This window comes from Chrysoperla carnea, chromosome 4, assembly GCF_905475395.1.
Source record: "Chrysoperla carnea chromosome 4, inChrCarn1.1, whole genome shotgun sequence".
Taxonomy (NCBI): Eukaryota; Metazoa; Arthropoda; class Insecta; order Neuroptera; family Chrysopidae; genus Chrysoperla; species Chrysoperla carnea.
This window is the reverse complement of record NC_058340.1, coordinates 73631537-74500257: the sequence shown is the minus strand read 5'-3', so window position 1 is coordinate 74500257 and position 868721 is coordinate 73631537. Positions and strand designations below refer to the sequence as shown.

Genomic DNA, 868721 nt, shown 5'->3' with positions numbered 1-868721 from the left:
TCTCTTTATCTCTCTTATTATAACGTATATGTTTGTGGCGTTTGGCAAACGTCAAACAAAAAAAAAACATGGAAAATAGCGGTTTTTTTAATTGATAAAAAAGTCGCCATTTTGTAAGAAGATACCGATGTCGTCATATGACGTAGGTAGTGAATCAAACTCGAAACAAATGACTGACACTATAAAAAAAACGGGAACGATGCAATAAATAAAAAAAAAAAGTTACATCACGAATGTTTTTTGAGTTATTTTTTAAATAAAAAGAAAATATTTAAATATTTAAAATCCGAGTAGTGTGATTATTTATATATATAGGAATTCAATGTTTTCGTTTCATAAATAAATAAAAAAACGCTTTCAAGTCATATCAGTCATTAATTTAAACAAACAAAAAATCAAAACATGTTTACATAATGTTAATATATTGCTATTTAAAAAATAAAAAACTCTTTTTTTTTTAATTACTAAATACATTATCATAACCCACTCACAACACACACACACACACCAAAAATCGCGTTCAATTTTTCAGCTGGAATACTAAATCATAAAATGGAAACACGAACATAGAATAAGAATTTCATGAAACCAATACTATGGCCTTTAAGAAACGCCTCTCGTCAGAAAGGTCTCATATCGACAACACATATTCTATAGAAAGGAAAAAGGTAGGTTAAAGTTATTTTTGAAACGTTCAAACTGAGAAGTGCAGCCCACCAACTGGCGATAATAATTCCTACTAATCAAAACAGGAAACCCGTTTTCAGTAGTTCCAATTTAGACTACTAGATGATAATGCTTGTACTTATCATTTTTTAAGGCCAATCAAAATATTCAAATCAGATAAATCCCGCTAACTGGTGATAAAAATTAGTACTAATTATAACAGGAAGTGGACCGCTTTCTCAGTAGTTCCAATGTAGATTACCAGATTACTTACCATTTAGCAATAATCAAACGTGCTTTAAATGTAAAATACTCCTCGCCAAAACGAGATCCGAATTTCGATTCCTCTCGTCTGTGTACTTTTTGCTAGTTCTACGAATTAACTGGCAATTCAATTCGATTTAATGTTCTCTTACTTTCAAGTTTACTTTTATCAACATCACTTGATAGTGCACTTTTATACAAAAATTGGAGTGCCTACTATTGTTATATTTAAACAAAGATTATTTACAATTTTTTCTATCTTCCATACTATTTGGCTGAAAAAGGATAAAGGCAGTGCATTTATGCAAGAAGGGAATTTTTCTTTTATATGCTAGATATAAGACCTACAAGATATCGAGGGAAAAACCTAAAGGCGAAATGGAATTGACAACCAATTATATAAACCAAAAGTTGGCTTAACTATAAGAAATGAAGACGAACTTTCAAAAAGAGCAAAAGAACATAGAATTGGTGGAAATAAAATTTCAAAATGTCGTGTTTTTATTTTTTGTATAATATTTATATTATTAAAACTGTACAAATTTTAATTTTAGGTTAGAATTTGATATCGTGTAGAATTGGTTTACAAAATAAAAATAATTTAAAAAAAAAATAAAACTGAATGAATTATATAATAATTAAGTACTTAAAAATGAATCGATAATTAATTTTTTGATGTACGTACTACGATAATTAAAATATATTTATAATAGCTAATATATAAAAATTAAATTAATTAAATAAAACAAAATTAGCATTCTAGCTGGAAATAAAATATAGGAAAAAACAATTTTATTAAAAAAAAAAAAAAGGAAATAATTTTACTCTCTATTTATTATTCTTAAAAAAAAAATTAATGATATACAAGAAAAAATTTTTAAAAATTCAAAAAAAAAAGATGAATTCTTTACTACTACGATTGTACTTTACTTTTATTTTGATTGTACAAATTGTGTTAAATATTAATTATAAATAATATTTTAAAAAAATAATTAAAAATTAATGAAAATATATATAAGATGATTTTAAAAAAAAATTTTGATGTATTTTTAATTACATCGTCTCAGATTTTTGTGTAATTTTTTAAATGAGTATGAGTTGAATTCGTGTGGCTGTGTATGTAAATTTTTTGTGTTTTTTCTAGATTAAATGTATATTTTTTTGTTGTGAATTGCTTCTTTTCTACCTTTTTGGAGTGCCAATTGTATCTTTTTCAGATCAATTCAAAAGTGACCTTTCAACGTATATGATAATTTAAAATATAAGTGTTATTGAAGGGCTTAATTTTGTCCAAAAGAGAAATTGACTTAAAATTATATTAGAGTCGTTATCTCTAGAACCTATTGACTTTGTCCCTTTGGAAGAAATCATTGTAGAGAAGCTATAAGCGTATTTTGTCGTCAGAGATCTTCAAAAATGCCAACGTACTCTAAGTATTTTCCTTTAATTAACATCGTCATCAATCTCTCTCACCAGAAGTCGAGGCAGAACTCAGAAACAATGCACAGGCGTTAGGAATCCAATTACTTTTTGTTAATTCAAAAAATTTGCCATTGAGAAATTGCCTGCAAAAAATATTCTTGATTTTGTATGTAACTGAGCTGTTTTAAAGGGAAAACCACTTTCACCTCTTTGAAGACAAGGGATATGCATGAGTAAAGAGTAATTTTAAAAGTTCTTGCTATGCTGATCTGACTTAGGGCAGAACAGTGCTATATATTATGATTCTTGTCTATAAATAAAATATGGATAAATATACGTGAAGTTTACAGAACAATTTTAAAAATAATAACAATTTAGAAAAAAATACAATTGACAATCCCAAAATAAGACGCGAGATTGTGTTCAACTTTTAATTTGATTCCGAGTGCGCGCGCATGTGTATAATTATCTGTTTGAACGAGTGTAAGTAATATCAAATTGAATGATAAAATATTATTTCATCTTTTTTAAGTTTAACAATTAAGAAAACAAAAATGAAAAATAATGCTACACACACTAATTAATTATAAGTATAATGAAAATTATAGAATAATACTCTAAATTTTTATTATTAAAAATAAAAACATTTTCTTTGTATAAATTAAAATTAATAATATAGTTAAATAATAAGAATTATTTTTTATTTTCTATTATGTACTAATTTATTCGCCTTTTATGACTTTCATATCAGAGAGAAAGGTGTTTTCAATTAGTATATGTACGAAAATGGAAAAAAATTCAATGAGATACTTTTACAGATTAGTTTTTATATCTATGGTATTTCACAGATGTCTTTATTCTAAAATTTAGTACTGAAATACCAAGTAGAAAAATCATACATACTTAATAAGTTAGGTTAAGCTAAAGAGTTAGGTTAAATTAATAAATTATTGTTAATATAAAGTTAAAAAGACCCTGGTTGCAAATAAATGTACTTTGCTGGGTTATCTAAGTTCAAATATGAATTTTATCTTTCAAGGACAACCTTTTTTATTTAGATATTTGTTAAATTATTTTCTGCAAATAACCTCTACCTAGTACCTCTTCAAGCTTCAGTTTAAAAAACAAATTTAACTACTATGAATTCTACAGTCGACTCTTGAATCAAGAATAAATTACGAAAGAAAAGTAAGAAGTACAAATTGATAACTCATTCGTTTTTAAACATTTCCAAGAAGACATCTGCAACATTTAAAAGAGGAATACCATAAATATAAAAATTAAACTGTAATTGATCATGTATATTGCATGACACATGATGTGGGATAGTATTTTAACCAAAACAAATTCGATGAAACTATCTATTTGCACAATGAAAAATATTCTTCGTATTTATATTTAATAAAAAAGAAAAAATGGTGAAGATTAGCAATTAAATTTTTTTGTTCTTTGATTTTGTCTTATAACGATGATCTTTACAAAATCTTCGTCACCACGACGAAACATACTGGGAAAAATTAACAAAAATGTTTCGATAAACAGTTTAAAATAACTGCCTTAACCTCACACCATTAATTTCCAAATTTTATCTTATGAGAGCAAACATTTTGTGATTTAATAAAACATATCATCTGTATCTAACAAAATAGGTTATGATTAATCCGCCATCTTGTGTAATAATCATCTGTTATAAATCAAAAAACAAAGAATAAATCACAAAAAAATTATATGATTAAAGAATATTTAAAAAAAATGTTAAACACTTTCTGCCTTCATACTTCCTAACTTAAATAGTGGTGTAAAGAAGTATTTAAGAATTATTTGATTTGATATATAAAAAAAAAATATTAAAATTAGGCGACATTTTATATGTCTGTACATGACATTTAAAAAAATAATACAATTTTATATTTAATATACAAAATTGAGATTTTTATATTACTTTTTAAATGCCTTTCACATCTCAAATGCTTTTATTAGGCATCATTTCTCGAAACTGAGAAATGTCAAAACAATTTGTGAGGTTAAGTTTTATAACTTTTAAACTCTCGAATTTTTAAAGATTTCGTCCATTCTTTCCATCAAAATATTTATAAATCGTACAATTTAATTTCAATTTTGTATATTTAATTTAATATTAGTGGTAAGGTTCTTAGATAAGTGTTAAAAAAAAAAAAAAAAAACCAATAAAATTATTAAATAATTTTATTGATATGCGCAGTTGCTCATATCAGTTGTTGTATTTAAATTAATGTTTATGTTGAACTGAATCGCAACTTATGTTTTTTGAATGAGCATAGTAAATATTCTTAATTTATTGCCATGTTTTGAGAAAAAAGATAAAAGCCTGTTTAGATGTCTTGCTTAGATATTTGCTTGTATTTAACATGAAACCTAACGTTGAATCGAAGAAGACCACGTAATACTTAAAGACACTGTACTAAAAATATAATAAACCTTAGGTGGTCGATAACTAAATCTCAAATTCTCAAAACATTTAATAAATTATAACATATTTACAAAAAGCAAACAAAAAAGTAATGACGATGTTCAACAGCAAAATTGACATAATAATAATTCACTGACAAATCGTAATAAGGCTTTTTAAAAAGAAAATTGCCCATCACAAAATTTTTTGTTTCGTATTTCTCTCGTGTAACGCTATACCTGTTAATGCAACAAAAAAAAGTAAACACATATTAACACACAATTTTTAAATGTAAACTTTTGTAAACGATTCTGTATGTAAATTGAGAAAAAGTAGGTTTCATCTTAAAAATAAAACAATTTTCTGTGATTTTTCTTGTCTGAGCGCATTGTCGTCATCGTCATCAATGATTGAAATAATTTTCTTTTATATAATCTCGATGCCATAATATTTTAAAGAACAAAGCTTAGGTTAATGAAATTATTTTAGCATGATTCTAATTTTATACGAGAAATTATAAGTTTTTCTTTGAACGATTTAAACTATCTTGCAAACAGATAAATTAGCCAAGGTTAGGTTAGGTTAGGTTATATTGGCTGTCCACGAAGGACACACTTAGGCTATAGAGCCCATTGTAATACCATATGTGTTTTACCACCTTTCCGCTGATAATTTCATTTATCAGTTCCTAAATTTCAGAGGCTGAGTGTATTTATTGAAAATTAGAAAAAGAAAAACTATAAATTTTTTTCGTATAACCTTGGAATCACAATTTCCAAGATTTATTCCCTTTTTCTATGTGAATTTTAAACAAAATTTAATTAATCTCTCTTGTGAATATTTAAAATATTTGACTATAAAAGTGTTTATATCACATTGGATCTCCAGCAAAGAGAGAGTTTTGTGTTTTTTAAATATCATTTATCTTTTAACTTGTTATATATTTTTGTATATAACTATCTCTATCCTATGTGACATAACCCTACTTTTATATGTCATATTGCATTAAAAAAACAAAAATACTATGCTATGTAAAATATAATAAAAACAAAATGGCGTAGATTTAACTAGTCTAAAAAAACAACAAATTCATGCGATATGATCTATTTGATAATTATATATATATATTATACATATTATAAATATGATTATGTAAATGTAAGTGTCAAAATAATGTTTTTGTACTATACACTTCGAAATATTATGAATTACTATTATTATTATTATTATACCTAACAAAAAAGAAACAAAAATAATTAAAAAAATAAATAACAAACAACACTACTTTCATTAAACATAAAATAAAATTTAAACAAAATATAAATTATGATAACTTCTTAATGAATTAACTGTGCATATAATTAAATAAGAAATTTTAAATACACATCACATCCCATCCCATACAATCTACAAAGGTTTGAGTTTTTTTTACAAAGTGCTTAAAATGTCTCTATTTTGTTATGAATTCTTGACCCATTTAGATTTTACTCAATAAGAGTTAGCCACGCTCTCTTTATTTTTAGAAGGTTTTGTTTCTATTGATAACTGGGAGTTGAAACTCGCTAACTGGCGATTATAATTCGTACAAATTAAAATCAGAAGAAGACCCGAATTCAGTAGTTACAATTTCGACTACAAGATGGCAATACTTGTACTCATCATTTTTTAAGGCCAATAAAAATATTCAAATCAAACTAGATAAATCCCGCCAACTGGCGATACATATTTGTACTATTAAAACAGGAAGTGGACCGCTTTTTCAGTAGTTCCAATTTCGACCACCTGATTACTTACCATTTATCAATATGAATAAAAATTTTAGTTAATGTAAGTATGTGGACTAAATATCTTCTAAGAACTTCTGAACCAAAATCACTCTTTTGCTGGTAAAATTTATAACAATATCTAAGTCTCAATTAACTTGTGAAAGATCGGCGAGGTATATCAAAGAACTCGTAGGGTTGATCGATAATGATTTGTAGTCCTATTTTAGTTTCGAAGAATAAGCTTAACATTTTTTTATTACCATTCCTATATTGATGGGTAAATCTAGATAACAATTTCCTTACTTGATTGACTTTTCTTTCATGGGTTTTCATCCTTTGTTTGTAAGACATTTTTCATTCAGTTTTAAAACTTCTCTTCCATCAAAACTTCCACATTGTAAAAATCTCACCAGCCTTTGTAGAAATTCGCTTATAATATTCATTTTGTTTTTAAAGAAAATGACATTTCTATAATATCAATGATGACTATAATTCTAACTTGAACACTTAGAATTATTCTAATTTGATATAAAACAAAATTTTTTACTTGTTAATCTTTATACGTAATCTTATTAGTCCACCCATGTCATTGATATTATAATGAAACAAAACAAATTTTTTTTAAAGAATACTTGTATATATATATTTAAATATTTATCCTTTTAAATCCCTAAATAGAAAGAATATTTTTTAATTGGTTGTGTTAGACGACATCTTATAATTGTGCATTTTTGGAAAAAAACCTTCGAATTGAAATATAATCGGAACAATTAATAAGTCATTGTCTACGGAAGCCTGAATGTCTCAATAGCTTTTTTTTAAGTGTCTACCCACAACATAATGTCCCACAAGTCACAAGTGCACTTGTTGAAAGTGAACTAGTTGGTTTTATATTTGTGGGTAGACACTTTAAAAAAAAAAGCTACTGAGACATTCAGGCTTCTGTAATTATCAGGAAGAATTAAATTTTTACTTTCATCGATTTTGTTTAATTTGAAGATTTATATCCAAAAATCCATAATTAAAAGCATATTTTTATTTATACCATTAATAGGATAATTATGTGCCATTTTTATTTTGAATTGTAAAAACTCATTTTATGTTTTATTAAATTTAAAATTGGCCAGTGACTTCATAATTTAATTTTGATTACATTCAAAACAGATACTTGTAGTGTTCTGAACGTACTCAAAACATATTTCATCCATATTTATTAAGCCAATAAAAAATAAATACAAAACACACATAATTTGTAGTGAACCATACTTTCCTCTTTGTCGACGAGAAACCAAAACTAAAAGAGATACCTTTCAGCGAAAAGAATTTTCGAATATACGATTTCAAAAATTCTTTCTAAAGTGATGGAACGCAGATGACAAGTTGAAGGTGCTCTGATGCTTAATCTGCTAATATAATTATTATAAAAAATAAAAAAAATAAAAAATAAAGTGTGTCCTCCACTAAATACCATGGCGGTTGAGACACTTGCAAAATAAAACATGAGATATTGATATGATGGTAGTGATTTAAAGCAATCTTGTTCGTTTATTATTTAATGAATTAATTATAATTAATTAAAAAAAGAACAATTGTAATTATTAATAAAAAAAAACAAACTATACATACAGATTATATCATTATTAATTATTATATAAATAAATATTACTACTTCGTTTGTTAATGTGAATGTTTGACATGGTTTATGAAATTCAGATATATTCTAAATAAATATAAAATAAATCTTTTATGATTTTCATGTCTTTAACCATTTTCATTTATTCATATATTTTTCTCTTTTTTGTTATTTTTTATGTCATTTTTTCAAACGGAGATTGCCTTATTAGTCAGGAACAGAAGTGCTCCAAAAAAGAACGGCAAGAGGTTATTTCGTTCTAATGTCTTATAATTCAGTCAGTCATTATAATAAAATTTTGTTCGGGAATAAGAGTGCTTCCAAGAGAAAGAGCAAAATCAAACGTCGTTTTTGTTAGCCAATGTTTTTGTGTGTTTAAAGCCGTACTATGACTCAAACATTTCAAATTAATGGAGCCTTTCATTACACCAACTAAGTTCGAAAAAAAAAGCGTCAAAGTTGATTTCTCCACTGTAGAGGTTGGCAATTGTATACATTTAAACCCTAAATTTAGTATTCGTATAGTTTCAAAGCAGAATAGGTAAGTTGGTTAATAGGTAAGTCTGACATTATCTTCTACAGTTTCTTAATCCGAAACAGTGGAATGAATATATTTCTCAATGCATGACGACGTTAAAATGGAACAATCAAAATCAACGAGAAGTTGTTTCCAGTAAACGTTTTATCCACGCAATATGGCAAGTTCAAGTTCAAAATTATTTATTATTTTCGTCAGTTTTTCAAAGTTAAAATACAATACGTCCTAGAATCGTGCCTAGCCTAAACTTTACCCATAATACATCACTATACTTAATAAATACATCGAAATATATAAACATTTTACATCGTTTCTCAAATGGAAAAATCTTACAAAAAAACCATTGATATCAAAACTTAACCTACGTTGGACGGATAAGTCGTTGCTGAAACTAGAACTTAAAGAAAAATATTTACAATTTAGATTACATCGAATCAGTTGTAATCGACATCGTGTGGCAGGCGGAATCTTATTCTGAAAGGCAACGTACGCGAGTCATAAATTGGTCCAATTTGTTGATTTCCGGGAAAGGATTTTCGCAAGCTTCGAAGGCACAGCTTTCGATCCAGATTGGGGCAGCGTACGTGAGTACGGGTAGGATACATGACTTGAAAAGTCGATGTTTTAAACGTTCGTCCAACTTGGCACAACATGGCAATCGACAACCCTCCATTATAATACATCTTAGTGTATAATGCCAATTTTGATATAGCCGAGCTATCACCCTAACCATAAAATTTAACGAAAGAAAAAAGCCCAATATTAAGAGAAGACGACGCAACGTGAGTAACAACGTGGATATTAAGGTAAGGAATAAGGATGAATGGTAAGAAATTTAGGCTGCTTGACATCATAAGCTGTATTTGTCTTACATTCAATAAAATAACACCAGAGATATAATATCTCAATCTCAACCGGAAAAAGAAAAACATAATAGTTACATTTTCAAGTATTGCAAAAAATTCAATTTTCTGAACAATAGATTGATTTTGTATTTGAATTTTTCGTGATTATTTTACTAAAGATTTTCAGTGCCATCTCTGTACAACGGTGCTATTTTCCTCTAAATTTTCTGAACTTTTATTATATAACATTAGACTGTTATTGGTAACGTAGATCACTATTATAAAAATTTTAAGTACAATTTCATATTTGTAAAGAGGGCATAAAGAATTTTACACCAAAATTTTTAATTAATTTAAACTAAATTTTAACAAATACCCATTATTTTATCTTGAAGTATCAATTAAAAATATACACGGAATGTTGATTTATTTATTCAAATTTTTTATAACTAGGGTGTCTTATCTGGCGACAGGAAACCATCAACTTTGTCCTTGATAAAGAAATAACTAAAAAATTGTTTTTTTTTTTCGAATAGAATATTTATCTTAAACCTTTTCATATTTTTAATTAATAATTCTCAATCATTAAAATAAGTAATTAAAAACATACTTTCAAAATCAAAGAAAAAGCACTTTCACCGTAAACTTTCTTCAGACAATAACAAACAGCTGATTACCGTCAAAATTTGAAAAGAACGTGATGTTATTCAGAATACGTGTTTTTTTATGTTAAAAATTTTTCATACAATGAGACTTTATTTGATTAAAATTTCATTATCATAAAAAATAATTTTAAATTCATTGTCTATAAAAAATAATATGTTGTTTTTGAGGTTAAGTTCTGTGTTATCATTTTTCTTATAATTCGTTCTTTTTCGAAAAATTTAAAATTATAGAAATTTTTAAACGTTTATCCAAAAGTATAATGGCAGGCGATGATTCTTGGAGAAATAATATATTTAATCAATTGCAAGAGCGAAATCGTCAACAAGCGCACTGTTTCCAAGATTTAATTTTATTACGTATGTTTATTAAAATTTTTAATATTTTTACACTAATTTTATTTGATCCAAAAAGCTTGAACTAATAAATGTTATCCCGAAAGTTTAGTGATTGAAAAACATAAAATTTAGAGAAATTAACCTTTTAATTCAACAAGTTTCAAGGTCCATTTATAATTGCATTTTTATTTCCAATTCTTTTTCAAAATTTCTAAGATTGGAATATATTGCATGTCATGAAAATATACTTCTGTTTTTGATGCACTTCCCAAAATTTCCCCAGATTTAAGAATCTAATAATTCATTTGCGAAAATCAGAGTTAAATTAACCATAACCCTTTGTTTTTCGAAGGAAATAAAATATTTTAAGTTTCTAATTTGCTATTGTATAAGAATATCTAAATAACAACACAATATAAACAGCCATATTTACCTAGGAGTATTTGGGAGTAAGTTTCCCGCCTTTTCCGATCAATTTCTTTTTCTCTATATCCTGGATTGTGCATTATAAGAAATTAATATTCCTTGATATCGTTTATGTTGTTTATGAATAACATACCAGGAAATAATTAAAAGCTCTCTTTGTAAAGCCTCACAATCCAAAAAAATTGTAATCCTAAGTCTAACTCTCCGACCTAAAGTCAGTCGACGTCAAAGCCCTCCTGCTGTTCTTAAACAGCTCCAAATGGTTCATGGCCAACCCATTTACGATATCATAACGGACCCTATGGTCTAAGTGTGTCCCACCCCAGGACAGCCACTCTAACCTAACCTAACTTAACCTAAGCCTAATGGTTCCCAATTAGTTGTTTCTTGGTTTAAAATAAGGTTTAAATTAACTAAATTTTCTTTTGTAGACAATAAAATATTTGAAAATGCGAATACGTTAAAATATGAAAATATTCAATTATCAATACAAAATGAAAAATTACGATTATCGGGCGGAACCGCGGGAAACGGATCGACAGGAGATGCAGAGAAAATTCAACATTTAGAACAAAAATTATTAGCTCAACAAGAAGAATTGACTGAGTTACATCGACGTAAAGGTGAAAATTCTCAACAAATTATCGATTTAAACATTAAACTACAAGAAAAGGAAAAACAGCTACAGGCGCGTGAAGTTAGGTATGAAAATCAAAATGAAATTTAATCGACGGAGGTGATTTTTATAATAAATTTCCCCGTTTCTTTTACAGTTTAGCGGATAGTAAAACTATTAACATGTCTTTAAAGGCTGAAATAAATATGTTAACAAATAATATACGAGAATTAGAACAATTAAATCAAGTGTTGCGTGATGAACATCAAGCGTTACAATTAGCATTTGCTTCATTGGAAGAGAAGTTACGAAATTCACAAGTAAGTAAAATTATTTCAAAGCATTTTAATTTCATCATTTTTTAAATACACTATAACACGATATCAAAATACAATAGTTGTAGTGACATCTGTGATGTATATACCGAAGCATGTAAATGCAATCGTAAAGTTGAACGGTTCTACCAAAGAATATATGGAATATATTCTGTATTCTTTGGTTCTACCAGGAGCTTGTGGTATTAAATGTTTCATCTTATGAATTTATAATAATAAAGTACAGAGGGACGGCATTAGTTTAGATAACTGCTAAAACTATCCCGTAGGATTTGATTAATTTCAGCGAATGTTTAAAACCCACTTTTATTATTGTTGTATTATCTGAAATAGAACTGTAAAGACTGTAACATGCCTTGAAACATTCATTTCAATGAGTGATGAAACCAAAGTATTTTTATACCGACTTCCGTGGAGTTCAGAACTATAAAAATTAAACAGATTGATTCTCTTGTAGCTCTATTCAATACAATGAAATGTTAGTGCTAACAAGGCCATGCGTTGAGGACAATGTTTAAATTGATGCTCATAGATCTCTAGCCTTAAACTAAAGCACTAAAATTGTCTGTATGTATTCATTTTGTATCCCAATATTCGATTACTTATCTATGACATGACATTTCGTACTAAAATTAAAAAAAAAAAAATTATACATACCTTAGAAGTACCATATTGGCAATTTTGATAAACCAAGTATGTAATCCTACTAAATTTGGGTTGTTCTTTTCATATTTGTGATCAAAATTAACCTTGCTCTAATAGGTTTCAAGAATGTGAAGTCCTGGTACCGAAATTAAGCACATAAGTGATAGCTAGCGAAAAACTGACATCGCAGCTGAAAAGAATGACCCAAAATTAGTGGGTTTCAAAAAAAATTCCAATAAGATCGGATCAAATTTGCCTGTGTTATAAAAAAAATCAAATTTTTTAACTTAATGACGTCATCAAATTCCAAAAAATTTATTTTTGCTCTATCACATTCAAATTTTATCCAATTTTGATAAACCAAGTATGTAATACTACTAAATTTGGGCCATACTTTTCAAATTTGTGATTTAGTGGGTTTCCAAAAAAAATTCCAATAAGATCGGATCCAATTTGCCTGTTTTATCAAAATATCGAATTTTTTAACGTTATGACTTTATATAAATTAATGAGCGCCTTTTACATGATTTTCTGCTAACTTTTTGTTTTTACTTAATAAAACATACGTTTTTTTTGCGCCTCTATTTTTTATGCGCCGGTAAGGGGTTCCTCCTTTTCCACGCCCTAGTTACAGACCTGCTCGCAACATAATTTTTAATCATATGTATCGAGTTTTAAATTTCATAAAATATTAATAACTATTTAAACAGGAATAATTTAATTGGTATTTTGCCAAAATATGCAAATTCATGTGATATTTATTTGGAAAAAATGCTTTAATTAAAGACTTCCTCCTAAAATATATTAAAATAGAAGGGGATGAAAATATGTACAGGTGTTATCATTTTTATTCAAAAGCCTTTTTTAGTCTTGAAAAATTTGATTTGGCCAGTTCGCCAAAACAAAATATTTGATTTTTATGAAGCATAAAATTGCTTTTTAGAAATCTCTGATGTGGATCCCAAATAAATCGACGCCCTTGTACGATTATAAACAGGTCGAAATATTTATATTTCCATTTGAGAATCGTAAATTTCTCATAACGCGATTGCTGACGGTTTAAGTTTATACGAGGAAGTAAAACGACAGTGAACTAAATTAAAAATAGACTTTAATTGTTGAATGAGGCGACGCGACGCCCAATTTTACAGCAGCATGTTAATTATATCATAAAAGAATAATAAAAATTTCGTTGCACTTAAATAAAATTAATATTACATGTTTTTTTTTCTGTGTCTGATGTAACCAGTTCTTTAATAGATTTATATTTATTGTTAAAATGTTTATTTTACAACGAACTAAGTATAACAAAATAGTAAAGACGTGGCGTTTTTATAAAAAATTTTCTTTTATATCAGAAAACTAAAAAAATGGCTTGTACATCTGTCCATTTTTCATTAAAACAAGTGAAAACAAACAATTGACTGAGTTAGTTTGAAATACCATGTATAGATAGTGTTGATTACGCAATCGTTTGTTTTTTACGTTATGTCAGTAAAGGAAGGTAGCCACTCTTACATAGCCACACATATGTAACTGATATTAGCATATAATACATACTATATATAATTTGCCCCCTCACGGGTAAACAGTGGGGTTTATGAAAAAATGGATGGGTTTCAAATAAAGGGTGTTTATTTTTTTATAAGGAACATTTTTTATATTTAAACTTTTGTTCTATCTTTAACGGTTTACAAGATAGACCCAATTGAACTAGGTTGCTAATTTATATACGAACTCGACCTCACTTTTTAAGTTTTGAGCACACTATACAAATTTCAGCTGGGTATCTTTTTTCGTTTTTGAGTTATCCTGCTAACAGGCGGACAAACAGACAACCAGAAATGGACTAATTAGGTGATTTTATGAACACCTATAAAAAATTTTGTTGGTGGCATCAATACTTTCGAGCGTTACAAATTTGGCACTAAACTTAGTATACCTTGATATATTTCATATATGCATGGTGTAAAAATTATAGGTAGCGGACTGGGGGCCTTGAATATGATCAAAATATATTGAACTAAAGTGCTATATGAATTATTTCTAGAGCTAAAAAATATTCAAGGCTTTTAAAACTTGTTATTATTTTAAGGATAGCCTATTATCCACTTTTTTCATTGGATCCACGTGATTAAAATAGGGGGAGGGGTTACCAAATCATATATTATCTTGACGGTTCGGTGCTGATCTCCTGGAAGATCCCAAAGTCTTGGATAAACGGGAAATGTTTTAACGAAATTTTGAAACACATTGTACAAGCCAAAAAATTATGAATGTAGAATTATGACGATTATTATTCTTAGTCATCTATACAAATAAATAGTTTTTCACAAATTTCATTTCAAATAAATAAAATAGATGTTTCCACTAACTAGTTTTGATTATACAAAAATCAGTGAGCGTCTTTTTTTAAGATATATGAGGGGAGAGAAATTTAGCTAACATTTTATAAAAACAAAGCTTAAAAAAAAAAGATTTTTATTTTTGAAAACTGAACCACTTTGAAGCTGAAATCTGAGACCTTTCTTGTAAAAATTAGATCTACTTTGGCATAATTTTTCCAGATTTAGATTTTTCTAATCCATTATTGGGTTGACAAGAACTTCACGAGATTGACAATATTAATGAAATGTTTTTGAGAAAATCGTTTCGTAAGTTGGAGAAATTTAACATGCACCTTCATAAAATCTGTTTTTATTTTGACTTCTCTTAACTCGATTTAAAACATGGAATTATCGATAAAAATACTACTCATCGGTGTTTCGCATAATCAATACCGTTTATCATCTTTCATCGAAAGATTAAGAAGAAATTAAAATACTTTCAAAAAATGAAATTTTCATACATGCATCCGTTTTGTGTGGTTGATTTTGTGAAGTGCCATCATTTTTGATTCTAAAAATTTGTGTGTTTCTTATTTTTTTTAAGGATGAAAATCGACAGTTATTGGAGCGATTAATACGTTACAAAGCAAAAGATGCGGATAAAATGAATGAAGAAAATGAAAATTTTGTCAAGTAAGTACTCGGAAAAACCCAATATTTTTGCACCAACAAAAATAATATCCGTAGATAATATTTTCACTCGAATAAATTTTCTTTTGCATGCATTTATTCGAGTTAATTTAAAAAAAATTATTTTTGCATTTTTTTTAATTTTATTTTCTAAATATTTTTAACTTTGAGTGTGGGTGACAATTTATTTTCTCCGTTTCATTATTTGATTGTGTTTTTTTATTTATTCTTTGTTTGCTCTATTTTTCTTCTTAACTCGTGTTTTTTTTTCTTAATAAGTTACATCAATTTATTACTAATTTTTCGGTTTATTTGGGGTAAGTCTTTCTTTAAACAATTTTCAAGTTTGTTTTTTATTTGCTTAATTTTTTTGTAATCATGAGTTTATGTACGAGGTGTGTCAGAATAACTGTTGTAATTTGTGAGAAGTTGTTCGTAGTTTACGGTAGAGATTCTTACATTCTATTGACGTCAGAATATCAATATGATTTAATGAATCATATAATTAGATTCAAGGAGACAAAATACACTTTCATGTACACTTTACCCTTTTTGGTGTAGTGCAAAGAAAATAAATGGCTACAAATGTTAAAACTTTTAGAAATGTTAGACTTTTTAAAAACCCTTTCCTAGACCCGAAAAAAACTTACCGTTTATTAGGACGAAAAATTATAAAACTACAGAATAACTTGTTGCTTCAACAAAGCCTTGTTCGACACTGATAAGATGGCGGCACCGATTAAGCGCATGTGTGAGCAAAGAGTCAAGTATGATGATTAATTTACCGTGAAATTAGTGGACCTTATTGCCTTCTGGGCCTTATTTACCTCAGGTATCTTATTACAACTTGTAACACGATTGCTTTGAGCTCGAACGCACCTCCGCAGTATTCGACCAATCCAGTTTTTTTTAAACTAAATTTCTCCTGAAAATGAAGAAGGCAAACAAATTTGTTTGATTTTTTGCTCTTTGAAAAAATCGAGAAAATCGCGAAATTCAGAAATTGGATTCAATTCAGGGTTGGATAACTAATTTTTGAAATTTATCCTAAAATCTTCTTAAAAAATTTTTGAGTTTTGAATTTTATTTTTGATATTCGCTTTCAAAAAGTTAATTTCGATTTTTATGTTCCTATTTTCGAGCAAACATGAAATATAATATTTTCTAAATTGCTCAAAATTCTCGACGTTATTCTGAAACATCTTGTAAACACACTAATCCCTTACAAAAGTCTGGTAAATTTTGAAACTTTTCTTCCAGATATTTAGCTTTTTTCAATAATTAATTTTAATTTATCGCATGCTTAAATAGTTTCTGGATAAATTTAATATTGGGAAAAGGACTTAATATTGTACAAAAGAAAATCTTATTTGCTTAAGTACAGAATAAAGATCTCCTTATTACTTTTATTGGCCTTGAAATATTTGGGTTTTTCTTTTTCCTCGAAAAAATTGTCACCTTTCAAATCTTATCAAAAGCTTGACTTGATTTTAAAGCACGCTTCTTAAATGTTTTAATATTTTGATTAGTATTTTAAGATTATTTTTTATTTTTTAAATTAATAATAATTTTCAAAATTTATGTGTAGATTTTCCAAAAATTTTCCACACGCACATACTCACACGTACACAACTTTTGTTCGTTTAATTTTGATTTTTTTATATTTTTGTTGTAAGTAGATGGCTTTATCACAGCTAGCTTTTTGAACACTATTTTCAGTGAGGGTGCTACAAGTCCTACAGCTTTTTTGATCCAGACACTTGGTATTTTTGGGTAAGTGTCTTTTCAATTTTGCACCCAAATTGAACTGTGTTTTTTTTTGTGTTTTTTTGCTTTGTGTTTTATAATTCGTAGAGCTTTTATTTTACTGTTTTTCTAAATTTTTCTATAAAATGTAGTTTATGTAGCATGTAACTCGTAGAATCGTTTAGATTTGTTTCTTAATCAATTTGTAACTAACGGTTTTAACATTTTTTTGGATTGTTGACCTTCGATTTCTGCATCCTTCCTTACAAAGGGCTCCAAATTTCCTCCTAGCCATCACCACATTAATTTAAATATCTTGGTGTTTTTCCAAGAACACCAAGAGTTCCAGAATAATAGTTCCAGTATTCAATGATTGGCTTACTATTTTAAAATTCATATTCTTTCTGAAACGGGTATTGGCGAAGCCATCCTGAATCATAACGTGCTCTTTACCTATGTTTACAAGCGTAGGGCCAACCCCAGATTAAATTCGCTGCAAAGAAATAGTGTGTTACATTCTTAAGTCAATTTCAAGGGACCCGCAGCCGATGCTGGTGAAGTTTCCTTCACTGCTTAATGGTTAATCCGGTCCTGTCTAGATCAACAATCAACTAATGTAACCCACCCAAAATAGTATTTTACAAGCTAACCAAAAAAATTTTAAAGCCGAAAACACAAATGATTAAAAAATAAGCTTTTTAGTTATCTTATTTTCTTCTAAGGGGGTTTCCTGCAATTTTTTGTCACCTAAAACTGATCTCCTTATATTTCCTTGTCAGTAATTGTAACGTCTTCCGTCTTCGTCTTTTTTCTGTTCGTAAAATGCTTTTTAATAAAAATTATTTTTTGTGTTTCGCTTTTTCTTCATATAAATACATTTAAAACAATTTTTATGAAAATTGAACGGAACAATTGAACGAAAACTGAAAATTTGTTACATATCTTTTTGTTACAGAAAACGTCAACAAAAAATGCAAAAAGAATTAGAAGAAGCTGCAAAAGATACACGAAATATATCACCTGATCGACCGTTACAAGAGGGTGGTACATCGTTTACCATATTACCAACGAAAATATCGTCTGTGTTCGTAAGTGTTCTATTTGTTTGTTGTAACAATTGTAACAATAGTTGTACAGTAATAATTCAATTCAGTTTACCGTGTACAAATCGAAAATAAATTACTTTTTGGGACTTTAGCCATTAAACAAACATCCTAAAATTTAGACACAGCGGCTTCAAAAATATTAATACCTGCTTTTTTGAACTTATTATATGCAAGATTTAACAGCAGGATTTCATCGTGAGAGCATCCATAAAATACGTGGCCTGGCCTTGAGGGGGAAGGAATTAGTTAAAAAGTAACGTTGAGCTGACTAACTGAGTTTATCTTACGTCAAAGGTAGCACAGGACTGCCGTACGTCCTTAAATGAGCTGGCGGAACGAATGAATGTAGACCTGGTATGGGTACCAGGGACATTCCAGGGAATTGTGAAGCCGACGAGCTTGCCAGAAATGGCACAATGCCGCCGGACACAAGCATCAATAAATACCCGGGAGTTCCATTTGCGAACTGCCTGAAAGGGGATATTCTGAAAAAGGCCAATCTTAGATGTAGGGAAGAACGTACTTGTGGTACTACAAGACAGATATGGTCTGAGTACAATCGCAGGCGTTCCGAAGTTCTCATATCACTTCCAAGGGTCTCTGTTCGTAAAGTTGTTGCGGCTATCACAAGACACTGGCTGGGCGGCAAGCATGCTGAACGCTTAGTCCTGGCAGTGTATCACGACTACTGCAGGAGCTGTCACAGTGGTGACGAGGAGGAGACAATGTCTCATCTTTTCTGTCACTGCCCAGCTCTTGTCATGAGGAGATGGACTTACATGAGCCAGCCTCTCTTTGCCGACCTCTCCGAGCTAAAGTCAGTCGACGTCAAAGCCCTCCTGCTGTTCTAAACAGCTCCAAATGGTTCATGGAGTAGTGGCCGGGGATGGGCCAACCCATTTACGGTATCACAACGAACCCTGTGGTCTAAGTGTGTCCCACCCCAGGACAGCCACTCTAATCTAACCTAACCTAACGTTGAGCTGCGTCAGGAGAGGGTTGGCAATGAATTCAAGCTACGTAATTTTTTTGATAGCAAGAAGGACCATTTTAATCTATGGATCTGAACTCGTCAGAGACGCCACCTATTAAAAATGACCTCAACAAAAATTGTAGAGTTTGATGGGGGAAATCATTAACTTTCGAAAGAAAATACGCTTAAAGTTTATCGATAATTGTTGGTCAAAGTCACGGAAATCATTAACTTTCGAAAGAAAATACGCTTAAAGTTTATCGATAATTGTTGGTCAAAGTCACGGACGCAGACGAATGTCCTGTATTGTCCTTGAAAACTTTTGGCTAAAGCATTTTGTCGTAGTTATCGTGTTTTCTTTCAATTAAATGCAATAATTGCCCATTTTTTAGTCGTATTTCCTCCGAAAGCTAACGATTTACGAAAAAACTGTTTGGAATAAAAAATGTTAGTTTTTTTATGAGGATCAACTTACCTAATTACAGTGTTATTCTATCTCTTACCTTTTAGGATCTAAATTGACTATTATAGCAACCCAGAGAACTAAGTCCAATGTGATGTCGAAACTTGATGTCCCCCATCAAACTCTGCAACTTTTGTTTAAGTTATTTTTTCATTGGTTCTTGAAAAAAATAAACTTTTTTTGGATAAGAAGAATATATTTCCATTCTATGGAAAATTTCTCTTCTTCTGAACCCGTATCGTGGTAGTTTCATGAACATGCTTAAAATGATTTTCTACATAAAAATAGTATTTACAAAATAACTAATTTACAATAAATTATCACAAGCGTAAAAATAGTTATTTTCTAAACGCAATAACGGATGCGGGGAGTTTGATAAAAACATTCGTTTCTTTCCAAATATTTTATTTTCCTAAAACATTTTACAAATTCATTGTTATTGATTCGGTTGTCATTTTTTAAACATAATTCGGTTAATTGAAAATGAGTTCCCCTTCGCGTTCAAAAGTTCTAGTAAAGCAAAAATCGTCTTATGACATAGCCGTGATAGATAAAAAATCGACCTCGAAAGTTCTAGCAACACAAAAATCGTCCTTTGATGGACAACATTCATTTGAACAAGATAAGGTTAACGGTATATTTTGTTCGATAAAGGATGCACACGACGGGGAAGTGAATGCTGTACAATGGAGTCCTGTCGACCGTTTATTAGCGACTGGTGGTGCTGATCGGAAGGTTAAATTATGGAATGTTTCGAAAGGTAAAGAACCATGACTTTTTTTTCTCAGTTGGAAGTCATTAAAGATTGATTTTGTGTTTTCAGGTGGATCACATGAAAGTAAGGGTGTTTTAGAAGGAAGTAATGCCGCTGTAACATCAGTGGATTTTGATTCTACGGGATCGTATGTTTTGGGTGCTTCAAATGATATGGCAAGCAGAGTCTGGACGGTTTCTGATCAACGATTAAAGGTAAGATTTTTGGTTTAACTTTCATCCTGTTCATGCCCGGAGAAGGGTGTTTTTTTTCGACAATAGGTTTGATTTATTTCTTTCTTTTCAGTCTGAAAATTTTGAAACTTAAATATTTTTGAAAGCGATTATTTTTTTAAGTGCTATTTTGACTTATTTGTATTTTATTTTGAAGAATAAAGAATTCAAAATATTTCTTTTTGCACCTTTTATTTGTAGAAATTTAGCTTCATTTATTATTATGCATTTTTAACTATTGTGACAGATAAATTTTGAATTTTTACAAATAAATATTTTTGTATTTTTTTATCTGTGATTCTTCTCTAGACGATTAGTTTTCGAAATAAAAACTCTCGGAAAACTTCGATTTTACTGTATCTCTGAGGGGATTCGTTTAGCTAACGCATCCCGAACATGGTGATCTTGAATTTTTACATATTTCAATTTTGCTCCAGGCACATCATCTTTCGTTAATTTCATTTTCACAAACTATGTTTAACATTGTTGTCGTCAAATCAAAATATTTGTACTTCCCCTAGTTTTGCCATCTAGCGGATATTTTTTTAACATTCAGCGGAAGATGGCTAGTAGTAATGTAAAATTCAAAGCGTGGAGTGATTGGTATCTCTCAAATCATCTAATGTAAAGAATGAATGCAGAGAGCACCTCACACTTTAAATTTTATATTTTCACTCTTTTTTAAGGGTACCCCTTTGGAAAAATCGAAAAAATTGATAAAGTTTTTTTGTTTCCGATTTCCATAAAATTCATTTTCTAAGATCATTTGAACCCAAAAAATTAAAAAATCCACTACATTGGACGATTGGATGAATACTTTCCGCGATATTGTTTAAAATCGTTAGCGTAGAGTAATTCTCGGGGCATTTTAAGCAATGTCTCGGAAACGATTCCTCCAAGCATCCAACGGTGTACACGCTTTGTTGTACTAAAATGTAGACAGTAATTTTAATAGTAATATAAAGTTCAAAGCGTGGAGTGATTGATATCTCTCAAATCACCTAATGTAAAGAGCACCTCACACTTTAAATTTTATATTTCCACTATAAATTATAAATTTACAGACATACTTTTTTATTGTTGTATTTTATTTGCCAAGTTAAAGGATATTTAAATAACTAATTTTGATTGTTGTTGCATTACTTATTTTATTTACACGAGTTATAAAATCTGAAATATTAATTTCGGGATAAAATAATATTTTCAACCAAATAAGAATAAAAAAACCACTCCAACAGGAATAAATTTTAAGATTTGAGAAATGTTTGAGTTATGTTACAACAAACATTACAATTTTCTAATATTATGTATGTACATACACGGACGGAACAAAATGAAATGTGTGCCACCCACACAGCTTAGAATGGAGATGCTTGGAGTTCGTCTTGGCTATTCGACTAGCTTTGTGTTGAGTGTGTTTGGCTCCTTTTACCACTCCGTTATCAGAGTAGAGAAATAGCTCGCTCACTCAAACTACCTTGTGAATATATAAGAATGGTATAGTTGTGAATGGGGTAGTAAATTGTTCGTTGGTGAAGCTAAAATATAGCACATAGTAAATAGTTTAAAACAATAATGGGTGCTTTCCTTTTGGATATACAAATGCATTGTGTTACACAAAGTTTTTACAATGAAATATCTGGAAATAAACCTAAAGAAATCCTGGGATAATTCTGGAAGTTTATACTTTTCAAAGCATGTTATTAAAATCGTCATCGAAGAGCAATTCCCGGGATATTTTAAGCAATATCTCGGAAACGATTACTCCAAGCGTCAAACGGTGTGAATTTTTGAATTTTTTGGGTTAAAATGATCTTATTAAGTGAGTTTTTACGAAATCGGTTACAAAAATTTATTTTCGATTTTTTGGAATTTATTTAAGGGGTACCCCTTTGGAAAAATCGAGAAAATTGAAGAAATTTTTTTGTTTTCGATTTCCATAAAATTCAGTTTCTAAGACCATTTGAACGCAAAAAATTCAAAAATCCACTTCATTCCGCGATATTGTTTAAAATCATGTTACTAAAATAAGAATTTCCCAAATGAAGAAATTATTCACTGTGACTGAAGTGGGAAAACACCTTAATATTAAAGATAATGCTACAGGCTACTAGTAATAGTACTAACCTATTATCCAAAGCCATACTATCTATCCATGTATGTGAATGTACAGGATGATGCATAAGTAACGTTACAACTTTAAAATGGAATAACTTTCCACAATAATTTTTTTTATTTGATTGTGGATTGTGGCAATTTGATTGACCTTCATACGGCTATATTTCCTTGAAACATAGCTTAGGTTTGGTTAGGTTAGAGTGGCTGTCCTTGCGTGGGACTCACTTAGACCATGGAGACCGTTGTGATACCGAAAAGGGGCTGGCCCATCCCTGACCACTACTCCATGAACTATTTGGAGATTTTTAAGAACAGCAGAAGTACTTTGACGTCAACGGAGATACTCAAAGAAAGCCTTGTTCAAGTGAGTCCACCTCCCCGTGACAAGAGTTGGGCAGTGACAGAGAAGATGAGGCATCGTTTCCTGTTCCTCCTCACTGTGTACTTCCTGTGTATGTGTACTTTACTTTAGTAAAACTGAATTCGAGTCGACTAGTCTCTGTAAAACAGAGATTTAATATTAAGAGTATGTGAAAACTTTCATTTCATTACAAACAGAAAGTCAGACAGATTTTCGAAGAATTTTAATTTCATTGTTTGTTGCCCCGGTTTATTCTATATATGTATGTGTTGATGCAGTTGTATTTCATTCCTCTTTACCTCTTCCTTTTCATCCCGTGTACGGTCGTAACATTTATAACCCGTTAGCACTCGCGTCAACCGTTCGGTAATCATAAGTCGCGAGATGAGAGATTTGCTCACGTGATCTGCACATGCGTTAAATATTTCGCGAGTTAATTGTTTTTTAACTTTGTTAATCATAACCTCTACATAATTTTATAAAAATTTTATTTTTAATTATTACGTGATAATTGAATCATGTTTGAGAGTGAAAATATTAGAGCAGAAGAAATAATCTAAATAATTAAATTCATTTTAACTAATTTCTTCATATTTCTATCACAAGTTTTTTAATTTACTGAGTACTACTTACATTAAACTAACGAAAGTACACGAAGAGGTCCGAAAATTTCCGAAGTTACTATTTTTTTCCCTATATTCTTGTGATGAGAGAAATTCTCACAATTTCTGAAGACCTAAAAAAATACTTTTTATAAAAAACTGTATATAAATTGAAAAAATCTAAAAAATTCGTAATTCGAGAATAGATCAAATTGTTTGAAGTTAGAACAAGTTAAAATGCTAATAACGCGAGTGCTGACGGTATAATATTCATTCATTCCACCTTCAGAAGAGTAGTCAGTCAGTTTTAGAGGAGAGTTTTTAGTGTAGTTTTGTAGTAACCGGATGTTTTGAAACATTGAAGAGATTTTTATTTGTTATTTTCCCATATAAAATCTTTTAAAATGTTCAGTTTTTTTTTATGATGGAAAACGTTTGACTGTTTTTTAGAAAAATTAATAAATTTGTAAAATTTAAATTTTTACTTTTTTAATATCCTTTGACTAGATTCTTCTTGGAAACTAGAATAATAGAAGGAATGACGTGATCGAAAGTTTTCCTACGCTATTGGAAAAATCATTTTGCGAACCGAAGAATTAAAATAGGACTGCAATAACAGACTTAAAAGATATTTCAGCATACGTTGAATAAATAGTTGGATTTTAAGAAATCATAGTAATTTACAAAAAACCTGAAATTGCCATAACTAATGTACGGCAACTTTTTTTTTCGAAACCATTCTGAAAATGTTCTGCTCTTATTAAGAAAATGAGAACATACCTTTAGATTGTGAAAAACATATCGTTTTTTTTTATCGACCATGTTTTCCTGAGTCATAGACAATTACATGGTGGGTTTAAATGTGTTTTCTTAACTTATGGAGGATAAATTCTTTCTTTTCGCACTGTTTTCCGTGTCGCAGTGCTACTTGTTTTTTTTCGCTATGATTTTTGGCGCGTATATCAATACGCATTATTGAACTACGATTCTATTCAGTATGGGTGTTAACACTATGTTTGTTGTCACGCTGCTCGCGATTCTATTATTTTTAACCTATTTTGTCATTTTAATAATTGTTGCTGGTATGCTATTAGTAGCATCAATGACATCACAGTGTTAAATACTATTCGCCAGAAGTATTGTGGATATCACCAGTCAGTATGGGCCTGACACGACTATATTTACATAGTGATATCGGTAAAAATTTTCTTTTCATGTGGCAATATTAAGTACCACTTGTTGCACTTTATACTATTTTGTTTGTGTGTGTAAGCATTACACACGGCTGATGACACAGAACATAGTTAATTATTTACCCAGATTACGTTTCACTTAATGATACATATTTCGCGTAGTTTGTTGTAGTTTTTTTTTCTACTCATCTTACCATGTTGACTTGGCCTTACCAGTTACCATCTGACAGACATGGGTTTAAAAATAAACGTACTAAAATTGTATGTATTTTAGTGTAACTTTATGATACAAACAGATTTTCTACATTCTAATGCGTACCATTTCTGTGGTTTTTTCGACATCGTCGTTGTTTGGTTTTTTTCTGCTTCGTTTTTTGTTTAATGAGAAAGAATTTTCACATTTAATTAACTTTTATCAACTCTGGAATTGAGGATTTTAATAAATTTCTCTGTTTGTGGTAAATGATGTAATGGTTTGTTTTAATTACGCTATTCTTGTATTAAATGGTTCGATTAACCTTTCATGGTTCAATTTTTATTCTAATCTATGAAATTTTTTCGAATCTATTTACATTTCTACTATATCGAGTGCTCCATTTTAATCTCATCGACTGAAAATTTCTATCAGTATTTTTTTATTATCTAGTGATTCGAGTTGTTCCACTTGAAGTGGGGATATTTTACATGGACCTTGAATTATAGCTCTATTTTCTAAAATTCTAAACAATTTGTCATAAATAAGGTGTTCTTAAGTTGTTTTTGAAGAAAATCTGTAAAAAACAGTTTAAGATAAGATTTAAATGTGTCAGTTTTAGGCAACATTTGATCCATGCAAAAAAGTTCTGTGTTCTCTCATTACAAGAGTAAAGGTGTAAGCAAAAAATATTAAGTTCGGAAATTTTCGGACTTGTTCGTGTACTTTCGTTAGTTTAGTGTAAGTCGTACCTATTTTGTAAATTAAATAAAAACTTGTGATAGAAATATGGTGCAACTATTACTTATTGTTGTTGTTTACTTTTAATCATGCACACGATATTTAACTAGTTAAAATGAATTAAATTATTTAGATTCTTTCTCTGCTCTATTATGATTTACAAAGTTAAATAATATTTGACGCATGTGCAGAACACGTGACCAAATCTCTCATCACGCGACTAAAGATAACCGAACGGTTGACATAAGTGCTGATGGGTTAATTGATGGGAAAAAAAATTCTAAATTTAACAATTTTCAAGAGGACAGTTATTCATTCCATTATCATTTACTCATAATTTTATTTCATAAAATTTTATCTCTAAAAAAGAAGATTGACGGATATTCTTCCTAAAATTAAGGAAAATAAAACGAACATATTTTTTTGAATATTATATAAAATCAATTTTTATTAATTGAGTATACTTGTTTATAATAAAATTAATATAATTATCAAAAATTATTCACTACTTAATTAATTAATTAAATTAATTATAATTTTAATTAATATTTTTGTTGTTTATTTGTTCTATAGAAAAAAAATATTGATAAACTTAAAATTGAAAAATTATAAAAAATATTCATATTTTTGATTACTAATTTTTATGGTAGAAATTATTATTTTAAAAAAGGTTCTTTTTCTATATATATATATAAAACTTACTTATAAAATAAATATTTTGAAGGGAAAAAATAATTTTTTTTAAGTAGAAATAACGACTTCGAATTGTGTTTCAAAAATAAGGAAATGCTTATTACTTAAAATAGGGGATAAATATTTCCTTATTTTAAAACTTATATCGATATATTAAAGAAATTTGATCAAATTTTTCTTAAATTTTCGAAATAATTTCTCTAAAATTTCCGTAACATATCCAGTATTTTCGTTTCCAAACGTTTCGATGTTAGTAGAAATATTGAAAAAAAATTTTCAGGTTGGCACAAATATTTCTAGCCATTTAAGATTGGCAGCATTTTGTTAAATGTCCCATCTACACAAAAAATCAAACTGTTGAGGCATTGGTGTTAGGGTTCCAATCCGTAGTTTGGAAAGAAGCTAATATTTTTCTATTATTGAAATAAATTTTTTGATTTTCATATTTTTAACTTCCCAGAGGAAGTAATGTAATGGGGTCGATTTTAAAAATCCCCAGTTGTACATGTTTCCACGGTTTCAAGGCCGCAATATCCGAATCAAACCTTTTCAATGTGATGTTTGTGTGTACGTATGTGCGTATGTTCGTATGTACGTTCGGATTCTTTCGCCTTGATTTTCTTGCGAACCAGTTATGACATTAACACGTGAATGGATTTATTCGACGCGTAATCGCGTATTTAAGAACTGAAAGAGTTTTCAGCAGAATTAGTTGAGCCGCTTTTTAATGGTAATAAAAAAAACTGGAAAAAACTGAATAAACAGAATCTGAAAAGTGGATAAAACACATCATTTATCCATGGAGATAATGATCGTTCCAGCATAAGCTGCAGTACATGTTCGAAGAATAATCTATGAAGGCTAACAACACCTTTTTTTTAATGTTTTTTCCCCATCTGGGAAGTTAATCGTGTGGACTACAGGGGTCGCATTCATACGACTTCAGTACCACACCGACTATGTACTACCAATTTATTATATTTTTTTTTGGAGTTGGTTTCTTAAATGTTTTTGAATATCAGGGAGAGAAAATCGATAAAAATTAATTATCGAAAAATGACCTAAAATATATATTCGATATAAGTTTATTTCCCAATGAATATACCATTCGAGTCGTTAATTTGTTTCTACCTCAGAGACAAGGACAAATTAATTAGTACAAAACAAAAAAAAAAAAAAAAAGAATTTAAATTAAAAGGTTTTTCTCCTACACGTTCGTTCTCACTACGTGATTGGAAAATGAACGCAGGAGATCAACGACACATTCATTCAATTCTTTTTTGAAAAGGGTTGAAATTATTTTTTTATTAAAAACTTTTTATTTCTAAAAATTCAAACATCCTCAAAAAAAGAAAACTTTTTCTCATACATACCATAAAATTATATATTATTAACGCATGCATACCGTAAAATATTTTGTATGTGGTTTTGGTCATCCTTGTCTCCAATTTTAGCAATTAATAAATAATTAGATTATTAATAAAAAAAAAGATTCCTCTAATTTATTTGCGTTTCTCGTTCGTAATTTTATTAAAAAATTAAAAAAGAATACCAAAATATAAAAAAAAACTTTTAATTGGTTCTTTGTGTGTTATGTTATTTTATAATTTTCCTAGTATTTTCCAGTAGTGGTGTTGTGTAATTGATGAAAACGCAAAAAAATTTTTGTTCAGGAATTTTCTCTTGTGTAGATATTTTTATATACCTATTTTTCCATTTTTGTACAGAATGGTTAAAAAAAAACTGTCTAGCATGAATTTTGAAATTGGAAATTATTGGAAATTGACAAGCAATTTTTGTACGTCCGTTGAAAAAAGTTGAAAAATTTTGCCGATGTTATATTTTTTGACGAAAATGAGCAGAGTTTCGAATCTTTACTGCTGTACTGTGTAAGAATTTTTACTGCTGCACTGTGTCTTTAGAGCATTGTATTTCAAAGTCGAAAAAGTTATACGATTTGTCAGATTTTTATATCAGAATATGTTTAGAAAATTTATGCCAGATTACGTTGTTTAAATCTACGATAAAAATACACAACTTTTTAATGAATTTTAGTCCACTTAATAAATTAGCTAAAAACTACTAGAGTTACTGAGATATTTTTTTGCCAGTAACTTTGAACCGTCACTCTGGATTAACAACATGCTAAGAAATCAATTTTTAAACTTCATACAGACCTACGTTAATGTCCGTAAATGTTTAAATGTCGTAAATGTTCTGACAATTTTGGAGCCATTATCACTAAAGTCCGCTAGATTCAGAAAGCGGAAGTGCAGGGTAGTAAGATTAAAATATAATTACTGAATTGGTTGAGGGTAAAACTATCTTATCATCTGACAAATTCGTATTTTGTCATTTAGTTCGATTATCTAGGATTTTGTGATCATTTTCAAAATGCATAGTACCTATAAGTTTAAATAAACTTTCTGTACTTTGTACAGGATTTCTCGAAAAGCGATTGATCTAAAAATACAAAATAAGCGTCTTTTTCGTACTGTTTAAGAAGGGATCATGTGATTTTCGAGGCAATTTTAGCACCAGTGTTCCAAAAAATAAGCTTAGGGTAGTAAGATTATAATTACTGAATTTCTTGATGGTAAAACTATTGCATTGTCCGAAAATTTCCAATTTTAGTCATTCAGTTCGATTCTCTATTCAATATTTAATTGAAGGGCTCGAAAGGATCTTTGTAAAAAATGTATAGTACAAGTTTAATCAAACGCTCTGTACTTAGAACAAGACTTCCCAAAAATCGCTAGATCCAAAAATACAAAATATGCGTCTTTTTCTTACAATGTTTTAGCAATGCTTTAAAAGGAATCTTTTGATTTTTGAGAAACCTTCTAAAAGTTTCGTTTTATGAAAATTATTTTTTGAACACACGAGTGAAGACTGTACTTCAAAAATTATTTCAATTTTTTCATAAAACTTGGTATATTGAAAAATAGGTTTTTAAAAATATAACTAAAAATATCAAATATGGTAATGGAAATTTTTTTGGGAGAACACTAAATGGTTTTTCTTATGGGAATGAGGGGTGGGTAAAAAAATACTGTGTATAGGAGTTTTTGTTATGATTTTTTTTTTAGAGGCAGACCCTTGCACCTTACTTGAAGCTATTTAGAAAATAAATTATTTAAACCAAATTTTAACATAAGAGTAATATGTGTTTTTTTTATACAGTTTTTTTTTTAAAACAAAGAAAAAAATTTTCTTTTTTCATTTTACAAAAAATTTCATGGCGTTAAATAAGAGAATTGATTAAAAATTCATTATCACAAAATAAAAAAAAAAGATTTTGTAATTGACCTTGTATTAGAACCATAATATGTTCTTGATCGAAAACGATTCGATTAGAAATAATTACAATTTAAAACTTAAAGCATTTTTCAATGAAACCATTACAATATTTTAAATTAGCGTATTCAATTAGTTTGTAGGTGCACACTTTAAGTGTATTCATTTTATACCTACAGTCAAAGTGTGCACCGTGCTTTAAGTTTGTTTTTTCTTTATTTTTGAACGAAAATTGCACAAACGCACCGGACTAATAGCTTTTATAAAAATTAATGTCTTGTAAATTTGCAAATTTTTCTTATTTGGAATCTAAAATAAAGTTTTTTCCTCCGAGGAATACTCTAATTTTTTTAATAAACTATATACCAGGTTATGGGCCCAGAATTTTTGTTTTACTGATATGGCCGCCAATTTTCTTTCTTGGTGAATTTTCATGATAACATAACCTTATTCAGGACGAAAGTCATCCTTTTAGAGCAAACGAGAAAAATTTACTAAGATTGAAAATCTGGACAAGACAAAAACTTTTATGATTAAACAAAATTTTGCAATAATTTGGCCCAGCCATTTTTTTTAAATCTCCGATGACTTTTCCTTACAAGTTAATAAAAAAATGCATTGCGATTTTCCGCGGCTTAAAAACGTCGCGAATGATGGTATCCCGGTGTATTATCATACAATTTACATAAACTATCTGTACGTCCTACACTTAAACCAGATGGTAAACTAACACTAACGGACATTGAATCCTGGCTCATACAATGTTGTTTTAAATTTCGGCGACGTTGCCAAATGTATGTCCATACAACAATAATCGCTAATTGTGCAACTAAGAATAGCGTAATTGCTACAATCATTCCAGCTACATTTACACATCCAACATTATCGATAGCTGATGTTTGCATGAATATCGTTTCGCTTGTGGATGACGTCATATTGTTATGTTTCTTCTTATGATCAAAACCAAATTTATCTGTGATATGAATTGATTGCACCAAAAGTAAATCTTCTTGTGTATCGGCTTTGCTTTTGTTGGTTGAACGACGTCTTCGCCGTTTACCGTATGAAATTACTGAACGGAATTCTCCGGTGGATTCTTCTTGATTACATTGAACAGGTTCACATGATGGCATACATGGTGTTACTAACGCACGGAATTGGACAACTTCGGAGCTGGGGAATTTGAATGCATCGAAATGTGATAGTAAAATCTGAAAATAGAAAAAAAGTATGTTTAGTGACGTTTCGAAATTTTTGGACGATTAATTTGGGAAAACTTCAATCTACTTCTGTTTTTATAAATAAAAAAGATATTCTTCCATCCAAATAGACAGTAATTCAAAGGGCTCGATCTTCGTAGCAAATTTTTATAAAGGTCATGTAGTAAGAAGTCTAGGGTTCGATTCACACTGCCATGTACTATTTGAAATAATAAATACGATTTGAAAAGGATTATGTAGATGAGATGCTAGCAATTGTTTTTTTTATTCATCGAATTTTAAAAGGTAAATTCTATGACCCTAATGAACTCGATTTAATTTCTAACATAATTACAAAGTAATTTTTTTCTCATTACTTTTTCCTCGTAAACATATCAATATAGTAAAGTAGAGGAGTGGGGGGTGTTATGGGGATTAAATTTAACATAGATAGATACAAAAAATTTAACCGATTAAAATAGTAGCAGGTTATTAATTTTTTCTATCACACGCTCGTGAGAGACTTAGTTCTGACGAGTCTACCACAGTTTTCGGAAATGCAATGTTTTCGAGATTGACCTAAACGTGTCAATTTAACTGTGTACTGATGATTTACGACGACATATTCCTGAATTATTGTAAACGAAAGGGTTTGTGGTGTAAATATTAAGATAATTTTTGTCTGACAAATGTAATGTAGCGTTGGTTGCGTCCGCCGTCCGTAAACATAACCCCTTTAAACTCATTTCACTCGCGAAGTTTGGAACGTTTGGAAGTAGTAATAGCTGAAAAAATTATGTGATGTTCTGAGTTAGGAACCTTTTCAGTCTTATATTTAAATCAGTGTACTAGAGTGAAGTATTCTTTTCCGAGCCCTGGTGGTCAACATGAAAAGTACTATATGAGTGCATTTAGTGAATACGTCAGATTCAAAATAGAATGAATGATGAATGATGTTTTGAATGAATAGAAGAATGATTTGTTTGAAAGTCGGTTAAATTTTTTTGTTAAAATCTTTTGCCAATAAATTTGTAGGGAAAACAAACAAATATTCAAATTTTTTAACATATTTATATTCAAACATTAGGCAAAGAGAGAGTGAGAGAGATGGACATGGGAGATGTAGTACGTTTTGCTACAATACAACGCTATTATAATTATTATTCCATTCGTTTAAAATGCAATTTTTTAAACATTGTTTTGTTAAATAATGCAAATTATATTCGACGTAACACACAAACACACAACACATACAATACGTTTTTTGGTGGATTCGCTACGCGTTGGATAAATAGCTCTTTCTAGCTCTTCGAATATTATAACATAATTTTTTGACTATTTAGTTGTGTGTATACATATTTTTATTTATTCTTGTTTTAAATGAGTCTATTTTTATTATAAAGCTTTTTTTGGGGGGGGGGTGGGTTATACATAGGGTGTCAGGTTAAGATCGTATTTAGACAATATAGAAATATAAAGGATCAAATTTTAACCAGGAAATTTCGTTTAAGTTTTCTGGATCTAATGGTTTTTGGGTCAAAATTACTGAAAAAATTATTTTTATTCAATTCGAGAAATTTTTATCTAAAAAAACAAGTCGGGGCTATTTAAAGATTAGGTGAATAGTTTTAACTATTTTACCTAAATTTATATTTTACTAGAGTTTTATTAACACTCGAAACCAAAAAAGAGGGTCTTTTTAGTTTGACCACTCCATGTGTGTTTGTCTGCCTGTCTGTGGGATCGCAGTTCCAAAACGGATAAACTGATTTAAATAGAGAGTGTTCAATTAGCTTTGTTTCAATTGGTTCAATTTGGAGAAACTCTCATTTGTCGGAGAGGTAACAAATTCTTTTAAGTAGTGATTTTTTGATTCTTTTAAGTAGTGTTGGCTTAGGGTGGTGCCATGAAAATTGAATATAGATGGCGTTACGAGTTATATTTTTGATATTACTCTCAAACTGGTCAAAAAATATAAATTCAATAATTAACGAGTTTCTACAGTTTTGTTTCTGTAGCTGATATTTTTATATATTTATCGAAAACTAATCGTTTACAGGGTTTTTAAAGCCATCCTGTATAAAAAAAATAAATAAAAAAGATATAAAAATGTTAATGGCAAGTGTTTATTTGTGTGTTCTATTTAATTTTGGTTAAATATTATACAGCTATTATCATTGTAAAATTGTGCATTTCATGAAAAGTGTATTTTATTTCGTGAAATAATTAACTTTTCATGATTTATTTTACTCAAAACAATTCACCAAATGAACGCTACATTTCATGAAATAGTTCAATTTCATTTAGTGAGCACTACATGGACAGGATGCTCCAGGTGGAACGACAAATATTTTTAAAGATGTTTTGGAAAAAAAACTTTGGCCTGGGTTAGATAAGGAATCGTGAGAACCACTGCTAAAGTATAGTTTGGGGAAAAATTAGAACACGACCAAGTGAAAACAAACAATTGATTGAGTTAATTGGGTAAACAGTGATGTTAACAAAAAAATGTTTCAAACAAAAGTTGTTTATTTTTTTATAAGGGACATTTTTTACATTTAAACTTTTGTTCTATTTCTAACGGTTTACAAGATGGGTCCTACAGACCCAAGACCCAATTGACCTATGTTGCTCATTTACGAACTTTCACTTTTTACGTCCTAAGCACGCTATTGAAATTTCAGCTTGATATCTCTTTTCGTTTTGAGTAATCGTGATGGCAGACGGATAGGCAGACGACGGACAGACGACAGACAGACAGACAGACAGACAGACAGACAGACAACAGACTGACAGACAGACAACCGGGAATGGACTAATTAGGTGATTTTATGAACACCTATACCAAAATTTTGTTCATAGCATCAAAATTTTTAAGCGTTACAAACTTGGGACTAAACTTCGTATTCCTTGGTATATTTCATATACATGGTATTATAAGGGCCAGTTTCTTTCTCGAATAGAAGTTTGCCAAACGTTGTATCTTTCTTGTTCTTGACAATAATATTTTAAAGCGTTTTAACTTGGAACTTCCTGTGCACATATTGTTTGTTATATTGAGTGGTTTTCATATTTAAATAACTAAATATGTATATTATTTATATGAATCGATTCATATAAATAAAAACAAAATTTACAAAATTAAAAAAAATGGAATGGGTGGTTATTGTTATATTCTCACCATTATTATTTTTGTTTGTTTTTTTACATTTTTTATAGGTTTTGTTTGGTGTATATGCAACCAACATAACACACAATTGTGGCTTAATTGTTTACAATAATCATTTTTTTTAGCACTAAATATTTTTATTATCATTTATTATTAATTGCTATCATTGTTATCAAAACATTGTTAGTTACTTACACAAGGATTTGTTAATATTATTCATAACGATTCGAGAAAAGCGGGCTAACAATTTCTATTTAGATAATCCAATATTTAGGAGATGGATTAGCAAGGAATGACTGAGCAGACGAAAAATAATAAATTGCTCACAATGAACTTTAATCATGGAAATATAAAATTCGAAATTTTGTAGAAACTAATTTTTTTTTGATATTTAGTTCTTACGATGTGTAGTTTGGGAGATTTAGAAAAAAGCTCGGTTATTTTCTGCATCCTCTAGGACATCTAGATGCATGGCCTAGAAACTATACTCGATTACAATAGTCTATTATTATAACACTTTAGTAATAAACTAAAATGAACTATTTTTAATCATGTAGTCAGAATATTAAAAACTGAATTTGATTTTTATTTTGATTTTAAATTATGGCGTTTTTTTTTTATATTTATTTTGAAAACAAATTAATTGTTGAAAATTTAGTGGTAGGGGAAAGAGAAAAGGTCGAGGGATACAATATGATGATTGTTTTTTTAATGCCCACTATTTATAACGATTTTTATTATGTGCAAAGAAAAATTTATGATTTTAAACATAATTTTAACAGTGCATAAATTTTAAACTCGAAACTACTCTCCACAAAATTGAGATCTAAGACAAAGTCTGTAAATAATACCAAATGAAAAATCAGGACTTAACAGAAAAGCCTTTTTGACTGAATATCTTATACTAACTTTTAGAAACTATAAAACCACTCTCCGAGGTTCCTAACATTGTTTTCAACTAGAATATAATTCAAAATCGAGGTTATGTTAATGTTACTCATTTATTTAACAAACTTTACTAATATCTTTATATTGGTTACAACTTTCTTATGTGCTTAGATTTAGATACATGTTTGACGTATATCAATAGAAACAAAGATTGAAGTAATTGATATAGCAAACGCTAGGGGCGCTAAATTTAAATTAAGTCTACAGTATCGACAGCAAATTATTTTGTTAAAAAGGCACTGTCTTGGTTTATAAACAGAATTTATTCGATGACATGAATTTTTCCTTAAAATACAAAATTTTCATTAGTGACTTCTAAACTTACCTTGTTTGAATCGATTGATTTGTAAAGTGGTCCCATAATAAAATGATCCGTAGGACAACCATCTGAATCAATTAAAACAATTTCACTTGAATCTACACCATCCATAGCAACTAATTCACGTACAAAGATTTCATATGGACTGTTTGGATCTAAAATTTCAAACTTTAAAGCCAAGGGATCACCAACTTCAGCGGATGGCATAACATCTCCACCACTACGATCGGTAATTTTCATTGCTACATTCGGTGAATCTACAATAACTTCTTCGGTTAAAGATGGTTCAATATCGCCATGTACACCCAAATCGAATTCGTTCGATACTGTTTTATTGGTGAGATCATATTGACATGTTACTGCAAGTCCTAAATCTGAGCTTGTAACGATTTTATCGTGGTGTTGAATTACGACATCGTTGACGTAACGGCCCAAACCATTTTTACGTACATTACATTCAAGATCATCGTATGCCATATGTAATTCGAATTTGAGACTGCCTTTAACATCTTGTACACATGAGTTGGGACTACCTTTGGCGTAAATTTTACCATTGAATAGTTTACTAGTTTGGATACGTGCAACCATGTCCCCGGATGTACAATCGATACTGACGTTGTAACAGGAACTTAATTCATATGTGGATGCTTCTGGAACTTCTAAGTATGGATCCTGAAAAAAATTAAGTGAGTTTGGAATCAGTTTGCTGAATAAAATAATCCAAGCTTTTTGCAAAAAATAGAAAACGCGTCTAGATTTTCGGACCCTTGTCAAAAAATGTGAAAAACGAGGACATTCTTTTTGCTCTTGCTGACAATTAAATAATTTTCTTTGATAATTTTGATCTAAAAATTTCAGGTTGATTGTTTTTTTCCGGCTAATAGCTCCTTTAGGTGATTTATGATGCATTTTTCGATCTTTTACTTACCTGGATATCAGTAAGAGTTGCTCGTGAGTGATGACTTAAACGGCAAACCATATCACCAGTATCACCATAATCGTATGAGTGACATCTGTAGGGGGAATTCAAACATAAATCACGGCATTCTTCAATTGATCCAACTTCTTGGTAAACACTATCCACTGTTTTTAAAATACGTCCATTTAATTTTTTGAATTCACATAATTTTGTTGGCTCATCTACACAATTATTTTCCAAATAATCATAACCATTTGCAGTTTGGAATGCATTTGATCCGGCTACAGTTAAACGATCCATCTCTGATAATTCACATTCTCCGGTGGCATTCAAATAATTTGCTGATCTGTAAACAAAATACAAAAAAATTAATTTAATAATATGAAAAGTAACAGGAATATTTTGAACAATAATCTCATTGAAATCCGCCAGTTACTTTTAAGTGAAATCCTTTCAAATATTCAAATAATTTTTTATGTGTTGCTTAAGAGCAACACCTAACTTATTAACTATTGTGTTTTGGACAAAATAAGGTACTTTCGATTTAAATTTGTCCAAGAAATACGCTCTTAAGGTATGTTTACATTTTCAGCTTCGATTTTCACGAGTGAATTACCTTAAAAAAATTTTTTAGTACTCACAAAGATAATCTATTCGGGTTCTTTACTCAATGACTTTCATTGGTATCAGTTTTTCTTTAGTCAAAAATATTTTTTTGTCGTTTATTGAACCGAGAATTATTTTTCGGACTTCAATCATAGATATATATTAACAAAAAAAATTCTTTATTTATTCCAATTTAGAATTTGTTTTATAAAACGTAAATGGTAGAAAATTCTGAGAAAAAAAAAAAAAAAACAAATCGAGGTACGTTTTATCAACTTTTTTTTTATACACAGAGAAAAAACAAGTAAATCAGGATATTTTATTTTGAATCAAAAAATATATAATTTTTTGTTGTCGTTCTTTTCGCTTTGTAATTGTAGTTTGTTTATTGTGTCCTTTTTGGATTGAGTAGGTGTGATCATAGATAGGATTATTAAAAAAACTTGTATTATCTACTGTGATAAATGAAAAACCTGCTAGGGAATATTCTCTTGACCTCTATACACACAATTAAAAGCTTCACGTTGGTAAAAAAATATTGCCTCCTGAAATACTTTTTCAATTTCAAGTGTTTGAACAAGTACGTTGAATGTTCATTTTTTGCGATAAATGCTAGTTGAAAGTCCCTTTATCACAATAAACACAGTTTTGAAGCCTCTTGCGAGGCAAAATTGTGAACTATTTCATTTTAAAATTGTGATTTTTAACACAGTCCCTTATAATAGAACTCATAATAATTTTAAGAGTACAAAAATTAATCGGTGATTTAGTTTCCAAAAAGTTTTCTCCAGTAGAAAATTTATCACAGATTCTGTTTGGTTGCAAAAAAGAAACATTACCTTACAGCGGTTTCCAAAAAGAAGACATAAAAACACTTCGGTTTTTTACGTTTAAACGCCAAAAACTAGTCAAATTGACGTTTAAATTTTATCTTTTACGATATTTTTAAAGCATTAAAAAACATTTACGTGATACAAATATTAATTCAATGAATATAAATTAGATGAATAGTAACTTGACTAGTCATGTGACGGCCAAACTACTTTAATTTGACTATTCGCACCGTGCGTGCGTTTTTTTGGAGGCGTTTCCATGGTAACGATACACTACTTTAATTGTAGAATTGTATGGATGCATATATAATTGTATGGATTGCATTTATAACTTTCATTGAAAATTTAATATTATTGTTTCACAAATTTAAATAAGTAATTATGATAATTTACATTTGAAAAATAATATTTGTTCAATTTGATTTCTTATTTTCACAATTTTTAATGCATTAAGTTTAATTAATTAGTGTTTTTCAATAATTTTAATTTAACATTTTCTATAACATTAACATGTAAAGAATTGCAAATTAGTCATAACAGCCTCCTTTAACGCCATAATTTTTCACTGGAAGCGCTGCCATCGATTTTATTGTCCCTACCACGACTACGCACACAACGAATACCGAACTCATTATATTATACATCAAGTAATTGCCTTCTTTTGTGTGAATTTAGATAATTTTTGAAAGTTACAAGGGCAGAAGTATTTTTGGAAAACTCTAATTATCCATATGCTTGTTTTGTCTAATGTGAACTAGGAATAATCTCATTAACTGTCGGATTGCCCCAATTTCCACAAAGATAATGTGTATATATACAGAGGCTATAATTTATCATGATTTTTAGATTTTATTTTTATTTTCTTTTTAACATTGTTTTTTGAAAGGTTTTATTGAATTGATTCCAAGAAATATTTAAAATATATTTATTTCATGAAATTAATTTCATGGAATAACTATTAAAAAATTTGCGATTTTTTGTTTTATATATTGAAAAAAAAAGGTATTATATGAAATGAGTTGAGGTGACGAATGAATGTTGGGGTATGGGATCGAAATAAAAATGGTAGACAATGACACAACACTTTCCATTACACTGATTTTTGATTGATTTTATTGTTTTATATGTGCTATATGGGTTAGAAAAGTCTACAACAAGATGTGACTTCGTCATTCCTTTTCTTTTTTCTTCGCGAAGAAATTGTCGACAATGATAATAAAATCAAATATTATTTATAATAGAAAATTGAATTGAAAATATTTTTACTACAGAGTGCACTTTTAACCCGTCAGTACTCGCATCAACCGTTCGGTAATCTTCGGTAATCTCAAGTGCTCTACACATGTGTTAAATATTTCTGGCGTTAAATATTCTTTAACTTTGTAAATCATAACCTCTACATAATTTTATATAAATTTATTTTTTAATGCACTATCTAATTAAAAATAGTTTGTTTACGTGATTATTGATTGATATTTGAGAGTGAAAATATTAGAGCAGAGAAATAATCTAAATAATTAAATTCATTTTAACTAATTTCATCATATTCCTATCACAAGTAACGTAAGTACACGAACAGGCCCGAAAATTTCCGAAGTTAATATTTTTTTGCCTAAGTTTTTACTTTCGTGATGAGAGAAATTCTCACAATTTCTGAAGGACTTGAAAAAAAAAAATTAAAAACTGGAGATTAGATTGAATAAAGCAACTGTTTGCTGTCGAATCTATTATCAAACAAAAGAGACTTACCGCCTCAAAGATGTGAACTTCAAAAACAAAGCACTCTTTATATACGTTGATTCATTATTCGTCATCACTAATATAAAAATGGTATAAGAGACGAATAGTAGAGAGACGAGTTGTAATAATATTGAAAAGAAATTTTGCACATGAATGATCAGCCTTAGCTCTAAAGCTGTGTTGTTCGCTTGTAGTATGTCAATTGTATATTTTATTCATTTTTCTGATTTTCTTTTACACCTTTATTGATTTGAACAAAAATTATATACTTTATTTTTTTTTTTGTCAAATTTTATATTCAAATATCGAGTCTTTCTTTATATTTTATTTCGTCTGTCTGAGAAAATATATCATTTAATGAATTGAACGTTTTTTTGTTTAAATTTTATCACTGATTTGTTCATTAAGCAAAAAATTTTATGAGAATCACTTACAAAATTTTGTTGTCTACGTCTGTTGCTAGCCTATTTTTTGAGTGGCATAGATACTAGAAGCTCATGAACATAAATAGCATAAAGAGATAAATTTTATTTTAATGACGCTGATGATTGTGGTTTTTGATTGATGAGAGTTTTTGAGCTATGCCACTACAAGGATCTGTTTTCGAGATAAGATTGTTCAACTTATTTGCTTGGCCTCTTATTTTCACTTCATTTATTAATTTTATCAAGTGCTCATAGTGTCCTACAAAGTTTCTGCTGCGTTTTTTAAGATCGATAAACATTTGAAAACTCAACACTATCAGAAAGTCCTAGAAAAAAAATTTGATAGACTCGACAAAAGTAATCCACTTACGAAGTTTCAAGTATGTATCAATCATTTAACAAAAACGTAGCTACCCCGTGGATTACGTGAATAAATTGCGTTTATTGTAAAATTTACGAAATATTTCGCATTTTATTAGTTTCATCATTTGACCACCAGGGACGCTGTATATCATTTCCACTTTGTTTACTTTGTATGATTATTTATTTAATGGGTATTTTGGCTTTTTTTAAAGTTCATAATGACTATTGATTTTGGGCTCGTTTGAATCTTTTTTAGGTTCATAAGGTCACAAACCGTATATATATGTAAGGTGCTTGTTATAAAAACAATAGAAAGTTATAAATATTGTTTTAACGATTTAGTTTTATGGTTACATCGTGAGCCATTTGATTTTCATCAAATTATTTCTCTCTCGGTATGCGTTTTTTTTAGAGAAGAGTTGTAAACAAAAGGAAACTTTGCAAAGTTTATTTTTTGATTTATTTATATTTTATTATATTATTGTACAGGGAGTACCAAATTGACGTAACAAAAGTCAATCAATTTTTCGTGTGTTCGTCAAAAAAAACTAGAAAAATTTGTAATTTTTCTAAGTTTAATTCTTTTATATCTCGATTCGATTAGTAAATTGAAATCTATTTAGTTCTGGGTTAGCAGTTATGTGGGAATAAAATAGACATTTTGCTGTCGTATTTCGCCCATACCCCTCCCCCCATTGTTGGATTCCCCGAAGTGTTGAACTGTCTCCGGTTTGCCGGAGTTGAGAAAAAATTTCAACAATTTCCAAGCGTTGTAAGCGTTGCTCTGGCTCGAGTCTGTTTATTTATGAAACAGCAAACCAAACCAAACAGTAAACACAAAGCAACTGTCTGCTGTCAAATCGGTTATCAAACAAAAGAGTGTTGCCAACTCAAAGATTCTTCGAGTGTAAATCAGTTTGCCAGTGTTGTTTCAAATCTGATTAAAGAAGAAGCTTTTATGTCAAAATTTTTTTCTTTGTTTATTCCGAAATTGAGTTAATCGATTTACTTGTAAAATAATTCAGAACTGGTCAATTTTATAAGGATTTTATGAAACATCCTGTATTATTTTATACATATAAGGTGTGTTATTTGTTTATATTTATAAACAAACATTATTTGATGATTTTTTCCTCATTAAAAATAATTGAATCATAAAATTATTATCTCTCTTCTATATTTCCTGTAAAATATAATCAACATCATAATTTCATTTTTTAAAGTGTAGTTACTTACATTACATTGTACATTACTTAACATAAGTCAGTTCTTTAGAACTGTAGTCAATGCGATTTACTTAAGTTAGTTATCATATAAATATTATATGAAATGTTTTTGAATATCCTGTGTTCATTGTTTTACCTATGCGACGTTACGCTACGGTGTCACAGACAGACAGACAGATACGCATAGCGGTCAAACTTATAGCACCTTTTTTCGGTTCGTGGGTTAAAAAAACAATTTACCAATATATTCAACACATGTTAAGGAATCAATTTACACAAAAAAAATATATTTTCAAAAACCTATCACACAGGGGTGCCACTTTAAACACCTGCTGAAACCAAGTTTGAGCCTGTTATCACAGATTTGCAAAATAATTTCCCCAATATATGGAAAAAGATAAAAGAAATGTTGCTCTATCAACGGATTTCTAACACAGAGACAAAATTGTTTGACTTTTTGTGTAGAACTATTTTGACTGTGTGCATGGGTTTTGCGAATAAAATTAAATGTTGTGTCGTTTTCAACGGGTGTTTTCGTTTTTATACTTTTTAAAGTATTTTAAAATAGATTAAAGAATTAGTTTTGTTAAAAAGTAAATAAATTAAAATATTTTAGCTGGAAGACACAACAGCAACAATTCAGTTTCCACACCACATGACAACAAAATCAAACCACATAGTTGTCAGTCGTGAGATAAACTTGCATGTTTAGATTATAAAATTAAATTATTTATATCGGGGTCTGGATTAGTTTTTATTTGTTTTTTTTGACACGTTGTTGTGGTGAAACAACGCCTACATTTCAGTAATCTTTGATTGGCATTCTTCTTTGTAGACGATTTGATCATCCGTTTCAAAAATTAATGGTTTCTTTTTTTTTGCGTTAGGGCAATTTGAAGTGTTAGGAGATATATGTTTAAATTTTTAATTGGTTCTCTTGTGGATCGAATAATTTTCTAAGAAATTAGTTTATTTCTTAGTGGAGCGAATTTAAATATACTTCGGTGATTTATTGAGTGAAAGATTGTATTAAAATACTTTTTATTTGTATTCATTATTTTATAGCTTTAGGGTCAAACAGAGATTGAGAAGCAGGTTGTGCTAATCGTTTAACCTTTAATTTAAATAAACTTTGGCTAAAATTGTTTTCTTAAAAATTTCATTTCAATCACGGTTCAATTTTCTTTCGAGCAAATATCAATAACGTCATAAATATTTAATTTTCTTTAAAATTCATTATTTATAAGGGCGTTAAAATTCTAATTATTTTAAAATTGTTAGTGACTTTTTGACCATTCTAAGGATTTTTCTGCTGGATTTTTCTTTGATTTATATCGGGGAATGCCTTAGATCATATATTTTAAATAGATAAGCCCAGTGTATACCAAGTATATATATTTTGGCGTCACAGAGTAGATTAACAAAGATGAAAATACAATATTCAAACAGCTGACGGAGAAACACCATTTTGGAGGCCTGGTATTCAATGCGCATGATCGTATAACCGGAATCAGCTGCTTCCAGGGCCGGATTTAAATTTCTGCCGCCCTGGGGCACTGAAGAAAATGCCGCCCTATGACTGAAATTTTATTTAATAGTTTTGATATCTTATTTTTTAAGAATTAGAATAGCTAATTAATTGCAGAAAAAAGAACCGGTTCATAACGAGCTGACCATCTGGTTGCAGATAAAGTTTTTAACGCAATTCTTTTTTCAGTATGAGACTGTAAGACTTCCCAGCGATGCGTCGATGCAGTAAAAAAGTTGTATAAAGTTTGTACTGTATGAAAGAATGAAATCCCTGATACATTATTCGCGTTATCATATGACTGACTTCGACAATCTGAGAGATCAAGATCAAAAAACTGAAGAACAGATAATACAGCAACTAGCAAATCTTCAGCTTTATGTCCAGAGTTCTCAATAAACATGAGGAAAAAAAATTTTTGTAATTCTTCAAAAAAAACTATATTAATTTACCAATTTCAGAAAAAAAAAGTATCAAATTTTATTTGTTCAAACCTTTATGGAAATAAATTAATTTTATTTTCATAGTTTTCACTTAAATTTAATATATTATAATATACAAAATTTTAATTTGATACATAATGCATAAATTATATTTCTTGAAAGATAAAATCTTTATTTAAAAGAATTAGTTAATTATATATTGTATAGAAAATGTTTTCTCACTTTCAAAATTTTTCCGCCCTAGAAAATTTGCCGCCCTGGGCACTAGCCCCGAAAGCCCCTAGTGTAAATCCAGCACTGGCTGCTTCAATAATGTGTTTATATTTCAAATTCACATGTGCTTAAAATAAAGAAATAAAATTTTATTTTGTTTTAACGTTCAAACGAGTAATATTGTTAAATAATTTTGTGTTAATTCTATGAAAAAAAATTTTAAAAATGGTAAAATGGTAATTTGTACAAAATATACTGTTTTAACTTTATTTAAAAGTGGTATAATCTTATTTTAAATACGCGCCAGGATATTATGTTGTATATTAAGACATGCGTATTATGACCAGGCCTCGACATTTACTATCCTTGTCAATCTACTTTGAGACGTGGTTCTTACTCTGTTGGCAATTCCAGTAGTGAATTTTCAAAGGGGAATGCGGGCATTACAGGAATTCAATGTGTGGAATAAAAAAAATGGAATATTATGAAACTTTGTAACCAATTTTTAAAGAGCTAATTAATTGCGTTTTTTTCGATTAATATTTGATAATTTTAACTACATTTAAAATATCGATTAATTTTTTAGTAATATAATGGAAAACAAATCGTCAAGGGCGTTTAAAAAAAAAATTAAATATTATTGTAATAAAGTGTAATATTTATTTATTTTACGCTAATTATAATACGCGTGCTATAGTTTTAAATGCATTGTTTAGATATAAATAAACTACAGCCGGCATTTATATAAAAAATCCAATTGGTATTATTAATCAATAAATAAGTAGATATATTTGTTTATTGTAATTTAATATAATTTTATTATCAGGTTGGGGCATGGAATTATTAAGATTTATTTTTACTGTGTCCAGAATTATTTCGGGAAAAATAACACTTGAATTTCCTGAGAATCTTAATTTAATTGAATCACTACGAATAATGATTTAAGTTTTGTTTCATATACTAAAACTATATTCGTAGCTTTAATCGCACGTACTACTCGTTAAAAATTTTTGTGGTCGTGAGCTCTTTTGATCAGAATGGTCCAAAGAACGTTTTAAGGTGGGTTAGAAAAAGTTTCACAGAAAGCCATTTTCCTATCTCATATTGAAATCCTTTATAAAGAAACTAGCTGACCCGGCGAACTTTTGTTCCGCCTTAATGGCAATAAATAAGCAGTTTTTTTTTTTTAATTTGAAAAAATACAAAAAAAATTAAATACCTACATTAATCATTCATAATTATTTCTGTATTTTAGTACATAGGTTGCTCTTCCTTTAAGTACCTTGTGATACACGACATTTTTTGTTTTATTATCAGGCGCAAAAACAAACAACGCAGATGGTCTTCCGACCCGTGAACATGCCACGTATAATTGACCATGGGAAAAACATGAATGTTCTTATTTATTGCCATTAAGGCGGAACAAAGTTCGCCGGGTCAGCTAGTAAAATAAAAAAGTATAATATCCTATGTCCTTCTCCTGGCTCTAAACTACCTCCCTGCCTTTCAGCTAAATCGGTTCAGCCGTTCTTGAGTTATAAGTGGAGTAACTAACACGACTTTCTTTTATATATATAGATAAAGAAGATATCGCGTGGACAGGAAAAATAAGGCTAGAGAAATAATTTATAAGATATAAATTAAAAATATTGAAATTTTACGATACTGTAATGTTTTTGGCAAAAAATGCACAATTAATAGTCGTAGATCCAACTCAGCTTTTCACAAATTACATTCAACGCGAAAAAGAAAGAAGATCCTTTGCCTTCTATTTAGTACGAACAGATCCCGTATATAATTTTTTGGATGCTCGGGGATAACGATCGTGGAGCCTCTTTTGATCGTGGAGCCTACCACGTTATTACTGACATACAAAGAAAAGGTTGATGTTTTAAAAAAATATGTCATTTTTCTGTCTTGAAATACAAAATATTTGCGTTTAGTTTACACTGGATAAGTTTTTTTTAACTTAATTAGTGTGCTAAGTGGATAATTATTAGCCGCATTTCGTCTCATTTGACTATTTTGATAGTTGGCAATTCGAATTTCTTTCAATGTTCAATTGAACCTAATTAAATTATTAACCGTTGACAAGAATGAATTCTTTTTTAGGGCAGGTTGGGGCCCCCTGAGAAAGTTCCCAGTGGAAAAGAGGTTCCATAGCACGAAGGGATTGATACTGAGTATATTCAGAGAGTTTTTCACAATCATTCAAGCCATAGCAATAACATAACTTAAAACATCAGTAATGTTAAAATGTAATAAAATAATACAAATTATTATACCAATTAGACGGATGCTATGCAATCCTATTTATGCTATATACGTTTTGTTATCTGATTTGTTTACTGTTTTATTTATAACTATCGTTCATATTATTATTATTATTATCATTAGTCTTTATACACCACTACCACTATAGTTATATTGTATTGATTACTTTGTTTATAGCGATATCTTTTTTTTATTATTTGTTTAGACAAAGATACTAAATATATGTATATATTTGAAAGACAGACTAAATATGGTATATATTATTAGAGTTATTTATTTATTAAATCAATCTGAGAAAAAAAAAATTGCGCTTTATATAAATTAACTATTTAAATTTACCAGCAATTAATTTTTATTTTTTTTATATTTTATGTATGGCATATTGAACATGGCGCCAATTTCAAATTGATAAAAATCATTAAATTATTCAAGTCAACGAAGTTAATCGAAACGCCTTTTTATTTAATAATATATGGTATTCGCATGTGAAAACTATTCTCGCTCTGCGCTCTTTTTTATGCTATAAAATGATACTTACTCTTACATACTGCGTGCGTAAAATCTACTTTTGCGCTTTTAAATTACCACTTAAAAAAAAATTAATTTTTCGCGCTTTCAATGGCTAATTTGCAATCCATTGAAAATTTTGCAGAAAGACAAAACTAACATCGCATTCGTTAAAAAATCCCGAGGGTAGGAGTTTAAAAAATTACTACTAGACATAATTTAATTTTTTAAAGAATAGGATTCTCGCTCAAGCAAGGTTGGTCGACTAATTAAAAGTCAAACGACTGAATAATTAATTTCTACTGAATATAATTGCTACGGAGTCACTAACTACTTGAGAAATCACACACTTCTCAAATTCACTAACAAGTAGCTAGAACTTTAAATTCGTCATCAATTTAGATCGATTAATAGCTGGTACTCATAACTTTGAATTCGTCATCAATTTTTTAAAAGAAAAAGAGGATAACGAAAAAGTTCACTAAAGTTTTTGAGAAAAACTTGTCACACAGAAAAAACTTAATGAAAATATTCGATGAAAACTAATAAATTAATAGATTTTTTCCTATAAAATATAAAATCTTGCGAAAACTTTAAAAAATATATATTTATACGGGCTGTATTTTTAAGCACTGCATATAGAAATTAAATGTATGTATTTCAGAAGGAGATTTAATTAACGAACGAGCGCTAAATTTTGTATTATAACCTAATAGCCCAGGAAATTTAATTTTTATCCAGCTAAAATAAATTTATGTTTTGATTTGAAAACCTTACTGAGCTGAAAAGTTGTTTTAAACCCCCGGTTAAGAAGAGGGGGTGTTACAGGTGTGCCTGTCTGTGGCATCGTAATTCCTCAAAAGATAAACTGATTTTTTTTATTTTTTATTTTTTGACAGGTAATTTAATCGAGAATGATCTTTGCTATGTTTCAAGTGCGAGGGTCCCGTACAGAGCTGATGATCTTCTAAAGGATGAGCAGATTTTCTTGAAACACAGCTAAGAACACTTTCGATCAAATAACCTTTTAAACAAAGAAAAAAAAACAAAATCGGTTCATCAGCTACGATGCTAATATTTATTATTCTATAATAATAGACGTTCCAGAAAAACGAAGAGAAAATCGCTTTTGCGTAGCGTATATCAAAGGGCATTCTCAAAAAAAAGGATACCAAGAAACTCAATTTTTAATGCTTGTATGTTTTCTGATATTATCGTAACACATTTCAAATAAAACTATTTTGAAATCGTATATTTGGTTCTAAGAAATACAAACTGTTTAACACTTTCCAATGTTTATTACGATAGGAAACTTTTTCGATCTTTTTCGTATCGTAAAAATATGAGAATTGAACAAATATTAAATAATACTGAAAATAATCTGTACGGAACATGTAAAAAGTGTTACTGTGGTGTTTTTTCTTCCTTATTTTTTTTTCTTTTAAATGAAAATTTATAATATTAGTTTTTTCAATCCGAAGCTTTTTCTCCATATCTATACAGAGTCAAACAACAAGGTATAAACATTCACTGGCAGAGTGCAGAGAATAATATCTCAACTCTGTGGAGACAATATTTTTCAACTCTCGTAGTATGGTCGAGAGTTTTGTTGAGAATATAATTTGTATGTGATAAAAATCAATTTATGAAAAAAGTTTTTCTTTTCGGTGGAAAATGAAAGAAAACAGTTGGAGAAAAAAAAGCTATTAAATATCTGTATTAAAGAGTCGAAACACATATCTTTTCTTGTTTGATTGGTTTTTTTTTACTCTGTTATCGAGGAGTGTGAGTTAATGGACCCACTCCATAATTATGGTTTATTTTCAATATTTCATCATTGTTTTCATTTTGGTTTTCGATATAAGTAACTAGACATGAAAAAATAAAAAGAGTGCGGTCGTGAGACTCCCCCGTTTGGATCAAAATTCCTAATGAAATCTGTACAAAAATAAATGTAAACGTTAAATAAATACTTCTCTAAAAATTTTTTAACTTACTTTTCTAAATCTGTATTATACATATAATCTGTCTTTGTCTAAACGTTTATGAATTGTTGTTCGTTTGAAAGCTAACACACACACATACAGCGTATCTCACATGCTTGCGTGACAATTTCTACCAGTTTGCTCACCATGACAAGCCGCTTTGAGGAATTTCGTTTCAATATGTTCTTAACATGGAAGCAAAGAAATGTTTACGTGGTTCAAGAAGATTTTTAAACAGTCAAATACTTACTTTCTTGAATAAAGTATTGAGATCGTTAATTCAAGAGATATTTACGTGTTATATATTAACAGTCGAGTAAGAACGTTTATTTCAATCTAGTATTTTTTTTTACTCTATCGTAAACACTTTGTACAACCTTAATATTCTGAACAAATGGCTTTGAACACTATTTTTGAACATTTTTTCGCGTTACGATGATAGTGGGTATACAACCTTAAGGATTGTTTGACATTACTATTGCCTGTAGATAAAATAGATCTTATTAATAAGAATAAAATAGATGATTATTCAAACATTTAATGAGGTGGAAATGAAAATTAATGTCTATAATATTAAAACTCTAGAAAAAAAGTTGTTATACTGGATGTGAAATTATATTTTAGTGTAGCAGAACAGACTCTTTTATCCTTTTTTTTTTAGGTTAATAATTAATAAAATTAATGTCCTTTTTTCATACAAATCATATATTATTTCAAACTAGAGTTTTTTTTTCTGTACTCAAATAAATTTTTATTCATTATAATTTCTATGTATGTTTTAATTATAAAGGCTTGTTCATACTTCGCGCTTTTCGTAGTTCTGGAAATCTGAAAAACTCAACACGAAAACCTTTTCTGTTTTTAGTTGTCACTAAGTTTTGATATCATCTAAAATTATCAAAGATAAAACAAACCTTAAAAAAATTAAAATACATAATAAACTTTTTTATTTTATTTTTGTAAACTAATTTTTTTAAATTGAATAAATTTTTTGTTTATAAATTTTATTTTTATTAAAATTAAATTATTAATTTGAAAAACTAGTCATGATAATTTCATGTATGATTTTATGAAATAGGGAGCAGAGGGCATGGAATTTGTTATGGTGATTGCATATATGTAAAACGGTTGGTCATCTGATAAATCTATATCATGGCTTCAAATTCATAAATTTTTTTGAAAGAGAACTTAAAATTTTATTGATTCATGGATAAGTATCAATATATTTATAATATGAATCTGCAATCATAGTTCATTAATTAAAAAGAAACATATCTTTAATATCAATGAATCTAATTTTATTTGAAAGATAATTTTATAACATTAATGTTTGAATATGATTTCGGGCTTGAAATCAACCAAAAGGCAACCCATACTAAACACAAATCAACTATCTCTCATCAATCAAAACGTGTTGATAATTTCTGACCAAAATTATTAAAATTTTCAAAACTTAAAAAAAAAAAAACAAATACAAATATGATTCCTATTTAACGGTATCATCCTATAATATGTAAACAATTTGTTACAAAAAAAAAAACAAAACTGGCGTCATATGCATTTAAAACATACATAATATTATATGATGATCAGTTTTTATACCGTGTACATATGAAATATATCAAGGTATATTAAGTTTAGTCCCAAGTTTGTAACGCTTAAAAAAATATTCATGCTATGAACAAAATTTTGGTGTAGGTGTTTAGTGTTTATAAAATCACTTAATTAAAGACCGTCTGTCCGTTTATCAACAAAAAGTTTAAATGTAAAAATTGTTCCATTAAAAAAATAAACATCTTTTGTTTGAAACATTTTTTCGTAAACATCACTGTTTACTCGTGAGGGTGCAGCAAATAAGGTATTGTATATATTTTAAATTTTTACGTTACATATATTATGTATGTTTTTTTGTTATTGCATATATTATACCCACTGAGTAAATGAGAAGAAACAGACATTATTATTACTTTGTGTGTAAGAGTGGCTATCTTTCTTTACGTACATGACGTGAAAAACGTATGATTGCATAATCAACACTGTCTATACATGGTATTTCAATAATTAACTCAGTTAATTGTTTGTTTGAACTTGTTTTTTAAAATTTTATATTTCAAAATATATATAAAAAAAATTCATCAGAGGACGTAACGTATACATACTCTCAACTATAATATGGGTAACATCCGTGTTCCAGAAACAACAACAAAAACCGTTACGTATATGTACGTGTACGATGTCCAGTTACGTAACTAACTAACGTAACGTATTCATATGCAAACATATATATTTTTATATTTTAAACAAATTTTTTTTTGCTTTGCTATATAAAAAAAAAACATAAACTTTTGTCAAAGTGCCAATTATCATGTCTCTCTGTCTCGTGTTTTTTTTCTCATGTTTCGTTTTAGAATAAAAATTGGTAGAAAAAAAATTTTTAAATGAATTATTGCTCGTATGAGACAACGGATAAAAAGTCAGTTTTTATAATAAAATTTCATATGTATTGGAAATAATTGGTCTTAAAACGAGTCGATAATCATAAAAATACAAATTTCAACAATATTCAAGCGAACCCAGAACTAAAACAAGTGAAAACAAACAATTGACTGAGTTAATTGTTGAAATACCATGCATAAATAGTATTGATTACTCTATCACATTGCACATACATATACAATTTATATAATACATACTATACAATTTACGCCTAATTTGCGCCCTCACGGGTAAACAATGATGTTAACAAAAAAATGTTTCAAACAAAAGTTGTTTATATTTTGATAAGGAACATTTTTTACATTTAAAATTTTGTTCTATCTATAACGGTTTACAAGATGGGTCCTACGTATCCATAGGCCAAGACCCAATTGACCAATGTTGCTCATTTACGAACTCGACCTCACTTTTTACGTCCTGAGAACGCTGTAAAAATTTCAGCTTGATATCTTTTTTCTTTTTTGAGTTATCGTGTCAACAGACGGACGGACAACTAACGGAAATGGACTAATTAGATGATTCTATGAACACCTATACCAAAATTTTTTTCGTAGCATCAATATTTTTAAACGTTAAAACTTGGGACTAAACTTAATATACTATGTATATTTCATATATACAAGGTATAAAAAGGGGTGTTACAAGTTTGACCGCTATGCGTGTCTGTCTGTCTGTCTATGGCATCGTAGCGACTATATGGATGAACCGATTTTGATTTTTTTGGTTTTGTTTGAAACAAAAAATTTAATGGAGTGTGTTCTTTTAAGTGCGAGCTTACGGTTTCGTTCCCGAAAAAACTAAAAATTGGCGAAGATCTTCCCAATCGGCTCAGTTTGTAAAATGCTTTAGGGAAAAATCCAATTTAATGGAAAGTGTTCTTAGATATGTTTCAAATGCGAGTTTAGTGTTTCGTACCCGAAAAATTTGCCGGAAGTTTTTAAAATTTTGTAAATTTCGCTGTAATGATTTGAACACACAGTATTGAGAATAATTTATGCAACAACGAAAGCTTACACGATTGATGTCGAAAAAGCACAGTATGTTGATTAGAACTTTGTAAAAAATGGCACATAGTTTTCAATTTTTATGTAATTATGAGATGTTTTTTGTTATTGTTGAAAACTATCTGTGACAAAACTACATCATGGCAAAAATATTACCGAACACAACGAAAATGTTACCCCGTATTCAAGTTGTCCATAGTCCATCGATTTTTATGACGAATTAAATATGATCGAATTTATTCGAAAAACATTGAAGAAAAGCAATTCTTTACATACATTTAAACAGTTTTTTTTCTAAATCGCATGAGTGCAGCAAAAAATGAACTTTTAGAATATTTCCGAATATCATATTTGCCCACGATTGTACTCATTACAAGTCTAATCTTAGTGGAGCAGCAGGACGTTATTTTGTAAACTAAATAAACAAGTTGTTTTTATTTAGATAAATATCGTTTTCTATGTTTTATTATTATTACCGCTATTATTCTACAACAGATTTTTACAAAAAAAAAAAAAAAACTAATAAAAAAACCAGAGAACGGCAACACCAAGTTCTACACTGTTTCAGTGTTACCATAACAATAATAATAATATTAATGTATTTTACAATGATATTGGTTGGCATTACTTGTTTTATGTGCTATTTTAGGATTCAATAGTTTTCGAACAAAAATAACGTTTTTTTTTTGCTAATTTTTCGCACTAGTTTTTGAATAGAGATTGTGAATAACAAGTCAGAAATCATATCCCTTAAAACCTTATAAAATTGAATTGGAATCCAACTGACATTGAACAAATAGATAAACCATAGTAATTTATAACAATATTATTCAAATTTATAAATGAACTGTATTATAAAAAACTGCCTACCCTTTTTAATGGTCAAGTAATTTCATCTACCACTGTTGTTTTTTTTTTATAAAGCTGGTTTTTTACTTTTGTTGGGAGTTTGACTAAATTTCGGGTCGTTGTCTAAACTTTGATTGAAGGAATGCTTCCCGATACTGATCTACTAAGCCTTTGATTGAAAGGTTTTTTTTTGCGATAATTTCATTTGTGTTTGAAAGAGAATTTTTGTATGGTAATTTTTTTTCCGTGAGTTTTTAATGCTTGTTTTTATACCCTGTTATATATGAAATATTTATCAAAGTAAACTAATTTTAATCCCAAGTTTGTAACGCTTAGAAATGTTGATGATATTAACAAAATTTTGGTATAGGTATTCATAAAAACTAAATAGTTGTTAGTTCATTTCCGTTTTTCCGTTCGTTTGTCTGCCGGCACGATAACTCTAAAACGAAGAGAGATATCAATATAAAATTTTTATAGCGTGGTCAGAGATAGAACAAAAGTTATATATAAAAAAATGCTCCTTATAAAAAAAATAACTTTTGTTTGAAACATTTCTTTATAAACATTACTATTTACCCGTGAGGGTGCCTATTAGAGCAAAGCTAGTGGTTTTTTGAACGATTCAGAAAAAACGAAGAAAAGTTCTTTGAAAATTTTTGAAAAATAAAATAAATTGCGACCGAAAGGCTACCAAAATTGTGTTGATTTATTAAACTTTTCTAATGTATTAAAAATAATGCAAACTCCGACATTCAACACTTTCTATACATGGTATTTTAACAATTAATTCAGTCAATTGTTTGTTTTCATTTTTATTGGTACTTTAGTAGGTATCAACAAATACAAACACAGGTCGTGATTGAAATAAAGTCATTGAAATTAAATTAACTACTTCGTGAGTTATCGTAGGATGAATGTGATAGAACTCACTTCCCCATAACTTTTATTTGTACCTATTCGATGTATCTATGTATGTATGTTTTTTTTTGAATTGAACCAAAGCAGAAAAGCACCATCAGATGTCAGTTTTTTTGTTTATTCTCTAACCACATTTTTCTAACTTCTATATACAATTTCAGTGTTTTTTTTATCTCGACATCCTCCGACAAATTAACGCCTTTAGTGCAATTATCGTTAATTGAACGACAGTAAACATGTGACTTGGCTTGGTTAAAATTATTAGTTATGATCAATTGAATGTTAAATTATAAGAATTTGGTTTTGAGGATATCCCACAAATTCAAATTTTTAGATTATTTAAGAAAATTAAGATCTATAAAACATAAAAGTCGAGTTCATTTAACGATTGGGCGTAGCGATTACTAGCTATCGCCTGAGATCGAATTGAGATATCGTTTTTCGTATGGTATTTTTGGTGATATCTGAGGAACTATTCGTTTAATTGTCAATTGAACCCATTTTTTTGGGTCAATTTACCTTTTTAATATTCTCAGGTTTATCGAAATCGGAAAATAGGAATGTTCCTTTTAGTTGACTATTATTTTTTTTATTTAGTTGACAGAAGAGATACATATGCTTTACTCGTAACTTGCTGTTATATAGAAGTCGTGTGAGTGATTTGAATCAGATTTTTACAACTATATTATAAATTTATTACATTCGTTTTTATTGTAAAGGTATTTTGTTTAATCCGCTAAAAACTATACACAACTAATTAATTATTTTATTAATTAAAATTCGAACTGTACATTTGTAATTTAATAAAAAACAATGAACAGTTTTTATTATTGATTCTCGATTTTATTCGAATAGATAATGGATTTGGTTAAGATAACTTCTACCTAGACAAATATTCATTTAATGTATGAGTGTCAGACCTATACTGACTGGTGATATCCACAATACTTCTGGCGAATAGTACTATTTAACATTGTAATATCACGTATGCTACTAATGACATAACAGCAATATTTATTAAAATAACAAAATTAGTTAAGAATAATAGAGTGACGAGCAGTGTAACAACAAACATAGCGCTTACACCTATACTGAATAAAATCGTAGTTCATTAATGCGTATTGATAAACGCGACAAAAATCATAGTAGGAAAAATAAGTAGCATTACGACACCTTTAATGTAGTATGAGACTCAAGACCATACTGTCGAGTTGAACTTACTATTTATTGTAAGTGACGTCAAAGTTTTTATATACCATACAGTATTGTAAATAATGCCATAGCTATGGATCTTACGACAATATTCAATAGAGTATTATCAGATACTTTTTGAGTATCTGTCCCTATACCATACCAGCATTTAAATAATAAACGTCAGGCATTTCTTACCGTGTACAATAACGTTATGCAATAATGATTCATATTTGATATTCCCGAAGGATAACGTTGGTTTTTAGGACACCCTATACAGATCAGATAACGGTTTTTAATAATTTTATTTATGAATAAATTTAATTTTAATAAAAACTTTTGTTAAGCAATAAATAATAATTGATATGAAAATTATGAGTTTTGTTAATGAACTGGTTTTCGCTTAGAAAGATTTATTTCTAAGTAGCAAAGCAGGTGGGCACAGGATTTCGTTTCCAGGCCAATGAACATGTAAACGAGTACATACACACACACAAGAACATAATCTCATTCTTACTCTCCTCTGTTTATTAAAATGTTTATTTAAAAAAAAATCTACATATCATCGGAATAATAATAGTAAATAGTTTTTAATAATAATAATCTGTTCGATACGCCTGATTAGGTTGTGATTTTAAAATATGAATATAACTATGTACATAGAGAGAGCATAGCTAGGCCTGACTAGGTCTACCTTCGTTGGCTCTATGAGTGTCGCGACAATAACTAGGATATTATACTTTTAAAAAGATAATGCATATTCATAGTATGTGAATTATAATATGGAAAGTTTCATTTTTACGGGATGATCAATTATGATCAGAATATAATGGGTGGAAAAATTCAATGGTACCACACGATTAATGAGAAACTAGTGAATTGAAACTTGAAACACGTTCTATTTAATAGGAATTTTATCTCATTACTAAAAACTCTAAATTATTGGAAAGATAATTTATGTCATTAATGCTTGTAGATGTCAATCATGTGGCTGGCGCGTGTATTCCACAATTTAGAAGTCCAATTTTCATACACATTTCGAACAGAAGAGTTATCAAACAGAAGAGTGTTAGCAATTCAAAGAAAAAAATATATCAGGCTTTTGGACTGGGCCCTTATCCTGGCTGGAGCCTTTGGCAGCGAAGCTCGCTACGCTCACATATAGTTCTCATAAATACCTATTCACAATACCTGAATTATAATAAATAATACCTTAATACTCTTCAAATAGCTGTTCACAATTCTAGACAAATATGGTGGAAGCGCAAATAAATACATTTGAATAGTAAGATGTAATGTAAAATATAATTTTTATGCGTTTCCACCATTTATTTCATGGGTTTTAATTTTTTGGTTCGGAAAACTAAAAAATTTTATGTAGTGGACCGAATTGTGAATCTAAACCATATTCGCATCCACTGACACACACAAAATTTCATTAAGATCGATCCGTCCGTTTAAGAGGAGTTCAATTACAAACACCGATGACGCGAATTCCATGATTTTTGTTCACCTAGAACGTGCCAAAAGAAGTTTTCACTTCAGAAACTAAGATGATCTTGGCCTTGGTCTTGGTCTCGCTAATCACTATTTCTACCAAATTTAATAGATCATTGATTAAAAAAATTGGAATTATTAAATCAATAACTTTAATATGTGTTAAACATATGTCTTATTATTCTTAATCTTTGATCAAAATATTTATTTAATAACTACCGGCATATTTTAATAATGTTATATGGTCTTGCATTCCTGTATATATAATGTACCAATGGATGCTTATCTTTAATTATAATTATAAAGATTGTTTTACACTATTATTTATTTCTAAAATGATCGATTACTAATCATTTAATAACATTAAATACTTTTAATTTGACCTTTAGATAAAATGATATCAAAAAACATAATGTCAATTTGATGTCAAATTTATTACTAACTAGTTATTTATCTAAACAATATGTTGAATTATCATATTATTAGTTGAAATATTAAGTTTTATAATTAGATTTTAGATAAAAATTATAATATAATTGACGTTAATTAAGTTTGGGATACTAATCGACGTTTAATTGCATTTAGTATGTTAATTACTTGATTTCATTGAGTCTACTATTATATAGGATGTTTTTTTTAATCTTGAAATATACGTGAAACTCGAAAAATTTTATGCTTTAAACGAAAAATGTTAATAGAGAAACAAACCACTTTTATTGGAAAATTTTTCTAAGGGAAAGGTTTTTAGTCCGTTTTTGCTTAAATTTTACGGTTTACGGAAAAATGTTTCAAACAAAAAATGTTCCTTTTTTAATCAATAACAAAATTTCAATTTAAAGTGTTCATCTTATCTGTTACTAATTACGGAGTAGACTGAGCTTTTCATTGATTTTTATGTTCTCATGGAGTCTTTGATCTCTAAAAACCTTTGGAAAGTCAATTAAGATTCATAATTGTTAATAGATTGAAGAAAATTTCAATTTTGAAAGTTTTCACTTACATAAGAAAAAAAAGGTAAATTTGGGCTAGAGATTCTTATACAATCTAGTTTGCATTTTTATCTGAAGAGGTCAATCTATGATGTTAAAATGTGTAAATTAACTTTTATATTAATTTATTCTATATTAATAATGAATTCTATAACCATAACATTAAATTTTTTATCTCAACTCAATTATAAAGTTTATAAACTTTAGCCTGCTTACTTGTTTATGTTTTATTTTTTGCCAATTGTTTCTGTAATCAATAAAAATATTGTATAACAAACATAAATTGTAACGGTATTTTAATGTGGTGTGGATTATGTGAATTAATTATTGATTACAAAATAAAATCTATAAAATCTTTATGAATTCCGATTATAGTTCAATCGTTTTATGAAGACGAAAATTTTAATAAAATAAATGAATATATTCCTTAAACACGGCATTTATTTCAGTTAAAGATGTACCAGATTACGGAAAATGAAATAAACCGCTTATTTTTTGCTAAAAGCTGGTGGCATGTGTTACTTAGGTGTCAAGTACTATTCGCAATGTAAAAGTTAATAAGTACTCAACTTGTATTACGTATATGTTAAAAATGTATAATAGTTTTTCGATTATTTGACAAAAACTCACATATACGTAATAAAAGTTGCCTATTTATAATTTATTTGAAGTCAATGTTTTCATGTACTATTTCATTTAATTAACAATTACTTGTTTAGTAACAAATAGAAACATTTACGCAACTTACTTATGGTTTACGAACTATATTTCACACCTCAGAAACACATTCCACCGTGTTTTCGAAAAAAGTGAGCGATTTATTTCAATTTCCTTGACTAACCGATTTTTTGAATTGATCTTTTACTGTAATAATTCTTATGTCAAGATAATTGAATATAATATATGCTGCAAGTCTGTGTCATTTTAGAGACCTAACCGCTTGTCATGCGACCTTATAAGAGAGGGGCTTACTCGTCTGCTATTTATATTAGGATACTTTTCGAGTAAACCGATGTAGGAGTCTTTTTATTGTATGTAAAAACGATTGAACTATACTTAACTTGTAAGTTCATTAAAACAATATAAATAAGTTGTCACTAAAATGCATGTTTTATTTATTTCAGGTAAGAAGGAATTTTTAATAAACAAACAAACAAGACTACTACAAACTACAAACTACAACAAACAACAACAAACAGTACTCAAGGTAGGTACTCAAGAAGACGAAGAAGACTACTATTTCACATACTTAGGTAATAAGAATTAAAAACTACTAACTACGTAAACTTTACTGGTGGTATTTTATTTTAACAACACATAAAACATATGAAAAACGGTAACTTTAGATTTGTGTTCTCACCAAAAAACGTACCATCAGGTGTTGTACCTTGGATCATTCTTCAGTTTCTTCAAAGATATCGCTATATTCGAAAAGTCGTCAATATGGCGTCAGTCATCAGCAAGGTTAAATTTATGGAATGACGATAAGGTCATTAAAAAATGGGTTATTATATTAAACATTCATAAATTTGAATAGTATTGTTGTAAATTACTATGATTATGTTTATTCTAACACCGTTGAAACCTCGTTTAAGTCTACTATCCGGTAGTAGTAGTAAAAGATCCGGTTGTCTCACGATAAAATGATTTTCCTAATAAGTCAGCAAACAAATACCATTGGCATCTTTTAATGACATGCGAAATATATATAAGAGTTAGTAATGATTCAAGGTACAATACCCTTCTCTTATTACTAACCTAAACTTAACTAAACTCACAAGATATAAATCTAATCTCACACACATTATTGTAACATTTCATATTGATTTTTGTGTTCAAATTCTAGCAATATTTATTCTGTAATCACTGTTTTTATATAGAACTAAGTTCTTTTTTTATTGTTTTTTGTGTTCAGTTAAAAATAGTTTTATTTTAGTTTACTTTGTGCTATGATTATATTAGTAAAAGGTATTAAGATCGATAATTAACTTAAATTGTTTATGCAACGTTTTAGCTATGTCTGTAGTTTTTTTGAAAGAAACTCAACTCTTTAGTTTATTATAGTTTACAAAAATCACAAAAAATTCCTAGGTCATCGGGCTTTTTATTATTTTATCGTTCAATGTTGGCTGAAAAAATGATGAATCATATAAATTGTCCTTTTCAATTCGATATCTCTATATCAAGATATCTGGAGAATGTGATAAAAACTATGTAAAATATTTAGACAATCTTGTAGTTTATAATAATACCATAAAAATATAAGATTTTCGATGATATAACAACAAAATTTTAATTAATGAGTTCATCGACGATTCATCATTTGATGAACAGAGACGCATACAGTTAGAGTATTGATGATTGAAGAGAGATTTCTATATTATCAAATTTATAAGCAGCACTTGTACACAATATATTATATATTTTTGTTCTTGCGTGGTATTCTAAAGCTAAAAATAACACGTTTTTTGACTACAAAGTATGTATTTGGTTTATATGTATGTACCGTGCAAATAAACCAAAACTTTTTTACAATATTGTAGGGAAACAAACACCTTAAAATGAATTTTCCCATAAAATCACAGTAATGCGAATTATAGTGGTTTTTATTGAGTCTCGATTATCGATCAAAACTCTTTTGTATTATCCACTTATTTTCAAAACACTAAAGAATTATCTACAACAGATCTTAATTGATATTGCTTGTTTGGATAGGATGCAATAACATGTACACCTACATACATGCTTGTAGTGTACTATGTGTGTAGAATTTGCTATAATTAAGCAATAAAACTTGTTCATGCACAATAAATCAGAAGACGATGCAATGTCTTTACTCTACTCTAACTCTAATGGAGAAACAATCTGAAGAGTTTCCCATGTTAGTTACTTGACTCGATGTATTCTGTATGCATTCTATTTTGGATGCAAAAAGATGTGCATGTAATGTAGACCAAGAGCCAGAACTTAAAAAAGATCCAGATCTGAATGAGATAATCTTTAGAAGAAAGGTCAATCTTAGATGGAGTGCGGAACGAACTTACTTCAAGACAGGTATGATCAGAATTCTAGACTTTCCGAAGATCTTATTTCTCTTCAAAGGGCCTCCATAAAAAAAGATGGACACGCTGCGGCTAGAGATGGACACGCTGAACGATTGAGTCTATTAGTTGGACATTGCGATTATTGAAGGCGTTGTCACATTGGGAAAGAGGAGAATACGATATTTCACCTTCTCTGTCACTATCTAGTGTTCGTTTTAAAGACAAGAATTCGCTTGAGTCACTCCTTTCTTTGAATTTGAGCCTCAGTGCACTGTTATAACCTTCTTGGTATACTTCGAGATTTATTTGATATTTTGTATACTGAGAAAGCCGAAAAGTTAAAAAGCCTAATAGAAATGGCAATCTCTTACAGTGAGGACACGAATAGCATAAAAATTTTCTGAGATCTATATTTTATTGTAAACAAACCTTCAAATTTTCTTCATCGAGCGAATGAAATACGATCATTCTTTTTCGTGCATGTTCTTTACAAAAATTGCAAAACAAGCGTTTGGATGGCTATGAATTGATGATGTGCAGTTTAACATAAATTTACCTCTTTTTCGTGTTGGCTCTTAAGCTAATAACGATGTAACTCTATTGAGATGAAGAAGTAATTAAATATAAATATTATAATGTTTTCTCTGTCATTCGATGTATAAATATGGACATAATATAATTACTTGGCTTATTAAAATACAACAAATTTTATTTTCTATAATCAATTTTACTGCAATGACTTTAATATGAGAGCAAAAGTTGTAATTTAAAGACATTAGTTGATTTTACTATTTCAATTTTTTGTAGACGGATAATAATTATAATAAATATATTTTGAGTTTTAATATATTACTACTAATCGGGTGGTCAAAATAATCGATGAAGCTAGTATCAGAGTTACTTGTTAATTCTTGAGGATTCGTATGCTTAAAATACAATAATTCCTAAAAATATGCCTCGTGATCTATGGAATGACCATGTCATTAAAACAGTAGATTGTGGTGTGAAAGTTTGAAAATTTAGAATTAAGCTTTTTTTTACCCTCTGGATCAAAAGTTATATGGTGCCCAGTCGAGCTTTTACCAGGAGGTGGTAGGGGTGGTTACTAGCGGGTGGACAAATAAACAAACAAATTGACTTTCGAATGTATAATAAATGTATACAATCTCTTTTTTTTATTCTCGTCTACTGTTCGTATTATCGGCCACATTTCAAAACTAGTTTTAAAATAAATTGCGGTCCGTCATCAAATTAGCAAGTAATAAACAGTATAAAAGTAATTTTGATTAGCTAATTCATACTAGTGATGACTACATGGTAGTCGAAATGCGTATTTATTAACCTCCGAACTAAAAATAAGGGGTGTTATAAGTTTGACAGCTATGTGTGTCTGTCTGTCTGTGGCATCGTAGCGCCTAAACGAGCGAACGGATTTTGATTTTTTTTGTTTCGTTTGAAAGGTAATTTAATGGAGGGAGTTCTTAGCTATGTTTCAAGTGCGAGTTTAGGATTCCGTACCCGAAAAAAAAACTAAACAATGTGCGATAATCTTTAAAATCGGCTCAGTTTGGAAAGGGTTTTAAGGAAAAAGGTTATTTAGTTGAGAGTGCTCTTAGAAATGTTTCAAGTGTGAGTTTAGGGTTCCGTACCCGAAAAATTTGTCGGAGTTTTATAAATTTTGGAAAATTCGGAATAACATTTTATTATCTTTGATAATATTTGTACTAGATTTAAAAATAACTGAACTTGGCTTAGTTATACGAATAAAAAACAATATTTTTTGTAAAGAAAAAGCTAGCCATTCAATTTTTGTACACTCTGTATAAATACTCTATATTAAAAATAATAATAATATATTTTTAATAATTAAGATGCATCTATAAACAAAATAATACGATGCAATGCATAACTAATATTTGTTTAAATTAAAAAAAAAAAAGAAAAAATGAATAAAAATGTAAATTATAACTCTTCTTTATCCATTCTTTTACTGCTACATTAATAATTATAGAAAAAAAAACTTAATAATTATTTATTTATATTCATTTTTCTTGACTCATGCACGATACGATCTCTCATTCCGCACTCATTTCAATTTTACTTGATGCACTCGAAATAAATTTGAGTTACTCAAATGAACATTTTATTTGTCAATACACGAAGAATTGTGCAGAATTCATGATTTTAAGAAAAAAAGCACATGATGTATTATGAAGCACCTAGTTAGAAGTTCCTTTCGAAAATTAAAACATGATTCGAATAACTACAACATGGTTCAGGTTGAATCTGACTCCATTGTGATTCCCGTCTTAACATCACTTTTCATACCATGTATATGAAATATATCTAGGTATACTAAGTTTAGTCCTAAGTTTGTAACGCTTAAAAATATTGATGGTATGAACAAATTTTTGGTATATGTGTTCATAAAATCACCTAATTCGTCCATTTCTGGTTGTCTGTCTGTCTGTCTATCGTCTGTCTATCTCAAAAACGAAAAAGAGATATCAAGGTGAAATTTTTATAGCGTGCTAAAGATGTAAAAAGCAACATAGGTCAATTGGGTCTTGGGCCTGTAGGACTCATCTTGTAAATCGTTAGAGATAGACAAAAGTGTAAATGTAAAAAATGTTCCTTATAAAAAATTAAACAACTTTTGTGTTAAACATTTGTTTCATAAACATCACTGTTTACCCGTGAGAGCGTAAATTGTATAGTATGTATGTGACATGTATGTATGTGTAATGTGACAGAGTAATCAACACTGTCTATACATGGTATTTCTACAATTAACTCAGTTGTTTGTTTTCACTTGTTTGTGTCTAACATTCGTTCTCAATATGCGTGCGTGATACTTGGATTATTTCTTCAGCACACTCTATCGGTAAATGAAATCACATTAATCCTGATTTGAAAGTCGGACACACCGCACAATAATCGCTCGTTTCACGATATACTAATATTAAATCATACGCTTAAGTAACATTACATATTACATGAAATGTATATCTACTAAGTATACTTGACTTTAGTTAAGTTGAAGACGATTCTAAGACTCCTATGAGAGTCTTCAATAATTTCATAATGATTAATAATAATTATACCCAGGAAATTAAAATATTTGTTTTTTTTTGTTTTTATTAGTTTATTTATTTTTAATTTTTATATTTATTATTATTTTAACTTTATGGATAAAATGTTTGTTTGTAAGTGTTTGTTTATTAGTGATAGGAAACGGAAGATGTTTACTGTTACTTTTATCAATATTTTAATTTGTTTGAGAATACGGCACTAAGTTTACGATACCTTTTAAGATTATTCACTGGTTCGCTACTTATTTTTAAGAAACAAATTTCATGATAGTCTTACTGTTCGTAGAACTCCAAAAATATAATCATACCTGAAAATAAAAAATACAAAAAAATTAGTTAAAATTGTTTAAAATGTATTTAGAGAAAATAATTAAAATAAAGATTCTCAGTTTTTCTCCCACAGATTTCCAAAATTTTCGGTTTAGCACTCTATACAATGTTTAAAAAAAGTTGATCAGATTAAAGAAAATAATTTTTGAGCCTCGTCCTCTTTGCTGGACAATTTATTTTTTAAAAACAAAGACTATCACGTTATAGCTCTCACTTATCCTTCCTTTTGTTCACAATTTTATGGATTTTAATATTTTAGAAAATGAAGTTTTACCCATGATACTCGCTGATATTGTAACTGTCTATAGATCCAATCATGAAATTAACCTGGTTTTTATAATTTTTGGATCAAAATTACCCCATCCACCCAGTTTCATCAAATTGCAAAAAAAAATTTTTTTTGCGATTTTCTCGATTTTTTCAAAGGGGTACCCCTTAAAAAACTTGCAAAAAATCGAGAAATTTTTTTTTATCTCCAATTTCGATAAAACTCAGTATAAGGTAATTTTGACTCAAAAAGTACGAAAATCGGGTGCATTTGATGACTAGTCGAATAGTTTTTGAAATACGGATTAAAATCGATCAAAATATTGCGATATCTCAAAAACTCTGCGTTCAATCATTGAATTAACCTGATTTTTATACTTTTTGGATCAAAACTACCCCATCCACTGAGTTTCAGCAAATTCTAAAACAAAAAACGATTTTCGATTTTTGATTGATCAAGCTTAGCTTTGAAAGGGGATTTTTTTATGATTGAACGACTTCAGATTTCATCAATCACAGGCAGAGATCATTGATCCCAATTTATAAGAATAAACGAATAATTAAGTAGAATAATATTTCATGTTACTTAAATATCAATCTTTTAAGATTTTTTTAATAATTACTTCCCGCTTGAAATGGCTCCTTAATTACCGAAATGCAAAATAAACATAATCTTCGATTGAATTAAACCCTTTTTCATAATATTTATATTCAATTAGTTTTAAAAATACAGATTTATTACTGTCAAAATAAAATTATTTGTAATTACTTGTGATTCATTAGTTAAATAAATTACTTAAAAATTTTGCTTTTTTTTACTGAGCAGCACCTTTGACTTTATGCTGACGTCATTTTAAATAATTTTTTAAGTACACACACAAAAAAAAAAAAAAAAAAAAAAACATGAATTTAAATAAAAGTGTAAGTTAATGATAAATTATCATTAAGTCTCAATATTATTGCTAAAATATAAATTATGGATTTTTGACCTGAAATATGTATTTATTATTTTTTTGTAAAAAGCGTCGGTTAATAACACCATTAATATTTGTTTAAAATTTAATTTTTTTAAAAGAAGCAGATGAATTTTTTTGAAAACCTGTCAATAATGACAAACGAGGAAGTTTACTTTTTTTTCATCATGAGATACTAATCTACAGGTTGCCCCAGAAGTAACCGTTGCCCATGATGTATCATTCCCCTTCAATTTTTTGATCCGATGCATGGATAATTATCTATTACTTAAAATAGTCAGCAAATCAGGAGCGCGCTACATCGACAAGACAGTGAGCGGGAGGGGTAATAGTTAGAACTTTGGAGAGTGAGACGCGAGAGCTTCAACCTTAAGCTGGCGTGTACGTTATGCTTGGTGTAATTGCGTAGGAAGGGATGGGTGTAAGTGCAACTAACAAAAAAAATGGAAGAGGACTTTTCGTCTTAAAATTTTATTTTCCACCTTATGCAACAAAGGCGTCTGTTACTCCTGAGACACCCTGTATACTATTATCTTAAAAAAGATGAAAAATGCATGATGAGGGCAGGTATCGTTCACCAATCGAACGATAAGTTTTTTTTTTCTAATGTAAATACAGTAGAGTTTGTATAATCGGAACACTCGATAATCGGAAACGACAAGTTATCGAACAATTTTTCGTCTACCCAGATTTTCCACCCTGCTCTTTACCAATCAATCAAAAATGATATAGTTTGTTTGTATATACATCAAATATGATTCGTTGTTATGATTCTATAAACACAATAACAACAAAATAGCATGTGTTTAATGCTGTGTGTACAGTCTCTCTTAAATACATACATTCCAATGGTGTTTTTGCAACTACCGGATGTCGTATGTCGTAAAATGATGTTCCCAGTAGGTGATTAAAGATAGTGATTTTAAAGAAAAAGTAATCCATACAAAAATTAAGATCGTAATAAATAAATTGACATTTTATGAGCGGCGTCATTTTATCAGCAAATTCTTTTATATAATCAAAATTAAGCACCATTTTATGTTTTATGCTAATAAAGAATGCAATTAAATTATTAAAAGCGGAGAAGATTATAATTCTTTGATCTCTTCTTCCATATGTTTTTTAATCTTACCTTAAGGTAGTTACTTCACTTGTTCACTATTTGTCACAACAGTGTACAATACTGAGACATTATATCTGTACAATGTACATATACTCAATACACCCACAAACAACTGCAAATTAGTATGTTGTTTTTTGTGTTCGTCAATTCGTCCTAAATTAATGTTTCTATAAGTTTATTTTTCAACAAAATAAAGATAGAAACCGTTTCCGAGATATATTGAAGTTTCTATTTTTTTTTATAGTTGGTATACTTCCAGCTGAGTCCACAGACGGTGAAAAAATTTTCCTTTTTTTATTAAATGCCTACAGAATACTTTTATTTATTGTATATTTCAATATTATTGAATTCCAAATAAAAGCCTTATATTTCATGATTGAACTGTCTTAAAGGTAAAAGATTAATTTCTTCATAATAATGAATTTAATAACTTCATAAGCATATGCTGCGAAATACTTTCCTACATTTCCTATCAAAGGTAAAACTAATAAACCTTCCGTGTTCTATGTTTTGTCCGTGTTTAATTATAATTGCATTTGCTACCTTTTCTCTCTAAACTAAAGTTCACCTTTCATAATCATGACCCTATGACTACGATAGCCAGTCGAATAACATAAATGTATAACCTTTATCCTATAATATTATGAAAATGTATCATTTTGTTGACTGTACAATGTGCGATGTCTTCTTGTAAAATTTTTTTGGCTTAGTAAATTTAACCTAAAAGTCGATTTATTTTACATAGTAAAAAAAAGTACCAATTTTAGAGAACAAATGTTCTTAACATGGTATCAAATAAATATCAATGTAGTTCAGGAATACTGCTATGCTTAAATTTTGAGGGAAGTATCAAATAAAAGTCGGCCGTTTTAAAGATATTAAGTAACGTTCATTTTTTTGATTAAAAAAGCTTGATATTGAATACATTTATAATAATAGGTTCCCGTTCTTTCGTTCTTTACAGTTTCCCTTTTTATTTTTTTCAACAGGTAATGTTTTTCGTAGTAAATAATAATATAAGTTAAGTAAGTAACTTTATAAACTTGATTGCATGTTTGAAATTTCCATCTATTTTGCATTAAAATTGTAATTTATAATAAATAATAAATATATCAGTTACAAATACGTCTTGCGGCACTATAAGCACCGTGTGCACTGTACTATAGTACGATTCATATCTTACAGTATGTAGTTTTTAGAACTGTATATACACTTTGAAAAGAATGCCAATTTTTAGTGCAAGTAGTGAAGAAAAAAAGGAGTTCAACCTTTTTTTTTACTCTTTGTATTTATAAGCAACACTTGCACACAATAAATTATATATTTTTGTAGTTGCGTGGTATTGTAAAGCTAAAAATAACACATTACTTGACTACAAAGCATGTATTTGGTTTATATTTATGTACCGTACAATAAACCAAATTTTTTTTTACAATTATTTTAGGGAAAAAATTACCTTAAGGTTAAAAAAAGTAAGGATTGCTTCGAATTTTCGACTTATTTCAAATATTTCGAACAAATTGTGTTCGAAGTTATTTTTATGATTATACTTATGGATTCATTTTATGTTGATACTTATGGTTATCGTCATAATTTACGGTACTGGAACCTTCTCTTTCGAACATCTATAGTTTTAAACGATACCGCCTGTATTTTTAGCTTATTCATAATAATATTATCTGCAAGTTCATAATAATGACTATTCTTATATTTCTACTCAAACGTTATCATCTTAACGTTTTGAATTTTGTATCATTAAGTATAAGTAATAGGAAATTAATATTGTTTAAAATATATTTACTGTGTATTACATAAAAAAAAAAAGAAAAAATATTAATCTTTAATATTATTGTTGTGATTCAAATTAAGATGAGCATTTCTGTGGGCTGTATTATGCATTTTGTTAAAATATATCCCCTTAAGGACCCACAATAAAAATATTTAGCTAGATTATAAAATTATTAATTAGCTAGACCGGTTTCGATTGCTTTGGCAATCCTCTTCAGTAGCATTAAACCTCTTAAAATTAAAAAGTCTTAAAATTAAAAAATATTTACAAATCCGAAAAAAGCACCGCATCAATCTGAAACAAATAATAATAAAATATTACCCTTAAAATTAAAATAAAATTATTTACCCGTTTATAATAATAATAAATCTTTATGTTACACCCTCTAAAATAATGTAACTGCCTGCTTTCACCTAAAACACAATAAAATATTAAGTTTTAATCCTAAGATAGGATTATCGTTATGAAAATATCAGAAAACTAAGGGATTAAGCCTGAAAATAAAATGTAAGATAAGAAACGTTGTAAATATAAAATAAAAAACACAGAAATAAAAATAAAGAGAAAATTAGATTACCAACAAAATAAACATTTTAATCCTCGGTATACCTAAAACAGAATAAATAATTAGAATTTAGAAAAACCTGCAACAAACCAAAATAAAATTAAATGAAAATAAGCAAATTAAAAACAAAAATAAAAAAATAAAAATAGAATTAATTAAAGAACAATAGAATAAGTATTACCAAATGAAGAAAAATGGTGTACCTAAAACAGAAGAAATTATTAATTAGCGTACCTAAAACAGAAGAAATTATTAATTAGCGTACCTAAAACAGAAGAAATTATTAATTAGTGTACCTAATACAGAAGAAATTATTAATTAGCGTACCTAAAACAGAAGAAATTATTAATTAGTGTACCTAAAACAGAAGAAATTATTAGTTAGTGTACCTAAAACAGAATAAAATATAAAATAAATAAAAAAATGAAAGTGAGCAAAATTATAAAAATACAAGAAAATAAGTTGAAAAAAATAAAAAATTTTACCAAATGACAAACTGAAACAAACAAAAAATCAAATTAAGTAAAAATGATAAGCAAAAATAAAAAATAAAAATTAAATCAAAAAATAATAATAGGAAAGATAAATAAAAAAGATGAAAAATAGCATAAAATATCGATTCTCGAGACAACACAAATGAAACAGGTAACTAAAAGAAACCCTGCCCAAATTGTGTTGTTTTTCGATCACCATTCAAATAAAACAGGTAAAAAGTGTACACCACAAGTATAATTAAGCAATAAACTTAATCGTCACATGTACTCTAGTTAACTGTTAAAAATTTGGTGATTTTCGCTTGTCTTATATGCTTCGTTCGTTGAGGTACCGGCCCTTGATTGGTTCTTTTATTTGAATCCAATGGCTGGCCGACCTTTGTTGATTGGCTGGCATCTACACATCCTATGTGTAGATGCCAGCCAATCAACAAAGGTCGGCCAGCCATTGGATTCAAATAAAAGAACCAATCAAGGGCCGGTACCTCAACGAACGAAGCATATAAGACAAGCGAAAATCACCAAATTTTTAACAGTTAACTAGAGTACATGTGACGATTAAGTTTATTGCTTAATTATACTTGTGGTGTACACTTTTTACCTGTTTTATTTGAATGGTGATCGAAAAACAACACAATTTGGGCAGGGTTTCTTTTAGTTACCTGTTTCATTTGTGTTGTCTCGAGAATCGATATTTTATGCTATTTTTCATCTTTTTTATTTATCTTTCCTATTATTATTTTTTGATTTAATTTTTATTTTTTATTTTTGCTTATCATTTTTACTTAATTTGATTTTTTGTTTGTTTCAGTTTGTCATTTGGTAAAATTTTTTATTTTTTTCAACTTATTTTCTTGTATTTTTATAATTTTGCTCACTTTCATTTTTTTATTTATTTTATATTTTATTCTGTTTTAGGTACACTAACTAATAATTTCTTCTGTTTTAGGTACACTAATTAATAATTTCTTCTGTTTTAGGTACGCTAATTAATAATTTCTTCTGTATTAGGTACACTAATTAATAATTTCTTCTGTTTTAGGTACGCTAATTAATAATTTCTTCTGTTTTAGGTACGCTAATTAATAATTTCTTCTGTTTTAGGTACACCATTTTTCTTCATTTGGTAATACTTATTCTATTGTTCTTTAATTAATTCTATTTTTATTTTTTTATTTTTGTTTTTAATTTGCTTATTTTCATTTAATTTTATTTTGGTTTGTTGCAGGTTTTTCTAAATTCTAATTATTTATTCTGTTTTAGGTATACCGAGGATTAAAATGTTTATTTTGTTGGTAATCTAATTTTCTCTTTATTTTTATTTCTGTGTTTTTTATTTTATATTTACAACGTTTCTTATCTTACATTTTATTTTCAGGCTTAATCCCTTAGTTTTCTGATATTTTCATAACGATAATCCTATCTTAGGATTAAAACTTAATATTTTATTGTGTTTTAGGTGAAAGCAGGCAGTTACATTATTTTAGAGGGTGTAACATAAAGATTTATTATTATTATAAACGGGTAAATAATTTTATTTTAATTTTAAGGGTAATATTTTATTATTATTTGTTTCAGATTGATGCGGTGCTTTTTTCGGATTTGTAAATATTTTTTAATTTTAAGACTTTTTAATTTTAAGAGGTTTAATGCTACTGAAGAGGATTGCCAAAGCAATCGAAACCGGTCTAGCTAATTAATAATTTTATAATCTAGCTAAATATTTTTATTGTGGGTCCTTAAGGGGATATATTTTAACAAAATGCATTATTGTTGTGGTTTTGTGAATTATTATAAATATTATATTCTATTGATAGCTTTGAGGTGTTCATTGCGTGTTCTGTTTATGATAAAAGATACCGACTTAATTATTATTAATGTTAAAGCTACGGATTTTAGTTTTTGTTTAAATAGGATATTTTCTTTAATTGTAATTTAATGAGATATTTAAACTAAAGGATTTCAAATATTCGGCGTTCGACGAGAAAAAGAACCATCATTATAAGAGCTTTTATAGTTTGATGGAAGCTGGGCAGAAAGGTGAACGTGTCAAAAGGCTATAATACAAAAATAATATTTCAAAGGAGACGGTTCTCAGTTTTTGGTCATTGAAAAAAGAAATTCCTCGAAACTAATTTAACACTCGGATCAATAGAAATAGCGAAATTAAGTTGTTTTTTTTTTGTAAAAGTTAAAAGTAATAAATTATCTAACTCATTTCGAATTTATATTCTTTGTGCTGTTACGAATTTTATTTCCAATATTTTAAGAAGCAGAAGGTATTTATGACACGTATAAAAACGTTAATGCATCTCACCTTTTGGCAAATTATCGAGAGAATGAAAGCATGATCATAAAGCTAGAATTTAATACCTTTCTAAAAATCAAACATTGAAGGTAAAAATACTTAACAAATTTTAATACTTTTAAAATAGTTTAGTAACTTGCATTTTATAACCGTAGGTAAAGATAGATTCATGATGTGTAGATACTAGCTCGCTCCGTGAGGAATTCCACAGTGTGGTATCCTTGATTAAAAACAGAGAAAAATAATTCATAAGGGACTAATTTACTATCTTTTCATTTATTGGCAATTTTATTACAGTTACTGAGAGTAGGTTTTTGTTATTAGGCAGCACGATCAGCTAGAAAATAAGAGTTAGATCATGGAAGATCTCGCGTGGACAGAAAAAAACAGGCTAAAGAAATAATATATTAGATAACAGCATTATATCGTGGTATGTAAGTTTGTAAGTACACTTCACCACAATAAAACTGTACCAGTAGTCTATAAGAATGGAGATCTAGATGGAATTTTCACCTAAAATAAAATTTCGACTTCGAATTCGATTGTCTGAGACAAAATTATTTGAAATTTACGTTCTGAATATTCCGAATCTGTTCTTGCGGTTTTTTGAAATTTTTATGATCATAAAAATCTGACTGGCAGGTTGGGATTCATCAGATTCTTCCCTGTTTATGTGAAAATATGTTCAATTATAAAAACTGAGTATTGAATATAAAAATATATAATTCCAGACGTTTCTGTAATGTAAAAATAGAGTAATATTTGCACAACTCATCCCAAAGATGTTGATTAACGTTATAGGCGTTAAACTTCACACTTTTCAACAACATTGATTGCTCCGTTTTGCACAATTTTTCGTGAAGAACAGTGTACAAATATTTTTAGAAAACAAAAACATCACACAGATGTATTACTTAAACCAAGCAGCAAAGCTTTTTCATACATTTATATAAAATTAGTATAATTCAAAACAAGTTTATGTTGCCTGTCTGCTTTGCTTTGCCTTGCCTTGCTCTTGTGCTTCATTAAAACATGTTTGGTATAAAATTATAAACTCAACAAAACTGTACTATTTGTACCTTATGCCAAACAACTCTCATTCTCAAAATCTAAACTTTTCAACTACTTTATACAGGCTGTTTTTTTTTAAGTTGACATATGCTTGAAACTCGATAAATAAAATTTGTCGAGGAAGTCGCTTCAAACGAAAAATGTTTATTTCAAACGCACACATCTTATAACGGTATCCAATTCGATCTAAATTTTCAGGTTTAATTAAAAAAATCACTTTTATTGTAAATTGGGTTCACTATTTTAAGCAAACGCTATCTAAGAACAGTAATCAAAAGTTACCATAGACCAGAATCACTTAGTTAATAGATAATTGTGTAGCTTTAATAATTATTACATAGGTGTAGTTTTTTCGATTGAAAAAAAGTTTAGTTACGGTGTTATGCCTGTAGCTGTATTCACATAAAAAATATTCAAATATATTCCTTATTGCACTTTCCCTTTACTCTTACCCTGTCTTTTTCCTTTTACACTTAGTGTAGTACACTATGATAGAAAGAACGAACTTTATGTGTTGTTGAAGCTGCTTACTAACAGCTAGCAGAAAGCTAAACTAAGTATGGTAATAGTTTACAGCACTAACTCAAGCTTCATCATTCAAAGAAGCACTTGATGAAATTATTTTAATAATAATCAGACTTATTTGAATGCAGGTATATTAAATATGTTTAGAATTATATTATACATTTATAGAATTAATTATTAATGTTATTATTATGAATTTTACACTTGGTGTTCCATGAAGAGTGCTAGGATAATACAAAGAATGGGGGCTATATTTGTTTATGCTTATATAATTATTAAAAATGGTGTCCGAAAATTAATGTAAAATTTAAATGTTTGTCCATTTGCGTGATCAAGTGTTGACAATGAAAAAGTATAGACAGCGTACCAGCTGGTAGTTCTATAGAATTCTTTAAAGAATTACCAGCATGGTACTTGCAGATCCTATGCTAAAACTATGGTGAAATCCACTTTTCGAAAGAATTTAAGAAATTTTTTACACAGTCTAAGAGTTGGGCTTACTAAATCCCTTTAAAAAACAATCAATGCCTAAGCTCCTATTTTTATCAATTTACATCACATTCCTTTTAACTTTATCTACTTTTTTTTTTCAAATCTGTCGAGAGAATTTTTAGTATCGTAAAAACTAGCTGGGAGGAGGACAGCTTTGATCATCGAAACCGCGAACTTTGCAATGATCTTGGATTTGAACTGCTTTGTTATAAATTTTACTATCTATACTGCAAAGTTTATTTAATTACAATTGGTGATTAAAAAAACTGAGTTTTCTATCAAAATTACTTCTTGCGTTAGTTTTGGGCCACTCATTATAAAATAGTTCATAGTATTATTATTATAACAAAATAAAATTCAATATATATATTTCTATTCCAGGAGTTAGTAGTTAGTTAGTAGTCGTATTAATATAATTAGCATTTTAGCTTGAAATTAATTTTATGAAAATTTACTAATTATTTATTCTAATTAAAATTGTATGCAAATATAATACAAGTATGTATGCAAATTATTATGTAGGTACATATATTTTATAGAGAATATATATAATACTGGAATGCATTGCATATGTGTATATTGACTGTTGTGTTGGACACACGGACATACAAACAGACAGATGGACTGCACTGATTATTCATGCATTTAATTGTTTTGTATCCTGTGTATACTGGAGCCATGTAATTTTATCACACACTCACTAAAACGAATATGACTAATAAGTTATAAATGAAATTATATATATATATATATATATATATATATATATATACAATTTATTGTTTTAATCTTTTGATTTAATTTTACTAGAATTACTTTTATTCTAGATTAAAACTATTTCCTGTACGTACAAATAAGTTCATTGGTTAAATATCCTGTTTAGAAAAGTTTGAACCATGAAAAGCAGTCAAAAAAGGCTATAGCGACGAAATGGTCTCAATCTAATCCAGTTATATACTTTTTGCATCAAAATTACCCCATCCAATGAGTTTCATCAAATTCCAAAATATTTTTTGCGTTTTTCGAGAAATTTTTGTTATGTCCAATTTCGATAAAACTCTGTATATAAGGTAATTTTGACCCAAAAAGTACAAAAATAGGGTGAATTTGATGACTGGTCGAATAGTTTTTGAGATACGGACTAAAATCGATCAAAATATTGCGATATCTCAAAAACTCTGCGTTCAATCATTAAATTAACCTGATTTTAATACTTTTTGGATCAAAATAACCCCATCCACCAAGTTTCATCAAATTCCAAAACAATTTTTTGCGATTTTCTCGATTTTTTCAAAGGGAACTCCTTAAAAAAATTTAAAAAAATCGAGAATTTTTTTTAATCTCTAATTTCGATAAAACTTAGTATATAAGGTAATTTTGACCCAAAAAGTACAAAAATCGGGTGCATTTGATGACTGGTCGAATAGTTTTGGAGTTACCAACCAAAATCGAATCAAATATTGCGATATCTGAGAAACTCTGCATCCAATCATCTTGTTTCACATCTCTCGCTTCTTTTTTTTCTAAATCTATGATTAATTAAAGTTAAATTTAATTTCTTTAAATTTATGTATAAAACTTTTACCTGATTATTAACGTGTATGTCAAATTAAAACTTGAGGTTAAATATAGGTAAAATTTATGACTAGAATCAGTTCAAGGTTGTATTTAAAAGCGAGAACGCATTGCTTGGCTCAGCGTTTATGAATTGTTTCGCTTGATTGATTATATTAAAAAGTATATAGAATTATCGTTTTAATATTTATAATCCTCTTAAAAAAAAAACGAACTGCTTTATATTTCAAAAAGATATGAACTTTTAAAATTATTATAAATGCTAACGATTACAAATCTTTATTTATGTAGTTTTTGTGTTTGCGCCGTTTTGCGCGAGATATATAGGTATAAAATATCCAGATATAAATAATTACTAACAGGTGATGAGAGATACCTAAAGATACATTTTTTTTAAACTTTATAAGTATAAAAAACAAGCAATACTATATTTATTCATACGGATGGGTCAGTATAAATGGCAGTAAATGTTTGCCGTATAATATAGTTTTTAATGTTTATTTCATACCGAATGGTTCGAAATTAATGTCCTCGAAACAAAATTACTCTCCTGATTTCCGTCTCATCTGCTTTATCTCATAATTGTTGTTAATTGTCGATTCAGCTTTCGAATTGTAAATGATGAATTTCGATCTTTCTGATAGAAATCGATTTGTTCTCAAGGGATTAATAATAGGCTGAAACTTCATATGTGGCTTCCATGGCTTTTTTTGAAAATTCAAATTTTTGAGCCTCTGCCTATGAAACGTCCTACTTTCTCAAATAAAACTGTTTTTGACTAGCCTTAACGAAGCTTCATACGATATTTCAGTCTGTTAGTAAAAAGGAGACTGTACTATAGACGGAGGCCAACTACTACTTGGAGGCCAACTTTTTTGAGGTACACACTTCCTGACCTTGGGGGTGGGTTCGTAATGTTATGAAAAACAAAAATCCAAAAAACTTGCTCAAAAAATTTACTATCTCTTTTGGCAGATTTTTTTAAAAATTTAGAAAAAAAGGTGGTTTTTTGGGAATACTATTGATTTTCGCTAATAACATAATAAAGAGGAAGTTGGTGACACTTTAAAAATACGTATTTTGAATCAAGACTCGACCCTGTATCTGTTTTCTATTTATAAGCAACTGAAGTTTTGAAATTGACAAACTTTTTCCTTGGAAACGACGGGAGTGGGATCTTTTTTTTGAATTTGTATTAATAATAGAAACGGGTCTATACCTGTTTGTTTTTGAAAAATTGATTTTCTTTTAAGCCAGCTTTCGTTTGAACAAAAATGCATTTACAAGTAAAGGACATAAGAAAATCATATCGAAAATAAATTTGACGGAATGAGACAATTAACTAAATTTCATTGGAGGTCTTTTCAGGTTTACCAAGGAAATCTTTTTCAGGACTCCCGCGGTAATAAAGTAAAAATTGATTATTTGGTCGTGTGTGAATTTGTATTTAAAAAATCTCTTTGAAGTATCGAGTAGGGCCCATAACCTGTTGTAATATTCTTGATCACACAATTCAGTGGAAATTATCTAATAAAACTTTGTAAACTTTGAAAAATTTGTAGTTTGTGAAGAAGCATATGTCTCTTTAAACTTCTCGGAAAGTAATTTATTGTTAAATATTGGTATTTGAATTGACCGGGGGAAAAGTAAAACGTTTATAAAAACCACTATTTGTTTACATAAACATATTTTAATGGTAGACTGCGTCTCGTATATAGTTTAGATATATTTTTCCACTTTTACGGTTGGCTCTTTCTCTGTTGCTTCATACGTAACATAAATACAGTGCAAATATCATTTTATTATATGTACAAAAAACTATATGCCGACTACGAATAATTCTTGTTTACTATTCGTGAATATATATGTACAGATATCTTTACTATTTGAACTAGTGTTTGTTATATCTATATCAATGGGGTGACTACAATATTCATTGAATATCAAGAGAAAATCTATAGAAATTATATTTTAAGTATAGAATATTAAGTTCTTCCCAGTGTCATTTTGTATTCCACTTACACCAATACTTAATGATTCTTCGCAAAGTATTCGAAAACAAAACCACTTTGACAACCAGTCTTCAGCCTATCTACATCCTGCAGAAAATAGCCTCACTACAATGCAAATACTATGTAATAAATTGATACTACATGTTATTCGAAACATAATTAGCTCTTGATTTTTCTAATTCTAAACGTCCTACCGTCTTTTATGAGTCAGATTATACAAGGTTATAAATTCAAGGCAACGGGATTAATAGATCTGAAACTATTGGAAATTTAAGTGGCAGATTTCACACTCATGCCTAACAACGCCGGAAAATATTTAGCTGTGTTAAACACATCAAACTAATGATAACTCATTGGGGACAGCATTCAATAAATAAATCAATTCAATAAAATTTTCATATAAAAACGGTTTTTAATCCCCCAATTAAAAAAGGATTGTTATAAGCTTAACCGCTATGTCTGTCAAAAATCTAAAAAATGGGCATTTCAAAAAATGATTTTCAAAATCGGTTCAGTTTGGAAAAGGCTTTAAGGATAAAGGTAATTTAATGGGGAGTATTCTTAGATATGTTTCAAGTGCGAGGTTAGGGTTCCGTACCCGAAAAATTTGCCGGGGTGTTAATTGAATGTTTTATTCAATTATTTTCCTATTAGTCTTAATTTTAAGGTTTTCGTTAAAATATGCCAGACTTCTGGAGCTCTCGGCGATGGAAATTTTCATAGAATCAATAAGTTGTTCTCTATTTTAAAATTAATTATATTTTCATAAACAACTCAATACTTCATTAAAACTGAAGATGATTCGATGCTAAAACATTTTCTCTTTTATATGTTTATATATCAATAATATAATATAATATAATATAATATAATATAATATAATATAAAATAGATATAAATACCACAGTTTATTGAAACTTTACTCTCGCATTTAAAGCTAAAACTCTTAACAACTCTCTGAGCGTAAAGATAGTTATTACTCAAAACTCAAATGATGTTTGTTTGTGTTACTGATGCAATGTGTGCAATGTGTGTGCAACAAACATAGCTTTGTTTATTTTACTTAAGAAATATAATAAAATATGTAATCCATTTTACGAATGAGTTAAAGAAACTTTGAGATATGTGTTTCTATATCCATTCACACATACATACATACTCTAGATCTATGTATGTGAGCCCTATGAGGATGTTAGCCAACAAACTAACCACCAATGCTGCATATACTGCTGTTTACTTCCTCATAAATATGTATTTCCATGTTGAAACTTTATAGTATGTATGTTTATAAATTGTTTTAATATACAAGTGATTTCAAAATATCTACGAATTATGTTTGGTCTTATTGATATGTTATATACAGAGTGTTCTAAAATTGATTGCAGATCTCTTCGCTTCCTGAATAAGCTGAGAAAAAAAAGAAGAAAATGTTCTTTACTAAATTTGGCTCTGAATCCTAATTTACGAGATAATTAACATCATAAATTAATAAAAATACATTCATCAAAATAAAGTTCATCCAATAAAACACCACTTACACAGATGATGTGTTTTATCATAGTGGCCTACACGCAAAATTATTACAAAAAAACTCTATTTCAATCATGGGCGAGCTATATTATAACCACTATTATAACTTTATTGTGTGTCAGAAACTTTTTTGTGTGTCTCTTTTACCAAATCCGAATTGCTCATGGAGGAGGAAGCGATACGGGTATACGACTCTTCTATCTATCTCAGTTTCTCTAATAGTAATGACATAGGTATAAAAAAAATGTTGTGTGTCTGTCTTACTCGTATTTTAGGTTGTCGCTGGTTAAGTTCTCACTGTCTTACTCGTATTTTAAGTAAAGAGTCCGATGGTCTTCTGTATTCAGAATTTTTTTTAGAATGACTCTCTTTACTCTTTCTAGTAAATTTGCTACAATTAATTCAATTTTCTAGACAAGTATTATAAACTCTTATTGAAAATGAAGTAAGGAGAGCATTGTACCCTTATCTAGAATTCTCTTGGATAATAATATTGGGAAATTTGACCCCTAAAGTTTTATTAAAATATCATTTCAAAAACTATTCTGCTTTACCAAAATCCTTTTTATTCATCAACGATGTTAAAGAAGTGTGGTCTTCGAAATCTGTGAAAACTGAGATAACAGACAGTAGAACCTTGAAAGGATACCTCCATACGAAAACGAATCTGAGGATGCAAAAAATCTGCTGTATAAGGACAAGAAAGATTTGTAGGGAGATAACTACTCCTTTCAAACTCAGAATATCGTGTGCTCTGAACATACAAACTAACTCAATTTTCTATTATTTTCCTGTCTAGGTTTCACATTCAAGGAAACATTCCGAATATTTAGAAAACATTCTATACATTTGTTATTATCTATCATAGTGACTAGACCTCACTTGTTCGTATAAAAGATATATGATTGTTATTTATATAAAAGTATTTCAATAGTTATGTGCTGTAAAAAGGAGGAGGCAATGACTGAACACACAAACAGACAACAACAAACCCCGAAGATGAGTATATAGAAAATTCGATGTTATTTCTATTTTTCATTCAATTTTATATTCAGAAAGGAATTAAATAAATAAATAAATATAAATTTATATATAAACACACAGTCAGTCTAGTCTCTCTTCTATAATACTATATGTACTTGTACCTACTTCTACACTCTGTCTCTGCTCTGGGTGTAGTGTGAGGTAGAAATATATTCTATATAATGTTGGTATGACTGTTCAATGGTATGATGGCTGTTTATATGAATGGTCGATGCAGTCGGTCTATTCTATTGCAAATATACAAACAATACACTTGGACGGCATGTGCATTCTATTGTGGATATAATAAATGCAACAATGTATTATAGAAAATATACAGGGTGTAACAGGAAAGTGTTGCAGAAAGGTCCATTTATGAGATTGTTGAAGGAATCACACAAAAAAGTTACGTATTTAAGCCCTTATTGAACAAGGCCAATCTGCTAAAATTTCATTTACCAGGAAGTTCCAGATAAAGTTATGTTTATATTTTTTTGTACTTGTTTAAATCTTAAGTGAGTCGGGAACAGAATACTTAGTGAGAATATGTGAAAATTTCTAGGCGTTATGGAAGAAAGGAGGAGTTTGTCAGGAGATTCTTGTCTGCAGTAAATGAATTATCCTTAATATTGTGGAAAATTTAAGTCTCAGAATATGAGTTCCTTTGATTTACCCCGTTACTTGGAGTAATTCTTACGGTCTCCGGGAGATGGAAGCCCAAAAGATGATACAAATTACGTTCTTTTTGCCGCAGATGAATCATAATATTTAAGTGAATTCCTGCCACTAGAACCGAATTCTATAGCTTCATTTTTCTTTAGAACTATCCATCATTGGTAGGAATTATTGCGGTCCTTTTTGCCGCAATTTTTAATAAGAAGAAAATTATCCTCTTTGAAGTTTGGTCCGAATTTTTGTTACATCTGGTAACATATAGATTGCAATAATATTTACACCATCTGTATGCGGTGTCGATATTATTGGCGTTCGTTGGGTCGTTTGCGCTGGCTGGTTGAATGTCATAGCTACTACTAGTGAGTGCTAGCAATAGTAATAGCAATAGCTAGCATATTCTCACAATCTATTAGATTGGATTTTCATTTGTTGTGTTTTATTTAAAAACAAATTGACAATTGACTTGAATAATTTATTTACAAGTGTCAACTATAATGAATATAAAAAATACAAAAAATATTGTCAATTGTATGAGAAAAATAATTTTATTATCTTTTGAAAATAAATGGAATTGACCAGAAAAATGTTAATAAAATTGATAGAAAAATACTTTAGAAATTTTATTGCCTTGCTTATAATGTTTGATTTGTTGATTGTATGAAAATTAGCGAGATTTGACAAAGAATGATCCAAAATGCCCCAAATTTTAAATCAATTTGATGATGACTTTTTTTCTTTTGAGATTGTGACTTTTGTTAAAAGTCGCGTTGAAATTTTATTTAACCCGTGAGAGCTGGCGCCAACCTTTAGGTAATCTTTAGTTACGTGATAATTTCAGGTGACTAATGATAAAAATCATAATGATAAAAAATTCCCTACAAATGTTAAACGAAATACTGATTCCAAATGAGTTACTGTACTATAGCGAAGGATTTAAAAAAAAAAAAATTTTCAATATCACGGATGACTTTATCTGTCAAGTGACAATTTTACAATTAATATCCGTTTTAAATAACATTAAATCACTTTAAAGAAACATCACATTCATTGAAAAATAATCGCATTTAACACTTGTTGCAATAAGTTCATAAATTACAACGCTGTATCATTTGAATGAAAGAAATCTTTAAACATTTAAATTTTATTAAGGTTGAACGGACATTAAGGCATGTATAAATAAAAATCGGAATTTTTAATATTATTAATTGTTAATTCAAGCGTATCAAATAATTTTTTGACAAAATCTGATGAAGAGTTTTCTTGCAATTAATTATTAAATATTGCAATTTTAACATCTTGTGAACAGCAAGTGTTTAACGTACGCGCATACATTTTCGATAATGTTGTTTCACCTTCTATAAATTAAAATGTAAAAAATTTGTACTTTTATAAAATGATTTGACGAAGAGTTTTGTAATTGAAAAGATAAAGTCCTAGCCCGTCAAGACGGGCATAGTTCAAAGACGAATATTTAAATTAATACAAATTTAGATTGTAAAATTGTAGTTTACTGTCCGATCAACCTTAATTCAGACAAAAACATTTTATGTATCATTATGAATTAATGAAATATTATCAACTATTTCTTTTAATATTTCCTTTCACGGCCCTCTAAGAGTGGACAGGTGTGTCTTAGAAACTGTATTCAGAAATAATAAATTTATTTTTAAAACAAATTTCTTATATTCATTCTAAATTATAAGAAAAATTATTGTTAATTTATTAAATTTATTTAAGCTTGTAATAACATAAACAATTTCCTTTTCTTTACATATGCTAATTAGGTTGAAGAGTCGTTTTTTTAACTATTTATTCTCGGTCGATTGAAATCCGACAATGGTTTAAACATGTTTGTTGCATCATAATGTGGAATATTGTTAATGGAATTAATTTTAGTTTTTACTAATATTATAATTAGATAAGATTTGTATGTTTGTTTGTGTATTTCTCACTCATAGCATCTAGATAACGAAAAAGTTCACTTTAAGATGGCTGGATTTTTTATATTTTTTTCTTATCGAAATAAGGTAGGGATTTTAAATCATTTTAAGGCAGTTTTAGTAAAATCATTTTGCATGCTACTTGATCAATTTAAATTTTAATTGCCAGGCAATTTTGCCGTTGCTAACACCGACACAGATATTATTATACCATGTATATGAAATATACCAAGGTATACTAAGTTTAGTCCTAAATTTGTAACGCTTAAAAATAGTGATGCTATGAACAAAATTTTGTTATAGGTTGTTCATAACATCACCTAATTAGTCAATTTTCGGTTGTCTGTCTGTCTGTCGCCTGTGCGTAGGTCATCACGATTACTCAAAAAACCAAAAGAGATGTCAAGCTGAAATTTTTAAGGCGTGCTAAGAACTTCATAGAAGAAAAAATGAGGTCGAATTCGTAAATGAGCAACATAGGTCAATTTTGTTAGAGATAGAACAAAAGTTTAAATATAAAAATTGTTCCTTATAAAAAAATAAACAACTTTTGTGTGAAACATTTTTTCGTAAACATCACTGTTTACCCGTGAGAGGGCAAATTATGCGCAAATTGTATAGTATGTATTATATGGGAATATCAGTTATATATGTGACATGTATGTATGTGCAATGTGACAGAATAATCAACACTGCCTGTACATAGAATTTCAATAATTAACTCAGTCAATTGTTTGTTTTCACTTGTTCTAAATAAATATAATACAGAAAGCGTTAGTTAACGCAACCGCTCTCAAATATAAGATATTCTTCATTCCCAACTTACTACAATAAACAAATTTTCGTAAAGAAAGTTGTAGAAATTTTCCTTTCGTTTTTCATAGTGTTTTATTGTAGGTATATTTTTTATGGAAAAAATAATCATGAAAATACTTTCTTTCTATCTCTTCTCTCAATCTGTTGTTTACAAAATAATAACTTTTAAGAGCTTTTTTAATGTTTAAATACGGTGGATTTACATTTAAATAAAAGCAGCTTTTAAAAAATTTACAGGAATTTATGTTTATGTATTTGGTTGTGTTAGTTGTAATCTTATTGTATAGGCAACCTACATAACATAACACATTACATGAAACGAACATGTACGGCCTAAAGAAAATCTGTGTGGAAAAATATTTTAGTACGAAAAAACAAATTGCAGGGAAAGAGAGAAAGTGAACTTTATTTTTATTTTATATATTTTTTTAAAACAACAAAATCAAAATAACAAAATCCTTATTACATTAGCAACAAATAAAAAGGGAATTGGGGAAAGAAGAAAGTTTTAAAATGTTGATATGAGTTTTTTATTGAACCAAATTTTGTGGTTGAGTATTCTTCATCTTTAAGTTAATTTTTACTTTCATTAAAAATTAACACTTCAAATTTACTTCAAATATGATGATTTTTGCTTTTTGTAATATTAATCTATTATTTCATTGTAATATTCGTTTAAAAAAGACATACTTCTAATTTAATAGTCAAACTAATATGTGAGTAAATTTGGTTTGATCAGGATATTTATTATGACATAGCATAAAATTTTCTTGTTACCTACTTACTTGAAATTAACAAAAAAACAAATTGACAAATTATAAAAATATTTTTGGATATTCTCAAAATTCATGGCAAGCAGAATCGTTGGAAAAAGTTTTAGTTCCCTAGGTGACCTACAGGAAAATGGTCGGTTTTTTATGTTTTTTTTTTTTTTTTTTGCTACATTTTTTTGGTTTTACCTCCCAACCAGTAAAAAAAACCAGAACGATAACTTGCGATAAGAAACATACTTCCAAAAAATTATTTGTGGCGAGAAAATTTAGAATACTTTAAAACTCAGAATCCGGAAATTATATCACGTTCGAACATGAAAGACATTATTCATCCTGAAACCAGTGCCAAAAACAATAGTGAAACCTTTTTTGTCGAATGCTATTTTTAAATAAACCATTATTTACCAGATTTCTTAAAAAAAAAGAGGAAAGAACTTGATAAAATTTGAGGATGAAGCGTTTCATTTACAACCAAGTTTTAAAAACAGGCACAAATGTCCATCTGATGATATTACAACCCAAACGAATGGACGGAATTTAATAAAATTTTCATAATGAAGTATGGAAGTTCTAAGGAAAAAATTTACTATGTACTTTTAAACTAGAAATACATTCATTACTTTAATAAATAATTAATTAGCAATTTAGCAAGGGAAACAAGGTAAAAATATTGTTTATTAGCAGACAAGCAAGTAATGCCTTCATAATTAGTAAGTATTAAGTACACTCTTGTACTCACAAGAACAACATCATAATAATTATAATTCTTTTTAAAATAAAACATAAATAATTTACTGATTAAAAAGAAATACTTTTAAAAATACCGACAGATCTGCAGACCATATTACAGCAAAATAATTTTACTTTTTTTTTTTACAAAACTCAATCACGCATATTAAAAATAAAAGTGTAATAATTATCTTATTATTTTATAGGCTAATGAATGTACGGAATTTTAATGAATATCCTCTGATCTATCTCTATCTGATATTCGGGTGATTCCATCATAAAAATATTTTAGTATAGTGCTAACACTGTAGTATTATTAGCTTTCAGTATCTCAAGTACCATAAATAAAATTTTTTCTTCTCAAATATTAAGTTTTCATTAAAATTTCATTTTTTGTGTTTATAAGAAGAAAAATCGCTGAAAACTCGATTTTCATAAATTCTACACTCTATCCACGATTAAATCCTCAATTTTTTTAATGGCTAACGTAGAAAATTTTTCTAAAAGACACGTCCATGAATAATAAAAATATTGCTTTTATATTGGTTCACGATAGCTAATTTTTCAACGGGTTTGCTATCTCGTTAATACATAAGTGCATTCGGAAGATGTGCACTTTTTATCGATATGATAAAAAAAACGTGGATCGTGGATCGTTGCAGGTTGATTAATTATTGAATATCGATAGCAAATTGATTAATTTCCAAGATTTTTATTTATATGCTTCAATGAATTTTTTATTGAATTAGTTTTTTTTTTCTGCAAAGGAAGATGAGATTGGTAAATTTTATGGTTAATTATAAAATGCACGTGTGCAGTATTTTAAATGATTATTTAATCGGTGTAGTTCCTTTTGATTATTTTTTAAAATTTTTATTTACCAGTTTTTTCATCTCCAAAAATAAATTTACTGAAATGAAACATTTTAAAGGTGATTGTAAACCTACATTATTAGTCAAAAAGATTTGGTTTATTGCACGGTACATACATATATACCAAATACATGCTTTGTAGTTAAATAATGCGTTATTTTTAGCTTTACAATACCACACAACCACTAAAATATATAAAATATTGTGTGCAAGTGCTGCTTATAAATTTGATAATATAAATATCTCTCTTCAATCATCAATACTCTAACTATAGTCGGTTCATCAAATGATGATCTTCGATGAACTCATAATAAAAATTAAAATTTTGTTGTTATATCATCGACAACCTTATATTTTAGATAGTTTTTATCACACTCTCTAGATTTTTTGATATGGAAATATCCAATTGAAACGGATAACTTAACGATAAAATAATAAAAAAAAACTCAATGACCAAGGAATTTTTTGTGATTTTTGGAAACTTTGTTAATCAAAAAATGTATTTATAAAGTTTCATTGAAATCCCTATCTCTTATCCCTATCCCTTGCATATCTCCCGAAGTTGATGATAAAGTTTTTTCTTTAAAAAACACTCTTGACCATTGGGAAATCAATAGAAATCAGAAAATAAAGTTCCAAAAAACATACGGTTTTTGTTGTTAATAAAGCAAACAGCCTGGAATTTATTAGTTTTTTTCGTATTTTATGTTACGGAAAATTTTATGCGTTTCATGAAGCGTATTTTTTAGGCAATTTGAGGTAATTTTTTATTAGTAAAGAAAATTGAATATGAAAAAATAAACTGATATACTTTTATGAAAATGCGTATTTTTTTATTGATTGTAATAATCGGAAAAATTGAGAGGAAAATCGACTAGCTATCAAATTGATATGATTGACATTTAACAAATTCACTTAAATGTAATAATAGAAGTGATATCAACCCAAGTACAGAATGATTTATCGTTGATGAAAACAAAAACTATATCCTAAAAAAATTTTATGCTTGTTTTTCGTCTACATTCATGAAGTTATAACAAAATTCATCAAGTTGAAAATGTGATAAAAATAATTTCAACCCTAAATCTACCCTGATCGTAAATCCTTTATATGTATGGAGACACTTTGTTTTTTTTTTTCTATGTCACTTTCTGTCAAAAAGGTGTTTTATTTTCATTCGTTCCAAGTGAAAATCATGAAAAACTTTCAAAATGTATTGTTTTTTGAGATTTCTCCAGAAGAGCAATGTATAGTTGTTATCGAAATTCAATTATTTTTTTCTTAAAAATTTGGTTGGATACTTGAAAAGCTGAAATTTTGAGCCTTTAAATCGGACATTTAATTGTCATGCTCATACAGCCTTAACACTTATGACATGGACAATAGATATCCTCAAAAAGGATGTGTTACATAATAATTTATGATATTTTTGAATTTTTTTAAAGACCAAATCAATTACCTTCTACTTATACAATAAAAATTCGATATCGAATGTAACAATTCTATGTAGAACTTTGATATGTTTAAAGCATATACATCATGTGAATGGCATACATATATCGATATATTGATGATATAGAAATCACTTGGTGTGCTATATTTATAGTTCACAGTTCAAATACTTATACACTTGAAACTATCATTCAAAATGGTGACTGATGCATCCACACCATTGATATATATTATATAACATATAGATAGAGAATTCCATGTATTGAAATTGGTCTGAAATTTGAGATACATACTAGCGCCACCAAATATGTGCTAATGAACATGTAGCATGCGTTGAATGGTTTTATTTAGTTCCCAGGTACTCACTCTGAGGCGCAGCTTTACGTCATATAGATTCTCTATCTATATGTTATATATCTATGAACTACACACACACACACACATGGTACCTACCCTGAACTACCACCCTCAAACACTTATATATTATTATCAGATCATAAAGTGAATTTTGGATGTATGTGTAGTGTATGATGATTGAATCCTCCCCAAAATAAAATCTGTCATTCATATGTCACCAACATTAATTTGATAAACATTATTATTTGGTTATGTTCGATTTAATCATTCTTGACAATTTCCAATTTGTGTGCTTGTACAAAGTACTACACACTTTTAATTTGTATCATCAATTTTATATCAATGATTTCGTCACTTTAATTTTTGTTTGTTATTAAATTTATTGAAGGTTTTACTTTTGGCTTTCAGTATCTCAAGTAAATAAGTAATATTTTTCTTCGTAAATGTTAAGTTTTCATTAAAATTTCATTATTTATGTTTATAAGAACGTCAAAATTCCAATTATTAGAATTTTTGATTCTTATTAATTGTACTCAAAAATATCATTTTAGTACATTTTTATATCTTTAAAATGGTTATCTTTTAAGCTGTAATATTAATAATTTCTAAGTTCTATTCAAATAAAACTCAAAATACAAATATTTTGCAATCCAAAGTGACGGTAGTGTTAGTCACGGTTCATTCTGTAGTGCGTCACGATTTACGTTCTAAGAAATTTGATTCTAAAAAACTAAGGTTCTTTATTTACCATTTTACAAGAGTTTGTTTCATGTAATTTGGCTCCAATTACAACTCGTAATCATAAATTCTGCATGGATGGAATTTTTCGAAGTTTAAGAACATTCTAGAACGCGACTTTCTTTTGTAGTATCAGTCACATTTGTATTTGCAAGTTTCATAACCACATTTTTTACTACGGAATGATAAATATAGATTCAACCATAAAACTATACTTAAACTAAAACCGTTAACACAATAGTATTCATAAAACAAGTGAAATTTACAGAATTCAAAAAGCCCCCGGCCAATTTTTCGAGAACGGAACAGTAAACTCGCTTTTTCCAGAACTGGTTTTGAAGATCATCGCCAATTTTTTAGTTACGGAACCCTTAACTCGAACTTGAAACATAGCTAAGAACACTCACCATTAAAATATCTTTAAAACGAAAGAAAAAAAAATCAAAATCGGTTTGTCCGTTTAGGTGCTGCGATGCCACAGACACACACATACCGGTCAAACTTATAACACTCTTTTTTTAGTTCGGGGGTTAATGACGCAAAATATGACGCATTTTGGGTAAATTGTAGTTTCAGTTACATATGGAATCACCCGCCATATAACACTACATCCGCCATTAACAATACACACAGAGAGTTATCCTAGAGTTCTGATCACTTCGATGACATCCAAGAGCTGAAGATGTACTTGCGCAGTAAGACCAGAGTAAAGTAATGAGTGCTTCATTTCGGCTAACTTTGTCGAGTATACTTGAGAATACTCCGTAAGTGTGTGTATGAGGAGTTATAATATGTATTTTTTAGTGGGGGATTGCCAAAAATTAACAGAATTCTTGCTTGGATCATCCTGTTCGAATTATGATAATACTTGAATTTTTATTTTCTAAGAAACCACTGAATTAATGTATCTTTGTATGATATAAGTTACATCTTGAATCTTATCCATACAGCTAGCTACCTCCTAAACTTTTAACTAACATATTTTAAGTAACTATTGTTCTAGAATTAAGCGCATCATCATAATACAGCTTAAGTTTTCTTAGTGAGGTTTTCTAAAGTTGCTGTTGTTGTTGTTGTTGTTGATAAGATATGAGGTATTGAAGTATATGAAACTTGTTAGAAATGTTTTGGTATTATTACTTTTACTACTGACAACTGATGATAGCTAGCTAGCTAGCTAGCAAGCAGTAGCAGCAGTTGTTGCAGTGGTGTATGAACAATGAATGCTCTCTTACTTAACTTAAGTCTTCAAATTTAAGTAGGAAGAAGAACCTACTTTATATTACTGTGTGTGTGGTACTTATTATGTTTGATTGTGATAAAGATGTTTATGTTTAAAATATGAAAATATACTGTGTGACACTAAAAAAATGGACCTGTTTGTTGGGAATTCACTAGCATTGCCACCCAAAAGTTCCAAGAAATCAATAGATAAACCAGGAAGTAGGATAGTATAGTGAAATCTTTCTAATTCTTCCACTGAATTATAATACTGAATCATAGGTTAGCGGGTCGATTCCGGCCCTCATAACAGAAATTAATTCAATTAATGGCTTTGATGAACTGATGTAGTGCATGGCATATGCATGAAGAAGGTGTACTCAGCCACTCGAAATGATTGAGGAGCTGATAAATGAAATTATCAGCGGAAATGGTAGTAAACACATATATGGTATCATAATTGGTCATATAGCCTAAGTGTGTCTTTCGTGGAAAGCCAATATAACCTGACCTAGAAGTTTTATGTTGAAATCGGAAGTCGGGAGAAACTGTATGACATCTGGAGTATCCCGATCAAATCTGGAGTGATGGATATCCTAGAAGTCGTAGACGTTGTTGACTAGCCGTTGGAACACATTTTAGTAGAGTAAATGAAATGATTTATTTTTTTGAAAATGAACCTCATTTAATTTTCCTCCATCGAGGTAGCAGTATTATTACTGTTATTATAAAAATAGTTTGATTTCTACGTCTTGTACGTCCAATATTCCGAAAATTCATGATAATCAGATGAAATTTCCTTCCAATATTCCTTAGCTGCTATTCGAAAAATAAAACTCCACAGTCTAGGTATCGAAAAGTTTACTAATGAGTGAAAACTTTAGCTTTGGTGGTCGGTAAAAACTTGTATTTAAAGAGAAACTTGCTGTTATTACAACATTTGAAAATGATACAATTTTTATCCAATTTTACATATTGGAAAATTCTTATACCGCTAATAACATTCCTACCTTCATTGGTATCATAGATATAGCTCGTTTGTACTAAAAATTCGTGATTCAAATCTCAGGAGTAGGATATTAATGCGACTGTCGATTAAAGGACGTTGTTATAGAAATCTGGAGCGTTGAAGAATGGACTGAGTCTATTTCAATGACTTCTTTAATTGACAAAGATGGCTGAATCAATAAAAGAACAATATTAGTTCATTTAGTAGTTATCTGAGGGTTAAAAGAAAAAAGAAAAAAGTAAAAGCGTTGGGAAAAGTGAAATTGAATCTTTCTACATCCTCATAACAAAAGTATATTATCAATATCTTAATTTCGAAAATTTGCACAAGAATTTGAACTGTTATTCGTCTGAATAAAAATCAAGTATGAATAGTGTGTGATTTCAGGTGTAGATGGATCTATAAACATTCATTCAACATAATAAGTATATGGGTGGTCTTCGTTATTTTATATTACTTATACAAATCATTCATTTATTCATGTATAAAATATAATATACCAACATAAGAATATTATATGGCACATAACACACATGAGAATACTCTTGTTTTGTCTCTGGCTAGAGCAAGCAAGCATTGCAACTACACAACAATGTTGTTACTTAATATATACAATAACACACATTGAATGTTATGTGAGGTTAGGTTAGGATTGGTATGTGAGTTGCTGTGTTTAGGGACAAACTATAACTCTGTATGTAGAGAAGATAATACATTACTTACTCAATTGTGTGAATGAATGAATTGTATGTATCTCTAGCTAGAGAGTAGAACACATTGCTTGTGCTTGCTATATGTGGATGGATGTATGCACATTATGATTGTTATTATTGAGAGATGAGCATTTAGAAATAGTTTTCCAAGTCATAATACAACTGTCAACTGTCATACTATTATTACATATTATCATTATTATAATGATAATATACATATTGTATATGTATTATAATAATATACATAGTTTAGGTACAGTGTCATCCAGGAAAATAATTTGATTTGAGCCCTCGAAACACCTTTTACCTTTACCATTAGGCTACCACCTCTTCAGATTGGGTTTCCACATTCCAGAAATCGTGCTGTTTCTCCCGATTTTCAAAATCAATAAAGGCTCCAGTAAGTAAAGATATATTTAATTAAGTATTTGTTGCTTATTTAGGTAAAATCACCTTATCAGTCCATTTCCGGTTGTCTGTCTGTCCGTCTGTGTAAACGATAACTCGTAAACAAAAAAAGATATCAAGCTGAAATTTTCTATAGAGTACAGGACGTAAAAAGTGAGGTTAAGTTCGTAAATGAGCAAAATTCTACACAATTTTTTACAAAATACATGAAAATCATGCATTTAACAGAAAAAATTGGTCACTTTTGTTTGAAATATTTTTTCGTAAACACCACTGTTTAACCGTGAGGGCGCAAATTGTATAGTATGTATTATATGGAAATATTAGTTATGTATGTGTAATCTCACAGGGTAATCAACACTGTCTATACATGGTATTTCAAAAATTAACACAGTCAATTGTTTGTTTTCACTTGTTTTTTCTGAAACTTAAAACAAAGTGCTTTTTTTTCTGGGTCATACTGTAAATAAAATGATGATACGATAAATGTATGTAAAACAAAGATAGAGACAATTATAATTGTTTGAGATATATTATTTCTCTCGTTATTCAGATTCGTAGTGTGTACATATTGTTTCTAATTGTATATAATATATCGGATATAGATGTCTATACATTTATAGTATATTATATGTGTGGTATCGTTAAGTTAACGTTACGTTATGTTACGTTTTACGTTTATTTTACGTTTTAGACGTGGTGGCGTCTGTACTTTGTATTCATTTCGATTTAGAATACAATTTATAAAATGTGCATGATATACGTTATGTTGTACATTTTACCCACTCTTCCCTTATTAATTCATTCTTAAAAACCATAGAAATACTACTCATAGAATTTTTAATTACAGACAAAATCGATTTTAACGACATGAAGAGACTAAAAATTGTCATCGTAACCGATAGTCTTTATAAGCGATACGCACATTTTTATAGTAAAGTGGAAGTTATATGTACATGGATACACATATAAGTCGTTATTTCTGACTAATTCCAAAGGCAATTGGTCGTTAAAAGTGATATATGACTTCATCAAGTCCAAAATAAAGTTAATGAGTTTTAAAATAAAATATTTTTCAGATAAAAGTTTTTTTTCCGAATAATTCTATAAAATACGAATTACCTACAAAGGATTTGGGATTGCGTTTGAAAAAATGAACTTTTTTTAAAACAAGTTTTTTTTATCTGGCTTATTTAGTTAATTTTTTTTGTAAATTACATGTTAAAAAAAATCCTGTATATTTAGCCGTTCTAATTGCCGAATTTTCTTCTACGCTTCGTTTCCCGGTACTGAAATAATCTTCAAATATAATGGAGTGTGCTATTAATGTTCACTGCGTCGTTCCTTTATTCCGAAATTTACTTTTCCAGTAGGTTTCGTAGTTCCAGAAAAATGGGGAGAAATACATGAGTGGTAGCTTAATTTGATACATATTGAAATATTTAACGGATTTGCTGCCAGTGAAAAACCATCAAATTTACGTATATATAGAATCTGAAGCAATTTTTGTAGAAAACCAGAAAAATTTTCATCAATTCTAATTGTAGTATCTCAATGGATTTTCTAAAATTGATATATTTAACGAACAAGAAAATAGTTTGAAACATTGACACACAAAATGACAGTTGAAATACTGGTAATACCTCATCATCGATGCCTCATAGTCTATATAGACTTATAGTTTTAGTCTGATATATACATTTTATCTCACGACAATCGCTCATTCAAAGAAGAAAGAATCGTTATAATAATGTGTTCACTATTCATCATTGTTTCTCTTATAAAGTCTGCCTGTTCATCGTTAACTTACGTTATTGCTGCCAATATCGTTCACACATAAGAACTAAAACGTCGAATAACTAACGAGACTTCATCTAACTAACTAACCGTACCAACGACACTGGCGATAGAAATTTCTATTCAGAATAATAACATACAGGAGATAGTTTAGTACCAGGGATAAAATTTTTATATTTGTGGTTAAAAAAGTTCTCCTTATAGGTAAGAAAAGAATTTGAAATAATCATAATAAAAAAATTTTCATAATTTAAAAAGTGTTCAGCAGTCGATAAACCATTGTACAATGAAACGGATGAACCATTGTACAATATAGTAATTTACCATATATCATGTGTGTACACCACCATCGACGTACACTGGACTAAGGAACAGCATCATATAATGTAACTCTGTGTCACAAAAAAATGCACGCACGGATTATATATGGTACTATATTTAATCCGTGCATTTTTTGTGACACAGGGTATATCTGACTGAAATAGTAAAGATCTTACAAGTTTCGGATGCAGGAATGCTGTTCTCTGAGCGTTATTTTACTTGAAACAAAAATTTTAGTCGATAATCTTTCTCTCGGTTGCTTCTGGTAACTAAACTTTGTCTGCATGTAGTTACTATCTCATATAGCTAAATCCTTCAAGAAATTATATTGTGATTCAAGGTATAAGTAATAATGACTTCTATAATACGTGTCACATTTTTATTGAACATAATCATATATTTTGTATCAGGGATACAACACTTTACCCTACCATATATATAATAATAATAATAATTATTATTATTTTAAAACGGAAAATTATACTATATGGGAAAACGCAAAACTCTTTTCACAATTCCGTTGTATTTTCATGCGTTATAGAAATATTTTCTCATTTGGAAGGAAGGATATGGGAATATATGGAAATATGTATATGTGGAAAATACGTATGTTCGTTTATTATATGCTTTTCTCTTAGAAAGTACGAGCTTTACTTAATTTGAAATTTTTAGATAATTTGCAAGACGAGTTTGTATATATACAGGTTTTAGATATCTTAGAAATTCATTGGCAAGAAGAACAAATAATCAAAAAGTGAAATTTTGTAAATTCAAGGTTACTTGCTTTGGGCATAGTCAAAAATTTGAAATTTTTGAATACCTATTAAGGCTGTTATAACGTCGCCCTATAAGCTCGGTTGGTTAAGGCGTAACCAATTGCGTTCGCGGTATGCTTAGAGTGGCGGGTTCGAATCCCGCCGTCGCAACAAAATTAATTGAAGTAGGTACACCTAGTCTTTGTAATTGAGAAGCTGATAAATGAAATTGTTAGCGGAATGGTGGTAAAACACATATATGGTATCACAATGGGCTCAATAGCCTAAGTTTGTCCTTCGTGGACAGCCACTTTTACCAAACCTAACCTAAGGCTGTTATAAGATAATTACTATCTTTTATACACTTTTATACACTGATTTCAAAGGTTTACATACGACTTTTTACTTGGAGGTCAATTTGGCTCACTTAATCGATGTCAACCAAAGAAAAACAGATGATTAATAAATGATTTCTTTCATTTCTTCAATTGATTAAAATATTTGTGAATATATTGGAAACATTTTTAGAAACTGTTTTTATTTTTCTTATTTATTCTGAATTACTGATAAATATCAATGAGTTTAGATTTCTTTTATTGGCTATTTATTCTATTTACGGGATACTTCTTGTTATAAATAGGTATAATTCTAAATTACAGTTATACATATTTATGCAAAATAATTGATTCTGACATTATATTTCCATATTGAACTTGACCATTCATACCCTTACATCATAGATGTTTATATTTAATACTAGATCGCTGTAAATTGTATATTCAATTCAGAATCCAACCAAAATATTTATATTATAAATTCATTCCAAGGTTATAAAAATAATAAATATTTGGTTGAAAATTAAATTAAAAGTTTAACCCTGCTTTCAGCTGCTCATTTAAATTGAATTTCGTATTTTTGGGGTCAAAGCTACTATAAAACATGATTTTTATTATGCTCGGAGCCAAAAAAAAACTAAATTAGTTATTTTTTTTAAGCATAAACATTGGAAAAACAAAAATCTTACCCTGACTTTATTTTCTTTTACATTTTCATTTTTAATCGATAGAATTTGCTTACCTGAAACAAAACAAAAACAAAAATTAATTAATAATATTCAAGATTAAAATGATCCAAAAAATATGATACTATTAAATATATATTTTCCGTGATATGTTTGTTGCGAAATAACGTGTTAGGCATATTTCGATTGAAGTTTACTGAATTCATTTTCATCGTATCTTTCTGTTTAAGTTCTGATCAGAGCTCATGACAGTGGCTTTAGGTTTCATACTCACATCTTTGAATCAATCTCAACTATTTTAAATATTATTTACATATTAAAGAGAATAGAAGTAAATATGAGAAAGAAATTATTGTCTTTTTTTGCAATTTATATTCTCAAAGCCTGTGACTGTAGGTACACACATACTGCAAACAGGCACGCGGCAGGTAAACAATGAAATAAACAACAAGACACACATTCTATTATTGAGTGCTGACATTTAAGACTATTTACATGTAAAAACTGTTATTGTTCATTTCAACAAGATAGGTCTAGAGCCAGACGTGGTATTCGATGGTCCTATCAGAACGATATTAATTAAAAGAAAACACAACAAAGTTTTGTCTTTATTAATAAAGACTTTGAGGTGATATGCAATAACTGAATAATACTAGGGATTTTAATAAAAATTTATAAATACATTTTTTGATTAACAAAGTTTCCAAAAATCACAAAAATTCCTAGGTCATTGGGCTTTTTATTATTATTTTATCGTTCAAAGTTGGCTTAAAAATGATGAATTATTATAGGTTATCCTTTTCAATTGGATATTTTTATATCAAAAAAGTCTAGAGAGTGTGATAAAAAACTATCTAAAATATTTAGACATTTTTGTAGTTTATAATAATACCATAAAAATATAAGGTTATGATATAAAAACAAAATTTTAATTTAATTATGAGTTCATCGAAGATCCGTCATTTGATGAATACAGGAAGATCAATATCTGTATTGACGATTGAAGAACAATATCTGTATTATCAAAATTATAAGCAGCACTTGCACACAGTGTTTTATATATTTTTGTAGTTTCGTAGTATTGTAAAGCTAAAAATAACATATTACTTGACTACAAAGCATGCATTAATGTTTGAATATGATTTTAGTTCTATGATCGGTGCATTTCTACATTTGGCCCTAGATCTAAAACAACAACAATTGTCATGATAAATTGTTTGCCTTGTTTATATGTAATTATATCTATTTTGTTTATTTATATAATATAAAACTTATTACATATGACATGGCGACAAATGGTCTTGTCTCATACTATAACAGACATTATCAATTGTATTTGATCAATTTTGTGCAATTTTTCCACTATTCATTACTCGCTGCTCATTTTTATTAAAAATTCTCTTTGGTTGTTAGGTTATTGGAAAAAATTTATTATATTATGTGCAATTTATATTTTTTTTTTGCTTTGTTTTTGAAAAACATATTTGTTAAGTTAGCTGTATTTTATTTTATAAACAATATATTTCATTTCAGTTGTAATTAATAGTAGTTATAGTAAATACAGTTAAACCTATTTACATAAATTGTTTCATCTGTTTATTCACTAAACTCAAGTAGTTTTATTTCTAAAAGTCGTAAATATGGACGATACTTTCGCTCCCATAGCAAGTTCCATATCAGAAGTAAATCGAAAGTACCAATTTTCCAACAAATTCATTGTAAACAATACAATCATTATATTTTTTATCTCCAAATCAAATAATTATTTTACTTTCCGTAAATTTTTTGGAGATTAGCATATTTGCGTCAGTTGGATACTCATAGTTGGATACTGTCACAAAACACACCAGTCTTCAAAAAGTTAAAATATTTTTTTAGTTTGAGTTTTCTTTTAGTTTGTCCGTTCAAATGTTGGTAGCAAAATAGCTTAATACTTGCGTGAAGAAAAAAGTTTCTAGTAAAAGAAAAAAACAAATTTAACGAAACATATTTGCTTGTTTTTCGATTGATGATCCATTCTTTAAATCTAAAAACAGATTTCATGACGTTATTGAAATATAAATCCCACGAAAAATTTAACCAATTTTAATAAACTGAGTATGGAACTTGAGTCAAAAAAATCTATTTGATTTCATGGTATCCAAAAACAGATTTTTCTCCTTTAAACTCAAACCATTCAATTTTCAGAAACTAACAATTATTCTTAAATGAAAACATATTTTGTAATTTTGATAAAATTTGTTTTTTATTGAGTTGGGATGAGTCACAATTTCGACTGTTCTAAATATTTTTATGAAAAATTGAAATATCTATTTAGCTAGCACCTTTGAACATCAGGTTCATAATTTCTGTATATCATATATTGTGTATGATGTAATCTATATAAGAGTGGTTTTCTATGACAACCAAGAATTAAGCAGTACACTTTTTTATACAGAGGTTTAACTATACACGTCTAAATAACAGTAAATGTATAATTGTTATGCTTTTTATTGACATATTAAGTAAAAAAAAAAGTAAACACACTTGTTAATTGCCTATTTAAACGTTCATTTATAATTTATAATTTTTTATTTGCAAAAAAATCTCATTAATGATTTTGCATTATTTAAATAAAATTGATTTTACACGTTATTCGTTTCATCATCAATATAATATAAAACTAAAGCCTATTTTATATTAGTTAAAATCTTCTTTTTTTTAAATTTTTTTCATTTACATTTTCAAGTTTATTTTTACAATGTTTTTTGTGTTACGATGTTATGGTATTTTATGTCTGTTAATGGAAATTTAAAATAAATGAAGTAGGATTAAGAAAAGTCACGTATTCAAGAATGTAGAGAGAATCTATATATATTTTTTAAATTTAGTTTGGCGAGCGACAATGAAAATGAGATTGATGATTTATTGTTTGATTTAAATGTTTAAAAAATTAATTTAAAAAAGATGAAATATTAAATAGAAAAAATGGTTGATGACATTTTTTTAAATTATATTCCACTTTAAATAATTATAAAGGAAATTCACCATTAAACATACTTTTTAATTGGGTGGCATACACCAAATTGAGTTGATTTTTTAATAACAAACGAGAAAATTGTAGATTTTATAATAAAACTTTTTTTTTTCTTCATAATAATTGGACAAAGAATATTCAGATAAAATTGCAATTAGTAAACAGATGGAGTTACACTGTGACTCCAGGCTAAGACCTTGTTTTTACGGAATATACATCAAGGTATACTAATTTTAGTAACGCTTAGAAATATTGATGATACGAACAAAATTTTGATATAGAAGTTCAAAAAATCACCAAAATGGTCATTTACGTTTGAGCGTCCGTCTGTCTGTCCAAGACAACCCATGAACAAGACAACTCAAAAACGAAAAACGTGATCAAGCCACAAAAAATGAGTTTATGTTCGTAAATGAGCAACATCGGTCAATTGGGTCTTTGGGTCAAAAGTTTAAATAAAAGAGCATTTTTGTTTTAACATGATTGTTTATCCGTGAGGGTGCAAATTAGGACAAATCTTTGGTATCCATTTTCTCCAAAGCTATACAAGATAGGGAGTTGAAAATTTGTAGGTAGCTCCAACTAGTGTTCTTGTGAATGATTCTCGAAAGACGGCAAAAAAATTCTAGAAAATTCTTCTGAATGATCGCCATTGATAAATGAGAAATGTTGAGGTGGTCTAAATTGGAACTACTAAAAGAGCGGTCCACTTCCTGTATAATAGTACAAATTTCAATCGCCAGTTGGCGGGATTTATCTCATTCGAATTTGAATATTTTTATTGGCCTTAAAAAATGGTACAAGTATTACCACCTGGTAGTCGAAATTGTAACTACTGAGTTTGGGTCTTCTTCTGTTTTTAATTAGTACGACTTATTATCGCAATTCCCAGTTATCAATAACTATGTTGGTTTTTTAAATTTTTTTCTCATTATTCACATTGAACACTTTCTATACGGGGTATTTCTACAATTTACTCATTCAATTGCTTGTTTTCATTTTTTTTTTAAAGTCAATTAATTAATTTAAATTTAATTGTGCATTTTATTCAGTTACTCGAATTGCACTGCAGTATATTCTAGATAATCAATTTTTCTTGGTTAGTATTTACGACTTTTGAATTTTCAATATTTCTAAAGAAAAATCAACCCAATTTCCAATTTAAACTAAATGGAGGAGTATGGAGGAAACAAGACAAACCTCTCATCTTATTTGTAATATTGTGTATTGCTTGAATGGTTTCTATTGAATAATTATCATATATATTGTTACTCTTACAGCTAATTGATAACATCAAGTAATATACATATTCCAGGTACCCATAGGAACTAACAGGAACTAAGTAACTACACTTAAGGGTTTGTTCCTTGACTAAAGTGATTTTCACATATGTTGTTATGTAATGTTATATGCAATGTATGAATATTATTATTAATAATATTGATTATAATCGATGATACATCAATCTGTTGTATAACGTGGTGCATATACATTGCAGTGCATTTGTATTATGATATTATATATGCAGATTGCTAATATCATTTTAGGTATTCGAGGTAATAAGTGGTAAGGACGTTTGTATAATTTCCTTCAGAGTATGATACACTTTGTGTTCAACTCCTTCTTCAATTATAGAATACGATTTTGGGAGACATAAATTATCAATATTTGATCGATACGATATACCATTTTCACGATTTTTTTTTTATGGGATAAATAAGAAAATTACAAAAAATCGAAAAATTTTGTTTGCATTCGATATTGATAAAATTCATAATATAATTCAATTTGGACCTAAAAAATAAAAAAATCGGGTTTATTTAATGAATGAATGCGTGGCTTTTAAAATATAGTCCAAAATTAGACACGAATTGCGATTTTCTCAGAAACTAGGCATTCAATCGGTACATAAACGCGATTTTTATATTTTTTGGGTCGAAATTACCTTATATACAGAGTTTTATCGAAATCGGAAACAAAATTTTGTTCCCGATTTTTTCGATTTTTTCCAAAGGGTACTATCGGTTATGTGCGTTGCAATGTTATACTTTCTATACCTAACTTCTAATGAGTACGTAATCAACACTGTCTATACATGGTAATACAACAATTAACTCATTTCATTGATTGTTTTTACTGGTTTTATATGTAAATTTACAAAAGAATTGAGTTACCAAAATTTTCCAAATTATAATTAATTCTATCCTAATTCCCGTAGAAAAAATATTTTCGGAAAATGTAGGTATTTTAAAAGTTTGATTGTATAATGAAAAGCTTAAGTATAGTTTTCTAGAGAATTAAGCTAATTAGTAACAATTTTCCTAATTAAAACAAATAATGAATCAACAAATATTTTAAAGTCAACCGATATTGTTGAAGATTTAAATAAAATTAATATCGGTGTAATATTATTATTATATTCTATATTCTCACTCTTTCTAATTATCTATAATATTAAATTAACGTGTATCCAAATTTAATAAAATGTATATATCTAGAACCTAATATTTAGTAAGATAATCTTCAAACGATTGTGTATTATCCTATTTTCTACATCCCTTCTTTAAATAAGTTTTTTTTTTGGGGGGGGGGTGTTCGGAGTATTGAAAATTCGGTTGAAAACCATACATTTATACATATAAATTCTAATTTAAATAAAACTAATGATGGTTTTCGAATTCGAAGTGGATGGGGGAAAGTTATTCAATGGCGGTGTGCTTAAATGATCATCGTACAATATGATCCAAAATAATATAACGCCCTTCTTAAAATTTGATTAGAACTAGGGACGAAGAAAATAAAATAATAAATAACCAAATTATTGTACAATCAATTGGGATGATGATTAAATTTTTTTATTACTCTAGTTGAAGAATTCTCACTACACGGACAGAAAAGTGAAGTGCGTTTTAGAAAATCTTTAGAGGTACGAAAAACAAAGAGGAAGATACTTTAAAAGTGACGTCATTGAGTATCGCCATAGAATTTACATATAAACTATTTTTTTCAAGAAAGAGACGGGCAATGATCTTTGAATGCAACTCTTTGTTTTGAATCAATTTTAATTTAACTTTCAAATTTTATTATTTTATCAAGCCGACTTTTACATTTTTATGGGTAATGTAGAAAATTTGATATTAGTCATCTACCCAATTGTTCAAACTCACCATTTCCCTTTTGATAAACAATCTCTTTGGTTTCAAAAGAAGCAAAATTTCAGTGAAACCTAATTTATCGAAATATGTTTCTATTGAATTAAGTGCATTAAGGACATAAACCTGCATCAATGTATACCGTCAACTAAAATCCTATTTGGTATCTTTTGCCTCTCTGTAACATCAATATTTAATAAAGACTGGCCAATTCAAGACAATTGAGGCATGTAGATCAGCAAATATAGATCGATATAGATCTTTGTCTGCAGTAAAGCATTTTTCTAGTTAAACAGACGGTGTTTTTTTGTAGTGAGCCGCCCTAGTTTGCAAAAGATAGACAATTTTAATTTTGGCAATATTTATCTTTTACTTTTGTGGAATTCAAAAGATTTCTCTTAGAAACCACTGTGTCTGCCATCAAACCCATTCCGAAAGCTCACTACGAATTAGAACAGTTGCCGAACCTTTTTGTTGGGACATCCACTATTATAGTTACCACAATATTATAGTTACTTGACTTCAGGTTTAAAATCAAACTCTTAAACTATCCAAACATTACACTAGTATTTGGCCTTTATGAACTTAATTACAAATAATATTTAACATGAAATTTGATCAGATCAGAAGCGGTGTATATAGAGAAGAGATCGGTGTGTTCGGTCAATGTACATACATACACATTCAGAGAGGGAAAAACCGGACATCCTGGAGAATGAGAAGATATCGATATATGATGATGATGTTATCCACTATAATATTTGTAAAGTGTGTATATAGTAATCATTGGGACTATAGCTCTGGATAGTAAGCAAGTTTTCACTATGTTAGCCTATTCGTTTTGCTAGTAGTTCGTTATAAAGTTTAATATTACTAGATCGTTTACTATGTATAGGTAGTAAACGATAGTAGTTCATAGAGGTGGTATGTATACTATTATTTGATGGTAAAGTTAAAAGCGGTAAACGGACATCCAAGATCTCATAATGAACTGAAAGGGATACTTTCCCTAGAATTGTTGTTTTAAATCATAGATACAGGCTGTTTTGTTTTCGAACACACATCATTTTGTTTCAATGCTAACTCTTGACTAAGAAAATCTATTTGTAGGTTTCCTAATTATTGCCTAAGAAGTATAAAAAGACAAGAAATACCTTTCTTGTTTCAATTACAAAAAACTAAAAACTGATTTGGCAATTTTTAGACATTATAATCTCTCTCTCTCTTTTTATCATTTGGGAGAATGTAAAGTAGGTTTAAGTCTTATTGAACTTAGAAATCGAAAGATTTAGCTTCTGATAATTTTTGATAAGAATGAATCCAACACCCAGGAAATCTATGCAAGCACATCCGGCTATTTTGTCCTGCTCAATTCGACGGTAGTTCAAGAAGGGGATTCGAAGTTTTATCTCCTCAAATTCTCAGGGGCATTGTAGTTTATACACGGAAAAAAATGTTTCTGTGCACTAGCGGATGAGTCAATGTAGTAGGCCCATCCTGGCTGGCGATACCTGCAATACTTTTTTCGAATAGCCCCATTCAATAGTATAATATTACTTATGCTAACATAGATGCTATAGTATCTATCTTTATATCATACCAGCATTGTAGTAAACACCATGCATTTCTTATCATGTATTTACACTGTTTACAGTAATAACTATTGGTGGGAAAGATCACCCTAATATTAAAAATATTGATACATTCGTATTGAACTATCTAGTAAAAACATTTTATGTACATAATATTCGAAGTTAAAACTTAATTTACAAAAGGTCTTTCTCAACGATATCTCTCTATGAAGTGAAAATACTTTCTATAGTCTTCTAAATTGACCGAAATCAATATCAAATAGAAATAGGAAAATAGTTAGAAGTGGAAACCAAATATAACATAACTTTTGATTTCTATTTAGTAGCATCATACAGTTAGTACATTGGCTGTTCATAGATGTTAGATCCAAATTTAGATTGCTCACACTGAAACATGGAATTCTTATAATAGTTTTTATCTTTTCTCTACATTTTTTTCCTTCTAAATTATCTACAAATTATTTTATCCAAACGCTTTTTTTTTTAAAAGCTTACATCTTTGAGTGGAAGCACTCTTTTGTGTGATAACCAATTTGACAGCATACAGTTGCTTCGCGTTTAGTTTGGTTTGCATTTTATGGTGACTTACGCCAGATCAAGGCTTTCAAATTGTTGCAATTGATGTTTAGATTTGTTTTATTTTAATTTCAGGTAATACGAGCTCATAGGCAAGTTAAGACTTGTGGTTGGAATTATTTATGATTTGTTAGTTAGCAATCTAAAAGAAATACCAAACATCTATGAATCTATATAATAAAGTCAAGCAGTAAATTTTATATTATTAGTGATAATATACTATGTATACATTTCCAATATTGTTCTGTTAGATATCTAATTAAAGTTTAATAATTATTGATATAATACATTTAAATTTGAATCTGTGCATATTTGGTTTTGACCAAACTTATTTGAGACTTACTTCACAGAGGAAATCAATCAATTGAAGTAATTTATAATTTCAAAATTTAATAATACTATTAAATACATAAACTATATATGGGCAATAGTTGTAATCCGATATAATAATTTTATTACAAAGGAGTCGTTTGTAAAGTTTATGCAAACATTTCCCTTTTTCATTTATAGGCATGGTCAAAATGTAACTTAATTTTATGTGGTTTTCATGAAGTTAAGAAAATTTACTTTCTATTTTGGGAAATATTATAGTTGATTGGACAGTGCCAAAGTAGAAGTTTTTGGAACTATGTTCCTTATCGCATTATGTTCCTTATGTGCAAAATAAAATTGGCAATAAACTCCGGTCGTAGAAAGATTCAGTCTATTTTAAATTGATAAAAGCCGTCGTATATATAAAATCGTGCTGCCATTCGATTATATAAAATACTAAATAATTTTTTTTTGTATTTAACTGTTTTTTGCCACGCGTTCAAAAACAATTCTTCAATCGATAAGTAAGTATAGAATGGGTGCGTTTGCAACTTGCTAGTCAATCCACTGTCCACATAAAATAATGTCGTTAACCGTTTTATTCACATTCTTAAAGCAAAAAACGCCTACATTATGTTTACATTATACGTAGTATTATAAAATTATATATCCAATAATTTTGCCTATGCATTCCTTTGATTAACAAAAAAGTTGTCGTTATGTACTGAGTGTATCAGTTAGAAATTATAAAAATCACTTCCCATTCTTTATATTCTTTCTAATTGAAACTATCTTTAATTTTGTTACATAAAAAAAAACCTTTGTATTAATTACCATCTTGGTATATTGTCTCCATTGAAATAGAAGTTCTTTGAATCTAACCTTTTTGTGTTCTTGGAGACACTGTACATTTTACAAAGTGTATGACGGTGAATCTAATAATTGTGTATGTTTATAGTAGTTTTTGAAAGAGAAAAGCACATAGGTAGTACCAAGATGGTTCTCCAGGAGCCAGGCGTGCCGAATTTTGATCATTCGCCGCATTTGTTGCATTACCTAAGGTATTTCTATCGGAGTCGATATTTTAGTATAACTTGATATCTTCAAAATAGAGAAAAATAAGTTTCTTAATATTTGTATTAGTTCTGTTAATCTGACAACGCTGTGACACATATTGCTCATCTGTATCCACAGCAGCACATGGTGACATAACAGTAGAAAACTGTACAACGTTGCCGCTTGTAATTCACTTGTGGATTAGACTAAGTATTCATCAAAAAGTGAGATTTTTTAGTAGTTTTTTTCGTAATAGTGCTTGAATGTCAACGGGCTTCAAATCCTAGAGATCGTTAAAGAATGTCTGACTCTTAAGTGCACCTCCTTATGACTAGATCGTTTCCTGCCTTCTCCATGCTGTGTTAACTCCTGCAATAATCATGATGTACCGGTTTTTCCAAGACATGGGATGGCGTGCCTGGCGCCTAGCTAGTGTCTTGGATTATCCTCAACGTTTTTGATTATGAAGGTCCTTTGAAGTAAGAAAACATGTACATCTCTAATATCGCTATAAAAATGTGGTAAATGTAGCTCCTGGTGTATATATTTATATATAAATAGTTTTTGAACGTACTAACTAAACATAGATAGATTCAGAAGAGTAGCACTGCTCAGTTCTATAACTTCCCTATCCATAAGTTTTCATTTTGTATTTGTTGTTAATCATTATAATAAATCTGTCACAAACACAAAGTTCACAACGGCAATGGCTACCTCTGACTACCTCTCTCTCATCGTCTAAAACATATTACATACTAAAACATTGTATACAATTTATTCTATGTGTGCCATCTCCATACCACCTGGTGTAAAAACTAACAAAGTGGTACATTGTTATTGGGAAAATGATTTTGACATACGAGAAACGTTGGCTGAAGCTAAGTATACATATGTTTGTCGGCTGCAAATGACTCTGATTTTACCGGCTGATCGACGCGACGGCTTGATAAATCTGCAAATTAAAATGAACGGCACAATTTCCTGACTGTATTCGATTATCTCATTCAGAGATCATCTAAAATGTAGTAATTTCTTTTTTGATTTTTAGAATATGGTTAATAAAATTATTAAATATTATGGGTCTTAGGATTGAGCTTTGTGATACACCAACGCTAATTGGTCTTTCAAAGGACAGTGATCCATTAAACTGTCCATTAAACTGTATCATTTCAACCACAAGTCTAAGCTTGCTTTAGCGCTCGTACTACCGGTAATGGTCAATTCATTCTATAAATCACTGCTTTGCTAAAGATTCCTTACAACTATAATTGCCTGAACATCATTGTTTTTAGGATCGTGTGGTCATGGCATTAGAATATAGAAAAATAATAAGCAAAATCTTCCTACCAAATGTATGTTGGGTTACAACAGAAGATCGTGTAAGATAAAAGGAAAATTTTAAAATGGTAGCTGATAATAATAATAATAATAATATGAACAAAAAAACAATTGTAATAATATCATTGTACACTGCACACAAGAACAATTCTGCTGAATAAAATATGAAATTGTTTAAACAACAACAACAACAACAATAATACACAATCATAGAAAACAAAAGATACACTAAAATTGTTCGTTCAGTGAAGAAGAAGGTGTGATACTTGTTTTTTTAAATATCTAATAAAACCTTGTTTGTGTCTTGTTCAAATAATAATATTTGTAATAAAGTATTTAGCCAATTATTTTCTAAAATATCTTACATAAAATATTTTTGTTTCACGATACTTGTGAATTGATTATTCAGGCTGTATTTTATTGAACTGCATATAGAAGAACCTACGGAAGGTTCTTCTGTCACAGACAAACGTTGTAAAAATAGGCACTTTTGTCTAATGGTTAGTACTTATTTATTGTTCTTGACTACTTAGATGTTACGTTTGGTGTTAAAAACAAAGGAGATATGGTAACGAATAGAAACTATGGATACCTTCAGTCTGGCCACTAGCCATGTCTTTAATACATTTGTGTGTACAGTTATGGGAAATACAATCTGCCTGAGGTCAGTACTTTAACGAAAATTGGGATAATATAGTTATTTTTTACGATGTATTGTCATTTAATTGGCTATTGGAGAAATAAGATCTTAAAAAGTCTAGCCCAAGATATTTTTAAATAGAGGATTCTGTTTTATTGTAAAAAATCATCTTCTGGAATCGATTATAAAATTGTGTAAATTGTGGAAGTTCAATTAGCAAGCAGATAGGTTTCTAAGGCGAACAATTTTTTAAGTGCTTGACGATTGCCTCAAGATGTAACTGTCAATCTAGAGGCATGCCCACACTCATGGATTATTGATTGCAAAATTTGGAAAATTGTTTTTCAATCAACATGAGAAGTAGCTAAAGAATGAAGAGTCAAAAGACGCTTGAATAGTATTCTTAGATTGAGATTTATTACTTGACATAGATTCACAAGATCTCGTTCGTTTGTAGCCCGAAGTCCTTCATACTAGAAAAAGGAAAAATAACCATACAACACTCCTAAATGACTTTTCTTTGACATCACGTATAATTGGTTTCATTTTTCAATCCTAGAATTGGGAAATTTGGAGTGAGTATAACGAGTTTACTGTTTACAAATCTAATTTTTGAAGGATACGTTATTTTATCTCAACAAATAGATAGCGACATCGTTTACTTGACAATGTTCGAAATAACCTTAAACGGCAATAAATTTATTTACGAAAAAATAAAAATAAACACTTTTAAAAAACTTTGCACTATAAATTAACTTTTTGAAAAAAGTAACAAAAATAAAACAACCATCGTAATAAATTTTCAATCAGAAAGTTTTCTAGAAAAGAAAATGCACAAAATTGAATTCAGTATATATCAATTGAGGGATAAACGAATCACTGAAAACTCGTACAACTTCTGCATTATTGACTAAAATGATTTGACCAATGTAGAAAAACCGAAACATTCGCTTGAATCCTGCATTTTATCCATTTGGAGTAAAATCGTATATTGATTTTTATTTTATTTTCCTCTCTTATTCTATTAATCGATCTGTTTACGAGTGTAGTTTGTTTTTAGTATAGTTACAAAAGCATATTATTTAGTGAAAACTTATTCTACTTCGATACAACTTCTGGATATACTAACATAAAGTATTCGATTTTCTAAATGAAAACTTAACTGTAATAAACTAGTACATATAAGTAAAATGATCTTGTGTGTTCTTCTGTTGAGTTGAAAAGTTTTTGTTTCTTAAAAGAAAATGATGTGGAAAAATGATTATATTTCTACAACAAATGTATGTGTATCTTTGTTTTTCATAAGCATCATTAAGTTTTTGTGACTTTTCAATGTGACCTTCAAATATTAGGGAATAGAACATCAAATGACAAACTATTAAATTTATTAATCAATTTTTCCTGTCATGCTAATTTGCTGTGTGAAATTGTTTACAGAATTTTTATGTTAAGGTGTTTGTTCCCCTACAGTTTTGTAGTCAAATAATGTATTATTTTTATATATACACACACACAATATATTAATATAAGTGCTGCTTATAAATTTGATATTATAGATATCTCTCTTCAATCATCAATACTCTAATTATAGTCGTCTGTGTTCATCAAATGATGGATTTTCGATGAACTCATAATTACATTAAAATATTGTTTTTATATCATCGACAACCTTATAGTTTTATGGTATTATTATAAACTACAAGAATGTCTAAATATTTAAGATAGTTTTTTATCACACTCTCTAGATTTTTGATGTAGAAATATCCAATTGAAAAGGATAACCTATTTAATTCATCATTTTTTCAGCCAACTTTAAACGATAAAATAATAATAAAAAGCCCGATGACCTAGGAATTTTTTGTGATTTTTGGAAATTTTGTTTATCAAAAAATGTATTTATAAAGTTTTATCGAAATCGCTAGTATTATTCAATCCTTGCATGTCTCCTTAATGTCCGATCAATTTCAAAGGCATTTCGAACTACCTGCCTTGAGCACAGAACCGCCTTAATATCAAAACAAACTACAAACCAAAAGGTAAAATAATAACGTAAATTATTTCATTAGCGGTCACATATACATGTAAACGACATACCAGATAATATAAAACAGAGAACACCCACATCAAATTTATACATACAAATACATACATAAAACTGTTACCGACTTATATATTAAACGATACATATAGTGCTATGTAGTTGCCCTGGTTCCCAATTATTGGTGAACTGGTGTTCGAGTTTTGGGGTCCGTCACGTGTGAGGGTGTTAAATGTGGAAATTTGTATGGGACACCCAATCTCCCAGAGGTCCTTTGAGGCTGGTTGACTAGCAAGCTTTGTTGTTGACAAACCTGGGTTCATGCAGGCTGAACGAGTTAGACACGAGTCCAAACGACGTCGATTAAATGTTCAGACTTGGGTACGGTACTATCCGTTTAATTCACATATGGTTCAATTTATCTGAGTCTGACTTTACTTATTGACAGTTGTTAGTTAAATTTTAGAAACTTAAATGTCAAATACATATGTGTACGATGAACATGGAATTTATCGTTTGTATAATTCGACGTCGATTTGGATGAATGTCCAATCTGTTCCTGTGTTGGCGAAACTTTTAGGTGCGTTCGTATTAGTGGAATAATTACAATTAAATTTTCACTATATTGGATAAAATTGTAGGTTATGTTTACCTGTAAAATGTTGAGTGTTCAATTTGTTGAAGTTAACACTTGCCGAAACCCTTCATATAATTGGAGTTTTAATTTAATATCCTCCAATTCCTGGATGACAAACTCCTAATTGAAACCCACGTGTTGGACGTATCTTCCACAGGTAATTTCGTATTTTGAATAATAAAAAGACGAATTTGTTTAATGATAATTTATTTGTTCTAGGTTTTTATCCAGAAGTACAAAATCGAAATACAATTGATTGAAAACAATTTAAAATGCTATTCGATTGAAACAATTTGAATAATTCTACTCGATTGAAACAGTTTTAGTAATAATTTTATATGTGTCTTCACTACGAAGTTCAGATAATAATTAATTAAAAAGGTGAGATCGTTGTTTTTCTGTTTTAGGATGTAGGTGGGATTTTGGAGGCAAAATTGTCACCAACCAGTTGAAAAAAAACATAACTATTATGTTTGTATGAAATTATGTTATGCAGTGACTATGATGAAATTTCCCTATAAATAAGGGTGAATATACTAATTATTTTTAGGGTATATTATATTATATTATATTATTATGATATATTATATTATTATTTTAGGGTACTTTTAGCAGATTTACTACATAACATGTACCCCCCTCTCATCTTTCAGGCAGTAATATTACTGTGTAGTGATGAGGATCCGTCACAGAGGAATAATTATCATCTTCAGGTGGGGTGAAAAGATATGCTCTTAAAGTTAGGGTACCCGAAGCTAATATTGGAAGAATCTTGGTGATTGTATGGAAGAGAAAAAAAAAATCACCGGTTAAGGTATGTCACGTCTATAATACTTCTTTAGATACATGGCATGGCACTTCAAGCATTTTCCGGTCGTAATATTTTTTAATATTACGGTGTTTTTAGTTTTAAAATTCACAATTGTGTATGGGCCAAGATATTTGGCGAGGAATTTTTTGCTTGAAGTACCATGTACAGAAATTTGTTTTTTCTTCAACATCACCAGGTCATTCACATTGAATCCGTGGGGTTTCTTGCCTCGATTAAAATAATCTTTCCTCTTTTTCAATGACTTTTTGAGGAAAAGTTCGATTGTTTGTTTTGGTAATCTTTTGTTTATTGATAAAATTCTATGAATTTCCCAAAGATGATCAAGAGGGAAGGTTAGATTTCGACCAAAAAAAATTGAAGCTGGGGTGGAATTGGCTACAGGTGAAAATGAATTGTTATAAGCGAATGTGGCGAATCCGACGAATTCGTCCCATGTGATGTGACCTGTGGATGCTGATTGTAGAAGTGTGCTAATGTTCGCAATGAGGATTTTGTTCATTGCTTCTGATTTATTACCTGAAGGTGCGTATGGTGACAGGTACCTAGCTCTGATCCCCCACTTGTAACAAAATTCCTTGTAAGAGGTGGATTTGAAATAACTTGCGTTATCCGAAATAACTATGTATGGTACCGAGAACGTTAAGAAGGATCTTTCTAAAGCGGTACAAATCGAACTTGAGTTGCAAGTTTTTAAAGGAAATGTTTGTAGAAACCGGCTGTAACTATCTACAGCTACCAGCAGGTATCTATTTCTGTTTTTAGTGATGGGAAGAGGGCCAAGAATGTCAATATGAAGGGCTTCATAGACGTAGTTCGGGTTTTTTGCTTCCATGTTAGGTTTTGGTTTAGGTGGAATTTTATGTCGAAGACAAACGTCACAAGATTTGACGTAATTAGCTACGTCTTTATATAGATTCTTCCAATAAAAGCGTCTGGAGATATTTGAATACGCCTTTACGACACCTTGGTGGGATGCTAGGAGGCCATCGTGGAAATAGTGTAGTATGGCTTGACGTAGAGCCTCGGGAACGTAGATACGTCGTTTTTTATATCTCCCTGTTTTCTTACACAGAATGCCATGGTAGAGTGTAAAATTATTGACATCATCCACTCCGTTACGCAATCGGAGTATGATGGTTTTGCACTCAGGGTCATTTGACTGTGCTACTCGAATATTAGGGAAGATAGGAGGATACTGTTGCAAAAGTAAGAGCTTGTCCTCCGGGGTTACGTCGTCGTAAAGATGTGTAGTGATCGGATGGTTGGGTTGTTCTATGGGGTCAACTTCTGAGTATAGCCTAGAAAGAGCGTCGGCTAAATTGTTTATAGTGCCATTTATATGTTCAACCTCGAATTCGAAATTTGATAGAGTGAGTTGCCAACGTGCGAGTTTACCAGTGTTTTTACAGTTTTTGAATAGATAAGTTAGTGCATTATTATCGGTCTGGATGGTGAATTTTCCGTTGTGTAAATAATCTTGAAATTTGTTAATCGTAGAAATTAAACTCAGTGCTTCCTTCTCGTAAATATGTGTTTTACATTCAGCTGGTGAAAGTTTTCTGGATGTATATGCAATTGGGTGTAGTACGTCATTGACGCGTTGTAACAGTACGCCCGCTATACAATGGTCACTTGCGTCGCATCTGATGATAAATGGTTTGGTGAAATCAGGAAATTTTAGTATGGGAGCCGATGTAAGTTTTGTTTTTAGTTTGTTGAAAGCGTCCAGATGTATTTGTTTGAATTCGTATTTTACGTTTTTCTGACGAAGTTTATTTAACGGATGACAGATTTCGGAATAATTATCTATGAATTTCATATAATAACCAAAAATTCCAAGTACCATACGAAGTTGTTTTAGATTTTTAGGTGGTGGTAAGTCGTTAATCGCTTGTACTTTGGAGGTGTCGATGGATAGACCGTTTTCATCAATGATAAAACCTAGGTATTTTAATCTGGTCATGAAGAATCGACATTTCTCAGGTTTTGCTGTTAAACCATTTTCTTTTAATCTTCTTAGGACTTCGGATAGATGTTTGAAATGTTCTTCAATGGAGTTCGAATATATAAGGAGGTCGTCGGCGTAAGGAACGCAATATTTATATTTTAGATCTCCAAATATGTCGAGCATAACTCTATTCAAAGCTTGGCTGCTATTGGCGAGACCTTGCGGAGCTTTCAAATACCTGTATTGGCCATTGGGTGTGACGAAAGCTGTTATGTTTCTAGAATTTTTATCGAGTTTTACCTGATGGAAGCTATTGACGAGATCGATCGATGAAAATATCTTTGCTCCATGGAGGGAGTTAAAACAGTCTTGAATTTGACTACTAGGATATGGATCGAAGAGTATTTTTTTATTTACCTCTCGATAATCGTGGACAATGCGGTAAGATCCATCTCGCTTTTTGACAAGGAATGTAGGACTTGCCCATGAACTGGTACATCGCTCAATGATACCCTGGTTTAATAGATCGTCTACAATATTGTTCAGGATGGCTGCTTTTGGAGGTACCAATGTATATGGATGTTTGTAAATCGGTGATCTGTCCTTCAGGAGTATTTTCATTGTGTGATTAGTAGCGGTACCCGTTTTATTGGTTAAGACGTCACAGTAATTGTTTTTTAAATTTTCCAAGTGTTGGGTATCAGATGGCCGTAGCTTTGCTGAATTCTCAAGAAGTAAGTTGAGTTGTTCGTTTTGTTCGAAAATGATAGGTGTAGTTAAGTTTAAGTTTTCGATTATAAGGCATTTTCGTTGGAAATTTAAATTGGCTTTCACACTATGAAGGAAATCGTTGCCAAGTATAAGTTGACAGGGAAGATTTTTGACGATGAGAAAGGTTGCTTTCCAGGTGTACTTCTGAATTTTGATAATTAAGGTAATTGATTTATCTATGGTGATGTTGGTATTATTTGCGATGGCAATTCTTTTGAATATTTTATTAATCTTGTGTTTTTTATGTTTCAGAAGTAAAGCCAAATCGGAACGAATAATGTTGTAAGTTGAACCAGTGTCAATCATTGACCGATATTTATGCTCTAAGATATCCAATTCGATAAACGGTATAGCGTTTTGGTATTTGAATTCGCACTTGTGGGAAAGGGAAGCAAATAATTTCCGCTGTTGAGGTGAATTATCGGAATTGCTTCGAGATTCCTTCAATTGTCAACTATGTTTTGGGTTTTCTCGCGAGATCGCATTCTTTAGTCGATTTGCATTTTCATCAGCGCGTTTGGCAATTTGGTATAATTGTTCGAATGTCGTAGGTTGGGGGAAGATGGTTGCTAACAATGGTAGGTATTCCGAATTTGCACTGTCAAGGATGTGCGTCACGATGCGCGTTTCGTCGTGAAGGTTTAGGACCTTAGCGGTGATCTCCAAATCGTAAGTGAATTGCTTGAGAGATTCATTGGAGTTTTGGTACCTGAAGATTTTTTCTAGTTGAATCCTTGACATTTGGGTGGGGGACAAGAATTTTATCAGAAGTTCACTTTTAATGTGGTCCCAGGTGTTAGTGGGGGTTGCTAGTCTAGATAGCCATAGTTGTAATTCACCCTCCGTTTGTGTAACTAATCCTTTAATGAGTTTAGGTAGTGGCATAATGTTCAAATTAACAATATTCTCCACTTTTATTAGGAAATCTATGAAGATGGATGGGTTATCGCCGTCTGCTCTTGGTAGATTTTGGCACAATTGGGTCATATCTGGTTTGAAGTTGGGACCCGATAGGTTCTTAATTTGTTTTTGAGTATCCAATAGAAGTTGATTATGGATGGCCAATAATTGTGTTAGACTGTCCCTGTGAGCGGTCCTTTGGTTGGGAGCCACGAGATTCGGCACGTTGTTATTTGAAATGCTTTGTTGATTATTGAAATTGGGAAGGTTAAAGTTATTAAAATTTTGAGCATTCGAGTCATGATTAATATTTAAATTTGGGTTAGTTAAATTATGACCAGAAATGTTAAAATTATTATTTTGTGGCGGCTGTGTAGTACCAGCGTTATAAAAACTTGTGTTATAAGCAGGTGGGTTGAATAAGTTTTGCGCCTGGTTGTCAATAATTGGTGCCGAAGGTCGTGGTCCAAGTGTGAGACCTGAAGATGGGGGAGGGGTTGGATTGAAACTAAGAGCTCGTGTTCTGATTGGTGACAATCTACCGTCCGGGTGTATATTGTAAAGGATTTGGTTAAAGGGTACCTGGTGTCTTACAGTTGATGGTGTTGTAGGTAGACGTGGAGATGAAGCTACTGCTGCTGCTCCATATCCGCTGGCATTATGTAGGAACGATGGTGGCACGGTGCGGGGAATGGCGCCGTTGTTGTTGTTAGATTGCATCTTCAATTGTTGTTAAATACTGATTTGAGTTGTATAACTATCGTTTTATTGTCTATACTAATGGTGTTTGTTTCCGATTTCAGATGAATAGCAGTTGGTATCTTGATAATGAATTTGAAATGCAATTTGTCCTGTAAAATGAAAAAAACCAGCAGAAATACGAGTAGAATAAGTTTGTATGTGTACAGGATAAAGTGAATAAATAAAAAGATGAGTTTGAGAAGAAGTGATGGCTAGTTTTTTTTTTGACACCTAGAAACTATTTGTTTCGTGAATAGTGAATGTTATACTTTTCACTATTCAATTGAACCTATTTTGAGACGAATTGACGTTCTATTGTGATTTGTTAGAAATTTTATATAGAGAAAAAAAAATTTTAAATGAATACAGTAGCGTTAATTGTTGTGGAACAATAGTACTCAAAAATTATATAATATCCTAGTTAAAGGGTACGTTTTGCAATTGTTTATGGTTGCAAATCAAATTCCAATAGGAAGTTTAAAGTTGTAGAATTAATAAAAAAAAATTTGATGATTTTGAGTTAAGGATGATAATCGTTAAAAATTTTTTTTTTTTTTTTTTTTTTTTTTTTTTTTTTTTTTTTTTAAATGAGTGTACTATCAAAAAAAAATTTTATCAAGTTTTAATTTACAATAGAACTATGCTCTGCTACTATTTGCTTTGTAGTTGCCCTGGTTCCCAATTATTGGTGAACTGGTGTTCGAGTTTTGGGGTCCGTCACGTGTGAGGGTGTTAAATGTGGAAATTTGTATGGGACACCCAATCTCCCAGAGGTCCTTTGAGGCTGGTTGACTAGCAAGCTTTGTTGTTGACAAACCTGGGTTCATGCAGGCTGAACGAGTTAGACACGAGTCCAAACGACGTCGATTAAATGTTCAGACTTGGGTACGGTACTATCCGTTTAATTCACATATGGTTCAATTTATCTGAGTCTGACTTTACTTATTGACAGTTGTTAGTTAAATTTTAGAAACTTAAATGTCAAATACATATGTGTACGATGAACATGGAATTTATCGTTTGTATAATTCGACGTCGATTTGGATGAATGTCCAATCTGTTCCTGTGTTGGCGAAACTTTTAGGTGCGTTCGTATTAGTGGAATAATTACAATTAAATTTTCACTATATTGGATAAAATTGTAGGTTATGTTTACCTGTAAAATGTTGAGTGTTCAATTTGTTGAAGTTAACACTTGCCGAAACCCTTCATATAATTGGAGTTTTAATTTAATATCCTCCAATTCCTGGATGACAAACTCCTAATTGAAACCCACGTGTTGGACGTATCTTCCACAGGTAATTTCGTATTTTGAATAATAAAAAGACGAATTTGTTTAATGATAATTTATTTGTTCTAGGTTTTTATCCAGAAGTACAAAATCGAAATACAATTGATTGAAAACAATTTAAAATGCTATTCGATTGAAACAATTTGAATAATTCTACTCGATTGAAACAGTTTTAGTAATAATTTTATATGTGTCTTCACTACGAAGTTCAGATAATAATTAATTAAAAAGGTGAGATCGTTGTTTTTCTGTTTTAGGATGTAGGTGGGATTTTGGAGGCAAAATTGTCACCAACCAGTTGAAAAAAAACATAACTATTATGTTTGTATGAAATTATGTTATGCAGTGACTATGATGAAATTTCCCTATAAATAAGGGTGAATATACTAATTATTTTTAGGGTATATTATATTATATTATATTATTATGATATATTATATTATTATTTTAGGGTACTTTTAGCAGATTTACTACATAACAATAGCGATAATTGCTAAAGTTTAACGCGTTATAGGTTTTGTTTTACTATGTTATAATAATGAAGAGTGGTGTTACTGGGGGGAGGGGGAGGGAATGCAGACATAGAAAAGGAAAATCGAAATATGAAGTTGAAAGGATGAGGCATTGTGAGAGAAGCCAACACAACACAAATGACAGAAGGAGTCGAATAGAGAATTTATTATAATAGCTATTGCTAATTTAGTAACGAATAAATGTATATGTTACATAGTTTTTGGTTTAACTACAGCTACGATCACTGGATCTACAGTGTTGGTGTTCTTTGCCTGGTTTGGCCATTTGTATTGTATGTTTATTTCTTATATGTATATAACATGCCCAAAAAACAGTTGAGGGTAGTGCCATATGGTTCCCAAAAAATTCTAAAGGATAGGCGAACGCATAATGGCTATGTGGCTTCTCTAGTCAGTGTTTCAAAATCATTTTTAATCCCCGAACCATAAAAAGTGGGGTGTTAATTTAAGCCCTATGTGTATGTATGTCTGGACGGATGAATCGATTTTAATTTTTTGTTTGTTTGGGAGGTAATTTAATGGAGAGTTTTTTTTAGGTATGTTGCATCGAAATCGGTTCAGTTTGGAGAGAGCTAGACGGAGAAACCAAGATTTATCGGTGGATTTATAAATATCACTTATAAGAAAAAAATTCCGGCCGGATTTCTGAATAATTTCTTAGTTTTAATTCATATATCAAGAAAAAAATGCTCTAAATTGCACATGAAATTGCCCTCTTTTTAAACTGCTTTTTATGAAAGGATTATTGTTCAGGTTAGACAGAAGTCGTACAGTAGATTTAAGTAAAGCCTAAATTTAACCCTTAAGCGGTGCTATCTATTGTTTGGTCCGTTGGTTTTGTTCTCCCAATAAGATAATGTACCGTCGATAGAAACGATGGAAATAATTGCATGTATTGATAGAAGAATAGTCATGTTTATAATATTTTTTTGTTAGTGGATATATTTTAGTAGCCATACAGTATATAATAATGTAATTCTTTAGTCTTATTTTTTGAACAGTTTTACTATTTATACGAGGTATCCCAAAAATTGCTTTCACTAATGAAGTTTTAACGAAATAACTTCAATTACTCTTTTCAAGAAACAAAGTAGTGGTAAGAATTTGGAAAAGATTGATAATCCATAAGACAATCAAGAGAATCTACAAGCGAGTTTTTTTTCCTAAGGAGTATTCCAAGCATAATGTTTAAAGCAAAAGTCCTGCTATAATCAATGCGTTGGAAGCTGAATCAATTGAAAACAAATGCTTCCATTTATTATCGATTAGCAAATTTTCGGATTTCATAGGTCAGTTTTATCAACTGTACCTGGACCACAGAAAAAATGTATGCGTCAGTCCAAAACTAACAGCGTCAAAAGTGAAACTTTTTATGTAATTCAAAAACTGTCAATGAGTGTACAAAAAAATACATTGCAGCAAAGAAAAATTGACTGGAAATTATAATAAAAATGATTTATAATAAAAATCAAGAAAAATCTACAGACTATCCCGAATTAATTACTACGGAAGTTTCACTCGTACGTACTATTATTTACATATACATAAAACTATATACATATACGTACAAGTGAAACTTCCGTAGTAATTAATTCGGGATAGTCTGTAGATTTTTCTTGATTTTTATTATAAATCATTTTTATTATAATTTCCAGTCAATTTTTCTTTGCTGCAATGTATTTTTTTGTACACTCATTGACAGTTTTTGAATTACATAAAAAGTTTCACTTTTGACGCTGTTAGTTTTGGACTGACGCATACATTTTTTGTATCTTCATTGACAATAACTGAGAATAAAAACAATATTAAAAAATTTTTAATATGAAATAATTTAATAGACATATACATATATATATATATATATATATATATATATATATATATATATATATATATATATATATATATATATATATATATATATATATATATATATATATATATATATATATATATATATATATATATATTACATATACATAAACATTCTTCTTTCGTAATTCCATAAATAAAGCAACACTAGTTACAACGACTTTCTCTGATGAACTGAGACTTACTTGCCATAAAAAGTTTCACTTCAAAAAGATAGTAGATACAAACATTTACAATTTATTGTAAATTATAAAATGAATATTCTAAACAAAGATAGCTCTAAACATATATTAAATAGATATAGACATTACAGATAACATTTAATAAATAAATAAAGATCGACATATAAGATTTAAATGTAAGTAGGTTTGAACTATCCTTGTTTAATAAAAACGCTAGTGTCCCATAAAAAGTTTCACTTTAATAACATTTAATAAATAAAGATCGACATATAAGATTTAAATGTAAGTAGGTTTGAACTATCCTTGTTTAATAAATAAATGGTATATGTACAGTTATCAAGTCCCACGGCCTCTCTCACTCTGCTGGAGTAAATGGTAATAAGAAAGAGACAAGGAATTTAACAGTTTTGTTAGCTCTACGAGTTAACTCTCATGACAAAACGTCCCATAAAAAGTTTCACTTTAAAAAATAATTAATCTAAGATTTTTCGATTAATAGCTGGATTCTGCACACTTTTGCATTTTTTTAAGTGTTATATTAAAAGAGTTACATTTTTTTAGGCACTTTGTAGTTGAGTAGTCGTATAGTACCTACATTACATAATTTGACACTTACTAACAAAACTATACCACTTTTCGTAATGGTCTTGGCTTGGTTACGACAACTATTACTACATTTAGACAATACTAGTGCTGTTAGCTGTTAGTTCTAATTCTCTTTTATACTTCTGCACCGATTATTATATGTATAGCTGTGTATTACATCAGGCAATAACCCAAAAATACTAACACACAATGTTAGGTTTAAATATACTACAAATAAATAGTCCATGTTGAGATTATTCTCCTTTATAATATGACAAACATATTTACTAGGGCAATGGGAAAACTTTTATACAGATAAATATGAGTTTAGAAAAATCATACAAGGAGTAAAGGTGGCGAATTTGAATTATTTAACAATTCAGATTCGTCGTCTTTCATACTACAATCATTATTCTTGTCATGAGAGCAAATCTCACACTATTGGGCCAGTGCCAAGAGCGAAATTTCTTGATTTTTAAGTTACATATGTTTACGTGTGAAAGCACATTAATTAATATGAAAGAATGGTATATTAAATTTACGTACTTATTAAATATTTTGGATAGATAATGTAACTTTAGTTAGTTATCACATTCTATTTATCTGTCATCTTTCATTGAAAATACAGTGTATCTACGAAGATAGCCGAAGTATAACGAATCTATCCAAAAAGCGATTTTTTTTACCGACTTTACTGAAGTTATTAGAAAAACCCCTGAACGCTTTGTGATAATTCTAATTTTTATCTCTTCAGAGACTAATTTCGATTGAATAATTCAAACTAATAACGAATAAATTTCAATCGAAATACTCATGAGCAAAAGTTGAATCAGGTAGGTATTAGAAAGGATTTAACGCATTGCTGATATTTCGCTACATGTGACCAATTAATCGCTTAAATATGCCGAATTTGGTTTCTTAAAAAAAAAACACAGAAAATCAAAAAAATTAATTGAATCAATTTAACACATCGATAATTTCGATAGTCAATGTTCCGTACCATCTATCACAAAAATATCCCGTCGTGTTGCGTATGTTTAATAAAACACATGTATAAAAAGAAAGAATTTATGTGGTTTTTGAATTCATACGGAAATTGAAATGAACTTACAAAAACTAAAGCAAAAAAAACAAAATCGTATTAAGTTTTTTTGTTGTTGGGTAAATTGGTAGTCGGTCGAGTCGTCAACAGTGTATTAAAGTTTTTGACTATTTTAAATTATATTTTTATATGTAAGACAATGACAAAATAAACTCATTAAAATATCATTAAAATTATGTGTACAAGAATTTGTTTGCCAAAGATTTTTGTTTTAAATAATTATTGTACAGAATGTTTCATGAAAAATAATCGCAATTATGTTCAACTCCTTAATTTTCAACTAGATTTTCATTACTTTTGGATTCTGATTACCGTATAATAGGTATTAGATCAATATCGAGGGATAAAAATAGAAATTGATTCCCTGTTGGACTCGATTGTGAATTTTCATATCAATTTCCAAGTTAATTATGACCAAAAAACTACGAAAATCACCTTGAAATAGAAATATGGCAAGTAACGTTTCGTTTTACTTGCTGCTTAGTTTTCTGAAAATCAAAGTTTTCTATTTTTAATCGTTTGATATTTTGAATTGAAAATCATTTGCCTGATCAAATTTTTAAGTAGATTTTCATAATGTTTTCATAATGGAATAAACTTGGAACATGAATTTTACTAAAATTGAACATTTTTTCTTTTGTTTCCCAATTTTTTTTTGACCGATTTCCATGAAAGACTAGTGTCATAAAGAAATTGATAACTTATATGCAGTTTTGATCAGACAGGTGCATATTTCGAAATACTCTTGGAAGAAAAGTCTTATTTATAAAAAACATTTCTGATCATATTTTTCAGATTTTTATTTTCAATATTATTTGAACATTTAGTAAGTTTCGAACCTAATACATCACTCAGTAGACATCTCACCTAAACAGAATTTTATTTAGTTCTATATTTGTTTTTTGTGAATAACTTAGTTCATTGACTTAGAATATCACCAAATAAAGATGCATTAGAAATAATGAGCAATCAGACACTAATTTGCTATTTTCTGCAAATTTTTTACTTAATTTAAGAGACAACAAAGTATTTTAATACCGGTGTTTTTCTGAACAGAATCACTTTTTTGTTTGTTTTAAAATATCTTTCGTATATAAACATTAGACAGTTTTTTTATCACTAAAAATTAAATTTGACGTCATAATCAAATAGTACCGTTGAAATTTGAAAAATACAAATTATAAACGATACAAATATATTATTTTTACCTTAAATGGATAGAAGAGATTTTTTAAGCTCTTATTGCAGCTTATATTTTATTGCTAAAAAGATGTTTATTTTTAAACATTTTTACACAATGTTTAACATATTTGTGTAAAAAAAATTGCCTTTATTATATATATTGCATAGCTTGGGCTATGATATGGATAAAATTTTTCCGAAATTTTAATTGTATTGTCAAATGTGTTAATTTTTCATCAATGAATTTTAGGTAATTATGTAATTAATAATATCATAATAATTAATTATCATGTACACATAATAATATTTTAAAAATACGATATTAGTTATTTATTAATTATTTATATTAAAATAAATAAATACAATATTATTAATTTGATGTAGCGCCTATAGTCCAGGACTTGCCATACACAATTTTGTAATAATTTCTCGTCAAACTTAAAGTTGATAAATTAATAAACATTCATGGAGAATGGTATTTTAATAAAAATAAAATTGAATTATGGAAAAAAAGTTTTTCCGACATTCGAAAGATATAAATACTCACGCAAACCGACAGCATCAAGCTTTTCCGATGTTTTGCTCAAAATAAATTTTTGAATCTATAGCCCGATTTTGAGTATGACCTTGAATGAATATTCTTCTTTCCTATTCCTCTGTCAATTACTACGCCGGATCCTAAACTTATATGCTTACATGTGTTATTTTCAAAATATTTTACTCATAAATGGTTTTAACTGTTATTAACCTAATTATTTTCTAGTTTTATATCATCGTCACATAAAATTATTTATTTATTTTAAAACATCAAATGATTTTTAATAAATTGTTATTATTATTATTTTATTTCATATTTTGTTTATTTATTAATATATTAAATTTATCATAATTAAATTACATCTTCTTTTGATGGATTACATACAAAAATTACTGGAAATCTCATAGTAACAATGAAATAGTCAATGTTAATGTGAGTTATCAGAAGTTAAAGATAATAGAGATAATTTAAAGTTAGTACACATATTGAGTTGACTACTAAATCAGAAGTAGGTATGTCATTTTTAAACTAATATAATGAACTATTATGTACGAAAGTACGAAAGAACCATAGCTCCTACTGGGTATTGCACGACACATCTCTTTGCTATTGGAGTCCACTCTTTTTTTGATATTTGAGTCCCTATTAAAAATGTTTCGAAAAACCTAAAATTTTAGTAGAGATAAATGCAGCCATTAAGTGAGCGTGTTTTATATAAATGCAAATTTCTCGAAAGTTCAAAACAATAATAATTAAAACTACAAAAGCATAATAAATTGATCAAATTATTATAAAATAGAAAAACTTTTTAAGTAGATTTTAGAGAACTCTTTTCATATTTTCACCAAATACAATTTAGTTGAATCCTTGGAATGTATAAATGACGGTATGAATGTTATCCGGTGCTATGCATATGTTTACCTGCAGGGTAAACCTTATTTAATGACTTCAATATAAATGTAAATTGATATTCCAACACGAACCAGAATTAGGATACACAGAACTTGCATGTACCAAAATATGGATCATGATGATTTAAATTTTGAACAACAAATATAGAATAATAATACAAAACATATTTTAAATTAAATACCAAAAATATTATTTATATACAGGGTGTAACAATATAAAAGTACTTAATTCGTAATAGAGTTAGATCCAGAAGTAACGAAAAGTGGAGTAAATGCCTCCGTAGCTAATAAAATATTAACAGTTTCTTGCCTCTCGCAACTCACTTTCTCATTTAGTCACATGTTAAACCTTGATTTTTTCATACTTTAAGCTTAAAATCCAACGAAATTAATTCCATAATAGTATAATTTTTCTTTCTTAAAACCATTCTAAATCATTTAAACAAGTCTCATGTCAATGTATGTCCTGAAAATCACGTTTACTCCATTAATAAATATTTCTGCTCCAAGCTTTTAACTTCTACAACCGCCAGTTGTTAATTAATACTGAAAGAATCTTTTGTCGCCGTGAAAATGATTTGTACATTTGTAACATTTTCTTGCCTCTGCCTTGTAGGAAACTGAAAAATATTTCAGTGTTATCGAAAATTAACGGAAATTGGGTCATTCAAATGAGTCTTTCCATTTTTGTTTAAGTGTCCATTGTTTTATGATACAACGCTTTATTTTAAAAATCATTCAATGACCATCAAAAAAGGTTCGACAAAATTTACGTGGCGTAAGTTTGGTTTGTTTTTATTAAGTTAGTAAAACGACTTTTGTTACATTCTGTATATATCAATTAAATGAGTTAGTATCTCTCTAGGTGTGTAAAACAAATGCTTACTTAATTCTTGTAGTTAAATTTACCCCTAGAAGTGTGACAAGAATGTAGAAAGCGAAGAGGAGATAGAAACTGAAAAATAATTAAAGATAGGATATTTGGCATTTAAACCAGGTTCTTGTTCTTTTTTACTATTACGGAATTTGAATGATTCTTTTTCTCATTTCTTAACAAAATATGAAAATACCGTAAAAGAAATGACAAATTTGAAATTAAAATCAGCCAAGATATACCGAAGATATAAGCATTTGAAGCTACGAATTGGGTAGATAAATCGGACATAATATTTGACGTTAAATTCTGTTTTTTCAGGAAGAGATAAAACAAATGTTCGAAAAATAATTTTTCTCTGCTATAGCAATTTTTCTCTGCTATTGAATTACGTATATTTAATAACTAAAGGTGCCTGGGTTGGTTGATGTAATATGGATCTCTATTTTCTATCCAGTTACTTTCCGGACTGTGTTCATAGTGGTCGGGGTTACTATTAGCCACGGTGGGTGCCCGATCAAAATTATACACTGGAGTTAACGATATTTTGCTGGGTTGGTTGCCTGGTTGGGTCAATAGTAATCAGGGTAGCGCGTTCAGCTGTTGCGGTCGCCTGTTCGGGCTCACGTACTCGGGTTCACTTTATATACCCGGTCAGTTGTCCCGGTTGGGCTAAGATATTCGGGCTAGCGATACTAGTTACCTTGCAGGGTTTACATAAGTTGAGGCAGTATAATCAGCCCAGGTCTGCCCCCTTTCATGGCTCACGTCATCGGGCCTTCTTTTCATTCCCTGATCGGGCCCTGGTTGTAAGTCGGGCAGTAATCGGGCACTTTCTACCAGGGTATTTGTTACATGAATGAGCTTTTATTAAAGAACTAAAAACTGTCGATATTTCCTGTTTAGGTTAACTTAGGTAATATTTTTGAGGATCTTTTAAGTGTTAAGGAATAAAACTACTTTAATAAATACTACTTTTCAAAATGCGCTTTGATTGTGCGAGAAACTTCTTTTAAAAAATTAAATATTTTCTTGAATTCTGTGCTATCCTTTTTTGTTATTTTGCTATTATTTTATGATAAAATTTTTAGAAATTTGAATTGTTTTTGGATACATGAATATCCTGTCTCTGGCTATAATAAAGTTTTGTATGTCGTATGTGTGTTATAATGGTATTCAATTTATAATATTAATGTTTTAAATAGAAGTTTTAGGGTAGATTTTAGAATAGAGTTATGGTGGAGGTGATACACATACACCATGCTTGGCTTGCACTGTGTGATATGAGGAAATCTGTTTTGTGTTATATTTAATTAAATTATTAACATATTAATGATAAAATTGTTTGGGAATGTACCGCACAGTACCACCATATACATATTTCATTTATTATTATTATTATTATTATTATTATTATTATTATTATTATTATTATTATTATTATTATTATTAATTCTTTCTTCCTCAACGCATACAAATTTTCAGGGTGATTTATATTCACTTTTTATCGCCCGCGAAAAAATTCAATGATAGGGACAATTCGTTGACTATACTGTACTTTTTAGGTATGTAATTTTATGACCAAGTATATATTTGTGCCTGCTTAGAGTGACTCTGGTCTGGTGGTTGAGAGATCAACCACGTTTTGAAAATCTGCACATACACAGCGTGGCACATACACAGTTTTTTAAAGAAATTTTAAAAAATTATTATGTAATTATCTCATCCAGAGCGCACATGAGCTGTAGAATTCATTTTATTTATGAAATGTCGTTAATGGAAAAACTGAATAGTACGGGTCATAGGACTGAGCCTTGAGGTACAGCAGCGTTTTTTTTTTGGACACCAGCAACGGACAGCGAGTTGAAAATGAGAAAAGAATAAAATCTAGGAGTAATAATTGACTGTGATTTTCACCCTTGAGCTATTAATATAGCAGCGTTGAATATAGAACCATAGTAATTTACAACAATACTTAATATTTGAAAGAACTGTCTAAATCCATTTATCTTTTCTGTTTTATTTAAGATTAAAGTCTACTTACAGATAACTGTTATTGATTTGCTCAAATATTGGAACATACTAATAAGCAACAAAACATTTATTAGCGATAAATAAACAGACATAATAAACCATTATGTAATTATATATTCCGTTGAATACAAGTGTTGACCTAATAAAGTTTTTTTGATAATGAATGACTCAACGATTGGAAATTTATTTGAATGTTTAATGAAAAATATAAAAAAATACTAAAATAAATAAAGTAATAAATTTACAAATAAAACTTATTAGTGAAAATAAATTATTTAATTAAAAATGTATATAAAATATATTATTGTTTGTTTGAGAGAGTGGAAAAGTAGAGTGTTCACCCACAACCCTCAAACAATGTATTACATGTCATTAAATAACGGACAATTAATATTAAATGAAAACAAATAAATTATTTAGTTAATAAATAAATTTTAGTTTTAGTGCAAAAAATAAAATATTAAAAATTAATTTTATTGCAAAATTTTTACACGCTAGATAAGTTTTCTCAATTCTTTTTAAACTGACATGACTTTAGCTGTTTCAGAAGGAGATTTTTATATTAAGAACTTTAAGTCCACGCTGTGTATTGTTCCAGAATAAGCGCTTTACAACTTAGAGAGTCATTTTTCAAGCAGAAAAATTTTGAAAAGCTTTTCGATTCATTACACCGATAGATTACAATATATATATATACTTCCGTTCATCGGTTTTGGGTTAATAACAAATTATTCATAAGTGACACAGATTTTCTTATACAATGAGGTTTATTATTCACGATATTGAAAGAAAACCATACTTTTTGTGATAAGTTGCGGTTGCCTACTTAACAATAAATTTTTCAATTAAATTTCAATAAATATTGATTTTTTCCTAAAAGGTGGTTTTATAAATAAAATAAAACTCATCTATTATAAAATATTTTAAATCTATTTAAAATAATTGTATATTATTAACAGAAAAATTACATTACAAAAACATTACTTTATATTTTACAATTATTTCCGGTATTTAGATTGAAAACCTTTACTGTTTAGAACATCCATCATCTATCCCATCATATAATGTATAATTTTATTACATGTTCATTGTGTCACGGCAAATCACTTTTCGCTCGAGGTGCTGATTGGAAACACTAGACGTTTTCAGTGTTAGTTTAACTAAAACTGAGTTTGTGTCTTCGAAACATACTTGGTTTATCAAAATTGGATAAAATTTGAATGTGATAGATCAAAATTAAATTTTTTTGAATTTTGATGACGTCATTAAGTTAAAAAATTCGAATTTTTTGATAACACAGGCAAAATTGATCTGATCTTATTAGATTTTTTTTTGAAACCTACTAATTTTGGGTCATTCTTTTCAGCTGCTATGTCAGTTTTACCCTAGCTATCACTTATATGTTAATTCCGCGACCAGAACTCCAAATTCTTGAAACCTATTAGAGCTAGGTTAATTTTGATCACAAATTTGAAAGAATGGTTCAAATTTAGTAGAATTAGATACTTGGTTTATCAAAATTGGATAAAATTTGGATGTAATAGAGCAAAAATAAATTTTTTGGATTTTGATGGCGACATTAAGTTCAAAAATTCAATTTTTTGATAAGACGGGCAAATTTTATCCGATTTTATTGGAATTTTTTTTGAAACTAATTTTGGGTGATTATTTTCAGCTGCGATGTCAGTATTAATTTTGTTCACAAATATGAAAAGAATGACCAAAATTTAGTACAATTACATTGTCCCTTCGGTACTACATTAAAACTTTTCCGTGATACTTTTAGAGAGTTTGATTATTTTTGTTTCAACGTGTAATTTTTCATATATATCGATAATAATTGATAATCAATAATCAATAATAAATACCTACATTCAATATATCATGTATATAATATCTAATTCTTATTGATATTATTGGTTGATTGTTATTTATTGTAAAGTTGTTTCAATTTTGTGGTTTTGTATATAGCTACGTTTATAGCTCTCTGTGATAGATAATAATATTAGAAATGAAGATTCAATGTACATAATACATAAATTTATATGTTATAATATGATGATGATTTTAAACAAATTCAAAACTTACCACAAGTATTTTATCGATTATAAACTGATACATTCTGATTCTGAATACATGTTTGTTATAATTAAGTTTAATTATCTATCATTAGTGTTAAATAATATTATATTATAATTTAAAAGGTAATATGATATATTATTTTTAGTTATTACAATGTGGCTCAGGGAAACAAGCAGGAATGTCAGGCATTCTGTGGGAATAAATAAATTTATACAATCAAACATACCTACAAAAATGTATTATTTAAACAGACAAATATTAAGATATTTTCGTATTTCGTAACAAAACATGAAAAGAGATGACAAAAAGTGAGTTTAAAACTAGTGAAAACAAAAAATTGTTGAATTACCATGTATAGACAGTGTTGATGACCTAATCTTTTTTTTTTTTACGTCATGTAAGTAAAGAAAGAACTCTTAGCTAGTCACACACATGTAACTGATAATCCCATATAATACACACTAAAAAATTTGCACTACGGACCCAAGACCAAATTGACCAATGTTGATCATTTACGAACCCAACCTTAATTTTTACGCCCTAATCACGCTATAAAAATTTCAAATTGATATCTCTATTCGTTTTTGAGTTATCGTGTCGACAGGCGGACAACCGGAAATGGGCTAATTAGGTGATGTTATTTTAGGCGTTACAAACTGGGGACTCAACTTAATTATATTCTATGACATACATGGTATAATCAGTCAAGAAATTAGCCAATTTTACGGCTGGAATAAGCATTTTTAAACTACTAATTAGACAGATATTATAGAGACAAATCGGACAAAGTATTTGACATTCATGAAAGTATAACAAAATTCATCATCAAAGTTGAATATAAGTTACATAATTTCAACCATAAGTCAAAACTTGCTAAGTCTAAACTAAAATATTTTAGAAATTGTTAAAATACCCTGTGTTTATTGACTTGTATATCAGAGAATTGTGGTCTGAATTTGTAGCAAATTTATTCATTGAGTTAATTTTGTGATCTTCATTGAGTGTTCAAATATACAAAAAGTGAAGCGGAAATCATGTTTCGAATGAATTAAAAATACCTCATAAATAGTTTGACATATGGCATAATATCAGAATATATAAAAATTTACTCCGTTGGAATTTTTATTCTACAATAGGTTAATATAATTTATCACAAGAAAAAGTGTTAAATATTTATGCAAATAGTAAGCGATTCACATATTTATTATAAAGTAAATATGTTACTTTGATATTAGTAATAAAATATTTTGTATCTGATTCTGTATGAATGTGTAATAAAACGGTATTACGTTATAATATTAAATCGACCTAGTGACCTTTTTGTATGTCCATTACATCGTGCGTAATACTTTGCATATCAAGAATAAATGTCTTTGAATTATCATGAGATTATTTCACTAAGATACATCGACTTGTCATAGAATTTTTATTGAATACATAGAACAGGATTTTAATATCAAATTCAAAAAATATTTTAATTATTTGTAAAACTATATATCACAAGATGTCTTGTATTTTTATCAAGAGTCCTACAATTCCCGTAACTCTATGAGGAATTATTTCTTTGTTGTCAATATTTATGAAACAAGGGCGTACATTATAAACACAAATAACTATTTTATAGTCTTTCATATGAAAGCCAGAACATTATACTTTTGAGAGGTTGAAAAGTTATATTCTTGATTACTTATAATAACGAAATATGTAATTTTAAATATTAAGATCTTAGTCTCTTTGTATTAACCATATTATTTTCATGAAAAAAAATGAAAGCTTACCTGCAAGTAAATTCAGATTCACCAAGACATAATTCCATACAATGTTGACGGCTGGTAACTGTATGTTTTGATTGTGCATATCCATTTAAACGATGTCCCTGTACACGATCAATACACCATGCTCGCTCGCATGGGCGTACTCCTAAACAACTTTTTTGTGCGTAGATTGTGAATACTGGGAATTGTGATCGTGTTAAAGCACCTGAAACAAAACAAGAAAATTTTTTTAAAATTAAAACAGTTAACTTAATATTTCAATGAAGCTGATAGGATGTTTAAGAACATCTTGAAGCAGTAATTTTACCCGTATGAGCTTAAATATATTTGGGAAAAGTTCATATCAATTGAAATTGATTACCGGCAGTAATGATAGAACTCGTATGAAAATTGAATTTCTCAAAAAATTTATATTTTATGTTTTTCAACACAATTTTTTAGGAGGTGAAATTAAAACAAATAATATAAAATGTTACTGTCAATATCTATGCCATAAATAAGTAATTTTGAGAAATATGAATTACACATTCTAAGTATTGTTAATTTGTTCTACTTAACTGAAAATGATATGAAAATTCTCTCGAAATTAGAATTATATTAAACAAAATGCATTTTTAGAATTTTAATTATTGCATAGTATAAAATGAAACGAAAAATAATTTATCAATTTCATGGAATTTATTAGCAGCAGACTTAAAAGACTTTATACTGCTCATCAAGAGAATAAGTTAATAGTTAATTTCCACTATTCCTGGCAATATTCATATATCACTAACTCATACATATTTCAAAAAATATTGTAAATGATCATGAAACCAGCTTGTATTGAAGGGAACAAAAAGGAATGAGACATATTTCAGGGAAAAAATTAGCTTCATTATCAAATTTTTATGAGCTAAGCTCACCAAATGCCATTAATTTAATCTCTGTTTTTGTGACTTAATTTTCCGCGTTCAAATCTGAAAATATATTTAGTCAAAATTCTGTACGTCATAAAATGAGTTAAACCATAAATTTTAAGTAAATATAAAAAAATAATTATTGTAATTTAGAATAGATAGTTTATATAAAATTGAACGTCGTATTTAGCACATCATAAATGATTCTATCGTCTACCAAAAAGCTTCTTCTCCATAAAACATTGCAGCTTGAATATATGTGATTATTATTAAATAATATATATACATATAATAATAGGAATGGAATTTGTTACGTAATAAATATATAGCTATCTCTATACCTATCATCTATCGTTATGTAACGTTCAAACGTTCACATAACGTTCTAGAACGCATAGCGTACGTGTAACGTTAAGTACATACTGCGTGGCTTTTTTAAAAGATCACAACTTTAAACACACAAATACTTTTAAAGTATCATAAATATTTATAGTTAATTTCATTCCATTAACGTTTGAAAATAATTACGGTCATGTGGCCACCACAATTGGCGCGTAGTTTGCAAATCGAGGTCGTATTTCGCCAATAACTCGACGAATATCGGCGTAGAGCAATGACTTTAAATATCTTCTAAGAAAAAAATTGAAAATCTTGAATGCCAAGTAACAATTGCCCATTACGGAAAATTAATTTTAAAAAATTTTCATAAAAAAAAATCTCAAACATTTGCATTACTTTCTCTGGGTTCAATCTATTCATTATGAAATGGAAAATCAAATCTTCTGTCAAATAAAAGAGTGTTGCCAACTCAAAGCTGTGATCCTCTGAAAAAAAACATCCTATATATCGTTGAACGTTGAACTAATGCAGAGATTAACCTATATTATTAAAATTCCTCATAGTCGTTATATATGTTGTTTGTCTTTTATGTCGATGTTGGTAAACAAATTAGCCTTATACTATAGATATTCTAGGTATAGATATGCATTATACAAATACTTATGACTACCCTAAAAAATACAGGGTTGTTCCATAAGATGTTATCACTTAAATGAGGGTAGGAAGTGTATTTTAAAAACATAATATGAAAGTATTTTATAATATATAATAAGTTATTTTAAATTGTATATTACACAATTTTTACATTATTAATATACAAAATGTCTATTAAATGTGGACAAAATGTTTATTACTTATGTGTTAACATCTTATTGAACAACTCTTTATAACGTTTTGCACGTATAACCTTATTCACTGATATATACTTGTTTGTATGATCAAATAGTATATACATCTTTGAATATAGAGACTGTTTAAATATTTTTCTTCGCTACGATATTGTCGAAAAGCTATGAGTTATATGGTCGGTAAGAAAACATAAGTTTGTAGTTAATTGAAGTCTAAATTTTGTCTTATATTGTACTAGGAGAGGCTTCACACACACACAATACTCAGTGTGTGAATAGCTGTTTACAATACATCTACTGTAGTTGTTTCTGTTACAACCACAGTAGTCTACTATAAGACTTTCATTTTTTCATAAACATGGTGATACTTTTGCTTAGAAAGAGAAATTATGGCTTATGTTTTCTCACCCTTCTCTGATACCGTACGTATAAATATGCCAATTTGGCTCGCAATTTCGGGCAAATCGACTTCAAATTTCTTAATATATTGCAATCGCCGAGCAACTATCTTAATTCAAAAGAATGTTTCCCACGAAAATTGTTAGTTTTACTTTAAGATTGTGATACGCGAACCGTTAATTACGTTTTTTTTTTACTTTTTATGTTACACATGGATTATACATAATAATCCAGTCTCTTCTTTTGAATTTTCATTTCGTAGTAGTTAGCTTTATAATGCTTTCAATGATTATTATGACTAGTTTTATTAAGAGGAATAGAACAGTAAGTACAATTCATTTTGTTGTATTAAAATAGACATAAATTTAATATCTACAAGCTATGCTCTACGTAAGCTACGAATATCGCATCGTAGCTCGTAGTATTGAAGTTTGCATATCTCATACCTAGTTACACAGATATCTATATACATATTCATTGTATAATATGAGCCATATAGTTGTTCACTGATGATATCACTCATTGGTAGAACGATGCAATTGTTGGTAGTCTTTTTCCATTATCATATTTAAAACTATATGTTTATACAGTCGAAGTAGCTTTGGTTCAAAGTTCATATCTTTGGTTGTCTATAGAAAATTAGATTTCGATGTTGTTCTTCAAGGTTTTAAGGTTATACGCCCACGATAATCATAAATTTTTTGTTAATCAAAAGATCGAAAGATTTCATAAGACAATCAATATTTGTTGGCTTCAAGGATGGTCGTATTTATTTACTGAAAAAATTTTGAAAATTTTAGTTCTCTAGAATTTTAATTCCCTCAGCAATTCAATAAAAGTAAATGAGGTCTCCGATCTGTGAGAATCGAGTTGAGTAGTTGATTCGCTATTTTCAATAAATACTAGAGAGAACACCGATTCTTTCTTTGAATTTTTATAGATTTTAAATTTGTAAAGATTTTGCATTAATCGCAAAACCGCGAATCATTGTTAATGGAAATGCTCTAATTGTTTCCATAGTAGAATTGCAACAGGAGTAGAAAGGAGACGAGACGGTAGAAAACTTTTTTAAGTCGCGTTAATATAAAAGATGTGCTACTCCAATATTGTCTTTTTTAATTGCATTCCTTGTAGCATTCTTTTTATCTTTTTATTTCTGAAAGTTTGAATTTGATAGACTTTTTGTCTATAATATTAAAAAAGAGCGAGGGGTGTCGTGGGACATCCGGTAGGAACTCTGTTCTTCTCGCCATATTTATATATTTTTAGCTTTTATTTAAATTTAAAAAATCAATTGGTGTGGGTGCGTTTTAAAGCTGACAATCTTCCACTTTAGGAGCGGCCACCGTAACCACAAAACCACGGCCTCATTGAGAATACTTTTAATATTTTAAAGATAATACCGAACAAGATAAAGAACATAGTTTTAAAAATTGCAATAAATTTATTACAAATTTTCTATAATTTTGATTGATTAAACATATAAAATAATATTTCATATATCCTTGATTTTCATCAATTTATCGTTTATTATACTCGAAGTTTCTCTACATTTATATATCGAATAATATGTAGATTTGATATAGTAAGTACAAACATTAAACATAGCATTTGATCCATATTAAGTATTAGAGATCCGTTGCTCTCTATCTAGAGTAAAAGTTAAAAGTTCGTTTACTAGGTTGGTTATTTACAAGAATAAAGTGCACTCATCAGTGTGCATATAAATATGTTAATCAAACAATGAGAGAACGTATTATAACGTACAAAACTAAATTAAAGTATATATGATTCTATATTATATTATACATTATGCAGGGTGTACCAGGAGTAACTCTTGTTTAATCAAGTAGAAAATAAAATTTTAAGACGAAAAGTCCTCTTTCATTTTTTGATCTGATACATGGATATTAATTAGCTATTTATTAAAATAGGTAACTAATCAGAACCGTGTTACAGCGGCAAGGCAATGGAAGGAAGGTGAAATATTAAGAAACTGCTAGAGTGAGACGCCAGAACTTCAAGGTTACGCTGGCGTATTCGTATGTACAAGAGTGTGAATGTGGACCGGTGTAAGTGCAGCTGATCAAAAAATCGAGGAGTACTTCTTAGAATTTTATTTATACCAAATGCATCAAAGGCGTCCTTTCCTCCTGGAACATCCTGTATTATATTAGTTCACTATATATTATATAGTAATATCTAGTATAAAATTATATTGTGTGTGTCTATGTAAAGCCAGAGACAACTGGTATCGAATCTAAGAGTAATCAACGGAACCGTATTACTAAAATTCCGCTGTCCGCACATCCGTATGTTCATCAGCTGGCTTTAGCTCATAAAAAACCAGCTAGAAGGACGTGTGGAACCCTATGGGTTTCGTACGCTTTTTTGGTATTTTAAAAAATTATATATCTTGTATGATAGTGCGCCACCCTTAATATACAAGAATGACTCATACTTGACCAGTTTTTTTTAGTTTGTTTGAAGTTAAATAGTAACCGGTAACGAATGTAACTCTTTAAGTAGATTATTAAAAAATTCTCAATTTTATGGCTCGTAATTAAAAAAATGAAATGGCAAACTTCTATCCTACTTGTATATAATTTGGTTCTTATACAAGGTGTTCTGTTATTCAAAACACCTAGGTCAAATCCTACTTTTTTTATTTTTATTATATTTTTCCAAGAAAACATTAGATTCTTAGTAAAAAAACTTAGTAACAAACAAAATTATTAAAACTTAAAATGCAATTGGTAAAAAAAACAAATTAGGTCAGCATAGGCGTTTTTTTGTTTGTTTACGTTAAATTAAAACAACGCCTTTTATGACGTAATTTGTTTTTTTACTAAGAATCTAATGTTTTCTTGGAAAAATATAATAAAAATAAAAAAAGTAGGATTTGACCAAACCAATCAAATACTTTTTTTAAATGTTTTTTCAAAATGATATAATCCAATTGAAATCAGTTCATATCCCTTCTTTAGTTGAATATTATTAAATAAAATATACTAATATCTACTGATTATCATTGGCTGCTGGTTATCGAATCATAGTCAGTGAATGAACAAATTTATCAATTTTTGCCATACCTGTAGCGCCCAAACTGGGGCTCAAATCCAAAATTGGTGAATGACTTTTTCCTTCGTCTTTCTGAGCTTATTCTGTAGGCCGACGATCTGCAGTTAATAACAGAACACCTTGTATATACATTTGTGGATACATAAGAACATTATTTGTGAATAGACAAAAAATACATTTATACACAAGCAAATAAAGACATTTTTTGGAGTACCGTAGCATAATCCTAAGTAAAATTTTAAATAAGAATTTTAATTTATGAATTTTTTAGATTCTTTAGAATTAAGAGCATTCCAGTACAGAATTACTAAGTCCCTAAATAGTGACGATTGTGTCTCTTGTTCTATCCTAATAAAATATTTAATCATTTTACACAGAGTGTATGAGCATTTCTAGCCGATTATTTTAAGTAAAATAGTAGAAATTTTCAACAGAAACTCACCTTAATTGTTTATAATTTTTAAGGATGATAACAATTTGACTCTTACGAACCCTCTATTATCATATATTTGTCTAACAAAATAAAAAAAATAAAAAATTCACTTTAAAAATGTTTTGAATTCATTCATTATGATATTTGATTGAAAAATGTTTTACGAATTTTATACATATAATGTTTTACATAGTTCTCAAAAACATTATGAATAATATAATTATTATTTGTTACTACTTTATTTAGCAAACAGGATGTTTCAGAAATGTATGCCTTGTAAAAGAGATTCCAAAATTCGTCCATTTTGTTCCCGACTATAATATTACTTTCTCAGTATTAAAGAAACAAAATCCTAAAATAAAGATCTGAATAGAATTCATTAAGGTTATTAAGGTCAAGATTTCGAAAGGCACACACCAATTGAATGCACGAATTACATCGTTATTTTAATAACCGCGGTTTAAGAAGTAAATTCATGTTCTTAAAAAGTTGTTCTTTATTTTAATTTAAAAAACATTATATTTCGCAAAAGTTGAATAAATGAGTCTTTTTTACCCGGCTCTCAAGGAGTGAGGGAAGTAAAATTTTGAAAAAATTTTTTGAGAGTTGTTTTTCGAATATTTTCCAAACAAAAATTGGCATTCACACTTCTGAAATACCCTGTAAAGGGTGGTAAATAGTTACGGTAATAATATTTTTTGATGTATTTTAAAAAACTTTGTCCTGTTTTATTGCATAGAACTTAATTATAAAATTTTTTTTTTATTTACTTTTTTATTCCTGGCAAACTAACTACCTAGTATTCAAATAGAAATAATGATGAAATTAAATGAACTACGAATAAAGAGTTAATTGCAAATATTTTAAAAGGTTTTGTCATTTTATAGTTATATTTTTTATTTGCATTGAACAAATATACCCAAAGGGGTTTTGCTATATACGAGTATAAATATGTATGTATTTAGATATGATACTTTAATAAATGATTTACTGTTCTTTTTGCTGTATCGTTATTGAAGCAGGAATACATTTTTATGATCGCTTTAACAAATCAAATTAAGGTTTTTTTGTAGAAGAAGGTAAAGGTTTAATTTAAAAAAATCCTTTATATGATGTTTTAGTCGGACATGGATGATTTATTTTAATTATTGTTGTTCTTTTGTTTTAGGTAAGCAGTGATTTATTTGTCCAAGCTATTTGGAATCCCTAAAGGGTAAGATAATCGTATTTTACAGTATTTTTACACAGGATCAATGAAAATTCATTGAAAATAAGATTCAGTGTTGGCAAAAAAGGCGACTAGCTACTAAAAAATTCGATTAAAATTAATTTGATTTCTTAAATTGATTTGAATATGAGAATAATATTTGGCACAGTGTAAGCAGCGGCAAAGTGTCTAAAAAATTGGATTTATATTTTTAAACACATTAAAAATACGTGAAAAATGAGTTTTTTTTTTTAAATTGTGTTTTTCAAATTTTAAAATTTTTTCTGCTTATTTTTAACACAACCGGATTGATGTGCCAGGCGAACTTCATCTCTATCTAATTTCAATAAAAATATTCAAAATGCATCGGTTTTTGGTAGCTATTTTCGGGATATTCCAGACAGTGGAAAACATAATTTTTCATTGGTTACAGTTTGTTTTCAAATTAGGTTTTGTTGCCACTTCAATAATTCATGAAAAAAACTTTCTATCGCTGCTAACAAAACTAAAACGAATTCACAACATGAAAAATTCCTCTAAAATAATTTTTAATAATTCTTTCTTTGTAAATATTGAGAAAAAAAACTTTAAATGCATACTTTTTGAAATAACTTTTCTTCCAATATATAAAAAAATATATTTACAAATAAAATTATTTACAATACAAAAATAAATATTCGATCACGTTTTAAAGAATAAAAAAAAAAGTACACATATATAGAAAAAGTGATGAATTTTCTATATAAACTTAAATAATGTTTTCTTTTGGTTTTTTTTTTTGAAAATAGACTACATAACAGCGCGAATAGTTTTTTCTTTTTTGCTAGAGAAAAATGTAAATTAAAATTGGAATCGAAATATGTGACTTGTTTATATAAAATAAATACATACGATACGATACTAATGTCTGGATAGCAAAACAGTATCTAAATACCTTATTGCAGATGTGATATGATTGTCTTATTTGGGGAATATGGTCCGCTCAAAATAATTTATATTTATTTTATCCAAAGGTAAAAAAAATCTAAAAAAAAAAAAAAAAGATTTCCGCATCTAGTTTATTACCCTACTAACGCGGAGTCTCAAAATTGGTAGGGTTGCGTTAATTAACGCTATGTATACATAAATAAACGATTTTTTGCCAATGTCTCGGAAACAATCAACTTCATGAAAAAAATTTCAAACGAAAATTGTCGGAAATTTTCAAGTTAGTCTGCCATATATAGAAGTAGGTTAAATTGGACTTCTAAGATTTTATGACATTGTAAGTTAATTACAAGTGAAGTAGATATAAGCGTGTAATTAAAATATTGACAGTTATATTATTCAAAATTCCTGATACCAAGGCAGTAATTTTCTTAAAAATACCAAGTCTATTATTCATTTTGATACTCTTTGATCACAATTTTAGCTATTATTAACTTAAAATTTATCTAGTATATTGCAACTCAAAAAAAAAAGACAACATTGAAAATCGTCTACAAAAATGATATATATAAAACCAAAACAATTTACAACACATGGTCACTACCATCCATGGTCAGAGTTAGAGAATGTTTCAACTCAATTTTCCTAGTGAATCTGTTTGTCTGCCTGTCTGTCCGTGTGTCTGTTAGATGTCTCATAAGCACAGTATGTGAGTGAATTACAATGTTTCAACACTTGACCATTCATATACATAAACTTACGATAAAGGCGATGATATATTTTGAAATTATGTTTCAAAATATATCAAAACAAAACAAAACACTGTTTGTCTCAAAACTTCATACATATATTCTATTATTATTACAGATTAAATATGAGGATGCTTTATAAATCCGTAAAAACTATATTTTAGGTAATTTTTTTGAGTTGACCAAAAATTAAAAAAATTGATACACCATGGAGATGTGGTAAACTCAACAAGAATATTCTTAATTGGGTGTAAGATAGAATATTAGAAATTATTCCAATTTAAATGTGCAAATTTTTAACAAAAGCTGTTATGAGTGCAAAGGTAGCTTTCATCGGACGAAATGCAAATTACGTCCATCTTTCGTTTTTTTCCAAGCAATTTAATCAAGGAAGTTTTTATGTCGAATGTTCTATCATTCTAAGCGGGCATTTAAGGGATCTTCATTGGCTCTTAAATATATTTATTTTGATTTGGCTAGTTAGTTAATCCAGTTGGTCGAGTCCTGGTATGTGTGTTTTTTCTCAATTTTTAAACCCCGAACTAAAAAAAAGGGTGTTATAAGTTTGACCGCTGTATGTGTGTGTCTGCCTGTCTATCTGTGACATCGTATTACCTAAACGGATGAACCGATTTTGATTTTTTTTGTCTCGTTTGAAAAGTAATTTAATGGTGTGTGTTATTAGTTATGTTTTAAATGTGAGTTTGGGGTTCCGCACCCGAAAATACTAAAAAACTGAAGATAATAATGAAAATTGCCTCAGTTTGGCAAAAATTTGGCAAATGGGCTCAATTGAAAAGGCTTTAAAGAAAAAGGCAATTTAATTCAGAGTGTTCTTAGATATAAGCAAGTGTGAATTTTGGATCCCGTAGCCGAAAAATTTGTCGGAGCTTTTTGTTAATTTCACTTGGCTTTTATTATTACTTTTCAAAGTATAAAGTGACATATCAAACAAATTGCTAACGGTCATAAAGAAAGACTTAATAATCATCCCCCATGGTGGTAGTAATCATTTGGGACGAAAATAATATTGAAACCAAAACATACATCGTCATCATTGTTGTGGACCGAAACTGTAAGTATAGGTTAGGACAAACATAAACACCGATAGCATACAAATGATAATAGTTGTCGAACGTACTAACGTAGTGAAACGTAGAATATAGTAAGTAAGTAAGTAAGAACCAAATGCGAGAGTTGAAACAGTTGGTGTATTAAACCAAGAACCGATGGAGACGTTGATGACACCAGTGGTCAAAATAACAACCTTGATATAGCCAAATATACAACAACTAACCTTAATATATCTCATCCCTTGCATTCAAATATATACACAGATATTAGACCATAAACCCACGTCTCAAAAATTGAGTATCTTTATTTGGACAAATAGAAATAAGCAAAAAATTACACAGAAGTCGGAACTCCATCGCGAGTCTTTTAGATATTCGATCTACGACGTAACCAAGTCCGTTTACTATTTTTGTGTTTTATTATATTTTGTACGTTTGTGTGTATAGCACACACAAACATGTTCACACTGTTCGCATACAATTTTTTAACAAATATAAAAATTTGATTCCATAATAAAAAGTATCTGGATGATCGAGGTTGCTCGGTATTATTTTTTTTCCTGGTAAATCGTGTGTTGCTTTACAACTTCATGTACTCAAACTTAGCTTTAGTGTTGTAGTGTCGGTAAAGCAGTTAGTTGCTCCCAATTAAAAGGCGTGGGCATGTGGTCTATAGATACTATGCATTTTACACATCCTATAACCCGTACTCCAAGAATATCCATCGAAGATATTTCGAGAGGATAAAGTGAAACATAACTACTATATACACTAATGCCTTTACTTGTGATAATATTGTATATGTAAACTAACTCTCTCAAGAAGATGATAAAACCACATGCACTAGCGTCTAGGGGTCTCTGTGAGGTCTTTTGTATTCAAAATACAGGGTGATATGTTAATTGTCTAGACTTAAGGTGAAAAAGTGAACTTGAATAACAATTATTGAATAACAACTAATACAATGAGTTAAACAAGTAAAAACAAACACTTGACAGTGTTAATATATTCCCATATAATACATACTATATAGTTTGCGCCTAATTTGCGCTCCCACGGGTAAACAGTCATGTTAACGAAAAAATGTTTCAAATAAAAGTTAATTAGTTTTTTATATGGAACATTTTTTACATTTAAATGTTTGTTCTATCTCTAACGATTCCTAAGATGGGTTGTACGATCCCAAGACCAAATTGACCTGATATATTCTTTCGTTTTTGATTCATCGTGTTGTAAGACAGATGGACAGGCAGAAGGGCAGACGGGAAATATATATTAGAGTGTGCGTGCCAGATTTACTTAACTTAACCATCTACTATTTAGAAAACTATTTTTTTTCCTTTTCTAAGATATCGCGTACTGCTTCACTCCGATAGAAATATTTAAACATAGTTTAAACATAGTTTAAAGCATGACATTTCGAAGGAACTGAATATCGTAGAATCTTTACACAACATCGAAGAATTTTAAGCAATCTCGATGTTCATTTGTCATCCAAATATAGTGACTAGAAACTTACCGACCGTTTTACACCATATAAAGGTAAATATATAGATTATTGGTGAAACCGCAACATCGTCTCAAATATTAGATAATAGTAGGTTTGAGTAGTTTTGGTTATAAGAGATTCCCAACATGTGTTACAATTCAAATATTCAATGAACTTACCTTGAGTTATATATACCGTGTGTATACTAAATGTTGAATGAACGCATACATTTTCGATAAATGTTGCTTCACTATAGATTAAAATGTAAAACAACTTCTACTTTTGAATTAAAGGACATATATTGTTAAAATTAATCTTAAGGTAGTACGATTGCCACGGCAAGTAATGTTAGTTTTTGGATGGTTTTCTTAAAACATTAGGTATATTTCTGGAAGAAACTACTACTATGGAATAAACTATGTATGATCAAACAAATTCTATAGTCTTCGCTGGCCAATTATTTTGTCCTGTGTATAACATTATCACTTACGAAATAGGACATGAAACAAATCATTTTCATTAGAAAATAATAAAGGATGTTTAGAGTAAACCTAACGGCTACTGGTGTCTGTTTTGGGAGACTATTATAAATCAGGACAGTAAATAAATTTGACGACTAATACGTTGCTTACCCATAGTATAAAACTTAAAAGGACCTTTTAAAAAGGATATAATTATTCGAAAATTTTTGACTCGAGGATATAAAATACAAATATTACTCAGAAATATATTTTGTGTATTTTCTAAAAATCCGTTAATCCGAGTAAATAATATTTATTCGATTTATAATAAATTGGTTTTTTTTTTAACGTTCAATGGATAAAATACATTTTCCCCGAAACAGCTATTAAAATAATGATAAATTCGAGGTATGTTTTATTTAGTGGGAAATTGTGTCTAGAATTCTTATAATCTAAACTAATTTCCCAGAATCAACCCTTTTTTAATTTTATCATAAAATATAAAATTGAAGCGATAAACATGCAATTATCAAAAATTGAAATAATATTTAGAGTTATTTCAAAATTTAAGGAGTAATTTATGTTACCATGTTTTTGAACACTGGAGAATGAATAAAGACCGTCACATCATTGCAGGGATTGCAATGAGGAGAATAAGCATTCGAAAATTTGATTAACCAACGATTAACGATACAAATTGTTCTAAAGTTTAGCGGCATTCGTTTCTAAGTAGCCTGGAACAGTTGGAATAAATCAAACAGAAAGTCAGTTTTTATAAAGAAAACCTTTCTAAATGTGTTATGATTTCAGAGACGTTTAAGGCCTGGCTAGAAGTGAGTTTGACGTACTATTTACACTTCAGATGAAGAATTCTCACTTCAAGAATAGAGAAGTGAAGATATGAACGTTTAAAATTCCTAATTAAACAGATAAGAAGATAACGTCAGAGTAACGTCATACGTGGATATCGCCATAGAGATTACATATAAAACTTTGTTTTGCTAAAAAAAGATGGACAATCTTTGAATGGAATCTTTGATTGCTCATAACTTCTTCGTTTTTTAATCAATTTTAATTTTCACCTTCAAATTTTGTCATGATATCAAGCCTAGTTATACATGGGTAATATTTAAGAAGCTATTTAAAATTTTTATTTTATTCTGTTCTTAAAATATACGTTTTCCTTATTTAAGTAGTAGAATCTTTTGAACAATGTACCTCTACCGTTTAACTGGTAACATATTATTGAACAATCCTGTTCCTGTAGAATGATAAGTTTACACCAATTACACTTAAAATGATTAGTTTATACTAATTCTTTTAATAAGACACATATAATTACTAATACAAAATTTGGAATGGAATTCTCAATTGATTTTGAAGCAACTCTTTTATATACGATTTTAGAACCTACAAAATCGTGGATAGTTTCATATATTACAAATAATATTATTTGTAATATTACAAATAAAAGTGATGGTGTTCATTTTCTTTCTTGTAATATTTGTAGATAATTACATTTTACATTTTACTTTGTATAATTATCGTAATATTAATATATACATGGGTAGTAAATACCAAGGTACATGGACACTAAATGATCTAAAACATATGGTGTTCACTAACATTTGCATCCCATCAGGGTTTCTAAACATTGTGATATCAAACTGACCAATGGTCAACCGATCCACTATCTAGGTAGATACATCTATATTATTAACATTACTACACATTGTAATAACAACTACGTTTATATTGCAAAATATATCTATATATTACTACAGTGAAACCTATTCCGCCATAACAGATTAATCATCTCTTTATAGGAGGCTGATTTCATTAGAGCTAAATTTTTACGCATTTAACTATATATATATATATATATATATATATCCTAAATATTGATTAATTAAAGCAGAATTATTATTCGAAGTGATTTGGTTTATGGTTTGTAAATAATTACAGCCATTGCAGCGTCTAGGTTGCAACCGCGAAATCATTCCAACCTCTTTTGTGACTGCAATTATGCATTTTTTAGACAAATCTAAAAGACAAGGAGTAAAATGAACGAACTACTTCAAAGAAAATTCATATAGAACTGGTTGGCAGGCGCGTAGCCTCGGAGCCGGAGTATAACAGTGCATCACGTCTACTGCAGAAACTGCTATAGAGAGAAAGAGGAATAATCAATCAACTGAAACGATCAAGAAAGAGAAGACTGATTTCCCTTTTGGCGTACTTTCGCAGTTAAAATAAACCGAAGACTAATATTGCTTGCTGTTCTTGAAGGGCTCTAAAGATTTCGATTAATAATGGTTGATTGTCGGGCGACTCTTTTGAGGAATCACAAGGGGCCGTTGGCCAAAGTGTGTCCAACCTGACAACCTTAGCCATCCTTCTACCTATTTGATTTTCATCTGTAGTTTAATTTCGTAAAGAAGTACATTCAACTTCTGGTATAACTTTCCTAGCTTGTAACAAGCAGATACTCTTTCCATTCTACATGTTATACTCGACCTCTATCAGTATAATTTTTTTTAAACAGTTTCACTGTATTAATTGACTGTTACTGTATTACGGTATCACCCAATGTTTTAGCAATATGTCCACATAATAAATATATGTATATTTTATGGTGACGCTTTGAGCGAGGTTTAAGCTTAGCTCTATTCGTGAAACACTTTAATGAACTAGTATTAACTATATTATCATTATCATTATTATTATTTCGTGCGCTGCCGGTAATTGCTGTCCACACTCATCCAATTTCACATCCACAATTTTCTTATTTTCATTTCATTTAACAAAATTCACAATGATATTATTCTTCTTTTGTTTATACCAGTTTACAATATTTGTACCTGCGAACAGACTCACCGGACAGTAATCATCAAGTACTCTAGTATGAACTCAAATTTTGTCATGGTATCAAGTCTAGTTTTACATTTTTATGGATAATATGGCCAATTCTACGATTATCCCCTTATGTAATCGAACTACATAGTGGTTGAATGAAGATGTTAATAAGTAACATGTGAGCAAGGTTTGAACGTATAACTTCTGGTCTGTAAATTAATAAAATATTGTCCTTTTAGTTGAAATAATAATTGTGGATACTGAAAATGAAACAAGATACTAAAAACATACATACGTACACATATGTATGGAGGACCATCATATGGACCACCACCAGAGGTATGGTTACCCAAGCCCCAAAACAATAAGCATTAGATAACATGTTTATGAATGGTTGATAATGTTATTTATAATAATAATAATAAGTATTATATTAATGATAATTTTAATTATAATTTTACAATAATAGTTGTTACAATATTGAATGTAAAATTTAATTAAATTTGTTGTTTGTATTCAATTCAATACCAATGATAACTAGTTACTAGGCTAAGTACCTAAAGTACTACCGACATACTAAATATTAGCACAAATGTTCCACCTAAAATTGGATTGTAAACTTAATATTTAGCAGACATTGATTAATTAAGTACATGTATGAACGAGCTTTACTCGGTATTTTTAGAGTTAAAAAGGCACAAATTTTGTCACTAATATAAGAACCATTTAAAATGTCTCCACACATACTACTAATTTGAATATCCCGGTAATGTACTTTCTTTCGTTGCCAATAGATGTCAGGAAGAGTCACATTTTGCAGTCAATATTTCAATTTTTCCTGAAAACACGAATAAAACGATATTTTCTAAAAATGAAACCGAGCTAGATCGATTTTTCGCCTCAAAAAAAAACCCTGCATACTAATTTTCATGACAATCGTTGGAACCGTTTCCGAGATTGCTGATGATTGTTACGTTACTATTCTCATTTCATTATTCAGGATATAAGTAGGAGAAAGTAGGTTAGTAAACTCTGAATTTTGATGTATCAGAAACTAAAAATTTTACTTTTGTCGGATGAATTTCTTATATTTTTTATTTATAAAAGTAGAAGTTTTATACTTTTTAATCTATAGAAGATGGAGTAACAACATTATAAAAAATGTACAACAATTCATATTTTTATCTATACACTGCTTTAATGTTCGATCAACTTTAAGAAAGCCCAACTTTTATATTTTTTTAGAATCGATGTGGCTATCTAAACTTAGTACAGTTATCTATGTATTTCGGTTTAATGTTGATAGGTGGTTTAATTTGATTTTATATATTTTAATGTGTAGTTTTAGTATTTTGAATGTTTATTATTACGTTCATTTACGCTTTAAATTACCTGCTCTTAAAATCAACAGCTGTAACATCAAAAAAGGATTCAAAATTTATTGTTTTTCATTCAAAATTGTGTTGTGGTTTTTGGGACTGACGAAACCATCACAGAAGGATAACAATTTATTTTGATTGTTTCTTATTGCTTTAAACGTAGAAAATTAATTTTATGAAGTACTTACAAAATAGTATCGGTAATACTCCAAATAATTAATTTACAGATTTTTAATGTACGATCAACCTTTAGTTTGAAAACTGTAATTTTGATATAAATTTTTGTATCCATCTTATAATTTGATATCATCAAATTGTCATATTATTAAAACAAATTACACTAATTTTAACTCAAACTCTCAAAAAAGCGATGACACAGCAAAGCAATTGAACCAAAAATATTTTTGTTACAAAAATTAAATTACAGGATTCCTACAATGCCAACCAACCATAGTTATTTCATCAAAAATACATTATTATATTATTTTTATAGTCATATAATTCTTTTTTTCTGTAACATAATTTGTATGTACATATTAAGAATAATAATAATAATAAAAATAAAATGATTTAATTTCGAATTAAAGAATTTTATTAAAGTTTAAAGACCTCCATTATTAAATATTATTAAATATATTTGTTACCGGTAATGATAATATTTTTATTTTTCAGAATACTTAAGGAGATATGTAAGGATTGAATAATACTAGAGATTTCAATAAAAATTTATAACTTTTTTGATTAACAAAATTTCCAAATATCAAACAAATTTTTAGGTCATCGGGCTTTTTTTTATTATTTTATTTTTCAAAGTTGGCTGAAAGAATGATGAATCATATAGGTTATACTTTTAAATTGGATATTTCTATATCAAAAAATTTAGAGAGTGTGAAAAACTATATAAAATATTTAAACAATATCGATAATTTAAAAACAAAATTTTAATTAAGTTATGAGTTTATCGAAGATCCATCATTTGATGAACAGAGACGACTATAGTTAGAGTATTGATGATTGGAGAGCGATATCAATATTATCAAATTTATAAGCATCACTTGCATACAATATATTTTATATCTTAGTAGTTGCGTGGTATTGTAAAGCTAAAAATTACTCATTACTTGACTTGAAAGCATGTATTTGGTTTATATAAATGTACCGTGCAAATAACCAAAACTTTTTTACAATACCGTAGGTTTACAATCACCTTAAATCGAGCGTGATTAAAATGCTCATAATAAGAGTGTTGACTGACTGAGACAAAGTATTTAACAGTTGCTAAAAGATGAATTATTTTAGAATCCATTTTATACTTTTTCGGTAACATATTCAACGTACAAAGGAGCTTAGCTTATAGCTCAACATCTCTCTACATCAGATCCTTATAACACATTTTAATCATAAGTTTAAATAAAAATTGAAATAAATATTATAGAGAAGAAAAAAAGTTTTTTAATTGGAATTCTATTGTTAATTTTTATGGAATATAAAACTTTTTATAAAACAATTTGTTTTTTTCATTAATTAAATGCAAAATAATAATTGAGAAGAGAAAAAAAAACACACATAACAGAAAGTGAATGAAAATTAAACTCAATTAAAATAAAAAATAAAACATGTAATGTGATAAAATCGTGTGCAAATAAAATGTTTCCACGGAAACTTTTGATGTGGTGTTAAAAATATTTCAGACGGTTTTCCCTCAACTTAACTTGGAACTAGTTGACAATGATAGACTAGGTTAGATAATTGATATATCTAACCTTGATACAATTAAGTTTGGCCGGAGAGTATACTGCAATTTCACAGAAAATGGAACAGTATTATCAAAACTCATTCATCATTTGTTATTTACATGTTAAAACTCCAACCTTTAATGATTAATTACATGAAAACAGTGAAAAACAAATTCTTTTTATCTGTACATTAAGTTTTTGTTCGATCAACTTTAATTTAAAATTAATCTTAACCAATTACTCCAATCAATCGCTAATGAGTTTGCAAGCACGTACGCTTTTTTCAATTAATAAAAACCATTCGAACAATTCAGAAGATCAAAGTAAAAGGCGTGAAAGCTAATTGAATTAAATGTTTAAAACTGTAACACTGAGTTTGTGCTTGTTCGACTATTTTTTTCTTTCACAACAACCCCAATTATCGTTTGCTATAAATCGATTTCTTCATCTTCTATCCCGTATTAGAGGAGGCCTATTTGTTATTATCTATAAAGTGTCTATGCGTCTGTCTTTAGAGATGGTGTTGTTTGTTTGTGTTTTGTGTTTCTCTTAATTGTTTTACATACATAAACTATAAATCTTAACATTTTTTCTTTCTTGTAACAACTTTATTATTGTCCGTGAGATTAAAATCGGCTTTGAGCATGCAAAATCCGGAGAGTATATATTTATTTACATTATACTCCGCCCTAAAAAGTAAAGAAAGACTTGTATTCGCGACAAATTTCCGTTTCTATATTTTCAAAAGAAATATTCTATTTTGCGCGTCGTGGAATCTATTCTGACGTAAACGTGTGTACGTAGAGACGTCTCTCAAATCAATCGGTTTCAGAAGGATTTCTCAACCCAGTAGAAAAGTTTGCTGCATTAAATATGGTTGTGAAACATAGACACTCACTAAACAACAGTCTACAATAATGCGAAAGAGCAATGGTAAGAAGCATGATGGGAATAATTAAAACAGAGCATATGAGAAAGGAGCAAATAAGAGCAATTACCAAAGTCACAGTTATCTTGACCGATATCGATCAACAAAAGTGGAGATAGACTGGCCATATGTTGAGGTCTATTGTAGAAAAATGATGTAAAATAGTAACAGACTGGTACCGAAAAAATAGTAAAAGGAGCAAAGGGAAACAAGTGACTAGATGGAAGGATGATCTAAAGCTTACAGCGGGGAGAATGGCTCGTGACAGAGCTTTGTGGAAAAAGCTACTAGGGGTGGTTTTTGTCAAAAGGCACACTGAATAAGGAGATTTTTTTTTTAAACAATATATCCAAATATCAAAAGCAATTCCGGATAAAAGGACATTATTATTATTTAAAACGTGTAAAGGGAAATGTGTTCGGGATGATTTTAGTATACTCAAAACCGATCTATTTTCTTGGCAACCTCGAACGGTAGATAGGGCAAATACAAAACACTTAGTGTACAGTTGTTATCAACAATATAATTATATTAAATTATTGTTTGTAACAATTTGTTGTTTGTTTGAAACAAACAAACAAACAAACAAACATATATATAAATACAGTATAATATAATATAATATAATATAATATAATATAATATACTCATTCTAATTTACTTATACAATTATATAGATGAGAGAAGGCTAAGGAGGCTTTGCTATGCTGACTAAATGTGTAGTGTAGGCTGTTTAGGGATCATAAAATAAAGGACATAGATAATATATGTGGAACATTTGAAATAGACACAAAATTGTACTAATTTATATGGTAGGGTACTCCTGTGAAACCTATTTGAAACTTTAAAAGAAATTTTATGATAAATTTCTTTTAGAAGCTGGCCCAAACTAAAAGACTCTTATACATATTTACCGAAAATTTCACTTAGTGGTTCAATGAATACAGTTCTTTCTATGAAATCCTCGAGATTCAACTCGTCACGTTAAATCTATCAAGAGTTTTTTTTTTTTTTTTTAATTTATTTTTACTCTCTAGAATTTGTCTCATTTCAAACTGTGCCATCTCTCAAATTAGAGGGAGGGGGATTTGTTTGAAAGCAACCCTTAGTTAAGTGAAGAAAGGTTTGGTAATAAAGTCAATCAACATAATTTTTGTAATAGAATTGTTCGATGAAAAAGACTTTTTGTACTAGATGTGCACTTGAAACGTTACCCCATGGAGAAAATTATCTTTTTGCTCTGATTGAAAAAGATATATCTCCGAGGAATAATCACCGTAAAAGTTAAAGTAAGCTAGCTACATGGAAATATTAGGAAAGTAAAGTAAAAAAAAATAAAGAAAGATATATCTCCGAGAAGGAAAAAGATATATTTTCGAGGGAGGATCACAGTAAAAGTTACAGTAGGCTACAATGAGGGATGATAAAAGTAAAATAAGATAGAAGGATAAGTTAAACTTACAGTAAGCTACATTCTAAGTCGAGATGTCATTTTAGACTTCAAATACAGCAAATCATATGAAAAAAACAGTCACGTTTCATGTCACAAAGTAACCCTAATGAAAACGAAAGTTCTGAATTTTAACTATGATTTACAACATGTACAAATGAATTACTTGTGTCGTGGGAGCACTAGAACTTTTAGAAAAACTGTTTCAAAGAAAGCTTCTTTTAGACTAAAAATAATTTTATCTGTAACTATCAAGATATATTGACTGTATAAAGTTGTTTTTTTGGCAAAAGCGTATATTACCATTCGTCTTCCAACTAATTTTATATATTTTAGGGAATGTGCTTACATCAACATACCCTACATTGAACTATCCCACAAAATAAGTGCCCTAAACACTACTAGTGTGTAGCACATAACACACTAAGAGTGCTAGTGCTAGTGATACATTATTATAGATACAAGTTGAAGTTGAATATAATTACACAGACAAGGACATAACAAAAGTTTAATTTACGAGGTATTCGTTTGATTTATGAATATATTTCTTGTTCTGTTCTGTTCTGTTCCTCTATGCTTGTTGTATACAGTTTTAATGTTAGGTAATTAACATATTATTGTTTGTTTGTTATGTATAAATTTTATTTTTATTTACTTTTTACTCCAAGCAAATAAGATATTTTTGGTTCATCTGAAATTCTGAAACGAACAGTTTTTCAATATAAAATAGGTTTTTAATTCATATAAAAGATTTTCATAAAAAGAACATAGTTCCTACAGGGTGTCCTACATAATATTTATATCTTAAATATCGAATATAATAATAAAAAGTACAAATATTATTTTAACCGTACAGAGAAGGATTTTAATCCAAAAAGTTGTTTAATATAGGCAATTTGTTAACACATCTATGATAAATATAGTATAATATTGTCTAAAAATTATCAAAGTCGAATACAAAAGCAAAAACCAAAATATAAGGGCTTAAAAAACCTTGTTGGTTTTTTACTGGTATTTTGTGGTTAAAATCATACTTAAACTTTATATTTGTATCATTTTCTTTTCGTAATTTAATTCTTGTATTCGTTATTTAAGATATAAAGAGTTCAAAATTTCAATTGCATAATTTGCTTGGACTTTTATTTTATAGGAAACAAGTCTGTTTTGTATCGCTTTTATTTTCATTTCAATTGATAAATAAGAACCGACAACTTTACTAGTTTGCATTGATGTGTATTTATCGGAGTTTGATCTATTATGAAATAATAAAGTGTAATCATGTTTATTATTTACTGCCAGTTTTAATATTTTGTTTGTATTTTGCATTTGAAAATTATTATTAATTTCAATAACACTTATTTTATTGAAATGAAATGTAGTATAGTCGATTCAAAAAATACAATATATTGAAAAAATCTAGAAAAATTTTTTGTCCCCGATTTCGACAAAACTCACTATATTAAGTACATTTGACCCAAAAAAATAAAAAATCGTGTTCATTTGACGATTGAATGGAAAATTTCTGAGAAAATCGTACCTCCTGTGACATTTTAGATGATATCTGGGAAACTAAGCATCTCATAATGAAATTAATGCGATTTTTGGATTTTTTGTGTCATAAATACCTTATATACTAAGTTTTATCGAAATCGGAGGAAAAATTTTTCGATTTTTGGCAATTGTTTTAAGGGGTACGTACCCCTTTTGAAAAATCGAAAAAATAGAGAAAATTTTTTTGTTTCTGATTTCGATAAAACTCATTATATTTTGTAAGTTTGACCTAACTTGACCTTCACTTAACGATTGAATGGAAAATTTCTGAGAAAATCGTACCTCGTGTGATATTTTAGATGATATCTGGGAAACTAAACATCAACTATGATCAACTTCTAATTTATTTATCGAATATTTGTGTAATTTATGTTTTGTATCAATAAAAACCAGTTGCAAGAAATTGTTCTCAAATCATACAGATTAAAATCACAAAACATATTTTTGTAATTTGAATAATAAATAATTTATTAAAAAATAATTTATAATCTTCAAGATTAATTTGATTACAATCACTTAATAAAATATACTTATCTAATCAGTTGGACAATTTATTCATACAATTATCTTCTGTAATTTATGAATAAACTATACCTACATTAAACATTGCATTAGACTTACAAAACTTATCTATATAATTTGAATATACGATGTGAGATGTTCGAGAATATCTAAAAACGGTGAAGAAGTTAAGATTTTATTCGGATTTCATGGTAAAGGAAAGCAGAAGAGTTTAGTTTTATTTATTTTGTTTGTACTTATGTATGTAATATGCAAAATGTGGATCAAAATTCAGGAAGAAAAATGGATAAATCTAGGCAAATTTTGAGCAAGATACGACATATAAACGCTGTATTTGATTCGTTAAGAACCTGAGAAAATGAAAGGCTATAGGTGTATCTATAGACACTTCCAATAAATTTTTCGATGTACCCAAAACACGTTGAATCGATTGTAGGGACCAAACATTTAAAAGTGTTTTGCAATAAATATACTCGCTTAAAAATATTGTGACATGAAAACACTTCAGGATCGTGCGTCATGAATCATTATGACAATTCATAGTATACCTAAGAGTTTATACAACTACAGAACGGCAGGGCCCAAAACTTGCGAAATGGTGAATGAGAGAGAAGACTGCCAGTGAGTTCGGCTGTGTCTTTGTCGAATCTATATGTTATTGGCTACATATTGTTGTATTTTGTTTAAAAATAAGAGTACGAGTAATTATTCAACGGGTTTTTTGCACTGTATGCAAAATATTTATATAAAATACATGCAAAAAGAATGATTATTTTTAAATAAAAACATTAAAAAAAGGTAAAAATAACTAGAATATCAATTAAGGTAACAAGGTAAAGTAATTTCTTTTACAGTCATTAGTGTCAAAATTTATTGATTATCATGATACCTCTTCTATATTCCTTCTAAAAAATAAAAAATAAAAAAAAAACAAAAAGGCAGTCATTAATTATCTTGTACAGCTCTCTCAGAGTTTGATTTTTTTCTAAAAAAAAAAACCTTACGTATTGAGAGCTAGCTTGAATAAACCAATTCATATTCAAAATGTAAGAAGGAAACGTGTATGTTGAACTTGGTTACTGTATTACTGGTTGCCTATTCATGTAAAATATTAGCTCATGCATACAAGTTTTTTACTTTCGACGTGCGATGAATATTTGATATAAAAAAAAACTATGTTTATTAGTTGAACTTTTTTAATAATCAGTTTCGTTCTTCTATTTATTTTCGAGAAATTAAGAAAGCTGTTAATGTACTTTACTCATTAAGGCTGTTATAATACAATTACAATTAAAAATGTAGCCGATTGTCCGTCTCTAACTCGAGATATACTTAAAATTCGAAAATATCGAGAGCATTGAAGAGGCGATTGTGTCTTTAAAAAATGTTTTTAATTGTAGAAAAAATATTGATCGAGAGGTGTCGTGGGACACCCAACAGGAACTATATTCCTTTCTTACCTTGGTACTTCTTGGTAAAAATATTTGACTTTTTGACTGTGGAGATATTTTAACGCAAAGTTAAAAAATTTATGAAGAAATGTACGCTGACATGTAGAACAGAAATAGTTGGTTACGGATATATGAGTATTGTTTTGTGTGAAATCTCTACGGGAACAGTATAAGACAAAAATTACGGCTCATTTTACTAAATGCTCCATTCTTGCCGTGCATATAATCCAAAACTTTCTCACAATATTGCAGCACTATAACTACGCTATATTTCTTCAAGTAAGACCTAAATGTCATTTTAAGTCCATGTCCAGTAATCGGAATACCCCAGTTTTTTATTTAGACCCGATTATCGAGACTGTATTTCCTATCAAAGTTATTTCTTATGTTACTTTCGCAATACCCCTTAAATGTCCAAGAACTTAAAACAAAAGGATCTTTGACCACAAAGCGTTTCATTTTTGAATAGGTCAATGTAATTTTTACCCCGATCATCGTGACTTGACTGTATATCCTATCAATATTGCTTCTTATGTTACATTCGCAATATCCTTTACATGTCCAAGGATTTAAAAAAAAAAAAGATCTAGAATGATCTAAAACCACAAAGCGTTTCAAGTACAATTTCATTTTGAACAGGTCAACGTACTTTTTACATCATAAATAATAATTATTTAATGCAAAAATTCATATTTAGCTAAAAATTTCTCATACTGCCCAACCGTATCTTATCTGATAAGTAATGTAAGTAATGTAAAACAATGTAAGTAAGTACTACAGTACTCAGTACACTTTAAGTACACATAACTTAAGTCATAATCTTTAAGTTAAGGTATAAATATAATTAGTTCCCAAGCACAAAACAATACAAATATATTATTAATTCAAAAATGTTTAAAAGTATAATTTTTATTATAATAATGATCTGTATAAGAGCCAACAGTGTAGTATTTGTTGTTACCTTAAGGTCTTACCACAACAACAGCTGAGCGCTGAGAGAGCCGATCTAATAATATCCATCTTTAATGTCGAAAGAAGAATAAAGATTTTTAATAGCTACACTCTCTAGCTACGAGTACATACATGCAGAAAACACGAGTAAAAGTGTATATTACAATAATATACATACGAAAAATCATTAAATAATGTTAATCACTAGTTGTGGTTTTAAATACTTATAATATACACCGAACAGTGTGGTCTAAAAACAGAGACCTTACACTGAGGAATATTCTTGAAATAATGACAGATACAGGTTATTTCTAACGTGTTATTGCGCCTTAATAAAGAGTCTGTACATTTAACTGATAAAATTTTTAAATTTATTCAAATTCCAAAAAAAATTCCAATTAGATTGGATTAAATTTGTCTGTATTATCAAAAAAATCGAATTTATTAACTTCATGACGTCATCAGAAACCAAAAAATTTAATTTTGCTCTATCACATCCAAATTTTATCCAATTTGGATAAACAAAGTATATAATTCGAGTAAATTAGGGTCATACTTTTCAAATTTATAATCAAATTAGCCTAGTTCTAATAGGTTTCCAGGATGTGGAACCCTGGTTCCGTAATTCAGCACAAATGTGATAACTAGCGAAAAAATGGCATTACAGCTTAAAAGAATGGCCCAAAATTAGTGGGTTTCAAAAAAGATTCGATTCGAATTAGATTGGATCCAATATGCCTGTATTATCAAAAAAATCGAATTTATTAACTTCATGACGACATCAGAATCCAAAAAAACAAGTTTGGAATCATTTTCATCTCCATTAACCGTGAATTTAGTATATTTACGATTAGTTTAAAATGGATTTATAAAATGCATATAATTGATGCAAATTGCATATTTTTGATTTCTTATAAATCAATTTAGGTCACTAAATTTCTTGATGCTCTAATGAATCGAACGCCGAAAACCGCCATACTGTTTAAACTTTTCGACCGTTTGGTTGCAAAATTATTTTGAACCCTATTGTTTGGTATCTTAGAGAATATATCTTTGTGTAAGTTATAAAAAACAGGTGACTATTAGTTATTATTACAAAGTAAAGATTAATTCCAAAGAGCCCAACATAGCACAACAACAACAGCACAACATCACACACGGAAGCCTTTTCTTGTATGAAGATAGGTTGGTCTGTATAATATTAATACGATTATAGTGTAAACGAAGGCACTAACCTATCTTTACCTATTATTACATTACACATTACACATCTCTTTTTACATCATAACACTGCAATTGCTGCTAAATATATGATTTTTTTTTGTTTATTAGTTTTTATTTTATACACAAATATATATACTAAAGCTAAATCGCCTACCTTGTTAAAAGTGGCTATAGAAACAAGCTTCTATTTGTCTAGGAACACGGCACATTTTAGCAATCCATTTTAGAAAGGACAGCAAATTAATATTAATAATAACTTCTCTCTTGACGTCTTTGATCGAGAACGATAAAATAATAATAATGGGGCTTAGCTAATTTTTTGTTAATCTTTATTTATTAAACTACATTCATATATACAATTCCCACGACCATAGAGAACGCAAGCCTGTAAGTGGATGCGATTTGCGAAGCGAGAGAGCAGAAGATAGATTTATCACCCCATTAATTATACAATAGATCAGACTGCCACTGCCTTGGTTCGAACCCGCAACCGAAGTCGAAGTAGTCAAAAGTTTAAAAACGATCGCTTTAACTCACTCTACAACTTAGTCTCTTCGAGAATGATCGAGAACGATTTTCAAAAATGAAAATGAGAGAGTGAAAAATGTAAAAATTCGGAAATTGGCAAAAGACTTGAAAAAATAGGATATCCGTTGCCGAGAACTGAGAAATAGCAATTTTTGTAGGACGTACTCTGCTGTGTTAAGTATTATCAGACATGAAGGCTATGTATAAACAAAATTTTTAATTTGCATACTCAAATATTTGCGTATCAAATATTTTGTGGAAACAAATCTTATTAAAAATTCAAATTTTAACATGTTGTGAATAGCAAATATTGAACAAGCGCATACATTTTCGATAATGATACTCCACCTTACAGATTTAAAATTTAGAATACTTCTACTTTTATAAATTACATGTCGTATATTGCGTGAAAAATTTAAAATTAAAAACAGTCTTATATTATCAATGGTATATCTCTTAAAGGTCTGTCTTTTTTACATTTAATTTACCAAATTTTCAAAACAACAGTTCTGTATATCTAGTTTTGAAACACCCATTAATGGTTGAACTAATCTTTGCATAAATATACTAAAAAATAAAAGTAACGTTAAAAATTTTTAAACACAAGAGTTTTAATTTCACTTCTTGTGTGTTTGTGAGAATTAAAATTGAATAATATAATATCTACTGGTAATAAACATTAAAAATTATATTTATATATTTAAAAAAAAAAACCATTTTGATAAAAACAAGTATTGTTTTTGTTTTTAATTATATAATAACTTTTTAACTTTAAAAAGTCAAGTTTAAGGGCCCTCTATCTGTTCATTTATTATCAACCATATATAATAATAATTCCATTGTGCAATATTATTATAGAAATTATTTCGTTCTCACATAAATATTAAAAAGATGATGATATTCTTTTGTTGTTAGAATATAATAGAATTATTACTGGATGTTTGAAGAAATTTACTTATCGTGATACGCTGATATACCTCTTCAAAGTATACGAAAAGTTCAGAATTTGTATAATTTCGGGGGAGGATACGGTCCTTTCAAACTCTATGGCTTGCTTTCTACGACCTTACCTTAATGAAGTTTCGAATATCTTTGTTACGCTTAAAAACATTAATGCTAGGAAAAAAAATGATGGTATAGATTTTCATAGAATCACCTAATTAGTCCATTTCCGGTTGTCTGCCCGTCTGTCCTATCAAGATGAAATTTTTACAGTGCACTCAGGACGTAAAAAGGGAGGTCGATTTCGTAAATAAGCAACAAAGGTCAATTGGGTCTTGACCCATCTTGTAAACCGTTAGAGATAGAACAAAAGGTTAATGTATAAAATGTTACTTATAAAAAAATAAACAACTTTTGTTTGAAACATTTTTTCGTAAACATCACTCTTTACCCGCGAGGGCGCAAATTAGCCGTAAATTGTATAGTATGTATTATATGGGAATACCAGCTATATTAGTTATGTATGTGTAATGGGATAGAGTTATCAACACTGTTTATGCATGATATTTCAACAATTAACTCAGTCAAATGTTTGTTTTCGTTTGTTTTTTTTTAAATTTTATTTGGTGCTGACAAATAACGATGAGAAGGAAATAGATACGTTTCAATTGGTAAATGTTTTATTAATTCTAATTCGAATGACGTCACAAAAATACAATCATAATAAAAAATAAAATTAAATTAAAAAAAATAAAAGTAAATTAAAAGTTGAAATTAAGTAATTTGAACCCGTCGTGTTTGTATTAAACATGTATATCTAGATACAGCAGACACAAGTATGAAGTCGCATTGACAAATAAATTTGCATATTCGTTCTTCACTACATTCAGCGTAAGACGGTACGGTAAGTTAGTATACCTTATTTTATATTGAGTGAGGAATTAAAAACAGAAGCAGAACAGAAGCGAGGATTAACAATTATCATCATTATCTAATTCTCTAAATTCATTCAATTTATCGAAAGGTGTGGTATTAAATTACTTTACTTGCTATTGTATATATAAATAAGAAGTTTAAAACCATAGACTATTAACTATTAACTATAGAAAGCTTAAAGTAAACAAACATTGATTTGTGAAAGTTATCAGTAGTTAAAGAAAACAGAGATAACTTAAAGTAAGTATAATGCAATTTCTATCTCTTGTCATAATAAATATCCTAATGAAACCAAACATATTTTACTCACATATTGGATTGCGTACTAAATCAGAAGTATGTCTTTTTTAAACTAATACTACAATTATTTCATACAGTAAAAACTAAAAGTAGCTGTAAAATTAAATTGTTTCAAGAAAGAACAAGTATGTGACTTCCAAAATTAATACCGTAAATTTTCAGAAAAATATTCTGTAAATAATTAAAGTAAGCGCTACATTTATAATGTACCAACTACCACTTCTCGATCTTTTTTAGATATATTTGCTAAAAGAATTCTGAAAGAGTAACTCGAATCCTTTACTCTGAATACAATGTCGATGGTTTTTGTTTTTTGTGTACCTATAATAATATCGCTGCTGATATAAGCATTACCTATAAAGTGTAAGTACGTATGTTTATTAGGTGTTAACTAACATATAATTAAAACTACTGAATTGAAACAAAGATTAGTTAACTCAGTTATATACCTAGTTATTTTAAACCAAACCTTTTATATTGAATAGGTACACATTCTAATTACATTTAAATAATAATTATCAATACGTTGTTGGTACTTCGAGTCATACATATTTATTTAATTCTTTTTATTCTTTTATTTTTAATAAAATTTTAACTAATTAATATTATTAAAACTGTTCAACTTTATATTATTTAACAATTTATATAAAAAGAAAACATTTTATATTTAGTTTAATTTACATAATTCTCTGTATGTATTTTAACAATATATTGATTTATTTCGGGAGATATGAAAGGATTGAATAATATTATTAGGTCACCGGGCTTTTTATTATTATTTTATCGTTCTAAGTTGGCTGAAAAAATGATGAATCATAAAGGTTATCCTTTTCAATTGGATATTTCTATATCAAAAAATTTAGAGAGTGTGATAAAAAACTATCTAAAATATTTATTCAATCTTGTAGTTTATAATAATACCATAAAAATATAAGGTTATCGATAACTTAAAAACTAAATTTTAATTAAGTTATGAGTTTATCGAAGATCCATCATTTGATAAACAGAAACGACTATAGTTAGAGTATTGATGATTAAAGAGCGATATCTATATTATCAAATTTATAAGCAGCACTTGCACACAATACAATCAATTATTTATTTTCGTAGTTGCGTGGTATTTATTGTAAAGCTAAAAATAGCATATAACTGTAGGTTTACAATTTTTTTACTGAATTTTTTTGGTTTGTACAAAAACTATTTTTCACTGTAATTTTGACCCCAAAAATACAAAAATTTGAATCCATTTGATACTTGGACGCGCAGTTTCATTGATTGCGTCCAAAATCGTATACACAAAGCAATAGCCGGAACAACTTAGCAAACCGTGCACTTTCAATGGGCAACATAACAGATTAAAAAGTAACAGCATCGAAAATAAATTTACTCAATCTGTGTTTAAAAAATTGGCAAACATACCGAAAAAATATCAAGTTTAATATAATAAGTTAAAGAAAAGAATCCATATTTATTAGAAAAAGAAAATATGAATTTAATTTTTACATCAATTATTAAGAATTTGCTGTTAAGTTTTTCTTTAGAAATTTATGTCTTAGAAAGATTTTCTTCTTTAAAAAAAAAAAGAAGAAATTATTGTATGTTGAAGAAAATACATGCATACATACATACATATAGTGTTTATATGCAAACGAATTAAAAGCTATATGTTTACAATTTAAATAATAGACGAACATTTTTATTCTAAATACCATAAAACAAAAATCAGTGGTCTCAAACTTTTAACTTTATACAATACATTGAATTTTTATATAAAATATTCTTTGTCTAATTACATAATTTTGTGTTCCAACATACTTTATTGGTAAGACAGTAGGAAAAAAAAGGACAGTGTTTGTCTACCTGGTTTCAAAATCATTTCTTAAGATTTGTTGCCTCTTAGTGTAACGAAATAACTGCTAAAGAGAACCAGATGGACTAGAGAGCAAAGCGAGAGCTGTTCTGGGTAAGAATTGCGATAATTTTCAATAAAAATCGAGTCTCAGTGGTTTATTAAATGCCTTCATTAGCAAAACCTTCGAAAGAGTGTTTTCTTTCAACGGACAGCATACCGTTTTTGACATCAAATTATTCTAGTAGAAAAAAGATCCAATTTCCGTCGAGATTATAGGTTGAAATGCTCAAGATTTGAGAGACTGTTGACAATGTCGCGCTTCGAAACTTTCTCCTGTATGTAAATGTTATATAAATGATCCCTCATTCAAGATACTATTATAAGAAGGTATTCAATTCCAAGGAAATAGCGAGGTAGTCCAAAATTCTGCAATTCTCTGGTTGCCTTGTTTTGTCTTTGACTCGGGTTAAAAAAACTGCTTTTTTTTAGCGAAGTCAAGCAAGGTGAGCTGGGAACAGGTGAGACTACAACTATTCCGCATTCTTTGTGCCTCGCCTGACTTCGTCCTACTCCCGGAGAGCGTGAAGGTGGCTCAATGTTTGAGTATTTCTGGTACAAACATTAAGTATGTGTTTTCTGCTATAATTTTTTTGTATTCAGTGTTAAGTTTTTTCTATAATGTTATGTATAGTTTTCTTCTTCCAATTCTAAAGCTTTGCTTGTTCTGCTTGCTCCTGTTTCTATGTAGATATTGTTATGTGTATGCATCATGCATGCCATCTATGCAAGATTGCAAGCTTTTCTTCTCTCAACTACAATTATTATGAAAGCCACGTCATTAATTTTATTCTTCCACTGTTGCGTTGTTGCTATGTTATATATAAATTGTAATGCTGGGTGGCTCATAATGGTATTCAGAAAAATGTAATGTGTTATGTTATGTTAGTTTATGAGAAGTTATCTTTATACCGGGTGGGTGTCATGGAAATATTCTGGTTGGATGAGTATAGAAAATTAGGGAAATTTTAATCCTGACGAAAACAAATTTGTCAATGAACAAGCAAAACAAATTTCGATCTCGTTATGCGCTTGGACTAGAAAATATTTTGCTTCCTCGTGGAGCAAACCATAATTTAGACAGCATCTACTGAACGACTAGGCAAGACATTGCTTCAAAATTATTGCTGTCACGATTGAGGACTATGAAGAAACGATATGTTATATTCTGTGTCACTGTCCAGCTCTTTCCATGAGGAGATGGACTTGGGTCAGCCTTTCTTTAATGACCTCTCCGATTTGAACAGCGCATCAAAGTACTTTTTCTGTTCATGTAGTAATGGCGGGGATAAGCCAACCTACTTTTCGGTATTACAACGATCCATTTTGTGAATGTGTCGCACTCCAGGATAGCGGCTCTTACCTACACTATTCAGAAAACTTGATCTGAAACTCGGCAGTACGTAATGTGCAGGAAACACTTAGCGGAAGTTTGAAGTGTCTTAAAAGATAAAAGATGAAAATAATTGAATGATTACTGTACGCATTGTTATTGAATTGACGCCCCTAGATAAGCATCCTCTTAATCTGAATATTCTCTACTTGGTCAGTGCCAACCGGGAGGCCAAACTTTTTTTTTTGGAGCGTGTTTTCGTTGAAATCTAGTAAAGAAAAGTGATAAGCATTGCCAACTTTGAGCCAACCATTAAGTTATTTTCAACCTTGGTAAACTAGACCAAACTTTGAGGAGGAAGCAGCTGTCCCAGATAATTCTAACAGTGGCGAGCCTCTAGCAAACAAATATAGGAAATAAGTTCATTTATTATAGACTACATCTATTCCTTTAAGACACTGGCTGGGATTTCTTCGAAGAAATAAATGGCCTTTTGAAAGTATTTGCTTACTAAACACTCGGTCTCAAACTTCTTCGTTTCTATTTTTTCTAAAACCCATCTAAATGCAATAAATGAGTGAATAGTATAATAAGTAAGCAGTTAAATGTTGTTTTTTCTTTATGTGTGTGTATGAGGTACTCTTGTTATTTCTTAGTTGAGTTTTTTTTCTACATATTATTGTTTTTAAAAAGAACAGAAAGAACACATATTTTGTGTTTTTGTTCTGTTATTTATAATTGTTTTTAATTGTTCAGTTTTTTTTTTGTACTAATAATAAAAACTGCTGTTTGTTCTATTTTTAGTTGTTTTAAGTACGGTAATATTTATTCTAGTTTTTAAGTTTTAAAATTGATTTATTTCTTAGAAATTTACAACAAAGGAATTGATTCGGAGGCACTAGAAAGTATTAGAGAATTTTTACAGAAATTATTCTTTAAAATTTCGCGATAAAAGACTTCCATGATAAAAATAAATTAATTACATGATGGCAATGTATCGACCACTCAAAGATATGAATACAGTAAAGTCTCAGTAATTGGGACTTCATCAAAAATAGGGGTGTTTCAAAAATTTATTATAAATAAAATAAAGCAATGAAATGATTGTCTATAAGCGAGACTGTATACACCGCATTTTGTGTTTTTAGAATCATGGCAATGAATCGATATATATATATATACGAACAAACAATATCATTTTGGAGTGATTGGAAGAGAGCGATGTGAAAAGTTCTTATTATCGAGTCTTCCGATTATCGAGACTGTACTGTATATACAATCATAGCGATCCAAAAGGATTTATGAAGTCACGGAGTCTGAGAATCTATAGAAAAGTCTTCTAAAACACTCAAGTCATACAATTTGTTGTTTTAATCACATCTTACATCAATTAGATTCAAAAGAAGGATAATATTCATTCTTTTCCTGCTATCCAAGATGAATTACAATTAGCACAGGAATTAATTAATATCTCATAAGATAATAATGACAGAACACACTTGGAATATTTAATAAGCCACCCATAACGTTAATCAACAACAATAATTAAATCCAAATCGTATAAATCTAATCAGTATATTTTCTAATCTTCTAGCAGTTACTTCAGTCAGTCATGTTATGTAAATTAAAGACTAAGAGACTCTTGTGAAGATGTTAAATTAATTTCTATTAGATTCTCACACAAGGAAATCACACTTAGAAAATTAAATCATATTCTATAGTGAAGACTTGTTGTAGTTTTATATTTAATTTCGATTATGGTAACAGCTTTTGAATATTAATTCAAATATTTCTCACGATTTGTTTAGTGAGTGATCGATTAATTTTCCTCACATATATTAATTGGAATTCTATTTATAATATTCTGTCATCTGTTTCAGATAATTATACTATTTCTGAGAAAATAGAGAAATTGTATTAAATATTGGCATTAAGGTTGATTGGATGGTGACCCTCCAAGTCATAAGTAAATCTAAATTTTTTTTTTTAATATTAAATCAAATTTACACAATTTAAGAAAACCTCGACAATATTTTCGGATATCTAAGAACACTCTCCATTTTTCCTTTCAAACGAAACAAAAAATATCAAAATCGATTCATCGGTTTTTCATTCTTTTTGATATTGAAACCTTACATTTTTAATAGGTGATGTAGATTTTGTTCTGCTAAACATTACAGGTTCTTCGATTATCTTTGCTATTTTTAACCGCCCAGATAAGGCTAGGCTTCAAATATGACTCGAGAATGAAGATTCCCGATGAGTAAAAAACAAATTTTCGCCCGGTATACTTGTTTATATAAATGAATAAATACATGATACAATTGGTAGTAAGTTGATTATACTCATATTGTTGCTCGTACGGTTTGTTGGTAACTTTTGGTATTTAGTAGTCACTTTCATTTATTTACTTGTCACGGACAAATGACAAATGCATGACACGTTTATTTCTGTATAATTTGTCAAAATGTGTGTGTTTATATTTGTTTTCAGATGAGAACTGTAGTGTATGTACGTACAATGATACTTGGGTACACCCAACAACAACAACAATAACAGACTTATGACACGACTTAACTCTTGTTTAATTTAACCAAATAGTCTACGACTTCTTACTCTATATCACTGATTTGACAACGGTCTTGAAAAGATCTTATGGATTATATGTGGATATAAGATATACAGACGAATTTTAAGTTTGATTTCAGATTGCAGAGATTGCTTTTACGTGTCGTTGTAGATTTCATCATAAAAAACTCTCAGCTTAATCGTCACTTTAATAAAATAAAGAAACATTCAAATTTTTAATATCAGAGTTAAAAGGTCTACACGGAAAGTGTAAATTATTTCAAAAAAGATCGAGATGTGTCGTGGGACACCTGGTAGGAACTATGCTCCTTTCGTATTTTCGTATATTATGAATTTAGCGCTTACTTGTTTTATTACGATAAATTTTTCTTCCAAAAAATTTAAGATATTAATTTTAGAAGACAAATACTTGTTTTATTCTCTAAAAAATTTAATTTTATAGTAACTTTTACTTTTTACTGTATAAATTATTTGTAATATAAGTTTTACAAAGATATACTTCTGATTTAATAGTCAACCCAATATGTACGTACATTGCCTACATTTGATTTGATCAGGATATTTCTGTTGTCTAGCATAACATAAAATTTCTTTTTGCTTACTATAAATTATCTCTAATATCTTTAACTTCTGATAACTAACTTTTACTTGTAATTTTTTTAATGAAAAAAAGATCACCTTGTATATAAAATGAAATACAAAACAAAGATATACAATGTAATAGCCCGTATCTGTAGTATAACTTTGTCAAATGTCAAATATTTAGTATCATCAAATTTATCTCTACTTAAAAACTGTCTTTTACTTTATATATATATTATTTTGAAATGATTATCCAACCCTCCAATGTCCTTAAAAACTTTAAAATGTGGATTTGATTTGTTCCCCTATTTATATAAATAAGTCCCATTTTATCCATTATATATGTTATCTTAACATACCACCATAGATAGTTTTATTAGTGTTGTTACAACATTAAGAGTTCACATTCAATTTAGAGCCGTTATGTTGTAGTCTTGTCTGGTCTGGTCAATACATATAGAAAACATTTTTCTATATTAGATCGGAGCTATGAATTGAACGAATGTAATGTCTTAGAAAAACAACACAAAAATCAAAAAAACTCAATATCATAAATATTTATATATCTGACATTTATATTCGACTAGATAAAATAAACTACTCATGTTTTATTTATAGATATAAATAGATATATATATATAAACGTAGACCACCCATATCATTTTAAGATAAACAGTTTAATGATGATTTGTGTTTTTGTTTTAACAAAAGGATCATTTTTTGGAAAATAAATCATTTTTAAAAGATGCTTATTCGATTAAATTGAATATAAAATTTTTTTAATCAATTTTATAGATTTGATTTTTTGAGCTTTCTCTTTTGCACGCATGTTGATGATATTGTAACGTGGTGAATACCTGGCTTTCACCCAAGAGGCTTGGGTTTGATTCTGGGTATCCCTCAGCACTCGCGTTCGCGTTAATAGCATTGTGCTCACTTAAATAAACATAAATGATTTAAATTCGGAAATATTTGGGACTTTCGTTAGTTTAAAATTAGTTGTACTCAGTAATAATTAAAGAAACTTTTGTTAGAAATATAGTGAAATTAGTTAAATTGAATTGAATTATTTAGATTATTTCTCTGCTCTAATATTTTTACTGTCAAACATTATTCAATAATCACGTAATCAAACTGTTTTTAATTCGCTAGTGCATTCAAAAATAAATTTATATAAAATTATGTAGAGGTTATGATTAAGGAAGTTAAAAAATATTTAACGGGCGAAATATTTGATTCATGTGCAGTAAATCTCTCGTGAGCAAATGTCTCATCATGCGACTGAAGATTACCGAACGGTTGACGGGAGTGCTGACGGGGTAAGATTATAATTAGTTTGACTTTTTTTTATATTTTTTATCAATGAATTCATTGTTTTTTTGAATATTTAATATAACAAATGTTGTATAAATTAGTAACATCCGCGCCAAAATTTAAACACGATTTCCTATTCAATAAAATATGATGTTTTTTTTCTAACAATTGACGTTCATATTTGATTGTGTCCGATAGAAAAAAAGTTTTGTTATTATTTTCCGAAAATTGTTCTATATTGATGAGAATACCTTTTTAGCCTTAGATACACTTCTTAGCCTACGTTTGTTGAACATCTGCTCTGGTCAAGATCTGTCAATATTTTTACATCTTTCTATGTGTAATATTAATAAATCATCCAACTTGAGAGTAGGAAACTGCGAACCACAAGAATTTCGTGCTTTTAGAACACATTGTGAATAGAATAACCAGACCATGTTAAATTGAATAATAATGTACATATAAATGTATTAAAATTGTGTGAGTTTGAATTGAATAATTTATAACATTTTGTTTAAATAATTATTATTATTATTGATAGAATTCGATGCGATGCATATTGTATCGATCGTAGATACAACTAACAACTCTGCAGCTACTGGTATGCATATTTTCAAACGTGCTTCAAATATTAATTAGCTATCTATTATTTTTTTTATCTGACTTCCATTAACAAAATTTTATAACAAATAGTACCTATTTTAGATAGAAATGGGATAGGATAAGAGGTTAATTTACTAACGCATGCAAAATATGCACAACGAGTGCGTAGCAGGACTTGGACAAACACAGATGTGCGTTAATAACATTAAAAAAGTTACTATATTCATTTATTATTAGTTTAGAGTTTTTGACAGTAATTTGGCTAATTTGAGTGGTTGAAAATGCCACTCTCCACGCACAGTGAAGTAAGTAGTAGCTCTTATCTCACGGACACCATATTCAGTTCTTCAGAGTAATATATTGATTGAAAAGTACGAATTTGTCAAACTTTGAGCTTGATGATCTTAGCGTTTTTCTTGATACATGGATGATTTCGCAAAAATAAATTCAATTTAAGAGACTGACGAAAGACTCTTCATGCTATGCTGTCACAATTTTAGACTAGACCAAGCATGTTAACTAGGAAACTTACTGCAAAGCAAGTACGAGTAAATGCAGGGGGGATTGTTAAAAAGAGAAAACCCAAAAATTGGGCTTAATGCTTTAATTTTAGTAAAATATGTTTATCATGACTAGTGAAAGTTTGCAACAATCCTAGAAAAATCTCACGATATTATAGATATACAATTAATCAACGTACTTGTATTTTCTGCATTATCTTACCAAAATCGTTAAGGCTGTTTATCTCTCTCTCAAGAAGAATTAGTTTTCAAATTTTATTTAAGAGTCAATAAATCAAATTTTTAATGGAAGTATAAAAAAAATCATTGCATCTATTATTATTGTATAAATAAATTTGTAGTTTGATAAAAAAAAAAGATTTATTAATATTCTATTTAGATAACAATCATTTAAATTCTTTTTAAAAATAATTAGCTATTAATATTTTGAGCTCCAAATAATCCTAACCGTAGTTTATATTTTTCACACAAATAAAACTATACATACCGTCTATGAATATTGAATGGCGCTTTTTTCTATTGAATTTAAAAAATTTATTCTAAAACCGTAAAACTTTTTGTTTCATGCATGACAATTAATTTGGATAAATTATTATTGGCTCCAGACTATGTTTGACCCATTCTCTTGTTTTTCACAGTTAAAGTTGGTATCGCTAACAAACGGTAGATTAAGAAAAAGGTAGCCCACGAGGATATGTTTCGATAACCATGTCTTAACTTTTTTTGGGCTGACTAAAACCCATAACTTTGTCCTAAGGCACGGGAAAATCCATTTTTATCCTATGTTTAGCTTTAAAAACTTGATCAATTTGACTTTACAGGGGGATTTTGCGTGAATTTTTGGTGAAACAAATGTTGATCTCTTTCGAATTCATAGAAAAATCAAATATAAATTATTTACCTCAAAACTTCGAGGAATTTGGTTGCTTGAAAATGAAAATTTACATTTGAAGATGAAACAAAAGAAGGAATGCTCAAACACTACATTAAATTTCAAGAAATGTTGATTTCTCTAGAATTTATAGTCAAGACATGCCAATGACACCCACGAATCAAATTTATTGCGAAATAAAATAAAATTGTCATAAAACTGTCAAAATACAAATAATAAACTTATCACTTGAAAAATAATTAATCATGAATGCAGTATGCGTACTTGATTCATTCAAAAAAATTCGCGCAATGAACTTTTTAGTATTTATTTCTTGGTGGCTCATCGATTCCTTTCCTTATAAAATTATAAACGTGTGAGTTAGTTACTCAACATACATTGTAACAGTGCAATATTTAGGTCTAGTGCCATATGTTAAATTTGACACTCATTTCACAACGCCTTGAATTTTAAGAGCATGTCGTCAAGAATGGGAACTAGAAAATTGAAGAATATTCAATGAGGACGGTATTCAAATAAGAAGTAGTACTCGAAAGAACGAGATTTCCGATCAATTTCGTCGGGGAAAGCAGCCCCCTTTTGAAATAATCGATATGAGATACATCAACTGGCCCTAGACTTAAAAAAGAGTGCCATTGCATTTGCACACATATGATTTGTGTGTGGGAATATTTTTTTTTGTATTCATTGCAAATAATAATGAATAGGTCATGTCTGCCAGAAAACGAACATCACATTTCTGAATTATGCATTTTATCATGTCTTGAAAGCGACGAACAAACATTAAGAACTCAATGGCATATTTATTTCTTAAGGGGGCCTTCCACTTTAAACAAACATAAAATAAAAATGTTGGTTTATCGCAAAAAATATGAAGCCAATACAATTTTGGCAGGTATTTCTTCTACATAAATAAAAATCTATCAAAATTTTATTGAAAACTGTTGATTTTTACCCGACTGAGCAACGCAAAGGAGTGGTAATGTGTTTATCAGTCTATATATGTGTGTTCCTATATGGCACACTAGAGACCAAACGCGTTGGTCCGATTTTGATGATTCAAACCTCAATCGATTTGTCTCAGATCTCAGCCTTGCAGTAATGAAAATTCAATATGGCGACCGACAGACGCAATATTGTGAAAATGTGTATTCCTATGTGGGATTTAGGATTTATTTTAAAATGCCTGTTGATTGTGACACCCAATAGTAAAAAATATAACAAAATTTCTTCAGTAAATCACAAATTTGAACAATATAATATACGGGAAAAAAATCCTTATAAAGTGTCAAGGTATTACTATATCGAAATGTTTTTGTATATGTGTATGAACCCCTGTGAATGTGATCCCACCAGATATAGCTAGTGAATGCATGTAACATGTCAATGAATCGAATGTGTGATGAATTATTAATGCTCCCATAGGAGCAACAGGATGCTATGATTTTCACTCTTATACGTATTTCATGTAGGTAGATAGCCATTCATATTATACCGCTCCCTTAAGAAAATCCATGTCATGATATAGTTCCTTTTTCTACAAAAACATTCGTATGCATATTTCGTATCACGATGATCCCCATAAATCAATATCAAGAATATATTATTCTATTTATTTAAATTTGTTATGCAATCTTACCTGGTAAATCATCTGCATTCGCACTGAAGAGTACACAAAGACCGGTTTCATAGTTGACAGCATGGCATGAATCATTACCCTGGCATGTTTCTAAGCAATCGGTTAACATTAAGGTACCCGGTATTGAGTCTAAAAGATTGCCTGGTGCTGAGAATACATAGCCGGTAATGATTTCAAAACCAATCATTTCTGGATCACAGTCCTCCATTGGTCCTGAAATAAAATTTTTACGTTATTCTCCTTTGTAGCTTCAATTGTAAAATTGTTTGTCCTGAAAGTATCACATCTTTTTCAAAACAAATGCAGGAGTTAGGCTTAGACTTTAGGTGAGACTTAGATACTTCTGGTTTAACTAGAAGATTGTCTAAATAAATTTCTTAAAAGGGGAAGATGTATAGTTTCTGGCTGAGCTATAGTTAATTGTTCGTTAATTACTGGGTGATTTCTTCGTTCCTTTGAAGAACTTTGGAAACTAAAAGAAACTGCTGAGGATAGTTTCAGGTTTTCGCTGTAACCTGACAAAAGTTTAAGTCTCTAAGGAATTACAGGTTCTTGCTGATAAACCTGCCAAGGCTTCCTCAAAATGTGTTTGTTCCCCTTTCATAATGGGGTTGATCAAAAATGGGTTTATCAACCAAAAATTTGACTTATACAAAAGAAGGAATATTTGACATGTCAGTTTTGATACACAGCTGGCGAAAAATCTTCTAAGAACAAACAGACCTTCTAACATCAAACATAAATGTGTTTATATATATTGATAATAAAAATTGATAAACTAACCTGATGGAGGTATTGGTGCAGCTTCTGGTGCGGAAACAATCTCTGTATCATCTTCAACGGATGCCGTCACTGACGGTGGTATATCGTCAAAATCATTTTCATTTGGTGCAGCAGCATTATTACTTGAATCGTCATCAACTGAGGCTGGTATACTTTCATCATCACCTTCTGCAGCTGCTGCTACTGCTGGTGGTGGAGCATCATCTTGGCCAACTACAAACATGACTCCGATTGCTAATAGAAGCACTAACGATGTTAATATCCTTAGCGACAACATTTCGTGTGTTGTTCGTTACTGTGCTCCAGACGTTGTTGATGATATAGTCTGATGACGATGTCAATACACTTTGTTAGAGGTTGATGGAGTTTCAATTTGTTTGTTATGACGATGTCGATTGGGGTCGTATCGGTATAGTAGTTATCTGTAACATAGGAAAATTGTGTTTCAATATATTGCATGTATGCATAGTTGTTGAGAAAATTTACATATATGGAAAAGATATTATCGAAGATGTGTTGTAATGTAAGACGCTTTTCTTGAAAAAATGAAAAATGGAAATTTTATTCATTGCTCAATTTACAATTTCATTTCTGGAGATTGAAATAATTTGTTATCAAGCTATTTATTGGCTAATTAGAAATTTGACACTCTACTAAAATTCTGGGGTATATTTGATCATCATAAGATAATTTCGTCATCGAGGGCTGGCGAACGAAAGTTGTAGAAATCAAAGTGAGAAACTTGTAGAAATAAAAAAAATTGATGGGAGATTACAAATTTTATAGTTTGAATTATTCTAAGTGGACAACATGAATGACAACGGGAGATTTTGCATTAGAAGCGAGGAATTCGAAACACATCGAGATAAAATTGAAATTATTCATGAAAGTTCTCATTTTGAATCTTTAATGAAATCTCACCCACAACGAGCCAATAAAAACATGAACTGTTGGAGTCTGGAGAGAGAGAGAGGGTGAGTAGGGGGGGATTGATTAACCGAAGTATATTCTCGATAAACATGAAAATGTGAACAGAAATTTGAAAAATATAAATGATAAATTACCGTAATCAGACACAAAAATTTTATGTACTTACATTAAAAAAATTACGTATTTTAGAGAGAGAACTAAATAGTACATGATAATTTCATTAAAATTTTTCAAATAAGTTAAATGTATTAATTTTTTATATATTTAAATTAATTAATTTATTAAAAATTTAGTTAATTATCCATGTTTAACATTTATATAACATTAATAGATATTTCTTGTACTACAAATTTAGCTATCAATTATAAAACTATATGACAGCTGGATGAATTATTATACATTTGTTTTTTCAAGCTTTTTAATTTGTGGTTTTACTACAATGTCAAAGATCAAATTTATTCAAGGCATTTAAATATAGTTTTATTTGTTTAATAATGTAATAAATTGATTTGAAGTTAAATTATTGTATCTTTTACATGTTCAATAGTTTTAGGGCAAATTAGACGTATGTTTTTTTGTGGGTTTATTAATTTTTATAATCATAAATCATTGAATTCAAATTAAAATATTCATTTATTCAAATAAATCATAATTAGAGACCTAACAATTTATTGTTATTAAAGCCTGAATATTTCAAAAAAAAAAAACCATTTTAAAATAAACTTTTAGATGGAAAGTTTCTCGAGATTGTCTAGCACAAAGCTAAAATTTTAGCACAGAGCTAAAAATTCCAAATTCAAAAATTGTAATCATTGGTTATTACTAGCAAAAATTTAAACGGAATGCTTACTTGACTATGTTTCACTTTGAAAAATTTGTTGTTTAAAATTTGAGTTCTTAATTTCTTTGTTTTTCACTTAAAATTGAAGCCAATAAATCTGGAATTCCTTCTTTATTTTGCAATTTTGTGGAATAAAATTAAAAAGAAATCCGAATCTAAGCGAGTAAGGTATGTCAAATTATACACTATCAGAAGAAGAGTAAGTTTCTGGATGGCCTGAATGTGATGCGACTCACTGGGTGGGAATCTGTTGAGGTAGCCAAGGAAGCCAACCCACCCCGTGCTCTAGCACCAATTTAAATAAAAAAAACTTTCATTTTTAAACTTTTTCAATACCTTATTACTATCGTAAATAATACACCCACATAATTAACCACGATATCTGTCTCGTTTATCATAATAATAATTATTACATCTATAAAATTGATTAATCAATAATTTTCTCAGTCCATAAAATTTTATAACACTTAATTTTAATGCCATTAAATAGTTTTATGAAGTTAAAAGTGAATACATTCTTATATAAGAAATATTTTAACCTTTTGACCTTTCTTATGATCCAAACAAGTGAAAACAAAACATGTACATAATAAATTTTAATTATGTTTGATTTATATCAATTAATTATGGTTTGTTTCTTTACAACATCTTTTAAAGCATGATAAATTTTTGATAATTGTGCTGAATCCATATTTCTATCAAAATGTACAGCCCTTAAATTATTGAAACAGTAATCTCTAATTTTTTTTTAAACTTATAATGATTTTAATCCACATGTTTTAATAAAATTAGTTAGTTGAGAAGAATTTTTAGTAATTTAAATCGGCTTAAGATTAGAATGCTATTAAAATTACTGTCTGTATTCTAACAGTCAAGATAAAAATAACTGAACCTATATCATCTCTTTTGAAAATTTGACAAAACCTTTCTTTTCACTCTCTGAGTTTTCAACTTATTTAGCCTAGGGAAATGTTAAAGTGACAATTTAAAGACTAATTGTCATGTTTGTCAGAATAGGACTTAATGAGTAAAAGAAACTCTTAAAATTCTTATTTAATTGGGTCAGTTTTTTATGAATTCGTGTTTACTTTAAGTATAGCTATATCCTTAATTTAATAATAGAGATTGTACACACAAAAATAAAAATAAAAAAAAACGACACAAAGATTCAAACACAACTGCAACTACTAAATAATATTTTATTACCATACTAAGTCAAAATAAATTGTTGTAATATTATTTAAAATTGTGTTTAATAAATCATGGATGGAGCTACATAATATTTATATTTATATAAAATTTTAAAATCACTACGCGCTCAACGCTGCCTTTACTGGCTGTGGCTTTTACATGATACTTAAAAACATAACAGCCACTTAATCCAGGCAACATATGAACGCTGCAAATACCTTTGAAAAACTCATATTTAATGTAATCATCAATTTTTTTTGTAAAAGTTGTTGAATTCATAAAAAAAGTTTGTTTTTACTCATTGATTAACACTATTTTGAGTAAAATTTTCAAAAATGTCTGATTGTTCAAAATATTTTTTCTAAAAGTAACCATTCTCATAGCCCGAAATTTGTTTGAATCTCTACGGCGAAACTCAACAATGACGTCACTTATAAAGTATTTTCCTCTTTAATTAATTAGGAGTTTTAAACGTTCGTGTTTTGCGAACTTCTAAAGATCTTAGAAAATCATCTTCAGTTTTTTGTCCGAGCAGTAACAATTCTTCACCTGAATTGTTCATCACGAATTCATCAAAATTATTGATCTTTACACACTAAGACTTGGTTTCTCCTCGTGAGACGGGATGTTAAAGTTTGTTTTCTCAATGTAGGCGCCGTTCTAACCCATACTAAGTAGACAGCAAACAGCAAGCAATGAGCGCTTTGTTTTATAATAAAGTGGAAAGATAATCCACAATGTGTAGTTAAAAAAAAATCGTGTATAAATAATTCATTCAAAGTACTATCTAATTTGTGATTGTAAATTTTCTACAAAATACATGGCATACACTCAGAGAGCTAACAGCTCAGACAGACATAACACAACTGTATTTTTATATTTATTAAACGCTCTTTTTATCCAGATGGGTTTTTAGTTCAAAAATTATTAATTATAAATCTGGTATGTTATGCTAGGATCGTGAGCTCATTTAGAAGCGAAATTTTTATGATTCTTTTTGGAGGATGGATAATTTTGATTAAAAAAATAATGTGAGGTTTAAATTGTCACTTGTAAAATATAAATAAAAGGAATTTTGCAAGTATTAGGAAAATTTATTTTCCATGCGACAACTTTTATCTTAAAGTAAAATTATGATAAAGGGCTTAACTAAGTTTCAACAGGCGTCGAATAAATAGATAGCTATTGGAAATCACAGTAATTTACTACAACGCTGTTTAAATTTATGTATGTAAATCTGTGTCTTTGCTAAAATTTAAGTCTACTTATGACTGCTTCACGTCATTAGTGGTTTTCCCAATGATTGGTTGAAAATCTGGTGCAACTGTAGTAAATAAAATCATTTTGAAAATCTTTCGATAATGGTAAAGTTGCCACCATTTGTATGCACGAAAAATAAAAATCGAAGTATTCGAAAATCGAAAAGCTCAGTTTTATAAACATTCCAGTCAGAGTTAAAACCTCATTTTTCACTGGCAGCAAGTAAATATTTTCTTTTAATAAGTAATTGTTTACTAGATATACTTTAATTGTTAAGCAATGAAATGCTTATTCTCTTGAATTAAGTATTGAGATCGTTGACTCAAAAAATTTTGACTTGAGAACATAAAAATTCGTTTTCTACCCAGTAAATTTTTTACTGTGTTCTTTATGATGTTCTAACTTATCTCAAGACTATACAAGAATGATAGATATTTAACTTCATTATGAGCTCACTGTCTAATAGCATCAGACAGAACTACGGTATGTATTTTAAGAGATTTTAATAAATAAATTTATATGTTTTTATATCAAACATCTGTTGTTATCAATAAATTTACTTATCATGAGATTATAAATATTTTACAAAATAAAGTTGTAAACTCTAAAGTTGAATTATTAAAAACTATTAAATGAAGTTATGTACATTTAATCGATCTAATAACTCAATCATATATTGATGTCTATATAAGGTGAGTATGGTCAATCGGCAAACATGCACCATCGATAGCAAGAAGGTCCTATTGGAATTCAAATAACTTTGGAATGTAGAATTATTATTGATGATTAAAAACATGTTTTCATAATCTTTTCAATATAATTCATTATTAAAAATTGTCTTGATTACTTAATAAAATAATAATGTGTTGTGCTGATTTCCTTAGCATAACTTTACTTTGAAATATTCGATTATTTCATTAAAAATGATCCGCAATAATTGTTTTATTGGTACTTTTTTTGTAAAGAGAAGTTATTATAGGCGATATTTGAAAAATGATTTGGGAAAGATTTGATTTCAATCAATCGTGTATACATTTGTACAATTGAAGAAATTTTTCGGACTGGTGTACGGTTTAAGGCTAGTTTAGTCAATACAAAAAGGTTTTATTTCGAAGCAATTATAGAGATATCACGAAAAATGCTCATCTTATCGTTAAAGGAGCTATACATAAATTATTTAGATACTAGTAACACTAAATTTTGCATTGAAAAATCCGAAATTTCAACACAAGAAATAAATCAGAGAAATTATCTATTTTCTACAATTTTACATCATATTTCAGAAACTGCTTCTCCTATCGATAAAGGGACTCAATTTTTATATTAAACAAAGGGAAAAACTAATATAAAAAAGAACGAAAGGTGTCGTGTGACATCCGGTAGGAACTATGTTCCTTTCGTACCTTTATTATGGCATAATATAAAATTTCCTCGTACTTACTTTAAATTATCCTTATTACCTTTAACTTCGGATATCTCACTTTCACAACTCTTTAGTAAAAAATACATAATTTTTTTGGTTACACTTTTTTTAATTTTACCTCCCAAACAGCAAACAAATCAGAACGATAACGTGCGATAAGAAACATAATTCCAGCAATAAGAAAATTTTACACGTGCGCCGGCAACTAAAATTCCAAAAATTTACGTTTGATACCTAACTTTTTCTGTCATCTTATGAGGTTTATACAATTAAGATTCTAAAACATCTAAAAACACATGTTCTTAAAATTGATTCATTTAAATAAAACTAAGGTTAATTTTATGTATCTTAAAGTTTTGTTTAAACACAAATAAATAAAATAATTTCATTTCCTACTTTATAATGTTAAGTTTGAATGATGGCATTGACCTTATAATTCACATATATACTTAAGTACTTAACTAAGTAAGATATCTTTAACATAAGTATTGAAAGTGAAAAATAAAAGCAGATGATAGAATCAGATCCAAAACAGATATATTTATTATTTGTTACAAAGAGATTTTAATGTAATTATAATTTTTATTACTTATAGGTACTACTTTAAAAATATACTTAAGTAAGTTATATACTTAATAATTTTAATAAATAATGAATACATATCTGTAAATGTAAGATATCTATATTGTAATTCTGATTTAGGCTATATAGTACTAGAGTAATACCCATCCGCTTCGCTGGGTTTAAAAGTAATTATTGATAAAGATTGCTCTCGCTTATCCCCTTTCTATAACACTCGAAATAATGGTAAGGATTGTTTTACACAAGTAAAATATATGTATGATTTTCTATTTTTTTAAATGTATAATAGTCGTAATTATTCATTGAGTATATCAGAAAAGATGGCCGTGAAATATTTTATATTGACTATTTTTACAGAAATCTGTAATTTATGGTAATGTCAAATTAAAATAATTTTTAATTTTTTTTAAAATTAATATATCTTTATAAATTATATCTCATGTGTTATTCTAAAGTATGAGCCATATTGCTGTTCAGTTTCATTAAAAATAATATTATTTTGTTTTAAATTGATTTAAAGAGGTTTCATTCTTGTTTTATCAAAGTTGGAAATCGTTGCAATCAAAGAGAATTGATTAAAATACACTTTTCTTTTCGATAAATATTTTGAAAAATTTCTACAAATTTGTAGGCTATACTTGGGAAGTTCTTCAACCATTTAGACTTAAGATATTTGCACCGACATGAGACTTAAAAAAGTTGTATCAACACTGATTGTCTCTGTTAGTTGTTATAAATTTTCGTTAAAATAAAGTTGTCGATATTTAACTCGTTAGGGATAGGAATCGATAATATTGAGAAGATTTTTAACATTTTTAGTTGGCATTTTTGCTACAAAAAGTAACTTTTTAAGTTTTTTCATAGCAATAATACTTTTAAGCGTTACAAACTTGGGACTAAACTTAGTATACTTTGATATATTTCATGTATACATGGTATAAAATTTTGAATTCTTAAGAAAAGAAAAGTGAGTAAAGAAGTAAACTACCTTAAGTGATATTAATGTATGTTACTGACTTAAATCATAATATTATTCTTTTCCTACGGAAATATACTTATTTTAACACTTGAACTATTAAAATAATAATATACACAATACAATAGATTACATACACTCTTACTCTTATTCTTGTGTAAAACAATAAAATTAGAATTCTAGCGCCTACGAAATGATAAAGATTTATTCTCATTCAATTATTATTATTGTACAGGATGTTACAGGATACTTACCAATCAGCACTCGCGATTATTGAATGATATTTACGTAGTCCTATTTTTTATAAGGTAGTACATTAAAACATAAATTGATATAAAATTATGTAGAGGTTATGATTTACAAAGTTAAAAAATATTTAACGAACGAAATGTTTAACGCATTTGCAGCACGCGTAAGCAAATCTCTCATCTCGTGGATAGGAATTACCGAATGGTTGATTGCTGACGGGTTAAGTAATTTTAATTTAATTCAAACTTGTAAAAATTTACTTTTTGGACAAAGTTTTGAGATATTGATCAAAATTGCTGCGAATTGCTGCGGCCCTTCGTACACGATTTTTGGTAATATCTCAGAAATTGTTATTCAATCGCCAAATTTTGTTTCGCTTGGGTCAAAATTACTCTAGAAAATGATTTTATCCAAAACGAAGACAAAAAAGTGTTTCCAAATTTTTGTTTTTTGCTTTTTTCTCTTTCTAAAACAATTTGCCAATTCACAAAAATTTGTTTGTTCATGAATGTGTTATATCAAGTAATTTTGATCCAAAAAACACAAAAATCAGGCTCATTTAACGCTTGAGTGAATTATTTTTAAGATATAGCCTAAAAACTTGAAAGATAATTTTTACTTCAAAGTGATTTATAATATCCCTTGAAAAATGCTCGTCTTATTGCTAAATGAGTTGGATTTTATATTTTGTTGTTAGTTATCCATTCAGAATTATTGACAATATCTCTCTAAAGGTGATCAAGTTATGAAAACGAATTATTGTTGTTTAAAGTTCCCAATATCCACAGTACAAGAAACAACTAACAATTGATAAAAATAATGTATAGCTACTTCTGATGCATTTTGTAGATCGGCTTATAGATTGATATCTATTTTTTGTATAAGTAACAATAATAAAATGAAATTAAAATATCATATATGAGAAATGTATATGTAAGGTAAGGTGTAGATAACAATAACATTGCTGGCGATATATGATTATTTATTATTAAAATGAGAGCAATCTACACTTATACTTAGTTAAGACAAGTTCTCTTTTAGTTAAGTAACTTATACTGGACTGGACTGACTTAAGTAACAAACTACCATATTATATCATTATACAATGGAATTATATAAATATACACTTATATATCTTCTTGTGTTCTTCTATTGTCGGCATACCAATTCTATTTCTATTCTATTTAAATTATTGTTTCAATATCTTTTTTTTTTAAAACCATTTACTTGCAATTTATAAAAAATAAAAAAGTTATAATAAATACCACGCAATATTTTGAAAATGAGAAAAAAATTGAATACTTATTGCTGTTATTAATTTATTTTATGCAAGAAATATTATCATTGCTTAATAAGAGTGTATCATTAGGGTATCGGCGTAACGTTTCTGCGGGCTTTCTAGAAACGAGTTTTACACGACCAAAATATCCTTCAAGTGAAAAAAAATTGGATGAAACCTAATTAGCGAGAAATATCTATCTAGAGATAACTAAGGACTGGTTTAATCATATCGCTTATGACCACATTGTGATCGAAATACGTATTTGCAGTGTCAGAATATTCTTAAAACTGAGAAATGTTTAAATTTCCATTAAAAAATTTCCATGAAAATACTCGATGAGTGTAGTAGAGTCTCGATAATCAGGGATGTTCCAATTACTAGATTTCTATGATTCTATGGAAAAAATGCATTATAATCTCGATAATCGAATCTTCTGATTATCACGACTCTACTGCGTTTATTATAACTATCATTTAAATAGTGGGAGCGCATTTAAATTTCATGGAATACCGCTTCTTACGACGTAATTTTTTTACGCTATTTCAGCGGTGGTTTTCATACCTAAATCTTTTTAAATTGAAACGTGACCCCGTGATGAAAATATTATCATAATTGAACTCAAAAGAAAATAGAATGGAGTTTTTTCCATTAGAATTTTCAAAGTATTGTACCCATTTCTTGGAGAAAATTTAAGCTTGATGTTTGACTGTAATCTTCAGAATCGTTCTAAAATCAACTTTGAATCAAAACTAGTAAATGATTCCTAACTGCTAATTGAAATTTTGAGTACTTTTAGGATATTCAGATTTATCAGTTGAAAATAATATTTTTGGAGGCGATTTTAAAATAAACCTTCTGTATAAATCTTTTTGAAAAAATTAAAAAGAAAAAATTCAATCAAAACAATACCTAATGTTATTAGAATGCATAAATTACGCCCAACAAATTGAACGGTTTTTTTTATTATTATTAAATAATATACCTTTTCAAGATCCTTTTATTGTTATAGGTCTGTCTATAAAAGGTGGCAATGAACGCATATTTTAAAATATAGTAGATAATACCTTCCTCCTTATTATGATTGATACGATTAAAATGAATCAAATCACTGTAAGAAGTTTATACTTTCCTGTTTATGCAATAACGAAAATTATATATTGCATACTACAAGTATTTATTATTAACCGACTCAGTTACGCAATAAAAATACGTACAAATTATTTTTTTATTATAGTTGTAACTTGATTTTTAACTCAAAAATAAATTTTTTTATAAAATTTGGTTTTTTTGTTTCAGGTAAATATATTTGCAAGAATTTAAAAACAGTAAGTTGAATTTCCTTGAAAATTAAAAAGATCTCTCACAAATTATATTATGTAATCTGCATTTCGGTCAAACTTTTTCAAACCTTGGGGAATGATAGTTTAAGTCATTCTGAATAGAAGTTCCCATGGTCACAAGTCAGGAAAATGATAGGATTTCGCTAAAGTTATCGCTAAATTAAAATTGGAAAATGTACTCATTTATATAAAAAAAATTATTTTAATTTAATTGTCAAAAATAATGTACGTATAGCTGAAAATGTTGATTTTAACTGTTCAGTTTATTGATCCACTCAACATTTAACACTGCTTCTTCTTTGAATTTCGTAACATATACTTCAAAGGAACTGTAATTAAAAAACAACACCCTTACATTAAAAAAACACACGTATGCATGTAGTTATACATATCTGTATATGTGTTTGCCTATACACACATAGGCATATATTATACAAATAAGTACATTTTCCAAATTTAATTTAGCTATGACTTGAAATCCTGTCATTTTCATGACTTGTGACAATGGGAATTTTTTTCCAGAATGACTTAAACTATCATTTGCTAAAATTTGAAAAAGTTTGATCGAAATGCAGATTACATCTAATTTGTGCGAGGTCTAAAATTTAATAGCATGTAAGTGTCAATAATCGTTCAATGAAAAATTTTTTCATGTAGGTATAACAGATAATGATCTCAAAACAAAGACATACTTGTATTGATATATTTATTTATTTATTTATTGTTTTGATAAGTATACTTAAAATAAGTATAATAATACTAATCATAAACATATACTTAAAATAATATTGTATGGAACTGACAATAATATTACACTTAAGTTAGAGTTACTAAGTTCTTGATAACAGTAATAATAATTATATAAGATTATCTTTTTAACATCCTTAAATCATTTTATATACAAAATGTAATAATGTTCTTTATATTTCTTTAGTAGTATACCTAGTCACTACAGCTCTCCGTGAGTATCTTTTAGCAACGAATATTATTAGCATTAGTAGTTTAGGTCTACTATAGCAGCTATAGAGTTGAAGAAGTAAGCAACTTTTATTATAAAACTAACTTTGTTTACCATCTAATGTTTGTTCTTCTGCTATTGTGTTATTATTAAAAACTATATCTTAGATATTTTACGAAATAATATAGATTGAAAATCAACGATTAAGATCATTACTCGCGCGAGTTGCCTAAGTTAACTTCAATTATATTGTGTCATTTTTTTTACCCATGCCTGAGGCTTGTCCTATCGAAAAAAACCTATCTAATAAACTGGGCATACATATATCTTTATCGAAATTCGTACACATTTTTAAGAAATAATCTGCAAATTTGTAACACTTGGAATTTACAAAATTTAAAAAACCACCGACAGTTTTTTTGGTACGGAACCTTAAACTCGCACTTTAAACATATTTAGGAACACTCTCTCTCCATTGCATTATCTTTTACCCTAAAGCCTTTGTCAAACTAAGTAGATTTTGAAGATCATAGGCAATTTAAAGTTTTTTTCGGGTTCTCCAAACTCACACTTGAAACATAGCTAAGAACATTCTTCATTAAATTACCTTTCAAACGAGACAAAAAAGTCATAATTAGCTCATCCGTTCATGCGCTCCGATGCCCCTTTTTTTGGTCGGGTTTAAAAATAAGCTTTTCTAGCTTATTAAATATTACAGCTTTGCCTGGAGACGGAATAAGGAGAAAACTACTTCTTTCTATTTCTTAGGCAAATATTCTTCATAGGTACGCCGACAGACAGACAAATTAATGAATGAAAATAAACTAACTAGATCAATTTTGTACAGCTTCAATTTTGTACAATAATTTTTTTTAAGAATCTAGATTGATTTATTTATACTCAAAGGTATTTCATATAGTTTTTTGTTGTCATCATCATAAGATCATAACGCCGTTTAAGAAGATAACAACATCCAAGAGAGTGAACTTCATCTCTCAGTAATGCTAATAGTGTTAAGAGACATAGGATATAACAACTTATTAAATATGACATTTGTGGGAAATTCAATATTATATGTAATTATAATTATTATATCAATTAACCTATATTTATAATTTATTAATAATTATAATTTTATATCATATTATCTATTATTATTATTATTATATTATTTAAATTTTTAAGTATAGAAATGACAATCTTATATATTTTAATAGCAGATTGACAATGCACAAATCTTTTATGTGAAATCTAAAAAATATGCATGCATTCTCTTTGTAAACTTTCTGGGTCAAGATAATCACATATTGAAACAAAGAATAAGTCGCTCATAAACTGAAGTTCGTCGTGTTTTAACATTGTTCATTTGTGATGTAACTTCTTTAAAAGGTTATAAAATTAACTTATGATTTTGTATCTTATATAATCTTTTTGTGGTCTGCTTTTCTGTCAATCCACGACGTCTCATTCGAATTCCTTAATTTACACTTAATTTTAAAGCTGATCGTGCCGGCTGCAGAATTCCGCAAAGAATCGACTAGTTAATTGCTAAAGCATTTTTTCAGATAGCAACTAATCCAAATAATTATATAAGTTTGAAAAAGACCAACCACAGCACGATTTTTATTCCATAAAATGTGAGTTAAGTTGGGGAGGAATTATTTGAGGCCTAAGTATTAAAAGTTTTTGAGACTGGAGCCGAAATTTTTTAAACAACTTTGTCGATCACCTGGAAATCTTAATATATACTGGGTTTCTAACTTTAGCAAAGTTTGTTATTTGAGGAAGACGAACGCCAGAATTTATATACAATAAGACGGCGTCGTTTTTGAGTTAAGTTTAAAAAATTATAGTTTTATCGAGAAAAATGCTTCAAGTAAAAAAACTGAGTGTAGAGGCGTATACCCAATATCTTACGCAGACATTAAACTCCTCGTCCTGTAGGTATGGACAAATAATTCTTAAATTTCATGTGAAAGCCCCCCCTCCCCCAGTTGAAAACATGTACCTAATTTTTAAATTTGCCACGTCTATTTTGACAAGATTCATCATGCTTTTAATAACTGAATGTTCGATGTATAATTTTCCTATTTGTTTTTTAATAGATATAACTCCGTTGATTACTCAGCAATCACTTGATAAAGCAATTAAAATTGCTCATTAAAATTCATAACTGTTTGAATTGCTAATTATAAATAACTCTATAGCTAATTAATACATATTTTTTTTAAAATGATTTCATTTAAGAGATTTGTATTAAAAGATAAATAAATAATATCGTGATATCTCGTATCTGAATGGATTTAATCAACATAAGTATGTATTATTATATTTATATGTTGACAATATAATTATTGATATTTATAATATCTATTAATCAGTTCAATTTTAATTATCAATTGATTACAAATATATATATATATATATATATATATATATATATATATATATATATATATATATATATATATATATATATATATATATATATATATATATATATATATATAGCTAAGTGGTTGATAAATACTTCATTCTATATTATAAATATACAGGATGTTCAGGAAATTGGTGTGTAAATAATTACGAATAACTAATCTCGTGACAGCTTTAACGAGCCCACGCAAAAAATATAGTAGGCTACAGACCAAAAATCCAATTTTTTCAAAAAAAAATTACGAAGATTGCTTATAACTAAGAAAAAAGTGAAAATTATACCAATCGAAGTTAATTGCTTAAATATCCTGTTAGAATCTTAATTCGCAAGCCATTTTTTCTTCTTTCCAGTTAATTATTTGTATTACAAACTGCTTAGCACTTTCCCTTATTATAGCTCGTTATTTGAAAGATAATTTCGTTTGAGTATTGATTTCAAGTCCTTGAACGTTACATCTGATACATCTTGTACTTAGATATATATATAAATATTAGTCAAGTATTATTGAGAATTTCAAATAACATTTACCTATAATAATCATAATATGTAATTTAATAGTTATGTGTATCATAAGTATATGTATATATGCACACTTGACCATTAATTATTTATTCAATCTGTTAATTAATCACTAATTCAAGTGTTTTTTATACGCTTTATTATAAACATATCTACTTGAAATAATTTAATTTTTATAAAAATGATTATACACTAAGTTTAATTGAAACATTTACGCCGAGATTACACATGGGCATTAATTTTAGTGCACGTTTTTTTGAAATTGACGTCTGTTATGCAAATATCTCTATTTAACAGAATTTATTGCTTACGTTTAGTCTATCCCAAAACTTTGTTGGTCAAAGTAAATATCGTCATCAAAAGAATATTTTTTATCTTCGAAAACTTTTAACTACAAAAATAAAATTTTTTAGAGGCTAACATCTTTGAGTATGCAATAATATTTCGTTGGATAACCAATTTGACAGCAGACTGTTGTTGATTTGTGTTATTTTATTTCTCATTTCATAATGAATAGACTCACGCCAGAGTAACGATTGAAAATTGGAGAAATTTTTATTTTAACGAAATTTTTTATTATTTTCACGTAACTGACCTGTTAATTGGACTAAAATATAGTGCGATTTAGCCCTTTTATATTATTTACTGTAAGAATATGTAAAGTCACTGAAACCAAAGACGGTTGAACACTAGGAATACAGCTTTCGCCTAATTATTGGTGAAATACAACCGCAATTGCTGCGAAAATTAAACATCTAGCTTCGGTAATTATATTCAAAGATTTGTGACTTAAAAATTTTCTTTTCAATGAAGCCTTCGTTATTTAAAAATATTTTTAATGTAATATATGTTATGTTATTTTGAAAAGTTATGACTTTCAATTTAAACTTACATCGAATGCAAGTCATTTATTATGTATGACTTCACTATATAATTAAAGTTCAAAAACTGAATAATATTTACTACTATTTACACGATAATATAAATTTTCAAAGAAATTAAAAGTAATAACTCAATTTATTCTCCAATGATTACCATCTGTAGTAAAACAAATAAAAAAAATTTAACGATTGTAAAAACGAAACTAAAAGTGAATTTATTTATTTTTAGTTTCACACAAAAATAATTTAAATTTAAAAACTCAATGAACATGCAATCAAAGATTCAGTCATTCGTAATTTTATTTTACAAAACTATAATAATAATGAGCATAAGTAAAACCCTTCGTTCGTGTAATAATTGAAGCTAAAGTAGCCATAATCATCACTGATGAGATAAATTTTAATATAATTATGAAAAAATATGATGTGGACACCACATAACTTCATTGTACGTTTAGAAACTAGTCAAAATAAATATAGGGATAGTCAAAATGGTATAAGAGCTGCGAAAAAGTTGATTTCCGAACAACTGGATTTATACACAGGTGCCAGATATTCAACACCCAACTTTCTGGTTTTTGAATTTGGTGGTATATCGAAAATTTTCGGCAACCAAATAGTTTTAAATCCTAAATTTCAATATTCTGGAGCCAATTATACCAAATGATGCTACCTACTAACATTCTTATAAATATCAGACAGAAAAAAGTCAAAACTCCATTTTTTCAACGTCCTTAAAATTATAGATCCTTAAATTAAATATGTCTGTTGAAAATTTAATACGATATATTCTTTTCGATTATAAAACTTTCTTTCCTTTGTACAAGGAAGTGAAAAATTAAAAATAATTCAAAAATCATCATTATAATAAATAATTACAATAATAAAATCTGAAATAAGTTTATTTAATAGCTTTGTAGACAGACGAACGGTAGATCATTAAAAATGTGTCTTAGAAATACAAATATTAAGTTTTTTTTTTTAAATTCTTTATTTATTTTTAAGTTGGTAGTACCTACTTATTATTTGATGCTACTAACTTCATTTGAATTAAGTACAATTTTAATGGTTTGTATCATGTAAACAGAAATTACGAAGTTAATGAGTTTAATTTCATCTCAAAAGCGATTTTTGTTATTACACCCTTTATGGTTTCATTATACACACTGTTACTAGCAACATTAGCCGTTCTAATCTAGTTAAAGTACAATAGTTAAGTTATATCATACTTTTGACTACGGCTATGTGGTTGTCCTGGAATGAGACACGCTTAGAACATAGGATACATTGTGCTACCAAGAAATGGGTTCGGTTGACCCATTCCTGCCTGTTATTCCACGAACGATTTGGAATTGTTTAATAACAGCAAGCAATAGTTCAAGAATTTTAGCTTGATATTTTTTTTCGTTTTGAGTTATCGTATTGTTGGACAGACGGACAGACGGGCAGACAATCGGAAATGAACTAATTAGGTGATTTAATGAACTACTATACCAAAATTATGCTTGTAGCATCAATATTTTTAGGCGACATACGTGACATACCTAATGAATGATCCTTGTTCTATACTGTTAAGAGTCCTAAACTATACCGGAAGAAAAATTATACTAGACCATAATTTTACTAAGATCAAAGATTTATTAACGATGATAAATACATTTGATAAGTTTTTTGGTACTTTAAGCTATCAGTGCGCTATTGGTTCTTGAAAATTAAAAAATTCCCACACAGAATATTGAACTGTTATTAATTATCATATATCGTATTTAAAAAGTGAATCTGATAGCATTTGTTCGGATTAAATTATAAATCATTTATTTTATAATTAGCGTATGAATAACAATCCTTTTGGCAAAAAGATTATCAATTTCCTGTCAATAAATTATCCCCATTTGTTTTTAAATATCTACCTTCTTAAAACGGCCTTCAAGTTCTGCTCTCCGTTTTTTTTTCATGAATCTTTGATTATAAAACATAAATTATTGAATACTATTTACATTTTATCATAAAAACGTCAGTGTAAAAACACCTGACCTGTTTTCTACTCGACTAGTTAGATCAAAATCGATTGAAATTTATGCCAATAATATTAACAGTCTTTTTTTGTTGTTGCTGTTGTTCAAGATTAAGAGTTGGGTTTGGTTGTTCGGCGATATCGAACAACGCAATCATATGACCATTTATTATAACAGATTTTATTTTACCTTAAAGCTCTTCTTCTAAAACATATAAATAATATTTCTAAGTTTAAAAATAAAGATTTTTATCGTGGTTTTTTTTTTTGTACATAATCGTGTGGCTAGTTTGTAGATTCATAGACTGACTTGAGTGGAATGCCAGTCAGTATGTGCTGTAGCTGTATAGCGCACGTCAAAATCTTTTATAATAGCCATTTAAATAATAAAATGTTATTAATTTATTACCTGATTTTATGTCAAGATTTTCATATAAAACACTTTTGGATTAAATATTTTAAATACTTGTTTTTTTCTTTTCTTTGCGTTTGAATTATTTTAAATGTAGGCGTGGGTGTGGTTCTTTTGCTGTGGAAATAAAATTTTCACATAAGCATCGATTGATGGTGATTGTAGATACATGAATTTTTGATTGCAAAAAATAGTTTCAAAATCTTCTTCTTTTATAAGAAAAGTTTTAATGGTTAGGTTAGGTTAGAGTGGCTGTCCTGGGGTGGGACACTCTTAGACCATATGGTCCGTTGTGACACCGACATGGGTTGACGCATTCCCGGACGCTACTCCATGAACCATTTGAAGCTGTTTAAGAACAACAGGAAGTCTTTGACGTCGATGGACTCCAGGTCGGAGAGGTCTTCAAAGAGAGGCTGGCTCAAGTAAGTCCATCTTCTCATGACAAGAGCTGGACAGTGACAGAGAAGATGAAACATCGTCTCTTCCTTCGTCTCTGCCACTTCACCACTGTGGCAGCTCCTGCAGTAGTCGTGACGGTAGTGTCCTATAATAGCCACAACGTCTTTGCGAACACAGGCCCTTGGAAGTGATATAATATCTTTGAAACGCCTAGTACCAAAGTAGTACCACAAGTACGTTCCTCCCTCCATCTAAGTTCGCAAATAGAACTACCAGATATTTATTGATGCTTGTGCCAAAATTTTAATGAAAAACAAATGAATTATATGAAAATTTATTAAATGTTTTCTTAATTTCACGTTATGGCCTCCGTTAATTTTCCTCCAAGACCGCGACAATTTTATTATTAAATTTGGATATGAAAAATTAAATAAAATAATTTTGCAAATTGTAAGCAATTAAGAAATTCCAATAAATTAATTGAATTTAAAGCATAACAATATTAATAATAATTACATCTCAATAAATTTACAAAACAGTTATTTTAATATAGCTGTCAATAGCACAGACAAGAATGACATCAAGGTTTATGTTTGAACATAAATAAACATTAGAATTATTAAATAAGGCGTAAACGTATTTATTAGATTATAGAGGATTGATTGAAATACTTCAATAATATTGTGTCTTTATAATTTATAACTGAAACGTTTTACAAGAATTTATAGAAAAAACGTAGCGATTATTGTGAGGACAGTTTTTTACGTTGTCATCTTATATTAGCGATTTATATTATATCTGAAGTATAGGTTTTATAGGCAGTCATGCAAGAAAATATCTGCAGTAAATTACTGTATATGCAAATATTGTATATTGGTAATATACAGTCGTATGTAATTATAGAAATATCTATGAAATTGCAGTAGAACATTGATGTGAGTTAATTGTTGAAATACCCTGTATAGAAAATGTTGAATGTGATTTGGTTTTCGAAAATTATTTTCTAGTACCTTTTTTCGAAATTTTTTTCGTTCTACGAGAGTATCTCACAAATCCACTAGTTGAAGCTACCTGCAAATTTTCAACTTCCTATCTTCTATAGTTTCGGAAAAAATGGCAAAATTTTTTATATAGAACATTTTTTACTTCCAAAATATTGTTCTATCTCTAACGGTTTACAAAATAGACTCTACGGACCCAAGACCCAACTGATCTATGTTGCTTATTTACGAACCCAGACTGACTGTTTACTCACTGAGTACGCGGTAAATATTTCAGCTTGATATCTCTTTTTGTTTTTAAGTTATCGAGTCGACAGACAGACGGACGGACAACCGAGAATGGATTAATTAGGCGATTTTATGAACACCTATTCTAAAATTTTTTTCCTATCATCAATATTTCCAAGCGTTGCAATCTTTGGACTAATATAAGTATACCTTGACATTTTTGAGTTGGCAACACTTCTTTGATAACCAATTTGCCAACAGAAAGTTGATTTGTGTGTAGTTTGGTTTGTCATTTCATATTAAATAGATTCACGCCAGAGGGACGCTTCCAAATTGTAAAAAAAATTTTATTTTTATGAAAACTTCTGAAGTCTTTTATTATTTTCACGTAATGGGCCCCCCATTTACCTATTTCTTTGGGGATATTTGTAACATAAATTTATTCATTTTAGCTTTTGTAATACGAAAATGATAAATATGAAGTTCGCATTGTACGAAGAAAGATTTTCAAAGAATAATTATAGTCAAGTTTCAAACCATACATAAGTCTTAAATAATAAGACTAATAATGTATGTATTACATTATTATACCAAGACTTTCATGCATTTCTTATTTATTTCTCGTTAAATATTACGATATATAAATATTAAGTGGGTGGTCTCTTTCATAAATATAATTATGTAAAAATATATATGTCGTTTAAAAAAAAATTGTCTTCTTTACCAGAGAGTCTTTTTCAATATTTTATGATATCTACTTTATCGACATAATGAAAACGAAGTTTATTTTTTTTTAATCTTATATCATACATACCAATTTAAAATGATGTACAAGGATTGCATACCTGTAACATAAAGAAAACATATTTTTAATGGAAATTATTTAAAATATTATTTATTAAAAAAAATATATTATACAAATAAAATCGTAGCGTAAGATCTGCGTAACGTGAATAAAGTCTAAGAATACTGAAAGTACTAAAATTTCTTATATTTTAACGATTTATTATTGATAATCTATTCGATAAAAAAAAAAGCAATACTTCATTGCCTTAAAGAGAGAAAATCGTTTGATATAAAATATAATTCATTAGTTATGCAAAGTAAGGAAAAAATTCTTCTAATTTATTCAAGCAACAATCCTAGTTTCTTAGAAAATCACAACTATTTGTGTATTATTACATCAACTTAAAATGTCGATCAAGTAGGTGTAATTAATATTGATGATATAATAAATGGTTCAATAGAGTAATAATAATTTTAGAAATTGTTTGATTCTTTAAAGAATTGAATTTTATAGCTACTTTTAGTTTTAACTGTATGAATTTAGAGTCGTATTAGTTTAAATAAGACATACTTCTGATTTAGTAATCAACCCAATATATGATTACCTTGCGTTTGGTTTGAATAGAGTAATAATTTCTTAATATTTTTTTTTCTTGAAATTATTGAAAAACTCCAAAAAAAAAGGAATCCAATTTGTTATAACTGTTTTTTCAAGCATTTTCTCATTTTTCTGATTCTTGAGTGATACTGTTCCCTTGAAGAACAGTATACGATATTAACTTTTTCTTATGGGACTTAAGGAATAAAGTAATACAATAGAAATAAAATAGTGTATTAGTTTTTTTGTTTTAAGGTAGGATAATCGCAACAGTTAAAAATGTAAAAAACTCCCATCCCGATATCTTCATTAGTTTTTGTATGACTTGTTGAAAAATACGAATGACTGCTCAAACTTTATGTGTACAATACATGTTTAAGAAATATCATTTTTGTTTATTTCATTCTGCTTCTATCACTTGTCGCTTACCCTTCTAGCAATAATTTCAATTTTTCTATAATTGGGAAAATAATTTTTCCATGATTATATCCGGTGTTAAAAGATAACAGGCTTAACCTCAGTTTTCACAGGCGTAAAAATTCAATGAATATTAGGAATCCATAGTAATTTTCAGCAAAACTGTTTGAATGAGAATGTGAACAGTCTTAAGAATAGGAAGAACAGGATATGAATGTTTTTCAAGACAATCTCATCAAAATCCATGAACTAAATTTTAAGTAATCGCTTTTTAAATATACCCCAATAATTTAAGTTATTATTAAAGAGTAGGTTAGGTTAAGTTTGGTTACGGAATTGGTTACTCCTTTACAAACTGAGCTTCTATGATTGACTGTTATAAAGTAAATGTTGGTTTTAAGAGATGCCTTAGTCTACGCGTAAACTACCTTTAAACTATATTTACAGTCTTGAGTTATTTATAATTTTCTGTTACGTTTTTTTTTTTCTTTTACTGCTCTAAAATAAAAAAGAATTATTAAGATTCATGAATAATAAATAAATAAATAGAATCTCATTTAAAGTCCAGAGTGAATTTTTTATTTAATGCATTTCGTGCAATCATTATCTAGTATAGTGTGCTGGTTCTATGGCTGGCACTATGCACTAGATAGGTATGTGCTAGGTTAACGTCTAACGTCTTCTTCTTCTTCCTTTCTATCGCCTTGCATATTGGTTTTGTTGTTAATTCTCCGTGTCATGAACGCGAACTGTATGGTGTTATATTATTCGTTTTTTTTTTCTCTGAACTTTATGATCGACTGTTATTGTAGTCACCTCGAAAATCGAAATAAAAAATTACTACATCATAATTTACAGTAAATTTTGCATTTGTTTTGAACCTCTTCGTTTGTGCTATCTGCTACGCTAACCAGAAAACTATTAATAATAATAATGGGCTAAAACCTTCGTTCTTCGCGTCTATTACAGAGACTCGGCTTAGATTTATACAGTTAAATTTATGATATGGTCGGAATTGATTTGTTCTTATCCAAGCGATGACAGTATGAGCAATTAACCGCGCTATTAATTATAATTGATCAGACTGTCGCTGCCTGTATTCGAAATACCACAACCTACGTCTCAGTAGTTCAACAAGTGAAGGTGATGTTGCCTTTACTAGCTCGGCCACTTTGTCGGACAGAAAGCTATTGCTGTGAACTTGATTGATCATATACAGCACAGTTTGTATATTCCCTTGTGCTGGTCATATAGTGAGTGTTTTTATGATTATAATAAAGAAATAACTTTGTTTTATAATAAATACAAAGAATTTTTGTAATTTCTCTGCTTTATATTTGTATTTTTTTCACCCGTAAGGTAACTTTTAATTTTATATATTTGGATTGCAATCATTGTGTCTTGTTTTGTATTCTTCGTATGTTTGTTAATTATATGCAACGAGAACTTTTGAATTTAATTTCAATTATATAGAGATTATTTTCTATATGAATGTCGACCATGTCACTTTTATTGCAAAAATCGCGTTCACGTATTGATAAATCAATTTCGTTTGTTATTTTTCTAATTTTTTTTCTAAATTATTTACAAAATTTCCAAGCAATACCGGTGATTTTGCCTAAAATGATTGTAAGAATGGCATTCAACTTTAAAAATGACGTAAAAATTCCATTATCAGTAATGTGGGTGATAAAAATAGTCGCGAAAAGACTGATTTCCGAAGAGATGGAATAGAGAGCTAAAATTCCTTATCATAATTTTTTTTCTAATATGAAAATAGGTTTATCACGTCAAAAAATCTTGAATTATTATTTTGCTCGATCCACAGTTTGAATCAAGCAAGCTGAATCCTTTGAAAAATTTTTAGTTTCCTAGGTAACCTACATGTCGGGTTTTGGGTCGTTTCCCAACCATCAAGATAAGGAACATAGTCCCCAAAAAAACCAAGCAAAATCCCTTTTTTGAACCCTTTTTAATGTTTTAAGATCGAATCTACGACAGTAGAAGTTCATTATTAACAATTAGAGTGAATTCAAGAATGATAATTCTCAATCTACGCTTATAATTTCCGCTATATACTAATTTAAGGGTTTATCCATATAATTAATGTATACTCAAAGGTAAATTATTTTTCTACACCGTAAAAAATAAACGTAATAATTTTGTCTTCTTATTTTACTTTTTAGCTTTAAACTATGTTTTTGATTCAATGAATATAATTTTGATAATGCAATATCATCGTTAGCACATAAACTGCATATGATGATGAATGATAAATAATTTATACCTATAATGTTTTACTGATGAGTTTGATTCACTTTACGTTGAGTGATGATGTTTTATAAGCCTACACACTCACACACACACACACACATACACACTATCTGCGTGTTGAGTTGTTGAAGATGCATATACATTATTATGCAACTCTTGATAGTATACGTCATTTCCGCATTCATTTAAAAACAAAAGTGAATTTGATTTAAGCGTTCTGAGTATTGCATACTCATTAAAATTGATGTGATAATGATCTTAAGGCACTATTTATTTTTTTTTTTTTGTAGTTTATAGTATTCTATCGTCTTTGTTTCCGTTTTTTTCTCTATCATTGATGGTATTTTTTTTCTTTTGCGTTAATGACAGTAATTTGCATATGCACTTCAAAAGATTTCGTCTCAAAAAGAAACTATACGACTATGTAATACAAATCGTAACTGTTTCAAAAAATGAACAAGTGAAAACAAACAATTAACTGAGTTAATTGTTTAAATATCAATGTTGATTCCGCAATGGTTTGTTTTTTTAAGCCACTCTTACACACAAGTACCTATAGAAAATAGGAGGTACCTGTATACATACTACAATAATGTTTCTTAACTTAATTTACGCCCTCGCGGATAAACAGCGATGTTTACGAAAAAAAAATTTCAAACAAAAGTTGTTAATTTTTATAAGATACATTTTTCACATTTCAAATTGTGTTCTTTCTGTTACGGTTTAAAGTCCCTAAGGATTCAAGACCGAATGGACTTGTGTTGCTCAATCGTGTTGTCAGACAGGCAGACGGACGGACGGACAACTAGATGATTTTTTGATCACCAATACCAAAATTTTGTTCGTAGCATCAATATTTTTAAGCGTTACGAACTTGGGACTAAACTTTGTATACCTTGATATATTCCATATATACATGGTATAAAAACCCATTTTAGGTTAAAATTGACTTAAAATTTTATTACATTATTAGTAACATGTGCCTTAAAAATAAAAGACAGAATTGTAGAGACTTTCGAAAAATCTAAATTAAATCAATTTTTAAATAGTTTTAAAAATATTTGCAAATCGTTTAAAATTCCCAGTTGATATTTTGTTCACACATCTTGATAATTCTTCTTCCACACATAAATGAAGTGTTAATTTATTTAAATAATTCTCACTAACATCGATCGACATCATCAGACTGAATTAAAAAAAAATATTTTAAATTCTAATTTAAATATTTTAAAGTGTTTTTTTATATTTTTTTATTCAATGTATAATGAAAATAAACGTATAAAGAACACATCTCTTTTCGTTGGACTCATAAACTAAGATTAAAGAAAAAGAATTGAATCTGAACGCCACAACACCTCTATGTAGAAAATCAGGTCCTTTAGAAAGTGTATTTTTTTATCCGCTAGTGCCAAAAATACTATTTTTGGGAAAAACAAGTGAATTGGCTCACATAATGATGAGGTTGAAAGTAATGTGTCAAGAGCATTTTTTGAGTATTCTTTTCCCGTTTTTCATTGCCTACTGAAACTTGAAAAAACATCAAAATCTGATTGAACAATCGGGTTTTTGATGTATCGACTGAAGAAGTTTCTCCGGATTTTAGTCGTTTATTCAGAACATATAGCTTTGTCAAACGGATTCGAATTTTAAACTTTTTAGATGAAAATTGCTCTGAAGAATGATTTTTATTCAAAAGGTGGCAAACAATTTTCTCAATTTTTTGAAATTTTCTTATGGAGTACAAAACTCTTTTTGAAGAAATCTCGAAAATCACACAAAAAGTTTTGGTCTAAAATGAGATATTTATGGTATTTTAGACCCAGAAAATACAAAAATCGGATGCATTTACCGATTAATTAAATTGGGTAAGTAGTTTTTGACATATTGCCTAAAATCCTGTACGTAAAAATTATTTAAGTATTTCGGAGCGAATTGGGGGAAATCTCAAACCATCCAATCATGAAGCGAGCTTGATTTTTAGGTCTTTTTGGAATTCTAAACCGGTCGCTTTTGCGGTCAAACGAAAACATGGACTGGGACTCAGAAACGACTTATCTTATCCTCAATCTGATTATTTGAGTAAAAGTGATCGAAATCAGAGATAAATTCTTCTTCTACATTGCTGATTGCTGATATTAATAATTATTAACGTTATCGTTCCAATAAGTCTCTAAAAGCTTAAGAACATGGAGGTATTCATTTTATTAATAGAATTAGTATTTGTTTGTATACAAGTTAAACTAATTGAATATTTATATAAAATAAAGATATATTTTTATCTACAATCGTTAACAAATAATTTATTCAAAAAGATTTATTTACGATTAACTTTTATAAAAAGTGTAAAATAGTAAATATAGAAAGAAAAGAAACGAATACATTCTATAGCTAGCTATGAATTGACTTAAAACGTATTAATTAATGTCTGTTTATATCTATTTTTACAACAACAAAAAATTATTAAATAAATCATTAGTATTAATAAATTATAAATTAATATATATTATTAGATGTTAGATTCATTTGCTTTTTTTAAATTTATTGATCCGGTAATTTTTCATTCATTAAATTATATAAATATAATCTATATATTTGATATATGACGTCATTAAGGATGTATGAGCACGGTAGTTTGCACACGGTATGAGCACAAATTTAAAAAATATATCTTTTCCATTTTGATAATGACAATACTAGACGAAAATAAAGGATACAATTTTTCGATATTTGGAGTAATTTTCAAAATATCGAAAATTGAAAATCTTGTTTAATTCATTCGATAGGCACATATCGAAAAATTTCACATATCGAAAAATTTATTCTTATTTTTCGTCTATATTCATTAAGTTAAAACAAAATTCATAAAGTTGAAAATAAGATGAAAATAATTTCATCCCTTAATTGACCCTGCTCTTACATCCCTTTTATAGGGATGGAGAAATTTTGTTTTTTTCTTTTCTATGCCATTGCTTATATGTTTACTTTCTATTAAAAAGTTTTTTAAAAATTTGTTTTCTTTCATTCCAAGTGAAAATTATCAAAAAATTTCAAAATATGTCTTTTTTTTTTATTCCTCCATAAGAGCCAGTGTATTTTATATCGATTTTCAATGAATTTTTTCTTAAAAATTTGCATGGATACCTAAGCTGAAATTTTAACCACATATTCTTTGAGTAAAAGTCTGTCTATAAAAAGATTTTGAGTCCTTTAAATCAAACACTGTTGTCATGCTCATACATCCTTAAAATACTGAAAACTAAAAAACACATTATATTTTTTCCCATTCATAAAACACTTTTTCATGGAATCACCCTTCTTATGAATATAAACAAAATAATTATAACAGATCATATATGAAATTAAAATTAATAACTGTAATTATTGAAGTGCATTCATTATTTGTAAAATAATACTTTGTAGGTACTTAATTACTTATTAAAAAAATAAATTTGAACATTTTATAAAATATTTAATTAATTAATTAACTAATTAACAATTAAAATAATTTAATATAAAACAATAATTATTATTATAATTATTTATTAAATATGTGGGATATTTTATTACGAATTATATTGAAGCAACAACATCATCAGTTAGAGTATGGTAAATTTACATAATCCGTCAGCACTTGCGCTAGGAACATTTTAAAAACTTTTATTTTGAATTATAATTTTTTTCTATCTACGTACAGTTTTTTTATCATTTGTCGGATTATCGGGGGTCCACTGTATATCTTTTTTTAAGTCACGAGAGTAAAGGTCGGTAAATTATAAAAACTTGTGATAGAAATATGAGGTTATTTCTCTGCTCTAATATTTTCACTGTCAAATATTATTCAATAACCACGAAATTAAACTATTTTTGATTTGATAGTGCATTAAAAAATAAATTTAAATACAATTATGTAAAGGTTATGATTTACAAAATTGAAAAATATTTAACTCACAACATATTTCACGCATGTGCAGAATGTGTGAGCAAATTTCTCAGCATGTGATTCAAGATTATCGAACGGTTGACGCAACGTGCTGACGTGTTAAATTTAAAGATAATTATAAGACATTACTTTGACAACATTCCTCAGTCTTTTTGAAATGACTGACAAATACGTAGCCTATCTGATATAAAAAAATTTTGAAAAGATACTTTATCGGATCGATTCTTTTATAATCCACACCGGATCTTATACACACATTTACAAGGCTTTCACCGAGGTTATAAAGAAATGTAAAAAACGCTGACTATAATAAATTTATTAATAATGTTTTAACAAGATATTGCATTCTTTAAATTTAAATCAATAATAATAATTCTACATTAAAATTGTTAATTGAATAAAATTCAATAATTGCATTTATTTTATTAAATGTCAAAGTCAAAAACCTTTGAAGGAGATCTTCAACTTGAATTGAACATAAAATAGTATAAATTATCTTTGAATAAAATGTGTACTTGACAACAACATTCCATTCCAATTCCAAACTTTTATTAAATCACTTTTTTAATGGCATTTTTACATTGTTTTATAAAAAATTTTGAAAATCTTATGTACAAATCAAGATTATTGTAATTTTTATTGAAAATTTACGAGAATGATACCCTTCGATGTAACCAGCTTTTAGTCAAAGTTGTGGAAAATTGGTTTTATCTTAGAGGGGGCAAAAAAGTTTTATGTGCGAGCACCGGAGCAATTTTAAATTAAATGCTTGATTTTTTTTAATATTAAGTCTAAATCAATTCTGAAAATGTAAGGTAGTGCCAAATTATTTAAATAAATAAATGACTTCGAAAGTAGACATATTTAACATCGGTCTTATGGGAAAACGCTAGATGGATGATTTATGTTTTCATAGATTTCTCCAAAACTAGTCGGTGCAAATTAAACAAAAACTATTCAAATTAAAGTTAAATTCTTTAATAAATAATTGAAAATCGAAAAAAAAACCCTTTTGCCCGACTATTAAGGATGTATAAGCACGATAGTGGGGACTCAAATTGTGTCCTAACTGGACAATATAAGACGAAAAGTTATAATAAAATTCATTATCAAAGTTGAAAATAAGGTAATTTCAACCACAAGCCTAAACTAGCCTTGGTACTCGTACGACCTTTCTTCATTTTCAGAATTTTTTTTTTATCACGAATATAAGTACAGAATCGAAATATATTATGTAAGACATAAAATACTCGTCTAAATGACATAAAATACTCGCATATTATGTAACTTAATAATAATTCATATTTTCACCGTTAGAGAGCATCACTTCATCCTGTATGATGTAATATAATGATTTAACTTATTTTTACTATTAAAGTACGTTTCAAATGACTACAGTTTGCAGCCAGCTATTATAGTAAAAAGTGTAGCTAGCGTATATAATAAAGTTTATATTTTTTGTTGATATAACAAGTTATTCATTTTCATTGCATACATAACTGTTGCTATTTTAATTCCTTCCACTTCATTAATATGCAACTTGTGTTTTGATATTATTATTTATTTAATGAGTTTATAGTATGTTTTTTGTTTTCTAGTTTCCTTGTTTTCATTTCTATTTCTATGTGGTGTTTATATTTATTTTCTATAGCTCATATCAATGAATGATGAATATGTATTGAATAATATTAATTAATGAGTTCGATTAAAATCACTGTTAATTTTATTTAACGGAATGTTTTTTGCAAATACATATAAATTTGTACGAATCATAGATTGACAAATAATAGTTATTTTCCGAAATCTATTTTATTCTTTTTTTGTCATAGAATATTAATGACAATATTCGATGGCAGCATTCTTTGATTATCAATTGTAATTTTTATTACAGTTTGGTTCACTAAACGATTGCTGTGATGTCGCAATTTTTCGCTAGCTATCACTATGTGCTTAATTCCGGGCCAGGGACTCCACATTCTTGAAGTCTAAATTAGAGCTAGATTAATTTTGATCACAAATTTGAAAAGTATTACCCAAATTTAGTAGGATTACATACTTGGTTTACCAAAATTTTATAAAATTAGGATGTGATAGAGCAAAGTTAAAATTTCTGGGTTTTTGATAGTTAAATGATTGTGATCTGTGTAGCTGATATTTTTATAGCAGTTTTCATTGGGTATAAATTTGTCAAGAAAATCTACTACTGTACTACCCCCCCCCCCAAATAACGCCAAATAAATTAAAAATAATGTTTGTTTCACCTTCAAAGTCAAAAATTTCTCCCCGAAATTAAAAAAAGAAAATCGTGGTGACGCAATTATATCAAATTAAACATACAAGTGATTGTATAATATGCAAATTTAATGACCTATATTTTTTGAATTTGATTCGCAAAAAGTATGAATTAATGTTTAAAATTATTCAACAAATTATTTCAATTTTTGCATAATAAATTTTCGATAAACATGTAATATTAAAATAAATGATTGATATAATTGTTTGTCATTTTAAAATATGTGTTTTATATCGGTTCCGTCCTCTTCGGTTCCTCTTCCCGTTTCATTTCTGGATTGGTTGATGTCACATTTCAAATTCAACAGTTAAAATTCGATAATCACACACTTGTATGATTATTAATTATTGTCATATTATTAACACATATATTGATATGCGTACGTTTAATAATTATTATCAATTTATCGAAATTAATACTTACAGTGATGGTCAAAAATTATTTTAGTTTTAACAAAGCGGAAAAAATTCGATTTGTATATCATATGTCCTCCTTTTTCGATTATAAATTACCTAAAAATTAATGCATGGCTGATAAAAATTGATAACTATATTGAAATTTGGTTATAGAAAATTTTCGATAAAAAAACTCGCAGCTTATCGCATATTTAAGCGTTACCTCGAAACTAGACAAAAGTGATTCATACAGAATCAAAATGCATATTTTCGTATGTAAGATTAAACTAGCTTGAAGATAAGATTAAACATTAGATCTTCGAAGGCTAAAAGACTAGCTTATCATTTACCTAGTAACAATGTCATAGAAAATTGTATACTATAAATAAAATCGTTCCAAAAATATAAATTAGATCTCAAAACATTGTTTTACAGTTGAATAGTCTAAGTTTCATTGTATTTAATTGTCATATTAATAATATTCGAATTCGAACAGAATTGGTGTGACAATAGATAATGGCTGACTGATTTCTTGTTATCATCATGTCATCAACAGTGTTTTGTAATTATCATAATCAGTTTAATGTAAAATATTAATTTATTATCACCATAAATGTTTATTTACTAACTTAGATTGCTAATTACAAGCAAAAAGTATATATTTAGTTGATTGGGAAAATCATTTTGTCATGTGACAATCGATGGCTTAAAATAGAATTACGATAACATGTTTGAAATTATGGCCCTAGAAATATCAAAATCGTGTCCCATTTGATGATTGCATGTGCTGTATCTGCCACTTCTCTCAAAATAATTACAGTCAATATCTAAGACACACAAGTTTTAGACATATGAAGATAGAGATCGTTTAAACTTAGGTGTAAATTTCCATGCATGTGACACGTGAAATTTACAAAATTTTAAAACCTCCAGACAAATTTTTCGGATACTGAACCCTAAAATCGCACTTGAAACATATCGAAGGACAGTCACCAATAAATTACCTTTTCCGTTAAAGCTTTCTCCAAACGGGCTCGATTTTGAAGATCATCGTCTTTTTTTAATGTTTTTCGGGTACGGAACCCTGAATTTGCACTTGAAACACAGCCAAAAATACTGTCTATTAAATAACCTATCAATCGAAACAAAAAAATCAAAATCGGTTCATCCGTTTAGGGGCTACGATGCCACAGACAGACAGACAGTCACACACACATAGCGGTTAAACTTATAAAACCCATTTTTGAAGTTCATTTATAAAAAATTAATAAAAAAGGTCTTCATTCCGCAGAATAAACGTCAAGTTTTTTTAATTTCTGAATAGCTTATAACTTACATCTTTATATTGTATGTGATTTGTGATTTATTATAATTTACTGAAGTAGTTACGTTAACTTATAATTAGCAATACAACAACAATACACAAACAACAAACAACAATCTTGTTTCAATGTTGTTGTTGTTTAAAAAGGTACAAACAATACAATAGACCTTGTTAATAAAGTGACTTACAAAACATTGTTATAAATAATATTTTGCTGTTGTAAAAACTTTTGAAAAAAAAAGTATGAAACATTAAAAACATGAACAACTAACAGCAGATAATCAGTAACTAATAAATAATTTTGACTTTTTAACTTTCTGAATTAGAAGGTAGTTGCTTTCATCCCGAAAAACGAAATCAAAAAACTTTTATCTATACATTTTGAGGTTGCAAGCTACTCCTGAATGAAATCATCCCATGAAAGGTAAATGCTAGTTACTTAAGGTTCAGTTATAGTACAGCCTCGACAATATCGAGGAAAAGTTTCCGGTAGTCGGAACAGTTTGCGCTCGCCCATACTACTTTCCAAACCACTTCCTACCAATCACTCAAAATTTATATTATTTGTTTGTATAGATACTGTTCGTATTCAATAAATTATTTTAATGAATTTTTCGATACAATCCCAGTAATTGGATCAAATCCAGTAATCGGAATCCCAATCATCGAGAGCCTACTATACTTATAATTGGAGTGCAATTGGATACGGTTTGAAAATTTCTTTCATGGACCTCTGAATGTAATATAGTATCGGTTGTTTCAGGATATTAGCTGGGAGTCAGATATATTTAATAATTGGACCCAGGAGTACACCACGATTTCTTCAGGAGCTGGTTACAATGAAAAGCAGGAAGCTCCTTGTCACACTCAGACGATTCTTTAATTACCTCTCGGAAGCAAAATCTATAGACGTTAAATATCTTTTCCGATTCTTCAACAGCTAAACATGACTAAATCAAAACCGTGTATAAAGTAAGGTTTTAATTGATCAGGCACTTTATTATTCATCACACCTTGAATTATTGTTCTGGCGCTTTAAGGTCAAATTCACCACGCCTTACTATGATTAACCAACTTATGTTTTGTTATGTACGCTGTACGCTCTAAATTATTGATTGAGAACATAAGAATTATGTTTGAATACCAATTATAACACATATGCTACTCGACTCGAAGAAGACGCTTAGCTAATATACTTAGTAACATCAGTAAGAAAACGTTTCACACATTGTTATTACCCAATAACCATAGAGTATGAAATTCATGAATAGATGGATTTATCTATAACTACCTTATGAATCTAACCTAGTTTTAACTAGTTTGATATTTGGCCAGGAAAAAATCTTATGAGAATTGGCTTTCAGCTAAAATGTCTCAGATGTCTCCAAGTTCTCAGCATTCTGAATGTGTATATTTATATGGAAATGAGAAAATATATTGCTTTAACAGTGGATCAGTACATATCAGTCTTTTCGCATAATCTTTGTGCATTTGGTGTCATCCTTTTTCTCAAATTAAAAAAATTTATATACGAACAGAATTCCCTGACCCTATCTATGAAAATTTTTTTTATAAATCCATACGATATTTTTGGATATCTATGGCACCAAAATCTTGGTTTTAGTATGGTGAACACTATAGACAGACCATTCCGTAGTAGTGAGTAGTGATAATAATAATATGTAAGTGAACTATAACCAACATGTACTGTTGATATTCGTAGCACTTCGTAGCACTGCTACAGTCATGATGATGGTGTGTGTTACAGTTAATATGAGGCTATTTATTCACTATTGTCAGATAAATGTGTTAATATAATTTATTTCTAGATCCGATGTTTGTGGTATTATTGTTGATATATCGTTATACGTTATATACGTACGTTATAGTGTATCTATCTAGCTTCAGTTAGCTAGAGCTTCTCTAGCCTAGAATACTTATACTTCTCTAAGCTATTCAAGCTAACGATACAGTTTGTAAAGCACTATCTATATTGAATGTATTATGATTTGAAGTTATTTAAATTTTATAAAAAAATATTGCTATGTAAACGGGCACTAGGCAATCTCAGACACAGTGATGAGGAGGCAAAGAGGTAAGTGCACATACCGGTTGCGGCAACCTGACTATCAATAAAAATGAAGAGAAGAAAAACCAATAGGAGAAAGTACAGGCCGTTGCAAACTCAATAACCACATGCATAAAACCTATCTCTCAGAGAACAATCTCTGCTTTTGTCATGAAGATGTGGAAACTGGAATATTCATTTCGTGGGAATACGAAAGCCTCTCTCAAACGCCACCATCACTTGGATTATCAAACTGATCGAAGTAGAAAAGATCTTCTAAGACTTACTCCTACCTTCAGTTTAATTTTTTCTGATCTAAGAACCGAAAACTTTGCTGGCGACATTAATCCAAAAACCAGATACGGAAACGCAAAGGACAACTACTGCGGGGTTTTCATTGAAAAAAACGGAACGATAGGACGTCTGATATGTCGATGGACGACTCTGGCAAGATATTTCAGAGGAGTTGTTCTAAACGGTCTTCCAACCATTTTCTTTTCTAAATATGGTCAAGAATTTATGTTAAACAGAGATTCCTTCTTTTAAGAAATTAACGATTCTGAGATTAATCTAAATTTACGCATAAATACATCCATTGTAAACATGACACTTGGAGCTTCAACGTCAAAAGCTTTGTATTATATATTTTGTATGTATTTCGTACACTTTTGGTACAAAATAATATTAGTTTGGTTTTCTAGAAAATTGTATTAGTGTTCGTTCATGTCATGTTTTGTTGTTACAACTATTAACATTTCTCTCTATGTACGAGTACGTATGACCTTTTGTTTTTGGTAAACCAACAAAAATATAAAAGACAAAGATAAAAACCTTTTCCACATATACCTTTTCTTTTTTTGTTGTTTTCAAACGACAGAATAAAAAAAAATTTTTTTTATTGTGTTCAGTTTAAAAACTTTAAATCTTTTTATACTACAAATTAACTAATAAACATAATTTTCTCTTTTCATCCCAATGCTTCCACCTACTTCATGTTTTATGAAAATCATCGATGATTACACTGCAAGAATTTAAAAATCATATGTCCCGTACAAAAGAAAGAGGGATTAAATCAATAGTTACACTGAGATACGTTAGGGAAGGGTGGCAAAGTCAAGCTATGAAATAAGGGATCGGACTAAATTTTTTTTATCACTTCAATGGAAGAATTTTCACTTTACGAATAGAAAAATGAAAGTTGGTTTTTAAAAATTTGTACTAGTACACAAGGTATGAACGTTTAAAATTTCTAATTAAACGAAGAGGAAGCTACGCACTAGTGACGTCATACGTGAGTATTGCGAGATCACATATAAAATTTTGTTTTGCTAAAAGGAGATGGACAATCTTTGAATGCAATCTTTGATTGCCTATAACTTCTTCGTATTTTAATCAATTTTAATTTCACTTTCAAAGTTTGTTATGGTATCAAGTCTAGTTTTACATTTTTAGGGTAATATGACCAATTAGACATCAGAATTATCCCCTATTATATAATTTCAAACAAGAAACAAAATGTCTTCTTGACTTGATAATAAAAAATCTATGTTCCATTCGAGTAGATTATATGGAGGGTGGCAGGTGTTCCAAAGTGGCTGGAATTTAGTGATTTAATTTATGGACGCTCCCTAATTTTTCAGATATCACCTGAAATGTTTATAGAGATTTCTCCAGGCGCTTGATATAATAAGGGTCAAAATATATATTTTTCTAGAGAGAAATTATAATTCTCTTACTGCAATAACTGAATTTAATAGCTATTTCGTACAAATAGTAAATATATAGATTTATGTAAAGTAGGCTTTATAATAATATATGCCAATTATTATAATAAAGCAAATATGTTGAATGTTCGTATAAATGTGTATTGGTTAGCGATGTGAATGTTACAATTTGTTTTGCCCATTATATCTCCTATTTTGCTGTTTGTTGCGCTTCTCTACTTCTTCTTTTTCTTATTCTTATTCTTGTTTTCTGTACAAACATATTAAATGTTTTTGAAAACCAATAAATGCACACAAGATTTATAACAAACAAGTGCATTTTAAAATATTATAAGAAATTCCATACTGCTGCGGTTATTTACGTGCAAGAGATGTAGAAAGTACACTTATGTACTATAAAAACGAATCAGCGTGAAATTTTTATAGACACTCATGACCGATAAAGACTATTCATTCCATGGTTTAATAAAGTAAGAAAGGAAAGAAAACTTAATAAATAATCAAAATTTCATACTTTGAAAATCGAAACTATTAATATACTAGCTAAATACGGTTATTTTTCGCTGTGGCTTTGTCTTATATTAATTATTAGTAGAATAAATACTAACAATAGAAACACATATGACTTCCATCCTATTTTTCAGTTATTTTTAACCCCAGAACTAAAAATCTTGACCGCTTTGTGTGTGTGCCTGTATGTCTGTCTGTGCCATCGTAGCGCCTATTGGATGACCCGATTTTGATTATTTTATTTCGTTTGAAAGGTAATTTAATGGAGAGTGTTTTAAGCTATGTTCGAGCTTAGGGTTCCGTACTCGAAAAGACTAAAAATTTACGATGATCTTTGGTTTTACGAGTCGGTTCAGTTATGAAGAGGATTTATGGAATAAGGTAATTTAATGGAGGGTGTTCTTAGATATTTTTCAAGTTCGAGCTTAGGGATCCGTACCCAAAATTTACAAAAATGTAAAGAACCCCGACAAACCTTTCGGGTTCGGAACCTTAAACTCGCACTTGAAACATATCTATGAACACTCGCCATTCAATTTCCATTTCCCCAACCGATTTTGAAGGTCATCGCCAATTTTTTATTTTTTTGGGTTACGGAACCCTACAATTGGACTTGAAACATAGCTAAGAACACTCTCCATTAAAATATCTTTCAAACGAACCAAAAAAAATCAAAATTGATTCGTCTGCTTAGGCGCTGTGATGCTCAACGTGATAAAAATGCTTAACGCGGCTAAAGCCGTTTTCACTTCAGAAATTGGCATAAGTTTTAACCATATTTATTCCGGTTAAGGTTCTATATGGCACCATTTTTGACATTTAAGGATTGCGTCGTACCACTTGCGTGGCTGGAGAAACTTTTCTTGAAATGAATTGTACATGAAATAATTTTAACATATGCAGAATACAATTTGATATGCTAGCCCACACGATCGTTACATAAACACCATACATTATAAATACCTTTCGATTCACCCATAATAATAATATATCCAAGCATTGTTATTATAATAAGCTCAAACTATACGCGTCGGTCGCTATCGATTCTACCAACTTCTACAAACTAAACATTCTACAGTAAAATATATCTAATTTTTATTTGCTTATCATTTGAAAAGCAAACAAATTCACAACATCACAAACACTCAATTTGAATTTAATATTGTGATTTATGTTTGGGACAACGATAAATATTCTTCTCTTAACAAGATGACAAGCGGAAATGTATCGCGATTACAGCGAACCAACCAATAATAGGGCAAAACTAACTGTGTCTTGTTTGGTATTTGAACACCTTCGTTCGTTCGCTCTGCTTCGAAGATAAATCGTGAGATTGGTAAAATAATGTGTTTCTTGAATATTATTATTATTTGTTATTAAGAAACAAAAAAAAGAATATTTATTGCAAAATATTTCTTTATAAATATTTTTGTTGTTTCTCGATCGATTGAAAATAATGAATTTAAATATTTTAACAAAATAACGCGCTGAGTCAAAAAGTTAAAAAATTTTGTGTTATTTTACATAAAACAAGTTTTAGGTTTGGAATTTTAAATATTTTTTAAATATATTCTAACAGTATTTGTTTCGATTGTTCGATAGTGCTAAAATTATTGATTTTGACAAAATATCCCGTTTCAAAATTGGCCTTGCAAGCGAATACTTCACTCAAAAGCAATAATAAACAGACTTAAATCTTTAATATAAAACAGTTGTCTATACACGGATACACGGTGAGAAATTTTTTGCTGATATCAGTATGTAAGTATAGGCGTGAAATGCTTGGTTCCAAAACTGTATGGTTCCGATCACTGTGATTTGCTATACAGCTTTAATCATATCTAATTTTTCCATTAAATGTATCGAAACATGAGTAACAGTTAGGGCGCATGAACCGATGTCAGTATGGGTACCAGGTCCATAGGCAATTTTTAAATAAACAATTAATTCAAACATTTGAACATTTTTGTTGTAAATTACTATGGTTTTTGATATCCATCTATTTAATCAAAGCTTCCTGTAACCTAGTTTAAGCTTGTTGTCGCATTACCAAATCATTTCCCCAAATATTTGAAATAGCAGAACAATTCTACAGTGAAGAAATTCTTCGATGTTCGTCCCGCATGATCTTACCGGAGTTTAAATGCATTACTGTACTTGCAAAACCTATAGTTTTCTCATCTATGTCTGATATTATTCCGTTACTTTCAATATTCACGCCTTGAAGGCAAAAATTATAATACAAAATAACTAATTTTCTCGATTGTCAGAAATCGAATTTTTTTTCTGTTGGTCCATTATATTTCCAAATAAGTTTTTTTGAATAATCTTAATTTATAATTAACATAAAATGACATTTTATGAATAAAACTTCTTCAAGTTTATTATAAAAATTAGTTTGAATAAGATAACTAATTAGACCAGAAGAAGTTTCTTAGGCAATCAAAAACTTAAAACTTATTTTACGTTCGACTAATAATTATCAGTTACATCCTTGGCAATATTTCACAATAAGGTAGCTTGAAGAAAAACCACATCTGTTTTTAAGAATCATTATTTAGGATTCCGTTTTATAAAGTGGAAAACATGTAAGCTTTATAAGAAAAAATAAATTTTTCTGTATGATACTTTTTTGTAGCAATCTTTTTTCTTTCTCTAGCATTTTAAGGTAGTTGATCACCAAAAAATTAAGGAACACAAAACTTGAAAAATAAAGGTATTTTTTATTATGTAACGAATAATTTTCTTAAGATGAATTTGGAAAACTAATATTCATTAGTTAAAAGCATGACAAATATTTTCCTACAAAGAAAATTTTTACAAGCAACACTCGTTTTTTCATAAAATACACTAAAAGTGATGAAATGATTGGCATTTGTGTGTTATTTCTTCTATATAAGAGATTTTCTTTCAATTTTCCAAAAACTATTGCATGTATCAAAAGATTGTATTCTTAAATTTCGTCGAATTTTCCCAAGTTCTTACAGAATTCACACTCAAAATTTGAAACATAAATATTTCATCATAAACTCATTTTTTTGGGAACGTCCTTAAAACAAGTCGAAGGGAATACGGAAAGAATTTTGTTAGATTGATAGCTATAGTAGAAAATTGTGGTTGTAACAGAAAGAACTATAGACTTTGGTTGATGTGATTGGGCTAAAATTCATCGCTTCTCGTCGACTTGTTTTCCCACTTAATCGATACTTCTGTTTTTTTTCTAAGATATGATAGTAATGATGAATTCAAGTCATTCACCAATAAAGTAGGTAGATAAGTTTATAGAACAAGTGTTTTAGAGGTTTATATAAATTTGTTAAAATAATTTGATTATATTATAACATATATAATATAATATAATATAATATATAATATCATTTTAAAACCAAGAGTGTAGATATAATATTAGTTAGCTTCAGTCTATGAAAGATGTGCCTATATTTCAAAAAGGTTTCACTTGGTATCTAGGACATGTATCTATGTGTTATATCTATGTTTTATCTGTGTTATATCTGTGCGAGTGGGTGTAGTAGTAGTTATTTTATCATCTCATTATCAAAGTTTATAAGTTAGTTCGTTATAACACAGATACCTATCTATGATATTTATCTATAGATTGATTCTAAGAAAAATCCTTCTAATAATTGCCCTTTTTTATGTACCTTTATTAATTCTTCCGAGAATTTGATTTACAGATTATTGAACTTGATGGATAGAAAATGAACGAAACCCTAAAAATTTTATTTAAACTAATTAAACTTTTATTAAATTTTTAATTTTTTCAGGTGCTTTTTTGAGAGAGATTCACATGAGTTGGGTTCACACTCTTTTATTTTATAATTCACTGCAGAAATTTGCAAATAAACCAACGCTTGCAAATTTTTATGAAAATTAATGAAATGTGTTATTATTTTTACGTGATGGATCTCTGAATTGTTCGCCAAAATCGTGTGATTTAACCCCATTAGATTATTTTGTTTGGAGGTACGTGAAGTCACTTTCTCGCCTTATCTTTTACTCGGGTACAAAAAACCGTTTTTTTTGGTGAAGTGAAGCAATATCTTTTTGATTATCTGTCCCTATAGTATACCAGGATTGTAATAAACGCCATGAATATCTAACCGAGTATGTTATCGTACCTTACCCGACTTTGTGCTTTTTCCAGAGAGTGTAGAGGAGACTCATGATGATTGTGACTTTAATAGAGGTTTGAACCAGCTTTCCCACCCTATATTTATTATATACGATGATATACTTGCTCATATTTGACTGACTACACTATTTCTACCATCCTTCTAGAACATGTTAAGGTTTTTACTTCATCATTTTCTCATATAACTCTAACAGCTATAACATACAAGTCAAAGTATTCAAATAATCTAATAGGTTGTAGCTCTTGGTAAGTTATTTACATTGGCACTCAATGACTTAATATTAGTAACGTAGAGTAGGTAACACCGTAACTTATTTATTTATCGATCCGTTAACAAAACTTTAAAATAAATTTTAATTAGATAAATATATTTAATATTATCTATCTATCTACACTGTCTACACTAAAAACTATCTGTAATGTAGGTAGCTCTTTGGTATTCAAAACTTTTAAATTTTTGGCATACCTCAAAATACTGGATGATTTGTTTGGCTTTATAATATAAGTACGATCAATCGTTCTTGATAGGACGTATAGCTTCTTAGATGTCGTTGAAAATCCTATACGTACGGCAATATCTCATAGCAATTTCAGTGGAAATCGCGCCGATATAAACAGTTTTTGCTAATATTTCAATTAAACACGTCTTATCCAATTGTTTAATGAATCTGATTTTGTATTTTGTATGTCAAAATTGTCTTAGTAATTTTTATCAAAATTCAAAATGGGCATGTTTTTGGAATCCTTTTCAGTCTAATTCTCAGAAAATTGTCGTTCGATGAAAATATGGACTCGAAGTAAATAGTTTTGTAAACTATTCCTTTTGTAACTAAACTTAAAAATCAGTCTGTATATGTACGTAAGGATATTATTATATATGCATACAGGGTGGATGGGTAATTTTTGAAGTAGTACTTATAAAACTGTATTAATTAGTTTTCATAGTTATTGTTTTAAAAAAAGTTTGAGTACTACTTATATTTATTTCATCATGAAATAATTCCTAGTTAGTTTATTGTTTTTAATTAAATTTTTCAAATAAAAAAGTTATTTTTACTCGATTTTAGAAAAAAAAAGTTTGATGCATAAACAAACTTTATTGAATATCTTAAAAAATAGTTTTTTTTTTTATTAAGTATCTATCTTTAGAACTAGTGTTGCTTTGAAAGACTTCAACGAAGAAAAAATGGTGCCCCAACAAATTTAAGTAGAACAAATAGAGTTTAGAATACTATTCTTACTGCATACTAAGCTCATATATTTTAGACTTTGTATTATATTTTATAAAATTATTGCTGGCATTATGAATTAGCTAAGGATGTTGCTCCGCTTGAATTAGGCCAAAAGGTTTTGAACTATATGCACAAAAATTCACAAAAAAATTTTTGTTTTGGAATCTGATAAAACTCAGTTTATATGGTAATTTCGACCCCAAAAATCCAAAAATATGGTTCATTGAGGTAGTAGTTTCTAAGAAAAACGAAATCTTGGATCGATCGATGCAGAAGCAAATGTAATCCGAATTTATTGAGGATTAACTTCAGTTAAAAGTATTATCAAAAATAAAAATTCACGTAACTGTTTGAATAACCCACAAGTTAAAATGTCGGTTTTTCTTTGATTATTAAAAACACAATAAAATTAAAATGATAAAAAAACTCAAATTTTTAAAATATTTCAATATAAGTGATAAATTAAATAAATATATAAAAAAAAAAATTAAAAATTGTAAATAATAAAACATTATTATTTAATTAGAATTTAATTAACTGTTAATTTACTATTTTCAATAATAATTAATGTCATCGATAATATTAAACTACACCATCGCATGAAGCTTGTTTGAGCTAATAAATAAACAAATTATAATTCAATTAAATAAATAACATTTATTAGTGAATTGATATTTTTTTAAATATCGATTAAGTGTGAGGAACACTAAGCTATAAATGATTCTGTATACAAATCTAACCTATAAATAGTTCAATTTATTTTTTGATATTCTATTCACTTATTCCCTAAAACACTTTTCGAGATATTCTATTTAGTAGGGTACCTTTATGGGTTCATGATCTGAACAATATAAAATTTGATAATGATTTTTCAGGGCTCGAAACAAAACCCTAAATATATGAAACACTAAGTTTATTGACAAAACTTAAAACAAAATTTATTGTTATTTGTGATTTTTGAAATTGAAATTATGAACAGAAAAAGGAAAACTTCGGTGACGAATGTTATTCGATTTTCATTTTATTGTTTTAGTCAAATTAAAAATCAAAATTTTAATAAGCACGATATTCATAGTTTGTAGATAGGAAAAAATTGTTTGCTCCTCGGAAAACTGTTTCAGGTTTGTCATAAAGACCTTTCAAACGTATGGAATTTAATAAATCTATCACTATTCTACTGTGGACTATTAAAATTATTCCGATGCATTTAAAATTAAATATTTCCTAGAAATGAATAAACCAATAAATAATATTTCAATAAAATGTTAAATTCTCAAATCAATCACTAACCATATTGCCAATTTTAATATATATATATATATATATAAAATTAATAGTTTCAATAAATTAATAAAAACATTAACAACATCATATATTAATTTTATCGGTAATTATAATTATTTGTTATTTTTTTAATAATATTGTTAATAAATATGTTATATTTGGGTGTTTCAAAAGTATGGACACAAATAAAAAAACATCAAGGATATTAAAATATGGAAAAATGATACACTGAAAAAAAATTAAAATAATGACAACCTCATCCTGAAGTTGGCCGTTCATATTGAAATAAAATAAAAATACTTTCAAACAATTTCTTAATTAATGGGATTGAATTTTAAATATGAATTCATTGATACAAAATCACTGAAGTTAAATAAAAAAAATCATTACTTCACATGAAAGATATTGATTTTAGTTTAAACTCATGCATTTTATTGATGGAAATAAAAACTTTAATAAGTTAAATTAAAATATCTTTACGTTTGCTTTAAATATAAGGTTTGGCTACTACGAACACATACCTATGAGGTTGTGTCAACTACATGAATATTGTTGTTACTTATTTTCAGAGAGTTTGAAATAAACTTATTGATCATTTTTATAACATATAACATATTTTTAGACACACATAACAACCATATCAGTAGCCAAATTCAATGTTTGCAAGAATAACACCCTTTTTTGGAGAATTAAACATACAATATAATTTCAAATGAAATAAAGAGCAGAAACTTTGTTTTAGAATGCATTTTATCATTGTTCTTAAGACAACAGTTGCCACGTATGCAAAAATCATTTTCCCAATATTGACTATTTTTTATCATCTTAAAATCGTAGCATTTTTAGATACATCCATACTGTTAGAACACTCTGTATGTATGGTTAATGTTAATATTTATATAATAATAAGCATCACTAATAAATATTTGTAATTATTTTAATGGATTTTACTTGCATTGATTAAAATCAATAAATAAAATAGTTATTAATTATTTAAATAAACATTACATATAAAATATAATGATCAAGTGCGTTTATACTTTTTTATGCTGAATATAACAAATTATTTGATCTTCATAGATGTTTCTATTGACTAAAGATTGCTACCATAAGCTGGGGGGATTTACTTAAAAACATTGTAATTTTTTAATTCTTTTTTAATTAAATTTAATGAAGTAATTGTATGAAAATTCGATCAGACATTTGAATATGAGGCATGATCATTATTTGAATACATGGTTTCCGGATCTTTATTAGCTCGTCAGTACTCGCGTTATTGGTATTTTGCTCACGTTCTATTTAAAACACAAATAACTTTTATTTTTCAAGTTGAAAAATTTTCATTTAATTATGTTGCATTCAAGATCATTGATCTTAAATTATGCAAGTTAATTAGTTTTAGGATCTTTTAAATAATTTTGAGGATCTTTGTAATTAAAAGGTAGATATTTAATAAGTAGCAATTATTATATTATTTTTAGCATTTTACGAAACATGCATATCTGTTAGGTACTAATCATTTCTATTATTAACGCCTTTGAGTTATTAAATATTATTAATATTAAAAATGACAATCATAATTATAGGAAATGGATAATAATAATAAATTTTATTTTATTTATAATTAATAAGTATTAATTATTTTAAAATAATTAACTATTTTTCAAAACTGGAAAATTATCAAGCGTATATTTTATTTCTTTATATATAATAACATGAAGTTTCGGGATACCGTAGTTTTTTGACCATCACCATTATTAATCCTTACTTTCTGTTTCGTATTTCTAATGTTTATCTTTTATTTATTTTTAGGTAAGCTGAATTTCATTTCATGATATTTTCAATTGGTAAGTTATAAAAAAAAGTAATTCCTTACTAGCAGGTTTATCGGAACCTGAAATTTTTTAACAAGGCAAGTTTTGCGTAACCAAAACTTAATTATGGAATGATTAATGATCTATTCAATGTTCATTTGTTGAATTAATGTACATTTTGCGATATATCCTTAAGGCCGTATAGGAAGAAAGTCATCAAATAAAGAATATTGTGGCCTGTATTTTTCGGTCAGGCTGCTCGAATGAGCCTGCCTAATGTTGTAAGTGAATAATTCGACATAATTCTGTTTTTTTTTTTTTTTTTTTTTTTTTTCACTTGTCGCGTAATTAGCCAATTATTTATTTAGTGAGGGAAAATTTACCTATCGCACCAATATCTACTTGCGATTAGTTTTAGTGGGCAATAAACTGTTTATCGCTCGAAAAATCATACATTAAGAAATAAATTTCCGTTTGAATAAAATTCAATTTTAATTTAATTAATTTGTGCATGTGTTTTGTTAATTTTTTGTGTGTTAATTAATTATAATTACCCTAAATTGATTTTAAGTCGTAACGAAACTCTAACTTCCTTCGGTGAATTAATGAAACATTTTAAATATTCTCGCGCATCCTCAAATAAAATGAATATTTCTTTAAAATTACTAATTAAAATTTTGCCGTAAATTAAAAAAAAGTAAAAACTGATTAAACAGATTATTCAAATTATATACTTAAAAAGATATTAAATTAATTACAAATTCCTAAAATGATTCTTAATAACTAGTTAATCTTCATCAAACAACAGGTTGTTGCGTTTAATTAAAAAAAAATCTGTCGATAATTTTAAATTGCCCATGTTTTTTATTTTTATGGCCGGACACTAAATAAATTATTTTGCATATGAAACCAAATACACGTGAAGAAAAAATGTTGGATTTTTTTTGTTTTTAATTTAATTAAAAGTAAACACAAATTCTGTTAAAAATAACAATTTATTAATTAACTTTTTATAAAAAATTTAAATTTAATATAATTACTGACCACATAATTTTTTATACCAAAAACAAAAATATGTGAATATTTTTATAATGCAGAAAATATGGTATCGGGCAAGTATGAGCAAATCTCATATTATTGTCTGTGTAAAAAAACTCTCTGGAGACACAAACTGGGCTTAAAATCAAATATAATACAATTATATTTACGAAAAAATGTTTCAAACAGAAGTTGTTTATTTTTTTATAAAGAACATTTTTTCTCTTAAACTTTTGGTTCTCTAACGGTTGACAAGATTGGTCGTAAGGACTCCAGACTTAATGATCCTATGGTTCTTATTAACGAACTCAAACTCACTTTTTACGTTCTGAGTACGCTAAAGAAATTTCAGCTTGATATCTCTTTTCATTTTTGAGTTTTCGTGTCCACAAACGGACGAACAAACGGTAATGAAATAATTAGGTGATTTTATGAATTCTTGTACCAAAATTTTGTTCGTATCATCAATATTTTTATGCGTTACAAACTTGGGACTAAAATTAGTATACCTTGTTTGCATATTAAACAACGATGAAGGAACTTTTTTTTTTGGTACGGCATACTATAAAATAATAACTATGTAATAATAATTTTTTTCGATGTATGGTCAAAAAAATATCGAACGAGCCAAACATAAACATCACATCGTTACCATTTTAGTTAATTTGAGAGAATTCAATTCGACCTTATCGGTCAGTAACTACCAACTTGGTTTGGTTGTTATGAATGAAACGAATGAAATAATGTGTGTGGATGCCAAAATGCCTTCAAGCAATTTTTATGAGAGATAAAAATGGGATACTTAAATTCAATAAAAAACAGAGGCATTTTATTTTATAGTTTTTTTTTTTTTTTTTTTTTTTTTTTTTTTTTTGTAATATTACATAAAATGTATCAATATATTTAGACCGTGAGCCCATAATGGTATCGAAATTTATATGATTCTTTTTGTCATGTAGAGCATATTGATAGAGTAAAGTTTGGTAGTTCAGAAAAGTGAGGTTTTAATCGTGATTAGAATGTCGAACTTCACGTTTTATGACAATTTTTGAAGTGAAAATAAGCCCGTTAGACGACATGCAATAAATTATATTTTGTAGGGTAAAATCTTATGGTTTTGCGTCAGCAACATGCTATGAATATAGCTATAGATATAACATCGTAACATAGGACCCTAAATTTTTTTCGTAACACCTATGTAATAATAATTAAGGCTGTACAATTAACTATTAACTAAGTGATTCTCATCTTTGACAACTTCTGATTTTTTTTTTCAATGACTGTCTTTTAGCACATACGGCAGGTCGTATTCAACTGTCAACGAACCACGAAGAAACACAATTTCTTTAAATCGACAGTTAAAATCTCATTTTTTTTTATAATAGACCATAAAACTTTAACAATTCGTCAAATATCAGATAAAAATGAAAAATAAAAATTTCGTTCAATTTTGAGCACACGGCCTCATGTATAAAACTTTTTATTATAGTGTAGAAGCATCCGTTGTCCCGTTATATAAATGATAAAAATGCACTTTTAATATTAAAAATGTATTTTAATTATTCCGGTTTTGTAATTTAAGTGAATTTTTGAGATTATTTTTTGTGTTTCATTGCAATGCATAAAATGTAAATGTAAATTTAATTGTAAGATATTTTGTAAATTTTTATTTTTAAAAATTTCCGGCTTAAAAAACAGATTAAGAAAAAATTTTAAAAGGCCCACCCAGTTTTTAAAATTTTAATGACCATTGCACACGTCTGTGTGATAAAATAGTAAGAGGTTTTTATGTATGGAAATTTTTTTCTCAAAAATTTGTTTGAAGCAATGATAAACGTAACTCATTATGACGGTTCTCAAATAACAAATTGTAGTCAATTTTATTTTCTACAATTTTCACTGTTATAAAATTTGACTGTTATCAATCGAATTTTCAAAATCCAGTATGGCCGTCCATAAGACTTTAATGAGTTTTTTCATGCACATAAACTGTATTGTTATAAGTTACTATGGTTTCTTCATATCAATCTATTTGTTTAACGACTACAATCTAGTTTAAGTCTGTTATTTAACGTCTACAATTTAGTTTAGGTCTGTTATCATAGTTCTACTCTATGCTACCGGTTGTCGCGTGATAAAATGATTTTCCTGATACCACTCCTCGCTGATAATGCGGTATTTCTGGAACATCCTGTATAAAGTATATATCCGTTTTGGGTCGTCAACCTAATCTTCATTATTTTTAGCAAACAAACAGACAGACCTTGGTTACATTTTTAGTGACTTAGTTATTTTATAGTAAATTAGTTTTGTAAGTTTATTTTATTCATATAAATTTTATTAAATTGCATTTTCGTGCAAGCATAATTTGTGCATGGCTAATACGATTTTTGTTTCTTCATTATTTTATTTTATTACTTATGATTATAATGTTTTTCGTTTACTCGCGCGCGCTGAATTTCAGCATAGTTACCTATAGCAAATACAAAGTGTTTGATATTAAATGAAGTGACATAAAATTCAGTACTGATTTTGATGTGCAAGATAAATCCACTACTTTTCAAGTGGCCATTGGCCATGGGCATTAGTAGTGGATTTCAAGATTCCACTAATGAGAGATATTCTCCTCCTTTTAAGTTTATTTCGTTGCCTACTGGCATTGTACGTATCTTTTGTAGGTGATTATACTTCGCGGGGATACTTCTCGAGAGTATGATTGCGAAGTTACATAAAGTGTACCAAACCGAGATAAAAAGAACAGACGATATACACTTGGTGTACTACAACTACACAGAGTTAAAAAGAACAGTTGATGTGTTGTGCACAATAAGTTTGGATAGAGGTCTAGGTAGTGAAGTCAAGGTAGTTTTAAGTGTATAATGTTTTATGTGAGTTTCCCACGTAAACATTGATCACGTTTTACTTTATAGGTGGATATGGAATAGATGATATAGAAGTTAGTTTTCAATAAAATATTTCATTCAGCTCACGCATCAATTGGGTGCGCTTTACTACCTTTAGCTTATTGCTTACTGTACATAACGATACATAGAAATTGATAGACGAACAAAATATATTCACATATGTTTTAAATCATTGACATATTACGTATAGATTTGATAAGGTCACCATTTAACAAATATAGCCAGGAAATTATTGAGCCGCGCATTTTTGACTTTGAATTGGCAAAGTACATTTCAAAATTTGAGACAGTTTTCAAATAAGAAAACAATTCCATTAAAAAAGGCAAAGATTATTTTGTACGCCACTAAATAGAAAAGTTATCGATTGTTCGTTGAAGTTTGCAATTCAAAGTATCGGACATAGGTTCACATTTTTGAGTTGGCAACACTATTTTATTTGATGAAATTGTAGAAATTTTTTAATTGTATATAAATTTATTCAATGTTTTTATTAATTTTACGTAATTGAGCTGTTATTTGACCTCTTAAGACTGCGCGATCTAACCCCAGTGCATTATTTTCTTTGAGAATATGTAAAGTCACTTGTATTGTTCCATATACCTGAAACGGTTGAACCCTTGGAATACAACATTTGACGAGTTATTGGTGAAATACAACCACAATGACTGAAAGTGTGCAAAAATTTGGACATCCATATTGTGCAATGGCATCAATGGTGCGATTTTCGGACTAGATTTTTTCAACATTTTTTTACGTTTCATGGTTAGAGCAAGACATTAAGACCAATTTGTGCGAACAAATAATGATATCAACTTCGTTGAGGTGTTGATTGAAGCGTATTAACGGTAATATAATCCGAAAAAGAATTTCATAACATTCGGTTGAGTCGTTTCGAGTCAATCAAGTGGACCTTAAGTGTCACACCAGACACACCCCACGGCTTGTTTGTTTCATTTTAATTTCTCTAAGAAACATTCACTTTTATTAAAATTTGCTTCAGTTTTATAATCTTTAACCAATTCTATTCGCAAGAGTTCCATAATTGTGTACAAATTTTTCAGAATTAGCTTCCACATACTTACTATCCATGTAATATAAACAATTTTACACAAAACATGAATATCTTAGGACAGATAGACACAGGTATAGTGAGCAAGGGCATATGTTTATTTCAGATATAACTAGTTGTCGTATCAACAAAATATCATATATACCAAATATTTTGTGCCCTTCATCGAACATAATGCTCGAAAAAACATATCGATGTATGGGACAAATATAGAGAAAGAATCCCGAAAGAATAAAATTAGTTTTGTTATAACTTAACCTTCCCTGTGTTATTTATTGTAATATATTTGACATTAAAAATATTTCTATCACATATATATTTGTTGTGTTTATTGCATATATTGATACATGTTGGAGTGGGAGTGTGCGAGTGAGTAGGGAGAATTGTTTTATTTATTTATGTATTTAAATAATATACCCTGGTTATATTTCAACAAGTCGTTTTTTAGTTTTTTTTGTTAGTTTAATATGTTTTAAAATTGGATTTTAGTCAAATTTTCTACGAAAATATAGACTAATCGCACTATATCGAATAAAAACGATGAGAAGTGGGGGTCTTTCTTGCATCGAGAACTTTCGAATTCAAAGATGAGATCATATTTAAAAAAAATACTTTTGATCAATTTTTTAAATATATTTTCGTGAATTTTGGGGATTGATAAACTTAGAAAATGATTTTCATTGAAATCGAAATTTTCATTGAAATTATTCAAAATTTACAAAAAACCACTAGAAATTACCATCTGACATTTAATCTTCGAGATATTTGCCACTATAAGCGTAGATAATACTATACGTTCCAAAACGGGCTATAAAATGAGCCCGCATTTTTTGGCCGTGTTTGCAATGAGCCACATGCAAAATGTTTCTTGAAAATAAGGAATGTTTCCATAAGAAAAAGTGGGAATTAATGGTTTATATAAAAGCGCTGTAGAAATCAAAAGTTTTCTCTTTCCCTACGAATGTTTAAATTTTTCTCCAATTTATCGATTTCAATGTTAGAATTAACTTTCAATGAATGATAACAGAATGATTATCGTTTAATAGGCTATTCAGGAAAATCACTCATAGCCGTTATATATTGGAAATTTTCTTTTGAGACAATTATATTTACAACTGTGAATTTTCCCCTATGTGCTTGCTAATAGTACACGGTCTTTTTCGTCTATGAACACATTATTTCGTTAAAAAAAAGTCTAATATAGCAAATTTTTCGATAACGAAATGTCCAATTCAACAAATTCGATGTGTCAATGCTTGACATTTATTTCATGAAATAAATTTCTTCCATACACCATTTTACTGCTATCGTCAGCAATTTATATAAATTATTTTCTTAGATAGGTAGACGTTATTTTAAGGAATAAATTTTAAATTCACACGTTAACAAAACAACAACAACAAAAAAAACACAAACTAAAAGTCAATTTAAGAGAACCTGACGACACACTCAAGAAGCAAAACAACACAGAAGGTTTTGCCATGTTGTTGTTTTGTTTGTGTGTAATGTTTTTTCGTTAGTTGCGTTTGTTTTACTTTTTTGTCTCTGTTCGTTTGCTATTTACAATGCGTACTGAATTTTAAATGATTTGTGAGCGTGTTTGTTGTTTATTTGCTTCATTCATTTTTATTTTGTTCGTTACCACTTCTTTGGTAAGAGGTACAGAATATACAAGGTGTAACAGAAAAGTTACTCTAAAGTCTAAGGAATACAAGGATTTAGACACTGGGCCCATAACCCGTTACAATCAAATTAAAAGAATAGTATCAAAATGCGTCCCAAAAGTGATAAAAGCTTTCAGTCGTATAAAAGAATTTAGCCAATTGGACCTTGGGGTTTCTCCGATAAAACCAATGAATAAAAGTTTTAAATACTGGGCCTATAACCTAGTACAACCATTTTGAAAAAATCAAATTGTGCCTTAAAAGTAGGAACCCTAATTCAAGCTTCCAGTCGGTTCTGGTTAATTGGACTTCATGAAAATTGAAAAAGAGTTTCGTCTTAATGAAAAAAATGTAAACTAAAATATCGAGTTGTTAAGACATTGTTTGACTGGAAAACACAAACTTTCTAAATTGATCGGATTTTCTTGATAATAGAAAGAATACTGAAACATTCTGTAACAACGTACGAAGAAACGTTTTTTCATTCGCTCTATTACTTAAAATATTTTCTACCAAGTGTGTGGTAATATGTTTATTTTTCATCCCATATCATTTACGCCCCATTTTCTTTTCTGCTATTATTTTTGCATGTCATTGGTATACAAATTGACACAAATACTCCTATATTTTATCAAAAAAATATAACGAATTGTTTTGTGGTGGTGTTTTGAACTTAAGGTTTGTTTTCATTCCATTTTGAAGTTTAGACGGTAAAACAAGTTAATTTTATAGAACTCGCGCTTGAAACACATCTAAGGACACTCTCCATTAAATTACCTTTTTCCTTAGAGCCTTCTCCAAACTGAACCGATTTTGAGGATTATTTTTAAGTTGTTCCGGGTACGGAATCCTAATTCGCACTTGAGACATAGCTTAGAACACTCTTCATGAAATTACCTTTCAAACGAAACAAAAAAATCAAAATTGGTTCATTCGTTTAAACGCTATGATGCCACAAACAGACAGGCAGGCAGACGCAAACACATAGCGGTCAAACTTATGACACCCTTTTTTGATTCAGGGGTTAATAATCGCGATTTTCGTCATGGGTAAACTTTTTTTGCGTTTTGAGAAAGATTCCAAGGTGATGAAAACTATTTGAATTAATAAAAACTAATAAGTATTGAATCTGAAGCTTGCGTCATGATCTGCTCCTTTTTAAAGTCTTCGCTGTCTACAATTTGTAGTATTTCCAAATTATTAACAAAAAATTTTGGGGTGTTATCTTTAATTTAATCAATAATAATGTAACAGCTTTGTCTTCTGAGAAAAATTTGGAGTGACTTGCTTGTTTGACTCTTTTAAATATTAATCGATATTTAACTACAGTAAATTGAAATGAAAAGTTCAAAACTGGGTAGGCTCCGTTTTGTAGAATTCTAGATGATTTTTCAACTTCCTACAAAATAATAAACTTGAAATTGGTAATCTTTCTTTCGGAAAGTGAAAACATACCTATTTAATACCTAACACATTTTTACGAATTAAATTCGAATATTATAACATGCAGAAAAAAAAGAAAAGAAATGATGATGAACCTACCTAAGCGAAACCGTATTCTTGTCAATTATCTAATAATATTCTTTACCACACACAAAGATTTTGGTACATTCTAAGTATAATCGAAGAAGCTTGTAATGAGAGAAGATGAATGAATAGCTAATGCTCTAGCTAGATGGTTGGCCTGACGATGAAGATATAAACAACTTCCTTATTTGTTAAATTTAATTTTCTTCCTGAATGCAATAGCACGATTTCATCATCTTCTCTTCAATGTATTTTTTTTTCTTCATTTTTATAAATAACATGGTCGTTATTACCCAAGCTCCGTGTGTTGTGTGTGTGTGTATATATTTACCTATTTTGAATAATTTGCTCTTGGTTCTTACCTGAAATAGAAAAGAAAAATGTAATTAGGTATGGTTCTTTGCTAATTATTTTTAATTAAGTTTATAAATAAAGATTTACAAAGTGGTTCAAAAATATGTTGCCCTTTGTTGATATAATAATATTATGGTTGGAATTATTTGTATCTTATCTTCATCTTTAATGATGAATTTTGTTGTAACTAGACGAAAAATAAGAATACAATTTTTCGATACCTGCCTTGGTTTTCGAAATATCGAAAGTTAATAATATAACAAAATTTTTGATATCTTGAAAATAACTCCAGAGAATTATTAACTAATTGAATAATTACGTAAGCATGATTTTGACGATTTAGACCCCCCTCCCCCATCCACACGTAATCATACATTCGACTTTTCGAACTCCCTTTTTAACCTTTTTCTGCAAGGTTTTGCCTAATAATAAAGCATTGTTAGAAAAGGCTCAGTTACACTGAAACTCAGAGTTTGACATACGTTAAAGATATTTATTCTTTAGTTCGCGATGTACACATATTATTTCTAATACTAAATTTCAGCTCATAAAATCTTACTTAAGAATGGGTATAACTCCCCGTTACCCCCACATAAGCACATGAATAGATTTTTAAGAAAATTTCTAGAAAAAGAAAATTTCAAAACGAAATTACCGTTAGAAAGAAGTCGAGACAATTGATCATCTGCTCAACTGTTAAATTAAACAGATTATATCCTTTACATGACGTTGGATTCTGGAAGCCAAAGAACTAAGAGGGGTAGATTATTTGGGAAGTGGAAAAAACCGTTGCATAAGAAATAAGAATGCATGACAGATTTTTAGAAGCTTGCCAAATCAAGCATCTTGTATATTGCACCTAAAGAATTTTTAAGTCTTAGCTAACACGGAATTTTGGATCTATAAGCACGTTTATTTACGAATCCAATCTGTCTATTTCATTTTGGTTTAATTTCCTCGAATTATATTTTGAAATAAATTTCAATATGTTGTCAGTTTCAATAGGTAATTAATTTTCACTTTTTGTTGCCATATATATTTCAGAAAAAAGAATAATAATTTGTCAGACAAATTACCATGCTTAATAAATCATTATTAAAATATTTTTGTCAGAATTCTTGAAATTATACTCATCATACATATAATTTTGTTTTGATATGTACCGGCATCAAAAAAAATAGTTTTTTGTGTGTTATTTTGTTATTGAATTTTAATTATAAATATTCTAATAATAACTGATTATTAGTTTTTCAATACAAAAATAACTGTAATATTTATGAAAAAAATATTGGAAACGATCAATGATGAAAATACCTGAAGTGCATGAAATGTAGTATCGACAAAAATGTTAGAAAAAATGTAAAAAAGCTAGTCTTTCAAAAACCTACATTACTTTCCTAGGCGATACCCCTTAGTTGTCGAATTTTTGAAATATTAATTGTTTTTTTTTATCACTTAGCAGAAAATCCAAAAATTTTTTAATACTCTCGTGTTTGTGGCAATCGAAAAGCGAATACATAACTCGGTATGACAAACTAAAACCAATATTTTAATGTCGGTTTTACTAAAATAAATAATGTTTTTGAAACGGAACCTCTTTAAAACTAAAATTCTAACACGTTTATATTTTAAAATATTTTTTATCGATATTTTTATACAAATATTGATTTTTTGTGATGATCAAATTATAGGTGTTCAAATTATTTATATATATACATTTTTTTTTTTTTTTGTATATTTGATACCGCGCTAGTCTGAAATCTGACGTCTTTTTTTTTTTTTTTATTTTTAGCATAGAGAGTTGTTGATTATAGTTATTTTAAAATTTAGTTTATATTGAAATCATTCAAATAGGCTTTAATAGGCAATTTTAGAAAACCTCCGTGTTCAGACTTTAACACAATACAAAGTTCAAAGCAATTTTCATTCGCGCTACAAAATTTAAAAATAGAGTATTTTATAACATTATGATATTAGATTAGTCTATTTCAAATTTTTTATCTTAAGGGAATGCTTAAAATTGGTTACCTATCAATTTTAAACTAAAAGTGTAATTTCCTCAAGGCCTCCAGAAAGAATTATCCAGGTAAAGTTTGCTAGGAACGATCCTGAAAAAGCCTTCTTAAATTTTCTGTCAGTTTGAAATGACAATCAAACGTCAAGTCAGCATCTAGACATGTATAGGTATATGTGTACACGGAGGTTGTTTGAGGAATTAAAGTAATACTTTTTTTAACGTGTGTGTTATTTGTGATTCTATTAAGTTTTAAGTTTTTTTTAATACCTGTCTAAATTACATATAAAAATAATGGTCTTGTCTTGATCTCTAAATGTAAATTTAAAGATCTATTTTTATAATTTTTTGTTTCCTGTAATTTTTCTATTCAATTAGTGACTTTAAAATTGTTAGTTTTAATACCCATCCATTATAATAATGCCCTTTTTTGTGTTAGTATTGCAACATCACTATTTTAAAATAAATTTTAGTTGAATAATATTTTGTAGTGACATAATTGATAACAAGGTAATAATTTGGCCGTTGGGCTGTTGTATTTTGATCTTGTAAGATAATTAATTCTTGTTGATACGATGGCGCGTGTATTTTAATGGGATATTAGCCACGTCTTGATGGTCTCTAGAGGCCACACCATGAGCTGTTTTTTGATTAAGAGTTCTAACAAACAAATAAAGACCGATGTTTTCGATTTTTTATAGCGGTACCTCATAAAAAAATTGCAAAAAATCCAAAATAATTTTCTGTTTCTGATTTTGATAATATTTAGTATATAATGTTATTTTGACCCAAAAATTTCAAAAATCGTGTTCATTTGATGATTAAACGCATAGTTTTTGAACCACCATTATTTCATTTTTTGGATCGATATCACGGAAACAAGTTGTCTAACCGTCATATAAACACGATTTTTGTAATTTATGGGTCAAAATTACCTTATAAACTGAGTTTTATCTAAATCGGATATATAAATTTTTCTTGATTTTTTCGATTTTAAAATCAAATGAAAAAAGTCGATTTTGACCTAATTTCAACTTTTTCAAAGAATTTGTTAAATAAATTCATTGAAATTCGAAGCAACACTTTTAAATAAAAATTATTTTCAATGAACGAGAAGACACTTAAGCTGTCACGTTCAACCAGTTTTTATGAATAAATTTATTCGATGAAACTAAGTGTAGAAAACAGGATTCAAACAATATATAATATTCATTCTATCTTTGTCAGGACCGAGATTATTTACCCTTTCAAAAATAATATTCCTGGTTTATATAATAAACCAGAATTGAGTTCCCATTAAATTTAAGAAACAAAATTTTTTAGTTGTCTAGAAAAAATGTCTGGAAGTTAGCCACGTGTCTCACTCTTTTCTTGATGATATTCAGCATATTCGAACTGATACGAAGTTTAAAGTAGCGTTTAAAAACATAAAACTACTTTTTCTGAACTCATAAATATACATTACAAATCGTCTGCAATCCACATATTTCTTAATGGATAAAAATCCAACCTTTGAATATTAATAAAATATCTAGACTTCCTGTAACTACCGTACACTCAATTAAAATGAAATCTAGATTTATAACGAATACTTAAATATTTTCGTAAAATAAAAAACTTGCATTAGTAAAAAAAAAAGTTCACCTTGTTATCTTGCTTTTACGAATGGGACAATATTTCCTTATATACCTACTTAAATGAAAGAGGAAAACAACAATAAATATGTATTTAAGAAATATACAAACAATTCTTTGTAGCAAAAACAAACAAACAAACAAACAAGTATTGTTCAAAAAGGTACCAGCTTTTAAAAAAACCCGTTCATTTTTATATATATTAATAAATAATTCATTTTATATATTTGGCACTAGGACTTAGTCGTTATTGAGTATGAAACAAATTTTGCCCAAATAAATATGTGAAATGTTTAATCAAAAATATTTGATGATTATGCGCTATATGGACGTCCATATGGATCGTCCGAAATGTTTGGCAAATACAGAATGAGTAGGCAAAAGTTCTTTCAAGGGTGAAATTGGGTTTTTGCGACGGTTGTAGATCAATACTTCTTATTAATCAAAGTCCTTGTCAGATATTCTCATTAATTAGGTTAGGTTAGAGTGGCTGTCCTGGGGTGGGACACACTTAGACCATAGGGTCCGTTGCGTAGGGACAACTTTGCGAACAGAGGCACTTGGAAGTGATATAAGAACTTTGGAACGCCTGCGATTGTACTCAGACCATATCTGTCTTATAGTACCACAAGTATGTTCTTCCTTCCATCTAAAATTGGCCTTTTTCAAGATATCCTCTTTCAGGAGCAACTTGCAGTTCGCAAATGGAACTCCCGGGTATTTATTGATGCTTGTGTCCGGCAGCATTGTGCCATGGAATGTCCCTGTGTCCCAGTACCCATGCCAAGTTTACATTCATTTGTTGCGCCAGCTCATTTAAGGACGTACGGCAGTCCTGAGCTACCTTTGACTTCTCATTAGTTAAGACCATGACAAATATTTTCCTATAACGAAAATTATAACAAGCGTCACTCGCCTTTCCGTAAAATACATTTAAAGTAATGAAATGAATGACATTTGAGTGTTATTTCTTCTAGTTAATTCTTTAGGCATCGATATTTCAAAAACTATGGCATATGTATCGATATATTTTACCCTTAATCATCGTCGAGTTTTCCCAAGTTCTAACAAAATTCATTTGTCCTACTAAATAACAAACAAAAATCTACTCACTGTTTATAGGATTCTCCAGACCGACTAGATTTCAGCCGATATATTTTTGTGTAGACATTCTTTAATGTACAAATTTATGATTCCCATGCGGACGTGAATGTGAATGTGGAAGACAAACGACTCTGTTTAAAATCATCACATCGCACATAACTTTTTATTTTTTATTATTTACAAATTATTATTGATTTTTTAAACAAATACATATTGTATTGGAAATTATTGAATTGTTCAAGGTAAAATTTATGTTTAAAATGAATTACTATTTTACTTTTTGTAATGATTATTAATATGCTAATCAGTTCTGCTTAAACATTAAGTTTTTCTGCCATATAAACCAGATGTTGCCTATTTTAAATTTCTTCTTGAAATATCACCCATTATCTCAGATTTCGGATCGGTATCTCGGAAACTAGGTGTCTAACCGTTAAATGAATACGATTTTTGTATTTAATGGGTCAAAATTACCTTATAAATTGAGTTTTATCGAAATCGGAGGCAAACAAATTTTCTCGATTTTTTTAAAGGGGTACCTCTTTAAAAAAATTCAAAAAAATCGAAAAAAATTTATTGTTTCTGATTTGGATAAAACACAGTTTATAAGGTAATTTTGACCCAAAAATCGTGTTCATTTGATGATTGGAAGCATAGTTTTTGAAATATCATCAATTATTTCATATTTTGGATCGATATCTCGGAAACTAGTTGTCTAACCGTTGAGTGAATACGATCTTTAAATAAGTCAAGTTCTTGTATGTAAATGTAATCTTTGAGAGTATGAATGACACTTATAGTACTCCTAAGAGTCGTTTAAGACTGCTTAGTTGAAAGAATGAGCATCATCTCCATTACTCTTGTTTTAGGTGTTGCAACAAACCGGATATAAGAGGACATTTCATTGAAAGATCTAAGTGAATGTAATAGAAAACCAATTCAAAGAAGATTATGATAAAACAATAAATATTATATAAAATAAAATATATGTACAGAATCTCCCAGAAAAACGAAATCACCTGAAATGTAATAAATTTCTATAAGATTTCTGTAAGAACTGATCATTCAGTTTTTTTAAACGACTTTTCTGACGATATCATCAAGTTTATAGATTTATTAGTTTTACTAGTTTTACAGTGATCTCATGATAATCGCCCGGGAAGATATCCTTCTTCAATAAAGATATAACTATTTTTAGTGCTCGGCGTGATACCGTGTGCTCTTTTACAATAGCGGTATTTAAATTTGATAAAATTGGCCTAACACTATTTGAGCACATTTCTTGATCAGGTCCGTCTTTAACCTTTTGGAAGCCCTATGCAAATAAGGATCATTGTCCATCGGACCCCTTATTGTTGTAAAACTCCAACTTACAGCAAGATCGAGAATGCACTCAATTTTCTATGACTTTGGTTACGAAATACAAAATATTGGATTTTCGTTTATCCAGGATAAGTTTTTCGATTTAATTAGTGTGCTAATTAGATAATTATTGAATGTCATTGTGACGTTTCATGTCATTTTACGTATTTTGATAATTGGCAAACAAAATAAACATAATGCTATAATACTTTTGAAGTTTGAGACTAGAAACTTCGAAAATCACATTGAAAATTAATTATTTTGTCATCGAATCGTGCACTTAATGCGTAGAATATAACGACAGCTCCAAGGACTGATTTTTTTGAGGAAAAGTTGGGATTCCCGTCGGTCTTGGTGCCCTGAATACTTACACAGAGTGCTCAGTGGAAAAGAAAGCCTGTTCTTGACCAGGAAAAAAAGGACTATATGGGATAGCTTCTAAAGCATTCTGTATGAAATTTATGTAAATTTAAATAGTAAAAAAATTGAGCAGCGCAAAAGATATGATGATGATAATACTATAAAAAGAAATAAGATAAAGATAGCTAAGATATAACATTTATTCTAAAGTCATTCATGGCTTTATATTTTTGTAAAACTAGAAATGATTGCTCAAAGGCACAAACATTTTGTAATAATCATGTATTTTATATATTATATTTATTGTATTATATTTACTATATACCATCTATGCGAGAGTATAAAATACTTATATAATTTTATAAATATATACAGAGTATATATTTATATTTATATTTATATATAAAAGAAGATGATATCCTGTTTCACAATAGTCAATTGTGTATCATCTTTATATCGGTGTAATCCTCTTGAATTCAGTATCTATAGATATCTGAATGTGTAACTTTTTGTTTTTTTTTTTGAGATTCATAAAAGAATAAATTATGGATCTAAAAATATTGAGTGTCAATTATAAAATTCTATTATGTACGATAATTCAGACGTTCGGAGCGACAGCGATATCCCACTTTAAAGGGCTGTTTTTGAGGCCTTCCCTAAAAATTATTTTCTTTTTTAAAATTTGCATAGTTGAAGAATATTCTTTCGGGGTGGTGATAAGCAAAAATAGTCTCGGTTTTGGTCTTTTCAAGGCCAAGACCAATACCTAGACTAAACAACCAAGAATCAGGACCAAGAGCAAGATGCAACTTTACAAGACCAAGACTTAGGTATTTGCTCAAGACCAAGACTCAAAACAAGACTTTTGTTAAACTTATTGTTGAAATTAATTTACGAATCGCATAGAAAATTTTTCTATGTGCTTTTTTATTATGCCTGAATAATTTTTTTTTCTCATTTGAAGTAAAAACAGAGAAATAGACAAAAAAAACAATCACTTATCTACTAACTATGGGTATAACACAGTTTGGGTGACATATTTTGAAATCTGTACTCATCAGTTTATATAATTTGTATATATGCAACAGAAGACAACAGAAGACCCAGGCCATGAACAATTTTTGATCATTAAAGGTTTGGTCGACAGTTTGTCACAAAAGGACGTCAAAGTACATGAAATTTCTTACATACTGTTTAAAATCGATTAGGTATTTTGTAAGCAGTTAATTATAATTGGTATATGACTTTTAAAATAACCTTTGCTTAAAAGTGACATAAATTAAACACTTCCGAAAACCAGATGACATGTTACACAGTTTTAACAAAAAGTCAATTAACCTTTAACCCTTAATGTTAAGAATTCAAACGTGAATTTTACAATTTATATATTTATTCAAATGTAAATTATATACTAAAATAAGTTTTTAAATGTCATGTTAATTAGGTGCAGGCAAATGTACAACTAGTTTTACGTCAAAGAGTTACATCACCAGTAGCGGTTTATGTTGTGATGTTTTCAATCAATGTAAAAACTGTATTTACAGAAGTCGGTAATCTGAGCTGAGTTGAGCTGAGCTGAAGACCATCTTTTGTTAGTCAGAAGTCTATGTAATTGTGATTATATAATTATTAATATGAGTTAACGAAACATTGATTTATAAATAATTGTAGTCAAGAGATGCCACGTCTACTGGTTAGGTTAGGTTAGATTATATTGGCTGTCCGCGAAGGACACACTAAGGCTTTAGAGCCCATTGTGATACCATAAATGTGTTTTACCACCTTTCCGCTGATAATTTAATTTATCCGCTCCTCAAATTCAGAGGCTGAGTGCACCTCCTTCATGCATACATATACCATGCACTACACCAACCCATCACTTCTATTAATTAAATTAATTTTAGGCGGGAATCGAACCTTCTACCGTCGGCAAATTTTTACTTTATTTTATTTCTCGTTTTTGCTTGGATTCAAGTGACTTATAAGTGAGTTACAGACAAGCATTATCGTTAGATGATTCAGTAGAAATATTTTGTGGGTTATATTTTTTAAAGTAAACGCAGAACATATACGGGAGAGATCATTTTAAAAAGAAATAATTTTAACGGTTATTTTGAATGAAACAAACAACACTAAACACAACTAGACATCTTGTTAAGAAGGTTTTTCAAAATGGAACAACGAACACAACAATTTGTGTATAAAGATAAACAATAAACAAATGACAATCGTAATAATTATTCGAAACCATTTTAAATATGGCGTGTTTAACATACACACTTATTATTTTGTACATCGGTCTGACATCGATTTTTTATAAAATTAAAATTGTGAATATATGTATTTATTTTTCCATGCATTTATTTTTTTTTCGCAGGTATTGTTTTGCCGTAGCGGCTAACGGTGACCAAACAACACAAGGTCATTTTGTGTTTCTAGGTTAAATTCTTTTGTAATTATACATGAGTTAGATTTTAGCTAATTACTTGCATAGTTTTGAAGAAATCGATGTTATGTAAAATGCTACTTTCTACCGTAAGCATGGAAGTGTCGCAGAAGAGTATTTTTCCGATGTTTATCTAACGAATAGCATCTTTCATTTTTGGTAACTGTTTGGATATACGGCGAAGTTATTCTGAATCGCTATTGCTTATTCATTCTTTTTTGTAGCAATACATACATAGTACAGAAAATGTCATAAAAAGAACTACAGATGTGATGGGACACCCGGTAGAAACCATTTTATTCTATAAAGAATTTAATTTTATAGCTACTTTTACATTTTACTGTATTAATTAACAACCCAATATGTGCGTTCAATAGATTAGGTTAGGCAAGAGTGGCTGTCTTGGGGTGGGACACACTTAGACCATAGGGTTCGTTGTGATACCGAAAAAGGCTTGGTCCATCCTCGGCCACTACTCTATAACCATTTGGAGCTGTTTGGGAACAGCAGGAGCGCTTTAACGTCAACGGACTGCAGGGCGGAGAAGTCGTTAAAGAAAGGCTGGCAAGTAAGTCCACCTCCAAGAGCTGGGCAGTGACAAAGAAGATGAGACATCGTCTCCTCCTCCTCTCCACTGTGACAGCTCCTGCAGTAGTCATGATACACTGTTAGGCCCAGGTGTCCGGCAGTATTGTGCCATTTCTATCAAACTCGTCGGTTTCAAAATTTTCTGGAATGTTCCTGTGTTCTGGTATCTATACCAGATTTGGTTTGATCAGGATATTTATTATGACATAACATAAAATTTCCTTGTACATGCTTTAAATTATCTCCATTTTCTTTTTCTGATAGCTCACTTTTCAACTCATTCAAGCTGAGTCGATTTTGATAAAGATTTAGTTTTCTAGATGACCTAGGTAAAGATGGCTGATGTTTAATGTTTCTCTTTTCTAGGTTTTACCTCCCAACTCGCATTCAAATAGAACGTGCGAAATGTTATTTCGCACTTTTGAAATAAACTACTTTTGCGATTTTTCTTTTCGTTTATTTTTTTAACATTTAGATAGACTACTTACCTGAAAAACTTAAAATCTGATGTTTCTTTTTTACAAATATATTTTTTTTGAATATATTTTTGCGGTCACAAATATTTACATAATATAAATTTTATCGCATTATTTTAACGCTTTAAAACAGAGGAAATATTTTTAACTAGTTTTTATTTAAATAGCATTCATTGCGTTGACCATCATCATTCTTCTAATTCCCGCTATGTGTTCTTCACAATGTGTTTTTTGTTGTTTATGTGAAAATGTCATTACAGTCACATATTATTACTATTATTATTATTATTATTATTATTATTATTATTATTATGATTATTATAATCTTTGACTATGTAGATATGTGTTGCATTCATTTGTTTTTGACCTTCTTGTATCCTTTTCTTTTTTAAATATTTCAATCTATATAAATATCTTTGTTGCTCTCTCTTTATATTTGTCTTTTAACCATTTTAATAATATAACTGTGAAAATTATTAGTTAATATTATTATTTCATATCATAATTAGGTTTACGTGACTTTTTGACATTTATATATGTTTGTGTGAATCTTGATTATGTGTCATCATAGTGCAATAAACATAAACGCGTAAAGTACCTACACACAAAAAGGTAAATAGATATTTGTTAATTGAAAATCTTGTTTTGGTCATTTTAGGTTCTTGTTTTAAATGACTTTTAATCTGATAAAGATTTTATAAATATTATGATTTTTTTCCCTTGTTGAGTTGGTAATTTCAATTAAACAAATTATTGTGTAAATGAACTTCTTTAAAAAAGTTAAGGAATCCCATAAACACTACAATAAAAATATGGCAAAGTCACTTATCTTATTCAAAATAAAAAGTCTTTAATTCGATATATAGCGTTGAAACTGTGCACTATATATCATTTAAGGTTGAAGAGAAAGGTTTCTGAAAGACTAAGAACAAAATTAGGACATTTTTGGGTCGAAACTTTGACCGCTATGTGTGTGTCTGTCTGTCTGTGGCATCGTAGCGTCTAAACGGGTGAACGGATTTTGATTTTTTTTTTGTTTCGTTTGAAAGGTAATTTAATGGCAATTGTTCTTAGCTTTATTTCAAGTATAATATTAGGGTTCCGTACCTGAAAAAATTAAAAAATAGGCGATGATCTTCAAAATTGGTTGAGTTTGGAAAATGCTTTAAGGAAAAAGGTATTTTAATGGAATGTTCTTAGATATGTTTCCACTGCGGCTTTAGAGTTCCATACCCAAAAAAATTTGTCGGGGTTTTTAAAATTTTGTGAATTTAACTTGTGTTTAAATTTTAACGTAATGTACGAGATTTAGTTTATGAAAGTAGAAGTTTTTTACTTTTAATCTATAGAAGGTGAAGCAGCATTATCGAAATTGTATGCGCTGACTCAACTTTTGCCATCCACAAATGTTAAAATTAAAATTTTTAATGATTAATTATTTATATGATAACTCTTCATCAGATTTATTTTATCAGTATGAGTGAACGTACCAAAAATTCAGATTTTAGTCTTCACATTGTCTTAACGTTTCGTTCGTAGTTTCAAAAGTATTTCAATATGAAGTACTTTTATAGCAAAACTAACTTAACACAAAATAGTAAATAATAATAAATTCAAATTCTTATCTAAAATAAAATTGTAAGTACAAAAAAATTTTTTACGATGTTGTTTTCGTACACACAACACAAACTACTGTCACTTTTATCCATAGCAAAGCGACTCATATAGGCTTTACATAGATATTATATGTAAAACCATAATCGTAAAATATATATGAGTTTGACACTGACCTTTTATACGAGTTAGAGAAATTCTTTGACGATTTTATATTTAATCACACCACAAAGTTAGTTCTTGAATAAAATGCCGAATACTGTACCGAGGTATATTGTATTTAATTAGTAAGTATCGGTAAAGGTATCTTAAGGTTATTATTATTCTTCTATTTTCTTTACTATTCTTTGGCAAGGTTATGAAATAAAAGAATCGGTCTCTAGTGTCAGATGGAGTATTTGAAAGTTATTTCAGAACGTCATTGTAGAGATTTACGGTAATATACTTTTTGTGGATATCACTATGTCAATATCGGTTTGCACCCCATACTGATTTGACCAGTGAGGAAATAGTAACATTAGCAATAATTAAATAGTAACATTCTGGCTCATACTGGTTGACGATATCACAATACTTCTGGTGGATAGCCCCATTCAATACTGTAATATTATTTATGCTAATATGATACTAAATGTCTCTATATCACGTCAGCATTGTAATAAACGCATAAAAGAACATGAAAAATAATTCAAAAGACATTTTTTAAAAATGATTTTAAAATCATGAAAATTCGCAGCTATATCGAAAACGTGCATTAGTAGGCGCAATCGCTTTCAGGTCCCAAATATACGTCATCCCTAAATATTTTCAATAAGAAAAGAAATACCCAAATTTCAGTTGTTTTTCAAAGTACTTATCAAATTCTACGTCTGGCTCTAGACCTGTATTATTTTGCCGAAACTATCGAAGAAATTAAATGTATTTATATTCAAAAATAATTTTTATCTTTTAAACACCGTCAGGAGCTTATTGAAAATAAAATTTTAAAATTGAAAGTTGTTAATTTTATATTTTAATATTTTTGTACCTACTATAAAACTTAATGCGTTGAATACGAAAGTCGTAAAATCATTTGTTTTTTTGAGATATCTATGTTTCTTATTTAGCCAAATTAGTATGGATGAACTTATATTTTATAAATTTTGTAATCAAATCTAGTTAGTCGATTTTCACTTGATTTTATTTAGTCACTTTTTTCAAAATATATGTAATACTATTTATGTTAAAATTCCTCTTAATGTCCTAATAATATTAAAAAGTAAAAAGCAACGATATCGCTGCTTAAAGGAAAAATCACCTCGTGCTTTTTGGTTTTGGACATCAAAAATCACAGGATAATAATTAGTTTAAAATACTTTATTGTTCTTAAAATTTTGTTGAATTTGGTTTTTCAACATTAAAGTCTTTGTTATAATTCTGAAGGCTAGATGTTTCTAGGAAAATAATTCGTAAATAAAAAGTATATTTAATGTTCAAAATTCATGAAAATAGAAAAAAAAAGTACATCTTAAAGTTTCACATGACATTCATAAACAGTTTTTCTTGATAGAAAAGATTTTGGATAGCTTCGAAAATTAATAATTGTTTTGTCTTGGGAACGACTGTTCGTGACGCTAAAACCACTAATATTTTTGGAGAAATGTTATTTGAAAAAAAGCAACTGAAAATTACAAATTCGAAAAATTAGATTTTCCAACAAAAATTCATACTCATACTGCTCATATGAAGGTAAAAATTAAAATTTCGAGAGGTAAACTTTTTTATGTTAAAAATTATATCGTATGTAGAAATGTCGAAATAAAGGAAAAACCATAAAGAAAATTTAACAAAAAAAAAGTTAAATAATTATTTGAAGGAAAAACATACGTGAAAATTTATTTTCCCTCTCTTTATATGGAAAAATTTTATATTTTACATGTTAAAAATTGAGATATAAAAAAAAAACAAAAAAAAACAATGAATATTTCAAGTTTTATTTAAGCAAACAAGATATAAATTTTATTTTAACCAATGAACTGAGCTTGAGAGAGAGTTTTTTAGTGGTTCTGCCAACATGACATCAATATAAACGTAATTAAATGTATGTAAAATATCTTCTCTTTTTTGTATTCAGTCTGCAAACTTGTCAAAGGTTTCCATTTCAAAATATACGAAATTGAAAATTTATTAGAAAAAGTATCTAAATACCATTATACTTTCTTAAAAGGAAATCTGATATGAATTATACATATAAAGAATATTTTCTATTAAACTTAACCTAACTGTTCGGTAATATTTAGTATCGTGATGAGAGATTTGCTCACGTGTTCTGCACATGCGTCAAATATTCATTATTTTACTAAGTACGAATTTGAAAAAGGTGAATAATTTTAGAACAAAAATCAAAATGGATCAAGTGAAAACAAACAATTGACTGAGTTAATTGTTGAAATACCATGTACAGACAGTGTTGATTACTTTGTCATATTACACATACATACGTGTCACACTGATATTCCCATATAATACATACAATACAATTTGCGCATAATTTGCCCTCACGGATAAACAGGGATGTTTATGAAAAAATGTTTCAAAAAAAAGTTAAAAAACTTTTCTTCTATCTCTAACGGTTTACAAGATAGATCCTACGAACCCAAGACCCAATTGAACTATGTTGCTCATTTAAGAACTGGACCCTACTTTTTACGTCCTTAGCAAGCTATAAAAATTTCAGCTTGATATCTCTTTTCGTTTTTGAGTAATCGTGATGACAGATGGACAGACAGACGACAGACAGACAGACAGACAGACACCAATACCAAAATTTTGGTCATAGCATCAATAATTTTAAGCGTTACAAACTTGGGACTAAACTTTGTATACCCTGGTATATTACGGGAGTGCTGACTGGTATTAAAGAACACCTTGTTAGAATACAATCCAAAAATTGTAAAGCAAAATTCGTAATTCGTATTTTGAAATAATATAAGTTTTTATGTACAATCAAACCAAAAAAAAAAAAGCTACAGCTTGCGAAACAAGAAGATGCTTATGAGAAATTATTTTATGGTTGCTAAAAATAATAAAGTTTCTCCAAAAACAATAAATTTTAAAAGTTTATTGAAAACGATTTGAATACCATATCGGTGTAATATATAATATACTCAAGAGAGAACCAAATATGTAATACATATAATAATATATTTTATACAAAATAAATACAATGAATGATATGGGTGGAGGTTGTTACGTTGGTTGCCTATTAAATATAATAGAACATGTATATTTATATATATGTATGTTATAAGAATTACATATCAAAAGAGATGAAAATTAACATAACAATTTCTGTGTATGACGTGTTAGACCAGAAGGCATTTATTAAAATCCGAAAGTGAATCTGAATATATGAGGCTGAAGCCGCAACAAATATACCTGATATATGTATAAACATAATATATAGGGTGACTTTTAGAGGGTTCATAACCTTGGCTTTATTAATAGTTGAAAATGATTTCGATAATCATTTCCATAACAACAAGACCATATACTCGTTAGAATATTATTAATATTTCAAGTTAATAAACAATGAAAAAGTGCCTGTTGGACACTTTTTCGTCTAGCCCCCTAATGCCAAACATATTTCCAACAAGTGAAATTTACAAAATTTAAACTTTGACCTCCGACAAATTTTTCGGTTACGGAACTATAAGCACGCACTTGAAATATCTACGAATACTCTTCATAAAATTTCCTTTCAAATGATACCGAAAAATTTAAAATTGGTTCATCCGCTTAGGCGCTACGATGTCACAGACAAACAGAAACAGACATACACACAGCGGTCAAACTTATAACACCCGCAATTATTTAATGACGCAAGGATTTCTTATAAGAATTTATGACATATGATATTCGGATAAGAATGGAATTATATATTTATATTTATGCCCTATGATCACGAGGGGGACGTAGGGCCTCAACAAATGTCTTCTTCAGTAATTTCTTTGTCCAGGGTTCTTCCCCAGGTATGACGAGAATGGCATAAAAAGAGATTATGAAGAGCTACGTTTTTTTTCGTCCCCACATACCTACCCTACCATCGTTATAATTAATATAAATTAGTTAAACGCAACTATTCTCCAGAGTAGCTTGACACACAACTACTTCTTTGAAAGCTCCTTCTTTGAACAAAAAGAGAATTTTGAGGAAAATGATTTAAAAATATAAGCATAATGAAAAACTACGTTTCAGTAATAAAGATAGTGAAAATAACCTAATAAATTCATATTATTTGTCTTCAAAAACCTAATAACACCAAATCCAAGAAGTATATTTATATTAAAAAAAAAAATGAAAAAAGTAATTTTTTTTACATTCTGTATGAAGGAAACTCTTCACAAGTTTTTCTTCGTTCTTATAATAATAAACATTAAGTTGAAGTAAGAAAAAGAGCAACAAACAAACATTATTCTGCAAAATAGTTATTTTTCTTCTTTCAAAAACTCTCTATATACATATATGTGTGGTTGGTAATACTGCAAGACAATATTGTTTTGTATGTTGTCAACACTGATAATAACTATGTAATAGAAATAAATATAAATATAGAGGTAACAAACATCTTATTGTGTGTGTGTGTTGGTATTACTGTTGAAAAAAAAGTGTATTTTTGTTGTGTCATATATATTTACCATCCCTCTATATTTATACCGTGTGTCAAGGTCGGAAAATTATGGAAGGAACAGTTTCTAAGAATCAAACAAAGAACTCCATCTCTTTGCTGTCAAAGTAAAATGTTTTAGAATTGATCTTGAATTTATATAGATAAGGTATAAACCGGTGGTTTCTAAACTGATGGCGTCAAGCAATACAAATGAAAATCGTAGGTTAGGTAAAGATAGAGTGACTGCTCTGAGGTGAGACACACTTAGACCATAGCGTTCACTTTGATATCAAAAATGGGCTTGTCCCATCCTCGACCGCTAGTAGACCCAATTGTTCAACATGCTTGCCACCTAGCTAGAGTTATTAGCTCTAGCTAAAGACAGCTTATTGGGTTATTGTTGATACATTCATTAAGAATGCCAAGCCAGGGGATATGAGTACAATCGACGTTCTTCCCGGATTTATACCTCACTTAACAAGTAACGAATGGCTTATTTCTTTATAAACACACTGTATAAATAATATATGAGCGCATATTTTTAAAAGGATAGTACTTTCCAGAATGTAGAGAGTACACTAACAGAAATAATGTTCTGCTCATTTACGCTATATATGTGCTTGATCTAAGTCTCATTGCTTTCTAATAGAAAAGTACATCCATTCATGTGTTACGACATCACTAAGTAAGACTATGTTGCTGGCACATGGTAGAGAGTAGGTTGAAAGGGGGGTCGTAGATCAGGCGAGCAAAACAACAACAGCAATAATAATACGAAACAACCATTGACAGACCAAAGTTTTCTAAGAGACATAACAACAACTTTTAGTTAGAGATTTCATCGAAATAAAATAATAAGTATTTATTTTCAAGGTCTGTTTTTCCTTTTTGTTTACGTGGAGAAATTTTTCTAGTTCATACCCAATGCCAACTTCAAAAAGCGATCGATCACTTCGAAACAGGACTACCAACATTACCAAGTATTTCATGAGAATAATCACCAATCCTATATATTATATCTCTATCCTGTTTTTCTCTCATATAGCGATTCCTTCCTTATTCCTTTATCAAATTCCATTATTACCCTCATTTCAAAGCTTAATGTGCTGAAAAATTACGGGTGCCGCACTGCGGAATTTCGAACGGATCGAGATAGTTTCCGCTGTACCTTCATAACAATAATTTCCCTATAACTGCATCTTCCCCTGCATATTTTGTTGATCTGTTTTTCAACGAAACATGTGCTTCTTTTCTATAAATGACTAAGGCGCATCCATAATTAAGTTGGCTTTTTTGAGGTGTTAAATTTTTTTCTCCGCTTTCTTTACCACTGTCTTTCAAAGTATATCTACTTTCTCTATCTATTTCTTGAGAATGTCTACAGTAAATAAAACTAAATTCCTAAAAAATGCTTCTGGTATTATTTAGAATGGAATAGTAATAGCAATTGTAAGGAACGAACAAAACATTCAATTGCTTCCTATACAGAAATGCCTTACTTGAAGTAGTAGTTTTACTCACAACAATGCCTGTAGGATAAACATATGTATGAATGTATGCACGTCATAGTGGGAAGAAGAACAAGAAGTATGTTACAAAGATTTTATGAGCAGAACTTATGTATGGAGCGCATGGATGTTTTCTTGGAATGAGATAATAAAGAAAGTGTGACAGTATAGTAAGTGTGACGAATCTACTGCTTGTTTGTCATAGTATTATAAAATGGTTTTTAAACTCCACTCGATTAAGGGTACAGATGTTTTAGTTTTCTGTAAAATAAAAGTGTTGATTTATCATTGATTATTTGACATTTGTCCATGCATTCAGCGATTCAGGAAAATTGTAAATAAGGTTTCTTTTCGTCTAACGGTTGTCGTTATCTACTTAATACGAAAATTCAGAGCTAATAGCTAACCGAAGAGAGAAGAGCTAGGATAGAACTCTATTTTGACTTGTGCCCAGGTATAAAACCCAGGTGTAAAGCTCGTGGGATACCCCATTAAATTGAATTTAAATTTAAAAGTAGGAAGGTGCCCAAACTAAATGATAACCTAGAATTGAAATTTATAAAGTTAGTCCATTGAATGACCAATGAAAAATATAAAATTTTATTTAAATATAAGAGTAAGTACCAACAGAACAGACCGTATATTTACGTCTTGCATATACTGAATCTTAGGCCGAAATGAATAGTTCATTTTTACAAGATATCAAGTGTCTAAGCTGTGTAATTTCTATAATACCATGATTCATGTAAAACAATTTAAATTAGTCTTTTCTTAATGTTTCCATTCAGCCCAATATTACTGTGCTATAGTCGCATTTTAGTATTAATATTCCTTAGTCTTTTCAAAGGAGTGTTTAGTTTTAACTACGCTTATTCCAGAGTTTGTACATTAAATTGAGAGATACTATATATATATATACATACATATATATACAGTTAAGTTTTTAGTTAATGCTTTAAATAGCTATAGTTCTCAAAATAGTGTTTTTGGTCGTGTGGGTTGATATCACAAACATGTAGCATTAAACTTAGATTCCTATCTGGTTATTATTTTCACTTTATCGTATATAAAATATAGTTCCGGATCGATAATTTGAAAGGCTTCCCTGTATTTGTAAAAAAATTTTAATTTGCGAACGTTGGCAATTTTTTCCAGCTTCAAAATTTCATCTTTAGAAAAAAAAAAAAGATTCCATAAGGAATTACGCTAGTCAAATTCTACATTAAAATCGCAAAACCCGATTAAAAGCTACTATATTAATTGATCCCTATAAGAGTCCTCTTTTTAGTTTTTTTACACAACTTTTTTTGCTTGCAAATCGTAGTTTCACACTCACCTAAGGGTTCCAAATAACATACCGAAAATCTAGCTTTTTCCCACCTTCCAACCGCCATTTGTATTAGTTTTCTAAAAATTCTGGAATTTTTTCTAAAAAAAAAGGCTCACTAATTAAAGTAATTTGTTCCTAATAAGTTATTAAAGTTTTGTCCTAATTTGTCGCCTCACGAGAAACGATAATGTGAAAAATAGTAGACTCAATATTGGGCTTGCCCGTTTGGGACCGGGACGGTACTCTGTTAGGATAACCCAATTACTTTTCGAACTTTTATTTTGAACCACCTCCATGGAGGCTATCTAAAAATCGAATAGACTTTTGTGATCTAGAATTTGTCTAGAACTATTTTCTACCTTACGTTAGATAAACATAGACATCTATAATATTTTATTATTCACGAAGGTATATAGTAGTTCTTTTAACTAGTATGTATGTTCACTACACTTTACAATACTTCAGATGCAGGTGAAATAATCACTTACAAACATTTATATATATATATACATATATTATATAAATTTTATTTTAATTAGTTTAGAATTACAGTACTTACAGTTACATTCATTACAGTCAGCCAGTCAGTACCTACTACTGTACTAGCTACAGTCATTGTAAGGTTATGTTATTATAACCAAAAGCATGTTGTAAAAACATTTTAACTATTTCATTTTATACGAACGAGTCTACCTTTTGACAGTCAACTAAAAATTTATTTTATTTTATAATGTTAGTCATTAATTATATAATTATTTTATTTATGAACTTAACCTGTTTTATTCTTTGAGAAGGATGGGAGAATATGTTAAATTATATTTGTGTGAGATCATTTTTGAGATTAGATTAAATTTAATTTGATTTGTAGCGCTAGAATTTTCCCAGGAATAATTGATTATATCAGTTTGTAGCGCTTTGTATTCAAAGAAATATATCGTAGTCACGAACAAATAAGTTTTTATTTCAATGGAAATATCCATTTTGACCGTTCCTAAATCTATTTTTACTTTTAAGTCTGTATTTCGAATAAGTCAATAATGATTAGGCGTCGAAAATTTTCTTTAAGATTGGCTATCCCAAACAATCTGTCTGAAGTCGAACTTCTTATTAAAATGGAGTTGCAATTTTATAATATTACAAGTGAATAAAAGTTTAATATTTTATTTGGTATTCTTTTCAAATATAAATATAATTATTTCTTTCCATGAATTTAATCGTATATTTTATTAGGTACTCTTTTTAAAATATTATAATAAAATATAATAATTTTGAAACATACCACAACATACCATTAACATATAAATAATCAAAATATATATTAAATTCATAGAACAATACAACACACAATACAATATTCAAACCATCACCAATCAATGAATATTCAATAATAATAATAATAAATTAATAATAATAAATAATAATATATAATTATTATGTAAATAATATGTAAAACAATAATAATTAAAACATATTTATCAATCACACAATAAAATATCTAATATTGTGAATGCATTCATTCATTGTTGTGTTGTGTTAGAGGTATGTTTTGTGTTCCAAAGGTATCCAAAATAAAGGGTTTTCCATTAAGAATAATTGAACTTTAAATTTATCATAAAATATTATATTTGAAAGAGTAGTATTTTTAACTTCCTTAACTACAAGAAAGTTAATGTAATGGGGCCGATTTTGAAAAACTCCAGTTTTATATATTTCCGCGGTTTCAAGACCGCAATGTGTGTGTCTATGTGTGTGTGTGTGTGTGTGTATGTATGTGCGTATGTTCGTTCGGATTCTTTCGCCTCGATTATCTCGCGAACCAGCTATGACATTCACACGTGACTGGGCTTATTCGACGTGTTATCGCGTATTTTAGAACTGAAGTTTTCAGAAGAATTAGGTGAATGGTAATAAAAAACTAGAAAAAACCGAATAAACAGAATCTGAAAAGTGGATAAAACACATCATTAATCTTTGGAGATAATTATTGTTCCAGCATATGCTGCAGTACGTGTTCGAAAAATAATCTATGAAGGCCAACAAGACCTTTTTTTAAATGTTTTTTCCGCCTCTGGGAAGTTAGTCGTGTGGACTACAAGGGTCGCACTCACACGACTTCAGTACCACACTATGTACTGTCAATTTTATAGCTATTGAGTTGCATAGACAAAAAAAAAATTTTTTTTGACCACTCGATCGTATAGATTCTTCTCGATACCATCGATGAAATTTTTGAGAGATTTTCGAACGTTCGCATGTTGTTTGCGAAGCTGCGAGTTACATTTGGATGATATATCTCACAAATTATCATGAAATACTTTTTCGAATGGTAATTGGTAATGGAGTATTGAATGGTAATTATGATAATACCTTAACAAAGAGAAAAATTTAATTTTCTATCAATCTTAATGGAAAACCATTGGATAATGATATGAAAACTATTTATCATTTTGTTAGTAGCGTTCAATTCTCGCTGATGACTGATTGATACATAACAATTTTATATTATTAAAATTATTATTAATAATAATGATATCAATATAATATTTATTGAAAATGTTAAATTAGTTTTATATATCGTTATTATTAATTTATTCGGTTTCATAACAATAATTATGTAAAACTGTACCAAGAAAAACCACAAAAACATAACACCGAACATATTATCATATTATATTCCTGTACTCATATCATATAGAAAATATTTTATTGGGAATTTATTGGAATAATTAATATATTTCTGGAATTTATATTCACAATTGGCTTTCCGAATATGGGAGTGCAAATCTTCTGAAATAACAGTGAAATTCAAAAAGTAAAATCGTGTATCATCACTACATAGTATAAAATAAAGTCGCTTTTTCTGTCCCTATGTCCCTATGTCCCTATGTACGCTTAAATCTTTGAAACTACGCAACGGATTTTGATGCGGTTTTTTTTAATAGATAGAGTGATTCGAGAGGAAGGTTTTTATGTATAATACATCCATATTATAGTAGAGTAAGGGGTTGAAAGCGATATGCTTCAAAAACTAAAAAAGTTGTGCATCGATTAAGCTGAAATATTGACACGATATACAACCAGCTTCAAAGTTCTATTGTTTTTATCTACTTTTAACCTTCGGAGGGTAGGAAGGTGTAGCGAGAAAGTGGGAAGGAATTATCGAATATTTACAAATATACCTAAGGGGGGTATCAAATAAAAGAGCATGACGTGTACATTACAAAACTGTTATCCCACGCAAGGAAATGTGGAGGGAGGGGTGCAAGTGGGGATGTTGCCCAGCAAAGCGGGTTTCACAGCTAGTTTAATTAAAATACAGGTATCTTTTTAACTTGATACAAGCAAATAAGTTGAAGAATAAGTTGATACAAGCAAATGACTCATGAATCAGGACAGTATTTGACATTTGTCATACGTGAGATACCTGGAATCCATTCAGATATAACCCCTCGGTCAGACAGTGCTAAGCACCGCCTAACAACTCCTCCCTTCGATGGGGCAAGTCATTGGGATACGCCCAGTTAGCGCGCCAAAACTTTTAATGTGTCTTCCATCTTGGCTACCAAAGGCCCTAGCAGATTAAGACCGTTACCTTGGTGATGTTCACGATCTATATAACAGCACTTGCAGTTCTGCGTTACTGCCAACCGAGTTTGGAAAGGACTGTGGATTATAATTGTTTGAGTTTTCATGAAAACTCAAGAATTATAATTATCTATAGAACTTAATGTTTTAACCTGCCAGCATTCGCTTCAACCGTTCGATAATCTTTAGTCATGTGATGAAAGATTTTCTCAGGCGCTCTGCACATGCGTCAAATATTTCGCGAGTTAAATATTCTTTAACTTTCATAACCTCTACATAATTTTATATAAATTTATTTTTTAATGCACTAGCTTATTAAAAAATAGTTATAATACCATTTGAAAAATAAAATGTTATTTATGTTTTAAATCAAACGTGAGTAAAATGTTCATAACGCGAGTGCTGACGAGCTAAGAAATACAATGAAAGAAAATACTTACCCTCACAAAAATTATTAGTTCAGTCTTGCAAAAATGTAAGCAGTTTTCTTACCTGAAAAAGGAGGAAAAACACAATAGTTTCAATAAATATTTATGAAAAATAAACAAAAAGATAAATAAATCTTTTTCAAAGAATTACAAACTAACTTATGGTTGAATAAATTCATTTTTATTTACAAATAATATCTTTGAATTATTATAAAACTTACAACACACACACACACACACACACACAGTGAGTAGTAACTGCAGTGCTGTCTGTGGTTCACAAAATAAATGGAAAACTTTATACTTCTTATATTATTTATTCAATAATAATAAAATAAAGCTTCATCATTAAAGTCATATAAATTCATACCTGAAGCCTTACTCTGTTGGTTCTTGCAATGCAATAGCTTTGTAAAAATAATTATTATTGTTTTTGTTTTACAATTAATGAGGTTTACAATTATGATTGTTTTAATAGAATTTATATGTTTTACTGAAAGTATATATTAGTTTAATACTTATGTAACAACAGGCCTATAAGGCCTAAATTTTCAAGTAATATTCGTAATCAATTGAATATTAGTAAATCGAAAATTTTATAGAAATCAAACACAAATTTTAACATTTCACGGTGTGGGTGGTTTCTGTTGTAGACGTATATGTCCGAAAACCAGACAATAAACACGATACATATATATATATATAAACCAAATACATGCTTTGTAGTGAAATAATGTGTTGTATTATATACAAAAATATATGATATATTTTGTGCAAGTGATGCTTGTAAATTTGATAATATAGGTATCGCTCTTCATTCATCAATAGTGTAGTCGTCTCTGTTCATTAAATGATGGATCTTCGATGAACTCATAATTAAATTTAAATTTTGTTTTTATATCATCGACAACCTTATATTTTGATGGTATTATTATAAACTACAAGATAGTCTAAATATTTTAGATAATTTTTTATCACACTCTCTAGATTTTTTGATATAGAAATATCCAATTAAAAAAGATAACCTATATGATTCATCATTTTTTCAGTCAACTTTGAACGATAAAATAATAATATAAAGCCCGATGACCTAAGAATTTTTTGTGATTTTTGGAAACTTTGTTAATCAAAAAATGTTTTATAAAGTTTTATTGAAATCCCTAGTATTATTCAATCCTTGAATATCTACTTAACCCCCATTATAAGAGTAGCTTCCATAATATTCAATGCACAACCTGTTTCTTGGTTTTTTGTTATTACTTAATCAAAATACTTCCGGAAACATATTAATAAATATACGTGTGATACATTAAGCCCTAAATAATATTATATAATGTCAGAAATACTTGAATTGCTCGGTACACATACATATAAAATATGTAAACCATCATCTAGTAAAATCTAAAATAAAAAAAAAAAAAAGAATCCAATCTAAATAATAGTAATAATATATTTTATGATACTTGTTATTAGTTTAATTAATTAATATTTAATTATCAAAATCATCAGTGCGTTACCAATAATAACGTACTTAGTTCACTAATCTATAAGTACTTAGTATAGTAAAAGTAACTACAATAAGACTGTGTAGAAAACAGTTGTCCATTAAGAGTGTCCAAACTGTAAAAGCAATGTATACGAGATACTATAAAAAATTTTTTATTTGAGTAATTATTTTATGGTATTTTCTGCGTTATATAATTATGGGAAAAACCATCAAACAACGATACATGCAATATAATAAAAGTACAAAAATTATCGAAATGTTTTTTTTATCAAGCATCGGTGGTAGCACAGTTGGTTAAGTTGTAGACTTGAGACACTAAAATCGATAGTAAATCATATGTGGCTGGTTCAAATCCGACAGGAAGAAATCAAATTTTTTTTGAATGAATCTATTAGCCGGTATAAAAGTTTTATTTTTTTGTGCCTGCTCATGTAGTTGTGACAATCACATCAGTATTTTGTTATAATATTTATAAGTGGTGGAACCAATCAAAAAAAGATTGTTTAAAACTGTGTTGCATTTCGAAACAACAATATTTGAAATTTGTAAGACAGTATGTTACTTTCATACAAACAACTCATGCGTTTGTGTCAACTTTCCCACTCAAACCTGTACGGTAGTTGTATCACATTCGTGGCAACATTCAACTGAGAACCTCATATTGGTTGGTATTAATAATTTTTTTTTTCAGTGTAAGTTGTTAAATTGAAGTTTAAAGTTCGGACAATCTTAATAGAAACCGCCTTTATAAATAAGTATTAGTTTTGATTGTAAGCATGAGATAACTTGTTAACTTGTGAACCAGAAACTAAAAATAAATTTATATTGTTGTGTATACTTCTTGGCTTAACGTTAAGTAAGTGTACTAAGTGTACGTTACTTAAGTACACCTAACGATATTTAATTAACATTTATTAGACATTTTAAATTGGATTCTAAGACAGAGAGAAAATAAATTTTATTGATTATAATTGTTTTTGATATCATTTTAATTAATTGTTAACTTAAAACACTCGCTGTGCCCATTGCACACATGACTTGAATTCAACTCGTGCTACAAAGACATGGTCAAAAGAATCGCATCAGATGATTCTAAGATTATGTACAGGATATTCTTTTACAAATTACCATGAGCCCTGTACTGGTCAAACTGATTACAATTTCAACGGAATCATGACTTTGAAAGAGAGAAAAAATATACTATAAGGAAAAACAAGAATTCAAGCGGATAAATACTGATGAAGTACCAATAAAAACCTCCCATTTCCCAATAAGTCCAAGGTTAGGCAAAGACTGTTGTCAAAAATATTTTCCTGGCTGATTTCCCTTCCCCAGGCTCAAAAAACTTTAATTATAAGGCAAGTTTAATAATTTTTTTAACGAACTTGAAACGAAATCGAGAATCAGCTTGCATTAACCTTCTAAATTCATGTACTGATTCGTGAACTCACAATATTTTGAGTATGCAAATTCATTTCTCGATTCAAGTTTATATCCGAAATTATGCGCAGGCTAAGAATACACGCAATATTTGCGAGATCTTTATATATCTTTAATGTGAGAGTCCTTTAAACAAAGCAACAAAAATATAATTATGTTTTGACAACGTTAAAAAATTGAGAAAAAAATTTATTTAGGAAAAAGCTGTAATACGTTACGAAATTCAGAGATATTTTCGTAGTAAAATAAATTTTGTATATAAAAGGTAATCTGAACCTCTTAAAGTGAAAACTAAGAAAGTTTAGAAAACAAAGTCATTATAATGGGTCATCATAAAATTTTATCACCAATTGGATTGCAATATTCGATTCTTAAAAAACACATTCGATTCTTTTTAAAGAAACAAAAATACTATTTACGTATTTAAACAGACTTTTTTTCTAAGAAGAACAATTACTATGTAAGACATAACAATTGCACACGAAAAAAGAAAGGTAAGAGGAAGGGGAAGGGATGTGATAACTTTTGAGTAAAGAAAAACAGATTCTCTCCAATACCAGTTTTATTATTTTTCCGGGATGAATATTAACTAGAAAATTATTTGTTATTCATCAGATGTGTTCAATGTTGGTTATGCTATGACGACAATACTTGTGCTGATTCGGAAAAACTTAATAAAATTAAGGAGATTAGAGTGTTTTAGTTATGGACATTAAAAATAGTCTCCTTTTTGTTAAAAAAAAGAGTGCTACTTGCAAGAAAATATGTTCTTAATATGGTAGCAAGTTTTCACATGTGTAGCTTAATTTTAAAGCCTATTTTCTTGATTTAAGTTTAAAGATCGTTGACTCTCAGTTATGCTCAATGATAGTAATTTATTTTATCATGCATATCCTATCAGCATTCGCGTCAAACTTTTGTCGCGCGATGAGAGATTTCCTCACGCTTTCGAGCGTTAAATATTCTTTAACTTAGTAAATCATAGCCTCCACATAATTATATTTCTATTACAAGTTTTTAAATGTATTGAGTACGACTTATATTAAATTAACGAAAGTACACGAACAGGGCCGAACAATACCCAAGTTAATATTTTCTTGCTGACACCTTTATGATAGTAATTTTCATGAGAGCGATAGAGATTCGCCGTACGGTACTGTGGCTTAAAACAAGCATAGGAAATAATATTTAAGATAGAATAAACTAATAAAGAATGACCTAAGAAAACAGCATACCTAGAGTCCTTCGTAGTCTCCTTAAATGTGAATGCATACAGAAAGTAGTTTTGGTTACAGTAACTGGACTTCATTCTCTCGAAGATATGATATCCACCCCTTCCCCCCCCCCCCCATCAAATGGGGAAGAGATTGTTTTGCTTGTTGTGTGATGCTTACGTAAGGATAACAAAACAACCGCATCATACACAACAGTTCGGTTCAGTATGTTGTCATATGCAAAAGACAGCAGCAAGCGACATTACAAATACCAATTTCTTGCAATAAACGATACTTCATATCACATATATAGAGGAACCCACTTAGAATTACATAGAAACAAAGTAAACTCATACGTAAGTGCATATATAGGAAAAGGTCGAAAGATCTTATTGAAAAGAGTACCCAATAAAATACATTCAATAAGTATCTGAATATTCGGGAACACATGGTTGTTCTGAAGTTCGAAACCTTCTTTCCTCAATTCCTGAGAAATATTCCGATTAGCGTATGTAGTTTGGAAATACCTTAGTATCATATTGTTTCTTTAATTATTAGAATTGTATTTCTTCTCCCTCTTTATCCCTTTTTTCTGGCAAAGTTTCTTCGTTACCGTACTGAAATTCTTATGGAATTTACAATCTGGCCGCTAAAAACAATTTCACTTTTCATATCGAAATTTGGCTGTGAAATTTGACCTATAAATATTAAATTGGAACATTTATTCGGTACACATCGTATGTTAAAGTGAGTACAATTAATATAACGGACCAATTGTTCAACAAAGACAATAGTAATAATATACAAGTAAGTGGTCCACCTCTCTGGTTTTGTTTGTTTTCGGTATGACCAAACGTGTACATACAATGTATATGTATGTGTATAAATTTTGATGTTTACTTTTACGAGATGAGTTTTGGACAGAGAAAACCTTGTGTGCATGTTTATAGACCAAGTACCAGTGAGTACAAGAATACCAGTACTAAGAGTACCTACCACCAGAGTTACATTTGTTATTGTGTCCTATATTTTGTGAGTGAGTTTGTGAGCATGTTTGGCAAGCTTTGCATACAAATTACCTAGAGAGAGATTTTATGTATCTATGTATATATTATATTATATCTTACTTTGAATAAGAATATATGATGAATACTTGAAGGATGATTCTCTGAAAAAATGACCATAGCTTAAATTTTTCCTCTTCAAGTAGAATTTCGGCCATTTAGACACTAATTTCATTTAAATTTTTAAAATTCACATGCTTGACAATTAGATCCAGAATCGCTACGAAAAAAAAGATAGTCAGTCATGGGGTCTGTCGACAGATATAAAAACTTAAAACTTTGGAATAACTGTGTTTTTATTTTAATTGTTTATAAATTAACCCTAGTAGCTCAGTTGGTAAAGGCGTAACCCATTTCGTTCGCAACATGCCAAGTTTAGCGGATTCGATAGCGGTAGCGGAAGGTGGTAAAACACATACATGGTATCACAATGGGCTCTATAGCCTAAGTGTGTAATGATTGAATAAATATTTTCAGATACATCGGCAAAAATCATTTTCAAAGAGCTTTATTCTGAAGCAATCACATTTATTGGGATAACCGAAAGCATGCATTCTCACATTTATTGGAATAATCCGAACAATTCCAGAAAAATTATCCTAAAAGTATAATCTGACTTGATTGATGAAGAATTTTTTCGAAGGATCATGTTATTTTCAATTGACTGTATATAAAATAAGGATAAATGATAAACGGACTCTCAACTCAAATACAAATGGTGACATGACCAAAGTAACATTGGGTGGCGTGTGACCGGTATATATTTTAACACCACTATTCCTACAGTTATTATTATTATGATAGTTTTAGTGTTTGGACACTTCAAACTAACTGTTAGTGTAACATTCTAACTGGTATCATCATCGTATCATGAATTATAAACTTTGTGTGTCAGCCAAACACTATCAAAATATTAATATTTTACTTAGATAATATTAAATCCATCATTCAAAAAGTTTAAACAAACATCAACTTCTTAAAAATGATTTATTTTTGATATTACATTTTAATTATTATGTTTACTGTTTTAAGATTTTAAGGTACATCCTTAATTACTAATATTTAGCTAAACTATGCATATAATAGAAATAAAGAAATGCCAAATGCAACCTCTTCTACAGTAATTTAATACTCAAAATCTGTTTATGTTCTTGGGTAGACGATTTTGAAAATAAAAGTAAAAGTAAACAAACTAAAAAATAAAAATATACACCGTTTTAGAGTAATGATTTGAGTAAAGAAATCGTCTCATCACACGTCGCACGGACAAAAGGACATGTCATACAGATATTATAATATTTACACGTGTATGATGTGTATAGAAGAAGTTTTATGCTTAGTGAAGCACATAGGTATAATAATTATTTTTTATAATATATAGTATTTCATTCGTATAAAGTACAAAATATATACAAAAATTATTATTTTTATGAATATTATATTATACTATAGCTTTGGCCCACGGCTTCGCTCGTAATAATGATTCATTTTAATGTTGGTCGCATGCTATCCTTCAACCCGCTTTTCCTTGCTTAGCCTACCCTCTAAACATCAACTTTACTTACATTGCCTTGGAAAATAACGCTGCATTGCATTGAGTTCGCTGTGCTCCTTTAAAGAATGAAATAAAAAGTGATACAGTTTACTTTTATCTCATTCACTTGTGATAATGATTCATTTAGGGGTGAATCATTCATTCATTTAGAGATCCAATCCTTACTTCACTTTTTCCTTTATATAATGCAATATACACAATGTCAACCTTGAAGACCCAAATGCTACCCTTCAGTCCCCTTGTTTTCGCTTAGTGCGCTCCCCTAAAGATCAACTTTACTTTCATTCCGTTGGAAAATAAGGCGGCATTCGGTGATGAAGTTCGTTGTGTTCTTTTAAAGAATGAAATAAATGAGTGATACAGTATACTTCTCACACCATGAGTACATATATCAATTTGTATACTCCTGTCTTAAAAAATGAGAAAGTTTCTGAGAATTTTTTTTGAGAATTTGATATATCCATTATTTAAAAACACATAATACCAACTTAAATATAAAATTAATATTTATGTTTACAATATTTTACTTCCTCATAGAATATAAATATATATTACATATAGTAGATGCATCATATTAGAGACTCAACTCAATTCATTGTGGACGATAATAATTAAAGCTTACAATTATTATTTTTTATTTCGTGTTTCATTCAATTTTAATACATCATAAATATATTATGGGACGTTCTCATAATATTGAGCATATAGGACTTAGAAGAAGACCTATCAGACCAACAACATTCTATACTAGTTAGGTATTATAATAGAATAATATCCGTGTGATTAAGCAATAGATTACTATAAAATTAATTATATATTATTAATTATTCTTGTTTATCCTAGACGAGTTTAGTGTACTTAAACAAAGATCGATCATCATATGGATATAGTTTTATTTTAATCTTCTTCATAGCATTTTTAATTAGTATGGAATGAATTTTAGACCGAATATTATTAGTTTTGAACAGGTCCATGCATAGGAATTATCCAAGGGAAGGATCCAAACTATTGCTCGCCATGTCATGTCAGAACATTTAAGTCGATCAAAATTCGATATTCAGTCACTGTTTTTCAATAAGTTATTCTGCGATGTACAGAAGAAAACTTTTCCAAAAGTCTGTGTGCAATGAACTCTACATCGCGATGTATATTGAGCGAGGACTAAGACCTTTAGACGATCTTCAGGCATTGTCGATCTAAGGTATGTATTGAGACGACGCAAGGTTGAAAAGAAGCGTTTATTCGTCGCTGTTGTCTCAGGCAAAACTGCCAGAACGAGAAGCATTTAATAGACATTCGGAAACGCATATTTATTGCAAAAATCGAGTACTTCAAGTGAATTTTTGACACCGCCCACCGGCAATGCGTTTTCGTCAAAGTTGATCTTCGTCGACTCAGATGTCACAGGAATCATCGTGCAAAATTGAATTTTCTAGTTCAAAAAGTCGGGTAAGAATTTGAGAAATTGAGAAAGATTCAAGCTAAATTATTGCGATTTAACTGAATCAGTCTGTATATTCGAGCGTTGAGCCTGCTATGACGCGAACCTTGGCTTCCACACTTCTATGTCCTATTCATCGCAGATACCACTCATGATTTTGAAAATTTTACTGAACTATTCTCCAACGTTTAATAATTAATATACATTTTTGCTGGAAATATACTAATGTTGATTAAAATGATTTATAATTAATTATGAATAATAAATTTATTAATTTATTAAAGATCAAGTATTTAAAGTCATTTGTACAAACTTTTAATAAGTAATTATTATAATAATTATATTTAAATACTAAGAGTAAACACGGAAAATGTAAATTAATTTTTATAAAAATCTTAATTATCATATAATTATTATCTACTGTGTTCAGTTCAATTGTCGGATATCAGACGAAACATATTAGAGATCATAGAAATATTAAAAGATATTTTTATTCATAGATATAATTGTGTCGAATTCAAACGATAAAAAATATCATTGCCGCAGTTTCTATCTGCTTTATTAATGATTTAATAAATTTCCGTATTCGCCATGGGAACTGATTCTAGAGCTGTCTGGTGGTAGAAAATAGAAGCTGTCTATGACAAGTCAAATTTCAACAGAAATAAGAAATAAAACGTAGTTTAAATAATTTTTTGTTTCACTCATCAAAATATAAATCAACAATTCAATCATAGCCATGCATAAATTTGATTTGTCATAGACAGCGTCTATTTTCTACCACTAGACAGCGCTAGTATCAGTTCCCATGGCGAATAGGTTAAAAAAATTACAAAATTTTCAAGGTTTAAAAAAATTGACAAAACAAATGTTGTAATCTAAACCAGGCCTCATAATAACAATCGTCAAAATTAATCTATAAATATATAGGAGACTTTCTATAGATCTATATAGATAGATAGTCACTCATCACGATATCTCTGGAACTATAAGACCTAGAGACTTGAAATTTGGCAGGAATATTCCTTTTGCCAAGTAGAGGTCAGCTAAGAACGGATTTTACGAAATTCCACCCACAAGGGGGGTTGCGGGGGTGTTCATGAATAAAAAATTCATATTTTTAAATTATGGCTTTTAATAGTTCAAAACTTGGTCAGAATGTTTTAAATTACATTTAGAAATTTTTTTAACCTTCGGAGGGTAGAAAATATACCTAAGTGGGGTATCAAATAAAAGAGCATGACGTGTACATTACAAAAATGTTATCCAACGCGAGGAAATGTGGAGGGAGGGGTGCAAGTGGGGATGTTGCCCAGCAAAGCGGGTATATTTTACGCCACGCAAAGCGGGCGGGTAACAGCTAGTTTGATATAGTGCCAACAGTAAAGTGTTATCAAGTGGAGAATTTATATGAATGTATGGTGTTTATAAAAGCTAATGTCGACTGATTGCTCGTTTTTCTTCACGATTTGAGCCAAATTATCTTTATAAATGACTTCTCATCTGTATATTATCTTATTACGAGTATATATAACGAATATCAAATTACTCCAGTGATATTTGCTAGAAAATTAGTGTAGTTAATTTAGTTGAAATAATTTCGAAGATATTTTAGTAATCATGTTAGTCATGTTCATGAAAAATCTGTTTAAATTGATTAAACTATTCTAATAAAAATTTTATATTTTCTCTGTTACAGGTATGTTGAAAGCTGGGTGGAATCATTAATTTATAACAGGTACAGTAAAACAGCGATTCTTAATCCAAATTCCATGATTTACCCCTTATTTTCGAGCTTATCATGCTGTCTGCTAGCAAAAAATAAACTAACGGTCTAAAAATATAAAAAAATAGTATTAGGCACTTAAATTTCGAATGTATCATTTTTATAGATGTTCTCCTAATACTGAAGACAGTATTGAGAAGTAACAACAGATAAACTAACTAATATTAAAAAATGCTCTCCATAGGCAAAATATTTTATTTTTTATACCACTTTTCTACGAAATTAAGTGTTGTTTTAAGCCACGGGCACGGGTTGTCGTTCTTCAAAATTTTAAATATAATGATTCCTTGAGTAAAATTATTTTTAATATTTGTTGAATGATAAGCATCAATTTTGAGATACATTGTATTAGTATACAAGTACTATTTTTCAATTTTTTTCCAAACTACTGTACATATTATTAAATGGTTAATGTTTGTGTTAATTTTAAATTAAGAGGGTCAATAAATTGTGTATAGCTGTACGTATGTATTACAATTAAAATTTACAATGGTTTTGGACTGGTACGATATACACAACATGCGATACTCTCCGTATCATTACAAATATACAATGAATGACTGTGGATATATTCATAAGTAATTTCAACTAAATATATAACCACTAACAAGCGAGTTGAGTAGCTCAAACTATACATGAACCAGTATTGGATGGATGTATTTAAAACTAAATTTGAACATGTAGCTGCTCTTACTAGAGAGAGTAAGCTCGTAAATGAAGCTCTAGCTAGCTCATACATATATAGTATTGTTGGTATTATAACTGTATATATAAACCAAACCAGAAACCTCCTTTCATTTTAGAACACTCTTAGTTTGATTAATGATGGGATATTTCTCAACAACTATTACTAGTTTTAAACCATAAATGTTACTATACTATAATGTGTACCAATTAAAAACTACATTTAAACAAGCCACCATGTGAACCTTACCTTCTGATTATATCTGAGATGAGAGAGAGAGACATTATCTCATTCAACTACACCTCTACAGGTGACTAAACCAACTGTATATATGAAGTGAAAAGTTCAAGAATTCGTATATTTGGCGTCGAAAAATAGATCTGTTTGAATTATATTGGGCTGAACTACGTGACACAGATTGACTTTTTGAAACCTTTCAATAGAAGAGTACAATTTTTCTTGTTTTCTTTGAACTAGTGAAAGAGTGGTCAGTCAAATTATAATAATTTTTTTATTTGGAACACATTGAATCATTATTTACAAAAGAATGAATATATATACATCATGAGTTCTATACATTATAGAAAACAGTTTTCGAGTTCTAGTAATGGTACTATAACAACAAATAGTGTATATTAGTGTATGTATATAAACATACTAAAGGTCGGTCAATACACTCAATCTGATTCTGTATATGTATCTACTCTCGTATAGTTCTCGAAATTCTGTATAACATAAATTTTATACTCAAAATTTTATGTCCACTTCCCTAAAATGCATTTGTTATAGTTTATGTCAAGTTATTTATTATTATTATTATTATTATTATTATGATTATATATAACAATAATATAATGTCATATTTAATACTCTTAATTGTCTACTATAGCAGACTTCGAAATATTTCTACTATTACTTCGAAAATAAATGTGTTGTCCGCCTTTATTCAGAGAGATGCTTTGTTATGACATTAAATTTTAATTACTACTACATAATATTATTTATTGAACCTGAAAATTATTTTAAAATTGTTTTCCACAGTATTTTCCAAATTTATGGCTTCTTTATTTTATGACTTCAATCAGTGTGTGGTCACAAATGTCGCCAGATGAATATATCAAGTAAACAGAGAAAATGATTATTATAAGAACTAAATATACATAAATTTCAATCCGGCTCGAAGTACCAAATATTGAGATTGTGGTTGTATCGAAATACAAAATATTCAGAATAGCTGCAGCTAGAATATTTTTTAAAAATATGGGTACTAAATATTCCGTAAATTTTTTCAGTTTAGTGACAGGACCGTTGGAAGGATTAGATAATACTAGAGATTTCAATAAAACTTTATAAATACATTTTTTGATTTTTGACAAAGTTTCCAAAAATCACAAAAAATTCCTAGGTCATCGGGCTCATCCAGGTTATCCTTTTCAATTGGATATTTCTATATCAAAAAATCTAAAGAGTATGATAAAAAACTATCTAAAATAATTAGACAATCTTGTAGTTTATAATAATACCATAAAAATATAAGGTTTTCGATGATATAAAAACAAAATTTAAATTTAATTATGAGTTCATCGAAGATCCATCATTTGATGAACAGAGAGGACTATAGTTAGAGTATTGATGATTGCAGAGCAATATTTAAAATATCAAATTTATAAGCATCACTTGCACACAATATATTATATATTTTTGTAGTTGCGTGGCATTGTAAAGCCCACAATAACTCATTATTTGACTACAAAGTATGTATTTGGTTTATATGTATGTACTGTGTAATAAACCAAAACTTTTCTACAATGCTGTAGGTTTACAATCACCTTAATATTCACAACATGGTAAAATTCCAATTTTTAATGATTAGGAATAAGCAATTAATGACATAAAAAATTCATATTTTAATTTATTACATTGTATTAATGTCCGATCAACCTTAATGGTTGCATTATTTTAGAATTTCTAATTAAAATTAAGATTATTATTAAAATATATTAAATAAATCTAGTATTAATATTTTGTAGTTGTAACAGTTTAATGCAATTATTTATCAATATATTAACCAGTTAGTTTAACAATTTATTCACTTCACTTAAATTAACACCTACAAACCCATATCGTAGCTTAGTAAAACCATTCACTGCATGTTTTATTAAACATGGTATACCAATGCTTGTAGCTTATTTATTATTGAGTCAAGACTTTACATAAATTGAATTATTTACAATCGATTTAAAGTCAAAATATCGTAATACATGTTTATTATTATTAATCACCATTTATATATAATTCATATGTATATAGTTTGTTTATATTCATATTAGAATTAGAACGATTTATTGAAATCAAAAATAATCCATACAATCAGATTATTTTTTTACCTCTATATATGGAGAATTAAGTGTAATATAGAGACTATCTACCGAAAAAAAACGAACAAAAATTGTTTATTATAGAAAGAAATTCTGACATAAGGTATTTCTAACGATATAACAAAAAAAAAAGTTTTGCACGAGAGTGTGCTTTTCAAATTTCAACGAAGTTGTAAAGAAAATTGTAGAACTATCGATCGTCTCTGTTAGCTGCTGTCAGTTTTCAAAATTATCGGTACTTAACACGTAAAGAATAGGAATCCGTACGAATCGTTTAGAAAACATTTTTGAACATTTTTAGTTCGCGTTTTTTGTTCTAAAAGCTTTGCAAACAAAATTAGATATATGTAAATAAAAAAATTAGCGATGTTTTGAGCCTAAATAGGAGCCTTGGATGATTCAAACCCCCGTATACAAAAAATACCTGTTTATTTTGGCAATGGACTCCAGATTGTGGATGGTCGAAAAGGGACAGTTTATATATGTGGAGACTGTGTGGCAGTCCTCTGTTTATTTTGGCAATGGACTCCAGATTGTGGATGGTCGAAAAGGGACAGTCTATATATGTGGAGACTGTGTGGCAGTCCTCTGTTTGAGCGCCTGAGTTTTTGTTGTAATTATGTGATATAAAATTTATAAATATAACTATTTGTTTAGGACTTCAAAAAGGTAGTTATCCTTCAATAATAAAACCTTTATAAAATCTACCTTGAATACAGGTATGTTAAATTAGGTAAGATCAATTCGATTTAAATTAAGATAACGGTGGAATTGTTTTCGTTCATTTTATAAAACATTTTTTAAGGGCATTTTAACGAAAAAATTACTAAAGTTCTCTTGAATGATACGAATAATGCTGTTAAAAATAACCAACTATTTAAGTGATCGAAATCTATCTTTTAGATTCAGAAAAGGATTTACGTAGTATATCTTCGAAACCATACAGCAAGGATTAATTTCGGGTAGGTTTTCGTAATTCTTGGATCCAAATTAATAAGAAAAAGGATTTTCATCGAATTCCATGACTTTTTTGAAATTTCTGAAGGTATCTCTTTAAAAAAAAAAAAAAAAAACAATAAAATCGAAAAAAAAAATTCCTCCGATTTTATTAAAAATTATGTTTTAAGGTTAGTTTGACCCAAAAATTATAAAAATCCACTTGATTCAAAACATTGTTTTCAAAATGATACACTTATCATGAATCGGTAAAAGTGTTTTACCTTTTCTAAATTGACACACTGTATATAAAATTACATACGATTTTATCCCATACAGTCAGTATTTATTTATACATATTATGATTTGTAAATATATTTTCCTGATAATTAAATAAAATAAGATTGATTTCATAAAGCTGCTCTACTCTCTGAATATAAAGCTTGAAAGCTTTGGATTTAGCTTTTATAATAACATTTTAGTTAAACCTTATAAAGTATAATATTTTGTAATTAATATACGATTCGTTGATTCATAATATATTAATATTATTTAATTTTATTAATAATAAATTGTTATATGTGATGTATTTATTCCGAAAATATTATTTATTAATTATTATATTAAATATATTATTTTATTAGAAAATTATTTGGATTTATAAGGTTTCATTTTGCTTTGATTATGAGAATGAAATTTATTAATTATTTTAACAAAATATTATTAATTATTGAAATAATTTTCATTGGTCAATTTTAATTACATTAAACGTTTAATTCTGAAAAAGAAGTTCACATTTTTGAGTTGGCAAAACTCTTTAGTTTGATAACCGTTTCTGACAGCTGATAGTTGCTTTGTGTTTAGTTTGAACACTTGGAAAATATTACTCGGCGAGCTATTAGCGAAATACGACCACAATTTCGCGGAAAATGTATGAAAATTGGACATCCAGATAGTGTCGTTCACACGCAACATGAGCGAAATCTTATTCAAACATTAATGGCATCAAATTATTTGCCCAAATAAGGCACTTTTATGTTGGGACCTATAAACAACACCCCTTATTACAGTCCAAGTTTGTCTTTATTTTACCTATTTAGCTGCTTAAAAAATTTCGAACATACCTGAAACAAAAACAGAGGAAAATCAAACTTTGTTAAAACAAAAATTATTAATTTTATTTAAACTTCGTTACCTTCGAATAAAATTTTTTATGTCGACAAAATTATAAACTCGAGACTTAAATTGTAGATAAGTTAAAATTCTTAAAAATTGCAAACGTAAAAAACTTATTAAGGTAGTTCCTCCGCGACCGTCCAGTCAAAAAGTTTTGGACTAATACTATCATTCAGTGCATTAACTGTGCTATGACTATTATACATATACCATATATTATTTTCACAAGACTGTAGTTCCTCACTACTGTTTCTAGTATACATATAAACACACACACTATGACATATGCCTTTAACATTAGTCTTCATATCTTTTCCACAAAAATCATCGCTAAAACGAGTTATTTATTTAAGTTTTTTATCGAAACTATATGGTAAATAATTTTTATTTTTATTTATATATTTTCTAAATATAGTATTCTACATTATATTAGTTTTTCATAGATATGGTGGACGTCATTCATTGGTAAATAAATATAATATTTGTAAATTTGTGTATTTTTATACACTTCTCCCATGTACACGTACAAATTGCGTCACTTTTAATTGCTAATATCTCATGTATGGCATGGTAAATCATCTTCTAATTTTAACAGCAAGTGTATTATGAATTAAATATTTTATATTCTGAGTTTTGAGAAATTCTTGGAATATCACTTTCGTGTAGGTACTACCTTAAGTAATAAAGTAATCCTAAATACTATATTACGGTTTCTTAGATTACCAACGAATACAAAATTTCTAATACATAATGGATTTTTGTGATAATTTTTCAAGAACAATCGTTAATTAACATTCACATAAATGTATTTGAATCACATATATTTTACAGTTGCACGAGTCACTTTAATTATTTATAACATCTAAAATAAATTAATGATAAATCACTCAACATACAAAAAGAACTTATCACATGAAGATAAATCATCACCTAATATTAAATATTAATATTACTTATAGGCCGATGGCCAGCCGTAATCTTTGACTGACTGTCAGTTATTTCAGTCATGTCACAACGGTTGAAAAATTGTCAGGCTGTTATCAAGGTAATATTTATCTTTCTCAGGGCTCTTCGAATTGCGTGATTTGCGTTCATATTCAAATAGGAATATACTTAGACCCTAAAAATTGTAATTTTCAAGATATTAATCAGCGAAAAATTGTATTTTTCGACAAATTACACCTTGTTTTCTTTAGTATTAAAAACTAAATGATTACTATGAAAGAAGGAGAGACCCCGCCAATGAAAATTTTATTTTGAGGAAAACTCGTTAGGCATGATTTTATCAATATCAAATCGTTCTGAAATGACTGCCAAATAAGTGGGCCCTAAACCTATGAATTTAAAATATTAATAAAATTAATATTATGACTTAATAAAATAATTTTATTATAATTTATGATAGGTGTGCCTCTTCAAATAACAGCCATGCATTTTTTTATTTTTACAACATGGGTATAATTTTATTGTGTGAATCTGACCTCTGTACACTATTATTATTATTATTATTATTATTACATTATTACAAGTACATGTAATGTAAAGTAAATATAAATGTAATGATAACTATATTTAATATTTATAGATCATATTATAGTTCTAAATTTAATAGTTTTTATATTCTTTAAAATATATAATATATAATAAATAATAGTTCTTGATTTAAATATATTTATTATTATAATATAATGATAAAACTACAATGTGATTCATTAAAGGTGATATCAATTTTAATGCCAACCCTAAATTTAATTAAGGTTCAAGTAAGGAAAAAGGCATTTTAAATGTTTTGGGTTCAAGCACCGATCCCTGTGGTACTCTTAATATTATCCTTTGGCACTATATTATTCATGAATAAGACCCTGAGTAGGCAAGTGATATTGTATAAAGTCTATAATGAACAAGAAAGAACAGTTTAGTAGGTTTGTCATTAATTTTCCATAACACATGGAGCCTTGGTAAAAAATGTGGATCTCTAAAAAACGTCTATACTAGTATTCAAATTCCAAAAAGTACAAAGCAAATATAAAATACTTGAACTAATAAATGGTTCACATTAAAGAAGAACGTTTAATGTTGAATCATTCTGTACATAAGTCATACTTTTATTTATTATTCAATAGACGTACAAACGTGGTACTGCGTTCGTTATACATTCAAGTAACGGATCAAAAATTGTTTACTTCCAGTGTTCAGAAAACAATATTAATAACTTTTTATTTTTCAAAATACTTGTCCGTAAGGCTATTTATGCCTTTATTTTATAGTATAGGGACAGATACTTACTCAAAAAGTATCTGATAATACTCGTAATATTGTTGTAAGATCCTTAACTATGGCGTTATTTACAATACTGGATAATATAAAAACCTTGACGTCACTTACATTATTAAATATTAAGTTCAGGTCGATAGTATGGTCTTGAGTCCCATACTACATTGAAACAGATGTCGCAATGCTACTTGTTTTTCTTATATGATTTTTGGCGCGTTTATGAATAGCATTATTGAACTACAATCCTATTCAGCAAAGGTGTAAACGCTATGTTTGTTGTCACACTACTCGTAACTCTATTATTCTTTACCTTTTTTGTCATTTTAATAAGTATTGCTGGTATGCCATTAGTAGCATTAGTGACATTACAGTATTAAATAGTACTATTCGTCAGAAGTATTACGAATATCACCAATCAGTATGGACCCGACACCCATGTTGACATCTGCTCACGCACCCTAACTTTTGCCTTTACATACATAGTGATATCGACGATAAATTTTTTAACGTGTTTTTCGAAGAAATGCTTAGATAGAAAAAGTAGATTTTGAAATTGCGTAGGTACTTTGATAAACTGGAATATTAGTTTGTAAGCTATGAATGTATCGCAATGGATGTAAAACTTTGACTTAGCTTTTGTATAAGTTTATGAGATTTGACACAGTGACTTTTGAATAATCACATATAATAAATAACATCCATCCTTTTTGTATAAATAATTATTCAAATACATAGGTATTGTCATTTATAATAACAATCATTATAACATCTTACTTAAGTAAAGTAAAGTAACAAAGTAGCATGTAAAGTGATTTAAGTAACTAATATAAATAAAAACAGTGCAGAAATGCATTCAATCATATACGATATCATATTTTTAATCACTTTTAAAACTTATTAATAATGTAAGTATAAGATGATTAGTTTTATGAATGAACAGAGCTGCTACTAACATGACATGATTACTTAATTAAACTGTATCAAGTATCAAAGATGCTGAGCTCAGTTGCTTCTGCTTCTGTTTTCTTGATTGTTATAAATAATAATTACTAAGTACCTAATCCTATTGTTGGTTACTTAACTACTTACTTAGTAAGATTATTATTATTTGCATTAATTATTATCTGTTTATTATTTATTAAATATAATTAAATTAATTTATCAGTGTTGGTAATTAACTACCTACGTATGAGTTATATAGCTGGTACCTATCAGCAACTAATGTTAGATGTAATTAACTATAGACGATGGACATTGGATGGACATGATGGAAGATGGGTGAAACGGGTGGATAATAAATAGGGCACTGATTAATTAGGCTTATATATCAGGATAAATCAATTATTTATATTCATTTCATATAAATATTATTCATATAACAAAATCAACAAACGATAATAACAGCTGAACAAAATTGAATTGTTTAGATACGTTGTATATACTAAAATGAATTAGTAAAGTTTCAAAAAAAGTTGTTTGATTTTGAAATCAGAACAAGTTTTTTATATTTTCGTACATTTTTCTTATAAATACGTCATTGTGATCGTCCCTGTCGAATTATTTTACAGGTAATGCGACTTCAAAATATGTTTAATCGAAAGGAAACATTCTAGCTACATAATAATGCTTTAGCCAAAAGTTGTCAAGGACAATAGAGTTTATTCATCTGTGTCCATGACTTTGACCTACAAAAGTCTTATTTCCTCCGGAAATCTAACGATTTTCGAAAAAAATGTTTTAAATAAAAAAAGTTTTTTTTCATGAACTTTATACTTTAAGGACGTATGAGCATGGTAGTGGGGGCACAAATTTAAAAATAGATATTTTCAATTTTGATGATAAATTTATATTATTACTTGACGATATAAGACGAAAAGTAAGGATAAAATTTTTCGATATCTGGCTTAATTTTCAAAATATCGAAAATTGAAAATTTTGTTTAATTATTTAGCTTTCGATATTTCGAAAACCAAGACACATATCGAAAAATTTTATTCTTATTTTTCGTCTACATTCATGAAGTTATAACAAAATTCATCATTAAAGTTGAAAATAAGATAAAAATAATTTCAACCCTTAATCTACCCTGCTCTTACATCCCTTATATGGACGGTGACACTTAGTTTTTTTCTTTTCTAATTCATTGCCAATATGTTTACTTTCTATTAAAAAGTTTTTTTTAAAATTTGTTTTCATTCATTCCAAATGAAAATTATCAAAAACTTTCAAAATATGTCGTTTTTTGAGATTCCTCCATAAGAGTTAATGTATTTTATATCGATTTTTAATGACTTTTTTCTTAAAAATTTGCACGGATACCTAAGCTGAAATTTTAACCACATATTCTTTGAGTAAAAGACTACCTGCAAACAAATTTTAAGCCTTTAAATCAAACATTGTTGTCATGCTCATACATCCTTAAAGCGTTATTCTATCTCTTACCTTTTCGGATCTTAATTGACTATTAAAGCAACCCAGAGAACTAAGTCCAATCTGATGTCGAAATATGATGTCCTCCCACCAAACTCTGTAATTTTTTGTCGTAGTTACTTTTTTTAGTGGTTAACTACATAACAAAATATTAGCCATAATATATTTAAAATGGTTCACCCTGTATACTATTCTAGGTGAAAAATCATGATTTGGAAGAAGGATTCTACAGAGAACTTATTTTCTTGAATTAAATATTGAAATCGTTGACTCAAAAAATATTTATTTGTCATAAAAACATCAATAGCCCCAAATAAATAATGCGTTTAATTAATTTACTTAATAAATTAATTTTTTTTTTGAAACAGTAAAATTTTTACGCAAGTAATGCTGGGTAATACAGTTTGATTTTAATTCATCTAATCGATAATAATAATGTTTACATGTATTTAAAATTCTCAAGAAATAAATAACTGTTATTTTTTATTTAAAGGAAAGACTAAAAACTTTTATTTATTATAACTCTATTTACCTAAATTTACATAAAACGCATGTAATGCAAATAGTAAGTAATATCAAGAGAAAAAAAGTTACTTACGGTAACCGACAAATAAAATATTGTCTTAGTAGCTACCTACGTTATAGATGTCTGTTACGTTATCTTTAATACGTTTAGTTACGTCCTATATGGTTTGTTTGAAACGTAGAGAATACGGTTACAGTTTACAACTTACTTTGTAAAACATATTTATGCTGGTTAAGAGTGTACTAAAAACCGTTGAGTGTATTTAAGGGGAAAAATGTTGGAAACAAGAAATATTATCCGAAACATGTCGATATGACCCTCATCTGTTTGTTCATATTATAAGCAGGCTAGAAGTATACGAGGGCTTACCTCAGAAGAATATAATTGTAATAATCAGGAGGAACATCCATGAAAAAGTCGTGCTTTCAGGTAAAATTAACATTTGAAAATAGATGGGGATATTGTTACACGGCGACTTGCATACCAAATTATAATGTATTTTACATTTATAATGTTAAGTATGTGAACCATTGTAGCTATGAAACGTTTGTAAAAGTATTGTTTTAATTTATGGCTGATGTTTTCTCGCCAGTTAGCTCGCCGCGTGGTCATAGTGAAAAATAAATAAGCGCCATGAAATATAAATTGAAAACAATTTTTTCTCTATTATTCAAAACTTGTTATTCTTCGAACCTTCAGTTATCTTTACCGATAAGAAATATCCATCTAAACTTTCATCTTAGCGTGGAAAAGGATGAATCGAAAAGAGTTGAGAATATATTACTATAAACTTTTTGCGTACTCAAAAACTACTAGTTTCTAGTTTTTCTAAAGTAATAGTTAAATAGTAAAGTAGTAAGTAATATGGTTTACCTTGTTAGAAACATTCAAATATTGTTGTAAATATAAGTAGGTACAATATTACAGACATAGATATTACCGACCTACTACTGTACACACATACATATGTTTTTTAACATAGATAATTTGCATAAATAATATTTATTATTAGGTAAGAAAGGTGTTTATTTACCTATTTTGTTATTTTTAGTATTCAACGTAAAACTTGTATTTATATAATATAAAAATATATTTCAATAATATCTTATTTCATTCATAACGGATTTGAGAAATCAATCTAGTGATGATTCATTGATGGAAGTTCTACATTTGTAATGTACCAAAGTACGAAAGGTACATAGATCCTACCGGGTGTTCCACGACACCTCTAGATCTTTTTTATTTATAGCGATCTTCGATAATCGATTCTTTACACAACTTCCATCACAAGAATTTTAAGTTCAATCATGATATTTATTCAGTTATAATCTGTGTTAAAAAATAATTCAGTTTCAGTCATTTCTGTATCACAAACTTAACCTTCAAAAATACTCGATCTAACCTATATTACCGTTACAGTTTTCCGCTTGGCACATCAGATAAATTCACTCTTTCACAATAAAAATTGTGCCAGAATAGTGTATGTATGTAGATGTTATCGCTTCAAAAATCAACTTCTCGTGTTTGTAGACTTATTTATTTATAATATATTATTATTATTGTCAAAGATAAAAGTTTATATTTTCTAGTAAAACACATACACTTACACCCACACCGTTTTCATATTGAAAAACTCTTCGACGAAATAAACGAAACATAAACTGTCGAACTGTCTAAAAAACTTAGTGAATATGTACACATTAAAGTCTTGTGTCCATACCGTCAGTTACAAAAATTTCGATGTCAATCTTTGAAATTTTATTTTCGACGAATCTCACAGAATGATAGAATTTCGTCCAACAAAAAGTAATCATCGAAAAATTTGTAGTTTCTGTCTCAATGTTTATCCTGACTAGAAAATTTGTGATATATAACAAATATAATAAATTTCTGGGAAAAATTGGTTATGGTGTCGCCACAATAATCGAGAATATCGAAAACAAACATATTTAATATCGATAGAAGAACAAGACCAGATAAAAATGGCTTTATTCTTTAAGATGAGATGAAGACTCAGAATCGAAAATATTGCAGAAACCTTGAAAAATTGTCTTCATCTGTCTAAAGCCGGATCGGTGACGGAATATTTTCATTTCGTTTCAGAGGGAGATTTTGGACGTCGCAATTTCTGATATGATTGATTATTGTAGGTAATGATTGTAGTATTCAGGATTAGGTTAGGTGAGGTTAGATTATATTGGCTGCCCACGAAGGACACAATTAGGCTATAGAGCCCATTGTGATACCATTGATGCGTTTTACCACTTTTCCGCTCATAATTTCATTTATCAGCTCCTCAATTTCAGAGGCTGAGTGCACCTCCTTCTTGCATATACCACGTACTACACCAGCCCATCACAACTACTAATTAAATTAATTTTGCTACCCTAAGCATACCGAGGCCGGAATTGGTTACGCCTTAACCAACTGAGCTAATAAAGATTCAGGATTACATCTAATTGTATTTATTCCATTATTTGGTGACCGGGAATTTTTGCAATCAATTAATTGTTTTAGAAAATATAATAAACCATTTATGGACCTAAGACGGTTTTTGAGCGTTCGAAGAACGAAAAAAAGCCTTAAGTGGAGCCAAAAGAAAATTCCAAATTTGGACGAAATATGTAAAAAATAATTTATAATAAAACTACATGTAGCACAATATTTTTGTCTCAGCAGTGTAAACAAAACGGTAGTGTATATTATGATCGCATCTCGAAATAAAAGTGTAAGAAGAAGAATAAAAGGCAAGAAAATTGTATAAGAATTTTCCTCTGTTTTCTGTTATTTTTTAATCTTTTCTATTCATTCACTATAAATATTGACTTTTGAAAATAAATTCACAGATTTGTTTTGCATCAACAATTTTTACTTTTATATACAATTTTCACACAACAAGCAGCAGCAGTGTCTTGCAAGCAGAAGAAAAGTCACACAAGGAAAAGAAACAAATACACAAGAATACGAAAATTGTGAGGAAAACTGTGAAACACGGGAAATGTGGAAAGAGGTGGTTTTTGTGCGGAGGATGATATAAAGTTATTTATTCTCTTTTTTTTTTTTGGAGAGAAAATTCATTCACAATATCTTTTCGCATAATATGTGATTGAAAATTTGTTTATTTATTTATTCAGTTAAATTAAAAGAAAAAACATTCAATAGAAACATCGAAAATCATATCAAAATATATTGTGTCACTACCTTTATTGTATCGAAAAACAATTTAGTCTAGTTTCCAGCTTCAATGGAAAAGTAAATCGAAAAATTGCTAGAATTTGTTAAAAGTAAAGTAAGTATATATCTCGAGAATTGGTAAAATAATTTGGCCTTGGGGTAATTGGTGGTTTAAAATTGAACTTCGAGAATTGATTTAAACTGGATTTTTTTATTTTGACAGTTTTGTTGTTAACAAAATGATGAATGAACTGTCAAATATAACAAAAGATTTTGAAGGTCCCCCCGTTTTGGTAAAAGAACTATTTCCTTCAAGTATTCAATTCGAAGTAAAATTTCGAAGTAAAATACACAAAAATTTCCTTTTTTCAAAGCATGCAATTTAAGACGTTTTTCATTTTACCATTTTTGAATAGTGACCATATATATCGATAAATGATTATGGAAGTAACGAATAGGTAATATTTTCATATTTTCTATTTATTTACAGAAAATAGTGACAATTTTCCATGTGTAACGTAATTTTTCACACTTCATTCGAAATGTGAAAATTCTCGATTTTATTTTTTGTAAGATAAACAAAATCATCAAAGTAAATTTTTATTTCCAAAAAAAAAATGGCATTATTTATTTTAAAATTTTTGAAGTAAATATTGATAAAACAAGAGTACACGAGCTTTTTTTTAAACCTTACACGTTTTTCGTACTTTTGTTTATCGTTTTTATACCATGTATATGAAATATACCAAGGTATACTAAGTTTAGTCCCAAGTATGTAATGCTTAAAATATTGATACTATGAACAAAATTTTGGTATAACATAGGTGTTCATAAAATCACCTAATTAGTCTATTTGCGGTTGTCTGTCTGTCTGTCCGTCTGTCATCACGATTACTCAAAAACGTAAACAGATATCAAGCTCAAATTTTTATAGCGTGCTTAGGACGTGAAAAGTGAGGTCAAGTTCGTAAATTAGCAACATAGCAAGTGGGTCTTGGTCCGTAGGATCCATCTTGTAATTCATTAGAGATAGAACAAAAGTTTAAATGCAAAAAATTTTCATTATAAGAAAAATAACAACTTTTGTTTGAAACACTTTTTGGTAAACATCACTGTTTACCCGTGAGAGCGCAAATTGTATGGGGATATCAGTTATATATGTGTGACATGTATGTATGTGTTATGTCACAGAGTAATCAGCACTGTCTATACATGGTATTTCAACAATTAACTCAGTTAATTGTTTGTTTTAACTTGTTTATCACAAATTTTAGGAGGTATTTTTGTGTATCGAAAACAAAAAAGCAAACAAAAATATTTTTTGATTCAAAGGACATAAAATAAAAACTTTTAAAGTGAAAAATATAGAGATAACAAAAATTTATTAAAGAATGAACATTTTAATACAGATAAATTTTTAGATAAAATTGTTAATTGAAAGAAATTAGTTGTTTTTGAAACTAGAATTTCAATTTATTCCATACATAAAATATCAATTTAACTACGTTGTTAAAATCTTTATATGTTACAAAAACGGTTACACGTGTGTTTTATAACAAATTTTTTGTGTACAATATTATCTCTGCATGTTGGTTTAGCATAATAAAACGTAGAATATATAGACGGATACTTTCGTTATTGTGGCGTATCTCTACGGTTTTTATTTATAGTTTTTTTTTATCAAAACTTGTTGATGAAGATACAAAAACCATATTTATACTGAAAATGATAGTCTGTAGTGATAAAATTTACTTATGTCAAAAGATTTAACTCTCAAAAATGTTATAGTTTCTTGTGTGAGAACCTCAAAAATGAAAAACTGAGTGAGCTTTTAGTCTATAAATTTTATGGTTTCAAGTATTCTTTTTTTGAAACCTTCTTTGATAAATTTTACTTTTCAATGTGTGGATTTTTCAAACTTTTGCAAATAACGGCGCTGACAGTCTTTTCTAAAAACAACTCATTCAATGTATTTTTAATAATCTGTATTAAAAACTTTTGGATGGAATCCTTATTACATTCGTTAATTATTTTCATTTAGCTAGATAAATAATGAAAATCTACTGATATTTTAATGTCTTAAGTATTTGTACCTTATTTTCAACTTTGATGATGAATCTTGTTACAACTTCATGAATGTAGACGAAATTTCTAAAGCTATATAATTAAACAAACTTTTCAAATTTCGATATTTTAAAATTAACTCCAGATATCGAAAATTTTATTCTTACTTTTCGCCTTATATTGTCCAGTTATAACATAATTCACCATTAAAATTGAAGAAATATATATATTTTTAATTTGTGTCCTCAATACCGTGCTCATACATCCTTAATTAGACGGGTACAACGGTTTTCAATAATTTATTACGGTTTTAAATTTAACTAAAATAGTATTTTTTTTAATTTTCACCGATACTAGTTTTGGATAAATTTAGGAAAACATATCATCCATCTATCGTTTTCCCATAAAACCAATGTTAAATATGCCTACTTTTGAAGTCATTTATTTATTTTAGTAATCGAGCAACCCCCCTAAAATTGTCAGAATTGATTAAGACTTAGTTCAACTTATTTTTTCACCTAAAATTTCCTTGGAGCTCGTGAAATTGGCCAATTTGTATTTATTTCGAACCATAGTCGACCCATCTATACTAACTTTTATAACAAATGAATGTTGCCTTATTATTGTTACATAATGGTACAAATTTCTTAAAGACTCATTACTTTATTATACACAAAATAATATAATATATATAAAATTAATTTGTTAGTTTTAAGAAAGCAATGAGTGTAATTTCTTCTTGAAATAAAACTTTTGTAAATATCGTTTCTTCCTTCATCGTTACATTCGTCTATGTGCTTGCTTGCTTGTGTGTGTTTCCTTATAAAATCGTTCATTTTACAGCCTAAGGAGTTATTATGATTATTATGATGATTATTATATTTTATACAATTTTCCTGTTTTTCTTTAAGTTTTATAATGTTGATCGTCATATATTGAAAGAACTATATTTATTTAAACAGTGTGTGTCTTAAATCATTAAAGTTTTTTGATAACATTCGGCACATAAGGTTAGGCTGTTAATGGCAGTGTTCTTTTATCCTTCAATTTTTTGAAAGATCTTGTTCTTTGTTAGAAAACAGACTGTATGAAGACGAATTTTCATTCATTTCACTTAAGGACAAGCAACCAAGAGAGTACTTGTCCATGTGCTTTTGTTTTCAAGTAAAATACAAAAAGAATTATTTAGGTTTTCAAGTAAAAACGTATGATTTAACTTATATTATTAACGGAAGTACACGAATAGGGCCGAATATTACCGAAGTTTTTAAAAATTGTGTTTTTATTATAAATCATTATGGAATTCCACAAATTAAGGCTCAATACAATTAATATAGATATGAAGATTACCTGTTTACTAAATTCTTAGAGCAACTTTTGAAATTTTAATCACCAACTTTTCATCATCCCATTCCTTAGAGAGAAGTATACAGGTTGAAGGGATATCTAAGGAATATATGAGAGAGGATCTCGAAAATGTGAAATATTTTAATAATACCGCACAAAAAGAAGAGCTAAAATGAATATCCTTCTATAAAAGCGTTATTCCTAATGATTTTAGACATAACCTGTAAATATAGACATAACATAGTTCTATCTCTCTCTTGCAGTTATTATACAACAACAAATACAATTTAAAATTTAAACAAACATACAACAAACATTTACAAAATATTTATTTTCTTCTAACAAAGAGAAAATCAACAGAAAATGAAGAAAATCTTAAGGAAAAACATACATACATACATACACTACGTTTGTACATACCGAGAGACTAAGAGAATCAAACTATAAAATGTATATCTATAAATATCTATTTGTATCTGTGTGTATCTGCTGTCTGTTTTATATGAACAAAAATAAAAACAAAGATATATGAATGCATGTATACAACGAGTAAAGAATGGAAAAAAAGACACTTTGTGTAGAAAAAAAAAGCTACACTGAAAAAAAATTCTTAGTACAACCGATATGAGGTTGTCTCAACCTCATCGCGAGGTCATATATGGCGAATGGTGCCATGAATGTGATACAACTACCATACGGAATTGAATGGTGACGTTGACACAAACGCATCAGTTGTTTGTATGAAAGTAATATACTGTCTAATAAATTTCAAATATTGTTGTTTTGAATAATATTAATATTATAACAAAATACTGGTGTGATTGTCACAACTACACGAGCAGGTAAAAAAAAAAACAAAAGGTAATATCCTACTCGTATCACTATAGTTCTACCGTTCCTGTTTGTCTAAAAAGTACTCTTCATCGTTAATAATCAAAACAAACTTTTTCCCAAACATTTTCACTCAATTCAAACTCATTCAGTTCAATTATTATCAATGTATTTAAGTAAAACTGTTAATGGTTTATCTGCAAGATAACAAAACATCGCTAGTTAAAGAATGAGAAGACAATTATATTGATATGATAAGACAGACACATATGATGCTGCTCTAGCACACGGTAAATATATACCTAAACAAAACTTGAATGTCCCGTTTTAAAATCTTCATTACATTGTTTACACATTTGTTTGTTGAATATTATCAGACAAAACGGGTAGTAAATATTTTCTAAAACGTTATAATAGAAATTATCAAGTTTGTTCTTTTTAATCTACACGAGTAGATAACGGATTATCAACAGCAATATACATACTATAACAAAATTGTTTCTAGCGGTCACAAAATTGAGTCATAAAGCGTAAATATGACGGAGAGAAGTCAGTGGCGTAAATGTGACTGGAAGTGGTCAACTGTTTTTTTTACTTAACGTTTCTTAGAATATAGTTTCGGAGAGATGAAGAGAAGTTTCTTTCTCTTCATGATAAAATCTGCAGAGATGCTTATTGAGCGATAACAGCCCGGTATGTATTGGTGAAGTGAAGAAACTATATTCCCATATGATTGATTTGTTCAAAGCGACTAGGTGAATGAGGTACCACGCTAATTCCATGTGGGAATCACAAAGATTCACAATCTTTGAACAGAAGACTCGATTATGAAAAAGAGGTCTTTTTTTCATAGCTAAGCCAAATATTATTAATCAAATCTGAGACTGTGTCTCGGGCGATGATAATGATTTTCAACTGTGAACCTATTCTTTTTCTAAAGGGCCGCGTGGATCCCTATCCAAAATCACTTGAATATTCTACTAATCTTGACTCTAGAGTGACTGACCTATGATGAGATACCATTTGGAGTTTTTTAAGAAGAGCAAGAGTAGTACTTTGCCGTCAACGGGTTTAAATTCGGAGAGGTTGTCAGACCATGACTGGCTCAAATGAGTCCATTTCATGATAAGAGCTGGCCTAGCCATTATGACAGCTTCTACAATAATTGTGATGCACTGGTTGGCCCAAATTTTCAGCGTGCCTGACGCTTAAACAGTATCCTGTAATAGCTGCAACGATTTTGCGTATAGAGGCCCTTTGAAGTGTGATAAGATAAAAGAACATACTTAACAAATTAATAACGATAACTACTAACTAAGCAGTTATGAATGACTTATTATGTAAGTGAAGTTACTTTATAATAAAAGTTATGACTTTTACATGTTGTCATATCAATTCGAACTACGTAGTACTACGAATCACTACTACTCACTACGTACGCGTACGTACATGGTATGTTAGTTATGTAATTCTTGACAATCTATCTATCCACCGCAGTACAATGAATGCTGCTGGTGAAGCTGATGATGATGATTCAACATTTCATCGTTCATCAGCAGGCTAGCTAGCTATAAGCTAAGCGCACATAGAACGGAATGGATCTTGTACCGACATTCTGTTCGCTGTCGTGTCATGTACAGGAAGTTATAAAATGTTATCATCTTCACGTTGATTTATTTGTAATCATGATGGAAACATTATCGAAAAACTTGCATACATTTTGATTATTTATAATATTCATAATGTTTAATCCAACTACAGTGTGTGTATTCAATAATAGGGTGTAGTATAGAGCTCAGCTTTTTCAAAACCTTGAAAGATTTGAACGGGCAGTGCATACTGGGTACATAAAATAAAATTAGGTTTTTCGATTTAAAAGTCTACGAGTAAAAAAATTCAGGTTTTTTCCATGTAAAGGGAGTTTATTTAGAGTTTCACATCTTTGAGTTGGCCACTCTCGTTTTTTTTATAACCGATTTGAGAGCAGACAGTTTCTTTTTGCTTTGTTTGGTTTGCCATTTTATAATAAATAAGCTCATACCAGAGCAACGATTGTAAATTGTTGAAATTTCTCGTAATTGACCTGCTAATTCGTTTTCAAGAATGTGCTATTTAGCCCCATAATACTTTTTGGTAGGGGGAGGGAATGGATAAAGTCACTAATCTACGCCGATAAACCAAAAAAGATCGAACACTTGGAAAACAACATTCGGTGAGTTAATGATGAAATACGACCGCAATTGCTGCGAAAAGATTGTGGAAATTAGACTACCAGATTGTCTGAATTTTTGCTATTTTTTTTCTTCAACGAAGAATATTATTGAATTATTAAGCCTTTCGCGGAATTAAAAATTTGCCTAAAGCTTTCTTAAGGTAAAAAGTTGTAAGTCGCGTTCTCGAATAGCATCTCAAATTTTCAACTGTTCTGAAATAAATCCTCTTTATACCTGAATGTCAAAGACACACTTCGTACTGTTTACAATTGTAAATATTTTTTTTGCGAACACGAAGTGCTCTTCTTATTTATTTTTTTCTGCTCAAATAAAAACAATTATTATATTTTATTCGTCATGTTTTAATAACTGGTTTTTATCTGTAACTTAAAATCATAAATTTATGATATTGTCTGAATTATCTTCGCATAAAATCAATTTTAAATACTTTTTTTTTTTTGTTGATGTATATACATCTTTTACATTTTTTGATTGCAATCGTTGAAATGTTTAAAGATATTCATCTGTTATGATGGCTTTATAAAAAATATTTTGGTGAAACGAAAGATGCACTTGACACTTGACTAAATAGTTTTGAGTGTCTGTAAAAATACAGTTATGTGTCTAAATTGTAATTTTTTCAAAAAAGTGTCCAAGAACATTTTTTGAAAACATTTGCGAAAGATTAAATATTTAATGGTTTACACTCGAATGACGTTTTGATCGGGACACAAGCATCAATAAATACCCGGGAGTTCTATTTGCGAACTGCAAGTTGCTCCTGAAAGAGCATATCTTGAAAAAAGCCAATCTTAGATAGAGGGAATAATTTTATGATACCCTCGTCAAATATATTTTTTCCATCATCAAACTTTCCTGCCGCGACTGTTCAATTCAATTCAATCCCTAATGTTCTTTGTTTTTTTAGGCCCATTACGGTACAATAATATACAACATTATAATTCCATCTTAAAATTTGCAACTGACAGATAATTTTTATAGTTTCTGTGTCCGCAGTATATATTTTCAAAGCATGTAACTGTCCGGTAATTCAGTTTGCAAAAATATGTTTAATAGATCACGTCCAAAATTTCTAAGGTCATACAACTTAATTTACCAGTAGCAAAAAAAAAGTAATAAAGATCCCGCTATTTTTTTTTCAACTGTATAAAAATAAACTTGTCCTAATTATTATTCAAATTAAAATAAAAAAATAATAATTTATGATTATCAAAAACAGACACAGCCCACACGTTTTATACAAAACAATCACGTAAATTCTTATTCATAATTCAATTTGATTGTCTCAATTACCCAGTTTTTATTTAATGTTTTTTTTTTTTTTGAATGGCTTACATTCCACCTGACAGTATTAATAAATTTTTGATGACACAATAGGCGTAAAGAATTTATTTGTTTTTGGATGTAGGTTTGTAAAATAGTAGGCAGATCTATTTTTAAGGAAGCACTGTTATGTAAGACAAAATGATTCATTGGGCTGAATTGTTGGTTTATGAAAAATTAATTTGACTCTAAAGGTCACTGTCTTTAAATTATAGGCTGTTGGCTTTTGAAACTATCTGTACTGTGGGTCAAGATTCCATATTTTACATGGGAAAATATTTCTAATAGTGGATCTTGCAAAAAATATCTTTAAAGATTCGATAACGGAAGAAATATGGATGTTTCATATTCGTAAAAATAGCAATTTTTTTTTTCGGAATTTGATAAAACTTAGTTTATAAGGTAATTTTGACCCAAAAAAATTAAAAATCGTGTTGATTTGGCGATTGGGCTAACAGTTTCGAAGAAAGTCGATAACTCGTATTGATTTTTTACGTTATCTCGAAAACTACCTATCCAAATTTTCAAGATATATCATTAAATTCCTTGTTATCGATCGTACATTTAAAATACAATTAACTATAGTTTTGCTTTAAATCGTAAAAAATCTTGACTCACAGAGATATTGAGCGAATCCACTTAGAAAATACATAAATAAAAATAGTATAAACTTCTTATCAAAATAATAAGTAAATTTGATGCAGTTGGAAGAACGAAGAGATTTATTTCTTTCTAGGTTATATTGTTATTCAAATAATCGACAATAAAATATAAATATATTTATTTATTATAAACAGAAAGAAATGCTCGTTGAAAAAAAAAAAATACTATACAAAAACAACGCCTTCTTAACAGAAAGAGATTAAAAAAACAAATTGCTCTTTTGATGATTGATTTTCGGGGTGTTATTAAGGGGTTCATTCCCATTTGATAAATTCCTATTAAAAACATCTCTCGTCAATCAGTGTAAAATTTAAAATTTTTCTCGGTCGTAATGTATTTTACATATTTTACGAATATATCGGACATCGCATACAAGACATTTGTTGAAATGGTAGGATTGTATAACAAAATTTTATTGATTTTTTATCGTCTATTGTAAATTTTATTTCAAATAATTTAATTCTTATTCAATGGAAAAATTATAAACTAAACCATCCAACCATTTGTACCATAAGTTTATTTAAATATTGAATATCGCTATCGTTCGAATATTAGATATTTAATGCCCCCCATAAAATTTCGTTTTTCATTGAAATCCATTCTGTAATCTTTGAATACTTTTCTTATTTTCTCTATCCTCTTTTATTGAGTTCTACATGGCATTGACACAGCAAGGTTCACATCGATGTAATTTAAGTTTACATTGATGCTGTCTTCATTCTTTTAAAAATTCATTCCGAAAAAATTACAAAAAATCTGTTTATCTGTCTGTTTATCGAATTTTCTTACTACTTTAGTTGTTTCTGTTACAATCAAAATACTCAACCATAGTTGTTTCTGTTCAGTAATAAAATAGTTTAACTTTGTGTTATTAGCGAATTGCCGAAGGAAATGGAGCTATTGCTTTTGTACTGATGTTCAATGTTCATGAATAATAAATGTTCATCGATCCTACCTAATAGATGTCAAAAATGACCATCAACAATTTTTTGAATTACAAAACTTGTTAAAAATATACAACCTCTCAAATCCGTGGTACTGATACGAACTTAAATTGATCTAGAGGTTATTGAGGCTTGATGGTAATTGTGTTATAATACCCTTAATTTTCTGACACTATGCCCATAGTGTCTGTCACGACAACTACTTTAAGTAATGTATACCATAATTGTTAATGTACCAACTCCTAGATAATATCTTGGCCAATATCTACAGAGGTAATAACTATTAAAAACTACAAACACTATGTGCTAAAGTTAAAGTAAGGTATTTGACCGAAAGAGACCCCGCTTGATATCTTTGAAGCTAACTTATTAGTCATCTTCAAACATCAGTAGTAATAGTACATAGACATGTTAAATATTATTAGCTAGATAGATACATTTGTTAATAATAGCAACAATTTTATATATATATATATATATATATATATATATATATATATATATATATATATATATAAACTGATAGTTAATTTTAACTAAATTAATAACATATGATTGTTATTTTACATAAGTAGCAAACATTTATATTTAAGGTAGTTCATGCGTAAATTCTATTTTCTTTTAAAATCAGATAAAACTGAAACATTGAGAAAAATCGTTCAATCGTTAGTTTTCGAAATCAACGTAAATGAGAACTTTCGGGTAAGCTAAAGTTTTATCACAGGCTGCGAATTCGATTGATAATAAGTGTCGTTAGAGAGTAGTGCAATATTCTGTTTTGAATAACATATTGTTATGTTTTCAACTATGAATTTACATCAGCCGTGTGTTCAACAGTTCGACATTTCCCAAGAAACTGAAGGTAGTAAGAGCCCCAAAGGCAGTTTAGACTTGTGGTTTTCAACTTTGATGATGAATTTTCTTTTAACTTCATCAATGTAGACGAAAAATAAAAAATAATTATTCGATATCTGCTTTGGTTTTCGAAATATCGAAAGCTAAATAATTAAACAAAAGTTTCAATTTTCGATATGTTGAAAATTATTCTAGATATTGAAAAATTTTATTCTTACTTTTCTTATCTACATTCATGATAGTCTAAGATCCCAATTAGGATCGACCTTCACCCATCTGTTTACCGGATGAAAGTTATTTTTTATGAAATATAAAATGTTAACAAATATCCCTGCAATGGGTTGCCTATAAAAATGTGGTCCAGACTACTTTTAGTGAAAATATCAAGAGTAAAATTTTTAGAAATTTTTCACTGACTTGCAAATCTTACGAATTTTAATCTACTCGAAAGTAAAAGCCATAAAGAATATGCAGCAGCTATGTTGTTTGCCTTTTTTCGTTCACTATAATCGCATTTATACAGGTTGTGAATAGTAATTACGTTCATCTGTTAATTCATTGACTCGCATATATAAATAAAGATAATTTTATTGCAAATACGGTGCTATATGATTGTCCACAAAATCAGTCAAAAAATAATGTTTACAAGCTTTCCCAGTTTTGATATTTTTATTAAAAGTTGTCTGGACCATATTTTTTAAGGCAACCCACAACAGGGATATTTGTAAATATTTTACATTTCATAAAAAATAACTTTCATTCGGTAAGCAGATAGGTGAAGGTCGACCTTAATTCGGATCTTGTACTATGAAGTTATAAGAAAATTCATCATCAAAGTTGAAAACAAGGTACAAATAATTTCAACCAATCTCTGATTTAGACTTAGTCAAAATTCATGTTAAAAAAATCAAGCATTTATCCCAAATTGCTCTGGCACTCGTGCATCCTTAAAAAGCAATTTTTCTATAAATCACAATTTTCTCGATAGCATTCACTATTTCTAAAAATTAATGATCCGCTGGTTTTTGAACTATTATGCGTAAACTACCTTAATAATAGGTGAACATTATTAGTTTGTTGTGTTGTTTGTAAAATTATTTTAACTTGTCTTACATGCCATGTTTATTCATCGATATTTATGTTAAGGCGCTGCTTCGGCATCATTAATTTTAATGTTTTTTAAAAGTTGGAATACTTTTATTTGTAAAAAAAATTATCGTTTCTTAACACCATGTTATTAAATCTAATTTGAACAAACTTAATTGAGGTTAAAGTTCGTGTAAAAAGGAAATATTTATAAATTTAATTGAAGTGTTTTTGAAACATTTAAAAAAGTTATAAGAGTTCATTTTAAGATAATTGTCATTTTCTGTTTGAAAAAACGTCTTAAACTAGTTGTTGAGGAATAGAGAGTGAAATATGAAACCGGCTTGAATTTCTAAATTAATTTTTGTTTAAATTGGCCAACTACAATTTGAAATTATCTTTCTAGAGATATCGAACTCATCGTCAGTGTCATAAATGTTTCAATTGTGAATTACATCTTAAATAAATTTGACCTAGATTTTGGGCTGATTTGATCATTCAGAAATATAATAGACTTGATGGTGATTAATATTTCGATAACCTTTCTCTAAGTACTTGTTTTTACCTATTTTTAAAATTGGAAATCTTCAAAGTTCAACATACCTGTAACAAAATAAAAAATAAAATTAGTTTTTGAAAAAATTATTAAATTAATAAGTACATATTATTCTAATAATTTAGTCTAATTAAGCCTATAACTTGATGAGTACCAAGAAGAAAGCACTTCCAAGTCAACGGGAAGAACCTTGAAGAATAAATGAGAAATTTTTAAAGAAAAATCTTTTATTCTACGGTTGAAAAGTAGCGATTATTTAAATCGACTACAAGCCACAAAAAAACTCAGATTCTGAGACATATAAAATATTTAAACAAATAAATATAAAATGTCCTGGCTGGTTGTCTTGATGTTGTCATATTTACTTATTTAATACACCTAGTAAATCGTCCAGTTACACGTGTGATAAAGTATTATGACAAAAATGACATGTTCAATTATTTACGGTTTAAAAAGATACTATTTACGTCGTTTTATTAAATTGTTATTTATAGGTAGGAAGAAATATTGCAAATCAAATAACTTTTTTTAAATAAATAATACAGGTGAATTCCCGTTCTAATGGGAACTTTGGAATACAAAGTATGCATAAACACTTACTGGTAAAAATTCAACCATTTGTTAAAACACTCATTTTGCATTTCAATAAAATACCAATAATTTAACACCTGGTGTAAGAGGATTTTACTTGTAAATTTTATCCATGATTTTAATAAAAAATGACATAAAGATAAATAGACAAGATAAATAAAAAAAAAATTGTAATTTTGTAAAAAATAATTAATGATACAAAAAGTTGTAATTATGTGAGTCTTACCCGGAGATTATACCCAATAAGCAATCACACAACCAGTATTATAATTACAATTTATTATATCATAAATATTCAAATACCGATGATAATTGAATTTATTAATATGGCAATAAAAATCACATAAAGACTTTGTGTTTTTATTTTTATTTTTTATAATTTGTATTCTTTTTATTTTAATACAAAATCTATTCTTCTAATCTCTAAAGCAAACACATGCAATGGTTTGGTAAGAGTAGTGGAGTAAGTTGGTAATAATGCACGTTTCTCTACATATATAATATATCGGATGAAGTGATTTAATGTTGGTATTATTAGTATTTTTTCCATAAAGTTTACATTACTGTTTTTTCTCTATTTATTCTACAGATAGATTAAAATAAGTACGTTTAATAGTTATAACGTACTACTACTGGTCTCACACACACATACATGTAAGATAGTCTAGGCGAAGATTAACGCACGCAATTTTCGTTCGAATTATTTAGGTTTTTTGCTCTGGAGTTTTTTAAATTGTACCCCCTTCTTTGAAGTGAAATTATGGGCATTATTTGTCTCATTTTCCATCTTTTCCAGTCTCATACAACAATATTTCCTGTCATGTGAATATTCCGGTATCCAACGGGTTTATTGTTGATATTTCTACGACTTTATGATCAAATGTATGTATTAGGTTCAAATTAAGTTGAGTTTGGGGACGTTATGACTGTTTCTTACCATTTTCGGTACCTGTTTACTGCTCTTTCAGCTGATTCTATCGTTAGCTTGTCATATGTTAACGTTCCCAAAAGTTCGCCAATTAAAAATTTAAAAACGTATTATGGAAAGTAAGAAACCGTGGAAGAGATACTAGTTTTTGGTACATACCCCTTATAATGATATCAATAGCGCAAGTCTAACCCTTGACAGAGAATTTGGTCTTGGTAGGAAAGTCTTCTTTTTGAAATTTCGCCTATGAATCTTTCAGATTTCGAAATTTCGCCTATGAATCAATACTATTTAACGATAGGTACAATATGGACTGGGTGTGCCGGGATTTATCTTGGAAGAAATATTGTTTGCCATAATTTTTTTGGTTTGATAGATATTTTGGTCAAGTTTTGAGCAGTCACACCGAGATATTTCGAAAGTAGAACTCAAAACGACCAAATTTAAAAAAAAGTAATGCGATGAGAGTAAAAGTGTCTTTCAAATTAAATGGGAAGCAGAAATAATCAGCGAATTCGCACAAATTAGATCCCTGAGACGTAGCACAAACGAGTCCTCCTTGCCTAGACTATATCTGCTACGTACACTATATCTACACTTTTTATTCATAAAATAAATAAATTGTTTTTATAATATTTTATATAACCCGTTATAATAATTTTTTAATTTTTAATATTTTGTAATTGATCTTTCATACATCCATCGCATCGGTATGGTATACACTTTACACCGCTGCTCTATACTGCTTCTCTGCGTGTTAATTGTTTCCTTCTATAGCAAAGAAAATCAGTTTTTATTATTATATTTGATCAAAGGGTTACGAGGTTAAAATGTTTACATTGTAGGTACATAATATAGTAGTAGAAAATTTTGATGTCACATATTTGTGGTTTGAAATTCTTATTCAGAAATTTACATTTTATGGTCACAGATTGTGAGAAAATAATTTATTATTATTATTATTTTATTAATTTTTTTACTTTAATTTGTTTACTAAATAAATAAGCTAATGTTGGCTAAGATACAGCAATATAAATACCTTGTGTTGAAATAACACAAATTATGCATATGGGCATATATGACGGTTGGCATGAATTCAAGATACCCGAGTTCGAATCCTGGTATATGTAACTTTTTTTTTTCTATTCTCTTTAGTTACTATTATTTTGAGTTTTAAAATAATTTAAAATTTTTTATTGTAAAACTTTAAATAAGACGGTTATTAAACTGATCCGGTTTTAAGGCATTAATTGGAATGCTTTTTGTGCAACAGTTTTAGTAAATGAAAAAATTTATAAAAATTGATTAATTGAGAAATATTTTTATACAATTTAAAACAAAGTGACATTTATGTATTTCCGTTTACATTTCAAAGAACAGAAATAAAGTAAAAGAAGAAATACAATAAAATAACTAAAAACAAACACTTGTTTTATGTAATCGTTAAATATCGTATAATCGGAACAAATTACATTATAATTGAATTTAATAAAAAAATGATACAAATAAAATAAAAATAAAAATTGCATCTTCATCAAATAAATATTTTAAGTATGGGGCCAGACAGTAGTATTTGTCATTTTAAAACGTCTCGAAAATTGAGATGTTGTTGTCAAGGCTACAGTCGCGGATAGTTTAGATTTTTTCTAAACATAAACATGTTTTAATATGATTTCAGCCATATGAAAATATTTTTGCGGCAATTGCAGTCGTATTTCACCCATACCTCGTCGAATGTTGTATTCCAAGTGTTCAATCGTCTTGGATTTATCGGCGTTGACAAGTGACTTTACATATTCCATAGAAAATAATCTAATGAATTTAGATCGCACGCTCTTGGAGGGAACTTAACAGATCCATTACGTGAAATTAATAAAAATTGCTTAAAAAATTCCATAAAAATAAAAAATCTATTCATTAGGAAATGGCAAGCTAAAGCAAACTTCTGCTGTCAAATCAATTTTCAAACAAGAAAGTGATGCCAACTCTCTCAGCAACCTTTTTAGGCCAATAACCGGGAATTTTTTTTTGCAATTTACTGCAGAAATTTTGTTCTTGTTGGAATATGTTTAAGGATATCCACTGAATGTAAATGCAATTTGGTAGGACAGGGGGAGGGGCGAGCTTCAGGGGATAGGTTAGGTAAGGTTATGTTATATTGGCTGTCTATGAAGAACACACTTAGGCTATAGAGCCTATTGTGATACCATAAATGTGTTTTACCACTTATCCGCTGATAATTTCATTTATCAGCTCCTCAATTACAGAGGCTGAATGCACCTCCTTCATGCATATACCATGCACTACACCAGCCCATCACAACTATTAATTATATTAATTTTGTTGTGACGGCGGGAATCGAACCCGCTACCCTAAGCATATCGCGGACGGAATTGGTTACGCCTTAACCAACTGAGCTTCAGGGGATACAACTGAACATATTCCAGCAGGAAATAAATTTGAGGTATTACTTTTAAAACAAAGTCCTTAATTTCCGTCCATTTTGAAATGACTGTCAAATACTACACCTGACCCTTGTTATAATATATTTTTATTTATTTTATTAATTTTACAAAACACCATGAATGAATATTACAAGAATGAATGACATTATATTTATTTTTATTATTATTCTTATTATGGTTTTTAGTCGTCGTGTATGTTGTTGTTTGTTATATTGAAAAATGAAAATGCATTTTCTTTTGTGTGGTTACAGAAGGAAAAATAATAAGAAGTGTTTTGTCATCATCACCCATCCAAACAAAACACATTCACATAGACCAAACATTTGTATGGCATCATAATAAATTAATAATATGACACTTGTATGTAATATTATATCATAGACTATGAAATTAAAATGTAGATAATTTATGAGTTCGTGTCACGTGACAGCCTTTTTTTCTGATATTTTACAATCAATAAAAATAAATGATCCAATTTTTAAACATACAACATGCACTATATTCCTTTTTATTGTTCCCGATTAAAGTTTTTTCCACTCTACAAAAATAGAATTATCAATGAAAAGATCAAAAAAACCTTCTTAACCTAATAATCGATTAAAAGTGCAATCGGGATAAGCACAGGTTTTGAAATCATAAGCCCATTTATACAGAATTTTCAATATCGATGGTTGATTATTAATAACGATATGGTAGATTCTACGATTCCCAGTGGAAAAACTAGAAAAGGAAATTGAAAAATAATAAAAATAGATATTTTTTATTATTTATTTTACTTTAAAGTGTTTCTTGTTGGAAAAATTTCTGATAGCTATCTCAAGTTATTTCATTTCCTGTTAGAAAAACTATATGAATTTCTACTACAAGTAAATAAGTAGACATTCCTACTTATATTTCAATTTATCACTTTTTCCTGGGAGTTTTCTTACAAGAATATTACTTCGTAGTTTAAATCATTACAGAGGTTTCTATTTTTAGATTGAAAACTTTTATCCGGTGCTAATATTTATAAATTTAATCTGATAATAGATATTTGTATCACTCAGAAATATTAATGATATCTTGTAAATAATTGAATTTAATTTTTAATTTCTATTAGAAATTATTTAGAATGCCCTTAAACAAAACATACTAAAATTTTAGTGTACTTCCCGATCAACCTTAAGATGGTAGAAAATATTGGCTACGGACAATAACCTTAAAGAAATGTTTGATCTGTTCATTCCAATCCTCATTGTCTCTAATCTCAATATCCAATAGAATATATAAAATGATATATATTTTTTCCAATCAATCGATTGATCAATTATCTAAAAATCGAAAAGTTCATTTGCCTCCAACAAAAACAAACAAAAACTTTTTTTTTAATTCAGTGCAAACAAAAAAAATTGATACTTTTGTTTCATTCATTAACTAGAGTTGATGTCCATTCAATCACAAGAACTGTACAATGACTTTGCGAACTTTAATTTAAAAAATCGTGCTGTGATTATGTTTTTAAATTTAAAATTCAACATATGTTTTTATGAATTAAAATTAATTTATTAAAATACAAGAAATCATTAAAATATCTCTTATCTGTTTGTGATAAATATCAATCAAAATAATTTGATTTCAGGGGTATAGACAATTTATCAAACCAACATTGATAACTTTCAGTGTGGTATGTTAAACACCAGTTAAGTAAATAATAACTTTATAAAGTTATTTTAAAGCCTTGATAAAGGTAGAATTGTAGACGAAACGTTTGCAAAAAAAATACAAAACTGGTGTAACATAATAAGAGAATGGTGATAGGGTATATTCTAGGAATTAATGTACGGTAAAACTGCCCTTGATTGGAATTGGAAAGCAAACAAGATTTATTCGTCCAAATAAGATAATAATTTGTTATTCCCGATCCTAAGAATAGGTTACAGGAGTTAAGAAGAATATATGTGACATAAATAAGGGAGTATTATGATGAAATTAAGTTATATTTTATAAACCAAAATGTGATCTTAAAATCACAATCTTATTTTTAGAATTAAATTCTAAGATGAATGTTAGAAATAAATGATGATGACAAGATATACCTGGAAGCTAGAAACTGTCTTTGTGTTTTAACTCGTCTTCTTTTTAAATAGTTGAGTAGTTAAAATCTTGCTAGGTATAGTGTTAATTAATTTAACTCATGTTTAAAATCTATTTTAAATTCATAATAATAGTTTGTGTGTAAAAACCTGAACGTTTAAAAGCCTAGGAATTATTTGTGATTAATTAAATGAGACAGAGCATGTTTATTTAAAATCTTGTTTGAACTACACCTATATTTATATAAAGCTATCCATAAATAAAAGAGATTCGAAAACAAATCTCGTAAAATCAAATTTTTCAATCAGGGCAAAATCATATTTCTGATTTCGATAAAACTAGGTTTATAAGATATTTATGGCCCAAAATTTACAAAAATTGTATTCATTTGACGATTGGGACAATAATTTCTTAAATAAAGCTATAATCGGATCGATTCGGTTTCCGATTTGGGCAAAACTTATGTTATAATGTAATTTTGACATAAAAATTTCAAAGTCGGGTTTATTGATCATTCGGATAGGTAGTTATTGAGATAACGTTAAAAATCGATCCAAGATATCGATTATGACTTTTGATTTTTTTGGGTCAAATTTACCTTATAAACTAAGTTTTATCAAATTCCGAAACAAAATAAATTTATCGATTTTTTCGATTTTTTTCGAAGGGACCCCTTAAAAAAATTCCAAAAAATCGAGAAAAATTTTCGGTTTCCGATTTGGACAAAACTTGTGTTATGAGGTAATTTTGACCTAAAAATTTCAAAAATCGGGTTTATTGAACATTTGGATTGGCAGTTTCCGAGATAACGCTAAAAATCGATTATCTTCAAAACAATTAGCCCAATCGCCAAATGAACATTATTTTTGATTTTTTTGGGACAAAATTACCTTATAAACTAAGTAAACCAACGTTAAAAATACCTTGTATGATAAAGCATCATAATTCTGAATGAATTTATTTTAAATATATTTCCGAGATGTAAAAATCTCGACATTTATGGTTTACCTAAAATTTTAATTCCATATTAAATATAATCTAAATAATTTTCGACAATAGGTGTGTGCTATATGTTAAAAAAATGTATTTCATATGCAAATTAATTAAATATTTTCATACATAATAGAAATCATATTATTATTATTAAATATTTATAAAATTTACAATGTAAAATGAATGTCATGTCATGTCAAGTAAATGAATTGTATATAAAACACATCACACCGTACACTGTACTGTACACTGTACAGTGGTTGTAATTTATGATGAACAGGTGAATAATAATAATCATAATAATAATAATATTTATAAACGTATTTATACAACAACAGGTGAGTTTAGAGATGACGAGAGACGATATAATAATATATTCACTGTGTTTTCTACGCTTATCTTTTATACCTAATCTATATTATATTTATATTATATTTAGAATGGGGGGAGGTCACTGAAAACTTTTCACACTTATTAAGAAAGTTCGGGAATATTTTAAATCGCAACAATATCTACAGAAACAAAGTATTAAAAACGGTCAAAGTTCGAAAAGTTTCAACAGCCGAATTTGTATGCGATTTTCGGCTTAAATTAATTGTAAATATACTAAATTCACAATTCAGTTAATCGTGATGAAAATGATTTCAAACTTGTTACTCAGGGATTTTTTGGGTCACTGAATATCACGTCATAGTTCGTCTTCAAGGTACCTGATGACCAGGATAAACGGTATCACCGTCGTCTCCTGGAGTTTTTTGAAATCTGTCATATAATCGGTCCATACTCGTTATTCGGAGGTTTTGGGGGTCGCTGAACACGAATATCGCGACATAATCGGACACCATGTACCTGGTGCTTAGGGTTCTCGGAGATCAATTTTGTTTATTTAAAATGCAATTCAAACACCAATCCGCACACCCATCCACAGCAAGGCTGACACCCATCCGCTAAAAAGTAAGTGTAAATACTAAGAGCCACAAACAAAGAATGAGAAAACAGAAATGGACTATGAATGGAGAATATATATAAACTGCGCGCCGATCAAATCATTAAACAATAATATGGTTGAAATCGCAGAAATTGAGATAATTACCCTCTAAAGGAAGGCAACCACTATTAGGAATCTAAGAGAAGGCACGATAAAAGCATCAGTATCGATAATAGCCATAGATAAGTGGTCATTTGTTATTTTAAGGCAATATGTTTTCCGAAGAAAGTAAAAGAAAATTTATTAAATTTTGCAAATGTTTCAAACCAGTGGTTCGGTCTTATTGGATTCATAACACAAATTAGTAAAACTGACCTCTAAATATGGCCAATTGTGGCCTTTCTATCCGAGTTTAACTAGAATTATCAGTGTGCCAATTTTAAATGTAAATCATGCGGTTAATTGATATAATTTGAAATAGTAGTAAAATATTTCATGACCACACAATTATTAAAACAGTGTTAAAAAGATGGATATAAAATAAAACACTAAATACAACACATTTAATTAATACTTTACATACACCAAAAACTAAACTATTTTAAATACTTCATAGATAGTTAAATCTCATAGATACAACACATAGATACTCATAGATAAATAGATACACTTAATAGTTAAATAATAATCATAAACTTAAGTAACAGTTAATTATAATCATTATTTAAATTATTTTTATATAAAAAAAATGGTATTTATTTATTTTTATCAATTTTATAAAATCTGTGTGTGTGGCGCTGCATGGCTGTTAAACCATCTGTTTGTTTTTTTATTTTATTTATATTTAAATGTATCTATAAAATGGTATTTAGTTGCATCAAACGTCTGACTGCATAAGGACGTTTTTGAAGTGAAAACATGATTGATATGTTTGCATATATAGTTGACAACTTAACGGATATGCGCGCTTTATTTATGAGCAATTTTAATTGTTTTTCTAACAGTTAAAAAAGTTGACTTCCTTATTTCAATGTAATATACATCGTAATCTGTTTTCATTTATCTTAGTGTTTTCCTAATCTGATTTCCCCCTGGAGACTCTATTTCACATAGCATACCCTTTGAGGGAAACATATGCTTGGGCGTAAAAGTGCATTACAGCTTCTACAGCAGTTATCACAGGTAGGAAAAGTAAACACCAGGTAAGAAGTTTTTTACTGCTCATTTTTTGTTGTGAGAAAAGTATTACATTTGGGTTATTATTTGCCTACTTCTCGAAGTTAGAATTTTTTTTTCGCTCCCTCTATCAAGCCCCTGATCTTCCAGTCAAGTTATTTTGATAACGAGCATGAAATGATTACAACCTTTTGTTATTGCTAATATACCTTCATACACACAAACTTTTATCATCAGCACAAAAGAGTTAGGGACCCATGAATCACTCCAATAATCAGCCAATATCAAAAATAATATTTGGACCATTGCTGGCTGCCATTAATGGGTTGGCGTTATCATCCCAGCATTGAGCCGTTCATTGGCCGATAAGAATATCCATTGGAGTGCCATTAAAAGGCATTCATGGCTAAGCAATGACCCGTTCTAGGGCCGTTTGTCAAACTATGTATGGGAACGCCAGCAGTTTATCTTAGGAAATTGTACGGTCAGAAGCTGAGGATGATAAACGCAAAATATATGTTATACAAAATGCAATGGCGTAGAATAAGCGATGATAGATCATTTACTAGGTCGATCGTAAATCCCGGGGCAGCGTTCATTAGATAATTTTGTACATTTATTTCTAACACGGACTGAAGAAAAAGCAATAGAGCTTCTATATCTCAGTACTCAAGAAGAGAATCTTACGCGTTGTTCAAGTCTTTAAAGCTAACTTTACCTGTTCCATACCAAAAACCAATAAACTGAAGGATTGAAATTTGTCTCTATCTTTGCTGAAGTCAATTTTTGCAGTCGTATTTTTCTTTACAATCTATTCATAGATTGAACCACTAATAAATATAATTTTTTATTCAAATTAATTCTAGTTCAACTCATATAAATAGTTATTAAATCTATGATCATAGTTCAAAATCATGTTAAAACTGTCTTAATATATTTCTAATAAAATTATTTTTATAATATCATGCAAAATCATGATTTCAAGCAAATCAAATTTACCTGTCGATGTAAGCAAGCAGCAAGCAACAAGCTTCTTTAAAAATAAAGATATTTTCTACTAGAAATTTTTTAATTCTGCATATATCGTGAAATATTTAAGAAGAAATTTAGATCAATGTAATATATGTATGTATGACCATAAGGTATAGACTCATTAAATTTTAAATTATAGAGTAATTTTTTAACGAACGAACGAGAAGAAAAAAAAATGGGAAACTCGCCTGCATGTGCACAGTGCATAGTGTGCGTTTTTGTAGAAATATTTCTTGCAAAAAAACATGTAAATCATAAAATGAATGTATGAGTCACGATTGTGGGTTTTTAATGACTATCATTCAATAATAAATTAGATCATTTGAATATATAACAGTTTCTTATACACATACATATATCTGATGTTCTCAATCGATTGAATCCGGTATGCAAAATGCGATGTTCGATGCAATTTTGGATCTTAACTACTTTGTGTTTGTACAGTAGAGTTAGCTTATACAGAGAATTCATCGTATCCGGTATGGAAATAGAGATTTTTTTATATTTTGGTCCAAAACTTGATCGTGGTGGATCCTTTTTTATACTTTTTTTTTTATAAGGAAGGAGAGCATTATAACCAGAAAAAATTTGGGTGGTGGCGGGTTTTCGAGAAAAATTTTTACTTGGAGCATCACAAAATTCATTTGATTCAAATTAATTAAAAGATATTCCTTCGTAAACCTTTAGTTAAGTGTTGTAATTTTGGATTCTTCGATTCGAAAGTTGTTTCTCCAAAGAACGTTTTGCTACATTCATCCCTTGCCAATGAACTTGGTGGCTGTACAGAAACTCTAAAACCCTATTTGCAATCGAATCTTGCCCTATGAAATTGTTTGTACAAACTAGTTTGAAGTGCAAATTTCTGGATAATATCTGGGGACTTTCAAATCTATATATAGATAAAGGAAAACTGGCAGGCCGATTGATCGATCAACGCACAGGTGAAACTGCTGAGCCTAGAAGCATGCAATTTTACACAATTGTTCCTTAAATGACGTAAATGTGCACCAAGTGAAGCCGGTGAGTAACTTGTAGTATCCTTATAGGAACTCGCTGTAACAACCTATGCAATTCTGATTGTGTCACTTTGGATTATCTTTATAGCAATGAATGTAGCATTAAGGTAGTTCACTCATGAAATGGCTTTTCTTAAAGGAATTCAATATTTTAGATTATGAAAATGTTTTCACCGTCAGTGGAATGAGAATTTAATTTAACAATTAAAATGTGCACAATTGAAATGCTCAAAGCTTACCGATATTAAAAAATTAGGCATTTTTCTTTCTCGAACACGGTTTTTACCTTTGGTGTCAATAGCAACGTATTAAAACATTAATTTATGACGAAGTTTTGGGTGTTTTTTTACAAGGATAAACACTTTGCAATTGGATTTGTGTAAACAGTACATGTATAGATAGAATGTGTTAGTATTGTACACTGCTGTTATTAATAGTTTTTAAGAGCATGTTTTTATGGACTTGACTATAATCAGTGCACCTCATGAACTCAAATATTTTATGATTGGTAGTAGTCGTATAACCTTCAACAAGTTTTTAAAAGAAAATATTTTGACTTTTTTCCCATAAAAGGCAGTAGCGTATAAATAAGCTACATCATGTAGGTGGCCACCCGCCACCTGTGTTGAAACGACCGCAAGCTGTGTCTGAAACAGTTAATGCCTTATTGCTTTATAATAATAATATTTTCTATGTGTGTAGAATATTATTAACTTTGTAATATTTCTTCGTTCGCCTTACGTTACTTACCTACTTCAACCTCGTGGCCGTCAGTTTTATTGTATAAACTCGTATGTCTGTTCTAAAATGTTCACAAAGCAATTACACATTAGATTGTCTTGCATTAAAATAGCACACACAATATGCTATACGATCTAAACTTAATTATAATGTCATACAGTCAATATGACATGATACTGGAGTAAATCTAAGCAAAAAAAGGCTGTTATATGGATTAAAAGTTCGAGCAATGAAACTTTGGGGTTTTTCTTTTCACATCAAAATAAGTATTTTTTGAAATTTTTTACTTTCCCGGAGTGGTGCAACATGTTTAAAAAACAAAATGGCGTCAAAAATGGAATTTTTTTCAGAAATTTTATCATTTTTATTTTATATTCGCAAAAGGGGACATCGGTGGATATCCAAATTTGGTAGGTTTGTAGTCAATGTTAAGAACTATTCCTCATATTTTTTTGGTGGGGTTTCGTCCCTTCCCCTCCCAGTTATATATATAAGTATACATACATATGGTAAAACAGTTCATTTGACTGTAACTTGAAAAATATTCGATTGATTTTAATGAAACTAATATCAATAGTAGGTTTTATTACTTACAACTTTCGGTTAAAATTTTAGCGAAATCCGTTAAATAGTTCGGCCAAAATTTCCAATTTAGGGAATTGTTTAAAATGGCTGCCATTTTATGCCATTTTGTCCTACGAGGTTAAATTTTTTTTTAAATTGTAGCATTTTTTATTATCTTTCGATTTTATAATAAGTGGCTTACCCGTAAAATGACTCCTAGATCCATATTTTTGCGAAAAACGGAAAATTTAACACTTTCTGGAAATAATTGTTTGGGGGGTGTATGGACTGGCTTTGGGGGGTGTTTTTTGCTTTGGCATGAGAAAACTATTTTTAAAAGAGGTCTATATGGTTTAAAGCAAAATTTTTAAGTTTTAACCCCCGCGCTGTAAGGGGGAAGGGGTGTATGAAATAAATGTATCTTAAAAGATTTTAAAAAGAGGTCAAAATAGTTTAAAATGCTAAAGTAACCCAAAATTTTAGCTGTTTATATTAATATAGCACTTTTTACAACATCCACCCCTTCCGCTCCCTCTTTCATATTTTTTGCAAATTCAAAATTTTTAGGACGTATAAAGGGGTTTTTGGGGTCGCTGATCTCGAATTTTGCAATAGATTATCAAAAACAATTGTAATATTTTTAGGGGGTGTACTTATTTGGGCCAAAAGTTCGAGATCAGCGACCCCCAAAGCCCCTTTATACATCTTAAAAATTTTGAATTTGCAAAAAATATGAAAGAGGGAGCGGAAGGGGTGGATGTTGTAAAAAGTGCTATATTAATATAAACAGCTAAAATTTTGGGTTACTTTAGCATTTTAAACTATTTTGACCTCTTTTTAAAATCTTTTAAGATACATTTATTTCATACACCCCTTCCCCCTTACAGCGCGGGGGTTAAAACTTAAAAATTTTGCTTTAAACCATATAGACCTCTTTTAAAAATAGTTTTCTCATGCCAAAGCAAAAAACACCCCCCAAAGCCAGTCCATACACCCCCCAAACAATTATTTCCAGAAAGTGTTAAATTTTCCGTTTTTCGCAAAAATATGGATCAAGGAGTCATTTTACGGGTAAGTTACTTATTATAAAATCGAAAGATAATAAAAAATGCTACAATTTAAAAAAAAATTTAACCTCGTAGGACAAAATGGCATAAAATGGCAGCCATTTTAAACAATTCCCTAAATTGGAAATTTTGGCCGAACTATTTAACGGATTTCGCTAAAATTTTAACCGAAAGTTGTAAGTAATAAAACCTACTTTTGATATTAGTTTCATTAAAATCAATCGAATATTTTTCAAGTTACAGTCAAATGAACTGTTTTACCATATGTATGTATACTTATATATATAAATGGGAGGGGAAGGGACGAAACCCCACCAAAAAAATATGAGAAGTAGTTCTTAACATTGACTACAAACCTACCAAATTTGGATACCCACCGATGTCCCCTTTTGCGAATATAAAATAAAAATGATAAAATTTCTGAAAAAAATTCCATTTTTGACGCCATTTTGTTTTTTCAACATGTTGCACCACTCCGGGAAAGTAAAAAATTTCAAAAAATACTTATTTTGATGTGAAAAGAAAAACCCCAAAGTTTCATTGCTCGAACTTTTAATCCATACACAAGGCGTAATTTCACTCTACTATGATGACAACCATGTCATGATTGTCACAACCATACATGAATCAATTAACTTCTTTATTTGCTACTTTTTTCTAAGGGGATTCTATAATAAACTGTTTTTACAAGTTTTTATTTAGTTTCATCTGTCCCGTTGTCTGTCTGTAATCAAATCTTGTAAGTCAAATTTGATTCACTTCCCGGTTTCCGATTGAGCTGAAGTTTTGCATGTACATTTAGCTTGGATGACAATGCATGGTAAGGCTATGGCGTCCTGATTTTCCCATCGCTTCCACCATATTTGAAATATATACATTTTTTTAGTTTTAAATTAAAAATTTTAATAAAAAATACTTTTTAAGGGGCAAGCTTTTACTATACTAAAAAGTAGAAAATATTTTATCAATGAGTAACTCATACCCTACTATTTGTAAAAGCTTGAATAGTTGGCTATGAGTGACTCATAGATAAAATTATTTTCTACTTTTTAGTATAATAAAAGCTGGTCTTTTAAAAAATATTTTTTATTAAAATTTTTATTATTAGGTCGTTTCAAATATTTGGGCCGATTTTATGAGTGTACTTTAAATTGTAAAATTTCAGTGAATACTTATTCAATTTAATCGAAATAAGCGTCATTTGATTCAATCTATTTTTGTCGACGTAAGTCGATTAATTCAGTTAGCATAAAACTTGGTTTCTCGGGATTCGATGAAGAAAGTAAGTGTCTGACTTTTAGTATCGCAAATGAATATTTCCTTGGCTTTGCAACTATTTTAAGAAAATTTGGTCTTGCAATTAGTACTGTTTTACAGGGTAATTTCATTGAATGTCCATATTTGTTTTTTTATTTTTAAACAATTTTGTTCTTGAAATTTATTAAAAGTAGAACGATACTCGTCATAAAAACTATTAACAAATTAAAACTAGAGGCCTTTTATTTTATCCTTTTATGCCAACAGATTGGAAATCCATAAACAATGATTCATGTGACGTTATGTAATCAATAGTCTTTAATCCCTATATTCACTGTTATAACAAAATAAAATTTTTTTTTTTAATATTCTGACTATCAAAAACTAATAAAATAGAACTGTGTTTGTTATCTATTCAAATCCGATTAAAATAAAAGAGCGCATTTTTTTAATCGGATTTTTATAAAAACAAAAAAATGTAATAATATTTTTAAAAAAACGTTACACAATGAAACACTTAAATCGATCATGAACGTTAAAATAATTTTTAAATCATATCTTGTTATTTGTGTTACTTTGCGGCTTTATTAATTGATCGATGAGAAAATATTTGTATTTAAGATATTAATCGGATTTTATAAAGTAAAAAATATTTTGTGCATCGATTAAGCTCAAATATTGACAGGATATACAACCAGCTGTAAGGTATACTAATTTTAGTCACAAGTCTGTAAAGCTTAAAAATATTGATGCTACGAACAAAATTTTGAGGTGTTCATAAAATCACCTTATTAGTCCATTTCCAGCTGTCGATAACTCAAAAACGAAAAAAGATATCAAGCTGAAATTTTTACAGCATACTCAAAACGTAAAAAGTGTGGTCGAGTTCGTAAATGAGCAACATAGGTCAACATAGGTAAACATCACTGTTAACCCGCGAGAGTGCAAATTATGCGCAAATTGTATAGTATGTATTATATGGGAATATCAGTTAAATATGTGTGACATGTATGTATGTGTAATGCGATCGAGTAATCAACACTGTCTATGCATGGCATTTAAACAATTAACTCAGTCAATTGTTTGTTTTCACTTGTTTTTATCTATTTTTAACCTTCAGGAGGTGGAAAAGTGGAGTGAGAAAGTGGGGATGAATAATCGAATATTTTCAAATATACCGAAATGAATGTACATTAGAAAACTACAACTCTTAAGCAAGAGGGTATGGGGGGAGGAGTGACAGTGGGGATGTTACCCAGCTGAGCGGGTAATTCACAGCTAGTAATGAATATGGCAATGTTTTAGACAATAAGGGGAAGTTTTTTTTCAGAATTTGGGAAGTTGAATATGTGGACCTAAAGAGTCGTACTTACATAAACAGCTTGTTCGAAGTCAAAAATGATATTCTTTAAAATGCTTATTTTTTGCCTACGGACTCCTTTGAACAGAACTCATACAATAACAGTACATTCAAGAAAAAGTACAGATATTTGTTTTACTAATAATATAGAGCATACTGCACTTATTTATTTTTATTTATTTTTTTATTTTTTTACTTATAAATTCACCCACGCAATAAAAATAAAACGGTAGAGGTAAGTATAAGTAGGTATGAATGTCTACCATTTTAAAAGAGACCCATTATGGTATGATATGGTCATATGTTTTTTAAAACCATGGTTATGGGTTGTAGTTGTTGTTAGTGTATTATTATGTTATTTGTTTTGAATGTATGTTAAATATGTTCACATAACACCTACTTAACCAACGTGTTACATAACATATTACTTAAGTTATAAGGACAACAACTATTTAAGTCACATGTTTAGTGGAAGGTTTAAAAATGTTTCCATTCTAACATACAATCCTTCAAAAAACACTAAAACACCTCCGAACTAAAAAAAGAGTGTTATTAGTTTGACCGCCATGTGTGTGTGCGTTTGTCTGTCTGTGGCATCGTAGCACCTAAACGGATGAATCGATTTTGATTTTTTCTTTCGTTTGAAAGATAATCTAATGGAGAGTGCTCTTAACTATGGTTCAAGTGCGACTTTATGGTTCCATACCCGAAAAAACTAAAAAATTGACGATGATCTTCAAAATCGGCTCAGTTTGGAAAAGGCTTTAAGGAAAAAGCAATTTAATGGAGAGTGTTCTTAGATATGTTTCAAGTGCAAGTTTAGGGTTCTGTACCCGAAAAATTTGTCGGGGGTTTTTTAAATTTTGTAAATTTCACTTGTAATTTTATGATAGCCTCGTCAAATTTATTATTTCCGTCATCAAACTTTCTTGGAAGATAACTTTATGCCATTAACGTTTTAGAGTGACTTCGGTCAAGTGGTCAAAAATTTTAACCATTTTCAAGCATTACTTTGGCTTGAGTCTATTCATTATGACATGCAAACCAAACTAAACACAAAGCCACTGCCTGTTTTCCAATCGGTTATTAAAAAGGGTGTTGCCTACTCAAAGATGTTACACCCTAAAAAACGCCCCTTTTTAGATATATATTTACAGAAAATAATGGACCCATCTGAAAATAAAACAAATTTCTACCAAAAAGTATAAAAACTACATTTTAAAAGGTCTCCAATCAAGATTATAAATTTGTATAGAAAACGTAATTTATGTACAAATTTTTCACACGCAAAATTTCTTCTTCAAAATGTAATTATAATTGCAAATATTTTCAAGTATTTGACTGTACTTTATGTACAATAAATTCAATAACATAAATAAAATAATAGCGAAGCCAATGACCCGTTCTGTTGTAGTATATTACTTTTTTTTTTTTGTTCGGATTCATTTTGGAATATTAATGAGGTGTGTGTGTTTGGATGGACATTGAAAACTGACATTTTTTTTTTAATTTTAAGACCAACAGGTTTGTCTGCCAACCGCGCCGCGATAATTTATTCAACAATATTATAAATATATAGGCAAAAATATTTATAATTATATTAACATTATATTTTGGGCAATGAATTACGGTAAAAAAATAAATACTCATTATTATAAAACCTACCTCTGTGTGTGAATCATCATCACAGATCGCCTTTAAGACCTGGTGAATTCAATTTATATGTCGTCGTCATTAATTTATTTCTCTTCTTGGATTAACAGTAATTTTAGTAAGACAGACCATAATTAATTGATTTTGAAAATATCACGTAGGGTCTTTTCTCACCTACGACAGTTGACGTTAATGAATATTTTAAACGGTTTGTTTCAACTTCCACACAAAAAGAATATGGTGTCCATAATCTATATGGCTCAAAGGGTGAAAATCGACATCCATGCTTGGGCACAATTCTATCTATTCAATTTTAATTCATGACTTGGCCAATATTAAATTACAATCCTCAAAAATTTCTACCCAAGAAAAAAAATCGTGTAATTATTTTTTAAATTCGCTTGTTTTAACCGGTTTTGTTTTCAAATTATTTTTATTTGTTTATAAAATTCACCTTCCTAATAATTTAAGTCGTTAATCTTCCTAAGTAGTTAATTAATTTTTTTTAGACATAAAAATTAATGCAAATTTATTCTTATCAATTAATTTTTTTTAATTCTAAGGTGTTTGACGTTAATTAATGTTAAAAACCTTTTGTTTCAATCTAATTTACCTTAATTTGATATATCCTTAAAATATCTCCAACTAATAATAAATAGTTCATAATTAATTTAGAAATATATTATGATTATCGTGGGAATTTACCTGTCTGTAAATATCCGGTGTAAAGATACACTGAACTACGATATACATATCGGAAATTTAGATAAATGTTCTAATTAAGAAAAAATAATCTGTAGTGTGTAAACTTATAATTTTATAAGATGATTGGTTTTTATCAACCGGAATGTATCGATTTATTTTAATTCATAATTCTTAATTCAATTTATTTTATATGCAACAAATTCAAATACAGTTCTTTTTATCCGGAAATTACGTGAGTTGACGTGTATGTGATCTTCGGCGACAAATTTTTGGCGTCAATGCTCTATTTCGTCGAATTACAAAAAAGTTTTTATATTCTTTGCTGGTGAAAACTTTGACTCCCTTATATATTATTATTGGTGAAGAAATTGTAAAAATAGCTTCTTTTATTTTGAATACCAAAGCTGTCTTCAATATTTTATTGGGTTCTAGCAATTTCTTTCATTTGATTCGAATTGTACAAGTGAAATTTACAAAATTTAAAAAAAAACCTCCCACAAATTTTTCGGGTACGGAACTCTAAATTCGTGCTTGTAACATACCTAAGAACACTCTCCATTAAATTACCTTTTAAACGAATCCGTTCAGGTTTTACGATGCCACAGACAGAAAGACAGACAGACAGACACACAAACAGACTCACAAACATAGTGATTAAACTTAAAACACCCCTTTAATTCGGGGGTTAAAAATATAATTCATGCGAAGAAAAATTGTAACTTCAAATCAAACTTAAAAATGCTTTTTGGCAAAGTTGTAAAAAAAGAATGCTTAAGTTCATTTAGACGTGGTAGTGTAAATTGTCGTCTCCGAAAGTAGCAGAAATTATTTTCATTTTAGATCTCAACTTTGAATAATTCTCCGAGCACCGAATGCTCGTCACCTGCTTGAATCTATTAGCCTTTGTACATGTGATTGAAGAAGATTCCGTTAGAGTGATGTAGCTTTATTTTTGCTACATTACGAGACCTTTATCTACAAAGGCATATTTCGCCAATTCTTTAATTTTCTTTTTATAAATCAATTTAAGAATCATAGTAAATTTTTAATAAAGTTATTTATTTCTATTTGTGCGATTCTTCCGTTATTTTCAATCATTTTTTGCACAAAGTTAACTTTTTCACTTTAATCTAAACAACAAAAATAAAGTTATGATTACTTTTTTTTCTAATCTTGTGTAAAAGTGTTTGAAATGAATTATAAAATTTCAATTTAGAAAATAAAATAATAATATGGTTCTATGGATGATGTAATGACTTTTTTTTTCTTTTAGACATTAGTTTGCGTCGATTATATTAGTGAGAAATATGGCTCGTGAGAATTATATAAATATTATTATATAATACAATATATAATTAAGGATTTTGTATGATATTATAAATATATTAAACTTTAAAACAATATAAAGTCATTTTTCAATTTTTTTTATACAGTTTTTAAGTGACTTGCATCTTCATTTGCGATTTTTTGGGGCACATAATTGAACAAAACATTTTTTATAAAACTGCCAATACATGAAAGTATCAGTGTTATTTGTCATGGATAGGAACAAAATTAATATGCTTTCAAGTCCTTCTGAAACTGTAGGAACTTCTCTCATTACGAGAGTAACGGTCGATATAAGCAGAAAAATATTAGCTTTTCGGGCCTGTTTGTGTAGTTTCGTTAGTTTAATATGTCGTACCTACTCAGTAAATTTGTGATAGAAATATGGTAAAATTAGTTAAAATGAATTTAATAATCAAACTATTTTTATTTAGTTAGTCCATCCAAAATTAATTTATATTAAATTATATAGAAGTTATGATTTACTTAGTTAAAGAATATTTAACGCGCAAAATATTTGACGTATAAGCAGAAAACGTGAGCTAATCTCTCATCACGCAGCTAACAATTACCGAATGATTGGCGCGAATGCTGACGGGTTAAAATAACTAAATGATTTTTGAACATTGATTACAAGTATTCAGCAGTAATTATGAACTAATTGATCTTGTACGAATGAACAATATCTTTTAAAAAAAATCAATTGATTCCACTTTGATTAATATAAACCAAATAACCTTGTCTTTAATTGAATTCAATAAATAGGACGTCTACGATGTCACTCAACGCAGTGACTGCAGAAAAAAAATGCAGACTTTCAGTAACCTTTAAAACAAGTTTCTTGTGTCGATGTCGTTCGAATTGCATTGATATAAATAATTTCCTAAAAATACCTTTCATAGTTTTTTAAGGAACATAAAAGCGATACCATAAAAAACGATTTGTATTCTTACGATTAGCAAAAAAAAATGAAACCATTTTTATTTTCTATTGTTTTACAAATATGTAATAATTTATAGGCGTACGTTACGAAACAGATAAATGTTTTGTATTTGAGAAAGAAAAAATGGCTAGACATATGCCTGCTACAAAATCAGATCATTAAAATTGATTCCGACAAACCAATTTAGTGAGTAGAGAATTCTATTTAAAATGGTTTTGCTTATTTTAGCAGAAAGAATGAAAGAAAACACAAGATATTTTTTTTCTATGTCTGTAGATTTTAAGACATCGAATATTGTTTATAAATACATCGAGTCGGTAATTTTTATTGAAAAAAAATCCAATGTTTTTGTTATAATAAAATTTTATGAAATTGAATTAACAGTGCTGTAGTCGATAGCCGAAGAGTCTTAGAGAGAATTATTCTTTTACCCAACTTTGGCCATGGTCAAATTCTTTCGCCTTTCTGTCGGGACTGATTTTGGCTAGAAAAATGACTCCCCATAGACGGTAGATATAAGAATGCAATTGACGAAAATATAGTGCTAAAATACTGTAGGTCTGACGAACACTGGCTCTTAGAGTTTTTCAAAATTAATAAAGATCCTGTTATATTTTACAATCTACCTAAAAACATTTATCATTTAAAAAAATGTCGTTTTAAAGTAAACTTGTTTTACTATCGTCAAAACTGTTTAAATGCTCATAGCATAGTTTCCGTAAAGCTATTTTTAAAAGACCTTACAGAATTATGATTTTGTTTAACACATAAATTTGTGCATAATAATTCTATTTCATAGATGCTTTTATCAAAATTTAGATTGCCTAACTACTATTTCTATTTCATTAAGGAGACATGCAAGGATTGAATAACACTAGGGATTTCAATAAAACTTAATAAATACATTTTTTATTAACAAAGTCTTCAAAAATCACAAAAAATTCTTAGGACATCGGGCTTTTTATTATTATTTTATCATTCAAAGTTGGCTGAAAAAATGATGAATCGTATAAGGTTATCCTTTTCAATTGAATATTTCTATATCAAAAAATCTAGAGAGTGTGATAAAAAACTATCTAAAATATTTAAATAATCTTGTAGTTTATAAAAATACCATAAAAATAAAAAAGGTTGTCGATGATATAAAAACAAAATTTTAATTGAATTATGAGTTCATCGAAGATACATCATTAGATGAACAGAGACGACTATAGTTAGAGTATTGATGATTGAAGAGCGATAGCTATATTATCAAATTTATAAGCACCACTTATATTATATATTTTTGTAGTTGTGGGGTATTGTAAAGCTAGTCTTTTTAAGTCGAGTATCTGTCAGGACAGAATATGTTAGTTGAAAATATTCGTGTTTTACATTTTTGTCAGCAATTAAAATTCAATATAAAACTCTATGTTTTGTATACTTACAATGATGTATAACGACAGATTCACCTGTAAATATTACCATACACGTGTAGTTAATACATTCATAATATTAAACATTAATAATTTTATATTATGTAGGTTTTCTGTAAATGATCCATGCAGTGAGGTACTCATAGGGGGGACGGACGGGTGGACATGAATACAAAGATCAAGAAGTAGTAGTCCATGTACTACTATATTTAAAATAATGGACTATGATGCGTTTATGTTTTATTTGATGTTAAACAAAGTTGATGACCTATGGTATATATTATGTATGTTGTTTGTTTGTATGTGCATTATGTGTTATTTTCTGCTATAGTAGTAAATAAAATTAAATGCGGTTTTTTTTAAACCAAACAAATATGATTATTAAACACGCATATGAATATTAGATTAGTTCAAGTAAATATAATCTAAACATACACAGGTATTATGATAGAAATACGATAAAGTACAATTAAACTAAATATCTGAAAAGAAAAAATGAATGCATCTTTGAAATTTTCCACAGTTGTTTATTAGGGTGTAAACACTCAGAGGCGTACTTAACCTTCTTTTTTGGGGGGTATACAAATTACAAAAAACTATGCATCAAATAAAAAAAATAAAAAATTTCGTTGTTTTTTCGACTTTCTAGCCTCAAAGTTGACCGAGATATGCCAATTTTAAAATGGAATTTTTTTGCCCATACAATCTAATGACAGAGTATCCGTCTTGTAAACCGTTAGAGATAGAACAAAAGTTTAAATGTAAAAGTTATTCCTTATAAAAAAATTAACAACTTTTATTTGAATCATTCTTTCGAAACTGTTTACCCGTGAGATCGAAACTTTGGCAAAAACTTTGGTGATATTTAAAAATGATAATAATTGCATAGAGGAGAAAAAATCATTTTGCAACTTTTAAGCTATCGAGCAACGGACATATAATTTGCTCGATTTTCAGAGAAAATGATTTTTGCATTGAGTGTCGATGAATATTAAATTTTAAGCTTGTTCATAAACTCTGAGAAAAGTTAAATATAAATATCTTTGTTTGTAAGGAAGTAATGAAATATAGATTGAAAATCACTTGAAATTTTTCTTGAGAAGAAACGAAGAGAAAATGAAGAATCACTTTATAACAATTACAACAAAAAAATAACCTAATAACATTAATTTTATCTCTTTTTGCATAATAGAAAACATTTCTTAATACTTCGAAATACAATTCGAAAAAGAGAAATGTATGTGTTCTCTCTAATACAAAAGTAAGTAAGTTATTTACAATATTTTTTTTTATCAAAGCAAGAAATAAAAACACCATTAAAAAAATGTGTACCTATTGAAGTTGATAATATTCTTATAAGTAGCTGGCTTATGAGTTGTGTTGTACCCTAGGAGTATTCAGTGTTGGTGTCTCGATAAATACATCAGAAAGAACCTTTGGTGGACATAACTTTTAGAGATCCAGTAACAAACTTTCTGATTAAGTTAGTTATGAAACTCATCTCAAAACAATTATAATAGAATCAAATGTTTAAGGAGATATGCAAAGATTTAATAATACTAGGGATTTTAAACAAATTCCTAGGTCATCGGGCTTTTTATTATTATTTTATAGTTCAAAGTTGGCTGAAAATATGATGAATCATATAGATTATCCTTTTCAATTGGATATTTCTATATCAAACAATCTAGAGAGTGTGATAAAAAACTATCTAAAATATTTAGACAATCTTGTAGTTTATAATAAATACCATAAAAATATAAGGTTGCGATGATATAAAAACAAAATTTCAATTTATTTATGAGTTCATCGAAGATCCATCATTTAATGAACAGAGACGATTATAGTTAGAGTATTGATGATTAAAGAGCGATATCTATATTATCAATTTTTTAAGCAGCACGTGCACAATATATTATACATTTTGTAGTTGCGTGGTATTGTAAAGCTAAAAATAACTCATTACTTGATTACAAAGCATGTATTTGGTTTATATGTATGTACCGTGCAATAAACCAAAACTCATATGTTTACTTTCTATTAAAAAGTTTTTTTTTATATTTGTTTTCATTCGTTCCAAATGAAAATGATCAAAAACCTGCAAAATATGTCGTTTTTTAAGATTTCTCCGAAAGAGCAATGCATTTTAAAGCAATCTTATACCTATAAAAATTTTTTGAGCCTTTAAATCAAATATTGTTGTCATGCTCATACATCCTTAACGCATACAGTTTATTATTTCGACTTTCGGATTGAATTCAACAAACTGTGTATCGAAAATTTCAAAAATAAAAAAAAATATTTGTCGGAGAGATTTTTTTCATTTCTTAGTGAATGAAAGTAGAAAAAAAATTGAAGAAATAAATCTGAGTAATATTTTGTGTAAGCACTTTTTTTTCTCTGTTGCTTTTATATTTTATTGTTAGTTTAGATTTAATTTTTTTTTCTCTTGTACGTAAAAATATTTTTATATAAACATATTTTTAAATACTTCTATAATAAAAAAATTGTGTATTGAATGAAAAAAATGAAAATAAATAAATAAATATGTTTGATTTTTTTGGCAATCCGTACCTGAAAATCTGAATCAGACATGATTCATAGTGGAAACTATTGTTACGTAAGCATTAATGAAACCATACTGAATATTAATCCCAATAAAAGATGAATGTTCACTCGTCAACCTTACGGTAGTTTTTAGTGACGTGGTGAAAGATTTGTTCACTCGTTCTGCACATGTGTCAAATATTTCGCGTAGTAAATATTCTTTATCTTTGTGAATCATAACCTCTACATGATTATTGAATGATGTTTGAGAGTGAATATATTAGAGCACAGAAATAATCTAAACAACTAAATTCATTTTAACTAATTCATATTTCTATCACAAGTGTTTTTTAATTAGCAAGCGCGACTTACTAATTCCGACACAAATGTAGTACCTTATTTTGAGATACCTAAACTTGATCAAAAACTTTAGTAACAAAACTATTTTGTAACATAATGAAACAAAATCAGAAATAAAGCTTTTTTTTCGAGTTTTTACAAGAAATTTAAATTTATTTAATTTATTTATCATTCCAAAAAAATGAAAATCCAGCCAAAAGTAATCTTAATCGTTTAGTACACCAATGCCAAATTATTTTGCAAATTGAATCTAAAATTTAAACGGAACCCTTTGAGAGTTTTTTTCTCGTATTCCACTTAATCAATTACCTATATTTGTAAGCTGAAGCAAATTTTTGATTTCAATAAAAAATCAAAGCATGTTATTTCACGTCTGATTCACACAAGACTTTTTTTTTTATTTGCTAAAAAAACGTCTAATTTGATGATGTGAGTTGGATAAAATGTCTTTTCGGTTTTCTAAGCACAATCATTTTTATTAGGTATGTTTTGAACAAATATTGTACATATTATTTCGAAGGGTGAAAAACTTGTTAAAATTTTGCATTTTTATTTATTTTTTTTTTTTTTTGCAGAAAATTAATTTCAAAATTCAAATGAAGTTTTTAATAAAAAGTTCAAAAAGTTAAATCTAAATATTGGATTCGATCCGGTTTAAGTATAATATACTCGATATGAGAAAAACATGATTATATGTTACATTATTTAACATGAAAACTTCATTATATTATATATACCGCCCGTCCGCACCAAAAGCCACCCACTTCTTCAACCATTTTTACTATTACAACATAAGTATTTCCTTGTTTTTAAGTCAGATTGCATTAGCTTCTTTTACTTAAGTACTACTCTACTAGACTATATTACACTATTACTAGCTATGTAATATGTTCTCAATTCTCTATATAAGCTACTGCTACATAATTTTTTCCCATGTTGAAATTCTTTACGCGTTTTAGTTTAATTTAAGTAGATAAAATATAAATATTGTATGTTCTAAGTAGGATGAACTCGTTTTATCAATCACACAATATATTTCTATATTTAAGGTGATTGTAAACCTACAGTTTTGTAAAAAAGTTTTGGTTTATTGAACGGTACATACATATGAACCAAAAGTAATGTGTTATTTTTAGCCTTGCAATATCAGACAACTACAAAAATATATAATATAGTGTGTGCAAGTGCTGCTTATAAACTTGATAATATAGATATCGCTCTTGAATCATCCATACTCTAACTATAGTCGTCTCTGTTCATCAAATGATGGATCCTCGATGAACTCATAATTAAATTAAAATTTTGTTTTTATATCATCAACAAACTTATATTTTTATGGTATTATTATAAACTACAAGCTTGTCTTAATATTTCAGATAGTTTTTTATCACACTCTCTAGATTTTTCGATATAGAAATATCCAATTGAAAAGGATAATCTATATGATTCATCATTTTTGTATATTTTACAGTTTCCTTCATAAAAATTTTCACGCGCCGATTTGTATTTTTGGAGAAAATGAATTTGGAGTACCGCAAGGTTCCATTCTTGTTCCTTTTTTCATTTGAAACAAATACTTAGGTTTTTTAAGTAAGCTCCTGGATTGATTACTAACTGAATTTTATAAAAAAAAGCTTCCAAATTTTGACATAGTTTTTTCAAGTTTAAGTGACGCACATTTCGGAGTTCATGCTATTTGAAATAAAATATTAAGTGATTTAAATATTATAGAAAATATGTATGTGATTTTAAATAATTATAATAGTTTATAGAAAACTTTGTTACAAAAGTTTCAAGTGTTAATATACTTACAACATAGAACTTTTCTTTAAAGTATTAAATTCAAGTGTAGTTCTTCTAGGAGCTTCTACGAGAGTCAAGAAGAAGCTTTCTACTTCAAAATGTTGTTCGTAGAGAGAAGTAAACTACTTAATATTTACCTGAAACAAAAAGAAAGAAATATTTTTAATGTATTTTATATATTATTTTATAGACTAATGTAATCAAAATATTATTTTAATTAGATACACATAATATGCTTTAATTATACTTTTTATACCCTGTGTATGTTGTTATACCCTATGTATTTATGCTCAAATATTTTAAGAACTATAATACGAAACAGACTTGTAATTTCGAAAATTTTTTATGATTGTATCCGTAAAAAAAATGTTAAATAACTCTTTTTATAAAGGTTTTTTTGTTAAAATTTTTAAATAATAATTTGAAAAGTAATCAAAATATTTGATAATATTTATTTTCTACGGTGATTAGACAAAATTTTTATTTTGCTATTTGAATTGAACAAAAGAAATAAAGAATGACATAGTTTTTTGTTTAGACTCCAAACTTCAAACCACGCACGCTATGAAGATGATGATATAATAGATACCCGTATATCGACCGCATGCTGTAATCATAATCTTAAGAGTAATGTACATTATATCTTAAATGTCACGTATAATGCGAGTAAGTCAAAAGTCCTAAGGACACAAGACCCAATTGATCTATGTTGCTCATTTACTAACTCGACCTCACTTTTTATGTCTTGAGCACAATGTAAAAATTTCAGCTTGATATTTTTTACGTTTTCGAGTTATCGTGTTTTCAGACAGACGGACGGACGGACAGACTAATAAGATGATTTTATGAATACCTATAACAAAATTATGTTCATAGCATCAATATTTTTAGGAGTTTCAAACTTGGGACTAAATTTAGGATACCTTGTTATATTTCATATATACATGGTATAAAAATTTAGAGTGCACAATTCTACTGATTGCAGTGTACTGCCCGATTAACCTTAACTGTATTATTACAAATAGTAAAAATAGTAAGAAGTTACTGATGCCTAAATTTTAGTCAACGCATTATTGGCTTATTTCTCTTGAACCCAATTGTCGTTTTAACTATTATATGCTTTCAAAATTACCTAGCATTTCTGACTTAGAACCCTTTCTACCTGATATTGAAGATATATTATGTCTATAATGTTATTGAACACGGATATTAAAATTATAAAAATTGATAAGTCATTCATACAATAACATTATCTTACTTAAATTAAGTATTCACCACAGCATAAGTTTGTTTGGTGTGTGTGTGTGTGTGTGTGTGTGTGTGTGTGTGTGGATAAAGAATACTGTACTGTGCATTTGGTGGGTGTAGACTTATTAATTGTTATACATTGTAGACACTATAAAATGTATTTATATGTCCCGTTAATATTTCTTTTTTTCAAAAAACTATTAATTGGTAATTGAACATTTGCTACCTCTATATTGAGACAAACACTTATTATTTAAATCCGCGATTAAAATTTTTTTCTAGAATAAACACCTACATGATCTTTGATCTATGAGGCAGACCTGAAGTCGTAAGAAAGTCGGTAATAGAGAATAAGAGTAATATTCATACTCTTAAATAGCTGTAAAGTCGAAAAGGCTAGGTAACAAATATTGAAATTTGATCCAAATTAAACTTGCTTGTTTTGTCTTTTCTAGGGATATAAGGCAGGCGTTATGTACTATCCCCAAAAGGCAGAGTAGTAGCTAGAACGTACTTTCCCAACTACGATGAGCGAATGAAAAACCTTGATTTTATTATTTCAGTGTTCCACATCAAAATTAATTTAAAAGCTTTGCATCCTTATTTTATTCTTTCACGTTTGCAAGGGCAAGACCAAAAAATGAGATTACCTGCAGGGTAAATTTATTCAAATCTTCCATTTGATCATGACTATTTAACCTAGTCAGTGAGTTTGAGCTAACTCGTTAGTTTTCAAATTTTTGTAACTGAAAATTTGATCAAAATTGAAAAAAGAAACGCAAGTGTTATAATTTAGATTGTGTATATGGATGTTGTGCGGCGTCTATATAAAATTTTTTATGTATGTTTTGTTCTTGTCAATCAATAGATTTAAAAGTGTTTGTAAAAGTAATACCTTTTGATCGTTTTTTCAATTATAAAATTATTGTTATCAATTTTTTTTAACTATTATTTAAATACAGTCATGTTAATAAAATAGTAATTATTGGGAATGGCTCCAGTCTAAACAAGTCTTTACGTAATTAAAGTTAAAACAAAATGACAAAATTAACACGAAGTGTCCATAAAATTACAAAAACTAAATAAAACAAGTGAAAACAAACAATTGACTGAGTTAATTGTTGAAATACCATGCATAGTCAGTGTTGATGTCTTTATCACATCACACATACAAACATGTGACACATACATAACTGATAATCAAGTATAGTACATTATATAAAATTTTCCGCCTAATTGGCGCCCTCACGGGTAAACAGTGATGTTTACGAAAAAATGTTTCAAACAAAAGTTGTTTAATTTTTGATAAGGAACATTTTTTACATTTAAACTTTTGTTCTATCTCTAACGGTTTACAAGATGAGTCCTACGGACCCAAGACCCAATTGACCTATGATGCTCATTTACGAACTTGACCTCACTTTTTACGTCCTGAGTACGCTGTAAAAATTTCAGCTCGATACCTTTTTTTGTTTTTGAGTTATCATGTCCACAGACGGACGGACGGACGGACAACCGGAAATGGACTAATTAGGTGATTTTAATGAACACCTATGACAAAATTTTTTTCCTAGCATCATTTTTTTTAAGCGTTACAAACTTGGGACTAAACTTAATATACTATGTATATTTCATATATACATGGTATAAAAAGTTATTTTGAGAATTAATAACTCTAAGTAGAATTAATTTGTACAACGTTTCCGTCAAGTTTATTATGACTATTTCAAGTATTTTTTCATAAAACAATAAACATCTTGAAAAAGCTATAATACATATTTAACCATTCATCCAAATATATTTTTTTGCTTAATGATATTCTAATTAAAATTCACTAACAAGCTATATTAAATTTTGGCATGACGTTCCAAATCAAATTAAGAATTTTTGCAAATTAAAATATTTCCACAAAATAATTTACAAAGTTGTTGTTTTTTCTCTGTATTCGTAATAAAATTTGTCCGTTGCTTATGTAGTTAACACAATTGAATATTTTGTGCTAATAATATTTTCATAATTAAATAATAATACACCATTAAATAATAAATTTTTTCTTGTTCATGAAACACACGTATAGTTTTTAAAAACCGTAACCAATTTCCAATATCATCAATTTTTTTTTTTTTTTTTCTGTTGTTCTTTCCACACAAATCAATGTCTTGTTATATTTTAATCAATTTTATATTAATAATATCAGATCGATTGGCCGCCAATATATATTTTGATATTCATCATAGTTTATTGAACCATGCAATAAAAAAGAATTCTATCAACCAAAATTGACCAATTTTTGTCACATACACTTTTTTTAAGACAAACAAAATAACAAAGATTGTTTTGGCTACTGTATTTTAGGTTACAGGGTGCTTCATTTGAATTATTTTTACGCATATTAACTTGAGCAAATCATTCTTATGATTGACGAGTCATGTAGAGAGTGTTTCGAGTCCATGGATAATTAATCTTATAATTTTTATGGTAGTATTATAAACTACAAGATTGTCTATATATTTTAGGTAGTTTTTATCACACTCTCTAGATTTTTTGATATAGAAATATCCAATTGAAAAGGATAATCTATATGATTCATCATTTTCAGCCAACTTTGAACAAGAAAATAGTAATAAAAAGCCCGATGACCTAGGAATTTCTGTGATTTTTGGAAATTTTGTTAATCAAAACATATATTGATAAAGTTTCATTGAAATCCCTAGTATTATTCAATCCTTGCATATGTCCTTAATCATTAATATTCTTTCTATCCTTTTTTATCATAAATATAAAGATGTTACTCGAATGACTATAGTACTACCATACTCAACTAGTGTTGTTTGAAAAAATTTTATGCAAGAAGATAAAAAGTTAACCGCCTGATACACCCTGTACAATTTTTTATTTTATTTGCTACTGTATTTATAATAATAAATTTTTGTTTTATAACTTAATTGTTTTTCTTCGTTTATTTGTAACTTTAATAACTAATATATTAATATTAAAACAGTTACATATCAGAAAAAAATTAGTTCCATCAAATTTGACCGTACGGTATTATTATATTCTTTATAATAAACTTACTTTTTTTATATGCATAAAATAATATGCAAATTTGCATGCAATATTATGATAAAAATATTTTATATAGATACTTATTTTTACATTGTTATTGATTTTAATTATATTGTTGTAAATTAATAAGTCATGTCCAATTATTATCTATCAAATTTTTAATTAGAGTGGCGCCTAATGTGTTTAAACAGTTAGACACTAAACAATATAATATTATTTATGTTTATTGTTATAAGCATTTTAGTAATTTTTATTTAAGTAATCGAAATTTTATTTTTAGTGTTCGAAATAGGATACGTTCTTTTTGTAATAAAGGTGGGTCAGTTCATCTAAAGATGATCGTAGAACGTTTTACACTGTAAAGGTTGATTAGACAGCCTTAGTGAATTTTATTATTATTTTATCGTTCAAAGTTGGCTGAAAAAATGATGACTCATATAGGTTATCCTTTTCAATTGGATATTTCTATATCAAAAAATCTAGAGAATGTGATAAATAACTATCTAAAATATTAAGATAATCTTGTAGTTTATAATAATGCCTTAAAAATATTAGGTTGCCGATGTCATAACAACAATATTTTAATTTAATTTTGAGTTCATCGAAGTTTCATCATTTAATGAACAGGAACGACTATAGTTAGAGTATTGATGATTGAAGAGCGATATCTATATTATCAAAGTTATAAGCCTCACTTTTACACAATATATTATACATTTTTGTAGTATTTGGTTTGCAATTTACCAAAACCTTTTTTCAATACTGTAGGTTTACAATCACCTTTACATATTAAAAATTCATATTTTTATCTATACACTAAGTTAATGTCCGATCAACCTTAATGTTTCCATTAAGATCTTTGCATTTGCAAACCATAACAGGAAGTATTCTTGGACGAATGCTTTTAAAATGAACCAACATATTTCTAGTTCTAAGATAAATTGATTGACCTTAAATATAAATATCATTATATTTATCCGATTAAATTTGCTCAGTGGCTGAAAATAGATTAAACATTATGATGAATTTGACATGAACATACGTTGTAGGGGTCAAGTGCAGTTAACACACACACACACACACACATACATACATTTATAGCGGTATTTTTTTGAAAAATGACCAAATGATTAATAGTTAAAAAAAAATTACATATATGTATAATTAGTTATTATAATAAATTATGAGCGGGTAATTAATGTTATGTTTTTAAATATTGTATAATAATCGTTCTCTCTTTATTTAGCATATACCATACCTCATTATGCAAAGATCTGCATGAAGTGAACTTCATCATTCAAAAAAATTTTAATTTATATAAAATATGTTCTTATTGTATCATAGTGTAAACACTATTTACATTGAGTTTAAGTAGAGAAAGATAGTGTTATTTCACTGTTATGTCACCATCCTTTTCTTATTTATCTACCAAGTTAAAAAGAACAAGTCTATATAAAATTTATTATATTTAATGCATAAAATATTCATGGTAATTGTTTTTTTTTTATACCATGTATATATGAAATATACATTGTATATTAAGTTTAGTCCAAAGTTTGTAACGCTTAAAAATAATGATGCTAGGAAAAAAATTTTGTCATAGGTCTTCATAAAATCACCTAATTAGTCCATTTCCGGTTGTCCGTCGGTCCGTCCGTCCATCCGTCCGTCCGTCCATCCGTCCGTCCGTTCATCCGTCCGCCCGTCCATCCGTCCGTCCGTCCATCCGTCCGTCCGTCTGTGGACACGATAACTCAAAAACGAAAAAAGATATCGAGCTGAAATTTTTACTGCGTACTCAGGACGTAAAAAGTGAGGTCAAGTTCGTAAATGAGCATCATAGGTCAATTGGGTCTTGGGTCCGTAGGACCCATCTTGTAAACCGTTAGAGATAGAACAAAAGTTTCAATGTTCCTTATCAAAAATTAAACAACTTTTGTTTGAAACATTTTTTCGTAAACATCACTGTTTACCCGTGAGGGCGCCAATTAGGCGAATATTTTATAATATGTACTATACTTGATTAACAGTTATGTATGTGTCACATGTTTGTATGTGTAATGTGATAAAGAAATCAACACTGACTATGCATGGTATTTCAACAATTAACTCAGTCGATTGTTTGTTTTCACTTGTTTTTTATTAAAAAAAGGAGAGAGCGAAAAACAAACTATGTAGTGATTTTTATAAAAATGATTAATTGTTTCAAAACGTATTATGTATTAGACCAGATGAGATTTATTAAAATGAAATCTCTAAAGTAATATTATATAATTGAAAATACGGGTAGAGAATAAAATAGACAAGCGCTTTATGTTGGATAAGAATAGAATTTAATGACCTTATGAAGACGGCGAGTTGGAAGAAAGGAGAAATCTAAACATTTCGTCCCTCCGTATACTCACCACGGGAGGAAGTAAAGAATGTCTCAAATCTCATGCAGAGTTTGATGGGGGACATTATGTTCGGACAACAGATTGGACCAAGTTTTCCGTGTTGATGTAATTCTCAATTTAGATTCTAAAATGTAATGGATAGAATAAAATATATCTTCATTTAAAAAACGAAAGTTTTTCATTGAAAATATTTGTTTGACAATCGTAAGCTTTCGGGGGAAATGTGACTTAAAAATATGTCACACCTAGCTACAGAAAAATGCTATAGCCAAAAATTGTCAAGAACATTGATCTGTGAAGACTTTGACCTGATTCTAGTTTCAAGGTCATTTGACCTTGATTTTCAACTGATCTTAAAAATTTACCTGGACTTAAAAGTTATTAACAAAAAGGAATGACCTTTATTATCGTTGATAACTTTTGTCTAAAAATTTTTCTAAAGTTGGCGTATGTTCTTTCGATAAAATGCAATAATAACATATTTTTAAGTCGCATTTCCTCTGAAATCCAACGATTTTCGAAAAAGTTTTAGTTTTTTCCTTTGGAAAAATGTTTTCATCTTTCTAATTTAATGAGCTATTCTACCTCTTACTTTTTAGGATCTAAATTGATTATCAAAGCAACCCAAAGAATTAGGTCCAATCCGATATTAGAACATGATGTCTCGCATCAAATTTTACAACTTTTATTCAATGGTTAACTACAAAACGAGCTATTGGTCGCAACAGATTAAAATGATCCACCCTGGGGATATCAATTCAGTCAGGGCTTTTCATTTTCGTAGTTATAACCGGTTCGCCGTTATAAACAACGTTGTTTTAACCAATTTTGACTGTAATACTAAATTAATGAAAATAGAAAACATTAGATTTCAATTTGATTTGAAATAAATAATCGATAAATAACCAATAATATCGATACCAATATCAATAAAAGAGATGAAACAATAATACCGACATAATAATAATACTTCTTTTAAATGTAAACAATCAAATAAATTTGATTATAATCGCAAAATTTTTAATCTAAACTGACTCTGTTGATTCTATTTTATGAAAGACGAATTTAATTTAAAAAGTTAAACTGATACGAAACAATATGAAATGTTTGAAAATTAATTTTGTTACATGTTAAACATACATAAAAAAATTGAATATCATTGTGTTTTTTATTCGATAGAAATAGAAGTTTCATGAGCGTATGTCTCTCAAATATATTATTAAACCATGTATATGAAATATACTTAGGTATACTAAGTTTAGTCCCAAGTTTGTAACGCTTAAAAATATTGATACTATGAACAAAATTTTGATATAGGTATTCATAAAATCATCTAATTAGGCCATTTTCGGTTGTCCGTCTGTCCGTGTGTCATCACGAATACTCAAAAATGAAAAAAGAAGTCGAGCTGAAATTTTTATAGCATGCTTAGGATGTAAAAAGTGAGGGCGAGTTCGTAAATGAACAACATAGGTCAATTGGGTCTTGGGTCCGTAGGACCCATTTTGTAAACCGTTAGAGATAGAACAAAAGTTCAAAGGTAAAAAATGTTCCTTATAATAAAATAAACAGAGTAATCAACACTGTATATACATGGTATTTCAACAATTAACTCAGTCAATTGTTTGTTTTCACTTGTTTTTTTAGATAAAAGAGAGAAGTTCGAAGCTTTTGTACTCGCTTTTAGGGCTTATTTCAAAAACTAAATTATCCAATCGCTAAATGAACCAGATTTCTGTATTTCTACCAAATTTCGTGAAGTTCCGAGACAATTTTTTTTTTTATTTTTTTTTTTAATGAGAAAATAAAGAAAAATCGGGAAAATTATTATTCAAGGTACCCAAAACATGTGTTAAATCATAGATCGAAATTTTCGATTAACTTTAATTTATATTCCACGAATAAAAAAAAAATTTTGAGTGATGAAATTAATTAAAATAAATTCTTAGATAATATGAAAAGAAACGAATCAAGGAAACAAAATAGGGAAATAATAATAACATTAACATTGTTTTACAATATAAAATAGATTAAATAAAAACTAGCAATAGTTATTAATAAAGCTCACTCACTCCAACACACACACTATTAAAGTTATTTTCTATTAAAAAACAAAATAAGTATAAAATAGAATAAAATAAAAAAAAAACGTAGAACTTTATAAATGTAGTCAAATAGTGACTGAAGTCATTTATCTTATTCAAACAAGAAGACATTTTAACCACACCACCACAAAGTCCAATATTGTTACCTGCCTGCTATTATACATAGACATACATGTTTGAATACGAACCAATCTATAAAATATAACGAACGAACGAAGAGCTAAACCAAACGAAGCCATAGCATCATGGTATTCGACTTGGTCTGGAATAACATGGAATTAAATGGAAAAACTATATACCATTTATATGAATTAGGACGTGTGGAACGAAATATTGTTACCATCAAAAGCAAATTTAAATATCAACATAACAACCACTCAAAATAGGTTTTGGAACGAGAACAAGTTCATATTTGGTCATTCCTGTAATTGGAGAGTTTAACCAAAACAACAGAATTGCCTGAAATTAACCTCAGCAATCGCATTAGCAAGCAATTTAAACATACTTCAAAAAGTTTATTCTCAATAATGCGTAAAATTGGAGATTTTAGCGGAGGGAGAAGAGTGAAATCTCTGCGTATCGTCAAAGAATAAGACATGGGCTAAGAGAAAAACCCTAGAAATATGCTACTTTGTATCGCCATCTTCTTTATGTAATTGAAATCGTTTCTTCCCTTAAGCGAAAGCTGGAACGGACACGAATATTCGATACAAGTTTAACGCATAAGGCCTGGACCAAAAGAAGATCAAACTTTTGTAAAAATACAAAGGTTGTGGGGAACTACAATCATAGACCTTTTCATCGATTTGCTTTTGTTTCGGGCAGTTGTCAAAAAACTATTTAACCTATTGAATGCAATTCAAATTATTTCTTACCTTGTAGTTGTAAAAAGCTAAATTCAAATCGCAACGCACTTAGTTACCATTCACTCTTTCAGGAAAGTTTATTAAAAACGTCTGTTGGCTTTACGCACATCATTTGGACAACCCAGAACAAGAAATTTTGTTTATCAATTAAGAAGAAATGTAGACGACTAATAGGAAAAATTTTACAAAACCTAAATTATTGTCATCTACCCAAGAAAAATGTTTTAATTAATTAGGATGATAGAACGCCTTAACTGAAAATAGACTTTATATCAAAGTTAAGTCTAAAAATTAAAGCAGAAAAAAGATTTCAACGAATGGACCGATAATTTGACCAATCATGTAGAAATAATGGAAGCCAGAATTAAATAAAGAAACTATTAAGAATAAAACTAAAAAAAAAAAGTGAAATATACAAAAAAAAAATGAAGATACAAATAAAATATTCTTCTCTGTTTGAACGTTTGCGTTTTTATTCATTAGCATATATGCAACATAACAATTCTAACATGTTTATAATAAACATATGCACAAAATCGTGAAGCGAAGCGTTACTTAACTTTTACTTAACTATACACAACACAATGTTCATTCACTTGTGCATGAATTGAAGACGAGTTTTAAGGGAGCAAGCGAAGAAGACGATCTACACATAGGTCTGAATCCAGGCGTTGTATTTGATAGTCATTTTAGAACAACTGGTAGTTTGAGAGGATGTAAAATTGAGAGATTAACTGAATAAAATTGCAAAAATCTGATTGCCCAACCTTCGAACGAACGAGTAAGAAAAATTGTTGCGACTATTACAGGACATCGGCTAGACGGCTGAAAAGCTGAATGACTGGACCTACCAGTGCATCCTCATAGGCAGAAAGAGAAGAAAATAATGTCTTATCTTCTCTGCCACTGCTGAGGTCTTAGGAAGATTTACTCTTTTGAGATGTACTCATTTAAGGCAGCCTTCCTTTAACGACCTCCACGTTCTGACTTCCGATGACGTCAAAGTCTAAAGACCTTTCTGATTTGACTTCCGATGACGTCAAAGTCTAAAATGATCAAATATTACGCTGACTCTAGACCCATGCATACAACCAGACCGACGACATGCGGTAGAGAGTGTTTCTTATCAACCCGTGTCGTTCGTTTGTAGAAGTAGAAGAATGGGTGAAATCACATCTTGGTGAATTGTTTTGTGTTTACTTGTAAATTAAAACCAAAACAACTTTACTTCTTCAGGTATTTTACACAATGACATTACAAATAAAATTTATTGGTGATGGACATTATGGATTTTTTAGAGAGAAATATACAGATGTGGTGATGTCGTTCGTGCAACTCTTTGTCTTGTTTGCTAGAAGCAAATTCCTTTCCAAATTAACCACACATTTTAAAATAATCGTGTTTGTACAACAAAACATCGTCAGTTATTTAAATTAACAATACATTGTACAAAATATGCACCAATTATAATTCTTGTAAACCTTTTTAGCAGAGACCAAGTATCATTAGAATATACTTCCGTTTGTGTCTATTATCTAAAACACTGTGAGTCCTGAACACTGTCCTGGTGGAACACTAACTCTTTTACTTATAAACTTTATTGAGTATTGCGAAAGAAAGGAAAAGTAAAACTATGTTAACAGGCTTGATCTAGGATCCAGCAAGCCTTGAATAAACATATTTATATTCAGATGCCATAGTAATTTACAACAAAACTGTTTAAATGCATGACTGAACTGCCTAATTTAATGATAACATGTGAAATTTACAAAATTTAAAAAACTCGCCTTTTCCAAGCTGAGCAGATTTTGAAGATCATCGACAATTTTAAGTTTTTTCGAGTACGGAACCCTAAACTCGCTCTTGAAATATAGCTAAGAACACTCTCCATTAAATTACCTTTCAACAAAAAAGTCAAAATTTCTTCATCCGCTTAAGCGCTAAGATGCCACAGACAGACCGACAGACCCACACATAACAACCTTTAAAAACACAAACTTATCCCCCTCTTTCTTTTAGTTCGGCGGTTAAAAATAAGAATAATGATTTTTCCAATAACGAAGAAAAAAAAGAAAAATTACTTTTATCGAATTTTTCAAAAAAACAAAGAATAAACATATCAACCAACTTTCTTTTTGGATGATAAATGAAAAACGATCAATAAAATTTAAGGCCAAACGAGAAAAACCTATAAAAATATGATAAAAGATATTCGAGTAAGTTGTATACGGTATTCGAAACGCATACACACGATAGTATATAAATAAAAATGTAGTGAATGGTTTTATCTTCGACCGTCTAACCCTAATAATATATAAATGTCAGAGATATGGATATGTCTTGACGGTTTGTACGATATGTTGGTCAAACACACTAACTTGATCCCCACATGTATGTATGACGGGGTTGATTTTGTTTTTCATGAAAAACGTGAACAATTTTTTTTATATAAATATTAAACAAACTATTTCACTTTTATGTATCATCATATGCATGGAAGGAGAAGCTTCGAGCTAGAAACACTTCATGAAGGCATAGACAAATGACTTTGAATGATTTTTGAATGTATCTTATTTTTTTCGAGGAAGGGGTGAGTTTGTTTTTGTATTATAAATATACTCGACTGAATGTTCTACAATGACCTTCAGTGTTGGAAAATGTGTATTTTTTATACAGATGATGTCCTCAGTTTTCGATTTCATTGCTGTATATGTCTCTTTCTTGAGACCGGGAAAATTTTCAATGACATGTGAATAATGTAAGATTTAAAGGGGATGGATTTATCTTATTGAAATTAGCTACGTCTGGTGTCTGAAGTTGCAAAAATTGCTGGTGTTAAGGAGATATGCAAGGATTGAATAATACTGGGAGTTTCAATAAAACTTTATAAATACATTTTTTGATAGACAAAGTTTCCAAAAATTCCAAAAAATTTCTAGGCCATCGAGCTTTGTATTGTTATTTTATCGTTCAAAGTTAGCTGAAAAAATGATGAATCATATAGGTTATCCTTTTCAATTGGATATTTCTATATAAAAAATCTAGAGAGTGTGATAAAAAACTATCTAAAATATTTAGACAATCTTGTAGTTTATAATAATACCATACAAATATAAGGTTTCCCATAATATAGCAACAAAATTTTAATTTTATTATGAGTTCATCCAAGATCCATCATTTTATGAACAAAGACAACTATAGTTAGAGTATTGACAATTGATGAACGATATTTATATTATCAAATTTATAAGCAGCACTTGCACACAATACCTATATTATACATTTTTGTAGTTGCGTGATATTGTAAAGCTAAAAATAATTCATTACTTGGTTACAAAGCATATATTTGGTTTATATGTATGTACCGTGAAATAAACCAAAATTTTTTTACAATACTGTAGTTTTACATTCACCTGAAAATTATTTTATGTGACCTGTCAAAGTTGAAACTTTTGATGTATAGAAAGAATCTTTGTCTATGACTGGCAAAGACTTACCGCTAGTGGAAATTAATTCTAATATCCAAAATTTTCTGGTGGAAAAACTTGAACAAGATTTTCCAGTCCTTAATTGACTGTCAAATACGTATACTTCGTGCGGCTTAAATCGAAGGAAAAGATTCTAGAAATCGAAGAGAATACCCTGTATATATACAATAAATAAGTAATTGTCTACAAGATGTAACAAATTGTTTTCTATTTGAAATAAATAAATTCACTGAAATGATCATTTTGACGGGATTGATGATTGATGCTATATTTTATAACCTCAAAAATGTTCTATAACATACAGAAGAGAATGTATAAGAAATAAATTTATTCATAAGAGATGAGAGATGAACCCACAACTGTGGGAGATATGATATTTATGATGTCTGAACAAATGATTCCAATCAAAATATTTGTTTACCAGTAATTTATGCATTCAAAACAAACAATGATTTTGTAGAAAAAAATACAAAAAAAAAACCTAACCCTAAACAAATATAGAAATTTCGGGTAAACTATTAGAATTATACAATAAATTTGAATTTGATTTTATATTGAATGGGCCAAAATTAGGTTTTTGCTGGATGCTTTCGAAAATTTTTAATTATTTACCAAATTTCTTCCAACATTAATGGAGATTGTTGGCGTAAATCTTCAAAATTACTGATTTAATGTATTTTAACTCCCAAACATTTTACAATCAGAGCCTTAGACAACAAGATCAGCACTAAATTAAACCTTTGTTTTTGTTAGCGATTAAAAAACTGTCTCATTTAACATCATAGCAAGTAAATATTACTTACCACTACTTGCTGTATCTTATCTCTCAAGCAAATACTTATTTCCTTGAATTGAAATCATTGATTCAAGAAATATTCACTTTTTGTTAGGATATCAATAGCTAAGGTAGCGGGTTTACTTCAAACCAATAATTTTGTTTACCGTGTTTCTGTATTGGTAAAAGTTATTATAATTGGCGAAATTCGTAATTTATGACTTCTATCATATAAAATTCATGTTTTTACGGACATAATTTTTTATAAAATTGGAAAACTCTTTTATTCTAGAAAATATTAAAAATATATTTTTATGTTTAATATGAAAAATTTTATAACCTAACATTAAAATTAGGATGTATAAAAATAATATTCGAGACGTTTTAAAAATATTTATTAGCGAGCGGTAACATTAAAATATCAACACTTATACCGGAAAAAACATAATAATTTCAAGGTTATATTTCTTATATAGAACGTCTCAAATGAAGTCTTTATTCGCTTCCCGTTTGTGATTCTTTCATACACTTCTCAAAAAGCATAATATGTAGCTAATAGGGTATTTTTCTATTTTTGAAAAAATATTTTAAAATTTTGATTTTCCAAATAAAAAACCACAAAAAAAAATATTTAGTCAAAATAAACACGCTTTTTTGTCACAAAATTAAATTAAGTTTTTTTTCTCACAAAAACGCTGTCAGCCATTTTGATGACGTAATATTGGTAAAAACAACAGTTTTCATGTAACTATTATAGGTATAATAAATAAAGTTGATAGTAAAATAACCTACAATTAGCCAGTTACAAAACTTTCTCCGTCCAAATAAAAACTGAAAACTCAGTTTTAAATATTTAATCGTTTAGAATGATGAATATTGTTCACTCTATATATAACGAATTCCTGATTGCCGTTCACACGATATCAATGGGATAACACAAACACAAACATTATTTGTTTATGACCTTTATTGTAACATTTAATGTATTATTTATTTGCTTTTAAAGCCGTTTATAGTCAATTTATAATATAAAATGTTTTTATAGCTTAGCAGAGAAGAAAATACAACAATCTTATATTATTATATAAGTTAGCTTAAAGTTAAGTAAAATATATATATAACGACTAAATCTTGTTTATCATAACAAATGACACAATAATAAGTAACTCATATTATCGATTCAATCATGTCACACACAATATTGTTATTATTCATTGTTTTGCTATCTTATTCTGACATTTAAAATTTCGATTAGAATAAGACAAAGATGGATTTGGTTGAGAATTGTCATGAAAAATTCATAAAAATGTCAAACCGTGACATTTTAAAACAAAATACAGTTTGAAAAAATTACCTTTGATTTAAGACTATGATTTTTATCAAACTATGCAAAATCCGGAAGCAAAATTAATCTACGAGTTTTGTAGAAATTTTATTTTAACATAGGATTAATGAAGATTGAAGAATGTTGTCATTTTTATGAGATATGCTGGCATGAAGTAAATATTTTTGTATGTTTATGTAATGGAAGATCATAAATCTTAACTAAGATTTCTAATTGTGCCCTTGAGGTATCAAAAATATCAAGTATTATGCCCCTTTTTCACTCTCGCAAAGTAACATAGAGTTGAGTGAGAAACGGGAATGTGGAGTTAATACTTGTTATGTCTCGCCTTGCCTGACTTCGCTAAGAAAGACGTTGTTTGTACCCTAGTCAAAGAGAACACAAAGCACCCAGGCGAGTAGAGACGACCTTCAGCCCCAAATTCTAGTGATTGCTTTTGTAGTTTGTGAAGTTGTTAGGGTTTTTGGTAGCCAAGACGGAAGACGCACTAAAAGTTTTGGCGCACTAACTGGTCGTATCCCAGTGGCCTGTCCCATCAGAGGATGTTTTGCTTGACAATGTCATGGTACACTCCGACCGTGGGGCTAAGACTTAACAAAAATAATGCCAATCTGACGTCAGCCATAGCAATAATATACCTGCGAAGTAAAACGAGTCTGGCAGTGAGTGCGTCACTTCGGTTGACTTTGGTGACTAGAGCGTGGATGAAGGGTGATCAAAACAAAGCAACTCTCTGAGCGCTTAAAATTTTGAAAGAAATCGTGAATACAATGCCAATTTTATTTTAGAAACAAATTTTCAGGAAATGTCGCCAAATTATATTAAAATGTTGTCAAAGATTTCCAGACTACTGACTAGAAAAATTGTTGGCTATTGGGAAAAATTTAATTTTCTCAATAAGCTTTTGACTCCCAATTATAAATTCTCACGTTTCTTTCATGAATATGTCACGACATAAAATTAGTCTTATAGAGTGATTAAACCAATAGAGAAATGACGATGTAACGAGTGAACATGACTTTCCGTATTCGATGGCAATTTAGATTCCAAAAAAAACACAATAAATATCTCTGTTATTTGCACAGGTTTGTTTTTTTCTCTACAAATAATAAAATATATTTTGTCGTTTAGAAGAATGAGAAGAACCTAATGGCTTGGCTTGGCTACCGATAAAATAATGTGTCACATATTATTACTTCCATTAAACATAGCATACCTGCAGATCAGTTAGGTCGTCACTAGTAAGTTAGTTTTATATAATAATTCTTTACATGTAACAACTGTAATAATATCATTGGTTTATATACTCAATGGAGATTGCTAGTGACTTAATCTGTCACAAACAATATTTTTTAACCCCCGATATTTTTTAAGCATCCGTTTGTCTGTCTGTTGCATCGATCTTATTTGAATTTTTTTTTTTTTAAACCCACTAATTTTGGGTCATTCTCTTCAGCTGTGATGTCAGTTTTTCGCTAGCTATCACTTATGTACTTAATTCCGAAACAAAGACTCCGCATTCTTGTAATCTATTAGAGCTAGGTTAATATTAAGGACAAATTTGAAAAGAATCCCAAATTTAGTAGGAATACATACTTGGTTTATCAAAATTGGTTAAAATTTGGATGTAATAGAGCAAAATTAAATTTTTTGGATTCTGGTGACGTCATAAAGTTCAAAAATTCGATTTTTTTGATAGCACAGGCAAATTTGATTCGATCTTATTGGAATGTTTTTGACACCCACTAATTTTGGATCATTCTTTTCAGCTGTGATGTCAGTTTTTCGCTAGCTATCACTTATTTGCTTAATTCCGGGACAAAGACTCAACATTTTTGAAACCTATTATAGGTAGGTTAATTTTAATGACAAATTTGAAAAGTATGACCCAAATTTAGTAGGGTTACATACTTGGTTTATCAAAATTGGATAAAATTTGGATGTGATAGAGCAAAATTAAATTTTTTGGATTCTGATGACGTCATAAAGTTAAAAAATTCGATTTTTTTTATAACACGGGCAAATTTGATTCGATCTTATTGGAATTTTTTTTAAAACCCATTAATCTTGAGTAATTCTCTTCAGCTGTGATTTCAGTTTTTCGCTAGCTATCACTTATTTGCTTAATTCCGGGACAAAGACTCCACATTCTTGAAACCTATTATAGCTATGTTAATTTTAATGACAAATTTCAAAAATATGACCCAAATTTAGTAGGATTACATACTTGGTTTATCAAAATTGGATAAAATTTGGATGTGATTGAGCAAAATTAAATTTTTTTTGGATTCTGATGACGTCATAAAGTTAAAAAAATCGATTTTTTTTTGATAACACAGGCAAATTTGATGCGATCTTATTGGAATTTTTTTTGAAAACCACTAATTTAAGGTAATCCTTTTCAGAAGTCAAGTCAGTTCAGTTTTTCGCTAGCTATCACTTATGTGCTTTTACTTGATTTTTCAGCGATTTAGATCGATTTTGAACATCTATGTATCAAAATAAAACACATTTTGCATTGCAATAGTATTTCAAAGTCATTTATAGTTCACAGTATGTACATACAGTCATATTATTAAGATTGGTTTAACTTGATGTGTACGTACATATGTGTACGTATGTGTACGTATGTATGTAATGGTGTATGTTATTTTACATATCCGTTATATAACAACTCTTAGTCACTACTTACTTACTTGTCAGATGATTAACATAAGATAGGTTATACTTTGTTATATAATATAACGATGAATATATAAAGGATGTCCTTAAGGATGACATTATAGATACACGAAATTTAATTTTCAATATTGACATGAATTTTAAGTTAATTACTAAAGCTATGTAAATGGTATCATTCATAGGAATTCCAGAATCCTAGTTTATTTTCAAAATAGTTTTGGAATGGACTCAAATACTAAACTTTAAGAATACCGACAGGCGTTTCTCACTAACCAAAAAATAGAGGTAGCCATATGATAAATTGTAGTTGCAATAATTAGAGGTCCGGTATTCAAATAGCAGAAATTCGGGACATTTATGATTAGAAAAAAAATACGTACCTTCAAAAATAATATAAAATAAAAAATTTTCCAAAATTCAACATACCTGAAACAAAAAAGAAAAAAAATATTAATATGGGAGTTATATGGGTTAAATTTATGGATCAAGTAATGTTTAAGGATGTACGAGCGCCAAGGCAAGTTTGGTTAAAAAAAACTATTTAAATATAAGTTAAAACCTTAACAAATTATTCAAAACAAAAAAAAATCCGTTGTGTCCGACTAATTAAGGATGTATGAGCTCGGTATTGGGGTCAAAATATATTTTCAATTTTGATGGTGAATTATATTAAAACTTGACAATATAAAACCGAAAATAGGAATAAAATTGAAATAAATTGTTTTATTGCTTGTATCAATAATTTTCTGGAAAAAGAAGATACAGCCCGAATTAGGTATTACCGTTATAACTGATAGTCATTATAAGTGAAATCTACATTTTAATATTAAAGTGAAAGTATGTGCGCATGTTCACTTGTTATAACTGATTAATTCTAATGGAAACTGGTTGTTATAACCGATATATGCGTCAATAAGATCTCAAAAAAGAGTTAATAAGTTGTTTAACTGAAGAAGTATGTAGTTATAACAAAAATATGTATGCATGTACTTTTTGTTTGTATATAGCCGAAATATTGGGTGGCAATTCTAATGAATATTGGTCGCTATAGCCGATATTTCGTTATAGCCGGTGTTGTTATAGCCGATACCTTCATAAATGTGTATAAATATGTCGTATTAGCTACTTTTAGATCATTCTCTATATATTTACTATATTTTGTATTTCTCGTATTATATAAAAGTAGTCAAGTAACAATTTTATATTTTATTTTATTTTATAATAAAATACAATAAAATAAAATATGAAAATATGTGTCAATTTGATAAACAAATGAATGTAAATAGTTTTTATCTTACAATAAATATATTGTATTTGTATTTTCTCTATATTATTGTATTTGTATTCCTACTGTTTTGTTGTATTTGTACTTACTATGAACAAAACAGGATATCATTGTTTTTTAAAATACATAAAAACATTATTTAAAAAAAAACAATTTATTTTATTTTGTTTAAGTTTAAACTATATGGTGTTAGGTTAGAAACAAGTGTCAATTGAAAAAACTTGTAATTTTTCTTTTTGTTCTGATATTGGTACCATTGTAAAATAATTACATATAAAGAGATTAATTCATAAACAGAAGAGGATCAGTGATTTTTAAATACACAATTTTGATTTTGGAACGTCTTTATGCTTTTTTAATATTCTCCAGATTTTCTAATGGGTATGGGGGCCATGCTCGAGCATCGGGCCTCGAAGCAATAGTTCAGAGCACCTAACCAAATAAATCCTTGTACTCTATCCCCGCTTCGCTTTTCCGTGGCTATTATAACCAACTGATGTAATGAAACCCAGGATCTGCCTAGCGTTGAGTTTCTTAATTTCTTCTGGTTCGACTATGGCCGGACCAAACCATTTCCTTCTCTGCTGTATGAGCGCGGGGCAGTAACAGAGAAAGTGGATCGATGTTTCTTCTGAATTTTCTCCGCATCTGTCACACGCGGGAGATTGTCTTTTTCCAATCTGATGTTGGAACTTGTTTAGGTTATCATGCCCTATGAGTAACTCTACGATGACTCTAATATCAGCTCTATTTAGTTTCAAGATCTCCTCGGCTCCACATTTTCTAATACAAAGAAAAAAACTCTAATATCAGCTCTATTTAGTTTCAAGATCTCCTCGGCTCCACATTTTCTAATACACAGAAAAAAAATTCGTAGCGCAGGATCTACGTTAGCTAAGCGAGTTTCCTTAGAGATTGAAAAAACAACACCTCATGTGTTAAGATAGTCATTAAATACACAATACATCTTATGTTAAAATTTGACCGCGATTTACCGTTCCGTTTAAAAGTGTGATTTCCAAAAAATTGTTATCAAAAGTGACATATTTTACATGTACAACGTGAGAGAAGCGTTAGAAAAATATGTGCTATCATTTGTTATTGCAAAATAGAAATATCACCATTTTTATGAAAAACTGGTATCTGCCAGAATTATGTGTTTAAAATAAGAATGATAACTAAAAAAAAAAATTATTCATCACATAATATTAATGAAAAATTGAGAAAGTATCACATATTTAGACGATAATTTTTAATGAAGGCCGTTTGGGAAGAATTTTTGTGGACGAAACAACTATGGTATGGTATTGTGGTGGTAACAGAAACAACCATAGTAGAATGATTGTAAAGAACTGATTAGACACTGAGAATTATGTGTATGAAAAAAAAATTATACCTCATTTCACTACAAGCTCATATGCTCTTACCATGCGTATAATCCAAAACCTTTTGACAATATTTAGCGGAAAAACTACCATAATCAAATTCGTGTTCGTTCTAATACTTTTTTGTTTTTTCTTTAAATTTTGTTTAAAACAAAATGAATTAAGTATTACTTTTGCTAATAAAAAATATATTTTTAAGATATATTTAAAACAATAAAAATAATTATGACTTCCCATGTAATAATTTGTACCATACATTAAAGAATCTCGTAATAGTAAAAACTACAAAAACCATATGAATTTGTTCTCGATTTAAAAAAAAAAAAGGCAAATCGCTCGAAGTGAATACTTGTTTGCAACAATGTATTTTCTCTACTTAAAATAATAATTGTAATAACACACGAATATAAAAATATTTCCCTCATTTTTCTCTCTCAGTTGTGTTTGAATGAATTACATTAATTTTAATTTTATTTGGTAATTTAAAAATATCAAATGTCATAAAATTTGTGTTATTATATGAGTTCACAAAAGAGCTTGAACACAGTACATGAATGAATGCTTGTGTTTGGTGCTTTTAAAGCTTTAAAATTATTATGAATTCTTTTAGGTTTGTTTTTTATTCATTTCATTTTTATGAAAATAAAAATTATGAGTTTTTCAATAAATTTAATTTGAAAAATTTTCATTACTATTCATTTTTTTTGTTCTCCTTGAAACAAATATGAAATAAGTTATCAGAAACTAGAAATTTTATGAATAACAACTGTGTACACAACTTGAATTTAATCTAGATACAGTGATCTTAATATTTTAAAAGATGAAATAGCCAAACCTTCCGTGTGAAGCAAATGGCGTCGGAGAAAATAGTTGTATAATATTTTGGAATGTGATTTTTGGCTACCCAACTAATTATCCCGCTGACGTTCTACAAGTAATCTGAAGGAAGAATTTTTGATTTTCTATTTTTCTAGAACAATTTTAACCATTGAGCAATCCATACATTTAAGTGTTTTAAATGAATAGATATTTATTTTGTTCCCTTTTTTGTTACAGGTATGTTGAATTTTGGAAAATTTATTGCGATTAAATTATTCGAAGATATGTAAGTTATTAAGTTTTTTTTTTTTACTTTCAATTCATTTTTTGATTTTTATGTTTTTAAAAAAAAGTTTGGTAGGTAACAAAGACGTGCCCGAAACATGTTTTTGGTATTACTTATTGTTTACATTTAATCATGCACACGATATTTATATCATGGTCTATTCGACTATATTTTGATTAATATGTTACATACAGGCGTAAACTAATTATTGACAAATATCTTGTCTAGTAATCTTAATTAAAGGGAATTGAAAAAAATTCTTGGATTTATGTCAAGCGCCCTACCAATTAGGCTATTCGAGTTCTAGTTATGTTTTTGGTAGTTTCTTAAAATTTTTTGGCTTGTCTTTATAACCTTACATTAATCTATTTTTAACCCCCCTACCAAAAATAGGTGTATAAGTGTACTATAAGTTTGACCGATATGTGCGTGTGTGTATCTGTCTATCCGTGGCATCGTAGCGCCTAAACGGATGAAGCGATTTTGATTGTTTTTGTTTCTTTTGAAATATAATTTAATGGAAAGTGTTCTTAGCTGTGTTTCAAGTAGATTCTAGGGTTCCACACCCGGATGTAACTAAAAAAATAAATGTAAAAAAATGAACTAAAAAATGTTCGATCATCCTCAAAATCGATTCAGTTTGGAGAACGCTCAAAGAAAAAAGAAAGTTCAAAGAGAATATTCTTAGGTATGTTTCAAATGCGAGGTTAGGGTTCCGTTCGAGAAAAATTTGTTGGGTTTTTTATAATTTTGTAACTTTCACTTGTTCAAAACGGTGATAACAAAAACAAAATCATTGCTTTTAAATACAAATTGATTTAATTTAAGCAAGATAAAACCGATCTAATAATAGTTATTTATATTTTATTAAGCCTATATAATATTTTCCCAACGCTTCCACCTTACTACAACAAAACAATATGCCTCACTTTTTTAAATTTTTAAATAATGTTATTATTTAATGTCTGTCAACAGATAGGCATGTAGTATACATATATAATTTTTTTGGTTTATTCAACGTTAGCTCATTGCTCACTGGTAGTGTTGATGAGTGTAAATTATAAACCTAACATAGCTCATATAGCTTATAATACAGAGAGAGCTATATAGTCCATAGTTGGTACATTATATATATATATATATATATATATATATATATATATATATATATATATATATATATATATTATATTGTATTGTAAAGATGTAATCTTTTTGACATTCATTGTTGTAAATAATATACAATAATACTTATATTATTGGTATATTTATATATTATATTATATTTTGTACTATATTGCTGTGCTATGTTTATTATCATTTATAAAATATTCTTGACTATCCTCTGTTGAATGGACATGAACAATACCATGTACCTATACGCCAATCATTTTAGGGTTTCACAACGAATTCTAACGGAATAAGTTGAATTTTTGTACCTTTATTTGAAAGTACAAATGTTGCCTCAAATGTCACATATGGTCATGCGTGTGCGTCCTTAGATATTCAAAGTCAAAGGTGTCGAAAATCAGTTTTTTGTGAATATCTTGTTTATTTTGCATTCAATCGTATTAACATTTATTATAAAAGTTGTAGAAGATTTTCTACAAATTTTGTCTGAACTTTTTTTGTACGTTGAACCGTTTTTGGAATATAGCTTTATCTTCTTCGCCCTGACGAACCAACGTTAGACAAAAGCTTTCAGACAAACTATCTCAGCAATTCGAAGCTCAATTAAGAAAAGCCTTTCTCGATAGCGCACTTGCGACGTCTTCGTGAATTTATACTTTGTTGCAAATAATTTGAAGCTTCCTTGCTAATTTTGTATCTATTATAACAGGTTGATACATCATTCGCTTTTACACAAAAATAGAAATGATTGGCGTTATAGAAGCTACGAATAAATAAATGTATAATTGTTTTTTCATTTTTTCAACAGGATTTTAGCTAGTATTTATAAACATTAAATAATAATAATACATTGTTATACATTATATTCTTGTAAATTATATCATAAATATAATATATTTCATATTATATTTATTTTATATTATATATACTGAAAACTTATTATATACTAAATTTATTCTTTATATACATTTGAACATATTGTTACTTTATTTACGCCTTATTGCGCGTGTGAAAAGTGCATAGAAATAGATTAAAAAAACCTTTTTGAAAATTGACTATAAACGAATTGAAAATGGGCAACGTTTGATACTTTTTTTGTGTTGGAAATCAAAATTTTCAATTCATGTTTTTAGCCTTAATGCAGGTTCCTAGAATAACTGTTAATTTTAGAAGGCTTAATAAATTGTTCGATTGTAGAAAGAAAAGAATTTTAAGACGCGTTCAATTTCATTAACTATGTTTTTTGCACAATAATCATCACAATTTTCCTTACAAATTACCATAAATCTATCCATTCTTGACACCCGGAAATGTTTAGTACACAAATACACATATTTTTTGTCTTTATAAATGAAATTTAATTTATCCATTAGTGTTTTTTTAAATTTTTAATTCTCTCTTAAAGGTGGACGTTTTAATGGTCAAATTATTTTTTAACAACTCATTTCCTTTTCAAGTCGCGCAAATTCATTTTATCGTATAATGACTTTGATGTATTTTTTTTGGAGAGGTGGGTGTCTGTCTTTTTTTGTTAATGAATCAGTGGGGTAATTATGATAATATCATTTGAAAAGTTCATTAATCTTTTGCTAAGTAATGCGGTTTAAAAGTAAAGGGTCATATAATGAACAGTTTTGTTTCTTGAATCAATTTAACTCTTGCAAAATCTTGTTGTGTCCAAGTATTTTTGCTGAATGAAAGAGTTTTTTACTTAAATCAGTCGTTTGAAGTGACTAAGTCGAATCCACCACCTAAGGCCGATAATTATTCGCCTTTGGTGACTTATTCAAATAACTCGACAATTATTTACGTAATTAAATTATCTTTCTTCTGACACCGAATTCGATGGCTACCAGATCGGTGTAGTCAATATAGGTAACTACACTGATTTGTTAACCAATCGAATTTGGAAGAAAGATAATTTAATTACGAAAATAAGGGTATAGGTTTGCTGGCAAAAAACAGTTATGACAAGCTGTCATAATAGTGTTTATTAATCAATAAAATTTCACAAAATTATGTAATTAAAATATGCCCGGTATTCAAATGGGTGAAGGTCGACCTTATATCGCCTCTTATCAACGACATCACGCAGTAACGATGCTATTAAGAGAAGCATGTCTGAAAGTAAGGAGATCTGGCGAATTTTCATTGTCAAAATAAACTTAAAATACATGAATATTGGTTTTATTTTTGTCATTCTTAAAAGAAAATAACAAAAACAACCCGATTCCGTACATAAACTTCCAAAAAAAAACTGTAACTATTATGGACACAGCGAACATTCGACCTGGCACATATTGGGAAATATGCATTTTTATTTAATAATGGTGGATTTCTTCCTTAAAACGAGTAACCTTCACAATTGTCTCTTTGCTCAGTCGACTACCTAACAAATTAGGCTATTTAAATTTTCCAAAAATTTTCGGTCTGCCCTATGTCAACTATACATATTGTATCCATCACAAATTAAAAAAAATATCATTCCCTAAGAAAAAAAAGACATTTTTAATTATTAACAAATATCCGTTAACATTTTCAAAAATATTTCTGGTTAAATAATTAAACATTTTGTTCTTTTTTTGACGTTTCCTGTAAGCAAAAATAAAGACATACTCACACACAGAGTAAGATCTAATTTATACATAATTAATTATGTTCAGTATTCTTATTTAAAAACATAAATTAACTACAATAATAAGTATGTGCTTGCCTCTTGTGTGCTCTTAATATGTCCAATTGGTCACAGAACCATAATGATAAGGTGAAGTTAAGTTATAATATGTACTCACATATCTACGTATGAATAATAATTATGTAATACTTCCTGACTTTTGTTTTAAACAGAAAAAATTATTTAAAAATTCACACATATTAAAGTTGTTTTTAAAGAAACAGAAAATTTAACGTTTTCTTTCTTTTAATTACTGTATGTAAGTACTCATACAGGTTTCACCTTCATATAATGAATAGTAAGTATGAAGAATTTGAACTAGATTTCTTTAAAAGTTTTGGTGAAGTATTGTTAATTGTTTAAATGCCAATATTCCGTGTATGGTTTTTGAACAATGTGAGATACAAAACATAGGTCGCTCTGAAATTAGTCCAAATAGATTCTAAGTTCCTAAAACAAGATATTTTCGTCGATATCTGCGAGAACAATACTTCCTTTACCTTTGAACAAGGAAGAAATAAAATCCCATTTACAACAACAATTTTTGGAACTGTGTTCCTTATGGCACGTTATCGTTCTGATGTGTTTACTGGTTGGGAGGAGTTAAAACCATAAAAAGTGCAACAACAAGAAAAACGACACTAAAAACCGACCATTTTCATGTAGTTTACCTCGGAAACTAAGACTTTTTCAATCTATTCAGCTTGTCATGAATTTTGGGAAGATGCAAAAATATTTTTAATTGTCAATTTGTATTTTTTGTCAAAATTTTATGTTTTATCATTTAAAAAATTGAGTTGTGAAAGTTATTAGAAGTTAAAGATAGCCGAGAAATTTTAAGTAAGTACAATGCAATTTTTATGATTTGTAATAATAAATATTCTGATCAAACCAAGCGTAATTTACGTACATATTGGGTTGACTACTAAATCAGAAGTATGTCTTTTTTACACTAAGATTACAATTAATCCATACAGTAAAAACTAAAAGTTGCCATAGAATTAAATTCTTTAAATATTCGAATGAAAATTTTTTTTTAATCGGAGGTATAATTTTCGTAATGTTTTAGGAAATTAATCATGAAAGTAACATGACTTTTTGAACCAAATTTAAAGTGAATATTATTATATTATGATATATGTAACAATTTAAGATAATTTAAATTTTAAAATAATATCAGAGAATTAAAATTCATTTACGACGTTCGAGATTGTCCGTCCATCCGCCTGTGTGTGTGAATTCTTTACACACACAAAAAAACTAAAATAAAAACAATTGATATAAATTCACGTGCATTCTTCTCATTTCAGTCACTCATTTTGTCAGAATTTTTAAAAACTTAATTATTTCAAGAACAACAACGATAAAAAACATAAAACAACATGAAATCCGTTATATTATATCTGCGTGTTGTAATTTTAAATTTGATACGAACATTTATTTAAAAAAAAAAAAGTTATTAAATTTGAAGAAGTGTGAATGAATTGAACATTTTTGGGTCCATAGATTTTATCGATTCGAAGTATCACTTAACGTTGATCGCACAGTATTTATTTTAAAACAGAAATTAAGAATTTTCATCTGCATATTAATTATTTTAAATTAAGATGGCATCTAACATCACCAGTAATTAGATTTATGTAATTATTAAATTACTAAAAATAAAAAATAATTTTTTTTGACTCTGTCCACCTTGGCGGACGAAAATTTTCATGAATTTTTTATCTTTTTAATTAAAATATGTCTAAAACTCTGTCCGACTATTTTTTTTTTTAAATTTAATGTAGGTTGTATACGATATTTAATTTATAAAACTAGAAGTTTTTTACTTTTTATTAATCTGTAGAAGGTGGAGCAACATTATCGAAAATGTTCATCCTCCGTCAGATATTTTTCAAGAAATTAAATTTTATTTAGCCTTGATCTTGCAAAAGCCTCTCACGATTACAGGCGTTGTGAAATTACCGTCAAAAACTTCGCGTGGCCTTGGATCTAAAATAAAAGAATTTCGGAGGGCCAAGATACTTTCTCAATGAAGCCACAAACATTGTTACAGTCGGATGACAGTTATTTTTCTGAAAGGTCCCAAGATTATATTTTGGGAGCTTTGTTCTTACTTATAGATACTCAAGCAGAGAAAATAGCCATCAAATTAACGACGTCGAAATACATATTGATAATATGACAACATGATCTAGATTTTTAGAGGAATTTCGATAAAATGTATTCGATCATAGACACTTATAACAGATGCAAACTATAGTCTTGCTACGGAACACCGAAAAACAATAATACAAAAAAAATGTGGGTAGGTATGCAAACACGCATTTTGATTTCGATGTTAATTTTTTTTTTTTGAAAGACATTGTAAACAATACTTGAGGCCAATAAATATTATGTTTTTATTATGCATGGGAAATGACTTAAAGAGATTTATTTATTAAAATGTGTTTATTAATGTTTTTTAAAAAACATTAATTCAAGCGAATTAAAATAAAATTATTGTAATTGGAGAATGTGTTGTTTTTTTATTTCTTGTGTTTCTTTTTTTTAGAATATTTCGTGCAATATTTTTATTTTTTATAAAATTTCAAATTAATTCGTGCGTTAATTTTTAATAAAAACATGTTGAAATATTATAAATTATATATTCAGAAAATTTTTTGATGAATCTTTTTTCAAATATGCCACGCCTGTCTATCTCTATCTCTATATATTATACATGCGAAAGTAAGCATGTCTGTTTGTTTGTTTGTTTGTTTTTTACGCTTTCACGCTAAAACTAGCGAATGGTTTTTAATGAAACTGTGCAACAATATAGCTGACATATCAGAATAACACATGAGGTATAATTTATAAAGATATATTAATAAAAAAAATTTAAAAATTAATTTAATTTGATATCATCATAAATTACAGATTTCTGTAAAAATAGTCAATATAAAAAATTAAAGGCCATCTTCTCTGATATACTCTATGAATAATTACTATTATACATTTAAAAAAATAGAAAACCATACATATATTTTACCTGTGTAAAACAATCCTTACCATTATTTCGAGTGTGTTATAGAAAGTGGATAAGCGAGAGCAATCTTTAGCAATCTTTACTTTTAAACCCAGCGAAGCGGGTGGTGTCACTCTAGTAGTAAATATGTTGAGAAATATGTTTAGAATTCATAACAGATTTGTTTTGCAAAGAAATTGAAATTTTTAAATCAATAATATTAGAAGTAATCCATTCTATTTGTTTATAATTCCCAATATAAAATTATCGAGTAACATTTTCCAGGAAGTTTATTTATAAAGTTTCCTTTAAAGAAAATGATTTTCATTTTATTTACAGAAATGATAAATAACAGTTTATTCACAAATGTATTTTATTTTATTATTTGAACCTCCTAGACTAGAGAAGTAAATTGATACTTTGTTTTGATATAGTTTAGTTTCTGTTCGAGGTAGGCAGAGGTAGTTTATCTTACCATCATCATATTACAGAGTGTCTTCTTTGTTAACTTGACATATTCTTGAAGCTCGAAAAATAACGAAAAAATTCTTCCAGCAAAAAATGTTGGAAGCGTAGGCGCACATCTTACGAAGAAACTGAACTTGACCTGAGTTTTCAATCTAAATTGTTATTTTGTTTAATTGTTCCTGCGAAAGCAAGATTTGTGCTATGAATTCCTGTGGAAGCTATTCGGTATACAAAAAAAATGTTTCAATTTTCGCGTTCATCTAATGTTTATTAGTTATGAATCAGAATGAAGTTTTAATTGAACCTTAAAACTTGGAATTCGATGCCGGCATAAAATGTATGTCTTTGAAACTTACATTTTTCGTTTGATACATTTTCGTAGATTAAATTTATTTATCGATTTTCAAGCATATGTCAACTTAAAAAAGCCATCCTATCTGTATAACTAGTATCTAGTCTTCGGAGTATTTTATAAGGGATATGTCCATCCACATATTGAGGGATACTACAGTGCGGGTCAAGGATCACACGTGGTATTTGACAGTTATTTCAGAAAGGCTGTACAATACTGTATGCTTTCGATGATTGGGATTTGCAATTAAATTTTAAACATAGATGGTCTTACCACGGAATTTATCGGAACATGAGGAACAGTAAAAAAATACACAAATTATAGTGAAATGAGCAAAGTTCCCACCGAGTGAACGAATTATCTTTCTTATTAGCAAATCGTCATTAATGAACTTTCAATTTGCTTAAAGTTTTTCACGATATAAAAAATTTTCCATGGTTTCTGAAAGAAAAGTTTATCAACACTATGAAAGTTCTGAAATAAATATCAAATACCACATCTGTCTCTAGACTAAACAAGTAGTATGTGATAGTAAAACAGTAATTTAATACTATATCCTCTTTTCCCACATACTCACACCCGCATTTATGTCTGCGCTATTGATAGAGAGAACTCTATTGGTGTGTTTGATAATGGTAAATTTAATTGAAACGGTGTTGAATTGATCAATTAGGTTTTATGTTGTTCCTACAACAGGTATATATCATCTAATAATATCTATCCAATCTATTGGGCTCTATATTATCTTTTATCAATATATAATACAGGACGATTATTTATTCATATTTAAACAGGAATATTCCTGCTTTTCTGATGTTATTATCAAATCTTAAAAAACCATTACGAAAAAAGTTCGTAAATGAAATACTACTGAACACCGCTTTTTAGATAAAAGATGGTAAAGGCATGACAGATTTAAGGGTGAATCAACAGCCATTTTGTTTTAAAATATCAGTTTTTACCTCCAATTTTGTAAAAAATCACTTGGGTTGTGAAAATCGATTATTTTAAGACAAATTGAGAATTAGAAGTAAAATTGAAACACGGCGGGATAAATAAGATCCAAGTACCGTGCATTTCATTTCTAATTTTTGAAATGAAAACTTCTTTGCCCGCATTGAGCGATTTTATTATAGTAAGGGTGTCAAAACCTTAGTTTAGTGGTCACCATGGTTTGTATCGTCTTCTCGGAAACGACATGAATGCCACGTAACATACATACCATGTTGAAACCACAAGTTCAGGACCGATCACTGAAGTAAACCAACATGGGGAAAAGTCAATATTTGGATGGGAAATCGCATGAGAACTTTGTTTGGTGTTGCCTATTTATTATTTATAATAGTTTTTATACCCACTGTATTGTTTATTAGTTATAATAGCTTTTTATACCCACTGGATTGACTCAAAATTTGACAGGTCGTTGCATTTATACCCAAATATGGATACGAATATGTCCAAATTACTAAAAAAAGGGATCAAAGTCATATAAATGACGAATGTGTCCCTAGACTATTTTCATTTACTTACTCCCCTTATAATGAATATCGGGAAAAGCCACAGCGAAACGTGGCCGAGTTTTGCTAGTATGCTATAATTCAAACTTTAATTAAATTAAAAGAAAAATAATTAATTTTTAGTTTTCGCTTCTGTCGGCAGTCCATAAAACTGTCTGTCATTTTTGAAATTATAACTATTAGGATCACGATTTGTAATGAGGCTGAAAGGTCTAAATTGAAAATATAAATGGCTGAGTAGGTACCAATAAAAAATCACCCGAAAATGGAGTTAGTTCTTAGTGTATTCGGATTCGATATATATAGAAGGATTAATTCAATTCTCAAACGTTACAAACACTTGCTTCCATATGAGATGTTACTACGTTATGTTAACGTTAACGTTACATATTATAAGACATGCTTGGCTACATCTGTTTGTCTAAATTTATTAAAAATAAATCTCTTGTTTTCAAATAAAACGAACACATTATGAAAAATATACTCTATGTTCCAATTTCTATATTCTTACAAACATTTTATATATTGACAATTTAATTAATTTCTTGGCCATCTTCTGTCCAAAACGTATTTTTTAAAATTAACCAAAAAAGAAACATATTTTCGTGCTACTTTTCAAAAATAAAATAATACTACCAACTATTTGAAAAACCTAATCTCACACAATCTGGAATAAATTTAATTAAAACGTTTTGAAAGAATTACGTGACAATAAATGAAATTTTTAGGGATTCGTTTACTCTATTGGAAATATTGGATTTACTATGACTAAAACAAATCGCTGAAATGATAAAATTGGTTTTTCTTAAATAAATATTATGAAACTTAAACAAATTAGATTAATTTTGGTTAAAAAATATCTTATTTACTTATTACAATGAAAAATATAACGTTATAAAACAATAAACCAAGAATAAAATATCGATATTTTTTTTATTAAAAATATCCGGTTAACGGATTCTTCCAATAACTTTTTAGATATTTCCATAATAAAAAACCACACATATAGGTATACAATTTATAAAAAAAAAAAATAAAAATATTGTATAAAATATTAAATTTATATTTCTTTTAATTTTGTGGTTAATAATATTTTTAATATAAATATGATAAATATGGTGTTATTAACAAATCAAATTGTAACTGCAATGGGAGCCAAAGAATTTTTGGTAAATCCTCTGTGCATTGGTCCCTATCTGACCAAAATTAATCGTTAATAAACTGAATAATTGCAAAGGAAAAGATGTCGTACTTAAAGCTTTATTTAATGGGGCTAAGATAAGATTTTTAACCATATAATGGCACAATAAGCTTTAAGACGATTTTAGAATAAATTGATCCACTGTTAGCTCAAAATAAGCTTAAGACTTCTTCGACGCTCCTTTAAAATACGCATATATTCATATTTAGATTATTTAGTAAAGTTGAGTTTTATCAAATTATAGTGAAAAATGTTTTTCCAAAACAAGGAAAAAGTCTTATTTAGGAACAAAACAATATTTATATCAGGAGCATTTTATTCATTATTTTCCCTCCGGCTAAAAAGCGGGGTGTTATACGTTTTATGTGTTTGTTTACCTGTGGGTCGGTGTGTCTGTCTGTGCCATTGTACCTCCTAAACAGAAGACTCTATTTTGATTTATTCAAAGCAAATGAATTTTTATCTTGAAACGGCTGACCGAGTTTTCTTGAAACATTGCTCGATCAAATCTTTTCAAACAAAACAAAAAAAATCAGTCTTTTCGTTTAGGAGCTACGATATCACAAACGAAACAATTTTGTGGCATTGCAGCTCCCAAACAGGTGAATCGATAAAAGGTAATTTGATCGAAAGAGTTTTTAGCTATGTTTCATGTGTGAATTTTGGATTTCTGACCCAATAACAATCCATTTAGGAGCTACCATGATATTTCATTCGTTTAGGAGCTACGATGACACAGCTGAATTGATTCGACCTGATTTATGTCGCTTTTTTTTTAATTTTTGATTTAATATTATTTTTAGATATGATGGGATTCCTATGAATATTTACAATAATTTTCAGTTGAATGAATTTGTAAATAAACGGTAAATTGGAATTGAATTTACACTTTTTTTAAAAGATGGATCGAACTCTTATGCAATTTTTATAACCTCTTATACATATTATACATATAGAATCAAAGCAAGGTAATCAAAGTGATATTCTTGAAAACTCATCAAACCACGAAAATGAATGTTAAAAAATGTTTGTGGTTTATGTTTATACAACAACACACAATACACAATACGAATTTAATATTATGATTAACATCAATTTTGTGTTTGTAAAGTAATAATATTTATCTATTTTATATGCAATTTTAATATATTAAACTTTACTATAATAATATAAAATAAATATATTTCCCACGCATTTTATACTCTTTTTTGATACTCTACTCTGTTAAACGTACATGTTAGCGGTTTTATGAGTGAACTGCTAAAATTAATGAAATTATAACAAAACTCAGGAAACGTGCGTTTCATACATCTAAGTTTTAAACCTAAAGAAATGTGTTAGGTTGAAGATACTGTAGAAGGTTGAAGATCTTTTTCAGGTGCTTCAGAAATTATGAGAATTTCTCTCAACATGAGAGTAAAACCGTAAGCCAAAAAATGGTAACTTCGGAAATTTTTGGGTTTTGTTCGTGTACTTTCGTTAGTCATACTCAAACATCATTCAATAATCACGTAAACAAACTATTCTTAATTATCGAGTGCATTAAAAAATAAAAAATAAAATTATGTATAGGTTATGATTTACATAGTTAAAGAATATTTAACGTTATGTGCAAAATGCGTGAGCAAATCTTTCATCACGTGATTAAAGATGACCAAACGATTGATGCAAGTGCTGACGAGTTATTCCATATAGCCTTATGTGAAATTTAGAAAGAAGAGTTACCAATGTGCAAGTTCTAGTTTTAACTAAGGTATTTCTAACGACATAAGACTAAAAGTGGTGTTGCACAAAATTGTGCAAAGAGGTAGCTTTAAACGACATAAAGTTGTAAAAAAATTGTAGAAGGACTAACCGGATCTGTTAGCTGCTATAAATATTTTCAAAGTTGTCGAAATTTATAACGTAAAGGATAATTAATCCATACATTTTTGTCTTCTAAACAGTTGCATGTATATTTCACTTTTTTTGAAACTTTGCAAGCAAAATTAGATAAATGTAAAAAAAAAAAAAAAATTGGCGATGCTTTGAGTCTAATTTATTTGACTGTTTGCGAAAAAAACAATAAATGAAGATTATTTTTAAACAAATATTTTGTCTAATCCCGTGAATTGTACAACCGGCAACGTTGTACAAATTACTTCTATTCTCTCCATGTGCTGCTTGTTATTCCGTGTACACAGAATACTACCGCTATTAAAGCAACTTTTTGTTCTCTTTCTAAAATATCGCATTTCCACTTACTTCGATAAAAATACCTTCAAGATAAATATCTACGAAAAGATTACCAACAAAGTAATACAAATTATAAAAATGCAGATAAATCATTTGCCACTAATTTGTGGTAATCAAAAAATGATTTTTAAAATATTGTAATTCGATACATTTTTAAAAAATTATTATTTACTCATTTAAAAAAAGAAAACCAGTTGCCAAGTAAAGTGTAAACACAAAGGTATTGAACCAAAAAACAAATATCTATTAAAAATCTAAATAACAATAATAATAATAATAATATTGATCGATAGATCAGATCAATTGATCGATCATACATATTACATACAAACAGTGTATGAACTTAACAAAGTGAATGATCAATACCTCACATGATGAGTACCGTTATCTCGTGCTGAGCGCTGGGTGCTATCATGTCGATGCCATTAACAAAACTTTACTCAAGTTATAGTAATATTTATTTTATTCGTAAGCTAAAAGCGTAACACCTTTTATTATGCACATTTCCTTGACGAATTATAGATAATTATTTTATATACAACTTTTTTTTTTTCACTTTTTTTTTATTTAGTTTTAGTTTTTTTTTTGTAGTTTGTTTCATTATTGGAGAATTTTCTACTGAAGGTATAGAGCTATTGGTTTTTTTAATAACACAGGCAAATTTGGGCGATATCAGTTTTACGCTAGCAATCCACTTATATACTTAACTCCGAGACCATAACTCCACATTCTTGAAACCTATTCGAGCTAGGTTATTTTTTATCACAAATTTGAAAAATATGAACCAAATTTAGTAGGATTACATAGTTACATATTTGGTTTATCATCATTGGAAAAAGTATTGTGTTCGTCTCCAGATCATGAAACCCAAACTTTTTTTTTCACAGTTGATAGTTATTTTTAATAATTAATTTAAAGAATTTATCTAAGAATAAATGATAATGATATTTTAATTATTCTTAAGAATGTATTCACTTAGTGAACGCAGCTTTTACGTGATGAATTTTTTATAAGAGTTCGTTCCATTATTATAAAAATATTGATGATTTGATTTGAATGTTATGGTAATTTACACATTTAAATAAAAGTAAAATTTCTATTATAAATATAATAATAATAATATTATTAGGTATAAAAATATTTTTAAGTTTATTTACCTTTTCTTAGTCGCTTGTTTGTGTTCGATTTGTTTTTTATTGTGATTTATTTTTGTACTCACTTTTTCAATAATAATCAAGTTGATTTTTTTCGGTAGTAATCATTAAGTGTTTGGGTCATGAAGTTCATTAAAAATGTATACAATTTGTTAAGGAAGATACAAGAAATTCCAGTTTTTTTTTTTTTGTAAATTAGCTTTTTTGATAATTTATTCATTCTTTTAGGATTCCGTATTTACTTTAATATGTGAGATTAAGATCTTAGCAGATATATTACTTTTTAATTTGGATGGTTGATTAATTTAACAAATATCCCACTGTAATTGGATGTAAAGATTTTCGTAAAGAATCTAGGACGATATATCTCAAAAACTACTCTCAGCGAGTCATGAAGTTGAATTACTTTTTGTATTTTTGGTTCAAAACATTTATATATACCAAGTTGCATCAAATCACAAAACAAAAGTTTTTCGCGATCAACTCGATTTTTTTAAAGGTTTTCCTAAGCAGCTTTTAGGGAAATAAAATAAAGATAAAAAAGTTTTTGACTCCGATTTTGATAAAAATCATTTTCTAGTGTATTTTAACTCAAACAAGTGAAAACAAACAATTGACTGAGTTAATTGTTGAAATACCATGCATAGTCAGTGTTGATTTCTTTATAACATTACACATACAAACATGTGAAACATACATAACTGATAATCAAGTATAGTACATATTATAAAATTTCCGCCTAATTGGCGCCCTCACGGGTAAACAGTGATGTTTACGAAAAAATGTTTCAAACAAAAGTTGTTTCATTTTTGATAAGGAACATTTTTTACATTTAAACTTTTGTTCTATCTCTAACGGTTTACAAGATGGGTCCTACGGACCCAAGACCCAATTGACCTATGATGCTCATTTACGAACTTGACCTCACTTTTTACGTCTTGAGTACGCTGTAAAAATTTCAGCTCGATATCTTTTTTCGTTTTTGAGTTACCGTGTCCACAGACGGACGGACGGACGGACGGACGGACGGACAACCGGAGATGGACTAATTAGGTGATTTTATGAACACCTATGACAAAATTTTTTTCCTAGCATCATTATTTTTAAGCGTTACAAACTTGGGACTAAACTTAATATACTATGTATATTTCATATATACATGGTATAAAAATGCAAATATTTTTCACGATTTAGCGTGTTCTTTTTGAGATATGACACAAAATAAACTGTCAATATTTCTCTTCTTGTAAGGGCATGCAAATGTGATTTTAGTGGCCTAACCAAAATCTTGCCAGAAAATTGTCCATACGTTATATCGTAAAATATATCCGAAAGTTGATGCGGCATTATCAAATTTCAAATAAAAATTCATAATCCATTTTCACAGTAGTCATCGTACTTAATATTTACATCCCATTTATTAAAGAGGAAACTCGATAGTCCCACTTGAACCGGTTTTTTGAACAACAAAAAAACTATGAAAGTGTTAATTTAATTTATAATTTTTGTATAAATATTTATAAATAATTAATAAATTTTATTAATTCCTTTTATGGGTCGTAAATATCAGATTACACGGAAACTAAAATTTTAAATTGTAAAAATTCTTTAAATTGATAATTTAAATAAATTATTTTTTGAAATGTGAAATTTGGACCTCAAAATACATTCAACCCAATCCAAAATTTTTGATTGCGTGCTTGTGTGTAATGCACAAAATTGTGTTATAGCAAAGGAAAAAAAAAAGTGAAAAATCTTACTCATTTAGATGAAAAAAAGCAACAATTTTCTTACATACCTGCAAAAAAAAGAAAAAAATTTAATAAAAGAAAATTCTATTTTTAAAATGAAACTATAATTAAAATAACAATAAAAATAGATGAAAGAATTTTAATTTATGTTCATTCACTGTTCTATTAAAATTTCTATTTAAAAAAAAATTGACATTATTCTGATTCTATAACATATTTTTCCAAATACCGCCGCCATATTAAATACCAACTAAGGCAGAATAAAAAAAAAAAAAAAACTACAACCTTCTGACAACAAGTTGTACACACAATTCTACATTATTCTAAGAAATATAATTGAATTAAAATACTTAAATAAAAAAATAGTAAAAAAAAAAAAAAAATTAATTCTATTTAAAATAATTGTTGCTAATAAAAAATGTCTATAATTTTATTATTTTTCAAAATCAATTGATCGATCCATGCAGCAAACTCTATTGATTATGTATTGATTGTTTGTAATGTGTCACATCGTAAAAAGACATTCTTTCTTCTTACGTTCCATTGAAAATAAATATAATTTTTCAATAGAATTACTATTTAATCGATTAGGTATGCATGCACATAGATAAATCTTCTCTCGAAATGCGGACGCGTAATGGCTTCTAGTGTTCAACCAATCAAATCATTTGTAATTTTTTTACGAATGTAATTGCTTCAAATATAAACGCGAAAAATTTGCATTTTTATTTTGGATTGATTTATTTTTACAACAGGTTATTTTTATTAAACAGTGTCTGAGGAAGTATTATTTGAAAACGAAACGTTGTAGTTCATTTATTTCTAGATATTTTTCGACCATTAAAATATATCTCCGTGTAAATTTTTGTTGGCCATTATGCGATGAATAAACAATTTTTGCTGAAAACTGAATTTGTATTATTGCACTTTTATTATTATTTCTGGTTTACTATTAAAGATTGCCATGATTTGCACATTTCGTTTCTAAACAAAATAAGTACAAAATCTTTTATTGCAACAATGACGATAGTTCATGGAAATTCTTCACATTTTCTTCTCAATAGTACAACAAAAAAAAGTGACAAGCTTTTCTATCGTCAGTCGATTCGATAAAATGTTAGATAGCTGCATGTTGCTGTCTGTGTAATGTATATATTTCATACAATAAAAATTCATCTTATTTTTCAATTTTTCGTGCGAACTTTTTATTGAGTAGTTGTTGAGTATTACATAACAATTTGTATACATCATGTTCTTTGAAACTTTGGCTTGTCTAAAATAATTCTCGGCGTAAATCCAAAAATATTTTGCGACTAGGGGGAATCAAAAGCTATAGATTTGTATTTGTCATGAAATGCGGGTTGTAAGTCGAATCAGAAAGCAAAATGAAATGAAATTTAGTAGAGCAAATCAGAATTCTTGTTTTGAAAGAATCCCTGTAAAACGTTTAGGTAAGTGGCTAATAGATAGGAATCACGACCCATTTTTTCGGGCATTATACCTATAACCGCCACGAAAGACGTCTGTTAATTTGAAAGCTACATGCAGTAGGATTTGCAGTTAGACGTTTCCAACTTATAGCTCTTCTGTTTCTATAACTGTTTTGGTCAGCTTTTTCTAAAAAATGCTGGCCAAAGGAGTTAACACAGAACGTGATTCTGTATATCTTATTTGCGATTAAGTGCATAAAGCTTCTTACATGAAACGCACGGTATATTATTTTCTAAATAAGAATAAAAATGAGTTAGAAAATATTTTTAGATATTTTTCTATGCATTCAAAGCTGTAACTACTACTAACTCTCAAAGCTGTTTTATGCATACATAGTTTAGGATCGCAAAACATGTAGTGATAGTGATGATATAACATAATACACCAAGTTAGTTACATAATCTAACGCCAGTGTGCTGTGAAGCGCCACTGTATTTATTGTGTTGATGATACTCTCGCTGGTACTATGTGGAACAAACATTATCTTTCGATGAAACGATAATAATAATACAAATGAGATGTGATGTGCTAGCTACAGTTGCAAACTTTATGCTAAATATCTTTTCTCATCATACAAAAATATACAAATATTCAAGAGCGTAGTCGTAAAGTTTTCCACTACCGCAAAATTGGATGGAAAATTGGTACTTGAATTATGCAAGACAGTCATGGAAATCTTCATGAAAAGTCTTTCAAAAGAATTTATTGCTATTTTTAATATCTATGATAATGTTTTAAATGATTTGAGAAATCCTTCCTCGTGAAGAAGCTGGTAATGTCAATTTTTCTTCATGATTTTGAAGGTCAAGTTCTAATTTATCAGAAAGAGATCACGACCTGGGAGTAAGAACAACGCCAACGGGTATCTTTTTATCTAATATACCATATTCATTTAATCTGACTAAAAATGGCGTCGTACTTTTAACTTCCTGCCAAGTACAGTCATATTCTTAAGCTGTGCATCTTTTACACTCCCACCTCATTATATTTATAGGTCCTTCTTATTCTGTTGGGAATCTCCCTGCTGTTTAAGTTTTACTCTAGTTTCGGTTACACCGTGAATTTTTTCGTTGATTTCATTCGTAGGCACGGCAGTTATCAGTAACTTCTAGGGCATATGATGATCTGTCTTTAAAAACGATGAATTGCTTTCCTTTTACAATGCACATAATACACGCGTATAATGAAATGCTTTCCCGGATCAATCAAGATAAAATCGTGACGAAATTGTGTTTGTTTGCTCTTTTCTCCAATTCTGAAGAATCTGCAGATATTTTGGTAGCTTTAGGGCAGATTTACTTGGGGGGCTAAAAAATTTAATAAATTTGTTTCACTATCATGGTTATACGGTTATTCCAAGAAATCATTTGTCTCCCCTATCTTAAATGCGCCAATGCATACAGTAGAAAGACAGAAGAGAAAAATTATTGTAATTGACATGGATGCATAAAAGAATGCACATTGTGCAATTTCTAAGCGTATAAAATAGGTAAATAAAAAAAATACAAAACATACATCACTTCGTCTTCTTCTTTGGTGCTTGGTGAATAAGAAGGAATGTCTATTATTCTCCTCAAGGTAGGTACCCCGTGTATAATTTTTGTAACAAATGTCATTTATTTTTTTTTATTATCATTTTTATTATGTGCATGGCGCTGCTTCTTGATGGGTAAGCAAGGCAACAAACAGACATACATATTAATACCTGCAAGAAGACGTTTTGCTTTGTGTTGCTTGGTGTTTGCTGCTACTGTAGTTGTGGTAGCAAGACAGCAAAATAGCGAAAGTAATTGATGTACAATTAATTTAATAAAATGTATTTTTAAAATTATTATTATTATTATTATTTAACGCGTGGTATATAATTTTATAGTTATGGTATTTTTATATAAATTACATGAGAAGGTAACTCGTTGAAACATTACCGATATCGAGTTTTTGATGTATCATTGCTCTATTGATTCATTCTCTTTGTAAAAATTGCAAAACATTTTATGCAAAACTATTAGGACACAAATATAGCTCTTATATGGCACCTATGATCGAACTGGAAGTTCTTCCCTGCAAATGATCTCTTTCATTTTTAACCCCCGAACTAAAAAAAAGGGTGTATAAGTTTGACTGCTATGTGTGTGTGTGTCGGCCTGTCTGTGGCATCGTAGCGCCTAAATGAATGAACCGATTTTGATTTTTTTGGTCTCGGTTGAAAGGTAATTTAATGGAGGATGTTCTTAGAAAGAAGCACGGTGATTTAATGGAGAGTCTTCATATATATGTTTCAAGTGCGAGTTTAGGTTCCGTATCCGAAAAAAAAAATAAAGAATGGTCGTTTATCTTCAAAGTCGGCTCTGATTGGAAAAGGCTTTAAGGAAAAAGATAATTTAATGGAGAGAAAATGATATATTTTTACTCAGAGAATATCGAAGATCGAACATCACATATTCAATGAAATAATATAAATGTGATAAATTTTTTGATTTATACTGCAACGTTCGCCGTTTGTTCTCTGTGTATATAAAAGCAAAAAAAAAGTATGTTAATTATTTTAATTAAATTTTGTAATTTAGAAAAATATTTTGTTATTTTATAATCTCATAATGGGTGGAACGAAACGTGCATTATTATGTTTAAATACAGGATGATGTAAAATATAATGTGTTATGTAATATTGAAATTCATTCTACCTCTGGTACCAGATGATCGTTTTTTGAGAAACCTCAGAAGTTCGTATAATAATTTGGTTAATTTGATTGGTTAAAATTGCGTGTGGTAATGAAAACATCTGCGGTAATAAACGTAGATAAAAGTTAATACTAACGCTTAATCTCGCAACTTTGGTATTTAGATTAATTAAATATCGAAAACATAGACTCAAATTTCGAAAAAATCAATAACATCATTTTATAAATTCTTATTTTAAAATTCATGAAGGTATTACGCTAAATTATATCAATATTTAAAGTATATAAAATAAGGCCACTAGCCAGTTTTCCACATACAGAAAGCAACTTGATATAGAAATATTTTTACGTGTCGAAATTTCCCGTTTATAATGTATATAAAAGTATATAAAATGTACATATACATGCATTTTTCGCGACACAACGAAAACGTTATGTGTTCTTTTTCATCAAATCTATCTCTCGTATAAAATAGTTTAAAATAGGTAGACCTGTTCTTTAGTCAAACGAATTCAATAGCGTACAGGTACTATAAAAATATAGTTGAAAATATACAGGTAAAAAGGTATAAATAGATGCATATTATAGATATCTAGACACATACATAAACACGATATATTTATTCTAGAATTCATATAGAAATATCTACTTTACCTTTTGAAAATAGTAACTCTGAGGAAAATAAGAAATATATCAATTACTTTATTAAATTGAAAAATATTTATTCTCATTAAGTGAAAATTAGCTTTGCTATATTTACCAATTTTCTAGATTATCTAGAACTTGGGGGAATTATACGAAAAATAAGATTTCAAATTTTCGATATACACCATAGTTTTTGAAATATTTATGTCGAAAGATCTAGAGAAAATTACTTATAAAAGAAATAACACACACTTTCCATTCATTTATCCTTGTTACACAATCAGGACTTTTAAAAGCACTTCAATGTATGACTTATATGTTAAAAACGCAAACTTGAACAGCTTAAATCTACAAATCTAACACCTTAAGGGATATAAACAAATTAACCTGCTTATAAAGGGCATTAATCAGAATGCATTAGCGCGATTTATTTTTCGTTTACTTTACGTCTAGAAAAGTGAAGTTTCTTTTTAAAAATCTTTAGAAAAGCACCATAAAAGTACAATCACGATCTGATAGGGAATTCGTATATTGCTTGATAAGAGTGGTCAAAGCCGGATGTTAACAAGAAATTTTTAGCCGGCGCCTGCTTTTAAAAGGTAAACATTTAAAAATTAATTACACGCACTTCCTTGTCCGGCTAGAAGAAAAAAGTGAATGTAAACTCGTGATAGTTAATTGTGATAGTTAGCTTTGGTTTTGTTTTGCCGCCCAGCAATTACTCATTCCTAATGAATATTCAATTTTGTTTCTATTACTTAAGCGTGTTCAAAATGACTTATTGTTCCGTGTGATAAGAAATGAAATCAAAAGTATCAAAATAATTTGTTTTGTAATAATATTTAACCTTGAATGAAAAAAATTCACATAATAACAATAATTTTTTTTCTAACTATAATCGATTTCAATATCAACGACCCACGCTAATTAGCTGAGAACTAATTATAAAAACGCATAAAACCAATAAATTACTAAAAAGTGAAAAAATATTGAAGTAGTTATGTTTATTATTTTTATAATATTTTTTCAATTGAGTAAACACAAATAATAATACAAAAGTTTGCTGAACTCTTTGAAAGTAACAATAAATAAAAGAATTTAGACTCATTTTAAGAATCGTAATAATTATTTGATTTATTCAAATAGAATTTTATTACTTAGTAATCTTTGCTACTTAGTAATCTTATAGTCCGTCAATGTATGGATGAAAATATCCCAAAATTCACATTAAAAACCATTTTAGAATACGTCTAAAAAAAGAACTTTTGTGAGCACTCTATTGAAATATGGATATCGAAGCTTTTGATATCGGTTATACATACTGTGTCCAAAAACTAAGGTGACATTTGAATTTAAACTGCGCGCGTTTGTTGTGCATTGTGAATTCCTTCTACCCGGCCAAACAGTCAACAAGGAATATTATTTGAACGTTATGCGTCATTTGCGTAACACTATCCGCCTAAAAAGGCTGGAATTGTGGAAAGACAATTCATGGTTTTTGCACCACGATAATGCATATCGTTCCACAACCACCGTATTCAACTGATCTGGCGCCGTGCGACTTCTGGCTGTTCAGCAAGCTCGAAAGACCGCTCCGGGGACACCGTTTTAATACCATAGAGGATATTCAAGCCGCAGCGAAGACGAAACTGAAGGCAATCCTGGAAAGTGACTACAACCAGTGTTTCGAATATTGGAAAATCCGTTGGCATAAGTGCATTCCATCGGAAGGGGATTACTTTGAAGGGGTTGAAATTGATTTGAACGAATAAATAAAGAATTTTAAAAATAAATACAATGTCAACTTATATTTTGGGCACAGATATGGGCTTATATTTAGCAAATAAATTCGAATCAATTAGTTCAAAAAGTTGGCCTCGATAAAACGCAACAAGTACCTATTTATAAATACCTTTAAAATAGTTTAAAAATTGAAATTAAAATAATGATATATACAAATAACTCATCTTCAAGCAGTTAAATAATATAAGCGGTCGGTCTCATCCATAATCACTGAACAGCGTGTTAAAATTATAACTTTCACTATCAGAAGAAGAAAGTGCATCAGCAGTCAGCAATCAGCAGTCATGATTATCAAACATCATGTTTCTTTAAATTCTTTTTTCTTTTTTTTGTATATTTATTATGTAATAATATTTATTCATATTCATAGTTATTATAATAATAGTTTATGTTAATAAATATTAATTTTAATATTTGAATGAAATGAAAGAACGACTGACTGTGACCTTGATATTGAAATTAAAATTCTTATTATTCTTTTTTTTATTTAGTTCGATCAACTTGAATTATTTTTGTATTAAATTAAAAAAGATTGCATATTTTTATATAGTTTTTAAAATTTCACTATTTTTTTGAATTTCTTTAACGCAAACGTGGTCCCTAATTGATGAATGATCGTTTTTTTCATGCAACACATTTTTTAACTCCCGAGCCAAAAAAAGGGGTTTTATAAGTTTGACCTCTATGTGTGTCTGTCTGTAACATCGTAGTGCCTAAACGAATGAACCGATTAAAATTTTCTGGTTTCGTTAAAAAGATAATTTAATGGGGAGTGTTTCAAGTGCGCTTAGAAGATGGAGTGCTCAACTATGGGTATTAACCTTAGTGCACGATCAATATTTATAAATATAAAGTAATAATTAATTATTTAGTGAATAATTAAGTAAAAAACCCGCATAATATACCGAGATTCACGACTGATCCATCTTCTACGCCCTCTAATTCAAAAACGGTTGAGCGTATAAAAAAAGTTTTAAGCAAAGTTTGTAGAGAAACTTCTACAACTTTCATAATAGTTGTAAATACGATTGAAGGCAAAGGAAACGAGATATTATCAAAAAACTGATTTTTGCTACCTTTGACCTTGAATATCTAAGAACACGTGATCATATGTGAATTCTAATACAACTTTTGTACTATTAAAAAAAAGGTTTGTACAAAAATTCAGCTTATTCCGTTAGATTTGGAGGTGAAACCCTAAGATGATTAGAGTAATAAGTATATTTTTGATTGAATTAGGCTAATGATTTGTTTAATGTATACATTTATTATTTAAATAGATATATTGATTTCTAAGAGTACAAAGCCTACGCACTAAACAACTGCTTTTGACTACCATCATTCTTCGACAAGAGCTGGAGACAGACATTCCCCGAGTACAAAAAATAAACACCAGATCATTAAATAATATGAATACATAGTTTTTTTATTTATTTATTTTTAAATAAATAAATAATTTATTATATTTGTAAATATTATAAAGAAGTACCAACTAATGATATGTAATAAATTATAAAAAGATTGAATGAAATCTTCTCATCTACCGTCTTCAAGAGTACCTTGTGAAGATGGTGCATTCACTCTCTGACGGTGGATAGATGATGATAATCTGTCTGCTATGGAAGCGGCTACCGATTCACTCACTCACATATCATACAAAAGTGAGTTTAAGAAGTATTATAATCGTTATATTATGAAGGTATATTTATTGACTATTGTAACACTTCAGACATTTGTAATATTATTTAATATTTTAACAAATATTTATTTAATATTATTGTAAAAATGTCATTTTAATTTCTATGTAGGTACTATCTATAAGAAGAAAAGTAATTTTGCACGAAGTAATAAAAATTTTAATAAAAAATACTATGGAAGGGACAATCTTTTATTGTACTAAAGAGTAGAAAATAATTTTATCTGCGAGTCACTCATACCCTACTATTTGTAAAAGATTGAGGCAATGTAAAATATCAAAAATAAATCGTAACGCCCCATATCCACCACATACCTAATTATTTTTTCGATTCATTTTTAATATTAAGCGTCTCAATCTTTTACAAACAGTTGGATATGAGTGACTTATAGATAAAACTATTTTCTACTTTTTAGTACAATAGAAGCTTGTCCCTTAAAAAGTTTTTTTAATAAAATTTTTAATTTAATTCTAAAAAAAAAATGTATATATGGCAAATGTGGTAGAAGCGATGGGAAAATCAGGACGCCATAACCTGACGATGCATTGTCATCCAAACTAAATGTGCATGCAAAATTTCAGCTCAATCGGAAAACGGGAAGTGGATCAAAATTTGACTTGATTAAAGACAGACAACGGGACGGGTGAAACTAAATAAAAGCTTGTCAAAATAACACCGGAAAAAGTATTATATTATAACACCGTAAGTACCTGCTTATAAAAGGCTTTAATGAGAATCTTATACACGATATTAAGAAAACGTCATTTCTTGAGAATATCCTTAACACGTAAAGGATGTATCTTTTGCCATAGAATAGGATGAAAACTGAAAATACTAAACATTATCTCTATGACATTTTGTAAACTATTTCTGTTCATACGTGAATTTGTTTTTATAATTGTTTCTTTCCTAATCTAACCATTCTTAATTTCTTGTTTTAATTTAAAAAACAAACAATGCCATATTATGTCTATAATACAAATAGTTCTACAAGTTGAGTTCCAAATGACATAAATAATAATTAAAAATTCTTAAAGAGTAACCAACCAACCTGTTGAATAAACAATTCAAAACACGTACAAAGAGGTATTTAATCAACTTAGTTATACTACTCAGCTGTTTGTACTTAAATTAAGTACCAATTAACTTAATTAAAGTAGTAAACGTTTTATTATTAAAAAAATGTTTAACAACAAATAGTAATAGTTACTTAACAAATTATGTTTTGATAAGCGATGGTTCAGTTTTGTACACAGTGGAAACCAAAATTGTTCGGAGTCTAACTGTATACAAAGTGTCTCAAAATTACCGTACTCAAATTTGTGGGTATATTCATTGTCAAATTCTAATATATTTATTCCTTGATCGTTTTTTTCACAACTCAAAATTATCAGAGTTAATATCGATTAAAGATAGCCAATCAAAGCACATAAACAATTATGAATAGTAATGTTAATAGCTTTACAAACTATGATTGGCTATCTTTAATCACTTATAATTCCGCTAATTTTGAGTAAAGAAAAGGCAAAAATGTCTTCGAATTTTGCAAGGAATCTACTCGTATATTTATAGAAAGTGATATTGAGACTTCTTATATTTGATATTTCTTTGACCGTCATACTAGTTTATAAAAAACAATGTTAGCGTTTTTGTTGGAAGAATGTTTAGGCCATACGACCACCGAATGGAATTACGAAAATAAACCTTAACTGGCATGAATATAGATGGATATTAAGAAACCATAGTACTAAGAGCAATACTGTCCGATTGTATGAATGAAATGTCAAATTTCCTACTCTTTTAAAGGTGTAGTTATTTCATAGAGCACTGATATTTTTTTTAAGGTTTAATTTTGATTATGACTGCCATATTGAGTGCTGTCTTTGGAATGATTTCGTTGATGATTTTCTCAATACATTAAGAAGCATTTTTCTTATTTGATCGAATGTTATTTCTGCAATTATCTCAAAATTCCCATATATATGTTTAGTGTATAATAAACTTGACTTGCAAACAAGTGTTTAGTCTCTACACAATACTTTGAAAATTAGTTTCTTTTTAGTTTATTTATTTATATTAACTATTTTAAGAACAAAGAAATAAATGAAGAGTTTATTTTACTTAAGAACTCTAATATATATAAAATTGTGTTGTAATTATGTTTAGTTTAGAAAATTAGCATTCTTAATTGTTACATAAGAGACAACAGTGTAATCCATGTGCGCTAATATTCGACGAAAATATTCAGATGTCGTATTTCGACAAAAACGAACATACGCAGCTATCAACCCAATCTAAAACAACCCAACCCAACCCAATACAAATACTTTACTAATAAACACAAAACATGAAAAAAAATCAACCCAACCCAATCCAACCCAACCCAACCCAAACCAAAAATTTAAAAAAATTATACTCCTTTCTTCTGGCTTAAGATGTATAGATGTATATTTTAAATCATTTTTCTTATCGTTTGATAAGTATCGTGGAAATTAATTCTTCTTTGCTTTAAACGTGCTAAGAAACTTTTCACCGAGTATCAATCTTTATTTTTCATGCCTTTTAAAATATTGACGTCTGATAAGTATACTTAAATTTAATTCTGGTGTAACTGAATATAATTTCAAACAATACACAATTATGTATAAAAACTTTTATTACATATAAAATTTTAAAAACAAATTGTCGTAAATAACACCTACATTTTGTTTCTAAAAATAATTGTTTATTATAATTTATTTTTATTAAAAAATAGTTATCAAAATTTAGTTAGTATCCATTATATCTGGAATTAAATGAACAATTGAAACAGCGTTAATGATTTCCAAAAACAATTACAAAAGGCCTTTTTTAAAACTGAACAATTTGTAAGTATTCATGTTTGATTACATTAAATGTTACGTGATCAGCATAGAAGTAAACCTCATTGTTTGGTAATCAATTTGGGGGGCTTAAAAAAAACTTTTTTTTCATTAGCTGATAAAACGTGATTTTCAATACGACGATTTGATCAAATATGTTTAGTTTTCGGTAAATGTAGTCATAAAGCAGTTATTTCAAATATGGCTTAAGTGAGTATTTCGAAACATGAATCATTATTGAAACCAAAATTGCTTCCCCGAATGTTTCAAGATAGAAAATACGCTACTTATTTGACAAATTTTCAGATCTAAAGCCGATTTTAAGGTGAATAGAATTTAAATTTTTAAGTAATTGGTCGAAACATTTTCTTGTTTTTAATATAAACGCCAGATTATAGTACTTGTGAGAGGTCATAATGTTATATTTTTGATTTTTTTAAATAATCAAAAACTTTCTCATTTTTTATCGTGAAAATGAATACCTTTCAAATTTCCTCAGATATTCAAATGGTTTAAATAATTAGTAATAATCCTATAATCCAGTCAGGATGTCAAAAATTATAAGTGCATAATGACGTCACAATTACATATATTACTGTATTTTTTTATAGATTTAGTATAAAGTTTTAAAAAGATAGAAAATAATTAAAAATCCATTTTTGTATTTAAATTTTTAAATTCCATTAGACATACAACACATACACGTCTATCTACATAAAAAAAATTTTGTACATGCAATTATAAATTTTTAAAAACACCTTAGGGCTTTCTTTGCGTACACGAAAAAAAAATGTATACAGTTTTGTTTTAATATTTATTTTTTCAAACAAGGTCGTCGAATTACTACATGTTTTTTTTTTTTTTCATTCTCTTTCTTACATTTGTGTTTGTCTTTCCTATTTAAACACCGTTATAATAAAAATGCAAAAAAAACCTTACATAATATGTAAGCCAAAAAAAATTGTTGATTGATGTTTAACGCCTGTTGTAAAAAAAGAAATGAACAGTTAACTTTACGCGTAAAATGCATCATTGGAAGAAAAAAATGTAATGATAACCTGTATAATTATGAATGATCATAAGGCTTTGTTTAGACTAAGAATTTTTCTTTCACGAAGAACTGGCCCCCAATCTCCCAAAAACTTGTAATTAAATCGCAAATCGAATTCTTTGCTTAAGGACTATTCCAAGTAATTTTGGTCCAAAAAAAACATTAAAATTCTTCTTTTTGGGGATTAGATGAGTAATTTTGGAGATATCTTCTGAATCACTCTAAAAAAGAAGCATTTTGTAGAATTTTAGCCGATATATCAAAAACTACATACCGAATCTGTAAGTTTTGGGTCAAAATTATGTTAGATCAAATTTTGAAACAAATACTACTTTATGATTTTCTCAATTTTTCTAAAGGGGCACTACTTACCCCTTAAGGAAATTATATAAAATTAGGAAAATTTTGTATACAAATCATATTTTGTAGTAATTTTGACCCAAAAACTATAATAATCAGGGCTCTCTGACGATGCAATCAATAGTTTCTGAGACCTCTACTAAAGTGGTATACGAGAGGTGACGTTTCGGAACAATTATATTCGAAATATAGGAAAATTATCGCCTTATCGTCAAAAATACCTTTTTTTTTATTTTTTTTGGGTCAAAAGAACTCTAAAAAATGATTTGTATCCAAATCGGAAATTTTTCCCCGATTAATGGAAATATTCTTAAGGCGTAAGTTACCAAATGCAAAAATTTAGAAAAAAAATAAATTTTATTCTTAATTTGATAGAAGTTGGTTTATAATTATGACACAAAAATCGAGTCCATTATTGGGTAAATAGTTTTGAAATTTCGTCTAAATTCCTGTACGAAAAGTGTAAAGTGTATAAGTGTATTTTTCATAATATTGATATCAAAAATGCTCTTAAAAAAGATCTTTAAATGTTAAAAATCGTGTACTCTAAACATGGCATTACGTTAATCATAACTATAAATTATATATTTTTGTATTATTGATAGTTTGAAAACCCAGTTTATATTTATAGCCTGTTTTTGTAAATTATAGGTTTTATAAATCCAAAGAATGCCATCCATGCCATGCGTATGCGTATTAAAATGAAACGAAACGGTGTAATTGAAAAATTAAAATATATGATCTTTAATTATTATTTTATGGCATTTAAATGTCTAGAGTTGTGTATTTGTTGGACCATAAATTTTTATTCATATTTTATTCAATTGTAAAACATAATTTATTAATGTGTTTTGTTTTATTTTATACATTAAATGTGTAATCAAAGTAATTGTAAGATTTTGTTAGGGTCCTTAACATCAGTCTAAACATGTCACATTTGAGAGTTACAATAATTCGGCTATTTTTTTCTTTAAATTCTGAACTATTTTCTTAAAATCCCGGTTATATATTGGCTATGCTTCCCTCTACACATAATTTAACGGGTTGTTTAAATCATTCTAACCAATCCGAAACAATTGCTATCCTTATATTTTTTGTATGTTTTCTTAGAAATATTTGGTTGGTTGTTTGTTTGTTTTTTAAGCTTTCAGGCAAAAACTACCAAACGGATTTGAAAGAAACTGTAGAACAATAAAGCTCATTCATCAGAATAACTTCATCAATAAATTCATAGCCATCTTTTCTGATATATTCAATGAATTATGAATATTTTACACTTTAAAAAATTGAAAAGTGTGCGTATATTTTAGCTGTGTTAAACAATCCCTTCGAGTGTTATGGAAGGCGTATAAGTGAGATCAAAAGAGGTGAGTGGTTGTTAATTTTACGCCCAGTGAAGTGGGCGGGTTTCAATCTATTTTATCAAAAATGGTTACTTATTTTTTCAAAAATTGCATAAATTCAGACAATCTTTTAAAAAATTGAAGTGTAACTTCTTGACATATTTGAGAACAATTTCTAAAAATTTTAAGTTAATTGTGTTTTAGTTTCTGTAGTGCCTCAACAACCTTAATTTTAAAGACGAAATAATATACTAACTTCCTAGCACCGATTTTAATATACAAATTAACTTTTATTATTCTTATCTACCAGTAATAAAATTCTTGACTCTTTTTTTTTTCTTTCAATATTTCATAACGTAAATAAATCAAAAGTTTACTGTTAGCGTTAGAAGCGAACGTACGTACACACACACTTGTAAGTACACCAACACCAACAATAACAGATGTAAGATAGATATTTCAAGTATAATTATTTACAACAATATGTTATTATATAATATATATCATGTATAAAATAATATTTTATTAGTCAAGGGCCAAGAATGGTATTTGATATAGTCATTTCAGAAGTCGATAATTCAATTCGAACATTTTTAAATGTATGGCAAGCTTAAAAACGATGAATATTAATTAAGGACAATATTTGAATAAGAAATTTAAAATTCAAAAATTATTTTTATTATTATTTGACCGTTCAAAGTTGGTTGAAAAAATAATGAATCATATAGGTTATCCTTTTCAATTAGATATTTCTATATCAAAAAATCTAGAGAGTGTGATAAAAAACTTCTTAAATATTTAGAAAATCTTGTAGTTTATTATAACACCATAAAAATATAAGGTTGCCGATGATACAAAAACATAATTTTAATTTAATTATGAGTTCATTGAAGACCCATCATTTGATGAACAGAGACGACTATAGTTAGAGTATTGATGATTCAAGAGAGATATCTATATTATCAAATTTATATGCAGGCACTAGCACACAATATATTATATATTTTTGTAGTTGCGTGGTATTATAAAGCCAAAATACAAAGTATGTATTTGATTTATATGAATGTACCGTGCAATAAACCAAAATTTTTTTATAATAGTGTAGGTTTACAAACACCTTAAATGTCGTCCTTGAACATTCTCAACTCGCTTGACATGAAAACTTAAAAAAATTTGCTAGGCACAACCTTGGAAACACTCTCTCAAATTTTCCAACCGTTTTTAAATAAACTATCAAATATTACACTGGGCCCTTTACGTATTATATAATAGTAGAAAGAGATACAAGACATACAGTATTATATAAGTACAAGTGAATAGAAAATACAAGTATAAGTTACACGCATTTGTACTTTACTTGTATATTGTTATAATGTTTATGTGTTTGTTATATGTTTCATTTTATTATTAAGATGAATAATTATGTATTGTTTACAAAATTTTGTAATTAAGCTTTTGATTAATTTCCTTTAACTTATTGTTAATTGTATATAGATATAGTACGTATATAATCAACTAAAAATATAGCCATTTAGTTAGTTTAGCTATCTAGTCATTTATGGGTATATCTGTGATATGTTGGTGTTGTTGTTCCTTATATTTTATATGTGAGAAGCTTCTTATATGTCAAAATATTCAATTATAGGACATCGTTGGGATAATAATAGGTATTTGTCCTAAATTAGAAAAATTGGTTTATACGTTATATTAGTATCTGATTTACACCAAGAAAGAATTATTTTAAATAAATTACTATTTATCTTATGTACTTTACTTCCAAAACGTAGAGTGTCATGGCGTCTTAAATGATATCAAACCGTGACATACAATCATTTTTGTACATGCAAGTTACAAGTATATGCAAGTTTACATGTTTTTGTATTTGTAAGCTTACAAAGCCTTTCATATGGCGTGACGTAACACCTTCACCAAATGTCTCAAACACTACACGGTAAAACATTTTGTGGCCGTGGGAGCGTTTGATCGGAGCTATACGAAGAACATTTTGCGGGCGGCTTGAAAAAGTATCACAGAAAGCCATTTTCCTAGTTATATAGGTACTGTAAATATAATATATGTGTAGCTTTGATCGCCCATAGCTCGAAAACTACTCGTTATAAGTTTTATGATCGCGAGAAGTTTTTGATCAGCAAGATTTGAAGAACATTTTGAGAGTGGTTTAAAAAAGTTTTACAGAAAGACATTTTCCTAGTCATATACTAAAACTTTAATATATTCGTAGCTTTTGATTAAAATTCGTGAGAGCTTTTGATTAAAATGATCTAGAGACCATTATGGATGGGCTAGAAAAAGTTTCACAGAAAGCCATTTTCCTATCTAATATGCGGGGTCCTTTGTGTAGATATGGATCATTGATCTTACTAGTGAAAATGTTCCCAAACCAGCATATCCCCAGATTCCCCTATAAATAATATAATATAAAGATATTATTATTATATTTAATCTATCTTACACTGCATCACATCACAACCGTCCTTCTCCATATAATATGATATAATTTCCTACGATCCCACCCACATTCACAAAACTCACACTTACCTACTAAAGCAATGTATTATGTATTGCGTTGTGTTAAATAAGATTGCTTACAAAATGATTATAATACAATATTATAGTTATAACAAGTTTATTAACAAAATTATTATATATTGATACGTTTTAATTATAATCAATTTTGTCACCTGTCATATGTTTAGAGAATATAAACAATAGACAACATCAACATGATAAAAGCTGTATGTAATAGAAAAAGAAAGATAGATGTATAAGGATATAAACATATATAATATATGTGTATTATAATATTATACATATGTCTTTTAATATTGATAAAAAATGTATATGGTGTTTTAATGTGGTTAAGTTTCAATTCTCTTAGAAATCTCTGTTACTGGCAATCTTAGGTTTCGTCCAGAGAGATTGTACGATTTACACAATGGGAGTACACGAAGTATTAAGGTTTCACTTATCACGCAGTCTAGTAAACTCCTTTTCAATCTATAAACTTTGCTTTGATGATAAATGAGAAATCCATACATGTGGTGACACTCAAGTAAAATAAAAGATTGAGGTCGTGGAACCCCCGTTAGAACGTCCCAAAATTCTTGTATGGCACGCGTACACACAAAGCATATCTCATTTTGATACGTGACTGTTTTTGACAGTTTGCTCACCATGGCCACTCGCGTTAAGGAACTTCGTTCCAAAAATTTTGTTTTTACATTGTAAATGTTCTTCAAGCGTGGTGACGTAAAATCTTTTACGAAGTGTAAGATAAAATTTTTTTTGGAAAATGAATGGAAAACTCGAATCTGTGGCACTTTTGCTGCCAAGAAAATGGGAAGGCATGGAATTTTTTGGGATCCATGACCGTTTGCTTTCCGGTTTTTTTTTTGCTATTTTCTTCTTTTTTTGTTAATCGATAACTGAATCAATTTAAATTTAAAGATCGATTCGCCAATCTCAATTCAAAGACAAGTTCTTAAAATAAATTAGAATCGCTTTGTATGAAGGATTTGAATTTTCCTTTTGTTTTTTGTTGTTGCAAAAAAAAATCTCAAAATTTTTCAATAAACATATGGTATATTTTCAATGTTTATATCCTCCCATATAAAGGTATATACAGGTGTATTTAATTAACTTCATAAATTTACATAATTTCAAATGGTGTGGATTAAATATTTAACTGAAAACATACAAAAAATATCATAAAAAATCCATTTTACTACCACCAGTAAAAGTTGGTATTATATAGGAATTTTGTTACTATTATGTTTTGTTTTGTTTTGGTTTTTTTTTTTTACTTTATTTTCCAATAAATATGTAAAATATTATGTATTATTTGTATATTAAAAAACCGTTATTCTTTGTGGTTTTATACAACATCAGAAAATATTTGTTCGTTCGTTCGTGTTTATTATTAAATCATTTTTGGATTCAAGAAAGATATTGGTTTTTTATTCAAATATAGTTCAGTAAAAATGCAATACACTTTTAGTTTTAAAGTGATTTAAGCTAAAGAGATTTAATTTATAAAAATGTATGCGTGATCATTCAACATTTCCTAATCACAACATGTTAAAAATACAATCTTTAACTCCCGAACCAAAAAAAATTTTTATAAAATTGACCTCTATGTGTGTGTGTCTGTAAGTCTGTGGCATCGTAGTGCATAAACGGTTGAACCGATATGTATTTTTTTTGTTTTGTTTGAAAGGTAGTTTAATGGGGAGTGTTTTTAGCTATGTTTTAAGTGCGAGTTTAGGGTTCCGTGCCCGAAAAAAGTCAATGATCTTCAAAATCAGTTCAGATAGGAGATTTAAGGAAAAAGATAATTTAATGGAGAGTGTTCTTAGATACGTTTCAAGTGCGAACCAAGAGTTCCCCACCCTAAAAATTGGTCGGAAGTTTTTAAATTTTGTAAATTGTCTTCAAATAAGATTGAACATATTTTACATTATAAAAGTGTTCAGTTTTGTAAACAAAATCTAAAAATAGTAAATACAACTTTTATACATTTTATACATTGTAGACACTTTTCCTCTTAAAAACTCTCTTACATGCGCTTGAAAGTTATATACTTACACAAGATTTTATTAAATTAGTTCTCTTCTAATAACTGTAATGTTGATTTTACCATAAAAATTTTCTACGAACCAATCTCTCATTCACACAACATCTCTTTGTGAATGTCTCACTCTTTCTTCAGGTATTGATCTATTGATAACATATCAAGTTTGTTCTTTTAAGGTGTTTGTTTCCCTACAGTACTGTAAAAAAGTTGTAAATGTGTTATTTTTAGCTTCACAATACCACGCAACTACAAAAATATATAATAGATTGTGTGCAAGTGCTTCTTATAAATTTGATAATATATATATATCTCTCTTCAATCATTAATACCCTAACTATAGTCGTCTTTGTTCAAGAAATGATGAATCTTCGATGAACTCATAATTAAATTAAAATTTTGTTTTTATATCATCGACAACCTTATATTTTTATGGTATTATTATAAACTACAAGATAGTCTAAATATTTTAGTTAGTTTTTTATCACACTCTCCAGATTTTTTGATATAGAAATACCCAATTGAAAAGGACAACCTTTATGATTCATCAGACAAAAATATTCGTGGAAGAAGAATAGTTGACCGTTGCGCGACTTTTAATCAGCATCTCAATTTCGAAATCACTGTAAAATACTACACCTGACCTTGACTTGTTACACTTAATGTACAACACTCAGCTAAAAAGAACAAGCTTAATATGTATATCGTTTTTTATTTAAGTTAAAATCATTTGTATTCGGTGAATGTAACACACATAGACTTAAAGTAAAGTTGTCAATAAATCTTTCTTTACTTAAAGTTAAGTCAGTTATGCGCAGATGATCTAATATACACAATGCGTGTACGTACGTAGTAGATAATAAGATCGTATTATACGGTCTAGTGTTTGAATTATTTTAGAAAATAATTAGAAAATAAAATCAGAAAGAAATACATAACATTACACCATCTATACCTACTCTGTTCTTGGTGACTTAACTAACTGGTTTAACTTAAGTCAAGTAAATGAACTTAAGTTCTTTCATTTGTTATTGACTACTCTAAGTCTATAAAACATTGTAGTTTTTCGATTTATTTCATTTGTTGTTTCAGGAAATGCAAGTAATTTTGTATTCAGTTAAAATTACCTTCAGCCTTCGAAGTTAACCACAAAGTGACTATCCTGTGGTGGGATACACTTAGACCATAGGGTCCGTTGTGATTCCGAAAACGAGAGGTCAATGAAGATAAATTGTCTCGCAATTGAGAAGGATGTGCGGCTGTGAAAATTTTGTGAAGTACATACAACTAGGATTGTTGGAGGCTTTCTACATCAATTATGCTCTCAGAATTACCGAGTAGAATCCAGAAAATCAAGTATTCCCACTAACCCAAACTGTTGTTAAACAAACCATGACAGAATCTTTTTTTGATCCTATGATCCTAAACTGTCATCAATTTTTTAAATTAGAAAATATTTGTATATCTAAGAAAACACGATACTCCGCTTCTGACAAATTGTGGAAAAATTAAATATTCAGTGGGAACAAATATGTTGATAAAATCAAAACTCGTGGGATTGACTAAGAATGTTGTTGATAGCAAAAACTGTATCACTGGTGTAAAAACAAAGGTTTTCAATCAGAAATCCAAGCAAAACGTATAATGTGATGATTTGATCAAAGTTGACTGACAAGAAATACCCAAGGTTTTTTCATGTCAATAAAAGTCATTCAAACACAGCGGACTCCACTTGAGAAAAAACGTATATTTTAATTTCTTTTTATTTTTTTGAAAAGACGAAGCGATAAATATATGTTGATTGAAATAATATAAACATTATTTTTTAAATGAATTAATTTATTGATTTAATTCAAAGATGTCTTTATCAAGACTACGATGTATATTCAACCAATTCTATCGATAATAATAAACGTTTGGACTCATTTGCTATGGCTAGGTTTATTTAAATGAGACAAAAATTTGGTGTAGGTTCTCTTAATAAACAATTCCCCTTATTATTCAAATTAAGATGAGCATTTCTGTGGGCTGTATTATGCATTTTGTTAAAATATATCCCCTTAAGGACCCACAATAAAAATATTTAGCTAGATTATAAAATTATTAATTAGCTAGACCGGTTTCGATTGCTTTGGCAATCCTCTTCAGTAGCATTAAACCTCTTAAAATTAAAAAGTCTTAAAATTAAAAAATATTTACAAATCCGAAAAAAGAACCGCATCAATCTGAAACAAATAATAATAAAATATTACCCTTAAAATTAAAATAAAATTATTTACCCGATTATAATAATAATAAATCTTTATGTTACACCCTCTAAAATAATGTAACTGCCTGCTTTCACCTAAAACACAATAAAATATTAAGTTTTAATCCTAAGATAGGATTATCGTTATGAAAATATCAGAAAACTAAGGGATTAGGCCTGAAAATAAAATGTAAGATAAGAAACGTTGTAAATATAAAATAAAAAACACAGAAATAAAAATAAAGAGAAAATTAGATTACCAACAAAATAAACATTTTAATCCTCGGTATACCTAAAACAGAATAAATAATTAGAATTTAGAAAAACCTGCAACAAACCAAAATAAAATTAAATGAAAATAAGCAAATTAAAAACAAAAATAAAAAAATAAAAATAGAATTAATTAAAGAACAATAGAATATTTTTTTTTTTTTTTGCTTATCATTTTTACTTAATTTGATTTTTTGTTTGTTTCAGTTTGTCATTTGGTAAACAATTTTTTATTTTTTCAACTTATTTTCTTGTATTCTTGTAGGTACACTAATTAATAATTTCTTCTGTTTTAGGTACGCTAATTAATAATTTCTTCTGTTTTAGGTACACTAATTAATAATTTCTTCTGTTTTAGGTACGCTAATTAATAATTTCTTCTGTTTTAGGTACGCTAATTAATAATTTCTTCTGTTTTAGGTACACCATTTTACTTCATTTGGTAATACTTATTCTATTGTTCTTTAATTAATTCTATTTTTATTTTTTTATTTTTGTTTTTAATTTGCTTATTTTCATTTAATTTTATTTTGGTTTGTTGCAGGTTTTTCTAAATTCTAATTATTTATTCTGTTTTAGGTATACCGAGGATTAAAATGTTTATTTTGTTGGTAATCTAATTTTCTCTTTATTTTTATTTCTGTGTTTTTTATTTTATATTTACAACGTTTCTTATCTTACATTTTATTTTCAGGCCTAATCCCTTAGTTTTCTGATATTTTCATAACGATAATCCTATCTTAGGATTAAAACTTAATATTTTATTGTGTTTTAGGTGAAAGCAGGCAGTTACATTATTTTAGAGGGTGTAACATAAAGATTTATTATTATTATAATCGGGTAAATAATTTTATTTTAATTTTAAGGGTAATATTTTATTATTATTTGTTTCAGATTGATGCGGTTCTTTTTTCGGATTTGTAAATATTTTTTAATTTTAAGACTTTTTAATTTTAAGAGGTTTAATGCTACTGAAGAGGATTGCCAAAGCAATCGAAACCGGTCTAGCTAATTAATAATTTTATAATCTAGCTAAATATTTTTATTGTGGGTCCTTAAGGGGATATATTTTAACAAAATGAATTCCCCTTACATTTTTCGTGTGAATGCATAATTGCATAAACCTAAAAAAGGCTTATTTTGTAAATTTGAGTGATACAAATTATTTTAGCAGGTTGGAGAAATATAATCAAATATGCAGTGTTTAAAAAAAGTTAAATTAAGAGGACAATAATTACAATCATTTACTTTCTCAGAACTGAAATTGTAAGAAATACCTATAAAAATTTAAATTTCGATTAATTTTCAATAAAAAACATCATTTTTTATCCATTGAATAATTTTAAAATATTCGCATGACTTTACTAATATGTTCAATTAAAATAAATAACAATTTTTAATATTAAATTAAAAAATTAAATTAATCCAAAAAATAAGATCGAACTCATATTTATAAATTTTTTCCAATCAAAACCAGCTACCAAATAATTTGTATCCATTACAGACAGATATTTACTCATTCAGGTAAAAATTTTAATTTAAACATTATTATTTATTATTATACGGGTATTAATTAAATTTACAAAAAAAAAAAAAATATATATATATATATATATATACATTAGCGCGATTGGTACATTGAACCAAAAAAATATACACATATCAAAAATAAAAAAATTAATTCTATTTTTAAATATTTATTAAATATTTAAAAATTATTTTAATTACTTAATGAAATGAAATTTTTTTTATCTGAACAGTTATTTTTGTGTTGAAAAATGAAATTTTTGTTTAATTATCCATTAAATCGAAAAAAAAATGTACTTTTAATTTTTAAAATTAAAAATAATAATTAAAATCCTTTTCAAACAAATATTCATGGATAGTAAATACTCATAATTAAATGGAGTTAATAACCCTGTGTATGCTGAGTTGATTGCTGAAAGTGAATTTGTGGTAAATTTTTCGAGCGAATAAAAAAGTAAAATTAACTTCAATTCTAAAATTAAACTTTGAAGTGAATTTTATTTTATATTTTTGGTTTTATTATCCAACCCTTCTTCCGAATAATGAACCATCAGTAAGAAGTAGGAAAATCGCAGAAAATATTTCCCGTTAATGAAATAAGACTATGTTAATTTAAACTTGTCGCCCTAGTAGCTCAGTTGGTTCGATTCTCGACGTCGCAACAACATTAATTTAATTAATATTTGTGATGGGATGGTGTAGTGCATGGTATATGCATGAAGGAGATGCACACAGCCTCTGAAATTGAGGAGCTGATAAATGAAATTATCAGCGGAAAGGTGGTAAAACACATATATGGTATCACAATGGGCTCTATAGCCTAAGTGTGTCCTTCGTGGACAGCCAATATATAATTTAAACTTTTTTTTTTGAATAAAACCAGAAGAATTGAAATTTTTGTATAAATGTACGTTACTGATTCACACAAATGTCCGTTCCAAATGTTTTAATGCTATGGATCGGTTTAATAAAAATATTTTACTTATTTTATTGCACTTTATAAAATTAAAACCAGTTAGTTGTAAAAAAAAAATTTTTTTGTAAAAGTTTTACATCACTATTTTGTCATATTAATTAAAATAGACACGAATTCATGGACACATAATGTGATTAAATGAAACCTGTTTTTCAGAGTGTTTTATTATTAGAATTATTGCATTTGTAGCAGGGTCAAAATACGATTAGGTACCTTTAAATTGTAGTTTTAATAAAACAAGGTATAAGATGTAATTTCATAAGTGAAATTATATTAGTTTTATTCACGGAATTTTGAAATAAATATTTATTAATTTTATAACGATTTCCAAGAATTGTTTGGAAGAATATTTTCGATTAAGACTTACAACTTTTAGTGATAAATTATGTAAAAGATCGATAAAAATTAAAACTTACTTAACCAATAAATTATATCATTATGAAGAGCCAATAAATTGAAACCCTTAAAAAATAAACACGCTGTTTTCATGACGAAAGCCTCTAGCCATACTTTCTTTACAGAAGAATGCCTTATGTTTAAATTTTCCAAATTTATGGTAAGAAAATAAGCTTTGATAAATTATGATAAAACATTTTTAGAGATGAAATAAATTTTAGTATTTTTAAGCATGAAAAATATCTAACGTAGCTTGAAATGAAACTTTAAACTATAATTACTAATTTTATGAAATAATTGTTGTAAATTACAATTTAAAAAAATATGATTAACTTAATAATTATATGTAGTAATTTTAATTTTAATCTAAATATGTATATCGAACTAAATTACCCATTGCAGTTAAATACCGTTCTTAAAATAAAGTTGGTTTTTTTAATTCATAACTTCTAAAGGTAAGTAAACTTTGTTTTGTATTGCATACAAGAAAATCTAATTACGATCCGATAAGCAATCTTAAGCAAAATCATTTTGTTTTAAATGAAACGATTTGTAAACAAGAAATAACTGTTTAAAATTTTACTGGATTTTTTGTTAAAGTTTTGAAATAAATCTTCGATGTTCCATTACGTATGTTATTAGAAGATAACGGAACGCATGCTTTTTTGAAACGTCTTGTCACGAAACTCGGAAACTATTTAAACGTTCGAAAAAACATAATGGGACATTACATTTTACGTTTTGAATACTAAAAAAACAAGATAGGAATTGAAAAATAGCTCATGTTCGTAACTTAATTGGTACTGGTTAGAAATAGTGACGACGTTTATATTAAATTTTCGTTCGAAAAATTTAATAAATACGGCAAATCAGAAGGTAAAAAGCTTTTTTTAATAACTTTTTAGTAAAAGTTATTAAAATTTCTTTTCCCTTTTCAAAAAAACGTAGTCTAATTAACACTATTCAACGCAATAACTCTCAACATTGCTATGTTGATAAAAATAAAAAAACTGTATCAAAAATGATTTATGATAATCTACATAGTGTTTATTGAACATTTCACCGATGCAGAATGCATACACAATAAATGTATATTTAAAAAGTAATAATACATTATAAATTGACTTTAATTCATATACTTAACATTTTATTTTATGTATTATGTTTGTGATGTGAATCAGTTTAAATATGCAAATAATTATTGTATACTGAGTCAAGATTACTTATGCAATGCAAGGGACAGTTGTCTAGGTTTGTCTTCCAAAATTGTGTAGCCTTGTGATAATCTATGGGAAATCTCTTTGATTTTTTATTTATTTTAAAGATTATGAACTGTTTTAATGTCAGATAACATTTGAAAATTCTTAATACATATTTACAGTTTTTAAGTTTTTATATATTCGTGTATGTAAGCAAAACAGAAAAACACCATGATAATGGTCGGGAATGTTTAGCGAGGTTAGCGCTTGAGACAATTCGAGAGTTCGTGGGATTATTAATTTCGTAGGAAGCATGAAAACGATTTTCCTATAAAGAAAAATATAACAAAGGCACTCGTTTTTCCATAAAATACATTTAAAGTGACGATATTGCATGCATTTGTGTGTTATTTTCCTCTATAAGGGATTTTCTCTAAATGTTTGGGCATCAATATTTCAAAAACTATGGTATATATCGAAAAATTTGACTAATAATTTTCCCAAATTCAAAGCAGAATCCACCTCAAATAATTTCATAGCTTGGCGACGAACGTCCTTAAACCCAAAATAATGGACATTGGTCAAAAGTATGGTCGACCTTAACTGGCTTCCTCTAAGAAAAGTTGACTTTAATATTTATGTGGTAACGTTTGTTTTTTGTTTATAAGGTAATGTATTTTATTATATAAAAACAACAGTTATGATAATAATGAAGATTCATATCTCTACTAAAAAATCTTATTATTCTCAGTCTTGATTCTCTTCTGGTTCTGGTTACGTTTAGGTTCTGTTTTGTTGCTAATACTGCACCAACAAATATTTATTTATTTATGGTATAAAATATTGTATAATGTATAAAAAATTTCATTAAACATTATGTATATTAGGTATATTATCATTAAATAATATTATGCATAGATAAATTATTATAAAATAACTTTTAGATATTAAATGATATTGTACGGGGCTAATCAATACCAAAGAAAGTTGTGTAACAGGAAGTTTGAACAAGTGAAATTTACTCTCAATTAATATAGAAGAAATAGAAAGAAGAAAAAAAATGAGGAACTAGTCAGGAATCGATTCCAGATCTTCAAAAAAACAGTTGTTTCTTAAAAACAATAATCTATCATATCTTTTTTTGTAAAGGTACGTTAAATCTTTGATCATAGCCAAAAGGAAATGACTTTCGATGATACTTAGCCAGTGTTGCCAATTTCTAGGTAAAAATTATTGTATACTATGATAAATTCCCGTCCGTGTTAAGGTAATTCATTCGTTATAGTCAAGTCTATAAAAATATGCTCTTATATTCGTGTATTATTTGTGAAAATAGTGTAAAATATTAAGACATTGTGTTTATACATACTCATTACACGCAGGCACAACTGAAAATTTATAAATTTTTGTTAATTTTGTCAACAAATTGAGTCAGAAGCGCAGTTTTTTTTAAACAAAATCGTTATAAATTAATGTTTCAATACGTTGTTTTTGAAAAAGATGGTAATGACCGTTTTCGAGATCCATTGATTGTTATTATCACATTCCACAGAATTATTAAAATAATGAATTTTTGTTGACTTCGAGTTGAGACATAGTTATTGAAATAAATACTGCGATACTCGAAATAAAATTATAAATGTAGAAACTTTATTTAAAAAAAAATAATTAAAAATTATACAATATCGATTGTCGATTACATGGTTTATGAATAAATTAAGCAAATGATTATGGTTGCGTTGCAATCGAAATATCGATATTTAGCGATGTAAGTTTATTATTGTATTCCTTAGAAATGCTATTTCACGAGGGAACTACCTTAAAAATGATAATGGTTTTAGTCTCATAGCTTCTTGACTAAAACGATTTTATAGATAGTAAATAAAAAGATAAATAAAAACGCAATTTTATCAACTCCTCCTCTACAGGATTTCATTTACTTTTTATCATATAAATATTATAATTTTATAATAAAACTGCATCTTATCAGCTATTTTTTTATAAATAGCTTACAGCTATAAATAACGGACTAGCAATATTGTGATTTTGATTATAACTTTTATACGAGTTCCTGAATCACCACTACACAAGTATGCGATGCTATTTTATATATGTTTTGTATAAAATCGATATTTAATCAATCAATCAACTGATAATCGAAAACACTTTATATCGAGTTTGATTAACATAAACTTCGTTGTGACGACTATAATTGATTTTTTATTTAAATTTATTAAATTTCTGGATTATGTAAATTTTATTAACTTTATTGGAACCGGACTTTTGTTGAGTATACTTTCTGTTTCTTTTCGACAAAAGTGAGAAAATGATTATAGCAAGTCATTAATTTTACGTTTTTTTTTTTGTTTTTTTAATAAAAATCGTGTTTGATCGATAAACTTGATCTTGGTAAAAACATTGACTTTGATAGTTAATTTCTCATAAACCGTTCAGGGAATCGATATGAATTTTTCACAAAAGATGTATAAAAGAATGATTCATTGAAGTAAAATTTCAAATGTTTTAAATTATTCTCATTTTTTCGGTATTCGTTGTGTGCGTAGTCATGGTAGGGACAATAAAAACGATGCTAGCGCTTCCAGTGAAAAATTTTGGCGATAAAGAACGCTGTTTGACTAATTTGCAATTCTTTACATGTTAACGTTATAGTAAATGTCAAATTAAAATGATTGAAAAACACTAATTAATTAAATTTAATGCATCAAAAATTGTGAAAATATTATTTTTCAAATGTAAATTATCGTAATTATTTATTTAAATTTGTGAGACAATAATATTAAATTTTCAATGTAAGTCATAGTGCAATCCATACAATTTTATATGCATCCATACAACGTTACCATGGAAACGCCTGCAATAAAACCCACGTACGGTGCGAATAGAAATACGTCTGAATCGCAAATAATTTATATGAGAAAGGAATTGCGTTTTTTAATTTTATTTTTTACCATTCATGCCATAGAATGTAACAATCATTCAAATAATTCTTTGAAATTAATTAGGATGGGGAAAAAAATGGTCCAAGAATTTATATCTAAAAGTAATGACGTTTAAAACGTCAATTAAAACAAAATTTTTAGGTCATTAGTTGCAATTAAAAAAAAAATTGTTTCAATTTTTTATCAAAAACTTCTGCGGAATTAAAAGATAAATATTTTTTGTAAATAAAAAAACTACAATGATAAAAAAGCGATTTTATATATAAAGAAATTTACTGCATCAAATTAATATTTTTATGACATTTTTAAAGCAATAAAAATGGTATTTTTTTAAAACACGCAGTTTAACAGAGGTGTTGTGTGTGTTCTTATCGCCTGTTGATATCTCCATTATATTATTATATCAGCATATATAATATGAAACGTTTACTTTTAGGACACACATATTAATATAGTCGGTTTATTTTTAGAATGTGCTGTGTTCCTTGTTAGTTGGGTCTTTAATAAATCATTACCATTGTGTACAGAACCGAATTTAGGGCCGCCTCCTAGAAATGTTTTTTTTTCCGCATATATTCACTTTATATTAGTTAGATATGCACATTTTTAATAGATCTTAATTTAAAAAACAAAAATATTAACATTATCGTATAATTATTTACTAGTTTAATACTTAAATAGGATTTGTAAGAATGTTTTCCAATGTTTATAAATTTCATTGCATGAAAAAATATTTGGTAATTATGTTATCATTTATGTAATTACATTGCCTACGTTTTCAAAAATGCGAATTATTTTTGAAAGTATAAAGTTTGCTACCTTTGTCGCTGGCTCTGTTCTACACCCAACGAATTAAATTTATATTTTTATATAAATATATTTTTTTTGTTGAGGTGTTAAAAAAATTAATTTATGATTAGGTGTTTAAAAATTATTAACTACAAATTACATGCTAATAAATTTATTTGACTACAGATGTATACGTTTATATTAAATTTTTTTTATTGGAGTCATTTAATTGTCTAACGATACATGTTTATGGTTTAAAGATTTCTTTTAATTGATTAAGTAAATTATTGTCTTCTGATTCAATGTTATGAAATTTAGGCATAAAGACAGCGAAAAATTTTTCATATTAATGAGCTAGCAACATTGAACAAGGGATGTTTTTCAGGAAAGTCAAATTTTTTCAGTACGGGTCTAAACTAATTTGCAATCACTACCTTGAAACTTATGAATATTCGTTTACTTCAAAGCAGAAATTTCTTCTAAAGGCAAGTCAAATTTCATCCACTTTCCGGTTTACGATTGAGCTAAAATTTTGCATGCACATTTAGTTTGGATGACAATGCATGGTAAGGCTATGGAGTCCTGATTTTCCCATCGCTTCCATCATCTTTGATATATATACATTTTTTTAGTCTTAAATTAAAAATACTTTTAATAAAAATACTTTTTAAGAGACAAGCTTTTATTGTATTAAAAAGTAGAAAATAATTTTATCTATGTATTTAAATTTTTATTTAAACCAGTGAATCTTCTTAAAGTAAAATATTACTGAAAATTATGAATTAATTTCTTTGAAGTTTTGAGCAATTATTCTTTGAATATGCATTCTTGCCGGTTTAACACAAGAAACTTCAAAGTAAAGACGATGTATCGATTCGAATTTTAATGTTGTTAAGTAAATTCTCATGTATCTTTTTTTACTTAAGTACGTAAATTTTTCTAAAGAAATAAAAACTTCAACATTAATCATTTTCTTTGTAATAATATTACTTAAGTTACCTTAGTCAGTTTAAATAAAAAAAAATTGTTACACAGCATCATATCCAATAATATTTTATTATATAGAAATTCTTAATAAAATGTGTAATTTTTAAGTAAAAAAAAAGAACTTTTAGACTTAAGTACTAAGTGGTGAGTACTTTACTACACACCAACCACTGACTTTAGTTTAAAGTAAGTAACTTAAGTTATTTATTTGTATAAAAGATAGCTTACAAGTAGTTATAATTTAATATTAATAGTTTACTCAATTATTATTATTACTAGTTTCAAACCTGTTGAAAAATTAATTATAAAATCGCAAAAAAAATTTTATTTCTCCTCAATTGAAAATCCTGAACAAATACTAAATAAATCGTCTAAAAATATAGTCTTGCTAGTTTCAAAAAAGTAACACGATAATTTTGATCCACCAATTGAAAATCATTAAGCAATTTTAATTTCAGACAAAAATCTTAAATTCAGAAGAAAATCTCAGGAAAATGCGAGATTGAACAAAATTTTTCAGCAAAAATTTGAATAATAGTTGAAATTTCATTTTTTTTATGCTCATAAAAATTGAATCGAACAATTTTTAAAGAATTCAAATCCTGAAATGACGAGTGTAGGCATATTTTCGTTTTCTGATATAAATGAGAAATTATCTACCAATAATGCCTTCTTAAAGATTAGCAAAAGAAGAAAATAATTTTGGAAATTTTACCTTATTTTAAAATTACTATTGCCATATTGAGGAAAACTAGGAGAAAATATGTCATTATTGGGGGAAAACTCAAAATTTGCAGACAGTTTTTTGTAATTTTACGCTGTTTCTATCCGAATTATTCTATTGAAAATCATTTTTCTTGCGATATAATCTCATTCGAAAATTTCAATGTTTTCAAACGTATAGTTTTTGAGATGAACATCGAATATTCAACATAATATCAATAATAATTTGATATATTGTATATTTCTTATAAATTGAACATTATTAAAATAACTTGTTTTTCATTTTTAATAGTGTTTACATTATTTTTAATGATTAGTTGGTTTTTTTTTTTGCTTAAACATATCGATTACATTAAATTGTAGTGTCTAAGTTTGTTTTTCTAACATTTTTTCACGATTATATATAATCATCTATAAATTATTGTTTGCGATTATTAATTAAAAATACCAAGCAAAATACTTGTTTTTTTGATTAAACATTATCTAGTGAGAAAATCAAATAAAAGATTTTAATCATAATTTCTGACTTAGCTCAAATTATAAAAAATTTTTTTATTCTTTGGCAATTTTCAAAATTCCATTTTTCATAAAATGCGCAAAATTTTAATTTTTTTTTCAAATTATTTGTAATAAATCCAAATTTTTACAAAATTTAATGTCTTTTAATTTCAGCAATCCTATTTTAAAATTTTGCAATTTCTTAGAATCTTGAATCCATAAAAAATTCAATAATTTATAATTTTTATTACATGTAAATTTATTTATTAAGATGTATCTGTTAATTTATCACCTTGTGAAAATTTTAGCCTTGCTTAATAATTTTGCATAATTTGTGCAATTTTTAAATTTTTGTGGTAATATCAATTAAAATAAAAAGACATTTATTTAATCTTTCAAGTGCAATTTTTTGTATAAAATTTTGTAATTAAGATAAAATTAATCGAAAGTTTTCAGCAATATCAGAAGTTTTCAGCAATATTTTTCTAGCAAAGTATTTTAAGCACGGAAATAATTATACTTTTTCAAATAATAACTTTCTAATTTTTTAGACAGTTTTACAGAAGTTTGAATAAGGCCTAGTAAAAATTTCCAAGTACCTATTTGATTATTTCATGAACATTTAAAAAAATTTTTTTTGATCCAATCGTATTTAATTTCCAGGAAATGATTATCAACCTTGTTTGGTACAGTAAATTTAACGAACTATGGCGAGGAATTTTAGAAAATATTTTAAGATTTTTTTCAAATCTCTTAACGATTCCAAGTAAATAATTTTGTCATCTAAAAATTTTTTTTTGTTGCATTTCATTTCAAAAGATTTTTAAACGATTTTTTTTTGTATTTCATTTCAAATGAATTTTAAACGATTTTAAACGATTTTTTTGTCCGTATAATCGTTTAAATGGAAAAAGAATACGATATCTATGCAACAACATGTATTTAACCGGCTTTTTAAACACAGAAATATAAACATATGTTTTAAAACGTTCTACGATATTTACCATCAACTACAAGTACATGTACTTCGCAATGGATTTTGCAATAGATAAAAGTAAGATTATGAATAAATTTTATACTTTTTTCCATAAGTATGCAAAAACCACAAATATGCATTAAAAAACATAAATTTTATAATATTTGCTTTCCATTGAACAAGAGACGTTTTAGACTAGATAACATGGACGTTGTCATTCTATAAAGAATTCGAATTCAAATTTGTGTTCATGAAGTCAATTCAGAAGATAGTACTGATTTCAGACTTTTTTTTTTCAATTGAACAAATTTTTCATTTTAAAATTGAGATGAGTATTTATTGGTATCGTAAATTGATGATTGATATTAAAATAAGCGGATTATTGCATAAAAAATTCAAAATTTTCGGAATCACGATTTTTTTAATTTGTCCGAGAAATGAAAAATTGAAACTTTTAAGATACCGAATCACGCATATTTTGCGTTCTTCAGTGTAAGGTAAAATTATTTTTACATTTTTATTCAATTATTTTATTTATTTCAACATTTTCCACACTCAATGTTTATATTTTCCGCGCAATTTAAAATTTTTCAGATTTCCTGAAAAACAAGATAGACTATAGTAGAAGACAAGTTTTTACAAACAATCGTCCACACAACAGTCCACGAATTTTCAATCAATCTGTAAAGACTGTTATAGTTTGATAACATGGATTTTCATATTTTGAGAGTTCCAACAAACAATAATTTTGCTATCCGAGCGCCCATAAACCTAGTCTATTTGTTAAAAATAATCATTTTTTATACAAGAAAAAAATAATAGTAATGTTTTTCAAAAGTTCGATAAACTTTCAATAAGTAAAAAACTTCTTATTTCATACAAAAAGTTACGAGCGAACTATGCTATAAATATTTTTACTATTTTATGCAGTTTTAAGTATTACTATTACTATTAATTGTTTTTTTCTATTCTTTTTAATTTATAATTATTAATAATATTTTATCTTTTTTTAGTATGAATGAATGTTTTTAATGATTGTGAAGTAACAAGTGTATATATTTATATTTCTTGGTGAAGGTCATATTATACATTTAATATGATGAGTTCTTTTCTTACTCAACTTAAGTGTACATGACTTATAAAAGTGACGACAGCTTTAACAAAACATGTGTTTTGCTTCAACTTAAGTCATTTTCAAAACTTAAATGAATTGCCAAAGAAAAGTAATCATATCCTCGAGAATAAGGTATTAAAATTTAAAGTTTATTCTGTACTTGAACTTTATGGTTTTTCATTCAGTAGATTTTCCGAAATAAATTAATCGCATCCATAAAAAACAAAAATTAATCTTAAAAATTAATCCTGAACTTCAATAAAACTGAGCAGAAAATTATTTACAAGGCTCAATAAATCGTATCCACTAAATTTAGCCAAAATTAACCGGATCCAGAAAACAAGAAAGCTAACGAAGTCATCAGAAATTTGTTCAGCATTAATTTCAGCATAATTCAGTCAATTATTAATCGGGAACATAAAAAAATTACCAAACTAAATTAATCGCTTCCACAAATTCAAGGAAGTTAGATAATACCCTAGAAAGATTAGATTTTGATCCTAGACTTTAAGTCAATTTCGCATCGAATAGATTAACCAAAGAAGTAATTGCGTCCAAAAAATTTGCAAAAATAATCATGTCCAAAAAATTTTAAGGCATGGATCAGAGAATCTAAGTTTGGGATTAACTAAATAATAAAAGAAAATAAATTTACCTTAGTCAAAATTTAAAGAAATTTTTCAGCAACCAAAAATCAAAAAAATTTTTTTGCACTTTTGCACACCACTCAAAATGCGAATTTCGCACAATCTATACACTAATTTCGAATAACCGGCACTTATTAAAAAGTAATCCGCGCGCGATTTTACTCTAAGTCCACTTAAAATTAAAAAACTTTAGTTTCGCCGTGCGATGAGATGAAGAGATGGTATTATTTATGAATACTCTCAAATAAGATGTGGCTCGATGATGGTCTTCTGAAGAATGTCTATTCACGGCCAAGTTCACGACAATAATGCCAGAGTCAAGAGCATGTATGGCCACTTTTCCTGCTGTTCTTGAAGCGCCCTGCTACTATTTCTTCTTGCGGTATTATTTCACATATATAACAGTATTGTATATGTATTTGTGGATGGATGGAACATCGTATGGTAAACCAATACTTAAACATAAACGTTACTCAAGTTAAGTAAGAATGGCGGTGGGGATGACTTAAGTAGAATTTTATATACTTACCTTTATAGTGGACATGAACAGTATACTTACTTCTTATTTATACTTCTTTGTGGTAACTATTCATAATATTTTTAATACATTGATGGGTCCGATCCGTGGTCGGTCGGTCGTGGTTTATAAAAGATCTTTACCGCTTTATGTACGAAGAGATCGATGTATGTACGCTATATTCTGCGAACAAAATGTGTTTGTTCATCGGAGTTTCTTTACATCTATTCAATTCGATATCTTTGTAATAAATTTTTCTAATATATTATCATTTTAACTTCAAAAAATATGCGATTTTTTTTTTGAAAAATAGTTGTGGACAAAATAATTGGGTCAGTAGTTTTTTTTTAACAAAAATATGTGTTATTCGTTATAGTTAAATATTTTTGTAGAGAAATCAGAAAATTGAGAACCATTGAACAGGAAATTATCCTAATTATTGGAAAACTTAGTTAGTTCCTAACCAAAATCAAATGGATCAACTTTCCCACTTAAATGTTTTCCTAGTATCTTTATCGATTATTAAAAAAAGTTTCTTGCGACTTTTATCAGAAAATTAATATCAAAATTCACAAAATTCGCGTTTCACGAAAAATTTCTTTACGGGTGGTGAAAAATTGAAAAGCCGAAAATTCTAGCGAAAAAAATTATGTTTTTTTTTTTTTTTTTTAAATTTTTATAAAATTCGATCTATAAATAAAGGAAATGTATTTTTTCATTCCCAAATGATAAACTATTATATTATAACTAATATAAAAATTGATATACAGGGAGTGTATTTTTTTACATTTTCCTGTAATACAAACGGGGAAGGGGGACTTTTTTCAATTTAAAAAAAAAAATAACTTTTATATTGCCTTCACTGTGAAGGATTTTTTTCAATTTTTTTTTCTTTTAAGTTACTTATATAAAATACTTTTTTTTTTGTTCTTAATTTATATTAAGCCTCTAAAATAAGTTCCACGTGGTGGGACTTGAAAGGAAAACCAAAAACAAAAATGAATTTCGAAATTATAAATTTTAAAGAATAATAAATACATCTTAGTGTCAGATCCAAAAAAAAAGTGAATTTTCGTGCCGAAAATGCCCAGCTATTACATTTCTGTCCGAATTATGTTAACAGATGAATGGTCAATGAACTAGCGATAATTTTTTTGATTGACATAAGAAATTTAATACTTCTTTTTGTGTTCAGAATCTTAAAAAATGAAAAAAAATTGCTTTTTCCAATTTCTATTTTCTACTATTTTATACAAGAAAATACAATGAAAACCTTGAACTACTCAGAACCTTGGATAAAAAAACGACCCTCATTTTTTGGGAATAATAATTAATACATATTTCAAATATTACTCAGCAATGAAGTATTTTTAATTTTAAATTATGGGATTTTTTTCTCATTGTCACTTCGTTCTGTGGTTTTTGCATTTTTTAAATAATTTTAAAATATGAAAAAAAAAAATTAGTAATAAAATGATTTTTTATTTGGTGTTAAATTTTTATTTTTTTTTCGCGTTCGTTTTGTTATCCCCGATTAGAACGTCAAGTGTGTTTTTTATCACTTTCTACCCGTATTGTAACAATAAATAATAAAATTATTTTTATGTGTTTTTAGTGAAATTTGTCTGGATTAGGTCAAAATAATAATTTTGCAAATTAGTCATGCAATTTTGATTGATTATCGGCCTTATTATACGATGAAAACCGTTGAAAAGTTTACAACGTATGAATGTCTATGAATGTGATATTTTAAAATTTTTAAAAGCTTAAAGTTTTTAAAAGAGACAAGCTTTAAGCTTTTTTTAAATTTAATCATTAATTTCTGAGATATTCAATTTCTGTGAAACCTGTAAATTTTTTTGCGATTTTCTCGATTTTTTCAAAGTGTACCCCTTAAAAAAATTCCAAAAAATCGAAAAATTTTTGCTAACTCCAATTTCGATTAAACTTAGTTTATAAGGTAATTTTGACCCCAAAAGTTCAAAAATCGGACATTTGATGCATTTGATGATTGGTCGAATAGTTTTTGAGATACGGACTGAAATTGATCCAAATATTGCGATAACTCAGAAACTCTGCATCCATTCATTAATTTATCGTGATTTTTAAACTTTTTAGATCAAAATTACCCCATCCACCGAGTTACATCAAATTCCAGAACAAAAATTGCATTTATATACTTTTGTACTATGGCGCCGATCAAACATTAATGAAACCCACCCAGAAGACTTAATTCACAATATAATTGAGATATTGCCAATAAAAACAAAAAAATCCAAAATTTATCCTAATTCGTCAAAATTACCATCGTTTAACATAACTTCGTGCGTGATTCCAAAAAATAATCATGAAATTTAGGTAAATAATAGGTATTATCTATAAAGACCCGTATCAATTGACACGAACACCAGGTAAAAATAATATGTTTAAAAACAATAAAAATATCGATCTTGACACTAATTGAATTGGGGTCCCTTCAGGTAATTGATAAGCGGTCTTCATATTGTATTAGTTGTAACTTTACAATTTGTTCTTTCTGTATGATAGTGTAAACACTATTTTATCAGAGTGTAACATGAACTTGTGAAAATAAAAAAGTGTCTGAGTTAAATGATGAAATACCCTGTATAAAACGTGTTGAATTTAAAACAGCAATTTAATAAATTAGAGTTTAAAAAACCAACACAAGGCACCAATAATTTTTCTTGGTTTTCGAAAATTCCGAAAGAATTTTTCTAAAACTTTTCTTCGTTTTTCGAGAATATTTCTATTTATGACTACTTGAAGCTACCTGCAAATATTCAACTCTCTTTTATAGTTTTATAAAAAATTATCACCAAAGTTTTGTCCTAATTAGCTCCCTTATAGCTTAAAAGTGATGTTTACAAAAAAATGTTTTAACATACGGGCCCAAGACCCAATTGAGGATAGTTGGTCATTTACGAATTCAACGTAACAATTTTTGACCTGAATAGTATCAAAATTTCAGCTTGATATATTTTTTGTTTTTGAGTTATCGTGGCGACAGACAATCGGAAATGGACTAATTTATATGATTTTATGATCAATATTTCTAAGCGCTAAAAACTTGAGACTAAAAGTAGAATACATTGATATACATTTCATATATACAGGGTATAAAAATTAGTCTTTTGGCATTGTAATATTATTATATATATTTCGAGTGTGCAGATGTCACTGTACTCATACTAAGCGGACGGACCGATTTTGATAAAATTTTTACCATTAAAGATTTACAATTCGGTCCACTACTACTGTTTTTGAAGGTTCCACATCAAAAAAATTAAATTTCATTAAATGGTGGGAGCGCATATAAATCATATTTATTATTATTATTATTATTACAACTTACTATGTACTATGTATTTTAAAAGTATTGAGGTGTTATTTATTATTATTTAGGTACTGTGAATAGGTATTTATTAGAGCTATATGCGAACGCAGCCACTACCGAAGGCACCATACAGGTCGAAGGCCGAAGATCAGGCCGCGGCCTGTCCCATAGATAGGAGCATAGTATAGGTATTAATGAACTGGAGTTACGTTTCCACAGAACAACGTCTGCCGGGTCCGCTTGTTTTATTATATTTTTCTACCTACTCTTTGTGAATTACACCATATCAAAAAGAACAAATTTATGAACATGATACGCATGAAGATGATTCTCTGTTACAATCAAACACATTACATAGGTCAAATTATTTGACCAACAAATGTTAAGCAGAGAGAAGTAATTTGAATAAATTTTAAACTTTAATAGATTGTACGTTTTAAAATTTTCAATTACTACAATATTTTGCAGAAATTGAAGAAGACCTAGATTTTGTTGTATACAAAATTTATTCTAATTTGAGGAGAATTCACAAAAAAGTTGATTTCACGATGACTGATCCACTTTTTTGGGCTAAAAACTAATGTAATTTATTTATATATCAAGTTTTTTTTTTTGAAAGGGGCAGATGGGAAAATTTAGATCAACTTTCCTTTTTTTAAAAAACTATAATTATTTGTTGGCTATTTGTACGTCTCTAGTGATTTTTCAACAAATCATATAATGTGCATTTTTAATAAATATACCATAAAATATAAAAGATAATGTCGAAAATTATTTATTCTTAGTAAATAATGACTTGCATGCAATTTTTTTTCTACATTTATATTTGCAGTTATTAATTATAAATTTGCTTTATAAGCAAAATTTATTGTTTTATAAGTTGATATGTAACACGAAAGAAAATTAGTTTTCAGTAACTTGGAAAATTTTAATATATTGAGCTTTGATAAGATTATTGTTTAAAAAAAATTAACTTGTCAGTTTTTTAAATTTGTCTTGACGGATAATGATTTGAACATATTTCGACAAATATCTAAAAATTTTAATTTTGCTCTGTCATTATATTCAATTTTGATAAGTCGAGCATAGAATTTTACTGAATTCGGGTCATATTTTCAAATTTTAGCTCAAATTAATAGGTTTCAAGATTGTGGCGTTCTGACACCGACATTTGGCATAACACCTTGAATGGTAACGAAAAACTAATTTTAAAGATGAAAAGTTTGACTCAAAATTTATGAATCCAGATCCAGATTGATTCCTGAACTTTATAACGTCATCAAAATTCAAAAAAATTGAATTTTTTTCTATCACATTCAATATGGATACACCAATGTCAAAAAGACAGTTTCTAAATAGATTTTAGCCGCTTTTCTTACAATTTTTGATCCAAAATCCAACAACTTGTTCAATTTATAAGAATCGTACTATAAATTATTCATATATATTAACTAATAATATTTTTGTGTGTACGTGTTTCTATTTGAACATTTTTTTTTTTTCAATCTGTAGATACATAATTTTTTAAATACAAAATAGTTTTATAAATACCTAGGAACTCTATTTTTTAGTGTTTAATATTCTTTCATATTAGTTAGCTACCACCACTAGTTAGCTACTGTGCTACTGTTCGTAACTATTATTAAATAGATAAGTTATCTTTTTATTAAAAAAATGTATAAAATATTATTTTTGCTGACTGTTAATATACGTAAATACGCGACGATCTATTTTATGATTCATTGAAATCTTCGGCAAAAATGTATATTCACTTCTTGATTGTAAAAATCCTTGAATAAAGCTATTTTATTTCAGAGGTGTTGATCGAAATAACATTCGATTTCTGAAAGATATGTGCTCCTATTGCATATAATATTCGACTCTATATAATGTTAGATCTTTCACAAGAATGACGCTTTCATAGTGACGTTTACAAAAAAATATTTCCAACAAAAGTTGTTTATATATAAGGAACTTTTTCTATTATCTCTAACGGCTTACAAGATCCAATTGATCTATGTTGCTCATTTAAGAAATCGACCTCACTTTTTTTGTCCTAAGCATGGTATGAAAATCTCAGCTTGATATCTCTTTTCGTTTTTGAGTTATCGTGGCCAAAGTTGGGCAGAAAAACAGACAGACAGACAACCGGAAATGGACTCTATAAATTTTATGAATACCTATACCAAAGTTTGGGTCGTACCATCAATATTTTTAAGCGTTACAAACTTGGGATTAAACTTAATATATATTACATACAGGGTATAATAACTTAATAATTCATTCAATTTTTGTACATTGATTTTCTCAACTGATACTCTTCAGTTTCAGTTTCTTAAAAAATTGAACTCAGATTTGAAGATATTTGATCTGACCACTTAAATAATACACCGTGTAGATTGTACCATGATTTGAATTTCATAGTTATTTAGTTTTAGCTTGTTAAAATTATTTATGGAATAAATAATTCTGATATGTTTTTTATGATTATTTATTCACTTTTTACTAAAAATATTTTACACACATAGTTTTGTTTAGTTTCTTCTATTTTTTAAATATTTTTTCTGTAACATTTTTGCTTTTAATTTTTTATCAAGATTTCACACTTTGTTTTTGTGTGTTAGGAAATGGTTTTTAGTTGAAAACGAATTGTTACTTAACACGATATATATGTTATGACTTTTATTATTTTTATTTGTAACTACGGAATGCATTTTATTTGATATTTAAAAATGTCTAGCAAATAATTTGTGTATTTTATCTTAATACAAACTTTTATTTAAATTGTATTCGTTTATTAGCGATATTTGTAAAAGCCTGAGGCGCTTAATATCAAGAATGAATCTTTCAAGAATGAATCGGCGTTCCGATTAAATAAAAAATAGTTAAAATTATTTTTTACTTTTTAGTACATTAAAAGCTTGTCCTTTAAAAAGTATTTTTTATTAAAATTTTTTTTAATCATATAAGTTTCAATGGCTCCAGAAATTTTTTTATAAATTCCAAGTAGAAACGCAAAAGATACGCATAATTGATGAATATTTTCTAACTAAGGCCACAAAATTCCAAGATATTTAATTCATTTCTTGAAAATCCTCTATGCAAATCTTTTCAAATATTTAAATATGTGTTTCTTTTTGTTACAGGTATGGAAAATATCCGCTCGGTGTTTCAAACTTCTATAACAATCCTTGTAAAATTTTAAGTTATTCCATGTATGGAATCTCACATCATTACGGCTTAAATATAGCCTTGTAAAGCCTACTACCTTTGGTCAGGTGAGTGCAGCGAATGATAAAATTGAATGCTTCAAAAGAATCTTCATGGTTGAATTTCGATATAATTAAAATACTAGTTTAAATTTTCGAGGAAAAATTTCAATTTTTAGATATTTTTTTTCAAAAACGTTGAAGCGTCGTTACTTGAATAAAATATTATTTTATCTTGATTTGATGAAGATCAATTCTCATCAACTATTCCGTTTTAATATAACCTACATATTAAATAAATTTCAAAAAATCTATTCACTAAACACAAACACCAAACATTCCGTTGGATCTGTTCCAAAGACCTAATAACAGAACATTTCTTAATAGATTTATTTCAAAAAAACAGTCAATTTTTCGTTATATAAATCTTTTGTAATTTATGGAACAATTAATTCAATTACTTTATTATTACACGCCAAAACAAAATTAGAACTAGTGCCAATGTTAAAACGGTTTTTTTATGTTCTTTTTGTACAAATGTGGAAACACTATTTACACTAAGTGAGTTGTTAATGCACTATCTTTTTTACACCTTGTGTTCTACACCAAGCTAAAAAGAACATGCGTGGTAAATATGAATCAATCAGTTTTATTGAATTTTCAAACTACGTGATCGATGCCAATATTACTTAATTAGTAAATAGTTAAAGTGTGCTGTATTGAACGATATTGATTTGCTATAACAATAGATTCATAAATAATATATTTATTATTTTAAAAGACCTACTTATATGGAGTATAATTAGGAAAAAAAATGGACTGTGGAATTGACTGTCAAACAATTCAATTGTTTAATTATGAAATTAAGGTATTAAATGGCGTGATTTTATTATATTCTATTACATATTATTTATGAGAAACGAATATTTTGAAGTATCATATAATAGTTATTATGTATTATTTATTACTTTGGTATAACAGTTCAATTTTGATTCAAATGGCGTTTGATTTAAATTATGTTTCCAAAAGTAAACGATGTATAAATATAAGGCCGTTAAATTGAGTATCCCTTGCACACAATATATTATATATTTTTGTAGTTTCGTGGTATTGTAAAGAAAAAAAAAACTCTTTTCTTGATAAAAAACGCGATAGTATTTTTGGCAAAATTTAGAAGAATATCAAGCTTTATAGCTTCCGTTTACAAGAATAATATTACATCAATATTGCTTCATAACGCTATGGAAGCACGTTATTCATAGAAGTACAAAAAGGTTGGGTCACTTATTTATTAATTATGAATTGTTTATGACTTCCGTCACATTTAAGCGTGCTACTCACTATGGATGTAACTAAAAAAAAAAAAAAATTTTTTTCCATTTAAATTTCAATATTTCAGAAAATGTATATCCGAAACTGCTAGAACTTTTTGAGCAAGTTTTCAGTACCTAAATAAAGAATTCTAAAATGACAAGCCTTCATTTTAGTTCCCGAGGAATATTCATCAGTTTTTGTGCTGAATAAAACATAAAACAAGTGAAAACAAACAATTGACTGAGCTAATTGTTGAAATACCATGCATAGTCAGTGTTGATTTCTTTATCACATTACACATACAAACATGTGACACATACATAACTGATAATCAAGTATAGTACATATTTTAAAATTTCCGCCTAATTGGCGCCCTCACGGGTAAACAGTGACGTTTACGAAAAAATGTTTCAAACAAAAGTTGTTTAATTTTTGATAAGGAACATTTCTTACATTTAAACTTTTGTTCTATCTCTAACGGTTTACAAGATGGGTCCTACGGACCCAAGATCCGATTGACCCATGATGCTCATTTACGAACTTGACCTCACTTTTTACGTCCTGAGTACGCTCTAAAAATTTCAGCTCGATATCTTTTTTCGTTTTTGAGTTATCGTGTCCACAGACGGACGGACGGACAACCGGAAATGGACTAATTAGGTGATTTTATGAACACCTATGACAAAATTTTTTTCCTAGCATCATTATTTTTAAGCGTTACAAACTTGGGACTAAACTTAATATACTATGTATATTTCATATATACATGGTATAAAAAGGGACAAGAAACATTATTTTCATTAGAACTCCGTTAATTTTCATGCAAATGTTTTGAAACTTTTTCATTTTCAAGGTTTGTTATAGTCATTTAAAAAGTGTATGATATTTTTTTTTCCAAAAAACGTCAAATGAAGAGATAGACACACCTGTTCTCTACTTCGAATTTGAATTATTCCAGTTTTTATTTTCGTTGAAATGACGCTTTCTTATGTCTCGTCTAAATATAGTGATCACATGAGTCTAAGGGTTTTAGTACAAACTGTCTAACAATAAGAACTAGGCAATTCTAATGTAATTGAATATTTTCTCAATTAAATTATGGATGTAAGCAGTGTGATGTTGTAATATATAAAGTTAGTTAATGAAAACTCGTTTTAAAAATCAATTACATGCAATTAATAAATAATAGAAAATGAATTAAATTAAAAAAAAAAAAAAAAAAACTCACATCGCTAACCCATAATACCATTCTACTCTACTCAATGTACTCCTCTACTCTCTTGTATCCTATTTAAAATAGCATTCACATATAAAATTTATTGTTTAAATTTCAATTATTATTAATTTTCAATTATTATGACTATAGCTTACAATTTATAAGTCTAGAGTTAGACGCAGTATTTGACAGTTATTTTAAAACGGAATTTTGAGAGTTTGGTATTAAGACCATGTCTACCAAGCTATAAAACACAGCAATTTTCTTGTGTAGAGATTTCTCTTTCTAGAGGGTGTGAGCAATTTTCAATTGATCGGCAAGCAGAAAATAAACGAATATTAATTGATGAAGGTAGTCAGATCAGAACATAATTGATTAAATAAAAATTTTTAAGAAACCCTCGACACAGTTGTTTTGGCTATGGAACCATAAACTCGCACTTAACGTTGAACACTCTCGATCAAATTACCTTTCAAAAAAGAAAAATCAAAATCGATTCATCCGTCTGGGAGCTAGGATGCCACAGACAAACACACAGACACGTTAAACTTAAAATACTCGAGACTCTTTCTTGTTCTCGATAAATCTAATTGAACGAGAAGAGAGACCTTACAATACCTCTAAATTTTCCAATGGTTCTGAAATGACTGTCAAGTTATACGCCTGTTGGCCCTAGGCCTAAAACACACACAAACACATACACAAGTATTTATAGCGCCGCTTCACGGCCTACCTAGACATAGTTAAATAACTTAAAAGGGTACATAAGCTATAATGCGCTAATATACAGATTGATTTTATTTAAAATTACCTTAAAAGTATCAGTTTCTTTTATTACCTTTTTGTTCGTTAACATTAAACCATAAGCTATAAATTTCTTATTTTTTAAGTCACTTTTAATGACAATGAATGATTAGCTAAGTGACGCCATTCTTAATATGGTGGATTTCTCAAAATTGTGGACTATTTAGTTTTAATGCACTCCCAGGATATGGCTGTAAATGAAAGGATTTCTTGAGAAGAATACGAATAACATATGTAAATCGGATGCCAATGCACTCTTATGGTACCTAACTATGACTTGGTTTTAGCAAGCTGAAAAGAATGACCCAAAATTAGTAAATTTAAAAAAAAATTCCAATAAGATCGGATCAAATTTGCCTGTGCTATGAAAAAAGCCATCAGAATCCAAAAAATTTAATTTTGCTGTATCACATCGAAATTTTATTCAATTTTGATAAATCAAGTATGTAATCCTAGCAAATTTGGGTCATACTCTTCAAATTTATGTTCAAAATTATTCTGGCTATAATAGATTTCTAGAATGTGGAGACCTGGTCCTGGAATTAAGCACAAAAGTGATAGGTAGCGAAAAACTGAAAAGAATAACCCAAAATTAGTGGGTTTCAAAAAAATTTCCAATCAAATCGGATCAAATTTGCCTGTGTTATCAAAAAATCGAATTTATTATCTTCATGACGTCATCAGAATTCAAAAAATTTAATTTTACTCTATCACATCCAAATTTTATCCAATTTTGATAATCCAAGTATGTAATCCTACTAAATTTGAGTCATAATTTTCAAATTTGTGATCAAAATTTATCTAGCTCTAATAGGTTTCAAGAATGTGGAATCCTGGTCTCGGAATTATGCTCCTAAGTAATACCTAGCGAAAAATTGGCATCGCAGCTGAAAAGAATGACACAAAATTAGTGAATTTCAAAAAAATTCCAATCAGGTCTGATCAAATTTGCCTGTGTTATCAAAAAAATTGAATTTTATAACTATATGGCGCCTTTTACAAATTTTCATGTATGACTATGTCATAGAAAAGATTTTTACTCCTTTTTACAATTAAAGCTTGTCCATTAAATATATATATATATATATTTTATTTAAATTTTTGACACTATATTTCGTAAAAAAAAGAATTCGTGTGTGGCTATCTTGTTAAATCTCATGAATCACAATATTTATGCAACGTCCTGTATATAATTTTTATGTAAGTAGCATCTTCATGACATCAATTATAAGTAAAGTTATTTAAAGTTATTTTAATAGATTTAATCAACTTTTTATCGTTTTAAACTTACTTACTTTTAAGTAAATAAAAATAAATTAAAAATTTTCACTTTGTTAATATCTCTTTGTAGATGTATCAATTGATTTAACAACGCATACATCGTATCGATCGCTTCTTCTTTTGCCAACAAAGATATGAGATATTATAAAATGATTCTCTCAATAGTTTTTAATAATTTTTGTAATCTATAAAATTCAATTAACATCGTTCGATTCAATCGATTTAATAATCAATATATGATATGTATTTGTTTTTTTTTTGTTGTTGTTGTTTTTATTATCAAAAAACTTGTTGTATTAATAATACTTTCATAATTGACCAATTATTTATTGTTTGTTAAGAATGTTTATGAAAAATTTTTATTAATAATTTGAGAAATATTATATTAAATATTTTTTTAAACAAGTGGTAATCAAATTATTATCTTTGATGAGTACGTAGATGTCACCAAATTGGCCGAAAGAGTTAAGGTAGTACGAACGCCAAGATCAATTTAGACTTTTGGTTAAAATTATTTGTACTTAATAGTCCAACTTCTTCTTATTACTTATAGTTCAATTTCATATAAAAAAGATCAGACCATTTATCCAAATTTACTCTGACGCTCATGCATCTTTAATAGACCGTGGGAAAGAAAGGGTGCTTTGTAAAATTATTCATACAAACTTGAAACTTCTTGAGTGGATTTGTTTTGGGGAGTCCACGAAATTTCTCTCTAGGACTTACTCGCTTAGAAGTTTGGTAGACTCACCAAAAAGGAAGCCACTCCAGAAGTTCCAAGTATGTATTAATTATTTAATAAAGTATTCTTTCTGTTCCACGGTGTATATGGCCGTCCACATTGTAGCCTTTGAATGCTTTGAAATTGGGCGATATGATTACCAATTTAATTGAACAGATCTTTATATGCAAGGATGATTACGAAAGAACGAGATATTTTTAAGGAAAGTGACTGGTTCTGTGTTCGGTATATTCTAACGTGTGTCGACATAATTCCTAACAAAATGATTATCGGAGGCGTTTTCTTCCCATTCCTAGTTGTAAAAACTCTCGTAAATATATTATTTATTGTGTACAGAACACCGATGCTAATGTTTTGATCTACGGACCATAGAAATCCAGTTCAATCAATATATAAAATACGAGTAAATAAATAATTATTAAGCATTATTATTATTACATACATATCATATGTTATTAGTAAAGAATCCCAATCCCATATTTGTCTTGCTTGGTCTCTTGGATATTTATACTTAATTATGTTAGTGGTTTATTTTTTAATAAAAAAAATAATAATTTTACTTCAAACTCAAAGCGAAGAAGATCGCAAAGAACGAACTACAAAACTGTTTCTCATACTGTATATCTTAAATTGATCATCTACAGTAGGGTAAAATATAATACCTTGAATAATTCTGTAGTTTCTTGACAAATGAAGCTGTTTTATTATAATGCAGACAGGCTGAAGAATGATTGTCAATGTGGTTTTATTTTCGAATAAAACCACATTGACAAACTAAGCCGAGGCTATTTTATTACACACGCCAGGATATCTAACGTTCTGGCCGTGGATTGTATACTATTTTTCTGTATAGAAGTCCAGCCGAAAGAAATAGCTTCGATTGGCATTAGAAACACACAATTGAAGCTATCTCTGGACGCTCAAAATAGTGGATGCTTATAGAGAGACGTGTAAAGTTTTAATATTTCAATCACATTCATTACGTGTTGAACAGAACGTCTTCAGATATGATCGATGAGGAAATTTCTAGGTACAAATGAGTGAGAAGATCTATGGTACATTATGATGTTGTGTCATGGTTCAGTTCACATATCATGAACTATGATGTTCTATGGTTTTAAAAAATATATAAAAGTAAATTTTTATACTAGGTACTACACCCTCCCGCAATATTTACTCTTCAATTTTGATTGCAAACGCTTCAAAATTACGCTTTATATTGGTTTATAATTTGATTTTAAATGGGTTTTTAATGAAATTTTCATGAACTCACGTTCTTAACCATTCACAATCTCATATGCGTTCAGTTTTATGTAAACAAACCATAAATTATTTAAGTCTCGTAGATTTTATCTATCTGTGGATCTGTTCAGCGAGATGTATCAAATAAACGTTTTCATTTAAATCATCTCTTTATTTTGATTCAGAAATATAGTCTTTTAAAAAAGATATGGGGACGATGATTAACTTAAATGGTTCGCATGTTTAATGTCAAGGTTGAGGTTATGCTAAAATTATTTTAAATCGTTTCATTTTTTCTATAGATAAGTATCCAAGCCAGTATTCAATGCAATTATGTTTTAGTTTGTTTCAGTGTGTGATTTCTACTAAAATTTTGCTTCGGGATACCGCCCTTCGTATACGATTTTGGAAAACACCTCAGACGTATGTTTGCCAAAGTCTTAGACGTATACACGTCCAATCATCAATGAAATGAAAATATCTGCATTCTTTTAGGATTAAATTACTCAAAAAAGTTTTTGTCCAAATTGTAGCTCACAGTGTCTTCTACATTTTCTATTTGAAAAACTTTTCCCTTAAACCAATAGATTCCGAGAAAAACGCATTCCAAATTTTTTTTCCCATTTTTTTGGATTTTCTCAAAAACAGCGGAACGAAAAATTCTCTTAATTTTTTTTAAAGTTATTTACATGCCCCCCTAACGATCTATAACCTCAGAGTCACTATTGTAATTTTTTCCAGGTCCGGCCTTTTTTTCGTCTATATTGACTGAATCAATAGTCAATATATTCGAAAATAATTGCCAAAGAGTGTCAGTTTTTATTATTTTTTGAGTAAACATTTTTCTAACAAATAAACTTTTATAAACAGAAAAATACTTAGTTTGAAAAAATTTATGCAAATTACAAAAATTTGTTTTGATATTCGGTTCTTGCTATAAGCAATACGACTATAATTTTTATTCAATTTTTGCTAATTTCGTGTATTGCTAATCGTGTTTAATTTTAGATCCAAAGAAAAGCGTGATTGTAGATAAATGATGTTTTACGAATTTGAAACAATTTATAATTTTTTTTCTATTTCAATGAATAATTTAACCTTCAAAAATAATTATTTTCCATAAATGTCTTAAAATGCTAAACTTCTTTAACAGTAATTTTAGTTTAAATAACTGAACGTAAATTAACTATTAATATGAAATTTATTGATTTCATAATTCCAACATAGTTCCAATTGTTATAATTTACTTATGATCTTTTTTATGAATTAAAACATGAAATGAAGTATCAATTTTATGTTAGAGATATGGGATACCCCGTTAGAATTATTTATTCACAAAAATATAAATAATAATCTTTAAATAAAATAATATTTATTATTTATCTAATTAGTAATATAATATTTATGTTGTCTAACTGTCAGTCTATCTATAACGTTTTGAGTTGAGTTTGAGTTGTATTCTTTGACCGATAGATTATATTATTATACTTTTATTTATTTCATATTTCATTAGTCTAAATTTTAATGGTGGCCACCAAATATTTAACAACCAAAGTGTAAACGAACAATTGACTTAATTGTTGAAATACTATGTATAGACAGTGTTGATTACGCAATCGTTTCTTTTTTTTACGTTATTTAAGTAATGAAAGATAGTCGCTCTCAGATAGCCACAGTCGTGTATATGTACCACGACTGTGGTGTCACACATACATGACTGATATTCCCATATAATACATACTATATAATGTTCTAACCTAATTTGCGCCCCCGCGTATAAACAATGATGTCTATGAAAAAATGTGGCAAACAAAAGTTGTTTATTTTTTTTATAGGGAACATTTCTTACATTACAACTTTTGTTTTATCTCTAGCGGTTTACAAGATGGGTTCAACAGGACTAAGACCCAATTGATGTTGAATTGAATTGTTGCTTATTAACGAACTCAACCTCATGTACGAAAAGAAAGATAGTCATTCTTAGATAATCACAGTCGTGTATATATACCACGACTGCGGTGTCACACACACATGACTGATATTTCCATATAATACACCAATAAACATAAAAATCTAGTTTTGAACAAGAAAATTACTCTGAAATAAACATAGCAAATTTTTCATTAATCTTTTTTGTATATTTTTTAGACCAAAATTATGCTATAAGTATGTCAAAGTTCTGAACCAGTAAATTTTTCTCATTCCCCCAAAAATAATTTTCAAGAGTAATTTTGGCCTCATATAAAAGTTTGTAAAATTATAAACAACCTCGTAGATAAAGCAAAAATAATTTAAACCACATTTTAAATAATAATAAAAATTGATTATATTAAAAATTTTAATCGTGAATAATTTATTATGATTTGGTATTAAATTTTGTATTTGAATATTTGTTTGTTGTTGTTGTTGTAGGAGAATTAATCGCCTTGGGGCACTTGTTATTCATCCACAAATATTTATTTTAAAATATTGTTCATTTATTTTGGTTAAAAGACTCATCTCACTTGCTAAAATAATTGCCAAAATGAATGATTTGACTAAAACGATTTAACATTAATATCATCGTACTGTATTTGGTTTGTTAACCAGCGAGCAACAAGCATTTATTTTATTGTAAAAAAAAAGAAGATATTTATTTATTTTAATATCATGCTGGTGATTGGCGGCCAGCGGTTTGGTTTTGGCTAGCTTGCTATATTTCGGCGGTTCAATCGTTTTTAAATAAAATAATATTATATTGATTGGCAAATATAACTGTTTTTTTTTTTTTTGTTTTTTTTTTTTTGCAGTTAACAATAAGATAATGTTTCTTTGCTTAATTTGTTATTTTTGTGTGCAATGTGGCTTTCATAAAATCAGATTAAGAAAATTTGCTTACATAATTAATGAAATGGTCCCTTATCAGTGAAATTAACCAAATTTTATGTCATCACACCCTTACGAAGAATGTAGTAGTGCCGATTTCTAGGGAGTTCAATCAAGTTTTTTTTCAAATGAAAGCTTTGCTCTGCCTTTTACTGTTTTCAAAATCTTACACTTCTTGTAAGTCTGTTTAGTTTGTTATGTTATGTTCCAGCACCGCAGTCAAAAAGTATTGGCTTATTACCCATGCCAAACGTATATACAAAACATTAGGTTACCAGCAAGTTTTTTACTGCTTACTATAGTATTACTACTAATGATTACAATACAAGTAAAAAATTCACATATATACCAGGATGAATACGCACATACACTCTTCCATTAAAAATGATATTCTGTATGTATTCTTTAATTTATTATTTTATGGAAAATAAATGGTCTATAATTTTGTTTTTGTTTTTATAATTAGTTTTTTGTCAAAACGGTAACTCTCTTGCATTAAACAAAATTTTTCATTCTCACACGCTTCTCCACGTGTGTTAAAAATACCATTTTTAATTGCAATTATCTCACGTTAGGCGAGGCAAGTTGTTTTTAAATTTTAACAGCATATGCTTAGACTTTTTATTACTGAAAAGTTTTGACTATTTCATAATATATTGCTTGCGTGACTCAACTACCTTAAGTAATATTTTGGCAAAATCACATTATTTGGGAAAATTGAATATGTACCTATACTGCGTATACAACTAGTGTATACCACATCTGAGTTGTTTGGATATGAATCGGATTCTATTTCTACCTCATTATTTATCTGTTCACGTAAGCACTTTTTTAAGGACCACTCTGTGTATTATAATACACGCATTTATACATGTAGTTTGGTAATGGTAGATATGTGGTTTGAATTTATTAAACAGTTTAACTGATCTGTCAAATAAAGACAGTTAGTTTGAATTGTATTAAAGGAACCATCCATTCATATTCATTCATTCCACAAGCTTTGCAGAGTATTGTATGGGTCTATAAACAAACATCACATGACATACAGGATGAGCCCTTTTTAATTAAAAGGCTACCCTTTTGCTAAAGGAGCTCAAGAAAACAGCTACGTTTTCTGATGGCTGTATTATAGAGGTGTTGCCCATAGAAAGTAAGCGAAAGTTTTTAAGGTATTGTGTGCAAGTGATGCTTATAAATTTTATAATACAGATATCGCTCTTCAATCACCAATACTCTTACTATGCTCGTCTCTATTCAAAAAATGTTGGATATTCGATGAACTCATAATTAAATTAAAATTTTGTTTTTGTATCATCGATAACCTTATATTTTTATGGTATTATTATAAACTACAAGATTGTCTAAATATTTTAGATAGTTTTTTTATCATACTAGATTTTTTGATATAGGAATATCCAATTGAAAAGGATAACCTATATAATTCATCATTTTTTCAGCCAATTTTGAACGATAAAAAATAATAAAAAACCCTAGGAATCTTTAGTGATTTTTGGAAACTTTGTTAAACAAAAAATGTATTTATAAAGTTTTATTGAAATCCCTAATACTATTCAATCCTTGCATATATCCTTAAGTTGCTACAAATGTACAAATTATTTATGCCAAAAATTAACTCTCGACAAAATTAATAATTCGTGAATCCTTGATGAGTTTGGTTATGTTTGAGATAATGAAGAATGTTCCGTATATTCAACAATTCAATTCAAAAATGATCATAAATTTAAAAATCAACCTATTTAAACCTTCTGTTTATAACGTACATATATTAAAAGCATATTATACAACATATTATGTTATGTTATGTATAATCAATAATATATTATTTACTTAAAAATTGATTGATTTTTAACTAGAGGGTGTATTTCTGCTACATCTATCAGTATTCCATATATTATTATAATATCCATTGCAAAAAAAATGTTATCAATCATTTTATATAATATCAAAATATTTACATAATACATTTTTTTAGATCCATTTATTTATTTATTTAGTTGGCAGCGGCGGCATATTATTTAGACTTTTAGAGCTAATAGAGTTCAAGTTTAAAGTAAATGATTGATTTTAAATGTATTTATACAAAGAGCGCCTGCGGGATTTAATTGCAAGAACTTTTAATTAATTTAAAAATTGCAAAAAGCATATTTAAATTAATGAATATTAAAATTGATTGATTTGCCCATATACTATTTTGATGATAATTTCAGCCCGTTAATCGCCAAAAAAGAATGTTTTTTATTAAATAGCATGTAAATAGGGGGTCATATGTTTTCTGCTTCTAAGATCTTGGAATTTTTGGTTGTCAGTACTGGACAAATCAGAAAGCAAATAGAAAAGTAGTATAATGAAAATCGATTTAATTTTGTGAGATTTCCGTCAGTTTGACCCAAATTATGGGGAAAAGTTTATAAAATAACTTTTACCGCTTGAATCATGTCAATGGAAATGCATGAAAGCGAAGAAAGAAGAAGTCATAGTGAAAAAAATTTATGTTTTAATCTCCGAACCAAAAGATCTATGGCATCGTAGCGCCTAAACGGATGAACCGATTTTTGCTTTATTTCATTTGAATGCTAATTTAATGGAGAGTGTTCTTGGCTTTGTTTCTAGTGCGAGTTTAAGGTTACGTACCTGGAACAACTAAAAAGTAGGCCATAATCTTCCAAATCGGTTCAGTTTGGTGAAGGCTCTTAGGAAAAAAGTAATTTAATGGAGAGTGTTCTTAGTTATGTTTCAAGTGCGAGTTTAGGGTTCTGTTCTCGAAAAATTTGTCGGGGGTTTTTTAAATTTTGTAAATTTCGCTTATGTATAAGTCAATATCAAGAAGCATTTTTTCCAATCATTTTTTAAACGGGGTATTTCAACAATTAACTCATTCCCTTGGTTTTTTTTTTATTTTTTAAACTAAAAATTTAATTTTAATTTTCGAGATCAAACAGGTTACCTGTATAGGTATGAGAATACATTTATTTAAATAAAATATATATAACAATGGTGAATGGTATATCAAATGCTTGAACGCCCGTTGCCAAAAATAATTTATTTGCTATAGTAGAACACAAAGCTCAACAACAAAATATTATTTATTATTAATAAAATTAATTTTTTTTATTTAGTTTTAGTAGGCTATTTGTTGTTTTGCTGTTGCATTTCGATGTACCTACCAAATAAACATTTTATTTCGTTATGAATAAAAGAGTTATGATAGAAGTTTCGAAAAAAAAAATCCATGAAATATGAATCTAATGCCTGTTTCACACTCAGTCATTTTGAAAACGAAACAAGTGAGAAGTTATTATTTATGTTTTTTAGATGAAATACAAATTTTTCTAATGTTTATCAGCTACACTTCAAAAGTTTTTGAATCAGAAAATTGACGTCCTAATTTTTACTACATTATGTCCCACTCTGAAAGAAAGGAGAAAGTTAGTTTAGCGCGATCATTTTTAATCGCCCCTATCTGACCAATCTTATTACAAAGCTTATGACTGGAAAAAAAAATACACAAGTTTTTAGCTTTTGGTGACCATATCTGATAAATAAACTAATTAATCATAAATAAACAATAATTCACTTAATCGGAAAATTGTTGACTTAACTATACAAGGATTAAAGAAACCACCGATGAAGAAAATTTTTCCGAGAGAATAAATACTTTTCTTGAGTTGATAACTAGTCACTCTTTAGCATACAAATTGATAGTTCAATTTAGTCACGGCGACTTGGTTTGGAGCGAAAGATAGTAAGACAAACACACTGGTATGAACTAGGCATTATCAAAATTTTTCAATATTTATGCGTATGTTATTCATTTCTAGCCGTCTGTCTATACTGAGAATTCAAAAAGTATGAGAACTCGAAAAAAAAAGACTTATTTTTGAAAAACGTTAACACCTATTCAATTTTTTCAACAACTCTAATGGAAACCCAAATACTCAATCACAATTGAATCATATTAAAAAAAATCAGTTTTACCTAAGAAACTTTTTAGATTTTAGATTTTTTTCAGGTACCTTTGTTGAATTCTTCGGCTGTTCTCATACTTTTTGAATACGCCGTATAATGGTTTTAGTAAATGCATATTCACACTAGTAGATTACGTTTAATGATTCATTGTTTGAGAATTGAATTGTACAGTAAAAAAATTATATAAATAAAAACAAACTCCAAATGTAATATTTCAAAAAAAAAAAAAAAAAAAAATATTGGGGTTGGTATTTTTACATGTGTGGATGGTTTTTTTATTTTTATTTTTATTTATATGAAATAAAATTATTAATAATAAAAATAAAAAAAAAACTGAAAAAAATGATTTATTTTTATTATTATTATTATTTTTATTTAACAATTTACATTTGTGTTAGTTAGTGTTTTAAATTTAAAAACCAGATTGTATGGGTTTTCCATTAAGAGTATCCGAACTTACTATTACTATTAAACAATTTGTGTATGAAATATCAAACTTTTTGTTCTTATTTAAAAGAGTTTTTTAAGGCAGTTTGTATAATATATGACACCAACTTTGCTGGGCAGCGTGATGTAAAAATACATGAAAATTTTTTAATTGATTGTTCAGTTTGAGCTATACTTACCGTGTTCAACATGATTTTCATTGTATCATTTTATTGTTTGGTAATAAATTTTAAGCCAATTGGATTCGGTAAATAATAATAATAATACAACAGAAGAACGTCCTTTGACCGTGAGGTTTGATTGAGTGCCCTTAAAAGTAAACACAAACAATTCCATCGATGATATCGAATCCACAAGTTCGATTAATCGCATTTTTCACATTCGTAGCTCCGATAGTAGTTTCAGGTTACATTTTGCAGGTATCATATATCACACAAATTCCCATAATTCAATGAAAATAAAAATGTTTATACCCAAGTTGTTTACTTTAAGTTTAACGTCCCAAAACTCTTAATGGAAATCCCTTTTTTCATCAACAGTTCATAATAGTTTGTTTTTAATATTAATGCTTTGGTTTTAAGGCGTTCTTTTTTGTTTAATACAATTCGAAGGAACATGAATTTGGTATTTTAATTAATTTGTCTTAATGTTATTAAGGTATCTTACCTCGAAGCAATTGAAGAATACATTGTCTTATCAACCAATCTAACGCGAGACTAATAACGACTGCTTAGACTTTTTATTAACTTTTTAATATCTTAATACTCATTTCTGTTCTCTCTCGTTTTAGAGAGCCATGACCGTTTTAAAATGCCCTTAACAAAGTCTGTATCTCAAAGAAATAGTCAACGAAGTTTGTTGTTTTTCAAAGACTTTGTCGACGTTGTACAATTTTTCTCTCGATATTATCTAGGTCAATAGAAAATCCAATAATAAAAGACCAGTAACAAACAATACATGGATAGCATCATCATCATCGTCATAGACCTAACACTAATGTGTGCTGTATCGTTTAAATATCTGTGCAACCACCCAGATCATTTAATAATAACCTTGGCTATATATATATCTATAATATGTCGTCACACATTAACTTTGAAACAATTGAATTTGATTGACAGATTGAGCCAATAATAAATAACCAGTCAAAGCCAGTCAGTCAATGTACAGAAGAGAAGGAGGTAAAAACTATACAATATCATAAATAAAATATATAATAATCGATTATTTAATAAAAAATATGATTGGGTCTGTTTTAACTTGGAAGTTAGAGGGGATTAATTAGTGGCAAATATGAAATATTAACTTAAATTCTTTGTTAAGAACTTTATCTTATCTATTCAGTATTAATGTTCGTAGTTACTGAATCCTGAATTCAGATATGCACTTCGACTGAACCTTCGTAAAAATTGATATTGATCGTTAAAAAAAATTGATACTGCTCTTTTGAAAAAAAGTCTTCGATCATTTACACATAATCGTTTGATTAGCTGTCTCAAATCAAAAGCGTGCAATATTGATCAAAACGTATTTTCTCAATTATAGATACATCAAAAGATTTTGGCAAAGTGAAGATAAGACTGACATGAAACATAGATATTCTGGATATAAACAATTAATTCTGTTAGTTGTTTCATGTCTTTTTTTGGAACTACAAAAACTTGATGAAAAAAATATTGTCCAAAATTTTTCGGATGCAGAACTTGAAACATATGTTAGAAGATCACTCTTTATTAAATTACGTTTTTCCTTAAAGCCTTTTCGAAACTGAAACGATTTTGAAGATCTAAACTCGCACTTGAGACGTAGATAAGAACAGTCTCCATTAAATTACCTATCAAACGAAACATAACAAAATCGGCTCATTCGTTTAGGCACTACGATGCCACAGACAGACACACACACACATATAGCGGTCGAATTTATAACACATCCTTTTTTACTTCGAGGGCTAAAAATATGGGTTTTTTGGTCAAGAAATGATTTAAAAATGGCAGTGAAATAAAATTATTCATTACTTTTGACAAATTTTCGACATTCGGGTACTGATAATAACTTTGATCAATAAAGTTGCTCAAAGATTGTAGTCGATAGGTCAAATAGTTTTTTCTGAATCGTGAGAACTGTTTTATAAAATCACATTTCAAGGAACACTTATTTAAAGATTTTACTTTTATCTATCATTAGTCAAATTAAAGGACCCATTATACACTTAGCCACCAGTCGAAGTCTAAACGATTCTAGTTATCAAATTCTTTTTTAATTTAGCTCAAAACAGACCTTATTTTTGCTAATATAAGTTAAAACGATTATATATTTGAACTAATGCCAACTCAATCGATTACAATAAAATTAAAAACACTACAAAAACGATGGTAATTGTTGATTGTTTTTTATCAAATGTGAAATATCAAATTGAAAAAAAAAAAGTGAAAACAAACAATTGACAGAGCTAATTGTTGAAATACCTTGTATAGACAGCGTTGATTAGTCTGTCCCATTACATACATGTCACACAAACATAACTGATATTTCCATATAATACATACTATACAATTTGCGCCTATTTTCCACGGGTAAACATGTTTACGAAAAAAGTTTCAAACAAAAACTGTTAGTTTTTTTATAAGGAACATGTTTTACATTTAAACTTTTGTTCTATCTCTAACAGTTTACATGACCCAATTAACCTATGTTACTCATTTATGAACTGACCCCACTTTTTACGTCCTGAGTGCGCTGTAAAAATTTCAGCTTGATGTCTTTTTTCGTTTTTGAGTTATCGTGTTGACAGAAGGACAACCGAAAATGGACTAATTACATGATTCTATGAACACCTATACCAAATTTTTTTTCGTAGCATCAATATTTTTAAGCGTTACAAACTTGGGACTAAACTTAATATACCATGTATACTTAATATATACATGGTAAAAAAAAAATTTTACAATTGACTAAAGTTGATAAAGATATAATTTTTTTTGTTTTTTAATTACACATGAATAGATGAACGAGGAATGAACGGGGAATGAACGAGGGGAATGAACTGGGATTTAAAACAGTATTACAGGGAGAAGAATAGACTGACTGACTGACACACTGGATGTAATAATTTGGTTGAATTGTGAATGTTATGTTGTGTGTGGTTGAATGAAATGTGTGTTCATTCAAATTTGATTGTGTTCAAAAATTATAAATATTATTTATAAAAAAAAAATGATTGGTCATTCAAATTAATTGTAATTGAATACAAATTTTTTATGGATTCACAACAATATTATCGAAAAGTTTAATTAATTTAATCAAATCGATTGTTGATTAGCATTCCTTTCCAACTGGAAAATTCACATAAAATGATATTCGTCCGATTAAAGTAAAGACAATACAATTCAATTTTTGGTTGGCAATGATCTACTATGGTTTACAATTGGCTACATCGAATGCCAATCCTTTGACATGTTTTGCTAAAAAGAGCCAGACATTCTAAACTTTCAAAATTTGGACTTTTCGTAGATGGCACAATCTGGATATCCTTTTTTCACACACTTTTCGAAGAAATTGCGGTCGTGTATCGCCAATAACTCGCCGAATGTCATATTCCCAGTGTTCAATCTGGATTCTCGGTGTAGACAAGTGGTTTTATATATCTCGAAAGAAAATAATTAAAAGGGGTTAGATCGCATGATTTTGGAGATCAATTAACATATTTTTATTATGCCATGTATATATGTAATATATATAAAGGTATACTAAGTTTAATTCCAGGTTTGTAACGCTTAAAAATATTGATACTATGAACAAAATTTTGGTATAGGTGTTCATAAAATCGTCACCTAAATAGTCCATTTCCGGTTGTCTGTCTGTCTGTCTGTCGCCTGTTGTCTGTCCGTCTGTCATCACGATTACTCAAAAAAGAAAAGAGCTATCAAGCGAGCTGTTTTTTAGCGTGCTAAGGTCGTAAAAAGTGAGGTCGAGTTCGTAAATGAGCAACATAGGTCAATCAGATCTTGTGTCCGTAGGACCCATCTTGTAACCCGTTAGAGATAGAACAAAAGTGTTTGAAACATTTTTTCATAAACATTACTGCTTACCCGTGAGAGCGCAAATTGTATAGTATGTATTATATGTGAATATTAGTTATACATGAGTGACATGTATGTATGTGCTATGTGACAGAGTAATCAACATTATGTTATATATATGTGACAGAGTAATCAATATTGACTGTCTAAACATGGTATTTTATCAATTAACTCAGTCAATTATTTTTTTTCACTTGTTAAAAAATAAAAATTAAATTAACTTTCAAAATAAGACCCGAATAAAATTAAAAATGACAGACAGATTTCTTTATCAATATCGTCTCAATCTACCATAGCAGTGACATTACTAAAAGATAGCGACTTTGTAAAACGTGTTACCAACGTTGAATTTTAAAAATAAGTGCAAATATTATGTATAAAATAAAAAATTATTCATTCAACTAACGTGATTCTCAAAGACTTTGTGTTGTATAAAATAAAATATTTGCGAAATATTTATGAATTACGTAGAAATTTGTTATGAAAAAAAAAGTCTTTCTTTTTCCATTTAACCTTTTGAATTTATTCGCTGGGAATGTAAAATTATATTCAATTACATACAAAACTTATCCATAATATTGTGACGCCAAACATGTCACAAGTTTTTATTTCTGTATCTATATCACTTTTTATTTCTTTGTTTCCTCATTTTCTGAGATGTTGTACGTTTCGCCCCGAGAATCGAAACCACATTTTTATGATAATTATACATTTTAAGATGTTATTTCCATTTCCATAGACTCTTTTCTATAAGAACGTGGAAAACAAAATGTGAAATTTCTAGTTCCGTAAAAGTGGTAATCTTCAGACCTAATTGATTACAAAGATTTCCGATTTTCACGGAGAAACACCGAATTTAGAATTGTTTGATCAATTGCAAAATGCGAATGGTAGTGGAGAACCACCTTCAAAAAATTTAGGGATTCTAAATTATCGGGGTGAAGCGGTGAAAATGTACATCGAGCAAATTATAAGCTATGTCTTAAAAGACCCTAATGAATTTTTTTAAATTTTGGCCAAAATCATGAATCACAGGTCTGTCTCTAAACAAGTTTTGACACTTCTGACCCTATCCCACCACTCAAACTTGAATTTTAAAGTGAATATTTTTAATGATAAAAAAAAAAAAGTTTTAAAACCCAAAATTTGGCATCCATTCGTCAGTCATAAAATAAAAAGAAAATTTTATAAGGAAATTATTGATTTGATTTTTATTTGTCCTTCGCATCCGGACGTGTGTATTTGTCTGCCGCCTGTATCTTTTTAAGACGCTGTCACTTTGTCAACATTTAATATAGTTTATTTTGTTATGATAATAAGTCTAAGTTTGTTTTACAAACAAATAATAATAATTATTATGATTAATATTCAACAAATGTATGAAATTTAACAACTGTTACATCTACGTATGCTAAAAGACAAAACTATCTTTTTTACTTCATTCAGAAACAAAGACAGTTACTTTATTTTAATGAAGACATATTGCGTGAATATATTATTATCTTCTTTAAGGTAGTTGTCGTGCCATGAAATTATCAAAAAGTTTTGAATTATAGGCGCGATAAGAGTATATGAGCTTGTAGTGAACACGTAATACTCGGTGTTTGATCAGTTGTTTACAATACTGTACCATAGTTGTTTCTCTGGCCAACTTGTTGACTTGTACATAAATTGTTTTGTACTTTGCGTTATTATATCTCAACAGTGAAAAAGTCAATTTTTTTTTTCGTTTTCTATCCCGTCAGCACTTGTGTTATGAGCATTTGGCTTATAGAACATTTATAACTATCTACAGTTTTTAAAATAGTTTTTTTCAAGTACTTCAAAAATTGTGAGAATTTCTCTCATCACGAGAGTAAAGATGCAAGCAAAAAAATCTATCTCGCGCCTAAGGAGTACCGGATTAACGGTTGACGATATTGCGTACGAGTTAACTCAGAACAAATACTTCAATAAACAGTTCATTTTTTGAAAATTGCCGAAAGTAAGTTTTCTTTTCTCGAATTAAGAAGCTTGTTAAAAACACAGTCTCTTCAATGATGGGCATTCAGAATAAGCTAATTTTGTTAGAATAAGAAAGTCGATTTAAAACCAAACTTAAAACTACTATAATAAAGACCATAAAAAAATAAAGTATCATTATACTACTTTTTTTTCCAAAGATTGCAATAGAAAATAATACATAGTAATAAAGATTTTCCTCTTGTCTACGCTTAAGAATCAACTCCCTAATGTATATAACATTCACAGAGAGTAGAAAGGAAATCGACCTTATACCCATACAGTGGCTCAGTATTTCAGAAGACAGTAGTAGATCGTAAACATAATGTATTTTTATTAAATACTATTATAGAAAATTCTCATAGAAAAGTTCATCAAATATATATTCTCTTTAGTTATACTCTAGGAGGCGATCGTTATGAAAGCATGGGGTTCCTTACGTCAATCTTGGTTAGTTTGATTCTACCTGCTATCAACTCCCTATCTTTTATAGTTTTGGTAAAAATGGATACCAAAGTTGTAAAACTTACAAAGTGATATTTACAAAAAAAAAAAAAAAAAAAATTTTTTTTTTTATAAAGAGCATTTCTTATATTTAAACTTTTGCTTTATCTCTAACGGTTTACAACATGAGTCCAACGAATTCAAAACCTTGACCAACATTGATATCTCTTTTCTTTTTGAGTTATCGTGATGACGGACAGATAGAAGGGCGGAAAACTGGAAATGAACTCATTTGGAGATTTTACCAAAATTTTGATCGTATTACAGCTATATTAAGCTAAAAACTTGTTTCTAAATTAAGTATACTTTGATATATATTACATATGCACACGGTACAAAAACTGAATAAAATTTTTTACTTAAAAGTGGATAATAATTTTAATTCTTATGTAAATTCAAAGCATGGGCTTGTCTCTTCATTCATTCTTTAAATTAGCCGATTTGACAAATGTCGAGCACCCTACGTTTTCAACTTGACTTTACAATAAAGATCACTTTTTAGTGCAATAAAGCATGCATTTTTCATAAAATCAAAAAACTACAGCTATAGTTTCCAAATATTTGGCACGATTTCCAAATATCAGACGCATTTTTCTATTGACTCTTACTTCGTTTCACTTTTTTCAGCGGGTTAGTTTTTCTGAGACAAAAATTGAAAAGGAAATTCATTTCCAGAATTACAAGTTTCTCCGATATCGTATTATTTATTCCTACGATTTTTACAGGATTATTTAATCAAGCATCCAAATCACTAGTTCATTTATCAGAATCTTTTTGAGTTCGCCTCTTAGACTATAACTATTAAATGTGATATCACTGCTGTAGTACCAGCTCATATCAGTAAGTCAGTTCAATTCGTTCTCTTATTTCTTTTTAAGTTAATCTTTTTAATAAAACTAATTATTTTTATTCAATTTTCTTTCGTTTTCCCTCATTTTTTTATATTTCAATAATCCTACTCACATATATAAAATAATAAAATAATAATAATAAAAAGAAAAACTCTTCATTTCCAACAAAAAAATATTCTAGATAAAATTTTATTTGGAAATCATTCAATTTTATTACGTCATTAATCAGTCATAAAGACATTTATTCCAAAAAATTAATTTTTTCTGTACATACACAGAGAAAAGTCGCCCTATTAGCTCAGTTGGTTCAGGCGTAACCAATTCCGTCCGCGGTATGCTTAGGGTAACAGGTTCGATTCCCGCCATCGTAACAAAATTAATTTAATTAATAGTTGTGTAGTGCATGGTATATGCATGAAGGAGGTGCATTCAGCCTCTGAAATTGAGGAGCTGATAAATGAAATTATCTGCGGAAAGGTGGTAAAATACATAATGGTATCACAATGGGCTCAAAGTGTGACCTTCGTGGACAGCCAATGTAACCTAACCTACACAGAGAAAAAAATTTTCTTGCCTCAATAATATAAATAGAAAAATCCCAAAATTTCCTTTTTTCAAGGAAACACTCTTTTGCACGTTTGCACGAAGGTATTAAAATAAAATATAAAAGCTCAGCGCCCTTATGTCACAAATATCATCATCTTCGAAAAAATAGCCGTTTTTTGTTTACCCAACTTTATCGAAGATATGTTCTAATTAAATTCGCTAGCTAGATATATTACAAATAGATAAAGTCCAAGAGTATTCGGTCAGTACATTCATAAAAGATTTACCGTAATCTTGGGAGAATCTATCCAATTATATATAAATTAATTGAACATTTTTTCATAAATATTTGATTTAATCATTAAGGCCTAGTTAAAATAATTATAACAATATCTAATAATTTTTAGCTAACAATTGTTAACTCAATAATCATGTTCTTGTAACAGAATAATGTTATTCTAATAATCTTATACGCAGTTTTCTTCATAGTCCGATGAGTGATAATAACTGAAATACAAAATACAGGAAGTCTTCCTTTTTCAAGTTGACAAAACCTAAGCTTTTTGAACGTTTGTTCTTTACATTTGAATAAAAATGGTCTTTATAAAAAAACAAATCACTTTTACTAGATTTATTGGAAAATTTTTTCGAAGAGTGCCTAGATTTCGCTGGAACAATTTTACGAAAAAACAATTTTGAAACGAAAAAACAATTTTGGGTAAAACTCTCCAGATCGTTTTTGCCTAAACTGTTTGCGGAAAAATGTTGCGAACAAAAAATGTTACTTTTTTTTATTCAATAACAACTTTCTAATTAAAGTGTTAATCTATTTATCTATAAGTGAGCTTTTCATTGAGCTTGAAAAAAGTTTCATGTCTGCGTAAGATGTGCACCTACATACCACACCATTTTTCGGTTGAAGCATTTTTATAAATAAAAGAACTTAAAAAAAGACACTTTGTATATACGGGGTGTTCCAAACCACCCGTCCAGGCTGATTATTCTGAATAGTTTTCAAAAAAAATTGAAACGAAAAAACACGTATCAAATATTTTTTGAAACTCTATCTAACCATACCAAAAACACCCTCCACCCTCAACCCCTGTTAGGGGTAGGGGGTGTAACTTGAAAAAATCAAATGGAAACCCCTATTTTTTTCTGCAGATTTGGATTCTTCAGAAGAAAAGACAAACATTTTGTCTAAGAAATTTTTCCCGATTTTCGGTAGATCACGCTACAATCGACAAAAATCGTTCTTTTAGATTTGGCATTAGAATTGCAGTTCAAGTGAAGGCGAGAAAAGTTTTTTGAGTCGAGAATAGTTATTTTCAATTTTGTTTTTGTTTTTTTGAAGAAAAGACTATTCTGTTTTTGTTTTTCATATTTTATTATGATTTAGAAAAATTATTTTTGTAAAAATGTTTTTTTTTTTATTTTGGAAAGTCTGAAAAAAAATTAAATCTAAAATGATTCATATCTAATTCTTTCTAAGAGCTTTATTTAGCATCCTCCCAATTGTCTAGTGGTTTACCTCAATTACCGCAATTCGACATTTTCGCTTCTCTTTTATTTTCGTTGAATTTCTAACTTTTGTGTTGCTTTTGTTTTGTTTTTGTTTTGGTTCTGTGTGTTTGTGTTTTTATTTTTATTTTTACTTTTTCGTTTTGATTTTTGTCATTGAACGGCGCAATTCTTATGCCAAATCTAAAAGAACGATTTTTGTCGATTGTAGCGCGATCTACCGAAAATCGGGAAAAATTTCTTAGACAAAATGTTTGTCTTTTCTTCTGAAGAATCCAAATCTGCAGAAAAAAATAGGGGTTTCCATTTGATTTTTTCAAGTTACACCCCCTACCCCTAACAGGGGTTGAGGGTGGAGGGTGTTTTTGGTATGGTTAGATAGAGTTTCAAAAAATATTTGATACGTGTTTTTTCGTTTCAATTTTTTTTAAAAACTATTCAGAATAATCAGCCTGGACGGGTGGTTTGGAACACCCAGTATATATCACAATGTTTTCTAAGAGTTAGAATTTCAATTTAAACCAAAAGTATATTTAACGAGTGGGACTCCGTCGTTGGAGATATAACTCAATGAGCCACAATTTATTCCTATCAAAAGAAGAAACCAAAATCTACTCATCTAAGGAAGTGATTATGAAGTTGACCTAGAATGAAATTGAGACGATTTTAGAAAGAGAATATGCTCAATCACTCAAAAGTTTTCTTGTAGCAGAAGCGTTGATTTTTCAACAGGATCTATTTGATCTGCAATAATAATCTTATTATTAATAAATGTTGTATAATAATGATTGATTTAGTGCCCGTAAAACATACTTAATAAGTGAATTAATTAGTTACACATGAATTATTCTTTAGAATTTTTGCAATAGAAATGTTATTTCATAAAAAAACATGAACTTCATCAAACTATGGATTATTAGTTACTTATTACTTATTAGTCTAGGACCAGGTGCCAAAGATCTGAAAATTTGAGAACTGTTGAGCTCGGACTGACCAACGGTCATCTCCTACGAAAATTTATAAATAGCCCTCTTTCAGGAATTCTCTAAATGTTTTAACTGCGTCGTAAGCATCAAAAATAATTATTAAAAAAAATAATAAAAAATCAAAAAAAAAAAAAAAAAAACAACAATTTTCAAGCGATAAACACAAAGCAACTTTTATCAAACAAACGAATGTTGCCTTCTCAAAGATGTGAACTCCTTAAAACTCACTCTACATTATTTTTAAGCATTCAAGGCGATTAAAATTTTCGCAAATCACTTGAAATTAGGCTTCGAAGAGAATATTAATTGAAATTTTGTCACCACGAGCATGACATCCCCCTTCCGAATATCCAGTCGCTCTAAATGGATCAATTACTATGCCTGCTCCTAGACTGTAGTAGTTAAAAGAAGATGTGTTATGATATAATAATTATTAAATTAGCTACTCGAATAATTACTTAACAATTTTTTTATTTTTTTTCATTAACAATTAAATTAATTTACAGTTACAATTAATTTTTATGAAGCTAACGAAATTTAATTATTTTTATTTTTTACTATAAATTTTTAAAAAAAATTCATTTTCGGAAAATTTTTTTTCGTTTTGTTGTTTAATTATTTCCGCTGTACTTTAAATAGTTTTTTAAAAGAAATGTAAATTGTTTTAGCATTCCTTACCAAAAATGTTACACTACCGCCTGTTTTTACCGTCATGTTCCTTAAATATGTTTGTACACATGTGAAACAGAATTTTTGTATTTTCTGGTTCAAAATGACTCTTAAAAAAGCATTGATTTCGGAGCGATTAAGGGAGGTTGTAGAAAAATTGGATATCTCCAGATATTTCCGCTAAAATTGTCGACTTTTTCGGTCCAATGGTTTAATTGACGAAATAAATTGCCCCAGAGTAGCGCTCCCAATATTTTAGTTAATATCTCAAAATCTATTCGTCCAATCATTACAGAGATCAAAGTTTCTCTAACTGTTATTTATTCAAATTGGGAGAAAAAATTCCCAAAGCTTTTTAAAGTTTTCGAAAAGAATCAGTGTAAACAATTCACACAATAATTCAACCGTGCCGAAAAATTTTTAGATAAAAATACTATCTTTTCTTTGTATAGCCGTAAAAATAATGCAGTTATACAAACAGCAATAAAATAGTCAATATTGATTTAAAAAAATGATTGATTTTTGATCGATATACATTTGTAAATAATAATCTCTCTCTGATTGATTTTATATTACCAATAAAAATATTTGAACTAATTATTATTAGTAATAATTATATATACTTTCATTAATCTGACGTTTATATGATTGATAAAATATGTATTAACAGGAAATTGATTTGAAAAATGCAAAAAAAAATATAAATCTAAATATATGAAATAAGACTTTAATTGATTTTGAATATATAACTTATATCAAAGTCCTTTGAAGGAATGCGCATTTTTTTTTAGTGTTATAATCATCTTTAATGAAATTGTATTGAAATGGAATTACCCGGAAATTGATTGGAAAAAAGATCATTTATAAGAATAATTGATTTCAATTGTGAAGTTTTGAAAAAAATGTATATTACAATTGTATATGGAAGTTGCGTGAGATTTTCTTTGATGAAATGTCAATAAAGGAAAGAAGCATTTGAAGTCTATGGGGTCTTTAATAATGGTTAAGTTCCATTAGAGTGGCTGTCTGGAGGTGAGACACACTTAGACCAAAGGCTTGTTGTGATCCCGAAAAATATTGGGGTGGCCTATTACCGACCACTACTTCATAAATCTTTTGAAGCTGTTTCAGAACGGCAAGAGTGCCTTGACTTCAAATCGGGGTGTTCGTCAAAGAAATGATGACTCAACTCAATGGCAAGATCTGTAAAATGGCAATGAAGAGGAGACATCGTTTCCGCCTCCTTCTCACTGTGATAGCCCCTACCATGAAGGTTATAAGAAGGAGAACGATCGCTATAGAAAATATTGTCCCCGAAATATGGATAAAATAAGTGAGGCGCTGCGACCGCTAAGTAGTATCAATAAAAGCGGGCTGTTGTGCGCTAATTTGAAATGATATATCAATTTGTACATTATGCAACTAACTTCATCTACTTGTACTCATAAACAGCTAACTTCGCAGATACTACTTCTTGATGGCAGCGCGGCTGGTGGCTGAAAAATGAACTATAAATTCTACACATTTTCAGGGACAGACGCGCTAATGCTTAACACGTAGCGATCGTTCTCTTTCTTTATAACCTTCATGGCCCCTACAATAATCGTGATACACTGCTAAGCCCATGTCTTACATTGATATTGAATCTGAAAGTCGACTGAAGTTGTGTCAATATTCATTAAATATGAAAGTAATATGATGATTCTGTACATTTTTTTAAAATTTATTACATACACATGTAGCTGTCATTATTTATAGTTTAAAAATAAATTGACTAATTAATTAATTTTGAATAACTTCTCGCAAAACTTGTGAATAGGTGTACAATTAATAATGCCTTCAAGCAACAGATATTTCTCAAGTGTGTGTATATGTGATTCATATAAGCTTATCGACCTGAAGCTAACAGCACTTGAAATTTTTGTATAACCAACTGTTTGGCATGGGTATAGGCGTTTATTGATTTGATTTAGCATTTAATGCGACGGATGTGGCTTATGGCAATTATTTGGAGATCCGAAAACATGTCAAAATAAAAACGCATGAGTACTTCTTGAAGGAAATGCTATTGGATACGAAGAAGTTCCATTGGATTTGTTTCCAAAATTGGATCAGTATGAGGATGGATCAATGTATATAAATTTAGCAGGCAGAGATTTGCTATTTTCAGAATAAACAGGTTTCCTTGGTAAAATAAGAAAAGTAAAAGTGGGGAGATGATTTGTGTTGTGTGTAACGGAATTGAAACGGTCGAAAATCTTATGGAGGAATGCTATGGGACAGTAGGGAAAAAAAGGGACGATCTTTACAGTCACGGGTGTCATAATACGAAATTGATTCTAAATGTCAAGAATAATGTAGATGTCACATGATAAAATGATTTTCCCATGATATGAAGATAAGAATTTTAAGTATTGTGAGCTAACGGTCCATTAGTTAGCCATAAGACAACAAAATATTCGTTTTGTGTTTTATTAACAAGAAATACAAAGATTTTTTTTTGTTTCTGTAGAAACTCTTATTTGATTAATGGAAAATTTTACCGATAATATTTGTATGCAAAAACACAACAAAAAAATCTAAACTAAAATGAGCAACTTTTAAAGCCTAAGATGATATTATTAGTGACTTAGCTATGCTGTTTGTTAAGTTCGTTCGTTAGCTGTTGATTAACTTAATATGATTTTGAAAATTATTATTAATATGATATTAGAATGGCCTTTTTCTCACATTAATCATTATATAATCATCTTCTATGCAATATTATTCTTGTTCTAAGAGTTTTTGATATTAGAATATTGTTGATAAGTTACAATTTTTTATCAAGTGTACCAAATAAAGTTTTGTTTTCATAGATAGAATCGCGTTTCCCAAGAAGACAAATATACTCTCAAGAAAGGAAAGCCTTTTATTTTAAAGTAATTCACACGTTTCAATCAACTACAGACAAAAATGCTCTTCTATTCGTGTACTTTTTATGAAAACAGCGTACAATACTAAGACAATGTATTTATACATATACCCAATATACACACATACAACTGAAAATTTAGAAGTTGTTTTTTTTTCCTTATATTCAATAAATCGGGCAAGAACCATTTTTATATCATGTATATGAAATATACCAAAGTATATTAAGTTTAGTCCCAAGTTTGTTACGCTTAAAAATATTAATTAGTCCATTTTCGATTGTCTGTTTGTCTGTCGTCTGCCCGTCTGTCATCACGATAACTCAAAAACGAAAGAAGATATCAAGCTGAAAGCGTGCTTAGGACGTAAAAAGTGAGGTCCAGTTTGCAAATGAGCAACATAGGTCAATTGGGTCTTGGGTCCGTATATTCCTTATAAAAAAATAAACAACTTTTGTTTGAAACATTTTTTCGTAAACATCACTGTTTACCCAAATTATGCACAAATTGTATAGTATGTATTATATGGAAATATCAGTTATATATGTGTGACATGGATGTATGTGTAATGTGACAGAGTAATCTACACTGTCTTTACATGGTATTTTAACAATTAACTAGTCAATTGTTTGTTTTCACTTGTCTTGGCTAATTTTAGATTCTGAGTTATCGATTAGTTACATATGAGGATTGATATTTCGTAGCAATTAACGTTGTTAACATTTGTATTTACTCTCATTCACGAAAATGCTGCGAAAATTGACTTTCGGCAAAAAATTTCAAATTGTTAATTTTATATGGAACATAATTGATATTTGTGTATAATATTTTAATAAGCGGCAGAGCGCAGCGTATTGCTTCAGGAAATCATGCTCAATTAAGATGGGATATTGTTTGTTGTTATATTTTAATAATAATATTGTTCTAACTATATTTAATATATTATGTACTTACTATAGACTTAGTTAGATATTTACTTATTTTACCTATGAATATGATTTCTAACAAACCTAGCTAAGTTAAGTGAAGTACAAAATGAAAAATAAAAATGAACAGACGCGAATGAACACGGAAATGTAATGAATATATATATAAAAATAAAAATCATATTTCTTACTAATCATTAAGTACCATATTTACCTTCCTTCTTCCATCAATCTGACTTAAACTTAAGTAACAAACGAATTTAGATTTATATTTATTTGTTAACGTTCGTTGGTTTAAGATTTCATTATTATTTCTAACGTTATTGTGAGGAATGTTTTTAAAATTATAAAAATATGAAGAAAAAAAAAATTTTTACAGTTAGAAAACGTGATTATTTTTGCAAAAAAAAAAGTTAACAAACAATTCAGCCCTTCTGCAATACCAATTTTGTATCAAGGTAAGTACAATCGTCTTAGGAGCAAAAACAAAATTCTTTGTTTCTACACATGATAGAGCAATGACTATACGATCTGTCAGTAATAGTTTTTCGCAATACAGTTGTCAGAAAACATATTCGAATATGGCGAAGTCATTAAAGATCGGAAACTAATGGAATAATTTTCAGAACTTTTAAGTCAAAATTGTTTAAGATATTTTCATGGAAATCTATAATAACTAATTATGCAGTACGTCAAAAAGGTTGACTTAGAAAACAGGCGAAAAGTAATGCAATTTTAATCAAAACATTGCTTTTTACTAATTCTTGATTTTCAAGATTTTTTGGGTGTCATCAAAGTATTCAAAATTACAAGCTTTGATTACCTAAATAAACAAGTGAAAACGAACAATTGACTGAGTTAATTGTTGAAATACCATGTATAGACAGTGTTGATTACTCACATTACACATATACCTATACATGTCACACATACATAACTGATAATCCCATATTAATACATACTATAAAATTTGTATATAATGTGTGCCCTCGTGAGTAAGCAGTGATATTTACAAAAAAATATTTCAAACAAAAGTTGTTTATTTTTTTATAAGAAACATTTTTTACATTTAAACTTTTGTTCTATCTCTAACGGTTTACATGATGGGTCTTACGGACCCAAGACCCAATTGACCTATGTTGCTAATTTACGAACTCGACCTCACTTTTTACGTCCTCAGCAACACAGACGGACAGACGACAGACGACAGACAAGCAACCGGAAATGGACTAATTAGTTGATGAACACCTATACCAAAATTTTACTCGTAGCATCAATATTTTTAAGTATTTTTAAGCGTTCCAAACTGACTAAACTTTGTATACCTTGGTATAAAAATAAGTTTCCTTAAAACGATAGAGAATTACCTAAGTTATGGATTTAATTTAAAAATCCACAACAAATAATTATTTCACTAATTTTGCAATTTTTCAAAGGGATCTGTATTTTTTAAAAACCAAATAAAGCAAATTTTTGTGTCTACTTTTTATAAAAAGAGTATATTACTCTAATTGTGTCAACGAAAACGATTTCATTGTTCAAATGATTCGATTTCTAAGTAATTGTCTCAAAGGTAAATTTAAATAATACAAAAATTAAAAAAGACCAATAGATAAAAATACGTTGGTGTTACGAAAAAAGTCGAAAATTTTAGGCATTTTAAGACACGATTAGAACGAGTTCTAATGTCTGCAGAATCAAAAATAATATATATGTATCGATTTGTCTAAAACTTTCGATTCCATTAGCAAAAATTAACACTCGCGAATTAGAAATGAAAACATCACAAACAATCGTAAATTACAATAAAGATCTCCATAAATCAAAAACTATTCACACATATGACACGTTTTGCTTGAAAACCGTAACATGCCCCTCAGTAAAGAGCCACCCAAGTGTTGGCTTTGGCCTCTTTCTTTGTTAATAATTATTGTTTTTCATATTAATTGTTCTTAAATTGTTTGTTTACTTCAATCATTCTGTTGACAGATATTAATAGTTGTTCTGCGCATTTGATGATCTGTGCAAAAATTATATCCCCGAGGAACTCTGCTTCATTCAATGAAATGAAAGGTCAGAGGTTATTAAAAGTATAACGGTATTTACTAAAATCATGTTTTTATACCATGTTTATGAAATATATCAAGGTATACTAAGTATAGTCCCAAGTTTGTAACACTTAAAAATATTGATCCGATGAAAAAAATTTTGGTATAGGTGTTAACAAAATCACATAACTTGCCTATTTCCGTCTGTCTGTCTGTCGTGTTGTCCGCCTGTCCATCTTAATTATCATGTTGCCCCCTGACAACAAGATAACTCAAAAACGAAAAAAGATATCAAGTTGAAATTTTTACAGCGTGCTCAGGACGTAAAAAGTGAGGTTCGTAAATGAGCAACACAGATCACTTGGGTCTTGGGCCCGTAAGACCCATCTTGTAAATCGTTAGAGATAGACCAAAAGTTTAAGTATAAGAAATGTTCCTTATAAAAAAATAAACAACTTTTGTTTGAAACTTTTTTTCGAAAACATCACTGTTTCCCCGTGAAGGCGTAAATTAGGTTCGAACATTTGTATGGTATGTATTATATGTGAATATTAGTTATGTATGTGTGACATGTATGTATGGTTGGCTATCTCTCTTTACTTACAAAACGTGAAACAACAAACGATTCCGTAATCAACACTGTCTAAACATGGTATTTCAACAATTAACTTAATCAATTGTTTGTTTTCCCTTGTTTTATAGTAGACAATTTCTTTCCTACCTTAGCATGAACCCCCTCGTTTTTTGAAGTCGTCTAATAAAAAAATGTTACCATTTTGAAGAAGCGAACCTCAAAACAAAGCATGAAAAAAAATTTACGAAAGTCATTGTCCAATTGTATTAAGAAATAAAGTCAATTAATTAATAATAAAATTAGTTAATAAATTACCTATTAAAAATTTTTTAAACATAGAAAGACCGGACATTTAAAAATAATTTGCTAAAATTATCTTTAATATACACACACAAACACATATAAAAAAGATTATCTACCTTATCGACCGACCATTAGCATTTATAAAAAATAAAAATAATAAATAATCATTTTTATAAGGAAGTGATGAAGTTTTTTAAGGTAAATGAAGTGTGGTGGTCAAAAGCATTGTAACTAAAAAATAAAAAAAACAAACATAAGTATTACAACATGTAATAATTATTTGAATGGACAGTTATAATGCGTAACATTCAAAGTTTAAAGTACTTATTCGGTATGCAGACCTTTGAAGGGAAAAAGATATCGCATACTTCTTTAAGTAAATGTATAACGTTGAGTTTTGTTACTTTTGCTTGGATTTAATTCACTTTTTTTTTTTCATACAACATCACAATTACTTTCATTATTAAGGAACGGGAAAAATCGTGATATCTTTACTTAATAGTGTCCAAATGATATTTTGATATCGGTAATAGAAGTTGTGTATTGATTCGGGTATTGCTCTTATAACGCTGTGCCAACCTTTGATATTATTGACTATCTTTTGTGAACAAATTTTCAGATTTTAACTTTCTGTATATGGTCGTGAGTTAGTTAGAGTTTGATATAATAAATACGCCCTTTTCAATTAGAAAATTTTGTGGTTTGTTGCTACTCAATTTTGCTCTAAATGAAGACTTTATTGACTTTTATGTTATTGTCTCATTTATTTTTTTCGTTGCTATAGCTATTCTAGAAAATTCTCTTCAACCGCGTAGTTTTCTATGGTTCCCTCAATCAAGAGATGATCCATATTGTGTTTCTTCTTTCTAAGGATAGGACATCTAGCTTTCATATATTGTATTAGTTCTTATATGTTCGGGACGTAGGACCGAAACCAATGCCTTCCACCGTACTCGATTCTAAGCCATTTGCTTTATTTCTCACCAATTTTGTTCGTTTTCTTCTATCGCTCAATTGACTGACCTCTTTCAGAGGTAATCTTGGGTCTACCACGTTTTTCGGGGTTTTAATCTAGAGCTTGTCGGGGGTATTACAGGGCCTTCTTTAGGTAAGACCCAGCTACCCAAACTTTCTTCTAGTTTAGTCTTTCGGGCCAGTGTATATTGATGATTATTCTGAGACATTTGCTTTCTACCTCTGGCAACCATACAATAGAAATGATATTACGGCTTTCATTAATACACTGATGATTGCTATTTTAGGAATCCACCAAAAGCGGACTTCGCTTTCTCGAATTCATGGCAATTCATCCAAATAGATTTTATCTTTACTCTTTATTTAGGAGTTTTTGATATTACTCTCTTAGACCCCTCCCTCGGTTAAAGTTTGGTTGTAAATTTTCTAAGAAATGGGGTGTTTGAGGGTTGTTTTTTCTTTTTAGAACTGAGCAATCTTGAGCATTATAATCAAAAAGTATCTTTCTTCGTGAATTATACTCTAAACCTAGGAATATTTTTAGAAGTTTAAGAAGTAGAAAAGATCAACTTATTTTATTATTTTGAAACTTTAATCTAGTCAAATTATCGAGTTTTCTTTTAAATCAGTGACAGTTTCCATTGATAACGATACTAGCTCCTATAATGTAGAATTCCATAATGTGGAATAATAATTTCTCAAAGTATGTCATGCCGTGCATCAATCAACAAGCTTACTCAATTAAAGCAAATGTCAGCGAAATTTCGAAAAAAGCAACGATTATTATAATTATTATGGAAGTAAAAAATTACCACGGTATATATTTTTTTGAATGTCATCCTCATATTCAAGGTAGCGAAACAAAAACCTTAAGCGTATGATATTAGAATGGTATGGATTCGCGCGCGCATTATAAGAATATCGCGATGTTTGTTTGTTGTTTGTTGCAGCAAGTAAGCAAAGCAAGTATGCTCATAATAAAATCAACTATGGCTATTTTAACAAACAACATTGGAGAGTGAAATGGACGGACGAATGAACGCGAATGGTTGGTCGGCCGGCACGGTCGGTTACTGACCCCCCAGCTGTGTAGTATATCGTACTATACTAAGACAGTTGAGAAAAGCATTAGAGCGCAGCAGCGCAGCACACGACACCACGTCATTAGAACCTTCACCTCGAATTCAATATTGCTATATAAAATATACACACATAGTGTACCTTCCTAACTATAATTATATTCATATCATCTTGTATTGCACATAGTTCACCACGTCATGACCATTAGTGACGTCACTATGGATATAATCTCACACATAACCTTGCTTATAAAATTTATAAAATCTTGAATTAAGAAAGTTTGATTCAAGTCATTTGGTGCATACGATTTATTTTGATTAGAAAGTACGCTGTAAATTGTTCGATTTCCGCGGTATCGGAACCAAAAATGTTAAATCTTGCTCCTACATATGAAAAATGCTGATAGGTAAACATGCAATGAAATTCAAAAGAAGACCTTTCTTATATTTTTTAATCCGCAATGAGTTGTTTACGAAGCAAAGTCGAACCCAATGTCGTTACAAATTCTTAGAAATGTAAAGTGGAGTCGGTTATTGAAATTGATACCGCTAAAACTCTTGAGCAAAGCTATACAAAACTGATCCTAGAACACCGGATGTGTTTGCTAAGAAAGTATAGAAGAATAGTCGTGCAGTGGAAATCTGGAAGAATCGACTTAATTGTAATGAAAGCGCCAAATTTTTGGTAGCCACATCAATCCTTTCTGAATTTTTTAGGTATAATCGCACTGTGTAGAGGCATAGGATAGTGTTCTTTTTAAAAGATTTTGGAATATTGCAACCAACATATGTTTAGTTTTTTGAAGAAAATTAGTTTGGAAAGAAATATATTGTTTATCTTCCTTAAATATCTCTTCGTCTACTAATTGGCGTTCGTTGACTGATGCACAGTACTCTATCGAATGCTGTCAGAAATTTTATCGTTTTGCCAATCTAACTCTCTAGAAAAAACCACACACAACGCAATGCAATATCATTTCACCGTATATAAATGGACAGAAAAGATGATTTACTATGTTCTAGATAAAATCTGAAAAATCTTGACATCACTTATGATTATCATTTTTTTCTGTGTCTTTTTATATTTTTTCCTCCTTACTTAACTTAGACTTTTGTATGTTTGTATGTAATAAAATGGATATATACGCATAGGCCGGTATAAAAGTAGAAAACAATGTATCGATAATCTGATTTGGACGTCACGTATAGCATAGATCTAAAATATCAAACGTTGTATTTCATAGTTACTATTTCCAGAACGGCAGAATTTATATGAGAAATATTTCCAGCTAAGGATGTACAAATACCGCGACAGAAGTGGTCTCCGAGATACTTGGTGCCCAGGGTTAACAGTATCTCCGTCATCTCCTAGAGTTTTCGAAAAATTTGCTATATAATCAGTCCAAAGCTGCTATTCATGGGAACGGAGGACGGATGTACCCTTCTCCCTTGGCACCAAGTAAATCAGAAAATATTTCGACCCCAAAAGCCCTCGAGCATCGAGTTTGTACTGATTATATAACGGATTTTCCGAAAGCTCCGAGAGAAGACGGAGATACCGTTCACCCTGAGAACCAGGCAACTCGGAGACCAATTCTGTAGCGATGTTCGTGTTCAGCGACCCCAAAACCCCCTAATGACAAGTTTATAATCATTTTCATCACTACTAATCGAATTGGGAATTTAGTATTTACGCATATTGCATATTTTTAATTTATTATAAATCAATTTAGTTCACAAAATTTCCTGACGCTCTAACGAATCGAATACAAAAAAGCACATTCAAATCCGATTTACAGTTCAAATTTTTCGAACTTCATTGGCAACATTCATCTAAATTTCTAGCCGCTGCCGTTTTGAAATCTTTTGAATTTGACTCTCTGAGTATTGTATAGAATCCAGTTCGGAGTCCCGACTAATTTCTTCAGACTAGATACATGTCTAATAGACATCTATACAAAACTTCTTTCCTCTAATCCCGTATATAAGTTAACTATGTGATTGTTGGTTGTTTTTGTTTTGTTTGTTGTAGACGTAGACACACAACACACACAACAAACACAACACAACAATATGTATGTCTCTGGATTTGTTTAATCTGACAGCAGCTTTAAAAGGAATATTATTTTATTTATATTATTCTTTATTGTTACTTAATGCTTTTAAAAGTATACATTTATGTATAAATAAACAAACTACAACAAAAAAATACTGTATAATCATAAATATGATTGTGGGAGAGAGAATACAGGATGATAACGGCAAATCAGGATCAAGGATTGCAAACATAAATTTTAATTCAATAATAATATGGTAATATTAATTAAAGTTGTTGAGACGCCACAGAAAAAGAAACACCATTATCTTAAAATTTTGAGGAATTGTTTTTAAACATGTTAAAAAGTCACTATTAATCATACAGAGAATAAAAACATTTCACTTCGGAAAAATTCCTGGTAAGCTGGATTTTTGCATGAGTGACCTCTGTTATTGAAAAAGTTGTGGTTATCAAATTTTTATATTAGGAAATTTGCTACAAATAACACACCTACTTTTTTTTCATGACGGTTTTTAAAAAATAAATAAAATATAGATATAAATGAAATAAGTATTACAAAAAGATTTAACGATCAATGCGGATGTCGTTACGCGTCTAGAGATTACCGAATTGTTGACGCGAGTGCTGACGTATTATATAAGAATCTACAAAAGGTTTTCAAGTTAAAACTCTCGAAAATTGCACCTGGGATAAAGAAAATTTGATCTTTAAGAATACTCACCCTTATCAAAGATATTATTAAATACCTATTACATAACTCATATTTGCAATTATGCTTAAAACGTAAGTAATTTTCTTATTTTCACATTTTCATACTCGACATCAAAAAAAAAAAAAATCTTTCTATTTTAAATATTTAAGAAATATTTATTCACTGAAAATTTCCATGAATTGAGATGAAAATATCTCTATTAAAAGTTAATATTTGTTTCCTGGAACACATTACCTCCTCCTTGTAACTACTTCAGAATGAAAAAAGAACTGTATAGGAATGTGAAAGAATTTTTTATCCATTTCCATTTGTAATATTTTGTGCTTTTTTATACTTTTTTAAATGTTACATCATATATTTTTTCGGTTTGTTTTTTGTTTTTTCTTTCGTTTTGGTTTTTTGATGTAGCAAAAACACTACTCGACTACTTCTTGTATGTTTAACACCATTTACTTAAAAAATTTTGTGCTTTGTTTTACCTCTATGTTCACAATTAGAATAATTAAAAAAGAAAAATTATTTTGACTGTAACAAAATTCGATTTTAGTCGCCATTTTTAGTCAAAAACTTGAGACTGAATAACTTGTCGTAAACCAGGCGTACCAACCTCAGCTTGTTTCTGTAGTCCAAACTCTGAGTATAATCTTTCTTAGATTAATTGATAAAATCAATGTTTTGTATGATTACGGTACTACAGATTTATGGTGAAGGGTCCTTAACACAACCAAAAAAATTTTCTTAACAAAATTCCGAAACGAAATGTGCTTATTTCTTTAGCTTATAAAATACAACCTGTTACACTTCATCAAACATAACTCAAATATTTTTCCAGGAATTTAAAATCCTGGTTCCATATTTCATCTTAATTCCTCTATATTTGGGCTATTCTTCTTCGTTTCTCGTTATCAGACATCCTTAAATCCATTTTATAAATTCAATTAGAAACGATTATTATAGAAGTTTGTCAAAATCGACATCTTGCAATATTGAGAAAATGATTGTGCCTTACGACTACGTTTGCCTTTAAATAGAATAACTACGATTACTGGCTTAAACTGTGTTTCATCAGGCATTGATGGATATTAAGAAACCATAATAATTTACAATATAACTGTGCAAATATGCATGAATGAATATTATCCATAGATCACGGCTGTATTTTTAAGTTTTTAGTTTTTTTATGACCGTAAGGATTCCTAGACTTCGATAATGATCTTCTCAACATGAAAGAATTATTTTTCCTATAATTAAAATCCTAAATAAAACTTATATGTGCTGAGAATGACAGGGAAATTGACAACGATATTTTGTTTAACTGAAATATAGAGGTTGTATGAGTTTTCAAACCATATTTGTTTTTTTTTTATCTACTAATTTTATTATGATTAAATATTTTGTATAAATAAATAAAAATAATAAAAATCTGGTTTTCTTCTTCTGTAGTCAATTTGAATAATTATTTTGTATATTGCCACTGTCAACCACTGACTAGAAACTGTCTAAAATGTTTTTGACTGAATTTACTTGTCATTTTAAATGTTTTTTTTTATACTGTTTTTATGTTTTTTGTAAATCAAAATTGTTTTTTAACTTATTTTTAACAAAATAAAAAACGTATAAATTAATTCAAACTTCATGTCAAAAACTTGTTAGAATTTAAGTTGGATAAAATGGAATTTTTGTTTGTTTTGAATATATAATTCAATTTGATTTAATTGTTTTAAATCAGGTTTTTCACTTTCTATTGTAAATAATTCAAATATTAAATTATGCAAAAAAATTGTTTTTAAAGGCTGGGTAAAAAATTAATTACTTTGCTAATTCTGTCTTGGAATTTCACGTATTTTTCAAGTTCGTTAAACATTTTTTGTTTATAAATTGGCAAAAATTATTTCGTGAGCTATTATGTGTTCGTCAAGGTTGGTCTCATCGAAACAGATCCAAGTAGTAAAAAATAATCAAGACTTGATCGTGATTTCATTGCTTAAAATAAAAATAAACGGAACTCAATGGGAGACTTGTTTTAATATTGATATCAATTCAAATTTTCGAATTCTCTACATTAGTTTATGTCGAAAACGAGCAGCAGCTTAAAAGTACGACCTGAAATTAGTCTTTAAACCCAGAGAAAAAGACAATTTTTGAAAAGACATAGTAATAAAAAAAAATCTAAGCTTAAGGATGTATGAGCATGGTAGTGGGGGCACAAATTTAAAAATAGATATTTTCAATTTTGATGATAAATTTATATTATTACTTGACGATATAAGACGAAAAGTAAGAATAAAATTTTTCGATATCTGGCTTAATTTTCAAAATATCGAAAATTGAAAATTTTGTTTAATTATTTAGCTTTCGACATTTCGAAAACCAAGACACATATCGAAAAATTTTATTCTTATTTTTCGTCTACATTCATGAAGTTATAACAAAATTCATCATCAAAGTTGAAAATAAGATAAAAATAATTTCAACCCTTAATCTACCCTGCTCTTACATCCCTTATATGGACGGAGACACTTAGTTTTTTTCTTTTCTAATTCATTGCTAATATGTTTACTTTCTATTAAAAAGTTTTTTTTAAATTTGTTTTCATTCATTCCAAATGAAAATTATCAAAAACTTCCAAAATATGTCGTTTTTTGAGATTCCTCCATAAGAGCCAATGTATTTTATTTAGATTTTTAATGACTTTTTTCTTAAAAATTTGCACGGATACCTAAGCTGAAATTTTAACCACATATTCTTTGAGTAAAAGACTACCTACAAACAAATTTTGAGCCTTTAAATCAAACATTGTTGTCATGCTCATACATCCTTAAGTTATCATCGTACTCTTTTTTTGGCCAAGTTTAACTTTACAGAGTTATTGATGATTCTATTCTAAAATAAAAGATTTGAAACTTATCTATCAACGAATTGCCGAAGAAAATAGAGCTATTGTTTTTGTACTGATCAAATATCCATTAAGAGTATTATTTTTTACTAAACACAATAGATCATGCTCTACCTATAATTCTCAATATACATTTAAATCAAATAGATTTCTAATTCGAAACTAAGATATAAATTTTATAGTATTTAATACTTAAATAATTGAAATCCTTTCTATTGAAGTTACGTAGTCATTAGTCAGCCAGGAACAGGGAATATAGAAATTTCTAGAAAACTTACTAGTATACATGCATAATGTCTATTATGCAGTACATTTGAGATAAGATTCAATAGATTTTAATACCGATTATATGTATTTGTCCTTGAAGTTCTTAGAGCCAATTTGGCATCAATAAATTTTATACCAGGAAAGATATCAATTAGATAAACAAACAGTTTAAGACGTTTTCAATAACTGTGTATTACTTGAATATATTATTATCCTGACTCCTGAGTAAGGATTCATAGAATCAATCAATAAAATCAAATTTTATTATCATAATTTAATATTAAAGCTATGTATCTTCGAATGCGTTCTTGCTGTTTTGTGTAAAGTCACGTTCTCATTTCAATTTTCTGGAACGTAGGATACATATTTTACGATTAAATAACTTTTCGGAAAAATCTCATCTTTGAGGCTACAGAAGTCGAATGTTTTTCAAAAGGATTTCTTAAATAAATTCCAGAAAATCGAAAAGATTATTTTGTGTTCGAATTTGTTAGAAATTAAGTTTCTAAACCATTTTGATACAAAAATTTCAACTTAAATTTGAATTTGGTTTGTGGTTTTTTGAGATAACAAGCTGTACACATTGTCGAATCCATATTCTGAATTCGGCAAGAATTCTAGAAACTGTACCTCAAAAATTGAAAGTCTGATATCAATTTAAATGGAAGTTTTGGTTTTCTTGCCAAAATCGATTATGAACATGTTTCGATTTTTTTGCTATTTTTTTGCGAAGGGGTATTCTATAAATATAGAAAATCGGAAAAAAAGCACGTACCAAGATCATTTTAAACCAGGAATAACGAAAATTTTTTAGTCAAGTATTCTGGATTTAGCAATAATTCTAGAAACTGTATCTCGAAAACCACAAATCTGAGGTATCAATTTAGATAGAATGCCAAAATGGAATAATTTCTGTAAAAATGTGAATGTGGCTTTAAATGCTATCAATCATCGTTCGAATTCAGAATCTATAATATATATTTAAATCTACGTGTATTTGAGAATGTGTTTACCTAATAAATGTGATACATCAAAAGTTAAGTCTAACGCTATAGCTTACCTATACAATTCTAATATATATACATATTTCTTCTTAATAAAGTGGTTCTAATTAATATTCCAACAACCTTTACTGTCATGCTATCAAAAAGAAAAATTCCTGAAATAAATCTTTATTTATAATTATTATTTCTTTGTTTCAGGTATGTAGAAAATTTCGAATTCGTTAAAATAAAAGGTATGTAAGTATGAACAAGTTTTCAATTCAATCAAGGCATTCGAGACAAGGTCAAAAATTTGTGATTCAAATCCGGATCTTCTAGAATGGGCCACGAAGAATTTACATATATAGTTGAGTCCCTTAGATAGAATAGAAGTGCCGTAGTTGCTTATGTCCTAGGCTGAATATTTAGAGCCAGGTTCTGTGTAATTTTCTTTCTATTTCTTCAAATGCCACTTGACAAAATACTGTTTTTCTTTTCTAAACTTCTAAAATTTTACCCTGATTTTCACTACGAGCAATTTGAACCATTTTGTATTTTTGAAACAGATTTAAATATGAAGAGAGTGATCTCGTTCTTCTGACATCGCATCGACTCGATTTATAGAGGCTGAAAGCTGTATCGTTATGACGTGTTCAAAATTTATAATGTAACTTGTTTGCTTCAATAATCAAAGTAACCTTTGTTAAAATTGTCTGTAACACATTTGATGATACATTTATACCGCATGCATTTTGTACTCCCAAGTACTTCATAGAAATAAATCTGTTTTAACTTATTGCATTGAAAATAATACGTTCGAAATTGAAACTCATTATCAATTGCTAAGAGAAAACGGACCTATTTAAAATCCATACTAATATTATAAATGCGAAAGTAACTCTGTCTGTCTGTCTGTCTGTCTATCTGTTACTCTTTCACGTAACCTAGTAACCTAGTAACCTAGAAAAGGATATGGAATATGGGGGGAGGGGTGAAAGTGGGAATGTTGCTCAGCAAAGCGGGTAGTTCACAGCTAGTATTTATATATTTCTGCAAGTTGAAGGTACCAGCGCTATTTGATTATTTGTTTTACTTTATACGGTACAAGTTGGTATGTACTCAGAATTCATATCTGTGCAAAGTTCGATTATATTTACAAAGTGGAAATTTAAGCGCTTTTTTCCTAATTTTCAAACACAATGAAGCGTAAAAACTCCGTCTGGTGCCGCAGTTCATATTGCATTGAACTTAAAGACATTTACTTGCTACAATATTGTCAAAAAATTAGGATTATACACACGGTAAAGTAAGAGTATATAAACTGGCTATTTTGTTAAAAGGTGTGAAAAACAAGTTTTCCTAGCTGAAACAAATATAAGGTACTCAGCTTTGGAAGTATTGAACGTTTCATTACCTAGTAATCAAAGTTAAAATTTTTAAATTAATGTATTGCCCGCAGAATTGCTTAGTCCATTTAGACTATCGCTCATCAATGCTCCCCCAACTGAGCGTGACACTCTTTCTTTACTAATACATTCTATAATTTACAACAAATCAATAATATTTCAAGGTAAGTATTTGAATAGTGATAATATAATAATTAAATAATGAATGCTCTTTTGAAATAGAAATGTAACTCTACGATCTACGTATGCTATAAACTACAAGCTACGTTCGACAGCTAAATCTAGCTCACTAGTAGAACAAAGCAAACGTATGTATAAATAAGTTGATACATTAGTACAAAACGGGTATATTTTATGTCATATATTTAGTATTTAGTAAGCATATATATATATATATATATATCTAGTAAAACTTTTATCGTTTGATACCTGTACCTGTAGGAATTTACAAAGGTGCAAGTAAGCAGGGTAGTGTTATTCACTGAAATGTGTATATAACTGCAATGCATCGTTTATTTGAAAAGTACCAATTTGTTTTAAAATTAACTAACTATTGAACTTGGTAGAACATCTATGTACATTTTGTGGCAAAAAAACTGAACCAAGATAAACTACTTGTACTATCGTACAAGATAGTGCATTTTTTATTAAATACTTTTGGAAAAGAAAAAAGTAAGGAACCCTTACTGTCTATATAAAGTCCTTTAAACGCCTTAAAAAATTTGATAACTGGTCGAATAGTTTTTGAGATACGGACTAAAATCGAAACAAATATTGCGACATCTCAGAAACTCCAATCATGAAATTATCCTGATTTTTATACTTTTTTGATCAAAATTACTCCATCCACCGAGTTTCATCAAATTTCAAAACAAAAATTTTTAAATTTTTAAAAAAATTGCAAAAAAACGAGAAACTTTTTTATCTCCAATTTCGATAAAACTCAGTATACCTATAATTTTGACCCCAAAAGTACAAAAATCGGGTGCATTTGATTGCTGGTCGAATAGTTTGATTTACGGATTAAAATGGATACAAATATTACGATATCTCAGAAACTCTGCATCCAATCATTAAATTAACCTGATTTGTATAGTTTTTGGATCAAAATTACCCCATCTACCGAGTTTCATCAAATTCTAAAACATATATTTTATTAAGAAAATATATACTTGATACAGTTGAAATAAATTTTCAGTTTTATTGAGTTTTGCTGTACTTACCCTTTTAAAATTTTCAGTAGGTAATTAAAAGATAATTGAAATTTTCCATCAAATATTTGAAATTCTTTAACGACTAATTTTTCTTTGCATCCATTCATAATATATTTCGTAATTTGTTTTTTAGTAAAAATGTGAAACCCATGTTCTTTGTAATCCATTCCAGTGTTAATTAATATGAATTCAATAAAATAGTATTTGAATAATTCTTGCGCACACACATGTAAAACACTTTTTAGTTAAAAATATTTTATTTGCTTAGTTCTGTGATTAATTATTTCTATAAATTTAATTTATTACAACTTACGAATTTAAATATATATTTTAAAATAAATGGCTATTGATAAAATAGAATGAATTCTTATGTTCAATATATTATTATTATTATTACTATTTTATTTTATGATTTGATTTATTCTAATTTAAACATTCGTTTTTTATTTTATTTTGCTATAAAGTTTTTTTTTTTTAGAATTTTTAAATTTTTTTTTTTAAACACGGAAGCTTACCCGGTTATTATTCCAGAAGAGGTTGGTTTCTTAACCCACAACGGTAATTTCAAGTCAATTCTCTATTGTAATCATGATATACTTGTTTCTAAACATTAAGGGTACTGATCACGCTGACCTTGGTAAAATAAAAACAATTTTTGGCCGCCATTTCTTTTGTTTTCCAAAATTTTCGAAAGTATTTTGTTTGAACTATTCTTCATTTTTGAAGAATATTTCACAGTATCACTAGTTGAAGCTACCTGAAAATTTTCAAGGCCCTATCTTTTATAGTTTTGGAGCAAATGGATATCAAAGTTTTTTTCCTAATTTGCACCCTCACGAAAAAAAACAGTGAGGTGTACGAAAAAAATGTTTCAAACAAAAATTGTTTAATTTTTTATAAGGGATATTATATTTTGTTCTATTTATAACGGTTTACAAGATGGGTCCTACGGACTTAAGATCAAGTTGACCTTTGTTGTTCATTTACGAACTTACACTTACTTTTTACGTCCTGAGAACACAATAAAAATTCACCTTGAAATCTCATTTCGATTTTGAGTTATTGTCTCCACAGACAGACGGACAGACTGACAGACGGACGGACAACCGGAAATAGACTAATTAGATGATTTTATGTACACCTTTACCTAAATTGTGTTCGTAGCATCAATATTTTTAGGCGTTATAAACTTGGAACTCAACTTAGAATACCTTGATATATATCTCTATATATTATAAATGCAAAAGTAAGCATGTTTGTTTGTTACGCTTTCACGCTAAAACTTGCGAATGGTTTTTAATGAAATTGTACAGCAATATAGCTGATATATCAGAATAACACATGGGATTTAATTTATAAAGATATATGAATAAAAAAAAAAAAAATATTTAATTTAATTTGATATTTACCCTTTTTTTAATTTTTACAGAAATCCTTAATTTTTGGTTCAAATGTTGATTATAGATGAAGAAGATCTATGATAATCATTTTGAACCACAAATTAAAAAATTCTGTTATAATTTAAAATAGTAAATGTCAAACAAATCATGGCCAACTATTCTGATTTACTCAATGAATTATGATTATTTTACATTTAACAAAATTGAAAACTGTGTATATCAAGAGAGGGTGGAGGCTATAAAGCGGTGGTTTTTATTTTTAAGCCCAGTGAAGCGGACGGGTATCAATCTAGTTTCATATATACAAGGTATAATTACGGCATGTTTGGTATTTATATAAACAAATGCTAAACTAGTGCAGTATGATTATACAAAAACTAAATAAAATGCAATCCACAACCTACTATATAGTAATTTTATTTGTTATTCAATAATAAATATAATAATAATGAGTGAACTAAGTAACTCTTTGAGTATAAAGTAAAGTAATTCTGTCTTAGCATTCATACTTAAACTTGATACTAATATAGAATTGTTAATTACTAATTAACTTGAACTAAAATAATAAATTATTATGTAACTAACATTTAATACTTAGTTACTTTACTTTACTTACAACTGTTGTATTATAGGTTGGTACTCTGTAAAATATCAATGTATAATGTTTGTTCGAAGTGTAGAAATTGGATGAAATAATAAATACATACAATATTTTGTTATCATGTTGTTTATTTCATATCGTTTTGAAAACGTAGAAAAGTATAATATGTGGTCAAATCTAGAAATTCTGAAATCAAACTTATGGTAGTTGCTACGAGAAAATATGCTTGTGCTATGAGCATAGTGTAAAAAAATTGGAGAGATTGTGTTTAAAGCAAGTTTTGTAATTCTAGTAAGAAAACTGGGTGTTACTAATTGTAGGTGTATTTGGCCTGTGCTCAAAAGAAATTATTGACCTTTTCATTATTGGGATATAATAACACAAAGTGAGACAATTTATGGCAAAATGTTCAAAAAAATGAACAAAACCCACTAATTTTGGGTTATTTTTTTCAGCTGTGATATCAATTTTTCGCTAGCTATCACTTATGTGCTTAATTCCAGGATCACGACCCCATACTCTTAAAACCTAAAAGAGTTACGTTAATTTTGATCACAAATTCGAAAAGTATGACCCAAATTTAATAGGATTACATACTTGGTTTGTCAAAATTGGATAAAATTTTGAATGTGATAGAGCAAAATTAAATTTTTTGGATTCTGATGACGTCATAAAGTTAAAAAATTTGATTTTTTTGATAATACAGGCATATTTGGCCCGATCTTATTGGAATTTTTTTTGACACCCACTAATTTTGGATCATTCTTTTCAGCTGTGATCTCAGTTTTTCGCTTGCTATAATTTATGTGCTTAAGTCCGGAACCACGACTCCAAATTCTTAAAACCTGTTAGAGCTAGGTCAATTTTAATCACAAATTTGAAAAGTAGGACCCAAATTTATTAGGATTACATACTTGGCCAAAATTGGATAAAATTTGAATGTGATAAAGCAAAATTAAATTTTTTGATTCTGATGACGTCATAAAGTTAAAAAATTTTATTTTTTCGATAACACAGGCAAATTTGATCCGATCTTTTTCGAATCTCACTAATTTTGGATCAAAGTTTTCGTCTTTTTTGTAAGTTTGTTGCTACCGTTCATATTTGTGATACATTTCAGACGGTTGCTACAACTGTGACATATTCGTAATGACAGTTGAATAACTCAAATCTAATTTATTGTTTTCTAAACCATTTTTGCTGCTAATGATTTTGTGATAGGACAATAAAATCATTAGTGGATATTATTTAATTAGAATGATTTTATATGTGTGGGTAATCTGTTTATGTCATGTTGAAAACGTGTAAATATGTATTTCCTATTCAAATTCTCAAATCATTGTATAAATAAAGGTTTATCAATTAAAAAGTGTTATATTGATCTATATCCAAGATCAGAGAAGAACTACTTCGGTTTTTTAATAAAACAGTTTCAAAGTTTAAGAAATGAATATTCTTCCATCATTTTCCAAAGCAAATGAATATTTGATATTAGTTTAAAGTCAATCGATTAAATTCCAAAACAAACTTTTTTTTTGTCGAATTTCTCGATTTTTTCAAAGGGGTACGTACCCTTAAAAAATTTGCAAAAAATCGAAAAATTTTTGTCATCTCCAATTTCGATAAAACTCATTATATAAGGTAATTTTGACCCAAAAATTACAAAAATCGGGTGCATTTGATGACCGGTCGAATAGTTTTTGAGATACGGACTAAAATCGATCCAAATGTTGAGATATTTCAGAAATTCTGCATCCAATTATTTAATTAACCTGATTTTTATACTTTTTGGATCAAAATTATCCTATCTACCGAGTTTCAACCAAACTACACTAAGCACAAAGTAACAGTCTGCTGTCAAATCGGTTATCAAACAAAAAACTGTAGCCAACTCAAAGATATGAAACTATTAAAAACACTCTTTAGATATTTCCCCAGTTTTTACCTAAAATTTCTTACATTGACCGATCAATAGTTTTATTTTTCCAGTACAAAAATATTTTCAAAAATTCTTCTGTCACCATTTTATTTTTTTTTATATTCTTCAAAATATATCCAAGTCTTCTACGTACGTTTATTATTTAATAACTACCAAATTACTATAATTTACGTTTAAAAACAAATATTCAATTATTATTTAGAGTAATCATTTTTCGATCATCAAAAATCTTTCCTGTGGAGAATAATAATAATAATAAAAATATCTGTTCATAAAAACTCCTTAATAAAAAAAAAAAATTGAGGTACTCTCATTTATTAAGTAAACAATAATTTAACAATGCCCACAAAGTAAAAAAAAAAAAAACAGATCAACCTTTATGCGTGAATAGCCTCAGGTCATTTCTGAATTGTTATTAATATTTTTTAACAAGTTTATGTTAAGTATATGACCAAATTGAAAATGGATAAGCAATCACTGTACGAGATCATAAAAGGTGTAGTATACGTTAGGTTAGGTTATATTGGATGTCCACGAAGGCTAAAGAGCCCATTGTGATACCATATGTGTTTTACCACCTTTCAGCTGATAATTTCATTGATCAGCTCCATAATTTCAGAGGCTGAGTGCACCTCTTTCATGCATATACCATGCACTACACCAGCCACAACTTTGAACGATGAAATAATAATAAAAAGCCCGATGACTTAGGAATTTTTTGTGATTTTTGGAAACTTTGTTAATTAAAAATGTATTTATAAAGTTTTATTGAAATCCCTAGTATTCAATCCTTGCATATCTCCTTAACATCTTTAAAGCTAACCGAAAAGCACATCGATCTTCTGTAATAGCCGATACAAACTCTTTTTGAATCTCCGTTGCCAAATATGAATATCTAGACAGTTAGTCGAATTAAAAAACACACTATTTAAACCGGATTCAAAGCCTATATTCACCAAAATTGGTTCATCTAAAAAATTTGAAATTTTATAGCTATAATTTTCAATTTATCGCTTGATTTTACACATCGGATCAAATTTAACCAACTTATTCAAAGTTGCTCTCACGTTATGATACATGTATGTCCTTGTTTCGCCCAAATATTGACTGTTTATTAGAATAAAGTATCAGACAAGGACCTTGACTAAGAGATAAGGACAATGATACATGTGGTCTATATATATCTAATACTTTTCAAAGTATTCAATAATTTATCTGAAAGATTTTCTTCGAGGCGCGTTTTTTGTCGTTATAATGAAGAGCTTGTTTTTTGTTAACGGTATCCTTACAACCCAAAATCGTTATTATTTGAAATTCACCACATGTACAGTTTAATAGTCTTATAATTGAAAAATTATTCATTTAATTTGGTGAACACAGATCGTATCGACATTTATCGTTTTTTTAAAAATAATATTTGGTGTACTTTGTAACTAAGTATACTTACTGCATGTATCCATCATTAAGTCAACTTAACTATATATCTACAAAAAAAAATCAAGCTGTCATGAATATGAACTTCTAAAGTTCTATATCTTTCTGATAAATCAATTATTTTATTTGTTGATCTAGTAAAACTTAATTTCATGTGCAGCAACCTTAAAATTTCTGAATAATCTTTGAGGATAATTAATTAAAAAAATGCAAAAGCCATTTTGTACGAAATTTGTTTGATCGAAATATCCGGCACCTTGAAGATTGCAATTTTTGTTGGGCTGGACTACCTAGACCTTTTTGTGTTCAGTTAAATAAAAAATTGCATAGTTACTTGAAACAGAAGTTCCCGGCTATGAAAATTCGCGTAGAGTAGAAAGTTTTTGACGCTTGAGCTGACATACTCGCAAATTTTTTATTGCCGAGAACTTCTGTTTCAAATAACCAGGCAATTTTTTATTCAACTAGAAGACAATTGAATAAAAAATATAAAAACCATTTTGTGCAAAACTTAGCACAAAAGGGTCTCCGTTGCTCTGCCCCACGAAAATTGCAATCTTCAAGGTGCCGGATATTTTTTTTGGCGACTTTCGTACAAAATGGCTTTTGCATTTTTCGTAAATCACTCAAATATTACACCTGGCCTTTCTGCTAATCTAATACGTATATATAATTCTTTTCGGTTGATTCTGTAGCTTTGTAGACATCCCAAAACGTAAAGGTAAAATTAAAATCTGTTATCTCGATTTTCAAGTAGAAAACAATAAAATGGCTTCTCAGCGAAGTTAAAATAAACTAAAAGTAATCACTTTTAACGGTTCACACACACTCAAAAATGCATATCAATATTTGTTATTTAATGATTTTTTTTTTTTTTTTTTGTAAATTTAATGCTTTTATACGCTACGTACACGTAAGTACGTTCTTCGTTAAGGTCCATGCATTTATTTATTCACTATGGAAGAGAAGAGAGCGATTTTTTTTTTAATTCTACTTATTATGAATGATTTTTTTTAACGTAATGGTGAATTCTCTGCTTTATTTTATAATTGCATTTTAATGATTTTTATATTTATTTAATTTAATACATCATTTTGTACGAAATTATGTTAAGTAATCGTGAAATTATATTTTTATGAAACAAATATTATTTAAAAAAAATATATTTAAGTTTAAATTACTTTCAATTATATTTCAAATTAAAATTTTCTGAAATTTTTGGAATATTTTTAATATTGCTAACACTGTATAACAAGTGAAATTTACAAAATTTAAAAAACCCCTGAGAAAGTTTTCGGCTACGGAACCCACAATCGCATTTTAAACATATTTAAAAACACTCTTCATTAAAGTGCTTTTTACCCTTAAAGCCTTGTCCAAACTGAGCTGATTTGAAAGATCATCGTCAATTTTTTAGCTTTTCGGGTACGGAACCCTGAACTCGCACTTAAAACGTAGCTAAGAACACTCTCCATTAAATTACCTTTCAAACAAAACCAAAATCTAAATCGGTTCATCCGTTATAATACCACAGACAGGCAGAAACACACACACATAGCGGTCAAACTTTTAACACCTCTTTATTTACTTCGTGGATTAAAAACAGTTTTGGCATAAAAAATACCTATAAAACTGGAGTTTTATCTGTTCTATAGCCTTTAAATTTTAGGCAGTTTCAGAAATTTGCGACCCTCGTAATTATCTATCGATAAAGACCTTGTTCTTAGTCCTTTAGTTTCAAGTTCTTCACTTCTGAGAATCTGTAAAATGGCGTTGGTTGTTCAAAGCCGTTCTTTGGCTCGAGCTGTCGTTGTTAAATTAGAACGTAAATGGATAAATTCATCAAAAAAGCACTTTTCTAAATCACCAGAATACATAGTTAGGAACATACTTGCCCTATTTCGAATTTATTCAGTGTTCAAATTGATCAAATTGATTGGAAATATAATTTTCTATAAAAATTGCTTGATAATTCTCGCCTCTTTTGAATTTCAGCTACAAGTCTGTCTATAATTACTAGATACACTGTCACTCTGAATGTTTCCCGTTCAGATATAAAGAAGTGATATCTTCGGAAACTTTATCTGCTGTGAGCTTTGTCTTGCGTATTCTCGATGTTTCATTCGTTTTATAACTGCGCCCCGTTGTAACTTACTTTGCCTTATGGATAATCCTCCTTTGATTCGGGAACAAATTCAACTTGAGTGATTTTTCCAAAACTACAACTGTTACCCAAGTATGTAGAAAGCATTTCATTATTGAAAAACTGACAGTTTGTGACACTTTTGGAAAAGAGTACGAGTTGAAATTCCAAACTTGCTTAAAATTTGCATACATAAATCGCTGTAAGAATTACAAATTTTTAAGAAACGTGTACAAACCTAGGCGCCGGGACATCGTATATTATTTGCTACCGTTTGGCCCAGCGGTTTTTAAACAGGACGCGCCTAATACAAACCATAGTTTTTTGAGATTTACGATTGTATTGTTTTAAGACTCATAAAGATGTCTAATATATCCGCTAGATTTAAAACAGTTATCTATATAGGTAGACCAAAATATTTTGTATGTGCAATACCGTTTTTCTATATTTAAAAACATAACCACAAAACAAAATATTTAAATTTTTTTTAGAAGAATAATAAAACAATATATGTTATATTTTATTTAATAATACCATAAAAATACTTCGTCTAGACCGTAAGCTCACAATGAAGGTACTTTCTATTTTTATTGCGTTTTTGAGGTTACTTTGGAAATAATGAAAATTGAGAATTTCATCGTGGCACGAGAATCGAACTTCTTAAGATAAAACTTTTGACAGCTGGATACTTGAAAAAATAACCGGAAGTTTTCAACGGTCTAAAGTTTATGAAAAAAGGTTTGGTTTTTTAACCCTCGACCTTAAAAAAAGGGGTGTTATAAGTTTGACCGCTATGTGTGGGTTCCTGTCTGTGTGTCTGCCTGTCTCTCTGTCTGTGGCATCTTAGCGCCTAAACGGATGATTGTGATTTTTTCGCTTTCGTTTGAAAGATATTTTAATGGGGAGTGTTCTTAGCTATGTTTCAAGTGCGAGTTTATGTTTTCGTACCCGAAAAAGCTAAAAAATTGTCGATGATCTTTAAATTCGGCTCAGCTTGGAAAAGGCTTTACGGAAAAAGGTAATTTACTGGCGAGTTTTCTTAGATATGTTTCAAGTACGAGATTAGGGTTCCGTAACAGAAAAATTTGTCCTGGGGCTTTTTAAATTTTGTAAAATTTCACTTGTTTTACAATTTCACTCTATTTTTAAATCTTATTGAATTAAATCTTTAAAAATTAATCGACGAAAAACAATGTCTTCGTAAATTTGTCTCTTTAATCACGGCGGAACTCCCATTGCTTTTATCAATTCACAAAAGGATATAGAAAATCTTAAAGTAATCGTTGGCTCACGGTCGCTTTATTCGCGTAACTATTGACTGACATAAATTTTTTATTCCAAAGCATAATTTGTAAAATAGTTTTACGTGTTAGTGATGAATATTTTTTTAATTATTCATAATTGTAAATCTTACCACGTTTTATGTAAAATTATTAACTGTTATTTTTACAGTGACCATATATATCCATTCATAAAGCAAGGCTACTGGAATAGTGATTTTTTTTTTTTAAAGCAATAGAACATAAAAAGCCACATAATTATCATTACTGGAGTTGTTAACAATATGTTTGTCATTTATAAATATGGTGATGTATTCAAATGTAGATTAATTTTTTGGTTTTGTTAATAATTGTTTTTAAAAGAAGATTTAGATCACGGTTAAAAGGCTACCATACAGTAAAGCAAGAAGGAGGTTTCAATTTAAAAAAAAATTATTGCATGAATCCATAAGTGATGTACCTTCTTTTATTAAAGTACCTTCGCCTAAGATGTCGTGGTGAACAAAATTAGTCTCGACCTTGCATTCTAGGTCTTGTAAATTTTGCAAGACCAAGACCGAGACCAGTATAGTATCAGTTCAACAAGACCAATAACAACATCCTATCTACAGTGTACCGCATTTAAGATGAAGACACCTTCACATTTTCTTCATTTATAGGAAAGAGATTTGAAAATTTGCACAGTAATATAGAGGGGTGAGTTACATTTTTTAAGATGTAACGGAACCTGAACCTTAAACTCAGCCTACTACTCTAAATTGACAAATAGATCAAATTCTTAAAATTTTGTCTGGTGCCAGAGATGGTTAAAGATATCGAAAAAAAATTATAAAAAAAAGCTGCTTGATTATTAAAAGTAAGAGTCCAAAAATTTTGCAATAAGACTCAATCGAAACTTTAAAGTTCAATACATGATTGAAGCAAGATCAAAGACAAATCTCGATTAAATAAGATCAAGACCCACATTATTTTTGCAAGACCAAGATTCAACTCTGCAAAAGTAAGACGCGATTCTGCAAGACCAAGACATATTTTTGCAAGGCTATGATTAACTATGGTATTGGCCTTGATCTTCAAATTAAGTAAATCCCTCATGAGGCGAGTGTTGACGGGTTAAAGAAGTAAAGTGTTTTCGAGCCGAATTTTAACGGTTATTAATTGCCGTTTAATATCTTGATTACACAAGATTTCCTCGCATATCAACTTTTGAAACGAAAAATGCTGTAACATAGACAAAGATTTTTAAAATATATTTTATTAATATCTCCCACGCTTTTATCTAAAATTGGAAACAATTTTTAATGAATGAACAAAAAAAATTCTTGATACATGTTGGCAAACAAAACACTAATTCTTGGACATTAGATTAGATATTTATTCAATTCAGTACTTCAGTTTAGTAGTTAATAGGAATTTATTGGAATAGTGACAAGTTTAATAATTTATTTTATTTATTTAAGAATTTTTATCTCCCACGATACTACAGACTAAGCAACAGCAAGTAAGCTACGCCTTTTTATTAAAAACAAATAGTTTAACTTAACTGATTATATTTATTTCATAAGACTTAGATTGCATGATTAATTATATTTTATTATTAGAATATAAAAAAAATTTATTTTGGTAACACATTTTAGGTTTATAAAATTTTTTAAATCAAAATCACGTGTTTTGAATTCATAAGTAATTTTTGCAAATTTTTAGATACTTCGGACATCAGAGAATACACTTAAATTTACAGTAGGTACACTCTAAAAAATTTTTACAGAAATTTATTCAAAATTTTAATCTGTTTTATTATTAAAATTTAAATAGCATCTATTATCGCTGTTTTTCGGATTTATGTAATTAGTAGCAGATACCCACCCGCTTTGCTGGGAAATTTCTCCTTTAAAAACAAAGACTATCACGTTTTAGCCCTCACTTATCTCCCCTTTTGTTCACAATTTTATGAAAATGAAGTTTTGGCCACGATACTCGCTAATATTGCAACTTTCTATACGTCCAATCATTAAATTAACCTGATTTAATACTTTTTGGATCAAAATTACCCCATCCACTGAGTTTCATGAAATTCCGAAACAAAAATTTTATTGCGATTTTCTCGATTTTTTCAAAGGAGTACCCCTTAAAAAATATGCAAAAAGTCGAGAAATTTTTTTTATCTCCAATTTTGATAAAACTCAGTGTAAAAGGTAATTTTGGCTCAAAAAGTACGAAAATCGAGTGCATTTGTTGACTGGTCGAATAGTTTTGGAGATATGGACTAAAATCGATTCAAACATTGCGATATCTCCGAAACTCTGCATCAAATCATTAAATTAACCAGATTTTTATACTTTTTGGATCAAAATTACGCCATCCACCGAATTTCATCAAATTCCAAAACAAAAATTTTTTTTGCGTTTTTCTCTATTTTTTTGGTCGTTGTCTTTGTTCGAACCAATGCTAGAAAAACCAAATATATAATAGATTTAAAATTCATATATTAGCCGGTAAGTAAATTCATTTTTATTTTACTCATGAAATTTTACAAATTATAAGAAATATAATATTTTTTATACCATAATCGCTATCGTGAGAAGGGTGAAAATGTCTTCCATAAAAGAAATAAAAAAATTTTGAACTCGTTTTTACAATTTTTTGATGATTTAAATTTGTATAAAAAATTTTAACGTGTCAATTGTAACGGCTTATTCATTTATTTCTGGTTTCTTAAAAAAAACACGCCAAGTAAAATTTGTCTCACATAAATTATCACGACTTCTTCATTGCAATTTCTGGTACTAAAATGATGACATTTATATTTAAAAAATAATTACCTTGTTTAAATAAAACACGATACTTCCTATAATTTGCCAAAACTTCGTAATCGGCATAAAATAGCCAAAATATTTTGTTTATCCATGGGGATTTTCTGCACATTATCATCGCTATAACTTTTTTTTTATAACACTAAATAATTACCCTTTTAAAATAACATAAAAACTCTCGTGCGGTTTTTCCAAAAAATAATTCCCTTCCGCATTAAAGATTACAAAATATTCGTTTAATAAAAAATGAATAATTGTCCTTTAATATAAACAAATTTTAATTTGCCAAAAACAAATTGCCGTTATAATACTAAGAAATTTTGAAATCAATGTAATATAGTTTGTTGTACCTTGAATATATTAGTCTACTATAAATCCAATTTATCAACAACGGCAGAAAACACATGTTCATTACAACACTACTCATTGGTTGATAATTTGTTGTAAACTATTTCTATAATCTAAAAACATTTCTATAAAAAAAAAAAAAAAAAAACAAACATGTTGTTTGAAAAACATATCGTCGTGAACCTTTGATCAATCAAGATCATGTATAGCCAATCGATACTTATTGTTATGGCTAGGTTTTTCTTGTTTGTAGGATACATAGTTCCTACAGAGAGAAAAAAGGATCTATTATTCACTCGGAGTCATAAAAAAGGGAGTTGAAGCTGTTTCGTGGGATAAAATTTGGATGTGGTAGAGCAAAATTAAAGTTTTTGGATTTTGTTGACGTCATAAAGTTAAAAAATTTTTTAGATGACACAGGCAAATTTAATCCGATCATCTTGGAATTTTTTTTGAAACCCACTAATTTAGAGTCATTCTTTTTAGCTGTCATGTCAGTTTTTTGCTAGCTATCACTTATGTGCCGCCGAATTGCGAGACCAAGTATCCACATTCTAGAAATCTATTAGAGCTAGGTTAATTTTGATCACAAATTTTTTTTCGTTTAGTTTTCACTTCCATCGACAGTCCCTAGCAGACTATCCTTTAGTTTTAAAACATTCTTCGCGGCTTTCGACGGCTATCATCGACTTAAACTTGGGTGGTAAAGGAAATAATCTTAAAATTATAGTTCAAGGTACAACAGTCTCTCTTATATTAAAAAAATACATCAGATTAAAATAAATTTAATTAATAATATTGATTAAAATAAATGGATGGATTAAATTTTTTTTTAGTTTTTTTTTAGTAAACAGTTATTAAAAAATTATTTTATACTCATTTGCTTAATTGAAAAAAATGATTTTTTTTTTTTTGAAAATTGGCGATATGTTTGATTAGTTAATTTAATTAACTGTTTATTTTATTTTCAGGTCATTTGCTATTATGGAAATCGTGGGCGGTTTCAAATTAGATAAAAAATTTGGTCAAAAATATGTTTTCACAAAAATTGTGATCAATTTTAAATTTTGGTAGGCGTTGAGCCTTTATGAGTTTTTGATGCCCTCAGATCTATTGTTAAATTATATCACAAAAAGGGAAGTTAAGTGAGAATAAGAAATGCAAAAATTGTTTTTCCTGACATCCGACAAAAGCAATGATCTTGACAATGACGTAGACTTAATAGGGCTTTTCATTTTCGAAATGATTCTTTTTTGTTTCGGACAGTTTTCAATCAAGTAAAGACATATATATTTAACTTTCTTCAGTTGAATAGTATTTTGACAACTGTCCGAAACAAAAGCAAATCGATGAAAAGGTCTTGCCTTAGAGACACGAAGTTTGATTAGTGTATCTTTTTTCCGAGGCCCACCAAAACTTACAAAGCGTGGCCCAAGTTAGAAAATCTACCCCTAAGATTGAGTCTATTTCGACCCAGTTTATGTATGAAACTATTTCTGCATGAATTTGACCTTGGATAACAAGCCAAGAGTTGGTTATTTTAGAGTTAAGTATTTAATAATAAAAGTTGAATACTGATTTGTGCAGGTTATGGCTTTATAATTGAAATCGCAAGTAATAATTTTCTATGAAAAGGCTTATTTTTCAATTATATCTATTATTGTTGTTGTAATAATTATATTGTTATAACAATGTGTACGTATGTTATTTATATATGTTATAATCATATTCATTATTATTTTGTGTTGTTATAAATTCTAAGAAAAATCCTATTATTATTAACAATTATACACAAATTTCCATCACATATTTATCAATTGTTCACAAGTGGAGAAAAAGTATAAAAAAAAAATTACAGAAAATATGCGTATCAAAAAAGTATTTAAACACATATTTACAGGAACAATTGAACTTTTTTTTATCAACGATATTATACTTTGTGGATAGATTGCTCTCAAAAGTCAAAGAACTTGTAACTTACTTCCCCCAAGGGCACAATATTATAAATATCATAATTTGGTGATAGAGCAAAATTAAGATTTTTGGATTCTGATGACGTCATAAAGTTTAAAAAATTTTTTGATAACACAGGCAAATTTGATCGATTGATTAGTAGGATTACATACTTGATTTATCAAAATTACATATAATTTGGATGTGATAGAGCAAAATTAAATTTTTTGGATTTTGATAACGTCATAAAGTAAAATAATTCATTTTTTTTTATAACACAGGCAAATGCTCCGATTTTACTGGAATTTATTTGAATCCCACTAATTTTGGATCATTTTTTTCAGCTGTGATGTCAGTTTCACGCTAGGTATCACTTATGTGATTAATTCCGGGACCAAGTCTCCATATTCTTGAAACCTATAAGAGCTAAAAATTCAGCACTGGCTTGTGGTCTATTAATGAATTTCTAAAATTAAAGTTAATACTTTATGATATTCACACATTTATGTTCACGCTCATTATTTATTTGTTGTGATTTTAATAAATTATTAATTATCATTTAATATTTAATAATATTTTGTATAATTTAATACAAAATATTATTTAACATTAAAGGTATTTCAATGAATGTTTGTGTACAGGGTCTTACAGAATTATCAAACAAATATAAATACATTATTCAAGTGTAATACTTTCTATTTGAAAGTTGATTTAGTAAGAAATATTTGTATTAAGGTTGATCGGACAGTAAATTGTAATATTACAGTTGTCTCCAATTTTTTTTTAACAGAAAAAAGTTTTATTCTGTAAAAAAGTTAGCATCTAGCATCACTAGTACCTAATTGGATTTATGTAATTACTTAAGGCTTAAGTGAACATATGCTAACATGGTAAAATTCCAATTTTTAATGATTAATCACATGAAAACCCTTCAAATGAGTTAATATTATTTCAAAAATTCAATTGTTACTCAAAGTTTTTTTCTCAAATGATCTGAATCATTCTGTTCATACAGTCGATATGTAAATATTTTCAAAGTAAACACTAAACAACTTATAATGAATATAAATTGAAATATAACTTCCTTGTTTTATATTATTATTACAAATTACAATTATTATATTATTATTTTTTGAAAAAATATTATTAAACTAGCAGATATAGCTAGTTTAATAACACTCTTATCCTAACTTTTTTTCACAATTTCATGGATTTTCATTTTTTATCTCTAATTTCGTTAAAACTCTATAGCTAAGGTAATTTTGACCCAAAAAGTACGAAAATCGGGTGCATTTGATGGCTGGTCGAATAGTTTTTGAGATACGGACTAAAATCGATCCAAATATTGCGATATCTCAGAAACTTTGCATCCAATCATTAAATTAACCTGATTTTTATACTTTTTGGATCAAAATTACCCCATCCACCGAGTTTCATCAAATTCCAACACAAAAATATTTTCCTGATTTTCTCGATTTTTTCAAAGGGGTACCCCTTAAAAAAATTGCAAAAAATCGAGAAATTTTCACTGTATTTAGTCAGTCACACTGTGATTCAGTGTGAAGTGATGATTATAATGGCTTTTAATGTTGATGTATGTATAATAATAATAATAATGATTTTAATGAAAGTGACAATGAAAATCTTCAAAATAGGTATAAACGTGACAATGCATTAATTGACTTACTTCTTGTGTTCTTATCATCAGCTTGCTTTACCTCCTCCATCATCACTACTATCATTGTTGTTGATGCCTTTGTTTTCTATGATAAGGTTCTTATTATCATTTTAAGTACACAAATACTTGTTGTTATGTAATAATGTTTTACTTTTTTAAGTAAATAACTAAGTACTGTATTAATTACTAGCTTGATACTCGCCCGCTTCACTTGACTTAAAAGTAAAACCCACTGCTTTATATCCTCCACCTCTCTTGATCTCACTTATTGCTTTTCCATAACACTTGAAGGAATTGTTTTACACAGCTGAAATATATGCAGTTTTCAATTTTTATAAGTGTATAATAGAACAGATGACTATCAATTGTTTGACGTTTACTATTTTAAATTTTTACAGAAATCTTTAATTTATGGTTCAAAATGATGATCATAGATGGAGCAGTAAATTGTCAGATTAAATAAAATTTTTTACTTTGAAATATGATCGTGGGCAAAAAATGGTGAATATCTTGTCTCCAGAGGTGAATACCTGAAAACTCAATCCTTTTAATAGTGGCATCGAACTTTGTAAATCGACACTTCATCCAATACATCTGCAAAATTTTCAGAGAAATTTGAATAACAGCTGCTCAGTTTGTTTTTTTTTTTAATCAATTCAAAGCATAATTTGAATTAAAATATTTGACATGATCATAAATTTTGTGGTACTTATAAAAACCCAACCAAACGCCATAAAAAACTGAGAGAAAAATATTAAATTTCATTTTTAATTTAATTAGATTTATTTGTGAATAAAAAAGTATTCTTTTGGAATGAATCAATCTTTTATTCCTTGGGAAACAGAAATCATTACCGCGTAAAAATTGAACTTAAATTTTTGTTCATAGATGTTTATCGGAAATTCTAGATAGGTAATAATAAAATTGATGTAAAATAAATATATAAAATAAATAATAAGTGATGTTGATTTAGCTTGTTTTTACAAGTAGCAATTTTAAAAACATTCAAACATTAAGGTAGTACCTCTACGAAAGTGATATTCCAAGAATTTCTCAAAACTCAGAATATAAAATATTTAATTCATAATACACATGCTGTTAAAATTAGAAGATGATTTACCATGTCATACATGAGATATTAGCAATTAAAAGTGACGCAATTTGTACGTGTACGTGCCCGTAGCATGGGAGAAGCGTGGGAAAATGACAAATTTATATTTATTTATCAATGAATGACGTTCACCATCTCTATGAAAATCTAATATAATGTAGAATACTATATTTAGAAAATATAAAAAAAATAAAAATTATTTACCATATAGTTTCGATAAAAAACTTAAATAAATAACTCGTTTTAGCGATGATTTTTTGTGGAGGGGATATAAAGACTAGTGGTATGGAAACGATGTGGCAACGTTGTCACAAGCAAATGTCGGTACAAAAGGAAATATGTACATGTATAGGTATAGGATAAATAATAATAAGAATAATGCGACGTTGCCACATTTCCATACAGAGTTATATTTCATAGTGTGTGTGTATACGTATAGGGGATATAGTAGTGGAGGAAGTACAGTCTTGTGAAAAAAATATATGGTACAGTCATAGCACAGTTAATGCGCTGAATGATAGTATTAGTCCAAAACTTTTTGACTGGACTGTCGCGGAGGAACTACCTTAATAGAAACTTGTTAATTGTTTCTGAAATAAATAAAATTTCATGAAATTTCTATAATCAAAGTGAATGTTTCCACTCGCTCATGGTAATGGTCAGTAAATTTTTTTTTTGCTACGTCTCGGAATCCTTCGAATTTCTTTTTAATCAAAGTAAAAAAACTAATTAAACCACATTTTCTAAACTCTGAGTCTAAAGTCCTGGCAGCGCGAGAAATTAACGTCCTCAAATCTCAGAGGTTCACATCTTTAACTTTGACTCACGCCAGAGAAACGCTTGCAGATTGATAAAAAATTTTTATTTTTATGTAAATTTAGGAAATTTTTTATTAATTTCATGTATGGGACCTGTTAATTGCCCCCCAAGATGGTGCGATTTAACCCTATTAGATTGAATTCTTTGAGAATATGTAAAGTCACTTGCCTACGCCAATAAACCAGAGCCAAAACCCTTGCAATATAAGATTCGGCGAGTTATTGGCGAGATACGACCGAATTGCTTTTATTTTATTTTAAAGTTGTAAACCTCAGCAGAAGTTAAAACAGCAGACTTACTTCGAAAGTCATAACTTGGAATTTTCTTTTATGAGTTTTCTTAGTTAATTAAGTTAGTGATTTGGATGTAAAATTGAAATCGATGCAACTGAAATATAGAAACAATGTTAAATAATAAATAACGACCTTCAGACTAATATTTTATTCATACATGTAACTAAAGTATAATAATTAAAAATTCATATCATGTAATCAGCACAATGACCAACCAAACAGTTACAGAAGAAATCTACACATAAAAAATGGATGGATTCAAACCACAAAAAGTCAACGCAACAAATATTTACAAAAATAAAAAATATATCCATCTCTTCTTTTTTTCTTGTAATAATTAATATTCATATAAAAAAAAGTAGCTGCAAATATTCATTTACAGTAAGTCATTTTGTGGTCCGCATCCACAAAAACAAGACTCATTTATTGCATAATAATAAAGTAACAGGGACTATCTTGGCGAAATTTTGATGAATTAGGAAGATACATTTCATACTTTACATCAAAATGTGTTTCACTTAAAAATTTTTGTTTATGAAGCTACAACGGGCGCATATCAATCATACTTATAATTAGCCAAACATCGTATAAAACTCATTCATTGTTATCGAATATGAAGCTACTTAGAAGTAGTTAACTAGAACACATTTCTTAACAATGCATTTTCTAACTATATTCGTAATACTTTCATAGAAAACTTAACTGTTTTCTTTTGAATATCGACAACTTAATAATAGTAAAACTAGGTACATATGTTGTGAAAGTAATACCAACATTATAATGATTACTTGTCGAATGAGAAGATTGGAAACAGAAGACGGAAGGTATGGAGGCAAAATGTAGATAGAAGGTATGTACGGTTTGGTATTTAAAACAAGTTACTTGTTATATACACCGATATCAAGCTTGAAAAATTGGTTGTGGCTCCGATAAGGATGCCACTCACAAAAATTTAGTAGTAGTTGTCTTAAATTATTTAATTTTTTGACAGATTTTGGACATTTGGTTTCGAAGACTCTGGGACAAAAAGTAAAATGATTGATACACAATTGAAATTTTGTGAATAGGTTCCTTTTGGTGAGTCAACCAAATTTCTCTACGATTTTTTTCGAGTGTGCTACGTTCTCAAATGAGCACGATGTCGTCATATTTAAGCCATTGGTCTAAAAAGCAGGAAAATGATTATTTAATAGTTCAGCAAAAATGAACTAAGTATATATTGAAAGGCAAAAAGACTAAAGTACAGCATGTTATTTTTTAAAAACTTAAAGGAATTTTAACAACCCGCAAAGTGACAGTAAGATCGGAGTTACAACTAATTTTTTACGACTAGATATTGATCTATAAGGTATGGTATGAGACAATGGATAGTCTATATTATTTGTTACATATATATGAAAGTTTTATTCAATTAGTAACACTGTGAATTTAGTATAGTAAACTATCACTATATTAGTATCACTTGGGTACTATCTGTGTAGTAAACTGTAGTCCTATATACTACCTACCTTCTATCAGCATTAAATAAATGTTGTTGCATTTTGAATATATACCATTAATGTTTAAAAGTACTTCAAAGGTAGTTTATAGGCATATCAGAATACGATAGTTGAAGGATTGTATCTTGAGAGCAGAGGTAAGTAAATTTCAAAAACCATGCTAACTAAAGGCGTTGAGCGCGTTTTAAGCCTCTTGGAACCAAGTTCCAGAGTTGAAAATTTTCTAGTTATTTGAATGATTATCTATAAAGAGCTTTTGAGGTTGGTAATTTCACAGCAAGTCTGCATGTTCGAGGTGGTAGACAAGCTCATCGCAGTATTTTTGTTGTACAAAATACTTTGTTGTTTAATAATTATTAATATGATCAAGTGGTCGTAATGTACGACAATTAACTCTACTGGCTCGCCGAAAGTAAAACATCAATAAACATCATTGATTAATAAGAAGTATCCAAAAAAGGAAAACTGTGAGCCTTGTTATATAGCCGTGCTATTAATAAGTTTCCTTTATCAAAATGTCGTTAAGTTCTATTTTGAATTAGAGAATCCTTTAAGAAATTGTTTGAAATCCTTTGAAATTAGAGAACCTTTGCCTTTAATTTTGATAAGCTATGATCACAATTAATTTTATCAAGAAGAGGCGATATCATTGATTAAAATACAATCCGATCAATGGCCTTGAAATTATCTTCCTTCGAACTCGAAAAATCTAAACCCGAATACTTTTGCGGATCGAGTATTTTGAAACCTTCTACAACTTTTGGACTTAGGAACATAGTTAATCAAATATAGTTTATTTAGATTTCGATCGATAACGTTGATAAATCGCAAAAATTTTAAAGACAATGTTTAAAATGACAATTGTTAGAAAAATAATTAAACTTCGTTGACTCACGTTAATATTTATTGGAAGTATTTATTGATGCCATTATAAATATATCTAACATATATAAAAGACAAGAAGAGTATTAGTATTAGAACTAAGCAATTGATTTTCTTTGTTTTAATGGTCTTGTGTCTAAAACAGTCCTTGCTACACATACCTACATACAATTGATTGAGTCAGGTATGCAGATACGAGGGTCGGGAAGGTTGTTGGAGCTAATGTTTTTAGAACTAAGAGCCACCAATAATTAGGGCCCAGCGTAGTATTTGACAGTAGTGATGAGCATCAACACCTAAACAAGGCAGACAGTCTTTATCTTACACATTTAGACTTGAGCTTTGTTCTGGTTCTTAACATTCATCTTGACCCCCTTTTAATTAATTGCCACTAGCGAAAAAGGACGAGAGTGTAGTAGTTAGTGCTACATTTTGGGTTGCTTTGGCTTGCATATTCGGCAGAAATACTCCACAAAAGTGTGGATGAGGGAAAAAAATTTTAGAGACTGTAGTTAAGATCGAGTCCAACAAGTTTAGTTTTCTTCTGCGAAATTTTTATATCCGAACACTGTGGAAAAAATGGTTTTTTAATCCTTTATTCCCTCTTCAATGGATATTCATCAATTTTGGGGTAAGTTAAAAACATTTCGTTCTGAAATGATTGTCAATTACTACGCCTGAATCTTGACCTACAGAGCTACATCAGAACTAACAAGCTCTTGGCTGTGAGATATGTATGCTCTAATTTCTTGTCGTAGCTACACAAAACAAATAATATACATACCCACACACATACATTCTACTTCTTATGGTCCATATAATAATAATCTTATACCTCTCTTCCTGTTGTTCCACAACAACATGCATACATCCAGAACCAGTTTTTATCCCTTATCCTTAATGTTCAAATGATTCATTGTTTGTTTACCGTTATTTGTAACCATCGTATCCTATCGCATCGCACCGTAGTATCAAAAACGTTTTAAAATATACAACAATTTAATCTTTGCATCAGTTAGAAACTTCTAAGTATTTTTATTCAAATTAGGTTACAATAGAAAGGTTGTTTGTTGATAACAACCTTTTTTTTATCAGAGCTTAAAGATTTTTCTTAGCATATTTGTTCTCAAAGCAATATCTCAAAGTCTTACAACAAGATCACACGCTTTGATGAGAAAATTCTAGGAAGATTACTATATTGAAAAAAAAGAATCGATCTTCATTATTAGGAGGCAAATTATATCAGAAATTGTGCCAAGATTACAAAGAACGTTGGGGGAAATCAGGAAAGGAAAAGATAAGATGTGTTCGGTTCAGGAATAAATATGTGGCCGGAACTTTCACGATCTTTTACACTTCTACACTTCTTACATGATGAGAAGGAATATGACTACCAAAACACTTTGGCAATTTTCAAATATTTGACTCGGGTTAAGTTCCTAAGTATAAGAAATGATTAAAGCGATAAAGCTTTAATCATTTCTAGTAATTTTTTTTTTCTAGAAGCTCTAGGTATATAATAACCGAGAATATTCGGCTACAGTGAGATGATGCCTCCTATTCGGTATCGTTAGCCCATTCTACGTAAAAACCTATTTACCTAAAACGTCCTGTTGGAAGTGTCTAGAAAGTCTTGTCCGGACAGAAAAGTTTCAGTTCCTCAAAACTGGATATCGACAAAGCAGATAATCAAGCATGTAATGGGCTATTTTCTATTAAACAGTTCATTTATACATTTGAACAGTATTATTGTAAATTACTATAGTTTCTTTATATTTATTTATTCAATACCTGCAGAACCGACATTAAACCAGTTAGCGTAGTTTGATGTTTAACAGAAGTTTGTCACATGGGAAAGTAAATTTTCCCAATAGCTTTTTGTTCCGCATTTTTGGAGTTTTCTTAATACGGTGGTTTATTCCGGGGTTATTCCTGTCACAATACGAATTAGTCCTGATTGAGATATCACCTCTTTAAGTTTTCTCTGTACGATTTCATCGATATTGTCTTCTATATATTTATTTTGACAATACCAATGAGACCGTATTCTCTTCAGAAGAAAGGGGTTAAGTTAAGTTGATTTTTCTTTTACTTGCTTAAATTTAATTTACAATTATAAGCAATCACACTGTACATAGAACATATATAGCTTTCTCCATTTATTGTATGTAATATTTTCCTAAATGTATATGTTTGTCTTTTTTTATTGATGTTTTGATGTTGAGAATGCTAATGTTAAACAATTTGTTCAGATGTCTCTAACAATGAATGAATGAATGAATATGAAAATAATCTAACTCGTTCGACCTAGAAATATCTACTTCTTCGAAGTATAGAAGAAGATATCTTCTGTTTTATTATTGAAAATATTTCAGTTTCATAATATGAATGCAAGTGCATCAATTTTTTTAGTATTTTCTTCTTTATTTTAAAAATTCAACTCAGATATATATAAGCAATTACCTTGTAAAAACATTTGTTCCTTCCTTGTTTTCGCTAAAGCGGAAGCCATTATCATTTGTTTTATCTATTTTGAATGTACAACGAATATTTTCTATTTTGTTGGAATCTAAGAAAATATTTTATCAAAATATTATGCATCAATGGAATACTTTTCATCTGTGAAGTTACTTCACTCCTGAAAGGCCTTTTCGACATCTTCCTTCAATCAAAATGAAAATTCCTGCTCCTAAATACTAGCCAAAAATCATGTTTTTTCATGAAAATGAATCGAAATTTAGTGTCTAGTCCTGTGAGTGTCTAGTACTGCTTGTGTTCGCTAAGTGTTTGATCCCAGCTGATATCAAACTTTCATGGAGCTTTGATTCACCCCAGGCTAACAAAGAATGGTGCTATTTTAGCGTGCCTGTCTATCTGTCTCTGACGTCGTAACTCCTAAGTGGGTGAACTGATTTTGAATTTGGTTCGTTTGAAAGGGTAATTTTTTCGAGAGTGTCCCTAGTTATGTTTCAAGTACGAGTTTACGGGTCGTTATCTGATAACAACTAGAAAAGGGGTGATGATATTCAAATGACTAAGAAGATTTTCTTGAAACAAAGCTAAGAACACTCTCGATCAAACTACTCTTTCAAACAAATAAACAGAATAAAAATGGCTTTATCTGCTTAGGAACTACCATCCCACAGACAAATCGAGCAGTCCTAATTTTGTGTCAAAGATTTCTTTGAATTTTTAATTTATCCTATACATTTTTCTAATTCAGACAGCCCAAAATCCAAACTGCGTAGGTGAAAATTTAGTATACTTCATGTTAAAACCTAATATCATCAAACCCGGAACACAAGAGTAGTAAATAAAAATAATTTATGTGTCACCGACTTCCTTCATATTGACAGAAAAATAACATATAATTTTATAAAAAAAAAACATTAATACACGTGTATTACACTGCAAGTCCCCTCCCAAACAAATAATCCGCCCTTTCTATATCAAACCATAAATCAAAAACGCAGTAAGCTTGTTAATTTATTTAATTACTAATCTTATAAAAACAACTGACTCTGTTATACCTGTTCGAATCCCAGTTTGATTTCGTTTCATTTTTTGTGTTTTTAATATTTATTTAACACGCAATGCAATGAAGTAACAAACCAGATTGGATATAACCGTTAAAAGTCGGGTCACTAACTTTCATTTTAGTTTATTATTTATAATTTTTTTGATAAATTTTGTAATGAAGTTTTAGTTTAAGTATTTTATTAAGTTTTTGTTACATATCTTTTCAACTGATAAATATTTTATTTCGTGGTAAACGAATTTCAAGTAAACAAATAAAAGAAATACCGTGTACCAAGTATATCTTTTCAATTTCGATAGTGAATTATGTTATAATTCGAAAAGTAAGAATACAATTTTTCGATATCTGGCGTATTTTTTTAGATATTGGAAATTAAAAATTTTCTTTAAATACTCGGATTTCGATACTTCTTCGAAATTCAAGTTAAAAATCTGTGTTTTAAGTCAACATTATACTTGAAAACATTTTCCTTCAAAATAGATACAATAAAATGTTTTTCTTGATGTCTGGTCTGGCATGAGTAAAATTACTTTCTATCAGCTTAGTTAATAACACCTAAAATCTAAACACGAGAGGTGCATTAAAAAAGGCCTTATTTTTAAAATAATACATGAATTTAATTACTTAAAAAAAATTTAAATTAATTGTGAAATAATTAACATTGGAGGTGATTTTAAAAATAAAAATGATTATGTAATGTTATGAATTTGAAATTAAAAGTGAAACATTTTTTTAACAAACTATACAAAAATATTTATCAGATATTTTAATAATTCATACATATATGGTATTTTATTTGTAACAAGGTACATTTTAAATTAGAAAAAATTGAATCGTTCTTCGAGTTTTTATAGCAAGTATGTTTTCACATCGATAATAAATCGCTCAGTTATAAATGTTCGTAAATGAGTTAAAAATCATGTGTTGGAAGAGGCAAGCCATCAGATGTCATGTATTCCAGTATCGCCTCTTCAAAATTCTCGTTGAAACCAAAGCTATTCCTTTTCATCCATGCCTTTAGTGGTTGAGCTTTGAAAAGCTTTATCTCAGAAACTATTGGGTCCTCAGAGACAATTCTAGTCTCATAATATAGCAAATTCACTCAAATTTAAAAATGTCCTGAAAAAGTACAATCATAAACTAGCCCATTAGAGTAATATTTGCCAAAATCCAATAAATTTCACACATTTTCCAATTTTTGGCAAAGTTGTAATATAGACACTCGAGGTCACAAACTTGGATTATTCATTTAGCTAACATCAGAGACAAGTCTGAAAAAATCAAGACTGGTTGAAAGAGGCAAACCATCAAATGTCATGTATTCCAGCATCGCCTCTTCAAAATTCTCGTTGAAACCAAAGCTATCCCTTGTATCCCTCCTAAGCTTTGTCTCGGAAACTATTGGGTCTATGGAAACAATTCTAGTCTCATAATATAGCAAATTTACTCAACTTTAAAAACGTTCTGAAAAAGTACAATCATTAACTAGTCCATTAGGGTTATATTTGCCAAAATCTGAAAAGATCGAAATTTTTTCAAAACCGCAGTTTTGATAGTCTGAGAAAATCAAGACTATACGATTTGACGCATACTCTGATGTATAAAGTTACTGGATTATATACTTTTCAAATGGATTCAATTATTTTGATAAAAAGTGTACACATAGTAACATATTTAGTTTTTTTTTTTTGTATTAAAAATAATTTTTCTAACACAGTGCAGTGCATAAGTTAATTGTTTTTAAGTTAATGATTACACGCACTAATGTTAATGTCAGATAGCTTAGTTTGTTATTAAAAAACTATTCAAACTTGACTGACTTTTAAAGCGAACTTAGTTTTTTTTTTGTTATTAAATAATATTAAATTATTATTTATTATTTTTATGATTGATAAAATATGATTAAATTAATTCATTTATTTCTTTACTTACATTGTTTTAAAACTGTTACATATTATTATTTTACAATTATTGATTGCACAGGGTTGTTAAGTAAGATGTTATCACGAATATTATTCGACTGATACCCGTGTGTTCTACTTGTGACAACATTTTACTGAACAACCCTGTTTGTGGAAATTTATGTATGCTTAAAGGCTGAAAATTGATTATGTAGGTCTAGAAAAAGGATGACTCACTTCATTTATATTTTCGTTTTATGGAATTCTTTTAAAAAAGCATATTAAATATTTTTTTGTCATTTCTTTCAAATGAATTGACAAGAAACAAATTTACTTTTTCAAGGTGTTAATTTCAATTAAGATTAAACTTATTTTTCCTGTAAAGTTTAAACTGTAAATATTACAGTGGCTGAAATACAGTAGTGTTAGAGTGTAATATTAGTGGTATGTACTTGAAACATACATACTTCGATGTATACACGGTCTTTAAAAAGTATTGGTCGCTTATAGATATTAATCCGTCAGCACTCGTGTTATGAGCATTTACTCAAATTGAGTTAATAAATTTACTTTTTTTTTTCCAATGGTAAATGTTATTTTTATCCGTGAATTTGATGTTCCGGCTCATTTTAAAAACCATTTCTAGTCCGAAACTGATTATAGATAGAGATAGTCCTGAAACTAGAAAGTTGTTTTTTATATCAAAACTTAACTTAATAAGTGAAATTTTTAAAATTTAAGAACCCCCTACAAATTTTTCGGCTGCGGAACCCTAAACTCGCATTTAAAACATATCTAATAACACTCTCTATTGTATTACCTTTTTCCTTAAAACCTTTTCCAAACTGAGCCGATTTGGAAGATCATTGCCAATTTTTAGTTTTTTTCGCGTACGGAACCCTTAATTCGCACTTGAAACATAGCTAAGAACTCTCTCCATTAAATTAGCTTTCAAAAAAAAAAAAAATCAAACTCGGTTCGATGCCATAGACAGACACCCCTCTTTTTTAGTTCAGAGGTTAAAAATAAAGTTGATTGCCCAAAAATTAAACACAAAGATCTGCCTTCATTGTTTCATACTTTCTTTTTGTGGAATCTATTCGCTTTTCGAAAATGTGTTTTCAATAAAAATTGTTGTTGTTTTTATTACGAGTAACCTGCACTTCCTAGACTTATATAATAATTATCTCTTCCCTTTTTATTTTCGACGGAGGGAAGATCTTACATACTTTTCGAAAACTCAGTATATAAAATCTAATACTAATTTGTAGTTGTAGACCGTACGAAATACGTCAAGATTTAACGTTGAACTATATAGTTAGGATAGGTTTAGACTCTAGTTGGTAGTTGGTAAGGTCTCTAGGGAGATTACGATGTACTTTAGATTATAATAATTATGGTATTATATATTATAACCTCATTGTGTATATCTATACCTACTACAGGACCAAACTACACTACAACATAGATTAGGACAATATGGGTGCAATATCCAGAATTTTCTAGACAACTATAATCCATTTAAAAAAAAAAATGGTTTCAAAAAAAAAAATTAATCTTCAGGACATAAAGTTAAAATTAATAATTTTACAGGTATAGATAGATATTGTTTGCTTATTATGTAATTACAAGTAATAAAAAACAAGTTAACAACTTGTTCAATATTTTGTTACTTTTACTAAAAATATTTCTATTAACATTTTTTTTGGTTTCCATAAATTCGTAAATATGTCAGGTGTTATTTGTATAAATAGCTATTATAAGTAAATATTGTCAGATTAATGAACATGTAATATGTAAGTCGTATCTGGAAAGCGAAAAAATAGTAGAAGGTGAAAATTTAAACTTGTATAACTTTCAATGACTCTGATATTGAAATGTTAATATCTTCGTTATTTTAAAAGCTGAAATAAAGAAGATAAGATTAGGTCAGTTTGGTCGTTTAACAATATGTCAGGACGTTCTTTGTGTCCAAACACCTCTAGTGTCTCTAGCAGGTTGAGTTTTTGTCTTTTTTCAGTGATATGTATGATTTCGTAGTTAAAGTTTTTTGCACCCATATATCCTAATCTAAATGCATCTAGATGAATCTACATGTATCTACCTAGATACATGTTATTATTGTATAATGAAAACTAAAGGCTAATTCATATGATACACCACCACTTTTCTAATACATGTAGATATACCATTAATTATTCACTATAATTAATATCAAAGCTTTTTTAAAGATTTATATATTGTTATTTTAATTGTTTGTGAGAAATATTACATTGTTTACTTTTTATGATTGTTGTAATGGAAAATTATGCAAGCCATAAAATTTTAAGTTTATGTTAAATTGAAGTCCGGAAAATTTTTTATGATAGATAATGGCATCGAATGAAATTTTCTCTTAGAACATTTCAATTAAGTTCGAAGGATGTATCCGCTTAAATGTTTCAAGTGAACTCAGTTATTTTGGCTAATATTTATTTTACCTGTGAAATGTCAAGTTTTTAAACTTTTAAAAAGTAACACAAAATGGTCAAAAAAAATTTTTTTTAATGAATATCGTGAAATATATTTCAAAAAAGAATAAAAGAAACCGCTATTTTAAAATTTTTTTGGATTCAGTGAGCAATATGTTTATTTATTCGCAAGCTAGACTTGGTAAGGTATTTCTTATACGCTAGCTCGTCATGGGTGTTCACCTTATCAATGTTTATTTTCACAGCAGGTGATATTTTCGTATGAAATTTATTAACATTAACGAACTAATTAATAATAAAAATAAATTAAATGTCAAAATAATTCAATTTCACATATTTTTGGATACATTTTTATAGTCAATTTTTCATTACTTTCTTTTTCGTCAAATTAACGGCACAATTTTTTCGCACGAATTTTTGTTTGAGTATTTATTTATTTGTGTGTTTTAGAGGTTTAAATCTTTTAGTCGACAACAACTTTGGTTTTATAACCAATTTGACCATTCGAAATATTATGAGTCTGATAGGATACTTATTTGAAGTATTCTTAGCGCAATTCACATCTACTTTTGAAAATTCTCGTTAGAATGAAAATAAATTATAATAAGCAAAGTTATATAAAATAAATTTTACAATAATTTGTTAATGAATACAACGCATAAAGTGTTTAAATACTCAAAAGCTAATAACCTTAAAAAAAATACTGATAAATTGTAATTGAAATCAATTTTTTGTATATAATGCCTTTTGTCCGTAATTCCTTAAAAAGAAATTCAAATTGAAAAAATAATTTATATTCATGCAAATCATAATTTTATACATTAAAAAAAAAAACGTAAAAATCTTTTGATATTTTTTAATTACATGTTCAAATATCCGGGATTCAGTTTTATATTTGTAATGGTTAATTCAAAATGAAAATAAAAAGGAATCAATATCATATTTAAATTCCTTACTCAGTAATATACCAGGTGTCACTTAATCAAACTCTGAACATTTTTCATCTAAGTGTAATGGTCATCCCAAACGGACATACCATTTTAATAATACCAAAATTGTTTGTTAAATTTCTAATTTTTATACCATGCATATATGTAATATGCAAGGTATACAAAGTTTAGTCTCAAGTTTGTAACGCTTAAAAATATTGATGCTATCAACAAAATTTTGGTATAGGTGTTCATAGAATCACCTAATTAGTCCATTTCCGGCTGTCCGTCCGTCTGTGGAAACGATAACTCAAAAACGAAAAAAGATATCGAGCTGAATTTGAAAATTACAGTGTACTCAGGAGGAAAAAGTGAGGTCGAGTTCGTAAATGAGCATCATAGGTCAATTGGGTCTTGGATCCGTAGGACCCATCTTGTAAACTGTTAGAGATAGAACAAAAGTTCAAATGTGAAAATGTTCCTTATCAAAAAATAAACAACTTTTGTTTGAAATATTTTTTCGTAAACATCACTGTTTACCCGTGAGGGCGCCAATTAGGCGGAAATTTTATAATACGTACTATATCAGTTATATATGTGTCACATGTATGTATGTGTTATGTGATAAAGAAATCAACACTGACTATGCATGGTATTTCAACAATTAACTGAGTCAATTGTTTGTTTTCACTTGTTTTTAGTATAGATTTTAATAGCATAGAGTACAGTAAAGAAGCGAGAGTCGGGTCTAGATTGTCTTAAGTCTTAAGGCTAATTATAGTATAGGTATTAATGAATTGGGGTTACGTTTTCACAGGACAACGTCTGTCGGGTCCACTAGTATTATTAGTAATATTCAAATGAGTCAATTTTAATCAATACGCCAGATCTTTCACAGTATGAATGGAAGATCTTACAGAAAATTCCTTCTTTCCGGGGTCATTGTCCTTAAGTGTCCTACATTCTAGTACAGATTGCAGTATTTTTTTTTGTTGATTGACACCCTGTATTTGGAATAAAATTAAAAATACTTTATTGACGTGTGGACAGAAAGTATTTTTGCCTTTTTTGGTGATTGTTAATTTCGGCATGTCTCTTTTTTTTTGCACAAATATTGATTATGTATACATTTAAAAAGAATACATTCAGAAATTGATATTTCTACAATAGCGTAACGAAAGTGTTATGTTTCTTAATAATATATACATAATACCGATCTTTCTACATCATGGTATCATGGTATCATGGTCGTGATGGCACGTGATAACCAGATTTAAATAAATGTACCCAAAGAGATACAAAAACCAATCATCTTATATATCGTGTGTCAACAATAAAATACATGATTTGCTAAATTGATTTTGATGATAAAAATGAATTCGTGTACATTGGATCTTTAATTGAGAATCTTTTCTTTGAGTGAATGTATTTCATTTCATAAAAGTTTTTAAATTGATTGAATAAAAATTTTCGATTTGACATTTTTTTCATTAAAAAGTCGTTAAACTTGATTAAAAAGTCATTGAAAAAATCGATGCCTAAATTTTCCTACAAAAAGACTTTCTGTAGAACTTTCATTCTTAAATTGAAGGAAAAAGAAGAAATATTCAAAGATGTACCTTTTTTAAAGAAGAAACTATTTTTTTTCCTGGATGAAGGTTAGGTTAGGTTAGAGTGGCTGTCCTGGGGTGGGACATACTTAGACCATAGTGTCGGTTGTGATACCGTAAAAGAGTTGGCCCATTCCTGGCCACTACTCTATGAACCACTTGGAGCTTTTTAAGAACAGCAGGAGGGCTTTGACGTCAACTGACTTTAGCTCGGAGAGGTCGGCAAAGAGAGGTTGGCTCAAGTAAGTCTATCTCCTCATGACAAGAGCATGGGCAGTGAAAGAGAAGATGAGACATTGTCTCCTCCTCTTCACCTCTGTGACAGCTCCTGCAGTAGTCGTGATACACTGCCAGGCCTCTAAGCTTTCAGCATGCTTGCCGCCCAGCCAGTGTCCTGTGATAGCCGCAACAACTTTGCGAACAGAGGCCCTTGGAGGTGATATAAGAACTTCGGAATGCCTACGATTGTACTCAGACGATATCTGTCTTGTAGTACCTCAAATACATTCTTCCCTCCATCTAAGATTGGCCTTTTTCAGGATATCCTCTTTCAGGAGCAACTTGCAGTTCGCAAATGGAACTCCCGGGTATTTATTGATGCTTGTGTCCGACAGCATTGTGCCATTTCTGGCAAGCTCGTCGGCTTCACAATTTTCTGGAATATCCCTGTGTCCCGATACCCATACCAGGTTTACATTCATTTGTTCCGTCAGCTCATTTAAGGACGTACGGCAGTCCTGTGCTACCTTTGACGTTAGATAGACTGAGCTGAAGGATTTTATAGTAGCTTGGCTGTCGGTGAAGATTGTAATGTCCCTGCACCTAAGGGTATTCAGTCTTAGACATTCACAAACCTCATTAATAGCCATCCCTTCCGCTTGATACACACTACAGTGATCCGGCAGCCGAAATAGACGCAGATCGAGATCTTCAGAAAAGTTCCCACAACCCACTTTCTTCTCTAACTTAGATCCGTCAGTGTAGAAAACGACGCCTTTTGGCTTAACCAGATTCTCCTTCCAATTTCCGGATGAAACTCAACTTAAAAAACTGAATCATACATATTCAATATGTGATAATGTAATAAAATAGACGAATTTATTTTTAACTTTATTTTTTCTCATTTCACCTTTTTTTTTCTCATAGATAATAAAATTTAATGAATTTAAAGAATACTAATGAATAAAATTTAGAGTTTTAGTAATTCTATAAAAAAAAATTTTTTTTGTTTGAAAATAAGTGAACACGGACGCATTAAATAATGAACTTAACAAAATATGTGAACAAGCTAATTATTTTTAAGTCAATGGTCTCATTATTTTGACATTTTTTTATTATCTTTTTCAAAACAAAAACTCTTTACTATTCAAAGAGCAGTTATTATCATTTTTCTAGACTAGGACGAATCGCAGTATTTGACTGTCAATTCACAACGACTGGAAATCTGAAAATTGCTCACAGTCAGCGACTTATCTTTTAGAAGCCTTGGAAATTTTTAGTATCGCAGCAAGCCTAGTTAAAATCGATGAATTTTCATGGATGGCATAAAAAATGCAAGCATTTTGCGCGTTGTTCGATATCTTTCTCGCAATTGGCAAAGTTATTTTTAAATCTTCATCAATTTTCATGGAAGAAACTTTATTTTGACAGCAGTCTCTTTAATTTCTATCTGTATTGGCATGACTGTCAAATACTCCACCAGGCTCTAGTCTGGTTGGAAGCATTAGGGGAGTTGAGAGGAGAAAAAGCAGTTAATATAATTTACTGAATCGAATTATGTGTTTTATTATAATAACTTTCTGTTTCTTTAAAATAGTTTGTATGTTGAAATAAATATCATTCTCAAAATTGTTAATTATCTGTAAACATTTAGAAAAAAAAGTCACATAATTATGTCTTTGAAATTTCTTGTTTTGTGACATAATCGATTAATTTTGATGATGGTTTTTAAAAAGATGTTTAATTTTAATTATACTTTAAAATATAGTTTAACTTTTGATCTTAACACGATAATAAAGGATGATCCAATTTCAATTTCCTATGTTTGCAACCCTATGGCATTATCTCTGTTATATTACCGTATCACCGTTATTTAATTTGCAAATGGCAAGGGCATGGTGAGCTGAAACAAAACAACGTGAAGCAAGACTTGACATAATACGTTCGTAATACAATCCTAAAGTAAATTATACGTTAAGTTAATGAAAACACTAATTACTTAAAATAAAGTAAATAAATAAATATATAAAAATGAACTTATTTGAATAAGAAATAAAATTTTGTACATTCATTTCTTGTTCCGCATTTTATACGAAGGTACATTAAATCATAGATGTAAATACAATAAACCTAGATCGCTTTTTATTTATTTTTTTAACGGATCGATGCGGATTTTTGGGATTTTGTTGGAAGCCACAAATATAAGATTAATGCAAAAATTCGCATCTTTCCTGGAATTTTTCCGTAGTGATATGTCTTTATTTTCTGTATTATGAATAAAGCATGAAACGAATATTTATCAGTTTTTAAATTGTGGTGCAAAGAAACCTTTTTGGAGCAACCTCAAAAATAAATCTTCAATAGTAATCTGTTAAACCTCTGTACTTTAAAAGTGCCAAACATTCTTGTCTCATGCAAAACATTTTTTGTCATCTGATGAAAGCATTTTGGTAACGTCTTGATTATTTTAGTATATTATTTCTATGTCGAGTTGAATATTTCAAAATTTACGTCAGCGATCTTGATTTTATGCACGTACATCTATGTGTTTTATTTACATACAGATGAAAGTTATTGGTAATAAGATATATAAGTAGTTTAAAAGTTAATTGAAAACAGCAGTTAAAGTCACGGATTGATTCGACAATATTTAATACTATGTCTTATGTATTTTATGATGATAACTAGAAGAATATGAAGAAACTACAACTGTTTTGTTGAAGCTGCTGTAAAAATATGGAAGTTTAGCTTCACTTTTTATCAATTGAATTTCGAATTGAATTGTAGTTTTAATATTACTACAAACTATACATACAGAGAAAATAATAATGGGTTGACGGTTCGCTGGCTTTATTATTATTAACATAAAAAACATTGAATCAGTAGCTTTAATGTTTCTTAATAGATCCAATACTTTTTATATACAGTGTGTTAATTTATTTTTTCGTGCCTGAGTAACAAAAATAATTACTTTTATCCCGCTACGCGAAACGAAGTTATCACTTCCTCTCAGCAGCGTCATAAACATACCACGAAAGCTAGGAAATGAGCCTGAACTTAGTACATTTACCACAACTTCACTTTTCAAGGATCTTAACTTATCGCTTCTTATGATTATTTGCCAACTTTTTTGTATGAATTATTTTCGTGAATCTGTTTTAATAAATTTATTATTTCGGTTTCAGGTATGTGCCCAATTTCAATTTCGAGAACGTTATTTAAGGTATTTATAAAAGCTTCAAAACTATGTATTATATTGTAAATATCCCCTTAAATTATAAATTTTCTAATAATTAACGACTCTCGTTTATAATCACGCTAACCGGCTTCTATGAAGCTTCTATAAAAAAAACTACAAAGTATCCCATTTAAGGTTTACTCAATTGGCACACTGTAGATTTAATACTTTATTTTGCTTTAGTGTGTGTGCGTTCATCGAATGCATATAGGGACAGTATTTGTTAAATTCAATTCTCACTTTTTTTTTTCTTCGTAAATTATTTAATCCGATCCTCAACAATACGCCATACTATGGCATGTCTGATTGAAAACGATCGACATAGAAAGTAGTCCTCAGTACATCACGTAATTATTTCAAAAAAAGTTACGATGCTTGAAATTTTTTGTCTTTGCTGTAAAAAGCACAACACAAAAAAAAAACCGAAATTGTGACCAGTCAATACTTGAAGAATCTCACGACCAACAAAAAAAGACCAACTAGAAGATAAGTTATGAGGGAAAAAATTATGAAAAACGTGAAGCTTAGAAAAAAGCATCTAAAGAAAGAGAAACCCGATGATTAAATATTTTCCTGAAATTTTAGGGTAATATTCTTAAGATTTAAAGGTACCTTTTTATGTAATAAAAATCAGCTTATAAAAATCTCAACGAAGTTTGGAATGTGTGGTAATCACTAACAAAATTACGAGATGTACTGTGGACTATACCATACATTACTTAACATTACGTTGTACTTAAATTATTATGCATTATTCAAATTTGTTAATGTTACTCTTACTTAATACCAAACACAATTGAATTTTTACTTCAAACTTGATATTTTTTATTTAATACGAGTTTTTTTTATATTTTCTAAAGAACTGTAGATTGATAAAATGAATTTTTTTCTGCACCTCGATATACAAATCAAAACAAGATGTACATCTAGTATCCACATTCTAACTATTGGTACATTGACTATTTATCGAATGTCAGATAAAGTGCTGTTGATGTTGTCTTGGTGGCTACCGCGGCGTAACTGTTGTCAATCCTAATTTTATTTCTTACCGATTTTCAATACATTTCGAAAAGCTACCAAACTGTCACGAAATGATACCTTTGCGGTTACATAGTGAAAATTTAAAATTTGAAATCTTCAAAATAACTAGTCAAAAAAATACGCCTGTAAAAACTTCTTTCTGCGTGTATTGGCTAAAGTTGTTACTAATGTCTTCAAGCAGTCAATATGGCAGTCAGTTTAATCGTATTACCGCAGTTCAAGATAAAATGATCTTCCTAATAAGAGATATTTGTTACTTTTTATGTTTCTCTCCCAATAGAAATTAAAAACTTTGTCTATGTGATAAGAAGACTCTTCATGACTCTGTATACAGATGTTATGGATATATTTGCACCAAATTTTTTTCAGTCAATAATGGTTTATGTACATAAAATTGATATTTTTTTTCGTTAAATAAATATAAATTTAATTAGGTTTATTTAAGAAGATGTAATCTAATTTTAATTAAATTATATATTTTTTTTTATATAAATTAAGTAATTTAATTTGGTTTCGTTCAGTTTTTTTTTCTTCAATTTTAACAATATATTTCAACAAGGTCAATATTCGTTTAATTTTTTTGCAATAAAAAAAATAATGAGTAAATTTTAATTTTATTAAATCATAAATTTCGTTTTTATGAATGAAAATTAAAAATTAAGTATTTATAAAAATATTTCAATACTTACCGAAATTTCGTTTTCATTTATAATAAACCAAGAAATTCTAATTTTGTGTTTTTTCCTTAAAATTCGAATACTCATCTCTCTGTTTATGCTTTCTTTTTCCCTATTTTAAAACCCCGGAAGAAAAAGAGAGGTCTTATAAGTTTGACCACTATGTGTGTGTGTGTCTGCCTGTCTATTTTTGACATTGTCGCGGATGAATTTTTTTTTTTTTTTTTTTTGAAGAGAGTTCTTAGCTATATCTCAAGTGCTAGTTTGAGTGGCACGCAGATGGCGCAGTATGAATTTGCAATTTTCACACACATTGCACATTGCAAAACCCTTTAGATTGACATACACAATAAAATCCTTCAAAAGGATGTTAAGGCTTTTGTACGCAGCTCAAAAAAAAAATTAAAATTTCAAACGATTTATATTTTATAGTAATTTAAAAAAGGAAATAAAAAATTTTCACATTTTCTTCCATTTTCCCTGTGTCACACTGTATATTTATTAAATGAAACAGCAAAACAAATTTGTTATTAAACACAGCAAAATTAGTAACAAATGGTCTCTTAATTGCTGATATGATTTTTTATGGGTTAGTGATTATATTAGGTTTATATAGAATGGACAAAGCACAAGATCGACGGACGAACGGATATAAATATACGGATAATGTTCGAATGCATGTTCAATGATATTGGTAATAACAACAAAAATGCGATGTAGTTTCCACATCACTTCATTGTACGCTTATAAACTAATGAAAATAAATTTAGAGATTGACAATAAATATTTTCGTTACAAGTGGGTAAAGACCGTTATACCGGTATAAGTAAGTATAGACTTACTTATGCCAAAATTTGCACAAAAAGTGCATAGCACTTATTGGGCAATCGCATATGTACGTAATTAATGCGTTACCACACGTTAATCTTACAAAAATTTATCTACGTTTCTAAAATGTGAAAACCAACGGTAATTAGGTAGTTAAGTTTAGTCCCAAGTTTGTCACGCTTTAAAATATTGATGTTACCAACAAAATTTTGACATTTGTATTCTTAAAATCAAATAATTAATCCGATTCCGGTTGTCCGTATGTCTGTCTGTCCGCCTGTCACCACGATAACTCAAAAACGAAAAGAGATATCCTGCAGACTTTAAATAGCGTGTGTAGGACGTAAAAAGTGAGATCGAGTTCGTAAATGAGCAACACAGATCAAGTGGATCTTCAATCCGTAGGAACCATCTTTCAAATAAACAACTTTCCTCGTCTAACTTCAACCAGCTATCTCATTGTTATGGCTGATATCCAAGTGGCAACAGCTGCTGCGGTTTGAGTCGGTAAACTTTTGAGCTGAACTACACACGTAATAACAAGAATGAAAAGATGACTCGCGTTGTCGACTCTGGTACAAAATACCAACTGTTGAATCGAAATTGGATAAAGCAGGATAGTTTAGGACAGGCAAAAAACACTGCAAGTATCACTTCCACATTCTCGCTCATCGCCTGATTTCGTGTTACTTCGCAAAAATGTAGAAGAGGATTAAAAATAAATGCAGTAATGCTTAGATCAGATTCCCAAAACAGGCATGTAGTTATAAAGGATATTTTCATGAAAATTCGACATTGATTTCGCGATTACAATACTTCCGCCTTTTACAAGGAAGTAAAAACTACGCTATGGTAAAACTTTAATATATGTTTATGCATGAACGATTCAGATTAATCAGTTAGAAAAAAGCTGAATGCCACATGTATTATAGTATACCTAACTCATCCCCTGCCTAATCGATATCGATGCACACACGTTGAGTGGAGTATGGGTGACCAATATCTCGTATATAAAATTGTTTACTCTCCCTTGCTCTCACTTGCCAACCAACCAACCCACCCACTTGAGTTCGAGTGGTAGAATGGAGCTTTCGATATGTATATATCGATTAAGCTTTGTGTGCTGTTGTTTATATCAAAATATATATTATAACATAAGATATTATGTATGCGGTTATGTCTTCCACCTGGGTAACTTTTATTTAATATATATTGGACAGCCATGCAACGAAAAGGATCATTAATTGCGAAAATGACCACAAAAAATAATATAGAAAAGGCTTTTAAAATAAATTATAGTTTAAAAACTAAAAAACACGCTTAATTGGGTATTTTCATTATTTGCCAATCCATTGAATATTATTTTACTATTTTTAAAAATTTTGAATAATTTTTAGAAAATAAAGAATCGATTGTTTTTAATGAACTTTCGAAAAACTCGAACTGTCTTATATTAAAAACAATATTCTTAATTAGACAGTTCGTTCATACATTTGAACCTTATTGTTATAAATTACTATGGTTTCATAATATCTTTCTTTCCTGAAGCTCAGTTTGTGATGTTTATGGTAGATCTAAAGCTACTGGTCGCCCTGGTAACTCAGTGGGTTAGGGCGCTACCAATTCTGCCCGCGGTATGCGCAGGGTAGCGGGTTCGATTCTTGCCGTCGCAACAAAATTAATTTAATTAATAGTTGTGATGGGCTGGTGTAGTGCATGGTATATGCATGAAGGAGATGCACTCAGCCTCTGAAATTGAGGAGCTGATAAATGAAATGATCAGCGGAAAAGGTGGTAAAACACATATATGGTATCACAATGGGTTCTATAGCCTAAGTGTGTCCTTCGTGGACAGCCAATATAACCTAACCTTACCTAAAGCTACTGGTTGTCATATGGCAAATTAATTTTCCCATTTCTGAACTATTAACTATGAATGATGATTTTGGTACATTCAACGATCGTTTTCGTTCTTTGATTCTCCTGTATTTCATTTCTAAACTGTAATATTATGCATATAAGGGTAAACGAAAATTCGCATCATTATGTTTTTCCAATAAAAGTGAAAATAATAAATTATTTTCTGTTATATATTAATGAAAATTTGATAATAATCTTGTAATATATTTAGGTCAAATAACTGCTTATAATATGATCAACCAACCCTCTCCTAATATCCCGGGTGTGTCATCTTTTAAGGTAATTTTATTCAATATATTTATGAATCAATCCCTCTTTTTTTAAGGTTAAAGAAATCACGATTTTGTATAAGCTTGAATGTCTTAGAAAATATTAATTTTGGATAAAGACAATTTTGTATAAAAAACTTGAAGTCACATTCTGAAAATTTTAGGAGAGGGGGGAGTAACACTTCATAACACATAATAATATTTGTTTTATCCAATTAATTTGTTTTAATTAAAAACAATTCGCACCATGATTTATTCATTCCGGATCTTTTGAATGATATGAACCGTTTTGGGTCAATAAATAACTAATGAATGGCATGACACCTCTCTATTTGTTAGTTTCTTTGACTCTCCAAAAAATATTTCCTTTTAAAGTAAATAAAAGATTAGAATCAAATTCGGTGAATTGTTAAGAATAAGAATTTATATTTTTAAGATATTTAAAATGAGATTGTTTAACATAATTTAATTCGATATAATAACAATAATCTTAAGTATATAATAATTAAATCAAGATTGTTAAAGATAAATTGTGCTCAGCTATAAGGTTCACTACTCACTGGCTAATAAACAAACATTAGATAGACAAATAATAGACTTGTGATGGCTTAGATACTAGACATTCATTTGTTAATATATGCTAGGATTCCGTATCTAATATTATTAATTAATTGTATTGAAAGTAAGAAGATTGAGGGACAATTAATAAATTCCGTTGAGAAGAAATTTTTTATTTCACGCAACGTTTAATGCTCGAGTTATTATATGACGAGAAATGTTATATGATGACTGGTTAAGGCTTTTATGTTACCATAAACACCAAATCTGGTTGAACATTGTCTTAACCATAGAAGTAATAAGAAAGAATCGTAATGTGGCCATCAACGCGATTGATCGTTATTGAGAGAGACCTAAAAAATTACGCGTCTGTCTTATAATATTTCTATGAAAAACACATACATACAAGAAAACACCTTATTCAATAATTCAAAATTTTAATATTCCCGCTTTGTCAGGCTGCGAGACAAAGAGGGAAGACGGTCCCTTTTGTCATTCTCTTTTTTAACAGTCAATAATTCACTTATTGCGTTTCTTATGCCTCTATGTTATATAACCTCTTTGGTCTTAGCTTAATTTCACTCATTGTACCGAACCCTTGAATGATCCCGTTCATCACATGCATACCAGTTGATATTTATTTATCATCTTAATTTCATTTTATTTTTCAAAAGTAAAGATTATTTTTTTTCATCTTCTCCACATAAGTTCTCTAAGAGTTAGAGTTAGTTAAAGTAGTATAATATTTATTATTTGACGTTAATCAAGTTTTAATGATGTAATTTTACTGACATATTAGCTTTATTTATTTAATCAACTCCACTTATACAGACAAACACACATAGAGATACACTGAGTCATACATAGACTTACTAGATAGCTTCAGAGATAAACATATATCAGTCTAGGTTCAAGCGGAATATTGGATGAACTGTCCCTTCAGAACAGTTTTAAATGGGTTTCTTGCTACTAAATTATATGAATTTTTGATACGTTGTTTTTCTAAGTATTCTGAAAATATCTCAATGGACACAAAGAAAAATAATAAACAGTTCTATAAAGACAAAATAGGATCAAATCGAAAACCGTAGACATTTTATCTTCTTGGTTCTAGACTTAATAGAAAGAGAAAGATACATAATAAATTATATCGAAAGAGTTAAACAAGAAACATATTATTTGCAAAAATAATATTTATTATATTTTTAGTTTTTATTTGAAATATTTACAACATCCTTTTTGGCAGCTACCATCTTTTTTGTTTATCGTAAAAATATGAGAAAATATTATTAATAAAATTAAAAATTTGTTTTTCTAGTAGACCGCAATATGACCCTGATAGTATAAGGAAACGTAGAAATTTGCCCATTTTAAAAGCCATTTTGTTGAATCCAGGTTATAAAATACTACAATGAAACTCCAAATAATATATATGGCCATAAAAAAAAACTTTTTTTTTTGTTAATAGCAATGAAAAGGTTTTTGTGGCTTATGTACACTGTACCGGATATTTAAACAATTAATACAATTAGTATATTTCGTGTCTTAAGAATAGAAGAAATGATGTGCAACTGTTTTCGAAGTATTAGAAACACGACATCCAATTAAACTAATAATTGCAAAACATTTTTTTTTTTACCTTAATTGATTTAAATTTGGGATGTTGACATTTTATTTCTGATAAAGAACGAACAAAATTTGTTATAAGTATACCTAATTGCTCCGAACAAGATCATGTGAAATATACAGAGTGAGCCATACATATTGTCAAGATAAATTTACAAAATTTAAAAACTCACCCGCAAATGTTTCGGGCGGGGAACCCTTTTGACATAGCTAATAACATTCTTCATTAAATTTATTTTCCTTATAGCATTCTCTAAACTGAAAAAATTTTGAATATCATCGTCTCTTTTTTAGTTGTTTCAAATTGCCCAAATGAAGTTTCCAGTCAAAAAGTAGGCACTCAGGCTGCTTTCCTTAATCGAGCTGAAAGTCTAAAGGATGGCTTTACTTCTCATTTTTAATTACATCCCGAATAGAAAATTCAAGAAAACAATCCTGAAAAACACAAATATGGAGCTAACAATTAACTATTTAAAATGACACTGCATATACGACGTGTCCTTGGCCAGAAACTATATATTAATTGGAGACTAATTTTTGTGAACATACTTTGTAAAAATATATAAATGGCTCGTGCTTTTGTGGTAGTAACTATCGCGTTAATTTGCATTATTGGCACATTCAGTGAAGACATTGATGAGGAAGTTGAGTATCCTTGGAGTTTACAACCAAAACGTAAATACTATATATGTATTAAGTTTAAAAGTATCTAAATTTGGGTCCGGGTAGACAAAATATTACGGAATAACTAATGGCTTTTTTTATAATATAAATTTTTATGAAATAGTGAAGTTTTACAATAACTGGCTTCTTTTCAAGATATTGAAATTTGGAAAATCATTTCTTAATATTTTATTTTTTAGAATGTCATCATCTACCAAATCAAGAATTTGTCGCATGCGGAGGTTGTGAAATTTTATGTACAGAACGTGAACAAAAAAAAGTTTGCGTACCTGCTTCTAAGTGTGAAGCAAAATGCCTTTGTAAACAAGGATTTTATCGAAATAGATTGAAATTATGCGTCAAAAAAAGCGACTGTAGATCAAAACCCTTATCTCCAAAAGGTGCAGCACACTAGCTTCGTTATTAATGAACATTTTATTATCTATATTCCATTAGGCTTGTTTTAACTAATTTTGGTGATAAGGTTTTTTGTCTCATTTTAAATCAATATATTTAATTTTAAAATAGCTTGTTTTAACTAATTTGATATAAATATTAAAATTTACTAAAATATACTGGAGAAATAAAAAATATATACTTAGTTTTTTTTGTGGGAATATATCAATTAACGAATAAAATAGATCCATTAGCACAATCAATTTTAAAACAAAAATAAAAAATTGGCTAAAATTAAAAATCCAAAAATAAAGTATGTACAAGACAAAAAAAAAAAAAAACTGTACTTATTAGATTATTTTCTAGTTCAATGAACTAAACAAACACAAACTAGAAACAAGTAAAGAGCAGCCTTCAATTCTCTATATTACCAGTGGTCAGTTAGTGACCAAAATTACAATTGAATGTTTACTCTGAATTTGTTTTTTTACAAATTGTATTCACGGACGATTAAAAAACTGTATAATAATATTTTACGTTAGTTTAAATTTTATTAAATTAACTTTCAAAATATCTTTCTGTTTCGAATCCTTCCCTAATTATCCGGTACACGATAAATCTTCAGAATTTATTTTAATCAATAATTGCCAACATAAATTTTCTTTTTCAACTCTGAAATGCAGAAAAGGACAAAATAATTGTTTTATATAATTAAAGATATTTGTTTCCACAAACAAGGTAAGACAGAATAGATCTGAAATCATTTCTATGACGACAGCGAACATATTCGCGTTTAAATTTTATCATATATACATATATTTTTTTGTAAAATATAATTAACATAATGTTGTTAATTATACTGCTAAAATATTCAGAAGAGAACTATTTTAAATTCCATTATCATTACACAATATTACGTTAAACTCCATAATACAGAAGAAACAATCATATGAACTGGACTGTTTTAATGATTGAATTTATAAAGACGAATTTATACATCTAGATTAACTGTCTTACCAGTATTAGGCTGTTTCTAGTTCGTCCAACTGACTTGGAACGATTGTGCATTTCGTACAATGTAAATTTATTTGCTTAACAAGCGTGGATGACACAGAAGAGAAATCGTTCCTAATGAGGTCTTTTTCAAGAAGTCCAAAATGAATTTAACAAACCACAAACCTAAAATTAATTATAATCAATATTTTTTAAAGTTCGTCATCGAACATAGGCCTGTGACCATCCCTTTCGGAAAAAATAATGCGTTTGTTATTAGGTGTTTTCTTCGAAGATTCTTTGCTTGAAGTTTGTGGTTACAATAAGTTTAATAGAAGAAAAATTTTTAAACGCTTTCTTGACAAACAGCCTCTTAAACTTTACTTAATATTAGAAAATGAACGTCTATTTTTTACTAAATCTTTCATGTTTTTGTTTATACGTACTCACTGAATAAAGGTAGTAGTTTTTGTATAATTTCAATCGATTAAAAATGAAAATGAAGCTTGTTTTCGTCATCGTATAAATCAGACTTAACTTGTATAACATCTAAGACATAGATGAACCTTAGCTTATAATAACAAAGCTAATAATAATATTATATGTTGAATTATAATTACTAAAATGATAATTATATATTGAAATGAAATTAATTTCTCTCCGTCTGTTATGGTCACGAACAATAATCATAATAATCATAATTTTTAACTTGCATTTTTAAAATTCATAAATATTTACGATTTTAGTATGTTTTTTTAACTGATTATTATATAACAAACACACAACAAACAATAAGCAAGTCCGTACATTTCCGGATATTTAATGATGATAGTTTAAATTTCTATGAAATATTGTTGAATTTTTAAATAATGTAGGTACTATTATTTAATTTTACATGGGAAAAAATACCTGTTGAAAATTTAATACGCATCTCAAAAGGATAATATATACTAAAACAAGAAATCTACTACCGTGTTTAAGTCTCTGGTGATCTAGTTTTTGTTTTGGTAGCCCATCTTGCCGAAACAAGAATGCGTTAATTCTGTTAGAGGAAAGGGTCTCATGACTGATATTTCTCGTATAATCGATGATTTTACAAAGTTTTCATCTCGTTTCTACAGGTAGTTTCTGGAAAAAATGATATTTTTAAATAATTACTAGCTGTACCCCGCCATAATTCGCTGTGGGACATTATAGTTGCATCGAAATAGATGAGAAGTATCTAGTAAATTTTATGAAATTTGATAAATATCCGTGATAATCGATTTCACAACTTATAAACGGCTGAACTGATTTGCATGTAACTTACAGTTTTTTTAATGCAAGACTGTCGCACTGTAAGACTCTTTCATATTTGACGTTTTTAATTAGTATATTTCTAAGAATTAGAAATCAAGAATTTGGATGAAAATTTTATAATGTTCTTGTAACTTGTTTCTCGAGTGTAAATGGTCTGCTTCTCGAATAATTATAGAAGACGTTTCTCGTGGGCATCGTGGACATCGTAAATTTTTACTATAATATAGTCTCTCGTGGACATATTTTCGTTTCGCCCAGTTTCTGCCGCGTTTCACGGTATTTCTGTGCTTCACTCAAGCATGGTGCCAATCAAGGCTAATGAGTTATTGTAAAACTATATAAATTGCATTAGTGCTTTTTAAGATTATATTTCGGATTTTATGGATATCGCACATTGAACATTCAAGGAAATACATATGATATTTAATTTTTAGCTAGATGTATTTATTATACATGAAAAGAGGAATTTTATTTTATTGTTTATTTATAAAAATTATTTTTATAATTGATTTAAAATTAACAAGATTTATACATTAAAAACAATAAATCGTTTAAATATTTGGAATATTTAAAGTTAAGCCAGATGTGCCCAATCACTTTGCGTCTGTTATTACTGTTTGATTTTCAATTTATTTCCATTCGCTACACTTTAATATCCGTGTTTAATCGAATAAGCCGCAAATCGAATACATCATAGTAAGCTTAAAGAAATTCCTTACAATAACCACAGCACTTTATCTCTCCAAGCTGCTAAAAAGTAGAAGATAGTACTCTCCTTAGATGGCAGATTACCAAAATTTCGAAAGATGTCGAACTCGATATTCCCTATTTTGAATATAAACCAATCCATTGTCCGATAACAAGGTCGAGATCCTCGTTCACATTCAGTGTAAGAATCCTTTCATTAACATTTATATCCTATTTCAATAATTTGTATTCACGTTTACTTCTAAAAATATCTACAGCATTTTTTACGATTGTACCTTTCCGTTTTAGTCGATTATACTATCGATAAAAGATACACTACTGATACAAAACTGATTAATGGCGTCATGATTTTTAAATAATTCAGAACGTGACAGAATATTAAGCAAAATTCTAAACATATCAAATTATCAGTTATCATTAGTGAAATAACTACATATGCGACTTAGTTTTCACACGGTAAGAAATGCGTGGCGTTTATTACAATGCTGGTATAGTATAGTATCTGACAATTATAAGACTGTATATTGTAAATAGCGCTATAGGTACATAGAGTTTCGGCAATATTATACAGAGTATTATCAGATATTTTTTGAGTATCTGTTCTTATACCATACCATCATTTTAATAAACGCCATGCATTTCTTAACGTGTATCATTAATATTGAGTTAAAGATATCCTAAAGCTTGTACACAAACTCGCTAAATTGAGACGACCAATCTCTGCACAACACACCTAAAAATTATTAAAAATTCATTTCCTCGATGATGTAATATTTTATTTTTTTATTTTTTTTTTAATAAATATGACAATAATAATTTCTTGCTTAAAAAAGTCTCATTAAAAATAAATTAACCATAAAATTTCTCTCTTAAATAATTTTTTTATTTTTTTCTTCGTTATACCTTAAAACATATGCCATCATGCCTTGCATCTTTAGTTTCGTATTCTTCTGCCCAATTTTTAAATAATATTTAATAATGTAGGAAATAAAATTAATTACATATATATATAAAAAAATTTCTGTTAAAAATAGGTCGTTAATAATACAATATGTTTTGAGTACATTTATTATTAAGTACTTCAAACAATTAAGTTCGTTACCTTTACCTTCGAAGCTAACTTTGTCCAGAAAAAAATTGTGAAAAAAGTTTTATTAAATTATTTTTAGTTTCAATAAAAGTTTGCGAGATTGTTCAATAAGGAAAGAAGCTGTACTAATATTTTATTTGATATTAAGTCCATAAAATACCTTAACGATTGAAAACAAAAGAATTATATTGAAGAGTATTGACTATTAAAAAATCCAAGATTTATCTCCTGAACAATTATTTATAATTTAATCTCAATCAATCGGGTTTTATGAATACTTAAATGTTGATAATTATTGTGATAAACGTTAATAATTATATGAACTTACTTTAAGAATGAAATATCTAATAGAAATATTATTGTCTTTTTATATATTTTATATTTAATACTTTTTTCAGATACATTGAGAGCTAGCTTGGAATAAAACTCTTGAGCAGTCAAGACTAGATTTAATGCAAATTCAATGCAAAAAATTGCGGACTCAAATTAAGAAGTGGGAAATAAAATTTCAATCATATACCTATCATATTTCTGAAGGGCACTGAACTACTGGGGCTAGACAAAAATGTAGCGTATATGCAATACTACTGAAGATGTCCAGTAGCGATTTTTTTAAAAATACTTGAAGTACCAATTGCTGTTTTGACTTAAAATATAATTTCGACTCCCGGAGTATACTCATTAAAATATAATATTTTATTGCTAAATGTTCACTTTCAAGTAACTATTTATTTCACCTTTTATTATCTTAATAGAGATTTCGTGATAATCATCAAAATTTGATGATTGTAAGTCGTAAAATCATCATCAATCGTTTTAAAAATCGCCAACATTAATCATAAAAAAATTAATTATTTCCTGCACTGATTTAATTGCAGCTACTCAATAATTATTGGATAAATGGTGTTGTTTTAGAACTTCACATTTTTATTTGAAACCGATTTTACAGAAGCTTTGTGTTTATGGTTGGAGATAAGTAGCATTGTAACATCTGCAATATAGTTAGGGACTCAAGACCATACTGTGGAGTTTAATTTACTATTTACTAATGTAAGTTACTCCAAAGTTTGTAAATAACGCTATAGTTATGGATCTTACGGCAATATTAAATAAAGTATTATTAGAAATTTTTTGAGTATTAAGCCCAATGCCATACAAGCATTGTAATAAACGCCATGAATTTCCTACCGTGAAGCTATTTCAAATACAAGTAACGAAAATGATTAAATCATGGTTTACTTCGTTCATGATAATTAAATTACCTACATACTTTTTTTCTGAAAAATGTTAAATTTTGATAAACATTTTTAATCGAATTTTCATAGTCATCACAAATATTAAAAACAAAAAATGTCAATTCTGCCACTCAAAGTTATGTAAAAAGAAAAACAAAAAACAGAAAACTGCTTAAGAAAATATTTTTTTTATTTTTTTAAATATTTATTATCTTAATTAGCAATTAAAATTATAAAACTCAGCTTGTACTAAAATATAGATAATGAAATTAAAAATTCTAATTAATAAATAAAAGTGTTATTTAATATATAGGTTACCAGTTTAACAGAAGGGTTTTCATTATTATTAAGTTACGATGTATCATATCACACGACGGGCGGCGACGCGACGCACAACGATAAGCAGGGGAAATGGACAGGCAAAATAAGGAAACGTATTGTAAATTTGGTATTGGTTATTTTTTTGATAACACAGACAAATTTATCCTTTCTTACTGAAATTTATTTTTCTTTTAGAAACACTAATTTTGGGTCCATCTTTTCAGCTGTGATGTCAAATTTTCGCTACCATTCATCTATGTGTTAACTAAAGGGACCATGACTCCACATTCTTGAAACCTATTATAACTATGTAAATTTTAACTGCAAATTTGAAATGTATGACCCAATTTTAGTAAGTTTCCTACTTGGTTTATCAAAATTGGATAAAATGGATTGGATGTTAAAGAGCGAAATTAAATTTTTTGTATTTTGATGACGTCATAAAGTTTAAAAATTTGATTTTTTGTTAGCACAGGCAAATTTGATCCGATCTTATTAAAATTTGTTTCGAAACTGAATAATTTTTGGTCAAATTTTTCATCCGTGTTGTTAGTTTTTCGCTAATATTCACCTACCCGAGTAGAAATTCAAATCAGGCAGGCCGGAAGTTTCTCCGGACCGGATCCGGTGGCAACATGTGCTAATAACTGTGTTCTTCTCAGCAAATCCTTTCATTTGATACCCAGGTATCATAGAAGTGCATAAAAAATATTCCCAAAAAAGTGACAAGAATTTTAAAATTATTTACGAAACCATTTACCGAGTGAAATATAATTTTCTATGTAATTTTTTGTGGCCGGTTTATTCCATCGCCAGAGTTTAATCGAAACGAAAACTACATGATATTTTCATAAAAACTTTGTCGTCTTGCTTGACCGTAACTCTTTAAAAGTTGGTTATGTATAAGTATTTCGTATATCGAAGGAAATGATGAACAAAGCGGTAGGGTTGAAATAAGGGAAAAAAAGAGTTGACTATAATGTGTATATAAATTTAAATCATCAAATCTTCCCATGCCGCCTACCCTTGAATCGTTCACTTCCTCACCCACAACCCTTGTAGAATCGTTCAGAACGCGTACGCCCTGTGATCATCTTTGAAATTTAACGAGTTTCAGAAGTAATTGAAGAGTGTTGTCGCCTGTCTTATTGATAATAAAATTTTATTATTAAAATACATTGAAAAAGTTTACTTAATATTGAAAAAAGATATACAATAAATTGTTTCTATTTTTTACGTAGCTTCGCTAAAACAAACTTTTTTCTATAAATTAGGTCATTGATTTTCCTTAAGATCTCAATTGAAATCAGTTTTCCCGACTCTCATCTAGACTGGCCGATCATTTAAATAAATAAATGATCTCAAAAGTAGGCATATTTAACATTGGTCTTACGGGAAAACGGTTTATGGATGATATGTTTTCATACAAATTCGATCGAACGAAAAAGCATATGCATTCGAAAGAGTAAGACAATTCGACTATTTGGGGGTGATAATTGAAGACAAAAGTGAAGATGAATCCGAAATTAATAAAAGACTTCAGAGTGGAAGCAGAGCCATGAGTTCTTTGAAAGGGGTCATGCTGTCTTTTACCCTCCTTGAAACCAAAATGGTTTCAAGGAGGGTAAAAGTCCGAGTATATAAGACAGTAATTAGACCAACGGTTTTGTACGGAGCAGAGACATGGGTTGTAAATAAAAAAATTGAAAATAAGCTATTGATTTGGAAACGAAAAGTTCTACGAAGAATCTTTGGAGGCCAAAAAGACGAAAGTGGACAATGGAAAAGAAGAACAAATGAGAACATATACGAAATATATAGTGACCCAAATATAGTAAAAATTGCCAAAGCACGCAGGATGCGATGGTTGGGGCATGTCCATAGGATGTCAAAGGAAAGGATTCCGAATAAATTACTCACTCAAGGAGTTGGTGGTAAGCGGAGAACGGGACGGCCGAAGAAACGGTGGTTAGAGTCCACCATAGAAAATCTCCGGCAGATAGGAGTACAGAACTGGAAGAAGGATGCTTTGAACAGGAAAAAGTGGAAGCAAATTGTCAAAAAGACAGAAGCCATGAGCCCTTGAGGCTTGAAGTGCTAATATATATACATATATATATGTTTTCATAGATATTTCAAAAACTTGTCGGTGGAAATTAAAAAAAAGCTATTAAAATTAAAGTCAAAACCATAATAATTAAAAACTTATTCCGGATGAATGAGCACGGTAGAGGGGACAAAAATTAAAAAATATAAGACGAATAGTAAGTTAAAATTTTTCGATATCTGGAGTAAATTTCAAAATATCGAAAATTGAAAATAAGGTACAGATAATTTCACATAAAAGTACTACCTTAAAATATTTATATTTCAAAATATTTGAGATTTCTCTGTGAAAAATCGTTGCTGTCCCCTACCGATATGCCAGAAGCTATATTTTAAGAAAAATGATCGTTAGATCACTAACGTTCTACCATCGTCTTTCATCTTTTTGACGTAAATTTTCTCAATAAATAAATAGCACAATAATAAAATTTCTTCAAAATTTTAACAAAATGAATAAAAGTCAAATTTCATTTTCCAGTGGAATGTGTCCCAAAAAAGTTTTTTTTTATCCTTTATACCCTTTGCACAGAATGAAAACTTCGCTACAAAACAATTGAATCTATTTTATTCTAACTAATTCTATTAACCTTCATTCTTTTGTAAAAGTATTAATCGAAATAACGGGAAATTCAAGAATGATTTTCACAAGAAATTTTATTATATCGAACAAACACATAACATGTAAGTAAAACTAAGAAGGCGTGTGAATTCCATTAAAAATTATACTACTTTTTCTTTTTCAACTCATTTTCTTCTTGTTTTAACTTTTTCTTTCAAGAAAATTTCCACAACCATTCCAGAAGGAACAAGAAAAGAAGGTCGTCCTCTCTCATACCATATTTTTTAATTTTATAATAATAATAATCATTTACGAACACGACAAAAGCTCTTTGCACATTCTATCAACACTTAATACATGTTTTATAATAGAATCTGATGTGTACCAAATAAAATTTTTATTTTTATCAGTTTTTATATATCTTAGACCATTAAGTACATAGACTGAGCATCTTTCCCTACAGTGAGAGGTGTGCCTACATCTGAGGTAATTGCTTGGGTCAGTTATTAACATTTATTAAAAGAAAATACATTTATTAAAAGAATATTGGGACATTTAAAAAAAATATATACATTGAAGAATATAGGGATGTCATTTCACAAAATGTTTTACATAAAACATCGTGATTTCACCGAACTTTTTCCCTTTTTTGACTTAAAATATAATACTCAATCACATATCACTTTACATTTTTTCTTAAGAATCTACAATGACAAGTATAACAAGAACACTTTGTTTTGACATTTCCACAACCCCACCATGATGGATTTGAGCCAACCAATTACCTCAGTTGTTGACACGCTTAAAATCGTTTGACGCTCTGTCTATTTAACTTAATGGTTAGTCTCGGTCCATTTTGTGGACTTGGATCTGGTCCATATATATTTTTTATTTGGTACTCTCTCTAAAAATCTATAAACATAACAACAAACTTTTAAAGCTCATTAATTTATTGTGATTTGAAGATAATATTTGTACGAATGTTTGTTGAATGCGTTCTCAGTTCTGTCCTGTTCGTTGTGAACTGCTAGAGCTTGTGAATACCAATTTTATAATACTTATAAACTTTATACAAAAACTTTTGTTTGTATATTTATATTATTTTTGTTTATTCTTAATATTATTGTTCTTTTTTTTTCTTTTTTTTAATTAAATTCGATATTTGCGAAACTGAGAAAATTATTGGCGTAGGAAGAGTTGAAAATCAGGATCCAAAAAAATTAATTTTACTCTATCACATCCAAATTTTATCCAATTTTCATAAACCAAGTATGTAGTCCTTATAAATTCGGGCCATACTTTTCAAATTTGTAACCAAAATTAACCTAAGTCTAATGGATTTCAAGACTGTGGTGCTCTGGTCCCAGAATTAAGCAAATAAGTGTTAGCTAGCGAAAAACTAACATCACAGCTGAAAAGAGTGACCCAAAATAAGTGGGTTTCAAAAAAATTCCAATAAGATCGGATCAAATTTGCCTGTGTTATCAAAAAAGTAAAATTTTTTAACTTTATGACGTCATCAGAATCCAAAAAAATTAACTTTGCTCTATCACATCCATATTTTATCCAATTTTGTTAAACCAGGTATGTAATCCTACTAAATTTGGGCCATACTTTTCAAATTTGTGATTAAAATTAATCTAGCTCTAATAGGTTTTAAGGATGTGGTGTCCTGGTCCCGGAATTAAACATATATGTGATAGCTAGCGAAAAACTGAAATCACAGCGGAAAAGAATGGCCCAAAATTAGTGGGTTTAAAAAAAAATTCCAATAAGATCGGATCAAATTTGCCTGTGTTATCAAAAAATTGAATTTTTTATCTTTATGACGTCATCAGAATCCAAAAAAATTAGTTTTGCTCTATCACATCCAAATTTTATCCAATTTTGAGCCATAATTTTCAACTTGTAAGCGTTGTTCTGGCATTAGGCTTCTGGATTCATAACAAAATGGCAAACCAAGCTTAATACAATGCACTTGTCTGCTATCAAATCGGTTATTAAACAAAATAGTGTTGCTAACTCAAAAATGCGAATCTCTAAACAAAACACTCTTTTGAAACAATTACGTAACACAATTTATTTTGTTACATAAGGATGCACTTTAAAATGAAATTGCAGAAAATAAATTTAATCTTTATCTCTTGTGTTTTAAATTATTCCAAATATGTGTTAAAATGTACCGTACAATAGGTCATACACATTTATATTAATGCTAATATTTTATAATACTTATAACTAAGTACTTTTACACATTGTTGTGGGTGTTAATTACATTTTTGGTGGTCATTAATGTAATAAAAAAAAGGTCCCGAAGGTCCATTTTGTTTGTGTTGATCTAAACAAGTCATCTTAATAACTGTCAACTTGTCAGGTGGGTAGATAGCAGGTTTATATAATTATTGTTGCAAAAGGTATGTGTGAATGGTGTAAATGAAGCTTTGTTTCATGTGCATAGGTATGTTTTCTCTTACACCAGGTTGATATAATTAAACTTATCTTCATTAAAACTATCTCTGTTAAAGTTGATCAAGCATTAAGACCCGAAAAAATTTTCGGGTTTGGAATCCTAAACTCGCACTTTTAGCATAGCTAAGAACACTCTCCATTAAATTACCTTTCAAACAGGTACACAAAGCGGTCAAACCTATAACATTCTTTTTTTTAGTTCGGAGGTTTTGAAATAAAACTGACGCGGAGTTTTCTTGTAATTAATCTATAAAATTGGAATTTTTACATTTTAACACCTTCTATAAATTTAAAAGTGAAAAACTTCACAGAAAGCCATTTTCCTAGCCATATACTGAAACTATAATATATTCGTAGCTTTGATCGTCCGTATCTCAAAAACTACTCTTTAAAAATTTTTGTGGCCGTGAGAACTTATTAGATAAGAATGATCCGAAGAAAGATTTTTTATCATCACGCGACTAACGATTACCAAACGGTTGTATGGAAACCTTTACACTTACTTGATAGAAATAATTTCAAAAACTGCTAAAGGATATATGTTTATACGTTAAGAAAGATATTCATTGCGTATCGGATTGACTTGATAGTGTGAACCTTGCTTTAATATACATATAATTGTAATTGCATGAATTGTTCAGAAATTTTTTTATAAATAATATAGAATTTTTAGAACAATATTTTTAAAATGTTTAAAACGGACTTTCAACCAGAGTTTAGCCAGTTGTTTTGTTTCGTTGGCTTGTTTATGTTGATTGTGTTATCATGATGCACGCGGGCTTTAGTATGTCACCATATTGTACATTTGTTATGCTGTGTTATGTTATCTAGGAAATATCACTTCCGAACTAACGCACACGCTTTAATCGTGCATCTGATATAAACAAATAGACGCACACGTGCCAACATAACAAAACACTCACATAATCTATGTATCTACGTATGTGTATTTTAAGGCCTAGGACCTGGTGTCGTATTTGAAAGTTATTTCAAAACGAATTGAGTACTTAAAAATAAAATAAGTGGACTCTTTTTAACTTTTTTGACGAATATTCTTTGTAGAAAGCCTTCTTTATGGAAAGATATTCTAAAAAGGGGAAGATTGAACAAAAAAAAAATCCGATTAAGTTCGAGTCGATGTCGAACTCGCACACGTAGAAATCCGTATGTTTTATAGCTATTTATGATTATATCCAATATGAGTTATACCCATTTATGAAACAATTGAGTTAATTGTTCAAATACCCTGTATAGAATGCTTGCATTATTTTTATAAATTAGAAGTGTTTAAAAACCCAATTCGTCTGGCCCTAGATCTATTATAATAATACTTTAAAACCAGATATATATCCAGATATTTTCTCCTGCCATATTATGTAGGTACCACACAATATTGTGGTAACAACCAACCAAAACCTCACCTTTGAGATGAGAAAATTAAAGATAAAATACCTTTTTTGAATTTATTATTTTATGTATTGCAGTATTCAGTTATATTGTTCAAAGTATTATTGTTGTTGGTAATAACACTTAAAAAATATGCTCTATACAATAATATTGTTTGATATAAATTTTACGCTATGTTTACAATGAATGTAATCAGTACAACGCGCTTCATGTAAGATCTATATAAATGTAAATATTATTTAACCACCGATAAATTAATAGAAGTTTCTTTTCGTTTATTTCTTTAAGGTAGTACCTACACGAAAGTGATATTCCAAGAATTTCTCAAAACTCAGAATATAAAATATTTAATTCATAATACACTTGCTGTTAAAATTAGAAGATGATTTACCATGCCATACATGAGATATTAGCAATTAAAAGTGACGCAATTTGTACGTGTACATGGGAGAAGTGTATAAAAATACACAAATTTACAAATATTATATTTATTTACCAATGAATGACGTCCACCATCTCTATGAAAAACTAATATAATGTAGAATACTATATTTAGAAAATATATAAATAAAAATAAAAATTATTTACCATATAGTTTCGATAAAAAACTTAAATAAATAACTCGTTTTAGCGATGATTTTTGTGGAAAAGATATGAAGACTAATGTTAAAGGCATATGTCATAGTGTGTGTGTTTATATGTATACTAAAAACAGTAGTGAGGAACTACAGTCTTTTGAAAATAATATATGGTATATGTATAATAGTCATAGCACAGTTAATGCACTGAATGATAGTATTAGTCCAAAACTTTTTGACTGGACGGTCGCGGAGGAACTACCTTAATATAACCATTCCCTAAACCTCGGATAAATACTAAAATATTCGATTATTATAAAAAGAAAATCATTTACTCTTAGGTTAGGTTAGGTTAGGTTGAAAATGCTAAGAATCAATTTTATTTTGGAACGTTTCACCAAATTTGTCAAATCATTCAACAAATTTGTTATTTCTTCAGGCTCTGTTCCGAAAATAAATAAATGGTTAGTACAGTTGTCTACTCATTATAGAATACTACAAACTGGAAGTCTGGGTGAAAACCACTTTTGTGGGATTTCTGGATTCAAGGATTTCAAGGATTCTGCGGGGCTACATGGGGTGAAAATCCTAGCCCAAATTTATTAAAATAAACATGAAAACGTGGATACTCTGAAATTAACCATAATCTGACTTCCACACATAAAAGTTCGCAAATTTTAATTCTGATTTTATTTTATTTTTTCAGGTAAGGCAGGTCAATAATTTAGTTGGCGTTTGCCGTAAAGTGTAAGTTAAATAAAACTTGTTTTCTTTCAATTTCGTTTCCATACATTATCCACCTTTAGTTCTGTATAAATTAAACTTCCATTCTGTGTTTCAACGAATATAATGTGTCCCATTGTAAATTGGGCACTAATTTTTATCGAGTATTACAATGCGTAGGTAATTATAAATAAAACATCGCAATTATTGTGAAAAAGGGAATTCTATTTACTTTCGTATTGAACTGCATAGAGATTAATACCATAAGTCCCAAGAAAAAAATTATTTTCTTTGAATTATTTTCCTTTTCCGAAAATAATTCAACCCACAAATATCTACAGGCAAAACTATTTAGTCCGTTTGCTATTTATTTCAATGCACTTAAAAGTGATCTATTTTTGGAATTTTAAACGATATGTACTCGTATACATACAAAATATTTCGCTCACCCAGTAGTTGGAGTAATTTCTTTCTATTGTAGAAAACACTCCATATAATTATTATTGACTACCTATTTCATAGAATTTATATTTTAAGTAAATTTTAGTGAAAAAAAACTAGTATAAAATTTATATAAAACAATACACTAAACCAGGCACAAAATACAGGAAATGCGGGTATACAAATACCGCCTATATGTGCAGCGTATGATTACAATCACCTGTGGCTTATTAATTCAAATAGTTATGTTGTGGCGAGTGGGTGGCCTGATTTTTTATGGAATACATAATTTTTGAACAACAACAGCCATAATTTTTGCTTTAGATTTTAATTGATTACCGTGTAGTGTTTATTATTACAAGACGAACATTTAGTTTACAAATTAAATTAATGTGTTGTAAACATGCAATTTTGCTGGAAGAATTTCTCCAAATCATTGAAGAAAAACTCTGATTTATCATATTTTTAAGAGATTTCTCTAAAACTGTTAAAATATGGTGTTTTGAAAGCTCAAAATTGATTGCAAATTAATCAATTATGTGTTCGATCGCAATTTCAAGAAAAGCGTTAAAAATTCGAAACTGAAATATGAACAAGTTGGCGCTGAACTGATCAACAGTTGTTTCCATAGTTTTTCAATTTGAGTAATTTATTATTACTAGCTTTTATTTAGTTTCACCTGTCCCGTTGTCTGTAATCAAATCTTGCAGGACAAATTTGATCCACTTCCCGGTTTCCGATTGAAATGAAATTTTGCATGCACATTTAGTTTAGATGACAATGCATGATAAGGTTATGGCGTCCTGATTTTATCATCGCTTCCACCATATTTCATATACATACATTTTTTTAGTCTTAAATTAACAATTTTAATAAAAAAATACATTTTAATGGACAAGCTTATATTGTACTAAAAAGTAGAAAATAGTTTTATCTATGAGTCACTCATACCCGACTATTTGTAAAAGCTTGAGGCGCTATATCAAGAATGAATCGGGTCTTAACCAGACGACTTTTCGTATGAGAAACGGGCCCTCTAACAATAATACCAGGCCCTTGCTGACAATATTTCAGGACAATTTACTTAAAAAAACCTATTGGTCGTTTTTTTCTTTGCGTCCATCCTTCAAACTTGAAATTTTGAAAATTCATTTGGGATAAATTTTATCTTAACGGTGGATTATTATTCAAGATGTTTCCTTTAATTATTTTTAAAAAAAATGAATGTTTTTTAGCTGGAAGTAATAATTAGTGACGCGATAAAATTCTGTATCATTATTTTAATTCATTTATTATTTTACAAATAATTATAATAATAATAATAATAATAAACATTCATTTTCTTATTTTCTTCAGATTAGAATAAAATTTTTCTTCGTTTGAAAAACAATTAAAATTACGTATTTTAACAGAAAATTCTATTCAATGGAAATTATTGTATTATTTTAATGTCATAGTACTCGCCTTGTTTATTAATGAGTTCACGTGAAGCGTACCTAGCTTACTTATCGGTAAGGCATTCAGTATTATTTTTATTGTAGGCATGAATCTAGCCCGATTTCGTTTGAGACGCTACTGATATCAATGGTTATATTTTTAAAGACTCCGTTACAATATTGTAAAAAAGTTTTATATGCAAGGTAAGAGAGTATATGAGCTAGTAGTAAAATGAGCAATATTTTTTGTCTAATAATGTATCAGCGGAGGTTTCACACACACAATACTCGTGTGTGATTATTTGTTTACAAGTTTTAGTTGTTTCTGTTACAACCAAAATAATCTGCTACATGTAAAATTGTTGTCACTTCATGCAAAATTGACAAAATTTATAAAACTCCCGAGAAATTTTTCGGGTACAGAACTCTAAGTTCGCAATTGAAACGTATCAAAGAACACTCTCCAATAAATTTCCCTTTTCCTTATAGTTTTGTCCAAACTGAACCGATTTTGAGGATCATCGCCTATTTTTTAGTTGTTCCGGGTACGGAATCTTAACGTCGCTCTAGAATCAAAGCAAAGAATAGGTACTCTCTATTAAATTACCTTTCAAACAAACAAGAAAAATCCAAATTGGTTTCTACAATGCCATAGACAGACAGACAAACACGTAGCGGTCAAACTTAAAACACTCCCTATTTGATTCGGGGTCAAAAAATAGTCATAAAATGTGTGATTTAAAAAAAATATAATTCTAGTAGATATCAGTTTTCTATAAATATAAAAAACATATATTTTCCCACGCTTCTCTCATGCTGTACGTGTAAAATATGTCCATTTTAACCACAACTATGTCGTCTACTTGCCTGTTCATTGCCTTCAAATTTTAACGTTCTGTGTATTCTGCATTTAAAAACTTTCTTTTCAAGTTTTGTAAATTTTTAATATACCTATTGCAGTCGTGAAGCAACTACCTTAAAGGAAGAGAAAATCACTTTTCTAAAGCCTTCCAAGTAAAAGTGATATTTTATCGAAAATTAATGTAGGTGGTCAGACGCTAGATGGAACTCACGACTCATTTGAGCTAGTCTCCGGTCTATAAGGATTATTTTTATTATCATTATTATGCCTAGACGTCTATTATATCAGATTAAATAAAGAATTTAATGCTTCATGGAACCGTCGTCATGGTCATACCTATATAGATATCTTTGTGTATTCTTACGAAAGGATGAAGAACGATTGTATTTATTTTATTTAGACGACGAATTTCATTTTTTTATTTAGTATAAATAAAAAATCTAAATCGTTAAAATAAGGATAATTATTTATTATTTCTTAGAAATTTATGTATTTATTATTGTGTGTTACGTTTCGACCAGGTCTACTTGAAGGGTAATAGTTTTTTTTTTTCTTCTTTAAATAATGAGATTTAGACACTAAAATTGGTTTCGTTTATTATTATTTTTTTTTTTTTTGGAGAAATTTAAGATCATTAAGAAGAAATTATATATTAAATCAAGTTGAAATTATTTTTGAAAATAATTGTATTTTTTTGTTCATATTTTATCATGTACCTAATATTGAATTGGGTGCAATACCTGAGCTGAACAAATTTTGACCACCCACAGAGTTTCATCAAATTTCAAAACAAAATTTAAAAAAATTGCAAAAAATCAAGAAATCTTTTATATCTCCAATTTCAATAAAACTCAGTATATAAGGTTATTTTGGTTTTAACGTTTATTTAATGATTGCCTGCGTGGCCTTAGCGATATGATCCAAAATTGGATACAAAGAGCTATTTTCTCAGAAACTATGCATCCAATCGATACGTAAACCCGATTTTTTTATTTTTTTGGGTCCTTTACCTTATATTCAGAGTTATATCGAAATCGGGGGAAAAAAATTTTTCTCGATTTTTTCAAAGGGGTACGTACCCCTTGAAAAAATTGCAAAAAATCGAGAAATTTTTGTTATCTCCAATTTCAATAAAACTCAGTATATAAGGTTATTTTGACCCAAAAAGTGCAAAAATCGGGTTTATTTAATGATTGGCTGCGTGGCGTTAGAGATATGATCTAAAATTGAACACAAAGAGTTATTTTCTCAGAAACCATGCATCCTATCGATATGTAAACCCGATTTTCGTATTTTTTGGGTCAAAATTACTTTATATTCAGAGTTTTATCGAAATCGGGTAAAAAAAATTTTTCTCGATTTTTTCGAAGGGGTGCATTTGATGACTGGTCGAATAGTTCTTGAGATACGGACTAAAATCGATTCAAATATTGCGATATCTCAGAAACTCTGCATCCAATCATTAAATTTATCCGATTTTTATACTTTTTCGATCAAAATTACCCCATCCACCGAGTTTCCTCAAATTCCAACACAAAAATAATTTTTTTCGTTTTTCTCGTTCTTTTTTTTCTCCAAAAAAATTGGGGTTAAAAATAACCTAGAAACAATTAAGTTAAAATGTAATTAAATTAAAAATTTATATATTAAAAAGCCAATAATTATAAAATCTTTAAGGCAATAATTTCCATCTTCCATAAAAAGTAAAAAAATTAAAACTAAATTATGATTACCATAAAACGTTTGGACAGACCAGCTACGACAACCAGAGCATTGCGTTGCATTATATTGTTAAACAATGATGGTTTCACTGACTTAATGTCGGATCTTGTCTGTTTTTTTTTCAAGCAAATTCTTTACTTGAAAAGTGAATTCATTAGCTATTACAGTTGAGTCCTTAACAAACAAAATTAAATTTTCGTTTGCTATTTTTAATCAAAACTTATTTTAATCGGGAAAAATAAGTAAATATCATAAATCAGAAGACAAAAATTCAGGACAATTTTCGTCCACAATCCTTAAAAAGAAAACAATAGTCTATGATGTAATATTTTTATTAATAACAAAATTACATAAATCCAATTAAAAGTGATGGTATACCTAAATTTAAATGATTCATTTACAGATTACATTTTGAATCTCAGTTGCTCTCCGAGGAACCTTGACGAATATTTATTCAGATATTCTAATCAATCATAATTGAATAAAAAAAGGAAATAATTGTTCTGTCCTATTTTTGAAAGAACGAGATTTCCGTAGTCCAGGACAGGGCACCAAAATTTCCTCTGGTCCTAAACTAGGAACTTATTAACTAGGCGAAAACAACGGTCGAAAACTTTTTTTAGTAAACATTCTTAGATAGTGGACTCAGATCCCATGAAGTATTCCACTATATATTTTGTACTAGTCCATAATGTATATAAAAGTCATTTTTCAATATGTCATAGCGTCATAATCATTGTGAGTTAAGATCCAAGGAGCCACAGCAAGTCACTACTATTATATGAATGAATATGTCGGCTCAGTCATCATCAGTAGTGAAATAAGCTGACGAGCAGTTAAAGCTAGCAGTGTTTAATAGTTTGACGCCTTTTTATAGCCTGAAGCCTGATAACAACACCATAGTGCTGTAATGTATCCTGTGACTGTGTGTTCATATGTAGAGAGATGGTTTACATATTGATTACCATATGTAGTATATTCATTTATACAGGTTGTATTTCTTAAAATTGAATATACGCTTTAAATGGTATTATAAACTACAAGATTGTCAAAATATTTTCGATAGTTTTTTATCACACTCCCTAGATTTTTTGATATAGAAATATCCAATTGAAAAATATAACCTATATGATTCCTCATTTTTTCAGCCAACTTTGAACGATAAAATAAAAAGCCCGATGATCTAGGAATTTTGGAAACTTTGGAAACTTTGTTAATCAAAAAATGCATTTATAAAGTTTTATTGAAATTCCTAGTATTATTCAATCCTTGTATATCTTCTTAAATGCTTATTTTTTCTATATGCAGTTTTAAATAGTACAAACCGTTCGCTTGAATATACATTGTTCAGATATGATATGTATAGTGTGTAAAATTATTTATTTATTGTAGCAATTACAGGCTTATAAATTTATTCTATAATTTTATAGTTTATAATTATAATTATTTTTTGTAATTATATTCCATGCATATCTCAACTCAACCCAATACAATACCTACTATATGTGTAATTTAATGCTTTGCAATGCTATCCAATGTGTTGTGCAACGTTAACGCTCAACCCAACCACACAAAATGAAATTAAATGTGTTCATATCTTATATTTAATAATTATCAATATATATTTTTATACATACAATGTGATCAATTTAATTTAATAAAAAATTAACAATACAATCTAGTCAAGTTTAACCCACCAGCACTCGCGTCAACCATTCGGTAATCAATAGTCGTGATGAGAGAAATTCTAAAAATTACTGAATAACTTGAGAAAATAAATGTTAACAAGTGAAAACAAACAACTGACTGAGTGAAAAACCAATTGCGCCCTCACGGGTAAACAGTAATGTTTACGAAAAATGTTTGAAACAAAAGTTGTTTATTAATGAACATTTTTTGTGTTTAAGCTTTTGTTGTATCTCGAACGGTTTACAAGATGGGGTCCTACGAATCCAAGACCCAATTGACCAATGTTGCTCATTTACGATCTCGACCTCACTAATAACGTGCTTGTTTAATCTGGAGTTCATGATGTCAGTCAGTAACTACTATAAAAATAAGTTCCCAACATTATCCTTCAAGAGAGTAATGCTTGAGTTATTATTGTACAAAACTTAAGTAAACATTGCATGTATGAAAATTTTCTATAAAATTTAAATAATTTATTTGTTTTTATGCGCTGTAAATTTGGGGAATTTTTAAAAGTAGAAAAAATTCCCACTTGAAAAAACCTTCATTTCGGATATTTAACACGAATATAAATTTGAAGTAGTATACATAAGTTCAATTTATCTAGAATTTGTTTGCATTGTCTTTTCTTAGAGATGTCACGAAAATATCATATTTTTACCAAAATTATTTGAGAAGAATGCGATTTTTATCGCAAATGCCCAAACACACTCATTTTTGTGTACCATTTCAGCATGGAATGCGCTTCAAGGACTTATTAAAGACCCTGACAAACAGCTGCCTCACCACATCTTTGGAAATTTCATTCTAACTCTAACTATCCAAACATTTTTGGTTACGGTATCAGAAGTTTAAGAGGGGCAGGTTAATTGGAAAAACAGCATTAATTCCGTTTCTCCAACCCTTTTTTGATTATTTAATTGACCGGAAAGTAGCATCACTCCAATTACTATGCAATATGTCTTATTTTTTAAAATATGGCATTTACTCTGAACTTCAAAAATTACAATTAACCTTGAAAAACCAAACTTTCCGTACAAACTTCACAGCAAATGTGAGCAACGCAAATCAGTGGTAATGTGTTTATCAGTCTATGTCTGTTCCTATGTGGCACACTAATTTAATTTTGGTTTTTTTAAATCGTATCTTCTCGATCACTGTATACTAATATTTATATAGATAATGTATTATCATGAGTAAGGCCTTAAATATAATGTATATAATCCTTAATTCTTTATATAGTTCATAGAATAAAAACACTTTCAATTTCTTTTAATATTTAATAAAATTTTATTGATATTATGATCAAAAAAATAGGTGTGTATTTATTACACTTACACAAACAATTTTAAACTTAAGGTTGTTCGGACATTAAGACAATGTATGAATAAAAATAGGAATTTTTTGATTTGTAATTAATTGTTAATTAATACGTAATGAAATTTAAAAAAAATTTGACGAAAGGTTTTCATGTGAAATTTTAACATGTTGTTTCAACATAGCAAATGTTGAATGAACGCATATACATTTTCGATAATATTACTCCATCTTCTGTTGATTCTAAAAAGTAATAAAAACTTCTACTTTTATAAATAAAATCTCGTACATTACATTAAAAATAAAAACTGTCTAACAGTCAAAAGACCACTATTTATTTTTTTTCGTAATTAAATAATTACATAAATTTGTTTACTGTTAATTTAAATGTGCTCAAGATCTATTTAAATTTAAATTATTTATATATATAAAAGAAGAAACTGACTGGCTGACTGATCGATCAACACACAGCTGAAACCACTGGATCTAGAAGCATGGAATTTTGCTGACACGTTCCTGATGTGACGTAAATGTGCACTAAGAAGAGGTTTTTGGAAATTCATCTCGGTGTTAAAATGAGGGTTTAAAGTTTGTTTGAAAATTGGTCAATTTTGAAGTTTTTAAAATACAAAAATTATGTTTGGGTTCCTGGTCTAAAAGTAAAGTTAACTGTTTGACTATTTAATGAAAATACATTTTGAAAAGAAGTAAAATAGTGGGAGAAAGTTTGAATGAAACTTTATTATTTTTAGTTAGAAATGTATAATAAATTGATAAAAGTGTCCATGGTTTGAGATCAAAGTTGACTGTATCATTTTTTTATGAAAATTCATTCTTTAAAGCGTTAAAATTTTTTCCGTCAGTTTTTAAGTGCTTGTTTGTATTTATCATCTAAGTTACCCAGCGCAGCGGGTAGATAACTCCTAATATATTATAATAAAATTTAGAGTGTACTTTGTAAAATTGCAAGTGTATTATCCGTTCAACCTTAACGTTAGTTAATGTTTAATGAAGAATGAAACACTTACTTAGTTAAACTAAAGTTAAACTCACTGAATATTAAACCACTAACAGTATAAGTATATTTTTAATAATAATTAAATTTGATGATTATGATGTTCAATTATTAATTATTTAATATGTGTTTTAAATTACTATATTCATTATTATATTGTCAGTTAATATTATTTGACCCTTAACACGTTTGCTGGAGGCCACCATGAACACGGATTATGCATTTTTAGTTATGTAGGTTAACACAAGGTTCATGGTTTTAAATGTAGGACACACTTAGAACACTGGACCCGTTGTGATACCAAACAAAGGTTGGCCCATCCCCGGCCATTACTCCGTGTACCATTTGGAGTTGTTTATTAACAACAGGAGTGCTTTGACGTCAACGGACTTCAGATGGGAAAAATCAGCCAAAAAGGCTGGCCATCATCCAAAAAGTAAGTGACAAGAGCTGGGCAGTGACAGAGAAGAAAAGACGTCGTTTCTTCCTCCTCCTCACTTTGACAGCTCCTGCAGTATTCATGATACATTGTCAGGCCCAGGCGTACAGTTTGCCTGCCGCCTAGTCTGTAATAGCCGCACCATTTTTCCTAATTAAAGCCTTTGAAAGTGATATAAAATCTTCGGAACCATGTCTTGAAGTATCACAGGTACGTTCCTCCTCCATCTTAGATTGGTCTTTTTTTAGGTATCCTCTTTCTGAATCAACTTCAACGTTGTTAGTTAATAGTTAAACAAAAATAAGTAAATACTAGAATTCTATATCACATCACATAAGTTGTGAAAAATAATGGATTTCTTTAATATTATTATCACAGCTATATTTAAAAAAAAATATATATTTGCCATTTTAAACAGAACGAACACTAGTAACGCCCTTTATTATCATTACAATAAATTATTATGTAGTTTAAAATTGAAAATTGAAAATAATATAATAATATTATTCATATTATCATTATTATTATTATTATTATTCTAGATTGTTCTCGTAAACTGTAAAGGTATTATCAACTTAATAGAATATTATGTAAATTACTTTACTGCGGATGCATAAGTCTAGGGACAGGCGTAGAATTTGACTGTTATTTAAGTACAGCTGTAAATATGAGAGGTGAAAAATTTTTTCTCCATAAAAATTGATGAATAATTCATTAAGAACAATATTTTTAAGGTAGTTGCTCCGCGATTGCAACATAAGAAATAAATTCATTTATTTTACCAACTCGGCATAAAAGAGGGTGTTCGAAAATAAAATAAAAAAATTCGTAGTGCTGGAACTGCGTTAGCTAAGCAAAGTCCCTCAAAGATTGAAAAAGGAACACATTTTTCTTAAAATCGAATATTACATTTTTAATTTTCCATAATTTTTATTTCGAAAACTAAGCATCTGGAGAAAAGACTACAAAGAGTACTTTTTTGCTTAGAACTGATACAAAAATACAAAAATATTTTTTATTTTGAAAAAATTCAAAATTTTGTTATCGGTCGATTTTTCTCATTAACGAACTTGACCTTTCAAATCCCAAAACTCTACTTTGTACCAAATTTTATTCAAATCGGGGACTTACATTGCGAACGCTAGGGAGTTTACAGACACATGAACTTATAGATACATATGTATCTATACGTTAATATTTACGTACATATTTAAAGAAATTTTTCCAAATTTCCACTATCAGTACAAAAGCAAAAGCTCCATTTCCTTCGGCAATTTGCTAATTATATTCTGAAGAAAGCAGGGTGACCCTTGATCATCGTTTCTTAAGGTTTTGGTTAATGATTATTTTGATACGACTATCAAACACTACGTCAGTCTCTAGACTTGGCTAGAATTATATCGAATTTATTAAAAAATATTTTATTTCGAACTTAAGTTAGAACTATAAAACTCTTAAATCTCGTAAATTATTAAAAAAATAATAATTATTACCCCTATTATTTTATAAAACTAATTTTATCATTTAAAAGATACGAATGCAGCCATTCTCGTAAATGTTAATAGGATTTTTGGTTTATTGTTTTTAGTGCAAATATCTTAAATTTAATCTAAAAATTTCTAGACATTTATAAAATTTTTCATTATAGTCTGTTGAATAAGTTCAAAAACGGCAGTTCTCGTTGTACAAACCTGAAATTTAAGGACGTTCATTTACCAAACTGTTTTGCCATGTGCGTTCATAACAAAAATGTCAATTTTAAGTAATTTTAAATTAATAGAAATTTTAAAAGTTTTTCGAAATTCTGTTTTTTTGAGAAATATCGATTTTTTTACCTGGACCTTGCTGTACGCATATTTTTTTATTAAAAATAAAACATAAATAATTAATATTTTAAAATATTTTGTAATATAATGCAATAAATAAATTTATTATTTATGTTTATTCACTCAAAAATCATCATTTTTAAATAATTCATTAATATTTAATGTTTTAAAATTGAAATAAATTTATTTTTTTTTTTAATAATATGTCTATCTGTCCTTATTAACGTTGTATGGCTGTTTTGTGTTTTTTTTTTTAGAAATGTTTTATGGAATGTAAAAATGAAAAATAGTTTTTAAAATATGAATAATAACTATTATGTTTTTAACGTGAAAGAACCTTATTGTTTTAATCCCGAAAAAACGAAACTAAGAATTACGATGCCCCTACCTCTTGCAGAGCTATCTTCTGCATGAATGTCTTTACTTTTACCATGAAAACGATCCGACTCGCAGAGCCGTAGTTTAGAAGTTTTCAGAGTAATTGAAGGTCTCTTTACTGTACCATCCTCTTTATAGCCTCAACCTTGTGTCGTACGATTTCGGTATCTTTTGGTGTCTTTACTGACTAAGAGTTAGCTTAAATGGCGATGATTTTCGACTCATTTCGAATGAAATGTTTAAGAAAGAAAAGTTAATGGTCTGTAATCTAAAAGTAATATCCATCATAATCTTTTTCTAAACACACATACAGGGTAAAACACGTTTTCTGTAATTTGTGGATGAGTTTAACTACGTTTTGTAATCATATTTTTAATTATTTTTCATGTAGGTACAGTAATGTCTTCTGAAAAACATTTTAGTACATTTAGTTTTTATCTGCATCAACATATTCATTATTTAATTAAAAAACTAAAAATATTGTGTTCTTAAAATAGCTTTAGGTTACGAAATAATTTTTAAAATTATTCAAAAAATAACAAACATTGTGCAGTAAAAAATGTCACTGTAATTAAAAATTAAAATCATGACTTTCATGGCAATCATAAAGGATGTTTTTTTAGAACTTATCGTCTTGAAGTTGGCAACTTCTTTTTTGTTTGATGACCATTTGAAAGTAGACAGTTTGGTTTGCCATTCATTAATGAATAAACTCAAACCAGAGCAACGCTTCTAAATGGTAGAAATTTTGTAATTTTGTGAAAATTTATGAACTTAGTTTCACCTACTAATTGGCTTCCACGATTATGCGATCTAAACCCATTATATTAATTTATTTGGAGAAACGTTAAGCCACTTGTCTACGTTGATAAACCAGAGACCGTTGAGAACAAAATTCCACGAGTTATGAACAAAATACGACCGTAATGAAAAAATCTTACAATCAGAATCAGCCATAGTGGCCAAATGACTGAAATGATATTCCAAAATAAATGGTATAAAATTATCTTTCTTAAATCGCATTTTCATACGTGATAAATTATAGTTTTGGCTACAATTCTTTTTAACGCCCAGCCTGCAAACTATCAATAATAATCAATGCCATCGTTTTCTTTTTTCCAGTTTTTAGTATTCACAGGTGTTATAAATTATATTAAAAAAAAACAGACAAAAATAATTACACATCTTTGCAAAAGTATTTCAAGATCAGATCATTTAACCTTTTTTCTGACTTACAATAAAAATATTATTTACTAAAGAGAATGATTGAATCTCTTTTGCAGTGATGTATCTTTTTAAGGAAGTTCGAGCATGACATCAAAGTGTTTGGAGTATAACCATCTTTTATAGCCATTTTCATCACTTGTACTCGACATTTACCATTATGCTTTTAGTCCCAAGTTTTTAACGCTTAAAAATATTGATGCTACGAACAAAATCTTGATGTAAGTGTTTATAAAATCCATTTCCAGTTGTCCGCTTGAATGTCCGACGATGGCGGTGTCTTGAATGTCAAGCTAAAATTTTTATAGCGTGCTCAGGACGTTAAAAGTGACGTTAATAAGTTAATAAACTACCTCAACGTCCATCCGAGTATTTTAAAGACCATTAGTTTCTGAACATATGCATTTTCATATACATCTCTAGGCGCTAGGTCATGAATTGTTATCGTGTTCGCATAACTTTAGGTTTCTTTTTATTAATAACAATATTAATAAAACGTAATAAAAAATAAATAAAATTTATTAATAACACATTGTTGTTGTAGTTGTTGTATGTTATTTTACAATTGTTTTGTAAAGGTGTACATTTACTGTACTTACCTTGTCTACTTGTAAACTTGTATACTTGCTTGTTCAATTGAAATAATATAAGATTTAATAACATTTATTTTAATACAACAATAACACACAATATACAATATACAAAGTATAAAAATAAAATCATAGTGCGAAATGGATTAGCGCCTTTAATAATTGCATGTTCGACACTTTAATAAGCTACACCTATTTCATATCTACTTATTTTGTAACAAAAAAAAAATATATATACTAAATGTCACAGGGAAACAAAAATATTGTCAAGTTCGAACTTTTAAAGAGATATGCAAGGATAGAATAATACTATGATTATCAATAAAATTTTATAAAGACATTTTTTGAGTAATAAAGTTTCCAAAAATCACAAAAAATTCGTAGGTCATCGGGCTTTTTATTATTATTTCATCGTTCAAAGTTGGCTGAAAAAATGATGAATGCTATAGGTTAATCCTTTTCAATTGGATATTTCTATATCAAAAAATCTAGAGAGTGTGATAAAAAACTATCTAAAATTTTTAGACAATCTTGAAGTTTATAATAATACCATAAAAATATAAGGTTGTCGATGATATCAAAACAAAATTTTAATTTAATTATGAGTTCATCGAATATCCATCATTTGAAGAACAGAGACGACTATAGTTAGAGTATTGATGACTGAAGAGAAATATCTAGATCAAATTTATAAGCAGCATTTGCACACAATATATTTTATATTTTTGTAGTTGCGTGGTTAAACACCTTAAAATGTTATTACTATGTTTCTATCTTTGAAATGGTCATAGTACTCTTTATGATCTAAAAAATCACCTGAAGTCTTGCCTTAACCGTAAGCGATAGGTAAACTATAGATACCTGTAATTTCAAAGCGAGAAAAAAGTTTGTTATACCATGTATATATGAAATATACATAGTATACTAAGTTTAGTCCCAAGTTTGTAACTCTTAAAAATAATGATGCTAGGAAAAAAATTTTGTCATTGGTATTCATAAAATCACCTAATTAGTCCATTTCCGTTTGTCCGTCCGTCTGTGGACACGATAACTCACAAACGAAAAAAGATATCGAGCTGAATTTTTACAGCGTACTCAGGACGTAAAAAGTGAGGTCAAGTTCGTAAATGAGCATCATAGGTCAATTGGGTCTTGGGTCCGTAGGATCCATCTTGTAAACCGTTAGAGATAGAATAAAGGTTTAAATGTAAAAAATGTTCCTTATCAAAAATTAAACAACTTTTGTTTGAAACATTTTTTCGTAAACATCACTGTTTACCCGTGAGGGCGTCAATTAGGCGGAAGTTTTATAATATGTACTATACTTGATTATCAGTTATGTATACGTCACATGTTTGTATGTGTAATGTGATAAAGAAATCAACACTAACTATGCATGGTATTTCAACAATTAACTCAGTCAATTGTTTGTTTTCACTTGTTTTCATATCGATTTAACATATCTTTTTTAACATATTGATTGCTAAAATATTAAAAGGATTGATATAACTTCTTTTTGTCAAGTAAAACAACTTCTAAAGCAATAATCATTTACTGATTGCGTTTGTGCCAATTTCTAGAGCTTGTTTTAACTTCTATGCCGCTCAACTCAAAATGAATATTTTCGACTTTTCCTTTTCTCACTCACTCAGCAAACTAATTACTAAATCGATCATGTTTCTTACTTCCTAGACGGATAAATTGTAGTTTTGTTTTAAAGTACTTGGACACTGCATTTTCGTATCCCTTGAACACTCTGTATATATAATATACAATATTTATCAACAAATATATATCTGGTTACTTTACTTACCAACTTACCTATTGTACACAGCATACAAAACAAAATAATAATAATAATAATAATAATAATAGTTTAAAGTAATAACAATAAGTAACACATACTTAAGTGTAATACATAAGTATAGTTACTTGTATTTGCAATACTTATCAAATTGAAAGTAATTTAAGATAACAAACATTATACATTATATTATTGTTATAAATATTTATTTATTTATTTATTTATATCTTACAAATAAATAATATAACAAGGAATAACAATTTAACAATTATCACTACATGGGAATGATTCGGGAGTCACTGATGGATTTTATACTTCTTCTTAAAAATCGACTATATCTTGTAAGACGTTATGTTCGCATATTAGTTAAGTAATACCGAAAAAATGATCAAATATTTTGTAATAGTTCAATAAATCTGACGGATTTTGATAATGAATTCGATAAATTTTTGCAAATGGCTAAAAAAAAAAAAAATTCTTTTGTTGTAAAAAATTCAGAAAAGAAGTTTTTACGTTCCGGATCGATCTGCGTGAACTTTTGCACGCGGTTTTATCTCAACATTGTATTCTTTGGTGACGTTTTCTATAATATCTCTGCTTCTATTGAACGGAATGGGACGGATAAAAAAAATTGTTTATTTAGAATTTTTGTATCAACCTCGCCTGTTATTGAACCTTAATTGAAACATAGCAAAATAACCTTAAAATTTCAAGAAAACCGCTGTAATTTCATATTTTCAACTTTCTCTGATAACTTTTCGATGATGTATATTATATTATAATATAATGTAATATTGTTAACATAGATACTATAGTGTCTGCCGCTATACTAAACCAGCATTGTAATAAACGTCATACATTTCTTACCGTGTATAATGTGTACTGTTGGCAAGATTTAGGGTACTAATCTAAGTTTTTACAAGAACGATTCGTCAAATCATAAAATCAATCTCATTTATCAGAAATCTGAAAATTTCAGAATGAAGAAAAATAAAAGTAACATAAATTTAAATCTGATTAAATTGTAGAAGTTTTAATTAATATCGTAACATAATAAATTGATTAGAATGATAATTTTTAATAACATATACCTGTTATAATAATCATAACATACATGTACAATATAACTAGTGAAAACAAACAATTGACTGAGTTAATTGTTTAAATACCATTTATAGACAGTGTTGATTTCGCAATCGATTGTTTTTTAACGTCATACAAGCAAAGCGAGATAGCAGTGACGTTTACGAAAAAATGTTATAAACTAAAGTTGTTAATTTTTTTTATAAGGAAGATATTTTATATTTAAACTTTTTTCTATCTCAAACGGTTTATAAGATGGGTCCTACAGATTCAAGACCCAATTGACCTATGTTGCCTAAAATTTCAGACAGACAGAAGAACAGACAGATGGACATAAAACCGTGAATGAAATAATTAGGTGATTTTATGTATACCTATTCCAAAACTTTCATAATCAATATTTTTAATCGTTACAAACTTGGGACTAAAGTTAGTATACCTTGATATATTTCACATATACATAGTATAAAAATGATAAAACGATTGATTAAATTCTTCATCATGTTATATAGATCATCATTATTATAATAAACTGTTTTTTCATCTCATTTTTATTCACTTGTTGTTGTTGTGGTAAGTTGACGATTGAAATCATTAATGTTAGAAGTAAGTATATTTTTACTTAGAAGGATGTTGTTTGAATCAAAGTACATTTTACTTAGAATTAAATAAAAAGTTACAATTTACAAACTGATTAAAATATAAGATAGAATATATAAGAAAAAATGTATATATTTTCATAATAAACATTAAAAATTGTTACAATATCGTTAACAATTTTAATGTTTATATCAGTTATAGTTTAACTTCAATGTTTATATTTATATTTACAAAGTGTACTAACATAGAGTAGGCTCCTTTTTATGATAAGTTAGGCTCAGCTCGAATTTTGTCCAACTTCGGGTGCTCTTACTAATGAGGTGCATGAGAAATCGACCCATTGTTCCACTGAATACTTATTCCTGAAGCTGAAGAAATAATTAAATGACGGGTCATCTTTCTCTATCAATACCCAATCCATGTCAATAGAAGACTTAATCTCTATCAGTTTTGAGCCGCACTTTGAAAATCTTTCAGACTTATTCTGCGTTACTATCTGTAGAAGCTTCCAAAGGCAGTTAAACTCGGAACGCATCAAGATAATAAATGCGTAGAAGTACCAAAAGTCTGCCTCTTTCTTCTATCTTTACCAGCCAAGCCTCTGTTCTACAACTTCCAAGTTTCAAATCGAGTATGAATCTTCCAAGAGTATAAGAATATGACATATTTTCATTTAGAATACTTCTGAATGCTTACTTATACTTGTGTCTGAAACTTTTGTATCCCAAACAGACAGCTTATTTGTCTTCTTCTCTGAATTACCCATTATTCCGTCACATTACTCCGGGTATCATTTGAACTCATGGATACCTCACGCTCAAACTCATTAAAAATGGTTTTAGGTTATTCAAAAAAAGTTTTGTCACTGTAAACAGGTTATCTTTCTCGAGTATTGAAAGTTTTCGAAAACGTTCAATTAAGAAAGAAAATGTTAATAAAAACTTGCTGCTATTTCCTTTTACAGATCAATTGAGAATGCCTAATAAGTTTAGGACTTACAGTATAATATAGATACACGAGTGATGTAAATAGCCTTTTACATATTATTACAAAAAGACGTGTAAATGTATTTAAAAGGTGCGTGTCCGCAAACACCCTTCACAAGGTCATTTATTCATCTTCTTTTATACATTATATTATATTATATACAAACTATTATAGTTTTTTATAGGTCTGTTTTAACTTTTATTAAACTTATTTTTAGTGTTTACATTACTTCATCAGCCAAAATTATTATTTGTGAAAAAAACGGGTCGGAACCTGTCGGGACATGAATCACATATCATTGTCATGCATTGGTGGGAACGTTATGCAAAGGTTTTGGATTGATAAAATTCGTTAATTAGAGGTATTTACACTTTTTTTCGATAGTTACACTACACAGAATTTATTAACACTTTCTTTTAATGGTTGAAAATTCTTTTTAAAGAGGTTTTTCTCCAAAAACTAGAGGACAATTCAAGGGGATTACGAAAAATTTGTTAAATCGAGGAATTCGTTATATTGAAGTACGTTATATTAACGTTTCACTGTAATCGGAATCGTCCAGCTATTGGATTTTTCGTTCGTCCGCACTTTTTACATCTCCGCACTTACTACAAACACAATAACACAATAACACGTGTTTCATATTGTGTGTACAGTCTCGATTTAATACGTACGATCTAATGCTGTTGCTGCTATGCTTTACTTTATTTATACGTTGTGTGCGTAGTCATGGTAGGGACAATATAATCGATGACAGCGCTTGCAGTGAAAAATTTTGGCGTTAAAGGAGGCTGTTATGACTAATTTGCAGTTCTTTACATGTTAATGTTATAGAAAATGTCAAATTAAAATTATTGAAAAACACTAATTAATTAAACTTAATGCATTGAAAATTGTGAAAATAAGAAATCAAATTGCACAAATATTATTTTTCAAATGTAAATTATCATAATTATTTATTTAAATTTGAGACAATAATATTAAATTTTAAATGTAAGTCTTAAATGCAATCAATACAATTATATATGCATCCATACAATTCTGTAATTAAACTCACGCACGGAGCGAATAATGAATTTTTACGACGTAATCCATGTAAACGGAACAAATCCAGTAATCGGAACATGATTTTCATTGACTTATTATCAAAACTCTACTGTATTCAAAAAAAATGACACAGTTTCTTGTCGTGAAGGATTTCGTTTTAAGAAGGTTTTAAAAGTTAAAACCGATCATATTATGCGCTGAGCCTACAGCAATCATGAACATATACGTAAAGTTTCTTTTCTTTTCTTTGACCATTTTTAATTCAGTTTCCATATGAACTGCATACATATATGCAGTACCTACATATTATTTAATGTTCTTAAAACTTAACCTAAAGGCTGTATTATTTCTATGATACTCTTGATCTTAGCCTACACAACAGCTTAGCTTAGTTAAGCTAAACTATAGCTACATAAGTAGTTTGTTGTATGGTGTATCTTATCATTATAATGCGTAAAAATAAATTAGTAATATTTAAAATTATATAGGAAATATTATACATATTTAATCAATTATTAAACATCATTTGAACAACTATAGCTTGAAAAAAAAATTATTATATTAAAGTGAAAGTATTTTTATTTTTATTATTAAATCAAAATTATAATGGAGTTAATGGAATTTAAAATATTATTTTTAATATCAAAAAACTATAAAACGATATTTTATTCAATTTTTTTTTTTTTTTATATTATATACTGAAACGAGACGTGAAAAAACTACTAAAAAATCAACGAAAATTATTTCTTGATCTTACTTTCTTCTTTCTTCAGTTTCATTATAAAAATTACTTACGTAGAATATTCAGAATATATCATCTTTTATTTTAACACGCTTATGTTAACTTGAAACTGACAATGTAATAACATCTTAGAAGTCACTTTTAAAATTCTTCTAATTGTCGGATTTTCTTGAATCATCATAATCAATAATGGATAAGGATGGATAAGGATTACCATAATCGATAATGTTATCTTTATTATTCAACCTGTCAGCACGCTCGATTTAAAACATAAAGAGCTTTTATTATTCAAATGGTATATGCGGTTGAAACTTTTTCTTTCTTCATGCTATGTTATTATTAATTTTTCAGATTTTTCCAAATAATTTGCAGTTTCAAAAATATATTTTTTCAAGTCCTTCAGAAATTGTGAGAATTTCTCTCATCAGAAAAATAAAAGTGTAATCAATAAAATAATAATTTCGGAAATTTTCGACCTTATTCGTGCATTTTCGTTAGTTAAATATAAATCGTACTCGATAAATAAAAAAAATTTGTGATAGAAATATAGTGAAGTTAGTTCTCTGCTCTAATGTTTTCACACTCTCAAACTTAATTCAATAATAATCATTAATAAGCTAACGCATTATAAAATTAATTTATATAAAATTATGTAGAGGTTATGATTTAAAAAATATTTTGACGCATGTGCAAAACCCGTTAGCACATTTCTAATCACATGGTTTAAGATTACTGAACGATGGACGTGAGTTATGGCGAGTTTAATACACTTATCCTGAAATAGTAATAATAATTTCAACGGCCGTATGGTTTTGTGGCTATAAAACCCGCTCGAAATCCAAAAAAGCTTAAAAGTTTTTTTATATCGTGTATATGTACTATATATCAAGGTATACTTATTTTAGTTCCAAGTTTGTAACGCTTAAAAATATTGATGCTACGAACAAAATTTTGGTATATTTGTTCATAAAATCACCTTATTGGTCCATTTTCGGTTGTCTGCCTCTCCGTTCGTCCGTCCGCCTGCCTGCTTACAACATGCTATTTCAAAAACGAAATACGATATCAAGGTGAAAGTTTTACAGCGTACTCAGGACGTAAAAAACGAAGTCGAGTTCGTAAATGAGCAACATAAGTCAATTGGGACTTAGATCCGTAGGATCCATCTAGTAAACCGTTAGAGATAGAACAAAAGTTTAAACATTTTTTCGTAAACATCACTGTTTACCCGTGAGAGCGCAAATTAGGCGCAATGTATATAGTATGTATTATATGGGAATATCAGTTAAGTGTGTGGGATATGTATGTATGTATGTTTCTTTATTTACATGGACGTAAAAAACAAACTTTTGTGTAATCAAAACAGTCTTTACACGGTATTTCAACAATTTACTCAGTCTATTATTTGTTTTCACTTGTTAATATTAGTAAACATTCATGTTTTAAAGATTGCAAGTGCAATGTATTCAATTAAAAAGTAATTTAATTTAAAGTGTAAATTATAATTAAAAATTTAATTTCAATTAAAATGATAAATGTATAAAATTACTATATTCTTAACAATACACATATAAATAATATTCTTGTATATCTATATATTCATTCTGACTCCTTCAGTTACTTATTACAGCTCTATGGTAGTGTAGAACTGTAGATACTTATTGTTGATGAAAATAGCAATTAACATAATTGATTGTAAATAATATTAAAATTCCATTCTAGTAAACACTTCTACACTTCTATCTGTATAACACAAAGCAATGCATAGCTTACTGGATGTGCAATGTAATGCGTATGTAGTATATAGCTTTAAATTGAATGTGTATCATTTTTTGAGAGGTAATCTTCAATCGTAATAAAACTACAAAATATATTATATTTGTAATTTATTTTAAGCATGGAATGATCTGTTTGTCTTCATAAAAAAATGGGTTGGTTACTCAAGAGCACTGGGCGTTCAAAATGGATGCAGATTTGAATATGGTTCTGTCGAGATACAAATTGAAATCCTGGGTATCTTAATACAGAAATTTGACGAAGCGTGAACGATAGCGTCACGTGAAATAACTAAAAATGGTAATGCAAAACGGATTAATTTTAGCTATATTCAAAAAAAATTAAGCAGTTGCCTAAAACAAAAGAATATTCTCTAAAAACTGTGCAAACCCTTCTATTGAATCAATATTTCAGGTAACGCTACCCGGATATGTGACTGACTTAGGATAAGGAAACAATCGCTTCATTATAATTAGGTTTTGCTTAAAGTATGCATTTTTCTCAACAATTTAGAAGACGGAGGTGCGATAAAATTAAAAAAATGAATCTGCAACGTAATCTTACATAGATACTTATTGAATTTTTTCAGATAAAAACTTTGATTCAGATTTCTTGCTTGTTGATCACAATATTCCAGGAATATAAAGAAATGATAAACTCGTTTTTCTTCGATCTTTTACTGATTTAAAAATAGTTGCTTTTAAATTATCCACCTTATCATCTTTTCTAAACTTTTCACAAATCTTTCAGTAACATTTTATCTATCTATGTTACATTTAAGATATATAAAACAAGTGAAAAGAAACAATTGACTGAGTTAATTGTTGAAATACCATGCATAGTCAGTGTTGATTTCTGTATCACATAACACATACAAAAATGTATAGACAGTGTTGATGCGCAATCGTTTGTTTTTTTGACGTCACGTAAATAACAAAAGATACTCACTTTTAAATAGACACACACACAACTGATATTCCTATATTAATACAAACTATAAAATTTGCACCTAATTAACGTCTTCGTGGGTAAACAGTGATGTTTACAAAAAAATGTTTCAAACAAAAGTTTTTTATTTTTTTATAAGGAACATTTTTTACATTTAAACTTTTGTTCTATCTCTAACGGTTTACAAGATGGGTTCTACGGACCCAAGACCCAATTGACCTATGATGTTCATTTACGAACTTGACCTCACTTTTTACGTCCTGAGTACGCTGTAAAAATTTCAGCTCGATATCTTTTTTCGTTTTTGAGTTATCGTGTCCAAAGACGGACGGACGGACGGACGGACAACCGGAAATGGACTAATTAGGTGATTTTATAAACAGCTATGACAAAATTTTTTTCCTAGCATCATTATTTTTAAGCGTTACAAACTTGGGACTGAACTTAATATACTATGTATATTTCATATATGCATGGTATAAAAAAAAAACTTTTGTTATAAGTCTAATATAAGTCATAGTATAGATTTACGACTGTACTAAACATTATTTTTGTTTGTGATAAAATATATTCCTGAAATTTAAATCAGAACACAAAACAAAAAGACATTCTGACTAAGTAAAAATAATAAAATAAAACATTAAAGGTAGAAGTAGTATATTAAAAGATAATGATATCATATATATCACTTTAATTTGTATATTCAAGTATATAATATCTATCTATGTATTTATAATAAATGCAAGTATATGTAATTCTTTCAACCCTTTTATATATAACATATGTAACACTACTAATATTTACCTTTACGTTCCAATAAAGGTTGATCTATTTCATTCATAAAATGTTTAAATGCGAATTTTCTTCTGTTAAAAGAAATACTTTCCTTACGTCATCAAAATACTTTCAATAAAGCAATGGCCTGTAATTCTTTCTTCTTTTTTCAACCTAGAACAAATACATCAATAAAAAGTTAGCTTTTTTGAAAACAGTTTTATTTCCAGAATTAAAAAATTGCTTAAAAACATAACCTCTCCTATACAATCCTCCTAAATTTATTTAAAATTACTAAAAAAAATTAAAAAAAAAAATAAAGATCCCTTATTGGAATGTAATGTCCGATCAACCTTAAATAAATATAATAAGTTAGTATAAGTAAATTTTTTTTAAAGATCATACTTTTTGATTATTATTTCAGGTTTCTTTACTTATTTTCTTACTACTGTTGCATATTATAAACAAAATTAAATTTACTATGAATATTTGTGTTCGATCTATTCTACATATATAGAACTTTATATAATATGCATATTATATTTTATTTTATTCTTTGATTACTGTACGATCCAAAATTTCTGTGGCAAGATTTTCAATTATCTATTGAAATCCTTTTGAAAAGGATCAAAATCATGTTAAAAGTTTCCGTTACATATTAACATACTACGAAGCTAATAAAAGCATGTTAAAAAAGTTCAAATTATCTAAATTGATTCCTTTATTCATTTTCATTTTTAAAAACAAAAGCTGTATTCGAATATTTTTTTATTATCGAGATTATTTATTATTTATCGAGATTGTGAAAAATCTCTTTTTCTATGACCAATTCAAAGTTTAGTTTTAACTTGGTTAGATTATAAAATAGTATTTTAAGAATTTATTGTAAAATATTCTTGAGTCACCTTGTAACAAACTACACAGCCTACATTAAAGAAATAGTTTTTCTTTTGCAATGGTTTGTTTCTATTCTGTATACGTTAAACGTTTATATATATATATATATATATATATATATATATATATATATATATATATATATATATATATATATATATATATATATATATATAATAACAAATTTTTTTGTTAAATAAAATCTTTTGTAAATAAGGTTTTAAATGCAAATAAATAAGGTAGGTCTGGTGACTTTAAAACACACCTACAACATGTTTCGTTATTATAAATTCAATATAATAATAACTATCATCTATCATCTAAAAGAGTTAAAAACTAGAATAGAAAATTGTCTTCATTCAAAAAACGGCCAAGAAAACATTTTGTGTACGAGATTCCAATAACCTCTGTATATACAGTCAAGCAAAATAACTGCATCAAATGGTTAATACCCTAGTTGGTGTTTAATTATGCAAAGTCAAGTTCTAACTTGAATTCAACTTGACGCTAGCAAAAATATTTTACAGTAATAAATAGGTAAGAGGAAAATCCTGAAAAAGTGCGTTGAAATGAAAAGGACTGACCAGTGTGAATGCTACTAAACATGTTTATATACTTCCGTAAAACTTGGATCAAAAGTCGATTGGTAAAAACAAATTTGTGTGAGAAATTCAAAAATTTGATTTTTTTGATAATACAGGCAAATTTGATCCGATTTTATTGGAATTTTTTTTCAAATCCCACTAATTTTGGATCATTTTTTTCAGCTGCGATGTTGGTTTTTTGTTAGCTATCATTTATGTGCTTAATTCTGGGACCAGAAATCCACATTCTTGAAACCAACTTTCATCACAAATTAGAAAAGTATGACCCACATTTAGTAGGATTACATATTTAGTTTATCAAAATTGGATAAAATTTGAATGCGATACAGAAAAATTAAATGTTTTGGATTTTGATGACGTCATAAAGTAAAAAAATTCGATTTTTTTGATAACACATGCTAATTATCTCTCTCAACTGGATTCCTCATTCTGGAAACCTATTAGAGCCAGCTTATTGTAGGTTATATAAATAATCTTAACCTTTGTATACGGAGGTAAAACAAAAAGAAAATAAAAAATTTAACAAGATTTTTAAATATGGTTCTTCCTTTAATTGATTATGTTAATAATAATTTATGAAAATAAATGGTTTTTTAATATTTTAACTTTTAAAAACAAATAACCATTATGGTTTTGTTATGTTGTATTTAATTGTTTTTAATAATTTTTTAATTAGTAATGACTACAAAAATTAATTAAATATTATGGACATGACATTGTGGGAGGGAACTTAATTTGTTGTACACTTCATATGTCTTGACTTTGATTTAACTTCTATCTTGTTGTGTGGACTGGATGTAAGATCAGTTATTATTAATTAAATAAGTTAAATTCGCTTAGCAAGTTATTTTGTCTTGTTTAATAAATTGATCTGTTAGCATCAAATAAAATATATTTCTAATTTCACAAAACTGATAGAAATTAGAAAATAAGAATGTCGAATTGTCGAATTCCGAAAAACACATTTACGAGTCTTACAGTAGTTCCTAACAATATGAAATACTTATGCTTACCTTGAATAGTAAGCGATTGCTGTCAACTTCCTGCCAACTATTTCTAACAACAATAATAACTTAATAGAATAATTAAGGTTGATTGCGCAGTACACTGCTATTTACAGAACATTCTAAATTTAATCTACAAAAAGCTAAATATGAGCTAAAAATTCAAGCAAGTTTGTTTATCTTGGATTATATGACCGAGAAAATATATTATATTTTTTTAAATTGATAATCGAATTTAAAAACTAAAATGTGAATTAAAAATTTAAATAAAAATGTTTAAAAGTATAATCTAATTTTAAGTCAATAAATTTTTGAGTTGGTATGCAGAGTTTGATAATTAGATAGGACAGATGTTCGTAATAACATTTTGTAAATATACAATGGATTAAAACATGGTAGACAAGTCATGCAAATATTTCAAATTGGATGATTTTCGTACATTAACCTTGAAATATGAAATCAATTAGTAAGTGACGATTTGTAAATATAATTTTGGTCTGAACAAAATATGGTCAAGTAATTTCTAGATGGTAACATCAGCTAGTTGTAACCAGACCCATTTCACTTATTGGGCTGGCTGCATCCCTTTTATATCATGTATATATGAAATATACATAGTATATTAAGTTTAGTCCCAAGTTTGTAACGCTTAAAAATAATGATGCTAGGAAAAAAATTTTGTCATAGGTGTTCATAAAATCACCTAATTAGTCCATTTCCGGTTGTCCGTCCGTCCGTCCGTCCGTCCGTCCGTCTGTGGACATGATAACTCAAAAACGAAAAAAGATATCGAGCTGAAATTTTTACAGCGTACTCAGGACGTAAAAAGTGAGGTCAAGTTCGTAAATGAGCGTCATAGGTCAATTGGGTCTTGGGTCCGTAGGACCCATCTTGTAAACCGTTAGAGATAGAACAAAAGTTTAAATGTAAAAAATGTTCCTTATCAAAAATTAAACAACTTTTGTTTGAAACATTTTTTCGTAAACATCACTGTTTACCCGTGAGGGCGCCAATTAGGCGGAAATTTTATAATATGTACTATACTTGATTATTAGTTATGTATGTGTCACATGTTTGTATGTGTAATGTGATAAAGAAATCAACACTGACTATGCATGGTATTTCAACAATTAACTCAGTCAATTGTTTGTTTTCACATGTTTTAAACTAAAACTACAATTATTTCATACAGTAAAAGCTTAAAGTAGCTATAAAATTAAATTTCTTTAAAGATCCTATCTTTTGATGGTAGAAAATTGATATGATTGAAAATGGTTTTGATTCCGTTGATAAACCTGTAGTGGATATAACATAGTTATATGAACGTTGAGAGTGACAGTTGTCAAGTTTAAAGTGTAATAATATACCATCATCAGTACAACGTTTGTAGGTACTGAAGTATTGAAGTACTATTTACAATGATGATGAGGTACTTCAATAAGAGTACAAATAACTACACACAAACGTATGGGAAGATCGTCAAGTCCTATTAGTTTTGGAATAAACGATTTTTCCAGTTTAGTTTTCTTTCAACCATACATACCTGTCACACAGCTATACTTACCTGTCACACACACATGTCTGATATTCCCATATAATGCATACTATACAATATTCAAACTTAATTTGCGCCCTCACGGGTAAACAGTGATGTTTTCAAAAAAAATTTTCATCAAAAGCTATTTATTTTTTATAAGGAACCGTTCTTGCATTTAAACTTTTGGTCTATCTCTTACGGTTTACAAGATCCAAGTTTACCCAATTGACCTATGTTGCTCATTGACGAATTCAACCACGATTTTTTCGTCCTGAGTACGCTGTAAAATTTAAACTTGATACCTTTTTTCTTTTTGAGTTATCGTGGTGTCGAACGGACAGACAGACAGACAGACTACCGGAAATAAACTAATTAGGTGATTTCTATGAACACATACACCAAAATTTTGTTCATAGCATCAATATTTTAAGGGTTATAACTTGGGACTAAACTTAATATTCTATTTCATATTTCAAATATTTCATATATACATGGTATAAAAAAACTGAAACGTGAGCCAACCTATACAACTTTCCCCTACATACGTATGAAGCAGCATAGAACACACAATGCGACAAAATCAATTATATTATTCATTCAATCATTTACTAACCGAACCTAACAACCTATAAAACCAAACCTCTACTCTACCAAAAACCTACCAACCCAGTTCTAGTTATATATGTATATGTTTTGTGGAAATGAGCTTTATATAGATACTTATCATCATCAGAGCTATACGTATTTATGAACATAGAATATTCGCTATCATCGAATGTTTTGTGTGGCAAACATATTAAAATTACGATGTAAAATTAATATGTCTGGACCTGGCCATAGCTTTTGGTTTATTATTAATATAATAAACTATTGTGTATCAAGATAAAGTGTTAACAGCTTTAGTCTGGTATTTAATGGTTTTTTAGTTTTTGAAAGGACAAAATACATATTTCGTTGTCTGAGGTAAGTTTGTATGACTATTTTACTGGTAATTTATGAAGATGAGTTTCAGAAATATTACTTTATTCTAAAAAGAACATTTTTTATAATGGTCGTTCTGCTAAACTTATTATATTTTGAAGATAATATAAGTAATACATTCATTTTAAACTTTAGGCTGCCCGTAAACTCAATTTTTACAGAATGAAATAAAATGTTGAGAAAATTTTAACAATAACCGTCTCCAAGAGAATTGCTCAGTTCAAAATTTTTTGCCCGTCAATTGACAAAATATTCCCATCCAGTTTCATCAAAGTTGAAACTTTCCGCATGGATTAAAATACACCAGTTGACTAAATTGACACAGTTTAAATTATATTAAAAACTTTTTTACAGCTTTGTTCAAAAACATCTTAAGGACGTTTCCAAGGAAGAACCGAAAAATCGCGATTCTTAGCATCCCCTTTAATCAATTAAATTTTAAAAAGTATTCGCTGAAAATTTCTTTCTTATGGCTCATAAATAGGCGATTCAATTTAAGTAAAAAAAATTTTACTGATTTTAAACGTCTTTTGAAAACACGTTTTTCTCGACTGCGTTTTCAAATTCGATGAAGAAGATTTCGTCGAAACGGCTTGCCGATCGGTTTCAAATTATTTTATTTTATATTTTCTCCAGATATTAATCGAAGAAATAAGATTTCTGAAAAAAAAAATATTTTCGATATTTTAGATCACTTGAAGTTTTTTTTTTTGGTAGCCGCCAGTTTTTTAGCAGTCAACTAATTATTTACTTGAGTTAAATATTGATATCATTGCCTTAAAAAATATATACTTCTTATAAGAACCTCAACAGCCAAGTTAACATGTTTTCTTCAAGTTAAGTGGGAATGTGTTGAGATAGCAAAAGCTATTAAAAGTATCTTATAGGGGACTTTGACATATATAAAGTACACAAAAACTTAAAATAAATGGGTTTCATAATAAGTATACCCTTTTTCTAGAACAGAAGGATATCCCAGCTATAAGTGTATCAATAAATTATCATTATTTTAACTTAATCTTCCATTTTCTGAAGTTCTGCTATTATAACTTAGACCACATTGTATATTTTAGACGATACAGTATGACTATATATTGAAATATGTATAAAGGCCTATTTTGTGTTGTTTTAGTATAGGCTTTTAGATAATAAAATTTAATTTATATATAGGTATAAAATACATACGATGGAGTTAGTTTGTAGAGTATAGAAGTGTATTTTAGAGTTTGTTGGAGTTGGATGAAGTACCTTATAAAATAGAGACACTATGCAAATAAATTTCAAACATAAATTTATACGTCTATTTCGAATGCCTATATTATAGCTACTAACTGTACCTACTAAATATATACGGGCTGATTTATTATATGCGATAATTAATTTATTTATGTGTTAGTTACATATATTTTCGAGTAAAAAAGTAGTTTATTTACAAAAAACGAGTTAAACCAAATAATATGGGTTTCAAGAAAAATATATTCAGATTCGATAAAATTTGTCTGTATTATAAAAAAAAAATCAATTTAACTCAGTAACTATAAAAAAAATTAATTTTGCTCTATCAAATCCACATTTTATTCAAATTTGATAAACCAAGTATGTAATCCTACTAAATTTTGGCCATACTTTTCAAATTTGTGATGAAAATTAACCTAACTCTAGTAGATGTCAAGAATTTAGAGCCCTGATCCCGGAATTAAGCATGTAAGTGATAACCAGCGAAAAACTGACAGCGCAGCTGAAAAGAATGACATAAAATTAATAGGTTTCTAAAAAAATTCCAATAAAGAAAAATCCGATCAAATTTGTCTGTGTTATCAAAAAAAAAAAACAACGAATTTTTTAACTTTATGACGTCATCAGAATCCAAAGAAATTAATCTTGCTCTATCACATCCAAATTTTATCCAATTTTGACAAACCAAGTGTGTAATCCTACTAAATTTGTTCCATTCTTTTCAAATTTGCGATCAAAATTAACCTTCCTCTAATAGGTTTCAAGAATGTGGTGTCCTGGGCCGGAAATTCAGCAAGGAGGTGATAGCTAGCAAATAACTGTCATCATAGTTGAAAAGAATGACTCAAAATTAGTGGATTTCAAAAAAAATTCCAATAAGATCGGATCAAATTTGTCTGAATTGTCAGAAAAATCGAATTTATTAACTTCATGACGTCATCAGAATCAAAAATAAGTAAATTTTACTCTATCACATCCAAATTATATAAAATTATGATAAACCAAGTATGTAATCTTACTAAATTTGGGTTATACTTTCATCTACCTTTAATAGGTTTCAAGAATGAAGAAAGTTCTTTTTCTAAAAGCTAAGTGTTTTTAAGGACCACTTTGTGTTTGAAATTTTTTATGAAATAATGTATTTTTAGACATCTTTACAAAGCTGTATACTCAATTTTAATAATTATATGTATGATTGTTTTAATAGAACCCAATAACATGTGTTAGTGTATATAAAAGTTAATTTCCCTTTAAGTTAAGCAACACGTTCGTATCTGTAAGTAATTTTAATATAGAAGGACTTCTCTGACAACTTAACAAGTTTTAAAAATTAGTTTAAAATAATCATTAATCATAACACTTTGTTCCATACAAGTACAAGATAATGATTTATCATGTTTTATGGATCATGTATTGAACGGATTGTTTATTGAATAAAATATAGATTAACTAAATAATATTAACTAGGATAAAACAGATTTCTTTCTATTCTACTGTACCATTCCTACAAGGTTATTGGTTTATACAATTAATTGAAATTAATTATTTTGAAAATCTATTTTTGTGGCTAACGTGTGAAGTGTCTTTTCTAATATTTTAAAATCATTTTAATTGATTTTTGACTGAACATTTTCGATCATTATTGAAAAAAAAATTTTATTTTGGAATTTGAAGAAACTCGGTAGATGGGGTTATTTTAATCTCCCCGAAAAGTATAAAAATCAGGTTAATTGAATGATTAGATGCAGAGTTTCTGAGATATCGCAATATTTTGATCGATTTTAGTCCGTATCTTAAAAACTAAGTAAATATAACAGAAAGCAAATTGTGACAATAAATAGATGTCGCGCCGGGCACTATAATCTGAACAGTTCACTTCACAGAGTGAAAATTGTTCAGGCCCACATTGTAACTGTGGGTATCCGGAACAAACACTTAATCATGTGGTATGGCAATGCCCCTTATTTGAAAACTATAGACTGAAGTTGATCAACTGCTTGACGAAAGATAAGATCTGTCTGCCATTGGACACTAACTCCGTATTTGCTTATCCTAACACCAAAGCAGTCAAACACATATTAAAGTTTCTGGAAGATTGTGATCTGAAAGTATAGCTAAAGTGCACGACACAACAACTGATATTTTGATATTTTTTTTAACGGATACTTGTACAAATTTGCACATATAAAAATATATAATAAAGCTCATTTACCGCTCCTTTTTTTTTTTTTTGGACAAATTTATTGTAATTTTGTATTGTAATTATGTATTGTATTAATGTATTGTAGCTTAATAATTTACTTGCTGTAAGTTGAAAGCTTAATAAAAAAAAAAAATCTTAAAAACTATTCGACCAGTTACCAAATGAACCTGATTTTTGTACTTTTTGGGTCGAAATGACCTTATATTCTGAGTTTTATCGGAATTGGAGATTAAAAAAATTTCTCGATTTTTTGCAATTTTTTTAAGGGGTGTATGAAAATCGAGAAAACGCAAAAAAAAATTTTGTTTTGGAATTTGATGAAACTCGGTGGATAGGGTAATATTGATCCAGAAAATATAAAAAGCAGGTTAATTTAATGAGTGAAAGCAAAGTTTCTCAGATATCGCAATATTTGGATCGATTTTAGTCCGTATCTCAAAAACTATTCGACCAGTCATCAAATGAATCCGATTTTTATATTTTTTGGGTCAAAATTACCTAATATACTGAGTTCTATCGAAATTGAAGATAAAAAAAAATTCAAGGTAAATTGGCTTCAAATTTTACTTTTATATTTTTAATATTTCATTTTTTTGTAAACCATTGAAGTCGTGGAGGAACTACCTTTAAATTTTAATGTTACATTAGACGATTGACGTCATGCATTGAAATTTAAGATATTTCATCTCTCAAAGAGCAGAACTGTCATTTTTTATATTCACTACGCATAAAACAACAAGAATGATAAAGAATTCCAAAAAATTGAAAAATAATTCGAATAAATAAAATTAAAACATGTAGCTACGGTACATTAAAACATACATACAAGTTTTAAAAGAATACACAATACAACAACAATATGTATGTCTATGAAGGATGATTATTATATGTAATACGTACAACGTATGAACTGGTTAGTAGTGACTGGCAAGGTCGTATCCACCGCCTGGCCCCTATCAAGGACACACGTCCCACAGGTGCTTGAACTATATATTTATAATAATATAGGTCTAGGGTCGGTCATTGTATACGATAATCGTTTCGAGATCACAGTTTTCATGACAAAATTTTGAATATTACAAATTAAAGAATGATGCAAGGATAGTATAATACTACGGATTTCAATAAAACTTTATAAATACATTTTTTGATTAACAAAGTTTCCAAAAATCACAAGAAATTTCTAGGCCATCAGGCTTTTTATTATTATTTCATCGTTCAAAGTTGGCTGAAAAAATGATGAATTATATAAATTATCCTTTTCAATTGGATATTTCTATATCAAAAAATCTAGAAAGTGTGATAAAAACTATTTAAAATATTCAGACAATCTTGTAGTTTATAATAATACCATAAAAATATAAGGTTGTCGATGACAGCAAACAAAATTATAATTTAACTAGCGACCCGCCCCCGCTTCGCACGGGTGCAATGCTGATACTAAATACACTACAGAAAAACTGTGAACGTTGTCTATAAAAACATATCGGCCCGCTCTGGCTTCGCACGGGTATAAAATATATAGCCTATGTGATTAAAATCGATCCAGTAGTTTTGATTTATTCATTACTGCCCGTGGCCCGCACGCGTTAAATTTGGAGTAAAACAATCCCCCTTTCCCTATACCATGAAGATTTCCTGCTATCTTTGGAATATCTAAATTCATACACTACATTTTTACTTATTTACTTTTTACATTTTTAACTATTAACCTCAAAAATAGCAGTACTTCTCCACTATTTAATGGATGTTATTATACATATAAACCTTCCTCTTGAATCACTCTATCTATTAAAAAAAAACCGCAGCAAAATCCGTTACGTAGTTTCAAAGATTTAAGCATACAAAGGGACATAGGGACATAGGGACAGAGAAAGCGACTTTGTTTTATAATATGTAGTGATTATGAGTTCATCGAAGATCCATCATTTGATGAATAGAAACGACTATAGTTAGAGTATTGATGATTGAAGGGAGATATCTATTTTATCAAATTTATAAGCAGCACTTGCACACAATATATTATATATTTTTGTAGTTTATTTTACTGTTTTTTCTAAAATAACTATCAAATACTACACATGGCCCTAGACTTAATAATATAAACTTGTGCATTTACGTTTAGTAAAAATATATTCTACAACAATTTCTTTACACACTAACGTACGTATATAACAATTGTGTAGGTTAAGTATACTTTTTTTTACATACTTTATTAACTGACTTAAGTCTTTACGTATAGGTACGCTCTATACTGCATTCACTCTACATAAATATTACAATAATTCCGTGATTATGTAGTTTATAAAGCTTTGGGTACAGCTTAACAACTTGCATTATGGATAGATTTATTTATTAATAAGTATTTTATTGTAACGATTGATATTCCTTAAATATTTGACTTCTCAGTTGAATTGATAATAAGGAGTACATTGAAATTTAAATTATATTGGTTTCATTTTAAGAGAAATGAATTTTTGTTTTTTTATTATTTATTTTTATATAATAACATTTCTTTTCAACTAAGAAAATATTTAAGTTTGACTTATATAACAGTTTAATTTTTTTATGTACTTCATCTAAGTACCACTTGTATTCCAAATCACACTATGATTGTATTCCAAATCACACTTTTATTCGAATGGTCATCCGCTCTATTTGGCACCGATGATTTAAGTTCGATTAGAATAAAAAATGTCAGATGGTTAACACTAAAAATGTTTTCAACTGAACTCGAAAAGTTGAAAGATTTAGTAGAACAGAAAATCTGACATTTCTTGATATTTTCTTGAGTTTTCTGGTTGACTCTTGAATTTTCTGTGATAACTCAGTGTCATCAGTTTTCATGAGAGCCAAAACATTAACGTTTCTTGAAGATTGAAGAAGCCTAAGAATTGGTTGTACGCAAACCTTAAGCATAACAATGTAATACCTAATAAAACAGAACACATATATTTATTGTGTGAATATAAAGCCTGTTGCTTGTACATACGTTAGACTACGTTAACGTTAGGCTAGCTAGCAGGTTGATAGGGGTGTTCGGTCAGGTTTTGTGGTAGGTTAGTATTGAATAATTTATGTACAATTATAATTTGTTTTGTAGATATTTTATATACAAAATCTAGATAGATTTAGGCGATAAACCGATAAACATATTTATACTTTATCGATTTTATTTACCTATTATTTTATTATTAATGGTTGAGCATTAAACGTGCAAAACAATGCTCACGCAAAATAATTTTTTTTCTATATTTTTAAGGGGTTTATTCTGTGAAAAATATTTTTATTTTTTATCATTTAAGGGGATATGCAAAGATTGAATAATACTAGGGATTTCAATAAAACTTTATAAATACATTTTTTGATTAATCAAGTTTCCAAAAATAAAAAAAAATCCTAGGTTATCGGGTTTTTTATTTTTATTTTATCGTTCAAAGTTGGCTGAAAAAATGATGAATCATATACGTTTTCGTTTTCAATTGGATATTTCTATATCAAAAAATCTAGAAAGTGTGATAAAAAACTATCTAAAATATTTAGAGAATCTTGTAGTTTATAATAATACCATAAAAATATATAAGGTTGTCGATGATATAAAAACAAAATTTTAATTTAATTATGAGTTCATCGAAGATCCATCATTTGATGATCAGCGACGACTATAGTTAGAGTATTGATGATTGAAGAGAGATATCGATATTCTCAAATTTATAAGGTGCACTTGTACACTATATATTATATATTTTTGTAGTTGCGTGGTTTATGAATGGTCCAATATGATAATTTTTAATATTCCCGTATTTTACAAACTGTAATTAAAAATATCGATAAGTTCAATGAGGAAACCATAGCTAATTGTTTCATATGTTGGTATGTATTTTATTTCTGTAATTTGAACTTTTAAAAATTCAAAAAATACATAAAATAATTTAAAACGATTATACTTTATATTATTTGATGAGCAGTAAAAAATAAATGTGGAAGTCTTCATACGACTTCCACTGTTAAATAATAGATCAATATTACGGTGTTTGTTTTCCAACAGTATTATAAAAAAAGTTTTGGTTTATTGCACGGTACGTACATATAAATCAAATACATTAACTTTGTGGTCAAATAATGTTTTATTTTTAGCTTTACAATACCATGCAACTACAAAAATGTAAAATATTTATACTGCTTATAAATGCTGCTTTATGCTGCTTATCAATTTGATAATATAGATATTTCTCTTCCATCATCAATACTCTACTATAGTCGTCTCTATTCATAAATGATGGATCTTCGATGAACTCGTAATTAAATTAAAATTTTGTTTTTATATCATCGACAATCTTATATTTTTATGGTATTATTATGAACTACAAGATTTTGTGAAGCCTCCGCTAATACAGTATTAGAAAAAAATTATACCTCATTCCTTACAAGCTCATATACTCTTACCACTTTTTTTTAAACGATTATGGAAGTAAAGTAAAAGTTTTGCAAACCTATGGGTAATAATATAAAACTATAATTTTAGTAAAAAAGTAATAAATTGATTTTATGAGCAAACACAGAATTGTCTTTACTGACGGTTAAATTTCTTGCCAACAATCATAAATAAACAATATAAAGTATATTTACGTACAATGGACATGGACACCTTTGGACAACGATTATCTCCGGTACCAATAATGTGTGGCAATTAAAAAAATAAAAATAAAAACTATAAAGACATTATAAATATTATGTATTTTTATAACGTTCTGTCAAGAACATAAAACTGGCGTCATCATCAACTGGTGTACTTACTTAAACTGCATAATAAAGAATTATGGTTACGAAGATTATTATTGGAGCAATATAATTTTGTTGTCTTAAAGACTAAGTATTTTTTCTTCGCGAATACGATGCAAAATTGATGTGTGACCAAACGGTTGACGCCAGTGCTGACGGGATAATGATGATTTTTTTTGATCACTGAATCCATATTGGGGGGACCTATCGGCAGCTCCTTTTTAGTTGTATGTTCAGATTCCTCATTTTCTAAATTCTATCACGTGATGACTTTAGAATCGATCACAACGACACCTTCAATATTTAATCCAAGAATATCAAATATTTTACTCCGATCCGATTGAATTATGCAATGCGTAAATAACAAAAGAGATTCTTATTACAACATTTTAAAGTGACAACTGTACGTAAAAACCCATTAATTCTTTTTTTTTTATCAAACCATATCAATAATTCTTAAAACGACACCCAATCGATTAAAAATCAATATCACAAAAAAAATATTACACATTAAAATTGAAATTAATACATAAAAATTTTATATCACGGTCCATTAAATACATCATCTTATAAAACACGGCTACACGGACGGCTTTGATACATCATGAAACGAAAAAAAAAAAAAAAAACATCATTTTTAAATACAAATTTATAAAAAGTAATATAATAAAGTTGTCAAAAAATATATATCTCTTAAACCATCATGAATGTTTTAATAGTTTTTCAATTTTGACAGTGTTAAATAAATATTAAAAATTAGTTTTTTTGTTTTGAAAAATCTATTTTATTACTTTTGTGATTGTTCCGTTCTCGTGTCCATGTATTTTAGTACCGTCAAAAAAAAAACAGAGGTAAAAATTTAAATAAATATACAAATCATTATGACATATAGTTAAATATTGACTGGTAATAAACTTTTAACACGCTTATATTAACTTCACTTGTAACTTACAATGTAATAAAATCTTAAAAGTCAATTTTTACCTACTTCTAATTTTTCGATTCAGTCGCAAATTTTGAACACGTAACTGTCTATTATTGGCTCCTTTAATTTGTCTGCTATAGCCCCCTGAAAGAGCATCACTAATCTGTCGTAATTTGAAATTTTATTCGTAGGAAAATGTCATCAGCACGTTTTAATCTTACAAAAAGAGCAGTTGGCTTTAGAGTAACTAAATCATTCAAAGAGTGGGCTATTTTTTGTTAGACAATTTCTTCAAACATAAGAACAGTATTGTTGTAAATAATTATGATTTCTTAATATCTGTTTATTTACTCACTGCCTACTGAAACTCAGTTTAGACCTGTTATCGTTATAAGATGAAGATAAGCAATCTCTATATATTATAAATGCCAAAGTAAGCATGTTTGTTTGTTTGTTACGCTTTCACGCCAAAACTCATAGCTCATAATTCAGAATAACACATGAGATATAATTTATAAAGAAATATTAATGAAAAATTAAAAAATTAACTTAATTTGACATTACCATAAAATACAGATTTCTGTAAAAGTTGTCATTTGACAATACCATAAATTACAGATTTCTGTAAAAAGACTTAATATAAAATATTTCACGACCGTCTTCTCTGATATACTCAATGAATAATTAAGATTATACATTTAAAAAATAGAAAACCATACATATATTTTACCTGTGTAAAACAATCGATCGATTGTTATAGAAAGGGGATAAGCGAGAGCAATCTTTATCAATCTTTACTTTTAAACTCAGCGAAGCGGATGGGTATCACCCTAGTTTTACTATAATTTGTCATCTGAACAAGTTTTCTGAATGTTTACTTGTTGACTCTGAAATAGAAAACTCTCTTTTTCTCGGTCAAATAACATAATTTAATTCGTAACGACTGTTATTACTCACAAAACAGTAATTAAAATACAACATAATCTGTCCATATTAATAACACTTTAATGCTAAATAGAGTTTTAATCAACTTAAAAACATGATGGCATTATAAGCACACTAATAAAGTCTTTGGCTTGTCTATTTTATAAAGTGTTTAAAACTTATAAAATTATATTTAATAGACAATATTATTAATAAATGTCTATGTGTCTGTCTAGTGAAAGGACTTACGTAGATAGAAAGGGCGTACGTATATTATTTTAATCAAATGTCAATCATAAATTTTAATTCATAATTGATTACGCGCGAAATATTAATTAAAATGTAAGTAACCATTTAAAATTATATGTTTGAGAGTTTTATTATGAATATGTATGTATAGATAGAAGATATATCTTTATAAAATTATATTGAATTTGTACAAGCATACCAAAAATATTGTTACACCTGACGGGAAAAATTATCTGTGAATAGAGCATGGGCAGTGAAGTTGGTGATTTTGAAAATATTGTAAAATAAATATTTCGCCATTTTTCTGAATTATTTGTTTACCATTTGAAATATGTAAAAAAGGTAATATTTTTTAAAAAAATTAAAAAAAAACTGTATGTGATAGTGAGATTATCAACATCAGACAGTCGCTTAAACGGCTCGTCAATTGTTCTTCAATTCAGCTGCTCAAACTGGCCACAGAGTGATCTGATGCGGATTATTCTTAGCGTACTTGTACTACCGTCGAGACGAATCGGAACTGTGCCATCAATGCCCATAGTAATGCGTTCCTCAGATAACCACTTCCAGATCAAGTTGTGAATTGATTGAACAATTGAAAGTGATCGACTTGCATGAGCTTTGAACCCTAAACCTATGGATTAGAAGTCCGACACTCTACCAAGTCTACCACACCACCGTTGGTAAATTTGATTTTTCTTAATTGGTCTATAGCTAACTTAGATTAGCGCTGTAATTGCACTTCAATTGGGTTGGTTTTTTTAAAATTAGAAAAAAAAGTTAGTATAGTTGGTGTTGGTATATGACCTTTTTCTAAAAATTTACCAGAGACCCCGCTTTTGATACGAGCTAGGGTAGCGCAAACAACTGACACCTAAATTTTTTTAAAAATTTTTTTCATCAATTTTAATAACTGGTGAATGTTAATTTTGATCATTTAGAGAGATCCATAAGATATTTTTTTAATCCGAGAGTACATAATTTTAAACGTACAGTAGACTCGCGATAATCCGGCATCCCTTGTAATCCGACATAACTATACCGGTAATTTTTAATGCAGATTTATTATAAATACATGCATTCTTCATGGCTAAAATTAGAAAATGTTTGCAATCTTATCACTGTGATACATAATTTGTCCGATTACAAGATATTCGTTTTCAAAAATTTCCGGAATACAGAAGGTTTGTGGCAATACTCCATAATCCAACAAATTCGATAATACGACATCACCGAGCAAAATGATTTCATTATATGATTTCATACATCGCATAATATTTTTCGTACATCTGTAAATAAATATACGTATATTGAACAAAGAGCCTATATAGTGCCTAGGTATGTAATGTTCTCCTAGGTATGCCATTTAAATAATAACTATGTTATTAAAATATTGTAAGTTATAAATATTTATAATACTGTTCTGTTCATCCAGACCATCAGACATAATCATGACTGCTTCATCATATGTCTATATTTTAGTTTAGCTTAGCATGAATAGAAATAATAGAAAAAAGTCTTTAGTTATTATTATTGCTGCTGCCCTTATATTTCCATTTTTTATTTGTAATGTATTGGTACAAATGATTTATGCATCGTAACTGTGATACAGAATGTTCTAAAATCAAAGGGTCAACTATTTTATAAATTAGTTTAACTGGTTCGTACAAACAATAAGAATCGGTAACGAAAATCGTTAAGTCCGGGATCAGGATTCCAAATTCTATAAACCTATTAAGGGTAGGTTAATTTTAATCACAAATTTAATAAGTATGACTCAAACTTAGTTAGATTACATACTTGGTTTATCAAAATTCAATACAATTTTGATGTGATAGCGTAAAATTAAATTTTTTAAATTCTGAATAAGACATTAAGTTAAAAAATTCGATATTTTTTATAACACAGGAAAATTGGATCCGATCTTATTGGAATTTTTTTTTTTGAAACCCACTAATTTTGGGTCATTCTTTTCAGTTGGGATGTCAGTTTTTCGCTAGCTATAACTTATGTGCTTAATTCCGGGTTCAGAACTTCAAATTCTTGAAACCTAATAGAGCTAGGTTAATTTTGATCACAAATTTGAAAATTATGATCCAAATTTAGTAGGATTACATACTTGGTTTATAAAAATTGGATAAAATTTCCATGTGAAAAAGTAAAATTAAATTTTGTTGATTCTGATGACGTCATGAAGTTAATAAATATGATTTTTTTGATAACACAGGCAAATTTGGAATTTTTTTAAACCTACTAATTTTGTGTCATTCTCTTCAGCTGTGATGTTAGTTATTCGCTAGCTATCACTTATTTGCTTAATTCCGGGACCAGGACACCATATTCTTGAAACCTATTAGAGCTAGTTTAATATTGATCACAAATTTGTAAAGTTTGGCTCAAATTTAATAGAACTAGTTAAGGCCCTGACATTCAATTTGAGCAACAACTACTAATTGAATTTTTCACCGATCGACTTTATGTGCCTTCCAGTATACATATTTAATTATTCTAAAAATATGTACATTTGTTTTATTTCACGTTCTTATGCAAGCAAAATAGTTCTTTACAAAGACAATAAATTAAATTAAATATGACATTTCATAAAAATTTGTTGAATACACAGACATAGTCTAACTAAAGTAAACTTATTATTATTATTAATAACAAATATGAATATTAAAGTTATGTCTAAAGTAAGAAAAACACTTTCAATATTAGTATCATATGAAGTTTGTTATTTTTGGTTCGAAGTTGTAGGTAGAAAAATATGATGATATTACAGAGTAATGTCTATCTTTAGTGTTAAAAGTGTATACACCAAAGTATAAAAAAGAACATATTCCTCATATGTAGGTACTAATATATAATTATAGATTACACGGGTATCGAATTAACTCAGTATGAGTTTATACATCTTTTTTTTATGTTAAAGACGCAACTCTCATGAATATAGAGAAACTTCTTTTTAAGAGAAAAAAAGGGAAAAAATTATTCATAATTCATATTTTTGTAAGATTATACATTATAATTGAAATACGTTCTAATATAAGATGTCAATGACGGTAATCTATTTTTAAGTAATATGCCTTTAAGTATGACGGTTGTTACTTGTATATATTTTACGGAACAGAGAAATTATTGATTCTACGAAAAAGTGTTCGAACTCTTAATAAATTGAAGCTTCCACTTTTTTGTGAATTTCATCAAATATAAGTTTTTTTGCAGTTTTCGAAAAATCGAGAAATTTTTTTAATCTCCAATTTCGATAAAACTCAGTATATAAAGTAATTTTGACACAAAAAGTACAAAAATCGGGTGTATTTAATGACTGGTCGAATATTTTTTAAGATATGGACTTAAATCGATCAAAATATTGCGATATCTCAGAAACTAAGGTAATTTTGTCCCAAAAAGTACAAAAATCGGGTGTTTTTAATGACTGGTCGAATAGTTTTTGAGATACGGACTTAAATCGATCGAAATATTGCGATATCTCAAAAACTATGCATCCAATCATTAAATTAACCTGATTTTTATACTTTTTGGATCAAAATTACCCCACTCACCAAGTTTCATCAAATTCCAAAACAAGAATTTTTAGTTTTGGGAAAATTTCTATTTGGAAAACTGTGGATGTCTTAAGTGTATTTATGTAACTATCTTTTCAAATAGAAAATATGCCATTTGTATAGGATAATCATTTTCTTTTATTATTACCCTAGTTCATGTTTAATTTATTATACCATCTAGAAAAATATATTACTAGAAACATATTCGACAAATTATATGCGACAGGATCGTATTCAGTTAGTGATTCTATTTATTTCTTAAACTAAAATAATTTTTGTAGATACTAGAATCATAATTTCTAGAGTGCAAATTTTGTTCTAACCAAGTCACTAAACATAAAGACTTGATATCAATCAAAGCAGCAAAGATCTGTCTGTTTCCTTTAAGTTTCATATCATAAAAACGGGTGTTCGGATTGATGATAGCGTTTCTGAAAATCTTCTCAGAGAATATGCCAGGTTCTTAACATAAATAAATCAAATATTCCTGAGAAATAGTAGATTCTTGCCTAGGAATGCGATAATATTACCTATATCTTTACTTTTGGCTTCTCTTGTATCAAAAATATTCTTGTGGACCTACAATAATTTATTCTTTAAATATAGTTGGGTCAATTCTCTATCAATTTAGGTTGATCTGACAGAATTCATTTGTAGGAATTTATTCGAAATAGAGACTTCAATGGTTATCTCCCATAATCCAGGCCTGTCTACATCATATAATACATAGATACATTTTAAAAAGTAAAATATATGTATTTTGCAAATGAATTATAAATATTTATAAATAATTATACTTCTAACCGATTCGACCCAACTCGATCGACCGTCCGTCCATGCGTTTGTTCGTTGGTTCATTCATCAGACGGTCGTTTATTTCCACAGTGCTGGTTGATTTGATTCTCGTACCGTTCTGTTCCGTTCTATTCGCATTGTACAAGAACGAATTGAAAATTATTATATGTAATATATTCATATTTTAATATTGAATAACTAAACATTATTACAAGGTGTATCATAAATCACGCTGCAGTTTTGGGAAATGAATTTCTTCCAATCAAAAATCGAAGGGACTCAAAAGTCATTTGAGTCTACTCTTAAGCCATTTTCCACACTTTTCTATGAACATATTTCATTTATTCAACAACATAAAAAACAAGTATTCCTTTTCAATAAAACTGCAGTGAAATTTATATAAAATTATGTAGTGGCTATGATTTACAAAGATAAAGAACGCGACTAAAGACTACCTAACGGTTAAAGCGAGTACTGATGGGCTTACAAAAACTTGAGTGGAAAAGTATCGTTTTTTTACCTACATGACGAATTTAGAATCGCCAGGAAAGCGATCTGTCGTTATTTCTGAAACACACTGTATATACAATATGTTAAAACGAATATGTAAAAAATAATAATTTTATACATATTTTTGTTTTATTATTATTACAATTTTAGTATTTGTTTTTTACTATTTTTATGAATAAATGAAATTAGTTTCAATTAATAAAAAAATATTATTTTATTATTTATAATATTTATTTTATTTATTTTAATAAATTTATTATTTAACCTTATTTTTTTTTTAGTTATTGTTGTTTGGGAACATAATTGAATTAATATTTTTGTGATTTATATTTTTTTTATTATATTTAAATTTATTATTAATATTATTATATTAATCTTTAGTCCAAGAGCTGGGGTTTTCTTTTAACACCCATATGTATTTTTAATGTTTAATGGGTTACAAGAGTAGAGATACGAGATTCGAGAAAATTCGATTCGAAAAAAGATTCGAGAAAATATCCCTGTTTAGAAAATATGGAAAAGGTTGTGTTTTCCAGTATTTAAAATCTTTAAATTATTTGCATTATGCTATTCTTCTGATTCAAAAAGTCAAATTGTGATAATCAAATCAAACTTTGCTCAATCCTTTTTTCTCAGGAATTTTTTTTAGAGAATTTTTCTTGCCCACTGACGTTTTGTCATTGTCCTTTTTCGGGGATCTCACTTCTAAGAAATTTAATAAACGCGAATTACTGATTCCATTTGCTTTATAAGGAAGTAGGGACTCCTATTGCTAAAAATTTATCCTGCGTATGTTTGAGTCATACATTTCTTGGATACTTAGACCAATATGTTAGAAAAAATAGCTTCCCCATTGAACAAAACTGCAAAGAAGATTTTTTTTAAGCCTCCGAAAACTCTTTCTGATCTGCTTCAACCAAAATCTTTCTTTTATACGGATTCTTCTATTTCAATAATCAGATTTTATCGGACTGGTACTAATGCTTAAATTTCAACTCTTTTTTTTAAACATTTCAACTCTTCGAGCGGAATCAATTGCTTCTTGTAAATGGTTGAACATAAATTGAATAATTCCTTATTTTCGCTTGAAACTGCTGAACTAAAAATATGCAGTTCCGATGTTATAAATTTTTATTGACAATCTGCTCACAATTGAAACCAGTTTTTAAAATAATTACCGTATATACAAATATATTTATTTATTTTGTGTACATGGCGGCATCAATTCCTTCACATAATCCTCCTGTCAAATCTTCACCAGATATATTTTTAAGAAAAATGGCAAAAACGTATTCACACTGCAGCCAGTCGCCAACATATTGTCAATATACAATGTCACTAGCAATAAATTTAGAATGTCTGGTCTGATCTGGCGTTGCTGTCTACAGCTAATACTTATATATACAAATTGATTATCGCCTGATTTGGTTTGGAGTACAAATTATTATTTTATCCTTAATCGGAAAATCAGAAATTGGTCTCCAAGAGAGTTGATATTTTGTATAGCAGTTAATTTGTCTTTGCTGTGATATGCATGACTCAGAGCTTGTTTATTATTGGTATTAATCCGCATCTTCAACATTGTGAACTCTTCAGCCTGATTGCATGAAATAATGAACTGGAATCATGAATGAGGTAGAAGTATTCGTAGTCTGCTGAGTTAAAGTCAATAGAAACTAGAACGCGTAAGCTGTTTTGACTTCTTTAACATAGAATTTGGCTAAACTTAGTAAAATTGTACCACAAGTAACGGAAACAACTCCGTACATCATGGATGGCACAATGATTTTCTTTAAGAATTTTTCCTTTCCAGGCAACTCTGGTTCTGTTGGGGTCTACTACAAACCACACACGATAGACTGTATTAAACCTTTTTTATAGACTTTGGCAATGCTCTTCATTTTTAAGATTTCATGCGTCACTTTTGAGCTACTTAGAGGACCCTGAGCAAGAATTTTGAAAAGCTGGTATTCCAATACCCGATATCTACACAGCAGATGCACTATTGAGGATTTGATCTTGGCTGACGTGACCCGTTGAAGGGATGTTAGTACTGGGTACTTTAATGTCCCTCTCCATATGATGGTCGACATAATGAATCGTTACCTTCAGGTTTACGCAACCCAACAATTTTTCTAAATAATTTTTTGTTCTGTTTGAATGCTCTTCAAGGCACACTATATCTTCTATAGCCAATATATCACCATATTGACTTAGTGATAATACTATGTCTCTACTCAGTATCATAAGTGATGATACATACTTATTCAGCCATATACTTACTCAGAGTACTATCTCATGTTTGTTTTTAATTTTTCTTTCTTTTTTGTAATCATTATTATTTTTTATTCGACAAGGTCGTCTACCAACCTTTATTAGCCTTTGATTATCACTTGAAACACATATGTATAGAGTGTAGTTTGTTTGCTGTTTGTTGTATGTAGTGTTTGGTTTAAGTCTATTTTTTAGTTTATTATAAGACTTAACTAAACATGAAATGATGAGACTTAAGTAATTTATTCTTATATATACTTACTTCAGAGTGTGTGTTGTTTTTAAAAGATGTTACAGATTATAATTTTACTACATACACGGTTACACAATCTTTATTTACGAAGTCAATTTATATTTATGTGTTTTAGTCCAGACTATTTGGTTTGTTTCTCCACTTCACACGGATGCCTAGATTGGAATAGTTTTATAAGCTCTAAATAGTCTTACTACGATGCGCGTTTATCGTCTCGCCTCGTTTTTAAAATTTTAAATTTTGTTTATATTATGATTATATGAAAGTCTATAAAGTAAGAAGTTTCGGCGATATTACTTAAAATCCTGTTGGAGCGATTCTAGCAACAATTTTAGGCTTTTTCTTGAAAACTAGTTATCCAATCATATTTTATTTTTTTGGGCTAAAATGACCTTATAAACTGGGGGTTAATCAGAAAAAGTAAACTTCCGACATTTTTGTAATTATTTTTACCCTTTTTCAAAAGTCGAAACAATTTATTGTTGTCGATATGCCTGAAACTCAAATAATATGATTAGTTTGACGAAAGGAAACGATATCCATGAAACTCAAATTATATGAAAATCTGGTATTCCAGTCTATCTGGATTCCAGTTATAATTTAAGGCGATATGTGGGAAACAATTTATTCATAAAACTCCTGTTAGCCTATAGCTATATACTTTCTAAGATTAAAGATTGTTTGTGTTGGCTATTTTGACCAGACTAAAAATATATTTCAAAGTTCCATTTTCAATATACCACACATCTTAAGTATGTATTGCGTGGTAAATACATTTTAATAGGTACTCAAATCGTATCTATAATCTATTCATCTCTATAATATCCCTCTATGTAATATATTCTCTATGGTTGGGTAGTGCACATATCAAGTTTGTTCTTTTTACCTCAGTGTAGTATAATTAAAGTATAATAAGGCTATCTTATTGCATACGTCGTTTTAAGCGAATTGCCGAAGGCAATGGACCTATTGCTTTTGTATTGATGGTCGAATTTTGGAAAAATATCTTCAAATGTACTCAATAAGAGAGTCTTATTAAAAATCGACAGATAAACAAAGGGTGGGGAGGTGCGCAAAAAAAAAATGTGAACAGTTTTTCAATCTCTGTGTGAATTCGCTTAGCTAAGGCAGCTTCTGTGCTTTGAATTTACAGCAGGCAGTTGATTTGTTTTTCCTACGGTTTACAATTTCATAAGAAATAGACTTACGCCAGAGGAACGTCTGCAATTAATTTAAAAAAATTTGAAATTGAATTGAATAAAGTTGTATTTTTTGACATTATTGTTGAAATTTCACGTAATAGTCCTGTAAATTGGGTTCCATGATCGTGCGATCCAACTCCAATAGATTATTTTCCATGGGAATCCATAAGAATTTACCCTCCCAAAAGTCGTTTAACGCGCCTATCGAAGTTTTCACTTCAAAAGTTTTCAATGTGTTATTTTAATCTAAACATGTGCACCTCTATTGTGTAAAAAGAACAGAATACAATAATATTCTTTTTATTTCAAGTTGATAATATTCAATTAAACAGATTTTTTATTTATTTTTATATTTATTTATTTTATTATAAACTGATTTTAAAATAAAGTATTTAAAAATAATTGATTGTTTATTTTATTATTGGTTCATGGTTATTATTGGTTTTGGTTACTGGTGATTTAATTGAATTAAATGTTTTTGATTTAATCAAATTTAATTTACAGAATATCAAATGTCATAAATATCGAATCACTTTTTAATTTTATTTGTGAGTAATTCAAGATGTTCAGCTATATAGGTGTATTGAAACTTATTAGAAATATGTTTTAATCACGCTATATTGGGGAGAATTTTATAAAGGTGGAATTGGTTTTTAATCTTATAGTCTACAATACAGAAGGGGGTATGATTTCGTGACCAACACATTCCCGAAACTTCGTGAGTGGCTCTATTTCAGTATAACGTACAACATTTTTATTTACGAAAAATTTGGAAATTTGGGTGTTACCATAATAAAACATATAGTCGTTAAATTGACATGTTTAAGGTGTAAATCTGAGAAAACGGCTCATAAAATATGTAGGCCAGTATGTACACTCTTACCTTGAGGCGATGGACTCATTTGACTTTTGATGGACGCTTTTCTTTGACAACCACGCCAACATGAAGTCCATTGAAGTCAAAGATCTTAAACAGATCAAAATGCTTCCTGGCGTGGTCAGGTTTTGACCAATTCACTTTTTTTTGGGATACTTTAGCTTAAACTCAAACCTAGCCACTAAAGGAACCCGTCGTAAATAGAGATTCATGTCCGTTATATTAAACGGTTACATTTATTATAATATTAATGGCAATTCTCAAATTTTTACAGTATCTCGCCACGCTATGTACCTAACATCTTATATTTATAAATAATATAATCATCTCATTAAGATAACTAGACTCCAGTTGTTACAATTTATTAATGAATAATAATTACTTTATTTTTAAATCATGATTTAAACGATGCCTAAACACCATAATATTTAATAATAATTACTTTTACAAAAAAAATAAATAATAATAAATAAACCCGTTTAATCTTTAACATACATCAACATTTAATTTTCACACATATTTTTGATTGCCAATTTTAAAACAATCGGCTAAAACTTATAGAACAGAAAAAAAAATTTAGAGCAAATTATATTTTTTTACAATAACAGTTAAGATTGATAACTTTAAAAAAAAAAATGTTAGACAAGAATTATAAAAGTTTTATCACACTTTAGTAGAGTCAAGTTACTTATATAGTTGAGTATTTTTTTTCGTTTAGTTAAAGACCACCTGCCATTTGACTTTAATTACTTTTAAGAGAATAATTAGGTGTGTGTTTATTAATAATAATAATAATAATAATAATAATAATAATAATAGTACTTAAGAGTTAAGTCGTATAGTTAAAGAATGACTTAAGTTAATATTGTATTTATGTACTTAGAAAACAACGGTTTTACTTTAACAATAATTCTTCTTAACTATGTGGTGTTTAAGATTCTTAATGTTTGTGTATTGTTATTAACAATTTAATGAGAATTTTTTAGAATCATTAATTTTAAAAAAAATCGTTAATTTATAACTGAAATCTATATGGGAATTGTATATTGGTCAGTAATTGAAACTGGGACGTAAGGTTTCAAAAAACACTAAAAAATAAATACCAACGGGTAAAGTTAGTCAAAAAGTGGGAATATTTTAATAATCATTTCAAAAAAATTTTAAACCTTCAGAACTCGCATCAAAATTTCAGTAATCATTAGTCTTGCGATGAGAGATTTACTCACAAGTTCTGCACATGCGTCAATAACTCCCTCCCCCCGTCCCTCCCGTCTAAAATTCCTTTCAGACTTGATTTAGGCTTAGTCCAACTTTATAAAGAAACAAGTGAAAACAAACAAATGACTGAGTTAATTGTTTAAATACCATGCATAGACAGTGTTGATTACTCTATCACATTACACATACATACATGTCACACATACGTAACTGATATCCCCATATAATACATACTATACAATTTGCGCCTAATTTGCGCCCTCGCGGGTTAACAGTGATGTTTACGAAAAAATGATTCAGATTCAAAAGTTGTTTATTTTTTGATAAGGAAGATTTTTTATATTTAAACTTTTTTTCTATCTCTAGCGGTTTACAAGATGGGTCCTACGGACCAATAAGTCAAGACCTAATTGACCTTTGTTGCTTGTTTACGAACTTGACTTCACTTTTTACGTCCTGAATACGTTGTAAAAATTTCAGCTTGATATCTTTTTCCGTTTTTGAGTTATCGTGTTGGCAGACAGACGGACAAACGGACAGAAAACCGAAAATGGACTAATTAGGTGATTTTATAAACACCTATACCAAAATTTTGTTCATAGCATTAATATTTTCAAGCGTTACAAACTTGGGACTAAACTTAGTATACCTTGCATATTACATATAAAGTTGCCCTGACGCTCGTACATCCTTAATATTGATGTTAGATGCTACTTAAATTTAAATTATTAATTTACAAATTAAAATTTTTTATAAAAAAAAATCAAATATAACTTGCGGGATACTGTCCGATCAACCTTAAACGAAACTTTAATAAGATTTTGAAAAATCTGTTTAAACAATCGTTTAATACTTTATCAATACTTTATTTGATTGACAGAGTTGAATGAATACTGAAAAATAGTATGACGTATTTAGAAATACACTAAAAATAGTATGACGTAGTTAGAAATAACAATATTGTTTATGAAAATGAAGCTTAATAGTTTTTGCTTTTTTCCAATCAAAGATAATTGATTTATGTTTGAATATTTAAAAAAAAATTAGTACGTTTGTTTGGAGCCATAAAAATTGAATACTCGAGCAGGCATAAACAATGTTTGTTAGTTTGAAATAGATCGACATTGATACATATAGATATAGATAGTTATATAATATATAAATGAATGGGGATAGTTATGAGTTTGGGGGTTGTATGAGGTGGGTATGAGTGATCAGAGAGTGGTTGAATTAAATACAAACATTTCGTAATTAGAATTAATTTAGATTTATTACACTGAATAATAAATTTACAATTGAATTACTACATAACAACTAAATTTTGTATATAGAGTGGGTACTGTTTGATTTTATGATATTTACAATTTTAATGACACGTTTATAGAAATATTCGAGTCAATCCTTGATCTCTGACTTATTATATTCGACTCAGTCTACGTATATCGCATCCACTTACAGGCAAGCAGATCCCTGGCGTTCTCTATCTGTATTATCTCTATGGAAATTACAAACCAAACTAAACACAAAGTATCATGTTGGCAATTCAATAAGCTTTTGTCCTAAATTTATAAAAATGGTTTATGTTACATTTGTATCTGATTTACACCAAGAATATATCGTCCTTATGTATTTGCAATTTAAAAACCAATTCAAATTTAGTACTAAAACAAGTGAAAACAAACAATTGACTGAGTTAATTGTTGAAATACCATGCATAGTCAGTGTTGATTTCTTTATCACATTACACATACATACATGTGACACATACATAACTGATAATTATGTATAGTACATATTATAAAATTTCCACCTAATTGGCGCCCACACGGGTAAACAGTGATGTTTACGAAAAAATGTTTCAAACAAAAGTTGTTTAATTTTAGATAAGGAACATTTTGCACATTTAAACTTTGGTCTATCTCTAACGGTTTACAAGATGGGTCCTACGGACCCAAGACCCAATTGACCTATGATGCTAATTTACTAACTTGACCTCACTTTTTCGTCCTGAGTACGCTGTAAAAATTTCATCTCGATATCTTTTTCCGTTTTTGAGTTATCGTGTCCACAGACGGACGGACGGACGGACAACCGGAAATGGACTAATTAGGCGATTTTATGAACACCTATGACAAAATTTTTTTCCTAGCATCATTATTTTTAAGCGTTACTTGGGACTAAACTTAATATACTATGTATATTTCATATATACATGGTATAATAGTTTAGAGTGTAATGGCGTCCTGTATGATGTCACCTCATGACAGTTAATCATTTATGTAGATGCATGTTTGTAAGTAGTTGCAAGATATATGTTTTTTTATTTGTAAGTTTACATAGTCTTTCATATGATGTGACGTAGTACCATGAAAGTACATTTGAGTTGTGTTTGTTGTCACTTGACCGGATGCATATTTTTATGATACAAATATTAATGATCCTTAAATTTTATTAAAATTAATTTTGTGTTTTGTTATCAACATATTATTAAGTGTTGCCAACTTAAAGATGAGAACCTCCAAAAAAAAAACAGCCTTTATAATTATGAAACAATAAAATATAAAACATTTATAACAAACACACATCATATAATTTGTACCATACCAATAATATAATTGTATTTGGCCTCATTACTACAATTAATTGTATCAATAGTTAGTTTTATTAGTTGGTTGGTAATATAGATCTCTGTATAGTTGTAGTTGAGTGTAGATATGTATGGGTGTATGTATGCCTTTGTACCTGTGTTATTTCATTTTACCTGTGTAACATAAATCAATATCAATTATTTGATAATTGATATCGACATTTATAACTAATATATCTGTCTTTCTTTGGGACTTCTATTTATTATTACACAGAATGTATTTGGGATATTTACAGGAATCAATTATGGTATCATAAATCAAACTTGGAAATAATATTCCTAGATATAAAGTTGGCGTGTTTTATGAATTAGTACCTGGATAACCGAGCTTTATTCGGTATTTTTTTAAGTTAAAAAGACACAAATTTTATCACTAATATACAAATACCAATTTGAATGCCTCGGTAATATACTTTATTTCGTCGTCAATAGATGCCAAGAAGGGTCATATTTTGCATTCAATGTTTCAGTTTTTCCTGAAAACACGGATAAAACGACGTTTTCTAGAAACGAAACCTAGCTAGATTGGTTTTCGCCCCAAAAATCCAAATCCTCGCGATATTTTATCTGAACTTATTTTTATATTTGTCTCTTTTTGTTCTAGGTAAGAAATTTTAAGCTATTTCAACGAATCTTGTAAGTTATTTTTAAATATGTTTACATGGAATTAAGTTTATTCTCACTAGAAGCATCTTTAAAAAAATTAACCGTCTTTAAAGATAAAACCGTCTTTCAAGACAGTCAAAAAATATCAATAAGTATTCAAATCTGGTTTTTTTATCTTAAAGATGTTTAAAATATGTTTTACCAATAATTCACGTGTAGGTATTTTTTAATCAAGTTTTATTAATTATCTATTTAAAAATATAATATTTTTAATTACTTAGTAAAAACTCATTAAAATATTTTTTAATGAAAACACACTTATAACACTAGGTTAATTATAAACCCAAAAGTAAATTTGTGGATTATTGGATAAATATTAATATTTTTATCTTTAAATCACGAAATATTCTCTTAAATCCGCCCAAAAAAACAGACAATAATACCTACAATTAATAACCGTATAATCTTAGACACACGTTTTTGGGTCAATAAACGCCTTTTCAAATATAAATCATATATGAGATTCAAAGATATAAAAAAAGTTTAACAAAAATTAATAATTATTTAAAACTCATGTCATTTATATAATTTTGAATTTATAGTCCAAGAGCCGATTAGTCTCAAACCTATCGTATTTACTTAATACTTTATTGAATTTTACTTGAATGATTTATATTTTATATCGACGTTAATTGTCTCTGTAATTTGTATTCGTAGCATTTTTGGTTGTGACAAACGTCACGAATAAGTTTATTTTCCGGGGATCGCATTAAAAACAACAGACGTCGATTATCAGGCACAATGATTTCAACCGTTTCTGTTTTTTGTAATATATGCTCGCTAAACAGCGCATATTAGTAACGTTGACATTGGAAGCTGTTATAAATAATAATTTTTAGTCTTGGCCAGAGAACAAACAGTACATACGATGGCTTGGCACAGCTAGCTCTTAGACTAAACAAACCACGCAGAGATATAAAAGTATATAAAAACTATATCTTTTACATTTAACGGTATTACATCCAACAATTTTTTCTATTATGAAATAAGCATATTAAAAAAATTGAAATGAAATATATGTGCAAAACATTTTGAAAATTATAGGAAAAAAAAAGTTTTTTATGATTATATTTAGAAATTTACATAAAATTTCATGGTTTGTATCCGTTAATTTACCCTTTAAAACAAAGTTGTTAGCTCTGAGATCTGTTCGTGGTCGTACGTACGTTCAACGTGTGAGGCGTAAAATATTTTATATGATATCACTTTTTAAATATTATTTATTCAAATTTCCATAACTAATTTTATTTGCTAACAGTACTAGTTACAATATTTTTCTACTATTTCTATATCTAAAATCATAATCAGGATTTTTTGTTTTAAAAGTACAAAGTTATACAAAATTATTATAAAATTATGATTTATTAAAGTTTATCAGACATTAAGGAAATATGTTGATCAAAATCTGTATTGAAATGGAACCACACAAGAATCGGTTTACCCAGTCGAAAGTTCTGAAGTAACAAACATAAAAAAAAAACAGTCGAATTGGAAATGTTCTCCTTTTTAGAAGTCGGTTAAAAATAATGCAAAGTAGGATAATATATCGTGGTGCCATGGATATTGCACACACACACACACACACAAACCATATCTCATTTTGTTACGTGGATCAATTTTGAACCGTTCTGTACATGACGTTTGACATTAAATTTTACGACTCCACGCCCTTTAATTCAAGTTCTTTCAAGGAGTGGGCTTGTGAGAAATTTCAATCGTTTACCGTTACAATACCATTTTTAAAAGGAATAATTCATAAATTACAAAAACTTCAGGCGTAAATTTTTAAAGTATTCAATTTTTAACTCGTTTGACTCGTAGGGGCTTGATTCAACATGCCCAGGCACTTGGTCGGATACTTGACACAATATTTTCAAATCTCTTGGTATTTTGAGATTTTTCACCATTTAATCGTAAATCCGTAATTTTATATCGATTTTGCAATAAAAATTTTAATTATTATTTTTTTAATGAATCATAATTTTGTGTTAAAAATTTAAAAATCCAATTACAATTTAACACGATTCACGATAAATTCAATAACTGGTTTAAATTTGATATACTTCGATGCCAATAAACGATACCTTCTTTTGATACATTATAGCTCTAGGGCCAGGCGTAATATTTGACTGTCATTTCTGAACGATTGAAAATTTTAGAGACGATTGTCAACGTCGTCTTGTAATTGCAATTTTTAAGGTGTCTGTTTTTGCTTCTGCTGTACGATTTGCGGAAAAATGGTTCGAACAAAAAATGTTCTTTTTTTTAATCATTAACAACTCTAATTTAATGTGTTCATCTATCGATTACCAGTTGTAGAGTAGAGTGAGCTTTTCAAAAGGCTTGAAAATCTAGGTCAAGTTTAATGTATGGCAAGAAACAAAGATTACTTTTTGATAAATTTGATCAGTCCAATCCAGAAGTGAATTGCGAACTTAACTATTTTCTTATTAAACACAGAATACTTTTATAAATATTTTTTTTAATTTTATTGAATTCCTGAGAAAAGTGATTTTACGAGTAACGAATACTACGCCTTGCTCTAGAGCTATGAACTCATCTTCAACAGTTTGCTACCAATGCGTGTTACGTTTGAAACCGTAAGTATATAAAATGCAAGTATTTTTTAATATTGACCGCTACCATCTGTTATCGTACGTAAACTCATAAAATAATTGATTAAAGGTAAAAAAGTAATGAAAAACAAGTTTTTTTTTTCAAAATAAATTTTTGTTGTTTTTTTAATAATAAAATTTTATATGATATATTATTATTGATATTAATATTTTTAATATTATTTTGAATTATCGATTTTATTATTTTAAAAACCTCGACTACATAATAATTATTTTTTGAGTATTACACAATTGTAAATGTAGTTTAAAATTATTAAAATACGTAAAAATTTAATTGTATTTCAAGTTATTTTAATTGCATTTAGTGCTGCATTACATTCATTACATATGAAAGTCGTAAAGTTTTATATTATCATCATATAAATAATAATTTTTAGGATTCCGTTGTAATGGCTGTTTTTTTCGATGTACCCACACACATCTTTGCGTTGGCAACACTCTTTTGTTTGATAATCGATTTGACAGTAGACAATTGTTTTGGCATTTTTTAATTAAAAAAAAAATCGCGCCAGAACAACGCTTGCAAATTTAATATTTAATGATTTTAATGTTTGTCAACAAGAATGAAACACTCGTAGGCTGGTCATGTCCCTGCTTGACCGAATTTTAATATTTTTTTAATAACAGTAAAATCGTAACAATTGCATATTTTTTTGTAACATGTATATATGAAATATATCAAGGTATACTAAGTTTAGTCCCAAGTTGGTAAAACGACCGAAATGTACTTGGATCATTGTCTGAAGTTGAACAATGAGAAACTGTTGGGCGTATTTTTAGAGGTTTGTATCTTTGAGTTGGCAACATTCATTGTTTGATAACCAATTTGATATAAGAGACTCACGTCAGAACAACGTTTGTAAACTGTTGGAATGTGTAATTTTTATTGCTTGATTATTAATTGGTCTTCAAGATCGTGCGGTCACTTCATTAAATTATTTTCTTTAGGGATATTCAAACTCACTTGTCTACGCCAATAAACCAGAGATGGTTGAACACTTGGAATACAAAATTTTACGAGCAATTGAAGAAATATGACCACAATTGTCGCGAAAATTGTGACACCTTGATTGCGCCATCTACGAATAATCATCTTCCAATAAAGCCAGTTTCATTCACATTAAAAATATGTTTCTTTGTTTAATTTTAATGTAAAGTGAACCTCTGAAAAAGACAGATATAAAATTTCACTAATTATGATGTTAATTCAAAAATTATAACATATATATTTTGAAGGTCGGTAAAGATAGAATTTACAAAACAAATTTTGATAAGCCAAATATTTTTACACCGCTTAATTCTAAAAATAGATTACAATCTATATATGTAACAGAGATATACTAGGTTTAACGGAGCATTTTTTTTTTGTTTTATTTTTACAAAAAAAGATTTATGGTAAAAAAAAATTTTTTTTTGCTTTGTTATAGGTATAAAATAAAAAATATAACATAATTACTTAATTATGTAAATTAAATTGTTTACAATTATTAAAACTCATTTGGAACTGTACTTGTAATTTTGTGTGTTAGTTAATTTTTTTGATAAAAAGTTATCGGTACCAACCTGAAATTTGAAAATTTTTTAAACCATATTTTTATATTTTAGTCAAGTAAAATACTTTCACATCAAATTTGTTTCGTTTGTACCAAATCTCTGTGCTAAAGAATTTAAATCTTTAATTTACGTGAAATTGTGAGTTTTAGTGTTACTGATCCTTTTCTAACAACGTTTTATTACTCGGCAAAACGAGATTGGACCTTATCTAAGAATGGGGAGTGGAGTTCGAGAAATCTTATGAATGCTTACGTGGTGGAAGGGGGTGGATAAAAAATCGACAAAATTATGCTTATGTAATAATTGAATGGCCCCTAGGAACTTAATATTCAGATGATTGTGTCAGATAATAAGCAGAAAACTATCAAGCAAGCGTCAAAGAGTCATACTCGATACAGCTTGTTTAAATTATTATGATTACTAAGAATTTATGTTTTTTTGCTATACTAAAGTAAATAAGTATAAGTTTTTTAAACAAAACATTAATTAAATGATTCTGATTAAGTGATTAGATAAACACACATCACATTCCACCTACAATAAAGGTCGAATTTTTCTGCATATATTCTTACAAAAAAACAAAGATTACAATAATTAAATATAGTTATAATCATTAATATTTTATGTTAGAAAAATGCACAGTCAACGACTGAAAAAGTTTTTATGTTAATCGCATCAAAAAAGGAAGGTTTACCCACCAAGTTTGGGCCCACGCACTAAAAATGTAACCTAGTGAATTCACGCAATGATAAATTACAATTTTTAAAATTCAGAAATGAACAACAAAATTTTTTGTAATAATTAATAAAAATTTATCATATTTTTATGATTTATTAACTTGCTGGAAAAATGACACAAATTTTTTCATACAGATTTTTACAGACCTAGTAAAACCATAAACGTCCAGGATTTTTTACACATATATGGCCAAAAATAATTTTCTGTATGAGGCAGAAGAAAAGCATGTTATTGTTTTTCAGTTTTTGTCTGTGGTTAAGAACCAAAACCATTTTCTAGGACGGACTAACACAATATTACATTGATACACTTCCAAGTTTAGAATAATACCTAAGTATTTTGTGTTAGAAATAATTTGATTTCTTAAACGGTACAATTATCATTGTCGTAAATCATATTTTGTTAAAAAAAAAAAAAAAAAATTAACGTTTGTTTTTTGTGTTATAAACATTTTGTGTGTATGCGAAATTTTTATTAGAATGAAGAGATCACCCACCTAGTCAGCTCGTCCACAATCCCGTCCCATCTCGTCCCGTCTTCATGTCTGACTCATGTTTTGTATGATGATAAATAATATATAGAATTAAAAATTTTACAATTTTTTTTATTACATTAAAAATTCACATACATTTGTGATTATACAACTCATAGAATTAAACAATCCGTGTTGATATGATCTTCTAAGCTCAGACCAATTGCTTTAGAGCAATTAATTGCTCTAATAATTGCTTTTCATAGCCATAGAGCTCTCTTATAGGAAGCTTGAAAATCTTTAAATTGCACGTAAAACTGAATATTGATGAATCATGTACACAAATAATTGGGGACTGTAGAACCATAGTGATCCAAGTAACATTTTTAGTTCGCATTTTTGCTATAGAAAGTAACTTTCCAAACAAACCTAGATACTTGGAAATAAACAAATTAGGTATGCTTTGAACCTACACAGACTGTTATTGACTGTTTAATTTACGAAAAAGCTATAAACGAAGATTACTTTGTGGCAAATATTTAATCTAACCCAGAAGTGAATTTTACAAAAGGCAAAGTTATACAATTAACTTAAGTCATGTGATCATTTAAGAAAAATGGTACCTGAAGCTACCATTTTGACTTCGAATTTCGGGCTGAAAACATTTTTATTGCATCAGGACATAAATTTAAAAAAAATATGAACATAAATCTTAATAAAATCGTAGCAGTTGTATGTTGAATGCTTACGGTAATTTTTGTACAGACAAGACGTAAAAGAAGAAGACGTATAGTTATATAAAGTCATCATCATCATGTATACCTTGACTATCTATGAGATGATGTTATAGTTAGCTTAGGTTTTATAGCTGTGGTGTAGTATTTTTATTAAATGATCTATTACTTCTTTCATTTCATAAGTGTAGTTACTATTTCATTGTCAAAAATGATATTATGAATTATCTAAGTAGTACAGGGAGTCACCAAGAATTGTAGATCCTAGAAATGTTTCTTTCGATTCAAATATGTAATATGGACGATTATAATTCACTATTTTGTGTGAAATGAAATCTCTAACTATACTTATTTTTTCCTCAAATATAGGTATAGTAAGGTAGGATATCACGGTATAGTAAGTTTGTAACGCATAAAAATATTGATGCTTCGAACAAAATTTTAGTATAGGTGTTCATAAAATCTCTCAAAAAGTTCGTTTTCGGTTTCCTGTGTGCCCGTATGTGAATAAGATCACTCAAAAGCGAAAGAGATATTAATCTGAAACTTGTATAGCTCAGGACGTAAATAGTTGGGTTGAGTTCGCAAATGAGCAACGTGGATCAAGATTTTAGATCCGTAGACCCGAGTTGCACCTAATGCTATGACAGCCAGCGAATTGTAAACATGTGTTTTTAGTCAAAAAATACAAATTTTTTTATTTTGATTTTTGCATAATATTATCAATTTTTTTTTTGCCAGGAATAATAGAATTTCTTCAAAAAAACCGTGGATTTTTTCTCAAAAAACTTAAAAGGACCCTTTATGGATTATGTTTTAAAACTGGTTTCTTAAAAAGAAAACAAAACAGTTTTACTGTAACAAATTAAGTACGATAAAAGTTTATTGTATCTAAATAAGAACTTTCCTGTTGGCACAGAAAATAACAATAATTGTAGGTATTTTTTTCTTCTTAAAAACAATTTTATGAGCCCCTTGTTCGTTCGTTGTAGGTTGAAGAAGGTAAATAATATTTTTTCATATGCGTGAATAAATAAATAATATATATGTTCTTTTTTTTATAACAATGATATCCGTCGGATGTTCTACTGTTCTTAAAATTTACTGCTAATATAATTAATTTTTATATAAATGTAAGTAATATTCTGAGGATTGTTTGTTTTAAATAAAACTTATTACTGACAATTTTCAAAGAAATAAAAGAATACTCACAAAGATCTTTTATTATGGTAAAACAATAACATGTCTTTTTCTGTAACTTTACTGTTTGGTTTATTTTTATTTAGATGGAATAATTATAAATTATCAGACCTACATCAATAAGCCGGAGACCATGGGACTTATTTTGCGAGACAACACTCTTTTTGTAAAATGATTAATAAATACTTACTTGAAACTTTGTGAGTGGCTGTCTTTGAGCGAGTCTACAAAAAAATATTGCACTGATGAGTTTGTCTAGCTCTTCGAATATGCAATACTAAAGTATTTTTGTTTTTCAATTGAATTGTTTAATAATATGTTATCAAATGGTCATGGTTTGGTTAGGTAAGGTTAGAGTGGCTATCCTGGGGTGGGACATACTTAGACCTTAGGTCCGTTGTGATAACGTAAAAGGGTTGGTCTATCCCCGGCCACTACTCCATGAACAATTTGGAGCTGCTTAAGAACTGCAGGAGGGCTTTGACGTCGACTGAATTTAGGTCAGAGAGGTCATCAAAGAGAGGCTGGCTAAAGTAAATCCATTTCCTCATGACAAGAGCTGGGCAGTGACAGAAAATATGAGACACTGTCTCCTCCTCGTCACCACTGTGACAGCTCCTGCAGTAGTCGTGATACACTGCCAGGCCTAAGCGTTTCAAGTGGTCATTGTGTACGAACAAAATTCCCTCTGCAGCTTTTTTTCTAACCGATAGCTTAAATATGATGATATCACGATAATTTGAAAATGCAAAAGGAAGCCAATCACAAAGTTTCAAGTTATTTACCAAAATTGATCAGCTAACAAAAAGAGTGCATCCCACGGGTTAATATTGATATGATTTGCAGGATTTTCTCCAATTTTTCTGGTTTGTTTTCGTGAAGTTTTAAATTTATATCCTCAGTATTTTTGCCAATGTTTTTCATAAAACGTCGAAGTACACCACCAAAGTTTATGAAAGGGAATTAAAAAACTTGATTGGAATGAAATTAAAAAAGACAATTAAGATATGGAGGCAAAAAAGGACAGTTTCAATTTGACACAAAAAAGAATCACTGATCAAACCCTTTTAGAATCAATTCTGGTATCGAATTTTTAATAAAATCATTTAATTTCATTGATAACTGTATTATGATATGATTATTATTATTTTCATATAAAAATAAGTTATTTGTGTAAATTGTGTGAAATTATTATTTTATTAAACTTGTAATCATTTTTTATTTTATTATTTTTATTTTACAAGAAAACAATAGATGTTAATCTTTAAATATTATGATGTTACCAATCCATCCAAGATTAAGATACAATCATACATATAGGTACGAAGAGCAAATGAGGTTGTTAAACTAAATTTTATTATTTTTATTATATGTATTTAAACTTATTATTATTATTAATATTAAGTTCCTGTGAGGAAAAAGGTTGCCTTCGTCCCGAAAAAATCGAAAGCTTAATTTTGAATTGCTGCCTTCCTTGGGCCAAATTCCTTTCTGTCTACAGCTTGAAATGGAAGCACTCACTTTCTTAATCTATAGTCGCTTGATTCAATTTTCGAAAATAGTTAAAATTATAGGAAGATAAAAAATGTTTCAAGTTTCAATTTATGTTTTAAATCGAGCGTGATCAAAATGCTCTTAACGCGAGTGCTGACAGCTTGAAATTATTCGTTTTGTTGACAAATTTTTTAACAGACATGGTATTAAGATTTTCTTAAGATTTCGGGGAATTCCTTCAAAATTGATGTCAATAACAAACCAAATGTTCTTAATAAAAAATGACGCATGAATCAATCACTTTACCTCTAATATGTTAGAAATTTAAAAAAAGATATTTCATTTTATCTGCATTTGTTCACCATAAAATACACGAAAATTCGGACTTTGTTTATAAATTTTTTCAGTTTTGTAATGAATGAAAACATCGTGAAATCGTTATTTTTCAAATAAATCGTAAACTCTTTCCATTGGCTAAGAATTTTATGAAAGATAATGTTAATCCTAAGGATCATACCCACTACAGTTGGTTCATATTTTATGTACTTTAAGTACATAGGTTTTTTGATAAGTTTAAAGTACTCACGCTATCTGAATCTACGGTCGATGGACAAACAACCAAATATTTATCATAATAAATCAACTTCATTCAAAGCAGACATGTTTTACAAAATATTCTGTATGTATTTAAAATGCAAATTTGCAATTTGTCAGAAGATATTAGACTCCCTGTCTGGTTATGGGAATTTTTAAAATGATTTCAGACATAGATTATGAAAAAGGGCAATGGCAGCATAGAAGGCAGAATACCAGAAGTCGATAAAATAATAACAAACCAAAAAAAGTGAATAAATTAGTACAATTTTAATGGTACTAGTATAATTTGTATGTACTTTAAAGAAAATTTATCTTTTTGTGTTTCAACGTACGTTCATCAAATCGTGATGAAATAAAAATTTTCATGTCTATTTTCCTTTAAATTTCTTGCAACTCCCTAAAGTATATCTGATCTTATGATCAAGTAATTTCTGTTAAACAGGTTAAAAAAAATACATTTTCAATTTTGATAGTGATTTATGTTATAACTTGACAATATAAGACGAAAAGTAAAAATCTATGAAATTGTATTCGTAGTTTTCGTCTACATTCATGAAGTTATAATAAAATTCATCATCAGAGTTGAAAATAAGATAAAAGTAATTTCAACCCTTAGTCTAGCCTGCTCGTTCATCCTTTATATGAATAGAGACACTTGGTTTTTTTATTTTCTGTGACTTTGCTATTACGTTTACTTTCTAATTGAAAGGTAATTTAATGGAAAGTGTTTTTAGCTATATTTCAAGCGAGTCTTGGGTTTTGTACCTAGAACAACTAAAATATAGGCGATGATCCTCAAAATGGGTTCACATGAAAATTGCGCGGAAGTTTTTAAAATTTTGTAAATTTCATTTGATTAGCAAATAGACTAGTTTGTAGAAATATCTAATAGGTTTGCAGAATCGTGTAGGAGCGCATTGAGAAATTACGCAATTGATTTAAATCTCTCTAATTGTTTGATTGGTATCGAACTTAGAATTCAAAAGGTACAATTCATTCCGAATTTCATTCTGATTAGAGACTAAATAGCCGAGCGGTCTAAGGCGTTAGTTAGAATCCAGGCGGCGATAATATGAACAATTTATAATTAATGGGAGTGTAGAATTGATCACATTGTCCGACTCTCACATCAAAAAACGTAATTGTAAAAATATGTTTGTAATGGAATAAATAAAGATTAAATAAATAATGATGTGGGTGGCCTCTGTGATAAGGCGTATGTCATTATTATTTTTTTTAAATTCTGATTTAATTAAATTTGTGCTCGTTAGAACACGTACAGACGATTCATACCTTTCATAGCATTTAAATGTTCTTGAACTCTGATTCTTCCAATACAACATGAATAATTCCATCTCATTAATATCATCTCTCACTAATATTATGATCCAATATGCTACAAATACCTATCTATTGTATAATACCTTTAGTTATGAATCAATATCCAATACCAAGCCAATATTATAATTAAATTGTTATATCAAATTAATCATTATACATCGAACTAACTCTAATATAATGTAAACAAAGTGTTTTGGATTATAATAATATACAATAATAACAATAATAATTATTATTATTAAACAATATTTATTTATAAACAATAACAATAACAATATGATGATAAATGTAGGTCAGTATATTAAAAAGATCTTTAATAATATAATTTAATAATTGTATATTATTATCTATCAACTTGTGAAGATTACTTGAACAAGTATTTAGATAAATGTATCTATTTGAATATTTATCTATTGTTATGATATAAATACTATCTATTACGTTTAATAACAATATAAATGCAATGAAAAAAAATTATGTCATTGTTGTCATTTTAGACTAATAACTCCATGAACAATCTGTATAATATCTGTAATATTTGCATAAACATTGTATATAAAGCCTAGTCCACATGTATTATTGTTACAGTGCGTGAATTCCACATATTGCTCGTTGATTTGCGTATGATTTTTTGTAAAAATCAGTCTTTAAATGACTTGATGAGTTTATCGGGCCTTAAAGGTAACGTATAAATAAAAATCTGAATTTTTGAGGGTACCCTTTAAGAAAATTGCAAATTTTTGTTTGCCTTCGATGTTGATAAAATTCATTATATAAGATAATTTTTAACCTAAAAATCCAAAAATTTATATAATGATTGGATGCGTGGCTTTTGAGATATAATCGAAAATTAGACACAAAGAACGATTTTCTCAGAAACTACGCATCCAGTCGATACATAAAAATGATTTTTGTATTTTTTGGGTCAAAATTACCTTACAAACAGAGTTTTATCGAAATCGGAAACAAAAATTTTTTCCCGATTCTTGCGATTTTTCCTAAGGGGTACAAGAAAATTTAAAAAAAATCGAAAAATTTTTTTTGCCTTTGATATCGATAAAATTCAGTATATAAGACAATTTTGGCCTAAAAAATCCAAAAATCGGGTTTATTTAATGATTGGATGCGTGACTTTTGAGATATAATTGTAAATTGGATACAAACAGCGATTTTCTCAGAATCTATGCATCCAATCGATACATACACCTGATTTTTGTGTTTTGTGGATCAAAATGATTCTATATATAGAGTTTTATCGAAATGGGAAACAAAAATTTTTTCCCGATTTTTTCTAAGGGGTACCCTTTAAAAAAATTGCAAAAAATCGAAATTTTTTTCTTGGCTTTAATATCGATAAAATTTATTATATAAAATAATTTTGACCCAAAAAATCCAAAAATAAACTTTATTTGATGATTGGTTGCGTGGCTTTTGAAATATATATATATACGATAGTGGCCGAATAACCTTACAAAGTGTCCACAACCTTTCTAACTGTATCAAGTATGTATTTATTACATTACCTTGTTATTACTATTATTTGAAAGAAAAGAATTACTTTAGAACTCTCTACACAATGTAAAATAACATCACGAAATCTTTGGTGTTTTGTGTTTGTGTCTTTTTGTAAAGAAACTCACATGAAAATTGGGTGAAATTATTGTTTAGTTTGTTTATTATAGTTATTATATAAGCTTAAAGTGGGACGATTTATTAATTAGCTAGATAATGGAAATGTAGTGGGACATTGTGTGACCACTTCTTACATTAGTTTTACCCAAAGAGGTTATACCCGACTAGAAATTGTCCCAGTACTTATATTGGGGCCCGCTTGGGATTTGTTGGGGCATGTCCCAATAGGTCTATCCCAATTGGGATCCGATTGGGAACCTTTTGGGATAGCCCAATGTAAAAATAGGCGATTTTATAATAGTTTTTCCCAACTGGGGCCTATTTGGGAACTTATTGGGAAAGCCCAAATTAAATTAAAATAGGTCTATCCCAATTGGGATCCAATTGGGAACCTTTTGGGATAGCCCAATGTAAAAATAGGCGATTTTAAATAGTTTTTCCCAACTGGGGCCTATTTGGTAACCTATTGGGAAAGCCCAAATTAAATTAAATGATAATGCTGGCCCAAGACTGGTTACCTCGACTGGCCCACGCCTGGTTGGCAGGGCTGGGCCATAGTTAAGTTTTAGGTCTGGCCCACGCCTGGTTGGCAGGGCTGGGCCATAGTTAATTTTTAAGTTTGTCCCATGCCTGGTTGGCAGGGCTGGGCCATAGTTAAGTCTTAGGTCTGGCCCATGCCTGGCTGGCAGGACTGGGCCATAGTTAAGTTTTAAGTCTGGCCCATGCCTGGTTGGCAGGGCTAGGCCATAGTTAAGTTTTAAGATTATTTTATGAAGAATTCTATTTTGTGATTCATTTGACAGGGCCAACCCCAGCTGTACCGCAACACTGAGTCAACCCGCGGTAGAAGAGGAGCAAGCTCCTAACGATCTACCGTGTTCCAAATAATAGTTTAATATACTGGTCTCGCAATGCGAGGCGTACCATATATTGAGTTGATAAGAACACATACTGCACGTTGAGTTTAACTCATTGAGCCGAGAAGCGATAACATTGTATGTTTATATACACCTTACTAGAACATCTTACTAGTGAGAGGTTTTGAAAAAAAATATTACTTTGTAAAAAGGATAGTGACTAAAAGACAGAGAAGGAGGAAGTTATTGTAAGTACATGTACCTACTCCATAAACAGTATTACACATGCGCATTGTATACCTTTTGGTTGTATATGCCAATTTTTGTTAGGTATTTAAAATTTTTACAATGTCAAATGTGTCCATTTCAGGAGTTTATGTCATCAATGTAATTAATTAAATAATAATAATAATAATAAAATGACGATTTATTCTGCGATTTCCCTTCAATAATTGAATATTGTCAGCCAAGGCTAGGATGCCTAGTCTTGGCCCAAGACTGGGCTCCCTTGCGTTGACCGTTCTATGGCAAACCAATGTTGGCCCAGGCTTGGATAATCATTGGATTGGCCAAGGCTAGGATGCCTAGTCTTGGCCGAAGACTGGGCTCCCTTGCGTTGGCCGTTCTATGGCAAACCAATGTTGGCCCAGGCTTGGATAATCATTGGATTGGCCAAGGCTAGGATGCCTAGTCTTGGCCCAAGACTGGGCTCCCTTGCGTTGGCCGTTCTATGGCAAACCAATGTTGGCCCAGGCTTGGATAATCATTGGATTGGCCAAGGCTAGGATGCCAAGTCTTGGCCCAAGACTGGGCTCCCTTGCGTTGGCCGTTCTATGGCAAACCAATGTTGGCCCAGGCTTGGATAATCATTGGATTGGCCAAGGCTAGGATGCCAAGTCTTGGCCCAAGACTGGGCTCCCTTGCGTTGGCCGTTCTATGGCAAACCAATGTTGGCCCAGGCTTGGATAATCATTGGATTGGCCAATGCTAGGATGCCAAGTCTTGGCCCAAGACTGGGCTCCCTTGCGTTGGCCGTTCTATGGAAAACCAATATTGGCCCAGGCTTGGATAATCATTGGATTGGCCAAGGCTAGGATGCCTAGTCTTGGCCCAAGACTGGACTCCCTTGCGTCGGCCGTTCTATGGCAAACCAATGTTGGCCCAGGCATAGATAATCATTGGATTGGCCAAGGCTAGGATGCCAAGTCTTGGCCCAAGACTGGGCTCCCTTGCGTTGGCCGTTCTATGGCAAACCAATGTTGGCCCATGCTTGGATAATCATTGGATTGGCCAAGGCTAGGATGCCAAGTCTTGGCCCAAGACTGGGCTCCCTTGCGTTGGCCGTTCTATGGCAAACCAATGTTGGCCCAGGCTTGGATAATCATTGGATTGGCCAATGCTAGGATGCCAAGTCTTGGCCCAAGACTGGGCTCCCTTGCGTTGGCCGTTCTATGGCAAACCAATGTTGGCCCAGGCTTGGATAATCATTGGATTGGCCAAGGCTAGGATGCCTAGTCTTGGCCCAAGACTGGGCTCCCTTGCGTTGGCCGTTCTATGGCAAACCCATGTTGGCCCAGGCTTGGATAATCATTGGATCGGCCAAGGCTGGGCAACCCAGCCTTGTCCCAGGCTCGGGCAATCGTTGGGTCGGCCAAGGCTAATTATTTCATCTTGGCTCAAGCATGGGCCAATATCGGGGCGCCAAAGCTGGGATCCCCAGTACTGGACCAGGCTAGGCCCCGTCGTTCAACTATGGCGGTTCCTACATGGGATAATCGAAAATTAGACACAAAGAACGATTTTCTCAGAAACTACGCATCCAGTCGATACATAAAAATGATTTTTGTATTTTTTGGGTCAAAATTACCTTACAAACAGAGTTTTATCGAAATCGGAAACAAAAATTTTTTCCCGATTCTTGCGATTTTTCCTAAGGGGTACAAGAAAATTTAAAAAAAATCGAAAAATTTTTTTTGCCTTTGATATCGATAAAATTCAGTATATAAGACAATTTTGGCCTAAAAAATCCAAAAATCGGGTTTATTTAATGATTGGATGCGTGACTTTTGAGATATAATTGTAAATTGGATACAAACAGCGATTTTCTCAGAATCTATGCATCCAATCGATACATACACCTGATTTTTGTGTTTTGTGGATCAAAATGATTCTATATATAGAGTTTTATCGAAATGGGAAACAAAAATTTTTTCCCGATTTTTTCTAAGGGGTACCCTTTAAAAAAATTGCAAAAAATCGAAATTTTTTTCTTGGCTTTAATATCGATAAAATTTATTATATAAAATAATTTTGACCCAAAAAATCCAAAAATAAACTTTATTTGATGATTGGTTGCGTGGCTTTTGAAATATATATATATACGATAGTGGCCGAATAACCTTACAAAGTGTCCACAACCTTTCTAACTGTATCAAGTATGTATTTATTACATTACCTTGTTATTACTATTATTTGAAAGAAAAGAATTACTTTAGAACTCTCTACACAATGTAAAATAACATCACGAAATCTTTGGTGTTTTGTGTTTGTGTCTTTTTGTAAAGAAACTCACATGAAAATTGGGTGAAATTATTGTTTAGTTTGTTTATTATAGTTATTATATAAGCTTAAAGTGGGACGATTTATTAATTAGCTAGATAATGGAAATGTAGTGGGACATTGTGTGACCACTTCTTACATTAGTTTTACCCAAAGAGGTTAACATAGAGACTTAAAAGCAATAAGTAAATTATTGACCGCTTAACAAGATACCGAAAAAAGGGTGCTCATTAATTAACTTATTTGCTTAATTCCGGGATCAGGACATCACATTCTTGAACCCTATTAGAGGTAGGTTAATTTTGATGACAAATTTGAAAAGAATGGCCGAAATTTAGTAGGATTACATACTCGGTTTATAAAAATTGGATAAACATAATAAAATTTTTTGGATTCTGATGACGTCAAAAAGTTAAAAAATTCGATTTATTTGATAACACAGGCAAATTTGATCCGATTTTATTGGAATATTTATAGAAATTTTAAGAGCCGAACTTTATTTATATCAGACGTAACCTAAATACTTGTCACCGGCGCTATGTACCCTCGTTACGGCCCAGCTGATATAGTTGTAAATAACAACGAAACGTTGCAACATTAATTTTGTGATTTCGACAAATTTATAAAACATAGAGTGAAATAATTACTCCTTTTTGGAGATGACAACTAACCCTATTGCTTATATCTAAAACTAAACTTGATTATTTCTACCTCCGATTTTTGCCAAACTCATTGTTTAACAAAAATTTTCAAGTGATATGTTTATTAAATAATACATTTTTGTATATTCGAAATATGATCCGATAAGATGATTATTTTTTTCAAAATTGTGAAAATGAATGAATGGCGTACGATTTTTTTTACGATAATCCGTTTTGAAAATGGTTAAACGATAATTCAATATAGAAAAAAAATAAAAATAATAAACAAATAAAAAACATATTTTGATAAACATTGTCGTATCAAAAAAAATTTGTATAAAATTTCTATCATAATATTTAAAATTCAATAAAAAAAAAAAATTCGTTTAAAAAAACACAAAAACTATAAAATCCCTAACATTTTATAAACAAAAAAGTCATGTTTTTTTAATGAACGAGTCCTTCTGGTTATTTTCATGTGTTTTTGTTATAAAAATCAATTTATGGGCTGGGGTTGAGATTAAATTTCATTATACAGGGTGAAATTCTCGTTCAAAAACTAATTTCGAGGAAATTCCGTACATACATACAAGTGAAGTTTAGTAAAAGCTTTTTTAAAATACTGCTATCGGAATACAATCCAATTATGCTTACCTTTTAAACAATTATACTGTAATATTAACAATGAAGAGCTTTTTGGAAAATTTCACAAAACAGAGGCCTTGTTTGCAGACCTTACGTTTTTGCTGAGTAGATAAATCTTATATTTTGACTTGATGAATTTAACTACAATAACCTTTTGCAAATCTGATAAATAATAAAAACATTATATTGTCATTAGATTTAACTTACAAATAAAACCCGTAAAGTGCTTGCACACTAAGGGTTCCGTACCATCGTACAGAATATAACACTGTGTAATTTTTAGCAGCCTATAAATTAAGTTTTTAAAATATCGCCAACAGAACCAACGGCTTCTATAGAATGTTTTCTCCGATTTCATTTTTTTACACTGTATTGTTTACAAGTTAATGAATTACAACCTTCTTATAGACGGGAAGTGGAGTCTTAGTTATAGGGATCTATTGGTTACTGTTCTGATACGTACTTCTAGAGATACGAGTATTCACATTTCTCGTTATATAATATTATATTTTCACCCATTTTTCTATTTTGTGTTAAAAACGAACGCAGCTAGACACTAAATTTTATATTGCAATTGAAAGAAATATGTTTTACTAGAAATAGATATATAGAAAAAATTTATAACGTTCGTGGTATAGAAAGATTTCTACATCTGATAGAATGTGTTGTGTGTATAAATATAAGAAAATTCTGAAAATCGTCATCTGTCTATCATTCAATAAATCTTGTCTATATTGAAACTATCATCTTCAGAATTATAGTGTTGGGTAATATTAACAAATCTGTGCACAAATTCACTTTACACTTAGTCGATTTGCCGTTAGATATAACTAATACTGGAGAGACCAAGAGAAACGAGAAGCAAGACTTTAACCAGAACCCTGATTTTCGATAAAAATTCAATGGACAAAATTAGGTAAAATTAACTTTCAAGGTTTCTTCGCACTAGACAGCAAATTACTATCGCAGCCAGTTATTTCACTATCGCAGTTAGTGATTTTTCGCAGCCTAGTATTCGGTGAGTTGTCATATTTCAGATTAGTGCCTTGAAAATCCTCACAAAGTTTCTTCGCACTAGGCAGCAAGTGTCCGAAGGTAGAAGCAATTTCTATCGCAGTAAGTTCTTTTATTATCGCACTTAGTGATTTTTCGCAGTCTAGTATTCGGTGAATTGTCATACTTCACATAAATGCCTTGAAAATCCTTAAAAATTCTGAGAATGTTTGATCATGCGTTCCAACTAGCTCAAAGATATCAGGGACATTAGTAAGAAGATATATCTAGAAAATTTTCAACTTATTTACGGTACTCATCGTTTTCGTTACAGTAGTCATCGTTGAGATTATGACCTAAATGATCAGTTGGAAATAAGATTTCTTAAATCATCACCAAACGATAGCAAATTCCATGTAAAAAAAATGACGATTCAAGATCAACACGTTTCCCATTTGGATTTTCCAAACTCAAATATTACTTTTCACAATTAAGAATTTGGCCATTATGTTTATAAACTTTAGAATCATTATGTATATGATAAAGATTTATATACATTTATAAAAGTATATTATACTCTCAATAACAGTGGTTCATCGTGGTACTTATTTCAAATATAACATTCATTCATTCAATGTTTTGTTGCATCAAAATTTTATTGCAACGAAAAATATATGGATCTTAACCAGCATGGTGTTATGAAAATAAAAAAACTTCAGACAAGTTCAATTCACTTATTTTTTATACCGTCATTCATTTTCATTTTAACGTGTAATAATTCTAAAATGGAAAATTGTTGGGAAAAAAACTGAAAATCTTATACAAAAATAATTTTTTTATTATTATCAATAATTTTGTTCAAGATTTTATTTTCAAGAGTTTTACTGAAATTTATTTTAAATTAGAATCAGAACTTGTTATGTTTATTCGAAGTAAGTTTTGAAATTATTAACTTCCCAGAGGAAGTTAATGTAATGGGGTTGATTTGGAAAATCTCCTGTTTTACATATTTCCGCGGATTCATGGCTGCAATATCCGAATCAAACCTTTCAATGTGATGTCTGTGTGTATGTGTGTGTACGTATGTGCGTATGTTCGGATTCTTTCGTATCGATTATCTCGCGAACCAGTTATGACAATAACACAGACTTGGCTTATTCGACGCATAATCGCGTATTTAAGAACTGAAAGAGTTTTCAGCAGAATTAGTTGCACCGTTTTTTAATGGTAATAAAAAAACTGGAATAAACTGAATAAATAGAATCTGAAAAGTGGATAAAACACATCATTTATCTATGGAAATAATGATCGTTCCAGCATAAGCTGCAGTACATGTTCGAAGAATAATAATATGAAGGCTAACAATAACTTTTTTTTAAATGTTTTTTCCCCCTCTGGGAAGTTAGTTGTGTGGACTACAGGGATCGCACTCACACGATTTCAGTACCACACCGACTATGTACTGCCAATTTATTTTCTATATGTTTTTCTATGTTATGAATGTATTTTGCTACATCTGGCGAATGGTATTCATGAAATTAGTCATTAAATATTTAGATAAATTATTTTATACTTTTTAGTCCGTTATAAAAACATGGTACATTAAAAAATGTTTATTTTATTATTATTTACAACGAATACGGTACTGTTAACAGAACATTTAGCTAAAATGAAAAGGATAATTTTTTAAAGATTAATTTCATATTAATTTGATTTACAATTGAATTAATTTTAAAAAACATTGTTTACAACAAAAACATTTAACCATATTACGCAATAAAAAAAAAGAAAATAATTGAATTACAAAATACACATATTTGATCGATTATATTGAACGTATTATAATGCCTGCCAATCAATTGATTTGGTATTAAATTCACATCAAACAGATCCAATCGAATGAATGCAGGAAATGTTGTTTTGTTGTTATGTTATTGTTGTGAAAAACATTTTTGTTGTTTTAAATCAGTGGTAAACCTCAACAATTATCTGCAATAATTTAATTTACCACATAAATAATAAATTATTATCTCATCATATTTATAATAATATAAAAAATATTTTTATAAAATAACTTTAAAAAATATAATAAAAACTAGGGTGATACACACCCGCTTCGCTGCGGTTTAAAAGTAAAGATTAATAAAGATTGCTCTCGCTTCTCCCCTTTTTAAAACACTCGAAATAATGGTAAGGATTGTTGTACACAGGTAAAATATATGTATGGTTTTCTATTTTTTTTAAATATATAATAGTCGTAATTATTCATTGAGTAATATCAGAAAAGATGGCCGTTAAATATTTTATATTGACTATTTTTACATAAATCTGTAATTTATAGTAATGTCAAATGACTACTTTTATATAAATCTGTAATTAATGGTAATGCCAAATTAAATTAATTTTAAAATTTTTTTTTTATTTCTTATTAATATATCTTTATAAATTATATCTCATGTGTTTTTCTGAAGTATGAGTTATATTGCTGTACAGTTTCATTAAAAACCATTAGCTAGTGTAAGCGTGGAAGCGTAACAAACAAACAAACAAAGAAACAAACAAACAAACATGCTTACTTTCCCATTTATAGTATGTAGAGATATTATTTTGGTATCTGCGTTAAATCGCTTAAAGTGTTGTTGGTTACACAGTGAAGGAATTTAAAATATGGATTAATAGTTTTTATGGAAAATATTTTAGCGAAATTGTTTAATTTCATAAAATTATTTTATTTTAAACGATTATCAGTTTAAACAATAAACAAAGTAAAAAATTATCCCCATTATATGAGCTTTCAAATAAAAATGATAATAAAAAAAATCATGTTGAATCCAATTCATTGGTTAACCCGTCAGCACTTGTTTTTGTCCGATTATTTAAATATATAAGTAACTTCAAAAGTAGACATATTTAACATTGATCTTATGGAAAAACAGTAGATGGATTATATGTTTTCATCGATTTCCCCAAAAAATTTCTGAAAAAAAGGAAGGGAATGTAAGCCACGTTACAAGCTAAGCAAATATTGTCATATTGAGTGGTCGTTAACATTTTACAAGCTTTTTTCACAAGAAAAGTTTTTGTTTCGTTTGCACACACATAAAGAACAAAAATATATATTTCAAACTTTTTGACTTTTATTTATTTAAGAAATAAACAAATTTTTGGAAATGAAATAAAACGTTTTTCAGTTTTTTTATTTTTAAATTTTACAAAGTTAAAAGTAGAAAAGTTAAAAAGTAATACACTATAACATAGTTATGACCTTTGTTTAGCCAGACCTAGAACTTTTTTTTATTTCGTTTGTGTATTGCTTGAAACAGTTCTGAATCGATTGAGCTTAAATTTTTACACGATATACAACCTGCTTCCAGGATAGTTTTTATCTATGTTTAATCCCCAGGGAGAGAAGAGTGGGGATGGAAGTGGGGATGAAATTTTGTATATGGAAAACACATGTTAATAATTCTATGTAGATCAGTGTTTTCTAGAATATGATCCATAAATTCATTGTGGTTTATAATATTTACAAAAGAAAATTCTAATAACAATCGAATATTTTCTAATATACCCAATTGGGATATCAAATGAAAGATAAAAGAGCCATAATGTGTACATTAAAAACTGTAAGTTTCATGAAAATCAGTTCAGTCGTTTAAAATTTGTGAATTCTTTTATCAGGGGCTTGTCAAATTTCATAAAATCTACTTGACACTTCTCATCTTTTTCCATGCAATCATAATGTCTATCAGCGAAGCGTGGCAGGGTACAGCTAGTTTATGTATATAGCCAATTTTAATTTCTTTAATTTTATTCATGATTATGAAAATTTTCCAATTTTCGTGGAATTCAAAGGTTATTTTCAGGATGAATATAATAACTTTCACGCAAAGATTTACAAACGGTAACAATCGACCTCATCTCAACATCATACACAGTCAATATATGAGAAAGTGAAGCTACTCTAGCTACCAACTCTAAATGGTTGGTTATGTCATCACATTCACAGAACTCACAGAAAATGGTAACAAAAACGACTTACTTTCTTTCATTTATCAAATAAAATGTTTCCTTTGATCATTGATGTGAATTGAATGAACATATAAAATTGTGTAGAACTTGTGTTGTATAGTCATAACTACCTACCTTCTGCAACCATCATCAGCACTAGGTGGGTAGTGTGTCGAAGCTACTAACTTTGTTGTACGTACTCTATACTCTATAGAGTAGCTTCTTCATAGTCTTTTCGATTTGAATGTGCATACAAGAGTAATATATAGATATAGATGAATATCTTTTTGATATGAATGTAATATTATAACATTATTTTTAAACCCTTTATAGGCTACGCTATACTTCGACTCGATATTTCTTCCCAGATTTTGCTCAGAATCTCACCGAATTGGTTAAATATTTCACGACCACAATGATTTGCAAGCTTTTCTTGCTCTTATACAAATTCGATTGATTCAAGGAAGGGTGTTCGGGGAGGAGAACCCATCGAAGTTTGTTCGGCCTTCCCGGCAGGTGTTGCAACATTACTCAAATTACATGACGTACAATTAAAATTTTTCAAGAGGTTAAAAAATGAGGTTTCATCCGAGTTTTGATAAATTTATTGAAAAAAAAAAACTTTTTTCTAATGGATAGTTCTAAAATTGTTACCATAACAGGGATTATTTTTGCTTTGGGATCTTTCTTTACCCCAAACTGATTACATTTCCATTAAATTTCTTCTTATTAAAACAATTAGAAGTGAATAAAAATTCTAAAATAATTTACTATAAATCACAGCAAATATCGCCCGCTCATAGTGACACATTTGTACATCAACATTTTATGTTAGAACTCTAATCAATTAACTTGAAAAATAGTATGGTAAGGCATTTCTATCGTTTTTTCCCTTCAGTTTCTATGCAGGAGCCTAAATAGGAGAACTTTGAAGAAAAAAAATCCTTTGAAAATATTTCAAAAATTGTTACTATAACACTATTGACTTCATGTGACTTACAAAAGGTTAAATAAAACTATGAATAATATAAATGTATGTATATGTCGTATAGATATTTTTAAAAGTATAAAATTGACACATACAGAAGTTAAAACATACCATACAATCAGGCTTGGTAGACAAGGCAGCATGAGCAAAAGTAAGCGTGATCATGGTAAAACGAACAATTAAAATTTAGAGAAGAATATTATGATGGTGAAAATAATTATATATATTTTAACGACATTTTAATAAAATATATGTAACTTTATTTTATTCACTAGTCAAACATATTTTATATACTTTTAGACATATATTGGCGAAGGCGAAGAAATGGTATCATACAGCTTGCATTTTTTAAAACTAATTTATAAACTTTAAAAACAAGTGAAATTGACAAAATTTAAAATACCCCCGACAAATTCGATTTATTCCTTGTAAACCGAGTTTTGGAGACTTTGGAGAGTTGTAAAATGTTTTCAATCAAGTCGGTTCGACCGTTTAAGGGCTACGATACCTCTGAGAAACACACAGACGCACAGATAAACACTTTAATCTTATAACTTTTGTTTGATTTGAGTTTGTTCTTTTGAATTACCTAATTATTTTACCATTTCACTTTTCAAAATAAATTGAGCCAGGTTTATTTGACCATTCATTTCCATAGCAATTATTTATATGTTAAAATTATACGTCAGCCTTTTCCAAACTAAATCGTTTTTGAAGATCAAACACCGTGATATGTTGAATTATGCGAGTGATTTTCTTTAAAAAAAATTTTCTTTAAAAGTGTATATTCATTTATAGAAAATACAACCTGTCGATAATGTGTGACAAGAATTCTTAAAATATTTCTTTATACTAATCAAAATTATTTATGCTTGAAGTATATTTATTTATATAGTCATATAAATTTTATAAATAGCTGAACAGAAACATCAAGCCCCTACGTGTGAACTTCTTTGCTTGTATAATTCTCTTTTTGGGTATAATGTTTTATTTTTGGCCCAAACTTTAAAATATTCCTTTTAAATTTTTTCTTCTTATAGTAAGGAAGTATTTAAATATCTTTATGAGATAATAAAGTGAGATTATTTGACTGACAATACATTAAAGTATTGTCCAAATGGTTTCCAATTGTTTTATCCAATTGATATTTTCTACCTTATTTATTTTTCATATACAAAATAAAATTGCCAACAAAAATTACCTTTGTTTTTTTAGTCCCCTTTTAGAATGACTAAAAATTTGAGAGGCTTTTGATGTCAAGGTCGTGCTTAGCAACTTTTCCCCCCACAAAAATGTGCATAGACCAAAATATATTCCTTGAAAAGGTATGATAATTAAAGCAGGAAAAAAAGATCACTTGCCTCACATCTTGAAACTTTTATCGAGCCAGGAATATTTCGTATTTTCGAATGTCAGGAAAAATGGTGTTTAATATTTTTTTCTCATTGGAAATGGTGTTTTATATTTTTCTCATTGTTCCTCAATAACTATCTCTTAATTTTACACTTACTAAGAAGTAAAAATTTCCATAACTTTCGAAAAAGAGGCCTCAGCTATGGTGGGAAAAAGTGGTAAGACATGATTTTAACAAATAAATGATCAAGTATGACAGATGAAAAACCTTAAAGGCAATGTAACAATGCCAGCTAGATTCAGGACCAATGCTCATAAAAATTTATTGTACCTACCTCGATAAGTTTACTTAAAAATTTCAAATTTTTTTAAGCTAAAATTGTCATATCCATTAAAAAAATAAAATCTTAACGGTATTCAAATTATCACTGAACAATAATTATCATAATGTAGAAAAAGATTAGCTCCAATAAAAAAAAAAAAATAACCTCTCTCATTCTTGTCAATTTACAAAAAGATAAAAACTTCTTTCACTTAAAAACGAACAGAACCAGAGAGAAAGAACATATAAAAGATAAATGATAATGCCTCAAAGGTATTCAAAAAAAGTGAAATAATAATTATTTTGAATTTAATAATAATATTATATACCGCACAGCTGTCATAGAATAAGCTTAGATCTCTTATTTTACTCTATGCGAGAGTTTTACGCGCGATCAGAATATTTTACCTCTTTTTTTTATTGTTGTTTGTGTAACTTAATTCATTTACTACTCTGGTTATTTAATTTCTTGACAGGAATTTATTAATTTCGACTCGAGAAACGAAATGCAAAATATCTATATACCGATGGTTATTTGAATTCGATGACTATTCTCATAAGATTGACGTTAGAATTGGGGCTTAGCAAAGAATAATTTTTATAAAGGAAATTTCGAAACTTCAAATATCCCTGTCTTATATATCCTCATGAATAAAGTAAATAAATTGACCTGGAAATTAACGATCTGGCTATTGAAGGTCGTATCCACGGTTTGTTTTTTTTTGTGGTTATGTGTTTTTTTCGACGTGCTAAATTTTTGTTTTCGTTTTGTAGCTTAGTTTATGCTTAATAATCATAATAACATTATTTATAATGTTAAGCTTTGAATATAATTAATGATTATATTTATATTTTATATATAAATATAATGTGTACCCGAAATTGGTTAAGACACGATTGACCCGATAAAAATTTTTGCACACTTTGTTGGAAAATTTTGTGCGTTGCTTAAATTCAGATAAATTATTATGATTTGCTGAACAAAGGGACTTTAAAAAATTATATCAAATTCCAATATGTATTCTTTTCGGTGTTCCTCGAATTTGCCGAAATGATTTATTTATGTATAAAATTATCAAGAAAAACATTTTCCTTTCTCAAATTTACGGGATATTATTTTTTTAGGGTAATTTTGACGAAGTTCACAAAATCCAATACAAATGACATCATGATTTTCGAAGTTTATATGTTAAAATGACCTTGGCAAATGGCTTTAAATTTTAAATCTGCTTTAAAATTAATAAAAATCGTTTTAGACTAATTTGGACCCAAAACTAACGAAAAATCGGTCAAAAATAATTCCAGAATTATAGTTTATGAAACATGTTCAACACAATCTCTTCCAGATTGAATCCTTCGAATTCAAGAAGGATTAGCTCCATATTAATAAACGATTATTCCTAACATAATTTTAGTAATTTGTGTGTAGGTTTTCTGCATTGATCCGAACTCAAAGCTGAAATCATTTTTGACCAACTTTCCAATATAATCTAAATATTTAGCACTTCGATAGTAGAAATATTATTCTACATATATCTTAATCAAGTTATAATACACTCAGTTTTTAATTCATCTAAGCTGCTTGATAATATTTGCGAACTGTTATTGTAATCATGTAACTGACCATTGGTTAGCTTGTATCTGTTGTTATATTAAATTATTTATAAAAACTATCAGGTCAGAAGGTCACAACATTCAAATTTTTTTTTAATTAAATATTAATGAATTTATAAGTAGTATTATTTATTTATCGATAAGTTCAATAAACATTAAACGGTCAACAAATATAATCAATAAAGTTGTTAAATTATTTTTTTATCATAAATATTAATTTTTTGAAGATGTAACCTTTTAAATAATTTAATATTATTGGCTAATGGTATGCGAAGTGTGCAGATAATTATGAAGATGACCCAAGACACTCAGCGTCTCTTTTAATTTATTCATTAAATTAGCTTTTTTAATTTTTCAATTAAGGTTGATTGGATATTAAAAGCAATTTATATTCAAAAATTTGAATTTTGATATGGTATTAATGAAATTCTAATACTAAGGAAGTTTTTATACCATATATATATGAAATTTATCAAGGTATACTAAGTTTAGTTCATAGTTTGTAACGCCTAAAAATATTGATGCTACGAACAAAATTTTGGTATAAGTGTTCATAAAATCATCTAATTTGTGTATTTACGATTGTCTGTCCGTCTGTCTGTTAACACGTTAACTGAAAAAAGAAAAAAGATATCAAGCTGAAATTTGCATAGCGTGGTCAGGACGTAAAAGGTGAGATCGAGTTCCTAAATGAGCAATAAAGGTCAACTGGATCTCGATTTGTGTGAACTAATATCTCTTAGAAAAAATCGGGAAAAAATTTTTGTTTCTGATTTCGATAAAACTATGTATATAAGATAATTTTGACCCAAAAAACACAAAAGTCGGGTTTATGTATCGATTGGATGCATTGATTCTGAGAAAATTGCTTTTTGTAACCAATTTTGGATTATATCTCCAAAACAAGGTATCCAATCATTAAATAAACCTGATTTTTGGATTTTTTGGGTCAAAATTATGTTATATTATGAATTTCAGCGAAATCGAAGGCAAAAAAAAATTTTCGGTTTTTTGAAATTTTTTTAAGGGGTACCCCTTAGAAAAAATCGAAAAAATCGGGAAAAAATTTTTGTTTCTGATTTCGATAAAACTATGTATACAAGGTAATTTTATTATTATCTCCAAATCAAGGCATCCAATCATTAAATAAACCCGATTTTTTGATTTTTTGGGTCAAAATTATGTTATATTATGAATTTCATCGAAATCGAAGGCGAAAAGAAAATTTCCATTTTTTGAAATTTTTTTAAGGGGTAGGTACCTTGATTTTCCAAAATTTTCTGCAAAATTTATTAATACTTTGTGCGTTACTATTTCAACATTTTCCGTTTATTTATAAAAAAAAATGTACACCTGTTTATTAGGTTATCCTGTTTTATTGAACAGCAACTGCACAGGATAACAATACAACACAATCATCAATTATAATTATGTTGATTTGTATTTAAAGTAATTGAATAATAATTATCTCTCCTTAAATACATAACACAACAAACTAGGTAGGTATATTTAAATGTATTCCAAAACTAATAATATATACAACAACTAGGACTATATATAGCTCTTACATCATGTACTAAAGCTCTGTGCTGAGTCCAGCTGAGTATGTCTGTAGCTGAGTAGCTCCATGTGTTTATTTATATAATAATAGTATAGTATATTATTATTTGTATACTGATATATATGCAGACAGGGTCGTATTGGAAAACTTTCTTGATTTACGAGAATCATGTTTTTAAATCAATTGAATATATTACTCTTTTATACTTGTTTATAAATATCAAGGTTGTTTTTCTTTCCGTAGCATGATAAGTAAGTGCTAGAACGCCACAATTTAAGTTAGGATACATTCGCCCTTCGTGTAGTATTTTGGGTGAAATCTCTAAAACTACATGTCAAATCGTCAAATGATTGCTGAAATCTAGAAAAAAGTTCAAAATAACTATAGAAAATGAATGTTCAAAATTTAAAAAAGTTAAGAAAATATTTGGTAGTGGAATTTAATGAAATCTGGTGGCTAGAGTCATTTTGGCCCCAAAAAAATACAAAAATTGGGTTACTTTAACGATTGAGTGACTTCAATTCTGTTTATATCTCGAAAAATACTAATCAACCCGTCAAAAGCAAAATTTGTATGTTTTTGAGTCTTTATCACTTTAAATAATCAACAGACTTGAATATCTGGTTTATTTTGAAAAAGGCGACAAGTTTTTTAGGAGAAACAGTTATGAATACTCGGGGAGGGAGGTACGATACTTTATGAAATCACTGTACAAGAAAACAGTCAGCCATTAAGTTCCTTTCATGCAACTCCAATTGTGAGCCGACAGTAGACTTTTGTAATTAATTTTATTAGAGTGCGGTACTCGTGGCTACAAGCGAAATTTATAAAATTTCTAAACTCGCACTTGTAACATATCAAAGAAAACTCTCCATTTAATTATCTTTTGCCTTAAAGCCTTTTCCAAACTGATCCAATTTTCAAGATCATCGATCAATTTTTTAGTTTTTTTCGGGTACGGAAACTTAAACTAGAATATAAGAACACTCTCCATTAAATTACCTTTCAAAAGATCGAGGATTTAAAAACAGTGATAAACATTTATAGGCAATTTTATTACAGATATGGTATACAAATTACATAATGAAAAAATTAAAAGTTAATATTTCTCTAGCCTGATTTTTCCTAAGGGGTACATTTTAAGACCGTGAGACTATTTTTCCTCAGCAGTCAGCAGGATAAGCTTGAAAATGAGGAGTAAATAATGAAACTTGATAAAGAAATAAGAAAGACAAGAAAAAGCAGGCTAGAGAAATAATGAAAAAGATAGTCCTGCCTCAATGTATCCAACATACGATAAAGGAGTCCCCAGCACTATGGTGATTATTATTGATGTTGGATATATTCATATTATTATGAATAAACTACACTCACTCTGTACTCTAACTGTACCTAGTACTAAACACATAGCTAGCTAGCTCATCAACAACAAAACCCATCATCTATCTCCAATCCATCGCTCAATTCATAGCTCAGCAGCGCTCACAACTCGTATTCTAGCTCGCTCTTCATTGAATATCAACAATATATGAACAAATAGGCCAATTGAATATTAATATATGATAAATGATTTTACTCAATAATATTACATAGTTTGTTGTTAACTTGAATCAACTAAGTGAATAAGCTTTATATGTCATCTGTATCATATTGTCTTTTTCTATTATGTAAAATGAAAGATGGGGGAAAACCGTTGAAAAATTAACGGCACACTTTTTTATCTGCACATCGACTAGCATTCTCTGAAAGAATTTGTACACGGTAGGAAACTTTGTGTGGATATCACTATGTTAGTATCGGTGTAAACGCCATACTGTGTATTACATTGAAGGAATGGTAACAATAGCAATAGTAATAGTGGACGAGTCAATGCATTATGAGCGTCAGGCCTATACTACTTGGATATACCGTCAATACTTCTGGTGGATATCCTTATTCAATGCTGTAATGTTACTTATGCTTACTAAGATGCTATTCGTTGTGTGCATTAAAGGAGGCATTATTTTGGCGTTAAAGGAGGCTATGACTAATTTGCAATTTTTTACATGGTAATATTATAGAAAATGTCAAATTAAAATTATTGAAAAACACGAATTAATTAAACTTAATGCATTAAAAATTGTGAAAATAAGAAATCAAATTGAACAAATATTATTTTTCAAATGTAAATTATCATAATTATTTATTTAAAATTGTGAGACAATAATATTAAATTTTCAATGTAAGTCATAAATTCAATCCATACAATTATATATGCATCCATACAATTCTATGATTAAAGTAGTGTATCGTTACCATGGAAACGCCTCCAAAAAAACTCACGCACGGTGCGAATATGTAACTCGCTCCATACCATACATCAACCCCCCCCCCTCTCAAATTTTCAGAATTGATTTAGACTTCAAAAATCAAGCCTTTTATCCAAAATTGCCCTGGCGCTCGTACAAGACCGTGCTAATCTTGAATATGGAGTATTGAAATATGAAGCACAAATCGAACATTCAATTACATTATTATACATGATTGTATAATACCACCCTCATTTATCCTCCCAAAACCGTGCACATATTTATTTGTCCATGTGTCCATTCACTCACTACTCACTGGTAGAGCCAGCTCTCTGGCTGGTACAACAGTATATCACATATATGCCATATTATTCATTTATTGGTAAGTACGTAGCAGTATATATAGTCGCTTCTAGTAGATTCGTAGCAATATATGCAACTGTGCATGTTTGTCATCATGTGTCGCCTTCATTATAATCGACATATTCATATATTATAGATGATAATATGCGATTTCATAAATACAAAAAATTTGGACAGCCACCAACATTGGATGCTAGAGGAATCGATTATTCAGCTAAGGATTACAGCCCGTGTTATAGATCGGATTATACTGTAGTTTCAAATCCTAAAAGTTTGAAAAGCGAAAATTCAATATTTTCGTTCAATAAGGCAAGACAGGAAAGTGTAAGGAATTTGTACTTTTAACGACATCTTATCTTCGTTTGTTATTTCAAGATAGTCTCTAAAAAAAAGATAATCAAACCATTATTTTCTCTTGACTTTGAGTCAAAAGTGGATTAAATGTCGAGAGTGCTCATATCAATTCCATGTTATCAACTAAAGCTTATAGATGATTCACAAATACGTCAGTAAAATATTACAAAAAAAAAAAAAAAAAAAAACTACTAGAAACAACTGAAGCTGCTTGGTATGTTATTTGGACCCCTTAAGGGAGTGTACAATTATGTTTTGCAAAAGAAAATTGTCCTAATTGCGTTATACGTAAGACCTGAAAAAAGTCGGAAAATTAGGAGCACAACGTTTTTTTGCTTGAAAGTTTCACTTTCCTCTAAGAGTTTCAAATAACATACCAAAAAAGCAGCTTACATAGCGTTTTGTGATTTAAATGTAGAATCTGACTGGCGTACATTTTTTATAGATGATTATTGTAATGAAGTATAGAATCATCTTATAGAGAAAGATATTTTGAGAAAGATGGAATCTAAATATTAATCCTAATCGATCGTCCCATACAACTAAAATGATAAGTATACATAATACTGTATATACTGTGTATAATATGTACGTATTATAATGGTCGATAGTGTATAGAGTATTATTAAAATAATCTTGTCATAGAATATTTTGATTGATGACATATTTGTAATACTATTCATCCAATTCATTTATAATAAGTAAGTATATCATATCATATCATATCATATCATATTATACAGATAGATATATACTGTGTGGGTATCATAGATATCATATCATCATGATATAATAATATGTATCATTTTATTACTCTAAAACTATATACTCTAGTTCAACATACTACTAGTACGAGTATTAGTTTAGTATTATTATTATTATTATTATAGTTAATAGTTGTAAATGTTCTATAATATAAATTATAATTAATATTCATTTCCTTACCAAAACCTTACCTAATACGACAATGATTATATTACCAAACATACCATCACATATCTATATCTATAGTATGTACAATGTGGTCCAAGTTATAACAGCAGGATTGAATAATACTATGGATTTCAATAAAACTTTATAAATACATTTTTTGATTAACAAAGTGTAACGCTTAAAAATAATGATGCTAGGAAACAAATTTTGTCATAGGTGTTCATAAAATCACCTAATTAGTCTATTTCCGGTTGTCCGTCCGTCCGTCCGTCTGTGGACACGATAACTCGAAAACGATATCGAGCTGAAATTTTTACAGCGTACTCAAGATGTAGAAAGTGAGGTCAAGTTCGTAAATGAGCATCATAGGTCAATTGGGTCTTGGGTCCGTAGGACCTATCTTGTAAACCGTTAGAGATAGATCAAAAGTTTAAATGTAAAAAATGTTCCTTATCAAAAATTAAACAACTTTTGTTTGAAACATTTTTTCGTAAACATCACTGTTTACCCGTGAGGGCGCCAATTAGGCGGAAATTTTATAATATGTACTATACTTGATTATCAGTTATGTATGTGTCACATGTTTGTATGTGTAATGTGATAAAGAAATCAACACTGACTATGCATGGTATTTCAACAATTAACTCAGTCAATTGTTTGTTTTCACTTGTTATTATTAGTTAGTTTATCGTTCTAAGTTTGCTGAAAAAATGATGAATCATATAGGGTATAATTTTCAATTGAATATTTCTATATCAGAAAATCTAGATAGTGTGATAAAAAACTATCTAAAATATTTACAAAATCTTGTAGTTTATAATAATACTATAAAAATATGAGGTTTTCGATGATATAACAATAAAATTTTAATTTAATTTCATTGAAGATCCATCATTTGATGAACAGAGACGACTATAGTTATAGAGTATTGATGATTGAAGAGCGATATCCCGGTCATAGCAGCGTTAAAAAATTGTCATAATTTAAATGCTGTTCTACCATTTGATATAGTCCTGCTATTATAACTTGAATCACTCTGTAAAGTTAGTATCTATATTGGTTGTTGTTTGTATCTAGATATTAAGATAGATTGGTACTTTACCTTAGTCCAAATTGTATTGTACAGCATAACTAAAGTTATAATTTTGAATTGTTTACACACATGAATTTAGAGTGTAGGTCGTACATCATAAAGTGGACAATCCTTTTGTGAGAAGTGTTTAAATAATTAACACAGCCTATGGCTATTGACCCTATTGTAATTGATGTCAATATGGTGAATAACTGACGTCAGTAATGATCCACTGCTCCAGAAGGCTTTGTCCCGTTAGCTATAAGTGGCTCTAAGTGGCTTGGTCTTCCATGTCGGGTGCTGGTGAAGAGCCAATAACCTGAACGTGTTTAAAAGAAAACTAGGAAAACAAAGATGGAATTTTATAAACTTTGAATGATAGATTTTTTGTTTAAATTTGAAATTTTTTTTGACTAGTGAAACAAATTTTTGAGCAGCGGCCGCAAAAATTTTTTTTTCATGCATTAGATGTATATTTATATTTTTAATATTAGCTTACAAAAAAGCATGTTAAGTTGACAAGCGTCGCAAAGTGTATTTTCGTAATGAACACAAACGAACTTCAACAATTGTTCATTAATTTTAAATAGATTTGAATATTAGTAGGCTTAAAATATTATTGTAAAATATTTCCATTTAATACACGTAATTATCTTTGATATGTTGCTATTAGTCCGGCATCCAGTCTGAGAAAACTGTTGCGACTGCGATTTAGATACTACTATTACCGGGAGGTCATTAGTCTTGTAAAATATTAGAATAAAGTTCATGCTTTCTAAAAAAGTTTCTATACAGGGTGGATCATTTTAATCTACTTTGGCTAATACCTAGCTCGTTTTATAGTGAGTCAATCAAAAAAACAACTTTGTCAAAAGTTGTAGAGTAAGATGAGAGACATCATATTCTGTCATCATATTGGACCTAGTTCTTCGGATTGCCTAAATAGTCAATTTAGATCCTAATAGGTAAGAGATAGAATAACACTTTTAATTAGAAAGTTGGTCCTTATAAAAAACTAAAAACTTCGGAGGAAATGCAACTAAAAAATATGCCATTCTTGTATTTATTCGAAAAAAAACACGCTAGCTACAGAGAAATGCTTTAGCCAAAAGTTATCAATTCTTTATATTTGTTTCACATTCAAGTTAAAATAACAATTGGTTATATTTCAAAGTAAAGCGTAAATGTAGGTCATCGGATTAGGCTAGCTTACATGTTTGAGGAATCACAACTCTGAATATGAAACGGTGACTAAGCTCCGATTCACAACCCATTTTTCAGGCTAGATACTGTTCTACTATTTTTAGAGTGTGTTTAGAGTTGTAGGTTGATTTATCATAACATAAAATCATTTCAAATGTAGTTTAGTATTTAGTTTTATGTAGTAAGTCGACCCGACATCATTGCAGACATAAAGCGACAAAGACAAATATAAATCTTGTACAGAACAGTGCTTACTAATTTGGTCTGATTATTATGATTATTATTATTAGACTGTTGCTCTCTTGTATTATTATTATTTTCAATTGATTTTGTTCATTATTATCTATTTCAATTCAAAAATATATACAAATAAAATACCAGTATTTATTAGATCAAATGCCATCATATTACATGCTTGACGAAGGCCATTAAATATTTTACCACTGTCTATATTTTACTTTCTTCAATGATACAATATTTCTCCATATAATAATAAAGTTCTCCATATTTCCTCATAATTAGGAAAAAAGTTTATGATTTTTAAACTTTTCATACGAAATAGGCAGGAACCATATTGACAGAACCAACTTTCAATATTAAAAAGAACTGCCTTGAAATTAAAACACGATAATGATTCCAGACAAATTTACCAAACCGGTATATTACCAGACCAGTAATCATGCCATACAACCGGTTATAAAGATTCCTAACCAACTTACCATAATTTGGTCAGGAATCTATTTGGAAAATTTTCAACGATAAGAGCTATAAGTAAAAATATTCACTGATGAATTGCTTCAAAAATCGAAATAGTTTTTTTAATCCTATTTTCCTTGGAATCAAGGTAAATAAAATATTTTAAAAGAAAACAAACAATTGACTGGGTAAATTGTTGAAATACCACGTACATACAGAGTTAATTACACTATCACATTACAAATACATGTCACACATACATTACTGATATTCCCATATAATGCATACTATACAATTTGCACCCTCACGGGAAAACAGTGATCTTTACGAAAAAATATTTCAAACAAAAGTTGTTTATTTTTTGAATAGGAACACTTTTTACTCTTAAACTTTAGTTCTATCTCTACCTGTTTACAAGATGGGTCCTGCGGACCCAAGATCCAATGGACTTATGTTTCTCATTAACGAACTCGACCTCACATTTTACGTCCTAAGCACGCTATAAAAATTTCAACTTGATATCTTTTTCCGTTTTTGAGTTAGCGTAATGACAGACGACAGACAGAAAGACGGGTAACCGGAAATGGACTAATTAAGTGATTTTATCAGCACCTATACCAAAATTTGATTCGTAGCATCAGTATTTTTAGGCGTTTCAAACTTGGAACTAAACTTAGTGTACCTTGACATATATTACCTATGTACATGGTATAACAAACTTGGGACTAAACTAAGTATACCTTGACATATACTACATATATATACATGGTATAAAAAGGTGAACCAAAAGCTCTCGCGGAGAAGAACTGTCTCCACTTTAAGAATAATGAATAATATCGATGAAAGAATGATAATGAAGAAAAATTATTTATGGCCTCCAAGTAAATAAATATTCGTTGATAAAAATATTTTGTTAACAACGCTTTATAACAAATTGTCGAAAAACTAACGAAACACATAAATACTTACTAACACACAAAAAAGAGATAGGAAGAAGAAGTCGGTTACGCAAACTTAATAGAGTAAAAAGTTACTAGAAAATACTAATATTTATTTATTTTCTAAGAAATTCACTTTGTGTGGTTTTCAATACGTTACTTTATATGTGTGTTTTTTCAAAAAAAATTTAGTTCTTCTAAATATGGCATTTCATTCAAACCTCAATCTTATTTAATTTATTTATTCTCTTCTAAATATATAGTGCTTATAAAATCTGTATATACACAGATTTACCTCCTTTACTCTATAGGTACAGTTTAGTTTAGTTTAGTTTAGTTTAAAGCTACACAAGCCAACTATCACCATTATCATCAATAAGCTATGATATGTAGTAGTATAGCTTACTATTAAACTTTATTCGCTACGTAACTTGGTTTGTTTATAATATTCTATTATCGATAAACAATGTTCAGTTTATTCATATATAGGATTGACAAGCTATGAAGTTAACCCTGCCTCTTTATCACACTTCGCTCGACCTCTTTATCGTATCCCGCCTCTTAATTGTATCATTATGAGGCTGCAAATGGGCAGAAATTGGCTACGAAACTCGTAATCATTCCAATTTTTACACAATGACTGTCAAAAGTAATTAAGTGTTCCGAAATGGAAATCTTTAGAGTTCAAATTCTAATTATCAATTAATTGAAAGAACCTGACCTAAAACGACACAAAATTTCTCACTAATATACGAACCGCACAAATTGTCTCCACAAAAATGCCAATTTAAATGTCCCGATAATGAACTTTGTCTCGTTAACTACAATATACATATATCACACTAGCTACCTATCAACCAAAACTGACATAGTCACACGGACTGCATACTATACAATACAAACGAAACGAACCACGTAAAATGTATATACAGGCCAATATATATGTCAATTATGTTTCAGTTTTTCCTGAAAACACGGATAAAACAAAATTTTCTAAAAATGAAACCTAACTAGATCAATTTCTCGCGAGTCTCAGGCCTCCGAATATGAGTGCTACTCATCAACTAGACCTTATACAACATGATCTCAAAAGGATTTAACTTCGTTGAGATATTTTATTGATTGTTGGTTATTTGTGTAAAGTTATATATGTTGAAGGCGAGTTTTGAATCTCTTCTATCTCTATATATTATAAATGCGAAAGTAAGCATGTTTGTTTGTTTGTTACGCTTTTACGCTTCACTATTAAACAAACGAATGATTTTTAATGAAACTGTACAGCAATATAGCTGATATATCAGAATAAAACATGAAATATAATTTATAAAGATATATTTATAAAAAATAAATAACTTAATTTAATTTGACATTTGACATTATCATAAATTACAGATTTCTGTCAAAGTAGTCATTTGACATTACCATAAATTACAGATATATGTAAAAATAGTCAATATAAAATATTTCACGGCCATCTTCTCTGATATACTCAACGAATAATTACTATTATACATTTAAAAAAATAGAAAACCATAAATATATTTTACCTGTGTAAAACAATCCTTACCATTATTTCGAGTGTTATAGAAAGGGGATAAGTGAGAGCAATCTTAATCAATCTTTACTTTTAAACTCAGCGAAGCGGGTGGGTATGACTCTAGTGTTTAATACAGCAGCCATATCTTCTTCAATATACTTTTACGCAAAGTATTATTATTCCGGGTAATTATTTTAGTTTTCTTATAAAATATTATACATCTCTTTCTCTCTTTCTCATCCTTCTTTATCATTTGCTTTGTAGCCTGTTTGTTTGTTTGTTTGTCTGGTATGCTCTCGATTATATAATGAAAAATATTTTATAAGAAAAATTATTATAAATATTAATTCTAGTCAATATATTTTTATGCCAATTAAAATTGAAATATTCACACGGAACGTTCAGAGAAGATGATTATTTTTTTTTTTACTTGCTATTCTTTTCAAAATAGTAGTTTGTTGTGTCGGCGTTATACAAAGTGATCTAATTTGATGTAGCTTTTTAGTAATTGGGACAGCCGCTTACTAACATAATTCTTAAATAAGGGGGAGGGGAGCAATACTTATTTTAGTCTCAAACTAAGCGGAAATATCTAGAAGTGTTTTTTTAGAAGTTCACATCTTTGAGTTGACACGGATTTCACGGATCTGTTAATGAGCTTCCAATATCGTGTTATCTAACTTCATTAGATTTTCTTCTGTGCGATTGAACCAGAATCAGAGACGGTTGATAAAGCCAATTTCATTGATATTAAAAATATTCTACCATGATACCAAGATATAAGATCCAGAAGTGTCCATTTTGCTTTGAAAGCGGAAATCTTGTCCCAAATAGCTCGTACGTGAAGTTTTTATAACATTTTCATAAACAAACTTTCAAGTAATTTAAGCGGATTATTTGTAAAATAATTTTTAAAATTTTTGTACGCTTCTAAACTTTATATAAAATTTAGGGAAAGCATTTCTCAGCCCTCAGTACAAAGTGGCAGAGAGTGACAAAATTTATTGAACAAAAGATTACAAAACTAGAAAAATTGTGCTATTAATGTTCCAAATTTGAAATTTTTTTCGCAGAGATACTGATGATTCCTTGATGTATATAAATTCATTCATCAAAAATTCTAATTAACAAATATAATTTTTATTTTGACACCCTTAGAAGGTACTGTGGGAATAATCGTAATTCTTCTAAATCAATCATATAATTTTATAAATTTGGCCGAATATAATAAAGGAAAAAATTTTTCAATCAAAGCCTATTATGCAAAGTATTACAAATTACTCCTTCCAATAACTTGAAATGAATATTTTGATTAGATCAATATGGATAATTTTATATTATTATTAAATAAATATCTATAATAATGTATGCAATATTGAAAAAAAAAAAGACAAAACAACAAAAACTAGCTGATCTGACCTTAGCCTGTGAAAAGGTTAGGTCGTTCATAATATATTGTATACATTTGAACCATAGCATAAGCAGAAGTTAGAAACAAAACAACTGATTCATGTTATTTGAATATATATTATTATTTTTACTGGGTTGTTCTTTTTACATCGGTGTAGAAAAAAGTGTAACGTTCTCCCCTCGTAGATTCGAAACAATAAAACACCACTTAGTAAATTCTCTGAAAACTTTGTACTACTTTAATGTTTAATACAAAGATACATTAATTGTTCCAAAAAAATTCTTCCACACAAATTTTTCCATACAAATTGTTCCATTCGTTCGTAATGACTGTCTATACAGGACTTATTTGTTATTTCTACAGCATCCATAACTACACAACAGGGTTTTTCATTTATAAAATGATTCTTTTTTGTTTCGGACTGTTTTCAATCAAGTAAAGACATATCTTATAACTTCTATCCTTGTCATAATGCGCTGCTTGAAAAAGACAAAATATACATATTTAACTTTCTTAGGTTGAATAATTATTTGACAACTGTCCGAAACAAAAGCAAATCAATGAAAAGGTCTATTGCATATTTGTCGTTTCCATGGAAACCACGTTCTATTTTTGTTATTCGCACAGCTATTAGATGTCAAACATTCTTTCACGTTACCAGACTCGATACAGTAATGTTCTATCATTAACACTCGGTGTAAATAGTTTATAATCAAGTGTACAAAAAGAACATATCTGTTATATTATTTCTTATCGACGTAAATAATTTATAAATATCAGTAGAAGAGCAAAAAACAGATAGAAATGAAGATGCTTATCAGAGAATCATAGTCACAGACCTAGACCACAGATTACAGTTAAAATTGTTTATTTGTGATATACATTCCATTATTATTTCATTCATTATAGGTAAGTATTGTTATGGCGTTGATAAATGTGCTCAGAAGAAGAAATTCTTTTCCCAAGCAAAAACAATAATAATCGTGTGCCACTCCCGCAGGCAGCATGACAATTTAGTCAAAATGATTTTAAATTAATTTTCTCAGTATAAAATCAATGCTGTGGCAAAAACATTTGGATTATCAAGTCCCTCAGTTAAAAGTCGCTGATTTTGGTGTAATATGCCTAGGTCCTTGATAAATGTTTGTCCTTTCAGTGGCACGCATACTTTCGTATACTATTTTTATCTTATTGAAAGAAGCACGGAAAACTTAGACGTTAAAAGTAGAACTTTTGACGTTAGATTGCCAGTCTTTACTAATTAGATTATAAATATTTTAACAGAGAAAAGATCAAGTGTCCTTGACAGGTTTCCTATCAGCACAAAGTGTTTAAGTGAATGGAAATAGGTATCAGACAAATATAAATCAACGTGTAAATAATATTATTACAGAAATTACAATAGAATCAGTTATTCCTCCTAAGTTCTCGCTCATAGGTTGGTTGAGCTTGCTAATCATCGCAGTAACAGAAGTAGTTTGTTGTAATAGCAGTTAGTTTTGTACTTTAGTTGTAAGTATAGTATTTTAGTATTATGTAATCAGTTATGAGTTGAGTTTACTACTAGGTATAAAGCCAGTGGGAAATTTTTGCAGTGTTTGAAAAACAATTTGTGTGTTTAAGGACACGGAAAGAAATTTTTTTTCCCATATCACAATGTAAGCATCGGCGTGAACGCAATAAATATACAATTTTAAACATAGATGGTTTTACCATTAAATGTATCGAACCATGAACAAGAGTTATCGCGCATGAACCGATGTCACTATGAGTAATCTCAATTGAGTAATATATATGTCATGTATACTGAGTGATATCAGTTTTTCCCTAGCTATCACTTGGTTTGAATTTTTTGATAACTAGGCAAATTTGATCCGATTTTATTGGAATTTTTTTTGAAACCCACTAATTTTGGGTCATTCTTTTCAGCTGCGATTTTATTGGAATTTTTTTTTTGAAAACTACTAATTTTGGGTCATTCTTTTTAGCTGTGATGCCAGCATTAATTCCGGGATCAGGGCACCATATTCTTGATACCTATTAGAGCTTTTGAAAAGAGATTTTGATCACAAATTTGAAAAGTATGACCCAAATTTAGTCGGATTACATACTTGGTTTACCCAGATTGGATAAAATTTGGATGTGATAGAGCAAAAGTAAATTTTTCGGATTCTGATGACGTCATAAAGTTAAAAAATTCGGGTTTTTTGATAACACAGGCAAATTTGATCCGATCTTATTAGAATTTTTTTCGAAACCCACTAATTTTGGGCCATTCTTTTCATCCGTGATGCCAGTTTTTCCCTAGCTATCACTTATATGCTTAATTCCGGGACCACGACTTCATATTCTTGAAATCTATTAGAGTAACGTTAATTTTAATGACAAATTTGAAAAGTTTGACCCAAATTTAGTAGATTTACCAAGATTGGATAATATTTGGATGTAATAGAGCAAAATAAAATTTTTTAGATTTTGATGACGTCATAAAGTTAAAAATCCTATTTTTTTTTATAAAAAAGGCAAATTTTATCGGATCTTACTGGATTTTTTTTTTTAAACTCACTAATTTTGGGTCATTCTTTTCAGCTGTGATGCCAGTTTTTCCCTAGCTATCACTTATGTGCTTTGTTCCAAGACCAAGTGTTCATATTCTTAAAACCTATTATAGCTAGGTTCATTTTGATTGCAGATTTGAAAAGTATGACCCAAATTTACTAGGATTACATACTTGGTTTATCAAAATTGGATAAAATTTGGATGTGATAGAGCTAAATTAAATTTTTTGGATTCTGATGACGTCATAAAGTTAAAAAAATCGATTTTTTTGACAGGAAATGCACACTATTCTTACACCTATAATAAGACTATATTGTTCGTTCAATGTTATATAACGTATAACTGAACATTATTATTTTTGTCCTCATCCCTTCTCTCTTCTCTTCTCTAGCTCTAAAGAGTCGTAGCATCTAAATAGATATGATAGTAGTAGTTGCAGAGTTTTGTAGTTTGTATTGCAATGCAAGTGCATGATTATGAATCAAAATTATATATTTGCATCGATTTCCATATTATATGTATATTATATATTATAATATAATACCAATATAATATAATCTTTAACCAATGATTATAACAATTCACAATCATATTAAAACTATATAATATTATATATTCAGAAGATTATATAATAAAAGTGTATGTATACGTATTGCATCTGAAACCGGATGTTTCACTATTGAGAAGATTTTGTTGTAGGATATTTTAAGGAGATATGCAAGGATTGAATAATACTTGAAATTTCAATAAAACTTTGTAAATACTTTTTTTATTTAACAAAGTTTCCAAAAATCACAAAAAATTCCTAAGTCACCAGCTTGTTATTATTGTTTTATCGTTCAAAGATGGCTGAAAAAATGATGAATCATAGAGGTTATCCTTTTCAATTGATATATCAAAAAATCTAGAGAGTGTAATAAATAACTATCTAAAATATTTAGACAATCTTTTAGTTTATAATAATACCATAAAAATATAAAGTTGTCGATGATATAAAAAAAAATTCAGTTCATCGAAGATCCCTCATTTGATGAACAGAGACGACTATATTTAGAGTATTGATGATTGAAGAGCGATATCTATATTATCAAATTTATAAGCATCAATTGCACACAATATCTTATATATTTTTGTAGTTGTTTGGTATTGTAAAGACAAAAAAAACATGTATGTGGCTTATATGTATGTACCGTGCAATAAACTTCAACAACTTTTTTACAATACTTTTGAAATACTTGGTATAAAATTTTATGTTTTGAGATAATATTGGCATAATATCTACGCTGAGCTGCATTGCACTAGTCTGATATAGAATGATGGTAATATCATATTGGTTGATATGTCGATGTTACAGTTTATTACTTTAAAAGTTGAAAATGATGATCTATTTCTAACAATTCTCACCAACATGCATATTTAAAATTCATTGTACATCAATAATTATTATTCAATAAATATTATATTTTTATTGATTATTACTTTGTGTCATCATTTCATATTTTTATATACCAAAGAGGAAATCGTCTATTTTGCGAGTAGCTATCGATTGAAACTTTTGATGGAAATGTAAGCCGTCCTTTTTGAAGTGATAACTTCTTTTAAGTTTATGTTAGTGAGACCAAAATGTGTGACATAGTCTTCCCAATAATCAGAAAATTGGTGTCTTATAGCCAAACATGTTTAATTTTCGGATGCCATTTCAGTGATATAAATGTTTTTAAACTTACCCAGTCTAGACAAAACCTATTTTACTGATTTGAAATTACATATTATTTCATTTATTTACAAAGAAAAATGAACCGTTTCAAGTATTTTTAATTGCAAAATATAATTATTTTAAGCAAAATTAGAAAAACTGTCTGTTTCAAATATACCATCATCATCTATGTTTAACGTAATTATTTAATTTAGTTATTTTAGAGACCTAGTTATTATACAAATATTTTAAACTGAATATCGTTTTTTTTTAACGTCCGACTCAAGCCGACCAAACATTTTAAATAATTCTAATTCCACTATACAAAGTGAAACGTTAAAAATTACCACTAACCAATTATTTATTACCTTGATTTATTAGCCTTGCCCAAAATTTTGGCATGGATTTACAAACCAGGCTTGATTTATAAACTTTGAGACTTGGACAAGTACTAAAATAACCAAGTTAAATTATTCAAATCTAACTCAACCTGGATATATCCATCTATGCGTTTATTACTTGGGTTTCAAGGCGTCTGATTACAAAGAATTGAAAAAACGGCATGTTCCTTGTAATTAAAAAGCGCAGTTCATAAAATCAGATATTTAGTCCATTTTCTGTTGGCACGATAACTCAAAAGCGAAAAAAGATATCAAGCTGGAATTTTAATAGGGTGCTCAGGACGTAGAAATTGACGCCGAGTTCGTAAATGAGCAACATAAGTCAACTGGGTCTTGGGTCCGTAAGAATGTTCCTTATAAAAAAATAAACAACTTTTGTTTGAAACATTTTTTTCGTAAACATTACTGTTCCCATTTAAGGGCGCAAATTATTTATTTTTGTATTGTATGGGAATATCAGTTCTATGTGGCTATCTTAGAGTGGCTATCTTTCTTTATTGACATGACGTAAAAAAGCAAACGATTTTTTTTTTCTTTACATGGTATTTTGACAATTCACTCAGTCAATTGTTTGTTTTCACTTTTTTTGACTAAGTTTAGTTTTTGATTTAGACTGAAAAACGAACCCTAGCTTTTTTAAGAGCGATTTTAGTATATTTTTTTAAACCATTGAGATTGAAATTTCAATAATAAAGCTTTAATCTTTCAAGTGGAAACTTTAATTTGAACCACTTAGTTTAAACGTACGTAGATAATTTCTAATTTTACTATTATTAGCAACGTATAATTTTACAAATATTTTTAGATAAACAACCAGTGGCAGTTGTTTAGTTTAAGTGTAATTTCTGTATCTTTTAAATTTTTTATTTTTATTTTTTATAAACTTTAATTATACGATTTAAAGTAATTAAATTAAACACAGTAACAGTAGCTAGCTATATGTATTATAGCCCCTCAAACTAATAACTTAACTTATTTCAATATAATTATAATAATTATAATTATTTTTATCATTTATATAATTAAATTTAGTTGCTTGGTATATGTTCAAATAAAATATGAAAAAAAGTTATTATTCATACTATTATTTATTTTTATTTATTTTTAAAATATAGGTTTTCTTTCTTGTAAATCTTTATATAACGGTTGCCTGAAAGAAGTTATGATTTTTTAATTTTCTTTAATAAAGCAACCGAAGTATTGTTTTTGTATAAGAAAACTATTGATTGAAAATAGATTTTAGGATAACAGACAAAATAAAATAGCGTTTCCGAAGCTATTGCTTGTATGAGCTTTGTCGACCACGAAAAGATAAGTTTTAATAACTGAATTGTTGCACAAGTCATTATTTGACGATTTTTCTGTTTCGATGTTGAGTATTTTCTTTTCTGTTTATGATTGTAATGTTATACTGCTGCTAACAATTTATAATACTGTAATAACCTTTATATTGGCAGCCCGATGCAATTTAGTCCAATTTCATGTTAGTGGGTAAGCTTACAAGACCTTTTTTCGACTTCAATTCTCTTACACATATATTTGTGACCCGTTTGTCCCTACTGCTTTAAGCGTATCAATTTACGCATCTTAGATGTAAAGAAAACCCAATTAATACATTAACACGTTCAGTTCTCTTGGAACTATAAGTTAGACGAGAAAATCTGTGTGTAAAATCTGTCCTTATTCGTGCCTGTACAGGGTGTCCCAGAAGTAAAACTTCAACATTACGCTGACGTTACTTATGTATAAGTGTACAAGTGTGCAATGTGCAGAAAAAGGCGGGTGCAAGTGCATCGGATAAAAAATGGATAAGTCTTTTCGTCTTAGAACTTTGGTTTCAACCTGATGCAACAAGGGTGTCCGCCACTTCTGAAACACTCTGTATATATTTAGTATTTGGTAGAAAAAAAGTAGAAGTTTGAAATATAATGGTGATCGGAGGAAGAAATAAGGTACTAGTAATATGTAACTCGTTTAAGTAGCATTGAATTGGTAGAATTGCTATAAACACTGTAATTTGATTTATAAATTTCGATCACTCTTGATCGTTGAATTTAACACGATTATCGGTTATTCTGCCAAAAATCCATTATTCCACAACTTGTGAACAAATTTTACCATTCGGATGAAATTAAAATTCTACTAAGATATTTTAAAAGCAGCTTGATATTTTTTTTGGATTATATTTGTCCTTGTCTTTGATACTGTTTAGCTGGTCACTGCAGCAAATGAATTGGTTTGTAAAATTATATTTGAAGCCCATGAATTTCTTGAAAATTAAAATAAACGGCAAATACGTAATAAAATCTCAACTATTCACGACGTCACAATTTAACAGTAATGATATCGGAAATATTATTAATATTAAAATTTATTAAATTAAAAGTCCGTGTTTTATATTATGCTAGAAATCGATATCAAGTATTGATAAAATCTTATTATAAAATCAATTTTCAAAATTGAATCAAATTATATGAGAATTAAACAAAGAATAAAAAATTTCTAATGTCAATATAATGATAAAAAAAATTAAAAAATTAAAAATGTACATATTTTCTTACATACAATAATAATAATTTAATATTTAATTTTAATTAAATTAAAATTTATTAAAATCCCGTAAATACATTTAAGGTTGTGTTACACAATTGTTATTTATGACCAATATAAAATATAACCGTATTTATTTATAAAAAATAAAATAAGTACAACTTATTGTAAGTTAACTGCCTATTTGTAAGTGATGGAATATTATTACTTCTCGTAGAAGCGCTGGCTTGAGAGAAGACGAGAAGATGGCATCGTCTCTATCTTCTCATTTTGACCCATCTTACGTTAATTTTTAATAATTTCGGTCTGCATAAACAATGCGAAAAAAGCAATTGTATCTTGTAGGACATTTCAATTTATATTATTATTTTCCAAAAAAAAATTTTTTTCTCCAAAAGACGATAAAGTTTAGTCACTCCAAAAATAATTGTATGGTTTAAAATTATTTAAAATGTCGAGCAATATTTCTAATCAAGCATCTTTTTATAACACGTGAAATTATGCAATTTGTTTTTTTAAAGACAGCTGAAATTGTCGTAAAATTATAAAGCTTGAATTTTGGGGCGAAAATTTATTGTTTGTTTCCATCTCCTCGACGCTTTTTACAACATTTTAATCATATAACTTACGATAAATAATTTTCGTTACATTTGTAAACGAAAATACTTCATAGCATAAGATTATCACGCAGAGTTTTCGGATAGCCAAAAGTCATTTCTTCCAGAAAGACGACTTGAGATTGTTCGATTGTCATTTAATGATAATTGAAGTTCTTTTAGAAGAATCAAATCTCCGCCGAATTTAGTGTTTCAAATAGAAATGGGTTTTGTGACTGAGTTACCTAATTTTTTGGGCAAATATTTACTGTTTGGTCCAAAAACGTATATTTTGCACTAACAATCCTTCAGAAACAAGATGGATGTGTATTTGACATTTAAACTCAATTTTATTATCTTGACAGAACATTATCATAATTTTTGTTGTCACTTGCTGTGTTGCTACAGAGCACTAGATTGGGCTCTCTAGATCATTTTATATTATTTCCGCTTTCTATTCATTTGACCCATCACGGATTATTAATATTAATAAAATAATAAACCAAAATCAAACATATACGATTATAAAGTACCTTCGCGTATAGATCTCTCCATTAAAAAACTGTTGAATAGTATTTTGTAACTTAAGTTATTTTGATCACATTTCATGAAATAAATAAGATAGAATAAGACCAAGGAGATGCATTTTCTATCCGATTGAAGAGTACAAGGTACTTAATTTCACATGGAGCTAGTTAAACCATAATTTTTATTAGTTTTTTCTCTCAATAGTATTGATTTTTGTATTTGTTTCTTTCCAATTTGAAATATTCATCAATAATATTCAATTCACAAATAAAATACACAATGATCTAATTAAATTTAATACTGTGTTGTATTTGTATTTCGTTTCGCTACTTATTACATAACAGTCTCATAGATTTCAAAATCTTGATTATAAATTTATTGGAAACTATTTTAACTATTTCTTGTCTAGAATCGTCTATTAAAAAAGTAATTTATGTTTATGTAATTATGAAATTACATAAACTTTTGAAAAACGAAAATTTTCGTGAATTATTTATCGTTTTCATTAAGATATTAACAAAATTCTTAGTCGGACTATTTTTTCAAATGTTAACTAAAACAAGTGAAAACAAACAATTGACTGAGTTAATTGTTGAAATACCATGCATAGTCAGTGTTGATTTTTTTTATCACATAACACATACAAACATGTGACACATACATAACTGATAATCAAGTATAGTACATATTATAAAATTTCCGCCTAATTGGCGCCCTCACGGATAAACAGTGATGTTTACGAAAAAATGTTTCAAACAAAAGTTGTTTAATTTTTGATAAGGGACATTTTTTACATTTAAACTTTTGTTCTATCTCTAACGGTTTACAAGATGGGTCTTACGGACCCAAGACCCAATTGACCTATGATGCTCATTTACGAACTTGACCTCACTTTTTACGTCCTGAGTACGCTGTAAAAATTTCAACTCGATATCTTTTCGTTTTTGAGTTATCGTGTCCACAGACGGACGGACGGGCAACCGGAAATGGACTAATTAGGTGATTTTATGAACACCTATGCCAAAATTTTTTTCCTAGCATCATTATTTTTAAGCGTTACAAACTTGGGACTAAACTTAATATACTATGTATATTTCATATATACATGGTATAAAAACTAGAAGTTTTTTTACTTTTTATACCATGTATATATGAAATATACATAGTATTATAAGTTTAGTCCCAAGTTTGTAACGCCTAAAAATAATGATGCTACAAAAAAAAATTGGTATAGGTGTTCATAAAATCACCTAATTAATCCATTTCCGGTTGTCCGTCCGTCCGTCCGGCTCTCCGGCCGTCCGTCTGTGGTCACGATTACTCAAAAACGAAAAGAGATATCAAGCTGAAATTTTTACAGCGTGCTTAGGACGTAAAAAGTGAGGTCAAGTTCGTAAATGAGCAACATGGGTCAATTGGGTCATGGGTCCGTAGTACCCATCTTGTAAACCGTTAGAGATAGAATAAAAGTTTTAATGTAAAAAATGTTCCTTACAAAAAAATAAACAACTTTTGTTTGAAACATTTTTTTGTAAACATCACTGTTTACCCACGAGGGTGTTAATTAGGTACAAATTTTATAGTATGTATTAATATAGGAATATCAAAGTGAATATCTTTTGTTATTTACATGACGTCAAAAAAAACAAACGATTGCGCATCAACACTTGCGCATTATATGAGAATATCAGTTAAATATGTCAGATATGTATGTATATGAAATGTGACAGAGTTATCAACACTGCCTATACATGGTATTTCAACAATTAACTCAGTCAATTGTTTGTTTTCACTTGTTAATTTATAAAAGGTGGAGTATTATAGTTTAAGAAACGATCTGTGGTTGTCTTCTATTTAAAAGTAGCTTACGAAAAAGGTGTTTCAACAATATTTAACTTTTTAGCCACGTAAAAATCACTCTAATGTCTAATAATACTTCGGGTAAGAAAACAGGAAAATAGATAGTATTTTAAATAACTGTTTATTTCAAGACCACTTAAGAAATAGCTGAAATATTCCATGTATTTTAGTAAAATAACTTTAGTATTAGTCAATAGTATAGGTAGATACATAACCTATAAGTACTTCTTATAAATATCCTATTCGATAACCTATAGCTTTATTGTCTAAATAATGTTATTAATGCCGTTAACTGTCTATCCTTGTTGTGTAAATAAAACAAATGTGTTAGGGCCAGTTGTAGTATTTGATCTTCATTCGAACTGTTCATTATCGTGCGTTTAGCGTATTGAAATATTAATAATATTCTCAACGAGGGCATGTACTTGTTGTTACAGTGCTTGCTTCTTTCGCGGAATATTGTCAGGTAGAAACCCATCCACGTCAAAACTCATAACTTATAATAAAAAGAACAGAGTTCCTACCGAGTCTCTTAAGACACCTCTCACTCTATTTTATTTTAGAACAAATATAAATTGCTGTTGGAAAAGTTATGACTAACAATTTTTATCTCTGCGGCGAAATTTTCCTAGGCAAGGACTTATTTTTCAAGAGGTCGGAAAAAATCGCCCTTCACCCTTCTAAATGATCGCGCATTCTGAAATGACTTTCAAATACTATAGCAGGCTCTATACCTAATACATGCATGCATGCATGCTCCCATGTATGATACAAACAATTAGCTGGTAATAAAATTTATTTAGATCAGAAGTTTAAGGTTTTATCATCACACCGCTGCACTGCTGCACTGGCTACACTGTTGGAGCACAAGTCAAATGCTTTAAAGATGGCTTATCTTTTATTTTTTTTTTAAAGAACTCTATTCATTCACACTTTAAGATATTAAACGTTTTTAATTAATAAAATCTCATTGATAATAATCAGAGATAAGTATCTTAATCTTAAGTTAATTGCTGTGAACTCTGTGACGAAAATTAACCGATGTATCATCGTTAAACCTAAAATTTGTATAATTATTTAAGGAAGTTAAATCACGAAATGGCTTTTATAGAAATTCAATAAAATTGAAATAAGGAATTTATTTTTACCGTCTGTGGAATAAAACGTGATGTATCACATTTTTTAAGATACTTAACCGAAATCTGAACTTTTAACTCAGACTACTACAAATTATGAATTACTTAATATTTTGCCTAACATCAGAGATAGTGAGAGATATCGAAAAAATTATTAGAAAAAGTTGCTTAGAATATTTTTGTATACCCATAGACCGATTTTTCATGCCAAATTCGCATTTTTCATTTTTCCATTATTTTGGTCTTAACTCAAAATTATTAAAAATTTATTGAAATATTTGAAGACTATTAAATTATTAATTTATCCAGTTTTTACATTCCATAAGACACTTGTTATAAAATTAAATAAAATTCTATAACTAGTGCCCTATTTCAAATCGATATTCCTATAAAGAGCGAAAATACTTGGACCTTTCGTCGTTATAACCAATTTCGACTGTATTTATTGAAATAACAAATAACCAATCAATAAATTTGAACATATTCTATACCTAATGAATGAAATAACTGTTTTATTTTTATATTAGAAGTAAGATGAAGCAAGATAAACATACATCATGTAAGTACTAGAGTATATTTGTTATAGATTCAATTCGTATTAAAGTAAAACATTAATTAAAAAGACAAACTTAATTAATACAAACGACTTTTATATATCATTCATTTTATAAAACCTTCTAGGCAAGCAATCAATGTGTTTTTATACTTCATCAAATACTGTACACTAAATAATAATGTATTTTTAACGAATTAGTAATACGAAAAGAATTATGTGGACTAACTAAGTACACATATCATTGTGACGACACACACGTACGAATTATAACGTAATACAGTGAAACTTGGCTAAGTGGGATCTGGATAAATGAGAAACCTCCATAACTGGAACTCATGCTGAGGTCCCAACGATTTTATTGTCATAGTTATCTCTATAACTGAGACAGCGAGTGAATTTTATATGCATTAAGCTCTGTAACTGAGAACTGAGATAACCTTGTTTTGTTTGTTTTCTTACTTATTCTTATTTTACCTGCAAATTCCGCATTTAACTAATTTTGAGCCTCAATAACCTTCAGTTTTAGTTTTGCTTAAAATGCCGAAACGAAGGCTTAAATCGTTATCAGTACGTGAAAAACTGAAGTTAATATCCGTTTATGAAAGTGGGAAGATACGTGATGAAGTCTATGTCGAATTTAATATACCAAGATCTACTGTTTGTTGAATAATTCAAAATGAAGATAAAATTCAATCACAATGTTCTGAAGGACAAGAAAAACTAAAACTTGTACGTTTATCAGAATATCCTGAACTTGAACAGTGTTTGCCAATTTGGGTCAAGTAACTTCGTAACAAAAACGTTACTTTATTCAATAATCGCACCTCTGTAACTGAAATATCCTGTATTCTGACGTCTATTAATTAAACCCTCTGTAAATGAGACAGGTATTTATTTATACTTGCAAATGTGAGACACTGGGTAAGTTTAATAAGTGAGACAAAGCAGATCTTTTGATGTCTCGCTTAACCAGGTTTCACTGTATATACATAGATACAGTAGATGAAGAAATGATAATTAATCAACGTACGGTCAAAATTATAAGGACGCATCGGTTATAGCGACGGTAATAAGAACAAACCTGTTATAGCGACAAACCTGTTGTAGAGTGAATTTAAGATTCCGTTCCCGCAAAACCTAAAAATTGTCGATGATCTTAAAAATCAGCTCAGTTGTGTAAAAGAAAAAGGCAATTTATTGGACAGTGTTCTTAGATACGTTTCGTAGGCGAAAATTTGCCGGGGGTTTTTAAAATTTTGTAAATTTCACTTGTCATTATGTTTTTATACCATGCATATATGTAATATGCAAGGTATACTAAGTTTAGTCCCAAGTTTGTAACGCTTAAAAATATTGATGCTATGAACAAAATTTTGGTAAAGGTGTTCATAAAATCACCTATTTAGTCCATTTCCGGTTGTCCGTCCGTCCGTCCGTCCGCCTGTGGGCACGATAACTCAAAAACGAAGAAATATGTCAAGCTAAAATTTTTACAGAGTACTCAGGACGTAAAAAGTGAGGTCGAGTTCGTAAATGAGCAACATAGGTCAATTGGGTCTTGACCTATGTGTCCGTAGAACCCATCTTCTAAACCGTTAGAGATAGAACAAAGTTTAAATGTAAAAAATGATCCTTATCAACAAATAAACAACTTTTGTTTGAAACATTTTTTCGTAAACATCACTGTTTACCCGTGAGGGCGCAAATTAGGCGTAAAATGTATAGTATGTATTATATAAATTTTATATGTATGTGCAATGTGATAGAGTAATCAACACTATTTATGCATGGTATTTCAACAATTAACTCAGTCAATTTTTGTTTTCGCTTGTTTTTAAAATATAATAGTAAGGATACATAATATAAGGATATAATAGTAAGAATATGTTATTTAGTAAGGATACAATTATTGACACACTAGTGAGACAAAAGCCTTAAATCATGAAATTCTACTAAAATTAATTTTAATATCTGATATGAGGTGAACATTATTGAATATTTTAACGCTATATAAGTTTGAAATGTAAACAATGTAAACAACCTGTGTGTGTATGTGTGTATGTGTGTTAAAAGTGTGTATTTAGAATGTGTTGTTTTTTTGTTATCAAACTCTTAATTCTAATTCTTACTCTAAACATTATTTATAAAATAAAATATTTCATCACGATTTTGTAAAATAATATAAAATAAAAATTTACAATTACTGTTATTAAAACTAACCATTAAATAATCTGCCATGTTTTTTCGTATTTTTTATGTATAAACACTATACCTGTATATAGTGTTTACCTGTGTAAAGTGTACCTGTACGGTTTAATGTAGGTAACTAGTTTAATATTCGATCACTCTTACAAAGTGTGCATATTAGTATAAAACTATTATTTATTTATTTTAGATTAGGTTATTGGCATCTTTACACGCGATTCAATTCATTTTAAATGAATAATGCACAGTCTAGTACGAAAACAAACATTGAGTGAGTTAATTATTGCAAAACCCTGTATAAAAAGTGCTAAATCGGTCAGTATTTGCATTATCAATACATAGTATAAAACAAAGTCGCTTTCTCTGTCCCTATGTCCCTTTGTATGCTTAAATCATACGCAACGGATTTTGATGCGGTTTTTTTAATAGATAGAGTGATTCAAGAGGAAGGTTTTTATGTATAATACATCCATATTATAGTAGAGTAAGGGGTTGAAATAGGGGTTGAAAGGGATATGCTTCAAAAACTAAAAAAGTTGTGCATCGATTAAGCTCAAATATTGACACGATATACAACCAGCTTCAAAGATCTATTGTTTTTATCTACTTTTAACCTTCGGAGGGTAGAAAGGTGTAGCGAAAAAGTGGGAAGGAATAATCGAATATTTACAAATATACCTAAGTGGGGTATCAAATAAAAGAGCATGACGTGTACATTACAAAACTGTTATCCCACGCAAGGAAATGTGGAGGGAGGGGTGCAAGTGGGGATGTTGCCCAGCAAAGCGGGTAGTTCACAGCTAGTTGTTTATAAATTAGAAAAGTTTATAAAACTAACACACTCATAGTTTTCGGAAAATTTGAAAATTTTCAAAAATATTTTATAAAATTTTTCCTCGTTTTTCAAGAATGTTTTACAAGGCCACTACTAAAATTATCTGTAAATTTTTATCTCCCTATTTTTTATAGTTTTGGAGAAAATAGACATCATAGTTTTGTCTTAATCTGAGCCCCCGCGGGTAAACATTCATGATTACAAAAAAATGTTTGAAATAAAAGTTGTTCTTTTATAAGAAACCTTTTTCTATCTAAGCTTTTGTTCTAACTTATCACATACAGTTTATAAGATGGGTTCTATCAACATTATTTTGTCTGATAACTAATTTGACAGCAAGCAGTTGCTTTATATAGGATAGATAATTCCAGTAACATTTTTCGATACATGGCATAGTTTTTTAAATAATGATACCTAGAGATTTAAAGAAAATCACTTAGTAGAAATATCAATCATCATTTCATCACTTTAAATATATCTTAAGGAAAAACAAGTACTGCTTGATATAATTTTTACCTCTTTATAGGAAAATTTTTTAACGAATATAAATTTCCAAATTAATCTTAAGAAAGTTATTTTTGTTAAAGGTATGCTTTGTTTAAAATAAATCATACCTTTTAAGACACTTTAATATAAGATTTATATGTTAAAAACGAAAACTTTAACAGCTTAAATCTAACCAAATTATAAAAGGCATTAATGAAAATGCATCTACACTATGTAAATATGATCCTAAGAAAACATGATTTTTTGGAATCGTCTTTAAAGAAAATAAAAATCTAACATTATCAATCAATTCATATAACATTCCTTTTTGTCCCAATACTGATACTTGTCGCATATTTCTAATAAAAACAATATCAAGACTCAATAAGTAAGAATCAATTTTTATTGCCAATGTATATTATTTGTATTTAAAGTGTTAAGGTTACTTGAATATTTGTTACCACAACAACCGACTGTACCAATGTACCTTGAACAGGTAAAACATATTCATATTGTATTGTATTATACACTTCTTATTGACCGTAATTTAATCATATAATAATAACACAAATCACGACTAAATCGTGGTTGTGGCTAGCTAAGTTGAATTTAACTTACTGCTATGTCCGTTAGTTTGTTTTTTTTTTGTGATAAAATTTATGACAATGTCTTTTTTTGTGCTATCTGACCTTTAGAAAAAAAAAAAATAATGAAATTTTATATTTAAATTTAAATTTGAATAATTATACATCATAATTTTTAATACTTTAGCAAATAATGTGAATGTCTTTCTGAGAGAATCTTTTTTTTCGTTTTCTAGAAGAATCAAAAATTTTAACTTTAGTTTCAGCTTTTGATAGTTTTTATTTCTCTTTGAAGTATTTTTAAAGGTATACTTTACTATGTAACAAAGGATTTTTTTCGATTAATTTGGAAAACTAATATCCATTAGTTTAAAAGCATCAAAAATACTTCCATATAAAGAAAATTATAAAAATCGACGATCGTTTTTCTATAAAATACATTTAAAGTGATGAAATGAAATGGTATTTTTGTGCTATTTTATTTCTTCTATAAATGATTTTCTCTATTTCTTAAGGCATCAATATTTCAAAAAATGTGGTATATGTCGAAAAATTTTACTCTTAATTTTCGTCTAATTTTCCCAAGTTCTAACTGAATCCACCCTCAAAATTTGAAAGATAAGTCTCAAATATTTTCATACACCCATTTCTTTGGAAACGTCCTTAAGGAAGCTCCTCAAGAGAGATTTGTATTGCGCCTTCGTATTCAAAGCTTTTCGAATTCAAAGCTTTTCGTATAAAATGTTATTAAGTAATTTTGTCTATCAATTCTTGTATATAGATGTATAAAAATATAATTTGATATTAAATGATTGAAATTCGATTAAGTAGATATGCAAGGATTGAATAATACTAGGCATTTCAATAAAACTTTCTAAATACATTTTTTGATTAACAAATTTTCCAAAAATCACAAAAAATTTTCTAGGTCATCGAGCTTTTTATTATTATTTTATCGTTCAATGTTGGCTGCAAAAAAATGAAGAACCATCTTTTTCAATTAATCGATATTTCTATATAAAAAAATCTTAACAGTGTGTTAAAAAACTATTTAAAATATTTAGACAATCTTGTAGTTTATAATAATACCATAAAAATATAAGGTTGTCGATGATATAAAAACAAAATTTTAATTTAATTATGAGTTCATCGAAGATTCATCTTTTGATGAACAGAGACGACTATAGTTAGAGTATTGATGATTGAAGGGCGATATCTATATTATCAAATTTATAAGCAGCACTTTCACACAATGTATTATATATTTTTGTAGTTGCGTGTATTGTAAAGCTAAAATTAACACATTATTGGACTACAAAGCATGTGTTTGGTTTATATGTATGTACCGTGCAATAAACCAAAACATTTTTTACAATACTGTAAGGAAACAAACACCTAAAATGTAAATTCCCAATGCGTAAAATTTTACCCGCTTATCTAAAACTCCTAAAATAAATAGAAAACAATTAAAACGTTGATAATTGTTTAAACTTGTATATTAATCAACAAACAAAACTATATTACATAACAATAACAAATAAATATAAATCGAAACAAGTGAAAACAAACAATTGACTGAGTTAATTGTTGAAATACCATGCATAGTCAGTGTTGATTTCTTTATCACATTACACATACAAACATGTGGCACATACATAACTGATAATCAAGTATAGTACATATTATAAAATTTCCGCCTAATTGGCGCCCTCACGGGTAAACAGTGATGTTTACGAAAAAATGTTTCAACCAAAAGTTGTTTAATTTTTAATAAGGAACATTTTTTACATTTAAACTTTTGTTCTATCTCTAACGGTTTAGAAGATGGGTCCTACAGACCCAAGACCCAATTGACCTATGATGCTCATTTACGAACTTGACCTCACTTTTTACGTCCTGAGTACGCTGTAAAAATTTCAGCTCGATATCTTTTTTCGTTTTTGAGTTATCGTGTCCACAGACGGACGGACGGACAACCGGAAATGGACTAATTAGGTGATTTTATGAACACCTATGACAAAATTTTTTTCCTAGCATCATTATTTTTAAGCGTTACAAACTTGGGTCTAAACTTAATATACTATGTATATTTCATATATACATGGTATAATAAATAAACTATGCTAACAATATAGATGAGCATACGAACTCGTACGCTCTCATACGCTTAAAACTCAACTCGACACACAGAGGGTATGTAGTAGGTACACCTCTTGTTCACAGTATTTAAGTATTTTGTGAATGTATTTATCAATTTAATGTAGTAAAACGTTATTATTTAAACATGTATGTATGTATATATGTGGATTTAAGTACATTATACTCGAAAATTTACATCGAACTATATCTCGAAACATTCAATTGTTCGTTATATTTCGATTAAATTGATTTATTTTCAATAATACAAATAGCTCGTTTTACATATTCTCTTTTCTGTGTTTAAGTAAAGGCAAAGTCTGAAATGCGTTAAAATTCCTAAAAAATTCCTTGATTAAACTCAATTCAAAGAAGAGAGAAATATAAGAGGAATACTGTCAATCCCTCATGGCTTTATAAGCTTACAAAGACGTATTAAAACCTTCTGTTACCTGTTTTTTTTAAAATATAAGTTCGATAGTAGGTTTCAATTTTTCATTGTAGGATGCAATGTCCTTTTTTCAAATTCCACCGGTACTCTCCGACCTGAAGTCCGTTGACGTCAAAGCACTCCTGCTGTTCTTAAGCAGCTCCAAATAATTCATGGAGTAGGGGTCGGGGATGGGCCAACCCCTTTTCGGTATCACAACGGATCCTATGGTCTACGTGTGTCCCACCCCAGGACAGCCACTTTAACCTAACTTTACCTAACCTATCGTCCATTTCAACTACCTTTGGTTCTATTGAAGGTTAATTTTATGTGGCCCTTTTTTTATTTAGTCTTCGCTCCTCGTACTTAAAAATTCCGACTCTTTTAATAGAGTCACCTAAGTACCCCGCCTACACAATTTTTTGATTTCCTTGAAATTCTCTTCCTCTTTAAAACATACCTTTTCATCTCTCGACTTACAAAGAGTTACAAGTTTAACGTGTCTGTCGGTGGCATTATAGCTCCTCAATTAATGAATCGATTTTGATTCTTTGTTTGTGAAATACTAGTTTAGAAAGCAGATTTTCTTGAAATATAGATAAGAAGACTCTCGTCTGAACCTTTCATTAGGTTCCTTTTCGATAAGTCTAATTATTTTAATATTTATCTCTTTTTGTTTCAGGTAAGAACAATTTTTCGGTGAATCACAAAGTTCATCGATGCTTCAACTAGAAGAATCAACAATTTGCACGTAAAAATTCGTTAGAATATACTCACCTGGAAATACGTGCAATATGGTATCTCCTTTGTAAGAATTCATAATTCGCTCATAATACGACATAACAATCAGTCAAATGATTGATTGATCATTTTGGTATCACAACTTTCAATCAAGATCCTAAATCATTATTTTAAAATGCACATCATTGACCCATCCATCATGACAATAATATAATATATAGGTCAAATTAATTGAACCCGATTTCGTGTTGCACTAATGCACTCATCCACAATTCTCCTGGTTGTTATTTGTAAGTTGCTCTAGCACACGTTCGTAGGTTCGTTCAATTCGTTGCTAATCATTTATAACAAGACGAACAAACGTTAGTTTCACATTAAAATAAAATAAAGTCACATATACAATATATTGAATACATACATATACACTCTATCTGTAGGTAGGTAGAGTCACTGTGTGTGTTGAATGAATGAAAATCGTTTTCTCATAATATAATATTTGGTTTGTAAATAATAATCATAAATAACTTAAATGATTTGTTGAATATCCGATGTAGAATATTTAATATCGGATCGAAAATTATTGTGGAAACTATAATGACTTATTAAAATATCTATCAAATACATCCGGAGCAAGACTTGTCAAATTTTCTGGAAGTATGTTCCTTTTCGCACGTTATCGTTCGGATTTGTTTGCTGAAAAAAAGTAAGTGCTACATTTATAATGTACCAAGGAACGAAAGGAATATAATTCTTACCGGGTGTCCCACGCCACTTCTCGCTTTTGTGTGTATTGTTTGATTAAACAAATATATTGCCTGAAATTTCAACAATTGCTCTTTATATCGTGGACATTCTAACTAATAACTCTGGGTGTGTAAAGTATGACGCGAAAAATCCGATTCAAGTTTCGTTTGAAAAAAGAAGTTTTCGAGAAATCGCTCAGAGATGGAACTTTGAGCAATACTTTAAAAATTAGTGCTCATCGTCAAATTTAATTAATACCCAATTTATGTCAATCCTGAGCGTCCTTAGACTCATTAACGTAGTACGAACGCCAAGGCAAGTTTAGACTTCAGGCTGTGGGCTAACAATTACCACCCTTTTTTACGATCATAAGTTACATCCTTTTCCAGAATTGCAAATCAATTCCTTTTTTTTTTTTCGAAAAGTTATCATAGAAAGTAGAAAACATGAGGTAATAGCCATTTTCTTGAAATTTTTAGGTTATTTTGCTGTGTTCCGGGTTCAATAACAGCCAAAGTCAAGGCAGAAATTCTTAACAGACAATTCTTTTTTTTATTCGTCTCAATCCGATCAATAGAAGCAGAGATATTAAAGAAAATCGCGCGGATCCTTCCGGGACCGCAAAACTCCTTTTCTGTATTTTAACAACAAATAAAACCCATTTTTAAAAAATTTGCCCTTTGCACAAATTTTTCTAATTCATTATCCAAATCTAACTAATAAGGTAATTTCGACCCGAAAATAGCACAAAATAAATTCATGGATCAATTCAGCTAGAATAGTTTCGTTGAAATTGGCTTAAATTTATCAGTAAGCTATGGTTTACTAAATTTTCAAAATGCTCATAAGTGTACCATTAACTTTTCAACATGTTTTTATTGTATTTTAATAATAATATAGTTTTTGAATTTATTGAATATAATTGAAATCACTTGCACGTTTTACATGTATTGTTATCGATACTTCACTTTACTTATTATTATTATCGTTATTAATAATATCGATAACAACGATTGTTATATATTTTGTACCTACCTATAGCTAACGTATACAATAACCTACACTTTAAGAGTTATAGCAACGAACGAACCATGAAGATGACTATGAGACTTAAGGTAGAACCTATTTTTTTTCCGTGATTGATTTTTAACTATGATAACAATCGTAGATATTCCGTTTTATATATTTTATATAATACATCATTTTAATATTATATAATAGTACTACTTCGTTTAACCCTTAAATAATGGCGTGGAGTCATTTTTAAGGTATTTGAATCGTCATAAAAAACAAATATCACTGCAAATAATCAAATTATGTTGATTGAAGCAAGTCCAGAGTATTTTTTGACGACTAAATGCAGAAATTAAATTTGTGGATCAAGTAATTTTACAACAATCTGTATTTCTGGATTTATAACCTCAACACTAAATCTTCAATACAAGTACTTTTATAAAATATCATGAATATTGACATGATATCAGTAAATGAGCTTAAACCTACACATATTAGTTATAAGCAACACATAGACGTGTAATAATTTAACCGTTATTTTTGTGTATTTTTAAGGCTTTTTATTGTGTATTTTTAGAGCATTCGATAATGTACCAGTTGACTAAAACTGACAAATTTTTAATTATATCTTAACAACTTGATAAAGATTTTGTTTTAAGGTGATTGTTACCCTACAGTATTGTACAAAAAGTTTTGGTTTATTGCACGTTACATACATATGTGCTTTGCAAACCAAATATATGCTTTGTAGACAAGTTAAGAGTTATTTTTGCCTTTACTATACCACGCAACTACAAGAATATATAATATATTGTGTGCAAGTGAGGCTTATAAATTTGATAACATAGATATCGCTCTTCAATCATCAATACTCTATTGTCGTTTCTGTTCATCAAATGATGGATCTTCGATGAATTCATAATTAAATTAAAAGTTTGTTTTTATATCATCGACACTCTTATATTTTTATGGTATTATTATAATCTACAAGATTGTTTAAATATTTTAGATAGTTTTTTATCACACTCTCTAAATTTTTTTTTTATATAGAAATATCCAATTGATAAGGATAACCTATATGATTCATCATTTTTTCAGCCAAATTTTGAACGATATAATAATAATAAAAAGCCCGGTGACCTAGGGATTTTGTGATTTTTGAAAACTTAGTCAATCAAAAAATGTATTTAAAAACTTGCATATCTCCTTAAACAATTTATTACTTAGTAATACCTACTATTGACATTGTATATTTTTATTTGATGTTTAATTGACGTTAAACCGGTATCAAAATTACAATCGTCTATGTACCGCTTTACTTTTTGTGTATATGAATATTTTGTAAACATCATCACTGATATTAAATGCATAAAATTATCAATAAGTTATGACTAAAATACTAAAATTAATTCACTTTATTATTATTATTATTATTATTATTATTAAAACTATTATTTGTGCTTTAGGGGTTGTTTGGTTGTTGTCTAATTCTAACCAATAACCACACAGTGTTTTAGTGCTAAATAAATATCAAAACTTGCTAATATTATGTGTGCATTCAGTGGGTAATATACGTATCTATACGTGGGAGTGTTTATGTTTGTGTTACGATAAAATTGAATACTGAAACTATTGAAAGTTTATTGATATTATATTTTATAAGAGTTATCGATTAACTATTTTAAACTATTCATAGAGTTTTATAACAACTTTTTACTTTGGATGTTATTCTGGATGCTTTATAGGGGTGCAAAGCTAGTCGAAATATTGGTAGCCGGATAAATTATCTGAAAAATAATATCAGCTTGAGAAAAAGTATGTATACCTATATCTCAAATCAAAATATAGAAATGCTTTTATTGCCCCGCCAGTACTCGCGGCATCCCTGTCGTATCCTCGAGTTTTCGGGAAATTCGTTATATAATCGGTTGAGCACGAATGTAGTGACAGAATTTGTCACCCAGGTTCCTGGTACTCAGGGTAAACGGTATCCCCCTTGAGTATCCTGGGCACCAGGTACCTCGGAGATCAATTTTGTCGTTACATTTGTGCTCAACGTCCCCAAAAACCCCCGAGTTTGGACCGATTATATAACGTATTTCCCGAGAACTCCAAGATACGACGAGAATGTCGTTTACCCTGGTACCAGGTACCTCGGAAGCCAATTCTGACGCAATATTTGTGTTCGGCAAAATTTCCTGACGCTCTGACGAATCAAATGTCAAAAATCGCATTCAAATCCGACTTCGTTTCCGAGACTATTATTATTGCCTTCTTTGAACTAATAATTTTTGTTTACAAGCTTTTATTTAGTTTCACCTTTAACGGTGTCTGAAATCAAATTTTTCAAGTTGAATTTGACCCACTTCTCGATTTCTGATTGAATAGAAATTTTGCATGCATACATAAATCGGATGACAATGCATTTTTGTAGAAAGAATGTTCTGATTTTTCCATGGTTTTCTCCATATTTGATATACATACGTTTTTAGTTTTAAAATTCAAGTAAAACATTGTTTTTAAAGGATAAGCTTTAATTTTTTTTTTTTTAAAAGTAGAAATTGATTATTGTATGAGTATTTGTAAAAGCTTGAGGCGATCCGAACCACCAATAGCTGTTACAAGTAGTAGTGCATGATTAACTCATAGAAAAAGTATTTTTCTACTTTGAACTAAAACAAAAGCTAGCCCATTGAAAAGTGTTTTTTACTTAAAAATTTCGTTAGAAATGAAAGTGAAATCCGGGATAAGATTTTAAACAGTCCATTGACCTTTTTTAAAACATTTAAAATAATAGTTATTTTTTCAAATAAATAATATTGTTCATAAAATTTAAATATTATTATTTGATATGCTTGTCTATCTACTACTATTTTTAAAATTTACATTTTTAACGCCATGCCGCTATATATGAATAAATTCTATGTGGACCATTAGACTAGTTTTTTTTATACTTTTTTTTTTATTCTTATGTGTCGAATACTTTATTATTATCTATAGAATTAAATCTATGAATATTATTATAATAATATTGTTATTATTTCATTTTGATGACAATATAAATTCTTTTACTTCACTGTTAAAACTCTTTTATTTTTTTGTACCCGACCACAAAACATTGTCATTTCAATAATTCATCTATTTGAGTGTGCATAATAAGTATAGTAATGTGTACCGTATAAAATTTACTCAAGTTATCAAGTTACGGACAGCAAAGGCACTCCTACTATTAATATTTTAAGAAAATATTCTTCAAGAATATCGATCAGTATTTATGATTTTAACTTGTATCTTGGCAAATTACATAAAACAAATTATTGAAAATTGGTAAAATAAAGAACCTTAGTCTTTTTGAATCAAAACTATTAGCAGAATTAATTGTGACTGACACTACCGGCAATTTTGATTGCAAAATAGGAAAGAAACCTTATAAATTCAGAACCATTAAAAGGTATAAAACGTACAAAATGCAATTTTCACTGTGCAATTAATAAGAATCAAAAAGTCATCAATATTAAAAATACAGAAGTATTAATGAAAACTTAACATTTACGAAGAAAATATAAATATATATTCTAGGGATTTCAATAAAAGTTTATAAATACATTTTTGGATTAACAATATTTCCAAAAATCACAAAAAATTCTTAGGTCTTCGGTTTTTTTATTATTATTTTATCGTTAAGTTAAAGTTAGCTGAAAAATGTATCAAAAAATCTAGACAGTGTGATAAAAAACTATTTCAAATATTTAGACAATCTTTTAGTTTACAATAATACCATAATATAAGGTTGCCGATGATATAAAAACAAAATTTTAATTTAATTATGAGTTCATCGAAGATCCATCATTTGATGAACAGAGACGACTATAGTTAGAGTATTGATGATTGAAGAGCGATATCTATATTATCAAATTTATAAGCATCACTTGTAGACAGTATATTATATATTTTTCTAGTTGCGTGGTATTGTAAAGCTAAAAATAATACATTTTTTGACTACAAAGCATGTATTTGGTTTATATGTATGTACCGTGAAATAAACCGAAACTTTTTTAACAATACTGAAAGGAAACAAACACCTTCACTACTTAACATACTGAAAACTACAGTGTTGGCCCCATACTAAAGTATTTTACCATCAAAAACAATAATATTATTTTTTCATACATGATACACTTTTTTCTGAAATCACTCATGAAAGAATAAAATTATTAAATTATTGTATTTTCATCGGGCATTGTGTTAAGCGTATTAAAATGAAAAATGTTTTGAAATTAAAGAGAAATTATTATTTGGTACATATAATAAAAGATATTTATTAAATTATTCCACAATATCAACTTCATTGAAGAATATTTTCTACTGTATTTAAATAATAAATCTAGTGGTGCTATGACTTCTAAACCAAATAATATTTAGAAATGCTTCTATCCATTATTATTATAGAGCAACACTAAGTTAAGTTTATAGCCACACATTTCTATATTTAGTTAAGTTTTGTATACAAATAGTTAGATGTGTTGAATCAACCAGCAATATAACATACAAATAATAACAATATAATGTATTTAAACCTCATCTTAATACAACAAACAACAGGTATTGTTGAATTATATACACTTGAAGGGCGAGAAAACGGATCACTTATGTTCACATTTAGACCATCCTTATAGAAATTATATTTACAAAAGATTTAGTAAATTTAACTAAACAACTTAAAATGAAATATCTGAAAATGTATTCATGGACAACAGAAAATTACTCTAAAAACTAAATTGATTTTATTGAAACATAGCTAAGAAAACTCTCCACTAAATTGCTCTGGAAATAAAAATTAATCTTTGCATTCGTTTAGTATAGCTACGATGCCTCAGACAGACACACGGGTAGTCACACACATATCGGTCTAACTTATAAACCCTTCTTTTAGGCTGTGCTTTTTAAACAACAAGCTCTTGAAATTCGGTACACTTTCAAAATAGGTATCAAATTCAATTTTCGGGCAGGTTAAACAAGTGAAAACAAACAATTGATTGAGTTAACTGTTTAAATACTATGTATAGACAATGTTGATGACGGAATCGTTTGTTTTTTCACGTCATGTAAGTAAAGGCAGATACATTCATGTCACACACACATGACTTATATTCCCATAGAATACATACTATACAATGTTTGAACCTAATTGGCGGCTCACGGGTAAACAGTGATGTTTTCGAAATCTTTTGTTCTATCTCTAACTGTTTACAAGATGGGTCCTACGAACCCAAGATCTAATTGACCTTTGTTGCTCATTTACTAAATTGATCACACTTTTTACGTCCTGAGCATGCTTTAAAAATTTCAATGATATCTTTTTTCATTCATTATTTCCTGTGTTGTCAGACGGCCAAAGGGACAGACATAGAGACAACCGGAACTGGACTAAGTAGGTGATTTTATGAACACCTATAGGTGCCAAAGTTTTGTTCATAGCATCAATATCTTTAAGCGTTTAAAACTTGGTACTAAACTAAGTATACCTTGATATATTTCATATACATGGTATAAAAATGACAGTCAAAAGTAGTGGACCTGGAAATCCACGATGAATGAATTAACTTGCTTTAATTATCCTGTGAGTGTAGGAAGTATTAAATGTATAAGCAAATGAAATGAAATGAAATAAACAAACAAATACACAAACAAACAATATGATATTATAATAATGTGTCTTGTTTATCTATAACGTGTTTGTTTGTTTGTGTTAAAGATATTTACCTTTATAATACCTTCATGCATTCATTCATTCAATCTGTAGCTGTGTGGCTGGCTATAAGTGTATCATCCATGATATGATGATCAGTAACCATTGTGGTAACCACGTTAATGTCATCTCATATCATAATTACACAGCATGGGGTAACTATGGTATCTATCATAATAATAATTGTTATATCTATGATTTTATTATCGTTAAATAAACACCAGAGTGGAAATTACTCAAAACCCGTAAAGATAGTGGAAATTTTTGTATGCAGTGATCGCTTTTCCTAGCGCTCCCATTATGATCACTTATCTACATTCTGACAAACAGTTTTTTTTTTTTAAATTATCCGGATTCAAAGTTCAGCTTTTTCAAATAGACAACTGACAAAAGCAAAATTTTAAGCATCTCATCAGTAATGTGGAATTTAGTTTATTACACTCGCTTAGCAAGAAGCAGATACGTCTGCAGAAGAGAAGTTATTGCTGAAAATTCTACAAAGCTTATAGCTTTTAATACATGTACCAAACATCAAAATTTTCGAAAAATATATCGTGACGCCATAAAACCAATTCTACTAATGTCTAATAATGAACGAGTAATGGATATACTTTATAGAAGTCAGATCAACGAGTTTCTGTTTTTAATCCTCCATTAACAAAGAGATGTGTTGGAAATGTATGTATGTCTACAGTGGCAATGTAGCCTCTAAACGTATAAACCGATTTTAATCTATTTTTTTGAGAAGTTATTTGATCGAGACTGTTCTTAGCCATGTTTCAAGTTCGAGTTTAGAGTTTCGTTCCCAATAATAACTAAAAGAGAGGGGATGGTCTTCAATTGGCTGAGCATGTTTTTTGAAACATAGCTAAGGACATTTTCCATCAAATAACCTAACCAAAATTTAGAAGCTACGATGCCACAAATGCATCGACGATCAGATCTGATTTTGTGCCAGGGATTTATTTTATGAACTTTAATAATTACGAATATTTCGATTTAAATATTAAGAAGGCATGTTTGACAGCCAGGCACATACAAAAATAGATAATTTTAAGAGATATAAGCACAAGCATAAACGCCAGCATAAAATTTTGTATTTTGATTTTCAAAGTGAATACAAAAACTTTCAATCAGGAAACTAAACATACCATAAAACATAAGATGCAATAAATTTTTCATTTTTGAATAAATTTTAATGAAAAACTTCACAAAAATGCTGACTATTGGAGAAAATAATATTTATTTTATTTATTTCCAAACGGATGGACATGATAATAAAATAAAATGCAATCATATCATCAAACCAAAAGAACGTCGTCCAGTTCTTGTAACATACTGTACCCACTCCTTAACTCTCCCACATACATGAATATGAATGCATATTAAATATTTGATTTTTATTTGAGAAAACAAGAGAACAACAATCAATTCTGTGCTTGCTGTAGTCACTATTACTGCTCGAGCAAATAGCAATTGAATAATCAGAGGAGTTTAAACTCTGTGAGTACTGAAAATCACTACTAAACACTTCAAAATATATTATTTATATATGTTCAGATTTGTATATTAGATCGGGAGCTAACGGGATTTGAGTATGTGAAAACAAGAGAGTGGTTTGTTTCATTTGGAATCGTTGAGAATGTTAGCGGAAATATTTTCCTCTTTACTTACACGAGCAGTCACAGTAGACTAGGAGATTGTAGAAGAGATTGTGACTTCAACATAATCTTCTCGTCGAAATTTTCATTCGAAATTGTATACCCAAAATATGGCAACCTAATCTATTTCATTATTCTCGGAATCATTACCGAGGAAATTGTCGAATGAACTACGACACCATTTCTAAGTCCATAAATATTCTCATCCACATGCCTGTAAATACAGTTAAAAAAGCCTGGTTATATTTTTGAAATATTCTAGCCAGTGTCCGGCATTGACGGATACAAGAGTGTAAGCAAGGCTCATACAAAAGCAGAACTATGTCATATATTAATGTCATCGTCTAATTTCGTCGCGCTCGATTTAGAGCCTTATCACGACGCCCTTGTAAAAGCAGGACATGACTCTTATACGTTTCATCAAATTGAGCCTTATTTAGTTTAAGGAACACTCGCTGAGCAGAAACTTTTTAAAGAAGCAAAGGATACAGCCTCATATCACGGTTTCAATTACTTTTTTATGTTTCAAATTACGATATCTTCAAAATTCCGACCACTTTTCTTTCGTTTCGCGATCACTTCAAGCATTCCGAAAAGCAATTCGATAAGATCTCACCAATCTTTGCTAAATCACACTTGGGTAGTACCTTCCTTCTGTATTTGAATTTACATTGTAACAAGGATGCGCTCTGGAAGTTGCTGGGTTTTAAGCAGATAGATCCACATACTCTAGACATGAGAATACTTTGAGTAAATTGCTTCAATATAAGTGCTTCATCGTATTGTGTATTTAAACTAAGCATATAATAATAATAATCATAATAATAGTTACAAGAGTCCTTATATCCTTACATTATAAAGGACATACATACATGTTTCTTGTAATATTATTATTGAATATAATCATTTTCATATATTCTTGATTTCACTTTATTTTATTGTTACTGGTGGTGCTGTAACATCTATTGGTTGTTACTTAAACTATTCTTACCGTGCATTAATTATTTTGTTGATTTTAAAATATATATTTCATACGATATGTTCGGGCATTTGATCGGATTTATTTGAATCCTGATTTATATTGCTTTTTTGCATCGGGTTATTCCCAAACCCGTTAAACAGATTCAAGAAATTTCCGTTTTGACTTTTTAAAATTTTCCAACATTCGAAAAAAAATTCGAAAATTTGTTGCTGTTTATGCATATGCAATTAGGCGCCTGGTTATCTTCTGTTTCTCCAAAAACTTCTGATTTTGACAATTGCTCATCCACCTGAAGCAACATGGGAAAAATGTCAACAATCCAGATGCAACTTTAGCAGAAATTTCAAAACTTGCAAAATCTTAGGTATTAGGAAGTCTTATTTTGAAAAACGGGATAACAATTCGCCACTAAAAGAAACAATAGACAACTCTGTTATGGCGTTTGAAGAAAGTCTAAACATCTATCTCTATGGTATAAACAACCAAAAAATCATAGAATATATCTTTTATATCATTCACAACACTAGTTCGTAAGTCAATTTGTAGATATTCCCTTTTATGTGGTTTAACGAATCTTATTCTTCCCCATTTTAGTTATTCGGCCAACAAATAGCGAAATAGAATTAATCTTATGATTAACGTTGCTCTTTTCGTAAGGTTTAAGTTAAAAATCTGCTATTAAATCATCAAAAACGATTACTGGCAAATACTATACACAAAACAATATAAAAGTCTACTTTATCTCCACCACTGAATCACCTGCTACATTAGTCTCTTGTAAATTTTCAATTGAATATGCATTATATTATATCGATCAGTTTGTTATTAGAAAAATATCACAACAAGTATAAAAAAAAAATATGCTGAAGCGAACAAAATGAGAAAATATTGAAGAAAAACATTTTCAAGAAGTTGTAAGCGCTGTCATAGCTCAATTGTACATTCGTTTCTTGTTAACCATCTTGACTACCATATTTGACCATTCTTGAGAATATATTATTTATTTGAAGGAGGCGAATACAAATCAGAAAGAGATAAATTCATTGAAATACTTTTGTAAAACGAGTGAGATAGTTTCAGGTAGTTAGTATAGTTGTAGAAAAATATTTCTAAGAGAAATTCATAATATTTTATAAATCTATATATTTTATGAAAAAACACATTTTTCAATAGATGACCGTCTTTCAATCAAACGAATTTTTTAATAAATATTGTTGTATATACAAGTTGGAGAACGAAAAACGATGTTGTCGACGTAAATTTTCATAATATTTTCATAGTCGGGAAGATTTTTTTAGGTTTTCTATTTTGCTGGAAGCTTCAAGTTGAGGAACGTTCATTGAGGACGATTCGAGTAAGTAGATAAAATTCATGTTAGAATAATCGTTCACTTCAAAACTTCGAAAAATAACGATTTTTTTTAACGGAAATCCGAATTTTGACGCTGCTTTTCCTACGGGCAGTAGATGAAAAATTAAACCAAGCTGATAAATGGTTTCAAAAGTGTTATATTTCAGGATGAGAGAGACTTTTAAGCAAAAATCAAATTTTCAACTTTCTTCAAATCTGTTCTAAATTTAATTTAAATAACTAAACCGATATATGCGATATATCAAACACTTTCAGCCTAAATTGACATAAATGACGCATAAATTTAGAGGGGGGGGGATTTGTAATCGTTTTATTTGGAAATTAACATGAATACAAAAAAAATAATTTTTTGGATGAATTCGGACAATTGATGACAATGGCGTCCAGATAACAGTCCTGTACAGTTTTTATTAACCACTTGGTGTTTTATTTCTTTATAATATATATTTAATATGTCTATTTATTGATAAGAAAATTATATTTATTGAACAAAATTTAAAAAAAAAAACGATCAGAAGACATTAGCCTTTAGCAATGGAAAATTGGATATATCGGCGTTGGAGAAAAGAGGAAAATTATTTTAATATTTTACGTTGAAAATAGGTTTTGCTTACCAAAAGCCACCTACATGAAAATAAATAGATCTTTTTGGCAATTCAAAATAAAAAATGTACACCTATATTGGAAAAAATCTTATTGGAAAACACTCAGTAATCTGTAGCCTGGAAAATTGAAAAGATGGGTGTCTATGTATATAAACGTACCTATAATTTGAATATCATATGTAGGCAGTTTTTCATATAAGAAATACCTTTCGGAGAACTATCCTTGATTAACTGTGTACAGTAGAGTTTTTATAATCGGAACAGTCGAGAATCGGAAAGGTTCAGTAATCGAAACAATTATCAAGACTCTACTGTATTTTTCGAATGAAACAAACCTACATGGAAATATTTGTTAAAAAAAACGAAAATTCCTAAAAAATGTAGGAATTGTACGTTTGAATGATTTTTTGGGATCCAGGACTATAATATGCAGTACATATTTTTTATCTTCTATAAATATATAGGAGACTTTCTATAGATATAGATAGTCACTCATCACGATATCTCTGGAATTATAAGACCTAGAGACTTGAAATTTGGCAGGAATATTCCTTTTGCCAAGTAGAGGTCAGCTAAGAACGGATTTTACGAAATTCCACCCACAAGGGGGGTTGCGGGGGTGTTCATGAATAAAAAATTCATATTTTTCAATTATGGCTTTTAATAGTTCAAAACTTGGTCAGAATGTTTTAAATTACATTTAGAAATTTTTTTAACCTTCGGAGGGTAGAAAGGTGTAGCGAGAAAGTGGGAAGGAAATATCGAATATTTACAAATATACCTAAGTGGGGTATCAAATAAAAGAGCATGACGTGTAATATATATTACAAAACTGTTATCCAACGAAAGGAAATGTGGAGGGAGGGGTGCAGGTGGGGATGTTGCCCAGCAAAGCGGGTAGTTCCCAGCTAGTAAAATATAAAATTATTATAATCATTATTACATGTAACCGGATGGCGCCTTCTCGTATTTATTTCAGTTGATGTAATAAACATATTTTATTTTTACAGTACAGCATTAAAATATTAATAATGATAACCATATAAAATTGTTATACATGTTTAGAATTGATGAATACGCCCGTTCTGTTAAACATTTTTATCACCTTAATATTGAGTTTTTCAGCGTCATTACTTGAAAATTGCCAACTATGTCACAAAAGCTCATTTATCCTCTAAGTATCTCCTGAAATTTCCTGCATATATTATACAGAGTGTCTCTTTTAAGTTGGGTGTTTAAGTGCACATCTTACGCAGACATTAAACTTATTTTTTCAAGCTCGATGAAAAGGTCACTCTTCTCTATAACTGGTAATCGGTAGATGAATACTTTAAGTTAGAAAGTTGTTCTTTATAGATAAGCTAACATTTTTTATCTGAAACATTTTTTGTAAACCGAATACTTTAGACAGTAATTGATAGCAAATATCTAACTTTTTTATGTTCCATCAGCTGAACGATTCGACACTGCTGTTTGCTTACTCACAGTTATAGGTAGGAAACTTAAAACTGCTTTGCGAAGAAATAAGAACCTATCAAAAAGGATGATAAAGACGAAAACATTAATCTTAAAAGAATATCCCGAATTTCATAGTCAATCCTCTCCGTGAATAGTAAGAAGTCCACCAATCCAACCATTAGTATTTATTGTGTAAATAAAACTGGATTAAAGCTTGTATATATAAAAGTACACAGTGCTTCTATCATTGCATGTATGCATTAAAAAGCTCATTCAGAAAACAAAAATCATGCTTACGTTTGTTTTAAACCGTTCATTTATATATACAGTATGTTCTATAATTGATTGTAGGACCCTGAATAAGCTCATCAAGGCGAACAAAAAAACTGTTTATCAAATTTTGAGGCCTAATTTCCGATATATTGTTTATTGAGTAATTAAAAAATCTATTCATTCACTTGAAGAGTGTGGTAATTTCGGAGGCAGAAACTTAATTTGTTGATTACTACTATTACATTTTGTTTTGGAAGCTTATATGAAATCTAATAATTGTGACAAAAACCGGCTGATGTGTTTAGCGTCGCATTTGATTATCTAACTACCTCACTTTTGACTTTTTCACAGGGCAGAAGTGGTTTTAATCTCTAAAGGGGGGGGGTACTCACATAACGAACCTGCCGAAACTACGCCCGGAACCGAGTGTATTCGGGGGGTTTCGATTTTTTTCTAATGAAAACCTAACGAAAATTGCAAAAAATATTTAATGTTTCCAATTTCGATGAAACTCAATATATAAGGTAATTTCAACCCAAAAAATTCAAAAATCGGGTTCATTTAACGCTTAAACGGATACTTTTCGAGATAACTTCAAAAATCGATCCGAGGTATCGTTTTTCTCAAAAATTATTCGCCCAATAGTCAAATGAACCCGATTTTTGAATTTTTTGGGTCAAAATTACCTTATAAACTGAGTTTTATCAAATTCCGCGACAAAAATTTTTTTTTCGATTTTTCGATTTTTTCCTAAGGAAAAAATATTTAATGTTTCCAATTTCAATTAAACTCAATATATAAGGGTATTTTAATCCAAAAATACCCTTATATTAATTTTCAAAAACCGGGTTTCTTTTAACCCGATAGTTTTTTTTGCGTAATCTTCACTGTTTTCGAGATAAAGTTTGTGCAAAATATGTTTCTTACTGGCGTGGAAAATTTTTACAATTTTTACCTCTTGGTCTTGATAACCTTATTCAGAAAGTTCATGGTTGTACAGTCAATTATAGAACATCCTGTATATGGAATATTGTGTGCGCAAAAAAGCATATAGAGAAATAATTATCATAAGCAAAAGATATGAAATACAAAATAAAACAACAAACAAAACTGAATAAAAAAAAAAGTTTTAAACATTTGACATAACATTTGAAACATTTTATGTTTTACAAAAGACAGGAGAAGAGTAAGCTTTATAGAGCTTTTTACTATTTTACCCATTTATATACATGCATACATACATACAAGAGACACGAAACAAATCAAAGAGGTTACTTTTGTACCTTTATTTTATATATTATGATGTTTTATTATACAAAATGTATCAAATAGAGAAATCTCTCGAGAGGTTAACAACAGTTTTAATCCTTGAAACCTAGAAATTAGTCACTAAACTAAACTAAACTAAATTAGTCACTATTCATTTTATGTATGAAAATTTGTATGTATGATATTTACGAAAAAATGTTTCAAACAAAAGTTGTTTATTTTTTTATAAGGAACATTTTTATACTGAATTTGTTCTATCTCTAACGGTTTTAAAGATGGGTCCTACGGACCCAAGACCCAAATGACCTATGTTGCCCATTTACGAACTCAACCTCACTTTCTACGTTCTGAGTACGCTGTAAAAATTTCAGCTTGATATCTTTTTTCGTTTTTGAGTTATCGTGTTGACAGGCGGACGGACGGACAACCGGAAATGGACTAATTAGGTGATTTTATGAACACAAAGATACGAAAATTTTGTTGGTAGCATCAATATTTTTAAGCGTTACAAACTTGGGACTAACCTTAGTATATCTTGATATATTTCGTATTCGCTCCGTGCGTGAGTTTCGTTTCCATGGTAACGATACACTACTTTAATTATAGAATTGTATGGATGCATATATAATTGTATGGATTGCATTTAAGACTTACATTGAAAATTTAATATTCTTGTCTCAAAAATTTAAATAAATAATTATGATAATTTACATTTGAAAAATAATATTTGTGCAATTTGATTTCTTATTTTCACAATTTTTAATGCATTAAGTTTAATTAATTAGTGTTTTACAATAATTTTAATTTGACATTTCTATAACATTAACATGTAAAGAACTGCAAATTAGTAATAACAGGCCCCCTTAACGCCAAAATTTTTCACTGGAAGCGCTGGCATTGATTTTATTGTCCTTGCCATGACTACGCACACAACGAATACATGGTATAAAAATACAATGCTTTAAAATTTTTCGTCTATGTTAAATGACTTTCAACTGTTTTTCTCTTGTAACCCATCCGTGAAGCTTTGTTCCAAGTTTCGCCAAGTTTCCAAGACATGATCAGATGTACTAGTGTCAAAAACTCAAGTTTGGTTTTCTTTGAAATATCATGCTGGAAATAAGAACTATTAAAGACCATAAAATATATTTTACGTGGTCCTACCTGGTGGATCACTCAGTACATACAAATTTAGATGCAAGCTTAAGATGCACATTGCTATCTCTGTCTTTTGTGTAATATTAAAAGCTCACCAGAAGTTGTCTAGAGTGAAAAACGTTTATCTTTATTAAAGATATAAAGTTAACAGAGTGATATAAAGAAAACTATAATCAACGAATTGAGTTTTGAAGTGAGATAGCCTTCAAGTATTTTTGTGTGATTGTCTCTCTTATTATTAATAAAACAAAAATTTATTTATGCTGTTTATGCTGTGTGGGATCTAGCTTGGCGTTGTAGGAAGGACGAAGAGAAATCGGATTGTGACAGTGGGTTGAAAAGATTGTGAATTTACATACTTATTTCCTACATACCACCTTTTTGAAGAAGTTCTTTTTATAGAATTGCATATTACTTGAAAAGGAGTCATCGAGTCAAATGTAATGTTATAAACGACATACATTCGTTTTATTTATGTATAGAGTGACGTTCCTTTCATCCTTAAAGCCTCTCAAAAGAATCGTCTACTCTTAAAACAATTATTTGTTCGAATTCCTCGAAGTAGGACAATTATCCAATTTGAAGGAACTCCAATTGCCGAATTTCCAAGTTAAAAAAGTTTATTATAGGTTGATTTCAAATCGTAAACTGGCGTAATTTCTTGTATATCTTTTCGATCGACACCGATCAAATAGCAATAAAATGAACTTTTATGTTTTGTTGCTTGGCGTGAATAATAATCTAAGCTAAGAACAATAATTGAATTTCTTGTATACGTTTCTTTCGCATTTCTTACCCAAGCAAACTTACCTTCTTCAGGAAATCGAAGGTTCCTTCTGACACTCGCCGACACAAAATTCTTCATGAGTCTCTTGCTCACCTTTGTTCCTACATAGTTAATTTCCTGAAATATTTTCTTCTTTTTGTTTAGTAAGAAGATGCGTGACACCTTGTGAGTGTATATAAATAAACATGTTACTCGTCGTTTGTTAGACATTCATTCGTTTACCTTCTGTGTTAGTTTCGTTCACCTACCTTGTCGATAGATCTCTACGTACGTATGATGATGATGTTGTCTGCTTACTTGCTGCATCTTCGTATGTATCTTCTTGGGTGTGTATCTCTATCTATCTATCTGAACGATGAACGACATATTTTGTACTCATCAAAGACAATCATCGCCAGTCAAGAATGAAAAACAACGAAACGATTTTCACGAAAATCAAATAGCAACTTTAACAACATTTCCACGTTTTAACTCTTATTTGAATTTATATACAATATGATCTTTAATTGTCCATATACATGATAGCGTTAGGTTGTTTTAAGTATTTTATGCATTCGAAGTTCCCAAAGTACCGGAGTAGATTGATTCTTGTTGTTTTTTTAGATTATACTTGGGTTACAAAAATTGTACGTTGTTGTTTTTCGTGGGAAGCAACATCTAGGAAACTTTGATTAGAAAGTGCTTTATAATGATCCCTGTGAGTCAAATGATATTAACTATCTCAAAATATACTACTCTAGTTCTCAATTGAACAGAGTTCTTTTTTATTTTGAATCCTAACAACCTTTAATAACCTACGGATCTGAAAATCAACTTGGTTTTACAGCTGCGCAACAAATGTTGTCGTATCGATTGAAGAAACTGCAGCTGGATGCGCCCTTTGCATTTGAATTTAGTCAATATCTCAGAAAATATATCTAGACAATGATTTTTATCCAATTCGATGACAAAAAATTTTTCTTGCTTCTTTGGATTTTCTAATGCAGCCCTTTAAAAAATTCAAGGAATAAATTTCCGTTTCGAAATTTGATGAAACTCTGTTTACTGGCTAATATTGACCCAAAAATTATGAAAATCGGGTGAAAATTATTTCGAAATTGCTGAAATATTTTGTGTGATATCGACTAAAATCAAACGATAAGCATTTCGAAAAATATTCATCTTATCGTAAATGAACCAGATTTTTCTTGAATTACACTGAATACTAATCCATAGACACTAATCTACCTGAATGTGATGCTTTTCGTGAGGGAATAATTGCTCTGATTCGATTTCCCGTCCGGTGATCCGCTTATCGCAAATCATCCTGTACTAACCAAACACTAACTGATGTCACATTGACATTACTTAACATACCCACACAAATGATTGACAAGAATTGGTAACACAACATGAGTCTATTTTCTGTGAAGATATAACATTTAATGTCGTCATATGTGTTATGTCAAAGGGTACACGGGGTGTATATATATGTACGTTTTTCTTGCTTTTTGATTTCTTACCAAACGTAAATGGCATTACACCACGTCACTTTGTTTTTCTTGTTGTATTTTCTACAAAAACATGCCATCATATTTGTTATTTTTGTTTAACAGAGCGTAGAAATAATGTTTACATTTATGTAATTATTTACGTTTTTATACCATGCATATATGAAATATACACAGTATAATAAGTTTAGTCCCAAGTTTGTAACGCTTAAAAATAATGATGCTAGGAAAAAAATTTTGTCATAGGTGTTCATAAAATCACCTAATTAGTCCATTTCCGGTTGTCCGTCCGTCCGTCCGTCTGTGGACTCAATAACAAAAACAAATATCGAGCTGAAATTTTTACAGCGTACTCAGGACGTAAAAAGTGAGGTCAAGTTCGTAAATGAGCATCATAGGTCAATTGGGTCTGGGGTCCGTAGAACCCATCTTGTAAACCGTTAGAGATAGAACAAAAGTTTAAATGTAATGTTTTTTCGTAAACATCACTGTTTACCCGTGCGGGCGCCAATTAGGCGGAAATTTTATAATATGTACTATACTTGATTATCAGATATGTATGTGTCACATGTTTGTATGTGTTATGTGATAAAGAAATCAACACTGACTATGCATGGTATTTCAACAATTAACTCAGTCAATTGTTTGTTTTCACTTGTTTATTTCAATATTAATTTAGAAGATAATTCAATATTAATTTAAATGATTTAGAAAATGGTATTTTGAGACAGTTTATGTTTTTCAAGGATATTGCATGCTTAAAAATATCTTATAATTTAACTTTGACTTTCATTACATTACTTTAACTACCTACTTTAAATAATTCCTTTCAATGCATCTTTACATCTGTTTGTCTGTCTGTAGCATCGTAGTTCCTTAATGAGTGAAGTGATTTTTCGAAAGGTAATTAATTAATGCTTCAAGTACGAGTTTTGGGTTCTGTACTCGATAACAACTAGAAAAGAAATAATGATCTGAGGAAATTTTCTTGAAACATACCTAAGAATATTCTTGGTCAAGTTACCTTTCAAAGAAGAAAATCAAGATCGTTTCATTCGGCTTTATGCCTTGTAATGAAGGTGTAGTTTAAAAATGCCTATTTTTAGCCAAAATTCCTATTTTATAACACAAACGCTGTAAATATGTTACAAAAATGTTATTCTTTAATCTTTAGTCCGAACGTCTTCCCTGATTTATAGGATCTTCAGAATACGAACCAGAATATAGAGATATTATATTAGAGATATAATACAGATAATATTGAAATAGTATTTTATTTAAACAAATTGAACTGAATAAAAAATTTGTTGGTTGAGTTGATAATCACATTTTCGCTGTATTAGGTCACCATTATTATTATTTTTTAATATACTGCGTTTCTAACTGCGTCAGAGAAAAAAGGGCGTTAGGACACTTACGCCGTAGTCAAGTTACTAACTGGTACAACCGGGTATACAATTTGAATTTTCAGAGTTTTCATTAAATCGAAGATAATTACTAGCACAAAAATTTTACATGTAGCTATGCCATTTAATAAATTTAAAACATTTATCATAGTAAGAAAATTATTTGAAGCCATCTATTAACTAAGAAAAGAATAGAATTTTCTAGAATATTCTCGAATTGAACACATCCCTAAGTGTCTGATGATATATTATAGTTTGAATTATGTATAATAAGTATAAAGCAGCATTTAATTTTCTTTAAACTAATTTTTCCAAGGTAGAGGTAGCAGGTACGGTTGGCTTTCTTGATTTCCTAATGGAATTCCCACCATAAACTTCACACTAAATAAAATTTATTATATTTGAAAAATATAATATTTTTACTGTGACAAATATAATTTATATACAAATATTATATTTTTTAAACATTTTATTGGATAACCAATTACCGAAGGAAATTCTTTTCAATTCCAAGATAAGAATTATGGTTGAATAAATATCTTTTCGCCGTGTCACTTCCTCTCTTTTGTTCACAATTTTATGGATTTAAATTTTTTTCAATATGAAGTTTTGCCCATGATACTTTCTATAGGTCCAATCATTAAATTAACCTGATTTTTATACTTTTTGGATCAAAATAAACCCATCCACTGAGTTTCATCAAATTCTTCAAAAATCGAGAAATTTTTTTTACCTCCAATTTCGATAAAACTCGGTATATAAGGTAATTTTGATCCAAAAATTACAAAAATTGGTTGCACTGGTCGAGTTATTTTTGAGATACAGACTAAAATCGATCCAAATATTGCGATATCTTAAAAAGTCTGCATTGCAACTAAACTTAAGAAAAAACTAAACTTTTTATAGGTGAAATAATTCCTAATCGTTATTTTTAGTATGGTGAGCTTATGGTAAACGTGATTTAGAATTATCGAAGTCTATACATGTTTTTCACAGGGTATTCCATGCAATTGATGTGAATGGCGCCCAGATCAGTGCCTGGTCTATATTACACAAATGAACAAATTTAATTTCAGTTTATATTTACGATATATTAAATTTTATTAGTCCAGTGGCGTCAGCAGGTACATGTCATACAATTACATAATTATTAAAATAAACAAAAACAATGTAGACAGTTTTAATTTGTAATATTATTCAAAAATATTATTATATATGAAAATTTATATGTTCGTCAAGTACCTTAGGTTGTGTAATTATTTTATGCACACAAGAGGACGATGGTCGGACTGATAGACCATAATAACGTCTGAAGTACGTTATAGTATGAAATAATAATCGTAACAATAAATAGCACATGTTTTGTGTATACTCGTACCTACAAAACTACAAATAAAATTTGCAATAAAGATAATATATTGATATGATAAATGTTTTAGATTGTATAATGTTGTATACTTTTATGTGCCTTTTTATTTGTACTCTATTGTACAAGGTGTGTGGGACATGAAATGCTAAAAAAATATGCGGGGCAGTCTTTGGAAACTGCCGATAGAAATGAAAACTAAGTGATCTGTGAATTGTTAGTAATGTAATATATACTATTTATATGCGTTTCAACCATTTATGTCATGGGTTTTAATTTTTTGGTGCGGAACTCTCAAAAACATTTTGTAGTGGACCGAATAGTGAATTTAAACCATTCCCGCATCCATTTAAACCCACAATCATATAAAATTTCATCATAATCGGTCTTCTATTCGTTTAGGAAGAGTTCCATGATTTTTGTTACGTTAAGGAGATATGCAAGTATTAGTAATACTAGGAATTTCAATAAAACTTTATAAATACATTTTTTCATTAGCAAAGTTTCCATAAATCACAAAAAATTCCTAGGTCACCGGCTTTTTATTATTATTTTATCGTTCAAAGTTGGCTGAAAAAATGATGAATCATATAGGTTATCCTTTTCAATTGCATATTCCTATATCAAAAAATCTAGAGAGTGTGATAAAAAACTATCTAAAACATTTAGACAATCTTGTAGTTTATAATAATACCATAAAAATATAAGGTGGCCGATGGTATAAAAACAAAATTTGAATTTAATTAGTTCATCAAAGATCCATCATTTAATGAACACGGACAGAGTATTAATGATTGAGGAGCGATATCTATATAATCAAATTTATCAGCTTCACTTGCACACATTATATTATATATTTTTGTAGTTGCGTGGTATTGTAAATCCAAAAATAACTCATTACTTGAGTAAAATCATGCATTTGGTTTATATGTATGTATCGTGCAATAAACCAAAATTTTTACAATCACCTTAAACATTTTAAAATATCCCATCCTTTTTAACACACTATAAAGGAGACACTGTAGTAAATATGTTTAGGAATCATAGAATATTTATATTTTTATTATATTATATTACAACATTTTGTGTTATCAGTAATTACTTTTATATAGCGAATATTTTAACTTGTTTTTTTTTGTTTCTAAACTAAATCAAAGAAATAAAAAATGAAAATAAAAACAATAAACTTGACCAACATCACTGATAAGATTTTTAAATTTTATTTTGTCGTTTTTAAAACGTACTTAGAAGGTAAATGAGAATAACTGTATTTATTTAAATTACTGTGAAGTCATTTGTGATGTAATTATATTAAAACAGGTTAATAATTGTTACGTACTTTATGAACCGAGTCCGACGAGTTGAATTCACTTTTATCATACAAAATCTAAAAATATATTTAACTTTTTGGAAAATATATAAAAAAAGTTCTGATTTTTTCAAATTTATTCTTACGAAAGATTTTGGATCTCCCTTTCAAATTTTGCATTTAAGAAGCAAAACTTGATCAGTTCATTCTCATCACTGGTGATAAGCTCGAAGCACATCGATCTGTTGCTTGAAAAATGCAAAAAATGCATAGATTTTTAAAAAGAATAGTCATAAAAAACGAACGGTATAAAATTCATTTGAAAGTGGACTACTTTGTACAAAGTTATTTGTGATTATATTCGTTTAAAAAAAAATACTCGGGTTGAATTTTGAATCTTCCTCCTTTTTTGTCGGTTAAAAATATTTTCGGGGTACTTAATAGGCTTGTTTCGTTGGTATGAGTCGTTTTTCATACACAAATAATTATATCAGTCGTCACTCTTCGTGGATGTTCGTATAACAAATATACATTTTCAATACAAAATACAATTTATTATCAATAAATTGATATTATCGAAGCAACAAAAAAATAGTTGATAAAATATGTATAAGAAATATTCCTCCCGAGTTATCAATAATTTATCTGTAGTTTTCTAACAGTTCTTCGAGGCAATAATAAGCGACGACATTATAGTATATATATCTAGAAATGTTAGAACGGTGTTCATATAACAAATATATATATATTTGAAACTATAGTACAATAATAAATTGTTTAGAAAAACGACATTTGTTTAAGAGTATTTTCTCATATTTATATTATTTCAATGTACTTTTTACTGGATAGTCAAGAGATAGAAATCCCACAGGATATTTATTGTATCGAAATATGGTTGAACTTTTATATGGAGAAGATACGTTACTTATGATGATTTTGTAGTCATAAAAATCATATTATATGGCTGTTTTTAAATTTCTTTATATATGAGTCTGAGTGGGCTGTTTTTTTCAATGGATTTTTCAAAAAAGTTTTCTGATTTAGTATTCACGAATGTTTCAATTTATTTAAGATTGCTAAAAGCATATATGTAAAAAGTGATATTTTAGAGGTTCACATCTGTCAGTCGGCAACACTCTTCTGTTTGATAATCGATTTGACAGACGACAGTATACAGTAGCTTTGTTATAGACTCACGCCAGAGTAACACTTGTTGACATTTTTTATAGAAAATTCTTGAATTTTTTTACAAATTTAACGTAGCCCTTATTAATTAACCTCCAAGATCGTACGATCCAACACAATTAGATTTTTTTCTTTAGTGATATATAAATCACTCGTCTACTCCGGTTCGCGAGAACATTTGGTAAACAATATTCGTCGAGTTATTGTTAAAGAAAATTTAAGGTTAGCTTGTTTTCATAAGGATTAACATTGCCCTTTAAAGTGTATTTAAATTGTTTTCAATTATGAATCAAAGTTGGTTCTGAAAATCCAGGAACAATTTTTTAACCCAACCCAACAAATTTGATTCCAATCATTTTTATCGATTAAGTGACTTTTGTATTTGCTTCTAACAACTGACACATTGATAAAATCATTTTAACATGCAACAACCGGTAGCTTAAAATAGAACTATGTGATGGATTTCAGCAAGTGTTGAAGAAATAGAACCATATTAAGAAACCATATTAATTTACAACAATACTGTTTAAATGTATGAATTAACTATCTAATAAAATCTAACTCTTGTTTTAATGATCTAGTCATATTCCACTGCTGTTTGTTTAAGATTGAAACGCCTGCTTATGACTGCCATATTGACTGTTTGACGTCATCAGAGATTTTCCCAATTACAATAGTCTGTATGTGAAAATAATGATCAAACTCTCTTGATTTAATAAAGCAAATCCATGTTAAAATTTTTTTTTTTGCCAAGAAAGTGTATTGAGAAGATATCTTACATGTTTTGAATAAAATATGTCTTTTTGTGTCTAGAACATTTGAAAGTCGAAAGTTTGATTCAATGAAAATATCTAATTTATCGAGAATATTGTTTATATAATTTATCGATACTTATCCTAAGCTTGTCAATTTGAAGCTTCTGATAACAATGATACTTCTTTAATAGGAGATTATATTACTTTAAAGCAAATCCAAATGTGGGAAGTCTATGAATTTTTTTTTCAACTTTTTTTTTAAATGTCATTTTTGTTTCATGTATGATTTTTCTAGATTAAGATGACGTTTTATTTTTGTATAAAATAATATAATTTTTAACTATTCATTTACTTTCAAAAAACATAAAACTTTTTTAATATAATATCATAAACTGTATATTACTGTAGTACTACAGATTTACAGTACGAACAGTTTTTACAAAATATATTTTATTATGTTAAGTTTTTTTTATTTTTATAGTGCCTTAAGAACAACTTTTGCCATAATACAAAAATAGTTGTGATACTACCAGAAGAAAAACTGTTGTACCTGTAAGACAAACTGTTAATGTATTGTCAACGTAACCTGCAATGTTTCCAATCACAAATTTTTTTATACAGTCTTAAAAACATTCTCATTCCTGAACGATAATCTATTAGTTGCCATAGCCCGCCTGGCTTCTAACTATTCCCTCATGATCGCTTGATTTATACATTGTTTCGCAATGTGACTTGTTCATGCTTTAAAAACACGAGTTATTTTCTCAATATCTATTTCCACGGCTCCTTACAATCAATTTAAAAAACTTTGCCCGTAAGTTGTAGACGATTCTCCAAGGCGTCTGTGTCGATGATCTGACTTGATACCATGACAATATTTGAAAGTGAAATTAAAATTGATTAAAAAATCGAAGAAATTAAAAGCATTTAAAGATTGTTTCCCATCTCTTTTTAGTAAAACAAAGTTTTATATGCATCTCTATGGTGATATCGGACAATGACGTCACTAACCTATATATTTCTCTTTGTTTTATAAGAATTTTAAGCGTTCTTAATTTTCGCACTTCTTTAGATTTTCAAAAACCAACTTCACGTTTGGGTCCGTGCAGTGCTAATTCTTCACCTGAAGAGATAAAAAAAAGTTTAGTCAAGAAGCCAATTACAGATTTGAAAGTTTTGCAACGTGTATAGATGGTACCCAAACATTTTATTCCACCTTTAGATAAATAAATAAATATACATATATATATTCAAAAGAAGTAGTAAAGTCATCTTATGTTATGTGATGTTTGTTGTTATATTACTTAAAGTTAACTTATTGCTCCTATGTTCTACGTAGTACATACGTAGAACTATTACTAACAGTTACTACTGATGTGATCAAAGCTAAATGCCACGCCACTATATTGTAACGTAAAGTAACATGACTGTTTCATATGTTTATTTGTTCCCTTCATATTGCTTCTGTTCCATATCAAAAACCTACACTTATAGTGGTCTATGAACTTCAAACAGCTTAATCCTTGTCCGGATTTAGTTTTTTTCGATTCGAAGGCAAAGTTTCTTTATAACCAATAATGTTGAGTCATCTCAAATGTGTGATAATTCTGCATAGCGTGAGTAAAGCTTTTTATTTAAATAATCTTTAATAAGATACATAGGTTATATTACAAAATTTGCTAAAATACAGAACATTATTCTGGCCGCTCAGTACCTTTGTGCAGGGTCACAGGGGCTGGTCATGGTATTGCTTCAGTCCGGTTAGATGTTCGATGTAGATCGCACGTGACCATCGAATTGTGTCCGATACCATCAACCGAGCCATGATCTGCATATACTTGGCTGCTATTCCCAGAGACTTCTATTCCCAGACACCACGCAACCCCATAGTTTTGAGTTATCCAGGACCCGAGCGATCTAACCACAAATGCATCCAATGAGATTTTGTAGCTTTTCGTGATTATCTCAGCAGCAAGTTGGTTATATTTTTCGAGCTTTCGTTGCCGAGCAACCTCTAGGGCATCCGGAGCACTCTTAAATAAAATGCAAATTTCGATTCTCTTTACTTCCTTGCTATATTCATCGATAACCACCCTGCAGGACGAAGAGTACTTCGTACGGCGGGTACTTTTCTGATACAGTTATAAATTATTTGCCAGTATGGCAAAGCTCACTGGACATGAAATCTGAAGTTTAACTCGATATCTGCTAATCAGAATTTTTGAATGTTTGTGAAGATAAGTTTTAGCCTCCTCCACAAACTCATGAAGTAGCACAAAATCGAGCAATGCACGAGAATGTGAATGTGATACTTTTGGTGTATCGCTTGCCTTATCGTCGACTTGTCCGACTTCACTAAAAAGGCACCCAGACGAGTATAGGCGTTTCATCTCCACATTCTAGTGATTAATTGTGCAATTTAGTAGGTGGGTAATTAACATGAAATAATTGTATTAGCTTCAGACAGTAACCGCAGCAGCTATTGCCACTTCGATGTCAGCCAAAGCATTGTGATACTTGCGAGATAGGAGAGTGTGCGAGTGAGTTCTTCACTGCGGGGAGTATACTCGGCGAGGATACTTCGCGAGAGTATGAATGAGAGGTAACAAATATAGAGTAAAGTTCACAGGTATTTAACTTACAAGTCATGTTATTGTAGACTTTACACAGGTATACTCGTACATATATATGTCGTCACTTATGTGATGGAACTAAATGATGTATCCGTGACAAATACGTTAAGTTTACCATATCTTTAACTATGGATAAAATATACAAACACAGCCACCCACATACACACACACACACACACATACACGTGCAAATAAACATATTACATAATATTATTATTTACACTTCCGGCAACAGTTGGTCCCTAAGTTCAAATAAATATATCTTTAAAAACTTTATAGTTTATACTACTTATATGTATATGTTTATATATGTGGTTGTGTTTTGAGGAGGAAAAACTAGAAATTATTATCAATATTTTGTGAATTTTGAATATTTGCAAATTTATTTCAAAGTTTGTTTTGCATCAATATCTAGATTACTCGTAAATGAATTATTGAAAGGATAGTTTCATAACCTTGAAGGGATATCATAAATCTTGATCATTTGACAAATAAACTGAGTATTTTTTTTGTATCAATGATTTTTGTCCAGGATTTTAGGCAATATTTAAAAAAAATTGTCAACCAATTGTAATATGAAACCTTATTATTACACCTTTTGGGTTAAAATTACTTTGTATAGCAAGTTTCGTCAAACTCCGAAACTTAATTCTTTTAAGAATTTGTTAGTTCTCTAGTTGGATACAAATTAATTTTGATTGTAATTTTGACACGAAAAATACAAAAATGGGGTACATTCTACAATTGGACGAGTAGTTTCTTAGATATTTATAATAATCGATGTTCTTCCAAGAATTACGCAGAAAAATCCAGTTTTCAAATAAGAAACCCAACATTTACTTACTTCTTACGTAATGTATTAATTAATTAAAGTAATTGATAAATTTAAATTTTCTCAAACGAAAACGTTTAACTACATTTATAAACTTTTTACCTGGTGTTTCAGGCAAATAGTAAGTATTTCTGAGAATATCACCATATTTTTAGATCATGTGTATATTTGTTAGGTTGTAAAAACTTCGTAAACAAAAGTGGACCTCCCGGATGTGTGGAAAGTTTTTTGCTAACTTGCACCCTCACGAAAAAAGGAATAACTTTTGTACTATCTCTAACGGTTTACAAGATGGATATTTTGTTGTTTGATTGAATGAGCAAATTTCGTTTTTAAATTGGCATATCTCGGTCAATTTTAAAGCTAGAAAATCGACAAAAAAGCAAAACTGTGCACAATTAAATCAGGTAGAGCTCTTAGGTGAATATTTTTTTTATGTGATACATAGTTTGTCTGTAATTTCTATAAAAAAAAAACTGATTTAAACCTCTAACTGTCTTCCAAAAAAGGGAGATAGGCGCCGCTCCTCTGAGAGGTTGACTTTTGCTTACGAAGTTTTTGCAACTCAATAGTGTAAACTAGTGAACTATTTTACAATATTCCAAAAGAGCACAAAATAAATGATACCTGAAACACCTTGTCTTTCATAAATTGTATACATTCATTGCACTGTATCTGTACCGTTTTAACGAATGAAACGATCACATTAAGTTCGTGTATACATATAAAACGATTTTACAATATCGTTAAAGTCTGCGTTAACCAAGTTAGAATCGTCTAACGTTGACGTTCGAATACCCACCACATCACTATAGTAGGTATAGCTGTTGTTAAATTCATTTTGTATTTCATTTTGGCTTCTCACAATTGAGAGGAAGGTGGTTTCACATCTATATATATCGAATACATCTAAAACGACTAAATTCATTGATTGGTGTTGAATGCGGTTGACTATAATGTAAAATATTTTTATAGGATGTATGAAAATTGTGTGGCATAGTTTTGCCAATAATTAAAATAAATGAGTTTAAATCATTCAAGAGTAAACTGATAAGAAATCAACGAACTGTGTAAATTTCAAAGTTTACAATTTTTGTTTGAAGAAGTTTTCAAAAATCCCTCGTATTTGGTAGAAATTGAATGCAAAATTCCACAATGCATGTATAGATCTACGAATAGACTTTATTTAATGACCAGAAAGGTTGGAAATTTAAACGATTTAAAAAAAAAAAGAAAAATTTTTGACCGATTTGTTGACAAGATAAGCAGAAAAACAACTTATTAATTTTCAGTCTTGTGTGTTAATTTTCATGCATTGACTATATGTATAGATACAAAGTCTTAGTATTGTACACTGTTGTCACAAATCGATAAGCATGTTTTTATAAACTTGACTATAACGAATGAACTACTTTAATTGAATATCTTCCCAAATAATTATTCTTTAATTTTAAGTTTTCCCCGCAATTTAAAATATGCTAGGTACCCTGAAAGAAAAGTGTCTATTTATGCTACCGTTAGCGACCGCCCGCAAAATTTTCAGTTGTTTTGAAAGACTACCAAATACTATGCCTTAGATATACACTCGTTTTTTTTAGAACATTTTGTAGATTTTATATTAAAACAACTTAGGTAACGAATTCGACATCTATCTGTTATCTGTCTGCAACAGATGCACATTGTAATGATGACGATTTTCTACGTCAAAGTGTATGTATGTATGTTGCAGTTTAAAACACCAAACCAACTAACTCAAGGTCTTTTTCTAGAATATCTAACTATTTCTAGAAGATTCGCTCTGTTCATGTATTACAAGTATTCGAAATTCAATGAACAGGATAACATGATGACTATAATGAGTGCATTTTCACAGTGTCTTGACGCATTATCATAATATGCATTTGTTTTCCTAGTGCTAAAGAGGTATCTATCAGTGAATTTCTGTTTGAAAATGACCTTGGCAATTAGCAACCTAACCTTGGCAACCTATAAAATCGAATCCTTCATCCAGTCCAGGGTATAAATTATTGAAATATTATACCATGTATACAATGTGTCGCATTTAAGATGAAGACACGCTTATGAATGTCGATTTAAAATTTTGCACAGTTATTTAGGGTGATGGGACATTTTAAAAAATACTTAACCGAAATCAGAACTTTAAACTGAGCCTAGTTATTACAAATTGACAAATAGGGATTCTTAATATTTTGCTTAGCATCAAAAATGGTTAGAGATTTCGAAAAAAAAAAAAACCGATTGCGTAATCAACACTTTCTAGATATGGTATTTCAACAATTAACTCAGTCAATTGTATGATTTCACATGTTTTCTAATATCATCAAATTTAAAAGATAACATTTCTTGCTATAAAAACGGTTAAAGTTTTTTTCTTTTTTCACTTGAAATGCACAAACTAATTCGATAATTTCGATCCCCAATATCTGTGTTAACGATAATAATTATATCAAACATTGTATGCAAGATTTTCCAAGCGAATACTTTTCTCCAAATAAGTAATAAGGCAAACAAAATAATAAATATAATAAAAGTAATTTTTATTAGTTTTTTTCAACGTAATAGTGTAAGTAATATAAAATAATGTTAAATGTTTTTACAAATTGAAATGAAATCGTTTTATGACATTTCTTAACAAATATTTGAACTTAAAATTAAATAAAATAATATCTTTATTTTAACAACAACAACTTGTTCAAATAAGATTTTAATTAAAACACAACTCTCAATTTTAACTCAAACCAATTTTAACCCGTTCATTCGTTTGTTCGTTCTAATTTCTAACGATTTCGACTTTCATTGGTTAAATCCATAAATAAAAAAACATAGTCCAGGCAAGCAAACATTTTCCTCAATATTATATACGGTTTTTATACGTGACTGACACTACATTTGGCCCAAAATGCGTTTTAAATTGTATTATGTTAACTGTTATACTACCAGTATTGTTTTATGTTTGATTCCGAATTTGTTAATTTTTTTACATTGAAACTTTTGGTCTATCTCTTTTTAACGGTTTACAAGTTGGGTCCTATGGACACAAGATCCACTTAACCTATTTTGCGCATTTACGAACTCTACCTCACTTTTAAGTTCTATGCACACTATAAAAATTTCAGCTTGATTTCTCTTTTCGTTTTTGAGTGATCGTACTTACAGACGGCCAGACGGATAACCAAGAATGCATCAATATTTTTAGACGTTACAAACTTGGGACTAAACCTTGATATATTTCATATAGATGGTATTAAAACACCCTTTACCAAACAAAACTGGAATTCTTGGTAAGACTTATCCGAATTTTATTCCCTATATGACTATATTGCCCAAACAGGCTCATGATCGTTTATAATATACAATTAAATCCCTTTCGTTTGTATGAATTTTGAATCTCTGATACTTGATCCAAATATTACATACACCTTAAGGCTATCTATGCATAAAGCCTCTCATTACATGGTAGTAATCTGAAACGCAACTCTTTGACCCGTATACTTTGAGAATAACCATACATACGTATTGTTATTAATATTGTTTGTCCTCCCTGGAATTAGTTGAGCTTTTATTGATACCAATGTAAAATGACCACAATTTGAAGACATGCATTGTATCCGTAAGGTCTATGATTTCTATGAATAATAAATAGATCTATATATACAGGGTGTTCTGTTATTGACTGCAGATCGTCGGCCTACAGCATAAGCTCATAAAGACAAAGGAAAAAGTCATTTACCAATTTTGGATTTGAGCCCTAGTTTGGGCGCTACAGGTATGGCAAAAATTGATAAATTTATTCATTCACTGACTATGATTCGATAACCAGCCGCCAATGATAATCAGTAGATATTAGTATATTTCATTCAAGAGTATTAAACTAAAGAAGGGATATGAACTGATTTCAATTGGATTTTATTATTTTAAAAAAACATTTTAAAAATGTATTTGATTGGTTTGGTCGAATCCTACTTTTTTTATTTTTATTGTATTTTTCCAAGAAAACATTCGATTATTAGAAAAAAAACAAATTACGTTATAAAAGGCGTTGTTTTAATTTAACGTAAACAATAAAAATTATTAAAACTTAAAATGCAATTGGTAAAAAAACAAATTACGTCAGCATAGGCGTGTTTTTGTTTCTTTACGTTAAATTAAAACCACGCCTTTTATGACTTAATTTGTTTTTTTTTCTAAGAATCGAATGTTTTCTTGGAAAAATATAATAAAAATAAAAAAAGTAGGATTCGACTAAACCAATCAAATACATTTTTAAAATGTTTTTTTAAAATAATAAAATCCAATTGAAATCAGTTCATATCCCTTCTTTAGTTTAATATTCTTGAATGAAATATACTAATATCTACTGATTACCATTGGCTGCTGGTTATCGAATCATAGTCAGTGAATGAATAAATTTATCAATTTTTGCCATACCTGTAGCTCCCAAACTAGGGCTCAAATCCAAAATTGGTAAATGACTTTTTCCTTTGTCTTTATGAGCTTATTCTGTAGGCCGACGATCTGCAGTCAATAACAGAACACCCTGTATATATATGTATATGTGTACTGTTTAGGATTCAATGTGTGTGAGTTAGAACTGTCTATGTATGCAGTATTGTATATTTGTTGACCAATCAATCAATCATTAATATTTGTGTATGAACAATGCCTATATACAATGATTATTGTTCATTAAGTTACAATGTGTATCTACCTTAAGTGTTTTGTCGTCAAAGACTCTCTCTCTAATTGATGGGTGAAGGTGAAAAAAAACAAACACCACAAAGTTTGTGTAAGTAAAGAAACTAGAGATCATCTCTTGTATTGACGTCTGATTCTGTAGTACCGACCCACAGAAATTTGGAACAAAGATTTTGTAAATGATCTAAATAGAAAGTGAGAATTGATAAAATAAATTAGATTTGTTCATTATTTTTTGGAATAATTTTTTGTGAACCCTTTAAATGTTTTAAAACCAGGATAGGAGTAAGATCATAGATAGGTCAAAAGTAAACAGTTACTAAAAGAGTCAAAAAAAAAGTGTATAATTCGTGTGTATTGCCTTGTCTGATAAACGGATGTCAATCATAGGCACTGACCCAAAAACATCAAAAAAAAATTGAAAACCTGTCAGAGAGTCTGTTGTAATTCCGAAAAGTGAATTGGCCCATCCACAGTCATTACTTTATGAACCATTTGGGGCTGTTTAAGAGCAGCAAAACTGCTTCGACGTCAACGGACTTAAGATCGAAGAGATCGTGAAAGAAATGCTGATAAAGATGAAGTCATCTTCTCATGGAAAGAGCTGGGTAGTGACATAGAAGATGAAACATCGTTTCCTCCTCCTCTACATTGCGACAGCTCCTGAAATAATCGTCATCATCGCTTACCGCCTAGCCAGGGTTGTGTAACAACCGCAACGACTTTTCAAATAATTTTGGTCCAATCATATATAGAAGAAAATCTTACATAACAATTAAATATTTGATACATCTTGTAATTATTAAATCCATATACTAAGATACTTGTATACATATGTATATAGATATTATGAAGTGTCTTCAGTATTTGATGACTACGAGTAAATATGAGATGGGGTTTAAATCATTATTGAATATCTCTACTCCTATAACTGTTTCCTCTACCTCATCCTTCTGCTTCCAATATATATTCACCAGCTCACATATCGATACAATATATAATAATAATAATTTTGAAATGCTTGAGTGATTTCATAACGTACTCCTCTACGTAGGTAGGCTGGTAGTCAGTGGTCCTATGATGATGGTGGCTACCTAAATATAATCTATATACCTAGTGAACGGTACCTACGTAGGTAGATAGGTAGGTAGTAATTATTATTTGCTCTGTTGTCATCATTAGTTTATCAATCATAACTATCAGAATTAGTACATTTGTTTAATTAAACAACTCAGTAGGTACGAAGGTATATAGGATACATACCGTGTAGGTACAAGATGATCGGGTATAATACTTTAAATTTCTTAAAGATGGTTTTCGAATACGTCTGAATATTAGAATACGGAGAAAGATTTACACTCAGACAGTGGAATTGATACTGATACGACCTTTTTTTTTATAAAAGTACTTTTAGACACCTTATATGGAAGCATTACATTATGCGAGTTCATTTTAACTAGCTTCTATATTTTGATTATTTTTAATTTTCATGTTTTGATATGATTGCACTAGAAATTTTGCATATTGCTTATGAAACATCCTGTATATATACCGTTATTAGAAAAGAGAAGTTGTTAATTAGATATTTGATTAGGAATCATAATAAATCCGTTAATAGAAAAAATATCTCAATTAACGAAATAATCAAAATTATATAATTGATGCGTTCCTAGAAAATAAATTATACCTTTCACGTGGAAAGTTAAAAGACAAATTGGGAAATTTTCGAGAATTTGATTCGTAAACATTTTTCGTCAGTAACAGCTGAAAAAACATATAACATCAATTTTAAATATATATAAGTACCTACTTAAAAAATTGCAATCTTATATATAAAATTCTCGTGTCACGGGGTGCGTAATTGAATCTTGAATGGCAAGTTTCAAGGCGAAAATGTATTGCTGCCACGAATCCCTATGATTCCTACAGATGCGCCAATTGAATTCAAACGCACTCAATTCCCAATTAGATTGGCATTCGCTATGACGATCAATAAGTCACAAGGCCAGACATTGTCTGTATGTGGCTTAGATTTGGAAACACCATGCTTTTCCCACGGACAACTACATGTGGCATGTTCTCGCGTCTGAAAACCATCCAGTTTGTTTGTGTTGACTAATGACGGACTAACCAAGAATATTGTTCACTCTATTGCGCTGAAAGATTAATTTTTTTTTTTCAACTTATATAATTGATAGTAAAAATATGAATAATTATTTTTGATGTTTAGATAGCTATCAAGAATTGTACTTTCAAATATATTCGTTACTTTAATAAAGATTTATTTATTACCCTAACTAAAGCATACTTTTATTGTTTATATCGCTTTCGATTATAAGTACATCCACGCACACTTATAGTAGATAGTTATTTTTATTGAACTAAAAAAATGTTTTCTAGAAATAATATAAATGGCAAAACAACGTTTGCCGGGTCAGCTAGTATTTTATATAAACTTTCAACCTTCATATGATCTCGTCAGGAGGTGGATTGCAAATAATTCTTTCTTAGTGCACAGTTGCGTCGTTAAAGGAACGTTTGTACAAATTTATGGTTCTAGACCCAACGATTTTAACTGTGCATTGATTGATCAATCAGTTAATCAGTAAGTCAATTCCTTTTTTCAAGTGTATAGATTTAAAGTAATTAGAGGTATTTTTTAGTACCCAGCGAATAATTTAATTACTAATAATTTAAGTTTTTTTGATTTCTAATAATCATATACTTACCAATAAGTAATAATTGTTTCTTTTCTCTTCTCCAAGGTTCCAGTGTATTTTATTCCACAGCTACAGGCTTGGAAAACTTTTTCAATTCAAAATTGTTATATATGCATTCTTTCAACATCTGTGCTTTTCTACAATAAATCTATTATATAAATAAATTATTTCATTAAATAATTAATAAATTATTGTAGAATTACTTGACAATTAAACCATAAATTATATATTTGGTTAAAAAAGATGTGTTAATCACTAACTATTTAAAAAGCAAACGAAAACCAATGCTGAGAATAAGAAGAAATAAGCCCACAAAAAATCAATTTATAAATGAAACGAGCGTTGAAGAAAGAAAAAATAAAATATATAAATTTATTAATTATTAAATGGGTATATAATAAATAATTTATTGACAAAAATATAGTCATCAAATATTTAAATAAATTATTAATGTAATAAAACACTGTTGGATACCTTAACGATATACTTTAGCTACACAACTCAAACTTAAACGCATTCTACCTACCTATTATAAATATATTGTTTTGTCATTATGGAAACTTTCAAAAAAATCCAAGGTAGAGTTAACCTTAAAGATCTTATTATAGAGACCTATCTGTATAAATGTCGAGAAAATTGAATGAAAACCTTCTCAATAAATGGTTTTTACAATGTATCATGAGGAATCTTCGTTACTAAGAAATGTGTTCATATTTGCATAAAACAAAGATTATCTTGACTTTCTTATGTTTCAAAGTTAGATTTACATTTTTACGTATACCAAGATTAAAAATGCCATCTATTTACTATTTAATTATTTTTCTTTTTGTTTTAGGTACGATTTGTTCGGTTTTTTATGCTCTCCATTTCGATTGTAAAGTGGGTAAGTTGAATATATTAGTCTAAAGTGCAGAGGGGGTATGATTTCGTGACTAACACACTCTCGAAAGTTTGTGAGTGGCTTCATTTCAGGGTAATCTACAACATTTTTTACGAAAATTTGGAAATTGGGCCGTTAGCATAATAAAATATATAGTCGTTAAATTGGCGTTTTTAAGACGTAGGTCTGAGAAAACGGCTCATGAAATATGTAGGCCAGTATGTACATTTAATTTTACGTATATTTATTAAACAATTGTGTAAAAATTAGCCGGTTGTTCATAAATTTTCATACCCCCGTTATTCCAACATGTTGGAGGTGGAGGTCCCACCAAACGACCCAATATTATTGTAGGCCACTATTATTCTCTCTTATTATATTCATATATCTTGTTTTTCAAGAAAAAAGCAACCGTTGTTCATATTTTTTTAAAAGGTTGTTTAATTGACATGTTTCCCGTCTTTCCCATATTGAAAACGCCCCAATTTCAAAGTTTTCTTAAAGGTAAAAGTTGTAGGTTACACTAAAATGAAGCCACTCACGAAGTTTCGTAAGTATGTATTAATTATTGTAGACTGTATGATTTTATCTATAAAATAAATTTAAAAAAAAAATCACCCTAATTCTAGTTATTGTAACTTTATATTAGCCGCAAGTTTTTGATATTTTTCTGAAATTCTTACAAACAGTTTGCTACTAAAATGTTCGTTCCTTTTTTCCTCTGAGGGTATAATTTGACTGCTTGAAAGTTGGTAGTCCGTCTTCTTCGAGTATGGTTACAATGGGATGAATATCTGCTTCCAGTAAATGTCGATCTTTCACTTGGACAGCGTTGTTATTTTTATTCAAAGAACATGCCACCTTCAGATTTACTAAACTTTTTCTATCCAGAATATGATTTAATTTAAAAAACACACACAGCACACATTTGGTAACCATTATTAAGTTCAAATAAATATTATATTATTATTATTATTTGTTTTTCCCTTCATACTCCATGCCATGTTTTGTTTTTAAAAACCTTAACCACAAAAACATTATTACATAATATTTTAATTACCGTTAACGTTTATTCGTTATATATTTTATATAGCATAAGCATGTCATAAGTATGATTATTATATAACATTTATTGAAGTTATACTTCTTTTGGCGCGTTTGGATGAGAGTGAATTTGTGAGCTGCGCGCGCACGAACGACATGACGAAGTTAGCCACAGAATTGAAATAATAAAAAAATATATTTTCAACACTGAATATAGTTACAGTACTGAGTGTTCATACTATACACTACATAGTACTTATATCCCTGAGCCAGTTCAAGTCGATGGTTGTGAAATATAGTATTCATATGAATATTTAATTTTGAATGAAAGAAGTATAACTTCTAACGCGTGTACATAAGTACACACACTCTTTTTTATTAATATTATGATTTCTTAAATAATGTTTTATGAAATTTATGATGAAAAATCAGGTAATTCATTCAATTTTATTTATTAATGAAAATATGATGGAATTTATATATTTTATATAAAATTATTTTGTGTTTTTTAAATCATGATTATTTGTTAAATACCTATCTAATTATAATAGATGATCGATTTAAGATAGCAGAAACTTTTGGACTAACATTATATTCATTTAGCGTTTATTAAATTCTAAAAAATTTGTTTCTAATTTAAATTTCAAGTATTCAAACTTAATGATTTTAGTATTTTTATGAAAATAGAACTATAAATTACTAGCTGGGAACTACCCGCTTTGCTGGGCAACATCCCCACTTGCACCCCTCCCTCCACATTTCCTTGCGTTGGATAACAGTTTTGTAATGTACACGTCATGCTCTTTTATTTGATACCCCACTTAGGTATATTTGTAAATATTCGATATTTCCTTCCCACTTTCTCGCTACACCTTTCTACCCTCCGAAGGTTAAAAAAATTTCTAAATGTAATTTAAAACATTCTGACCAAGTTTTGAACTATTAAAAGCCATAATTGAAAAATATGAATTTTTTATTCATGAACACCCCCGCAACCCCCCTTGTGGGTGGAATTTCGTAAAATCCGTTCTTAGCTGACCTCTACTTGGCAATAGGAATATTCCTGCCAAATTTCAAGTCTCTGGGTCTTATAGTTCCAGAGATATCGTGATGAGTGACTATCAATATCTATAGAAAGTCTCCTATATATTTATAGATAGAAGATTGAAGAAGAAGAAGATTATAACACTGTAAATAATAACATGAAAAGAAGAAAAAACTCCAACAGTTTGCATAGCGAATTTAACAGTCGGGACCCATTAAAGTCTACACCGGCTCGAATCTTTCCAATAATGGGTCCCGACTCTTTAAGTCGCTATGTAAACTGATAAACTTGTTTTTTCTTTTCAGTTTATATTTAACTTAGTCGGGTTTTTTGATTTTTAAAATAATTTTTTTAAATTAGCGTATAACCGTAGACAAAATCCTGTCTGGTGGTCGCCATATTGAATTTTCATTATTGCCATATCTTCAGTTCCTACACTCGCAAGTTTAAGACAAATCGATTGACGTCAGAATCATCATAATCAGCGTATTTGGTCTCTAGTGTGCCATATGGGATCACACATGCATATTTTTCACAAATCGGCGTCTGGTAGTCACCATATTGAATTTTCATTACTGCCATATCTTCAGTAGCACTTGCCATATACTGCCATATCTTCAGTTGCACTATGCCACACAGAAACACACATTCACTCTTTTTAAGAACATGGCGTCTGGCCGAGCAAATTTACAGAATATACACTTCTAGGGAGCAAAAGTATAGAATCATGTTCGACGATTAACATGAGATCTGAGATGTTCTTCACTTGCTCCCGTGGTGTGTATACTATTTCTCTGCTTGACGGAGGTGGAAAGCGGCAACTTCGTTTAGCATAGTAGAACGAAAGTCGACATTTTCCGCCCGGAGGGGAGAAAAAATATTTGTCGAACGTAATAGATCAACAAAAAGCATTAAATTAAATATATTTATTAAATGCATTAAAAACTGTACCTATATTAATTAATTATATTACAACAGGAACTGTAAGTGCAAAATAAATGTTTTTATCATAAATGCGTGGGCTTTTATTATTGCACATACAGTACGTTCAGTACCGTGAATGTACTAAAGCCGCGGATGGTCAGTGTTTATAACTGTTTTTATAATACATCAACATACATACATAAGTTTGTTTTTTTTTTTTTTAATAAAAATGTGATTAACTACTGATTAATTACAATTTATTATGTCATAAATATAAAGTATTGTTATTTGTGGTTAACACAACAAATTTGTTATGCATTTTATTAAAATATTATTAGATTGTAACGCATTGTTGGATAGTTTATAACTTTATATAACATGCAACTGTGTACGGAGGGATATTTGATTTTAACATCGTCGGAGATTGCTGTTTTTAAACTTCTTTCGAGACAATAGAAACATGGAATACATTTTCACTTCTGCGACCACTGTCAAAGTTTACGGTTCGAGGAAGTCTACCCAAAGCTCCAATGCTTGCTCTCTAATAGCTACCAACAATACAAGTTTTTTAAACGATGATTTGATAAATTAAAGTTGAAAGTGTTAAAATTGTCGAAGAGTTTTTGAGATACGGACTAAAATCGATCAAAATATTGCGATATCTCAGAAACTCTGCTTCCAATCATTAAATAAATTTTTATACTTTTTGGATCAAAATTACCCAATCCACCGAGTTTCATCGAATTCCAAAACAAAAATATTTTTTCCGATTTTTGGGTATTTTTCAGTTTATAAAGTAATTGTGACCCAAAAAGTACAAAAATCGGGTGCATTTGATGACTGGTCGCATGATTTTTGAAATACGGGCTAAAATCGATCCAAAATTTGCGGTATCCCAGAACCTTTGCATCCAATCATTAAGTTGATTAACCTGATTTAACCTTACAAAGTTTTAAAAAACTATTTTCAATATTTTATATAACATTTCTCGTTTGAGTTCGATATTTAATTGCAATAAAATAATTGAGGCGAAAACTCATTTGTACAAGCGGTTTTAATTATATGTACCAGTATATGCAACGTGGAGCAGATTATAGTGGCGATTTCGAAAAGGATTTAAAAAAAACTTTTTTCAATTTATCTTAATTATTTTCTACTACCGTAAAGTTACATAAATTGTATTTTTAAGTGCATTATAAAGTTAGCGTCGGATTTAAGAACTTTCGAATTTTTCTTGTGAATTCACCTGAAAGAATAGCTGAAGCTCTGTGAGAATTGATTCTTATAGGAAGTGGTATAAGGCTGACTATCCTGTAGAATGAGATGAGAAAAATTGAAGGTCTAAAAGAACTGATTCTTACAGGAAGTGACATAAGGCTGACTGGATATCCTGTAGAATGTGATAAAGGTGACCACTTCAAAGAATGCCTACACATGGACGGTCATCATTTTATTGGATCTATTATAAAATTTAAGAATACTTCGTGAATTTTCTTGAATGCTGTTTTATATAACTTGTAGTCAGAAAAATAGGAATTATAATTTACAATTTACTTACAAATACAATTTACAATGGCGATAAAAAGAATCGGAAAAGATAATGTGATTTTATTTTAGAGATCTTTCAAATTCGCTCACTCTTCTGCATCATCTTTTATATATATTTTTAATATTTACAAAAATTAATAATGAACTTCCAATAATTTATTTTATAAAACTAAAATATATAAAATATATTATTATTATTACATAACATTAGGTGGTTTTGTACTAGTTGTCAGCCAATCAATCAGACAGACAGACGTACAAACATGAAAATCAAATATTGGTTAGAGAAAATCGATATAATATGTTAAATAGGTGTACCTACAGGAGGAACCGTTTTAAGTAGGGGGTGGTGGTGAATAAATTAATACAATTCCTACCAATAATGTATATTGTTGGTACATCGTTAAGGTATTTATTTATATGTAGTTGATTAGTTACAAGTTTTATGAACAGGAGCAGGATTTTTGGTTTTAACTTACTTTATATAATTAATATTGGGGTTTAACCTCCGTTTCTTTAACATATACGCCTATAACAGAGGCCACCCACATCATTATTTGTTAATCTTTATTTATTTAATTCCAAACATATTTACAATTACATTTTGATGTGGGTGGAGCCGGTTACTTCGTTCTTATCCAAGCGACGACAATGTGATCAATTCTGCACTCCCATTAATTATAAATTGTTCACATTGCCGCTGCCTGGATTCGAACCCGCATCCTAAGTCTAAATGGACAAACAGACAAAGACAAAAGCCTTAGACCGCTCGACCATTTAGGCTCTCTTACTTTATAAACTAAGTTTTTAGGGTTAGTTACTTCAAATTGGAAATTTTTGACAACTGCATGCTAATCTTATAAAATTAATTTCAATTTTAGATAAAAGGACGTTTTATAATAGAAGGAGTGAATTAGGAGGTATTTTTTATTTTACGGGTGATTCAATTGGGAACACTTAATTAAATTTCATCAAAATTTTCAGCGTTTGACAGTTCATCAACTTTTCACACATAGATTAATGAATTTAGGAGAAAGTGCACATATTTACCTGCTCAGCCCAAAAATTTCCGAAGGTAATATTCTTTAGTCTCGTGATGACAGATATTCTCGAAATTTCTGAAGGGCTTGGTGCATTTTTAACAAGTGAAAACAAACAATTGACTGAGTCAATTGTTGAGATACCTTGTATAGAAAGTGTTGAATATCAGCACTTGGATTATTATTATTTTTTATTAACTAGAAGAGTTTTTAAAGCTGACACAATTATGGCGACATTTATTTGGTTTTCGAAAATTTCGAACATTTTCGAAAGTATTTTCTAGAATTTTTTTTCGTTTTTCGAGTATGTTTCATAGGGCCACTAGTTGAAGCTACCTGAAAATTTTCAACTCTCTAGTTTTGGAGAAAATAGACATCAAAACTTTGTCCTAATTTGTGGTTAACGAAAAAATGTTTCAAACAAAAGTTCTATCTCTAACGGTTTAAGAACCAATTGTTCTATGCCGCTCATTTACGAACTGAACCTCACATTTTACGTTCTGAGTACGCTATAAAATTTTAGCTTGTTATCTCTTTTTCGTTTTAGAGTTATCGTGATCACAGACGGACGGACAACCTGAAATGGACTAATTAGGTTTTTTTATGAACACCTTTACCAAAATTTTGTTTGAAGCATCAATATTTTTAGGCGTTACAAACTTGGGACTAAACTTAGTATACCATGCTTGGACGTTGGGCGATTACTAGCGTTGGTTGGGCGTTAATTTATTCATTATGAAATGACAAACCAAACTTAACACAAAGCAACTGTCTACTGCCAAATCGGTTATCCAGCACAAGAATTTTGCCAATACAAAGATGTAAACCACTAAAAAATCATCCCTATACATACTTTTTTTACGTTTTACACAATCTATATATATAAAAAGAGAGTGTTTGTTTGTATGTCCCCGATTTCCCTAACCATTGACCTTCGGTAGGGGATTATGTCATTGGGTAGCCCTTAGGCTCCCATTGTGAATAAGGGAGTTTGGTGGGGGTGGAATTAAAAATGATCTAGGAATTCATAGAAAATAGATTAAAAAAATAGTTCTAATAGTACAATAGACCCCACTGTCAATAGTACAATTTTCTAGAATTTTCTCGAACATTCTGGAATGTTCTATGTATTTCTATCGAATTTTCTAGAATTTTCTCGAACATTCTGGAATGTTCTATGGATTTCTATCGAATTTTCTAGAACTTTCTCGAATATTCTGGAATGTTCCATGGGTTTCTATCGATCTTTCCCTTACTTTTCCGTACACACAGAGAGTGTAGACATAATATTGGGATCGGCCAAAAAAATCTTACTGTTCCGTACACACAGAGAGAATTAAAAAAAAAGTCTTTCATTTAACAATTTTGATATTTAAATGTGTAAAAACAACCCAGCGAAGCGGGTTTAACAGCTAGTCTTCTTATAAAATATCAATATTTGCAATGTTTTCAAGATCATATAAATCTTTCGACTAGTTATCATGATAAACATAGAATGATGAATATATGAAAATATTTTGGTATAGTGTTTGGTTGATATGTTTGGTTTTCCATTTGAATAATTTAGTAAAATTTTCCGTACAAATATTACTAGTTGATAGTAATATTATATCTATTCTATATATTACTAAAAGTTTAACAAATAATATTGTAATTAATATTACCTGTTACCTGTTACCTGTTACTAAAATATTTTACTAGTAAATATTACAAATATTTATTACAACTTCCATGTTTGATTGGTATTTGGTAATAGGAATTGTTTCAAAACATTCATTTTTATCCCCGAAATATAGTCCTAAGTTTGTTAAAACTTAAAAATATTGATGCTACAAACCTAAATAGTCCATTTCCGGTTGCCTGCCTTTCCGTATGTCCGCCTGTAAACATAATAAATCAGAAACTAAAAGAGATATCAAGCTGAAATAGCGTGCTTAGGACGTAGTGAGTTTGAATTTGAAAATGAGTTACTTTGATGTCCATTTTCCCCAGAACTGTAAAAGATAGAAAGTTGAAAATTTATAAGATATTTATTAAGAATATTGCAAGCACTGACAAAACTTTCTATATAAAGTATTTCAACAATTAACTCAGTCAATTGTTTGTTTTCACTCGTTTTCTTTTAAGTTAACTTATTTTACAGTTAGATGGTAAAAATTTTCAAATAAAAACTTTTGTGAAAAACAAAATAACTAGGTTTTTTGGTCAGAAATTGATATAAAAATGGCAATCAAATAAAGTAATTTATTTTGGTCTTTTGGGGACTGAAAAGACCAATGCCAGCGGGATGCCACTAACAGAATGTTTCCTAATATGTTTGTAAAAGCGACTAAACTAAAACTATCCCCGTTTTTATATTTCTAGGGAATACATCTCACAAGAAATATTGTAATTCAATATCAAATTTTCAGAATTTTGTCAGAACATAGTGTCATTTTTGTATAGAATGTATTTGTGAAAATATAATCTTCAATTAGTTACTTTCTAATTGTACTTCTGTACTCCTCTTTTTATTTCGTACAAAATTAAATTTATTGATTAACTTTCCCGATGATGTACACATACTCGTAAAACAACAACCGGAAGAGAACCTATAATACAGATATTAAATGTGAACAATGTTTTATGATTAGTTCACAAATAAAATATAAATAAAATCAAATTATGTTATAAATATTTTGCAATAAAATTAATGATTTATATTCTGGTGTTGATACCCACTGGGACGGGACACTGGGATCGATGATACCGCTTGCATTCATTCATTCTACTCCCTCAAAACTACTAAAATTGATAGGTTTAGTACGTATACATAACTACATAATATTTATAGGTTGTATTTTTTATAACTGTATATACACTTTTATAATATACTATGCTGAGAATACGTTTATTGATGAGAAAATAGCAGCATAACAAAAATAGTCGAGTATATTCGTCCAAAATAGCCGAATTGAAGCACTCACTACCACATTCTCATTTTACTTCCCCTGTTGTGGCGGTATTTATCTAACAAGCCACAATAGCTGCTGAATTACACAAGTATTCACGAGAAATGAGAAGATCAAACTGGTCTGTACTCGTCTAGTTGCCTTGCCTTGTCTTGACTCGGGTATAAAAAACACTTTTTTAGTGTATTCGGACATAAAGAAGCGAATACAGGCGAGGCACTACAAATATTAGATCCACATTCTGGTATCTTGTCTTTGTACCTTGTATCATCAGTTGATTTGCGCCTACTATCTTCTGAAATTTGACCTCGACTTAAGTTTTGAACTGTAAGAGAAAATGTGCATGCAAAATAGGAGATGTTGTTGTTTCTGGATCACATCAAAGTGTATTTATGAAATTTTTCGAAATCCATTTTTATTTTCGAGTGATAAACAACCTTAGTCGAAAAGTTTTTATCCAGTTAGGAGAAATTTCACGATTTTTCTATATACAGTTTCAAGAATTACAGCCTCTTTACAATGAATGTTTATAATGCGTCGTCATGTTGCTATATGGTCCTCTGTTTCGCTCTTCATCATTCCCACCCCTCCCCCTGATCCCTATAACTATTCGTTCGCTACGTGTTACAAATATATGAGAGATGCTATTGTTTATTTCCATATATAGGTACGTAGTGAGTTGTTTTTTATGGATATTCCTAAATTTAGTAGTTGTGGGTGGAAATTATATGGTTTTATGGAATATTTGTGTCTTTGTTTAACTTAGAGTGTTTGTGAATATACCTATCTTTGTTCATATTATTCTAAACATAATGTAGAAGATGATTCAAATTATGTTGACCAAATAATGTTTCGACTTTTGGGCTTGCTTAAAATAAAAGACCGGAGACCAAAAAGCAGTCAATAATTTGAACTGTCATTACTTGACAAAAAATTACTCTCCAAAAACTTCGTTTTATTGTTTTTTGTTCTAAGAATAAGGTACTTTTTGGAGAAAACAAATTTTTTTTAAAAAGAAATAAAAAAAAAAAAATGATAGTACAATACCATCATGTACGGACGGAACACAGTAGCATTTACGTTGGGATCAACTACATCCAACAACCTCAAAATTTGACGTTATTATACCATGTATATGAAATATATCAAGGTATACTATGTTTAGTCCCAAGTTTGTAACGCTTAAAATTATTGATGCTAAGAACAAAATTTCGGTAAAGGTGTTCATAAAATCACCTAATTAGTCCATTTCCGGTTGTCTGTCTGTCTGTCTGTCTATCGTTTGTCCGTCTGTCATCACGATATCTCAAACATGAAAAAAGTGAGGTCAAGGTCGTAAATGAGTAAAATAGATCAAGGTATTGGGTCCGTAGGATCCATCTTGTAAATCGTTAGAGATAGAACAAAAGTTTAGGTGTAAAAGTTATTTTTTATAAAAAATCAAACAACTTTTCATTGAAACATTTTTTCGCTAACATCGCTATTTACCCCTGGGGGGGGGGTTGCAAATTAGCACAAAAATTTGATGGCCATTTTCTCCAAAACTATAAAACAATTTATTACCATGATTTTTAGTAAGCAATTTCTTACAAAAAACTAAAAAAGTAATCACAAATGTGTAATAAAACTTGACTCAACTATTCGCTCATCCAATACACCCACAAAGTTTTGGGATACTATTTTAGAATTAAATAAATAAATGTAATTTGATAGCTAGCTTTTAGTTTTTAACTTGTTTATTTTTGTTTATTTTTTTTTTTAAACTAAGCGAATGTTTTACATTTGCAATCTAAAACTACATAGATGTTAGAAATCTCTACTACGTCTATCATTTACATAAAACATAATTTTTTATGTTATTGTACAAATATTTACATTGTTATTAACAATAATAAAAATTCAAATAACAACATAAATAAAATAACATTTTATGGATATTTAAATATTGTGTGTTTTGACACCAGTTTTATACTTGTAACAATATATTTAATTGTTATGATTCATTTTATCTCATCTTAATCATTTATAAATGTGTGTATTGTTATGTATTAATCATTGTTGACTTAGTTAAGGTCGATATGCGGTAGGTAATACGTTTTAAGTGGTCAGTGGCATATTGTTCATGTGTAAATAACATTATTTTAACAGTTTTTACGATAAAAAGGCGTCTGTTTTAGAGAATTGGCAGACAAGAATACTACTGACCCGATACAAAACAAAGTCATATGAATTAACCGCTGCTCATTGATCTTCCTAACGTTTCAAATATTTTCTAGAGTTTTTTAATCTTTTCGAGAATCTTTCACAAGATCACTAGTTGAAGGTAGCTGCAAATTTTCAAATGCCAAACTTTTATAGTTTTGCTAAAAATAGACACCAAATTTTTGTTCTAATTTGCGCTCACGCAGGCAAAACAGTGATGTTTACGAACAAATTTTGCCCACTGAAGTTGTTTATTTTTTTATAACGAACATTTTTTACACTTAAATTTTTGTTCTATCTCTAACGGTTTACAAGATGAGTTCTCTACCGTCGTCGTTGCTGATTTACGAACGTCCGGGTCCCGAACAACGCTATAAAAATTTCAGCTTGATAATTTCGTTTCAAATTTAAAAATTCTAGAGAGATAGTAGAATTGGTAACTCAAAAATTCCAATTGTGACATCCAATTCGATTGGATTTCTGTTTACGGTTTCTACCCTAGATCTACTTTGAATTATAATGCATGAAATTACGAAATTACAAAAATACTCTTTACCACCTCTTAAAAAATTTCGCAAAGAATTCAAATATTGTATCAATTGTCGTTTCTGAAGATGCCAGAAGCATAAAGTACCAAATTTTTACAAATTTACACTTTCATTTTGAGAATTCTTCAGTATTTAACTCCAGGAAAAGCGACCAAGCTTTTCTACCTCGTAGTCAAATACAGCCAGCAAGACCGTATTTTCGGCTATGGGTTCAAGAAAAATAATTTAAAGCTCATTGCTAGCGTGTTTGTTTGCTTAATAGTAAAGAATTCTCAAAATCGATTTTCCAGTCAAATCTAACGAAATGATAATAATTTCCTTGCATCCAAGCAAACATTACAGAGGTTTTTTTTTTTCGAAAAGTCCCCGAAATTTTCATCAGATATGTCACAAATTTAACAACAAAATAAAAAAGAAATATATTCGACCATTTGGATAACACGTTTCTTCCACAAGTGTTTCACTTTTCCATCAAAAACACTATCAAGAGAGTGTGGATACAGTCTAATTGAAAAATTCCAAGAAAAAATTTACATAAATTTCGTAACAAAAATAACGACCTTTTTGTCTCTTTTGAAATAAATTTTAATGATCTTCCAAAAAAAATTTACCGTTCTCAAACCGAATCTCATTTTCTGAAGCAATAACCATGTGAATAATAACGTTAATTCTTGGAAATTGTTTTTAGAATATTGACAAATTGTTTGAATCCCAAATGATTTCCCAAAAAAATTACCGTTCTTCCAATTGAGTATCATTTTCGTAATAACTAAGAAAATAATAACGTTAATTCTTGGAATTTTTTTTTTAGAAAAATGACGAATTGTTTGATTCCGTTAGAAAGATCGTATCATTAACAAAAAAATCACAATTTTTTTTCATCCAGTTAAGGCTCATACATACAAATTAAAATCTTCTATCTCTCATAATTATTATAATAATAATTTACAATTAAATACACATGTTCACCTTTCTATTAGGTTCATGTCAAATCCTAAAAAAAAAAAATGATAAGGTCACATTCAGATAGACCAACACCAGATATCCAAGCACACAGCTACACAGAATAATAAAAAATTAACATAATAATTAATTATGGCTCATAAATTATCACAGTATTTAATAAAAATGTTATTTTTAAATAAAATGAATGAATGAAGATGTTATAAAATGTTTTTGTTTCTCTTTTTTTTTTTTGCTGTATTTGAAAAATTTTCTCACCTGTTGGAATAGACATTTGTATTGCATGACGTCAGATTAACGTATGTGATTTTTTGCTTATCGAACAGTAATATTCGAAAATAATGTAGGTGGAATTGACACTAGCGTAAAATTTGATTTTATTTTTGTAACAAAAACAACTGTAATAGCAGTATTGTAATCAACTTATCACATAGTGATTATTGTGTGTCAAACAGTCGTGTGGTACCTACAGACAAAAAGTATAACTCATTTCACTACAAGCTTTTTTTGGCAATATTGTAGCACGACAACGTCCTTAAGGACGTTCCCAAAAAACGAGTTTGTGAAAATATTTGAGACTTTCTAATGTTGAGGGTGAAATCTGTTAGAACTTGAGAAAATTAGACGAAAATTAAGAGTAAAATTTTTCGATACATGCCATAGTTTTTGAAATACTGAAAAATGTAGAGAAAATCACTTATAGATGAAATAATTTACAAATACCATTCATTTCATCACTTTAAATGTATTTTATGGAAAAACGAGTGTCGCTTGTTATAATTTTCTTTATAGGAAAATATTTGTCATGCTTTTAACCAGTTTCAGTTTTCCAAACTAATCTTATTAAAATTAACCTTGTTACATAATAAAGCATACCTTTAAAAACACTTCTATAAAATGTTTCAAACAAAAGTTTTTTTTTTTTTTTTTTATAAAGAACATTTTTTACATGTAAACTTTTGTTCTATCTCTAACGGTTTACAAAATACAACATTGGTCAAGACCTAATTGAACCACGTTTCTCATCCAACGAACTCAGCCTTACTTTTTACGTCCTGAGCACCCTTTAAAAATTTCAGCTTGATACCTTTTTTGGTTTTTTGAGTTATTGTGCACACAGATGGACAGATTCAAAGACGGACAGACAGACAACCGTAAATGGACTAATTAAATAAGCGTTACAAACTTGGGAATAAACTTAGTATACCTTCATATATAGTACATATATACATGGCATAAAAACGAAAATTTTAACAGTTCAAGTCTAATACTTATCACCGTAAGTACGAGATATTACAAATTTACCCGCTTATAAAGGGTATTAATAAGAATCCATATTATACACGATTTAAAGATGATTCTAAGGGTTTTTTTGGGAAATGCTTTCGTTTTCGCAATGTGGCCACAAATGTTTTCTTCTATCCTTTTTTTGAATATTTAATCTTGTGCCAACGGATTCGATTTTTAGTGATTGCTTGATCCATATTTGCCTTCCATATTTATCAGTATTTCACCTTCCGTGTGGTCCAAACTCTTTGTATTTGTATTTAATTAAATATACATATCAGGTAATAACATTAATATTGTTTAAGAATAATACATCAAGTGAGAATTACATTATTTTTTCTTCTAAAAAAAATACTAACACATTCAAATGAATTTGAATTGAATTCCCACATGAATTTTATTAAATAATTTTTTTCTTTTTTTTGAAAAATGAACATCCATTGTATGTGCGAGCAAACTAAGCGCTCGCTGTATGCGCACACAAAACAACATTTTTAAAATTCACTTGTTTTGTTATTTATTTTTGCTTTTGTTTGTTATTTTGTTATTATTATTGTTATTTGAAAACAAATAGCATTATAGTATTTAAAAGGCGATAATTGTTTAAGATAATAAGATGCTTTCCTTTTGCACTTAGATGAATCCTTCTTGAGATGCCTTGGCTAATCTTTATACTCTGGAGTTACAAATCAAAGTTTGAAATCACCCAAATATTCGTGAAGTCAAACAACACGATGTTTGCAAAACTGTGAGGGCGAGTTTTTTCAAAAAAGACGACGTAATTTGAAAATTCTTTTCGATATGTTTTTCAGACAGAATAAATAGGGGTACAATTCCGTTAGCCTGTTACTTGCACTTGAAATATACTGAACATTATTATTCTTTGCTGTTACTTGTAGTAAATTTGAGTTTTATTCATCGAGAAATAGTCAAAATCAAAAATAGAATAATTACTACTGTTTCGTAAATAATAGTAAATCGAATCCAAAAACTGCAAAAGGAATTTAAATTTTTTTACGTATGGCCAGATGATATTTCGGGGAATCAACAAAAATGATGGCGACAGTATTACTTATCGACTAACAAAGAAGATTATTAGGTATTTCTATGGCTACAAAGGAAACAGATTATAAAATATAGTTCACATCGGTAATTCGCATTTTTTTCAGAGAATTTTGGTGATAATTTAATTTGATCGAAACCGAAAGTCGATTATTTTAATTTTCGATTATTTATTCTGCCGTCCTTTTAGAATATTTAAATGCTATGCCGCTGCACTCAAGATTGTATTGCACTTTGCACGACGCTTTGATCATTTAAACTTAGATAATGGATGATAAAAGGAAAGCAAATTTTGCCTTGTTTATATGAGATTATGAATAAACAAATGTACATTATTGTTAGATTAATATTAATGTTTTTTTGTGGAATCCCGCTATAAATAAAAGTTTACGGTGATTTGCATGTTATATGAAAGTAAATATTAGCTTTATAGCTAAAACTACAACAAAAGCAGTTAAAGAATTGATAAATTGCATTATGGCGTGTTTGATTTTTACTAGACATTTACCACATTCTTTCATCTTCGATATACTCTCAAACTTAGAGGTCTTAAAAATTTTTGTATTTTTTGATATTTTTAGAATAAACTCCAAAAATCACTTCTAAAAACTTAAAGCTAAAAAACAGTTACTTGTGGAAATTTTGAGAATTTATTTATCTTACTATCTAGTCCAGGTAACGCTGAGGAATGATGGGTAAGTATATTGAAAATACTCATACATGAAAGACTTTAAACGCGTTTTCCTCGAAATGTTATTTTCAAAACTGTTACCACGATTCTGAAAAATCAATTTTAACTATCAACTTAAACCTTTGTGAAACTTATTGCAGATAGCTTAAACCATTCCCCAAATGTCCAAAAAATCTGTCAAATACGTCGATTTTTTGTCCAAAATAGTGAAAAAACCCCTTAACAGATTAAACGGTGTCTGGTACAAAAAGAGGTTTTGAAGGAAAAAAGAAAGAATTCGAAATAAATTGGTTACCTTTATTTCTCTGACCGGTGTGATGTCCAGAATAATTTGCAAAAGACTATAAATAATTAATCGTAAATAATTTCTAACAGTACTCCAAAGAACATAATCAATTGGAATTTGTTATGAATTATTTGCGCTGTATTATTATTTATTTATAAATATAATAATCGATCATCAATCAATCAAAATTGAATTTTATATACATACCTACATACTTACAAAAAAAAAATTATTAACCTCACTTGACATTCGTTCGCATTTAATTTAATAAATTAATATTTTCAGTTTAATAAAAAACCAATAAGTCGTGGTAGTTATGAGTTTTAGCAGGCATACCAATAACTTTTTGATAAGAAAAAGTAAATAAAAATATAACATAAAATTAAAAATTTAATGAAACCTTTGCCGTATCTCCTCCGCGGATGAACCGGTTTTTGTTTTTTTGGCTTCTGAAAGGTGATTTTATTGAAAGTGTTCTTAGCAAGAAAAAACCGTTTCAAATGTCTAATGAAACAAAGATGAAGATATAGGTTAGTGAGGTCATGATCCGATATCACCATTTTAATTTCACATTAATCAATTTTAATTTCCCTTTCAAATTTTTTCATGGTATCAAGTTTAATTTTACATTTTTATGCGTAATATGGCAACTTCAGCATCAGACAACTACCGTAGATATTGTTTAATTTGGTTTTCTATTTGTCTTGTATTTCTATCAGAAAATTAAAAATAAATAAATAAAATAGATATTGTTATATTTAATTTAATTAAAAATGTGTAACAATTATTTCAATAAATCATAATAATTATTTATTATTTGTTATTAAAAAACTAAAGTGCGAATGTCAAGGACCCCTCGTTCAAAAACCATTTCAACAAAATTGTTTCAAACTTTGAAAATTTTTGAATAAAATTGTTAATTATTTTTACTAATTTTTTCGTGAATTTTATTTCTTCTTTACATTTAGGGTTTTAACTCCTCGAGATTTGATCGTATGACTCCAGAAATCATGAATACTTTTTCTCGACTCCCGATATCAATATAAATCCTCCAGAGTTCATTAAAATCTTTATCCTTAGTTTCATATTTAGGTACATTGGACAACTCTGAGATTAATTTGATTAATTTTCCTTTATTCTGACATTGTTGTTTTTCTTTCGACTTCCTGGAGCTTTGAGGTGGCCCTATTTGCAATTATCAGGATTAGTCCTTCGTATAGTCTGGTGAGATATTAAAAGAAACTATCTTTGGGAAAAAAGCATATTAATTTTTTTATTTTGTCCTTTACTACAAATTATTAACAGTCTTAGCAAACCAAAAAAAAAACAAAGTAACTATCTGCTGTCAAATTGGTTATCAAATAACAGATTGTTGCAATCAACTTCAAACACCCCATATTTTAACTAAATTATAAAATCATAAAAATAAATAAAAAAATTCATTAAAAATTATATTTTTATTATTTGATGTTATTAATTTTAATTACATATAGTTTTTTAATAAATATATAAAATATATTTAGGTAAATATAATAAATATTTGTGTAAGCGTATAAAATGTGTGTGTAATTTTGCTAAAAAAAATTTTAAATAAATTAAATTTTAATCTTATCTATATGAAAAAAATGTTTCTAGTTTTGATTAAAAAAAAAACAGTTTTTATATTTTATTTATCAAAATTTTATCAATTTATACGAAAAGACTTTAATAATAATTGTACAACGGTGTCAAAGATTTATCCCCCCCTTAGAAAACTCCAAAAAATTGACAAAGATTTTTTATTTTTAATATTGTTTTTAACTACTTGGTTAAAGATTATTTGGTTCCGATTTTGTAGAAATACAGCTTTTTAGGCTATTTACACCAGCAGAAAACGAAAATCTAGACAAATTAATATCAGAATTATAGCTTTTTAAAATAGAGCGCTATATATGTTTACGAATTGCGATAGTAGAATCTATTTTTCAAAATCTACAATTTTTGCATAAAATTCGATTGAATTTCTGTTTTCTACGTTTCAAGATAGTCTAAAAATGTGATTATCAACAACATAGGACTCAAAAATGTATTTTCGATTTTTTTGAAAGAATATTCCTTAGAAAAACTTAAAAAAAAACTGGCAAAAATTATTTCTTTCCTATTTTATTGAAAATTTTGGAATTTGTACAACCGGTGAGTACAAACTCTAACTAAAAGCCAAAATTATCATGAATCAAATTGGGTTGTACTTTCGTTCTCACATTGTTTTTTCTTCTAGAAAAAAACCTCTCTTGTTTAGGGAACAATTAGTCAATTTTTTTCATATTATATGATAATTGTTAGAAATTCTGGGTATGAAATCTAATCAATTTCTAAACTATAATAACAATTACTTCTTCTTAAATTTTCCTTCGAATAATACATTAATTCTATACAATTTCTAAACAAAAACCATTTTTTTGTTATCTGTCTGATAGCTTATATAAACCAAGTATAAAACATACATACATATTACATCGACAGTAATGAAATCTTACAATGTCACGACACGACACGACACAATATACATAGTACTTATAACTAGTAGAGTTAAAGTCAAAGTAATGTATAGTCCAAGCACATCAGCAATGGATTATTAGTCAATTTTCTACGAAGTTGCAGGTTTAAAATTTTATTTAAAATAAATTTTCGAGACTCTCAATATCGAAAACAATAATGATATTATTGAAGGAAAATAATATGTAGTTTTAGTATGTATTGTATGGGAACATTAATATATAGTTTAAGTATCATTTTAACCACAAAATGCTATTTAAACAACCTTATTTCTGAAATTTCTATATTTATTCGCAATCCATACAAATTTTTGTTAAAGTGTTAAGATACGCGGATCCTTGATTTGCATACCATATTTGATCTATTTGAGTAAACAAACTGCATATATTTAAAAACTGTATAGGTATACAAAATAACTAAATGACTAATTTGCTTGGACTAGTAAGTATGATACCATAATATTATAAATATTAATTATTTGTATGAATTTATGTATACCATTATTAAAAATAATAATGTTATTAAGATATAAATGTAATAAACAAGTATGTATATAACATCTAAATATACAAGGTCTACGAGAAAAATTATGCAAATTAATGCGTGATTGAAATCATCATACTAAGAATGATCAGAGAGTACACTGCAATTTTACATAACCTTCACTCAAAAATTAAACCATGAATTCTTAAATTATTTATTGAAATTTAGATGTAATTGTTCAGTTACTAAAAATAACACAAATTCGCCTTTTGAGTTTGTCTATCATGGCGGACGAAAAATTTCGTTAATTATTATTCTTTTTACTTTACCGTAATGTACGAGATTGAATTTAGAAAAGTAGAAGTTGTTTACTTTTTAATCTATAGAAAAACTCATGTTCATCGGGCATTTATAGTTCACAACATGTTGAAATTTCAATTTTTAATGATTTACTTATATCAAAAATTCAGGTTTTTATCAATACATTGCCTAAAGTTACGACCAACCTTAAAGATTCTGACGAACACTACATTGAAAAGTATGGCTTTTTTAACTTGCTTTATTTGTTAATATTTTTTTGTTAATAATATTTCGTTCTTGCTTTATTAGTTACCATTTTCTCAAACACCTTGTAAAATTTAACTAACTTAGGACTTGATATTTATATGATAAAAAGAACCTAGTGAACAACCTTAGTCAATAAAGTTTGCGTGGGATATTATTATTATTAGTTATTATGTAAGAAGTAAGGTTCTATAAATACCATAACCTTTAAAAGATGCCTTCGTTTAAAGCCCTACAATGGCAAACTAATACAAAAGAAAATTTTTGAAATCCGAGGTAGATATCGATTAATTGTATTCTTATTTTTCGTCTACATTCATGAAGTTTCAAGAAAATTCATCATCAAAGTTGAAAATAGAAATAATTTCAATCACAATGTAAACTTAATGAAAAGAATTATTAAATAATTTTCTGCACATTTTTACGACAAACTATATTTCTTTGATGAATATTTCTAACCGTTATAAATCGTTAAGAAACTGAACTATAATAATGTTCAAAATGGTAAAGTTATATTATTTATGTTTTTAATAAATTTATATTTTATTTGATATAATAACACACGATATGAAATCTAATTATGTAAATATTTTTTATAAGTATTATAAATAATTTTTATCGATCATTAGAATATTTTATGATCACCTTTGTAACCTAATTAACAATAAATTTGCATATAGATATGTATTATTAAAGATCAATAAAATCATAATTTAATTGATGTATTTTATACGTGTTAAACATTAATATTGTTGCATATAAATAATATTGACCCACGCAATATGTTACAAATTCATATAAATGATAAATGTTTTAATGAGCAATATTTAATCATTTCTGGACTTTTAAGGTAGAACGTCTGTAATAGTCAAATTCATCAAAAATATGCTCATATATAATACAAACACTATTTCTCACACCAGACATGCTATTGTACATAATACTTAGACATCGTATGTACTCATATACTTGAATAAATCTACCGTATTTTGATCAATAATTCGATATATTTTTATTGCTAATTTTTTTAAAAATAGGTTTCTTTTGTTGTAAACAAAACAGAAAATGAGTTTTTCGGTTCCGGAACGATACGCGCGAACTTCTGCACACGGTTTTTTCTCAACATTGTTTTGTTTGGTGACGTTTTCTTGAATATCTCTGCTTCTATTGATCGGATTGAGACGAATAAAAAAAGAGATTGTTTATTAAGAATTTCGACTTTTTTCATCGACCTTGCATACTATCGAATCCCGAACATAGTAAAATAATCTCAAAATAACCGCTGTAACCTCATATTTTAAACTTTCTCTGATAACTTTTCGAAAAATGAAGAAATTAAGTTCAAATTGTGGAAAAAGATGTAACTTATGATCATAAAATAGTAATGGTGGTAAATTTTAGCCCGATACATAACCTCACTTTTAACAAAAGCGAAAAATTTTAACAGCTCGTACAGTTGAGGCAAATCATCGAAAAAACTTGATTTTTGCTTTTATCTTCTATTTGCGGTTCTTAACAAAATTCCAAAAATCCCGTTAACCAAAAATCGTATTTTGTGGCCTCTGATTCCGGATAACTTTTGTAGCGGCATTCGGACCGACCTTTGGGATTTTGTTGTGCTCCACAATAGAAGGTTCATGCAAAAATCTAGCTTTAACGAAGCTTTATTCTCTGTATGACATAGAAATTTCTTAGAAATCATATTTTCATAACATTTAAAAAAATTGGCAATTCTTAGAATAATTATTTATTTCGATAAGAATTTATTATTGTATACTCAAATAAAATCATAAATTTTAAATGGTTCGTGTATCTATTAATTAGTTCGGCACGGCGATTGTTATCCATACATCAAAGACTGCAGTCAGTGTTTTTTGCTATACTTTTTATACATTGCAATATACAAAAATGATACCAATCTATATCGAACAAGAAAAAATCAACTTCTAATTCACATTCGATTTATAAAACAATTGAAAACTTTTTTCGATTGAATATTTTTTAAACAATACAAATTGATAATTGATTCTAAAAAAAACTACTTATTCAAAGAGAAGCCAATAATGCCTCTAAATAAATATTCCTTATAGTTCTGTTGCTGTTAAGCCTTCCACAGACGAATAATATATTGTAAGTCTTGCAATTCATTCTACCTTGCGGATTGATTTTATTTTCATGACAAGAATCGAAATCGAAATTGAAATAAAATCGAAAACAAAATATTCATCAATCAAAATTTGTTTAAATTATCACGACAATTTCATAATTGATGGAAAAAGAAAAACGCAATTTATTTTTTCTCTAGAAATTAAAAAAAACATTTTCGATAAAACAAAATATTTAAAGTTTTGTTTTTAAAAGATGTTTTTAAAAAGACTCATCTTTCAGTTGGCAACACTTTTTTTGTTTCATAACCAATTTGACAGCACACAGTTGCTTTGTGTCTACTTTGGTTTGCCAATTAGCCATTTCATAATGAATAGACTCACGTCAGAGCAACACTTAGAAATTGTGGAATTTTTTTATGAAAGTTATAAAATTTGTTTAGTAATTTTACGTAATGGACCCAAGATTATGCTTCCAAGATTATGCGATCTAACCCCATTTAATTATTTTCTTTACAAATATGTTAATTCACTTGTTTACTCTGAAAAACCGACAACGGAATAAAAAAATACATTTGTAATACAACATTCGGTGAGTTATTTGCGAAATACGGTCGCTAAATGCTACGATAATTATGTGAAAGTTGTGAATCTATAAAAAAAAGACAATCTTTATATACCAACCTGTAGGCTGCAAGACAAGTACAAGCTGATCTTCTCATCCAATCTGTGATGAATCCGCTGCTTTAATAATCATGAAAATTGCAGCTTTTTATAAAAGTTTATTATTTTTAGTTCAAAACTTTCGTAATAAGTATAGAAAAAAAGAAATGGCAGAGATTTTAAGTTGAATTATTTAAGGGACAACATGTTAAACGTCTGGGGACCGCTTTATATTCTCGAACATACATTGTAATGGTAAGAATTTAGTGTTTCTTCGTTATAGTAACAGACAAAGATAGTGAAGGTAAAAAAGGTATTTTGTTGCAATTAAATTGATTTATTTACGATTATTTGTTATTGTAATGCGAAAACAATAATACGAACGACACAAAAGGGCCTTATTCTGTGAATAAAATAGCCTACACACATATTGGAAGATAGATAATAATGGAAGAATACGGCCTGCTGTAGTCGTGGGGACTTTTCGTTGCTTCTTTTTTTTTGTAAAGTGATTACAGAGTAGTAAATAGATATCTGATATATTATTTTTTGAAGTATATTTAAAAACATTTTACGTACATTATGGATTATAGTTTATCCAAACGTAATTGTCTTTGACTGTAAAATATTACCTGAAAACAACTTTTTAGGGTTCTGTAGAGCTCTGGTATGCATCTCATAAATCGCAAAAAGTTAGACAACTGAAATTTTGACATACAGTATGTTTTTTTATTGCCGCTATAAAAACAAGAAACCGGTCAAGTGCGATTCGGACTCGCACATGAAGATTCCCGTACTTTTTTTTCTTTTATAAAAGTAATTAATAAAAAATACTTAATGGTGTATCTTGTACGATGGTACGAAACCCTTCTGACTCACACACGAATATTAACCAACAAAAGTTGTCAACTCCGAGATTACAGCTAATAGCTTTGGCCAAGATTGGCATACTAAAACTTAATGATGTCTTTTAAGATTTACAAACTTGGGACTTAACTTAGAATACCTTTATATATATTAAATATATTCAAGAAAAAAAATAGAAACTAGATTGTCATCCCCTGAGAAATTGTTATTATTACAATATGGATATATAGAAATATATATGAAAAGTTTCCATGACAGTTTAGTCATTCATTTATGAGGGTACAAGATGGTCCATAAAGTATACTCTTTTTGGCTTTAATCTGTGCCAAAAATAGAAACCGATATTGCCAAGAAAACAATTTTAGTTCTTGAATAATTTATGAAAATGCGAATATTTAAAACCAAAGATATTCGAAAATTCAATTTAATGCAATGTCACATGCATTTATCAAAAATTTGTTTATAGTAGTCATAGTAACAACTATAAAGCTTTTTGACTAATTTCAAGTACCAAATAACTTACTCTTTCGCTGGAAATCCCCAAGTTTGGACTATTTTTTAGATATGAAAAAATATGCATAAAAATGGGGATTACAGTAAAATAATCGAACTCCGATATTATCAAAAGTCGATTTGATAGGTCCAAAAACATGGACCTATATTTCGTTTCACTGTTCTATTGCAGGTTTGCAAAACCTCTGCTTGATTTTTTTGGGACACTAAGTATATATTTTTATTATGACTACAATTTAATATCAAAGTAATAATGTAAAAAAAAAATTGAAATAAAACAAAAAATCATAAAAATATTGTGAAAGTTCATTTGAGTAAACTTATAAATTATAAGATATAAAAGTAAAACACATTTTCTAAGTTTTCTCTTGGTTTGTCCTATGAGAAAAATATAGAAAAAGTTATGCATATAAAATAATATATCAGCCATAATTATGGCCACAATATGTATTAATTTCATTCTCGCTTAATTCTTGAAATTAAATCTTAAAATTTTTTCAGTTTTTCCTTACCTGCAACATCGGTCAGATTACTGGATTGATGTAAACGTTTGAGTTTTCCAGCAACTAGATGATACTCTATCTAGTGTTTTAAATAAGAACCCACAACTTCGATAATTACCCTGTTCACATCAATACACACCGGGAGTTATTAAGCACTTTCATACACTCCATTATGATTCGATAAACAAATTTGTTTAACGTTGGTTATTTTTTGTTTCTAAGGAATCAAAATTGTTTTTTTAATTTTCTGATTATTTGTGAAAAATATCAAAAATAAAAACAATTTTGACTCTATGGTGTTAAAAATATATGGTACTATGAATTCGATAACAATAATTTACTCCGCTAGAATCGACGCAAAATTAATCAAAATATTGTTGTTTTATCCATGTTATCAGTTGATATTTATGACAATATGGCGGTAAAAATCTTAATTGAAAAACTGAATATATTCAGATTTCACCCTACTCTTGCAAATTGAATTATTTGAAGAAATAAAATAGAAATTCAAAGAACTAAAAAAAAAGTTGTGTAGTGTTCACCACACAAAGTTAGTAATAATTTTTATTTTTGTTCGTAACTTGTTACTTTGTTTTAATAAAAATGACTTCACCAAAACACTCTTTAACCCAATGTCGCCAGCAGGTTAATTCATTAGGTTACTGTGTAAAACTCTGTTCTCTATTAACGATAGAGGAACAACCGAACACAAAGCTACTACCTAGATAGTAAAAGTACACAAAGTAAAGCTTGTACATGGTGTTGTCATTACTGTGGTTTGCCCCGGATACACAAGAAACACAGACATAGGTTCAGAGCCAGATGGAGAATTTGAGAATCAGTTAAGAATGGCAATTATATAATTTGAAAATGGTTTTACCTAGGAATAGCCAGATAGCACCAAATCGGAGAAGGCACGATAATGTGGATGTGATCAGTAGCTATTGTTACCTGTATTGTAACTCAAAAAGTTCTTGTTATTGCCACTTCAATGTCAGTCATACCAATGAGATATTTGCGAAGTGAACAGATAGTGTGGTAGTCAGTGCTTTACTTCGGCTAACTTTGGCGAGTATATTCAGCGAGGACACTCCGCGAGAGTTTAAAGGAGAGGTAACAAGAGTGATCGTTGGGCTCTCACTTAAAATGTTGACTTAGCACTCACCAATTATGTTAGTTAACCCAGAACTGATCTAATGCCAGTTTAAACTATAAAAAGTAAAAAAAAAAAAAAAAACACGAAGAATCTTTTAATCTCATTGAGAGTGATATAGTTCTCGGTTAGCTACCACTTTACCAGAAGTAAAGAAATAATCGATGACACAGTTCTTGACACAACGCCCGGTCCTTGACCGAACAAACCTAGAACGAATAAGAAAAGTTCGCTGTGTTTTAACTAAATATTACTTATATTTTAGTTTTCTATTTGAGTATCGTTAGTTTTCTAGTTTCAACGGAGCTTGCTAGAACTAAAATTGAAGGGATGTTTGGTTGTGTGTACTTCATACGAATTAAAGCTCTGGTGCATACATATATATTATTTTCTGTTACTTTATTATTTCATACGAATCATTTTATACAAAGTGTTTAAAGAAAATGAAGATAACTATGGTTAAAGATTTCTCTAAATTTGATTAAGGTACCGGATTGTGACGAGATTGGACACCTTTTTTTAGCCTCTTCCTTGAAGGAAACTGAAGATTTGCTGGTGAACCGTGGTAGAAACTTCGAAAACACGTCAAATTACCAAGATTACTTCTCACACATGTTCTCATTTCAATCTTTTGGCTACTTGCAGCCCTTATACTTATCATTTTCCATTGCTAAAATAAAATTTTTCTAATTCTAGCCAAAGCTATTATAATTATAAAACTGCTTTCAGCCCAATTGTGCCCTTAACGATGTTCCAGCATGGTATTTGCAGTTTCTATGTTAAAGCAATGGTACAATTTTTTTTTCGACAGAATTTAACGAAAAATTAAATTTAAGAATTTAATAATGCTTACTATTAATTCCCAAAGTTTCAGAAATTTTGACCGTTTAAAATGGGAAATAATCATGCCAACGTCCCAATTTCGATCAATTTACGTCAAAATTAATATCTCGAAAGTGAAAATTAATTTCTAAATTTTTTTTTTAGAATTGTATTGTATAAACATTTTTTTCTACTTTTTCTTCAATATATAAAAATATCATAAAAAATAGTTGGAGAGACCGGACATTTTACATGCTTTAAATGGGACATGACCCTCAAAATCGCGAACTTTGTCTTTAAATATCTCGCGATCTAAACGGTCAAAAATTATGAAATTTTAGGAATTCATAAATAAAGCTATTATAAACCCGAGAAAAAAAATTCGGCCAAATCTGTCGAAAAGTGATTTCATGCTGGTACTACCTTAAGAATTGGGAGTCGAGGATTAATTGACAGTGAGTGTTTTAATACCATGCTATCAAAAACTATGTAACTTATAGGATCAGGCCATTATTAAAATATTTCTTACTTTAAGTTGATTGGAAGATAAGAAATAGTCTTGAAATACAACACGTAGGCGAAAACTGCAGGACTGCAAAAACGTTTTGAGTAAGGTCAAGAATCTTTATGGGCCTTAAATCCAAGAATCTGTGAATGATGTAAAATATTTTTATATCATAAATTTTATATTTAATTTTCGCTCATTATAGCATGCTGTTATTTTATAGAACAACCTATTTAATAAAAATTCAACAATATTAAAGTGAACACAAATAATATATACACAGTAAAACAATAAAGATGATCATTTCTTTAGAATATCTACCTACCTACCTGGGTAGCTACCTATGTAGGTAGGTAGTCTTACTTAGTACATTACCTTAATGTATATAATAGTTACTAAAACTAATAAAGGTAGTTTTATATAGTACAGTATGTCCAATTAAGTCGGCATCGTATGGAAAACTTGTTTATTATTTGTTTTATAAAAAAAAATATTCTTGGTTAAATGTTCTGGATGACCTAGAACCAAATATGAAATACGAGGTTTGTTGAAAACTTTAAATTTATCCCATGAGTAAAGTAAAGCAATTAAAGTTGATTCTAATTGAAAACTATGGTCAAATATTCAACAGAGTTTGTAATTCAGGATTAAAACGACGTCTAAACAAATTGTTACTACATAGAATTGCATTTTTCAGTGCTTTCTAGATTACATGTCGATCCGTAGACATAAATTATCAATGCTAAAATATTCGCTCCGTGCGTGAGTTTCGTTTCCATGGTAACGATACACTACTTTAATTATAGAATTGTATGGATGCATATATAATTGTATGGATTGTATTTAAAACTTACATTTAAAATTTAATAATCTTGTCTCACAAATTTAAATAAATAATTATGATAATTTACATTTGAAAAATAATATTTGTGCAATTTGATTTCTTATTTTCACAATTTTTAATGCATTAAGTTTAATTAATTAGTGTTTTCCAATAATTTTAATTTGACATTTCTATTATATTAACATGTAAAGAATTGCAAATTAGTCATAACAGCCCCCTTTAACTCCAAAATTTTTCACTTAAAGCGCTGGCATCGATTTTATTTTCCCCTACCATGACTACGCACACAACGAATAGATGAGTTAAAAAAAATAACAAAATCTGTTTTTTCATGGTAGACGAATAATATTGGATATCTGACCGCAGTTGTCAATTGGAATCGGTTCATAATAAATATTATCGAAATTGTAAAAAATAAGGATACTTTATACTCTTGAGCAAAATTGACATTTTTCGATAAATAGCCATAAAACTGATTTTTTCATATTGCATTGTCATAAAGAACTTTTTGTCAAGAGTTTGCCATATGATGCCGACTTAATTGGACACACTATATATAACTAACTATTATTATCATTATTATTATAAAGTCATTGTGGATTGTGGAAGGTAACTTGAAATAATTAAAAATTGTAATCCCCATCTGGGATATACCTTATATGATTATGTAGAAGTAGGTACAAAAAAACATATTTTTCAATGACTAATATTGTAAAACTTAGATCGCTTAGAATTTCCGGTATTAGTCGGCTTAATTTTTCGGATGAACAGTTATTCGTTGTGTAAATTTGGATTCTCATTAAAAATTATGTCATTGAAAAATAGAGAGCTATTACATTACTTTAAGTTAAAAATTGCTTATACACGCAAAAAAAATGTATTGCGTTTAATACAATGCTGGTATGGTATAGAGACAGGTAGTATAGTATCTAAGTTAGTATAAGTAAAGTTAATGTTACAGTACTGAATAGGATTGTGATATCGCCAACCTGTATGGGCCTGATGCCCATATTGCCTTGTCTCATCCGCCACAACTATTTCTAATGTTACTATTCCCTTAATGGTTAAATCATTATGGCATTCACAACGATAGTCACGTAGTGATATACACAAAAATTTCGCGTTTGCAAACTAAACCATGGAAAAAATTAAATCAATTTCGAATTCTTTCCACAAGCACATAACATGAATGTCATCCAACTAAGTTCCCTTAAGATATCTGTGGCTGCAACATGTATGTAAACGTTACATAATATAAGTAACGTATCCCATCTTGATCATTATATTATTATAATTATTATTATCATTATATTTTATTTAACTGTAACGAGTATTACAGAGTTACATTGAGACTGTATACACTACAAAAATACAAATACAGTCAAAACCGGTTATAACGACAAAGTGGCTATAGCAACAACGCGTGTATATATCTACTCTAAAATACAACATAGCCTCATTTAAAGTTGACTGGCGGCTAATCGTGAAATCGATTATCAAACCAAAGTGTGTTACCTACTCAAAAATATGAACCTTAAAATTAAAAATTCCCTTTACTAACTAGTCTGACTTAACTGCAATAATTTGACTTTTTGTATGTCAAGAAAAGAGGGAATTTTTAAAACAGCCCATCATATTTTTTTCTGCTTTTATTCATAAAAACATACAAACTTTCACATATGAGTTTGCTCATGTTTAATAATTGTTAATGAAACCCTTGAGACTTTAAAATTTGTCGTCTAGTGAATACACTTGCTAGGATAATGAAAAAATTTTTATCAAACGTATACCATACTGTAACCTTTTAATTTATAATGAATCAATTCTACGTATTAAGGTTGATCGGACATTAAGGCAATGTATAGATGAAAATTTAAATTTTTGATATGCTTACAAACACGTACAAAATGCTTTGAAAAAAAATCTGGGCAAGTGTTTTCATGTAGTTAATCATTAACACTAGAATTTTTTGAATTTTTCGTCTGCCAAGCCAGACAAAGTCAAAAGACAATTACTTAGTATTTTCAGTAATTATACAATTATATAAATCACTGGTGATGTAGGATGCTATAAATTAATAGACAGATTTAAATGTTAAAAAAAGTTGGAGTCCCGATCAACCTTAATATTATTTTAATGTTTAGAATTAAAGGCTCTTGGTTTTATGGTACGGTACCGTGAAAAGTATAAAAATTGGTACAATTTCATTTTTAATTCATTCGTCAGCATTTTTTTAACAACTCCCATTAGTGTTTTTTTCTAAATGTAAAAAAAAATTAAATGAAGTGAACTAATTGTTTTTAATTTATTAAATTCATGTTAAATGTTACTAATTTCTAGGAACTCACAGGACAATTTTTTTTTTATAATATCTATCTGCGCCCTTTCGATATTTCAAATTAGACTCAAAATAATATTCCAAATTGAATTTGATGCAAAAAAACATGTTAGTTTAATACAAAAATATAATATTTTATTACATAAAATTAACCCCCGGTGAAAACAATAAACGATAAGTATCAATTAATTTTTTGATCTTATATTTACATAATTTGAAATAAATCGTTGAAACGATATTTAATATTGTTTTAATTAAATATCTAGATATGAAAATATCTCAATAACAATATTATTATGATTATTATTATTAATATTCAGTCAGTCAGTCAGTAGTCAGAAGATATAAGAAGTAGAAAATATTTGATTTTATAAATTGGCTTAACTGTTATCGATACGATATCTTCCATTGGGTAGTTTTATTGTATTTATTTATCTATAATACCTTTTAACTCTTTAACTCTTTCTTGATTCTTATACACTCGAAGGCAACGAATTCAGGTCACTGATTTTAGTATACTCAACACTACGTGAAATCGTATTTTTTTAGAGTTTCTCATCTTTGAGCTGGCGACAAGCTGTTATTTTTGATAACCAACTTTACAACAGACAGTTGCTTTGTGGTAAGTTCATTTTGCAAAAAATTCCTTCGTAGTGCGTCATTGACATTGAGTTTGTTTGTAAAATGTGTGTTCAGTTAGAGTTACTTACCATGTGCAACATCATTTTTATTTGGCTTATATCGTCAATATGAGTTCTTATATTTATCGTTTTGTTAGAATTTTAAATTAACTGGTTCAATAAACAATCAGACAACACCAAGGCGTTGCCGAAACGAAAGGTTTGAGGAAATCACTTTGTTTGTGATCCGATTTCTATGCCTTCGAGTATACAATACACTTTAATAAATTATTAATAGAAAATAATAAACGACAGCTTAATCAATTATGATAATGAATTGTGATAAAATCAGTTGTTCTTACATTCTTATATAGTTGGAACTACTCAAATAGGAGAGATATTACAAGGGAGAAGGAAGACTTAATATTGTGTGGTAGTTTATATAAAAATTATCGGCAAACATTTCTTCAATTATACCGAGTGTTTGATGGAAATAAATATAAAAATATCTTCTCTACAGTAAGTTATTGCATTAAGATACCTTCTTATTTTGGTTATCTTATCATTACCGGAATTATGAAATTCAATTCAAGAAAAACTTGCATTTTGATTATTGACGAAAACTTACTTGAACTGATTTTGAAGAACATCCCTGTATAAAGAGTATAAGATATTCATCCAAATGAATCGATACAGAAATGAGATATTTAAATAGTTTCTCCTTAAGGTAGTTCAATCGCAATAGTCAAGTTCAAAAAACATGCTATTATACTCGTACACTAATTGTGACAAAAGTGTACAATACTAAGAAATTGTAACACAAATACACACAAATATATTCTCAATACACACACAACTGCAAATTTATAAGTTGTTTTTTTTTCTTATCTTTTCAATAAATCGGACACCACTTTCGAAGATGGTTAGAATTCTTTGATAAATTGTATTTTTTAATTTTATTGAAGTCCTATAAAAAAAGCCATTCTGTCATGAGTGAATTACCTTAAACATACGCACGTTGATATATTTAATCAAAGATCTCTTATTATTGAACCAGCAAATCATTGCTATAGTGGCCGAAACAAACCTAAGCCATAATCTCTCTAATGCTAGAGGTAGGTATATTTTAATAATGACATTTATTGATCATATAATTTGCAATAATTTACTGATTTTAATTATGCATTCAATATTATTAATCTGTAATGGAAAAAAAACAATTGAATTTATATTTGTGGAACAGAACATTATAATATGGGTGCATGCATGCATAACCAAAACATTTTTCAACACTGTGTTTTGTAAAATTAGTTATTAGGTAATTAAAATCTGATAACGGTGTCTTAAAGGTTTGTTTAATAAAGTGTAACACAATTCTTGGCGCCAAAACTATATTGGTAGATAATTTTGTTGTAAAATTTAGACTTGACCCGTTGTTAATTTTAATCCATTCGGCCACAAAATTTGGCCAATTTTTAACCCCATTCTTTTCTCGAGGACTATGTGGACTTTCTATTTAATAAAGGTGACTAATACATTTGAATTTACTAGATTTGTCATTCATTATCCTTCCCCCAAAATTGTCTAAGAAACAAGAACTACGAACAAATTTCACCAAATTTTGTATTCAGTCTCTTAAATGGCGAGCTTAGGGCAAGTTAGGGTGCTACAGCCGTTTGTAGCACCTGAAGGAAGGCCTTTCCTCAGGAGTACTTACTTCTTTTTTCAACCATTTGAAACTGTCCAGGAACAGCAGACAAGGTTTGTCTTTGTAGCTTTAACGTCCGAAATATCGTCAAAGAGTGACTGATCCAAGTATGCTAGTCTATTCATGGCAAGAACTGGACGGTGACAGCCGAGATGGGTCATCCCATCTTCCTCCTCTTTCTTGAGGTGGCTTATACAGTAGACGTCATTTATTACTAAGCCCAAGTGTTCAGCATGCTTGTTTCACAGCCAGTGTCCTACATTACCAACGATAATTGTAAGACGCCTTGCTTTATTACAGTACCATATATATGTTTCGCTTTCACCTAATATTTGATGCTTTCAGACTTCATTAACTCTCCGATAATGACGAAAAGTTGTGCTATCCACAAGTCATGACTTGTCATAGAATGGCAAGTGGCTGGGCAGGAAAACTGAAACAGCCAAGATATTAGTATGAGAGAAACGTCCTGGAGTAAATGGAAAGCATCAAATTGTAGCTAATAAACTTTGACATTCTAACAAGCATTCTTCAAATTGAAACAAATAGTACATGCATAATAAAATGAATTTGAATGAAAATAAACTCACTGATTACATTAATAAATTGTGATTGTAATTAAATGTAGACTAAAACTATTATACAAACATAACATACATACAGATATAGTGTAGAACTGTACAAGTTAGCTGATAGCTTGCTTGCTTGCTTGCTAGTACTAACAATTCTAGTCAGTGTTCCTATATGTGGTCACATGGTATGTTTGTTAATAATAAACCAACCACAAGTCATTTTGGTGTAATATCAGTAGTAAATTTAACAATGGTAACAAACATATACCATACAGATCTCCCCACTCCTATCCCCACCACTGACACAATGTTATACACTATATTATGTACATTATTTGTTATAAGAATATTATAATGGGCGAAAACGGCATATTTCGCCCTATTTTCGCATTTTTATCTCCGGCATTAGTATCTCCGGGTTAAGGGTTAGGTTAATCCTAAAGGACGCAGGGGGAGCCAATATTGTACATTTAGCATACGACCAAAATGTATGGAAGAGCATATCCGCCAACGTCTATAAGCACACATGACATATCATCATATTTAAAACCTAGAAATGTTTCTTTCGCTTTTAAACGCCATCAATTTTAATTTACTCGATAATTCCGCAGAAAAACTTTTAAAAATGTCAGAATGACCTGGTTCTCAAGAGTGGGTATCTACATAGCAAAGTATCTATCGTTTCTCCTGTCCCATTCTTGTAATCTTTGCTTGTGACGCTTATTTTGCAACCTAGACTTTTTACTATTTCGAGCCCATTCGTTTGTATTTTCTGTATGATGCTCTAACGGTTTTCTCTTTCTGTGATTTTGTTGATGTAAGTGATATAATCTCGTTAAGTCACACGTATTCAGGCACACATATTTGAGTGCCTGGGAGCTATGCGTATTCAGAACTGTCATCAAGTATTCACGCTTCTCCTCTTCTTCTTTGATATTTCACTTTGTTATTTCTAGAACTTAGCAAATGTCAATTACTACTTCGTCTTGCGCTTTAAAGTGCCACAAATTTTCTCACCAATGTCACAATTATCTTCTTAAACTAACCAATGTATATTATAGCCCATATATTACATATATTATATAACTAAATATATAGTAGAGATGTATCTGAGATTAAATAGATGTATAATATAATTAATTTTGAATATTTGGTTCTGGATAGTCCTTGTGGTTTGATCTGGATGAATGTGTCTATCTGTCCGTCTATCAGTATGGAATCAAATTTGTATGTTTATGTAGTTAGATAGAAGCGCTAAGTGTCACAATTGTGATGACATTTGATTTCATCAAACAACTAATTAAACTTTTGTATATGTATTTATGGTTGAAGGACATACTACTGATGAGAGAGAAATATTTAATTTAAATCCAATTAACGGATAATTTAAATTCATGCAAATAATATTTGTAACTGAAAACTATGTTCGAGTAACCTAAATTAAATAATATTTTCTAGAAATAAATTAACATTCCTTTGTTCGAGTATCGTCGTTAATGAATACAAAGGTTAAAAATTAATTTCTATGCAATTCATGTGTTTTTGAAAAAAATGTTAACAATTCAAGGAAAATACTGAAATTTTGTATGTATTTGTGTTCTATGTGTCCTTAAACCGTTGCTTTGATTGTGATTAAATTTTGGTATTCTATGGAAACCCGGGAGTGTCTTACTCAAGAAAAACTAAAAAAATAAAACAATCTGAAGGGGTGTTCACTCAACATTAACTCTTTTAGGATCTAAATGGTTAAAGCAACCTGGCGAATTAGGTCGAATCTATTGCCAGAACATGAAGTTCCCCATCAAACTCTACAACTATTGTTTAATTTATTTTTTGATTGCTTAACAACAAAACGAACTGTTAACCATAATCGATTAATGGTCCACCCTGAATAAAATTAATTTGAAAAAATGTTTCTAATTTTGATATGAAAAATCAATCACTTAGAAAAATAACATTTTTAATATTTACATTTTTTTTTAACTGAAAATATTATTTTATTTTAATAAATGGATGATATTACAAATAATATTTATTGAAAATTGTAATTAGTTTTCAAATCAAATAATACATTTATTTATTTAATCATAAGTATTTAATTAATTAATAATTTCTAACATTTTATTATCATTAATTATTGATCAGTATTCAGGTAGATAATAATTGAAACTCGTTGAAAATAAAAATCAAAACATTATCAGTATATATAAATATCTTGGTATATACATTAGCCGGTTTTGAAAAATACCAGTTTTTCATTTAATCCTGCTTCAATGTCTTGGTGCAAAGCGTAAATTAACCGAATTTTTAAACTTTTTGGATTGAAATTCCATTAAAAAAATTTCAAAAATCGAAAAATTTTTTTTATCTCCAATTTCGATAAAATTTAGTATATAAGGTAATTTTGACCTAAAAAGTACAAAAATCGGGTGCATTTGATGACTGGTCGAATAGTTTTTGAGATACGGACTAAAATCGATCCAAATTTTGCGATATCTCAGAAACTGTGCTTCTAATCATTGAATTAACCTGATTTTTATACTTTTTGGGTCAAAATTACCCCACCCACCGAATTTCATCAAATTCCAAAACAAAAATATTTTTTGCGTTTTTCTCGATTTTTTCGAAGGGAAATCGAAAAATTTTTTGTATCTCCAATTTCGATAAAACTCAGTATATAATGTAATTTTAACCCAACTTGCTATAACTTGCTTATCATAAATCTTTGATTGACTTTCAATTCAACAGTACAAAACTATTCTTTAAATATTGAATACGCCCAAAGTTTTTTGCTGAAAACAATTTCAAAACTATACCAGCCATTAGAAAATAATACTATTAAATAATATTTTTGGTATACCAGTAAATCTATTTATGTTTAGGTACGTTCGTATCGATGTGTTTAGTATCCATTTAATGAATATTTATTTTAATTACATTTGTAATTAAATTATAATTAATTATTTGTTAGAAGGTAATTTAAATTCAAACATTCTGCATTACAAACCAATACAAATCTATAAATAAAATTATTAAATTCAATTTCATTTATTGAAAATATACATCGATAATTTTCCAACACATTCAAAGTTAAAATCAGTGTATAGGAAAATATTGGAAACTTGCACAAAGGTCTGTTTTTTTATAGATTCAAATCTTTGAGTTAGCAATACACAGTTTGTTTGATAACCGATTTAACAGCAGACATTTGCTTTGAATTTAATTTGGTTTGCCATTTCATAATGAATATTTTATTTTTATGAATAACTTGCTTGATACCCGCTCGCTTCCCAGGGCTTAAAAGTAAAAACCACCGCTTTATAGCTCCTTCTTCTCTCGATCTCACTTATCCTTCTTCCATAACACTCGTAGGGATTGTTTTACACAGCTAAAATATATGCACAGTTTTCATTTTTTAATTTGTAAAGTAGTCACAATTCATTAAGTATATCAGAAATGGTGGCCATGAATTGTGACATTATGGTTCAAAGTGATGATCATAACTCTGCACCATCTGTGATCATCATTTTGAACAATAAAATAAATATTTCTGTAAAAATTTAAAATAATAAATATCAGATTATATTTATTAAAAAATAATTTTTTTAATATCTTTATCTTTTTAATTTATAGCTCATGTGTTATTCTGATGTATGAGCTATATTGTTATACAGTTTCATTAAAAACCATATTTCGCTAGATTTTGCGTGAAAGCGTAACAAACAAACAAACAAACATTCTAACTTTCACATTTATAATTTATAGGGATTTTTATGAACGTTATGAATAATTTCACGTACATGGTAAGAACTGTATGGCGTATACTACAATGCTGCTATGGTATAGGGACAGATACTATAGTACCTATGTTAGCATAGTAATATTACAGAATTAAATGGGGCTAACCACCATAATTATTGTGGGTATCGTAAACCAGTTTGGGCCTGATGCACGTATTGCATTGACCTGTTAATTGGCCTTCAAATCTAAACAATCCAACGTCATCGATCAAACACTTATAATATAACATTTGGCAAGTAATTTTCGTTATACGACCACAATTGCCGCGAAATTTTTGTTTTAAAACATCGCATGCAGATAGTTTTGACTTTAGAAGCCTATAATACGCTTATATTCGATTTGTGGGCCACTCTGTATTACGAACAAAATAATTATTGAATATGATATTACAACAATCATCAAAAGCATATTCTTGTATAATTTGAAAACCACCTACATTCCATATGGATGGCATCATCATAGATGAAATGGAATGAAAATGGAATATATGGTTTTGTTTGTAGGTACAATAATAATATACAGTAACTAATGTACCTGAGTATTTAATGCCCTTAGGACACCCTATGAATCTCTATGTCTGTACTGTTCTGTAATATAACTATGAATATTATATCGAGTAAAGAGATAGGTCTGGTCTCTTAATGTAGGTACATGAAATAATAATAATCATAATCATACAAACACATACAAAATCAATTCTCTAATTCACCTCAAGTGTTTATTGTTTATGAGAAACAGATTGTCTGAGAAATTGTTCGTTCAGAAACAAAACTATTTGATACTTTAAACAATTGAGTGAAAACAGACATTTCCATACTTGAAGAATTGTAAACATTCCGTCTAGAATTGTAAGCACTTACTGTCAGAGAATGTCTTCTCTTCAATTTTCCAGACAAAAGATCGACGTTTTTGGATTGTTTTTTGTTTTTTGTTTTTAAAAAGAGTATAAATTATTTGGTTGTTTTGTTTTGTCTTAGAAAAATGTTTACAACATTTTGACGATTATAGCTCTAAAATGGGGGTGAGAATCAGTTCCCACTTTACCAACACTTTCAGTGTTCAGAAACAAAAATATCAAATATAATTTTGTTAGCAATACCGTCTTTTAGTACCTAAATTACCATGAGTAGCTTTGACGATTGAACGAGTAATTTCTGAGATATCTGAGAAAATCGTATCCCAGCGATAATATTCCGGGGAAATTTCTTCAGTATTTATCTCAGGAGCTTGAGATTCAACCATAATATTTAACCAACTATCATGTCTTGGTATTATTTAGATTAATAAGAACCTAATCAATTAAAAAATCCAGCTAGTTAGCCAATCAAATGAGTAGTTTTCGAAATATCTGCCCAACTGCTCTAAAATAAAAATGTCTCCTGTTTTTCGTACAGGATAAGATTTAAAGTTTAAAAGCGATATTTTAAAAATGGCGCACCCCATTGTTAAATGTATTCGGTTTTTGTCCTTTTTTGGTCAAAATAAGCAAATAAACGAGGTTTCATCGAACAATAATTTATTTGTTATTTTTGAAGAGGTCGATTTTCGAATAGATTTAAGAAATTGTAAAAAATTTAGAAAGTTTTGTTGGCGATTCCATAAAAAATCGTGTGTTTTCTAAGATGTCGCCTAAAATTAATTTCGAAGGACAGTATCTCGAAGAAATTTCAGTTGATATCTCAAATACAAGTCGCTTGATAGAAGAATGAACCATATTTCGTGTTTTGTTTTAAAGTTAATCGTAAGTTTAGTATTATATTAAAATGGTATTGGAACAGCTAAAACTGTCACTGTTATTTAGCAAGTTTTTACAGATTTCCCACTCTCCGATCTTTGGACTTTATGTAAAAACAAAGAAACAAACTTTCAAATTTAAAATATCTGTAAATTTTAAATTTTTCACTTAACACACTTTTTTCTATCACACTCAGTATAATAAATATGAATAATCGTATATGAAGTAACATTTTATGGTGGCGTTAATTAATAGTTATAATAGCTTACATGGGGTTTGCAAGCTAGCTACAAAGAAACAAATAATGCTTTATATAAAAAAAAGAGTAAGCAAAGTATAAAATATACAAACAAAACATGAAAAATGAAATAATTTATATGTTGGTAATTTGTTTAAGTTAATTATAAGCTAATTCAATATTAATGATAAATAATATTACGTATACCAATTCAAAATATTTATATATCTTTATATAAGCTTCATTAGTATTTTTTTAATTTGAAGCTTTTGATTGAGATAAAAAATTTATAATGGTGGTAATAACTTATAGTTTAAAAAAAAAACTAAAAAAGTTAAGCTTTATTGTAATCAAAAAATATCATACCTGTTATGTATAAATCAAAACGTTGGGTGCTCTCTGCATTTCGACCAACGTGCCAAAAGAAGTGAAAACTTCTTTTATCACGTTGAGCACTTTTTGGATGAACAAAAATCATGAAACTTTCGTCATCTTCATCGTCACTGCCATCGCGTGTGTTTGTAATTGAGCTCCTCTTAAGTGGATGAATCGATTTGGATGAAATTTTGTATGTGTTCAAGTGGATACAAGGATGGTTTAGATTCACAATTCGGTCCACTTTAAAATATTTTTGAGAAGATTAAAACTCATGAAATAAATGGTGGAAACGCATATAAATAATATATTACATTACATCTTACTATTTAAATGACTTATTTTCTCGACTACCATATTTATCTAGAATAGTGAATAGCTATTGGAATAGTATTGAGGAATTATTTATTATTATTCAGGTATTTTGAAAAGGGTATTTATTAGAGCTATATAAGCGCGCAGTTTAGTTAAAATAATTCTAATAACGTGGATGGTTCAGGCCCGATGACCTTCCGCATGAAGAGTGGACACGCCAGACACTACATCATCTCATTGTTGAGACCCCTATTTATATTTCAAAATATGTAATATTATTAGTAAGATAAGATTATCGATCGCTTATCCTGCCAATCCTCGTCTGAATACTAGGGTAAAGTTATTAAAACTTTTGTATTGTCATCGCGCATATTTCCAGTTGCTGGGGCAATTACCAGTTTGTTTATACAGAAATTCGTTCGGAACCTTTTTATTTCGCCGTTTTAATTGACCCCTCGTTATAACCGAGGAAATCCAAATATACAATGACACCTACCTTTGTATGTATCTATTTATAGATATTATATTAAATATCTAAATATCTTTTACACAGATATACCACAGATAAATAAATATATAACATTATATTAACACTTAGATTTAGTTATAAGTTTATCTCAATATTACATCTAGTTAGTTTATAGTTTTAGTGTTAAGTTCATACATATACATACACTAGTTAAAGCTTTAAACTCCCATCAGGCTACTTGATACAGTTCTACAGTTTATACAAATACAAAATAATAATTATTATCATTGATAAACTAGTAACACACAATCTAATAATACATATATAAAATATATATTGTATCTAAACAGATACGTATCTTTAAGGTAGAATGTCCGTAAAAATACTTCTTGAGAAATTCGGTGGGTGGGGTAATTTTGATCCAAAAAGTATAAAAATCAAGTTAGTTTAATGATTGGATGCCGAGATATCGCAATATTTGGATCGATTTTAGTCCGTATCTAAAAAACTATTCGATCAGTCATCAAATACACCCGATTTTTTTACTTTTTGGGTCAAAATCACCTTATATACTGAGTTTTATCGAAATTGGTGATTAAAAAAATTTCTCGATTTTTTGCAATTTTTTTTAAGGGGTAAGTAACCCTTTGAAAAAATCGAGAAAAACGGAAAAAAGAATTTGTTTTGGAATTTGATGAAACTCGGTGGATGGGGTAATTTTGATCCATACAAAATAAAAATCTGGTTCATTTAATGGTCGAAAAAAGAATTTGTTTTGGAATTTGATGAAACTCGGTGGATGGGGTAATTTTGATCCATACAAAATAAAAATCTGGTTCATTTAATGGTTGGACCTATAGAAAGTTACAATGTCAGCGAGTATCATGGGCAAAATTTCATTTTCAAAAATGTTAGAGTTCCCCAACAAATTGTCTGTCAGTTACATGTCTGTTGTTGTGAACTTGACTATAACGGACTGTTAAGAATTTAACGGAATTAAACTTTTAGGCGATCCAAAATGCAAAAATCACGGTCAAAATTAATTGACAAAAACGGACTCACCGGTTTTAACCCGATGTTGCCGTGATGTCGTCTTTGCTAGTACGGTTGTTCATGAGCTCATTTTTAACCTCTAACAATTTCGACGTGTGGAGGTTTCACGTGGGTTTACCAAGCGACGATAACAGATGAACCAATTTACAATCAATCACAATCAATAATTTACAATTAAACTGACATTTATTTATTTCTTAAAACCTTCGTTCACTACTAAATCGAACACGGTTTAACTTTTACTAAAAAACGGTTATAAACTAACTAGGCCGGTATCCGATCGAAGCGGATGCTAAACTATAACTACTTAAAAATGAATGGGCGCGCGTCTACCCGTGTTTACAGTTGTTTACTATTTTTTTTACTAAATTTCGCGCATTGGCGCCAACACGGACATTATACCTTAAAGATATTATATTATATTATCACTTCCTTTTATTATAACCTAACAATGTTTGTAACTATACACTTCGTATATATCGAGATATATTAGTTATATGTTGTGTGGCTTTGTGTATGGAATTTTAAATCAATAAGTTTTATTTTTAATTGATGAGATATTTACGATTTTAAAACGTGTTCGAACGTTAACCAAAACCGATACTGGAAAAATACAACTGTGTCTACGAATAGAAAATAAATGGTTGGGGAAAAGCCTATTAGAAATAATACAGTACTTTCTTTACCCGGAAGTGCAAGGGATACGTGGCACCAGAGGTAGGATCTTAGGGGAGGGTGCATACTATGCATTATAGAACAAAGGGGTTTTAGGGTTAAAAAAACAAGGGTTAAAAAGACAAATTTGTATAAGAAGGGTGTCACAAAGATCAATGAAGACTGAAAAAAACAAGGAAACAAATTTGTAGATGAGGGCACCAGGTTGATTTTCAAAGACTAACAAGTGAAAACAAACAATTGACTGAGTTAATTGTTGAAATACCATGCATAGTCAGTGTTGATTTCTTTATCACATAACACGTACATACATGTGACACATACAAAACTGATAATCAAGTATAGTACATATTATAAGATTTCCGCCTAATTGGCGCCCTCAAGGGTAAACAGTGATGTTTACGAAAAAATGTTTCAAAAGTTGTTTAATTTTTCATAAGGAACATATTTTACATTTAAATTTTTGTTCTATCTCTAACGGTTTACAAGATTCCTACGGACCCAATTGACCTATGATGCTCATTTACGAACTTGACCTCACTTTTTACGTCCTGAGGACGCTGTAAATTTCAGCTCGATATCTTTTTTCGATTTTGAGTTATCGTGTCCACAGACGGACGGACGGACAACCGGAAATGGACTAATTAGGTGATTTTATGAACACCTATGACAAAATTTTTTTCCTAGCATCATTATTTTTAAGCGTTACAAACTTGGGACTAAACTTAACATACTATGTATTTTTCATATATACATGGTATAAAAACACGGCACAATGTGATTTTCGCAGTCCGCCAACCGCTATGGTTTAGACGACCCTGAAATAATAACTTCTCAAAATACATCAATCCCCAAACTCATTTTTGAAATTAAGAAATATAACTTGTGAAAAATCGACTTCAAAAGGTAAAAAACTAAAAATGCACTACAAAGAGTAAAAAAATAACTATAATATAATTTAGTTATAATCATTGTTATTTTTGGAGTCGGTGTCAGCCAAGGAAACAACTGTGACAAAATAGTTTGCTTCGTTAACTTGACTGCGACACCGACTCCAAAAATAACAATTATTATATTTGTATTATATTATCACTACTTTTTTACTTTTTAGTGCATTTTTATTTTTTAAATTTTTGAAGTAGATTTTAATTTTATAAATTTTTTGAGTTTTAGTGAATCTGAAGTACACAAACTTATTTGTCACTAAAAAAGATTCATCGACATTGGTTGGCGTGATATTGTGTTTTCCCTCCATGTGTCACACACATACTTATGATATGTTGTATTTTTAGAATGTAACACAATGTAATAATAAGCTGGTTGATACGCACGTAATAAATCCATAGCTACTTAACAATCAAGGAAGCATTGTACTTGATATGTATTATGAACCCTTATAGGTAACAAACTAATTAAGATGTGATTATTATAATATATTGTCTTAAGTACCTGATACCTAATTATGTAAGTAGCCTATTATCAATAATATATTATAAAGGACGCATAATTTATCAGATAGATTAATATATTAATAAATTTACTACTGCTGCTGTTGTTGTTGTTGCAATATAGTAGCTATGTGAACACTAAAAACGGGTGATTTTTTAATGGTTCACAACTTTAAGTTAAAATATAACAAAGAACAAGCGAAAACAAACAACTGACTGAGTTAATTGTTGAAATACCATGTATAGACAGTGTTGATTACGCTGTCCCATTACACACACATACATGTCACACATATATAACTGATAGCCATAACATACTTACTATTCAATTTGCGCATAATTTGCACTTAACTTTACTTTTTCACTTTTGTTCTCTCTAACGGTTTGTAAGATAACAAACCCAAGACCCAATTGACTTTCTCATTTAAGAACTTGACCTCACTTTTTACGTCATCAGCACGCTATAAAAATTTCAGCTTGATATCTCTATTCGTTTTTGAGTAATCGCGATGACAGACGAACAGACAGACGACAGACGACAGACGACAGACAGACAACCAGAAATGGACTAATAAGGTCATTTTATGAACACCTATACCAAAGTTTTGTTCATGGTATCAATATTTTTAAGCGTTACAAACTTGGGACTAAACTTAATATACCTTCGTATATTTCATAGGTATACATGGTATAACAAACAAAAATATTTGTAATATCAATGAAACTGGCTTTAATGGAAAGTTAAATTTATGTCATTTATGTTTGAACATGGCTTCGGCCATATGACAGCTGCGGATAGTGCCTAGATGACGCAATTTGGTTGTTCAATTTTCACAAATTTTCGCGGAAATTGCGGTCTTATTTTGCCAATGACTCGCCGAATGTTGTATTTCAAGTGTTCAACTTTCTGTGGCCTATCGGTGTAAACAAGTGACTCGGTGTAAACAAGTTGCTCTGGCGTAAGTTTAATCATTCTGAAATGGCAAATCAAAACTAAACGCAAAGCAACTGTCTGCTGCGAGTGTTGCTAATTCAAAGTTATGAACCTGTTAAGGACGTTCTCAAATAAATCACGTTTTTTTAGAATATGCCCTTTATAAGCAGATAAATTTTTTAGGACCCCTTACAGTATAAAATTTATAGATTTGAGCTTTTAAAGTTTTGCATTTTTAAGTGCTTTTAAACGTATGGTTTATTATGTAAGTACGCTAATTTTCTTAAAATTGAATGAAACGATTCGTGTGTTATTCCTTCTATAAGTGATGTTCTCTAAATCTTTAGGTATCAATATTTCAAAAACGATGGTATATATTAAAAAAATTTGCTCTTAATGTTCGTCTAATTTTTTCAAGTTCTAACAAAAACCACCTTCAAAATTTGAAACGCATGTCTCAAATATTTGCATTCACTCATTTTTTTTGTGTTTGGTTTTTGCAACGTCCTTAAAAAAACACCCTTTCAAGCAAGCGTTATTATTAGTGAGAGAGTTATTGAGAGTGCATGCAAATTAGTTCATCATATATTATGTTATTACTTCATTGAAATTCATTGGAAATTATCTTATTTTGTTAGCTATGAGATTAAATGACACATCAAACGTTCGATCTAGCACAAAGTTTTCTTAAACGAGATGAACTCTAGCTCAAAGTTTTACGTAAAATTTAATGACATTATCATAAAAAACAAAAACACCTCATAAGCTTATAGCTACTATGGTGAAATTTATTACCTACTTTGATTATTAAAAAAGTTTCTGGCGATTTAAACGATTTTTTGTAAAACTATTGAAGCAAAATATTATTATTTATTTACTTAAACCTAATAATATTTACCAGTTAAACACATACTTAGCATATTCGTAATTTTACTGAAAGTCCTCTGTCCTACATAAGATCAGTTCCTAGATCATCATAAGACACATTGAGATATCTTAAATGGCGGATTAATCTCTGCCAGTTCTCTTTGAACTATTTAAAGCCGTACAAGTACCTACAGCCAAATTGAATTGATGTTAATTCATAGAGCTCACCATAAAATGCCTAACCGATGTGAGTAAATTTTTGGCCAAAGCAGGAGTTTTACATAATAATATAAAATATAGGGGATTAGACTCCATTTTCTCCAAAAAGTAACCTTCATTTATTGTTTTCGCGTAAACTATCCGGTAAATTACATTCTCTTTAGGATCAAAGCTTCCCTAATTTGTTTTTTTACGTAGGTATATCTACTTTTTTCTGTAAAATTACTTTCCATAGCAAAAACGCGAACTAAAAATGTTCAAAAATGTTCTCTAAACAGTATGGATTCTTATTATTTACGTGTTAAATATCGACAGTTTTGAAAATTTATAGCTGCTTACAGTGACGGTAAGGCTTCTACAATTTTAACTACCTTTTGGCAATATTTTGTGCCAAACTACTTTTCTCATTTCGTTGAATGGTAAAAAAGGGGAGTAACTTCAAAGTGTAAGAGATTTGAACTTTTATCTACTAAGAGTTTGGAAATGTATTTTTTTTTTCACGACGGTTTATAATTAAAATTTCTAGCACCAGATTTATAAATATTTGTTACTATAGGTTCAGTTTTAAAAATTTTGCAACTTTCACTTTTAACAGGTTTCGATTAAATATTAAATATTATTTATATATTTAAATAAAATTTAAAATAAACAGCATTTATTTGCTTGCTAAACTAAAAAGATATATGTATAGCAAAGCACCGATGCTAATCATCGAAGCTTAACATAGTTTTATACTTTATTGCTATCATGAAATTTCATTTTAACGATGAATAAACTTAACAAAAGAGAGTAAAACATGGCGAAATAAAAACGAAAAAGAACAAATGATATTTATAAGAAGATTGTAGCAGGTTGGTCAGCAATGCGAACAAGCGAGCAATAACGCGAGCATTCATATCTTTACAAGACAGACGAAAAAAAAAAATGTACATAATATATTGTGGAATTCCTATCTTTAATCGCATTTTTTTTCTTTCGAAACCATAGAGAAAAAAATTGAAAGATTTTTACTAATATTATCTATGGTTTGTTAATAAGTAGTTGAGTACAATATATCTTTTGTTTTGAATAACCATAGACTCACTCATAAAGGATGTTTTTTAGATATCCACATCTGGCAACACTCTTTTGTTTTGATAACTGATTTGACAGCAGACAGTTGATTTTGGTTTATCATTTCATAATGAATAGACTTACGCCAGGGTAAGGCTTTCAATTTGTTGAAATTGAAATTGAATTGAATTTGAGCTGAATTTTTTTTATGTAGTTGATGATTTTTCACGTTATTGAATTATCCTTTGAAGATTGTACGATCTATGCTCATTAGATGATTTTTTTGGAGGATATGAAAAGTCACTTGTCTACGTCGATAAACCAGAGACGGTTGCAAACTTGACGAATTATTGGCGCAATACGATCGAAAATTTCTGCGTAAAATATACGAAAATTTTACATTCTCTGATTGAGCTGGTAATAAAATATGACATAAAATTATATTTCCAAAAAACTTGGCGTATCTTCATGTTAGACATGTCTCGTGTTTTTATTTGGTCTGGTTAATTTTGACTTATGATTTATAAGTTCATGATCCAATTGAATGAATATCAAATCAGAATATTTTTTTTTTCTTTAGAATCGTTTTGTGCAGATAATGCGCTGCGATGGTACACGGAGATATTTTACACGAAATTAGTGATGAGCGAGACCAAGACCAAGACTGGATGGGTTAAGCATCTTTGTCTGACTCATAGGTCTTACAAGTTTTGTTTGGTATTGCTTATATGTAAGAGCAAGATCAAAGCACAACACCCCAAGTATACTAGACAGAAGTAGTTAATTACAAAAGAACCAAGACCAATGTGTAAGATATAGAGCAAAGTTCGAAGTAGCACGAAGTCACTCATGGCACAATATTGTGGTTGTGCTATTTATAGTGACTTGCCTGTCCTCCCGTCGCCATGCGCGATTTGGCTAAAAAATGATGTAATGTACACGAGTCTAACAGAACACGAGGCATCCAGACATGCACAGTCATAGTAATGAGTTACTTGTGAAGTTAGACCAAAGTGTGGATAGTGAGTGCTTCTCCTCGGCTAACTTTGGTGAGTATACCTACTCGGCAAGGATAATCTGCAAGAGGAGGAATCATTGCCTAGAGGTTTTGAAAACAGTTGAGTGGAAGAAAGGCGCTAAAAACTTTTATTCTAAATTTATATTTCACGGTATTCGATGAGTTAAAGATTTCTTGACCTCTTAATTAATCTAAACTATCTCCATTAAATATTCTCCGTGTAATTTACAGATATGATATGCAATGTATTATATAACCTGGAAGAGATATTCAACATTGATATTGTTTTTTCCAATATATTTCAAAAACATGGCAATAAATAATAAACCTGCAGTAAGTCTGTGTATTGTATATATATATATAGCCTGCTTTGGCTGGCCTAACCATGGATATGGCGTGCCTTATTCAGTGCAATGCTCATATCATAAATATATTTTATACTCATTTTTAATAGTGTTTGTATTAAATTCAAACAGGTAGTTCACTTGACATGACGGTCTGAATGTCGGTAAATTGTTAAGTATGTGAGATTATGAGAGTACATCGAATATATAGACCAAAATACTAGTTGATGATGGACCAAACTGGAGAGGGGAGGGAAGAGAAGGTTATAGATGAGATATACAAGTACAATATAATATTCATATCAAAAAATTGTCCATATTTATGGATCATTTTTAATATGGATTGTATAGGCAGCCGTCATTTTAAACCATCGATTTTGTTCTGGTATGAATATTATTTTTACCTAGACAAGGGTACGATAAATTTCATTTAGAGAAATAATAATTTTTGTCTAATACTATAATAGCGAAGAATTCACGCGCACACATTTGAAAATAGCGTGCTCTGGACGTAAAAAGTGACGTCGAGTTCGTAAATGAGGAACACAGGTCAAGATCTCGGGTCTATAGGACCCATCTTGTAAACCGTTAGAGATAGTTTGAAAGTTTAAATGTAAAAAATGTTCCAAATAAAAAAATTAAAAACTTTTGCCTAAAACATTTTTTCGTAAACGTCACTGTATACCCTTGTACCAAATATTGTGTGTATACACTTGTTGTATTTTATCAAGTTGGTATACATGTTTTGCATATTGTATGTATGTGTGTGTTTATTACTATGTTCACTGAGGAAGATACTCTTATTACTTTAAGAAAAAGAAAGATACTCTTATTACTTTGTGTATAAAAGTGACTATCTTTCTCAACTTGCATGACGTAAAAAAACAAACGATTTCAAAATTTGATACGATGTTAATTGTGCATTTAGTTACTTATTTTACAAAGAATCTGTATTGAATCTCACAGAAAATTTAAATTTTTGATTAATCTCATTGGTAATTTTTTTTTTTTTGTGGGATAATCTGTAATTCACAATGTGGAATAAAACATTATAGACATATCTAAAATAAATCAAATAATATTTATCGTTGAGATAATTCTATTTGATAAGTTGATTTATTCAATCAACTGTGGTATTTTTGATGTAATTGTAAAATGTAAATTATTTTAACATTGGATCTGATCCAAAAATATATATAAAATTTACAATGTTAGACGAATTGCATAAAAATAATATACAATTTTTGGATAATCAATAAAACTATACTGGTTGATTCTAAAAAAAAATTATTTTCTTCAGTTTTGGAATAGGAGTCTCAAAAATTTTAAAGGTCAAAAACAATTAAAAGTTTGCTCCTTTTCTTCAAATGTTCTCGTTGTCAAATTACAAAAACATTGAGCCATGTAAAAACTTGTTTTTTCTTTTTTTCTTCCAAATTTTCTTATTTCTATAAATATATACTTTCCTTTGGGAGTTAGTATGTCAAAGGTATCCATTTTTGTTTCAAAGATTGGGCGAAAAAATTAAGAACGAAAAACTGCACATTCAAATGAAAAATTGAATTTTTTTTCATTATGTTATTCAATTGTCAAAGGGTCATTGAACTGTCAATTTTCATTGAAAAATAAGACAAAAATTTTTCATCCCTTAAACCTACGGCACAAGCGTTTAAGGATTTGTAATGATTCGAAAACTTGAGACTTCAAGATTTCGAATTAGCCGATAACAGAGATAATTTTACAGTGATATATCGTTTTGAAATATGTCTAACGTGATTTTGATTAATGTTTCTGGAGCGAATTCTATACCGTTAATCTTATTTCACTTAATTTGGCCTATGTATTTTAGATTTTTCAGTTAAGCAAACCTGATATAACGACAGGAAAAGTTTTTTCTATGGTTTTTTCAGTTAAGAAACTTACGAGTCATCCCGATGGTATCAATAATGTTAACATAGTCATCATAAAACAGTAGTATATATATGTAATGTATTATAGTTTTGGTGTACATAATGTATTTTGAATTTCTATATATAAAGTATGAAAAGTCACGAATTTCAATTTTATATTGAAAGCATGCAGTTCACAGGGAAGTAATAAGTCCTAGCAGTACCTTCTACAACTAGTATGCAGTTGATTTAAGGTAGTTGTGCTATGAACATAATGTTAGAAATTTTTTAATTTTTGTATACTTACTAAGGATATTATAATACAACTAATTCGAATCATTAAAATAGCGATCGTTGTGTAACTTTAACAAGGTTCTAAAGAGAAAAATAACTGGGAGAAATTAAAAAAAACTAACTGTTCCTTAACGTACTTGTATTGTTCAGATATAATAACGCAAAGTCAAACAATTTATTAAAAATTTACAAGCCGAGAAAGAGTATCGTGTGTTGTAAGAGAAACAACTATAGTAGAAGTATTGTAAACTACTAGATTATGTTTGAAGCCTGAAGTAGGTACATTTTTAGAATAAAATTATAATACATTTCAGTAAAAACTCATCTCCTCTTATCAAGTGTATAATTTAGAACTTTTCGGTAATATTGTAGCACGACAACTACCTTAAGTTTTATACCAAAAAACAATACACAAACAAACCTGTACACCTATTTTGTATATTATATCGATCCACATATCTCTACCTGTCTATAAGTATCGTATTAAACAGACTCAAATATTTCATACATCGTGTCTCAATTCAAAATATTGTACAACATGTATCAGAAGGGATGAATTGCTGAACGCGAGGATGGTAAAAATCGTCAATATACGTGTACACAGTACACTTTACTTTACTGTTGATGTTATTATTACAAGTATGTATTCCTTGAATCAACTATCCCAATACTTAAATCAAGAAAAAACAAATATACGACTGCTTAAAAATTTTAGCAAGTTTATATATTTTCTTGAACCAAGAAAATGGTTCAAGAAACCCGGGAATCGTCCATTTTATAAAATTTTAGCTGTCACTTCAGAAACTACTGATCCAATCGTCGAATATTTTGATTTTTTTAGTGAAAATTAATCTAGAAAATGATTTTCAAGTCGGGGGTCCAAATTGTTGCAATTTTCTTAACTGATATTGAAAAAATCGAGCAAATCATCCACAATGTTTCCTTTCCTAATCTGATGAGACTTGGTGTACAGGGTAATTTCAAAATACAAAAATTTAATTCATTTAAGGATAAGGTGAGTAGTTTTTGAGATATTTTCTAAAATCTTATAAGAAGAGCTTTTATTTCGTAGCGATTCTGAATATTGCTCGAGAAATGCTCATCTACACAAGTTAAAAGTAATACATACACTAGAAAATTTGGTTGTTTTTACGACGGAACGATAATATCTTGAATTATTTTATAAAGAAAATTGTCCGATTTATTATCCATCATATATTTTAGTCGACATCTCAGAATCAAATCGTTTTATCATCAAAGCGACCCGATTTGTGTACATTTTTGTTCAAAATTACTTTAAAAAATGATTTTAATCCGAATCAAACTAAAAAAAATCCCCGATTTTTTTCATTTTCTTAAAGAACTGTCGAGATTATCAAAGAAGTTTCATCTTTCAAAAATTTTTAGTTATTCTGATCGACTCTGTACCCATGTTATGTATGATAGCTACATATTCTAAACAGATCTCTTTTTCTCGTATGTTTAAACGACATTTTCTATATATTTTACTCTACACTACAGCAGTAAGTCTCAAATACAAAACTCTATAGAGGTAGTTTTTAGCTTAGCTTAGCTGTCTATGTATACATTTTACTGCTGACAAACATCTAATGTGTGTTTGTTGTAATCAAAAATTTATTTTTGTTTAGCTTTAACATAAATACATACATTGATATGTTCATTTTTGTCGAATATTACCCGACATTCTTTCCAATTTATCAGATCATTCCATTTTAAATAAAAAATCCGTGTAAAATTGGAATGCAATAAGTGTTTTAGATAGTTGCTTCGGGTTGCAATTTATTAAGAAATTTTCTAAATTTGAAAAATAAGTAACTTAAATGTACAGGACGTACACATGATGTTAAAATTTGAAGTCGATTAACTACTTATTTATGAGCGATTAAATTGATAGATTTTACACGTAAAGCATGAGAGAAGCGTTCGAATATTATAAGTTATAATCTTTATGAGGTGTTTAGACACAAAGACCGTCCTGACATATTGTTAAACGACCAAACTGACCTAATCTGATCTTCTTTATTTGAGCTGTTGAAATAAATAAGAAATTAACATTTCAATATCAGGATCATTGGAAGTTATAGAAGTTTAAATCTTCACCTGCTACGACTTACATATTACATGTATTTTAATTAATCTGACAATATTTACTTACAATAGCTATTTATACAAAATACATTTGACATATTTACAAATTTTAAAAAAATAAAAAAACAAATTTATTAAATAATTAGAATAATTTTTATCCACTTGACCTTGAATATTAATAGAAATAATTTTGGTTAATTAAATAAAATTTATTTTTAACAAAATATTGAACAAGTTGTTAACTTGTTTTATTACCTGTAATTACATAATAAGAAAACAATATAAAAAAATTTTTAATTTTAACTTTATGTTCTGAAGATGATCAAATCGATCGAATACATGAAAAACAATTTATTTTTTCTTTTGAAAATTTTTAAAAAAAGTGGATTATGAAAAAATAATTAAAAGTAATACAAGTATAACATTTTTTAATTTAATATGATTATCGTTGCTTATTGCAAACAACTGATCACATATTGATTATTGTGTGTGAAGTCTCCGTTGGTACAGTATTAGACCAAATTTATACCTTTTTCACTAAAATCTCATATACTCTTGTCGTTCATATAACCTGAAACTTTTTGCCAATATTGTAGCGGACATTCTTAAACTATTGTACTTCATATGTGGGTGGAATGGTTGCTCTTAAACGGAATTTGTTCATTTCAAATTTAAAAAATTCATCAGCTTTTCAGGGATCCATATTAGTAGTTTTAAATTGTAATTTCTTTAGGTTTTTTAACATAAATATGACTATTTTCTACATTACATATCATTTCAAACGGCTTTGTGTACTTTCGTATGAGAGAAAAAGTCCTTAACTAAGTCATAATAAAAGCCATAAAAATTGATGTTTATCTGCCTTGCTTAACTGTTCTAGCAAGGTTGCACGTACTAAGGAAATCAACTATAAGCACGGTATCGAATAATATAATATATGACATATTATGTATTTGATTTGAATTTGAAACCATACATGATGCAATAGAAACATTCATACAGGTTGTATTTTTGAAAATTTGTTCATAGAATATCGATAGTTTTTGCTTGAAAGATATTTCACTTGCTAATTATCTACATCATGATATTACATCCCAAAAGAACGCTAGTAAAATGTGACTTTCTAAATCAAAATCTGAAACCGCTGGATATAAAAGACTGAAATTTTGTACGAAACCTTTTTGTTTTGGAATTGGAATTAGATGCAGACGTTCTGAAATATCGCAATATTTGAATCGATTTAAGTCCGAATCTCAAAAACTACTCGACCAGGCTTCAAATGCACCCGATTTTTGTATTTTTTGGGTTAAAATCACCTTATATACTGAATTTTATCGAAATTGGAGATAAAAAATTTTCTCGATCTTTTGCAATTTTTTTAAGGGGGTACCCCTTGAAAAAAATCGTGAAAAACGCAGAAAACATTTTTGTTTTGGAATTTGATGAAACTCGGTGCATGGGGTAATTTTGATCCAAAAAGTATAAAAATCAGGTTAATTTAATGATTGGATCCAGAGTTCCTGAGATATTGCAATATTTGGATCGATTTTAGTCCGTATCTCAAAAACTATTGGACTAGTCATCAAATGAACCCGATTTTTGTACTTTTTTGGTCAAAATTACCTTATATACTGAGTTTTATCGAAATTGGATATAAAAAAATTTCTCGATTTTTTGCAATTTTTTTAAGGGGTACTCCTTTGAAAAAATCAAGAAAAACGCAAAAAACATTTTTGTTTTGGAATTTGATAAAACTCGGTGGATGGGGTAACTTTGATCCAAAAAGTATAAAAATCAGGTTAATTTAATGATTGGACCAATAGAAATTATCATGGACAAAAACTTAATTCTCAATTGATTGACGTGAAATTTTGCATTCAAGTCTAGTTTGAATGATAAAGCATTGTGAGGTAAGCGAAGTCGTTCTAAATCTAGGACTACCCAAGATGCCGGAGAAAAATACGAATAACCTTTTATTAGTAAATATTTGAGGCACCCTGAATTACAGATAGGCAATAATCCTGTCATTCAAATTAAGATGAGCATTTCTGTGGGCTGTATTATGCATTTTGTTAAAATATATCCCCTTAAGGACCCACAATAAAAATATTTAGCTAGATTATAAAATTATTAATTAGCTAGACCGGTTTCGATTGCTTTGGCAATCCTCTTCAGTAGCATTAAACCTCTTAAAATTAAGGGTAATATTTTATTATTATTTGTTTCAGGAAGATGCGGTCTTTTTCGGATTTGTAAATAATTTTTTAATTTTAAGATTTTTTAATTTTAAGAGGTTTAATGCTACTGAAGAGGATTGCCAAAGCAATCGAAACCGGTCTAGCTAATTAATAATTTTATAATCTAGCTAAATATTTTTATTGTGTGTCCTTAAGGGGATATATTTTAACAAAATGAATAATCCTGTCCCTTAAAAAGTTTTTATTTAGATTTTTTTCTTGGAAATTTTGCCTACATGCCTTTCTTTTAATTTTATTGTTAAAATGCATGTACAATACTTAAACTTACAATCTGTATTAGAATTGTATGCAAGAAGGTAAACAGATGGTTTTGAATCCTATACCAACTACTTGGTTATGTCTTACCACGAATCTGTTTCTTACATATTACATATTACTATCATCCTATAGTTTGGTATGGTATCGTTGTTGATGTCTTATGTCTTACATATAAAACTCAATACACATCCAATATAGTCAGTCTTTTGATATGTTCCCCATAATCTAATCATATATGCATTAGAATCTTGTAAATGTTGATTATGATTATTATGATGATTATTATTATCATCTACCGCGTGTCTGTTTTACGATGAATCTTCTTAATAAACATTACTTTACGAAAATACCATATCATCAGCATATGTGTACACGACAGTCTATGAAAGATTGTACCATTATGTTAATTTAATCTAAATCGCTTAAATTTATTTCATTAAAGTTTGTAATCTTTCTAAAAACATTTAGTTTTTACACAAGGAAAAGCCAATCTTTTGGATGGAGGGAGGAACGCACTTGTGCTTCTGCAATACTGATATGGTCGCAGTTTGCGAATCGTATCCTTAATGACATTATTTTAAGAAAGATCAATCTTAGATATAGAAATAGAGGGAGAGGTGCAGTTGTGGTATTACGAGATAAAATAGGCCTGAACACAAACGTGGGCGAAGGTTTTATATCACTTCAAAGAGCCTTTAAATGCAAAATCGTTGCGGCAATTATTATAGAACTATTGCTGGGTGGCAAGCGATAACGAGTAAACGATATCTCACCTTCTTCGTCACAATCCAGCTCTTGTCGTGAAGAGAAGGACTCGTTTGAGTCAGCCTTTTCTTGACGACCTTTCCGATACGAAGTCCGTTGACGTCAAAGCACTTTTGCTGTTCTTAAACATCTTGAAATAGTTCATAGATTAATGGCCGTGAATGGGTCAATTCACTTTTCAGTATCACAACGGATTATGGTCTATGTGTCTCATTCTAGGACACTCACTCTAACGTATCCTAACCTAATATATCTGTGAACCCAAAGTCTGATAAATCAAGATTTTAGAAGCGATTTTAATAGGCTCATAACAAATCTTTGTAAACTGAAAATGAATATTAATTTTAAATTATTTGAAAAGTTCCAGACATTCCCTTCGTCAAAAAGAATCTTATACTTGGTATATCACTGGTTGTTGAAAGGTTGATGTTTTATGCTTCGACCAATTCGTCTTTAAGGTCGTACATTTTTTTCCACCAATACTGTACAATCATGATAAATTAAAATATGTAGTTATTTTAATAATGAGAGAATAATCTACCTGTTGTTCTTTATGAAGAAGTTTTGATCTCTCAACTTATAACTTACCTTTATTGTTTACTTCACTTGTTCTTCTTCTTACATGATATGGATATGCACTTTTGTACCTACTACAGGGATTATTTAGATATAAAGCTAGTGACATTTTTTGGACACTGACCATGGATCAATTGTCACATTTGCCGTTTTGAAAAATAAGGTATACGGCTAATTTGTATTAGAATAACAAACAAATGAATATTAAGGTATTTAACGACATGATACTTAATTAAATTAGTTTTGCTCGAAATTGTGTAAATCGATAATTTTAAACGACATGGCTATTTTGAAAACATTTTTGAAATTTTTTTATTTTATTTCATTTGGTTTAATCTAAGTCTAATTCAGAAGCGGATCGTACAAGCGACAACGTTGTTAAATTTTCCTATGTTCTAAGACCATGTGCAGCTTATTATACTGTATACATAGATGAGCAATACATGAAAGAATTCATTGTAGCGGTGACTGATTTATGGCACTAATACAACTGCATTTTTCTATGTTATTGTGTTCTTTTCCCACTCTGAAATTCCCACTAGGGAATACTTTAATCAATTTGACGATGAGGGTCCATTTCGTACTAGGATTGAAATAATTTTAGAAAAATTGTACTATAGCTTTATACTTAATGGTAAGTATTCCCTCAAACTCTCAATTCAATTCATTTAGAAAATGTAATTCTGTATTATTTTTATAAAAAAAAATTACAAATTCTACAGTAGAAATAATAATCATAGTAATAGTTCATATCATGATTGTAATTTTATTCATCAATAAAATTATGTAGATTTGTTATTGCAGTACGAGAGTCAATGTTTGTGTTTGAACATTTTCTGATGACTGAGCAGAAAAAAATGATATTGTAAAAACTCAGTCCGGAAGATTATAGATAAATCAACCATATCAATTTGCATTTTTAGATAATTGATTCATTCATGATTAAAAATTCATAACCTTTTATAGTGTAGGCGCTGAGTGGGTTTCGTATGCATTTACAAGTCCCACCGAACAAGGAGTGTATTTCGACGTATTTTGACCCGATAAATTCAAATTTTGCTTACTGCTCAGAGTGGAAGAAAATTTGTTATAAAGAAATCAATTATTGATATGGCCATAGCTCCTAAACTATTGAAAATTTTGCTAAACAATTTTGTATCATTTTATTCTACATGGAAAAATAAATATTTCTGTTTTTTATTCGTTGTGATACAACCAATAGAACTGGACTTTATTCAAAATAGTATGAGCTTTTATTGGCTGATCTTGGTATGCCTTCAGATTACATGAGTAGAAGAAAGGTTTCTGCACGAGGAAATCCGTATTCATGATTGCAGCTTTTTGATATGGTTATATTAATCATGTAACACAACCATCTTGGCTTAAGGAATATCGTTGTTTATTTTCTCTTTAACAATCATTCAATACCAAGCTCCTGGAGCCATTGCCTCCTGGAGTATATGATCTAGTTCCTATCATGATATAATATTTATTCATCAAAATAATTTTAATATGTATTTTTAATGTTAATGTATTGTTTGTTATTGTTTATAAATTAAAAGTGAATTTGATTTCGCTACTTTGTTTTAAGTTGAGTTACCACGAAAGTAAAATTTTAAGTCACGATATATTTGTTTTTGGTTTTTTCGTTTTTTGAAAAACATGGTGGAATGATCATGAATTTTTATTATTTTTTTTAATTGTTCATCTTTTTATGATGAATCAAATAAAAACAACTTCCTGTTAGATTTTTAACTTTAAGCATTGAATAGTTTGATTATCCAGAATTTAGCATGCATGAAACCATTTTATTATTTTGATCAATGCTACCTTGAAAGTAACCCCAGTTTTTATTAAAGTATGTTCTTGTTTTACAATTTTGACGGATGAGGACTAGACGAAAAAAGTATCCAACATCAAATGACCGAATGACATCGATTCTGGTCCTTTGGATAAGACGCCCGCTCCTCCAACGTTGTCAAGTCAAAAACCATCGAAGTCAATATATTTTTTTAAATTAAATTAAAAATTATTAACTTATAGTTAAGGAAACAGAGTTCCTACCGCATGACCCACGATACCTCTCGCCCTTTTTTAGAAAGGATGGATACTTTACCAATAAAGTAGGGTCAATACGAAACCAACTTTACATATATGATTTTTAGTTCCAAGAATTAAATTTTTTTTCAAAATTAAACCCTCATCAAAAGCTATCCAATAAAAATCTCAACATATATATGCCAAAAATCTTTCTTCATTTGATGTTTCTGGTAACTTTTATAGAAAACAAATCACTTCGAAAAAAATATAACAAAAAACCATATTTATCCGCCTCTCTATGACATTCTAATTAGTTACCATCCATTCTTTTCTCTTAAAAATGTTTGTAAAAATTTAAATTAGGTTAATTTCCAGTTTGCTTTTTTTCTAGTGTTTTAAAAAACACTGATTATACTCAATGATGATGACGTTAGAATGTGTTACGCCTTTATAGTCATGTATATGCATTTAAACGTATAATTATTTTAACAAATGCTAATTTAATCTGTGAGTAGTTAAAACTTCATAGAGAAGTAAAAAAAATATTTGTTAATTATATGCAGAAAGTTAGTTATACGTGCTAAATAAAAATAATAAGTCTATTTTATGTTATAATATTCAAATAGACTTGTTGGAAATTTAGATGGCCATGACAAGTATGTGTGTGTCTCAGGGAATTTTAATCTTAGCCCAGGTCATAGATGGAATATTTACTGGGTAAACATTGCTTCTAATCTGGGAAGAAATTGTTGAGAACTAGGTTATAGTGGCTGCTCTGGGATGAGAGACACACTTAATCCGTTGTGGAAATTGTATTATTGACCCATCTCTTGCTACAACTACATGAACCATTTGAAATAGACTTCAAATCGAAGAGATCGTCAAAGAAAGACGAAATCAAATGAGCCCATTTCTACATTGCAACAGCTTCTGCAAGAATCGCGATGCACTAGTAAGCAAAGTATTTCAGCGTGCCTCATATCAAACCAGTGCCCTGTAATACTCGCAACGTTTTTCTTATAAAGACCCTTTGAAGTTAGATATGACCTTCGGTATTCAAGCTGAGAATCGTTTACTCCTCTTCCTTACTGTGACAAAATCTGCAAGAATCGTGATACACTGGTAAGCCCAGTCGTTCAGCGTGCCTGCCGCCTAGTCAATGTCCAATAATAACTTGGTCAACATTTTTTCTAATCTGCTAAAAAATTGTTGAGAATTAGGTTTTAGTGATTGTCTTGTGATGAGACACTTAGACCTTAAATTCCGTTGTGACACCGAAAAAAATGGAAACCCATCCCCAAGCACAAGTATACTTAATGTCACAAAAAATGCTCGTTTTACATATAATATTATATGTATAACGAGCATTTTTTGTGACATTAAGTATACATGAACCATTGGGATCTGTTTTCAATGGATTTCAGATTGGAGAAGTAGTCAAAGAAAGTCGAACTCAAATGAGTTCATCTCCTCATGGTTAGAGCCGGGCGGTGACGAAGAAGATAAAGCAACGTTTACTCCTCCTCCCAACTGGTACAGCTCTTGCAAGAATCGTGATACACCTTAACTATCTGTCAACTAGACTATCCTGTAATAGTCGCAACATTTTTACTTATAGAGGACCATTGAAGTGAGATTAGATCGTCGCAACGCTTACGATTACGACGATTTAGTAAGGCCATTTGTTAGGTAGTTTTCTATTGATAAAACATTTGTTTATCAATACACACCGATAAAAATTTCTTTCCTCAATAGACTGGACTAAAGATGCGCTTTTTATTAGATATGATAATTACTGCATATCATCAATCTTTTGTTTTTTGCATAAAAACATATTTAAGAGATCTATTTCGTAAAATACTCTGTTATTAAATATTTATTTCGCTAACGTTTGAATTTCATGATAATCGCATTTAAATTAGTACAACTTAGGATTCATTAAAATGCTTATTAGTTCCTCGGGCATTTGATGATGTTTTTTTTTTTTTTTTTTTTTGAAGAATTACATTCAACAGAACGTTTTCAACATATTTATAAAGTTAATGTCTAAATCAGTCAGCTATTTTCTTCATATTGCTGATCAAATTATGAACTCGGCGCCATCGTATTCGATTCTTGATTCTTGGTAGATATGTTAATAAAAAGAATTTGGTCCCAGTTTATCTCGTTTTACCGAAACATATAGGGATCACTGCCGCGAATACGGGTATCGATATACTCATGCTACAGGTTGATCGAACAATCGCTGTAATTGGATTTATGCAATTAATTAATTATTAAAAAGAATAAATAATCGTCATTCGAGCGTGTGCGAAAATTAAGGGAGGCGGCCCAAAAATCTTGTTGTAAGCTCTTTCCATCAATGAATGACTATCATCTAAAACGGTTGGAAAATTGCGCCCATTTAAAAGAAAGGCTTTTCAAGTAACAAATTTCTGATAAATTTTCAAATCCATTTAATAAAACGTGTAGAGATTGCAATTTTCAAATCAACGAAGATAATTTACTTTCTGGACGTATAAAATTTTTATCACGATCTAACTATTTAGCTTTGAAATGCATTTTTCTTTCGAGAATATAATAATTCATATTCTTATAGTGCACAAATTTTCATTCCAAAAAAAGAACAAGTAACAAAAAAAAAAACACGATATCAAAGTAAATAAATTTTTCCCAATACCATCATAACACATTTATAAAAGTAAATTTTCTTTGAATAGTGTTTCTACACATCATCATATCACACCATCATACAACATATCATATCGTCGTCAGTCAGTCACTTAACCAACAACAACCTACTAGGTACTAGTGATCGATAATAATAATGCACTTTTCCAAAAAACTGTTTGATGTATAAATATATTGGTGAGTGGATTTTCATGTTTGATCGTGAACGTGATATTAGCAAAGGTGTGCATGTGTGTGATATGCCACTTAAATTTTATATCAATTTTCATATAATATATACGTACGTAATTCTGGAAGGTCAAATATAACGCTATATTTTATACAGTGTGTTTACATTTTTAACCCGACGACGGCGTAGGTTACGTGTTTGACCGATATGTATGTATGTATGTATGTACTTATAAATGTATGTTCATCTGTTCCCTGCATACAGATAATAAATACTTTAGAACTATATAGACAAAGGAAACGCAATCAGTGAGTTTTTGTGGGAGAAAGAGACAGAACTGATTGATAATCTTCCCTCTCTGTCTCACAGCCAATAATATTTGCTACTACAATCAAGGGCACAACCGAAAGGAAGGTAGCTTAGGCACATAACCGCCTGAGAGGCGGCTTTGCATCTCTATGATATTAACTCTATCTCTCTAAAATTATGAAAACAAGAAAAGATTTTCAATTGTAATGATAAGTAAAATTATTCTTACAGTCGGAGGACCTCTTCCGTCCTGTGGAAAACTTAGTCATTCTAGAGGCTTACCGAAGGTAATGACTGTTTTACGAATGATTTTACTATCATAACAATTTCAGTTGAATATATTTTCTACTTTTTCATAGTTTTCAGAGGGTGATTTTGTAGTTGCCGGGTTTTTAGTTTTTTGAACTTTTTCTTTATTGAGATATGTATATGATATTTCAATTTTCTTTTGTTTTTGTTTCAGGTAAGACAACTTATCACAATTTTCAAAATTGGTCTATCATCTATGTAATGAGTAAGTTAAAATAAATCTTTGGCTTGCCCAATTTCACTGCTAATTGTATGATATTGTTTACATTGACAGAGGAAAAATTCAAAGTGAAATGACATCATTTTCTTTTTTTATTATTTATGGAAAAACCAAATATTACATTATATTAAGCAAGGATTAAGGAGTATAACAAAATTGATTTATTTACTTTTTTGATGGAAGAAACTTGTTCACAACACGTTGAGGGTGATAGTACTCTAGCATCACTTTTAAATAGTCAGGTTGAGACAAATAGTTGAGGACTGGTTTTAGATATTTTCAACAAATCGCACAAAGATTTAAATCGATAGATCAAATATTGTTTTTTTAATAATTTTACAGAACTGGTTATTATTACGTGCGTTATGTGAGAAGTTAAAAATAGACTCTTTTTTTTGTAATGATAAAGCCATTTTTTAATTGAACGATCATTGAAACGATTTTCAGAAAAAAAGACATGTATTATAAACTATGTATAGTGATTCAACATCTCTAACATTTCGAAAGCTAATAAGTTATTTTTTTCTCTTGCCTCATATAGTACCTAAACCATAATAAGTAACATATTCGTTATTAAATATATTATTCATATACATTTACAGAAACATAAACAAAAATTTTGCTGAGCTATCCCTTGCACACGACAGTAACAAAATGGAAAAACACAAGAATAACATTAAATATTAATAAACATATAAGAAAATAAAATATACGCTCATAATTAATTTCAATAAGGGAGAATGAATTTCCATCTCTACTATTGGTTGGCATGGATTGAGCTTGCTTACTGTTTATATACCATGTATATATGAAATATATCAAGGTATACTAAGTTTAGTTTGTATCGTTTAAAAATATTGATGTTATGATCAAAATTTTGGTAAAGGTTTTCATAAAATCACCTATTTGTCCATTTTAGGTTGTCTGTCCGTGTGTCTGTCGACACAATAGCTCAAAAACGAAAAATGAATCATTTAATTAGTCCATTTTGGTTGTCCGTTCGTCCGTCCGTCTGTCAACACTATAATTCAAAAACGAAAAAAGGTATCAAGTTGAAAGTGCGCTTTTTACAGCGCACTCAAGACGTAAAGAGTGAGGTCGAGTTCGTAAATGAGCAACATAGGTCAATTGAGTCTTGGATTCGTAGGATCCATCTTGTAAACCGTTAGAGATAGAACAAAAGTTTAAATATAAAAAATGTTCCTTATCAAAAAGTAAACGACTATTGTTTGAAACATTTTTTTGTAAACATCACTGTTTAATCACGAGGGCACACATTTGATACAAATTGTATAGTATGTATTATATGAGATTATCATTTATGTATGTGTGACATGTATAGGCATATGTGTAATGTGATAGAGTAATCAACACTGTCTATACATGGTATTTCAACAATTAACTCAGTCAATTGTTTGTTTTCACTTGTTTGTATATAGTTTATGTGAGATTGAATTTTTTTTGTTTTTCGTACCTTCTTCGATCCAATTTTTTGTATACCTGCTACGATATGATACAAAATGATTTTTTTCCATTCCAAAAATAAAATTTTATCTTGCTTCCATTTTCGCAGTGTATTTTCGAATTTCAGGAAATAAGATAAATGGTGCTTTTTTAAAGGTTCACTTCTTGAGTTGGCAACACTATTTTTGTTCATAACCAAATTTGACAGCAGTTAGTTGCTTTGTGTTTAGTTTGGTTTGCCATTTCATAATGAATAGACTAACGCCAGAGCAAAACTTGTAAATTGTTGAAATTTTTATCTTTATTTGTAACAATTTATAAACCTTTTTATTAATCAAGCCGTTTTTTGAGAAACGGCTTAAACTTAACGATTAAAATTGAAGTGTGCTTATAAAGGATATACAGCCTTTTCTATAAAAGTAAATTTTTGATCCAGTAGCCTGTTAGTCAGAATCGAGCCTGTTTCCAAAAAAAATTTCGAATGGCAGAAAATACTATTCAAAGAGGTTATTTTGTGCGCTGATCACGTATTTTTTGGGTCCTTTTCCTCCCCCAGGTGAAGAAATTTTAGGATTGCTTAGTGACTAGACTTTCGTAGTCCTTGTAGATCAGCACAATTGAACTAGAAAAGCATAACAAGGGAACCCTTTTGGTAGATTTGATTTTCTTCGATGACTCATCTAGCGTCTCTTCTACTGGGTTCTGACCAGTCAATCAGTAAAAAAAACACATAAATCACTCTGTATAATTATTTAATACATTATAAATAAAATTTTCACAATAAATATATTTCTGCGTTAATATTATTTCTACGTAAATATGTCTGCTATGCTGCCGACTGGTTTCTACCTATAATTTTTTTACAAAATAGAACAACACAAAAGCAAAAGAAAACAAAAAACAAAAACAAGGACGATGATAAATTTTCAAATATTTATATTCATTTGTTCATCTGTTTATTTTACCGTTTTTGTTTTGTTGTATTTTTGTCAATTTTTGTATTTTTTTGTTATATTTTATTTTAAATAAATATACTTCAATAAATATACTTTTCATTTGCTTATACTTCTATGTAACTACCGCTATTCTTACTACGGCGATGTCATCGGTATGGATCGCTCAACGGTGTGACAGGGTATGAAAGAAAAACGATTTTACAGGATACGAAAAGCACAACTAGTAGCTACAACTATGTGGCCAAACATGAGAAGTTTTGTATTCACATATCGATTAACTTGACGACTATTGGATTAAACTGTCGTTTTTGGTAAACGTGAGACAACGAAACCTCCTTTTGATTCAATCTACTTTTAATAGACGTCAGTTCAGTCACTTAAAGCTTATCATCTCTTTTCCTAGTTGTAAAAAGAAGTGATAGTAGTTTCAAAACGGTGAAGAAATGTCTCTTCTGTTAGCTGACTCTTGTAACAGACGATGGTTGACACTTCCAATCTGATTCTTAGACGGGAAGGATTACAAAAAATAATCCTTGTTCGAAAATGGTGAGTGATAGAAAAATATTTTGTTTACAAGTTTTTGTTTTATTTAGTTGTACCTGCCTTAAATACCGGTATTATTATTGTCAGTCGAAAAACCTAATTTTACGAATCGATTTCAAAACTTTTTTTATAACCAGTAAAATTTTATGCGACAACTAACTCAAACCACACCCACACCCAACCCAACCCAACTCAACCCAACCCAACCCAACCCAACCCAATGTAAGCCTATTCGAGTATTTGATTTATTATGCAATTTTTATTAAATCCGAATTCTAAGCTTTGGAGATAGGTTGAGTTGTGCGTATCATTGTAGCGTGCGTTCAGCCAAGAATACAATATTATTTGATTTCTTTTTGAGAGGCTTGCTTTTGAGTAACGTCTATATCAACAAATCTACAACTTTGGAGCTCATAAAAGCTTACATTCGCCAAGTCATAGCCAAAATGATATCCTGCAAAAACTTTCTAAAATTCATTGAAAATTCCCTCGAATGAATAAACTGCTGCAAAAGATCTAGAGGTGATTTGATTGATTAGATAATAATAATAATATTGTTTAACCTCCGTTTTTATGACATACGCCTTATCACAGAGGCCTCTTTATTTATTAAATTACATTTATGTTTACAATTACATTTATGATGTGGGTGGAATCGGTTACTTCGTTCTTATTCAAGCGACGACAATGTGATCAATTCTGCATCCCCATTAATTAAAAATTGTTCGCACTGCCGCTGCCTCGATTCGAACTAGCAACCTAAGTCTAATGTCTTAGATCGCTCGGCCATTTAGGCTCTGTGATTGATTAGAGGGATTTGGATGATATTATTTTTCATATAATCTTTAAGTTAAGAAATTCATTTAGAAAAGCTTTTAGTTTCAGTTTCGCCATAAACTTAGTTCCATTGAAATCTGATTCATATTAACTGTTAACAAAACTCCGCTCGTGTTTTATTTGTTATAAAAAATATAAAAAAAAGTTTTTTACTACATTTTCTTACTGTAAATATCAATTTTCTCATTTGTCATCTTTAAACAAATTAATGTTTGTCTATTTGTTATAGAAAGTTGGTTCTCTTCCATAATTGTTCTATAAAATTCTATAAAGAATAGCAAAAACATAATGGAGCATAAATATTTGTAAATAGAGAAAGAAAAAAAAGTTAATGAAAAAAAAAAAAATGTAGAACGTAAATAAACAATATTTTATGTTTTTTTTTTCTAACTTCAAGGTTTATGAATTATACGTCCTTGGAACTCAAATGAATTGATTTTAATCAGTCAAAAGAAATTTGAAGATTTTCAAACTTTGTGGGTCAACATTTTTCTGTAGGAAATAAGAAGCTATTTTCATACTCTTTGAGTTTCTTTAATAAAGGGATTTTTGAAAAAAAAAATTTGGACAAATTCTATTTTTAACTTATAAATAACCGTACCTTTATCAAACTTTTCAATCTGTTTGAAACGATCAATTATTTTTAGTGTGATTGAAATAAATCGATATTGACTATGGTCATGTGACCATAAAATATAAAAATACCACACGTATGAAAAATGATTTTTAAGTTTTGATAAAGCAATTAATTCTTCTTGAATTATATACGATAATTTTTGATGGAAGTGAATTAGTTTGAGTTAAAAGAGAATTTTTAAAGGAGGGGATTATAAAAAATTTATATATTAAGGCAGTTGGGCAAAATTATTACATATCGTCGCACTACTTTCTTTCAAATTTCCAAAGTTGTTAGATCTTTACAGGGAGGGATGCAAAGAGAAAATTTAGTTGTGCCTGGTTGCCTTTTTGATCACTGCTTCGTGACGATTAAGTCCGCTGAAGTGCTCTAGGTGGTTAAAAGGGTATCAGAAGACATATTCTTAGTGCTTCTGGGTTAACATGATCGACTTCTACAATAGGAATTTTACAAAACGTGGAAAAATCGACTTTTGAAATTGATCCTCAATTACTCGTTACCCTCAAATATCAACAAATGATCGACCACACCAAATAGCAAAAAACAATTACAAATATCCCAAAATCTTAAATCTTATAAATGAAGATATTTTCATTATTAAATTGCATACCAAAATTCTATATTACTTAAATATTCAATCAATCAATATCAGATTTAATATAAAAACAATAATCTTTGACAGTTACATCCACTGAGACGATCAGATCAATCAACTTACATAAGTATAAAAAGAATTCAATAATCAATATCAATAAACAATAATAATTGACAGTGAGCGCATAACGAAGAGAAATTTCTATGTTTTGATTTTGTCTGCCTGTGAAATCTGTGTACTGATTAATATCACTTTTCAGACTCATTTTATTTTAAGGTTGCTCCGTTTCAATATTGTCAAAAAGTTTTGGATTATATGCACGGTAAGAGTTTATAGACCTGTAGTGAAATGAGGTATAATTTGTATCAAATTATGTACCTACGAGCGGGGGCCACGAGTGTTTTTTCAGTTGTTTACAACACTTCTACTATATTTTTTTCTGTTACAGCCACAATACTTTATTCTGAATCTTTACGTAGGTGTCCCTTCCACTAAAAATTATCGTTGAAATGTGTGATTCTTATTAATGTTTCATTTTAAACAAATAATTCTACTTCTATTTTTGCAAGCTTGTGACATGCTGTACGTACAAAGTATGTCAATTTTAATCGCAGTTATCTCATAAAGAGTGTGAAAAATCGATAACTTTGGGTGGAGTTGAACTAGGGGTTTGTTTTTTTTAACAATTTTCAATGTCTTCTTAGTTCTAGATTTTTAGAGTCAATTGTAATCTTTCGGTTTTGTCTATTCAATAATATTAACAGAATTGGCGGAATTTATCAAAAAAGGATAAAAGTTAATTCGGAAAACATCGAGCGGCTATGACGTTAACCTAAAACAAACTATGATAAAATGTTTGTATCCGTTAGACAGACAACATACAATGCAACGTTTGCAGTGAGACACGCAAGAAGAATCATAGAAATGTGGTTTTAATATGAGCACACGGTCCATAGTAAATAAATTTATTATTTAATCTGAACGTATGTTTTTGTTAAATATATTTTATTATTATTATTGTTCTCACGATATTTATATTATTGTAAAAATAATAAAAATAAAAACAAAAATAACTTTAAGAAAGATTTTTTGAATAATCATCTTTAAAATGGATTTCATCAACCACACAAGCGAAAAAAAGAAATACTACGCGAAGTGTATAATTTTTTGGGATGATCAAAAATATATCGAAATTTTTATATGACAGACAAATTACATTTAGAGATTAACGGGTTTTATATTTATAAGATAATTTATTTTTTTTAATACTGTTGAGTGTGGAATAGTTCTATTTATAGTGGATTAATAATGGTCATTTTACAGTATGAGCAAATCTGACAAATGGGTTGTTGAGTAAAAAATCATAATCAATTAGTGTATTTTATCTCAATTCTTTATCATACATAATATTGAACTTTACCAAGGAAATTCGTTTTGAATTCATGGAATACAAACGTTATTAGGACATAGTGTGCTATGTTCATGACGAAACGTCATGGCAAAAGCCTATGTATTCGGAAACCGTATATATATATATATATATATATATATATATATATATATATATATATATATATTAGTACTGTCAATTTCTACGGATTATTCAGATCACAAACTAGGATCATTATATGAGTATTTTTCTGTGATATCTCAAAAAATACGCATTCAATTGTTAAATGAACCCAATTGTTGTATTTTTCGAGTCAAAATTACTCAATAAACCAAGTTATATCAAATTTCGAAACTTATATTCCTTGCGATTTTCGAAACTTATATTGTGATCACGTGAAGTGATTTTGACCCATTAAAATTGGGTCGATAAGACGAATAATTTCTGTGTTATCGACAAATAAAAAGGGTGATGTCTCGATGCAAATTCTTCAGTAAATACCTCAGAAACTTGTCCTTCAATCACAAAATGAATTCTATTTTCGTACTTTTTAACTATTACAGAGTAGTTATGACCCAGAAACATATAAATATCTAACTCATGTGAAGATTCAATGAATATTTTTCGAGATATATCCAAAGTAGCTTCAAAATAGAAGATTTTCAGACAAGATTTGCTGTCATATCTCCAAAACTAAGCATTCAACTGTTAAATGAACAAAATTTTTGAAGTTTTGGAGTCAAAATTACTCTTTATACCAAGTTTCATCAAATTCTGCATAAAATCAAATTCTGATAAAATTTTTTCGGATTTTTTTGATTTTTTCAAAGGGTTTTCACCAAAAAATTGAAAAGTTTGATCTAAAAAATGCGAAAATCGAGTTTACTTTACTTTTCCTTTTTTGTTTGTTTACTTTCTAAGATTTCCCTCAAAATGAGACACAGGCAGCTGTATCCCGTAACAATTGCTCAATATAAATGCTTGTGAAAAGTTCCCTCTAAAATCTCTAATACACTGGAGTCCAATAGAAAGAAAATTTTATCCTTTTTGTTTTAGTTTTGTAACTTTTGCTAAATTGATTTTCAACATTTCACGATATTTTGTCTTCTGCTAACAAATAAGAGTGGATACTGCTGAAGTTTCCTCGTCTTTGGGAAAAATATTATTAATTTTTAAATAATTATCTTGTAAAATGCGTTACGTAATTTTTGCCCATATGATTTTGCACACACAGTAAAATGTTTGAAACAAAAATAATATTTTTACGAAATAAGCAATCAATAAAAATGGATTTACGTATATCATTGTTGATTTGCACGAGTGACTCCACCCAATATTTTATAATATTCATGAAATGCATCCAATGTTAATGTATATTAAACCACAAATTACTTACCTTAAAACTTCTTCTTTACTCTTCACATGGTAATTTATCGGTAGATAAGTATGATTAACATAGCTTAAGTTGGCTGCTAGCTGCTGCTTGTTACTTATACGATCCGTCCATCTACTTAAATTATATTCACTACTTATAAATATTACTTACCTATTACACATGATCAATCAATCAATCAATTGAAATTGTTGCTGTTTTTGTTTTAAGTCATCTTAAAGAAGAACAAGTGATCCGAGAGCCAATGATAAATTGCAATATCATCTACAAGCAGATTAGTGGAATAAAAAGTAATGGACATTGTTAATAATTTTACAGCAAAACCGCACTTGTGCACTTCGCTTTTTTTTTCTTTTTTTCTTACGAAACTTATTGACTTAGGTTTTATGCAACACTTTTCTTGCAAACTCGATTAACTAAAATTTTAGAATCTTAAAGAATTATCATCTCGGAAATTATACGTTACATGATCATTTCTATTTGATTTTTATATGTCTTGGTTCTTAACTACCCACAATGATTTATGTGATTTTTAATGTCTCATATCGTTTTTTGAGATTTTTCCTAAAGGGCAATCTATTTTTAAATTGATTTTCAATGATTTTTTCTTAAAAATTTGTATGGATATGAAGGTGAAATTTTAACCACATAATCGATGAGTAAAAATATACCTAAAATAAATTTTTGAGCCATTAAATCAAGCATTGTTGTCAGGCTCTTACAGCCTTAAAGCCCATAATCAAATTCGTTGAAAAAGTTGATGAGAATTACTGGTCTCAAAATCTGGCCTTATTTTGTTTTTAAAATTCAAAAATCATAAAGAGCCTCGTAATTATGGGTTAAACTGACGCGAAATAACTGAATTTCAATAAAATTTGTGATCAAAACTTTGTCTGATAAAATCGAATTAATAGAAAACAAATTAATCACTAGCTTCTAGACTAAAGGAAATGCAAAATTTATTTTTTGTTAGTTTATTAACTAAAATTAAGTTGTAATTACTTTTTTGATACGTAATCTAAATTTGGTTAACCTAACTTTCGATCGATATGAGTAGTAAAAAAATTTATTATAATGACTGTCATTAATCAATTTTTATACTTTATGGTCTTAATTTTGTGGTTTGATTTGGATGAAGATATGATTGAATCTTTGTTGCAATCGATATTGGTACCTACACAATTATTTCGTGGTTTTCATCTTAAATAGGTATCCAATTTTGAATGAAGTTTTTGATGCATTTTTAATTTATTTTTTTAGGATTCAAAAATTGGATTTATTAAATATTCTTAAAATTATTGGTTTCTTTCTATACAGCTTAAATTATTTTTTGTAACTAAATTTGTTCTCAAGATTAAATAAATTTGCTGTTTTTTGGCTTACGCTTTAAATAACACGATATCAATTGGAAGCTTTTGTTGTGTATACTTATAAACTTATATTATACGAATTTTGTAATTATTGAAGTGTATTCTAAACACATTAAATAATACAAGAAACGCAAAAAAAAACTTTTTTTGTAATTGAAAAAACCCCTTTATAAAAAATAATGCGTGTTAAATTAAAAATCTTTTACTAAGTTCTCATAAACTGTAAATTTCCACTAAAAGAAAGAAAATCAATTACCATTATAAATTTTAATTTAACCGGATAAAATAAATTAAACTTATTATACGATCTAATGATGTGAAAACACTAGCAGGCATAAATTACAATCAAATTCTAACCTTTGTACAAAATAATACAATTAAATTAAATAAATATAATTTAAAGTTTAAAGTGTCTTTAGGTCAGTATGATTTTTTTGTCATTAGTGTTAACAAATTTACAATTATTAACAACAAAAAACAAAAATACATTTTTATAAGAAACCCATAATGTAATATGTCGGTTTATTTCTATTCTTGTAACTATTATTTGTAATAATTTTATTTAAAAGTACCGTTTTTCTTCAATTTATGTAATATAATTAACTAATTTATCATTTTACATTACATGTGGGTAACTTTACCTTTAAGAGTTATGATATGATGAAGTTACTGAAGTTTGTTGATACGTTAAAAAAACCTATATATTTAATGTTAAAACGAAATTTCTAATTCATAATTCAGAGATATAAATATACAATAAAAAAATATATGAAATATAGTTAAAAACTATAAAATACTTTTATCAAAAAGTATTAAAACTGTATGGAAAATCTAAATTATAAACTTTCAACGATAATTGGAAAAAACCCTGGAAAAATAGACTCGAAAAACAAAGAAATTTTATAGTTGTTGTAATTACGAGTTGATGGGGTTGAGTTTGTCGTCTATAAAGGAGTTGCTTGGGCTCTGAAGCTTTTATCCTTTACGTGCAAAAATGGAACACTATTGAAGAAATATTTTCATTTTATTTCTTCCTAAATACACTATAAAACAGCCTAATGAAGGCTCAAAATAAAATGAAACGTATCGAAGAGAAACTGAGTGGAAAATTTTAAAAAGAACTTTAATTCTTTTAATTTATTTTGTTAAAAGCTTGTCTTCAAAATTTCTTTTGCTTTTTATGGCATACACGGTAAGAAATGCATACCGTTTATTAGAATGTTGGTATGGTATATGGCGTTATTTACAATGCACTATGCCGTTATGTACAATACCATGGCGTTATTTGTGATACACTATGACGTTATTTACAATACATGTATTGTGAATAACGTCATATATCATACCAGTATTATAATAAACGCAATGCATTTCTTACCATGTAGTATTCAGTATTTTTTAGGAATGATAGTCTGTTTCCGAAATAGCTCGACGTCAAAGCTCTTTCTCAACAACTCCAAATGTTTCATGCAGTGGTAGTCGAGGATAGGTCAATCCATTTTTTGATATTACAACGGATCGTATGGCTTAAGTGTGGATTCCCCAGAACACCTTTTCTAACCTAACCTAACCTAGGGCAAGGTATGCTGTAAAGTATTGATCCATGTAGATCATAATTGTAGCCCTTTAAGAAGTTTGTAATTCGAAGTAAAATCACTAATTATCAGCAATTTTTCTATCATTTTTATTTTTGTGTTAATATATTGATATATCTTAGCTGTGTATATTCGAGTGTATCGATATATTTGCCTGTCGTTTTTATGTTTAGAGAAGTTGAGGTCAATTGAGTTTAGTTTTTGGTTTTCAACGAATGTTTTCTATTAGGAAATTAGGAAACTTTAAATGACTTATTTGTTGTGTATATTAAATTACTTCTTTCTTTATTTTATAGTGAAATCTATTTTAAAATTTCAATATCTATGGTATTCTCAAATACAGACATAAAAAACACCATAAATCTATCTTTGTAGTGTTGAAATTTTAATTTAATTTTTTCTTATAACAATTTCATTGGGACAAGGCAACACATCATAGCCACACTCAGCCAACTATGGATCTATCTATCTTTGTATCCATATAAATGTAATAATAATAATAATAATGATTTGTTAGAAATAATGGTAGTAATATTCGACCTTAATTGACTTTACGGTTTTTAAAATAATTATTATAATAATATTATTTATTTTTTTTAATAAGCTTATCTGTACTAACAGAGAAACATTACCGTTTTATTTTATAATTAAGAAATTATAATCATACGTACGTAAATCATGGCAGAAGAAACGAATAAGCGTGCGATAAAGGCGGAGAAATAGTTTTACAAAGTACAAAGGTTTGTTTAGAAAAAAGGTGCTTAATATATTTGTTATTAATTAAATGATTATAATCTATCGGTCCACCCACAATTTACACTTTTTCAAAGAGTGCTTTCTTTAATTTTTTTTATACATATCTGTTTTTGGGAGTTAGAAATTATAAGTTATTTATTCTTTTACAACACTTACTTTATTAATTTGTAATTATTAGATAAAGGCATGGTTCCAACAAGGAAGTTGTGAAAACTAGAATATACCTACATATTTGACGCAAAATAATCTTTCAGATATTTCCAGTTGTTAGTATTTGACATCACTACTTTCACTAGTAATCGGATGTACGTAATTATTTAATAGCTAAACTTATTGGTGGACGAAAATTTTCGTTAATTTTTGTAATATTTTTAATTAAGATATTTACAAAACTCTTTTTGAAACTATTTAAACAAAATTTTTACGTAGGTTATATATTGCGATTTAATTTATAAAAGTTTTTTATATCCGAGTCGAAGAATATATGCGATCATTCAACATTTGCAATTCTTAAAATGTAAAAATTATAATTTTTAAGTATTAAATTGCATGCAAACCCTGAAAAAAGGTGTATTTCTTAGAGATTCACATCTTTGAGTTGGCAATACTCTTTTGTCTCCCAAAACGTAGGATCTAACCCCCAGAAGATATATTTTTTTTTTTTTTTGGGATATGAAAAGTCACTTATCTACGCCGATAAACAAAAGACGGGTCAACATTTGGTATACAATATTCGTTGAGCTATTCTCGAAATACGAACACATTTGCTGCAAAAAGTTTGTGAAAATTTCCAAGTCCAGATTTTGTTATCTACTTCCAAGCCGTGGCCACCAAATGACCGCAATCATATACACACATTTATGGCATAAAATTATATTTCTAATATTGCCAGCAGGGTCATTGATATTAAAAGTATTTTTCTTTATTTTTATTTGACAGTTGCCAACCTCTTGAAAACCACCCGTTACTTTGTATTTCATATTTGCAATAAAATAGTAAATTTTTTTTTTAGAAATTAATAAACTATAAATAAATTTTTTTTCGAACTGATCTTTCTTGCAACAAATTGCTCCAAGAGTTTACATATACGATCCAAAAAGGAAATTTTATATGAAGCAAATAAAATGCTTTTTTAATTAAGGAATCATACATACATATTCTGTTTATGCAAACTAGAATTTTCTATAATTTTCTGAAATGTAAATAATATATAAACAAGCGTATAATAAATATATGTTTATTTTTATACCATGTACATTTGAAATATACATAGTATGATAAGTTTAGTCCCAAGTTTGTTATACCATGTATATATGAAATATACATAGTATTATAAGTTTAGTGCCAAGTTTGTAACGCCTAAAAATATTGATGCTACAAAAAAAAATTGGTATAGGTGTTCATAAAATCACCTAATTAATCCATTTCCGGTTGTCCGTCCGTCCGTCCGTCCGTCTGTGGTCACGATTGCTCAAAAACGAAAAGATATATCGAGCTGAAATTTTTACAGCGTGCTTAGGACGTAAAAAGTGAGGTCAAGTTCGTAAATGAGCAACATGGGTCAATTGGGTCATGGGTCCGTAGTACCCATCTTGTAAACCGTTAGAGATAGAATAAAAGTTTAAATGTAAAAAATGTTCCTTAAAAAAAAATAAACAACTTTTGTTTGAAAGATTTTTTTGTAAAGATTATTGTTTACCCGTGACAGCGCAAATTAGTTCAGAACATAATTGATATGTTATATATAACACATAGTATCAATTAATTGCATAGCAACAACATTGTATATTTCAACCATATACGTCACTTATAAGATTGTATTATTTGTTTGTGTATCCGTCTGTGGACACGATAACTCAAAAACGAAAAAAGATATCGATCTGAAATTTTTACAGCGTACTCAGGACGTAAAAAGTGAGGTCAAGTTCGTAGATGAGCATCATAGGTCAATTGGATCTTGGGTCCGTAGGACCTATCTTATAAACCGTTAGAGATAGAACAAAAGTTTAAATGTGAAAAATGTTTCTTATAAAAAATTAAACAACTTTAGTTTGAAACATTTTTTCGTAAACATCACTGTTTACCCGTGAGGGCGACAATTAGGGCGGAAATTTTATAATATGTACTATACTTGATTATCAGTTATATATGTGTCACATGTTGGTATATGTAATGTGATAAAGAAATCAACACTGACTATACATGGTATTTCAACAATTAACTCAGTCAATTGTTTGTTTTCACTTGTTTCTTTTACTTTTTGAAAAAATATATAAATATAAGTGTGTGTGTGTGTGTGTGTGTGTGTGTGTGTGTGTATGTGTGTGTGTGTGTGTGTGTGTTGCAGGTTGCATATGTTGAATATATTGTACAAACGTTATTATCAATTCAAATAAAAATAATTTTATTTGTGCATAGAATGTACAGTTCGGTTCAAATGATATAAATATACATTAGTTTTATGTTAAAGTCATTTCTATGAATATACGAATACACTCTAATTGTATAATAGAAATTATCCGGAAGTACAAAATGATCTACCAAAGTTTTCGTTTCGAAAAGTGGTTGACAGCAGAGCAATTACGAGGGTACATAGCGCCGGTGCCAAGTATTTAGGTTACGCCTTATTGTGGAATTCTGGCCCCGGAATTAAACACATAAGTGGAAACTATCGAAAAACTGGAATCACACTTGAAAAGTAACGACCCAAACTTAGTGGATTTCAAAAAAAATTCCAATAAGGACGGATCAAATTTGCGTGTGTAATCAAAACAATCGAATTTTTTAACTTTATGACGTCATCAAAATCCAAAAAAATTTAAGTTTGCTCTATCAAAACCAACCAAGTATGTAATCCTACCTCTACCAAGTATGTAATCCTACTAAATTTCGGTCATTCTTTTTAAATTTGTCCTTGTTCTAATAGGTTTCAAGAATGTGGAGTCTTGATCCCGGAATTAAGCACATTAGTGATACCTAGCGTAAAATTTACACCACAGCTGAAAAGAATGACCTAAAATTAATAGGTTTTAAAAAAAATTCCAATGAGATAGGTTCAAATTTGCCTGTATTATCAAAAAAATCGAATTTTTTTACTTTATGACGTCATCAGAATCCAAAAAATTTAAATGTTTGTCATTCGATTTTTTTCGAATCTGTTCGATTTTTCTAGGGATTTCAAACTTTTATTATAATATACTATAAGTTTAAATTAACTTTGAGGGTCTTTTAAAGATCGAATTACGTTCTTTATTGGAACTAATCGATCATTCTTTATTTATTTACAACAACTAGAAAAACCTCCTTTATAACGAGAAGAAGTGTACATACTCCACATAGATAAAAAAATAATAATATAAAAAAACACAAAATAATTTAAATATGGAAATTGAAGTGAGAGAGGGAACCAGGCCAGAGCACCGCGCGTTTGTTATATCCATTTTTTTTTTCTATGTTATTTTTGCAATTATAATTACACGAACAGGAAAAAAAGGTTCAACAATACTACACAAAGTTCGTGTGTAAAAAAGTGGAGAAAAAAAAATTAGTCCTTTTTTTTTTGTTGCTGTTATAAATACAATTGGGTACTTACAATTTGTGTGTTCCCCAAATATTATTCATATAAAAGTCGTTAAAGTAGAACCCTTATTTTTACCCACCTAATTAATTGTTATATTTTTATATTTATTTATTTTTTTTTTTTTTAGATACAAATTGCAAAAACAAAAGTATTGGAGGAAAAATTATTTAATTTATAAAAATTGTTGATATGTTTTAATTCTTATATATTTTTGTTCTTTAATATTTATGTTATTTCTTTGAGTTGGCAACACTCTCTAGACAGTAATTTTCTGTTTAGTTTTGTTTGTCACAAAGAGCGATTTTCTCAGAAACTAAGCATCCCATCGATAGGTAAACCCGATTTTTGTATTTTTAAGGTCAAAATTACCTTATATACAGAGTTTTATCGAAATCGGGAACAAAAAATTTATCCCGATTTTAACGATTTTTTCTAAGGGGTACTTTTATTATAACTTTTATATGTTGATGTATTTTTATGTTATCAATTAAATAATATTTTCGATTTATTTATTTTGAACTTGTATATTTTGTAACAGCTTTAGTACCTTCACTAACAGCGTGCTTTGCCAATTCACCAGGTAATAATAATCGAACTGCGGTTTGAATTTCCCGACTTTTGATTGTTGAACGTTTATTATAATGTGCTAAACGTGATGCTTCAGCAGCAATACGTTCAAAAATATCATTAACAAAACTTTTCATGATACTCATAGCTTTACTAGAGATACCAGTATCAGGATGCACTTGTTTTAATACTTTGTAAATGTAAATTGCATATGATTCCTTGCGCTTCCTCTTCTTCTTCTTATCACTCTTTGATATATTTTAAGAAAATTGCAAAAAATCGAAAATTTTTTTTTGGCTTCGATATCGATAAATTTCATTATATTAAATAATTTTGACCCAAAAAACCAAAAATCGGGTTTGTTTAATGATTGGATGCGTGGCTTTTGAGATATAATCCAAAATTGGACACAAAGAGCGATTTTCTCAGAAACTTTGCGTCCAATCGATACAAAACCTACTTTTTGTAGTTTGTGGGTCAAAATTACCTTGTATACAGAGTTTTATCGAAATCGGAAACAAAAAAAAACCCCTTAAGAAAATTGTCCAAACGTTCCTTTGATTTCAACTTAAAAGATTTGATATCCAATATTTGACATAAATATAATAATAACATCTAAAACACATTGAAATGCCCTCAAGCACAATCAAAAATCAAAAAGCGATTTAAAAACCAAAAAAGAATACATAAATTTTGACTCTTAACAACAACATTTAAAAATTATTTATTTAACACCAAAAAAAAAAAACCATTAAATAAATTAAATTCTCACACGATTTTCTTGATATCTTATGTGAGTGAATATAAAGTATTGTTTTATAAAATAAATTCGTGATAATTGAAGTTAAAGTTTACAGTTAAAATACTTTAACTTAACATCCATTCATGGTACACTATAAGAGGACCGAACCATATTTATATGTATATCAGTTTATTATACACATATGTGAATTGTGGGTGTCATTTTAGTACCATGACTTTTATATAATAATAGTAAGTTTTCGCACGCCTTTAAAAAATACAGGTTGTATTTCTAAAAACTGTATATATACTCACTTTAAAAGTTATTGTAGTGTAAAATGAATTTCTTTCAAATAGGCAATATAGGCCATATGCGTGAAAACAAGATTACCTTCGTGATATTTTAATCTGCTATGGTCGTAAGATCGCAGTTTTTACGATAGCAAGTACCCTTCTTGAATGAAAATAAGTATCAAACTTTTCTGACAATATACGCATACGCACGAATGCAGTGCATGCATACCAATGAAATGTACGCACTTTTGTCAATTAATTACAACGCCCAGATTTCTATTTGCCAACGGCCTGATGTATTTTATGAAAAATAAGACTACCTACTGAAACAAACTTTTTAACTAATCTCATTTCAATTCAGAAAATTCGCATTAAGTTTGCTATATTCAAACGAGTAACTGATTAATTAAGTTCGCTATATATAAACGAGTTATGCTTTCGTTTTTTTTTTTTTTGCTTTTTAGTGGATAAGAGCATTATGTTAATCATTTTCGTGTTTCTGTATTTGATTCTTAAAAACTAAGAAACTGTTCGAAGGTTCGACAGCGAAATTGATAAGATCAAGGGGTAATAATGTACACCAATGATCTTGCAAACATTTAGAATATTTATTCATTTTTCGGGAACTTAATCTAAGCACAATTTGTTTCCCGACTCCCGAAAAAAATTTATTGTTTCAGCAGACGAAATATAAAGATATGCGTTTTGGCTATGGCTTAGGTTTATTTTTAGTAATACCTTCACAATACACTTGTCACGTGACCGGATGCATAATTTCACTAAAATTATTTTCTAAAAATCATAATAATCCTTATTTTTATAAAAAATAATTTTGTGTTTTGTTATCAAACTTTTATCCAACCGTTTTATTCATAGTGGACAAAAGCTTATTATTGATTTCCTATTTACAGTTCTAGTAAATACAGTCCGTTCATATATTTTATCCATTTAATGGACTACCTAGTGTGAGTGAGTGTAGACTTATAGAATGAATATTCAGATTAAATAAATATTGGAGTGGCCATGGTTTATTGTTTCATAAATATATTACATTTATATTTGTTCGTCTTCATGATGTCAGTAACTAACTCCGTGTTATTACTGATGACAAGATGGAGTTCATTGATATATAAAATAAAATTCTTGAAATTTGAACAACACTATATAATTTATTTATGTTATTAAATTTGAAAAATGATCATTCTGTGTTATGTCTGTATAATAACAGGACTTTGGTGGAGGTATGCGATGAAAATTTTATATTATAAACAGTAATTTGAACGATTATAAATTTAAGAAATGGTAAATTTAAGAAAATGTTTCACATTTTAAAAATAATTTTATTTTGTATTTGATTAATAATTAAATTTTTAGTAAAGACTTAGCATAATGAATTAAAGGAATGTATAGATAAAAATCTGAATTTCTGATTATTTTTGAACAGGTAAATTATTTATTGCTAATTATGTAACTTTATGAATATTTTTTTAAATACAGAAGAACGCCGATTATCCGAACGCCGATTAACCGAATCGCCAATTATCCGAATCAGCGTAATATATAAAATTAAAAACCAACTATGTATGTAATTTTTGTTTTGTTTTGTTGTAACAAGAAGGAACTCGTTGGAGTCCAGATATATTTCAGTTGTTATGGTTGAAAGCTAGAGGCAAGACACAATATATATTTGGGGCGTTGGAACGTTTGTTTTTTTTTTTAAACTTAATAGCATTGAATTACTTACATAGTTTTTAATGTTTAGTTTATTCTATGTGTGACAGTTCGTTATTCTTTATTGCCAGTCTATGTCCGATTATACGAATTTTCGATTATCCGAATCGACCCCGGTCCCAATTAATTCGGATAATCGGCGTTCTACTGTACTTATTGAATTTTCATCATTACCCTTTGTGCTGTAGGGTTGGTAACTTGAAAACTATAATTCTGATATTATTTTAAATAGTCGCATCGTTTTCGCCGTACTCAAATTCGTTAAAAAACGATGTTTTTATCAAATTTTTTCGATTTTTTTAAGGGGTACTCTTTGAAAAATTTCGAAGAAAATGAAATTTCTTTTGTTCTTTGATTCAGATGAAAATTATTTTCCAATGTAATTTTGACCCAAAAATTCGATATTACCTATAGTATTAAGTTCGATTAAAATACGTAAATTGATACGAAATGCGGTAATGACATTGAATAATTATTTAATGAGCACACTTAACTAAGTCGAAAAACTTATCCATGGTAAACTAAATGCTAATATTGTTTCGATTTAGCTATCAAATGAAGTTTTACAAATAAGGGGTCACTTGGATAAAAAAGTATCCTTATTGACTATGTTTAAATGGAACATAAACTGAATTGATAAAACTGATTGAACCAAAACAAAGTGAATGGAATTGAAGGAACGATTCGTTCGTTATGAGCGTTGAACGGACTGAACGCCTATCAACAACAAATAATAATATATGATTGTTGTATGTTGTTATGTCGTGTAATTTGAAAAGATAAATTTTATTGATTGTTTTACGGTTGAATGCGTCAATATGATGTTAAATGGGAAATGTCAGATCGTTAAGTGAAAACACAACATACGGTTTGATATCGTAACGCCAACAACAAATATATATATATATATATATATATATATATATATATATATATACGTACGAACCGTAAGTATGCGACAACGATACCGGATGGCCTCGAATTTACACAAAAAATCTTACCGACGGGAGAAGTGAAAATATAAAACTTTAGAATAACTTTGTTTTTAAAAATTGAAATTATTAACATACTTGCTAAACTCGGTTATGTTTGCCTGTGACTTTTTCTGATATTATCGATGAAGGGAATCATTAAAAATAGCCTAGAAACATATTTGACTTTTCTATTACTTTCATCCCCTTTTTCAGTTTCATTTTTATATAGTCGTTTCCGTGAAAACTTCGGGATGAAAAATATGTACAAACTTCAAGTCAATCCAAAAAACTACTTTTCGAGTTTTTCGCCCATAAACATTATATATTATAATTTTTGTAACGTAAACAAGTGATAACTATTATAACTAATAAAAAGGTAACAGCAAACAATTTTTCTCAAGCGGTCTCTCATCCAAGTTTGAAGCTTACTATTTCAAATCGCACAGCTTTTTATTATTAATTTTTTTAAATGAAAGTTGACAAGATAACAGTTTTTGGATTGTTTTTAAAACAACACGATTCTAAATCCTTGCTAATATGAAAATTATTATTTTTATTATGTTTTCTTCTTCAAGTTCAAGAAAGAAAAGAATGCCGATCTGTATAGTTATAGATGCTCAACTCAAAACCCAATGGTGGATGGATTTGACATATTATTTATGGTAAAAACAGTATGTGTTATAGGTTACATTGCATAGTATTAGTTCGAAAATATAGTGAATTCATTTCACTATATGACTTACTGGGAGGATAACCTAAGCATATTATTAAATTGTATAAAAAAAATACAGTGTGATCATTCCAAAAGTATTCAACCTTAATAACACTGAACCTGATGTGATAATTGTTTTTGAGTGAAAACACGTCGATTTAGATATCGATAGGAAAGTACAAAAACGGTACATAGCCACCCCAACTTTAATAAAATTTAAAATGGCACCCCCTACCTTATTATACTTCATTTAGAAGGACTCAGAAGATGGAAGGTATTCACCCTTGATAACTCTTGACCTGATGTGAGTATTGTCTTGAGTGAAAGCACGTCGATTTAGGTATGGACGGGAAACGACGTCGACTTTGGTATTGACCTAAAGTGTTCTTCGCTATGTTTCAAGTACTATTTTATGATTCCTTTCCTGTAAATAGCTAGTAATTGTGTGATGAGTGCAGTGTAAGCAGATTTTCCAAAAACATAGCTATGAACACTTTTCATTAAATTGCTTGTCAAGCAAAGAAAGAAAATTCAAAATAAGTTCATCCGTATAGGAGCTATACGATTGATGTATAAATAAACAAGGTCACAATACATTTTAATTGTCTTTCACTGTAATCTGTTTTTTTTTTTTATTTATTTGTAAAAAGGTAAATAATGATTGCACTTAAAGTCCACACATATATCACCATCACCTTATCAAAATATTAAATTGAATTGAGTATGACTTTGAATTTACCTCTAATCTATATCACTGTACACATCTATTTATGTATAGAACCTCATTCTATATAAAATGTCATATAAACATTCTATCCATATAAATTAATATTTACATTTATTTTATATCTAATAATATCATATTTATATATATGTTTACCTACAGAATGTTTAAAAACAAGGGTATTCCACTATTTTTGAAAAAGTACTTCTTAAGTAAGATTTTGCTAATCAAAAGCCACCAATAATATCCGAATTTCCGAAAAATACACACGCTTTCTATCCAAAAACTTAAATTAAATTTTAAACCTTTTTAAACTGTCAAAAACGCGGGCATCCAATTTGATGACGTAATATGGGTATCACTATACGAAATAACACAAATAAGTTTGGCAGATATTATTCATAGACATCTGATTATAATAAATATAAATACTTATTATCTATGTATTCATTATACCCAGCTGTCTACACTGAACTAACTGATGATCTATGACTCATACCGCTATGACATCACAGCAAGGCTTACCCGCGTTTTAGGTCACGTGATATACAGTTTAAAAATTACGATTTTTAATTTTAATATTTTAAAAGAAAAATGTACTTTTATGACTCGAAATCAGAATATTTAAGTATATTTTTACATAAATTTTAACTTTTTTCAAATTTCATGAATTATTTTTTACTAACGATAATACCCTATTACACTTAAACTTATTTGTTTCTTAATATCTATGTCCTTTTAATAAATCAAGAACGCGGTAGGTGAAATGGTTTATATTCTTATACCATCTGTAATCATACCCCCTTGAAAAATGGCAAAAATATATTTTGTTTTGAAAATTGATGAAACTTGATTTATCGAGTAATTTTGAGCTAAACAAGTGAAAACAAACAATTGCCTGAATTAATTGTTGAAATACCATGCATAGTCAGTGTTGATTTCTTTATCACATAACACATACATACATGTGACACATACATAACTGATATTCAAGTATGTTACATACTATAAAATTTTCGCCTAATTGGCGCCCTCACGGGTAAACAGTTATGTTTACGAAAAAATGTTTCAAGCAAAAGTTGTTTATTTTTTGATAAGGAACATTTTTTACATTTAAACTTTTGTTCTATCTCTAACAGTTTACAAGATGGATCCTACGGACCCAAGACCCAATTGACCTATGATGCTCATTTACGAACTCGATCTCACTTTTTACGTCCTGAGTCCTGAGTTCAGCTCGATATCTTTTTTCGTTTTTGAGTTATCGTGTCCACAAACGGACGGTCGGACGGACAACCGGAAATGGACTAACTAGGTGATTCTATGAACACCTATAGCAAAATTTTGTGCGTGGCATCATTATTATTAAGCGTTACAAACTTGGAACTAAACTTAGTATACCTTGCATATTACATATATACATGGTATAAAAAATATAGAAATTGGGTTCATTTTAGAATTAAATGCGTCGTTTTTACCGAAAATCTTGTATAAAATCCTTCTATTTCGAAGAAATTCTAGATATATCTTGAAAATACTCATCTATCGTAAAATGAGTTAGATATTTATGTTTTAAAGACACAACTACTCAATTGAAAGAGACGTAAATCTAATAAGGTTCGTGATTATACGACAAGTTACGGAGATATCGACTGAAGAAATTGCTTTGAGATATCACTTTTTGTATACGATTTTTGTAGATATCTCAAAAACTGTGTGTCTGATCGTCAAATGGACACAATTTAAAAAAATAATCATTCTAGAAAAACTTTTGAAACTCTTTGTATTTTCACATACTTGCATGGAGTATTAACAGTAAGTTCGTTATTCAATGAGTATTGATGCCTAAAGTAATTGCATTAATGCATAATGTTTTGAGGGCGTAGTAACATTATAACAAAATTTTATATTATATCCTTTTTGGAATTACTATTTGAAAATTTAATTCCGGTATTTAATTTTCATATAAAATGAATGTGAACTAACCAACATATCGCTGCTGTTACACCCATGGCTAGCTAGCTACTACCATGGAATACTACCAGCAAATACGCATTAAAACTACAGTTGTGCTACTAATAGTTAGGCATTGCATATAGCATTAAATATGTTCTTTTTGTATTCACACTAATATAATATGGAAATTAGATTTTTGGAGTGAAAAACTACTTAAAGGAAAAAAATAATTGGAAACAGTCGATTTTGGCTTCCTTAAAACATACTTCAATGGCGGATCTTACAAAATGGAGGATCAAAAAAGATCAATTTTTTCGGTTTATCGTAAAAACTAAAGGTTTTATGAAAAAAAAGTTTCATATAAAAGTTATAGATAATTCAATTTTTTTTACAGAACCTTTAGTTTTGTAACAAAATTTGTCTTCCCAAAATTGTTACAAACCAGAGAATGCAAATAGTTCACTCTGTAATATGGGCATTATGTTAACACGCTGTTTAAACAATACAGTATATATATATATATATATATATATATTTTTTTTTTAGGTTAAAAATAGCTTTATTATGATTATAAAATAAATATAAAGATTTAGATATAATAATTACCTGAATGTTTCAGGTGGTTCGGATGTGACAATAAAAACTAAAGACATATGATTTTTTCACGGTCTTAAAGTCTCCCGAATATATTTTTCGTCAAACCTAGACATATTAAGGGGTGAATCATGGAATTAGATAAAGGAATAAGGAAAATAAGGGTAGGAAAAATGTTTTTCAAAATTTATGTCAAAGCCATCTATGAACACTAATCAGAAGTTATCAAGGAATCAAATCAGAAGTTATTTAATAGAATTTTTTTTTAAAATCTATGTACGTGGATGGGTCTCGACCTCACGACCTATCCTATTATCGAAAATATACTTTTGTTATTTTCGAAAATATGTTTTTAAATTATTTTATTTTGCTCTGTGTAAATTCTCAAAATTACCAATAAAATTAAATTACCGATGCGAACCACCTTAAAGTTACCAACAATTCCGGCTATGTATTTAAAAGAGAAATTTTATTTATTTAAAACATCACAAGCTTAAAACAAATATGAATTAATTTTTTTTTAAACATTACATGTAAAAACCATTTTCATTATCAAAACATAAAATGTGTTTCACATTTAATTTTTGGTATAAAATGTATTTGTTTTTGTTTTAAAAAGGTCAGTAAATTGTGAATATAAACCTATTTATTATACCTACATACAATATACCGGCCTCAACGTGTAAAGAATGGGGAAAAAAATGAAGTGAAACAGTTATAATTTTATGTGGCATAAAATTAGTTGCGTAAAAATACATTGAGTCCAGAATATCTCACTATAAATAGACATTTCTTTGAAAAGTTTACGAAGAATAATTGCTAATTTAAATTTCGATTTTTAACAGCCAAGATTTACTATTTTCTAAAAAAAAATAGTCATATTTTAAATAAAACGTGGGATTTATTGATAATTTTATCGAAGAGCAGCGCTGCGATTCATTCAGTTGCAACTACAAATATTGAACAACAAGAGAAAAAGTTTACTTATGACTACAATATTGATTTCTTGACGTCATAAGTAATTTTCTCGGTAACTTTACTGCTCAAAAATCCTACTATTAAATGGATCTACTCAGTGATGGATTACCGCCTAGGCCCGTGAGGCCCGGGCCTAGGGCGGCACAATTTGGGGGGCGGCAAATTTTTCAGAATGTCCAAATTTTAAATCTGATATAATGTAACGACAATACATTTTAAGGATCTATTCGAATTTTTTTTATATAAATTTACAAATAACTTTTTTATTTGTGAGTGCAATACTGATAAAAAATGTTTTATAACAGAAATAATTGAATATTGATAATCTTTTTTTGAAGAATTTTCAAAGCTCTGTTGATTTTTTGTATCTTTAGTAAAATTAATCTTACATGTAAGCCGCTTCTAGAATTGCACAATGTTTTCTTATTTTATTTTCAATGATTATATATATACCGTAGACGGTATACCGTCTATACGGTATACCGTCTATACGGTCTAGACCGTAGACGGTATACCGTCTATACGGTATATATATAATCATTGAAAATAAAATAAGAAAACATTGTGCAAGCATTGTGTATACCGTCTATACCGTGTAGACGGTCTAGACCGTCTATACGGTCTAGACCGTCTATACGGTATACCGTCTACGGTCTAGACCGTCCACAGTATACCGTATACGGTCTATTTAGACACGGTATGAAATTATTTTTGCCCTTTTATACCGTGGGGCCCTTATACTGTGCACGGTATACTTTTTCACGGTATACTCTTTATGCCGTCGAGCCCTTATACCGTGTGCGGTATAGTCTCGTCCACGGTATACATTATACACAGAAATAATTGAATATTGATAAGCTTTTTTTGAAGGTAAGCCGCTTCTAGAATTGCACAATGTTTTCTTATTTTATTTTCAATGATTCTGGTGTTTCATATATGAATTGATATAAGTATTATAAACGGATAAATAATATAAACGGATTAAAAAAAAAAAAAATTTCATCTTTTAAAAAGGGCGGCTAATCAGACAGGGCCTAGGGCGGCAAAATACTTAATCCGCCACTGGATCTACTATTAAAAATCTATTCACTATATTAAAAAATTTTCAAACTAAGCTAGGTACTTATCTTTTTTCTGTCTCTTACAGTGAAATCAATAAGTTATCGAGGAATAATCTCTTTAATATCTGCTAAAGAATATCTAATAACCTTAATATATGCTAATAGAAAGTTTTCATTCAATTTCTAATATGATGCCATTGTTCAATAAATGAAAATTGTTTTTCATAAAACGATTTTTCGAAGATCATTTATTTATATCACCTTACATAACTTATGGATATCTTTATTATATGTGTAAAAACACATTGGCGGATTTGGAAATGTCAAAATTCTAAGTGATCTCTGTTTGCAACATACGTTTGCTTAACTTTTCTTTCAAAAGTTGCCCACCTACATTTGTATGTATGCTTCAAAATTTTTGCAACTGAATTTCAAAATAGTTATCCTCAACCTACTGAGTTGAAATTTTGCATACACGTTTAGTTTGGTTCAATATGTTGGACCGTCTAAGATCTTTTCCCATCGCTTCCACCATACTTGATTTAAACATACTTTTTTAGATTTAGCCTACAACGTTTGTTCCATCGTAAAAGTATCTGTTACGCCACTGCTTAACAGTTAAAACATAAAAGAATCGTATAGTTGTTCGAAATCGTATTTTTTAAAATTCATATCTATGTAATATTATATATGAATTTTATTTATGTATTAATTTAAAGAAAATAAGATATGTATTTTTATTATGAGATACCACCCTTTTAGCTCAAGCTCATAGCTTCGTCACTACGTCACACTTAAAGTGAAAAAAGAAAAACTACTATAAGTAAGTATAATAATAAGAGAACAAGCCAAAAAGCGTTATAATATAAAGAGAAGAAAGAATATTACGTATATGTGAAAAACATACTTGAAAACTTTTATGAGACTTTAATTCTGTAATAAAATTTTCTATGAGTAAAATTGTGGATATGATATACAACATAGTTAGAACTGTGTAAATCATACAGATGGTATTCTTATAAACTGTACATAGAAAATACAATTCAATTCATACCAATGGTACTTAGAGTATGGAACTTACTTTTACAAAACGCTCGACAAATTTTTCGGGTACAAAATTCGCACTTGAAATAAATCTAAAAACATTCTCCATTAAATTGCCTTTTTCCTTAAAGCCTTTTCCAAACTGAACCGATTTTGAATATCATCACCTTTTTTTATTTATTTCGAGTACGGAACCCTAAACTCGCACTTGAAACACAACTAAGAATTAAATTAAATTACCTTTCAAACGAACCAAAAAGTTTAAAATCGGTTCATTCGTTTAGGCTCTACAATGCCACAGACAGGCAGACAGGCAGGCACACACATAGCGGTCAAACTTATAACACCCCTTTTTTTAGTTCGGGGGTAGTAGTTTTTAATAACTAAAAGAACCAAATTATTGTACTAAAAACAGGCTTTAATATTGAAGAAGTAGCAGTGGTCTAGACCATTAAAGTGGTATATTTTGAATTATACAGTTCCATCATATAGTTAAACAGTATTATTGCAGATTACTGTGGTTTCTTAATATCCATGAATTTATTCAACGCCATCTGAAATTCAATTTATGCTTATTATCATAGCTCTATTTGATAGCAAAGATCGTCTCATGGCAAAACTTCTTTTCATTTTTCGAATTGTTTTTTTTTTCGTGTCAAATTACTAGATTATATTTGCAATCCTTCCAATATGTATATACAGTTTTCTAGCATACACTCTGTATATTTTGGTCGGACTTTGGTTTGGGCAATCTCTGCCCAACTGACATAGTACCAGAATGAATATAATATTTCTTCATCTCATTCAATATAATAAAGTTTTGTGCATTACGAGGAGACAATTGCTTACTTAAATTTGTGTTAGAGAAGTTTTTATCACTCATTTTTTGGTGTTCTGGTGAAGTGTTCTAGAGCACACAATATTTGTTTCTATTTGAGATTACTTTTTTTGTTTTTGTTGTTATATTTTAAAGTCGTTTTTTATTATGCAATTTGAAAATCGGATCACCGATGAAAAAAAAAATGGTGTTTGTTTTTATAACTCCGCTAAAAAGAGATATAAAATATTTTTTATGGAAAATATTGGGGTAATATTGTGAAATAGAAGTAAGAATATTAAATTACTTGATTTTAGGAAAGAAAGTTAATTATTGTTTAGTTAGTCAAGTCTTACTTTTCAAAACTGAGAGTTTCAACCCGGCGATAATAATTCATACTAATTGAAACAGGAATTGGACTCTAGTTCCAATTTAGATTGCCAGGTCACTTGTCATTTATCAATATCAGGTGAAAAAAGCTGGAACATACAAAAAACTTTTCTTGTCATATTACAGAAAATATTTAAAAATCGTCGTTTTTTATGTACAGAATAATCAAATCCAATTTTTATTATCAAATACGAAACTGAGTTTTAAGTGAGCTGAAGGAGGAAGCCAAATTCAGGGCTACGATTAGACGTCCCAAATTTTGTAAAGTAAGCGAGGTCACAATTGACAAAGTCACAAATGGCGTCAGTGGTGGTTAATGAACTGACTACGACAATAAAATTAGCTCTAAAGTAGCTAATTTAATTTTTTCGAAAACTACTCGTCAAAATATCTTGTGGCCGTGAGAGCTTTCTTGAAAAAGTCAAATAGCCATTTTCCCATCTGATCGTGCTGGGTCCTTTTCATTTAAACACACTCACATAATAAAAGAAAGGAAAATTTATTGAGAAAATTGATAATATTTGGTAGTTTTTTTTCTAACGAAGAGAATTCTGTTTGAGTTGTAAATAAGTTAGTTTTACGATTTGCTTTAGTATTTACATAACAAATAAATTTATTGCTAGAGGTTGGATGTAGTAATTTTTTGTTTGCTGTTATCGATTTTCCCTCTTTCTGATTTTAATGCCCTTGAATATATTTTATTCTGTTTTGATAGTTAATACACTATGATCAAAATTTCTCTCCGTCATTATTAACTGTAAAGTCTGAGAAACATGGGAATAAAATTATAAAATCACTCACTCTCATATGTATGACGTCTTAACTCTCAAACGGAAACACGTCAAAGCGATTGTAAATTTTATGAATGTACCATTTTTAGAGAGTTAATGATCTGCGGACTCGGAGAATAATGATATTATTTTAAATGAAGTCAAACGGAAATTACAAATTTCTTGATTAAATAAAATTGAGGTTTCATACGTTACGTCCTTGAGAAAACAGTTAAAATAACTGTTTGACCTTTTCTAAACCAATGTAAGAAAGTCACATGGAAAAATTGTATTAAAACCAAAGATCATTGGCTTTTCGTTACAAAAATAGAAATATAAGGAAAAAAAAAGATTTGTTTATAATCAATCCGTAATATATTTATTATGTTATTTGCTACTGAAATAAAAATTATACAGCATGTCCAAAAACTGTAATACAACGTAAAATAGGATAAATGTGGCCCCCCCTAACGTGCTACATCCTTACATCCTATACACCCTTAATAAGAGGCACAACGGGTTTTTTTTTGTTTCCAATAAATTTATTATAGTTTTAACTTTAATTATAGTAATTTTTTTTTAATTTCCACCGACTTCGAGGAAGCATACTATTCATCATTCATCTACCGTTTTACCATAAAATCAATGTTAAATATGTCTACTTTTGACGTCATTTGTTTATTTAAATAAGCGGTCTAACCCCTCCGCTCCCCTAAAGTTTCCAGAATTGATTAAGACTTAGTCAAACTTCAAATAATATAAAAAATCAAGCTTTTTATTTAAAATTACCTTGGTGTCCGTACATCTTCAAACTCAAGTTGACAAAAAACTGTACAAAAACAAACCAAAAAACTGTTTCTCACAGCAAATGTTTTCGAGATAATTATTTCAGCGATCTATTGCCCTTTTCTTAATATACCGTCTCTTAAAAAGAAAATTGTGTTGTATTCGGATCCAGATTCTTTCAGAAACCTTTGAGGATTTTTACCACCATAGAAATACTATTTGCAACATCGCGACTGGGAGAGAGACAATTTATCCGGTGCGACACCTTTACCTGAAATTCAATTGGATAGATCCTCAAAGTATAAAATATGTACCTTTAAACCCCCGGCTAACAAAGACGGGTGTTATAGGTTCAATTTATTTGTGTGTCTGTCTATGACATCGTAGCTCCTTTAACAGATGAACCGATATTTTTTTTTAAGTACTTTGATCTAGAGTGTTTATAGATATAACACTTACAAAAGCGGTATATCTTTAAACGGTTGAGCAAATTTTCTTGAAATACAGTTAAAAACATCAAATTACCTTTCAAAAAAATAATCAAAATTGGTTCATCCGTTTAGAAGTTGCAATCTCACAAACAAATCGATCGGACATGATTTTGTGTTGGGGGTTTCGTAAAAATTTTAATTAATATGTTATTAAACCATTCTTGTTCATTTTTTTCCTTGTTCACTATGGTTGAGTATTAAAAAATTACTATGCGAGTGCTTACATTCAAAGCTAGTTCCCAGAAAAAAATGTTTTTGCATCGTTTTGGAGCATTCTGTACACATTTAAATATAACATAAATTGAAACACTACAATATTAATAAAACCACAAAATATTTCGTGACATTTAAATTAACTTCCGTAAATTGTTTTTATCATTCTCTCATTTTTATACCATGCATATGAAATATACATAGTATATTAAGTTTAGTCCCAAGTTTGTAACGCTTAAAAATAATGATGCTAGGAAAAAAATTTTGTCATAGCTGTTCATAAAATCACCCAATTAGTCCATTTCCGGTTGTCCGTCCGTCCGTCCGTCCGTCTGTGGACACGATAACTCAAAAACGAAAAAAGATATCGAGCTGAAATTTTTACAGCGTACTCAGGACGTAAAAAGTGAGGTCAAGTTCGTAAATGAGCATCATAGGTCAATTGGGTCTTGGGTCCGTAGGACCCATTTTGTAAACCGTTAGAGATAGAACAAAAGTTTAAATGTAAAAAATGTTCCTAATAAAAAAATAAATAACTTTTGTTTGAAACATTTTTTTGTAAACATCACTGTTTACCCACGAGGGCGTTAATTAGGTGCAAATTTTATAGTATGTATTTATATAGGAATATCAGTTGTGGGCGTGTCTATTTAAAAGTGAATATCTTTTGTTATTTACGTGACGTCAAAAAAACAAACATTTGCGCATCAACACTGTTTATACATTTTTGTATGTGTTATGTGATAAAGAAATCAACACTGACTATGCATGGTATTTCAACAATTAACTCAGTCAATTGTTTCTTTTCACTTGTATTTTTTATTTTTTTGTCTGTTTTTATTTTAATAATTTGACATTATTTATACAAATCTATATAGTAGCAAGTGAAAACAAACAATTGACTTGATTAATTGTTAAAATACCATGTATAGACTGTGTTGATTACACTGTCACATTACACATACATACATGTCACCCACATAATACATACTATATATAAGTTGCGCATAATTTTCGCTCTCACGAGTAAACCGTGGTATTTACGTTTTTATAAGGAACATTTTTTACATTTAAACTTTTGTTCTATCTCTAACGGTTTACAAAATAAGTCCTACGGACCCAAGACCCAATTGACCTATGTTGCTCATTTACGAATTCTCACTTTTTACGCCCTAAGCACGCTATAAAAATTTCAGCTTGGTATCTCTTTTCGTTTTTGAGTAATCGTAATGCCAGACGGACAGACAGACGACAGACAGACAACCGGAAATAGACTAATAGGGGATTTTCTGAAAACCAAAATTTTGTTCATAGTATCAATATTTTTAAGCGTTACAAACTTGGGACTAAACTTTGTATACCTTGGTATATTTCATATACATTGTATAAAAAAAAACAGGAGAAACAAATCGTGAGCGATTCGGAATGTATTTTATTTATAATATAAAAATTTAATTTGGAATTTTAAATTATTTGTCAACAAAACAGTTATAATACAGAGTTTTATTATTTTAACTGTTTTCTTTTATAGTTTTTTCATCGAATACTTCTTGTTCAATTCTTCGTGTTTGTTATAAACACACCGCGATGCCGAGAGTATGCATAAAATCACCTTCAATTATTTGTTGATCAGGAAAAAAATATTTCAATTTATATCAATCAATCAATACAGTCAATTATCACTGTCATTTTTTTTTTTTGGTAAATTTTAAATCGAATTTGTGTTTTATTTTAAATCAATTTCATTATTCAAAAAAAAAAAAAAAAAAATCATTAGTAAGGAATGTGCTCGAGTGGTAATAAGATAGAAATTAAACACGAAGAAAAAAACAACTTGGAATATTTTCTAAATCCCAAAGTTTTTTAAGGTCTTAGAAATGAGACCAGGGATTTGAAATTTGCTTCAATGCTTAGATCATTTTCTTTTGTATTTTTTTTAAATTCTCTCACAAGAGCTCATTTATACTGATGATGACTAAATTGTAGTCGAAATAAGCATGTATAATGAGATTTCAAGTAGTTTTGCACGAAACATTGCAAAGAGAAACTTTTCAACGACATTAAATTGTAAAAAAGTTATAGCAGCATTTATATAGATGCGTATTTTAAGCTATATTGTTAAAAAGCAAGTTCATAGTTCCCTTTTTATACGATGCATATATGAAATATATCGAGGTATACTAAGTTTAGTCCCAAGTTTGTAACGCTTAATAATATTGATGCTACGAACAAAATTTTGTATAAGTGTTGAAGTCACCTAATCCATTCCATTCCATTCGGAGTCCATTTTCGGTTGTTTGTCCATCTGTCTATTTATCAACATGATAACACAAAAACGCAAAAATATATCAAGCTAAAATTTTTATAGCATGTTCGAGACGTAAAAAATGAAATCGAGTTCGTGTATGCGCAACATAAATCATCTGGGTCTTTGGTCCGTAGGACACATCTTGTAACCGTTAGAGATAGAACAAAAGTTTAAGTGTCAAAAATGTTCCTTATAAAAAAATAAACAACTTTTGACTTTTCTTTAACTTCTATAAGTTAGAAACATTATATAGTGTTTATACAGGCACCTATTGTATAAATTTTAAATTTATACGTTACAGATATTATGTATGTGTTTGTTTGTTTATTACTATATTCACTGAGGAAAAAAGAGGAAAGATACGCTTATAAGTTTGTGTGTAAGAGTGGCTATATCTTTCTTTACTTACATGAACGTTCACGTTCTTTATCTTTTTGCATAATTGTTATTAAATTATCTTCTCTGAAACGCATGAATGTCCTATAAACTTGAATGCCGATTTGTTTTGTTTTTTTCGTCACGAGTTTCTGTTTAGCTTTTGTTTGTCCATTTAGTGGAAAACCGTCTGAAGAAAATTTAATTTATCATATTTTGCCGGCACGGGGGGTATTTTTCACTGTTATCATAACAAATGCACAAAGCGAGACAGGACAACTCCACAATGTAAATATTACCTCCTGATGTTGACCTCATACAAATTCTCAAATCCCGGATACCTTCTGGACTTCAAACAATTTTATTATTGTCTCGACAACATCACTACGAACAATGAAAGCTTTTTCCATAAAACAAATTTCACTTTGCAGAATATATATATTCCCTTTCATTTGATTTACATTGAATGGACCCCCTACTCTCTTTAAAGCTTATTGAAAAACGTGTAGATAATCTATCAACTATCAGCTATACATAGTCAATAATCAAATATACCTCTTCCATCTGTACAGACATAGTACATGACATCTCTTCTCTATATGTATATATTATAAATGCGAAAGTAAGCATGTTTTTTTGTTTGTTTCTTTGTTTGTTTGTTACGCTTTCACGCTAAAACTAGCGAATGGATTTTAATGAAACTGTACAGCAATATAGCTCATATTACAAAATAACACATGAGATATAATTTATAAAAATATAATAATAACAAAAAAAAAAAAATTTATTAAATTTGACATTACCATTAATTACAAATTTCTGTAAAAATAGTCGTTTGACACTGCCATAAATTACAGATTTCTGTAAAAATAGAAAATATATAATATTTCACGGCCATCTTCTCTGATATAGGTACTCAATGAATAATTACGACTATTATATATTTAAAAAAATAGAAAACCATACATATATTTTACCCCTGTAAAACAATCCCTACCATTATTTCGAGTGTTATAAAAAGGAAATAAGCGAGAGCAATCTTTATCAATCTATACTTTTAAACCCAGCGAAGCGGTCGGGTATCACTCTAGTTATACATAAACATCTTCAGATGTACATAGAAATATATTAATAATAATAATAATAATAATGAATAAAACAGATTACTTGTTTAATATAATTTGCATGTTCATCATATTTCATTTAAAATATTTTAATAAATATAAATAAAATAAAATAATAAAGAATGAATACAATAAAATAAATAAATAAAATTGAAAGGTAACAAACAAATAACTGAAATGATTGAAAGTGATGTGCAAAACATTATTTATTCTATGTAGTACCTCTACACCAATCATACCTGTTGTCTATTATTTAGGATTGCCGAATTTGTTTTCTTCTCATTAGTATAAAGCCAAGAGGTTATAAGTGTAATTTACAAAATTTTAAAAAAAACCCGACAAATTTTTCGAGTACAGAACCCTAAACTCGCGCTTGAAACATATGAACCGTTCAATAAGGTTCAAAGTATTTTGATTGTAGGTTTGGTTGACAGTAATTAAAAATCAGTCAAATTATAGTAATAAGCGCGATCAAAATCATTATACGAATGGGGACAGAAAAACCCTATCTAAATCTAAACACACACACAAAATAAAAAAATAAAGAAAAATCATTCAATTAAAAAAGTTGAATTAAAATCACGCTAGCGTGTGAACGGACGTTAGTACACGCTAACGTGTGAATAGCCACCATGCGCAATAATTATTAAAATTTAACAAACGAAAAACAACGTAGTTCGCGTAGGAATACAGAACCGAGTAAAAAAGCCAAAAACAATTTAAAAATGAGGCTCTTGAACAAATTACCCTTGAAGGGTACACTTCGAATAAAAATTTTATTAAAATTAATAATTTTACACGTTTGTGCCCGCAACGCGAGCACGTTTTTAATATTACATCGACAATTCATGGATTGGGATAATCAACGACGGAATTACTCTTGAACAAAACACCATTGAAGGGTACACATCGAATAGAAAATTTATTAAAAATTAATTATATACACGTTCGTGCCCGCAACGCGAGCACGTTTTAATATTACATCGATAATTATAATATCGTGGAGAAACTGGAAATCTTGCAGTCAATAATGTACTCTGGAAATAAAGATAATTGGTATAAATTCAAAGAAATGGACGTACATGAACGATTAATTAATTATACCTGGACATTTCATCAACGGCTGGTGTTGTTTGTTTTTGGTCGTGTATCGGTTGTCCTATGGTGGCTTTTCCTAGATTTTAAAGTACGGTTGTTATTTTTTCTTCTGTTTTAATCCGTATCTAATAGTAATTGGAGATTTACCTACAAAGAAATTCAAAAACGTTTAATATACGTAGTTTTAAAATAAGCGATTGAACATTTCCAATTCGATTTTCATAAAATATATAAATTTTGTTGTGTATGTGGACCAATACCGCGCTTAGAAGGTAGCTGACCACGAGTTTAGACAGCCCTATTTACGGGTGTCTCGAAAACTCGCTCGGAGCTGTACTTCGCGGTCTTTAATCTTCGCTGTATTCTGCCCCGTGTAATGCTTGACTAAATCGAGTCACGGGTCAGATACCGAGGATAGTGAATTGGTTCACTGCACAAGGAGAATTTTACGCCAAAATCGGAAATGTTCAATTCAAACTAGAATCACACATTTTAATAAAACAAGAAATAATAAAAGAAAAACAAAACTTACTTTAATAAGGTTATGTCGCCTTGTGATTTTTGTGAAGTTGTGATCTTTTTTTAGTTTCTTGTTTTGTTTTTTTAAATTCATTTAATGATTTTAACTTTAGTACTGACATATTTGTAAACGCTAAAAACAAAAAGAAAGAATATTTATATTTCAATTTAAATAAATTAACTTAAGTGTTGAATAGAAAATTACTTACATGTGTTTTTTTTGTTGTCGTCAGTATTTTGACATTTCATTGATAGCCCATAGAGTTGTAGTCGCTCACAGACTACTACTCCATCCTAGACCGTTCCTTTTGTCCACTTTATTTTTTTTCAGATTCGATCACACTTACTAAGATCGCGGATTAAAAACGCTTCCACTTGTCATCGATGCCACAGTTGGCAAGTTTATAGAGGATTTTAATATAAAGTCATCTTAAAAATGCCACAGTTGGTAGCATATAGCGTAGGGTAGTTTGATCGAGTCTGGATTAGAAAAAGGAAAAAAAAAAAAGGATTATTGGCTCATAATTTAAAATAAATTTTGCAAAAAAAAAAAACACATACTACTAAATTTTTTTTCATTGTTCGTACGAGCGCAAACGTCTAGGTGAACTGCCGGAGGATGCCGACTACACGGTCCAACAAACACACGACATCATCAGCAGATGTCAACAACTACAACAAATAACACTGCTGGATTGGGTACCATTGTCGACGCAACTTCACCAAGTTACGCTACTCCGCCAGATATTCCAGGTGCTCATGGTATTACGACAATAGCACCATCAGTGTCGAAAGCCAATTCCACCCTACCCACGACAGTATGGGCTGGAAATGTACCACAAACTACTATTGGTACGAGTCCTGGAAACGTACCGATATTGAATCCTGCGCCTCGTATGGTCCCACCTGCGTCGTCTGCACAACCTCAGCAGTATTTTGGTTATGGGATGTGGAGTGTTCCACAGTACGAACAAACTCTTTTAATATGTCCAAATCATGTGAATCATGCGCCAATTACGCAATCGAATACAACTCCATCACATCATCCTGTTCTTGCGCCACCAGCACAGACAGGGCCGACTGGTCAACCTGCGCCAACAACAGCAGTAGGAGAGGAGGACGTCACACCATCAAGAGTCATGCAGTTTATGCGTTCCCAAACACGACTCAACGCATCACACAAGCATGATATTCATGAGGTAGATCTCCAATAAAATATTTATGTGAATCCATAAGTAAGTTATCATGTAGCCAATCCTGCAATCAAAGTGCGAATATGACAGACGGACATACAGGAAAAATTTCAGTCTAGACGAGGTACCACAAACCTTTACCTCTCGGCAACGTCAGCGGGAGGAAGATCCTGAGCTACGGCTCATCATCCAGCGCCTACGGGCCGGAGATGATGTGATAGGCCATGAGTTACGGGACTCCCTCCTTCTAAAATTGTAGGGAGGAATAGGTTGCGACGTATCCCTGTACCTAAAACTAGTAGACAATAATAAATTCCGAAATACAACAGTATTTCTCCTTAAAGTGGGGGAGACTGAACCGTTCAATAAGGTTCAAAGTATTTTGATTGTAGGTTTGGTTGACAGTAATTAAAAATCAGTCAAATTATAGTAATAAGCGCGATCAAAATCATTATACGAATGGGGACAGAAAAACCCTATCTAAATCTAAACACACACACAAAATAAAAAAATAAAGAAAAATCATTCAATTAAAAAAGTTGAATTAAAATCACGCTAGCGTGTGAACGGACGTTAGTACACGCTAACGTGTGAATAGCCACCATGCGCAATAATTATTAAAATTTAACAAACGAAAAACAACGTAGTTCGCGTAGGAATACAGAACCGAGTAAAAAAGCCAAAAACAATTTAAAAATGAGGCTCTTGAACAAATTACCCTTGAAGGGTACACTTCGAATAAAAATTTTATTAAAATTAATAATTTTACACGTTTGTGCCCGCAACGCGAGCACGTTTTTAATATTACATCGACAATTCATGGATTGGGATAATCAACGACGGAATTACTCTTGAACAAAACACCATTGAAGGGTACACATCGAATAGAAAATTTATTAAAAATTAATTATATACACGTTCGTGCCCGCAACGCGAGCACGTTTTAATATTACATCGATAATTATAATATCGTGGAGAAACTGGAAATCTTGCAGTCAATAATGTACTCTGGAAATAAAGATAATTGGTATAAATTCAAAGAAATGGACGTACATGAACGATTAATTAATTATACCTGGACATTTCATCAACGGCTGGTGTTGTTTGTTTTTGGTCGTGTATCGGTTGTCCTATGGTGGCTTTTCCTAGATTTTAAAGTACGGTTGTTATTTTTTCTTCTGTTTTAATCCGTATCTAATAGTAATTGGAGATTTACCTACAAAGAAATTCAAAAACGTTTAATATACGTAGTTTTAAAATAAGCGATTGAACATTTCCAATTCGATTTTCATAAAATATATAAATTTTGTTGTGTATGTGGACCAATACCGCGCTTAGAAGGTAGCTGACCACGAGTTTAGACAGCCCTATTTACGGGTGTCTCGAAAACTCGCTCGGAGCTGTACTTCGCGGATGCTTGACTAAATCGAGTCACGGGTCAGATACCGAGGATAGTGAATTGGTTCACTGCACAAGGAGAATTTTACGCCAAAATCGGAAATGTTCAATTCAAACTAGAATCACACATTTTAATAAAACAAGAAATAATAAAAGAAAAACAAAACTTACTTTAATAAGGTTATGTCGCCTTGTGATTTTTGTGAAGTTGTGATCTTTTTTTAGTTTCTTGTTTTGTTTTTTTAAATTCATTTAATGATTTTAACTTTAGTACTGACATATTTGTAAACGCTAAAAACAAAAAGAAAGAATATTTATATTTCAATTTAAATAAATTAACTTAAGTGTTGAATAGAAAATTACTTACATGTGTTTTTTTTGTTGTCGTCAGTATTTTGACATTTCATTGATAGCCCATAGAGTTGTAGTCGCTCACAGACTACTACTCCATCCTAGACCGTTCCTTTTGTCCACTTTATTTTTTTTCAGATTCGATCACACTTACTAAGATCGCGGATTAAAAACGCTTCCACTTGTCATCGATGCCACAGTTGGCAAGTTTATAGAGGATTTTAATATAAAGTCATCTTAAAAATGCCACACATATATAAGAACACTCTCCATTAAATTACATTTTTCCTTAAAGCATTTTGAAAATGTCGCCAATTTTTTAGTTTTTTCGGGTATGGAACCCTAAAATGACGCTGAGAACACTCTTCGTAAAATTACCTTTCAAATGAAACCAACAAAATTAAAATCGGTTCATCCGTTTAAGCGGTACGATGCCACAAACCGAAAGATACATACACACACATAACGGTCAATCCTATAACACCCCCTTTCAATGGGAGTGTCGATTGGAAAAGGGGAGGCTTTAAAATGAACAAAAAACAAGCAAGTAACCATCCATTGTAATTTTTAATAGAAAACAAATCAAAATTTTGTGTCTCGTCTCCTCTAAAACCGTCCTGTAACCTTCTAAGCTCGCAAGAAATAAATAGCACATATTTGCAAGTATGTTAAAATTGTCGAAAAATTAGCCCGCAATAATCTCTTCAGAATACAGATCACATCAGAATTGTGTTGTACCTTGACGATATAAGTGGAAAAGTTAATATATAATTATTCGATATCTGACGTAATTTGCAAAATATCGAAAACTAGCTGTGAACTACCCGCTTTGTTGGGCAACATCCCCACTTGCACCCCTCCCTCCACATTTCCTTGCGTGGGATAACAGTTTTGTAATGTACACGTCATGCTCTTTTATTTGATACCCCACTTAGGTATATTTGTAAATATTCGATAATTCCTTCCCACTTTCTCGCTACACCTTTCTACCCTCCGAAGGATAAAAACAATAGATCTTTGAAGGTGGTTGTATATCGTGTCAATATTTCAGCTTAATCGATGTACAACTTTTTTAGTTTTTGAAGCATATCCCTTTCAACCCCTATTTCAACCCCTTACTTTACTATAATATGGATGTATTATACATAAAAACCTTCCTCTTGAATCACTCTATCTATTAAAAAAAACCGCATCAAAATCCGTTGCGTAGTTTCAAAGATTTAAGCGGACATAGGGACATAAGGACAGAAAAAGCGACTTTATTTTATACTATGTAGTGATTGAAAATTTTAATTAAATATTCAGCTTTCGATATTTCGAAAACCATGGCAGATATCGAAAAGTTTTCTTCTAAATTTTCGTCTTGATTCATGAAGTTATAACAAAATTTATCATCAAAGTTTAAAATAAGATACAAATAATTTCAACCCCAAAAGCTATGGCATTGCTTATATGTTTCTTTCATAAAAACATTTTTATTTTGTTCTTCTTTTATTCCAAGTGAAAATTACCAAAATATGTCTGTTTTAGGGACAGAAATTCCAACCAAACGTGAAAAAAAAAAAATTGAATAATACAGTAGAATCTCGATAAGTTAAAGTCCAAGGGAAACAAAAAATATTTTAAGTTATAGAGGTTTTTAGTTATCAAGGGTCTATGTTATTGAATGCATCAGAAGGATGGGTTCAATAAAATACTGAAAATTAAATACATATGTAATCATTTTTATTCACATTCATTATTTAGTTTTATCACACAGTAAGTAAAACGATGTTTCCAGAACAACAATCAAAAAACTTATGATGCAAGTAAGTCGTTGTCACAAAGCTAACCACCGCAAAGCTTTGAAGAATTTAGATAAAGCAAACAATAGGTAATGTTATTGTTTACGTTAACAAGTAAAAACGTGCAAGCATTAAATATCGAAACCATTTGTTTTGACACTCTTTCAAAATGACTCATTCACACAATTTTATGTTATAGAGGTTGTGGAAACATTTCTTTTAGTTACTGAGGGCCTAACAGAAATTATTTATTTAAGTTATAGAGGTTGCGTATTTTAAGCTATAGAGGTTTTGGGCTCTGATGGGAAGGGAACATAGTATTTTTTGAAGTAACTAAGGTTTTTATGTTACCGAGGTTTAACTTATCGAGATTCTACTGTAGCATCTAAAAATTCTAAATTAATAGAAATAAAAGGAATTATCAGATTTTTCTCAAAAACTTATTTTTCACGCGTGAGCTAGAAATTAATAACAAATCAAAAACATTGATTTGACTAACCTTAATTGTCAAAGAGCCCAAGAAGAACAGATGGCAATCCTATTAGTATGTACAGATTACTATTTACGTCGCTTACTATTTATAAACAATACTTAGGGAAAACATATCAATATATTATTAAATATTATTACTATTACATTTTAATAAAATCATTTTACAGTATAAAACCAATAAAAAGTTTATTTATAAAATATAATCAAGTACGTTGTTTTTTTTTTTTTTTACTTACATAAAGGCCTCGTGATCCTTATGCGCTCAGGGCTTCCAATAGTTTAAAGACAGTCCGAATTTAAATAATACAGTTTTTTTTTGGGTGTAAAGAGATTAGTCTTTATATGTCGTCGCTTACTTACTTTCGTGAGCTCTATTGAAATTAAATCAATTTATTATATTCCAAATTCCGTCTGGAAGTGGAAAATACAATTTTTTTCTTCGTATTTTGTGGTTGTTGTTATACCATGTATATATGAAATATACATAGTATATTAAGTTTAGTCCCAAGTTTGTAACGCTTAAAAATAATGATGCTAGGAAAAAAATTTTGTCATAGGTGTTCATAAAATCAGCTAATTAGTCCATTTCCGGTTGTCCGTCCGATCAACCGTCCGTCCGTCTGTGGACACGATAACTCAAAAACGAAAAAACATATCGAGCTGAAATTTTTACAGCGTACTCAGGACGTAAAAAGTGAGGTCAAGTTCGTAAATGAGCATCATAGGTCAATTGGGTCTTGGGTCCGTAGGACCCATCTTGTAAACCGTTAGAGATAGAACAAAAGTTTAAATGTAAAAAATGTCCCTTATCAAAAATTAAACAACTTTTGTTTGAAACATTTTTTCGTAAACATCACTGTTTACCCGTGAGGGCGCCAATTAGGCGGAAATTTTATAATATGTACTATACTTGATTATCAGTTATGTATGTGTCACATGTTTGTATGTGTAATATGATAAAGAAATCAACACTGACTATGCATGGTATTTCAACAATTAACTCAGTCAATTGTTTGTTTTCACTTGTTTAACTATGTATTTGTCTTTACCTATAATAAAATAGATTAGTACTTACTTGAATAGTAATAAAACATAGGTAGTTGATTCTGTATCTGTATCTATTAAATATTTACAAAACATTTTGTCTTCTATTTTTAGTTTTTTTTTTTTTTTAAATTTGAATTTAATTATTTTATATTTTAATCTGTTGATTAATTATTTAAAAAGAATTATAAATAAATATACAGTAGAGTGTTAAAAATCGATAAAAAATTACACTTGATAATTGGAACACTATTCTGCTTACTCTCTTTTAATCACTCAAAAATGATATTGTTTGTTTGTATACTCTGCGTTACAAAATTTGCATATGTTTTACCATTCTAAGTGATATAGCTGTATGTACTCTTATAGCAATATCAATTAGAATGGTAGAATGGTACAGTCTCGCTTAAATTTTTACATTACAATGGTTTATTTTATTTTAATGAATTTTTCCATACAGTCCCAATAAGTCCCAAGACTCTCCTATGTTTTATCGTATTCAGATTATCGAGACTCTACTGTACTTTTATTTGACTTCTACTACATTTGAAATACATATACTTACATTTCAATCAAAGATGTACATATTAATTAAAAATAAAAATTGAAATGAGTCCCATATTACTTCAATGTACAGTTATAAACTGGTCAAAACCTATTTTTTGTCCATGGATTTTCAACATATTTATGTTCAAGATAGTAAAGGATTAGAAGCGTAATTAGATGTTTCAACAGTTCAAGCCCAAAATTTTGTAATATACGTAAATAGTATGTTTAAACCTGATGCCGAAACTAGTTAAAAAGGTTATTTCGGTAAAAACTGTGAATTTTTTGAAAATAATTGAGTCTTAGTACAACTAATAAGCCGAGATGTATAGGAAAAGTGGGGAAACAGCAACGATTTTAATGAAATTTTTTGTAACGTGTTTATAGAACCATAAGGAACATTTATCTAACTTAATCTAATCATAAAGGGGCGTAGGTTCGAAGCGGGGGGTCTATGTAGTCCAATTTCTTTTGAAATGCTTATTTTGTCTTAAAATTATCATCTAGTAGATATTTTTGTAACGTCACGTATTCCAAATATTGTGCCATTTCGACCCGAAATTACAATCATTTGACTTGTCACGTATTCCGAAAAACGTGCCATTTTTGGCCAAGAATTTCACATTTTTGTACAATACTGGCCAACTAATAATTTCAAATTTCCATTTTATGGCACAAGAACGGTAAACTAAGAATTTATCGTACAAATTGTACTCTAAAAGGTAATTTTGTTCGCTGAAAACGAATCATAGAATCCGTGTAATCAGTATAGCTTGGTAATCAGCGGGCAAAAATTTCTTCTTGACCAAAATTTGGACAGTAAATACTTAGTTTGTAAATGTGTTATAAATGAATACCTAAATAATTCAAAAATGTGTTCTAAATGAATTCTTATCATTTACTTGTAAAATAACGACAACTTTTAAAATTTGTTGCAGCAAGAGAGAAAGTCAAGAAACTTTATTTCGTTAAAAATTACCTTTGAACTTTCTAAGCCGTGTTTGCAAAATTTCGTGCGAAAAACTTTTAGTCTCATGTCACTAGACATACTTTAAAAGACGGCTTTCGAAATTTTAGATTAGGTTAATTATCTAACAGGTTTCAGTGCTCGTTATCCCTATATAAATACAATATTAATAAATTAACATTAAATAAAAATTACTAGGTATGTCATCAAATTGATAGCATCCATCATGTATTTAATGATGGATGCTGAATTAAATCAAATAATTTATGTATGACGTCATAATTTATTTGTAATAACCCTTATCAACACATATATACACACACATGCCTTCACCTAAACACAAACACACACGTCATATACATGTAAAAAAAATTATTTACTAATTAACATTCAATTAGGTTTGATGATGTATTTGTGTAAACGATTATTTAAATATAAATTATTATTAAATATTAAAATATATTTATAAATAAAGTATGTATGCATCAATATATATTATTAATAATAACGTTTTTGACTGGTTTAGTTTTGTATTCTGTGTTATATTGTTACCAATTTAAAATTTGATTTATTTTATAACATTTTACAAATAAATACTTAATAACGTTTTATTATAATAAATAAATATCATATTTATTATTTATTAATGTATAGTGTAGGATAAATATAATGTTCAATTCAGTGAACTATTATTATGATTAAATCATCTCTACTTCGAGAAAAGATTATCTTAATAAATTAAAAAAATTCATGAATATTCATTGTTTAAGCAGCAAGGATTGGATAAAATATCAGGGATTTCAATAAATACATTTTTTTTTAAATTTCTTGGTCATCGGGCTGTTTATTATTATTTTATCGTTCAAAGTTGGCTGAAAAAATGATGAATCATATAGGTTATCCTTTTCGACTGGATATTTCTATATCAACAAATCTAGAGAGTGTGAAAAACTATCTAAAATATTTAGACAATCTTATAGTTTATAATAATACCATAAAATATAAGGTTGTCGATGATATAAAAACAAAATTTTAATTTAATTATGAGTTCATCGAAGATCTATCATTTGATGAACAGAAACGAATATAGTATGACACTTAATTATATAAAATTATTAATTATTAATAATTATTATTATATAAAATTATTAAATGACACTTTTTATACAACTTAACTTATATTAAATAGCATGTAGTTCTAAAAACAATTGTTTTATAACAATTTATTAGGTACATAAGTTTCAAAATACATGTAAAAATATATTATTGAACATAACAACAACAACATAGCAGCATTATTATTGTAACATAACATATTGATCATTTATTATATATTATTGTATGTAGTGTAGATACATCATAGATAACTTATTATGATTATTATTATTAGTTTTAGATTAAAATATATTTTATTTTATTTATTATAATGAATATAATAATATACAGAGTGTACGAGGTAATATATGTCGACTACGAGGTTAAGGATGTATGAGCATGGTAGTGGGGGCACAAATTTAAAAATAGATATTTTCAATTTTGATGATAAATTTATATTATTACTTGACGATATAAGACCAAAAGTAAGAATAAAATTTTTCGATATCTGGCTTAATTTTCAAAATATCGAAAATTGAAAATTTTGTTTAATTATTTAACTTTCGATATTTCGAAAACCAAGACACATATCGAAAAATTTTATTCTTATTTTTCGTCTACATTCATGAAGTTATAACAAAATTCATCATCAAAGTTGAAGAAAATAAGATAAAAATAATTTCAACCCTTAAACTACCCTGCTCTTACATCCCTTATATGGACGGTGACACTTAGTTTTTTTCTTTTTTAATTCATTGCTAATATGTTTACTTTCTATTATAAAGTTTTTTTTTAATTTGTTTTCATTCATTCCAAATGAAAATTATCAAAAACTTCCAAAATATGTCGTTTTTTGAGATTCCTCCATAAGAGCCAATGTATTTTATATCGATTTTTAATGACTTTTTTCTTAAAAATTTGCACGGATACCTAAGCTGAAATTTTAACCACATATTCTTTGAGTAAAAGACTACCTACAAACAAATGTTGAGCCTTTAAATCAAACATTGTTGTCATGCTCATACATCCTTAAGGTGATTGTAAACCTAAAGTATTGCAAGAAAGTTTTGGTTTATTTCACGTGTACATACATATAAACTAAATATATGCTTCGTAGTCAAGTAATGAGTTATTTTTAGCTTTACAATACCACGCAACTACAAAAATATATAATATATTGTGTGCAAGTGGTGCTTATAAACTGGATAATATAAATATTGCTTTTCAATCATCAATTAAATTAAAATTTTGTTTTTATATCATCGACAACCATCAACCAACAATATTTTTATGGTATTATTATAAACTACAAGATTGTCTAAATATTTTAGATAGTTTTTTTTATCACACTCCCTAGATTTTTTGATATAGGGAGTGTAAATAAACTTATAAAACATCACTATATTTGTATATTATAAAATTATCCATTATAAAGTCTCCAATTACAAACTTCTATTCCATATTATTTACAAGTAAATAAAGCACTTTAATATGTTTTTATTAATATTATTAATTTTATGTTAATTTTCTATAAACATCATAATTTATGAGATTATCACAACTATATTACATTACATCATAAAAAAAGCTTAAATTGAAAAAAAAGTTGGTTAGGATGGAAAAATTGAAAACGAGAAATGAAATATTATAAGTTAATGAAAATACATCATTTATGAGAGTGGCGACCTTTCTTTACTTACATGGCGTAAAAAAACAAATGATTGCGGAATCAACACTGTCTATACATGATATTCAAACCGTTAACTCAGTCAATTGTTTGTTTTCATTTGTCTTTTTTATAGGTTTTATGGGATACAAATCTATCCCATATAAATTTTACTTAAGGCAGTTCTATTGTTCATCTATTGAATTTCTAAGAAATGCCATTTCACGATTGAACTACCTTAACACAAAAACTCATTTATAATATTTGTGATATCAGTTTGACACAAGGTCCAACTATAATTCTAATCAATTCAGAATAATTACTAACTCAAAAATCTTTACGACTCATAAAAACACCCTCACTTTTCACACTAGTTGCAGTTTTCAACTGAATGTGATTTTGTTTTGAATTTTCAATTCGACAAGTTTTTCCTAGAACAGGAAATTATTAATATTTGATATATGTATGCTTCAATGATTTCCCTCTAAAAATAAACACAAATTTTTCCTAGAAAATTTAATAATGTTTAAGAAGATTCTTAATAAAATATTGTTTGGTATATTCTGAAAATTAAAGTTTCTGTTGATAAGCAATAAATTTGTAAGGTAAATAAAGGAGTTAATTTTCCTATTTGTATAAAATTGAAGGTAGGTATAGGTGTATGTATTAGTTTTACGTTATCATTATCCAGAAGTTTATTACAATATCCCGTAGGATAATCAAATTAAATATATATATATATAATTTAATTAAATTATCATCAATTATATTAAAACAACAAATCTGCCTACAGTTATACAATAACCGTTTTGTTTTCTGTTCCTTGTGTTTTGTTTGGAATTTAAATTGTAAGCAGAAATTCATTTTACTTACTTTATTGAACAAAATCAATAATTTATAATATTAATATCTTATTTATACGTTAAATATTCAATGAAGTATTAAATTTAATAAAATAGGTTGGTTTCATAAAATAGTTTGAAAGATGTTGATGAAATAAATTACTTAGATTTAAAAAATGAATGAAAAGCGTCTAATATAAAAATATTTTTTGGTCCTAAAACTATAAATTAGACTTGAATAGAGTTTATTATTATAGTTACCATTTGAATAGAGTTTATTATTATAAATCTCAATTTTTTGCAATTTTCTTAAGGGGAATCCCTTTTGAAAAAATTTCAAATATTTACTTGTTTTGGAATTTGGTAAAACTCAGTTTATAAGGTTATTTTGATCCAAAAAATAAAAAATCGAGATAAATTTTTGGTTTGTAAAGTATTTTCTCTAACATCGCTCGAAATTCTATAAATAAAATCCTTAAAAAACGATAGATTAAGAAAAAAGCGGTAGAATGGGTAAGAAAGCATACGATCTACCGATAAAACATCAAATCTAACAACCTGGTAGTATCGTGCAGAATTACTTATACAAAAAGTCGAGCGTGCGATCAAAATTTGATAGATCTAAGTGTTTTGAATGACTCGAGTTCGGGTATTTCTAACATTGTATTTGCAGTTTCTATGCTAAAGCTGTGGTACAATTTTTTTTTTCGACAGAAATTAAAGAGAAATTAAATTTAAGAACTGATTACGGCTTACTATTAAATCCCAAGGTTTCAGAAATTTTAACCGTTTAAAATACGAAATAATTATGCTTACGTTCTCAACTTTGACAAATTCACGTCAAAATTAATATCTCAAAAACGAAAATTAAGATTCTTTTAAAAATATTATTCTAAAAATATTCCTTTCACCTCTTCTACTTTTTTGTTCAATTCTGCCGAGATAATTTTTTAATACCGTAAAAAATAGATGGATGGATAGTGAGTTTTACATGTTTTGAATAGGGGTATCGCAAACTTAGCAGCTGATTATCTCGAGATCTACGCGACCAAAAATTTTGCAACTTCGGGATCACATAGCTTACATGATTCTGAGTCTGTGTAAAAATCTGCCAACAAGTGCATTCACGCTGGAAATACCTTAAACAGGCACTTAGTTTTATGGAAATGCCAACATAACAGTACAAAATAACTCTTGAACAAGTAAAGTTTAAAAAATTTATAAAGGTTAAGTTAGTTTGAAAATTTGAGTAGAGAAAAATGCAGATATTCTATTGAGGATTATTTAGAGTTTCGGACTAAGCCGAAACCAATACGAAAATTTGATTTATGAAAAAATTGTTGTCTTAGATTTCCATAGTTGAGTATGAGTATGAGTATGGAGGTTAGCGGGCCATGCTCGAGCAGCGGGCCTCGAAGCAATGGTTCAGAGCACCTAGCCAAATAGACCCTTGTACTCTATCCCCGCTACGCTTTTCAGTGGCTATTATGTACTGAAACCCAGGATTTGCCTAGCGCTGAGTTTCCTTATTTCTTCTGGTTCGACTATGACCGGACCAAACCATTTCATTCGCTGCTGTATGAGCGCCGGGCAGTAACAGAGAAAGTGGATCGATGTTTCTTCTGAATTTTCTCCGCATCTGTCACACGCAGGAGATTGTTTTTTTCCAATCTGATGTTGGAACTTGTTCAGGTTATGATGCCCTGTGAGTAACTCTACGATGACTCTAATACCAGCTCTGTTTAGTTTCAAGATCTCCTCGGCTCTGTTACCGAGCGAGTTTTATTCACCCAACAGGCTTTTGGCGATTTGCCCTCCCTCGTAGCTGGTCCATACCTTGATTTCCATTGTTATATGCATACCAATGACAAAAAAACCTTACAACCCCCGAAAATGGTGGCAGCCTGTATAAATTTTATTCCAGGACTAGACTAGAAATATATACCATACATATACTTTATTGTTCAATATTAGATTATTTTAATTAATTAATATCATTGTTGACTAAATTTCTATATATTTGTTTCTGATTAAAAACAAGGAATATAATAATACTGGAGAATATCATTGTAACTAACATACGATACGATATACAGGGACCAACCGAACCAATCCCTACAACTATAACTGTTGTTATCATACGGCTCGAAGGACCATACAATATATGTATATTTTATTTCTCTTACCTACCTATGCAATACATATCGCTACACATATCTAGTACAGTGAAACCTGGTTAAGTGAGACATCAAGGGACCTGCAAATTTGTCTCACTTCTAGAGGTATTCCACTTACCCAGTGTCTGAAGAAAGTTACGGAGTTGCTTGTCCCATGTTAGCAAATACTGGTCAAGTATATTTTGGCATATTGAATTCGACACAAACTTCATCGCGTGTATTCCCACTTTTATTAACGGTTATTAACTTCTGTTTTTCACGTACTGATAACGATTTGAGCCTTCGTTTGGGCATTTTCAAATAAACATCCATATGATAGTAAAACAAAACTAAAACTGAAGGTCATTGACGCTCAAAATTAAAGTAAATTAAAAGTTAAGTGCGTAATTAAAAGCTAAGTGCGTAATTTGCGGGTAGAATAAGAATAAGTAAACAAACAAAACGATGTAATCTCAGTTCTCAGTTACAGAGGTCTATGCAATAAAATTCATTCGCTGTCTCAGTTATAGAGGTAACTATGACGATAAGAGGTAGCTATGATGACATATATAGGGATTTGCTTCGTCCCACTAACAGAGGTAATTCAGTGCCAAAGTGTTGGGACCTCACCATGAGTTCCAGTTATGAAGGTTTCTCTCTTATCCACGCCCCAACAAACCAAGTTTAACTGGTTTAATAATAATAATACATAGGGTCTTCAAAGCGTTCGAGACCTCTTTGAATTTAAGTGAAATCCTTAATCCTCTTTGAATTTAAAAAAGTGAAAATTTAGCCTTAATATTGATAGCGAAGGTCACTTCAAGGTCAAGTCGATTTTTTAGATTTGTAAATGATTTATTGATTAAATTTATTCATTATAAAATTGCCGAATGGTTTTCATAACTTTGAATTGGAATACAAAAAGAAGTTTAACAATCAAGTTTTCGCATCACTGTCCACATCAAACTATTTTTCTGGAGTTCTACGAGACAGGCCTCGAATTTTTGGACACGGTGTATACATTACTCTAGCAAAACATACATTCAAATGTATTTGAAATATTCGTTCACATTCTAGGTGAATTGTGTTTCTAAATGTATTTGTTACGATCACTTAGAATGTTTTTACTAGTCCCATTTTTATTATTTGCTCTTAAATGTATAATAAATATTTGTGTATATATGTTCCAGTTGTCTAGAACATTGTTGTATTTACAGGACTAGGAGTCTCTGTTTGTAGTGTATGCTAAATATAATAATATTCTCTGTTTTGGGAGTAACAAAAGAGTAACCATGGGGTAAAGTTTATAACATGATAGTGATTGTATTTTATATATTAATGGTCATTATTTTATTCACTAACTTTCGTTTTTGCATTTTATTAAAAATGCTTCAAGCAAAAGATATCATTTCAAAAGCTTCATTTTAATCTGTTATATCACTTTAAAAAAAAAAAGCAAGTGAAAACAAACAGTTGACTGAATAAATTCTCGAAATACCATGTAAAGACAGTGTTGATTATGCAATCTTTGGTTTTTATGACATGTAAAAGGACCTATGTAGGACCCAAGACCCACTTGACCTATGTAGCTTATTTACAAACTCGACGTCACTTTTTATGTCCTGAATATGCTATAAAATTTTAAGCTTAATATCTTTTTTCTTTTTGAGTTATTGTGTCGACATACAGCTGAAAATTGACTAACTCGGTGATTTTATGAACAACTATACCAAAATTTTGGTTGCGGTTTGGTAAATCGCCTTCAAATTTTAACATGTTGTGCATTGCGAGTTTAACCTTATTGTGAGCAAACTTAATTTATTACAATCGCGGAGTAACTATTTAAATTTAAGGAACGTGAAATATACAGAATGTTCGATTTACATCCGGGCATATACATATCACGAGTATGACATAATACATGCGTTAAGCAATGTATCTAAGTAAGAGGTATTGAAGGTGTTATATTAAATTGCAGACTTGTATCGTGGCTTATCTGTTGTAGTTCATCTATTCAACTAACAAACTTCCACTGTCGTAGCGTCTTACAACTACCTCAACGTATATCGAAGCTTCAACATATGTATATAATACCTCTCACTTAGATGCATTACTTAACGCTTGTATTTTGTCATACTCCATACTGCCAAATATTTATTAATATTTAATCAAATCAAATACACCTATTTAAGTAAAATACTTAAACCCAAATAGTATATGTTCATTTCACAACAGCCTTTAAATTAATTAGTACTTTGATAATAATTGTTTGGAAATTTGCCAGAATATTTTTTGGAACACCTAATACAGCAAAATTTAATAAAAATAAAAATGATTTTTATTTGGTTTGGTAATAATATATTTTCACACATAACATTATAGTACTACAGCTTGAAAACAAAATAATGGTAATTGAAAGAAAACTGTATATATAGTATATATAATATAATATAATATATAAAATAGTAACTATATAATCAATGCCCCAAAATATAATAATTATTGTCCAATCTTACCCTAATTACTTGTTAAAGAAAGATAACAAATATTCGTGTGGAAATGAGATAAGTAGGTTGTAGTTATAAAATGAACGATACTGTGTACTGTATACGATAGTGTACATACAAACATATATATATTGAGTTTAATATCGTTTGTTATAAAGCTCAGTTTATATGACGGAAGAGTAAGGACCACTTAGTGGAAACCCTAGCTATGATGGCATGGAATGAAGCAATCAGAGTTTGTTATCCAACAAGGATAACCAAAGAGAAATAATTACGGCTATTACAGTATACTGTCTCGGCGACAGGTACGATGAAGAAGCTGTTAGTTTGAGCGAATAAAACTGAGCATAGGGGGTAAGGAAATGATGTCTTATCTTCTTCGTTGATGCCAAAGCACTCCTGCTGTATTTAAACAACACCCAGCAGTTCATGCAGTAGCGGCTGAGGATGAATATATCCTTTTTTTGGTATTAAATTGAACTCTATTGTCTAAGTTTGTCCTAACCCAAGAAATATAGTCATATTTTTTAAAAAACGTTTGATTAATTGCAAATTTCTTAGGGCAACACTGCGATCGACTCGGTTGTCCCTTCCACCTACTTTTCGATTACGACTACGATTACTAATAATAGTAGTCATATTTTTCATAATGTTTTTAGTGATTTTGTTACGCGTTAACGACGATGATAAGGATGTTCCTCGGTAAGGATGTTTTCTTTGGATCATCTTTAAATCATCTATATGTTTAATTTATAGATTTAAGGATATATGAGCATGGTAGTGGGGGCACAAATTTAAAAATAGATATTTTCAATTTTGATGATAAATTTATATTAATACTTGACGATATAAGACGAAAAGTAAGAATAAAATTTTTCGATATCTGGCTTAATTTTCAAAATATCGAAAATTGAAAATTTTGTTTAATTATTTAGCTTTCGATATTTCGAAAACCAAGACACATATCGAAAAATTTTATTCTTATTTTTCGTCTACATTCATGAAGTTATAACAAAATCCATCATCAAAGTTGAAAATAAGATAAAAATAATTTCAACCCTTAATCTACCCTGCTCTTACATCCCTAATATGGACGGTGACACTTAGTTTTTTTCTTTTCTAATTCATTGCTAATATGTTTACTTTCTATTAAAAAGTTTTTTTTAAATTTGTTTTCATTCATTCCAAATGAAAATTATCAAAAACTTCCAAAATATGTCGTTTTTTGAGATTCCTCCATAAGAGCCAAAGTATTTTATATCGATTTTTAATGACTTTTTTCTTAAAAATTTGCTCGGATACCTAAGCTGAAATTTTTCCCACATATTCTTTGAGTAAAAGACTACCTACAAACAAATTTTGAGCCTTTAAATCAAACATTGTTGTCATGCTTATACATCCTTAAACTGTTAAAGTTTGCATTTTTAGCATAAAAATTCTACATTGATGGGTTTTTAAAGGAACGTTTTATTATGTAACAAAGGTAACTTTTTTAGGATTAATTTGGAAAACAATTATTCATTAGTTAAAAACATGAGAAATAATTTTCTTATAAAGAAAATGCGGTCATTTTCCTATAAAGAAAATTACAACAGACGGAACTCGTTTTCATAAAATTTCCTATAAATCTTTAGGTCTCGATATTCCGAAAACTACCTACAGTGTAAATCAAAAAATTTTACTTTTAATTTTCGTCTAATTTTCCCATTTTTAACAGAATCCACTCAGTAAATTTTAAACGGAAGTCTCGAATAATTTCATCATTTAAGGTGTGATTTCTATGCTGCGGGTTTGACGCAGTATAGGAATCATACTTTCTTAAGGATGTTCCAGCATGGTATTTGCAGTTTCTATGTTAAAGCAATGGTACAATTTTTTTTTCGACAGAATTTAACGAAAAATTAAATTTAAGAATTTAATAATGCTTACTATTAATTCCCAAAGTTTCAGAAATTTTGACCGTTTAAAATGGGAAATAATTATGCCAACGTCCCAATTTCGATCAATTTACGTCAAAATTAATATCTCGGAAGTGAAAATTAATTTCTAAATTTTTTTTTTAGAATTGTATTGTATAAACATTTTTTTCTACTTTTTCTTCAATATATAATAATATCATAAAAAATAGTGGAGAGACCGGACATTTTACATGCTTTAAATGGGACATGACCCTCAAAATCGCGAACTTTGTCTTTAAATATCTCGCGATCTAAACGGTCAAAAATTATGAAATTTTAGGAATTCATAAATAAAGCTATTATAAACCCGAGAAAAAAAATTCGGCCAAATCTGTCGAAAAGTGATTTCATGCTGGTACTACCTTAAGTTTGAAATCATGAAAATAGTGACTATTCACTGTTTATTAGTGACAATTATACCATTATTTTATATAGTGGTATACTTCTCACTAGCAAATAGTGAATAGTCACTACAAAAAAAGTGATTTTTTAACTTTCCACTTTTTTGTTTTTAAAGACTACTTTTAACGAGAAACGTCCTAAAATAAAATTGAGTATAGTGTGAATGTGGCATTATTTGTAATAATAAAAGCAGTCCAATGGTAGTAATACTTACGATATATATACAACTGGCTAATGGTAGTTAGGGTTGATACATTAATTTCCCTCTGGACATTTGTATAGATAAATAGCTTTTCACATTCGGTTCAGAATGAGTATTTGAACATAATGTCGTTACCATACGGTGTTCTCTTCTGGTTTTGGTCCATACTCCATACTCCATCGTATTCAGTGCTTCAAAGCTGTGCCTGCCCTATATGTTTATATCGAAAGTAATAAACACCTCTCACATATCCAACCAAAAGGTTTTATCAAGATCTTCGAACCTCTGAACAATAATAACGTTTATAATTCGGTATCTTTTCATTTTCTCTACTTTCTGCACAACATACCTAGCTAGTAGTACTGTGAGAATTATTATTTTCTCTCTGTGAAAATGAACAAAATGTTCTAATAGTTTTCTTTTTTTCATGCATTTTAGAGTTCCGTATCGCCACAAACAACTAAAATTCAGATTGGAAATTTTCAGACTTGTTCGTGTACTTTCGTTAGTTTAACAAAAACTCTTAGACAAGCTTTTATTGTAAAAAAAGGCGAAAATAATTTAACAAGCTTTTATTTAATTTCACCTCTCCCGTTGTCTGTCTGAAATCAAATCTTGCAAGTAACATTTGATCCACTTCCCGGTTTCCGATTGATCTGAAATTTTGCATGCACATTTAGTTTGGATGACAATGCATGATGGTAAGGCTGTGGCGTCCTGATTTTTCTATCGCTTCCACCATATTTGATATATATACATTTTTTTTAGTCATAAATTAAAAATTTTAATAAAAACTACTTTTTAAGGCTTTTATTGTACTAAAAAGTAGAAAATAATTTTACCTATGAGTCACTCATACCCGACTATTTGTAAAAGCTTGACGTGCTTAATATCAATAATGAATCGAAAAATAATTAGGCATGTGGAGTAGGTGAGGCATTTAGATTCTTTATTGTAATTTTAAATAGAGCGCTCAAGCTTTTACAATAGTCGGGTATGAGTGACTCATAGATAAATTGTCCCTTCAAAAGTATTTTTTATTCAATTTTTTTTCTTATAAGTCACTCATACGTGACTATTTGTAAATTCAATGAATTCACTTAGTGATGTTTGTAACAGAACCATTTCTACCACATCCCCATTTCCTACTTGACTTCACTCTTTTTCTCGATAATAATAAAATATGCTCTCTACTGTGAATAAAAAAACTTTATTAGAATTTCCTCGAAAAAAATTATTATTCATTTATTTCAAGGACACGGTTTTTAGATTAATATGATCATGACGTTACTTAAACTTTATCAATTTAATAATATACGCATCATATAGACATTGAAATAATACGCAAGGGAATTGTCTACGTCATTCATTTGTGTTGAAGTTAGAAAAAATTTTATATATGATAATAAACTTTCATTTACTCTACGATTAAATCCGAGTAGATTCTAGTTAGAGAAAAAAAATTCAGTAAATTTTAATAACATTTAAGAGTAGACATTTTGTATAGACGCGTAAATTATGTGTATTTATAAAAATTTTGTCCTCGAATTTTTTTTCTAAATTTATTTATTTGTACTTCGTGAAAAGTTTCTTAGTTAAAGAAACACAAATTTCAAAAATAAGCAAAAAAGCTTTAAATTGAAATTAGGTTCCCCTCAATTAGGATGGAACGGGAATGGAAAATAATCATGCTGATAAAATTTTAATAAAACATTTAATGTTTTTAAGGTGGTTGCTGTGCTACAATATTGTCAAAAAAAGTTGGTTTATATGAAGGGTAAGAGTAGATGAGCTTGTAGAGAAATACATTCACATTTTTATGGTAATTGTATTATAATATCTTTAATAAGCATACAAAAATTAAGAATTTTCTGATAATATGCTCATTGCAAGGCAACCTTTTAAATGTCCGCTTTTGGTTAAAATATATCCTCTTAAGAAGAGGATATATTTTAACAAAACCACAGCCCACAGAAATGCTCATCTTAATTTGAACTTTAAATTTTAACTATTAAAGACATCGATTTCGAAATACTATGTTAGATACAAAACTTAAATCTTTAAGCAACTTTATTTCTAACTGTCAATTATTAGTAAGAATGCCTTTAAGGTTATGTTTTATCAACAGAGGTCATAGTCTGTACAGGGGTCATTATCAGTTCAACTAAATTAGTTATGTTTAAAAAGTGCAACTTGTGTAAAGCCGGTAATCAAATTATAATGTATAGAGAATTAATTTTAGACTGAAAAGTTTTCGATTCGATAACCCAAGGCCATAATGAAAATCATTTGTAAATTTTTGTAAGTTGCTCACATGCATTTGTGTAGCTAATTTCGTGTCCACATTTTTCTTCCGATAGACAATTTTAAGTATCCAGGAATTATGGAAAAATATAAGGAAACTTAGCGACCTAGAAAATATTTTTGAGAAAAGGAAACATGAGGTTAATATCTTGATTTTTTGTACTTTAATAATAATTGTAATAATAATTAAAAAGAGACGAAATATTTTCTCGTATAATCTGAGCAAAGTCACATTTCAACGTCTGTTTCTAATGAAAACAAATATCCCTTGACTGATATTTATAGGTTGCAACGCGTCTATAAGTTTATTTTTCACCCTTGATCTATTTTCCACATTACTTAATAGTCCTTAAGGAATAAGTCCCCTATTTTTTACAAACTGCAACAACAAATCAAATACAAACAATTCATTCTCTTATTATTAAAGCTCAAATAAAAGTACATTACGGATGTATGAGCGGGTATGTGCGTGTATGCCCAAGTAATTTCAAGTTGTCAAAAAATATTTTTTTCAGTTTTGATAGTGAATTATGCTATAACTTGACGAAAAGTATGAGTAAAATTTTTCGATATCTGGTGTAATTTTCAAAACATTGAATATTTATTTTGAAGGCAGACATCGACAAATTTTATTCATATTTTTCTTCTACATTCATTAAGTTATAATAAAATTTATCATCAAATTTGAAAATAATTTCTACCCTAAATCTACCCAGCTATTTTTTAAATGTTTCGATTTGCCACGACGTTCAAGGTAAAGATTCGAATATTCATTACTTATAAGATATACACATGAGTCTTCTTCGACTGATTGGATATTGATTGGACGATTATTCACCGACAATATAATTACAATTGCCAGTTCAGTTGCTTAGATGATAACTTCTCAATGTTCCTTAATCGATAGAATTATGTTTACAGGAATTCACCTAATTTAAGATTGGATTTTTATGCCTTATAAAATCTAAATAATAGCTTTTATAATTTTATAACATTTATACAATTTCATCAAAGCCTGCTTTGGATATTTTGATTTGTTCGGTATCAAGCAAGACAAAATACGTGCGCGAATATTGAGAAAAAGGGCGGAAATGGGAAAAAATTTCAAAAATTTGCATTAAATTTTGATAAACTAAATTTTTTTTAGTTTAGTTTTCTTTCTGGAAGAAAAATTTTCTTTTTCGCGCTATGTAGATCCTCTTCCAAAAATTTCATAAACATAAAATTACTGTCTTCAGTTTCTTCTTTAGTTATATATTTTCTGAGACAGAGATCTTCAAAGACAGAGAATGTTATTTGGAGCTAGGCTATTGGTAATCCATCTTATGATGTGGCATCATAAAGTATCATATTAATCAGATCTGTAAATAGTTAAAGTTAGTTCAAATTACGGAAATGAAGTCTATTCGATATCTAAATTAGGCTTAGTATCAATTCCTTAGGCTTAGTTATCAAAAACCTAATAAAATAACTACACCACTGGGAGAAAAACATTTTAGCGCAGCCCATTGGGTAATGCAAAAAGCCAATTGACAAAAAAATATGATAATATAAATTAGACTTTATGTGTATAATGTAAATAGTAATTATTATTTATAAATGTTAAATAAAGATTAAGAATTTTTCTAGCTTATTTGTGCACATTATATAATATTATATATAATTAGTTGTAATTCTACCTGCAATTCTTATTGTATCTCGTTAACTCAACTTTATATATTTCCATCTCTTTTTATGTTAAGAATACTGAGATATCATGGTTTATTTAAATATTATTTTTGACTTTTTTTCCCAACATAGAAAATATTATACGTAATTGATACCGAAGTCCGAAATCAAGTTACAGGCTTAAGTACTTGGGAAATTTTGGTTTTTATTTTAAACATTCATAGAGACAGACAGGAGACGGTATAAGGTCGATGAAACGTTGGCTTTGGAAAAGTTTTCATAGCTATTTTTAATTAAATTACTTTTAATCCATTTTTTTTTCATAGCAACGATTTTTTGCAGGTAAACATGTCATTATTTTCGTAAAGAAATTATCTGATACCAATTACGATTGGTTAACAGATCGGTCTAGGTACGGATAATGACTTACGGTATGAATTGGCCTGATGGGCAATCTAATAGGGCGATATGAGTTTCAAAATAGTCTAAATCCTGTCCAATGTCTTTGTAATATTAGAACTTCTTGTTTAACTGTTCAAAGTCTGGTATACAAAAATGACATTAATTTAGGCCTGACTTTTAAGATTTATTAAAATACATGCTTATCATTGATAAGAAATGTAGAAACACGGTAGCCTAAAAAGTTAGTTATTTCCTAACAAAACAAACGCATAGTTTTTGTTAGAAAAGTTTCCTTGAATACTGAATAACCGAAGAACGAGATTCGCCATAAATCGAACAAAGTTGTTTTTCGATAGACACCGAAAAGTAATCATTAAACCATTCTTTTTTTGAAAAGAAAGTTACAAGTTACTTCTCAGAAGTATACTTACATTAATTAAAAATTGGATAACAATAGAATTACTTTGTATTAAAGAAATTTTGGTATTTATTCCAATAAATTTAATATTAAAATGCATAAAAAACATAACACAGTTCACTAAAACAGTACATTGATTGATTCCCTGTTGAACATGTTCGTGTTGATTTCTCTAAATTCATATTTTATTTCTTATATTAGTATTGTTCTTTATCTATATGTCGCATGCGATACCAGATATTGGTTTTCTTTCCCAAAATCGGATATGGACGTCATATGGCTTTAGTATATATTTATTAAAATATTATATAATTCAATAAAGTGTATTACTACATATTTTATAGTATACGTTATAGAACGACCTGTTGTAGAATACAAGAAAAGGTCAAATCACTCTTTTTAAAATTACCCCCAAGAGTTCATACATTTAAAAAGCGGAAATTGTGTAGTAATACTGTTATACGACTGACGACTATATCTGACTAAAAACGGTTTAGTAATAGTAGTCAAATCATATGGGGATTACTTATGCACGAACAATTTAACTGAAAAGCAACAAATTATAATGTTGTAGTTTAGGAATACCAACTTTACCTGGATAGAGAAAAAACACACCATCTTATCGCTGACTACTCTTGGCTAACAAATATAGGTCTAGGACAATGTGCTATCGTGGCAGAGGAACGGTTGCTATGTTTGAGTAAAAAGCTTTTTCACTTTCAAAAATTTTCATAGCTGAAGATTTCTTTCACAGCGATGCTTAGCAATTTAAAATTTTGCGACTAAAAATAAATTTTAAACTAAAAATTGACCATTAGTATTCAATAGGGACGCTATTCAAACGAGATCTTTTTTTTAAATATGAAACCAAATTTTTTCATTGAATTCAAATTTTTATATAAGTCAAAGTTTCTCTTATATGATACTTTTAGTAGCTTTTACTATCTCAATAAATTATACCACTTACCATTAATTAACATAATTTGAAATTTGTATCACTTATAATAGCAGTGAGAATCGTTTGTGATTTTTGTATACAAACATACTGTAAATATAATAAGACACGAAGAGATAATAATATAATTTGAATGACTCACATAGAACACGAGTGATGGAGTTACATCGTAGACCGGATATCTAGAGGAACTAGGTTCTAGTCCCGGCTTCTGTATACGTTTTTCATTTTTTTTTCTAAAATGCAAAAATCATTTTGTCTAACACTCAAAATGCCTTGTGAAATTACTGACAATTATGAAGCCCGGCCCTAGAACCACGCTTGGCTATAAAAATACATATGAAAAAATATGATGTATTTTAATAATATGAAATCAGGAACGTATTGTTGGGTAAATGAATTAGTGACCTTAAGAAGAATATATAGAAGTCTATATTTTTGTATGATTTATAATCGTTTAGGGATCTAAGTGTATTTTTTTAAGCGTCTATTGCAAAATGATTTTTTAATAGATATCGTAAGAATTATTTCAATTTAAGGTTGAATGGACAGTAAACTGCAATTTTATAGCACACAATTAATTTTTTTTTAACAGAAATTAAAAATTTCAATCAGTAAATGAATTATTTAAGATAGCGTTTAACATCACTAGTTATCGAATTTATTTAATTATTTAATTACTAAAAATGAATTATTTAATTACAGAAACTGTTCTCGTTTTTTTTTTAAATCTTTTTTATGCATACAAAATTCTTTTTCATGCTCCTTTTCTTTTTAAATTTTGACGTAATGTCCGATATTAAATTTATAAAAGTTGAAGTTTTTTACTTTTTAACATATAGAAGGTATCTATCTATCGAAAATGTATACGTTCATCCAGCATTTGTTGTTCACAAAACGTAAAATCGAAAACAAATATTGATTTTTGCGAAAAATATTATTTCGATATAAAAAATGGAGTAGGGGGTTGGGAGGATGATAGCGGATAATTGGGATCCAATATCTATGGACTCAAGATTGATTTTATATTTGTACTACTTTCAACTATGCGGATGATATCAGCGTGAGAAAAACAGTTGCATATTTATCTCAAATATCTTTAAATATTATCTCTGAATGAATAAGAATATGGTACGAGATCTGGCAACAATTTCGAAAATTTAAAAGTACGAATTGCATCTAAGAGCAGTTGAGTTAATTAACGCGGAATACGCGCTAGTAAAGCAGCCGAATTTCTGCTCGGCAAAATTACATTCTTTAATTATAAAACTAAATCATATTAAAATTACAGCCTGTAGTTAGTTCACCTTAAACTAATTTGAATAAGAAAAAATGATAGTCAGTCACTGTGACTGTCGATGAAAATGAAATTTTACAACTTCGGAAACATTGTTTTTTTTTTTAAATTAATTATAGTATGAAAAATTAAAATTTCGTAATTTGTAAGTTGAAATTATTAACTTTTTTTAAATCTATTATTAGTAACTAGCGACCCGCCCCGGCTTTGCACGGGTGCAATGCTGATACTAAATACACTACAGAAAAACTGTGAACGTTGTATATAAAAACATAGCGGCCCGCTCTGGCTTCGCACGGGTATAAAATATATAGCCTATGTGATTAAAATCGATCCAGTAGTTTTGATTTATTCATTACTGCCCGTGGCCCGCACGCGTTAAATTTGGAGTAAAACAATCCCCCTTTCCCTATACCATGAAGATTTCCTGCTATCTTTGGAATATCTAAATTAATACACTACATTTTTACTTATTTACTTTTTACATTTTTCAAAAATAGCAGTACTTCTCCACTATTTAATGGATGTTATTATACATATAAACCTTCCTCTTGAATCACTTTATCTATTAAAAAAAACCGCATCAAAATCCGTTGCGTAGTTTCAAAGATTTAAGCATACAAAGGGACATAGGGACAGAGAAAGCGACTTTGTTTTATACTATGTAGTGATGAAATAAATTATTTGACTGGGTTGGGTTTGGAACGCATGTTTTGAATGTCAGCCCAGAAGTGATACACTTATCCACTAGGTTAGACTTTAGCGTCTAGTTTCGATCGTTTAGACTAGAGTGACGGACACGCGTGTTCAGTGATTTTTCTCCATCCCAAATATGACTAACGCGAACGTAAAAAGAAGTTTTCACTTCAAAAAAATTCATCACCAACCTATCTTACAATCCATTTTTTTCGTAACGCTACCAGCACTTTTATCAATATGTTTTATTCTAAAAGAATGTGTCAACACTTTAGAATAATTTATCTGACTTGAACTAACTTCAACCATAATATTTCATCTAATATAATAATAACATTTTTTTTTTTTAAATATGCATACAATATTTTGTGTGACCCATATGGAGAGCGAGTTCGTTTTTACCAACACACACCTACAAACCATATGGATTTGTATAAGGAATTGTGTTCGTGACTTTATGCAGAAAAAAAACCCATCGGAGCAATATTATATTGGTGACACCAACAACAAGGAAGTATATGTTTGGAACTACACAAATACATGAATCTGTAACAGCAGTAGCTGCTACATACTACAAAAAATCCATTCCAATTTCCTTATAATATTTTTCCATACAGGGAGTTCATTTTTTAGCACCTCAGTAAATCATAAAGCAGTTAATAATAAAATTTTTTGAGTGTAAACGACGTGTGTATGTGACGACGTACATACACAAACCTTACGAGAATTGGCTCCCAGCGAAATTGTCTGAATATGTTATTGTTCTTTAATGTGTTGTTATTTTAGGAGCTCTGAATAAATGGCTCAAGGGCCACAAAGAAAAATAATAAACAATTTTGGAGTTATTACGCATTCTCTATTGATAAAGCAACATTTCATGCTCATTTCATTGTAATTAGTTAATAATTTCATCAAACCATCAAAATTTATTGAATCAAAAATATTTTTTATGCCTCCAGCCTTTTTTTTCCGTTCATGTGATATCTTCCTTAGTCCTTTATCAAATTCCATAATTGACCACACATTTTCCAGCTTATCGTGCTGGTCACTGACGAAAAAAAATGTACCGCTTAGAAAAAAACAGATCAGAGAAATAATATTAATTATTATTAACATTTAATTTTGTTCATTGTGGAATTTGTATATCATAGCTGTAATAAAATGGCCTATAAATTAAAAGAAAATACGGGTTGAGCTAGTTATTCTTATTGCACAGTGGCATTATTTTCCTTAAAAACACGTAAATACGTTCAAACACAATATATATTCGAAAAAATACTATTCCATGATTTCAAAAATAATTCCATTAAAAATATAACTTTATCAATGGAGAAAATGCTTCATAGCTCCAAAACTTCAGACAATTTAGCTAGAAACCAATTCCCATAAAATTTGTGCGTGGTCACTTTTGTATATTTAAATACTCTCCGTGTACATACATACAGCGACGATCAAATAGATAACTTTCTTCGTATGTGTCCCCCACAACCAAACACCATGTTCGGTTCAAATTTTTTTTCACACTTACTAGAAAGTATTTATGTACAGCGCAACGCTTCGAACAGCCACATAACCAACCCATGATATATATATTTAAAGAAGTGTTTGACATCTATACAACACAATAGTGACCTTTTTCACACATTTTGTTCGAATAATAATGATCATACAATTGTATACTACTTTGTTTGAAATGTTTAATCGAATTACAAAGTGTACCAAGTAAAAATTATTATTTAATTAGTTGTGATAACTGTAAATAGAATTACTTGTATTTTAATTATACTTGCAAATATCGTGCCGATTACATCATAATCGACATTATTTAAGACATTATGACATTTCAGATGATGGCACTTGGTTGACATTGCAAAATTTGGAAAATAGTTAGTTTACGAACCTGATTCTATTATCTAAAAACGAAAAATCAGTCTGAGTTAATCAGCCTGCAAACGATCTGGGTAATGAAGAATTGAATTGATCTCAATTTAAACGCCAGAAATTTTAGAAAAATATGAAACATGCTTTGTAATTAGTATTGATTATAGGAATGTTTTTAATTTACCAAATTTGTTATCGTTCTAAAAGCTACTTACTCGATTTTTGATAATTAGCAAAAAACTTCGCCAAAGGGTAAAACAACTATATTTGCAAAATGAAATATAGACGTGAAGAACAAAATATCTTTAGTAACTTTAACCTTCATTCAGACAAGAGTTTGAGACCACAAAAACACTAAAATAACGAATTGGTTATTCATTGATTCAATAAGGTAAAATAAGCTGTATTCAATTAGAAAGCTTATCAATTAGTACAAAGTACTTAAAATTGTAAATACTATATAAAGATATAATTTCATAAATATCCGATCTCTGACGTTCTCTGGACAAACAATTGAAATCCAATCTTTGCTTTATTTGAAGGAAATTCACCGTATTTGACTTTGAATACATTTATACTAAAGAATCTCGAAATATTTCTACAGAAAATATTTTCGCGGTTTCATGGCCGCAATATCCGAATCAAACCTTTTCAATGTGATGTCTGTGTGCGTGTGTGTACGTATGTGCGTATGTTCGTTCGGATTATCTCGCGAACTAGTAATGACATTATCACGTGACTGTGCTTATGCGACGCATAATCGCGTATTTAAGAACTGAAAAAGTTCAGCAAAATTATTTGAGTCGTTTTTTAATGGTAATAAAAAAACTGGAAAAAAGTCAATAAACAGAATCTGGTAAGTGGATAAAACACATCATTAATCTATGGAGATAATGATCGTTCCAGCATAAACTGCAGTACATGTTCGAAGAATAATCTATGAAGGTTAACAAGACTTTTTTTAATGATTTTTCCCCTCTGGGAAGTTGTGTGGACTACAGAGGTCGCACTCACAAAGCCTTCAGTACCACACCGACTATGTACTGCCAATTTATCTTATGTTTGAAATAAAGAGGGAAGTGGCGTCCATTTTTCAACAGGCTTGCATCTCGTTTCCCATATATATAAAACTCTTATTTGTTTGAATACATATTATATAGATTCAAATTGAATTCAATAATACACTTATAGTGTAAGCAGTGTCTCTACACTATTGTGTATATTTTATATAAGTGTAAATACTTTTTATATGTTAAAAAACGTGTTAATATATTAGATTTGTATATATTTGGTTGTAGCTTTGAATATGTAAAGCTACAACTAACTCTCTACAAGCTATATAGTACATAGTAGTAGTGCGCCTGATAGCTTCAAGCATGCTGCTGCTGTCTGCTATAAATATGTATCGAATTTATTGAGAACATATGTTTTATTCGTTCAAAATGTGTGAATAGAGAACTCTCTAAAAACGAACGACATTATATTTATTATACAATTGTGTATACAAAAAAATAGACTATTTTTAGTAATAGAAAAAAATAGGGAAAAAAATATACCGTTGAATAAATTAAGTCTGAACATAGCAAAGTTATGCTGGAATAGAATTAATATGGGTCAAGAGTTTTGTTTAATTAATGAAATCATTGTTTATTCCGGTTCTTTTTCCTTGTTATCCCGTTTGATTAATATGGGAATATTGATTATTTTTTTCTCGTGTAGCATAAAGCACTATTTTTCGAATAACTATAAAAGTAACCAAGATAAAAGCCATCAAAGATTTGTTTGTATCTCTTTCTAGCAAAACAGAATTTAGGATGGACTTCTGATGGCAAACATTGTGTATGATGTCAAATAAAATATCCGATCTTCCTGTCTAATAGACCGTTTTTAATTTTATTTACTCTTTTTTTCACTCTCTTCTTTTTACGGTATTTTCATATTTTGTTAAGAAAAACGAAAAAAAAAATCATCGACATTCCCTATTAGATGATTATTTTTCAGAACTGCGTAAAATTAAACCTTATGATATCAAACATCATGTGCATGAAAAAACTCTTTTCGGAGAGTAATTCAAAGAGCTTCTTTCTATTATTATTTATTTCCATCCCAATATTCGGAAAAATTAAAACAGAAAGTCTTATTTCTGTTTTAATGAAAAATACCCAACAATAAGCAATGATTTCAGAAGAATTTAACAGGTTTTATGCCACTAAGAATTATTCGCTTGGGTAAAAGTTTCTATATAAAAGCCTATGTAAGCTTACAAATTCACAAACATGCAAAGTTCCAAATACTTGTAAACTTACATATACAAAAATGATTGTATGTCTCGGTTTGATGTCATTCTACACTGTTTTAGAAGTAAATTTGAATTGCTTTTTTAAAATACAAATTGCATACTGTAAATAGTGTTGTTTTTTTTTTTTAAATACAACTTTCTTCTGGCGTAAATTAGATGCTGATGTAACGTATAAACCAATTTTTCCAATTCAGGATGAAAACCTATTAAAAACCACAAAACACTATTTTACTTTAAAACCAAAACACATAAGCAGCTATTCTCTCGATTGCTTTTGCTTGCCTTCTGTAAGTGAATTTTATCTTCAATAGTTTCTGTCTCTTGGCTCATGGATAGATTTTTCAAGAAAGTAGGAAGCATTCCAGAGACATTATCGCCAATGGAAAATAGTTTACCTTATATAACTGTTGGCGCTATGTTTTTCTTTATTCAAGACGGTAAGAACGGAATCCTAAATAAAATTGTACGAATATGGATGGACTAGATATTTAAATTCGAATTAAAATTATTCGCATATATTTTACATACATATTGATCGTAGCATCCAGCACATCGTGTTTTATTTTAAAACACAACATTTATAATCAGTTATGTAACAATTTGTGTGGATTTTATAACTAAATTATAGAGTTTAAAATATTAAAATTTTTACATTATTTCACTTATAAAGAAAGTCTGATTTCTTATGAATTAAAAAAATACGCGACCTCTATGTAAAAAAAAGTCTGTGTGAAATTTTAAAGAAAAACCGTATGCATGCAAACTTAATTACATCAAGCTCACCTGGTTCAATTCATTTCGAAAAGTGAAATGGTAAAATAATTAGGTAATTTAAAAGAATAATTCAAAAGAACAAATTCGCGCCTAAAATACTTCAGTTTCATTTAAAATATTTCAAAAAATTTTTCCCAAAAAATGATAGCTCTCTAAGTATCATTTTCATCTCATCTGATGTCCTTGACCATCACTTTGATATTGATTTAAGAAGGAGTGTTATACGTTTAATTTGTTTATCTGCGCGTCTGTGTGTTTCTCAGTGGCATCGTAGCCCCTATAAACGGTCGAATCGACTCGATTGAGAACATTTTATAGAAAAGTTTCCAAAAATCGGTTTTCAAGGAATAAGTCGCATTTGTCGGGGGTTTTTTAAATTTTGTAAATTTCTCTTGTTAGAGTGAATCGATTTTCATATAAGGCACCCGATATGGAAAAAATATGAGGAGTGAAATCTAGTGATCCGATGACTTCGTCAATTTTTTTGGTGCGCAACATATCGTACGCACCTATTCCTTCTTAGTAATTCGTGGTTATAACTTAAACACTTGTAGGCGGTCGACAAAGCATCTATTGCTTTAAGCTGAGAAAAACCTGACGGACGGATACAACTCAAGGAGTAAACTCCAGATATATATTTTTAATTTGCCATTTAAAATACCAGAAGCACAGCAGAACATGTTAATTCCGATCGTCTTAAACTATTGAACAGATAAAAAATCGCGTAAAGATTCGATAAAGCTTCATAACCCTAAAAGTACAAAACCATTTTAATCGGTGTATAGAGGTATAATAAGTTTTATTTCTTACGAATTAGTAGATACATATCGAGATATCGATTTTTTTCAATAAAATTTTAATGTTGGCATATAAAATCTAAATTACAAATTTCTTATATATTGAAATGAGAACTAACGGATAATTTCATATATATTTGTTTGTGCCTTTTAAGAAAAGAGCGAATAATAATTTATTGAACTTTTATATCTTATTGAATAACGATCATCGATCGATACATGTATTTTATATATTCATATGTTTTTTTACAATACATTCCAAGGCATAAACTCCGTTAAAATATTAACAATAGACAACAAAAATTTATTATATTTTCACATAAAAATCACAAACCGTTTTTCAATTTTTAGTGTGATATAACAGATATTTTAATATGATTTAAAAAGGTTTGAGATTAATATAATAATTTTATTGTATAAAATTCTATACATATTTGTACCAAAAAAATAAAAAATAAGGCATCGTATTTATTATTAATATTATATTAATAAATATTTTATTAACTGCTTAGCGAAAATGATTGAGCTTATAATTTTTACACGGAGAATTATTTTTGCGTGGAAACAACCTATTTCGTTAAGTGTTAAAAAAATTTTTATTTCTATGGAGGTTGTAAGTCCAAGAAATTCAGGAATTTTAACATTTATATTGTTGGGAAAATCATTTTGGCATGCGAAATCGGGTATCTTAAAATAACCGGTGTTCAATAGGTTCACAAATTGAAATTAAAGTAAAACAAGGAAAAATACTTTTAATATCAATGAAACTGTCTTTATTGGGAAGACTTTATGTGCGATTTGAACATGATTTTGGTCGTAATTGCGGTGGTATTTCACCTATAACTTGCTGAATGTTCTATTCTAAGTGATCAACTGTCTCGTAGGCAAGTGCCTTCACGGTAAATCATCTCCGTGTAATATCGTTGGAAATTTATTAGATATTTTTAACATTCTAATAATTTAATGATTTTCATAATGTTTTGTATATAAATTCAATATTTATCTGTCATAATTATTTGATGAATTTATTGGATCAATATCAACATATTTTTGTATCTATTATACTTTTAATGTAGATATTTTTTATCTCTTTAATATCGATATAAAGAATTAATAACTGTTAAAAAATTTTACTATAAATAAAGATTATTTTATAAACTCATTATTTAAAAAAATTAAGGTTAATCGGAAAATTTTTAAGGCTAATCGGGAAATTGAAAATATATATTTTTTTCATACCATGTATATGAAATATACCAAGGTTATAATAAGTTTGTAACGCTTAAAATATTGATGCTATAAACAAAATTTTGGTATAGGTGTTCATAAAATCACCTAAATAGTCCGTTTTCGGTTGTCTGTCTGTCTGTCTGTCGTCTGGCCGTCTGTCATCACGATAACTCAAAAATGAAAAGAGATATCAAGCTGCAATTTTTAAAGCGTGATGAGGACGTAAAAAGTGAGGTGAGTTCGTAAATGAGCATCATAAGTCAATTGGGTCTTGAGTCCGTTGGACCTATCTTAACCGTTAGAGATAGAACAAAAGTTTAATTGTAAAGAATGTTCCTTATAAAAATATGTGCTCATCCATCCTTAAAATAAGCGAAAATCAACACATTTTTGCTTGGAGTATTTTGGTACTGTATTCGTACTGAACTAGAAATTCGAATTCAACCCCGTTATGTTTATACTTCCCACTTTTCTCGAGTACAGTATTATAGTAATGAAGGTGTTTACGTGTATTATATGTATATTTACATATTGTATTAATAATGATTGATTTAATATTTGTACAATGATATAATCATGACCAGTACAATAGTTCTAATCTGTTACTTACCAATATTACGAATAATATGATCCAGTAATTATTTTGACAGCATATAATTATTAGAATATCATAATAATTGATGGATATTTTTATGTAAATATAACAAGATGGATGATATACAAATGAAATTTATCAAAAAATCGTTTCTTGCTTCGTTTTTAATATTAATCAAAGAATTTTAAAACTTTTCATTACATTAACATAAGATAACCGAACATTACAAAATAAGATATGCAAAGGTTGAAAAATACTTGGGATTTTAATAAAATTTTATAAATACAATTTTTAATTAACAAAGTTTCCAAAAATCACAAAAAAATTCCTAGGTTATCGAGCTTTTTATTATTATTTTATCGTTCAAAGTTGGCTGAAAAATGATGAATCATACAGGTTACCTTTTCAATTGGATATTTCTATATAAAAAAATCTAGAGAGTGTGATAAAAAACTATCTAAAATATTTAGACAATCTTGTAGTTTATAATAATACCATAAAATTATAAGGTTATCGATAATATAAAAACAAAATTTTAATTTAATTATGAGTTCATCGAAGATCCATCAATAGATGAACAGAGACGACTATAGTTAGAATATTGATGATTGAAGAGCGATATCTATATTATCAAATTTATAAGCATCACTTGCACACTTGCACACAATGTAGAGCTCTGATTTTTAACGCAGCTACAGATTCAGAATGTAGAATGGAAAATTTTTTTTAAAAAGCAAATAACAAATTAAACAGACATGCATGCATACATAAACATTACATACATATCATATGGTACAAATTATAACAATAATTATAATAATAATATTTATATTTAAAAAAAAAAATTAAAACATGCATATGATATTAATATTTATAATAATTTATTTTATATAAATACTAAATATACAGAGTGAATCAGTAGTAAAGGCTTTTAATAAAAATTGTTTAAATCTGACGAATTTTTTTCATCTTATTAATTACTAGCTGTTAAACCCGCTTCGCTGGGTTGTTTTTGCACATTTAAATATCAAAATTGTTAAATGAAAGACTTTTTTTTTAATTCTCTCTGTGTGTACGGAACAGTAAGATTTTTTTGGCCGATCCCAATATTATGTCTACACTCTCTGTGTGTACGGAAAAGTAAGGGAAAGATCGATAGAAACCCATGGAACATTCCAGAATATTCCTAGAAAATTCGATAGAAATCCATAGAACATTCCAGAATGTTCGAGAAAATTCTAGAAAATTCGATAGAAATCCATAGAACATTCCAGAATGTTCGAGAAAATTCTAGAAAATTCGACAGAAACCCATGGAAAATTCCAGATTGTTCGAGAAAGTTTGATAAAATTCAATAAAAATCCATACAACATTCGAGAATATTCGAGAAAGTTCTAGAAAATTCGATAGAACATTCTAGAATGTTCGAGAAAATTCTAGAAAATTCGATAGAAATCCATGGAACATTCCAGAATTTTCGAGAAAAATCGAAAGACATTTGCGCCAGTAGCGCCATCTAGTGAAAATTGTACTATTGACAGTGGCGCCATCTATTGAAAATTATTAGAACTAAAAAATCGAAAGACATTTGTGCCAGTAGCGCCATCTAGTGAAAATTGTACTATTGCCAGTGGCGCCATCTATTGAAAATTATTAGAACTATTTTTTTAATCTATTTTCTATGAATTCCTAGATCATTTTTAATTCCACCCCCACCAAACTCCCTTATTCACAATGGGAGCCTAAGGGCTACCCAATGACATAATCCCCTACCGAAGGTCAATGGTTAGTTTTAGGGAAAATCGGGGACATACAAACAAACACTCTCTTTATATATATATAGATTAAAAATTGTGATGTAAATGACAAACGTGACTAAACGCATACATTTTCGATAATGTGGCTCCACCTTCGATAGATTTAAAAGTGAAAAAGTTCTACTTTTATAAATTAAATGTCGTACGTTAAGTTAAAATTACAAAAAAAAGTCTGGCGAAGACTTTTGTAAATATCCTAATTAATAATTTTAAAAAAATCACGAAAATTTTCGTCCACCAACGCAGTTAAAGGACGATTATTTATTATTTTTAGTGATTAAATTATTACATAAGTAACTACGATTCTAGTTTAATTTCAATAATTACCTTAAAGTTAAAATTTCTGTTACAACCGATCGGCTTTAATCAATAGTGGCAACATTTTGAACCGTTAATAATGCAAATTTCGTAAATTGTCTTTATAAAAATGCAATAAGATAGGTGAAATTTTTGCGACTAAAGCTACTAAAATGGTAATCTGTTCTAGAATTTTCTGATGTCAATTTCGAAGGACTTTGTACTAACATAGTTTACTACATTGTATGCACTTACCATATATTTCCGGTACATACTACTCAAATATTAATTTTTGGGCGAAGTGGAATAAAATTTCCGTTTATGTTAAGGAACATTTTTTACATTTAAATTTTTGTTCTATGTCTAACGATTTACGAGATGGATTCTACGGACTATAGACCCAATTGACCTATGCTGCTCATTTACGGACTGACCTTACTTTTTACGTCCTAAATACGTTATAAAAATTTCAGCTTAATATCTCTCGTTTAGACAGAAAACCGGAAATCGACTATTCAGGTGATTTTATGAACACCTTTACCAAAATTTTGTTGGTAGCAACAATAATTTAAATCGTTACAAACTTGGGACGAAACTTAGTATACCTTGATATGTATATATTACATATATACATGGTATAAGAATTTATTGTACAAACTATAGATTTATTATAGCCACATATCAGACATAAACGGATTGGTATTAACGAGATAATTTCACTGTGATATAATTAGTCCACGTTAAAATATTCTATCTATACATGTTATAAACAATATGGACAGACAACAACAACAATTGAATTTACAAACAAACAAATAATACTAATAATTGCAACAACCAAAAAATATAAATTATCAAATAAATTTCATTTTAAGTGTCATCGTTAATTTTATACACATTTTATAAAATTACATTCATACAATGTTATCTATGGTTGGTTCTATACATATATTATACACACACAAACCAACATACTAAACCAAACTAGAGACCAGAGGACCAGAGAACCAGAGAACAGAGAAACAGAGACCAGAATAATACTGTGGACGATCAATGGTCCAACGATTTTAATTATTGTTATTGTAGTACTACGAACTAATATAGAAATGTAGGACTACAATGACAATGACTAAAAACAAGGGGTTATTATTATTATTGTTATTGCTATGAGATGGGAAACTAGTTGAAAAATTAAGGAATGTTATCCAAGTTTTTATACCCTGTGTACACGATGTCTTTTTTAAGTTGTTCGGCTGTTTGAGCACGGTGAATTTTCTTTTTTTTGTGCGATAATAGTTCAAAGCATCTCACAATAGACACACTTTTGGGGTCTCTTATGTGGCAAGATTCTGAATTATTTCTTTTTAAAATTGTGATTTTTAACATAGTACCTTATAATAGAACTCACAATAATGTTAATTGTACAAAAATTAAACGGTAAATGAGCTTGAAAAAAGTTTTCGTCATGAAGAAAATTTATCACAGATTCTGTTAATGCAAACAACATTACCTTTAGAGCATTTTTTTACATTTACGTCATACAAATTGCCTAGTTGACTAGTTGACTAGTCACGTGTCACTTTAAGTTGACATATTCTTAAAACTCGAATAATAAATTTTATCGATAAAAATGCTTCAAGCAATAAATACTGGGTGTATAGGCGTACATCTTAAGAAGACATTAAAATTGACCCAGGTTTTCAGACTCAAAGAACATCTCACTCTATTCCATACCTGGTAAAAGATAGGCAAATACTTCAAATCAGAAAGTTTTTATTAATTAAAAGGGTAAAACTTTTTGTTTGAAATTTTTTTCCACAAACCGTACAGTTTATGCAAAAACAAGCTGAAAAATGTTACCCAAAACTGGTTTTTTCGTATGTCTACTGCGGAATCTAGGCACTCCTAGAAAAAAATATTTCCAGAAAACACAGAAAAATCATCATTTCTAGATATCAAGGTCAATCTGGTCTAAAACTTTTAAAGGTTATAATTATTTTTTATAATTTTTTCTTCTTAGAGGACATCGGATATTTATCAAAAGTGTATAATATTTTTGTTGCATTAGTTGCGTAACAATAATAAAAATTATAATTTTAACATAAATGTTTTGGGAAATCAAATATTAAATATCATGTTTTTATTTCTATAACGAGATTTTAAAAGTTTTTATTTTATTGCATACAGGGCCTTGTTCAGAAAGCGGTAAGGTTACATATCAGTATCCTTAGATATTGGTCTCATATTTCTAATAATTTCATATGTTTTATTTCACAACATTCAATAACTGCCGTAATCCCCCTCCCCAAACTTTTAAGGTATAACTAAATAATATTTTAAGGCATCATCATCACTTAAATGTTGGCTGTTGTAACGTAACGTGTGGATAATTTAATTTTCAATCTTCAATGTTTGTCTAATTAATTAATATTCGCATATTCATTGGAAATATGAATTCAATATTTGTTAAGATATAATATCAAAACTATTTTATTTGTGTCTAGATAAATGTTTATCTACAGAGTGATTCAGAAGTAGCGATGAAACACTTATTAGATTCAGGAATGCGATTAGCAACTGCGATAGAATATATTTGTGCCAAAATATTCCAAGGTACTTTTTTGTTCTTGATATATAACAATTTAGCTTTTGATATTGCCAGAAGCAGATATGGCGAAAAAGAAGGCGCAAAGTTTTACAAAGATAATGGAAACGTAAAACTTTCAAATTTCGCAATTTTCATGAGTAAAAATTTATATTTACCAACTATGATTTATCATTTTATCATGTTATTTTTTTCCAGTTAATATCTACTAAGCGGTCCAGTTTCTTAACGTGAAGTTTCAGGTTTTTAATTTTTTTAAAGGATTTTCGGGATTAGTACTCTTACAGCACCTGGTAAATCAACATCATATATGCATCGAGTTTTGCTGATTATTTAAGATTTTGTTATTTATATCTTAAATATCGAATACGAATGCCACTAAAAACTTCAACAGGGCTCTTTAATTTTTAAATATTGGCAATTTTCTTACATAAATATGTTAAATGGCATGAAAATGAATCCCTATTGCTTCTGGTCACAGAACATTAGAAAATTTAAGAAAAATTATTAAATTCAAGAAATGGTGGAAACGCATAAAAATTATGAATTATATAACCTTACTATATACTTATGTATTTATTTGCGCTCCCACCATATTTCTCTGCAATTGTGAACAGGTATTTGAATTGTATTTACTATTTAGGTATTATTTATTATTATTATTCAGGTATTGTGAATAGGTATTTATTAGAGCTATATGCGAGTGCAGTAAGCTCCTCTGTCGAAGTCTTCAGTCAGGCTGAACATAGTACAAACATAGTCTAGGTATTAATGAATAAGAACTGCAGGTTAATTAAGCATTTAATTAACCTACATTAACAATTAAATAAATTGTAGGTTAAACGAAGTTCAGCGGGTCATCTAGTATAGTGCATACACTTTTAGGAAAAAAAATATAAGCTGCAAGAATGGCTTAAAAAACGTTACAGTTTTTTTTTCATTTTCACCGAGAAATCTATGAAAACATATCATCCATCTACTTTTTTCTCATAAGACCAATTGAAGTCATTTATTTATTTAAATAGCCAGGCAACCCTCCTAAAATTTTGAGAATTGATTTAGACTTTAGAAGTTCAAATTCATATAAAAAATAAAATCAAGCCTTTTATGACTTTTAAATGATTTTTTGTGTATTGCTGCAGTCGAGTCGTCGAATAATAAAAGAAACCATCATATTAACTAGATCATTCTGTATATTTGTACATTCTGTACATTAATATCGATCGATAAACAGTTCTATTTTAATTGATATATCAAATAATATCTACCAAACAAAACGCTTTAATATAATTTCGTTATCATCTTGTCAATAATTCATAAAATCATTCGTATTGCTATATCTCAATACAATGTATTGGATTGGATTGTTAATTTACTGCATACCTTGGTACAGACATATTATAACTATTATAATTTCTAAATAGATTCTAAACAATATATCTGCAATACTTGTGTACTTCTAGCTATCTAGAATTATCGAGAATTATCCTAGAAAGCTCCTTGTTGCTTGAGTTAGTTGTATGATGTATATAAATCTATTCAAATTAGTAAATTATGTATTATTGAGTATTGAATTATATTAGACTAGGAGGCGTTGTCTTCAAAGAGTTATCTCATTATTAAAGTATGTTTTTTATGGAGGTTAATATTAATGAGTTGGCAATACTTATTTGTTTGATAAATGATTTGATAACAGGCAATTGCTTTGTGCTTATAGACTACAAACAAGCCCATGCTAAAATTTTTTGGGTCAATCCTAGTAGCTCAGATGGTTAACGCATTCCGTTTGCGGTATGTCTAGGGTAGCGGGTTCGATTCCCGCCGTCACAACAAAAATTAATTTAATTTATGATTGTGCTGGGCTGGTGTAGTGCTTGGTATTTGCATGAAGGAAGTGCACTCAGCCTCTGAAAATAATTGATTAGCTGATAAATGAGATTCTCAGCGGAAAAGGTGGTAAAACACATATATGGTATCACAATGGGCTCTATAGTCTAAGTGTGTCCTACGTGGACAGTCAATATAACCTAACCTAACTTAGTTGTTTTTTAAATTTCATATGGTTAATAATAATTGTTATTGTTATAATTGCTAAAGCACAGTTATTTTTCAAATGATTTCGAAATTATTATGAAGAATAATGTCAACACAATTAATTAATCACTTTAAAAAAAAAACCATCATCCCTAAATTGAACTAAAATACCCCCCTTAGTAAATATTTTTTTATTTAAACAAAAATTTTGAATTCAGTTAATATTTCATTAATTCACCAATGAATGAATGAGCAAACAATATTCACACCGTTTTGTATTTTTTTTTCTGGCCATTCTTTTAAGGGTGTTATTTTTTTTTTTTTTTTGAAATGAAATAACAAAACAAAACAGTCTGTAGAGTATGAATGTAGCGGAGAAACTTTATGGTTCGTTTTTGTGGCTTTTATGTTTTTAATGCTTTTTAATGGTAGCAATAGGTGAAGAAAACATAGGAAAGTAAATTGATTTGCAATTTAACTTTGGAAGATTTTAAGATTTATCGGGCTTTAATGCACAGATAGAATTCGAATTTCAGATGAAGGGTTTTCATATAATTAAGGCAAACACTTCTGATGTAGCTCCATCTTCTATAGTTTAAGGAGATATGAAAAGATTGAATAATACTAGGGATATCTATAAAACTTTATAAATACATTTTTTGATGAACAAAGTTTCCAAAAATCACAAAAATTCCTAGTTCATCGGGCTGATTATTATTATTTTATCGTTCAAAGTCGACTGAAAAAATGATGAATCATATAGGTTATCCTTTTCAATTGGATATTTCTATATCGGAAAATCTAGAGAATGTTATAAAAAACTATTTAAAATATTAAGAATTTTTTAACAATTCCATAAAAATATAAGGTTGTCGATGATATAAAACAAAATTTTAATTTAATTATGAGTTCATCGAAGATCCATCATTTGATGAACAGAGACGACTATAGTTATAGTTAGAGTATTTATGATTGAAGAGCGATATCTATATTATCAAATTTATAAGCATCATTTGCACACAATATATTATATATTTTTGTAGTTTCGTGGTTTTGTAAAGCTAAAAATAATTCATTACAAAGCATTTCTTTCGTTAATATGTATGTACTGTGCAATAAACCAAAACTTTTTTTTACAATACTGTAGGTTTATAATCACCTTAAATAGTAAAAAACTTCTACTTTTATATCACTTTTGCTAAAATTGTTTAAACAAAATCAAAAGTATCTTCTCGTCCTTTTACTAATTAATTTTGGTACGGATCTTAAAACAAAAAAAAAAACCGAAAACAAAAGAAACGTTTTAAATAATTATGAAATATTACATTTTTATTGTTTATTACACGTCATATTAACGCCTACGAAACGTAAACGCGCAACCAGGAAAAAAAAACAGTACAGTTCGTACGTCAAAATAATAAATTTCATTTAAACAAAAACAACGAAAAAAAAAACAAAACAAAAAGCAAGTTCAGTGTTACATAATTATCTCTCTATCGGTGGTGACTTAACGTGGCGCGGTGGTATTACCCGGTGTGCGTGCGAGGCGAGTAATGTTTTGTTTTGTGGACAAATTTGTATGTCTAAATAGAAGAAAAAAATAGAATTTATGAAAAAATTAACAATATTAATTATGTTAATAGGCTAAGGGTCGGGTTTAGTATTTGACAGTCATTTCAGAGACTGTTGTCAAACATTAATGAATATTCATCAATTTAAGGTGTTTTGTCCAATTTTAGTCAAGTTCATAAAAACATGCTGCCATATACGTACACTATTTTTATGACTACAAACGTGTAACTGAATATAATACTTATACATCGTACGTATACATATACAAATGACACAAAATACGGACGAGAACTGTTTTCTTGGTACCTAAAAGTTCATAATAAATAAAGGTAAGCTCGATCGAGGCTAATGAAGTAATATAAGAATGAATAATTTAGTTTCTTTTAATTTATAGGCAATTTTATTACAGATATGATATAAAAAAATTACATAATCAGCAAAATTAAATTTTAATATTATTTCTCTAGCCTGTTGTTTACTTATCGGTACTATTTCAGACCATGACTTAATTTTTTGCCATTAACCAGCACGATAAGCTTGAAAATGAGGCGTAAATTATGGAATTTGATAGAAGATCTCGCGAAAAGAGGCTAGAGAATAAAATGTATCAGTTTTAGTCAACTGGTACATTTAACCGAAGCAAAAAGTTCCAATTTGATAACGAATATCTAGTTTAATTGATGGGCAAAAACTTCTTCTTCTTATCGTATTAAGCAATTCTCAAAAGGACGGTTAACCAGTTAAAGTTTTATTTCATTTTATAGAAAAGTGGATTTTTGGGCATTCTACCTAAAATTTTCCGACCCTCTAAAAGAAAAGTCTTCAAGTATGATAACTTATTCCTTTATGAAATATTCATAACCTTTTAAGACAAACAACCGCTGAAATGGCAACCGTTTTGTAATGTCAAAAACACGCCTGACTCTAGACTTATAAATCATACCGGGTGTTCTGTTGTAAATTAACTCAACAAAATATAATATTTGTAATGATATGGTTGTGGCTATAGAATGAGACCCCCCATATTACTTTAATATAAATATTATATTAGACATAATTAATTTATTTTTATTTTACTTTTTTACTTTATTTGTGTACGATTTTAATAAATTATATCATTAGTTTCATTTTAATTGGTTGACTTCATTTTATATTTCATTAAATTTCAATTGTACAGTGTGTTTACTGAAAATGAAATTTAATCAATACATTTACGAATTTGTTTTCGCTTTAAAAAGACGAACATTCACTGTTCGATTTTTTTCGAATGTGCGGGGTTTTAAAATGAGCTTGGTAACGCCATTATTAAGAAAAACGTCATCGGTCTAAGAAGGCAGAGAATTTTTCGGCCACTAAAACCACTTTCAATTTTGCTGAATTACACAGTTCAATTTTGCTGAATTGTTTAAAAGCTATTAATGTTATCATGTGATCATAGATTCCAACAATTTTCCTGTTGTGTTTTTCCAGACTGAAAGTTTAAATCTGAGGTTATCATGTTCATTTAAAAATGCAACACTTTCGAAAAAAATCGTAAGAGAATTTTTGGCAAACTCTCCAAAACAAACCCACTCCTAAAGTTTCAAGTATGTGTTGATCATGCAAAAGAGTGCTGTCTCGAGGAATGAAAAATAAAAGTTGAATATAAATATATTCCACTTTTAAGTTGAATATAAATATATTTAACTTTTAAGTTGAATATAAATATATTCAACTTTTGATGTTACAAAAATACTTCATATTCATTTTCCGAATTTATACTATACACTCTATATAAAAAATGTATAAATAAATCACGTTTTTGTTTAATATAAAATAATTTTTCGTAAATGGTAACATCAAATGTTCCGACTCACAAGCGTAGCCGTAGCATTGCCACAAGTAAAGTTAACATAATGATCTCTTAATATTTATGAGTGTATTGACATAAATAATTGCTATTTACAAATGAAAATAATATCAAAGATATATTTATTTATTTTATTTTTTTTAAATAAATAAATAAAAAATGAAAAAGAACAAAAAAATTGTACTCTCTATATTTAAAAGACCTTAATAATTTGTTATATTAATTGATCAAATTAATAACGCAGCTGCTTTATATACAGAGGTATATATTTATAATGGTTTTGTTTGAATAAAAATTATATAAATGATTTTGGTTTATAGAAATACTCATGTGACCTCCGTATACATCATCAGGCTTTCATCACTATCCCTATATATTATAAATGTGAAAGTAATGTTTGTTTGTTACGCTTTCACGTGAAAACTAGCGAATGGATTTGAATGAAACTGTTCATTAATATAGCTCATATATCAGAATCACACATGACATTTTACTGTTCCATCTATGATTATCATTTTAAACCATAAATTAAATATTTCTGTAAAAATTGAAAATAGGAAACGTAAAACAATTCATGGGCATCTTTTCTGATATATTCAATGAATTATGACTATCTTACTCTTAAAAAAATTGAAGAATGTACATATATTTTAGCTGTGCAATTTCCTCGAGTGTTATGGAAGGTGAATAAGTGAGATCAAGAGAGGTGGAGGCTTTAAAGCGGTAGTTTTTACTTTTGGGCCCAGTGAAACGGGCAGATATCAAGCTAGTTATTATAAACCCAAAACAAAAAAATCAAGTTAAACTTCATTAGAAGTTTAGAACTATTTACTATTTTGTAGAACTATTGCTTTTTAATGGTGGAAGCGCAAGGAAGCAATGTTTCTTAAAATTATCAATATAAAAACTCCTATCTATTTCTCTTCCCGGCGCTTCCACATTCTCTTCCTCATTTTGGTACTCAGAAAACTTAGCTTGCTCTGGCACGTTAAAAAATATTAATTTTTCTGAATTTTTTAAGTCTCTTTTCTCTGCAATAGTTACAATATGCAAGTTACGTACGCACTCTACAAAGTTTTCTTGGTTGATTATTCACAACATAGCACACAGCACAGCAGTATGCTACTGGTCTTTACTACCTATAACTACTGTACTTACTTTATATTATTTTGATCTGGTTTTATTATAATAATTAACAAATCTTTATTATAAAAATGATGTAAAGAAATTGACTTTGGTTAACATTGTTACGTGTTTCACGGTTGTTAAACATTATTATACTTTTATTATTTACAAGTATCATAGTAATGCAGTTCTATGTATGTAACTTAGATAAATTGTTTAGTTTATAAAACCAGCAGTCATATATGTTAATCAATATATTATGAATTAATATCGAAATATTTTTCAATTTTTTTTGTTCTTTTGAAAAATTAATTAGCTTTCATAAATTATCTCTTTTTTATACCATGTATATATGAAATATATCAAGGTATACTAAGTTTAGTCCTAGGTTTGTAACGCTTAAAAATATATGCCACCAACAAAATTTTGGTATAGGTGTTCATAAAATCACTTAATTAGTCCATTTCCGGTTGTCTGTCTGTCCGTCTGTTACAACGATAACTCAAAAACGAAAAGAGATATCTAGCCGATATTGCTTAGGACGTAAAAAGTGAGGCCGAGTGCGTAAATGAGCAAGCTAGGTCAATTCGATGGGTAGGACTTATCTTGTATATCATAACAGATAAGACAAAAGTTAAAGTATAAAAAATAATACATCTTTTCTAATAGTTCCTAAAAAAATACATCTTTTGTTTGAAACATTTTTTTGTAAACATGACTTTTTACCCGGGAGGGCGCAAACCAGGTGCAAATTATATGTACTGTATGTACATCATTACTTACATGGCGTAAAAATACAAACGATTGCGTAATAAACACTGTTAACACATGGTATTTCAACATATAACTCAGTCAATTGTTTGTTTTTACCTGTTTACTACATATACCAGATCCAAATTCATTGATTTATATAAATTTCCTCCGAGATTTTCATCGAATCAAGCTTTATTTTACTTTGAAGATTTTCAATCTAAAACACTAGAGATGCGCGGTTCACGAGATATTTGATAAAATGTGTTTTCCAAGATGGCGGCTGAATCTCACGCCCCTTCGTCCCGCCAATTAGAATTTACACTCCGAGGAGACCCCTAAATATATTCCAAAATGCCAAAAATTTCTCCAGTAACTTGATAATATAAGACGAAAAAAATAAAATTTTTTTATAATTATGTAGAAAATTTTGTTCAATTATGTAGCTTTCGATATTCCAAAAACCAAGGCAGATATCGAAAAATTTATAACAATTTCATCATCCAAATTGAAAATACGATACAAATAATTTCAACCACAAGCCTCAACTTGCCTTGGCACTTGTACTACCTTAAGATTAGTTACTAATTTAAAAAAATCAAAATATCAAAAATCTTTGATTTAAAAATATTCAACCAGAATAAATTAAATATCTAGTAAAAAAATTATATTTAAAAAAATACATATATTAAATGGTACAAATAAATTATTTATAATTTAATGATAATGGAAAATTATGAAATAAATTTTCAAAAAAAAAAATTCATATATATATTTATTTTCATAACAAAGAATAAATTGAGCGTAAAAAATATACGTATATTTGGTTTTTAAAATTGACGGTGTGTAGACGTACCTCACCCACATTAGGGGAGAGTTAAGGGTTGGGGATGAGAAGGAGTGGTGGATGAGTTACGAAATGAAGTACATTAATTAGCTAATTTAGTAAATTGTGTATTGTGTTAAAATTTATTGCTACTGCTCTATATATCTATCTGTACGTATGGATGTTTCATACCATTATAATAAATATAGACTAAAAAGAGAAAATTGTTGGTTGAAAATATGGGGTAAAATTAATACTGTACTATAATACACGGGGAGGGGGGTGGCAGAATATATACAAGAAGTTTTAAAAACTAGGATCTTATTGGAATTATTTTTGAAACCCACTAATTTTGAACTGTGATGTCAATTTTTCGCTAGCTATCACCCATGAGCTTAATTCCGAGACCAGGACTCCGCATTCTAGAAACCTATTAGAGCTAGGTTAATTTTGATCACAAGTTTGAAAAATATGACCCAAATTTAGTAGGATTACATACTTTGTTTATCAAAATTGGATAAAGTTTGGATAAAGCAAAATTAAATTTTTTTGATTCTGATGACGTCAAGTTCTCTATTGATTACTTCCAAATTTTCTTAAAAAATTTATTTTATAAAATGTCTTTCAACATTGCAATGAAGTCCTATAATTTTGTACTACCGTGTACAATGAATAGGTAAATAAAATGATAAATAAAATACAATAATGTTAATGTGAGAATTTACCATGATCGTAACACATTAATATATACCAATCCATATCCATCTGTGTGTGGTTCAGTTCAATGTCTATTCGAGTCTATATCAGTACTGACTGTATTTTGTATAGAATAACCCTAGAATTAACGCCATTTTCATTACAATAATCAATTATATGGTGAATTTTATTTACCTTAATAGTCTTTTAAATAACCAATTTGTTGTATTATTCTATTGGTATGATTACCATGTTGTGTTGGGTCCAATTATATTATTTTTATACCATGTATATATGAAATATACATAGTATATTAAGTTTAGTCCAAAGTTTGTAACGCTTAAAAATATTGATGCTAGGAAAAAAATTTTGTCATAGGTGTTCATAAAATCACCTAATTAGTCCATTTCCGGTTGTCCGTCCGTCCGTCTGTGGACACGATAACTCAAAAACGAAAAAAGATATCGAGCTGAAATTTTTACAGCGTACTCAGGACGTAAAAAGTGAGGTCAAGTTCGTAAATGAGCATCATGGGTCAATTGAGTCTTGGGTCCGTAGGACCCATCTTGTAAACCGATAGAGATAGAACAAAAGTTTAAATGTAAAAAATGTTCCTTATCAAAAATTAAACAACTTTTGTTTGAAACATTTTTTCGTAAACATCACTGTTTACCCACGAGGGCGTTAATTAGGTGCAAATTTTATAGTATGTATTAATATAGGAATATCAGTTGTGTGTGTGTCTATTTAAAAGTGAATATCTTTTGTTATTTACGTGACGTCAAAAAAACAAACGATTGCGCATCAACATGTATGTATGTGTAATGTGATAGAGTAATTAACACTGTCTATGCATGGTATTTCAACAATTAACTCAGTCAATTGTTTGTTTTCACTTGTTATTTTCACCTTTCCTCTTTTTGGTTTAAAATAATTCAAAATAATCATATGGACTAAAACCTCTACGGACTCAAATTCTGAAAAATCGAGGTTAGATTATTTACATAATCTTAAGTCTAAATATGGACAGTTATTGCATATAGACAGAAAGACACTGCCTACCCTACATAATTAAGAAAAATATGTATAATCTTGTTTTGATATCTAATATTATTTATCTACGAGTACTATTAATAAACAAAAATCTTGTCCTAAATGTCCGATCAACCTTAATGTATATAGTATAGTACATAGTATTTTACACGTGAATCATAAATCAGTGACCTTTTCAAAAAAATCCTCAAGACATCGTCAATGAGTTTAATACCCCAATTTTATTTTCATTAAACTTAATAAAAGTGTTTTTTATATGAACATACAATGAAATATAAAAATGTATTTAATATGAAAAATAAAAATTTTTCTTTTATGAAAAATTATTCGAAAAAAAATCATCTTTTTTATATGTATTTCATTCATATATTAATGTTCTACAATTATATTATAATTTCTAACTATAATGTAATTATTATAATAGTCCATTCATAGAAATAACATTGTCTGCTGACTTTATATAGTGCAAAAAAAAAAACACGAATTATGATATTTAAACTTGAATTCTCCTTTTCTAGAATGAAAAACTTAATAATATTTTAACCTAATGTCAAGTCTAGACAAATAAAATATCAACATTTTCTCTCAACGGTACAAGAGTTAAAGAATTTTTTAATAATTTTTGTGTACTGTATTATTATTAAAAATGTAGATACTGTTTATTAAGAAATTTTAGCAAAAAAAATTAAATAAAAATAAGAATTAGTCCCATGAATTAACTTAAAATTTACAAATTTAAAAAATATATAAATAAATGAGCAAAAGGTTTACTTATTATTTGAAAAAGGTTTTCCATTAATTTAAATAAATGAATATCAAAGTAATCTTGATTTTTTTGGCAATTTTAAATTGAATTTTCTTTGAAAACTTTGCAAAATTTTACAGTTTAACAAAAATGTACATGAATTGTTCCATATTTGACAATAATTCAGCAACTACTTTTTTCATTGCACAGTAATCGCGCCCGTTCACAATTACTGTCCATAGAAGACTGACTTGTTTTTTTTTTCAGTACTCATAGCTATAATTTTACAAATAAGACGTTTCGATGGAAACTATGAACTATTTTTGTTATTTGCACTGCCACCTTAGATTTCGGACTTACCTGTATTCTTCTAGAAACGGCTTTCACCGCTACCTACGATACTGTTAAAATTTTTAATACTCAATCAGCAATTATGTATTTACCTCAAAAAATGGGTATATTTAAAATAGAAAAACTTTCTCCATTGAATTATTTTTTCATATTTTGACTATAAAATCTTAAAATGTAAGCCAGGCGTTGTTTCTATTTTTCTAACTAAAATTATTTTTGATTTGTTTCAGCACACATTAACTGGTCACTCAGGGAAGGTTATGGCAGCCAAATTTTTGGGTGAACCAACCAAAGTTGTATCTGGAAGTCATGATCGTACATTAAAAATATGGGATTTGCGTAATAGAAGTTGTAAGTATGACTTTTAATTTATTTTAATTGAAGTTAACTTTCTGGCACCATGGATAGTGTTCCTGTGATATTAAGCGAGACTGGAACATTAATTTTTTCGGCTCACCTCGACTTTATTTCATATTATCGTCTATATTGTTTAAAATTTTTCCGAAATTGTCCACATCAGCAATTTTGGCGTGAGACCAAATGAGCCAGAAGTATGTGATTTTGTTTATCTCTACAGACCAAAATCGTAAGTTGTAACTCTCTTTAAAATCTGGGCTCTGAGAACTAATATTCTGGAAGTAACAGAGACCAAATCTGTCAACACTACCACACACACTCTCGCATATTGCTTGGCTGTGTACACATCATAGCAGCTAACATTGCCGCTTTTCCAATTAACTTCTAAGTTAGACTGTAGACGTCGTTAAAATCTTCCTTTTGTGATATTTCGTGCAAAACTACTTTTAGTCTCATGCCGTTAGAAATATTTTAAAAGTAATGGGAAAAAATGGAAATTTTCGTTTAATCTAAATCACAAAAAGAAATTGTGTTAAAGCAACAAAATATCCCCTCCCTTAAAAATTGACACCAATGTATAAGTTACCCAAAAGCAAATACAACAATTGGATTGTTGTAAAATGTTTAGAATTTAAGTAAGTGTGTACACTTTATCGTATTTCAAGTGGTCATCTTTATATCACTTCTTGTCTTGTCCAGTTCTAGTAGCAAGTAGTTTCTATCTTGTGTATCCAAGAGTACACATAAAGTTGTACTACTTTAAAGCGGACTGGACGACTGGGAAGAGAACCAACTAGACTTGTAGTATGAGACGGTTACTTACTTAGAAAATGTTCATAAAAGATGACCAACATAGTGTACGAACTGAAGAGAAGTACCTAATACCCAGAGGTTGTTAGCCAATGTTACCCATATCCATTTATGTGTAAACTAGAGTGATATATACTAGATTAGTCATCACACTATCAGTAAATAACTCGAATGAATATAGAAATATACACGATGATCTTTTTCTAGGACAGAATGTGTAGAAAAGTCTTTCAAACTCACTTTTAAGACGAAACTAATCATAAATTCCAGTCCCATGCATGGGCCGAACCTCAACCCCGAAAAATTTGTCAGATACGGAAAACTAAACTCGCACTTGAAACGTGCCTAAGAACACTCTTCATTAAATTACCTTTTGCCTTAGAGCCTTCTCCAAACTGAACCGATTTTGAGGATATCGCCTTATTTTGTAGTTGTTCCGGGTACGGAACCCTAAACTCGCACTTGAAACATAGCTAAGAACACTCCCCTTGAAATTATTTTTCAAATGAAACAAAAAAATCCAAACCTGTTCATCCGTTTAGACGTTACGATACCACAGACAGATACACAAACACACATAGCGGTCAATGGTTCAGAGGTTAAAAATAAATATTTATCATCAGCAGTATTCGAAATTAAAAACTTCTCCGTGTATCGTACCTTGTGTTTGGTTAGTACTAGAAGTTCGAAGGAAAATGTTCATCTTACTTACAAAATAAGTATTTCCTTCTAGTTTTCTTCGTCTTCCTCTCTTTCGTCGTTCGTCTTGTCTTGTTCACACAACTAAACAGACATCAAGTATATATCAAATATGGGTTGAATTGTGTACATTGTACATTGTACACTGAGAGTTAAAAGTGTACAAAACAAAAATTTTATATTTATTTTATATCTGTGTCTTTTTTTTAAAAATAAAAGTTGGCTATTTCCTTGTTCTTTTGTATATAATTTTTTTTTCTCTTGCTGTTTTTAAATTAAACTTTTTAGTGTGTTTTCAACTTGAATGAAACAGATAAAGTAGTATCTTATGAACCAGATTTAATTTCCCTAAATTAAAAGTCGTAAATTTTCGAAAAAATGAAAAAAAGGAAAAAACCAACAAAAATATTACGACAACACATGTTTATTTTTCTCTAATTTTGTTCAATTTACGAGGCCATTTCAGTGGTGATATTAATTTTTAAATTAACTTTTCAAAAAAAGTACTTAGAACGCTTGCAGTTTTTTATATAAAAGCAAAAAAAAAAAATAATAAAATCATCGATATTCCCTATTCACGAGCCAGAATCTTAAAATCTACAAAAAAATTCCTAAATATCAAATTTTTCAATTTAACTTCTGGAAAAAAGTTTTTTTCCCGCTTCTTAAAATTATCTAACTCAAATATAATATTTTTTTTCTAGTGGTAAATACGAAATTTGCTGGATCATGTTGTAATGATCTAGTAATCTCAGATTCAGCGGGTTCAACAATCATTAGTGGACATTTTGATAAGAAAATACGTTTTTGGGACATTCGAACACCAAATTGTATCAACGATGTTGCACTTCAAGGAAAAGTTACCTCATTAGATCTTTCTCGCGGTAAGTAAAATTATTTTGTATCTAAGTAAATCAAAATGAAAGTAATCGGATTAGGAGAGTAAATTTTGAAATATCACTGAAATTCTATACGCAAATATGCGATTCTAGAGATACGTCGTTTGGTACAGTTTGTATTTTTAAGTCCTAATTCAGTTATCGATTAGGGGGCTAGTTTTTAAGAAATTTTCCTAAAATTCTGTACGAAAAGCTTTTATTCCAAAAGCACGAAAATGTTGGCTTATTTTTCTATTTGAAGAGTTTCACCCTATACAAATTGAAAACTTTATACGTTTACAAACCTCCTTCCACACATAGGAACTCTTTTATCACTGTCAGTTTTTGCTGTGCAATGCTTAAATATTCTTTGTAGTAATTAACTTTTTCATGCTATTAATATGTATGTTGTAAATTGGCGTATACTTTGTCTACCGACGACTGACTCTGATGATGATTCTGGGTAAACGCATTACACTCTTACACCAAAGCTCGGTATAATAATAGAGAAATGAAAATTCCCTTGGAAAAAAACACACACACACTTTTCAGCTCCTATTGTTTAAGTGTGTATAGGCGTTGTAAAGTGAAAAGATATGCAACAGTTGTTTCATTTACGCTTTTTCTGTATGTCAAAAAAAATTATTTTTTTAAACAAAATTTATTGTTTTTTTTCTGGAAAAGAGTAAATCATTTATGATATAAATCATTTTATGAAAACTATTAATTATTAAATCAAAAATTGTGTTTTTAATTGTTTAAATGCAACATTTTTCTGCTGTCTCATTGTCCGTTTGAATAAATACATAAGTTTTGGGAACTTTCTGTATGATATTACGTGATAATCGACGAAAGTAAGCTTGTATGTTCGTGACTGATTTCTATATATAACTGCATAGAGGATCTATATGGCGTAAAATAAATATAATTGTTGCATATTGAGGCATTCCCAGAGCCCCAGCAAGAATGGCTGGGAACTAAATGAAACGATTGTACGAAGTATAAATTTGTTAAATATGCGCATGCACCGTTTCATTTTTCGTTAGTTTTCTATTCACTCATTTGGAATGCGCTAGTTTATACTTCAAATTTGATCAATTTTGATCAATACATGGGATCCTATATCCCGTTATATCGAGATCTATGATGTTTGTGCGTCCAACAAGAATCGTGTTATGGAAATTTTTATATTTCTAACACATATTGTTGTTGCAACATGAACACGAAAATTTTACTGTCAGTAAGATACGCAGTTTGATGGGTATAGTTCTATATCACACCACCGAATAGATACAGCATTGGATCAATAGGTTTATGTTTATAGATGAATAATCTTGAGCTTAAGTTTCAAACTGTTTTTATTCGTAATTCAAGAAGAGGAAACATATTTTTTCTTCCAAAATTCACCACTCATTTTATTTAAGTCAATTTCCGGAAGAGATGATTTTATTCTTAATTTTTCTGTTATAGATGCCAATTACTTATTAAGCTGTGTTCGAGATGATACACTAAAGTTATTGGATTTACGAAAACATCAAATTATTGGAACATTTTAGTAAGTATCAATCCTTTTTAATTACTTACAACATTTAGAAGTTTTTTTAATGAATTTCTTTCAAGGGCGTATTTACGGGGGGGGGGTAATAGGGGTAACTACTCCCCCCCCAGAAATCAGGAAAAAAAAACAAATCGGGTCTCAAATAAAATTTGAAGTTTGACAAAAACAATGGAATAGATGAATTTTAAAGAGAAAACAAAATCAAATCTTCGGTAGTAGTTAGTTCCCAGAGTCATAATTCAATTATTGTATCGAAAATCAGATTTAAATATCCTTCCAAGTCTGTTACGAGAATTCCGACTTTCCCATTCCGCGCATTTAATTTTTCAAAATTCAGAGAACTTGGTATACCGGAAGCAAGTTTTTTTGACTCAAAAACGTTTTCTCACAAAATTCTTTAGTTATAAAATTTGTCTTAGTTCTCGTTATGAAATATCTGTTTTGGTGCAGGAAATCAAATAAAACAGGTTTATTCTAGACCATTCTAGAGAAAATGGAATTTTAGATTCGTAAATATCGTTGGATCTTGCGGAAAATGTTAGATTTATTTCAATCAATTATTTTTTAACAATAAAAATTATACATTTATTTGAATCTCCGTTTTAAAATGGGAATTTATCACCGAAATTTGAAGAGAACGAACTTTTTGTTTACACTTAACCTTACAGGAGGTTCTACTTTACCGTCGTATTGTGTTATAATCAGGGTAACGGTCAGACAAAACGACCGTAACCCTCTCTTACAGTTACAAGGCGACTTCTTGAAGTTATTACCCCCCCCCCCCCCCCTAAGAAAATGTCGCAAAGACGCCACTGATTTCTTTAACAGGTTTCCCTTATTTCCTATGCTAAGAATCAATCTCATTTTAGATAAGTAGTGTCTTAAAGCTTAAGCATTAGGTTTTCTTTGCTTTACGATTTTAGTAAGTGTGGTCTGACTTTATTATCGATATTAGATCATGTCAATTGTGACGACAGTAAACAGTGAATTAAATTCACAAGTGTCAATTTAGCTTTGAAAGAGAATATTTTGATCCAAGAAGCTCGCACGGGAATTTTACGGTTCATTTTCAAGAAAAATAAACAAGCTTTCGAGTGTTGAAAGTCTTTACTGTGATCTATACTATTTTTCTTTTTTTCCCAAAATGAATTTACAAATTCTCACCGTAACTATTCTTAAAAGCGTTGTACAAAGCTAGTGAAACGTATTTTAATAATTGTATGGACGACTTTAAAACAATTTTTGAACAATCCCAATTATAAATTTATTCAATTATTAGAAGCTTTGTGTGTGCTTTGTACGTGCTTCGTAGCATGTTGTAGTACATGTGCTTTTCTATAATATAACATTATATATAATATTTTATAGAGTCAATAAGTTTTTCAATAAAATAACCATTTTAATAAGTACAAATGAATCTTCTTATATATATTTGCCTTCTCTTCATCTTTTCTCTCTATGTCTCTTTTTCATCATATTTATTCTTTAAAATTCAGCTGACGTTTGCTGAAAACTATAACGATAGGCAGTAATAATAATAAGGACTTTATGTATGTATGTATGTATTTTGCTTCTATCTGTTTCTGTTATATAGGCAACCAGACAGACAAATACAATGAATATAAGTAGCAATCCAGCAAGCAAACCAGCTTTTCTCATCGTAGTAAAGTCGAACACAGCAAGCAATAGTTTCCAGGTCATTTAATATTGAATGTTGTTTAGTATTGAACTTCAATTTACTTATTTACTTAGTATAAAAAATTGATCAAGTATGAATTTAATCAATATTCAAAGGTTCTGAAATGAAAACTACTACCTCACATAATTCGATTGTTTCCAAACGAGAGTTTTGAGTAAAATTATTATAAATTTTTTTAAGCTTTCTTTAAAGAATTCGAACTTGGGAAAATATTACGTTATTCTTAATTTAATGTAATATTATACTAATGATAATTCAGTTTTCGAAACGGAATCCTAATAAGTATGTATGAAATATTCAAACGAAAATATTTACTACAGGGCATATTGAGTTTAATGAGACATAAACAAAATCAAATTGAACAAAGCAAGTATCAGAAAAGTAAGTAGAGGATTCTGTAAAACGTATAGGCTTTCTGTTACTCGTTAAGTGACATGTCTTTCGAACAAGTTCGCTGAAAATTAAAAAAAAAAAAAACTAGCTCACAATATTCTAATCAAAACAACTATCGACGTGCCCAAACAGTTTCAAAGAACAGTTTGTAACTGACTAGATTCCATTATTTTAAAGTTTTGAAGGTTAACTTTCTCATAGGAAGAGAAAAGAAAGGTTAAGGATTCTTGATTGTTTTTCTGACATGGCTTAAATTTTCAGCTATTTCTTAGAGAACAATAAAAATACATGCACTCTCAAAATTGTTTTGCTATGCGAAAAGTTGGCTAATATCAATATCTTCTTTTTTACGGAACCCTTTAAATTTTATTACATTATACGAATAAATTCTTCAACTAAAAGAATTTTTTAGATTGGAGTGTCTGTTTTGTTGTAACTGTACACATTTATCGATATTGGAACACAATCCTTTCTAAGATAGTTCATTCGTGATGAAAAGAACTACGGTTTTTATTAATTTAAGAACACAGCAGTGTAGTTTGATTCACGATTTGCATGTGGTTATCTTTTTTGCTTGTCCAGCTGGGAGCTTTTATATGGAATGACTTTTTGTCGTTAAATTAAAAACTCGTGTTTAGCCTTATCAAATTCTTTCATGATTTTTGGAGAATATACGAATGGCAAATCGAAAGAAAACACGCTAGCTACAGAAACATGCTTTCGCGAACAGTTGTCAAGTTCTAGTTTCATGGTCATTTGGCCTTGATCTTCAAATGATCTTGAAAATTTACCTGAGCTTCAAAGTTATTAACGCAGACATAGGACCTTTATTGTAATTAATAAATTTTTCTAAAGGTACCGTATTTCCTTTCGATTAAATGAATGTCATTTTTTTAAGTCGCATTTCCTCCGAAAGCTAACGATTTTCGAAAAAATGTTTTTAAATAAAAAATATTACCTTTTTTATGAGGATCAACTTTCTTATTTAAAGTGTTGTTCTATCTATTGCCTTTTAGGATTTAATTAGACTATTAAATCAAATCAAAGGAATAGATCCAATCTGATGCCAGAACATGATGCCCCCCATCAAACTCTTCAACTTTTGTTTGAGTTATTTTTTGATTGGTTAACTACAACTATAGTTCGCGATATATCTCAATAAAACTTCTAAGAAATGCGACTTTACGAATAAACGATCTTAAAAAGTTATTTACATTTGGAAAATTGTGCTTTTTTTTACATTTTCCATTTCACACAAGACACGCAAACACTATTTCCCTTCTCGCCTCTTCCACACACACCTACACAATACCACGTTTGTGTATGTGATGTCATTTATATGAATTTGTGTAAATTTCTTTCTTTCAAAGTAAATTGATAATATTTCCGTAAAAACAAACATGGTAAGTTTAAACGGAATGAAAAAATAATCATATTTTGACTTTGTAACACGCATTTAAACCGAAAATTTATTTTCAATTGTTACTGGTTTAAATGCATTTCGGAAATTAAATCCACTAAGTAACAATGCTTTTTAATTCTATTGTTGTTTTAATACAACATATCTTGGCAATTTTCTTTTTTGTTTTTATATTATATTAAATTTTACCCAAATTGTAATCTAAACTTTACTGCAGGCGATAATGTGTTTCAACAACGTAACAATGTCAAAAACTAAAGATTTTCTTGTGCAAAGAACCCCGTTAGAAAAGTTTACGATTTCAGTCCTTTGCGTTTGAACTCATACGAAGAAAATTGTAGAATAAAAAAGGTGTTTGAATCGTTAGTTTTCCTGGTTATCCGTCCATGGCGGAACCTACAAACTAACACTTGCGCTCGTTACTTGAAGTGAAGATTAAGATTTTTTCCTCGACCATTTCAGTTCTGCTGTAGATCTTATTAAGAGAAATTGATGAAAAATCAGTAAGATACTAAGTAATTTTTGCATGGGTCATTTTTAAATATTATTTTCCTTATTACTGGATTGCTGTTTTACGACTTAAATTTTGCTTATTTTACGATTGTCTTCTATCTTCGATTCAGAAAGCTATAACTCATGAATATTTAAAGCCTTTCGAATAGCATTTCATAATAAACTAGATAGAGGATCCCTTGTATTAAAATTGATCACATTTGAAGTATAAACTAGCGCCTCCAAATGAATGAACAGAACTAAAAAAATCAATCTGTGCAAACGGTTATCAAATTTATACTTGGTATGAAATCGTAACAAATTTATACTTCGTACTATGATTTTATTCAGTTTCGAGCCAATCATTCCGGTGCGCTGAGAATGCTTCAATATTAAGCACTGAAATTTATTTTACGGATGGATCCTCTATCCACTTATATAGAGATCAGTGGTTCATACCTATCCAAAAAAGAAATTTACGTAAATAACAACACGTCTTGTATTTATTGAGAACTGAAAATTTAGGACCCCAACGAAAATGATTGAACTTTTAGTATCGCCCTTGGTACAAGATTAGATAACCGACGGTTTTAGCAAAAGCTCCCTTGAATTTCATTATTTGCATTATATTTTTTACTTAAAATTATCCACTTTTCCCGTCAAAACTGATGAAACAGATTTAAAATCAATAATTTCTAAGAGAAAAATAAAGTTCGTATGACTTGACTTTCCATGTTCTTCCTTTCTTGAGTCACACGATTTCCAATAATATTCTTTCCAACACCCAATGAACAGTTTTTCGCCTTGATACAAATAAATGTAAATTTATCTTTCATATTTTCCCAAAGTTTTGTTAAAACAAACCAACAACAAAATTTTTTTTCCTAAATTTATTTATATTTTTTATTATTTTTGTGTTACAAATATTTTAATAAAATTTTTTTAATAAAATAAAATCATAACAAACACTTTAACTCTCCAACAAACTGTGTTGTGTGTAGGCTTACTTCTGCTCTTGTTTCGTCATCTACGTAACGTACGTAGTATGTAGTAATAGTACTACAACATTTTTTACTACGATGAGAAACTTTTTACTGCTACGAGTTTGTTTTAGTTGTGAGTGAGTAGGTGGATTGCGTTAAATTCGAATCATGATGATGAGATGAATATGAGAGATTGTTAACGAATGAACATTGTAACGTTCGTATATAATGTTAATTTATATGTACTGAAAGTTTCAAGAATGGCAATAACGCTTTCGTCTATCGGAAGTGATATTGCTGCAATCTGATCGGATCATTTACATGGAAAATACTCGATTAATTATTAAATAAATCCCATTTTTAGATTCATTGGGTCAAAATTTGGCTATATAATCGAATTTTATCAAAACAAAGTGTTGCTGTAATTTTGGCAATCTTTTCAATAGAGCTTTCTAATCTTAATAGATTTCAAAAAATTGAGAATACAATTTTTGTCCCTCATTTCGATAAAACTGAGCTCATAATATACAATTTGATCCAAAAAATATATATATCGTGTTCATTTGGTGACTGGAGGCATAGTTTCTAAGATAGTTATCACCCAAAATCCTGAATAAAAAGAAATTTCTCTAATCCAATTCCTGGCAATTAGACGATACCATAAAAAATACTCGACAAATCATTGAAGTTATACATCTTGACATTATATCTCGATACAAATAGGTTTTCTGACTCAGGTTTGTATAATCATTTTTCCTGAAAGACTCTGTACGTAAAGGTAACTAAAAATATAATAAAAATGTACACCAGCCAAAGAAATCTAATTACGATTTTTTTAATTACATTTTTTATACATTGTGATATTATACAGAACCTACAATAAATTTCATTACGCATGAATCAATATGTTACTGCAAAAGGTTCATTCTTCGAAGTAATATTAGAGCTACTTTACTCACAAATGAAACTCCCTATAGTTAAAAATTCGCGGCCATAAAATCAAAGTTTTACAATGAGCAATATAGAAAGCTTATTTCTTACTCTTCCCAGAACTTACACATTATCATAAGCTCCATACACAATTTGAAAAAGAGACAGGAAAGATTTAAACGAATTACCAGATTTCCTCAACCAAAAGTTACCAGAAACTAGGATTACTACCTCTAAAAATCTTATCGGGAAGCTCCAGCAATCACATAGTTTCTCTCGACTCCCGAGCTCAACATCATTCCTCTAGAGTTCAGTAAATAAAAAATCATTTTGTTTCATATTCAAGAAAATTTGTTAGTTCTGAGTAGCTTCTATTTTAAATTATTTGAAGCATATTTACATGAAGACTACAAAGAGATTCAACTCCATTTAACAAATATCTGTCAGAAATAAGATGTCACTAGTGTGCCGCATAAACATATAATTGGAGCGTTTATCCATAGCTACAATTATTGACGAATTACGCAATTAATTTCTTCTAAGACGCTAGGAATTTTTACCTACGGATTCTAAAAAGTTTAAAGTTGAATCTGGAGGGGGTGTTCGTTATGTTATGGTGACAATTTATATTACTTGAGCTAAGGGGATTGAATCTAGATTTATATAATAATTAAACCAGTGACTTATAAAATTTAATAACGGTAATAAATATTTTGAATTTTACTGTTCTTGTTAATTTATTGGAAAATCAAGTGATTCATTGAACAATATTTTTAAGTAAGAGTTTCTATGAAAACATTTTTCGAAACTCCTAGTTTGGGTTGAAAATTTCATATTACTTAAGAGAAACAAAAATCGTTGTCAATTACTTGCGTAGAAAATAATTACGCAAATTATCTTGGAACACAGCTCCGAGCATTCCCGGTCTAATTACCTTCCGAACAAGAAAATTTGTTCATTGGCTTAGGAGCTTCAATGCCACAGACGAATCGATCATACCTAATTTTGTATCGAAGGATTCTTTAAATTTTTAATTTATGTGTTTTTGAATAATAAATTTAATAAAATATTTAAATCCATAAAAAATGAACTGTCTAAAACCCACACAAAAAAACTTGACGCGCCATATACAGCTATGCATAAATTTATTGGATTATGAATAATATTTTCCAGAAAAATAAATGACAGTCCCTTTTTTCATTTAAAATGAACAAGAAAAAAAAAACGTATACCTTTTTTTTCACTCAACCATCATCTTTTCTTCTTGCATGGGTATAGTAAATTATTTTCAAGCTATAATTCTTATCAAATATAATTAATCGATGGATGGATTTATATAAAACACAATATAAAACCTCATTTTACTAAAGAAAGGTTTAAGGACAATAAAGGTTTTTCATCAGAGTAAACTTCATTTTAATACTTTGTTACCTTAGTTTTTTTTTCCTATATGCATACGATAGGTTATTAACTGACTACAAACAAAAGGTGGATTTGTTGTAGTCATTGCTCAATAAAATCTAACTGCTTGATTTGTCGAGGTGGATTTCAAATGTATATTTTCAATTTTAAAGAAAGCATCATTTTGCATTTAGGATAACTCATTAGCACTCAAGCTCTGTGCGTTTTTCTGACGCTCGATTTAAAACGTAAAAATTGGCAGTACATAGTCGGTATGGTACTGAAGTCGTTTGAGTGCGACCCCTGTAGTCCACGCGACTAACTTTACAGGGGGGGAAAAATCATTTAAAAAAAACCTCTTGTTAGCCTTCATAGATTATTCTTCAAACATGTACTGCAGCTTATGCTGGAACGATCATTATGACCATAGATAAATGATGTGTTTTATCCACTTTTCAGATTCTGAAAACTCTTTTAGTTCTAAAATACGCGCTTACGCATCGAATAAGCCCAGTCACGTGTTAATGTCATAACTAGTTCGCGAGATAATCGAATCGAAAGAATCGGAACGAACATATGAACATATGCACATACGTACACACACACACACACACACACACAGACATCACATTGAAAAGGTTTGATTCGGATATTGCGGCCTTGAAACCGCTGAAATATGGAAAACTGAAGATTTTTCAAATCAGTCTCATTACATTAACTTCCTCTGGGAAGTTAAAAAGCTTATTTTTCCAATAAATGAATATGTGGTTATGATTTACAAAGTTCAAGATTATTTAACGCGCGAAATATTTGACGAATGTGCAGAACACGTGAGCAAATCTCTCATTACGCGAATAAAGATTGTACATAATCATTTTCATCAAGGAAGTAGTTATTTTCCCAAGCATTCATTTTATTTGAAATCCATTTCATATAGTTTGTATAAAGCAATAAGTAAATGCTTGCAGCTTTAGTTTAGTAGGGGGATGAGTGACTTTAGTTGACAACATGTTTAAAAGAAATTTAATATACAAAAAGGAAAATGGGAAAATTATTTTAAACAAAATAACATCCGTCTTTTATTTACCTGAAGGTTTTCAGTTAATAATGTTTGAACATAATATATACATATATAATATAAATATATATATATACATGTATAATATATTTAATATATTTATCAATCTATATATTTTAAATTTTATTTTATAAATTGGATTCTATTTAGGGTAAAAATGGGTTTCTTTTGGGATAATACTCATTTTTATTTTAAATAAGTTTTTATTTATTAAAGAATTGGAAACCCTACACAACTTTTGTTAAATCTGGATTTCTTGTTTGTTATCATTATCATTTAGAAGACGTCTGATTACTGATTACCATAATAACTGGTCATCATTTTAATCATCTTATATAATATTTCTTTAGTCCCGGGTTATTTTATGAATCCGGGAGATCCTCGTTATTCCTTGATTCCTATATCAAATTCCATGATTGATCCCTCTTTTCAGCTCCGATGTCAGTTTTTCGCTAGCTATCATTTATGTGCTTCATTCCCGGACCAGGACTCCACATTCTTGAAACCGATTAGAGGTAGGTTAACTTTGATCATAAATTTGAAAAGTATGACCCAAATTTAATAGAATATACTTGGTTTATCAAAATTGGATAAAATTTGGATGTGATGGAGCAAAATTAAATTTTTGGATTTTGATGACGTCATAAAGTTAAAAAAATTGATTTTTTTGAACACAAGCAAATTTGATCCGATCTTATTGGAATTTTTTTTGAAATTCACTACTTTTGGTTTATTCTTTTTGCTGTGATGTCAGTTTTTCGCTAGCTATCTCTTATGGGCTTAATTCCGAGACCTGGGCTCAAAATTTTTGAAACCTATAACAGCTAGGTTAACTTTGATCACAAATTCGAAAATTATGACCTAAATTTAGTAGGATTACATACTTGGTTTATCAAAATTGCCAAAATGGTACTTTTTCAGAATAATTTTGTTTTAATTACCTACTGTTCAAACTAAGCCAAATAAAAGATTTTAATTTTATGGTAAAGGCCATCTATGAGCAGTAATCAGAAATTATCAAAGATCAGAATCCGAAGTTAATTAACAAAGTAGAATTTTTGAGATCGTTTTTTGTAGGCCACTTTGCACAACAAAACAGTACAGTGAAGCTAGCCAAGAATTATGTAATAATGTTTATAATACATTGTATATCTCCAATAATAAGATGAACACAACAATTGAGAACAACAATCTCCTTACATAACCAACCATATCTTACTCTTCCAAAGAAGTAACATGTATATAAGTCTAGGATCGGTTCTAGTATTTAACAATTTCAGACAGAGTGAAGGTGGTGTTACGTTTAAGTTAAGTTTTTAATTTGTGAAATTTTGCATAGTCAAACTCGAGGGAATGAAAAATATTGGCCCGATACTGGGATCCATCATAACCAAAACCCACTATGGCCATTTGAATATTCTCAATGAATATTCATTAATCTTAAAATTTGTGCGCAATTAAAATTTGTTTGGTTCTCTAAAAGAGACATAACATCATTTTGATCATTTTCGTAGAGAAAAGAAATGTTAGGATATGACTTTGAAAACAATCGCTCAAATTTTCAGTATTTCTGAAATGACTGTCAAAGATTATGACTGGCCCTATTCCTGTATATAACACAAATGTATACATCATACCACAGACTTCACCCATACCATTTCATAAATTGTAAGGTAGTAAACATTATAACTATCCTGCCAAACAAGAAACTCTATACATATTAACTGAAAATCATAAACTTTATGTATACATATGGCAGATTCTAGGGGTTCTAGGTGTAGACATTATTGTTGTCTACGAAATTATTGAATACTGAAGATTTTATGACCGATTATAAGTCATTGTTGTTGTTTTTTGGTGTGTATGGATAGGACAATACTCTCAATCCAAAGGGTGTGGAGTATGAGTTTGAAGAAAATTGTTTAATAGAGGAGGTTTTTTAGAATGGGTAATTAGAGATGATTGATTAACTTATTTCGAATATAGAGTTGTGATAAAAACCTTTAGGATGAAGTTTAATTTAATATGGTCCAATTTCATCAATCTCAGGGCCGCTTTAAGAAATTCGTCGTCATTCCGGTACTAACAATAATTCGCCATCTTTTATAAAAAATGAACCCAGAAATTATTGGGGCTGTAACCCTTTTAGCACTCACTCAAGGTAGCTAAGACAATATTCATCATTTTGCAAATTTTGGCGTTGTTAAGAGAGAAGGAAAGTTTGCGTGTCTTCCAATTCTTACAAGAAATATGACTAGTAATTATTTTTAAAGTTTTTGGAGACCATCTGTCTCAAAAAAATTTGCCCAGAATGCCAAGATACGATCATAAAGGTATGGTGAGTAAGAATATGTCAAAACTTGCTCGTAGCACTTAACCATATCAAAATTGTTACTTCTAGTATAAAGTAATGCAATTCTATGAAATAAACATATCTACATAGAATATTCTATATCAGGTTAATATAGTTTGTCCTCTTACATAGTGTGGTTTTGATTCTCCTCGAACTATACACATAATATCATCGAACGACGTAGTCTGCCACTGCTGTTTCGAAGTGTGTGTAGAGGTATATCGTCAACATTGTGTGTGTTTTGTATCGTTTCGTCCCCAAACTGAAGGTATACCGGATGTCCACATCAAAAGTTTGAAACATGTTTCTTAGGAAACCGTATACTCAATGTCACAAAAAATGCTCGTTTTAAAACATTCTAAGTGTTACTATTATAACATAACATATGATGAGTACGCTTAGAATGTTTTGATTGTGGCACTTTTTTTGACAGTGAGTGTACATACAAAATATTTTGTTTTGAAACGTTGTTATTTTTGTCATAGCACTAACCTCGAAAGTAAAGTTTGGGGCGTTCTGTAGCTTCCTTTTCCTCTTATATAGCTCTTCATCCGGTGGTTCTCTATTTATCCATAAAACACAACAAATGCAATTGAAATTAGCTGCAGGTATTTAATTACCCTAAATATTTTTAAAAAAAAATGTGATTTGCTATTGAACGACAATTCAAAGAACTATCAATTGTAGAAATTTATCCGTATTGCCTACGATTTTAGACGATAACTCAGATCCTAAGAAAGAATGATTTTTTGAGAACGTCCTTGATTGAAATATATTTGAAATTTTGTTTCCATCAAAGTACAGGATGCTTTAATTTACTCACTTTATACTCCCATCACAAATATAACACTTCGAAATGTGTAAATCTAAAACACTTATATCTAAAGTGTACGCATCCTGTATTCAAGTAAAACCAAAACCCAACATTTTCACATGGTATGATCCATTGTGGTATTTTCGCACACAGATGTTACATTGTGTTGTAGTGTGTCTATGTAATGTAATGTAATGTAATGTTGTAACTACCTTCTAGAATAGTGTTAGAATGTAATTCTGTAAATACCTCTAACATTGTGTGTTATCCCTTATATATTATAAATGTGAAAGTAAGGATGTTTGTTTGTTTGTTTGTTACGCTTTCACGCTAAAACTAGCGAATGGTTTTTAATGAAACTGTACAGCAATATAGCTCCTACATCAGAATAACACATGAGCTATAATTTATAAAGGTATATTAAAAACAAAAATTAAATTTAATCTGACTTATACTATTTTAAATTTTTACAGAAATCTTTAATTTATGGTTCAAAATTATGAGCATAGATGGAACAGATCTATGATCATCATTTTGAACCATAAAGATTTCTGTAAAAATTTAAAATAGTAAATGTCAAACAATTCAAGGCCATCTTTTCTGATATACTCCATGAATTATGACTGTTTTACAATTTAAAAAATTGAAAACTGTGCATACTTTTTAGCTGCGTAGAACAATCCTTTCGAGTGTTATGGAAGGGAGATAAGTTTGATCAAGAGAGGTGGAGGCTATAAATCGGTTCTTTTTACTTTTAAGCCCAGTGAAGCGGGCGGGTATCAATCTAGTATAGAATATTTTCTATATGCTTTTATATTAGTTGTATTATTCCTGTTCCAACCAACCACCTCTCCCTTCCTCTCCTCGGGCTCTCCCACTCTATTCACCTTCTTCTATCAGATTTTCTCATTACATTGAAAATTTATATGAAATTTGTTGTAAAAGGGTACTACGGTTTCGTTTCTTTTTTTTTCTTTTATTTTAGTCCTTTTCACACAGATTGTCAGGATATTTTCTAATATATATTTATTGTTTGAATTTAGTGGTTTTTAATATTCTGGAATATGGGATATGTTTTTGAAATCCAATTTAAGGATTAGATTGTTTTTGTTCACATTAGTTTCAAGGTACAATAATATCTTTATTGATTCATTGTTAACTTTATAAAATCCAAGATAATAAGTAAGAACTACTTATAGGATTTTTCGAATAAAATTTCGATTTATTCCCCAATTTCTAAATTAAAGCGTTTCGGTACCGAAAAACAGCACTTTTTACAGAGTAGTATATTAAGAAGTCGTAATAAATGTTGGTTTTATAATCAATAAGTGCCTTTTAAAATGTTACCATTTACATAAAAAGCTTTTAGCAATATTCCTCACATTTTAAGCTTTAAAATTATAGCAAAACTAAGAACTGTGCATAAAATTGAAAAAAAAATTTTTGGGGAAAAAAATTTTACACTTTCTACATCTATCCGCTATTTTAGCACCATTTTATGGAATGATCTTGATTTTAATTAAGCACAATTTTTTTTTATTGTATATCAAGTATCATCGAAATTCTAGACTTATGATTTTCCATGATTGCTTTATCTTTTCGGCATCTTTTAGCTTACGATAAATAACAATTATTTTGTATTATTTTCTATTTTCCGCTACTTGATATGGCTTTTTTCCTAGACAAAGTAAGAACCATTCATTAGAGGAATAACATGAAAAATTGTTAAGTACACTCAGAGGTAGCAATGTGGCGAATAAAATAAGAAAAATCGTGCTCATGTACTGTACATATATCATCAATATGCGCATACTGACGGACATGTTGTTGTAGGACAAGACGGACATATTGGATAGGACATGGTAGAGTGTTGAATACTTGTAGACATACTAAAAAGCTACGTATATATAGAGTGTCCTTTAACTAACACATAAGAATAGCAGAGAGATAGAGAAAATAGAATTCGAAGCAGAAAATTTCATTTCAGTTTTAGTATTCGACGTATCACTAACGAAATACAGCTTTATATGTTTTAATTTCTATCGGAGTGAGAGAGGACACGATATTTTAAAAAGAGAAAAGAGATATTTATACAGCACAGAAGTAAATTGTACAACGATGGTGCTTGTACCATATACTTCCGGATAAGACTTAATAATTCGTAAAAGAGTAATCTTTGTTAACTTTGTTCAGAACTTTAAACACCTCTTTAAACATCTCAATAAAATTAAAAAGTAACTATGTCCTACTTTATGTCGTACTGTTCTTTGTATGCTGTAGTTTTTGGGTGCACTCTGTACAGTGCACATATAAAGAGCTAGGCGCTATAGTCACTTCCACTACGTGTTCGTTCAATTTTCAAAGCAAATTGAAAAATCTTTATGTTATTAAATTTACATAGGAAAATAATGTCAATATTAGCTTTCTGTTATTTTTTTTTTATTTTGTAACAATTTTTTTTCTTTACCTAATTTTTACGTGTTGTTACTACTTGTTTTTCCTTTAATATTATTGCGATTGTAATATGTGATGACAAAAGCCTGTTCTTCATTTTATTTTTTGTGAAAAATAAACTGAAAATACAAACAATTTTTTGTTAATACAATTTTTTTTCTTCGATAAACATTCCTACGAACAACTGCTAATGACATAACTCTTGAAGATACATTAAATACGTAAATTATTTAAATTTTGAAAAATTTCAATATTGCATTACGTTCTGAATACTTTAAGGAATCTTTTTAGTTTTTTAGATAAAAAAATCGACGTTTTTCGGATTGTATTTGGAAAAACTTTGTTGGCATGATATCATGTAAGTATTAAAAGAATCGAACCAAATTTCTTGATGTTTGAACTTTTTTTAAAATTTACCAGAGACCCTGCTTTTGATACGAACTTTAAATCTGTAGTTAGAAGCGCAAACAACTGGCACCTATCTGGCTCATTTGTTAAATTTTTTCAAAAAATTTATGAAAAAAAAACTGTATGTGATGTTGTGGTTATCAACATCAGACAGTCACTAAACGGCACGTCAATTGTTCTTCAATTCAGCTGTTCAATCGGGCCACAGAATGATCTAATGCGGGTTATTCTTAGCGTACTTGTACTACCGTCGAGACGAATCGGAACTGTGTCATCAGTGCCCATAGTAATGCGTTCCTCAGATAACCACTTCAAGATCACGTTGTGTATTGATTGAACAATTGCAAGTGATCGACTTGCATGAGCTTTGAACTCTAAACCTATGGATTAGAAGTCCAACACTCTACCAAGTCTACCACACCACCGTTGAAAATGACAACAAAAAAGTGTAATCTAAATTTAATTTTTGCTCAATTGGTCTATAGCTGACTTGGATTAGCGCACAAATTGCAGTTCAAGTGGATTGATTTTTTTAAAATTATGAAAACAAAACCTGTATGAGTGCAAATATTAAGACGTATACGAAGGTAACATGAACATTTAAAACAAAATTTTTAAGTGAAAATTATTATTTACAGTCACAATTTTTTTTTCCTTCCACAATATGCTTTCTTTTTTAAAATATTAAAGCCTCGTATAATGTAAAAGTTGGGGAAGCAAATAAGGTCATGATAATGTTTTAATTTAGTTTTTTTTCCTCTTTTATAATATTCAAGAATCAATTTACACTTTCTTATGCCTATTCCACACTTAAGGTATTTCGATTCCAAAAAAATGAAAATGATCCAAAAATATTTATTTATCGTATAATCATTCTTTTTTACGTCTCTTGTGAAAAATTCATATCGATGCTCTGAACAGTTAAAGAGAAATTAACTCTCAAAGTCAATGTTTTTACCAAAAAAAAGTGTTTCATTTTTATGCAAAGTTCTTAATTTTGGTATGATTTTAAAGCTTGAAACTTGAAGAATATTGATAAAAGTTTTTTATGTATATTTTAAAACATTTTTAAAAGCACATATTGAATAAAAAACCAATATTTATTACGACTTCTTCATTTGCTACCGTGTAAAGACTCGTTGACACACAAAATTTCAGTTTTAACACTATTTTATTTTTGTTACAGTTCTGATGGTTTCAAAGTAGGCTGTGATTATACACGAGCTGCATTTAGCCCGGATGGACAATACGTTGCATGTGGATCGGCTGATGGAAGTGTATACATATGGAATGTTACAACAAAGAAGGAAGAAGTAGTACTCAAAGATCACGGGTATGTTATGATGTTTTTTCTTATTATTTTCTAGAAAGATCGAATGAAGTATGAATGAATTTTCTTATTTTTCGCAAAATTTCTTTTTTTTCAAATTTTATTTCTACCTCTATGAAAACTTTTAAGTTTCTGAATATTTCCACGCACAAATAAATTTTTATGTGCTTGCGATCTACGCATATAGCCAATGCATTTTTTTGGAATTATTTGGAACAAGCCAAATTGGCAAAATAAAAAACCACCTTCCAGAGTCCACCTTCACTCATCTGGTTATCAGATGTGTGAAGGTCGACCTTAAATCATCTTCTAGAGCTTTAAACCATCTCCTAAGATAATTCCAAAAAATTTTCCCTGTTTTGCACTACTTAAAAAAACTATTTGCGCAAAAATGTCTTTTCCCCTTTTTGCTTTTCTTTTTCTTTCGGTTTGTGTCAGTGTGATGCTTGGTTTCTTTTGTTGCATGCATATATGAAGATCCTCTGGCGTATTCTTCAGGTCAGCGGTAACGGCTGTTGCATGGAATCCATATGGCACATATCTAGCATCTGTAGATCGTACCAAACGTGCCATTATTTGGGGTGATGTATAGCAGTTAGAAGATTCCATGAGCCGTCCATAATGATTGAATGCCAGTTTTCTCAACACACAAAACTTCATCTACACTATTATTATTACCACTATTTTTTTCTGTTACTTTTTTTGAATTTTGTCAAAAATGGGGCTTCCTTTAAGTTCAAAACGTTATCGGATTTATTCTGTGTGTCTTGTGTTACACAATTTTATGAACAATACTCCTTAAGGATATATGTTTCTGGTCAAATTTAATTATTATATTTTCTAGAATTCTAGGCTATAAGAATGTTGTATTTTTTTTTCGAGTTTTGTAAATAAAGAATTATTACTGTAATTATAAATAAAATATTGGTCATATAAAAAGATAATTGTTTTTGTAAAGAATTGTACTATTTTGGTTCATCTTGAAAAAAGCCTGCACAATTTATAATAAAGTATGGATCATACAGAGGCGGATTAAATATTACAAGATCGATTTATTTGGAAGGTAGAATAATACAGATTAATCGAGAGTAAATAAACCTACAGTGGCTTTTTATTTTATTGTTATAGCCAAAATATGGTGTAAGAAACTAAGTTTATAAAATACCTCACTTTTCTTCGCAAGGAAACGTTTGTCAGAAAATTCTTCACAGAAACAATTATCATCTGATATGGCTATAACAATATTAAAAATTCGTGCTTATTGGGTCCAAAAAAGTTAAAAATTTAAAACTGTATACGTCCTAAAACTTCTTGTTATAAAAACATCACATTTTTAAAAAATCTTTAAAACATCACATTTCTTGTGATTAAATTTTCTTTTTCTAAATTATACATTTAAATACTTCAAACCTGTTACGTCTTAATGGTATAGCTTTTATCGAATGTAGAATCTAATTTTCAATTTTATAAGTCTAGAACGAAGTAGCCTAGCAACTCATTTCATTAAAGGCATTTAAGCGATTTGATGTTTATGTCGCATCAAATTAATTTTTTAATTACGAAAATTCTCGACCGGAGGAATTTCTCTTTTAAGGGAACTGCAGGATTTGTTATATGTTGTTCGATTATCTTCTTATTATTTAAATATCGTCGTTATTGAATTTGCATCAAATTTGATCATGTCGCACAATTTAAAACTTTTCGATTAACTCTAAAAGAGAAGTTTTTTGAACAGGAACTTCATAAAAGCCTCTTAAATTTCTGTACTTGATGAAATATGTTGTCAAAATGTTGCCGCGGTGTCCTAGACTTGTTACTTATCTTAGCAAATATTTATAGACCCAGTGAATATAATAAGGAAAAACGTAGCTTAAAAATTTTATTTTATTTAGCTTTTAAAATGTTTGTTATTAAAAACATTCCTAAAAATATTTTCTTAGTTTTTAATCCTCGTGTTTTTCTTCAATGTATTTTAGGGGGATTCGAAGTTGTAGCTTCCTCTCTCAAATTTTTCTAAAAACCTTTCTCAAATTTTTCATACATGAATCTGTAAATAAATAAAATACAACATTCTTTTAATAAATATTTTTTCACGAAAATTATAAAAATAAAAATAATAAACCTTTATAAACTCGTTTGTAATTGTAAAAAACAAAAATATCAAAAATTACTTACAAAAAAAAAATTATAAAATAATAAAAATATTAATAAATAAGTATAAAGTTTGATAAAACAGAAATCTTGCATAATTATTATACATAAAATTTATTATTATATTTGTAAAACTGAACAAAAAATAATATTGCTTTTGAATAAAAAATTATATTTGAGAATAATTATTATATTATTAATAAGGGATTTAAATAAAAGCATTGTACGATTATATTTTGGAAAAAAATTTGAAGGAAATTTACTGTTTTATTTTCTTTTCCTTTAAGCCTTTTGATTATCATCAATCTGAGCCGATTTTTCATCAATCTGAGCCGATTTTGATTATCATCGCCAATTTTTTAGTTTTTTCGGGTACGGAACCCTTAACTCATACTTAAAACATAGGTAAGAACACTCGCCATTGAATTACCTTTCCAACAAAACAAAAAATTCAAAATCGGTTCATTCATTTAGGCGCTACGATGTCACAGACAGACAGACAGGCACACACACATAGCGGCCAAACTTATAACACCCATTTTTTTTAGTTCGGGGATTAAAAAAAGCCCCGATCAACGGTGTAAATAGTAGGCTAACTGTGTCAGTTGTCGGATAAATAAACAATTTTTAGAAAATATTGAATTCAACCCAATTAAGAAAAAACAAAATAGAAAAAATTACTTTCATTTCCCCACACATTTTTCTCATTTTCCAACCAGCAAATAAGAACCCTTTAACATCATGTAAAGGAATCTTAATCAACAAAGGAAAATTGAAAAAGAAAAGTTTTTTCTTTTCTGTTTTAATAGGTAAGTAATAAATTTTATAATAATTTCCGTTACAATATCCGTTCTTAAACTCTTCAACACACACAGAAATTCAATCAATTTAATTTTTATTTAATGTTAACAGGGTGTAACAGAAATGAAAATCTTAGAAAATTACTAGCTAAAATTAGTCATAAATTCGTTCTTTTTTTAATTTGATACAAGCAAATAATTGAAAAATTGAGCAAATCTCAAATGTTATTCAGTTCAGAGAAGGATAATGTAGGACTGACTATATTGAATTTGAATCCAACCAACAGAATAATTTTTAATTTACAAATCAAGTTCATAGCATATTAAGACTTTTTACCGAAAAATTTTTTTGGTAAATCGAATAGATTGGGCTAAAATTGGATTAAAATTCTACTAATCCGCCCATCTTCTAGAAAATCTAGTCGGTTTTCGAAAAAAATATTTGCAAAATGTGTTAGTTTAGTAAAAACATTAGTCTTTGATTTCTAATCGTAAATGATTTTTGATTTCTAATGGAGGCCGAATTCAAATGGCATCAGTTTTCGAAAAAATGTCACAACCATGAAAAAAAAATTGAAATCGATCGATTGCTTCTTAAGATAGACTATACAAAATATGGAAGGTATGAAAATTATTATTAGCAAAACATTACGAATTAGGGAAGCTGGGGTTCGGGGAATGAAACCTAAAATTCTCTGAGTACCATTTTGGAACTTCCTCCTCGATATCTAAATCAACTTGTTTTCACACAAAACACAACAGGTCAAATGATCACAACAGGTCAAATGATCCCACTTTGAAATGATCCTACTGCAGGTGGATGTTACATATTCTTCGCCAAAACATTGACCGCAGTTTCTGTTACATCTCGTACATAGAAAACTACACTTCCTTTTTAATTTTTTTATTATTATTAAAAAAATTTCTGTGTGAGCTTTTTTTCTAGAAGCAGTATGAATCGTGTAAAACAAACATTCGCATACACACATACAAGCTCACAAGCGTTTAAAGCACATCTGCTACGCTAGCCTAGCAAGCTTCACACACAGACCAGGCTAGTAACTGCATATCATAAAAATATTAATAATTTTTTATCGTCACACAATGATTTTCCATCGTTTTTTTATTAAAATATTTTAACATAATAGTTGAAAAATTTATTGATTTAACACAGAAGGAGTCAAAAAGTTTTTTAACACATAATTTTGGAAATAAAAATTTAAATTAAACGTATTATGGTATGTTAAAGTTTGTTTCTTGGGTAACATTTTATATTTATAACAAATGAGTTTTAATTTAATTCCTCATTCTAGCCAAAAAAGTACTCTACACGAAGTGTATCTGAAAATTTGACATGATTGAGATTAAATCAAAAAGCTCAGGCAGCAATGCTAGTTCAAAAGTTCGAAAACTAGAGGTAAGACTAAGAGGCTACTATCTAGGTCCAAGGACGATAATATCAATAAGGAAAACTCGAACACCTCTACACTGGTGAACCCAAAACACCGGAGCATCTCGCAATAAGTTTTCGTTTACTGTAATTCGAATAAATAAGTCAAAGGAAACCTGAAAATCAACCATTCATTCAGACTGGATAAAATTTGGGTGTGTTATCAAAAAAATCGATTTTTGGAACTAAATAAAATCAAAAAAATTTAGTTGTAAAATCTAGTTTGTAATTCTATTCTTGGGTTAGTATTTTCTACCTTTAACAGTTTTTAAGCATACTGGTCCCGTTATTTAGAACAACTAACATCAAGAATGAAAATTAGTGAGTTGCAAAAAAACTTCATTCAAAAAATTGAATTTTGCTTTATTGGTTCACACTTTTCAAATTTGTGATCAAATTTAACGTTTTTAAAACGTATTTCAAGAATATTGGATTCTGATCGACAAATTTACTAACGGGTTTATATTAATTTTAGGACCCGATCCCGACTAATAGAAGTCCGAGCTCATGAATTATTTCGATCAATGTGTTTCCAATAGAGCACACGGTATTAAATTTATGCAGAATAATACTTTTTTAGTACAATAAAAATGGCAAAGAACTTAATAATATAATATAATTTTTACTACATTTTCGCATGAATAACATACATACAATATGAAAGAAAAGTATGAACCATACGACTCGACATCGAATAAAAACCAGAAAACAAACATAGAACAGTTAGAGGAGAGATGAGAACTTTTTTAAGAGAAACGATCGTATGACGACCATCATATACAACCGTCAACCGACACACAACCGTCAAGCAGCTTAGTAAGTTTATGAAATGATTTGTTCTTCTTGTGTGAGAAAAACAATTTTATTCTAGTGTTTGAGAAAAATCTTTTTATTAAAAGTTTGTTGGTTTGTGTTATATATTTTCTTTCTCATTGTGCATTTTTTTTTTAAAAGTTTATCATCGCATTTCCTCCCTGTTTTTCCCGTATGTACTTACACTTGGAACCCTTAAACTTTGTAAATAATTTGTTTAACAAATAAGCTGACATTTTAGGGTTAAAATCGAATAAATGTTAGACTAAACCCAAATTCCGAAAAGAACTATTGTCTCATTCGAGAAGAAATGAAATTAACTATTGGAAGTAATCACGAAATAAATAATGCTGCTAACCCTTATAAAACAGTGGATAACTCGAAAAAAAGTTTCGATAGTGGAAAAGTTGGGAAATAAAACCGATTTTCATTGAACTTTTTGACGTGTTTATAGGACTTCAAGGAACATTCATAGAGGACATTTAGTCCAAAATACATACCTGACCACGACAGTTAATAAAATGTACGTTGTACTTATTTGTATATAGAGGTTAAGGAGACGTTCATTGCACCAGATTTTCTTGTTCAGTTTTTCTTGTTGTTTGATAACATTGGTTTTGTTTATTATGTTGTATTTCCCTAAATTTACATGAATAATAATGATTTATTATTGATAAATATTATTATACTATTTCTAAAAGGAAAAAAAATTATTTTATATTTTCCCAATTTTATTTCTTTATTGAAAAATATGATAAATAGTATCTACGTAGAATATATACACAAACACGGTGACTGATTTTATATCACTCATAAAGGTTTTGAACTGTCAATCGAAAAAAATATTTAAAATATAAAAAATATGTCTGCATAATAAATGTGTAAATATTTCTGTTTATAGGCAACTTTATGTGCATGACTAATATTGGTATTGCATATTTACAAGCAATGAAGACAAATTTTATAGTAATTTAACAACTCTTCACACTGTAATGTTGTCTTGATTGTCCACCTCATCTGTCCATAGTGAACTGCTTTGTTATTTCAAGGTTATTTCAAAAGCACCAATAACATTTTCGTATATCACGTTTCCATGGAAATCATGTACTATTTTAGTTATTCCAGCTACATTTGATTCCAAGCTTTATTTCATTGTTTTTAAGAAGACACCCACGATACCAGACTTATAACAGCTCTTATTGAAATCGAAAACAAAGTAAATCGAGAAAATCGAAAAATTTTGTTGACAAAAATTTGATAAAACTTAGTTTACAGAGTAATTTTGACCCTAAAGAATTAAAAAATTGATTCATTTGGCGATTGAAGTAGTAGCTTCTAAGAAAAAGCATACCTCAGATTGATTTTCTGCTGAAAATGAAACAGAAATAAAATGACATAAAATCATAAGTTAATTTTCAAAAAATAAATTTCAATAAATGACTATGAAGCCTTAAAACTTATTTTAACAAATACTTCAAAACATTAAAATCGTTTAATAAAATAAATCACCGTGTAGTCGATACTTAAATTGATTGAAATACAAAATACACGCACACACTAAGAACGGGCACAATATAAAAACGAGAAGAAAAAAAACAGAAAGAAAGTTATAATCAAATCAATTGTAACACGATATTTCTGTTTTCGTTTTCCTTTGTTGTTCTGTTTACGTATTCTCTTCTTAATCTGAGAACATATTTTTGTTTTTTATTTTCTTTTTAGTGTAAATACACTACATCTTTAAATACGACAAAATCAATCTAGAAGTTTATTTCTAATGTATAATGACGAAATTAAAAGCCGTTTTTTGTACGAATAAACGCAAAATTGATTTCTAAACCTTGTTCTTTATAGACAACTTTTTATACTTAAATCACATTAACATTGCTATCACTCACAAGCAAGAGAAATTATTTCGCGGTTGTAACTGAAAATCATTGAAAGATTTAAAGTATTCATGAAATTAATAATTTTTCATTTTGAATCAACCTCTATAAAGCTTTACAACGTTTGATGTGAAATGAGCTTTACAATATTGTTTAGTCGATAGTGAATGGTTATTTAAACAATAGTGGACATTGTGAATTTTCAAATTAACTTCTAATTCATTAGAGGATACTCGTTTTGATCTAAGGGTTTTCTCTCAAACATTGATCCGGTCTAGTAATTATTATTTCAATTAAAATTTACCATTCATATGAAAATTAAATTGTCTATTAGGAATTAAAATAATCTATGAACGTTTTATGACGCAATAAAAGTTTACAATTTTAGCTAATTTTCACCTAAGTATAAGAAAAAAACCTTGTTTTTGGAACGCTGAACTTCTTATGTTTGTAAAGGATGTTTTATAAGAAGTTTACAACTTTAAATTAAAATAAACGCAAAAAAAATATAATTTCTCACCTTCAGGCGAAAAGTGTCTACATTCGTCTCGCTGGGAAAAGTAAAGAATGTCTCAGATCTCATATTTGTCACCCTCGGCTTTTCTTTACTTTTGCTCTCTAGACGTGTTAATATACTATTAATACCAATGAAAGATAATTATTGTAAAAATAGTTTAATGCTGTAATTATTACAAAATGCCAAATCAAACTAAACATAAAGATACTGCCTTCTGTCAAATCGGTCATCAAACAAAAGATTGTTTCAAATTCAACTATGGGAACCTCCAAAATAGAACACCCTGATATATCAAATTTGGTAAATATCACTTACGCTATTCTTAAAAAGTCAACAAATACTCTATCAGGTGTAGTGCGCGATTCAAAAAAATTGATGTATTTAACCTCACCATGGTATAAAGTTGCTGACTACTGAGATTGGTTTTGCTGTACAGACGCAATGCACACGACCGACTTATCCCCATTGTTCTTACGCTAGCCACACTCAATTTTCCCAAAGCAACATGCATTTTTTACTCTTCTATATTCGTTGACCAAAGTTTAAATAGAATTTGCCAAACCAAGTTTCCAAAACAAGCCAAAAAAAATATCGTTTACATTCTGAAAATAAAGTAAAATGAGTAATCTTAATATATATATTTCTTGTGTGCGTGTGTACGTGACTGAACTCCTCCTAGACGGCTGGACCGATTTTGATGAAATTTTTTGTGTGAGTTCAAGGGGATTCGAGGATGGTTTAGATTTACAATTTGGTCCAGTACAACTATTTTTGAGGGCTCCGTACCAAAAAAATGAAATTTCATTAAATGGTGGGAGCGCATATAAATCATATCACATTATGTATACTATGTGTACTATGTATTTTTAATAGTATTCAGGTATTGTCAATAGGCATTTATTAGAGCCATATGCGAGCGCAGCGAGCTCTACTATCAAAGGTCAGGCCAAAGGTCGAAGGTCAGGCCACTCCAATAAATAGGAGTTAAATTGGGGTTTAGCGGGATGGGTTTAGCGGACAGGCTAAACGTAGTATAGGTATTCATGAATTGGAGTTACGTTTTTACGGGACAACGTCCGTCGGGGCCGCTAGTTTTATATAAAATATAAAACTTTTAAGTAATTTTCATGAAAATCGAAAATACTATCAATAAATTACATCAAATATATGAAGGTAATATATAGAATTATTTTGTGTCATTATGTTGTACATTTTCGTTTCTTTTTTGGGAAGAAAAGTATTTTCAATTACAGGTAGGTACTTCACTTAGACGAGTCAAAATGAAAATGTTATGTTTCAATAAAAAAATAAATAAAATTGTATTTTCCCTTTGATATATGATGAGAAGACCAAATATTGTGTTATTTTTATATTTAATTTTGAATAAATTGACTATTTTCTTCAATTTCCTTCCATTTTCATCAACAGCGTTATCATTTTTCTTCGTATACATGTACAGTTAAAAAATCTTAAAACATAAATTGCAATGTAATATGATGAATGAAAGCATTTCACTTAAAATAATGTTTGTCGGAAAATATTTTTGATTAATGTTAAAACAAAATATTTTTGTTCGATGAAACTTTTTCAATTGTAACTAGGTTAGTAGTTTATGTTGTTCGAAAGTAATCGACAAAAATCAATTTTATTTATTTATTGAAATGAAATATTTGTTGTTTAGTTTATTATTTTTATTCAGTTATCATAAACTTATACGATCCGAGACATACAAGATAATTTCGCAGACAAGGAATGAGAATGTTGAAATTATTGTTGTACCAAGAATCAGATTTGCCACATTTTCAAGCTATACTGATAAAACAGGCATTATACCTATATTTAATCTTATCTCTTAATTAAATAAATTACAAAAGGTGGAGAAAGGCTTTTGACTAACACCAAATTTTCGTTTTGAGAAATTACGATTATTAAAAAAACTTTTTACGTTTTCAAAATGTTATTGGACACAATAGCGGTGATTATATTATAAATATTTCCAAAGATGATTAGTAATTTTATGGCATAAAAATGATCTTCCCTTTTCTTTTATTTATCGTAGAAAGATGCAGCTTTTGCCGTCGACATGAAATTCCAAGAAACTTTTATAAATTTTTATAAATTTTGCTAATAAACCTTTCCATTTCAAAAAATGATTCTTTGTCAATTCGTATCGGACAAATGTCAAAAAAATGCCCAAGAAAAGACATTTACTTGAATAGTTTTTTGACAACTGTCGGCAACAATAGCAAATCGATGAAAAGTCGTAAATTTTTTCATCTCAATTTTCAATAACAATTGATATTTTCTAAAAGTTGATGCTATGTTATTCAAATGAAGTGAATAAAATAAGTCAGAAGCCACAAAAAAGTTTTAATTAATCGAAAATAATAAATTTTCACAAAATTTTCCATTATTTTTAAAATGCAATAATAATACATACTTTTATATGTATATACATCCATCTCTGTCTCATATAGAAGGAATTTTCCTCTTAATAAAACCTTTTACATAAGTACAGCATGTTTCATAGAAAAACAAGCATTTCTTTAAAAATCCAATAAAAATCGGAGATAGATCTTACGAGCAGCTTGACTGCAAATGATTCGATATTAAATTTGTATTCTTTCCCGAGATACATTAATTGAATCGATTTTTTGCTCGTAGGTTAATTTATGACTAAAAAATATGAAAGTTGTGTGTAAGTATTTGAACGAAGGAGCTCCGTTTTTCAGAGTTTGACATAGTCAATTCTCTAATTTATGATTTACAGCGCTGTGCAACAAACGGAAAAATCATTTCGCCCTTCCTTCAAAAATAACAATTTTTTGAGTGTCAGCCAATGGACTCGTTTTATTTAATGAAAACACGAATGTCCATTAATTTTAAGCATATCTGCGTTAAAAAATATTTCTTTGTCACATGAACCAGGCAAGAACGTCCGCGTATAAAGGGGCGTTTGATTTTAGAGGTTCGCAAATTAGAATGAAAATAAAACCAAGAAAAATATTTGTTATATCCATGAAACTATTGCAAATTGTTTTATGGATTGATAATTTTATGCCATTAATGTTTGAATATGATTTTGAACATTTGAACGAAAAAAAGCATCATTTTGATGTAAAAAATTCAACAATTTGCAAGCTTTGTTCTAGCATGATTCTATTCATTGTGAAAAGGCAATCCAAATAAAAAAAAAACCCTCTAAAAATAAAATCTTTCAAAAATTTCAGCGAGATAATCACAATAATTTTTACGGTCTATTCATTCAGAAAACGACAGAATTTTCGGACACTTTGTATTCGTACATGTTAGAAACACATTTATATATATCTTTTTCTAATAGGATCGTTCATCTTTTAACAATAATCTACGTGATGTATAAAGTATTGAAGTCAATATATATCGATGTCGAAAATGTCGTTCTCGAAATTATTGTACCCATTTGGGCTATTTGCTGTTAACACATATACTGTTCAGTGAACAACATTGTATACTATATATAAAGTACCTCTATGTACTTACTACAGTAGAGTCTCGATAAGTGGAACACATCGTAAATCGAAAACGTTCAGTAATCGAAACATTAAACCCCACAGATTTCCCACACGTCCCTCTGCCAATTACTCAAAAATGATATTGTTTATTTGTATATTCATCTAATATGATTCATTGTTAGCATCACAATAAGACGTGTTTAATCCTGCGTGCACAGTCTTACTTAAATACATACATTCAAAATGATGTTTTTTCTATGGTTTATTTTATTTAGAATTCATATTTCCATACAATCCCAGTAATCGGAAGAAATTCATGTGGATCCCCTTTGGAATTTTCTTGAGTCCCAATTATCAATACTCTACTGTATATTGTGTGTAATAAAACGTAGTAACAACTGTAATGTTACGACTGACTGTGCTAGACTTTAGTACCAAGCTACTTTCTGGTGCTCAGTATGCTGTAATAATAAGTACTACGGGTATACAAAAAATATTATTATTTCCAAGGTATAATAAAAGCCACGCATTAAGCCATTGGCCGGGCAAAAGCCTCTCTAGCAGCTTCCAGTGATATTTCGGAAAAATTCATTCAAACTCTACCCCAGAAACTTATTATTCAATAGCAAAATTAACGAAATTTTCATTTTTTTGAATCATAACTGGTAATTACGACCCAAATAACATCCAAAACCAGTACATTTGATAAATAGATTCTTATTTTTCGAGATATTTCCAAAACGGCTCCGAATAAATGCTTCCCGAACAGGATTTTTGGAGATATCTTTAAAACTCACCCAATCTTTAAATGAATTCATTTTTGTATTTTTCTGATCAAAATTACCTCAAGTACAAAATTCTGAAATATAAATATCATTTGTAATTTTTTTCGATTATTCCAAAGAGATAAAAAAATTAATAAAAATCAGAGCAAATTTGATAAATGCAGTGACAAGATGATTGAGAATATTATTTTTCGTATTCCCGTAAACTGTGTTATTGTCGAGAATAAATTTACTTTAGTAAAAAGCTATCTATATGTGAATGTATGTTTAGGTAGCTAAAAGACGCCGTAGCTCGGAGCTCGTAGCTAGTAATATCAGTTGTTGCAGAAAAAGCATGCTCTTTTTATTCGATACTATTGGATTTTTATTCCAATAGATACGTAATACAAACACAGGGTTTACCAATAAGATGTTACCACGTAAATAGTGGAAGATTTTTTCCTAACGTTGTTCAAAAAGATGCAACCACTTAAATGGGGAAGATGTGCATTTTAAATAATAATTTACTGGCTTTTTCTTGCGGTTTCGCTCGCGATAATGATTCATTTTAATTAATTATTTAATTAAATCATGCTTTCACTAACAAATAATTTAACGGGCATTGATTTATGAAATCTGTATACAGTGAAACCTCGATAACTCGTTAAGTCGAAATCCTCGCTTCGAAACAAAATGCCATTTTCTTCCACTGAATCCCTAAATACGCTTTATGTCGAATTATTTAGACTTTGTAATTCAAGCAAAATGTTATTTTCTTGCTAAGTAATGATGGTACATATTTATAAAAAGCAGATTCCGGAAGTCGTAGACAGTAAAATTTACCTTGTTGTTAATAAAATATAATCGCGCGTTTCTATGTCGGAATTTTTACAATATAATTCCTCTGTATCTCAAATTACTTGTTACGTTGAAAACTCGTAAGGCCGAAATTTTTTTGCATTTCTCTTGAGGTTTGAGTTATCGAGACTTTTTCTTTTCTTGTAGGCTTGATTTGCATCATTTCCGTTTTCCCCGTTACGCTTCCTCACTTTGCCTAGGTTTAAATTTGACACTGTACTTTTAATATATGTATAAAGTTTTTCCATTTTTCTCTCTCTCAAATTTCTCAAATTTGTTACGACAAAACCATCACAAAATCTTACGCTCTTCAATCAAATCAGTCTCTCAAAAAAAGAAAACCTTTTTCTAATAAAGTAATAAAGACAAGTTCACAAGGAAAATTGAAAACACACAAGGAAAATTGAATAAAAGAAAATTAATAAAAAAATATATTGTATGATCTATTATTAGTAATTGAAGAAGGCATAAGGCAAGGCTATTTGTGAACGAATATACAGAGAGTCACTAACTTTTCAAATTGAGATATACTCTTCAAAAGTATTAAAGGAAAATTTTACCAATATTTCAAACAGCTATATCTCTGCAAAAAATCATCGAATATATAGAACAGCTCACTAGCTCATTTGAAAACTTGTACTTTCTGGATTTACTATATATTGCTTCAAAATTAAGAGATAATGGATAGTCAAAATCGTTTTGGTTCAGCGAAAGGTATTTTTGGAGACGTTCTTGATAAGAAAGTCCAAAAGTTTCCAAACAAGTATTTTTGAAAGCTAAATATTTATTTTGTTCAGGAGAATGTACTATGATTTTCTTAACACAATGAATGAATGGTTTTGGAATTGAGCAAGAACCTCTATAATATTCCGTAAGTTCATCATTAATATTTCCAATTGTAAATGCCATTTCCAGTTGATAGAACCAAAACTGGATATCATCCGCCAGAAAATCAGGAAACTTTGGTAATGACGAACCTTCGAAATTATAATTTATTACATTTCTACTTCTCGTTGACATTTTGTAATCAAGATTTTTGCATACAAATCTTAAAAAACATAAAGCCAACAAATGTCAAAGTAATTGATAAAATGTAAAAAAATTTGCTCAATTATTCAAAACGTATAAAAAACAAGTGAAAACAAACAGTTGACTGAGTTAATTGTGGAAATACTATGCATAGTCGGTGTTGATTTCTTTATCACATTACACATACAAACATGTGACACATACATAACTGATAATCAAGTATAGTACATATTATAAAATTTCCGCCTAATTGGCGCCCTCACGGGTAAACAGTGATGTTTACGAAAAAATGTTTCAAACAAAAGTTGTTTAATTTTTGATAAGGAACAATTAACGGTTTACAAGATGGGTCCTACGGACCCAAGACCCAATTGACCTATGATGTTCATTTACGAACTTGACCTCACTTTTTACGTCCTGAGTACGCTGTAAAAATTTCAGCTCGATATCTTTTTTCGTTTTTGAGTTATCGTGTCCACAGACGGACGGACAACCGAAAATGGACTAATTAGGTGATTTTATGAACACCTATGACAAAATTTTTTTCCTGGCATCATTATTTTTAAGCGTTACAAACTTGGGACTAAACTTAATATACTATGTATATTTCATATATACATGGTATAAAACCCAAAAAAAATACTTTTCTGGTGATAATGGTTAAATTTTTTCAAGTTTCATAAATCGATCCAATTCAAAATCGTTCTACTCCCAAATAAAAAACCTTTCGTGGATAATTTCAAATAATCTTTCTCAACTATTAAACAGTCTTCTAATTTGAAGCGAAAGGCAGCCTGTAGAGAGTAACATTTTTTATTATTCTTTTTAGAGGTTGGTAACAAACATTACTGATTAAATATATTAGTTATCCGGCAAAGAAAAGAACTCGTTGTGTGAACGGTGATTTTTTATATTCAAACTACTACTGTTTTCTACTTCTAGCTTCTGTTGTTCCACGATGACGGTACGTATGTAAATCATAGTGAATTTTCTTTCTGTCTAATATATACGTACGTAGAGAAAAAGGGATGACCTTTTTTTTTCTCTTACTATGTTTTTAGTATCCGTGGCTTGGTCGTTTTCATCTATTTAAAAATGGTATCATCTCGGAGCAGTTTAGTTTTGACTATATGTGGTATATAAAACACTATTATGGATTAATTTTACCATTTCTTTAGTGGTTTCAATTGCTATTCGAGGTGCTTGGAATTGTTTAATTACTTTTATTTTTGAGTCGAAATTACTCTTTTGAGACTAAGTTTCATCAAATTCTTACCACCATTTAAATGTTCTTAATTTTCCACAGAATAATGTATTATATTTTTGACACTGGTATCAAAGAAAATCATTTGAAAACTCTTTGGATACTTTCTGTGGATTGTGAAGTTGTGGAGGTCCATAAAGATGTCGTTTTATCCAAAAGGCACTTTATTTTCTTGTATAATACTCCTGGTATATTTACTAACTGAGTTACTACATTTACTAAGTAAAAGAAAAAGTGGATCTGTTTTAGTAGTTCCAATTTAGAATACCAGATGGCAACAATTTTACTTACCATTTGTAAAGGCCAATCAAAATATTCAAATGCATATCAGAGAAATGCCACTAACTGGCGATAAAAATTCGTACTACTTGAAACAGGAAGTGAACTGCTTTTTAGGTAGTTTCAATTTAGACTACCAGGTTACTTAATATTCCCAAATAGAAATACTAAAAACAGATCATAAACCAACAAAATACAAAAAAGATACTGGTAACTACTGTTACCAAATGTGACAACGGCATGCATAAAAAATGATGTCCATTTTTATACAAGAAACATTCTAACGAAAAAAAAAATCTAACGAAATTTAACTTATTCTTCTTCAATCATGATTACAATTCCTGGATTGTGGTTTGGGTACAATCCTAGAATAGTACAAGAAATATATATGTATGTATATTTTAATAAAATGAAATAAACCAGATTTTTTTCATCCCATTCCTAACCAGAGACCAAAGAATGATATGCAAAAAAATAATTCGTTAGAATATATTCTTTTTGGGGTATTATTTTTCTATAAGATTGTATGCTTGCCACCGTATGTTCGAATATGATTTCAATAAAAAATTAATCGATAAAAAAAGAAAATTCTGCATGATGAATTGGCTACAAATTTATTTTCGATTTTCGTATATTCAATTTTATGACTTTGCTATTAAAGTAATTTTCGACTTCTTTTGATGAAATTGGAATTTTGTAAGTAATCTACAACCATTAATTCAAACAAAATTTCAATTTATTTCAACTGTTCAAAAGAAAAATGAGATTAACTGTTTAAATATCCTGTACCTTTAAATATAATTCTAAATTGTATGTCAATTCATGTTCAATTTCGTATGCATTTATAGTGTTTTTATCTTTTGTGTTAATAGGCAACTTATTATACAATAAAGATTATACTTTTGTGTTTATAGGCAACTTATTATACAATAAAGATTATACTTTTGCATATATAGAATCTTGAAGACAAATAATTTCATACCGAAAATGTCTGCTGATAATTATCATTTGTAATTTATAATATTTTCACAGGGTATAAAAAGGAAAACTATATAACAAGAAAAATCAATTTTCATGTCCAGAATATGATTTTATACTGTCATATTTTATATGCTTATAAAATGCATTTATACAGATTCAAAAATGTTAAATCGGGTTAGTTAGGAGATAAAACTTTGAATGTTACGATATATAAACGCTTACAGTATGATTGTTGGCCGATTACTTTACAGTGTAAAATCATCTGTGTCCAGCTTGGTCGAGCATATTCCAATCTTTATACTAAGTGTGTTTATGTAAAAGTAAAGCTAATGTTAGAGGATTCTCATAATTGACCTACATTCTAAGTTTTAAAGCTTTGTTAGACCAGCGACGCAAAGTACGGAAATTGTATTTGAAAAACGCCCAAATTATGTACTTTTTAGGTGTTAATTAGGTACCAAAGACAGAAATTAGGTGCTATGTAATTTAAGTGTAGACACAAATTTAAAAAATATATATTTTCAATTTTGATTGTTATAACTTGACAATATAAATCGAAAAGTAAGATTAAAATTTTTCGATATCTGGAGTCATTTTCAAAATATCGAAAATTGAAAATTTTGTTAAATTATTTAGCTTTCGATATTTCGAAAACCAAGGGAGATATATTACTGTAATTTGTTCGAAATGGTTATTCAGTGAAATAAATTATTATTTATTGGGTATCTATTACGATCGTGTTAAATAGATTTTATATATTTGATATAGCTTGAAGGTGGAAAATCTTTTAACTGTGAAAATTCAATTAGAAAATCACTCGACCGGGTCACTATACTCTTGTACGTCACACATAGCTTGTGAATGTATATTATAGATTTAACCATTTGATGTTGTATATGGGGCTAATATTATTCTGATTGAGTTAGGAATATTCTAAAGTCTTTTTTTCTTCTGAGCTTTCGAGTCTTCTATATTTATATTGATTATTACTTAACCAACATATCCAGGGTAGAATTATGTCCCTAGAAGGCCATAAATAAAAATAAGATCAATAAATTCATTGGTTTTTGCTCTTAAGAAAAACTTTAAATATCGTATAGCTTTTTATATGATCGGAAAAGTTTATGGTGTTTTTGTTAGGCAGCCCTTAAAACAATTATCCAAACTTTCTTGTCTCGTTCTTCTTGAAATAAGGGACTAATGTCGAATTGGCCATATTATCCATAAAAATATAAAATTATACTTGATACCATGACAAAATTTGAAAGAGAAATTAAAATTGATTAAAAAACGAAGAAGTTATAACTAGGTTTTCTACTTTTTCGGGGTTCTTTTTACGTTTTATAACATTAGTTAAAATTTAGAAAAAATCAGGAGATTTTCGAATGCTTTTCCCAGGTTATTCGAATGAATAATTTGGAAGTTTGTGTTCCTGCTTATTAGTTAATCCAGTCCTGTTAGCATCAAATATAATTTTCTACTATTACTAGAAGAAGGTGAATTTAATTTATTCGATATTTTGATTAAGTTCACAACAAGTTTGTAGCTTTTGGCGAAACAAGATTGTCGATGATTGAAATGGAGACCAATACAGAAAGTTTTGAATTTAATTTGACGGGAAAGTACACAATGAGTTCCAAGAACAAGATTTTATTTAAACTTAGTAACTTACTAATTTAGTTGTAGATAATTTAAGTACATGGTCAATCAGTTAATGTTATTCCACTTTCTTTTTTTTTAATTTTTAATCTGTATGGATTTATAATGTTGACTTTTAGAAAAATTTTAAGCCTGTTTGCGATAAAAAATGAACTATTTAAATATTTATTAATTTTGGTTGCAAATTATTTGCTATTTAGTTTAATTTTGCACATTTATTGTTTAGAAATACAAAATTTATTTTAATGTATTTCTACAGTAATTAAGTTAATGTGTTAATTACATAATTACACACTATGTATTTAACATCCTATAAATAACTGATGTTTTATTTTAAATTTTATTTTAATATTACAGTACGTGTTAGCTATGAAAACACCTTGAATGCAACCAATTCAATTAGGAACTGCGTGCAGAAAAAAAGGCGAACATCAAGCAACAACGAAAAAAATCACTCCACTAAACTCTGGGTGAAAAATGCGTTTAAGATCACATTTTGACATATAAAGATGTGGTATCTTAAGTGTGGTACTCCTTCGAAAAAAATATATTTTAAAAACATAATTTAATAGAATATATATATATATACGTTTTATTTGTCGTACACTGTAAAATTTAAATTTTTTATTACGCTACTTAATTTAATATATGGAACTGATAATTTTTATTCTTGATGATTTTCTTTCTGTAATTTTGAAATAATTTTTGATTTACAAGAAAAAAAAAGTTAAATTAAATTGCACTTTAATTTAGATCTTGTGGTTTCCGGTTTCTTTTGTTGGGTAATCTTTTCATTAAATATTTATCTTAAAAATTGGCCAGTTCATTATAAACATTTTTAAACAAATAAAGACATTTCTGTTTTCTTTAAATTTCTGAATGACTGACCTCATGAAATATCTGACTCCATGTCTGATTTCATCTTCAAAAACTACGAAGAGTACATTCAACAATAAGATCACGGATGAAGAGTTGAGTCCGCAATTAAAAGGAAAATTCCATTTCTAAATAAATGTCTATTTTGCATGGTTTTTATGTGAAACCTCCTCCGTTTTTTAAGTAGATTAGAAAAAACTATAGTGATTAATGATTACCGTTAAAGTACTTTTAATGTTAAAAACAGAATCGTGTAAAAAACATATGAAATACAGGCGTAAAAAAATTTTTTTAATCTTGATTTAAATAAATTATAGAATTTAATTCCAAAATAAATGATTATTTTCCCAACTAGCCAGACAATTCCCAGTATATGTATAATTATGTGTATTTTCAACCCAATAATATTATGTGTATTTTCAAACAGATGACGTCTCACCGAAAACCATAATTTTACATGCAGTAAACGGGTGTCTATCAATTTAACACATCTTTTCATTCCAATTTTTGGAAAAGAAAATGTTTTAAACTGCGTTGAGCAATTTTTTTGCAATACTTTTTTGGTAGGTGATAAAAATTCTCATTAAATCATCTAGTTTGGTGACGTCATGCATCCACGTTAAATTATGGAATATTGGGCACAGTCAGTAGGTACTTGAATGGGAGATCGCTTGAAAAAATTGTGTGCTGTTGCCTTTTTATTATTTATAATAGTTTTTTATTCTCTGTATATCTAATATATAAAAATTTGGCTTCCGTATGTTTATGGATCCAAAACTCGAAAAGCAATCGATACATTGATTTGAAATTTTGACGTTGCTTTTATACTCTTTATACTTTGATAAAAGTCATATAAATATTAAATATTATGTTAGGTACTAGATTATTTTTATTTACTCCCCTAATAATTAAAAGACAATCCCATATCGAAACGGGGTTAAGCTTAGCTAGTATGTTAATAATTTCAATTTTCAAATTTTGCAATACTTCTAATTTGTTAAGATTTAATTGCAATATGCATCTTATGTGTATGGGTCTGTTCAATCTTAAACACCCTGTAATCAGAATAAAGTACTTATCCAAAAAAATTATAACAACATTCAAACTAAATCCTGTTCTATTTTATTTAAAAAAACATTTTTAATAATTTTATTTAAAAGATTTATAAAAATATTTAGTAATTATCAAATATTTTGGATAAAAATTTATAAATTGTACAAAAATGATTTGCATTTTTAAAATTTACATTTTTTGTATATTAATTAAATATTATGTTATTAAATTAATTAATTATATTTATTCATTTATTGTCGGTAGAATGCTTCATATAATTAATTTTTTTTTTTTAAAGAAATCAAAAATAAATTTCACATTTTGTTTTTTTTGAAAAAAAAAAATATATATAAAATAAGTTATTTTTTAAACTACTTGCATCAACAAAAAGTTGTTATTTCCAGTTCCTTTCTCAAAATTTTAATTATTACGTTTTCTCACGAAAAATCTCGATTTTTTAGTTCAAATTGAATTATTATTTACTTTTTAAATCAGTAAGAAAAAATAATTTTCAAATTTTTATCATGGTCCACTTGAAAAAAAATATTGTAAAACCAGAAACAATTTTTATCTTGATGACTTGTTAATTTTGGATTTCAGTTTTTACGTTCTTTTCCTTATGAGAGATTTTTTTGTCATTTTATTCGATCAACCAATACTATTTTAGTCCCTAGAAAGATAATTGAATCATCACAGAAATTATAGCTAAATAGTTCTCAGAGACCATTTTATAAATTAGAAACGCAGTATAAAAATGTAACTAATTGATAAAAAGAATAGTTTCATAATTTAAGAATCATATAATTTTTCCCTTGATTAAACCTACGCCCCATACTTGATTCAATTATTTGAACCTAATAAAGAATTATGAAAAAAAACACTCTTTCTTTATAAAATTGTTAAAACGTAAATGGTTTTATTACCTTCATTTTTTTGAAAATTATTAAATGATTAGGTACTTCTATGGATGTATAAAGCATCGTTTAGACGATAAAAATCAAATAATTTTCCAATCAATTTTCAAACATTTATTTATATGCTAGTAGACTAAAATCCCAAAATGTCAAGCTGATTTTTTTATATGTTATTTGGCCCCGTTAGGGAAGTGTGAAACTTCATTTTGCAAGCAAAAAAAAAGTTGTGTTACCTGCATCATTTTGAAAGTATATTAAATTTGAAATAATTGAAGCTAATCCACAACCCCGTATGTCTAATAGCTTTTGAGATATGGTTAGGTTAGGTTAGGTTATATTGGCTATCCACGAAAGACACACTTAGGCTATAGAGCCCATTGTGATACCATACATGTGTTTTACCACCTTTGCGCTGATAATTTCATTTATCAGGCCCTCAATTTCAGAGGATGAGTGCACCTTCTTCATGCATATATCATGCACTACACCAACCCATCACAACTATTAACTAAATTAATTTTGTTACGACGGCGGGAATCGAACCCGCTACCGTATTTAGAAAAAATTTTTCTCAGGGATCCAAATAAAATACCGAAATAGCAGCTTTATATCGCGTTTTGCGATTTTAATGTAGAAGTGAATGTTTGAGTCAGAATGAAAAAGAAAATTTTCATATTACATATTATATGCTAAATTTAGAAACATGAACATATTTCTTTTCGAAAAATAAACAAATAGAATGACTTTTTCGATAAGCACAACTTTTTTAAAAAGAAATTATGTTTTAGATTCAATTATTTGAAATATAGATCAGTACCTTATTGTTTTGTATAGTCTTTGATTGTGATCGTATAAACCAAACTTTACATAAACACATAAACGTATTATTTAATAAATAAATGATTAAGTATTTATCAACATAAATATTGACTATATCTAATCATTTTAATACATGTTAATGTAGGTCATAATTGTCTTTTGTATAGTTGTAGGTACCTTTACCTAACTATTATACAGCTATTATATTCATATCTGTATCCATAACCTAATGACAGGCTAACAATTATCTGCAAAAATTGATTTTTTAAAATTTAAATCAATATTTTAAGTGAATTGTTTTATTAGATATAATATTTAGTTCATGCACTTTATTGATTGAATGTACGGATTGTATTCTTTAAAATTGTACATAGAAAATTGGACATAATCTTATTAAGAGATTTCTCTTATTTTATACCATGTATATATGAAATATACGTAGTATATTAAGTTTAGTCCAAAGTTTGTCCGTCCGTCCGTCCGTCTGTGGACACGATAACTCAAAAACGAAAAAAGATATCGAGCTGAAATTTTTACAGCGTACTCAGGACGTAAAAAGTGAGGTCAAGTTCGCAAATGAGCATCATAGGTCAATTGGGTCTTGGGTCCGTAGGTCCATCTTGTAAACCGTTAGAGATAGAACAAAAGTTTAAATGTAAAAAATGTTCCTTATCAAAATATAAACAACTTTTGTTTAAAACATTTTTTCGTTAACATCACTGCTTACCCGTGAGGGTGCCAATTAGCCGGAAATTTTATAATATGTACTATACTTGATTATCAGTTATGTATGTGTCACATGTTTGTATGTGTTATGTGATAAAGAAATCAACACTGACTATGCATGGTATTTCAACAATTAACTCAGTCAATTGTTTGTTTTCACTTGTTTTTATATAAAAATTTACGTTTTTTGGATTGGTTTTTTATTTTTTTTTTTTTTTTCGGAGAAAAAAATTATTACTTTTCAACTAAAAGCACATGTTTACAAAACGTTGACGGTAACAGCTTTAAAATGTTGTACAAATCATAATTCCTCTATTCATAATTAAAAAATCGACAACATTATGCTTACATAATTAATGAATGGTCCCTAAACAGCTATCTTCAGTTCTTTTACAAAATTGTTTTAATACACTCCTACATATCTCGGGAGTGATTTCTTGAACCGCTTCACTTATTATCTGCTCAAAATGGTCCACATTTCTAAACGACCATTAACATTCCCTTTAACTTTTTCAGCTTGTGACCATTCGATGTCAAAAATAAATATCTGAATGTTAATATTTTCGAAAGCAGAAATTTTTATAAAGAATAACTTTCGTAAACCTTATAATTAGAAAGTTTTCCATATGTAGCAAACTTAAGTAGACACGCTGTATAAGTACATAAATAATAAGCCAAATGATTCCTCAAAACTTACCGCTTGTCCTGCAGATTGCTGTTTTAAGCTCTTAGTTTTTTGGAATTAATTGTTATTACGCGTTTTTCCTCTGTGTAGGTACCTACTAGTCGTTTACTTATTATTAAAAGAAATTAACTTTATTTAATATGCAAAAATAATTTTTACTGTAAATTTTGGTTATTGTAATTTTTTAACAAATTATATTATTTTTAGAATATGTGGTCAAATAATTTAATATAATTTTTTTATGTGTATATGATAAATAAAATATATAAATTAATTTTATTGCCTTTGTTTATTTGAAGAACATATTTAAATAAGAATTGAATATTTTTTGAAAATAAAAATTTTAAAAATTAAACAGAAAAATATTAGGGATTGGTACTTGTATTAACTTTTGTTATAATGTTCGAATGTCTGGTCTCTCTCAGTAATAAAAATAATTTTTGTTATTAAAAATATTATTATAATTTCTCAATTTTATTGTTATTATTAAAAATATTAAAATCAATTTTATGTTTGCACGACTAAACAAATATTATTTGTGTAAAATATATTTTTTCCATAATTTATTATTTTTGTCTTGACCACATACTATGTTATTAACACTAATTACATTTTGTTGGGATTCGGTCAAAAGAGCGTCGATTAAAGCATGTTTTATCAACGTATATTGGAGCTAAATAGTTTTCATAGGACTAATTTTGCGCCATTCTTTTCAGCTGTGATGTCAATTTTTCTCTAGCTATCAGTTATGATCTTAATTCCGAGACCAGGACTCCACATTCTTGAAATCTCTTAGAACTAGGTTAATTTTGATCTAAAATTTGAAAAGTATGATCCAAATTTAGTAGGATAACATACTTAATTCATCAAAATTGGATAAACTTTGGATGTGATAGAGCAAAAATAATTTTTTTGGATTCTTATGACGTCATAAAGTTCAAAAATTCGAACACAGGCAAATTTGATCCGATCTTATTCGAATTTTTTTTGAAGCCCACTAATTTTGGGTCATTATTTTCAGCTGTTTAAGTTTTCGCTAGCCATCACTTATGTCCTTAATTCCGTGACCAGGACTCCACATTCTTCAACCTACTAGAGCTAGGTTAATTTTGATCACAAATTTGAAAAGTAAGACCCAAATTTAGTAGGATTACATACTTAGTTTATCAAATTTGGATGTGATAGAGCAAAATTCAATTTTTTGGATTCTAATGACGCCATAAAGTTAAAAAATTCGATTTTTTTGATAACTCAGGCCAACTTGATCCGATATTATTGGAATTTTTTTTGAAATCCACTAACTTTAGGTCATTCTTTTCAGGTGTGATTGCCAATTTTTCGCTAGCTATCATTTATGTGCTAAATTCCGGGACTAGGACTCATTCTTGAAACTTATTAGAGCTAAGTTAAGTTTGATCCCAAATTTGAAAAGTTTGATCCAAATTTAGTAGGATTACATACTTAGTTTATCAAAATTGGATAAAGTTTTGATGTGATAGAGCAAAATTAAATTTTTTGGATTTTGATAACGTCATTAAGTTTTATGATTAATAATGAATTTCCATTTCAAGAAAAGAGAAGGTCGATTACTTTTTGGACGATTATGTGATACATAACCTGACCTTAACAATTTCTATAATAAATTATCCTTTTTAAATCAGTCACGTAATGTGGATCAGACATTAAGTTGTCTGGAACAAATAAAATAAATTTTTAAAATGTTCCACATCACCTGTTTAGAGTATTCATTTTATTTATTAATAATAATATTTTATTAACATCCAAATAAAATAATTATTCAAATACTAATTCACATATTTTTTTCAAAAATATAATAAATTAATAATTTCTCAGCAAAAAATTGTCATAATTAATATAATATTTTTAATAAAAAGATTTAATATTGGAAGTTATTGATGTGAAATATAAGATATTTAATTAAAAGATATTAGCTACCAATAATTAAAGTGCGAAAATAACAATCGCAAGGTAAAGCGATTTGCAAAAAACTAATTGCCCCTTTACCCACATTAAGGTACCACATCTCCGTTCAATAAAGTCGCTCTATGTTGTAGGTACAATCTGAAGATAGTTTCTGAGATAATTTAATTATAATTTTTGTTTTGGAATTTGATGAAACTCGGTGGATGGGATAATTTTTATCCAAAAAGCATAAAAATCCGGTTAATTTATTAATTGAATGCAGAGTTTCTGAGATATCGTAATATTTTGATCGATTTTAATCCGTATCTCAAAAACTATTCGACCAGTCATCAAGTGCACCCGATTTTTGAACTTTTTGGTTCAATTGGAGATAAAAAAATTTCTCGATTTTTTGTAATTTTTTTAAGGGTACCCCTTTGAAAAAATCGAGAAAATCGCAAAAAATTTTTTTTTTTGAATTTGATGAAACTTTGTGGAGGGGGTAATTTTGATGAAAAGAGTATAAAAATCTGGTCAATTTATTGATTGAATGCAGAGTTTCTGAGATATCGCAATATTTGAATCGACTTTAGTACATATTTCAAAAACTATTCGACCATTCAGCAAATGCACCCGATTTTTGTACTTTCTGGGTCAAAATTATCTTATATACTGAGTTTTATCGAAATTGGAGATTATTAAAATTTCTCGATTTTTTGCAAGTTTTTAAGGTTTAACCCTGTATTATAATATCCTTAATTAAATATCCAAAGTTTAGAATTTTCCGACAATATAGAACGATAACGTTCTTAATCCAAAAAGACTAATCGAACTGAAACAATAATTCCCTTACATCCTTTCTCCGAAATTAAAACCATGACATTCAAATTCCGTCAAATTAAAATTATGTAAAAAAAAAAAAAAAATTAAAAATTAATATAGTTTTATGTTAGTGATTTTACAATAATATTAAATATTAAAAAATAAATATGAATATTATAAAATATTTGTAATAAATAAATAAAATAACAAATATAATTTTTAATGTAATAATCTATTTGTTAATTATGTCATCGACCAACTACCATCAGCAGACAGACCTATTGTTTTAAAACGAATAGTTCAACAAAAAAAATTTTTTTTGATTAACAACAAATACATAATTTAATTATAATAATTATAACATGCATATTTTTATAATTATATTAGATAGTGATGTTACAGATATTCAGGTATTTGAGTCTGTATAATTTACAATGCTCGAGTCTGTAACTAGGGCGTGGCAAAGGAGGCACCTGCAAACGGCGCACAAGAAATAGATGCGCAAAACAAAAAAACAAAAAGTTCGTGTAAAAGGCGCTTAATTTACATAAAGTCATAAAGTTAATAAATTCGAATTTTTTTGATAACACAGGCAAATTTGATCCGATTTTATTGGAATTTTTTTTGAAACCCACTAATTTTGGGTCATTTTTTTCAGCTGCACTGTCTGTTTTTTCCTAGCTATCACTTATGTGCTTTATTTCAGGACTAAGACTCCACATTCTTCAAACCTGTTAGAGCTAGGTTAATTTTGATCCCAAATTTGAAAAGTATGACCCAAATTTAGTAGGATAACATACTTAGCTTAGGATAACATAATGTGAAATTTTATTAGATAATTTCGATTAAAACTAATACTTTTTTAGATACACTCTGTATAACAAAAAGCGCGGATTTAGATATTATATACCCTATGTAACCCAATAATTTTGGCTCATGTTTTTCAGCTGTGGTTTTAGTTTTTCGCTAGCTATCACTTATGTTCTTAATTCCGGGACCAGGACCTTACAATCTTGAAACCTATCAAAGCTAGGTCAATTTTGATCAAAAATTTGAAAAGTGCGGCCCAAATTTAGTAGGATAACATACTTAGCTTATGAATTTTTGATAAAATTTGGATGTGATAGAGCAAAATTAAATTTTTTGGATTCCGATGACGTCATAAAGTTAAAAAATTTGACTTTTTTGATAACACAGGCAAATTTTGATCCGATTTTATTGGAATTTTTTTTGAAACCCACTAATTTTCGGTCATTCTTTTCAGCAGTGATTTCAATTTTTCTCTATCTATCACTTATATGCTTAATTCCGGGACCAGGACTCCACATTTTGAAACCTATTAGAGACAGGTTAATTTTGATGACAAATATGAAAAGTATGACCAAAATTTAGTAGGATTACATACTTGGTTTATCAAAATTGCCAAAATGGTAGTTTTTGATACCTCTTAATGAACAGCGAATATATTATAATAATAATTACAATTTTAATCCAATTTTGTTTGTATTCTCTTGTATTCTTTACTTTATTTATTATCAACAAATTTCCGAGTAAAAATTGAGGAAGACCGGTTCGTTTTAAATTAGGTCACATATTTGCATTCATTACAATGAGTTTGTGCAATATTGTTACCGTTTTTAATTTCAATATACCTCAAAATGTGTATACCATATTTTTTGTTTGTTTTGAAAACTAGATTTAAATTAGAAATATTTGTATAATTTTTGCGGATTTTGCGGTAATAATAAGAATGGACCGTACACATTGGCATAATATGTTGGTAGGTATCGTTATTTTACAATTATATATAGAATTGCTACATATTATATTATTTTTTTCAAAACGTAATAATAAATATTCGATTCATATAAATAATAACTATTTTTTAAAACCACAATAAAAATAAAATTATAATTATTGTAAAAAAATCATATCGATTAAAATATTATTATTTCGTTATAATTTATTAACTATACAAAGTGGTGCATACAAACGAGTACCACTTTTAATATGTCATAAAATACAAGCATTGTTAATATAAACAGAACAGATTAAATTATGAAAATGAAATACTTGGCTGCAAAAAATTTTTACATGTATCGATCAAAACTAATAGAAGATCAATGGAAAATCTATAAATCATCCCGTAAAATATCAATTTGGGGCTGCAAAATATTAAAAAGTATCTCCTCCATATTAAAGTAAAAAATTTTCTGGGTTAAGATCCCGATCAAAATGTCAATACCAGATCTTTACATTCTTGACACCTATTAAATATAGGTTAAGTTTGATCATGAATTTAAAAAACATGATCCATATATAGTAGGATTACATACTTGGTTTATTTTGGTTTAAAATTGAATATAATTTGGATGTGATATAGCAAAACTTAATTTTTAGGTATTTTAATGACGCCATTAAAGTCAAAAATCGATTTTTTCGTTAACATAGTCACATTTATTCGATCTGAATGGTATTTCTGTATTCTGGATCCAACTAATTTTAGGTCAAACTTTTCGTATTTGATGTTAGTTTTTTGCTTCCTTTCATTGGTAAACTAAATATCGATATCCAAACCCCACTTTAATAAAAGCTCTTAGAGATAGGCTCAATCTGACCGTAAATTTGAAAAGATTGACCCAAATTTAGTTGGATTACATACTTGGTTTATCAAAATTGAGTAGAATTTGGATGTGATAGAGCAAAATTCAATTTTTGGAATGGATTTTTATTCGAACTCACTAATTTTGGGTCAAACTTTCTATATTGTTATGTTTTCGCTATCATCGTTTTGCTAATTATCGGGATCATGACCCCCATTCTTGTATAGGCTCCATCTGACCACAAAGAAAAGGACATGCTAGAGTAAAATGCAATTAACTCATTAGGTTCAAAACATTCAAATAATTTTTTTGATAACACAACTATATTTTTTCGACGGTTCAGATTGGAGGTGGACCTTTTACTTAACAAACACTGAAATATTACTTAACAAAAAAAAAATACATATGATTTTATTACTAAATTACAACAAGACAACACCAATAAAGCAAGCGATTCATTGCGAGACGGAACGATATACTTAACAAACTGCTATTTATTTTGTTTTTTTAACTAATCGCGGGCGTTGTTGGTTTTTGTACGGCTTCTTGACTAAATATTGCATGGGGTGTTTCACTCTTCTGATTTCTGTGCATCATTGATCGTGAAATTAATTCAGAATAATATTTGTTGAAAAAAAATAAACGAAAAATATCAAAAAATTATAACACATTATTGTTATTATTTTTTAATTTAATTAACATGAGTGGGGCAGCCGGTATTTTTTTGAAATACGATCCCACCAATGAATCGCATATGTGTGTGGATGATTTTTTAGTATATAAACATGGGTCAGTGTTTGTTAGAAGCACAGCCAAGCTTGTACAGTCCTAGTAAGAACATCACTAGGAGGTCTTGCTTTTAATATAAAATTACAAATTCATTCAACATGAAGGTTCTTGTAAGTATTCTGAACTCAAGTGTTTATTTCGATCCCTAGTGTCAATTTGGATATTTGAATCTTGGATTTAAATGCAAATTTGGATCCCTAGTGCCAATTTAGATCCTTGGACTCGAATTCAAGTAAAACTTAGAGAAACAGTTTACCGTTTTTTTGAGAAATAACAAACTGGCATTAAATATCCAAATTTACACCAGTCTTAAAAGGTGCGAAAACTAATAATTTTTGATTTTTCAGATTGTTTTCACCAGCCTTTTGGCGATCTCATTTGCTGGATATTATCCACAACATCATTATCCAATCAATATCCCAGTGATTGGACATACTGGAGTACCATTAGAACCCGCTGAAGTTGTACATGCACGACAAGCCCATTTATCACATGTTCATGCAGTCCGATCACATCAAGGAGCTGGTGGTTATTATGGTGGTCATGATGGAGCTTATGCTGGTGGATATGCTGGATTAGGTGGTGCTGGACATTATGGAGGACATTATGCAGTACCAATAATTGGACACGGAGGTGTGCCAATTGATACACCCGAAGTACAAGCTGCGAAAGCTGCCCACTTTGCAGCACATGCAAAAGCAGCAGCTGCCGCATCTTATGGTGGACACGGACATTACCGTAGACGTCGTGGAATCTATGGAGGATATGCAGTACCAGTGATTGGACACAATGGTGTACCACTTGACACACCTGAAGTACAAGCTGCCAAAGCTGAACATTTTGCTGCTCATGCAAAAGCTGGTAGTGGTTTAGGACATGGTTATGGTGCTGGTTATGGAGCTGCAGGACATGGAGCATACTTAGGTGGTCCAAGCTACGAAGCACACACTTACCCACAATTAGCACATAATGGACAACCAATTGAAACACCAGAAGTACAAGCTTTAAAACATGCACATTTCGCAGCACATGCTGAAGCTCTATCACGTGTTGGTGGGGGATACCATAATGCTGGCGCTTATGCAGGACATGGTGCAGGAGCTTATGCCGGACATGGTGCAGCATCATCGTATGCTAATCAACATTTAGGAGGTGCGGGATATGCAGGTCATGGAGCCGCTAGTCATGGCGCTTATCATGGACCAATCCATATTCCAGTCATTGGCCATAATGGTGTACCATTAGAAACACCAGAAGTTGCACATGCCAAACAAGCACATTTCGCTGCACTCGCTGAAGCTTCAGCAAGAGCAGGCGCTCATGGCCATCATGGTTCATCATACGATGGACATTACTAAATTAAAAAAAGAACCTTCTAGTATGAATGAAAATTTTATATAATAGAGCTGTCGCCTATTCTTATATAAGCACACTAGAACGTTTTTTTTTCTCGTCAAACTCAATTTGTTTTTTTATTTTTAGGAAGCTCCGTAGAGGCACTTGTTAAAATTTTATTATTTTTTGTGTGTACATTACTTTTGTATTTTCCATTTTTTTTATAAGATATTTTTTAAATATACATTAACGAACATGTAATTCGAGATGTTATTTCAAGGATCCCAAATTCTTTTCCAGAATTTTCCATTAGAATTGATTAAAAAGTTTTCTAAAGTAGGAAAAAAGTTATGGATTTAAAAAAAATGGGATTCACTTTGGTGGATTTATTGAGTTTTTCATACTTTTCCATAAATGATATAACTCAAGAAACCTAAATTTAAATTCATGTGTACAAAATTCAAGGGAATCATACAATTTGGTAGTTTGAAAGACAGTTTTTTCGGTTTCAACTTCCAATTCTGCTGTATTTCGGGAAACATTTCTAGGAAATAATTAAATTTTTGGCACCCATAAGTTTTTTTGCTTAAACCAAAACTATACAAATTTAGATTCAGAAAACTGAAGGAATAAGTGTTTCTATAATTTTTTTAATTTCAACGCGATAACCATTGATCGCATAATATAGCATGTTTTTATGAAAGTAAATCAGTTTGCCCCTCCTTTCTTTGAACGATTAAACGGTCAGTTGATTCCAGAATATTTCTTTACATGTAACAAATTACGTTTTTGCAAAATAAAATAACCACAAAAATTTATAAATATTTTATATTTTTATAATTTCAAAAACCACTGCGTTACATATTAAACAGAAAGTTTAAAAAAATATGATTTACATTAATAACTTAATATTTTATAATAAGGTATTCCGATCACTGTATCTATTCGGGATATCGATTTTCTAGCCGCAAATTGTATTCTGAGTGATATTTTACAGTTGTTAAATAGTTGTACTTTAGTAACAAAACGAGACGAGACAATTGAAAATGTTTACAAGCCGATACAATCAAAGAGTTTTGCTCCACTTGACCCGATTTTAGCATTGAAAAATTTTCATTATTTTTTTGTTACCAAAAGATGATTATTCTCATTTAAAAAATCCATTCGTAAACAATTAAGTTTACTTCGTTTAAATCCTTGGTAGATATCGTGATCGTTTCACCTTTAATTAAAAAAGAACAAAAATCAATATTTTAATTAAATATAGTAATTTGTTGCCACTGTATATGAATAAATAAATCAATAACCGATAATTATTTATTGATATCTGATTGAATCTGTGTATTAAAATCAAATGATATAAAAATCTTTGAAGTATGTTGCTTTTAAATAGTAGAACTATGTGTGGTAAAAATAAGATTGAAGTTAGTAGATTTGATTAACTAATTTCTAAATTATTAAAATGAAATAATTTCACACTTTCTATTAATGTGTATTACATTGAAATATTTGTATTTACACCACCCTAACATACAGTACGTGACAAAAGTTTATTGTTTTAAGGATGTTTGCTGCACTGAAATATTGTCAAGACGAACGGGGTGGATCATTTAATCTATTTTGGTTAATTAGCTCGTTCTGTAGTTAGCATCGATCCACTGATTATGGGTCATTATTTTCAGCTGTGATGTCCATTTTTCGCTTGTATGTGCTTAATTTCGGGACCTGAGAACAACATTCTAGAAAAATATTAGAGCCAGGTTAATTTTGATCACAAATTCGAAAAGAATGGTCCGAATTAAGTAGGATTACATACTTGGTTTATCAAACTTGGATAAAATTTAGATGTGATAGAGCAAAATTAAAATTTTTGGATTCTGATGACGTCATAAAGTTAAAAAATTTGACTTTTTAATAACACAGGCAAATTTGATCCGATCTCATTGGAATTTTTTTGTAAAACACTAATTTTGTGTCATTTTTTTTCAGCTGCGATGCCAGTTTTTCGCTAACTTTCATTTTTGTGTTTAATTGCTGTGCCATTACTCTACATTCTTGAAATCTATTAGACCTGATCAAAAATTTGGTTAATTTGAAAGGCATGACCCAAATTTAGGATCCAAAAAATGGTACTTTTTGATATATTTTAATGAATAGCGATTACATTACGAATACGGCGATGTATAATTATGTTTTCTTTATATCAATAAAGCCAAATTATTGATATTAAATATATTTTTCTTTGTTTCATTTTAAAGTTGTGAACCTCTATTTATATCAACATATTTTTGTCACAGTAGTGTAAAATAAGTACAAAAGTTTTTTTTATAATATTGTTTCATATTATATTTTATATATAATTTAAATATATTATATAGAACACGGAGGTCGTTCACTATAATAGATACTTAGACATATTATAAGACATATAATATAATATATAAATATAAATATAAAGTTTATAATGATATTTTGTAAATAACATAACAAACAATATATATTTATAAAATTATTAATAATTAATCATGCATGAATTTAGTGTACCTACGTACCTATTTAAACTAAAATAATAAAATATCTGTATATATATATTTATTTATGTTTTACATTTTACTTTTGAAAAATAATATATATTGCGATTTTAAATAATATTACATACGAATATAATATGAATGTATTTACAATAGTACTGTGTGATTCATTTTATATGGATATAGCATTTAAAAGTATTTAAAAGTATTTAAAATGAATTGTTTATAAAATATAAACTTAACTTACTGTATTTATAACTTCTGTATGAATTAAAAATTCTTTAATGAGAGTATGTAGACATTAGAGAAACGTACAGAATACTGGGGTAGTACTTACCTCGGGTTTTCTACGTTTTTCTTGAACCTTTCTCCATTTATCAAATAGATCAGGCTCTGCAAGTTGAAGTGAGAGTGAGAAACTTTAGTGAGAAACCTTGTGTTTTTATTTTCTACTTCAACTGTATTAAAAATTATTTAATGAGAGTATGCAGAAATTAGTGAAACGAGCAGAATAGTAGGGTAGTATTTACCTCTGGTTTCCTACATTTTTCTTTTACCTTTCTCCATTTATCCAATAGAACAAATCCTGGTAGTTGAAGTGAGAGCGAGAAACCTTAGTGAGAAACCTAGTTTTTTATTTTCTACTGCAAAAATAGGAAAAATTGACTACAGATAATTTTCAAGAATTCCGCAAAATTGAATACGGGGTTTTACATGATATCTCAGAAACTGTTTATTCAATCAACCAAAGAACCTGGTTTTCGTATTTTTTGAGTCAAAATTACTTCAAGTGTGGAGTTTTATTGCAATTGTAGACAAAAATTTATCAAAGTTTTTGTTTCGGATTTTCATAAAACTCAATATATACAGTTGCTTACAGTATTAGAAGCCATACATTTTGGAGAGATAATCAGTGGCATCTCGAGAATTGCTAATTTACTTGTCAAATGAACCCAATATTGGAATTTTTTGGGACAAAATTAAGTATTGAGTCTTATCGAAACTGGAATAAAAAAATTTTCTACATTGTCTGTTAGATGTGACATAGCAAGTGAATAGTGTTCGTCGTTATTCGAATGGAAACGAATGAAACAATTAACCCAATAGCAACTACTGTGGTTGAAATAGACTGTATCAAATCATTGTGAATCACCCAGTAAAATCAATAAATAAAAACTTATAGGGTATTTAAAATAGTTTTCAAATCAATTCGTTCCACATATTTATTTGTTTTTAAAAATATAAAAAAAACTTTGATTTCTATACCACCATACTTTATATTTTTAGTTACGATTATTTCAAAATGACATGATTTTTTTCTTAAATGATTTTCAACAAACAATCATTTTTTTATGGATGAAATATGGCATTCAATCAAAAAATTGATTGCATTGCACACAGATGGTGAAAATCGTAAACAATGACCTTCTAAATTATATTAATTTAAATAATATAAGTTTTTATTATGCAAAAACATGTGTGTTCATTTTTGAGAATTTTTCAGATAAATTCTTAATTCTTTTTTAAACAATAAATATTTTTATTATATTATGATATTAATATGTTTTTTTTTTTGTCAGGAACTTATATAAAATCAATAATTTAAAAGTATTTTGGATTGATTTTATAAATAATATTTTTATTAAAAGTATATTCGATATAAAAAAATTTTATTGTAAAAATTGTGTACTTTTTTTTGTACGACATGTCTGATTTCTAATATTTCATATATCTTATGTTAATAAGATTCCGTTTCAATTATTGAACCTATTATTTTATCTGACATCTTTTCTCATATTAACAAGTGAAATTTACAAACTTTAAAAACTCCCGACAAATTTTTCGGGTAGGGAAACCTAAACTCGCACTTGAATCATATTTAAGGTATATTTTAAAGGTATCACATTTCAAAGACCTTTTGGAACCTTGAAAAAACCTGATTTGATTCAATTCAATTCATTTTACTTACGAAAAAGTTTCAACAAAAATCGGTTATTTTACAACCGTTATGGAATTTTTAAAGACGCTCATACATTCTTAATCAAATTCTGATAATAGAAAAGAACTCGCAAGAAAATGGTAGTTATCAATATCGATAAAGCTAAGTTTAAAAGATAAATAAAACACAAAAATTAAAAATTTGTGTTAATTCTTTGATTGGATGATAAGAAATGCTTGGGTTTTTACTGATAAAATAATTCTTCGATTAAATCACCAAAACACGACAATAAAATACATCAATCCTACGTTAAAAAGTTTTTTTTGAACAAATAGAAAGAAACGAAAAAATTACAGAGACGGAACTTATGATTGCTTTACCAATACAATCGTGCACATACGAATCATTAATGAATTCAGCCACTTAATCGTCTTTTTTCTTAATAATATGCTTCATTATTGACTAATTAAATGTAACATGGTAAGAAATTATTAACAAATATTATCAAAGAGATATTTTTAGGGGGGCCAACAATGGTGGGTCTGAAAGATTTGACAAAAAACAAAATCTATTATCAATCAATAAGAAATTAAAAATGTATATATAGCGACATTTTTATTAATTTTAAATCATAATTCGTTTTGTCATTTTACAGTCCTGGTATTTAAAAATAACATCATTGAAATATAAAAATACCTAGGAGGTAATTTTGGCAACGAATTCCTACATCTGGTCATCATGAACATTCTGGTAAATATTGGATATATTCGCAAAATTTTTTTTCAAAATTTAATTTTTTGGTTTTTTCTCAGATTTGTTTGGCAAGTTTATTGGCTGTAACAGTCGGCCAAAACTATGGCAGTGGAAAATATCAACCATTCTCATCTGGTTTTGGTGGAAGTCCAAGTCATGGTGGTAGTTTTGGAGCCGGAAAACCATCTTTCTACAGTTCATCATACAAAAGTCCAAGTGTCGAATCAGGATTAACATCTCCATTCACTCAATCCGCTGGATACGCAGGTCCAAAATTATTTACACCTGCTCAACCAGCACACTATAATTCAGAAGGATCCTACAATTCTGGGCCAGCTCATTACAATCATGAATCATCCTACTCATACGGTGGTCCAGGATTATCTCATTACTCATCAGGATTTACTGGTTCATCATCACACTTTGGATCTGACTACTCAGCCCCATCTAATTACGAATCTGGTCCATCTCATTATGAATCCGGTCCATCTCATTACGAATCTGGCCCATTATACCAATCAAATTACCAATATGGACCTTCAGCTAGTGTGAAAGTGATTAAAAATCCAAAGAATTATCTATCTAGTCCAGCCTATGAAAAAGTTGTCCAAGTTGAAGATGTACCACGTATTGGACATAACGGTGTTCCATTAGATACTCCAGAAGTAGCTGCACTTAAAGCTGCCCATTTCGAAGCACATGCTAAAGCTTTATCTCGTCATCGTCGTGGAACAACTTACTATGGACATGGTGGTAATGGACACGGACACGGTCATGCCTACAGTACCCAAAATCATAACGCTTATTTCGGTCATCCACATGTAGTTCATGTCAGTGGAGGCCATGGACATTATCGTCGTAGACGTTCTGCTTATCATGGAGGTTATGTCGGTGGAAACGGATATGGTCATGGTCATGCCTACAGTACCCAAAATCATAACGCCTACTTCGGTCATCCCCATGTAGTCCATGTCAGCGGAGGTGGTCACCATCATTTAGGTAAACGTGATACATACGAAGGTGGAAATCATCCAGGTGGTGCAAGCAGTTCCCAAAACAGTAATGTCTTCCATGCTGAATCCAAACCAATCCGTGTACAAGCTAGTGGTTATGCTCCAGGACAAGGTGTACCACATGAAACCGCTGAAGTTACTTTAGCTAAACAAGCTCATTTTCGGGCACATGATCAAGTATTGAAGAGTGCTGGTTTGTACAAACCTCAAGGTGGTGGACACCGTGGAGGAAGTCCTTTCGGTGATGATTCATCTTCATACGCCAGCTCCCATGAATATTACTAATTGGTTCCGTTAAATTTTTTGGATCACTACTTCACAAGAATATGAAAAAAGTTGTTTTTTTGTTGCTTTCATTTATGTTGTAGTGACTTAAGTCAAAAATCAGTCCAAACACAGTCAGAAATTTTTGATTTGTTTTTTCTTTGTTCGTGAATTATTTTTGTTATTAATTATTAAAACTTTCTTTTTGTAATTTTTTTTGTTTACATAATAGAAATTTTGCAATTTTCAAATATTCGTTACTTTTTATTTTATTTTACTTTAAATATACACTAAGTGGCGTAGAGAATAAGACAAAAAAAGGTTTAACGTCCATTATACCTACTTCCTAGTCTAAAGACGCCTTTTATTTGCCGCCAAGAACTGAGAAAGAAGAATCTCCAGAATTATAGAAATATAAATATCTTCAAAGAATCAAATATTGGCCTTAAATATGTTTCGAAAGGTAAAAAATATGGTACCGTACCGAGAATATGTGAAGTTTCTGTGTAAATTTTGTGACTCCTTCATTCTGGAGCAAAAATACAAATTTTTTTAAACCATATATATATGAAATATATCAAGGTACACTAAGTTTAGACGCAAATCTGTAACGCTTAAAAATATTGATGCTACGAACAAAATCTTAGTACAGGTGTTCATATAATCAGTCCATTTTCGGTTGTTCGTCTGTTCGTCTATCCGTCTATCCGTCTGTCTGTGAACACGATAACTCAAAAACCAAAAGAGATATCAAGCTAAAATATAGCGTGTTTAGGACGTAAAAAGTGGATTCGAGTTCGTAATTGAGCAACATAGGTCATCAATTGGGTCTTCTTTCATGTTTAGATGTTTGTATGTAGAGTTTTTTTACTTTTGGACGCATTGTAACGAAATTTTTATGGTAACTCTACAAAAATTGAAAAACTTAATCGGATTAAAATTGACGTAAATGACACTTACGCCCGGCTCATCAATTATAGTTTTGATTTTCCATTCTTGATGGCAATCAGTATACTATATATTATTAAATAATAACATTCTGATATTACATATATTTATACGATTAGTTAAACAAGTATGCCATATTCACTAATTATCAGCACTTACAATTAATTATTTATTACAAGTGTAAATTTCTTTTTTATTGTTTCTGTTTTTGTGAAGCATAAAATGCAATAAAACCAGATTGCATATATTATTAAAGCCCCACCCATCGCTATCTTAACTATAGATAATTTAGAATACTTCATGAAATAATTATTATTGGTAATAAAATTGAAATATAATTTCGAATAAGTGAATTTGAGATTGTGAAAATTTATCGACTGTATTTTTAATATATACAAAACAGAGTAAACAGAAAATTGACAAAAACTATTTTATCGGATCTGAAACTAAAAATTTTATGACTGACAATGAATAAAACTTTGTTAGAAGATGAAAACCGACTTCAAAATCGCAATACGGGTTTGCTTATTTAAAAAAAAAAATTATTTTGTTTAATAAGTTTGATTATTTTCTATCAAACTTAATTATTACTAAATACATATTATGAGTAATATTTTAAGCTTAGTTTGTACTTTTTAGTTCATATTTTTGGAAAAAAGTGTTATTTGGGTATTTTAATTTTTCCGGCTGAAAAAGTGTAATTTCTCAAAAAATGTTCACTTTTTAACGTACTTTCGAATATTAGACAAAAATAAATTTTTATTTGCATATGGTTTACTAAAAGTAGGAGTATGGTTTACTAAAAGTACTTGAAATCGGTGAATAAACGAGCGAAGTTTAATTTATGTGTTGATATACTTCAATTAATTTTCTATTGATTTCATATAGCAGCAGAAAGTTCTTCTGGTTGACCAATATTCAAGGACGATGAATCGATGATGTTGGAAACTCACAAAGGATAATATCGGTTCTTACATATTGAATATTACTTATATTTTCAATTATTTACATAATGGTTCATAAAATTAGTCCACTTTTTCTTAGAGAAGAAATTCTTTAAAGTAGACCTGTCAAAATATCATTTCTTTCAGTTCTTGTTACTGAGATGTTGTCGTTCCAGGATCTTCAAAATTATGCATTAACTGTGGTTCTACGTATCTACGTGTCGTTTCGGCGTGTACGCTAAAGATTATTTTCGATACCTTTTTAACACATGATTTTAGCACATTGTGGTTTCAAACCAACTCAAACGTCGCTAGAAGTTTGATCAGGACGGACGTGTCACATTGGAGAGTGATACGTTTCCTACTTTCATACAAAAAGTTTTTTTTTAACCTGACATTTGCAACAAATTTAAAAAAAAAAAGGCGTATACAAAAAATTGTTTCAAACAAAAGTTTGGCCATATGATAACCTCGATCATTTCCAAATGCATATTTATTTTTGGGTGGAAAGGTTCTGGGATTTTCCTTGATTAATCGGTACTAGAGACAAATAAAGTCCAATTCCAGCGTGACGGAGTTGTAATCAACGACTGTATACTGATACAGATCTAGTCTAATCATTTATGGTGGAATAATTTTACAAGCAACATTGTATTAATTTTTTTTCTTTTGAATTGGTTTTGATGTCGTCGTGTATAATAAATATATTCATATAAAATTGATCACATATAGATAGTTACCCAGAGTTCTATGGTGTAATTTTACGCATGATTTGATTAAATCCTTTACTTTCACTCATGAATCTGTTCGCCCGTATTATGATGTCTACACTCTACCCAGCTGCCACACGATCCAATTGCCTTTACAATTTACAGGGTGAGGTGTAAAGGCTGATCATATATTTCAAAAATATAAAAATAAAAATGCCCTTTTATATTTGGAAAATAAAAACGGAAAGATAATATCAAAATTTTCTAACAATAAAAAACTAAAATGAATTTATTTTCAAATTTTTAAAGTCATATACATTTTTCTTCATTTGTCTCCTTAAATCTAGCCTTAGCCAAAATTAATTTTTTTTTATTTTGTCTATCATTTATAGATAATAGGATCGGGTAACCTCTAAATTACCTGGACTGTAACCGGTATTAGTTCCTGCCGAATCATCACTTAGATATAATCCCAATACACTTCCAGGTACGTGGGCAATGGGATCTCCAGCTTCTGAATTATGTGCGCTTAATAAAGCATTTTTGGCGACTGATGCAACGTCATTGTAAGCTCCAGCCGATACACTTGCAGCTCCTGGTTTATTTGCACTTTCTGCTGCTGCATCATAGGTGCCTGAAACTCTTTTTTCTGTAGTTCCGTATTTCAAATCTGAAACATATGAGTTTCTATATCCATATTTTCCATTTTCTGATCCATACACACCTCCTGTTTGTGGGCTATAGGAACGCCCATTTCCTGAGATAGGAGAACTTTCCGCGGTTCTATAATTTACACCTGTACCATATGCATTTCCATAATTTGCATTTCCTGGTACATATGTGCTTACTGCTCCTGGGTAATAGGAATCTCGAACACCTGACGTACCGGTGTTTGAGGTAAGGGGAATTCCCGCATTTCCATATCCATAATTTCCAATTCCTGGTCCATAGGCACCTGCTGTCTGTGGGCTATAAGAGCCTCCATTTCCTGAGAAAGACAAACTTTCCGCGGTTCTATAATTTAGACCTGTAGCGTATGCATTTTCATAATTCGAATTTCCGGGTACATTCGTGCCTACTACGCCTGGGTTATAGGAACCTCCAACATTAGAGATATTGGGTCTTCCCACGACTCTTTCCCACGGATATGGAACATTGACATTTCCTGATCCTAATCCTAAGATTGGATTTCTACTTTCATAGAGTGCAGGTGAACTTCCAGCTGCTGGTTTATTTGCATTTACTGCTACTGCAACTCCATTTCCTACGTTTCTGGATATCAAATCAGGATTCTGGATATCTGATCTATACAAGTATTCTGGCTGCCAGGGTACTGGACTATAGGAACCTCTATTACTTGAGATAGAAGGATTTCCCGCAAATACTGTACCAAATGAATTGTCAATATTTCCATTTGTATATCCATTTGTAGTTCTTGTCTCGTAGGAGTTATCAACCCCTAAGATAGAAGAATCTCCTACGCCTCTGGAGTTTAATGCATTTCCATAAATTGGATAATTCCCATTTGCTGGACTATAATATACTCCAGAACCTGGAACATATGCAACTACTGCTCCTGATGCAGTTCGTCTCTCTAGATTTTAAAATTTTCGGGGAAGAGAAAAATTTTTTTTTAAATTTTAAATCTTAGACATTAAATATTAATTTATGTCTTCCAAAGAACGGAGTTATTTTGTTCTTAGAATTGTAATAAAATTACTTACCGGAACTGTATAAAATTGAAGTTAAAATCACGAAAATATAAACAGATAATTTCATTTTGTAAATTTTTTTGGAACTACTTGGATTAATCGACCAAAAAAATATAACTAATTGAATTCTTTAATCGATTGAACGAATCTTTTATAAAAAGTTTCTAAGCTTAACCTAATTGTTTGTGAAAGCAACTAATAAAAAAAAGCAATTAGTGATATTGATCCAAAGCAGTACGCCTAAATTTCGAAATAGTTTTGACTAGCGTTCTTTGTTTTATTTCTGTTAACTTTTAATTGGGCGTAATTTAATTATTTAAAAAAAAAAAAACAAATACACTGTGTCCAATTCCTGTAAATATACACTGTGTCCAATTAAGTCGACACCATATGGAAACCATTTTTATTATTTGTTTTATAAACGAAAATTATTCTTGATAAAAAGTTCCTAATGACCTAGAACGGAATATGAAATAATCAGATATCAATTTTTTGAATTCGTATACGAGGATAGTCGAAAAAATGAAAATTTTGCGTACATTTATTTTTCACAATTTTGAAAATGTTTAGACTGTGGATCAGGGGTTAACTAAAGTAGAGGAAAGGTATAGAAAAGTAAATAAAAAACTGAAAATTGAATGTTGCAATTATTATTTAGAAATTATTCATATAGATAACATATGAATTTGTTTTCATATTAATTTTGTAAAACTTAAAATTAATTTGTCTTGCTCTTGTCCTTGAAACTGTGGCTATGGTCGGTATTCAATATTATCGCTGATTAACTTTTTTTTTTTTTGTTTAGTTATTATCATTGCTGTCTTGCTTTGCTCCTAGGAAAAAACAGGAAACTTTTAAAATACAATAATCCTATCACGATTTTAAAGTCAACCAACCTGATCCTGCTCCTGATTCTGCACCATGCTTATTTGTATTTGAATTTCCGGCAGATTCTGAAGGGCTGTTTGAATTTGAATTATAATTTCCCAAACTTCTGGCGCTTGCAATGTGTCCCAATGCGTTTGCATTTACTGGACCATATACATTATCAGTGTCTAAGCCATGTGAACTTCCAACTCCTAGACCATGCGAGTTTGATACTGAATTTCCGTAGCTTCTGGCACCTGCAGATGGTACATATGCATTTGTATTTCCTGGTCCATAGACATTATCGCTGTCAAAGCTACTTGAACTTCCAGCTACGGGTCCATATGAGTTCGAAGCTAAATATCCGTAACTTCTGGCACCTGCAGCTGGTCCATATCCAACTGCATTTTCTGGGCCGTATGTATACTCACTGTCTAAGCCTTGTGAATTTCCAACGCCTGGACCATATGAGTTTGATGCTGAATTTCGGTAGCTTCTGGCACCTGCAGCTGGACCATATGCATTTACATTTCCTGGGCCATATGCATTATCGGGTACATTTGCGCTGTCTAAGCTACTTGAACTTCCAGCTCCAGGTCCATATAAGTTCGAAGCTAAATATCCGTAACTTCTGGCACCTGCAGGTGGCCCATATCCAATTATATTTCCTGGGCCATATGCATTATTGTTGTCTAAACTTCTTGAACTTCCAGCTCCGGCTGCATATGAGTTTGAAGGTAAATATCCGTAACTTCTGGCACCTGCAGATGGTCCATATCCAATTGCAATTCCTGGGCCATATGCATTTGAATTTTCGGCTCCATATCCATATGAATTTGAACCAGAATTTCCGAAACTTCTGGCACCTGAAACTCGTACATTTGCATTTCTTAAGCCATTGGTGTAACCAGCTCCTGGTCCAAACGAATTTAATCTATAATTTCCAAAATTTCTGGCACCAGTACTTGGTCTATATGCACTTGCAGTCGTAGCTATAATAATAATAATAATAAAATCATTGCTATACATCATTATCATTTGTTATATATTTATTTAGCAACAAAACTGACCAGCGTCATTTGCGTAAGAGCTATCGGCTTCCGCAGCATATACACTTGCTAGAGCATCAGAGTTTCCAAAACTTCTGGAACCTGCACCTAGACCAACTACATTGGCAACTGAAATTTGTATTCACTTAATTAGTTAAGAAATTTATAATTAAATCTATATAGAACTACTACTGACCATTTTCATTTGCTGAGTCCGCAACAACAAGAGTCAAATCATCGGCAGAAAAACTTTTCTTGGCAACTGCGTTATCTAAAAATATTTCAAGTTATATTAATCAAAAAATGACAATTTCCTATAATGAGCAGCAATCTTACTTCCATCGTCGGTAACTATGACAAAAGATGCTCCTCCTGATGCTGCCCCAACACTTCTAGATCCTAAACTTCCAGATCCATATCCTTCTATATCTGAAAATATTCCAATATTAGGCATGTTGACATCGTTTAAATTGTTTACTTGATTGGTGCAGGAAAACGATTTTGTTTAATTGAATCCGGTTGTGTCATCATTGAAAGTTTTTATAAGAGTACCGACGGTTCGTCTCCTTCGATGATTTCAATAAGAAACTAAGAAGTTTTACCAATTTTATCCCCAATTCTATTCCCAATACATTCTATTCTTGATTTTTTTACCTCTCTACTCAACACAATAACAACACGAAAAATTCGAAAACAATACGATAGTTTGCCACTCTTAGATCTGGGATAAAGTTCAAAAGTACTTTTGTAGAAAAATTTGCATTAACTCAAAGGTCAATGATGACTTGAACTTTAATTCTAACCGATTCACAATTAGCTTTGTATCACCGAGCTGAACTATTGAATTTGTATTTAGCATAAAGTAAAACTTACTTGCATCATCAGTAACTAGCACATAGGTTTGACCTGCACCTGGATTGTTGACGGCATTGTTATTATTAGCTTCCAAAGCTCTGGACCCTGAACCTGCTGCTATACGATTATATTTCTTTGCTAAAAATTCAGTGAAAAGAGAATAATTTAACTTATATATATCAGAAAAACAAAATTATGTTTACATCTATATATATAAAAAGAGAGTGTTTGTTTGTATGTTCCCGATTTTCCCTAAAACTAACCATTGACCTTCGGTAGGGGATTATGTCATTGGGTAGCCCTTAGGCTCCCATTGTGAATAAGGGAGTTTGGTGGGGGTGCATTGTGAATAAGGGAGTTTGGTGGGGGTTGAATTAAAAATGATCCAGGAATTCATAGAAAATAGATTAAAAAATAGTTCTAATAATTTTCAATAGATGGCGCCACTGTCAATAGTACAATTTTCACTAGATGGCGCTGCTGGCGCAAATGTCTTTCGATTTTTTAGTTCTAATAATTTTCAATAGATGGCGCCACTGTCAATAGTACCATTTTCACTAGATGGCGCTTCTGGCGCAAATGTCTTTCGATTTTTCTCGAAAATTCTGGAATGTTCCATGGATTTCTATCGAATTTTCTAGAACTTTCTCGAATATTCTCGAATGTTGTATGGATTTTTATTGAATTTTATCAAACTTTCTCGAACAATCTGGAATGTTCCATGGGTTTCTGTCGAATTTTCTAGAATTTTCTCGAACATTCTGGAATGTTCTATGGATTACTATCGAATTTTCTAGAATTTTCTCGAATATTCTGGAATGTTCCATGGGTTTCTATCGATCTTTCCCTTACTTTTCCGTACACACAGAGAGTGTAGACATAATATTGAGATCGGCCTAAAAAATCTTACTGTTCCGTACACACAGAGAGAATTAAAAAAAAAGTCTTTCATTTAACAATTTTGATATTTAAATCTCCAAAAACAACCCAGCGAAGCGGGTTTAACAGCTAGTAATTTTCTAATTACCTTGATTATTTCCATCAAGCAACATTAATGATGAGGCTCCATTATTTGAATTTAATCTTCCTACTGGAACCATATCTGAAAATGTTTATACATTATTTTATCTAGGCATATAATTTTTCATAATTGTACGAAGAAACTTACTTCGGCCACCATTAAGAACTACAAGGCCTTGATGAGGTAGTACTCCATTATTTAATCCATTATTTGCTAATACTGAACTTCGTTGAAAACCTCTGCCTGGAAGAACTAAACAAGATCGTTCAAAGTTTAATTTTTATTCATATTTTTCTAAATACCGAAGAGAACTGCTTAAAAAATTAATAAAGTATGCCAAGCAAAAATATTTGAATCAAGAACGTTTTCCTATTAAGAACATACCTACGTTTTTGCAACTACTTTTTTTACTGTTTATTTTGTATGAAAAAAACAAAACTTACCATTGCTAAAGAGATTATTGTTACCCACTGCACCCCCAGAAGGAACTACTACGTAGCCAACAGGACTATTTAATCGAGTCACAACATTTGTCATCGCACCATTTGCGACTAAAAACATTATTTTCCGTTATAAATAATAATATATACCACCACTTATAAAAGTTCTTAGTGAAATGTCGTTTGACCAACGAAATAACTAAGCTGATAGCTTTTGGAATCACGTAGTTCTTGACTAAAGTATTTGTGAGCATTTTCTGAACAAGAATAAATCTTCTAGAATCTAGAGTTTGTTTTAAAATTTTCTTAAAGTTACTTACTATCGTCACTGCTAACTAATAAATAGCTTTGAACAGCTTCATTACTATTTTCACCTTTCCAATAGGGGCTGGGGTTATAGTTAGATATGCTGGGGTAACCTCTGGCGCCTCTTTCAGCTGTAAATAAAACAACTAGTTTTGTAAGGAAGAAGCTTATTAGGCTAGTTAAATGTTATCAAAATCTTATTTTGATTGCATCCTTAAAATGAAAAGGAAGGATCTGATACAAAAAGATAAAATTTGTAATCTCAATGGAAGTCTTTTAAAATTCTCTGTTTAATAAAACTCCATTTTGCAATCATACACCCATGAGCTAGAGATTATGAGTCGTTAATAAAGCATGATTCTAAAAATATTGAATAAAATTTAAAAGTTTCTAGATTATCTGGACACAATGGATTTTTGATGTTATAAATGTTTGAAATTTTGATTACAATGAAAATTTACCAGGTTTCGCTCTTGATTTACAAATATGAAAAACTCATATTTTCAGTCAAACTTAAAACTATTTTGTATCGTTTATGCCATAAAAAATGAAAAATTGTTAAACTTACATCGTAAATTGTTGTCATTATTTAAATTGTTGTTATTTCTATTTCCAATGGCATTAGCTGAAAATATAAATAAAGGCGTTACTTTCTTTTAGGTTGGTCGCGATTTGGTAAGTCTCGATAAAAGGTTCTTATTTTGAAATCTGAATAAAATAAAAGCCAGGTGAACAGGAAACATTCTTGTCTTACAAGGCTAAGATAATTTTATAAAGTCTTACCATAACTATCCCGCACAATAGATACCAAAATCACTAAAATCAAAACAGATAATTTCATTTTGTATAACCGTGCCTAAACTCTTTCCAACGAACTTCAGCAAATAAGTGCACTTTTTTATCAATTAAGTTGACCTTTTTATACAAAAAAAATTAAAAAATTTGCATATATCAATTGATTACAAAAAGTAATTAACTTTTTATAACTATATCAATTAGTGATAATAATATTTGATTACTCCAAAATTATACGTTTTTTGTTTTTTTGCATTACTCAATCCAAATCAATTCGTCATAGAAATTTTCTGGAGTTTTATGAAGCAATATTTATATAGCTCAATTTAATTACTTTATATGTGATTTTAAATTCTGGATATGAAAAAAATTATCGAAGAACTTTAAAATACTTATTTCATATCAATAGTAAGTATTCGTACTTAATATCAATGGGTAAATATCAACAGGCGACAGAATTGGTGAGAAAAGTCGTTCATTGATCTCTGGTTAGATTGATAGTGTAAGAAGACTTTGCTTACTATCGATGGGATTAATTTAGACGAGAGTATAGCAAGGAAAGTGGCGAAAAAAGGTATAGAAATAGCTGATATTCATTGACCAGAAAGATCTACGGTTTTATGGTTTAAATTTTTCTAAGCATCGACCGACGAACGACATGTTCTTTGGATTGTAGTAAAAAATTAATTTTGAAAAATTTTCTTAAAGAAAATTTTATAATTTTGGTAAAGGACAAATTTCTTCGCCGCAATCTGAAAAATTTGCTTTGCTTCTTCTGTCCTTATTATAAAAAAAAGTTGCCAAAACCTTCACCATAAGCAAGGTCGTCGGTAGCTTTTCTTAAAAACAATATGAGGACATTCTGTATGTTTTAATTGATTTAAATTGATGAAAATTGATTTTGGATATTGTAGGTTGCATTGCATATTAGAAGTATGCATTTAATTAGTAGAATTTAATTTCTTTTTGATATCCAATACAAACGAAATTTTGATTATTGTTTTTTTATAAATATTAAAAAAATTGATTGTATTTATATTTGATAGTACGAAATAGTTTTTGGGCGATTTTATAAAGCGATTTTTACATAGACATTATCATACACATTTACATCGACAAATGAGGCTGAGAAGCCGAGCGGGTTAAATCACTTTAACCGTTTGTCTTCTAAGACATAGATTGCGGGTTCAAATCTATGTGAGCAATTATAATTATTGGGCGGTAAAATTGATCACACTGTCGTCGTTTGGATTAGAACGAAGTAACCAGCTCAACTCCACCCACATCATAAATTTAATTGTATGCGGATGTAGTTTAATGAATAAAGATTGACACTGACACTTTTCTCACAGTTTTTTTTTAAGTTGAATATGAGGTCATGGTCTTGTGAGTACAGTGCCCACGTCTCATGCGGTTGGTCGTCACGTTTAAGTCCATGCACAACAATAGATTTTTTTGATTAAGTTAATAATGCATGTCAGACGAGCATAGTTCCTACCGGGTATTCCACGACATCTCTCCTTCTGTTTTTTTGAATGGCTTTAGAAACATTCCGTTTATATAACGTAACGATATGATAATCTTTCCACATATTTGCTCATATTTATCCATGTTCACCCATGTGGTAGATAGTACATTTCATATTGTAAAATAACATGTGAAGAGTTTATAAGCTAAACCAGTAGCTAATAATAATATAAAATGGACTTATTGACGCAGGATATAGAACTTTACTCATACTACTTATCGACACACACACACACACCCATCCATAGCTACAGAGAGAATGATGATAAGTAAATAGTAGCCCATTTATAGATGAGAGCTTTTCCAATGTTGTCCAATCGTTATTATGATTATTACAAATATTAGGGTGGGATGAAGAATACTTAATAATAAAAAAATTGTTACTACCCATTATTTCAAATGAATTATCTGTATTTTTTTTAGTTATAACCAAAATATCGCATCACTTTTTCGTTCTGTTTGGCAAATGAGCAAGCAAAAATTAGCATTGATGCAGTGGCAAAAAACTTTTTGGTTCTGTACCCACAAACCGTGGATTATATTTGAGATAATACTGTCAAATTTCGTTTCGCCATTAAAGTGATTTTACGAGCCTTGCTAGAAAGATTTTCTACTTGTAAGGAGTAGCTTTTTACACTTAGTTGATGATAACGCTTATTTATTTCGTGTTGTCTATAAAAGCTTGCCAATAGTTAATCTCAGCGCCATTTCCAATATTAAGTGATTGGATAAGAAACGTGGAACTACTACGAGCCAAAATGGTTATGTTTATTTTATTGTCCAAGGCAGTAATGATAAGGCACAGAAAGCGGAGTATCTTCACAGTATGAAAAATAAAATCTTCCCTCGGACAATATATAGCATTCAGATATATGATTTCTTGGTGAATTATAACGTTTTAATCTATCAAAAAATGTTTTAAGGCTCTTCTTAATCTCAGCGCCAATGTGCAAGTAATAGCAAGAAAACCAAAAATTGTTGACACGATAAAAAAATACATTTTGCAAATTTTGATAAAAATTCAATAAATAAAAATAATTCAAACTTTTATTTGGAACACAATATAAAATACTCCAAAAACCATTAATGGAATACAATACCACTTCAATTTGAAAACATTAATTTATGAATGTTTCCGTTCGACCAACTAAGTATCTCAATGCTTCTACACTCACTGCATTATAACATCCCCTAATATACCATCTATCTATAACATACACCATTCAAACCTCCAACCCTTACACCCTCAAACGATATGCACCCACTTGTGCCCTGTGCATTTACACTTACAGCATTTTAGAAGAGTTTAAAATTGAATAGTGAAATAATTTTATGTGTTATATTTATATGGTATCTTGGGGTCAGGCGTAGTTCAAAACAACCCTACAAACGATTCTTTCATAGAGGCGAGGACTTTACTTTCATGGGATTTGGAAAATTGTTAATTGCACGTTAAGCATGTCCTTAGCGGATATTTCATTTTTGGGTCAGGCAAAATGAGATTTTATTTTTTATTTATTTATTTAATTTATTATCTTATTACTAGCCGTGAGTCACCCATTTCACTATGGGCATGAGGTTATAGGGTGTTGTGAGTTACGACCTAATAGATTGGTGTCACCTATGAATATTAAACGAAATTATTGACGAAGTTATGATCCAATACATAAAGTGTCACCTATGAATTCTAAAAAAAAAAGAGCCCATGTTTCTTCCCAAGGTTTCAATTATATAAATATCGGAGTTCATCGAACGTGTTTCAGCGACTTAGGTGTAAAAACCTAGCAGAGAGACAAAATTACTTGCGCATTAATAATATCAGTTATTAATAAGATTAGAGTAGGTATTCCTCAATGACTATTCGTCAATTTAATGTTTACTTTGTAATTTTCCAGCCATCGTGAAAGAGAAGCCCTCGGTTGTAAAATCGGTGATAAAATTTACAAGCTGTCGGTTCATACAAACCTTTCAAGTTTCTAGCCGTTCTAACATTACTGTCAAAAAGAACGGCTGGCCCCAGACCTATAAATAGAGGATGATATTCATATGTATATATACAGTGAAAATGAATTCGAATTCGGGGTGAATCTGAGTTGGTGAACAGAATTACATGGGGAAATGAGAGAATCGTTTTTGGTTGATAATACTGCTGGTGAATAATTTTATATATTATGGGGTCGGACGGTCGGTCAAATCATACATACAATAAATGTAAAGTAATCAGGGCCGAGTGTCCCAAAAAAAGAAGATTGTATCTTAAGAAAAAATGTGATCCCAGTTGCATGAAGAATGTGGAAGTTTTTTTTTTTTTGAAATGTAATTTGATAGCAAGGCAACTTGAACCTACCTAATTTTTCTCAAGCCAGCTGGTCTTGTAAACCTCGTAATATTAATGTTTTTGAATAACGGAAATCGTACAAAAGAAAATTTTCAATAAATCCCCAAATGTTTCTTTTTTTTGGTATTATAGGCAAAAGTGGAAGAAGAATATCGTTTAAGAGATCTGGGGTCCCTGTGAGACAATTGGTCGACGGAATAATTGTAATGTAGCTCAAAGAATTCCAATTTTGTTTCGTCTAACAAAATCACAACCCATTTATGTATTTGATGAAAAAGTTACCGTCTCTTCTGAGATACTTTGTCAATAAATGTATTATTGCATACAATGGAAATTTTCTATTATCCAGAGTAAAGAAGAAAACACTCGCATATAAAATGGGAGATAACCGACGCCGGTGGCAAAGGCGGGACGAGTGAAAATGTTATGTAATAACAAGGCATTGAATGATGAATATTATTAGCTTTTGTTATTATACAACTTGCATTACATATAAAAATGTTTTAATAATTATTTTCTCATTTAGGGATATTAAACTGTTATTTGTATAACTGTATGGTTTTTTTTTGGTACATTGTCTATTCACACGCTATCGTTTCAATTCAACCTTTTTGAAATTCTCACATGAATGTCGAACTTGAAGAATTTATAACAAAGCTCAATATCTACAATCATTTGGTATACAAATTTTAAAAATTATTTTGCAACAAATCTACTAAGACCTAAGACCAATCGAAGGTTTGTTTAGTTTTCTTATAAATGTAATTGATTCCCAAACAAAATTGACACTTCTGGAATTAAAATCTTCTGCAATAAACATTGTTTTGAAATTTGTCTTAAAACATTCGAAAACTGAAACTGCCTTCTTTTAAGCTAGCGTGTAAATAAACACCATGCTATTAAGACCTTGCTTTAAGTGAGTATATTTTAAATGGTTTATCTTGCTCCCTTTATTTTTATTTCTTTACAGAATAAACTCACTTTACTTTACTGTGTACCAATTACCTCTCGAAGAAGTCGAACAGAAGAAAATTTTTTTTTTCCTTTGTGTATATTTATGCAAAACGTAACTCAAATCAAATCTTCAGTAACTCAATGAATATTAGCTGTTTTTTTTACGCAATTTTTCTAGTAGAAAACTTTATTTTAATGAAATTTAATAAATGTATTTTTATAGGAAATCTTTGCTCATTTCAACATCGATTTCTGGGCATTATTAAAAATAAAAAATGTTTTTCGGTAAAATCGATTCTATATTGTTAGCCGGCAGCTTTATTGCTCGAGGATAATCGACTTAAGGAAGAAACAAAATATTTAATTTTCTTATTGCAGATTTACAGACATATATACATTTTTTGTCTTTGTCACTACACTTTTCCAATTATAGTGAACAAGATTTGAGAGTTTTAGTATATTACAATTAATTACGCCAATCTTATTTTGTTGTTAAATCTTATAAAACTTATTCAACCCTCAAATAGAATGGTTAAATAATTTGTATCTGAAGATAATGTATTTTAACGGCTTTAAATTTTATGAAGGTAAATAAAATTTCTTTTAACGGTTGTCCAATATCGATCTTTGCCTAAAATCATAATCAAAAAAGTATAAAATCAGGTTAATTTAATGATTGGATGCAGAGTTTCTGAGATATCGCAATATTTGGATCGATTTTAGTCCGTATCTCAAAAACTATTCCAGTCATCAAATGCACCCGATTTTTGTACTTTTTGGGTCAAAATTACCTTTTATACTGAGTTTTATCGAAATTGGAGATGAAAAAAATATCTCGATTTTTTGGAATTTTTTTAAGGTGTGCCTTCGAAGAAATTGAGAAAAACGCAAAAAAAATTTTTGTTTTAGAATATGATGAAACTCGGTGTTTGGGTTATTTTGATTCAAAAAGTATAAAAATCTGGTTAATTTAATGATTGGATGCAGTGTTTCTGTGATATCGCAATGTTTGGATCGATTTTAGTCCGTTTCTCAAAAACTATTCGACCGGTCATCAAATTCACCCGGGGTACCCCTTGAAGAAATCGAGAAAATCGCTGTTTTGGAATTTGATGATAATTTTGATCCAAAAAGTATAAAAATCAGGTTAATTTAATAATGGGGCCTATATTAAGTTATAATGTCAGCGAGTATCATGGGCAAAACTTCATTTTCAAAAAAGGAAAAATCCATAAAATTGTGAACAAAAAGAAGGATAAGTGAGGGCTATAACGTGATAATCTTTGTTTTTAAAGGAGAAATTGCCCAACAGAGCGGGTGGGTATCTGCTAGTATTACATAAATAACCTGTACTAAATGGAAATAAAGTATTTTTGAAAATTTTAATTATGACTTTATGATAATGCAAGTGATTTGAACATTGCCAATTGAGGGTTAACAGTAGAATTGTAGTATATATAATAATAATAAGAAGTTGGTGATATTATTTGAGTTTGGCATATACTTTACATACATAGAACAACACGTACTAAATGCAATGGTAGGAACCTTCCTACATTCTCTATACTACATCCCGAAAAAGTTTTTCCTTAAAATTTATAATAGACTTAATACAATACAATAATATACTTCATAGTAGAAGAAAGAGCTACTTCATAGCTCCTGCTATAGTTCGTGTAAGATTGTTGTGATATAACTTTAAATTATATTCGTTTTAATGAATAGAAAATTTAATGCAATTTTGTTAAAAAACAACATATTATAATTTATATTATGTTATAGATGGAAGGAATGAACACTTTCATACTTCATTATCGAACCAAGTGTTTCATAAATTGTAACCCGAAAACATTCTCCGCCAGCAATTCCACTTCTTCATCATTTATTCCATTCCCTTTAAAAATTGAACCATGAAGTAGAAAATGTCCCTTAAAAATTGCAAAAATCGAGAAAAACTCATTATATCAAGTAATTTTGACCCAAAAAGTACAAAAATCGGGTGCATTTGATGACTGGTCGAATAGTTTTTGATATACGGACTAAAATCAATCCGAATATTCCGATATCTCAGAAACTCTGCATCCAATCATTAAATTTACCAGATTTTAATACTTTTTGAATCAAAATTACCCCATCCACCGAGTTTTATCAAATTCCAAAACACATTTTTTTTTTCAAGGGGGTTCCCCTTAAAAAAATTACAAAAAATCGATAATTTTTTTATCTCCACTCTTTTTTATCTTTTACATTTTTATGGGTAATATGGCCAATTTGACATTAGGATTATCCTCTATTGCTTGATTAATTATCCATTACTTTAAATTTAATTTTGTAAAACTTTGTACAAATTTTATAAAATATGCATAGAAATTTCCACCTAAAATAATATGTTTTAAATGGTTTATTTATTTTCCTGTGTCATTCCTTTTTTTTATTGGATAAAAAACTTTTTGTATTCAATTATTCCACGTCACATCTAATTGCAATAAGAATTTACTTACTTTCTACACCACCTCCGGTGTCAGTGTCGTAGTGTCGTTTCGTATAAAGTCACATTCGTATGCACATTTTAGTAGGTACAAAAAAGATTCTTTAAAAAGGAAATTGCAAATAAAACAACAGAGAGACATCCTTTCTTTATTAAATTTCTGTTAGAAAACAATTTTATTCACCCCGAAAAAAATTTAATGATACCCTTATAAAGTTTTTATACCCTGTATATATGTAATATATATCAAGGTATACCAACTTTAGTCCCAAGTTTGTAACGCCAAAAATATTGATGCCATGAACAAAATTTTTGTATATGTGTTCATAAATTCACCCAATTAGTCAATTTCCGGTTGTCCGTCTGTCTGTATGTCAGCACGATAACTCAAAAGCGAAAAGAACACAGGATAAAAAAAATGAGACTAAGTTCGTAAATGAGCAACATAGGGTTTTCGGTCTTGCGTCCTACAGAGTTTACTAGAGTTTCCAGAAGATAGGAACTCAAAATGGTATAAAAGATAACGATAAAAATAATAATTAAAAATTTAAAGAAACCCCCGACACAAAATTGATTCGTTTGTGGCATCGTAGCTCCCAAACGGATGAACTCATTTTAAATTTTTGTTCTTTTGAAAGGTAATTTGATCAAGACTGTTCTTTGCCATGTTACGGAATCCGAAACTCACATTTGAAACATAAACAAGAACATTCTCAATCAAATTACCTTTCAAGAAAAAAGAAATCATTCTCAGTTCATTTGTTTATGATCTACGATGCCGCAGACAGACATGCAGAAACATTAAACTTATGCCTCTTTGTTTGTCAGGGTTAAAAAGAGAACCTTATAAGACCGGAAAACATAATTCAATTTAGAATTTTTCGCTTTATATTGGGTACTTTTAAAAATATTAATTATAATGAGGAAAGTTTCAGAAAACAAATTTATCAATTAATTTTCTTTATAAGAAATATATGTATCTAATTTTAAAGGGTCACACCCTTTCCGGTTGTTTTATTTTATATATATAAAATCTCTCTTTATTAAGAATAAATACTTCATTTTGTCATTAAAACACGTAATCAAATAAAAACTTATTTTCTATAACTTTGACTACTTAAATACTACATATATACTATATATTAAAATCTATTACTAGTATTTTAAAAGTGAGGAAGTTGAAAACAAATGAAGTGAGAATATTTAAGTAACTAAATACTTTTAATAAAAATAATTAAATTTATTAAATATTTACTTATTTTTAAATATCTTTCTACTTAATTGAAACTCTGAACTCAAAATATATCTTTGGATTCGAAAAATAAATTAAAGTGGTTCGGCTATTTGATCACAATAAACATAGTTTTGGGTCCTTTTGCGGGGCAAATGAATTATTTCATTTTAAAATTGTGATTTTCATTTTAAAATTGTGACTTCAAACCAAAAAAAAGGAGGTTCTCAATTCGACTGTATTTTTTTTTTTGTTTGTTACCTCAGAACTTTTGACTGGGTGAACCGATTTTGATGATTCTTTATCTATTTGAAAGCTGGTGCTTCGCGTGTGGTCCCATTTTATTTTGGTCTAGTTCTGACAACGCCATCCAAAAGAAAACCATAAACTTAAATTTGCATTCATTATGCACGACAAGAGGACGAATAACTCAATATCACGTCAACCGATTTCGATGATTCTTTATTTATTTGAAAGCTGGTGCTTCCCGTGTGGTCCCATTTCATTGTGGTCTAGTTCTGACAACGCCATTCATGAGATAACCATAAAAGTCTTTAATTTGCATTCATTATGTACGACAAGAGGACGAATAACTCAATATCACGTCAACCGACTTCGATGATTCTTTTTTAGTGAAAAATAAGTTAGTGTACTTCAGATTCACTAAAAATCACGAAAAAAAAAAAAAACTTTTAACAAGAAGAAAACCGACTTCAAAAGAAAATCTTTTCCAAATAAATTAATATGCACTAAAAAGTAAAAAGATAACGATGATATAATGTAGTAAAAATTATTGTTTTTTTTGGAGTCGGTGTCAGTCAAGCTAATGTAGCAAACTGTTCTGTCAGAGCTGTTTCTTTGGCTGACACCGACTCCAAAAAAAAAAAAAACAATAATTTTAACTGCATTATATTATCGTTATTTTTTTACTTTTTAGTGCATATTAATTTGTTTGGAAAATATTTTCTTTTGAAGTCGGTTTTCTTTTTGTTAAAAGTTTTTTTTATTAACATAGTACCTTATGGAAAAACTCGCAATAATGTTAATTGTACAAAAATTAATCGGCGAATGCGTTTCAAAAAAGGTTTCATCATGAAGAAAATCACAGACTCTGTTTATGGAAAAAAGCATCACCTCAAGGCACTTGCCAAAAAGAAAACATTAAAAAAAAGTTAGGTTTTTCGATATTTTTAGAGTATTTTATTACATTTAAGTCATACAAATTGCCTAGCTTAAGTTAATTTTTAACATTTTCCTACATTCACGTCATGTAAATTGTCTAGTTGACTAGTCACGTGGCAGCCAAACCACATTAATTTTGCTTTTGAAAGATTATAACGATTATAAATATTAAAGATTTAGTAGTTTTCCGGCTGTTTCTGACTCGTAACCGCGCATTAATCGCTTATCTTGTAAACGGGAACTTTACAGTTGGACTCTCAATACAACCAAAAAAATTTAAGATTTAAAAATTATTATTTCAAAAAATCAAAGAACTTAAAACCAAAAATACAAAATAATTTTTAACTTTTATTTAACATATTATCTGATTTTTTTTTTTGAAATTGTTATGGTAAATGTGTACACACACATACTCGAAGAAAATAGATTTTATACCGGATAATGGTTAAACGAAGGAATTCTCCACACGAATTCTTCACCGGATTTTGATGTATTCCTGTGTCGTTATAGTTTTCATTTTAGGGTATCATACACTCATATACATATTCTAATTTCATGTTATAGAAAACTAAGAACGCTTTTAGGAACAATAACTAATTTGTTTATACAATGAGTTTCAAAATAATTTCTTCAGTAAAAAATCAATCTTCAATAAGAAACAAGGGCCTTTCATATTGCTTCGTAGCGCCTTAATGGATGAACCGATTTTGATTTTTTTTGTTTAGTTTGAAAGATGATTTAATGGAGAGTGGTCTTAGCTGTGTTTCAAGTGTGAGTTTAGAGTTTCAAACAATTGGCGATGATCTTCAAAATTAGCTTAGTTTGGAAAAGGCTTTAAGGTAACGATAACCTAATGCACAGTGTTCATAGATATGTTTCAATGTTTTAAGTAGAAGTTTAGGGTTCCGTAACCGAAAAATTTGTCGGGGTTTTTTTTTAAATTTTTTAAATTTCTCCTGTTTATTTAAATTTTGTTCTAGAATTTTACATAAATGGTAAAGAGTAATGTTTTTTTTCGAAGCTCAAAAATACTGTTGAAAAGTGAAGTTTAAATTTCTACGAAACATTCTGTATTTATTCGTAGAACAACTGACTCCATTTTAAACAATAATTTCGTCATCTATATATCATTTCCTAGATTGTTCTAATTCATATCTTCAAGTAGTTCTATGTATACAATATTACATGAACCACAGATGTGTATACGAAAACTTAAATAGCAAGTACACGTTTCAATTGCCCTTATAGCATCATAATGAATTATATAGAAGGTGTTTTTTGAAATTAATTTAATTGGAAAGATAATTTATGCCATTTTTATTTGAATACAATTTCGCTGATGTAGCCGCAATCGGTCAATAACTCGCCAAATTTTCTATTCCGAGTGGCCAATCAACTCTGGTTTATGGGCTTGGGCAGGTTACTTTATATATCTCCAAAAAAAAAAAAACATAATCTAACGGGTGCCTTCAGTGCCTTATTGTGGTTGATTTTTTCGACTAGATATCTAGGTTTCCAACGCACATCTATGAAACAAACATTATACATATACACTTAAACCAGAATTTATAGAACTTTACATACAATGAATGAATATATCAATTCTAAAAGCTTTAGATATAATACGACTTGTATTTGAGAAGTGAGGGCTTTTGTTATCATTGTAAACTAAGTAAGTACGTTGCTTTGCTTTGCTTTGCTTCCAAATATGTAAAATACACTTAGTCATACTATTAACCCTAAAATAACATGTCATCCACTTGCTTTATGGGATCAGAGCTTTCGATTTCTCTTTAAGATGTTAAGGTAAATTAGTACACCATATTCGAGCAAGAACAATCAATCGAAGCGCAGTTAAGGACAATCGAACCAAATCAATGACATAAGAGTGAGTCACGAAAAATGGGATTTCAAGATAGCTGAACTTTGGATATTTTTTACACCTTGTATACAGGGTGAGTCATTTTAATCTTTAATGACTAATAGCTCGTTTTGTAGCTAACCAAACACAAAAATAACTTAAACAAAAGTTGTAGGGTTTTATGAGGGACATCATGTTCTGATATGAGATTGGACCTAGTTGTTCGGGTTTTTTTAATAGGCAAATTAAGATCCTAAACGGTAAGAGATAGAATAACACTTTAAATTAGAAAGTTGATCCTGAAAAAAAACTAAAATTTTTCATTGAAATCATTTTTTCAAAAATCGTCAGCTTTCGGAGGATATTGGTCTTAAAAATATGCCAATTGAGCCTGGCACTTGAGAGTGATTTAGGCATGAGTTTTAAAACTAAATAATGTAATTTTATTTCCCAGGTAGAAATTCAGTCAGTTTAAAAGTGCACATCCAGCGTTAATTGGTTCATCCCCCTTCGCTTTTCACTCCCCTCAATAAAGAAGTAAAAAATCAGCAGAGTTAAAATATTCTCCCGAAAACATTTCTATCTTTCGTATCGTCAGAAGATACTATTCTGACAGACAATAAAGAAACAACGATGCCAGTTAAGAGTTAAGATAATTCCATATTAATTGATGTTACGAGCAAGCTAGTTTAGTGAATGGACGAGATATTATTCTTTGTGTATGTACGTACGTACGTTGGTAGAGCGTGGGGTGGATTGGATGGCAGTCTGACTGAATGGACCTATGACTTCACTTAACTTGATGATCGTCCGTAGTGTACAATGTTTGTTCGTTATACTTCTTCTTAGGTTTGTTTTAAATGTTTGTTTGTCAGCGTTTATATCGTTTTATTTTCAAAGTTCAACTTTATTATAATAAAGCTATATTACTACGTTCTTGTTCTTGTGTACAGCTTGTGTACAGTATGGTGCAGAGAAGTGTGTAATTTCGAAAACGCTGTAAAACAAATACCAATCAATTTTTAGAAATTGACTTCTTCTCAACTTATCTTCTTTATAGTTGTGTCATTTTCAATATTCAATATTCAGGAAGGCGCTATGGGCTAAATAGGTCCATTATTAGAATCCATTTTTGAAGTGATCTGTGATAATTTTGAAATTTTGAAAATATTCAACGAAATGGACCAGAAACGTATACTAGAGGATTTTCGGTGTTGATGATTACTATTCCGAAGTCTGAACTTCAATATACTCCCTCTCTCCTGGGCAATTCGCCCCGCTGTTGCCAAATAGTATACTTGTGTAAATGGAAATAAATGAACCAAAAAAGTATACTCAGGGGTTTTTAGGGCCGTTTTCAAGATTCCGAAGTTAGAAGAAGGATATCCTCACCCCTCCTGGGGTGCAGTCCCTACTGGTTTGGACAAGCAGGGAGAGATTTGCCTCAGCGGTGGTATATCGGAATTCAGACTTCGGAAGTATAATCAATTTTGTTGAATATTTACAGAATTTTCAAAATCGTAAACTTTTCTGCCTCACCCAGTACTTCTACTGGTACTGGTGAGTCATTATTATTATTATTAATACGATGATGATTTTAATTAAAATTATTATTTGAAACTTTTCAGAAATATCATACCGATTAACATTATTTTTTCACTTCCATAGTTCCCACGATAGTCTATTTTCTAGCTTTTAATTGGGATATCGAAGGAAATTGATACAGGGTATCATTTCTTGTGTATGATTTCACTCAATGTCTGATATATAACTACCCGATTTTTGTACTTTCTGGGCAAACATTATTTTAGAAAAGAATTTTTATCTAAATCAGCGAAAATTTTTTTTACCCTATTTTCTAAAATTTTTATTCATTTGGGTGGTTTCCAGTTGTGTTATAACCCAGAGTAAGCTCATATTTTGGAGCGATTCTGAACTTTTCTCGCAACTCTCGGACTTTAATGACCCTTAATACATTGAGACGAAAATCTGGCTTTCCATTCTGCGATTAAACATGCTTGGTTATTTTGATTTCTATACAAAATTTTTACATTTGTTTCAAGTTTAATGTAAACTTCTTGGAACACTATAAACATGAAATAATACATATGGGAGTGATATGAAGAAAATCAAATTAAATTCGATTTGTATTTTACTGATAACAATAATCAAATAATTTTTAATATAAAAATACTTTTGCACAAAACTCATTTTAAAATTAAAATTTTTTGGTACATTAACTATTTGGAAAAATATAATTTTAAAAGTTCAAATCATTTTCTACAATATTTGTTGTAGTAGGTATGTAAAAAGTTTTCTCGTGTTGATTACATAAAAAATAATTTTATCAGTTGTTAAAAACTGTCATTGTTTCCTATACTTTTACTTCGTTTTTTATTAAAAACATGAAAATATGTCGAATGATAGAATATGTAAATGGTGATTATAAAATTTGTTTATCAAAAGCGATATATTTTCTTATATCACTTAAAAAATATATCAATTTAGCTACAATGGTTAGATAAATAAGATTTCCTGACGAGGAGTGGGCACTCCAATCACAAGACCAGGTCCTTCTTCTCAGAATGATAAAGTGTTAAAAAAAATTCGGTCGTTTTTTGGGGTCCCGCCCAGTACGCGATAAGAAGTTTAATTCCAAAAACTGAAAGGTGACTCAAAAAGTGTATATATGCATTATAAATACACATGTCAATTTAAAAAACTTTTGTTTCGAATGACCAAGTTATACTTATGTAACAAAATAGTATTATTCTCAATAAATAAATTTAATATGTCGAAAATGTCGAATTCTATGTATTATCAATTATTTCTGTTATATGAAATACGGGATTTAAATCTTTGTTTGACATATTTGTTGTTTTGTCTATGTTTTTGGTACATAGAAACAAGTAGCTCTGTTATAACATACCTAATGTGATTTATTAGGTTTTAAATAAATCAATTTCTCAAAACTAGAGACGAAAATAAATTTATATTACTTAAATAGAGTGTCACCACCATCTGACATAAAATATATAATAAGATGAAAAACAAATGAAAATCGTATATATCCTTACACTAGAAAGAGTTCATGAAATTTCGCTTACCTTTGGTTATTTAAAGCAAATTTGGTAGGTGTTGCAATCATTTATTGTGAAATCGTAGCAAATAGTCAACTTCGGTCATCTTCAAATCGTGTATATGCATTTTCATGAATGCCCTTTATAAGCAGGTAAATTATATAGATTTGATTGATTGAATTTTATTACCAATTTATACAAATTTGATAAACCAAGTATGTAATCCTACTAAATTTGGGTCATAATTTTCAAATTTACTATCAAAATTAACCTAGCTCTAATAGGTTTCAAGAATGTGGAGTCCTGGTCCCGAAATTAAGCATATTAGTGATAGCTAGCGAAAAATTGACATCACAGCTCAAAAGAATGACCCAAAATTAGTGGGTTTCAAAAAGATTCCAATTAGATCAGATCAAATTTGCCGGTGTTATAAAAAAAATCGAATTTTTAAACTTGATGACGTCATCAGAATCCAAAAAATTTAATTTTGCTCTATCACATCCAAATTTTATCCAATTTTGATAAACCAGGTATGTAATTCTACTAAATTCTACTAAATCAAAGTTTACTCAGCTCTAATAGGTTTCAAGAATTCGGAGTCTTGATTCCGGAATAAAGCTAGCGAAAAATTGACATCACAGCTAAAAAGAATGATCCAAAATTAGTGGATTTCAAAAAAAAAATCCAATCAGATCAGATCAAATTTGCCTGTGTTATCAAAAAAATCGAATTTTTTAACATTATGATTTTATGTAACTTAATGAGCGGCTTTTACATGATTCTTTACTAACTTCTTGGTTTACGTATAAAACATTCGGTTTGTTTTGCGCCTCTATTTCTTATGCGTCGGTGGCGACTGCCTCCTATACCACGCCTTAGTTACGGACCTCGTTTTTCAGAATGAAGCGTTAAATGTGCCACCCGGTACATTGTACGTGTAGGTATACAAAAAGTACATCGTACATATTCGGTTAACTATATTGAAGGTTTATTGCTTAGGTAACTAACTCACTAGACATATTATACCTTCAAAATATTATAATATGTCTTTCTTGAATATAACTTTGAGCATACTTAGAAATTCTGTTCGTTTCAGCATTCCGAAGCAAAATATGTCAACTATTATTTTATTGAGATATTTTCAAAAGTACTCGTTTCGCGGTAAATTCTATTAAAGGCTTTATGTTAAAACTCATTATAATCTTTGAATTTTCGTTAAATTAACATATATAGGTACTTTTATAATAATATTATCACATAGCACTGACGTTGAAAATATTGGGTTCGATAGTCAATGAAGTTGTTATTTTGAGAGCAACTTTAGGATATTTGGGCATGGTGTCAGAAGTGAAGTCGAATGACCGTCTTGACCTTGAGATACACTTAATGGTTTAGGCCGTTCTTACTTGGTTCTAACACGAAATTGTTGAACGCACACTTTATCTTTTTGACAGATCGATCATTTAAGGTTGGTAACATGTTTATACAATTAACAACCGTAAAAAATACGTGTTACCGGTTTTCATGTTCTGTCCTGTTTTTGTGCTGGCTTTTTCTTATGTCGTGTTCGGATCAATGCTAATTTTCAATTTAGTTTTTTTTTTAAATGTAAATTAACACTTGTTTTTGGGTTCTGCATAAGTTGGTACGTTATTTTTCATTTATAATTTCTTTTCATAAAAGTGTACGATTCAAATCAATATTTCGATTTTCATTTTGAAATTAACTACGTTTTTAAAACAATAGTGTGTGTATTTCATGGATGTGGGCAGAAGCAACAGTGGCAGCCTTCATCAACCGGGATTTGATTTCAGTTCCTTAAGGTATGCTTTTTCCCTTTATTTCACCTTCATATCGAAACTGTAAATTGGTCACCGAAACATACATACGCCAGTAAGTTATTTTATCATTCATACAGTGCTACTAATTCTAAAAATTTACATATTTGGGCAATTGCCCAAACACTTAATTCAAGATCAAATCGTTAGCACACCGTGATTATTGAAGAGGTAGGGTTTTTTAACAAGTTATTCAATTTTATAAAAAAAACTGAAATTTTCAGCTTAAACAACTTATGAAAAAAATCTTCAAGCGAGTTGAACAGTAACGACTGTAGTAGAGTTTTGTGTATTGTAACAGAAACAACTATAGTTGAGTATGCATTGTATACAGCTGTAGTATTGTGTGTGTGAAGCAGAAGTGTGCTAAAATCCAAATAATATAATCCAAAACGTTTTGACAATATTTTAGCACGGCAACTACCTTAAACTAATTTTTCAAAAGTCGATAGAATACTTATTTCAGGAATTGTCTCTCAGTTGAACTACATTTGAACCATTTTCCATACTTTCCTCTTAAAAATAACCTTAATTAATTTTTCCACTTTAAATGTCAATCGATTTTGCATAATTAATAGATAAATCAAAATTTGACTTTTATACATGTTTATATTGTTCCGTACAACTGCTCTGATTGACCATGTAGATATACTTAGAGTACAATATAAATATACACATGTAGGTACAGAGTGTGGCGTTAGTGGATGTACAGTTATAAAAAGTGTTTGTTTATTTATGATAAGTTGCTGATTATTGTATCATGCATTGTTGGTTCTATTAAATAATAAAATATCTAAACATGGCTGAATGGATTTTTACGGTAATGACACTCATAAACCAATATTTAAATCAATAAAACACCACTGGGGGATTTCTTTAAAAACTTTGTTATACTTTAATGTTTAATACAAGGGTATATTAATTGTTCTAAAAAAAGTCCATGTAAAATTTTGCTTGCCAAATATATTTATCAATAATTCAACAACAACTGTTTCTATTGCACTTTTGTATCAACCTTCCACATTGACTGTCCGTAAAGAACTGTCTTATTTGAACTGTCCGGTTATTTTCTCAGCATCCGAAGAATACATTTTCATATTTGTTGTTTCCCTTGAAACCATGTTCTATTTTTGTTATTCACGCAGCTACCTTAGAAAACTTAATTGAATTCTTCCAGAAACGACCTTCACAGCCACTCACGGTACCAAACTCATTACAATATTATAAAACTAGTGCGGAAAATTATCCATTTAACACGAGATATTAAAGTAGAAGCGCGAATGATGTGGAATACGATGTTTTTCTTTACAGATGCAGGAATAGTTTTCTCTTTCCGCACGATTCTTCATTCAAAGACAAATAGTTAGTTATTGACTACATACGTCAAATTTACTAATCGCACGCTTAGAGTATACTATCAAGTTTAAAGTCGAAAGGCAAAAGTACTCACATCTTAACGCACTTCTGATTCGATGAAGTACGGATCCTACGAGAATAAAGAACAATTTAGTAGAAGTAATTTACCCTACATGAGTTGAAAATCCATATGTTCCAATTTTTCGAATAGATTACAAATTGATAGATTCAAAATACTAGACTAATAATATTAAAGACACATTTATTTTAGATCAGTGTACACCCGCTTATGATGCTTTCTGTATACATATCATAAAACATTTATACATATAGAGAGTATAGTATGAATTTAGTTCACACTTAACTGATTTTATTAATTAATTTCAACACTAAAATGTGTGACAGTCAGAGATTTAAGTCATCAGACCAGACATGTATATTAATTAAATAAAGCCCCTTTGCATCATATATTCAAATAGAGTATATTACTATGAATGTACCTACCCTACCAACCTACTAATATAAATGTCAGTCTTGTATAGAAAATTATATTCATATATAGAATCAACTCGAATTCTATTTTAGTTTTATTTGAATCGAAATTTTTATTTTTTTCCGTTTATAGTCATTTTGATCCAAAAAATACACAAACTGGCCTCCTTTGACAATTGGACGAGTAATTTTGAAGATTTGATTCGAATTCTTACAAGAAAGGTCGAAAAGCCCGAATTTCAGAAGCTTGTTGCTGATTCGCAAAAAATTCTTTCTCCGTTTAAACATAATTTCTATGTGTTCCATTGTGTATTCCAAATTTTGAATCCGTTTTTAAAACATAAAATTTATTAAAAATAATAATATTTTTATTTATATTATAAACAAAGTAAATACAAATTAAGCTAATTAACTTGTCTGTATCCAGCTTTCAAAAAGTTGAACAAAGAAATCGCAATAACAACTGCTTGCACTGCAGTGGCGTACTAAAACAATAATAATATATAACATTTTTACTACAAAACTACTCATTTTTAATGTATGATGTATTAAAAAACTGTCTTCAAGACTTACACAGTGTATTTTTTCTCAAGTTGTCATATTGGAGAACAGGGTGAATTTTTTTACGAGTATACAGAATAATACTAAACATTCATTTTTTACCTAGAAGACAAATTAAATTATAAGTTTCTATGGATAGTGGACCAGGGCTCCACATTCTTGAAAACTGTTAAAGCTAGGTTAATTTGGATCACAAATTTGCAAAGTATACAGAATAATACTAAACATTCATTTTTTACCTAGAAGACAAATTAAATTATAAGTTTCTATGGATAGTGGACCAGGGCTCCACATTCTTGAAAACTGTTAAAGCTAGGTTAATTTGGATCACAAATTTGCAAAGTATACAGAATAATACTAAACATTCATTTTTTACCTAGAAGACAAATTAAATTATAAGTTTCTATGGATAGTGGACCAGGGCTCCACATTCTTGAAAACTGTTAAAGCTAGGTTAATTTGGATCACAACTTGGTTTATCAAAATTGGATAAAATTTGGATGTGATAGAGCCATATTAAATTTTTTGGATTCTGATGACGTCATAAAGTAAAAAAAGTCGATGTAATATTTTCACAATACATCTGATTGATGTTTGCTGTCACATGCTGTCATTTTTTTTAAATAATACTAATCCTTATTCTTTTTAAATCTAAATATCATGATTAATCATTAGAAATTTTTATCCAATCGATTTATTCTAAGTGGACAAAAGCCTATTTTAGCAGCACTTTTCGATTCGACAAAAATTACACCGTGTGCAACTACCAACCAAACACAAAAAAAAAAATTAACAAACAAAAGACAGTCGTCACACAGTAACCAAACAACACCAAACACACAGAACGACAACATAAAAACGACAAATATAAAAGTAAAATAAATAAATCTAAAAGCTTTTCTAGTCGGTCGGGTTTGGAGTAACAACACTAGCTACTAGTGTGTTCGAATAGAAAGAGGAGAAACTTGTGGGTAACTAAGAGTATAGATACGACTACCATAGATCTTTATTTTAGAGTGAATGGTAGATGTGTAATGTGAAGTTAGTTGGTAGTAGTAGTAACCATTTCACAAAGATATAATTTGATAATTCAAATATATAACCAACAAATTGGTGAAAACAGTTAAATCAAAGTTTTAGACTCTAAAACAGACACATATTTATTTATATATGTGTATATATGGATGGCAAAAAGAATATAATACTTATTCGAGAATGTAAACTGGATTTGTACGTTATATGTGGTTTTTCTGAATTTGTGGAGTAAGTGAGCTATAGAGTATGTGTGTTGAAAAAAAAAGGACATGTACTGTGTGAACCAAAATTTAAAGAGATATGCAAGGAAATAATAATATTAGGGATTTCAATAAAACTTTATAAATACATTTTTTGTTTAACAAATTTTCAAAAATCACAAAAAATTCCTAGGTCATCGAGCTTTTTATTATTATTTTATCGTTCAGTTGGCTGAAAAAATGATGAATCATATAGATTATTTTTTTCAATTGGATATTTCTATATCAAAAAATCTAGAGAGTGTGATAAAAAACTGTTTAAAATATTTAGACAATCTTGTAGTTTATAATAATACCATAAAAATATAAGGTTGTCGATGATATAAAAACAAAATTTTAATTTAATCGAAGTTATAGTTAGAGTACCTATTGGTGATTGAAGAGCGATATCTATATTATCAAATTTATAAACATCACTTGCACACAACATATTATATATTTTTATAGTTGCGTGGTATTGTAAAGCTAAAAATTACACATTATTTGACTACAAAGCATGTATTTGGTTTATATGTATGTACCGTGCAATAAACCAAAACTTTCTTACAATACTGTAGGGAATAATTAATGTAATATGTAAACTAGCAAAAATGACAAAGAAGTAACGTCGATTTGAATGAACTGGTCACCTGACAAGCTTCAAACATCAAGCTGGAGTAAATATTTTGGTGCTTACTACCAAAACATACTCAATCCGTGTTGAAGCACTCTGTAAAAAGCTCTCCCTATACATATTACACCCGCAAAACTACCAATGTAAAAGGATGTAAATAAATTAATCAATTCGCTGTCGACATTTTCTATATAGAAATGTATGTTTTTGTATTTGTTTGTGTATACACAGAGAAACATATAGAAATCATTTCGAAAGTTGAAGTGGGAAATGGTATGGACCGCTTTTTGTTTTTTTTTTCACTTCCCTTCATTCATATTTTGTGTAATTTGAAAATATGTGTGTGGTTTCGAAAATTATATTTGTTTTAGAAAAATTTCCGTTTGAGTATTTTTTTAAACGTATTTTATCACGTACGAACAGAAAAAAAAAACGATTTTAAATGGTTACATAATGGTTGATTATTTTTGTTTATCAATAAATTTCATGGTAAATTTATAATTTAAATTTAAAAGATTGTTTTGCAATTGTAATAAATAGTTTTGATAAAATCAACGTAGTATTTTCTTATTATTTAAAATGACAATTTTTTTAATTTCAGTAAATTTTTTGACTCTACAATTGCAAAAAAAAAAAAAAAAAAAAAAAAAACAAAAAAAAATTTGGAAAACGGTTGACCCTGCAGGTCATCCCTGTAACTTCCCGCTAAGTGTTGACTCATAACGTGTAAAAAATTTTATCTATTCTGATGTTATATCCACTCGCATTTTATTGTAATTAGATGTGATCTTAGACTAAAATCTGATTAAATTTTTATAATCATACTAAAATTTTTAAACGGAGTATTGGAAATAGAGGGAATAAGATAATAAAACTTGTGTAGAAATGTCAAAGATTACTGTTTTATTAAATTTTATTAAATGATGCTTTTGAGCTTCTAGCTCAAAAATTTCATAGACGTTTGATAAAAAACTATTTTTTTAAATTTTCAAATCGCGATAACTTTAGAATGAATAAACCGATTTTCACGCGGTTGGTGACATTCGACGCAGTTTTTGAAGCTTCATCTTTAAGTTTCTGACACCTGACACCTTAAATCGTCGAGATCTGATGAAAACTCGATTTTGGCAAAACGGGGTGAAAACAATAACTTTCCTATTTTCTTATCGGGAAGTTAAAAAACGTTGGAATCAAGAAAAATTTGTATTAAATTATATCTTTTAATCAATTTGTTTTCTTAAACCGGGTTATTTTAGGAAATAAATATTTGACAGCTTCAAAGTTCCAGAAAATATTAATTTTCTATTGTCAATTGGGTCTTGGGTCCGTATGCCCCATCTTGTAAACCGTTAGAGATAGAACAAAAGTTTAAGTGTAAAAATGTTTTTTATAAAAAAATAAACAACTTTTGTTTGAAACATTTTTTCGTAAACATCACTGTTTACCCGCGAGGGCGCAAATTATGCGCAAATTCTATAGAATGTATTATATGAGAATATCAGATATATTTGTGTGACATGTATGTATGTCTAATGTGACAGAGTAATCAACACTGTCTCTATACATGGTATTTAAAGAATTAATTCAGTCAATTGTTTGTTTTCACTTGTTTGTCTTTAGATTTTATGCATTTTTATCAAAAATTGAATCATGCGAAAAACTTTATTTGTGCAGTCTCTCAAGCCATTAACGATAGAAGAAATTTTCGAAGAAAAAGCCGTCTTAATATTTTATTTTTTCAATTTAATATTTCTTATTTTCAATTTCCCAAAGCAAATTTAAAAATATTTTCATCTTGAATCTGGTTTTATTTTCGTATCTTATAAAAGTTCGGTTAAATAATAGCTTGCGGCTACGCAAAAAATATATATTGAATTAATTTTCTTCGACAAAAATCAGCATAAAAATTTATATTCAAAACTGTTCATTTTTTGTTGTTTCAATCGCTTGTCGAAAACAATTGATATTAATCTATATTTTCAAGCACATTTATTTTTTATATTTGTTATGAAATGTATGATAGAAAAAATATTGAATATTAAAAGATTTTCTTTTTCATCGTTTGTTTCCCACAAATACGTTCGTTCCTTCATCTACTCTATATCAGATATGAAGAACTAAACATCTAGTTGAATTAAGTATTATACATCTTGAATTTAAGGCTTAAGATTCTTAATATAAACGTGACAAGGAATATTAAATCCAGAAAATATGCAAAGGATTTAAATATGTGGAAATATTATTTTTAGATTCTGAATACATTTACATTTATACTAAATGTTAAAAATCATACAAAACTTCTTCATATATAGGCAACTTGTATTGCATATCTGCTAAGTATTTGCGAGATGTACATAAGTATTGATTCGAAGAAATAATTATACTAATTATATTTGTATCAGTTATTTATTTAGGTTAGGGTAGGTTATATTGGCTGTCCACGGAGGACACACTTAGGCTATAGAGCCCATTGTGATACCATATATTTGTTTTACCACCTTTCCGCTGATAATTTCATTTATCAGCTTCTCAATTTCAGAGGATGAGTACACCTCCTTCATGCATATACCATGCACTACACCAGCCCATCCAGGGTTGCCAGAAAGTTTTCATTCAAGTCGCCCAATAAAAGTTTGAAAATACCTTAGACATAACAGACTTGAATTTACCAGGTAATTTGAAATTGATTTTTTCTAAATAAAAATGCTGAGAAGAACTAATATTGTATACTCTTTTATAATATAATAATTTCAGAGTCAATGGAAAACTCAAGAATATGAATTTGATATATATCTTTATTTAAATAAGTGAAATTTATTACTTTTCACACTAAAAAATACAGAGTACAGCAGATTTTCATGCAATCGGTAGGTACCTGTACTGAGGAATGAAAAGCGCCTAATTTGCGACTTGTCGTCCAAACTCAAAAAAAGGAGCGTATCCATGAAAAAAATCGCCCAATTCGCGATAAATCGCCCCATCTGGCAACCCTGAGCCCATCATAACTATTAAATTAATTAATTTTGTTGCGACGGCGGGAATCAAACCCGCTAACCTAGGCATACGGAATTGGTTACGCCTCAACCAA

General features: G+C 29.0%; 6 protein-coding genes, 7 long non-coding RNA genes and 1 other non-coding gene across 17 annotated transcripts; 8 read left to right on the top strand and 6 right to left on the bottom strand.

The window, feature by feature from the left end:
• Positions 1-10384: 10384 nt before the first annotated feature.
• On the top strand, positions 10385-799028 carry LOC123298612 (autophagy-related protein 16-1). 3 transcript variants are annotated; one of them, XM_044880697.1, is made up of 13 exons: positions 10385-10584; positions 11421-11691; positions 11763-11925; positions 15517-15605; positions 17322-17375; positions 18304-18436; positions 20545-20650; positions 20714-20859; positions 778354-778474; positions 780694-780873; positions 782338-782422; positions 798037-798183; positions 798658-799028. In XM_044880697.1, the coding sequence occupies exons 1-13, from the start codon at positions 10488-10490 to the stop codon at positions 798770-798772; spliced, it is 1707 nt and encodes a 568-aa protein (XP_044736632.1). In that variant the 5' UTR covers positions 10385-10487; the 3' UTR covers positions 798773-799028. The 3 variants fall into 3 exon arrangements, with proteins under 3 accessions (XP_044736632.1, XP_044736635.1, XP_044736633.1); XM_044880698.1 differs by having other exon boundaries at positions 10386-10584; positions 798679-799028; XM_044880700.1 differs by lacking the exon at positions 17322-17375.
• Positions 30686-171282, bottom strand: LOC123298611. The gene is made up of 6 exons (XM_044880696.1): positions 170865-171282; positions 170082-170294; positions 130044-130245; positions 36639-36975; positions 35717-36382; positions 30686-31286 (listed from the first exon to the last, which is right to left on the bottom strand). The coding sequence occupies exons 1-6, from the start codon at positions 171139-171141 to the stop codon at positions 30711-30713; spliced, it is 2271 nt and encodes a 756-aa protein (XP_044736631.1). The 5' UTR covers positions 171142-171282; the 3' UTR covers positions 30686-30710.
• On the top strand, positions 109448-110165 carry LOC123298616. Its single transcript, XR_006535283.1, has 3 exons — positions 109448-109830; positions 109892-110044; positions 110107-110165. It is a non-coding gene; the product is annotated as an uncharacterized LOC123298616 (long non-coding RNA).
• LOC123298619 lies at positions 110173-110505 on the top strand. Its single transcript, XR_006535286.1, has 3 exons — positions 110173-110212; positions 110295-110414; positions 110489-110505. It is a non-coding gene; the product is annotated as an uncharacterized LOC123298619 (long non-coding RNA).
• LOC123298617 lies at positions 110558-115284 on the top strand. The gene is made up of 2 exons (XR_006535284.1): positions 110558-110701; positions 113691-115284. It is a non-coding gene; the product is annotated as an uncharacterized LOC123298617 (long non-coding RNA).
• On the top strand, positions 115781-116498 carry LOC123298615. Its single transcript, XR_006535282.1, has 3 exons — positions 115781-116163; positions 116225-116377; positions 116440-116498. It is a non-coding gene; the product is annotated as an uncharacterized LOC123298615 (long non-coding RNA).
• LOC123298618 lies at positions 116506-116838 on the top strand. The gene is made up of 3 exons (XR_006535285.1): positions 116506-116545; positions 116628-116747; positions 116822-116838. It is a non-coding gene; the product is annotated as an uncharacterized LOC123298618 (long non-coding RNA).
• Positions 551079-551272, bottom strand: LOC123299382. The gene has a single exon (XR_006535321.1). It is a non-coding gene; the product is annotated as a U2 spliceosomal RNA (small nuclear RNA).
• On the bottom strand, positions 727864-728599 carry LOC123298614. The gene is made up of 3 exons (XR_006535281.1): positions 728498-728599; positions 727972-728112; positions 727864-727904 (listed from the first exon to the last, which is right to left on the bottom strand). It is a non-coding gene; the product is annotated as an uncharacterized LOC123298614 (long non-coding RNA).
• LOC123298613 lies at positions 730645-731348 on the bottom strand. Its single transcript, XR_006535280.1, has 3 exons — positions 731247-731348; positions 730753-730893; positions 730645-730685 (listed from the first exon to the last, which is right to left on the bottom strand). It is a non-coding gene; the product is annotated as an uncharacterized LOC123298613 (long non-coding RNA).
• A 28335-nt stretch (positions 799029-827363) lies between the features above and the next one.
• On the top strand, positions 827364-828827 carry LOC123298195 (cuticle protein 18.7-like). Its single transcript, XM_044880134.1, has 2 exons — positions 827364-827445; positions 827683-828827. The coding sequence occupies exons 1-2, from the start codon at positions 827434-827436 to the stop codon at positions 828691-828693; spliced, it is 1023 nt and encodes a 340-aa protein (XP_044736069.1). The 5' UTR covers positions 827364-827433; the 3' UTR covers positions 828694-828827.
• Positions 828828-833848: 5021 nt separating this feature from the next.
• LOC123298496 (hornerin-like) lies at positions 833849-835203 on the top strand. Its single transcript, XM_044880512.1, has 2 exons — positions 833849-833890; positions 833953-835203. Exons 1-2 carry the CDS (start codon positions 833879-833881, stop codon positions 835189-835191), a joined length of 1251 nt encoding a protein of 416 aa, XP_044736447.1. The 5' UTR covers positions 833849-833878; the 3' UTR covers positions 835192-835203.
• Positions 835204-838158: 2955 nt separating this feature from the next.
• On the bottom strand, positions 838159-839885 carry LOC123298922 (interleukin enhancer-binding factor 3-like). Its single transcript, XM_044881022.1, has 3 exons — positions 839825-839885; positions 838497-839366; positions 838159-838421 (listed from the first exon to the last, which is right to left on the bottom strand). Exons 1-3 carry the CDS (start codon positions 839883-839885, stop codon positions 838159-838161), a joined length of 1194 nt encoding a protein of 397 aa, XP_044736957.1.
• Positions 839886-840118: 233 nt separating this feature from the next.
• Positions 840119-844965, bottom strand: LOC123298048 (autotransporter adhesin BpaC-like). Of its 2 annotated transcripts, XM_044879934.1 has the most exons (12): positions 844806-844965; positions 844591-844647; positions 844037-844153; positions 843720-843827; positions 843424-843528; positions 843283-843357; positions 842274-842393; positions 841737-841829; positions 841597-841671; positions 841422-841529; positions 840381-841343; positions 840119-840317 (listed from the first exon to the last, which is right to left on the bottom strand). In XM_044879934.1, exons 1-12 carry the CDS (start codon positions 844861-844863, stop codon positions 840286-840288), a joined length of 1911 nt encoding a protein of 636 aa, XP_044735869.1. In that variant the 5' UTR covers positions 844864-844965; the 3' UTR covers positions 840119-840285. The 2 variants fall into 2 exon arrangements, with proteins under 2 accessions (XP_044735869.1, XP_044735870.1); XM_044879935.1 differs by lacking the exon at positions 843720-843827 and having other exon boundaries at positions 844806-844964.
• Positions 844966-868721: the final 23756 nt, after the last annotated feature.

What these genes read in the sequence shown, in the direction of transcription:
- LOC123298612 (XM_044880697.1), top strand. Translation starts at nt 10,488, where the DNA reads ATGGCAGGCGATGATTCTTGGAGAAATAATATATTTAATCAATTGCAA. An exon ending in AGAAGTTACGAAATTCACAA is followed by an intron (nt 11,926 to 15,516) that starts GTAAGTAAAATT and finishes ATTTTTTTTAAG; the next exon opens with GATGAAAATCGACAGTTATT. An exon ending in GGATTTGCGTAATAGAAGTT is followed by an intron (nt 778,475 to 780,693) that starts GTAAGTATGACT and finishes TTTTTTTTCTAG; the next exon opens with TGGTAAATACGAAATTTGCT.
- LOC123298611 (XM_044880696.1), bottom strand. Translation starts at nt 171,141, where the DNA reads ATGTTGTCGCTAAGGATATTAACATCGTTAGTGCTTCTATTAGCAATC. An exon ending in GAATCTGAATTTACTTGCAG is followed by an intron (nt 36,976 to 130,043) that starts GTAAGCTTTCAT and finishes TTTTGTTTACAG; the next exon opens with ATCAGCAAATTATTTGAATG. An exon ending in AATCAATCGATTCAAACAAG is followed by an intron (nt 31,287 to 35,716) that starts GTAAGTTTAGAA and finishes TTCTATTTTCAG; the next exon opens with ATTTTACTATCACATTTCGA.
- LOC123298922 (XM_044881022.1), bottom strand. Translation starts at nt 839,885, where the DNA reads ATGGTTTCCATATGGTGTCGACTTAATTGGACACAGTGTATATTTACA. An exon ending in ATTTACAGGAATTGGACACA is followed by an intron (nt 839,367 to 839,824) that starts GTGTATTTGTTT and finishes TTTAAAATCTAG; the next exon opens with AGAGACGAACTGCATCAGGA. An exon ending in CTATAGCCCACAAACAGGAG is followed by an intron (nt 838,422 to 838,496) that starts GTGTGTATGGAT and finishes ACGGAACTACAG; the next exon opens with AAAAAAGAGTTTCAGGCACC.
- LOC123298048 (XM_044879934.1), bottom strand. Translation starts at nt 844,863, where the DNA reads ATGAAATTATCTGTTTTGATTTTAGTGATTTTGGTATCTATTGTGCGG. An exon ending in TAATGACAACAATTTACGAT is followed by an intron (nt 844,154 to 844,590) that starts GTAAGTTTAACA and finishes TTTTATTTACAG; the next exon opens with CTGAAAGAGGCGCCAGAGGT. An exon ending in AGAATCAGGAGCAGGATCAG is followed by an intron (nt 840,318 to 840,380) that starts GTTGGTTGACTT and finishes GTTTTTTCCTAG; the next exon opens with GAGCAAAGCAAGACAGCAAT.